At 34.7% G+C, this 1,153,433-nt stretch overlaps 3 long non-coding RNA genes across 3 annotated transcripts; 2 read left to right on the top strand and 1 right to left on the bottom strand.

The window, feature by feature from the left end:
• Positions 1-405,494: 405,494 nt before the first annotated feature.
• LOC309634738 lies at positions 405,495-973,468 on the top strand. Its single transcript, XR_014248390.1, has 2 exons — positions 405,495-405,532; positions 968,207-973,468. It is a non-coding gene; the product is annotated as an uncharacterized lncRNA (long non-coding RNA).
• On the bottom strand, positions 725,672-727,730 carry LOC309634744. Its single transcript, XR_014248397.1, has 2 exons — positions 727,415-727,730; positions 725,672-727,107 (listed from the first exon to the last, which is right to left on the bottom strand). It is a non-coding gene; the product is annotated as an uncharacterized lncRNA (long non-coding RNA).
• LOC309634849 lies at positions 932,051-943,324 on the top strand. The gene is made up of 2 exons (XR_014248473.1): positions 932,051-935,044; positions 935,369-943,324. It is a non-coding gene; the product is annotated as an uncharacterized lncRNA (long non-coding RNA).
• Positions 973,469-1,153,433: the final 179,965 nt, after the last annotated feature.

The following is a 1,153,433-nucleotide window of genomic DNA, read 5'->3' as shown; positions in this document are numbered from 1 at the left end:
AACAGGCATGACTCTTGAAAGAAAGGAATCCCTTGTTGCACTGACCATGAAAAAAACAACAACCGTATAGGTGTGTGTTATCATCTTCATCCAATTTGACCTTTCATAAAGCTAGGTCCAATAGTTGAAGGTAGAGGAGGGCTATGAGCTTCTTACCAAAAACCTTGTTGCCAGGACTCATGTTTTAATTAAAATAACTGAAATTTCTCTCAAATATTTATCCACAAACAGACAGAATAGTTATACAAACTCTTTTTGTGAATTCATTGCATGCAAAGTATACTTCAGTCAGATAGGATAAGTCTAATGTTAGAATCAGCTAAACATCTGGTCATGTCATATGATGGGATCCCTAAGTGAGAAACAGGACACAGAAATTGAGTCACAGCCTAGAAATCACTTGGAAGGGCACTAGCTCATGGGTTCATGTGATTATAATGTAACATTTAGGCCAAGTTGGAGGTGTCTACACAATCTAGCTAGATAACCTACACATATTGACACATATTTCATCAGTTTTTCTATCATTTTTATTTTAACTAACAGAGCTTATAGTGTACCTTTAGATAGTAATATTTGAAGGTTGTGGAATCCTCCTTTCCATGGTAGATTTTTGATTAAGTTCATTAAAATACTACATAATATTACTGGATTGTGGGCTTTTAATTGTGCTAATTTAAATGTTAACTGTCTGCTTCTAGGACATAAATTCCAGCTAATTTATACACATCTGTGCATCTCACTATGTTGTAAGAGTTTACAGTAAATTATAGAAAAATCAGTCCTTACTATTGATGGCAACTCTTGCAGAATCTTTCAGAGGCTTCTCTTTTAAATTGTGAAACTGTATTTTCACATTAGGTGGAAATTGGTAAGATCATGAGAATATGAGAAAAAGCCAGTGAGAAGCTGTAGATAGGATTCAAAACATTTTCTTTCTAGGACATTTTCTTATCCATAGAAATTCTGGAGATGATGATTTCTAATATGACCATCCTGATGCCTATCTCTCCTTAAATTCCTTTCAAAAATGGGATGTCAGGGCTAGAAGATGGTTTTATCGTTTATTCTACTACGTGTAGTGTTGGGAAGAAAAATGTTATCAAAATGATTATTGGTAGGGTGATCATATAATTCATTGTACAATTCCCACACTTGACAATGAAAGGAAAATGTTAGCAACCATAATGCCGGGGTAATAGGTATAAATGGGGCCTATCCCAAGCAAAATTTTGACGTCTGGGCATCTTAATTATAGGTGAAAATCAGATTAAATGAGGATAGATAAGAGCTCCTAATTATAATTTGTAATCTTATATAGGTCTTTTAATAAATATTCTAATTAACATTTTAAATATTAAAATGTAAAATAAATCTATATTTATCTGATTAAAATCTGTATTTCCAAATGGCAGGGAAATAAAAATAATAATCTAAGAAAATTCAATAAAGTGATTCATATAATTACAAATCCTATTATTTAAGTCAAATTAGTTATATATTAAATAGGGGTAAACAAAATAAGGTATACATGTAAGGCAATGGACACAATAATTAAGACCATGAGACAATAAGATTAACTTGAGGACAAAAGAGAATAATCAAACACTTTAAGAAATACAAATCAGTAAAGAACATGGACATTTAATTTTAATAGCAAATTGAAACAATAACACAAATGAAATGAAGATGATAGTTATATCTAATAAAACTGAGGGCCTTTTCAGTATTTATGTAATTCAACTTTTATTCCTTTGTATGCCACTCTTCATGCATGTTTATAGAGAAAAGTAAAGCTGATAGAAAAGCTTTAATAGAAACATTTACAAGGAAGTTGATGAGCTCTCACTGAAAAATATCTCTCTTTAAAGATATTAATTTATTTTAAAAGTGTTAAAATTGTGTCCACCATAAAATTTCTAGATGCAGGCAATGCATGAACAAAAATCATAGTATACATTTTAAGTTGATAACATCAAATTATGTAAACCAAAATAGCATAAAAGTAAAAAATACAAGGCAAATGAACTAAATAGTTCAAAGGAAGTTCGAAACAATTTAAAATGTATGGCTTCAATTTATGGGACTTTGTTATAGAGCGTGTTAATGGTTCACAAGCATTGCACTGCATAATTGCTTCAGTGGACTTGGTCTTTTAAACAAGAAGTTGTATATAAAGGATTTAAATTACAAATGGTACTTTTACTTCCAGCTGTACAAAGTGTTTTATTTATGTCACCTTTAATATACCCTATGTAAATTCTCTCCAACCTGAATAGACATGCCATCAGAAGATACCTATTATAAAGCTATGATCAATATTAAGTACATGCAATAATATTAAAGAAGGCAGAATTCTATGTGGAATAATATGCTACAGTGAATTCTATATATTATAGCAAGCCATTTTAATTTAAAATGTTAGAATTAATTTCATATTTGAAAATATTTACCGGTCTAGAATGCATAGTCTTGAAAAGGCAGTATATTGATCATGATAGACAATATTTGATGTAGGAAAACTCCCTAAATCTTGGTGGCTTAATATAAGGTAATTTTTTTTTTTTTTTGGCAGGGAGTGGGTATTTGTATATGACAATGCATTAATGATATTTGTTTTATCTATGTTGTTAATTGCCAAATAATAGTAATCTTAAATATCCCAGAAATGTCTTTTATGTTTTTTCATTGAGTTATAATTAACTCAATATTGTTTTAGTTTCAGATGTATAACATAGTGATTTAACATTTTTATACATTATGACATGATCACTGCAATAAGACCAGTTACCTTCCATCACCACACATAGTTGTTACAATATTACTGACTATAGTCCCTATGTGGACATTTTATCCCCGTGATTATTTTTTCCTCTTAATTCCCCTCACCTATTTCATCCATCTGCCCACACTCCTCCCTTCTGGCAGCCACCTGTTTGTTCTCTGTATCTGTGATTCTGCTTCTGTTTTGTTTTGCTTGTTCATTTGTTTTGTTTTTTAGATTCTACATATAAGTGAAATCTTACATTATTTGTTTTTCTCTGTCTGACTTATCTCACTTAGCATAATACACTCCAGGTCCATCCATATTGCTGCAAATGACAAGATTTCATTATTTTTAATGGGTGAGCAATATTCCATATATGTATGTGTGTGTGTATATATATATATATATATATATATATATATATATATATATATATATATATATGTCAGGGTTAGGGTTAGGCTTAGGGTTAAGGCTGTTATAGTAGTTCTATTTATGGTTCTTTGAAAAAACTTCATACTGTTTTCCATAATGGGTGCACCAATTTATATTTCCACCTATAGTACATGAGAGGTCCCTTTTCTTCACATCTTTGACAAACTTATTTCTTATCTTTTTGATAATAGCCATTCTAACAAGTGTGAGTTAGTATATCACTGTGATTTTGATTTGCATTTCCCTAATTATTAGTGATGTTGAGCACCTTTTTATGTGCCTATTGGCCATCTGTATGTCTCATTTGGGAAAAGAAAAGTCTATTCAGGGCCTTTGCCCACTTCTTAATTGAAATGTTTGGTTTTTTGATACTGAGTTGTACGAGTTCTTTATATATTTTGGATTTCACTCCCTTATCAGATGTATAATTTGTTAATATCTTTTCCTATTCAGTAGGTTGTCTTTTCATTTCATTGATAGTTTTCTTCCCTGTGCAAAAGTTTTTAGTTTGATGTACTCCCATTTGTTTATTTTTGCTTTTGTTGCTTCTGCCTGAGGAGACATATCCAAAAAAATATTGCTAAGACCTATGTCAAAGAGCATACTGCCTTGGTTTTCTTCTAGGAGTTTTATGGTTTCAGGTCTTACATGTAAGTTTTTAATACATTTTGAGTTCATTTTTGTATATGGTCAAAGAAGGTGGTCCAGTTTGATTCTTTTGCATATAACTATCCATTTTTCCCAACATGATTTTTTGAAGAAACTGTCTTTTCCCTGTTCTATATTCTTTCTCTTTGGTTTTAGATTAATTGACCACATGAGCATGGGTTTATTTCTGGACTTTTATTCTGTTCAATTAATCTGTTTGTCTGATTTTTCTCTGTACCATATTGGTTTTGATTACTTTGTATATGTAAATTATAGCTTTGTAGTATAATTCCAAGTCTGGGAGCATGTTGTCTCCTGCTGTATTCTTTTCCTCAACATTGCCTTGGCTATTTGGGGTCTTTTGTGTTTCCAAACAAATTTTAGGATTATTTGTACTAGTTCAAAGAAAAATTTGTATTTTGATAGAGATTGCATTGAATCTGTAGATTGCTACATGTAAGAAGAATATTTTAATGATATTGATTCTTCCAATCCGTGAGCACAGAATAACTTTCAATTTATTAGTGTCTTCTTCAATTTCTTTCATCAGTGTCTTACAGATTTCAGAGTACCAGTCTTTCATCTCCTTAGTTAAATTTATCCCTAGGTATTTTATTCTTTTTGATGCAATTGTTGATGAGATTGTCTTCTTTGTTTCTTTTTCTGATATTTCTGTATTAGTGTATAGAAATGCAACTTATTTCTGTATATTAAATTTTTATCCTGCAAAGTTATTGAATTAATTTACTAGTTCTAATAAGTTTTTGCTGGAGTCTTTATGTTTTCTATATATAAGGAGAGAAATATAGTTTTATGTCATCTGCAAATAGTGACAGTTTGATATCATCCTTTCCAATTTGGATGTATTTTATTTATTTTTCTTGTCTAATTGCTGTGGCTAGGACTTTTGAAAATATTTATAATAAAGTGGTGAGAGTAGGCATGCTTGCCTTGTTACTGATCTTAGAGGAAAATCTTTCAGCATTTCACCATTGAGTATGATGTTAACTGTGGGTTTGTCATACATGGCCTTTATTATTTTGCAGTATCTTCCCTCTGTACCCACTGTGGTGAGAGTTTTTATCATAAATGGATGTTGAATTTTGTCAAAAGCTTTCTCTGCCTCTATTGATATGATTATATGATATTCATCCTTCAATTTGTTAATGTAGTGTATCACATTGATTGATTTATGGGTGTTAATTCATCCTTGCAACTGTGGAATGAAACCCAGTTGATAATGGTGTATGATCCTTTTAATGTATTGTTGAATTCAGTTTGCTAATATTTTGTTAAGGATTTCTGCTGCTATGTTATCAAGGATATTGGCCTGTAATTTTCTTCTTTTTAAAATGTTTTTTTTGGTATTGAGGAAATGCTGGCCTTATAAAATGAATTTAGAAGTGTTTCCCTCTTTTCAATTTTTTGGAATAACTCTTTTTAAACGTTTGGTAGAATTTACCTGTGAAGCCATCTGAACATGGACTTTTGTTTTGGGGAGTTCTTAGAATTTTGTTACAAGTAATGGGTCTATTCAGATTTTCTATTTTTCCATACTCAGTCTTGGCAGATTGTATCTTTATAAGAATTTATTAATTTTCTAGGTGGTCTAATATGTTGGTGGTTTAATATTCTCTTATGACCATTTTTATTTCTGTGGTATTGGTTGTAATTCCTCCTCTTTCATCTCTAACTTTATTTATTTGGGCTCCCTCTTTTTACTGATGAGTCTGGGTACAAGTTTATCAATTTGCTTACCTTTTCAATGAACCAACTCTTAGTCTCACTGATCTTTTCTATTGCTTTTTTTTCTCTATTTCATTTATTTATGCTCTGATTTTTATTATTTCCTTCCTTCTACTAACTTTTGGCTTTGTTTGTTTTTCTTTTTGTAGTTTCTTTAAATGTACATTTAAATTGTTTATTTGAGAGTTTCCTTATTTCTTAAGGTAGGCCGGTATTGGCATGAACTTTCCACTTAGAACTGCTTTTGCTGTGTCTCATAGATTTTGAAGAGTTGTGTTTCATTTTTATTTATCTCAGGTAGTTTTCAATTTTCCTCTATGATTTCTTTGTTGACTTATTGGTTGTTTTGTAGTATGCTGTTCAGTCTCTACATGTTGGTGTTTTTCCAGTTTTCTTCTTGTAGTTGAATACTAGTTTCATACCATCGTGGTCATAAAAGATGCTTAATATTAGTTCAATCTTCTTACATTTATTTAGATATGTTCTGTGGCCTAACTTGTGATCTATCCTGGAGAATGTTCCCTGTGCACTTGAAAAGAATATATATTCTGCTGATTTTGGATGGAATATTCTGTATATATGTATTACAACTATCTGATATAATGTGTTGCTTAAGGCCTGTGTTTCCTTATGGATTTTCTGTCTGGATAAATCTATCTGGTATTGTAATTGGGCTATTAACGTCTTTTACTATTAATTGTATTGCTATTCCTCCTTTTATTTCTGTTAATATTTGCTTTATATATTTAGGTGCTCCTATGTTGTGTGCATAAATATTTACAAATATTACATTTTTTTGTTGGATTGACCCCTTTATCATTGCATAATGCCCTTCCTTGCCTTTTCTTATGGTCTTTGTTTTAAAGTCTATTTTGTCTGATATGAGTATTGCTACCACAGCTTTTCTTTCTTTTCCATTTGTGTGGAATATTTCTTTACCATCCCTTCACTTTCAGTATGCATGTCTTTAGATCTGAGGTAAGTCACTTATAGGCAGCATATAGATGGGGTCTCTCTTTTAATCCATTTATTTACCCTATGTCTTTTGATTAGAGCATTTAGTCCATTTACATTTAAAATAATTATTGGCAGGTATGTACTTATTGCCATTTTTTTGATTGTTTTCTGGTTGTTTTGTAGTTCTTTTCTGTTCTTGTCTTTTTCTCTTGGTTTCTTCCCTGTGGTTTGATGATGGTTTTTGGTTATCATGAGGTATATATATATATATATACATATGTGTGTTTGTGTGTATATATATATATATATATATATATATATATATATATATATATATATATATATTCTTTTGAAGCTGATAGTTGTATAAGTCCAAAGGCATTCTAAAAGCACTGCATTTTTAATCCTCCATGCTTTATGTTTTTGTTGTTGTATTTTACATTTTTTATTTTTTGTATCCCTTAAATACTTACTGTAGTTATAGTTTATTTTCTTACTTTTTTCTTTTAACTTTCATACTAACTTTTTAAGTGGCTGATCCACTGCCTTTACTATATATTTGCCTTTATCAGTGAGATTTTTCCTTTCATATATTTTCTTGTTTCCAGTTGTGGCATTTTCTTTTTGGCTTAAAGAAGAATCATTAACATTTCTTGTAAGGTCAGTCTAGTGGTGATGAATTCCTTTAGCTTTTGCTTTCATGGAAAACTCTTTACCTCTCCTGCAATTCTAAATGATAATCTTGCCTAATAAAATATTCTAGGTTGTTTTTTTTTTTTTTTTCTTTCAGCTCTTTAGATGTATCTTGCCACTACCTTTTGTCCTGTAAAGTTTCTGCTGAAAATCAGCTGATAGTCTTGTGAGGTTTCATTTTGTATGTGACTAGTTTTTTTCTCTTGTTGCCTTAAAAATTCTCTCTTTATATTTAACTTTTGCTATTTTAATTATTATATGTCTAAGTGTAGATATTTGGGGATTCATCTTGTTTGGGACTCTCTGTGTTTCCTGGACCTGTAGGCCTGGTTTCCTTTTCCAGGTTAGAGAAGTTTCTTGTCACTGTTTTTTCAGATAAGTTTCTGTTTCTTTTTCTCTTTCTCATCGTTCTGGGACCTCTATAGTGCAGATGTTAGTATGCTTGATCTGGCAGTCCCTTAAACTATCCTTATTTTAATTTTTTTTTTCTTTTTGCTGCTCTGAATTGATGATCTCCACTAGTCTATCTTCCAGATTGCTTATTCATTCTTCTGTATCATCTAATCTGCTGGTGATTCCTTCTATTGTACTTTTTATATCATATTTTGTATTTTTCTGACTGGTTATTTTTTATATTCTCTAAGTCTTTGCTGATTCTTGCTGAGTTTCTCCATTCATCTCCCAAGTTCGGTGAGCTTCCTTATGACTGTTTCTTTGAATTCTGTCAGGTAAATTACTTATCTTCATTTGATTAAGGCTTGTTTCCTGTGGTTTTATTTGCTTTTCATTTGGATCATATTCATCTGTCTCCTCATTTTGTTTAACTTTTTGTTATGAATTAGGTTAAACAGTTATTTCTCATGGTCTTGAAGGAGTGGCAGTGGGTAGAGTGCTTGCACCTGGAAACTTTGGCAGCCTGTCTGGGGCTATAGCAGACCCTGGCTGGGGTCAGTTCCTAGACCAAGGCCAACTTGGTGATCTGGCTGGGGCTGAGGCAGGCATGGGCCAGGAGGAGTCCAAGGGGAACTCAAACAATGGTGCTTGCTGGTGTCTCTGACCCTGGAGAGAACTCCAGCAGTTCTCTGCCTGTTTGGCAGAATCCCTAGAGTTAGTAAATGAATTTACTTCTCATTTAGTCTTGGTGCCCTTTAAACTACTGATTTTTCATTGTGACCTTGGGTGGGCAAGTCTGTGCTCATGACCCTCAGCAATATCCCTTCCTACTACAGATTGCCACATAGAGGACGGGGTTAACATGGATACTGTTTTTCCATCTTTTCTATGTGGTCCTTCTGTGTACACTACCTGTACAATCAGCCCTCAGGTCTTCAAGAGAAATCATTCTATATGTAGGTATAGATTCATTGTCTCTGTTGGAGGAGGTAAACCCAGGGACTTCCTACATCACCATCTTTGACCAATCCTCAAAGTACAGTTTATTTCAAATTCATACCATATTCCCCAACCAGTCAACTGGAGTTCTACTATATGGAGACATTTAGGGACCAAGGCTGTTGGAGGCTCCTAGTATACTATATGGCCTCCCTGGTCACAATAACAAGGAAAAAGACAGATGGAGTATTCTCTACTTCCCTTGGAGTGACACATGTCAGTATCAAGACAGACCAGTGGCCCAACCTAACAATGTCCTAGCCTACCTCTAAGTGTGATAGAACAGTGGTCCCCAACCTTTTTGGCACTAGGGACTGGTTTCATTGAAAAAAAATTTCCACTTACTGGGGGGATGGGGGGATGGTTTCAGGATGATTCAAGCACATTACATTTGTTGTGCACTTTATTTCTATTATTACTACATTGTAATATATAATGAAATAATTATACAACTCACCATAATGAAGAATCAGTGGGGGCCCTGAGCTTGTTTTCACTTGCCACTCACTGATAACGTTTTGATATGAGTCTGCGAGCAATTGATTTATTATGGTCTCTGTGCAGTCAAACCTCTCGGCTAATGACAATCTGTATTTGCAGCTGCTCCCCAGCGCTCGCATCACCACATCAGCTCCACCTCAGATCATCAGGCATTAGATTCTCATAAGGAGCATGCAACCTAGATCCCTTGCATGCGCAGTTCACAGTAGGGTTGGTGTTCCTATGAGAATCTAATGCCACCACTGATCTCACAGGAGGAGAAGCTCAGGTGGTAATGTGAGCAATGGGGAGCATCTGTAAATATGGAAGAAGCTTCGCTCACTCGCTCACTGCTCACGTCGTGCTGTGCGGCCCAGTTCTTAACAGGCCGTGGACCAGTACCGGTCCATGGCCTGGGGGTTGGGGACCCCTGTGCTAGAAAATAAAGGTAGCAGATGTAGCAACAAAGTGAAAAGAGCTGTGGATTATTTATGGCTCTTGTTACATAATTGGCTACTGGTATTATTCTGGACTGGTCACATAACTCCCTTAAACCTCAGGTTCTTCATCTATAAAATGGGAGAATAATAATGAATGATCTTTATGGCCCTCTCCAACTCTAAAATTCAGTGACATCAATATGTAAGCAAATAGACAACATGTAAATGCACATAAATACACATGATTCTGTTCCAATAAAACTTTGTTTACAAAACCAGGCAATAGGCCAGATTTGGCTCATACACCATAGTTTACCAACCCTTGATCTAGAGCAGTCCCTGTTGGAGAGGTTACACCTTTTTCTTCCTCCACTGTTTAATAGATACTCAGAAAGGATTTAGTACATTAAAATTAAAAATTTCAAATGTAATAGAAATGGGATGAGGGAAATTTCTCAAGTTTTAGAAGACTTGCACACTCTTCTGCTCTTCTTATATTTTCTGTCTAGAACCTCTGAAGATGTAATTTTCAGCCTAAGAGTGTACAGGCATGCCTCATTTTATTGCATTTCACTTTATCGCACTTTGCAGATATTGCACTTTTACAAATGAATGTTTGTGGCAACCCCGACACAAACACTACCCGTTTTATAGTGTTAGTGAAAACACATGTAGTATAATTTTATAAGTCTAGAGAGCTTAAGATTATAGCACAGAAGATGATTTTATATAAAACTTGTAAATGTAAGTTGGGGGTTCAGATATATTTTATATATATAGTAAAATCTATGATTCTAAGAAAAATAATTTATCAAAGCAGGGAACCCAGGTATCTAAGTTGATGGGTGGAAATGTCCATCCTAAGAGCTGGGTTAGAGCAGAGGGTCTATACTTCTTGTATCTCTGAAAATCAAGGCTATATCCAAATGAGTAGATCAATACATGAAGCAAGCCACACTAAAATGTAGCAATTAATGACCACCTTTACCACAGAAATCCATGTGTCATAGATTGTCTGTGATATATCTTTTCAAAGACTCATAAATCTCATCCAAAATTCCCTAAACCTTTTGAGTAAACAAGCTTTTTTCTTCATCAGAGATAAAGTCAAGAATCAGAAGTGAGTTGTATGTCCTCTTCCAAATACATACTTTTCCTACTCTATTCTCCAGATAAGAGGAATAAGGAGGCATATCAAAGTTTAAGTAATTCCTAAGCCAAAATCTTTGTTCTCAATTTGGTCTTATACATCCTTGGGACAAATGTCTTTCTTGCTCTATATATTGTTTTTGTTTGTCTAATTATTTTACAGTTTACTAACATGGATTACAATTTTCACAATACACCATGACATTTCAACACTTATCTAGTTTCATTTTCTACCCCACCCCTCTGGAAATTTAAATAAAAATACAAAACAATGGTAGGGTGAAGAAAGATTATTATTCTTATCACACGAACTTTCCTTCATCAAAAATGGTGTCAGCAGGGTCAGGGGTGTGGCCTAATTTCTATTCTTATCTGGCTTGGAACCTGAGTCAGTTTGGTTAAAAAAACCCAAAAACAAAAATAAAAACTTTATCTTTTTTGAAATGGGTCAACCTCTTCTTTCAAAAAGAATTGCATGATGTATAAGCCTGAGTCTAATCAGGAGACAACCTACAGAGTTATTTCAAAGGGATATAAAGAATGATTATGTTAAAGAGGAGATTAACTATTAAGATATCAAATTTATATCTAAAATCCACACTACATCTGAAGGAGCATACCCGAGGGAGAAAAATCTGAAAAAGGGAAGCCTTCTCTTCTCAAAGCTGGACTTAGAACCTCATTGGAGAAGGTGTGGAGAAGGTAGATATTTTCTGGGTTTCATGAGCTAGAGCTGGTCTACTATAGTCAGTCAAGTAGGAAATAACCGTCTAGGGTACAAACAAGCCAAGGCTGGTGTGCCATTGCCTAAGATGAACTGGGGCACTGTTTCATACGAGAGGACTGGAGAGGACTTGGGGAAGAGTTGGGAAGGTGGTCATTGAATCCAGATTTGGGTAGTCTATTGTTGCGGGACTGTGTGCTTTGGGCATGCAGCTGGGACAGGTCACCACTAGATGTCTCCACATAGCTGCACCTCTGACTGTGCAGCAGGAGTAGAGAATTAATTAATTAAAAAACCCCACAACACACCATAATGAGCAATAAAAACACCCTTCCTTCTACTATATCCTTCTAGTACACTCTGTAGATAAAGCTTAACACTGTGCTCACTGTAAAGAAGAAGTGCTTAAGGAGTCCAGTACAATTTTAGAGACCAGATGCTGAAAGGTGAATTTTGAGGGGCAATAAATTGATAATTGATATACATGGATAAGCCAACCATTGTCTTCCTCATTGTACATCTGAACTTTGAGCAATATGAAGCGTGGGGCACTGACCCTCTGCAGCTGAAAATCTGCATAACTTATAGTCAGCCCTCCAAATATGCAGTTCCTCTATATGGGAGGTTTCACATCCATGATTCAACCAACAGTGAATCATGTAGTGTTGTAGTATTTACTTTGGGGAAAAAAAATCTATCTTTAAGTGGACCCACACAATTCAAACCCGTGTTGTTCTAGATAAAATATAGTTAACAAATATTCCATCAGTATGAGGAAAATTGTAGATTAATACCTTAATTTTAAATAATTGTGTTTATATCTTCTTTGCTGTCTATAAAGACATTTTATATGAAGTTGGAGCATTTGTATCAGGGACTGTTGGCCGGATGTCATGCTAAACTTATCAACTGGTCCAGATTATTTTCAATGTAATCCCCCCAATTTTTAGTATCTTTCAACTAATTTTTCTCTTTCCACATAAATTATTTATCTCTAGTATACTCATTGTAACCCAGTAAAAGAAGAATGCCACATCCCAACATTCATATAGGAAGAATAAAACTGATCAGATAAATTATTGTAGGACTTTCTCTGTTCTATAACACATAGCTGTGATTGGAATGGTTAATAAACAGATTAAAATTTGAAACAATTATTTTTTGATTGGTTAATATAATAATGACCTATGTATTTATTGTATTTATATTATATTGTATGTAGTTTTTAAAACGAAGGATGGAGAGGCAAGTAACTTCAGCAAGTTGGTAGAATAGGGGTTTCTAGTGATCATCCCCTTGAGGAAACATCAATTTGAACAACTATCCATGTACAAAAATACCTTCACAGAAGCTATGAATTCCAGGTAAATGATTGCAGGGAGAAGCACAGAAATAAGAGAAGACACATTGAAGAGGGTAGGAAAGACAGTTTCATATTATGCACTTTCTTCCCACCCCCTGTGTGGAGAGACACTTTCCCTGTGGTGGGGAGAGTAAAGGGAGTAACCAACGTTATTGCAGACTCCAGCACAGAGCTGCACCAGTGTCAGGCCAGCCTCTGTGGCTCAGGCTCCAGGTGGGCTCCCATGGACTCAGTCTCCTGGCCCGTCCCTGTATCAGGTTAGACTCCAGACTCCAGGCTGGACCAACCCAGTGCCATGCTGGCCTCTAAAGACCCAGTAACCAGGTTTACCCCAGGAGTACCTGGTATCTGGTCAGCCCCCAGTGACACAGTATCTAGGCTTGTCCTTGCAGACTCTGGTTCCAGGCCCACCACCTTGGACTCAAGTACCAGGCCCACCCACAGATTCAAAACCCAGGCCTTCTCCAGTGGACTTAGGCTCCAGTCTTGTCTCCATGGATCAAGGGACCATAAAAAACAAGAAATAGAAATTCTAGAATTGAAGAACACAATTATTGAACTGAATAATTCAGTAGAGAACTTCAACAACAGACTCAAAGAAAAACAGAAACAGTGAGCTCATAAATAGGTCATTTAATATCCAGTCAGAAGATCAATAACAACAACAAAAAAGAAAAAAAGGAAAAAAAAATAACAATGAAGAAAGCCTATGTGAATTAAGAGAAATAATCTATGCATTATTGGAACCCCCAGAGGAAAAGAGAGGGAAAGAGGGGCAGAAAGCTTATATAAATAAATAATGGTTAAGAACTTCCCAAATATAAGAAAAGATCTAGAAATTTAAGTTCATGGAGCTCATATATCTCCCAAAATATTCGATCTAAAAAGATCCTCTTCATGATGCATTAAAACTGTCTAAAATCAAAGACAAAAATAAATATTTAAAAGCAGCAAGATAAAATAATTCCTCACATAAAAAGGAGCCCCATAAGTTTATCAACAGACTTCTCAGCAAAATCCTTACAGGCAAGGAAAGAGTAAGATAATATATTTGATATATCCAAAATGATGGAGAAAACAAAACAAAACAAAACAAACAAACAAACAAACATAACAAACAAAAAAACCCAATCCTGCCAACCAATAATAATTTTCCCCACAAGGATGTTCTTCAGAAATGAAGAAGAGATTAACACTTTTCTGAGGGAAAAAAAAAAAAAAAAATGGGTGTTTGTAACCACTAGGCATGCCTTACAAGAAATGCAAAAGAGAGTTCTTCAAGTTGAAATAATTTGAAAACTTATAAAAGTATAAAACTCACTGTAAAGGTGAGAATATTGTCAAATTCAGAATACTTTAATACTGTACTGGTGGTATGTAAATCACTTTTAACTCTGGTATAAAGGTTAAAAGACAGAAGTATTAAAATAACTATAGCTACAATGTGTGAATAGATACAACATATATAAAATATATAAATTGTGACATAACCCATATAACAAAAATGTGTGGAGAGGAGAAGTTAAAGTGTAGAGTGTTTGTATGCAATTCAAGTTAAGTCGTTAATAGCTTAAAATGGAATGTAATATTTATAAGATGTTTTATGGAGGCCTTATAGCAACCACAAATAAAACATCTGTGCTGAAAGAAAAAACAAACAAACAAACAATACTGCTAATGAAGAATACTATATCTAGCAAAAATGTCCTTCAAAATGAAGGAGAAAAAGACTTTCCTAGATGAACAAAACCTCATGGAGTTCATCACCATTAGACCTGCCTTAGAAGAAATGTGAAAGTGAGTCCTTCAAATTGAAATAAAAGGACACTAGATAGCAAAACAAAACCATATGAAAGTATAAAGCTGACTGACATATGTAAATGTATAGACAAATACAGAATAGTGTAACACTGTAATGGTGGTACATAAATCACTTTAACTCTAATATAGAATTTAAAAGACAGTGTTAAAAATAACTATAATTATAAAGTATATTATTATAATATAAACATTAAAGATATATAAATATAAATGGGTATATGAAATATAAATATAAAATGATGTATTTTTCACATCAATAATATAAAGTATGTGTGCAAGGAGTAGTAAAAGAGTAGATTTTTGTGTCCAAATGAAATAAAGTTATCAATTAAAAATAGGTTATAAATATAATACATTTTAAGTAACTCATGTGGTAACAATAAAGAAAATACCTATAGAAGACACACACAGAATAAAAGAGAAAGGAATTAAAGCATGTCATTAAAAAAATAAAACAAAACAAAACAAAAGCAACACAACAAAAAAAAAGACAGCCGGAAAGGAAAAGAAAGACAAAAAAGCTATAAGCTGGAAAAATAATGAAGAAAATGGCAATAGTATGTCTTTACCTATTGGTAATTACTTTGGAGGTAAATGATTTAAACTCTCTAATTGAAGGACATGAAATGACTGAATGGATCAATAAACAATATCCAACTATATATTGTCTAAAAGAGACCCACTCATAACAAAGTTCATATATAAAAAGCTCACAACTATCTGCATCCTCAATGGTGAAAAACTGAAAGTTCTTCCACTAACAAACACCTGGAACAAGGGATGGAAGTCTTTCTTGCCACTTCTATTCAACATGGTACTGAAAGTCTTAGCCTAGCAATCAGGCAAAAAAAAAAAAAAAAAGAGAAAAAGAAGGCACCCAAATTGGAAAGGAAGATGTGAAATTATCTCTGTTTGTGGAGGATGACATAATCTTATACATAGAAATATTATAAAAAATCCCAAAATATTATACACGCACACATGCACACACACAAACACATGTGCACATGACTTTTAGAACTAATAAACAAATTCAGCAAAGATGCAGGACACAAAATCAACATAAATATATCAGTTGCCTTTCTATACACTAACAACAAACAATCTGAAAAAGACATTAGGAAAACTATCCCAGTTACAATAGCATCAAAAAAACCCAAAATACTAGGGGATAAACTTAACCAAGATGTTGAAAGACTTATACACTGAAAACTACAAAACATTGCTGAAAGAAAAGAAAGAAGACAGAAATACATGACAAGATATCTCTCGTCCCTGAATTAGAAAACTTAATATTATTAAGACGTCAATATTACCCAAAGTAATCTTTAGATTCAATGCAATGCCTGTCAATTTTTGCAGAAACAGAAAAAAATCTAATATTTATATGGAATAAATAAAAGACCCCAAATAATCAAAACAATCTTGAGAAAGAAGAACAAAGCACAACCTCACACTTCTTGACTTGAAGACATATCACCATACTACAGTAATCAAAACAGTATGGTCCTGGAATAAAGGCAAGCACATAGTCCAATGGAACAATGATAAAGCCCAGAAATAAATCCTGCCATATATGGTCAAATGGTCTTTGACAAGGGTGTCAAGACCACACAAAGGTGAAAGGATTGTTCCTTCAACAAATGTGTTGGTAAAACTAGATATTCAAATGCAAAATAATTACATTGGATCCTTATCTTATACCACACATAAAATCAACACAAGTGGATTAAAAACTTAAACATAAGACCTGAAACTATAAAACTCTTAGAAGAAAACATAGAGGAATTTCTTCAGGACATTTGTTTTGACAATCATTTCTTGGATATGACATCAGATCAACTAAAGCAAAAATAGAAACATGGAACTGCATCAAATGAAAAAGCTTTATGTAGGAAAGGAAAAAATGAACAGAGTGAAAAGGCAACCTATGGAATGGTAGAGAATGTTTGCATATCATAATTCTTATAAGGGGCTAATATTCAAAATATATAAGAAATTATAACAACTCAATAACAAACAACAACAATGTCAACATATAACCTGGTTTAAAAATGAGCTAAGGACTTGAGTAGACCTCTCTCCAAAGAAGATATACAAATGGCAATTGGACAACAGGCTTATGAAAGGATGCTCAACATCACTAATCATCCCAAAATGCAAATGAAAACTACAATGAAATATAACTTCACACCTGTTATGATGGCTATCATCAAAAAGACAAGAGATAACAAGTGTTGGTGAAGATGTGGAGAAATTGGAACACTTGTGCACTGTTGGTGGGAATGTAAATTTGTGACGCTGCTGTGGAGATTAGAAAAACATTGAACAAAAGAGGTGGAAAGCCTCTACAATGGAAACTACAAAAGATAGCTAAGGGAAATTAAAATAAGACCTTAGGAAATGGAGAAAGATGCTATACTTATACGTTGGAAGTTTCAATAGTATTAAGATGTCAGCTTTCCCCAAGTTTATCTAGACAGTGGATACAATTCCAACTGAAATTTTATTGCTAATTTGAAAGATTTTCTATATATCCTGTTAAGTGTAAAATATAATGTGCATATACATTTTCCTGTGTCTATTTATATTAAAATATTAAACATATTTAAAGCAAGAATCATACAAATAAAACTCATACCTGTTGGGTTGTACTAGTTGTATAGGATATAGCAATGGGAGTGGAACATTGTACTATCATTTCTTTTCATAATTTCTAATTTTTGAGACATTTGAATATATTATTCAAAAATTATTTTAGAATACCAATTATATTCTATAATTCTAGAGATACTGGTTGTATCTCTACAAGAATACTAGTTGTAGACAAATGTGGACCTAAGTATTGCTCTACTGGGAATTAAGCAAAGAAAGTTATGAAAGGTGCTGGGGATTGAAATATGAAATTCAGGGGAAAAATTACTTAGGAGTTTGTTTCAGTAGTATAAGAACTTAAGTTACATAAAAAGTTAAGAAATGTGCACTCCTTCAAATCCAGTTGGAGAAAATAAAATTTAAGAACAGCAATATCTCAGTCAGTTAAGCAGGAAGGGTACACAGTTTCAGATTTGGTTAGAGAAAGGAACTGGATTAGAAAAACTTCTTGTGTCTTAGGAAACATGCTGGAGGAGGGAGAGTTCTCTTCCAGAATTAGTTGAGGAAAAATGCCAATCTAGGAAAAACAAAGAAGCCACAATTGCACTGTGCAGGCATGTCAGGACAACCAAATACTTCAGGTCAGAGAGAAGTATTCAGTCTCTGTTCTGGATGTTAATTTGCAGTGGAACCAGTCTTCTGTATTTTGTCTGTCTAGGCAGCAGTACATCAGGACAACTAGGCTTCTGTGTTGTTTTCAGTTACTTCCCTTGGAAGATAGTTTGTGGCTAAGTTATTTGCTGAAAAAAATTTTTTAACATCTTTATTGCAGTATGATTGCTTTAACATGGTGTGTTGGTTTCTGCTTTATAACAAAGTGAATCAGCTATACATATACATATATCCCCATATCTCCTCCCTCTTGCATCTCCCTCCCACCCTCCCTATCCCACCCCTCTAGGTGGTCACAAAGCACCATGCTGATGGGAAGCAGCCACATAGCACAGGGAGATCAGGTTGGTATATGTTGAAATTTTAAAGCTGCACAGTCCAATATACAGTTACTAGTTATGTGTGGCTGTTTAAATTAATTAAAATGAAGTAAAATTAAAAATTCATTTCTGCACTTGCACTAGCCACATTTCAAGTGCTCAAGAGTTTCGTGTGACTAGTGGCTATTGCACTGGACAGCACAAATGTGGAAGATTTTCATCAATGCAGAAATTTCTATTGGACTCTAGCTATTCTAAAGAACCAATCCTATACATGAGATTGCAAAAGTTAGTAGGATTCTCAAGTCATGCTGAAATGTTAAACAACTTCAGTGTGACCTCAAGCCCTCTTTCCCCCCAGCAGATACCCTTATTGAATAACCAGTGCCATTCCGCTTGAGGTTTTCTTTACTACAATAGTTCTCAACTTTGTGTGCTCATTAGAATGACATGGGAAGACCGAAAAGAATCCCAACTCTAGTTTATCTGTGGAGATGGGTCTGACATAGTGGCCATGCATTAGTATTCTTAAATATCTCCTCATATGACTCTAGTATGCAGCAGGATTGAAGGTCATTTTTAGAGATGCACATAGGCCCATCCCAGACCCCCTGAATCTGAAACTCTGGGGACAGGGCCCAGCAATCTGTACTTTCCTGTACAACCTCCAGGGGACTCTGATGCACAGTAAATCTTAAGAATCATTGCTTTCCTACTTCCCTTGCTATCAAAAAACTTCTGTGTTTTTACTTTCTCTTCAACATGTACACGTGACTTTGAGAAAACACTGTTCTTCATACATGTCCATGCAAATCTCATTTAGCTGCCTTTTTAATTACATCTTTTGCCCAATTCCACAATCCATTTTTTAAAAACGCTGATTAGGCCTATTGATTTTTATTTTGTTTTCTCTTCCTAATTATATTATTGGATATTAAAAGATGTAGATTTTTTTTTAAATATCCAATAATATATTTTATCATCTTTCTAAAGAAATTCTGTATTTATTTTAGTTTTTACAATTTGTCATTTATATATATATAAATATATGTATATTTAATGTATTCTCTTGACTTTCTGATACCTTGACTGAGCAGTTTTCATTTGTAAAGAGTCAGCTCTGCCAATCTTCTCCATAATAGTATCTTCAATTTCCCTTTACTAAAACTGATGCATCTGAACCTTAAGACTGTACATGTGGTCCCCAAAATTATATTATACATTTTAAATTTATTTTTTTATCAGATCTGTCAATCAGATTTAATACATATTGAGTTATCAACAGCAACAATTATATTTAAACATTTAATCTACTTGAAATTTATTTTTATATATAGTGAAGGTAGGGTTCTGGCCTCATTTTATTCCTCATTGGCTAGTTATTTGTGCTGGCATCATCTATTAAATTAACTACCCTTTTCCAAATTGAATAAAATGACTCTGTTGCAGTATACTACATTTACATATATACTAAAACATAGTTTGGAATTCAATATTCATTGGTATATTTTCTCTTTCTAGGGTTGTGTTTTAATCATTTAATTAAAGAGGCTTTATAATGTATTTTATTATCTGGCTGACAAATTCTCCTTCCCATTTTTTTTTTTTTTCTTTTGTAATGTTCCAAATTTTATTGGCTATTGTCAGTGATTTGTATATCCATATGAACTTTGCTATGATTTTATTCATCACCCTGGAAAGCCCATTAAAATCTAATCAATTTATATATTAATATTGAGAGTGTTACATTCCAGGAATAGGTCATGTTTTTTAATTTTTTCAGATCTAGTTTTATATCATTCAATAATATTTTATTGTAATAATTCAAGTGAGTGACAATGGGCTCAATTTTGGGTGCAGCACCTGTTTGCTCACCAGCCCCAGAGCCTTTCAGGACCTCTCTGGTCTCCACACAGACCACCAAAATGTTGACCTAAAACAAATACACTGTCAGATATTTCCCCAGCAAAGATGAGTTTATTCAGAAACTGAAATTTAGGGTTTACCATCATGGTGAGCCATGTGTAAGCTCTCACATGACAAAGGAAGAACACCTTTATAGAGGGGAAGAGGAAGTTGGGGGCAGGGGGGCCTTTAGTGAGGAAGGAGTCCATGGCTTTTCCTTGGCTGAGTCCTTACCGTGAAAGAATAGGAGTCTTTCTCCTTCCTGTTGGGCTCTTATATCATCACAGGGTGTGAGAGCGCCCCCTTCTGGTTTCCCAAGTCTAACTGAGGTTTCTGTTTATTACATTTTTTACACCCTCCTCTTTTTTGGGTTCTTGGCTGAGACACTCCTATAATAAAAAAGACAGATTAACAGGAGAAAAACAAATAAGTTTAATAACATGTATACCTCCTGTATACATGGGAGAGACCCAGGAAAACTGAGTATCTCCCCAAAATGGCCCAGACGGCCTCAGCCTGCAGCGGCTTGAAGCAGGATTTGGGTTCCCTGGCCAGAGACTGAAGTCAGGCCGCAGCAATGTGAGCGCTGAATCTTAGCCACTAGACCAGTGGTCAGTGACAAAGCCCTGGCCCATTAGCTTTGGAGAAATGAATTCCCGCAAAGAGAAGGAAAGTAGTGAAACAACTAAAGTGTTTGTTAGTAGGAAAAAAGAGTACGTGTGGATAGACACATAGGTGGACTCAGGGAGAGAGTCGTGCCCTTGTGGTAGTTTGAATCACTTTTATGGGGCATTTCTTCCAGGTTTCCTTTGGCCAGTCACCTTGCTTTGCCTGGTTCTGAGCCCATATTTGGTTTACTCAGGGTCCTCCCCTGTGTATGCATGCATCCCTTAGCCAAGATGGATCCTAGCAAAGACGCCTAAGGGTAGGTTGACCTCACCTACTATGGAGTGGTGCCCCCCTCCCTTTTGACCGCTGAGGAGCCTTTCTGCACATGTGTAGTCGGGGAGGTCTCCTTGACCTTGAGAATGAGGAATGTGTGGTCTCTTTATCTTTTGTCTGAGCAGGACTCAGCTCCTCTCTGCCATTACAGTTATCTTAAAGTGTCCACTGAAGGCAAAGTCCAGCTCTTTACCCTGCTCCTGTTGTTATTTTTATCTGGAAGTATACACAGGAGGCTGGCTGTTATTTTTATCTGGAAGTATACACAGGAGGCTGGCTGTTATTTTTATCTGGAAGTATACACAGGAGGCTGGCTGTTATTTTTATCTGGAAGTATACACAGGAGGCTGGCTGTATATCTCCTGCCTCACTACCACCTAAATAACATCTCCAGATAAAGACAAAAGCTGTTTGGCGATAGTTGGGGGGGGGGGGGGGGGGTTGGGAGGCAGTCACTGGAGGTTGCCAGGAAATGCACAAGGGTAGACAAGGGTGAGGTCGTTATGCAGATTTAAGTCACTGTCTTCTCCATCAATAAGAATTTCTAGAGCTTTAGAGTCATCCTTCTCTTCCTGGTACAGAGAGGGAGACATCCTTAAAAATGGAGATTTTTCTTGCAAAAGCAATTTTTTTTTAATAAAAAGGTAACTTCGACTTGGCTTTCAGACTTTCTCTCATGTCTGCTACTTTTAAAAATAATCAGCCTAAAATAATCCTTATGCTAACAGGCATAATTTATTTATTTTAGAATTTATTTATTTATTTATGGCTGCGTTGGGTCTTCGTTGCTGCGCGTGGGCTTTCTCTAGTTGCAGCGAGCAGGGGCTACTCTTCACTGCGTGCACGGGCTTCTCATTGCAGTGGCTTCTCTTGTTGCGGAGCACGGGCTCTAGGCGTGCAGGTTTCAGTAGGTGTGGCACACGGGCTCAGTAGTTGTGGCTCGTGGGTTCTAGAGCGCAGGCTCAGTTGTTGTGGCGCACGGGCTTAGTTGCTCCACGACGAAGGACCAATCTTAGTCTATTGTACTTCCTTAGCTTCAGCAGCTAAGTATAACCCACTTTGCATTATATAAATGGGAGAGGAATCTCCTTAAATTTCCTTCCAGGTGTCTAGGTGCTACTCACCAGTGAGAATTTTCAGAGGATCTTCAAGATAGAAATTGAATTATTTTCAGTCTTCAATTAGGAAATTTTGTTTGACTGGCTGACTAGTGTTCAGGGTATATTTGCTTCCTTCCAAATGCAGGAACTGAGCTATGGAGTTTTGCCTCTTTTCTATGTAGAGGCAGGAATTGGAGTGAAGAAGAAGACAGGGACCATAATTCTCTTCCCTCTCCAAAATCATGATAGCTCAGTCTCTTAGTCACAGTTTAGATAATCAGATTGAATATATATTGAGTTATATCAAGAGCAACAATCATATTTTAGTAAGTGATTGAACATAACATTTCATCTTGAAGATGAAAAATGTCTAACTTAGAAGATGAATCTGTCAGAGAGGCTGGACATCAGCAAACCAGAGATTGGATAGACACAAAAAGAGATGGTTTTCTAAATATGAGCCCCACAGTAGAAAATCCCTGCTCCTATATAGTTGCAGTAACAGCCAGGAGGAGAAAGTCTATGCCTACTCAAAATTGTGTCTTTGATCACTTGATACATAAAGAATCTAGACTGGATAGCAACTTAGTAACTAAGGAAAAGAGCAATTGTTCCAAAGCATTATTCAGAGACAAACATAATTTGAGCACCAGTTGACATATGTGTGTTTGACTATATATATATATACACACACATATAAATACATATGATACATATGTGCAATGTATGCATGTCATGATTGTGTGTGTGTGTGCAAACCAGTCATAGCAGATGGCCCATTTTCCTAAGATTTTGAGATTCTACAATATTTATCTGTACATAATTTATTGCATTTACTTGTCAAATTTTGGTAGTATGTAGATCTTTACCTATGCTTTGGTGCAGGGTTCTCAATATTGTGGACTACATAAATCTTTGTTGTGGGGATGTTTAGCCACATCCTGGACTCTACCCGTAGATACCAGTTGTAGCCAACCTCTTAGCTGTGAAAACTAAATACTTCCCCAGACATTGCCAAATGTTCCATGGGGGATAAAATGCCTCCAGCTAAGAACCACTGCTTAGAGGAAATAATCCAATAAAAGAAACTTTCGGAAACTCTGATTAGGCATACACAGATCTTTTGTAAACATGTAATATAATTTCAATTTTATATTTTGCTATATTGTTTAAATATATTTTTTCTTCTATGGCCAGAGTCCAACTTGAGAAGTATGATGATTTATTTAATAAAATCTGTATAGAAGGATAAGATCAAAGCAATTACCATATTCTTATACTTTGAAAATTCTACTTAAATTCATGAGAAGTCTGCAATAATTGTGTAGTGATTAATAATCTGCAAAGAAGGGTATAAACTATATAACAATAAAGTTCACACTCTGTATTAGAATTTTAAAGGCTAGAGACATCTGCACGTTGCATAGTGTTACTTCCATGCACAAAGGAAATGTTAACAAAGAACATTAACTTAAAAATGTTTTAGAATGAATGCTTGTCTAATTTTGAAAACCTTTTGGAATCTTGGAGTACTTTGATACTTTATGCTTTAATTCCTTCTAAAACATTGTACTGCTTTGTTACAAGTTTCAAGGATACACTGAAGGAGAATTAAATTATCAAGTCACATTACAGCTTGTTCTCATATTTACATTTATCTTGAAAGAAGTTAATTTATTTGGGGGGCAAAAAGAACAATATATCACATTAATGCACACTCAGTTTCAAATTTACCCTTCAGGCAGCTGGACATTGTCAAGCTCAGTTTGCAGTGGTTTTATCTGATGGAGAGGAAAGTTGAAATATGCATGCTTCATATTTGTCTCTGCTGAGAACATAGTTCCTGTTTTACATTTATGTGGGAGCGTCAAAACAAAAAATCATCTGCTAAAAAGAATAAATTCCATGATAATCATTTCCAAAATCTGCTGAACTGATCCTCATATGTCTACCCAGATGGCGAAGTGGTGAAATGGAACCAGGAACACCTGGAGGCTGTTGTTAGCTGTTAATCTCTGGAGGATTTCAACTTGGAAGTATACCTGCCCTAAGTATGCATCAACTATGCAAGTCAAAAGAGATTTTCAGTAAATTGTCTGCAAAGGAGGGTTGTACATTTTTGTGTATCTACTCTTCTGTTCAAACAAAACCATAGATTTTTACAGGGTACAGAAATACACATGTGCAACACGGCCTTGCTTCAGGACTAAATTAACAACAACATTTCCGGCAACTTTGCCTTGAGCTTCTTCTAACTTTTCAAATTCCTATAAATTCTGTTTTAATGAATTTAAATATAAAATCTGTGCTGGGAAGGAGGCATGCGGGAAAAGAATGGAACTTTATGAGATAAAAAGACTCTATTTCCATTTGTTAAGATGTAAATATTAATCAGAAGAAGCAAGACGCCAAGAACCTCTTGATGTTTAACAACCTTTTGTTGTGTCATTTTAATATAATTAATGACATTTAGAAGTTACTCCCTGGATAATTATCTTGTCAAGGCTACCATAGAGCTCCAAGCACAACCAACTAAAATATGGGAAAGGAAGCAAAAGGATATAATGTATCTCGTGAAAATAGTCACTGGGAATTTGTATTTTAAAATGGGACTTTTTTTTTTTTTTTTTGCTGCATTGGGTTTTGTTGCTGTGCGTGGGCTTTCTCTAGTTGTGGTGAGCTGGGGGCCGCTCTTCATTGCGGTGCTGCAGAACACAGGCTCTAGGTGTGCAGGCTTCAGTAGCTGTGACGCATGTGCTTAGTTGCTCCGCAACATGTGGGATCTTCCCAGACCAGGGATGGAACCTGTGTCCCCTGCATTGGCAGGCGGATTCTTAACCACTGCTCCACCAGCGGAGTCCCAAAATGTGACTTTTAAATTTTAATTAAAATAAAGTTTTATTTAAGAAACTTGCTTGTATTTGCTGTCACTGTTATAATGTGAAATCACTCATTTAAGTTAGAAGGAGAGTATCTTTACACACGCACACATATATATTCTTAATCAGAGAGTTCTAATCTACCATTCTTTTGACAAATTCCTAATGGTTACTACCTATTTATCTATCTATCTAGATATATCTTTTATTGCACAAATGTTATTAATCATTAACAATATTTCTGGCTTTCTAAAAAGAAAAATATGACGCTGTGGAGTCCTAAATCCCTCAGATACATGGATTTCTTAGAAATGAAAAAGAAAAAAAAAAAAAAAATGCTCCTGTTGGACTTCCCTGACAGTCCAGTGGTTAAGACTCCGTTCTTCCAATGCAGGGGATGCGGGTTCGATCTCTGGTCAGGGAATTAAGATCCCACATGCCACGCAGCGTGACCAAAAAAGAAAAAAAAAAAAAATGCTCCTGTTAATAAAAACACTAAGACACTAACACTAATGAAATAAAGTATTTCACATCATACTTCCTTGCTCTTTCAGTTAAGTGTGGCATATATGTGGCAGTATAGTATTTTTTGTAAATTTTCCATTGTCAAATTATATCACCATGCTTAGAAATTAAAACACCATTATCCAAAGTAACCAGTCTCAAACTGTAGTCAAGCACAATTTAGCACCCAAAACCCCAAAACTGACATTCAGTGTCACTCAATTTTTCACCACCTATTTTTAAAGGACAATGTGAAGGTAAACCTAAGCTACAGCAATTCTTTTAAACCCTTCAAATTTTATCCCTCTTCAAGTATCTTTAAACACTATAGCTCTTCTGCTGATTCTGTGCACATTTTATTGTGAACTTTGGAACAAACACCTCTGATGTCTTCTTTCCATTATTACTCTCTCATATTACTTCTCTATTATCTTTTTTTTTTTTTTTTTCCCAGAAGATCAAAGACTGGTTTGGCAGGGAAGAACCTTACAGAAGAGAAGAAATGAATGGGTCAACATGAAATCCTCCTTAGTGGATAATGGAAGAGAAAACAGTAGGGACAATGTTAATATAATTTTATCCAATTTTATATGATACTGTATTTGCTTTGAAATAATGTAGAATTAGTCTAAAAACAAAATACAAAGACTACTAAAATGATGATAGAAATTTTTAAGGGGTGTTCATTTACTCAGTAGACTATTACATGCAAATGAACAATTTAAAACACAGGAAATACGAATGACTGAATAAAGGTCTATGTTTACCTTCACTAGTAGTAAAAAAAGAAAAAAAAATTCTTCAAGGGTAAATATATTAAACACAAAAGTTATACAGAATTAGATGCTTTATTCAAAACGTGACTTCTCCACTTATTACATATAGGAGGATAGATGTGTGGATAAGCCCCAGTTTCTTCCTCTGTAAACTAGGGTTAATAATAACTTAGAATGTCATTGCTCAATACAATTTTCTGTGATGTTGGAAATATTCTGTATCAGTCCTGTCTGATACAGTAACCAGTATGCAGATGGGATTATTGAATACTTTAGGTGTGACTAGTGTTACTGAAGAACTGAATTCTTAACTTCATTTCATTTAAATTTATATGGTCTTAGGGCTAGTGGTTACCATATTGTTCAGCACAATCTTAGGGTATTTATTGATATTATTAGGAAATTATATTATTTTATTGAAATAATACCTCATTGTTCTCTCATAAAATTAGCAAAGATTAAAAAAAATATAATACTCAGTGTTGACCTTGGTTTGGTAAGAATATCTCGCTAATAAAATTATTATGCAAGAGTACATTGATACTGTATTAGAAAGAAAATGGGTAATATGAACGAAGTTTCTTAAGGTGTTAAAATTGTTTGACTTTTCCACTTCATTTCCAAATATAGCCTAAGAAAATAATTTTCAGACTAAGACTTTTGCACAATCTACTTTTATTTTAGAGGAAAGATTGATCAATTGCTGTAAGACCTCATTAATCCATTATATGTGCAAAGTATGTGATACTATGAACAACTATTAATAATTAAATTAAGCACTTATTAAGTTTACACAGATTGATGTGAGTTGCAATATAGTAAAAAACAACAACAAAAACAACAATACACTGGAAGCCTGAAGAAAAACATTCCAGTTCTGGTATCAGCTAATAGTGTGTCTTTGGGAAAATCAAATGACTGCCCTAGGTTTTGCTTGCTTATTTGCAAAAATGAACGGTAAATAATCTATAAAAGGCATTCCACTTCTATAATTCTGTCTCTTGATGTTTTTCATCCAAAGACCCAGAAACAAGTTTAAAAATAGTCTTATTGCCTGCCACAATTGTATTTAATGGGACTTGGATCTTTGGGGAAGAATTAATATCTATCCTAAAGCAAAAATGTTTTTAAGTAGATTTAATTTGTCACATACTCTCTGAGAGTACACAGTTGTACACGATCAAAGAGAGGGAGAGAGCACAGGGTTTGTTTGGTGTAAAATATAAGAGAGATTCCTCAGAGTGGAGCATATAAAATGCAAGCTCTAAGGCACATGCAACAGTCAAAGAAGTGAGCTGGGCAACAAGCCAGATGAAATATTAACTGTAGTGAGAACTTGACTATTTCTATAAAGTTTAGTAATCAAGACAAAGACTAAGAGCAAGACTGTCTGAATTACAATGATAAACTGGAAAGAAAAGCCCCAGATTACCTGTGTAGGATGCTGGTGAGATGAACTTGCATGTAGAAGCATTTCTGACACAATCAATTTGATATATATTTGAACCCCTAGGTGACAAATAGTGTGATACTATCAATGAACTGTGAACTATGAATGTGAGAAGGAAAAGAGAACATTTTGGAGAAAATGTTTTAGTTCCCGGTTTAGTAGAATCAGTAGTGTCATGAGATAACAAAGGGAAATGAAAATCTGAAGCTTTAGCAGGAAGTGAGACTGCAAGATTTTTTTGATATTCATCATGCATATTCTCTGGGATAAAAACTCTAGTCATCACTGGGGCTAACAACTTTCTTACAATCGAAGTTGTTAAGAAATCTTGTTCTGCAAACACATTTAAACCAGCAGGATCCATTCAAGCATAGGGCAGTTACATCCAATAAATCAAACCTAAGATACTTTCATTCCACCTACAGCAATCATCCCATATCCTCTATCCTATGTCATGTCTCACTGCCCTTCCATTTTAGTTCAGATCCTGAAGCTTGAATTTGTGGCACATTTGACCTCACCTCTATCCTTTGTTTTTGTACAAAGAATTTTGGATTTGGTTCTTTCTGTTCAGCTATATCATATCTGTTCTCTAAGTATTTCTGACTTAATCTCATTATTGGATTGTTCTATATTGGCCTCCTAAGGTGGGATATTCTATCTCAATTGTCCTTGAAGATCCAAAATTCTGTCCACAATATTAGCATTGGGTGTCACCACTCAAAATAATTCCTCCTTTGTTGGAAAAGGTTTCAATACACATACGTTTCTCCAGGGGCTATAGCTATGCTCTAAGACCTATTTCCTTGACCATGGTTTCCAACCAAGGGAATGTAACCCGATCCAGTTTAGGCAAATCAGATTTTCTTTTCCAGAATTTGAAACTTGACCAGCGATGGAAGGATTGGGACTCTTGGGATCTAAGACCTTAGAGATAAGTTGACACCTTAGAGATAATTCCTGTAAACTCTCACGGCTGAGGTCTCATTCCTGCTCTGGCTCTTGATCTGACCGAGAACTACATGTTTCACTTTGCTTCTTTCTCCGGGTTTCCCAAGGAAACTTTCAATAAGTTTATTTTGCTTATGCCTTCTAGAGTGAGTGTCAACCAGAAGAACCTTAGCAAACACAACCACACAACCTTGTGTGGCAAAAATACACATAAGTTGGATTCAGAAGAAATATCTCTACATCTATCGACCTATATCTATCTATCTATTATCTATCTATCTATCTATCTATCTATCATCTATCTATCTACCTATCTATCTATCTATTATCTATCTTCTATCAGCTATCTACCCACCTATCTGCTTTTGAGAACCTCACTGAAGCCATCTGACATTTAATTATCTCATTTGAAAACTGAGGTGATCTTGGTTATTTCTTACTTCTCTCACATTCTCTAAGAGTGCTTACTAAAAAGGCAGATTATTAAGAATCAACAATAATTGGAAATGCTGATTGCTTAAAGGGCTGGGTCAAAAATATGGCTTAGAAAACTGCATTTATTTATTTACATTCACTATTTAATGCATGTATGTATGTATATGTGTATGTTATATACATATAGTTGAAGTGGCAATGATCACAGGAGTGTGTCATGTTCTCCCATTTGAATTTACTATAATAAGATTTTGTAGAAAATAAATTAAAATTTAAAAATACAAAGGTTATAAAATTCAAGTAAAATATGACTAGGAAAAACCCTTTTTATTCCCTGTATCTCATGTTCTTTATTAAAAAAAAAAAAAATACTGGTTTACTGGATTACCTTTTACTTAAGAATATAAATGTAAGAGAACAGTTCTGAATTATCCATTTAATTTTAAATAATGAGAGATATCCTATTTATAAAGATATTTCAGATGTACAGAATGGGTTCACTCATTGACTTCCAAATAGAAGAAGCTAAACATCTTACTTCATCGTTATCTGTGTTTTATAGATTGTGGACAATGTAAACTCAACTAACATCCATTGGGCTTTCCTTGACTCTCATCATTTGAACTATATCTGAAGGAGATTCTAAAATACTTTCTCTTTTTGAAAGCACAAAACAATTTTAATCTTGCCAAATAACATTGAGACAATTCTTATATCAGGTATTAAAAAACATGGAAACGATTTCTCCACATCTGGAAGGAAGAGCCGCATGGAGGAAGGCTAGTCTCGCCTCATCAGTCTCCCCTGTGTAGCTCCTGCATCAACCGTCCTGTCAGGGACTGCCAGGGGGACTTACCAGTCAACAAGTGTTATCAAACCTTGAGAAGCCCCTTCCCTCATTTTCTTACCGGCTTCTGTGGGCACCCAGGTGGAAGCAGTTTAGTCACTACAGCTTTGCACTGGATTTTAACTACTGACACAGAAGTGAGAGGTACTCTCCTGAGTCATTTTGTCCCTCTGGATAATCTCCATTTTTAGTATCTGTTACCTAGGGCAAAATACCAGGTGTTGAATCAGTAATCTCATGGAGTTATACAAATTTCCTCACTGTTTTCATATTAATTAAGTTGGAAAGAACTTGAAGTTTCAACATGGTGATGAGTCAGACAGTGGTAAACATGAAGTTCAAAAAAGAAATATATTATCAGGGATTAAGATTAAAAACATAACAGTGAGTAATTCCATTGAACTACATGTGTACTTGCCTATGGAATAGAGGAACAGTCATAAGTGTGATGTTAGTACATTTTTGGTAAACTAATAATGTCAGCTTTCACATTTGGAAGTTTTATACGTGAAAAATGCAAAACAAACAACAGCAAACATTATTTTCCCTTTATTTTGATTTACAATGGTTTCCTTAGCTTCCAAGTTATACATTTGTAGTTGTATTTAATATTGCTCATACCTCCCTCTTCTGTCTTTTTTCTCTGTCTCTTTCTCCTTCTTTGTATGATAAACCTCATGGGAAATTACTTATCTTCTCAGAAATTTGTCTTTTATATTGTATTTTCTCACTCATTTCAAGTGCTAGTTTTAATATTTGCTGAGTGTTGGTAAGTGGCTAACTCCCTAATTTCTGAAGGGCTGTCACTGAGGCACATTCAGGGCTTGGGCAGGTGATCGTAGTAAAGTGTAAAGTCAGAAGGTGTGTGCCATAACCATCAAGAGAATATCTCCAATATAAAAGCTGGTCCCAAAAGGAAGTAAAACGATTAATTTCATTGATAGGTATTTATTTTAAGTTTTGCATAAATCTAGGGTTACAGGAGTTTGGCAAGGTATCTTATTTTAGAATTCAATTCTGTATTTTATGACAATTTGTGTACTAAAGTTATAGCAATCCCAATAGCAGCAGCATACTGACTCATGAGTTGAATTAGTAAAAGAAAACCTTAAAAATTGGAAAAAATATTAGATATTGACCCTACATGTTTAATTTCTATTTGTTGCAGTATATTGTAAATAGGAATCATGTCTGTCTGCTTCACTGCCCTATCTCCATTTCCTGGCTCATATTAGGTGCTAGATAAATATTTTTGATTGATTGATTAAATGAATGATATCTTACAATCATCTCCAGATGGCTTCCACTGTCCCTATTCCCCTGGGGTCTTACTGTATACTTTCATTTCCCAAGCCAAGTGACATTTAACCAAGCTTTACAGAAGGCATGGGGTTAACAGTAGGGAAAAATAATGCAGAAAGGGGGAAAGGCATAATATATATGACTACCCCAAAAGTACATAAAATAAGGTCCTTTGCAGTAACCCTTCCTAATTAAGCCTGGAGACTTGCTACCAAGGACAACTTGCTCACCTCCCTCTTACCTTCACCCAGGAAAAGGGCCTGGATAAGGTCTGGGATTCTCCAATTCTTTCTCCACCTTCACATATTGGAATCACGGTCTCAGAAATGTAAGTCCTTAGCAATATAAACACTCTTAAGATTGTAGGCAGAACTATTTTATTATTTAAAACAGAGAACTTTTCTTTATTTAATAGTTTGCATTCTGGTATAGGACATCTGCTTTACATTTATATAACCAGAAATCCAAGCAGAGGGAACCATTGCTCTTAAATATTAATTCACATCTTCACTTTAATGAAAAGAAAAAAAAAAAAACTCTTGGAAATTTGACCAAAGTTCTCCTACCCCCTCTACTCATGTGAGTTTCAAATGGAGCCAACTCATACCTAGTAATTTAGGGAGGATGAATATGATGGATGCCAATTTATTGAATTTCAATTAAATTCAGCAAAAATTGACTGAGCATCCGCCATATGCCAGATGGTTTTCTGTAATGAATAAAATGCTACAAAGTAAAACAGTTTATAAAAAGGGTAAATATGTCCAAATGTAGCTGAAATATAATGTAACTATTGCTATATTAACATGATGAGCAAAGTTCTAGAAGAGCACAGAGGGAGGAGTAATTGTTCTACTTTGGAATTTCAAGCGATCTGACACAGAAAATGTGTCATTTAAGCTGAGCCTTGAAAGGGAGGAATAGAAACTTATGAAAGGAACGTTAGTAAATGTGGCAAATTGAATACATGTGTAACCATTTTTAATCCCACTTATATACTTGGTAAAATTATAAGAAAAGAATGGATGAAATATATACCACCCCTAACAAAAATAAATAAGAAGAATTAGAGAAGGGACAATGGCAGATAGGGGATATAAACAGATTTTTATGCCATGGGAAGCACCTGAAGGAAATGGTAGACAAAGAAAGTTAAATGACAAGGACCTGCAGAGGAGGGTGTCAATGAGAAGTGTAGTTTTGTACCATGAGATGAGTATAAGGTTACAATTTTATGAGGCTACTACACTAAAAATTAGAAAGTATATTTTTATAAAGAGTTTTAAAAATCACTAACAAACTTTTGAATTATCAACAGTTTAAGAAAAATTAACTATAGTGAAGGCAAAGATAATTTTTAGGGATACCTCTTTTAAACTTTAATTAATGCACAATATTAAGATGTATAAACTCCCTTGGAACAGAGAAGAATATGGAAAGTCTGACAATTAATTGTAAACATAAATAATTATTTTTTAAAAAAGTAATAGACCCAGATTAAAAACCTATGGGGGTGAGGAGAGTCTAAATAAAACTCACTACTAACAAATTGAAGTCAACAATGTTGACGTATAAGAATATTTTATTATGCCAAATTATCATTTAACCTTGGAATGTGAAGGTGGTTTGATTTAGGAAATGATGACTATCATGCTGATCATTGTTCAGAAAAGATACAAGTTTATTTTCATCTTCATTGTTGGTAAGAGGCTTAAGATGAATGCCATACTGCTGTGATGACTAACCACTCCAAAATCTTAGGGGCTGACAACAAATATCTCTGTCCTTTTTATGTTTTATGTCAACAACTAGAGGTTGCTCAGATCTGCTCCTTGGGTCTCCCTTTCCCAGAACCCAGGCTGGAGAAGCAGCCCTATTTGGGACATTCTCTTGGCAGAGGGGGGGAAAAAAAAACAGAGAGAAAGAACTGATGGAAATTTGTGATATTTTTTAAAGCTTTGCCCATAAGTAGCATACACCATGTTTTCTCAGGTACCATTGACCTGGTACATCACAAATCCATGAGTATCATTAATGGGGCAGTGTATCCTTCCCACAAGAGCACTGAATATCATGTGGTGCGGAGATGGGACAAATCCTCCAACAGAAAGTAGAGAATAAACCTGGAAACCATAATACAGTCTACCACACTATTTCTAAAATAAAAGCAAACTAACAGGAACACCAGCAAATTTTTTTTTTAAAGAAAAAACCGCCTAAGTCCCTTAACATTAGTTAAAATGTTTTTTTCATGCAAAAAGTTATCAAACATAAAACAAGAAATTTTAGATGAACTCTTATTGAAATCAAAACAAAATGTGGGTGGCTACTACCACCATTATTTAAACTTTTTCTGACACTTTGCCAGAATAAAAAAACATGAAAGTGAGTGGCAAGATTCTCTATTCAGCAAGTTGTAATGGCTTTCAGTGCATTAAATCATTATTGTTTCTTTTCATGAAGGTCCTATATATTTATACTCTTGTGGCTAGATTATTTATGGGCTTCTATCTATTGTGAATTGAATCTTTTTGTCTAGTCTGTCTCTAATTGGTTATAGTAGGAATGCTACATTGAGCTTTATTAAGTTTATTTTCTTTTCCACTTGATTCATTTGAATTTTTTGCTTTCAGTAATGAATTACAAGTGATTTTACTTTGCTTTTCAACGTTATATTTAACAAGCATATACTGTATGCAAAAAGAAAAATGAAATCCCATTAGAAAATCTCTAGGGTATTTTTTAGTTCAAGCCTTATGTTAGTTATCAGATGGCAGCAGTTTGGGTAGCTCAGTGTTTAGGTTATGAAATACTGAAGACAAGACATTTGTATTTCAGATATTAGAACAATTTTCATCACAAAACTTAGCATAATCCTTGCCATTTAACATTGATTTAATTCCTTCTATTTGTTACAGTAACTGGAAACAGATTTGCCTCTTGATTATACTTCAAGAGCGGAATACAGCAGGAATTATAAATTATACTCAGGGACAAACAAATTAACCAAATTGTAGTGTGGAGAATGTTTTCAATTATAGCTTAAGTATGACTGTCAATTGAGAGTCAATCACCATTGACAAAATTATTCTTATGATGCATATGACATGGGAAGTTATTCTTATTATGTAGCAGGAAGTTTGGGGGTGTATTTAGGATGGGACAAATGGGAGGTACTTGTAGAATTCAATGTTATATAATAAGATGTTTCACTTCAAATTTTGAAATTCAGTCGGGAGCCAGAAATAGCAAATTAGATAAATCATTACAAAGTAGCTGAGCAGTACAAAACAGTGAATCACTGCTAACTTGGGACTATCCTTAAAGTGGATTACTGACTTCAAGTTTAGAATAGATGAATAGATAAACAACAACATGATTATCAATGAATTATTGCCCACATGCATACATTGGGATAAGGAAGTCATTGAGGAATAGGCCAAGTGTGCATTTCAAAGCGTGCTGCATTCCACAGAATTTGCAAAGGGATGAGGGAGGTAAGGGGTAATAACATTCATGCTTAAAACTTATTGAAATCTTAGTAAGTGCCAGGCAGAATGCTAAATTTCTTCATATGTCTCATTTAATCTAATCTTATCAACCTCTCTAATGAAGTAAGTACTATGATTTCTACCTACTTTAGGAGATATGATAATTGGCTGAGATAAATGAAATAATTTATCTAAAAGTATAATTTCAATAAATTTTGATGTAATTTCATTATAGAAAAATTGTTTTCACTATTGCAGTGACATGAACTCTGAAGATAATAAGTAAAATTACACAGTTTGTTAAATCCTGTAGGCTAGGCTTTTAATTTTTTCTTGAAAACTGTGGACAGAACACATATGTTTTTCTCAACATCCTTCACTGGGATGATAGTGTGGTGAATCACAAGAAAATGAGACGAGAGATAAATCTATGTTGGCAGTTTTCTAGTAGTGAGAAAGTAACGGAAAACAAATCTACAGATACACAGATACGTAGAGCAGAGAAATGTGTAGCTTGCATTGTGAAGAGGAGGGGCTGCAGTATAATTTGGAGCTGATCTTCCTGATGGAAATCAGGGAAGGGGACAGTTTAAGAGCTGGTGAGAAACATGAGAAAAGGAATAAAGTTACTGAAAGTTTATCTCCAGAGAAGTTTTCCCAGTTGTCTCTCATCCCTCCAAGAGAGCTAAGCAATCTGATACTTATAACCAAGAATAAAACAAAATCAAAATTACTTGGAGTTCTTTTATTAACCATGTTATTTAATGGGTCTGTGGCTCCCCTTATTCTGACATTTTGTTGACTTCAAGTCAGATGGGCCTTCTCCGAACAGTGACGATAAAGTGAAGTTTATAATGTGACAAATCTGAAACTTACCAATTCCACTCAGAATTCCAGTCACCATTTCTTTTCAGGTGGAAATCCAAGCGTAAAACAGAACAATAGCAGAGGACTCTTAATCAAGAAATGAGAAAAAGCCATGTAGTCCTTCTTTCTTAAGTATGAAAAGAGCCTCAAGATCTACAGATATATGAGGAAAACTAACATGAAAGAGAACAATCAAGTTAAACAAAGCAAACAAAATAACAAGAACAGTGGGTCAGTAGGAAGCCAAAAGATTTACTATAACTGTTCACAGAGAAATTCAAGAAGATATTTCAACCACAAGATAAGAATAAGTTACTATAAAAAGAAAATAATATAAAATATGCTATGAATTGAAAATATAATTGTCAGCATAGTAATTTAAAGCATAAGAGTTAAGATAAAGTGACAATATGTCTCATAATGTAGGGCAAGGGCTGGATGATATGAAAAAAATAGGAGAGAGAGAGAGGATTGATTTAGTGACATGTACATGTACTGCCTAGTAGTTCTAGGCAGGGATAATTGAGGAGACAAATATCATCATCATCGAGTCTTCTCAGTGAGTTAGAATGAAGTAGGCAAATGGTTATGCAGTAAACAATGCTCATACAGTCAAAAAAATGATAAATAAATAATGTTTGCATATTTCCATTTTTGAGACATAATTTGTATAGAATGTGTGTTCAGAGCTTAAATATAAATCAAATGAGTTTTGAAAAAAATGTATACAGGCAGGTGACCCACATCCCTGTAACATTGTAGAATATTCTCATTGCCCCAAATACTTCTCTAGTGCCCTTTCCCTGTCAACTCTTGAGCAGTACCTTAACCCCGGTCAACCACTTACTGTTTTGATTTCTGATATCATTTGTAACATTGCTTAAGGTGGACATTTACACAAAAACTGTCACACAATATGTACTCTTTTGTGACTTTACTCAACAAAATATTTTTGAGATTCTTACATGTTGTAGTATTATTAGTTATTTCCTTTCTTTTGTTGTATAGTATTCCAATGATTATCAAAATCTGTTTGATCATTTACCTATTGATGGAAATTTAGGTTGTTTTCAATTTCGAGCTACAATGCATAAAGCTTCTGTGATTATTCATGGTATATGTTTTGTTTGCTTGTTTGATTCTCTTTTTCATGGATACAGGTTTTTATGTTTATTTCTCTGGATAAATAAGTAGGATTATATTTTGAGGGGTCAATAGTATGTATGTGCTTAATTTAAAAGAAACCACTAAACAATTTTTTGAAGTCTACATCATTTCCTTGGCAACCTTTTGTGTTGTTAGGTTTTTTCAAGTCTTTCTGAGAGAAATAATGACATTTTGTGGGGTTTATTTTCATTTTTGTGATAACTAATATGAGTTAGTCATATGCCCTTATATATAATATGATTTGATGTCATTATATGACCTCACTAGAAGAATCATCCTAGCAAAAGGAAATACACTTATTTATCTTACTCCATTGGTTGAAACAAAATAATAGATTTTGGGTTTTTTCATCTTTTCATGTGCTTATTGGCCATTTGAATGTCATTCTTTGTGAAATGTCTGTGCAAGTCTTTTGCCCAGATTTTTGTATGCTTTCTTGTCTTTTAGTATTGAAATTGCTGAAGAGGATAAATACATGGATAGATACATAGATAGGTTTAAATATTCAGATTTTAAGGGGTAAAGTATCCTTGTCAGCTCTATTATTACAAATATATTCTCCTAGACTGTGGCTTCTCTATTCATTATCTTAATAATGATGGTCAGCATAAGTTGTTAATTTTGGTGAAGTTTATTGTACTTGGTCATGAAGCATTATTTCTTCAACATGTTGGGGAATTCAATTTGCTAATATTGCTTAAATATTTTGCAGTTATTTTTATAGGTATGTTAACTTTTTTTTGAGTGAGAGTGATGTGTTCTTCTGGTTTGGTATCAGGGTTCTGCTGACCTCATAAAATGAGTTAGAATTATTTACTATTCTTTGTTTTGAAAGAGGTTGAAAAATATTGACATTATTTCTTCAATAAATGATTGAAATAATTACCAGCAAGTTATCTGGGTCTGGAGTGAGTGAAAGTGTGTGTGTTTGTGTGTGTGAATGGGGGGCATGTGTTATGTGTGTGGGGGGTTAAGATTTTTAATGAATTTTATTATATTTAATAGATTTAGGGATTTTCAAGTTTTTAATTTTTTGTTGTTATTTTTTAAATCATGTGTCATAAATATTCTATTTCATCTAAGTTTCAAGTTGGCTACCATATTAATTATATGCTATTATTAATTTAGTATCTATAGGTTATGTAGCAAAATCTCCTTTGCTATTCTTAATACTGGTAATTTATGAGTCTCCCTTTTTTCTTGATTCATTTTCTTATGTGTTTATCAATTTCATTAATATTTTTGAAAGCTAATTTTTAATTTTGTTGATATTCTCTATTGTTTGCCCATTTACAATACTATTTCAAATAGTTTAGCTTTTATTTTTACATTTCCTGTCTTCTACTTCTGTTGGTTTAAATTTTCTTTTTGTTTTTCTAACATTTTCATGTAGGAAAATGTCATTGATTTTACACCTTTTACTTTTCCTAATATAACATAAAAAATGGGATAAATTTCCATTTTACAACTTCTTTAGCTGCAGCTTCTTGATAAAGTATTGCATAATTATGAAATGTCCTTTTTATTTTTGACATTACTCTTTTCTTGATGTCTAATTTGTCTGATATGAATATAAATGTAATGTTTTCTTATGCATATATTTTATGTAGTGCATGTTTTTCAACCCTTTTCTAAAAAAAAAATAGGTATATTTTTTTATAAGATGTTTTTCTTATAAACCAAAAATCTTTATCATCTTATCATTGAAACAACAGAAGCAGCTACACTAGGTCAGTGCAAGTAAGTGACCCTTGACTATTTCATAATGATTTTAAGATCTTTTCCCCTCTGTCCACTGCCCAAAGAAAACTGTTCTTTTGATTTTCCCTGATTATATGTCATAGGGAAGATAATTGGGATGCATTTTTGGGACAGTATGAACCAGCTCATGTCAATTTTTTTTTTTTTTTTGGCCCTGCCTCACAGCATGTGGGATCATAGTTCCCCTACCAGGGATTGAACCTGTGCCTTCTGCAGTGGAAGTGTGGAATCCTAACCACCAGACCACCAGGGAAGTCTCCAACATGCTGATGTCTTTTATCAGAAAGTTTTCAGTTATAGGGCATAAAGGTTATTAACTCCTAGAAGTTACACTATGAAGTATGTGAAATGAAAATGCTATGAAAATGCAAGTTTGTGGTGATGACAACTTGCAGAGAATACATGAAAATCTGAGGTGAAAAAGTTTACAATTATTACTCTTTTAGAACACGGTTAGATGTTTCTAAAATGCAGGTAAATGGTACATAGAAATCCAGTGAGATCATGAAAAGGACCAAGAGAGGCTTTAGCTTTAGTACTTAGTCTACACATTTTAATGGCTTCAGTGGCCTAATGACATGTTTAAGGAGGTAACATTGATTGCTGTGTTAACAGGTTATATATTTTGGCATTCTACCATGTATAAATGCAAAACCTTTTAAAATGTGATATTAACCTTGATACTTTAAATCGTTGAAAGTTAGGAGATGAAAATTTTAGGTTCTCATTGTTAATTCTGTCTCTTAGGATGCATTTTGCAACCCGTTTTGAATATAAGCAAACTCTAATTACTTTGATTATATTAAATAATTATCTACACACTGAACTTAACCTTAGAAATCTTGTAAGGGTTTATATAATGTTCATATGATGTTCTCTTAACCTGAAAATAGGATGTGAGGCTGAGCCACAGAAGCTTTGGGTCATTCTTCAGCAGCAGAAGATTCGAGGCTCTGTGCCCTCTCTGGCTGTCTTCCAGTATTTCTCTGAAAAGTGCCTGCTGTAGTCATAAGTGAAGATATGGGTGTACTTACTGTGAGTTAAGTCTCCTAACACATTATCTTTCACGGAACGCCATGCCATGCGGGAATGCAAGGCAGTGGTGTGTGTGCTGGCGGAGTGGGAGGAGGAGTCTAGGAGTGGTGATGGGAATAGGGAAGTGGGAATGGAAGAGAACAGTGGGAGAGGAGTAGATTGGATGAGAGATAGGGTACCAGTATTTGTTGCCATGGTATGCTTGATTTCTCAGGTCCAGAAAGGTTATCCTATTTACCTCATTTCTTGATGTGGTGTTTTTCAGAATCTAACCCAGTAGTAGATAGTGAAATCAATTTAGTTCATTTCACAAACATTTTAAAATCTCAAAATAGAATATGGAATAAATAATGTAAATTTCTGCCACATATCAGAAAGATAAATATTGTTTAATGAAAGTTTGTCTTGTTTTATCTATCTATCTTCTATCATCTACCTATCTATCATCTATCTATCTTCTATGCAGCAAATGAACTGGAATCAACATTCAGTTATTAATGGTACAAACTGTTGTCATACATATTCCCTGTGTATTATCAGGCAATATCGTTCCTATGAGATCATTTTAAAAATTTACTAGAGAGAAAATTTCAGATGACCAAAATGAGTAGAGAGACACCAACATAAGGACTGGTGTTGAGCATTAAATATATGGTAAAGACTCATGGAATATGTAAATAAAATAGTTTGTAAAAAGAGGAAATAATGTTATGAAATTGTGAGAAAAATATATGATCCAAAAATATAGATATAGTCTTTATTGTAACGTATATACAAACATACATAAAAATTAAGGTGTTAGAATAAATGCAGCCCATGCAAAACATTTAAAGATTTTTTGTAACTGGTGGTGGTGGTACTAGTATTGTATTTTTATCCCAAGATATGGTCTTGGAATAAAAAAAGATAAAAATTCTGATTAAACAAGTGAGTAGTCAGAGATATTCTCTTTTTCATTATTCCTTCTATCATTGGAAATTCTGCAGTACTTTCTGTGGAAATCTTTGTGGCAGAAAGGAGATAGAGGTACATTATAGAAGAGGCTAAGTAAAAACTACATGTTCCTGGATTTGAACATCAGCCTAAAACTCATTAGAAAAAATATATATATATATATACATGAGTTTTATATGTTATAATCTATATTTTTATATGTATATAATCTCCTCGGATTTGTCTACTGAAAAGTTCTAGAATTAATGAGTAACAGGACAATGAACATTCATAGAGCCCAAATTGTGGTCATGAAATATCATTTCCTATCAAAATATATTATTAGGTCTTTTCAGAGAAATTGTTGACTCAGGTCTGTTGCAGAAATGTACAAGATAAGCCAGAAGCTTCTTGACATACTAGATAGAAAAATAAAGCTATTACAGTCAACAGGGTCATGAGTAAAGGACACAGGAGCCAACTTGAAGGGGTTCCCGCTTGCCAATGATGTGGCATTTTAAGCTTCAAAATGGATAAAAATTTCGCTAGTATAGATTAAAGGCAACAAATATATTTAAATCTATGAGTTCATAATTATTAATTGGTTACTTTGAGAGATGAGAGGGAACTAATTCATCATATTGAAAGTCAAAGAATAGAATTAAGCATTTATCCTACCTTCCCTATGTGAACTAAATCTTATAGAAATATAGATGAAAAGGAACATGCCATACAATTATTCCAACCAATAAATGAAAGCAAAAAGATACAGTTAGAATATTACCATTTTGCCTCCCCTCTCCACAATGAATAGACAGACATTGAGCATCTCTTGTTCTCCAAAAAAGAATAAAACCAGATATTATAAATGTCTCCTGATAAATGAACATAAAACTACCCAAAGTCTTGCAAAAGAGGTTGAACCTAAGTTCCTTCAAGCCTCTGTATCAAGCTGTCATATACAAAGAACAGAGAAGCACGTGTAAATGCTGCATGAGTACACAATCAGAAGAACCCCAAAAATGTTACACACCAAGATCCCTAAATACTCATGAGTTGGATTCATGTTCCTCTTTTCAGTTCCATGACTGTTTGTTTTAGTTAATAATGTTTAACTGAATGTAGCCTAACTGCAGGGCTTAGTATCTTGTAGGTTAAGTTCCCCCTGGTATTTTTCTTCAGAATTATCTTGATTCTTCTTCATTCCTTTTTTTTTTTTCTTCTTCTTCATTCTTATATTTTCTTATGAATTGAGAATTAACTTACCAAATTATTTGAAGAGTTAGGTGGAATTTTGGTTGTAATTTCATGGAATTTTTGTATAAATCATGGGACATTTCCCCATAAATTATAATGTTTACTTTGTTTTTTATTGGTGTCCTCATTAATTTTGTTCAAAATATAATTTTTTTTTTTTCTTAACAGTCTTGCCTTTCTTATATTGGATTTAATTTTTGCTATGTTGATGGGATGGGAATAAAGTAATTTAAAATTTTTTTTCCAACCTATTGTTCCTGCTGTATAGGGATTCTATTGACTGTTGAATACTAATATATATCAACAATCTTGCTAAACTATTTTATTAATTCATTCTAAATGTTATCCTTTGAGTCTCTGTCATTTTTACTTTGTCTTTCCTTCCAATCTGCCTCACTTTTTTATCTTTTTCCCTCTCTTGCTTCTTCCTCCCTTTCTTCCTTTTTGCCTTTCTTTTTTTCAATTCTTTTTGCTTATTAAATGTTTAATGTAAAATTACACAAGTTGATTGTGTGTGTGTGTGTGTGCATTAGCAGTAGTAATAGTAAGAGTCTTCTTGAAGATTTTATGTGTCACATTTCAGTAAAAAAAACAGTGTATATCATAAAATTTAGCATTATATAATTCTTCATGGATTTCCACATCCATTGATTGACTCTCCTCTAAAAAAACAAAGCCTCTCCAGTCATTTTTTCCTGCATGTCTCATCTTTCTTCTATTTATGGATGCTCACTCTTTCTTCTTTATTCTTTTACTAGACTTGCAAATAGTAACAATTATTACAATTTTGGAAACCTGCCTATTTGATCAGGTTGTGGTAATTTAAAAAATAGGGCTGATTCAAGTTTACTTTTATTTGCTTTTGGCTTTTTGTCACAAAGAAAATGGCGTGTAATATTTTTCTCCACTTTCAATGGTTTGGTTTAGTATCAAGGTAAAATAGCCCTAATAGGTGAATTGGTTTAATGAGTCAATCAATAAGTAATAAATGATCTGCTCTTTCTTATTTTCTGGAAAAGTAATAAGACAGTGATTATGTTTTTCTTGAAATTTTGGTACAATTTGCTATTGACATCATCTGGGCCGTTGTCTGTCTGTTTTACTTCTTGTGTGTATGAAGAGATTGAGCTCCTCAGAAGCATCCACTTTCACCAGGTTCTTGTGCATTCCAGAGGTAAGTGTATGGATGGAGAGCAAGCCCATGGCCCATCTGTCCTCTACCTCTGTCTACATCCTTCCTACCCCTGCTTTGTGTTGATGTCACCTGTGACTGCAATGATGTGGTCTGTTCATCTCCCTTTACCCCAAACAGCTGTTCCTTGGCCACCTCTCAGAACCACAGCAGCATAACCCATACATGGGAGGCCCCTGAAATCCATTGGTTTTGCCTAGAGTCTTTATGGGGATTTGTTTTAGAAGGAGGCCATGGGCTCCGGGTGGTCATTCTTATTTCCTCATCCTCCCACTCCACCCTCGCCCTCCTGCCATCCCTTGCCTTGTGGTAAGGGGTGCAACTCTAGAAGTGTAAGGCCTAGGCTGTTGAATTCTGGACTCCACAACACACAACTATGTGCTGCTCTATTAGTAGAAGAAGGGGAGCCTCTAAGTTAGGCTGTGAGGAGACAATGAGAAATGTAAATTGAGGCAGTGTGTGCAAAAGCTAAAGTGTGTTTTGAGGTAGATAAGGTGGTAAACACATTACACGCTGCAAGGAGATCTAACACAATAGGAGAATAATACTATGCATTACCTTTAATAACACGAATAGCAAAAGCTGTTTCAGTGACATCATTAGAGCCAACTGTAATAGATTTTATTGCTTTTGTTATAATTACAGTATCTCTTAGCCACAGGGTATGTTCAAATCTTCTTCATGTTTAGTTGTATCTCAACTCAACCGTATAAATCAGTGGGTCCTCTCCGTGAGACTTGGAATAAAGAATTCTGTACTTGCTGAAGAGAATGTCAATATTTTCATTGGTGTTCAGATACTATGTCAGGCATCCTTGTATTGCTATTACCTACCTGCCTGGGCTTGGCCCTTTTTTATTCAGTAAATGTTTATTGAATTTGTACCATGGAATAAAGGAGTTTGTCTGTTGTCAAGTTCATTGTCTGCCGTTGCTGAAGCAGTCATTTTTTCCCACATTAACTTGAAAAAATATCTGGTTTGATGTATTATCTTTCAGGCTTAGGCATTGGTAAGCCAATTCATCTCAAATAGAAGCCTCCAGAAAGTCAAATTCTTAGCTGGCTGGCAAAACAAACTTATTGAGATAATTGAAAACAATTTCAAAAATTACTTGAGATAACTCTTACCCATTTCTATGGCTAAAAATTGAGAAAGAAATCTAAGTTTACTCTGGCATAAAATAAACAAATAGAATATGTGAATTCACATATATTTACATTAGAATTACATGTGATTATGGATAAATCATTTTCTTAATAATGAAATAACAAATTCATAAAATAATCATGAATCATTTTAAATAACTCAAATGAGTTAGGGAATGGTATGATCCTTCGATCACTTGCTGGCTGTAAATTCTGTTTTTGTGAAGGGACAGGGATGTCCTAGGTTGATGCCACTACACATTTCTGTAAGAACAAAACTTTTCACTTATTTGTGCAAATCCTGCTTGGTGTGGACCACCTCCAGCATGCTCTGCTGGGGCTGGCACTGAGCTCACTCACAGCACATACTAGAAACTGTACCTACTTCTCCTTTGACATGTTCTGCACCCAAAAAGTATTGCAACCCATGAGTTCAGATCTACTCACTTCTCCTTAGGCAGCTCTCCTCAATACCTCAAGGATGCCTACACTTCCCCTTCAGAAAGAAGGGACTTCAGACTCCAAAGTGGTTTGCCCTCTTCCAGATCACTAGAGAGATTTCCTCACGTACAGTGAAACAAAAATAAACAAAACCAAAATGACAACCACGTGTTTCAACTCTGGCAGACTCTAAGAAACTCATCTGATATAAAATGTCCTGGATTTTGGTCACCAGACTTGGAACTCAATGTAGCTTTTGATTGGAACAACTTTCTTAAATTCTCTGAGCCACAGTTTACTTCTCTATAAATAAACAGATTACTAGCTGCTCTACTTACCATGCAAGTAGCCCATGACACATTTCTATGAAAGTTCTTGGGAAAAAACATAGATTATCAAAAATATTAGATATTATTACTAATAAAGATATTAACACTAATATTAGATATTATAAACCAAGTAAGTACTCTATATTCTACCTCAGACAGCTCTATCAGCGTTTAGCATACTCCTCGTTTTCTTATTTACAAAAAAAAAAAAAAAAAAACGGCGTAGGAGAATGCTGTCTGCCTTTCAAGAAACTAAGAATCCTAAGGAAAGTGAGGCACTTGTAATTTATTCTACAGAACCTGAGTCTTTATAATAAAATCCTATTTTTAATTTTATGATGCTATGACAGTATCTGTCACTTCAGATGCTATTCATATTCATGAGTCAATTTCCATATCCATTTAATATTCTCCTGCTTTGCAACACTTGTTGTGATATGCTATCTAAATTACCAGCTCACTTTTCAGAGTAAGTGTGTAGTTAGAGGCAATGATATGCAGAAGCACTTACACAAAGAAATCAAAACATTTTCAGAGACACAGTTGAAGCCTCTCATGCTAAGGGGTTTGTAGTGTTTTCATATCTAAGTCAGCTTCCCTCCACAGTAGATGTCATGCAAAAATGGATTGCCTAATAATTTGGAAATAATTCTTAGTACTTGCTCTTTCACAGTATCTGACTCTTTCTATCAGTCCCCTTTAACTTTTGCACTCATTAGCATGGTCTAAACAGGTTTTTAAATCTTCTTTTCTCATTCCATTCTAAAACTGGCTTACAGAGTTATAGACGTTAGTAAAGAGAGAAAGTCTATTCTAAAAACACAGCACCTCCAAACCTTCGACAAGAGAGCATCTTTAAGTTTTTAATTTTCGGTCATATTATTTTTTATAGGACAACTCCTTTATCATTTGCCACTATCATGTAAAACTCAGGAAGTCAAAGATGAAATCAGGACTTGATCTCCACAATAATATGCTATTCCAGACTATGATTGACATAACCCAGGCACCCAACTCAAACTTGTGAAAGTTAGTCTAGATTCTTCCCTTTCCCTCATTGTCCCCAAACCCTGTGATCCAATCTAACCCTAAGTGACGTTGACTCTACATTTAAGTATCTTCCAAGTCATTCCTCTTTTTCCATTTTCATTACCTTTGTCCTAGTTTGCACTTTATTATTGATTTACATTAGTACTTCCAACTGCTATCGTGTCCTTCAATCTTGCCAACATTCTAGTTTTTTTCTACTAATAAACTTTGTTTTGGGGGGCTTAGATTCACAAAAAAAAAAAAAAAAAAAAAGATTGAGCAAAAAGTACAGAGTTCTCATATACTCCTCCCAGGCTTGTTTCCTCTGTTGGTTACATCTTGCATTGCTGTGTCATATTTGATACAACTGATGAACCAATACTGACATATTATTAACTAAACTCCATAGTTAATATTAGTGCTCACTCTTTGTGTTGAAAAGTTTTTTGGGTTTTGACAAATGCACAATGTCATGTATCCTCCATTACAGTATCCTAATGAGTATTTTCACTGCCCTAAAAATCCTCTGTGCTCTATTTATTCATCCCTCCCTCTCTCCTTTCCTGGCAACCACTGATGTTTTTACTATCTTTATAGTTTTGCTTTTTCTACAATGTTATATAGTTGAAATCATACAGTATGTAGCTTTTTCAGATTGGCTTCTTTGACTCATCAATTTGCATTTTAAGGTTCCTCCATGTAGTTTTGTGACTTGATAGCTTCTTTCTTTATAGCACTGAATAATATTCCATTGTACAGATGTACCATTATTTGTTTGTCCATCCACCAATGAAGGATATGTTGGTTGCTTCCAAGTTTTGGCAATTATGATTGAAGCTGCTATAAATGCTTGAGTGCAGGCTTTACTTGAATGTAAGCTTTCAGCTAGTTTGTGTAAATACCTAGAGTGTGATTGTTAGATCCTGTGGTAATAGTAAGTTGAGTTTGTTAAGAAACTGCCAAGCTGTCTTCCAAATTGGCTGTCCAATTTTGCATTCCCACCAGCAATGAATATACTACATCTTCATCAGCTTTTCATGTTGTCAGTGTTTTGGATATTAGCCATTACAGTGTATTAGTATCTCCTTATTGTTTTAATTTGCGATTCCCTAATGAGGTATGACATTGAGTATCATTTCATATGTTCACCGACTATCTGTATACCTTCTTTGGTGAGATTTGTTAAGACTTCTATCCACTTTTTGTTTGTTTCCTTATTTTGAGTTTTAAGTGTTCTTTATATATTTTGGATACAAGCCCTCTATCAGATATACCAAATATTCCAAATATTTATTCACAGTTTGTGACTGGTCTTTTCATTCTCTTAACAGTGTCTTTTATAGAGCAGACTTTTTCAGTTTAGCGAAGTTCCATTTATCAATTGTTTCTTATATGGATCTTGCTATTGGTGTATTTAAAAAAAAAAAAAAATTGCCAAACCCAATGTTGCCAAACCGTTATATTCTAGAAGTTTCAGTGTTTTGCATTTTACAGCAAATTTTATGATCCATTTGTAGTTAATTATCATGAAAGTCATATGGTCAGTGTCTAGATTTTTTTGCATGTGGATGCCCAATTGTTCCAGCAACATTTTTTGAAAAGTATCATTTTCCATTTTATTGCCTTTCCTTGTCAAAAATCAGTTGAAGATATTTGTGTGAGTCTATTTCTATGCTCTTTATTCTGTTCCATAGATCTATTCTTTCACCAGTAACCACACTGACTGTCTGAATTACTGTAGCTTTAGAGTAAGCCTTGGAATCAGGTAGAGTCAGTCCTCCGACTGTTCTTTAGTATCATGTTGGCTATTTTGGATCTTTTGCCTTTCCATATAAACTGTATCAACAGTAATTTGCTGAGATTTTGATTGAGGTTGCATTGAATCTACAGATCAAGTTGGGAAGAATGATGTCTTAATGATATTGTTAAGTCTTCCTATCCATGAACATGGAATAGCTTTCCATTTATTTAAAATATCTTTGATTTCTCTGTTTTCATTCTTCACACTAATATCTCAGTGTGCCTCTGAAAATTTATATATGATGATATAATTTTAAGTTCCTTCTTGAATATCCCCATTTGAGAAAAGTTCAAACACTGAAATTCATTGAGCTCTCCAACATCACCCTTTGATACTCTCCACTTCATAGTTTATTGCCCAGCAGTACTGATTTATTTAATTTTCCTTAATGCATTGTTGGGAGACTCTCTGAAATGATACGAACATCTTTCTCTTTCTCCCTGACTATCATTAGTTAGAGGCTGAAAAAAAGTTATTTTTATTTCTAAATTCCTTTGAACCTAAAAATAACAATATACTCCTGATACCTTTTGCACTCTTAATTGGAACTTTACTGAGGTTTATGTGAAAGATGTTTACTTCCTAGTAAGAGACAAAGGTTCATGGGAATAATTGGATATGGTGTCTGGGGCTACGGTAGCCGTCTTACAACCAAGAGAGGAACACAAAAATAACAATAAATATACTAATCCAACACCATAAATTTGTGGAGTTGCTGAACCAACTGTACAACTGCTTATACTTCTTTATGCAAACAATGAATGACCACATGATTTAAATTTCTGTTAGTCAGACTTTCTGTTATTTGTAGCTGAAAGGACTCCTAAATGATTCATGCACCATTGTGTCTGTGAATTTATGGGTGTAATGCTCTCTGCCTAGAATGCAATTCTATTTGTCTTTCCTAAGAAATTTCATCTATACTTTAAAATTCAACTCAGTTGTCAAGAGACTTGTGAAATTCTTTCTGATCTCCCCACAACACTGGGAAAATGAATCATTTCTTACCACCACTTGCCTCTTTTCTAATTCTTCATTTACATGGAAATATATTTTATTAGAGTTATTTGTAAGTAGGAATCAATTTTATTCATTTTTGAATAATTTCTTCTAGGAGAAAATGTAGGATAAAAATATTATTGCTGGACTTCCCTGGTGGTCCAGTGGTTAAGAATCCACCTGCCAATGCAGGGAAAACGGGTTGGATTCCTGGTCTGGGAAGATCCCACATGCCACCGGCAACTAAGCCCGTGCACCACAACAATTAGCACACACTCTAGAGCCTGCAAGCTGAAATTACTGAGCCCACTTTCTGAAACAACTGAAGCCTAGAGCCCGTGCTCCACAACAAGAGAAGCCACGACAATGAGAAGCCCATGCAGCACAACAAAACGTAGCCCCCGCTTGCCGCAAATAGAGAAAGCCCGCGGGCAGCAACAAAGACCCAGCACAGCCAAAAAAAAAATAATAAAATTTTAAAAAATTAAAAAAACAAAAACGTTACTGCTTATCACTGATTCAAAATATATTGTTTTTATTAAGGGACTTATTTAGACTTTCAACTTTAGAGCAAAATCAACTATATAATTATATTCAGTATTTTAAAATAATAACTTGAATCTTGATCCCTTTCTATTTCTTAGACCTTAATGAACACTGAAACTTGTACGTAGTTTAGACATTCATATATTTTTAAATTTTTCAGCATTTTAAGCAATAACTCAATTTTTAAAAAATAAAACATGTGAGTTGAAATAAAATAACAAAACTATACTCAGTAATTTTTAGTTTTAGTTCAAAATATTATGCATAGAGAGGAGCTTCAAGATGGCAGAAGAGTAAGACACGGAGATCACATTCCTCCCCACAAATACATCAGAAATACATCTACATGTGGAACAACTCCTACAGAACACCTACTGAACGCTGGCAGAAGACCTCAGACCTCCCAAAAGGCAAGAAACTCCCCACGTACCTGGGTAGGGCAAAAGAAAAAAGAAAAAACAGAGACAAAAGAATAGGGACAGGACCTGCACCAGGGGGAGGGAGCTATGAAGGAGGAAAGGTGTCCACACACTAGGAAGCCCCTTCGCAGGCGGAGACTGCGTGTGGCAGAGGGGGGAAGCTTCGGAGCCACGGAGGAGAGCGCAGCCACAGGGGTGCAGAGGGCAAAGTGGAGAGATTCCCGCACAGAGGAGCAGTGCCTACCAGCACTCACCAGCCCGAGAGGCTTGTCTGCTCACCTGCCGGGGTGGGCGGGGCTGGGAACTGAGGCTCGGGCTTCGGTCGGATCGCAGGGAGAGGACTGGGGTTGGCGGCGTGAACACAGCCTGAAGGGGGCTAGTGCGCCACAGCTAGCCGGGAGGGAGTCCGGGAAAAGGTCTGGAGCTGCTGAAGAGGAAAGAGACTTTTTCTTGCCTCTTTGTTTGCTGGTGCGCGAGGAGACGGGATTAACAGCGCCGCCTAAAGGAGCTCCAGAGACGGGAGCAGGAAATGGCTATCTGCGCGGACCCCAGAGATGGGCATGAGACGCTAAGACTGCTGCTGCCGCCACCAAGAAGCCTGTGTGCAAGCACAGGTCACTCTCCACACCTCCCCTCCCTGAGCCGGTGCAGCCCGCCACTGCCAGGCTCCCGTGATCCAGGGACAACTTCCCCGGGAGAACGCACAGTGCGCCTCAGGCTGCTGCAACGTCACGCTGGCCTCTGCCGCTGCAGGTTCGCCCCACATCCGTACCCCTCCCTCCCCCCGGCCTGAGTGAGCCAGAGCCCCCGAAGCAGCTCCTCCTTTAACCCCGTCCTGTCTGAGCGACGAACAGATGCCCTCAGGCGACCTACACGCAGAGGGGGGGCCACATCCAAAGCTGAACTCCGGGAGCTGTGCGAACAAAGAAGAGAAAGGGAAATCTTTCCCAGCAGCCTCAAGAGTAGCGGATTAAATCTCCACAATCAACTTGATGTACCCTGCATCTGTGGAATACCTGAATAGACAATGAATCCTCCCAATTTGAGGAGGTGGACTTTGGGAGCAATGATATATATATATATTTTTTTTTTTCCCTTTTTCTCTTTTTGTGAGTGTGTAAGTGTATGCTTCTGTGTGTGATTTTGTCTGTATAGCTTTGCTTTTACCATTTGTCCTAGGGTGCTCTCTGTCCTTTTTTTTTTTATTACTTAAAAATTTTTTTTCTTAATAATTACTTTTTATTTTTTATTTTAAAAACTTGATTTTATTTTATTTTATCTTCTTCTTTCTTTCTTTCCTTTTTTCCTCCCTTTATTCTGAGCCGTGTGGAGGACAGGCTCTTGGTGGTCCAGCCAGGCATCAGGGCTGTACCACTGAGGTGGGAGAGTCAAGTTAAGGACACTGGTCTACAAGAGACCTCCCAGCTCCACGTAATATCAAACGGTGAAAATGTCCCAGAGATCTCCATCTCAACGTCAAGACCCAGCTCCACTCAACGACCAGCAAGCTACTGTGTTGGAAACCCTATGCCAAACAACTAGCAAGACAGGAACACAACCCCATCCATTAGCACAGAGGCTGCCTAAAATCATAATAAGGCAACAGACACCACAAAACATACCAACAGACGTGGACCTGCCCACCAAAAAGACAAGATCCAGCCTCATCCACCAGAACACAGGCACTAATCCCCTCCACCAGGAAGCCTACACAACCCACTGAACCAACCTTAGCCACTGGGTACAGACACCAAAAACAACGGGAACTACAAACCTGCAGCCTGTGAAAAGGAGACCCCAAACACAATAAGTTAAGCAGAATAAGACAGAGAAACACACAGCAGATGAAGGAGCAAGGCAAAAACCCACCAGACCTTAAATGTAAATGGATTAAATGCTCCAAGCAAAAGACATAGACTGGCTGAATGGATACAAAAACAAGACCCATATATATGTTGTCTACAAGAGACCCACTTCAGACATAGGGACACATACAGACTGAAAGTGAGGGGATGGAAAAAGATATTCCATGCAAATGGAAATCAAAAGAAAGCTGGAGTAGCAATTCTCATATCAGAAAAAATAGACTTTAAAATAAAGACTATTATAAGTGACAAAGAAGGATACTACATAATGATCAAGGGATCAATCCAAGAAAAGATATAACAATTGTAAATATTTATGCACCCAACATAGGAGCACCTCAATACATAAGGCAAATACTAACAGCCATAAAAGGGGAAATTGTCTGTAACACAATCATAGTAGGGAACTTTAACACCCCACTTTCACCACTGGATAGATCATCCAAAATGAAAATAAATAAAGAAACACAAGCTTTAAATGATACATTAAACAATATGGACTTAATTGATATTTATAGGACATTCCATCCAAAAACAACAGAATACACATTCTTCTCAAGGGCTCATGGAACATTTTCCAAGATAGATAATATCTTGGGTCAGAAATCAAGCGTTGGCAAATTTAAGAAATTTGAAATTGTATCAAGTGTCTTTTCCGACCACAACACTATGAGACTAGATACCAATTACAGGAATAATTCTGTAAGAAATGCAAATAAATGGAGGCTAAACAATACACTACTTAATAACCAAGAGATCACTGAAGGAATCAAAGGGGAAATCAAAAAATACCTAGAAACAAATGACAATGAAAACATGACGACCCAAAACCTATGGGATGTAGCAAAAGTAGTTCTAAGAGGGAAGTTTATAGCAATAAATTCCTAACTTAAGGAACAAGAAACATATCAAATAAACAACTTAACCTTACATCTCAAGCAATTAGAGAAAGAAGAACAAAAAAACCCAAAAGTTAGCAGAAGGAAAGAAATCGTAAAGATCAGATCAGAAATAAATGAAAAAGAAATGAAGGAAACAATAGCAAATATCAATAAAACTAAAAGCTGGTTCTTTGAGAAGATAAACAAAATTGATAAACCATTAGCCAGACTCATCAAGAAAAAAAGGGAGAAGACTCAAATCAATAGAATTAGAAATGAAAAAGGAAAAGTAACAACTGACACTACAGGAATACAAACTATCATGAGAGATTACTACAAGTAACTCTATGCCAACAAAATCGACAACCTGGAAGAAACAGACAAATGCTTAGAAATGCACAAGCTTCTGAGACTGAACAAGGAAGAAATAGAAAATATGAACAGACCAATCACAAGCAGTGAAATTGAAACTGTGATTTAAAATCTTCCAACAAACAAAATGCCAGGACCAGGTGGCATCACAGGCGAATTCTCTCCAACATTTAGAGAAGAGCTAACACCTATCTTTCTCAAACTCTTCCAAAATATAGCACAGGGAGGGACACTCCCAAACTCATTCTACGAGCCACCATCACTCTGATACCAAAACCAGACAAAGAAGTCACAAAGAAAGAAAACTACAGGCCAATATCACTGATGAACTAGATGCAAAAATCCTCAACAAAATACTAGGAAACAGAACCCAACAGCACATTAAAAGGATCATACACTGATCAAGTGGGGTTTATCCCGGTAATGCAAGGCTTCTTCAATATACGCGAATCAATGAACGTGATACACCGTATTAACAAATTGAAGGAGAAAAACCATATGATCAACTCAATAGATGCAGAGAAAGCTTTCAACAAAATTCAACACCCATTTATGATAAAAACCCTCCAGAAGGTAGGCATAGAGGGAACTTTCCACAACATAATAAAGGCCATATATGACAAACCCACAACCAACACCATCCTCAATGGTGAAACATAGAAACCATTTCCACTAAGATCAGGAACAAGACAAGGTTGCCCACTCTCACCACTATTATTCAACATAGGTTTGGAAGTTTTAGCCACAGCAATAAGAGAAGAAAAAGAAATAAAAGGACTCCAAATTGGAAAAGAAGAAGTAAAGCTGTCACTGTTTTCAGATGACATGATACTATACATAGAGAATCCTAAAGATGCTATCAGAAAACTACTAGAGCTAATCAATGAACTTGGTAAAGTAGCAGGATGCAAAATTAATGCACAGAAATCTCTTGCATTCCTGTACACCAATGATGAAAAATCTGAAAGTGAAATTAATAAAACACTCCCGTTTACCATTGCAACAAAAAGAATAAAATATCTAGGAATAAACCTGCCTAAGGAGACAAAAGACCTGTATGCAGAAATTTACAAGACACTGATGAAAGAAATTAAAGATAATGCAAATAGATGGAGAGATATACCATGTTCTTGGATTGGAAGAATCAACATTGTGAAAATGACTCTATTACCCAAAGCAATCTACAGATTCAATGCAATCCCTATCAAACTACCCCTGGCATTTTTCACAGAACTAGAACCAAAAATTTCACAGTTTGTATGGAAACACAGAAGACTCCGAATAGCCAAAGCAATCTTGAGGAAGAAAAACAGAGCTGGAGGAATCAGGCTCCCTGACTTCAGACTATACTACAAAGCTACAGTAATCAAGACAGTATGGTACTGGCACAGAAATACAGATCAATGGAACAGGATAGAAACCTAGAGATAAACCCACACACATATGGTTACCTTGTCTTTGATAAAGGAGGCAAGAATATACAGTGGAGAAACGACAGCCTCTCCAATAAATGGTGCTGGGAAAACTGGACAGCTACATGTAAAAGAATGAAATTAGAACACTCCCTAACACCATACACACACACAAAAAAATCAAAATGGACTAAAGACCAAAATGTAAGGCCAGACACCATCAAACTCTTAGAGGAAAACATAGGCAGAACACTCTATGAGATAAATCACAGCGAGATCCTTTTTGACCCACCTCCTAGAGAAATGGAAATAAAAACAAGAATAAACAAATGGGATCTAATGAAACTTAAAAGCTTTTGCACAGCAAAGGAAACCATAAACAAGACGAAAAGACAATCCTCAGAATGGGAGAAAATACTTGCAAATGAAGCAACTGACAAAGGATTAATCTGCAAAATTTACAAGCAGCTCATGCAGCTCAATATTAAACAAACAAAAACCCAGTCCAAAAATGGGAAGAAGACCTAAATAGACATTTCTCCAAAGAAGATATACAGATTGCCAACAGACACATGAAAGAATGCTCAACATCATTAATCATCAAATCAAAAGTACAATGAGATATCATCTCACACCTGTCAGAATGGTCATCATTAAAATCTACAAACAATAAATGGTGGAGAGGGTGTGGAGAAAAGTGAACACTCTTGAACTGTCAGTGGGAATGTAGATTGATACAGCAACTGTGGAGAACAGTATGGAGGTTCCTTGAAAAACTAAAAATAGAACTACCATACGACCCAGCAATCCCACTACTGGGCATATACCCTGGGATAACCATAATTCAAAAAGAGTCATGTACCAAAATGTTCATTACAGCTCTATTTACAATAGCCAGGACATGGAAGCAACCTAAGTGCCCATCAACAGATGAATGGATAAAGAAGATGTAGCACATATATACAATGGAATATTACTCAGCCATAAAAAGGAAAGAAACTGAGTTATTTGTAGTGAGGTGAATGAAACTAGAGACTGTCATACAGAGTGAAGTAAGTCAGAAAGAGAAAAACATATACTATATACTAACACATATATATAGAATCTAAAAAAAAAAAAAAAAAAAAAGGGTCATGAAGAACCTAGGAGCAAGATGGGAATAAAGATGCAGACCTACTAGAGAATGCAGTTGAGGATGTGGGGAGGAGGAAGGGTAAGTGGGGAAAAGTGAAAGAGTGGCATGGACATATATACACTACCAAATATAAAATAGATAGCTAGTGGGAAGCAGCCGCATAGTACAGGGAGATCAGCTCGGTGGTTTGTGACCACCTAGAGGGGTGGGATAGGGAGGGTGGGAGGGATGGAGATGCAAGAGGGAAGAGGTGTGGGGACATATGTATATGTATAGCTGATTCACTTTGTTATAAAGCAGAAACTAACACACCATTGTAAAGCAATTATACTCCAACAACGATGTTAAAAAATATATTATCCATATAAACAAATGTAATCTGAATGGAACAAAATTGAAACCAAATGATTGTACTAAATTCATGAAAGGGATATCTCATCAGTTAAAATAATTACTTTCAGTTACAACTTTTTACTTATTATAAGGAAAAAATATTGTAGAAAACCTTGAAAATACAGACAAAAAGAGGAATTAAAAAAATCACTCACACTCCCATGCTATCAAGAGAACTATTGTGAACCTATTGTTCTGTTCATTTCTGGCTTTTTAAAACATAGATTTTTTTTTTAAAACAAATACAGCATAATCATATATATATATTCTATAACCTGCCCAATTGATTTAAAAATCTATATCATGAGCATATTTCCATATCATTATATATTTGTCTATTAGATTTTAAGAAATTTTTATTTTTAACTAATATTTGTCTTACTGAAAATTTGCAAAAGTAGTACAGAAAATTCCCATATATACTTCCTCAATGTTAACATCATGTATAGCTACAGTAAAATTATTGATACTAATGAATTAATCTTGACCAATACCATTAACTAAACAACAGGCTTTTTTTAGATTTTACCAGTTTTTCTCACTAACACTCTTTTTCCTTTCCGAAGTCAAATCTGAAGTTCCACCTTGCATTTAGTTGTCATGTACAAGCTTATTTTTAATGTCTTCATTATTTCCATGTCACGGCCCTCTGTGGTAAAGAATAATAATGAGAGACTGTCTTTACTGAATACTTTCTATTCTCCAAACACTTTTCAAATACTCACAACAACCCTATGATATAAAGCACACATTTCTCTTTTTATAATGAGGATTCTGAGGCACAGAAAGATCACACATATTGTCAAAAATCATTTAGCTAGCAACTGTCAGAGCCAATAGTTGAACCCAAGTGGACTAATCTTTAAACTTGTGTTCCTTATTACTTATTAATAATAGATATTTATATGTTTGCACATTTCCCCCAATGTAAAGAATAAAACCATTCACTGTCTTGCATCTATGTGTTTGTAAAAGAATGATTATTTGCCTATAATAAATTCTTAGAAGCAGAATTTTTAAGTTAATTTCATCAATGTGACAATGTTTCAGAAATTAACATTTTGTTCTGCGTTTTTGTAAATAAACAAGTGATAACAATATCTCCTAAAGTGCTTATCTACATTTCTCAAACTCAATAAGGTGATCATAAATTCAAAAGGAAGAATTACTCAATAGTCTGACCTAGTTTCTTTGAAGGTATACAGACCTACATATTTACATACTTTCCCTGAACAATACGCTGACCATCTTCAGCACAGCTTTCAGTGTATGCAGCTCATGTTCTCTATGTTCACCAATAAAGTGATTGCCAAAACTCATCTGCGCAAGATGCTGTACCAAGGTGATTTGGTAAGTTATTTCATAAGTAGCTATGCTATGAGCATGATAATGTACTAATGTCCATCGGTAGCTTAGTACCATCTTATCAAGCTGTTATAAGTATATTAGATAGCAAATTAAAATATCTATATAAAGTTACTCAGAATATTGTACCTGTTACCACTAGTTTTATTATTATTCTTATTACCCTTACCTGATCCATAATATAATGATGAAATTTAGATGCTATGGGTTGTTTGTATACTTTCTGTATTTCAGGGAAATTTCTGTACAATTGACACAACATCTTTACATCTATATCTTGTCTATATCTACCAGTCCATTTTATAAGTGAAAAAGATCACTGCTCAAAAAGATTAATTTTCCTAAGGTCTCTTGGTTGATTTAAACCTCCGGTTTTCATAGCTCACAGCCTGGTGCTTCTCACTAAGGCATATATGTGTCTCTGCTTTATGGAAAACATGATAAATGATTTAGGGGTAGGATAAATAAGTTTGTCTGAGAGTATTTATAGTATTTATATACTATATATAGAATCATACATATATGTATATAAAAACACGCTAGTATATAGATATAAATAATATAGAGTGTAGATATATAGATATATAATATAGAGATATTTTAGTATATTTTATGGAATTTTAAAAAGGTAAATATAGTCCTCAATGTTTCAAATACTATGAAATGGGTATTATTATCATTTTTTAAAAGACATTTCTTTGGTCCTTTCCTCTCACTCTGGCTACCAACCAGCCTACTGCATTCTCATTCTAATTTATTAGAATTATTATTTTCTAAATTGCTTTTCCACTACATTGTCAGCTTCAATCCCCTGCAGCACAGCTTTCACCTCTGGCCCTCCACTAGGAAGACTCACAGTGTATTGGTGCCCTCCTGTTGGACCAGTCCTGTAGTTTCCTTTTATTCTTCACTCTTGGCATGTCTTGTACACGTGAAAAGGCAGGTCTTCCTTCTTGGTGTGTAGGACTTCTTTCCATTCATGTTGTCTGCCCATCCCTGCTTGGCTATTCTTTCTCAGAAGCAAGCACGTCACATTTATTTACCTTATTATGAAAAATTTTCAAATGAATGTAAAATTAAGGAGAACAATATAACTCCTTATCCTCATCACCTATGTTCCAGGATATATCAATATTTTGCCACATTTGATTTATCTATCTCACCCTTTCATTACTAGCTTGTTTGTTTTTAACCTTGTTGAAGTACTTTGAAACAAATCCAAGACACAGAACTATACCCTATGCACTTCAGTATACATCTTTGAGACATATGGACATTTCAATGTCTTCAAAGCCCATGAACATTTTCTTATATAACCACAATGCTGGTAACCTACCTAACAGTGTCTAGATCTTATTCAAATTTTCTCTCTGCTGTGGTCTGAATGTTTGTGTCCTTCCAAAATTCATGTTAAAATGTTAACCTTCAAAGGTGATGGTAGTAGGTGGGGCCTTTGGGAAGTCACTAGATCATGAGGGTGGAGCCCTCCTGATGGGATTAGTGCTTTTCTAACAAGTGATCCCACAGAGCTCCCTACCCTCTTCCCTCAGGTGAGGCTACAATGAGATGTCTGTGACTGGGAAGACAGCCCTGACCTGACCACGCTGGCACCATGATCGTGGGCTTCAGCTTCAGACTGTGGGGATAAATTTCTGTTGTTCATAAGCCACTCACTCTGTGGTGTTTTGATATAACAGCCCAGCTAGACTAGAACAAGCAGTGATCACATCATCTCAATCTGCTGAAAACCCCCCAGTGACTCCTACTGTAGTTGGGATATGGTCCAAATTTCCTGCCACTGTCTAGAAAGCATTATTTGATCTGTATATTATCTCTCTCTCTAAATTCACCTTGATCCATTCTCTTCCTTAGGCACCTTCAGAGACAGTGGTCACCCTTCAGTCTCTAGAGCTGCATTGTCCAGTATGGTAGCTACCAGTCACACGTGACTACCAATCACTTAAAATATGATACCATATTTACCATATTCTAAGCTAAATGCATTTGTTCTGTAAGTGTAAAATACATACCATATTTCAACGGGAGTATAAAATTTAATGTAAAATATCTCATTAATTTTGTCATTGCTAATATTCATAATGCTATTATTTTGGATATATTAGGTAAACTAAAGCAAAATTAAATAATGTAATTAACCACTTTATTTTTACTTTTTAAATGTGGCTTCTAGAAAATTTAAAATTATGTGTCACATTATTTCTATTATTTTGCATATTCTATTATTTCTAGTGGACAGCATATTTCTAGAACAGACTAAACTTACTTCCATTTCAGAAACTTTTCCTTTTCTTTTTAGTTTTTGTCTCTTCGGAATATTCTCTCACCAAATTTTCTCCTGATTGTTTTATCACCTCTCATATCTCATATAAATTACAACTCCTCAAAGTGCCTTTGCTTGGTCAGCCTGGATGAAATCTACCAGCTGCCTGCTCCACCTTATTTACTCTTTATAATGTTTCTTATTTAATTTATTTCTTTGCCTTTATAACTCCTTGAAATTCTTATTATTTTGGTCACATACAAGTTCTTTGAAGAGAGGACCATTGTTTGTATTGTTAGAACTGTGAGAAATAAGTTTCTGTCGTTTATAAACTAGCCAGTCTGTGGTATTTTGTTATAGCATTTGGAACAGGCTAAGACATCCCTTATTTCAAAAATGTCTTTTTATTGTAGGTTGTTTGAATGAGAATCGAAATGATTCACTCACTGAATTTTGTTATCTCTAAAATTTGTTTTGATCTAGGGCAGTCTGTCACCACTTTTTTTCATGACATTGAAGAAGTCAGGCCAGCTGTCTTATAGAATGTCTCACCTTATTAAGCTGTTGGCTTCTTGCACTGTGGTCTTGTTTGTGTTGTTCTAATATGGAAATAAGCTCTAACACAGGAGTCCCCAACCCCCAGGACACAGGCTGGTACCTGTCCGTGTTAGGAACAGGGCCGCACAGCAGGAGGTAAGCAGCGGGCAAGCGAGAGAAGCTTCATCTGCTGCCCCCCATCGCTCCGCTCCCCATCGCTCACATTCCCCCCCACCATCTGGGGAAAAATTGTCTTCCACGAAACCGGTCCCTGGTGCCAAAAAGGTTGCAGACCGCGGCTCTACAGGCTTAAGTGTAATTTGTTTGGGAGGGGTGGATTGGGCAGGAATCCTTACTGATATTGCTGTGAAATGAATATTGTATCACACATATTTGGTATTTGACCATCTCACATTTAGTGACGGTAAATACGGTAAGTATATTCAGGCGGTCGTAGCCTGATCCCTCCATTGTAAATTTTCTTATTATCTTAGTTTGGGTTAGCTCCAGTTCAGAATCTGAGACAACGACTTGGGTTCTGGTAATTTATTTGGGAGGTAATCTAAGGGAACAGGAGTGAGGGAAAAGGGAAAGTGAGATAAGCAAGGAGGAAAAGCCAAAATAAGGGCCATTATCAGCGTTGCTGCTGTGGGCAAAGGAGCTGGATTCTGCAGGACACCTGAAAAGTACAGAAGGCACTCAATATGATATTGAAATATGGGGTCACTGAGGCATTTATCCATGGGTTCCTGATATGGGTTCCAGTTGAGGCTTGCTTCTGGTGATTTTAACACTCACTCACACGATTTCTTCCAGGCAGTGTGATGTGATGGTTTTGCAGTCATTCTGCTTAGGAGAAGACCTAAGGTGTGGACTTACACTTGAGGCAGGAGGCTGGCAGCTGGGGTGAAGCTTCTTGCCATATTTTCACCAATAAGACTACTCAGTAGAATTCACGATTTCCTTCTAATTAAATTTGTTTTTATAATATATTTCTGATGGATACTAGGGTTCTTTCCATTCTTTTGCTAACAAATAATGCCACAACTAACAATCTTGTGCATAAAAATTTTCATATTTTCCCCTGTGTTTTGGGGCTGGTTTTCTAGGAGTGTGATTGCTGGCTCAATGGATAAATTGATATACAGAGTGGTTACCTATTCTGCCATATCCCTTTGACTTTTTCATTTTGCTCATTCAAGGTAAAAAGTGACCTTTCCCTCCACAACCTCATCCATGAAGAATGCTGTCAAACTTTTGACAAATTTAATAAGTGAGAAATGATAGAACATTTTAAAAGTTATTATTAACTTCTCATATTCTTAAGAGCCTTTTTTTTTTTTTTTTCTTCTGTAATCTGTCTCACCATATTCTTGGCTATTTTTCCAATGTTGTATCTTTTTCTTTTCATTTCTTAAGGACCATTTTCTTTTATTAGTGATTATTTTCCTGATTGTCATGTGCCATTTGCTATGGAATTTCTTCTCTGCTTTACAACGGTTTAAACATGGAATTTTTATAGTTTTATTTAGTCTTTATTGTGTATTTCTTTTATGGTTTTGGATTTCTGAGTTATTCTTAGGAATTGTTTTAGATTTAATTGACTCCCCCAAATAAGATATGTTAGAGTCGGAAGCCACAGGACCCCAGAATGTGACCCTGTTTGGAGACAAGCTTTACGGAAGTAATCAAGTTGAAATGAGGTCATTAGGATGGGCCCTGCTCCAGTATGACTGGTGCCTTTATCAAAAGGGGAAATTTCAGCACAGACACACACCTAGAGAGAAGGTGATGTGAAGAGACAGAGGGAGAAGATAGCCATCAAAGGAGAGAAGCCTGGAGCCGGTGGTTCCTCACAGCCCTGAGAAGGACCCAGTCTTGCCAACACCTTGATTTTGGACTTCTAGCCTCCAGAAATGAAAGATAATACACTTCTATTCTTTAAGCTACCCAGTTTGTGATAAGGTTTTTCCAGCAATCCTACAAAACTAAAAACTATTAAAGGAATGTTCTCCCTACTCTCAGGTTTTAAACAAACGTTCCTCTATTTTTTATTAGCACTATAATGCTCTTATAGATGATTTATTTTCTTATTTTTCTTTACTATTTAGAGTACTAATATTTTTATATTGGGATATATAGAATATATTCCATAAGTACAAATCTAATTTTATCTTTTTTCTTCAAATATCTAATTTGTTAGCAAGTGTATCCTTTCTCTACAGATTTGAGTTGCCATTTGAATTTCATTATATACATGGATTTATTTCTGTAATTTCTATTCAGTTTTATTGGTCTGTGTACATATTCATGCATCAATACTATGTTCATTTAATTATGGAGACTTAATATGCTTAAATATCTGACACACTAGCTCCACTGTCACCTCCTTATCACCCACACATAAACACACACACATATTTTGCTTTTCTTAGATCAATGTTTATTGAGAAATTTTTTGTTTTTTTATTCTTTTATTCCATAGAAACTTTTAAATAACATTTTATACTTACTAAGTAAAGTACTTTACTTTTGTCTGTAGAGCAATTGCATTGAATTTCTAATTAACTTAGAAAGCATTGGCAGCTTTTGGATGTTTAATTATGTTTTATCCATGAGGTGGTGTGTCTTTCAATTTGTTCAAATCTATTTTTCGTTGTCATTTTTCAGTAGTTACATTTCTTTTTAGGTTTATGTGTTAGAATTTTAAAAATATTTTGTGTTATTTAAATGGTATCTTTATATCCACAATATGATCTAGCTGGTTGTTATTTGTTCTTATGACAACTATTAATAGTTTATATCCTATTATTTTTTAAATTATCTTATTGTTATTTTTAAAGTCTGTCTTACATTTTTTCCTAGAAATAATCTTACTTCTTTTCTAATTTTTATGATTCTATTTGCTTTATTTAATTACATTTGCAGATATGTCCAATACAATGCTAGCTATAGTGGTCAAGCTTGTCTTTTTCCTGGCATTGGTGGAAATGACCTTAAAAGTTCTCTTATGTAATATGCTGAATTTAGGCCTAAGTACACAAGCACATATACCTCTTTTGCATGTTATTTTAATAACAATAAATGTATATTTAATTTTTAAATCAAGGTTTTGATAAATTTTTTTCAAAAAGTTTTTGAGTAATTTTGGATATGATTGTGTAATTTTTTCCTTAGGTCTATTAATATGATACATTATAATAATTGATTTTTTACTATTCAACTGCATGTGTCTTCATAGAATAAATCTGGTTCATGATGTGTTATTTTCACATGTGAGATTTGTTTGTATTATTTTTGGAGTACAACTATTACAATGTTTGTCTTCGATGTTAATAGTACTTCATAAAATGATATTGAAAGTGTTGTTCCTTCTGAAATTTAACTTTAATAAAGAAGAGAGTTTATAGAAAGTTGATAGCAAATGTTGTTAATAAATGTTAACCTTTGTTAAATTACTCCATGATTTATCCACTCCAGATACATCAGATTTTAGCTGATAAATTTTCAGTTAATATCTGCTCAATATGTTAAGTATCTAAGAAGTGATAAATACATCCAACATTGTGCCCAAGATGCATGTGTCTGTCTTCTTCCAACCTATTCGGACAGCCTGAGGCTGCAGTCGAGAAAAGAGGTAGAAAGTCAGGTGAACCAGGTCATTGACTTCCAGATAAAAGAAAATGAAGTCTGGAATGTAAATTGAGAGTCATTAAGTCTCTGGTTTTGAGGTTTTAGTTCAAGGACAAAGTAATCTACAGGCCTGTCCTGGGCACTATTTATTGAGCATTCTGTTCAGAACTTTGGAGTCCAAGAGGCACAGACAAACCTGCACACTTAACTTCTCCTTTAACATGTACTGTATGTTTCCATTCAAACCAAATAGTGGGGTTCTTGATGCTCTCAGGAAGTTTACTCCTGGTGTTCCAAATATGCCACAGATTCAGATCTTCTAGGAGCCTAAGCATTTTGAAGTGTTGCCTCAGTTGAAGCTGTGAAACAACATAAACAAAAATAACCTCCATTCTATCCTTGTCTTAAGTTGAAAAAAAAATGATCTATCACTTGGAACTTCCATTACTCTTGGCTTATAACAGGTATGAAAATGATAACTATTCGTTCTTAAAAATATCTTCACAGTGGCAGAATGGACTGTCTTCGGTGAAACCCTCAATCACATTGCCCTGTAAGCAAGGGTAGTATATCATTCCTAGAAAAAAGGAGGAAATAAAGAATTAATACATACATACATTCATACATTCATAAATAAAATTTTAAAAATACTGAGGGGCTGATTCATTTGAAGTAGAGATGACCCCCTCCTGTAATGCACAGCGAAAGTTTCTCTCCAGAGCCCTCTCCATTCCCTACCGCATTAATTAACCAGTGAGAAAGAGTCTCAGATGAAACTTTTATATCAGCAAGGTATCAGATATTCATCACCGTATGCAGCTTGACTTCATGTTGACAGATGGAGAGCTTGTGATCCTTTGAACCATTAACTTGAAAACTTTAAAGTAGTATTATCCTGTGGTAGCACCAGCTGAGTAGTGAACTTACTATATTTTTGGTACATCAGAATCGGTGGCATTTGAAAAACTCAGTTTCAAAAGATTGTCTTCAATCCACTTCCCAGTTGTATAAAATGATGTATCATGGTCCCTGCTTTCTTGCCCACTATTGTATTCTTTGAGGAAAATATCACCTTCCTTAAAGCTTTTAGCTTTTGTTTTCTACTTTAGTTTTTCAATGATCGGGGGAAAAGGGCCTTTTATAAATTGGATTAATTTGGATGTGTACATGGTGAGATCTCAAGAAAGTTTAGTAGTTAATAGCTTTTATTACTTATTATTGGTTTTTCATGCAGTTAATGCTTGTATTCTGTTGTATAAGGGCTTGCATGTAAAGAAAATTTTAATAAATTTATAGTGTAAAATAAACCATTTACTTATGAATCCTTTTCTTTATTTTTTCTCAGGAGATATGAAATTGTGTTCATTTAGTTCATTTCCTCTGTTGATCCCAATGAAAAGACCCCGTGAGCTTTTTCCACTGTAGTCACACATTTTAAAACTCTGCACTTTCTCTGCTATTATGTTGGCTTAATTTGTGATTTAAATGATTAAGCCTTGCCACACTTTCTGCTTTTCTTCTCTCCAGTGTTTGTCTGCAGCTGCTCCTTGTTGAAGGTTTTGTTCTCTATCCAACAGGAAGGAATATCCACCCACACTAGCTTGATGTGCTTTATGTAAAATAGAAAGTTTCCATACCAGTTGCAGATGTAGAGTTCTCAATATCAAGAACTTTTTTTATTTTAATTTTTTGGTAAAAACAAAAGGAAGTGGATTGGGGGTGTTAAATAGTACACATTATGTAACTTCTTTGACTCTTTCACCTTTAGATAAATTATCTCATTTAATTCTCACAACAAACTTTCATATGGTGTGCGATATCGTTTACATGGGGGTCTATATGTGGCAAAAATAACAGCCCTAAGATGTTAGTATGCTGTGGACTACCTCACAGGTAGTAATTTCCCATTTGGAATGCAAACCCAGCCTGTCTATTTCAGAATACAAGCTCTTTTGTCCAACTCAGCATGACAGGTGTAGTGGATATTTACTGGTTTTGGTCACCCTGCATTTAAACATATGTTTCTGGAATACAATAACAGTATTGTTCTGCCTTGCACAGTGGATGCTGGAAAGTTCAGATACTTGTTCTTCATAACCCTTGACAACAAGATGAGGGTCCATGACCTAGATTTGGTCCATCAGCTTCTAATCTTCTCTGAATATCACAAGAAGCAAGGGGAGTTCAGAATTTACCTCTGTGTCAGTGGCAGGCACTGCCATCCAGAGTCTGAAGGTCTATGGTTGCCCCTGAGTAGCAGGGGCAGTGAGTGTCCAGGCTTCTGCTTCTCCACCTCCCTTTGTTGCTCTGATTTTTCAGTGTCTGGTTGTCTAAGCTGTTCTCTACTCACTTCCCCATCACTTTGATGGGTTACTCAGCATACATTCTTTGAATTTCTCTTCTGCTTATGTTAACCAGGGTTGGCTTTTATATTTTGCAACCAAATATGTGGATTAATATAAGAGATAATAAATCAAGTGTCTAGTGTTTATTGCCAATAATAAATAAAAGAATTATAATAAGAAACATAAATGACATTATTACCTCAATTCCTAATGGTCATAACATTTAATATAGTGATACAGTTAATAGGAAAAAAATGCACAGTGCTGTAACTTAGGTATTTATATTAAGGATCATTTTCCTGAATGTAGTTATACTTAGAAATTCAACATGTGTAGCTTAGCAGAAAGGATACTAGTGTACATTGACTCATGGTAATTCATACAGTTTTCTTCCTATGAACTTGTTATAGTTCTCATTTGGTAATTTAAAAATAAAGTCCTAATCTATTTTCTCTTTTTAGGGGTTGTTCTCCTGTATTTACTCAGGATTAGTAAGAAATATCTTTTCCTTGAATAATGGGTTTCATTCTCTTTCTGAAGTTCTTGCATATAAAAACCAGTCCTTATTTTCTGTGTCCTGATTCCTTGTTTTCTAATCTCATTTCAATGAACATTTTAAGAATCTTAAGGTGGTTAATTGGAATAGGATTCAACAAATCATATCTCCTCATATAACAGGCATGCAAACTGATGGAGAAATTATGTATCTGGCTATGAGAATCAGCATCTGAGCATAAGTTCAAGTCTATTTTGTTTATTTATTAAGTACTTAATACATGCTAAGAATTGTCCTTATGATGCAACTAGAAATTATAATACTAAGTGAAGTAAGTCAGACAGAGAAAGACAAATATTATGATATCAGTTATATGTGGAATCTAAAAAATAGTACAAAAGAACTTATTTACAAAACAGAAACAGACTCATAGACATAGAAAACAACTTATGGTTACCAAAGGAGAAGCGGGAGGGAGAGATAAATTGGGAGTGTAGGATTAACAGGTGCACACTACTATATATAAAATATATAAAGAACAAAGATTTGCTGTATATCACAGGGAACTATATTTAATATCTTATAATAAACTATAATGGAAAAGAAAAAAGAAGAATTACTCTTATGCTAGGAATTGCCCTTATGTGAGCATATATAAATGCTTTAATTATTAACTTATTTAATCCTTCTGACAACAAAATAGGTGCTATCAGTACATCCATTGTACTACAGATCAGGAAACTGAGGCACATAGTTTGGGTAACTTGTCCAAGGTCATAGAGTTACTACCTATCAGAGCCCACATTCAAGCACAGGTAGCCTGGCCTCACTCTGCTCTCCCAGCCACTGGACTCTGTTGCCTCTTAGGTCTTTACAAAAGATCACTTTTCAAAAGAATGATGCAAATTATTTGATCACATATTTATGAGACTTCCTTTTTTATTTCCCAAACCTACGTCTTTTTCCCTTTGGTTTTATTTTACATTCCAAAATATAATCTCTAAGAGTGATCTTTAAGGTGGCTTATTTTAAACAAATTAGAATTTATTTATTAGAAAAGGTATTAGTCAAAGTAGCTACTTAAACCACTGATACTACTTTTGTTTAAGATATATCTGAATTGCTTTTAGATAGAAACTCTTCATTCTTTGGGGCTGGATTTAATTTTTGCCACGAAGCAAACATTTTTCAAAAGTAATTCTTGTATTGAGGTGATGTCAAAATACGTAATAATATTATAAACAAATTATATTTAAAATGATAAGATTCTGTTTCTTGTGTTTTTAATGTGATGTGGAAGCCAATCTAAAGGTGAAGGTCTAGATATTTTGAGACATCACAGCATACTTGACATTAGTGGACATTGTCCCAGGTTTATGACACTGAGAAGGACAAACTTTTGTCCTTTGGATACCATCAGTTATATGTATAGTGATACTATATTATAGGTGTATTGAACATGAATCTTCTCTTGACCTTCAACCACAGTTAAAAAAATTTCGTCTATATGCCTGATGTTATTAGATGTGGAATATGTGACACAAAAAATCTTGGTCTATTTTCGGTAAGCTAGGACATTGGAAAGAGCAGATGGTGTGCCAGAAGATACAAACAAGAAAAGAAAAAAACGGGGGGGTTGCTTTATTTTTTACTTTTTTTTTTAGCTTAAAACAGGCTATAAAGTGGTTAAATATAAAATTATACCATTTTTACTAATGATTCTTATGGTCAAAGATTTTGATTGAATTTTCTTTTTGGAAACTCATGCTTTAAGACTTTGCAAGAATACATTTTTCTTTTTTTTTCCAAATCAGGAAATAAAACAAAAATGTAACTCAGTGAAAAATTAAAAAAAATTTTTTTTACAAAATGTCTATTCAAAAAGGTACAAAAAAAGGCTAAATACTAGTGATTATTTGTGAAATAATTAAACACTGGGACAAGGATATGTTTTCCATGTCTACTCAGCTAATTCTGGAATCCATTTTATACATCTTTACCATGTAATTAAGTTTAACACCAGTGGTCAAAGCAGAAAAAAATTATAATTTATGTTACAAGGAGAAAGGTGCTTATATGAAATATCCAAGTACATTTGAACATAGGTACGATAAACTTATTTTATATGCTTTAAAAATTATTACCAGAATAAAAGCTCTAGGTTCAACAAAAGTCTAAATTATTGAAATAATTGTCCTTAAATTATAAAAACAAAAGTGTAACAAAGCTCTACAGGGAATTTATTGGTTTGTTACATTATCAATTTTCTATTCCTCAGAAAATCTGGCACATCTCATTCAATGACATCGTCCTGAACTTGCTGACTTATGGTCAAATATTTCACTTGCTCCTTCCGAGGCAAGAGTGTAAAAAGGAGATAACTCATTCATTGCAGCATGAATTCATGTTTCCCAAGTCACATAATAGTTTGCTAACTTGGTTGGAATTTATAGACTGGTATGTTGTGGGTAGCATTATCCCTACTATAAGAATGCCTTTTATATAGCACCCTACAGAATATACTTAATAGCCCATGGTTTAGTGTTTTGAATAATTTCAATAAAGGAATAATTTTAGAGTGATGAACTTCTTGGACAGACACCACTTTGCTCCTTTATAGCTGTGTTCATATACTGATTTTGCATCTACCTGATTTAATTTCCCAACTTTTTTTTGGAATATGTTCAAATTGAGAGGACTGACAAGATGCCTTAGTGGAATCACCAGAAACTTGCTTATATACTGAAGACATTTTTAAAGCATTTATCATTTATAGACATTATTTTGTACAATTTAAGAGTTATTTCAGAATGTATCTTTCAAGATCTGCCCAATTATATATTTCTTTCTAATTATTTAATCATTCAAACGGGAGTTTTTATTACACACCTTAAAGTGAAGTAATTCACTTTTAAAGTTTGAAAGATGACTAAAGGCAAGAGCTAGAGAAACAATGAAAACACCTGCTCCCCTCACATAATGATAGGCTGTCAGAAGTCTCCAAAAGCTCTTAAAACAAAACAATTTATGTTTTTAAAATTCTTCTCCCCACAAATTTTCCATTGTTTCCTTTGGACCCTCATATCTATTACATTTTATTCTATCCATAATTATATTTATTAACTTAATATGAGCAACTTGAGATTTCCATGTCTACTCAAATAGTCTAAAAGACATTTATTGAGCTTTACCAAGTGGCTAATAGTCCAAGCCACTGTGCCAGGGCAATAGCTTGCTTTTTTTGTGGGGTAGGGGAGGGCTTCAGTGCCTTCATGCTTCACATTGCTACATATCAACCAAGTCAAAATTATCCTACTTCTCAATATTTATATTCTCAAATAACCTTCCTTTCAACTAGCTGGCAGAGATTCATTCATTCACTGAAACATTTGTTCAGTGAATGCATTGAGTTATTTATAGTCAAAGATTAAAAAGACACATCAAGGAATGTTCAGTTATTGGATGAGATAAGCAGGTAAACCAACAGGAATAGACATTAAACACATGAAAAACAAATCTCTTTCTCTCTCTCAGGCATTATGTGTATTTTAAAAGATAAACATGTTAAGCTACATTGATGTATTCCTGATGATGTAATACAGAGTAGGAAGGAGAAATGGGTCTTTATTTCGCCTAATATTCTCAAACTGTTTTCACAAACTTTTCTTCCCACCTCTTTATTTTACCACCAGGTAAAATGCTGGACCCACCTCTTAGCTTCCCAAATAATTTCCTATATAAAACTAACCCCCCCAAAAAGGTGGTCTTAAAATAAGACTTCTCAAGTGCCTACCCTGTGAACTTAAAAATCATCTTAGCATAATTTCTAGCCATAATGATTGAAAGATATCTAAATAAATTTAATAGCTCATGTAATATTTTGGGGCGGGTCATGACATGCATCATCAATTTTTAAAATAATTTGCATAATAAATTATTTAAATATGTGTGTTGAAATATTGACTGCTCTAAAAATCAAGCTAAATTGTTATGACACTTTCTGCCTAGGAGCTCAAAATCTCAGAGCTGAAACACTGATGTTGAATGAAATAAGGTCAAGGGACAATTGAATGAATGAAAACTTAATTTTGTGTCTAAATTGATATTATGCAGAAGAACAGAAAAAGTATGCCATAAGGGACAACTTGAGAGAAATGACAGAAGTTCATAGAGGACAGGAAAAAAAATGAATTCACTCTCAATTATTCAAGGATTGTTGGAAGAGGTACATGTTGGGGAATCAGGAGAAGATTTCATATATAAGATAGTTTATCTTTCATATATAAGAATTGAGGGGCTTCCCTGGTGGCGCAGTGGTTGAGAGTCTGCCTGCCGATGCAGGGGACGCGGGTTCATGCCCTGGTCTGGGAGGATCCCATATGCCACGGAGCAACTGGGCCCGTGAGCCACAACTACTGAGCCTGTGCGTCTGGAGCCTGTGCTCCGCAACAAGAGAGGCCGCGATAGTGAGAGGCTCGCGCAACGCGATGAAGAGTGGCCTCAGCTCGCCACAACTAGAAAAAGCCCTCGCACAGAAACGAAGACCCAACACAGCCAAAAATAAATAAATAAATAAAATGCTGGAAAAAAAAAGAATTGAGGATGGAAGGAAAGGATACTAAGTCAATGTTTTGAGGTATTGGGCACACTCTAGGCTACCTCAGTGGTATTGCATTAGGACTGGAAACTTCTCTCTCATCCTTAGGATCACCAGCTCCAGGGTACACTGGAACCCTGGTTATCAAATTCAAATGCCACATTGCCCTAATATACATTAGAACTTAAAGTAGTTCTAGAAATGCTAAAGGGCTATAGGAAGAAGAAATACAAATAGGATGATTGCACATCATGTAATTTTACACAAAGCTTTCATCAGAGACGTTACAGAACATTAGACTAGTTCAGTGTTTCTAGCGTGTTCTCGATGACACTATTCCTGCAAGATGCTCTGAGGAAAGAAAGAAAGGGAGAAAATTCCATTTTCAATTTAGTTTCAAGTGCTATGTACTTTATGCCCCCCTTGAAGAGCCATGATGTACCTTAGTATATTTAAGGATCTGAGAGGTACTACCTTAGAAAAGCCTCAACTTTGCTGAATTTTATTAATTTTGAAATTTTCAAAATTTATTTGACTACAGAAACCAGAAAAATCACTTAATGCTTATTAATATTTTGTTGAATTCTGAGAATATACTTTATGAGTGCTTGGTCTGATTGTTTCTGATCCTAGGATCCATGGATGTGTTTCAAAAGAAACATCAACTCCTCAAATTTTATAGAGAATTCGAATGAATTTCAATGTTTTCATATAAAGAGAGATTTTTTTATTTATTATCAAATGTCTATGACTCTAAATGTTGAAAACCCATTAACTAAAAAGCATTCTTAAGGGATTAAAAAAAGAAATATCTTAGAAAAATTTTATATACCTAATAATATTTTGAAAACTTTACTGTTATTACTACTATTAATTAAAATCTTTTTTCATTATTCTGGATTATTTTATAGTACTGTCTATGTACCTGCAAATAAATATCTTAATCTATAGACATGTCCTTGGATTAGACAATTCCAAGATTTTCTATAAAGCCAATTTGTGTTTAGCAAATATTATTTTCCCAAGAAACCCATTAGTTTTTAATTTAAGAAGAATAAAGTGAAGTTCTTGATTTCTGACTAATTATATAAGAATGCATATAATATTCTATAAATAATTTTGAAAGAAAAATTTTGCTTGTCATAGTACAATGTTATACAATGAACCAGAAATTAAAAAAAAAATAATAATAACAACTAAAATATGCTACAAGTCAATGGAACAGAATAGACAGTCCAGAAACCAACCCACATAAATATAGTCAACTGATCTTTGACAAGGAACAAAGGCAACACAATGAAGAAAGGAGGGTCTTTTCAACAAACAGTGCTGGAACAAGTGTATACTCACATGTAAAAATGAATCTAAACATAGACCTTACATCCTTCACAAAAGTCAACTCAAAATGTGTCATAGACCTAAGTGTTAAACACAAAACTATAAAACTCCTAGAAGATAACACAGGGGAAAATTTAGGTGACCTTGGGTTTGGCAATGTCTTCTTAGATACAACACCAAAAGTACAACCCATGAAGAAAAAAAAAAAAATGTAAGTTGCACTTAAATAAAATTAAAAACGTTTGCTCTGCAAAAACACTGTTAGAAGAATGCAAAGACTGTGAGACCACAGACTGTGAGACAATATTTACTAAATACATAGCTGATAAAGGACTGGGACCAAATATACAAAGAACTCCTAAAACTCAACAATGAGAAAGCAAACATCTGAATTTAAAAGTGGGCCAAAGACCTCAACAGACATCTCACCGAAGAACATATACACATGGTTGACACACATATGAAAAGATGGTCAACATCACATGTCATTAGGGAAATGCAAATTAAAACAGGGAGATACCATAACAATTATTACAATGGCTAAAATCCAAAACACAAACAATACCAAATGTTGGCAAGGATATGGAGCAATAGGAACTCTCATTCTTTGCTGGTGGGAATGCAAAATGGGATGGTCACTTTGTAAGGCACTTTGGCAGTTTCTTACAAAACTAAACATAGTCTTACATAGTCTTACAAAACTAAACCTATATGATCCAGCAGCTGTACTTCAGGTATTTAATGAATTGAAAACAACTGCCCACACAAAGACCTGCATGCAAGTGTTTATAGCAGTTTTATTTATAATTGACAAAATTTGGAAGCAACCAAGATGTCCTTTATTGGTGAGTGGACAAATTGAGGTACATCCATACAATGGAATATTATTCAGCTAAAAAGAAATGAGCCATGTATCAAACCACAAAAAGTCACAAAGGACACTTAAATGCATATTGCTAAATGAAAAAAAGCCAATCTGCAAAGGATACATGCTGTCTGATTCAACTGTATGGAATGTTGGAAAAGGCAAAACTAGAGAGACAATAAAAAGAGCAGCAGTTTCCAGGGGCTTGGGGAAAAGGAAGTGGGGATGAATTGGCAGAGCACAGGGTATTTTTAGGACAGTGAACCTATTCTGTATGATACTGTAATAATAGACACATATCATTGTACTTTGGTTATAACCAGTAGAATGTACAACACAAAGAGTGAATACTAATGTAAATTATGGACTTTAGTTAATAATACTGTATCAATATCAGCTCACCAATTATAACAGATATATTACACTAATACAAAATGTTAATAATAGGAGAAACTATGTGTGTGTGAGGGTCAGGGATTATATTGGAACTTTCTGTACTCTGCTCAGTTTTTCATAAATGTAAAACTGCTCTAAAAAATAAAGACTACTAACTAAAAAATCTAAAATATGGTACAGAACCAAATATTATAATAGCATCACACACCAGATACCCTATTACAATAAATTATGCCTAAAATAGAAAAATTAAACAAATTAACCTGATGTTTATGTTGCCTTTTTTATCTTCAAAAATAGTTTTTACTTATCATTTAATTAATTGTTTTACATATTTCCAAGCACTTTCATCTTAGAACATTTTTTTATGTTAGCTTTGGTTATGTGTAGGCAGCAGTGCCTAAAAACACGTTGAGATTTTTATTTGCATCTAGCCAGTGAGATTCATATATTATTAGATTAAACTTTTTCTTTCCCAAAACAAAACAATTTGTTGACTTAAATTGTGTTAGTATACTCAGGGTTTGATACAACTTCAGATGTTTGTAAGTGCTGTTTGAGAGCTTGGTATATTGTTATATATTACCTGCAACAAATCGAGGGGTAAAAGAGAAAACTTCTGCCTAGAGAAATTTTGATAAGTCAGGAACCCTTACATGGCAACCATGCCACCCTCTCTGATTATTCTGGTCAGGTGTGATCAGGTGAGGTGACATTCAGCTGCTGGCTGTAGATGAAATTCATATAAGCAGACATGTCCTAAGGTACATTTCAAAGGCCAAAGTTGATTTGAGCTCAGTCTATCAAAGATTCCCATTTTATGGGTCACTTTAGTCTCTTTCACTAGTCTCTTTAAGGTACTATAGTAAGTGTCAACACCAGAAGAGCAGTTATACTGAAAAATGTAAAGAACTCACTGCACAGAGGGTGGGAAGGGGTGGCCTGAGATATTTAAGAAAAAAACTCAGAATAATAAATATAAAGTGAAATGCATGAAAGATCTTGATTAGACAGACATTATTTTCTATAATATGAAATTGAATTAGCACATGAATGTAATAAGTTAGCACTGTGCCCAGGTACACGTGTACACGCATGTGCGCACACACATGCGTGCGCACACACACACACACACACACACACACACACACACACACACACACAGAGTTCCAGGCAGGGTAACACCACAGAGATCCAAACTAACAAACAGAGAAAGAGTTATCTGGAGACATTTTCTGTAGTTATTTTTTTCTTAATAAAGCTTCTAGGTTGAGACATCATTGCTTTCAGCACGTATTTGTGATAACCTCTTTATGCCATTCAGCTTAATATTCTGAACTTTCAATTTATTTCCTGTTTCTGTGACCCAGATAGTAACTCCAATGCAGAATTTTTCTGAAAGTTCTCTAAAAGTATGTGTGGTGTGAATTATCTCTTTTGTCTCAGATGACAGCAATATCCTTTGAGAATCTAAATGAGTAGTGAACAGCCAGCTTCTTTGTTTTCTCCTTAGTTCTTATAAAGCAATACCCTTGTCTTCTCCCCTCTCCAGTTTCTTTAACTTTGTGCTTCTTTAGTTCAATTTTTGCAAGTTGAGTTCATAAAAATGATTGCAAGATCTATTAGTTATCTCAAGTCTTATCTTGTTTAAACAAATTCTGGATATAGTTTTCTTGGTCATGAACTTCTTAATTTAAAAAACTTTGATATTTTCAATTACCATAGCTGAGTAAACCCATGGAAATTAATATTTAACTTCAAAAATACTTAAATAAGATTTTGGTTGTTTCAAAATATCTTCATCAGGAAAAACACCAGGCTTTTATACAGTTTGAAAATTCACCCTGGGTCTGACTTTATTTCTTGTTTAAAGTGACCCTTTCAGGTCTTGCTATGAGGAGAAATTCATGGAACTCTGAAGAGAATGGCAGGTAGAAAGATGACTTCAGCTCAAGACAAAAACTCAACTGGTATTGGGAATTGTTGCCTCCAGAAGGGTTTATTCCTCCATCTCACTTAACACAATTGTGATTTCCCTGATTTTAGAGAATCAATATGACTCAAAATTTCAAAAAATGAAAAGATTACTGTTTACATGTTTGAGTTTAAATATGCTTTACATTATATGTTTCATAAATCTATTGTCATATTTATTTCTTGTTTTTTCTAATCCCTTGTCATCCTCTTGTACATAATTAGCAATTTAATTATGGTCACTGAAAAACCATAACAGAGGATATTGATTTTTCAAATGTCTAATCTGTGACTAGTTGGAATGCTATTGATTGATTGCTTTGATATGTTTACAAATTATCTAGAAATTAGATGGCAAGGGGGAGGTCAATATTCTGCAACATTTAAAAATGTAAACTTTCTTTTAGTAACTATAAAGATCTAGTTTACTTCCCTACAGTCATTTCAGAAATGCTAAAATAGTACTCTTAAAAAACTTCCCATTTGATGCAACCTAATTAAACTTAAGAGCTTTTGCACAGCAAAGAACCATAAACAAAATGAAAAGACAACCTACAGAATGGGAGAAAATACTTGCAAACAATGTGAGCAATAAGAGATTAATCTCCAAAATATACAAACAGCACATACAGCTCAATATCAAAAAAAAACAAACAACCAAATCAAAAAAATGAGCAGAGGACTTAAATAGACATTTCTCCAAATAGGACATACAGATGGCCAACAGACACATAAAAAGATGCTCCACATTGCTAATTATTAGAGAAATGAAAATCAAAACTACAATGAGGTATCACCTCAACCAGTCAGAATGGCCATCATCAAAAAGTCTATAAATAATAAATGCTGGAGAAGATGTGGAGAAAAGGCAACCCTCCTACAGTGTTGGTGGGAATGTAAATTGGTACAGCCATGATGGAGAACACTAGGAGGTTCCTAGAAAAAGCTAAACATAGAATTACCATATGATCCAACAATCCCACTCCTGGGTATATATCTGGAAAAGACAAAAACTTTTATTTGAAAAGATACATACACCTCAATGGAATATTACTCACCCATAAAAAAGAATGAAATAATGCCATTTGCATCAACGTGGATGGTCCTAGAGATTATCATACTAAGTGAAGTAATTCAGATGGAGAAAGAAAATATCATATGATATCACATAAACATGAAATCTTAAAAAAATGGTACAAATGAATTTATTTACAAAACAGAAATAGACTTACAGACATAGAAAATAAACTTATGTTTACCAAAAAGGAAAGGTGGGAAGGGGATAAATTAGGAGTATGGGATTAACCTATACACACTACCATGTATAAAATAAACAGTAAGGACCTACTGTACAGCATAGGGAACTATATTCAATATCTTGTAATAACCTATAATGGAATAATATATATGAAACTGAATCACTTTGCTGTATACCTAAAACAAATACAACATTGTAAGTCAACAATACTTCAATTAAAAAATAAAATAATATAAAATAATTAAATAAATAAAATAAAAAAACCTTCCCATTTGAGTCTCAGTAGTCTATGTATTATATTATTTGAATCACGCAAGGCAATTTTTTTGAAGTTTCCCTATTGTATAAATTATTGTTCTTCACCTATAATTGTATAAGTTGTGTCCTGGAATTCATAATACCTTTCCCAACACCAGTGGACTTGTTTCTCTGAATGAGAATCTCTGGAACATGTTACTTTAGGATTATCAGAAATTCATTTAGTGTTTTCTTTAAGACAAAGACAGGATTACTCTGCCACTGCCTGTAGTATGTCTGAACCTCAGTATGCAGTGTAGTATCTTGTCCATAGGGGAGTCTTGGCTCTGGTGTGATGTCTGAGGTTATGTGCAAGGTCAAGTTCAAAGTACAGCAAGATGTAAGCAGGTATTGAAATACCTTTACATTAAACCAGGTATTCCTTAGAATTTCTAGGAAATATTTGCATAACTATTCAGACCTAACTGGATTCTTTATTTTATTTTATTTTATTTTGCTGAATTATTTGGATACATTTTTCTTATTTTTATTTTTCTTTACCAACATAAACCTAGCCAAGAGATTATTCTACTTACCACTCACTGGGAGTTTGTTTGTTTGTTTATTTATTCGCTTTTATAATGGTGTCAAACTAATCCAACCAATAACATAGGGTTGACTTAGTTAGGGATAATTATGTAAGTGTTCTTGGTTGAGTCTCTACTTTTAACTAATAATTTTTACAAAATTATTGCTGGATCTACTGAATGAGAGGCTTATTGAGTGCTTATAAATATGTCAGTGTAAAGTTTTCAGAATGTATGCGATTGCAACCCTATCACTTGATTCAGCCATAAAACACGGGTAGTTAAAAAGGTAGAAATTGACTTTTAAGAGTAAAAGTAAAAATTTTGTAATATATTTAAAGGCAAGTGAATTTAGTTTTTATTTCTGTCCTATGTGGAAAAATAAAGATCACTGCATATGCATGATGGAAACATTGATTATATGTTAGACTGATGGTTAGGGTGAACATTCACATAAATGTGAAATCTTGCAATTTGTGCCTTGTCACTCTTTGCAGAATTGTGTTTTTTAAAAATTAAAGATTTATGGCAGTTCTGCATTGAACAAGTCTATCAGGGTCATTTATCCAAAAGCATTTGCTCACTTCTTGTCTCCCTGTCACCTTTTGGTGATTCTCATAATATTACAAACTTTTCATTATTATTATATTTGTTATTGTGATCTGTGATTCAGTGATCTTGATGTGACTATTGTAATTGTTTGGGAATGCCACGAATCACACGTATATAAAATGGTGAACTTAAATTGATAAATGTTGTGTGTTCTGACTGCTCCACCAACTGGTGGTTCCCCGTCTCTCTCCCTATCTCAGGCCTTCCTATTCCCTGAGACACAGCACTATTGAAATCAGGCCAATTAATAACTCTGCAATGGCCTCTAAGTGTTCAAGTGAAGAGTCAATTGATGCGGGCAACTTCTTTGTTGTCTTATTTTAAGAAATTGCTGCAGCCACCACAACCTGAAGCAACCACCACCCTAATCAGTCAGCAGACCTCAGCATGGAGGCAAGACTCTCCACCAGCAAAATGATTACAACTTGTTGAATGCTCAGATGATAGTTAGGATTTCTTAGCAATAAAGGATTTGTTAAGGTATGTACATTGGATTTTTTTAGACACAATGTTATTGCACACTTAATACAGTATAGTATAAAGTAAACATAACTTTATATACACTGGGAAACAAAAAAAAATTGTTTTTAATCTGGATGTTAGTTACATTGGTGTGTTCAGTTTGTAAAAATCCATTCACCTTATTGATTCATGCACTTTTCTATATACATGTTAAATTTAATAAAATGTTCAAAAATTTAAATACTATTGTAAAGGAGAAAGTATTTTGATCTTTTTATGTCTCTACTACTAATAAAAACCACTTAACTTTTCAAATAATTAAAAATTTTCAACTTATTTTCTCTGTCATTGAAATTATCAATCAACACCCTTTAATCAAGATCCTAATTAAAAAATCTAAAACATTTAAGAATAAGCAAAGATAATTACATTTTTTAATCATTTAGGTATTTCAACATATAAAATTACATTTACTTTTTTAAGTAGGCTCCATGAAGATCACATGATGATGAGTATTCACACATTGTATCATAAATATTGCATTTTGCAGACTCCTTTTTTTTAAAAAAATGTCAATCATACAGATGTGCGTACATTTTTTTCTTTAATTATTATTTATTTATTTATTTATTTATTTTTAATTTTTTTTTTGGCTGTGTTGGGTCTTCGTTTCTGTGCGAGGGCTTCCTCTAGTTGCGGCAAGTGGGGGCCACTCTTCATTGTGGTGCATGGGCCTCTCACTATCGCCGCCTCTCTTATTGCGGAGCACAGGCTCCAGACGCGCAGGCTCAGTAGTTGTGTCTCACGGGCCTAGTTGCTCCGCGGCATGTGGGATCTTCCCAGACCAGGGCTCAAACCCAAGTCCCCTGCATTAGCAGGCAGATTCTCAAGCACTGCGCCACCAGGGAAGCCCCAGACTCCTTTTTTAAGTACCTGGTTTTTATTTAGTTTAATGCACTATTAATTGTAATAGAATTTGATTGAGAATCCTGACTACCTTTTGACAGATCAGTTTATGAGAACAGTGATAATTCCAGGATTAGCAAAACTTTTCTGTAGAAGGCCACATATATTTTAGTCTTGGCATGTCAGATAGATTCCATCTTAACTAATCAACTCTGCCACTGTAGGGCAACCATAGGCATTACCCAAATGAATGGGCATGGGTAAGTTCCAATAAAACTTGATTCACAAAAATTAATGTCTGATTGTATTTGATCTTTGGGCTGTGGTTTTTCTTCACTGAATATACTGTCATGGAAATGACTGGAAAATCCTAAAACTTTTGGAAAAGCCACTCCAGCAATCCTCAGTACAAAGGATATGGTGTTTGGGTGAATTGTGAAATGACGTGTTTTAGTCTACTGTGGTTATTCAGAATAATATATAACCTAGTCAAGATTTGCCATTTTTAAAGAAAATAAAAAGACACAGTTCCTAGACAACCTTGTTTCAAAAATAAGACTAAATATTCTGAAAGTGTAGATTAGAAAGTCATAATTAGATCCATAAATTCCACAAAGATAAGGAATTTAAATGAACAATAACCTATGAACTTTATATTTACTTCTGTTGCTTAACCATATGGCTTTTATCTTCAAATATAAAAATGATAGAGCAAAATACATGCATTTAAATAAAAAGAAAGATAGGTTCAGGGAGGTTAAGTGACTCCCATGATCACAGCTAGTCTCATTATTTAGTTGAATAAGCAACCTATCTGTTCACAGTTAAAGAACAATTCTACCCATATTTGATTGGTGGTGGCTGCTGAGCTTAGGCTTTCTGATGTCAGCTGGAGAGGGAAGCAGCATGGACAGTGGTCCCGGCATCAGGGCCTGCCGCTTCTCACCTCAGCATCCAAGCACTCCAGCAGCCACCACAGCCCCGAGGGAGGCCGTGAAGTGTGTGGAGGTCGGAGGCTGGAGCTGCAGGTAAGACTTGCCTACTGATCAGTTACACAACCAGTGCATTTCCTGGAGAATATATCCCCACTCTTCTTGACAATGATTCTGGAAAAGTTATAGCAGATGGAAAACTGGTGAATCTGGGTTTATGGATACAGCTGGACAAGAATATGATGACAGATTATGTCCCCTATCCTATCTGTAAACAAATGTATTCTTAGTTGCTTTTGTCTTATGAGTTTGGCGTCATTTACAGATATTTGTGCAAAGTGGTATCCTGAAGTGCAACCCCAGGATACCAACTCTCCCATCATCCAGGGCTTGATCTTAGGGATGATAAAGATGCAATGGAGAAACTAAGGAGAAGAAGCTGATTCTCATCACGACCCCCAGGGTTTAGCCATAGCCAGGTGATCATTGCTGTAAAAGACCTGGGGTGCTCTGTCCTCACACAATGAGTCCTCAAGAGAGTGTGAGATGAAGCTTTTTCAGCAGTCTGGTGCCCACCATCCATCAAGAAGAGAAAGAGAACATTCCTGCTGTTGTAAAACACCTTGAGACAAATGAAAATAGAAACAAAACATTCCAAAATCTATGGGATGTAGTAAAAGCAGTTCTAAGGGGAAAGTTTAGATTAATACAGCCCTACCTCAAGAAATAAGAAAAATCTCAAATAAGCAATCTAACATTACACCTAAAGGAACTAGAAAAAACAAACAAACAAAAAACAAAACCCAAAGTTAGTAGAAGGAAGGAAATAATAAAGATCAAAATAGAAATAAATGAGATAGGGACTGAAAAAAAACAATAGAAAAGATCAGTGAGTCTAAGAATTGGTTCATTGGAAAGACAACAAAAATTGGGAAAACCTTTAGTGAGACTCACCAAGGAAAAAAGAAAGGGCTCAAATAAAATCAAAATTGAAAGAAAAAAAAAATTACATCTAACATGACAGAAGAACAAAGGATCATAAGAGACTACTCTGAACAATCATACACCAACAAATAGGACAACTTAAAAGAAAGGGATAAATTCCTAGAGACATATGATCTTCCAAGACTGAATCATGATAGAGTAGAAAATCTAAATAGACCAATTACTGGTAAGGATATTGAACCAAAAACTTCCCAACAAATGAAAGTCCAGGAACAGCTGGCTTCCCTGGTGAAGTTTACTAATATTCAAAGAAGGTTTAACAGCTATATTTCTCAAACTCTACCAAAAAATTGAAGAGGAGGGAACACTTCCAAATTCATTTTATAAGGCCAGCATTAACCTGTTATCAAAACCAGACAAGAACACCACAAAAAAGGAAATTACAGGTCAATATACCTGATGAAAATAGATGCAGAAATCCTCAACAAAATATTAGCAGATTGAATCCAACAATATACTAAAAGGATAAAATACCATGATCAAGTGAGATATATAACCTAGGGATACAAGGATGGTTCAACATCAATAAATCAATTAATGCGATACACCACATTAACAAAATGAAAGATTAAAATCATATGATCATCTCCTTTATGATAAAAACTCTCAACAAAGTGAGCAGAGAAGGAACATACCTCAACGTAATAAAAGTCATATATGACAAAGCTACAGCTAACATCATATTTAACAATGAAAAGCTGATAGATTTTCCTCTAATATCAGGGAAAAAAAAAAAAAAAGACTGTCCACTGTCACCAATTTTAATCAACATAGTATTGGAAATCCTAACCACAAAAATTAGACAAGAAAGAAAGGAAGAAAGAAAGAAAGAAAGAAAGGAAGGAAGGGAGGAAGAGAGGAAGGGAGGAAGGAAGGGAGAAAGAAAGAAAGAAAAGAAGGAAGGAAGGAGGGAAGGAAGGAAGGAAAGAAGGAAGAAAGAAAGAAAGGCCATCCAAATTGGAAAGGAAAAAAGAAAACAGTCACTATTTGCAGATAACATCATACAATATGTAGAAAACCTTAAAGATGTCACCAAAAAACTGTTAAAACTAATAAATGAATTTAGTGAAGTTGCAGGATACAAAATAAACATACAGAAATCTGTTTATTTTCTATATACTAATAATGAAATATCAAAAGAGAAGTTAAGAAAAAAATCTCATTTACAATTTCATCAAAAAGAATAAAATATCTAGAAATAATTTTAACCAAGGAGGTAGAAGACCTGTATACTGAAAACTATAAAACACTGGTAAAGGAAATTGAATAAGACACAAATATATGAAAGGGTATTCTGTATTCATAGATTACAATTAATATTGTTAAAATGTTCATACTAGCCAAAGAAATCTACAGATTTCATGCAATCCATACCAAAATATCAATGGCATATTTCACAGAACTAGGACAAATAATTGTAAAATTTGTATGGAACCACAAAAGACCCTGAATAGCCAAAGCAATCTTGAGAAAGAAGGACAAAGCTGGAGGAAACATGCTCCCTGATTTCAAACTATACTACAAAACTACGGTAGTCAAAACAGTATGATACTGGCATACAAACAGACACATAGATCAACAAAACAGAATAGAGAGCCCAGAAATAAACCCACACATATATGGTCAATTAATTTATGACAAAGAACCAAGAATATACAATGGGGAAAGGATAGATAATAGATATTTTAATAAATGGTATTGGAAAAACTGTATAGTCATGTGCAAAAGAATGAAACTGGATCCCTATCTTACACCATATGCATAAATTAACTCAAAATGAATTAAAGACTTGGATGTAAGACCTGAAACCATAAAACTTTCAGAAGAAAAATAGGCAGTAAGTTCCTTGACATTGGTGTTGATGTGGAACTTTTGGATCTGACCCCCAAAGCAAACACAACTAAAGCAAAAATAAACCAGTTGGACTACATAAAAATAAAAAGCTTCTGCATAGCAAACCAAACCACCAACAAATGAAAAGCCATCCTGCTTAATGGGGGAAAATATTTGTGAATTATATATCTGATAAGGGGATGATATCCAAATTATGTAAAGATACAAATAAATCAATAGCAAAAAAAAAAAAAAACTTATTAAAAAATGGGCAGAAGTTTGAAATAGACATTTTTCAAAGAAGACATACAGATGGCCGACAGGCACATGAAAAGATGTCCAACATCACTAATCAGGGAAAAACAAATCAAAATCACAATGAAATATCACCTCACACTTGTTAGAATGGTTATTATCAAAGGACAAGAAATAACAAGTGTTGGCAAGGGTGTGGAGAATAGGAAACCCTCATATACTGTTGGTGGGAATGTAAATTCCTGCATCAACTATGGAAAACAGTATGGAGATTCCTTAAAAATTTGAAAGAGAACATACCATATTATCCAGCAATTCCAGTTGGTATTTTTCCAAAGAAAATAAAAATACTAACTTGAAAAGATATATGCACAGCTATGTTCATTGCAGCATTATTTACAATAGCCAAGATATGGAAACAACCTAAGTACCCGCTGATTGATGAATAGGTAAAGAAAATGTGACATATATATATGTATATCACAATGGAATACTACTCAGTCATAAAAAAGAAAGAAATATTGCCATTTGGGACAATATAGATGGAACTTGAGGGTATAATGCTAAGTGAAATAAGTCAGAGAAAGATAAATATCATGTGATTTCATTTAAAGGTGGAATTTAAAAAGCCAAACAAGTCAATAAACAAAACAAAACAAAACAAAACTCCTAGATACAGAGAACAAATTGGTTATCAGAGGTTAAGGGGCTTGGAGAGTGGGCAAAATGGGTGAAGGGGGTCAGTTGTTTGGTGACAGATGGAAGCTAGACTTATTGTGGTTATTATGTTGTACACCTGAAACTAATGTAGTGTTATATACCAACTTGACCTCAAAAAAAAAAAAAAAAATAGAAATTGCTGTGGCAAATGTTAATAATACAGTTTAAACTTAAAAAAAAAGAATAATCTTATTCTCACTCATTAACACTCCTGAATACATTCATACTTGTCTTTGGGTCCTTTGTTTCCAAACAAAGGTGTTACTCTAAATTCATCCTACTCTCCTTTGTAGTATTTAACACGCTGTTATACACATTTCAGATTCACACAAGTAAAATTTAAAGATGTAAAAGCAGTACCTTGGTAGTAAAAATAAGCAATTTACAGATCTGACTGCTGACATGCATCATTTGGGGAGCTTCTGAGAAATACTGGCCCTGGGGCTATCTCTGAAGTGCAGGATGTAGTAGGCTGGAAGTGGAGCCTGCAATCTGCACTTCCTAAAGCTCCTTGGACCATTGGGATGAGCCATTAGGATGAGGAACTTCAGCCACCAGGGCGGCTGATTGCTAACTCAGCCTGGTCCAACCACACCTTTCATTCCTCAAAACATACAAATACTGAAAGATATTGAGCTGGGCTTCCTCAATGCCTGTACTTTTAAAAAAACAAACTAACATAACATTGTAAAGCAATTATACTCCAATAATTTTTTTTTTAAATAATATGTTCCTCTTAAAAAATCTGTTCTTATTGTGAAATACTGAACAAATTCAAATGCATAACATGTTTTGTGGTAAAAATATAAAGTGAACTTCTTTGTACTTAACATCCAGCTTCAGATACAGAGTGTTCACAACACCTGTAGACCCTTCTCCAATATCATCCTTTCCCTCCTCCAACAAGTGTAAATATTATTCTGTATTTTGTGTTTACCCTTTCCTTAATTTTAAATAGAGTATTAGGACATAAAAGTGTATATAAATAAACACTTTAAAACTAGGTTCTTTTCTATTTTTGAGCTCTGTGTAAATGGTGTACATTGGATTTTTCACTTTGAACTTCATCCATAGTAAGGCATAAAGCCATAGTTCATATTCACTATGGTATAAAATCCCCTTGTATGAATATTGACATTAAGTGTTTTTTCATTCTACTATTTGTAGATTGCTTAATTATCTTTTTTTTTAATCTTGGGGTTCATTACAAACAACTTTTATTTTCAAAACCTGTGAATATATATCTTTTAAAGGACTTTTGGTACACTTGTACCATCGTATTGTTTGAATGTATACCTACTAGTGTTATATCTTGAGTATGTTCATTTTGAGCTTTACAGAATAACATAAAATTGTCCAAAGTAGTTGTATCAATTTAGTCTCCCTCTAGCAGTGTATGAGATTCCCCACTGCTATATTTACTCACCGATGTTAATATTTTCTGACTTTTAAAAAGCATTGCCAATCCAAGTGGCTTAAAATAATATTTCATTAAGATTAAAATAAATCATTGAATTAATACTTAACAATCCACCAACACCTACTAGTGTACATTTTCATTCATCTTTAAAGGAAATTAAGAATTTCACACTGAGTTTTTTTACTGTTCCTTTCTCTGTATCTTAGTCCATGAAGAAGAGTTCTCTACATTTTAACTTTTTCCTGTGTACTTCGTATGTGGTCTATTAGTCAGACATTTTTTTTTTCCTAATGGGATTGTACTTTACATTTTTTTATTTATAAAAAATGTTTCCTTTTTTCACATAAAGTTGATGATCATGTTCAAGCATTCATTTTATGCTTCAAGAAGGTTCTAATCATGTGCATCCCAGGAGATTGAATATACCTGGGATCTGAGGCAAGGAAGAAACATCCTTAATGTAATCTCATTCTTTCTTTTTCTGTGCCTTTTCTTTCTTTCCTCTGCTGTCTCTTTCCTAGAATGGAAGCCCTTCTCTTCTCTTATCCTTTCTTTTCTTTCTTAGAACTATTGAAAACCCCCAAGAATATAGCTTACTTTCTCCAGTGACATTCAAGAGGTTCTATCTCACAAAAAAAATGACAGTAAATATGCAATTAGAAATATTTTTTAATATAAATTCAAATCAAAATTAGCCAGAGGTCTCTTCCTTTTGCTATTTCCAACATCACAAACTTGAAATTCATAGGCCTGCAAAATTAAATGTGATAGTATTATAGATTTCCTCATGAAAACACAATATCAAAAATGATAGTAATATCAAAAATAAATATTTTATATTTATGGAACAAATCCATCTAGGTGTGGTCAAGGAAATATTGCACTATGAAATATTTTTTTCATATATGCCAATCAGTTATTGACTTGTAATATTTTTAAATTTATGTCAGGTGATCTCAATATTGTGTCTCAGAAAGGTGATATCTTTCTATATGTAATTATCTACATTGTTTTCACTTACAAGTGACAGAAAAGTAAATATTTTACAGTGAGTTTCTATAAAAGTTTGTATACAATTTGAGTGTGTTTGATAATACAAATTTATTCAGGTTTACACTTAAAATGTTTTAACTTTAATTAAAAATGATTAGTTCCTGATAGATGGATAAATAAATTATGCTTATATTTTAAATGATGCACTATTTTAATATATTTTACTGGAGAGAAAGGAGGTGTATAAAATTGCACATCAAGTCAAAGGGAGTCTACATTGTATCATATTTGGACTATACATTTTTTAATATTTAAAACTGAAAATATCTGTGATCTTATCAATGGTCAATAATACTGACTCACATGTGATTTAAAAATTTTGACTTTTTGGAGTTTTGTGCATTTGTGTATGGGAATGAGGAAACCCCTTATAATGTAGGGCCACTTCAGTCCACCTTTCACTCACCCAGCTTTTATCTGAATTATAGATTGGTCTTTTACCTAAGACAGTTTGTATTAAAGAAATTATTCTATGGGTCATTAATAAATATTTTACTATGATAACAATATGATTATAATTAATTAACATTTGTGGAATGAGTGAAATATTCAAAACCTCCACTTTAAGTGCAGGTTCCATCTCATTAAAAAAAAAAAAAAAAACTCATTATGTTTTTCTCTATGGTTGCCATTTTCTGGCTAGATAACTCTAACTTTCTTTTGTTTCTTAAAATTATTTTGAAATGTGCATTGAAAGGTTCATCTACTGAATTTATCATGCAGTATGAGATCATACTGTATAGTGATGCTACAAAAATTGTTTTACCAAGTTTTCTCAGCCATTGAACATTTCAATAATCCCACTGACTGAATTTTATAAAGACATTTTAAAAGCCAGTTAACAGAATTGGACAATTGTTTGCTTTAATAGAAGAGTGAAAATAAGGCAGTTAAACTGGTAGCATACACATACACAGTTAGAAAGTTAGTTTTAGTATGACTTAAATATTATTACTGTCAAATAGAGATGCAATAACTTTTATTTTTTTTATTTTATTTTTTTTTTAATAATAACTTTTATTTTATAGGGTTTTGGCATTTTGTAAATATTTAAATATGCTCTTATAAATATTCTTCCCTGAAATATAAGAGGATGGGACCTTTAAATAGATCCCTCTCCCGAGTAAGAAATAATAATCAACATAACTTTCTAATTAGTAAACAATGACCAGAGATGGACTTTTAGAATAACAAATCAAAATTAATTATACACACAGACACACATAGCTTCACAGGTTTAAGTCTTTCCTAACGTAAGGGCATGCACATGTGCTCAAAGGATTAAAAATGACACTTTTTAAATCTAATTAATGTTCACATAATTTGTATTTATGCTTTTGTGAGATTTCATATAACATGTTAGTTAATTGATACTTGTAGGTTTATATATATATATATATATATATATATATATATATAATAACTTCTACAACTTCTTAATAAATTTGTACCTAAACCACAGTACATAAAATTCAAGAGCCACCAAAACAGAATTTCCTGTCTTCACTCTTACGTTTTGGAACAAAGGGTTTGTTTTCCTCTTTGTTTTTCTCATTTTCTAATTGTCAGAAGTTCTTGCAGCAGCAGTGCCGACAACATTAGTCCTAGATTTCTGAAGGATTTATAAAGCCATGACAATGCTTTGGATTTTCAAAATTAATTTATGTTTTCTAAATATCGTTAAACAATCAAACTGCTGGAATATAAGAACTAAGAGACCAAAGACACAGAGACAGAGGCCATAGGAAATGCTAGTATTTAATTTTCCCTTTTCCTGGAAGCCCCAAATTTATTCACAGTATTGAAGGGGGTGGGGTGGTGGGGAAAGGCTAGAGAGAACCACAGCAAACCAAAGAGGAAATTATGAGGCTGACTTGTTGCCCCAGGAAGACTCTCCAAGTAATTTGAATCCATATAAGAAAGAACAGTCAGATGTCAAGTTCAAACTAAATTCCAGAAGCATTTTTAACTAATTGCAATGCAAGAAAAGTTGGTTCTTGTAATAGTAATAGTCATGGTACTCAGCAAAGATGATTACTACAGCCTTCTGTATCTGCTGGCAGCAACCCATATGGCTTTATCTAAGCAGATTAAAATTTCACGTGAGCCGAGGCCAAACATGTTAGGGGTGTTCTGAGGCATGTACACATTTCATAAAATCTTACAAACAGACATGAAGTTGTACATACCAAGAGTATTAGGTGGACCATGCTGAAATGTCTGTGAAAATAAATGCTCAATTAATATATAATTAATAATGTTTCTATTTTCAGGAACTCAGATGTTTTATATTGTAAAAAAAGAGGAAAACTTAATTTTGGTGTTTGAAATCTTAGAAGAATAAAACTATAGGAGTAGACTAAGAATCATGGAAAGATCAAAGCAATGCCTTTGAAAAGAAAAATTGTGTATTCGATACTAGTTATTAGGGAAATGTATATTAAAAAATTATTTTGGAGAACAAAACTCTATGAGTGAACCATCTATATAAAATAATTTGAGGAGGAAATTATTTTGTAATGTGCTATGTAGAAAATAAACCTTTTCGTTATGTAAATAAGAAACTAGGAATAACACGGATTTGTATTTCATTCTGATATTCTCCTATATGTATCATCAGTTGACTTTACTGAGATAAATATATAAGATATAATTATAAGACATATATATATACGGACTGCATTTTTTGGTATTTTCTATTATCTAGATCTAAAGTTTTGTAGGTACACAACACACAAAATGTGAAGAATGGTCTAAATATATTTTCTTCCTGTGTAAAATGGGAATTATAACAGAACTTAGCCCATAGGGTTACTGTTAGTCAGAAATGGAAAATCATCTGATATGGTGTCCTTAGCACAGTGCTTGGTACAGAGCAAGCATGTAATAAATGCCAGTATGAGCTTTCAAATTAATGTTTCTTCATTAAAACCTAGTTCGCTTTTGTTTCAACATGCTTTTTTTTTCTTTGTTTTAATTTGTAGCAAAAATTTCTAAGGCTGATTTTCAAAAGCCACTGAGAATATTGGAAAGTCACTAGATTTAGGGTTGTGTTTGGGATTGAGGAATACTTTTGAGCAGCTGCTATATATCAAGCATGGTGGTGCGCTCCTACTTTAGTTCCTAAAGTCACATCCTGTTGAGACAGAATTCCTGACCTGGAGAGGCTCATAGTCCTGACAGGTAAAGAGGTGAGCAGGTAGACCAGCAGAGTGTGATGCAAAGTAATCAACCCCCTTACCGAGTTGCCCAGGGGAGGGTCACCTGACTGGGCTATAGATGAGGCAGGGGCAAACTGGCAAAGAAGGTCTGGAGGAGGTGGTGTCTCATATGAAGCATTGTGGAGATTGGCAGGAGGACGGGGAGAAGATTTTCAGCAGAGAGAGCACGTGGTCAAGTGTGGAGACATATGAGTGAGTTGCATCTAATTCACATAGAAATTCCCATTTCTGGGCAGCTCACTCAACCCTGTGAACAAGTTTCCTCATTCTAAGTTGAGAACAATGAGACATATATGCTATTTCTTCCTGATGAATTTCTTGGAGGGAGGAATCAAGTAAAATGTTATGTGTATTTTTATACCTTAGAGTCCAGGGAGAATATTAGTTATAATATTAGTATGATTCATGTTTATTTTGGTAAGCCAGTTATTCATACAGTGAATTTTTCTTTTTTATAAATATATTTATTGTTGGCTGTGTTGGGTCTTCGTTGCTGTGTGCAGGTCCTCTTTAGTTGCAGCGAGCAGAGGCTACTCTTCATTGTAGTGCGGAGCTTCTCATTACGGTGCCTTCTCTTGTTGCAGAGCATGGGCTCTAGGCGTGCAGGCTTCAGTAGTTGTGCAGAGCAGGCTCAGTTGTTGTGGCTTGCGGGCTCTAGAGCGCAGGCTCAGTAGTTGCGGTGCATAGGCTTAGTTGCCCATGGCATGTGAGATCTTCTGGGACCAGGGCTTGAACCCGTGTCCCCTGCATTGGCAGGCGGATTCTTAACCATTGAGCCACCAGGGAAGTACCTCATACAGTGAATTTTTTATTGAATTACTGCTGGACTATTTAAGGTTGACTGAGTCCTTACATTATTTTGACTTCTCATTTCAGGACTAACTCATTTGATCTCCACAATCGCCTAAGATTACACAGCTGGTATTTGATAAAGCCACAATCTAAACCCACTCGTTTGGCTCCACAGCCCAAAACTCAACTCCTAAGTTTACCATCTTGCAATATTATGTGATTGTTAACTATTATTTGGATACAGTGTACCTAGTGCCAGGGATAGAGGCGTAACTAGTATGGTTCTTGCTTCAGTGAGTACCCTCACAGTCTCGGGCACCCGGAGAAGTACGGTGATGAGGATAAAGGTGTGAGTGGTATCATTAGGTATGAAGGAAGGAGAACTGGTCTGGACCAGGGATAAGACAAGGCCTACTTGGGGATTTCATTAGCGACTGAAACATGAAAGATGTTTTGAAAGAATCAGGCAAGGAAATTAGGAAGGGCATTTCAGGCAGAAAGCCTAAGGATAAAGTGACTGACCATTCATTCCTGTTTATCAGGGACGGGCTCATTTTACACCTATTAATAATATCCCCTTTAACTCTCAGAAGTGCTCTCGTTTGGACGATAAATTATATAGCCACCCTACCTAAGGGCAGGGACACAGAGATGTGACCATAGCATATCTGGGGAAATGTAAGCGATTTACCTCTGCTGAAATTCAGGATGTGAGAGGGGAATTGTGAAAGATTAGAGAGTCTGGGAAGAAAGCATGAAGAGCCTTGCTCCTGGGGGGAGAGGAGTTTAAGTTTCATTTTGAAGGAGATGAGAAGTCACTAAAAAGGCTTTAAGCAAAGTTTATAGGGTGGTTTGATTATATTTTGAAAGATCTCTCTGGCGCTATTGAAGAGAATGTATCTGTATGATGCAAGATTAGAGAGAGAAAGACAAAGACCTTTGTTCAACAATATATGAAGGTCATACTGTGTGCTGGCATCATCCTAGGTTCTTAGGACACACCAGATGCCTGTTCTCATGGTGCTATCATTCTGGTAGGGAAAGGCACACTAACAATAAACATAATAAATGAGTGAGTGTAGAGCAGGGTAAGAGAGCTTGGGGGTTATGTTGTAATCTAAACTGGTGTCCCCAGGGAAGGGTTCCAATGTCATACTGCAGCAAAGAACTTGAGTTATCAAGGATGTTAGCCATTTAGATGTTTGAGAAACATCTCAGCTGAGAGGCATAACTGGTGTAAAGACTCTGAGGTGAGAGCATGTCTGGTGTGGATGGAGGAGGGAGAGAAGAGAAGATGCCCGACAGGTACTGGAGTCAAGAGCACTTAGGACATTGTAAGCCATTGTAAGGAATTTGAGTTTTACTCCGAGTGACACGGGGAGCCATTGCAAACCTTTGAACGGAGAAATGACACACTGCGATTTACCTTTTACAAGGATGCTTCCGCTGCTGTGCTGGAAGCAAACTGTAGGAGCCGAGGGTGGCACATGAAAGACCAGTTAGGATACTGTTACAGGAATCCAGGCCAGAGATGTTGCTCTGTGGGTAAAGGCATCCAGGCACCTGGAGACAATAAAAATAGCACAGGGTGTGATCCTATTGTCATATAGGGCAAAGTTGAGGCCAAAATGAATGAAAGAGAAAGAAAGAAACTTTAGAATGTGGAAGGCCCCGTTTTACAGTGGATATAATGATTTTGAAGATCTGTGGGCCAAACGAAGAAGAATGCTCCTTATAAACAGATGATAAAGGAAGTACAGTGAGAAACTGACAGAATACATTAACAATAGATTTTAACTACTCAGCTCAAGATGGGTCAAGTGCACAAATACTATTCAATGTATTGGGAAAGCTTGGAAAACTTTGCCCCAAAGTCCAAATGCAATGAAAAACGAGGCTGACAAATTTACTTGTATTTTTTAGGTGTTTGCATTGTGTCAAAAAACACCATAAACAGTCAAAAGAAAGGTGACAAACTAGGAGAATATATTTGCTGTGTAGGTCATAGGCAAAGTGGCAATCTCTACAACATAAAAAAAAAAAAAAAAATCCTCATGATTTGCTGGCAAAAAGAACCCAAAGTCTATTTTAAAATACAGGCAAAAGCCACAAACAAAAAATTCACAGGAACAGATATAAAATTAGCCTTTATTCTAGATTATATTCATAAGAGAAATAAAATGTAAATGACACTGAGATATTACTTCTCATGTATTATATTGATAAAAATTAACTGATGTCGGATACCATAGTGTAAAATTGTGATTCTTCAGTCAATTTTCAGATCTACACCAGTTTTCAGATCCAGAAACTGGCTACCTCTAGTATGTACAGTAAACATTCCCCCATGAGTGAATTTGAGCAGTGTGAGGGGTGAATGGTACAATCTTCTCTCTACATCTCTGGGACGAATCTCCTTTGTGGACCTCTGATTTCAACAGTAGCCAGGGTGGACGGCTCTGTGCAAGTCAGATAAGGCAGGCTTTTCCAGAATTCACAGCATGACACCTCAGGCACTGGTCTTTCTGCCTCTGGCCCTTCTCCTACTTGGCCCAAATGCACTTGAGCCTGGGGATTCTGGAGTTACTGCCCTTGGGGGTGTCTTAGACCAGTAGGAGGTGGGAACTGATGGATTATGTAGTCTTTCAAGCAGACAGTTCTGCAAAGCACACTGTACTTTTCAGGACATTTTGACTGAGTCCTGCCCTGTTGCCCACAGCAGGGAAATTTAAAATGCACTCTTGTATTGCTTACTTGTCGTCCTCTGACTCACTTTTCCAGGTTTCTCACATTAGCTTTCTGGGATCATCTCCAAATAAACTATTAATCTCAATCTCATATCTTTCCCCCCACCCCCCCCCCCAGAACACTCTTTAATTTATTGACCTCTTAATCTACCTTTTTTTTTTTTTTTAACTTTGGAAAACTCTTTTTGTCTACAAGATGAAACAATTCCTTTAAATATTTTTATCTATTTTTCTCATAACCATGGCCATTTTAAATACAAAAACAAAGGATTTTGGTTCCACTTGGTGATGACAAATATATTCCTTGTTTTCAGAAAAAATAAGTGTATTGTTCTCAGCTATAATTTCATTTTCCGATTATCTAACTTGAAATGACTTTTAATGTTTACACATTCCAGCTTCAAATTCTCAAGCCATTATCTTATCAGTTTCAAAGCATCCATTACCTTCAAAACCAGTTGTCTTCCTTTTACCTGTGATTAATATTGGGCTAGCTATTACCTATCCCTACTTCATAATATTTTTATACTTCTAAGATCATCTCCGTACATCAGGAGTAAGAATCATGGAAACTGCATTTCTCATATTCTCTCAGCAGCAGATATCTGGCTTGGATTCTACTAATGAAAGGCTTTTTCTTAAAATGTGGAAGGTGGCAGCAGAAAGGAATTAAGCAAATACATGCATTTCAGCAGAAGGCAGACAAGAGGTTGTGCACTGGCCCAGGTATCCCCCTGTAAATCAGGCTACTTAGATGCTGCATGCAGCTGAGATTAGGAACCATTATCTTTTATGATTCTGTCGTTCCTGGATTATTGGAAAGTCAGGGGCCTTTTACTTTGGCTTTCACTTCCCAAACCCTTTCAAAATCTCTTTCTCCCTGTATTAAATCCCCTCCTGTTTGAAATACAGAGAATGTATTTTATTTTCCTGAAAAAATGTCTGATTGGTGGTAAAGTCATTTTAAAAAAATTGAAGAGTTGGGCTATTTTATCATGTTTTGTTATTATAACTGTTGTTGGAAACATCTTATTTATAATGTATTTGGATTCTTTACTCAATTTTAATATATATTTTTTCCATTTCTCAGATTCTTTCTAGCCCAGGGGTATGCAGATGACTGCCAGTAGTCTCACTATGGCCGTGCTCCTTCATGGGCACATTGTCTATGGTTACACTTGAATTGCAATGTCAGATGTGCGTAGTTGTGACACAGACTGCATGACCCCACCCCCCAAACTGAGTATATTCACTGTAAGGAAGAACCTTTAAAGAAAAAGTATGCTGACCACTATTCTAGACCAATTTTTTTTTTGTTAATATGTTGTACATCCCTGTCCAGTAAAAGAGATGAGTTTGATTATCTTCATTGTAACACTTTTGTGGCAAATTTGATAACAAAATCCTGCTGCCCTAAAAGTAACAGAAATTCGAAGTCATATGTATCAGGAATAGAAAATTATAGGCCAGAAAACAGGAGCCTTGCAAACGGATTTTGAGGAACAAGACCAAATATGTATAATCCTAGCTAAGATTTGCTCAGTGGTTCAGAAGTGGCCAGCATTGTGCTAGATCACTGTAAAGCATTAAGTCAGGTAATCCTTATATCACTTTGACATAGTTGCTATTTAACCAATGAAACAAGAAAAGAGAATAACTATGTTTCCTATGGTCACATAACTAGGTAGTAGCTGGCATTGAATTTAAGTCTGATACCAAACTCTGCAGTGTACCTATTGCTAATTGTTAAAATACTTGCTGTGATGAAGAACAAATGTATTTTTATGAGAGGGTTTTTTACACAATGCTATGATATGTCACATCAATTCATACTGAAATCAGGAAAGTGAAATTCAGTTACTCAGCACCACCAGTCATGCTACTGACATCATTTAAATTCTCTGTATTGTAATAGTGGCTCAAACCAGCACTATTGTAACATTTTTAAAAATGAAGACTTGTTGTGATTTCAGAAAGCAGCTGCAAGAGTGTATTCCCCATCCTGTCAAGTCCTTCCCTAGATATTTCCTCTGACTAGGCTCTACTAATTATATACATACATTACATAGTTTAATGGTGTTTGATGAGCACATGTATCTAATTAGAGAAGTGCCACCAATCTGGGGGAAATGAATCAGGGGCTCCATGTCAAATTCTGCCTAAATGTGGTGTGCACTCAGGGTGCAATTTTCTATGCTGATAAAAACACAATATTTTTTCCTTGAAACTGGAGAAGTAATTTCTATACATGACAGCTGAGATCATTTGAAATGAAATTCAGAAAACCAAGAACAATTTGGCTGCCTTCACTATTTGCTGGAAAGTAGCCCCTTCTCAGGATTCAGATTTTTCCCTGAGGGCATATTGTTAGACCTTGTAGAGGGCTGGATAACATCAAATTAGAGTGATAACACAGCTTTAGAATACTTACATGAACATGCAAGCTTTTCAATTTTAAAAGAATTTAAAAATTCTCAGTATAGTAAGGCATTAGTGATGTATCTTGAGAATGGGTAAAACAATTACCATCTTGGTAACCTTGAAATGGTTATCCTGTATTAAATACATGTCAACACAGACGCTTTGAAGTAATGTTGCTATGTATACCAACTGATTTTTTTGGAGAATTGAATGAATGAGTAAATGATACAGCTAAATTAAATATTTGGAAACTGTAGTTACGGGGAACCATTTTCAGAAAACGTATCAATCAATAAAATATTGATAATAAACTTATTCTAGTCAATGAAGTGACTTAGTCTCTGGAAGTACCTAGATCATTTTGACTGAAGGTACTACACATATGTATGATTTCCTCAACAAGTAGATAGCTGTAGCATATAATTTAAATTATAAAACTTTTTTTTTTTTTTTTTTTTTTTTTTGCTTCTCAACAACATTACTTTTCAGAGGAATTCAGTGTTGTGCTCATAAAAGTGACAGAAAATGTTTTCCATTTAGTAAAATTATCTAACTGCCAATATCTAGGGTCATAAACTTTAACTTTGTTTGCGTAACAGCTGCTACACAGGGGCTGTTAAGGATTTGAAACCCCTACATTATTTTAGCAACTAATTACTCTAAACTATCATATCTAAGATTCTTTCCCCTCCTGTTGAGAAGATGTACAATTGATTTGCTCTTATTTGAATCATGAACAGCATAAGAAAAATGTCAAAATTCCAAAAGATAAATTTTATTTGATTGGATAAAAAGTCATTAATTTTAATTATTTCTGACACCTTCTGCTTTATGCTCTGAATATCTCAAGATAAAAGAGAGAACTCATCTGCTTTAAGAGTAGTTTATTGAGAGTGACATGCTATTGTCATTATCTGAGAATCCTAAAAGCCTACTTGAAAAATCTAGGAAAATAATGAAAAACATAGTCTAAATGAAATTCATTTGTGCAAAGCGAGATACCATGTCAAATATTTTGGTAGTTACTAAAATATTTTTCTTAAGTGCACATAAAATACAAAATTTCATTCAACAACTAATTTTCCTAAATACAAGTGAAATACAAGTTGTGAATTGTCAAATTTAAAATATGAAGCAGTTCTCAAACAACTGTATTTAGATGTGAGGTCATTGTATATAAGCTATGGTTAATACATGACATCCATTTATCTTGGCATAGGAAAATGCTCAGTTGCCTCTTATGATGACATCAGCATTTATCAGTTTGAAATGACACAGCTGTTAGGATGGTATATGATTAAGCAGAGTTACAATCACAACTGTTTATTCAAGGATCTCTGTCAATGGGGACATAGAACAAAATATGATTTAGAGAAGGCAGTTGTGAAACACCAGTGGTTAGAATTTTCATTAGTACTGAAGATGAGTTAAGTTTACAAATCACCTGAAGATGTGTGAAGAAGGCTGAGGAAAAGGCAGTCTCCACAGTGAAAGTCACTTTTGAAAACTTGAACAGTGATCTGCATCAATGGGGGGAAATGAACAATAAATACAGGTTAGAGGTTGCACCCAACTTAGATGAAAAAAATATCAGAAACAGAATTTTGGAGGAAGGCTAGTTATATTTTATGCTATATATATATGATTATTAAATTGAGCAAAACATAAAAACACAAGTACAACAGAATGCAGAGCACAGAGTTCTGAGGTATAACTTTGAGTCACTACTAATTTCTGTACATGAAATCTAAGGGCCTTATATTGATTCCTCTTCTTCCTTCTACTTGACTGAGGAATAATTGTCTCAAATCTCCATTTCACTATGAGGACTGTAATATCTATTGATCACATGAATGCCAAACACCTTACTCACATTTTTTGTTTGCTCTTAGGACCCCTCATTCTTGCTTCCAAACCTTTCTTAAGTGTGACTGAACATTACCTAGCCGACTGTATCAGCTTCTGCTCTGACACGTACATGCCGATCAAGGTATATGTGCCTCTTTCCCATGCCTTCAATGGCTGAACTTGGATCCTTTCTCTCCCCCAAACCACAAAAGAATGCCATGGTCTTTCCTCACTCAGTCCTAGTACTCTCCACCCTTCAAGAATCTTGTTGGCTCTTGCTTCTTTAAGAAATAAAATGTCACTCAATCTGGTCTATGTGAGGACCATAGAACTGTAGAATTACTAAATTCTATAGAAATGAAAGGAAACTTCATGAACACCCAGCAACAATCCTGTCCTTAGGCATATACGTAAATAGAACTCATGTGTAAGATGAGTTGAATCATCTACTGTTGGAAGGATTGTCCTTTCCTTTTCTATAATTTCTGTGACGTTTATTGCTTAATTGGCAAGGGAGAACTGTGTAGTCTTCTAAAGAGAGCCCAGGCACTTGACACAAATGGGCTTAAAAAACTAATCCGCTAATTATCGGTTTTGTGATCTTACAAAGTTAGTCTTAACCTTGTTAATCTTTAAAATGGCAACGATTAAAAATACTCCAAAATGTTATTGCAAAGATTCAATGAGATAATGGAGGTGATTTCTCTATCACACTGCCTTGTACACAATAGGTGTTAGAAACTAAATGATGGCTTAATTTGTGCATGTTTTCTTTTCCTAACTTGTGTACACTCTTCTAAGCTCTTAGTAGTATTTTTACATTTTTCACTGTATTACTCTCATCAACTAACCCAATCATTACATATTAAGCACTTAATACATAATTCTTCAGTAGATTTGTCTCCATTTATGTTTCTTCTTGTTATCCTCTTATTCAAAGTCTGTTCACAAAGGACACAGAGAACCTGAGAGCTTACAAGAGCATTCACTTACCAGCTGAAAACTCATACCTTAACTAAACATAACTAAACGATAACTACAACATCAGGGATTTTGTGGCTTGGGTAAAATATGTATGACTACCAAGCATACATTTACCAATGTCAATAGGTGTTGTCATCTTCCATTTAAGTTAATGCAAGAGAAAATTAACTGTGTAATATTGAGGATAATTTTTCTTGAATCTGATATTGTTAAGCATTGGAGAGTTTTATGAAATTACATTTTATAAGAATTTGTATTAGATCTTTAAGAGGAGACAGATTCTTACTTGTTTCTAACTCTTTAGTGGCAGGACTCTTGTACAACTAGACTAACATTCTTAATGGATTAATGCTAGCATTGCTACATGGTGGTAATAAGGGTAGAGGTACTAGAAAAAGATGCTGTTAACATCAAGCAGAATTTCTGTAACTAACTGATTTTTGCACCAGTTGCTTCCTTCAGTATTGTTCCGTTACCTTGAATGTCATAAAGTGGATTTGAGCATGGAGCGAATTACATGAACGCTCAATACTCATGTGATCTCTGATTCTATAACCTAGGACAAAATTCATAAAATACCCTCATAGGAATACTTTGTAAAGAAAATATAGATATTAATTGGTCTGTTAGAAAAACTTGCAAATAGCTGTAATTATGTGTTCATAAATGGCAACAATGCATTATGAATATGCTGAGTATGGAATTAATGTAATTTCAAAAATCAATAAGTAAAATGTTTAATATTATTCTGTGCTTCTCTGTGCACAAACTGCTGCTCAGGTATTTTAATATGTGGCACTAAGATTGGGATTGCAAGTATATTGATATGTTTTCTTTAAGTAGACACTGAGTAAATGAAACTCCCATATTTAAAACCAAGGGTCAAGACAAGAAAAATACTAGGTTGAATATTTTTTTCATAATGTTATATAGGAAAAAAGACAATTTTTAGGTTTAAGGTGTCCTTCGTTGCCTTTTTCAAACATTTTGCCATTTGATCCCAACTGAATTTTCCCCTAAGGTTAAGAACACATGAGAGACATTTTAAAGTCATGAAGCTTATGGCCTTTATAGCAGAGTAATAACTTCAAGATGATTTGAAGCCCAAGATATTTAAATAAGAGCGGTCAAACATTATTTTTTTTTTTACTGAGAAAATATTTCTGCTCATACCAGTTGCCAAAACACATCTATTCAGTGAAATATTATGGATACCTAGGCTGTGAAAGTCCTTTTTAATGTGTTCTCAGAGGTTCCAAATATTTGCCATATCTCTCTTTGCCTTTCCTTACACATTGCAGGAGAGAATTGAGAATTGTCTGTTGAGATATATGCCCTTAATGAGGAAAAGATCAAAGTCTCACTAAGAAACTACAAAGAAGAGATCTAACCCTCACAATCCATTAAATCAAGGCATCCTTTCTCAGGTCAGACACCTTGCCATGAATTCTGTCCCCACTGTACTTCCTGGAAAGAACACTTATTTTCCATCACTATTGATGGCGCTTCTCTCTCTGCCCTGAGCGCCAACATTCTTGTCCTCAGGACTCACTAACCTGGTTTCTTTGGCCTTTTCTCCTCGGGCCCATATCTCCGGTTGTTAATCATTTTTACTACTCCTCTTTGGTCTCTTTCCAAATTCTCTTTATCATGATTCAGTTAGAAATGTCAAATGAAACCCACTATGCTAAGAAATATTTGACCAGCGCTGGAGTTAAGAAGAAAATGTCTTCTGTCATTTACACAGACACTACTTGCCTGAAGTCTCTTTAGTGAAGGATTAAGGAGAGTGGATCTTGGAATTCTTAAGGTTTGGCCTTAAAATGGCAGAATTAGGGTATTACAACTATAGTAAGAGCTGGAATGGTGAAACTGATTCAAACTGTGCAGGAAGCAAAGAATTGAGAATAAAATATAGAAAGCAAATACCAATGTGATGCCCTATGGGCAGAATCAGAAGTAAAATGAGAGACTAAGTTAAGTATCAAGAACCAGGAGGAAAGTGAAATGCAAAGGGAGAGGGCCTCATGAATGTCATGATGAAGTTAAAGTGTTTCTTGTTCATCATTATTTTATTTTAAATTTTATTGAAATACAGTTGATTTACAATGTTTTGTTAGTTTCAGGTATACAGTAAAGTGATTCCGTTATATAATAACTGTCATTTTTCAGTTATTATTTAAAGTTGATTTCCTTGCAATTATTCCACATTATTTGCATGTTAAAATGTTCATCTGTGTAAGAGAAATCCTCAATCTCAAAAATCTCTCCCAGGGCTTCCCTGGTGGCCCAGTGGTTGAGAATCTGCCTGCCAATGCAGGGGACACGGGTTCGAGCCCTGGTCTGGGAAGATCCCACATGCCGCGGAGCAACTGGGCCCGTGAGCCACAGCTACTGAGCCTGCGCGTCTGGAGCCTGTGCTCCGCAACGGGAGAGGCTGCGACAGTGAGAGGCCCACGCACCGCCATGAAGAGGGGCCTCCACTTGCCGCAACTGGAGAAAGCCCTCGCACAGAAACGAAGACCCAACACAGCCAAAAAAAAAAAAAAAAAAAAAATCTCTCTCAAAGAGCCTTTCGTTTTGAGATTTAAGCAAAGCAGAGATGTTATTTTCCCGATATGAGGCAATTAATATGGTACTTCTCTTCTTGCCTATGGCCTGTAAACATGAGGCTAGTAATCTTGTCTGTTTTATTCACTCTTGTATTGCCAGTACCTTGAACACTGTGGCAGCTCAATAAGTGAATGGACAATATTCTTCTCTGCTTTCCTGACTTGCTGACTTGGTGGTGCTCCATCCTCACCTGAACCAACTGAAACATGCAAGACTCAACCTTGACAGCCCTGCCTCCTTTGCCTCATTCTCTCAACCAGTCGTTCACCAAGTCCAGAAGTGTTAACGTTCCACTCTGACCCCTCCTCACCGCTTCTTTCATGTTTGACTTATTCTTGCTGTTTTAACTACTCACCTGATTCACTGAAATGGGCTTAGCCTTCACCCTTTCTCACTGCACATAATTTTCCAAAATGCTGTTTGAATAATCCGAGTAATCTTTCTAAAATACAAGTATGATTGTGATACATCCCAACTTTAACAGTGTCATCATATTTGATGTTTAGAAAAGCCACTGTGCTAGCACATGTGCTCCTGGCCACACCTTCAGTTCATTTTCCAGCTCTTCTTTCCTCTGGTCCTATTTTACCACCAAGTATGTTGTAACTTGTACATCATTAAGCTGTTGTACGTGTTATTTCATCCATCTAAAATTCCAATACGTCTTTCCCTCCTTTTCTCTAATTTCTATCCAATTAACATTTTTATCTTTTACTCAGTGACACTTAACCCTTTGGACCACACATCTCTGCTTACAAATATTTCTTCATTTGGATTTCCAAGAACTTATGCTCCCTGACATTTTCTCATATTCCAGTTACAGCTCTTCTGGGTGTCCTTTTATGGCTTCAACTATTCTAATACTTTATCTATGAAAATATGAAATACCGATGGGTCTCAGGGGCCGGATCTAAACCCTAATTTCATTTAATTCTACATTTCCTTTATGGTAAGTCTAATCCAAGGTATGGCTTCAACTTCCTTTTTATTTTTTTTCTGCTGAGACCTCACTAAATTATATTTGCTACTTGGACATCCTCCTGATGTGTTAAACTTGATACATCCACCTGGATTACTCTCAGGTACCTTAAACAATACATTTAAGCATGCACCCATTTAACGTGTTTTCTCTGCACGTTTTATCCTCTTGGTTGCTCAAGAAAAAACCGCGACCCTCCCTCTCCCTCACCTGGATGCTCTAACTTTTCTCTGTCCCCGCGGCCACCACCCCAGTTCAAAGCATCAGTATCTCACTCTCTCACCTAGAATTTCAGTACCACCCGCAACCCCCCAGAGCCGAAGTTATAACAAATGTGATGGTATTACTTCACTTCTTAAATCCTCTCTCTTAGATTAAAAGAAAAACATGAATGTGGCTTTAAGACCTCTGACATTTCACTACATAGAACCTACCTTTGTTGCTATTTCTCCCCTCTCCATTCAGTTCCTTCATGATAGTCATAATGCCATTGATTTTTTCATTCAGTTCCTTCATGATACTCATAATGCCATTGATCTGTCCTTTGTAGAGAAGTGTTGCAACAGCTATTCATGTATAAGGTTCTTTTCCAAGTTGTAAGCATCTTAAAGACAGGATATTTCCAACATAGTATCTGGCATTTATTAAATGTCTGGTAAGTATTTGTTGAATGAGTGCAGGAACCAAAGCAGAAGGCTATAAAAGGAGGTGCATTAGTATTATGACTAGAATTTTTATGCCATAAGGACACAATCTAAACATTCTTTGTGTGAAAAGAATATCTCTTTAAATAGAAAAATAAGGGATAGTTTCATTTTCTATCACATTTATTATTATCATTATTTTTATGATAATGTTTGTGTTTACCACTACATTAACCACTTTACAAATACTATTATCCATTATTATTCAGATAAACCCAGTGAGGTAGGTACTATTATCAATCCTATTTAATAAATGATGAAACTAATATTCAACGATGTTAACTTCCCATTAATATCAAATGTATATTACATATTGAAGCCAAGACATGAATATTCTGTCTGCTGTTCAATCTCTTTTACAAACACAGGATTTTCTTTGCCTACATTTACATTTATTCTCTCTTTTCCATTCCTCTCCTGCAGTAGTGAATAGCTCAAGATATATTGCCTTATTGCTCTACCTCTGTCTGAATTTAACTTTTATGTTAAAGCTTTTCTTTCCTATCTGTGGTTAGAAATAACTCTTCTTTTTTATTACTTCCCTCCCTCCCTTCTCCCTTCCCTTCCCTTCCTTTCCCTTCCCTTTCCTTCCTGCCTTCCTTTACCTCATTCACCACATATTCATTTAATACATACTGCAAGGTACTTCACTAAGTCTTGGGATCAAAATATAAAAAATACTTTCTAAAGTCTCTTCCACTTCTATCATCACTCCTCAAGTTTCACATTGACTACTCAAAATTCTTGTGAATTTTAATTAGAACCTCGTGTCTTTTTAATGAAGGTTGTGCTTAAAAACTGTCCATTACTTTCCATTGAATTTAGAATAAGTCTCCGTTGATTTTCGTTTCCTCCAAAACCCCCTCAGGAGCTTACCTTACCTACTCTCTGATCTTTTCTCACATCACTTCCACTCTCTCTCACTTGCTGCAGTCACACAGATTCTTCACTAGATCAAGCTCCTTCTCCAGGACATTGTGAAGACTAGCCCCTTTTATGGAGCATCTTCCCTGACATTTTGACAATTGTTTCCTCTTCTCATCCTAGGTATCAACTTCAATGTCTCTCTCTCAGACTTTCTTTCTGACCATCCAAGCTAAAGTAGGTCCCCAGCCCATCCATTCTCTCCTAGCCTTCTTCTCAGTTGTTTTCCTAAGTTGTCACTAGGTATTTTTGTATTCATTCATCTGCGTATTAGCTGTCTCCCAGCCTGGACTGAAAGCTACAGATCAGGAACCATGTCTGCTTTGTTTAGCATATTGTAGAATCATTTCACATTGGCTCTGGTCAATGCGGATTCATTGATTAAGTGAATAAATATAGTTTTGCAGTTCCAGATGTTGAAGTAAACTTGATACATGTTGGGTCTTCTTGCATCCCTGAAAGAAATATGATTCAAGGTGTGCAAAGAAAATGCTTTGGTCTTTTTCTCCTGCTCATAAGTTGGCATGCGAACACAGACCCTCAGGTCCTGGTACCAATTTAGAAGACCCAGGTTTTGCTCTTTATAAGATACTGAGAGCAAAGTGATGGGATGCAATAAGATATTCCATGCAAATGGAAATCAAAAGAAAGATAGAGTAGCAATTCTCATATCAGACAAAATAGATTTTAAAATAAAGATTATTACAAGAGACAAAGAAGGACACTACATAATGATCAAGGGATCAATCCAAGAAGAAGATATAACAATTGTAAATATTTATGCACCCAACATAGGAGCACCTCAATACATAAGTCAAATGCTAACAGCCATAAAAAGGGAAATCGACAGCAACAAAATTGTAGTAGGGAACTTTAACACCACACTTTCACTAATGGACAGATCATCCAAAATGAAAATAAATAAGGAACACAACTTTAAATGACACATTCAACAAGATGGACTTAACTGATATTTATAGAGCCTTCCATCCAGAAACAAAAGAATATGCTTTCTTCTCAAGTGCTCATGGAACATTCTCTAGGATAGACCATATCTTGGGTCACAAATAAAGCCTTGGTAAATTTTAAAATATTGAAATTGTATCAAGTATCTTTTCTACATACAATGCTATGAGACTAGATATCAATTACAGGAAAAAAAACTGTAGAAAATACAAACACATGGAGGCTAAATAACCTACTAAATAACCAAGAGATCACTGAAGAAATCAAACAGGAAATCAAAAATTACCTAGAAACAAATGGCAATGAAAACATGATGATCCAAAACCTATGGGATGCAGCAAAAGCAGTTCTAAGAGGGAAGTTAATAACAATACAATCCTACCTCAAGAAACAAGAAAAATCTCAGATAAACAACCTAACCTTACACCTAAAGCAATTAGAGAAAGAAGAACAAAAAAACCCAAAGTTAGCAGAAGGAAATAAATCATAAAGATCAGTTCAGAAATAAATGAAAAAGAAATGAAGGAAACAAAGGCAAAGACTGATAAAACTAAAAGCTGGTTCTTTGAGAAGATAAACAAAATTGATAAACCACCAGCCAGACTCATCAAGAAAAAAAGGGAGAAGACTCAAATCAACAGAATTAGAAATGAAAAAGGAGAAGTAAAAACTGACACTGCAGAAATACAAAGGATCATGAGAGATTACTACAAGCAACTATATGCCAATAAAATGGACAACCAGGAAGAAATAGACAAATTCTTAGAAATGCACAACTTTCCGAGACTGAATCAGGAAAAAATATAAAATATGAACAGACCAATCACAAGCACTGAAATTGAAAGTCTGATTAAAAATCTTCTAACACACAAAAGTCCAGGACCAAGTGGCTTCACAGGTGAATTCTATCAAACATTTAGAGAAGAGCTAACACCTATGTTTCTCAAATTCTTCCAAAATATAGCAGAGGGAGGAACACTCCAAAACTCATTCTATGAGGTCACCATCACTCTGATACCAAAAAGAGACAAAGATTTCACAAAAAAAGGAAAACTGGGGCTTCCCTCGTGGCACAGTGGTTGAGACTCTGCCTGCCAATGCAGGGGACATGGGTTCAAGCACTGGTCTGGGAGGATCCCACATGCCATGGAGTAAATGGGCCTGTGAGCCACAACTACTGAGCCTGCACATCTGGAGCCTGTGCTCCACAACAAGAGAGGCCGCGATAGTGAGAGGCCCTCGCACTGCGATGAAGAGTGGCCCACACTCGCCGCAACTAGAGAAGGCCCTAGCACAGAAACGAACACCCAACACAGCCAAAAATAAAAATAAATAAATTAAAAAAAAAAAAAAAGGAAAACTGCCAGCCAATATCACTGATGAACAGAGATGCAAAAAGCTTCAACAAAATACTAGCAAACAGAATCCAACAGCACATTAAAAGGATCATACACCATGATCAAGTGGGGTTTATCCCAGGAATGCAAGGATTCTTCTATATACATAAATCAATTAAGAAGATATGCCATATTAACAAACCGAAGGATAAAAACCATATGATCAGCTCAGTAGATGCAGAAAAAGCTTTTGACAAAATTCAACACCCATTTATGATAAAAAATCTCCAGAAAGTAGGAATAGAGGGAATCTACCTCAACATAACAAAGGCCATATATGACAAACCCACAGCTGACATCATTCTGAACGATGAAAAACTGAAACCATTTCCTCTAAGATCAGGAAGAAGACAAAGTTGCTGACTGTCACTGCTGTTATTCAACACAGCTTTGGAAGATTTAGCCACAGCAATCCGAGAAGAAAAAGAAATAAAAGTAATCCAAATTGGAAAAGAAGAAGTAAAACTGTCATTGTTTGAAGATGGCATGTTACTATACATAAAGAAACCTAAAGATGGTACCAGAAAACTTCTAGAGCGAATCAATGAATTTGGTAAAGTAGTAGGATACAAAATTAATGCACAGAAATCACTTGCATTCCTATACACTAAAGATGAAAAATCTGAAAGAGAAATTAAGGAAACACTCCCATTTACCATTGAAACAAAAAGAATAAAATACTTAGGAAGAAACCTACATAAGGAGACAAAAGACCTGTATGCAGAAAAGTATAAGAGTCTGATGAAAGAAATTAAAGACGATACAAACAGATGGAGAGATATACCATGTTATTGGATTGGAAGAATCAACATTGTGAAAATGACTATACTACCCAAAGCAATCTACGGATCCAATGAAATCCCCATCAAACTACCTATGGTATTTTTCACAGAACTAGAACACAAAATTTCACAATTTGTATGGAAACACAAAAGACCCCGAATAGCCAAAGCAATCTTGAGAAAGGAAAACAGAGCGGGAGGAATCAGGCTCCCTGACTTCAGACTATACTATGAAGCTACAGTAATCAAGACAGTATGGTCCTTCACAAAAACAGAAATATTGATCAATGAAACAGGTTAGAAAGCCCAGAGATAAACCCATGCACATATTGTCACTTTATCTTTGATAAAGGAAGCAAGAATATACAATGGAGAAAACACAGCCTCTTCAATAAGTGGTGCTGGGAAAACTGGACAGCTACATGTAAAACAATGAAATTAGAACACTTCCTAACACCATACACAAAAATAAACTCAAAATGGATTAAAGACCTAAATGCAAGGCCAGACACTATAAATCTCTTAGAGGTATACATAGTCAGAACACTCTATGACATAAAACACAGCAAGATCCCTTTTAACCCACCTCCTAGAGAAATGGAAATAAAAACAAAATAAACAAATGGGACCTAATGAAACTTAAAAACTTTTGCACAGCAAAGGAAACCATAAACAAGCGAAAAGCCAACCCTCATTATGGGATAAAATATTTGTAAACAAAGCAACTGACAAAGGATTAATCTCCAAAATATACAAACAGCTCATTCAGCTCAATATCAAAAAAACAAACAACCCAGTCCAAAATGGGAAGAAGACCTAAATAAACGTTTCTCCAGAGAAGATATACAGGTTGTCAACAAACACTTGAAAGGATGCTCAACATCACTAATCATTAGAGAAATGCAAATCAAAGCTACAATAAGGTATCACCTCTCACTGGTCAGAATGGCCATCATCAAAAAATCTAGAAACAATAAATGCTGGAGAGGGTGTGGAGAAAAGGGAACCCTCTTGCACTGTTGGTGGAAACGTAAATTGGTACAGCCACTCTGGAGAACAGTATGGAGGTTCCTTAAAAAACTAAAAATAGAACTACCATACGACCCAGCAATCCCACTACTGGGTACATACCCTGAGAAAACCATGATGCAAAAAGAGTCATGTACCACAGTGTTTATTGCAGCTCTATTTACAATAGCCAGGACATGGAAGCAACCTAAGTGTCCATCGACAGACGAATGAATAAAGAAGATGTGGCACATGTATACAATGGAATATTACTCAGCCATAAAAAGAAATGAAATTGAGTTATTTGCAGTGAGGTGGATGTGCCTAGAGTCTGTCATACAGAGTGAATAAGTCAGAAAGAGAAAAACAAATACAGTGCACTAACACATATATATGGAATCAAAAAAAAAAAAAAAAAAACTGTTCTGAAGAACCTAGGAGCAGGACTGGAATAAAGACACAGATGTAGAGAATGGACTTGAAGACATGGGGAGGGGGAAGGGTATTCTGGGAAGAAGTGAGAGAGTGGCATGGACATATATACACTACCAAATGTAAAATAGATAGCTAGTGGGAAGCAGTCACATAGCCCAGGGAATCAGCTCAGTGCTTTGTGACCACCTAGAAGGGTAGGATAGGGAAGGTGAGAGGGAGACGCAAGAGGGAGGAGATATGGGGCTATATGTATATGTATAGCTGATTCACTTTGTTATAAAGCAGAAACTAACACACCGTTGTAAAGCAATTATACTCCAATAAAGATGTTAAAAAATAAATAAATAAAAATAAAATAATATACAAACACACACACAAAATGGTATATTATCTGATTATTTACTTATTTATTAATTTTAAGTACGTTTCTGCTCTGGAGGTTTCTTAGTTCAATAGCATCATTGCATTTACTATTACATACAGTATACCTTACTAAAGTGTGTTTTCATATAATCATTACAAAGATCCTTTTATCTTCAATGTCAAATTTAACTATTTTACAATTGCATTATCACAATAATACCTGAAGATTTTATTAACTGCAGTGACTTTCAAAATTTAAAATCTAGCCAATACTAGAAATCACTAATTTTCTGCTTAACTGTGTGATAATATGGATATGTCTGTCATCACTTAACTGTTTGCAAAAGTATTCTGCTGCTCATGAAGCTAACAACTTAGTAGCCATCGCTTCTCATTTTGTCAATTCATTAAAAAAAACTCTTAATCAAAATATATAGAATTGATTTAGAAGAACAGTCATCGGATCTCAATGAAAAGTTATGCTTTCCCTATATACAACTTCTGTAGCTTCATGTGTTAAATCCTGAGTACAGTCGTCTTAAAATAATGTTTAATAGGAATTAGATGTTAATATTTTCACTTTAGGATTTTTATTCCTTGTGATCTTCTTGTGATCAGTGATGTCACTTTGGCTCCCATGGTGGACGATAAATTTCAGCATACATTTGGAGAGAGTTACTCATTTATCTTCAACATTTTTTTAGAAAAAATTTCCGTGTGTTATTTTTCATTAAACTTGCATATTCATGTTTTTAGTAATATTACTATCTAACAAGTTTATTGTAACATTAAAAAAATCTTTATAATGAGTAGAAATAAATGAGTAATCTCATATCATTCAGTAAAAGACAAAACCCCTGAGGCAACAGTATTCAGGTTTTAAGTATTTAGGTTCTTAGAGGTTCAAAGACAGGACTACTGAAGCCATATTTCCCAAATATATTCCATATACATCTGGTCTATAATTCCTCATGTTTCCCCTGACCCTCTCAACTGTGGACCTGGTGGCTTTGTGTATGTCAAATGCCAAGCCAGGCGCCATACACTTGCTGGTTGGTACAGCACATTTCCTGCAGTGGCCACAGCAGAGAATATGTCTACCACTAGCCCGGAGAATAGAAGCCCCTAGCTGTGTACTGAGTGGCTCACATCTGAGCTGAAATCATTTCATGAGTAAGAGTCTTTCTTGTCATTCTTGAAAGAGAGGTGTTTTAGTTATGTTATCTCTAGAAAGAGTTAGAAAAAGTGGAATCAATAATTTTTGTTTATCTTTCAGTTTTGACTGCTTGTAGAATTAAGAACTTTGTTCAGTGTACAAATGTCTCACATTATAAGTAAGACCATGGCAGAAGTTGGAAGCACAAAGTGGAAGTTTACAAAACTCAACTATTACTATAAAAGAAAGTATATTGTTAAACATGAAAAAAGAATCTATAAAAAATTCTACACTTGATGTGACAACAGGACAAGAATTGTAAAATGGGACTGTCCAGGTCAGTTACAACATATGTAGGTTCTTCTATCTGTGAGAAACTGTGAATCTATAACAGCAACAAGGTATTTGTCAGTCAATTCCTAGAAATATACTTTAAAAAATCTTCTAAAGTGGATTCAGATCCTGAAATGGAGAAGCATTTGTGGCAAGATTTTACATAATGTTCTGAAAGACCACAATAAAATAATTCCTTGATATTCATGACTACCTCTTATAATTTTTATGGTGTTTCTGAGTCCCTTTACTTTATTTGCCTCTAACATTAGTATTTCCATCATGCATCTCTACCTGATTTATTCACTGAATGCTGTGACATTCTCCTACATTGGAGGTATAGCATCCAGGCCAAGCAACCACATTGCAGAGAAGCTGAGGCCCTATTGGAGATGGAAATACTCATGGTACTCCCTTTATTTTGCCTGAAAGTTTAGGTCGCTAGGACTATAATATAAGGTTATTTGAGCCAGGCACATTCTCTAGTGTCTTATTTAAACCCCTAGGCAATGGTAAAGTCATAATTTGAAACGTGAAATTTATCAGAGTATTAGATTATAGGAGTTCTCACACAGCATGCAGTCCAACACACAGCAGTCATCATAACTTTACTTCTCTCTCTCCACTTCAAAACCTAACCCCATCAGGGTTTTCTCCTTTTGCTAACTTAGCCATACTATTGAAACTGAGGAAGACCCTGTGGGGCTTCTTGGTATGGAAGCTTTTCTTTGTCCCCCATTTCTTGTAGACAAGACTCCAGCCTCCATGACCTTCCCTGAGTTCCAAAAGGCAGATTGGAACAGTTGCTAATCAAGGAAGGAGCAGCCAAGAAACTACCTGAGGCAAGATTAAAGGGACCAGAGAAATTGGTCAAGATTAGGAGACCACCTGAGACCCTGCACGTACCCTAATCCTGTCAGCAACTCCACCCTTGAACTATTGGTATAAAACTCCTCATCAAATCCTCCTGGGTTGGGACATATAGTTTTTTGAGGCAGGAGCCCTCTGTGTCCCCCTTTGCCTGGCAAAGCAATAAAACTATCCTTTTCTTCTCCACCCAAAGCTCTGTCTCTGAGATTCGATTCAGCACCAGTGCACAGAGAAGCTGAGCCTTTGGCATCACTACTTCATTACTTCCTTAATAATGTGGAGGAAGTATGATGACTGTATTGAAACAAAGGATGTTGTGGCCATCACACCATCAGCCACTGTAGCATCCCAGATTGTGCACCCTCAGGGGATTCAGGATGGAAAAAAATAGGATATTGGCTCTAGATAATTAAGGTGCCTATCAAAGGAATGATTTCAATGAGCCCAGACTCTTACATTTTCCCATATACAGAGAAGCACTAAATTCCTTAACTTGAGATGTCTGCTTTTCTTTCATTAATGAAACTGAGCAGGACCCTGTGGGGTCCTCCTGGGCACAAGAGCTTTTCTGTGTCCCCCATTTTTGTGTCTGTAGGAAATAGGCTTCATTCAGCCTCCTTGATCTTCCCTGATTCCTAAAGGGCAGGTTCAAACAGCTGCTAATCAAGGAAGGGAGGGAATGAAGAAACGAGGGAGGAACAGTCAAGAAACAACAGTGCAGCCTTGGGACAGGGCCCTGGTTCCTCCTCAAGGGATACACATAACAATATCTTTGAGCTCTTCTTCAGGAATTAAGGCCCCCACCCAGGTGGAGGATGGTAACTTCAGGCTGAGCACAAGATTGCTGGAGCACTGCCCTATTATCTCACCACCAGCCAATCAGAAGAAAGTTACACACTCTGCAGCCCTCACCCCAAATTTTGCCTTTAAAAACTTCTCCCTGAAAACCACTGGGGAGTCTGGGATATTTGAGCATGAGTCACCTGTTCTCCTTGCTTGGCTCTGCAATAAAACCTTTTTCTACTCCAAACTCTGACATTTTGGTTTGTTTGGCCTCACTGCGTCAGGCACGAGAATAAGTTTGGTGGGGCTTCCCTGGTGGCGCAGTGGTTGAGAGTCTGCCTGTCAATGCAGGGGACACGGGTTCAAGCCCTGGTCTGGGAGGATCCCACATGCCGCGGAGCAACTAGGCCCGTGAGCCACAATTACTGAGCCTGCGCGTCTGGAGCCTGTGCTCCGCAACAAGAGAGGCTGCGATAATGAGAGGCCCGTGCACTGCGATGAGGAGTGGCCCCCGCTTGCCGCAACTGGAGAAAGCCTTCGCACAGAAACGAAGACCCAACACAGCCAAAATAAATAAATAAATAAATAAATACTTAAAAAAAATAAGTTTGGTAACATTAACAGTCATCTTTTGATGTTCCAACTACCTGGTCTTTGTTGAAAAAACTCCTGTATGTCCTGGCTCCCCCCTTACTTTTTTGGAGCAGTCCCTCAGAGCGATGTGAGAAGCCACCTTCTGGGCTTAAGTCCTCAGAAAGTCCATTGAATAGAACATAATTCTCAGCTTTTAGGTTGTGCATTTTTTTTCAGTCCACAATAGAATTAAATAAAATAATGATCTGTCCCTGTTCTAGACTTTCTATCTTCCTTATAGAAGACATTATGGTTTGATTATGAACCACTGATTTTAAAAACCTGGGTTTGTATCCTGATTATGGCTACTTGAGGTCATCACATAGTATAGTTGTGCTTCATATTTTTAATCTTAAACTGAAAATTATCCTTCCTTGTAGTTGTAGGGGAGCAAAATATGCCACCCCCAAATATATCTGGCATTTTAATTATTTTAAGCTGATTATTTTCTAAGAGCAGATATGGGAAAAATTCTGAATACCAAGCAGGAGTTACCCTTTTGTAAGAAAAATTTGCAATTGTAAGGGAAATGTCTATTTGTAAGGGTGTCTCCCTCTATACCAGGAAGAGGAGGATGACAAAATTCCTCTTAACAATGGAAAAAGCAATGACAAATCTGCATAACAACCTTATCCTTGTTTACTCTGATTTTCCTAGTCACCTCCCATACCTGACTCTCCTCACCCTCAACATCTTTTGTTTTTAACTAAAGATGGTATTTAATGTGAGAGCTTTGGCCATTTTGGTGAGTTCCTTGTGTTTTCTGGGTCTCTCCCATGTACACATGTTATTAAACTTTTATTTGATTTTCTCCTGTTAATCTATCTCAAGTCAATTTGTTTCAAGACCAGCCAGAAGGACCTAGAAAGGTGTAGGGAAATTTTTCCCTCCCTTATACAGTATATTTGGGAGACCTAAAGAGTAAAGGTATGTGACTGTACCTAAAAATTACCTGACTCATAAAAGGGTCTGAATAAAGAGAGTGAAATCTGAATTTAATTCTGAAGCAGTACTCAAATTTTAAAAATAAATATAAATAAGACATATATTCATTCAGTCATACATATTTATTGAGCATCTACTATATATCACTGCAAAGCACTGCAGATGAAACTGAACAGCACTGTGGGACTCCTGGGCATGGAAGCCTTTCTGTGTCTCCTGTTTCTTGTTTGTAAGAAGTAGGCTTCAGCCTCCATGATCTTCCCTGAGTTCCAAAGGGCAGGTTCAAACATTTGTTAATCCAGAGAAGGGAGGGGATACAGAGGCAAGGGAGGAGCAGTCAAGAAACAATAGTGCAGCCTTGGAGCAGGGTCCTGGTTCCACCTCAAGGGATACACTTAACAAAATCTTTAAGCTCTTCTGCAGAATTAAAACCCCCAACAAATGGAAAATGTTAACTACTTGATGAAGCATTATTCATTCCAGAGAGGAGGTCACAGTTTAATAACGTCTAGAACCACGTAAGCTCATCAGAAGACCACCTGAGGCCAGATTGAAGGAGTGCAGGCCCTGCATACGCCCTGATCCTTATCAGTAACCCCACCCTTGAACCATTGCTGGAAAACTCCTCACCAAATCCCCTAGGTAGGGACACACAGTTTTTGAGGGTGCAAGCCCACTGTGTCCCCCTTTGCCTGGCAAAAAAATAAAGCAATTCTTTTCTACTTCACCCAAAACTCTGTCTCCAAGATTCTATTCAGCATTGGTGCACAATGGCTGAGTTTTCAACATCAGGGATGCATGAGTAAACGATAATATTAAAAAAAAAAAAAAAAAAAAAAGAGAGATAGTATCTGTCCTCACAGACCTTAGAATATTAGTGAGATTCTATAGAAATAAAAACCAAAAACTTTGCTGAAGCCAATTTCTTTATGACATAAGACCTTTCACTAAAAGTTTTCTTATGGCAGATGTGCACAATCTTAGTTAAAAATATTGACAGGAATGTCTCTTTAAAAAACAGAGAAGGTAGCTTTTATCACTGTCATATAATAACAGGTCCACTGATTTTCTTTTCTTGTCGGCTCCCTGATTAGGAGAAATGGTAGCATCCAAAAGACATGCTAAAGGACAATAAAAACAAGGGGAAAAGAAGATCTCATTTATCTGGTAAATACAGGTTTCTGAACCTGCTTGAAAATAATTTTGGTTTGAACAAACACTTCAAATGTCAGGATAATTCAGAGTAGCAACTGGCAAATATCCAATTTTTCACATGGTCAACTAAGCCAAACTCAGCTTCTCCAGCTTTGTTAAGTCTGTCTATCACTAATTGCAAAGTAGGAGAAAGCTCAAATAATGGTTGCAACATTCTAGGCAAGAATTCCAGAGTAGACTGCATGACTTTTCATGGACAGCAGGTCTATTTTGGGCTCCGTAACTGAAATGTTTGTTACTATTTCTTGTTGATTAACAAGGCTCACGTGTGATATTTTCACTAGAACTCATCTCCATTATATCTACAATCTTATCAGGAGGAGTTCTACCTGAAATATAATTATAGAGCTATATATTTTTTTCACTAAAAATTAAAATAGGGGCTTCCTTGGTGATGCAGTGGTTAGGAGTCCACTTGCCTGTGCAGGGGACATGGGTTTGAGCCCTGGTTCGGGAAGATCCCACATTCCGCAGAGCAACTAAGCCCCTAGTAGTTACAACTACTGAGCCTGTGCTCTAGAGCCCATGAGCCACAACTGCTGAGCCCACATGCCACAACTGCTGAGCCCACATACCACAACTACTGAAGCCTGTGCAGCTAGAGCCCGTGCTCTGCAACAAGAGAAGCCACTGCAATGAGAAGCCAGTGTACCGCAACGAAGAGTAGCCCCTGCTCGCCGCAACTAGAGAAAGCCCACACACAGCAACAAAGACCCAACACAGTCAACAACAAAAAAATTAATTAAATAAATAAATTAAAAAATATTAAAATAATAAGCACATCACACTGAATCTCAGAGTTCAGTTGTTTAAAAATCTGATTACCGGTTCGGGGCAAGATGGCGAAAGAGTAAGATGTGGAGATCACCTTCCTCCACACAGATACCTCAGAAATACATCTACACGTGGAACTGCTCCTACAGAACACCCACTGAATGCTGGCAGAAGACGTCAGACCTCCCAAAAGGCAAGAAACTCCCCACGTACCTGGGTAGGGCAAAAGAAAAAAGAAATAACAGAGACAAAAGAATAGGGACGGGACCTGCACCAGTGGGAGGGAGCTGTGAAGGAGGAAAGGTTTCCACACACTAGGAAGCCCCTTCACGGGCAGAGTCTGTGGGTGGCAGGGGGGGAAGCTTCGGAGCCACGGAGGAGAGGGCAGCCACAGGGGTGCGGAGGGCAAAGCGGAGAGATTCCCGCACAGAGAATCGGTGCCGACCAGCACTCACCAGCCCGAGAGGCTTGTCTGCTCACCTGCCGGGGTGGACGGGGGCTGGGAGCTGAGGCTCGGGCTTCGGAGGTCGGATCCCAGGGAGGGGACTGGGGTTGGCGGCGTGAACACAGCCTGAAGGGGGCTAGGGTGCCACGGCTAGCCGGGAGGGAGTCCGGGAAAAGGTCTGGAGCTGCCAAACAGGCAAGAGACTTTTTCTTGCCTCTTTGTTCCCTGGTGCGCAAGGAGAGGGGATTCAGATCACCGCCTAAATGAGCTCCAGAGACGGGCGTGAGCCGTGGCTCTCAGCGCGAACCCCAGAGACGGGCATGAAACGCTAAAGCTGCTACTGCCACCAGCAAGAAGCCTGTGTGCGAGCACAGGTCACTCTCCACACCACCCCTCCTGGGAGCCTGTGCAGCCCGCCACTGCCAGGGTCCCGTGATCCAGGGACAATCTCCCCGGGAAAACGCACGGCGTGCCTCAGGCTGCTGCAACGTCACGGAGACCTCTGCCACCGCAGGCTCACCCCGCATCCGTATCCCTCCCTCCCGCTGGCCTGAGTGAGCCGGAGCCCCCCAATCAGCTGCTCCTTTAACCCCGTCCTGTGTGAGCGACGAACAGACGCCCGCAGGCGACCTACACACAGAGGTGGGGCCAAATCCAAAGCTGAACCCTGGGAGCTGTGCAAACAAAGAAGAGAAAGGGAAATCTCTTCCAGCAGCCTCAGAAGCAGCGGATTAAATCTTCACAAACAAGTTGATGTGCCTACATCTGTTGAATACCTGAATAGACAACAAATCATCAGAAATTGAGAAGGTGGACTTTGGGAGCAGGATATATTATTTTTTCCCCATTTCCTCTTTTTGTGAGTGTATATGTGTATGCTTCTGTGTGACAATTTGTCTGTATAGCTTTGCTTTCACCATTTGTCTTAGGGTTTGGTCCGTCCGTTTTTTTGTTTTTTTTTTTTGTTTTTTTGTTTTTCTTTACTTAAAATTTTTTTTTCGTAATAAATTTTTTCTTAATAATTTTTTCTTATTTTTTATTTTAAAAAATTAAAAAAATTATTCTTAATACATTTTTTCTTAATAATTTTTTTATTTTAAAAAATAAAAAAATTTTTCTTAATAAATTTGTTCTTAATAATTTTTTCTTATTCTTTATTTTAAAAAAATAAAAATTTTTTTCTTAATAAATTTTTTCTTAATAATTTTTTTCTTATTTTTTATTATAATAGTTTCATTTTATTTTGTTTAATTTTTTCCTCTTTCTTTCTTCCTTTCTATTTTTTCTCCCTTTTATTATGAGCCATATGGATGAAAGGCTTTTGGTGCTCCAGCCAGGCATCAGGGCTGTGCCTCTGAGGTGGGAGAGCCAACTTCAGGACACTGGTCCACAAGAAACCTCCCAGATCCACGTAATACCAAATGGCAAAAATCTCTCAGAGATCTCCATCTCAACATCAAGACCCAGCTTCACTCAACAACCAGCAAGCCACAGTGATGGACACCCTATGCCAAACAACTAGCAAGACAGGAACACAGCCCCATCCAATAGCAGAGAGGCTGCCTAAAATCATAATAAGGCCACAGACACCCCAAAACACACCACCAGATGTGGATGTGCCCACCAGAAAGACAAGATTCAGCCTCATCCACCAGAACACAGGCACTAGTCCCCTCCACCAGGAAGCCTACACAACCCACTGAACCAACCTTAGCCACTGGGGACAGATACCAAAAACAACAGGAACTATGAACCTGCAGCCTGTGAAAAGGAGACCCCAAACACAGTAAGATAAGCAAAATGAGATGACAGAAAAACACACAACAGATGAAGGAGCAAGGTAAAAACACACCAGACCTAACAAATGAAGAGGAAATAGGCAGTCAACCAGAAAAAAAATTCAGAAAAATGATAGTAAAGATGATCCAAAATCTTGGAAATAGAATAGACAAAATGTAAGAAACATTTAACAAGGACATAAAAGAACTATAGAGGAACCAAGAAACGATGACAAACACAATAAATGAAATTAAAAACACTCTAGAAGGGATCAATAGCAGAATAACTGAGGCAGAAGAACGGATAAGTGACCTGGAAGAAAAAATAGTGGAAATAACTACTGCAGAGCAGAATAAAGAAAAAAAAATGAAAATAACTAAGGACAGTCTCAGAGACCTCTGGGTCAACATTAAACACACCAACATTCGAATTATAGGGGTCCCAGAAGAAGAAGAGAAAAAGAAAGACTGAGAAAATATTTGTAGAGAGTATAGTTGAAAACTTCCCTAATATGGGACAGGAAATAGTTAATCAAGTCCTGGAAGCACAGAGAGTTCCATACAGTATAAATCCAAGGAGAAACACGCCAAGACACATATTAATCAAACTATCAAAAATTAAATATAAAGAAAACATATTAAAAGCAGCAAGGGAAAAGCAACAAATAACACACAAGGGAATCCCTATAAGGTTAACAGCTGATCTTTCAGCAGAAACTCTACAAGCCAGAAGGGAGTGGCAGGATATACTTAAAGTGATGAAGGAGAAAAACCTACAACCAAGATTACTCTACCCAGCAAGGATCTCATTCAGATGTGATGGAGAAATTAAAACCTTTACAGACAAGCAAAAGCTGAGAGAGTTCAGCACCACCAAACCAGCTTTACAACAAATGCTAAAGGAACTTCTCTAGGCAAGGAACAAAAGAGAGGGAAAACACCTACAATAACAAACCCAAAACATTTAAGAAAATGGGAATAGGAACATACATATCGATAAGTACCTTAAATGTAAATGGATTAAATACTCCCACCAAAAGACACAGACTGGCTGAATGGATACAAAAACAAGAACCATTTATGTGCTGTCTACAAGAGACCCACTTCAGACCTAGAGACACATACAGACTGAAAGTGAGGGGATGGAAAAAGATATTCCATGCAAATGGAAATAAAAAAAAAAAAAACTGGAGTAGCAATTCTCATATCAGACAAAATAGACTTTAAAATAAAGACTATTACAAGAGACAAAGAAGGAAACAATATAATGAACAAGGGATCGATCCAAGAAGAAGGTATAACAATTGTAAATATTTATGCACTCAACATAGAAGCACGTCAATACATAAGGCAAATACTAACAGCCATAAAAGGGGAAATCAACAGTAACACAATTATAGTAGGGGACTTTAACACCCCACTTTCACCAATGGACAGATCATCCAAAAAGAAAATAAAAAAGGAAACACAAGCTTTAAATGATACATTAAACAAGATGGACTTAATTGATATTTATAGGACATTCCACCCAAAAACAACAGAATACACATTTTTCTCAAGTGCTCATGGAACATTCTCCAGGATAGATCATATCATGGGTCACAAATCAAGCCTTGGTAAATTTAAGAAAATTGAAATCATATTAAGTATCTTTTCCGACCACAACGCTATGAGACTAGATATCAATTACAGGAAAAGATGTGAAAAAATTAAAACACATGGAGGCTACACAATACACTACTTAATAACGAAGTGATCACTGAAGAAATCAAAGGGGAAATCAAAAAATACCTAGAAACAAATGACAATGGAGACACGACGACACAAAACCTATGGGATGCAGCAAAAGCAGTTCTAAGAGGGAAGTTCAGAGCAATACAAGCCTACATCAAGAAACAGGAAACATCTCGAATAAACAACCTAACCTTGCACCTAAAGCAATTAGAGAAGGAAGAGCAAAAAAACCCCAAAGCTAGCAGAAGGAAAGAAATCATAAAGATCAGATCAGAAATAAATGAAAAAGAAATGAAGGAAACAATAGCAAAAATCAATGAAACTAAAAGCTGGTTCTTTGAGAAGATAAACAAAATTGATAAACCATTAGCCAGACTCATCAAGAAAAAAAGGGAGAAGACTCAGATAATAGAATTAGAAATGAAAAAGGAAAAGTAACAACTGACACTGCAGAAATACAGAGGATCATGAGAGATTACTACAAGCAACTCTATGCCAATAAAATGGACAACCTGGAAGAAATGGACAAATTCTTAGAAATGCACAAACTGCTGAGACTGAACCAGGAAGAAATAGAAAATATGAACAGACCAATCACAAGCACTGAAATTGAAGCTGTGATTAACAATCTTCCAACAAACAAAAGCCCAGGAACTGATGGCTTCACAGGCGAATTCTATCAAACATTTACAGAAGAGCTAACACCTATCCTTCTCAAACTCTTCCAAAATATTGCAGAGGGAGGAACACTCCCAAACTCATTCTACGAGGCCACCATGACCCTGGAATCAAAAACCAGAAAAAGATGTCACAAAGAAAGAAAACTACAGGGCAATATCACTGATGAACATAGATGTAAAAATCCTCAACAAAATACTAGCAAACAGAATCCAACAGCACATTAAAAGGCTCATACACCATGATCAAGTGGGGTTTATTCCAGGAATGCAAGGATTCTTCAATATACGCAAATCAATCAACGTGATACATCATATTAACAAATTGAAGGAGAAAAATCATATGATCATCTTAATAGATGCAGAGAAAGATTTTGACAAAATTCAACACCCATTTATGATAGAAGCCCTACAGAAAGTAGTCATAGAGGGAACTTTCCTCAACATAATAAAGGGCATATATGACAAACCCACAGCCAACATCGTCCTCAATGGTGAAAAACTGAAACCATTTCCACTAAGATCAGGAACAAGACAAGGTTGCCCACTCTCACCACTATTATTCAACATAGTTTTGGAAGTGTTAGCCACAGCAATCAGAGAAGAAAAAGAAATAAAAGGAATGCAAATTGGAAAAGAAGAAGTAAAGCTGTCACTGTTTGCAGATGACATGATACTATACATAGAGAATCCTAAAGATGCTACCAGAAAACTACTAGAGCTAATCAATGAATTTGGTAAAGTAGCAGGATACAAAATTAATGCACAGAAATCTCTTGCATTCCTATACACTAATGATGAAAAATCTGAAAGTGAAATTAAGAAAACACTCACTTTTACCATTGCAACAAAAAGAATAAAATATTTAGGAATAAACCTACCTAAGGAGACAAAAGTCCTGTATGCAGAAAATAATAAGACACTGATGAAAGAAATTAAAGATGATCCAAATAGATGGAGAGATAGACCATGTTCCTGGATTGGAAGAATCAACATTGTGAAAATGACTCTACTACCCAAAGCAATCTACAGATTCAATGCAATCCCTATCAAACTACCACTGGCATTTTTCACAGAACTACAACAAAAATTTTCACAATTTGTATGGAAACACAGAAGACCCCGAATAGCCAAAGCAATCTTGAGCATGAAAAATAGAGCTGGAGGAATCAGGCTCCCTGACTTCACACTATACTACAAAGCTACAGTAATCAAGACAGTTTGGTACTGGCACAAAAACAGAGACATAGATCAATGGAACAGGATAGAAAGCCCAGAGATAAACCCATGCACATATAGTCACCTTATCTTTGATAAAGGAGGCAAGCATATACAATGGAGAAAAGACAGCCTCTTCAATGAGTGGTGCTGGGAAAACTGGACAGGTACATGTAAAAGTATGAAATTAGAACACTCCCTGAAACCATACACAAAAATAAACTCAAAATGGAATAGAGACCTAAATGTAAGGCCAGGCACTATCAAACTCTTAGAGGAAAACATAGTCAGAACAGTCTATGACATAAATCACAGCAAGATCCTTTTTTGACCCAGCTCCTAGAGAAATGGAAATAAAAACACAAATAAACAAATGGGACCTAATGAAACTTAAAAGCTTTTGCACAGCAAAGGAAACCATAAACAAGACCAAAAGACAACCCTCAGAATGGGAGAAAATATTTGCAAATGAAGCAACTGACAAAGGATTAATCTCCAAGATTTACAAGCAGCTCATGCAGCTCAATAACAAAAACACAAACAACCCAATCCAAAAATGGGCAGAATACCTAAATAGACATTTCTCCAAAGAAGATATACAGATTGCCAACAAACACATGAAAGAATGCTCAACATCATTAATCATTAGAGAAATGCAAATCAAAACTACAATGAGATATCATCTCACACTCGTCAGAATGGCCATCATCAAAAAATCTAGAAACAATAAATGCTGGAGAGGGTGTGGAGGAAAGGGAACACTCTTGCACTGTTGGTGGGAATGTAAATTGATACAGCCACTATGGAGAACAGTATGGAGGTTCCTTAAAAAACTAAAAATAGAACTACCATACGACCCAGCAATCCCACTACTGGGCATATACCCTGAGAAAACCATAATTCCAAAATAGTCATGTACCAAAATGTTCATTGCAGCTCTATTTACAATAGCCAGGACATGGAAGCAACCTAAGTGTCCATCATCGGATGAATGGAAAAAAAAAGATGTGGCACATATATATAATGCAATATTACTCAGCCATAAAAAGAAACGCAATGGAGGTATTTGTAGTGAAGTGGATGGAGTTAGAGTCTGTCATACAGAGTGAAGTAAGTCAGAAAGAGAAAAACAAATACAGTATGCTAACACATATATATGGAATCTAAGGAAAAAAAAAAAAAAAGGTCATGAAGAGCCTAGTGGCAAGACGGGAATAAAGACCCAGACCTACTAGAGAATGGACTTGAGGATATGGGGAGGGGGAGAGGTGAGATGTGACAGGGTGAGAGAGTGTCATGGACATATATACACTACTAAATGTAAAATAGATAGCTAGTGGGAAGCAGTCGCATAGCAGAGGGAGAACAGCTCTGTGCTTTGTGACCACCTAGAGGGGTGGGATAGGGAGGGTGGGAGGGAGGGAGATGCAAGAGGGAAGAGATATGGGAACATATGTATATGTATAACTGATTCACATTGTTATAAAGCAGAAACTAACACACCATTGTAAAGCAATTATACTCCAATAAAGATGTTAAAAAAAAATGATGCATAAGTTAAGTAATCTATATCCATTAAATCAAAAAAAAAATAAAAAATGTGATTACCCAATCAAAATAGTAGGTACAAAATTGTCTATTTAAAAAAAAATGTTTCTAATATTTAGAAAGCCATAGAGGATACCACCCAAAGTACTTTTTATTAAATCCTAGTGCAATAAAATTAATTTGATTTATTGAAGGTGTGTATGAAAAATATTGTCTGCCATATTAGTAAACAAAGGATGTTGCAGCCATCAAGCCATCAAAGTACACCCTCCCCAGGTGAGCCCTGAGGGAACTCAAGATGGAAACATGATGCCCACCATCAAGCCCTCAGTCACTGCAGCCACCCCCAAAAAATGCACCCTGAGGAGACTCAGGATGAGAAAACACAGGATACTGGTCCCAGATGACTGAGGTACATGTCAAAGGAATGATTTCAATGAGCCCAGACTCTTGCATCTTCCCACACATAGAGAAACACTAATTTTGCAAGAGTCCCCCATTCCTCTTGCTTAGTCCTGCAATAAACTGCTCCGAACTCCAGTGTTTTGGTTTGTTTGGCCTCACTGTGGGTAGGGCATACTGGTTTAACCCTTTCCCTGTCTCAGTCTGCAATTTCCATGTACTGGAGTCTGCTGATTTAGCCCCTGTTGGGAATTGCTGACGGTGCTTACAAGGCCTCCTATTGGACAGTTTGCAGTTACGTCTAAACCCCTGCCCTTGGGTTTGTCCCCACATCCTTGGTTGGGAACTGCTGGTGGCAGCTGCCATTCTCCATTGGTTTGGAATCAGTCTGCAGTCCCCAGTCCTGTGTGCTTGCTTATTCAATCCTGTCCCCTGTCCCTGGTTCTTCGATTACTTCTAGTGTTCACAGTTCTGCCTCCTCAGTTACTGCTAGTTTCTGTTAATGTGCACATGAGGCAAAGGCGATTGCTAAAAGCATATCTTGGAAGCCAAAGAGCTTAAGTGTTACTTTGGATCTGAGAAAAAGCAAAGGCCTAGATAAAAGAAATAGAATCCTCTACATCCCAAGAGTTGAGTATGCCACCTTCCTGCGCGCCTGCTTATTCTATGTTTAACCATTATTGTCCCAGAAGATGCAGGTATCTTAGATGGCAAGATTTTACTAAAAACAACCTAAAATTACAATGGCCATTATAAGGAAATTCCCAATAGATAAGATCATTTTAAAAGTGCACTTAAAAGCAAAGACTCCAAAATCAAACAGAATGGAATATCTATTTTGTTTTTTAAACATCTTTATTGGAATATAATTGCTTTACATTGGTGTGTTAGTTTCTGCTTTATAACAAAGTGAATCAGTTATACATATACATATGTTCCCATATCTCTTCCCTCTTGTGTCTCCCTCCCTTCCACCCTCCCTATCCCACCCCTCTAGGTGGTCACAAAGCACCAAGCTGATCTCCCTCTGCTATGCGACTGCTTCCCACTAGCTATCTATTTTACATTTAGTAGTGTATATATGTCCATTCCACTCTCTCACCCTGTCACATCTTACCCCTCCCCCTCCCCATATCCTCAAGTCCATTCTTTAGTAGGTCTGGGTCTTTATTCCCGTCTTGCCACTAGGTTCTTCATGACCTTTTTTTTTTTTTTTTCCTTAGATTCCATATATATGTGTTAGCATACTGTATTTGTTTTTCTCTTTCTGACTTACTTCACTCTGTATGACAGACTCTAACTCCATCCACTTCACTACAAATACCTCCATTTCGTTTCCTTTTATGGCTGAGTAATATTCCATTGTATATATGTGCCACATCTTCTTTATCCATTCATCTGATGATGGACACTTAGGTTGCTTCCATGTCCTGGCTATTGTAAATAGAGCTGCAATGAACATTTTGGTACATGACTATTTTGGAATTATGGTTTTCTCAGGGTATATGCCCAGTAGTGGGATTGCTGGGTCGTATGGTAGTTCTATTTTTAGTTTTTTAAGCAACCTCCATACTGTTCTCCACAGTGGCTGTATCAATTTACATTCCCACCAACAGTGCAAGAGTGTTCCCTTTCCTCCACACCCTCTCCAGCATTTATTGTTTCTAGATTTTTTGATGATGGCCATTCTGACGAGTGTGAGATGATATCTCATTGTAGTTTTGATTTGCATTTCTCTAATGATTAATGATGTTGAGCATTCTTTCATGTGTTTGTTGGCAATCTGTATATCTTTTTTGGAGAAATGTCTATTTAGGTATTCTGCCCATTTTTGGATTGGGTTGTTTGTGTTTTTGTTATTGAGCTGCATGAGCTGCTTGTAAATCTTGGAGATTAATCCTTTGTCAGTTGCTTCATTTGCAAATATTTTCTCCCATTCTGAGGGTTGTCTTTTGGTCTTGTTTATGGTTTCCTTTGCTGTGCAAAAGCTTTTAAGTTTCATTAGGTCCCATTTGTTTATTTTTGTTATTTCCATTTCTCTAGGAGCTGGGTCAAAAAAGGATCTTGCTGTGATTTATGTCATAGACTGTTCTGACTATGTTTTCCTCTAAGAGTTTGATAGTGCCTGGCCTTACATTTAGGTCTCTAATCCATTTTGAGTTTATTTTTGTGTAAGGTGTTAGGGAGTGTTCTAATTTCATACTTTTACATGTACCTGTCCAGTTTTCCCAGCACCACTCATTGAAGAGGCTGTCTTTTCTCCATTGTATATGCTTGCCTCCTTTATCAAAGATAAGGTGACCATATGTGCGTGGGTTTATCTCTGGGCTTTCTATCCTGTTCCATTGATCTATGTCTCTGTTTTTGTGCCAGTACCAAACTGTCTTGATTACTGTAGCTTTGTAGTATAGTGTGAAGTCAGGGAGCCTGATTCCTCCAGCTCTATTTTTCATGCTCAAGATTGCTTTGGCTATTCGGGGTCTTCTGTGTTTCCATACAAATTGTGAAAATTTTTGTTGTAGTTCTGTGAAAAATGCCAGTGGTAGTTTGATAGGGATTGCATTGAATCTGTAGATTGCTTTGGGTAGTAGAGTCATTTTCACAATGTTGATTCTTCCAATCCAGGAACATGGTCTATCTCTCCATCTATTTGGATCATCTTTAATTTCTTTCATCAGTGTCTTATTATTTTCTGCATACAGGACTTTTGTCTCCTTAGGTAGGTTTATTCCTAAATATTTTATTCTTTTTGTTGCAATGGTAAAAGTGAGTGTTTTCTTAATTTCACTTTCAGATTTTTCATCATTAGTGTATAGGAATGCAAGAGATTTCTGTGCATTAATTTTGTATCCTGCTACTTTACCAAATTCATTGATTAGCTCTAGCAGTTTTCTGGTAGCATCTTTAGGATTCTCTATGTATAGTATCATGTCATCTGCAAACAGTGACAGCTTTACTTCTTTTCCGTTTTGCATTCCTTTTATTTCTTTTTCTTCTCTGATTGCTGTGGCTAAAACTTCCAAACCTATGTTGAATAATAGTGGTGAGAGTGGGCAACCTTGTCTTGTTCCTGATCTTAGTGGAAATGGTTTCAATTTTTCACCATTGAGGATGGTGTTGGCTGTGGGTTTTTCATATATGGCCTTTATTATGTTGAGGAAAGTTCCCTCTATGACTACTTTTCACAGGGCTTCTATCATAAATGGGTGTTGAATTTTGTCAAAAGATTTCTCTGCATCTACTGAGATGATCATATGGTTTTTCTCCTGCAGTTTGTTAATATGATGTATCACGTTGATTGATTTGCCTATATTGAAGAATCCTTGCATTCCTGGAATAAACCCCACTTGATCATGCTGTATGATCCTTTTAATGTAGGAATGTCTATTTTAATTGGTATGCAGAAGGCTCCACACGTTTTTGAAATTCCAAAATATCTTCATTGAAAGAATCATTGCAAATGGCTAATAAAAAATTAAAGATATAATAGGTACTTAAACAAAAGCTACAACCCAATTATTTGGGAACCTGGAAACAACTGTCTTTTTATTGTAAATCTATGCAGGGCCGAAGATATGGCTCTAGAAGTTCAGAGTTCCTTTGCTTTTTAACTTATTTTTTCCTGCCAATCCCCCAAACCTCCACTATTCCTCTCAAAATGCTTGAAAAGGTCAGGACATTGGAAACAGAATTGCCCTACAGTTAATCTCTGCCTTTGTGATGTACATTTCCTACTCCCATCTTCTCTAGGACCTAAGAGCCATTCTTTGGAAAGCAAATTTTAGGCAGAAGTTTCTCATCAGACAAGGAAAAGAAAAATAAAAACAAAAAGGAAAGGAGGTATTTGAAAATTGGGTTAATGAGAAATCTTACAAATCTTTTCCCAAAATATTAGTAAATATAAAGTCTCTATTTACATCAGTCTATATGTTGTGTGTGTGTGTGTGTGTGTGTGTGTGTATGTGTGTAAGTGATATTTTCCTACCTCTGAATGATATTGCTAAAATTAATTTTAAAAAGAGTCCTATTTAGCTGGTTTGAAGGCAAGTTCTTGTGAGGATGGGGCATTAACAGGAACTAATCAAAATGCTTTTAAAATTCATGTGATCTGAGACAATCTTCAGTAAATAAAAGTTAAAGTTTGCTGGTTTAATTCAAACAGACATGTCTTTAAAGTTATCAACACTGAATATAATGCAAATAAAAAACTTTTATTCTAACCAATAAGTTCATCTTATCTCTGTTAGGAAATTTGTAAGCAAAAATAACTAAGAATGATGGCTGATTTTGTCTAGTGTCTGAAGATTTTGTGGGTAATCTAGACATAGTTGTTGGGAGCAAATAATTTAGATAGATGTAAGAGTTTACAGATATAAACTTTTTATCAAAAGTTATATTTTATGGTATGTGCCCTTAAAAATAACTTCCAAAATCATTTTGGTAACTTGAAACTTTAGAGTCATGCTAAATTAAATTCAATGATAGAAGTTTATTAAATTTCTTGTAGACTGAAACAAAAAAAAGAAAACATGCCCAACATAAGAGCTGTGAGTTAAGTTTTATTTGAGGGATTACTGAGGACTGTAGCCCAGGAGACAGCCTCTCAGACAGCTCTGAGGACCTGCTCCAAAGAGGTAGAGGAGCAGGTCAGTATATACATGATCTTGGTGAAGGGAGTACCTGAAATCAAACACACATCTTGGTAGAAGGTTGCTGCTAGTCACAAGAAACAGATGTCTGTTTTTATGATTTTATTGCTGTTCTAGGTATGAGAAGATGCAAGAATTTGGGTTTATAAAATTTTCTTCTAAAACAAACTATCTGAAGGTCTGTTCTGCTGGTTTTTCCCAGAACACAGAATACCTCATTCCTAATTTCCACCCTGAACTCCTTTCCAGGGGTGTTGAAGGTCAGCAACTGCAGTGGCCAGTGATCTAATCCCTATAGAGCTGGTTGGTGAGTGACATTCTTTATTTGGCAGCTACGCCATTTCTAAATAGGATAAGGTAAAATAGTGAAATATTAATTACTGAACATAGGCTTTACTACTCTTGATTTCTTATTATAGAGGAAATAGATATTTGGGTCTATTTGGTGCCATGCTGAGAAATTTTCTATGAAAAAGTACATGTTTCTGGAAATTATAAAAAGTATTTACAAGTTTGCCAATCTGCAGAATGCTAATGTAAAGAATAGCTCATTATTTCTCATTCTTCACTAGAAATTAGGGTTTCTAAGGATTAAAAATTCTAATATGTATAATTGAAGAAAAATAGGATATGTTTCCGGCTGAGAATAATTATGAGGAATGAAGATACATTATTGTTAAAGGAAATGAGAGTGATTTTACCTAAACTAGAGCTTCTGGTTATTCAGAAAGGGAAGGAAGAAAATGAAGGTCAAACTAAATGTATGTGGAAAGAAAGAGACAGAGAGAAAAAAAAAAAAAAAAGAGAATTTTACCTTGTATAATTGAGCTGGCTAAAATGGAATTGTTATTATAAGAGCTTTAAAAATTTATCTTTAATATCAATAACGCACTTATGTAAAACTAGAACTTAATTACCTTTTATTTACTAAAAGGATAAATTTTTCTTAGTCTGCTCTAATTACATAAAGGTTTTTCTTTACCTTTTAAGTACCCTGCCTAGAAAGCAAAGATTCTGTTTTTATGAAAAATGTTTTTGTGTGTTTTATGTTGTCTTACTCAAGTCTTTGATTATGTAAGTAGAACAAATTCTCTTAATATTAAAAGAGTTAAGTTTTGCTAATAGATAATGAAGTATTACATTTCATAATGATCTGTGATCCTCTTGTGTTTTAAGAATTTTCAGTTTTAAGACTTAAAAAATATTTTTGACCAACTTCCTAAAATCAAATTCTAAATGAATTCTTTTGACTACAAGCTAAGTTTGAAATCTTCCAGAGGTCCCTTGGAACATTTCAAAATATTTGTTCTCTCTCCTTAAAAAATAAAAGAGAACTATTAAACTAATTAGGGCTTATTTGATATGTTAAATTATATGCGAAGCATTGTCAAATAAGTGATGCTAAACCTTTGATTATATTTGTGTAGATATATGTTATTAACACAAATATTCTAGAAATTGCGTGAAATTATTAGAAATCTGATATGTCCTGGTATAATGTTGTAAGTAGCTCTTTTGCCCCTTTCCTGTTTGTCTATTTTTGTCCCCCTACACCTTAATTATAAAAATTAAATCACTAGGTAACATTTAACCTAACTCTTGACTTATGCTCTACTAAATGCACACAATACCTTGTCTAACCTATTGATTCTTTCCCTAGATTAAAAGAAGTAGGGATGAAGAATTAAGTAGTTAAAGAATGAATAGCTCTTTACCCACAGAAGTCCCCTTGGCAATCCTGCAGGCAGACCACATGGGCAAGATAATGTCTGAAGAAAGATCTTGAGGAGTCAACCAGCCTGCACACAATGGAAAGTGAGGCAGAACCTAACCTCTGCCTCAATGATTACCTCAGATTACTTCCTCCTTTTCCCTTTAAACATTTTCGTGGCTGAGCAGAATCTTGAGTTAGTTTTTGGGGATATGAGTTCACCTTCTCCCCCAGCTGACAGCTTTCTGATGAAAACAACTTTCCTTTCTACCAACATTTGCCTCTTGAGTACTGGCTTTTGAGTGGTGAACAGCTAAATGAGTTTGATAACAATGTTATGACTCATGATTCTAGTTATTACCTTAAAATGTATGATGTCTTCTGGGACCACAATTTTAAAATAACAACAAGTAAATGATCTTCTTAATGCTATTCTTTTACCTTCTGAAATTTCTTTTGTCAAAATTGAGGCTCACAATAAAAGGACTGAACCTGAGCGTCAGGAAAATGCCCTGGCTGGCTTTCCTGCAAAAACAGCAGCAACTGAATCTATAAGGACTGTGACACATGTGTATAAAGTCAAGTCTGCTTCTGCAAAAAATGACACTTGTTGCTAGACTTTTGTCATCCTGATGTTTGTATAACATGGCAACAGTCGGCTCATGAATCAAAGAAATGTAGATGTGTAAACAATAACTGTAAATTAAGCAAATAGTCACAGCTATGGGAAACACAAGACAGCTGCTGGGTTACTGCTGGCTCCCTAGCAAACCCCATTTTTCAGTTTTTGAATAAATTCACCCACCATAGTACATTTAAGAAAAACTATTTTTGTTCCTAGAGGCCTCAGACCTCCTCCCTCTGAACCTTTGAACACCTCCATCTGGATTCACTGAACTACCACTTAGTTTGGGTTATCACTACGTTCTTGTTATTGTGTGTGTTTTCCAAATGATTTGAAAACTTCCCCTCTCACAATGCTGATGCACTCACAGTGGCAAAGAAACTGTTAGAAAATGTGTTTCCCACTTGGGGTATACCTTCCACAATCTCTGGTGATCAAGGCACCCACTTCACTGGACAAACCATATAAACCTCAACAAAAACCTTGCAAACTTCTTGGAATTTTCACTGTCTTTACCTCAATCATCAGGCAGGACCAAGAGAACTAATGAAAAAACTGGATTCAAGCAGAAAAAAAATTAATACATGGTACTGAATGAACTGATGAGGATGGTTTTTATGACTTTGTGTTTAAAATATTGCTGGTCCTTTAATCATTTTTTTCCATGTTTAAATAAATTTTTCTCTTAAGCCCTCAAATTTGGTAAGATATGCCATTGTGAACAACGTTAAAACATTTAATTCTTCTCTTACATGTTCCCTCCAGAATTCAGAAACTCCTAGCATTTTTATTTTCGTGTTTATAAAGGGACACATTTGGAAACATTGGCTATATTACCAAGGCTTTGGCTCAAATGGCATTGAAGAGAAAGTCTGAGACTCTTTAAGGAAAGTTTCAACAAAGCAATCTTAAAAATGAAATTATATGGTCAATTACTATTCTTGCTTCACTCATATATAAGTAATCAGGTCAAGTTTAACACAAACAAATTAGTTTTACTGTGATTTTCTTTGGTAAAAAATGGGGGTAACTGTAGAGAAAAAAATGATATTTGCATCTTTGTTAATATTAGTTTTTAGTCCTGTTAATTACCTTTGAGGTTTTCTTATGTACCTGTAAACTGGTCTGGATACTGAATTCTTTTAGTTTCCATCAATATTTGGCTACAACTCACCAACCAAACATTTTTGATTTTCTCCTGCCCTTCTTTTATTTTATTTATTTATTTATTTTGGCCGCACCTCGTGGCATGTGGAACTTCCTCAACCAGGGGGACCAGGGATCGAACCCATGCCCTCTGCATTGGAAGTATGGAGTCTTAACCACTGGACCACTAGGGAAGTCCTCTCCTGCCCTTCTGATTTTGAATTACCATGAACGAAGGCTGCCCTTGAGCCCCTTTGGAAGAGACCATACAAATTGTTCCTGAATGCTGACACTGATGAAAGCTGGAAGGTATTGAGCCTGGAGTACACATGTCACAGGTAAAGAAGTCTCCACCTGACAAATGCTCATTCTGTACAAATGCTGGAGCCCTCTGAATCCAATTAACAAGGAGAGGAAGTAGCTGACATCTAAGTAGACTGCTTCCGCCCAAGACAAAGGATCAAGACTTCACACTTTAACCAAATGTGAAACACTTTCTTCTTTTTCTTTCTTTTACTCTGGCATTGGCTTACAAAGGTATCTCCCAAACCATTGCTAAGGTGTTTGTGTGTGGCGGGTCATTTCGACAGCTTAAGATGACTCTTTACTTCAGGGTAGAAGATTCTCTTCCCACATGAACTGAAATCCTGACTGACTCCTGGCCTGAATGGGTAACTGTGCCCTGACAAGATTTATCTTTGTCTGTGGTGGTTATCATTCTCCTTGGGTCCACAAATGCCTAGATGGCTAGTGTATAATGGGGCAATGTCTCTTAGATTATCTAACTGTGACTCTAACAGTTGTAGAAAGGACCTGTTCAGAGGCTTATGATTTGGGGTTTGTTTCCTTTGGCAGGGCCCTACTTCCCTGGTTAAGAATAAATGTAAATGGGGCTATGATCAGAAATCTCTCCTTAACTCATGAAGATATTGCAGATTTCCTTGCTAAGACATTAGCTCCAAGGAAAAATCTTTGGACTCTGACCAAGGTTGTTCTTGATAATAGGGTAGCCTTTGATTATCTTTTAACTGATCAGCATGTATAGCCAGAACCACCTGTACCTGATTGATACTTCTGGGACTGAACTTGAGTAACGTTTAAAGATAATTCATATTTATGGAGATGGTCAGAACAAGTATCTTTGACCAACCAAGTGAGGGTGTCCCATCTAGTAATATCAATAGTGGCCCAAACAGAACTATAACTTTTTCTTCTAGAATAACTTTCCCAAGGGCCAGCCAGTCAGAGCCTTGGAGAGGAGAAATCCACCAAGGTAACCCAGAAGTACTGGACATAGGTAATTGGCCATAAATCTAACAATTGGATTAATTTTTGACCTCTGCATAGGATTTGCACCCATAATAGGAAAATCATTTGATTTATGTGAAAAAGCACAAGAAATCAAGTAAAAATTCTATAAATATTCACACAGTTCAGGTCCAGCATTTTGGTATAGCTGTCATCTGATGTCATCTTCATATCCTGGGGTGGGTATAGTTTCTCCTCTGATAAGTGTTCTTCCATCTAGGTTGGAGAATGTCCTTTAAATGATGTCTTTTCCAGTATGAATAACTCCTGGTTGCAGGTCCTGTGACATCTGATCTTCATCCAAAGATAGATTACTGTGATAAGCTTCAGAAGCAAATTTAGAATACCCTTTTAATAATTCAGTTAAACTTTTGTGATAATGTAACATAGCAACCAGAAGCCATCTAGGAAGTGAGTCTTAGGCAGTAAATATCAAACTTCAAAGATAATTAACAACACTAGAACTTAAGATCTATGTAAACATTTTTTCCCTTTAAAATTACCCTAATTTCTACCAAATATAGTCAAATTAAGACTAATTTGTTTGCAAAATAACTCTGGTTTCAATAAACTTGACCTGATTATTTACATAAGTGTAATTGTTCATTCAAGGTCTTTTAAGTTGGCTTTGCTGGAAATTTTCATAAGAAGTCTCAGATTGAACTTGAAAAGGTGTCTCAAGGCCAGGAAAGCAAGGCCAAAGACTTGCCCTCAGATTCTGCCTGCAGTATCTACAGATTTGGATGGGTTCCTCACTTCTTGAGGTACCCCAAATATCTTGAGATGTTCCTGCACCTTCCAGGAGTCATCCTTCCTTATTTACCTTGTAAGGTTACTGATAACCTAAGAGCTTCCAATTTCTGGAGAGATCAAGTAGAGTGAAAAATAATTGTTTCAATTCTGCTTACAAAGGTATAATTTACCAAATTGCTGTAAGTGATAATTAGCTTAAGGGGAAAGGTTTTCTTATATCTGAAAAACAAAGCTTAAATCCAGTAATATTTAAGACAAAAAGTTGTAAAATCTATAGACATATTCATCAGTTCACTCAGTTCTTTGTAACTAAATCTTGTTGATCTTGATCTTTTGTAAGCATTTTATGAAGCCATCAGCTTTTCCATTAGAATTCTTTAATTTCTTACTCAGTTTAGTGGCATGATTTGAAAGTTGTCAGAAATCTGTACTTGTCAAAAAGTCTTTTCTATGAATCTTCTTGAAGATGAAGCATTTTTTAAAAAGTATCAGAATAAGAAATATAACTGTCTATGAATGACTAAAGACTTAAAAAGGCACAGTAAAAGACATGATTACAATGTAATAGACAAAGAAACTTGGTTGTTTCTGTTACATGCAACATTAAAATTATAACCAAAATTATGACGGATGACATTATACCAGGAGAAATTTAAATTTTAGAAATTTCACGTAATTTCTAGAACATTTATATTAACGACATTTAATACAATATAACCTAAGAAAGTTTATCACCAGTCTTTTCACACTTCTCATGTAATTTAACCAAAAAAATTAAGTTATTTGAATATCTTTCTTTGATAATGGGAGAAAACAAATCTTTTGAGGTTTTCAGGATCCCCCTGGAAAACTTCAAAATCAGCTAGAGGTCAAAAAAGTTCATTTAGAATTTGATTTTTGAGAAGTTTGTCAAAAATATCCAAAGGATTTAAAACACTTGGTCAAATAGGATCCTAGGTCAGTCACTCACTGTGAAACAACACTTAGTTATCCACCCAAGCAAAAGTGACCAAAGATTTCAAAGGCAGATGCAGAAAGATATAACAGATTACTTAAAAGGTTAAAAAAATTACAATATGTTATCAAAAGCAGATCAATATTCCAAGAAAACTTTGTCCTCTTAACAGAGAGAAAACCAGATTAAGGTCTTGTGCCATCTTATATTTAATATTAGAATTCATTTACTCAATTAAATTTATTTTAATTTTAGCCAGTCTTGTTCATATACAGAACTTTTTTCTCAGGGTTTCTTTTTCACAAACCTCTATAACTTCCCTTTTTTACCTTCCTATTTTGTCCTATGCTTTCATTTTTTTTTTTCTATCTCTTCTTAACTTCTCTTTGGGATGAAAATATTTCCTTTTCCCTTAACAAAATGATCTCATTTCTTTATACTTTCTTTTTCTTTGCATACAAGGATGTATACCTGAATAATTTTAGTGGATTTAATTACATATTTTATTTAGAATTATCAACTCTTAAAAACCTTAATTTCTAGTGAAAACTAAGGTAAGCAATTATGAACTGTCTTTTACAGTAGCAGTCTGTAGATTGGCAAAATTATAAATACTACTTTAAAAAAGCCATTCCTTAGGAATGGCTTTGGTTGAAGAAACTGCCATACCCAAAGTCACAACTCCTACCAGTGGCAACCCATAACCAAAAACTACTGATCATGAAAAAATGTAAGTGCCCAGTCACTTCTCCCTAATTCAGGTCAGCTCTGATAGACCATCTCACCATCAAAACTTCCTGTGAGATGTCTGAGACCTTCCCTGGGACAGAAGTGTAGCTCAACTTTTCCTTCTGCCTACTCCTCCTTCTTTCCCTTTCCCACAGGTAGGTGTCCATCCCAAGAAAAATCCTTAAGGACCTACCTACTCACTAACTTTTATCTCAGAGTCTGCTTCTTGAGGAAGCCAACCTGTGAAACTAGTAATAAATAACAAATAAATTATCTTACCTGTTAATAAAAATCAGAGCTTTAATCTGTGAAATATTGTTGTTTATCAAAGCATCCCTCATACGGATCCAGTTTAATTTATTTTATTCTTTGCCTGTGTCAGTTTTGATTTGAAAATCCCCACGAAATTTGTTCTTTATTATGGAAATTTCCAAAGAGGACTGATGTATGAGAACCATCTTCCATCTATGCTACCAGAAGTTGGGAGAGTAATCTTCCATTCCTGGGGAAGAAGTGGATCTGGTTGGCATTTCAGAGTATTTATTATGGTTGGTGCTTTATTTGTCAAACTTCAGAAATCTCATTTCTGATTCTCTACTACATTTCTTCCACATCCTATTTGGTTGCCTTATTTTCTTTCATTGACTTCACTGATGTTATACTTTTCTCTTGTGTCTAAGCCCATTCAGTAGATTGCTAAAGGGTTATAAACAACAGACATTTATTTCTCACAGTTCTGAAGGCTGAAAGATCAAGATCAGGGTGCCAGCATGGTTAGGCTTTGGTGAGGGCCCTTTTCCAGTTTGCATTGTCCTCGCATGGTAAAAGGGGCAAGGGAGCTCTCTGGGGTCTCTTTCATAAGGGAACAAATCCCATTCATGAGGGCTCTGCCCTCATGACCTAATCACCTTCCAAAAGCCCCACCTGCTAATATTACCGTAGGAGGATATGTTTCAACATATGAATTTGGAGAGGGGTCACAAACTTTCAGTCTGTAGTACCTAGTTTTCTTTATACTTCTAAGTATCATATATTTCTTTGAAGGTGTTCTTTCCTCCTCCCATTATTTATTTGTTTGTTTGTTTTTGGCTGCTTTGGGTCTTTGTTGCTGCACCCGGGCTTTCTCTAGTTGCAGCTAGCAGGGGCTACTCTTCATTGTGGTGCATGTGTTCTCATTGCGGTGGTTTCTCTCGTTGCGGAGCACGGGCTCTAGGCTTGCAGGCTTCAGTAGTTGTGGCGCACAGGCTTAGTTGCTACGTGGCATGTGGGATCTTCCTGGACCAGAGCTCGAACCCATGTCCCCTGCATTGGCAGGTGGATTCTCAACCATTGCAGCACTAGGGAAGTCTCACCCATTTGTTTTTATTGCTGAATAGTATTCAATTGTTTATATGTACCATAGATTGTTTACCCATTCACCTACTGAATGACATATTGTTGCTTCCTTTTTTTGGTGATTATGAATAAAGTTTTTATAAACATTCACATGCAGTCTTCTGTGTGTACATAAGTTTTTAATCAGTTGGGTAAATATTTCAGAGCATGATTGCTGAATCATATCATCAGAATATGTTTAGTTTTGTTAAGAAATTGTCAAACTATCTTCCAAAATGACAACTAATTTTCATTCCCACCAACAATAAATCAGAGTTATAGTTGCTCTGTATTCTTGCCAACAATTGCTACTGTCAGGATTTTCTTCTCTCAATCTCTCTCTCTCCTTCTCTTTTTTCATCTTTTTCATTTTATCCATCTAATTGGTATGTGCTAATTGCTCAGTGTTATTTTAATTTGCAATTCTAATTGACAAATTGTGTTGAAGATCTTTTCACATGCTTATTTACATATCTTCTTTATGTAGTTTCTGTTTAGGTCTCTTGCCCATTTTATTTATTTTTATTTATTTATTTTTTCTTGCCCATTTTAAATTGGGTTGTTTATGTTCTTATTTGTGAGTTTTAAGAGTTCTTTGAGTATTTTGGATACATGCCATTTATTAGATAAGTATTTGCAAATATTTTCTCCCAGTTGGTGGCTTGTCATATTCTTTTAACAGTGTCTTTCTAGAAGCAGAACATTTTAGTCTTAATTAAATCTAATTTATCATTTGCTTTCTTTCATGGGTTGTGCTATTAATGTCATATTTTAAAAAATTATAATCAAACCCAAGGTCATGTAGATTTCCTCCTGTTTCATTCAAAAATTTTTAGAGTTTTAAATTTTATGTTTAGTTCCATAATCCATTTTGAGTTAAGTTTTTGTAAAATGTAAGGTTTGTGTCTAGGTCTTTATTTTTTCATTTTTGCACATAGAAATTCAATTGTTCCAGTACAATTTTTTGAAGATACTGTCTTTTCTCCATTGAATTACCTTTGCTCCTTTTTCAAAATCAGTTGACTATATTTGTGTGGGTCTATTTCTGCCTTTCTATTCTGTTCAATTGATCTATTTTTTCATTAATAGCACTCTGTCATAAAGATAAGTCTGGAAATCAGGTAGCATTAGTCCTTCAGCTTTGTTACTCTTGATTATTTTCTTGGCTTTTCTAGGGTTTTTGACTTTTCATACAAAATTTACAATCAGTTTGTCAATATTTACAAGATTGCTTGCTAGGATTTTGATTGTGATTGTATTGAGCCTGTAGATTATGCTGTGACACATTGACATCTTTATAATCTTGAGTCTTTTAATTCACGGACACAAAATATCTCAGATTCTTAGATTTTCCTTGATTTTTTAGAATCAGGGATTTTTAGATTTTTGCCTGTAAATTGAAACATACATTGTTTCCTAGATTTCTACCTAAGTGCTTCATTTTTGAAGTGTTATTGGAGATGGTATTGTTTTCTAAATTAAAACACTAGTTGTTCATTGCTGTTGTAGGAAAGTAATAAACTTTTGTGCATAACCCACAATCTTGTAATCTTGTTATACACACATATTTGTTACAAAATTTGTTGTTGTTGTTATTGAAGTTTTTGAAAGAGTTGTAACACAGACAATTATGTCATCTGTGAATAGAGGTAGTTTTATTTATTTATTTCTAATATGTATATCCTCCATTTTCTTTTCTTGTCTTATTTTATTTATTAGAACTTCCAGTATGGTGTTGAATAACAATGATGAGAGAAAACATCCTTGTCTTGTTCCTGATGTTAGGAGCAAAGTACCCATTTTTCACCATTCTATATGATATTTGCTGTAGGGTTTTTGTTTTTGTTTTTTTAAAAGTTGTTCTATATCAAGTTGAGGATAATCCTCTCCATACCTTCTTACTGAGGGTTGGAATTTCTTTCAATATAAACTCAGTTTTTCCACTTGCATATATTTTACCTGAGCCATGTCAAAAAAGCTCAGATTAAAATCATTGTGTTTCTCCCTAAACTTACTACTGCTCTGTTCTTAATAATTTCAGTGAGAGTCATTCTAAAACATTCACTTTCATAAGCCAGAAAGCTGAGAATCAGTCCTCTCTTGGCCACTTGACCATTAATCTGCACCAAATCCTGCCAGTCTACCTCTTTTTATTCTTCTACATCATTCATTTTTCTCTTTTCCAACAATGTGGGGTTAGTCAAACAGCATTAGCAGAGGAAAGATTCTAATTATATGGAACTGAGAGGAGGATTTTGATTTTTTACAGTTTATTTGTACATGGTGGGGTTGAGATAGGCACTTTATGCCTCACTGGAGTGACACAACACACAAGTGCTAAAATAACTGGTGAACCTGAAGATGTTTGGTTATGAAAAGGGATTGAAAGAATTTAAGTATTTCAAATTGGGAGGTTATGGCAGAGATCACACGTTTCATCAGCAGATGCAAGTGTGATGCCTTTAGAGAACAGATGGGATCTATTACATCTCAGCAGAAACAGGCATTGGAGTCGGTGGTCTGATTGAATTAAGAATATGTCAGTGGAGGCCAGCCACTGAGAACCCAAACACAACATGCATACCATAGGACTTCCCCTTAACATCATGACATTATATAATCTTCCCCCTACACCCAGGATCTAGCTCTGAGTGAAAGAGGAAGGGAGATATTACTTGTAAGTGAAAATAAAACTCTCTTCTTAGAGATTTAAATTGTGAATTGAGTTAATATTTGCCTCTTAAAGGAATGTTTAAATGAGAGGAGACTTATTTAATTAAAAATTTTATCATCCTTCCATCTTGTTTCATTATCCCCACTAACAAAAAGCAGGGAGACATCAGAGAAAGATGAAGCTACAGAAAGTTAAGAAAGTTTTATTTCTTGTACTTCTGAATAACATATGAATTATTCCCATTTAATTTGACTATGTTAGATATTTTTGTTTACTCTAGATTTTGCATAATGATAGGATTTGTCATTTTTCTGGCATATAGTGAAGTACATGTGCATTACTTTGGTGCACACTTTATATGAGTTATGTAATATAACTCAAAAATAGAAAAACAGAATGCAACTAAATTTTCAGAAATATTTTTACTTTGTTCCCTTTCTATATCTTTAATTGCTACTTATTTTATAAGAATTCGAGATTTATGTTCCCAAGGAAGCCTACCTAGATAAATTGCAATTATCATTTGGCATTGTATGTATTAATCTGGTTGTTGCCTATGCTATGCAAGCCCCCGGATGGCAAGGATCATAAATCTATAACCATTCATCATAGAATTTCTCAAAGTTTAACATAAGACAAGGTACACCATAACTGTATAATATCTGCATTGAATTAAAATGCCAATGATAATTTTTTTTTCTTTAGATATTCCTATATATTTCAAATTTTCTACAAACAGCATAGGAAAAAAAATCTATTTATAATCAGAACTTTATCCATTCTCATTTGCTATTTCCCCTAGTATCTCTTTTTAAAACACGTTTTATACTGTGTATCTCATTTTATCTTTTTTATCTTCTTAGAAACTAATTTTTTTTTTTTTTTTTTAGCATATAACATTTCCAGGAAAGAGGACAGGATGTTTTTTACAGTTTTGAATTGAAGTTATTGACATTGGAAAACTTCTCTCAGTGGTAGACTATGTACTAAACAATTAAATGCAGGGCACATCTGTATGCATCGCTTCAAGTGAGTATTTAAAAACTACTTAAAAGTCAGCCATCAGGCACTGAATGCTATCTCTTAAACCTTTAATGAACTACCCTAAATTTTATTCTTCCCACTCACCCACTAGGATGTTGTTTGTTTTGGTTATTTAAGGATATATGTATATACAAAGTAAAAGAAGCATTAAATTCAGTACTTAGTTTCTCAACAATTCTCTACCTACAAGAGATTGCTGAGTTACACTGAATTTGGTGAGATCCAGGAATGTTGCCTTGTTCTCTCCTTATCCTCAGTTTTATTTAACTGATTTAAACTTTTTTCTTTGACTGAGAGACAGAGGAAGAGAAGGTGGTTGTTTTTATAGCAATCTTTACCTGATGCTTAAGAAAATTACACCAGCCCAGTTAAAAAGGCAAGAAAGACTTTATTTAAAACTATTGAAATAGGGGAGAAGGAATGAACACAACTGCTCTGAAACAAAATGCTAGAGAGATTTTAAGTGCTCTGTGAGCTAGTGGAAAAACATTAGAAGATAATGGGGGAATGCTGGTCAATGCGATTAGGCTGCCTGTGTTTGTTCATTGATGCTTATCTAAGTTAGGATCCTAACATTTCACAGAGACTGGGAAACAGGGCACCATCTTTCTTGATGACGTTTCAAAGGGGTGGCTCCCAGGTCCTTAGAAAAGACATTCCTGGGTTGTAGAATATATACATCTCAAAGGGTCAGAGACTAAACTTTCAATTGCAAGCTTTCTAAAGTAAATCTTCTAAGAAAGGTCTGGGCCTATAGTCAGGAAGAAAACTGTCTAAAGTTTAACAAACCTGAGGGGAACATTAAGGCCCTCTTGGTACACCAGATAATGACATCACTTCTGAACCATTTCTTTACCTTTACTTATTTTTTTCTTTTATTTTTTCTTTGTTTATATCCCCAAGATTATATATCTTGTCTCAGTGTGTGCCCACTATGACACTTCACTTAGAAGTCTCATAAATATATGTTTATTCACACCCAAAGATGCCAGAATCATGTGAACTTAACCTGTACTGACCGAGGAGACCTCTGGATAAACATGAGGAAGACACAGGGACAAAACACAAGGGAACAAAGGGCTTGATAATATTTGGCCTGAAGTCCTAAAAGCAAACCCTATTTCTATTCAAGTACATGATTTTTCCTCAGGGTTTCTTTATAATTGTATAGAATACCACTGGCACTCTTAGTACATGCTCAATGATAATTTGGTGAATCTAACTTTTGCTGCCCATTATCATGGAAATATATCTCTGGTTTCTTCTTTCCACTCTTTGTTAGATTGTATTTCTAGCAACATGACAGTATTCCTTATTTATTTATAGGTAAAGAAAAATAAACAAAACAACTAGCAATTATTTTTCAGTAACCTTATAAGACTATATGTTTTATCAATAGCTGCATGTTTTTAGAATTATATTTCATTATTTAATTCCTATAGACTTCAATAAAAATATTTTTGAATATAAAACTATAGGAAATTAAATACATTTTTATGTTTTTACATTTCTTGAGCAGTTACTGTTTCCAAATATTTGTTCTATATTCTTTATTATTAATCATTTGATTTTAATTTTTTAAATTTAATTTTTATTTTATATTGAGGTATAGTTGATTTACAGTGTTGTGTTACTTTAAATGTACAGCAAAGTGGTTCAGTTATACATATACATATATCCATTCTTTTTCAGATTTTTTTCCCATTTAGGTTATTACAGAATATTGAATAAAGTTCCCTGTGCTATGCTGTAGGTCCTTGTTGATTATCTATTTTATATATAGTAATGTGTATATGTTAATCTCAACCTCCTAATTTATCCCTGCCCCCCACCTTTCCCCTTTGATAACCATAAGTTTGTTTTTGAAGGCTGTGAGTCTGTTTATGTTTTGTAAATAAGTCCATTTGTATCATTTTTTTAGATTCCACATATAAGTGATATCATATGATATTTATCTTTCTCTGTCTGACTTACTTCACTTAGTATGATAATCTCTAGATCCATCCATGTTTCTGCAAATGCCATTAGTTCATTCTTTTTTATGGCTGAGTAATATTCCATTGTGTATAATAGGTACCATATCTTCTTTATCCACTGCAATGAACAGTGAGGCTGTGTTCTGTACTGTTCTCTTAATAATATTATTATTAATAATATACTCTTAATAATATTATTTTTATTGTTCTCTTAATAATACTATTTTTAAAGGACAATATAGTTTAAAACTACTTCTCCATACATAATCTAATATTCACAAATAAAGGAAACACAGCCTTCTTTAATTTTACAAATGAGTAAGTAACACACAGAGGAGGTACTCAAACACAGTGCTTGTCTTTTCTCCCTTATATACCCCCATAATTTAAGAAGAGATGGCAAGGGTGGGTCTGCAGCCTGAAGGGAAATACAGTTGACTGGGAAAAATGGTGAATCTTCTTTCTAAAATGTGGGTATAAGGAAATGCTTTTAGAGTCACCAAAAAGTAAATTCTAAAATTATATTTAGAACAAAACTCTATTACATAGATGGAGCCTGTTAGTCTTGCAGCTTTCTGTAATGTTAAAAACATATTCATTCGGTCATTACTTGGGTGTATTCATTTTGTTACATTTTGGGCTACAGAAAAGTTAAAACTTCAATAAATTCATTTGTAACTAACAAGGTGTATTAAAATTGCAGACATATATACTGTTTTATTTTCACTTGACTCACTCATTAATTTAAATACTATTGTGCAATTTTATTCCCCCTAAAGTTTCTCTGTAGGCAGGCACATGTATTTGCATGGTATGACATTTAAATATCCTTATTATGATATTATTCAGGTTGTATCTACACATGCAAAGTGAAGTGTTGAACAATTTCCTAAGTAATTCAACTAATTTATGTATCCACGCTGGATAATTTGAAACAATAAAACCACTTTCATTTTTAACAAGTTTATTTTCATTCCCTGAATAATTGTCTTTACACTCTTTTCAAACTTGCCTACAGAGAAACCACATTCTGAATTATGAACCAAGATGTTAAGATGTTGAATCACCCTCAAAATGAATTAGAAGAAAGCAGCCTAAAATTACAAATTTATAAAATATTTTCAATTCTTTTCCAATGAATGTTTTATTTTTTATATATAATTTAAAAATGCATTTTTCGTATAAACTGAAAGCCTGCCTGTCAGTTTTCAGACCAGGGGGAATTTTACTGTAAAAATGTAATTTTTAAAAACAAAATTATGTGGACATGTATCTATAATCATACTTATATTTATTTACATATACATTGATTGATATAGCTATAATTCTAATTTAATCCACAAAAATCTCATATTGATATTTTTTAATCTTACAATTGAACTTTTACTTCACCTTTAAATATTTTTCACGCTACAGTTGTAGAATAATTTAAGACACAGAAACAATTTTTCTGCTAAGGAAACACAATCAGTCCTGCTATTATTATAGAGTTGTATCTGAGAAATTAAAAAATTTAGTGTTTGTTTGCTTTAAATTTTGTATTTTCAGACTGTTCATTATTGTAATGTAACCCAGTTCATTTCCTTCTACAATGGTAAAGACAAACTTGTAGTAAACATACAATACATTTTATACTTATCAATAGCGGTAGAGAAAGGTGATCTTCCTGGTAGTGACCCTGGTAGTGATCTCAAATGACCACTGAGTTTTTATATGCATGGCATCAAAATATCATACAGACATTTAATATACAACATCCAGATCTCATTTTCCCTGTGACAGTAATGACCTGTATTTATCCATTCTTAGGTTCTCTGTGGTCATAGGCTTTCTGCGGCAGATTGTTGAAATAAACGAACAAATCACATGAATGATATATACCTCATTCATTATTTAAATGGTTTATGAGGGAACAAAGTTATCGTCTTTACAAAACAGCAGATATATTGAGCCCAGATGTAGAATGAAACCACATCCTCTTAATACCACTACTAGAATATACTATTGTCATAGAAACAGCAATTTTCACTAAAATTCAGGTAACTGAAATGAAGTTGGCATTAATTTGTGAAAGTCAATTTTGACATATTTTAAGAGATACCTGAGTTCTTAACCAAATATGTGCTTATTTATTCAATATCTAGTATAGAGACATCTATTTATTTTTATTTTTTTCCCAACATGCCAGATGGGCTCATTGGCTCTTTAGCATTCATTCCAAAAAAAAATTCTATGTGGGCAAAATGTTAGTGTTTGGCAGGGTTTGGTAGGACATATAGTTGAAAATGGATTTCATGCAAGACAAACTCTGTCTCCTGTTTGCAGATGAAATAAGTTTAATGCAAATTTTGTTTTTTAGCAACATGAATGACACAGAAACTCTTTGGTTATAGTATTGAAATACTAAATTTTTTCTCAGATTAAATAGGGCTAATTTTGGAAAATATAAACTTTCTAGTAAGCTATGACTAACTCTGTTCACTAAGATAGCTAGAGATGACTCAAGTTAGATGTTAGGTAACATGTTACTATAATATGCATAATGGTTTTGCTCTTTGTAAACTTTTATCTTGGAGCTCATGATCTGAAGAATGAAGGAGAAACACTGCACTTAGGTCAGTGACTTTATCAGCAAAATGTACTGTCCATTCACATTATTTGGTGCTTCATTTATGTACAGATCTTCCACTTCCATCTCTTTAAGCTCAGGAATCAAATTTTTATCATTGGTTTTTCCTCCCCTCATTATGCATCCCATATTATTCCATAATCAGTGCCGTTATAAGTGCTATCTACTTTAATCATGTTCAGTAACTCAACAGGGTTAAACATGGCTGTCTCCGTAGACAAATACAGTTTCAGAAAACTTTATTAAACAAAAATAAAAATATTCTGTGTCATTATTAAACAATGTCTCTACATAAGTGGTATAAATGTGAGTCAACCATGAACATACACCTCTCAGATCTCCTTGTAGGGTTGCATAATGGAGCAGATTGGAGCTCCAATCTACAGACTGGAGCAGCTGGACGGCCCCAGCTGCTCCAATCTGAAATCCATCACCACACCACATTCCTGTTGACGCTATGCTTCTCAGTGGTTGCTTCCAGCCAGTGACAGAGTTAGAAAGCATACTAAGTGAGGTCAACTTCGGTAAGACTTGGGGCTCCTCTGATGGGCCACTTTGGCTTGAAGACTCAGCCTTGCCAAAACATTTTTAGAACTGTACTGCAGACTATGAGTCTTCTTTCTTCATTTCCTCTCCCCTTGACAGTGATCAGACTTGTATCAGAGTTTAATGGCTAGCTCAGCTCCTCTAGATTCCTCTCCATTTTCCATCACTAGAGGGAAATTTCCCCCAATAGAGACCCTGCACATCTAATCCTGTCTTGGCATCAGCTTTGGGGAGGACCCAGACTAACACAAGTGGCAAAATGGGACCAGCTCAACTATCACTCAACGAGCAAAGAGAACACCATCCTGCTTGGTAGGAGGGGCAGAAGAATCTCTTGTCTAAAGTAAGGTCCCAGTGGCTAAACATTTTATTAGTGGTACCTTAGAAAATGTTCTTGTGGGGAGAAATGCTTTTGTAGGTGTGATCATTTGGGCATTGGAAAGGTAATAGTGTCAACAAAGCCTACACAGATAGTGGAGTTAGCTGATTACTAAATTGTATTAACCACCTGATGGGGGATAATGAAAACTGAGGGTCATTAACTGGCAACTAATGGCACCTTGTAAGAGTAAGAAGTTGTCTTTTGGCAGCTTACAAAGCAAAACTTGTCTCTTGCAAGAGAAGAGCTAAGGCTGAGCAGCATGGTAAAAATATAATAGATTTGTGAAGCTAAAGAGATGTTTGAATGTTCAGGAAATGCAAAGGCCAATGGTGTAGAATGAACAACCTGGGGCCCGAAAACTTGGAACAAGTCATGTAGTTAGATGCCTCTGAGCATGTTGGTTTGCAGACCCTCACGAATCTTCTGGGCTTGCAGAGGTGAACCCATGTTTCCCTGGTAAGGGTTGGTATGTCTGCTGTATGAAAGATACTACAGAAGCTCAGCAAGAAACTGGTGTCTCCCCCATCACTTCAAGAGCTAGTCAAAACTCCTTTCTTGATCATCCAGCAGAAAACCAGGGTTAAATCTCTGTGCAACATGACTGGAAGTATTAAAAGATATTATACACTGGAAGGGTTGTAATAACTTGGTAGCATGTACAAGCAGTAGACAGAAGGCTATCACTGGGATTGAATTTTGAGATAGCTTGATCAAGGTGGCCTGAATATAAAGCTGGATGTCAGAATTTATTGATTTGGGAGTACTTTCTCAGCATTTGAGATTTGACATTCTGGAAAAGTCCCCAGAGGATGGGACAAATGTACTACTAGGGTGGTGACTCTTTGAAATCTGGAGGAAATGGTGACTCCAATGGTAAATTTTATGTGTCAAGTTGACTAGGACAAGGGATATCCAGATACCTGTTTAGACATTATTTCTGAGTGTGTTTGTAAGTGTCTGAAAGACATTAGCATTTGAATTGGTGAACTGGGTAAAGCAGATAGTCCTCCCAGATGTGAGTGGACATCACATGATCTGTTGAGGGCCTGAATAGAATAAAAAGACAGAAGAAGGTTGAATTAGTGCTCTACCTGACTGCCTGAGCTGGGACATCAATCCTCTTCCCTTGGAGGTCCTGGTTCTCAGGCCTCCAGACATGGATTGTCATCTACACCACTGGCTCCCTGGCTCTCTGACCTTTGAACTATGCCACCTGTTTTCCTGAGCCTCCAGCTTGCAAATGGCAGATTAAAGGATTTCTCAGTCTCCATAATCATGGTAACCAATTCCTTTTAATACGTCTCATACCCTATTGGTTCTTTTTCTCTGGAGAATTCTAACTAACACAGATTTACTTTAAGCTCCTATCACATAGACAGAAGCACAGAAACTGTGCTTTGGATTCCATGAGCCAGTCAATCCTTTGGATTCTGGAGCCAATATATTTCACACCTAGAAATATTGCTCCAGCCCATATAGTGGGTATCACGGAAGTTGGCCATCTTTTAGTGACATCTGAAGGAGAAAGGGCTTTGCAGCAGTTACAGGCAGAAGTACGAGAAGCTCTGTTGCTTGGACCATATGATCTGGCAAACCACAAGGCATGGGAAATGTCAGTGGAAGTAAAGATATATAGTATGAAGCTTATGGCAAGCTCCACAACTGATGCACCAACACCATTCCCTAAGCTCACACCTTGGCCATAGAGGAGATCCCACATGGAGAGCTGTAGGAAGAGAAAACGTCTGAGCTTGGATATGGTTCCAGTGCAAACCAAAGTGAATGTGATGGTTACATCACAGCAATGTTCAGGGGTGGCCTTGAAAAGAGAGTGGAGAGGAAGAATCTTCCCAAATAGACCTGCTTTCTGGGGCACAGGTCATCCATTCTGTGTGGAGGAAAAATCAATCTGAGGCAACAATATAGACATATATTCCTAGGTGTTGGCTAATGGGCTGGACATCTAGTTAGGGGTTTGTAAGAAAAAAAAAAAAGGCTGAAAGTTCAACAACAAAGAGGTCTGAGGGAGAGGCATAAACATGAATATATATAAAAAATGAAGATTTTTGTTCTGCATGTTAATGCCTCCCCAGAAGTATTCACCATGAAGGACACATTAAACAGCCAAATAGACAAAAAGGCTGGATCACTTGACATTAGTCAATCTTCACTATTAATCACCCCAAAACTGGTGCATGAGCAGAGTAGCCAAAGTGGCAGAGATTAAGCCTAGTATCAGTCCAACAGCATGAACTCTCACTTACCAAGTTTGACACAGCTTCACTGCAACAGAGATCAATACTAAGATCTGCTAAAAAAAAGACCAATCAGACATTTGGTGGTGAGTCAACTATACTGAACCCCTTCTATCCTGGAAAGGTCCTCAGTTTGTCCTCCTAAGGATAGATACCTATTCTAGGTATATAACTGCTTTTCCTACTGAGCTTCAGCCATAACTGATATCCAGAGGGTGTGGTCCACAGGCGTAGGCCCCACACATCATAACATTGGACCAGGGGGCTAACTTTGCAGTGAAGGAGTTTCAGGAGAGAAATGACAATCATGGGATCCACTGGTTATATTGTATACCCCATCATGCTGAAGCAGCCAGTCTTATGGAATTATAGAAAAGCCTTTTATAGGACAGCTGAAGTGCCAGTTGAGAAGCAACACTCTGAAAGGATGGGCACCACCCTTCAGGATGCCGTATACACATGAATTGAGAGACCTCTGGATGATCCAGTGTCCTCAGGAGGAAGGATATGTGGATCTGGTAATCAAGGGGGAAGTAGAGGTGATAACACTGTGGTCACTTTCAATGACTCACTGCAAGATTTGTTCTCCTGTCCCTGAAGTCCTGGTCCCACAGTTACACTCTTGCCAGAGGACACAGTAAAAGTCGCATTGTACCTTACATGACTGTGCTGCCAGGGCACTTTGGACCCTTTGTTTCTAGGTGCCAGGAGGCAAGAAGAGGAGTCATCCTATAACAGCCATGTCGATCATGACCTGTAGGAGAAGACAGGACTGAATTTCACAACAGGATGGCGATAAACATACTTGGAACCTAGGTGATCCCCTTGGGTATCTTCTGCTACTTGCTCTCCCTATTGCATCTGTGAACAGACACACACAGAAACCCTGACCTGAGAAGGTTATGATAACCAAGGGTTTTGACCTCTCAGAAATGAAAGTTTGCCATGAGGAACTTCTAGTCCTTGATACCTGAGTGTGAGGGTCATGTGGAAAGGATTGTGGAGGAAGGAGAGAAGGAGTTTGGCTTGAGATTGAATGCACGTGGGACTGTGGTTCATCCCACCAGCATCCCTCCTCTAGTCTCCTCTCGGGGAGGGAGGCCCTGGAGAATCATGGGATAGGTGATCCTGAACTCGTGTGTGGTAAGTTGTGCCTTCTGGTAGTGATGGAAACGCAGCATTCAGATCTCCTCCTGGGAGGAGCAAAATGACATTCTGAAGATGTCTCAGCCTTTTCTGTGTCCCTAATCATTTTCCTTCCCTAGCATTTCCCCCACTAAATCTCTTGCACTGTCTCAGTGTTTGATTCTCAGAGGACCCAGACTAACATTTGGTACAGACTTAAGTATTGGAGTTTCTATGCTTATTTTGTATTTTTTATGTATCTCTATTCTTCACTTAGTTTTACTGTATTATAATGATTTATTTCTGTCTATAGTCTCCTCAAATTATTTAAATTAATCATGTAAAAAATGTTTTATTTATTCCTTCAGTGCCCTAAACATAGTTCCTAGAACATTCTCAAAATATGCTTTTTTAATAAAATATTAAATAAATAAATGATTAAATTATGCATATTTAATTAAGAAAGTAACTATAGTAGTGTGAATGTACCCTCTTGGCTTCATATATTTTGTTTAGTGGTGAGAGTTTCAAAAAATAATATATTTACATGGATGCATTATTTCAACATTTTAGGCTCAACATTAATAAGGGAAATGAATATATAGTCTGGAAAACAGAGACATTTAGATAATTAAAGAGTAACATTATATTAGTTTACTTACTTTTAAATTGAATTAATTCTTAGGGAGGACACTCCATTATATACCATATTACCACAATAACTGCTATTTAGTTGATATTTTGCATATGCTAAAATCAATCTACAATACATATACAAATATTATCCATCAATACCACCGAGTCCTTCCTTGAATTATGACATAAATTCCACTTTTTTATACAAATGGAGTTATTTGAAAATAGAGAGAAAAAGAAAGAAAAATATTCATCAATGAAAGAAAATTAAGGTAATCCTTTTATAAATGGTATTGAGTCAATATATTTAACAATAGACAAAGGCTAATCATAAATCATATCATTTTAAACTTTCCATATGTTTTAACAGTGTTAGGTTATTTAATCTATGATGTCATTCTAATTCACATAATAGCCATTTGTATTAGAATAACATTGTTTTATACTATAAAGTTATCAAAGAATAAAAAGCAAAATTATTAACTTTTATAACTATAGCAATAAGTTATTTTAAAAGACATTAATTAAACATCAACTATTGGTAGGAATAAGTATCTAGGATGTTCATTAAATTCAAGTTGATTGTGGAGACATACAGTCAAAATAATGAGCCTAGAGGTACTAGAAGAAATAAATAGATCAAGAGCAGATATAGCATTTGATGAAACATGCTTTCACCTATTATATTTCTTCTAGCAGTATTCTGATCATCTATGATCACTTGATTAAGGGTCGTTTCAGAGTGACTACTTGTCAGAGACAAACACACATATATTGCAAATAAATTCTTAAGATAAACATGACATGGGTATTTTAACGGTCTGCTAATAAACACCTTTGCTGTGTGATGATGCATGAAGCTAGGGCTGATGCGTTTTAGTTGCCGGAGGTGTGTATTAATAGGACACTAAAACAAGATCAATAATAATGTTATATTCTTCTAGATAATGTTAAAATTAACTGTCAGCCCTATGTGATCTGTCCTGTTAAGACAACTGAAACAGTTAGACATTAACACATTATATTATGGTAGGTTTTGTATTTTCTTCCACTTTATGAACTTATGGCTAAGGTAAAGGATATGAAAATAAATTTCCTTCCTTACGATAGTCAATATTAGCTCTCATCAAGTCTTTCACTCCAGTTAGAGATTCTTATAGGTTTTTATTTCCGTGCTTCAGAAAACATCCTTAGAACTTTGAAGCCAATCCCAGCTTGACTATGCAATTGTATAATCGAACAGAGTGTTCTCAAGACAACCTAAACATTAACAGACTACATGTATTTAGGAACATTCTGCAGAAAATTGTTTTTCAGATTACAAATGATTTAATAGTGTACTATCTCCTCACCCCCGTAGCCTAGAGTACATAAACCATAAGACATTTTGACTTCATTAGCCAAAGAGGCATTGAGAATGGTACCTGTAGCAAATTCATTAGTCACCTCCTGTATTCCAATAGGAAGCTCCAGCATCTGTACAAAATTACTAGAGAAATTATTGGGTAAGTTAAATACAAAATCTCAGGATATTTTGTGGCTCTCTGAATGATCTGATTGGCTTCCAGTTTGATTTAACTAGTTTTTTAAATGAATGTTATCACGGCATATAGATCTCAGAAAGACTAATCGAATGATAACTTGTAAGCTGATAAAGGCCCTAAAGAATGAATATGAATTCCTGACTCTGCTATTCCCTTAATTGTTATTATGTTCACGAGACATACGTATGGAACAGCTTGAATCTCAGGTGCCTCACCTATTTTTACAGGAAACATTAGTAATGATTTGGGAAAGAGAAGAAAGAATTGATCAATGTTGGGATGTAAATTCAGTTCGTGTGGGCTGAGGAGCCTTTCCCTGCTTTCAGCAACTAGAATATTTGCTTGGACAGCATATTTTGCCCTCTTTCAAATGGTCCTTTATCTGTCTTCAACCTCTTGTTTTGCTGACTCAAGAGACAGCAAAGTCTGGTTTATTAATTCCGGAGGCAATAATTCTAATTATCCTCACAAGCTTAACTCTAACTTCTCTCTTAGTGGTCTTGGAAGCAATGGAAGCTGGTACAGCAGCTGGATTGAAACCTGGAAACACTTGGAGAGGCTGAGCAGGTGATTTGATTCCAAAAGACTTGATGACCTCTTCTTTCCAGACTGAACTGCTCTTCCCTTAAGACAATTTAAGCTTCTACTTTGGAATATGAAAATGGAGCACTTAAGTTGCTTCTGGCTTTAAAATGAAGCCAAAATGTGAAGTTACCTGGATAACCCCCTAAAATGTGGGTGGTCACAGGGCCTTGGGAGGAAAGAGGTGGCAATTTTCAAACCAGCCACGTGGTGCTTGTCTGTGCTGTGAAGGTGGTCTTGCTTGAACAATGATTCTCTCTATACCCAAATCACTGCCCTCTGGGGTACATCGCAGTGGACTTACTTTGTGATTTAATTTCCCTCTTTTTTCATATTGTTGAATTAGAAGCATTCAAATAGCTACTGATTGATCTTATAAGGAAATATGAATCTCACACAATCTCTATTCCTGCAATAAACTTTTTATCTCAACATATTGGCTGAGAAGATGAATGATTGACTTGGATGGTAAGGTAAAAATACCAACTTTTCCTTCCATTGTGAAGATAAAAAAAATAATAAAAACAAAAGCAATTTTGCAGTGCTATGCTCTTTCCAATCAAATTTAGCATGAGGTGAACTGAAAGTATATTTCTCCTTGTCCTTTTTCTTACTCCTTATTAATTAATGGTCTACATAATGTTTACAAGATTGCTGTAGCTTTATTGTTTTCCTTCCTTCCTTCTTTGTGACATTGAATTAGCATCTGAGAAATTAATTGTTTCCCACTCTGTGCTGGCTGTTCTGTGGTCTGATATCGGCCCCTCTGTCCAAGATTGTTTTACTTACATCACAGAGGAGAGAGCGGCATGCATCTTTTCAGAGTTTGCTTCCTGACAGCTCTTGTCTTCAATGATAGCAAGACAGAGCTTTCAGAGTCTCTATTAAGGAGACTTACTCAATTTGTTTCTGCTCTTGCATTACATGAGTAAACTCAAAAGAAAATATATGTGTTGAAAAGCATATCTGGTATAATTCCCAGGTATGTTCTTCCAAATGATTTACTTTAGGGTTGTGAGCACAATCTCTATGGGGTAAAGGGCATATCCTGAGGTCCAAATATGGATTGCTGATGTCAGGAATAAAACGATTGCTTTAATGAATCAATCAAAAAGATACTGTCTTACTTTGAACAGTAAGGATCTTTTATTATGGGAGTGGATGGAAATTGGAAAACGAGGGCAGGGGGTAGAAGTTTAAGCCACAGGAACAAAAACTAAATGTGACTAAAATTCAGCCATGAGCAATAGGATAGAATAACTCTCAAAGGCCTCCTGACTTTTTTCTTCTTGCTAGAAACCTTTCCTGAGGGGTAAAGTAAGAGGAAGAACAAATGAGGAAACAAGATTCTTTGACAGGTAAGGCCATTTGGCTGATAAATAATCAAATTTTTAACAAGAGACTAAAAATAACATTGGAGGGATGGGGGCACTGTTTGTTCTCCCTGGAATTTAAAATATAATAAAAAATCTAAATAAAGAATCCAACATTTGTTGCTACAAGTTCACAATAATTATATAATCTACCATTTTTTTGGTTATACTTAAGTTTTTTTTTAAAGAAAGAATCAAAAGTAAATTTTCACTTTATGTTTTGAAAAGTAAGTCTGTTTTCAAAGTGGCATTTGAACTGTGCTAGTTTGTGAAATACAGATTTGTCACTCAACTCACTGGGTTTCACTTATTTGTGGGGTTGTCTTATCTTCTTTACATGCACTTGGAGACAGCAGTGGCTAAGCCAAGTGTGTCTTACAAGGACCAGCTATTTTATATGCCACGGGGTGACTGAGGTGACAGCTGTGAACATTCAGGCAACATAAATAATATGTAAATAAGTGCATGCTTTCCAACAAGACACAACTGGAGAGGCTTTTCATAAACAATTAAACTAATATACTTTATTGCTTGATGCAAGATAGAAAGAGAATGACTTTTCTAATAGGCTTCTTGGAATTACTTTTTTTTCATGCACTGAAATGTTGTTAATGTTTCTAAAATTATCTCAGCTGAAAATTATCTTTAGCCTCAGAGGGTGAAAGAAAAATCATTCTCTGACATTGCTCCCCTTCTCTGTTTTCTCTCCTTTTACTGGCAAAACAGTGTACTTTTTAAAGAGGTTAAGACAACTGATGAGTGAGTTGGTGGAGACTACGGTGAAACTGGCTGGACTGTCCCCTGTATAATTTACCCTGGCTGCCTTAGGATCCTGCGATGATTATTCCTTGGGAGGGAAAAATCCATGTAAGTTAAGGAAGAAGCTCTATTTCTGAACTTAGATTTAGAAAAAGTGATTCATGTGCTGTCATTCTCATAAAGGAGATGGGTTGAGGATTGAATTCTTCGATACTTTGGAGAAGAGTAAGGATGTTTTATCTGAAGCAGGTTTTTCAAAGATTTATCAAATAGAAATCTATTCAGACCTGATGGGATGGTTATGAAGATCATTGAGATAGTATACTTCAGCACTTTTAGATTTCTAAGGAAGAAGCAGATAGAAGTGAGTGAAAACACTATTATGGTTAAGTCATAGAAACCCCAAAAGTTAAAATATCATGTCTCAAAAGCACTTCTTGAAAACTATGAAAACTATAAGCATAGCCATTCCTACACTATCTTTTTTAAATCCAAGGAAAGTACAGCCAACAAACTACGATTTAATAAAAGTAATAGAAGCTCTTCCTTTTGCAGAAAACATTTTGCATCTACCAAGAGCCAAGAAGGAATATGAATATTGATTTAGACTCAGATATGAATCCTGACCTCAAAAGTACTGAATGTGATTAGCCTGTATGTGCATTGGCCCCATGGATTATGAATTTTGACTTTTTTCTTGATGATGACATTTTAAAGCAAAGCAATTTGAGCTTCCTATAATAATATTGAAACCCTGTATGTTTTCAAATACTTTTGTACAGTCCAGAAAGGACAGAAAACTAGATTTTTTCCTCCACAGTAATTCTGCACAAGGTCATTCCATCTGCTATTAGGAAATGTTTCCCTAAAATAAGAAATCAAAATGGTAGAATTACGGTAAATACATATGTCTTAGCTGATCATATAGTTAACAGAGTGAGGGGAAAGTGAGCAGACCCATAGATAATGATGTACATTTGTTCCCTTTTAAAAGGAAGTGTTCTGGTCCTAACAGAATGCTGATTCCAGAACCTGTAGAAGCCAAGTGAAATCAGCATCAAGGGATTATATATTTCTAAATGTCTTTTATTGATCTAGGTGATTTAAAAAACACAGTACCCCTTTAAAAGAAGTGATTCGTTATGATTCCAAAACCACAAATTAGAACCACACATTTTCAGGATGAGCAACGTCAATGTAGACATAATGTTGCCTACTCGCCCAGAATTCCAATTCCAGATTCAGTAACATTGTGTGAACTAATTATTTTTGTCTCTGACTCTTCCCTAAATTTCTCCTTTATGATGTACCTACTTTGCCAGTCGATATAGTAGATTGAAAAATGACTCAGACACTCACATACATTCATCCATTGTTTAGCCTTAAATCTGTGATTCTTCCCCCCAACTCCTTCAGTTTATTTTTTTTCCCTTTCTCTTCAGTTTTCTGCATTATTCTCATTTCCACTTTCCATTATCTCAGTCCCTTTTCTGACTTATATCGATCGCTGAGGAATGTAAATGAGCCCCGTTACCAGGAAGCAGGTTACGGTTCTCTCAGGCATGGAGACATCTCAGCATATCGTTTACTGAGTCGAGTCCTACTGATGCTGTATTGACTAAAAAGTGCAAAAGCAGAGAGGATGTCTAATTAAAGAGACTCAAATAAACATGGACATTAAAAGACAAACAAATAAATCCTGTCACTTTTATCCCATCAAGTTTGATGACAAGAGAGGGTAGAATTTGAAATGTGGTTCTCAAATTTTTTTGACAAGGTCTTCAGTGATTTCTCTCTCTCTCTCCTTCCCTCTCTCTCTGTCTCTGTCTGTCTGTCTGTCTCTCTCTCTCACACACACACACTTGAAACGCTGACCTGATTATTATGACACAAGCAACTATAAGACAGAATGGATTTTTGCTTGTGAATATATTTTCCGTGGTAACCTTAATTATTTAAAGTCATGTTTCAGAAGTAAATCCACCTGTTGAGACTGACCAGATGCTTGTTTTCAAGAGATGTTCTGGCCCCAAAGGAGATTGCCTGCCTTTCTTAGGTCTTTCTTTGTGTAAAATTTGTGTATGTGTTTTAGGATTTGCACGCCTTTCAAAGTGCCAAGTGTTCTCTTCAGGGGTTCAGATTATTTAGGTGTTATAATGAGCTTTCGATGATAAACAGTGAAATTCCTTTTTCACACATTAAAAAGAAAAATTATTGAATATGCATTGCATACACATGGGTGCCCTAATTGCTTTCTTTTCTGGATCCTCCAGGAGGCTATGCCGATCATGTGACCCCACAAAGTACTCCAGATTGTTTAGAGTTAAGCATTAGTAAGAGGAGAATCACAAGAGGCAGCTGAACACTAGGAACGTCCAAAGCTGGACAGAGGTAAGATGGGAAAATTGTCTGTATGTGAGTTGATCCTCCCTGTGTGCACTGCAGGGTGCTCTGCTGCCCTCTTAATTTAACAGACATTCATTGAACAGCTGCTCTAAGGCAGGTCCACACAAGACAAAAGGAATTCAGGAATGACGTATGAGGAACACACAAGGTAGCTGAATGAGCACAGGGCTAAGAGATGCGATGGGTACAAGGACTACTGGAATGCAGAAGGGCCAGTGGGTATCCTCTGAGACGGTCAGTACACAAGACAGTGTTGCATTTCTGAGTGGATCAACATGTAGCTTTAGAAGACTCAGAAATGTTCTCTGTGACAGAATGACTTGCTAAAGCCTGGCATTCCGTAATCTGGCCAGATGTATTTCACAGATATTATTATTATCTATTCAATTCTGCCCTGCCTTTGATTTTAATCAAGTGGTGATAGAGAATTAAAATTTAGGCACTTGATGATTTAATGACATGAAGTCATTAAACAAATGTGGAAGGAACCTTAGCAATATCTAGTTCAATTAGGGCCATTAGGAAATATTGCATACATTTTAACATATTGTATAAAATTCCTTAAATATCAAACAATAACAAACTCAATAGTAAAATGATATTTTCAAGTATTGAATGAGTAAAGGTTTTTCAATGGACCATTTTATGAGAGAAAATGATGGGAGAGAGATTTTAAAATAGATTTGTCTAATAGGTAAAAGCAGGTATAATCCATAAAAAAGAGGAAACTCATTAAGTTCGTAAATTCAAGAAATAAATATCTTTATATCTTTCCCAGAAGGAACATGGAGGGACTCTAGTGGAAGGCTAGAATAGAATTCACAGTGATATTAACTAGAATGGCTAAAGAAAGTATAGAAAATGAGGTGCCTTGTTAACAATAATGAGTTTTAAAGTTATCCTCCATACGTACAAGTTTTCAATTTATTTTGTCTAATTTTCTTCTGCTTATTGTTATAACCGTGCTGTGGATAATCTTCACATTTCTTATTTGGAAGGCAGCTGTCACGTGAAACTGCAGCCGTTTTTCTCAGTTATTGAATCATAACGATCATGTCATTTTAGCAGAAGAGCAGCAAAAGACAGTTTGCATGAGAATCCATGTCAGGAAAGATAGACCTCAAATGAGTCGATTTGCAGTATTAAAAGCATTGTTTCATAAACATAATGAACTTGACACACCCAGTCCTTCAGTACATTTTCTTGGTATTACTTTTAAACCATATCCAGGATCTGACCTTGTCTTACCACAACTACCCCTGACACTCAGGACCAACAGTGGCTATGTCTTGCATTATTGCAATCTTGTCTAATGACCTGGTCTTTCCGCCTCCATTCTTATGCCCCTGAAATCTAATATATTCTCCCCTCAGGGATGAAACAAGAATGCAAGTCTAACACGTGGCCTCCCGTACCACACAGGTAGGAGCCAAATTCTTCAGAGTGATGGAGTCCCTTGTCGCATCTCTGGCCTCATTCCTTTCCACCACTTCTTTACCCCCTCCACTCCAGCCTGTTGGTTCACAAACCTTCTCCTAAGTCCCTGGGTGAAATCCAAAACAGTCCTCAGTATGCGGAGGACAAGGGGAGACCAAGAAAGAGGCAGACCACCCCAGGTTCGTAGGTGATAGGTTTAATAAGCAAGGGAGCTTACATACGAGGCTGCCAGAATCTTAGAAGTTTACATAGAGACCTCAACAGGGGTCAGTTCCTACATGGTCTAGATGGTCTCAGCTACATGTTATCCTCTTAAGGCTGCATCCTTGGGAGCTTCTGCGAGCAGGGAAGGCAAGTGGAATGCACATTCCAAGGACAGAGGAGTGGGTGGGGAGCCTCCAAATTGCCCGTGTCCAGCTCTAGGGTCAAACGGGTGGTCAAGTCTCCTTGATGATCTCCCTCCACACGGCCGTGCCGCCCTGCAATGGGAGCAGTAAGCGCCTTCCTCAGGACCTTTGAAACATGCTATTTCTTTTACCTGAGCTGCTCTGTTCCTAGACACTTGCTTGTATGCTTCTTTAACTTCCTTTGCAACTTTACTAAAATGTTAGCTACTGGCTGTTACTGCAGTGTAATATTTCTCTTTAATATTTTAATATACTAAACTGCAGTACCAGCCAATGTGAGAAATCTAACTCGATCTTCTGACTAGATCTGTACAAATCAATTGAATTCAGGTTTTAAAATGGCTAAAGTAGTAAAAGTATTATTAATAACCTTAAGTACCCGTTTTATGTTCTAACCAATGTGTGAATTAATTCCTGAGTTCCTACATATAGAATCTATAAATAAGTGCAATTTCGGAGGTGGTAATACAAATACATACTTTTTAAAAAATCTTATATTATTAAATCATGTTATTAACTAGTCATAATTATATAATTTTAAAACAAATAAGGATAATTATTTTAAAAATATATAATTACTTATGAAGTCAGTACAAAATGATTATGCATGTAAAAATTTAGCTGTTGAACACGTTTTTACCTTTGCATAAATTTATTTATTAATATATGGAATTTCCTAAGGCTTTAAGCTCATAGAAAATAGATTTAAGAGTCTCATGCTTTACGGACTGAGCTAGCCAGGCAGCTGGCTGAAAATAGATTTAAAAACCAAGCTTTACAGCTCAATACAGACATTAATGAGAACTGTAGGCAATTCAACTTTAATACAAACTCTTTTTGTCTTAAAGGCTTTTATAATGCATTTTTTGGGTAGCTTGTTTACATGTATAATTCCCTTAATTTGAGGGAAGGTGACAGTATATTACATAAAAACATGCAGTAATCATTAACATCACCGAATACTCATTTTCAGTTTTAACAAATTATTTGCCTTCTCAGTTCAGTTTTTTGTCCTAAAGATGTTCTTTCTTTAGATATTATATCTATATATAAGCAACATGGAAAGCATGTTTTAACAAATATTATAGTCAATGGCTCTCTTTAAAAATGGTCCTAGTAACATGGAGGCATAGTCATCTTATAATAAACTGTCATCAATAAAGAATCTTCACAATGACATTGTCTACATATATTTCTGAGTGGTCCTCCTTAGATTTCATTTTAACTTATATCTCTGTTTAATGAAAGGAGGGAAAAAAAGGCTCTCTCTGTGAATCCACAAATAATTCAAAACGCTTCCCTCTTCATTGTCCTGAAGTCAAACATGTTGGTGATTTTCTCTGAAGGCTGGATTCACATCACATGATATGCAACCGCATTCATATTTTTAGTCATATTTTTTGACACATTCAGTAGTTATAGTAAGTGTTTCTTTTGATTATTCCTTGAAAAAAAATCATATTTCAATCATTTTTAAACTTTTCCATTTTAATCTTCACACTTTTTACACTTACTGTTTTATTGTTTTAATGCACATTTGTTCTAAGTAACCTATTAAAATTGAATCAGGCCAAATTTTTCAAGAATGCTCTTACCACAGATTTTTTTTCTTTCTCTGCAATTTCAGCATTTTTGAATTTATGAGTGCAAATGATATTTGAATTTATTTTACTACAGACATCAACCCAATCTAATCTTTTGTAAGGATGGGTGACTCCAGCCATCTTTTTCATTTGTCAAATGACTTGCACTATTTTTCAAAGAGTTTTGGTTCACTATAATCACATTTATTGATACGTTTTTTCTGAACAAGTTGTACTTATGAAAATCCACATGAGAATGACTCTTCTTATTTTTTATTCATTATTAGTGGAAATGAAAGCATTTTCTTTATTAGAGTGAACCATAAAATTTTGGATAAAATTATGAGAATTACAGTGAAATAAGATGTAAATATCTGTGTATATAATTGAAACTTATGTGAAGTACATTTGGAAGTAAAGGATATTTTTTGTTCGTACCAAAAAAATAAAATAAAGCCAAAACAAAGCAAAATGAAATCAAAAACAAAAAAAATAGAGAGTATGAAACACTGAATCTGTATTCAACATATTACTCCATTACTCTGCTCTATTAAAGCTGATAAATATGTCCCAAGAATACTGAGCTCAATTAATGTAGGACTCAAATAGACAAATCAAAGTGTGCATATTCTTTAATACCCCATTTGTAAAATTAGTTTCAAATACTCAGAACTAAAATCATATACGGTATTTCTGGAAATGTTTGGATTGTTTTTAAAAACTATTTACTAGGCGAATGACTCGATATGTTAGAATTCAGAGAATAGTATCCAAAATAACAAAACAGCACAAGCAGAACTATTAGAATTCAAACACCCTAACATGAGATTAAAACTTTTCATTAGTATCTTTGCTTTTTCATCTACAACTAAACATCCTGTGAACTCAAAGTTGTGAAAATACATTCACTGCATCCAATGGACTTTGGACCATTCAGAAGGAACACCCATTATTTTGGAAATGATATATTCTGATGTGGGTGAGCATGGCTCTCAGTTGGTAAATGAGTAGTCTCAACATTTACTCATGGAATTAAGAAAATTACTTTCAAATTTGTTCCTGACTGTAAATACAACAATAAAATAAAATAATGGCTACTGTTGTACAGTTATGGATGTTTCTTTTCTTTTCTTCAAAATTTAATCTAATGTGGTTTCATCATCTTAATTGATAAGAATAAAGGATGATTGAGATGTTTGGTAAAGGTGGGAGGATGTTGTTGTTCATCTCAGTGATATAAGAAATTGCACATCGGGCTTCCTTGGTGGCGCAGTGGTTGAGAGTATGCCTGCCAATGCAGGGGACACGGGTTCGAGCCCTGGTTTGGGAAGATCCCACATGCCGCGGAGCAGCTGGGCCCGTGAGCCACAACTACTGAGCCTGCGCGTCTGGAGCCTGTGCTCCACAACAAGAGAGGCCGCGATACTGAGAGATCCATGCACCGCGATGAAGAGTGGCCCCCTCTCGCCGCAACTAGAGAAAGCCCGTGCACAGAAACGAAAACCCAACACAGCCATAAATAAATAAATTAATTAATTAAAAAAAAAAAAAGAACAAGAAATTGCACATCAGGGCTCCAAATCACAAAGCAGGAAGTGAGTACAGACTCCTTCTGTTCATTCATTTTCACCTCATGTCAACCTCCAAACCCTCGTTACTCCAATTCCTCTTCTAGTCTTCCTAAAGTAAAGGAACATGCACCCACAATTTGAACAGGGATAAGAATAGTAACAACAAAGACTTTCATACATTTATTTCACCCCAGGTCCGAGCTAAGAGCATTGCATGAATTAACTCCTTTAGTGTACACACTGATCCCAGGGACCGGTCCTATTTTCTCCATTTTTTTAGAAGAGGAAAACAAAGCACAGAAATGTTAAGTAACTGGCTAGGTCACCCATCAAGCAGGTGGAAAGGCTGCTTGAATCCAGCTAGTCTGGCTCCACAAAGCATGCTCTTATCGCTATCCCGGTGTTCCTGAAATACATCACCCCAGATGTTGTTGACAAGGAGATCCTAATTGACTAGGTCAGGGCTGGAGGCTGACACTGTGTATTTTTAATGAGCTCAGATATGATCCCACTGCTGCTTGCTGACTACGTATGGAGGTGCAAAGTGTTACACCGTGCTGCCTCTTGTGGGAAAGGCCAGAATAGAACAAACCTGCTGTAGAACGATCCCCTTTGTCATGCAGGTTTTCTATACCCCCAGGCTTCCCACATTTACACTGAGAAAAAGATCTGAGGTATCTGGACACCCTAAAGCTTTAGGCACAAAGCATGTCTGTCTGTCCTTACTGCACCTGCTGTGTCAGTCCCTTGTCTTAGAATTAGATCATATTAATTTCTGAGGTCATGGCCTTCTCCCACTATGAACTAAGATCACGATCCATGTTCATTTAAATTTATTGTAAGATTGAACTTTTGGAAGAAGTTGATGTTAATATCAAGAGAACCTTCAAAGCCAGCTGTGAGACTGTCACAGTTGTTCTGTGTCTTATCTCCTGGACCGTTTTCAACAATTTAAAATGTTCTCTGAAATAAACTTTTATACTCTTCCTATAAATATGATATTTCAATTAAGATTATTCTAGAGTAGTAGAAATCTCTCTTTTTTTTCCTGGCATGTATAATTTTTTTGAATAATTTTTGGGATGCATGTAAATGACTGAAACCAAATTGTTATTCAATGCCCTTTAACATGCACACAGCCATAAGAAAAAGGACCTGGCTGAAATATTTATATCTCTTCTTTTAAATATTACTACAGTTTAGAGGCAGTGATTGTCCTGTGCTGGGCTTTGGCTCTCTGACAGTCTTTTTACTCATTCCCTGGAATCTTTCAATATTCTTTACAATTGAACTGAAGCTTTTCTTACAGAGGTTTATTATTTGACAGGTAATAAGCAATTCTTGATTTTATCATGTTTTACATTTGATGACCTCGGTTAGCTCTGACATGCATTTTTCTCCTGATACATTAATATTTTTATCTTTGGGTTGTTTTGCATATGCATAATCATACCTCCAGCCCTTTCTAACTTCTAAGCAACAGGTAAAGAAATAAAATATACTATGAAATGATCTCTGGGAAAAGTAGTAAGTTATTTGAAGCAGGTAGAAGTAGTTTAATTTTAAAAGGCAAATTAATTGAGATTTTTAAATGTCTAAAGATTTTTCCAGCTTTTTTTGGGTATAAGTGATAAATAAATTGGTAGAATATTTAAAGTGTACGTCGTAACAAAACATTGTAAATTAACTACATTTCAAAACTTAAGAAAAGAACTTAAAATAGATTCTGCACAGATTCGGCTTTACATGAACTGGCATGGGGGTTGGATACCAGTAATTTTAAATGCTCCTCTGCTAGTTCCAATGTGAAGTCATGTCTGAAAACCAGTGCTTTGTAGGACTGGGTCCTGAACACCTGAGTGTCGTCCCACCATCCTCTTCACCTATGATGAAGGTCAGCAGACTTTTGGGGCCAATATTTGTGTGACGTTTTAATGTTCTGTCTCCTCCAAAATAATTGATTCTTGGGCATATACTTTTGAATTCTGCACATGGGAAACCCACTGTCACAAAGTGAGCAAATAACAAGGGTTAAGCGAGAAGAGGGCTTCACTTTGGCTTACCCGAGGATTCCTCCAGATTCGAGTTTTGTTACAATGTCCACTCCCAAGACTGACATCAAACTGCCACTTCCACAGGCCCATTAAAAAAAAGTGTGCATTGTGGTGATTCAATGTATGTATATATTATGAAAGGATTCTTCCCATCCAGTTAATTAACACATCACTCATCTCATATATTTATCTGTTTTTTTTTGTTGTTTGTTTGTTTGTTTTTGGTAAGAACATTTAAGTTCTGCTCTCTTAGCAAATTTCAATTATACAGTACAGTGTTATCAACTATAGCCACTATGTTTTACAGTGAGTATTTCCTTATTATGATCAACGTGTAACTGCTTAAGATTAATCAGGTTTGTCATAGTTCATCTATATTTATCTCTCCCATGAGAATAAGTAGTCTATGTCCTCAAGGATCCTTTGCCCATAATATACGATACAGCTGCACTAATTAACTCTTTTAATGCCAGTGTTTGTAGTTAAGTTTTTCTTTCAATTGATTTGAAATTATTTTTCAATTAACTATACAAAACATTCAACATAGATGAATTGACCCCATTCAGAGGATAGTGTTGTTTTTGAAAATTATTTAAGAAACAGACAGAAAGACACCAAATGATACTCTAAGTACATAAACAACTGCCACCTTACTGAACAGTTAGGTATGAGGGTTAAAAGTCTCCTAAGACAGATGCATCCGGAGACAAGCTCTCCTGGGAAAGTCAGCAACCTCCTGTTGGGGTAGCAGCTGACTCCAGGGTCCATAAGAGTGAAGCTGCACAGCACAGGAAGGGTGGACGGATGGTGATGAATTAGAACCCAACAGCCTGATAGAGAGAGAGAAGGCAGGTCTTTCCAAGGAGGGGGCAGGGCCATTTAGGATTATGAAAGGTAAAATTGGGATTTTTAAAATTTAAAATAGAATGTAAAATAAAAGAAAGGGGTAGCAATGTTGAGGTGAGAGTTGTGATAACATTTTAGGATCAAGAGATGAGCAGAGAGTCTATATCGCCTGAAAAGGGAAAGCACTGACATTGTTTAAGTGGGAGGAAATCAATTACCGGCTTAATGAAATGCCAACAAATTTACAAACACGTAATTTTAAAACACAGCTTATCCAACTATGGCTTATAAGGAAACAAGGACATGGCAGATTCTAAAGTAACTTTAAGAATCTCTCTGTTTTGGGATAGATAAGAATTATTTTGTCAGTAAAGGAATAAAAAAGAGTGTTTATCGTAGAAATAACTGTGACATTTATAAAAAATGTTTGTTTCACGAACAGGCAGAAGTATCAGAGCTTCCACTGTAAAGTTCGTGCATCTGAAGTTTATCACATTCAACAGAAAGTCTCTGCAAGTGTGCTTTTGCAAATAAATGCCCTGAAATACTCGTCTTGTTCTTCAATGATGTGTAAAAAACTCCAGTAAAACCCATTTACCAGTTTAATACTTTTTTTATGATAACATAAATATATGCAACTTTGATTTACAGAAGGGAAAAGTCAAGTTCTTAACTTCTGGAATGAGTTTTTTCACCAGGAAAAGTGCTTAAAATGAAAGCAATACATATACGTGTTAATATGCTATGAAAATTAGAATTTGAAATGCATATTATAGGCATAAAAGCTTCTAATTTTCTATTTTTTATGTCACATGGAACGATTATGTATTTTTCTGTGCAAAAAACTAGTCATTCTTCCTGTTCCCACATCACGTGGCTTTTTTTTTTTTTTCTTTTGTTTATAATTATACCTCTGGTCTTGCTAATGACATTCAAACACTAGTGGCACTCAAAGTGACACTGAATGCTATGGGATGTCCAAATAAAAAATATTTTAATTTTCTTCTTTATGGTCACAGTAACTTTCTGAGTCAGAAATTTGACACACTATTATTCCCACATGTGAGGTCTTGAGATACAGATACTTTTCAGTTATTTGCCCAAGGTCAGTGACAAGTGCAGACCCCTAATTTTCATTCCTGAATGTCTCATTTTCAGTAATGCTGAGTTCAATATATGAAAACAAAACAAGGGAAATATATTTCTATAGTCCACTTTTACCCTTGGTAGAATGGAATCTCCTTAGATACTGTGAGCCCATGACAATATTGTAATGGAAACTTTCCTGTGGCCTTTTAAAAGTGATGACAGAAAGGTGTTCCAGGGTCAAGAAGGGATTTGGTAAGAAGAGATTGCAGGACCCCTCGCCCTTGCGTATTCTGGACACATTCTTTACACCTTGCATACACCATAAGGGCATGTGTGGGCGTCCTTCAGTACTTATGCTCCATTTAAGTGTTAAACAAAAATTGGTTGTATCATATATACATGTTGCAAGCTGCTTCTATTGCAAGGAGAGAGAAATTGTGAATTAGATTTTTATTTTGTCCCAATTTAAAGTAGATCAGAAGGTATTAAAGTACTCAAACCTTCATTTCATTTTTAAACTCATTGTTAATATTCAAAGTAGCTAAAATTCCCAGTTAAAAAAATACTTCACACAGATGCAATTTCCAACTATTAGATAAAGAACACTTTGCCATTTTAACAGAATGTCATATACAAATCCACAGAACTTGTGGAATTATAGAAGAAAAATAAATTGAGAATATTTCTGTAAACTTCCTAGGAATTTATCTTTTCCAAGAGGGTACCATTCCTATATTTTCACATAACTCAGTTATAATTTGAAATTTCTTAATCATATTGTTATAGAATAGCTATGCTGTATTTAGTGCTTTTTCTATGCCAGGCTCTGTGCTGGCACCTTCCACAGTTTAACTTATAGAAAGCTTATAAAACCTTATATGGTAACCAAATTATTATCATGTATTGCAGAGGAAGAAATTGAGATGACATGTTAAAAAACCTGTTAAAAACTTGTTAAGATTACACAGTTTATAAGTGATAATGTTAGAAATAAGACCCAGGTTAGTCTGACCCAAATTTCAAGGTCTTAATGATTTTGCTCCTACAATGCAGCTCATAAGATATTACATAAGTACTTAATTTTATTCTTTCTGAGTGTCCTTTTGGCTTGGCATTCTTCTCACATTGTATAAATCAGCCCTGAATTAGAAATTTAAGGACAGTTATAATACATGTAGGAGAAAAAAAAACATTGATTAATTATCTATCCAATACACATTCACCTCTTCTTACTTACTAATATAACCTGATTGCATTAAGGATGGCAATGTGCCTAGCTAAAAGGGATACATTTCCCAGTTTTCCTTTGATTATCTACAGTTAAGTGAAACAATTCTGAATCATGAGATGTAAACAGAAGCAGTCAGATGGGATTCTGGGGTGGTTTTTTAAAAGCTAATGTTTCATCTTACACACATCTTTTAAACCTTTATTCTTTTTCATCTAGCTTGAAACAAAGATATGATGTCCAGATATCTGGCAGCCTTCTTGAGATAATGAGAATGAAGGTCAGACCACGAACAGGCAGAGCTTAAAGAGTCTGCTACTTTTAGGGTTTTTTTGTTTATGAGAAATAGCCCCTATTTTAATACAGTTAAACCACTGTTTCTGAGTATCTCTTGAACATCAACTGAATGAAATTCCTACCTGCTGTATTGTAAAAAAATTACCACATAGAAAAATTGTTTTGTTCTAGGAAAATTTGATTCATCTTGTTTATATTAATGCTTAGGCTATTAGAAGGAAATTGAATCTGTGGCAAAAATTATTGCTTATTTGTTGAAGAAAAATATATTTCCCTATGGCTAAAGACTCATTTGATTTCAAAATTAAAATAATGAAAAATTTGGCTTTAAAAAGAGACTATATTGAATAGTAAACTATTCCATTCTCATCAATATTTCAATTATATAGTTTGAATTGATTCCAATATATATATATTTTTAATTTTACATTTCATGGCTCTAAGATAAAGGGTACATTTTCAGATAAAATCTTAAGCCACTCCTAAATCACATCCAAACAATCAAACAAAAACCTGATAGAAATTAATATTATTTATGTAAATGTTGAAGAAAGTGAGGACAAAAAATAAAAACATAATAAAAAGGAAGGAAAACACCAGTTCACTGTACAAAAAGTAAAATTTATTTCTTTTGATGGAAAAGACCAGCACCATGAAATGCTCAATTTCAGTTCTATTAGCATATTTTATAATATTTGCAGAAATAAAAAAAGACTGAACTGTTTCAACTCTTACTATTTTGCCAAAATATATTCTATTTCTTGCACAAAACAGAGTCAAGGTTAGCTTTGAATTGAAATTAATTCTGAAAAAGAGATAGGCAGTTGTACAGTTTTTCTTTTTTCATGATTTTTATGAAAATCATAAAAAAGTCAAAGCTTTAAAAACAATAGGAAATGACTTTCACAAATAGAAAAAAATGCTAATTGAAATATTTATTCTAAAGAGCAAAATTTCTAAATTTATTTTCTTATGCAGTAATGATTCTGTAAAGTATATGTTGGCAAGGCTAAAGAGATATGGGGAGGGAGAAGAATATCTTTTTTTGAAAACAAGTTTTAGAGTTTGCTTATATTTTGAGTATCTTTCTTCTTTGGTTTTCTATTATGAAATATTTCAGGCATATATAAAAGTACAGAGAGCAACATAACAAATATGCATGTATCTCATCTGAGATTTAAGTAATTGTAACTATTTTTCATATTGCTTCAGATCATTTTTTGTAAAATAAAAACTAAAACTAGAATTGAGAAGTAAGTATCAACTGTTTTCTTACAGTACACATATGGGTAGTAGAGTTTTTCATCCTACTCAGGGATTCTCAGTTCTGGTTTTCCCTGTGGTCTGATTGTCTTTTCTTCTTATTACTATCAAGTATTTAAGCACTTATCAACACTGAAGTTTCCAAAGGTGGCCCCCTATGGGCACCCAATTACTTTCTTCCTCTGCAGTCAGCTCCTAGGAGATGAAAATTGATTGACAGGTGACACTGGGGTGTAATCCTCCAGGCCCAGTGGTGTGCCTCCCAATTGAATCTCAGTGTTGAGACTTTTCCAAGACTCTCTTCCAAGCACACCCTGGGGGACCCTAATTGAACTCCAGGGGACTGAGCTTAATTCGTTTTCAACTCTTGATAGCTCCCAGTTTGGAGAAAACCTCCATAGGCCCAGAAACAGCTTGAACTTGTAGAAAAAAAGGACAGGAGTTAATCCAGGAGATCTAAACTCTCACTGCATCAGAATATTTGTCCTTCTAGGTACATGAGTTGAGCTTAATGCTTTTGAGAGTGGAGAGTGAGACTCTCTGCATGAAGTGTTTTGACTTTCCTTATTCTCTGATTCTCTGTAAAATTCTGCATTCTCTTGAAGTCTTCTTCCCTAAGAAGCCTTTCCTAGGTCCCCACATTATCCTCTGAGTTCCATTCTGTTTTGTTGGGCTCTGTCTTTGGCACTTACATTAGTCTTTTATAATAGGTGTTTGAATATTTATTCTGACTACTTGATGAGAAGGAAAGTCTATTTTTTTCTCTTGGATCTCCTTTTTTTTTTTTTTTGTATTTAAGGATTGAGCAGTAACTATTTATTATATGAATGAAAGTATCTTGGCCCAAGTCAAAAAACTCCGCTCTGTCTAGTTCCTTCTATAGGAAATGTGAAGAATAAATTATGCCTTATGGAAAAATTTTACTGGGATAGTCAAGCACAGATGTACTTTGGAAAGCACATAGTTTGGCGCTCTATACAAATATCAATTCTTAATAAAAAAAATAATGTGTTTGGGGATCACGCATATTATATTCTCTAACACTTGTGTGGGCTTTTGTGAAATGAATAGCATGAAGGCAGAAAAGGAACACTAGAGATTAGCTACCTGTTTTCATAACCTTTACATTATAAAACAGGACTTACCATTTACTGGGATTTGCAGAAATTCCTCCCGGGTCTGATTCTTCTGTCTCCAGATGTCTAGAAATCTTGGATTATACCAGGCTTGTGGGAGCACAGCACAAATATTTCCCAGTCCAGCTACATTTTAGCTTCTGGAAATGGCTCTGAAAGTGAAATTAGCATACAGCCAATGTGCTGGATGCCCAGGGGTCCCAGGCTCATGCTGCTACATCTTTATCTACTCATTAGGATTATGGCCTGAAATTTGGGTTTCTCGAGTTTATGCCTATTACTTTTGAAGTTTTATAGATAAACAGTTTATTCACATTATGCTTCACTTTCTCCTTCTATGAAATGGACTAATTAACACTAAACTAAAAAATATGCTTGGTAAATATGTCAACCGACATCCAATTATATGTAATGTGTTCTCACTGGGCAGGAAGTGGGAAATGGTAGCTCATTACGTATGCCTATAAGACTTTCTAAAGATTTTTGTTATCATGAGGACAACATTTAAACCAGTATATACAGATGATTGATACACAGTGTACTTGCTTTATTGTATTGCTTTGCTTTATTGTACATTAATAAGGTCTCTTTCAGGACACACACACACACACACACACACACACACACACACACATATATATACCATTAACATTAAAACGAGCTTGTTGGACAAACTCCTTTTGATGTGATCTCCCGTTTCCCATTTAAAAGCCTGTTTAGTGGGAACCTCTTCCTTTGCCCTCAGAGAACTTGAGCAGGTCTCAGGGACTCACTACTCATCTTGCTTACTCTTAATAAACTACTAGGTTACAAGAACATTCCCAGTTCAGAGGTCAAGATGTCCAGCCCTGTGCAATAATCACTCTGAACCGATTTGCCCTCATTTACTCGTCACACATCAGTTCTGTGTGCACTTAATGGCTCCTCCAGCATTGGGGTCATTTGCTTCGGTAGATGATCCTGTGCTTTCTCTTTTTCATTAATCAAACAAGGATCGTTTGACCGGTCATGTATTGAGAACCTGAGAGAACAGGCTTAGAAACATCAGCAAGACTAACAACTACCTTCAGATCATTTAAAGATGATTACAAGGCTTAGGCCACTGTGGGTACCCACGATAAGTCTCCATGGAGGGAGGATTTAAAGGCCTAAGGAAAATAAATTTCAGTACAGGATGAAAAAGACAGTTTGAGATGCTGCTGAGGTAGAGAAATATTGAGAAATAGCAGGTAATTGGAAGTGGGGGAAATGTAGGGCTATGAAGTTTGCATGGAGAGTTTACTGTTATAAATGTGAGCAACTTGCAAAATTGGAAATAGTCCCAAGGCAAAGCTCATGTTTAGTTTAATCTGGGGTTGCAAACACAAGGACCGAGGTAGAGAATAAAAAAAGGAAATTTAAAAAATAAATATACATCTGATATATGTACATATTCTACTATATATATGCCTTAATGCCTCTACCATATATATATATATATATATATATATATATATATAACTGTGTGTGTGTGTGTGTGTACATATGTGTGCATGGAAACTAGGAAAGGGAAAAAATAATGAGATTAGACAGCAAGTATATTCCAAACTCTGTAACTGTGCAGTTTGTGCAGTTGTATTTCAGATTCCAATTTCATAGAAGGAAGGTGGTTTGAATAGATGGTAGATTTCTTTATCCTTGAGAACCTATTAGTGTATTAGCAGAAACTGAGTCTAAGATAAATATGAGTTTAAATATGCTGAACTATGGATACCACAGGGTAGCAAACATTAAGCAAGTAACCTTGTTATTTTGCTCTTATAACCCCATCATCATTCATAAATAATATTAGTTTTATTAATTATTTGTAGCTAGTTCCAGTGGAGGAGAAAAAGTTAAAACAGCTGGCCTATAATCCTTTGTTCCCTAATTGCCAGAGAAATTCCCTTCAGAGAAAGAACAAAAGGTGGTGACACAGTCTAAACTCTTTCTAAACATAGTTAACTGGATCTCTGGGTAAGTGGACTAATAATATTTGTGATGAGAATACTTCTTGCTTATGGAATACTCTTAATATCAAGTCTTTGGTTTAGGATTGCACATGGTAAACACAATTAGAATATATAGACTCAACAAAACATAGCTCTTTGGAGAATATTGCATAAACTATATATCACTGTGGCCTAAAGGGTGATATTTCATAAATTAAATAACCCCTTCTGTATGAGATGACTAATAAAGCACATTAGAAACCTCAGCTATTACTCTAGGCCAGACAACACATGTCCAAAGTAAAATAAAAGAACCTTGGATGCCACACATCAGGAGGAGTCTGAGACCTCTGCCTTCTTCATCTTTGTCTCTTGAGCAAAGCTTGATACTGCATAAAATCTGTGATTTGTGGTAATCTGATTGGACAATCTTATGTATTTGTGTCCACTCAGACTGGGTGCTCTGTTCAGGATTACCCTTCAGTCCAAAGAATCTAAATATTTTAGTAAGAAAAATGAAGGCATGGAAAAATATGGTGAGAATAAATCACTTGAGGGTTACTACTCATTCTTAGTATAGACTAGTGAAAGATTTAAGGCAAACTATTGGAGACAAGTCTTACCAAAGAAATTTGGAGCAAATAAGCATCTACTGGGGGGAACAGGCTAAGTGGATTGATAGCAAATACAAGGCAGGAGGAAATATAGTCCAAAATTATATTTATTTGCTGTTGGTAGCAGCTCTGGTAAAATCTAGACCAGCACTATCCAATAGAAATATTATGTGAGCCACAAATACAAGTCATATTTGTAATTTGAAATGTTCTAGTAGCCACATTTAAAAAAAATTTAAACAGTGAAATTAATTTTGATAATATGATTTATTCAACCCAGTATAGTCAAACTATTATTCTGCCATGTGATCAACATAAAAATTATTAATAACCTATCTTATATTAATCTTTTGTACCAACACTTTGCAATCAGGAGCGTACTTTACTCCTATAGTGTATCTCTGTTTGGAATAGTTCCATTTCTAGTGCTAAATTGCCACATGTGGTAAGTGTATTAGATAAGGCAGGGCTAAACCTTTGAAGAAAAAAAGGGAGAGATGAGAGTAAAAGAAAAATTAAAGACTAGTTATGTTTCTTGTGCTTATTTTGCTACCTGAAAGATTTATATTCACATGCCAAATTAAAGCAAATAAGGGCACTGATTACCCAAAAGACTGTCCATGTAGCTAAATTCAGAGACCGAATTCAGGCCACTGTTGAATGTTGAATTCATTCTGTTAAACAACAGAGTTACTTTTAGAGATAAATGCCAGCAGATGCCTGTTGAATCATTACTGGCATGGGTTCTTAGGTTTAATGATCGGGGGGCATGTTACTAATTTTAGATACTATGAATGAAAAGGATTACTTGGGTTGAGGACAGATTCCCAAGTAGCTGTAAACTTTTGTGAGCAGATGCTTCTGGTTGGTAAGTCAACTGATCTAGTGCAGTGGGTTAGATGGTATTGGACAGATATGTGTTAGGAGAGTAACAATACTACTCTCCATCCCACACCTTGGTGGAATATTTCTTCCTAAGATGCTGGAATGTTATATGTATAGATAACTACCATTTTGATGACTGGAGAGACACACCAGTTTAATGTCATCATTAGTTTAACACATTGACACATAGATAAAACTATATGGGGTGAAGTAGAGCTTCCTCGTCTTGTACACTGTATATAACTTTGGAAAGCCAGCGTCTACAAAAATTTGTAGTATGATATGTGATATATGTTATGTTCACAAACCAGTTGAAATCCTAAATTTCTTGAAGAATGAACTCTATTCACTTTCTGGCCACTGGGAATGTATGATGCATGAGAAAATGTCCTGACTATTGGGCAGGAATAGCATTGCAATTTTAACTAAACTGTGATTTGTCCAACATTAATCTCTCTGCCTCTGTTATATGGTGAATCAAGGGTTTTTAAGTACACTGACAGAATTAAATAAAAAGTGACTGTGTCAATGATTAACCATAGGATAAGAAAATATTTTGGGAAACTTAATAGCAGCTTATTTGAAGCTCCCATTTTATTAAGTATCTATGGAAATGGATGAACTGGGTAATGTGAACTTGGCCATAGAAAATTACAGATGAAAATAAGTGTCTCCATCAACACATATAAATAGGATCAAGTAACTGTGAATTGTGGTGGTAGAAAAAGAATAAATGAGCTGGTCAAAGAATATCAGATGATCTGTGGAGTGATATGATCATAAATGCCATGCTTAATAAAGAGAATGCCTATTCCCATTGCTTGGTTCGGATCCTGATGGCCATCTGGAAATTAGTAGACATATCCTTTCGGATAAATTATTGCCAAAAATGTTGTAGAATATCTTTTAAACCTGTGATAAGGGGCTATTGATTAAGGTCAGATGGTAGACCAGTCAGGAAAAAGTTATAACAGCTGGCCTGTGTTCTATTTCCTCCGTGATTGGTGGATGAGGGAACACTGGAGGGAAAAATAAGGCAGGTGAGTATGTAATCAACTATAAACATGATAATTGAATGGGTAAGTAGATTAGTGATACTGGTCATTATCTATGCAACGATCTTAATGTCCATGGATTAGGATTGTTTAAGTAAGCAAACAATTAATGCAGAATTTCACATAAGATGTACAACTCTCTGTGTTGTAGGACATAGACATTTCATAACTTAACTCTTTGTGCTGTTGGTGGTAAGCTGTCTGACGTGGAAAGCAAGGATCCAGGGAGCCACATGGGACAACCCAGATCTCTCCCTTCTTAGTCCTGATGCCTTGATTCTTAATATTATTAATATAGCTTGATACTTGGCAAATTCTCTTGTATGATTTTAAATTGGATTGTTTGTGTTCTAGATACATTGATTTGCTGCAAAATTCTATTTTAAGAAGAAATTGGAGCTTGGATTATAAGCAGCTGTTATCACATATAATTTTGAAATTTTGTTTCATTGTTCTAATTTTTTTTTTTTTTTCATGGAGAGCTGATGTTGTTATATTCTTAGGTCTCTTCTTGCCTCTAAGAGGATCACATGAGAAAATTGGAGCTGGGGTAACTCAGCGGTGGGGGAGGGAAAGGGGCTGTGCTCTGGAGAAGCTGATGGAGGCTGCTAATTGAGACATGCAGACTCCAAGTAGGCACGTCCTCTGGCTTACACTGAGCAGGATAAGAAGAAAATTGAGTGAGGAAGATGCTTTTACACATATTGTAGAACATAAATTTTGCTGTAGAATCAATAACTTCACTTGAAAATGTGAGAGGTTCCCAGTGTCAGAGTTTATGGGGTAGAGACAAATCTGAAGCACATCCTTCTGCTGTATGGCATATATTACCTCTATACACATGTATGTGTGTAACCCTTACAGAAGGAGATGGGATAGACACATACATTGGCATAAATCAAGATGGAAGATAGAAGATTAAAAATTCATTCTATAACTTGTGTGTTTTTGAAGTAAACTCAATTGTTGTCTCCTCCCATGTTCCATTTCAGAGGTCTCTGTAGCTAAAATGCATATGCCATATGTTTTAGGTCAATGAGAGCAGAGAAAAAACAACTCAGGAAGTTTTGGGTAAAACCCTTCTGACAGTCGACTCAGATGAGCTCCTTCCTTTACAGGTAAACCTGTGTCCTGGTTGAACACAGTTTGACTTTTAAGCCCAGTGGGTTAAAAATAAAGAACAAAAGGGGGGAAGATTTAGTTTCTAGGGAGAATGTAAGGTTTCTTCTACCTTTCGTCCTTTGTTGGAAATATGGGCCAGTTCCGGTGAATGGGAAACACTGGGCCACCCATTCTATAGAAATCTGTAATTTTCCCATCTCTTTTTGTCATATCTCTGTACCATCCCCTTGGACAGTATGGTAAGAAGGTCCCAGTCTGCTCTTTACTATTTGGGAAGAAACATCATCCTGGGGTAGTTTTGGGATATACATCTGACTGGTTCTGATGTGTACCTCAGTGCTTTCCTTCTCCTTGATATCTTTTTCTTGGAATTGTTTTTTCTGTCTTTCTTGTGTCAACCTAAAGAGTCCAGATTCAGGACACCCAGAGACCACTCAACCTATCTTTGCCAACTGCATGCAGTGGCTACTCAAGGTTTGCCATCAAGATTAGGGATCATGTTTAATTCTAAAAAACAGGGAGATTTTTATCTTGTACACTTTTTCTGCATATCACTTTTGTGAATCTGTGGCAGGAGTAGGTAAATGGTGAGGGATTGTGGTTCCCAGCCAACTATTATTTCATCTTAACATCCACGCTGTGCTTTATTGACACCTATGACTCCTTCCATTTGGGTTGGCTGGGCAGCATGGGGTGAATAAGTGAAGCAGGACTCCTATATTTTTACAAACATTATATCATTTCATGAATATTTGGAAAAGTCAGGGTGAGTACCCCTTGTGTAATATTTCCTTTCCTTGGTGGCCAAAAAAAGATTAATCAATGTAGATGCAACCTTTAGTTGGGAATGGAGCCAGTATCCTTGATTTAAGAGTTCAGCATGCGTAGACACTGCTAGGGGTCTCTCTTGCATCAATTATTACGGAAGTCATGCCTTAAAAAAAAAAAAAAAAAATCCTGTCTCTTAAATCAACTTCAGTTGGTGGCGATAACACAGTTGTAAAACTTATCCTTTGAGTGAATAGAGGGTAACAGATTGCGTATTCTGGATTTTACAAGAACATGTCATTTTGCTATAACTGTTTAAATCCCTAGATTCACCCGATGTGTAGAGTTAGCATTTGAAACTTAAACTTAACTGCAGTTACGTCAAAGGTAGTGTAGTATGTGGGAAAGGAAAAAATAAATTAATTATCTGATTTGTTTCAACAAGAGTTTAGAGTATGGTATGTTCTGTAACTCTGCTTTTCCTAATAAGAGAGTTATCTGGGATGGGAATAAGAGCAATTTAGAGCTGGGTAATTGTACAAATTACCAAAACAAATACTGTCAGTAAGAGAAGAGATACAAACACAAATAATTTCGATTTAATTTCCACTTATTAATACCAAAACGCTCTTTAAACCCTTTAAACAAAAATGCATTTGTGATGTGTAGTGTCTCTAGTACTCTTTGCATCATTTCTCTGACATTTTGCTATATTAGGAATGAACCAAGACATAATTTCCCTCCCTTTACTCAGTTTAATCTCTCTCATTAGATGAGCTATAAAAAGCTAGATTTTAACCACCTCAAATTTAATATTATGAGTACTAAGTTATCTGTATCTCACTTAATTCATAGAGAAGTTAAAATATAGGTAACTCCAAACTGATTTCATTTACATCCCTTTAAACCACGTATTTAGTTGTTTGAGGTGTAGCTTTTCATTAAAGTATAAATTTTGACCAGCTGAGTGTCAAATATTTCATAAATATTTCAGTTCTACTATGTATTAGTCACATTTTAGATACTGATGAATATAGCAATGAACAAGGTAGCTGTGAGAGATTGTTCTCATGAAAGTTGTATTTCTGATTTTGGTAGGAGGCAGAAAATAATGAAATAGATATTGGATGTATTTCCAGGTAGTATGTGATGAATATTATAAAGAAAAATAAATGAGGCAGAAGACAAGGGAACTTCACATGAGTGTTATTATAAATAGGATGATAAAATGAATCTTGAGGAGAGATCTGAATAAAACTGCAATCATCTGAGGAAAATGCATTTTAGACATTGATAACAGTGAGGGAAAAGCTTTGAGGCAGAAGCATTCTATGTGGTTGTAGTGGAACGAACTTGAAGAAAATCAAGGAGAAGATAAAGAGAGACCAGGAGCTTGATTATGTGGTTCTTTGTAAACCATGGGGGAGACTTTGGATTGTATTCTGCTGTCATGAGAAAACCTGGTAGGTGTGGAGGAGGAAAGCAGGATATGTTTTTAGCATTTCCATAATAGGATAATAACTATAACTCTTTTCACATACACACACACACACACACACACACACACACACACAACACACACACACACACACACACACACACAACATAGAATAGGGGAGAAAGTTCATTGGACAAATAATTTTGAGAAATTTTGGCTTAAAAAAGTTTAATATAGTAAGAATTCTGAGATCATTTAAAAATGTTATTCTGCAGGGCGAGATTTTATATGTCATTTAATAAAATTACTAACTATAGGACTCTTCTCTCACAGACAATTTTGTGATTTGGGGGATGCATAACCATTTACATTTATAATCTCTTCTCTAACAGGTGTTGAAAAAATATATGTGTATAATCAACCTCTCTTTGAAATACATACAAGGAATACAACACTATCTGAAGTCCTAAGAGTCTTCAATAAAAATTACATTTTACAAATGGTTACCATCAAATACATTTTGATAAATGGAAATCTCTTAGGAGATTATAACAGTTTAACACTGTAGTGTTCTAATAGCCATGTTTTACTAAGCACTTATTGTGTGCCATAAAACTTTTGCACGTCTGTTATTTAATATATAATATGCTTTGAGTAGGCATTGTTATCTTAACATTGCAGAAAGAGAACATGAGACTTAGATATAGTAAAAAAAAAAAACTGACCCCAACTCACTTAGATACTAAACAACCTGTCTAGATGTCAAATCCCGTTGGGATTGATTGAAACATATAATTTCAAGCACTACACTATGAGGTGTGCAATAGTAATAAATATTGCATATCATGAGCGGTATCTTAAAATCGTGATGCTATGATGTCATCACAAATTTGACAGTCTTACTATTGAGTATTAGTGTTTTGTACGGCACAGACATCTCCACAGGGAACAAGAGGATATCAGTGGACAATTGTCTTGAAACTTTAGCCTAATCTACATAACTGAGGACCATAAAAATTAGTGGGATTCAAAATCAATTAGATTAACTTTCTATACTCTGGATTCCATTACAAAATATTTACATTTCAACTTTTATTTTGTTTCGCCTAAAGACAATATCTCTCTATCCAATGCCTTACATGATATATCAGTAAATAAGAACCCATGCCACCAAAGACTGAAGTGGTTCACCGCAAAACACTGACACACTATAACCAGAAATTAGAATAATCAGAAACGTTAATTAACAATTTAAACCTTGACACAGTGCATTATTGGAGGAAACATTATACTTGTCCTTTCCTTCAATCGTACAAACACATATTTATAGCAAAAATGAAAACGATAAAGATGAGGCAACATGGTCTCAAAATAATAAATATAAACTATTTTATATTTATTAAGTAAAAATAGAATAGTGCAGTAAATCTCTGATCCTATATTCCTATGCAATTTTTGCCCCTCTTTTGTATATTTAAGACCCCAGTTATTTTATTCTCTAATATTCAAAGAAAATAATGTCTTTGTATTTAAATAAATTCTCTCACTTTATACCCGTAACCTAACCCATGCAAAGCACTTCAAGTTACTCTTGTTTTGAGGTGAAGACAGGAATAAGTTAAAATAGCATGTATTTTAAGCTCTAATGAAATAAGATGTACTTACCGTGAAATATAAAATTCTTCACCATCTGGTTCTAACTTTCATTTTCCAGCTCCATTCTACCATTTGTTGCTAAGGATTATATGGTCTTGTAACATGATTCTATTCTTTCCCTAATACCCAACACATGCTCATGTCTCAGGTTTCTATGAATTTGCCCATATTGTTTTTTTTCCTAGAAAGCCTTCTCTTCTTGGGAAAATCATACTCATTTTTACCTGATTTTTCATCAGATTTCCTTCAATCAGAATTTATCACTTATTCATTAATTCTTATGAGATTTAAATGTGAGATATATTTTCTGATTCATTTATCCAAAATTACTTATTAAATTCCTTATAAATGCCAGCCACAGTGTTGGAGATAAAATGGTTAACAAAATAGGTACAGTCCTGAGTTACAAGCTCTGTGTGTTCATATTACACACTTTGTGCACTGGGTTATGATATGTTGTTTACTTGAGCCCCTCCCTGGAGGTAGTGAGGGGATCTAGGGGTAAGGGGCTAGGGTCTCTTGCTCATCCTTATATCTCCAGTACTAAGCATGGTACCTATCAAGTAACAGCTACCTAATACATTAAATTTTTTTAATGAACACTTAGTGGTTTTCTAGTCACATATATCTCAAAAATAGTGGAGTGAGAAGCAAAACTTAGGTTTTGTAATTCCTGTATTCTTTCCACTGTACTATATGGGCTCCAGTAGGAAGTCATTAAAGGTAACAATCATTCCACTAATCTACCGCTGATATAATTTTTTGAGTGCACCAGATGAAACTCACTAAAGGTTTTCAAACAGCTAATTTAGTGCCATGTGTAAAATAGGCACAAAAGTAAGGAGTTGCCATCCCCTTAATTTGCTTAGAGCACATTGCTAATGAGCTTGTAAACTGGGGATAAGTTCTATAGGGGTCAACTGGTTTAATTTGTCCCAGAGGGAGGTCAGACACCTTTCTTTTGGCCATAGAGGAGACAAGATGTAACAGTGTGGGCCAATAAGTAGAATATTTTAATTTTTCCTAGAAAAAAAATTACCTCTCAAAACTCTTTGCATTTCAACAAGTGCAAAACACAGTCAATAGATATGTCTTCAAGTTTGAAAATAGCTCATGATGATAAAGATGAGGATAATGAAAATAGTTTTAAAGCCTTTTATGTAAATTAGGAAGCACTGTCTCTGCTATTATAAGCATGTGATTAGTGAAAAACAAAGAGACTGAACATTGTATCTGAGCTACATTTATGTACCTTATGTCATTGGCTTATGTTAGTTTGTGTTGTGTTAGGTAACAAAAAATTCAAACATATATCCAAGATGGCAGTAAGGTTTGTTTTTTCAGTCAACAGATTAAGACAAAAAGCTGTGAGAAATATTTTTCTGCCAATCAAATACTAACAATACATAAACTTTAGGGAAGATGGAAGATGGTAAATATCAGTGAAGAAAACAAACAAACAAGATTTTCAACACCTGAATATTTTAGAAATCATTAACTTTAAAAAAGGAAAAGTGGTTTCTTTTAAAAAATTAAGTTCATCTATTGTAATTATTAGAATTACTGAAAATATTTAGTTTACACAAAAATCACAATTCATGTTTCATGGGAAAATTTTTTTCAGGCCAGTCTGGCTTTTGCAAGGAGCATTCACCTACTTCATTTCAGATGCCAGACAGTTTGTAAGAGAGATTTCATGGCAACATTCTCTCTTTCCTGTATAAAATCTCCAATTCTTTAATTTCACCTCCCATGCTTTGCTAAACACTGGCCTTGTTACTCATTTTCATGCTCAGTCTTGGATGTAATGCATGATATTGGCTCCCAATTAAGTCAAATTCTCTCTAAGACTGCTGCATTACTCTCCAGATGATGCCTTAGGTAATTCAGTAATCCTTCCCCACACTTACCTCCTAGCTTTCTTTACCTCAAGAGTAACATTTATAACAGTCTTTTTCAAGCCTTTCTCAGAATACACAGATATCTCTACATGTCTTTGATTTAAATATGTAAATACGCATACCTGAAACACACACACACACATATATATATATACATTCTTTTTCCTATTGTTTTCCATTATGGTTTATCACTGCATATTGAATATATAGTTCCCTGTGCAACAGTAGGACCTTGTTGTTTATCCATTCTATGTATAATAGATGTCTTGATTCCCAATCCAGTGCTGCCTTTGCAAAACATGCCCTAAGAACAAATGACCCTGGGAAGCTTGCTTTCATAAAATATATGCTCGCATCATACAGTTTACCCTAACACTTCTAATTTATTGCCTTAGCTGATAATACCAAAAATTTAACACAGAAATCTTCTTAGACATAATTTGGAGCATGTGACTCACTTGCTTCAAAGGTCTCAAAGGACCTCATGTCATATTCCGAACACAATCCAGATTCCTTACCAACACCATGGAGCTTTGTTATAATCTTCCTGTGCATTTCTCTTCAGCCTCACCTTGCAGCAACGTTCCTTCTGACTAATAATCAGGCAGACCTCCTTTCACTGCACTTGCTTTACTGCACTTTCTAGATATGTGCCTTTTTACAGACTGAAGGTTTGTGGCAACCCTGAGTGGAGCAAGTCTATCAGCACCATTTTTCCAACAGCATTTGCTCACTTTGTGTCTCTGTCTCACATTTCGGTAATTCTCACAATTGTTCGAGCTTTTTCATTATTATATTTGTTATGGTAATCTATGGTCAGTGATCCTGGATGTTGCTATTGTAATTGTTTTGGAGCACCATGAAATGTGCCCGTATAAGACGTCAGAACTTAATAGATAAATGTTGTGATTGTACTGACTGCCCCACCCACTGGCCGTGCCCCCATCTCTCTCCCTCTCCTCAGGCCTCCCCATTCTGAGACACAACAACACTGAAATTAGGCCAATTAGTAACCCTACAATGGCCTCAAAGTGTTCAAGGGAAAGGAAGAATTTCATGTCTGTCATTTTAAATCAAAAGCTAGAAAAGGTTAAGCTTAGTGAGGAAGGCTTGTCAAAAGCTGTGAAAGGCCCAAAGCTACACCTCTTGTGTCAACAGTTAGCCAACTGGTGAATGAAAAGGAAAAATCCTTGAATTCTATTAAAAGTGCTACTCCTGGGAACAGACACATAATAAGAATGCAAAACAGCCTTACTGCTGATAGGCAGGAGGTTTTAGTGGTCTGGAGAGACGATCAAACCAGACAAAACTTTGCCTTAAGCCACAGCCTAATCCAGAGGAAGGCCCTAACTCTCTTCAATTCTATGAAGGCTGAGAGAGGTGAGTAACTTGCAGAAGAAAAGTTTGAGGCTAACAGAAGTTGGTTCTTGAGGTTTAAGGAAAGAAGCCATCTCTGCAACATCAAAGTGTAAGGTGAAGTAGCAAGTGCTGATGTAGAAGCTGCAGCAAGTTATCCAGAAGATCTAGCTAAGATAGTTCATGAAGGTGGCTACACTGAACAACAGATTTTCAATGTGATAAAAACAAGCTTATGCTGGAAGATGTTGCCATTTAGGACTTTCATAGTTAGAGAGGAGAAGTCAGTACTGGGCTTCAAATCTTCAAAGATGTGCTGGCTCTCTCGTTAGAGGCTAATGAAGCTGGTGACTTCAAGTTGAAGCCGGTGCTCATTCACCATTCTGAAAATCCTAGGGCCTTGAGAATTATGCTAAATTGACTCTGTCTGTGCTTTATAAATGGAATAACAAAGCCTGAATGACAGCATATCTTTTTACAACATGGTCTATTGTATAGTTTAAGCTCACTGTTGAGACCTACCTCCTCAGAAAAAAGTTTCCTTGCAAAATATTACTGCTCATTGACAATGCACCTGATCACCCAAGAGCTCTGATGGAGATGGACAACAAGATTCATGTTGTTTTTTTGCCTGCTAACACAATATCCATTCTGCAGCCTATGCATAGATCAAGGAATAATTTCAATTTTCAAGTCTTATTACTTAAGAAATACATTTTGTAAGGCTACAGAAAACCTCTGGAAAGGATTCACCATTCTAGATGCCATTTAGACCATTTGTGATTCATGAGAAGGGGTCCAAATATCAACATTAAGAGGAGTTTGCAAGAAGTTGATTTCAACCCCCATGAATGACTTTGAGGGATTCAAGACTTCAGTGGGGAAAGTAACTGCAGATGTGGTGGAAATAGCAAGAGAACTAGAATTAGAAGTGGAGCCTGCAGATGGGACTGAATTGCTGCAATCTCATGATAAACTTGAATGGATGAGGAGTTGCTTCCTATGGATGAGCAAAGAACCTGGTTTCTTGAGATGAAATCTACTAGTAGTAAAGATGCTGTGAAGGTTGTTGAAATGACAACAAAGGATTCAGAATATTACATAAACTTAATTGATAAAGCAGTGGCAGGTTTTCAGAAGACTGACTCCTATTCTGAAAGAAGTTTTACTGCTGATAAAATGTTATTAAACAGCATTACATGCTAGAGAGAAATCATTCGCTAAAGGAATAGTCAATACATGAAGCCAAATTCATCATTGTCCTTTTTTTTTTAAAATTAATTAATTTATTTATTTTTGGCTGTGTTGGGTCTTCATTTCCGTGCGAGGGCTTTCTCTAGTTGTGGCAAGCGGGGGCCACTCCTCATCGCGGTGCGCGGGCCTCTCACCATTGTGGCCTCTCTTGTTATGGAGCACAGGCTCCAGACGCGCAGGTTCAGCAGTTGTGGCTCACGAGCCCAGTTGCTCCGCGGCATGTGGGATCTTCCCATACCAGGGCTCGAACCCGTGTCCCCTGCATTAGCAGGCAGATTCTCAACCACTGCGCCACCAGGGAAGCCCCATCGTTGTCCTATTTTAAGGAATTGCTGCAGCCGCCCCAACCTTCAGCAAGGTTCACCACCCTGGTCAGTCAGCAGCCATCAACACTGAAACAACACATTCCACCAGCAAAACAATCACAACTTGCCAAAGGCTTAGATGATGGTTAGCAATTTTTAGCAATAACAATTCTTGAGCTAAGGTATCCATATTTTTGAGCCATAATGCTATTGTACACTTAATAGACTACAGAATAAGGTAAATATAACATTTCTATGCACTGGGAAACAAAAAAAATTGGATGACTCGCTTTATTGTGATATTTGCTTTATTTTAGTGGTCTAGAACCAAACCACCAATATATCAGAGTTTGCCTATATTGACTGGATGCTATAAAATTATCATTAGAAGGGGGAAAAAAAGAAATATAATCCTACAAATTTTCCTCACTAGTGTCTTGTGAATAAATATAAAGGGGATTATGAAAATGGTAGAGAGAAAGCATGAGGTAGATAGAGTAAAAGTAAAATCAGCACAGGTATACAGAGTAAGTATAGATGTGTATCATAGAATTCACACATACTACACATATGCACAAAGTTAAATTTTGTTTTATGCTAAACTTTTTTTTGAGGGGGGTTTGCACATTTTTTAACATCTTTATTGCAGTACAATTGCTTTATAATGTTGGGTTAGTTTCTGCTGTATAATAAAGTGAAACAGCTCGGCTCTATGTATACACATATCCCATATCCCCTCCTTCTGGAGTCTCCCTCCCACACTCCCTATACCGCCCCTCTAGGTGGTCACAAAGCACTGAGCTGATCTCCATGTGCTATGTGGTTGCTTCCCACTAGCTATCCATTTTACATTTTGTAGTGTGTATATGTCAATGCTACTCATCACTTCGTCCCAGCTTACCTTTCCACCTCCCCATGCCCTCAAGTCCATTTTCAACATCTGTGTCTTTATTCCTGTCCTGATCCTAGGTTTTTCAGAACCTTTTTTTTTTTAAGATCCCATATATATGTGTTAGCATATGGTATTTGTTTTTCTCTTTCTGACTTCCTTCACTCTGTATGACAGACTCTAGATCCATCCACCTCACTACAAACAACTCAATTTCGTTTCATTTAATGGTTGAGTAATATTCCATTGTATATATGTGCCACATCTTCTTTATCCATTCATCTGTCGATGGACACGTACGTTGTTTCCATGTCCTGGCTATTGTAAATAGTGCTACAATGAACATTGTGGTACATGACACCTTTTGAATTATGGTTTTCTCAGGGTATGTGCACAGTAGTGGTACTGCTGGGTCATATGGTAGTTCTATATTTAGTTTTTTAAGGAACCTCCATACTTTTCTCTGTAGTGGATGTATCAGTTTACATTCCCACCAACAGTGCAAGAGAGTTCCCTTTCCTCCACACCCTTTCCAACATTTATTTTTGTACATTTTTTGATGATGGCCATTACGACTGCTTTGAGGAGATACCTCATTGTAGTTTTGATTTGCATTTCTCTAATGATTAGTGATGTTGAGCATCCGTTCATGAGTTTGTTAGCAATCTGTATATCTTCTTTGGAGAAATGTCTATGTAGGTCCTCTTCCCATTTTTGGATTGAGTTGTTTGTTTTTTATGACATTGAGCTGCATGAGCTGCCTGTAAACTTTGGAGATTAATCCTTTGTCAGTTGCTTCGTTTGCAAATAGTTTCTCCCATTCTGGGGGTTGTCTTTTCGTCTTGTTTATGGTTTCCTTTGCTGTGCAAAAACTTTTAAGTTTCATTATGTCCCATTTGTTTATTTTTGTTTTTATTTCCATTTCTCTAGGAGGTGGGTCAAAAAGGATCTTGCTGTGATTTATGTCATAGAGTGTTCTGCCTCTGTTTTGCTCTAATAGTTTGATAGTGTCTGGCCTTACCTTTAGGTCTTTAATCCATTTTGAGTTTTTTTTGTGTATGGTGTTAGGAAGTGTTCTAATTTCATTCTTTTACATGTAGCTGCCCAATTTTCTAAGCACCATTTATTGAAGAGGCTCTCATTTCCCCATTGTATATTTTTGCCTCTTTAATCAAAGATAAGGTGACCATATGTGAATGGGTTTATCTCTGGACTTTCTATTCTGTTCCATTGATCCATATTTCTGTTCTTGTTCCAGTACCATACTGTCTTGATTACTGTAGCTTTGTAGTATAGTCTGAAGTCAGGGAGCCTGATTCCTCCAGTTCCATTTTTCTTTCTCAAGATTGCTTTGGCTATTCAGGATCTTTTGTGTTTCCATACAGATTGTGAAATTTTTTGTTCTAGTTCTGTGCAAAATGCCAGTGGTAGTTTGATAGAGATTGCACTGGATCTGTAGATTGCTATGTGTAGTATAGTCATTTTCACAATGTTGATTCTTCCAATCCAAGAACATGGTACATCTCTCCATCTATTTGTATCATCTTTAATTTCTTTCATCAGTGTCTTATAATTTTCTGTATACAGGTATTTTGTCTCCTTAGGTAGGTTTCTTCCTAGGTATTTTATTCTTTTTGCTGCAGTGGTAAATGGGAGGGTTTACTTAATTTCTTTTTCAGATTTTTCATCATCAGTGTATAGGAATGCAAGAGATTTTTGTGCATTATATCCTGCTACTTTACCAAATTCACTGATTAGCTCTACTAGATTTCTAGTAGCATCTTTAGGATTCTCTATGTATAAACTCATATCATCTGCAAACACTAACAGTTTTACTTCTTCTTTACAGATTTAGATTCCTTTTATTTCTTTTTCTTCTCTGATTGCTGTGGCTAAAAGTTCGAAAACTATGTCGAATAACAGTGGTTAGAGTGGACAACCTTGCCTTGTTCCTGAACTTAGAGGAAAATTTTTCAGTTTTTCACCACTGAGTACGATGCTTGCTGTGAGTTTGTCATATATGGCCTTTATTATATTGAGGTAGGTTGCCTCCATGCTTGCTTTCTGGAGAGTTTTTTCACAAATGGATGTTGAATTTTGTCGAAAGCTTTTTCTGCATCTATTGTGATGATCTCATGTTTTTTATCCTTCAGTTTGTTAATATGTTGTGTCACATTGATTGATTTGCATATGTTGAAGAATCCTTGCATTCCTGGGATAAACCCCACTTGATCATGGTGTATGATCCGTTTAATGTGCTGTTGGATTCTGTTTGCTAGTATTTTCTTGAGGATTTTTACATCTATGTTCATCAGTGATATTGGCTGGCAGTTTTCTTTTTTTGTGACAACTTTGTCTGGTTTTAGTATCAGGGTGATGGTGGCCTCATAGAATGAGTTTGGGAGTGTTCCTCCCTCTGCAATATTTTGGAAGAGTTTGAGAAGGATAGGTGTTAGCTGTTCTCTAAATGTTTGATAGAATTTGCCTGTGAAGCTATCTGGTCGTGGGTTTTTGTGTGTTGGAAAATTTTAAATCACAGTTTCAATTTCATTGCTTGTGATTGGTCTGTTTATATTTTCTATTTCTTTCTGGATCAGTCTCAGAAGGTTGTGCTTTTCTAAGAATTTGTCCATTTCTACCAGGTTGTCCATTTTATTGGCATATAGTAGCTTGTAGTAGTCTCTCATGATAGTTTGTATTCCGGCAGTGTCAGTTGTTACTTCTTTTACATTTCTAATTCTGTTGATTTGAGTCTTCTCCCTTTTTTCGTTGATGGCTAATGGTTTATTAATTTTGTTTATCTTCTCAATGAACCAATTTTTAGTTTTTTTAATGTTTGCTATTCTTTCTTTCATTTTTTTTTTTCATTTATTTCTGATCTAGTCTTTATGATTTCTTTCCTTATTGTAACTTTAGAGTTTTTTTGTTCTTTCTCTAATTGCTTTAGGTGTAAGATTAGGTTGTTTATTTGAGATGCTTCTTTTTTCTTGAGATAGGATTGTATTGCTATAAACTTTCCTCTTAGAACTGCTTTTGCTGCATCCCATAGGTTTTGGGTCATCGTGTCTTCATTGTGGTTTGTTTCTAGGTATTGTTTGATTTCCTCTTTGATTTCTCAGGTGATTTCTTGGTTATTTAGTAGCGTATTGTTTAACCTCCATGTATTTGTATTTTTTACGTCTTTTTCCTGTAATTGACATCTAGTCTCATAGCAATGTGGTTTCTAAAAGATACTTGTAACAATATCAATTTTCTTAAATTTACCAAGGCTTGATTTGTGACCCAAGATATGATCTATCCTGGAGAATGTTCCATGAGCACTTGAGAAGAAAGTCTATTCTTTTGTTTTGGGATGGAATGTCCTATAAATATCAATTAAGTGCATCTTGTTTAATGTGTCATTTAAAGCTTGTGTTTCAAGGAGATTCAAGATGGTCACAGAGTAAGATATGGAGATCACCTTCCTCCCCACAAATACATCAGAAATACATCTACATGTGGAACAACTCCTACAGGACACCTACTGAATGCTGGCAGAATACCTCAGACCTCCCAAAAGACAAGAAACTCCCCACATAACAGGGTAGGGCAAAAGAAAAAAGAAAAAAACAGAGACATAATAATAAGGATGGGATCTGCACCAGTGGGAGGGAGCTGTGAAGGAGGAAATGTTTCCACACACTAGGAAGCCCCTGCGTGGGCAGAGACTGTGGGTGGCAGAAGGGGGAAGCTTTGGAGCAATGGAAGAGACCACAGAAACAGGGGTGCAGAGAGCAAAGCGGAGAGATTCTCACACGGAGGATCGGTGCTGATCAGCACTCACCAGACTGAGAGGCTTGTCTGCTCTCCCTCCAGGACAGGTGGGGGCTGGGAGATGAGACTCAGGCTTTGGAGGTTGGATCCCAGGGAGAGGACTCTGGATGGCTGCGTGAACACAGCCTGAAGGGGGCTAGTGCAACACAGCTAGATGGGAGGGAGTCTGGGAAAAAGTCTGGAACTGCCGAAGAGGCAAGAGACTTTTTCTTACCTCTTTGTTTCGTGGTGCGTGAGGAGAGGATATTAAGAGCGCTGCTTAAAGGAGCTCCAGAGGCGGGCGCGAGCTGTGGCTATAAACGCAGATGCCAGAGACAGGCATGAGACGCTAAGGCGCTAAGGCTGCTGCTGCAGCCACAAATAAGCCTGTGTGCAAGCACAGGTCACTATCCACACCTCCTCTCCTGGAAGACTGTGCAGCCCACCACTGCCAGGGTCCCGTGATCCAGGGACAACATCCTTGGAGAACACACGGCACACCTCAAGCTGGTGCAGCGTCATGCTGGCCTCTGCCACCACCGGGCTTGACCTGCATTCCATACCCCTCCCTCCCCCTGGCCTCAGTGAGCAAGAGCTCCTGAAGCAGCTGCTCCTTTATTCCCGTCTTTTCTGAGCAAAGAACTGATGCCCTCAGGCGACCTACACACAGAGGCAGGGCCAAATCAAAAGCTGACTCCCAGGAGCTGTGTGAACATAGAAAAGAAAGGGAAATCTCTCCCAGAAGCCTCAGGAGCAGCAAATTAAATCTCTGCAGTCAACTTGATGTACCCTGCATCTCTGGAATACCTGAATAGACAATGAGTCATCCCAAATTGAGGAGGTGGACTTTGGGAGCAATGATATATATATATTTTCCCTTTTTCTCTTTTTGTGAGTGTGTATTCATATGCTTCTGTGTGTGATTTTGTCTGTATAGCTTTGCTTCACCATTTGGCTTAGGGTTCTGTCTGTCCATTTTTTGTGTGTGTGTTTGTTTGTTTTTAGTATAGTTTTCAGCACTTGTTATCATTGGTGGATTTGTTTATTGGTTTGGTTGTCTCTTCTTTCTTTCTTTCTTTTTTTTAATTACTTAAAATTTTTTTTTAATAATTATTTTTTGTTTTTTATTTTAATAAATTTCTTACTTTATTCTATTTTACTTTTTCTTTCTTTCTTTCCTTCTTTCTCCTTTTTATTCTGAGCTGTGTGGATGACAGGCTCTTGGTGCTCCAGCCAGGCATCAGGGCTGTGCCTCTGAGGAGAGAGAGCAAAGATCAGGACATTGGTCCACCAGAGATCTCCCAGCTCCATGTAAGATCAAACAGTGAAAAACTCCCAGAGATCTCCACCTCAACGCCAAGACCCTGTTCCACTCAATGACCAGCAAGCTACAGTGCTGGACACCCTATGCCAAACAACTAGCAAGACAGGAACACAAACCCACTCATTAACAGAGAGGCTTCCTAAAATCATAGTAAGGTCACAGACACCCCAAAACACACCACCAGACGTGGACCTGCCCACCAGAAACACAAGATCCAGCCTCATACACCAGAACACAGGCACTATCTCCTCTACCAGGAAGCCTACACAATGCACTGAACCAACCTTAATGACTGTGGGCAGACATCAAAAACAAGGAAAACTACGAACCTGCAGCCTGCAAAAAGGAGACCCCAAAAACAGTAAGTTAAGCAAAATGAAAAGAAAAAGAAACACACAGCAGATGAAGGAGTCAGGTAAAAACTCACCATACCTAAAAAATGAAGAGGAAATAGTCAGTCTACCTGAAAAAGAATTCAGAATAACCATAGTAAAGATGATCCAAAATCTTGGAAATAGAATGGAGAAAATACAAGAAACATTTACCAAGGACCTAGAAGAACTAAAGAGCAAACAAACAATCATGAACAACACAATAAATGAAATTAGAAATTCTATAGAAGGGATCAATAGCAGAATAACTGAGGCAGAAGAACGGATAAGTGACCTGGAAGATACGTTAGTGGAAATAACTACTGCAGAGCAGAATAAAGAAAAAAGAATGAACAGAATTGAGGATAGTCTCAGAGACTTCTGGGACAATATTTAATGCACCAACATTCGAATTATAGGGGTCCCAAAAGAAGAAGAGGAAAAGAAAGGGAGTGAGAAAATATTTGAAGATATTATAGTTGAAAACTTCCCTAATATGGGTAAGGAAATAGTTAATCAAGTCCAGGAAGCACAGAGAGTCCCATACAGGATAAATCCAAGGAGAAACACGCCAAGACACATATTAATCAGACTATCAAAAATTAAATATAAAGAAAACATATTAAAAGCAGCAAGGGAAAAACAACAAATAACACACAAGGGAATCCCCATAAGGTTAACAGCTGATCTTTCAGCAGAAACTCTGCAAACCAGAAGGGAGTGGCAGGACATATTTAACGGGATAAAAGGGAAAAACTTACAACCAAGATTACTCTATCCAGCAATAATCTCATTAAGATTTGACAGAGAAATTAAAACCTTTACAGACAAGCAAAAGCTAAGAGAATTCAGCACCACAAAACCAGCTTTACAACAAATGATACAGGAACTTCTCTTGGCAGGAAACACAAGAGAAGGAAAAGACTTACAATAACAAACCCAAAACAATTGAGAAAATGGTAATAGGAACATACATACTGATAATTACCTTAAATGTAAATGGATTAAATGCTCCAACCAAAAGACATAGACTGGCTGAATGGATACAAAAGCAAGCCCTGCATATATGCTGTATACAAGAGACCCACTTCACACCTAGGGACACATACAGACTGAAAATGAGGGGATGGAGAAAGATATTCCATGCAAATGGAAATCAAAAGAAAGCTGGAGTAGCAATACTCATATCACACAAAATAGACTTTAAAACAAAAGCTATTATAGGAGACAAAAAAAGACACTACATAATAATCAAGGGATCAATCCAAGAAGAAGATATAACAATTGTAAATATTTATGCACCCAATATAGGAGTACCTCAATACATAAGGTAAATACTAACAGCCAGAAAAGGGGAAATGAAGAGTAACACAGTCATAGTAGGAGACTTTAACAACCCACTTTCACCAATGGACAGATCATCCAAAATGACAATAAATAAAGAAACACAAGCTTTAAATGCTACATTAAACAAGATGTATTTAGTTGATATTTATAGGACATTCCATACAAAAACAAAAGAATACACTTTCTTCTCAACTGCTCATGGAACATTCTCCAGGATAGATCATATCTTGGGTTACAAATCAAGCACTGGTAAATTAAAGAAAATTGAAATTGTATCAAGTATCTTTTCTGACCACAACACTATGAGACTAGATACAAATTACAAGAAAAAAACTGTAAAAACTACAAATAAATGGAGGCTAAACAATACACTACTTAATAACCAAGAGATCACTGAAGGAATCAAAGAGGAAATCAAAAAATACCTAGAAAAAAATAACAATGAAAACACGACGACCCAAAACCTATGGGATGGAGCAAAAGCAGTTCTAAGAGGGAAGTTTATAGCAATACAATTCTACCTTAAGAAACAAGAAACATCTCAAATAAACAACCTAATCTTACACCTAAAGCAATTAGAGAAAGAAGAACAAAGAAACTCCACAGTTAGCAAAAGGAAATAAATCGTAAAGACTAGATCACAAATAAATGAAAAAGAAATGAAGGAAACAATAGCAAAGATCAATAAAAATAAAACCTGGTTCTTTGAGAGATAAACAAAATTGATAAACCATTAGCCAGACTTATCAAGAAAAAATGGGAGAAGACTCAAATCAATAGAATTAGAAATGAAAAAGGAGAAGTAACAACTGACACTGCAGAAATACAAAGGATCATGAGAGATTACTACAATCAACTATATGCCAATAAAATGGACAACCTGGAAGAAACAGACAAATTTTTAGAAATGCACAACCTTCCGAGACTGAACCAGGAAAAATATAAAATATGAACAGACCAATCAGAGGCACTGAAATTGAAACTGTGATTAAAAATCTTCCAACAAGCAAAAGCCCAGGACCAGATGGCTTCACAGGCGAATTCTATCAAATATTTAGAGAAGAACTAACAACTATCCTTCTCAAACTCTTCCAAAATATAGCAGAGGGAGGAACACTCCCAAACTCATTCTACAAGACCACCATCACCCTGATACCAAAACCAGACAAAGATATCACAAAAAAAGAAAACTACAGACCAATATCACTGATGAATATACATGCAAAAATCCTCAACAAAATACTAGCAAAAAGAATCCAACAGCACATTAAAAGCATCATAAACCATGATCAAGTGGGGTTTATTCCAGGAATGCAAGGATTCTTCAATATATGCAAATCAATCAGTGTGATACACCATATTAACAAATCGAAGGAGAAAAATCATATGATCATCTCAGTAGATGCAGAGAAAGCTTTTGACAAAATTCAACACCCATTTATGATAAAAACCCTCCAGAAAGTAGGCATAGAGGGAACTTACCTCAACATAATAAAGGCAATATATGACAAACCCACAGCCAACATCGTACTCAATGGTGAAACACTGAAACCATTTCCACCAAGATCAGGAACAAGACAAGGTTGCCCACTCTCACCACTATTATTCAACATAGTTTTGGAACTTTAGGCACAACAATCAGAGAAGAAAAAGAAATAAAATGAATCTAAATCAGAAGAGAAGAAGTAAAGCTCTCACTGTTTGCAGATGACATGATACTATACATAGAGAATCCTAAAGCTGTTACCAGAAAACTACTAGAGCTAATCAATGAATTTGGTAAAGTAGCAGGATACAAATTTAATGCACAGAAATCTCTTGCATTCTTATACACTAATGATGAAAAATCTGAAAGTGAACTTAAGAAAACACTCCTATTTATCATTGCAACAAAAATAATAATATACCTAGGAATAAACCCACCTAAGGAGACAAAAGACCTGTATGCAGAAAATTATAAGACACTGATGAAAGAAATTAAAGATGATACAAATAGATGGAGAGATATACCATGTTCTTGGATTGGAAAAATCAAAATTGTGAAAATAACTATACTACCCAAAGCAGTCTATAGATTCAGTGCAATCCATATCAAACTACCAATGGCATTTTTCACAGAACTAGAACAAAAAATTTCAGAATTTGTATGGAAACACAAAACAACCTGAAGAGCCAAAGCAATCTTGAGCAAGAAAAACAGAACTGGAGGAATCAGGCTCCCAGACTTCAGACTATACTACAAAGTAACAGTAATCAAGAGAGTATGGTACTGGCACAAAAACAGAAATATAGATCAATGGAACAGGATAGAAAGCCCAGAGTTAAACCCATTTACATATGGTTACCTTATCTTTGATCAAGGAGGCAAGAATATACAATGGAGAAAAGACAACCTCTTCAATAAGTGGTGCTGGGAAAACTGGACAGCTACATGTAAAAGAATGAAATTAGGACACTCCCTAACACCATACACAAAAATAAACTCAAAATGGGTTAAAGACCTAAATGTAAGTCCAGGCACTATAAAACTCTTAGAGGAAAACATAGGCAGAACGCTCTATGACATAAATCATAGCAAGATCCTTTTTGACACACCTCCTAAAGAAATAGAAATAATGAAAACAAAAATAAACAAATGGGACCTAATGAAACTTAAAAGATTTTGCACAGCAAAGGAAACCATAAACAAGACGAAAAGACAACCCCCAAAATGGGAGAAAATATTTTCAAATGAAGCAACTGACAAAGGATTCATCTCCAAAATTTATAAGCAGCTCATGCAGCTCAATATCAAAAAAACAAACAACCCAATCCAAAAATGGGCAGAGGCCCTAAGTACATATTTCTCTAAAGAAGATATACAGATTGCCAAAAGACACATGAAAGAATGCTCAACATCATTAATCATTAGAGAAATCAAATCAAAACCACAATGCGATATCATCTCACACCAGTCAGAATGGACATCATCAAAAAATCTAGAAACAATAAATTCTGGAGAGGGTGTGGAGAAAAGGGAACCCTCTTGCACTGTTGGTGGGAATGTACATTGATACAGCCCCTATTGAGAACAGTATGGAGGTTCCTTAAAAAACTAAAAATAGAACTACCATATGACCCAGCAATCCCACTACTGTGCATATACCCTGAGAAAACCATAATTCAAACAGAGTCATGTACCACAATATACATTGCAGGTCTATTTACAATAGCCAGGAAATGGAAGTAACCTAAGTGTCCATCGACTGATGAATGGATAAAGATGTGGCACTTATATACAATGGAATATTACTCAGACATTAAAATAAACGAAATTGAGTTATTTGTAGTGGGGTGGATGGACCTAGAGTTAGTCATACAGAGTGAAGTAAGTCAGAAAGAGAATAACAAATACCATATTCTAACACGTATATATGGAACCTAAAAAAAAAAAAAAATGGCCATGAACAACCTAGGGGCAAGACAGGAATAAAGACACAGACCTACTAGAGAATGGACTTGAGGACATGGGTATGGAGAAGGGTAAGCTGGGACAAAGTGAGATAGTGGTAGTGTATATATGGACATATATACACTACCAAGTGTAAAATAGATAGCTAGTGGGAAGCAGTCACATAGCACAGGGAGATCAGCTCAGTGCTTTGTGACCAACTAGAAGGGTAGGATAAGGAGGGTTGGAGGGAAGGAAACACAAGAGGGAAGAGATATGGGGATATATGTATATATATAACTGATTCACTTTGTTATAAAGCAGAAACTAACACACCATTGTAAAGCAATTATACTCCAATAAAAATGTTTAAAAAAAAAAAAGAAAGCTTGTGTTTCCTTATTTATTTTCATTTTGAATGATCTGTCCATTGGTAAAAGTGGGGTGTTAAAGTACTCTACAATGATTGTGTTACTGTTCATTTCCCCTTTTATGGCCGTTAGCATTTGCCTTATGTACCGAGGTGCTCCTATGTTGGGTGCATAGGTATTTACAATTGTTATATCTTCTTCTTAGATTGATCCCATGATCATTAAGTAGTGTCCTTGTCTCTTGTAATAGTCTTTATTTTAAAGTCCATTTTGTCTGATATGAGAATTGCTACTCAGCTTTCTTTTGATTTCCATTTGTATGGAATATCTTTTTCCATCCCCTCACTTTCATTCTGTATGTGTCCCTAGGTCTGAAGTGGGTCTCTTGTAGATAGCATATATACAGGTCTTGTTTTTATATCCATTCAGCCAGTCTATGTCTTTTGGTTGGAGCATTTAATCCATTTACATTTAATGTAATTATCAGTATGTATGTTTCTATTACCATTTTCTTAATTGTTTTTGTTTTTGTTTTTGTTGGTCTTTTCCTTCTTCTGTGTTTCCTGCCTAGAGAAGTTACTTTATCATTTGTTGTAAGGCTGATTTGGTGGTGCTGAATTCTCTTATGTTTTGTTTGTCTGTAAAAGTTTTAACTTCTCTGTCGAATGTGAATGGGATCCTTGCTGTAGAGTAATCTTGGTTGTAGGTTTTTCCCTTTCATCCCTTTAAATATGTCCTGCCACTCCTTTCTAACTTGCAGAATTTCTGCTGAAAGATCAGCTGCTAACATTATGGGCATTCCTTTTTATGTTATTTTTTGCTTTTCCCTTGCTGCTTTTAATATTTTTTCTTTGTATTTAATTTTAATAGTTTGATTAATATGTGTCTTTGCACGTTTCTCTTTGGATTTATCCTGTATGGGACTCTCTGCACTTTCTGGATTTGATTGACTATTTCCTTTCCCATGTTAAGGATGTTTTCAACTATAATCTCTTCAAATATTTTCTCAGACACTTTCTTTTTCTCTTCTATTTCTGGGACCCCTGCAATTCGAATGTTGGTGCATTTAATGTTGTCCCAGATGTCTCTGAGACTTTCCTCAATTCTTTACATTCTTTTTTCTTTATTCTGCTCTGTGGTAGTTATTTCCACTATTTTATCTTCCAGGTTACTTATCCACTCTTCTGCCTCATTTATTCTGCTATTGCTTCCTTCTAGAGAATTTTAAATTTCATTTATTGTGTTGTTCATCATTGTTTGTTTGCGCCTTAGTTTTTCTAGGGCCTTGTTAAACATTTCTTTTATTTTCTCCATCCTATTTCTAAGATTCTGGATAATCTTTACTATCATTACTGTGAATTCCTTTTCAGGTAGACTGCCTATTTCCTCTTCATTTTTTGGACTGGTGGGTTTTTACCTTGTTCCTTCTTCTGCTACATATTTCTCTGTCTTCTCATTTTGTTTAACTTACTGTGTTTGTAAGTCTGTTTAACTTACTCCACCAGGTGTGTTGACTTCCGAGTTGCCTTTTAAAGTTACAAGTAAGATCATACCTCTTCCATAATCTTAGTATATCACCCAGTCACCCCACCCCATGTTATTTCTTAAAGTGAAATTATAATTTTGTTCACATAAACATCTACATGTCATTTTTTATATTGGCTCTCTTAATAATCACTCCAAACCAAAAAGAACACAAATATCTCTCAACTGGTGAATTGGTAAAGAACTAAAACAGGGAATTTCCTGACAGTCCAGTGGTTAGGACTCTGCACTTTCATTGTGAAGGGCCTAGGTTCAATCTCTGGTTGGGGCACAGCCAAAAAAAAAAGAAAACAAAATGAATGTGTAACACCCAAACAGTATAATATTCTTCAGCAATAAAACCTAGTGAAACTGATACACAAGACAATAAATGCATTATGATAAATTAAAGAAGCTATACTCCAAAGTCAACATACAGGACAATCTCATTCATATGACATTGTGTTATAGGGAAAACTGTGGGGAAAAAAAACTCAATAGATGTTTCTAATGGTTGTGTGTTGGGGGGTGGTTTGAAACAAGAGTGCCTGAAGTAATTGTTGAGTGAGATGAATGTGTTCTACATCTTGATTGTGTTGCTGTTATATGAATGTATTCTTTGTCAAACATTCAGAAATATACACTAAAAGTAATTAATTTTACCACATGTAATTATACCCTAATATTATATATTTCTAAAAAAATGAAAAAGAAAAAACACTGTGTTTAATATTATGCAAGTTCGAGCTGGGAAATGTCTTTTCCTAATCCTGCTTAATTCTGGATCTCGTGCATGTAATCTCAAACACCAAGGCTTAAGTTGTGAAGAGTTTTTGAAATGTGCATTTCACTCATTTTGAAGTATAATACTGACTCAGAAAAATTTTTTTTCTTACATGCTGACTTTATAATATAATCTGTGAGTACTAGACAACTCTTCTGGAAACAAATCACTAAACATCATCTCTGTGATAGCTCTGAGATGATCACATGTGTAGGCACCTACTCTCACTTCTGGTGATCTTTAGGAACAGCAAGGACAAGTTGTCATGAATAAAGAAGAAGTAGACCATAAAAGTGGTTGGATGGAGAAGCGTTCCTGTTAAAGTAAAGGATATACAAATATGTACAGATTTTATAGTGTGTTTGGCTATGGCAAAATAGTTCAGAATTTCTGCAATACAGAATGCTTTGAAGGAGAAGGTAAGCATCATGCCTGGAGAAGTTTATTACTTTTGTCATGTCAAGAAGCCATTCATCAGCTACTTTCTCATTTTTTTTTCCCCCATGGGATTCTTTTCCTTCACTATCTCTTCACCACATTAATGGTAGAAACAATGAGGGAAATAATTCTGGTGTAAAGGACAAAAGGGCTGTTTTTGTTTTCTGTGTCCCCCCACTCCCCTCACTGGTGACTTAATTACCATGTGATCTTCTGCTCCAGTACCAACATTTGGGGAAAAACAAACAACAAAAAAAAAGTTTTATGTATAAGCTAGTTAACAAATTTAGTTTAAAAAGTTGGGTTAAAAAATTATTACTGCCAGTTAAATCTATACCATATCATTCCTAATATAAGTAATTACATTTATTTACCACTAAAATAGTTTAAATTATTTTTGTAGGCAAACTTGTGGACTTTGAAAGCAGGTCTGAAGTTAAAAATCATGATAACTATATTTTATTCTAATTTCAAATAGTATCCCTGTTGTATTTAAATATAATTGCAAAAGATATTAGCATTTTGTGAAAAAAATCACTTTGAATTTTCTATTATTTTTATAGCAATTAAATCTTTTTAAGGAACAAATTAAGGTTTTTAAAATGGTGTAAAACTTAGTTTAAAATCAGCATTGTTTCTTTAGTCTTTTTCACAATTTTCTTGTGCTTGTTTTTTAAAAAAATCTTCAGATGTTTATCAATTTACCTTTTAATTTTGTTGCTTCAAATCAATGTTCAATCACAATTTCAAGCTATACAAAAAAAATAAGATGTTGCCACTGATTGTGGAATAAATTGCAGCTGTTCTATTTATAAAATGTGTATAGAAATGAAATAAATACCTTTCAATACCAAGGTTATCCATTAAGTTTAATTATTTACTTTAAAGTCTCCTTTCAGTAACTAATTTTTTTTATTATTTGTATCAAGTTTAATAATAGGTATGGTATAGTAAAACAAATATCTAGTCTTTAAAGGTGTTTTGTATCTATTAATCTTGTTTTCAGATTTCCTCAGCTGAATAAACATATGGATAATGAGCAAAAATTTTAAGGTAAAACATTTTTAAGTATATGTATTAAGTGTTCCCTCTCTCCAGGTGCTGCTTGCATTTGCCAGTGGACTAGTCAGCAAATAAAATGTGAACTATGCTATAACAACTGAGATCTGGTTTTCATGATTAAATGTTTGTCAACAGATTTGTTGGGGCTGTTTCAAAAAAAACAATGAAGAGAATTAGGAAAGTTGAATTAAATTCCATCTAGTAAATGAAATATGCAGAATAGTAAACGGCTTACAAAAAGCTACTGGGGTTATGTGATCATTTTCAATAATTGTGCTTAGCAATTAGTTCCCAATGCCAGACTGTAAACTATATAAGCCCAGGATAAAGATTATGTGAAGGTTGCCACCTCTTTCTTCATCATTATTAGGAATTTAAATCTTCTGTGTTCACAGTAAAATGTCTTTACATTTCTGAAGTGATAGCTTAAATAGAAATTTCTTCTTTTTTTTCTTTTTCTTAATATTTCTACTTGGAAAATATAAAGAATGCTACTTAAAAGGTCACTAAATCCAAAAATGTTGTAACAAATAAGGGACAGTCAATATACTCCTTCTCTTTTGGAAGTTGATACATTTACAGAAAAATAATCTGAGGTGCTGTGGCTTTCTCTGAACTAATTATTAAACATTCTAATATAAAAATATTATGCATAAATGATAATCTTTAGTATTCTTCAAAATAACTTGTTTATATGAATTTTTAATTGAAGCATTTCTGATGGAATTCTAATTAAATAAGACTTAATGCATATGCATTTATCAGTTCTACCTTTTCCCTAAGATGCCACTTAGTGATATTATAGAAAAGGAAAGTATATGGGTTTTAATAGGGAAAATAATTAGAAAGGGAAAAAATTCAGAAGAAATTTTAACAGGTAGTAGGAACATTAAAATGAAGATAGAGGAGTGCTAACAGATGAAATAAGTTGGCAGAAGCTGCAGCTTAGAACATTACACAGCTTTCTTCAGAGAAGATCAGTGATCCTGCCCAAAGAAGCTAGGGGAATCTTTGGATTGGGAAACACTAGGAATATCAGAGGTAAGTCATGAGGTTGAAAACCAGGGACATTATTTGAAGTTACACAGGGCAGTTAAACTATCAATTTCCCTCCCTCACTTCATATTGAGAATGCCAAAGAGCTATGAATCAATATTTTCTTATAGAAACTGTACCTGGAGCAAAGACTTCCACTTAAAGTGCAGCAAGGCAACTAGCTCTGAGACCAGACTCAGAAAATGAAAAATGACTTTGGAAATATCCTTCCCACGTAAACAGAGTCCTTAGTCCCAAATGCTAAACATCATTCTTAAATATAATTGGAGTGTTTTGGATCAACAGATGTGAAATTAAATGAACAAGATGAAAAAAGATAAACAAATGATTAAACAATAAATCTGTGACTGAAGAAATTGAAATAATTCCAGGAGAAGAATAGAATTTTTAGAGATCTGCTATCACAGAGTCAACAAGGAGATATTAAAATTCTAAAGGAGAACAGAGTGTTACAAAAAGTCTTTGTAAGAGTGTATAAAAAATATTTTAAAATATATATATATATATATATATATATATATATATATATATATATAAAATTCAAATTAAGAGATAGACTTCCAGTTTCAGGTCTAATATGTTAAAAAAATTGGAAATTGTCCAAGCATAGCAATAAGAAAAAAGCTGAATGAACTAAAAATCAACACTTTTTATTAGAATATCAGAAAACCAAGGTCAAGGATAAAACCCTATCTAGATATCTGAGGAAACAGGTGAATCCAGAGACCAAAAGATGATTCTTAGAAAGGATCCATAAAATCAGTACATTGGTAAATTGATAAAATTGGTAAACCTCTGGCCAGGTTAACAAAGGAGAAAAAAGAGAAAAGACACAGTTTATCAATATCAGAAATAAAAGAGGGGACATCTTTACTGATCCTAGACATAAAAATAATAAAGGAATATGCAACTCAATATCCACAGATTTGATAACTTAGATGAAATAGACCAATTTCTTATATGGCACAAACTTCAAAATTCATACAGGAGAAATATAGAATCTTAATATCTATATCTATTAATGAAATTAAACCAATAATTAATAACCTTCCAACAAAGAAAGCACCAGGTACAGATGGTTTCACTGGTGAATCTTACCAAACATTTAAAAAATAAATCATACCAATTTTCCACAAACTCATCCATGAAATACAAGCAGCAGGAACACTTTCTCATTCATTCTCTGAGGCCAAAATTACCCTAATATCAAAACTAGCAAAGACTAGCAATGATCAATAATTTGAATTAAAAACATAATATCACTTACAATGGCATTAAAAAAATAAATACTTATGCATAAGATAACAAAATATGTACAGAAACTGTATATGGAAAACTATAAAACTTTTGAAGGTAATCAAAGAATATCTGAGAAAATGGAGACATCATGTGTGTTTGTAGACTGGAAGACTCAGTCTTTTTAGAATGTCACTTCTTCCCAATTTCATCTATAGATTCTACCTAATCCAAATCAAAATCACAGCAAGCAAATTTTAGATATTAACAAACATATAAAATTTACTTGCAAAGGCAAAAGCACAGAGTAGCCAGTACAATACTAAAGAAGTAAAACAAAGTTGGATGAGTGACACTACCCAACCTGAAAACTTGCTATAAAGTTACAGTAAATAAGAGATCACGGCACTGATTGACACATAAACAAATGGAACAGAATAGAGAGTTCAGAAATAGAACCATACAAATATAGTGAACTGATCTTTGCCAAAGCACAAGGGAAATTCAATTCAGAAATGATAACTTTTACTCAACGGCACTGAAAAAATTGGGCATACATATGCAAACAACAACAACAACCAACCAAACAAAAAAACTAGACACAGACTGCACCCTTCACAAAAGTTGAACATAGATGATAGACCTAAATGTAAAACTTCAAATTATAAAACTCTGAGGAAAAACAGAAGAGAAAATCTTGATGAGCTTGGGTTTGATGATGAGATGTTAGAAACAGAACAAAAAGCACTATCCAAGAAACAAAAAATTGGTAAGTAAGGATTCATTAAAATTTAATACTTCTGCTCTGTAAAAGACACCCTTAAGAGAATGAACTGATAAGCCACATGCTAAGAGAAATTATTTTTAAGATACATATATGATAGAGGACTTGTATCTAAAATTTTCAAAGAACTCTTAAATTGAAACAAGTCAAAAGAAAATCCCAATTAAAAAAAGGACAACCGATTTGAAAACATACCTCACCAGTGAAGACATAAAAATACAACAAAGAATATGGAAAGATGTTCGACATAATTTGTCATTAGTACATTGCAAATTAAAACAACAATAACAAATTCAATTGTATAAACACACATATTCCACAGTACACATATGAGATTGGCTAAAATTTAAAAAAATAATAATTGACAGTACTAAATGTCAGTGAAAATACAGACCAATAGGAACTCTCATTCATTGCTGGTGGTAATGCAAAATGGTTCAGCCACTTTTAAAGAAAGTAAGGAAGTTTCTAACAGCAACAAACATAATACCACATGATCTAACGATAATGCTCTGCCATTCTCATACAATTAAAATATATGTCCATGCGATAACCTACCAGTAAATATTTATAGCAGCATTATTCATAATTCCCTAAAACTGGAAGCAACCAAGAAGTCCTTCAATAGATGAAGAGGTAAACAAAGTCTGGTACATTTATACAATGGAATGCTATTCCACAGTAAAAGGAAATAATCTATCAAACCACAGAATGACATGGAGAAACCTTAACTGCATAGTGATAAGTGAAAGAAGCCAGTATAACAAGGCTAAATGCTATATGATTTCATTTATTTGACATGTTAGAAAAGGCAAAACTATAGGGACAATTAAAAAGGTTAATTGATTGCCAGAGTTTAAGAATGGGTGAAACACAGGGGAGGTTTAGGGCAGTAAAACCATTTAGTATGATACTATAATCGAGGACACTTGACATTTTGCATTTCTCAAGAACTATAGAACTGCAACACGAAAAGAGAACTTTAGTGAAAGCAAATTTTAAAAAAAAAATTTAGGGGGTCATGGGATCCCAGGAAAGAATGCAGACTGTGGCGAGAAAACGTAACTGAATTACAAGTATATGAAAGAACCTCACTGAACGTGGTAGGGAAAAGTGTTGATTTAAGTATTTTTGGAAAAGAATTACATCTGTAAAACTAAAGGCAAAGTTAACTGTTCATAAGGACTTTAGTCTATAAAGTTGTTTCCCATAGAAGTATGGGTTAATCTTTTTGATACTACTATGTATGTATACTGGAAATGAATGTTAAATAAAAGGATGGATGATATTGGGAGCTAGTTTCTCATCGTTGCAGTAGGAATTTACAGATAAATAAAAGTAGGGTAGAATTATCCGTTTGGTAATAGATTGGAGTTGGATACATCATTTGGGGACAAATTTAACTTAATATATATACAAAATGTTTTATGTAGAAGGGATTATAGAACATGTATATACACTGTTTTTGTTTGTTTGTTTGTTTTTGCTTTCTCACATTATAGGGTCTAAAATAAACACCCCAGCAGCAAGCAGCACACTTACTCCTGGATCTTGGTTTCAAATACCATTCTCCAGTAAATGCAACTGGGGCCCCTTGGAGAAATAGTGGACTCTAAGCCTGGGGCAGAAAATACACAAAAGGAGCCTGGAGTATCTGATGATGCCAGAAAGTAAGAAGTACTCAAAAAAGAAATTACTGATGGGGATATGTCAAATGGACACAGGAGCCAACTGAAAGAGTCCTCAGTGACTAAGGCAGGAAAAATTTCGACAGTAGAATAAAGTAGTACTGGATTACAACCCAAAACATAAAATATGTATGAGTGTGTGTGTATATATATATATATATATATATATATATATATATATATATATATATATATATATATATCTGATTAAATTAATACATTGTAGAAAGAAACAATCTCCCATGCAGAAGAATGTCAAATAATTTATCTAGACCCACTCTAGAAAAGGAAGAACATCACTCTCCTTAAGTATGGGCTTCAGATATTGACTTCCTTTCAAAGAGTATTAGAATTCAAAGAGAAAAAAAAATGTGTAATTTTACTGTGAAGAAAACTTACAAACACTACTTCAGCCAAATGATTAACGTCAATATCAACAGTCATAAATCATGGATAGTAATATGATATGATATGATGGAATAAATAGCATACTTAATCTATGTGGACTTTCACTCAAAACCCCATGGCCCCAGTATAATACTGAGGAAAACATCAGAAAAAAATCCAATAGAGGCAACTTACAAATTATTTGATCAGTATTCCTCAAAATTCTCAAGGTCATCAAAACCAAGATTAATCTGAGACACTCTGACAGCATGGCAAATAAATATAAAGTAGTACCCTGGATGGAATCCTGGGGAAAAAGAACATTAGGTGAAAACTAAGGAAATCTAAATATACTACGGTTTCTAGTTAATTAAAAATATTGAAAAAAAGAAAAAAACTTCCACGGTTCTAATAATATGACATTCTGAAAAAGGCAAAACCATGGATTCAGCAAAAAAATCATTGGTTTCCAGGAGCTTGGGGGGAGAGGGTGAGGATTAAGCTTGGTGAAGCACAGGGGATTTTTAGAGCAGCAAAATTATTCTGTATGATAATGTGATGTTGGATACATGATATTGTGTATTTGTCAAAACCCATAGAATTTTACAACACAAAGATTGAAACGTAATGTATGCAGATTGAAAAAAAAATTGTTTGAGAGGTTGAAGACTAAGACAAGAGATATTAACTATATAATAAATGTATGAAACAACCATATTGTAGGGGAAGTGGGGACAATGTGCTGATCTAAGTAGCTTTGGAAATGAGTGGAGTCCATAAGACAAAAGGAAAAACTAACTGCACACAAGCAAAGTACTCATTAGACAAATACAAGCTCTATTGATAGTATTCATCCTCAATATAATGTGATGAAGTTGATCAAGTTGTTTCCCATGTGGGTAAAGAGAAACAATTCTGATATTATTATACATATATACTGAATTGAACAATTTCATGAATGGATGGCAGATGGTGAGTTTCTCTGTTGAAGTGGATATCCACAGAAAAGCAATGGGAGCCTAGAGTGAACCATGTTGTAATGCGTTAGAGGTGAATATTCATTATAAACTCATGTTTAATGTAATATAATTACAGATGTTTACAAAACATTTAGATATATGTATCTAGATGGATTATTACACACACACATATTTCCTTTCTCTGTTAGCCAAGGGGGCTTAGAAGCACTGACAGTCCAGTAACAATGAGCATACCTAGTAGCTAGATCTTGGTTTCTAATGCCAACCTCTAAAAAAAATGAATTGAGGCTCCTTGGAGAAATGGCTGATTCTAAGACTTGGCTAGAAATATACAAGATGACCCTGGAGCATCTTATAATACCAGTAAATAAGGAAGTGCTAAAAAATATAATTCCAATAAATAAATAATAATAAATAAATATCCATAATTCCAGTATAATCATGGAAAAAAATTCAGATGATTTCCAACAAAGAGGCATCCTATAATATACCTGATCAATACTCCTTAAAACTAAGTTCATCAAAAACAAGGGCAAACTGAGAAATTGTTACAAACAAAAGGAGCCTAAGAAGATAAAACAACTAAGTGTAATGTGGTAGTCTAGATGAGATCCTAAAACATAAAAAGATATCATATAAAGATGAAGAATATCTAAATAAACTATGCATTTTAGCTAATAATAACATAACCATACTTGTACATTAATTCTAACAAAATGCACCATACTAGTATAAGATGTTAATAATAGGGAAACATGGTGTAAAATATACGAGGATTCTCTGTATTATCTTATAAAATTTTCTGTAAATATAAAACTTAAAATATTAAATCTAGTTTTAAAAAGTGAAGGAGAGATAAAGACTTTCTCAGGCAATAATAACTGAAGAATTTCACAGCCAGTAGACCTGCCCCACAAAATATGTTGAAGGAAGTTCTTGAAGTAGAAGAAAATTGATGCAGTTTAGAAACTCATATACATATAAAGAAGGACATCAGAAAAGGAATATTTGAGGTAAAATATAATTTTTAATTTTCTTATATTTAATTACACTAAAAATAACTTACTTAAAGCAATAATTGTGACAATGTGTTAGATGTTTATAGCATATGTAAAAATGAAATGAATAACATAAGGGACAATGTCACAAGAGGGAAGAATTGGGATTATTCTGTTAAAAGACACTTGCACTACATGTGAAGAAGTACAATATTATTAGAAAATGGGTATACATTATTGCAAAATACATTTTGTCTATCCTAGGGCAACCACCAACATATTTAAAAATATATATAAATGAAATGTTCAAAGAAGAGATTAAATGGAATCATAAGTGATGCTCAGTTAAAACCAGGAAAGGCAGAAAGAGAAATTAAAAAGAAACAAAAGCCAAAAGAAATGAATAACAACAATAAAATAACAAGATGGCAAATTCTAATCTAACTATATCAATAAACACTTTAAATGTAAGTGATATAAACATACCAGTTAAGTGACAGAGATTATCTAGAGAAGATGCAACTACATGCTGTCTACAAGAGACCCCCTTTACATATAATGACCTACTTTAAACATGAAGATATAGGGTAAAAGTAAAGAGATAAAAAGATGGAGAAAAATATACCGTGTTAAAACTAATCAAAGAGAGCAGAAGTAGTAGTAACTTCAGATAAAACTGACTACTAAAAAAGGATGATAATCAGGGATAAAGGGAAACATTACCTGATGATAAAGGGGACAATTTTCCAAGAAGATGTAATAATCTTTAATGTGTACGCATGTAACAACAGAATGTCAAAATGCATGGTGCAATAAACTTTTATAACTGAAAACAGATATAGACAAATTCACAATTATTTTTGGAAACTTCAATGTCCCTTGCTCATTAATTGATGTATTATACAGGCAGAAAATCAGTAATGATAAAGATGATTTAAACAGAATTCTTAATCAACTTAACCTAACATAGAATTTCTTCACAATTTTTTTTTGCCATGAACCAGTATGAAAGTCTGATGAAGTCTATGGATCTCTAAGAACAGTGTTTTTAAATGCATACAAGAAATACATAAAATCACAAAGAATATCAATTATATTGAAATGCAGCTGGCAAAATATTTTTTAAATATTTGATATATAGCAATATAAGTGTTTCTTACTAAAATATCAACAATATCTAGTAATTGATACAACAATTACTATAATTTTAAAGTAACAATATGGGTAAAACGTATTGTCAGGTGTCTATAACAACTGATGGAGGTGACCAAGCCTCACATCTCAGATACAGCCAACTCAACTCTGGTTTATTACCTACAACCAAAGTTGAGCATAGTGCATAATATTAATTTGAGGTTAGTGAAAATAGGAAAATACAAATTCTTTTCATATTTCTCATTTGAGTTACAGACCTCCTAAATTCTAGTCATGAACTCAGGGTTAGGGACTCCTGGTCTAAAAGCTTTGAACAAGCTAAACATCATCAGACTAAAATTGGACTAGGTTAAATCCTAAAGTGACTTTGACAGGTCAAGATGTAAAATTTCCTGTCTTTGACCTCTGGAGGCTAAAAGTAACTACTCTGATAGTTGGTGTCTCCAAGAAAGACTTCATGAGACAAAGGAGGTTATTTATATGTTTAATTGGTTTGCTGAGTATTTAATAACAAAATGGTTGTTTAATAGTATTATATTTAATTTTATGTTAATCTAAAATGATTATTTAGAAACAGGAGGAAACTTTCATTGATCATAAAAATGTATAAATGTAATAATCCTGCAAGTTTTATCAATATATTTAAAGATTTCTATTAGAATTTTCTTTGTTCTCTTTGCCATTTTAGGCTCTCAGAAATCTGAGAAGCAAAGTGTTATACTAGCCCATGTATCCATGCATGGAGTTATCTGTCAGGTCACCAATAAATTATAATGTATCACTAAATTGTTAATATAATCAAAGAATGATTTACCCTTTACTGGACACTTAAGATTTGTCCTATTTATTTATTTATCACAGCTAGTTTGTAGAGGAATAAGAACATCTGTTTGAGATGGATTTCTAAGACAAAAATGATAATGATTCATTAGTCTCTTGTAATAAGCAGTATTATATTAAAATTACCAAGTTTTGAGGTTTTTGAACCACAGAAAGAAAATATGCTTTTGTAGAGTTCTTGGTAAAATATTTAATCACTAGTACATTGGTTTCTTTAAAGATTTAATGCCAGTGGATATACTATATCACTATATTACACTTTGTGGCTTTTGAAATTTTAAAGATGAAAGGTGCTTTTCAAGCACAAAATGCTATTATATAATTACATGTCACTTTTTATTAAAACTAAATATAAGTGATCCTCCTGGGCTGTTATCATTCAGTTGTTGATGAAAACCAATTTCATTTTATGTAAATAGCATTTACTTTAATAAGAATAAATTTTAAAGATATTTTTAATGTGGTATTTGTTCAAATGAATAAATAAAAGTTTAATTTAAAAAAAACACAACATTTGAGCAACCTTCTTTCTAGGAAGGAAAATTGCATATATGAAACTCATTACTTTTATTTGTTTTTCTCACATTTTGAAATGTCACCATTCCTTTTATAAATGGAAGTTCACATGTTCACATAAAACCATGTATATAATTGTGGTAAACAGTCTTATCTGCAAGAAATTGCCAAATAGCCAAGTTTTCTCCTTGATGATTTCTATCAAGAATAAAAATTTCCCTGGAAAATAAAACATAATTAGGGATTCTATGTAGACAGTTCAAGCATAAAACAATATTAAATATAAAGAAATACATATTGCTATAAATATGGCTTCAGATATCAATATAGATATATTCATAGAAGCAAGTTCAGCTATCTCTTTGGAAATTTGAAAATATTTTATTAAAAAATTATACAAATTCAGTATTTTACATTTTCCCTACTATTTGCTTTTGCAATAATTACAAAATTTGGAAAAAATACAATATTTCAGTATGCCATAAGATGCTGTTATCTTCTGAGTGTGTCACCACTGAATAAACACAGATGGCCTTTGACGTTCTGAGCAGTTATACCCTGCACTCTGGTCCCAGAGTCAGCTGACTGCTTGCGTACATGGGAAGCCTGAGACCTGACTCTCAGGTCTTTCACTCCACAAACTTGTTCTGTTTGAAATTCTGCCTCTGAAGACACCGCTTCCCATGATAATAAGAAATTCTGTAAGATGGACACTTGCACAAAGTCTTTAAGTTAGTGGCTTGCAAACAACCCAAAATCATGGGACGAGAAGAAACAGAAACTAGGCAACTTTTAAAATACGTTAACGTGGCATGAATTAAAACTGCACCTGCCTAATAAAGAAGGTAGCTATAGGAGATCTGCCTGTAAAAGCACATAAACCAAGTATTTGTGTTTGAAAATTTCCATATGGATATAGAAAGACCAAGTTCTAGAACTTGAGCCTGCCTTTTACTGAAGGAGTTTAAAACTTTGTGCCAGGGCTGATGTTAAGCTGTTACTTATTATCTATAATATAATAATATAATAATTATTTTACATGATATATATTATCATAATATATAATCATTGTCTTAATTGCTTTCAGACATTGACATTTTACTTTCTCAACAATCCCATGTTATATTTAGTAAGTTCTCCATTGTGTGCTTGAGGAAATTAAAGCTTAGAAAAGATAATTAAGTCTTTCTTGAGGTCAAGTTTTTCTCATACCACACATCCAATAAATTAGCATAGATTGTCAGCTGGACCTTACAGATAGGTCTAGAACCTGGCCGCTTCTCACTACTTCTACCACTGTAAAAGTGGTCTGAACCACTATCTTTTATGACTAGAGTCTAGACAATTAGAATAGTTCCTAATTAGTTTCTTTGCCCTTGAAACTTGTCTCCTCCTACTCTCACATCATCTATTCTCCTTATAATACTGCTATGGACTGAAAGTTTGTGTCCCTCCAGAATCCATATGTTCAGGCCTTAATCCCCAATGTAATAGTATTTGGAGGTGGGGGTCTTTGGGAGATAATTAGGCTTAGATGAGATTGTGGGTGTGTCACCTTTATGATAGGATTAATGTCCTTTTAAAAAGAGGCAAAGACTCAAGACTGACTTACCTCTCCCTCTCTCTCTTCCCCTCTTCTCTCTCTCTCTATCGTGTGAGGTTACAATGAGAAGGTGGACATCTATAAACCAGGAAGAGAGCCCTCACCAAGAATCTGACCATGCCAGCACCCTCCTCTCAGACTTGCAGCCTCCAGAACCGTGGAAACGAAATGACTGCTGTTTAAGCCACCCAGCTATGGCATTTTGTTATAGCAGCAGTAACTAAGACAAGTAACCAGAGTGATCTTTTTGAAACTGTTAGATAAAAAATTGGAGCTAAATTCAATGCTAAATTCAAGGCCCCCTTTGTTCCCAAGAATCAACCCTTATCCTATATTAATGACTGTAAATAAAATTCATACTTAACTTCTATGAGTAGAAAATTCGACTTAAGTATTATAAAATTATTTATTTAAAAAATTTGGCTTGATAATTTGTGTTAGTCATCCCTATTACTGCAGTTGATTGGTTTCTAATTCTATTAAAAGAGATTTACTTCAAATAGCCAGTTAATAAAATCTCAGGTTAGTGAATTCTCATTATTCCAAAGAAATTTCCATGTAGGCCTTTGCACTTCCGTCTTCTCCCCCATGCCTGCTATGAATCAACTTGGATCACACTGAGGACTCATTTATGAAATCTTCTATGCTATCCTAAGATTAAAATTGGGGTTCATTAGTAATAAGTATTCATCCCTAAATATATCAATGACTTCAGTATGCTTTAAAACTAGACTTTAGATGTAGGTATTTATTAAACCTCTTCTTCATGAAAGAGGAATATATTTAAGAACACACTTGTTGTTAATTGAGTCCAAAAGGCCAAAAGAGCAATTGCCAGGTGGTTAATTATTTCAAACCATTATACTCTTGAATGCATATTCAGGCATTTGTGATGAAAGTGGGTAAATATTTTTGAAACTATTCTTCTGTTACATCCCCTCTGGTAAGAGAAGCAGTCAGAAGGCTGTCAATGTACTGCGACAGAAAGAACAAATCACAGTCACAGGACTTGACTCTATGGCATTAGTCTAGTCTGCAATTCTTTTAAATTCTGATGAAATTCAATTTTTCATGCACTGACACTGATGGACGGTTGTTATTTTCAGACCCAGTGATTTAACAACAAGTCACCAGTGTGAGAAGTGCCTGGCTAACATGGCGGCCATTGCAGCTTTGATTGAGATTCCTGCTGACACAGGTCAGGCAGAGCCACAGACCCGGTCAAGCAGTCCTGGCAGTTGGCCTCTTTCTTGCATTTGTGCTCTAAAGAAATATGAACCTAATTCAGACCATGAAACATTGTGGTGGTAATCATTTCTAATGGAGTGTGGTTACAAGATGCTGCAGAAATATATATATATATATATAATTCCACCCTGGTAATACATCTTCTTTCCATAGAGCAAACAGTGCCCTATTTAACAAGAATGGCCACATTCATCTTGATCTGCCTTGGGTGCTAAATTTTACATGGTTGCTGAACTGATTTCCTAAACAAAAAGCAGTAGAATGCTAAAATATGTTGGAATACAAAAAAAAAAAAAAATTCTAATTATATAAGGTTTGAATGCCAATATATCTTTTTAAAAAAATATTCAGATGAGCATCTGATTTTAAATATCAGATGAGTATCATTCAAAGAACAAACGCTTTTGTTATATTTTGTTTTACCTGTTTTTTAAAAGAAGGTAAATATTCATGACACCTACAGTTAGTGGTAAAAGGTGTAATAAAAGCTGCTAAAATGCTTTCTTCAAAATTTAACTTACAGGTATTACAACTGGTTCTTCCTATGCAGACTATAAAGAAGACAACAAGACAGATGGTAAATGCAGTCTATCCCCGTGGTAGAGAAAGACAGTTACCAATTCAACACACATTCTCTTCCTCTTCCTTAGTAACACAGAACCAATTTTACTTCGTGTATCTATGTGTCCATTAAAAAAATCTTTATATTTTGCAACCTTCTTTGACTTTAGTAGTGAATGAAACATAAGTCGAAGGCATTGGTTAAAGCTTATGAGACCACTTTCCGAAGGGGCCAAATTTAGCTAATAAGTCCCTTATTTTCCTTCCTACTCTTGCTTACTTGATACCAGAAATAAAGTTAGGGACTTCAGTAAGCATCTTGTGATGGTTTGGTGACCTCAGGTAGGGAAGTCATACACTAAGGATGTCTGTGAGCATAAAGACAGAGGAGATACCATAGACTGACTTTCTCTTGTTTTCTTTATGAGAGAAAAATAATGGTAACCTGTGTAAGCCTTGCTATTAACAGTCATCCTGCTAGCAGCAGAATTTCATTTCTACATTATATGACTCCAGATTCTGAGAAAGGGAAATTTCTCTTGTTACACTTACTCATGAGAAATCATAACATTGCCCTGCTGGCATTCGATACTCTCAGAGAATTGTCTAGACCCATCATGACTAGAGAGACCATGTTGCTGGGCAGAGGAGTGGCCTCCACAAGCCCTGCCTCTCAATCACTCTCTACCTTCTCCCTGAAGGTAATTGGGTATTAATGACCCATATGTTTGTGCATTAATTCCTTACCTGTGGTTGAATTTACATGACATAATTGAATTTCAGTAAGGCTAATGCTGTAAGATAATTCACAGTATTTTTTGCACATGCAAATTATGGATTATATGGAAATTTGGGCAGAGAAAGAAAATATCTGCTTTCTCTGAAGTGGGGAATGGGAACTGCGCCAAAGATCACATATCGGGAAGGACAGCTGGACAAAGTGAATTGGAAGTTTTGGTTCCAACTCAGTTATTTTGTTTCTTGCAGATTCTGTTTGTATTGTCTATCTTAATTAGTAAGCACTTGAGAGCAGGATTGTATACATTGTAATCCTTCTGTGATTAGATGTCCTTGGGATAATTATCACTTAATCTTTGAAATAATTTTTGCATATTTGGTGAAAGGAAATTTATGTTAGAAAATATGTAGCTTCAAAAACTTTCGAGCATGCCAGACAAAGTGACAGTGGCAGGAGTGTAGTTTATGAATATCCCTAAATCATCTCACAACATATAACATAACAAAAAAACCCAAAATAGAAAGAAAATTATTATAGCCAACTCAGGTAATAAAAACAAGTGACACAGTAACTACATGAGCTGCCAAATACATGCAGAGGACTCCAAATCACTGACAGCAACACTCCCAGGAAAGTCCTAGAAAAGGATATCTGATGGCCTAACTATAAACTTAAAAAGAAAAAAAGTTCAAAATCTTATGAGAAGTGTTGTAAAAACAACTCCTGAAAGACACAAAAGTATCAAAAAATATACTCTTGAATAAGAAAATTCAACACCGTAGCTATGTCATCCCTTCCCAAGATAACTTAATGCAAAACCAATAAAAATACAAGTTTTTTTTTATTATTATTTGTGTGCTTATTTTGTCTGAGTCAGAAATATTCATTATAATAATCAATTTGAAGAACAAACAAACAAGAATAGCCAGGAAAATCTTGAAAAGGAATAACAATGGGGGGTGCTATTTTTACCAAATACTCAAACACATTTGAAACCTCAACAATTAAAATGAATATGATGTTGGTGAATAAACAGAAGGAGGACCAATGAGAAAAAAAATAATATACACACCAAGTTTTATATAAATGTAATATACAATGAAGTTAGCTTATTTAATCTTCAGGAAAATCATCTTCTTAACAGTTTTATAGGGGTAACTGGTTTATTATAGGGAATACATAGTTGGATATATTTCTTCTAATCTATACAAAATTAATTCCAAATTGATCAGATGTTTAAATCTAAATATCTAAAATATTCAAGGAATAAGAGAAACAATGGCAGGACATGGAAGCAACCTAAGTGTCCATCAACAGATGAATGGATAAAGAAGATGTGGCACATATATACAATGGAATATTACTGAGCCATAGAAAGAAACGAAATTGAGTTATTTGTAGTGAGGTGGATGGACCTAGAGTCTGTCATACACAGTGAAGTAAGTCAGAAAGAGAAAAACAAATACCGTATGCTAACACATATATATGGAATCTGAAAAAAAAAAAAAAAAGTTCTGAAGAACCAAGGGGTAGGACACGAATTAAGATGCAGACATAGAAAATGGACTTGAGGACACAAGGAGGGGGAAGGGTAAGCTGGGATGAAGTGAGAGAGTGTCATGGACTTATATATACTACCAAATGTAAAATAGATAGCTAGTGGGAAGCAGTCACATAGCACAGGGAGATCAGCTCGGTGCTATGTGACCACCTAGAGGGGTGGGGTTGGGAGGGTGGGAGGGAGATGCAAGAGGGAGGAGATATGGGGATATATGTATATGTATAGCTGATTCACTTGGTTATAAAGTAGAAACTAACACACTGTTGTAAAGCTATTATACTCCAATAAAGATGTTAAAAAAAAAAAGAGAAAGCATGGATAATTTTCTCTGTAACTTGGGAGTGGGGTAAATTTTTCCTACTGATGATTCAAAATCTAGCTGCAACAAAAGACAGATTGATAAATTTGACTGTAATATAAGCAAACCTTTGGATAGCTAAAAACACCATAAGTAAGTTTTATTTGTTATTGATATTAGAGACCAATGGTAAATATTCTTACTATATATAGAGCTTCTAAAAATGGAGAGAAAAAGCCTGAAAACTTAATGGAAGCAGGTAAGAAATATGAAGAGTCTGCAGAAAAAGAAATGCAAATTGTCTTAACCTCATTCATTGTAATATAAATGCAAAATAAGCTACATTTAGGAGAACATTTTCCATTTTACAGATCGGTAAAATCCAGAAGTTTGACCACACACTTGCTATTGAGACTTTGGGTAAACAAGATGTTTTACACATTGCTGCAGAGAATGTAAAATAGTTCAACCAGGAGGGGGATTTTGCAGTATGTAGTAAAATCACACATGCATGTGTCTTTTGATTCTGCAATCTCTCTACTAATAATTTATCCAAAAGATACACTAGAAAAAAATCTAAAAGGAAAAATGCACAATTTATAAGAGGAAATGAATAGAAAGAAAAACCAATGGAGAATCAATTATACATACCAGGAACATCCACAAAATGTCTTTTTATGCAGCTCAAAAAAACAATGGAGAGTGTCTCTAAATACTTCCATGGAAGAATTTCAGGTAATATTTTTCTAATATAAAATTAGAAAGAGAAAAGTGATAGGTTTCCATTTATCTATGAAAAGAAGCAGTTAAAATTTAACTCATTATACAGTTAAGTTCAAGTTTAATTTTGTTTTTCGTAGGCAATAATTTCCTTTTCAAAAGGTTTCTCCTGCTTTAAATTATTTAAGTTATATATGCAAGTTTAAAGTCAAATCAACAAAACAAGAGCTATTTAGAGAAGTATACATTCTATGTTTGTCCTACACTAGCTAGCCTTTTTTCCTCTCTTTCCTTAATAATAATTTTACTGTACAAATTTTCTATGGTTTAGTTTTCTACAGGTTTAAATACAAGCAAATATATAAATGGATGGACATATATATAAATGGTGTGTATGTGTGTGTTTTATAAATGCACATGTATTGCATTGTTGTATAATTACAGAAAAAGCAATTATTAAAAGTTACTTTATATTTTCTTCCATTAAAAATGTGTTTATTTGCAAAGCCATTTGGTTGTTACAAATGCCTTGCATTTAAGAACAGTCCATCTTAGCCATCGTAATAATAGTAATAATGCTTATTACATACTTGGCAATTTTCTAAGCTCTTTGTACATATTAGCTGACATAATAATACACTAGCCCTATGTAATAAGTACTATTATCATTATGCTCATATTTTACAGAAAAGGAACTGAGATACAGAAAAGTTCAGCAATTGTCCTAATGTTACCACGCATAGTAAATTACAGAAAGTGAATTCACACAGGCACTCTGAGGCACATTCCAGGTCCCTAATCACCATGCATACTGCATGTTATGTAAGGAGTAAAATTGGCCATATCCACATCTGACACTTTTGGAGAGGAAGTTAGAAATTTTAAGAATTTACAAATGGGAAGGTAAAGGGCTCAAAACAATGACCTGGAACTAGAGACCCCTACTCCAGTTCCCCTAGCATTAAGGTTTTAACACAGTTTTGGAGACTTTGGCAGTCTGGAGTAATTCCAAGTTTTGGGCCCATGGAACAAAAAGAGGGGTGTTTGACAATGATGGCATGCTTAATATGCATGGAGATTTCTTGAATATTTAAAAGTTTCTTTAAAACACAGTACAGAAGATCCTTGAACAGTATGGGTTTAAACTGTGCAAGTTCACTTATATGTGGATTATTTCAAATCAACATAGAAAAATTTTGGGAGATTTGTGACAATTTGAAAAAAGTCACAGATGAACTGCATAGCCTAAACATATCCAAAAAAAAAAAAAAAAAAGAAACTAAGAAAAAGTTAGATATGTAATGAATGCATAAAATATATGTAGATACTACTCTATACTATAATTTACTACCATAAAATATACACAAATCAAGTATAACAACTTAATTTTTTCAAAACTTATATACAAACAGACTGTACATGGTGCCATTCACAGTCAAGAGAAATGTAATGCTGCAGGGCTAAGTCATAACTACATCAGATTAACTGTGGTACCTACTGTAACACTGTAATAATTTTGTGACTACCTCCTGTTGCTATTGCAGTGAGCTCAAGTTTTACAACTATCCACTTGAAACACCCTGTGATGGTAATCATCTCCGTTTGAGCAGTTTGTCTCTCCAGTCAATTGCATAGCACTTGCGGTGTTGCCGTATTTTTCATCATGTTTCATGTAATACCTTAAACGTTGATAACACTACAACACTCATACAAAGCGCCGTAGTGATGCTGGAAGTGCTCCCAAGAAGCAGAGAAGAGTCATGACATGACAAGAAAGAGCTGATTTGCTTGAGGACTGCAGCTGCAGTTGCCATATTACCCTGACAATAAAACAATAAAAACACATGGAAAAAAGAAATCTCAGAGATCAATCTTTTCATAAATATAGATTTCAAAATTCTTAACACAATATTAGTAAATCAAATACAGCAATATACAAAGTGACACTACATCATAACCAAATGCAAAGTTGGTTTATCACTCAAAAATCAATGCAATTCATGATGTTAACAGAATAATGAACCATCATGTTATTTCATTAAATGCAGGATAATCATTTAACAAAATTCTATATCCATTCATAATATAAACTCTTAGCAACCTAGAGATATAGAGAAATTTCCTCAACCGGATAAAGAGATCTCCAAAATCCCTACACTATTATTATACATAGTGCAAAAGACTGATTATTTTTCCTCTAAAATTGGGGAAAAGAAAAAACATATTTGTTCTCTTTCCATCTACTCAGCATTATACAAATAATTCTAAACAGTGAAATGAGTCAAGAAAAATGTACTTAAAATATTTTGGGAAATATGAGTTAAACTGACTATTCACAGACAATCTGGTCATTTACAGGGAAAAAATCTACAAAAATAGTGACTAGAATTAATAAATAAATTTATATGGGTCTCAGGATGCAAAGTAATGCAAAAATACATTTTAAAACAATATTTACAATACAGTCCCAAAACATGACATTTAGGAATATATTTGCCACAATATGTGCATGATATGTATGATAAATAATCTGGAATACTGCTTAAATAAATTAAAGGCTTATAATCTTATGATTAAATTTCAGTCTCTTACTGGTCCTGGTCCCTGGGCTTCACAAGTGTTTCTTATCTTTTCTTCCTCCCCTGTTTAGGTGAGACAGGAAGGCTAGAGGAATCTTGAGTTGGGTGGTTGCCTTTCTACCTCTGTGATATAAAGCTCCAGGAAAGTATTTTTCACTGGAGAGTAGGTTTCTGTTATGCAGAATAAACCCCTGTATTTTAAATGGTTCCCCTTCCACCTGCCAGACAACTGACAATTTTTCTTGAATGTGGTAGAGCACCTGGAGGTGAAAGCCACAGTAATGTGGGGTGCCCAGGACTGTGGCTTTCACCACTTTCTTACTCTCAAACCAGTCCAAACTCAACCTCCAGCAATTCATCCAAACCACCATTCAAGTGTTCCTACCAGTTTATGGTTCCTGCAGCTTCCGCACTACATAAGCTGATATCAGCTGCGTTTCTCTGCATTTCACCTGTCTCTCCATATTTCCAGGTGGTTTTCTCTGTGACTGCAATTCTCTGATAGGTCCAAGAAAATCATTGATTCTGAGTTTGTTTAACATTGTTGTTATTGTTGTAATGTCTGAAGTGATGAGTTCCGAACTCCTAATACAACAGAGCTGAAGTCTTCAGTGGCTCCTTCTTTTTTGAAGGTTATTTTTACTGAATATTGAATTCTATGTTGATAGTTGTTTTTTTTTTTTTTTTTTTTTTCAAGAGTAAAGATTTTACTGCATTGTCTTCTTCTATGCTTGGTTTCTAATGAGAGTCTGCTGTAATTCTCATCCTTGCTTCTTCGTAGGCAAGTGTTTGCCTCCTGTCTGCCGTCATGTTTCTCTTTTTCTTTGGTTTTTGGCAGTTTATGATATTCCTAATTTGTGTGCACGTGTGTGTGTGTGTGTGTATGTTTACACGTGTGTTTGGGGGTACTATTAACTCTACTTGTTGCTCTTTGAATTTCTTGGTTCTTAGAGGTTATATCTATGTGAGAAATACTTAGACATGGAATTTTTGAAAAATAAATATATTCATAATTTTATTATAAGATTGACTTCTAGAAATGCAACTACACAACTATAGTACCTTTGGATAGCTGTCCTCTAACATCTTTGCAAGCTTTTGGCTTTCTTCAACTTTCTACTGTTTGTCAATCCAGTGGGTTTAAAGTAACTCCTTGTTACTTTTTGGAACAAAAAATATTTCTTATTGTTGAATTATTTATCTGATTAATTGTGGCAGTGAATGTCTTTTCATATAAGTAGTAGCCATTTAGTGTTCTTAGACATAGTAGATTTTTAATTCTTGCTAACATCAGACTTGAAATAATCTTTCAGTCAATCAAACTTTTCTTAACTTTGTATGTTGGGTCTTTTGTTAATCACAAACTCAATTTGAATGTATTCAAAACCTTCAACTTTACATATTACAATCTCAAGCTCTTGTTTATTTTTAAATAAATCCTTCCAAATTAACACAAATGTATTCTTAAAATTTACACAATTAACACAAATGTATTCTTAAAATTTAATCTATTAGATGTTTAGTTTCCTATTTCATATATATCTTTAGTTCATTAAATTTCACCTTGGGTTATAATGTTAAATGGGGGCCCAAATTTATTTTCTCCGTATTCTAAACCAGCTTTAATAACATTTTCATGAGTCCTATTTTAAAGAGTAAGTTTACAAGTTAAAATCTATAATTTTAAAATTATGTAGTTATATGATTTCTGACATCTTGTGAATATTGATATTTTCAAATGAGTTAGATTAGTTTTCAAACATAATAAATGAAATTTAAACATCCTATTTATTTTATACTTAATATAAAACACTTAAAAATTAATGAAGTAGATCTACTTTAACAATCAGAAATTTTTGGTTTCTCCATGAATATGAATTTACATTCTACTTCCCTGTCAAATTTTATCCTATCTAAGGTATTTATTGTTATAAATTACTATAATTTTGTACATGAAAACTCTTTAATTGCCTTTTGTTAAAATTGTCATTTTATTTCCTGTGAATATAAACCTCAGTATTCTGAATCAAAAGATTATTTTAATTTGTATTAGTTTATGATTATTTAAAGTAATATATGCACATATGTATATATTTTTTATAAAAACTTAATAAATGTAAAAAGTAAAATTTTACTGAAAATGTGTTTATTTTTCTCTTAATGACAGAGATAGTATTTAATTCCAGTGTAGTTCACATTTGATGGCTGAATATTTCTTATTGCCAAATGAGACAGGGTTCATAATAAAGTCTAGCTGTACAGCACTGAGAGTGTGTGATGGTAATTTTCTGTGTCAGCTTGGTTAGGCCACAGCACCTAGGTTTGTGGTCAAATATTATTCTGGATATTTCTGTAAGAGTTTTTTTGGGTGAGATTAACATTTAAATTGCTGGACTTTGAATAAAGCTGATAGCCTCCATAATTTTGGTGAGCATCATCTAATTACTTGAAAGCCTGAATAAAACAGGACTGACCTCCTCTGAACAAGAGGGAATTCTTGAATTTGAGTTAGATGCAGATTTTGGACTTGTCAGCCGCCATAACTGTGTAAGTCAATTCCTTAAAATTTCTCTCCCTCTCTCTAGACACATACACACACACACATGCACGCTATACATACATCATATTGGTTCTGTTTCTGTTTCTTTAGATATCTCTGACTAATCTGTCTCTAGTGGTTCTTTTTCAAACCGCACTATCCTTTAAACTTCATTCAAATTATATGCAAAAATCACACATTAATTTGTTAAGAAAATTATTTTTATTCTCTCTTAGCTGATAACTTTATAGTTCCTCTCTCAAGTTGACACCAAGAATTAAACAACAGAATTTTTTAGAGATTTGTAACATTTTCATCACAGGTATTTACTCCCTAATATCTGTGAAATATACCATAAGTGTTGTAAAACTTAGAAAATGACTATTAAATAAAACTTTACACTTTCATTTAAAGACATATTATTTAAACTCGTGCTCAGAAAACAATGGCAAAATTGACATATTGTTGGTATTTATACCCTATTACAAATAAAGTTTTCAATAAAATGTGTTTTTTATTTCCCAGCTTTAAATATATTTTGTTAATCCTTGGAGCTCCAGATTCAGCTCTTTTCAATAGAAAACACCCACAGTATAGACCAATTGGCAAGCCCAGTCCCCATTTTCAAACCAGTCAAATTAAAATTACTTGCTTTGAGGTTCTGATTCCATTTTATATAACATGTTAATATACAGGTTCCCATGAAAAATCATCTGACTTCTGGCTCCTAAGACAAATATATTGAGTTGGCCAAAGAGTTTGTTCGGGTTTTCCATAAAATGTTACAGAAAAACCTGAATGCACTTTTTGGCCAACCCAATACAAATAGACATGACAGGAATTAGAGGAATCTTGCCATGAATTTGTAGCTTGGATAACATATATTAGCTCTTAAATGTATTTTACACTCTCTGCTTTGCTATCATGGGATCCTACCTGAAAGATGATACATCATTTGAAAATTTAAAAATAAGTCCTTTAATAGAATGTATTAAAATTTCTGCCAACCCCACCTCACCTTACTTTATAAATCATCCTATGAGTTCAAATATCTCACTTCTAATGCCAAAACTTTCCCTTAGTAGAACCATATACAAATAGAACAGGGAAGGGCATTGTGTCTTATTGAAAATTTCTGAAGCCTTAATAAAGAGTGGCCTGACACTAACTTTATTTGTTTTTAAGTCCCAACATTTGAGAATTCTTTGTCTATCTGTCAACTTTGAATGTTTATTTTTACACCTGGGAAATCAACCATAGAGGACTCAGGATGGCTTAGAGACATGCTTTTCTCTGTTAAAGTGGAAGAGTAGGTATCATGAAAGCTGAGGTGGAAAATAAAAACCAGCAGGATTCTTGGAACACAAACCATTTCTTCTAAGAACACTATTCGGATCTTGATTTTTTTGTTCTTGTTTATATATCAAATTAGCTCTCTCTTTCTCTCTCTCTCTAACTTTTTCTTCAAGGGATAGCTAATTTAACATATCTGAATTTACTTCAGTTACTATGATATTATAACTTATTTGTTACACCTAGTCTGTTGGTTGTTTTTCCTATAATTACTGTTTTTTCCTTTTTTTCTTTTTTTTCATAACCATCTATTGAGTAAGACAATTGTATTCCTGCTGGTTTGACAGTTACAATTTCCAGTTTTATGCTTCTGGTAATTACTCTCTATTAAAAGCCATGCATTTTTTAAAAAATTATCAATTTCTTAAAACTTATCAAAGTCTACCTCTTCTGCCTAAAACTAAATCAACACTTAAGCTTTCTTTTTCACTCTCTGTCACTTATCACTTCCTTTCATTGTCAAGCTTGTTGGTTTCAACTACAATAAGGTTTCTTAAAATGTAATGTGCTTATGACTTAATTGGGATCTTGCTAAAATGTACATTATGATTCAACAGGTCTGATAACAGCCCTGAAATTTTACAAGTTCCAGTTGTATCTTCCACACATGCTACTCTAAAAATTGGCTTCAGAACAGCAGCATCAGAATTACCTGGGGGTTTTGTTAGAAATTCAGACTCTTGGGCCCCACGTTGGACAAAATGAAACAGAATTGCATTTATCAAGATCCCCTATTGATTTATAAGCACATTGAAGCTTAAGAATGGGCTTAATAACAATCACCGGGTACTAAGTGTATAAAGCAGCACTTGGAAAATTGTGTGAAACAATGTGTAAAACATTGGAATCATCTGGTTTGTCTTAAATATGGGTGCTTAGTCTTCCCCCAGAGATTCTGATTTAATTAACATCTGGTGCATCCTCAGTCTGGGGATTTTTCAAAAGTCCCCAGGTGATAAAATACTGCTAAATGAAACTTTATATTTCATAACAATAAAAATAGTTTCTTTTGAAATTTTTTATCTTCTTAAATTAACAAAAATGCATTTTGTCACTCTTACATTCTTTTACATCATTCCACATTTATTTGTTTGTTTATTCTTGCTATAACACTTTCTCAAATACCTTTTTCCCAAAGTTTCAAATTCTCTGAATCTCCAGGGTCAAGTTTCAACTTTACTATTTATTAGCTGTGTAAGCATGGGAAAGTTTCTTAAGTTACATTTTTGCCCAATCTTCTCATGTGAAAAATAGAGATAATGATAACAAATAGAATTTATATTATGATTAAATAAATGAGCCCCAAAATACAAAGTTTAGAAAAGTAACTGGCACAGTATAAGAAGTTTTCAGTAAATTCTAGTAATTACTATTATATCATCTTCACCATTAAAATGACATATTGACTGATAAACCTTCTGACAACTGTTGTCTGTTATTTTTATTTGGTATCCAGCACCTTGGGAATATACTTCCTGCATTTGGCGAATTTCCTACTTTAAGAAGGTAGAAACCAGAAACTCACTTTCTCAGCTCCCCTTGGAGAGGGCTTCATCATGTGATCTAGGCGCCATCCAAAGCATACATCTAGAGGAGGCTTCCAGGAAGAAGCAAGGGTCCTGCAGAGTCTGTATTCTGGCCAGGGTGGTGTCTCTGAGGGCAGTATTCACAGAGGTTCGGTGTCCAGGGCACAGTATCAGTGTTTTCAGCTGCGCTATTCATACCCAGCAGTGGTGATGGTTGGTGCTTCCTTGGAGCAATCTGCAGGATGGCTGTGGGTTTGTTTCTGTGTATAAATGCATATGTAATATGATTATCATTATTTGCAGTTGTTACGATTTACATTCCTTGCCAAAACTGAACTGGAGGATATTGAACATTGCTCCTAGGGAAATGCAGTGTTTGTTTCCTGCAAGCCTGTGGTCACAACATTTCATCAACAAATCAATACATTACCTTCTTTATGTGTTTCTGTTCAGCTACACCTTATTTAATATATATTTTAATCCATAGCCAATAGCACAGTAACTAATGTTGGAACAAAGCTGATTTAACACACATTTCTCCATGAGACACATCACAGCTCTCTTATGTGTAGGAACACTGGACAGCACTGCAGCACTGTGCTTGGGGGCATTTTACACAGCAAAATTACCAAAAAAAAAAAAAATACACACCCACAAATATACAACAACAAAACCTTGCAAAAACATAGGCTAATTATATTGCCAAAAGGACACTTGTTTACAGTTGCCTTGTTGGACCTCAGCTGGTTACTTGTACTTAGGTGATTCAAATTTTTTGTTGTTCTATAAATGTCCAAAAATGATCACTAAAGTACCATAAGTATTGATTTTGAGGTTACAAATAAATGTTAGTGAGTGGGTGAATTTGCAAATATGGAATCTGTGAACAATGAGGATGTAATTTTTAAATCTGGCTTTCTAGCATCCTTGGAGAGTCTGTGCGTTACCTCATATCCACTAATTAATTATTCTGTTTCAACACTCGACTAGACTGTTCTATATTTGAAATACTATCTTAATATGGCATTGTACCAAAAGTGCTTTCTAATCCATTGGCATCTTGACAAAATTTTTTAAAATCCACTTAAGGGTTTATTTGTATTTTTCTCTGATGTTTGTGATTTATATTATTTTATATCTACCTAAATGGCTATTCTGTTCTATTTTTGCCATTCTTAAAAATAGTGGTAAGTAAATTAGGACTAACCTCAATGAAGCATCTACTATGCTAGGAAATAATTTAGATACTCTATGGTTTGCAAAACTCTATAAGAATGATTTATAATTTTCAAGATCTCCTAAGGCAGTTTTAAAATGATATCCTATGAATATTTTTTCCAAAACAATCTTTAAAGGAAACTATAAGTAAAAATAAAAATAAATATGCACATATATTTTATATTTACACACATAATCTACCATTTCTAAGATTATTAATTCCTTCGATAGATCCGCATCTTCATTATTTTGAGTATTGTTTTTCTCCTATCTGAAGAACATCTTTTAGAATTTCTTATACTGTGGATTTGTTAGTGATTAGTTTTCTAAGCTTCCTTTAGTGCTGTAAATCTTTATTTCATCTTAATTTTTAAAATATATTTCCACTGGCTATAAAATTCTAGATAGGCATTTTTAAGCATTTTGGTTTGTTCATCTTTTTACAAAGGTTTTTTTTTTTTTTTTTCTTTTGGTCTATTTCATTTTGGATAGTTTCTCTTGTTATTTTTCAAGTACATTGATATTTTTTCTTTGCTGACTAATCATCAGCGAATCCCATCCAGAGTATTTTTTATTACATATATATTTTTTATTTTTAGAAATTTCACCTGGGAATATTTCATAGCTTTCACTCCTCTCCTCATTACGTTCATGTTTTCCTTTACCTACATGAGCATGTGAAACCTATTGATAATAGCTGTTTTATCATACTTGTCAGCAAATTTAATACTCTGAGTAATATTTGGATCTGTTTTAATTGAACAATATTTTTCCTAATTAGGGATTAAATTTTCCAGCCTCTTTGTATGTCTGATTAGTTTGGATTGGATGTTAGACATTTTAACTTTTTGTTGTTGTATGCTGATTTGCATGTGTTACTTTAAATAGTGTTGGATTTGTCCTGGCACTCAAGTAGTTACTTGGGATAAGTTTACCTTCTTGTGGTTTCATGGGTTTTTTGCTTTTTGATAGTCCAGAGCAGCTTTAGTCAAAGGCCAACTTAGCACTATTAAGGTGATACTCTTCTTAGGACTCTACCCAATGTCTCATAGGCTCTGAGGTCTTAACACCCTTGCTTGTGTGAGCATGAATTCTTTTAAGCCATGTGTAGGATCTTGGAATTATTTATTCTACTGGTTTTCATTCCTCAGGCTAAGGGATTTTCTTCTCATGCATGCATATATATAAGGGGTTCCATCTGCAGATATATGAAGCTATCTCTTACTTTTCCTCATTCTTTCATTAACTCTTCCCTGAAAATTACACCTGACTTATCCTTTCTAGTTTCCCATCTCTGTCTCCTAAAGTTAGATTGCCAGATTCTGTTGGGATTCCACCTTCTAGCTAGCACTGTTCTAAAGACTGCATTCAAGAAGTAAGTTGGGGATAGGACTTCTTTTTCCTCTTCTCTCTTAGTCCTGTACCTTCTGTTGTCCAATGTTTAACTGCTATTGTTTTGTATGTTCTGTCCAGTTTTCTAATTATTTAAGATAGGAGGGTAGTGAAGATTACTCCATAGTCTTGAAAGCAGAAGTCTGGAACCCCTATTAATAAAGCAGATGAACCTGCATCTACTCTGCTTGAAATGAGAGTGAAAAGCTTGGTTGCTGCCAACTAAGCTTCTTCTCTGCCCCACAATATCTCCACTGTAAAGTACTGGACGCAAGAAATTTCAGGGAGGTGGGTCATGGTTTGAAAATAGTTCATCTAGAAATGCCATATCAACTTAGTAACAAATGAGTATTTAAAATACATTCTCATTAATTCAATATGTGTTTATTGAGTATACACTATGCTTTAGGTATTGCAGAATACAATAATGTGCCTTAGAATGCTCTCAGTCTAATAATGTAGAGACATATGTATGAAAATATTTACAAAGCAATAATTACAAATAAATGCTAGTAGAGCTGTGTAATGGAAAGATCTCCATGGGAAAATTGGAGATTTCACTGAGCATACACTTGTGCAGTTATGAATAAACAGTGGGTACATGCCAGCTATGTAATATAGGGTGAGGCAACCAAGGCAGAGAGGAACAAGTGGGCAAAGGGCAGTAGCTTGAAACAACTTGGTTTGCTCTAGAAATCACAAGGAGCCATAATAACTTGAAGGTGTTGGATGTGTAGATCATCCCAGAAAGTAAAGCAGGAGCTGGAGCAGACTGTCATTTTATTACAGAATTTAGATTTTATAATTAAGTTGACATGAATCAGATGACTATGCTTTAAAAGATTTATGGTTTACAAAGATAACATTACTTGAAATTTGGAAAGTGGCTTAACACTAGAGTTCTTAACATTGACTGAAAATTGCAATATTCTGGAAGCTTTAAAATATATAGCTGTCTAGGGCATACAAGACAGAGATTCTGATTCTGATTTGAATCCTTGCTCAAGTACAGTGTTTTTCCAAAGTTCCATATATTCATACAATTTGAGGCAAAACCTTAAAACCTTATGGTCATAAGAGAAAGATCAGTGAAACTGTAAGTTAATTATAAGTTATCCTTTTCTGATAGAATTGAGAGGCAACTATAACTAACTATAACTAATGCAAAAGCAAGGCACTAGGCAAGGAGCTGTAGAGCCACAGTTCTCAAAATCTGATATGCACCGGAATCACCTGGGATAATTGTCTAGAATGCAGATTTTTTTTTTTAATTTAATTTTATTTATTTATTTTTTATATAGCAGGTTCTTATTAGGTATCTATTTTATACATATTAATGTATATATGTCAATCCCAATCTCCCAATTCATCCCACCACCACCTCCCCACTGAATGTTGAATTTTTAGGTCTGGTTTTTTAAGCCCATCAAATTTGTGTATTTGGTATAGCACACACTTTCACAAGAGTCCTAGGTGATTTTGAATCAGAAAGTTTGAAGATTACACTTCAAAGGGAAAAAAATGTTTATGAGATGCTTAGAGCTTTGTGAATTGGATTTTGAAACTGTGAAACTCAAAGACAGGATAAACACTATAATTCCAACTATATGACATTCTGGAACAAGCAAAACAACGGAGATAGTAAATAGACCAGTGACTGCCAAAATGTTAGTGGGGAGGAGGGGATGAAAAGTTGAAGCGCAGAGAATTTCTAAGGCAGCACACTACCCTGAAATATACTATAATGGTGGATACATGCCAAATTATAAATTTGTCCAAATCCATAGAATTTATAAGTATGAACCCTCCTGTAAACTATGAATGATGACGTTTTGGTGATAATGATGTTTCAACGTAGGTACGTCAATAGAAACAAATGTACTACTCTGATGAGGGATGCTAATAATGTAGGAAGTTTTACATGCATGGGAGCAGGGTCTTATGGGAAATCTCTGTACCTCCTGTTCAATATTGCAGCAAACCCAAAACTACTCCAAAAATAAAGTCAATTTTAAAAATTCTAAGTTTAATTTTCTTACAAATACCTTTTATGTAATATAAATTCATGATTTAAAATTAAGATAACTGCAAAGTAAAAAATTCTCTTACACATGTTTTTCTGCTTAACACATACTTATTCATAAACTCATAAATATATAGAGAAAAATATTTCTCTACATAAGACTGCCCTCCTATTTAATAAACAAAGCATGTCCATAATTGACTAGGTTGATATCATCTCTGTTTTGTGAAAGCCACTGTATTAATTTTTTTTTGACAAATTTATTTTATTTACTTCATAAGATTTTCTTAATAGTAGGCTATTATTTACCCTACTCCGAATTTCAGAAAGATTGAATCTTTATATTCATAAATCTAGGCACATTAATATTTTCTTCCCAGAAATAGTCGAAATGTCAGGAAAGATGTCTTTTTTGGTAGCATCCGTTCTTCTCTGATACATAGTATTGCAAAAGAGAAATGCTATTGATTTTAAGTACTCTAAAGATTACATTGATGAAATCCCAAACTTTATCTTTCAAAATGTTATTTCAAAAGGAATCTATCGATTTCTAACCTGTGATGTAAATGGTTGTATTATTTTTAACTATTCATCTCTCGTGATTGTTTTAGCTGAACATTTAACTTTCTCTACATCTTCAGAGGCTACAGTTGTATTTTGCCCCAGTGCTGCTGTATGGGAAAGGGCATGTCAGGTAAACTATCCTTGAGAACAGATGTACTTGGAATAATTTCAATTAACTAGAAAATACTTTATTTCTTATAAAATGCTTAGTCTACCATGTGGGCAAATAAATCAAGTATGAAGTAGGGAGAAGCCAGAAAAAAAGACTAAAGAGGAAGTATGCTTTAGTAAGAGCAAAACACTACTATTTTGAGTCAACTTTCTGAGTAAAATCAATAATAGCACATTTAGTCTAACCATAGAGTTAAAATTAATGAAACTTTAATATAAAATTGCATGTGCAAAGTTATTGAAGACCGATTTTTTATTTAATACTTTTAACTGACACTTCCCTAAAACCTTTCTTAAATAGCATCTGCTTGTTTCCTGTTCAATTCAATTTAGACAACTAATGTTAGGTTATTTTATAATATTTATAATATTTAAACTTTGGCTAAAATGTATGTGACCACAAAGAAAATATGGGACTAGATGGAAAAAGGGGAGATATTTAAACCATTACTAAAAGAAAGATAACAGAGAATCAAAAAAGGGTAAACAATGCATAAAGAACAAGACAGAAAAAAATAAAAAATAAGAAAGCCCACTGAATAAAGCTCAAATTGTCCAAAGCCATGTTTTTGAACTCTGCATCTGGTATACAGCTCCATTGTCCCTCATTTCATCAAACAGAATCATGGTCTTCCATCAGCTTTCCTCCTCCAAATACAATAGGGCTTTCTTAGAATGAAGAAATCACCAACCTCCACTCTTTCCTGTAAATTAATGAGAAATTAAATTGAGAAGTGGGAAAAAGTGGCCTGATGAAATTACTCACTGAATTTTTTATTTTCTTTGATCTGTCCTTAAAGACACCTGGTTTTGAAAGAAATTGGAGGCAAGTCCAGGAAGGGAGAGAAGGTCAGTGACAGGGATTGTTCAAGGCTCTAGCACTTTCCTAGATAAATAACCTGGTGAATCATGCCCATCTGGGGGCGTGGTTCTTGGACTGGATTTGGAATCAATAGAACAAAAACACAGAGAATATTACACCATGTACAAAAGAAAAGGACCTTGAGCTGTGGTAAGTACATACTGTGCAGATGATAAAAGATACTTAGTGGTAGAGACATACCTAAGCAAGGTGTATGAGAGTTTAAGAAGCCCTACACTGACTGTTCCTTTATTTAAAGCTATATAGCGTAGTGATTCTTCTCGAATGGCTTTACTCTCGTTAAGGAGAGTACGGAGACTCATCATCAGGTGTCAGGACCACTAAGGTACTGCTGACTTCTTGCTCCAACATGCAAGCCTGGTGGGTAACAATGAGAACTAGCACACACAAACACACACACACACACACTCACACACAAATACCCAATGAACTGGCTACTTTCAATAACTTCAAAAAAAAAAAAAAAGCAATAAATAACTCCAATTATGCTACAATTACATTTTGACCTTCAATTTCACTTTCTATTTTGACATTCTAACAGCAAGGAACCTCAGGGGATCTGGCTCCAGGAGCGTTTCATTTAAAATTTTTTTTTTTTTTTTAACATACATGATGCATCAAGCTTGGTTCATATTCTTTACCTCCTTTTTTTTTTTTTTTTCATGTTTGCAAATATTTTATTTATTTATTTTTATTTTTTAAAAACTTATTTTACTTTTTTAAAATTGTGAAGACTTTTTTATTTATTTATTTATTTTTCTTAACATCGTTATTGGAGTATAATTGCTTTAAAATGTTGTGTTAGTTTCTGCTGTATAACAAAGTGAATCAGCTATATGTATACATATATCCCCACATCCCCTCCCTCTTGTGTCTCCCTCCTACCCTCCTATCCTACCTCTCTAGGTGGTCACAAAGCACCGAGCTGATATCCCTGTCTTATGCAGCTGGTTCTCACTAGCTATCTATTTTACATTTGGTAGTGTATATATGTCCATGCCACTCTCTCACTTCGTCCCAGCTTACCCTTCCCCCTCCCCATGCCCTCAAGTCCACTCTTTACATCTGCGCCTTTATACCTGTCCTGCCCATAGGTTCATCTGAACCATTTTTTTTTTTTTTTTAGATTCCATATATATGTGTTAGTATACGGTATTTGTTTTTCTCTTTCTGACTTGCTTCACTCTGTATGACAGACTCTAGGTCCATCCACCTCACTACAAATAACTCAGTTTCGTTTCTTTTTCTGGCTGTGTAATATTCCATTGTATATATGTGCCACATCTTCTTTATCCATTCATCAGTCAATGGACACTTAAGTTGCTTCCATGTCCTGGCTATTGTAAATAGTGCAGCAAAGAACATTGTGGTACATGACACTTTTTGAATTATAGTTTTCTTAGGGTATATGCCCAATAGTGGGATTGCTGGGTCATATGGTAGTTCTATTTTTAGTTTTTTAAGAAACTTCCATACTATTCTCCATAGTTGCTGTATCAATTTACATTCCTGCCAACAGTGCAAGAGGGTTCCCTTTTCTCCACACCCTCTCCAGCATTTATTGTTTGTAGATTTTTTGATGATGGCCATTCTGCCCTATGTGAGGTGATACCTTATTGTAGTTTTGATTTGCATTTCTCTAATGATTAGTGATGTTGAGCATCCTTTCATGAGTTTGTTGGCAATCTTTATATCTTCTTTGGAGAAATGTTTATTTAGGTCTTCTGCCCATTTTTGGATAGAGTTGTTTGTTATTTTGATATTGAGCTGAATGAGCTGCTTGTATATTTTGGAGATTAATCCTTTGTCAGTTGCTTCATTTGCAAATATTTTCTCCCACTCTGAGGGTTGTCTTTTCATCTTGTTTATGTTTTCCTTTGCTGTGCAAAAGCTTTTAAGTTTCATTATGTCCCATTTATTTATTTTTGTTTTTATTTCCATTTCTCTAGGAGGTGGGTCAAAAAGGATCTTGCTGTGATTTATGTCATAGAGTGTTCTGCCTATGTTTTCCTCTAGGAGTTTTATAGTGTCTGGCTTTACGTTTAAGTCTTTAATCCATTTTGAGCTTATTTTTGTATACAGTGTTAGAGAGTGTTTTAGTTTCATTCTTTTACATGTAGCTGCCCCGTTTTCCCAGCACCACTTATTAAAGAAGCTGTCTTTTCTCCATTGCATATCCTTGCCTCCTTTATCAAAGATAAGGTGACAATATGTGAGTTGGTATATCTCTGGGCTTTTATCCTGTTCCATTGCTCTATATTTCTATTTTTGTGCCAGTACCATACTCTCTTGATTACTGTAGCTTGGTAGTATAGTCTGAAGACAGGGAGCCTGATTCCTCCTGCTCTGTTTTTCTTTCTCAAGATTGCTTTTGCTACTCGGGTTCTTTTGTGTTTCCATACAAATTGTGAAATTTTTGTTGCAGTTCTGTGAAAAATGCCATTGGTAGTTTAATAGGGATTGCATTAAATCTGTAGATTGCTTTTGATAGTATAGTCATTTTCACAATTTTGATTCCTCCAATCCAAGAACATGGTATATCTCTCCATCTGTTTGTATCATCTTTAATTTCTTTCATCAGAGTCTTATACTTTTCTGCATACAGGTATTTTGTATCCTTAAGTAGGTTTATTCCTGGATATTTTATTCTTTTTGTTGCAATGGTAAATGGGAGTGTTTCCTCAATTTCACTTTCAGATTTTTCATCATTAGTGTATAGGAATACAAGAGATTTCTGTGCATTAACTTTGTATCCTGCTACTTTATCAAATTCATTGATTAGCTCTTGTAGTTTTCTGGTAGCATCTTTAGGACTTTCTATGTATAGTATCATGTCATCCACAAACAGTTTTACTTCTTTTCCAATTTGGATTCCTTTTATTTCTTTTTCTTCTTTGATTGTTGTGGTTAAAACTTCTAAAACTATGTTGAATAATAGTGGTGAGAGTGGGCAACCTTGCCTTGTTCCTGAACTTAGAGGAAATTTTTTATGTTTTTCATCATTGAGTATGATGCTTGCTGTGGGTTTGTCATATATGACCTTTATTATGTTGAGGTAGTTTCCCTCTATGCCTGCTTTCTGGAGACTATTTATCATAAATGGGTGTTGAATTTTGTCAAAAGATTTTTTAGCATCTATTGAGATGATCATATGGTTTTTCTCCTTCACTTTGTTAATATGGTGTATCACACTGATTGATTTGCGTATATTGAAGAATACTTGCATTCCTGGGATAAACCCCACTTGATCATGGTGTGTGATTCTTTTAATGTGCTGTTGGATTCTGTTTGCTAGTATTTTGTTGAGGATTTTTGCATCTATGTTCATCAATGATATTGGCCAGCAGTTTTCTTTTTTTCTGACATCTTTGTCTGGTTTTGGTATCAGGGTGATGGTGGCCTTGTAGAATGAGTTTGGCAGTGTTCCACATTCTGCTATATTTTGAAAGAGTTTGAGGACAGGTGTTAGCTCTTCTCTAAATGTCTGATAGAATTCCCATGTGAAGCCATCTGGGCTTGGGCTTTTGTTTGTTGGAAGATTTTAATCACAGTTTCAATTTCAGTGCTTGTGATTGGTCTGTTTACATTTTCTATTTCCTCCTGGTTCCGTCTTGAAAGGTTGTGCTTTTCTAAGAATTTGTCCATTTCCTCCAGATTGTCCATTTTATTGGCATATAGTTTCTTGTAGTAGTCTCTCATGATCCTTTGTATTTCTGCACTCTCAGTTGTTACTTCTCCTTTTTCATTTCTAATTCTATTGATTTGAGTCTTCTTTTTTTTCTTGATGAGTCTGGCTAGTGGTTTATCAATTTTGTTTATCTTCTCAAAGAACAAGCTTTTACTTTTATTGATCTTTGCTATTGTTTCCTTCATTTCTTTTTCATTTATTTCTGATCTGACCTTTATGATTTCTTTCTTCTGCTAACTTTAGGGGTTTTTTTATTCTTTCTCTAATTGCTTTAGGTGTAAAGTTAGGTTGTTTATTTGAGATTTTTCTTGTCTTGAGGTAGGATTGTATTGCTATAAACTTCCCTCTTAGAACTGCTTTTCTGCATCCCTTAGGTTTTGGGTCATCATGTTTTCATTGTCATTTGTTTCTAGGTATTTTTGGATTTCTTCTTGGATTTCTTCAGTGATCTCTTGGTTATTTAGTAGTGTATTGTTTAGCCTTCTTGTGTTTGTATTGTTTATAGTTTTTTTCCTGTAGTTGATATGTAGTCTCATAGCATTGTCATTGGAAAAGATATTTGATATGATTTCAATTTTCTTAAATTTACCAAGGTTTTATTTGTGACCCAGGATATGGTCTATCCTGGAGAATGTTCCATGAGCACTTGAGAAGAAAGTGTATTCTTTTGATTGTGGGGATTTAATCCGCTGCTCCTGATGCTTCATGGAGAGATTTCCCTTTCTCTTCTTTGTTTGCACAGCTCCTGGGGTTCAGCTTTGGTTTTGGCCCCACCTCTGCGTGTAGGTCGCCATTGTTTTTGGCGGAACAAGGAGAGGAGATTCAGGGCGCCACCTAAACCAGCTTCAGAGACAGGCACATGCCATTGCTATCAGCACAGACACCAGACAGGAGGGGGTTAAGGTAGAGACTGATTAAGGGGCTCTTGCTCCCTCATGCCGGGGGTGGGGGCGGGAGGGAGGATTACAGTATTTATAATTGGAATGAAGGTTAAGTCTGCGGCAGCAGAGGCCAGCTTGACATTGCATCAGCCTGAGATGCACCATGTTTTCTCCTGTGGAAGTGGTCCCCAGATCACGGGACCCTGGCAGTGGTGGGCTGCACAGGCTCCTGGGGGGGGGCAAGGTATGGATAAAGACCTGTGCTTGCACACAGGATTCTTGGTGGCTGCAGCAGCAGCGTTAGCATTTCTTGCCCATCTCTAGTGTCTGAGCTGATAGCCTTGGGTCGCGCCCCTCTCTGGAGCTCCTTTAGGCGGTGCTCTGCCTTCTGTGGGCAGATAGGGAAGGAATCTCCTCTCCTCACAAACACTGAAACAATGGTCTCTTGCCTCTTAGGCAATTCCAGACATTTTCCCGGACTTCCTCCCGGCTGGCTGTGGTGCACTAATCCCTTCAGGCTGTGTTCACGCCGCCAACCCCAGTCCTCTCCCTGCGTTCCGACCGAAGCCCGAGCCTCAGCTCCCAGCCCCCGCCCGCCCCGGCGGGTGAGCAGACAAGCCTCTTGGGCTGGTGAGTGCTGGTCGGTACCGAGCCTCTGTGCAGGAATCTCTCTGCTTTGCCCTCCGCACCCCTGTGGCTGAGCTCTCCTCCGTGGCTCTGAAGCTTCGCCCCTCCGCCACCCGCAGTCTCCGCCCGCAAAGGGGCTTCCTAGTGTGTGGAAACCTTTACTCCTTCACAGCTCCCTCCCACTGGTGCAGGCCCCATCCCTATTCTTTTGTCTCTGTTTTTTCTTTTTCCCTACCCAGGTACGTGGGGAGTTTCTTGCCTTTTGGGAGGTCTGAGGTCTTCTGCCAGCGTTCAGTAGGTGTTGTGTAGGAGTTGTTCCACATGTAGATGTATTTCTGATGTATTTGTGGGGAGGAAGGTGATCTCCATATCTTACTCATCCACTATCTTGAAGGTCCCCCTATTTACCTCCTTTTTAAAATTTAATCCTCCTAATAGTATCTGAGATAAGAAATTCTCTAAATCTAAATTTGACAGGTAGGAAAATGAGTTCTGGAGCCAAGAGATAATTTTTCCAAGGTCACAGTTATAGCAACGGGTGGGTCAGAGATTTGTATTCACATCTCTTTCATCCTTTTCACCAAGCCTTTCACAGTTACAGAATTTTACTGCAGAAAATGGGACCCAGGAATAAATAGGACTAAAGAGGACTTTGGAGAGGTCAAATTCAAACTTACTTTTTCTTTTAAATGAGAACTCTGAACTTGGTGAGATACTAAGTTACTTTTTCAAGGTCAATGAATGATGCAGAACTAGACCCCAAGTCTCCTGAATTCTGTTTGCCCACTGACTGTGTAGGCCACTTGTTTTTGCTTTCTTAAAAAAATTATTTTTTCCATCCATTAAACATTATTATTCTTATTTGGGTAACTTTCAGGATACTCATTACCTAGAGATGAAGTAATGTAATTTTATGAGGTGTTTATTTAATGACTACATATTTTAAAAAATAGTTCCATAAATTTTCAGTGAATCTGTCTTGCTGTTGTTGGCATAGTAGTAATCTCCATGTAGCTGGTTAAGGAGGTATTATTATAAACCATATTAAAAGCTATCCACTTGAAAGTAAATTGATTCCTATGTCCCTCAAACCACCAATCTTGAAACAAAATCAAAAACTTGGCAGAACGAGCTTAAATTCTTAAGTGAAAAGACTCAAACACTGCAATCTGAACTACAGACCTTTAAAGCTCTCTCAGGAGTTTTAATTAAGGATAATGCTGTTCTCTTCAGGAAAGAGAGATGCACTTTAAAACTTTATGGAAAAAAAAAATCTTAAATCCATGTGAGAACTCAGAGAGAAATACTACATCCTAATCCTACTGTTATAATTGAAGCTATTTTGAAGATTTAATTCTCACTCCTCCCTTTTTGCCAAAGGCTAATGTTTTTGCATGCCAGTGATAAGGTTCAATAACCACATGAGCTCAGAGATGTCTTCCTTGGGGCTTTAGGAAGCAAAGCTGTAGATAAAGATAGAATTGCCTCTATTATATGAGGAGGAATTATATATGCAATATAAAATGCTTTCTCCTTTTAATTATCCCCTTGCTTTTTATCCAAAGTTCTCTGAGCCTTCTCCCAAAGAGGCACATTTTACCTTAGACAACCATTTCCATTCTCATCCACTGTGATTCATTTGCCATACCACTGAATAAAAAGTAAAAATTAATATTGAAAGAAAAATTTTTCCAGAAAACAATACAGTAAATCTGACTTCACCCATAGCACAAAATTAGCCAGGAACTATGTTGTCTGTATCATGGAGTGTTAGGAAATATGATGTTGGTATTTTTAAATTAATTGTTAATATTTAAGGTGGAGGGTATCACATTTAAATAATTTGAATTTCCAGTTTCTCCTGAAAAATCTCAGAAGATCTGCTAATATTGAGTCTGTATTTCTGTGTAGAATCAATAACTCCTGCATGTGGGTGGTCTGTAGTATCTCCAGTTCAACACGTATCCCAATCCTTCATGTTAATTGAAACATCTTCCAGTGGTTTTATAGACTTTTGAACTTCCTATATCTGCAGTAAACTCTAGCATTTGTGCATGCAATATTCATGGTTTTTACTATCTGCAAGTAAAACTCAAGGTCCAGGATATTAACTAATGTGTCATTTTACTGCAGGACTGAGTTAACTTGATGTCTCCATTTCCATTCTCTTCATCTCATCTCAATTTTGTCTTTCTCAACTCCTCATTACATGTTCAATGACTTAATAAAACAAAAATAAACAAATATTAAAACAATTTTTTTTTACCTTGAAAATGACTCCCTAGGAGAAATTCCATTTCAATTCTCATCATAGAAAACAAGAGATAAGAAATATATCTAGAATGGTGTGTTTAATAGTGTGATGTTATGTTCATCGGTAGGCTTGATCCATGCCGTGATGGAGCCCATGTCCAGTATTTTTGCTGTAAACATCTTTGCCGTAAACGTTTTTACCACAGAACTAATTGGCCATAAGGCAATTGTGCTATGAAAGCTAAAATAACTGGTTGACAATTTGGTTTGATAGTTTGGTTTCAACTGGTTGAAATGTGTTAGCATTTCTTCCATTGAGTGATGTTATTGATGGGTTTATTGAGCTGACAGATGACAATGATTTGCCCCAAGAGTTGGTTATTTATTTTGAAACTCCCTACCTTGGAGGAGGAAGAGGCTGAGGGTCTCAAAAGCACAGGGTTGAACCTACATTTCCCATAGAACTTAGAAACATGTATCAAAAGACATGTGACCATATGTCAAGAACAAATGATACCGTAGAAGGCTTTCACAATGCAATACAAAGTTCTGTTACAAATGTGCATCTTAGTATTTGGAAACTGATGCCTCTTTAATGAAGGATGAAATTTTTGTGAAAAAGAAAAAGTGTGATGCTTAAGGAGGAAACAAATCAATAAGCAAAAAAATGTATAATCCTATGAATGAAAGACTTCGAAGACAGTGCTTAGGTACAACCCACAAAATAGAATCAGTTACTTGTGCAGCACTGCATGACTCTACACACTTTTAAATTTATTCAAATTATTTTATCTTGTTATTCTTTTTTCACATTTCATTATGTCCTTTTTAATATCCTTCCTTTATTTTTTGTTATCTTTTACTGAAAAATTGCCTTATGGACAATTAGTTATGTGGCAAAAATATTTGTGGCAAAAATGCCTGCTGTAAATATATCTACTGTAATGATGCTTATGGCAAAAGTACAGGTGCTCCCCACTTTTTGAAACTTCCCTTTACACCACTTCACTTTTACAAAAGACTTCATTAGTACTTGTTTTCGTTAACAGAAAGAAATCCAAAGAGGATTTTTGCTTTTACCAAAAAAGGCAAAAAGCAAAAACAGTGTTCAGTGTTTGTTTTGCAGCAAGCTGTTATAGAGGCAGTGTGTACTCCAAGCATTGAGAGTGACACAGCCAAGCTCCTTCCACAGGGACCACACTGAGCATCTCAGCATCAGGCTTTGACCTGTGTCTGTGGGTGTCTGTGCTTTATCTAATTTATTTTGTGCATCCATTAGCAATATGTGTCCTAAGGTAATTGCTTCTTTCCTTTATGCCTTTTCAGTTTAGGAAATGTTTCATAAGAACACTCTACTTTCATATATTGGGGAAACCTACACCTAGAAATGATGAAACCACCATGGACATTTTGTTGTAAAACTGAAAAAAGCTATATTTATAATATTTCCCATGAATGTTATAGCTAATGCAAAATGGTCCGTCAAGTGAAAAAGAAACCTTAAGTGGAAATTGAAATTGTATTTTACTTTGGCTGGTGAGTATAATGCACAGGGAATGTATGCCTCTCCCTAACAATGAGGTTTTAGAAAACTCCAAAGGACTACACAAATACTCCATAAATTACTGAAGTTAAATGTGACTAATGTGGTGTTATTTCAAGTAAAATTTAACTGAAACACTTTAAAAAGTATTTTCTTTGCATAATCCATTCACTTGTACCACACATATTTATTGAGCGACTCTTATATGTCAATCATTTTTCTTTGCTTTTAATGACTCGTACAGTCTAGTGGGAAAGATAGACATTAAACAATCACACAGATATAGAAATTTCACTAAAAGATTAGTGGTTACCAAGAGCTGAGGGAAGAGGGAAGGTGGGGAATAACTGTTTCTTTTTGAAATAATGAGAATATTTTAAAATTAGCTGTGATGATTACTCAACTCGGTGAAAAAAAACCTGAATAGTACACTTTAAAAGGATAAAATTTACGTCAATTATATCTCAAAGAAAAAGGTATTATTAGGGAAAAAAAAGGATCATGCCTCTTCATGGCTCAAAACTCACCCTGCAGTGATATTTGGCAAGCTTAGAAGAATATAAAGAAACATTTTAATAGCCTCTGAGGACCCAGATTTTAAAAGACTATCTCTCTGATCCCAATTACTACCATTCTATGTCTCACTAACTGCACTCACAAGCCCTCTTGTCCTCTAACTGCCAATCTTCCTTTTGCCTTGGTGGCTTCAACCTTTCTCTTCCTCTTCCTGGAAGACCACTGCCCTGGGCAATTTCAAAGTTTATTCTTTTTTTTCATAGAAAGCTTTATTTTATTGAGAAAAACTTAGCAGTAACTTTCCTAAAGCTAATTTCTTTAACCAACTTACGCATCCATTAATCTATATTATTTAGACTTCTTTATTTCTATAGTATTTAATACTTGTTAATATTTTATATATAACTGTGTTTGTTGTGTATGCTTCCAGTCTTCCCCTGTAGAATGGGATGGAACCTCTGTTTCTTGGGTTTTTTTGTTTGTTTGTTTACTTATATGGCCTCAGAATTTTTTAATGAATTAGTAAATGGAACATGAATGAATTAATTAGATATGTGAGTATTTTTAAACCTTAAATCTTAGTTTTCTCATCTGTAAAATATGAATAATAATATCCCATGTTTGAAGATATTTTATGGTTGAAAGAAGTAATGGGTGCAGAATACCTGCCACATCCTCAGCTTAACTATCTTAGAAGATAGGGGTCCAAAGACAACTTTTCTCTGTAGCAATTAGAGAGGTTCTGAATTTTGTTACACTTCCATGGACATGATCATATAAAAGCACTAATAATTTGCCTTATCTTGAAAATACCTATACATACTTAAATACCAAGAAATGCGGGACTTCCCTGGTGGTCCAGTGGTAAAGAATCCACCTTCCAATGCAAGGGACATGGGTTTGATCCCTGGTCAGGGGATCTAAGATCCCATATGCCGCAGGGCAACTAAGCCCGCGTGACACAACTACCGAGCTTGTGTGCCTCAACCAGAGAGCCCACGTGCTGCAAACTAGAGTCCACGAGCCCTGGAACCTGTACACCACAACTAGAGAGAGAAAACTTGCACACCACAACTAGACAGAAGCCGAAGCACCACAAAAAACGCCTCAATGACCCAACGCAGCCAAAAAATAAAAAAGAAAGAGAGAGAAAAAAAGATAAAGTAAGAAGCAAAGCATTCAAAGTTTAAATATAAGATACTCTGAGATCTTGAAGGTGGATATTGTTAGTGATTCCCTGAATTGTCTCAGTTAATGTCACCAGATCCCCTGCAGTAACTGGTTACTTGTCCCACAGTACTTACTAAAGGAAAGAATTATTCAGGCCTGTTGATTTACCCATAGAAATAATCCCCAGAAAGGAGACAAGTGCTGAACCAATTTTAAGCTGTCAACATCTAAAAGAGTGTTGCCCAAAGGAGAGCATAAAAGTTGAACATCTGAATATTCTCTAAGTTTTCTTGCTTTTTATTAAAATAATAGTAATAGAGGTGTGTACATTTTCTTCCCAATAATTTTTTTAATCTCAATTTTTTATAAAAGATTACCAAGTAGGCAAGAATGGGCACGTGTTCTTTAAAATAGTATCTAAACAGTCCAATCATTTATTCAGATGAGAACCATGTAAAGGGTACCTAATGTGTTCAGGGTTACACTTGCCTTGAGAACTAGACTGAAGAACAAAACAGACATATCACGCGTCATCATGGAGATTAGAATGTTATAAGAGATATGGGTATTAAACCAACTGGCAAAAAATATGAAGATGAATATATATTTAAAAGTGTTATAGGTTAGGAAGAAACAATGACAACATCCAGATTCCAAGGGGGGAAAAAAATGGCAGTACTGCAGGAGAATTGTAATGAGGTCAGCTTTGTTTGAGGGAGTAAAATTTGAGTCAGGCATACAAATATACTTGGAGGTAGCCAAGAAACATGAGGGAGTTGTGAGAATGAACCTATACCCAAAAGAAGCAGTGTGCACACGTTCCTAAGGGAAGAGCTAATTGGGCCTATTTGAACAAAGTAGCATGTCTGGGAAACCCATCTGAAGTGGGCTCGTTTTCTAAGATGGAGCTGGAGGGACAGACAAGGACCAAGATTGTGAAGTGTTTCTTTTTTTAATGCATTGGTGAATTTTTAAATCAATTATGGTGTCGTTGGTATGGTTGTTGTTTTTAATTGTCCCATGTAGAAGACTATCTCAATCAGTTTTGTATTTTAAAGATTGCTACTGTTTTTCTTTAGAAAGCTATTGCTTCATTTACAGTAAGAGGTGAGGTGGCTTGGACTAGGGCAGTAGCCCAGTGGGTAGAAGTGGAGACTGGAGATTTATTTTAGAGTTTGAAATAGCAGAATGCAAGGGGTGAGGAAAATGAATCAAAAAACATTTAAAATTATTTACTTAGAAATGTGTATGGTGGAGATTCTTGTGGGTGTCTATGAGACCAACCCTCCTCCATAAACACAATCCAAGGCTCTCATTTGGATCAAGAAGCACTATTCTTGCAGCTTTCTCACAGACCTAAAGAGTAATGATGATAATAATAATATATGATTTTTATTGATTGTTTACATGTTATACACTGGACTGTAGATGCTTCTTACCTGTCTCATTTGTCCTTTAAAATAATACTTTGAAACAAGTATCATTATTTCCACAAATTTATAGTGGAGAGCAGGGCTTAGAGAGGTCACTTAACTTGCAAATACATAGTAGAATCTCTACTCTAATCCATGCTTGTCTGATTCAAAAGCCATTATGGGCCTAGCTGTGAATCCTAAATCAACATATGTGTCATCTAAGGTGCTAGATAAAATACATATTCTGAGATCTCAAACCCAGTTTTCTGATTCCGTAGATATGAGTTTGGGCCTAAGATTTTTTTTGTTTTTAATATACACACCAAAAGGAATATGATGAGGACCATACTTTCGTAACAGATATTTGGGGAACAAATGGGCATATGAGGTAAAGCATTGCTATCCTACATTTCTGTAACACTCCAAATTTGACAATTTGACTTGGAAAGCTGCCTGCATTTTACCTTGTTGAGATATTTCAGGAAACTACTCCAGCCTATAAAGCTAGTATTCTCAACGCTATAATCTGCAGAAGTATATTAGTGTCCAGACATCTGGTATAGAGGTAAAAGTTTCAGTGTTCAGGTTACTCTCATTGATTTTCCTAGACGATACTTTGCCTCCTGAGATAGAGCTAGTTTAAAAGCAATGGGAAGAAGGCAAAGTGGATTCAGCACTGTGTTAGAAAGAATACATTTCAAATAATCAATAGTTACATGGAGTAGATATGGAATATAAATTCCATCTTGTGTTATTGTCAGCACATTCTTTTGCTCTAAGATGTACCCTCATTCTCACATCCAGAGGCTATCTCAGTTGTAAATTGGGATATAATCTAGAGCTACTGTGGTGTACATTCATGTCAACAACTTCTCAGTTAGATGAAACTTTCCACTTATTTGACACATAGGTAATAAAAATTGTTGCAAGTAATAATAAATGATGTATAAAGTGTTCTTGCTCTGGAAACCATAATGAATAATATTCTAGAATATTGCATTCTCAGTTGACAAGACCATTCTTAGCTTGTGCTTAAATCCAAGAAATCAATCATTATTTTAATCACTAACACTTATTCCAGAAACTGTAATAGAGGACAAGAAAAAAGGATACATTAGCTTTCAAAAGCATATTAATGTGTAAACAACTTTTTCAGCATCTGGGCTTGTTAAAACATATTCATATGATTTTTTTCTCCTTTACATCACTGGATAATTATTAAAGTAACACTACTACTACTACAAGTAATACTATCTCAAATAATAACAGTGTTATTAATGCATGTATTACTGAAGCCATCAATTATCTTCCTGAGAATGGAAATAGTACACAATGACTCATAAAAAGAAATACTGAATTAGATATAAATTTTAAAACACTCTTAGCCTCAGAAGATGGCTACAAAATGAAAATAAGATTCAATTGGGCCATGACTACCAGAAAGTAAGTCCTGTCCTCTTTGAAAGGCTAAAAGGATACTGATAAAGAACTGTATTGGGAAGAAGAGGATGACTATATAAAGACAGTCACTAAAGGGGTTAAGAGCACAGCCTACTGAGTAAAATAAACCCCGATTCAAATCTTCAATGTGCCATTCACCAGCGGGGTGTACCTGGCACAATTCATTTAAACTTTCTGAACTTCAGTTTTCTTGTCTCTAAAACTAGGAAAGTATTGTCCCAGTTGGCTTTATTACAAAAAGTCTTGTGAAGTAATGTAAATGAATCCCTTAGCATGATTTTTCACACATACACAGTGTTCATGAGTCATTAGACAGGAGGATGAGTTACAGGTTCTCAAAGGAGAATAAGTGAGATAAAAACCTTCTTCTGTACATATCCATCAAGACTATGTGAAGGTTACTGAAAACTCTGGGCCTCATTTTTTTCATCTGTAAAATGGGACTAATGATAGTATGATTTCATAGAGTGATCTTGAGATGCTTCTACATGGAACGGCCTGATTCAGTTGTAGGTCTCAATAAATGTACACTATTACTGGTGGTGTTATTGTCAAAGCATATTCTATTTTTTGAGACAGTAAATGAATGGTTACTGCCCACTTTTCCATATTTGTATTTATTCATTTACTTATTTTAAGGTCAGAGACCCTCGGTGGTGACTGGGGAGGCTGTCCTGAGCCTGCTCCGTGGAACTTCTCACCTATATGTGTATTTTCTGTTTGTTATGTTGTGTAAGCAAAGTATTAACCCCTGTTTAGTCACCACTGAGAAATAATTGTGACTTGGACATAACCATTTTGCCACGAGTGTCTGATTTAGAAAATCTGAAAAAAAAATAAAAATAAAAAAAGTAGGGGGGCTTCCCTGGTGGCGCAGTGGTTGAGAGTCTGCCTGCCAATGCAGGGGACACGGGTTCGGGCCCTGGTCTGGGAGGATCCCACATGCCGCGGAGCAACTGGGCCCGTGAGCCACAACTACTGAGCCTGAGCGTCTGGAGACTGTGCTCCACAACAAGAGAGGCCGCGATGGTGAGAGGCCCGTGCACCGCGATGAAGAGTGGCCCCCGCTTGCCACAACTAGAGAGAGCCCTCGCACAGAAACAAAGACCCAACACAGCCATAAATAAATAAAAATAAATAAATTAAAAAAAAAAAAGTAGGGAAATTAATTTTACTAAGAAAAAATTATATAATTCATTCCAATAGTCAATTTTAATGCTGTATAGAATGTCCTTGACATTGCATCTCCCTTTAGATTTGACTAAAAATTACTAATAACTGTAATTAAACAAACCCTAATATATTATGTAAATGTGTAATAAATTTATTCTATTTCTTTATATTCAGAAATATTTTGGAAGCCTGTTACCAGTTTGATGTGTAATTATCAGGGCAGACCCATCATACAGATCAATCAAGATGGCCAAGGACATTGTAAACCATAGGTCTATGACTGACAAGAAACTTTTTCAAGAAAACTTCCTTTTTATGAAACTGGAAACTGGAAGAAGTATTTCTTGAGAGGGATGCAAAGAACATTGGAGACTACCATCACTTTTGCTATCTAAAGTTCACATAATGCTGATAAAAATCCTGGTCTAGGAGATAAAAGCATTACAAAAGCAGTAGGAAAGTTGTTATCACACAGGAAGAACAAGGTAAAGAGATAAACGTACACATTTAGAAACAACTTTGTAGAACAGTCAACCCTGTCCCACCTCAGCATCACAAACTTGGAAAGCATCAACAGTCTTTGAGAGACTCACTGTGAACACTCCAGGAATAAGAAGCACACGTTTACGGAGGGTGCCCTTCAACAGACAGTGAATGACATTTGATTTAATGGAACTCACAAAACTAAAGGCAAGCATACCGTGAGCTTTTGTACAACTTGGCAGAACTTTTAGCTGGGCACGGCACTAGTTATTGGTGTGGCTCACTTTTCCATGGTTAGGAAAAGATGCAAAAAACTCTTAACCGGTTTTAGTTTTAAGAGGGCTAGTCTTGTTAAAAAACTGTTATTATGAGAGAAAAGGTCACTGGGTTTCTAAACACAGAGACTTAGCACCACCATAAAAGTGAATCTATTTTATTAAATGAATGATGAGCCAAGAAGGTCACAGTAGCTTGAAAAGAACAATAGCAGGTCATGAGCTTATAAATCTTGGAAGAACTTTCATTTGAGAGGCCCAGGATTGGGCCTCTCAAATGAAAAGCGTTTGGTAAAGGGCACGACGCAGTAGGAGGTCATTCAGGCTGATACAAGGTACCAATTAAAACTTCAAAAATATTGAGTGTGAAATTTTACCAAGTTTGGATCTGAAAAATGTGTAAAAAAAGGGCAATGTATATAATTTATGTCATTTTGCAAAACATACAGAATGATGGGATGGATGAATGAGTAACTCTTCAAGAATGCAGGTTATTTTCCCATTAACATAAAAACAATCAATTCAAGTGAACTTTTACACTGCGTATTTGACTACTCTGCATCTTTTAAATTTATTTTCTAATTAGCTTGAATAATTATAACTTAAACTACTCAAGTTTCAATAGAATAAGTTAAGATAATTATGAATATTTCTTTAGTGCTATTAATTTGTTTTCATGTAAATGTTAGATTGTACCACTGCAGGAGGGAATCTTTTCAGACTAACTCTGTGATATTTTATTTATTATCAAATTCTAAGGGGGCTGGGGAAAAAATATATATATATATATAAAACCAAACAAAATTTATTCATTGTAGTTATTTGTCAATAACATTTATTTCACCAAATATATAATAAAATTATACAGAGGAAATATTTTGCACTTTATACTATGTAGCACAACATTTTGAACGTACTGTATACTAAAAAGCATTTTAAATTAGTGAATAGGCATTTTTTTAAACATCTTTAATTGCATAAAATGCTTCTGAGTGGATTTGAGCATAGTGATTGTTTTTGTTTCTATCAAATGTATAAAATATTAACTTCCAGTTTCAGCTCTGACATTTAAAGAACTTGGAAGTCATCAGTCCTGATGTTAAAATAAACAAACAAAATACTGAACATACATAAAATCAATAACTTTCAGAGAATTGTGATTGCAAGACAAACTGTCGCCCTGTTGTGAAGAGATGGGTGAATTCATAAACTGAGTGGAGATCTGCTTCCTTGGAGCAAAGATGCTGGGTACATCTATTGGTAGGAAGACTTAACTGGAAATTTTGGCAAATTACTGGAAGGTGAGAGTAGCTTAGCATGAGAGCGAGAAACTGCAGGCGTTACAGTCTTGGGGGTGTTCAAAACTTTTGTAGGTTTAATGTCCAAAATCTTTACCAGGTTCTCAAGAGGAAGATTTTATAGATAACTTCCTATCTCTGGCAAGGAGAGAAAAAGAATAATCATTAGGAACATTTTCCATAAGAAAGACGTACAGGAACTTCCTTGGTGGTCCAGTGGTTAAGACTTTGTGCTTGCACTGCAGAAGGCACAGGTTCGATCTCTGGTTGGGGAACTAAGATCATGCATGCCTCGGGGATCTACAAAAAAAAAAAAGAAAGAAAGAAAGGCCTATTTTCCAGGGGAAAAGACCTTATCAGAGCCTTTATTAAAACTTCAGCCTCCTCTATCCTTCTGTTTTCACCTAACACGGGCATAAAGCTATACCATCAGAGAAACACATTTGAAGGCCCACAAACAGGGGCCCATTGAAGCCTAAGATTAATAATAAAATTGTAATTCCTCACTCACACTTTACCACCAAACAAAGAGGGTTCCACTATAATGAGAGTGGATTACAGCTGAAAGGGGCAGGCTTTCTGAGGAGGAGTACTTAAGAAACCCCAAATTCAAGAAGGGAGGCAAAATAAGGACATAAAAGGAAATTGGACACCTATGGAGAGGAGGAAAACCTTCCTCTACTCTAGTAGGTTGTGTGGCTGGACTAAGAGCTAAACTAACATAAAACAGATTAACAGTGGCATATTTTGGGGTGGCATGTTCTGAATCCCTTCACCTACAACTACAATAAACAATAAACACAGACCAACCCCTAACCATATTATCCTAAACCCTTGCACTAAAAGCCCTCTTACTTCAGTTCCTATCATTCAATACAAAAATTACAAGACATGCTACAAGGCAAGAAAAAGCACAGTCTGAGGAAGAAAAGCAAGTGTAGAACCAGACTCAGATACAACAGAGACATTGGAAATATAAGATAGAGAATTTGAAACAACTATGATGTATATGTTTAGGGCTATAACGGAAAAAGTAGACAACATGTAAGAACAGATGGATAATGTAAGCAGAGAGTTGGAATTTAGAAGAAAATTCTAGAAATCAAAAACACTAAGAGAAATGAGGAATCCTTATGATGGATTCAACAGTAGACTGTACACAGTTGTTGAGTTTAGTATGAGTGAGCTTGAATATAGATCAATAGAAACTTCTCAAGCCAAAATGCAAAGAGGCAAAAGAAAGTGGAAAAAGGACCAGAATACTCAAGAACTGCAGGGCAATCACAAAGCATGTAACATATGTGTAAGTGTACATAATTGGAACAGAGGAAGGAGAAGAGAGACAGCGAAGAAGAAATATTTGAAGTAATAATGGCTGAGAACATTCCAAAATTAATTATAGATGGCAAAATACTGATTTGGCAGATCAGAGAACATCACAGGGTACATATGTCAAAAAAAATGTGTATATATATATATATATATATATATATTTATATATTTATACTACAGCATACAGTTCAAACTGTCAAAACAGTTACAAAGACATAGAGGAAAATCTAAAATTAAGATGGAAATAAATAACTGCACCTACCTATAGAAGACAAATGAGATATATATATATATATATATATATATATATATATATATATATATCATATATATATGATATATATATATATCTTTATATATATATAAAGATATATATATCTTTCTCTCTCTCTCTCTCTCTCTCTCTCTCTCTCTCTCTATATATATATATATATATAGAGAGAGAGAGAGAGAGAGAGAGAGAGAGAGAGAGAGAGAGAGAGCTGCAGACAGAGAATGAATTGGGCTCCTGGAGGCTGGTTACTGCCGTCATTCTGTGTAACAGCTGAGCCCTGAGAGCCTGAGAAGCCAGTATACCGCCAGTGATACTTCAGCCAATAAACGAATAATTATTTCCTTTTAAAAAAAGAACTAATCGAAATATCTAGTAACCATATGGCAAAAGGCTAATTTTAAATTTAGAAGCTTTATACTTTGAATAATTTGACTCTTAGACAATAATATTTCTACAGGCTTTAATATTCTAGATGTAAAGTATATATGCCCTAAAAATATATAAACTCTTATGATAACCAAAAAGATAATTGTATTTAAAGGTCTGTTTTGTGAATGGAGCCAGAGGAGTCTTCACAAGCCCCCCACTTATTATAATATTTTTTTGTGTCAAGCCCATCCCTTCCCCTCCGTGTACTAGAAAGTTTTGATAGATGAGTCAGAGTAGGCTAGGAAACATAGGGAAAATACCGATATTTATCTAAAGGCATTTGAGTAATTTAAATTCAACTCAAGCTTTCCATGATAAAAAATGAATAACGACACCTTCTATGAAATTGTACCTTTAAAGCAGTTTTAGAGAAAACCTTGGAGACATGTTGTCTCTGCTGTCACTTTGTCATTTCATCCATAGACGAATTGGATGTGGGCTCTATGTCTGAAACACTCGGAATCCTAGTTACTCTAGAAAATGGCTAAATTTTTTTTAAATTTCAATATTTTTTATTCAAGTGAAGACAGTAAGAGGGATGATCTGGAACTGCCGTATTTGGAGCCTGAGCTAAAGATCAAAAAGAGAAAAGTACAGACGCGGACACTTTGTACCAGTGCTCTAATTTAGAGATATGTTTGACGTGGTAACATATAGAATGATGCACACTTTGGCGGAAGAGGGGAGAAGTGGACTAATGAGCTTTCCTTTAAATTCTGTCAGTTACCACTACCCAGACATTCTCCATGAATCAGGCACTTTATAAAGTGATTCTCAAATAGTTAAGCATTTAATTCTTAAGATAACCATGGGAGATATTTTTTTTTTCCATTATTATTCCTATTTTAATCATTAGGAAATTAAGATGCAAAGAATAGAGTTGATACAGTTATAGAAGGTAGAGATAGTAGGTAACTTGCCCAGGGTCTTATTTCTCGCCATCTGTGAAGTCAAGAGACTTCACACAACAGCCTGGTTCCAGAGTTTTAGCCTTAACCACTATCCTATGCTGTCTCTCACAGAGCCTATATTAAAACAAGACAAAAATAAAACTAGCAAATGAAGACGGAAGAATGGTAAATGTTGTTCCTACCACAGAAATGTCTAGCCACCCCCAGTGAATAAAATATAACTTTTAAGAAAAATACCTATATCTATTTTAATATGTATGAAATATTTCAAGAACACTTTAAATGAGAATCATCTGATGCATTCAAAAGGCCAAATCCAAGAAAGAAAAAGAAGTGTAACTTAAAATTCTTACAAATCTATTAAGCAAAGCTTTTTTGTATATTGATAAGATGTTCTTATTGTGTTGGAAAATACATTCTTCAAATTTACAAATATGAGCATTGAATATGACAGATTTTTAAGACTTCCCCAAAGATCTAATGAACAGTTGATAACCCTCTGAATAAAATACAAGCTATCCGGTCTACTTTAGTACTCCTGCTTCTAGAACATTGCTCTTCTTTTAAAATCAATGGAGATTTCATTCTTTATTGAGAAAAATAAAATCTTGAGGATGAATCCATCCCCTTTTAAATAGACCCTAGAAGCATTTTTTTTTTAAAGCAATAGCATTTTTATTTCACTGTTGGCCTTTAAACACGCATGATTCATCATCCGGCGAAGCAAGCCTGAAGGGCATTCTGGTAGTCAAGAATCACCCCCTTGGTATTTACTGTAATTGATTAAAATATTCACTTTTGTAATTGAAGGGGGACATTATTCTATATTTTAAAATTATTCTTCCTCTAATAAGAATGAATACCTTTAATGAATAGCAAAATATAAGCCCACACTCATGTTCCATTTAAAAGCCCAACATCCTATGGGGCCTGTGCTATAAACTGGTTCATTTACAGGAATAGTGAAGTTGGTCCACAGTAAGGTACTTTGCTCTCCTAATTATGAGGAACTGATGAAATATTTCAGGTTTTCTTACATCCTAGCCTTTCTTAGGGCCTAGAGTGTTCTTTCATGATATGTAATCTGTTTGTATCTTTCGTGTGTTTGTTGAGCTCTTACAACATAATTTCATAGAATAAGTTTACATTTTTTTAAATTGCATTTTGAGTTTAAATTCTTAGATTCCCCCTCCCAATATTCTTAAGGTTATATATTCTTCTTTTGAATAGTTCCAATACTGCTCATTACTGCTTTTGTTAGATGCCCTAAGCTTGAGAATGCCCTTCACCACACTACCAGTGTAAAAGATACAGTCTGACCTGTGTATATTGGAAATGTTGCATCATAGAATCTGAGCACAAGCTACTATTTACATAGCAAATTTATGGATCTGCTTTACAATTCCTTTGCTACAGACATACTTCTTGATTACCTACTCTAATACATTCCAAACACTTTTCTAATAGCATGGAGGATTCAGCAGCATTAACAGCAGAGAAACATCCCTCTTTTCATGAAGGCTTTATTTAGTATAAGATCTTATTATTTTGTACATGGAATACTACCAAATAATCTTCTTTATTTTGAAAATCACTTCTGTTAAAGTTCATGAACAATACTATTTATTTCTCTTTCAGAAAGAGTGAGATTCAACCCTTTAAACAAATCAGTTTAAAATATATATGCTTATGATATAAAAGAAGGAAAATGTAAATTATTTAAAAAAATAAATCTATGTCTTCCCCCTCAGATATTTTTACATCTTCTTTTTCTGTAGATCTTTTAAGTGGTGTTGCTTGTAAATAGAAAATTCAAACACTTATTTTTTCCAGTTTCCTTTTCTTTACATTTTACTCCATTCTTGTAAAGTTAAAGCATTTAGAAATCAGACAGCATTAGGTAATCTGTAGGATAAATAAAGAAATACAGTAAAGAGAAAATTAAAATTAAAAAAATAAAAGAATTAATTCCACAGCAGTCAGAGTTTGACAACTTTGTGTGTAGATGTACGGGCAAGAACTTCCCTTGTGGTGCAGTGGCTAAGACTCTGTGCTCCCAATGCAGGGGACCCAGGTTCGATCCCTCATCGGGGAACTACATCCCACATGCCACAACTAAGAGTTCACATGCTGCAACTAAATAAATAAATATTAAAAAAAAAGAAAAGAAAAGAAAACTAGATGTGCAGGCAAAATAAAAAAAGTTAGAACAGATGTTTAAAAAGTCATGGATTCATTAAATGAGGATTCAGCCACATTCATGTTTTAAATATCTACAGGTTACTACCAGACATTGTCATAATGAATTCAACCTGAAACACACCATCACCCTCAGGTTTATCGAAAAGTAACAGAAATAGACGAACATTAGTGAGGCAAATCATGTTATCAGGCTGGTGGCTTACAGACAGTATCATGATGATGGCATACAGACCACCTCTTTCAGAAGACAAACTGCAGAATAATTAGATTCTGTGTCTCACTGGAGAATCTAGAAAGTGTCCACAGGAGACTCATTTTTTTCATCTACTCTTCTCTCAGAGAATAAAAAGTGACTTTTATAAAAGGAGGCTATATTTTTATAGACATATAAAATTTTTATATGTTTAAAATTTTATATGTTTAAAATTTTTATAGACATAAAATTATTTTTAAGTTTTGATTTTTAAAATAAATATTCACATCTAATAATTACATGGCCTATGCTAATTAAATGCAAAACAGCCATTTGTTGTGCAGACCCCAAACTTGAAAACATGAATTCTAAGGAGAATGAACCCACAAAGACTAATCTTAGTTCATCATCCCTCTAAATCTGTGTGACAATGACCTTAGTTAGCTAAAATATTTGATTCATACATACACTGCTCCTGTAATTGTTTTAATATAGTCTTTTTGAAAAACATAGGAATATTGTGCCTGATTTTAGAAAGTAAACATAAAACTCGTATATGAATAGAGACCACTTTTATTTATGTGGAAAACGAAATCAGTTAGATATTCCCAAAGTGCATGAAAACTTAAAGATTGGCAACTGAATTTTGGTCTCTATGTCTTTGAATTGAATGGGCACTCTGAGTATTTAATCTTCCCATTTGCATTTTTATATAATTATACTCCTTTCTAACTACAATCTGCAGGATAACTGGACATGGCACAGTTATAACTGTTCTTGTAATAACAGGTTTTCTGAATTAAGCTTTGCCATCTATATCTTTAAAAATGCATCAGATGACACAGGAGAATTACTTTAAACTTTTTGATTCAAAACCTTGTATCTTTTTCACATTAGAAATGAACACCTCAAGGAATATCACAAATTCATATAAAAAAGAATCTTGCAGCTATAATATAAAGAGTATACATTTATTCATGCAGGCATCTATAATGAACGTTCTGGTCATAGTTATTTTATTAGGTTGAATATATAGCCTGCTTTTCTTGGAAACCTTGACATTGCTGTCAATATTAAATGAACTACCTAACCTTATAGTAGGTAGTTTCTTTTATCTGCACAGTCCTATTCCTTATTACAGAGTGGTGTGGAAGCTGAGTTCAATTTTACAAAAAGAGAGGGGAATTTTTAAATCAATCTACCTGTGTCAATTGTTTTTTCAAGTGATTATTTTGCTATAATTTTATTATGAAGGCTAAGGTTAAACAAATTATACAATTTTTCATTAAATATAAAACTTTTTATAAAGAAGTGTGTCCAATAGATAAATTTGAAATAATTTACTAGATTTTGTATAAAAATTAATGCTCAAATAGATCAAATTAGCATATAATTTAAAATGGCTAAATTTATGTTCTAAGGAAAAAGGTGTGTGTGTGTGTGTGTGTGTGTGTGTGTGTGTGTATGTGTTTGTTACTTTATATAACCCAGTTAATAGACAGTATACACTTACTGGTTATGGGTAATAATTATATAATAATACAAAAGATAATGACATCAGATATTTATTGGGATAACATCACATGATAAGAGATTGCTATGTGCTAATTCTAATCCTCATAATAATCATGCAAGTTAGGTATTTTTACCTCCATTTTGCAGTTTAGAAAAATATCACCTGAGGATTTTAACTCACTAACACAAGAAGACATTGATATGAAAAATTGTATCCAGGAACAAAAAGTAGGGTAACTCTCCTCCAAAAGCCATTCATTTTCCATTATACCATCCGAGACCCAGTGAGGATTTTACTGTGAAATCATATATATATATATATATTTGAACAGGGGTTAAAATTCTGACTTTGACATTACAGATTTTATGACTTTAGGCAAATTATATATCTTACTTGAGGTCCTCTATGCTCATTCGTATAAAAGGGATAACAATTTTATTTGATTAAATTGTTGTTTAAATATTAAATGAGTTACCATATAATTTCTAGCACATCTTAGGGAATATACATAATATGAAGAGAGAAAGAATATCTATGCCTTGTTCTGTGCGTATGTATGTGTATGTATGTGTTTGTGTGTATATAAATGTGTGTGTGTGTGTGAATGTGTGTGTATACAGAGAAAGAGAAAAAAAGATTGAAAGAGAAGAAATTTAGGTTGATTCTAATAAGAATTTACAAGTTTCTTTAAAAATTACAGTTTCTTCAAATGCAGAATAAGCTGAGATCTCAAATAAAATCTGAGATCTCAAATAAAAGACAATTTCATTTTTCCAGATATTCTATATATTTTTTTAAAAATTTTAATTGGAGACTTTTGAAAACTTTAGCCTTCCTAAAATTGCAATATGGTGAAATTGTCTATCTAGTATGTTTCTATTTTATGCCTATTCAAGAGGCATCATGAAAAGAACTACAGACATGTCCACTTCATTAAGGAAGTTTTGTTTTTAAATTGGGACACAAGATTGTAGAAAAATGACACTGCAAGGAATCAGAGAGTTAATTTCTTTCCTTTTAGCTACTGTAATAACTGAAGTTCAATATTCCAGTTTGATTATGTTTTGTTAAATGATTATTCTTTCTAAGTCCTTAGAAAAGTCTTAATTATAATTAAACACTTTTTTTCTTCTAACTACATTCTATGATTTTCTTTTCCTCATGTATATGTATGGTTTCCTAATGTTTCTCTTACTTGAATTTTAAATGATGGGTGATTAGTATAATACAAGTTTGTGTTTTAATGTTGGAGAAAATACACACATCTGAGTAAATAAGTGTTCATTTGTCTGTTTGTTTATATCTTGGTTTGCTCCATACATTATTTTAAGCATCCTATAATATGAATTTATGGCAACAGTGCCTAGGTTTATTCAGATAATATAATGTATATGTAGTGGATTAAATAAATGTGTTTCATTGGTGGTTGCATGTAAATGTGAGTTTATAAACTATCTTGCTCTGATTATGTACAATGTGTTAGCTTTGATCCATAATATTTTTGTTTTTTAGCAAATGCTTGATGATTGTCAGGGTAGTTGCCTTAATTTAACTTTCAAAGTTTATATTTGCTCTATTGTAAGGCAAAAACTTTAATTGCAAAATTTTACCACATTATTATATAAGTTAATATTATATTTATTATTTAAAGCAACCCATCAGAATGCACACAAATCAAATATAGAGTTGATAATGCAGTTGTGTGACTATAGCTATAATTGGCTGCATGGTCTCTGCCAACAGTTAGGACTCAGCAGACACATCTCATAAGAATATCTCTTAATCATTGGATTTTTTTTTCTATGCTATCCTTTATTACATTCATTAATCAAATGTTTTATTTAAAGCTAAGGTAAATTACTTGGATTTTCTAGATCACTCTGGAGGCAATATTTATTTTTTAATCCATTCATTTAGTATTTTGTTTTTTTGGGAATAATAACATTCATACAAGCCAATTACAAACACAAAGAATATGTAGATGCCCTTTCAAGTAATATTATTAGTATTCCTCTTTTGTACAATATTGTATGGTTATATAACTTTCTAATTGTAGTATAAGTTAAGCCTATCAAAGGATCAAAGGATATCTTACTGAATTTTAACTATGATTTGATGTGAATATGTTTGTGAAAAATAAAATCAATTGCTATTTTATTTAAATAATGAGAAAAAATATATTTCCCTGATGTAATCTCCTCTGTTTATAATGAATCTGAGACAGTAAGATGATAATTTTTAGATGAAAACAAGCCCTCTTGATATGTTTGTGTTCCCTTCCCAGATATCTATGGAATATTAGTATATATTGGTGAAAATAATTAATTTCCTATTACTTTCAGTTTCATAAATTATAATTTTCTTATTTTGATCTATGAAAGCTCTGAACCTCCATAATAATATGCTATGCTTGGGATCAGAATCAACATGGCAAAATAGAACGGGAGCTTGCCTCCCTTACAAATACAAAAAACTATACATCTACATGTGGAAAAATTCTCACTGAAAATTAACTGGAAACTTGTAGAAAGACTCCTGTACAACCAAGGCTGTAAAAAGATCCACATGGAATTGGGCTGGAAGGGAAGAAAAATGATCAGGTTGGAACCTGTGACCCTGGGAGGGAACTCAGTGGGAAAGGAAGATTACAGGGCAGAGACCCTCCCTGGGGAGTGAGTGGTTTGAGCCACATATTGGGTGCCCCAACCATAGGGTCTGACACAGGTTAAGATGGATAGAGGGATAGTGGAACTAACAGGAGTGCAGTGGGAAGTCTGGACCCTGCTCGTGAGGACTGCATATATGCTTGCTTGCTCCCAAAGCATGGAGGAGGGGGTGGGTTGAAAACTGCTGCAGTGGCTGCCCAGTTTCCCATGACCATTCCAGGGCAAGACACAGACAGAGCTGAGCAAATGCTCCACCTCCACTTGCTTCATGATGCAGCTCCAAGCAGGGCAGGGGCAGCCATCATGGGCATGTACACAGGCAACTCATCAAAAGCATTCTGGGTATTGTACCCCAGCTGGACCACCAGAACCTGTGCCCTAATCCATGTGCCCACACCAGCACTTCTTGCTCCAGCACTGTTCCACTCTGGGGTGAGGGTGATGGTGCTGGGAGTGGAGGAGAACACAAATTTAGAGGGAATGGAGACAGCATGAACCTGACCCTCAGGATTTCTACTCCAGCAATTTGGGATCAAAACCCAACCCCAATAGGTCAGTGATGGTCATTGAGCAGAGGGGAAGCCCCAGCTCCCACTTGACTCTGGCCTTAGGTCTTCCCTCTCCAGCCCCACCTCCTACTAAGGTGATAGCTGCCAGCATACCCTGAGGAAGGAAGTGATGTGTTCATGTCAAATCCAGCTCTCCCACCAAAGCCACTGGGCACAGGCATATTGTATAGGGACACGTCCACACAAGGATATCTTATTAAGAGTGCAATAGGTAACCGTTATATCTCAGCATAATAAAGGCCATTAATGACAAACTCACAGCTAGCATCATATTCAATGATGAAAACTGACTTTCCTCTAAAATCAGGAACAAGATAACGATGTGTACTCTTACCACTTTTATTCAACATAATATTGGAAGTCCTAGCCACAGCTATTAGAGAAGAAAAGGAAATAAATGACACTCAAATTGGAAGAGAAGAAACAAAACTGTCAGTATTTGCAGATGACGTGATACTATATATAGAAAACCCTAAGGTCTCCACCAGAAAACTATTACAACTAAAAAATGAATTCAATGAAGTTGCAGGATATGAGATTAATATACAGAAATCTGTTGCTTTTCTATGCACTAATAACAAACTATCAGAAAGAGAAAGCAAGAACACAATCCCGTTTAAACTTGCATTAAAAAGAATGAAATAACTAGGAATAAACTTAATCAAGGAGGTGAAAGACCTATTCACTGAAAACTATAAAATATTGATGAAGGAATCTGAAAATGACACAAAGAATGGGAAGATATCCCATGTACTTGGATTGGAATAATTGATATTGTTAAAATGTCCATACTGTCCAAAGCAATTTATAGATTTAATGCAATCCTTATCAAAATATTTATGATTATCTTATCTTACTTATTCTTACTTATATTATTTATTCTTACTTACTTACTATATCTTACTTAATCACAGAATTAGAACAAATAGCCCTAAGATTTATATGAAATCACAAAAGAACTTGAATAGCCAAAGCAATCTTGAGAAAAAAGAGTAAAGCTGGAGATATCACATTCCCCGACTTCAGACTATATTACAAAGCTATAGTAATTAAAACAGCATGGCACTGGCCCCAAAACAGACACATAGATCATTGGAACAGAATGAAGAGCTCAGAAATAAATTCATGCACCTATGGCCAGGAAACCATAGACAAAATGAAAAGACAATCTACTGAATGGGAGAAAATATTTGCACATGTTATGTCTGATAAAGTGTTAATATCCAAAATGTGTAAAGAGCTCATACAACTTAATACCAGAAAAAAACAAACAAACAAAAAGAAACAAAAAAACAAATTTTAAAAATGGGTAGAAGACCTGAAGAGATGTTTTTTCCCCAAAGAAGACATGCAGACGGCCAGCAGGCAAGTGAAAAGATGCTCAACATCATTAATCGTCAGGGAAATGGAAATCAAAACCACAATGAGATGTCACCTCACACCTGTCAGAATGGCCATTATCAAAAAGCTCACAAATAACAAATATTGGCAAAGATGTGGAGAAAAAGGGAACCCTTGTACACAGTTGGATTGTAAATTTGTGCAGCCACCATGGAAAACATTATGAAGGTTCCTCAAAAAACTAAAAATAGAACTACAATATGATCCAGCAATTCCACTCCTGGATATATATTTGGAAAAAGCAAAAACACTAATTTGAAAAGATACGTGCAGAAGATGTTATATATACGTGTATATGTATGTGTGTGTATTATATATATATATATGTGTGTGTGTGTGTATATATATATATATATATATATATATATACATATATACATATATATATATAATACACACACAATGTAATATTACTCAGCCATAAAAAAGAATGAAGATCTTCCATTTTTAACAATGTGGATGGACCTAGCGAGTATTACACTTAGTGAAATAAGTCAGACTGAGAAAGACAGATACTGTATATTATCACTGATATGTGGAATATAAAATAAAAGAAGTGAATATATATATCACAAAATAGGAACAGACTCACTGGTTGTCACCAGTGGGGAGAGGAAAGGGGAGAGGGGGAAAATAGGGGTTGGGGATTAAGAGACACAAACTACTATGCATAAAATAGATAAACAACAAGGATATATTTTAGAGAAGAAGGGATTATAACCATTATCTTGTAATAAATTTTAATGAAGTATAATCTCTGAAATACTGAATCATTGTGTTATACACCTGAAAATAATAATATTGTAAATCAACTATACCTCAGTAAAAAAAAAAAAAATGCTATATTTAGACTTACCCATGCTAAGCCAAATTATATTTATATTTGTATATACATATATAATTGTTCTTAGCCATTTTTGAGAGGAAGGGGTAGAGTCCTTACTAATAAAATATGAGATTCTTATGTTAAATGCAGAAATGTACCAAGAAGAATTATATATATATAAATATATAATATATAACAATACTTTATATACATATGTGAGAGAGAGAGATTCTTCTTTTGTATGTATTAATATTCATACTATATTTTATATTTAGAATATTTCTTAATCTGAAGTGGGCATCAATGTCAAGGCAATATTATTAGGCTCAGTTTAAGAAAAAAAATATGGAAGTATAAGGCAGAAAGAATAAGAGAATAAACCAATTCAGGACGAAGTCTGACTCAGCCTGTCCACATCTCATCAACTTTTGTGAGTCTTCACGTACACCATACATGGAGATTTACTGTTTGAAAAAGAAAAAAAAATATATATATATATACATATAAGAATATAAAATATATATATATGAGTCTTAGATGGCTGCTTTAAGCATTCCCAAAAACATTTGCCTTTGTCCTCAAACCTCTATGATCACTTAACTAAGATGTTTTTCTTCTCTGAATCTAATTGCACTTACTGTCTGTACCTTTCATTTCACAACTCAGATCCCCTGGAAGACTGGAGTGTAGGAAAAGCAGCAACAATTTGGGAACCCTGACAGTGTGACTGATATGATGTCTGAGCTTGGACATGTTACTAGACTTCCTGAGCCAAGTCCTCAGGGTATTGATAGAGATAGAGACTGGCCTGGTAAGAAGCAGCCCCGCCCAGTGAGAGGGAGCAGAGGGTCCTATCAATGAGCATGGCCTCTGAAGTCAGGCAGGGGAATTTGAATCCTGGCTGTACAGCTTACCACTTTTTCCAGTTCTTCCTTCCGTAAAACATGATTAGTAAGTAGTAAATTCCCACAGGTTTGTTGTGAGGATTGTATAAAAGTGCTGTATCAGTTTTCAATTATTGCTATTATTATTGTAAAGCTTGACTAAATTATGCTCATTTATGTTTCTTTTATATCATGCTATGAACTCTTATTTACATCCTATATACTTATCTAATTTGATTGAATTATAAATTTTACTGTATCCCTAAACTCTGGATCATGTGGCCTCCATCACATATTTCTAGGTAGGAGATTAGATCTGTTCAAAAGCAGAAAACCCTTGGTGATACAAATTATTCCAGTTATAATTCAGTATGTAGTGAGAAAATAGTTGAAGAAAAGGAGCAAATAACTAAGTTGTCTGATTTTTAACAAAGACAGTCCAAAATATAGTGGCTCAAGGAAAATGAAACTTATTTCTCTTTCAGCTGGTGGTTCTGAGATGGGAGCTCAGCATGGGTCATCTATGAGGTCATCTAGGCACTCTGGGTCCTTCTGTCCTGTCACTCTAAGGTCCTCCACATGCTGTCCTCACTCACATGCTCGAAGCTGACTTGTGATACCACGCTTCCACACTATGGGAAGTGAGCTACGCCTGTTAAAGCATGTGACCCAGAATTTGCACCCATTCCTTTAGATCACATCCTCCAGGTTGGAACTTAGAACTCAGTCCGTCTTTGCTGGAAGGAGCATATGTTTTCTAACTAGATGTCTATGAGCCAGCTCCAAGGAGGGAGTGAGAATAGATACTGGGATACAATTTGCCATGTTACAATCCAGCTATCGCTCCTAGAAACATCAAAATGGTGGTTCCAAATTCAAATTAATGTCAGAGGCTGAATTCAGATAGCACAAACTGAGTGATATGAAAATATAATAGAGATGGGAAGGCAGTAAAGCAGCCTTACAGTTTCCATTAGCTTTCCTAAACTATATTCATAAAATCTCTATCCACACGTGAACTGATATTTTCTGAACAAACACTCAATTTCTTCACTGCTGTAGCAGTGAAACTGAAGTTGTTTCTAGGGTTCCACAGTATATAGAGAGAAGTAGTTCAGGAGAACTTTGGTGAGCATCTTACTTATTTTCATAACTCTTCCAGCTTCAAAAAATAAAACGTACTCTACCTACCTCAATGGATGGAGTGCCATTAAGGATGTCAAAAACTCACCGGCATCAAGACCACGTGGTCCCATGGGAATACCCAGGTTGGATATGAGAAGATATCCAGGGAATCTTTCTTCCTTTCTTTGTTCTCCTACCTTTCCTTTTAGTCAAATAACTTCTTAACTGTGCTCCATCTTTTCTCTGCAGGCTTGACTCTACTCTTTTTGCACAGTCATAACTCTTAGTTTTCAGCTCAACTTTCTTTATCAAAATCCCACATTCTCCATATCTTTTTATTAACAATTTTAAAAGAGACTCTAATTAGTTTTAGGTCCTTAGGTATTGTAGGACTATTTCTTACAAGCACTATAATCAGGGGTAAGAAGATTCAAAAGGCCTCTGGGCACATAAGTGTAGTTTAGTGGACTTTCATCATTCTGTCATAAATATACTTTATCTTTCAGGAAAAAAAAAATTTAGAGTGAAGAGTTAAAATGTTTACATCCAGTGATGGAAGTGTCATAATACTTACATGTTATTGGATGCAGTTTTTAGCAGGAAGAGAATTTCAGGCTGACAGAACACTAAGTGAGAGAAAATAAAAAGTAAATAAAGCAAAATTATAGTGGCACAAGAGTTCTGTTTTTAATGCTTATGACCATATATGCAAGAACCCAGCCCCATTTTGAATGTCTAGTTTGGCTTGTACTGAGTCTTTCTTGTCAGGAAAACAGCCCTAGGCTTTAGTCTTATGCTCTATTGAAAAAACATCATGCCAAATGGTAAAGAACAGAGAATATATTACCTATTGCCCTCCTAAAACTTCTTATTCTTTGGCATTATAAATCTTTATTTCTATTTTTGTTACCAAGATTGTTGGCCCAGAATTATACCCCTGCCCCTCCCTCAAATAGAAACCAAGTACTGTTATCTAAGTTTCAGGAGGAAGCTGCAAAGAGGAAAAACAAGAACTGATTAGTATGAACTAGGCCCAAGATGGCTAAGAATTTGACTTCCAGTGGATCCTGCGCCTCATTATACACTCATTGTAATACTGATACATTAGCTAAATGACACACCCACCAGCACCATGACACTTGACAGTTGCCATGACCACAAAGGAAAAGCCCAAACAAGGAATGAAAAGGAGAGTTGGATCAGTTCTGGGTCCAAACCAGAACCCTGTCTTCAGATAACTCATGACAATTCCTCCCAGTTTTTTCAACTCCCTCCCTTTTACCTCGACCCTCCTATACATAGGGTGTCTCCACCTGAATTGGATTAAGACGTTTATTTGCAAACTAAGTTTCAGCTGCTCCATTCTTTGACCATTGAATAAAGCTTGTGCTGTTTCCGTCTTAGCATCTGTTTTGTTATTGGCTGTTTGAGGAAAAGAACCTCCCTGGCCAAGACAGTAGGTCTCAGCCCAGGCTAGGATCCCAGAGTGGGTCCATTCAACTAATAAGGTAACATTTTCACCTGTGAAGTAAACTGATGTGATTGGCAAAAGACAATCGCAGACTCCAAGGCAATAGCATACTTCATAAGTCCTTCTTTGTTTTCTAGCTACTGGATAAGATTTTGTACCACAAATTTTAATTGATCAATAAATAATAACCAGAGAGCATGATGATTTTGAGTGACTGACTTCAAAGAGAAAACAAACAAATAAATAACAGCAATGAAACCCCAAAACAGTAGATTTGACCTACCAAAGAAATCTTCGGAGTTTCTTCAGGAAATTTCTGAATTCCTCTCCATGGTTGTACTCTAACACTTAGATGCCAGACACATCAGCCACCTTAAGCTAGGACTCACTTCTGAAAAAATGGATAATCTATCTCCCATTATTTAAGGAATAGTTTAACCTATAGTAGAAAAATAAACCTGAACTCACATGATCTGAAGAGTATTAATCAAATAGTAAGATTGGGACCTAACCTATTAGTAGCCCAGCCATAAAGAATAAAAGAAATACAGAAGAAACTGGTTTAAAAGCCACAAAATATGGGACTTCCCTGGTGGTTCAGTGGTTAAGACTCTGTGCTTCCACTGCAGGAGGCACGGGTTCAATTCCTGGTTGATCCCTGGTCTGGGAACTAAGATCCCATATGTAGTGTGGCATGGCCAAAAAAAAAAAGCACAAAATATGGACAATAGTGAAAGATAATCAGGAATGTTTGGTATGGTACATATATACAATGAAATATTACTCAGCCATAAAAAGGAATGAAGTTGGGTCATTTGTAGAGACGTGGATGGACCTAGAGACTGTCATACAGAGTGAAGTAAGTCAGAAAGAGAAAAACAAATATTGTATATTAATGCTTATATGTGGAATCTGAAAAAATTGTTATAGACAATCTTATTTACAAAGCAGAAATAGAGACACAGACGTAGAGAACACACATATGGATACCAAGGGGGGAAGGGGAGTGCGGGGTGAATTGGGAGGTTGGGATTGACATATATACACCATTGATAATATGTATAAAATAGATAACTAATGAAAACCTACTGTATAGCACAGGGAACTCTACTCAATGCTCTGTGGTGACCTAAATGGAAAGGAAATCCAAAAAAGAGGAGATATATGTATACATATAGTTAATTCACTTTGCTGTACAGTAGAAAGTAACACAATATTGTAAAGCAGCTATACTCCAATAACAATTTTAAAAAATAATTAAATGAATATAAAACAAGTGCACTAAATTGAACTCAAAAAAATAAATAAAAGCCACAAAATATGGATAATAGTGAAAGATAATCAGGAATATTGGATATGGGCCCAAACTTAAATCAAAGACTTACAAATAAATGATAGGAAGTAATAGAAATAAGTTGATATAAGGTAGAGGATTATGATATCCTGAACTATGCTAAATTATTTTATTAGCATATAAAAGATGTTTTCTTAAAATTTTGCTAATTAAAAAAAGTTGGTACCACTGACACTTGACTGTAAACTTCCAAGTTGATTTCACCCTGAATTTCATTCTTAGTTTCAACATTTTATTACTGCCTTCTATATTTTACAGGGAAGAAGCTCTAAACATTAGCATGAACAGACAAGCAATAAACGTTTTAAGACTTTGTACAATGCATGTCATACCAGCCCTTCAAGTTACCAGAGTATCAGGCAGGTGCCTTTACAAAATGTTTCCGGTGTTAAAACTATTTGGTAATAACCTCAGATGTTTTAGCTGAATGTAAATGCTGCTTTTGGAGGCTGCATACCTCCTGGTGTTAAAAGAAATTGAGATTGGAATGCATTTTCTGTTGAGAATCTAAATAAATATACCTGTGAGTTTTCTTTTGTAGCATCATCTTCAAGAAAGAGGGGAAAAAGCAAAATAACATTCAATTGATAATGTATTATACTAAGTACTAGCAATAGGAAACAAGTGTTAATTTGTGTTATTTTAAGTTTTTCTTATCTTTTAGGATCTAAATCACCATATTCCATAAGTTGGAAGTGAAAAATTAGCTTACTTCACAGGAAAGAGTAAAGAAAATATTTGCATTTATATGCAAGTCTAAAGGATCAAGAGAAGAGAAGACAGTAAATGCCTTGGAAACGTTTGTGGGTGTTTCTCGCCTCCTGGAAAACAGAGAGGCTGTGGATTGGTTCTCAGTGAAAGGCATTTCCTCCAGTGAGCCTGAAGTCATCTCACTTTGGTCCTTAAATAATTCAGCTGAAACTTCTATCCAATTTCTTACCAGAATTTATCACAAGTGTCCACAACTTGTTTAAGAAAAATCTTAGATTTTTTTTTCTGGGTTAATGTGAGGTAAGATTTCAGATGAATTATGCTGTGGGCTAATGCCTTATAAACATTAAAAAGTAAATTAGTAAATTAATTAAGATAAATGTCTTTGTCATTCTTACCCTCTTTTTTTTTGTTTTTTTGTTTTTGTTTCTCCTCTTCTGCTTACTGCTTCTGCTTTCTTTGTTCTGTTTCTCTCTCTCTCCTGTTCTCCCTCCCTCTCTTCCTTCTCCACTTTTCTTCTACTTTATTATGAGGGTACACTGTTGCTCAAGACCACACAGTATAGAACTGAATAAAATTTTTGGCAGGCTTTTGAAGGGCACTTAAAGTCCAGGCTTATTCTGAATATGTACCACATCTTCCGGGAGCCATAGCTTATTCAAGTATCTGCTCCATTTCTTCAATGATTAGGTCTTTAATGCATCATAGGGATAAATGTGGCTGATACACCAAGGTACCAATCATCTCTATTTCTGCCCATGTGTCCCCTTTCTGGCCTCTATCCAGCCAGCCTTCTGGGCTCTAAGTGCTTTAAGGCATCCAGTGATATAATGAGTTACTTTTTTCATGTGCATCTAAAATGGTATTAATTGCATACTATCTTTGGGATAATTTTAAAATATGCACACAAATAATTCTGTGTGTTCTATGGTCCAGATGAGAAAATTTAGTTGACAAATGTCATCCCTTAAACCACCTGGCACCTGACTGCAGACCCATGAGTGATCTCAGCTGAGACTATACAAACTGTCCCACAAGACTATGGTCAGCTCACCAACCCTCAGAATCATAGGCTAAATACTTTGTCATAAGCTAAATACTTTGTTTTAAGTTCTGAGGTGCTTTATTATGCAGTAGTAGATAATCAATACAAACAAGAATTTTATAAGTTCAGTTACTGATGACAGTGAATCCAACTGCTTGTGCCATAGATATAACCACGTTTTTAAAATCAGTTCATCTTTATTTTCATGACTTAATGTTCAGTGATATTACATAGCATACATTGGGCAATTGATCTAATAGGATTTTCCAGGTCATCATATTTCCACATAACCATTCCCTTTGCAAGTCTTTCTCATTCAACTTTTTATCTTTGTTTCATTTCATTTACCATTATATCAAATTCATGTGGAAAGATCTTAATTAAACAAAAAAAATAGCCAAATTAAATATAATCAGAATATGATGTGTGCATAAATAGAAACTTTAATGTTCATAAACAATAATATTCAAAATATAAATGTTACATAGAGTAGTTCTACAGATTCTAGAGTAGAAGTACATATAAAACGTGTTGCTGAAAAAAATTATGAATAAAACATCAAGTTAAAATTACTTGGTCTTTTAAAAATTTGGTCTTTATCAAGTTCAACATCTAATTTTTTCCATAATGCTTGATACTGTATTTTTCTTAATATATTTTATAATTATATAACACAAAGACAATATAATTTTTGAATAAAAATTGTATAGAGCTGAGTCACCCAACATGATGTTTTGATATCCACATACATATTGAGTAGAATGATTACTACAGCCAAGGTAATTAACACATCCATCTCCAGACTCAGTTCCCTTTTGTGTGTGTATTGTGAGAGCACCTGGAATCTACTCAGTGTGATGACCTCAGTTAATAGTACTGTATTGTATACTGGAAATTTGAGAAAATGACTTGGTCTTAAGAGCAATAGTAAGAAGAAATACCATTTTCATTGAATTTAACTTTATGCATGCATTACAGGTTTCCTGTGAATAAATTATTCACAAGAGCTGGAAGCAATTCAGTACTCTGTCATGAAGGTTAAAGGTTAAGAATATAATGATATAGAATTTGTCTGGGTTTATTTGGGCCAGAAAAATATATATCCTTGGAGGGCAAGAATCTGAACTAATTTGTTTACTACCTATTTAGCATTTTCTTTATGAGGTAACTATTCAAAAGTTACAGTTAAATGTAGGCTACCACATTCATCAATTTAATATATAGAAACAACTTAAATAGCAGTGAGGAATAAAAACACGGCTAGAAGGACAGATAGGAAAAGCTGTTGGGATTTTTAAGATGACAACTAAGAACAAGCTAATTAAGACAGTAAGATTATTCTCTGGGAGGCAGAATGATGATGGATTCAACTGAGGAAAAAATAGAAGTGGGAAAACTGGATCATGATGAGTTTGCCATCTGTCTTGTTCTAAATCATTTTGGTTAAACAATTTCTTCTTCCCTTTTTTCACTTTTTAAAATTCTTTTACAGTTTCCTCCTTTTGACCCTTCAACATATTGTATTGTTCTTTTATTAATTTTTTAAATAACTTGATAGTACAAAAATAACCCTAAAAATAATCAAATAAAAATTGAAGAAGGAAACTTAGTTACAACAACCTGATCCATTTATTAAGCTTCTGCTCTGTGTGCCAAGAAATATACTGGGTATTACAGGGGTACAAGGCCTGGTTCCTATCCTTGAGAAAAACCTAGGCAATGTTGGTAAGCCTTGGAATTGTAAGGCTATATTTTATGTTGCTCACTTACTTCCCATCACCTACCAACATTTTATTAGCTAAAGCATCAAAAAATCAAAGAACTGTTTCATGTTTTATTATATGTATTTCAAGGAAACAAATGCAAAGTTTAAAGTAAAAGGGAATAAAAGAATGTGTTTGGAGTTATATCTGATGGTCTAGAAATAAAGATCAGTGAATAAAAGAGGAATAAAGCTTTATTAAGAACATAGCTGGGCCTTAAATAGGCAATATGATGAAGGCAAAATAGAAAGGAAAACAGATAATTAAAATTTTATTTTATCTTTTTAAAATTTTTATTGAAGAATAGTTGATATACAATGTTTTGTTAGTTTCAGGTGTAGAGCAAAATGAATCAGTTATACATATACATATATTCACTCTTTTTTTTTTCTAAGATTAATTTCCCATATATGCCTTACAGAGTACTGAGTAGAGTTCCCTGTGCTATACAGCAGTTTCTTATTAGCTATCTATTTTGTATATAGTAGCGTGTATATGTCAATCCAATCTCCCATTTTATCCCTCCCCTCCCATCCCCTGGTAACCATCAGTTTGTTTTCTACATTGTGATTCTACTTCTATTTTGTAAATAAGTTCATGTGTCTCCCCCACTTTTTCTTAGATTCCATATATAAGCAATATAATATGATATTTTTCTTTCTGTGTCTGACTTACTACACTCAGTATAACTATCTCTAGGTTGTGGCAAAGAAACTATCTCCATGTTGTTGCAAATGGCATTATTTTGTTCCTTTTTATGGCTGAGTAATATTCTATTGTTCCATTGTATATATGTACCACATCTTCTTTATCTATTCATCTGTCAATGGACATTTAGGTTGCTTCCATGTCCTGGCTATTGTAAATAGAGCTGCGATGAACATTGTGGTACATGACTGTTTTTGAATTATGGTTTTCTCAGGGTATATGCCCAGTAGTGGGATTGCTGGGTCATATGGTAATTCTATTTTTAGTTTTTTAAGGCACCTCTGTACTGTTCTCCATAGTGGCTCTATCAATTTACATTCCCACCAACAGTGCAAGAGGGTTCCCTTTTCTCCACACCCTCTCCAGCATTTATTGTTTGTAGATTTTCTGATGATATCCATTCTGACTGCTGTGAGGTGATACCTCATTGTAGTTTTGATTTGCATTTCTCTAATAATTAGTGATGTTGAGCATCTTTTCATGTCCTTTCTGGCCATTTGTCTGTCTTCTTTGGAGATATGTCTATTTAGATCTTCTGCCTATTTTTTTGATTGGGTTATTATTATTATTATTATTTTTTTTTTGATATTAACTGCATGAGCTGTTTGTATATTTGGGAGATTAATCCCTTGTCACTTGCTTCATTTGCAAATATTTTCTCCCGTTCTGAGGGTTGTCGTTTTGTTTTGTTTATGGTTTCCTTTGCTGTGCAAAAGCTTTTAAAATTCATGCACTGTTGGGTAGCTTTCAGACATTCCGTGGGTGATCCAGTATGGCAAATTATTGTAAGTCTCAACATATGGCTTAGAAAAGTGCATAAAAAGAAGCACATGCCTGAGGCTTTCTGGAAGAAATTAATGGAAATATTCGAGAATTTAGTAAGAGAGATCTCTAAGTGACAATTTTCTCTAAGAACCAAGGGCTGCAAATATATTAACATTTTCCCATAAAAGGACTTTGTGCTGAGTGAAAGAGAAAAGAATGTTGCAAACATATTTAGAGAAGAGGGAGAGAGGCAGCACCATAGTGTTCTCTTCCATTCTCTAGTCTCAATAACTCAGTGATCAATATGCTTTGGTCTGACCAATGTGAGGCCTGAAAATTAGTAGCTAAAATTATATATGTTAATTAAGGTCTATTATATGCACACATTTTATATTCTAGATAATTTAGACAGTTGTTCATGAGTTGGCTAAATAGTTTATGATACTCTTCACTAATCCACACATGTATGCTGGTTTATCTATTTACCACCAGATAAGAAGGAGGGAGTGAGTGAGTGAAGGAGAAACAGAGAAGAGGCATTTATTTTAATTCAAAAGGCAGAGAATGAAGTGGTGGCAACATCATGCCCTTAAGGCACTTGAACCCTTGTTTCCAGGGCAGGTCTTTCTCAAGGACCATATAATCTCCCTTCGTCTGGGACAGGTTGTCAGTGGATGCCATGTGAGCAACTCCTCTTGGACCACGACATAATATACTACAACCCCACCTTCAGTTCCTTACTTGTAAGAACAGGTAAATTAGATGAGCCATGTCTTTCTCCCATATCTAGGGATTAGTAGATCAGTGGTTTACCTGCCCCTGTACTTCCTTCTCATCAACAGGAAGGGCCTGCTTATCCAATGTGGTTCATCCCTTCCAGACTGCTTATACAACTGGAAGCCAGGTAATTATTAACTCCATCACTGTATCTCACCAGGCAGTTGAGTAACACTAAGACTTAAACCATTCTGTGGTTAGGTTAGAGATAGGCAGTACAGGATTATTGCTTTTATTTTCTTATTTGATCATAATCAAACTTGGACAAGTAGCTTGACCTCTCCTGGCCTTGCTTTCTTCATCTTTAAAATGAGGTTAACATTAGTAGTAACTTTATAAGGTTGTTGTAAGTTTTAAATGACTCAATGCAAGTAAAATATTTAGAATATTGTCTTGGCAAACTCTAAGTATTGGTTGTTATTATGAGCACGAGTATTATTATCATTACCACCCTTATTTATTATGCTTTTACCATTCCTAATCACAAAGTTACTAAGGTTGGGACCTCAACTTCAGGAACTCCAGATCTCTTCAGACTTTGTTCAGGACCTATGCTTCTTGCAGAGATCAGGTAGAGAACCAGAGACTCCAAGAACACAGGTGTTGGGCCTCAGGTGTTGTAACCATGCTGGCTTGCAAGGTATCAGTTTACCACAGTGACAGCTGTGACAGCCAAGTATCCAACACAGTTGGATCTGAGAGGATTGGAGGAGGATGGGTCAATACAGTTTTAATCCTTTTATTTTTATTTTTTAAATTTTCATTGGAGTATAGTTGATTTACAATGTTGTGTTAGTTTCAGGTGTACAGCAAAGTGAATCAGTTATACATATACATATATCCACTCTGTTTTAGATTCTTTTCCCATATAGGCCATTACAGAGTGTTGAGCAGAGTTCCCTGTGCTATACAGTAGGTTCTTATTAGTTATCTATTTTATATATAGTAGTGTGTATATGTCAATCCCAATCTCCCAGTTTATCCCTCACCTCCTTTCTTCCTTGGTAAGCACAAGTTTGTTTTCTACATCTGTGACTCTATTTCTGTTTTGTCAATAAGTCCATTTGTACCATTTTTTTTAGATTCTACATATAAGCGATATCATATGATATTTGTCTTTCTCTGTCTCCTTTTACTTTTTTTTTTATTTTCATGTTTTATCAGTTCCCATACTATTATTTTAAAGCCCATTCATTTGTTTATGATTTATCCCCTTCTTTGAAATCTTCTCATAATTCTTTAAACATTTTTACTTTTTCTATAATTTCAGTATCTTCTATTGTTTTTCTTTATTATTATTGTTTATTTTTATATGCTATCTTATAATTTGATTTCTATTTCATTACTTGGTAAAGACCATGGTTACAGAGATAGTGGTAATAAATAAGCCCATGCCAGAAAGAGAAGGATTTGTAAGTCATCTGTCATGACGTATCCTGAGAAAGACCATTCCAGTTTCTCTATTTGCTCTTCCTGGACTTTTCTTTAGTTCTCTGAAGTGGAGCCCATGATTCTGCAATATTGGCAAGCACCCCAGGTGATCCTGATGCAGGATATATGCAGACCTTGTCTTCAGAAAAGCATTCTAGAGTCAGTTAAAGATCCATTCATTCATTTGCTCATTCATTTACTCAGTTATTAATTTATTCCTTCTTGGCCATATACTTTACTGCTGCAATTTAATACTTTATACACAGTCTCTTTCTATTTTCAAAAAATGTACTTATCATTTATTGCCCACTACTTTTTCTGGTACACCATAGCGTCATTTTTAGATGAGAATATAGAAATAATGATGTATTAGTTTGTATCATATTTCTGTAATATTCAGGACAGATTCAATATTCATTTTTCCTGTATTATGTGATACCTTTGTATGCTTTTTGACTTTTCCTTTTACAACTCTCAGTAATCTTTTGAAGGTTTCTAAATATAGTTCATTCACATTTTTGTTCAAAGTTATTCCTATGTAATTTTTGTTGAAATGATTTTTGAGATAACAAAAAAAAAAGCAAATGTAGATATAAAACTAAAGTGTATAAAGTGTTACTTTACTTCCTGCTTCTTGTAAAAACAGTTAACTTTCTTGTATGCGTTTTAGGGTACTGAAAATGAGCAAGTTTCATGAATATATAAGAAAATTAGATTATTAACATAAGAAGAAACAAGCTAATTCTGTTGCCCAATGACTTTTACGCTGCCATACACTCCTTTTTTTTTCTGAAGCTTTTACTTTCTTACCGATAGGTGAGAGCTTTTGAGCACTTGTGGTTTCTTTAGGGACAGAACAAACTGTCTTTAATGTCCTGCCTCTAAAACTTGAGGTGGAGGTCTCAATTCTATTCCACCACAGAAATGTCTCCACCATAACCACATACTTATATTCTGACTGTATGAAGAATGTTGTTATAAAATGTAGTGTAATGACTTAAAGGGTATTCAGGCACGAGAATAGATCTACACTAACAGATCCTGTTTGTTGTGGGAAGAGATGCAGAAGAAAAGAAATAACATATCCACCAGTGGCGAAAACAATAATATTTAAGAACTAGTGCAGGACTTCGATCTTCATTTTTCTTTTTAGGAATCACACCAACATGCTATAAATCCACTTGTGTTTGCAAATATGTACTGTTCCTAAAATCGTTTTGTAGAAAAAGCTAGAGGCCTTGACAGCATGACACTTCCTGTGGTTCTAAGGGTTGTAAAACATCTGTACCCAATCTAATCTGTTTTTTACGGGAAACAAAAGGACAAAGAGACCCTCCTGAATTGGGAATTAATCATCTTTACTTGCTAGTTCTGTGGCTTTCTAGAACATCCATTCATTCATTTATCAATAAACATTTTTTTGCTTATCTCGCTGATGCCAATCACTGTGATAAATTCATTTGTGTGACAGACTAAAGGACACTAGAGGGAAAAGATCCATTAATTTATTTGAAAATTCACAGTAATAGGGACTCCTTAGTAATGTATATATTTTTATATGAAATTATTAATTCAAAATTGAAACATTTTCTGAAGCTTAAGGAAAATTGGACAAAGGAAAATAAATTTTGGGTTATCCAAGACCCAAAGGAAGCCTATGGTATAAAAGCAAAATATGATGAATGTTACAATTTGATTTAAATTTTAGTGTTTAAGTTTCTTATATTTCTTCTATTCTCAAGTACAAATGTCTATGACTTTCTTTAGAAACCTTCAAAATTGGGTCATATTTTTATCTATGTGACTTTATTTTTTATTGACTACCACACAGTGTTTTCCATCACATCTTACTTTTCCTTTTTCTGATAGGCCCACTCTTTTCTAAATATTACTTATCTTTAAAATTTTAACACAACTTCTAATTATAGCACAAGACATTTTGATGTCATTCTGTTTTGAAGTCATTCTGCTTTGAAGCATTTCAGCAATTAATTTTGTACTCAATGATTTAATAAAATTATTTACTGTTTTGTTTTGTCCAGTACTGTTTCTTGGTTTGTTTGAAAGTATTATACTTAGGAAAGGAGTCTGGCAAAATCTGTTTTACTTCCTTTGCTATATCTCAGGAGCTGCTTGACCTTGGATGATTTTAAAGCTATAAAAACAACAATCAGGTATCTCAGCTACTCATTTTACAATAGATGAAACTAAAATTGAGAGTGATTACTGACTGGTTTCCTTGCAATAAAACTGGTTCTAAAATCTGGATCTTCTAATTCTGATAACTTTTCTTTATTTAATCACAATCTTTTTTTTTTTAAAGTTCTTTTAACCTTTAAAATGTAATAAGTTTCTATTATATGTGTTTTTAGTGTTGTCTGTAATATCTGAATATTTTATAATTATTTTTATTGAAATATAGTTGATTTACTATATTATATTATTTTCAGGTGTACAGCATAGTGATTCAGTATTTTAATAGATCACTCCATTAAAAGTTATTATAAGATCATGGTTATAATTCCCCATGTTATACAATATAAACTTGTTGATTATCTATTTTATACATACTAGTTTGTATCTCTTAATCCCATACACATAATTTGTCCCTTCCCCTTCTCTCTCCCCTTCAGTAACCACAAGTTTATTTTCTCTGTCTGTAAGTCTTTTTCTGTTTATTCGTTTATATTATTTTTTAGATTTCACATATAAGTGATATTATACAGTATTTGTCTTTGTCTGACTTATTTCACAAAGCATAGTATTCTCTAGGGCCATCCACTTTGCTGCAAATGGCAGAATTTCATTCTTATTTTATGTCTGAGTAACAATCTACTGTATGTATATATATATATATATATATATATATATATATATATATATATATATATATATATAATGTCTTCTAATGGGCAGAAGACCAGAATAGACATTTTTCCAAAGAAGATATACAGATGGCTGACAGGCACATGAAAAGATGTTAAACATCACTAATTATTAGAGAAATGCAAATGAAAACTACAATGAGATATCACCTCACACTTGTCAGCATGGCTAACATCAAAAAGATATGCATTCTGCAAAAAGATATGCATCCAGCAATTCCATTCCTGGATAAACATCTGGAAAAAGTGAAAAAAATTAATTCAAAACGATGAATGCATCCCAAAGTTCATATGCCGCACTATTTACAATAACCAAGATATAGAAGCAATGTCAAGTGCGCATCAACTTATTAATAAACATTTTATAATTATTGAATTTTGCATCTAATTCCCAGTGAATAGAAGTGCAGTTCGAATATTACTGAGAAAATTAATGTTACAGTTGATTGGTTAATCTGACCTCTAAATATTTTGCCTTTTAAAGCCATAATATCTTTTATGTAGCTTTATTATTTTTAACCGAGAATTGAGCAAGTCAGAGACATGAAGTCATGCAATCTCCCTGCACTCTCTTCCCCATGGTACCTATTCATTCAACACATCTCAACAAATATTGATTGACCATCTGCACTGCATGAGGCACTTTGGAAACAAATGGTAAAAAGCAAAAAACAAAACAAAACAAAAAACACTGCTTTCACCCTAATGGAATTTACTGTTTCAGAATAGACAGACCTTAGTTAAATAAACACACTCAATCCCTCCCCAGCTACACTCACACACATACACACACACAAACACTAACACAGACAATATTTAACCAGGTCAAGTGTTGAAAAGAAGACACATACAGTGAATCAGTGAATTTACATACCTAGGAGTTGACAGCATGAGGAAAAAGACAAAGATAGCTTTTTGAATAGATGCTATTGATCATTTCTAAAGGATGTACAGAAGTTATTTAGGTGCTATTCACTGAAATAGAGAAATCTGGAAGGGAATCAGATTAGGGAGGGGTGGCTCAGATTCTATTTTTTATTTTGCCGTAAGATATAATGCCACAAATGCATTACTAATATATCTTGCATTCTGCAAAATCATATCATGCAAATAATAGCACTTATAGAAAAAAATGAAGTTAAGGGAGACTACTCATTATCTATGAAATATGTATGCAAGGCACACAAAACAAAACCCATCACAATTCTAATACCATTATCAGCACTGACATTTGTCCTCAGCATCTCTGACTAGGAGGCCCCCTGTAGTTTTAAATATGGGAACTTGTGTTTCTTACTTCAAGGGATTATTGAAGACAATTTTTTTTTAAATTGAAAATCTGATGCAGGGTGTAGACTTCAGCATTTTTTTTTTTTTTTTTTTTAATACAGGGGGAAATGCCTTTGAATCTTCTTAACCTGAACTCCCAGCTCCACTGTCAGCTCAATGCTTTGGAAAGTTTAGTGATTCTTAAAATTGTCAAGCCAGCCATTAATTGCACTTTGGCAGAATTTTCAGCTTGCCCTTAAGATTTTTATGTGTTCTTAAGGCTTCCTTTTTAATTGTGAAGTAGCTTGTTAGTGATACTTCGATGCATACTATGCTGGGAAAACTTACATATGAACCAACATGACTTTCACTTTAAATTTACATCAACCTCACCATGTGACAATTTTATATGAGTCACTTCTCACTAAAGAGCCACATGTTGTAGCAGAATATATTAAACTGAGTTCGAAATTCTTTTGAGCCAAGTGGTTAGACATATGGGTCTGGAGTTCAGAGGAAACATCTATGCTAAAGAGATAAGTGGTAGTTTTCTGAGTGTGGTTGGTTATTGAAGGCCTGCTTGTGAATGAGATTATATAAGGAGAGAATATAAACTGAAAGAGAGGGGCTAAGACTGAGCTGGAAAAACTCCACCCACTTATAAACATGATATTGAACAGAAAATAAGAAGTGGGTGGGCTGGGAGTTCTAGGGAAAGCAGGACAATGAATTCCAGCAGCCAGGTCAAGAGGAAAACTCACAATTCAAATATTCTCACTTCATCACCTTCCCTTCTTATACCACTTCAAGAATACTAATTCTAAATTACGTAAAATTAAAACAACCTTGAAAAATAGCACTTATGTACTAGTGTGCTCATAAAATCCATTCATACTGATCAATTTAAGAATTTCAATGTACATGCATATTCCTCTTGTGTGTGTACATGTGTTTTTATATAGTATTTATAAGCATATTGTTGTGGTTTTTTTTCTTTTAATTTCGCCTGACAAGATAAAACACTAATGACTTGTGTGAGGGCTATTAGAGACACCATGTAGATGTGTTAAATTTGTACCTTTGAAAAAGAGCAGAGGAGAACTTTTACAAAAGTTTATATAGACATAAAAATCCAACAGACATGCCAAAGAAAAATGACACCTATAAACTTGGTTGACAATGATACATGGGATTTGAAAAGAGCATAGAAGAGCCATCAGTAACTACTCAAAAGTTTGTGCAACGATTCTAAGTCATGGAATTCTGCTAGAAGCCTAGAGCCACTACTGAGGAAAATGGAGCCTGGGATTAGGAGATACAGGGATGATAAATGGTGAGGTGAACTCAAACAGGGTACACTGGGGAATTTTTACTTTCTGTTAAAACAGGAACATACAGCGAAAAGCAATAAATAGAAAGAAATATTTTTAAAAGTTCCTGTTAAAGTACTTTTTGAATAGTAGAAATAGCTAAAAGTACAGTGAAAGATGATTCTAAACCTAAAAGAAGATACATGAATCAGATCTTTGAAAATCTACTGTACAATTCCCAGCTACTGCAACCTTAGGCCAGTTTTACTGGCCTCTGTTTTTAGAACTAAGACCAGCATAAATCCTATGTGATTATGAGCTGAAGAGATTTTCACTCTCTTTTTTTCATGTAGCTCTCTAGTCCCACCCTTAAAAGTAATGTGAAACTTCTTAATACCAGTCTGCTCAGGGCTTTGTATAAATAGATGGAGGAGTGAAAGGCAGTGAGGATGAGCAAATATCCCTACTCCTACTTCAGAAGCCCTCCCAGCCCATTTTAAAAATTGACTCCACAATATTCACAAATTTATATTCTCATGCCATCTCTCCATGACACCCACCAGCTGTACAATTTACGCTTGTGCCCACATCTGGATATGCACGCTTCTAACCTGATTTGTTTAAATTCTTCTCCAAGAAATCATATGGCTTGAGCATATAGTTTGGGTTACAGCATGGTCTATCATGGGTGAGGCCCCACTGGTGTCAGGCTACTTATTATGTAAAGTAGCTCCCTCAGAACTTTTCTACTTGTCCTTTATTCATGATGAAACTAGGAAATGGATTGGATTCAACAGGCTGCAGTGCAGAAAAAGGCTGTGTTTTTCTTTTTCAAATTTGATATTTTATATTAGCGTACAGTTGATTTACAACGTTGTGTTAGTTTCAGGTGCACAGCAAAGTGATTCATTTATACATATACACATATTCATTCTTTTTCAGATTCTTTTCCTATGTAGGTTGTAATAACCTGTAATAGAATATTAAGTAGAGTTCCCTGTGCTCTACAGTAGGTCCTTGTTGATTATCCATTTTATATATAGTAGTGTGTATATGTTAATCTCAAACTCTTAATTTATCCCCCTGCCCCATGGTTCCCCTTTGGTAACCATAAGTTTGTTTTTGAAGTCTGTGAGTCTATTTCTGTTTTGAAAATAAGTTCATTTGTATCTTTTTTTTTTCTTTTTCTTTTTTAGATTCCATGTATAAGTGATATGGTATTTGTCTTTCCTTATCTGACTTACCTCACTTAATATGATAATATCTAGTCCATCCATGTTGCTGTAGATGGCATTATTTCATTCTGAAAAAGGTTTTATGTCTTTTTATCAGTGGCTTTCAAAGGTGTTTAATATCTATCCTACATTTGGGCATTACTTCATGCAAATCTCAGAGCTTTTTTCCTTCACTTTTAGGTATTAAGAAACAATTAAATTTCATATAATTTCAACTACTATACGTCTCATTCAAGTTAATACATTTTCCACGCCACAAAATCTCAGGTCTGTCTCACACTTGGCAGATGACAATGTGGGGAGTAGGATGGGGATTAAAGAAAAATGGCAAAGTTTTGTACAGCTGATGATATCTTACTCTAGCTTCTGGAAATTTTCTGGCAGAGTTTCATATGCTGCCTCAGAACACACAAGGTACTTTGGTTGGTGCTTTATAGATGAGTGACTTCCAATACTGCACAGTTCTCGAAATGGGCGATGGCTCATGGTAGGACATCCAGCAAAGACTCTTGTTACTTGAGTCTCCTCATTCAGAATTGTGGTGCTCTGGGGCAAGTTCCCATATAGGTGGGTTTCCAACCCCGCTCCTTAGCATGTACACATACAATCCGGCCACTCTAGGAGTGTGAGTTGATCATGGTTCCAACATCAGAGACAGATGCAACTATCTTCTCACCTTTAGATTTTCACTGAAGAGAGCCAGACACCAGTCCCCATGCTGCTGAAAGACCAAGGGACTCAGATAAGGACCAAGTAGGTCTCTTGACATCAGTTGACTTGAACTGGCTGTGGGCAAGAGGAGTGGAGGAAGCACAGCACATAGACAACTCCCTTAAAATAATTCTCTAATATTTCCCTCCTCAAATTGGTCTCCTGCTTTTCCCTATATATCACCCGGTGTGGAAATAAACTAAATTTCCATTCCTGCAGCAAGACTTGTGTTTGACATTTGGGGAATATTTGTAACTTCTTCCTAAGTTTGGATTCTCATCCAAATTGAGACAATAGGAAGTTTATTTAACATCCCATTATATTTCTAAGGATCATTTCTTAGGCATTTAAATCAGGAAGTGGTGAGGATGATAAGGTATGAGTTATTTAAAAAGCAGAATGTACGGATATGTGTGGTTTAAGAGCGGCATAAAAGTGAATCAGATGGAAGGATTATTGTTTTCAGATAAAATTAACTGATTTAATTATTGACAGACAACCTGAGTATTCAGAGGCATATTTAATTTTAATTGATTTATTGGAAGAAAAATGCTTTATGAACTACAATTTTAAAAAGACAGGAGAGAGACTTTTAAATTTCAACAGATCATTCACTTTGAATATTTGTGCTTAATATTTAATATTAACATAGCTCCTTACCAAATAGTGTTATTAAAATAAGTGGCTATACACCTTGTTCAAATATTTGATATTAATAACATTGCCCTTCTTAGTGGTGTTTAAGAAATATAATATCCTTAATACTCTATGAAACAATGGCTCTAATTAAAATGTCCTTTGTATGCAAGAAAATAATGTGCTCTTTCAAAGGCAGAACATTGGCATTTAACAACCAGTGAAACTGTATAAGATACTGTATGTCTGATACCCAATAACATGCACAGCTTGATATTTTAGAAGTGGCACAGCATCAGTTCATCATCCAGCAAAAACTATTCAGGAAAGATCTAAGTACTTCATGTTTTATGCTTTGGAAAACTGTATCTTTGGTAGCTAATGGCATTGTGTAATGAGAGCTCCATTTCACCTTCAAATCTAGATTATCTCATTTAGAGTAGAAAATAGAAATTTTACTCTACAAATATGTCCAAATCAGAAGTGAAGTAAGAAGAAATATGGGGACAAGTGACCTAGTGCAGATTAAATGCAGTCTAATAATAACACAGCAGAATTAAAAGGAAAGATAAATATAATTATGGAGAAAACCCAAAACCCCATTTAAATTTTCTCTTTAAAAGTATTATACACATGTGTTCCTTAAAACTTTATCACATGCAAAGTGAAAGAGCAAATGAGGTTACCTGGGTAATATATAGGAAATATAAGTATTCTCAAAAAGAAGCATTCTCAATATTACCTATAATAGGCAACACCAAAACCATTCGTGACTAGTTTTTATTTTATTTTATTTTTCACAGCTATAGATGAACTTACTAATTTTTGATGGAATCATTCATCATTTACAAAGTAGACAAAAAATTCCTAGACTGCCAGACAGTTTTTAGATTGAATTGCCTTTAGGCTTAATTTTCAAGTTTGGGAGAGGGAAAGGAGGAAAAATGTTTAAATGTATTTTTAGGGACTTGGAAATTTCTGAAGGGTTAATCTCAATTGATCATTGATTTTTATATATTTTTTATATTCATAAGACTATGCCAGATCTTATGGATTAGGAGGACGATATTTGACTGGATGACCTCAGAATATTTCCAGTCTTTGCATTGTTAGTTGTATCAATATCTGGTCTCACCCATGATCACTAAATCATCTTCAATTGTAAATCCCTGATATTTGATAGGCAGGTGTATTCTCATCACTTTATCTCATGGAGGGATGTGCTTATTGCAGAGAATATTCTAGTCTGATATATACTTAATTGAAAATTAAGCTCTGGAACTCAAATTTCCTTTATATATCCTTCAGTACTGCACTAAACTGGGCAAAAACATGTGTTTCTAGCAATGTTTATCAACACTTATACCAAGAGCTCAATAAAACAGGCCTAAGAAGTTTTCTCCCTTTATGAGAAGGACCCTGTCCTTTTCTTGATCCTGTTTGACTTTCCCAAGTTTTAGGGAAGAAATTGCCTCCCAAATGAGAGTCTCCGTTCCAAGAAGGATACAATAGAAATAATACAAATAAGAGAAATAGAGGTTGTCCTGTTCAGTTGTTTTGCAGATTAAAATTCCAGTACCTAGGACAGTGGACTGACTAACTACATGTCACAGAAGACATCATTTTGTTGCTGATTCATAACAGAAGGCTTCCCTTAGCATTGGGATAGGACAGGGGGTCTGTGAGCTTTCTCTAGGGCACTGATTCTTATACTTCTTTTGGATAACATTCTGTTCTAATGAAAACCACAAACTCACTCTGATGTAAAAGCCAAGAACACAATCTCTGTAAAAAGTCACAAATACATATATCCATACAACAGAATTCTACTTAATAATAAACAGGAAATAATTATTGATATGATATAACTGAATCTCAGAAACATTATGCTGAGTAAAAGAAACTAGATATAAAAGAATACATAGTGTATGATTGTATTTCCATGCAAAAGGCAAAACTAAGCTATAATGACAGATTGCGATGACTACAAGGAAGTGAAGGAAACTTTCTGGAGTGATGAAAATGTTCTATATATTGTTCATGGTGGTAATTACACAGGTGTACTTCTTGTTTTGTCAAACCTCACATTAATATATATGAATTAAAACTCAATAAATTTATTATAAAAATAGTCACATACCCCAAAATGGTGCACTCAGATATAGGGACTTCACAGACCCTATGGACTCCTTCAACAAATCTCCTAAATATCTTTGAATTCAAGTCTGGTTAATGAAATATAGTAAAAAGAAAAGTAATAAACAAATGGAACTAGATTTTATAGGGCAACAGTAAGTTAATGTTTGTTCTGAAAGAGAGTGAAGGGGCATAAACACTTCACACCCAATCAAAAATTTTGTGTTTATTGCGTGTGTTGACTTGGGTCCAAATAAAAATAATTCTGGAGTTCTAAAAATTATAAGCTTAAAATGAGCAACAGATCTTTTGCATATATTCTTTAGTATTCTTGTAAATCCTGAAAACTATATATTACGTACACACATGCACATACAAACACATATAAATAAATGAAAGCTGAGAGCAAACAAGTAGATTTAGATGTGTTGTTAAGAAGTGTTGGAGTTGAGGGGAATTAGCCAGATCCTCTGCTTTGCTCTGGAAACTAAGCGATGGTGAACTCTATTGTTCAGGGGAGCAAACAGGGCAGAGTATAGAGAATGAGCTGAGGAGATTGATAGAGGTTCACAGTAGGTGCTCCGGGAATTGGAGGAGAATGTCGGAAACAAATAAACAAACAAGTGAAGGAATGGTGTGCAGAGTGACAAAGACAATCCATCATTGGCTGGAAATCATGGATTTGTGTTAGTATTAATCAAAGATGTTACATGGTTTTTTCTCTCCCAGTGGGCTCGGGAATCTAGATGGCGAGAAGACCTACAGCTGGATTGAGACAGAGAAGGTCAGTGTGTTAGAAGGATGAGAAGCTAGCACTGCTTTGGGAGTGGAATCAAAGCCTTGGACCTTGGGATCCATACTGAACAGGAAAGGGGAGAACTCAGAAGAAGGGCGTTGATAAACCATGGGCAAAAGAGATTGGTCAAGGTGCAGGTGTCCTGAGGAGGCAAAAGCAGGTATGTAAGAGCTCTGGGGAGGAAAGGATGCTGCAGGCAAAGGGTGGTACAATTGGTCTTTAAAATTTCAGAGGTACAGCAGTATGCTCTTAGAGAGCTGGGCTTTGTCTTCTTCCGATGCAGAGAGTGAGCCTTGGGGCTTTCAACTGAATCAGAAATGGAATTGGAGGAAGTGACCTACTTACTAACTCACCAGACAGAGATATGGAACTTGATAGAAAAAAAATACTCACCTAGAAAATTACTTTATCAAGATTAACTAAGAATAGAGCTTAAGAGATAGAAAAGGCAGGGAAAGTAGGAGAGAAAGAGCCAGAGTGAGTAAAGATTCATTGTACTTTGCTTTGGGGGGCATCTAATTTACAATCTCTTTGTCATTTCTATTCAAAATTCTAACTACTTCCGTCTCTCTCACACAGTGCAAGGAAAGTGGGCCTGCTCCCAATTAGCTGATTAATTCACTGCCCTAAGTAAAAAGTTACTTTGCTGCCCAAATCCACATACGGGTTGTGATATAGGGATTTTCTCAGTGAAAATTCTGAGCAGATTTCCCACCACTTTGTGATTCAGGAGTGAACACGTGTGATTTTTTTAATAACTGAAGAGAATCTGCTCATCATAATACTGATTCACCTGGTTAGGTTTCTCTCATGAACACCAGTATTGGCCAAAGAAAAGGAGAAAACAGGCTAGAGGTACTTCTTCACAGCCAGTTTCCTGGAGGTTCAAGGATTTTATTTTTGTGTTACACAACTTACAATCTCCAAATAAAATGTTTTTATGGATGTAAGTATCTAGTTCAAAGAGTTTTCATTTGAGTTATTAAAAAAAAATAAATCATTAATGAAATGCACTCAGCCTGCAAAGTGCATTTTCATATATATCAATCAAACTCTGCTCACAATTCCAGGGAAAGTTCAGTGAGGGACGTACAATACACAAACTATCATAATACAAGTTTTCACAGTAGTTTACCCAGAAAGTGCTTTCTAGCTCCTGAGTTGATCCTAGCTAAATCTTCTGAGGTAAGTATAATAGTATCATTTTCATTTTATCAGTAAAATAGGGAAAACTCAGTTTGTGTTATATGACATGTTAAAAGTCACAAAGGCACTAAATTTTGGAGAATGGATTATCCACTAAAGTATGGTATCTTTCGGGAAAATTTCTGAACCCAAGTTGACAAAAACCAAGTTGTGAAGATCAAGGACTTAGATATGGAAAAAGATGTTGTCCCTTCAACATTTTGCTATTGAGCATCTGTGGGGTGCAGGGGCTGCTTGAAGAACTGGGATTGCAAAGTCAATAAGACAGCTTTTGACTTCATAAAGCTCTCATTGCAGTAATATTTACATATTAAAGCAGTCTGAGTTATATAAATACATTTTAAAGGGAAATTAGAAAAGATAAGCAGAGTAAGTTGTGAAGTAAATGTTTTGGACTTCAGAAGAGGTGTGTCCATTTTAGACAGGAATGGTCATATAGGATATATGGCAAAGGTGATTCTGAGCAGTCATCCCAGTGAACAGGAGAGGCAGAGCCAAGTGAACCCTAGATTTTGATGGTGATTTTCCCTGGCTACTTCCTAAAAGTCAGGAGAATTTAAAGACAGAGTATGACAAAGAAACAGACAAAGCTGAGGCATGAGGTTAGGTCTCTGAGGGGCAATACAGTCTAATGGAGGATCTAAAACTGTAGGACCTCACAGCATCCAGGTAGATCCAACTGTATCTGAAGGCTGGTCAATGGGACCCATGGCACACTGGAAAGCATGTAAGCTACCTAGATAAATGCTCACTACTAAGCCTGATTCTTAATATCTGAGAGGGTGAGTATTCTCACATATTTAATTATTCAAGAGTGCATTTGAGGAGACCATAGAGAGGACATGACCAACCACTGATCTGGGCAATAGAAGGCTTCTCACCCCCTTCCTTGTCTTTGGAATGGAGGTTCTGCCCACAGTTTCCACAGCCAAGCCATTATCAACTTTGAGAGAGCCCATCTAAACTGGGCTAGCAGGGAGACCTACTCATCTGTGGCCACCCAAGATAAGATAAGCCTCTTGTTTATTAAACCTGCCACCTACCAGTCTGGAATGATCTGCCTCTTTCTTCCATCTCTCCTTTCCCTCTGTGTTCAGGGGCCAATTTCAGATTTTGCCAGTGGAACTCCCAAATCTTTAAAGGAACAGAGAGGCATGTAATTAAGATTTTATGTGAAATCTGTGAATTGGTAAATGTGTCACATAATTTAAAAGTGTGTACTAAAACTGTGTGAGCCAGAGAAATGCCTGCAGGCCAGATAACAGCCTAAAGGTGTCTGGTTTGTGTTCTCTGGTCTGAAGGAAAGCACATTCACTGGATTAGGTATTTGAAGGCTCAGGACCTCCCCTGGATGCCTCTGTCCTGCTATGTAATGTAAAGCAATAACTTCAAGGCTCTTTGCTTCTGTGGTCAAACCCAAATTGGTGTGCCTGATGCACAGTGAGGCCAAACAAACTGAAATGTTGGAGTTTGGAGAGGAGAAAAGTTTATTGCAGGGCCAAGCAAGGAAAAGGGGTGGCTTACACTCAAAAGAGCCAAACTACTGGATGGGTTTCAAGGAAGAATTTTTAAAGACAAATTTGGTGGCAAGGCTGCCAGGTATGTGACTTTCTTCTGATTGGTTGGTGGTGAGGTAATGAAGTCTAATCCAGCTTCTGTACCCTGACACCAAATTAAATCTCGGAGACAGAGTTTTGGGTGAAGTAGGAAAGAATAGCTTTATTGCTTTGCTAGGCAAAGGGGGCCACAGCAGGCTAGTGTCCTCAAAACTGTGTGTCCCAACCTGGAGGGGGTAGTGAGGAGTCTTATAGTAATGGTTCAAAGAGGGTGTGATCAGCTCATGGACCTTCTTCTGATTGGTTGGTGGGGAGGTAAGAGAGAGTTGGCATCATCAATCTTCTGGTTCCAACCACTCTGGGGTCTACATGCTTGTGGGCACCATACTGTTAATTTCTCCCACTTGATGGGGGTTTCAGTATCTGCAAAACAGCTTAAAGACATTGTTATGTGTATCCCTTGAGAAGGAACCAGGACCCTGCTCCAAGGCTGCACTATTGTTTCTTGACTGTCCCTCCTTTGTCTCTGTATCCTCTCCCTTCCCTAATTAACAACTGTTTGAACCTGCTCGTTGGAACTCAGGTCATGGAAGTTGAATGAAGCATATTTCCTGTAATCAAGAAATGGAGGACACAAAAAGGCTTTTGTGCCCAGGAGTCCCACAGGGTCCTGTTTGGTTTCAGTAACAAGGTGGTGTTCCCAAACTCTCAATCTTCAGCCTTCTGATTCCAACCAGTCTGGGGTCCACCTGCTTATGCTCAGCCTGAAGTTACCATCCTCCACATGGGTAGGGACCTTAGTTTCTGCAGAAGAACTCTGAGGTATTGTTATGTATATTCCTTCAGGAGGAACTAGGACCCTGCTTCATGGCTGCACTGTTGTTTCCTGACTGTTCCTCCCTTGTTTCTTCATTCCCTTCTTTCCCTGATTAGCAACTGTTTGAATCAGGCCTTTGGAACTCAGGGAGATCTAGGAGGCTTAATTAAGCCTTTTTCTTACAAACAGAAGAGACAGAAAGGCTTTGGTACCCGGGAGGGCCCCACAGGCTCCTGCTTGGTTTCACTTACATTTACTCAACAAAACAATGGGATGATATTTGACATCTTCTATCTTAGGTCTGCTATGATGGCCAAGTGAAATAATGTAGAATGGGATCTGAAAGTTTCAAAATGTCATTGAGAAATACTTTTATTATTGACAAGGATGATTTATAAATCATTACAAAGATCTATTACTAGTCAACAAATAATCTATTGTTCCTGTGTTGTCAATTCTCTGTTCAGCCTGGAAAATTGTTTGTTTACTGTCTTCAGAAGAAACTATTATCACTTTAAAATGTGTAAAACATCACCGAGAAGCACAATTTATCACTTGGTCAGACTCAGTAGGAAGTAGGTTAATGCATTCCTTTAACAAGTGCTATTTAGGCTCTAAAATTTGAAGGGATGTGGGTCCTCTGAGATTGGGGGTAATTTTGATATGACTGATACCTTACTGGCCCTCTTCATTATGACTTGTAACTAAACTGAATTTTTTGAAAATATCTTAATCACATCACACCACAGTGCTATTAAATAAATGGACTTAGAAATGTGAGATGTTTAGACAATTTAAATACCACCTAAAATCTTAATTTCATACCTTTCTTGAAGAATTAAAATATCTGGGTATACTTACCTTTTTATAGCAAGAATTAGTTGAACTGAGTAATGATTTTTCACTTAGGTAGATTATGTGCCTTCCAATTTGCGATGGGCCCATTAACCAGCCCTTCCCCCTTCCCTCAGTGGAATTTAAATTATCTAAAAATTTAAATGTGGAGGGGGGATGAAATTGGGACCAATGAATATGAATGTTGCCAAAACTGACTAGACTGTACCTGGTTCCCATGGGCAGCTGGAAATTTCAAACTCTGTGTCCAAAAAGATGTAGTAAACTTGGGCTTGGTTTGGGAAGTTGCGAGTATCAAACGGTAAACTTTCATAAGTAGCATCTGGGGGCAGAGATTGTAGACTCTAAAAGCAATGCCTATAAGTGACTAGAACTGAATCAGTTGAGTGATTTCATTGTGATGCCGAAAATTCAGCCTCTGTACACCAGTGCTGAATCGAATCTCGGACACAGAGTTTTGGGTGAAATGGAAAAGAATAGCTTTATTGCTTTGCCAGGCAAAGGGGGACACAGAGAGCTCCTGTCCTCAAAAACTGTGTGTCTCAACTCAGGAGGATGTGATGAGGGGTTTTATAGCAATAGTTCAAGAGTGGGGTTGCTGACAAGATTAGGGTGTGTGCAGGGTCTCAGGTGGTCTCTTAATTTTGATGAGCTTCTCTGGTCCCTTTAGTCTTGCCTCAGGTGGTTTCTTGGCTGCTCCTTCCCTGATTAGCAAAGGTTTGAATCTGCCCTTTGGAACTCAGGGAATGTCATGGAGGCTGGAGTCTTGCCTACAAGAAACAGGGCACAAAAATGCTTCCATGCCCGGGAGACCCACAGGGTCCTTCTTGGTTTCACATTCACATTGTTCAACATATCAGGAGTGCATTCCTTTCCATGGAAATGGTCTTCTCTCTCTTTCTTGATTGTTCAAAATTTTCATCAAAAAAATGTGAACTATGGCTTTATTGATTTTTTTTTCTATTGTTAGTATTCTATTGTATTGATTTCCTCTATATTATTTCCTTTCTTCTATTTATTTTGGATTGTGTTAGACAAAAAACAGAGCTGGACAGTAGTTAAAGTGGTAGAAATAGATCTTATACGGGAATTATTACAATAGAGGAAAATGACCTCAGTGTAGAATTGGGTTCAATCTCAATCTCCAAGACAGCAAGGGCACGTGGAGATTTATAGTCAAGGATCAGGGCAGGGTCAGTGGATGGAGAAGTACAAAGAGGTAACATCTGGGATAAGGGGGGATTCTGGCTAAATTGACTTGTCAGGATTCTTGCTGAAGGCAGGCCAGAGTGATCCAACCTCACCTGGGGGAATGTGGGGGAAGAGGAATTTCATAACAAGGTGAGATCGTGCGGGTGGAGGATTTTCCATAAAATGACTTAGCAAAATTCTTAATAAACTGGGCAACAAAGATGAACAGGAAAGCCCAAGTTTGAAGCCTAGTTGAGAAGCAGCCTTAGAGCAGCCAGACTAAAGTTCAGTCAAGAAAACAGTCTTTGTCAGTTGAACTCACTATAATATTGGTTTCTTAAGATGTAAGTCCAAGTAATTTATTTTGCAGTTTCTTCTTTCTTAGTGTAACCATTTCAAGACATAAATTTCCTTACTTTGGCAGGATTCCACAAATTTTAATATGCTGTGTTTTCATTATCATTCAGTTTGAAATATTTTCTAATCTTCCTGGTGATGCCTTTTTTCTTCATGGGTTGTTTAGAAGTGTATTGCTTAATTTTCAAATGTTTGGGGGAGCTTCTCAGGTATTTTAAAAATTGATTTTCAGTTTGATACTATTGGGGTCTGATAAAATGCTTTGCATGATTTTAGTATTTTGGAGTGTATTGAGACATATTTGTGATGTAGTATATAGTCTGTCATGGTTAATGTTCATGTGCACTGGGAATGAATATGTATTTTGCAGTTATTGGCTATAGTGTTCCATAAAAATTAGATCAAGTTGGTTGATACTATTGTTCATTTATGTTATAGCCTTACTAATATTTGACTGGTGTTTCAATCATAAAGACGGGTGTGCTAAAATTTCCGAATATGATTGTGGATTTACCTATTTCTCTTGTTCTGTCAATTTTTGCTTCCTGTATTTTGGATCACTCTTATGAAATGCACACACAGTAATTCACGCAAGATCAATTAACACTTTTTTCATTAAGAAGAGCTCCTCTTTATTCTGGTAATACATTTTGTTAAGTCTACTATGACATTAACATGGTCATACCAGCTTTCTTATGTTTAGGCTTTGCCTGGTGTATTGTTTGTTCTGTCTGTTTACTTTAACTTGTCTATGTCTTTGTATTTAAAATCTATCTCTTATAAAATACATCAAATTGGATCTTGCTGTTGCATTCATCTGACAACCTTTGACTTTTAATTAAAGTGCGTAGTCAATTTTAATTTCACGTAAGGATTGACATGCTTTTTGTCCCCTGTGTTTCTTCATTTCCTGTCTTGTTATAAATTATTTTTTACTATTCCATTTTTGTTTTCTATTGGTTTACATGTTGGGGATGGGGTATGTGTGTGTGTGTGTACCTCCTATTCAAATGCATCCTGAGCCTGCTTGACCATTTTTCTTCCTCCCAGCTCCAAGCAACCATTCTCTCTGTTCTCCCACAGAATAATTGTAGCTGTAGTAAATATCACTCTTATTTTGGGGAAAATAGTACATTTTGAGAGATCTTTGTTTTAGTTCAATTTTTAAACTTTTTTTATAGTCAATTGTTTAATGAAGTTAAATTATTCCCTAATTCTGTGGATATATGTACTACAGCTGCTTATTAATGCCCGCAGGTCTATTTATTTTTCTATACTGCAGCTTTGAGAAAGATTTAGGCTTTTGGAAGGCAAACTGTTTTTCATTTCTTAAAAGTCTTTTACTACATAGTTTCTTTGTGTCCCATTATAAAGTAAAGCACAGGTGGTTTAAAATATTTTTTGCTGCACCTTTGTGCTGTGTTATTTGCCAAATTCTAAGAGGATTCCAATATTTTTTTCTTCCTTCTTCCTGGTGTAGAACTAAGAATGAATTATAATCTAGAGCAAATAAAACCCTTCCCTAGGAAGAGGGTTATTATCAAAGTTAAAAATATATTGTATGGACCATTCTTTCTACATGTACCCATTTTAAAGTGTAATTATCTCCATTCTCATACATATAAGTTATCTGCTTCTGAGTCAGAGGGCCACAAGCTCCATCAGTCTCTAGCTCCTCAGATTCCCCTTTCCACCCACTACTCTTCATAACAACACTCCTTTGATGGATTGTGTGCCTAACCGACCTTTTTCTCCCTTTTTTTTTCTTCCTGTCTTTCTTCCTTCATTTCTTTCTGCCTTCATTTCTTTTTCTTTCTTTCTTTCTTTCTTTCTTTCTTTCTTTCTTTCTTTCTTTCTTTCTTTCTTTCTTTCTTTCTTTCTTTCTTTCTTCTGTTTTCAGTAGCAAATCTGTACTGAAGATTAATGGGACAGGGGAGTGACATAAATAAATGTGCTCAGCCCCACAAGATGAGTCATGATTGCTCTAACCCAACTGGGGAAATCCCATTCCTTTATGCCAGTTTATGAGAGGCTATGATCCAAATCCAACCAATTAAATGTAAAAGGAAGTTTGCTGGGGCAGGCAGAGATGGAGAAGTTCTCCATCTCTAATAAAAACAAGGGCAAAAAGCAAATGTTCTTTTTGCATCCATCATCTTTCTTGCTCCTTGGGAAACTATTCTATGAGGATGTGATGCTTCACATTGTGGGTACCTCTATGATAAATAAGCCCCAAACTTTGAAGAAAGAGGGAAGACCTTTGGTCTTTGATGATATAATTAAACCAATGATCCAACTATGGAATCAAATTTTTCAAGACTTTTTGTAATGTAAGAAATAATATGACTTTCTAGATTATGACACTGTTTGTAAGGTTTCATAGAGAAGAAGTCATTCTAATTGAAAGAGTCCATAAGAAAGGCTAGGGTCAGCTCAATTATAAGAATTTTATAGAACACTATCTTTCTGTCTCTATTTCCTTGGGGCTAGTGACCTTGACTTTTCATATCACTGAGGTAGTAAGCTTTCAGATTTGGGAGTGGGTTTAAGAAAAATAGCAGATATTGGCTTGGTTCAATTTGGGGAGTTAGACTGTCCCTAACCTAGTTAAATACACATGCCTTGTGGTCCATAGAGTCCAGATAAGTAGAGTATGATAGTGAGGTTCTGAAATTTGGGTTCAGAGAGAAGTTTTGATAGTAGACAATTACTCCTTTAAAATTGATTTTTATGTAAGTATGTATGTATTATATGTATGTATGTAGTATCTGCCTATATCTATCTATCTATCTATCTATCTATCTATCTATCTATCTATCATCTACTTCTCTATCTAATCTATCTATCCATCCCTTGGAGATATAACTGAGATTGAGTTAGAGTTGGTTGTGCTATTCCAGACATAGAGTATTTCTAGGTCTCCTGAATAAATATCATCCTAACTCCTATACCTGTTTACAAACATTGGCATATACCAGTAATATAAATATAAGATATTCAGCTTTATAACTCAAATTAAAAATACTCCAGAGCATTACAGCCCAAATTGCAAACCTGTTTCAATTTTATTTTATTTTTTAAAGTGATTCAGTTATACATATACATATATCCATTCTTTTTCAGATTCTTTTCTCGTATATGTAACCACAGAATATTGAGTAGAGTTCCCTTTGCTATACAGTAAGTCATTGTTGATTATTTATTTTATATATACTAGTGTGTATATGTTAACCCAAAACTCCTAATTTATCCCTCCCCCTCACTTTTCCCCTTTGGTAACAATAAGTTTCTTTTTGAAGTCTGTGAGTCTGTTTCTGTTTTGTACATAAGTTCATTTGTATCATTTTTTTTCAGATTCCACATATAAGTGATATCATATTTGTCTTTGTCTGACTTACTTCACTTAGTATGATAATCTCTAGGTCCATCCATGTTGCTGCAAATGGCTTTATGCCATTCTTTTTTATGGCTGAGTAATATGCTATTGTATATATGTACCACATCTTCTTTATCTATACCTCTGTCAATGGACATTTAGGTTGATTCCATGTCTTGGCCATTGTAAATAGTGCTGCTTGAACATTGGGATGCATATATTTTTTCGAATTACGATTTCCTCCAGATATATGTTCAGGAGTGGGATTGTTGTATCATATGGTAGTTCTATTTTTAATTTTTTAAGGAAGCTCCATACTGTTCTCCATAATGGTTGTACCAATTTATATTCCCACCAATAGTGTAGGAGGGTTCCCTTTTCTCCACAACGTCTCCAACATTTATTGTTTGTAGACTTTTTGATGATGGCCATTCTGACCAGTCTGAGGTGATACCTCATTGTAATTTTGATTTTCATTTCTCTAATACCTCATTGTAATTTTGATTTGCATTTCTCTAATTAACAATGTCGAGCATATTTTCATGTGCTTTTTGGCCTCCTGTATGTTTTCTGGGAGAAATGTTTATTTAGGTTTCTGCCCATTTACTGACTGGGTTGTTTGTTTTTTATATATTGAGCTTCATGAGCTGTTTATATATTTTGGAGATTAATCCATTGTCAGTTGCTTCACTTGGAAATATTTTCTCCCATCCTAAGGGTTGTCTTTTCATTTTGTTTATGGTTTCTTTTGCTGTGCAAAAGCTTTTAAGTTTAATTAGTTCTCATTTGTTTATTGTTGTTTTTATTTTCGTTACTCTAAGAGGTGGATCCAAAAAGATATTGCTGTGATTTATGTCAGAGTGTTCTGCCTTTTTATTTTTTTTTCTCTAAGAGTTTTATAGTGTTGAGTCTTACATTTAGACCTTTAAACCATTTAGAGTTTATTTTTGTGTATGGTGTTAGAGAATGTTCTAATTTTATTCTTTTACATGTGTCTCTCCAGTTTTTCCAGCAACACTTATTGAAGAAACTGTCTTTTCTCTATTGTATATTCTTGTCCCCTTTGTCATGGATTAGATGACCATAGATGTGTGGGTTTATTTCTGGGCTTTCTATCTGGTTCCATTGATCTATATTTCTCTTTTTGTTCCAGTACGATACTCTTTTGATGACTGTAGCTTTGTAGTATAGTCTGAAGTCAGGGACTCTGATTCCTCCAGCTCCGTTTTTCCTTTTTTCAAGATTGCTTTGGTTATTTGGGGTCTTTTGTGTTTCCATACACATTTCAAAATTTTTTGTTCTAATCCTGTGAAAAATGCCATTGGTAATTTGATAAGGATTGCATTGAATCTGTAGATTGCCTTGTGTAGTATAGACATTTTGACAATTCTGATTCTTCCAGTCCAAGAACATGATGTATCTTTCCATCTGTTTGTGTCATCTTTGATTTCTTTCATCAATGTCTTATAGTTTTCTGCATCCTGGTCTTTTGTCTCCTTAGGTAGGGTTATTCCTAGGTATTTTATTCTTTTTGATGCAATGGTTAACTAGATTGTTTCCTTAATTTCTCTTTCTGATCTTTTGTTTTTAGTGTATAGAAATGCAACAGATTTCTGTGTATTAATTTTGTATCATTTAACTTTACCGAATTCATTGATGGGCTCTAGTAGTTTTCTGGTGGCATCTTTAGGATTTTATATGTATAGTATCATGTCATCTGCAAATAGTGACAGTTTTACTTCTTCTTTTCCAATTTGGATTCCTTTCATTTCTTTTTCTTCTCTGATTGCTGTGGCTAGGTCTTCCAAATCTATGTTGAATAAAATTGGCAAGAGTGGACATCCTTGTCCTTTTTCTGATCTTAGAGGAAATGTTCTCAGCTTTTCACCATTGAGTATGATGTTAGCCATGGGTTTGTCATCTATGGTCTTTATTATGTTGAGGTAGGTTCCCTCTATGCCCACTTTCTGGAGAGTTTTTATTATAAATGGGTGTTGTATTTTGTCAAAAGCTTTTTCTGCATCTATTGAGGTGATCATATGGTTTTTATACCTCAATTTATTGACGTGGTATATCACATTGATTGACTTGTGGATGTTGAAGAATCCTTGTATCCCTGGGATAAATCCCACTTGATCATGGTATATGATCCTTTTAATGTATTGTTGTATTCAGGTTGCTAGTATTTTGTTGAGGATTTTTATGTCTATGCTCATCTGTGATATTGGTCTTTAATTTTCTTTTTTGATGGTATCATTGTCTTGTTTTGATATCAGGGTGATAGTGAGTGCATAGAATGAGTTTGGGAGTGTTCCTTCCTCTGCAATTTTTTGGAATATTTTCAGAAGTGTAGGTGTTAACTCTTCTCTAAATGTTTGATAGAATTTGCCTGTGAGGCCATCTGGTCCTGCACTTTTGTTTGTTGGAGGTTTTTAAATCACAGTTTCAATTTCAGTATTTGTGATTGGTCTGTTCATATTTTCTGTTTCTTCCTGGTTAAGTCTGAGAAGATTATACCTTTGTAATAATTTGAATTTTAAAGTTATTATGATTCTGCCAAGGAAGAACTCAATCCCTCTCTACAGAGGAACTCTCTATTCCTGTTCCCTTTCTTAAACTACCTGAAAGGTTTAAGATTATTGCAGAGTGGTTCTGGGAACTTTATAGTGATAATGAAGATTGATAGTGATATTAAATTTGGAGTCTCTGAACAGAGATGAAAAGCATTTGAGCAGAATAATAGTGATGAAACCTGGAATTGAATAAGATGGAAGGTGGTCCTTTTAAGAGCTCCTTTGTCTACCATGGAATCTGCTAAAGTCAAAATGACTTGGGCAGAGAGAAGTGAAGTGGCAATATCAGAGAGATGAAACTTGTTACTACAAGGTTCTAGAATTTCTAGATTTTAATATAAAACTTTTATGCACATTAAGTGACAACATTTATTTTTAAACATATTTCTAATAAAGATAGAACTTTGGTGACATATTTCCATGCAACTTGTTACTAAGGTGTTTTAACATGACACTATTCCAGAAAAGCTGTTGATTACTTAAAAGTGTAAATTACTTATTGACCATTAATCCAAATAATTTAATGTTATCATCAGTACCATACCATATTCTATCAGTGTTTAAAATCTAAATTAAAAGGTACTATAGAAGGCAATACATGAATTTTATTTCTTACTACCCAAAGTGATTTCTTTTCAAACTCTGACTTTTCATTAGAGTAGGGCCTTACTTTTCAACCTTTTTTTTAAAGTGAATTTCCCTTTGGTCTTTATGTTTTAGGAAAAGCAGAAGCACAATTAATGCCTGTGAATGTCTCAGGACACACACCATGTCCTATTTTTTGGCTAGATTTATGCCCTATTTAGGAAACAAATTGTTTTACTTGAACTAGTAGCCTTTGGCATCTTAGGTTAATTGGAGCTTTCTGTCATGTCCTAAACCCCCATCTGGGAAAATCCTGAGCTACCCTGGATAGAACTCTCTCTAAAACTGTACCCTGGAATCACAAGAAGAGGTCAATCTTTTCTTGCTTCTGGAACTAGGGAAAAGGCATGTGAGAGACAGCAGTCTTCCTTGAATCCCCCTGCTCTTTGCCAAGTGATGTTTGGACACTGATCTGGTCAGTCTTACATGAACAAAAATTCTGCTTCTAGTCCTTTATGAAATATACATGCTAATACATTACATATGTTTAAGATAATATATTATTTTTCTTATGCATAAATTAAAAATGATTGGCCTTCATTGGAAAAGTCAAATAGATTCTAAAATATTGTAGGACTATTTTCTTTATAGAATAAAAGCTTTCAAGTTGAAATAATTTAGTTATAAAAGATTTCCTTATTAAGACATAGGGAAAAGTAGAGATATAATTATTGTTCTAATCATTTAAAAATTTACATTCTACAATTAAGCAAATAAATTAATGCCCTCTATTTCCAGTATGCACCAAAAGATGAGTTTTAATATATAGAGGGCTGTCTTTATTTTTGCTTTTTTTTATGCCAATGCAAATATCATTATTAACAAATAATGCATTTTAAAAGCTGTAGCTAAAACTACTGCTTACTGGATATAAATTGGTTTGCCTTTTAGATGGCTGAAGATTTGTAAATGGAGATAGGATTTAAATACCATCTTCTTCTAACTTCATTTGACTGAGAGAGGAATTAAATTGGCCCTGAGTAATGCTGATCATCTGGTATCTTTGACCTTTCCACATATCCTGCTTAGAGGAAGGGGAGAAGAAAAAAATAGAACAGGTAATGGGAACTGACATACTATGACATTTGGTGTCTAAGTGAAGCACTATATTTAAAAAGTTTGATTTTAATTAAAAACAAAATAACTTACTATGATACCTTTTGTTACCAGATAAATAAAAATGCTATGTGTCTAACATACCTTTCAATTATATTTGGTGACTAGTCTTGCTTTATAAGATGTAATACACTGTAGAGATAGTAAATTATTATAGAAATCCTGTGACTACCACCCTCACCCTCTGTCTAGCACTCACAAGCCAAAATCTAATTCTGTGCCAATGAGTGGCATCAGCAGCTTCTGGCTCTGTGCACCACAGATGTGGCCAGAGGACACCCATCAGATGAGAAAATAGATGATAGAGCAGAGGGCTAAACTTGAGGTAAAATGAACCCTAAAACACAAAAGCCTGTGTTGATGAAAAAGCTGCCTCACGTACAACCTGGAGGAGAACCTGCCTTTGCAAACCTAGTTTTATGGAATCCATTGATTTTTGTTTAGCCAGGGAGTATCTTTGTCCCTTAATCTCATAATAGAACTACTTTTTCCAAATGAGAACTCATTTGCTCAATAAGAGGAGGCTTGAAATTGTGTCATTATAAACATGGGTCCTTGTCAGATTTGTGAATAAACAGGCCAAGACCTGGCTAATCAGGTCACTTTATGTTCCTGGCTGAAGTAATTGGTCCAGAGATGGGCACATGACTCAAACCAAGCCATGAGTGTCTTCCATATAACCTTAGGGTTGGGCTTCTCAGAAAGACGGTGTCTTCATACAGAAGTTGTGAAACACAATGTGAGTTTGGGTTTGGCTGAGACCATTTTTCCAGTGATAGGGAGAGCATGCCTGCCATCTAGACCTGGTATTGAAGTCATCTGGGTTACTCAGAACTTCAGGTAGTGTTTGTGCTGAAGAACTTGTACTTTGTCAATGACTTTTGTGAATTATGCTTAATATCATTGATTATTTAAGTAAGTGTAAAATTATATTCTCTCCACTCAGTTTAGTTCATGTTTACTACACTCTTAAACACATTGAACAAACTTACTTCATACCACACTAAGAGGAGCTTCAATCAATCTGTTCAAAGTTATGGAAACAAGGAGCACAAGTAGATTACAGGGCAGGTTTCTGACAATCCCACATCTATATTTGAAAGTTTAATGTCTGGATTAATGAAATGTAGTTAATTTACAACACAGCTTTTATGTAATATTGAAAAATATATTACTCTTATTTTCAGCTTCTTCATTGTACATTACAGATAATAATAGTTTTGACCTTAATGGCAAGTATTAAGTACAATGACATATGTAAAGCACTTAGCATCCTGCCTAAGCGATAGGAAGCACTCAATAAACATTACATTTTATAATCTTCTATTCTTTCTCCTTCTTCCCTTTCTAAGCCATCACAATTATCATTGGCAATAATGTTACACTGAAAATCGTAATACAAAGAATATCATGTCTGTCACTTGCATTTCATTGAGCATGATTGTCCTTATTCACCTTTCCAGCATTCTATTTTCTATGACACATTTACTGCTTTCAGTTTGGGAGGGATGCATATGGAAATATAAGGAAGAAAGAAGGGACAGTGCGGCCGATGTCTTTCATTCATCACAGCTCAAAAGAAAACTTTCTTATGAGCAGTGATGCACATGGCAGAGGACACACCAGCTCAGCTGACTGTATACTTTGATCTTAAAAAGTTGAGGGCTTTCTAAGATAAATTTAAAAGTGTTAGAGTTTATATAAAAGAAGTAGTGTGTGTGTGTGTGTGTGTGTGTGTGTGTGTCTGTCTGTCTGTCTGTCTGTCTGCTGGAATGGGAAAGTAATCCAGGCAGTATTATTTTAAATATTGCAGGCTTCTATAGCTGTGACTTCTTTACCATTGGATAAAATTGTATGGCACCTTTGCAATGCTTGCTTACTATTTCCAGTCTATTCTGAAGTCAGATATTGTGAGAATGAACACTGATTGATTATAGAGAGTTGGGAAAAAAATTCTGAGCCATTGAATCAGTAGCACAAATCCAGAGGTAAGGGATGAGGAAATTTAGAAACTGAGGGCAGGAAAATGTGAAGTATGTTGCCTTCTTCATCTTTTATTGTCCCTTTTACTACTTTATTATTTTATTTATTTCACCTTTTTAATTTTCTTATCTTCTTCTCCTTAGTTTCTCATGATATTCTTTTCTTTTACAGCATTTATCTCCTCAACATTCGTCATTCTTTTTCTTCTAATTCACTATCATTTCTGTCCTCTAATTTAATTTTTTGAGGAAAAATCAGAAAATTAAGTAAATTGTGTAATCTAAAGTTAAAATGCATAGTATAGGCAGAGACCTCATGTTTTATTTTATTTTACTTTAGTTTTTTTATATTACTTTAGTTTTAACATGTTATTTACCTGTAGGTTGTGTAAGATAGATCACTAGTTAACAAATTATACTTGTGCTTAATGTCACTTACTTCCAATCTATTTGTAAGAAAACAAAAACCTATTTCATTTCATAGGTATCTGGAGCGAACAAATAGGATATGTGTATGTGTGTTCGTATGCAGAGAGAGAGAGATATTTATTTTACAAAGTTGACTCACATGATTCTGTGATTATGGGGGCTGGCAAGTGTGAAATCTGAGGGAAGTCAGGTAGACTAGAGACCCAGGGAAGAGTTGAAATTGTAGTCCAAAAGACATATGGGGACAGAATTCCTTTTTTCTAGGGGAATCTATCTTTTTCTCTTAAGGCATTCAGTTGATTGGATGGAGCCCACCTTCATCATGGAGAGTAATCTGCTATACTCAAAGTCTACTGATTTAAATGCTAATTACATCTAACAAAATACTTTCACAGCAACATTCTGACTGGTGTTTGATAAAACATTTGGGCACCATAGCCTAGCCAAGCTGACACTTAAAATTAACCTCTACAAATCTACCCCTTGTCAAGTTGGCACCCATACACGTCTTCTTAAACCAGACTTCAAATAAAGACAATAGTAAGGCAATCATTCTGCCCAACATGGTAAAACTATCTTGCATTCACTGAAAATACATTAATCCTTTTCCTAGAGGAAGATGCAAAGTGCTTGGATGATGTTCACTCTTCTACTTGATACGTTGTAACTGAACTACTACCATGTAAAATTAATAATATTTAAATACTATGAGGTGAAGTCATTTCATTTTATGTTTTATGATAAGGGGATAAGATAGAGAGAAAAGACTTTTGATACACACACATATTCATAACAAAATTAAAAATAAATACTCATAACAGTAACCATACTCCTTTCTGTACTTTACAACATGGTCATAGCTGTTATATTTAACTACCTTCTCCCACTACCCATTCCATATTTCCTTTGCTCTCTGCAAACACCTCAGCTGGTCGTGGTGTTTCACCCTTTGGGATGACCCAACCTTCATTCCTGAAGTGTCCGAATTTTTGTAGTCCTTCCTGAATTGAATTGTTATAGTTTTCCACTGATTTTCTTCACAGGACATAGTAATATTAAGAGGGATCCGCTGTATTCTAAATATACTCTTCTTTACATTCATTGTAAAGAATTGGTCCAACACTCTCTATAATCAGTGTTCATTCTCACAATACCTGACTTCTTGATCACGGTAATCAAGATCAATCACGCTAGCCCCACAGTAACTCCCTTCTTTTTTCATTCAGGGGAATAAATAGTCCAAAGTGACAGGGTAGCAGTTTTACCTTCTAATTCAATGGAGTCATTGTTATGTGTCTTGGTGGAAATATTCCTTATGTTGGAATTAAGACAAATATTAGATCAGCAGGGCATAAGTTTGAAGGAACCAGATAATTTTTTTTTTTTTCTAGTGTAGCACTAGCAGTAACAGTGAGGTGTGAGTGGTGCTTCTCCCTTTTCCAACCTTTGATTCCTGGACCTGTGAATCTGCCAGTAGAAGAAACAGCACCGCACATTTTATGATAATTCACTGCATATACAGCCTCCTGGAGAAACTTGACCCATAAGTATTTGATTATGAGTATCTATTAGTTGTAATTTGCATATCTTTATTGTTACATAACGTCATGAACTATCAGTGTTTTCTTTACCACTAGAAATAGTCATTAGTGCCTTTAAATCTAATCAGAGTAGAGAACCAATTTCAGAAACCCTAGAACTAATTCAGAAAACTCATCCTTATGATTCTGTTCCTCTAGAACAGAATGGTACTTTGGTACCACTCTTGGTACCAAAGTCTGTATTCGTTAGGGCTCTCCAGAGAAACAGAACCAATAAGATAAATAAAAATAGAAAGAAAGAAAGAAAGAAAAGAAAAGAAAGAAAGCTGATCCTTGAAAAATACAAGGGTTAAGGGTGTAAACACTCCACAGGGTCAAAAATTCACATATAACTTTTGATTTCCCCCAAAACTTGATAATTCATAGCCTGGTGCACAGAACAGAAGCCTTACTGATAACATAAACAGTCAATTAATAACTGTTTTGTATGTTACATGTACTATATACTGTATTCTTACAATAAAGTAAGCTAGAGAGAAGAAAATGGTATTAAGAAAATCATAAGGAAGAGAAAATACATTTACAGTGCTGTACTGTATTTATCAATACTGTAAATTTATGTTCTCTGTTTATAAGATGAATTGTCTCAGTACATACAACAGTATTGTCTCGTATCAAACAAAACACTGTAGATGTTACATATATTACTAACACCTAGACACCAAAAATGAGATGATGTGAAAAAGAAATTGTATTTATTTACAGTACACTAATTCATACATTTATAACAAAGAGGCAACAATATGATTGCTTTATGGTAGCCTATGGTAATTGATACTATTGTCTTATGGTAGCCTAGCCTATACAGCAATGAATAAATTGCTATAAAATTTTTATAGCATACTGTATTATGGTCATATTAATAATACAGTATTGGAAAAATTGTTACAACTTACCTGTGATATTAGGCTGTTACTCAGTTTCTCCAGTTACAAGAGAAAGGGGCATACCCTACAATAAAGTAATTATTTGAAAGCAAAGTTAGAAAACTAACACACTATTAATTTTATATTAAATATCACTCACTTTATGCCTATGTAAGGGTAGGCTATCCATTTTGATACAAGTCTTGCACATGGTGTTCTACATGATGAATATTTAGGCCATGATGATAACACAAAAATGTCTATACAGTTCTGCCATAGAGTTGCTAGATGTTCACACAGAGGCTTTCACACACATACAACAGATAAGCTTATCAACTGTACAGTAGGATGATTATGTACTATTCATTAAGTTCTTCATCCTCCTTGTCTTCATGTTGAGTGGGCTGAGTAGGGGGAGGGGGAGGAGGAGCTGGTCCTGCTGTCTCAAGGGTGGCAGAGTGGGAGGAGCTGGGGAGGTGGAAGGGAAGGCAGGAGAGGCAGGCACACTCAGTGTAACTTTACTGAAATACATCATAATTTCTATCTGACTTTTTTGCTTTTTACTTTCTCTAAAATTTTTTCTATATGGTATCAATCCTTCTTTCACCATTTGCTTTGGTTTCAGTGCCCATATCAGTGAAGGGTCCACATTATAAAAGAAGTCAAAAGCAGTCTTGAATAAACAGAACCCTTCTGCCAGATTGTCTGATGTCACTTTGTTTTCTGACACTGCTTCTTCTATGTCTTCCTCCTCATCATCTGGCATTGGTTTGGAAGCACTTTCCTCTGTCAGGTCATCTTCTGTTAATTCCTCTGATGTGGTGTCTATTAGCTCTTGAACTCCTCCAGGGTCCAGGAACTCTTCGCCCTCCACCTTTTTTTTTTTTTTTTTACCATAACCACAGTTTCTTACATAATTTCCTTGATTGGCTCTGTTCTAAATCCTGTGAAGTCACGTACAATATCTGGACACAGTTTTCTCCAGCAGGAATTTATTTTGGTGGGTTTGATGGCTTTCCCAGCTTCTCCTATAACAATAATGACATCTTCAATGGTACAGCCCTCCCAGACTTTCATGATGTTCTCTCTATCCGGGTTCTCTTTCATAACATTGGCAATACTTTCTATAGAGCACCATGTGCAAGGACCCTTAAAGGTCTTTATGACCCCCTGATCCACAGGCTGAATTAGAGACATTGCATTTGGGGATAAGTAGACCTACAGCATTAAACTCATGGAGTTCTGGGTGGCCAGGGGCTTTGCCCAATATCAAAAGAACTTTAAAATGCGGTCCCTTACTGGCAAAGTACTTTCTGACTTCAAGAACAAAGCATCAATGGAACTAATCTAGACAAAATGTTCTCCTTTTTCAAGGCTTCTTGTTGTAAAACCAGAAGACTGGCAGCTGGTGTTTATATTTTCCCCTCAAGGCTCAGGGCTTAGCAGCTTTATAGATAAGGGCAGTCCTGACCATAAACCAGGCTGCATTTGCACAAAACAGTAGAATTAGCCTATACCCTTCTGCCTTAAATCCTGGTGCTTGCTTCTCTTCCTTTCCTTGTCATAAAGGAAAAATGTCTCTTATGACACTTTTTCCCAGAATGGGGCACTTTCGTCTGTATTAAAAACTTGTTCAAGCATATGTCCTTTCTCCTCAATAATTTTTTCATGCTGTCTGGGAACTCATCTGCTGTCTGTTGGTCTGCAGAAGCTGCTTCTCCTATTCTCTTGACATTTTTTTGGCCAAACCTCTTCCTAAAATTATCAAACCATCCTTTGCTGGCATTAAATTGCCTAGCTTTATATCCTTCACCTCCCTTTGGCTTTAAGTTGTTATATAATGACTTAACTTTTTCTTGGATCATATTAGACTCTGTAGGAATGTTATTGTTATAGCAATCCTCTACCCACATAAAAGGTGCATTTTCAATATGAGATAAAAAGGTATTTCCCAAAAAAGTGCAAGGTTTTCTCACCTGCTGGTATAGCTGCTGTGAGAGCTTCACGGACTGCCTTTTCTTTTTTACACTGGTACTTATGCTTGGATTCATTTATCTTGAAAGGTGGGCAACTGCAGCTACAGACCTTAATCTATGGTAGATATCAAGCAATTAAACTTTTTCTTGTAATGTCATGACTTTGCTTCTTGAGAGCTCTTCCAGTATCACAGTGCCACTTCATATGGGTCCCATGGTGTTATTCAAGGTTTACAGTATTGCACTAAATATGATGAAAATTTGGGAGAGCTGTAGGAGATCACTTTTTGCTGTGATACCCAATTTACTGGAGAAGTATACTGCTTACACAGAGATAATTAGTGTCACAGGTCATTTTAGTGTGTATTTGCAACACGAGCTCACCACGATAGCAACAGGAGGTGGCTGTACAATTATTATAGTAGTATAGTGTGTACTACAGTTAATTTTATGCACTTATGATTTAATACTCCATCATTACATTTGTTTATGTTTCTCTCAACTGTGAGTGGCACCATGCACAGTCTGTGTTTGTGTGTGCGAGTTTTGATAAATGTTAACTTTTTGTTATAGATTTGTGTACATTGTATGGTCTTAAATGATAAAATAGACTAGTGTCCACATATAAATTATGGATTCATTACATACCTAAATTTTTCTTAAGTTTTTCAACACTTAAAGTTTGCATGGGTCATCTGTGAGTTTTTTTCAAATTGTTGTAAATCTCCAAAAATTTTTTTCAGTATATTTATTAAAAACAATCTACGTATAAGTGGACCTGTGAAGTTTAAACCTGTGTTGTACAAGGGTCAATTGTGTCTGTGTGTGTGTCTCTGTGTGTGTGTGTATATATATATATATATATATATATATATATATATATATATATATATATATATATTAGAGGGAGAGAGAGAGATTTTAAGGAATTGGCTCACACCATGACCTAAAAATGGATGATCTAGTGACTTAGCATATTGGAAAATACATCATTAAAAAACTGCTTTGAACCTTGATAAAATGTTACTTGAAAGGTATTGTTAACTACCACTCAAACACTTAAATTAGCAATTAATACTTGGTTCCATATTTCACAATTAAAGTGAAATCACCTAACCAATAAGAATTGGAAAGAAGTGGAAAGCTCTAGGTCTTTAACTTGGGCTCCAAGGAGATCCTCCAGTTGGTTCATGGAGTTTTACTGCTTACCTGGAGCCTTAAAACAAGCAGACAACCATATGAAGTAGGCAGCTTCTACTTCTACTTTGGAACATGATTATTTTAGATGTTACAAACTAATTTACATAACTCTTGTTTGTTGTAATTTTGCTGAGCTTTTTATTCTTACTGGATTTCTTTTTATATTTACTGGTTCTATTTTTACTTTTTATATTTATGGCTTACATATATTTGACTTAGTTTATCATGTTTATTTACCAATAATAAAGTGTTAGTCAATTCAAGACTTCCTAGAGGCAATCATTTTTCTACCTATTTAATTGAGTTCTCCCAGGTATTAGTGGTGCAATTAATTTGAAAGTCTGTTGTGTATATCATATCTTGTCATACCCTAGTAAGTGCAAATAATAGCTGTACCTGAAATTAATGCTACTGAAGTGAATTTTGATTTTTGATATTCTAATGAATAAGTAAATAGCCTATGTGATATCAGAATGGTATTCATAATGAACATTTTTTAAAACAGTATTGTATATTCTTAGTGGACTTTATTTATTTATTTGGCTGCGTCAGGTCTTAGTTGTGCTGCGTGGGCTTCTCTCTAGTTGTGCCTTTGGGGTCCAGAGTGTATGGGCTAAGTAGTTGCAGCATGGGGGCTCTCTAGTTGTGGCATGAGGGCTCCAGGGCACGCGGGATCTAGAGCGCGTGGGCTTAATTGCCCCGCTACATGTGGGATCTTATTTCCCCCATCAGGGATCACATCCACGTCCCCTGCATTGGAAGGCAGATTCTTAACAACTGGACCACCAGGGAAGTCCCATAATGAACGTTTAGGGCAAGGATGATACAACTATACTTACGTAACAATTGATGACCATCATCATATGCATTGGTTCATTTTGCAACCATACTTCCTATGCATCATTTGTACATGCAGCTTCTTTTAGTAGTGATTCAAATCAAATACCCAAAATTTTTAAAACACTAAACATTTAAAATGAGTTATTTCTGTAATTGATATATATCTATATATATCTATATATATCTATATATATCTATATATATTTATATATCTATATCTATATATCTATATATATATAGATATATATATTAGGGATTTACTAATGTCTATTTTTTATTACAACCCCCAGAGACAATATATAGCTCCACTAAGTTTGCTTGATCACATCTTCTATGGTTTTGTTTTGCTTTCTATGCAGGAAATCAGATTCTTCTACTCAGGCCTAATTGTTCTGTGGAGATATTAGACCATTCCAAGTATATAAAATACACACAATAGATAACTTTTCCTTTCAAACTTCCCAAGTGTATACATACTAACTGACAGAGCTGGTTTCTAGGGATATTGATAACATCAATATGAGTTGGAGAAGTTTGGTTGACATCAAAAATCTGACATAATACATTGTATAGGCTGAGCCCTGGGAACACAACAAATTCCTTAGCACAAGTAGTTATAGATAATAGATCAGCCTTAAGTTTTATTTTGGCAAACTGGGGAGGTGAGGATTTGCCTCATTGTTAACACTTCATGCTGTGCCTGATTCAACACTAGAGTTATGATGTAATAATCTATTTTGAAGCTCAAAACTGAGTGATGTATCTATTTAGATGGACTTGGGGAGACTTTGGGACCTCTTTACTTATTCAAGCCTGGGAAATACTGGCCATGTTTCCAGACTATTGTTCAGTCCCTTCTTATTATACTTCTAGGAATGCTTGTTGGTCTCATAGTTGTTCAGTGTCTGTGAATCAGAATTTTAAAGGCTTCTGTATAGCACATCTTGATAGTAAAAAAAAAAAAAGAAAAAGAAAAAAATTAAAAGACAAAAATAAAATGGAATAATTACGATGGACACTGAAACAAAAAATTGAATCATTACAAATAAAACACGTTAAAGGAGAATCAACAAATATGATGAAGATATGGACAATCCTTAATAATATTTCTTGCAGTGTTTGTTGAGGGGAAAAAAAGGAAGCAATAATAATAAAATAATAAAAGTAATAAATCTCATACTCTTAAAGAAGAAATAGATTATTTTGTAGCCATGGTAACAACTCTCACCAGACTTCTTTTAAATTCACAGAATGAATCAAGAAAAACTTGTCTCAGGAAAAATATTCCTCTAGTGAAACAATCAATATCAGCTCTTCCTTTCTGAGCCTCAGACAATCAGGAACATGCTCATTCCAGTACACATACTTCTGAGTGTTAATCAATCAGCAACAGTCTTACACAAGTAAGCACACATTTACAAATGATGTCAAACCACTTACATCTTTGAAAGTCGGCCAAACCTATACTCTCCAAAATCCCCATATTATATCAGCAGTCTACTCTTATTGTAGACACTGTACACAATCATCCTCGCTCTCCCTAAAAAATAATTTCACTTTGCTATTTATTTTAATTTTTTCTTCAGATATTGAGGGTGACTTCACCATCTCCTGAAATGAGGGGAAAAAATGAGGGGTGTGTGTGTGTGTACTCAAATATACAAACTGGATCTTTGATAACTTAAATAACTTAAGTTTGAAAACTTAACTTCTTTAAAAGTTATTTCCTTCATTAGTAAAATAAAGATGTTGAATTATATTATTTTTGTTTTATTAGAGCTCAAGATTCTATACTCTTGTGCATGCATATGCCATTGAATTTCAGGGTAATGAATAATTTAGAAATCAATGTCTTACAATTTGCATATTAAATAAATTTAAATGAGTCATGTTTGTAGTTCAATTTACAGATTGGTATTAAAGAAAGGTGCAAACTTGAAGGAAAGGATATTGACTGACAGCATTTATGAAAATTATTATTCTGGTAAGTATTTAATTTCCAAATTACTTAATAGTTTACTTTCCGGAAACTCTATTTGATGGTATTAAAAAAATCACAAGCAGTATGAAAGAAATCTGAAGACTTTATTTGCATGTTTCAATCTCTATCATTACACCAGATAGCAGTCAAGAGAGCTGGAGTAGTATAAGATTCAGATACATCTCTTTGAATATTAGTTTTCACATTAATAAAAAATGAAATGAAAATACTTCAAGTTATTTGGAGATTAAATGGGAATACATATCTGTCTACAGATAGTACTTGAAAATATCTACTGCTGTCATTTTTTCTATAATCTCAAGGTATGGATTTACACATTTGATATTCTCATTTTAGTTTATGTGTTTTCATCCATTCTTCAAATAGACCTTTCATCCAAATACCATGTTTATTTTTCCAATTCATTACAGGCTTAAACCAAGGAAGAACATGTTTGTTAAAGCCACTTTATTGAAATGAATCCATCCTGGGGGCAGTGAGGGCAGGAGGTTAGGAGCTGCCTCACCCTCTTTGACTGACTGCCCCCACAGCAAGGACCTCTTTCACCTCCCCAGTGGTCCCACTTCCTGTGATCCTGACCTTCACATCCTTGTGGGATCCTGTTACCTGGGGCTTGCAATACCTGCTTCAAAGAGAAGGTTCAAGATGGTAGCATAGGAAAATCCTGAACTTACATCTTCCCATGGACACAATAAATCTATAACAGTATACAGAATAATTCTCTCTGAAAGAGACCACAAAACTGGATGAACAGAGTCTCCACCAAAAAAAAAAAGGGTGAAAGGACAGCATTAACACAAATAGAAGAAACAGAGATATGGCTATGCCAAGGATAAAACTCCTTCTATTCTAAAAGTTAATCTTGCTGGGTAGACTATCCTAGGTTGCAGGTTTTTCTCTTTCAGGACTTTGAATATATCATGCCACTCCCTACTGGCCCATAAATTTTTTGCAGAGAAATCAGCTGATAGCCTTATGGAGGTTTCCCTTATGACTGACACTTTGTTTTTCTCTTGCTGCTTTTAGAATCTTCTATTTTTAACTTTTGCCATTTTAATTATGATATGTCTTGGTGTGGGTCTGCTTGGCTTGATCTTGTTTGGGACTGTCTGTGCTTCCTGTACCTAGATATCTGTTTCCTTCTTTAGGTTTGGGACATCCCTTAGGTTTGGGAGGTTTTCAGCCATAATTTCTTCAAATACATTTTTGATCTCTTTGTCTCTCTCTTCTCTTTTTGGAACACCTGTTGCGCATAGGTTGGCACACCTATTTGTAGAAATACAAATTTCTATTTGTATATCTGTCTGCTGTTCTGATTGAGTGATTTCCATTCTTCTATCTTCCAGATCACTTGTTTATTCTTCTGTGTCATTCAGTCTGCTAGTCATTGTTTCTAGATTGATTTTTATCTCAGCAATCGAATTCTCTATTTTTGATTGGTTCATCTTTATAGTTTCTAATTCCCTGTTACAGTGATCTGCATTTCTATTGACAATCTTTCTTAAATTTGTTAGCATTTTTATTATCTCCTTTTTGAACTCAAGGTCTAGTAGACCAGCGAGGTCTCTTTCATTATTTGTTCTTTCAGGGGATTTATCTTGTTCATTTATTTGGGAGTTGTTCCTCTGCCTTTGCATTTTACTTAACTTTCCTTGTTTCTGAATTTAGGAGAAACAGTTGTCTACTTTGGTCTTAAAGGGGTGTTTTTATGTGGGAGTGCCCCTGTGTAGACTATGTGCCCAATATTTTTGGTGTGAAGGCTGATTTTGGTATGGAAGCCAGCCACATCTTTCCTCAGGATGTGCTGGCCATTGTCCCCTTGATAGGGGTTGTGGTTGTTGTTATAGTATCTAGAACCTGTGCTGGATGCAAGGTGGGGACTCCTCTTAGTGTCTGTCACCACCCTGTGGGGACAGGGTCTGCTCCCCAGCTGTTGGAGTAGAAGCCCTGAGGTTCAGATTTGGTCAGGCTCCATTGCCCTTGAGAGTGTACCCTGCCCCAGTGGAGGTGAGGATGGAAGCAAGTGAGGCCTGTGGTCACAGAACTTATGCACCACCTGTGTAGGTGTCTGCGGTTCCACTCAGAAGCAGCCCAGGTTCTCAGCCCTTTCTCTCTTATGTTCATCCCAGTTCTAGTGCAAGGCTGTGGTGTGGGCTAGGCTGGAGCTGGGGGTCAGGTCATTGTGGCTGCTGGAATTGAAGTAGCTGTGCTGCCATCTGAGATTTAGGCTGCCTTGTGGTTGACTTCTCCCAGGACCTGTCAGCCCCATATTCAGTTCTAAGCTGCGGTTGGAGTGGGTAGAGCTGGGGCGCTCTTCCTGGGAAATGAACCCCTGCATAATCTTGCCCTGGGCCTGTCTGTCCCAGATTCAAAATGGCCTCTGCCGTTCCACCTGGATCACACACCAGGCACTTCTGTCTGTATCTGTGTATCCAGGCCAAATTTTTGCCAAGATCTTGAGCCAGGATGTGTAGTAGATTGAGTGGGGTCAGGATGTTCATCCATTCAGATTTGGAAGTGAAGCAAGGCAGCAACCACCAGTGCAAGGTTCTCTCTGCCCTGACTGTTTGCACACCAGTACACACACACACTCCTCGTGAGTGGAGTCTAGGCTTCTCCAGCCCTTCTCTCTGTCTCAGTGGATTTCCCAGAAGTCACGGGGGCTCATCTCCTCTGCACAGGACCCCAGGACCGGGATGCCCAGACTGGCAAGACCCACTCACTCCCCTTCTCTTCTTTACAGATCCCTCCCAGGGACCAGGTCCTGACCTGATGTCTTTTTTATCAATCCTGCCTGCTTATGTGGAGATCTTTCTTGCAGCTTTGGTTGTATAAGAGGTCTAGTTAGGTTAGGTTAAGTTAGGTTGTATAGGTTCTAGTTAGTTTTCTGTGAGAATTGTTCTGTGAAAATATGTTGTTGTTGTTGTGTTTGTGCTGGTAGGTGAGCTCCATGTCCTCTTATTCTGCCATCTTGATCACCCTCTTCAAAAGTAATGTATTTTTAACAAATGGTACTGCAAATTGAATAATCATTTGGAAAAGTAAGGAACTGTAACACACCAAACCATAGAGTGATATTAACTTGAGAGAGATGACAGACCTAAGTGTAAAAACTAAAAATATGTAACTTCTAGAATAAAACATAAGAAAATATCTTTGTAATATTTGTTGGGAAAATATTTCCTAGATCAAATGCAAAATCAGTAACAATAAAAGAAAATAAGTTAATAATATGAACTTTATCAAAATTAAAAGCCCATCTCAAATCACCTAAAAAAAGGAAACTTTAGAAATGGCAAGAAAGCCACAGAATGAGAGAAATTATTTGCAAAAACAAATACTTAACAAGGAACTTATTTCCTGAATATTTTCAAAACATTAATGACACTTTAATAAAAAAAAAATGTAACCCAGTTTTAAAAAGAAATTTCACTCACTTCTGACTTTGCCTCTGACATGTAAAGGATTGGAAATCATCATTCCTATTCTTACAATAAAGTAAAAGCTAAAAGAACTGAAAAATCAATAAATTTTTCTGGGACTTTTCAGAAAATTAAAGTCACAGGGCAAGCTGCCACCACCAACTCTGGAGAGATAGGTGTATATAGAGAAGCACAGCTGAAATGTGCTTCCCTGTAGGAGAAGCCACTGCAGCCATAAGCTGGTGGCATAAATGATGGAGGATGCCATTAGCCAATGCTGGAGCTGAAATGTAAATTAGTGTGATTGTGAAACTCTTGGTGGTCACAGTTTTGGGGAGTTCCCACACTACTCTGTGTTTTGACTCCAGGAACCCCAGAAGTTTCTCACTGAGAAGAGTCAGAAAAACCCTATATATTCCTATCAGGGGGTGGGGATAGATGATCATTTTGAAATATGTCCAGAGAGTTCTCCCTTACAAGGGCCTCCTAAGCAAGGGAAAGAACTTTCTGGATCCTTATCCTACAGGAGGAAGGGGAAATAACTTAATTCCATACACTCCTAGCTTTCCTGTTTCACCCAAGGGGGAAAAAAAGGCTGAGAAACCCTCGTGAAGCTCACAGCTAAAGGACACATCTCCAATAAAGGACTGAGATACAATCATAGGATTATATATTGCTTCACACATCAGCAGAGCACCAATAGAATAGCAGTGTATTATAGCTGAAAAACTTTAAGGCTCAGACTCTATTTAAGGAGATGTTTTCAGAGAAATTCAGACAAGGAAAAGGGAAAAAAATAGAGGAAATTGAAGCCTCTGACATCTACAACTACACAAACACTAAACGCAGACCAATTCCTATCCAGATTAAAATAAAAGCTCACACTAAAGGCCTATTTATGTGAGTTCCTATTATTTGACACGTCATATCCAGCTTTCAAAAAAAATTACAAGGCATACTGGAAGGCAAGTAAAAATAAAACCTGAAGAGATAAAGCAATCACAAAACCAGATTCATAGATAGCAGAGATTTTGAAATTACCAGACCAGGATAAAACAACAACAACAACAACAACAAAAAAAAAAAAAAAAAAAAAAAAAACTACAAATAATATGTTAAAAACTTTATTGGGAAAATTAGACAACATGTGCTAATAGATGGCTAATGTAAGTGAAGAGAAACTCTAAGGAAGAGTTAAAATAAAATTTTATAAATTAAATACTCTGTAATAGAAATAAAGAATGCCTTTGATTTATTCATCAGTATACTGGACATGCCAAAGGAGAGTGTCAGTGAGCTTGAAAATTTATCAATAAAGATTTCACAAACTGAAACACAAAAAGAAAAAAGAATTTAACAACAGAACAGAATATGCAAAAATTGTGTGACAATTCCAAAAGATATAATACATGCATTGTTGGAATATCAGAAGAGACAGGGAGCATAAGAAATGTCTGAAATAACAACAACCAAGAAATTTTCAAAATTAATGACAGACACTAAGCCTCAGGTCCAGTAAGCTCAAAGAACACCAAGCAGGTTAAATACCAAAAACAAAACAAAACAACAAAAGAAAAACAACAAAAAAATCCAACAAAAAACTGCATGTAATCGTATCATATTCAAATGGTGGAATTCTAAGGATGAAGGGAAAATCTTGAAATCAGCTACAGAGAACGAAGAATGCTTTACTCATAGAGAAATAAAGATAAGAACTACATTGGTTCTACTCACCAGAAACCATGCAAGCAAAAGAGTGAGTGAAATACTTAAAGTGTTAAAAGAAAAAAAAAAAATCATATTAGCTAGCAACACTGGAAAAACATCCATTTGCTTATTAATTCAAATGCTGTATAATAATTAATTTGAAAAATTCCTGTTCATTAAAAAAAAAAAAAAAAATGGAGGGCTCTTGCATTATCAGCCAGTCACAAAGTAATGCATACTGTATGTTTTCTTTCATATAAAGTTAAAAACCGCTATGTTGTTAAAAATCAAGGTAGTGATTATAATTGGGCAGAAAGAGTGATTACTAAAAGGGGGGGGGGGCGCTTCTGGGATGTTGGCAGTATTCTATTTCTTGACTTTGGTGGTTTTCATTGGTGTATTCACTTTTTGGTAACTATTAGAGTTGTATATTTACTATTTGTAGATTTTTCTGAAAGCATGTCATACAACAATTTAAAAACTTAAAGTTCTGAGTCATTTAAACAACCTAGCCATATATTCAGGCAAGATAAAATAAGTTCTGCCCTCACCCCCAACTGTGGCTTAGGACTTGTGGTCGAGCCAAAGTCATGTAAGTGAACTTGACCAGCCCGTATAACAGACGGTCTCCGAGTGCTGCTTCTCTGAAGATCTTGCAGGATTAGTTGGTGTTCATGCTGCTAAAGAATTATCCTCAAATCTCTGAATCAACATACAGAATATTATAAAAATTATAAGAAGCTCTAGATCCTAATAACCTACAATTTTATACCATGTTAATATTCCATTAGATATAACAGTATGGAGTCTTTCTTTGTAATATAAGAACACTTTTTGATTTACATAAATATACAATAATTAGAACTTTCAGAGTTTAATTAAATATTACAATTTTCTTCCATCTTCCATCTCCACTGTCAGTAGTGAACCAAGTTTGTAATTTTTGGATATTCATTAATGCTTAAACGTTGTTTCTTTAATAAGATTTTGACCTGAATGATCCATTCAACTCTGTAAACTATAATCAGTCATGTAACAAAACAATTTTAATTATGACTCATCTAGCTCTATAAAAGGCCTTAACATTTGCAAATTCAAAGTGAATAGTCCATTTAAACCCATTTTATCTCAGAGCCATTCTAATTTTCAACTCTGGAGTTTGATCTCTAGGTATGTCTATAGCTTCAAATGATACTTAGCTTAAAAATCATGAGACACTAGCATTTATTGAATTCAAAAGATTAATCTTTCTGTTTCTTTGATCCCTTTCCTCTTATGTTCAAGAAGATATTAACATATAAATTCTGGTTTGTTTATCTATAGTAGCCTATGTGGTAAATGAGAGAAAAATCTATAAGTTCAGTGTGTTTATTTGTTTAAAATGTGTCAATAGGTATAATATTCCTTCCTCAATTTTTAATGTTTTTACAAAGCTGAGAAAGAATACTGCCAATCAAATTTCTTGAGTTTTACATTCTTTGGACTAAGTTTGTGTTTCTGCTTTAGAGTACTCCTAACTGTATATTAAAAGCGAGCTTATTTTTTTTTTTTTTAATCTTAAAATGAATTATTCTGCTTGAACAGGCCAAGCTGTTCTTAGTAGTCTACTGCTGACAGCGCTTAACTAAAATCAAGAAAGGGAAGATAAGGCTTCCTGGTATTGTTTGTTGAAATATTAATACCAATTTCAGCTGTAAAAATGATAAGTACTTTAATAAAGATAGCTTGTTCCTCACCAAACTTTGCAGTACTCTTTATTCTATCCATGCAGGAATATTCCCAGCAGACAGATTTAATCTCACAAAAGATATGGGTTACTAAAATGTGGCTATCTTACAAATGTCTCCAAAGATTTTACAGCCAAAGTTTGTAAGCTACATTTCACATCCTTTAAAATCCCACATATCTTTTCCTAATAAATAATAATTTTTAAAAGAAGTATATTGGTTTTGTTTAAGTTATACTTCACATGTGTACCTTTTAGATCCTTACTTGTACATCAATTGTGTAGAATTTTTTTGTTTGTTTTGTTTGTTTCTGTTGTGTGTGTGCTTTTTTTTAATGCATTCAAAAGAACTGCACAGAGTCAAGCAGCATAAATTATGGAGGATTACAGAGTTAAACTGTTGAACTGAACTTGGATGGGAGAAATAGCCTGTGTTAATTTGTTGACAGAGAGGCTCTGTGTCATGTGCTGTGTGTATGCTGATAATAAAGCATTATATGGGGCCAATGCCACTTCAGTTTCATGAGCTTTTTATGTGATATGGCACATCAAATCTGGAAGCACAAGCACAGGACCATCTGGAAAGTGTACCAGTCAGGAATTTGATTTTATTTGAAATAAAACAATGTAGGTCAATATTAGTTGTAATTAAAGGTCAAACAAAGATCCACAATGGAAACATATACAAATGCAATGTTTCCATGTATAGATCTTTATTGAATAGATCTATGTATTACTATTAATAATAAAAATAACATGAATGGATTATACGGAAGCAAAACCAAATTGCACTTGGAAAATCATTGAAGACAATTTTTAAACCTCTAGTGATTCTGGGTCACCAATTAGTGGAAGGAAAAATTACTCAATAAATGATATTAAAGGAATTTTGAAAAAAGAAAGTAGAATTTTAGTTCATTTCAAACCAAAATAAACTGCAGATGTACTTAAAACTTAGAAAAATAAATCTTATAAGGTCTACATCATTTTATAGTAGGTAAATGTGCACGGTATTTTCACTGCCCTAAAAAATGCTATGTGCTCTGCCTATTTATCTTCTCCCCCAAACCCCTGGAAACCACTGATGTTTTTATGTCTCCATAGTTTTGCATTTTCCAGAATGTCGTATAGTTCAAATCATACAGTATGTCGTGTTTCAGATTGGCTTCTTTCACTTAGTGATAAGTATTTAAGTCTCCTCCAGGTCATGGCTTGTTAGCTCATTTCTTTTTAAAACTGCAGAATATTCTTTTGTCTGGATGTAGCACAGTTCATCCATTCACCCATCAAAGGACATCTTAGTTACTTCTAAGATTTGGCAATTATAAGTAAAGCTGTTATAAACATTGTGTGCAGGTTTTTGTGTGAATGTAAGCTTTTAACTCCTTTGGGTAAGTATCAAAAAGTGTCATGGCTGGATCTAAGGTAAGAGTATGCTTATATGGTAAGAAACCACCAAACGATCTTTTAGAGTGGCCATAACATTTGTCTTGCTTCCTTGCTCTTGGTTTTAGTGTCTTGGCAAACTTGCTATACAGTACGTTTGTGTTTTCTGAAGAAAACCCCTGTATTTGTCCACTGACCATCTCCCTTAAGATAGTTGAAAGAATTTCTTTATGTCACTTTAAAATATTATTGATTACTTAGGAAATGCTTTAGAATATACATTCTTTGTTTTTTTTTTTTCCTTTTTTGCAGAATGATTAAACAGTATTTATATTCAATGTAAATATTTTGTAAAGTACAACTGATTCATTTTGCAGAACTTTTATGGCATAATTTTCTATGCTGTAGAGTGATGCTGGATTAAAATTATATAAAGAAGTATTGTGATTTTGGCTATTTGTACAGTAAACTGTTACTTTTTAAAGCATCACTGCTTTATCCGTCTTCAATCTTTGGCACCATAAAAGGAAATTATAGAATTTACCTGACTTGAAGGGTTGATAAACACTAGCATAGCCTTACTGAAAGAAGAGAGTGAAAATGACCAACATTTCCCAAACTTTAAGGATCCTAAGTATGTATTGCATTATTAACTAGAATTTCTTGGAATCTTCTTACTGTAACCATAATTTGTTATCTCATTCCTTTTGGCCTAAGTTAGAAATAAAAAACCATGTGAACTAATGTGGTCTAGAGAGGTTACATGACTGACACAGAGTCCTGGAGCCAGTAAGTGATAGAATATAGAGACCTGGTTTCCTGTGTAACTGCATGGGTTTATGGAAAGTAGAACTTCTAAGCTTTCACCGTGTCTTCCTTCAACTCAAAGCATAGTGGGGACATGGTGACAAATGGAAGTCAACACCTGGTTTATCTATGCAGCTAAGGATATATTCCCAGCTATTTCCAAATAACTCATTCTGCAGTTAGAGTTCTTTTTTTTTTTTTTTTTAAACTTTGGGTTTATTTATTTATTTATTTATTTTATTTATGGCTGTGTTGGGTCTTCGTTTCTGTGCGAGGGCTTTCTCTAGTTGCGGCAAGTGGGGGCCACTCTTCATCGCGGTGCGCGGGCCTCTCACTATCGCGGCCTCTCTTGTTGCGGAGCACAAGCTCCAGACACGCAGGCTCAGTAGTTGTGGCTCACGGGCCTAGTTGCTCCGCGGCATGTGGGATCTTCCCAGACCAGGGCTCGAACCCGTGTCCCCTGCATTGGTAGGCAGATTCTCAACCACTGTGCCACCAGGGAAGCCCTGCAGTTAGAGTTCTTTGAGCCTTGCCTGAGGTTGCATCTTCTAACAGTAGATCTTATCTTTCTTTCTTTTGATTTTCTCACTACTCAGGTTTATGTTAATAAAATCTTTTCATCTTACATTAGCTCTGCACTAAGTGTAAATCTCTTGCATCAATATAATAGAATAGAATTCATTAATTTTAAAATGGATTAAAGTCATTTTAGGCACTCTGGCCTGGAAATCATTCATACTTGTCAGACAATTGAGATAAAACTGATGATTCTTATCAAGAAAATGCTCTATGAGTAGTAGTACTTAAGGTTCAAATTATCTCAATCATGCCATTTAATATATTGGTATTAATTCTTTCATTAATACATGAAACATTAAATTGATATAATCACCCAAAACTTCACGGGATATTCATCAATATAGGTAGTTGTAATTTAAAATATGTCTGCTTTGGAGAAAAAGGTTGCTGTATTTCTTACAAAGTAGAATTTGTCATATTGGTGTGTGACATTATTTCAGCAAGCCTATTTCCATTTTGTTCTTAGCTCTGTAACTTTGGAAGATTTATTTTTTTTGGTGATGATTAGGTAGAAATGGTAATATTTCCACAGAAAATGTAAAAGAGTATATTAGCTTATGTAAAGTAAGAGTTTGACAGAAAATTAGAGTTGCTTAAGAGAATGCCACTTCAGTTTTCCAGATTATTAAGGAAAGAAAAGTAAAGCAGTATGATTATTAGGTGATACAATCCTTTAGTACATGCATAATTTGGGGGGATATCTCTACCTTATTCTTTACATTTCATGTAAATGCTTCATAGCACATTAATTTTAGATGTATAAAAACAGCATGTTCGATTATAATATTTCAAAAGTGTGGGCAGAACAGCAGTGTGACTCTCCAATGTGAAATTATGTTTGATGATAGAATGTAAATATGTTTGGAATATTGAAGTTTGTGTTGATAAAATGTATAACAGTATAGTGAAATCAAAATACCTTTCCTCCAGTGAGAAGTAAGTTCTTGTGTAAATGTCTTTTCTATGGAAAAGAATGCAATAAAATGATGTTCAGAATATATTAAATGCATACAAATTTATAATATGCCATAAATAATTTGCCTTATACCTCTGAATAAGACATATCAGTCCTAAAGAAAATTAAAAGAAAGCCTCATGTAGTTTTTAATTTAGCAAGTCATCATGATATTTGGTTTTCTAAATTCTCATCAGATTTTAGGCTACCATTTTGCTACTTAGAATGAAGCACATATATCTCAAATTTGAGAGTCCTTCAAAAATAATCAACAAATAGAATAAAGAATCAATAATGATGGGGAAATTAACATACTGAAACATACAATTTGGACCTTAATGTACATACGTTTCTTACACAGAGATGTACTGTGTAGTTAAATTTTGGTTATTTAGCTTTGTGTTAAAAATCTATAAAATGTTGATTTTCTTGTTGCTCTATTCAAAAGGTAGGGTATGGAAAGTAGGGTGTGTGTGTGTGTGTGAGCACGTCTGTGTGTGTGCATGTGTGTATAAATAAATAAATAAAAGTATGTATCTGTATAATTTTGCTAACATTATATTATAAAAAGTCCATGATGGTCTTTAAATCAATACCATACTGAAAATGTGAGAAGAAGAAAATACCTTTGTGAACAAAGACTTATTTGTATGTGTGATGGTTAATTCTGTTCAGGGTGTGTTTCTCAGGGTGTTTTTGGATGAAATTAATATTTGAGTCATTAGAGTAAGTAAAGCAGATTGTTCTCTAGGGAGAATGTTTTGTCCCCCATATGATCAACCGGAAGTCTGAATAAAATGAAAATGACAACCCTCTCCTATGACTAAGGGAATTTCTTCTGCCTGATTATTTGAGCTAGGAAGTCAGCTTCTTCCTGTCTTTGGATTTGAATTAAATCATTTGTTCTTCTTGGTGTCAAACCTGCTGGCTTTCAGGCTGGAACTACACCATTATCTCTCCTGGTCTCCAACCTCTCAACTGCTGATCTTGGGAATTCTCAACCTACATAAACTTAGGAACCAATTCCTTATAATAAATCTCTCAATAGATAGATAGATTGATAGATAGATAGATAGACAGATATTGTTTGTTCTGTTTCTCTGAGAACCCTGAATAATACAAGATAAAATGGCAATATTTGTATAGGTCCCCTTTTGCCAAGATGAGGTGTTGGAGAACGTTTACCTTTCTTAAAAAATTTCAAGAGTAAAAAGCAATCTACAGGCCTCATCTATCATACATATCATATATGGCCCATATTACTTCTCTCACAAAAGAATTTCAAACTGAAAGAGGATGGAAAAGTAGGGAAGTGACTTATGAAGAAAATAGTAAGGGCATTCTGGGGAACTGATATACAAAATTCTGCACCCTGGCCCTAGGTTTATTTGGCTGCTTAAATGAGTCTGAAAACCGTAGTCAAGGAGTTAGGGTAAAACCATGAGAGTGTGACAGCACCAGCCCAACAAGGAAGGTTTCAAACATTAGTGCAACCAACTGTATGTGCTGAGTCTATGTGTACCCTACTGTTTTATAGGCATCCATTCATACAACAAGATATTGACTGAACATGTATTGTGTGTTAGGCAGGCACTGCTGTAAGTTTTGTGGATAAAATTCCAAGAAGAAAAGACACAAAGTCCTGCTCTTATGCAGCTTATGTTTCAAGAAGGAACACTGTCAATGAATTAAAAAACAACAACAACAACAACAAACACTTTTACAAAAAACACCTCAAAATAAAAGGTAACAACTGGAACTGTTACTTAAACACACACTGTGATGTCATGGAACGTGGTGAGTGAAAGAACAGCTGGTACAGATGTCATTAGGCCGAACGATGATCCACGTGTATCCAGGCAAAAGAAGGCACATGATTAAGCACAAGAGAGTGAGTGTCTTAGTTTGGGTTCCTGGATGCAGTTTTTTTGTATGATTTTTTGGGGAAGTTAAAAATAACCTGTAAAGGGGAGGGTGAAGTACAATAGGGAAGGGGAAACTCTGAGCAAGGATGTGGGCTCTGGAGCATGAACAGCAGCTACAGGTTCACATCCCCTTGAAGCAACAGGGCTGGTCATTTATGTCCAGTTTCAGTTAGTCACTGACTGGGGGAACCATCCATCAGGAGGGCCTAACTTTCCTTCCCAGATGGTTCCTGTCACCTGAGGGCAATTATATGAAGGAAGGTGGATCTGCAAATCCATAGCAGTCAACACTAACATGAGTTGGGGGACAAGTGCACCAGCTGGGGAAAAGGGATCTGGGTGGGACACACAGCTTTGATTTTGGTGGGAGGAGTTCAGGAGGAAAGTGGAAAGGCCAAAGACATGTACAGCTTTAACTCAGAGTAAATAATTTAGGTCTTATTCCAAGAGCAATAGAAACTCTTGGAGAGTATTAAATAAAAAAAGGGCATGATCTGGTTTACATTTTTAAAAGTTCACAATGAATGGTGAGTGGAAAATGGGATTGGTAAGAATAAATGCATAGATATAAATTATGAAGTAACTGCAGGATTCTTGTCAAGTGATGGTGTTGGCTTGAGTGATTGGTATTAGTGGAAATGGGAAAAAATGTGCATACGTTTCCTGTGATGAAGAACAGAGAAATGAGTCAATAAATGGACGTGTGAAATCAAAGGATTTTTTAAAAATTAATTGAATTATTAGAACATATTTATTTATGGTAATAGTCCAGATGTGAAGGATTTCTTTCTAGAGAAAGAAGGAATTATTTCAGAAGTCACTTCTTTGATAAGGCAAGAAAAAATGAAATGCAAAATACAAGTGGAAGTGCTGAAATTTCAAATAGATCAGAGTTCTGTGTAGGTGAGTGATATAATAGACTTCTGAGTATGATTTCAAGGTCCAAAAAATATTGTTGTTTTTTCATTCACACCTAAAGTGCCATTTAAGTTCAGTTAATGGGTGAATGGATGGATGGATGTCACACATTTATATATTATTTAAAAATGTGAAATGTAATTTATTTGAAACTAAGTTATCAATTATTTTACTTTGCTTGAAAGACGAACATCCCAAGTGCAAGTTTTAACCACAAAAAGATAAGATAACCATTTATTGATCACACCATTAGAAGCCAGGAGTTGGAACTATAGAAACCAAAAGGACAACATTGCTTTTAAGAGCTCTCAGTGTGGAGGAAGAGAGAGACCAGCATGCTGGGGATTGCAATGGAGTAAGTACCATATTGCTGATACTATAGAACTCATTTGAAAGTTCTGTAATATGACCTAAGCATTAATGGTAAAGTCCAAGAAATCACATGATGGTATATGCTTAGAACTATAATTAGTTTGGTTTTGCCAGAACATGTAGTAGGCAATGAGGTGACAAAAGGTGGAGATAGAGAGGTAGGCAGGGACCAGGTCACAGTGAGCCCCATAAGCCATGCTTCGAGGTCTGACTTTAAAGTGCCCAAGGAGAGGTTCTAAGTGGAGAAAGCCATGGAAAAATGCCAGGAAATACCAAGAGATGGATTAAAGTGTGAAAATATGGCACATTACCTTTACCTAGGAGCGTCATAGTTTTGTTTATCCTACCAAAGGTGTTATCTTGCAAGGAGTGATGAATGGCTCTATTATTCCATGGGGAACACAGAAGAGTAGATGAAGGAAAGGAGGACAGCCAATCCAGAGCTGTAAGTATTTAACAATGAATCCAGAGAGAAGATACTGAAAAATACACATAAGGGCTATTGTGAAACCAGGGTCTCTTGTTTGCTAGTTCTTTTTATTACCTCTACTGCCTTCAGAACTATAATTCTCACTGTAAGGCATTCCTTACAGCTATACAAAACCACTCTCCTCAATAAACTAATGAGTCAGAAAGATACAGAAACTTAACGAGATTCTTTATACCTTTGGTGATTGAGAGAAAATTATATAACAGATGTTTTGCATTAAGGTGCATCATAAAAGGTGATCTAACATAACCTTTAGGATTTTACTATGAAAACAACAGCAATTTATTTACCAACCAAGCAAACTATAGGCAGCAGACCAACACCTGGCAAAGAGGCTATAGTGAAGGAACGATTCTATACTCTAAACAAAACTAACCCAACTCATCCTAAATATATTTATTTAGACAAGGTAGCTTTCATTCTCTACGTGAAAGAAGATTAGCATTTGGAACCCTAAGAGGAGCAAATGCTCTGCTAATGTGTACATCCAACATAATTGCTGGGCAAAGGCAAGTTAGATTAGAATTCAGAAGTTTCACATGGTGGGAGAAGTGGTTTTGCAGTCCTCAGTGATCTATAAAATCAAAGGCAGCAATAGATCAAGCAGAATCAAAGTTGCCTGAGAAATCTCAGCACAAGTACAAGTCTTTACAAACCCTATTGAAAATCCCATTGGCGCAATGACTAGGCCTAAGCCCAGATTGAAAATTTAAAAATAATTGGCTCTGAGGGAGATGGGTGATCAGCTGTGCACAACTTTTATATAAAACTCTTGCTGAGGCAACTGTATTTTACATGGGAACACTGGAGTGGAATTGTTTTCTAAAAGGGAGAGAATGTACTTTTCTGTTACCATGAGACAAGAATTATATAATTTATATTTCAAATATGACTAGAAAATGTGGAGTGTCAAACATAGTAGGCCTTTGGAATTTCACATTCCACAAAAAGTTTTTCAATAATAAATGGAAATGAAATAGAAAAATCCCAATACCCCTTATATGTATATACACACTACACACATTTTAGTTTATCCAAAATACTTTTGCACCATGTATGTAGACCTTGAGTTTACATAAATTGCATGCATTCTAAGATAATCACCTAGTCATTCATGCATCTTCTTTCCTAGTTTAGCCAAAATAATTTCTTATCTATCGATCTATTATCTGTCCTCTTTAAAATGTAAGCTTCTTTAGGCAAAAATTGTTTCATTTTTTTTGGTTTTTTTGTTTTTTGAAAGCCTTCAGTCATTTTACATTTTGACAACAATGAAAATGTTTGTGGGCTTAATATTTGCTAGGTCAAAGCAAAAATGTAAGATCAAGATTACAGATATATGATGACAGAACAGAATTTGATTGAATGTATTACACACCTAAAGAAAAACATGAAACGTGCCAGTGACAAGAGGGGTTAAGCAGTTTTAGGACAACATAAAATTGAGAGTATGAAAGGCAAAACTTTGAGAGATCCACCAAAATTATTTAAATTAGGTTAAACTTAAATTACTTAAATTATTTAAATGTGATTACAGAAGATCACGCAACCTAAAGTGATTGTATTTTGAATCACAAAACTAGCACCTAGCACAGTTCCTGGCATATAATTAATTAAATGAATTCAATGAATTTTCTGTTCTGCTTTGATGCTTATTTGATGAGTGTACCCTTAAGGGAGGGAATAAAGTGTGTATTCCAACATGTTATGTTCCAATTACACTCTAGTTATATTTCTTTTTGAAGATTGAGAGGAGTTGGGTTTTTGGTTTTCTTCACTCAGACCCATGTTTCTGAGTGTTGTGATCTTAAAAGTTGCTACACACAAACACCAAATGCAACCTCATTAATGGTTCACAGTATATTTGCTAATATTATAGTATTTAAGAGAGTAGTTTCCAAAATTTTGAGGAACATTCTACATGAGAAAAACGATGTTGGAAAATTGTCATTTAAACAAAGCACCCCATAGGATTCTCAGAGTCTTTAATGCAGGTGTCGATATTTTGAATCTACAAGAGAAGGATGCAGTATATATACTGGAAAATGATGACTTGTAAAATGTAGTGGTAAAAAACAAGGGAAAGTCCTTAAGCCTGTAAACGTGTAATTTAAATGAAAAATAAGCACTCCTATAAGTAGAAATTGATAAATCAATCAAATCAGTGTCATTAAATCTGTGCAGTATGACCAAGGGTCTTCTTACTGTTCCCTCTACTAAGAATTTACACTTTTATTTAAGTTGAAGAACTTTAGTTTCAGAAAGAAGTGATGATTTTTTTTCCTTTTCTAATAAAATACGTTACTTATAAATAATTTACATTCTTTCCAACCACACAATATATGTTACTTAATTTGGTATAAAAGAATTAGGAAAAAAATCCAAAAAGGTTATATTGAATATGAGACATTCACATAATGAAAGATTTGCCAGCATAAAATAATGTAATAGACATTTCAGTCGTATTTTACATATAAAAAACACTCATGGAAAATGTTAATGACAAAATATTTTTAAGTGTTTGTTTTTTAATTGGGGGAAATTTATATTAATACAAATTTCTAAACTATAGTAATGAATCATAAACTCTTCATATGCAGGAATTATCTACTAAACCTAAACCATATATCACATAGCTAGAAATAAACATGGTGTTTTAAGTACTACATATGCACACAACTATATATAAACCAGATAACCAGCAAGGACCTACCATATAGCACAGGGAACTGTACTCAATACTATACTCAATGTTTTGTAATAACCTATAAGAGAAAAGAATCTATTAACTCATATATGTAGAATCTAGAAAAATGGTACAGATGAACCTATTTTCAGGGCAGGAATAGAGATGCAGACGTAGAGAATGGATGTGTGGACATGGGGGGGAGGGGCAGGGGGGTGGGATAAATTGGGAGATTGGGATTGACATATATACACTATCATGTGTAAAACAGTTAGCTAGTGGGAACATGTTGTATAGCACAGGGAGCTCAGCTCGGTGCTCTGTGATGACCTGGTTGGGTGGGATTGGGGGGGAGGGATGTCCAAGAGGGAGGGGATACACATACACATTTAGCTGATTTACTTTGTTCCATTTGTCATACAGCAGAAACTAACACAACATTGTAAAGCAACTATACCCCAATTAAAAAAAAATAAAAGAATCTTAATATATATATAACTGAATCACTGTGCTGTACACCTGAAACTAACATGGAATTGTAAATCAACTATACGTCAATAAACATATATATATATATTTATATATATATAAATGCCAATTAGATTCTCATATCTGTTCTGCTGTAAAAAAGTAAATAAGTAAATAAGTAAACACTACTGGTATATATGTGGAAAGTGTATAAAACAATATCTTTTTAAAGATACAAGGAAATAATATTTTGGTAAATAATTTAGAAAGTATTAAAATTATAAGATTAAATTAAGCAGATTTAATTCCATTATAACCGATTCTATTGTGCTGTAGGTGTCTATTGCACATTAATTCTATTGCACTCTCCTCTTCCTACATAGTATACAGCACAGCGTTCAAATAAACTTGACATAATTTTTATACAGGTAGATAAGGTAGGTTAAGGTAACTATTTCACCAAAATTGATGCAAAATTACACATTTGAAAGTATTCCACAGGCATTTTTCTGCATTCAGCCAGAGCACTTTTCACTGCATGTTTAGACTAAGAAACAAGAAAGGTTTATTTAAAACTGCTCTTTCAGGAGTTGCCATTGCCACATAACTAGCAGTAAAATAATTTAAGATAATTATAATGCCTTATTCTCTTGTCTTAAAACCTACAAAATATTACCATTTTCAATGGTGGGATGACCATTATCACTAAAGCCTACAAAACAACATCACTGATGGAATCGTGATGCGGCCTCTCACCACTATTATTCGCTTATTGACAACTGCGTTTGGTGTGTCAGAATCTGTGCCATCACTAGTTTCCAAACAATAAATGATCCTCAATCACATAAAAGGCTTTAGAGACCTGGAGAAATACATGATACATGTCATGCGGAGGACAATGCTATGGACTACCAGCACTTCGGAGGAAGCAGTGACTCGGGCTCTGCAGTTGGGTGGAGGTGGAGGTGAAGCCTGTGTCCACATTTCTGTATGTGCTTCGTTTGTCACAGGAGCTACTCTACCACCCATCTCCCTGCATACCTGCCAGACAGGAGGACTGGGAGTGTGAGGCCCAAGGCTCATGTGCCCAAACCCAAGGGTGTGTTGATAAGCTGACTGGTGAGTAGGTCAATGTTGGGAGAGTACAGACATCTATCTGCAATATGGACACATTGAACACAACTTTAATCAGAAAATGTTGTCGCGTGTTAACAATTGTTCATTTTCAATCACGAAACCAAAAAAGTTTCCTTTGACCTTGTATATAAATGTTATGTCAATATATGTGTTATTGTTTTACCTCCAGTCTATTCTCTTCTATTAATGTACATTATATTACATGAGTCCATGGTGAGTTCCAAATGACAAGATGATATTTTGTGCAATATATTTCCTTGGACACAGCTGTATTTCATGCAGCTTCAGGACAGTTTAAACGACTCGACTCTACTAAAGTCTATCAGTTTCTAGGAGAGATATTCTTTAATCTTCTTTCTTCCCCAGCTAATATTTTGCTGATTTATCCTTTTCAATTTTTAAACTCTAGCTTCAAATCTGTCATCATCTTTGCTGGTACAACTTTCTATTTTTGAAACCAAATAAGCTTGGTTCAATAGTAACTCATTGAGAGCTCTCTTCAAGTGTGCACGTTGCTAACTGTTGGGGGCACAAATGTAATAACGGAAGTAGTTTGTGGAGTAAAGTGCCAATAGTGCAGAAGATTAGCCTTCTTCAAGACAAAGGATAGCTTTTCCCTGAAGTCAGAGATAAGGAAATACAATAGGAAGTAGAAGGATAGAACAACAGAGAATTCATGCTTAAGGTTCTCTCCTTTCTCTATAAAGTCATGGAAACATCAGGTGCTGAAAATAAAAGGGTAGGGACTTTGAAGGAAATTTGAATAGAGTGAAAAAGTCATAGTTTGATTTGTTCATAGTCTTAGTCCTATTTTTACATCTAAAAGAAATTATTTTTGCTCCAATGTATAATTTTAATTTTTTAAATCAAAGTTCTCCCATGAATATCTTATGTAGATCAGTATACATTTTAAATATAAATAGATTTTTTTAAAACCATCTATTTCAACTTCTCCTTTGAAAGCTTTCTCCTTGACTTCCTTTTTTTTGTATTTGTCCAATTCCTGGGTGGCAATAGAATAAGAATAAGAAATAGATTTTCTGCTCTTTAATCATCTCCTATTATCTTATTTTTATATTTCTTACTACTCAACAGGAATTTGCTAATCCTCCAAATGCTTCTGAAAATTTTCCCAGTTTTTGATACATTCATTTCTGCTATTATCATAACAAGAAAAGAAAGAATCCAATCTTCATCTTAGATATGAACATTCAAATTTACGTTTGCTTTAGCCGAGTTGACAAGATATACCTAAAGAAAGTCATTTTGCATTAAAACCCTGGCTTGGAGATTTTATTATTATACATCATGCAAATTCGAATTTCAGACCTGCAGTGGGGCAGTGCAGTAGTGCGAATACCCAGAAGAGCCTGGCAGAGATGAACATCATTTCTTACATGGCCCTGTATTGGTGGGCAGATTTTTTTCTAGGCCTATTTTTCACCCAAAGTGTACCTTTTCTGGTCGAAGCCTTATGTGATGACTCATATTCCAATATCATTCCTCTGGTCCGCATGTGGCAATTAATATGCAATACTCTACTTCTGGTTAGTGGGTGAGAGAAGTCAGTTCACAATCACATTTACTTTCATCCTTTCAACGTGGGTGGTATCTTTTATTTTGGGGGTGCTCAGATTTGTTCTAGGCTAATTACCTATTGTCAGGAATTTCCAGGGGTTTTGTAGCAAGAAGATATCAAATAATTTGATCCAAGTCATAATCATTTCATAACTAAAGAAGAATCTCCACTCTCTTGAATCATTGTTTTTTGAGATATTTCCCATCTACATTAAAAAACAGAAAACATTATTATTGTTCTCATCCATGTACATTCACCGCCTCCCCATACTCCACTTTAATTCCAACATACACAAAATAACATCATTTATGGTTTATAGACCTTTGCATTTGTTTCTTTTTTTAAAAAGCAGGATTATACAAAAATGTTTATTCTCTACTTTGCTTTTCTTTCCTAAAAGATGTATACTAGACAACTATTCAGCTCCATAGATATATATTAAACTCAACATTTTCCATGCCTGAAAAATATCACATAGCATACACATGGCCAAATTATTTAGCTATTTCCCTATTCCTGAACATTTAGATTGTTTCTGGGTTTTGCCACTATAGGCATGTGAGAATTAATATCTTGTTCACTCATTATTTTATAATTGTGCTTTTATGTGAATATATGAATTGAATAGCTAATAGAGTATTTTTGAAAGTAATGTTTATTCTATGACAAAAGAATGCCAGATTGCTTCCAAAAAAGGTGTGTGCAGCGTCTCACATTCCCACTAGTAATGTGCGAGAATTTCTATTTTCTTACATTTTTATAAAGTTTGGATGGTGTTTAAATGTTTGCCAATCAGGTGGATATAAACTAAATGTCATTTTTTGCTTCAGCTCACAGATACCTGACAACTACCAAAACTGAACACCTGTCGTATGTTAATGCGGAACATTTCCTTTTTCGTGGCTTGCCTATTTTTAGTATGTATTTTGTGTTTGTGTTTATTATTAATAAGCTATATATTTTCTATATAAGGAATATTCACATTTGTCTGAAGTAATTATTCCTCTTTTTAAAAACTATGTCTTTTTCCTTATTTTAAATTTCTTGTCTTGCTTATTAGTTTGGTGTTTAGATTATATAACCTTTACGTTCCAAAATTCTGTGGTTTAAATTTTAAATTTCTGAATCAATAACAAAGAACACTTTGGCCTGGTAACAACAGCTATACTGATTGGGAGTGCACTGAGTGATTGGCAGGAATTCTCACAGAGCTGAGTAACAAGAAGTCCCGAAGACCTCATCCTGAAAATTCCATCTCATTTTAAAGTTTGGTAACAGCAATTCATTTCCTAGATGTTTTCAGGAATTATGATGAATTATCCTTTGCATATGTTCCTTGATGATCATATTGTGAATTACAGTAGTAACTATAAAATTGAATTAGAAATACCATATTGATATTATTTAACTTATATCATCTAAAGCAACTGATTTGTTTTACATTTTAATTTCTCACACAATTTTTACCCACACATACTCACACATATTTCATAAGCACCTGTACTCTGTCCATATAAAAAAAGCAATTGAAGTGCAGTTATGTAAAATTGTCAAAATCTCACGTAATTTTCCCTAAGTTGCATGGGTTACTATTCCATGATTTTGTTAATCAATTATCAATCTAATTAATAATAGTTACGGATAAATATTTTTAAACTTGGTCGAAATTTTCTGATGTTAATAAATGAGTCATACTCTAACAGTGAAATTGTTTCATTAGAGTTGTTTTAGATATTATAGAACAGTTTACCTAGAGGTTTTCTATAGGAAATGCTTGCATATAAGTTATATGAATGTAAATGTTACCACCTTTATTATTTGCCATATCAAACACAATTTTTCAATCAGATAAAAATAGAATAAAGAATATAGCAATTTTTTTTTTCTATTCCATTTTCATATATGGATTTAAAATCTGCTTCAGGTTCTTAAAGTAAGGAAAAATTGAACACTGTTACAAAAATTTGGTAATATTTTAATGTTTGTATTTTATTTTGGCATTATAGTGTATCTAGACATATATCAGTTTTCATGCTTTCTTATTATTTTCTCTGCCCAGATGAAGGTAAGCATAAAGAAATGTACTCTAGGATTTCCCTGGTGGTGCAGTGGTTAAGAATGCACCTGCCATTGCAGGGGACATGAGTTTGAGCCCTGGTCTGGGAAGATCACACATGCCGCGGAACAAATAAGCCCGTGCACCACAGCTACTGAGCCTGCACTCTAGAGCCCGTGAGCCACAACTACTGAAGCCAGCGCACCACAACTACTGAAACCCATGCGCCTAGAGCCCATGCTCTACAACAAGAGAAGCCACCATAATGAAAAGCCCATGCACCGCAACGAAGAGTAGCCCCCGCTCGCCGCAACTAGAGAAAGCCCGCACGCAGCAATGAAAACCCAACGCAGCCAAAAATAAATAAATAAAATAAATAAATAAATAAATAAAACTACATTGTTAAAAAAAAGAAATGTACTCTAGCTTATAGTTCAGTGATATAAATTATTCTCCAAAAGATAGTTTTATATGCCTTTTTACTTTTCTGCTCTTTTTCTACAGAATAAGTTTGTTGAAAAATAATTGCTGAATCCAAGGTGAGAGGTTTATTTTTCAAGGCTTTTGATAACATATTTCTAAATTGTCATTCAAAATATCTACATCACTTTACAATTCCATCAGCAAATATATGACTCTGTCTTTTCTGACTCGCAGCACTGACTATTATCATTGCCAAAATGAACCAAAAAACACCTTATTGTCTATCAACATGTTACTTACTTTAGAAGCAATGAAAACACCCCGTGCGAAAGTAACACCCCGTGCGAAAACACCCTGTGCGAAAGTAATTCTTTGCAAACAGAATTGACAAATTTAACAAACAAAATATATAAATTTCCATTTACTGTCAATATGTTTAAAAAAATGTTGACTTACATAAGGTTTCAAAACCATACATATATGTGATTTCACTTCTGTCTAGCATATATATATTTCTCATTTATATATGAGGCTCCAGTTTTATACAGCATAGTCTAAGTGGAGGCTAATGACGGGTGATAAGAGGTGAGATTATAGGTAGTTTGCACTTAAAAGCTACATATTACTAATCTGTTCACTAATTTTTCCAACATGTTTACATATGATTTTGTAAGGACAGTAATAAAGGTGAAAAGAAAAAGAAACCCTTATTTGTAATGACACAATTGAAAAGCAGCACAAACACATAAGCTGTTCATCATCTTGCACTTGCATTCTAATAAGATTTGGAATAAGGGTCAATTCAATCTCTTAGTGCTTTAGTGGCAAGGTCATTGTGATGCACAGGGCAACCTCTAAGGCCTGGGAGAAACCAGGCTGGTCTTGGCTGCTAGGGAGGATTTTGGAAATTTCATAGAAGGCACTGCTGGCCACTGGGACCAAAGCAGGCCAAGATCTGGTTCTCAGTACAGAACTTCTCTTTGCTGATACTGCCAGCTCCAGTTGGTCTAAGCCACCAGAGGAGGCTGAGAAAATTTTGAGCAAGACACTCTAAAACACTGGAAGATTACCTAGAGGAGCCCTGAGAAGGACCTTGCTCATTCAGGTCTAAGGGGATTATGACATCATGTTCAGATATGCCTTCCCCGTTTTGTACACATTGGATGGTTCTCAGAATAAGAGAGCTATGAAAAACTAATTGGTAAATTAAGAGGTTTTATTATACCATTATTGTTAGTCAAGATAGCATTTCTTTTCCAATTGTTATTATGTGAACTGTAACAGATTTCATTGAGCAGGATGTGTAGTAAATGGCATAGGAAAATCTGGTGTTTGTTAAGAATCTATTATGTGACAGATACTGTGGTGAATATGTTTTCCAGTTAAATCTCTCTCTCTCTCTCTCTCTCGCATCTGTAAAATTTACTTCATTATGCAGACAAGGATGCTCTAGGTTTATAGAAGTCACATAACTCCCATAGCCTCAGAGTTTAATGGTCTCTATCTTAGTCTGTTTGGGCTGCTATTACAAAATCCAATAGACTGTGTGGCTTATAAACAACAGAAATTTATTTCTCACAGTTCTGGAGGCTGGGAAGTCCAAGATCAATGTGCCAGCAGATTCGATGTCTGGTGAGAGGCTACTTCCTCATTTATAGCTGTCTTCTCACCATGACCTTACATGGCAGAAGGCACAAGGGAGCTTTTCAGGCCCCTTTTATAAGGGACTAATCTCATTCATCTCCATCTTGATCCCCTAAGCCCTCCCAAAGTCTCCACCCCCTAATACTGTCACCTGGGAGGCTAGGATTTCAACATGTGAATTGGGGGGAACATAAACATTCAGACCATAGCAGTCTCATAGGTAGAAGTGAAAAAGATATGATTATAATTCAGTTCTGTCTTTCCCTATACCAGTGGTTCTCCAAATTATGTGCACATCAAAATTACCTGGAGGACCTGTTAAAGTAGAGAAAGGTGGATCCAGAACCCGGAGATTCTGCCAGTAAGTCTAGGGTGAGGCCCAAAATTTACATTTCTAACAAGCTTCCAAATGATGCTTATACTGCTGGTATAAGAACAGGATTTTGAGAACCATGGCTTTATAGCTATAACCTTTTCCACATCTAACCTCACTCCAATCAACTTTTCTTCTAGTTGGGAGTAAATGTTTTTGGCGATCAGAAAGCTTAAGTCAAGAACCATGTAATATGTCCTTTTTACCTCATATTGCATGATTGTCTTTATTAGATTAGATGCAGTGTGTTTGTTGTACATGTGGAATATCATGAGAGGCATTAGAAGTTGCAGTGGCAATGCCTTATTACAGATAGAAAGAAGTGATAGTTATGCTATTAGAATATAGGATGAAAAAAAGGTTGATGTTAATAAGCAGGATTTCACCAGGGATTGGTAGTGTAAAATAAATGTCACTGATTTATTTAAGATAGCAGTGTGTTCTATTAATAAAAGTGGATATAGAGTAATGGAACCCAAAGAGGAATGCTAGAAAAATAAAGAAGACATTAGCAAAAGAGAGAAATGGTATCTATTGCTGAAGTACCTGACTTTTGTCATTAATATAGTTGGGATGTAAAATTTTCCAAACAAGAACTCAGGTTTAACTTTTAATGCTGCTTCAAACATAGAATCAAAACCGGGAAAATTAACACATTTCAGAATACAGCAAAACAAATACAGAGACTTGAAGCTGCAGGTAAAAATGAACTAGTTGGCTTTTTTTTTTTTTTTTTTAAACATCTTTATTGAAGTATAATTGCCTTACAATGGTGTGTTAGCTTCTGCTTTATAACAAAGTGAATCAGTTATACATATACAATATGTTCCCATTTCTCTTCCCTCTTGCATCTCCCTCCCTCCCACCCTCCCCATCCCACCCCTCTCGGTGGTCACAAAGCACGGAGCTGATCTCCCTGTGCTATGCGGCTGCTTCCCACTAGCTATCTATTTTACATTTGGTAGTGTATATATGTCCATGACATTCTCTTACCCTGTCACATCTCACCCCACCCCCTCCCCATATCCTCAAGTCCATTCTCTAGTAGGTCTGTGTCTTTATTCCTGTCTTGCCACTAGGTTCTTCATGGCCTTTTTTTTTTTCCTTAGATTCCATATATATGTGTTAGCATACTGTATTTGTTTTTCTCTTTCTGACTTACTTCACTCTGTATGACAGACTCTAACTCCATCCACATCATTACAAATACCTCCATTTCATTGCCTTTTATGGCTGAGTAATATTCCATTGTATATATGTGCCACATCTTCTTTATCCATTCATCTGTCGATGGACATTTAGGTTGCTTCCATGTCCTGGCTATTGTAAATAGAGCTGCAATGAACATTTTGGTACATGACTCTTTTTGAACTATGGTTTTCTCAGGGTATATGCCCAGTAGTGGGATTGCTGGGTCGTATGGTAGTTCTATTTGTAGTTTTTTAAGGAACCTCCATACTGTTCTCCGTAGTGGCTGTATCAATTTACATTCCCACCAACAGTGCAAGAGGGTTCCCTTTCCTCCACACCCTCTCCAGCATTTATTGTTTCTAGATTTTTTGATGATGGCCATTCTGATCGGTGTGAGATGATATCTCATTGTAGTTTTGATTTGCATTTCTCTAATGATTAATGATGTTGAGCATTCTTTCATGTGTCTGTAGGCCATCTGTATATCTTCTTTGGAGAAATGTCTATTTAGGTCTTCTGCCCATTTTTGGATTGGGTTGTTCGTTTTTTTGTTATTGAGCTGCATGAGATGCTTGTAAATCTTGGAGATTAATCCTTTGTCAGTTGCTTCATTTGCAAATATTTTCTCCCATTCTGAGGGTTGTCTTTTGGTCTTGTTTATGGTTTCCTTTGCTGTGCAAAAGCTTTTAAGTTTCATTAGGTCCCATTTGTTTATTTGTGTTCTTATTTCCATTTCTCTGGGAGCTGGGTCAAAAAGAATCTTGCTGTGATGTATGTCATAGAGTGTTCTGCCTATGTTTTCTTCTAAGAGCTTGATAGTGGCTGCCCTTACACTTAGGTCTTTAACCCATTTTGAGTTTATTTTTGTGCATGGTGTCAGGGAGTGTTCTAATTTCATATTTTACATGTACCTGTCCAATTTTCCCAGCACCACTTATTGAAGAGGCTGTCTTTTCTCCACTGTATATGCTTGCCTCCTTTATCAAAGATAAGGTGACCATATGTGTGTGGGTTTATCTCTGGGCTTTCTATCCTGTTCCATTGATCTATATTTCTGTTTTTGTGCCAGTACCAAACTGTCTTGATTACTGTAGCTTTGTAATATACTCTGAAGTCAGGGAGCCTGATTCCCCCAGCTCCATTTTTCGTTCTCAAGATTGCTTTGGCTATTCAGGGTCTTTTGTGTTTCCATACAAATTGTGAAATTTTTTGTTCTAGTTCTGTGAAAAATGCCAGTGGTAGTTTGATAGGGATTGCATTGAATCTGTAGATTGCTTTGGGTAGTAGAGTCATTTTCACAATGTTGATTTTTCCAATCCAGGAACATGGTATATCTCTCCATCTATTTGTATCATCTTTAATTTCTTTCATCAGTGTCTTATAATTTTCTGCATACAGGTCTTTTGTCTCCTTAGGTGGGTTTATTCCTAGATATTTTATTCTTTTTGTTGCAGTGGTAAACGGGAGTGTTTTCTTAATTTCACTTTCAGATTTTTCGTCATTAGTGTATAGAAATGCAAGAGATTTCTGTGCATTAATTTTGTATCCTGCTACTTTACCAAATTCATTGATTAGCTCTAGGAGTTCTCTGGTAGCATCTTTAGGATTCTCTATGTATAGTATCATGTCATCTGCAAATAGTGACAGCTTTACTTCTTCTTTTCCGATTTGCATTCCTTTTATTTCTTTGTCTTCTCTGATTGCTGTGGCTAACACTTCCAAAACTATGTTGAATAATAGTGGTGAGAGTGGGTAACCTTGTCTTGTTCCTGATCTTAGTGGAAATGGTTTCAGTGTTTCACCATTGAGGACAATGTTGGCTGTGGGTTTGTCATATATGGCCTTTATTATGTTGAGGAAAGTTCCCTCTATGCCTACTTTCTGCAGGGCTTTTATCATAAATGGGTGTTGAATTTTGTCGAAAGCTTTCTCTGCATCATTGAGATGATCATATGGTTTTTCTCCTTCAATTTGTTAATATGGTGTATCACATTGATTGATTTGCGTATGTTGAAGAATCCTTGCATTCCTGGGATAAACCCCACTTGATCATGGTGTATGATCCTTTTAATGTGCTGTTGGATTCTGTTTGCTAGTATTTTGTTGAGGATTTTTGCATCTATGTTCATCAGTGATATTGGCCTGTAGCTTTCTTTCTTTGTGACATCTTTGTCTGGTTTTGGTATCAGGGTGATGGTGGCCTCGTAGAATGAGCTGGAGAGTGTTCCTCCCTCTGCAATATTTTGGAAGAGTTTGAGAAGGATAGGTGTTAGCTCTTCTCTAAATGTTTGATGGAATTCGCCTGTGAAGCCATCTGGTCCTGGGCTTTTGTTTGTTGGAAGGTTTTTAATCACAGTTTCAATTTCAGTGCTTGTGATTGGTCTGTTCATATTTTCTATTTCTTCCTGGTTCAGTCTCGGCAGTTTGTGCATTTCTAAGAATCTGCCCATTTCTTCCAGGTTGTCCATTTTATTGGCATAGAGTTGCTTGTAGTAATCTCTCATGATCCTTTGTATTTCTACAGTGTCATTTGTTACTCCCCCTTTTTCATTTCTAATTCTATTGATTTGAGTCTTCTCCCTTTTTCTCTTGATGAGTCTGGCTAATGGTTTATCAATTTTATTTATCTTCTCAAAGAACCAGGTTTTAGTTTCATTGATTTTTGCTATTGTTTCCTTCATTCCTTTTTCATTTATTTCTGACCTAATCTTTATGATTTCTTTCCTTCTGCTGGCTTTGGGGTTTTTTTGTTCTTCTTTCTCTAATTGCTTTAGGTGCAAGGTTAGGTTGTTTATTCGAGATGTTTCCTGTTTCTTGAGGTAGGCTTGTATTGCTATAAACTTCCCTCTTAGAACTGCTTTTGCTGCGTCCCATAGGTTTTGGGTCGTCGTATCTCCATTGTCATTTGTTTCTAGGTATTTTTTGATTTCCCCTTTGATTTCTTCAGTGATCACTTCATTATTAAGTAGTGTATTGTGTAGCCTCCATGTGTTTGTATTTCTTACAGATCATTTCCTGTAATTGATATCTAGTCTCATAGCGTTGTGGTCGGAAAAGATACTTGATACGATTTCAATTTTCTTAAATTTACCAAGGCTTGATTTGTGCCCCAAGATATGATCTATCCTGGAGAATGTTCCATGAGCACTTGAGAAAAATGTGTATTCTGTTGTTTTTGGGTGGAATGTCCTATAAATATCAATTAAGTCCATCTTGTTTAATGTATCATTTAAAGCTTGTGTTTCCTTATTTATTTTCATTTTGGATGATCTGTCCATTGGTGAAAGTGGGGTGTTAAAGTCCCCTACTATGATTGTGTTGCTGTCGATTTCCCCTTTTATGGCTGTTAGTATTTGCCTTATGTATTGAGGTGCTCCTATGTTGGGTGCATAAATATTTACAATTGTTATACCTTCCTCTTGGATCGATCCCTTGATCATTATATAGTGTCCTTCTTTGTCTCTTCTAATAGTCTTTATTTTAAAGTCTATTTTGTCTGATATGAGAATTGCTACTCCAGCTTTCTTTTGATTTCCATTTGCATGGAATATCTTTTTCCATCCCCTCACTTTCAGTCTGTAGGTGTCTCTAGGTCTGAAGTGGGTCTCTTGTAGACAGCATATATATGGGTCTTGTTTTTGTATCCATTTAGCCAGCCTGTGTCTTTTGGTGGGAGCATTTAATCCATTTACATTCAAGGTAATTATCGATATGTATGTTCCTATTCCCATTTTCTGAAATGTTTTGGGTTTGTTATTGTAGGTGTTTTCCTTCTCTTGTGTTTCTTGCCTAGGGAAGTTCCTTTAGCATTTGTTGTAAAGCTGGTTTGGTGGTGCTGAACTCTCTCAGCTTTTGCTTGTCTGTAAAGGTTTTAATTTCTCCATCACATATGAATGAGATCCTTGCTGGGTAGAGTAATCTTGGTTGTAGGTTTTTCTCCTTCATCACTTTAAGTATATCCTGCCACTCCCTTCTGGCTTGCAGAGTTTCTGCTGAAAGATCAGATGTTAACCTTATGGGGATTCCCTTGTGTGTTATTTGTTGTTTTTCCCCTGCTGCTTTTAATATGTTTTCCTTATATTTAATTTTTGACAGTTTGATTACTATGTGTCTTGGCGTGTTTCTCCTTGGGTTTATCCTGTATGGGACTCTCTGTGCTTCCAGGACTTGATTAACTATTTCCTTTCCCATATTAGGGAAGTTTTCAACTATAATCTCTTCAAATATTTTCTCAGTCCCTTTCTTTTTCTCTTCTTCTTCTGGGACCCCTATAATTCGAATGTTGGTGCGTTTAATGTTGTCCCAGAGGTCTCTGAGACTGTCCTCAGTTCTTTTCATTCTTTTTTCTTTATCCTGCTCTGCAGGAGTTATTTCCGCCATTTTATCTTCCAGGTCACTTATCCTTTCTTCTGCCTCTGTTATTCTGCTATTGATCCCATCTAGAGTATTTTTAATTTCATTTATTGTGTTTTTCTTCGTTGCTTGGTTCCTCTTTATTTCTTCTATGTCCTTGTTAAATGTTTCTTGCATTTTGTCTATTCTATTTCCAAGATTTTGGATCATCCTTACTATCATTATTCTGAATTCTTTTTCAGGTAGACTACCTATTTCCTCTTCATTTGTTAAGTCTGGTGTGTTTTGACCCTGCTCCTTCATCTGCTGTGTGTTTTTCTGTCATCTCATTTTGCTTATCTTACTGTGTTTGGGGTCTCCTTTTCACAGGCTGCAGGTTCGTAGTTCCCGTTGTTTTTGGTATCTGTCCCCAGTGGCTAAGGTTGGTTCAGTGGGTTATGTAGGCTTCCTGGTGGAGGGAACTAGTGCCTGAGTTCTGGTGGATGAGGCTGGATCTTGTCTTTCTGGTGGGCACGTCCACGTCTGGTGGTGTATTTTTGGGTGTCTGTGGCCTTATTATGATTTTAGGCAGCCTCTCTGCTAATGGATGGGGCTGTGTTCCTGTCTTGCTAGTTGTTTGGCATAGGGTGTTCAGCACTGTAGCTTGCTGGTCATTGAGTGATGCTGGGTCTTGATGTTGAGATGGAGATCTCTGAGAGATTTTTGCCGTTTGGTATTACGTGGAGCTGGGAGGTCTCTTGTGGACCAGTGTCCTGAAGTTGGCTCTCCCACCTCACAGGTACGGCCCTGATGCCTGGCTGGAGCACCAAGAGCCTTTCGTCCACACGGCTCAGAGTAAAAGGGAGAAAAAATAGAAAGAAAGAAAGAAAGAAAGAAAGAGGCTATAATATAGTGAAGTAAAATAAAGCTATTATAAAGCAAAACTATACAGACAAAATCTCACCCAGAAGCATATACATATACACTCACAAAAAAAGGAAAAGGGGAAAAATTAATATATCCTGCTCCCAAAGTCCACCTCCTGAATTTGGGATGATTCGTTGTCTATTCAGGTATTCAACAGATGCATCACATCAAGTTGTTTGTGGAGTTTTAATCCGCTGCTTCTGAGGCTGCTGAGAGAGATTTCCCCTTCTCTTCTCTATTCACACAGCTCCCGGGGTTCAGCTTTGGATTTGGACCCGCCTCTGCATGTAGGTCGCCTGAGGGAGTCTATTCCCCGCCCAGACAGAACGGGGTTAAAGGAGCAGCTGATTCAGGGGCTCTGGCTCACTCAGGCCACGGGGAGGGAGGGGTACAGAGGAGGTGGGGCGAGCCTGCGGCGTCAGAGGTCGGCGTGACGTTGCAGCAGCCCGAGGCACGCTGTGCGTTCTCCCGGGGAAGTTGTCCCTGGATCACGGGACCCTGGCAGTGGCGGGCTGCACAGGCTCCTGGGAGGGGCGGTGTGGAGAGTGACCTCCGCTCGCACACAGGATTTTTGGAGGCGGCAGCAGCCGCCCCAGCATCTCACGCCCGTCTCTGGGGTCCGTGCTGATAGCCGCGGCTCGCACCTGTCTCTGGAGTTCGTTTAGGCGGCGCTCTGAATCCCCTCTCTTTGCGCGCCACGAAACAAAGAGGCAAGAAAAAGTCTCTTGCCTCTTCGGCAGCTGCAGACATTTTCCCGGTCTCCCTCCCAGTGAGCTGTGGTGCGCTAACCCCTTCAGGCTGTGTTCACGCCGCCAACCCCAGTCCTCTCCCTGCGATCCGACCGAAGCCTGAGCCTCAGCTCCCAGCCCCGCCCACCCCGGCGGTTGAGCAGACAAGCCTCTCGGGCTGGTGAGTTCTGGTCGGCACTGATCCTCCGTGCGGGAATCTCTCCGCTTTGCCCTCCGCACCCCTGTGGCTGCACTCTCCTCCGTGGCTCCGAAGCTTCCCCCCTCTGCCACCTGCAGTCTCTACCCACGAAAGGGCTTCCTAGTGCGTGGAAATCTTTCCTCCTTCACAGCTCCCTCCCACTGGTGCAGGTGCCGTCCCTATTCTTTTGTTTCTGTTATTTCTTTTTTCTTTTGCCCTACCCAAGTACGGGGGGAGTTTCTTGCCTTTTGGGAGGTCTGACGTTTTCTGCCAGCGTTCAGTGGGTGTTCTGTAGGAGCAGTTCCACGTGTAGTTGTATTTCTACTGTATCTGTGGGAAGGAAGGTGATCTCCGCGTCTTACTCTTCCGCCATCTTCTCTCCTCCCTCCTAACTAGTTGGCTTTTGATCTTCATTCTCAGAGACCTATTTGTTAGTTGACTTTTGTGATTTTCCTCCATCACAAACTATTGTGTCCAAATCAAATCCCTATCAACAGTGAAAACATTTGAATCCATTTATATGAAGTCAAAATTTTAAAAGTTTTCTCCAACTGGAAGAAAACTTATAGCCATAATATGTATTATAGAATTGATTAGAAATAAACCTACTTTGAACTGACGTATGACATACAGTACAAAGTCTCCAATTTTAATGACTCCACTTTGACTTTATAAGCAAAAAAAAAAAAAAACAGTTTAAGAAGCAATAAATGATACTTGCTTCAGAAATGTTTTAAAATGCTATTCAGTATTAGCCCCTCGAGATATATCATCAAATTTATCAAAGAAAGGTAAAAAATATATATAAGTTAATAAAAATCAGGGACCGCAAAAAAGGAAAGGCAAATTTTCATAATTGAAATATTTTGGGGAGGATTTGGGCTAGTAATATGGAGAGGGAGTCTAATTAAGGAAGTGAGTTACTAGCTTGCCAATGTCAGTGCAGAAAACCGACAAGCCTAGAATAGCACTGTATGACAGCTAGGATGGATGGTGAAAGTTGCAACCACAATTGGTACCAACTTCCACTTTGTTTAGTTGGTTATTAAATAAATGGATTTTGATTTCAAAACTAACATGATGAGAGTGATGCATTCTGCAGAGCTTTGGTGAACACGCTTACTGTGCTCAGTATTATCCCAGGCATTGTTTTCATCTTGGAGCAAAACCACGGGGTTAACTTCCTGCCAGCACCAACATGGGTAGTGTGGACTCTTATTAGCTGGCCCATGCGTGGGAAAGAGGCAAAGGTGTTGCTGTGAAGCTGTCATCGCTCAAACATCAAAAATGGAGTTGGACTATTTATTATAATTCACCCCCAATGTTTGAACTGATAAGTGAAATGGCCAGATCTCATTTAATTGAATTTAAAATTCTTTATTTTTTTATTTATTTTTTAATACATATTTATTGGAGTATAATTGCTTCACAATACTGTGTTAGTTTCTGTTGTACAACGAAGGGAATCAGCCATATGCATACATATATCCCCATATCCCCTCCCTGTTGAGCCTCCCTCCCGCCCTCCCTACCCCACCCCTCCAGGTCTTTGCAAAGCACCGAGCTGATCTCCCTGTGCTATGCTGCTGCTTCCCACTAGGGATCTATTTTACATTTGGTAGTGTATATATGTTGATGCTACTCTCACTTCTCCCCAGCTTCCGCCACCCCTGCACCATGCCCTCCAGTCCATTCTCTATGTCTACGTCTTTATTCCTGCCCTGCTACTAGGTTCATGATTACCATTTTTTTTTTTTTTTTTTTTAGATTCCATATACATGTGTTAGCATACGGTATTTGTTTTCTCTTACTGACTTACTTCACTCTGTATGACAGACTCTAGGTCCATCCACTTCACTGCAAATAACTCAATTTCATTTCTTTTTTTGGCTGAGTAATATTCCATTGTGTATATGTGCCAAATCTTCTTTATCCACTCATCTGTTGATGGACATTTAGGTTGCTTCCATGTCCTGGCTATTGTAAATAGTGCTGCAATGAACACTGTGGTACATGTCTCTTTTTGAATTATGGCTTTCTCAGGCTATATACCCAGTAGTGGGATTGCTGGGTCATATGGTAGTTCTATTTTTAGATTTTAAGGAACATCCATACTGTTTTCTATAGTGGTTGTATCAATTTACATTCCCACCAACAGTACCAGAGGGTTCCTTTTCACCACACCCTTTCCAACATTAATTGTTTGCAGATTTTTTGATGATGGTCATTCTGACCAGTGTGAGGTGATACCTCTTTGTAGTTTTGATTTGCGTTTCTCTAATAATTAGTGATGTTAAGCAGCTTTTCATGTGCTTCTTGGCCATCTGTATGTCTTCTTTGGTGAAATGTCTATTTAGGTCTTCCGCCCATTTTTTACTTGGGTTTATTTTTTTGATATTGAGCTCCATGAGCTGTTTGTATATTTTGGAGATTAATCCTTTGTCCATTGTTTCATTTGCAAATATTTTCTCCCATTCTGAGGGTTGTCTTTTTGTCTTGTTTATTGTTTCCTTTGCTGTGCAAAAGCTTTTAAGTTTCATTGTGTCATTTGTTTATTTTTTGTTTTTATTTTCATTACTCTAGGAGGTGGGTCAAAAAAGATCTTTCTGTGGTTTATCTCAAAGAGTGTTCTTCCTATGTTTTCCTCTAAGAGCTTTATAGTGTCCAGTCTTACATTTAGGTCTCTGATCCATTTTGAGTTTATTTTTGTGTATGGTGTTAGGGAGTGTTCTAATTTCATTCTTTTACAGGTAGCTGTCCAGTTTTCCCAGCACCACTTATTGAAAGGCTCTCTTTTCTCCATTGTATGTTCTTACCTCCTTTGTTGTAAATTAGGTGACTATATGTGTGTGAGTTTATCTCTGGGCTTCCTATCCTTTAACTTTGATCTATATTTCTGTTTTTGTTCCAGTACCAAACTGTCTTGATAAATGTAGCTTTGTAGTATAGTTTGAAGTCAGGGAGCCTGTTTCCTCCAGCTCTGTTTTTCTTTCTCAAGATTGCTTTGATTATTTGCAGTCTTTTGTGTTTCCATATGAATAGTAAAATTTTTTGTTCTAGTTCTGTGAAAAATGCTATTGGTAGTTTGATAGAGATTGCACTGAATCTGTAGATTGCTTTGCATAGTATAGTCATTTTCACAATATTTATTCTTCCAGTCCAAGAACATGGTACATTTCTCCATCTGTATATGTCATCTTTGATTTCTTTCATCAGTGTTTTATAGTTTTCTCAGTACAAGTCTTTTGCCTCCTTAGGTAGGTTTATGCCTAGGTATTTTATTATTTTTGTTGCAATGGTAAATGGAATTGTTTCCTTAATTTCTCTTTCTGATTTTTCACTCTTAGTGTACAGGAATGCCTGAGATTTCTGTGTGTTAATTTTGTATCCTGCAAACTTACCAAATTCATTGATTAGTTTTACTAGTTTTCTGGTGGCCTCTTTAGGATTTTCTATGTATAGTATCATGTCATCTGAAAACAGTGACAGTTTTGCTTCTTCTTTTCTAATTTGTATTCCTTTTATTTCTTTTTCTTCTCTGATTGCAGTGGCTAGAACTTCCAAAACTATGTTGAATAAGAGTGGTGAGAGTGGACTTCCTTGTCTTGTTCCTGATCTTAGTGGAAATGCTTTCAGTTTTTCACCACTGAAAATGATGTTTGCTGTGGGTGTGTCACATATGGTCTTTATTATGTTGAGGCAGGTTCCCTCTATGCCCATTTTCTGGAGAGTTTTTTATCATAAATCACGGTTGAATTTTGTCAAAACTTTTTCTTCATCTATTGAGATGATCATATGGTTTTTATTCCTTAGTTTGTTAATATGGTGTATCACATTGATTGATTTGCATATACTGAAGAATTTTTGCATCCCTGGGATAAATCCCACTTGATCATGGTGTATGATCCTTTTAGTATGTTGTTGGAGTCTGATTACTAGTATTTTGTTGAGGATTTTTGCATCTATGTTCATCAGTGATATTGATCTATTATTTTCTTTTTCTGAGTTATCTTTTTCTGCTTTTGGTATCAGGGTGATGGTGGCTTCATAAAATGAATTTGGGAGTGTTCCTCCCTCTGCAATTTTTTGGAAGAGTTTGAGAAGGATTGGTGTTAACTCTTCTCTAAATGTTTGATAGAATTCACCTGTGAAACCATCTGGTCCTGGACTTTTGTCTGTTGGAAGATTTTTTTTTTTTTTTTAAGCATTTAGACTTTATTTATTTATTTATTTTGGCTGTGTTGGGACTTCATTTCTGTGCGAGGGCCTTCTCTAGTTGCGGCGAGTGGGGGCCACTCTTCATCGTGGTGTGCGGGCCTCTCACTGTCGCAGCCTCTCTTGTTGCGGATCACAGGCTCCAGATGCGCAGGCTCAGTAGTTGTGGCTCACGGGCCTAGTTGCTCCACGGCATGTGGGATCCTCTCAGACCATGGCTCGAACCCGTGTCCCCTGCATTGGCAGGCAGACTCTCAACCACTGTGCCAACAGGGAAGCCCGGAAGATTTTTAATTACAATTTCAATTTCATTACTTGTGATAGGTCTGTTTATATTTTCTAATTCTTCCTGGTTCAGTCTTGGAAAATTGTACCTTTTCAAGAATCTCTCCATTTCTTCATGGTTGTCCATTTTATTGACATATAGTTGTTTGTAGTAGTCTCTTATAATGCTTTGTATTTCTGCAGTATCAGTTGTGATTTCTCCTTTTGCATTTCTAATTTTATTGATTTGTGTCCTCTCCCTTTTTTTCTTGATGAGTCTGGCTAAAGGTTTATCAATTTTGTTTATCTTCTCAAAAAAACAGCTTTTATTTTTATTGATCTTTGCTATTGTTTTCCTCATTTCTATTTCATTTATTTCTGCTCTGATTTTATGATTTCTTTCCTTCTACTGACTTTGGGTCTTCTTTGTTCTTCTTTCTCTAGTTGCTTTTGTTGTAGCGTTAGACTGTTTATTTGAGATTTTTCTTGTTTCTTGAGGTGAGATTGAATTGCTATAAACTTCCCTCTTAGAACTGCTTTTGCTGCATCCCATAGGTTTTGGGTGGTCATGTTTTTGTTGTCATTTGTTTCTATGTATTTTTTAAATTTCTTCTTTGATTTATTCAGTGATCTCTTGATTATTTAGTAGCACAGTTTAGCCTCCATGTATTTTTGTGTTTTACAGTCTTTTTCTTGTAATTGATTTCCAATCTCATAGTGTTGTGGTCAGCAAAGATGCTTGATATGATTTCAATTTTCTTAAATCTTCTGAGGTTTGATTTGTAGCCCAAGATGTGATCTGTCCTGGAGAATGTTCCGTGTGCACTTGAGAAGTCTATTCTGCCACTTTCGGGTGGAATGTTCTATAAATATCAATTAAATCCATCTTGTTTAATGTATCATTTAAAGCTTGTGTTCCCTTATTTATTTTCTGTTTGGATGACCTGTCCATTGGTGTAAGTGGGGTGTTAACGTCCCCTACTATTATTGTGTTACTGTCGATTTCCCCTTTCATGGTTGTTAGCATTTGCCTTATGTATTGAGGTGCTCCTATGTTGGGTGCATAAACATTTATAAGTTTTATATCTTCTTCTTGGATTGATCCCTTGATTATTATGTAGTGTCCTTCCTTATCTCTTGTAACATTCTTTATTTTAAAGTCCATTTTATCTGATATGAGTATTGCTACTCCAGCTTTTTTTTTGATTTCCAAATAAGTCACTATGGTGTTCTATGAGGCTGGCAGCCTGAAACCATTAAGGGAGGTAAATATTCTACTTAATGCCCTGTTCAAGAGTCCAGCCTTGTGTATTTTGAGAAAAGAAAGGGGTTCTTTAGTTGTTATCAATAATATCTGATATTCAAAAGGAGGACAAGATGTATATGGATTAGTATCTCATATTATGGCTTTAACTTGTACAGAAAGATGTGTGACCTAGATTTATAAGTTGGGAATCTGAGGCAAGGAATTCCCAGAGTTTATTATCCCCTAAGAGGCAACCTTGGATAAAACACTGTTTCTGCCATTGGCTGCATTAGACAGCCAGAGTACTGACAGTGGCCCAAGAATGTGTAAAGTGTGCAGAAGGGGCAGCTTGCTGGCAGGTCATCCAGTGCTAAGATGGTTGCCAAAGGTTGCCCAGTTGTGCTGACCCTTGTTTTCTTTTCTTTATCAGGGACTTCCTGCAACTTTCCACTGAGTTCTACCATTCATGACAGTGGAGATGCCATCCATAGAGTGTACAAACGCCCTTTCTTGTTGACTCAGTTATTCCCAAGCCACCTCCACCCCCATCTCTTCCCTGCCCTGCAGGAGCTAATGTATTTGAATGCTGTTAAGATCTTGTCTGCGTAGACAGTACCCAATGACAAGGCTGTGGAGGCAACCCTATAGGTTGTCAGATGAAGTTATGTTGTGTGCACATGAATGTGAAGGCCAACTGGCTGTTTATACAGACAGTAAACAGAAAATATTAGCTAAATATGTGACTGAAAAGTACTAAACAGTTGTTGATTGGATGAAGTCAGTAACATAAATAACATTGGGTTTGAGGGACCTTGATGGATAGGATACACCTGTGAACAGATACAGGCTATTGATCATATTATAGTTCTTGAACTGAGAATTGTATTCATGAATTTATTTATATTTAAGCTTCATAACTAATATAAATATTGCATATAGAATTTTAATATATCAAATATGTTGAAAATAGACTATATTAACACAATAATATCTCTCAAAACCTAGTAAATGGTTATCTTCTCCTTGTAGTTCAATTGATTTCCTCTTATATGTTTTGAAATGATGTTATACATAAATGTACAATTGTAACTTTCTTGTAAATTAAAGCTCTTTTCTTCAAGTATCACATAATGATTCTTTTCCTAAAAAAAATTTTAGTAGTATAGCTGCATCAGCTTCTTGGTGGTATATCTAAGTCCTAAGAAAAGTAATATCCAATATTCCAGAGATGTATTTAAATGGCAAACTCATAAAAGAAATAGGATGAAAACGTAGATTAACAGGTAACTGACCTGCATGGATGGTAACGTCCAATATACATGAATGGTCCTAAAATTATGTACACTTGTCTGTACAATTCATTTCTACTATTTTATTCTAAGAAAATAATCATCATGAATAAAATTACAGTTATTACATTTGTCAGCAGGTGGAGAAAAGAGGGACCCATGGTGGGTCTGAAACAGGATTTAGGGTTGTGGTGAAGTTCAAGGTGGGTGAGGATTGGTGAAATGTGTTCCTATTACATGTTTATCCTAGAAGACTATAAGGCAATTGTCAGTATTTAACATCACAGAATAAGACTCTATGGCAACATGTTCTGTTAAAATAGCCAGTGTTCTCAAAATGATTGGATCAAAACATCGTGTTCTTAGTTCAGTGTTCTTGTTTGGTAGATTTCCTTCTCAGTGGGATTTGACTCAGAGACTGATGCCAACAGTTCTGCATTTGGGGGACTCTGTGGATCTGATGGGAGAACTTGAGGGGAGACAAAGCAACGGGTAATGACTTAGTTGTTTTGCAGTCCGCTTTTGGAAACCCGTGAAAGAAAGCACATTTATCGCTAGCAAATTTCATCTTAATTGCTACTGCCTATTGCTTTTCATTGTTTTATATCTCCAACAAGAAAAGATGAAGTCCTTATTCTTTATCCTCGAATCATACTAAAATGCCTAAGGTAGTATTCAGAAATAATTTGCACAGTATGGGTGACACTTAGTCCAACACAAATGTAAACAAGTTTGTTTTTCTAAGAAAATAAAATATCTGTGTTTTCAACTAAAGCAGACTGAATAAGCAAAATTATTTAAAAAGACCAATTTTTCATAACCTGTACAGTATCAAACTGTGGATAGATAAGAATTATATGTCATATACCCGTTTTCCACTGGGCTATCATTTTTTAGGAAGTTACAAACACAATTTGAAGATGTTGAGACTTTGAGGTATTATTAAAAGGATTTAAGATAAAAAAATTAATGTAAACAGCTAATGATCTGAGGACAAAAAGTTCAAAATCATCATAGATAAAGAGAGGAGCTTGTCACGAATTGTAATGTATTATATTAAGTAGGCTTATGGAATATGTCACAATGAATCTTTTAGTTCTTTCTGCTTTTGTAGATGTGGTATCTAAATTCACAATTCAACTAAAAATATTTTATAAATTCATCTTAACTCAGTCATGTCCTAATCTTCCAACCACTTATTTCCTGCTACAATGTTCTTTCTTAGTTTAAACACAAGAGACACATATCACTTAATCATCTTTAACTCTTGTGGCAGAGGTTTTTTTTTCTAGAAAATACATTATTTGTAATCCTTTTATAAAATGTTCTTTTGGGTTTGTTTGAACCAGTGGATTAAATGGAAAGTTGATCAATATTCTGGCTCTTCAGTTCAAAATTCAAAACAGAAATAGATATTTATTGTGCATCTGTTACATGCCAGGGTCTGTGCTAGTTCTAAAGGTTCAAAGAAAGAAGGCTTTATTCGATTTGTTTGCTCAGAGCTTATTATAAGAAACAGACAACCAAACAAAGAAATAAAATGAAGCATGATGTGAAGTGGCAGTGAGTTTGGTAGATGCTCTGTGTTTTCTGGTGAGGAAGAATATCAGTGGATCTTAAAAGAGGTTTTGATGGCTGAACTAAATTTTGAAGGATGATTAGGAATTTGTCTGTCAGCCCAGTAGGGAAGGAGATTACAAGCAAATAACATATTGTGTATCAAATATAGCAGGAATAAAATAGCATAGTTTGTTCAGAATACCAAATAATTTAGCATTGCTTTTTATTATCAGACACCGCTGGTTGCTTTTTGCAATGCAATTCCTCCTTGCAATGCAATAGCTGGCAGAAGTGTATTTACTTATGCTTTTTTTTCTGGTGTTCTTTTTATAAGTAGCTCTTTTCTCAGAAAGGGGAGTCATATCCATCTCCACTGGTCCATAGACAAAACACTATGTGCTCGTTAAATAGTTTCCCTTTCTTTTTGACTACTAAGACAATCATATTTCCCAGAGCTTTTGCAATTAGGTGGTGATGTAATAAGGAAGAACAAATATGACTTCATATTAGCTTATTTTACTGTAACCTTTGTTTTCTATTGCTTTTGCTACACGCTAAGAATATTGCCTATAGGCTGACACATACATGACAACGCATTCTCAAGGCTCTGACCTTTAAAGGTATAGCACTTTTTCATCCATATAGAGATAAAAAGTTGCAGAGAGTAACACTTGTCTTGGAGGTTTACAGGAACATCATGACCTAACTGACCCGGACAGCTGCAAGAGCAAAGGATTCTGACACCAGGAAGTTTGCAACAATCAACCACACCCACTCCACTTTTTGTATAAAAGAAGCCTGAATTCTAACCTGGGTACAATGGTTCTTTGGAAAAATAGTCCACCATCCTCTTAGTCTGCTGGCTTTCCAAATAAAGTTGCTATTCCTTTCCCCAACAACTTGTGTCTCGATTTATTGGCCTGGCATGCAATAAGTAGTATAAGCTTGGGCACAGCAATGGTGCCACCTAGTTACCATGAAAGACTCTTTGGTTCCGGGAAGGGCAGTTTCTGGCAGACACAATGTATGTATTCCCTACATAGATGTATTGTCCTAATGGACTCACAGGAAGGCATGTGCCAGCTCGCTGGTTCTGGGTGGATTATGTGATCAGCACCTCCAAGCCTGAATTTTAAAACTCCCAGGTCATCCTCCTTCTGTTGCTGATACACAAAGACAGGGGCCCAGATCTCTGAGTAACAACTTTGTGCAAAGCTGCCCAAACAAAACTGTCAAAACTCACTCATATATAACAAAGAAACAAATGTATACTTTGTCAAGTCACTGAGATTTCCCAGTTTATTTTTACTTTCAAGAGCTAGTGCAACTTACCTGATTTTTATGGAAGTCTCCATTTTGTATTACCTGTGGTCACCCGAGAGGAACAGCTTATAGGATGCAGATTTCAATCTCGTTCCCAGAGTAAAGTCACATTTATAGGCAGGGCAATCCTTCAGTCAAATTGTAAATTAGATGAGGTCTGAGATTTATTTTTAGCAGTTACGTAGACTACTTTTTTTAAATCTCCTTCAACTTGATGTCCATCTTTAATCATCTAGAGAGTTCAGATGATACCCTGGCTATCCTCTTTTCACAGGAACCCATCCTACTGATGTTTCTTTACTGCTTAAGGAAATTCTCATGGATTTCTACTTGTTGTGGGTGGAGTCTCACTCTAGACAATAAGTACCCATGAAATGGGAAGAACGTTTCCTGTTCTGAGATGTCGACAACCACTCTGGGAAGTCAGAAAGAACCTGAGGTTATCACCACTACCAAAATCAATAACCATAAATGCAAAACTAAAGGGAAGGGCTAGAAAGAGGAAGCCCTGTTGGTCTTTACTCTGTGCTTGGTACAGCACCAGGTACTTATAATACATCTAATCTATGTTTTTGAAAATCCAGAGATAATGGAAAGACTAGTACTGATTATTTGAACGCACATTAATTTTTACAAAAACTTCAGAGGTAGAAAATATTATTGTTAAATTTTTACAGAAAAAGGACATGGAGTTCATTCAGTACTATTAAATAACTTTACCAAGTCATGATTGTGAAGAAATTTCTAAAATAATTTAATATAATACCATATTGCTAAAGAGAAAACATTGGAAGTATTCACTGGAGAGGGAACATCTGGGTTTCATATGTTCTTCCTTTAGAAAAGATAATACTCTGTGCATTCTGTACTGCTTTCCCATTTACACACGGCCTTCATATACATGATCTCATGTAATAATTGCAAACATCTTGAAGTCGATGATATCTTCATGGTATTGATGAGAAAGCCATGGCTTATAAATTTCACATCATACAGGTAGTGAGTCACACAGAAAGAGAAGCTAGGACATTCTCATTATACATCTCATGCACATTCTCTTAGCCCACTCCGTGCTTAGTATGAATTGGTGAATTTTTTGTATTAAGTACCAACACATTTGGGTTTTAGTCTTGTCTCTCCCTCAATATTGTATAATTGAAAAAAAAAAAAAAAGACTCAACTTTTCTGTACTGCAGTTTTGTCATCTCTAACAATCCCTTCCACCCCACACATCTTTGTTTCTAATTCAAGCTTAGATACTAGGGACTGATAATGTGTCAAATAATTAGCTCTCTCTTCTATCACCTGCACTTAAACTTCATTTCCCTAATCCAAGTTGAATATTCACGTGGCAGTTTTAGACTGGGTCAACGAGGGAGCTATTTTGATACTAGATTTTGTTTGGGAGTCACTCAAATCATATTCCCTCCCGCAGTAAAACCAGCTCTGCTTGTGGAAAATAACACATAAAAGAAAGACAGTGTGTGTTGATTCCTATTTTATAAGATTTGAAAACTGTGGTGTTCTTTTTAAATGTGCCTATGATGCAGCAACTCAGTGAGAAGAAGTAGCTGTCACCACTATGATCATTTATTAACCTCCTTTCTTGGATAAGAAGGATGATGAGCTAATATGGGAACAGGAGGAAATCTGCCAAGTCATTGCCCTGCACCTGGGGCTCAGCCTGTCCCTAGTCTCCATAGAGTTTGCTCCGTAATAAACCTATACTGATTAATTACTTAGGGTGCCCATTGCTCCTCTCCTCCATGAGCAAAAGGATAAAATAAAATGTTCTGAAATTCATGGTTCCCCAGACAGCAAACTAACATCCATTTGCACTTAGATTTGTCTCTCAACTTTCATTCAAACTTCATTTCATTTACTGGATGCATTCTATGTCACAGGCAAAATGTTCTTTGGTAGGAATACACAGGTAAATAATACCTGACCTCTGAATGCCTTCATCTTAGTGAAAAGAAAAACGAAGAAACACATAGTTGTAACACATTGAGGAAAGGATTAATGGAGTGTGAAGTGGTACGGGGTGTTTTCTTGTGGAAGTACAGAGGAAAAACTAGCTGTAACTTCGTCTAATTTGAGGACACAAATGAAAATGGGATGCATAAAAATGGGACAGTAAGGATTGTAAATATGAGTTAGAGCTTATTGATTCAGCACCTGTCACATGAGAACGTCCTTCTCTGAATGCCACTGGGATAGAACATTAGCTGCGCTTGTAGACTGCACATCTCACATCTTTCAGGTAAGTCTTTGAGATGCAGGGCAGCTGACCAGCAACACTGGAGGCCTTAAGAAGCTTTCGTTCATGTATTCGTTCATTTATTCACAGGCCTCTAGAATAAAATGGACCATATCACAAGTGCTAAAAAATATCCATAGTCATAATAAATCATATATGTAATTTTTTTGTTGTTTTACTTATTTCCGATAAGAACCATAAGAAGCAGGATTGATGGAGAGAAAAGATAGACTCGACATCAGTGTGAGAGAAAGGAAACACTAATCCTTTCACTCCCATTGCAAATTGAAGTGATGCTTCTTCCAGACTGTATTAGCCTGCTGAGGAAGGAGCTGGCTAAACGGTTCCATCTTTGATCAGCACACCCACTTTGTACATTAAGCTGGTGCTTTAGCAAAGCTGTTGCCTCTGCTAGAAGAATTCAGCCCAGGTTGTGGCTGGTTCACCCTGCAGAGAGCCCACTTCTCCTGCTCAAATTGAACTCCGCTGTACTATTGCGGATCACAGCATCTTAACGGTTCTCTCAGCTCATGCTATTCCCGAGCTCTGCCTTAACAGAGCTTTCACTCAAAGTCTTTTATCTGACAGCCTTGTAGACTACAAAAAATAAAAAAAAAAGAGAAGTTTTCAGTATACTTTAATGGTGTCATATCTCCCACCCTTCTGAGCTCTCCGTCCTGGAATACATCCTCACCAGTCGGAGGGCTTTGGCTGTGGGCACACACTGCAAAAGGGTTCAGCAATCCCTTTTAAATGGAAGTGGAGGCGGGGGCTGCCTAGTGAGCCCTTCATTCCTACCAACATTTGGATGATCTTCTGTAATACAATGCGTCCTAGCAAAGCCCTGCTGAGGGATCTTCATCATCTGCCGAGGGTCTCTGTGCCGGGTTCACGGCGGCAAGTCAGACGTGCCTAGAGCGGGTTGACACTTGACGTTGGCCTCACTCAAAGCAGAGCTCGGCGTCACTTGTAAAACAATCCAACGCCAGCTGCGCTCCCTCCTGAGCGCGTGCCTCCAGGGCTGCAGTGTCAGCGTGTAATAACTCCCGGATGACTGTTTCAAAGCCTGTCCCCGAGCTTCACTTTCCGGATGAGCACACGTTCATCTTCCTAGAAGGGCTCAGATTCCTTTGGGCTTCAGCTCTGTAGGCTTGTTTGATGGGAGAACTGTGATGGGAGAAGAAATGAAGAGAACTCTCAGCGCCTTTAATCTGAACAGACGCCCAAACCCCTACAAACATGGCAGAGCTGGAATGTGCTCGTTTCCAACGGGAGAAGGCATCACACTGCCGACTCTGCTCTCGCTTTCGCTGTGAGCATCCTTTATGTTTGAGGATCTGCTGGCACTACTGCTGATACGTTACTTAATGTCAGTACTTCACATGTGAAAGAGAGCAGGCTCTGCCTCTCAAACTGCAGGGGGTTCTTTTGGTTTTTTTTTGTTTTTTTTTTTTTGTTTTTTTGTAGTTGCTGCCATTTTTAACGGTTGCTGCTACTATCTACAAGCACACCTGTACGCTTTTTACCCAGTCTGGCTTTTTAATCTCTTCCTTTAATGATTAGAGGCTTTCCAGAAAAGTTAGCTATAAGGGACATCTTATGTTCTCACTGGCTTCTGTTATATAACCAGGGTTGTATTTGTACAAAATACAAAGAAATAACATCTTTCAGAAAGAAGGAGTTAAGACCATGCCTGCCCTCTTGACCTTCTTGGCATTACAGCCTGCGGGCAGCAATATATGGGAAGGAAATTGGAGTCTAAAATACATATTTTGTCTTTTTTTTCCCCACTTTTATTCATTTTGTTAGAACTTTCCTAACTCTGAATCTTTAATCTGAAATTGGCTCTCCTCAACAGGGATTTCTATACCTGTGAAGTATAAGGTGTTTTTTTTAACTTTAATACTGCTCACTTTAAACACAAGCTTAAATTTTCTTCTCACAATTTTTGGAATGCAGTTTTGTTGTATTTGAGTTACTATATCTTTTACAATATCCAGAGTTTACTGAACTCAAGATTTCTTGTTTTTTATGCTTCATCAACTAAAAAGTAAATTTTGATGACATAGCTGGGTATATAGTGAGTCATCATGGCTTATAGTTACCAGCTATTTCTCATGAGGCTCAAGTGTGATAAGATGTATAGTTCACACACCTACATTAAGATGTAGTCCAAATAAACATGGTCTTGTTTGGCTTAAACTGGGAAGTCCCAAGCTGCTTGAGCCATAGGACGTTTCTGATAAATTGAGAAAGCGATACTTTTAATGACCAATGATGCCGAAGACACTATTTTAGTGAGCATCTCAACTTCATTTTCTTAAATCCCAAAGCATATATACCTCTTTTCACACTTATCTTACAAGCACTCAAAGAAGCCATTTGTGACGAAAGGCTCCACCATGGGACTTTATCAGTAATTGATGAAATATACAGATCTGTGCAGAAATTTCTAGGAAAGTGGGTATCTAGAGCTTTAGAAATAAAGGGTGAACTCTCTGAAGTAAAGTAACAAATATGTGTGTTAGGAAATAAAAGTTTCTCTCGGTAGTAAAACAGTCCTAACCAAAAGACATTATCATTCCGCCATAGACAGTTTGTGGGTATGGAGCATAGCAGCACGGAAGCAAGACTTGGAGAAGAGGGTACAACAAGAATGATGGAATTGGATATTCTAGAAAAGTCCAAATCAAAGATTACTTTGAATCACTGAATTTACTAATGAACAGTGATTGTATCAGCATAAAAACTGCATCGACTTGGATGTTTACGAATGTTCATATTCCATTAAAAACTTGAGAAATGTATTACTATGCAATACATTGTATAAGACTCTGTGATCATTCAAAAGTGCCTAATTACAATTTTTTTCATAAATGATTGAATTGAATTGTCCAAAACTCAGCAGATAAAAATTGTTATGACTTTATTTTGTAACTATGTTTAAACAAGACTTTATTTGGTTCTATATTTTATATTACAAAAGCATCTGGTTCCTGTAATTTAATAAGCAATTTAAGAAATTTACTTAAAAGGGCCACCTGTATGACTCTTAATATAAATATTAGGTTTTATTTCAAATGTATGTCAGCTAAAATATATGACCTTTTCTACTTACATGTTCTGATAATTGATACTTGAACGTAAGACTACTTTCCAGCATATGAAAAGGTAATTGTTGTAGCATACATGGCAATATAATAGATTTCAATTTTTATATTTCAGAATGATTGAGCATAATTAGTTATTAACTTATTTTTAAGTTTTATTTACTCCTTTTGTTAAATGAAGTTTAAAATAATAAAATTTGAACTCCCTAAATTCAGACTTGAGAATAAAATATTTTATAAATAGCCTGCACAGTCAAGTATTAAAAAGAAAACTGATACTCAGCTTTTAGAAGTGGAAAGTTTATTGAGTAAAAAGAATCTTTTTGTCCTACCAAAGTGTATGAATTAGTCCAGAGTAAGGACACACCAAACTCCTCGATTTGCAGTGATAAACCTGCCAAATGCTGCCATTTGTCTTGAGTAATCTATATTAAAGTTAATGGGAGCACAGCATATGAAAACCAACATTTGTCATTTTATACAAATGTCTAGCAAATTTTCATTATACTGAATCATCATGCTGTTAGCTTATAGGATTTTCTTTTTCTTTCCAGTTTACTAGTCAGATAAATGAGGGAGGATTACCTCTACTGGAAATTTAACTGAGAATGATTTGGCTCCCTGATATTACTGAATAACAGCCTGCAAAAAGTTAATACTCTTCTGAAACCCATAGTGGTGAGAAATTATACCTATAAATTCAGTATAAAAATTGTACAAAAGGAATGAGTCTCTGATTATGAAGCTAGGTGTAAATGTGCAATATAATTCAAACAGAGAAAAAAAAGAAGCACATCCATTTAATAATAGTCTCTGCTCTATCTTCAGGTGACTAACTATTCATATATATGGCATATGAACCTTAATTTTGAAAATTAAATAGAAATCTGAAATACATTTTTTCAATATGAATTTCCCCAGCATGATTATCACTATGGGGCATGAATCTATATCAGCTTTTACCAGAATGAGCAACTTAGTTTTAGTTGAGGGCATTCTGTCAGGGGATCATCATCACCAAAACCATCATACCTTGAGAAGGAAATTTAAAATGGTAGACTGGTCATTACTTAATTTCTTTTTCTAAAATACATTGTCACACCACTTAACTACATGAAGTGTCAGGGTTAATTTCTGTGGCACAATTATATAATGTTTTTTCTCAACAACAGCTAAAAAACTATGTCTCTAGATTCCACTTCAGACATATTGTATTAGGGAATCAGGATGTGGATCCCAAGGATTTATATTTTTAAAAGCACTATTAGACTATGGAAGATTAGGTTGCCTTCCACAAATCTACATCCTTTTTTCTAGAGTTGTTGCTGTTTTTCATGTGAGATTTACTTGTAGCTTCTCAGCTACTGTGGTCTCCATGTCCTGCATGATCATAAGCCAAATGCTAGCTGAGGGGCTCCCTGCCACCTGAGATCTTGGTGAAACTGCATATAAATACACATCCAAGAGTCTGCAGAATTTTGAAGCCTTCAGAGGTGTTTACTAATCATCAGAGGTCTTATAGTCTCTGAGGCTTCCATTATCCTGGACCCATGTTTCTCAATGGTTGTCCCTGTGTCCTTAATGTAACAACTCTTCCTCATCTTCCACATCACCAGGCCACCTCAACCCCATCCAGCAGGGCACTCACACAGAGTGTATATGAATTCAGCTTTGTAAGCCAAGAGGGTTGAGGACCCTGGGAATTGGTCACATTCAATGCAAGTCTACATCCACCTTGTGTCTGCTTCTTTTCTCTCATCTCTCCTGTAACTGCTACCCAAATTTTTATGATAGTTTTCTGTAGCTTTGGTACATTATAATCTCACATCTTGAAAAGGAAAGAGATAGTAAATTGTACCTTCTGAAACAACTACTTTTCAAAATGTTGTTTCATGAGATATAATTCTTCCTGAGGAAACATGGTGCTAATTATGAAGGTGATTTCATTTTCTTGTTGCTGTTTGCAAGTTAAACCACCATTACTAGGCTTTTTTTGCTAGAGTAAGCACACAATACTCATGAAAAATCAAGGATTGCTTAACAATTATGGGAAAAATGTAAAAGCTAAATCTTAATTGCCTGTATTCTTTCAGTATATATTATTACTATCATGAATGAAAACAATTTTAGTCTTTCTAGATAGAAACCCACTGTTTTCAAATGACTCCAGCCTCTGTTAATTCACTGAACAAGGGTTTCAGAGTACCTAGTATGTGGCTGGTATTATTTCAGACCTTGGAGATCTGGCAACAAAAATAAAGAGACACAAAGGTGGAGATGAAAGACAAAAAGTGAAATAACAAATTATATGTTATGTTTCATGATAAAACAGGGGGTAAACAACAAGCTTAGAAGGTCATAGGATGGGATAAAATTAGAGGAGGGATGCAATTTTAAATAGGGTGGTCAGGAAGAGCCTCAATCAATGTGGATGAGGAGAGAGAAAAAATCCCTACTCTTACCGCAGGGTTAGAAGCAACACAAGTCTGCTTCTGGGGGAAGAGAAGATTGTGTAGACCCACCCCCTCCATCATGCAGGCAAACAGGAATCACTGAAAGCTGAGGATGAAAGACAAAGGACAAACCCCTTTGATGTCTCAATACTGTCCTAATCAGAAGACAGCAGTATCCCACTACTAGAAGAATTTGAAGACTATGGTGTCCTGAAGGTAAAAACGTCAGCAAGAAAACCCAAACCCATCTCAACTATTTACTAGATTGACACAAGGCTGAATGACAAAAGAAACCTGTATCTTTCCAGACTTAAATACTCTTGACTTCAGTGTCTACTTTTCATCCTACAATGCTGAATTTAATTTTTTTAAATGCCCATGCAAAACATAAGACTACCTGAACAGTCAGTTGAATCAGACTCAGAGATATCTAGATTTTGGAACTATCAAACAGAAAATGTAAAACAACACGGGGAATATAGCCAATATTTTGTAATAACTGTAAATGAAAAGTAACCTTTGAAAATTACATAAAAAATATTTTTAAAACTATGATTATATGTTTAGAAATTTAATGGTAGAGGTAGACAACGTGCATGAAGATTTGGGGGGTTTCATTAGAAATGATGAAGCTATAAGAAACCCAAATGAAAATTCTAGAAACAAACAAACAAAAAAAACTATATAAAGTAATGAAAAGTTCCTTCAATGAGTTCAACAGCAGAAGAACAAATTTGTAGACATGGAGATAGGTCAGTAGAAATTGTTGAAAACTGAAACATACATAGAAGAGAAAAAACAAGGAAACTAATATCACCACCACAATAAAATACCAGCACATCCAAAAAAACCTATTACCTAACAGAAGGGAAAATATAAAACAGTTTAACAAGTGGATTATTCAAGCCCAAAAAAGAGAGTGAGAGAAAAAGGTAGACATAATATTGGATCAGAGAATGGTGAGAATTTTGCAAAAAATAATGAAAGGCACCAAAGTACAGATTCAAGAAACTACAGATTCATCTTGCCTGTGTTATTCTAATAACAACCAGATGAATATCCCTCCCAAATTATAATTTGATGTATTACATTCAAGCTGCTGAAAATCAGAGATGAAAAATGTCTTTAAAGGCAAGACAAAAATATAGAGAAAAGGCATTTTACATACAAAAGAATAAAGATAAGAATTACATCAGTTTTCTTGTCAGTAAGTACACAAGACTTAATAGTGTGATATCTTTAATGTATCAAAAGCAGGGAAAATCTGTCAACCCAGCAAATATATATATTTAAAATATGAAGGCCAAATAAGGACATTTTCAAACAACAAATCTGAGAGAATTCATAGGCAGAATTCTTGTACCCCAAGAATTGTTAAACCAACTTCTTCAGAGAGAAGGACTGCGATAACAGACAAAAATTTGAATCTACACAAAGAAATGGAGAGCTCTGGAAATGAAAAAAATGTAGAAATTATTTTTTTATTTTTATTCACTCTTTTTTTTTCTGGTAGGTATAAGACAGATTTTTTATTCCTTTTCTTTTCACTTTCTTTTTGCTATCAAATGATCTACAATGAATCAGGTTACTTTCATAATAATTAATATATCTTAAAATTATTTTTATTCACTCTTAATGATAATTGGCTATTTAAAACAAAAAAGGTGGCAATATGTCATGTGGGGCTTATAACATATAAAAATAAAATGGATGACAACAACAGCACAAGTGTATGGAGGGAGGAATTAAAAAATGTGATTCTAAGATGAAGTGTGCTTCATTATATTTTCCCTCTACTACTTTTGAAATACACTTAACTTTGTAGGAAAAAAGTGACTCTACTAGTTAAAATAATGGGCTGTAGTGAAGGAACTGAGAAACCCTTAAACCTTAGTGACTTTGTAACTTAGAGTTGAGTCTTGCCCGATGAGAATTGGGCAGCTCTTCAGGTTTGCTTGCTTTCATGCTATGACTCAGTGCCCCATGGGTTTCCTCTCATCTCACTCTGTGTCCAGAAGAGCAATTTTCCTTTTCCCTCTCTTCAAAAGTGTTTAATAACAATTTAAGAATAAATGAAATAACACATAACATTAAAGAAAAACATTTAGATGTTTTCCATCCACTGCCTTCTGAAGGCGATGTGTTTTTCATATTTATCCATAATACTCTTATACTTTTTGTTCTTAAAATACAGATATTCTTCACTTATATTTTTTTCTATCCTAGACATCACAGATGATTGTAGATGTGTTTGTGCATGTGGGTATCTTATAATTTTTATTTCCAAGGCCATGCCCATGAGAACGAGATATGGTCAACTGGTACCATGTATGTTTGCATTTATTTATTATTAATCAAAAGCTGAGCAGGCTTTACTGATATATACAGTATACATAGTGGAGCAATGTTGCAGAAATTTCTAAGAAGTTAACTAACTGGGTTCACTACATTGGAAACTGTTTAACATATCCTAACCAATAAGTTATTATGGAAGGTTTGCTTTTAAGCTTTGCAGATGCTTTTGGAGAAATATGCTAAATTTCAAATTTTTAAAAATGGTAAAGCCTTCCCTTTGGTTATATAGTATTTAGAAAAAAGGGAGGAAAACTTGTATTGTCATAGTTAGATAACTTTGAGGAAAGAATGTTCAACAGATGATTGTTGGAAGAATTAATAAAAATATGGTGACTTTAATTAAGAATCATGGAAAAAATTTAGTTTATATTTCTCTCATTGATAGTTTTTAACCAATTCAAATGTTCCTAAAGATTTGCAATTCTCTTTATCACAGTACAAAGAAATTCCCAGACGTTTAGATGAAACTTGGAACATACTGACTGTCTTCATTTAAAGATCACTACCCATGGGATTCTCATTTGCCACTGTATGGATGTCTGGCAAAACAAATAATTTTCATGAATTTATAATAACAGGGTAAAAGTCAGAAATCATTTCAATGGCAAAAAAACATGTTTCACACTTAGAAATCATCCTTTATCAAGCATACTATAATTTACAGTAATTTAACAATTAGTATTACCTTTTGCTGGTACAGATTTCTTCACTAATTGTGTGATCATGTTTTTTAAGTGTCAGAGAAATCTAACACCACAATTTTCAGGAAAACATTAAGATATTCTCTCATGTTCCATGAATGAATTTGCAAAAAAAAAAAGCATTTATGTCAGGCTTCTTAAGGAATGTAATAATGGCAATTATTATAAGGTATTTATTCATGGTCACCATGAGTAAAGCAGTATGAGAGCAGTCATTGCTTTAACTCTTATCATTTAAAGCTTATTAACCACTGCTAAGTTCATTGATAAGTAAGCATCATGTGGCAAGAGATCACTGTCTACGACATGATGTTTTCCGTGATGGAAAATGACATCAGATAGAGTGAGAGTTAGTTTGTATATGAAATAAACTGAAAATATAAGAACTGTTGTGTTCCTAGCTCTTGAGTTTTAAATATTGTTTTAAAATATGCCTGTATTTTATTCCCTTCAACTGCCAGGATTGGGGGAGCATCTTGTGATTCCATTTTTACCAATGAGACAAAGGCTGAAACAGGTAAAATGATCAAAGAGTGCATGATTAGTAAATTACAGTGTCCATAATAAATCAAAAGCATTCTCTTCTACATTTAGATTCAGAGCCACTTTCTCTCTTTATTATCCCACACACCCCCAATTTATGTTAGATAAATATATACCAGGTAAAATATATGACATCCGGTTAAATTTGAAGTTCAGATTAACACATTTTTTTATAGTGTAAGTATGTTCTGAACACTGCATGGGATATATATATATATATATATATATATATATATATATATATGTCCTTTGTTTATCTGAAATGAAAATTTAAATTTAATTGAGCATTCTGTTTTGCTGTTTCTTTTTTTTTTCTTTGTTTGGTTGGTTTGGCTACATCTGGCAACCCTAACTGGATAGAAATACATAAAAGACTTAATGCTATTAAGTTGAGCAAGGGGTATTGACTTTACAGGTTAACTGCTGGATGCAAAATGAAAACATTTCTAGGAGTGGTAGAGATCTACTATAGATCTCTGATATACCCAAAGCACTCTAAACTCGATTAAGAACCAATGAAATGAATAACAAAGCAAATGAAGCTACCTCCATCAAACACTAACCCACAAAATCAAAGGTCCATTTTTACTTTATTGATTTCCACTTTTCTCCAAGTAATATTAGTTCATTAGTTCATTTGTGATTTTTGTTCTTTTGCTCTGCAGTAACTCAGTCCTGTGCTCAGCACTAGACACATTATACTCAGCATGTGACCCTATGGTCCTCTGGACACTGGAGACTCAGAGACACAGAGGCAGCTGGTTTAAGTGTCAGCAGTGGAGAGCAAGGTGCAGATTTAGATTTATGGGCACAAGTTTAAGAGGCCAGACTCTGAAACCAGATGTGATAAGTTCAAATCTTGACTCTGCCACTTATAGCTGTGTGCCCTTAGGCAAGATATTAGCCTCCTTTTTAGGATTCTTTATTTACCAACTGTGGCTAATATTATACTAATCTTATGGAGTTTTTGTAAAGAGCAGTGACCTAATGTAGGTAAAGTGCTTACAACAGTGAGCATTATATATGCATTCATTGTTATTTTATTATTATTGATATTATTACTTATTTGGTATTTTAAGCTATGTTCTCTATGGAGACAAAACTGGCAATTAGTAAAATAATTTTATGATAAAACTAATATAACCATAGATCTAGCCATAATATATACTCCTGAAGATATGTACTCTTAATCAACAAAAATAAGTAGAAGGTTTATATATGAATTGATTTCAGTCATTCAATAATTTTTATAATTTTCTAAAAAAGAGTCCCAAATAACTGCTTCAGAATAGAGACAGAGAGGAAAGATATAAGTAATATATGAATTGAACCAGACGACCCCACACTAGAATGCTGTTTGAAGCTTTTTCTGATTCTTAGCATTTCACACAAAGGCTTCTACATGAGAGGTACTAGCTAGTCTTTTCTGATACATCACCCTCTGATTCAGCTTATTCCTTCTTCAAGAATATTTTGATCACATAGAAGAAGAGAATTAATATATTATGCAGGTGATACAAGTATTGCTGCTGTGACGCAACACAAATTGTCCTGGCTTTGCCTAATTCGGATATGCATGGATTTCAGTTTTTAGTTCAATAACTGTTCTCTAACAACTCAGTTCAAATTTTAGTGATTCTTACATATTAACTGTGAGGAATTGCATAAAGTACAAACTTTCCTGCTTCAGTCTACTAAATATTACATAAATAACAGATGCATCTCATGATCAGTGGTCATTTCTTTCCAAATATGTCAGTGATTGGCCACTGAGCATCAGTTATTCAGTTCACAGATAGACAAACTCACATGATATTTTACAAAAATGGATCACTGGAAGATGGACCTGCCCAACAACGCTGAAAGTGCAACAGAGAAACAAAAAGTAATAACACTGGAAGTGAAATTCATATCAAACATAAATGCAGTTACAAGAGAAAGAGTTGGTGGTAGAAATGTTGACATTGTCTCCATTTGGACAGACCCTAGGTGTGCAATGGATAAACCTGGAGAAGGTGAATTTACAGACAAATGAAGAAAGCAGTCATGACAGAAAGGATGAAAATGCCCAGAAGAAGTGGCACTAGGAAAAATACCACATTGAGGGACAACTTGGAGTAATTTCACATCGTTGAAATCTCAATAGATAAATTGCTGGAAACTAATCCAAACAAGAAAAGGAGTATGACAATTTCACAAGCCATAGAAATGATGCTTTCTCCATATGTTATAGTACAAGAAGAAGGCAAGCATTGTTCAAACTTATTTTTAATAAAGAAATAAGCACTTTAACTCTCCCTGAACCAGTATACAATGGCATTCATCTGACTTTCATTAAAAGTATACTAAATAATAAAGACCAGTTAATAATAAAGACCAGTTTTACTATTTTTTCACTTCCTTACACACTTAATTAACAGTAAATGTTTTAAATATACTGACAAAACTTTTTTAAAGGTCATGGAGCAACTATAACTTTTTCCATTGATTATTAAGTTTGTTTTGCAAGATTTCAGCATGCATGGTCTTTTTTTTTTTTTTAAATATGGCAATTTCTTTTCTTTCTTTCTTTTTGGCTTCATTAGGTCTTCGTTGCTGTGCGCGGGCTTTCTCTAGTTGCGGTGAGCGAGGGCTACTCTTCGATGCGGTGCTCAGGCTTCTCATTGCGGTGGCTTCTCTTGTTACAGAGCACAGGCTCTAGGCATGCGGGCTTCAGTAGTTGTGGCACGCGGGCTCTAGAGTGCAGGCTCAGTAGTGTGGTGAACGGGCTTAGGTGCCCCACGGCATGTGGGATCTTCCCAGACCAGGGCTCGAACCCGTGTCCCCTGCATTGGCAGGCAGATTCTTATCCACTATGCCACCAGGAAAGTCCTGCATGGTCATTTTTATAGTCCTACACTATACCTGTATAGGGATCCTGTAACCCTCTGCTTTGTTAAATTATGATGCAAATCATAATTTAAATTTAAATATGCTATGTTAAATTATGTCTTCTGGGGAAGACAACTCAACATTTATGAAACTTTCAAACCAGAACTCAAACAAACAAACAAACAAAAAAACCCAGCAGTGCTTATAAAAGCAGTATCATATTTTATATGATATTTGAAAGAGATAATCAAGACATATTATAAGAAGTCTATGGAAAAACTGAAGAATAATCAAATATTAACTGTCTGGGAAAAGGTTGTTTATGAACAAAAGCAATTACACCACACATTTCTTTTTCACAGAAGAAACATATTTGTGTATATGTTTAATACAAGGCTGTTAAGCAAAGTTTTCACTGATCATAATATGCCCCTAGTTTTTATTTTTAAAAAATAAAATTTTTTGACATGATGCTTTCTACTAATAGAGTTTTTATGTGGTATTTATTGGCTGGTCTTTAGACTTTGTAAGATTTTGTTTTTATCACATCTGCTATTTATAGAAAACATGTAAGAAAGAAGGAAAGCAATTTAAGAATAAACGTAAGGAGACTGTAAAATAAATAATTTGGTTATGAAATTCTTGAAACTTCTACACCTTCAGAGTCTGACTCCTGATGGTCTTTTTGGCATAGAGTAGTTGAAGTTCATGTTTTCTGAAAAATATGGTTTTTTGATTCATTAAAAGCATTGGTGGTGCCATACTTCTTGAAAAAAATCTCTAAAAAAACTAAAAATCAGACTGAAACTCAGTAGATCTAGCCCATCTTTGAGTCCTGCTGGGGAAACGTCAGGAGCACATCTAATTGACTGCCTTCTTGGAATTAAAAGGTTAATGTTCTCTTTGAGGTTTTCTTCCAAATCATTACCACTTTTGTTTTTACTTTTTAAAGAATAAACATGTTCTTATCTGTTATTCTCTCACATTTAATATAAATATATTTTCTTTCTGGAGAGCTTGAATAACTCATTTGAATAATGTTACTATGAATTCAGGCTTTGGGTCGTTTAGCCAACTTGATCTTCTGTGACAGGTCCAACATGGTTTTCAATCTTAACTTTTAAAGAAAATGTACACTTTCTGTTATTATGAACATTTCGTTAACATGTCTTTGGTTTTATTCTTTTTGAAGCAAAATACCTGGTGAATTATTAAGCTTTAAAGTTTAGAGTTTTAAAGTTATTAACTAAGTTCTACACAAAATAAAATGCCGTGGAAAAATACATTTAATGCAAATTGTGTTGCATTTTGGGGGGTAGATTTCTTTAAAGCATGTTTATAATCTGATAAAAAATCCAGGCTCTCGATGGGAACTTACTATTATTTAGGTAGAAAACATATTCAGAGAATTATGGTTTAAGCTCCTGTTTGTCAGGTGGAATTTCACAATAACCCTTACTTAACACCACTGGACACCACTATTAAATCTCTTCTGAAACTCCAGTAGTCAAAGCCAATGAAACTGGCGCATGTCCCTCTGTAAAGGGACCTGGGAGTTCTAATCCTATGAACCTCTCTCTAGCAATCTTTCTGAAAGTGAGAAAACACTGCAAATAATGCTCAAGATGTAATACAATGAATGCAAGTCTTTTAGAAGTAATGTAGCTATTTTGGAGCAGAGAAAATGATTACTCTGATAATTTTCTGACTGCTGAATACAAAGGGATTCGTTTGTGCTTAAAAGTATTTTATCTACTTCTGCAAATTACGAAAAGAGTTATAGCAGTACTAACGACAAAAATAAATCAACAAGTGTATCTATGGGAAAAAAAATTGAAATCTGGAAAAATTTGTGGGGCAGCACTGTCACAAAAAAGTAACTAACAAAGGAAGGTGAAAATAATTTTACTAATATATTTTATTTTATGTAATACATTCAAAATACTATCATTTCTACACATAATCCATATTTATAAAATATTAATGAAGTATTTATATACTTTTCTACTAAATCTTTGTAATCTGGTTTGTAAAATATATCTCAGTTTAGGTTAGCTAACTTTAAAGTGCTCAAGAGCCATGTGTGGCTAGGGATGGCTGTATTCGACAGCACAGATTTAGGGATTTAGTCTCTTCTCAGTGTAGGTAAATATATGTGGAGATAATCTCCTTTTTGGTGTATATGGGAAAATAGGCATACTATTTTCTCATTTCCCCAATTCCTTCACACATGTCCCTAACCAACAGGACACACAAGGCTTCCTTCAGCATCTGACCATGAATCTGTCTTCAATCTGTACCACACAGAAATATTTCTTTCCTTCTATATTGGAACAATGGTAAAGCAATCCTTTGTGTAAAATATTTCTGACCATGCATTTTGAGAAGTTTCTTTTAGAGTGCTGATTCATGCAAAGGATTTGTTTTCAAGAAATTTCCAATAATTAAATAATTTAAATACAAATTATCACACTTAAATTCCGTCTTACTTTATTAAAAGGCAGTGATAGATTGGAAATGCTTCAGCTTTAGGCACAGACAAATAGACATGTGTTTGAATCCCAGTAAGAAAAATTATGTGACTGTGACTGTGTCACTAATATTTTTTCCCTAGATCTCAGTTTCCTAATTTATAAAATTTGATATATAATTATATTGAATAATTTGTCCAAAGTCACATATTGGTAGTAATTGGTTAAGTTGATTTTTGAATCCGTAAAAAGAAGTCGTATATATGAATAGTTTAAGAATTAATCAATCAGTAATATAAGTAAACATTTTATCAGATATCATCTGTCAGGTTATAGTTTAGTGACAAATGAGCAGCATAATGCTATATTTTCAGACAAGGATAATGACAAGGTGAATAGGAATATTCAGAAAGACATCATAGTAAAGGTCATATATTTGCTTGGGAGAAAAGCAGTGAAGATAGTGTGCTATCCAAGTCATGAAATAATTTGAATAAATGCATTCAGTCAGGAAATCATATGATGACTTTAGGAAAAACAAAAACAAAAACTGAACTTTTGGGCAGCAGGATTAATACTGTCTGGAAAGGAAATGAAGCCATACTGTGGACACAAATAACAGATTACTTATTTTAGATTAGTAGCAAGTCACTAATAATGAAAGAGTTTTTTAGGGAAGTGATTCTAGAAGTGATGTCAGTATTAGTTCTAAAATACTTGCTTTTGTATGTGTCTTGCTTTCCCATGTTGAATGTGATTGCGACTTAGCGAATCATAAGACAGAGCATTGATTTTCTATCCCTGCTAGAATCAGAGTCTAAAAATCAGCTCTAGAATCACTAAAACCAAAGGAGTATATATGTAGTAGGTCTAATTCTAACAATAATACTGTAAGATAGATATTGTTATACCATTTAATATAGTAGGAAAACAAGGCATGGACAGGTTTACAAATTCTCTCAAATTCACTCACTTCCTGTCTGATGAAGCTAGAAGACAAACAAGTCAACTTGATGGCAGAGTTACTGTCTCCCATCCTATCTTGCCAGATGTGTCTGTATGTTTTGGGCACATATCATGTTTCTTTACCTTTCTTGGTAAAACTCATATATTTCTATTCTTAATAACTGCTAATATACCAATTAAAAAGGAAACAGCATGATTCAGTGAATTATCCCATTTTACTCACTATTCAGTTAAAAAAGAAAGAGAAAGGTGATTTTTCTCACCTCTCCAGGAAAGTAACTCTTCCAAAAAGAACCCCCCATCCGCATACCCACTTCTTGCAAAATGTTCATGTTTTAATTATTTACTTCATACTAGCTTATTACCTTTAAAGAACAGTCATTTTTAAATAGAGGCTTTCAATTATCTGATCTTAATTATTTCTTCCAGCTGTTAATTCTTGTATTCGGATTTTTTTTTTTTTTTAAACAGCATAATCTTCTATTTGCATTTTAAAATAAGATGATAACAAGATGGCAAAATTGCACATATTGTGTGAAAGACGATTACATGTTGGCTCTTTTTATCAGGGTCTGTTTGTGCAGACTGGTTGGGAAAAGATGAGTGGGATATGAGTAAAAAGTGAAAGATTTAGTATTCTCAGTGATTGCAATTTTCTACCCAGCCTCCAAAGGAAAAGAGAAAGAACGTTCTGGGTGTTTATTTTGGCTAAATTTTTCACTGCATTTGCTGTTTTATAAGATGAAATAAAATGGTCTTCATCATAAATGAACATTTTAGATATAGTCATATAGTCATGTGTATGTGCATAAATTGACTGGTTCTGAAAAGAAAATACAAATCATTACCTTATTCAGCATAATGGAAAGTGTGAGTCATTCTTTTCTTCCAGACTTTGTTCTCCTCCTTTGTTCTGTACTTTAGTTAACTGCAACCTCCTTGTCCTAGCCTTTCAGCTTAGAAAACATAGAATTATTATACCACTATATTCTATATCCTTCAGTCTATATCTTACATGGTTTCCTGAACCCTTGGTGGACTTTCATATTTTTGCACCCTTTTTTGTGTGTGTGCTATTTCCTCAGCCCAGAATGTTTTTACTTTCCTTAATTCAATATATCTGTGTTTTCTGTCCTCTGCAGGGAATCATCAGAAGAGTGTTCCTCATATATCTTCCTTGACAGTTTACAAAGCAATAATCTCTTTCTCTTTTGCAGTTTGCTGATCTAGATCAGTTTCTTTAAAGACCTGTAACATTTTCCAGTTTGTTTTATGTAATAACTTAGTGTGTCTATCTCCCCTTCTGTAGTTTCAGATGCCTGAGAAAGTTGAACGGGCAGCTTAAAAACTCAATAACTGCTCATTGACTGAGTATTTGAGTGTGTTCTTCCAAAGTAGAAAAAAAGTGGGAGTAAATTATACAGCTTTTGGAGGTTGCATAGCTTTTTTTTTTTTAACTCTGTTTTTTGAAATAAAACTTACTATAACATCTCTAAATAGCTTCTGTATCACAAAGGATAATAAAAGTTCAGTGAGATTTGGTTCTAAATAAAGGCATATTTATCAGTATACTTCTGTCATATTTAATATTACATATCAAGACAGTCAGTAGTTAATAAGATTGTATTTTAAATGATTCTTGTAGAGTTTACCCAAAGTCATATTTTGTAGTGTGTCTTTAATCTTTCATTTTTACCCTAAAGTTAAAAACTCCAATTAGAGAATAACCAAGTGATGACTTGGTTAGTCTTATGCTCAAAAAACTTTCAAGAGAAGCAAATTTCAGGCTGAAATGGCAATGACTTATAAAATGGAAAAGAACTGACAATTTTGGAAAACAAAATATCAACCTGAAAAGTAAAATATATTTCTAAAAAAAAAGAAATGTTCAATGAAGAATATAGAAAATACTGCCTTTTAAATACAAGTAGCAGAGGAAGAAAAGTCTTCTATCCTGTTTAAAAAAAAACTGAGATATAAATTTCACAATATCTAATATAAATTTGAGCTTCCAATTGCTAAAAATACAAAAAACAGAAGAATACAACAGCTCTACTATTTTTTTTTTTTTACATATAGCTTCAGCTACCCAGCAGATGTGGTGTCCTGAGCAAGAAGTGTCCTTAGGAAAGGACACTTCTCCTTGTGCAGCCTTTGTACTGTCACTTGAGGCCACACCCCAAAGGCTGTGACCTCAGAGTCCAGGTAGGTAGCATCTGCTGATGTTTTTCTTGAATGTTCTAAGGTGGCAATAAAACACAATAGAGTAGTTTTCTGTTTTGATTTTTGATTTACAAATATAACATCTATTGAAAATGTTATACATATAGCACAGCAAATGAGTGGAGTACATTCCCTAAGAGGAAATAAAAAACAGCACCATAACTTTCAGCTATAAGATAAATAAGACCTGAGGACCTAATGCATAACATGGTGACTATCGTCAATAACACTATTGTATAATTGAAATATGATAAGATAGTAGAACTTCAATATTCTCACAAAAATGATAAATACTTGAGGTGATTGATAGGTGTGTTAACAAGATAAGAATCCTTTTATAATTTATACATATATCAAATCATCACCATGTACATTTTAGATATCTTTCAATTTTATTTTGCAGTTATACCTCGATGAAGCTGAAATAAGCACTGTATTTCAGAAATATTAATTTTTGTATCATTTTTCTTTTTCATTTTAATTACTGAATGTACACAATTCCTTAAGTCCTATGAGTGTTTTCATATGGAATATTTCAATAACACATGCCTGGCATTGGGAAAAATAAAAATAGCCTTGCAAAGCACCAACTCTTCCTCGTAAAGTGAAAAGTATGGAAATAAACTAAATTCTCATAATTTGAAATAATTTTTGCTGCAGTAGAGTGCCTAATTTCCTCCAATCGGGCAAACATAACATCAGTCCATGGTGCAGTGTCTCCACTTTTGCGACTAAAAATGTGGTCTGTGGACCAAGTCCATTGATATCACCGGGGAACCTGTGAGAAATTCAGAATCTCAGATCTCATTCCAGAATGCGTGAATAAGTGTCTGCTGTTTGCAGGATCCCCCTGGTTCATATGTATGCTCATTAAAATCTGAGGAAAGTGAAAGTGGATAGGAAGGGCGGAACATCACAAAGATCCCTTGCTGACCAACTGAAAGGAGTTAAAGTGTCCTAGGTCCCGTGTCAAACATTAAGTAGAAACGAACTAGGGATAAGAATTTGCTGAACATGAAAGAAGAACAGAGACATCCAAAGATTATCTCATGAAACACATCAGAGGAACTAGCTAATATCCCTTGCCACCAAAATTTCTATAGTTTTCCAGATGCAGGAGTTGACCAGCTATTGAATTTTAATTTTTCCAACATTTTAATCAAGAAGATAAATTTTCTGAAATTTATCCTTTCTGATAAAGGATATCCTTATTATCTGGGAGACATCTCATCAGACCCCAAATTATATTTACATTATGATTTCCTTGGGTCAGTGATCGGCAAAACGTAATAACTAAGCTTTTGGGATCAGTTTAGAGGAGAGAACGTGGCATCTTATTTGTGTATTTTACTTCAGAAAATATACAAACACTAGGAATTTTGCTGTAATAATGCTCCACTCTTAGAATAAGAAGTAGGAAAGCAAATAAAACATGGTGTCATCCTATTTGACCTTTCCATACTAAAGAGACTGCCACAGTGTTGTGTTTAATGCAAATTTGGCATTAGCCTGAGTTAACACTGAACGAAAGCATAAATGAATGAATAGGGGAAAACAGCCAAAAAAACAACAAATTAGGGAAGTTTCAATTAAAAGTTCTGGTAGGGGCAATTATTAAATTCTGTAAGGAATGAGATAGAATCCATTGTAAGATTTCTTGAAAAGCTAAAACTGGGGAAATTGTGAGTCTAGGAAAAGCCTGGTGATGACAAAAGGAAGCCAAAGTCCCAGGCACATCAATTCTAGTGCATATGTCCTGACAGCTCTTTCACCAAATCTACACTTATTTGAAATGTGTGTCCTACCAATTAGGGCCTGGTCTACCTATATGTGCACTAGTGGGAACCGTATGGTAGTTGAATTCAGAAAACTTGGAATCAATATTCAACTCTCAATGGACTATCTGACTTAAGCAGACAATTGGGAACACTTCAGATTCTTTTAAAAATGCCAACATATTTCTAGTTTAAAAATATTTTATTTAGTAAATCTTATAAAATATTCCTTTAATGATGGCATATATAAAATTCCTTCATTAGGAAAACTTTGACAATAAATATTAATAAATCCCTATTATAAACAAGGTTACTACATATATGTCCTTTATTTATAATCCATATTACATTGCACTCTTATTATACATGGAAAACTGAGATGTTATTTTTATTCTTTGATATTAAAGTGATAGTTACATTTTATCATACCTATCATGGGACAAGGATATCCATAATTATAATAACTTATCAGTTCCCTTAACTGTGTTCTTTTAATGTTTCATCCTGAAACTTTTAACATCAATCTGTATGTTCAGCCCCAAAGCCCCAACAAACACTTAAACAACATATAGACCAGAGCCTCCCATCAAGCCTCTTAGATAGCCTCAACCACCAGAGGGCAGACAGCAGAAACAAGAAAAACTACAATCCTGCAGCCTGTGGAACAAAAACCACAGTTACAGAAAGATAGACAAGATGAAAAGGCAGAGGGCTATATACCAGTTGAAGGAACAAGAAAAAAACCCAGAAAAACAACTAAATAAAGTGGAGATAGGCAACCTTCCAAAAAAAGAATTCAGAATAATGATAGTGAACATGATCCAGGACCTCGGAAAAAGAATGGAGACAAAGATTGAGAAGATGCAAGAAATGATTAACAAAGACCTAGAAGAATTAAAGAACAAACAAACGGAGATGACCAATACAATAACTGAAATGAAAACTACACTAGAAGGAATCAATAGCAGAATAACTGAGGCAGAAGAATGGATAAGTGACCTGGAAGGCAGAATGGTGGAATTCACTGCTGCAGAACAGAATAAAGAAAAAAGAATGAAAAGAAATGAAGACAGCCTAAGAGAACTCTGGGACAATATTAAATGCAACAACATTTGCATTATAGGGGTCCCAGAAGGAGAAGAGAGAGAGAAAGGACCAGAGAAAATATTTGAAGAGATTATAGTCGAACACTTCCTTAACATGGGAAAGGAATTAACCACCCAAGTCCAGGAAGCGCAGAGAGTCCCATACAGGATAAACCCAAGGAGAAACACGCCGATGCACATAGTAATCAAAGTGGCAAAAATTAAAGACAAAGAAAACTTATTGAAAGCAGCAAGGGAAAAATGACAAATAACATACAAGGGAACTCCCATAAGGTTAACAGCTGATTTCTCAGCAGAAACTCTACAAGCCAGAAGGGAGTGGCATGATATACTTAAAGTGATGAAAGGGAAGAACCTACAACCAAGATTACTCTACCTGGCAAGGATCTCATTTAGATTTGATGGAGAAATCAAAAGCTTTACAGACAAGCAAAAGCTAAGAGAATTCAGCACCACCAAACCAGCTCTACAACAAATGCTAAAGGAACTTCTCTAAGTGGGAAACACAAGAGAAGAAAAGGACCTACAAAAACAACCCCAAAACAATTAAGAAACTGGTGATAGGAACATACATATCGATAATTACCTTAAACGTGAATGGATTAAATGCTCCAACCAAAAGACACAGGCTTGCTGAACAGATACAAAAACAAGACCCATATATATGCTGTCTACAAGAGACCCACTTCAGACCTAGGGACATATACAGACTGAAAATGAGGGGATGGAAAAAGATATTCCATGCAAATGGAAATCAAAAGAAAGCTGGAGTAGCTATATTCATATCAGATAAAATAGACTTTAAAATAAAGAATGTTACAAGAGACAAGGAAGGACACTACATAATGACCAAGGGATCAATCCAAGAAGAAGATATAACAATTATAAATATATATGCACCCAACATAGGAGCACCTCAATACATAAGGCAACTGCTAACAGCTATAAAAGAGGAAATCAACAGTAACACAATAATAGTAGGGGACTTTAACACCTCACTTACACCAATGGACAGATCATCCAAAATGAAAATAAATAAGGAAACAGAAGCTTTGAGTGACACAATAGACCAGATAGATTTAATTGATATTTATAGGACATTCCATCCAAAAATAGCAGATTACACGTTCTTCTCAAGTGTGCACGGAACATTCTCCAGGATAGATCACATCTTGGGTCACAAATCAAGCCTCAGTAAATTTAAGAAAATTGAAATCATATCAAGCATCTTTTCTGACCACAACACTATGAGATTAGAAATGAATTACAGGGAAAAAAATGTAAAAAAACACAAACACATGGAGGCTAAACAATACGTTACTAAATAACCAAGAGATCACTGAAGAAATCAAAGAGGAAATCAAAAAATACCTAGAAACAAATGACAATGAAAACACGATGACCCAAAACCTATGGGATGCAGCAATAGCAGTTCTAAGAGGGAATTTTATAGCTATACAAGCCTACCTAAAGAAACAAGAAAAATCTCAAGTAAACAATCTAACCTTACACCTAAAGAAACTAGAGAAAGAAGAACAAACAAACCCCAAAGTTAGCAGAAGGAAAGAAATCATAAAGATCAGAGTGGAAATAAATGAAATAGAATCAAAGAAAACAATAGCAAAGATCAATAAAACTAAAAGCTCGTTCTTTGAGAAGATAAAAAAAAACTGATAAGCCATTAACCAGACTCATCAAGAAAAAGAGGGAAAGGACTCAAATCAATAAAATCAGAAATTAAAAAAGAGAAGTTACAACAGACACTGCAGAAATACAAAGCATCCTAAGAGACTACTACAAGCAACTCTGTGCCAATAAAATGGACAACCTGGAAGAAATGGACAAATTCTTAGGAAGGTATAACCTTCCAAGACTGAACCAGGAAGAAACAGAAAATACGAACAGACCAATCACAAGTAATGAAATTGAAATTGTGATTAAAAATCTTCCAACGAACAAAAGTCAAGGACCAGATGGCTTCACAGGTGAATTCTATCAAACATTTAGAGACGAGCTAACACCTATCCTTCTCAAACTCTTCCAAAAATTTGCAGAGGAAGGAACACTCCCAAACTCATTCTATGAGGCCACCATCACCCTGATACCAAAACCAGACAAAGACACTACAAAAAAATAAAATTACAGACCAATATCACTGAAGAATATAGATGCAAAAATCCTCAACAAAATACTAGGTAACAGAATCCAGCAACACATTAAAAGGATCATACACCACGATCAAGTGGGATTTATCCCACGGATGCAAGGATTCCTCAATATACGCAAATCAATCAATGTGATACACCATATTAACAAATTGAAGAATAAAAACCATATGATCATCTCAATAGATGCAGAAAAAGCTTTTGACAAAATTCAACACCCATTTATGATAAAAACTCTCCAGAAAGTGGGCATAGAGGGAACCTACCTCAACATAATAAAGGCCATATATGACAAACCCACCGCAAACATCATTCTCAACAGTGAAAAATTGAAAGCATTTCCTCTAAGATCAGGAATGAGACAAGGATGTCCACTCTCACCACTACTATTCAACATAGTTCTGGAAGTCCTAGCCATGGCAATCACAGAAGAAAAAAAAAATAAAAGGAATACAAATTGGAAAAGAAGAAGTAAAACTGTCACTGTTTGCAGATGACATGATACTATACATAGAGAATCCTAAAGATGCCACCAGAAAACTATTAGAGCTAATCAATGAATTTGGTAAAGTTGCAGGATACAAAATTAATGCAAAGAAATCTCTTGCATTCCTATACTCTGATGATGAAAAATCTGAAAGAGAAATTAAGGAAACACTCCCATTTACCATTGCAACAAAAAGAATAAAATGCCTAGGAATAAACCTACCTAGGGAGACAAAAGACCTGTATGCAGAAAACTATAAGACACTGATGAAAGAAATTAAAGATGATACCAACAGATGGAGAGATATACCATGTTCTTGGATTGGAAGAATCAATATTGTGAAAATGACTATACTACCCAAAGCAATCTACAGATTCAATGCAATCCCTATCAAATTACCAATGGCATTTTTTATGGAACTAGAACAAATCATCTTAAAATTTGTATGGAGACACAAAAGACCCCGAATAGCCAAAGCAGTCTTGAGGGAAAAATAACGAAGCTGGAGGAATCAGACTCCCTGACTTCAGACTATACTACAAAGCTACAGTAATCAAGACAATATGGTAGTGGCACAAAAACAGAAACATAGATCAATGGAACAAGATAGAAAGCCCGGAGATAAACCCACACACCTATGGTCAACTAATCTATGAGAAAGGAGGCAAAGATATACAATTGAGAAAAGTCACTCTCTTCAAGAAGTGGTGCTGGGAAAACTGGACAGCTACATGTAAAAGAATGAAATTAGAGTACTCCCTAACACTATACACAAAAATAAACTCAAAATGAATTAGAGACCTAAATGTAAGACTGGACACTATAAAACTCTTAGAGGAAAACGTAGGAAGAACACTCTTTGACATAAATCACAGCAAGATCTTTTTTGATCCACCTCCTAGAGTAATGGAAATAAAAACAAAAATAAACAAATGGGACCTAATGAAACTTCAAAGCTTTTGCACAGCAAAGGAAACCATAAACAAGACGAAAAGACAACCCTCAGAATGGGAGAAAAGATTTGCCAACGAATCAATGGACAAAGGATTAATCTTCAAAATATATAAACAGCTCATTCAGCTCAATATTAAAGAAACAAACAACCCAATCCAAAAATGGGCAGAAGACCTAAATAGGCATTTCTCCAAAGAAGACATAGAGACGGCCACGAAGCACATGAAAAGATGATCAACATCACTAATTATTAGAGAAATGCAAATCAAAACTACAATGAGGTATCACCTCACACCAGTTAGAATGGGCATCATCAGAAAATCTACAAATAACAAATGCTGGAGAGGGTGTGGAGAAAAGGGAACCCTCTTGCACTGTTGGTGGGAATGTAAATTGATACAGCCACTATGGAGAACAATATGGAGGTTCCTTAAAAAAGTAAAAATAGAATTACCATATGACCCAGCAATCCCACTACTGGGCATATACCCAGAGAAAACCGTAATTCAAAAAGACACATGCACCCCAATGTTCATTGCAGCACTATTTACAATAGCCAGGTCATGGAAGCAACCTAAATGCCCATTGACAGACGAATGGATAAAGAAGATGTGGTACATATATACAATGGAATATTACTCAGCCATAAAAAGGAACGAAATTGAGTCATTTGTTGAGACGTGGATGGATCTAGAGACGGTCATACAGAGTGAAGTAAGTCAGAAAGAGAAAAACAAATATCGTATATTAACGCATGTATGTGGAACCTAGAAAAATGGTACAGATGAACCGGGTTGCAGGGCAGAATTTGAGACACAGATGTAGAGAACAAATGTATGGACACTGAGGGGGGAAAACTGCTGTGGGGTGGGGATGGTGGTGTGCTGAATTGGGCGATTGGGATTGACATGTATACAGTGATGTGTATAAAATTGATGACTGATTAAAAAAAAAACATATATATATATATATTCAATATATTTCTGTATCAGTGGTTTGGTATGGTGAACCTTGATGTTCTGGTTTTAGTATCATCATAATTGTAGTATTTGATTCCTTCTTCCTAAACTATCAATCTGCCATTTAATGCTGTTCTTCCCTGTCCTGTACCCTAGGTGGTAGGTTTCTCCTTCCATGTACTTTGAGTCCTCTCTGTAACTGGGCCTCCTGTAAAACTTTGTTAATGACTAAGTCATACATACCTCCACTAGATCTCCTTGATACAAAGGAGAAATAATGAAAATTATTATAATATATAAATATATTATAATTAAAAATTTTATATATGTATATATACATTTATATAAGTGTATACACCACACACCCACGTGCGTTTTATAGTATGGATTTTGTATAATTACATAGCAACACCATGTTGTAGGTATTGCTATTTCCATTTTATACATTTTGTAATTGAAGAATCTGTGTCTTAAATTTGGTGAAAGAAGCTTCTCAGCCACTTTTTTTTTTTTGGCCGTGCTGTACTGCATGCAGGAATCTTACTTCCTCGACTAGGGATCGAACACGTGCCCCCTGCAGTGAAAGGGCAGAGTCTTAACCACTGGACTGCCAGGGAAGTCCCCTCTCAGCCCCTTTCTAAGCATAGCTTTGTCCAGTGTCAAGACCTGTGCCATCAGCATCATTTACACTAATTGACAATTTACCTGCCCACCTGTTTCACTTGTCTCCACCACTAGATTGGTGATGGCAAAGATGTTTCACCTTTGACACCAAATGTAGTCAATTGGTAGAAACTACCTAGCATTTGTGGTCACAAAGATTTTAATTTTTTTCATATTTGTACTTCTTATTTTGAGAAAATTATAGATTCTCAAGTAGCTGTAAGAAAAAATACAGAGAAATCTAATGTACTCTTTACCCAGTTTTCCAGTGGTAATGTCTTATGCTACTGAATAGTAAAATATCATTATTGTACTAGAACAGGAAACTGAAATTGATATAATCCACCATCTTCTTCCGATTTCATCAGCTTTACATGAACTTGGGTGTGTGTGTATTTATTTCTATGTTATTTTGTTACATGTATAAACTTACACCACCATCATCACAGTCCGGATATGGAGAAGTCTGATCACAAGGACCTTGCCTGCTGCCCTGTTACAGCCACAGCTGTCTCATTCTGTTCCCACCTCCCTAACACCTGGCAACCCTTAATCTCTCCTCCATTTCTACAGTTTTGTAATTTCAAAAATATGATTTAAACATAACCTTCTGAAATTGGCTTTTTAAAGTCATCATAATTCCCTTGAGACCCATCCAAATTGTTATGTGCGCCAATAGCTCATTCTTTTTATTGTTCAGTAATACTGTCAGGCATGGATGTATCATCATTTGCTTTCTCCCACTGAAGTACATATTGGGTTATTTCCAGTTGTTTTTTTTTTTTCCTTTAATATTTTTATTTTTTTTTCTTATCCATCAGATACAAATACATGAGAAATTATAATTAGAATCAAAAGCATTTCGGTTAAAGTTAAATGTGTAGAAAGTAGACATTAAAATATTATTAGGAGTGATTTTTCTCTTCAGTATAGAATACATAGCAATTTCGTTTTAAGTTATTTTTTAAATTAATATTTGGATTTTTATAGAAAATTTAAAATTATTTTTTTTTAATTTTATTTATTTATTTATGGCTGTGTTGGGTCTTCGTTTCTGTGCGAGGGCTTTCTCTAGTTGCGGCAAGTGGGGGCCACTCTTCATCGCGATGCGGGGGCCTCTCACTATCGCGGCCTCTCTTGTTGAGGAGCACAGGCTCCAGACGCGCAGGCTCAGTAGTTGTGGCTCACGGGCCCAGTTGCTCTGCGGCATGTGGGATCCTCCCAGACCAGGGCTCGAACCCGTGTCCCCTGCATTGGCAGGCGGATTCTCAACCACTGCACCACCAGGGAAGCCCTAAAATTAATTTTTAATTAGGTATTGAGGTAAAAGTTGAAAAAGATGCTTATATATTACATATATTTAGCAGGCTATGAAAAGGACAATTTAGCATGGAAATTTTCCCAAGAAGTCTTAATCCATAGGTAATTCTTATAGTACATTTGTTTTTAAGGGTAGATTCATGTTAGAGGATTTAGTCATCTCCAAGATCATTTAAATTACAGAACAAGAATATTACTCCTAAGAGATGTTTTATTCATTTTAAATTGAAAGAGAGGAGATTAATGAAATTGTGCTTTTTAACCTAGTTTACTAGCAGATTGCATGCAAAATTCTTCACTATATAATGTTCAAAATAATAATTAGCAACATAACACATGCAAAATATTTTACAAATGTCTGTTTGATATAACTGCAGACACATTGCATAAAGAGCATTTTAAATCACCTCTATATGACAACAGGTTAGATTTCCATCATCCTAAACCCTTTGGAAGACAGTGAAACACATGAAAGTGTATAAGGCATCTGAACAATGCAGAAAGAACTACAGAACCCCTGAAATTAAGGCGGGCCACTCAGGTCTATTGGCCTTTAAATCTTTAAAAGCTGAGCTATATATTTTCCTAGCTTATTTCAGATTAGAAGTTACAGTTAGATTAGAAGCAACAAATTAGATGTGGGAGGCTGTAGTGGGGCGTGTTGGTTAAAGGCATCTGACAGCAGTGAGAAGTTTCAGCTGACAGCCTAGCCTGACACTGAGGAAAGCAGACTCTCCCAGGCATATGCAGAAATGTGCTGTGTGTTTAGCATAGAACAAGAATGGAGGTACATAATGATGGTGATGAGTCATTAAGGAAAGGACTACATTACGTTCTGTATCCTCTGCTGAGACAGGAAGTGAAATGTACTCTCTGCCTTTTGGAAGAATTTCTACCAAAAAAAATAAAATAAATCATTGGCAACTGATGGGACAAACTTTGTTCACTTACATAAAATATGGTTTCATGATAAAAATTCCACCCAGCCTTCCTGCTTCTCCTAGGATTTAAGTTGGGATTATAAAAATACACAGGTCCTGATGTACTAAAATTTGCATATGAATACAAGTTTAATCCCTTAAAGTGTGTGACTTTGGGCAATGGAGTCTCTTTGAGGTTATAGTCACATCTGTAAACTCTAGTTTTGCTTACATCACTAGGTTTCAGTACAGATCAAACAAGAGTAAGTGACAGTGAAGTTAGATTGACTGGTTCTGTGATGCAGGACTTGTTACTGATATTAATCCCAGGCCTCCTCCTTTGGTAACTGAGAGAATTTGAAATACCGAGGTAATATTTTTAAAAGATCAATGTTTCAGAAGCTTGCTGACTTTGAAGAGAATTTTAGGCTCTTATTTGGATATCATGTATGGAAAGCATGGATTGGACTGCAGGTCAGATGTCTATCATCTCAAACCTTCTGGAAGATGGTAGGATATATGAAAGAGTATAAAGCATTCGAATAATTTAGAACCACAGATGTGATTAAGAGGTTCTCACTCTTAGCTCCATTTGCACTGTAAATCGTAAAAAGTAAGGGTGTCTATTTTTCCAGTTTATTGCAGATTAGAAGCAAAAAACTCAATGTGGGAGGAATTAGGGGAGGTGGTGGTTAAATGCATTCTGACAGCATTAAGAAGTTAAAGCTGACAGCTTGACATTGAGCAGTACAGAAACTGCTCCAAACTCGCTCCTTACCAGTTGGTGGAGATGAAAAAGGATTAGGACACAAGATAATTTCCAAAGATATTCCCATTCATCTTGTTCTTTACTGTGACTTCCTAGGGACATTTTCTAGTGTTTGACCTTGAGGCAATTTAATGGGGATAAGGCAGTGGGTGAGAAATGGCTCTTCCCTCTCTCTGCTTCATACAGAAGCAAGATGATGACAAATAGGAACAGAAGATATGTTTACAGATCATGGGAAGAAGAATTCTGTGGCCAATGCACAAAGGTGGGTCATGCCAGCTTTGGGTGAGAAAGTTGGGAGACTAGCAGGACATTCTGAAATTTCTCTGGAAGAGCACACACATATAACCATAGACTTCATAAGTAGTCGGAAGGAGGCACTTCAATAAGTGAATCTCACAGCACCTGGAAGCCTGTTGTAGTTATCTTTGCCATTTGTTTTGTTTTTTCCCATTTTGGGAGAAAGGATATATATATATATATATTTTTTTTCTTTTTTAATTTACTAAAAAGGATGGTAAATTAAGTCTGAGAATATCAGTGTACTGAGATTCCGAATAGAGGGGTGTACCCTCCACATTCTCATTTAACTGATATCTGCTCTGTTCAACAGAAGAGTGGGCAATGAAGGGGTGCCTTGTAATCTGTGCTGCCCATCTGGTAGCCATTAGCCTCAAGTAGTTACTAAACATTTCAGAAGTGGCTACTGTGATCAAGGACCAATTTTTAAATTGTATTTCATTTTGTTGGACTTTAAGTGGCCAAATGTAGCTTGTGTTTATGGCATTGGACAATACAGACCATTGTATGATTTTTTTTTAAAGATTTATTTATTGATTGATTGATTGGTATGTTGGGTCTTCGTTTCTGTGCTAGGGCTTTCTCTAGTTGCAGCGAGAGGGGGCCACTCTTCATCGCGGTGCGCGGGCCTCTCACTATCGCGGCCTCTCTTGTTGCGGAGCACAGGCTCCAGACGTGCAGGCTCAGTAGTTGTGGCTCACGGGCCTAGTTGCTCCGCAGCATGTGGGATCTTCCCAGACCAGGGCTCGAACCCGTGTCCCCTGCATTAGCAGGCAGCTTCTCAACCACTGCGCCACCAGGGAAGCCCTATGATTTTTTAAGTATCAAAATAGTTGAAATTAATGGAAAGGTTTTATAGTCCAAAAGGTGTAAGAAAGTCTTTTTCATGTAATCTTTCTTAAAGAACTCAGGAAAATCTGAGTCTCTTTATTGCAGCTAAATATAAGAAAAATGGCAAAGTTGTTCTTTTATTCTGATGCCTGCCTTGAAACTGAGTAATATTATCAGGGCAACAGAAGAATCACCGAGGCATCAGTTGTTAACATTTACTCAGGAAGAAGATTCATTAAGGGATTTAGAATGAAACTTTTTTTTTTTTTCCTCAAGATTAAGGCAGTGCAGAAAAACTTTTAGTAAATAAGTGATCTCAGGGAATATTTATTTTATTAATAATCTCTGTTATACATTCAGTATAGCTGATATTGGAACAAGATAGAAAAGAATTCATTTTAGATACAAAATTAGGGGCTCATAACCCCATTAGTCCCCATGGAATAGAATTTAGCAGAAAAATTGATGTTTAATTATTTTAAAATAATGACATTTTAATGAATAAAACTATAAGAAAATATTAGAACTAATACATTATTTACACATTTTCTTATAAATATATACCTCTATATATTTATTAAATGTATATATAATTATAATTATTTATAATTTTATTATAATTTGCTTTGTTCACTGATATTCAAATAAGATAATCATGTTAATTTGAAGATAGCTTCAAAGTGAATGCTGTTAAGACAGACAAAAACACATTGAATAATACATGCAATGCATTGAAAGTAAACCAGGAGAGGTGTGGCTGATTCTAAAGCGACATGGTTTTCTAGATATAAAAAATATTTTCTTACTAAGAATTTCTTCTCACCCCTGTCTGTCTCCTAATTTTCAAAACTAGTTTATCATATAATTAATGACTAGCAAAGTCTGCACCTACTTTCAGAGAACATACGCGTGGGACTAATGATTCAGCTTAGTTACCATATGTTTAATCACGGTAAATTTTTTCTTCAATGACAAAGCCGTTGAATCAGGTAATAGGGTCAGCATCATTTCACTGATCAATTTAGTTTATTTTGATTCTTTGTTTCTTGGTTCTAATTAATATCAAAATATATCTTGTGTGTCTCTTAAGAGTACATAAAGAAACGAAGCCTCTAATTATGAAAATAATTACTAAAAGTAGAATGAGAAGACGTCAGTTATATTTACTATATGATATTGGATTATCTTATATAATGGATATGGCAAAAATGGAAACAGTTAGAAGAAAATAATGTTTTATTTTTTAATCTTCATCTCTGAAATGAGAATATGTTTTACAGAATGTAAAACATTTATGAAACTGGGGTTTCGGGCGATAATATAGCCAGTTACGTATTTCCTTGTGGTGGGTGGCGTTCGGTGGTGGTATGCACTGCTCCTGCATGCCATAAAACACTGTTCTTTCCTCCACAGGCACAGAAAAGTTTAACTCCCTCAAGTAGCCTTACCACTTTTAAGTACTAAGTTCTTTAAAGGACATTTTACTATACTTTCAGAGTGTGTGCTCTCTACTCATCACCTCACCCACCATTTTTTTTTAGTTTGTTTAGGCAAAATCATTGCTAAAGGGGAAATAATATTTTTTATTCTAAATATTGTCAACCTAAGAAATTGAAGTACCTTAACAGAGACAAGATATCTATCATTTATTGAAGCATGAAATCATATATAAAAAGAATGGTTATCATTTTCCTAGCTTTCCCCACTAAGAAAATTTTTTAGAATTCCCTGAGCTTTTAATATCAAACACTGAACGATACTGCAACATGGAATGTAAAAGGATTCTTAATAGGACTGAATGGAAATGTAAAAACATCTATTGTCTTTAAATGAGCAATGATTGGTTGCCTACACTGCCCGCTGCATCCTGATAGGGGCTCCAGATGTGTCAAATGAAGAAAACACAGTGGCACTCCACCAAGATTTGGGAATGTTGCAGATGCCACAGGCATCTAAGCAATCAAACATTACCTGAGCTGGTATGAAATTCATGCCTAGTAAAACTTAGGTCAGAATAATGTGTGAGCATGTTAATACAGAGTGAGTAATGTGATTAATTTGATTTGTCATAAATAGTGCTTAATTTCATTTGGAGTAAATAATGTTTAATCCCAAAAGGAAACAGAACTTCTAACCTGGATAGTAAAGACTTGTATAATTCTGAGGAAAAGTAAAGGATGAAGAGCATCTCCCGCTGAGGAAAATAATCAACCTTGGATTCCTACACAGTCATGAATTTTAGTAGAAAATGGAAAACTAAACTTGGTGTGGGCTGCATGTGAATATAACGTAGAAAATGAGTTTGGAAGGTAGATCGGAAGGCTCAACTGAAATGTGTTTACATAATTTGTAGGTAATACAGTATAATAAAGATATTTTTCTCCACCAGAAAAGAAGCAGCGATTTACACTGTGCTTTAAAAGTTAATTACTGATTTTGATGGAAGAGATGGTTGGAAAAACGAGAACTGTGCACACAGAGAGGTCTGTTAACTTCTTCCAATGGTCAGGCAAGACAAAATGGCAGCCTGAACCCGGTCAGCATCAGTAGGGTTGCAAAGGAAATGTGTTCAAATGACACTGCACATTTAGAAATTTGAGAAAACAAACAAAACATGCCAAGTGACTGGGGTTACATTATGCCCTCAATACCATCAACGACAAAAATAAACAATAACTGAGCAGAAAGTCTACGAAAAATGCAGCAAATTCTACATCCTTTACATCTTTTGAACTGTAATATATATGGTGTGAGGTAAAATCTAGGTAACATTTGCTTCAAATATATTTTTCTTGTTTTCTTTAACCTTGATTGAAGTATAATTTATGTACAGAAAGCTGCATATATTTAATGTATAAATATATTAACTTCTATTTCTGATAAAAATGTTAGAAGAGACAAGGAGAGCTAAGAGAAGTTTTAGGAAAACACTGGCTGGCTCTACTTGCTTTAGGTGTTAACCCATTTCCAGATAGTGATAATCTAATTAAAGTTCTGGTTTTGATCATTTTAACATTTTACCATATTATATTCAAAAACTAAATATAAAGTATTCACTTTTTTAGTTAGATGATTTGAAGATGAAATCTATAAACAATTACAATTGTTTTTGTGTTACAATTGTGTCTAAATAAAATTAAAGTATAATATCAATTTTTAAAAATCCCACAGTCCCCATGTGTATGGAAAATGTCTTGCAATACTTACATTCTAGAAGTTCCATTGTTTCTTTGAATAAGAAAAAAAGTCTATTAAGTTGGAAAGCCTCAACCAAGAAAATTATAAAGTAAATGAACCTGTTTATGTGATTTAGCAATTTTACATTGTTTTTCACTCCCAAGTTAGATAATCTATTTCTTCTTTGTCCCCATTGTTCTTTGATTCAAATTCTGCTTTGCTTCCTTTTCTATCTGCATAACATTTTATTAAATTATCTCCTGGAATATTCATGTTATATGTTAAATGGTTTTAAAATATCATTGTTCCTTTTTTCAGAGGCAAAAAATCTAGAATTGCATACATTACAGAATTTCTCTCCCATGGTGAGTTTTATGCCTTTCATGACCCTTATGGGAAAAATTTTCCATTGGTCAATGGCAAATTAGATGAACAATTTCCATTATTTTTAATAGACACAGTGGTGTGATTGCATTCATATCGAATAAAAATTTACCCTTTTTTATGAGGAAATGCTTCAGGGTAAGAAGATGGAATTGATATATTTAATTTTCCTCTTGCATTGAATAACCATAATAAAAATTTTAAAGCTTGATTAATCAAATGATAAATGGAATTTATAAACTTAAACTTTCCACTTCTCAATTATATGAACTGTTCACTCCCCATTTTACAGTACTTATTTCACATTAATACAATGAATAAACAGGAAAAACAAAAGCAGTCTATTTAGAAACAAGAGACTGACATAGGTCAGATTAAACTACAATGCTCTATATTTTATAATCCTGACAATGCACTTGTTTTCTTGGTGTCTTATATCATTCTCAGAGCAAATATCTTGTTTTACTTTTTGAAGAAAAAAACATGTCAACTAAAAATAATTATTACTTAGAGAATAATACAAAATTCAGTACAGCAATCAAAGTGAAATACAATTTAATATTTCAGTTGAGTACTTTTCCCTACTATTTGTATGAATTATTTAGTCATTAATAATATTGTTTATAATATGCTTACCTTACTTTGCTTAGCGTACTTAATTTGATAACAGTAATCTCAATAAGTAAAAGATTAGCTTATTTAGACTTGCAAACTTTGTCTAGATACTATGCTCTATCTCTGTTTAGTCCCTGCCCCCAAACTGTAGCCCTGCAGCCTTCCCCTCAGGGAGTGTAATAAGTTTACTAGAAATCCTCCTTCTTCACAGACCTTAAACAACAGTATTTCCCCCCAGTTATTTAAGACTGATGAAAGGTCTACTGAGCTCAACAGCCACTGTTTTCTTGTCTTCTTTGCCTCTTTCACATAATAGCTTAACAAAACCTCCAAATGTCTCATGTGGAAAAGCGGAGGCAGATTGTCATGCTCTCCTCAGTACTCTTACTTTCGTTCCAAAATTATGACCCCTAAACTTAAGTGAACTTCAAATTTCGTCTGGTCATATTTATGACATAATTAAAATTTCTTCTGGCTACTCTGATTCTCAGGGGTACCCTTTGACTGGCTTCACAGCAGAGAACTCAGGACTTGGAAAAGAATCTTGCATCAGGTGTATCTAACCTCAATGAACTGTAGATATATTTTTTCCAGAATATCCCAGAAAATTAAACGTATCAATTGGCACATAAAGTCATTGCTCTCTCAGATACTATTTATTATAACAAACTCTTTATTGTTTTTTATTGTCGTTCTTGTTACAAGATTGATATGGTAAAATCTTCTGCATCATAGCATTGCTATACAGTTAAATATTTGGAAGTGCCAGACTAAATGCAAAGTGACCAGTAAATAAAGAATAGCATACCACTAGTAATCTCTGGGGTTATTATTTGAGCAACTGGTTAGATAGTTGGTTCCATTTACCAAGTTGTGATATGCTTACATGGAAGCCCTTATGAGGTCAGAAATAAATAACTCTGTCTTGGGAATGTAAATTTTGAAATGTCTTTTATACATCCAGGTGGAGAGGATCTGTGAGCAATTTGACCTATCAATCTGGTTCATTTTAAAATTTAACAATTAAGTGTCCACCATATGCCAGATATTATTCTCATGGCAATATATAGTCGTACAGACACGTTTGATTTAAAGATATTAAAATATAGTAAAAGACATTAAAATAATTCCATGTCTTCCAAATAATAATACTTTCAAAAAGTTTATACAACTTATAATACAAATCTACTATATGGAATTTTTGTTATATTCTGATTGAATATTAGTATTGAAATTTCTTTATTAATTGTTGGTTCATGGCTTCATAGAACTTTTTTGTTTCTATGAATTATATGCAGTAATAATACATAGTTAGGTTCAATAATGGTTTCCAATAAGTGTTTAAAGCCATTGTGAGAAATTTCCATGAAAAAATACTGAAATAACAAGACCAGGATGTACTGGTTGTTCAATTATACCTCTCCAGCATAACTTGTTCTACTCATCACAAAGTATGGTCTGCAGTGAAATTTAGTTACCTTAAGCATGTATTTATTTTCTGACTTGACATTAGTTCTGAAGGTTTACATTCCCTACCTGTTACAAAGTGAATCAATTAAACTAATTCACATGTTTTCATTTTTTATCATGTAATTACATATACAATATATTACTTTTTAGATGGAGAGGGTCAGGGAGATAAGGAGACAAAAGATAAAAAAGAGGTGAATTCTAAGTATTGAGTGCTTATTTGCCTGCACTACCTCTTATAAAAATCCCAAGTTTGTAAGGGAATTACTACTTTCATATGTGTATATTTGTTAAAAATTAAAGGAAGCAAGTTAAAATGTTAGCAAGTTGTCAACTTTTATAAATTTAGTAAGTGGTAGATTAAAGTTTTATAAAAGAAACAAAAGAAGACCACACACAGATAGTTAGGACAGGATATGGCAAGTAGGGAGAAGAATCAGGGTCTGACTGCCACTTATATAAAGATTATAAGTAATTGAAAATGACACATATAATTTATATATAATTTTTCTTAAGTCACATTAGGCTTTTGTTATCCTATTTTCCATGAACTACTCTTAAAGCTTAGAAAATAGATACTTTTAAGAAAAATCTATAACTTTTAAATAACTCAAAAATTTGTTATTTCATTTCCATTCAAATGTCCAAACTTCACCCTGCCAGTAGTATAATAGCTGCCCTATTAGTCTCTCTTCCAGTTGTTTCTTTTTTAACTCATCACTCATGCTACATGAGATATTGTGATTAAATTATGTGTGGTCATATAAATTAGCTACTTATATATATATGTGTGTGTGTGTGTGTGTGTGTGTGTAAAATACATATATAATATATATAATAAAATACACTTGCAGAAAATCCCTGAGTGCCGGCCAGGCCAATTGAAAACACCTAAGAGGTATAAGGCGGTGGTTGTCAAAAGTTAAACTACGTGAGAATCTTCTGGAGGATTTCTTAAATTACAGCTTGATGGACCCTACCTTTAGCTTTTGATTCAGTGCACCTGAAGTGTTGCCCAAGAAGTTGTAGTTCTAAAGATTTCTCAGGTGATTCTGGTGCTTTTGATCTATGGACTACACTCAGAAAACCAGTGCTCTTGAATACAAGTGTCAAAATGTATTTATTTCTAAAAATCACAATTTTAACCCTGTCAAGCATTCAATTTTCCTTTGGCTAACTTTTTATTTCAAAGAAGTTAGCCAGAATCTGTTCTGAATGTTGTGTTATAATTTACAAGGCTTTACTTGTTCACTTTAAAGCAGAAATGACAGAATGATGAGACATGTTAAAAGCTGGAAGCACTCAGTTTCGTATTTAATCCTCTTACACACGATGAAATGTGCTATTAATAGAGGTTTTTTTTCCCTTCTAACTTACTAGGAGAAGTAAAGACTGAAGTAACAATAATGCATGCTGAATTTGGTGCACAATCGACATTTCCTTTTTAAAAGGATTTATTTATGCAGCAATTTGAATTTTGGATGAAGCATTTTTTCTTTCCCTTTGAGAAGTCAAGATATTATAATCCTCTGAGGTTCTGGGGAATTTGTTGAATGAAAGACAAATGTGTTTATATTCTTTTAGGCTTATCACTAAATATATGATCAATTCACCCAATAAGATTGTCTCTGTATTTATTAGACATTATGTATAGAAAAAAATACTCAAATTAAAATGTATTTTATTTTATATGGGTTTCCCTGGTGGCGCAGTGGTTGAGAATCTGCCTGCCAATGCAGGGGACACGGGTTCGAGCCCTGGTCTGGGAAGATCCCACGTGCCACGGAGCAGCTGGGCCCGTGAGCCACAACTACTGAGCCTGCGCGACTGGAGCCTGTGCTCCCAACAGGGGAGGCCGCGATGGTGAGAGGCCCGCGCACCGCGATGAAGAGTGGCCCCCACTTGCCACAATTAGAGAAAGCCCTCGCACAGAAACAAAGACCCAACACAGGCAAAAATAAATAAATAAATTAAAAAAAAAAAAAAACCTAATAACGTAAAAAAAAAAAAAATGTATTTTATTTTATATAAATGTGATTCCATACCTATTTCAAAGAGAAAGGGCTACTGATTTAAAAAATATTATAAAGTGTTTAAAAAAAGTTATATCTATTTGCCACTCTTCTGAAAAAGCTTTGATACCACTAAGATGATATATTGTAGCTACAAAAAGATAAAACAATAAAGAAAAGATTATAAGGAAAAAAATGAGTAAAATTTATAGACAGGGTAGACAAAAGAAGAAACATACATAAATGGTCAATAGACATATGAAAATACCTATTCCCACACACATTATTTGAGAAAGAGAAAAGAAACACTTGACTTTGAATGTGGGTAAAGTACAATGGGAGAATATTTCCCCGCCTTTCAAGTGGTCACCAATTAGAAACAAACCAAAAAAATCTTAAATACTTCCAGCTCCAATTATCATAGGGAAGAATAACATATTTTAAAAGGATAATCTGGCAAGATTGATTCAAATTACATTTTAAATGCCTCTGTGTCATTTTATTCCTAGTTTAAACTTTTGTAAATCTAGTTATCTAACAGCAATGCAGACACCAGCAGAATCAATATGTGTGCAAGGACATTCATGACAGATTAATCTGTAAAGGGAAAAGCAAAATTAAAAGAACTAAAAATAAACTGAATGCCCATCAAATTGGAAAGATTGAATGCATTAAGCTCTAACCGTTAGATACTATGCAGCCATGGAAAATAACTATGTATCTGATATACCTATCATATATATTTATATATATATGATGCATACATATATACACATGCATATATGCACATACATACATAAATCATGCTAGAGGGTAATAGAGAGAGAGAATGAAAGACTGTTAGTTCTAGTCTTCCAACTTCCAATATTCTAATGTTGATTAGAATATTGTTGTGTCTCCTGTGTATATTGTCCAAGACTCTACGAACTGAGAGCTTTTCTGGAGCTTGTATTCAAAACACCATTTTTGTTTTGTAAGACTTATGTTCTTTCTCATGTTTATCCTATTCTGTCAGCTCATTTAAGGATTATTGATCTTTATAAGCATTTTATTAATTTGCATGCTCTCTTTTATGGAAAGAATTTCTAATTCCTTCTTTTTTATAGCAAATGGATCTTTCATTACGGATATCAAATCCAGCTGTTCTATTGCATTATCTGGATCCTCCGTTACATTTTTGGATTTCTTAAAATGTCTAGTATCTCTTGGTTGTTCCTTCATAATACAAATAAAAACATATCCCAATGGACTTAAATAGCAGCAGGAGATTTTCTCCTTTATAGCATCTGCCATGAGTGGGCTGTGCCTTCAGTGAGATGTGCATAAAGAGGACCAGGCTTGCTGATGAATGGCTTCAACAGAGAGTAGATCGGGACTCTGAAAACCCCGTATTGTTAGTAGAACTTTTCTCTAGGAATTGTGAAGTACAGTGTATTTGCTGTTGAACAGAGTTACATTACTTTGTCTTATTTTCTTTTACTCCATGTTTTTTTGTGGAGAACCATGTTGTTATCAAACAGAAATTCAGTTCCTAGATGAATTATTCTGATGATTCCTTAATGTACAATCTTGTCTTTCTTTATAGTGAATGATCTCTCATTTAGTACACCTTTAGCGCTCCCTTATGAAAAAAATATTACTTATCTCTGGAGAATTTTCCCCTGCCTTTATTTCTTTATCTATGTGATCCCACAAGATGTTGAAATATGAATTTTCTTAAAAGGTCTCATTCTCTTATGGCTTTCCTTCCAGTTTTTAGCATTTTGACTGGATATTCCGTGTGTTTGTCTGAGGCAACCAACGACACCCCAGGCCCACTCACCAGGCACAGCAGCTTTATCTACAAGTTATGACCTTCACTCTGAAGTGCTCTTCCTTACCTGTTTATCTTACAATTCTCAGGCTAATTCTCACTTTTCTAGCTCTTGACTTTGATTGCTCCTCTGTTTATAGTCTTGTCTCTATATTCCAGGTCATGATCTTACATTTTTATCTGGTCAACCCTGATTCAATTTCTTTCTACAGTTTCCCTATATAAAATGCTACTGATTGCCTTTGGTCACAGAATCTTAGTGCCAACCCTTTATGGCTGATGTTTTGTTCAAGTTAATCCCTATCCTGCAAGCTGGAACTGTTCCGTGGTGCTGATTGCACCCCTCTGGGGGAGGCCTGTCTTGTGTCTTTGTTCAGAAGTGCCCTGAGGTATGATAATTGCCAAAATAGTATTTATCCAGGGGCACTTAATTTTAGTGACAATGTTGAGAGATATATTTTTCACGTTATTTTTGTAAGTGCTCACTTCACTTAGAAAATCATTAAGGTATGATTTGACTTTTATTGGATTTGAGTTGCTGGTACAAAATTATAAACTTTGTTGTCAATGTTGAAAGACATTCCTAATCCTACCTGGAAGTCAGAAGTCACAGAGCACTTCAATTTTACTGGAGAAGTAAAAGGCTTAGAAGAGCTTGCTTGTGGGGTGATAGTATCACAGAAAACTCACAAAGATGGTATAGCTATTGACAGCTTCTGAAGCTTCTAAGAGAGAGTAGTATCTTAAAATGGGAAAGTTTGCTAAGGGAACTGATGAAATAGATGTTTGATTTGTGAAATGAAGGAAAATATCCCTATTGAAAGAAAATGTAATATAAATGGGAAAAAAGAACTGAACAGACTCAAGAGCTGCAACTACTCAATATATTATGAATATAATTGAACTTACTATATTCGTGTACATTCAGAGGCAGAATTAACCTTATCTTTCTATGATTTCTATTTTGCAGTTTGAAATTTGTGCCAATTTTGAAACATTTTTTTAAAAATATAATCAAATTAAATAGTGACTGTCTGTGACTGCAGTCAGCTGGACTTCAGTCTGTACTGCACTTACTTAAGGATGATCAACCTACATCCCATAATTTCATTTCTTAACCTTTACCAATTAATTCCCACACACTGACTAGAAATCAAGCATTTCTGATTTTAAATCTTCTTGCCTTGATTTTTCCACTCCTTTGTGTGGTGTGCTCTCAGCCACAAGGAGAGAGGGGGGCAGTCTCTGTAAGAATTTGCAAATTTCCCAGAAGTGGCCTTAAATCATCATGATCTGCCCATCCAGGGAGTGGTAGAATGATCTTTTTGGTGGTGATAAAAGTGCGGTGGCATATTCAACTGTATGCATAAGAGTTTAATCATTTCATAATGTGCCAGAATTATCTTCCAAGATGATTTTTTTTTTCCTTCTGCAGAAAAAAGCTTTAGTTTGGCAAAAAGTCACTTTGAAGAACTTTGGACTTTTTCCCAGATCTGCTCTTCCTCCTTTTTTGCAATATAGTGACATCAGCATTTCATATTTCAATATTTATTCTAAGGGAAAAAAGTAATTTTCAAAGGTAAACACTCAATGATATCATTAAATTGGCAACATCGGGGAAACAACAAAAACTTCTGTATATACTTTATGTTCTTTTAAAATAGTAGGCTGTAGAGAGAAAAAAAGATGGCTTTAATATCAAAACTAGGTTATAAAGCTGATAACACATAAAAGGCTTTTCTTAAGCTAGAAAATATGCATGTTCTTGCCTCTCATCTTTCAAATGTGACTTGTTGAATATCGCAAAATAAATCTACATCATATTTAAGGAAAAATGCTTTACACTTAATATTTGAGGAAATATCCTTTGTTGAGAGTTTATATAACAAATGCTGCTGAAGGGAGCAGGAAGTGGCACACTGTTTAGTTCAAATATGTTGACATAGAAAACTACTAAGCTTATTTCTTATGGGATGTTAGATTCATTACAAGTGATTGGACTTTTAAGTTAGTTTTTGGTATGACTTAGCTGGGTAAATAAAGTCTGAAAATGTGAAAGCATTTTTAAACTTTATATATTTTAAGTCCATTTCTTGTATCTGTGGTAAATGGAGCAAGTGCAAAAATAAATATTTATTGTATACAAATGTCCCTGTGGGCTCTAACAAGACACATAGAATTGAATCCTTATTAAGGAGTTAGTGATATTGATAGAAAAGGAAAAATTGTAAAATTAAATGACAGCTTATATGAATAATTCATGGGGATTTTTGTTACATGAGACATACGAATGGAGGTCCTCTAGAAGAAAGGATGCATTTTAAAGACTCTGGTCAGAACCTGCGTTCTATCAATCACTCTGAATCAAAGTCAGCCCCTTCTAATTAATAAAGTTTCAGCTTGAATCACATCCCCTCCAATAGGTCTTCCCTGACCACAAATGATTGACAATGGCAATCTTTTTCACTTCTGAATTCCTAAATCACTTAGTCATCAAATTATATATGTATATTTATACATATATATGTATACACACATATGCATATGCAATTTAAATGTAATATTTTATGCCACTATCCATGATTTTATAGATATATTCAGTCTGCCCAATTTCACTGTATTTTTCTCACACTAGAGACATTTTATATTATACCCCTTGTGTACCCATCACACAGCAGAGAGTATTATATGTAAAAGGCACTCAGTAAATGCTTTCTGATAAAACAAAACAAGCTTGTACTGTAATAGATGTCGTTTTTGGCATGGGCCCTGCCCAAAGAAGCTTTAAGAGGCAGTCCTACATAAAGCAGGAACTCTCCAGACACAGATGATTAGACCTAAGTTTCTGGCAAATGATCTTTAGGTATCCAAATAATCGGTGACATGTAAGAAGGCAACCATCAGATTCTGTCTATTGATAATTTAAAATAAGCAACACAGAGAGGATTGCCGTCAGTGGTGAGCTGTGGATGGACTAAATAAATCGTAACGAAGAAGCAGGATGGGCTATATTGCACCAAAACAGAGGGAGCTGTCTGAGAGAAAAAGGAAGAAGAGACATGTGAAAGAGCAAGAAGACCCAGAGAAATGCCCTTAGGGCCCTGAAGGCTTTCTAGAGAACAGTTTTAGTTTGCAAAGATTCACCTGTGTTTCATTTTCTGCCTAAGGGAGTGGAAGATAGATCAGAATATTCTATGCATAATCTGAACGAAAAAAAATCCCTCAAGTTATTTTGATCAGTTCATTTTGGATAAGTCCCTCCCATTATCTGAGAATCACTCCTAAAACAGACAAGAATTAATGTGATTTCCTAGATCTCATTTCTTAATTCACCAGAGCAGATAAATAAGGTAAAATAACTTCTTTCCTTACTGCAAATATAGTACAGAAATTAAAAATAGACATATCCAAACACTTCCTTTGCTTATCTATTTTAGTTTGATAAATGTTAATTTAAACCTAAATCAAATTCTAAAAAGTAATTTCAATAAATAAGAATAAAATAAATTTAAATGTACAGTCACATATTGTGGTTTCATTGCCATTGGCTATCCTCTACTAATATCTGAATAACCAAATCATCACATAGGCTTCACATAGCTCTTGAAGTGCCATTTGAACTCTGAATACTCAAAATTAAAAGCATAAGATCCATTAACATTCTAAGTGTTTGGTGTTTTTTTGTTTTTTTTTTGTTTTTTCTTTTGTTTTATTTTTTAAGAATGGATTTATTTTATTTGGCTTGACAGCATTCTAACAACTGCTCAATTACACTGTGATTGAGTTTGATGCTAAACCAGGGTATTCCAGATTCAATAGCACTTAGAAAATAAATGTTAAAAGTTATAAAATGGATTGCTTATAAATAGTTAAAATTCTAAGAAAGTATCTAAATATGTTGAATTTAGTTTGTATAAAATGACATTTCCAACATTTATGTTGAAGGTAATGTTCAGTTTATTGAACTTACTGCTGGCCAGAATGTGTCAAGAAGAGTCACTTAAAGAGATAAAATTTTCAATTTAATTCTGCAAATATTTATTGGGCAATTACAACGTGCAAGCCATGGCACTAGATTCAGTTAAGAAGACTATATGAGAAAGACAAGGTTTCTGCCCTACATTCTGTCAAGAAACTGTAAGCAACTGTATGAGCATGTAGTCGTTATCTTCAGAATTAGCTATATACATCTTCCCTGAATTGCTATTACAGTTTTCAAGGTATAAGCCACATTTTCCCAAGCTGTGATTGTCTATTGCTTCCCCCAAAAAGTAAACTATAGGAACTGATTCAGTAAGCTCATTTGATTTTTTTGTTAAAGGAAACAAATCCATGAAAGAGTTGTAATAAAAAAGCCAACCCTTGAAGCCAGGGATTCTCAGTAAAGTTTTTATATCCCCTCCATCATATTTTCCTTTTCTCTGAATTACTAGTTTGAGAAATGAAAAGTCCCTGTCTTAGCAGAATGGAGAAGATGTTAAGAAGAACAGCTACCTGAGAAGAGGATTCAATACGGTTGTGTAAGAAGATCTTAGTCTCATGCCATACAGAATACTTTACATGCATTGTTGCATTTAATCATCAGAAATCCTTTGTATTAAATATTATTACCCTCGTTTCAAAGATGAGAGAACTGAAGCTTGACAAGTATAAGTGATTTGCCCCAAATCTCACAGCTATTAACTGACTAAGTCAGAACGCAAACCAAAGCAATCTGACCCCACTGATTGGCAAACCATTGTTGAACTGGACACAACACACCACCAGTGACTTTGAAATTGCTATTAATCTCAACACTAATTTTAGATTCTCCGCTGATTTTAATAGTTTAGACATGGGATATGAGGAAATTTAGCGGAGACGAAGTGAAAGATATGCAACATTTGAAATAATTCTAGGCCTGCTGAGAAGACTGAAGCAATTCAGAATACACAACCATAAAAGATGATCATAGGAGAGTATAGAAGAAGCTTTTATTGATCTCTCTTTGTTTTATTGAGGTAATTGGCATATAACGTCGTGTAAGTTTAAGGTGTATGACGTGTTGTCTTGATACATTTATATATTACATTATGATTATCACCCCAGTTCACTTAACACCTCCATCCCTTCACATAATTATCATGTCTCTCTTGTGGTGGGAACAATTAAAATCTAGTTTGCTTTGTTTTGTTTTGTTTTGGGGTATGCTGTGTGGCATGTGGAATCTTTGAACCCATGCACCCTGCAGTGAAAGTGTGGAATCCTAACCACTGGACAACCAGGGAATTCCAAGATCTGGTTTCTTAGCAGCTTTGAAGTTTATAGTGTAGTATTGCTGACTATAATCTCTATGCTGTGCATTTGATCTCCACTACTTATGTATCTACTAGTTGCAAATTTGTAGCCTTCAACAACATCTCCCTGACTCTCCCCTCCCCCCCCTTCACAGATCCTGGTAATGCCATTCTACTCTCTGTTTTCCTAAGTATGACTTTTTTAGATTCCACATATAAGTGAGATCATACAGTATTTGTTTTTCTCTGATTTATCTCACTTAGAACAATGTCCTCAAGTTCCATCCATGTTGGAAAAAATGGCTGGATTTCCTTCTTTCTCATGACTGAATAATATTCCATTGTGTATTATGTATCTATGTATATCCATCTGTCTATCTATCTATCCATTTATCTATCTACATAAGAAACATATATTCACACCTTTATCCATTCATCCCTTAAAGGACTGTTTGTTTTTAAAAGGATGGATAGTAGGATATGGTTTTAGGCTTTTAGGCATAAACATGACAAAACCAGTGTCCATTTTTAAATCCTTATTTTATGTGGAGGAATTGGATTTTCAAGTATCCACATTAAATCATCGAATTCTTCTGTAAAAGTATTTATCTCACCGATTCCTTCTGGCAGTATTTACAGAAAGAAAATGCTGATTAGCCAATCACCCAGGGGGGGAAAAATTATTCTTGATTTTCAAGAGCGAACAAGAGACCTTTTTTAGAGAGGAGACAATTAGACTACTCTAGTAATAGCATTATTTGTGGATTACATAAATATACTGAAAACATTGGAAATATCTGCTGTTCTAATTTCCTGCCTCATAGAAGCATGAGGGTCAAAAGTTGAGCCTGGTGTGTATGTAAATAAATGTTGGTAAGTGCTAGAGAACAGTGTCTACTCTCCAGACTCCTGAGGGGATTCAGCATGTCCCTTTTTTGGTGCTAAAAAATGGGGAAGTGGAGATGTTTCAAGTTTAAGTAGTTCCCCAGTCTGGAGCAGTTCAAGTGTATTTTGAAGCGTGAATTCTATGCAACAGATAATTGTTTTGCTCTTGACTCAGTGCATATGTCACTATTGCCACAAAACAACTATGAAAAATAATCCCACAAACTATTTCAGTAAGAAGTTAATTCCATGAAGAGCAAAATAAATCACTTTCAGTGACTCCCATTTTATTTAAAAACATAGCAGCAACAATAGCAAAATTATTAATATCCTTCTCCACACTGCCTGGTGGTAACTTTTGTCATTATTGGCAACAAAGGGGCAATAGTGTTTTATTTCTTAATTAATGACAATCAAATATTTTATGCAGCACTTAGTGTACTTGCGATATTCAGTAATAGCATTAGTATTATAAATGTAATCCTTCTCAGAACAAATTCAAAGCCTATCAGAAAGAAGTCAAGGAATTTGAAATCATGTGCAATTGGAGTAAAAGTATTTAGAGTTATGTAGCTTGGAACAAGGTGCTTGGCAACGGATGTTTAAATCAAATGGATTGCACAAATGTAAAGTCTACCCAGTAGAGAATTGTAATAATAAAGTTACATATAGTCCTTAAGTTAAGAGTAGAGAGCTAATCTTCTTATTATGTTTTTTCTATTGCTGTTTTGGTTGATTAGTTTGGTTTGGTGTAAAATGTTCCACCTAGATGATAAAAAAAGCTGTTATTCTTTAACCTATTATTATTATGTGGCAACCAAAAATAGAGCTATCTTAATGTAATAATTTTGGTTATATAAAATTTAAAGAGAAGGAATAATGTTCCTGTAGACCAAGAATTTATTTTAAATAAGGAAATGAAATTTAAAATTTTAATCTCAATGACAAGTCAAACTTTCAGAATGTTTAAATCTAATTTTGGCGGTTTTACTACATTTCTAATTATCACTGGAACTCAAAAAGGGAAGACTAAAGTTTCCATAACACTCATCTTTCTTTTCTTATCTTTCTCTCTCTTTTTTTTCCATTGGAGGAGTTATTGTGTTTCATTACATTTAATTAGATACTTCACTCTATTTTAACTTTTTTAAAGATTTTTTTGATGTGGACCATTTTTAAAGTCTTTATTGAATTTGTTACAGTATTGCTTCTGTTTTATGTTTTTGTTTTTTGTCCCCAAATCATGTGGGATCTTAGCTCCCCGACGAGGGATCGAACTCACACCCTCTGCATTGGAAGGTGAAGTCTCAACTACTGGACAATGAGGGAGGTCCCTAGATCTTTCACTTTAATCACTTACTTGGTGTCTTTCTTCTACTCTTGAATATAAGATGTATCTGGAGGAAAGGACTTAGTTCTTAGTTCACTAGCATTTCCTGTATCTGAAACAATACAGGCTTGTTAAATAGAGAATGAATAAACAAAACAATGGATAATATCAGGTAAGGATAATCAAAGATTATCTTAAGAAAATTTCTGAGGGGACTTGTACCAAGGATATAGGAGGAGAAACAAACAAGAAAAATATACAACACATATTAATGTAATACAATCACATAAGTACTATTTTGACTTTAGGTTTGTGAAACTCACAATATTTGAAGAGTTAAGTATTTTTTAAAAAATAAAATCAGTATTGAATATCAAAATCCTTCATGAAGGAATATGTCAAGAAGTTGTATGGCTGAATCTTATTAGGTTTATGAAGAAAGAGACTTTTCAGTTAAGGCACTGAAAATTTTCATAAATCATCCAAAGATCCACTTAAGCACACTGCTATGTTAAGTGAGAGAAGAACAAGGAAAACATCTTGTCACACTGTACATCTCCTGAAATAATTTTATAAAATATGTACCAATTATTTAAAGAAGGATATTAGCATCATAATTATTAATTAATAAGCTAGAGAGGTCTAGCAAGAGTTCAGTTCTGACTCAATACAAATGGAGATCCAGCTAAGATGGCCTGAAGTTTGTTTTTATTTTAATAATGTCTCATGTTTGAATTTCATTAGTAAACTCAAAAAAAAAAAATCCAGGTCACTGAGCTGTCAAGTTATGAACCTGGCTTAAATGACTTATTGAAATTAAGAATGTGAATTTAACTTGCATATAATCTTCTGGGATAAAGTGGGAAGGTGCTTTCTGCTCTGGGTATTAGTCCTACAATGATGATGAACAGAGATCTTTACTCTCATGGAAGTCATATTCTCATCAGGAACATACATAAGTTCCCAAATTAATGCTACATAATATAAGGAAAGCACACAGTGCTCTCAGAGTGACTAAACTAAGTGTTTTAACTCTGAGACAGAGCAGTTTTAATGAATTTGTAAGAAAATCTCCTGTAGAAGTATTCCAAGTAGAGAGTACATCATGTAACAAGAATCCCAAGCAAATATGATGATGACACACTAGTAAAATAAGAGGAGATCAATATGCTTAAAGATGAATTGTCACAAATATACAGAAATCTGCACATTAATTGCCTCAAAAGCCCTGTAAAGGAGATTTTGTTTTATCTCAAGAGAAAAATCAGGAAGCCATTAAATAACTTATCTTTAAGCAGGAGGGTAAAGTGATTTGAATGCTAATACATTTTTTATACTATCTACAGAATAGTTTGAAGGAGACAAGATGATGGGGTGGAGATAAGATTTTCATATATCCTATGGAGGATGGTGGCTTGAGCAAGAGTACTACCAGATAGAATTAACAGACTCAAAGGGTAGTTTAAACATAAAAATTTGTAGGAGGAAGGGAAAATAGTGCTTAAATGGAAATGTATACTATTAAAAGCATGCATAGTAGAGAGACACATAGTAATCATATTCATAAAAATTAAACACAAAGAAAAATTATTGAAAGCAACAAGAGAAAAATGACAAAAAACATACAAGGGAACTGCCATAAGGTTAACAGCTGATTTCTCAGCAGAAATTCTACAAGCCAGAAGGGAGTGGCATGATATATTTAAAGTGATGAAAGGGAAGAATCTACAACCAAGATTACTCTACCCAGCAAGGATCTCATTCAGATTTAACAAAGAAATCAAAAGCTTGACAGAAAAGCAAAATATAAGAGAATTCAGCACCACCAAACCAGTTCTACAACAAATGCTAAAGGAATTTCTGTAAATGGGAAACACAAGAGAAGAAAAGGACCTAAAAAAAAAACCCATAACGATTAAGAAAATGGTAATAGGTACACACATATCAATAATTACCTTGAACATGGATGGATTAAATGCTCCAACCAAAAGACACAGGCTAACTGAACGAATACAAAAAGAAGACCCATATATATATATGTTTTCTACAAGATACCCACTTCAGACCTAGGGACACATACAGACTGAAAGTGAGGGGATGGAAAAAAATATTCCATGCAAAAGGAAATAAAAAGAAAGCTGGAGTAGCAATACTCATATCAGATAAAATAGACTTTAAAATAAAGGATGTTACAAGAGACAAGGAAGGACACTACATAATGATCAACGGATCAATCCGAGAAGAAGATATAACAATTATAAATATATATGCACCCAACATAGGAGTAAGTCAATACATAAGGCAACTGCTAAAAGCTATAAAAGAAGAAATTGGGCTTCCCTGGTGGCACAGTGGTTGAGAGTCTGCCTGCCAATGCAGGGGACACGGGTTCGAGCCCTGGTCTGGGAAGATCCCACATGCCGTGGACAAACTAGACCCATGAGCCAGAACTACTGAGCCTGCGTGTCTGGAGCCTCAACTCAGCAACAAGAGAGGCCGCAATAGTGAGATGCCCATGCACCGTGATGAAGAGTGGCCCCAGCTTGCCGCAACTAGAGAAAGTGCTCGTACAGAAACGAAGACCCAACACAGCCAAAAATAAATAAATAAATAAGGCCAGAAAACCTCCAAAAAAAAAAAAAAAAGGAGGAAATTAACAGTAACACAATAATAGAGAGGACTTTACACTCCACTTACACCAATGGATAGATCATCCAGACAGAAAATTAATAAGAAAACACAAGCTTTAAATGACACAATAGACCACATATATTTAATTGATATTTAAAAGACATTCCATCCAAAAACAGCAGATTACACTTTCTTCTCAAGTGCACACGGAACATTCTCCAGGATAGATCACATCTTGGATCACAAATCAAGCCTCAGTAAATTTAAGAAAATTGAAATCATATCAAGTATCTTTTCCCACCACAACACTATGAGATTAGAAATAAATTACAGGGGAAAAAACACAAACACATGGTTGCTGAACCATATGTTACTAAATAACCAAGAGATCACTGAAGAAATCAAAGAGGGAATCAAAAAATACCTAGAGGCTAATTACAACGAAAAAAAATGATCCAAAACCTATGGGATGCAGCAAAAGCAGTTCTAAGAGGGAAGTTTATAGCAATACAAGCCTACCTCAAGAAACAAGAAAAATCTCAAATAAACAATCTAACATTACACCTAAAGGAACTAGAGAAAGAAAAACAAACAAAACCCAAAGTTAGTTGAAGGAAAGATAGCATAAAGATCAGAGCAGAAATAAATGAAATAGAAACAAAGAAAACAATAGCAAAGATCAATAAAACTAAAAGCTGGTTCTTTGAGAAGAGAAGAAAAATTGATAAACCTTTAGCCTGACCCATCAAGAAAAAGAGGGAGAGGACTCAAATCAATAAAATTAGAAATGAAAAAGGAGAAGTTACAACAGACAAGGCAGAAATACAAAGCATCATAAGAGACTACTATAAGCAACTCTATGCCCATAAAATGGACAAGTTGGAAGAAATGAACAAATTCTTAGAAAGGAATAACCTCCCAAGATTGAACCAGAAAGAAATAGAAAATATGAACAGACCAATCACAAGTAATGAAATTGAAACTGTAATTAAAAATCTCTCAACAAACAAAAGTCCAGGACCAGATGGCTTCACAGGTGAATTCTATCAAACATTTAGAGAAGAGTTAACACCCATCCTTCTAAAACTCTTCCAAAAATTTTCAGTAGAAGGAACACTCCCAAACTCATTCTATGAGGCCAACATCACCCTGATACCAAAACCAGACAAAGATACTACAAAAAAAGAAAATTACAGACCAATATCACTGATGAATATACATGCAAAAATCCTCAACAAAATACTAGCAAACAGAATCCAGCAGCACATTAAAAGGATCATACATCATGATCAAGTGTGGTTTATCCCAGGAATGCAAGGATTCTTCAATATACACAAATCAATCAATGTGATACACCATATTAACAAATTGAAGAATAAAAACCATATGATCATCTCAATAGATGCAGAAAAATTTTTTGACAAAATTCAACACCCATTTATGATAAAAACTCTCCAGAAAGTAGGCATAGAGGGAACCTACTTCAACATAATAAAAGCCATATATGACAAACCCACAGCAAACATCATCCTCAGTGGTGAAACCGGAAAGCATTTCCTCAAAGATCAGGAACAAGACAAGGATGTCCACTCTTGCCACTATTATTCAACAAAGTTTTGGATGTCCTAGCCACGACAATCAGAGAAGAAAAAGAAATTAAAGGAATACAAATTGGAAAAGAAGAAGTAAAACTGTCACTGTTTGCAGATGACATGATATTATACATAAAAAATCCTAAAGAAGCCACCAGAAAACTCCTAGAGCTAATCAATGAATTTGGTAAAGTTGCAGGATACAAAATTAATGCACAGAAATCTCTTGCATTCCTATACATTAACAATGAAAGATCAGAAAGAGAAATTAAGGAAACAATCCCATTCACCATTTCAGCGAGAAGAATAAAATACCTAGGAATAAACCTACCTAAGGAGGTAAAAGACCTGTAGTCAGAAAACTCTAAGACACTGATGAAAGAAATCAAAGATGACACAAACAGATGGAGAGATATACCATGTTCTTGGATTGGAAGAATCAATATTGTGAAAATGACTATACTACCCAAAGCAATCTACAGATTCAATGCAATCCCTTTCAAATTACCAGTGACATTATTTGTAGAACTAAAACAAAAATTCTTAAAATTTGTATGGAGGCACAAAAGACCCCGAATAGCCAAAGCAGTCTTGAGGGAAAAATGTGGAACTGGAGGAATCAGACTCCCTAATGTCAGACTATACTACAAAGCTACAGTAATCAAAACAATATGGTAGTGGCACAAAAACAGAAATATAGATCAATGGAACAAGAGAGAAAGCTCAGAGATAAACCCACAACATATGGTCAACTAAAATAGAGCTACATGTAAAATAATGTAAAAGCTACATGTAAAATAAAGAAATTAGAACACTCCCTAACACCATACACAAAAATAAACTCAAAACGGATTAGAGACCTAAATGTAAGACCAGACACTATAAAATTCTTAGAGGAAAACATAGGAAGAACACTCTTTGATATACATCACAGCAAGGTCTTCTTTGACCCACCTCCTAGAGTAATGGAAATAAAAACAAAAATAAACAAATGGGACCTAATGAAACTTAAAAGCTTTTGCAAAGCAAACTGCAAACAAGACAAAAAGACAACCCTCAGAATAGGAGAAAATATTTGCAAAGGAATCAATGGACAAAGGATTAATCTCTAAAATATATAAACAGCTCATGCAGCTCAATATTAAAAAACAAGCAACCCAATCCAAAAATGGGCAGAAGACCTAAATAGACATTTCTCCAAAGAAGACATGCAAATGGCCAAGAAGCACATGAAAAGCTGCTCAACATCACTAATTATTAGAGGAATGCAAATCAAAACTACAATAAGTTATCACCTTACACCAGTTAGAATGGGCATCATCAGAAGATCTACAAACAACAAATGATGGAGAGGGTGTAGAGAAAAGGGAACCCTCTTGCACTGTTTGTGGGAATGTAAATTGATACAGCCACTATGGAGAACAGTATGGACGTTCCTTAAAAAGCTAAAAATAGAATTACCATATGACCCAGCAATCCCACTACTGGGCATATACACAGAGAAAACCATAATTCAAAAAGACATGTTCACCCCAATGTTCACTGCAGCACTATTTACAATAGCCTGGTCATGGAAGCAACCTAAATGCCCATCAACAGACAAACAGATAAAGAAGATGTGGTACATATATACAATGGAATATTACTCAGCCATAAAAAGGAATGGAATTGGGTCATTTGTAGAGACCTGAATGGATCTGGAGACTGTCACAGAGTGAAGTAAGTCAGAAAGAGAAAAACTAATATCATACATTAAAGCATATATGTGGAACCTAGAAATATTGTACAGATGAACCTGTTTGGAGGACAGAAATAGAGACACAGATGTAGAGAACAAATGTATGGAAACCAAGGGGGGAAAGTGGTGGGGTGCTTGTGGTGGTGGATGAATTGGGAGATTGGGATTGACATGTATACAGTAATATGTATAAAATAGATAACTAATAAGAAAAAAAAAAAAAAAAAAAAGAGCTCATGCGGCCCTTCCCTGGTGGTCTGGTGGTTAAGACTCTGGGCTTCCACTGCAGGGGGCATGGGTTCCATCCCTGGTCAGGGAACTAAAATTCTGCATACTGTGTGGCATGGTCAAAAATAAATAAATACTAAAAATAAAATAAAGAGCTCAGGCTACTCGGATTAAAAAAAAAAAAAAAAAAAGTGGTTCCCATAAAAATTCAAAAGAAAATAAAGAAATTCTATAAACAATTCTATGCTTTAAAATTCAATAACTTAGTTAAAAAATAGACCAATTGCTTGAAAGACACAAGCTACCACAACTCACACAATGAAAAATAACTAATTTGAATAAGTCATAGGCAATCAGTAAGTAAAGCCATTGAATCAATAATCAAGAGCCTTCCAAAAAAAGGAATAACATGTAACTGATGGTTTCATTGATGAATTTTGCCAAACATTTAAGGAAGAAATGATACCAATTCTTTATAATCTCTTGGAAAATAGAAAAAAGGGACCTTATTCTGTTTTATTCAATGTGGCCATAATAGCTATAAAACCAAAACTAGAAAAAGACATTACGAGATAGAAAAACTGTAGACCCAAATCTCTCATGTATATAGATGCCAAAGCCTTAACAAAATATTAGCAAATCAATTCCATTATGTATACAAAGAAATATATACCATGATCAAGGAGGATTTATTTCAGATATGCAAGGCAGTTTCAACAATTGAAATCAGTCAATCTAATCCATTATATCAACAAACTACAGAAAAAATTCATACACTTCTGTCAGTTGTTACAGAAAAAGCATTTGACAAAATCTAACACAAGGAAAACAGGAAATAGAAGGGAATTTCCTCAAACTGATAAAGAACATCCACATAATATCACACTTAATGATGAGAAACTGGGTATTTTTCCTCCCAAACGGGAAAAAGGCAAGGATGTCCCTTCTCAACATCGTTATTCAACATCATACCAAAAGGTCCACTTAGTACATGAAGGAAATAAAGGTATAGAGACTGAATAAGGAAAATTAAAACTCTTATTCTTCACAGATGACATTATTATCTATGTAGAAAATCCTAAAAGTTGAAAAATAAATAAACTTCTGAAATTAAAGAGCAATTACTACAGGGTGCAAAATTAATTTCTTTCCAAAATACGAGCAATGAATAATTAGAATTAAAATTTTAAAATAGTACAATTTATTTTAGGAAGAAAAAATGAGAGAAATGCTTGTATATAAATCTAACAACATATGAACAAGAACTGAATGAGAAAAACTATAAAACTCTAATGAAAAAAATCAATGAAGATGTAAATAAATGCAGACATATTCTGTTTATGGATAGGAAGACTCAATATTGATAAGATATCAGTTCTTACCAACCTGATCTAAGCAATCTCAATTAAAATCCCAATGAGTTATTGTGGATATTAACAAACTGAATCTAAAATTTAGGTAGAAATGCAAAAGACCAAGAATAGGCAAAACAATATCAAAGAAGACCAAAGTCAGAGAACTCATACTACTCGACTTCAAGATTGTATTAAAGCAGAAACTAACACACCATTATAAAGCAATTATACTTCAATAAAGATGTTTAAAAAAAAAAAAAGATTGTAAAGCTACCATTGTTGAAAGAATGGCTGGGCTGATCAATAGAACAGAATAGAGAGTCAAAGAACAGACCCACATACATAAAGCCAACTGACTTTTGAAATGAAGTAGAATCACTTCAAAGGAGAAAGGATAGTTTTTTTCAACAAATGATTTTATAACAGCCTGATGTTGATATGCAAAAAAATGAGCCTAAACACAAACTTTACACCTTTCACAAAAAATAACTCAAAATGGAACATAGACCTACCTGTAAAACACAAAAAGATATAAGTTCTACAAGAAAATAAAAGAGATTCTCGTTGACCTTGCATTCAGTGATGTCTTTAGATACAATACCATAAGTACAATCTATGAAAAAAAAAGTTAGACTTTACTTTTTTTTATTTTTATTTTTTTAACATCTTTATTGGAGTATAATTGCTTTACAATGGTGAGTTAGTTTCTGCTTTATAACAAAGTGAATCAGTTATACATATACATATGTTCCCATATCTCTTCCCTCTTGTGTCTCCCTCCCTCCCACTCTCCCTATCCCACCCCTCTAGGTGGTCACAAGGCACGGAGCTGATCTCCCTGTGCTATGCGGCTGCTTCCCTCTAGCTATCTATTTTACGTTTGGTAGTGTATATATGTCCATGCCACTCTCTCACTTTGTCACAGCTTACCCTTCCCCCTCCCCATATCCTCAAGTCCATTCTCTAGTAAGGTCCGTGCCTTTATTCCCATCTTGCCCCTAGGTTCTTCATGATTTTTTTTTTCCTTAGATTCCATATATATGTGTTAGCATACGGTATTTGTTTTTCTCTTTCTGACTTACTTCACTCTGTATGACAGACTCTATGTCCATCCACCTCACTACAAATAACTCAAGTGTCCATCAACAGATGAATGGATAAAGAAGATGTGGCACATATATAAAATGGAATATTACTCAGCCATAAAAAGAAATGAAATTGAGTTATTTGAAGTTAGACTTTATTAAAAATTTAAATATTCTGCTCTGCTCTGTGAAAAATATTTAACATTAAAAGGTAAGCCAGAGTCTTGGAGAAATAAAGTGCAAAACAAATACCAGCTAAAAGACTTGTATCCATAATCTGTAAAGAATTCTTAAAATTCAACAATATAAAAACAAACAGCTAAATTTTAAAAATGGCAAAATATAATTGACAAAAAATATATACAGATGACAAGTAAGCATAAGGAAAGATGCTCAACCTCATTTGTCATTAGTACTTATAAGTAAAAATAATAGTGAAGTACCACTACACACCTATTAGAATGGCTATAATCCAAAAATTGATATTTCCAAATGTTGACATAGGTTTAGAAAAACAGAAAATGTCATTCATATATAGAGGGAATAAAAAATGATAGAGATTTTTGGAAGATAAATTTGCAAACTCTTACAAAGCTACACATAGATTTATCATATGATCCAACAATCACACTTCTAAATCTTTACCCAATTGATTTGAAAAATGATTTCATACAGAACCCTGCATGTGAATGTTTATTGAAGCTTTATTTATAATCATGAAAAGTTGGAAGTAACCAAGGTGTCCTTCAATAGGTGATTTGATGAAAAAATTGGGGTAAATCCATAAAAGGAACTTAATTCAGCAATTAAAAACATGAGAACTCAAACCACAAAAAAGACATGGATGAACCTAACATGCATACTGCTGAGTGATGGAAGCCAGTGAAAAGGCTACATACAATGATTCCAATTATATGATACTGTGGAGAAAGCAAAACCACAGAGATAATAAAACCCATAAATATAATACTGAAGTGAATGATTCTTGAAGATTCATGGAAATGGGGAGCATGTAGAATAGATAAAATACAGGGCTCTGAGATAATTCCACATGATACTGTAATAGTGGATACATAGCATTATGCATTCATCAAAACCCATAGAACTTTACAGCACAAAGAGTGAACCGTAATATATACAAATTAATATAAAATAATTTAGGAGTTTGGGGGATGCCAAGCTAGAATGAAGACTATGACAAAAACACCTAACTGTATTTCAAATTTATGAAATAAACTTTGAAGGGAGTTGTGAAGAACAGTTCTAACTAAGTAACTTTGAAAATGAGTGGAACCTTTCAGATCATAGGCAAAAGGAACTGCATGTAAACACTATTCTATTTGATAATGTTTTCCACGGTGCTTGGGTTAAAATTTTCAATATTGCTATTTGTGAATAATAAAATTGAATAATTAAGTAAATGGAAGGCAGGTGTTGGGAGCCTGATTTCTCACTTTTGGAGTGTGAATTTACAGATAAGCAAGGAGAAAATCTAGAATGATCCATCTGGTAATGGATTAGAGTTGAAGAGGCCAGTATGAATTCATGATTACCAAAAAATAGATACATATAGAAATATTTGTGTATATTCACAAGTAAATATAGACTTACATGTCTCCCTGCTCTGTGAGAAGGGGTCTAGAATACATGATACCTCAATTGAAACAAGCATGCCTGGTTCCCAGATCTTGGTTTTGGATCCCATTCTCTAATAAAAGGAACCAACAGTCTTTAGAAAAATGGTTTATTTTAGGTCTGTGGCAGAAAATACAAAACATAAGTGTGGAGCATGTTGTGTTACAGAAAGTAAGGAAGAGAAAGTAAGGAAAAGGGGAGGGATGGAGAGAGAGAGAAAGTGAGAGAGAGAGAGGAAGGAAAAGAGAAAGCACATATTGATGCAGGTATATCAAAAAAAAAGGAACAGGGAGAGGAGCCAACTGAAAGATTTTCAATGGCTAAAGTTGAAACAATTCATGCAACAAAATAAAAAAAAAAAAAAAGGAAGCATTGAACTATAACTCAAAGTAGAAAATTAATATCCATGAATCTATATGATTTAAATGAATGAATGAATGAATGTAATAAATAAGGGAAGAGAGAGAAGCAGATAAATTCCAAATATTTTTTGTAGATACTCTGCCCTCAAGGTAAGGGAGGATAGCTCCCCACTCCTTAAGTATATGTTGCACATATTTATTTCTTTCCAAAGAGTACAGTATGGAAAGGCGGCAAAGAGTAACTTGATAGTGGATAAACCTGATAAACACTTCTTCAGGGAGGTGATCAAGGTCAACATAAATAATGTTGACAATATGTACCCTTGATACAATGTGAAGAAAATGGCACTTTACATCTGTGGTCTTCCTTCCAATAATGCATAGCCTTAGTTTAGTCATGAGAAAAACATCATACAAATTCCCATTGAAGGGCATTCTCCAAGCTACCTAACTGGTACTTCTTAAAACTCTCAAAGTTAACAAAAAATAAATAAAAAGTCTGAGAAACTGTCACAGATAAGCACAGCCTATCAAAAAACTAAATATAATGTGGTATTCTGGATGGGATCTTGGAATGTGAAAAGACATTGGGTTAAAAACTGTGAAAATCAAAATAAATTCTGGATTTCTGTTTAAAATAATGTATTAATTTGGTTTATGAAATGATTATGACCAACATACCATATTTATGGAAGACGTTTACAGTAGAAGAAACTGGATGTACAGTAAATGAGAACTCTCCATACTCTTTTCTCAATTTTTTGTAAAATTAAAGTCTTAAAAAAAAAAAAATAAATAAAATAAAGTCTTAAGAAAAAAGAAAGAGAAGGAGAGAGAGAAAGCATGCCCTGTGTATATGTAGAATCAGAGTCACATGGGCTACTACCAGTTGTTCTGCTTGCAATGGCCAGACTGTGAACCTCTAAAAGCCATTTATTAAACTTCATTTTTACAAAAGTAAAATTCTGACAATTAAGCTTACCTCTGTTGATAAGGAAAACAAATAGGAATTTTTATATTGATTCTGGGATGAAAATTTAACAATATCTATTAAAATTTTACATGTATATATTCAAAAACCTTTAAACATATATCTGAGAGAAACACTTGAACTATTGCACCATAAGACATGCATCTGGGTGTTTACTGAAAAATTGTATATTATAGTGTAAAACTGGAATCAATGTAACTGCTTATCCAAAAATGTAATGAAAGATACATATTATGCATATTAAGAAATATCAAGTAGTTAAAACAAAATTGAGTTATATGTTTGGATAAAAACAATTAAAAACACTGGATAAAAAAACAAATCACATAAAATAGCTAAAGTGTTATTTTGAAAAAGAACAAAGAATAAAAAATAATTTTTGTATACATCCATGTATATTTTTTTAAAAAAATTATTGAGTATAGTTGATTTAAAATGTTGTTAGTCTCTGCTGTACAGCAAAGTGAATCAGTTATAAGAGGACCTTCAAGATGGTGGAGTAGTAAGACGTGGAGATCACGTTCCTCCCCACAAATACATCAGAAATACATCTACATGTAGAACAACTCCCACAGAACACCTACTGAAGGCTGGTAAAATACCTCAGACTTCCCAAAAGGCAAGAAACTCCCCATGCACCTGGGTAGGGCAAAGGAAAAAAGAAAAAAAAAACATAGACAAATGAATAGGGATGGGACCTGTACCTCAGGGAGGGAGCTGTGAAGGAGGAAAAGTTTCCACACACTAGGAAGCCCCTTCACTGGCGGAGATAGGGGGTGGGTGGGTGGGAAGCTTCAGAGCCATGGAAGAGAGTGCAGCAACAAGGGGCAGAGGGCAAAGCGGAGAGATTCCCACACAGAGGATTGGTGCCGACCAGCACTCACCAGCCCGAGAGGCTTGTCTGCTCACCTGCTGGGGTGGGCGGGGGCGGGGAGCTGAGGCTTGGGCTTCGGAGGTCAGATCTCAGGAAGAGGACTGGGGTTGGCTGCATGAACAAAGCCTGAAGGGGGCTAGTGTGACACGGCTAACTGGGATGGAGTCCAGGAAAAAGTCTGGAACTGCCTAATAATCAAGAGACCATTGTTTCTGGGTGTGCGAGGAGAGGGGATTCAGAGCATCACCTAAATGAGCTTCAGAGATGGGTGTGAGCCACGGCTATCAGCGCGGACACCAGAGACAGGCATGAAATGCTAAGGCTGCTGCTGCAGCCACCAAGACGCCTGTGTGCAAGCACAGGTAACTATCCACACCACCCCTCCTGGGATCCTGTGCAGCCCGCCACTGCCAGGGTCCCGTGATCCAGGGACAACTTCCCCAGGAGAACACACGGCATGCTTCAGGCTGTTGCAATGTCACACCAGCCTCTAACACTGCAGGCTTGCCCCGCATTCTGTACCCCTCCTTCTCCCCAGCCTGAGTGAGGCAGAGCCCCCTAATCAGCCGCTCCTTTAACCCCGTCCTTTCGGAGCAAAGAACAGACAGCAGAGGGCAACCTACATGCAGAGGCAGGGCCAAATCCAAAGCTGAACCCCAGGAGCTGCGTGAACAAAGAAGAGAAAGGGAAATTTCTCCGTGCAGCATCAGGAGTAGTGGATTAAATCTCCACAATCAACTTAATGTACCCTGCATCTGTGGAAGATCTGAATAGACAATGTATCATCCCAAAATTGAGGAGGTGGACTTTGGCAGCAAGTGTAGACTTGGAGTTTGCTGCATGCAACTGACTAGTTATGGATTTTTATGTTTATCTTAGTAGAGTTTGTAGCGCTTGTTATCATTGGTGGATTTGTTTCTTGGTTTGGTTGCTCTCTTCTGTTTTTATTACTTTAATTTTTTTTTATTTTAATAATATAATTTTACTTTTCATTTTTTATTTTAATAACTTTTTATTTTATTTTATTTTTTTTTTCTTTAATTTCTTCTTCCCTTTTCTTCTGAGGCTTGTGGCTGGCAGGGTCTTGGTGCTCCAGCTGAGTGTCAGGCCTGAGCCTCAGAGGTTGGAGAGCTGAGTTCAGTACATAGGACAACCAGAGACATCCCGGACCTACATAATATGAATCAGAAGAAGCTCTCCCAGAGAACTCCGTTTCAGTGCTAAGACCTAGCTCCACTCAACAGCCAACAAGCTCCACTACTGGACACCCCATGCCAAACGACTAGTAAGACAGGAGCCCATCACACCCATTAGCAGAAAAGCTGCCTAAAATCATAATAAGTTCACAGAAACCCCAAAACACACCGCCAGACGCTGTTCTGCCCACCAGAAAGACAAGATCCAGCCTCAACCACCAGAACACAGGCACTAGTCCCCTCCACCAGGAAGCCTACACAACCCACTGAACCAACCTTACCCAAAGGGGCAGACACACAAAACAATGGGAACTACGAACCTGAAGCCAGCAAAAAGGAAACCCCAAACACAGTAATTTAAGCAAAGTGAGAACACAGAGAAATACAGAGAGATGAAGGAGCAAAGTAAAATCCTACCAGACCAAACAAATGAAGAGGAAATAGGCAGTCTACCTGAAAAAGAATTCAGAGTAATGATAGTAAATATGATCCAAAAGCTTGGAAACAGAATAAACAAAATGCAAGAAATATTTAACAAGGAAGTAGAAGAAATAAAGAGGAACCAAGCAACGATGAACAACACAATAAATGAAATTAAAAATACTCTAGAAGGGATCAATAGCAGAATAACTGAGGCAGAAGAACGGATAAGTGACCTGGAAGATAAAATAGTGGAAATAATTACTGCAGAGCAGAATAAAGAAAAAAGAATGAAAAGAACAGAGGACAGTCTCAGAGACCTCTGGGACAACACTAAATGCAGCAACATTCGAATTATAGGGGTCCCAGAAGAAGAAGAGAAAAAGAAAGGGACTGAGAAAATATTTGAAGAGATTATAGTTGAAAAATTCCCTAATATGGGAAAGGAAATAATTAATCAAGTCCTGGAAGCACAGAGAGTCCCATACAGGAAAAATCCAAGAAGAAACACGCCAAGACACATATTAATCAAACTATCAAAAATTAAATACAAAGAAAATATATTAAAAGCAGCAAGGGAAAAGCAACAAAAACATAAAAGGGAATCACCATAAGGTTAACAGCTGATCTTTCAGCAGAAACCCTTCAAGCCAGAGGGAAGTGGCAGGACATTTTAAAGTGATGAAAGAGAAAAATCTACAACCAAGATTACACTACCCAGCAAGGATCTCATTCACATTTGATGGAGAAATTAAAACCTTTACAGGCAAGCAAAAGCTAAGAGAGTTCAGCCACACCAAACCAGCTTTACACAAATGCTAAGGAACTTTTTTAGGCAGGAAACACAAGAGAAGGAAAAGACCTACAAATACAAACCCAAAACATTTAAGAAAATGGTAATAGGAGCATACATATCGATAATTACCTTAAATGTAACTGGATTAAATGGTCCAACCAAAAGACATACACTGGCTGAATGGATACAAAAACAAGACCTATATATATGCTGTCTACAAGAGACCCACTTCAGACGTAGGGACACATACTGACGGAAAGTGAGAGGATGGAAAATGATATTCCATGCAAATGGAAATCAAAAGAAAGCTAGAGTAGCATTTCTCATATGAGACAAAATAGACCTTCAAATAAAGACTATTACAAGAGACAAACAAGGACCTACCTAATGATCAAGAGATCAATAACAAGAAGAAGATATAACAATTGCAAATATTTATGCACCCGACATAAGAGCACCTCAGTACATAAGGCAAATGCTAACAGCCATAAAAGGGGAAATCGACAGTGACACAATAAGAGTAGGGGACTTGAACACCCCACTTTCACCAATGGACAGATCATCCAAAATGAAAATAAATAAGGAAACACAAGCTTTAAATGGCACATTAAACAAGAGGGACTTAATTGATATTTATAGGACATACCATTCAAAAACAACAGAATCCACTTTCTTCTCAAATGCTCCTGGAAATTCTCCAGGATAGATCATATCTTGGGTCAAAAATCAAGCCTTGGTAAATTTAAGAAAACTGAAATCGCATGAAGTATCTTTTCCAACCACAGCACTATGAGACTAGATATCAATTACAGGAAAAAATCTGTAAAAACTACAAATAAATGGAGGTTAAACAATACACTACTAAATAAGCAAGAGATCACTGAAAAAATCAAAGAGGAAAGCAAATAGTATCTAGAAACAAATGACAATGAAAACACGACAACCCAAAACCTATGGGATGCAGCAAAAGCAGTTCCAAGGTGGAAGTTTAAAGCTATACAATCCTACCTCAAGAAACAAGAAACATCTTAAATAAACAACCTAACCTTACAACTAAAGCAATTAGAGAAAGAAGAAGAACAACAACAAAAAACAAAGTTAGCAGAAGAAATAATTCATAAATATCAGATCAGAAATAAATGAAAAGGAAATGAAGGAAACAATAGCAAAGATCAATAAAACTAAAAGCTCGTTCTTTGAGAAGGTAAACAAAATTGATAAACCATTAGCCAGACTCATCCCCAAAAAAAAGGGAAAAGACTCAAACAACAGAATTAGAAATGAAAAAGGAGAAGTAACAACTGACACTGCAGAAATACAAAGGATTAGGAAAGATTACTACCAGCAACTATATGCCGATAAAATCGACCACCTGGAAGAAATGGGCAATTCTTAGAAAGGCCTCCTTCTGAGACTGAACCAGGAAGAAGTAGAAAATAAAAACAGACCAATCACAAGCACTGAAATTGAAACTGTGTTTAAAAATCTTTCCACACACAAAAGCCCAGGACCACATGGCTTCACTGGAAAATTCTATTAAACATTTAGAGAAGAGCTAACACCTATCCTTCTCAAACTCTTCCAAAATATAGCAAAGGGAGGAATTCCCCCAAACTCATTCTACGAGGCCACCATCACCCTGATACCAAAAGCAGACAAAGACGTCACAAAAGAAGATAACTACAGGCCAATATCACTGATGAACATAGATGCAAAATTCCTCATCTAAATACTAGCAACCAGAATCCAACAGCACATTAAAGATCATACACCATGATCAAGTGGGTTTTATACCAGGAATGTAAGGATTCTTCAATATACACAAATCAATCAATGTGATACACCATATTAAAACATTGAAGGATAAAAACCATATGATAATCTCAATAGATGTGGAAAAAGCTTTTGACAAAACTCAACGCCCATTTATGATAAAAACCCTCCAGAAAGTAGGCATAGAGTGAACTTACCTCAACATAATAAAGGCCATATAGGACAAAACCTCAGCCAACATCATTCTCAATGGTGAAAAACTGAAACCATTGTCACTAAGATCAGGAACAAGACAAGGTGGCCCACTCTCACCACTATTTTTCAACGTAATTTTGGAAGTTTTAGCCACAGCAAACAGAGAAGAAAAAGAAATAAAAGGAATCCAAATTGCAAAAGAAGTAAAACTGTCACTGTTTGCAGATGACATGATACTATACATAGAGAATCCTTAAGATGCTACCAGAAAACTACTAGAGCTAATCAATGAATTTGGTAAAGTAATAGGATACAAAATGAAATCACAGAAATCTCTTGCATTCCTATACACTAATGATGAAAAATCTGAAAGAGAAATTAAGGAAACACTCTCATTTACAATTACAACAAAAAGAATAAAATACCTAAGAATAAACCTACCTAAGGAGACAAAAGACCTGTATGCAGAAAAATATAAGACCAATGAAAGAAATTAGAGCTGATACAAGCAGATGGAGAGATATACCATGTTATTGGACTGGAAGAATTAACATTGTGAAAATAACTCTACTACCCAAAGTAATCTACAGATTGAATGCAACCCCTATCAAACTACCAATGACATTTTTCACAGAACTGGAAAAAAAAATTTCACAATTTGTATGGAAACACAAAAGACCCCGAATAGCCAAAGCAACCTTGAGAAAGAAAAATGGAGCTGTAGGAATCAGGCTCCCTGACTTCAGACTATACCACAAAGCTAAAGTAATCAAGACAGTATGGTACCTGCAGAAAAACAGAAATATAGATCAATGGAACAGGATAGAAAGCCCAGAGTTAAACCCACAGATGTATGGTCACCTTATCTTTGATAAAGGAGGCAAGAATATACAATGGAGAAAAGACAGCCTCTTCAATAATGGTGCTGGGAAAACTGGGCAGCTACATGTAAAAGAATGAAATTAGAACACCCTCTAACACCATACACAAAAATAAAGTCAAAATGGATTAAAGACCTAAATGTAGGGCCAGATACTGTAAAACTCTTAGAGGAAAATATAGGAAGAACACTCTGCGACTTAAATCGCAGCAATGTCTTTTTTGATCAACCTCCTAGAGTAATGAAAATTTAAAAAAATAAACAAATGGGACCTAATTAAACTTAAAGTCTTCAAAGCAAAGGAAACCATAAACAAAATGAAAAGACAACCCATAGAATGTCCATGTATATTTTATATTTTCTCTGTAAATGACCAGAAATTATTATTTGTGTTTATCTCTGGAGAGGAAATGAACTTGGAGTGATGATGACAGTGGAATTAAGATTTATTTGTAAAATATATGTTTTCAATTATTCACGTAATAAGTTTTAAAAACTAACTATCATCCCCTTTGGGCTCTGTTTCTCATATACTGTCTTATAATTATTTAGGCATTATGTCAAGATGTTCTAAAATATAATAAAATTTTGGATGGAGTTAATTTAAATATATAATTAATATGTTTGCAATAATAAATTATCATATTCAAGTGTTTATCTGTCCACTTTAAAGTTTTATTTCAATTTTCCTAATATTGCAACTTTCTTTCAATATATCTTATTCATTCTTTTTAAACTCAGTTCTTATATAAATTTGTTACAATAAATAAAATATAAAGTTTCCTAAATTTCCTTTTTGACCATGCGCTTACTCTAAAGCTCCTTACACTATTTTTAGTAATTTACCATTGGCTCCTTTTAGTTATCCAAAATAGAAAGACATACTATACTTAAAAATAATAGTTTTGTATTTCATTAACTCATTTTTTTTTTAATTTTTAAAAACTTTAATCATTTTTTAAATTGAAGTACAGTTAATTTACAATGCTGAGTTAGTTTCAGGTGTGCAGCAAAGTGATTCAGTTATATATATATATATATTCAGATTCTTTTCCATTATAGGTTATTACAAGATATTGAATATAGTTCCCTGTGTTATATAGTAGGTCCTTGTTTTTCATCTATTTTATATGTAGTAGTGTGTATATGTTAATCCCAAACTTCTAATTTATCTCTCCTCTCCATCCACCTTGTTAACCATAAGTTTGTTTTCTATGTCTGTGAGTCTATTTCTCTTTTGTAAATAAGTTCATTTATGTCATTTTTTTTAGATTCCACGTATAAGTGATATCATATGATATTTGTCTTTCTCTGTCTGACTAACTTCACTTAGCATGATAATCTCTAGGTCCATCCACGTTGCTGCAAATGGCATTATTTCATTCTTTTTCGTGGCTGAGTAATATTCCCTTGTATATTTACCACCTCTTCTTTTTCCATTCACCTGTTGATGGACACTTAGGTTGCTTCCATGTCTTAGTTGTTATGAATAGTGTTGCAATGAACATTGGGGTGCATGTGTCTTTTTGAATTAGAGTTTTCTCTGTATATATGCCTAGGAGTGGGATTGCTGGATCACATGGTAACTCTATTTTTAGTGTTTTAAAAAAACACCATACTGTTCTCCATTGATGCAAATTACATTCGCACCAACAGAGTAGGAGGGTTCCTTTTTCTCCACATGTTCTCCAGGATTTATTGTTTGTAGACTTTTGAATTATGGCCATTCTGTCTTGTATGAGATGGCACTTCATTGTAATTTTTACTTGCATAACTGTTTGATATTATTTTGTGAATTGTGTTTTTACGATCTGTTATTTCTTTATGGATAGAAAACCTACCATTTTGAATAGGATGGAAACAAAAAAGAAAATTGTAATTCATCAGCTGCTTGTTATGGTTTATTAACTAAGATGTGAAGGAGATTTAGATTTTAATCCCTGCCCATCACTTACTAGTTGCTTGAATGTACATCATGTCTTTACATTATTAGGGTTAATTTCTTTATATGTAGAATGAAAATAATTTTACCTTTATCACAGGGATTTTATACTAATTTTAAAAAGGAAATTATAGGTAAAAAGGTACACATTTAGTTTTATTACAATCAAGATGATTGTACGAACTCTAATATTCATGAAGGCAAACAAATATTTGAAATTTTACATATGTAATTTAAACCAAATCATAAATGAACTTGAATCCAAATGAAAGGAATTGTGGGAGAGAATTAAAAAAAGAATATATATAAAACCTCAACATTAAGTTTATAACACAAATAGGTAAAAATTCAATCTTTGGTATTCAATAAACATTGAAAGAAAATGTTATTTTTAAAAGTAATCATATATATTTACAATAATTATACTTGAGTGGGTAGTAGCTTTGAAAATTAAATAAATATTTTCCTTTTGTATTTACAGAAGAGGATAAGGACAGATGCTCAGAACCTACTTACAATTCCCAAGAGCAGAAGAAGAACTGAAGGTTCAGAAAAGACAGCTGGTCAAGTAATTAAAATATTTGAATCTCAAAAATCTCTAGGGTCCAATAAAATCCCTGTAAGAATTCAGAAATCAAAGCACATTGCTTTGGAGTAATATTTTCTTTGAGACTGAGAAATATCTTTAAAGCTGATAGATATAAAGAATTAAAATGTTCTTTTAGAAAAACCAAAGCAAATGAGAAATATGGTAGATATGTAAAGTTCTAGCATTATATTTATAAGACAACAGATATATCAGCTAAGAATATAAAATATAAACTTAAAATTATTATGACATTCTCTTGGTTTGCATTTTGTGCTCTAAACAGCAATTGCTTCAAAGTGCCAGAGTATATTGGTGCTCTTTGCACTGCCATGCATTCACTGAACAATTTACACATTAAAGCAGATAAACCTGATTTATTGTGTATCACCTGTGTTAACTTTTTCAACTTACAAAGTGAGTAAATCAAGGCTCAAGTGACTTAGAAAATGAACTTGAATCAAAGAGAACAAGAGAGCAATGTTGATTAATAGTTACAAGAAGGGAAAACACATTTATAATTTACAAAGCTCAACTCAAAAGCTTTAACAGAAGATTAAACATTATGCATTCTAGGACTAGAGAAGCAAAGAGAATTGACCTCTATGTTGTTCAAAATTATTTGGTAATGGAATGGACAAAAACACCATACTGTTTCTAATATAGCAAATAATGTCTTGTAGTATCTTCACTGTGTGAATTAAATATACAAATTGGAAATAGAAAATACAATTTGAAATAAATACAAAATATAAAACGTGAATTTGTTAAATATTATTCAGTATAATTTAATTCCTATAAAATATTGCCAATAAATATTTTACATTTTTAAGATTTATATGTGTTCCTGAAGAGTTGTCATTATTCATATACAGTTGACATTTGACTAACCCAAGGCAAAGGCGAGACCACCCCACCTCACAGTAGAAAATCCATGTACAACTTTACAGTCAGCCCTTTGCAACCATGGTTCTGCATCCATGAATTCAACTACCGCCAGATCAGGTAGTACTGCAGTACTTCTTCGTTGAAATTTTTTTTTTTCTAAATTTAAAACATCATTTTGACCTAGAGCATTTAGCCTGTCTTGTATCTCCAAAGAGCCAGAAGGAGGCACCACCTATTTCATATGTGAAAACTGGACCAAATCAACAAGCTTTTATTTCTTCACAAATGGAATCACCATCCTGTTTCCCTGAGAGATCATTCCACTTCCTATAGCTTCTACTCTGCTCTGGACTAAATTGTGTCCCTCCAAAGTTCATGTGTTGAAGCCATAACATCCCAGTGGGACTGTTTTTGGAGACAGAAGTCACCAGGATGTAACTAGGGTTAAGTGAGGTCTAAGGTGGAGCCTTGACCCAAAGGATCAGTGTAGTTATAAGAGGAGCCAGCGGACACCTTGCTCTCCCTTTCTACAGTCGCATGAAGTCATGTGACAGAAAGATGGTGGCCATCTGTAAGGCAGGAAGAGCGCTTGCGCCAGAAACCGAATTGGCTGGCATCTTCATCCTGGACTTCCCAGCCTCCAGAAATGTGAGAAAATAAATGTATGTTGTTTCAGCCAAAAAATAGTGATAATAAATTTTTGTTTAGTAGAATATCTTATGGCTTAAAGAGAAATCTACAGTATAGTCTTTTGAACTATCAAAATGTATCTGGTTAATAATAGATAAATACGTTTATTTCAGGTCAACTGTTAAACTCTATCTGATGAATACAAAACTGAATTGGAGTGTAGGGTAAAAAATAGACCTGGGTGTAATAAACAAGTTTGTGTACTTAATATCCAGAGACTTCTGAACTTTAGTATTTTAACTATAAAATAAGATGTAGAGTAGGCAAAAAGATTATAGAATCAATATACAATGGGAGATGATCTCCAAGTATCAAGGAATAGGTGCATTGGATGCATTGTAACAAGACAACTAGCTTGTTCAGCTTTCTAGTTTTTGTTTGTTTTTCAGTAGGCTATATAACAGGTTTTAAGAGGTTTGCCCACTTTCTTTCCTAGATAGTGAGAATTCAATCTCTGGGCAAGACTGTCATTTCTAGTACTGTATCTCAGCATAAGTGGTGGCAGAACAACATTTGGCTAAAATAGAAAGTCAACGATAACTAGATTCTGAATCCTGGACTATGGCTTTCTAGGAACGTAAGGAAGTTAGATATAATGAACCTAAAGGAGCAGACTCATATCAAGTTCCAGATCCAAACAGACCTAGAAGCAGTGAGCAAGCAAAAATCTTTAGCAAGTGGCTAGAGCTTGGAAGAAACTTTCATGAAATAACAAAACCCTGGTAAAGATGTTAATTCTGTGGAATGCCAACTTCCAAAGTTTCTGGGGTTATTTTTATGGGAATTATTCAACAAGAGTGTACTTGGCAAGTATTAATTGAACATTAGCTATGTGCTGGGTACCAGGCCACATGTGTGATGTTCTCTATAGGAAGTTAGATATGGTCTCTGTTCTTGTAAATCATACAGTCTCCTAGAGGTGTCAGCTGACTAAATGGTAATATTATTATAATCTAACAAGCCCCTGATGGGATTACAGGGTGCTATGAGATACATAGCTGGAACATTTAACCTAGTATAAAATGATAGGACATCTCAGATGATGGAACAATGAGGATGTGTAGGAGTCATTCAGGGAAAGAAGAGGGACTCCAGGTTTTTAGTCAGAAGAAAAATAAGAGGCGTGAACATGCATTCAATATGCCTGAAAATAAAGTATAAGAATGAGAGCTAAAATGAAGACTGAAAAGTTAAAAAAACAGGGGCCACATCATAATGCACTTTACAAGCTCTGTGTGTTAGTTGTAGCTTGACTTTTAGCAAGAGTTACTGGACATTTCTGTGATGAAGGGAAATTTTGCTTCTTAGAAAGAACATTGTGGCTGCAGCTTTATTAACGACTGAGCAAAGGAGTTGGTTTCAGTTATCTAAGGGAGAGAGGACTGACCTAGAGTAGGAAAATGGTATATGAAGTAGAAAGCAATAGACTTAATGTGTGTGTGTGTTTGTTTTTTCCAAGATAGAGAAATTGGTGAGGAGTGAAGGAAAAGAAATAAAGATAACTGAAATATTTTTAACTAATATTTATTAAGAGCTAACATATTTCCAGGGATTATGCTAAGTGTTTTAAAACATCTCTCTACAATCTCTGTCACTTTTTAATAACAAACTTACAAATGTTAAAACAGGCTAAAAGAATTAATAATCTTGCCCGCTGTTTCATTGTCAATAAGTCACAGAACAAGAGTAAAAATACTAATTTCCCTCATTCAGACACATGTATTATTTTCTACTATATTGTATCTTAAAGAGGAAGCAGACATTTTAATACATGTCATATTCAGTTACCAATTATAGGCATATATCATTTAATAAATAATCTGAGAGTGACATAAATTGAAATAAAGTCAGATATTTTAAATCTTTAAGAATTTTTAGATGCCAGGGACCCAGAGTTGAATGAATTTGAGAATGAAAGTACAGAAAGGCAAGTTGGTCTTCACAGCTTATAGTCTGTGTCCTACATCTTAAGTTCCCTGTGTCTTTTTTAAAAAGTTTAAATTTTTTTTATAACTGTCGGTTTACCAGTTATTTTCTTTCATATTTCAGCATTATGTTAATAAGAAAGAGATATTTTCTTATACCAAGATTGAGAAGATATTCTTTAACACTTTCTATCAGATTTTTTTTTAAGTTTAGCTTTTAAAATTTAGTCTATGAAAAATTTCAGTTAATTTTTGTGCCTGTTTTATTTCTCTTAGTAATATATTTAGCTCATTGATATGAAGTGTTTGCAAATATTTGGTACATGTGACCCTATTTATCTCATGTTTTATGCTGTTATGGATTGTATGTTATGTTTAATTTAACTTTTTAATTGTTTTTATTTCTAAATATACAGAAAAACAATTGATGCAGGAATACTGAGCTTTTATTCTCTGATCTTGATAAATCAGGTCTTAGTTCTAGCAGCTTTTTTTAGTAAATTACTTCATATTATCTATCTATAGAATCATTACCCTATGAGCTACGATTTTTCACTACTTTTTTCTTTCTGTATGCCTTTTATAATTTTTCTTGCCTTGCTGCACTGAAAATGATCTCAATTACAATGTTCAAGTGTTCAAAGCAATAAGTAATGATGTTTTCTCTTTCTACTTCTATTCAGTACAGTATTGTTCCACATTCATTTGAATAAATTGTGTTTAATTTTCATTAGGTTCAAAATATTTTCTAATGTTCCCTTTTCTTATCTGTTGAGGTATATGCTGCTTAGAGTTGGGTTGCTTACTTTCCAAATAACTGTATTTTCTTAAATAGTTTTCTGTTAATAATTTTAATTTAAATTCAATATGGTCAGAAATCATACTCTGTATAATATAATCATTTAAAATTTATTGAGGTTTCTATTATAACACACTGTATGCTCTATTTTGTTGAATATACTATGTTCATTGGAAAAAGAATATACAGTTTACTGTGGTTATGTGGAGTGTCTATAAATGACACTAGGTCCAATTGGGTCCTTGTGTTGTTCAGGATTTCTATATCCTTATTGGTTTTCTGTCTACTTGTTAGATTAATTGTATCAATTACAGGAAAAGGAGTATTTCACTATACAACTACTATAATGTGCATTTGTATATTTTCTTTTAAGTTTTATCAATTTTTATTCCATATATTTTGAACACCTTTATTTGGCATACACTTTTAAGATTGCTCTGACTTCTTATTGGCCTGATCCCTCTATCATTGTGAAATTCTCCTCTTTATTATTAACTAATGGGACTATATTGTCTGATATTAATATAACCACTCTGGCTTTCTTGTGCCTATCTTTGCATATTTTTTTTTCCATTTTACTTTGTCCTGTCTGTTTTTGTATTACAAGTGGGTTTGTATACACAGCAAGTAGTTGATCCTTCTTTTTATACCTAGTCTAACTGTCTCTGCCTTTTAATTAGAATCACTAGTCCATTTATATTCATTTAATTATGAATTTAAATATACTATCTAGCTGTCATTTTCTGTTTTTTCCATCTTGTCCTAATTTCTCTAATTTCCTGTTTTTCTTTTCATTAATTTAACACCACAAGAAATTTTGCAGAATGTTATTCAGGATAAAGGAAAATAATAGCCAGTGGAAATGTGGGGTTTTTTTTTTGGAAAAAATGAAAAGTACACAAATAATTTGAGTAAGTGTAATTTTTCTCATTTAAAAACTTTCTTATAACATTATTGATCATTTAGAGCAAAAAAAAAATAGTAATACATTGTGCAGTTTATAGTTTACAAAGTGTATTATTATGACAGGAGTCAGTGGGAGAAAATATATCCTCTTAAATGTCATACTTCTCCAAGTAGGTCTAAAATTCCTAATAGAATATAAAGAATTCTGTATTCTAACACCAAGTGAGCTCAAGCTGTCATCTTTGCTACCTTTTCTCTTATCATCCATTTGACAGGAGTTCAAAGATTTGTCAGGGACACATGATTTGGCCATGACCTGTGGAAAGAACAATAGGTTTAAAAACTCTTAAATTCACAAAGTAACTTTTTATTTTGCATACTTTCTTTTAAAGTTTGCATTGGTTAATTGCTTTTGTTTTTTGTTCATTATTTTGCTTTGTGTTTCACCTCTGCTATGTCCCAGGCACTGATCTAAGTATGGCAATCCTCCGCTCTAGGTCATCTGTTTACTGCAGCACTTCACATTATCCATTAACATCCAGAGATATTGTCTCCCTTAGTGTATAAGGCACGGTGCTTAGAAGACCAAGCAGAAGATAGAGTAAAAAAAAAACAGTCAGGAAAATACTTATGTATGCTCTAGACTAGAATGGCAAAGGGCATAGCTCTCATGCCTGTTTAAGGACCAGATAATGATAACATAAGGGGTGCAAGAAAATACAAGAGAAATGAAGAATTTCTGACTTTTCATTCTACAAATATTTACTGAGCAATTTCTCTGTAGTAGATATTATTTTAGAAACAAGGGAGAGTAGTAGTTAAAGCAAAGCTTCCTATCATAATAAAAACAAATAATTGGAAATAGATTTGCAATATAAAAGCAGATAGTGACAAGAAGTAATAAAATAGGTTAAGGACCTAGAGCAGAACTACCCAGTAGAGCTCTCTGTAATGATAAAAATATTCTATATCTGTCCTATCCAATATATTATCCACTAACTCTGGTACTGAGTACTTGAAACATTGCTAGTGAGACAGAGAAACTAAGTTTGTGATTTTTAGTTTAACATTAAATAGGTACATAATGATAGTGGTTACCATATTGTACAAAACAGATAGACCAGGAAGAGATTTTCTCTGGAATTTATATTTGAGCAGAACCTGAATGAACTGAAGGAATGATTCTTCATTTACCTAAAAGAATACTGCATTTGGAGGAAAGGGCCAAGACACGGAGCCAGGACTTAAACATAAGTCCCTTTACTCTTTTTTTTTTTTTAATTTTTTTAATTTATTTATGGCTGTGTTGGGTCTTCGTTTCTGCGCGAGGGCCCCCTCCAGTTGCGGCAAGCGGGGGCCACTCCTCATCGCGGTGCGCCACCGCGGGCCTCTCACTATCGCGGCCTCTCCCGCCGCTGAGCACAGGCTCCAGACGCGCAGGCTCAGTAATTGTGGCTCACGGGCCCATTTGCTCCGCGGCATGTGGGATCCTCCCAGACCAGGGCTCGAACCCGTGTCCCCTGCATCGGCAGGCAGACTCCCAACCACTGCGCCACCAGGGAAACCCCAGTCCCTTTACTCTTAAAGGGAACTTTTCTGAGTGGCTTTAACTTCAGTTCCCATAAAGATATTTCTGAATGTTACTTAAAATATTTTAGATGAGTAAAAGAAAAAAAGGTGATACCTGCATACTATTGGTACTGAAAATATTAAAGATTGTCTGAAAATAAACTGATAATTGATATAGATTAAAAACTAGAAAGTACAGCAAATGGAATTTAGCAGCCTATCAGAGGAATCATGTCCAAAGACCAAGTAAGTCACAGACAGGAATGCAAGGAACATTCATCATTAGGAAAGTTATTATGTTAATTAATTTTATCCAAAAAAAAATAGAGAGAAACATGATCATATCAATAAATGCAGAAAATTATTCTGATAAAAATTCAATACTCATTTACTAAAAAATTAAGTAAAACAATAAAAGTAATTTCTAAATATGATCAAGATTTTCTAAAGTAACAAAATCAAACTAAACTTAAAATTTGAAATTTGAAAATTGAAAATTGCTTTGATATTATTTGAAAACTTAAAATATATTTTTTTAATTAAAGAGAAATAATGAATACACAGTTTTTGGGGAAAAAAAACGCTAATTGATGTCAATGTTTACGTTAAAAACCTCAGAGTCACTAGAAAATTTTTTCTGAGTTCTTTCATGTTTGAAAATATCTGCTTCTTTCTGAAGTATTAAAACATTTGCATTTTAAAACAATAGCATTTTCAACATTATATTGAAAGTTGTATATACATTAAAAATATCCATCAAGTAGAAATATCACATATCACTTAAGCCTATTTTTTTTTTTTTGATATTTATATCATTTCCAAATTTTCTCTGATATAAAAAGGAACATCTTTGGGCATTTCAAAACTCATTTTAAGGTGTAGTACCCTGTGATAAGTCTCACAAACTGGGCTAAATTTGGTTATAATAGATAAGTAGTGGTAGTATATTGACACTATAGACCTTCTAAATAGAATTTGTAATCTCTGCAATTTACTGCAAAATGTTTCAGCACACAGAGTGTGATATTAGGCTAAGCTTTAATCAAAAATTAACATTGTAGGTGTAAGTTTGTCCTGTTAACACTCTGATCAGAAATGCATTGTTGGGGGACTTCCCTGGCAGTCCAGTGGTTAAGACTTCGTCTTCCAATGCAGGGGGTGTGGTTCGATCACTGGTCGGGGACCTAAAATCCCACATGCCTTGTGGCCAAAAAAGAAAAGCATAAAACAGAAGCAATATTGTAACAAATTCAAAAAAATCTTTAAAAAATTGTCCACATCAAAAAAAAAAAAAAAAAAATCTTAAAAAAAAAAACCGAAATGCATTTTTGGGAAGTGGTCAGCTAATGTTAAATCTAAGTTTACAAAAAAGAAAAACAACCCCCCCCCCAAAAAAAATCACCGACATTCAGTAAGGTAATTATCTTACTGAATATCTAAAATGGGTTTTAGTCAGGTCAATGAGTTATTAACTAGAATAAAGAATATTGGAATGGGCTCTCAACCCATTCTAGTGAAAACAAAATGTTGGAAACTGGTTTGATTAAGAAGACCTGTAATTCACTTTACCTGCACCTGTAACAATATTTCAAATGATCACTTCATTGGTTGTTCTGGATGTTTTAATCCCCAGAGGTAATTCCATATACTAAAGGCAGGTTCAGTGAGAGTTACATCGTTCTATTACCAAGTAGGAAAGGGTGGTTGTGAAATGTTAGAAGAGATCCTTCTCTATCTCAGGTATGTCTTAAGGCAGACCTGTTTTTAAGAGTACATGTGGAAGCCAAAGATCTGGAAATTATCCCTTAAGGCTATCTTGGAACAAGTACCCTTATAAGCCTGCACGTACAGAGGTTGCAATATCCCAGTTCTAAGACCACCCTCAAAAATGTTTATTCCCTAACAGGGTAAAAGGCAAATGGTCCAAGAATCATCAAAATGACTGTTTTGTCTGGTCCATCAAGAAACATAGCCTTTCTTCTTTGGGAAGTTTGAAGTGGCAGGAAGGTGAGTGTGGATTCAATTAGGAATTTTTGGTTTAAATTCTGCCCCAAGTTTTGGAGGACACAAAGGTTGTCTCTAAAATTAGACTCTCCTGAGTTTAAAATCAAATGTACCACACAGCTACTTTAAAAAATGGATACAGAGTTGCCTTGGGTACTATGAACTGTTTCAGTCAAATCAGTACCAGCTAATGGGCAAGTTATTGAAGAAATACTGAAGAATTTTAAGACATTATTGGATTTAAATATATATAAATATACTCAAATATATAAATATAAAAGATATATATTTTAAAATACACAACTGTGTATTAAAATATAAATATATATTTAAATATATAATTAAATATTTTCCCAGTAAGAGGGTATATACACTAACTATGTAAACAAAATTTCACTTTCTTCTTTTAATAAAAAGGAACCAAAATATAACCTTTAAATTATATTTAAAAATATGTTCTTTATATAAGTGAATGGCTTAATGACATTTTTTCATAAAGTTTTCAGCACAAAATCTAACTTATAAGCTTACTCATAAATATATTTAAATTTAATATTATTTAAGAAATACAAAGGTATTCCCTGATGCTCATACTCAATTTTATAGGTTGCCTTATTTCTGTGAGGAATTTTCCATGGATATAAAATGTTGTCTTTGCTTATATGCTTTATTCTTTTTTTAAAATGAAATCTTAAGCAATATTTTTTAGCATGCTAAGAAAAAGCCTCTTAGAATTTGCAATTAACTAAGAAAAGGAATTCTATTCTTTCAGTTAAGATTTACGTTAACAAGTAAAGCTGAAGGTAATAATAACCAAATATATCTGCATATTCTACAAGAACTATTTCAACTTGTACTTGCCATCATATAATTTATTCATGCTCTATCAGCCATATGATTACAAAGAAGGTACTGTAAGCATCAAATCTCATTAAATTAAACAGTCAAATGAAGTAACCTGAAAATAAAAACACACTGAAGTTGAATTTTTAAATTATTTAATAGAGCATTTAGATTATATTTCATAAGCTTACTGGACCATGTGGGATTTGATGCAAAAAGAAAAAAAAATATTGCATGTGGATATGTAAACCTCCATGTTTATAATTCTTTATGGTATGAACTTATGAAAAATTCCTGATTGCAGCTATTGACTAAGATATAATGTAAGAAGATGCACTAACCAGAGCATTGGTATTTATGATATTAGGATGATTAAAATATTTAAGCCTCTTTTAAATGAAAAGATGCAAAGAAAAGCAGAATATATATATATATATAATAATTTAGGCAGTGAATTGCAGACTTCAGATTCATTTTTACAGTGTATAATTTCAGAAGATCAATACTATTATGTGATATCACAAGAGTGTTTGAAAACTAAGTTCCTTAAAATGTTAAAAACAGTATCAATGTTTAGTTATTTATATTACTAGGTGATATTTGTCCAAGATGGGAAAAGCCCAGTGTAGCCTATCTCTACTGTTGACTATAACTTAAAACCCTGGACAAAATACAGAAAAACCTACTCGAGGACTCAGAAAATGAAATCAAAGGCAAGCAGATTACAAAAGGGAGTCAAAAGTTAGGGAAATGACCAGTAAGGCTGAAACTTAAGTATCAGCTTCCTCTCTGTCTCTGTCTTTGTCTCTCTTGCCCTTAGCTTGTAACAGTGCTCAAAGGGCAGCCCTCTGTTGGGAGCTGGGAAGTCAGTATTCTTTTTTTATTTAACCAAACACCCAGCTTCTGTAGCCAAAAGTTTGAACATATACATGTGAACTACTTCAAAGCTGGGTCCCATCAAGTGATGTGATTAAAGGCAAAATGTAAGAAAGGAAAAGGAAATAAAGGAGAAAGAAGAAAGGAAGTGTGAGGATGAAGTGGGAGGAAGAATGGACCTAAAGGGAAGAAATTGGAAAGATATAAAAAAGAATTAGGAGAGAGGAAAGGCAAGTAAAATGTGGCCATGGATAAAATACCTCTTCCTACTTGGCACCCTTGCCCAAAATTTGGTCCTGGTCATGTCAGAGACTCCTATTCAGTATTACTTTTGGAAATATATTAACTCTTTCAGATATTTTAAAAGGTAGTTTTTTAATTTTAGAGATTTATCAATGTTGTTGCATGTATCCACAGTTGGTTTCTTTTACATACTGAGTATGTATATATTATACTGTCTTAATCCATTCACGAGGTGATGCACATTTGCTTTGCCTTATTTTTTAAATTATGAAAAACGTTGCTATGAACATTCATATATATGTCTTTTGAGAACTTATGCTTTTATTTGTCCTGGATAAATATCTGAATTTTCTGGTTTTATGATAAATGTTTACTTATCTTAAGTGGCCCTACCAATTTGCATTCCTACCAGCAATAGATTTTCCCTCGAGTAAGTATTCCAGAAGCCAGCGTTCAGGAAACGTAAGTGGAAGTTTAAATATTACTATAATTTAACCCTGGCAGTCCTAGAAAGTCACCTCTGATACAAACTATTGCTTGACCAAGTCATTAAGGTGGGATAAATCAAAATGAAACTCTATAAAATAAAATAAAACACAAGAAGACAATAAAAATGAAGCATACATTAAAATTTTAGAGAACAAATGGAAAAAATTGAAATGAGTATCTTAAACACGAACCTATCAATTAATATAATAAATGTAAATGGTCTAAAATTGGCAGAATAAGTTAAAAAACATAACCCAATTATATGCTGTTACTAACAAACTTACTTTAAATATAATGATTTAGGAAAAATAAAAGTAAAAAGAAATATGGGAAAAGATATATCATCCAAACTTTAATCAAAGGAAAGCAGAAATAACTATGTTATATCAGATAAAACAGACTCAGAGTTGTTCAGTATGTTGTCTGTAGTGGTGAGCTCACAAATCTCCACATGTGATAAGCTACATGGAACTAAATATACCCACAAACATGCACACATATGTGAGTGTATTTAGAACTGTTGAAATATAAATAAATCCAGTGGATTGTATCAATGTCAATTTCCCATTTATGATTCTGTACAATAGCTATTTAAACAGGTAATATCAGGAGAAACTAGGTCAAGAGTACATGAGATCTCCTGATAATTTTTTACAACTTCATGTGAATCTGCAAGAATCTCAAAATACAAAGTAAAAGAATAAATAAATAAATCTGTCTCCTCAAAAAAATAGAATGAGACTGTTTTCTATATTCTGATGTAGAAAGCCCTCCAAGTTATAGTGTTAGATAAAAAAGTAAAATTTCAGAACAATGTACATAATGTCCTATTATTTGTGTAAAATTTGGGGAAAAGGGAATCATTCACTTTTTAAAAAAGATGTATTTTTATAGAAGTTTTAAGTTTACAACAAAGTTGAGAGGCAGGGACAGAGAGTTCCCATGCATCCTCTGCCCCCACACATGTATAGCCTTCCCCTTTATCAACATCATTAACCTTTTTTTTTATCAAGAATGAACCTACGTTGACACATCATAATCACCCAAAACCATAGCTCACCTTAGAGTTCACTGTTGGTGTTGTCTGTTTTATGGGTTTGGCCAAATGTATAATGACACATATCCGTCATTATAATATCATACAAATAATTTCACAGCCGTGAAAATCCTCTGGCCTCTGCCTATTCATCTCTTCCCTCACTCAGCCTCTGACAACTAAATGCTGATCTTTTTACTGTCTCAATAGGTTTGCCTTTTCCAGAATGTCATATATTTGGACTCATATGGTATGTAGCCTTTTCAGTTTGACTTCTTTCACTTACTAATATGCATTTACGTTCCCCCATGTTTTTTCATGGCTTGCTAGCTCATTTTTTTATAGTGCTGAATAATATTCTGTTGTCTGGATGTATCATAGTTTACTTATTCATTCGTCTGCTAAAGGACATCTTTTGCTTCCAAATTCTGGAAATTATGAAGAAAGCTGGTTTAAATATCCATGTGTAGGTTTTTGTGCAGACAGTTTTCAACTGTCATTATTTTTTGACTGTATAAATATTAAAAAGAAACTTAGGGTACACAAGAAACTCACAACAGTGTTATCTGTTGATAAGTGGGACAAGTTGTACATTTTATAATTCATAAATCACATGATTGTTTTACCTATTGTGAAGCCAAGTATATTAATGGAAAAATTAAACAAATTAAATTCACTAACCCTTCAGAAAAACTCAATCATCTTTCTCAAAATAAATTCTTAAAAATTTAATAAAAATTTCAAAAATCAATGTTAGATGTAGAAAATATTAACACCTTAAGACCAATGAAAATTTGGTGCAGAGTAGAAAATATATTTACAGATTAAAAGAGATAAATAGTATTTATCTCTAAAAGAAGAAAAACATTTTATATAATTGAATAAACCTCTATTATAAAAATAATTTCAAAATATGAATAGAAGGTTACGTCTCTAACTGATATATCTATCAAACATTAACATAATTAATGGTAACTAGATACAGTACCATTAAACTGAGCTATAAGACAAGGGTGAAAAATATAATTTGTACTCAACATTTTTATTAAATGTCTTTCAACCAGTCTTATATCTAGAGTTATATGAACCAGGGAAAAATAAGTGAGGAAATCTAAGCTAACCTTATTGGCAAATTATATAACTGTCACCTTAGCAAATTCAAGGGAATCTATAGATGAGCTAAAATAACTAAAAGATAACTTTAGCATAGCAAGATAAAAGATTAACATTCAAAAAGCAATAGTGTTTCTATAATAAAACATTAAATATATTAAAAAGACAAATTGATTTACAACAGCAACAAAATTGTATAGTATATAGAGTTATAGACTAATTGTAGTAAGATCTTAGAGATTCTTAACTGCTGACAAAGGAGCTTATAGTAATAAGGAGTGATGCAAAATTACATAACAGGTAAGCAACATGATTAGAATTCTGCTACAAAAATTTAATCCAGAGACTATATAAAAACAGATTGCAAAGTGAAGATATAGTAGGTGGGTTGCTTATTTTGCTACTCCCATACTCTAGGTTAGAAAATAATATGGTCCTGTAGGGAAATAAATAATGTCAATTAAAAAAGAAGAGAAGAATATAAATAAATACGAGAAATAACATGGAGGTAGAATTTTAACTTAACAACTTATTGGTTATGTGATGCAGAACTCAGATGCTCCCCCTGAGTTATTCAGAATTCAATTAACCAAATCAAAGAATGATAGAAATGCAGGCTTTAATGAATGTCTAGAGGGTACAGGTCCTCAGAGAAGAGGAGAAAGGAGTGAGAAACTATCACGGTGGATTTGAAGTGATTAAATAAAATCTGTGTATTTTTATGTTTGGGTGAGTTAGTGTATTTAACCAGTAAATAAAAACCATTAATAAAAACCATTAAATCCAATTAGAAGAGTTTTAGTCTTTATGCAATTTGGCTTTTTTAAACATTTGACAATTTAACCATTGTAATGGTTAATTTTTTTTTTTTTTTTTTGGCCATGCCATGCAGCATGTGGGATCTTAGTTCCCTGACCAGGAATCGAACCCGTGCCCCCTGCATTGGGTAATGGTTAATTTTATATGCCAACTTTCCTGGGCTTTGAAACCCAGGTATGTGACCAAATATTCTTCTGCATGTTTCTGTGAGGGTGTATTTGAATGAGATTAACGTGTAAACCAGTGGACTTTGAGTAAAACACACTGCCTCCAAAATGTGTATGAGCCTCATCCAATCAGTTGAAAACCTGAATGGAACAAAAGCATGAAGGAATTCTCCAGCAGACAGCCTTTGGACTTGAACTGTAGGTTGGAGACACCAGCCTCCGTAATTGCTTAAGTCAATTCCTCAAATCTCTCTCTATCTCTCTCAGTAGGAGATTATATATATATATATATATATATATATATACATATATATATATATATATATATAATCTCCTACTGAGAGAGATAGAGAGATATATCTCCTACTATTCCTGTTTCTCTGAATATCCCTGACGAACACAAGAATCTCTTGATTTTTTTCCCATAAAATCAGGATTCATGAAATCCCTTTTTCCTACAATTATCATTTGTCTTCTCTAGTTTCTACTTCCTTACTTCCCTTATAAAATATACATTCCCCTAAACCATAATCTATGTTTGATTTCTTATTCCCTAAATTCAATCCAAACATGCTTACTGCAATGGTTTAATTTATTGTATTATGCCAGAAATTGCAAAGTGTCAATTTCCAACACTTAAATTATACCAAGGTCTTGTCATTTGTTAAGTCCAGTGAAAATGCTTCATTTTCTAAATCTTTTACCTACTGTTTCAAAAGGTTAAAAGATGAAAAAGTGAAAGTGAATCTTATTTTGTGACCAAAACGTTTTAAAAGTCTGCACTTTGAAACACATTTGGCTAGAATTATTTCACATAATGGATTTTCAATTTGTACTTGGGTGTATTAAAGGCACCTGAGATTTAACTTATTTTTCCCATTGATTATGTGAATTGCTAGCCCCTGCCCTGAGTTCTCAATTAAGGTTAATGATACTATCCATGTATTGCAATAGAAACCTTACAAATGTCCATGATTTGCCATTCTCCCTTACCTCTCTCATCTGTATGTTCTCTCCAAATAACAAAGACAAAGAAGAAACTATTGTTAAATGCAAAACCAGAATGAATGTCACCAATAATATTTAAGCAAAAGGGGCCAGATACAAAATATTGCATAATGTATTTATTGCATAATATGTGTATTGCACAGTGAATTACAAAAATATGCAGAAACAAATCTATGGTATCTATGGTAATATAAGCCATTAGTCATGGCTTTTGAAAGGATATTGACTAGAAGAAATTATGAGAAATATTTACAAGATGCTGGTAACATTCTATATTTTGATTGGGATGATGGTTACATAGGTGTATTCATATTGCATAGTTGTCTACCTTTTGGATTAGATCTCAAAGTATTAACCAAAGTTATCTTAAATTTTGTCTATGATAGTTTTAACTTCTGGGGCATCTGCAGGTATTATTCTGTGGACTACTTTCTCTTCTTGTCACCTGGGTCTCTTGGATTGTCTCATGATTTTTGACCAAATGCTGGATATTTGGTATAGAAGATTCAAAATTAAGATAAATATTATTTTAATAGGCACACATTTTCTGTTGGCAGGTTATTATTAGTAAGGGATGTTGATCAATCTAGTCAGTAGTTAAACAAGGTTTGGGTTTTTTGTTGATAGAATTAACTTCATAGTATGATCTGGCTTCTGTTATTTTTAGTGAGTGACTGTTGCTACTCTATAGATCTTGTAGCCATTGGGTGTGGATACGTTTTTCTCAGTGTTCTTGTTTGACCTGCAATTTTTGTCAACCGATGTATGTTTGCGCCAGAGGTGACATTCTCACTTTAGGTTCTGCCTGTATCCCAGCAGATTGCTGTTGCTTGCTATTCAGTTTTGGACTTATGGTGAGGTCAAGGAGGTACTTGGTTCTCCTGGTCCAGCCTCTGTCTTAGACAGACCCTAAACCTTAAGGGTAGAACTTTCTCAGCACACCTTTCTCCCCCTACTTGGGACAGTAAAATGCTATCTGGTATCTTTAGGGGGATTGGCCATAAGAGAGTTTCTTGCACCTTTCCCAGTGGTATCAAGTCTTCCCTTTGAAGGACTGCAGAGCATTGGGTCTGTAAGTGTTTCCTCTTCCTTGCCAAGTGGCACATAGCTTTGCTTCTGCTAAAACAAGGGAACGTATGTTCCTGGTTTACTACCTCTACCCCAACACCTTAAGGTTTTTGCTCTGTATGAAGATAGTGTCCAAGGAGAGAGCTTGGTTTCATGCCTATGAAACACCATGAGAATGGGCATGGGGGCTCTTTCTGGTTCCTTGTCCTGCTCCCAATATTTCTCACAGTGCAGCCGGGCTGAGTGGTTTCAATAACTGGTTAAAAATTTAGCTAGTATTTTTACCCACTTTAATGGTAGCCAACTCCTCATTCTGGGCTCTGTCAAAAGTATTAAAAAGCTCACGTGTCCCTAATATACTCAAAAGGGGCTTGTCACTCACTGGAATTTATTTCCCCTGGTTGATTTATGAACTCAGCTTTCTGATAGGCTCATGACATTCTGGAATTTCAAGGATTATCCGTTTTCTATCATTGCTAAGATAGGAGTGATGTTTTCTTGCAGTCTTAAATAATTTTAGAGAAAGCAAAAGACTCCAGTTTTATTCAAACTGTAAAAACTTATTGATCTGTACAATTATGATTTAGTAACTTTTCTCTATATGTTATATTTCAATTAAACTGTTTACCAAGAAAAGTTACAATGCTTAACATATAACCCCTATTCTAAACATCACAGTCCTTATATTTTGCTAATAAAATAATTTGAAATGCATTCCCTCAATGTATCTCCTTTTTCACCTCAACATATCAAGGTATATTTGCCCTCTCTCTCTTTTGTCTCATTTCAAAACATAAATACTCATCCTAGTGGCCAAAAGTTTATATATATAATTCATACTTGCAGATATTACTTCAATAACATTTCCTTTCCTTTTATTCATTCATTCAGTTATTCAGTCATCAAACAAATATTAGTAACCACATACATAATATAACTTCAGACACCAGGGATTAAAAAAAGTCTCCTCCAGCAGAGAGCTCAAAATTTACTTGCTGGAAGGGAGGAAAGAGAAAGAGAGGGCATTTGAATAACTGCATTGTGACAAGATAACTTACACGATGTAGAGAAAGCCAAGATACCATAGTAGCAACACAGTAGCTGACTGGTTTTGGAAAGGCGAATTGGAAGACTTAATAGAAGAGGCCATCAGGTTGGTACTGATGGTTGTGATCACACACCAGGCAGAGGAGACCCTTGTCTTTCTGTGTTACTATATCAATATTCTCATGGTATGAATGAGTACCTGAATTCTGGGAATGAGAAGTAGTCCCAAGCAGTTAGGGCAGACTGTTTATTGAGCACTGGCTAGAGATAAGTTTAGAAAGACTTCCTTAGATATTATGAAGTACTTTATATGCCCTGCTATAGAAATTTAATTTCATCTTCCAAGCGCTGTGGATACACCAACTACGTTATTACATGTATATATATTTTTTTCATTTTTGCAATGAAGAAAAAACAGAAAATCACTCACCATAAAACTTCAAATACTATATTTAAGTAGCACCTACAGATGCATTATGTAATATCTTCTCATTTTTCACCATTATAATTACTGACACAATAATGTATTAATAATATTGACAATATCTGTTGGAAAAATTAAAATGAAATGGATTTGTTCAGTCATAAGTTAAGTACGTCTTCAAGATTTTTAAATTTTCTGTCAAGTTACCTTCCAGAAATGCTTCATCATTTGTATTACCACTAGTAAGGCATGAAAATGCCAGTATCCTCCAGCACAGTTTGTTACAATAATTTTTAACTTTTTAAGACTAAAATAGTCTATGATTGTTTTCTTTTCCATTTTTGATTTCCAGAATGATTGAATAATTTTGCACACACATTTCTTTTGTTAGCCGTTGCAATATCATATATATCTCTCCTATGTGTGTGTATAAGATGTATATTATTTTTCTACCTTTTCATAAACATTTTAAGACAACTTTGTATATCAAAGTTAGAAATTTTTAAGCTCCATATATGTAGCTAACATTTGCAATTTGTAATCTGCTCTTTAAATTCAATTTATTTTTGGAGTTTTTGAAATACAAAATTTTTTAAATATAATATATTCAAATTCTTAGAGTTTTAAAATTTGTTTTCTTAGAAATAACTTGCATATCAAATATTTACACATGTACTCATGTCATCTCTGTTTTTATGCAAGTTTTCACATTTAATTTTCTATCTTATAACATCTTTTTATCCATTTATTAGAAATATTGAAAGCTTAAGTTCTATCTTTGATTGTCCTTTGGTGCAACAGTAAGCATTGATATGTAGTTTTTTCCCGAACATTTGTAATCATTTTTGGCAAATAAAAGTGGAATTTCTAGGTCACAGGTGCTATATTGTGTTTTAGTAGACAGTGACAAATCATTTTCCAAACAACTGTACAAATTTACACTCTCTGGGTAATTATATTTATGGTTGTTTTTCAAGTTTTAAAAACTTATTTAAATATAATGGCAAATAATAGTAATCATCTTGGAATATGTATAACAACATTTTAGTTGACATTATGACTTTCCTTAGCAGTACCCCATACTCTTGAAATTACACTTAGACTTCATTATTGCAGTTTTTGAGAATCCAATGAGCCAGTTCAACTTTTTTATGAAAATTGTAAGAGAAACATTCAATACACTGATCTCTCTAGGATTATGTGTGTCATCTTGTTCCTAGAGTCGGTCTATCCATATATTGTTTCTTCTGCCATCCTCTGCCACTTCTCTACGTGCAAGTTCATCTTATCTCCAATACTCTTGTTTACTGCCATTTCCTAATTGTTGCTCTCCAGCAATTCCTATTTTTTTTTTCTACTTGCTCCTTTGAAATTCTTTGAATTCTTTCTCCACTGTGAAATGCCTATATAAGCATTACTTTCACAAAGTACTCTGTACCACCTTGTTCTTCTGTCTTATGTTAAACTTGGTTCTCTTTATGAATACCTTCTCCCTTGTTAAACTTTCAAATAAATACTGTTCATTCTTGTAAACAGAGTGATCCTAGAGTCTAGTTAAATATTTGCTGCTTTTCTATTCAGTCTTTCAAATGACTACTGTTCTATTCTTATTCAAAAGTCATACTATCTCATTCTTCCTCTTTCTGAACTCATAATTTCTGTCATCTCAGAATCCCACCATCTTTTCTGGTCTCCTTTATTTCACATTATTTCCTGTTCAACCAGAGAATTACCTATATTTCCTCTGTTTTGCTGTCACTTTTACGAACAACAGTGCCATCATTATTTTTTCCTTCTGATACACAGATACAATAAATCTTGAGTTTGGATTAACTGAAATACCTGGTTTCTTCACTGCTATACTCTAACTTCTGAGAAGCTCCATGAAAAATTACATAAATCAAAAGTTTCAGACTATTAAAATTTCTGATCTGAAAACTCAGTATAGGGTGATGTTCTTTTTACGTATTCAGGACAAATTCACTTCTTTACACTATACGGCATCTTCAGTGTCTTCTCACTTTTTTTTAACCAACAAGCCAACGAGTGCCCTATGCACACAATTAAAGGAGAAAATTGAGACTATTAAGCATTAATTCACCTATCTTTCTGTTTCATAACTGCCAACTGATTTACAATCACTGATTGCTCCATTATCTGGCTCTTGGCAGATAATTTCACATAAATTTCATGTGGGCTCTTGATTCATTAGCTTGCATTCTCCCACTTTTTTTCTGCTTGTAGTATATTACAGGAAAAGACCTCTAAAATTAGCAAACTCTGATCTTATATAGGGCTACTGATGACCTGCTCAAACAACCTCCCCTCAAGAGAAATATGTAGAGAGAGGAGAGGGAGAAAAAAAGGACATTATCTTTACTCTGAAATGTACGCAAATGCTTCCAGGGAGAGGAGCAGGTATCTCTAGATTTATTATCCTAGAAAAATGCAAATCTACTTCAGGGACAGGAAGGAAATGTCTTTATCCTTACTACCCAGGACCAGGGAGGGACATAGGTCTTAAACATTACTACCCTGGAATTTTCCCTACACAAGCATTCTTAACTGTAGGTGCCTTGCTCGGAAGACCTGGACCAAGCAGAATGTGAGATAAGCACGGAAAATCATGTCTCAACAAGAGTCATACTTTTCAATCCTTAGGCAAATATTCTTTAATTGTCACTCTTCTTCATAACATTTTCCTATATAAACAATTTAAAATTTATGGAGTAATTTCAATTAAAAATTTCCTTAGAGTTTCCTTAGATGTCATACTTAAAGCAGTCTTACCCACTGCTATGTAATAAGCTCTCTCATTTTCATTTGATAATATGGTTTCACTTGTTTATTTACTTATTCATTTATGTATTTTAACTTTATAATGCTTATTTTATCTGAAATTAATTTTGGTGTTAAGCTGATATTACAAATGGCTAATTGATTGTGTCTCTACAGTTATTTGAATATTCTATCATTTTCTCACTAGTTGAAATTCTACAAGTCTCATAAAATAATGGAGCACACAAAAATAGACACACACGTACATATTTCTGGCAGATTGTAAAGTTTATTTTCTGCTTCACTAATCCATCTGACTATCCTTTGGAATGGCTTTACCTTTTACTATATTTTAATATTTGGTAGTGTTTAAATTGATTTTGTTTAAATATTGAAAAGATAGATGCTATTTATACGAAGTGTTTATATTTATGCATGTCATACCAAAAAGAGAGATTTCATAAATAGAATATGATCCTTGAAAAGTCAGTAAGATTTGGATCCAGAACACAGGTGGAAGAATTAGTTTTATTAGACATAATACGCCTTTTTCCATTAATAAGTAAAAAAGAATAAAAGTAGACAAAAGTGCTAAATTTTCAGTTTGTTGTTTGGATTTTGAAGAATGTTTTTGCTGATGGATTCTGCATTACGTAATGTTGCTATTTTTATAAGTACTGATCAACTCGATTTTCCCCACTCTTCTGAATTCTGGATGATTTCTAAAGCCTTCCAGTAAATTATTTTTATGCAATGTCACTTTTGATCTTTATTTTTATTGCTGATTTAGTTCTATAATGACATTTAAATTTTCATTAACTCTTTTAAAGTTTTAAATTGTTGTGTAAAATAATTATATTACTTACTTTTGCCTACTTGGGATCCCATTTCAATTTTCCTCTAGGAAACTACCCTTATTTCATTGCTTATAGTTTTAACTTGAGGATCAAATAATGCTCCCCACTTTTTTCAGTCTAAAGCAATCAATGTCTCTTATAAGAATTTGACTTTGGTTAGAAGAACACAATGAAGAAATAGTCCATTAATTACAACATCCCAGGAACTACACTAGTTTTTATTATTTCTGAGACAGAATTCTTTAGTTTTTTTCTTTCATTGTGTGAGCTGCCCTATAGATTTATTGAATTTCTTTTATTGTATACATGTTACCCAATGACAATTGGTATTGTCTGCAATCACTATATAGAGAACAATATAGAATGGATAAACCCAAATGATGGGAAAAAGTTTTAATTTGTTCTTGAGCTGAGATGGGACAATATACAGTGGCAATCTCATTGATTTTCTGGAATGTGAAAGTAACAATCCATGGTAGCTAATTAAATCATCCCCTATAGAACTCTGCCTACTATAGGGAAAAGCTTTGTGTGATTGAATAGCCAGACTTAGACTGATTTGAAGAGAATGAAGAATTATGTAATCATGGGGGAAAATTGTATGCTGATTAAATAAGAGAACAGAATAATCAGATCTGTAAATTCTCACTCTAATCACAGAAACTTTATCATTGTGATAAAAGAATATTACACTTTTTGTAGTTACAGGATTGAAGTCACTGAAAGGAAAAGTGATTGCTAGATTTTTGATTTGATGAATTAGATCATCAATTGAATTAATATTCCTTATAGCATTTGGACATGAAAGTTAAAGAAATCCAAATAATTTTAATGAAAATATATGTGCAGATTCAGGAAGTACAGTAATGAATTAATATAAAAGATTTGATTGAGTAGCCTGAACTCATGAGTTCATTTCCAAGTAATTCCTATCCAACTTACTTTTTTTTATGCTAGAGTAGAAAAGAAATATATATTTTTAAATGTTTGAAACACATCAAAGTCTTACTGTTATCATGGTGTGGTGGCTGTAATTACATGTCGTCAGGACAGCAGACAGGTGTTTCCCATGAGTCACTTGCCATGTTACCCCATCACACACGTAAGCATTTTTTAACTTGGTTGTGTTCTCCATTTGACTGTAAGCTCCTTGGGTGGGGGAGGGAGAATTGTACCCACCTCCTACCAAGAGTACCTAGTTTACAGCACATAGGGGCACTCAGTAAATATTTATTGAATGAATGAAGTGTTGCATAGCTGAAAACCTCAAGAAAGAGGCACGTGCCAGGGCACACAGAGACAGGGCACAAAGATGTCACAGGGAATTTAAGATGATACAGAAGCTTCTCCCCAGGGCAAGTCTTTCACAGGTTGTCTGTTGGGATTGTTCACCTGCTAGAAGCCATGGGGTCGGTAGGTCATTTGTCATCAAAACTGTAGGATAAATAATAGTATCCTCCTGTGCTTCCAACTTTGCTTTTATGAGCATCCTTGCAATGTGCCTTGGGCTGGGCAGGAGTATGGCTGAGACAAATATAAAATTGCCATTCAGTGGCATCTCAACATCTACTACTGCATAATAGTATTTCTTTTATTTTTAAGAACTAAATTCAGCGAACTACTAGTGGAAGGAAGAGAGTGTTGATTTAACTCCTTCTTCTGATTTTCCTCTTTTGGGTTTGTGTTCTGTCCTGTTGATTTACTCTAGTAATAGTTTGTAGAACAATGGACAATAGCTGTCTGCATCTTCTTCCCACCTGTTGGTGGTAGTTACACCTCTGCATAATACTGATGACCTGTCAGTTTCATCTGTGCTACTGACATACAAACGCCGGCAATATAGTGGGGGGTGCATTTGCTGGGTTTTGTGGGAACTCTTCAAACACTCCTTGCCCATGCAGACACCTGGTGTGAGGGGTGAAGGCAAGCTTCTTCTTGCCTTCTTCAACCCCAGACTCTGATCCACCTCATGCAACAGGCTCTTAGCTACAGTGCTTTTCCCCTCGTGTGGATGATCCCTTTGAAAAATTGAAAAGGCATTTTAAGATCTGGATGCCTCCCACAGATTCTTCTCAATCCATTTGAACTCATGAAATTTTTCTACGTCAAATGGCAAAAATATTCCTTGTTGCCATACATAAATTTTTCTACTTTATTCTCTATAAGTTCTGCTGTTTATATGGCCTAGAGATATTCAGATAAGCGACAAATTATAAACTGTAAATTAGGGGGAGGGCAGAAGAGGGAAGGAAAAGATTCTGATTCCCTGGCAAGATATTTCGCTCTTTATATAAACAAGGGAGTGAGTGAAGATGGTGGGAAGGCATTCAGTTTCTTCTGGAATGCCACTGATTGCAAATCCTCCACTGGGTTTGCTTACAGTCTTTCAAATTAGAAAGTGAGGCATATCCTGCTTTTCACGTTTTAGCTGTGAGCTAACTACATACTTGTTCTGTATTACCCTTTAACAAGAAAATTTGGGAGGGTTACAAAGTAAGAAAAGCAACTCTATGTCTCAAGTTTTTTAACACAAGTAAACACTTCCACCACCAAATTGCAAAAGTAAACAAAATCTGAATCACCATAGTCTAAAGTAAAATGTAGAGTTAAAATGAAGAATGAGTTTTCACTCACAAAAAGTAGCAGAAAGTTATTAATGTATTTTAACATCTTGAGGACACTTTTTCATAATGATTTTGAGGATATTGACTAAAGCAACCAAACATTTTAGATTAGACTGAATTTACCTGTATAGGTACATTTACTAGAAATCCTGTGGTTCTTTATTTATTTTAATTAAAGTAGATTTACAATATTATGTTAGTTTCAGGTGTACAAAATAGTGATTCAATATTTTTATAACTTTACTATATTTAAAGTTATTATAAAATATTGGCTTTTCCCCCATGCTGTAAAATATATCCTAGTAGCTTATTTATTTTATGCATATTATTTTGTACCTCTTAATCCTTTACCTTATCTTCCCCTTACCCCCCTCTCTCTCATTACTGGTAACCATTAGTTTGTTCTCCACATCTGTGAGTCTGTTTCTGTTTTATTACATATATATTCATTTGTTTTATTTTTTAGATTCCACTTATATGTGATAACATAGAGTATTTGTCTTTCTCTATTTGACATTTCACAAAGCATAATACTCTCTAAGTCCATCCATGTTGTTGCAAATGGCAGAATTTCATTCATTTATTGGCTGAGTAATATTCCATTGTATGTGTTTGTGTGTGTGTGTGTACACATATATGTGCTATATATAATCAAATTTTCTTTATCCATTCGTCTGTTGATGGACATTTAGGTTGCGTCTGTATCTTGGCTGTTATAAATAATGCTTCAGTGAACATAGTGGTGCATGTATATTTCTGAATTAGTGTTTTCATTCTCTTCAGATATGTACCCAGAGTGGAATTACTGGATTATATGGTAGTTCTATTTTTAGTTTTTTGGGGAATTCCATACTGTTTTTGATAATGGCTGCACCAATCTACATTCCCATCAACAGTGCACAAGTGTTCCCTTTTTTCCACATCCTCACCAACATTTGTTATTTGTGGTCTTTTTGATGGTAGCCATTCTAACTGGTGTGAGGTGATATCTCATTGTAGTTTTGATTTTCATTTCCCTGATGATACATGATGTTGAGCAGGTTTTCATGTGTCTGTTGCTCATCTGTATGTCTTCTTTGGAAGAATGTCTATTCAGGTCTTCTGTCCACTTTTAATAGAGTTGTTTGTTTATTGATATTGGGTTGTATGAGCTGTTTATAAATTTTGAATATTAACCCCTTATCAGTCATATCATTTGCAAATATTTTCTCCCATTCAGTAGGTTGTCTTTTCATTTCCCCAGTGATTTCCTTTGCTGTGAAAAAGCTTTTAAGATTAATTAGGTCTCATTTGTTTATTTTTGCTTTTGTTTCATCTGCCTGAGGAGACAGTGCCAAAAAAATATTGCTATAGCTTATGTAAAAGAGTGTTCTGTCTATATTTTCTTCTAGGAGTTTTAGGGTTTCCAGTCTTACATTTGGGTCTTAAATCCATTTTTGAGTTTTTGTATTTAGTGTGAGAAAATGTTCCAATTTCATTCTTTTACAGGTAGCTCTCCAGTTTTCCCAGCACCATTTATTGAGACAGTCATTTCCCCATTATATATTTTGGTTTCTTTGTCAATTAGGTTAATTGACCATATATGACTGGGTTTATTTCTGGGTGCTCTATTTTGTTCCACTGATCTATGTGTCTGTTTTTGTGCCAGTACCATACTGCTTTGATTACCATAGCTTAAGGCATGTGATACCTCAAGCTCTGTTCAGTTTTCTCAAGACTGCTTTGACTACTTGGGGTATTTTGTGTTTCCATATACATATTAGAACTATTTGTTCTAGCTATGTGAAAAACATCATGGGTATTTTGACAGGGATTGCATCAAATCTGTAGGCTGTTTTGGGTAGTATGGACATTTTAACAATATTAATTCTTCCAATCCATGAACATGGAATTTCTCTCCATTTCTTTGTCTCATCTTCAATTTTCTTCATCGATGTTTTATAGTTTTCACAGTATAGGTCTTTTACCTCCTTGGTTAAGTTTATTCCTAGGTATTTTATTCTTTTTGATGGTATTTTAAACAAGATTGTTTTCTTGCTTTCTCTTTCTGACAATTCACTATTAGTGTATAGAGAAACAACAGATTTCTGTATATTAATCTTGTGTCCTCCAACTTTACTGAATTCATTTATTTGTTATAACAGTATTTCGATGGAGACTTTAGGATTTTCCGTACATAGTGTCATGTGATCTGCAAATAGTAACAGCTTTACTTCTTTCCTTTCAATCTGGATGTTTCTATTTGTATGTGTGTGTGTGTGCTTGATTTCTCGCTAGGTCTTCTCTTACTATGTTAAATAGAAATGGTGAGAATGGTCATCTTTTTCTTTTTCCTGATTTTAGATGAAAAGCTTTTTGCTTTTCAACATAGAGTATGATGTTAGCTGTGGGTTTGTAATAAATGGCCTTTATTATATTGAGATATGTTCCCTATATATCCACTATGATGAGAGTTTTTATCATGAATTGGTGTTGAGTTTTGTGAAATGCTTTCTGTGAGTCTATTGAGATGATCATGTGGTTTTTGTCTTTCCATTTGTTAATGTGGTGTATCACATTGATTGATTTGCAATTATTGAACCATCTTTATGTCCCTGGAATAAATCACAATTGATCATGGGTATGATCCTTTTTATATAATGTTGAATTGGATTTGCTAATATTTTGTTGAGGAGTTATGCATCTATATTTGTCAGAGATCTTGGCCTGTAATTTTCTTTCATTGTAGTGTCTTTGCCTGGTTTTGGTATCAGGGTAATGGTGGTCTTGTAGAATGTATTTGGGAGTATTCCCTTCTTTTCAATTATTTGGAATAGTTTGAGAAAGATGGATATTTATATGTCTGGTAGAATTCTCCTGTGAAGCTGTCTGGTCCTGGACTTTTGTTTTCTGGGAGTTTTTCAATTACTGATTCAACTTCACTACTAGTGATTGGTCTGCTCAGATTAACTTTTTCTTCTTGATTCAGCCTTGGAAGATTGTATGTTTTTAAGAATTTATACATTTCTTCTAGGTTTTCCAATGTGCTGGCTTATAACTCTTCATAGTATTATCTTATGAGTTTTTGTATCTTTGTGTTATTGGTTGTAAATTTTTTCTCTTTCATTTCTTATTTTGTTTATTTCTGCCCTCTCTCTTTTTTTCTTGATAGCCTGGCTTATCAATTTTATTTATCTTGCCAAAAAATCAGCCCTTGATTTCACTGATCTTTTCTATTGATATTTTTGTCTCTTTTATTTCCCCTATGATCTTTATTATTTTCTTACCCCTGCTGACTTTGGGCTTTGTTTGTTCTTCTTTTTCTAATTCTTTTAGATGGTGTGTTACGTTGTCTATTTGAGATTTTTCAATTTTCTTGAGGTAGGTCTTTATTGCTATAAACTTCCCTCCTAGAACTTCTTTTACTGCGTCCCTTAGAGATTTTGTTTTTATTCATTTGTCTCAAGTTATTTTCTAATTTCCTGTTTGATATCTTCATTTACCAATTGAGTATTTAGTAGCATGTTTTTTAGTCTCCACATGTCTGTGCTTTTCCTATTTTTCTTCCTGTAATTGATTTCTAGTTTCATATCATTATGGTTGGAAAAAATGCTTGATATAATTTCTATCCTTTTAAATTTATTGAGACTTGTTTTATGGCTTAGCATGTGACCTATCCTGGAGAAAGTTCCATGTGCACTTGAAAATAATATGTATTCTGCTGTTTTTAGATAGAATGTCCTGTAGATATTTATGAAGTCCAGGTGGTGTAGTGTGTCACTTAAGGTCAGTGTTGCCTTATTGGTTTTCTGTCTGGATGATGTGTCCATTGAAATGGGGTATTAAAGTTCCCTACTATTATTGTATTATTGTCAATCTCCCTTTATGATTGTTAATATTTGCTTTATGTATTTACATGTTCCTATATTATATGCAAATGGGTTAACCTATAGAGGTTGTAGCATCTTCCTGTACTGATCCCTTTATCATTATTTAATGCCCTTCTTTGTTTTTTGTTATAGGTTTTGTTTTAAAGTCTACTTTGTATGATACAAGTATTGCTACACTAACTTTCTTTTTGTTTCCATTTGCATGAAATATATTTCCATTCCCTTATATTCAGTTTGTGTGTGTCTTTAGCTCTGATGTGAGTCTCTTGTAGGCAACATATAATTTTTGTTTTTATCCAATCAGCTACCTTATGTCTTTTCATTGGATTATTTAATTTAAACTGATTACTGATAGGTATGCCCTCATTGCAATTTTGTTACTTGTTTTCTGGTTGTTTTTGTAATTCTTCTTTATCCTTTTCTTCTTTTTTTAGTCTCTTCCCTGCGGTTTGATTATTTTCTTATTTTTAATTCCTTGTTAAAATTCTCACTGTGTTCATTTATTCTTTTCCCAAGTTCAGGTAATGTTCTTATTACTAATGCTTTGAACTCTGCATCTGGTAAATTCTTTATCTCTGTTTCTTTCAGGGATATTTTTGGAGTTTTTGTTGCTCTTTCATCTGAAACAAATTCCTGTTTCCTTTCATTTTGTTTAACTTTCTCTGTTTCTATGAAATTAGGTGAAACAGTTAACTACCCCAGCCTTGAAGGTGTGTCCTTGCATGGGAGCATCCCTATGCAGTCTTCATGTGCCCATTGGCTTTGGTGGGAGAGCTAGATCTGTAGTAGTGAGCATGGGTCACATCTTTCCCTGGGATGTGCTGGCAGCTATCACCTTGGTGGGAGGTGGGGCTGAAGTTGGGGAGGCTAGAGCCAGAATCAGGTGTGAACAGGGGCTTCTCTTCTGCTCAATCACTGTCAGTGCCCTATCAGGGGTGGGATTGGGGCTCAAGGTGCTGGAGCAGAAATCCTGAGGGTTAGGCCAGAGCTTGTTACACTCCCTCTAAGTGCATGCTCTCCCTCTGGCAATGGCACCTGCACCCTAGTGGACAGCCACACTGGGGCAAGAGGGGCTAGAGCAGGCACCTGGTATGGACTGGGGCGTGCACTGGGACAGTCTGAGCAAGCCAGTCAGAGCCCCAGGCTGCTCCCTATCAGCTGCCTTCACATGAGCACTGCCAACGGCTGCCTTCACCCTGTTCAGAGGCAGGTCAAGTCCGAGGCTCTGTTCTTTCTAAGTGTGCACTCTCCCCTTGGCAACAGCAGCCTTTGCTCTAGTGGAGGGTTGTGCCAGAGCAAGAGAGGCTGGGGTGTATGCTGAAGCAGGTGTGGTAAACCAGAAAGAGCCCCAGGCTTTTTCAATCTGCTTCCTTTGCCTTCTTCCCGGGGGTAAGCCAAGTTTGTGTGTCCTCTCTTCATGAGCAGAGTCCCACTTGCTTACAGCCCTTCTGTCAGTCCCACTGTTTTTCAAAACCACCTAATGGAGCTCTTTTTCCTGGTGTTGGACTGCAGAGCCGAGATGCCCAATATGTGGCTTGAACCCCTCACTTCCCAGAGAAGATCCCCACTCCTGTAATATCCCCTCCCTCTTCTGTGTCTCTGCAAGGAGTGTGAGTCCTGACCCAATCGTTTCTCCCTACTTCCTACCAGACTCTGTGTGGATCTTTCTTTACAGGCTTGGTTGTAAAACAGCCTTTCTGCCCGTCTCCAGATTGTTTTTAGTGAGAGTTGCTCCACATCTACATGTGTTTTTGAGATGTTTGTGTGGGAAAGGGTGCTCAGGGTCCTCTTACTCCACCATCTTGAGCACCCTCCCTTTTGTGGTTCTTTAGATGACTCAGTTTTCTAGTGTAAACCTGTATACAAATTCATTGACTAAATAACATTGAACAGACAGAAATCACATGGTAATTGAATATATTGGGATTCAAATTCCAGATTCAGAGAGACTGTGAAATGCTGGATATATTTTAGCACATTAATTGAAAATATTGCCTGATAATATTCTCTGAGAGGTATTAGAATGAATTTTTTTCACCAAGACCTTTAGGACAAGATCTGCAAGAGAAGCACAGGTTTCAAAAAATGCACCCATGAACGATATAGCAAGGAGTTTCAGTTGAAATGGGCTCTCTGATTTTAGTGTGGCTGGATGGATTACGAACATCAGAGTTCAGGGATAAGAAACATAGACATGTTTAAAAAGAAGCACAGCTGATGTGACTAATATGTGGCAGCAAGAATAGCACAGTCATCCAATCTCCAAGAACAGCCTAAGCTTGGAAATCTCTGAGAGAATTCAATTAATCATGGATCCATAGGAAAGAAGTTATTAGGCCACCCTGTAAGGAACTATTTGGTTTATAAATCAAAGTAACTTTTATTATTAGGAGTATTTTTATATTTTATTATATAATATAGTTAACCAAAGCCTGACTTGATACATTACATTACAGAGTCACAATACTTCCCTAAATTCATGTATCTGAGTCATAGCTTATTTCCAAATCCTGAAATGAAGAGCAATCCCTGCTCAAAAGCCACATGTTCATATTGTGATCTTTTCTTCAAAACTTGTCCAAAAGGACCAATGATCTTGTATTTATTACCTGCCTAATTAAGCTTTGGGGAAAGGAAAAATATACAGAATTGTTGAGAATTATTGGACACTGGGTCTAATCTAGCATTAATCTTTGGGTATCTAGAACTACACTGTGGCCTGCTGGTTTGAGTGGAGCTTATGAGTCCCAAGAGATAAGTGGAATTTACAGGGATGTTGTATTGTAGGACCAGGTGAACCCAAATCTCCATGGTAGCCACTTTTCCTTATCCTAAATTCATAGATAAAATGAATATACTCTAAATTGGCAAAAACTTTAACAAGTTTTCTGATCTATGGATAAGATTTATATTTATGACATGCGTTAAATGGTAGTGATGGTACCCTTCTTTTAAAAAAATAGTTAACTAATAGCCATATCTCATTCTTAAAAGAATTGCTCAGATATTCAACCATCAGAGCAACCTGAAAGATTGATTGCTATCATGCCTCTTTTCAGTCCTGTAGTATTCAATATATAGATCCAACAGAAAAGTCTGATAGTTTGGGGAAAATGACATGTGTTTACCATAAGCTTAATTAAGTTTTGACCTTAATTGAAGTGTGTGTTAGAGAAAATAATATATTTCATCAAATTATTTTGCTTTCCCCTTGAACATATAGGAAGATTGCTTTGCCTTATCTCCTTTGTATCCAGGATGGACTGTGTGGCCACCTGTGGGAAGATATGAAGCATAATATATTTAGGCCTGAATGTAAAATAGTCATTACAATCTCTTATATCCTTCTCTCTGCTTGCAGGGCTAGAGTAAAGTACTCCAGAATGGTGAGGTCACATGATGGAAGAACTTCAGATTCCTGAGTACATCAACTGGAATATAGCCACACAGAAATCCACTAAACCAGGATCATCTGCATCAAATTATGTGTGAGCAAGAAATAAATCTTCACCATGTAAAGTCACTGGGATTTGAGGATGTTTGTTAAATTAGATTATGTTGACACACGTAGAGCCACTTCTCAGTTCCTTATTATGGTTACTTAGGTCATCACCTAATGACATTTTTTCTGCTATTAATTTTTCACTCTACTCATACTGAAAACAGCAAATATTAAATGTTTATAGATTCTCAGGAGGGATATTTCCATCTTGCCTCAGAGGGTCATCAGCTCTCTGGTTTGTTATGTATAATGTAAGCATCAAAGAAGTTGGCCATCTTACAATTTTAATAGGACATCACAGTAGCCCATGTGATTGATGAAATCATGCTGATGGTTCCTAGAGATTGGGAAATAATTGCTACCTTATATGGCTTGGTAAGACACAGAGCTTTCAGGAGATGGGGAATAAACTACACACACACACACACACACACACACACACACACACACACACACACACTCTAAAACTTGCTACCTAAGTGGGGTTTCTCATACTTCAGTGATGTGGAATTTCAATAAAGTGCCACTGAATTGAAGGGAAAAATTAAAAATTTCTACAGTCTTGGACCAAAATTATTATTTTTAGCACACTTAATGGAGTCCTTAGATATTGTAGAAAGCATATACATATTTTTGCTCTCTTGTTTTACCTTACTTACAGTCAAATAAAAATATACTAACTTTAAGTGCAGCCCAACTTGAGGGAAGACTCACTGGCTGCTTTTGACTGCAGGTCTTGTGGATTTGCCTCTTGACCTTTTAGGGCCAGGAATCATGGTTAGGAGAACCCAAATCAGAGGACATTCTCATCATCTGTGTGCTTTCTTTAACTAAAGCTTCCCTTCTTTTTCTCCATGCCATCAATTCTGCTTCAGTTGGCCTGCTATGGTGAAAGCATCTCAGTTTATTGTACCAGTGTTTTCACAGTCCAAGCTTCACCAGCAGAATTTATATTTCTCAGTGTGAGTCTATGTTACAGCTATAGAGAAAATATAGGGAAAACTAGCACATGTAACATTGCCCCACAATCTCTCTTTTTCTTATTTCCAGTCTCACAATGGTGTCACTGCTTTTCAGGGAATGGGAATCCATATAAAATAGTGCATTTGTGATGCATAGACTATTCCAAAGACCACAGTATGCCCATTAGATTTGAAAATACTAACAAAAATTGTCAAAATTTCCTTGTTTTATTTTTATAGCATGCATATCAGTGTCTATAAAATATCTAGGTTTGAATTTGTTCTATTATTCAGTATCTGCCTTCCCCAAATGGAAAATAAACATACCTTGAACAGGGTCTTGTTTTATCTTTCTCACCATTCTCCTCATTGTTCCTAGAAAAGTGCCTGAGATATGCTAGGAGCCGATTAATATTTCTTGAATGAAGGTTAGTTGGTCTTCTATGTTTCTGGCAGATATTCTTCAAATTTGGTTGCATGTGAAGAAGTATTCTGTAATTTAAATGCTATTCAGTAATTTTCCTTAATTTTTTATCTTTCTTATTTTTCTTTCTTCCTTCCCTCCTCTTTACTCTTTCCTTCAGCTCTCTCCTGTATATCAGGGGTCCCCAACCCACAGGCTATGGACCGGTACTGGTCCTCGGCCTGTTAGGAACTGGGCCACACAGCAGGAGATGAGCGGCAGGTGAGCAAGCAAAGCTTCATCTACCGCTCCCCATTGCTCCCTATCTCTCTCGCATTACCATCTGAATTGTCCCCCACATAGCTCACATTACTGCCCGAACCATTCCCCTACCCCATCCGTGGAAAAATTGTCTTCACTAAACCGGTCCCTGGTGCCAAAAATGTTGGGGACCGTTGCTGTATATCCATTACTGATGTGAAACTGTTGCTCACCTATAGAGTATTCTAAACAGCATCCATTCTAATCGATCATTACCCAAGATGTACCAGTTGTTAAATAATTCTTACATTCTTCCCATGCATATCCAAACACTTTAACCACATATTCACAACATGGAGATTTGCACAAGCAGCTCAAAATTAGCTTACTCTAAAGAACTTATCATATTTGTCCCAGTGATCTTATTTGGCTTATATTCTCAAATAATAGCACCACAGAAATCCCCTCTTTCCAACTCCTTCACACCAAAACAAGTGTGAAATCTATTCTCTTAAAACACTTCTGTGATTGCCCCCTACCCATTTATTTCCAATTAGTTTAGGCACTGATTCCTCCCTACCTGAAATATTGCAATACAATTCTGACTAGTTTCCCTGCTCACTGTCATGCAGACCTCTAAACAATCATTTCTCAGTTGAATTTTTCAGAACTATCGTCCTAGGAAATGGCCTAAAAACTACACCTCTGAGTATTAAAGACTCTGAGATGAAATGCAGTGAAGAATACCTATAGAATAGTACTAAAGAATAAACAATATATAGCACAGTATATGTGCTCAATATATTTGTGGAATTGAAAATTGAATCCAATTATTAGATACATATTATGAAAATATTAAAGTTCTTAAATATTGTTTTCTAATCTTTCAAATCAGCTTGTAATGTGTAGAACTGAATTTGCGGAAACTTAACAAAGAATAAAGTAACGGAAGAGCTGGATTACTTCTTTCATGTAAAATGCCATTCTAGAAGTAGATACTTTGAAGTTTGATGCAGCTGGGTCATTATAAGCACAAGCTTCTTCTAGTTCCTGCTCTTCTATCTAAAAATGTGTGACATCTCATTTTTGATGAGATCTTGTTGCATCTCATCCATTTCCCAGGCAGAAAATTTCAGAGAAAATAAAGTGTAAAAAGATATTCATTTACATCAGGAAAACAATAGCCTTCTTGGATGCCTCAAACTCTGCTTGCTTCTCACTGGCCAGATCTAGGACACATAGCTACACCCAGTGTCAAAGAATCAAGGAAAATAGTATTTTATTAAAGGTACATGTGAATATTTTGCACTAAATTTATGGTTCTGTTAGTAAGTTAGAAGAGAATAGACATATGTGAGTACATCAGCTTTTATTAATAAATAAACCCAGATATTGCAGTTTAAATAATAATCATTTATTTATTGCTCACATGTCTATGTATTAACTAAGTAATTCTGCCTATCTGAACTAGGCCTTGCTGAACTCAGACTGGGTCATGTCTTCTGGGGTCTGGATGGCCTGGCAGTTGGCTCACTGTCGGCTCTGGTGGCAAAGGGTGAGGGTGGTGACTGGACCACATATATCTTCTTATCCAGCAGGCTAGTCTGGGCTTGTTCACAAGGCAGCAGACAGCGTGGTTCTAAGAGCAGCGAGAGGGCAAGACCCAACGTGCAAATCATTTTCACATTTTAACTTGTGTAACTTTGTTACTGTACCTTTAGCCAAATTAAGTCATACAGTCAAGCTCAGAGTTAAGTGGAAAGATATTGCCAAGCAGCACAGCTCCAAGGAGGCAGGAACATACTTGGACCGTTTCAGTAACTAATTCAACATGGGGGACTGTGTCTGTCTTGAGAGAACCCATATGTTCGTTGGGAGAAATAAGTAAGATAACTCAATAAAGTGTTTTGAACATAGTCAACATTCTATAAGATTTAGTTCTTATAATTAAACATTTCAAATAAGTTTTTTCTTACTTGATAGTAGAAACTATTGTTATATGGAAAGATATATCTGACAAAATGCCACTCAGAGTTCCTCTGAACACTTCAGCCGAAGTAGCCTCTCCAAATGGAAGTCTCACCCTGCCTTTCTCTTCACTAAACCCTTCAGTGACTTCCATTGCTTCCTAAAGCGCAAACCACTGGCTTAGCAGGGAGGGCTGTCTTCTCGGCCATAAATATCTGTCAACTGAAAAAACAAATGCACAACCTAAAAGTTGAGAGTTATGTTTTATTTGGTGGACAAAACTGAGGATGTAAGCCCAGGACACAGCATCTCCGATAACTCTGAGGGACTGCTCTGAAGAGGCACGGCAGGGGAGCCAGGGTTATACAGGAGTTTTTGCAACAAAGACCAGGTAGTCGGACTATCAAGAGATTACTATTAATTAAAGAAAACCAGACATCTCAAGTTAAGGAATTTAGTGCTTTTCTGTGTACGGGAAGATGCAAACTCTGGGCTCGTTGAAATAATTTCTTCGATATGCACCTCAACTATCTGGGGCCAACATCCTGTGCTTCTCATTCTGAGTTTCCTCAGGGTGCACCATCACGGGTGGCTGCAGCTGCTGACTGAGAAGGGGGGCATCTTGCCTCCCTCCTGAGTTCCCTCAGGGCTCACCATTAGGGCTGCTGTAATGTGATGGCTTGATGGTTGCAACATCTTTTGTTTACTGATATGACAGGCAGTATTTTTCATTCACATACTCTTCAACATATTAACAACTTTTGGTATGAACACTTCTGCAATCAGTATTTTTTTAATATAAAATTTTGAAATTTCTTAAAGATACTAACAATCATTAGAATAATATCAGCTTCTCCCTTGCTATTCTTCCAGAAACTAGATAACGTTCTTTCTGGATAAATATTCCTGATATCTTAATATCACTAATATGACACATATTATTGACACAAGATTTACATTGATACATGTACTTTTTATTTTTAATTGAAGTATATATTCATGCCTTTGAATTGATGACATATGTGTCGTTTCTAAACTACATCAGGGCATTAGTCAACCTAATTAAGTGCAAAACAAAACTTGTGAAAAACAAGTACCATGAACTAATCTCACCAGGGCCAAGATGGTCAAAACCTAGATTTTGAGCACTCCCAATGAATGAATTGCTTACATAGCAAGCACTATTAATATACAAAACTGTCATTTCTATCTTGGTGGTTAATCCACAGGGTTATGTTGCCTTTGTGACAAACTGTAAAGTGCCCTATATGAAGTAAAAATACTTTTGCTGTAAGTTTCTTTAGGATGACAGTGTCTTGAATAAAGGCATCTCAAGCAAAAAGGACAGTGATATGGTTTCTAGAAATCTAGAATAATCTTTACACCATGCATATAGTAAAAACACTGTGGTTTTCTTTTGTGCATTGAAAATAATACTATGTATATATGTAGTCCTCCTGTTTAATTAAATCTTTTAAAGTGTACATTATTTGATTATATTTATATTGGTGACTGGGAACTAGTCTCATCCAATTAATAATTTTTTCTTTCATATTTTTTCATAATTAAGTAGATATATGTTACTTGAAGTGCAAACACAGCATTCATGCAATGGCTTTTTGGACAAATGTTTAATGCATTCCACACTCAACAGTCTCTCGCATACAATTTAAAAGTAAAAATTATGCCAGGAAAATGCACATGTATATATGTTAGAAGAGATAAACATAAAAACTGGGATTATAGCACAACTAAAATAAATAAATAAAATTTAACATTTTAACAAAGAATTTTTTGTGTAATATATTTGATACAAACTGTAAAAATTAACATAGTTATATGAAACACTTCTGTTTCAAAATTAAACATGTTTACTGTATAATTGTCAATTTATATTTATATAGTCCTATAGTATAACTGATGCAAGCATACATTTCAGGAAAAAAAAAAGTACAATTAGGTTTTGTTGCTATTTGATGGTATTTTTGGCCAGATGCAGAAATCTGGGGTCCCTCTGATTATTCCTCTGCCTCATCTCTGAAGCAAAACTATTTTAAATATTTAGTTTCACCACGAAATTTTCTTTTCACCACCCTAGTAGCACAAATGATTGCCATTTGTCCAACTTTCAACCCCATATTTTACTGGACAAAGCTCAATTACATCGTCACACCTAACTGCAAGGGAGGCTGGGATGTGTAGTCTAGATGAGTTCTCAGAGGATCACGTCATGGTTGGGTGAACATGGTTTCTGCCATACGCAGAGACTTGCATTATCCAGTGTCTGTCTATTTCTCCTGCATCAACTCACATGTTTTCCCTCTGTTGCTCCTACTTGCAGGCATTCTAGTCTGTATTCCTCATACTAGACCCACTTCCACCTCAGATTTTGATACATGCTCTTCCTTGGGACTTACACATTATCTCTACCTTCCGTCCTTCATCTGTTACCTATTATCTCAAATAGTGTTTACTGAGATAATTCTATCCTGTCCCCCAATAGACCAGTTCTCCCTAAAACATGCTTGCATAGCACTTTGTATTTTTACTTGAGGCCTCTCTTCTTGGCTTGCAGATGACCACTTACTCTCCATCACATGGTGTTTCCTCTGTGCATGCACACACCTGTTTCTTTCTGTATGCCCACACTTCTTCTGGTATGGACACAGGTCATATTGGATTAGGGTCTATTCTAACAGCCTCATTTTAAGTTAATTACCTCTTTAATGGACCTATCTTCAAATACAGTCATATTCTGAAACACTGGGGCTTTGGGACCTCAACATATGAACTTGTGGGGGGACACAATTCTGTCCATGATAAACTCCATGATGGTTGAACCAGTGATTGGCTTCCAACTGGGTCTCTAGCACTAGTAGATCACTCAGCATATTGTAGGTATTCAATATACATGTGCCTAATTAATGAATGATGTGGTGCATAAATACTTGTGGTATTCACCATTTTTAATATTGCACTTTCTTTTCTTTTACCTTATGTATCCACCAAAGTCAATACTAGGAATCCCTATTACAAGATAAACAGAAAAAAAATGTTATAAAGTTTGTTAAGGTCAGAGAATATTTTATAATTGAGTCACTAAATTGATGTGGCAAAGCAAAATACATATGGATAAAATTCTTTATTGGGAATCATAGATTATTTTCATTACAAGTGATATTATAGAAGTTCCTGGTATGGTGGCAATTCCAAGGGAAAACAATAAATTAATGTGATGGAAAGAATCTCTGTGGCACAACTATAGCCCAACCGGGGCAACAAACTTACTCTGGTTGTAATTGAAGCTCTTCACCAAAAATCAGAATTTAGACAGTTGAGTAAAGAGAGCATTTCTGAAAATGAAGATGTATTATATAGAAATATAAACTAAGTATGTTGAACAGAAGTATTGATAGTGAATATCTTTGTCTCATTCCTGACCATGAGGAGGGAGCTTTCAATATTTATCATTTAACATTATAGATTTTGAAGTTTTTTTTGTTTTTCCTTGGAGACACTTTGTATTTACAATATATACTTTATCATATTAATGATAAATTCTTGAAGTTCATTTTCTTTTTTAAACCATAAACACGTGTTGACTTTTAATCAATGATTTTTCTGTATATGATGATCATATGCTTTTTTATGTTTGTTTTTATTCTGTTAAGACACTGTATAACATTGTTTTATATTTCTAATATTAGGTGAAACTTGAACTTCTGGAATAATGCTGACTTGGTCTTGACATATCATGTTGGGAGATATCTGAGTTTTTCTTGGGTTGAAGTTCTTCTTAGTAAAAACTCCCTTAATATTTATGAGAACATTCAAATTTTATTTCATTTTATTTTGATTTTTGTAAGTTTGATTAGTCAAGAGATTTGTCCATTTCATCTGGCATCATTTTGTTTATAATACCTTAAATATTGTATATTTAATATCTGTAGAATATTCCTTTATTATTTTTTAAATTGGTAATTGATTATTAGTATACTTATTGTTTTTTCCTTCAGTAGTCATTATTGGAGTGCATACAAACATAAACACATACATATATTTATATATTCAAAGAATCAACCTTTAGTTTCCTTAAATATCTTAATATTATTGGAGTTTTCTATTTTGTTATTTAGTATATTTTAAAAATTATTTCCTAGCTTCTTCAAATGGTACTTATATTAATGTATTTCACATTTTCCTTTTAGTAGTATTCAATATATACATTAGAGAATATAAATTTCATTCTAATAGTAGGCTTCACTGCATTCCACTAGTTTTGATATGCTATGTTTTATTATCACTCCATTCAAAAGATTTTTAAATTTTATTTTGATTTTTTTCATTGACTCATAGGTTCCTTACAAATGTGTGGATTAATATCAAAACATTTGGGGATTTTTGAACTTGAAAAATTTATAATTGTTTTTAATGTATCACCACATACATACCAGTGTGTAAGATTTCATCACTTGAAATTAATTGAGACATAATGTTTGTACTCAACATGTTGTTAATTTTGGCACACATGTACTTTTGAAAACATAAGCAGCTGCAGCTGTTACGTTCCATGTTCTGTATATGTCAGTTAAGTTATGTTTATTCATTGGTTTTCCAAATCTTCAATATTTCTATGGACTATTCTTTGTTGTATCTATAATTAAATAACTCTTTTAAAAATAACTCTCTACAACTATTGAGTTTAACAGTATGCAGTTTCTGCTGCATGTATTTTGAGGTTTTGTTATTATGTACAAAAAATTGACTGTTACATCATTCATTAGAAAGACTACCTTTCTGTTATGAAATATTCCTTTATAACTCTTATCTTTCCTGTATTAAAGTTCACTTGGTTCAATGATTTTAGGGGTTGATATTTGTTTGATATGTATCTTTCCATGTTTGTTTTTTGATCTTTCTGCATTCTTATATTCAAGGATTTTCTCTTATAGGGACTATGTACAATTTTCTATGGATGCCTAACAAATCTTTGTAGCATAAAACAACATATATTTATTATCTCACTTTTTCTGTAGGTCATAAGTCTGGACATGCTCATCTGATTTTTCTACTTAGGACTCACTAGACTACTGTCAAGATTTTTGGCTGAGATGTTTTGTAAATTGAAGATTCAACTGAGAAAGAATCCATTTCCAAGTTCATTCAGGTTTTTGATAGACTTCATTTACTTGCAGCTGTAGGTCACAGGGCCCCAGATACTACCTGGCTGTTGATTGGAGACCACCATCAGCTCCTTGATGCTACGTGCAGTTTGTAGAGGCTGGCCACAATTCCTTGCTAAACTGAATTTCTCAACATGGTTGCTTACATCATCAAGCCAGCAAGAAGAGTGTCTAGAGTGAGTCAGCTAGGATGATGGAGATTTATATAATGAATGTAATGAAGTCAGGGAATGATATCAATCACCTTTGTAATAATATAATGGTTAGAAATAAGACATAGGTCCTTACCACCCTTGTGGGTGGGTAGAATAATGCAAAAGAATAGAGACTAGAGGATCACGAGGCATGGAACATGGGAGAATAAGTTAGTCTGTCATACAACCCATAGTTCATTTTCTTTTAAAATTAGTTTGTTGATCACTGTCTTGTAATTGCATTATTTAGTTCATTTACATTTAATGCAGTAATTGGTATATCTACAAAGTAATGTTCCATGTTTCTAGGTTTTTTGGCCAATTTTTTTTTTATTATTTCCTGTTTTTTTCAGTTCTGCTCAAGTTATTGTAGTGTTTCTATCTTAATCTTGTTAAGTGAACATTCTTTTATTAGCCCCTTAATAGATATTCTATGGATTACATCAGGTATATTTGACTTATTAGATTCTACTAAGTATTAGTAATTTTCTATTTCTTGGACAAATTAATGACTTTACAACAATAAATTTATTTACCATACTCCATCTTTTGTGGATTTTTGTCATATTTTATGTCTATATGTATTTTATATATCACATAACAATATTCTTAGTATTATATACATATATATATATATATATATACTATAGATTACCCAGATGTTTACCTTTTCATTCCTGTTTTAAGGTGATTTTATTTGGGATTACTTTCTGCATGAAAATAATTATCCTTTGGCATATGTTTTTGTGCAAGTTTACTAGAGATAAATTCTTTAGTTTGTCTTTGTGTGAAAGTATATGCTTTTAAATGTGAATTTTATATACAAATAAAAGGTCACACAAATCTGAATTTTATTTATAACAAATTTTACTGTGTAAAGTTTACAACATACATACAAGGAGGTTCATTGTTTCTTAAAATTATCATGGAAATAATTTTGCTTCTAGTATCTCCTAATGGAACAAAAAACACTTCTAAATTTTATTTCACTTGGCTTATCTCTTGAGGTCTATTTTCATTATAATAAACACCATAAAATTATAGTCATGAACAGTCACCAAAAATATACACCAAGTGACGAACATTAAGGGAAAGGAGTTAAGATGAGCCCTGGAGGCTATGATTTTTAGTTAAAATAAATTTGGAAAGTAGTTGAACTATTCATGGAGCTCATCACAGAAAGCATGACAGAATGCAAAATAGAAACAATCATTTTAGTGAAAGCCATACTCTTTCTATTAGAAAACATTGACAAACTTGGGATAAATAAAATAGAACAAGACTATCCTTCAAAAAAAGAGCATATTATACTTGTAATTAAAATTACATGCCACACTTTAATTTCATATTCATGCTTCTTCTCTTCTGTTGAAATTAGAGTCTGTATTGGTATCGGTTTATAAAATATAAGTGGTTTTAACACTAGATTTATGTCTATGACTCCAACCTGATATTCATAAAAATTCTTATGCAACTTTACTGGAAACAAATGGATTGATTTAGCAGGTTATTTTAAAATCACATAGTGGAAATTACCAGAATAAACACCTTACTACTACTAAAAAAAAAAGTAATTTTTAGTAAAATAATTAATGTTAATTGATAGTCTACTATTTGTAAAACATTATGTTGGAGCTTTACATTAATTACATTTTTGAATCTTCAATACATTTCTATCTAGTGAATACTATTAATTGAGTCCATTTAAAAGATGACAAATAAAGGAGTGAAGTCAGCACCATGGTGGCCTAAGACATTTCTCCTTTTAGTTCCATGAACCAAAGTGCCTTTGTGGGAGCTGTGGGATCCAGCACCATATGCCAAGGGACCAGAGAGGAGTCTTGCCCACCTGTGCATCTGATATTGGGCAGACGACCTCTGTTCAGGCTGTGGAATCATTGGAGAAGCAAACCTGCCCCAACCCCTTTCTCCATGGTTGGAAAAAGTCTGGAGAGTTCTAACCTTGGAATATGCGAAAAGGACTAGAGGGAAATTGCAGAAGTGCCAACTTCTGGAGGGAATTGGAATAAAAGAAAAAAAAAAAAAAAACATACAAGTCACAGCAGAGTGGAAACAGTAAGAAGACCTTTACCAGTGCTGGCCCTTCCCCAGGGTAACACTGCATGTGGCTGAACTATCAGGCAGTATGGTGCTTTGTGACCACCTAGAAGGGTGGGATAAGGAGGATGGGAGGGAGACATAAGAGGGAGGGGTTTGGGGATGTATCTATATGTATAGCTGATTCACTTTGTTATACAGCAGAAACTAACACAACAATGTAAAGCAATTATACTCCAATACAGATATTAAAAAATAAATAAATAAATAAATAAATAAAATAAATAAATAAAATAAAAATTAAAATAAATAAATAAAAATAAAAAATAAATAAAATAAAAATTAAAAAAAAGTAAAAATCATTAAGTGGGACTACATCTAACTAAAATGCTTCTGTACAGCAAAAGAAACAATAAAAATAAATAAAAAGGCAACATATGAAATGGGAGAAAATATTTTAAAAATATATATCAGATAAGGGGGTAATATCCAAAATATATAAAGAACTCATAAACTCAATAACAACAACAACAGAAAACACCAACGACCTAGTTAAAAAGGGGGGCAGATGAACTAAATAGGCTTTTTCCAGAGAAGATACCCAAGTAGTTAATAGGTCCGTGAAAAGATGCTCAACATTAATATTCCTCAGGAAAATGTTAATTAAAACCACTATGAGATATTACCTCACACCTGTTAAAATGGCTATGATCAAAAAGTCAAGAGATATCAAGTGTTGGTGAGGGTGTCGAGAAAAGGGAACACTTGTATGCTGTTGGTGGGAATGTAAATTTATTTACCCACTATGAAAAAAAGTATTTAGCTTCCTCAAAAAATTAAAAACAGAACGACCAGATGATCCACCAATCTCACATGTGGGTATATATCCAAAGGAAGCGAAAACATCTTATTGAATAGATACATGCACTCCCATGTTTACTGCAGTGTTATTCACAGTAGCCAAATATTGAAACAGCCTAAGTATTCATCAATGGACAAAGAAGATGTATATGTATATATATATATATATATATATATATATATATATGTATTATTCTGCCATGAGAAAGAAGAAAATTCTTTTTTCAACAAAGTGGCTGGCCTTGAGGGCATCATGCTAAGTGCAATAAGTCAGACAGAGAAAGATAAATACTGTATGATACCATACCATATATGTGGAATCTAAAAAAGTGAACTCACAAGAACAGAGAATAGAAAGGTGGTTACCAATTTCTGGGGGTGCAGGTATTAGAGAGACGTTGTGTAAGGTTACAAGCTGGCAAACAGTAGATAATTCCTGGAGATATAATGCACAGTATAGTGATTATAGACAACAATACTGCATTATAAACTTAAAAATTGTTAAGAGACTAGATCTTAATCACTCTCACTACAAAAAATGATGACGATATGATAGAGGTATTGCTACATGGTAATCATAATACAATATTTAAATGTATCAAATCAACAAGTTGCACATCTTAAACTTACATGATGTTATATGTGAATTATATCTCAATAAAAATAGATGTGAAACAAAAGATGAGAAAAAGGTGCAGAGACACATAATTAACTTTCTGGGAATTGCATAGCCAGCAAAGCTGGAGTTGGGATTTAAATTCAGGTAATTTGATTTTAGAGCCACTCTATTCTAAATTACTGTGCCAATGTGTGAAAGTAGTAATACAAACAATCTCTTGGGCATATACCCAGAGAAAACCATAATTCAAAAAGTCACATGCACCCCATTGTTCATTGCAGCACTATTTCCCATAGCCAGGTCATGGAAGCAACCTAAATTCCCATCAACAGACGAATGGATAAAGAAGATGTGTTACATATATACAATGGAATATTAGTCATAAAAAGGAACGAAATTGGGTCATTTGTAGAGACGTGGATGGACATAGAGACTGTCATACAGAGTGAAGTAAGTCAGAAAGAGATAAACAAATATCGTATATTAACGCATATATGTGGAAACTAAAAAAATGGTACAGATGAACCAGCTTGCAAGACAGAAATTGGGAGACTGGGATTGACATATAGACACCAATATGTATAAAATAGATAACTAATAAGAACCTGCTGTATAAAAAGAAATTAAATTAAATTAAAAACAAAAGAGGGAGAGAAAGAATTAAAGTATTTGTGACAGCATACAACAGTGTATTTACATAAAGGTGTATGGGTATTAATTGCACTATTCTTTCAACTTTTGTGTATGTTTGGAAATTTTTAAAATATGTTTGGAAAAAAGTGAAAAAATAAACAAAAAATCTAAAAAATCTGTTTGATTTTTTTTTGAGAATACAATTGAAATGGATACAGTATATTTAATATTTAACAATGTTTTGGTCTGTGTGCTATATTTTAAAGCCATGCAGATTCGTAAAGCCAGAATCTCTGCCCTTCTGGAGTTCACTGTCTATTAGAGGAAATAGATATGTAATTATAATATAATGTGGTGTGGATTTAAATGTAGGCAACTATAAAGTGGAGGAGTAAGTGATTTTCCTGGGAATTAGATAAATTCTGTGAAAATGTACAGTTAATCTTCCTTTTGGGGAGATTACTAGAAATTTTGCAGGTGAGCAAAAGGTAGATGACTATCTCAGAAGTGGGAACAATAATGGTATGATGGCTTGAATGCCCAAACTATGGTTGAGAATTAGCAGAACATATTACATAACTAACACATAAAGAGAAAAGCCAAGTGATAGGAGGAAATGAGAATAAAATTTGCTAGGTTTTAAATGACTTTGTGAAACATGCTATGATTAGAGTACAATTTCTTGGAATTACTGAATAATTTAATCAAAATATTCTTGTGAATTTTGCTATAAGTGAATGCCATTTCTCCATACTCACAGTGGAGTGAGAGTAACATGACTGACACAGGATCGTTGATTAAGATTGCACATTTACTATGGTGATTGAAGGATACATTAATTCCCTGGATACCTGAATTTAGATATCTTTACATTAGGAATCAAAAAGATCACCTGTAAGATTGTGAGAGCTCACCCTTAGCCTAAGGAAGATCGTTGGACCTAAACACTGAGTCAACAAAGTGTGGAAACCATAATTGATTGTATGATGGGTGGACAAATATGTGCATATAGGGTCAGCAGAAGGCATACTCTAAAATTAATTTAAAAATACATAATACATATTAAATAAAGTATTCTCAGGAGCAACAGAATTTGATTGCTATTCCTAACATTTATTTTGCAGTTTCATATTGCTGCAATTTAGAATTACACATGGGACACCATTATTTTCATAGCTCAGAACCTCTGAACATCTCAATACAGCTCCAAGTGAAGAGGCCTGAAGTGGAGGTTAGTCATAAAACCCTTTCTGGATCTTCAGAGGCATGCTTCCCTTGAGCTTCTGAAGAGAAAATTTAACCAGCTTCTTTCTATAATTATAACTTGAAAGGTCATTGCAGCAACTTATTTGCTCATAGAGAGCTCAGTAGGGCACCACCAGAGGCCAGCCCCTAAAGGGTGCCAAGAAATAAACAAGATAGTGATGGTATTCCAGTGACATTGCAAACTATGGAGAAAATCCCAGGAGCAGATACACTGGCATATAAAGAATCCTATTGTTGCAGGGTGGGGTTCTAAAACACCAGACTATATTGGTCTGGGCACTTGCTAGAAAGATCCAGAAATGAATAGAGCAGAAAACCAAAATCTGATTCTGGTAAGGACTGAGTGTAGGGAAGCAAATCCAGAAATGCAGACATCTCAAGCCACAGTGCAAGTCTGTAGCCAGACCAAGAAATTAAGCAAGAGTCAGACACTGGGTGCTGATGCTCTAATAAGATGCTCTAATCAGATGTGCTAGTAAAATGTGGTTCATTCTGTCCCTGTGGTATTGTAGGCACATTTTATTATGACCAAATATCTTATTCCAGTGTGCTGTCTAAAAAAAAAAAAAAATCGATGGAAATCACATTTTTTAGGAAACACAGGTTTTGTTTTATAGTCTTTAGATCTGATTAATTTTAGTGAACAGGGTGGGAGAAATATCAAATATTAACTGAAAGATTATCATAGACTTACACTTGAAAAATGGAATTGTGTAATCATATTATATTGAATATAAGATGAAAATGTTATTAATAAACAAAATTACTTCTTACTTTAATATATAAACTTAATTTATCATTCGATGTAACTTTCTATTTCAGGTTAATATTTTACTGAACATGTTTATATGAATATCCTGCTGAGAAAATATAATGCTATTTTTATCATTTGGATTACTCATTTATCATGTTCATTTCCTTAGTAGTTTGATTTCCAATTCTTCAAATTGTTATAATTTTAGGAAAAAGAACAATTTTTCATCACATGCATTGATTACTTGAAGTTAGCCGCAGCTTCTGAAAGAGGAAAATTACATTTTCCATATGAATCAAACTTTTGTGGAGAAATTACCTGCTCACCTTTGTCCTTCGTTTGGTTTGCTGCATAGAAAACTCATTAATAGTCATCTATGAAGTTTATTATGACAAGACAAAACAGGCCAACTTAGGTGAAACATGAAGACTATGAATGCGGTTCACTTTCAAGTTTCTCTCTTCTATCTGTGCACCAGGAGATCACTTTACATTCATTTAGTTATAGAAAACAAAAATAGAATGTTCATGCAAACAGGTCTGGAAGAGGCATTTCGCTCACAGTGGTTGAGATTCTATTCACCCCCTTTGTCTTTAGAGACCTCCCTGTTTACAAGTTTTCTAACTCACAATCAAGGAAGAAAGACCAGAAGGAGTTTGAATGTCATGGCTGGAGCTTAGGTGAAAGAGTTTCAGCATGTATTCGAACTCCTAATATGTGTGAAGTGTTTTAACAGATAGAACAGCAAATGCATTGTCACCGATGTTACCCAAGAGGGATGCCGAGTTCTTGCCCCCAGTAGAGTTAAACCCTGACTAAGATAAGAAAGTAGGGGCTAATTAGTCTCATCAATTCATCAATATATTCAATAAATAATCACTGAGCACCAATTCAGAGCACTCTCAGTTGCATCCTCAAGGAATTTTTTTCTATTCCTGATTGATAATACCCTATCCAATAACATTGAGATGATCCGGATGTCTTTCCTAACCCCTCTGCATATCAAGGCCAAGGAGTAATTATGGTCTCTTGCACACATACAGACACATAAACACACTGATAATAATAGTAAAGATCATAGCAGATGCCAGCACAGCTTCACCCACATCCCTTCAGATCCCTTTACTATTTTTGTACACACTAGCCCCAGTGTGATTTCACCCCAAATAGCCAACAACCATGTCTCTTTGTTGAAGGTCGTAGTCAGGGATTGTTCATTTATCAAGATCAATTTTTTTTTTTTAAATTTTAACATCTTTATTGAAGTATAATTGCTTTACAATGGTGTGTTAGTTTCTGCTGTATAACAAAGTGAATCAGCTACATATATACATATATCCCCATATCCCCTCCCTCTTGCATATCCCTCCCACCCTGCCTATCCCACCCTCCCACCCCTCTAGGTGGTCGCAAAGCACCGAGCTGATCTCCCTGTGCTATGCGGCTGCTTCCCACTAGCTATTTATTTTATATTTGGTAGTGTATATATGCCAATGCTACTCTGTCACTTCAACCCAGCTTACCCTTCCCACTCCCCGTATCCTCAAGCCCATTCTCTATGTCTACGTCTTTATTCCTGTCCTGCCCCTAAGTTCTTCAGAACGACTTTTTTTTTTTTTTTTAGATTCCATATATATGTGTTAGCATATGGCATTTGTTTTTCTCTTTCTGACTTACTTCACTCTGTATGACAGTCTGTAGGTCCATCCACCTCACTACAAATAACTCAATTTTGCTTAAATAGTCTTGTTTTCAGATACACCACTAGTGGACCTTACCCTATAACCCTCGTTCCTTGTCAGTGATTTTGCTAAAAGTCACTGAAAGTCACATACAAATTTAAGTGTTCAGATTTCTCCTTTATATTAAAACCTATCGTGAGTATACATTTTGAGTTCCACATTATAACATACGATAAGTTAAAAATATAGGGGAAAGTGTATATCAAGGTTCATCCAGCTCTGAATGGGGGACTCCTCACTGCCCTACCTACTCCACTAACTATAACAACGTTTCAGGGTCTGTACATCTATATCAGTTAAAATGGAGGGTTAATTAAGACACTAATTATCTCGTAAAATAAGATGTCCAAGTTAATTCCCTTGTGACCTAAGATTCCTCTTTCCAACTGATCAGCTAGATATAAGGTCCTGTGCGGCTGACTGATAGATCTTTCACAATTTAAGAAGAATGTTAAGAAAGTTTAGAGAAGAACAACTAAATTGAAAAATACTTGGTAAAGAGTGATTTTGTGATAACTGAGTTTCAGTTAAAAACACTTGTAAAAGAGGTTCTTAAAATGTTTATTTTAAGGCAGTGAATCGTATTACTTCTCAATGTGTTTAACAAAATCTCTTTCCCGAACACTTTCAAAATATAAAGGCTGAAAATACAGAGTGTTTTTTAAAGACTTTAGCAAAAAGTTATGGCTTATAAAGACACAATAGATTTTTGTGGAAAACAGGAGTTGAGTTTGTATTTTTAAAAATGCTTGAAAACTTAATTTCATGACAAAGGATATTATGCCACAGTCTACCCTATGGGATCCATCTGTGCTAGAGGCAGCCCATCAAGCTGGATAAACTAGAGGTTCAGACTGGTGAGAAAATTCTTAAGTTCCTACTCCTGATGTTTCCAATACTGCCATAGAGATTTTACTTTTACTGCTTCTACTAACCTCTCTGTTATTCTTTGATATATCTTGTTGATTTTCTGCTAAGAGAATACCAAATTATCATGTGCCAGGAAGAGTCTAAACTTTTAAAGTGTTAATTAAACACATTTTTCCACTAGTAATTCATACTTGGTTCTTCTTTAGTCAAAGGAAAACAATAAGGTGGAATATTGTAATACATGAGGAGCTTCTAACTTATCCCAAAAGAGATGGGGAGTTTGCCTAAGTCTAGGAAACTTACTTATCTGTTCATATGCAAAGAAAGAGGGGGAAGAAGCATGGCTAAATACTCATGACTTTAGGTTCAAAGATATTGCTTGTTTCATCCTCCTCTGTAGATGTGATAATAAAGAAAATACAATTGGAAGATTGCAAAGTGGTGTTTTCAAGACTTTTTAGCACTATGTTTATACTAAAGGAAATCAGTTTTCTTAAAATCTGAACATGGATAGAATAATGGAATAATGAATGAGTGTGTGTGTGCATGTGTGTGTATGTTAGAGTGATAATAAAGTTTATTTTTTGTCAGTGTGAACTACATGATGTAAAATATAGCAATGTTTTCAATGTTTATCATTTTTATTAAATTATTGCTTAAAGGTGTTTTGTCATATCTCTAATTTCCCATCTTTTTCCCATTAAAAGTACACAAACTATGGACTATTTAGTTCTTAGCTGTAATAATAATGTAAAAGAAAATATACTGGATTTTCTTAAAAATAATTACAATTTTCAGCATGATTTTTTTCTATAGCATTTATCTTCAGATTAGCATGGTTCTATTACATCATCAACTAACTTATTTTAAAAGGAACAGATAAATAAAAATAGTTAAATAAGATCAAGAACATAGAATTTGACACCTTTTAAAAGAAACATTAATCTAAACTCAAAAAACTTTAACATGGTAGATTTTTTCTCATATAAACAATTATTAATGTAAGTATTTTTGATACATAATGCTATGAATATAATGGTTTTTAAAAACTGATCAAAGACTTCTGCTCTGGCGTAGAATATGTCAGGTTACAGTAGGCTAACATTCTTTCAGCAAAAACTAGAAAGGAAGGAAAAAAATCACAAAAATCATATTTTTAAAGACAGCAGGAAACAAAGTTTTGAGAAGATATCTATGGATATCTTATCCTACTAATGAATTTACATTTAACAGGTATATAGTAAATGTCTGAAAATGCAATAAACAACAGGGAAAATTGGCTTCATGCCAACCAAGTTTTGATTTAAAAAGAGTAAGAAACACTTTCATGCCTTTGGGTTTCTCTGGTGGCACAAGGGTTAAAAATCCGCCTGCCAATTCAGGGGACACGGGTTTGAGCCCTGGCCCAGGAAGATCCCATATGCCGCGGAGCAACTGGGCCCGTGAGCCACAACTACTGAGCCTGTGAGCCACAACTACTGAGCTCATGTGCCACAACTACTGAAGCCTGCACACCGCAACAAGAGAAGCCACCGCAATGAGAAGCCCGCGCACCTCATTGGAGACCCAGTGCAGCCAAAAATAAATGAAATTTAAAAAAGAAAAACAAAAAAAAAAACTTCTACCTATTTTCACTTCAGTAAACCCCAAGTTCTAGGCCATGGTCTGGGCAGGGAGGACCCTTTTCTCCCCATCCTACCTCCCCTCCCTCCCTGTCCCGCTAAAACAAACAAACAAACAAACAAAAAAAAACCCACTTTCATGCCTCCTTTTACATCATTAAAACAACCCATGAAAATCATTTAATAATCCATCCCTTATTGAAACCAAGCAATATGTTAACTCAGAAAAGGAATATTTTTTCTATTATTTCATGACATCAGCTATGATCCCAGCTGTGAAATGATTGTAATAACAATAATATGCTCATTTTCTCTCCAAAATTTATATTTAGTAACACATTCTGTATTCTCCCTTAGCTATAGATCAAAGGACAGGTAGACGAAAAGGACTAGTAAATGTGCCAGATCCCGCGTGAATTATTTTATATGCATTTGTCTCATTTGATCCTCGGAGACATCTGACTGTTAACTGTGAGTATTGCTCTTTAGCTATTAATGATTTTCAAAACCATCAGCAAGGCCGTTTTATAGTCTTGATAAAAGTCATAATTGCTATCATTTATTGAGCCCTCATTATGTGCCAGGCAGTCTGCTTAGCATTTTACTTACTTTATGTTATTTAAGTCTCAAAACAACTCAATAGTCTCATAAAAAGTAGAAAAATATACTCAGAGAGGATAACCCCAACTAAGAGAAACTGGGGTTCGTAGTTAGGCTCATTTGACTTGAAAGATTGCTATTAGGCACTGCCTCTCCCCAGTCTCACTAAAGTCAGCTGTAGCCATGATTAACCATGGAGACATGGGGAATTGATGATGGTCTGTCGTCAAAACGTGCTAGAGCCATGCTTATTTATCTTTTAACCTGAGTATATTAGGTCACTCGTGCACACACGTGTTTTTGTGTGTAAAGAAGAATTAAATTTTGCAACATGAGAAACTTTTGTTGAGATGATAAAGGTTGGATGTGGAAGATTGAGAATGGAAAAATCTCAACCACTATAAATTACCCCAGGAAATGTGTTCTCATTCTTTAGAGATTTTATCAAAGATAAAGCATACTGAGTTATTTTCTGTCTCTATATATTTAAATATAGAATCCAATATATATTTGATATATATTTTGCCATTATTAGATTTTATGAGATACTTAGCTGAAGCAGAAGAAATATATATATGTGTGTATATATATATATCCATATGTATGTATATATACATGCACATCATTTATTGAGTCCTCATTTTGTGCCATACATGCATGCACATACACACACACAGAGGCACACACAGGCACAAACATCAAAAGTTTTAATAAATGGGAACCAAGTTTATAACTTCTGTACTCTCATCCTGGTAAAAGAACAATAACATGAGAAAAATGAAAATGTGAAGATGTAAAATATTGTCACTTTCAGGGACACTCTCTAATTTTATAGTCATTGAGTCAGAGACAATGGAGAGAACTAAAATATATTAAACAACCTTTGCAGTCTTATATTGGAGGAATTGTCCACATTATCTTTTTTGTCTCATGGATAATGAACTTCAAATGTGGGTTCTGGCGCTTACAGCTCATAGCATTGGGCAGGTTATTGTTATTTTACCTCTCTGTGGCTGTTTTCCTCCTTATCTATAAAAGCCACTCTATGATATTTCCCTCTATCTATAATAATTTTACCAGTGCCATAGTATTGTTGTGAAGATTCAGTGAAACAAGCATTGTAGAATGTGCTTAGGACTCTGCCTGACCATATTAAGTGCAGAATTACATAGTGGCAGCTGGATTATTTATGTTCACAGATAGAGCATAGCATCTGTTATAGAGCAGACCTGCAATAAATATTTCTTATGTCAGTGATTATAGAATCTATGGGCATATTACTCCTTTTATTACTTTCTCTTCTTATCAAGGTTGTTTCTTTTGGCCCAGGATTGGAGACAGAGGAAGTTATATCCCTACAATCTCTTTTTTCACAATGTAAGTTCAAAGAAGTACTCCACATGTGTAAATATAAGCTAGTTAATAAAATTTCAAGTGCTTTAGAAATACAAACATTATTTGTAATTTTCTAAAATAATTAAGTGTTCCATTATGAAACTTCCAGTTACATATATTCCAGAAATGTTCTTTTCTGTAGATGACATGCGTGATTTATTAGTTTATTTAAAGACATTCTATTGGTTTAAATGCATTGCATTGGCTCACAAAAGAAACTAAATGAAAGTAATCAGCATAAATAGTTCCATTCTCTGCCACTGCCCTATTGGAAATGAGTGCAGAGAGGGGCAAAGTATGTTTGATCATCCCTCATGACTGGCCTATTGCACCGTGATGGAGCACATGCAACAGAATCAGGAAGGGAGAGATACTCCTGCTTCTTCCATTAACTCTTCAGGGGATACCAATTTTCATATGAAAGGAGCAGTTATTTCAACCCTTAAAATGTTGTCTTTATAAACCGTGTACTCTTTACCCACTTAACAGAAGTAAAAAGACATCCATATAAAAGACCCTTATGTCAAACCTAATCTTCCAATTCGTCCCACCCTCCCCTTCCCCCACTGTGTCCACATGTCCGTTCTCTACGTCTATGACTCTATTCCTGCCCTACAAATAGGTTCATCTGTACCATTTTTTCTAGATTCTACATATATGTGTTAATATACGATATTTGTTTTTCTCTTTCTGACCTACTTCACTCTGTATGACAGACTCTAGGTCCATCCACATCTCTACAAATGACCCAATTCACTTCATTGTACAGCAGAAACTAACACAACATTGTAAAGCAATTTTACTCCAAAAAAAAAAAAAAAAAATTACCCTATGTAGGGGGCATGAGCTCAGTAATTTGGTGTGAACATTTTTCAGGGTGTTTTCTATGACTTCCAGTGGCCAGGAGTAAATTTCACCCTTGGTATAATCTTGACTGATAGGAAAAGATAAATCAAGTAAATGCCAAGTGTAACTCTGGTTCCTTCCCTAATGGTGTGTATTTCTTAGGGAAAAGAGTAAAATTAAACAAGAAATTTTACAAATTTTTCACTTGGACTTTCTTTAATAAAGATGTACCTGACTTATCATTGACCCTAGTATTTGCATATTTCAAAGGAAGGAAAATATTATAGTGGATAGATTCATTACAGTTTAATATCAGGGTTATTTTCATCTCATCAGGCCAATATAATTATTATAAAATAAATAAACTATGTACCTTGACCATAATATCATGCACACAAATCTATTTACTTCTTTCCAAATAACCCATCGTACAAAATTAGGTTTTTCTTGTATTAACTGATATGTCACAAACATTAAACATGACTATACAGCTCAGTGTTTTTTATTCTACAAACAATATATTTTAGGTACAAATTAATATGTTACGTGTTGAAATTAGTGTATCATATGCTAAATATATAAGTTAAATTTTATTTAACCTATCCCCTGGAATTTTAGGTACCACAATCATCAATGATAAGCTTAAAAATGCTTACATCTTGGTCATTAACCAAACACATATTGGAAAATATGCTTAACTGTAGTTTTAAAAATATAGAAATGGCAACTTTCCTTTTTTTTTTTTTGCTTTTAAATTCAATATTAAGAAGTATTTAAAAGTGACGTAGATCTTTTGCTATCAGGAATTTTCAATATGTTTGGGAAATGATCTGTGGAGAGGACATTTTAAAAATTCATTCACTGTAAATATATTCTAACAAAGACAGATTTAGTTTTAATAATAATTCACAATAAAGATTATGAATTTTCTAAATGTTGATTAATTTGGATGAAAAAAGGTTAATGGTCTATCAAATTTATTCAAAGAACCAAAAGCTATAATGTTCCACAAATATGAAAACTGAAAATGTGGAGAGGTTTTCCAGGCTCATGTTCATTTCTGGTTTTGGTTGTTTAAATTATATCAATCTAAAATTTAGGCTATAAAAGAAGAGAATCAGTCACTAAGCCTTGCTATCTATAAAATACAGTAAATAGTTTTATCAACATTTTGGAAGAACTTACCACTTGGACTGATATGATTATAGGAGAAGCTGGTTATTTTTAAGAGCAGCTGATGACACAGTGCGGTGGACCAACTGTCATGACCACACCTTGAATCTCACTATGGCTCTCATTATTCCATCTCACCTGTCTAACGGCCCATCTCACTCATGCCTTGGAGCATTTCTTAGTAGGAGGTGCAGTCATAGTGGTCTTCCTATAACATCTTTCATCACCTTTCAGTTAACATGCCAATTCATTTTACCAAGTTGATTTACTCAAATCTAACAAATACACCTCAAAAAACAGAACATTAAGAACAATCTCATTTGTGAATTATAGAAACAAAAATCCCAGAAAAAAATATGATCAAATTGAACTCATTACCTGGTAAAAGAGATTAAATAATTACCAAGTTAGGGAAGTTGTAAGGCTATCTAATTAATGCATCAAGAGATCAAAATGAAAAAAAATAAACATAAAATACAGCATAATCTCCTGATTGTTTAAAAAAAAACTTATTAAACAGATGTAAGGATTATTTTGCTTTACTTGATAAAAGCAATTATTAATCTACCCCAACAATCATCATACTTGTAAGTATAGTACTAGAACTCCAAAATATAGTATTCTAAAATAAGGAAGAAACATAAACATATAATGAAAATGATATATAATATAATAAAATAATAAAATAAATCCAAGTATTTCATGTTTGAAAAAATAGGAGAAAATTATAATTGCTTAATTCATTTATTCACAAATTTCTTAAGCTACTGTTCTCCTCAGCATTTTGCTAAGAGTAATGGAAAAATCCCTAAAACAGCTAAAATTATCTACCTCAAACACCCAAGAATAACAGCTAAAAAATCTTTTTCAACCAACAAAAGAATTCAATAAATTGTCTTTTCAGAACAATTAAACACAAATGAATAGATCCCCTTTATATTAAGGGAATATTAAGTGGAAACAATAAACTACTGAGAGAGAAACTCCACAAGTTAGGTGCAAATTCACATTATGAAAACTCATTGTAGTCGGGACTTAGAAAAAAAGCAATAACAAAATGGTTAAATAACGCATGTCTCTCATGAAAAGTCAAAAAATATTTCTCAAAAATAATCAATTATACTTAAATTAATGTACAATGGAAAAGAAATTCTTATAACTAATACTTTTTTTTGTACTGAACTCTTTTTTTTTTAACTTTTTATTTTATATTGGAGTATAGCTGATTAACAATGTTGTGATAGTTTCAAGACATGGAAGTAACCTAAATGCCCATCACTTCCAATTTTTTTTTTTTTTTTTTTTACAGGGGTCATTGGGCAAAACTCTTCCAAAACTCACCTGCAAGAATAAGTGTCCCAAATTTATCACTGAAATGTAGATTTGCATTATCAAAAAATGGATTCTGCTATAAATAAATAATAACAATGATAATGAGAAACTTGTACCAAAATCAATTGAAGAGACTCAAGTCTAGAAAAAAGACCTGAGAGATTTCCAATTTATTATATGGCAAACATGGCGTCTCCAAAAAATTTTTTTAGTGCTGCATTATAGTTTTAAATATTTATGTAAAAATTAGAAAAGGACACAATGTGTAAAAATACAATTTCTCAGGTAGGAGAAAGATACATAAAAATATACATAAAGATATACACTTTCTCTCCACGAAAGTACTGCTGAGAATTAAAGAAAAGTTTTGGTTTCTTGAGGAAATGGACTCTGTGAAGAATCTGCGTTCAGGAAGTTTACTGGTGAGGGCTCTCAGGATCAACACCAGTGGGGTGGTGATGAGGGTGGGATTGTGCACAGGGAGAGCCCTGCGGGTACAGGTGATCTCACAGGGAGCTCTGGGCTGTGATGGCACCTTGAGGGCAGATCACCCAGCCTTTATTCCCCTGCACTGACCAGCCACTGGATGTGGGTTGAACCTTGGGGACCTTAGACAAGGAGATCTCCTCCACTAAAGCCAAATCTTGGAAAGAGCTTATAATCAGACAGAGACATTAAAAGGAGATTCTGCTCTCTATTTCTTAAAACATATGTAAAATATGATATCTCTCTGTCTACCCATCCATCTTACAAACCAGAAGTAAAACACAGACAAGATATGAGAAAATCTTAAATTATATTTGACAACTAAAAGTTTAATATATAAACTATGCTCTCAAATCAGTAAAAAGTAGAGAAATAGCACAGGAGAAACATGGGCCAATGGCATATATGCTTAATTTGCAAAAAGCATTCATTTGGCCAATAAAGATATGAAGAGATACCCAAGGTCAAAATTAATCAAATAAGAAGGTGGTAACGATGGTATTAGTGGTTGAGAGATGTTCATAAAATAATTAGGAAACAAAATTGTAAAAAATCACAAAATGTATGATCCAATATATACTTAAATACATAACTATGAAAATTTGAAAGGATAACATTGGTGAATTTTTTGTTTTACAGTGCATATTTTAACATTTATTTAATGATATTTTGATTTAAAAATATTTCCACATTCAGTGACTTCTGATTGCCCTGGGATAAAGTCAGCCAAACTCCTGGGCCTGGCACACTGAATACCAAGGATTCTGAAATCAGGGTTTAGGATTTTATTCTTTCTGTCCTCATGTCTCACCACTCCCAAGCCACTCTACACTATAAAAAATGTTCAGCTGCTTGCAGCTCCCAGAATTGCTATGTTTTATCCCTGCATGCCAATTTCCCCTGCCTGGAAACTGCTCCACAATCTATGGCTAAATCATAACTTTTGCTCCTTCATTTTCCAGCTACTAGTTCCCTTCCCTGGGAGATTCCCCTGATTCCTCAAGGCTGAGGGAAGTACCCCTCAGGCTTCACAGCATGGTCATCCACTGACCACACAGTGCAGCAGCTTTCTCTTTACTCCTTGTCTCCCCAACCAGAAGAAGGTAAACTTCCCAGCAGTGTGTTGACTTCACTTCTCAAAAGCATTTGATAAGTTTTACCCCTCTCCTGGGGAACGCTTTCTTTATTGCCAAGTAAACACAGTTTAGACCTGCCTTCCTTCCCTCACAGGTAATTTTTTCGTAGTCTCTTTGCTAGATCATTTCTTTGTGTCTCTATGTTGGAGTATCTCGGGGCTCAATTTTCCTCTTTATCAGCCATACCAGTGAGTTTCTCCCTAAACCTGTGGCTGTACCAGAATTTACTGAAGTGGTTTAAAAATTATAGAAGCCCAGGCTCTATCTACAGGTCAATTAAATTAGAAGCTCAAGGGTAAGACCTGGCATTGGTATATTTATATTATCCTAGGGTGACAACAGAGTGCAGACAGGATTAGGGATCATTGGATCTTAGTCAATCTCAGATTGATATCACCCAGTTCCATAGCTTCAAATATCACACATATGCTGATAATTTCAAATTCAAATATCCATCTTCCCTGATCCATATCTAACTATCATCAGAAATCTCCCTTAAATGTCTAATAAGCATTCTTTTTCAAAACAGAACTCTGATTTCACCCTGCATAGTCACAGTTTAAAGTACTCTCAAGGTCAACAATGGAGACCTCCTATTAGAAGTTGTTCAGGCTCAAGCCCTGGAGTCATCTTTAACTTCTCTCTCTCTCATTCTTGTTCTGTGTGAATCCATCAGTAACTTTTTTTTTTTTTCTTTTTATTTCATGACTTATGTTTCCTTTACTTACATTGTGGTAAATTTTTAATTTTATTTTTTATTGAAATATAATTAATTTACAATGTTGTGTTAGTTTCAAGTGTACAGCAAAGTGATTCAGTTATACATGTGTATATATATATATATATATATATATATATATATATATATATATATATTCTTTTTCAGATTCTTTTCCATTATAGGTTATTTAAGATATTGAGAATATTTCCCTGTGTTATACAGTAGGTCCTTGTTGTTTACCTATTTTATAAACATTGGTGTGTATATGTTAATCCCAAACTCCTAATTTATCAGTAACTTCTGCTGGCTTCTTTAAAACATATCCTAAATTTATTACATCTTAGCACCTTCATTCTCATCTAAGCAAGAACTTTCCAAATCTGGTGCCAGGGCACCTGGGCTGGGGATGGTTGCAGATGTGCTGAGATATTGATCCTTTTAACCTCTTTGGGCAGCTGGTAGGACAGGTTAAGCTGTAACACCTGAGCTTCTCATATCAGGTTTGGAGAAGCTCTGTCAGAAGCTACCATCGCAGGTACCTGATTACTCTAGTACTTTCTAATGAAGTCCCCTTGTTTTGATTTTCAGTCCTCTACTGTTATTTTCAAAATGGCAAATAAAATGATATTTGCAAATGGTAACTAATTATAATATGCCCCTGCTCAAACTATTTAGTGCCCTCCCATCACCAAGGCCCCTGACCATTTGTCTAACTTCATCTCTACGACTCTTCCCCTGTGACACTCAGTTTCTTGCTTATCTTTGAAAAGGCCAAGCAAGTTTCTTCTTCAGTCTTAACATTTGTTGGTCCTCTAGACCTGTGCATGGCCCATTTCCCCATTTTTCTTAGATGTCTGCCTTATGATACCACTCAGAGAGGCCTCCCTTACCCACATCTGTCACCTTATCATTTATTATATGTCCTCATTGTATAATAGATGTTATATATACATTTATCTGCTTATGAAGTTTATGTGTCTCTCCCAACAGAAGAGGAGCTCAGTAAATGCAAAGACGGTCACTGCTCTATCTCAGCATCTGGAAGAAGTGACAGCAATAGCTACATTTTGAATAAATGAGTGAATGGATCTGATTATCAACCATACTTCTCCCTTCCTTTCTAAAATTGTCTAAATATCATCTTTCACTGCCTCAGAATTAGGAACTAGAAACCAATGCTGAATTGACTTTTGTTCTTATTAGCTTCAGAACTATTAGATCAAAATAAATAAAACATGCTATCAACTTAGAAGGAAAGTTAAAAAAAAAAAAGGATCTCTTTTAATTAAAATTGGAGATGAAAAGACTACTTAATGTCCTAATACCATCTTGTCAGCTGATTTTCCATAGGGTCAATTCCAAATCAAATTAAATATATTCTTTACAGAGGGATCACAATAATCAACTTCTCCAGAATGCTTACATTATATTCTGAAAAGAAAAGAAACCGTGAATAATTTCTGGTATTCAATAGGTTTCTTTGTGTGCCTGCCACCCAAAATCTTTTGTGATTAACAATTTGATCTGGTGGTACCATATTGATAAAATTTATATATACTAAATTATAAGGAAATTTCTTTATTCTACTATTCACTTACAAACATAGCAAAGATACAATTTGAAATACATAAATATCACATATTATATTTAAAACAATATGTGGACAAATAGACACATAAAAACTTCATGAAAGGTGTTGAAAATAGTTAACAAATGGATTAATCCCATTTTAAATACAATTGATATTTAATATAGGTACTGAGTTAATGCTGCAATAATTATCTTTTAAAAATTAAAAACCAAGTAAGCTTAGTAGATAATTAAACATTATTATTCTGGATTCATTTTAATTAATAGAAGAATAGTCAAATGATACCCCTGGAGTCCTGATATGTCTTGAGATTATGTTGCAACTGAACTTTAATTATTTCGATAATCATTTACTCCCTTATTTGGCTATCTACTCACAAACAACCCGAATTGGTGACTAGTAGTGCTAATTGAATATATTAAATTGCTTGCCCAAGTTTTTAATACTAGATTATATCAGTATTTTATGGAAACATAGCCTACACAATTAAATATCATTTGTTCAATCATTTCTTCACCAAACACAGAATTGTTTCCAGAACAAAACTTTAATAGCAACGTTTCATTTTGATAGTTTTGTTCATAGAGAATTTTATTCTGAATTAGGTTATTCTTTTGTTCTTTACGAATATTATTGTTCTGGTCACAGATCGTAAGTTAAAACTAGAGTGAAAGCTACATCAATTTCAGTTTTGTACACATTCTACCATCCCTTTCCCTAGTATCTAATAAGTTTAAAATGCTTGGTTTTTATATTAACTTTTATTTTTCATGCTATAGCAATTTGCTCCTTTTATTCCTCTCTGCTGATCTCTCAGACGGTAGATTTGAGAAGAGCTATGCTATAAAATATTGGGAGAATCTATATAGAATTTCAGCAAAGGAAAATGGGAAGGAAATAATTTCTGTGTTCACTTAGTAAAAGAGGCATAAGAAAAAATATATATGTATATGTAAGTGCATGTACACATGTGCATATGTACATACACACATCACACACTAGCACATTCAGAGAAAACAAGTGTGAATTTTATACATTTATGATGAAATAACTTAGCCTTAGGAAATTGTTTCACAATAAATCTTGACAAGATTATCACAAAATGGACCAGATAGCACTGGTTCTAGACAGTGTTGATGTGAAGAAAAGGGCAAATGGGTTACTGACAAAATTAATAAACTATAATATCTAGCCAAGAAAAATCATTGGACATTTATGAAGATAAAGATTGTCAACTCTGTTGATGATCATATACCTGTGAAGGTCAGGTGAAGGAAAGATCACAAAAGGACAACTGATACTATTTAGTTGAGGAACATATGTGACTAGACAGTTAATATTTTTGCACATTAGGCTCTTATTTTGAAATTAATAAGTTCATTTATGTTGAAGTTAATATCCATGCTGATATATTTCTGTTAGAGGGACGTCAAAACTGTTAAACATCGTGGTCCAACATAGAAGACTGAATTCTTATTAAACAGATTTAGTAAAGAACTATGAATTATTTTATCAATAATTAACATTAAGTATAGTGACCCTTAAATGATGATTTTAACTAATGAGGGTAGTTGAGTGGAAGCACATGATACATAGACCACTATGTTTTATTGAGCAGAAATGTAATATCATCTACCTCCCAGTGAAAGTAAATAAATTGTAGAAAACTTCTAGTATGCTTTTATAATGAGACAATTCATAAAAATTTAATCCAATCAGGAAGTGAGGTTTTGTGCACTCTTGTTTCAACATTGAAATTACTTAGTCAAAATTTTGTATTGTTACTTCAGATGGTTCTCCTTTTATTAGAAATGTAAAATTTACCTATTATAATAAATACAACAAAAGTATTTTATAATAGCAAAATCTTTTCCATAAAATTAATATAAATTAAATTATAAATAAAACTCATATCAAGTCAATCTTTACTGAAACCTTTGAAATATAAAATACTGGAACAATTAATCTGCCATTTCATTGAATTCACAGTATTAAATTCTAGCCTTGCATTGCAGTTACAATTGACTTGGGAACATTTAGCATACATACTTATTAGGACCACTAGATGGCCTCCCCCAAACGGCCATCTTTTACACATTCTATTGATATTCTGACTTATATACAGGCAGAAGAAAGAAAAAAAGGTCAAATGGGGCATATTCCAGGTCAAAATAAAATTAAGCTCTGTTGCAATAGAGAAGCCAGAATTATCTCATATTATTTTCACTACTTTTGTTAATATTTTGTAATAAACTAGGTATTTGGAGGAAAAACAATTAGGAAATATTCCCAAGTGAATCTTTACCCTTCAAGAACATGTTGACTTAGACTGAGGTTGAACTGACTTAGAGGTTCTGCACACCAAGGTTTGGATCTTAACTCTGCTGCCTCAGCAATGTGATCTTAACCTTGTCATTAATACTTTCCATCAATAAGATGGTGATAACAATGATGATTCCTAAAAGGTAAAATGAATGATGTCACGTGTCTAATGAATGCTTCACTGGTTTCCCATGCTCTTAAAACAAAATTCAAATTCTTATCATGGCCTCTGAGGTTAAAATTGTGCTCTAACAAGCTCCCTCCTCATCTGTGTGCCCACTCACCATGTGACAGTCAAATTGGCATCTTTGGTTCCTTGAACAGTTACAGCTCTTTCTCATCTGTGTCCTTGAACATGATTTCTCCTCTACCTAGAAATCTTTTCCCTGTACTCTTGATAATTGTTATCTTCTCATCATTTGCTTTTCAGATCAAATCTTCCCAGGCAGGCTTTCCTGACCCACCTTTTTAAAGAGGCTTTTCTATGCCCATGATTCTTTACCTCAGACATTTTTGTTTCCTTAATAGATTCTAATAGAGCTAACACTTTTAAATTTATTTTTCTACTTATAATTTTATATTCTATCAATTCCTCTAGACTGTAAATTCCATCAGGGTAGAGACCATGTCTGTCTTGCACTGGACTTTACACTCAGCAGCTAGTATAGGGTTTATTCCTATTTCTGGGTGTTATTGAACACTCTTTGATGTGTTTACCGAACTCATAATTTCCTCAGAGACTGTTCTGAAGAATAAATAAGTAAATACATTTAGATAATTTTGCACACAACAAATGCTCAAAAACCACTATGGAGAAGCACCATCAGAGTGATAGGAGGAATAGTAAAAAGAGAGGCATGATTGTAATGGTTAGGAATGAGGGTTCAGGAGAAGAGGTTTTAGAGTCAGACTTCACCAAATATTGCCTTTTACTACTTATTTGACCTTGGATGGTCACTCAATTTTTCTACGAATCTCATTCTTCCTCGGGAATTGTGGTTTATAATAATAGTAATACCTTGCTCAAAGGATTGTTGACAGCGGTAAATGAGAAAGAAAACGCATGCAAATTCCCTACTAGAGGTACAGATATAAAATAAATGCTCAAGAAATCTTTATTTTCTTGTGATTTTATTATAATAACGATAATATAATTGGAGCACATTACCTTTTATGTCAAGACATTTCTATAGTTGATAATGTAATATTTTCAGAACATATGAATTTTTTTATGAAAACAAAATAAAATACAAAGGGGAGGAATTAAATGAAATATCCTAATGATCTGAATGTTTATACTAAAAGGAAACATGAACTGAGGCTAAATCAAAACAAAATTAAATAAACAAAAAATTGTCTAGAACTTGTTTTTTGAGAGACCAAATTTTTTTAAAGTTTTTAAATGCAAAATTACACTCCACATAATTTTACAAAAAATGTTTCCAATTACTTTTAACTATTATTTTCCAGAAATGCAAAATTAATTTAATTTAATATAAAATTTTCACTGAAGAATGGATGTATATTGTGTGGCATGTTCATAAAATGAAACACCATAAATTTTTTTTCCCTCAACCATTTTATTAACAAAACTTAACATATAATAATAATTGAGTTTTTTGTTATACAGGTTTACTAATGAGAATAAGGAGAGTCTTCTATTGGAGATAATAATTTTGTTTAACTGGAATTCTTTTTTTTTTTTCCCCCTATTTTTAGTGGGGACCTGCTGTATAGCACAGGGAGCTCAGCTCAGTGCTCTGTGATGACCTAGATGGGTGGGATGGGGGGCAGTGAGGTCCAATACGGAGGTGATATATGTATGCATATAGCTGATTCACTTTGTTGTACAGCAAAAGCTAGCACAACATTGTAAGGCAACTATACTCCAAAAAAATACATAAAAATTTAAATTAAGATATAACCTCATCCATCAATGGTGATGTCAGTAATAATATGTGAAATTATTGTTTGTGAGTTTTTTGTTGCATTTAAAACATATTTGAGTTCACAAATTTTTTTTTGATTTTTTTTCTCTTTCCTGCTCAGGTATAATTTACATGGAGTAACATTTGCTATTTTTAGTATGTGATTTTGTGTGTTTTGATACAGTGTTAAGTTGTAACTAGCACCACAGTCTTGTTATAGAAAGCTTATCCCCTCAAATCTCCTGTGCTCCTGGAGGTTAGCTCTCCACACAGCAAGCCCTGTGACCACTGTGTTTCTTGTTTGTATTGACTTTCCTTTCTCAGAATATTACACACAAGCAGAATCATGGAGTCTGGTCTCCTCCACTAGTATAACTTATATGAGATTCATCCATGTTGTGTGATGAATTATAGTTTTTATATTGAACTTATATCTTCCTAACTAGCTAAACTTATTTATTAATTCTAGTGGTGTTTTAGGATTCTTTGTAATTTTATATAGACAATCATTTCTGAATATAGATATATTTTACATCTCTTTTTACAAACCATACACCTTTTATATCGTTTTAATTTCTTTCTTACACTGACCAGTATGATGTTGAATAGAAGTGATAATTTTAGGGAAAAATATTCAGTCTTTCAACATTATGCATGTTGAATGTTTTATAGATATCTTTTATCAGGTAGAGGTTAGACGTCTGTCTAGGACTAACTAAGGGTGTGGGCTTAATTAAGGGTGTGGGCTATTTTACTAGAAATTTTGTCTAAATACATGCTTCACTTTCAGTATTAGATTTTTCATTTTGTGTTGTATCTGAGAGTTCTCTCCATACTCTTGCCCTTTTTTTCTGTCCTAACGACCTATTGGAATCACTTTTGAGTTGATGCTTATTAGCCAGGTAGAAAGGGGTAGAAGAGGATTCTTTGCTATCCTGATTAAGACGCAGTCATACATAGATCTTCCATCTTTGGGTCTTGAGATTGGTGCCTTGACAGTGATCCTGCCACCATATCTTCTCTTTTGTAACATTCCTCTGTTCCAGACATACACTATGAGAGATGTCTTTTCACAGCACGTAGTGACATTTGTGGAAATGGACTAAGCATGGGTGTCAATTCTTCTTGTGCCTGTGACCTCCACAACTTCATTAGTCCATTAGCAATTTGTTAAAAATTTTAAATGAATTCTTACCAGTGTCCAGCAGTTTACAACCCAAATAAGAAAGTTTTTCTTGGAGGTGGTGTCCTTAAATTTTAGTTTAGCTTGTTATCATGGGAGCACAGATGACAGATTTCAGAAAAGTTGTGACTTTCAGATTGTCAGTGGTTGTTGTGCTGTTGTTGTTGTTGTTATAAGGATAAGAACAACTTTTTTTCTAGATGTGTAAAGCCTAAGGTGAAACTATTGTTTTCTTCTTAAACTGTATTTATAGCCTTTACATTTAGGTTTATGATGCATTTTGAATAAAATTTTATATAAGATGTGAGTTATGAATTATTATTATATTCAATTGTAGAAGAGTGTATTGTTGAAAGAATTGTCCTCTCTCTGTTGAATTAGGTAGCACTTTTGTCAAAATCCTCTGACCATACATGTGAGGGTCTAATTATAACTCTCTGTTATGATCTATTGACTTAGATTTGTTTTGCTTTTGTCAGTAAAACACTATAATGATTAATATCAATTTTGTGTAGTTGTGATATCAGGTAGTGTAGATCTTTTAATTATTGTCTTTTGAAAACTTGTTAGCTAGTCTACGCCATTTAAATTTTCATGTAAATGGCAGAATCAGCTAAAAAATGTATACAAAATTTTGTTTTGAAAACTTTTATTGGGATTACACTGAATCTACAGACCATTTGGCTGATAGTGAATATCCTAAAAATAATAAATCTCTGATCAATCCTAAAAATAATAAATCCCAATCAATCTCTGTATATCTCTTCTTATTCAGTCTTCTCTAATTTCTTTCAGTGATGCCGTGCAGTTTTCAATGTACAATTTGTGTATTATTTTTTAAATTTATCCCTAAAAATTCTAATTTTTTGATATTATTGCATACAATTTTTAAACAATCAATTCCACATCTTTGGCCAGTATAAAGAAACACAATTGGTTTTTGTATATTGACTATGTATCCTGCAATCTTTCTAAACTCATTCAATATTTCTATCAGCTTTTTAATGGATTCATTAGGCTTTTACACTTGGATGATCATATCTTGTCTTTTCCGAAGAAAAACAGTTAAGCCCCTTAATTTCCAGCCTATTTTTTTTTTCTGCTTTATTTAACTGGTATAAAAAAATTGCATTAGATATTGAATAGAAAGGGGAGGTCTTTCCTTATACCCAATTGTAGGGAGAAAGTATCATATATGTAAGATCTTCAAAGACTCTTAGATAAATGTGGTTTTTATCTAGAATTTTTTTGTTTTGTTGTTAACATCAGAGTTAGGATCTTCTATAAACTTGTTTCCTAAATTTTTCTATTTTTTTCTATTTTTACTTCTCTCTTCCATAAAATATATTTTTTTTCTTTCCCTTTTTTTCATTTTACATGCTAACAAGAATTACAGGTGCTGATATTTTACATTTTAATGTATTTTTCCCTGTCTTATTGCCTTTCTTATCAGTTTCCATTCCTCTCCTGAAATGCATAATGTCTTCACCTATTATAGCCAAATTTTCCAATAAATTTTTGTTTTGTTTTGTTTTTTTAATTTTATTTATTTATTTATTTATTTTTGGCTGTGTTGGGTCTCCGTTTCTGTGCAAGGGCTTTCTCTAGTTACAGCAAGCGGGGGCCCCTCTTCATTGCGGTGTGCAGGCCTCTCACTATTGCGGCCTCTCTTGTTGCAGAGCACAGGCTCCAGACGCGCAGGCTCAGCAATTGTGGCTCATGGGCCTAGTTGCTCTGCAGCATGTGGGATCTTCCCAGACCAGGGCTCGAACCCGTATCCTCTGCATTGGCAGGCAGATTCTCAACCACTGCACCCCCAGGGAATCCCCTCCAGTAATTTTTTAACTTTTTAATGGAATTGATTTACATTACTTGTCTGCAACTATAACAAGTTCAACTAAAATTGTAATTCTATTTTCTCTCCTTTTTTGATTACACTCTTTCTTCTTTGCATGTCATATAATCTTTTTATTATTCCAGGTAATTTTTTAAAGGAAGAATGTAATCAAAGTATAATACCTATGTTTTTTTCTTTCTTCCTTTCCTTTTTTAATTTTATTTTTAGAAATTTTTGTTTATTTAATTTTTTTAACAACTTTATTGGAGTATAATTGATTTAAAATGGTGAATTAGTTTTGCTTTATAACGAAGTGAATCAGCTATAAATATACATATATCCCCATGTCTCCTCCCTCTTGCGTCTACCTCCCACACTCCCTATCCCACCCCTCTAGGTGGTCACAAAGCACCGGGCTGATCTCCATATGCTATGCGGCTCTTTCCCACTAGTGATCTGTTTTACATTTGGTAGTATATATAAGTCCATGACACTCTCTCACTTTGTCCCAGCTTACACTTCCCCTTCCCATGTCCTCAATTCCATTCTCTACGTCTGTGTCTTTATTCCTGTCTTGCCCCGAGGTTCTTCAGAATCTTTTTTTTTTTTTTTTTATGATTCCATATACATGTGTTAGCATAAGGTATTTGTTTTTGTCTTTCTGGTTTGCTTCACTCTGTATGACAGATTCTAGGTCCATCCACCTCACTACAAATAACTCAATTTTGTTTATTTTTATGGTTGAGTAATATTCCATTATATATATGTGCCATATCTTCTTTATCCATTCATCTGTTGATGGAAACTTAGGTTGCTTCCATGTCCTGGCTATTGTAAATAGAGCTGCAATGAACATTGTGGTACATGACTCTGTTTGAATTATGGTTTTCTCAGGGTATATGCCCAGTAGTGGAATTGCTGGGTCATATGGTCATTCTATTTTTAGTTTTTTAAGGAATCTCCATACCATTCTCCATAGTGGTTGTATCAATTTATATTCCCTCCAACAGTGCAAGAGGGTTTGCTTTGCTCCACACCCTCTCCAGCATTTATTGTTTGTAGATTTTTTGATGAGAGCCATTCTTACTGGTATGAGGTGATACCTCATTGTAGTTTTGATTTACATTTCTCTAATGATTAGTGATGTTGAGCATCATTTCATGTGTTTTTTGGCAATCTATATATCTTCTTTGGAGAAATGTCTATTTAGGTCTTCTGCCCATTTTTGGATTGAGTTGTTTGTATTCTTGATATTGAGCTACATGAGCTGCTTGTAAATTTTGAAGATTAATCCTTTGTCAGTTGCTTCATTTGCAAATACTTTCTCCCATTCGGGAGGTTGTCTTTTCATCTTGTTTATGTTTTCCTTTGCTGTGCAAAAGCTTTTTAGTTTCATTAGGTTCTATTTGTTTATTTTTGTTTTTATTTCCATTTCTCTAGGAGGTGGGTTAAAAAGGATCTTGCTGTGATTAATGTCATAGAGTGTTCTGCCTATGTTTTCCTCTAAGAGTTTTATAGTGTCTAGACTTACATTTAGGTATTTAATCCATTTTGAGTTTATTTCTGTGTATGGTGTTAGGGAGGGTACTAATTTCATCCTTTTACAGGTAGCTGTCCAGTTTTCCCAGCGCCACTTATTGAAGAGGCTGTCTTTTCTCCATTGTATATACTTGCCTCCTTTATCAAAAATAAGGTGACCATATGTGTGTGGGTTTATCTCTGGGCTTTCTACCCTGTTCCATTGATCTATATTTCTGTTTTTGTGCCAGGACCATACTGTCTTGATTACTGTAGCTTTGTGGTATAGTCTGAAGTCTGGGAGCCTGGTTCCTCAAGCTCCATTTTTCTTTCTAAAGATTGCTTTGGCTATTCGGGGTCTTTTGTGTTTCCATATAAATTGTAAAATATTTTGTTCTAGTTCTGTGAACAATACCATTGATAGTTTGATAAGGATTTCATTGAAGCTGTAGATTGCTTTGTGTAGTATAGTCATTTTCAAGATATTGATTCTTCCAATCCAAGTACATGGTATATCTCTCCATCTGTTTGTATCGCCTTTAATTTCTTTCATCAGTGTCTTAGAGTTTTCTGCATACAGGTCTTTTGTCTCCTTAGGTAGGTTTATTTCTAGGTATTTTATTCTTTCTGTTGCAATGGTAAATGGGAGTGTTTCCTTAATTTCTCTTCCAGATTTTTCATCAGTAGTGTTTAGGAATGCAAGAGATTTCTGTGCATTAGTTTTGCATCCTGATACCTTACCAAATTCATTGATTAGCTCTTGTAGTTTTCTGGTAGCATCTTTAGGATTCTCTAAGTACAGTATCATGTCATCTGCAAACAGTGACAGTTTTACTTCTTTTCCTATTTGCATTCCTTTTATTTCTTTTTCTTATCTGCTTGCTGTGGCTAAAACTTCCAAAACTATGTTGAATAATAGTGGTGAGAGTGGACAACCTCGGCTTGTTCTTGATCTTAGTGGAAATTGTTCCAGGTTTTCACCATTGAGAACGATGTTGGCTGTTGGTTTGTCACATATGGCCTTTATTATGTTGAGGTAAGTTCCCTCTATGCCTACTTTCTGGGTTTTTATCATAAATGGGCGTTGAATTTTTCTGAAAGCTTTTTCTGCATCTATTGAGATGATCATATCACTTTTCTCCTTCAACTTGTTAATATGGTGTATCACATAGATTGATTTGCCTATATTGAAGGATCCTTGCATTCCCAGGATAAACCCCACTTGATCATGGTGTATGATCCTTTTAATGTGCTGTTGGATTCTGTTTGTTAGTATTTTGTTGAGGATTTTTGGATCTTTGTTCATCAGTGATATTGGCCTGTAGTTTTCTTTTTTGGAACATCTTTGTTTTTTTTTGTTTTTTTTTTTCATCAGAGTGATGGTGGCCTCATAGAATGAGTTTAGGAGTGTTCCTCCCTCTGCTATATTTTGGAAGAGTTACAGAATAGGTGTTAGCTCTTCTCTGAAAGGTTGATAGAATTTACCTGTGAAGCCATCTGGTCCTGGGCTTTTGTTTGTTGGAAGATTTTTTATCATGGTCTCAACTTCAGTACTTGTGATTGGTCTGTTTATATTTTCTCTTTCTTCCTGGTTCAGTCTCGGAAGGTTGTGTTTTTCTAAGAATTTGTCCATTTCTTCCAGGTTGTCCATTTTATTGGAATAGTGTTGCTTGTAGTATTCTCTCATGATCTTTTGTATTTCTGCAGTATCAGTTGTTACTTCTCCTTTTTCATTTCTCACACTATTGATTTGAGTGTTCTCCCTTTTTTTCTTGATGAGTGTGGCCAATGGTTTATCAATTTTACTTATCTTCTCAAAGAATTAGCCTTTCCTTTTATTGATCTTTGCTATTGTTTCCTTCATGTCTTTTTCATTTATTTCTGATCTGATATTTATGATTTCTTTCCTTCTGCTAACTTTGGTTTTGTTTTTTGTTCTTCTTTCTCTAATTGCTTTAGGTGTAAGGTTAGGTTGTTTGAGATGTTTCTTATTTCTTGAGGGGATATTATATTGCTATAAACATCTCTCTTAGAACTGTTTTTGCTGCAATCCATAGGTTTTGGGTTGTCATGTTTTCCCTGTCATTTGTTTCTAGGTATTTTTTGATTTCTTCCTTATTTCCTCAGTGATATCCTGTTTTTTTAGTAGTGTTTTGTTTAGCCTCCATGTGTTGTATTTTTTACAGATATTTTCCGGTAATTGATGTCTAGTCTTACAGCATTGTGGTCAGAAAAGATACTTGATATGATTTCAATTTTCTTAAATTTACTAAGTCTTGATTTGTGACCCAAGATGTGATCTATCCTGGAGAATATTCCATGAGCACTTGAGAAGAAAGTGTATTCTTTGTTTTTGGATGGAATGTCCTATAAATATCAATTAAGTCTGTCTTGTTTAATGTGTCATTTGAGGCTTGTGTTTTCTTATTTATTTTCATTTTGGATGATCTGTCCATTGGTGAAAGTGGGATGTTCAAGTCCCTTACTATGATTGTGTTACTGTCGATTTCCCCTTTTATGGCTGTTAGCATTTGCCTTTAGTACTGAGGTGCTCCTATGTTGGGTGCATAAATATTTATAATTGTTATATCTTCTTCTTGGATTGACCCCTTGATCATTATGTAGTGTCTTTCTTTGTCTCTTGTAATAGTCTTTATTTTAAAGTCTACTTTGTCTGATATGAGAATTGCTACTCCAGCTTCCTTTTTATTTCCATTTGCATGGAATATGTTTTTGCATCCCATCACTTTCCGTCTGTATGTGTCCCTAGGTCTGAAGTGGGTCTCTTATAGATAGCATATATACACGTTTTGTTTTTGTATCCATTCAGCCAGTCTATGTCTTTTGGTTGGAGCACTTAATCCATTTACATTTAAGGTAGTTATCAATATGTATGTTCCTATTACCATTTTTAAAAATTGTTTTGGGTTTGCTATTGTAGGTCTTTTGCTTCTCTTGTGTTTCCTGCCTAGAGAACTTCCCTTAGCATTTGTTGTAAAGCTTGTTTGGTGGTGCTGAATTCTCTTAGCTTTTGATTATCTGTTAAGGTTTTAATTTCTCCATCGAATCTGAATGAGATTCTTGCTGGTTAGAGTAATTTTGGTTGTAGGTTTTTCCCTTTCATTACTTTAAAAATTGTCTTGCCACTCCCTTTTTGCTTGCAGAGTTTCTGCTGAAAGATCAACTGTTAACCTTATGCAGATTCCCTTGTATGTTATTTGTTGTTTTTCCCTTGCTGCTTTTAATATTTTTTCTTTGTATATATTTTTTGATAGTTTGATTAATATGTGTCTTGGCGTGTTTCTTCTTGGATTTATCCTGTATGGGAGTCTCTGTTCTTCCTGGACTTGATTGTCTATTTCCTTTCCCATATTAGGGAAGTTTTCAACTATAATCTCTTCAAGTATTTTCTCAGCTCCTTTCTTTTTCTCTTCTTCTTCTGGGACCCCTATAATTCGAATGTTAGTGTGTTTAATGTTTTCCCAGAGGTCTCTAAAACTGTCCTCAATTCTTTTCATTCTTTTTTCTTTTTTTCCTCTGTGGTAGTTATTTCCACTCTTTTATCTTCCAGGTCCCTTATCCATTCTTCTGCCTCAGTTATTCTCCTACTGATTCCTTCTAGAGAATTTTTAATTTCATTTACTGTGTTTTTCATCATTGTTTGTTTGTGCTTTAGTTCTTCTGGGTCCTTGTTAATCGTTTCTTGTATTTTCTCCATTCTATTTCCAAGATTTTGGATCATCTTTGTTATCATTACTCTGAATTATTTTTCAGGTAAACTGCCTATTTCCTCTTCATTTGTTTGGTCTGGTGGGTTTTTACCTTGCTCCTTCATTGTTGTGTGTTTCTGTGTCTTCTCATTTGGCTTAACTTACTGTGTTTGGAGTCTCCTTTTCACAGGCTGCAGGTTCTTAGTTTGGTTTTTTTTGGTGTCCGCCCCCAGTCGGTAAGGTTGGTTCAGTGGGTTGTGTAGGCTTCCTGGTGGAGTGGACTAGTGCCTGTGTTCTTGTGGATGAGGCTGGATCTTTTCTTTCTGGTGGGCAGGACTGCATCCAGTAGTGTGTTTTGGAGTGTCTGTGACCTTATTATGATTTTATGCAGCCTCTCTGTTAATGGGCGGACTTGTGTTCCTGTCTTGCTAGTTGTTTGGCATCGGGTGTCCAACACTGTTGTTTGCTGTTCGTTTAGTGCAGCTGAGTCTTAGCATTGAGATGGTAATCTCTGGGAGAGCTTTTGCTGTTTGATATGTGGCACAGGGAGGTCTCTGGTGGACCAATGTTCTGAACTTGGCTCTCCCACCTCAGAGGCACAGGTTTGACACCCAGCCAGAGCACCAAGACCCTGTCAGCCACATGGCTTTTGGGAACTCTAATGTCTTCTGCCAGCATTCAGTAGGTGTTCTATAGGAGTTTCACATGTAGATGTACTTCTGATATATTTGTGAGGAGGAAGGTGATCACCACGTCTTACGCCTCCACCATCTTGAAGGCCTCCTCTTCCTTTTCTTTTAAAAAAAATTCTTTCATTATTTTTCAATGAGTGCAAGCCCTTTCTTCTCTTTGGTTGATAGGGCAAGTTGCTAATCCTACAGGTTACTCCTAGATTGATTTGAGCTCTGTCTGGGCCACAACTTTAGGTTGAATTCAGAAAGAATTACTCAAACTTCCAAATTCATATTTTAGTGCTCTTGCCTCTTCATTGGTCTTGTGCTATTTGAACAGAAAGGGAGTCCACATATGATTTTTCTCTGCTCTTTCAGCCCCTCCTTCACTGATGCTTTTCTGTTAAAACTTGGGTTTGAGGACAAAGACTGAATAATTTGGAGGTCAAGCAACTTTTTTTTTGCATACAAAGTTTTCCAGATTCCAACTGGTCCCAGCAACCCATCCTGCCATCTATAGTTTGGATGTTTTTTTCTCAAGCTTTCCAAATAATTTCACCTATAGCAGCCTATTCCTCCATCCTTTCCTATTCAGATGAGCTAATTACCCCCAGAAATGGAAGCGGCCATGGCTTTCTGCTGCCTACAAAGGGTTAGTTTATTCTCTGGACTTCAGTTTGTCTGGGCTTTCTCATCCCCTCAGTTTTTATGAGCTCTGAGAAAACTATACATTATATTACGTGTTGCCTGGATTTTTCTTTTTGATATCATAGGTATCACAATAGTGAAAACATATGTATCTTGTTCACTGTTAGTCCCCTAACACCAGCAGAGTAGTTATAAAGAATATATGTTCACAAATACCATTATAAAAATGTATGCCTACAAAGGGGATATGCATTTAGTTATATCAAGCAATAAAGGAGATTTCCACCCAAGACTAGTGCAATAAATATTGTATGGATAGCAGTCAAACAATTAGCCACAAAGAAGAGAATTGTGCACTTTTTAATTAAATAGCAATATTAATATAATTGCTTTTAAATAGCATACAGTTGGGCTGTGGACATTTAGAAGGAATCCTTGGCACTTTTGTGTTGCACAGAAAGCAGCTCTGAAAAGGACATAAAATAACATATTCAAAAAATTTAACATTTTAGGAGCTATTTACAAAAGGAAAAGATTATCTGAAAATAATGACATTCTATACATATGACATAGGTTTAAAAATACCAACAAGTGCAGCAAAACCAAAGTATATATTCAGCAAGTTCACTTGAGAAGAAATATCAGGGATCAAATAATAGACATGAATATCATTACAGTGAGGCAGAGATTCTTCTCATTGTGGAGGACAGTCTTTTAAAACTCATGAAGGACAAGATAAGGTTTGCATGGCTATAAATAAGGTGATTATATACTTTTGTAACCCAAAGCCATGTACATTTGAGAGTGAAAATGGTGCTATTAATAATATCTTGAGAAATCAGTTGTACCCTCCTGGAATTCTCCTGGACAAATTGCAAAATATTTTCAACTATAACTGTCTAACTCCTCTTTTGTTACTAAAGAGACCCTTTCTGAAGGATGCTCTACCCAGTAATTGCCATGGCTTATGTCACTGAATGAGGAAGTCAGTGGTTATTGCTAGAAGCATCTTTATAACCCAGAGTGGCTTCCAGTTTGTACCCAATTATGATTCATCCGTCTTACTACACATTCCAGGCCTTGCTAACTAGGAGTGCTGGCATACCTCATTTTATTGAAATTGACAGATATTGAGTTTTTCAGATTGGAGGTTTGTGGCAACCCTGCAATGATCAAAGCTATCAGTGCCATTTTCCAATAGCATTTGTGCATTTTGAGTCTCTGTGTCACATTTTGGTAATTCTCACAATACTTCAAACTTTATTGTTATTATTATGTTTTGTTATGGTGATCTGTGATTAGTGATCTTTGAAGTTAATATTGTAATTGTTTTGGGACACCATGAATCATGCTCATATAAGATGGTGAACCTAATAAATAAATTTGGTGTGTGATCTGACTGCCCCACTGACCAGCCATTCCCTGTCATCTCTCTCCCTCTCATCAAGCCTCCTTTAGTCCCTGACACAACAATAGTGAAATTCAGCCAATTAACAACCCTACAATGTCCTCTAAATGTTTAAGTAAAAGGAAGAGTCACAGGTCTTTCACTTTAAATCAAAAGTTAGCAATGATTAAGCTTAGTGAGGAAGGTATGTCGAAAGTCAGGATTGGCCAAAAGCTAGGCCTCTTGTGCCAAATAGGTAGCCAAGCTATAAACGTACGTTACAGCCAAGCTGTAAACGTAAAGACAAAGTTCTTAGAGGAAATTAAACGTGCTGCTCCAGAGAACACATGAAATGTACGAAAGAAGAACAGCCTTATTGCTGATATGGAGATGGTTTTCGTCATCTGGAGAGAAGATCAAACCAGCCACAACATTCCCTTAAGCCAAAGCCTAACCCAGAGCAAGACCTGAGTCTCTCCAATTCTAGGAAGGCTGAGAGAAGTGAGAAAGCTACAGAAGAAAAGTTTGAAGTAGGAGAGGTTTGTTCATGAGGTTTAAGAAAAATGCAAGATGAAGCAGCAATTGGTGATGTAGAAGCTGCAGCAAGTTATCCATAAGACTAGGTAAGAGAATTAATGAACTTAATGAGTCTTAATGAAGGTGGCTGCACTAAACAACACATTTTCAATGTAGACAAAACAGACTTCTATTGGAAGAAGATGTCATCTAGGACTTTCCTAGCTAGAGAGAAGTCAATGCCCGGCTTCAAAGGACAGGCTGACTCCCTTGTTAGGGGCTATTGCAGCTGGTGACTTTAAGTTAAAGCCAACACTCTCACCATTCTGAAAATCCTAAGGCCCTTGAGAATTATGCTAAATCTACTCTGCCTGTGCTCTATTAATGTAACGACAAATCCTGTATGACAGCACATCTGTTGACAACGTGGTTTACAGAATACTTCAAGTCCACTGTTGAGAAATACTGATCAGAAAAAAAGATTCAAAATGTTACTGCTCATTGACAATGCACCTGGTCACCCAAGAGCTCTGATGGAGATGTACAGTGGGATGAATATTGTTTACATGCCTGGTAACACAACATCAATTCTGCAGTCCATGGATGGATCAAGGAGTATTTTTGACTTTAAAGTCTTACGATTTAAGAAATACATTTTGTAAGGCTATAGCTGCCAGAGATAGTGATTCCTCTGACGAATCTGGGCAAAGTCAATTGAAAACCTACTGGAAAGAATTCACTATTCTAGATGCCATTAAGAATATTCGGAAGGATAAGCTGTGAAAAAGTGAGAGAGTGGCATGGACATATATACACTACCAAACGTAAAATAGATAGCTAGTGGGAAGCAGCCGCATAGCACAGGAAGATCAGCTTGGTGGTTTGTGACCACCTAGAGGGGTGGGATAGGGAGGGTGGGAGAGAAGGAGATGAAAGAGGGAAGAGATATGGGAACATATGTATACGTATAACTGATTCACTTTGTTATAAAGCAGAAACTAACACACCATTGTAAAGCAATTATACTCCAATAAAGATGTTAAAAAAAAAAGAATATTCATGATTCATGGGAAGAGGTCCAAATACAGCATTAACAGGAGTTTGGAAGAAGTTGATTCTAAACCTCCTGGATGACTTGAAGGCGTTCAAGACTTCCGTGGAGGAAGTCACTGCAGATGTGGTGGAAATAGCAAGAGAAATAGAATTAGAAGCGGAGCCTGAGGTGTGACTGAATTGCTGCAATCTCATGACAAAACTTGAATGGATGAGGAGTTGCTTCTGATGGATGAGCAGAGAAAGTGGTTTCTTGAGATGGAATCTACTGTTGGTGAAGATGCTGTGAAGACTGTTGAAATGACAATAAAGGATTTAGGATATGACATAAATTTATTTGATAAAACAGTGGTAGGTTTTGAGAGGATTGACTCCAATTTTCAAATAAGTTCTACTGTGAGTAAAATATTATCAAATAACATTGCATGCAACAGAGAAATCTTTCGTGAAAGGGAGAGTCAGTTGATGCAGCAAACGTCACTGCTGTCTCATTTTAAGAAATTGCCACAGCCAGCCCAGCTTTCAGCAGCCAGCACCCTGACCAGTCAGCAGCCACCAGCATAGAGGAAAACACTCCACCAGCACAAAGGTTAAGACTCATTGAAGGGTCAGATGGTGGTTAGCATTTCTTAGCAATAAAGTGTTTTGTAATTAAGGTATGCACATTGATTTTTAGATGTAATGCTATTACACACTTAATAGACTAAAGTATAGTGGAAACATAACTTATATATGCACTTGGAAACCAAAAAAATTGTGTGACTTGCTGTATTGTGATATTCACTTCATTGTGGTCATGTGGAACTAAACCCACAATATCTCAGAGGTGTTCCTGTAAAACAAAAGTCAATTTCTGAACCTGCTTGATGCAATCACTGAATCGCTGGTCACGTCACCACTTCCTTCTTTCTGCCTGTCCATTCTAGGTAATCTCTGCACTTCACTTGCCAGTCATTGACGCCCTCTAACTAAGTGACTACTAAATAAAAGTTTGTTGCTCCTTATTTCTAGACTGCTACTTAATGGTTGTTATGTCACTTGAAAGGAGGATCGTAAAGAAATAAGTGTTCATTTGTAAATGTTCTTAATATATTAAATAAAGTGAAATAAGCAATCAATTAATAAAGGAGAGAAAGAAAAGGAGGAAAAGTAATGTACCCTGTGCAATTTGACATAGATGTTCAGAAGTAGGTAAAGGGAAAATAAAATATATCTCATTGAAAGTGGTTCACACTAAATTATCATTCAAACCTGTAATTCATAGCCATCATGCTACATTTATAATCTGTTATGATACTAATAAGTAATGAACATAAATTCTTGTAAAGACTCAGAAGAAGAATATAGTTTCTCAAATTATACAATAAAGTCAGAACATACTACTAACTTCCTAGAATATGAACAGTAAGATGTTTTGATGCCAAATTTTGCAAGTGGCTATGAGGTCTCGCCTATTAATAATTTATATCTTTAGTTTTCCTATAAAGTTATGTTTGCTTTCTTAATTTCAATCAAAACTATTAATTTGATCTATTTTTGAAAACTAGAGTACATTATAAAATACTGAAAATGTTTAATTAATTATTTTAAAAGATAGTGTATATTTCCATTATAGGTAAACATTCACAATTATAAACATAATCATATCATCTTCCTCTTTTTAAGAGGTGGACTTTATCTGAATAGATCTATGAAAAACTTTCAAATGTGTGTTTTCATACATAAGTATAAATATTCATACACTGTGAAAAATATTCTGGATAATCGTTTATCTCTTTAGCCTTTAAAGTGAACACAGTGTTATTCTTAGTGTATCCATCTTACCCCATCTCTCACTTCTTTTCTTGTTTTTATTCATTGATGCTACTAAGACTATGAGTATTTTTCCCCTTATTTTAGAACTATATGTTGTGTCTACATTTGTTTCTCTTTGAGAATCTGCAAACCAAGAAATTTCAAAGAAATATCTGAGTATCTGAGATCAGATGAGTAAGAATGTAAAAAAAGGAACACCAAAGGAAAAAAGCCATATACTTCATACTTCATATTCCATTGATGTCACTAGCTTGTTTTGCTAGTTTCAGCAAAAACATTCAGGAGCTCTGGACCTATTTCTTCATATGAAAATGTGGGATTTCATGTAATCTGTGATATAAATTCTAACCATCTGCAGACATTTTTGTAAGTTTTACCATGTATAAGGCATGCCTTTGATCAGAAGTATAAAAGCATACTAATTTTTGCAATTTTGTATTGATTTTCAGGTTTGAATGACACTACTTTTAAAAATAAGGAGAAATAAAAAGTCAAGCTTTTATTAAAATGAACACTATCAATAGTCATTAATCAAAATATTATTTCTAACTCTACTATATTTCTTTCTCTTGATATCACTTTTCTGAAACATGTAAAACTTGTTAATGAAAGTAGTCATTTAAAATGATACAATTTCATTTATAGTTTTGTAAATTGGTAACCATAAAGGGCATTAAAAATCCCATTACATTATTGTGGTGATATGGTATGACCATATACTACAATATTGGGCATTAATTTACTTGTTTATAAAAAATATGACAATTTGATAATATGTTAGAATATGTTATTATTTAATGAATACTCTTTCATAATGAAAGAATACATATTTCAAGTTGATGCAATTGTTAAACATTAAAAATATAAGTTCAGCTATTAAGAGTTACATAACCCTAAAAATGTTTGTCACTTATTGGATGCAAAAATAAATGTAGAACTCTATATATTCAGTATTATATCTAACTTAATGCCATTAATAATTCTATAATTATTATTATAATAATTCTATGAGGTTAGTATTATAATCCTCCTTTTATAGAAGAAAGTGATATGTAATTAACTGAAATAAATTTTCAAAGTTACATTACTAGAAATTTCATAGCTGAAATATGAACCTAAGTCTGCATGATTTCATAGTATGAACTCTTAACCTTCATCTATAGTTCCTCCAAGCATCACAAGAATGTAGGAAAGTTAAGACTGTACAAATTCTCCATTTTAGGGTTGAGAAGTCTGGCTGTGGCCTAGAGAAATCAGACGGTTAGCTCAAGGCCACGCTGTGAGTAACTGCAATATTTAAAGAAAGAAAGTTACTCATTTTATGCAACCCATGTGCTATTTCATCTACATAATGCTTCTTTTATTGTATTTATTCATAGTAATTATATCATTAATCAGATTTATAAGAGAAAGCAGTAGCAATAATTCAAGCCAAAGTTCCATGGAGGCATTTTTGAAATCATAAAGAAATTATAAATCATAAAGAAAAGTTATGTTCAAAGAAATCAATGCAGCCAGCCAGATATGTCATGTGGTTATAACTTTGGTTGTTCCAATCTTATAAAACAGTGAAGTTCGAATGTTGCTAAGCAAAGATACTACTTCAGCAGTCTGTGCTATTCCTAAATATTGTAACAAATCTAATAAGCTGTCATCAGTTTAGGATTTGGTTTGGGATATAACCACAATAAATTGTGCCCCACTGTCCCTGTTCTCTCCCTATATCTTTTCTTTTTTTAAAAAAAGTGGACCCCGCTGTCTCTTATTTACAGCCAAATATCAGTTCTATTTTATTTTCTTCTCAAATCTTTATTTCTCACCATTACTCTATTTCCAAATAGAAAGCTCAGGTCTCTTTTCCTTTTTTTTTCAATCTTCATATATTACAATTGAAAATTTATCTTTATTCTCTTTTAAACTGTCAGTCCTTTAGAATTTCCCTTCTTCTCTACTGGCATCAAAACCTTCTTAATCATTGTATCGGTTAAGTTTCTGTTAGGAGCAATAACCAGTTTGAGTAGAAAAGAACTTCTTACCTGACGTTAGTTTGCTTACCACATAACGGGAAGGGAGGAAATAATTACAGACAAAACTTCTAAAACATCTTCCCCCAAATTACACTGCCACTGCTAAGATTACAAAAGCTTCTCATCATTGCGTGAAAATGTGAGTCAGAAACTTGGCCATGTTGGCTTAGCAAAGAAATGTGAATGTTACCACTGCTGATGCAGGAAACAGCAACAGCATGAAGCCGGGAACCACAGAAACACCTTTCCTCTGCAAATATCTACACCAGCAAAATACTTGATATACTTAATCCAGTTCTGAATGTCAGTAGTGCATGGTAAAACTCAGTAGTAGTACCTAAATCATATTCAGAATTTTAACTGCAAGGAGCTGAGATATGCAATTTATAGTTTTCTGGGAGCTTTTGTGGAGAAAAGCACACTGGTAAGAATTCGGAAGGAAACCTAAGTCAATTCATAACACCCATCAAAGTTCTCCTTATTTCAATGTTAGAATCATTCCTGACCACTTCCTCCTCTTGCTATCCCTCTTTGTCCTACAAGGAACTAAGTCTTACACATTCTTCCCTTATCACATCTCACACATCTGCCAGTTTCTTCCATTTCTACTACATCTCTGTAAGTCCTTTTGAACTGATCCCTATACTATTGCAAAAGCATCCTTGCAGGGCTTTCACAATCTAAGATTTTCTCCATATAGTAATTTCACTAAAATATCCCTAAAGAATCTTTAATGATTGGCCATTTTCAAAGAAATCCAACTCTGAGAACAGCAGTTTGACCCCACCCCTCCCATCATCAGTCTCTGGTATTATTCCTGGGCTACAATGCACACATACCCAACTGCCTGAGTCTCCCAAATACATAGCACCCTTCTTCCTTAAGTCTGAGGAGTTACAGAGTTACAAACTGTTCACTTTGGCTTAATTAACTACACCTATGAGAAACCTAAAAGATTGAATCATGATGAAAGAGTAAGATGTGGTATACATACACAATGGAATGTTACTCAAACATAAAAAAAGAATAAAATAATGCCATTTGAAGCAACATGGATGGACCTAGAGGTGATCACACTAAGTGAAGTAAGTCAGAAAGAAAAAGACAAATATCATATGATAGCCCTTATATGTGGGATCTAAAATATGACACAAATGAACTTATTTATGAAACAGAAACAAACCCATAGACATAGAAAACAAACTTATGGTTACCAAAGGGGAAAGGGGGTGGGGGAGGGATGAATTAGGAGTTTGGGATTAACGTATACACACTACTGTATGTAAAGTAGATAAACAACAAGGTCCTACTGTATAGCCCAGGGAACGATATTCAATATTCTATAATAAACCATAATGGAAAAGAATATGAAAAACAATACATAATATGTATAACTGAATCACTTTGCTGTACACCAGAAACTAACACATCATAGTAAATCAATTATACTTCAATAATTAAAAAAATAAAAAGTTTGGACCATGAGGCTTTGAACTTAACACATTCATTTCTTTATGCATGGCGTACTCAAAAGTATACACAAAGTGTCTATGGAGAAGTGTCTATAAATACACAGCACTGATAATCTTGCAATATTTTCCTAAAATGTGACAGCAAATCTTAAAACATAGTATTTGTAAAGAACATTATGCACATTAAATTTAGGGATTTCTGCATAAAGAACTTTATGTCATTATGCATTTGCCCTTTATATATTTTATTAAAAGATGATTTTTTCAAGACATAAATACAGAAATCATCTTATGTCACCAAATAAATGTTTCTGATTTTACATTTTAAGTACTCTATAGTAACTGCACATTGCTATCCTATGTAAGCTTTTGCCTTATTCTCATTTAGCTCGGAAATTTTTGTGATACATCTTCCTAGATAGTTTTCTATTACATATATTTTAGTCTCATAATTTTAGTGGTTTTAAATGGGCTTTATTAGAGTGTACCTTTGTAATCAGTGGATTGTGCTTTGTGTCTCAAATAAGGTAGTCACTTATTTGACTAGTGGTATTGTACACCACTGAGTCAAAGGTCTTGATTTTCACAATAAGGCCATGTGGAATAAATCCCTCATATATTAGTCAGCTATAGCAAAATATCCTAGACTGCGTGGTTTGTCAGACATTTCTTTCTCACAGTTCTGGAGACTGGAAATTGCAAGATCCAGGTACTGGCCAGTTCAGTTGCTGATGAGGGTCCTCTTTCTGGCTGGCAGCTGCCTCCTCACTGTGGCCTCACATGACTGTGTCCTCATATCTGAGAGCCCTGGTCTCTCCTCTTCTTCTTTTTTTTTTTTTAAATTCTCCACTTCTTTTTTTTTGTTTGTTTGTTTGTTTATTTATTTATGGCTGTGTTGGGTCTTCGTTTCTGTGCGAAGGCTTTCTCTAGTTGTGGCAAAGGGGGTCCACTCTTCATCGCGGTGCGCGGGCCTCCCACCATCGCGTCTCCTCTTGTTGTGGAGCACAGGCTCCAGACGCGCAGGCTCAGTAATTGTGGCTCACGGTCCCAGCCGCTCCGCGGCACGTGGGATCCTCCCAGACCAGGGCTTGAACCCGTGCCCCCTGCAATGGCAGGCAGATTCTCAACCACTGCGCCACCAGGGAAGCCCTCTCCTCTTCTTATACAGATTCCAGTCCCATTACGGGGGCCTCACACTCATGACCTAATTACTTCCCAAAGCCCCACCTCAAAATGCTATCACTCTGGCGGTTAGGGCATCAAGACCTTAATTTTGGAGGGACATAAACATTCAATCTATAACACCTCCCCAGTGTTGACTTTTCCTGGACGTGGGACTTTCACTCCTGCTTATGTGAGAAAGTATTGGAATAAAGGAGAGGATGGTTTGTAAAGATTCTCACATCTCTCTAATATTAATAAAAGTGCACCTTTGGTGCACTCCTCTGTCCTCAGAATGGCTGTTTTTGGTCCCCCTGCTTCACTGCTTCACTTCACTGTTCTGTTCCCTGTGGAGTCCACTCTTCCCACTCAAGTCACCCATGCCCTCGCCCCTGCCGAATTTCACCCACCCTGCCTCTCCTCTTTCCATGTTTCTTCTTTTTGATCTATATTGCATTTTGTCACATCTTATAGTTATATTTTTTATCAACTGGACTTTTGCCTTATTTTGGCTTTGAAAACCTAGCTTGAAAATAGTTCTGTCTTAAATTCATTTTAGAGAATCCATGGATATATATTTATTACAATAATTTGACTATCGTGCCAGACACTAGGAACTTATAGGAAAAACACAGTCTCCTCCTTCAAGAAGTTTACAAGCTATTGTCAAAGTCTAACCTCAAATGAGAAACTCCATTCGTTAATTGTGGACTCTGGAAGCACATGCCCACCTGTATCCCACCTGGGTGGTGCAGAAGAGGAGATTTTCTGGAGAAAATCTAACTGGAGAAAAGCTAAAACTTTGCTTTAGAGAAGATAGAGAAGCTGAAACTAAAATGAAGAAAACATGAAACTTGAAGGAAGAGTCAGGGCTACATAGGTGAGGAACAAAGGTGCCAGTAGGGGAAAGAGAAAAAATGAGAAAAGAGTGAGTGTGGTACATTCAGAATATATAGTTGCATGTGTATGAGTGTCAGGGTATGAGACTAAAAATTTAGGCGCAAATTGACATTGAATTTATTGACATATTATTCTAAAGTGTTTGTATTTATCCTGGAAATTTAAGTACAGCATTTTGAAGATCTTTATCTTGGGGAGGGGGGAATGACACAATCATATTTGTGGAGTTGTCAGGCAGATTAAGTTTAAAATGAATGCCTTGCAATATCTAAAGGGACATGTCCAATGATTACTTCGATATATGGCTCTGGGGCTGAGGTCTGGGCTAATGGCATATGTTTACTATTCATTAACATACATGCTCTGTTGAAGCCAGAGATATCTATAAACTTGTACTGGAAAACATCTTAGGATAAAAAAAGGACAGACAGCATAAACTCTGGGAAAATTAATGTCGTGTCCCATTGTCCCATAGCACAAAATGCAAAATTTATCCAAGAATTTACTCACAATTTTATGTAAATGTTAATTTTCTTTTTGATGCCACAAATAGAATGTAACTTCTCCTTCAAGATATTCCTTTTAAATTATTTTTCTAAAAATAACTTTTTAAGAAAAATGTCAAAATTATGTCTTTCTTTATAAAATCTTACATTTTCTCTTGCTGTAAATTTTCTTCATTATGTCACTGTATTTGGCTTCTGATTAGTACACAATTTCTAACTTTGTCAGACCTTACTGTTCTGATACAGGAAATTTTATTTCCTGTTCTAATCGTTAATTGAATTCCAATTCTCCAGTCTGTAGACAGTATAGTATACTGTCTACATTACCAAGACAGTAGTCAAAATCATAAAATAAAAAAAAAGAAAAAAAAAGAAGGACCCAGAAGTGACACAGAAGTCAGGGCTGCTTGAACTAAAGGGACTGGCGAACAAAGTTGGTCCTTCAGAAAGGTTAACCAAGGGAAATAATGATTAAGGCTCCATGGATAAGGATACTGGGAGGTCACTAATGAAAGTGCCTTCAGTGGAGTCTTAATGGACAAGGGCAGACTGTGGTGGATTGAGAAGTGTACTTCATAAGGCAGTGAAGATACTTAATACAGACCAATGTCATAACAATCTTACTTGTGTGTGAAAAGGTGAAGAGAGATGGCAGAGTGGGGAGGATTTTAAGGAGTAATTGTTCAAAATTTTGTTTGCTGTTTTTGAATTTAGTGGATTTTGTTTCTTTGCTCATTTACTTGTTCCAACACTTTTTAATATGGGAAGATACTTGAATATGTTAGCGGTGTCCAGTTGCTGTGGGTGGCTCAGAGAGAGTTTATTTGTATTTCAAGATGTTTGAGTTTCTTTTTGGTAATTTCCAGTTCCATAAACTGTTTTTAGATGTCCAAGATTTATAGAATAAATGCATCTTTAGATAATAGTTTATTTTTTGTTCTGTCCATTTTGCACTTTTGCTAGGCTGCTGTTGCCCTTTAATCTATCCACAATCCTGAAGTTTTCAAACATACATCATTAATATTAATTGAAATTCCACCAAAGTAATTACAGTTCCATGAAAAAGAATTGTTGAAATTCCTTTGGGGAGGGGTTGCCCAGACATATAATACAATAATATATACCAGTTTTGAAATGCATGCATAATACATGGGTATGAACAAAGTTTGCTTAAATGCTAATATACATCTGCATGTACAATATACTTCTGAATCAACATATAAAACATCCAATTTAGCAGGTTTGCAAAACATTTACAAACTGAGAAAAAAAGATGACTAGTACATTTGAATGTTCTTTTTAATATTATTAGAGTATGATGGTTTTAGAAATATGACTTCTGACAAAAAATTGTAACAATTGAACATTATGCATAGTAATTTGTTTCATTATAAGACATTGTCTTGTTTTATTGCACATGTTAAAATCTAGCAAATTAAAATGATCTTGCTTCTTTGCAAAAGATCTACTGATTAGTACTCATGTTCAGATTCCAAGTGCTCATCATTATTGCATTACTTGATGAACACAGATTTGAAATGCAAAGTGATAGTTTGTTTGAAATGATGAAATGAGGAAGGTACTTGTATTCATATTTACTAATATGGTTTTGCATATTATGCAATAAACTACATAGCAAATTTTGTTATTTTGCATTTTGTCAAGAGTATTTTTGAAGTTTTTATGTGGCTACTAATAATATTCTAGAAAAGAGTACAATTAATTTTGGGAATTTTGGTAAATCTGCTTATGTTTATAGTGAGAATCAACTATAATTAAACTTGAAAATTACCATGCCCCTTCCAGTTATGGTTGCGAACAATGTAGTATTCATGCATAGTCAATAAACATTGACAGAGACTTGGGAATAATCAGAAGAAATAGCATTTGCTCCCTACTTTAGGAGAATTTGTTATATTAGAAGAGAAAGATCTGGAAACAAGTTATTACTGCTGTACTGTGCCATGAACAAAGTGCTGTGAAAGCCCAAAGAAGGGAAATATTCTGCTTGAGTCAGAAGGTGGGAGGAGTTAGTGAGACAGGATTTATAAGGAGAAATATTTTAATTGGGTTATAAAGACGAATAGGAATTTGCCTGAAGTGAAGAAAGGGGAGAACATTACATATATAGAGGTGAACACTGATTCTTATCCAAATCAAAAGAATAGAAATCAACTTTTGGGAAGACCCAATAGGCATTTTATTTTACCCCATTTTTCAAAGTGATATAAACAAATCTGGATGGAGATGTTTCATCTACACAATTACTTTCACTTTCTAAAAGAAAGAAAACGGAAGAAAAGACAGAAGGGGGTTAGGGAGGGAAGGAGGAAGAAAGGAAGAAAGGGAAGAAAGAAATCATGTGCTTGGTTGTTTCTATGAATTGAGAATTATTGTTGGGGCTTTATAAACACTGTCTGAATTGACTTTCCCACACTGGTAGATATTATCAGCACCTCGGTGGTGGAAGTCAATGCAAGATGGTAAAATCAACCTCTCTGATTTTGAAGCCGATGCTCTCAATTACTCTGTGTGTGTGTGTGTGTGTGTGTTTGTTGCTGTATATGCTGGTATATATGCTATCGATTAGTCACCAAATTCTAATTAATAAGAATGGCTTAATAAAGATTAATAAAATTGGAGACATAGGTGGAATGATGAAATATGAAATGACCTAGTTACTATGATTTGAAGGACATAGAAAACATCTCCACAGCCATAAGATATCTTATGACATCAACAGTCTGCCATGGTAACCAAAATTTCAAAATTTATATCCCTTATAAAATATCATTTTTTGTAAACATGTTAAAAATTATGTTCCAGATTTTGAGACATGTAATATATCATTTTCTTTAACTACTTAGTAAGAGTGGTTTTTATCAACTTAATAAGAAAAGTGAAACAGTTAGATACCAGGTGTGATTTATCAAAGATTCCACCCTGTTAGGGAAAAGATTATAAAGAACAAAGGTGGTTACTTTTTTCTGCAGATATTCATCAACTAGGATAGAAACAAATTATTGTTTACAAATCTAGGAACCATAAATTCAAATTTAACTAAAATATTTATAAGAAATGCATCACGGGAGTAATTGTTTTATTTTCAAAGCTAAAAGTCTGAAAAGTTGTGACATTGCCACCAAAAGCTAGCTTAAATGAATGTTCAGTATTGTAATATAAAATTATATCTTCAACAGATCTGTCATCTGAAACTTAAAATTATGGATCAAAGCAACACAGTTCCAAATTATTTTTAAAATAAATTATATAACTTACCTTAAAACATGGCTCTGTAGTATTAAAATCAATCTGTGTTTTTTAAGTGAATCAGTGCTTATAAAATGAGCACTGCCTGCATAGCATCTATAATAATTCTATATTCATTTACCAACTATCTTGTTTTAAATCAATAGTAAAATAATCAAATTTTAATTTTCCTCCAAAATGAAAGCTTCTTCCATAAACATCAGAAGTATTTTCTTTTGCAACATATATAGAAGAATGTAAGAAATACCATACACAATTAGACTAATTTTCCAGCTAGTCTGGGATTCTGAATATGACCTCCATGATATCCATATCATATCCTTTTTTATTACAATCTCAATTATTAGTGGTATTTGATCAAGTACATTATTATCTTAGCATCATGTTCCCATTATCTTATATAATCACATATAGTTATAGTTATCAATATAAACATATATACATAGATATAAAATATGTGAATACAGATATATAGCATTGGGAACTATCTAATTTATCATTCAATGTTAGTTGCATAATAAATTATATATCAAATGTGAAAACACATTTGATAATGAAGAGTCCCTATTAATAGTTATGCCAGTTAAATTTATGAAGTTTGAAAAGGATGGTCTTATAACTCCCAGTGGTTCTTAAATGGGAAACACGATATGATGTATTATTAGGCTACAACTTTTTTATATTAGTGATAAATCTTAAGTAGATTCACTGGCTTAGTCTGTAGAAATAGCAAGATTTGAAGTACATATTATGAAATTTAATAGTGTGAAATGTATCATCACTCGTTTAAAGACACGGAAAAAAGATGGTATATGTTGCAAACTTAAAAAGTGGTAGAATAGTATCAAATTGTTCATAGATATATTTTTAAATAGGTCACTTTACAATATCTGTTATGTGTACTTTCAGATACTATGAATCCAAGAATCGTGTGTGCGTGTTTGCGCATGTAAGCATGCACTTGGGCTAGAGTTTATGGTAAAGAGAGTTTTAGGTAAATTTTACCTAAAATTGGAGTAACTCCAGCTTATACACTCTTGTGGTTTTCTACGAGCAGGGAGCTGCATGCCATACAACCAGCAAAAGACAGAGCAACAAGTAAGGCTTTATGAAAGTTGAGGGGATTCCAGGGAAACAGACAGAAAGGTAACTCTAACGTCCACTAATCTTGTCATATAAAATTAGTTTAGACACTCATTGGAAGGCAAAATCGTTGACTCTATTTCCCTTTTAATTAAGGTTAATAATTCTAATCATAATAGATGTATTATCTTAATAGAAGAAATGTTTAAAAATATGGATTATGCCACTGTGATCAAAACATTATCCAGAAGCCCTTGGAATGCATTAAGAAGTCTTTCAGAAGTAAGAAGAAACTTTCACACTTCATAATTTTTACTAATAGTCATTATTTTTTATTCCTTGAACTCTCCAAATTGGTTTTCCCTTGGATCTTGAAAAATCAATTACAAATGAGACCAGAGTTTCAAATGATGTTGTTTAATGTGGAAGGGCATGGGGAAATTTACATGGCATGCAGTTATTTATAAAATTAAAAACAAAAATAAATTATAAGTTACATAATCTTACTTGCCTTCTATTACAATGGAAATGTGGCCCTGCTTCTAAAAAAGACAAACCTTCATACTTCTGTCCTGGAATCCACTTGATGTTGCATCCAAAGACATGATTTCCTACAGTTACCCCCTCCTTCAACTGCAATGTTAATTCCTTTCCTCAGGCTCATTTCCATCAGCATTCAAATGTACTTTACAAGAACAATCTTGACAAGATTGCATCCATTACATGTACTCTTGAATCTATCCAGCCCATCTTCTGATTCTACTACTCTGCTAAAAGTACTTCTGTTAGGTTACCAGCTGCAATCTTGCACAACATTGTGCTTGGCTATGTACTTTTCTTAACTGCCTTTCTGTCATTCGCATTTTCTATTTTCTCCTCTTCTAACAAACCTCAGTAATGTTGGAGTGCCTGGGAGCAGATCTAAATTTTCTAACATATCTCTTCCCTGTTCTTAGGTGATTTCATCCACTCCAACAGCTTTAAATAATATCTATTTGCAAATGAATGTTAATTTTCAATTCCAGTCTTGATCTCTCTTCTTATCTTGAGTTTCTTATATCCAACATCCAACATTAAAAAAATCACTCTGGCTCTTTGAGAAGTTGGCGGAAGAATAAGACATAGAGATCACCTTCCTTCCCAAAGATACATCAGAAATACATCTACACGTGGAACTGCTCCTACAGAACACTCACTGAATGCTGGCAGAAGACGTCAGACCTCCCAAAAGGCAAGAAACTCCCCACGTACCTGGGTAGGGCGAAAGAAAAAAGAAATAACAGAGACAAAAGAATAGGGACGGGACCTGCACCAGTGGGAGGGGGCTGTGAAGGAGTAAAGGTTTCCACACACTAGGAAGCCCCTTCACGGGCGGAGACTGTGGGTGGCGGAGGGGGGAGCTTCGGAGCCACGGAGGAGAGTGCAGCAACAGGGGTGCGGAGGGCAAAGCGGAGAGATTCCGCACAGAGGATCGGTGCCGAGCAGCACTCACCAGCGCAAGAGGCTTGTCTGCTCACCCGCTGGGGCGGGCAAGGGCTGGGAGCTGAGGCTCGGGCTTCGGAGGTCGGATCCCAGGGAGAGGACTGGGGTTGGTGGCATGAACACAGCCTGAAGGGGTTAGCGTACCACAGCTAGCCGGGAGGGAGTCCGGGAAAAGGTCTGCAGCTGCCGAAGACACAAGAGACTTTTTCTGGCCTCTTTGTTTCCTGGTGCGCGAGGAGAGGGGATTCAGAGCGCCGCCTAAACGAGCTCCAGAGATGGGCGCGAGCCGTGGCTATTAGCGCGGACCCCAGAGACGGGCATGAGACGCTAAGGCTGCTGCCGCCACCAAGAAGCCTGTGTGCAAGCACAGGTCACTCTCCACACCGCCCCTCCCGGGGGCTGGTGCAGCCCACCACTGCCAGTGTCCCGCTATCCAGGGACAACTTCCCCGGGAGAACACACGGCGCGCCTCAGGCTGGTGCAACGTCACGCCGGCCGCTGCCACCGCAGGCTCGCCCCGCATACGTACCCCTCCCTCCCCCCCGTCCTGAGTGAGACAGAGCCCCTGAGGCAGCTGCTCCTTTAACCCCGTCCTGTGTGAGCGAAGAACAGACGCCCTCAGGCGACCTACACGCAGAGGCGGGTCCAAATCCAAAGCTGAACCCCAGGAGCTGTGCGAACAAAGAAGAGAAAAGGAAAATTCTCCCAGCAGCCTCAGAAGCAGTGAATTAAAGCTCCACAAACAACTTGATGTACCGGCATCTGTGGAATACCTGAATAGACAACGAATCATCCCAAATTGAGGAGGTGGACTTTGGGAGCAAGATATATATATTTTTTCCCCTTTTCCTCTTTTTGAGTGTGTATGTGTATGCTTCTGTGAGAGATTTTGTCTGTATAGCTTTGCTTTCACCATTTGTCCTAGGGTTCTGTTGGTCCGTTTGTTTTTTTTTTTTTTTTTTACTTAAAATTTTTTTCTCTTTTTTTCTTAATAATTATTTTTTATTTTAATAACTTTATTTTATTTTATTTTATGCTCTTTCTTTTTTTCTTTCTATTTTTTCTCCCTTTTATTCTGAGCCATATGGATGAAATCCTCTTGGTGCTCAAGGCAGGCATTAGGGCTGTGCCTCTGAGGTGGGAGAGCCAACTTCAGGACACTGGTCCACAAGAGAACTCCTAGCTCCACATAATACCAAATGACAAAAATCACCCAGAGATGTCCATCTCAACACCAAGACCCAGCTTCACTCAACGACCAGCAAGCTATAGTGCTGGACACCCTATGCCAAACAACTAGCAAGACAGGAACACAGCCCCATCTATTAACAGAGAGGCTGCCTAAAATCATAATAAGGCCACAGACACCCCAAAACACACCACCAGACGTGGACCTGCCCACCAGAAAGACAAGATTCAACCTCATCCACCAGAACACAGGCAATAGTCACCTCCACCAGGAAGCCTACACAACCCACTGAGCCAACCTAAGCCACTGGGGACAGATACCAAAAACAACGGGAACTACGAACCTGCAGACTGCAAAAAGGAGACCCCAAACACAGTAAGATAAGCACAATGAGAAGACAGAAAAACACACAGCAGATGAAGGAGCAAGGTAAAAACACACCAGACCTAATAAATGAAGAGGAAATAGGCAGTCTACCTGAAAAAGAATTCAGAATAATGATAGTAAAGATGATCCAAAATCTTGGAAATAGGATAGACAAAATATAAGAAACATTTAACAAGGACCTAGAAGAACTAAAGAGGAACCAAGCAACGATGAAGAACACAGTAAATGAAATTAAAAGTACTCTAGAAGGGATCAATAGCAGAATGACTGAGGCAGAAAAACGGATAAGTGACCTGGAAGATAAAATAGTGGAAATAACCATTGCAGAGCAGAATAAAGAAAAAAGAATGAAAAGAACTGAGGACAGTCTCAGAGACCTCTGGGACAACATTAAACACACTATCATTCGAATTATAGGGGTCCCAGAAGAAGAAGAGAAAAAGGAAGGGACTGAGAAAATATTTGAAGAGATTACAGTTGAAAACTTCCCTAATATGGGAAAAGAAATAGTTAATCAACTCCTGGAAGCACAGAGAGTCCCATACAGGATAAACCCAAGGAGAAACACGCCAAGACAAATATTAATCAAACTGTCAAAAATTAAATATAAAGAAAACATATTAAAAGCAGCAAGGGAAAAACAACAAATAACACATAAGGGAATCCCCATAAGGTTGACAGTTGATCTTTCAGCAGAAACTCTGCAAGCCAGATGAGAGTGGCAGGACATGTTTAAAGTGATGAAGGAGAAAAACTTACAACCAAGATTACTCTACACAGCAATGATCTCATTCAGATATGATGGAGAAATTAAAACCTTTACAGACTAGCAAAAGCTGAGAGAGTTCAGCACCACCAAACCAGCTTTACAACAAATGCTAAAGGAACTTCTCTAGGCAAGAAACACAAGAGAAGGAAAACACCTACAATAACAAACCCAAAACATTTAAGAAAATGAGAATAAGAACATACATATCCATAATTACTTTAATGTAAAAGGATTAAACGCTCCCACCAAAAGACACAGACTGGCTGAATGGATACAACAACAAGGCCTGTATATATGCTGCCTACAAGAGACCCACTTCAGACCTAGGGACACATACAGACTGAAAGTGAGGCGATGGAAAAAGATATTCCATGCAAATGGAAATCAAAAGAAAGCTGGAGTAGCAATTTTCATATCAGACAAAATAGACTTTAAAATAAAGACTATTACAAGAGACAAAGAAGGAAACTATATAATGATCAAGGGATCGATTCAAGAAGATGATATAACAATTGTAAATATTTATGCACCCAACATAGGAGCACCTCAATATATAAGGCAAATACTAACAGCCATAAAAGGGGAAATCGACAGTAACACAATCATAGTAGGGGACTTTAACACCCACTTTCACCAATGGACAGATCATCCAAAATGAAAATAAATAAGGAAACACAAACTTTAAATGATACATTAAACAAGATGGACTTAATTGATATTTATAGGACATTCCACCCAAAAACAACAGAATACACATTTTTCTCAGGTGCTCATGGAACATTCTCCAGGATAGATCATGTCTTGGGTCACAAATCAAGCCTTGGTAAATTTAAGAAAATTGAAATCGTATCAAGTATGTTTTCCGACCACAGTGCTATGAGACTAGATATCAATTACAGGAAAAGATCTGTAAAAAATACAAACACATGGAGGCTACACAATACACTACTTAATAATGAAGTGATCACTGAAGAAATCGAAGGGGAAATTAAAAAATTACCTAGAAACAAATGACAATGGAGACATGACAACTCCAAACCTATGGGATGCAGCAAAAGCAGTTCTAAAAGGGAAGTTTATAGCAATACAAGCCTACATCAAGAAACAGGAAACATCTTGAATAAACAACCTAAACTTGCAGCTAAAACAATTAGAGAAAGAAGAACAAAAAAACCCCAAAGCTAGGAGAAGGAAACAAATCATAAAGATCAGATCAGAAATAAATGAAAAAGAAATGAAGGAAACAATAGCAAAGATCAATAAAACTAAAAGCTGGTTCTTTGAGAAGATAAACAAAATTGATAAACCATTAGCCAGACTCATCAAGAGAAAAAGGGAGAAGACTCAAATCAATAGAATTAGAAATGAAAAAGGAAAAGTAACCACTGACACTGCAGAAATACAAACGATCATGAGAGATTACTACCAGCAAATCTACGCCAATAACATGGACAAACTGGAAGAAATGGACAAATTCTTAGAAATGTACAACCTGCTGATACTGAACCAGGAAGAAATAGAAAATATGAACAGACCAATCACAAGCACTGAAATTGAAACTGTGATTAAAAATCTTCCAACAAACAAAAGCCCAGGACCAGATGGCTTCACAGGCCAATTCTATCAAACATTTAGAGAAGAGCTAACACCTATCCTTCTCAAACTCTTCCAAAATATTGCAGAGGGAGGAACACTCCCCAACTCATTCTACGAGGCCAGAATCACCCTGATACCAAAACCAGACAGAGATGTCACAAAGAAAGAAAAACTACAGGCCAATATCACTGATGAACATAGATGCAAAAATCCTCGACAAAATACTAGCAAACAGAATCCAACAGTACATTAAAAGGATCATTTATCATGATCAAATGGTTTTTATTCCAGGAATGCAAGGATTCTTCAATATACGCAAATCAATCAACGTGATACACCATATTAACAAATAGAAGGAGAAAAAATATATGATCATCTCAATAGATGCAGAGAAAGCTTTTGACAAAATTCAACACCCATTTATGATAAAAGCCCTGCAGAAAGTAGGCATAGAGGGAACTTTCCTCAACATAATAAAGGCCATATATGACAAACCCACAGCCAACATCGTCCTCAATGGTGAAAAACTGAAACCATTTCCACTAAGATCAGGAACAAGACAAGGTTGCTCAATCTTACCAGTATTATTCAACATCGTTTTGGAAGTTTTAGCCACAGCAATCAGTGAAGAAAAAGAAATAAAAGGAATCCAAATTGGAAAAGAAGAAGTAAAGCTGTCACTGTTTGCAGATGACATGATACTATACATAGAGAATCCTAATGATGCTACCAGAAAATTACTAGAGCTAATCAATGAATTTGGTAAAGTAGCAGGATACAAAATTAATGCACAGAAATATCTTGCATTCCTATACACTAATGATGAAAAATCTAAAGGTGAAATTAAGAAAACACTCCCATTTACCACTGCAAAAAAAAGAATAAAATATCTAAGAATAAACCTACCTAAGGAGACAAAAGACCTGTATGCAGAAAATTATAAGACACTGATGAAAGAAATTAAAGATGATACAAATAGATGGAGAGATATACCATGTTCTTGGATTGGAAGAATCAACATTGTGAAAATGACTCCACTACCCAAAGCAATCTACAGATTCAATGCAATCCCTATCAAACTACCACTGGCATTTTTCACAGAAGTAGAACAAAAAATTTCACAATTTGTATGGAAACACAAAAGACCCCGAAGAGCCAAAGCAATCTTGAGAACGAAAAATGGAGCTGGAGGAATCAGGCTCCCAGACTTCAGACCATACTAAAAAAGCACAGTAATCAAGACAGAATGATACTGGCACAAAAACAGGAATATAGATCAATGGAACAGGATAGAAAGCCCAGAGATAAACCCATGCACATATGGTCACCTTATCTTTGATAAAGGAGGCAAGCATATATAGTTGAGAAAAGACAGCCTCTTCAATAAGTGGTGCTGGGAAAACTGGACAGGTACATGTAAAAGTATGAAATTAGAACACTCCCTAACACTATACACAAAAATAAACTCAAAATGGATTAAAGACCTAAATGTAAAGCCAGACACTATGAAACACTTTGAGGAAAACATAGGCAGAACACTATGACATAAATCACAGGAAGATCCTCTTTGACCCAGCTCCTAGAGAAATGGAAATAAAAACACAAACAAATGGGACCTAATGAAATTTAAAATCTTTTGCACAGCAAAGGAAACCATAAACAAGACCAAAAGAAAACCCTCAGAATGGGAGAAAATATTTGCCGATGAAGCAACTGACAAAGGATTAATCTCCAAGATTTACAAGCAGCTCATGCAGCTCAATAACAAAAAAACAAACAACTCAATCCAAAGATGGGCAGAAGACCTAAATAGACATTCCTCCAAAGAAGATATATAGATTGCCAGAAAACACATGAAAGACTGCTCAACATCATTAATCATTAGAGAAATGCAAATCAAGACTACAATGAGATATCATCTCACACTGGTCAGAATGGCCATCATCAAAAAATCTAGAAACAATAAATGCTGGAGAGGGTGTGGAGAAAAGGGAACCCTCTTGCAGTTTTGGTGGGAATATAAATTGATACAGCCACTATGGAGAACAGTATGGAGGTTCCTTAAAAAACTAAGAATAGAACTACCATACGACCCAGCAATCCCACTACTGGGCATATACCCTGAGAAAACCATAATTCTAAAAGAGTCATGTACCAAAATGTTCACTGCAGCTCTATTTACAATAGCCAGGACATGGAAGCAACCTAAATGTCCATCATCGGATGAATGGATAAAGAAGATGTGGCACATATATACAATGGAATATTACTCAGCCATAAAAGGAAACGAAATGGAGTTATTTGTAGTGAGGTAGATGGAGTTAGAGTCTGTCATACAGAGTGAAGTCAGAAAGAGAAAAACAAATACAGTATGCTAACATATATATATGGAATCTAAGGGGGAAAAAAAAAAAAAGATCATGAAGAACCTAGTGGCAAGATGGGAATAAAGACACAGACCTACTAGAGAATGGACTTGAGGATATGGGGAGGAGGAAGGATAAGATGTGACAAAGTGAGAGAGTGGCATGGCCATATATACACTACCAAACGTAAAATAGTTAGCTAGTGGGAAGCAATGGCATAGCCCAGGGAGATCAGCTCTGTGCTTTGTGACCACCTTGAGGGGTAGGATAGGGAGGGTGGGAGGGAGGGAGATGCAAGAGGGGAGAGATATGGGAACATATGTATATGTATAACTGATTCACTTTGTTATAAAGCAGAAACTAGCACACCATTGTAAAGCAATTATACTCCAATAAAGATGTTTAAAAAAAATCACTCTGAATATCAAAAAGAATATTAAGCATAATAGATTCAAATTAGAACTCTTTCCTCCTCCCCAAACCTGCTCTTCTCTTTTTCTTCCTCTCGAGAGGTCTATGCCAGACTGAAGCCGAAGACTATGAATCATTCTCGATTCAACCTTTTCCCTCGTTAACATCTTCCTGAAATTCACATCCAACCCAACAATGAGGACAGTTGCATGTTCTAAATTTTACCACTTTTTGTCTTTGAATTTTTCTAGCAACCTCGACTCTCACTTGTTCTGCTATAACAATACCCTAACTCTTATTCCTGATCTAAGTTTTCCTCCCTATCAACCTAGCAGCCAAAATGTGCTTTTACAATTATAAATCAGATCACGTGAGCCCTCTGTTTAAAAAGAAATAAACAGAAATACAAAACAGAAATAGGCTCACAGACATAGAAAAGAGATTTATGGTTACCAAAAGGGCGGGAGTGATAAATTAGGTGTTTGAGATTAAAATATATACACAACTATATATAAAATAGATAAATAACAAGGACCTCCTGTATGGCACAGGGAACCATACTCACTATCTTGTAATAACCCCTAATGGAAAAGGACCTGAAAATAATATATACATTATATATGTCTAATATATATAACTGAATCACTTTTATAAAATATCACTTATATAAAATATGTATAATTGAACTCTATGTGTAACTGTATGATATATATACATATAAACTGAATCACTTATATAAAAAATATCTATTTATAGTATATATATAATATATATGTATAACTGAATCACTTCTGTAAAATATCACTTACATAAAATATGTATAACTGAACTCTATATATAAGTATATAAACTGAATCACTTATATAAAAATATATATATTTATATAGTATATATATATATATATAATATATATGTATAACTGAATCACTTTGCTGTGTGCCTGAAACTAACACAATGTAAATCAACTATATTTCAATAAAAATTAAAACAACAAATAAACACATCGAGTCAAAATGATTTCCCACAACCTTCATGACTATAAATGTCTGTGTGCAACCTACCTCTCCAGACTCTCCTCTCTGTCCTTCCTTGGTCAATGCTCTATGATTCCATAAGACTGCTCCTTCCTGTATTTGCTGTGGCCATTTAAGAAATCTTTTCCCCAGGCTCATCCCATGATTAGTTCTTTCTTCTCACCTATGTCTCATCTCATAGGAGATCTGCAGGGTCTTCTTATCCACATTCTCTAAGAGCCTTTTCATATCTTCCTACTTTGATCACTCTCTGGCACACACTTGTGACTTATTTCCTCCTTCCCACCCACACTAACATTGCTTACTTACTTGGCCTTCTATATATTAATAAACTATCTGTATTCTCCCTCCTCTCACCAAAGTTTGTCTAATGAGAGTAAGAACTTGGTAGTCTTGCTCTTGTACTGTCCTTTGTTCTAGAACAGCATGTCACACGCAGCAAATGCTCTGAAGGTGTTATCAAGGAAATAGATAAATTATAAATTCAACTTACTTAAATTCATAAAAGCCTAGTAAACACTGAAACAATATATAAATACTTTTCATAATTGTTATTTTATTAGGGATATCTTATGAGTTTCTGACGTTTTGTTTTTTACAACTCTTGAAATTTTACACAATAAAATTATGTTCATACAATTTAATAAAAATAAATATTAAAAGTTAATGCTAGAGCATATTTTTAATAAAAGAGTTAAATGATAAAGACCTTTTCCAGGTCTGATATATGGTATAACATGAATAAACCATTCTGGAGGACAGTCTGGCAGTTTTTAAAAAGCCAGCCATACACATACCATACTAATCAGCCATCCCACTCCTACGTATTTACCCAAGAGAAATAAAATTGTGTGCCCACACAAAAAGTGTACATGAATGATCACAGAAATTTTATTTGTAGTAATTAAAAACTGAAACAGACTAAATTTCCATAATCAATTGAATGGATGAACAAAATTTTGTATATCCATAAGTGGAATCTTACTCAACAATAAAAGCAATGAATCACAATACCAATGAGTATTAAAATCTAGCCAAATATATATATTATATAGTATATATATATAATATTTAGTTCCACTTATATAAATGTCTAAAAAATACAAACTAATCAGCAATGACAGAAAGCCAATCAGTGCTTGCATAGGGACAGAATGAGAAACGATGAGGAAGGCTTTGAGTGTTATAAAAATGTATCCTGATTGTGATTTTTGTTCCATGAGTATATACACATGTCAAAACTCATCTAATTGTATAATTTAAATCTGTACAGCTTATTTTACACAACATAGTCTATAAAAATGCAAAAATAGATGAAATCCTACTGTGAAAATTATTTATCTCCTTGATCTTTCATTATGAAGCTCTTGAATTGAAAGTAAACTTCAACAGAAACCTCTTCATTATTAGTGCTAATGCATGTACCAAAATGCATGGTGATAAGTACTTATGATCCAATACATTTTTTGTGTGTGTTAGGTATATATTCCCATGTTCATATGATGATTGTTCTATTCCAATAATCTTTTTCTCTGTCAAATGGATCAGACCTTCATGCAGTAATAGTAACTTATTTGTCAGTCAGTAGAAAAGTATATTTTCTATTTAAAGTGTAGTTTTCCTGCCCTCTGAGCAATTTGCATTAATTTCTTTTTGATAGCTTGATTCCAGCTGCCATCATCAATTCCAAAGAGAAATTATTTAGATATGAAAGCTCCAGCTATATAATTATTTAAAAAAATTATAACAATTTTAAAAATCTGATATATCCGGATAAACAAAAGATATATTCAGTATTTTCTCAACACATCACAGTTTTTTATTAAAGTATTTGCTTAGTACATGTTGCTCTAATATAATTCTTCATATATACTTCTTTTTTTGATTAAATTTGTTTTAATATTTTTCAATACCACATGATAGACAAAAATATTGAAGTAGAATCCTTACTGTAAAAGAATAGCCAAAATAGAAGAAATAATATAACAAAAAATTTAAAAAGATAACACTCATTTGTAAGCTGCTTTACGAGGTCATATTTATCTATTCATCAAATAGTTTTCAAGATTTCTCTTTGCTGAACACTATGCAAGGCAATAGGAATACAAAAATGAAATCACAGAACCTCTGTCTTTTTTTGCTGGCAAAAGAGCTCATATAAAGTTACTTATAATAATAAATGTGAACAAAATCTATGGGAAAGTAGCTGAGCATAATGGTTAAAAATGCAAGGTTTTTTTGAGTAAGAAAAATCTGAATTTCTATCCCTGCCTTAATACTTTGGGTAAGTTACTTAAAATGTCAAGAATCAGTTCCCTACCTTAAAAATGTGACTAATAATACCTTCCTCACAGCTAAGGACTAGTGAGGAAATGTTTTCTAGCTGCTATCAAGTTCTTGGCATGCTGGAAAAGATCAATATATTTCATCCCTTTTTTCCTCTAAGCTCTCAGAGAGGAGAAATATTTTTTATATCTTGTCCACAGTATTTAAAACAGCCCTGCCAAGTGTGCTCCATGAGTACCTGTGTCATAAATTATAGAACTTGTTTGTCTGTTCGTTTGTATGTTTGCTTGTTTTTAATTGTAGCTGTTGCTGTTTCCTTGTTTTTGTCTTTGCTATTTGTCTTGGGTTTTGTTTGTCTGTCTTCATTTGTTTTCTTCCTGCTCTCTTTTTTCTTTTTCTTTTCTTTCTTTCCCCTATTTTGTTGAGCTGTGTGGCTTGTGGGGTCTTCGTTCCCAGGCCAGGGGTCCAGCCTGAGCTTCTGGGGTGAGAGTGCCGAGTCCAGGACACTGGAATGCCAGAGATTTCCCAGCACCAGGGAATATTAATTGGCAAGAGCTCTCCCAGAGGTCTCCATCTCAACTCCAAGACCTGGTTCCACACAACTGCCTGCAGGCTCAAGTGCTGAATGTCCCATGTCAAATAACAAGCAAAACAGGAACACAACCCCACCCATCAGCAGACAGGCTGCCTAAAGTTGTACTAAGCCTACAGACACCCCAAAACACACCCCCTGATGGGGCCCGCCTATCAGAGGGAAAAGATCCATCTTCAACTACCAGAATGCAGGCACTAGTCTCTCCCACCAGGAAGCCTACACAAGCCAGTGGACCAAATTCACTTACTGTGGGCAGGCACCAGAAGCAAGAGGAAATACGACTCTGCAGCCTGCTGAAAACAGACCTCAAACACAGTGAATTAGACAAAATGAGAAATCAGATGAATATGTTGCAGATGAAGGACCAAGGTAAAAACCTACAAGACCAAATATAAAGATAGGCAATCCACCTGAAAAATAATTCAGAATAATGATATTAAAGATGATTCAAAATTTTGGGAATAGAATGGAGATAATACAAGAAACATGTTACAAGGGCCTAGAAGAACTTAAGAACATATAAACAGTGATGAACAACACAATAACTGAAATTAAAAATACACTAGAAGGAATCAATAGCAGAATAACTGAGGCAGAAGAATGGATAACTGAACTGGAAGATAGAATGGTGGAAGTAACTGCTGCAGAGCAGAATAAAGAAAAAATCTGAAAAGAATTGAAAACAGTCTCAGAGACCTTAACAGCAAACACACCAACATTTGAATTATAGGGGTCCCAGAATAAGAAGAGAAAAAGAAAGGGTCTGAGAAAATATTTGAAGAGATTACAATTGAAAACTTCCCTAACGTAGGAGAGGAAATAGTCAATCAAGTCAAGGAAGCACAAAGAGTCCCATACAGGATAAACCCAAAGAGAAACATGCCAAGGCACAATTTAATCACACTATCAAAAATTAAATACAAAGAAAAGCTATTTTTTTAAAAAAAGGGAAAAGCAACAAATAACATACAAGGGAATCCCCATAAGGTTATCAGCTGAACTTTCAGCAGAAACTCTGCAAGCCAGAAGGGAGCGGCAGGATACATTTAAAGTAATGAAAGGGAAGAATGTACAGCCAAGATTATTCTACCCAGCAAGACTCTCACTCAGATTTGATGGAGAAATCAAAAGCTTTAGAGACAAGCAAAAGCTGAGAGAATTCAGCACCACCAAACCAGCTTTACAACAAATTCTAAAGGAATTTCTCTAAGAAGGAAACACAAGATAAGGAAAATACCTACAAAAACAAACCCAAAACAATTTTAAAAATGGTAATAGGAACATATATACCAATAATTAACTTAAATGTAAATGGATTAAATACTCCAACCAAAATACACAGAATGGCTCAATGGATACAAAAACAAGACCCGTATCTATGTTATCTACAAGAGATCCACTTCAGACCCAGAGACAAATACAGACTGAAAATGAGAGGATGGAAAAAGATAGTCCATGCAAATGGAAAACAAAAGAGAACTGGAGTAGCAATACTCACATCAGACAAAATAGACTTTAAAATAAAGACCATTACAAAAGAAAAAGAAGGACAGTAGATAATGATCAAGGGATCAATACAAGAAGAAGATATAACAATTGTAAATGTTTATACACCCAACATAGGTGCACCTCAATACATAAGGCTAATGCTAACAGCCATAAAATGGGAAATTGACTGTAACACAATAATAGTGGGTGACCTTAACACGCCACTTACACAAATGGATAGATCATCCAGACAGAAAATTAATAAGGAAACACAAGCTTTAAATGACACATTAGACCAGATAGACTTAATTGATATTCATAAGACATTTCATCTGAAAGCAGCAGAACACAGTTTCTTCTCAAATGCACATGGAACTTTCTAAAGGATAGATCACATCTTGGGTCACAAATCAAGCCTTGGTAAATTTAAGAAAATTAAAATCATACCAAGCATCTTATCCAACCACAAGCCTGTGAGATTAGAAATCAATTATAGGAAAAGAGAACTGTAAAACACAAACACATGGAGGTTAAAAATATGCCACTAAATATCAAGAGATCACTGAAGAAACCAAAGAGGAAATCAAAAATACCTAGAAACAAATGACAAATGATAGCAATACGATCCTATTTCAAGAAACAAGAAAAATCTCAAATAAACAACCTAACCTTACACCTAAAGCAACTAGAGAAAGAAGAACAAAGAAAACCTAAAGTTAGTAGAAGGAAAGAAATCATAAAATCAGAGCAGAAATAAAAGAAATAGAAATGAATAAAACAATAGCAAAGATCAATAAAACTAAAAGCTGGTCCATTGAGAAGATAAACAAACTTGAAAAACCTTTAGCCAGACTCATCAAGAAAAAAAGGGAGAGGACTCAAATCAATAAAATTAGATATGATAAAGGAGAAGTTACAACTGCCAACACAGAAATACAAAGGATCATAGAGACTACTATAAGCAAATATGTGCCAATAAAATGGATGACCTGGAAGAAATGGAAAAATTCTTAGAAATGTACAACCTTCCAATACTGACCCAGAAGAAATAGAAGATATGAACAGACCAATCACAAGCACTGAAATTGAAACTGTGATTAAAAATCTTCCAACAAACAAAAGTCCAGGACCAGAAGCCTTCACAGGTGAATTCTATCAAATATTTAGAGAAGAGCCAACACCTGTCCTTCTGAAACTCTTCCAAAATATAGCAGAGGGAGGAACACTCCAAACCCATTCTACAAAACCACCAGCATTCTGATACCAAAACCAGACAAAGATATCACAAAAAAAGAAAATTACAGGCCAATATCACTGATGAACATAGATGTAAAAATCCTTAACAAAATACTAGCAAACAGTATACAACAGCACAGTAAGAAGATTATACAACATGATCAAGTAGGGTTTATCCCAAGAATGCAAGGATTCTTCAATATACACAATTCAACCAATGTGATACACCATATTAACAAACTGAAGGATAAGAAACATATGATCATATCAGTAGATGCAGAAAAAGCGTTCGGCAAAATCCAACATCGATTTATGATAAAAACTCTCAAGAAAGTGGGTATAGAGGAAACATACCTCACTATAATAAAGGCCATATAAAACAAACCCACAGCAAACATTATTCCCAATGGTGAAAAATTGAAAGAATTTCTTCTAAAATCGGGAACACATGTGCCCACTCTCACCATCATTATTCAACACAGATTTGGAAGTCCCAGCCATGGAAATCAGAGAAGAAAAAGAAACAAAACAATATAAATTGGAAAAAAAGAAGTAAAACTGTCACTATTTGCAGATGACATAATACTATACATAGAAAATACTAAAGATGCCACAAGAAAACTACTAGAGCTAATCAATGAATTTAGTAAAGTCACATGATACAAAATTAATGCACAGAAATCTCTTGCATTCCTATACACTAACAACAAAAGATCAGAAAGAGAAATTAAGGGAAAAATCCCATTTACCATTGCAACAAAAAGAATAAAATACCTAGGAATAAACCTACCTAAGGAGGCAAAAGACCTGTGTGCAGAAAAGTATAAGATACTGATGAAAGAAATCCAAGACAACACAAACACATGGAGAGATATACCATTTTCTTGGATAAGAAGAATCAATATTGTGAAAATGATTATACTACACAAAGCAATCTATAGATTCAATGCAATGCCTATCAAATTACCATGACACTTTTCACAGAACTAGAACAAAAAATGTTTACAATTTGTAGGGAAACACAAAAGACCTCTAATAGCAAAAGCAATCTTGAGAAAAAAGAAAAATACAGACCTGGAGGAATCAGGCTCCCTGACTTCAGACTATACTACAGGGCTACAATAATCAAAACAGTGTAGTACTGGCACAAAAACAGAAATGTAGATCAATGGAACAGGATAGAAAGCCCGGAGACAACCCAGGCACCTATGGTCATCTAAGACAAAGGAGGCCAGAATATACAATGGAGCAAAGACAGCCTCTTCAATAAGTGGTGTTGGGAAAATTGGACAGCTACATGTAAAAGAATGAAATTAGAACACTCCCTAACACCATACACAAAAATAAACTCAAAATGGATTAAAGACCTAAATGTAAGACTGGACACTATAAAACTCTTAGAGGAAACCATAGGAAGAGCACTCTTTGACATAAATCACAGCAAGATCTTTTTTGATCCACTTCCTGGAATAATGGAAATAAAAACAAAAATAACAATGGGACCTAATGAAACTTAAAAGCTTTTGCACAGCAAAAGAAACCATAAACAAGACGAAAAGGCAACCCTCAGAATGGGAGAAAATATTTGCAAATGAATCAATGACAAGGGATTAATCTCCAAAATATATAAATATCTCATGTAGCTCAATATCAAAAAAAAAAAAAAAAAACAACAAACAACCCAATCAAAAATGGGCAGAAGACTTAAATAGACATTTCTCCAAAGAAGACATACAGATGGCCAAGAGGCACATGAAAAGCTGCTCAACATCACTAATTATTAGATAAATGCAAATCAAAACTACAATAAGATATCCCCTCACACCAGCCAGAATGGTCACCATTACAAATTCTACAAACATTAAATGCTGGAGAGGTTGTGGAGGAAAGGGAACCCTCTTGCACTGTTGGTGGGAATGTAAATTGATACAGCCACTATGTAGAACAGTATGGAGGTTCCTTAAAAAAACTAAAAATAGGGCTACCACTACTGGGCATATACCCAGAGAAATCCATAACACACGCATCCCAATGTTCATTGCAGCACTATTTACAATAGCCAGAATGTGGGAACAACCTAAATATCCATTAATAGAGGAATGCATAAAGAAGATGTGGCACATATATACAATGGAATATTACTCAACCATATAAAGGAACAAAATTGGGTCATTTTTAGAAATGTGGATGGGCTTAGAGACTGTCACACAGAGTGAAGTAAGAGAGAAAGAGAAAAACAAGTGTATATTAAAGCGTATATGTGGAAACTGAAAAAAAATTCATATAGACGATCTTATTTACAAAGCAGAAATAGACACAGGCATAGAGAACAAATGTATGGATACCAAGGGGGAAAGGAGGGATGAGGTGGGATGAATTGGGAGATTGGGATTGACCTATATACACTATTGATAGTATGTATAAAATACATAACTAATGAGAACCTGTATAGCATAGGGAACTATACTCAGTGCTCTGTGGTAACCTAGATGGGAAGGAAATCCAAAAATAGGGGATATATGTATATGTATAGCTGATTCACTTTGCTGTACAGCAGAAACTAACACAGCATTGCAGAGCAACTATACTGTAATAAAAATTTAAAAGTAAATAAATAAAATGAACCCAGCATTTGCCTAAGTTCAAAATTTCCCACAGAAGGCTAGTGGGAGAGCAAATATGATTTTAAAATCATAGATACTTAGAGCTGAGAAATCAGGACCCAGAGTCAAGGTGTGGCTGGAGTCCAGTGATTGGGTCCTGGCCACCACCACCACTATCAGCATCTTTAACCAGGGCAGCTTTGCTTCATTCTTTTTTTTTTTTCTTTATTATTCATAAGATTTTCTGCTTTATTCTTTTTAAGAAGACTCCATTTGAATAAAGAATTCCCTGGCTGAAAAGAAAAGAAAAATGAAATTAAGAAAGGTAATATAAAGAGAAAATTTAAAAAGCTATATAAAAAATCACAAAGTCAAAGCCAGTGAGCAAGGCAAAATTGTGAGGGAATTCCAAATAAAGCTAAGAAATATGATTTGTCCAAAATTCCCTAAACTGAAAACCAACAGGTTAAAAAGAAGAAAAAAAAAAAACTAGATATTTTATGTGACAATGACACACAATTCTCCAATCATCACACAAAGCAACCTTAAATTCTGCTTCTATATTCTGCCATCATTCTTCCTAAAGGCATCACTCCTCTTTACCCAAAGAAGAAACAAAACCAGTTGCATCTTAAACAAATTATTTTAAACAATTTTTTATGCAATATTTCCTATAACACAAATTAATTTTTTTTGGTTTAAGTTTAAAGTAATTTTTAGTTGGATAATTTAACTGGTTAAGTAAATGTACCAAACCAATCTAAATAAAACAAAAAATCAAACCTAAAAAAAAGTAAAAGAGGTTTATGCAGAGATATCTAGCTGACATCAAATATTTTTGGTCCATATCACACTGTAGAGTTGATTCTAGGGAGAAGCAACCCAGAAAGAGAATAAGTAATCCTGACCAAGAGCATGTAAGCAGAAATGGTATGTGACATCTCTGTGACGGGAAGATTAAATGCCTTGTATACATTCCCCACCTATCTTTCTCTTGTTTAGTTAGCATGGAAGCCATACGTAGAGCATGATAGTCATACAGCATGATAAGTTGAAAAGAGTCTACATCGCTGAGTCATAGCTTGGAGGAAAGCTGCCCAGAAGAGCCACTCAACCAGCAACATCTACAATGGATTTTTCCATGGGTGAAAAAAAAAACTTGTATTTAGCAACTAAGATTTTGAAATTGCATTTAAGCATCAAGTGTTATGATTTTTACTTCTTTCATTCATTAAGAAAGAGTTCATGGGAGGAACCAAGATGGTGGAGTAGAAGGATGTGTTCTCACTCCCTCTTGCGAGAACACCAGAATCACAACTAGCTACTGGACAATCATCGACAGGAAGACACTGGAACTCACCAAAAAAGATACCCCACATCCAAAGACAAAGGAGAAGCCACAATGAGATGGTAGGAGGGGCACAATCACAGTAAAATCAAATCCCATAACTGGTGGGTGGGTGACTCACAGACTGGCGAACACTTATACCAAAGAAGTCCACCCACTGGAGTGCAGGTTCTGAGCCCCACCTCAGGCTTCCCAACCTGGGGGTCCGGCAATGGGAGGAGGAATTCCTAGGGAATCAGACTTTGAAGCCTAGTGGGAATCGATTGCAGGACTCTGACAGGACTGGGGGAAACAGAGACCCCACTCTTGGAGGGTACACACAAAGTAGTGTGAGCATCGGGACCCAGGGGAAGGAGCAGTGACCCCAGGGGACACTGAACCAGACCTACCTGCTAGTGCTGCAGGGTATCCTGCAGAGGTTATGGGTGGCTCTGTTTCACTGTGGGGACAAGGAAACTGGCAGCAGAAGTTCTGGGAAGTACACCTTGGCTTGAGCCTTCGCAGAGTCTGCCATTAGCCCCACCAAACCCCACATTAGCCCAGGTAGGCTCCAGTGTTGGGTTGCCCAAGGCAAAACAAACAATAGGGAGGGAACCCAGCCTCACCCATCAACAGTCAAGTGGATTAAAGTTTTACTGAGCTCTGACCACCACAGCAACAGTCAGCTCTACCCACGACCAGAGCCTCCCATCAAGCCTCTTAGATAGCCTCAACCACCAGAGGGCAGACAGCAGAGGCAAGAAAAACTACAATCCTGCAGCCTGTGAAATAAAAATCACATTCACAGAAAGATACACAGGATGAAAAGGCAGAGGGCTAGGGCTATATACCAGATGAAGGAACAAGAAAAAACCCAGAAAAACAACTAAATGAAGTGGAGATAGGCGACCTTCCAGAAAAAGTATTCAGAATAATGATAGTGAAGATGATCCAGGACCTCGGAATAAGAATGGAGGCAAAGATCGAGAAGATGCAAGAAATGTTTAACAAAGACTAGAAGAATTAAAGAACGAAAAAACAGAGATGAACAATAAAATAACTGAAATGATAACTACACTAGAAGGAATCAATAGCAGAATAACTGAGGCAGAAGAACGGATAAGTGACCTGGAAGACAGAATGGTGGAATTCACTGCTGCAGAACAGACTAAAGAAAAAAGAATGAAAAGAAATGAAGACAGCCTAAGAGACCTCTGGGACAACATTAAACGCAACAACATTTACATTATAGGGGTCCCAGAAGGAGAAGAGAGAGAGAAAGGACCAGAGAAAATATTTGAAGAGATTATAGTGGAAAACTTCCCTAACATGGGAACGGAAATAGCCACCGAAGTCCAGGAAGCACAGAGAGTCCCATACAGGATAAACCCAAGGAGAAACACGCCGAGACACATAGTAATCAAATTGGCAAAAATTAAAGACAATGAAAAATTATTGAAAGCAGCAAGGGAAAAATGATAAATAACATACAAGGGAACCCCCATAAGGTTAACAGTTGCTTTCTCAGCAGAAACTCTACAAGCCAGAAGGGAGTGGCATGATATACTTAAAGTGATGAAAGGGAAAAACCTACAACCAAGATTACTCTACCTAGCAAGAATCTCATTAAGATTCAATGGAGAAATCAAAAGCTTTACAGACAAGCAAAAGCTAAGAGAATTCAGCACCACCAAACCAGCTCTACAACAAATGCTAAAGGAACTTCTCTAAGTGGGAAACACAAGAGAAGAAAAGGACTTAAAAAAACAAACCCAAAACAATTAAGAAAATGGTCATAGGAACATACATATCGATAATTACCTTAAACGTGAATGGATTAAATGCTCCAACCAAAAGACACAGGCTTGCTGAATGGATAGAAAAAGAAGACCCATATATATGCTCTCTATAAGAGACCCATTTCAGACCTAGGGACACATACAGACTGAAAGTGAGGGGATGGAAAAAGATATTCCATGCAAATGGAAATCAAAAGAAAGCTGGCGCAGCTATACTCATATCAGATAAAATAGACGTTAAAATAAAGAATGTTACAAGAGACAAGGAAGGACACTACATAATGATCAAGGGATCAATCCAAGAAGAAGATATAACAATTATAAATATATATGCACCCAACATAGGAGCACCTCAATACATAAGGAAACTGCTAACAGCTATAAAAGAGGAAATCAACAGTAACACAATAATAGTGGGGGACTTTAACACCTCACTTACACCAATGGACAGATCATCCAAAATGAAAATAAATAAAGAAACAGAAGTTTTAAATGACACAGTAGACCAGATAGATTTAATTGATATTTATAGGACATTCCATCCAAAAACAACAGATTACACTTTCTTCTCAAGTGCACACGGAACATACTCCAGGATAAATCACATCTTGGGTCACAAATCAAGCCTCAGTAAATTTAAGAAAATTGAAAGCATATCAAGCATCTTTTCTGACCACAAGGCTATGAGATTAGAAATGGATTACAGGGAAAAAAAAGTAAAAAACACAAACACATGGAGGCTAAACAATATATTACTAAATAACCAAGAGATCACTGAAGAAATCAAAGAGGAAATCAAAAAATCCCTAGAGACAAATGACAATGAAAACACGATGATCCAAAACCTATGGGATACAGCAAAAGCAGCTCTAAGAGGGAAGTTTATAGCTATACAAGGCTACCTAAAGAAACAAGAAAAATCTCAAGCAAACAATCTAAACTTACACCTAAAGGAACTAGAGAAAGAAGAAAAAACAAAACCCAAAGTTAGCAGAAGTAATCATAAAGATCAGAGTGAAATAAATGAAATAGAAACAAATAAAAAATAGCAAAGATCAATAAAACTAAAAGCTGGTTCTTTGAGAAGATAAACAAACTTGATTAACCATTAGCCAGACTCATCAAGAAAACGAGGGAGAGGACTCAAATCAATAAAATTAGAAATGGAAAAGGAGAAGTTACAACAGACACCACAGAAATACAAAGCATCCTAAGAGACTACTACAAGAAACTCTATGCCAGTAAGATGGACAACCTGGAAGAAATGGACAAATTCTTAGAAAGGTATAACCTTCCAAGGCTGAATGAGGAAGAAACAGAAAATATGAACAGACCAATCACAAGTAATGAAATTGAAACTGTGATTAAAAATCTTCCAACAAACAAAAGTCCAGGACCAGATGGCTTCACAGGTGAATTCTATCAAACATTTAGAGAAGAGCTAACACCCATCCTTCTCAAACTCTTCCAAAAAATTGCAGAGGAATTCCCAAACTCATTCTATGAGGCCACCATCACCCTGATACCAAAACCAGACAAAGATACTACAAAAAAAGAAAATTACAGACCAATATCACTGATGAATATAGATGTACAAATCCTCAACAAATTACTAGCAAACAGAATCCAACAACAAATTAAAAGGATCATACACCACGATCAATTGGGATTTATCCCAGGGATGCAAGGATTCTTCAATATATGCAAATCAATCAATGTGATACACCATATTAACAAAATGAAGAATAAACACCATATGATCATCTCAATAGACAGAGAAAAAGCTTTTGACAAAATTCAACACCCATTTATGATCAAAACTCTCCAGAAAGCGTGCGTAGAGGGAACCTACCTCAACATAATAAAGGCCATATACAACAAACCCACAGCAAACATCATTCTCAACGGTGAAAAACTGAAAGCATTTCTTCTAAGATCAGGAACGAGACAAGGATGTCTACCCTCACCGCTATTATTCAACATAGTTTTGGAAGTCCTAGCCATGGCAATCAGAGAAGAAAAAGAAATAAAAGGAATACAAATTGGAAAAGAAGAAGTAAAACTGTCACTGTTTGCAGATGACATGACACTATACATAGAGAATCCTAAAAATGCCACCAGAAAACTACTAGAGCTAATCAATGAATTTGGTAAAGTAGCAGGATACAAAATTAATGCACAGAAATCTCTTGCATTCCTATACACCAATGATGAATAATCTGAAAGAGAAATTAAGGAAACACTCCCATTTACCACTGCAACAAAAATAATAAAATACCTAGGAATAAACCTACCTAGGGAGACAAAAAACCTGTATGCAGAAAACTATAAGACACTGATGAAAGAAATTAAAGATTATACCAACAGATGGAGATATATACCATGTTCTTGGATTGGAAGAATCAATATTGTGAAAATGACTATACTACCCAAAGCAATCTACAGATTCAATGCAATCCCTATCAAATTACTAATGGCATTTTTTACAGAACTAGAACAAATCATCTTAAAATTTGTATGGAGACACAAAAGACCCCGAATAGCTAAAGCAGTCTTGAGGGAAAAAACGGAGCTGGAGGAATAAGACTCCCTGACTTCAGACTGTACTACAAAGCTGCAGTAATCAAGACAATATGGTACTGGTGCATAAATATAAACATTGATCAATGGAACAAGATAGAAAGCTCAGAGATAAACCCATGCACCTATGGTAAACTAATCTATGACAAGGGAGGTAAAGATATACAATGGAGAAAAGTCAGTCTTTTCAATAAGTGATGCTGGGAAAACTGGACAGCTACATGTAAAAGAATGAAATTAGAATACTCCCTAACACCATACACAAAAATAAACTCAAAATGGATTTGAGACCTAAATGTAAGACCGGACACTATAAAACCCTTAGAGGAAAACATAGGAAGAACACTCTTTGACATAAATCACAGCAAGATCTTTTTTGACCCACCTCCTAGAGTCATGGAAATAAAAACAAAAATAAACAAATGGGACCTAATGAAACTTCAAAGCTTTTGCACAGCAAAGGAAACCATAAACAAGTCAAAAAGACAACACTCAGAATGGGAGAAAATATTTGCAAATGAATCAACGGACAAAGGATTAATCTCCAAAACATATAAACAGCTCATGCAGCTCAGTATTAAAGAAACAAACAACCCAATCCAAAAATGGGCAGAAGACCTAAATAGACATTTCTCCAAAGAAGACATACAGATGGCCAAGAGGCACATGAAAAGATGCTCAACATCACTAATTATTAAAGAAATGCAAATCAAAACTATAATGAGGTATCACCTCATACCAGTTAGAATGGGCATCATCAGAAAATCTACAAACAACAAATGCTGGAGAGGGTGTGGAGAAAAGGGAACCCTCTTGCACTGTTGGTGGGAATGTAAATTGATACAGCCACTATGGAGAACAGTATGGAGGTTCCTTAAAAAACTAAAAATAGAATTACCATATGATCCAGCAATCCCACTACTGGGCATATACCCAGAGAAAACCGTAATTCAAAAAGACAATGCACCCCAACGTTCGTTTCAGCACTATTTACAATAGCCAGGTCATGGAAGCAACCTAAATGCCCATCAACAGACGAATGGATAAAGAAGTTGTGGTACATATATACAATGGAATATTACTCAGCCATAAAAAGGAATGAAATTGAGTCATTTATTGAGACGTGGACAGATCTAGAGACTGTCATATAGAGTGAAATAAGTCAGAAAGAGGAAAACAAATATCGTATATTAACGCATGTATGTGGAACCTAGAAAAATGGTACAGATGAGCCAGTTTGCAGGGCAGAAGTTGAGACACAGATGTAGAGAACAGACGTATGGACACCAAGGGGGGAAAACGGCAGTGGGGTGGGAATGTTGGTGTGCTGAATTGGGCGATTGGGATTGACATGTATACACTGATGTGTATAAAATTGATGACTGATAAGAACCTGCAGTACAAACAAACAAACAACCAAAAAAAAAAAAACAACTAATACTAAACTTTCTTTGGGTTATTTGTATGGAAATATGTTAATATAAATATTTCAGACATTAAAAAAAAAAAAGAAGAGCCAGTATTTGCAAGAAAATAGAAAAGACAGATATAAAATGGGCTGAGACTTAATTCCTATACACAGAGAAGATGAAATTCTGTGTTTTCTTTTTTACCCAAACCCTGGGAACTTTGAGGACATTTCTGCTATATTATTTGTTCATGTGTTTGTACATAATAGGTAGATGTAATCTGAGACTTTAAATGAGAAATTGGGATAAAATTGATAATTTCTTTGTAATTTTGTATGTCTTCAATTAAAAAATGGGCATTCTGTTAAATTGAGTAAACTGTATAGTTTGAAGCTCTCTATATATTTTATAAAGTTTTAAATCACACAAAAAAGTTATAAAGATACACAGTCCATAGTAAATATTCACAAATGATTGTTGCTGCTGTGTTTACTATTCTATTAAAGGTGTAAAATCCATAAAACAGTTTAAGTTCAAAGTTAAACATGAATTTTTACCTTTCTATTTATGTCTCTGCTATTCACACTTGTGGTTAATGAATCAGAGACTGTGGCATCACTAGTTAAAAATGTGCTTGTTAAAAAAATAGAACTCAGGCCCACCAGACCTATTGAATCACAATCTGCACTTTTACAATCTCCCCAGTGTACTCGTGTACCCATGAATAATTGAAAGGTACATTTCTACCTCGACATGTCTTTTCTGTCTGAGAAATACACACATTTTATCCAGTTTGATATAAATAAAACACTCAAAAATGCAAAAAAAGAAAAAAAAAGAAAATATCCTGTTTGAGCAATAAATAGAAAAAGAAAATTAGAAAAAAATCAACAGAGCCTCAGTGACATTTGGGACACCATGAAGCCTATAAATATACTCATAATGGCAGTCTCAGGAGGAGAGGAGAGAAAGAAAAGGGCAGAAAGAATAAACAAATGATGGCTGAAAACTTCCCAACTTTGATTAAAAAATTAAATAAATAAAATAAAAAATATTAATCTCTATATCCAAGAAACTCAACGAATTCCAAGTAAGTTCCACACCTACACATATCATAATCAAACTTTCAAAAGACAAAGACAACGAGAGAATCTTGAAAGTAGCAAGAAAATAACTCCTCATGTACAAGAGAGTCTCATGGATTAACAGCTGACTTCTCATCAGAAAACATGGAGGCCAAAAGGCAGTGAGATAACATAGTCAAGGTGAAGAAAGAAAAAGACTGTCATTCAAGAATTCTATATCCATCAAAACTATGCTGCAAAAGACAAAGGAGAAACAGGTGATGAAGGAAAAAAAGAAGAAATTAAGATAGTCCCAAATACAAAAACTGAGAAAATTCATTCCTAGAAGATCTGCTCTACAAAAAATATACTAAAGGGAGAACGTCAGTTAAAAGCAAAGAACCATATATATGACAGTAACCCATATCTACACAAAAAATAAAGAGCACTGGTAAAGGTAACAACATGGGTAAATAGAAAAGACAGCATAAATGTATTTTTGTTCTTAACTCTTTTTTCTTCTATGTGATTTAAAAGACAACTGCATAAAGCAATAATTATAAAACTGTATTCATGAGCTTATAATTTACAAAGAAGTATGCACTTAGCCACTATGCAATAACATACATGCTAACCTTCTGTCAAAATCCCTATCATGTTGCAGCTAAGTCATTCAGGAAATGATAAAAAAAAATTATTCAATCCAGAAACTTTGTATACTTCCTAAAGTTTTATTAGGCAAACCCTCATTAAAAATATAGAGACTGTGAATGAGTTTAAGAGTTGTTTTTCCAGCTTCTGCACAGCAAAAGAAGCAATCAACAAAATGAAAAGGCAACCTACAGAGTAGAAGATATTTGCAAACCATTTATCTGATAAGTGGTTAATATCCAAGATATATCAGGAATGCATACAACTCAATAGCAAAAATCATCATCAACATCATCATCCAATTAAAAAATGGGCAGAGGGACTGAACAGATATTTTTGCAAAGAAGAAGATATACAGATAGCCAGCAGGTCCATGAAAAGGTGCTCTACATGACTAATCATCAAGGAAATGCAAATCAAAACCACAGTAAGATATCACCTCACACCTGTTAAAATGGTTATTATCATAAAGACAAGACATAACAAATGCTAGTGAGGATGTTGAGAAAACGGAACCCATGTATTCCTCAGAAGATATGTCTCTGTTTCAAAAAGAACATCTAGAATTGGGTTTTCATTTACTAATAATCAAGACCTTAAATTTCAGCTATTAACCCAATTAACTCATGGAAGTTGAATTAATGCTATACTAAATTATGGTACTCTAAAATATCAAAATTGCACACCAGTGATATTCATATTGGTTGAAATAATAATGTTAATGACTTTCAGGGAGTTAAAAATCACATATCAAATGCTTATTCTGGTAGGGCATTATAAATCCCAATTCATAGTTAATGGGAAACTGCCAAAATGAAAATTTTAAATAATAAATTTATATTCTAAAGCAAAAAAAAAAAAAAAAAAGAAAGAGTTCAACAAATTTCAGAAAGACAATCGAAGAGAGATGTTAGTTTCTATATATTGTTTGTGAGCATTGGTGAGAAGTGCTTCAAAGAACTTGAGGAAGATGCATGTTATTAAAAATGTATGATACCCAAAATTAATAATTCACTGGGAGCTCATGATAAATGAGGCAGATTTTAAATTTACAGGTTTTCAATGAGGACTCAACAAGGGCGTGTGTGTGTGTGTGTGTGTGTGTGTGTGTGTGTGTGTGTGTGTGTGTAAAAGACAGAGAGACAGAGAGACAGACTTCAGGATGAATGAATAAATTAATGCATAGTGAAAAGGCGGATTTGGAGACACTTATGAAACAAAACTCTGAGAGAAAGTTAAGTAAAAAGATACCAGAGGGATACAGAGACAGGAAGAAAAATTGAGAAAGTCATAAAAGACAAAGCAGGAAATAATGGAATTGAAAATAAAACTGGATAGTTAGGATTTTAGGCTTAAGGATATGCCCATTTCTTTTTAATATTTTGAGAATTGGGAATGTTGTGTTCCTTAGGGAAATGTATTCAAATTCAATGTCTTTTTCTCTTAAATGAAAAATGAAAGTGTGTGTCTTCACCTTGCTAATATTCTATAGCTTATGACTTGTGAAACTTCTAAATACACACACATAATTTTAACCAAGGAATGGCATTTGCCATGATAAAACAGTTCTTGAAGTCCTGTATTATTTTTCTCACTAACTTAAATAAGTTTAACACATTATAATGTACAAAGCTCCAGTCAGAAAATAAGTATTACCTCTCGACATTTTTCTTAGGCTTTCTGGAGTTATTGCATTTCAGCACCTCTTATGACAGCAAGCAGAAAAAACAAGCTTAAGATTTCATTTTGGAAATTCAAAAATAAAGATTTTTATCATTCACCATTTATTTCTATAGTAAGAATAAAATATCATCACACTTCCTAGATGAAAATTCAAAGAGTGGCACTAAGGAAGACCTATGATCAAATGACTGACAGTGTAACTATCCTGACTGAGCAAGATTTAGACGTGTGCCATTGTAAGTCATATTCAGAAATGGCAGAGTTGATAGAGTTTCTATCCTTAAGTGAAAAGGTACTGTTGTGAGCAGAGACACTTCCACTCCTAAGCTATTGAATTATTTCCTAAATTTTCTAAATCATTTCTGCCCTGAATCCCTTCAAGTTCTAAGCTTCCAATTCCCCAAACTATATTACTATCATCTTAGCTTGGGTTCCCCAGAAGCAGGCCCTGAGACAAAGCTTCTACTAGAAGTAGTTTATGTGGAAGCTGAAGAATAAACCAATAAGGGCACAGGAAATGAGACAAGGAAAGAACTAACATAGATTCATTATCAAGCCAGTCATATTGGGAAAAAATCAGACACAGAGTCATGCCACTGAGGGGCAAACAGAGCGATGCTTAAACGCCAGCTCCTGTGAATTATCATTTGAAGGTTGAACTTGAGCATTTCAATCTGTTTCGTGTGTGAGAAAGTGACTTCCAGCAAGAAAGCTCTCAAAGAGATAATGGGACTAGAAGTTGGGGGTGAGGCCACTGTCCCCTGAATTTTTAGGCTAAGGGGACATCATGGGCACCTTAATAAATTCTTCCAAACCTAAGATGTCTTTTCAAAAGTTACTTTCATAATAGCACTGTTTTAAGACGGAATGCTTTCAATTTCCTTGCAACTATTTTAGGAGATACTACAGAGTGGTATGGAGGATAATGGCTGACATTTCTCAATTTTGGTGGTTCCATAAAGTTACTTCAAAGGATAGCCTATAGCTATGAAAGAAAATGTGCAGGATTTGAATCATCCATCTTCTCAAGCGGGTTACAGAACAGATCTAACAGGTAAAGCTGTTTATTCATAGAATATAACATCAAGTGCTTTAGAAGTTTTTATTGAAGAGATGGGTGAGTTGATGCATGAGAAAATGGTGGCACTTTAATCAGAGCTATGAAAATCCTGATGATGTTGGAAGTGAGGTGGAGGGGAATGATGTGTACCATTTATTAACTCCATGCCTTTGTGGTATGATTCACTTATCTTTAAGAAAACTTTCACAGGATTCTAATTAGGATTAAACATTAAAATATTAAATATATGGGAAATTACCATACTGCATAATTATTTTATAACCATTCTTTCATCATAAGTCATTTATTTCCAAATATAAATATAAATGGAATTTTGCCATTCCACGATTGAGCCCAGATAACAAGTTTTATTTGTTTATAAGTATTTTAGTTAGAGGGAAAAAATGTGCCTTTACTTTTAAAATATGAAACAAACATGTTTAGGTACAAATGAGTCTAAGGTAGAAGATGATAAATCTTGATTTCTCCATGATTCTGCAGAGATTTCAATGGATGTACCTCATATGCCCATCAATGACCCTGAACCCTCTTCCCTGGGAACCCCATTAACAACTCCAGGTGAGGCTTAGGAACCTGGCTTGTCTTTGCTCCGTGCTGTTCTGTCAGCAGTGTCAGAATAATTGCTGTTAGAGAACTAGGAGTATTTTCACCATTTGGCAAGAAGCTCAGCTGCATTGGTTAAGAAGAAGATAAACAGGTGTTTTCATGCTAAACTGCACTTTTACTGCCATATAGTTATTCATGCTGCAGGGTACCACTGAGAAAGGCAGGGAAGTAATCTATGCAGATGCGCTGCAGGGTTTCAGTTCTGAAGTAACAGGTGCTTCAGAATCTAGACATAAGTATCTCAGAAGAAGCCAAGAGACACTGAACTGTCTAAGGACTGGTACAAATGGGTAAGTTCCTGCAAGTTGAAATAATACAAAGAGAAATTAGAGCATGTAGGATCATTAGCAGAATATTTAATTAGACACCACCTTAATCAGATATTTCTATAAGCATATGGAAGACTGAGATGAAGAGATGGAAGATTAAAGTTTCAAATTGGCAAAAAGCATAAAAAAACTAAAGTAACTTTTTTAACTGGCCGTGGTACTCTTGCCCCAGGATATTTCTCATAGGGTAGACAGTGGTCGGACTTGGTACAGTCATCAAATTGAGAACTTTTCCAGTAAAGACCTCAACAAGAGAGGTCAGTGAGGTCTAGAGATAATTGATACCATCTAGGATCTAGATATAAGTATGTTTTATCGGCAGTGGGAGAGAAGACTTTCACTTGTTTCCAGAAATTATTAGAGAAGTTTTCTTAATTGAATGCAGGTGTTTTCTCTGTTGAATATATTTTTTATTCATTTACTCAACAATTAATTATTGAGTACCAACGATATACCCATCTCTAGGAATAAAAGAAACACACCATCCATCCATGCTTTTTGTGGGCTGATGTCAGGACATTATGAGGAAAGAAAGCCATTAAAGTAGTTACTTGTTAGTTTAATAAGTCCAGTTGTGATTAAAATGCCAAAACACTGGCACAGAGTACATGAAAACTCTCAGCAAAAGGCCTATGCTAATTTCTGTGTTTCTAGAAGTCTTCCACGAAAATATATTTCAACTAACATTTAAATCATCTGAGGGATGCTGGTTGGTTGGTGAGGTGAAGGGGAATGTATAGAAACTACATCATGTTCAAAGTGCCTGAGAAAGGAAAGTTGGGTACATTTTGAAAACCTAAAGAAGGTAAGTTTGACTACATTACAGTCAACCCAAGATTCCAAATATGGTGAAGGAGGTGGAAGAGATAGGAAGACAGCTTGTAATCCAGCCTTGTAAAGTATGTTAAGATTTTGTGTGTTTTCCTAAGGGTAATGAGGAAAACACTGGATAATTTTGACCTGAAACAGTAATTCTTGAGGGATTTCGATTTTGTCCTCAGTAGGTATTTAACAATGACTAGAGATGTATTTGTCTGATATGGGGAAAGGTGGCTACTAGCATCTGGTAGCTAGAGGAGAGGGCTGTTGCTAAATATCCTGCAATGCACATGACACAGTCCTCACAAAATATTATCTGGCCCCAAATTTTAATAGTGCCAATGTTGAGAAACAGTGACTTCCTAGAGAAATGCACAATTGGATTTAAAATCACACTGTTTGGAAAAGGGTGAATTTAAGGGGAGTGACAGAAGATGTGGATAAACAAGAGGCTGTTGCAGTGATGCAGGCAAGAGGTACTTGTAACTTGGATTGAATTGGTAAAACGATTGCAGAATTTAAAAAGTGATTAAAAGGGGAGAGCAGACACTCTTGCTGCTTATATACATTATCATGGATTTGTTGGCTCACCATTTTGCTATAAGGCAGCAACCTGGGCCACAGCTCCTCCAGATGCTGCTGGAAATCTCCTTTAACTTCTTCAGTTATTGGGCCAGATTCATATTTAGCTCCATGATGTTTACCTAATTTTCCTACTGGTCATTCTCTAATATTATCAAGGTTGGAGATGTGCCAGTGATGAGAGAACAATGTGAGTTCTCGTTTATCCTTGTGAACTCACAAGCTCTTGTTCAGTTATTAGACAATATTTACTTTCTATTCATCTTTGATTCCTGACAGCCAACTTTGCTCTGAAGACCTGAAATCAGATGCAAATGAATAGCTTTGTATAAACTATTTAACTACCTCCCCACCTTCCCAAATTGTGTAATGTCAAATTCCTCACACAGTTGTTCTACACTGTTCTTGGTAGTTGTATATTTCTAATCAAATCCTGGCTGATACATTTGGAAGCTTTAAATTTAAATCTTTTAAAGGCTGGAGAAAATTTGGAGTTCAACCAAGGATTGAAGGTCTGACTTGTAGTTAGGATACAAGAAGGGTAAACCATTGTGGTAGTGGTAATTGGAAATAGAGATGTCTTCACAAGGACTGAAGCATAGTCTTGAATAAATCAATCTTAGATTTTATCAAAGTCGTCTGTTCCCACACTAGCTGGTTTCTGGCAAGGAAAAGAAATATCTTGGAAGAAGAAAATATCATACAGAATCTCAAATAATCTTACAATTTTAAAATTTGTGTTTGTTCATAGCAACATGTCTTGGACCACTTTTGTTCTATTTTAAATTTTGTATTTTATTTTTCTTCAAAAATGTCTTGGTTATTTTTGAGAGTTTCTCTTTCAGTAGGAAATGTAGGATGAACTTTCTGATGGGCTAGTTTATTACGATTATTAATGGAATTCCATTAAATTTGTATAGATCAAGTATACATAACTAAATGTATAAGATTATATCTTTATAATGTTATGTCTGTCTATATACTTGGAGCTTTAATATGCACTTCAAAATATATATTTACTTTTACTATATATGTGTAGCACATATTTTTATAGAATATCTCTAGTTATATAGATTTTGCCCTTGTGAAGAGGATTTTATTACATTTTGTTACTAGTTATTTTCTAGATTTTAGAATTGCTATTATCTGAATCTGAGGGCAAACGTTTACAGGGTCTTGTTTCTAGGATAATGACAGAGATGAAAATTATTTTAAAATGGTGAACAAAATATAGATCCCTTCTTAAGGCCCAGGGCTGTGTAGATTTCCGCTCACACGGTAAATATGACGAGAAAATAAAAAGTGACTCTCAAACATGGGAATGGGATATTTCTCCTGGGAGCTTCAGACTTATGGAGACAGCAAACACAAATTATTAGAAGATTTATTTATTAAAATATAGTACCCAGATGTGGATAGTATTATCTTACTTTACTCTTCACCTTATAGAACTCATGTAATCTAAAATATTCTTATCTGAGCAACATGATTTAAGTGAATATTAATTAAAAGATTGTTGCAAGAAACAAACAGAATTCTAAGGAATCAGAAACCATGCCGTTATTGTTCATTTAATTTATAGCTAGAGTTTGCCATGACCAAGGCTATCATTTTATTTATGGGAAGAATTAAAGCAAAGAGCTTTAAGACGTCTATAGTTAAAAAGATAATTTTTTTTTTTAAATAAACTTTTTAGCTTGAAGACATGAAGGCTAAAGAATATATAGCACTCTCCAAATATTTGAGGGAAAGTTACTTAGCAAAAAGAATAAACTTATGGAATCAGTAAGATTATTTGGAAGTTATAATGAGGAGTGTTTTTGCCTGTGTATATGAAGAATTGTACTTTTTTCTAAAAGCTAGAGTTGTTCATCACATGATTTAGTTTGTAAGATGCCTAGTATAGAAAGTAAGTACCTTTCACAGATTAAATAGTAAAGGAATTTGTATAGAGGATGATGAGACTAAATTAGTGCTTGCCACCCACTGGCATTAGAGAGATCCTTTAGATTTGAATTGTGGTTTGGGAATCTATTTTTACAATATTTTTAACTGAATATAATGGAGGATCAAGTTTGGATATCATTATTTTAAATGGCCTCTATATTCCAAATAAAAGATTCTATGTTTCAACTATTAAAGAAAATATAGAAAAGAGCTATTTGTTTTGCTATCATTGCATTAAAAACAAAATCCAAAACAGTGTCTTAAGAAAAATAAGTATTAATTTAGCTCATGTTTCTTGTTTGAGCCAGATTTTCCTGATCCTTGCTGGGTTCATTCATGACCTGAAATCAGCTGGTTGGTTAGCTTGGGGCAGATTGGTCTACAGTGACCCTACTTACCTATGTAGGACTGGCCTGGCTAGTGAGACAGTGACCACTGGGCCACAAATCTCTCATCTTCCACCAAGCAAGTACCTGGACTTATTCACATGGTAGTTCCAAAAGAGAGAAGGGAATCACTGTAGACCTCTTAAGGCTTAGTTTCAGAATTGGGGTACTGTCACTTCTGCTGTATTTGATTGTTAAAAGCCAACCACAAGACCAGTCTATACTTAGGGAAGTTAAGTAAACTCCATTTCTTCATGGAAAATTGTATAGCAAAGGGTATGATAGCAAAACGTGTAAAGATTTGTGGATATTTGTAACCAATCTATCAAAAAAAAATGAGAATAACCAAAGATACATATAAACTTAGAATACTTATTATAGTGTATCTGTTGTCTCTGCTTTAAAGGAATTGGCTTTGATGCTATTTCATAATTCTATAATTTATGCTGACTCCTGTACTCCCTGGCATGCTTACTTTACCTCTATGTCATAAAAAAATGGATTAGCTGAAATATGACAATATGAATGTAGCTCTGATGCTTGTTGAATTCAGTGCTTAGAAATAAATAGGTAAAGGGTTGTAAGACTTCTTCATCTGAAACTTAAATAAGAAAAATTTTATATAAGCCTGAAAAGAAATTGTCTACATGGTTCTATCTATAGTGTGACAAAATTTGAAAGATTTTTACTTTTATTCTTTTAAGAGAAAAATTGAAAAGTCACTAAATGACAACCATTGCTATTCTATTTCCATGAGTTTATAGATACTGACGTGAGGCTAAAGTAGATTATCACTAACATGAAAAGCATAGTCATGTAAGTTCTGATCCTCATCATTAAAATCGCTGAGGACAGACAATTCTTTTAAGTCACGGATCTGAATGTATATGGTGGTTAGTTATTTTCTCCATCATGATAAATATTTATAAAGTACATATTTGGAAGAAATATGCCTGACTTTATATGTTGTTATCATCTTCTACATGCTTCCAGGGAGTACATAGCTAAGAATTATGCTCAATTTTTAAATTTTTTTTAAAAAATCACATATTTTCTGATATATTCAATCTTCTCAGCCTAAACGCTTCATCTTACTTGAGCTAACTTATTTTTTCTTTAGCTTACTGAAACTACTTTTTTGTTGCTGTTGTTTTGCTTTAGATTTAGCTTATTCAAATCATATCTGGAAATACTTGTGTGAACTAAAATATCAAAGGAAAATAATTACAAATTTCTCTGTCACAGTATTTATCTTCACCTATGTGGGAAAAATTATTATAGAAATTTTTGCTAGAGATAATGAAGCAAATAATATTTTTGATGAGAAATAGTCCCAGATTTAGATTGTAAAAATAAATTCCCTCAGGCAAGGTCTTAACGCCAATTACTTCAATTAGGTGTCTCATGGAATTCATTATAGTCAATTAATATTTGTTGAATTTATTCTGTATTCATAACACTTTGATGAATACTATAAAAACTTGTACAGTGAACTCAAAGCCTCTATTCTTGAAAGTTTGCTTTGAAACATAGCTATTCATATGTCTGTAGTGACTAATCAATATTTTATAGGTTCAAATTTTTAACCTATACATTTATAATTTCTTTCAGATCTTTGGTTTTACTGTGTTGCTATTTCAATTGTACTGGAATCTACCTTTTATAAACTAATAGTTATTCATAAGTGGATCCTAACCACTTCTCCCAAAATTCATATCATCTGGTCTCAAGATTTGGTGCTACTCAAAATTCTTTCCATTCTCTTTTCATATGACTTCTGGCCATGTCAAAGCATGTGGATTAACCTGTCATAGTTCCTCACAGTACCTGTGAAACAGAAATTTGAAGTCTTCATTCTGAAAAAAAAAAATTCTCAAAAACCAGTTTTTAATGTTGTAAACAATTACATGCAGTCATTTTCCTTTAGTTTTACTAATTGGAATTTACAAGTAAAATATATTGTTTGCACTATTAGCTGACAACTAGTGGTGACACCATAGGAAGAAGCAGTGGAGGTTATTTTTATGGAGGAGAAATTTATTCCATAATTTTACATAGAGAAGAAATTGAAAGTCAAAAAGTTAGAATAACTATTCTAAATGAAAGAACTAGTATGTGGAAAAGTCACCAGTTTTGGACTCTCTCATCCCAACACTACATAATATATTTCTTCACATAATTCTGCGAGGAGTTACCAAGGAAGTGTTGCTCCTCCAAAAGGCATTGATTTAAATGTATTAACTTGCCTCTCTGATATATAACTCACTGATCTATAAAGCAAGTCAGCTGTCATTAGGGACAATAGAAATCCCTAGCTCTCAGAATCGTGGTTTAATCTACTTAAATCTGTCAGAATCCTGGTGAGCATCATATGGTAAGTGGTAGAATTTTAATACCTAGTTGTTAAGACTCCCTAGCTGCCCATCGATTTCTCTGATGCAGTCAAGAAAAGGGGATGACTGTGTAGTTTATTGACATGGCTCCATATCTTCCATATTTTGATTTTTCACTTGTAAAAACATACGATTATAACTTTATTTTTCATAGTTGCCTATGCATTGATAATAATTTTTTGTTTAAAATATCATGTCATTCAGTACATTCCAGTATATTCAGTATATTGATGACTTTTCAAATAAATGTCAATTATTCTATAATCTTAAAATTTAAACTGAAGCCATAATTGTTTTCTATGAATTGATGCAATAACCATGTCAACTTACATTTGCCTATGTATTTGCTGACATAGGAGATGATCAGGACACTTTCTCTGTCCATATCTCTGTCTCTGTCTCTCCCTGACTCTCTGGCTCTCTCTGTCTGTCTATATATCAATCTCATTTTTATGAGTAAAATAAGTAAAATATGTATAAGTATGAGTTTTAGTCTAAAATTTAAAAATATATATATTATGAGTAGTAGCCTAAAATTTAAATACATACATTTTATGAGATTAGATATTCCAATTTCCTTTAAAAAGCTGCTATAAATCTGTTACATCATAGCTCCCCCAAAAGTAGAAAATTAAAAAATATTCAAACAACATGTTTTCTTGTTATTTTTGTGTGAAATTCATATAATGGAATTATATGAATGGAATTAAAAAATTTATAGTAATCAGAGTGCCACATCCAACAGAATCTAGGAAGCAGCTCCCACTGTATTTGGGACTATTCGTCAGAAATCTAAACTGTCCTTTTGGATTCCTTCCTACTGCCCAGAGACCAGGGATCTCAGTGTGTGGTCTCTAGACCATTTCAGGGAGTACAAAAGGTAAAGGTATTTTCATAATGATACTGTGACATTGTTTTCCCTTTTGTCTCTGTTGATATTTTTCTGCTGATTCCAAAACAATGATAGATACAATCACTGGGACCTTATCCTGAATAAAGCAGGGCAACAAATTTTATTCATAGTCCTGTGTTCTTCATACACTCATGCACACACACACACACACACACAAATCTTACTGAAAGATGTCCTTGATGCAACAGTGAAAATATTACAGTTATTTAATCTTAGCTCTTTGGTACAAGGAACTACTCTATGTGGCAATACGGGAAGGACACGTAGAACATTCTGCTGCCTTTCAAATTATAAGGATTGTCTAGAGAAAGGAAGCAGTGTGATTGCTCAAGCTGTGAGCTGAAATAGCCAATATTTGTCGTAGAACACCGTTTATACTTGAAAGAATGTCTGAGTAGTAATTTATAATTATTCAGACTTGAATAATTGTTAGACATTTTTCTCAAAAAGGATCAAAGGGAGACTGTTACTTCAAGGAAAGAACTGACAGTATTTTTGACTGGAAATGAGATCTGAGTGTTCAAATAAAAATTAGATTTCTTAAAAACTTGTGTCTGTCACTGTGAATTTTACAGTTACCCAGTACTTTAAGACCTTTATGATGAAATAGGTAGTGATATTAGTGAAAGTGATTTTTTGATAAAATACAATGTAATGTGTCAAAAATTGGAATATCTGCATAACTCAGTGAAACATTTCCAAATGATCAAGGCTTGATATTAAAAGATTATTTATGGATAAAGGTTCATTCAAGTTCAGGACAATAGATTTTTATATAACAAAGTACAAAAACTTTGTCGATATGGCTTGAAATTGCAAATTGCAACTAATGTTCAAGATAACACCACTTGTTGAATTTGAACAGAGAATCGAAGAAGAATATCCACAAGTACCTGAAAATGCTATTAAAATACCCTTTCTTTTTCTGATTACATAAGGCTATGAGGCCAAATTTTCTTCATGTACGTTGACCAAAACAAGATAGTACAGTAGATTAAATATAGAAGAAGGTGAAAATCAAGCTGTCTTCTTTTAAACCAGAGATTAAATAGCTTTGCCAAAACATAAAATGATTTCCTTCAGCACATTAATTTTTAAATGGATAATGTACTTATTTTCCATAAAAATTATTTGTGCTAATATGGTTTTATTATTAATTTAAATTGAATTAATAAAAAAAAAATTGAATTAATAACTAAGGCTATTTTTCAGTCTTAATTCATATGTCAAATATTGAAAGATAAAAATAATATAAACCAAAGTTCTCTCGAGTATAATAATTTTTGTTTAAACTTTTCAATTTTTTAAGTTCACAAAATATTTGTATTGTAATTTTTAATGTTTTAATTTTTAATTCTTACACATTTAAAACCATTTAATATTTAATTTTAATTTCTATTATTTTAAATTTTAATTTATTTTTAAAACTTTATATATTTTAATATTTTAAGTAAAATTTTAAAAACGTTTTAAAGATTTTATCTTTTTAAGTTTTTGAACTTTTTAACTTTGTAATTTATTAACTTTAAACTTTTTCAGTGTACATAAAAGTTGCAAAGAGAGAACATAGTGTTCTCATATATCACTCTCATAATTTTCTGTAATATAATGTTGTTCATAATTATGGTACAAAGAAATTGATATTTGCTCAGTAGTATAGACTGAACTGCAGGTATTTATTTTTATTTCTCCAGTTTTGCACTAATGTCTTTTTTTTTTTTTTTTTTTTTTTTTGCTGAAGGAGAGGAAAATATATTTTAACAGAAAATATGTCAGTGGTGTACAGAGATGGGCTTTGTTATTTCTTTATTAGTTATTGACTAACCAATCATGACGGATGGAACATTCTTTCCTTTACAGAATATTACATGGTTAGAGGAACCCATAATTCACAGTTACTTCTGAGGTTTTTTTCTTAAGTAAGTATTCCAAATTTTATCACTCTGTGAAATTTCTTCGATATCACTTTCAAGTCAATTAATCACTAGGAAAACGAAGACAGTTTTATTATTTTTTCTGGTTTAAAGGCAGTGTTTTTAACAGGCAACTCACAATGATACAAAAACATTTTGTTGACTCTAATCTGAAACTTTGGATTTGTTTGTGAAATGTTTTTTATCTTAGTCAGAAAAATAGATTTCTGAATCATTTGAGATGAAACTGCTTATGGCATATGTTAAATACAAGCAGGATAAATGTTATGTCATAAAGTAGACCACTTTCCTTTTTTCCCTCATCTTACCTTAGTTTCCTAGTTGTATCTATGAATACACAGTTAGACACCTATTTATTTCTTTGCTTTTGTCCGTTTTCTGCCAGGCAGACAGAACTGACAAGACTTTGATAAAAGAGATTGAAGAAGACACAAACAAATGGAAAGATATCCTGTGTTCATGGATTATAGGAATTAATATTATTAAAATATTCAGAGTACCAAGAGCCAACTAATGTCCGTTTAAAATTTCTGGGTCAGAATCCAATCCAGGACACCAAGTTACATTTTAATGCTGTATCTAATTAGTCTCCTCCAATCTACAAGCTTATCTTAGAATTTTCTTCTCTTTCACAAACTTGCCAGTTTTGGAGAGTATTTTGCAGAATGTTCCTCAATTTGAGTTTGTCTGAAGTTTTCTCAGGATTACGCTGAGGCTATGGATTTTGTGAAGAATAACGCAGAGGCGTGTGTGCCTTCTCAGTACACATATCAAGGGCACATGTCACCAACATGATGATCTTGATCACTGTAGTTACAATCTTCCCCTTTTAATACACCTTTCTTAAAAGAGAATCACTAAGTTAAGCCTGGCCTCCAGTGGAGGGAATATGATATCCATCTCTTAGAAATGAGTGAGTCAAATGTCCTGTTTCACATACAATTTCATCACTAATTTTAACATACTTCAGTGAATCTTACCTGCAGCAACTATGATCATGGTTCTATTGGTGATTTTCTATGTTCTTGATTCTTTAGCATTTGGAATTTTTCTGCAAGGAATATTTGTTCCTTTTTAAAATTTTTATTTATTTATTTATTTAGTAATTTATGTAAAAATCCATTGATTTATGTCTTTTATTTTATCATTGGGTTTATAATCCAATTCTACTGTTATTCATTATATTCTGTCTTTCGCCATTACGAGTTCTTTCAGGTTGGCTCTTGTGTACCTTTATCATGACCCCATTCTTTTATTATGTGAGCACTTCCTTCATTTCTCTTACTACAAGATGCTTTAGCTTACGTTGTATTTTCCCTGCCCTGGCCCTCGAATCAAACATTTCTCCAAAGAGTTCTAGTCCCTTAGGTTGGAGAATGCCATTGGAAACCAAGACCTGAGTAGTAGTTGTGCTCAGTGCTACCCAGGTGTTAGTACGACTCAGAGATCATTGATTGTTCTTCTGTCAATTCAGATCTGCTATTGAGCCCCTCTAGTAAAATTTCTTTTAAGTTGTTGGATTTTTCAATTCTAGAATTTCTATTGGTTCTTTTATATAATTTATATCTCTTTATTGTGATATGTAGTGAGATATAGTTGTCACACTTTCCTTTGTTCTTCAAAGGTGTTTTTATTTAGTTCCTTGAGCATATTTATAACGACCAATTTAAATTATTTGTCTTCTAAATCCAATATCCAAGTCCCTTCACAGACAGCTTCTTTCGAATGCTTATTTTCCTTTGTAGGGACAACATTTTTCTGTTTATTTGCAAGTCTCCTAAATTTTTATTTAAACCTAGACATTTTAGATAACATGGGATAGCAGTTCCGGAATCAGATTCCTCAGTGGTTGCTGTTGCTGTTTCTGTTGTTGCTAATGTTGCTGTATGTTTATTTACTTTTCAAGAGTAATTCTCTATAACTTTTATTCCCTGCAGTGTGCAGCCACTAAAGCCTCTGTTTTTGTTTGTTTGTTTTGTTTCATTAATTATTATCCTTGCTTTAGTCCATTTGGGCTGTTAGAACAGCATAAACTGGGTGACATGAACTACAGAAATTTACTTCTCACAGTTATAAAGGTCAGGAAACCCAAGATCGAGGTGCCAGTAGATCTCTGTCTGGTGGAAGCCTGTTTCCTGGTTCACAGGTGTCCTTTCTGTTGGGCCCTCACATGGCAGACGGCAAAGGGAGCTGCCTGGGCTCTCATTTATAAGAGCTCTAATCCCAATCACCAGGGTTCCACACTCATGACCTAATCACCTCCCAAAGGTCCCACCTCCGTTGGGGGGACTACACTGGAGATTAGGTGTCAATATATGAATTTCAAGGTACACAAACTTTCATTCTACACCCTTCATGTTTATTTTAAATCTTGACTTCCTACTAGTTGGACCTGGGTCAGCAGTCAGCATAGCTTAGTGGTCAGCCAATGATTTCCTTAAGTTCCTTTAGACAGTAAGTCTTCTACCCTTAGAAGAGAATCTATGTGCACGTGTTAGAAGGGATTACCTTCAACATACAGGTAGTGTTAATGCTGCCTTTTGCTTCCTTTGCTTCTCTTGCTGCTTGTACATTGTTTCTGGAACAGCCAAGGTGAATAACTGCAGCCCTTTCCAGTCTCTCCTGGGCTTGCTTGCAACTTTCTCTATCACCAGGAATGTGACAGAGCTTTTCCAACCCCTCTGTATACTTCCCGTTCCCTAGACATTACTTTTAAATTTCCGGCTGTGATCTTGTTTGCCCAAATTAGTATTTTATTGATAGCTTTAGGCAGCTTCTATTACATGTTAAATAATTGCAGCTGATTGTTTTCAGTGCCTGAGGATAAAGGTTTTTTGTTTTTCATTTTTTTTCTTTTTCTCCTGAGCTGAGCTCTGAGTCAGGTCAAACAGTCATCAAACCATGGGGATAAGACTTTTCCTCGGTGCTCCATGTTGGGTCAAATAGTGGCAATATGCTGGTGATGGGACTTTCAGTGGGTTCCATAGGTATGCTCCTTCTGATGGCTGAGAGGCTGGTGGGTTTTTGGCCAGAATTTTGTCCTAAAACTCTTCAAATTGAGACCTAGTATTTTTTTCTTGAATAAACATTTTTGTTTGTTAACATTTTGATAATTTCCAGAGTTAAATGTTTGTGAAATACATCTTGAATAAATGCTGTTCTCTGGAATGGAAATTATTGGGTTTTAGTTTCAAATATATTTCTAGTCAAAATCCTAGCCGTTTACTTTTTTTTTTTCTTTTTAATTACAGGATGATTCTAGAATTCATCTGCAAGTAAACTCAAGTGCAACTTGGCACATTTAGATAAAAATATAGACATAAATAATTTTTATAACACTATCACTAAATGGTGCAAAAATTAAAACCTTATGATACTGGCAGCAGACTATGTTTTAGTGAATATAACAAATTTGATTGGAATCCAGTTCTTATTAAAATAATCAATCTAAATTACCCATATTCCTAACAGATAATTTTTTTCTAATGTTTTATAAAAAATTCTTGAGATAAATAATAAATTAGAAATTGGACTATTTTACTATTTTACCTTATGCAACTTTTCTATATACTTTATTACCTCTTAGTTATGCCTTGATGCAAATATATGTTTTACATTTTAATGTAATACACACACAATATTATGGAACTAAATCTGATATCTTCTCCATTTATTACTGCCTTCAGTGATTGAATGTTGTTATATTCCAAGTAGTATACTGAATAATGGAGACATAGGATTAAATAAGATGAACAGGATCCCTACCTGTATAGAATTTTCTTATTGGAACAAGACATAGATAAAACAAACTAAATATATGTAGCACAGGGGAAATCAGAATTGCCAACATCAACCAAACACTGAAAATATAAACTTGTTTGCTCTTAGGACACAGGCGACAAATGTTTAAAGCATCGTGATGTTGTCACTTTATCCAGCTAGAGCAAAACAGAACTTAATATGTCATAAGAGATAACATTGAGCAGGGGCAGAATTTGTCACTTCTAGTTCCCCATCTTTCATTAGTCATTTAAAGGCTTAACTTCAGAAGACTTCTGATGCGAGGAATAATTTTGATGAAAACCCAAATAGACACTCTGTTGGGTACTCTAATTAAAATAGTATTATAAATATCAATATGGACAAAGATATTGTCTTAAAAAAAGTTGTAAATAGCCTTGAATTTTCCTGCAAAAGATGGAGATGAAGAGGGTTAAGATAATCATACAAGTAGCTCATCTGGACTCTGGAATTAATAAACTGTAACAGGTTAAGAAGTAAAGAGTTATATACACTCTATTTCCATATCTGTGAAATAAATAGCTTCCAGAACTTTGGTCATGTCACTGAACGTCTCTGAGAAGACCTCAGAGAAAAAAGGTAAAACATATTTTAATTGAATTGCAGCACACTGTGAGGCTGTCAGGAAAATATATATATGTGTGTATATATTTACATACCTGTATATGTGCCTAATGTTTATATGTATGTATGTGTGTGTGTGTATACACCTATTGAACATGTACAAAAACAGACACACATACACACATTTTAGGGAGCTTTTCCCCACTATTACCTTCTTAATAGTTTATTGAGGATATTATCATTGCTTATTAAAATATTATTGATTCTTCTAGGAGTTGGAAAACGATCATTTGAATAAGCTTTGTGCCATGAAATATGCACTCTGCATATCACACACATATGATTTTTTTTTATTGGGGGTATATTGTTTTACAATGTTGTGTTAGTTTCTACTGTACAGTGAAGTGGAGTTCCCTGTGCTATACAGCATGTTCTTATTTGTTATCTATTTTATACATATCAGTGTATATTTGTCAATCCCAATATCCCAATTCATCCCAGACCCCCTTTCCTCCCTTGGTGTCCATACATTTGTTCTCTACATCTGTGTCTTTATTTCTGCCTTGCAAACTGGTTCATCTGTACCATTTTTCTAGATTCCACATATATACGTTAATATACGATATTTGTTTTTCTCTTTCTGACTGACTTCACTCTGTATGATGGTCTCTAGTTCCATCCACGTCTCTACAAATGATCTAATTTCATTCCTTTTTATGGCTGAGTAATATTCCATTGTATATATGTGCCACATCATCTTTATCCATTCATCTGTCAATGGACATTTAAGTTGTTTCCATGACCTGGCAATTGTATTAGTGCTGCAGTGAACATCGGGGTGCATGTGTGTTTTTGAATTACGGTTTTCTCTGGGTATATGCCCTGTAGTGGGATTGCTGGGCCAAATGGTAATTCTATTTTTAGTTTTTTAAGGAACCTCCATACTGTTCTCCATAGTGGCTATATTGATTTACATTCCCACCAACTGTGCAAGAGGGTTCCCTTTTCTCCACACCCTCTCCAGCATTTAATGTTTGTAGATTTTCTGATGATGCCCATTCTAACAAGTGTGAGGTGATAACTCATTGTAGTTTTGATTTGCATTTCTCTAATAAGTAGTGATGTTGAGCATCTTTTCATGTGCTTCTTGGCCATCTGTATATCTTCTTTCGAGAAATCTCTATTTAGGTCTTCTGCCGATTATTGGATTGGGTTGTTTGTTTTTTAGATATTGAGCTACATGAGCTATTTATATATTTTGGAGATTAATCCTTTGTCCTTTGATTTGTTTTGCAAATATTTTCTCCTATTCTGAGGGTTGCCTTTTCATCTTGTTTAGAGTTTCCTTTGCTGTGCCAAAGCTTTTAAGTTTCATTAGGTTCTATTTGTTTATTTTTGTTTTTATTTTTATTATTCTAGGAGGTGGGTCAAAAAAGACCTTGCTATGATTTATGTCAGAGTGTTCCTCCTATGTTTTCCTCTAAGAGTTTGATAGTGTCCAGTCTTACATTTAGGTCTTTAATCCATTTTGAGTTTATTTTTGTGTATGGTGTTAGGGAGTGTTCTAATTTCACTCTTTTACATGTAGCTGTCCAGTTTTCCCAGCACCACTTATTGAAGAGACTGTCTTTTCTCCATTGTACACCCTTGCCTCCTTTGTCATAGATTAGTTGACCATATGTGTGTGAGGTTTTTCTCTGGGTTTTCTATCCTGTTCCATTGATCTGTATTTTTGTATTTGTGCCGGTATCATATTGTCTGGATTACTGTAGCTTTGTAGTATAGTCTGAAGCCAGGGAGCCTGATTCCTCCAGCTCCATTTTTTTTTTTTTTTCTCAAGATTCATTTGGCTATTTGGGGTCTTTTGTGCCTCCATACAAATTTTAAGATTTTTTGTTCTAGTCCTGTAAAAAATGTCATTGGTAATTTGATAGGGATTGCATTGAACCTGTAGATTGCTTTGAGTAGTATAGTCATTTTCACAATATTGATTCTTCCAAACCAAGAACATGGTATATCTCTCCATCTGTTTGTGTCATCTTTGATTTCTTTCATCAGTATCCTATAGTTTTCCGAGTACACATATTTTGCCTCCTTAGGTAGGTTTATTCCTAGGTATTTTATTCTTTTTGATGCAATGGTAAATGGGATTTTTCCTTAATTTCTCTTTCTGATCTTTCATTGTTAGTGTATACGAATGCAAGAGATTTCTGTGCATTGATTTTGTATCCTGCAACATTATCAAATTCATTGATTATCTCTAGTAGTTTTCTAGTGGCATCTTTAGGATTTTCTATGTAAAGTATCAGGCCATCTGCAAAGACAGTTTTACTTCTTCTTTTCCAATTTGTATTCGTTTTATTCCTTTTTCTTCTTTGATTTCCATGCCTAGGACTTTGAAAACTATGTGAATAATAATGGCGAGAGTGGGCATCCTTGTCTTGTTCCTGAGCTTAGAGGAAATGCTTTAAGTTTTTCACCATTGAGAGTGATGTTTACTATGGGTTTGTTGTATATGGTCTTTATTATATTGAGGTAGGTTCCTTCTATATCCACTTTCTGGAGAGTTTCTATCATAAATGGCTGTTGAATTTTGTCAAAAGCTTTTTTCTGCATCTATTGAGTTGATCATATGGTTTTTATTCTTCAATTTGTTAATATGGTTTATCATATTGATTGATTTGCGTATATTGAAGAATCCTTGCATTATTGGGATAAATCCCACTTGATCATGGTGTATGATCCTTTTAATGTGTTGCTGGATTCTCTTTTCTACTATTTTTGGGGGATTTTTGCATCTATATTCATCAGTGATATTGGTCTGTAATTTTCTTTTTTTGTAGTATCTTTGGTGTTGCTATCAGGTTGATGGTGGCCTTGTAGAATGAGCTTGGGAGTATTCCTTCCTGTGCAACTTTTTGGAAGAGTATGAGAAGGATTTGGTGTTAGGTCTTCTCTAAATGTTTGATAGAATTCACCTGTGAAGCCATCTGGTCCTGGAGTTTTGTTTGCTGGAAGACTTTTAATCACAGTTTCAATTTCATTACTTGTGATTGGTCAGTTCATATTTTCTGTTTCTTCCTCATTCAGCCTTGGAAGGTTATACCTTTCTAAGAATTTGTCCATTTCTTCCTAGTTCAGTCTTGGAAGGTTATATCACATATGACTTTTTGAATTTTGCTATTAGAACAAAATGGGATTTGGAACTAGATGCATGTTGCATAAAGATTGTGTAAATGACCTTTTAAATAGATGAGTCTGTGTGTCTCTATGGCTCAAGACATGGAGAGAGTTTTCACAGTTAAAGTGTGAATACAGTGACTGGATCTTCCTTCTTATTTTATACCTTAAGATCAAGAGCACTTTCTTTCTCATCTAATATATTCACTGGAATAACTTAATATGACTTTTCTTTCAGGTAGTGAACTGTTATTGGTTGTTTTCTTACATGATACTTCACTTGTCTTCTCAGACTATTTGGGGGGATAAAAATGCAGATAACGTTTTTGAATAAAAATGAGTCAAATATTTATATTTATTCAATATGATGAATTGAATACATTAAAATCTAGCGGTGGGATATTCAGCTTTTAATCCATTGTATTTCGTGGCTGCTCTAGGATACTGGCTAACATCCAGTTTCTGAACCAAACTTGCTTAGCCATGTGTTAGCTGTCTAATGCTAAACACATTTGGTAAAATTGGAATAAAGAAGTGCCTACTTTGTAAAGTAGTTAATAAAAATTAAATGAATTAATACATATAAAGCATTTACAGTGCCAGGCACCTGGTCAGTACTCTATATGTGCTGGCTGATACTGTTCCCAAGTAGTAAAAAGAAGAGGTCTGTTTTCTGGTGAAAAGTTCTGGGGTGATATTTCTAATTTGCAAGGAGTACTTTTTTAAAATGTATTTTCCATGCATAGATAAATGACAGGGTGAAAAGGAGACACAACTAATCATATTCTCAAATTGCTTTTTTGAATAACCTTCTGGCATAGACCCAAACTCAAATGCATTTCCATTTTCTCTGAGGATAAACATCTCATCTCCAAGTCACTACTTTTAATGCAGCTTCAGGCTCTTTCTAGCTTTAAGGCACTTTGTAGCTTCAATCAAAGACGACTCAAAGAGTTGACTCTTAAGACTTGAAAGCTCTAGTTCTTTACACATTTCTCTGATAAAGGCAATTCCTTCATCCCTTCCCGTTTCCTTCTAGGCAACAGGCCTTGGTGTTGCCTTAACCCTTAGTTAACACTCTGATTTAAACCTGACATCTGTTTCTTAGAATTTCCTGGGAAAATTATATGCCATGTACAAGAGACCCTATAGTTCTTTCATTCCTCTCTCCAAAGCCATATTTATAAAGTTTGGGAAAATGTAGGGAATTCCCTGGCGATCCAGTGGTTAGGACTTAGCACTTTCACTGCCAGGGCCCAGGCTTCAATCCCTGGTCTGGGAACTAGGATCCTGCAAGCCTCGCAGCACGCCCCCCCCCCAAAAAAAAAATGTTTGGGCAAATGTAATAGACAATCCCATAAATTCACATTTATACAATTGTGTTACTTTTCATTGCAACCAGGATACACTGTTACATTGTCAATATGTTTTTCATAATGTCTGCGTTTCATGATGTACCTACACTTTAGAGTTGCCCTGCCAGATTTAATGGAGCCATAACTTAGGTAAATTTGCTGATAAGACCAATTACATTATACTATTATTTAAAAAGCAGAAAACATTATTATTTCAGAATTATATACATATTGCAGCATATTTTAAAAGCAATAAGTAGTCACAAGGTGACTACTGTAACATTTAAAATATATTCTCTTGTGTCACAGATATTTTTTTATTAAGAAAAAGAACCCATATTATTTGAAGTAAAAACAAAATATAGAAATATAATGTAGACGGAAAAGAATGTAAATTCCCAGTGTACAGAGATAACTACTGTTAACTCTAATAACATCGTTAACATATAAAGTATTTATGACATATTTTAAACATCATTCATTGTATGTCATACAATAAATATGGCAACATGTTAATATTGTATATATTATTTTCTAAAAAAACTTGTATTCTATGACGTGTACTCTGTTATGACCTTCTTTATACAATGAACAGTATATATTTACCCTTTCCCATATTGCAGAATACTCTTTGAGAAAATTATTTAATTATACTTAATGTTCCATATGTTTCTTAACCATTTCTCTATCATGAAATATTTAAGTTGCTTTCAATATTACACTACTACTATAAGTGATGTTGCAATGAACATTTACACTCATAACTTTTATATGCCTCCTTTTATTTTGCAATAAGAAATTTCCTAAAAGTAGACATTTAAGTCAAAAAGCCTAGACTTTTTAACAATTTGATTAAATGGTAACAGATTATGATTTTGAAGTGAGATTTATTTATTTGGATGTGTGAAAAAAATAGTGATTGTAGAGCATTTGGAAATTATTGAAATGTATAAGGAAAAATTAAATCACTTATAATCTGGTCACCTAATATTTATTCAAAAATTTTAATATATGTAGTAATTGTTACATGTTTGTATATATCTGTGTTTCTGTGTTTGTATGTGTATATATATGTGTATATATGTATTTAGAGAGAGAGAGAGAGAGAGAGAGAGAGAGAAAGAGATATGAAATGCAGATACAACCTTTCCATATTATATATATATTTCATTCTTATTATTCATTGTAGCTATGTTCTATACAATTACAATGAACACTGAATTAATGAATACTGAACCATTGCTCCTGGACATAATTAGGTCTCTGTGAGCCTCTGCTCATAACATCTTCATTAACTGATCAATACATAATATTGTTTTACCTGTGCATCTTTTAAAAGATATTTTGTTTAATATATATTGTTGATTCATGAACATTGAACTCAACAGCACTATTGCTCATGCTTGAATGAAGCTTGTCTAACACACATATTTTCTCAGTGAAATAGATCATAGCCCTCTTGCACTTAGGAACAATTCACAGCACTTCAGCACTATACTTGAGAGCTATTTTAAACAGCAAAATCACCAGCAAAAAGAGTGAAAAGGTGACACTACACAGGAAAAAAAGAATACTTTTTTACAGTATGAGAGCTGAAACAAGAAGGCAGAATGTGGTCTTGTCTGCCTCAGCTGGGAACCTGAGTTTCGGGCAACTTAAATTTTTTGCTACACAGCACATGTCTGAGTTACTGTGAAAGTATCTGAATATTGATTTGAGATTTAAAATAAATTTTAAAGAGTAAGCAGATGGCAAATATGGAATCCATAAATAATGTGAATTGACCGTAGATATTTATATCAATATAGAGAGAGATAAGTGACTTTATATCTAAATGTGGCATAGCTTCTCCATAACCAGAAATAATATAACCTTATTTGTAGCAGAAAAATAGTCACACTTTGTTCCAGGGGCTAAAGATAAAATATGTGCTGATTTTGACCATTAGATTGCCTCTCTGATTATATCAGAGAGATGGAAGCACCAAAGTTCTTTCCTTCTGATCTTCACTCCTGCATTTCAACGCTTACCCAATCTCACACACATCTTGCACTAGGGTATTCTGGCTCTTGCCTCTTAAGGTCAAATTGATTTACCATATGGCCAAGCTTAGTAAAACTCTGCCTAGATCTTCAGTGTTCAGGTTTGACCATGAGTCTAGCCAATACCAACCACTTCTCTCTGCATAACTATAACATCCTATTTGACAAATTACCCACTAGTGACGAGCACTGATGATCCAGAAGCAGCATAAGTAAACAAAAGGACAACAAACTCCATTTTGATCTACATGATTAATTCTCACATTCTGATTAATTTTACTGAGATCTCCTGGATGTAAATTTCTGGGGAGGGAGTCATTACAGGATATGAACATGTTTAAAGCACTAAGTATGCATTGACTTGACAAATTAACTTCCAGAAAGTTGGCAGAAGTGTACATTTCCATTAGTGGTCTATGAGAATACATTTTTTTTTTCCATTGCGTTCTTACTAAAACTTTTAACTTTGCAATTTTGTAATAAAACACATTAAAATTCAAGTTTTCTTATAAATAGTGAGTTTGAATTTACTTTTAATTAATTATTAGATTTTACATATTTTTTTCTATGAATTATTATTTTTTGGTCTCCCTATTTTATTGGGATATGTGTTTTATTTATAGATTTCCATTAGCACATTGATGATTGAGACTATTAAATTCGGTCTGCTTCTTTATGCTACAACCCTGAATTTTACTTCCTCTAAATATTTTCTGAATTGATCTATGAAATTAGAAACAAATGTGCACTTAATATACATTATCATCTCTAACTAAGAAACAATTTTGAGTATGATTTTATACGTCAATTCTTCTACCTACCTCACCCCAATTCTCTCCTACGAAAAAACTTTTGAATCAAACATTTACTATAGTAACAATCAGAGCACCATTCTGACATTTATGTAAAGTATAAAACATATAAAACATAAAACATATATGAAAATTAGGAAAGGTAAGGAAAATAAATCAAAGGTGATTTATTTCTTCAACTATTTTTACCATCTTTTGATTTTATGGGGACATAACTCTTTGTTCTCAGACTAATTCCTGCCAGTTCCTTTCCTGCCACATTGCTAGCAAGAAGTTCTATACCATTTAAAGTTTTATCTCTACCCAGTCTCTAAAGCAATATTAAACCTGTATGGTTGTATACTTAACAGTACCTTCGCTAGATATAGAGTGCAAAAATGAATTGCTCTTCAATCACTGTTAGTGTGCTTACTGACCCATGCCCTGGTATTTCCCCAGCAGACCAGAACTCTTCCCCAGAAGCTTGTACTTTCTTGTATAGGATCCTATTTGTATTAAAGCTAACCTCATTTCATAATCCTTGCCTTACCCATGAAGGTCATCTTGAGTCATGATCTTCAGAACATTATGTTCTAATAACTCCAGCCTAAACTGAGATGTTTCATTGAAGTGATTTCATACATTCTCTTAGCTTAATAATACAAGTATTTTAAACATTTAAAATATTGTCACCATAATACTGTACAATTTGCTACTTTATTTTATTAGTTATACAATGACTGTATGCATTACTATTTCATTTACTATTTGATTCCTCTATTATTATGTTGGGAATAAACCTATTCAGCATTTATTCATGTATTAGTATGTATCAAATACAATTATAGATATAGGTGCCCAGAAAAAAATCTTGCTCACAGTTCGGCACGTTTATGTACAAACACATTAGCAAAAATTTTGCTCTGGACTATCTTTTAAAAAACATTTCATCCATGCAGCATATAGTGTCTCTCTCTGGAGCAGATGTATATAATGTCCAGGGAAATAAGATATCTCCCTCCATGGCAATTTGGTCATGTTTGCTATCAGCCCCATATATAAGACCAGGGTTTCCTAATCTCAGGGTGTCTTCTCTATGACACATTCTCCTGAATGTGTAGGTCACTTGGCACTCATCACATTAACACTGAAGATTGGGGTTTAAGGATCCATCACAGTAATGTTGCTCTGATTATTACCACTGCTGTTAGTAATAAATTGTCTTTTGTCTCCAACCCAAGAATCTCATATCTTCTCCCAATATCTATGAAACTGGAAAGATAACTTGTCATCTTGCAAGTATGCTAAAATTTCAGGCCCTTCACAGTTCCCCACAATAGGTTGTATACAAGATTGCCAGGCTCTTCAAAATAATGATACCCTAAATTTGTAGATTGTTTTCGTATAGATAATCTCATTTAATATTTACAACACCTCTGAAATGTAAAACTAATGTTGTTAGTTTTTAATCATGATACAGAGGGACTTAATTAACCTCAATAAAATTTAATTTTTTATTTGTAAAAATGATATAATTACTACCTCATGAGATCTTTATGCAAAGTAAAATAGTTGATGAACATAAATTGCTTAGTATTGTACCTGACACAGAGTTAGTCCTTGGTATCTGTAAAATTGCATCCCTCCTTCCATTATTCTGAGACATTCTAATCATCCAATTTCTTATTCAAAGTGGTTCTCCTTGATAACACTTTCTATTGTGCTCTCTCATTTCTTTATGCCATCAATGTATTACTTATAAATTACTAACATGCTTTTGTACATGTCACTTTCTTAAATCTTCATGTAGATTATGAGCATTTTCAGAGCTGAGTTTAAATCACATGCATCCTCTTTTTCTACCAGAATATCTAATAAAATCAAGTCCACATTGGAGATTAACATCTGATAAGTATACCCTAAAAGCTCAATGTATTAAACCAGGACATATTGGGTCAGTGAATAAATAATTTTGGACATACTTATTTTAAATTGTTTCATAGATCAATTTTTGTAATTGTTTGTGTTTTCTTCTTTTATCATTTTAGAAAAAAATATGGATATTTATTTCTAGAAATGTACAAAGAATGTTACCTTACATTAGGAAAACTTCCACAAAGTAATTGTTCTTGTGATACATATAATATGAAAGATGTCCACAAATCTGGGCACCTTGCCAATGGTGTATAGTTGACTTTCCCAAATGTAGTATCATAGAACAGTAAGTTAGTAATTATGAGCAGAAGAGAGTTCTTTATGTTATAATGTAAGCACCATCAATGTAATTACAACTAGGAAACAGTATCCTTGGAAATGGCACAAATCTTTATCTAATTTGACTTATGCTTCTATTCATCTGTCTGAGTCCTAAAATTTTATTTGAGATATTTGTGTTTATAGCAGACAAAGTATTCAGAGTAATTTTAAAACTCAAGAACATATATTATTAGATATGTAAATACAGATAGTTTAGATCTAGATATTCTGTATTTTGGAAATTTCCAGAACTATGCCAAATAATATTAAAATATTAAAATAGAGAACTACTAATTGTGCTGTCATTGTTCCAAGTAAGTAGAAAATAGGTACACTAGGATAAAAAACAGAATGGAAATACAGTTCAGTCAACCTTTAAACAGAAACATCTGAAATTAGTCCACCAAAAATAAGTAGGTTAGTAAGAAGTGTCATAGAGCATAACTATTTAAGACACTTTTTGTAAATTAACCTTGAAATTAAGTTGACATTAAAATTAACCTTTTGTTACAGAAGACACATCAAACAGTTTTGAAGAAAATGTGTCCTCCTTTATTTTGACATGGTGGAAATTATCAAAATCAGAATAGTGTTTACAATACAATTCCAATATAACTGGAATAAAGAATTATTAAGTAAGTAATGAATTTGCATGTCATATAGCAATTTTATAGAAGTTTTTCTAACTTTTTTCAAAAATTACAAAATAATTTAGATATTCAATTTAATATCATGTACTATATAACCAAACTAAAATATTGAATTTGAATGATACGTTAACACTGTATGATGATAAAATGAGCACTATGTCAAAGAACAAACTATTAGTATCTATAAAAATTATAGCATAAAATTTGATTTTTATTTGTTTGACTCCATTTTTTGTGAATTGCACAAGAGTAATACTTGGAAAGAAAATGAAGAGACCATTTTAAACCATATAAAAACTTAAATTAATTGGCATGGAATTACTATTTTTGAATAAATATCTATAATTAGTTTTGGGGATAATTATCGTGCAAGAAGGTGACACTATTTAATTGATAGTTTTGGTGTGTCACTACTAGACAATGAATGTTCCATGATACCTTGTTTCTTGTATAACCAAGAAAATGTGCATTTTTAGAGAAAACAAATCACAATTAGTTGTAAAATGTGCAACAGATGGTGGAACTTATAATCACTCTATCAGACTAATAGTTTACTGTCTGCATTTTGGAATTTGCTTTTCCCAAAAGAAGATGTTGGGTTGAAGCCATATTGACAGCTGGTACATTCCTAATGTAGTTAGTTTTATATACTTCATCTATTAAATCCTGTACATTCTCCAAAATAACAGATGACAATTGCATTGACCACCTGGGAAAAGGCAATTCCAATAGAAAGAGAAAATTGATCCTCTCTTTTGATGATTGTAGAGTTGCTTACTGCTTTTTCTATTTCTGGTGACACCATTAACCACCAGCACATTAGTTGCTTTAAAACAGTACACATTTTTGACCACAGATAATGATTAAGAATAATCTATGGACAGCTAACAGATACTTTACCTATCATAATTCTTAAACATGTAAAAATGCTTTGTAGAATATCAATTCAAATGAATATTTACAATATATGTTCTATAGATGCTACAATGAAATATCAATTAGATAATGAATTTCTCTAATATAAACAGAAACATATCTCACAGGCAGTTGAATGGTGTATTATCGTTTGTATGAATCTGATTAATTTTTGCAGAAAGTGAAGTTATTCTTTGTAATAAAACATAATGTCTGATACTATCAGGTTGAATAAAATATATTATGAAGTTTCTTTGGTTTCAGTAAAGCAAGAGATAATAGATAATTAAGACAAGAAGATAATAAACTATAATGGCATGAAAAGCATGTGCTACAAAACTATGATTTTGACTTGTTTGTATCACTGAGAATTGCATATCTTTCTAATAAAATCTGCCTATGTCAGTGTATAGCTATTCATAAGAATCATATGTATTTAGGGATTTATAAAAACTCAAGGTCTAGTACAATATTATTAGCTAATAAAATAGTTCTATTTCTTACACAGAAATATTATTTCTTTTCAAATTTTTCAAAAATAGGTAAAATGTATTTTAATCTTAAATGACTCACAAGACAACAGTATAGACACTTTCAAATAATATGAGACTTTAATTAATACTGCAATATTTTCATTTATATCAGGTATATGCCCAAAATAATTGATTTTAAAATATGTGAAATGAAAGGTTTTGAGAGGAATAAGATTGTTTAACTGATTAATAGTACTATTATGGGAATATTTATATATGAAGCTAAAATATTACATTCATTTTTGCAACTTAATATAACTAAATTATAGCATTTGAGCTTTATGTTAGTTATCAATTATCAGAATATTAGTGCTTAAATCATATGAAATACCAAATAAAATGGCAATAAAAACTCCTTTAAATAAGCCATAAAATATGGATAATAGTGAAATATAATCAGGAATATAGGATATGGTACATATATACAATGGAATATTACTCAGTCATAAAAAGGAATGAAATTGGGTCATTTGTAGAGACGTGGATGGACCTAGAGACTGTCATATAGACTGAAGTAAGTCAGAAAGAGAAAAACAAATATTGTATATTAACACATATATGTGGAATCTAGAAAAATGGGACAGATGAACTGGTTTGCAAGGCAGAAATAGAGACACAGATGTAGAGAACTAATGTATGGACACCAAGGGGGGAAAGCAGGGTCAAGTGGTGGTGGTGGTGGGATGAATTGGGAGACTGGGATTGACATATAGACACCAATATGTATAAAATGGATAACTAATAAGAACCTCCTGTATATAAAAAAAAAAAAAAAAAAACACTGATGGATGCTAATGGTCAATAAAAAAAATTAATTCATGCAAGAATATACCTACTTCTCCAGGTTTTTCAATTAAGTAGCTGTAATCAAAATGTGACTAAAACACCAGATATATTACACAGTCTTTAATCATTCCAATTCAGCAACTTCTTCAATGTTTAAAATTCTATTTAAATATAATACCAAGTTTACTTTATGATAGCATATTAAATCTAATATTAATTTTAAAAGCATTAATAATATTTAAGCATGTGTGCAATTACTTTTTCTCACCTCTACAACAAAATTACTTGGAACTAAAATGATACCTTATAATTAATGTACAATTATCATTGTTTATCATATTTTAATATATGATTGGGTATGTAACTAAAATAACTTATATCAAAATCAGAATTATGCACTGTACATTATACTTCAATGTACAAACTAATGTGTAAGAACCTGTGAAATTCAAAAATGATAAATTAAAATAATTACAATATGCATACAATGAATTGTAAAAAGAGGCAGATGTAGGATGCTACATCTCGGAATACTTGCAGTTATCTAAGTGAATTATCATAAAATTCTCATAAACTTATTATTCTACATAACCTATATAGGAATGAGAAGGCAGGACTTTGAAATGAAATAATATGATTCTAAGTAGTGGGTCAGATAATCACTGTTGTTGCCAAATGCTGTCTCTACATTTAGAGTTTAAATAATTTGTCAGTTTAATAGTCTGTAGGAAAAATTCTTCTGTCATTGAGAGGAAAACCTACTAAAGTCTATATTTCTCACTAACTTTAACTAAAAATTCCACACAACATCTAAAAAGGAACTACTAAAGATAAAGCTGAATAGTAGAATGGAATCAAAACTTAGAGAATGACCTACAAAGTATGTGTTTCTCACTTTTCCCCTCTTATCTTTGCAGAGTTTGCCCTGAGGGCAGTACTAGTCTCAGAGCTGTGGGGAAGGCAGATGGCTAAGAGGGAGAGAGGTCCAGTTTACTGGCCAGAGGAACCAGAGGTAAAGGCAGCAATAAGCCAGGTAGTGGGGGGAGGGGAAAACTCAGAGAGTAAAGTGTGCACAAAGCAGCACAGCAAACACACTGAAAACTGAACTTGTATTTAATCTGGCCCAAGTATCAGATTAAACCCTGAGTGACAAGCATATGGAACTGATCCAAAGAAGATTTAGAAATAGAATCTATATTTAAACCATAGTCCATTTTCAGATTAAATGAGTGAAATGTGTAGAAATCAAACAAAAACAGTGTAGTAAATCCTTTGGAAAAGGAGCTGAAATTGGAACTCACTGAGGAGATGTAGACAATGATGGGAAAAAAAAAAAAAGAAAGAAAAAACAGCTGAGTTGATTGACACTATAACATTAAAATGCAGGGAAAAAAAGAGTTGTAATAAGACTGGAGTCTCTACAACATAACATTCAAGGTATCCTGGATGTAATACAATATTACTTAACATACAAAGAATTTAGCAAATATCATCAACTCCCAAAGAAAGGATAATCAATAGATGCTAGCCCTAAGATGACCCAGATGTTGGAATTATCAGAAAAATAATTTAAACTAGCTATTGTAACTAAATTCTATTACATAAATGTAAACATGCTTGAAATAAATGTAAAGATAAATACTATGAGGAGAAAAGTCTGTAAAATGTTTAGTAATTATGGAATTGAAAAATACCAATATTGGAAATAAAATATCCTTCAGATGTTTATAGTAAAATGAAGATGGCAGCAGAAGGAATCAGAGAATTTTAAAATAGATGAATAAGAATTTTCCAAGTTGAAGTACAGAAAGAGAGAGGGAATGAAAGAGGAAAATTAAATGAACAAAACTTCAGAAAAATGTAAAATTAAAGAAGAGAAAAATTAAGGTATTAAAATATATTTGAAGAAGTAAGAGCCAAAAAAATTCTAATTTGATGAAAGATAAATTTACAGATTCAGGAAGCTCACCAAATTCAAATAAAGGTAAACTCAAAGAAAGCCAGACCTATATATGTCATGAACAAATGACTGAAAACCAATGATAAATTTAAAAATCTTAAAAGCCACTGGAGGAAAATAAAAAGACAGGAAAGCTGATAGACAAATTTAAATGAAATGATAACAACATCAAATAATTCAGAAGCAATTAAGAATGAAGTAACAGAGAAAACAAGAATAGGTAAGATGAAAATACAAATAATCAAGTAATAAACCTAAGCTTACATTTGACAATTTAGGGAGGAGAAATAGTCTTTCTAACAAATGGTGTTAAGCCAATTGAATATTAACACGAAAAACAATAAACTTGAACCCTTACTGCACTCAAAGACCTATATTTAAGAGATGGAACTATACAATTTTAGAAGAAAGCTAAGAGTAAATCTTTGTGCCATTTTTTAGGTGTGCTTCAAAATGAAAAACAGCCCAAAAAAGTATGTGTGTGTTATGTGTGCATGTGCATGTGTGTGTGTATTGAATAATGAGTATTTGGACTGTGTATAGAACTCTTATGGCTCATCAGTAAGATGACAAGTAATCCAATTTAAAATGGACAAAAGACTTGAATACACATTTCCCCAAAGAGGATATGTAAATAATCAATAAGCACATGCATAGTTGCTTAACATAATTAGTCACTAGGGAAACACAAACCAAAATCATGTGATAACACTTCACATGTACTAGGATGGCTATCAGCAAAAATATAGACAATAACACATTTTCACAAGGCTATGGATAAATTGGAAGCCTCATATACTGCTGGTAGGAATGTAAAAGTGTGCTGCCTCTTTGAAAAGCAGTCTGGCAGTTCCTCAAAAAGTTAAACATAAAATTACCATATGATCCAGTAGTTCCCCTTCTAGGTATATAACCAAGAAAATAGTATGTGTCTACACAAAAACTTGTACATGAATGTTCACAAAAGCGTTATGCATACTAACCACAAAGTAGAAGCACCCCAATGTCCATCAACAGATGCATGGATAAACGGAAAGTGGAATATCCATACAATGAGATATTTTCCAGTCCAAAAAAGGAATGGAGTACTGATACATTCTACAACATGGATAAACTTGGAAAACACAGTAAATAAATAAAGCAGGCACAAAAGCTCATGGATTTTATGGTTCCGTTTATACAAAATGTCCAAATAGGAAAATTCATAGAGACAAGAAGTATAAAAGTATTTCCCAGGGGCTGGGGAAAAGGGAAGTAGGAGTGACTGCCCATAGATATCTGGTTTCTTTTCAAGGTGATGAAAATATTCTGGAATAAAAAAGTGGTAATCGTTCCTCAACTTTGTGAATAAACTAAAAATCTGAATTGTACACTTTTAAAAATTGTTATATGTGACATACCTCAATAAAAATGAAAATGAAATAAGCACAACAATTAAAGATGAAGATTGTATTAAATAAACAAGTCCAAACTATATACTGTCTATAAGAAACCTTAAATAAAGAAGATTAAATTAAATAAAGAAGATTCTTAAATTAAATATAAAAGAGTGGAAAAAACTAAACTGGACAAAAAATAATCAAAATAAAGCAGGAGGAGTGGCCAAATTAATACCAAAGCAAGTAGACTTCAGAAAAATGAATATTCTTCGGAATTAAGAAGAACATGACATAGCGACAAAAGATAAATTTCATGAAGAAACATAAAAATCTTAAATGTATATGTACATAACAATATACACTGTTCCTTACCTTTATTTCCAGATTTAGATAACAAATCTGTGCCAGACTGTTTGGCATGAGAAAGCCAGAAAGAATTTAGAAGTTGGTTGTGGGAGTTTGTGTTTAGTCCTGTGGGAGATATCTGGTTTATTGACTGGAGGAATCATTGACTATCCATGAGATAGACATCGAGAAACTTCCATATTCTGATGTTTATTCTTGATAACTGAGCATGGGAAGAAGAAAATGGAAGTGACACTCAAGAATTCATGTTGAGTACTATGAGCTGTTTCAAATATTTTCTGTCAATTCCCAAATAAAGTGAACCACGGAATTATCCTACCTAGCTGGCTGATATCCGGAAAAAATATGCAACTACATTAAAAATACAATAAAGGAAATCAAAACAGTTTTCTTTACATGAGGCTTCAAAGAATAGTGCATTATGCCATCTGCAGGATGAAAGAAAGGATGGCAGGGTTATAAATTTTCAAGATATTTGTATGACATCAGATTTTCTCCAGGCCTAATTTCTACCAGTTTTCTTTTCTTTTTTTTTTATTTAAATGTAATTGATTTACAATATTACACTACTTTCAGGCGTAGAAAATAGTCTTCTGATATATTTATACATTACAAAATAATCACCACAATAAGTTTAATTACCATCACTCTAAAAAGTTATTATAATATATTGACCATATTCCCTATGTTTCACATTAGATTCCCATGACATATTTATTTTGAAAACGGAAGTTTGTACCTTTTAATCTCCCTCAGCTATTTCACTCATTCTCCTATCCCCACCCCTCTGGCAAACACTACTTATTTCTCTGTACCTATAAGTCTGTTTCTTTTTTGTTATGGTTGTCCTTTAGTTCTGCTTTTTTTATATTCCACATGTAAGTGAAATCATATGATATTTGTCTTTCTCTGTCTGACTTATTTCACATAGCATACTACTCTCTAGGTCTGTTCATGTTGCCACAGATGGCATGGTTCCATTCTTTTTTATGGCTGAGTAATATTCCATTATAGATAGATAGATAGATGATAGATAGATATCACGTCTTCTTTATCATTCATCTGTTGATGGACACTTAGGTTGCTTCCATATCTTTGCTATTGTAAATAATTCTCAATTGAACATAGGGGTGTATATATATATTCACATTAGTGTTTTTGTTTTCTTCATAAAAATACCCAGAAGTGGACTTGCTGGATTGTATGACAGTTCTGTTTTTAATTTTTTGAGGAAACTTCATACTGTTTTCTATAGTGGTTGAACCAATTAACATTCCAAACAAGATTGCAGAAAGATTCCCTTTTTTCCACATTCTTATCAACACATTGTCTTCTTTTTGATGATAGCCATTCTAAAAGGTGTAAGGTGGTATCTCACTGATGATTTGACTTGTATTTTCCTGATGATTAGTGATTTTAAGAATCTTTTCATGTGTCAGTTGGTGGTATGTGACTCTTCTTTGGAAAAATGTCTATTCAGATCCTCTGCCCTTTTAAAAATCTGCTTGTTTGTTATTTGGTGTTGAGTTCTATGAGTTCTTTGTATATTTTGGACAGTAACCACTTATCATTATGTCATTTGCAAATATATTCTCCCACTCAGTAAGCTGTCTTTTCATTTTAATAGGCCCCTTCACTGTCCAAACACTTTTTAGTTTGATGTAGTCCCATTTGTTTATTTTTGCTTTTGTTTCCCTTGCCCTTGTAGGAAATGTATTGCCTAGATTTTCTTCTAGGAGTTTTATGGTTTCATGTCTTACATTTAAGTCTTTAATCCATTTTGAATTTATTTTTGTATATGGTATGAAAAAGTAGAGCAGTTTGATTATTTTGAATTTAGCTGTCCATTTATCTCAACATCAGTTATTAAAGAGGTTGTATTTTCTTCATTGTATATTCTTTCCTCCTTTGTCATATATTAATTGTCCAGTAAGTGTGAATTCATTTCTGAGCTCTCTATTCTGTGCCATTGATCTATGTGTCTGTTTTTGTGACAGTACCATACACTTTTGATTACTGTAGCTTTGTAATATAATTTGATTCAGGGAGTGTGAAATCTCCAGATTTGATCTTTCTCAAGATTGTTGGGTATTTGAGGTCTTGTGTTTCCAAACAAATTTTAGCCTTCTTTGTTCTAGTTCTGTGAAAAATGGTATTGGTATTTTGATAAGGATTGCATTATATCTGTAGATTGCCTTGAGTAGTATGGTCATTTTAACAATATTAATTCTTCCAATCTATGATGTCACAGTATATCTTTCCATTTGTTTATGTCATCTTCAATTTCTTTCATTAATGCCTTATAGTTTTCCAAGTACAGAACATTTTTCCTCCACAGTTACATTTATTCCTAGATATTTTATTCTTTTTGATACACTTGTAATTGGGATTGTTTTCTTAATTTCCCTTTCTGATAATTTGTTACTAGTGTATAGAAACACAACAGATTTCTTTATAGTAATTTTGTATATTGCAACTTTACTGAATTCATCTATTAGTTTAAAACACTTTTATGGCATCTTTAGGATTTTCTACATATAGTACTGTGTCATCTTCAAACAGTGACAGTTTTACTTCTTCCTATCCAATTTGTATGAATTTTAATCATTTTTCTGGTCTGATTATTGTGGCTATGACTTCCAATACTATATTAAATAAAAATCGTGAGAGTGGCTTCCTTGTATTTAGAAGAAAAGCTTATACCTTTTCAACACTGAGTATGATATTGGCTGTAAGTGTGCCATCTAAAGTCTTTATTATGTTGACAGAGGTTCCTTCTATAACCACGTTGTTGAGAATTTTTATCATCAATGGATGCTAAAGATTTTCAAAAGGTTTTTCTGCATCATTTAGATGATCATGTGATTTTTATTCTTCGCTTTGTTAATGTGGTGCATCACATTGAATCATCCTGAATTCCCTGCGATAAATCCCATTTGACCATGGCATATGAGTCTTTTAATATTTTTTGAATTTTGTTTGCTAATATTTTGTTGAGGAGTTTTGCACCTATGTTCATCAGTGTTATTGGCTGTAATTTTCTTTTTTTTGTGTGTTGTCTTTTTCTGGTTTTGATATCAGGGTTATGCTGATGTCACAAAATGAGTTTAGCATGGTTTCTTCCTCTTCAATTTTTTGGAATAGTTTGAGAGGAATAAATGTTAACTTTTCTTTAATGTTTGGTAGAATTCACCTGTGAAGACATCTGGTCCTGGATTTTTGTTTGTTGGGAGATTTTTAAATTGCTGATTCAATTTCATTATTGGTATTCAGTCTGTTCACATTTTCTATTACTTCCTGATTCAATAATGGGAGATTGTACATATACATTTGTACATTTCTTCTAAGTTGTCCATTTTATTGGCATATAATTGTTCATAGTAATTTAATGATTTTTTGTATTTCTGTGATGACAATTGCAACTTTTCATCTTTAATTTCTGATTTTATATATTTGGTCTCCCTCCCTTTTTCTCTTCTTGAGACTGGCTAATGGTGTATCTATATTCTTTATCTTTTCAAAGAACCAATTCTTAGTTTCATTGATCTTTTCTATTGCTTCCTTAATATATATTTCATTTATTTCTGCTCTGATTTTTATTATTTATTTTCTTCTACTCACGCTGTGTAGTGTCCTTTTTACTGCCTAGTTCTTTACATGAAAATTTAGATTGTTTATTTTTTCTTGTTTCCTGAGTTAGACTTGTATTGCTAAGAACTTCCCTCTTGAACTGAACTTACTGTGTCCCACAGATTTTGGATAATTGTGTTTCCATTTGTCTCCAGGTATTTTTTAAATTTGTTTTTTGGTTTCTTTAGTGACCCATTGTTGTGTAGTATATTTTTTAGCCTCCACATGTTTATGTTTTTTTCAGTTATTTTTTCTTACAGTTGACTTCTAGTCTTATATTGTTGTAGTCAGAAAAGATGCTTGATATGATTTCAATCTTCTTAAATTTACTGAGTCTTGTTTTGTGGACTAGTATGTAATTTTTCCTAGAGAATATTTCACGTGCACTTGAAAAGTTCATAATGTGTAAGTGGGATGTTGAAGTCTCCTACTATTATTTTGTTAGTGTCAATGTATCCTTTTGTTTTGGTTGATATGTGCTATGAATAGTTATGTGCCCCTATGTTGGGGGCATATATATTTACAACAGTTATATCTTGTATAGTTCTCTTAAATATTGTGTAATGTCCTTTGTCTCTTGTTACTGTCTTTGCTTTAAATTCTATTTTGTCTGATATAAGTATTGCTACCCCAGCTTTCCTTTCCTTTATTTGTATGGAATATATTTCCCCATCCCCTCACTTTCAGTCTGTGTGTCTTTAGATCTCAAATGAGTCTCTTGTAGGAAACATTTATATGAATACTTTAATTTTTTATCCATTCAGACACTCTATACCTTTTCATTGGAACATTTAGTCCATTTATTTTTAAAATGATTATTGATAGGTATTGCCAATTTTTAAATTATTTTCTGGTTGGTTTTGTAGTTCATTTTTTGTCACTTTCTTCTTTTGCTCTCTTCCCTGTGATTTGATGATTCTTTAATACTATGTGTGAACTCCTTTTTCTCTTTTTTTTTTTTTGTGTATAGATTATTGGTTTGTGGTTGTCATGACATTCATATATAACTATGTTCAGATATATGCATAAATATTTTTAGGTTGATTATCTTAAGTTCAATTACACTCTAACAACCCTGTATTTTTACTACCACCTACTGTGGTTAAAGTTTTTGACATCATATTTTACATCTTTTTTTGTAGGTATCCCTTAAGTATGTATTGAGGATATGGATGAATTTACTATTTTTATCTTTTAACCTTTCTACTAGTTTTAAAAGTGGTTGATCTACTACCATTACTATATGTTTACCTTTACCAATGAGATTTTTCCTATCATAATCTTCATATTTTTAGTTGTGATTTTTCTGCTTGAAGAAGTCCTTTTAGCTTTCTTATAAAACTGGTTTAGGGTGCTTAACTCATAGCTTTTGCTTGTTTGTAAGACACTTTTTTCTCTTCTTCAAGTCTGAATGATAACCTTGCTAGGTAGAGTAGCCTTGTTTATAGTTTTTTTTTTTTTTTTTTCCTTTCATCACTTTAAATAGATTGTGACAATACCTCTGGCCTGCAAAGTTTCTACTTAAAAGTCAGCTGATGGCCTTATGGGAATTCCCTTGTATGTAACTAGTTGCTTTTTTCTTGCTGTTTTTAAGATTGTATTTTGATCTTTAACTTTTTCCATTTTAATTACGATTCTTCATGTGGACTTCCTTGCCTTGATCTTGTTTGGGACTCTCTATCCTTCCTAAACCTTGGTGTCTGTTTCCTCTCTCAGGTTAGGAAACTTCTAGCTATTATTTCTTCAAATAAGTCTCTGCCCCTTTCTCTCTCTCTTCTTTTTCTGAGACCCATATGATGTCCATTTTCGTAGCCTTGTTGTTGTTCCAGAGGTATCTTAAACTAAACTCAGTTTTTTGGGTTTTTTTTATAAGATTTGGTGAGGGAGTAAGCAGATATTTCAGTGGAGCAAAGTTAAGATTCTTTTTTTTTTTTTAATTTATTTCTTTTATTTTTGGGTGTGTTGGGTCTTCGTTTCTGTGCAAGGGCTTTCTCCAGTTGTGGCAAGTGGGGGCCACTCTTCATCGCGGTGCGCGGGCCTCTCACTATCGTGGCCTCTCTTGTTGCGGAGCACAGGCTCCAGACGCGCAGGCTCAGCAATTGTGGCTCACGGGCCCAGTTGCTCCACGGCATGTGGGATCCTCCCACACCAGGGCTCGAACCCGTGTCCCCTGCATTGGCAGGCGGACTCTCAACCACTGCGCCACAAGGGAAGCCCTAAACTCAGTTTTAAAAATTCTTATTTCTGTTCAGCTTGGATGATTTCCACTGCTTTGTCTTCCAGTTTGCTGATGCATTCCTCTGTTTTATATAATATATTGTTGATTCTTTCTTGTGCATTTTTTACTTTAGGTTATTGAATTCTTTGCCCCCTTTTGGTTTTTCTTCTTTATTTTCTGAATCTTTGTTAAAATTCTCACTGCATTCACTCAATCTTCTCATGAGTTCTTTAAGCATCTTTGTAATCATTAACTTGAACTCTATTGGGTTTATTGCTTATCTCCACTTTGCTTAGTTCTTCTGGGAATTTGTTTTATTTTTTGTTTGGAATGTATTCCTCTGTCCCCTTATTTTGCCTAATTCTATTTGTTTATTTCTATGTATTAGGAAGGTCAGTTACATTTCTTGATATTGGACAAGTGACTTTATGTACAAGACGTCCTACAGGGCCCAGCAGTATATGCCCTTCTAGTCACCAGAAGTATATACTTTAGTGGTACCTTCTATGTGAGCTCTGTGGGCCCTTCTATTGAGATGTTGCCAACTACTATGGGCACATTGGTAGGTAAGGCTGGCCCTCAGCCCTGTTGGTTGCTGGCCCACTGCTGGGCAGTGCTGAGTCCTGGCACAGCATGCTGCATAGCCCAGGGGGTCCTGGGTCTTGTACTGGCCCACTACTGAGTTGGGCTGTAGGGCTTTGGGGGTCCTCATGTTAAGGCTGTCTTGCTGGTGGGTGGTTAAGACCCTAGGACTTATAGGCTAGAGGGGGGAACTCCAAAATAGCACTTTCCAGCACCATGTCCTCATGGTGGAATGAGCTCCCCAAAAGGCTGCCACCGGTGTCTATTTCCCTAGGGGGAGTTCCAGTTGCCTCCTACTTCTCTGGGAGACTCTCCAAGACCAGGAAGTGGGAGTGACCCAGGCTGCTTTCAAATTATTGCCCATGAACTTGGACTTGAAGTTTGTGAGATTTTGCATTTGCCCTTTAAGAGAGGATTCTCTGTTTTCTACAGCCCTCTGGCTCTCCTGTATGCAAGCCCTCTGGCTTTCAAAGTCAGATGTTTGGGTGCTTGTCCTCCCAGTGCAGAACCTCAGGCTGGAGAGCCTGATGCAAGGTTTGGATCCCTTGCTTCTTAGGGAGAACCTCTGCAATTGTGATTATCATCCTGTTTATGGATTGCCTACCTGGGGGTTTTGGTCTTGACTATACCATGTCTGTGCCCCTCCAACCTCTCTTGCTGTGGTTCCTTCCTTATATCTTTATTTGTAGAAAATCTTTTTTCTGCTAGTTATCAGGTTTTTCTCATAGATAGTTGCTCTGTGATGGTTGTTATTTTGATACACCCATGAAAGAAGGGGAAATCACACTCTTTCTACTCTGTCATGTTGGCCACACTCCTGCCCTAATTTCCACCATTTTTATCGTTACGTACTACACCTTTTCAAATGTTAAAATTAGTTTCTGGAAAGGAGACATAGTTTTTGGCATTGAAGTGCTTGCTAAAGTAGAACCTTACTTGCAGGATATATTCAGAACATAGAGAACAGCAGATGATCTATTCTGAGAAGAAAAAAGAGGACAGTCCCAAGCAAGGAGGAGAGAAGAAATACAGAAAATACTGAAGCACAACATCTTACAGTGAATCCAATTTAGATTGATATAAATCAGCTATGAAAAAAAGACAAATCCTGCCTGCATCTTTTAGGAATATGGAAGTTCATTTTTCTCCAAGTGGACTATTTGACAAAAACAGCTACAAATAGCAACCGATAATAGATTCAGCAACTATAGACACAAATGAAAAGATTACCTTTCCTTATGTTAAGTTTACTCATCAGACCTCTGTCTGTGTGTGTGAGTGTGTGTGTGTGTACATTCTTTGACAGGTATGGACGTCAGGAGTGGTTGGTGGTATACTGGGAAGTGACAGAATTCAGATGGAAAGCTAGTTCAGCAGGTCTTGAAGTGTCTTTACCTACACTACTTGCATATAATAAATACAGACATCACTGAGCCCTTTCAGCAAAAAGACAATGCTAGAATGTGGCATTATTATTGAGGCAAATTGCATGGGCTCAAGTCTTCATTATTCAATCCTACTATCTTGTAAGGCACACCATTGGAAGTTTGATCCTGAAAGTTTGAATTTGAAATACAGAATTTTTGTATAAATATGAAAATCCATCTCTCCGAGATATTTCTGAACTTTCAGTTTAAAATGACATTTGCCTGGGGAATTCCCTTGCAGTCCAATGGTTAGGACTCTGCGCTTCTACTGCAGGGGGCACGGGTTCGATCTCTGGTGGGGGAACTAAGATCCTGTAAGCTGTGTGGCACAAACAAAATTTTTTTTTAAATAAATTAATACATAAATCAAATGGCATTTGCCTGAGTGCACCCTCCCTTAATACACTACCTGTGTGAGTTGATAGTAATTCTTAAAAGGAATTAATTCTAAGAACGAAGACATTACACTTAAATATAATTACTTAAATTAGATTTGTTTGAAAGCAATTAGTTTGACACCTGCTAATTCCAGAAAGGGCTTAGTTTCCTTATGACCACTGCCGCCACCATCTCTGGCTGACCAGAGGGTTAATTCTTTTTGAAAACTTGAGGTGTGCTGCTCAGATCATTTTTCATGTCTCTGTGTTTCTGAGCTCTTTTTCTGCCTAGTTCCTCTTCTCTGTTAACGTGCCTCCAGAATTTCAGCTGCCCTAACCTCCTTTACTCTGCTTCCTCAACTTAGCAGGATGGGTGCCACTGAATCAGGAAGCCATGTTGGTGGCAGGGCTCTTCTTATGAGTTCTCTTCTCTGAGAAATAACAGTCCTGCACTTCTTGACATACAGTGTCCAAAAGTATCTGCTTCATGTATTTTGTTTATTTTTGTATTTGTTTATTGTTGTTATAATTAGTGCTGTACTGTATGGTTTGTCACGGCCAGAGGTAGACAGCTCTGGCTGTTATTTTCCAGAAAAAAAAAATTACCTACCAGGTAATTCCAAAATACATCTTGACCTAGATGAATTTTTATCTCACAGAAATCCTTGCCTGATGGCTGTGCAGTCTCTCCTTAGTAATTTTATGACTCTCACAATAATGTAATATCATTATTTTACATGATTTTATTTTTTGGACTCATCACATTTTTTCCAGGGCTTCACTGCATTTTGCACCAAATATGTGCCAAAAATTTCATTTATTCTATCATGTTTAATATTCAATATTATGGTATGAATTTAATAGTATTGTATCTTCTTGATTATATAGTGCCCATATTTCACATATTAGTAATGCTGAAATCATGTATTACCTCAAAAATCTATTGCAGTTTATAACACCTGTTGGCCAGGTGGTGGTCTTGTCAAAGCTGTCATTGCCTGGCATGTAAGAACTTAGTTGTTACTCTATGGTTGGACAACTATAACCCCTCAGTACTTCAGTTCTGAAGTCTTTAAGGGGCCATTTGAGTGATTACTATAGCTACTACTTGTTATCTGAAAATTTATTAGCAGTTTCTGGTAGGTTTATGAAAGCCTTACATACAACTTGCAGAACTGATGTCATCACTTCAGAGGAAATTCTTGGAGAAGACAGCAGAACACTGCTTTAAGTAATGCTGCATCATCTACATTCTTAATGACCCTGGGGAAAGCAGTATGTGTGTGAAAAAATATAGACATCTATTTCTCTGAGATGGAAATGATCCAGACGAGTCAGACTCTGAAAAAAAATGTTTGAACAACTTTACCCAATATGTCATTTATATTTTCCTTTTTTACATATGCACAAGGGCACTACCTATTTTTAAATCTAGTGTTAAATAAGCCTAAAATAACTTCCAATGAGTATGAAATAACAGTGATAATATATTTTAATTCATTATTTTATGTCAGGGCTATTTTCTTCTTTTTTTTAAGTGGTACCAAAATTATATTCAGTTGCATTTTAAAGATTTTAAATATGCTATATCTGTGTGTTTACACATGAGGAAACTTAGGATCAACGTGGGTCCTTATTTAGCATAGCTGTTCTCTCCACTCTCTGCCAATGGTGTTCTCAAGGCCTTCCCCAGCAGACAAGGATAAGAAAAGCCTGTAAATATATTTTCAAGTGGTCGAAAATTTTTGAAAATTAAACATGGCTACAAAAGATTTCCATAATAAAGTGAAAATCTGAGAAGGTAAATATTTCAGAATGAAACAATGAAATTAGAGCCACCATTCATGCCTATGTGAAATCAGATATTAAATTTATTAATATAAAGATATTAATTCCCACTGCACAGTCATTTAAATTCTTCACTTTTTAAAATACTATCTCAAAACTTATTTGTTCTTTCAGCACATTTACACATAAATCAACATCGTTGTCATCTTTTCTGTACATTTGACTGATTTCACACACCATATTGAAGGTTTCCTTAAAATGATATCTTTGAACTTGTTTAACAGCTGCCTTCAAGTCTTTATTTTTTTCATAGTACCTGCTTGTCCTTTGAATAAATAAGAGCTGGGAGAATAAAACATGAATATACTCCCCTGTAGGCATAATTTTTAAAATACAGTATGTGGAGTTTGTGCCTATGAATCCAAGGACTTCTTATTAACAGAGTAAATGGGGGTTATACCTTGAACTGAATTAAAACACTTGTGTACACATGCAAGCGTTCACATACAAACAGACTTTAGAATAATTGATGTATGGGAAGTACTATCCTTAATGTGCAAATAGATATCATATATACAACTAGAAATTTCAGTGAAACCTGTTGTATGCTTTCAGGAAAACATTTAGAGGAGATAAATTGTTCTCAGACAGATTTTCTGTCTTTTATGATGATGCATTTAATCAAAGAATGATTCACTCCTCTTTCTAATTCTCTGCTCACTTTTTTTGTTTTGCATTGTCACAGTTGGATATCAGATATGCTATTATAAATGTAAAAATGCCTAACACCATACATATTAATATTCAAGTCTTTGAGTCTTTCACACACTTTCCAAAGGTAATATATTTTTATGAACCTAGATATAGATATATACATATATAGAGAAATAAATATAGTTTTTTTTTTTTCAGTATTGATCTATGTAAATGCAGGATCTTCCAGAATCTCACTTTCCTTTCTATAAGTGCATTCCACAAATGCTGTCCAAGTGTATTCCACTAAAAAGTCTGCTACAGTCACCATAGGGATAGAATTATAGAACACACGGATTTTTTGTGAAAAATGATAATTTACTATTTGGGCATTTATCTGATAGAAACCCCCCCTGTGTCATAAGGACTTTAAATTTGTTTCCTGTTTTCCTCTATCACATGTTTTTGGACTCCTGTATCTGCGGTAAGTCTACCTATCAACTTCTTTGGTGGGGTTTCACCTAAATGTTTAATTATCACTTATAGTGGAATTAAAAACATATACATAGTTAATGAATAAATTCATATCCAATAGTGGGATCCAACAAATTAATTTATATTTGTTTTACAATGAATTTTAATATGTTTTATTTTGATCTTTCTGAATTTTGGATGTTCAGAATTCTTTAAGATAAAGCCATGAGAAATAATTCAGTCTCGTGGAGAGATTAAAAGCCCTCCAATTTCTTGATCATCTGCCTACATTATTTTTATTTTATTTAATATTATTAACAGTATTCTCATAATTCAGTAAAATTTCTTATCCTTATGATGAAAATCATTATCTAAAACAACCACACTTTAGGACACTGCTTGCTAATTCTCACCCTATGTTGATTATAAGAAATATCAAATAAATTATTTGTGTTGTGGTATTAAAATGCTTAGTATAAATCTTTCTGAACTTGCATAAACCAAATTTTATTTATGTCAATAGGACTATGTTGTAGCCTATGTGAAGCTGGCGTTCATATGAATTAGAAAATAAGGCTTAAATTAAACAAGTTAAGATTAAAATATTTAAATGTGACTCACTAGAGTTAATTAATGGTATTCAAAATAAAAAGTTGAACTATGCCCATTTGGTATGACTTTCCATACAAGAATAGCTTTTCTAAGTATTCTCCCCACTCCCAAAAATCCCTATGTAGTCATTTGTCATTTTAGACATGAGATGCATTCATATACTCTACATTCAAGCTATAAATAGTTATCTATCTAAGATTTTGTTATTTGTGTTAGCATTGGTTTAGTAGTTCTAATTTTATCATTGTATTTTATTGTTATAATTTCCCACTTAGCTATGGTTTTATTACCTTTTCACAGTTTACCAAAATTATTAACCAAAAACTTATCATTTGAAAAATATGAAAGGATGGCATAGATATAGCATAGATAATATTATAATGCTTTCCACAATATGACTAATTTCTTTATTTAAGTTTTGAATTAATTTTTCAGAGTTACTAAATACACAAATAAGCTTTCAGAGCTTATTAAAGCATTTGCTAATAACAGTTTGTGCCTGTTGCCAAATTTAAAAAGCCAGTAAAGTACAGTGAGGCAGCCAGGAAAATAATAATAAACAGAAAACTAAAGTCCACAGTTATTATCTGTCATGCAAAAGTATTTTATTTAATACACTTTAAAGTATTTTATTTAAAATTATAATAAATGGAAAACTAAAGTCCACAGTTATTATCTGTCATGCAAAAGTATTTTATTTAATACACTTTAAAGGTTTCAGTCAAACCATTTTTTTATGAAAAATGAATCATTGGAACATTAATTACATTAATGAGCTTAATGTGCATCTAGCACTTAGACCCTTTGCCCTCTAAAGGACTTACAATGTTGCACTCATTAGTATATTAAAGATTTTTTTTTGCTTCTCTACTGGCATGCTTAAATATAGAGAATAGTACTTTCCATAATTTACTAATGGGCAAATTGAGGAAATCCAAGTTTCACTGCCCTATCTGGGACCAGTGTGAGGCCTATTGGCATAACTGTTCAGAAGAATGATTCTATATCACATGCCTGTGTGATGGCTCTTAGTGATGCAGATTTTTGACTTAGTTTTGCATATCATATACATTATTTCTGTGAAAATTAAAACTAAAAGAACTTTTTAAAAGTGGAATTTTCTAGCATAAAATTGCAAATTTTGTATTTTACTTTCCACGTTGGCTGGGTGACTATAGGAATATTTTGGTTATCTGATATATATTTTTAAAAATATTTTTCTTATTTATTTATTTTTGTCTGTGTTGGGTCTTCGTTGCTGCACGTGGGCTTTCTGTAGTTGCGGCGAGTGGGGGCTACTCTTCGTTTAGGTTTGCTGGCTTCTCATTGTGGTGGCTTTCTTTTCTTGTTGCAGAACACGGGCTCTAGGCACTCAGGCTTCATTAGTTGTGGCACGTGGGCTCAGCAGTTGTGGCTCGCAGTCTCTAGAGCGCAGGCTCAGTAGTTGTGGCAAACGGACTTAGTTGCTCCACGGCATGTGAGATCTTCCCAGACCAGGGCTCAAACCCGTGTCCCCTGCATTGGCAGGTGGATTCTTAACCATTGCGCCACCAGGGAAGTCCTATCTGATATACTTTTAACCACAAGTAACAAAATATCTGTACTTTAAAGTCCTAGCAATTCAGCCATGCATTGCATTTTGGTCAGACATATTTTTTATCTGGGTTAAACACGTAGCTATAGATACAGATACAGATATGGATATAAAAATTTAGCTATAGATCCTCAGTCAATACACTTACTATACTTTTAGTATAGTCTACCTCTGAGTAGTTTAGCAGTCTGTGTTTTATTTCTAAAAGAGCTTATGTTCAAAATTATCTTCCCTATTTGACTGGCCTTCTGTTATTCAACTCATCTGTCTCAACAGGCTTTGTTTTGAACAAGGAAATTAAGTCTTTTTATTTGTTCACTTGAGTAATTGAAAAGAAGGTATGTTCCTAAGGAAAATGACTCTTACACAAGATGTAGCTTAAGATAATTTAGTATTGGGTCAAAAGAAGAAAAAAAAAAAGAAAAGACTATCAATTTTATAAAATGAATAGCATATTATTTAAATAAGGATTTTTAAAAAGTGGACATAGCCTAGTGAAGTTTCAGCAAAAACAAGCATTTGGTGTACTAGATATTTAAAAGCATAAGAGCTAATCATTAGAGAAATGCAAATCAAAACTACAATAAGGTATCACCTCACACCGGTCAGAATGGCCTTCATCACAAAATCTACAAACAGTAAATGCTGGAGAGGGTGTGGAGAAAAGGGAACCCTCTTACACTGTTGGTGGGAATGTAAATTAATACAGCCAGTATGGAGAACAGTATGGAGGTTCCTTAAAAAACTAAAAATAGAACTACCATATGACCCAGCAATCCCACTACTGGGCATATACCCTAAGAAAACGTTAATTCAAAAAGAGACATGTACCACAATGTTCATTGCAGTTCTATTTACAATAGCCAGGATGTGGAAACAACCTAAGTGTCCATCAACAGATGAATGGATAAAGAAGATGTGGCACATATATACAATGGAATATTACCCAGCCATAAAAAGGAATGAAATTGAGGTATTTGTAGTGAGGTGGAGGGACCTAGGGTCTGTCATACAGAGTGAAGTAAGTCAGAAAGAGAAAAGCAAATACCGTATGTTAACACATATATATGGAATCTAAAAAAAAAAAAATGGTCCTGATGAACCTAGTGGAAGGACAGGAATAAAGAAACAGATGTAGAGAATGGACTTGAGGACATGGGGAGGGGGAAGAGTAAACTGGGATGAAGTGAGAGAGTGGCATGGACACATATACACTACCAAATGTAAAATAGATATCCAGTGGGAAGCAGCTGCATAGCACAGGGAGATCAGCTTGGTGCTTTGTGACCCCCAGGGGTGGGATAGGGAGGGTGGGAGGGAAACACAAGAGGGAGGGGATATAAGGATAGAGGTATACGTATAGCTGACTCACTTTGTTATACAGCAGAAACTAACACAACACGGTAAAGCAATTATACTCCAAAAAAGATGTAAAAAAAAAAAAAAAGGATAATAGCTTCATTTAGTTGAGGTTATTTGGATGGACACAAAAATGAAAGAAACGGAGGAGTGATTCATGTTTCTAAAGTGTTCTAGAGAAACCAGAGTAGGAGTCTCAATACCTGCCTGCTCTTTCTGAGGATGAACGTGGTTGGGGATTTACAGAGGCAATGTTAATGAATCCTCTCCATGCATACCTTGGATGTATTGCCCCTATTTATTGATGCTTGATATGTTCTTTTAAAAATTCATGAAGATTTACTCTGAGTCTATGGTTATCGTCTGAATAAAGAATAAATTTACCTCAGGAGTATCACCCTCTTATGGGGGCTCAATTCTCTTCTTCATCCCCTGACACTCCAACTCCTATTGATCAGAAGCCTCTGAGATCTCACCTTCTACTTCTCCTCTAAGACTATTATATTCAAAGTCTTTAAATGCAATGTAATATCCTGGTTTGGATCTTTGAACAGAAAGAGGATATCTGTGAATGTTTTGTGAAACATGGAAAAAGTCTGGAGTTCAATTAATACTCTTGTAATTATATAAAGTCTCTTAGTCTTAACAAATGTACCATTGTTATATGTTAACATTAGGGTACACTGAGTGAAAGATATACAAAAACTCTCTATAGTATTTTGCAACTTTTCTGTAACTCTAATATTATTCCAAAGTGAAAGAATTATAAAGAATCATTGAAGTTCTTAACATTCTGTTGGTTTATTCAAAGCCAAGACTGAGACAAAGGAGCAGGACTTAACTGTTCTGTCTCAAGGAATCAAATAAAAGGAAAGAAGTAATCAAAATATTTGGGGGTCAGATAATGAAGATTGGTTGGCCTTGTTCATATTATTTTTAAAAACAATTAATTATGCTAACCTTAAATTTGTCTATATAGCTTTTTTTTTTTTTTTTAAGAGAGTTATCCTTACACTTGGAAAATAGCAGAGAATGACTTAAAATATGCAAAGCAACAAACGCTGTTGGACCATTCATTCTTTAGCCCAGTGTACCAGAGACTACCTGTTTAGCCTTTCCTGGTGATTATTTCTGTTTTCAATATTGTATGTTTGTAGCATTAGCCCTTATGTAATTATTTATATAAGTAATTTTACCTGACTTGAAAATCACAGCCAATCCCCTTCTTTCCTTTCCCAAATAAAGTTATACAATGTCCTCACATTCTCCACTAGACACTTCAATAATTTCTTGCTCCACCCTGATAGACTACCCATCTGATCACCACTATGAAACATGATACGTCAGCATGGCTTTCAATATTTCTCCCACTCCTCATTTTTCCTGAACCAAAATTTATTTTTACATTTTTCCTGTTAATGTGCATATTCTGTTTGTAACCATGATAACATTACCAACGTTCTGTCTATAGGTTCATTATAAAATAAGAAATCCATGTCCTGGCTATTGTAAATAGAGCTGCAATGAACATTGCGGTGCATGACTCTTTTTGATTATGGTTTTCTCAGGGTATATGCCCAGTAGTGGTATTGCTGGGTCATACAGTAGTTCTATTTTTAGTTTATTAAGGAACTTCCATACTGTTCTCCATAGTGTCTGTATCAATTTACATTCCCACCAACAGCGCAAAAGGGTTCCTTTTTCTCCACACCATCTCCAGCATTTATTGTTTGTAGATTTTGTGATGATGGCCATTCTGACCGGTGTGAGGTGAAACCTCATTGTAGTTTTCATTTGCATTTCTCTGATGATTAGTGATGTTGAGCATCCTTTCATGTGGTTGTTGGCAATTTGTATTTCTTCTTTGGAGAAATGTCTATTTAGATCTTTTGCTCATTTTTGGATTAGGTTGTTTGTTTATTCATATTGAGCTGCATGAGCTGCTTGTAAATTTTGGAGATTAATCCTTTGTCAGTTGCTTCATTTGTAAATATTTTCTCCCATTCTGAGGGTTATCTTGTTTATGGTTGTTTATGGTTTCCTTTGCTGTGCAAAAGCTTTTAAGTTTCCTTAGGTCCATTTGTTTATTTTTGTTTTTATTTCCATTTCTCTAGGAAGTGGGTCAAAAAGGATCTTGCTGTGATTTATGTCATAGAGTGTTCTGCCTATGTTTTCCTCTAAGAGTTTTATAGTGTCTAGACTTACATTTAGGTCTTTAATCCATTTTGAGTTTAATTTTGTGTATGGTGTTAGGGAGTGTTCTAATTTACATGTAGCTGTCCAGTTTTCCCAGCACCACTTATTGAAGAGGCTGTCTTTTCTCCATTGTATATTATTGCCTCCTTTATCAAAGATAAGGTGACCATATGTGCATGGGTTTATCTCTGGGCTTTCTATCCTATTCCATTGATATATATTTCTGTGTTTGTGTCAGGACCATACTGTCTTGATTACTGTAGCTTTGTAATATAGTCTGAAATCAGGGATCCTGATTCCTCCAGCTCCATTTTTCTTTCTCAAGATTGCTTTGGCTCTTCGGGGTCTTTTGTATTTCCATACAAATTGTGAAACTTTTTGTTCTACCTCTGTGAAAAATGCCATTGGTAGTTTGATAGGGATTGCATTGAATCTGTAGATTGCTTTGGTTAGTATAGTCATTTTCACAATGTTGATTCTTCCAATCCAAGAACATGGTCTATCTCTCCATCTATTTGTATCATCTTTAATTTCTTTCATCAGTGTCTTATTATTTTATACATAGAGGTCTTTTGTCTCCTTAAGTAGGTTTATTTCTAGGTATTTTATTCTTTTCAGTGCAATGGTTAATGGGAGTGTTTCCTTAATTTCTCTTTCAGATTTTTCATAATTAGTGTATAGGAATTCAAAAGATTTTGGTGTATTATGTCCATATCCTGCTACTTTACCAAGTTCATTAACTAGCTCTAGTAGTTTTCTGGTAACATGTTTAGGATTCTCTATGTATAGTATCATGTCATTTGCAAATAGTGAGTTTTACTTCTTCTTTTCCAATTTGGATTCCTTTTATTTCTTTTTCTTCTCTGCTTGCTTGGCTGAAACTTCCAAAACTATGTTGAGTAATAGTGGTGAGAGTCGGCAACTTTCTCTTGCTCCTGATCTTAGTGGAAATGGTTTCAGATTCTCACCATTGAGAACGATGTTGGCTGTGGGGTTGTCATATATGGCCTTTATTATGTTGAAGTAAGTTCCCTCTATACCTACTTTCTGGAGGGTTTTTATCATAAATGGGTGTTGATATTGTCAAAAGATTTTTCTGCATCTATTGAAATAATCATATGGTTTTTCTCCTTCAATTTATTGTATCACATTCAATATAGTGTATCACATTGTTTGATTTGCGTATATCGAATAATCCTTGCATTCCTGGGATAAACCTCACTTGATCATGGTGTATGATACTTTTAATGTGCTGTTGGATTCTGTTTGCTAGTATTTTGCTGAGGATTTTTGCATCTATGTTCATCAGTGATATTGGCCTGTAGTTTTCTTTCTTTGTGATATCTTTGTCTGGTTTTGGTATCAGGGTGATGATGGCCTTGTAGAATGAGTTTGGGAGTGTTCCTCCCTCTGCTATATTTTGGAAGAGTTTGAGAAGGATAGGGTTTGAGAAGCAATCGGGTCCTGGCTTTGGTTTGTTGGAAAAATTTTATTCACAGTTTCAATTTCAGTGTATGTGATTGGTCTTTTTATATTTTCTCTTTCTACCTGGTTCAGTCTTGGAAGGTTGTGCATTTATAAGAATTTGTCCATTTCTTCCAGGTTGTCCATTTTATTGGCATATAATTGCTTGTAGCAATCTCTCATGTTCCTTTGTATTTCTGCAGTGCCAGTTATTACTTCTCCTTTTTCATTTCTAATTCTATTGATTTGAGTCTTCTCCCTTTTTTTCTTGATGAGTCTGGCTAATGGTTTATCAATGTTGTTTATCTTCTCAAACAACCAGCTTTTAGTTTCATTGACTTTTGCTATCATTTCATTCATTTATTTTTCATTTATTCCTGATCTGATCTTGATGATTTCTTTCCCTCTGCTAACATAGGGTTTTTTGTTGTTCTTCTTCTTCTTTCTCTAATTGCTTTAGGAATAAGATTAGGTTGTTTATTTGAGATATTTCTTGTTTCTTGAAGTAGGATTGTATTGCTATAAACTTCCCTCTTAGAACTACTTTTGCTGCATCCCATAGGTTTTTGTTCATCGTGGTTTCATTGTCATTTGTTTCTAAGTATTTTTTTATTTCCTCTTTGATTTTCAGTGGTCTCTTGATTATTTAGTAGCATATTATTTAGCCTCCATATGTCTGTATTTTCTATAGTTTTTTCCTGTAATTGATATCTAGTCTCATAGCATTGGGGTCACAAAAGATACTTGATACAATTTCAGTTTTGTTAAATTTACCAAGGCTTGATTTGTGACCAAAGATAGATCTATCCAGGAGAATGTTCCATGAGCACCTGAGAAGAGAGTGTATTCTGTTTTTCTTGGATCGAATGTCCTATAAATATCAAGTAAGTCCACTTGGTTTAATGTATCATTTAAAGCTTGTGTTTCCTTATTTATTTTCATTTTCGATGACCTGTCCATTGGTGAAAGTGGGGTGTTAAAATCTCCTACTATGATTGTGTTACTGTCAATTTCCCCTTTAATGGCTGTTAGCATTTGCTGTATGTATTGAGGTGCTCCTATATTGGGTGCATAAATATTTACAATTGTTATACCTTCTTCTTGGATCGATCCCTTCATCATTATGTGCTGTCCTTCTTTGTCTCTTGCAATAGTCTTTACTTTAAAGTCTATTTTGTCTGATATGAGAATTGCTACTCCAGCTTTCTTTTGATTTCCATTTGCGTGGAATATCTTTTTCCATCCCCCACTTTCAGTCTGTATGTGTCCCTAGGTCTGATGTGGGTCAGTTGTAGACAGCATATATACCAGTCTTGTTTTTGTATCCATTCAGCCAGTCTATGTCTTTGGTTCGAACATTTAATCCATTTACATTTAAGGTAATTATGGATCTGTATGTTCCTATTACCATTTTCTTATTTTTTTTGTGTTTGTTATTATAGGTCTTTTCCTTCTCTGTGTTTCCTGCCTAGAGAAATTCCTTTAGCATTGGTTTTAAAGGTGGTTTGTGGTGCTGAAATCTCTTAGCTTATGCTTGTCTGTAAAGGTTTTAATTTCTTTGTCAAAACTGAATGAGATCCTTGTTTGGTAGAGTAATCTTGGTTGTAGGTTTTTCCCTTTCATCACTTTAAGTATGTCAGGCCACTCCCTTTTGGCTTGCAGAGTTTCTGCTGAAAGATCAGCTGTTAACTTTATAGGGATTCCCTTTTATTTTATTTGTTTCTTTTCCCTTGATGCTTTTAATATTTTTTCTTTGTATTTAATTTTTGATAGTTTGATTAATATGTGTCTTGGAGTGTTTCTCCTTGGATTTAACCTGTATGGGACTCTCTGCACTTCCTGGACTTGATTGACTATTTCCTTTCCCATGTTAGGGAAGTTTTCAACTATAATTTCTTCAAATATTTTCTCAGTGCCTTTCTTTTCCTATTCTTCTTCTGTGACCCCTATAATTCAAATGTTGGTATGTTTAATATTGTCCCAGAAGTCTCTGAGATTGTCCTCAATTCTTTTCATTATTTGTTTCCTTATTCTGCCCTGTGGCAGTTATTTCCACTATTTTATCTTCCAGGTCACTTATCTATTCTTCTGTCTCAGTTATTCTGCTATTGATTCCCTCTAGAGAATTTTTAATTTCATTCGTTGTGTTGTTCATCATTGTTTGTTTGCTCTTCAGTTCTTCTAAGTCATTGTTAAATGCTTCTTGTATTTTCTTCATACTATTTCCAAGATTTTAGATCATGTTTACTATCATTACTCTGAATTCTTTTTCAGGTAGACTGCCTATTTCTTCTTCATTTGTTTGGTCTGGTGGTTTTTTATCTTGCTCCTTCATCTGCTGTGTGTTTCTCTGTCTTCTCATTTTGCTTAACTTACCAAGTTTGGGGTCTCCTTTTCACAGGCTGCAGGTTTGTAGTCCCTGTTGCTGTTGGTGTCTACCTCCAGTGGATAAGGTTGGTTCAGTGTGTTGTGTAGGCTTCCTGGTGGAAGGGACTGGTGCCTGTGTTCTGGTGGATGAAGCTGGATCTTGTCTTTCTGGTGGGCATGACCACATCTTTTGGTGTGTTTTGGGGTGTCTATGAACTTATTATGATTTTAGGCATCCTCTCTGCTAATAGGTAGAGTTGCATTCTTGTCTTGCTAGTTGTTTGGCATAGGGTGTCCAGCTTGCTGGTCGTTCAGTGGAGCTGGGTCTTAGCATTGAGATGGAGATCTCTGTGAGAGTTTTGGCTGTTTGATATTACATAGGACTGGGAGATCTCTGGTGGACTAATATCCTGAACTCAGCTCTCCCACTTCAGAGGCTTGGACCTGACACCTGGCTGGAGCACCAAAACCCTGTCAGCCACATGGCTCAGAAGAAAAGGGAGAAAAAGGAAGAAAGAAAGAAAGAAAGAAAGAAAGAAAGAAAGAAAGAAAGAAAGAAAGAAAGAAAGATTAATAAATATAAAATAAATTTATTAAAATAAAAATTCTTAAAAATAAAAAAGTAATTAAAAAATGAAAGAAAGAAGAGCACAAGCAAACCAAAAACAAATCCACCAATGATAATGAGTGCTATAAACTACTAAAAAAAAAAAAAAAAAGCTGACAGTTCCCTAGGACAAATGGTAAAAGCAAAGGTATACAGAGAACATCAGAGAAAGAAGAGTACACATAAACACTCACAAAAAGAGAAAAAAGAAAAATATATATATTAAAAAAAAAGGAAGAGAGCAACCAAATCAATAAACAAATCTACCAATGATAATAAGCTCTTAATTCTAAACTAAGATAAACATACAACCAGAAACAAATTAGATGCAGTGAGTAAACCCCAAGTCTACATTTGCTCTCCAAGTCCACTGCTTCAATTTTGGAATGATTCATTGTCTGTTCAGGTATTCCAGAGATGCAGGGTACATCAAGTTGATTTTGGAGATTTAATCTGCTCCTCCTGAGGCTGCTGGGAGAGATTTCCCTTTCTCTTCTTTGTTCGCACAGCTCCTGGGGTTCAGCTTTGGATTTGGCCCCGCCTCTCCATGTAGGTCACCTGAGGGTGTCTGTTCCCCACCAAGACAGGACAGGGTTAAAGTAGCAGCTGTTTAGGGACCTCTGGCTCACTCAGGCCAGGGGGAGGGAAGGGTACAGAATGTGGGGTGAGCCTGCAGCAGCAGAGGCTGGTGTGACATTGCACCAGCCTGAAGCATGTCGTGTGTTCTCCCGGGGAAGTTGTCCCTGGATCACAGGACCCTGGCAGTGGTGGGCTGCACAGTCTCCCAGGAGGGGAGGTGTGGCAAGTGACCTGTGCTTGCACACAGGTTTCTTGGTGGCTGCAACAGCAGCCTTAGCGTCTCATGTCCGTCTCTCGTGTCTGTGCTGATAGCCGTGGCTCATGCCCATCTCTGGAGCTCGTTTAGGCGGTGCTCTGAACCCCCTCTCCTTGCACACTCCAAGACAATGGTCTCTTGTCTCTTTGGCAGTTCCAGACTTTTTCCTGGACTCTCTCCCAGCTAGCTGTGGCACACTAGCCCCCTTCAGGCTGTGTTCACGAAGCCGAACCCAGTCCTTTCCTTGGGATCTGACCTCTGAAGCTGGAGCCTCAGCTCCCAGGTCCCAGCCGCCCTGGTGGGTGAGCAGACAAGCCTCTCAGGCTGGTGAGTGCTGGTTGGCACCGATCCTCTGTGCAGGAATCTCTCTACTTTACTCTCTGCACCCCTGTTGCTGTGCTCTCCTCTGTGACTCTGAAGCTTCCCTCCCACCCGCACCCCGTCTCCGCCAGTGAAGGGGCTTCCTAGTGTGTGGAAACTTTTCCTCCTTCACAGCTTCCTCTCAGAGGTTCAGGTCCCATCCCTATTCTTTTGTTTCTATTTTTTCTTTTTTCTTTTGCCCTACCCAGGTGCGTGTGGAGTTTCTTGCCTTTTGGGAGGTCTGAGATCTTTTGCCAGCGTTCAGTAGGTGTTCTGTAGTAGTTGTTCCACATGTAGATGTATTTTTGATGTATTTGTGGGGAGGAAGGTGATCTCCACGTCTTACTCTTCCACCATCTTGAAGGTCCCTACCACATATTTATTTTTATCATATGGTTAGTTCTTTTATCAAGATCCTTTAGGGTCTACCTCATAAGGGTAAGTAATTATTGCTAAGCACGTGGTAGGCACATAGATATTTCTTTAATGGATATTTTTATAGCAATCAATATTTTAGTGTAACAATTTAATATATGCATTATAGATTTCAGAAAAATACTTAATCTACTAGAGTTCAAAATATAAAATCTTTCTCAAGATATCATATTTTATACATTCTGAGTATCTCTACATTTTATTTTTCTTTGAGCGCCTATCCATATATGTGTCATTACTTATACAAAAGCATCATCTATTTTCATTACTTTTAAAATCAGATTCCTTAGTTAACATCTCCTTTAGGATTTTAAGTATTCATAATCTGTCAGGGAATTTTTTTATATGTAAATGTTTAAATCTTATATTTATTTCTGCTTTTAACTATTAATAGAATATACAGCCCTCCTTGGTCCTTCCCATTCTGAGAATATTTGCATACTTTTAACTCTGTTTCTCTTTTATATTCCATTTTAAATGAATAACTCACCTATTCTTCCAACAAACAATCACTGAATATCTACCATGTGACAGATACCAGCTATGCATTGGGCATAGAATGATGTGTTAGATAAAAATATCTTACCTCAACAACTCAGTCTAGTTGGAAAACAATATTTCTTATTGCGGAGGCTTCTCTTGTTAAGGAGCATGGGGTCTAAGCATATAGGCTGCAGTACTGTGGCACGTGGGCTCAGCAGTTATGGCTTGCGTGCTCTAGAGCACAGGCTCAGTAGTGTGGCACATGGGTTTAGTTGCTCCGTGGCATGTGGGATCTTCCCAGACCAGGGCTCGAACCCATGTTCTCTGCATTGACAGGCGGATTCTTATCCACAGCACAACCAGGGAAGTCCTGAAACATTAAAAGTTATTCCTTGCACCAAATTCTGACGAGGATATGGAACCACAGAAAGTTTTTCATTGTCGGTGGGAATACAAAATGTTGCAGCCTCTTTGGAAAACAGTTGGGTGGTTTCTTACAAAAGTAAACATACTCTTTCCACATGATCCCACAATCACACCCTTTGGTATTTATCCAAATGAGTTGAACATTTACATATATACAAAAACCTGTACCTATAGTTTTACAGCAACTTTATCCATAATTGCCAAAGTGTGAAAGCAACCAAGTTGTCCTCCAGTAAGTAAATGGATAAACAAACTGTGGTAATCTATACAATGGAATATAATTGAGCATAAAAAGTGATGAACTATCAAGCCCTGAAAAGTCATGGAAGAACCTTTACTGTGTATTACCAAGTGAACGAAGCTGCTAATATTAGAAGGCTACATGTGTATGATTCTAACTACATGATTTTCTGGAAAAGGCAGAACTATGGAGATGCTGAAAAGATCAGTGTTTGACAGGGGTTCAGGGGGAGGAAGGAGGGATGAATAAGAAGAAAACATGAAATTTTTAGGACAGTGAAACTATTATTTGGTATGCTATGTAATGGTGGATAAATGTCATTTTATTCTTGTTAAAACCAATGGAATGAACAACATAGAGAGTTAACCCCAATGTAAACTACACACTTTAGTTAATACTAATGAATTGATGTTAGTTCATCAATTATAACAAATTACTTCACTAATTAATGCAAGATGTTAAAAATAGGGGAAATTGGGGAGTACAGTGCAGGATATGTGATAATTCTGTACTTTTTGCTCAATTTCTTCTTTAAATCTAAAACCACTCAAAAGAATAAAGTTTATTAATTAAAAAAGTAATTCCCTGAATGATTTTTTTTCAGGTTAAGTTAATGACATTTTAAAAAAATTCTGACTCCACATTTTAACCATCAATCTCAGTGTCAAGAAAACATAGGAGGGCTTCCTTGGTGGCGCAGTGGTTGAGAATCTGCCTGCCAATTCAGGGGACACGGGTTCGAGCCCTGGTCTGGGAAGATCCCACGTGCCGCGGAGCAACTGGGCCCGTGAGCCACAATTACTGAGCCTGCGCTTCTGGAGCCTGTGCTCCACAACAAGAGAGGCCGCAATAGTGTGAGGCCCGCGCACCGCGATGAAGAGTGGCCCCCACTTGCCGCAACAAGAGAAAGCCCTCGCACAGAAACGAAGACCCAATGCAGCCATATATACATAAATAAATAAAAATAAAAAAAAAGAAAGAAAACATAGGACTCACTATTTTCTCTAACAGTCTTAGTGAATCAGTTTAATACTACACAGACTAGGGTTTAGCAGTTTTCTAAAGTGATCCTTTACAAGTTGCTATAGAATTATGTTTCATTTTTTTGCCACAGATATGTGGTTTACGTTTCAATCAGCCAGATAGATTTTCATTCCAGGCTGCATAAAATGGTAGAAAATGTTAAAACATTCGTTTCTATACCCTTATTGATGACTCAGTTGATTAAAACTAATTAAGAATTTTTAAATGTAAAGGACTCAAAAGACAGCACTAAATGTTCCTGAACAGTCACAGTCATATCTAGAATTCTTTATTAATTTGTGTGAGCTGCAAGCACTAGGATTCATACAAGTAATCCATTTGTTTAAGGATTATAGATAATTTTTTACTAAATCTAATAATTGCCAGGACCTTTTGTATGTTGTAACTTTAAATCAATGGTTAATTGGAACTCAGTATAATAGGATTTGCATATACTTTATGTATGAGATTAACAAGTTTTAACTGCTTTCCTCTATTTTAGATAATGCATTACTAAGTTTTATAGGCCAATATTTGTTAGATCATCAGGTAGAGAGAATTACATTTTGGATTAAAGGCTTCCATGGAAAGTATATACGTATAAGGCATGGTCACAATTTGGCCATATAATCAATTCATTACACATAATCATGTCATCTTCTACAAATAGGCCACTAAAGATTCCTCACATTAGAGGAAATAAGAAGCATGTGTAGATAAGCTATATTTTGAAATGATTTCCATGTGAATATGCAAATTGTTTGGATGGCCAATATAAGATTACGATTCTATACCTATTGCTGATCTGGACAGAATTAAGAAAAACTGAGAGTGTTTGATGTATCCCAGCATGATAGTGTGGTTTCAAAATATTTGTTCTAGCAATAAATTTTCCTGCTAGCCAGGTAGATTTTGTTGCGTACAAAACAGACACAAATATACACATCAATTACTGTAGGTTGATAAAGAACAACACACTTTGTGCCAAGTGCATTAAGGGAAAAGTGCCTCACTTCAGTGGTTTTTACTGACAGGTGTTTAATGAAAGGAACAAGTAGATGGAGGGGTCAGCTCCTATTCCCACTTCAACCAAGAAAGCTCCAGCTCTGTCAGGTCTGGATTTCACACTCTTAGAGACAGTTGCTCTTTGTAGCCAAATAAAGTTTTGAGATTTACTACACTAAACAAAACCAGCAGGAAAATCCTCTACAGAGAAATGTAGTCCAAGCAAATGAATCGTTTAATAGATTGGTATCATTTCTCAGAAATCTCCTCTCCTCTGTATACTAGTCATTTATATTAGTCATTAAAAGCATAGAGACAAACAAAAAAACAGTCTTTGCTCTTGATCTTATTTCACTCTAGAGGAAACTGTAGGAAATTAAGATATGTGAATGCAAATGGGCACACTATATAAAGGAAATTAAAACCATGTTTAAGCACTTGCTATGTTCTTTGTGTATATTACCTTGTTTCAAATTTACAAGGGTTTTTATACGATAACTGACAGAAATTCAAGATCAAACAACATTAACAGGCAGGGATCTATTTTACTTCTATACATGACAAGTTCAAAATTGTGATGGGTAGAGATACAGGTAGGTACAAGAGTACATTGATGGTCTCAGAAATATGTGTTGTTTTAAACATTTCTCTGGTGTGTTTTACTCTTTTGTTGAGTCAGGTTTTAATCAAGTGGTGAGAACAATGGTCATTGGTAACTCTAGTATTTTATTGTCTTTTAGTCTAACCATATCCTTAAAAAGAGAGTGCTGCTTTCTCAAGAGTGTCCAAAGAGGATCCTGAACGGACTGATATTTTTTCCTATTTCCAGCTGAACTATTTAGAGGTTGAGAAAAGGCCAACAGAAAATACAACATCTCAGAATAAGAGAGGTATGGATATACACAGAGGTGCTAGACAGAATAATACCATACTCTCTACATCAGTGTCATTATTCCTAATACAGTGGTTCCCCCTTATCCTTGGGGGATACAGTCCAAGACCCCCAGTGGATGCCTGAAATCTCAGATAGTACCCAACCCTTTATACAGGATGTTTCTTCCTATATATGCATACTTATGATAAGCTTTAATTTATAAATTAGTCACAGTAAGAGAATAACAACAACTAATAATAAAATAGAACAACTATAACAATAAACTGTAATAGAAGTTATGTGAAAGTAGTCTCTATCTTTCTCTCAAATTATCTTGTACAAATTTAATGCCTTTTCCATCTTAACTAAGCACATATCACACACTGTGGCTGTAACTTTTGCAGTTTGAGGTGCCAAAGCAAAACTAGCACAGATTTCTTTTTCCTTCTTCACAATTTCAAGCACAGAAGACTCATTCTTACTGTAGATCTTAGTAACTTCAAAATATATATTTTTTTCATTATTAAGTCATGAACTTTCAGCTTTTCTCTTAAAGGAAGCACTGTACAGCTTCTCTTTGGCATATCAGAAAAAACTTGCTAGCATCACTACTCTTGTGTTTTTGGGGTCATTGATAAGTAAAATAATGGTTACTTGAGCACAAGCCCTGCGATACCACCACCACTGATCTGAGCACCAATCTGGCTACTAAGCACCTAGCTAGCAGGATATGCTAGACAAAGGGAGGGTTCCTGTCCAGGACTGGACAGAGCAGGAGGGTGCAAGACTTTATCATGCTACTCAGAAAGGCAGGCAATCTAAAATTTATGAATTGTTTATTTCTGGAAGTTTTCATTTAATATTTTCAGACCGTGATTGATTGAGGGTAACTGAAACCATGGAAAGGAAAACCTCAGATAAGGGGGACTACCATACCGTATGTCAGTGTAGTGGGTTGAATGGAGGCTCCCAAAAGATATCTCCACATTCTAACCCTCCAGAATATGTGAGTGTTAACTAATTTGGGCAAAGGATCTTTACAGATGTAATTCAGTTAAAGATCTCAAGATGAGATTATTTTGATTATCTGATAAAATCCAATAATACTAACTCTAGTGATCTAACACTAATATTAATAATTATTGAATTCAATAATGTGTCCTTATAAATGACAGGAGAGGAAAAGACACAGAGGAAGAGGAAAAAGCCTGTGTAGATGGAGGCAGAAATTAGATTTATTCAGCCATAAGCCAAAGAATGCCTGGAGCCACAGGAAGCTGGTAAGAGCAGGGAAGGATTCTCCCTTTGAGCCTTCAAAGGGATTGATGCCCTGCCAACATCTTGATTTAGGATTTGTGGTCTCCAGAACTGTGAGAGAATGAATTTCTGTTGTTTAACCTCACGAGTTTGTGGTAATTTGTTACAGCAGGCACAGAAAGCTAATACAGTCATTGAGAAAACTGAGTTCAAAGCCCAAAGCAATTTGGTATTGTGTATACAACTAGTAAGCAGCAGAGTGGAATTGGAGTAGCAGAATAAGGGTTGGAAAGAAAACCAACCCCTTTCTAATTCCAAATCCCCTGCCCTTTCTGCTGTTTGCACCCCACTGATATTTTACAGATTAATTGAACCACAATTACAATTTAAATGCTTTTCTCTCCCACTAAATTATAAATTCACTCAAGGAAAGCTACTTTCTCATTCATGTTCATAGAAATCATGCATTTTTAAATATATTATCTTAATAACAATAATCTCTCTGCCACTAAACTCCTCTTCAACAAGTCACTTGGGTTTTCTTAACACTTTTATTTTTCTAAATATTAACTTGGATAAAGACTCTTCTTGCCTGTATGCACTCAATTTATTGTTTTGAGTTTCTAATTCCTTCTTTTTCTTGGTACTTAAATATCTCCAGGTCCAAGGGTTATTGAATGATGAGACTGGCCTCTGCATTTATCTATAAGACAGAGGTCATTACTAATAATGTTCTGCATCAATATTTTTAAATTGTTAAATTGAAAAACTGTTTTCTTAGTATGACTTTTATTATGAATATTTAGATTTAGGAACTTACTGGTAAATATAGTCAGGTCTCCCACTCTAAGTGTTTTCCATGCAGGAAATATACTTCTCTGTTGCTCTTGGGAGAAAAATTCTCTATTTTGCTTCCTAAATTGACAATATCTATAATTCATAGCAGAGCATGATTATCCCAATTCAAATTCATGGCAGTATTGAATCTTCCATTCTCTTTGTGCCTCAAAGAAAAGGAATATCTTTACCCCTCACTTAGTCCCTAATATACCTGTGACTGTCTGAATATTTCAGTTTCATTATTCTCTAGCATACAAAGGAACAGCGAAAAAGATAGATCAGGGCTGGGACTAGGATTACTTGCAGAAATTTTTTATTACAATGCAACAAAAACCCTACGTGTATTTACTATAAAAATTCAAGGATGCAAGTATATGCCACTCATTGAAATATCCTCAATATATTTTTTAAAATATTTATTTATTTTATTTACTTATTTTCCTTATTCTTTTTGGCTGCATCAGGTCTTAGTTGTGGCACGCAGGATCTTCGTTGAGGCACACGGGATCCTTTGTTGTGGAGCGTGGGCTTCTCTCTAGCTGTGGCATGCGGGGTTTCTCTTCTCTAGTTGTGGCCTGCAAGCTCCAAGGCACTCTGTAGTTTGTGGCACGTGGGCTCTCTCGTTGAGGCACGTGAGCTCAGTAGTTGTGGCACGCGGGCTTGGTTGCCCCACGGCATTTGGGATCTTAATTTCCTGACCAGGGATCGAACCCACGTCCCCTGCATTGGAAGGCAGATTCTGTCACTGGACCACCAAGGAAGTCCCTATCCTCAATATTTTAGCACAGAGCAATGAGGTCTAGTATCAATTGCATTAAAAAAAAAGAAAAGAAAAAAGAACTTATTGTGCCAGAGGCAGTTAATGTGTGTGTGTTTGTGTATACACACACAAATATATGCACATGTATCATAGTATTAATTCTAATTTACCTAAATGTTATACACAATGATTAGAAGTGTTTATGGAGATTCTTACATAAATAATATTTTATTATTTGGAGTTTTAAGAAACAGAAAAATTCACTTGGGCTTCTTTGCAACAGAAGAAGAATGGTATAATACTGCTCAGACAAAAACACCCTAATAGAAAATGGAACAAAAAATAGAAAAGGAAAAATATAAACCTTCATGTACAAAGGAGAATTTATTTTTGGTACTTTTCATTTTCAGTTATATATACAAAGACAAAAATACATATAAGCAAAAATAGATTTTAGTAACTTAGATGTCACCAGTTCTTACAAAATGATTCAATATTTCAAAAAGTTATGACATTCTTAAACAACTCTTTAAATATAGCCAGACATCTGTTGCCTAGATGAGATGTTAACAGTTTTTTTTTGGATAATGATATTTCCTAGCAAGCTATTCTGCTTTGAATTATTGGATTTTGAGTGAGTTGAAGTGGATAACACACCAAGCACTGTTTTCTCAACAAACTTCTGCTTTACATTACTGCTTGAGGAGAAAGACAATTTAATGTTTGTCTACCATTTTAATTTTCTTCAAATAGAAGACTTTTCTTTTTAGGCAAGCATAGCTGAGAAGAGTCATCTGCTTTTTGTAGCACTCTGAATCAAGACACTGCAAATTCTAGAGTTATCTTTAAGAAAGATTAGCTTTCTATTTTACTCAGAAAATAAGTTTGAGTACAGTTTGTGTCAAGTACATATTTTACCCCATCATCTAGCAAAGACAATCTTCTTACCTCCTAAACACTGACTGTAATTTATTTCCCAAAAGAAATATAAATTATTTTACTAACAGTTTAAAAAAATATAAGTACGCATGGACATCTACTGCAAAACAGCATGCTTTTTTTTTTTTTTTTTTTTTTTGCCTAAATCCAACCAAAAAGCCATAAGAACTGCTCTTCTCAGGGGTCTAAGCTAAGCTTTCTCTCCGTAATGATAATATAGGGTAAATTATAATTATTTAATTGTGCTATAAAATCAGTATTTTTAAGAAAGTACATCTGATAATTTACAAATTAATTATCCCAAATCTCTTTATTTTCATGGTTTATAGACACTCAAGAAATAGTCTCCATACAAATATATCATATAAACATATTTCTTAGACTATCCGGGGAGCTTTGGCAAAATACCACAGACTGGGTCATTTATAAACAACAGACATTTTTTCCTCATGCTTCCAGAGATTGAAAATTCCCAGATCAAGGCACCTGCATGGTCATATTCTGGGAAGGGCCTTCTTCCTGGTTCACAGTCTGTCCCTTCTCTCTGGTTCCTCTCTTGGTAGAGGAAGTGAGGATTCTCTGTGGGGCCTCTTTTATAAGGACACTAATTCCATTCATGAGGGCTCCAACCTCATGACCTAAGCACTTCCCATAGACCTCACCTTCTAATACCATCACATCAGTCATTAAAAATTCAACATATGGATTTTGGGAAGAAAAAAGCTTTTGGATTATAGCAATATGTAATTTATATGAACACTTCATATACAACTTCCATTAAACCAAGGGAAAACTACTATAATAGCAAAACTCTTATTATGAATATACCAATGAATGGTATTGGTTCCAAAAATTTATTTCACTTACAACTATTTTTAGAATTCTATGTAATTCAAAGCATAGATGATATGGCTTCAAAATGCAAGGTACATGCATTACACTGAGACATATTCTCTGATTTATGTTATTTGTTTATGGCAGCTCCATATCCAGTTTAAGGGGAAAAAATTATTGTGTTAGGTATATTGCTATTAGTAACCTGATATAAAGAAATTTTATGTAAGAACATATTTCATGAAAATAGGTTTCAACGATGTGAGGAATTTTAGGAGGGCAATCAGTACAATTTAAAAGTACTCATTTTCTCTATGTAAATGGTGAAAGATTTTGTACTTGAGAGAAAATCTATCTTGGAAAAATATGGAAATTTATGAGGCACAAAAACAACATATTTTTAAAAGATATCAATGCATAAATGTATCTTATCAGTATGACTTTTAATTTATTAGTGACAACTAGGTATTTTAAGCTTTAATATTCAATGAACATAGATGTTTACATATTCATCAGTTTCCCTTTGAAAGTATCTTTTTGGTAAAAGCAAACTTATGTAAGTTTGAATTAATAAAAAGAAATCATTAGACAATCATGGGTCATATTCACCATGAATACAATTTAAATTTTAGTGTTTTTAAAAAAATTCTACTGTATTGGTTTGCAGAAAAATATCAGGAAATTGATACTTCTTTAGCAAACATTATATAATTCTGGAAAATACCTATGAGTTAATTCATTCTATAATGACTACATTGAAATATTGCTTACCTTTTCTTAGCCATTTGATTGACTACTTTGTCTATGATTATAAATTATTGGCTTTCTATTGTGTATCTTTTACTGAGAATAGATATCTAAACTATATTAGAGTATCTTTATTTCAATTAAGATCAAGTGGAACTAATATCAATGACCAATGATAAATAAGCTATATTAGAATATTTACCAAAAAAATAAAAAAAAGAGTGATGGTATGTACAAGCATCTGACTCCATGAATAGCCCAAAATGAAAGCTTGGTTTGTGTTACATGACAACTTCATCACTAACACTTTTTGAGTGTTATTATACACCAAGTTCTGCTTTAAGTGTTGTACATACATCAGAACATTATATATTCAAAACGACACCTATGAGGTAGATACTATTATAATCTCATATTTATAGACCAGGAAATTGAAGCAGGTAGTAACTAAGTAATCTGTCAAAGATAACAAGCCGTTAAGTGTTGGAACTAGGATTCAAGCTGAATAGTCTGGATGCTGAGTCTGGGTTCTTCACCCTTGGCTGTGTTGGGTCTTCGTTGCTGCATGTGGGCTTTCTCTAGTTGCAGAAAGAGTGGGCTACTCTTCATTTCGGTGCACAGACTTATTGTGGTGGCTTCTCTTGTTGTGGAGCACAGGCTCTAGGTGCGCGGGCTTCAGTAGTTGTGGCACACGGGCTCAGTAATTTTGGCTCGCGGGCTTAGTTGCTCCCCGGCATGTGGGATCTTCCCAGACCAGGGCTCGAACCCGTGTCCCCTGCATTGGCAGGTGGATTCTTAACACTGTGCCACCAAGGAAGTCTCTGGACATACATTTAAATCTATCAAGGGGGCACATTTTGTGAGTGTATTTAATTATTCAAACTAATCTTCAAGTATCAGTTTTAAGTGTAGAGATGCTGACTTATCATTCAATATTACTTCCAATGCTGAAATACATCTGCTTTCCATGTAAACCCACAGTATGTTCAGTTACATTTAATAAATTAAGAGATGATAAATTTAGAGGTAAATCAGAGATGGGCAATATTCCACACATTAAACTTCCATGTAGCCCAGCAACTGAACTCAGGGCAGCTGTAGCCACTATTTAAAGTTGAAGACAGGAATAGACCTCTTCAGCTGAGATTGCTCACCTACAGAACAACAAGTAGTGATGCAGCCCAAAGTGGCTTAATTTCAAGGACAGAGGAGACTGCAGTTGACCTTTGTGTTCTATTTATCTTTTCTGCACATACTGTGCCAAAAGACTGTATTAATAATATTGAAACCAATTAAGCTTGGGAATGTTTCTTCTTCAGCATTGATAGAGTCTTCTATTAAAGAAAATTAAAAGATGAAAGATACTAATGATTCAGTTTTTTTTTCTGCTTCTCATATCTTCATTTCAAAACTTTTTGCCCTTGCTCACATGATGTACTTAATAATCAAGGGAAATCGAAATAATTTTCCAGTTCTACCCACACTCCTAGTTATACGCACTTCTTTTCTGGATATATTTGCCTCAGTGATAGGCAGCTTTTCCAGTCATTATATAAGAAACAAATATACAAAGCAATCTTCCTTTTAAAATTTTGTTCTTTTTATAATAAAGTTTGTTACCAACACAGTTATCGAAAGTTGGAAAATTGAGAATTACCTTTCCTTGTTATCCCAATTCACTATCCACATTCACTAAAGTTTTAAACTATCTTAATGTATTTTGAATAGACAATTCTTTTTTTTTTTAGCATCTTTATTGGAGTATAATTGCTTTACAATGGTATGTTAGTTTCTGCTTTATAACAAAGTGAATCAGTTATACATATACATATGTTCCCATATCTCATCCCTCTTGCATCTCCCTCCCTCCCGCCCTCCCTACCCCACACCTCTAGGTGGTCACAAAGCACAGAGCTGATCTCCCTGTGCTATGCAGTTGCTTCCCACTAGCTATCTATTTTACGTTTGTTAGTGTATATATGTCCATACCACTCTCTCACTTTGTCCCAGCTTCCCCTTCCCCTTCCCCATATCCTCAAGTCCATTCTCTAGTAGGTCTGTGTCTTTATTCCTGTCTTGCCACTAGGTTCGTCATGACCTTTTTTTTTTTTTTTTCTTAGATTTCATATATATGTGTTAGCATACTGTATTTGTGTTTCTCTTTCTGACTTACTTCTCTCTGTATGACAGATTTTAACTCCATCCACCTCACTACAAATAACTCCATTTCATTTCTTTTTATGGCTGAGTAATATTCCATTGGATATATGTGCCAAATCTTCTTTATCCGTTCATCTGATGATGGGCACTTAGGTTGTATCCATGTACTGGCTATTGTAAATAGACCTACAATGAACATTTTGGTACATGACTCTTTTTGAATTATGGTTTTCTCAGGGTATATGTCCAGTAGTGGGATTGCTGGGTTGTATGGTAGTTCTATTTTTAGTTTTTTAAGGAACCTCCACATTGTTCTCCATAGTGGCTGTATCAATTTATATTCCCACCAACAGTGCAAGAGTGTTCCCTTTTCTCCACACCCTCTCCAGCATTTATTGTTTCTAGATATTTTGATGATGTCCATTCTGACCGGCATGAGATGATATCTCATTGTAGTTTTGATTTGCATTTCTCTAATGATTAATGACGTTGAGCATTCTTTCATGTGTTTGTTGGCAATCTGTATATCTTCTTTGGAGAAATGTCTATTTAGGTCTTCTGCCCATCTTTGGATTGGGTTGTTTGTTTTTTCGTTATTGAGCTGCATGAGCTGCTTGTAGATCTTGGAGATTAATCCTTTGTCAGTTGCTTCGTTGGCAAATATTTTCTCCCATTCTGAGGGTTGTCTTTTGATCTACTTTATGGTTTCCTTTGCTATGCAAAAGCTTTTAAGTTTCATCAGGTCCCATTTGTTTATTTTTGTTTTTATTTCCATTTCTCTAGGAGCTGGGTCAAAAAGGATCTTGCTGTGATTTATGTCATACAGTGTTCTGCCTATGTTTTCCTCTAAGAGTTTGACAGTGTCTAGCCTTACATTTAGGTCTTTAATCCATTTTGAGCTTATTTTTGTGTATGGTGTTAGGGAGTGTTCTAATTTCCTTCTTTTACATGTACCTGTCCAGTTTTCCGAGCACCACTTACTGGAGAGGCTGTCTTTTCTCCACTGTATATTCTTGCCTCCTTTATCAAAGATAAGGTGACCATATGTCCATGGGTTTATCTCTGGGCTTTGTATCCTGTTCCATTGATCTATGTTTCTGTTTTTGTGCCAGTACCAAACTGTCATGATTACTGTAGCTTTGTAGTATAGTCTGAAGGCAGGGAGACTGATTCTTCCAGCTCCATTTTTCGTTCTCAAGATCGCTTTGGCTATTCGGGGTCTTTTGTGTTTCCATACAAATTGTGAAATTCTTTATTCTGTTCTGTGAAAAATGCCAGTGGTAGTTTGATAGGGATTGCATTGAATCTGTAGATTGCTTTGGGTAGTAGTCATTTTCATAATGTTGATTCTTCCAATCCAAGAACATGGTATATCTCTCCATCTATTTGTATCATCTTTAATTTCTTTCACCAGTGTCTTATAATTTTCTGCATACAGGTCTTTTGTCTCCTTAGGTAGGTTTATTCCTAGATATTTTATTATTTTAGTTGCAGTGGTAAACGGGAGTGTTTTCTTAATTTCACTTTCAGATTTTTTATCATTAGTGTGTAGGAATGCAAGAGATTTCTGGGCATTAATTTTGTACCCTGCTACTTTACCAAATTCATTGATTAGCTCTAGTAGTTTTCTGGTAGCATCTTTAGGTTTCTCTATGTATAGTATCATGTCATCTGCAAACAGTGACAGCTTTACTTCTTATTTTCCAATTTGGATTCCTTTCATTTCTTTTTCTTCTTTGGTTGCTGTGGCTAACACTTCCAAAATTATGTTGAATAATACTGGTGAGAGTGGGCAACCTTGTCTTCTTCCTGCTCTTAGTGGAAATGGTTTCAGTTTTTCACCATTGAGGACAATGTTGGCTGTGGCTTTGTCATATATGGCCTTCATTATGTGGAGGAAAGTTCCCTCTATGCCTACTTTCTGCAGGGCTTTTATCATAAATAGGTGTTGAATTTTGTCAAAAGCTTTCTCTGCATCTATTGAGATGATCATATGGTTTTTCTCCTTCAATTTGTTAATATGGTGTATCACGTTGATTGATTTGCATATATTGAAGAATCCTTGCATTCCTGGAATAAACCCCACTTGATCATGATGAATGATCCTTTTAATGTGTTGTTGGATTCTGTTTGCTAGTATTTTGTGGAGGATTTTTGCATCTATGTTCATCAGTGATATTGACCTGTAGTTTTCTTTCCTTGTGACATCTTGTGTCCGGTTTTGGTATCGGGGTGATGCTGGCCTCGTAGAATGAGTTAAGGAGTGTTCCTCCCTCTGCAATATTTTGGAAGAGTTTGAGAAGCATAAGTGTTAGCTCTTCTCTAAATATTTGATAGAATTCGCCTGTGAAGCCATCTGGTCCTGGGCTTTTGTTTGTTGGAAGATTTTTAATCACAGTTTCAATTTCAGTGCTTGTGATTGGTCTGTTCATACTTTCTATTTCTTCCTGGTTCAGTCTCGGAAGTTTGTGCATTTCTAAGAATTTGTCCATTTCTTCCAGTTTGTCCATTTTATTGGCCTAGAGTTGCTTGTAGTAATCTCTCATGATCCTTTGTATTTCTACAGTGTCATTTGTTACTCCCCCTTTTTCATTTCTAATTTTACTGATTTGAGTCTTCTCCCTTTTTCTCTTGATGAGTCTGGCTAATGGTTTATCAATTTTGTTTGTCTTCTCAAAGAACCAGCTTTTAGTTTTATTGATCTTTGCTATTGTTTCCTTCATTTCTTTTTCATTTATTTCTGATCTGATCTTTATGCTTTCTTTCCTTCTGGTATCTTTGGGGTTTTCTTGTTCTTCTTTCTCTAATTGCTTTAGGTACAAGGTTAGGTTGTTTATTCGAGATGTTTCCTTTTTCTTGATGTAGGCTTGTATTGCTATAAACTTCCCTCTTAGAACTGCTTTTGCTGCATCCTATAGGTTTTGTGTTGTCGTGTCTCCATTGTCATTTGTTTCTAGGTATTTTTTGATTTCCCCTTTGATTTCTTCAGTGATCACTTCGTTATTAAGTAGTGTATTGTGTAACCTCCATGTTGTCGTATTTTTTACAGATCTTTTCCTATAATTGATATCTAGTCTCATAGCGTTGTGGTTGGAAAAGATACTTGATACGATTTCAATTTTCTTAAATTTACCAAGGCTTGATTTGTGCCCCAAGATATGATCTACCCTGGGGAATGTTCCATGAGCACTTGAGAAAAATGTGTATTCTGTTGTTTTTGAGTGGAATGTCCTATAAATATCAATTAAGTCCATCTTGTTTAATGTGTCATTTAAAGCTTGTGTTTCCTTATTTGTTTTCATTTTGGATGATCTGTCCATTGGTGAAAGTGGGGTGTTAAAGTCCCCTACTATGATTGTGTTACTGTCGATTCCCCTTTTATGGTTGTTAGTATTTGCCTTATGTATTGAGGTGCTCCTATGTTGGGTGCATAAATATTTACAATTGTTATACCTTCTTCTTGGATCGATCCCTTGATCATTACATAGTGTCCTTCTTTGTCATTTGTAACAGTCTTTATTTTAAACTGTATTTTGTCTGATATGAGAATTGCTACTCCAGCTTTCTTTTGATTTCCATTTGCATGGAATATCTTTTTCCATCCCCTCACTTTCAGTCTGTATGTGTCCCTAGATCTGAAGTGGGTCTCTTGTAGACAGCATATATACCGGTCTTGTTTTTGTATCCATTCAGCCAGTCTGTGTCTTTTGGTGGGAGCATTTAATCCATTTACATTTAAGGTAATTATCGATATGTATGTTCCTATTCCCATTTTCTTAAATATTTTGGGTTTTTTATTGTAGGTGTTTTCCTTCCCTTGTGTTTCTTGCCTAGAGAAGTTCCTTTAGCATTTGTTGTAAAGCTGGTTTGGTGGTTCTGAAGTCTCTCAGCTTTTGCTTATCTGTAAAGGTTTTAATTTCTTCATCAAATCTGAATGAGATCCTTGCTGGGTAGAGTAATCTTGGTTGTAGGTTTTTCTCCTTCATCACTTTAAGTATATCTTGCCACTCCCTTCTGGCTTGCAGAGTTTCTGCTGAAAGATCAGCTGTTAACCTTATGGGGCTTCCCTTGTGTGTTATTTGTTGTTTTTCCCTTGCTGCTTTTAATATGTTTTCTTTATATTTAATTTTTGATAGTTTGATTAATATGTGTCTTGGCGTGTTTCTCCTTGGATTTACCCTGTATGGGACTCTCTGTGCTTCCAGGACTTGATTAACTATTTCCTTTTCCATATTAGGGAAGTTTTCAACTATAATCTCTTCAAATATTTTCTCAGTCCCTTTCTTTTTCTCTTCTTCTTCTGTGACCCTTATAATTTGAATGTTGGTGCATTTAATGTTGTCCCAGAGGTCTCTGAGACTGTCCTCATTTCTTTTCATTCTTCTTTCTTTATTCTGCTCTGCAGTAGTTATTTCCACTATTTTATCTTCCAGGTCACTTACCTGTTCTTCTGCCTCAGTTATTCTCCTATTGATCCCTTCTAGGATCAAAAATACGGACGGACCGAACCCTAGGACCAATACTGAAAGCAAAGCTATACAGACAAAATCTCACCCAGAAGCCTACACACACGCACTCACAAAAAGTGGAAAAGGAAAAAAATTTATATCCTGCTCCCAATGTCCACCACCTCAATTTGGGGTGATTCATTGTCTATTCAGGTATTCAACAGATGCAGGTACATCAAGCTGTTTGTGGAGCTTTAATCTGCTGCTCCTGAGGTTGCTGGGAGAAATTTCCCTTTCTCTTCTTTGTTCGTACAGCTCCCAGTGTTCAGCTTTGGATTTGGACCCGCCTCTGCGTGTTGTTCGCCTGAGGGCGTCTGTTCTTCGCTCACACAGGATGGGGTTAATGGAGCAGCTGCCTTGGGGGCTCTGGCTCACTCAGCCTGTGGGGAAGGAGGGGTACGGATGCAGGGCGAGCCTGCACAGATGAGGCTGGTGTGACGTTGCAGCAGCCTGAGGTGCGCCTGCGTTCTCCCGGGGAAGTTGTCCTTGGATCACAGGACCCTGGCAGTGGCGGGCTGCACTGGCTTCCAGGAGGGGAGGTGTGGAGAGTGACCTGTGCTCGCACACAGGTTTCTTGTTGGTGGCAGCAGCAGCCTTAGCATCTCATGACCGTCTCTGTGGTCTGCGCTGATAGCCGTGGCTCGTGCCCGTCTCTGGAGCTCCTTTAGGCGGTGCTCTGAATCCTCTCTCCTCGCGCACCAGGAAACAAAGAGGCAAGAAAAAGTCTCTTCCCTGTACGACAGCTCCAGACCTTTGTCCGGACTCCCTGGCGGCTAGCTGTGGTGCGCTAACCCCTTCAAGCTGTGTTCACATCGCCAACCCCAGTCCTCTCCCTGTGATCTGACTGAACCCCGAACCTCAGCTCCCAGCCCCTGCCCACCCCGGCGGGTGAGCCGATAAGCCTCTCGGGCTGGTGAGTGCTGCTTGGCACCGATCCTCTGTGCGGGAATCTCTCTGCTTTGCCCTCCGCACCCCTGTGGCTGTGCTCTCCTCCGTGGCTCCGAAGCTTCCCCCCCTCCACCACCTGCAGTCTCCGCCCACGAAGGGGCTTCGTAGTGTGTGGAAACCTTTCCTCCTTCACAGCTCCCTCCCACTGGTGCAGGTCCCATCCTTATTCTTTTGTCTCTGTTATTTCTTTTTTCTTTTGCCCTACCCAGGTACGTGGGGAGTTTCTTGCCTTTTGGGAGGTCTGACGTCTTCTGCCAGCGTTCAGTTGGTGTTCTATAGGAGCAGTTCCACGTGTAGATATATGTCTGATGTATCTGTGGGGAGGAAGGTGATCTCCGCGTCTTACTCTTCCGCTATCTTGCCCAGAATGAGACAATTCTTATCATCTGTACTGTAATCTTTATGTGTTGTCTTTGCAAGCCATTCCATCTCAAAGATGAAAAGTTATCACTGTCAATTAAAATATTACCATATTTCTGTCCTTTGAAAGTAATTCTGACAATATAGATGGAGAAGTTTATACACAGAAATATTTATAGCTATGTGTACATATATGGGGTGGTACACACACACACGCCCACACACAGGCACACACACACACATTTTTACTCTGTAAGCGGAGATGACCTAGAAAGAACTACACCTCAGTAGCAAGAAACACACGTACCACCCATCCCCCAGATCTTCATTTCTAATCCTGTTCTTCAATAAAATGATTCAGAAATCCTTGGAGAAATAGATGATTGTTGGACTGTGGCAAGGAATATACAAGATGAACCTGGAGTATTTTTGTAACATCAAAAGTTAAAAAAAAGTTCTCAAACACAAACAAAAAGCCACAATGATAGGGATATGTCAGAAGGACAAAAAAGCCAAATGAAAGCTCCCAATAGCCAAAGCTGGCACAATTTGAAAAACAAAGTAAATGAAAGTACAAAATAAATATATTTAATCTATAATTATCTAATTAAATAATTGAATAAATAAACCAATGAGGGAAATAGACAAAAGTCCCACACAGAAGAATTCCAAATTATTTATGTAGACATTCTGCCCTCAAAGTGGTGGGGCATAATTCTCCACTTCCTCACTGTGGGTATTACATAGTGACTTCCTTCTGAGAAGATAGTGTATAAAGAGGGAAAAATAATAACTTTACAGTAGAGAAACCTGCAAATCACTCCATCTATCAGGTAATAATCGTGAACATCAACAGGGATAAGTCATGATGATATCTTGTACCCTTGATACAATGAGAAAGACTCTTTACTTTTGGGGTCGTCCTCCCCAAAACTCATAACTCCAAACTAGTCATGAGGACAAAATTCAGACAAAATCCCAATTGAGGGATATTTTATAAATCACTTGACCAGCACTGTTCAAAACCCTCAAGGTTACAGAAACAAGGAATGTCTAAGAAACTGTTCTGGCCAAGAAAAAACCCAAGAAGACATAAAACTAGATGTAATGTAATATCCTAGGTGAGATCCTGAGACAGAAAAAGGGCATTAGGTAAAAACTAAGGAAATCTGGATAAAGTATATGCTTCAGTTAGTGATAATGTGTCAATATTGATTCATTATATGTGACAAACATACTATACTAATGTAAGTTGGTGATAATGGCTTATACAGAAACTCTGTGTATTATTTAAAATTTTTTTTTCTGTAAGTATAATAGTACTCTAAAATAAAAAGCTTATTGAAAAACAATTCTCAAGTACTTCTGTTTGTAGAAGATGATGTCTTGTTTGAAAAAAACAAAAACAAGACATGAAAAATACAATCAGGAACTTTAACAAAAAGTCTTTAAAAAATACCCGGAAAATATTGTTACATGTAGATTTAAATAAGGAAAGTGGCTATTAAAACCTCCTATGAGTTTCCCAAAATCCTAAGAAGAGGTTTTATCCTTAAGGTATGATTAAATAAAAGATTAATCAAATGATCATTTATAGCAAGAGCAAGAGGGTGAAACAGAGTAGCAAGAGAAGTGAAGCATAATTTAAAATCTTCCAAAAAGCAAAATCTCAGACCCAGATGTCTTAACTGGAGAATCTTACCAAACATTTAAAGAATAAATAATAACACATTTCCATTTTTTTTCAAAACTTTAACCAGTGGGATTTATCTCACAAATGCAAGAGTGAGTAAACTTTTGAATATCAATTAACATAATATACCAGAAAAAGAACAAAAACACATTACCATCTCAATAGATACATGAAAAACATTTGGCAAAATGTAGCACTCATTTGGAATAAAAACAAACAAAAAAGGAATAAGAGGAAAATTACTTAAAATGATAAAGGACACCTATATAAAACCTATACTAATATTTTACTTAATGATAAAATACTGAATACTTTTTCCCTAAGGTCAGAAACAATTGATAAAACTCTATCCAAAGTAACAAAACAAAAAGAAAAACAAGTGTGAAGACAGCTTACCAATATCTGGAATGAAGATGGGTTATTACACAGATTCCACAGACATTAAAATGATAATAAGTTACAACTATGAAATGTTTTCTACAAATACATTCGATAATTTAGATGAAATTGACCTATTTCTGAAAGAGAAACCTACCGAAATTACTCAAAAGGAAATAGGTAACACAAATAATCTAATAAAGAAATTTAACTTGTATTAAAAACTTTCCAAAAAAGAAAACTCCATCCCCTGATGATATCACTGGCAAATTCTACCAGATCTTTAAGAAAGAAATAATTGCAATTCTACACAATTCCCAAAATAGAAAGCAACGGTTATGTTTAGAGTTTTTCTAGTTCTAACATGATGCAAAATTGGTTATACATTTAGTTATCACATGATATTCCTGAATACATTCCAGAGACATTTGGCGAGATGATTTTATGGTCCCTAAAATTATTGTTAGCTCCAGAATTTAATAATTCCTGAGATATTTGGATATTTTGCTTTTCCTAGTTTACAGTCACCTCAGATACTGACCACAGAGTGTATTGGAAATTATAAAAAAATTTCAACAGTAACTATGTGTAGTATTATAGCAGACCTTCCTTCAAAGGTACAGAATTCATTCAAGGGGGTCTGTGTCTGTGACATGGACCTGGGTGAGATGCCACAACTATTTATGGTGGTAGTTAAATTATATTTCTTTTCCAAAGGGATGGATGACTTTTCCTTTTCTCAGTGTATACACATTTTGTGATAGTTGTGTGAAATTGTTGCCTGTTGATCTCTTTCCTAGCAGCTCCATGATTAATTAACCATGTCCAGAGATAACAGTATGTATACCACTTGCTGACTCCTGATTGTCAGCTGACTCTAATTTCCACCCTATTAACTTTGTACACATTTGCCTGGAACCGTCAAATGCACCGCGTGAACTCTGATGTCTCAGGCTCTTTCCATTTCTGGGATATCAGAGACTCTTTATGAAAACGATCCTTCTCTCCCGTATTCCTAACTTAAGTAGAAAAAGCTACAAAGATGATTTTATCATTTTTAAAATGATGGCATTTCTCTACTAATTTATTCTTCATGGCATGGGAAAAAGGGATATTTGGGGGTCCAAGGGAGTGTTGTTTAGGACAGACATAACTCAAAATTCCACTTGCTTAAAGTTTAAGCACCAAATACTTTATTAATAGCCTAATGTAGCAGATATATAAATCCCAGAGTTTTAATTTGAGCAAGTACAAGGTCTCTGATAATCAGAGGATGTGGCTTACTTTTGTTTTGTTTTCCCTCTCTGAAAACCATGTACTTCTAATTTTTTTTTTGCTCCAGACTGTGAATGGGTATTTCAAGGTTTTTTATAACATTTTAACACAATAACCAATGCCAAGTATTTTACACTTTTCTATTTTCTGCTGACAGCCTTTCAGGATTAATTTCAATTAGTGTCTTTTTTTCACTAGCAAGCAATAGAAACAAGTTGTAGATAACAAAGTAATAATAATAATGTTATATTAAAATGTTACTAAGAAATTCAGAAAACAGGATGAAGCCTTGAACATTATTATTTTAAGCAAAAGTGTAATTAGAGTAGCTTCTGGACTTTCATAATTAGGAAATGACTGTTTAGAGTATCATCTGGTCCACTTGATGTCTTCGGGGTTTTCTCAATTTCCACCGAGACACCCATATCACTTATTTATTCCCACTTCCAATTATGTAGCAATGTATCAATCGTGTAGGATCATATATAATAATGTAGGATCAGCTGAAGGCAGAATGGTTGCATTTGGTCAGCTGGATATTCTAGACAAGTCAAGGTCCATTGAGGACCACTTACCACCCTGGTGTTGGCATTTCTGTGTTTCAAAGGCAGACATGTAGAAATGTCTGGATCTGCCACAGGTCCTATGCCCGCCTGTAGCCCACTTCAGTTCTTTTATCTAGATACAGCCCTCTATCAATGCTGTGCCATCCTCCTCACACAGTAAACTAGCCAGGGAAGTGGAGTGTCACGCATAGCTAGTTTTCTGGTATGCTCTTACAAACAAGCTCAGGTTTTTGATGCTTCTTTTTTTTTTTTTTTCATGGTGATGCTACATCCATGATGTACAATGATTATACCTAAGTCCAATCATCTTAAAAATCTCCTTTGTCAGCTCTTCCAAGTCTTTTAGGGCATTTACTCCTTCCCCCGTCACACACTTTAACTTATATTTCCCCTTCTATTTCCCCTTTTCTAAGCATGCCCTGATTATAGTAAAACTTTCTACCTGATTACTGTATAAGGGTAAAAGATAATTCTCATTAAAGTTAATGAAGTGATCTTATTAGCTTATTTAGCTAATTCAATTAAATAAAATAAAGAAATACTATTTTGTGATGTGCTACAGTCATTATGAGCATCTTTGGCTATTACTTCATACTCTTGCAGCTGTTAAGTTCACAATCACACTAGCATACTCACATTGCGATTATGCTACATCCAGAACTCCAGATGTGAAGTAGGGCACAGGCATATTCCTCACCTGTTGGAAAACTTATGTACTTCATACTCACATCATAGTTCCTGGGGCTCAGTTTTAAAAGAGCAAAGTGTAGACCCTTGTGAGTGGCACTCTATTTCCATACCATCTAATATACCCTATGATAGAGGGAATTTTGATCAGGAAGAAGATAAACTTTTGTAAAAGTTTTCTTAAAGATATCACTAAATATACCAGAATCTTGGCTTTTGCAGAACAAATAGTAGTAACATGACAATGTTATTCACTACTATTTTAACAGCCACAACCTTATCCTGAAACAGTGCATATCATGGGGTAGTATTAATCCGGGAATGAAAAACTCTTCAACATACACAACATTTGGCATTATATATATATATATATATATATATATATATATATATGTCTGTGTGTATATATATACACACATACACACACACACACACACACACATGATATAATTTGCATAGATCTAATTTCAGGTTATTTTAGTATTTTGGCAAAGACTTTAGTTTAATCCTTCTGGGTATTGTAGCCAGAAACCTGAACTGTGTAGATGTATTCAAGGCAGGTTTCTAATGCCAAATAGTCACAATAGACAAATTTTACCTTTAGAAAATGTTATTTTAAAGAAATTAATTATATTTTGGTGCATCTCATGTTATAGCTTGAAATATTTTATTCATATTTCCATCATAACATTAAAGACTCAAAAATATCCTCTTTCCTCCCCTCCCAATTTCTAATTGAAGAAATAAAATATTTGGCTCTAAAAATGTAGAAACAAAATGTAAGCTTTATTATTATTGATGTAAAGTATATTGGAGAATTTGGCTTGTGTATGAGAGCCCAGTGAGATTTCTAATATCTACTCTCCTGTCTAGACCTTAGGATAGCCTTCCAATGGATAGATTGAGACAATAAAGAAAGTATTGCCTCCAATGGGTCAACATTTTCCCATGTTTCAAACTTATACAGGTTATTTTCCCTAAATCAAGAAACATAAATAAATGCCACCCCCATAATCAGGTAACTTGATTCACCTCTATGGGAAGAATAGAGGGATTTGGTCAGTAGCCAAGGACAGAATTCCTCCTCTTTGAGAGGGGAAAGAACAGTGTGGTGGATTTGTAATGTGGAAACTTGCTAGGCCAAACTGTACTTCCCAGAATTACCTACTATGCTTCTATTAAGAGTGGGACAGAAGAGAGATTCTCAGGAGATTTGGAGTGTGAAGGGAAGTAGCACCATTGTGTAGCTCACTGAACACTGTGAACATAGAATGTCACCTGCCCTATCAGTAAACAAAGGATGTTGTGGCCATGGGGACAGCAGCCACTGCAGCCACCTTCAAATGTGCATCCTGAGGGGATTCAGGATGGAGAGGAGCAGGATACTGGCCCTAGATAGTTAAGGCACATATCAAAGGAATGATTTCAATGAGCCCAGACTCTTGCATTTTCTCATACATAGAAAAGCACTAAATTCCCTAACTTGAGATGTCTGGTTTTCTTTTTTTTTTTTAATTAATTAATTAATTTATTTATTTATTTATGGCTGTGTTGGGTCTTCGTTTCTGTGCGAGGGCTTTCTCCAGTTGCGGCCAGCTGGGGTCACTCTTCATCGCGGTGCGCAGGCCTCTCACTATCGCGGCTTCTCTTGTCGCGGAGCACAGGCTCCAGACGCGCAGGCTCAGTAGCTGTGGCTCACGGGCCCAGCCGCCCCGCGGCATGTGGGATCCTCCCAGACCAGGGCTCGAACCCGTGTCCCCTACACTGGCAGGCAGACTCTCAACCACTGCGTCACCAGGGAAGCCCTGGTTTTCTTTAATTAACAGTTATCTTTTGATGTTCCAACTACCTGGTTTTGTTGCAAAACTCCTATATATCCTGGCTCCTCCCTTACATCTTCTGAGGGGTCCCTCCAAGCTATTGGAGAAGCTGCTTCCCAGGCTTGAGTCTTTATAAAGTCCACTGGATAAAACATAGTTCTCAAATTTTAGGTTGTGCATTTTTTTCAGTCAACAACATATTGTTGCTAACCTGCTTGAATCAGTGGCTGAGCTTGTAGCTGCTCTACCTTCCCCCAGATTCCCCTTCAGCTTTTCCCACTACTGAATCAAAAGAGAGTACTTAGTTCTGTGATAAAGGACCCTGACTTCTGTAGGATACAGTAGTCACCAAGGTCAGAAACAATAAACATTGACACAGGTTTCACTCCTTCTTTGTGGAGTTCCAGCCCTTTCATGTGGCATTCGTCCTGGCCTTGATCTACTCCACTTTATATTCATCTTCCCTTCCTGACTGCCTGCACTGTGGATTGGAAGATCCAGCAACAGATGCAGAGTCAAGAACCTTTCAGAGATGGTTTAATAAGCTCCCATAATTTCTTAAGACCAACTCTCTGTAAGGAATTGTCTTAAGGATTTTTTTTTTCTCATATTCCCAAGTCTTTGTTCTTTCAAGTTTTGTATTACATCTTGAACTGATGTCCAGCCAGGAATATGGCTGTCATCCTTGGTTAGGGGAATGGCAGTCTATGAGTGCCCCACCTTCATAATGTGTTCACACTTTACACACTGTCCTCTCTATGTGAATATTCACAGCACTGTTTTAGGCAGTGAGATTTTTGTCCTCATGGATCAAACAATGAAAAAGGTGTATCTACTGTAAGGGAATGTTCACCTTGAACTTGAAATTTCACTCCCTATTTTATTTTACTTCCCAAAAGATATCTAACTTCAGTGTCCAACACAGTCAAATACATGTTCTATCCATAATGAAATCAAATGCAATCATAAATATATTCCAATAACCAAATGTTAAGGTCAAGTCAAAATTGAAAATGCCAGAAGCATAGAATGGGCATACATTTTCTTAAAACATTCTGTTATCAAATGTCCAGTGTCCCCAAATTAAATTCTCTCACAAGTCAAACTCCAAAGATGAAGAAATTAAAAGACAAAATCAAAATATTTTCATCTTGTGAGTTAAAATTCCAAAGGAATTAAAATCAGCCCCTCCCCCCCCCCCCCCCCCCAGTTCTGCTCAGTCTTCTCTTTCTGACCTTTCTCTTTCAGAGTGGATTGAAATTCCCCCGGCATTGCCCAACAGGTGCATGAAGGTGTATCCTTCAGGACCTCTGAAGGTAAATCAGTTCAATGCCATGTCTCTGAGGTGTCTCATTTTAAATAAGCATGAAAGTGTGCTAGGAAACACAATAGTATCCCACCCCTCTCTGTTCACCTATTGCTCTTAGAGAGAAAGTTAATGCCTGGCCTTTTAAAACTTATTCCGCTTTATTTCCTATCATATAGTATTAAGTATTGCCTACGATGAATGCACATATTTAGTGGTATCTAAAGAAAGAAGCTCAGGGGAGAACTCAGTTTTACACTTGACAGATGACAAACATTTTAGTCATTGCCCACACTCCATGTCCTGAGAAAATACTTTCAATTGGGGGAAATATTCCAGCAGAAATTAATTTTGGCTCTATGTACTGATATTAACTAGAAGAAATCCTTCTATGTAGAGTGTCTTCCTTCTCAGAGAATAGAATCTGGAATATTGTCACATTTTTAAAAATTCTTTAAAGGTATTTGCAACTGTGACATCGCCAGTCATCAGGTCTTATTGAGGTTTCTTTCTTTCCTATCCTTTCCTAACCTCTTGATCCCCATTTCTATTGTGTACTTTCCATATAGAGAGAAGAAAAGAGAAAAGCTAGAGAATGGCTTCTCTCTTCCACTGGTCAAATATTTGTCCATGGGTTACCTCCCCAATTCTCAAGCATGTACATTCCAGCCATTGAGAAGGTCTTACAGCATCTTCCTACCTTGATCAAAGGCCGGTTGGAGGAAAGGCAAGCACAGGCATGGAATGAGCTTCTATACTTAGTATCCAGCGAGGACATTTGAATCCCATGCAGAGTTTTTTGCTACCTGCCACTGTAGCACACATTAGGGAGAATATACACACATACACACATATCCAGAAAGTAGCTCCTCTTCCTTCTGAATGCAACAAGGCAACAGTAGCTCTTTCCAAGATACAACAATAGAATACCAAAAATAGCAAAAGGTACTTCTTGGAAAAGATAGTCCTTTTTCTTTATATTTGAAAAAGATAAGATTAAAATTCTTGATTTCACTTTTCATCAGATAAACAAATTTAAAATCCAATGCTTAACTGAAGAACTGACACATGATGTTACATTTTTTCCTCCATTTTCATAACAATCCAATGAAATAACTATTTTTATTTACCTAACCTTACACAGGAAGAAGTAGAGCCTTGATGAGGTTAAGTAAGTTATCCAAGGTCACACAGCCAGGAAGTGCTAGAAGCTGAAATTAATTGTGGGTAATCTGCCTTCAGAGTATGTGTGAACCTTAAACCAATATGCTACACAGCCTCATGAATGAAACTGTTTCCTTGAGAAAAGTAATTTTTGTCTCCATGGATCCTTGAGAAAAGATAACATAAATTGGGACATTTTGACTTTAATATGGACACATGTGTCTATGAAAACTCTAAGCTGTGACATATCTTCTGACAGACCCTAGCATCAGTTCTGAGAAATTACTTGTATCATACTGTGCATCTGAATTGATTAAGGAAAATGTGTATTTTATTGACATTTTCAAAGTGGTACTGCTTTAAAAACTCTATTGCAAATTGTGAAGCCAGAAATCAAAGATGTATTGTTTGTTAATGCAAACAATGTTACAAGCTCTTAGAAAGGACCGACAGTATTGTTAGTAGAAAAATTATGCAAGCTTGTTCATGGACATCTGTTGATTTGCCAGATAGCTAATTAAAATGCATTAAAACCATTATGCTGTTTAAAGGCAAATTTTGTGACTTCATAAAGTGTCATTTATCTAGTTTAAACCATACCACAAAAATCTCTAAAGGCCCAGATTTTGCATATAAATGCAGCTTTATAAAAGGGGTTTGTGTTTCTTTTGACTTTAGTTTAAATGCAACATAATTTATTTTGACTGACATTATAGAGGACCAGAAATGGCCTGCTTGATACATTAATTTTGATTCTTTACTAGGACTTATATATTTTATGTTTATACATAAAACTATGTTCAATCTGAGAAAATTTCTCATAATAATATTATGACAACATGTAGTGAGTTTTAATATGTACCAGGCAATTCTAATTTCTTAATATTACATATGTAAAATCATTTAATACTGAAAACAACCTTTTGGAGTATGTGTAACACTATCCTTATTTTGCAAATGGAGCAAAACTGCTGGTAGGTGCAATATTCAAGATAACTAGCATAGGCATCCTGACTCCAGAGCTCTCACCCATTTTCTTTTACTGTCTCTCAGTTTTTTCAATAGGAATTATCTTTATTTTCTCAAGAAGCAACAACAAAAAATTAAATAGATTTTGTATCCCCACAGTAAAATCACTAACATTATTTAAGTTTTTAAAGATATTTGAAAAGACTGCTTATTCTAATCTTATTCTATTAATGATAGTTCTACTAAAGCCAGATTAAAAAAAAAAAAAAAAAAAGATTTATGCAGCTCACTTCTAATCTGAGGACCAGCTATGCTGTGAATCAGGACAGGAATATTTAGTTTAACTCATAGCCACGGTCATGCAATGGATCAAGGTTTTTGTCACATAAACATATTACAGAAGGCAAAGAATAGTTGGACTTTAACAGTATTAAAGAGGCTTAAAATTAAAGCCAAATTAATTCAAGCTTTGAAATATCCTTTTTTCTCCCTCCTTTACCAACTTTTCAGAAAACACTTTTTTTTTGGTTAAAATACAAGAATTATTTTGCTCAGGAAATATTATCTATATGTAACAGAGAAGAACAAACATGACTCCATGTTGGATTTATTCCTTTAGCTCTAACCCTTGTACTCTGTTGCCTGTGCTTAGTCATGCTGGCTCTGCACCTTTGTAAAATTACGTTGCCTATAGCCTAAAACATATGAGATAGTCCTTTCTCAAGGGTCTTACCTTTAAAGGCTTTTCATTCATATAGAGATAAAAAGTTGCAGAACAGAAAATAACAATTTTCTTGTTGGAAGTTCATAGGAGCATTGTGACCAGACTTAAGTGGACAGCTATAAGAACAAAGGATTCCTGTACCAAGAATTCTGCAACAATCAGCCACACCTCCTCCCCTTTTAGTATAAAATAATTCTGAATTGTAACTAGGGTAAGATGGTTCTTTGGGACGCTAGTCCATCATCTTCTCGATCTGCTGACTTTTTGAATGAAGTTGCTATTCCTTGCCCCAACACCTCATCTCTCCATTTATTGGCTTGTTGTGCTGCAAGCAGTATGAGCTTGGACTTGGTAACATATATACAGCAAGGTTTCCAAATTAATTAACTCAATCTTCGTCACTTGGAAAGAAATGACTTATCAAGATATTATTTTCAATAGGAATTTTACATTGCACAACCTACTCTCAACTGTGAAGTAAAATTGAAACTACTAAATTGGACTTCTTTAATTCTGCAGATTTTACCCTGACAAACATAAAATTAAATAGAAGGTAGAAATTTCTTTTTTTTTTTTCTTTTTATAATGAGGTAAAGTAAGGGAGTAAGGTGTATATTTTCAACCTCAGCCAGATGTTACCTTTCCCCCTAATCTTCTGGAAGGGGAATTTGTATCTCTGCCACATATTTGTAATCACATGTTGAGTTTTGGGCACTGTTTTTGTGCTTTGAAAACCTAGCAAATCTGTCTTAGTGTAGACCAAAGTGCTCAAATCTAAAACCTTAGATGAAAAAAATCACATTTGTTTTTGTATGCACACATGGGCATGCCCTTGTGTGCCTGTACACACACACACACACACATTTTTCCTATGGAGAATTGACAAGACAAGAAGAAAAACATGGCTTGATTTATAATTGGTTCTTTCCAATATTTGACACCTAGTAGAAACTGACTGTGGAAGACTCACATCCACAGCATGTGTGGCCCTAAAGAACAGCGAGGAAATGAAATACTCTAATAAGCAGATATTTTATCAGTGAATATGCCTGTCAAATCTGCACAGAAAGAGATATAGCTAGAAGGATTTATTCATAAGCAGTTGCTAGTGGCTTGACATAGTAATGAAGCACTAGGAAGGAACAGATGGAAAGATTATTAACGGGACATGTGGAGGAGAATCATGTGAATAAACTCCTATGAATGGGCCAAGGGAATGCAAACATTTGTGTTTTATGAGAATGCTCACCAAAGTAACAGAAGAGATTTTCAATAATCAGATGGACAAGAAAACTCGTTATGTTGATAATGTCTGTTAGATTCTTTCCCCAGCCACCCCAAAGATTACTCAGTGGCCTCAAGAAAGATGAAGGTTATGCATGAGCTTGAACATGTCGTCTTCTCCTCACCAAAATGGATCCTACTATTGCTGATGACCATTCTACCTCTAACAGCAGAAATCAAAGTGAAGGACTCAATGTGAAACCTTTCCCACAGGAACGGGCCTGCCTTCTAGAAGCAGGTTGATTACATTAGCGATGCAATTCTGTTGAATTTATTTATTAGTTCTAGAAGATTTCTTGTCCATTATTTGTGAAAATCTACAAATAGTACCATGTCATTTGCAAATAGAGATAGTTTTACTTCTTCATTTCCAATTTGGATATCTTTTATTTCTTTTTCTTGCCTAATAGGTCTGGCTAGAACTTCCAGTACAATGTTGAACAGCAGTGGTAAAAGTGGACACGTTTTTCTTGTTCCTTCCTTAGTAGGAGAATTGTAATCTTCCCCTTGAGTATGATGTTAGCTGAGAATTTTTCATAAATGTCATTTATTATATCAATTAATTTTCTTTCTTTTGCTAGTTTTCTGAGTGTTATTATCATGAAAAAATGTTTGCATTTGTCATATACCCTTCTTTGCATCAATTGAGATGATCATGTGATTTTTCTTCCTTCTACTAATATGATGACGTTGACTAATTTGCTTATGTTGAACCACCATTGCATTCCTGGGATAAACCCCAGTTGTTAATGGTGTATAATGCTTTGAATGCTTTGGATTTAGTTTTCTAGTATTTTTTGAGAATTTCTACATCTATATCGTAAGACATATTGGTCTGTGATTTCATTTTCTTATGATGTCTTTATCTAGCTTTGCTCTCAGGTTAATGGTAGACTCAAAGAACAAGCTAGGAGATGTTTCCTCTTCTTTTTTTTTTGAAGAGTTTGCAAAGAATTGTGTAAACTCTTCTTTAAATATGGGATTAAATATACAATAGGGTCTACGAAGAAAGCTATTTCATCTTGAACTTTTCTTGGTTGGGGTGGCATGTTTTTAATTACCTAATTCCCATACTTACACCTTAAAATATTTGCGGTGTTTTATTTTATTTTGTTTTCTTTTCTTTTTCTGACTGATGCATGAAGATGTGGCTCCTACTGATACCGACCAGGGTTCTTGGCCTTCCCCAATCAATAGGAATTGACTAGATGCCAGACAAGAAATTCAGGCAAGGCTTTATTGGGGCCCCTACTGCAGCAGGGGATAGTGAGAACAAGTAACAGATTCCCCTGCTGGCTCGCTCCCTGAGGGGGGTAAGTTTGTTCCTTATATGGGGTGAAGGTAGGCATGTGTCCAGGGGTTGGACAGAGAAGTGGCTTAGGTGTTTTGCCCACCCCTTAGGTGATGTTTTGTGCAGGGAGCATGCACAGTACCTTGCTTTTGCCCTGGACTCTTCAAAAGTGCCAGCTGGGTTTTTTTGGTCTCTTTGTATCTTTTGTCTAGAATTTGCCCCAACTGCACATGCACACAGTTATATAGTTTATATAGTTATAAACTATATAGTTATAAGTTATATATATATATATAGTTATAAGTTATATAGTTATATAGTTATATAGTTATATATATATAACCATAGTTATATAGTTATATAGCCCCATATAGTTTCTGTGTATTTTGTTGCTTGAGGAGAGTTGTGTCCAGGTGCAAGCTTTGCAGTACTGCAGCAAAAGGCCCCAGGTCCCAGCCTGTCTCACTATTTGACTAACTGCAATTTGCTGCATGGCACCTGTAGGAATTATTAAAAGAAAGGAAATAATAATAACACCATATTAAAATGAACTCAAACCTTTCCTCTAAGAAGCCATTTGACTTTTAAATTTATACAGGTAAAATTACAAGTAGAGTATTAAACATATTAGAAAGAGAAGTCAATTACATATTTATCAGAAAGTTTTTGAAGAACACTGCTGTGTATAGGCTCCCATGTACTCTTTGAACATAAAAGTGAAGTGTTATGTTATACTTAGTTGTTTAGTCATGTTTATTTCTCCATCACCAAATATTTTGGTGAAAAACTTCCACTAATGAATTTTGAATGAATGACAATAATGCAATCAGTTGTCACATTATTTATTTATTAGTGAAATAGTGAGGAAATAAACAAAATTAGAAAATTATTTATAAATTAACAGGACTCCAACTGTTTCCATAATAATTTTTAAAATGTCATCCATAATTATTTTTAAGTTTCAAAATATACTAATGAATTCAGTACATATTCTTTAAAGATGTACTACTGATTTATATGTAAAAAATATATTTCTGCTATATGTGAAAGTCTTTAATTTGTTTTAAAAGTAAATTTAAGACATTGATTTTATTGAGAAAACATTTAATCTCAAGCTGAAGCCACTTTTCAGCATTTCTGATTTATATATTATCTAGTGGTAGACTGGTTTGAGCACAGTTGAATGCAGAGTTTCAAATAATAGCATGGTATTTGTTTTTTGCTCTCTCAATGTTTGATTCTATATTCTTCTGTGTATATTCCTTGTTTAGTTAGTGATTTCCATATGGTAGGCCTGGGTAACTCAAATGTGCATTCTTTTTATGCCTCCAGGTCTTCCACTTTTAAGAGATAGGAAAAGTGCAGATGTTGAGGCATTATGGCCATGTGAAAAAGAAGATCCAAAAATATAAGGTTTATCTGTCCACAAGGGAAGAGGCTCTGGAAGAAAAGCCTGAAGTGAGCAGCAATTCATTTAAATGCTTCATCCCTGTGGTATAGTCCGAGATATCAGGAAGGCTCTTTTTCTGAGGCTGGAGCAAGTGTGTCCAGGGCCCCTAACTTCACAATACTTGTTGTCTCAGGTCTCTGTGAATCTGAATGTTCTTCTGTTTGTGCCAAAGGCATCCCCAACCCCAACTTTCCATAAGAGCAAGCTGGGATAAGAAGAGTGCCATGGTCAGTATAGGTTCTTTATTCCCAGGATGGAAAAATTCAGGTTGAACAAAGAAGACACCACAAATATATACCAGAAGAGAGTCAGGTGCCTCAAGTAAAGTCTGTGGGAAACTTTACTGATAAAAACTTGGAGGAAAGAAAAAAAATAGACTTGAAAGTGTAGTTGTATATGTGAATAGCAGAAGTAGAATAATATAAAAATAGTGTTTCTTTTAGATGCACAATACTATTATGGAGAGATCTACATTTTAGTTAGCCCATGTTTTTATGACATATATTCAGGCACACCTTTGCCTTAAGATTGATTAGAAATGAAGGTCTAGAGAGATGGGATCTGGTTAAACTGATGTACACAAGGAAGATGAATAAATTTTAAATCTAGAAAAAAAAATCAGTGAAATTGTGCAGATTCACCATCTGTCACCATAGAAAAAATTGGCATGAAAACAAAAATGAGCGAGAGGGAATTTATTTTTGTGTCAATAGCACATATGTGAACACACTATTCTTTTTATCCCACAAAATATCCAGTAAAATTAATGTGGTTTCCTAAACTCTGTAGAGTGAACTTAATTTTGAAGAGGTTTCAGTAAATTTATTTCTTCTTTTCTAACCTATTTATGAGACATTAAGAGGTTACTCATAAGAACACCATCATATCTGCATTTATTTTAGCTATCCTGAAGAAAGAAGATGGACTCCACCTCCAATTTGGTTTGGATGTTAAGACTGACTATATCAAACACACACACACACCAAGACTGTATGAAGAAGTTTCTTACTTACATAATGAGATTTCCTGGGAGATCAGGGCATACCTTCCAGGCTGATCTGATAATCCTGAGAAACAGCCATAAGTGACCACAGGATCGAAGTTTTTATGGAGATTAGGTAGTGGGAAAGGAGTTAGGGGTCTCATGAAGAGGAAGGGCCTTGCATGGTTTGCATCTCCTGGGGACCCCAAAAGAGGGAGTTTCAGGTTTTCCTTATCATCGGCTCAGATTTGGGGCAGTAAGGGTAGAGGAGGAAATGAGGCTTAAAAGTTGTATGCAGTCAGATATGAAAAAATTGGAGTCATAGTCTTTAGCACACTGTTATTCTACAAGTAGAAGATACCACGACTAATAAAAATATTCTTGTTTTATACACACAAGACATTAAACTTCTGAGGAAGGTCTATGAGTATGTCTGTACTAACTTTTGAAAAAATAATTGAAATGGAATTTTTTCTATGAAATACAAAATATCCAAATAAACTCAAGAGCAGAAAATATGTATAATCAACAATAGCTAAAATGAAAAAAATAATCTACCCCAAAATAACACTCCAATATCAGTTTAAGACAATGTTCTGGGAACTTTCTGCTGGATCTTAAAAAAAGAGATCATTACTATGCTATAACTTTTTCCATTTCATACACTAAAAACTTCCCAATTTTTTAGAAATATGTTGCACATAAACAGAATAGCCGATATCAAATTAGAATTAGTTTGATGAAATAATTATGATTAAATAATTGGGGATGTTTAGATTTCTTGAAGAAGAAGAAGAAAGGAAAGAGGTCAAGGAAGAGAAGGGTGATCTTTATTGGAAGTACTAGGTATGGTATAAAGTACTTTTAGGCATTTTCTCATTAGATTCTCACAACATCAGTATGAGGAAATGCTATTATTCCCATTTCATAGGTGTATTAACATACTCTATGTTGCATAGTTGGTAAAGGAGAGAGCCAAGATAAGAACACATTTCTATATGATCCCCCAAATTGCATGTGTATCATCTATCTATCACTGAATGAAAAGAAGGCCTTAAATAATTTCATAAAATATAATGGTTTATGAAGGCATCTTCCTATGTATGTATTTATATATTATATATAATTATTTATATAAACATACTTACATTTTGAAATGTAAAACATGAAGATTATAGACCAAAATATTAATGGTGTTTATGTTTGGATATCAGAATTATTAAATTATTTAACTTTATTTTAAAACTACAATTTTTATAATAAACTATAATTTTTTAATTATATGTTTCAGCTGCACTTCATAATTTGACTTCATAATTTGATCGCTATACATAGCAATCACCCCCAAAAGTCAATAAAATGTAATTTTTTCCCCCAAATTTGAAAAGTGAGAAATGCGTTTCATTTGAATTTGTCTTCTTGATTACTGTAGATATTGGATTCTTTAAAGTGGTAATTTGCTGTTTGTATTTTCACTGAAATTATCTGTTTGTTATTTATATTTAGATATGTTTTTCTTACCGAATTTTGTAATCCTTTAATATATAAAGAACAAGTGCATTTTAATTTATTTTTCATAATTATTTTTTTATTTTAAATTTTTAATTTTTTTAAAATTGAAGTATAGTTGATTTACAATGTTGTACTAATTTCTGCTGTACAGCTAAGTGACTCAGCTATACACATACATACTTTTTTTAATATTCTTTTCCGTTATGGTTTATTCTAGGAAAATAGATACAGTTCCCTGTGCTACATAGTAAGGCCTTGTTGTATACCCATTCTAAATGTCATAGTTTGCATCTACTAAACCAAAACTCCCAGTCCATCCCTCTCCCTCCCCCTCATCACCCTGGGCAAACACAAGTCTGTTCTCTATGTCTGTGAGTCTATTTCTGTTTTGTAGATGTTCATTGTGTCATATTTTAGATTCCACATATAAGTGATATCATATGATATTTTTCTTTCTCTTTCTGACTTACTTCATTTAGTATGATAATCTCTAGTTGCATCCATGTTGCTGCAAGTGGCAATATTTCATTCTTTTTTATGGCTGAGTAGTATTCCATTGTATATATGTACCACATCTTTATCCATTTATCTGTTGATGAACATTTAGGTTGTTTCCACATCTTGGCTATTGTGAGTAGTGCTGCTATGAATGTTGGGGTGCATGTATCTTTTTGAATTACAGTTTTGTCCAGGTATATGACCAGGAGTGGGATTGCTGGATTGTATGGCAACTCTATTTTTAGTTTTTTGAGGAACCTCCATACTGTTTTCCATAGTGGCTGCACCAATTTACATTCCCACCAACAGTGCAAGAGGGTTCCATTTTCTCTACACCTTCTCCAGCATTTATTGTTTGTAGACTTTTTGAAGATGGCCATTCTGTCTGGTGTGAGGTGATACTTCATTGTATTGTGTGTGTGTGTGTGTGTGTGTGTTTGGTTTTTTTTTCATTTTCACCAAGAACTTTATTGAACAACATATTCACCCTCCTCATTGTAGTTTTGATTTGCATTTTTCTAACAATTAGTGATGTAAAACTACAATATTTATTTTCACTTATCTACATTTACTAATATTTTGTAATGAACACAAATTAATGTTTTGTAAAACACAAAATTAATACAAAACTAAAGGGGACATGAGATAAGAGAAAAGACACATAGCACTTGAGAAGTTATTAAACTGGACTTTGAACTGTTGAATTATTGAGGAATAAATGCATAAAAATATGGAAGCTAGCTGACATATATCCATAATTTTCTAAGCCAAATGGGCATGTGTAGCTTTATATTTAACATTTTCCTCACTTTTCTGTGACAGAAAACCCTATATTGTATGAAGACCCTAAATTTTATGAAGAGTTATGAGAATGAAAGTAATTACTTGTAACTCCTGAACACCTCATTAAATTAAGTATAGGAATATTTTTAATCCAATGATCTGAGTTATATACCTATTGAACAATTAAAGTACCAGTTACCTGTAGATATTTTACTACAAATATCTCCTTTTACTGGTAAAACTGTTCTATATTATCTTTCCTTCATCCTTGCTAACAATTTCTATATCTGTTAAGCCTTTGACTTAATTAACTGAATCTTCATTTTAAGGACCTCAGCAGGTTCTGTGTAACAAAAATGATAGAATATATTTGATGTGTTACTCTTACACTTTTTCTAATTAAAATTCACTTACTGCTTTTAAAAGAAAGTGCTTTTTTATCCCTTCTATACCCTCTAGTAGACCTATATTCTTTTGCTACACAGGCATAGGTTTTAATCAGTAATTACAATTTGAAAGGGCTATTCATCTACAATTTTAGTTTAATCAAATATGTCATGAGCTTTAGATTAACCACTGACCATTAGAAATGCCAGTACAAAATAATTGTATCAAATTGGTTTAGACTTCTCCTGAAATTTTAAATGCCAATGTAACTTAAATTTTGTGATATTTTGCCCAGTCTTTTACAATAATCCATGATCATTAATGACACAGGACCTAAATAAATGCTTTAAGTTTGTCAAATATTTTAGGAAAAAAATAGTATAGAAATCTGAAATACATATTATATTATAATTCAGTTTTTTAAAATTTAAATCTCTATCCCATCCATGCGTATTTCTCAGAAACGTAAAATTTGTACTCTGTGCTTGTTCTTAGGTGAAAAGAAGGAATAATTGAATAGATATGCTTTTTTAATATCATTATTTATAAGAAAAGGAAATTTTCAAGGATAATGTAAGTTCTGAGCAGAACATTATACCAAAATCTATGCTATTGTATTTTTCTAATTTATCCTTCTAAATAAGTTGTAAAACTTTCTCAAGTTAGGTATTTTGTTGCCACTTGTGCTCACTTCTAGTGATGAACTGGGAGTCATGCATATAGTAGGAAATACAGGTTGAAATCAAAAAGCTATTCATTTTTATTAGATAACAGAGTAGTAAATGGCAGTAATATTTCTCACTGAATCGGGAAATGATAAATTAAAAGATGATATCTCTGAGAAGTTTAATTAAATTTTATTTTGAATCTGGTATCAAATTCACTGTGAATCATTGCCTTGGAGATACAGGCCTTCTTTTTTTTTTTTTTTTTTTTCTATTTAATATAAGACATGATGTCTTTTATATTTCAATGCAATATTTGGCCAATAAATATTTATAACTGTGCGTTTTAATTGTTAATTCTCTTTTCTTGGTTCACAAATTATCTGCTACTGGTTTACCAGGAGGGCCATTTTTGCTTCATTTTCTCAAGGATACAAGGGTTTGTATTTTTCCAGCCAGTTCATCTTTCTGAGTAATCATGTGTGCCCTAGACCTATCTACAAACTAGGTTTAAGATCTTTCAGTGCTTCCATCTGCTGGTCTTCCTACCATCAGAACAGAGGTGAACTTCTCATCAGTCCAATTCCTCAAACTTTCAATAGCATAAGTAGGGACTTACATGTAATTGGCTTAATATTAAAACAGTCAGTTAGACTAGGACTTTGAGTATCATTGGTTTAATTGATTAAAGTGGCTAAGAGTCAAAGTTTAGTAATAGCAGAGACACAAACTGTTTGATGGCCAAGTTTCTGGTTTCTACACAGTTGTCTCTTATTCACTATATATTTCAATATAAACTATTCTCAGTCTAATCTTAAATATATTCAATATCACATGCATTTTACCTTTTACCTAAAAAAGAACATGGTATGTATATTACATGGGAAATTCCCCAGATTAATCACGTCTCTAGAACTCTCTTCCTTATGTTCAAAGTTTAAGAAAAGAATTACAGGAGAGCAATTAAATCATTATGTACTCATTTATTTTAATGTTTCTCAATTGATTTTTGACAGCTATTAGTATTGTCTTTCTGTATTTTATCCTTTGTAACTTCCATATAAATGGCAATTGCCACTTTTAACACTAAATAGCAGATTTTTTCCTAGTTAATTTCCATAAAAAATGTGCACTATTTACTTGAGATGGATAATATTTGGGACGATTTTCCAGTAAAATTTGTTTTTTAAATATGTTTAGTAGTTGGGTATATAGTATCTAGATATTTAATGCAATAACCTGCATTATTTTTATTTTTTATTTATTTTGCTTTTGCTATGCTTAAAAATACTTGCTGCATCATATATATACATGATATATATATATATATATATATATATATATATATATATATATATATATATATAGCTTTGGTTTATTTATAGTATAACAAGTTGTTCTGGAATTTACTATATTACATGCTGTGAGGTATGACCCTGACTAAATTTTTTCCCCAAGTAGTTAATAAATTATTTCTGCATAATTTATCATAGCATGTATTGTGTTGCTGTTGACTTGAAATGACCCTATATTATATACTGAATGTATATTTATGCTTAGCTCCGTTTCTAGGCCTTCTATTTTGTTCCATTGATTTTTGCCTTTTCTGGTGATAGTACTACTCTACTTCAGTTGCTGTGACCTAGTAGTAATATGGCATATCTGGCAATAAAGACTTCCCTTGCTCTTATGTTTTATAAATTTATTTTACTTTTATATTTTTAAGTGTACATAGTAAGTTTATTAATATTTTATTAATAACTTCTCTATTTTTCTATAATATCTGTTTCTATCTATCTATCTATCTATCTATCTATCTATCTATCTATCTATCTGTATGGCCAGGACTAATCAGATCACAACACTTGAATTTGTCTACTATGAGGCTCTAATAAAAAGAAGCAATAAATAAAATAAAGTTCAGAGGTAAAGTAGAAGAAGAAATAAAAAGATAAAGTAGAAGATTATTTGTTGTGAACATCTCAACATGTAAATATATAGAATTGTGAACAACATATTTCCTGGTTTATTGAGATTTTTATTGACTATAAATAAAAGAAAAGGTTTTCAAGAGGGACTAATGACATTATAATTAATGAATTATAAATACAAAGTTTAATATATTGTGTTTTTGCTTTACAGGTACAGAAAATGCTATGTTGTTCTATGCTATCATATTATTTTATGATATTTTATCATGCACTGTAATTTGTAAGCATTAGCATGTACCCATAGAGACACATAACACAATATCATGCTTTCCTTTTTTGTCTGATGTTGGCCTCTTCTTTTTTAATGTGTAAGACTGTAATATTTTATTAGAAGGTAGAACCTCCTAACAAACGTCATTAAATTGTTCAAAGGAATCTCCATAAAAAGTTGGTATATTGGGACTTCCCTGGTGGTCCACTAGTTAAGACTTAGCCTTTGAATGCAGGGGGTGGGGGTTTGATCCCTCGTCGGGGAGCTAAGATCCCACATGCCTCGGGGCCAGAACCCAAAACATAAAACAGAAGCAATATTGTAACAAATTCAATAAAGACTTTAAAAATGGTCCATATATGAAAAAATAAAAAATGTTGGTATATTAAACTCTGAAATATTATAGATACACACTTATTTAGAACGTTAAATAAACTTTCATTTTTTTTTAAACTATATTAAATGTAATACCATCTTTAGCAATAAAAGTTGACATAATTTCTAACATTTAAATCTTTATGAATTGAATGTTAAATATTTAGGTTTGGGGGAACAAGAGTATATCTATTAGGAAAATGCACCCAACATCAAATCCCAAACCTTAAAAGTAAGTAACACATTCTAGACATTTTACAGTAGAAAAATATGTGAAAGAAATGTCAGATACTAAAGAAGAGAAATTTTTATGTTTTTTTTGAAATTATCAAACAACATGGGATATAGGTATTATGAAAGATTTTTTGTTTTTTCCCCCAATGTTCTTAAAACTGAAGGAATCTATGAATATGCTCATAAAGTCATTTAAAGTTATTCTCCAAAATTGTGGAAGTGTCACCTCAACCCTCATTACATGCTTTATGTGTCAAATACATTTATACTTACATATATATATATACTAAACTCTGAAATAGTATAAATACACTTTTATTTAAAATGCTAAATAAACTTTCATTTTGTTCTTTTTAAAAAATCATATATATATATATATATATATATACACATAAATAAAATATTCTTATATTGACTTGCAGCTTGGAGTTTATGTTCCAACTCACATATTGACTCTTTGTGCTTTTCCACAGGGCAATATACAGTAAGACCCCTATGTATGAATGAGTTCCATTCTGAGAGCACGTTCATAAGTCCAATTTGTTGGTAAGTCCAAAAAAGTTAGCCTAGGTACCCAACCTACATAATCATCTATATAGTACTGTACTGTAATAGGTTTATAACACTTTTCACACAAGTATATTATGTCCACTGAAATAAATATAGGTACTAGGGGTCCAAAGAAATCATAAAGACCACACATAATATTGAACTCAATTTTAACAAATGTGGTCACAGTGAAGTAATTGGATTAAAAAAATGACATCTAATTTTTATCTATCAATCCTATATCTATAATTATGTAATGTACATTCCTATTCAAAGCTCTTCAGAGTGAAATTATTTTGTGGGCTTGAAATATTATTTTTGAAAAAATATTTTATTCTAAGGTTGCATATTCTAAGAAGTTCTGCACTAGTACCAAAGAAATGAATGCTTCTATTTTTTACTAGTACTTTTACTATTAGTACTAGCACTATTAGTATAGTACTATATAGTACTAGTAATAGTACTAATACTATAGTACTATACTAATACTAATGCTAATAGTACTAATACTAATAGTACTAATAGTACTATTAGTATACTGCTATATAGTACTAGTAATAGTACTAATACTATAGTACTATACTAATACTAATAGTACTAATACCATAGTACTAATAGTACTAGTACTATTTTTACTAGTATTTACTAGTATTTACTAGTACTATATAGTACTAGTAATAGTACTATATAGTACTAGTACTATTTTTTACTAGTATTTTCTACTAGTACTACTGCACTCCACTGCACTACTGCACTCTATTCAGTACTGTAAGGTGCACAAAAGCACAACCACTTGTAGAGGATTCATGCACGTTACAGTGTACGCCAGACATGTGAACTAACTTACGTGATTGGACGTGTGAACTCACTTTCACATCTTTTAAAGTTTGCAACTTGAAGTTTCATATATAGGGGACTTACTGTAATCAGCACAGTTTTGATGCCCAGCACATGATCTACACTCTACTATTTACATATTAACGGGTCAACATCTAACTATTTTCATACCACATGACACTCTTATCATTTGAGTTTTCCTTGTGGGGAATATATATACAATACAATCTGAGAAATAGAAAACCAGAGTAAAAATCGTTTAGATTTTCCTCCACAGATTTCCCCTGATCTTACCTTTTTATTATCAGTGGCTCTTTTATGCAGCCAATAAAATAACTTTAGTGTATCCAGCTTTGATTCTAGAATACATTGCATTTCAAGTCATTAACTTTTTGTTATTTTGCAATAAATTTCTCAAAAAGTGTAAAATTCACAGGTCACGGAACAAAAGTAGTTTTGCACTCAGTATCTGTGGTTCTTTCTGTATAATGGTACACGTGTTGATTCATTCTGAAAATGAGAGCAGATTCTAACATAGGCACCCCATTGACATCTAATCAGGCAGCTCATCCTCTTTCATACCCAGTGGTGAATAAGGTATGAAGTGAAATATTCAACATCCTCAGATTCTTTAACACATCAAGACATGATTTTCCTCTGAGGTTAATTTTCTGATCAATAAGAAAATATGAATTAACTGAAAAGATAAATGAAATATTAACTTTTCAGTTATTGTAATGCCTACATTTCTTGAATATAAATTTTGCCCATAGGTATTTTTGATATTATTTTTGAATGAATGAACAAATTAATGACTAACAGACCACTGAACATAGGTGGTCAAAATAATTCTCATGCCCATAAAAATTTAATTTTTAAACTTATTTTTATTTATATAAAATTGATTATGATACAAATTATTATTTATTATAATTATTAATCAATTATTATATATACAATTACTATGATATGTAATGCAAAGTTGAAGCTTTATATATTCCCAAGAGAGAGACTTCAAACAGGTTTTGTTTGAGTGTGACATCCCTATTTCATCTACTTTTTCTAGCTACATGGGGAATAATTATTATGGAGTGTATGTTAAGATGGTTATTTTTGAGTTATTTGGAAATACCAATTCACCCTATATCTGTTTAAAATATATGAACATTCAAAAAACTTGGAATAAGAAATAAAATTTTAACACATTTTCAATAATTACTTAGTGTATACTTTCACCTGATTCAAAGTAAAATAATTAAAATCATGAATTGAGTCTAATAATCTTTATGACATTTTGATTTTTAAAAGATTGCTTCAATTAATTTAAAGTAAGAACAAAACAGAAATTATCAATTAGAAAAGATATTTCATATATTCTTCAGAACTAATGACTACAACGTTGTGAAAGACTAGAAAAACTATAACATGACTATATTTCTACATATAAGTTGTTACAAATTGATTTTTCTAACTATGCCAAGCAGTGTGCTTTGAAAGGGAGTAATATTATTTCTAAAGTAAGACGGTCTGTCCAATATTTTTTCACTGATAATAATTAACCACAGGAGTTACAAACATAAAATACAAAAGACCAAAATAAAGTGTTATTTTTTAAATAAGAAGAAAAACTCATTATTGAAAATTTAATAAGTGGATAGGCAAATATGATAAATTAATTAATTTAAAGTTTAGATAAAAGTGGCATAAAAAAGAAATATTTTATTCTTGATAACTTTTTTTTTTACTCTTTCTTTTATACATAAAAGATATCTGGATTGCAAAACAATAATTAAAATGATCTAAATTTTTTTCCATGTGCTATGTCTAGTACTCATTTCTTCCATATTTTCTACACTTAAGGGTCATAATTTTAAGAATCTTTCCCTACAATATTATATGTCAATTAGATATATACTTAATTAAATAGATGATGTGGAGAAATTTCAAATAAGTAATATGAGTAGATTGTGTCAATAGCAATATCCTGCTTTTGATATTATGCTATGGCTTTGTAAATTATTACCATTGGGGAGAACTTGTTAAAGTATGTATGTGATCTCTGGTATATTTTATTACTTCATATTAACCTACAATTATCTCAATAAGAATTTCAACCTAAAAATCCATGTTTAGTATAATTTCATAGAATAATGCTTTAAACTTTCATTCTTTGATGCATCTAACTAGGGTGATGTAAGAAAATGCAACTATTACAACATGATTTCCATTGTATCATCCATGTTGTCTTACTCAGAAAGAAAGATAATTATACTAAGTTTACAGGAATGTTTTGAATAAAGATCAATGTAGGAGAAAATAATAGATTCCTAGAAATTTTCAGTGGAAAATATTCATCATTTAGAACAACTTCTTTTTGGCTATCTGATAATAGCCTTTTGCCTATAAACTATTTCACAATTCTGTAAATTGTAGATAATTTAGAACAATGCAAAATAATAATTGCATTATAGACATGTAAATGATCCCTGGTCAGTAGAAGGACAACCTTTCCCATTGTGAAAAAGTTTCATGTCCATTAGCAAGTCCATTTTAATATCCCTGAGGTCTAAGTGTCTCATTTGTGTACAGATCTTCCTCGACTTATGATGCAGCTATGCCCCAATAAACCCATCATAAGCTGAAAACACTGTAAGTCGAAAATGTGTTTTATACACTTAACCAACCAAACATCATAGCTTCGCCCAGACTAACTTAAACATGCTCAGAACACTTACATTAGTCTAAAGTTGGGCAAAATCATCTAACACAAAGCCTATTTTATAGTGAAGCATTGAATAGCTCATGTAATTTACTGAATATTGTAAAGAAAATGAAAAATACAATGGTTTTATGGGTATAGAATGGTTATAAGTGCATTGGTTGTTTACCTTGGTGTTCACGTGGCTGACCAGAAGCTGAAGTTGGCAGCCTCTGTCCACATCACTAGAGAGTATCATACTACATATCACTAATCAGGGAAAGATCAAAATTCAAAGTTCGAAGTATGGTTTGTACTGAATGCATATTGCTTTTGTACCATCATAAAGTAAAAAAATCATAAGTCAAACCATTGTAAGTCAGTAATCATCTGTATTCTCCTTTGAACTGGTTATGGCATTATTAATAATAAGTTAAATAAAATTGTAACACATGTTTATTGTATCTGTATCACAGTAATAATTTAATATTTTTAATTTAAAAAATTATATAATAATCATCCAACAAGAAGCAATAAAAGGGTATAAGAGAAATAAACAAGAATTCAATAAAGACTTTCATTTATCAAATATTTTAAATATTTCAACTATAGAATTTTACTTGAAATGATTGGGCTTAAAACCAGATATTGGATCAAGCACCCAGGCCAGTGTTACAGGATCATAAAGCTTTCTATAGTATAATTGTATTAACCATAGAAAGATGTCACTGGATGATTTGGGAAGCTATAACCCCAGATTCAGGCAATCTTACGATTTATAGCATCCAATCAGATGTCACTTGAATAAAATGTTGCAATCCTACCAGATAATAAGAAAATGGCTGGGAGGTTCCAGTTGAAAGGATTATAAAATATACACAAGTGTACAGAGGACTGAGTGGAATGATTTGAATGTATCATTACAAAATATGAAAAAATTAAATATCTTCAAAAGGTAAAAAACTGCAAAACCAAAAAGAGCAAAACCAAAATTAAATTATTTATTAGTGAAGAAAACAATGACTTTAAAGAATATAGAAAACACCTTCTTCATGTTTGACAGTTTTTGACATAGTGGTCCTAAAAATGGGATCTGAGATTTAAGACCCAGAAAAATATTATCCTAGGTGTTATCCTAAAGGTCTACATCTTTCTATCCCATATCACAGCATATAGAGCAGATAGTAATATACTCAGTAAATGAGAAGATAATTATTTTCCTGGGAGGTATTTTTTTTTAAGTTAAGGAGTTTTTGAATTTATTATATAGATATTAATGTTAAAGAAACCTGTAGTTTAGTATTTTGAGAAGAAAAATAATTTGTGCATATTTAGTTTGTACTAAAATTTTAAAATATTGCCTTATTAGAGTAATAAACTATCCTGTCATACAAATTTAAAATAAATTCTTATGTAATAGATTTAAAATTTTAAGTTGTTTCCTTACTATGATCATACACACTATTGGAATATATAGTAAATCTTGAGTCATCAAATTCATTTTATTTATGTTAAATTTATTAGATTTACAAAATTTTTCAGTATTTTGGAAGATTTTATCTCCAAGACAAATATCTGAGTTCTTAAAAAGGAAGTCAAATACTTTAATTTATAAGTGTAAGTCAAAGTTTAGGGAAAATTAGTTAAATTATAAACACCCAAATTAAAGATGATTATTAAAATGTTTCTATGTTTTTACATAGCTAACTAGATTTTTAAACTAAAAAGAAAATCTTAAGAAAGAAATATGCTTTGGGATTTGTAATTTTAATGCACTAAATTTTGAAATATTGTTTTTAAAACCATCATAAAATTAACGATTTTTTTCTGTGAACAAAAGGCACCATGGAGAACACTAAGAAGTACACCACTGACAATGAATAGTGTTACAAATGATATTCTAAAGACAAACTAAAGAATCCTAAGTAAAGGTTAACAACTTATTTGATTTTTTTTTCCATTTTAGCAAAGTTTGGGAAATTTATAATTGTATGTATTATAAACTTTTAATTCTATGTAGCAAAATTACATAATTTGATTAGTTGACATTAGAATATATCTAGATGCTTTAGTTTATTATGTAAACTTTAACTGGAGTCACAACCCTTCATCTTGTTTTCCTTGTTGTAAGTCTTACATGTTTCCAGTTTCTACCTGTAGGACTATGACACTCAATATGACATTCTATATAACATTCCAGAGTTAAAATTCTCCTCCCAGAAATTTATCTTTATGAACTTTTATGATGTGAGATTTTTTATGCTACTGAACCTTCATGTAGTGGCTTATAATAATGCCGTTATACCTTTCTATGTGTAGTCTAGCATATTTTGAATAATTTTAAAAAAATAAGATATAGCTATAAGTATGATCTGACATCATACCACAGTTTGTTGTCAAAATATTTTTTTCCAGTTTGGACCATTTGAAATATTTTAAATATCTGAGTATATTTACATACTGGCAGATTTTGAGAATCACAAAATGAAAGGAAAAACTTCTGTGGTAGTTATTTGTTCGAACAAAGTAGGTTTCAATAATTTTTTTATTAACCTCCAAAGTGTAGTGTCTGCACCCAAGCTTTGTAAGATGATATGACCTAGAAAAAAATGTTAGAAGTTATATTGGTAAGTAACTTTAACTGAGTATTAAAAAGTAAATTGTTACTAAAATTAAACATGGAACAGAAAGAATACACACACACACACACACACACACACACACACACACACACACACATATAGGAAATGCAAATAAAATAATTGGGAAAGAGATAAAGTAATATCAGCAAAAAGGTGGAGTCAGTAGTTCCCAATGCTCATCCCTCCACAGAAACATTGACATACAAGCAGAAACTGTCAAAACCAACTTTGCCCCAACTCTGAAAAGAGGCAAAATTTTGCAAAAACCAAGCAAAAAAAGCTGAACAGAGAAAAAGACAACTTAAAAATTGTGGGGAAGCATTGTGGCATTTTAACTTACTCTTCTCCAGCACCCCCCCACCCCAGCTCAGCAGCATTCTTGATGATGGCAGACACTTTCTCAGTGTGGGACCATGGTCCTTGGTTCTGAAGGTAGCCGAGACTACCTTATTCACAAAGAATTGTGTTTGATCTTTCTAACTTGGTTAATTTCTTTATTCTGTTTTATTTTATTTTTACTAAATGCCCATGAAAAGCTATGTCTCCCATAGTCATCTGAAGTAATCCATGGACAATGTCAAGAACTACAGGACAATTCTTAGAGCACCTTGGATATGAGGAAAGAAAGGTTCATTTCTGATATTCAAGTTCTACGATAGAACACCAAACTGTAACAAAAGTGAATTTACTATTGCTGATACAAATACAAAAAATAATTTCTCATCTTACTTTATTCCCATCAGTGAAATAAAGTAGTGAATCAAAGGAAACTAAGCTTCTGCTTCCACTGTAACAAACTTGGGCAAAAAATAGGTCCCTCCAGTGAGGTAAGCACTCTAGGAATTGGGGTTGAGCTATATTTGCCTCAAGAATATTGAGCTCAAGCTATACATTTATTAATTTATTCTCTCCCCATCAGCATAAAGTTAGCAATGGCATCGTTGATTATACTTCTCAGGTAAGTCACAATGCAATATAATGCGTTTTACTTTAGTTCAACAAATAGATCCTGTAATACTTGTAAAGTTTCTACTAATCAAGTTTCTCCAAAATTGCTCCAATTTGCTGCTTAATGCTATAAAAGAACATGGTGGACCTTCCTATTAAATCTGCCTCGCATAAAATAAGACCATTAGGATTTAGTGTAATAACTGTCAAATAATTTTTCCCTATGACAGTTTATAGGAAATGTTAAAACTCCTCTCCCTTCTTGAAAGCCAAATCAAATATTAAGAATTCCATACACAAAATAAACCATAATATATGTAAAATAAGAAATATGTCTCACAAGCAATGTGCTGATATAATTAGTGTGTTAGATTGTTTTGAATCCATAAATAAAAAAGAAGCAGAATAACACGGGTATCTATATCACCAAAAAATGAAATTTCTATCTTATTACCTAATTTTAAAATGTAAAATATCCTGACCCAAGAGGAGCGTGCTTCTCTTGAGATTTTGTAATCCTCGAATGCAACTTTTTGAGAGGTTATCCTGTTTCTTTCACGACCCACTGAATCCCAACATGCTACTTTGATTTTATCCTTGTAAACAAGTGAATGTATAAGAAACCAACTGTTCATCAAACCATTTAAAAGGAATCCTAAACATAACATCTGTTACTGCCCACATTGTTCCTGAAGGATATTCTCAGGACCATAGCCATACATTGTTTTGGGACAAGTAGTTGAGGGTTAAAGAGAAATGTGATGTCTATCTCTATTTCTTCTTTTGTCCAACATACTTAACATGTGGCTTGCATTTTTCTTTATAGACTGAATTAATAGCCTTTAATCGATTGCTCTATCTGAGTGGGCTATGGAGAACTGAGTTAAGATAATTTTCCTCCTCCTTACTCTTCTACCTAACTCCCATGCTGGTAGTGGTAGGGGGTTTTTTGGAACATGTATTCAAATAAGTATTTGGAATCAAACACAAGCCTTGTCGTGACAAGATACATTCTTACTTCATTTCAAACTGCCTAGGCTATCAAAACAAAAACTTTTTCTTTCATGACGGAGAATTTTTTTATGTCACAATTAAGAACAGTAGGAAGTATCTATCTAAGGATAAATGGGGAGAAGTAGTCTTTTATTATAGTCTCATTTTTCTCTCAAACGTACGTTTTTAATTTTCTCTAAATTGTAACAAAAAAAAAAAACAAAAACAAAAACAAAAAAAACCCAAAATGAAACATATAGATTCCTTTCTAAATAATACTGTAATCATATATTCATTGGCTTTGGCATGAGCCAAAATTAGTTAAATAGCATAATTCAAGTATCATTCAGAAAAACATAATCTGGAAAGAAAAACAAAAGGGAAATTATCTAGAAAAAAAGAGATGACAAACGACAGCAGGATAACCAAATTCTTCTAGTCTTGAATTTTCCTTAAATAGACAGCTCTGTAAAAGCATTTCCTTATCTGGAAATTGAACTGGTTTACTTTGATTATTGTTAGTAGGGATTGCTATTGAAAAATTTTTTCAAGGAATTATTTATTATGCAAAATATTGGAAAGGCAAATTAATACATTCTTTCTTATAATACTCTAGTATTATAATGTTATAGTTCAAAGTACTTATTTACCAATATGGGTATAGCTATGAAAAGGTACCTGAATGATAGTCTTTGACATTTATACTCAGAAGGAACATGCAGAATAGCTGTAGATTTTTATTTTATATAAATATATCTCCTCTACACGTGTGGCCATTGTGGTGGAGTAGGAAGACCCTGAGCTCACCTCCTCCCAAGGACACCACAATTACAACTATTAACAGAGCAACTATTTGTGAAACAATCTGAAAACTAGCAGAAAAGATTTTCCATGACTAAAGATATATAAAAGTAACCACAATGAGGTGGGTAGGAGGGGCAGAGATGAAGTACAGTCAACATCTACACTCCTGAGTAGATGACACAAAATGGGAGGGAGGAGTCAGAGCCTCCCATTAGGCTCCTCAGGCCAGGGGTCCTGCAGTGGGAAGCCAAGTCCCCAGAATTCTAGCATTAAAGGCCAGTGAGGTTTGCATATGGGAGAACCAGAGGGCTGTAGGAAACAGAGACTTTGTTCTTTTTTTTAACATCTTGGTGTGTTAGTTTCTGTTGTATAACAAAGTGAATCAGCTACACATATACATATATCCCCTCCCTCTTGAGTCTTCCTCCCACCCTCCCTATCCCACCCCTCTAGGTGGTCACAAAGCACCTAGTTGATCTCCCTGTGCTATGCGGCTGCTTCCCACTAGCTATCTATTTTACATGTGGTAGTGTATATATGTCAATGCTACTCTGTCACTTCGTCCCAGCTTACCCTTCCCCCTCCCTGTGTCCTCAAGTCCGTTCCTCTATGTCTGCGTCTTTATTCCTGTCCTTCCCTTAGGTTCATCAGAACCTTTTTTTTTTTTTTTTTTTAGATTCCATATATATGTGTTAACATACAGTATTTGTTGTTCTCTTTCTGACTTACTTCATCCTGTATGACAGACTCTAGGTCCATCTAAATCACTACAAATAACTCAATTTCATTTCTTTTTATGGCTGAGTAATATTCCATTGTATATATGTGCCACATCTTCTTTATCCATTCATCTGTCGATGGACACTTAGGCTGTTTCCATGTCCTGGCTATGGAAAATACTACTGCAGTGAACATTGTGGTATGTGTCTCTTTTTGAATTATGGTTTTCTCAGAGTATATGTCCAGTAGTGGGATTGCTGGGTCATATGGTAGTTCTATTTTTAGTTTTTTAAGGAACCTCCATACTGTTGTCCATATTGGCTGTATTAATTTACATTCCCCCCAACAGTGCAAGAGGGTTCCCTTTTCTCCACACCCTCTCCAGCATTTATTCTTTGTAGATTTTTTGTTGATGGCCATTGTGACCAGTGTGAGGTGATACCTCCTTGTGGTTTTGATTTGCATTTCTCTAATGATTAGTGACGTTGAGCATAATTTCATGCGTTTGTTGGCAATCTGTATGTCTTCTTTGGAGAAATGTCTATTTAGGTCTTCCAGAAAACTCCAGGCCAATATCACTGACAAACATAGATGCAAAAATTCTCAACAAAATACTAGCAAACAGAATCCAACAGCACATTATAAGGATCAAACACCATGATCAAGTGGGGTTTATCCCAGGAATGCAAGGATTCTTCAATATACCAAATCAATGTGGTACACCTCATTAACAAACTGAACGATAAAAACCATATGATCATCTCAATAGATGCAGAAAAAGCTTTCAACAAAATTCAACACCCATTTATGATTAAAAACCCTCCAGAACGTAGGCATAGAGGGAACCTACCTCAACATAATAAAGGCCATATATGACACTTTGCCCTTAAAATGCAAAATCTCACACTCTCTGAGTCCCAGTGCAGAGTCAGTAGACTGAAAGGGACCTTGGGAGACACACATGCTGATTTTGGTGAGCCTCCCCGAGAGGCAAGAGGCAACTCTGACCCTACTGGGGATATACAGGTTGGAGGCAACCATCTTAGGGAGTTGTTACCATGAGGACGATGGAGAGGCAAGTGATAGCTTGAGTCCTGCCCTCTAGCATATTACCTTAGGGGTTTGCTAACTCAGCAGGAGGCTGGCATCTGCCCTAATTCCTTCCAGGCCATACAGTCAGTAGTACTGGGACCCAACCCTGCTACCCATGGGCCAGCACCAGCTCTGGAATGTTCCAGGTCACATAGTGGTTATGCCAAGACATGGACCCACCCACCAGCAGGCCAGAATTCAAAGCACGACTCACAGCCTGGAGCCAACCAGACCAAGGGCTATCCTCACCCATCACCACATGCACAAGAGTCAGCTTCTCCACAGCAGAAAGGCTCATGCAGGCAATTTGGGGGGCACACTTAAAGCACAAAGCTCTAGAGCCCAGAGGGGAGTGTGTTGCTTGGCCCATAATATCTCTTATATAAGGATACTTCTCCAATATTGGGAAACATAACTGACCTGCCTAATATATAAAACAAATACACATGATTCAGCAAAATGAGGAGACAGAGGAATGGGTTCCAAATGAAGGGGGAAGGAACAGCTTATGTAACTTCTGAAAAAGAAATAAACAAACTGGAGATAAGCAATCTACCTGATAAAGGGTTCAAGATAATGATCATAAAGATGTCAATGACCTCAGGAGAAGAATGGATGAACACAGGGAAAAGTTTAACAAAGAAATAGAATATATGAAGAGAAACAAACAGAGCTTAAGAACACAATAACTAAAACTTTTAAAATATACAGTAGATGGAATCAAAACAGATTAGCTGATATATAGAGGAATACATTAGAAAATTGGAAAACAGAGTAGTGAAAATCTCCCAAGCTGAAAAGAGAAAAAAACAATAAGAAGAGTTTAACAGACTTAAGGGACAATATTATGCACATTCTAACATTCACATTATAGGGATCTGAAGAAGGAAAAGAGAGAGAGAAAGGGACAGAGAATTTATTTGAAAAACTAATAACTCAAAACTTTCCTAAACTGGTAAAGGAAACAGACTTACCTAACCTGGTAGAGGAAGCAGAGAGTCCCTGTTAAAATGTATACAAACAGGTCCACAACAAGATACACTGTGATTAAAATGGTGAAAGTTGAAGATCATGTGAGAATCTGAAAGCAGCAAGGGAAAAGCAATTTGTTCTGTATAGGGAAATCCCATATGGCTGTCAGCTGAACTTTAAGCAGAAACTCTGCAGGCCAGAAGCAAGTGGCAAGATATATTTCAAGTGATGAAAAGAAAAAAAACCTATAACCAAGAATACTCTACCTGGAAAGTCTATCATCAGATTTGAAGGACAGGTAAAAAGTTTCATAAGCAGGCAAGAACTATGAAAGTTCAGCACCACTAAACTGATTATACAAGAACTGTTAAAAGGTCTTCGCTAAGCAGAAAAGAAAAGAGCAAAATTAGAAATATAAAAACTACAAGAGGAATAATCTAGCTGGTAAAGGCAAACACATAGTAAACATAGATCAATCACATATAAAGCTAGTAGGAAAGATAAAAGACAAAAGTGGTAAAAGTAATTAAATCCACAGTAAGTAGTCAAGGGACACACAAAATAAAAGGATGTAACATATGTCAAAAATATTAAACATAAAGGGAGGAAGTAAAAATGCAGGGTTCCTGGAAGGCATTCAAATTTCAGAGATCAACAACTTAAAATAATTATGTACATAAAATATAAATATATATATATATATATATATATATACGTGTGTGTATATATATATATATATATATATATATATATATATATATATATATATACACATTCTACCAAAAGGCTGTCAGCTGAATTTTAATCAGAAACTTTCCATAATATATACAAAAAGCAGAGTTATTATAAGTATTATATACATAATGTAATACATATCATATAATTATATATAATATATAATTATATAAAACGTAAATATGTGGATAATATGTACATTATGTATATAATATATATTATAAAATATATTATATGTAATATATTATGTACAATATATAATATGTTATATGTAATATATTACATATAACATATTATATATTCTTTATTAAATAGAAATTATATATGTATATTGCATGTATAAAATACATATATTATATATTATATACATATATATTATAAATATATCATATAATACACACAAAATATAATATGTATATTTTTATAAACATAGTATATATAATACATATAAATTAATACATATATATAAAATACAAATATATACTAAATTAATACAAATATAAAATATAATGTAATTATATTATATAATTTAATAATGTAACTATATGAATGTATAAATATATATTATATATTTATACATAAATATATAAATATAGCATATAAATATTTAAATAATATATAAGGCTGTCAGATGACTTTTAAGCAGAAATTCTGCTTAATATGTATAATAATGTGTATAATATACACATTATAATGCACAATACAATATATACAACATACATTAATGTATATATTGTATATAATATATAATAATATATATTAATGTACAATACAAGGTAAGATAATATAATATATTATACATACACAATATATGATTAATATATATTAATTTGTATTAATATTAATACATATAAATGATGTAATACATATAATAAAATTCATATTTTATTATATAACATAATGTGATATATTATCATATATTATGATTAATATTAATATATTATATACTATATACTATACTATATTATATTGTATTATGTATACTATGTTTATAAAAATATACATATTATATTTTGTGTGTATTATATGATATATTTATAATATATATGTATATAATATATAATATATGTAATATTGTATACATGCAGTATTATATATATAATTATATATTAATATATAATATATTAATTATAATACTACAATTAATATATATATTATATTATATATATATATTATAATATACATATTAACTAAACATATAATTAATATAGTATATTATATCTGATAAATATTTTCATAATATATTTAAAATAATATATTATAAAAAATATAATATATATGATATAATACAGATATATAACGAAATATAGTAAAATTTTATTTAATACATAATATATAATACTACAATATTGTAATACTACAATAGATTAATAGTACTCATTATAATATTACAATATAAATACAATAATTACAATATTATAGTTATTATAAAAAGGTATAAGTACAATATTAATAATATAAATACTTATATACTTATAATATAATATATTATATTAAATTGAATTATATTATATATTTATAGAATATTTATATTTTCTTACATGTTATATTATAAATTTCATATTTGTAGTTTATATAATAATATAACATATACCATATATAATAATATATACTAAATTAATACAAATATATATTATTATTATATAATAATATTAATAGTGATCCTAATATAAAATTGTTATAATAATATATTTTATTTTTAACATAAATAAATATAGTATTAGAGTATAATATATAGAATATTGTTTATATTACTTTCATTCCTATCTATTTCTGATACTTATATATTTATATTATATTTATACTATATACATATACATTAATACATATTGTACATTATCTATTAATATATATTACATATAATCTCTAATATACTTATAAATAAATATAAATAAAAACATAATTATAATATATAATTTATAATATAATATATTGTATACCTTAATATATTAAAATATAAAATATATAATATATAATATATATTGTACAATTATACATATATACATTATAAAATTATACAATTATACAATTATATCTACATTATAATATGTAATATATAATATATCATATTATGTTTATATTATATGTTATATACATAATATTATTATATGTGATATATATTATTATATTTTTATATATTATCTATTATATATATCATAATGTGATATAATATTATATATTATAATATACAAATAATATAATTTATGTATATATAATAGATTATATAATATAATGTATGTTGTATTGCATTATAATATATTATGCATTTTATATATTATATATAATATATATGTAGTTTATATTATTATATTATAATTTTATTTTATTATTGTCTATTATATATAATGTAGGCTAATACAATAATAATACATAATAATACTATGTATTATATTATAATGTATATAATATAATGTATATTTTATTTATTTATATTTATGTATTTGTATATTTATGTTTATACTTGTATATATATTTTCTTATATAATATATAACAGTATACATTATCCATATTTTAATATTTATTAAAAGTTATTATGAATTATATATTATTCGTTACATATATTAGTCATATATTATACATAATACATTATATATAATATATATAATAATATATGTATGATTTATATTTTACATTAGTTATATATGATACATAATATAAAATAGGTATTTATATAAAATATATGTTTCATTTATATATATTTATGTATATATATATAATATATTATACATGCTAATTATAATATATATATATATATTTCTTTTTGAACCTCATGATAACCACAAACCAAAAACCTATTAGATTTACACTCAAACAGAGGAATTAATCCAAATATGACAATATAGATGGCCATCACCCACAAGGGAAGAATGTAAAGGAACAGCAAAGGAGACAAAAGAGCTACAAAAGCAAAAGGAAAACAAAAATGTCAATAAGTACCCACAATCGATAATTATTTTTTAATGTAAATACACAGAGTAGCTGAATGTATTAAGAAAAATATAAGACCCATATATATGCAAGATACTCACTTCATGTCTCAATATACAGAGAGACTTTAAGTGAGGGGATAGAAAAATAGGTTTCCTTGCAAATGGAAACAAGAAGGCTGAGGTAGCAATAATTATAACAGGCAAAACATACTTTAAGACAAAGACCATAATAAGTTAAGAAGAACGCCATTACTAAATAATCAGGTAATCAAACCAGCAAGAAGATGTAACAATTGTAAACATATTTTCACCAAAAGAAGGAGTACCTAAAAGCATAAGGGAATATGAACAGGTATAAAGGGAGAAATTGATAGTAATACAATAAGAGTAGGGGATTTTAACACCCCACTTGCATTCATAGATAATTCAGACAGAAAGTCAATAAGGAAACACTGGTCTTAAACAACACATTAGTTGAGATGAACTTAAAAGATATATAGAGAACATTCTATCCAAAAGGAGCAGAATACACATTCTTTACAAGTACACCTGAAATATTCTCCAGGATATATCATATACTAGGGCAAAATTGATATCTCAACAATTTAGGAGGATTGAAATCATGTCAAACATTTGTTCTGGCCACAATGCTATGAGACTAGGAATAAACTACAAGAAAAAAACACAAACATGTGGAGGTTACACAATGTGCTACTAAACAACTTCACTGAAGAAATTAAAGAGGAATTCAAAAATACCTAGAGACAAATGAAAATGGAAACACAAAGAGCCAAATTCAGCAAACACAATTGCAGCACACACAGTTCTAAGAGGGAAGGTTATAGTGATACACACCTACCTCAGGAAAAAATAAATTCAAATAAGCAACTAAATACTACACCTAAAGAAATTAGAAAAAGAATAAACAAAGAACAAAGTTAGTAGAAGAAAAGAAAACATAAAGATCAGAGCAGAAATAAAATAGACTAAAAAATGATACAAAAGACCAATAAACTAAAAGCTGGTTCTTTGAAAAGATAAACAAAATTGATAAACCTTTAACCAGACTTATCAAGAACAAAAGATAGTGAACTCAAATTACCAATACCAAAATAAGAAATGAAAAAGGAGATTTTACAACTGATACAATTCAAATACAAATTATCAGAAGATTACTATGAAAAATCATACGTCAATAAAAATGGGCAATCTACAAGAAATTGATAAGTTTCTAGAAAGGTACAATCTCTGGAGACTGAATCAAGGAGAAACAGAAAATATGAACAGACCGATTAACAGTGATATAATTAAATCAGTTCAAAACAAAAACAAAAAAAACCCAAAACTCTCCCACCCAACAAAATGGAGGACCAGAGAGCTTCACAGGTGAATTCTACAAAACATTTAATGAAGAGTTAATGCCTATCCTTTTATAAATATACCAAAAAGTTGAAGAGGAAGGAATGCTTCCAAACTCATTCTACACAACCAGTATCACCCTGATTCCCAAACCAGACCAAGATACCACAAAAAATATATATATAGAGAGAACAATATCATTGATGAGCATAGATGCAAAATTTTTCATCAATATGTTAGCAAACTGAATTCAGCAATTAAAATCAAACAACGTGATACACCGTATCACAATGTGATACGTAGCAAACCGAAGGACAAAAATCATGATATCATCTAACTAGATGTAAAAAAGCTTTGACAAAATTCAACATATATTTATAAAAAAAAAACTTTCAATTAAGTGGGTATAAGGGGAACATACCTCAGCATAATAAAGATCACATGAAAAACCTGCAGTCGACAATACTTAGCAATGAAAAGCTGAAAACATTTCTTCTAAAATCAGGAGCACAACAAGGATACCCATTCTTGCTACTTTTATTCAACATATTATTGGAAGTTCTAGTGACATTAATAAGAAAAAAAAAAGAAATAAAATGAATCTGAATTGGAAAGGAAGAAGAGAAACTATCACTGATTGCAAATGACATGATGCTACATACAGAAAATCCTAAAGAGTCCACCAAAAATATATTAAAACTAATAAATGAATTCAGTAAATTTTCAGAATACAAATTATACACAGAAATCTGTTGTGTTTTTGTATATTAATTAACTATCAGAAAGAGAAATTAAGAAAATATTGCATCAAATATTTTAAAAAATATCTAGGAATAAGTTTAACTAAAGAGTTGAAAGACCTGTACTCTGAAAACTGTAAGACATTGACAAAAAAACCTGAAGATGACACAAACAAATGGAAAGATATATTGTGCTCAGGGATTAGAAGAATTAATATTGTCAAAAATGACCATGCTACTCAAGGTAATCTGCAGATTTAATCAGTTCATATCAAAATACTAATGGCATTTTCACAGAACTAAAACAAATAATTCTAAAATTTGTATTCAATCACAAATGACCTTGAATAGCTAAAACAATCTTGAGAAAAAAGAACAAAGCTGGTGGTATCACACTCCCTAATTTCAAACTATACTACAGAGTTACAGTAATCAATCAAAACAGTATGGTACTGCCACATAAACAGGCATATATATCAGTAAAACCGAACAGAGAGCCTAGAAATGAACCCACATTATATAGTCAATTAATCTATGACAAAGGAGACTAGAATATACACTGGGGGATAAAAACAGCCTCTTTAATAAATGGTGCTGGGAAAACTGGACTGCTACATGCAAAAAATCAAGCTGAGCTACTTTCTCATACCATATAGAAAAATAAATTTAAAATGGATTAAAGACTTAAATGTAAGATCTGAAAACATAAAATTCCTAGAAGAAATTATAGGCAGTACACTCTTTGACATATTTAGCAATATTAGCACTCTTAGCAATATTTTTTGTATCTGTCTCCTCAAGCAAAGGAAACAAATCAAAACTAAATAAGTGGGACAACCTCAAAGTAGAAGGCTTCACAGCAAAGGAATCTATCAACAAAACAAAAAGGCAGCTTACTAAAAAGGGGAAATATATTTGCAAATAACATGCGTGGTAGGGATGAATATAAAAAATATACAAAGAATTCATACAACTCAATTTAACAAAAACAGTTTAAAAAATGGGCAGAGGAGATGAAATTGTTCCAAAGAAGACATACAGATAGCCAACAAGCACATAGAAAAATGCTTAACATAATTAATTCTCAGGGAAATGAAAATCAAAACCAAAATAAGATACCAGCTCACACCTGTTAGAATGGCTATTTTTAAAATAAATAAATAAATAAATAAATAAATAAATAAATAAATAAATAAATAAATAACATGTCAAAAATGTGGAGAAAAGCGAACCTTCTTGAACTTTTACTGAGATTATAAATTGGTGCAGCCACTATGGTAAATATTATGGGGTGCCTTAAACAATTAAAATAGAACTGCCATATGGTACACCAATTTCACTTCTGAGTATTCACCCCAAAAAACCAAAAACACTAATTCAAAAAGACATATGCAACTCAGTGCTCAATAAAGCACTATGTACAATAGCTAAACATGGAAACAAACTAAGTGTCCATCAACAGATGAATGGATAAAGATATTGTGTATATATACAATGGAATACTACTCAGCCATAAAGAAATAATGAAACCTGGCTATTTGTGACAGCATAGATGGACCTGGAGATTATCATACTAACCAAAGTAAGCCAGAAAGAGAAAGACAAATACTGCATGATCTCACTTATACATGGAATATAAAAAACACATTAAATAAGAAAAACAAAATTAAAACAGACTCATAGATAAAGAGAACAAACTGGTGGTTGCTAGAAGGTAGGGTGCCAGGGAGATGGGCAAAACAAGTGAAAGGAATTAAGACATATAAACCTTCAGTAATATAATAAATAAGTCACAGAGATACAGCATACTGCATAGAGAATGTGGTCAATAATATGGTAATAGCTTTGTAATGGGACAGATGGTTACTAGACTTATCGTGGTGATCATTCTGTAATGTACATAAATATCGAATCACTATGTAGTAAACTGAAACTAGCATAATATTGCATGGCAATTTTATTTCAATCAAAAATAAATAATAAATTTGAAATAGAAAAATAAATGTATCTTCTCTATAGTGTCTGTGGCAGTTTCTCAACCAGACTCTCCCTGTACATTCTCCTAGTAAATGCTTATTTCATCTCGTACAGTTCTGTTACTGTAACATTTTTAAGGCTGAAGTAATGACTCTTCAAATGGAGGTTTATTTGCTCTACTTTTACTCTTCTATGTAATTAAATATAAATGTTTGGTGAACTTTCTGATATTTAAAGAAAGCTGTCCCAAATTTTCATATATTTTCATCTTTAGGTCAAACTACACAACTTCAGCTTCTTTAGCCATTTCATATGATTAAGTTTCTAAATGCTGCATGATCTTTCTCCAGATGCATGTCCTCTTCCCTCAATGAAATCTGGAAATGTATATCCAGTTACATTGATATGCCTAAATTGAAAGCAATAATCCAGATGTGTCCTGACAGTATAGCACTCTTGTTAATAATCAATTGGCCATAGGTTTAAGGGCTTATTTCTCCACTCTCAATTTTATTACACTGATCCATAAATCCAGTCTGATGGCATTCATCACCCCACTAGTTTCATTACTATAGCTTTGTAGTAGTTTCAAAACAGGAAGTGTGAGTCCTCCAACTTTATTTTTATTTTTCAAGATTATTTTGGTTATTCTGGATTCCCTGAATTTCCATATCAATTTTGGCAGTTTGATAATTTCTGAAAAAAACAAACAAACATAAAAACATCTGGGATTTTGAAGGGGGTTACTTTGAATCTCTAGAATATATTGGAGAATAGCTACATTTTATCAGTATTAAAGCAATCTCCTGATCCATAATATGGGATGACATTCAATTTACTTATCTTTTTTAATCTCTTTCAACAATGATTGTGATATTCAGTGTACAAATCTTTACTGTCTCATTAAATTTATTCTTATTTGAAGTTTGTTGAACTTCATGTATAGTAACATTAATGCTTTTATAATCAAATTTGTGAAAATTTAAGCCCTTACAGCTTCAACTTCTGATACTCCCATTAGGCATATGCTGGTGCATATACTGATGTTCAACACTTCTATGAGGCTCTGTTTATTTCCTTCATTCTTTTCTCTTTCTGTTCTTCAGAATGGAAAATCTCTAATGATCTGTCAATATTTTATTCTTCAGCTTAAATCTACTATTGAGCCTTTCTAGTGAATTTTTCGTCTTTATTACTAGACTTTTCAGCTCCAGCATTTCCATTTGGTTCTTTTTTTTTTTTTTTAATTTGTATTTCTTTACTGATATTCTTTATGAGACATTGTTAAAATATATTCTTTACTGCTTTAAACATGGATTCCTTTTGCTGTTTGAAGATATTTATAATAGCTGCTTATTCTGGGTTCTCTCAAAGGCAGTTTCTATAGACTACTTATATATTTTTTTCCTTGCATGGGTGACCTTTGTCTGCTTGTTTACATGTCTCATTTAGTTGTTGTTAAAAACTGAGCATGTCAGAGAATATCTCTAAATAACTCTGCATGTGAAACCTCACTCCCCTCTGGAGCTTCTTGTTGCTATTTATGTTGCTTGCTCAATTAATTGTTTAGTGACTTGAATGGACTATTTCAGTGAGGTCTATTTCCTCTGAAGTGTCACAGTGTACAGGGTGGAGTCGAATGTATTGTCACAATCAACATGGGAGGGCAGTGATTTTTTCAGGGTTCTCATTGGCTGTCTCTCCCTGATCTCCCTTTTAAGTTTTAGCTGATCCACTGCCATTGGTATTACACTCAGCTCTAACCCTCAATAATTGTCAGATGACTGCTGTTTTTGATTACTGTTTTCGACAATGTTTTAAGACATATGTTGTTCTATAGTCTGACCCAGTTCAATCTAGGCCCCTTTATGACCAGTCTTTGAGCTTTGTTCTGAGCTCAGGAAGACTCTTCTTGGTTGGTTATTTCCCTGATTCTCTTTGTTAACATTCTAGTTCTTTTATACTTTAACATTGTGCTATCATGGAACTACTTGACTCCTCTTAATTTCTTTTATCCAAAATCTCCATTGCTTTCACCAGTGCCCTCAGACTTTAACTTCCTGGAGCTCTGTTCCAAATAAAGTCAGTCCATTTAGGGAAAGCTACTGATCTCTGTCTTAAGATCTACATTTCCTTCTCAGCAAAACATCTGTACCATTGCTTTGGAGCTGGGGAGAGGTTAATGCCCATTCCTCCCCAGTGACACCATACACTACAAGCAGGGTACTAGGCAGAGATGGTAGCCCCTGCTTCTCTTGGCTTGCCTCTCCTGATGGGGTCCTCTGCCCTACAAGCAAACTAAGGTGATGGCAATTCAGGATTAGATGCTCAGATTTCTGTACTTGGGGTAGAGCTTCTACCCCATGGATTGCAGATGGGAGGGGAAGGGAGCCACAGATCCCACAGTTGCTCTTTGGAATAAAGCTTCTATGACACTGAGCTGGGAAGGATGATAAATCTTGGCAGCCTGTCTCTCTTGAGGAGGTACCATAGGCCCTGACTGGTAGCCGGGGAAGGAGGATCCTCATATTCTTGCTTGCAGCTGCCAAGAATAGAACTTCCGTCTTGCTGAGCTGGGTCGGGGAGAGAGCTGTTTGCATCTCAGATGTCAGACTCTTGCTGTTCTTACCTTATTTAGTAGACTTTTTTGAATAAATATTTATCCATTTGCCGTTTGTCCTTTGGACAATTTCTAGCATTTTTAAAAAGTCTTAAATAAATATTTTAAATAATTTTCACCAGTCAAGGTTGTTTTGCTGGAGAGAGATTCCTTAGAGATCCTCATGCTGCTATTCTGGAAATGTGCATCCCGTGGTAAACATTCTATTGTACGAATATAACCCCTATTATTTATTCATCTTCTTATTGATGGATATTTATGAGTTTGAGAAATGTTCTCTTTTAATGGCATATGTCACCCTGTGCATATGTGCAAAATCACTCCTAAGGTATAAGCCTGGAGATAGATTGGCTCTGGTGTATTGTCCATTTTTATTGGTTTTTATTAAACTCAAATTTTGATTAGCAATTTTCTAATTATCTCAAATGAGTTATAATTTATATTACCACTAATAAAATTTTAGAATACTTTTCAAAAGAGGAAGGCATGGGGTGGGCTTCACATTTGCCTCTTTGCCCATGAATCATTTGCTGACTTGCTGAGGGGACTAAGAGGGTGAAAGAAGCAGCTTTAGGCTTACATTAGCCTCAATTATCTTAGGTGATAGAAGTTGGAATTCAAGGCTCCCAGGGCACCTGGGTATTGAGGATTCAAGCTATAGAGGAAGGAATCATAGATTCTAAAATTGTCATGTTCTCTTCTCCTTCAGAAACTTGCTGAATCCTAAGTTATATGGCATGAGAAAAGTGTTTGAGAAATAAGACAAAATTAGATGCTTGAAGGTTAAATCAGTAATCAAAGACGTCAGCATTTTTCAGACCTCATTTTAACTTCAAAGGAGACAGGTGTTGAATTTCAGGGCAAGACAAGATGAAGGAACACTGGTAAATACTCATGCTATTACTGAGCACTATGGCAGTAAGGGCAAACTAGAAATGACTGATCTCTACAAAATCTGAATCCTAGCCTGGACTGGATAAAGGTGATGTGCCTTTGCTCAAAGAGCCTAAACATCACCTAGTACCTCTTATATTTTAATACTCATTGTCTAGTATTTTCTCAAAAGTTACCAGGCATTCAAGTAAGCAGGGCCAAATGACAAACAAGAGAAAAAAAGACAATAGAGAGAGAGTCAAAATTCATCCAGAAAGCAACTTTAAAATAATTATGATTAAATTGTTCCAGAACACAGAAAGATGAAAAGAGAATGAAAGAGAATTTCACCAGAGAATTTAAGTGTATATACACTAATATGTATAAAATAGATAATTAATAAGAGCCCATTGTATAAAAATAAATAAATAACATAGAAAGATGAAAAGAGAATGAAAGAGAATTTCACCAGAGAATTTAAGTGTATATACACTAATATGTATAAAATAGATAACTAATAAGAACACATTGTATAAAAATAAATAAAATAAAATTCAAATAAAAAATAATAAAAAAATTTAAAAACCAACAAATTAAAATGTTACAAATAAAAAATCCAATCATGGAAATAAAAATGTAATAGTTGTGTTTCATAGTATGTTAAAGCTGAGGAAAAGAAAAGTAAGCTGGAGGATATGTTAGGAGAATGTATATGGATTGAAACACAGAAAGAAAAAAAGGAGAAATACAGTAAAACTTGTAAAAGAAATCTGGGGCATGTTGCAAAAACTTAATATACATAAATTTGAGTACCAGAAAGAGACAAAAGAATGTCAGCATGCTGTGGTAAAAATCCAGAAAATGAAATGGAGTGAAAATATATTAAAAGCAGTTAGCGTTGGTGGGTCCACAGTTTAACTTCAAAGGAGCAAGTATAAAACTGACAATGAACTGCTCACAATAAAGGATGAAAGCAGAACATCATAGGAAAATGCTTTAAAAGATGGAGGGATAACAACTATCAATCTCAAATTTTAAATTCAGAAAGCAATGCCTATATAAACATATTTTCAACGAGAAAAATTTTTTAATATTTTTCCAGTAAAACTACACTAAAAATGAAAATAAGTTTACATGAACAGAGAGAAAGAAAAGAAAAAAAAAAAGCTGAACAAAGTTATTCAGGAAATACGGAAATGATATAAAAATGGAAACATGAAAATATAAAAGGGAATGAGAAGAATGCAAACATAGAAAAGTGACAAATGGGACAGAACAGAAAACTGAGAAATAAATCCACATATTTATGATCATATAATTAATAAAAACAATATGCCCTAAAGTATAGGCACTGATAATCTTTTCATTAAGCTGTCCTGAGTCTATTGGTTATTTGCATTTATAAAAAAAATAATAAATCTTTTTCTGTACCATATAAAATATTCAAAGGAATATAGATATAAATGTGAAAGGCAAAACAATAAAGCTTCAAAACAACATGAGACTATCTTCATGAACTCAGTGTTGGCTAAATTTCTAAAACATTTTTCCAGCCTTAAAAGAAAAAAAAAAACCTAAAGGAGACTTTATTAAATTTAGTCAAAAGGTAGTATTAAGAAGGAGAAACAAACACATCATAGAATTGTTGCAATTCGTTTTAATTTCAATTCTTTTAAAATGAAGATTAAAAATTATCTTCATCTTAAATAGGATTTCCAAACTTTATTTATTGTATCAGCCGAAATGCAAATTTTTATTTTGTTCTAAGCTTGCTCCAATATACTTTACATTTCTACCAAGTGAAGAAATGGGCAATGTGAGCATTTCTTTCCCAGAATTTACTAGGGAAGGATACGGTAAATTATGCTTTATCCAGTGGTGTTCTGTTGACTTTGTGATTGTATCTTCAGCCCTAAATAGTAGGCATGTGTGCACTGAACCAAAAAATAACTCATTTTAAACTCATAACTCATTTACTTTTACCATGTCTCTCTTCTCTGTAAGACACAGAATGCCAGCAATGGTTCACAAAATTGACAGTTACAAGAAGAGAAAGCTTGGTGAAATGTAAAACAAAAAACAGTGACAGTGTTTTAGAAAAAGAGAGGAAATTCCTATAGACAACAGAGCCATTCTTATAATATTGTCTTGAGATCAAAAAAGATACTAAATCCAAATCTCACACAGATTAAACAACTGGAAAAATAAAGTAAATTTTGATTAAAAACTACATTATAACAGTGACATTTGTAATTATTGGACTATGCATTCATATAAAGGAAAGTGTACAGAGTACTCTGGAAATGTTAGCTAAAAGGAGATACATAGTAATGCTATAAACAATTGTATGCCAAAAGTTTAGATGGCTTCAAAATTGACACTAAATATTATATCTCAGTTGGGCTAAGCGTTTCTAAATTCAGAGGATTATTTTCAGAAAGCAAATTAACCTTTTAGGGTTTTAATTCAGCTCAGGGCAAGGTCAGTGAACCCAGAGATTCTATGATACAGTTAAAAACATTTTCTTCTCTTTTAGCCCCTAGGTAATGTAGTTAAAAATTAAACCCAAAAATTGATACTGTGGCTACAGAATTACAATATAATTTGAATTCACATTCTCACCAAGTCTTTAACTGAAAGTTATGACATAAATCTGAAGGAATGGGTCCCAGAGTGTTTGAATGGAGATATTTTGTGGAAACAAATTTGAGACTTCCTTTACTAGCCCTTCCTCTCATGACTGACAGTAGTAAAGTTAATAGAAAACTACAGCAACTCAATACAACTCTATTCTTCAAGAATAAAGGATTGATTTACTCCACAGATTAGGTAGTTTTCTGCTCAGGGTCTAATTAGGCTAAAATTAAGGTCTTGGATGGGTCTGTGACCTAACTTGAAACTCAGGATCCTCTTCTAAATTCCCTGGTTGTTGTCAGAATTTAGTTTCTTGCAGCCATATGACCACGGCTCTAGCCTGAGAAGGACACCTGTCATTCCTTGACATGTGATCCTCACTACAACAGGGAAGTTCGATCCTTCAAGGCCAACCAAGGAGTCTCTGCTGCTGTGAATTTTCATGAATTTTTCTGTTTCTGACTCTAGAACTTATTTACAAAGAGCTCAAGTCATTAGTTTAGACTCACCCAAGATAAATTCCCTTTTTATATCTTAACTGATTAGGAAACTCAATTACATCTGCAAAATCCCTTAATTTTCCCATATAACATAGCCTAATCATAGATATATTCCATGGTATTTACATGCCTCATTGACACTCAAGGGGAAAGAATTATACAGGTCTGTATACTGAGGAGTGGAAGTCTTTTGGACTATCTTAGAATTATGGGTGTCAAAGTGAAGCATTTTGTCTCTTTCAGAGATCCTTCTCTGTTATTATTCCCATGTCTTTAGAGCATTTCCCTTGTCATTATGTCATCCAAGTGGGATTGATGCACAAGTTAAGAGAATTAATAATGTTTCAATTTTGGAAATCTTTCTTTCTGAAGAACTGAAAGCACTGCCAAATTATGTTATGTCAAAATAAGTGATGTATTTATAAAATCATGTTCTCAATGTGATAGTGAGGAAAAGTTTTAAGCATTTGAGAAGTTGAATGATAAAATATGAAATTAAAACATTGACCTGTTGATGAACATTTTCATTTCTGCTATATATTTCCAACTCATACTCACAGCAGTTGTTCCAAAGCAGAAGGGGTGGAAGGTTGAATCAAATATCTATGATATTATGTTTAAATTGCAGGTATTTATAAAGGTTGTTAATTACACAGTTTAAATTCTCTAGTTATATTCAAAGTTCCCTGCTTATTACTATGTGTGCTTAAGCAATAGTGGTCTGTCTACAAAATTATGGTGAGCAAGAGGGTCCCAGCACCAACCTTGTATGCACAGCATGGAGGGTAGGGTTTACTCCCTAAGCCTTGTATGTAGAACCTCCTTTGCAGGAAACAGGGCAGGAAGGAGCATGCAAATACTTAAATATTTCATGGGCCATGCACCATCCCCAGGTGACACCAGGAGGCAGTGGAGGCATCAAGAGCACACAGTCTACAGTCATGGACAGTGCAGGGAGCTGGAGAAATACTTTGAGAAGAGCAAGTACCAAATGCGGTGTTGTCCAAGAACCAATGGACTATACAACGGAATATTACTCAGCCATAAAAAGGAACAAAATTGGGTCATTTATAGAGAATGGACCTAGAGACTGTCATACAGTCAGAAAGAGAAAAACAAATACCATAAATTAACTCATATTATGGCATCTGAAGAAATGGTATAGACGATCTTATTTACAAAGCAGAAACAGAGACACAGATGTAGAGAACACATTTATGGATACCAAGGGGGAAAGGGACGGTGAGATGAATTGGGAAATTGAGATTGACTTATATACACTATTGATACTACGTATAAAATCGATACCTAGTGAGAATGTATTGTATAGTCCAGGGAACTCTACTCAGTGCTCTGTGGTGACCTAAATGGAAGGAAATCCAAAAAAGAGGGGATATATGTATATGTAGAGCTGATTCACTTTGCTGTACAGTAGAAACTGACACAACATTGTAAAGCAACTATACTCCAGTCAAAATTAAAAAATTGAAGAAGAACTGATTGGCTAAACACTCGAGGAAGTAACCAGCTACAGCAATAACACCAGTGATTGCATGGCTGGACCAGGTCATGGAGTTCATGCTGTGCCCTGAAGTCGTGTGTTCCTGGGGTGGGACTAGGCTTCTGTAGCCTGCCTCTGCCCAGCCCCTTGGGAGTCTTGCAGCGCATCCACCATCTCCTGCCACGACCAAGCCTGGGGAGTCCCTGTGCAGGGTGCACAGCAGGGAGTGGAAGCTGTCCCCACCCCTGCCTGGGACCCCTTGCAGACACTGAGCAATTCTAACTTCACAGGGTGACTCTTACCCCAAGACCCCTTGGGAGGCCCTCTGTGTCCTTCATAATATCTGGGTACCAAGTGGTGGATGGCTTTGTGGACAAGAACTACTCCAGCCCTGAACCTTACTGAATTTGTAGAGGAGTTTGTCCCTTTAGCACCCTGTAGATCCCCTGGGGAACCAGAGAGGATGGGGTGCTGTCCTGAGCACCGAGTCCACCCAGGTGGCTGAAATGGTGCCTTGATGGTCTTCACTGCTGGTCACTCTGCCACTGCCTGGATGCACCACCGTTTCTTTATCCAAAGGGGTGAAGGTGGACCTTTGCATGTTTTCACTGTGCAACCACACAAACTGTGCTAAGAACTTCCCCTTCCTCTGATTTGGGTGGCACGTGAGGATTTTGTTGATTTCTAAGACTAGGAGTTCTCCGCTTTAGTGTATTCTGCCCATGAGCTTTCTAGAGTGTTGAGCAGTCTTGTTCCAAGTGCTCCTGTTGGTCAACGTCCTTGCCCATGTTTAGGATTATGAGACTTTTAAATGTGTGTCCATATGCTGTCTTTGTTGTGATTTTAATATTAATTCCCATGACGATCGTGAGGTAGAGCAATGCTCATGTGTTACATGGCATTGGGAATCCTCATAAATTGTCTATTTGCACTTTTTATTGGCCTATTTTTCTAGTTGATTTGATTTTTTGCAAACATTTATGATTTCTTAACATAAAACCACTTGGCAACGAATATGTTGCAGACATTTCTCATTTTACTGCTCATTTTACTGCTGAAGTATATTTTAATGAATAGATACATGTATTCTAATTTTAGTATAATCCATTTCACTACTTCTCTCACCACACATCATTAAAAAATACAGTCACTGTCAACAGATACTTTAACATTAATGCAGAAAAAAGAATATAAAAATAAAATTAAAAAGTAAAGATATACCAAATGCAAAAACTATTTTAAAAATGAGATTCAGTAGTCATAATATTACACTGTCAAATCATTTCAAAGTTCTCTAAATGTTGCCTGCTGGTGAGAGAGTCTTCAACTGAGACAATTACAATGAGCAGAGTTTGTGCAATGGTCAAATTTCCTTTCTCATTTACCCCTTAGTGTTGTTGTTTTTTCCCATCTTGTTTAAGAAGTAACCATAAATATTCTGTATGAATTACCTAGTAATGCATGACAACACCCACAAATTTACTAGCTTAAAACACCATCATTTATTTCACTCATGAGTTTTAAGCTTGGCATGTACTTTGAACTCCATGCAAAATATTTGCAAAACCAGATGATTCAGATTAAGTCCTAGGGAAAAAGTTATACAATTTGAAGCCCAAAAGCATATACAAAGCAATTGCATAAAAAATATATATAAACTTATCAAAGAATTGACTCACAAGAAAACCCCAAGTTCAGATTGTTTTAGGGCAATTTTATAAAACCTTCAAATGACAGAAGATCATGATATTTCATAATAGGTCCAGAGAAGATAAAAAGTTTGAAAATTTCCATATTTCTGAAGAAATTATGACATTCAAAATTTTTTAAATTAATTAATTAATTTATTGCTGCATTGGGTCTCATTGCTGCACGTGGGCTTTTTCTAGTTGTGGCAAGAGGGGGCTACTCTTTGCTGCGGTGCGCGTGCTTCTCATTGCAGTGTCTTCTCTTGTTGTGGAGCATGGGCTTTAGGAGTGCGGTCTTCAGTAGTCATGGCACGCAGGCTCAGTAGTTATGGCTCGTGGGCTGTAGAGCGCAGGCTAAGTTGTTGTGGCGCACGGGCTTAATTGCTCCGCTACATGTGGGACCCTCCCAGACCAGGGCTCGAACCCGTGTCCCCTGCATTGGCAGGCAGATTCTTAACCACTGCGCCACCAGGGAAGTCCCTTACATTCAAATTTTAAACTAATAAATATAGCCCCAGATAGATAAACAAGCAGATACTATCTCATTTAAAATATCCATGCAATGAAACCTAAATAAAACACTGGTGAACAGAATTTTTAACATCACATTAAATTATAAATCCTGTGTCATCTTATATGTAATATATACAACAGAGTGGAATGCAGGGATTATTAGATATTAGGAAACCACTTTATATAATTAACTACATTAATGGATCTAAGAAAAATATCATACAGTCATTAATATAGACTCTGAAAAGATGTTTGATAGTATTATACACAAACACAATACTATCAAAACATTTTTAATTATACATATTTACACTTAGAAATCTAAGTGTTGAGAAGCACAGAGTACCATACTACCATATAACTTGGGGAGTTGAAATACCGTCACAGGCTTTCCTGGGAATGTATATTTAAATAAATATCTGCATGAAAAGTAGAGATTAGCAATGGAGTGATTTGAGGAACCAGCACTCCAAGTAGCAAGAGTGGCATGTGTGAATGGCTTACAAAGGAAATGGGTGCCTAGTATGTCAATTGGACTAAAAGAAAGCCAGTGTTGTGAGGTGGCATAGTCTAAGATCAGATGAGACAAGACTTGTAGTTGTGAAAAGAGTACACTGACATTTCTGAAGACAATTTAGTAGTGTGTCCTGAAAGCCTTAAATATGCAGATGTTAAACAATAACTCTTTCTATGAGTTATCCTAAGAGATAACTAAAGATAAGCACAGACTTAAGTCTTAAGTAAAGGATATACAACATGGTCTTTACAAAAGTAGAATAGGTAGTCAATAAAGTTGTTGCTCCCATAAGTGAAATAGCTATAGTAATAAACTGTTCTGGAATAAACACTGAAACATATTTGTTATATGTAGTTTGAGTTGGAGAATGGACCCTTCCAAATTCCCAAAAGTTTCTGATAGGATTATATATTTAATTTTCACTGATATTCAAAATGAGATTTTTGTACTTTATATCCAGGCACAATTTGCTAATGGAACCACGTATAAAAAGGACACAATTTTACATTCATTGGTTATGATGAATAATTTCAGTAAATGAAAATGTTCTGTTTTTGTAGTTTGCATATTTATTAAGTTAGAATGACTTTTTTGCTGATAACACTAGAGCATATAAACTCTTTTAATATGATCAATATTATTATTTTCAGAGTCCCATATATCATGTTTTATAGTTTTCATAGAACGTTTAAAGTTTAGGGAAATTGACACAAATTCCTCATTAGAATGCTAATCAGCAGTTCATGACTACTTCCTTAAAAAATAGAATTTAACTTTTCCAAAAAAATGTATTTATTTATTTTTGGCTGTGTTGGGTCTTCATTGCTGCTTGCGGGCTTTCTCTAGCTGCAGGTAGCAGGGGCTACTCTTCATTGCAGTGCGAGGGCTTCTCATTGCAGTGGCTTCTCTTGCTGGGGAGCATGGTCTCTAGGTGTGCAGGCTTCAGTAGTTGTGGCACACAGGCTCAGTAGTTGTGGCTCTAGAGTGCAGGCTCAATAGTTGTGGCACACGAGATTAGTTGCTCCGCGGCATGTGGGATCATCCTGGAGCAGGGCTCAAACCCATGTCCCCTGCATTGGCAGGCGGATTCCTAACCACTGCTACACCAGGAAGCCCCTAGAATTTAACTTTTAACAGTAATCAAGTAAATTGAAGTTATGTCACACAATTTTAAATGTCATTGTGCTCTTGCTTTTAACTTCAGTTTAAGAGTTACTCAAATTTACAATGGTTTTCGATTGAGTCAGTAATATGCATAAATATTTTAGGCAAAGTTTTATTAACTTTTATACTTCTCAATCTTTGGTGATGAATAATAAATTATCAAATAAAATAAAAAATCTCATCAATCATAAAGTAATTACAGACAAACTATAAATTACTTCATTTCAAACTAGAATAATGAATACATACAATTATTCTTTGCATTATTCAGAGTAGGAGACTTTTAAACAACTTTCTAGAAAATAAATAACAAATTGAATGAGTTCTAAAAATAATCGTTTTCCTCTCCTTTTTCTTCTATTATTACAATTATCTCTTAGAAGTGACATCTCAATATTAAATACATTTTGTACTTCTGACTTACAAGAAGTGAGATCTATATAAATATAGATATATAAATCTATATAGATCTATATAAATATAAATATAAAAATCTAAATAAATTTTTACCTCTGACATTAATAATGATGTTTCAGAAATACTTCATCCATTTTCTTTTTTTCTGACTAAAAGCTTCTCTACCTGTTAAATCTAATTAGATTGGATTATAGAGCAATTCAGCAGTAAGCAATAAGTTTTAAACAGGCGTTTGAACTTTAAAATTCTCATGGATTCATTTAGATTTCACATAACAAATTGTTAACAAGTCACTTTTATTGTTAATAATTAAAATTTAAGAAAAGTAATTATAGAACTTTATATTATTTATAGGAAAATCTCCAATTCTTAAGAAAACTTGAAACCATAAACCGCTTCATGAAGAACTTAATAAATCAAACTTTTGTGTTGTATCAATGAACAAACATCTGTCTCCCTTCTTCAGTTTTGGAAAACAGTGTAGCACCGCAATTAAGGATTTGGATAAATAAAACTTCAAATTTTTACTTGCTGCCTTACCAAGGAAAATAGTAAAATATTCTTAGCTCTCATTTCCTCAAATAATAAAAAAGGAACAATTATATGTGTTGAGGTTTAAATTGTTTAATATATGTACATCCTTTTCAGTTACTGAAAGTTAGTGGGTACCCAATAAAAAATAAGTATTTATTTTATTATTATAACAGATATTGAAATAATTTCTGAAATGTATGAAAATCCCTATATCTTAGAAACATATGTGAAATTTTTATGTGTGATGTCTTTAGTGAGCATCACAGTTAATTAAGGTAAATTCTTTTACAAAATCAGACCTAACATAACTGCAAAATAAAAGTGATAACTTAGAGGTCAGGTACTGTATATACCCTTCTCATCTTACAGATAAGCAAGCTGTTCTCAGGGAATATTAAATGATTTGCTAAATGTTGATAATTGACCAAAACTAAAGTACAGGTATACTTATTAATAATCTGGATTTTTTCTTTATAATCAGCTTTTTAGATAATAAGAATATTTACTGTATTAGTTAGATGACCCATGGCAATATGCAAATATATTTTACTGATAGATAATTTTATTTAAGTTTATATTTATTTAATTTTTTGTTGAGGTATAGTTGATGTATAATATCATATAAGTTTTACATGTACAACATAATGATTCACAATTTTTAAAGGTTATACTCCATTTATAGTTATTATAAAATATTGATTGTATTCCCTGTATTGTACTATATATATTCTTGTAGTTTATTTATTCTATACATAATAGTTTGTACTTATTACAATCTTAATCCCCTACAACTTTCTTGTCCCTGACCACTTCCCTCTCCCCACTGGTAACCACTAGTTTCTTCTCTATATCTGTGAGTCTCTTTCTGTTTTGTTATATTTATTCATTTGTTATTTCTTTTAGATTCCACATATAAGTGATAACATACAGTATTTGTCTTTCTCTATCTGACTTATTGCACTTAACAAATACCCTCCAAGTTCATCCATGTATCCATGTTGCTGCAAATGGCAAAATTTTATTATTTTTTATGGATGAGTAGTATATATATTTTATTTATATTTATATTTATATTTATTTATATTTATTTTATTAATATATATTATATATATATACAACTCAGCCATAAAATAATAAAATTATTATTAATAATAAAATAATTATTAAATAATAATTAATTATTATTAATTATTAATAAAATTATTATTTTATATATATAATATATATACCACATCTTCTTTATCCATTCATCTGTTGATGGACACTTAAGTTGCTTCCATGTCTTGGCTATTGTAAATAATGCTGCTGTGAACATTGGGATACTTTTATCTTTTCAAATTAGTGTTTTCATGTATTTCAGATAAATACCCAGAGTGGATATGATGGATCATATGGTAGTTCTATTTTTAGTTTTTTGGGAAACCTCCATACTGTTTTCCAAAGGGGTTGCACTAATTTACATTCCCACCAACAGTGTGCAAGGGTTCCCTTTTCTCCACATCCTTGCCAACATTTGTTATTTGTGTTCTGCTTCATGATAGCCATTCTGACAGGTGTGAGGCAATAGCTCATTGTGGTTTTTATTTGCATTTCTCTGATTTTTAATGATTTTGAGCATCTTTTTGTGTGTCTCTTATTTTCCTATTTTATAGATAGAAATGAAAGATAATCTGTGGTTTTCAGGTAGAATCTCCAGGTTTATTTATGAGAACTATTTATTGGGGTCTCTGAGTATGAAATATGATACTATGAAGATATTATATAGACTATTTCAATTATTAGCCTCGGTGTAAAGTAGTATACAATGAATATTTTGACCAACATATAGTTTAATTAGTATGAATATAATTAACCTATCTTATAATAATGATATTTTGAGAAGAAAACTATCATTTAATGAGTCTGTATGAAAGTAATATGGAAATATCCTCCAAGATCACATAAAGAAGGTAAAAGTGCTGGCAAACCTCTTTTACTATCCCCTATTAAGTTTCTTGTAAACAAAATGATCTTATTTGCTGATATCATTAACTTTTGTCAAGTTTATTAATTGGGGTGACATTAGCACTAACACAACAGTGTAGCAATTTGCTAAGAATTTCCATAAATCAGACTGCATTATGCTCCATGACATTATAAAACTGAAATTTGACCTTTTTCATCAGCATTGTACAATGATGCTATTTTCTTAATTTTTAACTAAAAATGCAAATTTATCCTAAATGAAAGTAAAAGAATGTCCTTTATAACTTTAACAGTATAACCTTTTATGTAGATATTGATATTTGCAAGTTGTTTGTACACTGAAATTAGCTTGTAGAGAATGTTTTCCTTTCCATGTTTTACTAATAAATTTATAATGAAAGATGAGAAAAACAAATTTGATAAATAGGAAAAAAATAGTGTTGTCCTTTTACTGTACGTTTCTTATCAACTTTTGTCCAGCTCATGCCTCATATCTTTTGGCTATGACCATTAGTGGACAGCAATATGTAAAGCTGGATGAGGATTCATGAGCTACTTAGGAAAATTGCAAAGAGTTAATTTGCAAAAGTTGGTATTTTGCTGGATTATTGTGGATTGGGATATATGATTAACAATTTGAAATTTCTGGTAAACACCTTGGAATCTCTAGTTTAGCTGCTTCCAAAGGGGGGTTATTAAGCCTTAATTTGTAAGCTTAGGATGCTTGAAAATTCAACATTAGTCAAGAAAACGTTAACAGATCTTTTTCCTGAGGACACTGGGAGGAAAACTTTTGGCCTTCCAATAAAAATTATGAAATAAAATGTTATAAAGAATTGTTTCCTTAATGAATCTCTGATCTAAATGAAATATATCTTGAAAAGAATGTATAATGTTCTACCTGCCATAAAAAAGAGTAGGCATTTCTATTTTAAAATGATATCTAGCCCCTGATGCAACTTTCAGGTTTTCTCAAATTCACTAAAATATCTATGGGAACACACACACACTCAGAAACAAAAACACCAGAAACAAAGAAATGAGAACTGAAAATGAACTTATTGCTAAAATTAGTGGTTGACTTTCCAGTAACTTTAAAGCTGATAGAAAGAAATCAAAAGTGCCTTGTTACTAAAAACAAATTAAGTCTGCTGTCCTAAAAAATAAAAATATAAACAGGAAACCCTTACTTTCTTCTCTAATATCTACTTACTATCTCATAATTTCATTGTTTACTCTTCTATTTAGTGTTTGCTACTACAGAAAGCATTTTTTAAATTAAATTATATTTTATTTTACTGTGGTAAGAACACTTTGTGTGAGTTCTATCCTATTAAACTTTAAATTGTACTAGACATCATTGTTGATTATAAGTACATATAGACTAGACTAGAGCATTATTCATTTTGTAACTGAAACCACATGCCCATTTATTAGTAATCTGTCAAGTTAGAGGTAGGTGCCAGGGTTTATGTATAGCTTATTCTATGCTATATTGAATAGGAGAAAGAAGATAGGGGTGCACTGCAAAATTTATACACATTGACAATTGTAGGATTTTTTTATGCTTTTACTCCTTTGATTCATAATATCAAAAATTCAAGCAGTAGATTAATGGTTTTTCTCAAATTAAATGAACATCTAATAGACCAGGACAGTTGACTTGTCAAGACCTTTCATTCTCTTTATTCTGTCTACTTTTCTCCATCTGTATTGTGACTATTGTAACAGAACATAGGTCTCTTGTTTTATCACTACAGTTGTCTCCTAATTGCTCCTTTGCCTGTAATCTTTCTCTTGCCGGGTCATTTTCCACACTGGAAAATGTGCTCTTGCTAAACCTCGTATACGAATATGTCATTCCCTTCATTAAAAATTTTGAATTGTGACTCATTTCTTTGGATAGTCCAAATTTCCTGAATAGTATTTATAAGGCTCCTTTATTATATGGATCATTTTTATTACTTCAACCCCACTTCCTGCTACAGCCAGGAAACACTTGTTGGTGTGGTAGACAGAATAATGGTCCACCAAAGATATTCACATTCTGATTCTCAACACCTGTGGATCAGTTACTTCAGATGGAAAAAGGCACCATGCATATATGATTACATTGAAGGCCTTGAGATGAAATTGCCCTGAATTATCTGAACAGACCCAACATAATCACAAGGGCCTTTGTAAGAGGCAGGCAGGAGGTTCAGAGTCAGAGAAGGAGATAAAATAACAAACAAAGGTGATGGGAAGAGAGATTAATTTTGGACTACTGACTTACTGAACCATAAGGTAAGACTTTGTGCTCTTTTAAGTCACCATGATTGTGGTTTGTAACAGCATCAACAGGAAACTAATATAGATGGAAAATGCAAAGAAACCAAAAGAAGGAAGAAAATAAAATCCATGAAGCAAAAGAAAGAATGAAGCAGGAGATTAGACAGGAGGAACCATGAGACAGAAGAGTCATGGACACTAGGAAAAAAAAAAAAGAAAACCTAAATAAATGAATAAATACCTCATTCATGTGAATTGGAAGAGACCATATTGTTAAGATTTAAATTCTTTCCAAATTAACATATGTTTAATGTCATTACAATCAAAATGTCAAACACTATTTATTTTAATTGACAAAACGGTCTTAAAATGTATATGGAAATGTAACAGGTCTATATTAACTTGAAATAAGAGTATTTATACTGCCACATTCTAAGACTTACTATGAAATTACAAGAATCATTGAAATAGTAGTGTCAGAATAGAATAGTGAGTATGGAAACAGACACACACATATGAGCTCACTCAATTGTCAACAAAGACACCAATGCAATTCAATGGACAAAATAATGTCCAGACTGTGCTGGAATAACTGGATATTCTTACTGAAAGCAACATAAATATTGACTCTACCTCATAGTATATTCAAAAATTAATTTTAAAATGTGAAAGTTGAAACTGTAATCAATCTAGAAGAAAAATAAAGAGAAAATTTCAGTTTATAATTTTGTTTCCTGTATGATTAATACATTGGTGTTATGTCCATGAAAATTTTGCCTTCCTCAAAGTTACAAAGGCATTTATATTTTCTTCAGAAACCCTGTGATTCATAGTTTTAGGTTTATGTCCATGACCCACTTCAATTTTTGTATGTGTTTCAATTGAGATAGTGGTTGAATTTTTATGGTTTTTGCATTGAGTACCCAGTGATTTTGACTTTACATGTATATCCTTATTTCTCTACAAGCTGTTCCATTCCGTGTGGACACTCTTCTCTCCCTGCTTAAGCTCTTTCACTCCAGAGTGGGAAATCTTCCTTATACCAGTCAGACTCTAATATTCCACGATAGACCACAATTTCCTCTCCCTGGAGAGGTTGCCTGATTCAGCCTCAGCTCTGACAACACTCCTGAAGTCATCATGGCTCCCTTCCACCACCAATACAATGGACGCCCACATGTTCTGCTCAACATAATGAATTTACCATTTGAGAAGAAGAAAAGTAAGGGCAATTTTACAGTTTGATGCTATTTTGATGCATTTTTTTTGGTAATTTTATTTGCCAATTGCTTATATCTATGATGTAAAAATAGAGTTGATTTTTTAAAAATTAGCTTCTTGTCTTGAAAAATTTACTTTTTAAATCTAGTATTTTTGTATATTCTATAGGTTTTTCTGCATAACCTATCCAGTCATCTATAAACTACATATATGTAATTTTATTTTTCATTTACAATGTCAATATTAGATGTTAAAATAATTTAACTACTGCACCAATCACTCTTAAAATTATATCACATGAAAGTTATATCTCAATAAAGCAGTGCAATCATGAAAATACATTTGATAATATAAAATCCGAATTATAAAATTGAAATGTATCTAAATTTAAAATAGTATTAGGTTTACAGTTTATGTTTAAGTTTAACTTTGTAACAATTATGTTTTCTAATTGGCAAAAAACACTTTAACAGAGGTACAATATTTATTGCTTCATTCTATAAACATTTTTTCAAGTATCATATGTCTTGCCATAAATGATTAACCTCAAATTTAAAAGAGAATATGGTACCTAATTGATACTGTACTGAATGTTCTCTTCCTGTTGTTAATGTTTTTAAAGTGATGTATGTGCATTCATGCATATGGCTAACTATATCAATAGATATTAGTATAATAAGTTTTTATGTGAATGTATACTTATATATAGAAAGACATGTATTTATTTTGATGGGGTACAAAGTATATATATAAAGTATATATACATATATAGAGAGAGAGCGAGAAAGACAGAGAGATACACATTAATAATTATATAGACTCTTACAAATATTTTCAATCTTAATAAATACTATCTTTAAAGGAATTGAAGCACCTGCTTACTAAAAATATGCAAGAAAAGGACAACAAATTACAAAACAAATACTGCATGATCTTACTTATATGTGGAATCTAAAATAGTCAAACCCATGGAAACAGACAGTACAGTGGTGCTTACCAAGAACTGGGGGGGAGGGATAGATAAGAAAACTTTGTTCAAAGAGAACGTGTTTACTTATGAAAGATGACTAATTTTTGGAGATCAAATGTACAAAAATGTGACCATAGTTAACACTGTTGTATATTTAAATTTGCTAGAGAGTAGATCTTAGATCTTAAGTGTTCTGAAAGAAAGAAAGAAAGGAAGAAAGAAAGGAAGGAAGGAAGGAAGGAAGAAAGAAGGAAAGAAAGAAAGAAAGAAAGAAAGAAAGAAAGAAAGAAAGAAAGAAAGAAAGAAAAAGAAAATGGTAATTATGTGAGGCAACACATATGTTTACTAACTTGGTCATGATGGCTATTTCACAACACAAATGCATATCAAATCATTCAGTAGCACACTTTAAATATATACAATTTTTGTCAATTTTTCTTCAATAAAACTAGGGGGAAGATAAATAACACAATTTAAAATAGCTGAAACACAATGAGAATTTTTTTCTTAAATTCCATTTAGGGGAGGACGAGTAACTAAATTAAAAAGTTCCTTATTCTCTCTCACTTGCCTTTATTGCCAGAGTAAATTTTTTTCAAGTAGAAAATAAAAATAAGCTGAGTGATAATCACATAAAGAGAAACACTAGAAGAACCTGCAGAAGGAAATAAAAATCTTTTGTACTTATTCCAAAATTTTCTAGTTATCACTTAAAGTTATCAATTAAAAACATAAAACAATAACTAAATATTACTGATCACAAAAATAAAATTATTAATAAATTTCCAGAAAAGTATCCCCATATAACTCCATTCAGCAGTAACGTTTTATGTTTACAAATACACTGGTGGGGAAAAATGCACTTGATATACTATATTTTCATTGGAAGTTTGAGTTTATACCAGCATTAATAAATGTGTCAACATAAGAAAATCAGACTATATGATTTTACACTAATAAATTAAAGGAGAAAGCTATATTATTTATTTTCTAAAGTTTCAGAAAAAAATTAAAATTTAGATTAATTCAAAATTTTCTAAAGAGGAAGAAAGTTTTGTAAGTTAGGAATAATTAAAAAAAAAAACAACTTATCTTGATAAATTACATTTACAAAAAGACAGAAAATAAATCCCTAAGACAAATATCAGAAAAAATGGTCAAATTTTGAAAGCATTTCTTAATATCAAGAACAACCTAGGATGCTCAATATGACCACTTTTCTCAAGGGGATAAATTAATTGGCTATCATATTATATGTTTAGAAATGTGAAAAAAAGCCACAGATAAATTATTAGAGTTAGAGAAGTTTAGAAATTTTGATGAATACAAAATATTTTGTAAACTCTACTGTGTTTTATTCACAAGAAACACTTATTCAGTTAAAGTGATTTTTAAAATTATCATTTATACTTACTAAAAAAGACAACACAAAAATAAATCCATAAATGATTTTTTAATAAATTATAAGCATTTATTTGAAAGGTTATATTATCATATATAACAGGTTATTAGTATTTCATAAAATAATATTGATGATAATATGATATTAATATTATAAATCTTTTATCAATTAGTTTTATATTATAAAACCATATTGTAAAATAAAATACAAAACAAATGATTTTCTTATTAGTAGGTTAAATTAATTAATAAATGCATACATGTGTATATATATATATACATATACATATATATACATATACACACACATATACAAACACACATCTATTCGCACATTGGAAACTGAGTAAAATTTCCTCTAAATTGTCTATAGAGGTCATTCAATCTTAATTAATATTGCAACAATTTTTGTTGCAACAGCTGATAGTCAAGGATAAACCACACTGGAGAAAAAAAAAAAAAAAAGAAGGCAAGAGGACATTTTCTATTAGATGCCAAGAAATACTGTAAAAAAGAAGTGGCTAAGCTGGCAGAGTAAGAAGACTCTGAACTCACTTTCTCCCATGAGCACACAAAAATTAAAAGTATTTACAGAGCAACCATCAATGAGAAATACTTGAAAACTAGCAGAAATATTTTCCACAACTAAAAATATAAAGAAGGAAACACAATGAGATGGATAGGAGGGGTAGAGGCCAAGGATAGTCAAAAATCCACATCCGTGTTTAGGTAAACCACATATCTGAGGGTAATTACAATTACAGAAGAGTATTCCCAAGAAACAAGAGGTCCAAGGCTCACACTGGGTTCCCCAGCTCAAGAGTTCTGCACTGGGAAGATGAATTCTTAGAATGTCTGACATTGAAGGCCATAGGGATTGTATACAAAAGAGATAGAGGGCTGAAAGAAACACACTCTTGTCTTAAAGGGCACATGCAAAATCTCAGTTTCCAAGACCCAGTACACAGTCAGCAATAAATGTTCCTGGACCAGACCCACTTGTTGATCCCAGAGAGACAAAGGGCAACTTAGACACTCACTAAGGACTTCTCTAAGCAGAAAAGAAAAAGCATAACTTGAAATATAAATGTTATGAAAGGAAAAATCTCATTGGTAAAGAAAAATATAAAGATAGTAGACAAAACACTTATAATGCTACTGTGAAAGTTAAAAGACAAAAGTAATAAAATCATCTACATCCACAATAAGTAGTAAAGGATATACAAAAGAAAAAGATGTGAAATATGATGTCAAAAACAGTAATGTGGGAGGGGGAATAAAAATTCAGGTTTGTTAAAATGTATTTGAACTTAAGAGATCATTAAAATATTTATATTTATATTTGTATCTGTATTTATGTATGAACCTAATGTTAACCACAAACCATAAACCTATAACAGATACACACACACAAAAAGAAGGAATACAAATATAACACTAAAGAGAGTCATTAAATCAAATGGGAAGAGCACAAAAGAAGAAAAGAGAAACAACCAAAAAAACTAAAAAACAACAAGAAAGCAATAAACAAATGGTCATAAATATATTTATCAATAACTACCTTTAATGTAAATCACCTAAATGTGCTAATAAAAAGACACAGAAGGGCTATGTCTTTTTATTTGAATGGACTTTTTTATGAATGGGTTAAAAAATAAAAAGGCTCATTTATATGCGGCCTACAAGAGACTCACTCAGACTGAAAGGGAGGGGTTAGAAAAAGGTATTCCATGAAAAAAAAAAAAAAAAGCTGGAATAGCAATACTTATGTCAACAAAAAAAAGCGTTTAAAAAAAGACAATGACAGGAGACAATAAAGGACATGGCATAATGATAAAATAATCAATCCAATAAGAAGATAATAACAATTGTAAATATATATGCATCCAAAATTGGAGCACCTAATACATAAACCCAATATTAACAGATATAAAGGGAGAAATTGACAGTAACACAATAATAGTAGGAGTATTTAACATCCCATTTACATCAATGGACAGATCATCCAGACAGAAAAACAATAAGGGAACACTGAACTTAAGAGACACATTAGGCAAGATGGTCTTTATAGATATGGAGAGAACATTCCACCCCGATGCAGCAGAATATACATTCTTTACAAGTACACATGACACATTCTCTAGGAGACATGACATGCTAGGTGACAAAACAAATCTTAACAAATTTAACAGGATAGAAATTATATCAACCATCTTTTGTAATGAGAATGGTATGAAATCAGAAATCAATTACAGGAAGAAAAATAGGAAAAACAAGAACACATGGAGACTAAACAATATATTATTTAAAAAAATGGGTCAATGAAGAATCAAAGAGGAAATTACAAAATGCCTTGAGACAAATGAAATTAAAACACAACTTTCCAAAATCTATGGAACACAGCAAAAGGGAGGGAATTTTACAGTGTTACAGGCCTACCTCAAGAAATAAGAAAAATCTCAAACAACCTAACCTACTATATAAAAAAATTAGAAAAAGAACAAACAAAGCCCAAACAGCAGAAGGAAGAAAACAGTAAAGATCAAAATGGAAATAAGTAAAATAGAGATAGAAAAAAAAGAAAGAAAAAAGGAATACAAATAAGAGTTGCTTTTATGAAAAGATAAAGAACATTGATAAGCCTTTAGCCAGGCTCATTAAGAAAAAAAGGGAAGACCAAAATAAAATAAGAAATGAAAGAGGAGAAATTACAATCAACATTATAGAGGTACAAAAAATCATAAGAGAAGAATAGGAATGGATATATGCCAACAACTTGGACAATCTAGAAGAAATGGGTAAATTCCTAAAAACATACACCTTGCCAAGACTGAATCAGGAAGAACTAGATAATCTGAACAGACTGATTACTAGTAGTAAAATTTAATCAGTAACCAAAAATCTCCCAGCTAACCAATATTTATCATTCTCAAACTATCCAAAAATATTGAAGAGGAAGGAACATTCCCAATTTTATTCTATGTAGCCACCATTACCCAGATACCAAAACCAGACAAAGACAACACACAAAAAAAGAAAAGGCCAATATCTCTAAGAAACAAAGATTTTAAAAATATTCAACAGAATATTAGCAAACCAAATTCAACAATATATCAACAATATCTTACACCATGGTCCAGTGGGATTTATTCCAGAGATGCAAGGATGGTTCAATATCCACAAATCAATCAATGTGATACATCATAGTAACAATAGGAAAGAAAAAAATAACATGATCATCTCAATAGATGCAGAAACAGCATCTGACAAAGTTCAACATCCATTATTAATAAAAACTCTCATCAAAGTTGGTGTAGAGGGAACATATCTCATCATAATAAAGACCAATTATAACACACTCACAGTTATCATCAAACTCAATTATGTAAAGCTGAAAGCTTTTCCTCTAAAATCAGGCATAAGACAAGGATGCCCACTCACACCATTTCTATTTAACATAGTATGGAAGTCCAAGGCAGAGAAATCAGAGAAGAAAAAGAAATAAAAGTCATCCAGATTGGAAGGAAAGAGGTAAAACTGTTGGTATTTGCAGATGACAAAATACTGTATATAAAAACCCTAAAGACTCCACCAAAAAATTATTAGGACTAATAAATGAATTCTGTAAATTTACACAATATAAGATTAATAAACAGAAATCTGTTGCTTTTTACACTAATAATGAATAATCAGAAAGAAAAAGCAAGAAAACAATCCAATTTAAAATTGCATCAAAAATAATAAAATACCTAGAAATAAACTTAACCAAGATGAAAGACCTATACTATGAAAATTATGAAACATTGATAAAGGAAATTGAAGATGATACAAAGAAATGGAAAGATACCCCATGTTCATAGATTAGAAGTATTAATATTATTAAAATGCCCATTCTACCCTAAGCAATCTAGAAATTTAATAAAATCCCTAACAAAATACCCATAGCATTTTTCACAGAACTAGAGCAAATAGTCCTAAAATGTATATGGAACCACAGAAGACCCCAAATAACCAAAATGATATTGAGAAAGGAAAACAGAAGTGGAAGAATCATGCTCCCTGACTTCAGACTATACTACAAAGCTACAACAATCAAAATAGTTATTACTGGCACAAAAGCAGACACACAGATCAATGGAACAGTATAGAAAACCCATAAATAAACCCACATATATATGGTCAATTAATCTATGACAAAGGAGGCAACGATATACAATGGAAAAAAGATAGTCTCTTCAATAAGTGGTGCTGTGAAAACTGGACAGCTACATGTAAAAAAGTGAAATTAGAACATTTTCTCACATCATATGAACAAATGAATTCAAAATGAATTAATGCCCTAAGTGGAAGACCAGAGGCACAAAACTCGTAAAAGAAAACATAGGCAGAAAACTCTTTGACATAAGTCACAGCAATATTTTATTTAATTTTTTTTGATCTATCTCTGCAGGCAAAGGAAACAAGAACAAAAATAAGCAAATGGAATCTAATTAAACTTGAAATCTTTTGCACAACAATGGAACTCATCTACAAAATGAAAACACAACCTACTGAATGGGAGAAAATATTTGCAAATGATATGTCCAATAAAGACTTAATATCCAAAATATATAAAGAGCTCATATAGCTCAATATCAGAAAACAATAACACAATTTAAAAAATGGGCAGAAGCCCTGAACAGACTTTTTTCCAAAGACATACATATGGCTAACAGACACGTGAAATGATGCTCAACATTATTAATTATCAGGGAAATGCAAAATAAAACCACATAGAGATATCACCTCACAGCTGTTAGAAATGGCTATCATCAAAAAGTCTACAAATAACAAATGTTGGCGAGGATGTGGAGAAAAGGGAACCCTCCTATGCTGTTGGTGGGAATGTAAATCGGTGCAGCCACTATGGAGAACAGTATGGAGTTTCCTTAAAAAATTAAAAATAGAACTACCATATGATCCAGTAATTCCACTTCTGGGTTTAGATTTGAATTTAAAAAACTTACTAAATTAAAAAGATACATGCACCCCAATGTTCATACCATCATTATTTACAACAACCAAGATGTGGAAGCAACCTAAGTGGCTATCCAGATATGAATGGTTAAAGATGTGGTATATATATTTCTTAGGGATAAAAATAGAATAAAATCTTTCAATTTGCAACAACATAGAAAGAGCTGGAGGGTATTATGCTTAGTAAAATAAGTCATACAGAGAGAGACAAGTACTGTAAATTATCCTGTATATGTGGAATCTAAAACGAGTATAACAAAACAGAAACAGACTCTTGGATATACGGAATTGGTTACTAGTAAAGAAAGGGATGGGGAAAGGAGCAAAATAGGGTTGGGGATTAAGAGGTATGAAATATGATGTATAAAGTAAGATACAAGGATACATTGTACAGCACACGGAATATAGCCAATATTTTATAATAACTTTAAATGGGTTATAGTCTATAAAATATTGAATCATTGTGTTGTATACCTGAAAATAATATAATATTGTAAATCAACCATACTTTAATAAAGATAATAATAATAATTTTTTTAAAGAGATAAATCCTAAGTGTTCTCATCACAAGCAATATTTCTTTTTTCTTTTATTTTGTATCTATATGAGACAATGGATGTTCACTAAACTTATTGGGGTAATAATTTCATGCTGTATGTAAGTCAAATAATAATGCTTACACCTTAAACTTATACAGTGCTGTGTGTCTATTGTATCTCAATAAAACGGAAGAGTAAAAATAAACATAGTACAAGCTCTAGGTGAGAAAAATGTAGACTTGGAACAAAAGTGAAAACCGATAGAAAGTTGAAGTCAGGTGTGCTACATTTTTATAATATAATAACTCTCCAATAAAACAAGTTAAGATCAAGTAACAGAAAAATACGTACACTATGTTTGTATTTATGTAAAAAATACAGAGCTTAGTAACATATTTTCTAGAAACAGAGTAGAATAAAGACTTCAAGGGGAAAACTACTACAAAATTCAGTATAAAGTTTCTCCTGATGGTGAAGAAGAGGAATATAATGGTTGTAGGGGTGCCTGCAGGGTCTGTAATCAGTGTTAAAACTTTTTATTTCTGAAGTTGTGTGATGACTGGTAATGGGTAGTGGTTAAGCTTGAAAGCAAGATGCTTCTAGGGTCAAAGTAAATGATGTTAAAATAAGAAAGTTGTATGGGTTGTATAGTTAACAACTAAAAAAATCACGGACTGGTGAAAAGAATATTCAGGTGAGCAACAGAAAATCCTTGCAGTTGATCACTTTCTGTGGAGTAAGAATATTAATGTGCAGGCAAACCCATGGAATCTCCTAACAACTGGTCTCTTTCTTCAGTTCATAGTACTAGATCAGAAGCAATGCCGTTTACCAATATCAAAACTTAAAGGATGCATAAAGAAGGTCTCTGTCAACAACCAATTTCATTTCCAGAAATGGACCTTCCAAAAACTATAAAGATCAAAGGGGATGATTGTGGACTACTATAATCAACTGTTAATCCCAATTGCAGCCTCTGTTTCAGATGTGCTGTCTTTACTAGATGAGATCAGGACCTATAGGAGGGGAAAAAGCATGCAGAATTTTGTCTCTGCCTTGAATGCCCTCCAGATAGCAATTACCCAATAGGAGGTGCTTAATTAATCTTCAGGTGCACAAAGTGACTTTTCCAGTGCGAGCCAGTCTTCAATCACTTCAGTGTCTGCACAATGGGTCCATGAATAAAGTGGTCATGATGGCGACTATGGAGATGGAGACTATGCATGGGCTCAACAGCATGGGCTCTCACTTTTCAGAGATAATACAGCTACTATTGGTGCTCAGTATCTAACTCACCTGCAGCAGAGACCAATGCTGAGCTCTAAAAAGCATACAATCCCTTGAGGAAATCAACCAGGCACTTTGTGGAAAGTGATTTTTTATATGTAGGACCACTTCCAACTTGAGATGTTAATGATTTGTCTCGACTGGGATCAGTATATGTTATAGTTATGCATTTCTCTTTCCTTGGGAACATTTGCTCTACCACTACTACTTTTAGAAAGATCAGAGAATGTTTGATTAACTAAAATGTTATCCTGTGGAACAACATCTCAGACCAAGAGGCTGACATTGTCATGGAGGAGGAAGAAGAATGTACACTGCAATAAAGGATTCACCTGCCCTATTATATACTACTCAGAAGCTACATTCATGATAAACCATTAGAATGGCCTTTTAAAGGATCAGTTAAAATTCCAATTTGAGGATGATATCTAGGAACATTATGACAGTTGTGCCCAAATTCAATGTCTACATTAAACTAATAGTCTTAGTTAGTGTTTATTTGATTTTCTGCCTTTTTTCAGAAACCAAATAGTGAAAATAAAATTCGTCACTCTCACCAAAACCGTACTGACTTATTTGGAAATGTATGTTTCCCTTGCAAATCAGTCTTTGTAGTTTTAGGAGTCTAGATAACTAGAGGTGGAATATTTACTCCAGAGGACACAAGGAGTGTTCTACAGAACCTAGATCTAGATTTAGGACTGATAACTGATCATTTGGGTCTCCTAATGCTGAAGTCAGCAGGAAAATGGAGGAGTTATAGAGCTGGTAGGAGTCGTCAATCCTGGATATCATGAAGAGTCAGTACTGCTGTTACATAGTGGAAGCAGTGTAAAGTAAGTCTGTGGCTCCAAGGCTTCACTGGAATACTTCTTGGTAGATGCCTGGGGCAACACCACAGCATGACAAGGGCATCATATCCAGCAGTCTCAGACACTCCATAGTTAGAAGTATGATTGATCCCAACAAATAAGCAACTTAGATAAGCAGGCATGCAGGAAAATGATAAGGATGACCTAGAATGTATATGAGAAAGAGAAGTGATGGTTATCAAATCTGGGCTGAGCACTAACTGTGAGCAGAAATGTCATTTTCCCTGCTAACCTTGCTATAATTATTTTTATTAGAAATCATGGTCAGGCATCAACTTGTAGAATCAGTGAAAGGATGTTATTAATTTAACGTGGGATGCAAGTGGAGCTGAGTGGCTCAAGAGGTGACATCTTTTGCAGATGCCATTGATGTCTCACCATTTTCCTTCGACCCATCTTATTGTCTCTCTGCCTAGGGACTTCCTCTGGCTTCAGGAGCTTTTATGGTCCATCCAGTGGTAAAAGTGCAAAGATTTAACATTCCAGGAGCAACCTTCAGCCAGTTAGGTTCTAGAGCTGGTGAATCTCAGTCCCAACTTCTTTAACCCTCAGTGGAACAATTCTGAGTACACTCTGCATGGCCTTCAACAGAGTACCCAGTGAGATGGAGCCCCAGTTGGCTACAGGAATAATCAATTTCTTAACAGTTTCTGATGGATAGTTGTCTTTTTCTCACTTCCCTGTTCTGTTACTATGCTTTCTATGATCACCTCCCAAATAGAAACCACACACTCAGATGCTTCTATCAGGGGCTGCTTTTACAAAAGCCCAATTATAATATTCCCCTTCAATTAAAAATAAAATTATAGTTCATACACAACATAAATTACACTTCATACTTTAATATATATTTTAGTCAATTATCCCATGTGTGCATTTGTAAAGAATATATCAGAGAATTCCTGTGCAGTTACAAAAGTATCTGCACGTGTGTGTGTGTGTTTGTGTGTGGACACACACACAGAGAACAATACTTGGATTTTTTTAACAGTACACTATTTTAGTTATACATTCCATAATCATACAAAAATCATGGAAACACCATTATAATATGACTGAACTAGTGATGACTGCAAACTCAGTAAATATACATAGTATTTGTGATTACACATGAAATGGGATACAAAAATATATTGAAATCAGATTTTCAGTGTCTTATGTCATTTTATACTTACTGTACTATAAGTGGCTATATGTTTTCCTAGCCCAGATTTACCTACAACTGCAAATTAACGCAAATCTCTTAACATGCCTTAAGGGATGCATTCAGTTACATCAATTAAAATTTTAACTAAGCACAAGCCACTTATGTAAGGTTTCTAGCAATGTTTGTAACAAAGTCATTGTATTATTACATAGTATATGATTAATCAGGTACCCCTTTGCATATAATGTAAAAGTTGCTACAGAATATTAAAAATTACATTATTTTTCTTATTCAACTTGCTATTTGAAATAGAAAAGAGCACATGCCCATGTATTGTAGGATTCCATCTTCACACATATAATGAGTTCACAGGGAAAACCAAAATGATTTAGAAGTGAATTTAAAGAAGGGTCAGAGAGGAGTTAGACCTTTATTTATCATTATAAAATCATCTAAGAAAGTGAAATTTCATGTAATTATAGAAGCATGTATCTTTGGTATATAGCAACAGTTTCCAAATGTGTATATATATTAAAACAAACAAACAAACAAAAACCAGAAGCTTAGGACATGAAATTCTCCAGACTGCCCTAGGGATAATGATTCAAAATATGCAGATGTCTAGAAGACTCTAAGTATGACTTCCCCTGTAATATTTCTTCTTCACACAAACTCCTGAAAGAAGGTAAATGATGGTCTCCTTTTTCATATATAAGGAAATTTAGACTCGTGAAGGATGAGGTAGATCATTTCTTAAAGTTATGTTTATGAATATCTGATCTTAGAAGTTGGGAAAAACATTTAGGAAATAAATATAATTTTAGTCACACGTAGGTAATTTTGTATATAATTTTAAAGACTTTTTGATAGTAATATTTGCCATGAAACAAATGATGCAAATCCAAGCAGATACATCCAGCCTGGGAGGAATCATTAAGAAACACCTGTTTTAAGAACTATTCATCCCAAAGGGGTGTTGATCTATACTCCTATTCCAGAGGAATCTTCTAACCTGGGATTAGGGTAGTGGAATAAGAAAAAAGGGTCTGGAGAATCTGGTCATTTCTTTCTTTTTTTTTTTTTTTTTTTTCTTTTGAGTCTATTATCCTGATTAATAGGCTTCTTTCCCTTCGTAAGTGCCTGATGTTTAAAACTGCTTACTTTGGTTAAACTACTTTGAAGAATTGAGGGAGAATTGAAATAAGTTGTAAATTATTAAAATTATTCCACAGATATCAACCTTCAACAGAGGATATTTAATAATCCTAAAGTAAAAAGATAGTAAGTGGCAGAGCTAAAGTTCAAAGTTTTGTCTGAATGCAAATTTCTCGGTTTTTTTCCCCACTACATAGAGTACAGCTGGAGTTTAATTTAGCTTTCTAAACTAGTGTTTATTCATAAAAAATAATAATTTTAAAGAAAATTTAATCATTGAACAGTGTTAATCTTATCCCTCAGGGAAAGTAAGTAAACTATTTTAAAACCTCGTATTTTTCATCAGCATTCCAAAACCATGCCATATTCTTTAAAAAATTAAGCATAAGGGACAATTCAGGCAATATCACCTGTTTTAGGGCTTTTCCTCAAAACTCAGCATATTAGTGATACTGACCAGGGTTCTTGGCCTTCCCCAATCAATAGGAATTGACTAGAGGCCAGACAAGAAATTCAGGCAAGGCTTTATTGGGGTCCCTGCTGCAGCAGGGGGGAGTGGGAGAGACCAAACAACAGGTTCCCTGGCTTGCTCGCTTGCGGAGGGGGGCAAGCTTGTTCCTTATATGGGATGAGTGTAGGGGTGTGTCCAGGGGTCGGGCTGGAGGGTTGGCTTAGGAGTTTTGCCCATCCCTAAGCTAGTGTTGTGTGCAGGGGGCATGCTCAGTTCCCTGCTTTTGCTCCCAAAACCCTGTTTTTGCTCCCGGCTCTTCAGAAATGGCAGGGTTTTTTGTTTTGTTTTGTTCTGTTTTTTTGTATCTTATGGGTCCAGAATTTGCCCCTACTGTGCATGCACACAGTTTTTTTTTTTTTTTTAGTCCCATATAGTTTCTTTGTATTTTGTAGCTCAAGGAGAGCTGTGTCCAGGTACATGCTTTGCAGAACTGCACCAAAGGGTCCCAGATCCCAGGCCAATCTCATTCCCCCTGAGAGACTCTACACCGTTATTCTTAAGGGGTAAGGGGCCGAAGTTCTCTTCTTCTGAAAATCCTTCCTGCTGGACAGGTGCCGCAGATCCTAGCCTGCCCTAGAGGTGTAGACATCACTTGCTGACTGTTCCAAGGACCTGTAGGGATCTGGGCCACTTTCCACTGGAATGGGCTGAATTTCTTAATCCATCATGAACCTTATTTCAAATTGTTGGAGGCTAGAAGACACAAACTCAATCAAAAGGTTAAACAAACGAGGGTTAAAAAGGAGAACAACAATAGCCATTAAAGGACCTAGAAAGGGAAGGGACCAGGTTAATTTTGGGCTTCCTTAACTGTTGACCAGACAAGGGAGGTGACGTTGCCCCTGCCAAAAAGCCATTCTCCTTGGGTATATATTTTTGTTAATCTCAGGGTTAAAGTTTAACATGTTTCTCTATTTTTAGAATGGAAGGTCTGAATCTGTTTGTCCCAGTTCTCCTTCTTGGACCAAAAAGTCTGAGTCATAGGTTTACAATAGTAAGGAAGACAATGGAGCACTAGACAAAATATGGCATAAATCAGTATGACTGAAAAGAAAAGGGTTACAAGAAAATGAAAATCTCCCTCCAGAAAGATTTTTATACCACATGAAATCCGAGAGGACAAACTAGAGAACCAGTTTTCACTTTCCGTGCCCATATTGAATAGCAAGGATTGCTGGTTAATTGTTTGCTGAAGCCAGGTGGTTGGTAGTCGAATTTTCTCGGTGTTGGTTTGTACCTGGTATGGGCATTACAGCTGCCTTCTTTGCTTCCAAATCTGCCCTGTTGTTCCCTTGGATAATTTGAGAATTTTCCTTTTGGTGCCTGTGACAGTGAATGACTACTACTAGTTTTGGGTTTTGAGCCACTTCTATGAGATGTAAAACCTCAGCCCCATATTTTACAGGAGAAGTTTTTGTATTCAAACTCCTCTTTCTTTCCAGATAGCTGCATGGGCATATAAAACAAGGAAGGTATATTTCGAGTCTGTATACATATTTATAATTTTTCCTTCCCCCAAGATTAAGGTCCAAGTTAGGGCTATTAGCTCAATCTTCTGGGCTGAATTGTTAGGTGGCAAATGTTTTGCTTCTATAATGCTATAAGTGCTCACAATAACATACCCTGCTCTCATGACTCCATCTTTAAGAAAACTACTGCCATCAGTAAACCATTCTTCCTCAGGGTTTTCTATGGCCTGGTCTGTTAGATCAGGCCTACAGGCATAAACCTGGTCAAGGGTTTCAAGGCAGGAATGTGTTTGTTCTGGGCTTTCCACAGGCATTAGTATAGCTGGGTTAAAGGTGTGGAAAGTTTTGAGGGTTACCTCTGGGGAGTCAGGGAGTAAAGTTTGTTACTTAGTTAGGTGGCCTCCAGTTAGCCAACAGTGGCCTTCAATCTCCAGAACCCCTTGTACTTGATGAGGGGTCTGGGCTTCTAGTGACTGTCCAAAGGTAAGCTTCTTAGCTTCTTCCACTAATAAAGTAGTGGCAGCTACTGCCCAGAGGCAACCAGGCCAACCTCCAGCCAAGGAATCTAGTTGTTTGGAAAAATAGCCTAAAGGCTGAGGAACTTCTCCTAGCTTTTGCACAAAGACCCCCAGAGCTGTCCCCTATTTTTCAGCCACGTACAAGATAATTTTTTCTTTTAATTGCGGAGACCCAAAGCAGGCGCTCTGGTGAGCGCCTGCTTGATATTATTAAAAGCCCTTTCTTATTCCCCATTCCAAAGTAATGGCTCTGTATCTAGACCTTTAGTGGCTTCATATAAAGGCTTTGTCATTAGTCTGAATCCTGGAATCCAAATTCTGCAAAATCTTGCCATGCATAAGAAAGTACAAAGATTTATTTTTTTGTCTTTGGGGTGTTTAGACCTAATATAGCTTGTTTTCTATCTGGAGAAAACTGTCTGCTTCCAGGGTTTATAATTTATCCCAGATATTTAACTTGTTGCTTTGAGATTTGTGCTTTTTTTTTTTTTTTTTTTTCTTTCTGGGAGATCCTGTAGCCTTAGGCACCAAGGAAATTAAAGTCTTCAATGGTATTCTGATCTGAGGCCTCCATGGTGGGACTACATATTAATATGTCATAATACATACTACATCCTTCTTTTAAGTGTATTTCCCTTAGTTTTATTTTCCTAGGGCCTGGGCGAACAATTGTGGACTGTCCCAAAACACCTGAGGCAATACTCTCCAGGTATATTCTTGCATCTGGCCCGAGTAGAGGTTAGTCCACTCAAAGGCAAATAGATGCTGAAATGAGGGATGAACTGGGATACAAAAGAAGTCATCCTTGAGGTCAAGCACAGTAAACCATTTGGCATCTCCAGGAATCTGGACTAACATAAGGATTGGCCACAAGGGGATGTACAGGGACCGCTGCCTCTACTCTACTACTAGAGTAGTAGTTTACTACTCTAAGGTCTTGTACCATTCAATATTCCCCGTTTAGCTTAACAACGGGCAGAATAGGGGTATTGCATGGAGACTGTCAGGTCATTAAGAGGCCATGTTTTAAGAATTTATCTATGAGGGGTTGCCAACCTTTTTTTGCTTCCAACTTTATGGGGTATTTTCTCTTCTTAGGATAAGTGACTTCTGGCTTAAGGCTAATTTTCACATGTTGGGCATGTAAAAGCTTTCCCAGGGATTCCTTTGTCCCAAACTGCAGGGTTTACTGCATGTAGAATATGGCTAGGAATAGGCCCTTTTTCTTCCAGCTGCTTTGTCTTAGCCAGAGTCCAGAGTCAAGAAAAGGGGCTGCTTGGGGCCTCCTAACCATGATATGGCTCCAAGGGAGCCCAGAAGGTCTCTTCCCAGAAATGGGGTAAGATACTTAGGCACAACTAAAAAGGCATGTGAGATCAAACGCTGTTCAAATTGACAAGTGAGACGCCCAGTGAAGTAACAGGTGTGAGGCTTTCCATCAACATCAGTCACAGTACAGCTTTTGAAGGAAAGAGACCCAGTGTGAGAAATCAGGACAGAGTAACTGGCTCCCATATCAATTAAAAAAATGGTTTTCTTACCTGCCACATCAAGGACCACCTGGGGCTCCTCAATGGAGATAGACATCTCATTGTGGGGAGCTGCCAGAATCCCTGGGCCACCTCAGTCATCCAGCATGGCCATCTTGGGAGCAGGAGCCCCCCTTCCCCTTTGGGACTGAAGCCAGTCCCTCTTCCAATGACCTGTTCGTTTGCAGACTGGGCATGGACCAGGGGGTTCTTCTGACACTTTGGGGTCCAGTGGCCAGTTGACTTACATTTGAAGCAACCCCCTTGCTGGTTTTACCTCCAGATGGATGGTTAAACTTCCTTGGCACCCTCGCATTGTCCTGAGGTTGCAAGACATGGCTGACAGCTATGGCCATCAGTTTAGCTTGAGCCCTGGCCTGGCTGTTTTCACATTGGGTTTTCTCTTCCTCCTCAGTTTGATCTCGATTATTAAATACCCCAAAGGCCACCTCTATGAGTTGGGGATTCAGAGTTTGTGGGCCGAATTGTACCTTTTGGATTTTCCACCTAATATCAGGAGTGAATTGGCTGATAAAATGTTGTCCCAGCAGGGACTGATCTTTGGAAGTGGATGGATCAATGTTATTAAATTTTCTAAAAGCCTCCACAAACCATCCCTGAAAGAGAGCTGGGCTTTATTTTTCTTCTTGGGTCACTCCTTTAACCTTTTCATAGTTAACTGGCTTTTTGATACACTTTCTCATCCTTTCTAATACACATTGGATTATGTGCTTCCTGGCTTCTGTTCCCTCCCAGGAATTATAATTCCAACTTGCCTCCTGAGTTGGATGTGCATCTCTACCCATAGCATAATGTTGCAGTTGGTCTGGTCACCATGCCCCTGGGTTGCTGCCCAAATTCTGTTTTTCCCTAGGGGTACAACAAGTAGATAGGACTATTTGGACATCTTTCCAAGTTAAATCACAGGCCAGAGTTAGGGCCTGAAACTCTTCAACAAACTTACTAGAGTCTTCAGAAAATCAGCCCAGTCTCTGTTTGCATTGTGCTAAATCAGTTAAAGAGAAGAGCCCATGTATTCTGATTGTCCCTTCAACATTTGCCACTTCCCTAAGAGGGCACACTTTTCCTGATCCTGGGTGATAGACAGTTCCATTATGAGTTACTCAGGAGAGGCTAATCTCTCCTTTCTGGGGTATAAAGGAACATAGGGAGGCAGAATATGGGATTAGTCAGAAGGATCTGAAGAAGTAGGTGTCTCCTGAGAAGGAGGTGGCTCTGGAGAAGCAGGGAAAACTTGGTTTTTTCCCCTGAGAATTGGGGAAGGTTAAAAGGGGATCATCTAAAATGTCAGGAGTTTCTGATTGCCCTGGCTTTTGATTACAGGAACCCCACAGAGCAGGGTTTTGGTAAAGGACCTTGAAGGCTTGGACATATGGAACCTCAGTCCATTTTTCCATCTTGTGACAGTAAAGATCCAATTACAAGATGGTATCGTAATTTAGAGACCCATTTTTCAGGCCATTTTTCTCCATCTTCCCAACTTATATAAAGGCCAGGCAATGTTACAGTAAAGTTTAAGTTTTTCCTTTTTCCTCCCATTTATTTTAAAAATTTCCAGTTTTTAAGGATACATTCTAGAGGTGTTTCTTCTGGCTTAGAAGAGGATCCTCCCATTCTGAGTAACCTGCAACTGACAAAGAGCACTCCTAGAAATGAAGACCAGCATCCTAGAGACATTTTACCAGGAGGCTGTTGTCAGAAGGGGGTTGGAGTGTCCTCTGAATTTCCTTCTCACCTAATGGGATTTTGATCGTCTTCTACTCTCCCATCGCTTAACCAGACATCTCTGGTCATCCCCCTCCCTTGTGCAAGAGGTCGCCATTAGTGAACGTTTGAACCAGTGCCAGTGTGTTGCCAAGACTCTCAGTGAGGTGGATCTGTATCTATAATGTTTATGTCCTATAAAAATTTTCCTGATGTTGGGTTGTATTTCTCGAGATTGAGCATCTATAAAGCCTAGGATGTGGGCTGCTTGGAAGTGACCAGCCCAATAGGTAGTCTGTAGAAATGGTATGGGCTGCCAAGGCCTGGAGTGAAGAGGGTCTTGGAGGTGCAAAAAGGGACTCTTGGAGGAATTGGAGTTGAGCACTATGGAAAATGCCATGGGTGTCAGAACCTGAGGCCCTAGAGAGGGGAGTATTCCCACAGGGGATTTTTGGAACATAGAGTAAGGTGAAAGACTAGACAGCAGAAGAACCCAAAATCCTTTCCCTTATCTGTTTGGCGGCTGTGATAAATTTGGGGAAAGCCTGATGATTCCATCTGACACAGGCAACAACGAGTTTGGATAGTGTTTCCCATATCATTTAACATACGAACCCAATTAGTTTAGGATCTCTCTTTGGAATTTTCCAAGGGCCCTTTGAAGCACCCCAAAATTAGCTGGAGGTCAAAAGAACTTTAATTAGAATTTGATATTTGGGAAGTCTGTCAAAAATTTCAAGAAGTTTTAAAACACCCAGTCAGATAGAATCATAGGTCACTGTGAAACAATTATTTCTTGAGCTAAGGTGAAAAAGAGATTTCAAAAATAAATACAGATCACTTAAAAGCATGGAAACTCACACAATCTGTTATCAAAAGCAGCATTCCAGGCAAATTTTGTTTTCTTATGAGACAAAGGGACATAACACAGAACAAAGAACAAAGATTGTGCCTGATCTAATCAAACTACATACCACTGTTATGACTGCCAAATTAACATTTGGTTGTTGTTGTTGTTTTAGTTTAATTTTTTTTATTGAGGTATAGTTGATGTACAATATTATATAAGTTTTAGATGTCCAACATAGTGATTCACAATTTTTAAAGGTTATACTCCATTTATAGTTACTGTAAAATATTAGCTATATTCTCTGGGTTGTACAATATATCCTTGTAGCTTATTTATTTTATACATAGTAGTTTGTACCTCTTAATTCCCTACTCCTCTTTTGCCCCTCTCCTCCACACCTCTCCCCATGGTAACCACTAGTATTTTCTCTATATCTGTTTCTTTTTTATAATATTCACTAGTTTTTGTTAAGTGGAACACAGGGTGCTGAATGGTGAGCAATTATTCAACTGAAGACCACAGGAGAAATTGAAATAGGGAAGTTTATTGCTCACAGGTCCTGAATAAAGTACAGGGCCCCAAGAGGCCTCAAAGAGCCACATACCTCAAGGGTCTACACAGGGAGGTCAAGGCAGAGTGTAGACAGAGAGAGGGGTAGGACCTGGGCACATGCTTTTACTAAACATCTTCTGCTGGTGGTGATTGACTTGGCTCTCTCTTTATCATATAGGCCTAGATCATAGATGCATTGGTGTGACACCATCCTGAATTGAACAAGACCACGTGCTTGGCCTTCCTGGTGGGCCTTGCAGCTGGACAGTGGTGACTCTTCCTTCTTTGGTCAAGATGATAAATACCCCCTAATACTGACTTAAATAGGGCACTGAAGGTCTACACCTGTCATTAAAGATATGCTTGGGACAAGAGTGATTAAACCCACAATGTCCCCTTTCAAAAGCCCCATTTGCCCAGAACTTAAGCCAGCCACCAACTAGAGACATTTCCTCACTGACTATAGAAACCTCAGTGCACAGGTCCTGCTCCAATATCTAAAATTATAGAATAGATTGAGGACACAAAACTGGCCCAAGGAGCCTTCACAGTCACTGACCTAGCTAGTATGTTCTATGTTGTTCCCATCGTGGAGAAATCTCAGGTCTGATTTGCTTTCACTTTTGAAGGGGTTCGGTATACATTTAAATGGCTCCCAATGGGATACTTAAACAGCACTGTAATCACGCATAATATCTGTTGCCTTGATATAAATACTTTATAATCAGAAAAATGCCATTTTTGGAAATATATTGATGGCATTATGCAGAGGGATTTCTGAGGAAGCAGTACAGGCAGATTTGCACACCTTCACACACCATGTTCACCAATGTGGTTAACAAATCCCCCTTGGCAAGACCCAAGGCCCAGCTTCATCTGCCACCTTTCTGAGCATCATCTGACCCTCCAAGGACCAAGAGATCCCCCCAGCCACCAACATTAACTTTTCACTATCAAACCACCCACTACACTACACTACCCTCAGTGGGCACCACACATACTAGGCCTTTTCATATTATGAAGGCAACACACCCTTCATGTCTCACTAATTCCTTGCCCATGAAACCACATGCATGTATGCAACCTCCCATTGGGGCAAGACCCAACAGTGCTCTTTAGAAGCTGCAAATAGGCAGTCCAACAAGACTTACCTTTAGTCTCACCTGGCTCCACATTGAGAATTGAGTCCTGGCCACACCTGGCTGTGCCTCCCTGGACTCTCTGGACCAAACATGAATCTACCTGGCTTCCTGTGTGGTTTTGGACTAAGTGCCTACACCCTGTGGCAACGCAATATATTCCCTTGAGCACCAACTTTTGGCATCTTATGAGAGTCTTCTGCAAACCAAGGCCCTAACCAGACCACACACAATACTACCCCATACCTAAGTTCCTACAATGTTCTATGTTAGAGGTGCCTCGCCACAGAAGATCAGCACAGCCATTGGTGCGTCTTTGGCAAAATGGAAGAAGGCTAAATCTATCATCGAAGGCCTCTCCCAATTACAGAGACTGCTTCTCCCATGTTCCCCCTTGTAGAATTGGTATCAGCACGCGTGCTTTCTTCTCCTCTGGATATTTGAGGAGTGCCTTGAGGCCAACTGTCTGAGCTGGTCAGGGAGTAAATGTTCCTTTCTCTGACAACTCCTTGGAGGGCCACAACATTCCATCTGAGCTCAGGTGGAATGTTTAGTTGAAGAGGACACTCTTGACTCTGCCTGATTGGTGGAACTTGTAGCTGTTTACTAGTCCTCAAGAAGGCCATTAAAGGGGCCTTTCATGAATTCACATTTTCACAAACTCCTGGGCTATTGCTAAGGGCCTTGCAGTTTATCTAACCAATGACTGAAGGACAATTTTCTCATACAAGGCAAGCTCATTTGAGTTGCCTATATAAGGAAGGAACTAGCAGAGTCCCCGATTCCTATTTTGTTACCCAAACTTCTGCTCTTACTAACCTCATTTTCAACAACATTGCAAACTCCCTCACTAAGCTCTCCACACTCTGCCTGGTACAAGCTCCTAAAGGTCCTGACCCTTCCTATCAGGTCGTTAAATTGGCCCACACAACCTCTGGGTCACAGGAGAATACATGCCTTAACAATTTGGGCTCCTGTGAAGGCATCCCACTCTCCTCTGTAACAGCCAAATTTGTGATAGAGGATTGCACTTTCTGCTCCCAAACCAAACAATGGAGGGTACCCAGATGGGGACACATTCCCTGGGTAGACTGACCATACTCCCACCAGAAGATTGACTTCATTGACCCACTCTCCCCCTGCTGGATTCCAGGTACACTGCTGACCAGCGTAATAATCAATACCTACACAGAACTCTTTTTTTGAAACTCGTACTTGGAATCCTCTTCAAAATAGTAAATCTCTGTTTTTATTAGATTTATTCTCTTTCTTTTGATCTCCAGATATTATTGATTTTGACCAAGGTACGCACTTCATCTCAGGAGACTGAACAGTGGACTCTCTTTGGAACTTCAGTTTCAGCTACAGGCCCCAGATGGCTGGCCTCATTGAGCATCATAATGGCCTTCTTAAAGACACACTCCTTGGGCTTCCCTGGTGGCGCAGTGGTTGGGAGTCTGCCTGCCGGTGCGGGGGACGCGGGTTCGAGGCCTGGTCTGGGGGGATCCCACGTGCCGCGGAGCGGCTGGGCTCGTGAGCCGCGGCTGCTGGGCCTGCGCATCTGGAGCCTGTGCTCCGCAGCAAGAGAGGCCGCACCGCGATGAGGAGTGGCCCCCGCTCGCCGCGACTGGAGAGAGCCCTCGTGCAGAAACGAAGACCCAACACAGCCATAAAATAAAATAAAAAAAATAGATAGATAGATAGATGATATAGATGGAAAGAAAGAAAGAAATTAGGACAAAAAAAGCAAATTATATCCAAAGAAAGTAGCAGGGGATAATAGAGGTAAAAGCAGAATAAATGAAAAACATGTGTAGAGAAAAAAAAAAAAAAAAAAGACACACTCCTTAAATTACTTTCCACCAAGGGGACCTCAAAATGGACCAAACTTTGCCCCAGGCTCTCATCTTGCTTAATTCTTGTTCCCCAGGGCCTTCATACCCCACATACCAACTATTACACATCCCCTAAAATTCTACTTTTTGTCATCTCTGGCAAACCTTAAGCTTTTACTATCCAAGGCAATGTTGTTTTTATTTTATTCTCTGATTTGACTTACCCTTCTTATGATTTTTGGATCATTTTACCAACTACTTCACACTGGTCACCTGATCAGACCAAATAGTCCAATACTATCTTCTCATCATTGAATGTCCCTCAGTCCCAAAGCCCACAAGTTAGTCCAAAAACATGTCTTTGGAAACCCTGGCAATTTTAAGGACTCTCCAAAAGGAGCCACCTCTATGGTAACTGCTTGTCTTCAGTGTAGTGGTTACAAGGACTGGCTAATGAAACTAAATCCCCCTACTAATTTATGGGAAGTGGAAACCATTCCCTCAAGACCAACCAGTTGCACAGTTTGGGTGTCTAAAAGAGGGAACAAAACTATTGGTAGACATGAGCCATATTGAAGATAAGAGTATGCCAAGAAAAGTACAAGTCTTATCCTTACCCCATGTTGGATGAGGTAACCCATGACTTTCTTGCCAGGAACAATCACACTCAGCCACTAGTCAACATACACATAACTCATCTAGAAAGAGCCTGGCTTAAGCTCATCTAATGGCAGTGCTCTGTACAGCTATGGCTATTCTTACTGATGTGTGCTGCCTGGGTGATTGGGTTACTGGTAGATCCCTTGGGACTAACCATCACCCAGGATCAACGTTGGAACAATGCCACTTCAGAATACAATTGCGCTACAGGGTAGAAAAGCAGGAAATGTTGGCAAGCCCTGTTGGAAGGGCTCAGGAAGGTGTGCCACTAAGTCTGAGTGGCAAAAGGATTAAATCACTTCACACACAGGGCTTCTTCTGGACGTGCTGTTTAAATGATACTTGGCACCCCCCCAATTTCTTTACAACAAATATTGCTACAAGCTAACTGGCCCTCTGATTGCCCATACATAAAACTCAACTAGTTACAGGTACTTTGCTCCCATGATTTATCCATCATCCTCACAGTTTGGTCCAAGAGATGTCTAAATAACATCCATGAGGTCTCCCTTAGCCTTGGATACATGTACCCAGAATCTGAATATATGCTTCTGATGAGCTCATTGGAGGGTGAAAGGGCAGTCACCCATTCCTTTGATAAATTTGCTGCTGATGACCACAGGAAGCTCTAAAAAATTTCTGTCCTCAGAGATGACTTCAAGTTACATAAGACAAGCTTACCCTCAGCCCATGACCACTACTCCAACTGGATAGCTACATGAGAGGACCCCACCCCCTAGGGGGCCACTGCTCTAGAGATCCTCACCCCTGAGTGAGATGGACTCATCACTGGAGAGAATGTTCTTCCAGACAACATCACCCCAGCCCAAGAGTTCATCAATGAAGATGACTTATGTCCCTACACCAGAGATGACTCCCCAGAGACATATCACCAGTCAGAGACCTAGCCATTCACGCAGATGGCCTTACTAGCGAGTTCACAGCAAACTCAGTGAGACATCACAATGGGGACTGAGACTGTCCAGGAACAATGGATTAAATGTACTGCCCTAATGGAATAAGAGATTCCACTGGAATCCTTTGTTCTTCTGCTGATATTTCCTATACCAAGATGTCTGTCAAACTGTATGTCCTCTGCTGACTGCAGCATTGCATCGTGTTTCCCCATTACAGCAGGCAAAATGTGCAGTCAGAACCAGACAGCAACCCTGCCTAGAAATACTCCCCAATTACACTGCTTGCCCTTGCCTATTCCCTATGACTTTCTGCTTTTGTGTACTTACATGATAATACCCACCCGTGACTTCTGCTGGACATCTGCTTTTCTGGTTACACCAGTGGTTTCACTTAACATTTTTGGTCACACATCCACTGTACTCACCTGCAGTTCTTCCACTACAACACCACAATCCCATGTATAATGACTATTTCCAACACTATCATGTCCGCTTCCACCACCGTATCCCTAGACTTCCCACGACTCCAACAAGACACTTCAAAAACACCACCAACGCCTATATTCATTGGGTCAAGAGGGCTACAAAAGATTGGAAATTAAAGATTGCTGAGTGATTATTTTAAAATCTTCATCAGAGAGTTCATAGATCTCAATTTCTTTTTTGAAGTAGCTTCTTTCCTTTTTTAATTGACATGTAAGTGACCAACGATATCATATTCATTCCAGGTGTATAGCATAGGGATTCAATATATTTCTATATTACAAAATAATCACCAAATAAGTCTACATACAATTTGTTACCATACAAAATTATTATAATATTATTGACTATATTCACTGTGTTGTATATTACGTCACTATGAATTATTTATTTTATAACTAGAAGTTTATACCTTTTAATCTCCGTCACCTAATTTATTCATATCCCCACCTGCTTCCTCTCTGAAATCCACCAGTTTGTCCTCTGTATCTATGAATCTGTTTCTGTTTTGTTATATTTGTACATTTGTCTTGTATTTAGATTCTACATATATGTGAAATCATATGGTATTCTTCATTCTCTGTCTGGCTTATTTCACTTAGCATAGTATCCTCTAGGGCCATCCATGACATTTTCATTCTTTTTTTTTTTTTTTTTTAAGAAATTTATTTATTTATTTATTTATTTATTTATTTATTTATATTTCGCTGTGTTGGTCTTCGTTTCTGTGCGAGGGCTTTCTCCAGTTGCAGCGAGCGGGGGCCATTCTTCATCGCAGTGCGCAGGCCTCTCACTGTCGTGGCTTCTCTTGTTGCGGAGCACAAGCTCCAGACGCGCAGGCTCAGTAGTTGTGGCTCACGGGCCCAGCCGCTCCGCGGCATGTGGGATCTTCCCAGACCAGGGCTCGAACCCGTGTCCCCTGCATTGGCAGGCAGATTCTCAACCACTGCGCCACCAGGGAAGCCCCATTTTCATTCTTTTTACAGCTGAGTAATATTATATTTTATTTATATACCTCATCATATTTATCTACTCAATATCAGTGGAAACTTTGGCTTCTTCCATATCTTGAATATTGTAAATAATGCTACAATGAACATAGGGATATAGATATGTTTTCAATCTAGTATTTTTGTCTTCTTCAGAAAAATACTCAGAAGTGGAACATATAGTAGTTCTATTTTTAAATTTTTGAGGAACCTCTGTTCTGTTTTCCACAGTGGTTGCACCAATTTACATTCCTACAAACAGTGCACAGGGTAACCTTTTCTTCACATCCCTGCCAGCACTTGTAATTTCTTGTATATTTGATAATAGACATTCTGACAGGTGTAAGGTGGTATCTCATTGTAGTTTTGGTTTTAAAATCCCTGATGATTCATGATGTTTACCATCTTTTCATATGTCTGTTGACAACCTGTATGTCTTCTTTGAAAAAATGTATATTCAAGTTGTCCATGTTTTAATCAGGTTGTTTGTTTTGATGTTGAATTTTATGAGTTCTTTGTATATTTTGAATATTTCCTTATCAGACATATCATTTGTAAATGTATTTTGCCATTCAGTAGGTCACCTTTTTGTTTCATTGATAGTTTCCTTTGCTGCATAAATCTTTGCTATAGTCCCATTTGTTTACTTTTGACTTTGTTTCGCTTACCTGAAGAGACATAGCCAAAAAATTATTGCTAAAACCAATGTCAAAGAGCATGCTATTTATGATTCTTCTGGGAGTTTTATGGCTTCAGGTCTTACATTTAAGTCTTTAAGCCATTTTGAGTTATTTTTGTACACAGTGTGAGAAAGTAGACCAGTTTGATTCTTTCACATGTAGCTCTCAAGTTTTCCCAACACTATTTGTTGAAGAGGCTGTTTCCTCCCTATTGTACAGTCTTGCCGATTTTATTGGGAGATTAATTGACCATGTAAGTGTGGGTAGGCTTTCCATTCTGTTCTATTGATCTATGTGTCTTTTTTTTGTGCCATTACCAAGTTGTTTGGATTACTGTAACTGTAGTATAGTTTCAAAGCAGGGAGCATGATTTCTCCAGCTTTATTCTTTCTCAAGACTGTTTTGACTATTTAGGGTATTTGTGGTTCCATACAAATTTTAGAATTTTTGTACTAGCTTTGTGAAAAACACCATTGGTATTTTGATAGGCATTGCATAGAATCTCTAGATTACCTTAGGTAATATGCTCATTTTAACAATGTTAATCCTTTTTATACATGAGGCACAGTATACCTCTTCATTTTTGTTTCATCTTCCATTTCCTTCATCACAGTCTTATAATTTTCCAAGTACAGCTGTTTTACCTTCTTGGTTAGATTTATTCCTAGGTATTTTATTCTTTTTGATGCATTTGTAACTGGGACCATTTTCTAAATTTCGCTTTCTCTGTAACTCTACTGAATTCATTTATTAGTTCTAACAGACTTTTGATGGTGTCTTTAAGATTTTCTCTATATAGTATTATGTCATCTACAAACAGTGACAGTTTTAAATCTTCCTTTCCAATTTGGATTACTTTTATTCCTTTTTCTTTTCTGATTTCTCTGGCTAGGACTTCTAATATGATGTTGAATAAAAGTAGCAAGAGTGGACAAACTTGTCTTATGCTTGATGTTAGAGGAAGTGCTTTCAGCTTTTCACTGTTGAGTATGATGTTGGCTATAGGTTTCTCATATATGTCCTTTATTGTGTTGTGGTATGTTCTCTTTATCTCTATTTTGTTAAGAGATTTTATAATAAATGGATATCGAACTTGTCAAAAGCTTTTTCTGCATCCATCAAAAGATCATATCATTTTTGGTCTTCATTTTGTTCATGTGGTATATCAGATTGATTTGTGTGTAATGAACCATCCTTGCATCCCTGGGAAAAATTCTATTTGATTATGATGGATCATCCTTTAGTAATCGTTGAATTTAATTTGTTAATATTTTGTTGAGGATTTTTGTACTTATTGGTATCTGTGATATTGGTCTATATTTTTTTCATTTTATGTGGTGTAATTTTCTGGTTTTGGTATTCAAGATGATGCGGGCCTTGCAGAATAAGTCTGGAAGTGTTCCATCCTCTTCATTTTTTCTTTTCTTTTTTTTTTTTTTTTGGAGGGGGGATGGTTTGAGAAGGATAGTTGTTAACTCTTCTTTAAATGTTTGGTGGAATTCACCTGTGAAGCCATCTGGTCTAGGACTTTTGTTTGTTGGGGGTTTGTTTAGTACTGATTTAATTTCATTAGTCATAAATGGTCTCTTCATATTTTCTCCTGATGCAGTCATGTGAAATTGGACATTCCTAGGAATTTATCCATATCCTAGGTTGTCCATTTTATTGACATATATTATTTTTAGTGATCTCTTACGGTCCTTTGTATTTCTGTGGTGTCAGTTGTAACTTCTCTTACATTTCTGATTCTATATAATTATGTCCTCTCTTTTACTGATGTATTTGGCTCAGGTTTTATCAATTTTGTTTATCTTTTCAAAGAACAATTTTTAGTTTTATTGATACTTTCTATTGTTTTTTTGTCTCTGTTTCATTTATTTCTGCTCTGTTTTTTATTATGTCTTTCCTTCTACTAAATTTGTGTCTAATTTGGACTTCTTTCTCTAGTTCCTTTAAGTGTAAGTTTAAGTTATTTATTTGAGATTTTTCTTGTTTCCTGAGGTAGGCTTGCAATTCTATAACCTTGCCTCTTAGAACTGATTTTGCTGTGTTCCATAGATTTTGGATCATTGTGTTTCTGTTTTCATTTGCCTCCAGTTATTTATTTTTATTTCTTCTTGGATTTCCTGAGTGACCCATTGGTTGTTCAACAGCATATTGTTTAGCCTCCACCTGTTTTGTTATTTGCAGTTTTTTTCTTGTAGTTTATTTCTAGCATTATATAGCACTGTGGTCAGAAAAGATGCTTGACATGAATTCAACCTTAAATTTATTGAACTTTGTTCTGTGCCCTAGCTTGTGATCTATCCTGGAGAATATTCCATGTATCCTTGAAAAGGTGTATTTTGCTGCTTTTGGATTGAATTCTCTCTATTACCTGCTAATTCCATCTGATCTACTGTGTCATTTAAGGCTTACATATACTTTTTGATTTTCTGTCTGGATTATCTGTCTATGGATATCAGTGGTGTGTTAAAGTCCCCCTCTATTATTGTGTTACTTTCAATTTCTCCCTTTATATCTATACATGTTTGCTTTATGTATCTAGTTGCTCTTATTTTGGGTGCATATATATTTACAAATGTTATATTTTCTTCTTGGATTGATCCCTTTATCATTGCATAATGTTGTTCTTTATCCCTTGTTATACTCTCCATTTTAAAGTCTGTTTTGCCTGTATAATTATTGCTACTTCAGCTTTCTTTTAGTTTCCAGTTGCAAGGAATCTTTTTTCCTATCCCCTCATTTTCAGTCTTTGTGAGTCTCTTACAGACAACATATGCAGATCTTATTTTCTTTACCTATTCAGCCACTCCATTGTTTTTATTGGAACATTTAGTTCATTTACATTAAAAGTAATTATTGATAGGTATCTTTTTATTGACACTTTGTGAATTAGTTTTGTAGTTCTTTTTCTTTTTTTTTTTTTTTTTTCCATTTTTCTTCCTTCTTGTCTTCCCTTGTGGTTTGATGTCATGTTTGGATTCCTTCCTCTTTTATGGTGTGTGTATCCATTATAAGGTTTTGGTTTGTGAGGTTCATATATAACTCCCTCTCTCTTTATCTGTGGAGTGCGTGTACATGTGTGTGTTTGTGTAAAATTATTACTTTAAGCTGATGATCTCTTAAGTTCAAATGCATTCTAACAACCCTGCATTTTTACTCCCCTTGTTATTTAATGTTTTGGGCATGATATTTTACATGTTTGTCCCTTAACTACTTATTATATATATAGATGGTTTTACTACTTTTGTCTTTTAACTTTCCTACTACATTTATAAGTGGTTGATCCACAATCTTTACGGTGTGTTTGCCTTCACTGATTATATTTTTCCTTTTTAATTTTTATATTTCTAGTTTTGGTCTCTTCTTTTCCCCTTAAAGAAGTCCCTTTAACATCTACTGTAAAGCTGATTTTGTGATGCTGTACACTTCTGTTTTTTTCTAGTCTGTAAAATTGTTTATCTTTATTTCTTCTTCAGATCTGAATCATAGCCTGGTTGTGTGGGGTATTCTTGGTTGTAGGTTTTTTCCTTTCATCACTTTGAATATACTGAGCCACTCCCTTCTGACCTGCAAAGTTTCTGCTGAAAAAGTCAGCTGATAATCTTATGGAAGTTCCCTTGTACATAACTAGAGGCTTTTTCCTTGCTGCTTTTAAGATTCTCTGTTGATCTTTATATTTTGCCATTTCAATTATAGTATGTCTTTATGTGGACCTCTTTGATTGATCTTGTTTGGCAGTTTCTATGCTTCCTGGACCTAGACGTCTGTTTTCTTTCCAGTGTTAGGAAAGTTTTCAGCTATTATTTCTTCAGTTAAGTTCTCCTCCTCTTTCTATGTCTTGTTTCCTTCTGGAACCCTTAAAATGCAAATGTTAGTACACATGATGTTGCCCCTGTAGTCTCCTAAACTCTCTTAATTTTTTAAATTCATTTTTTCTTTTTCTGTTCAGTTTAGGGAATCTCTACTATTCTGTCTTCCAGTTTGCTGAACTGGGGCTATGGATGCTGGCCTGTGACTGGAGTTCACCAGACCAGACCAGATGCTGTGGTTCACAGTGAAGTCAGGTACTCACTTCAGTCTTTTACCCCAAATGCCAAGAATATCTTAGTGCTACCCTCCCCAGGATTGGAAGATAGTGAAACTATCCTTTCCACCCTCTTCAGTGCATCTTTTCTTATTTCTGTTCTCTACCTAGTTGCTGTAATCACTCACCTGGATTCCGTAGCTTTTATAATGATATTCTCACTTGTGGATAGTTGTTCTAATTGATGTTTCTTCACGAGGACAAGTGCTGAACTCTCCTAGTCTGCCATCTTACTGACTTTATTCCTCACCACATTTGTTTTAAATGCCTTGTTAAAAAGTTCCAAGTTCTGTGTCCTATCTTTTTTTAATTAATTAATTAATTAATTAATTAATTTTTGGCTGTGTTGGGTCTTCGTTTCTGTGTGAGGGTTTTTCTCTAGTTGCGGCAAGTGGGGGCCACTCTTCATCGTGGTGCACGGTCCTCTCACTGTCACGGCCTCTCTTGTTGTGGAGCACAAGCTCCAGATGCGCATCTGTGTCCTATCTTAATTTGTACTGATCTATAATAATGATTACTTTTTTTCTTGAAGTTGTGGTCATTTTTCTTTTCTTTTCATATACTTCTTAATATTTTCTGTAGAACAGTAATACAGAGTTTTTGCCTGAAAATAAGCACATTTTCTTTTGGTTAAAATTTTAGTCTTGGAGGTTATGATTTGTTGTTGCTATGGTTACCCACAGTGCACCAAAGTTTTCAAATTCCTGTAGAATTACTTTGTTTCTACAATGGAGTGAGGCTTATTGGATCAATTTCTGTTGCATTCTTAGCTTTAGGATTTTCCTTTCTTCTGTGCCTCAGAATCAGTTTCCCTGCATATTATTGTCCCTCTCCCATCCCTCCCTCATCAGTATTCTGTTATTACTTGTTATGGGAGGCTTCATAGTATGTGCAATCAGTTATTCTGGCTTAGTCTTAGACCTGTACCATGTATCTGGGACTTGGAGGTATGCCTTCCTCAGTTTGTCTGCCCCTACCTGGTTACAGTTATGGGCTCATCATGTAACACTGTTCCTCTGTCAAGAATGGATTTGTAGAACCTTTCTTTTTCCTTCCACTTGTTGTAACAAATGTTTAACAATGTTTAAGAGCGTTAGTGCCATTGCATGTCCTATGACAGGTTAAAACTTTTATTCCACAGTGGAGATTGCAGATAAGAATTTAAGCAGTGTTTCTCACCCATCCCACATGGGTGCTGCTCCCCTCTCCAGGTTTGCACCATAATAGACACTTCTTAGGGCTCTATTAGATTATTTCTCTGAATGCCTTGTAGGGTTTCTGGAGAAAGAGACTGCAAGATGGTGCAGATTTCTCCAACTTTCACACTATCTCACCAGTCCACACTCAGCCTTCACCAGTTTGCTGACTATTATACCTAAACTGTTCATATTGGTGTTTCATTTAATTTAATTTATTAATTAATTTATTTATATTTCTACATATTCTTTTTTTTAATATCTTTACTAGGGTATAATTGCTTTACAATGTTGTGTTAGCTTCTGCTGTACAACAAAGTGAGTCAGCTATATGTATACATATTTTATATTCAAAGAAAAGTGAAAGATCTTGGCTCCTCTCTCCCTGAAAACACTGTCTCTCCTTAGATTTGGGGGCCATTACTTTTGCTCTGTGACCACAGTGTTCTAATGCATTTGCAAAAAGGTATGAATTTGAAGTTAGCCAAGCTTCTTTTACTGGTAATGATAGAGTGATGCTACTTATAGTTCTCTACAGCATGAGGTGGAAACCATGGGCTTAATTAGTCTTTTGCTTTCATATTAAATAATGCACAAATATTAGCCTCTGAATAGATAATGGAATTAACAGGCCAAAATAATGCTTATTAGTATTTAATCAAGGCCAAAACAACATGAAAGACTTTGTGTTGTAAGTAAAATAATATTTTTGTCATTAAAAAACTATGATTTATATTCTACCAATTTTCAATTTGAGAATCTTTCAATATTAAAAAAAAAATTACAGAGACCCAAATCTAAAGAACAAAGAGAAGAATTAGGTGTATAGCACATCTGGCTGAGTTTGTTATTGCATTTCAGCATTTAATTGAATTTTGAAATTTCTGGAAGGCAAAGCAGAAATCTAGGCTTTTTATCAGTCAAGTAAGGTTCTGTTTGAATACCACTTCTGTGCTACAATGACACTTTCCCTTCTCTAGGGTTTCAGGTATACATTAGCAGTGTATTAATTTTGGGAATGAATCCCTCTTATACACTGATAAAAGCATACACCTAGAGGGAAATCCTAGCTATTTGCACAGAAACGATTCCCTAACCTTACCTAAGGGAAGACCAACCTAATAAAGGTGGCAATGTATATAACTTAGATAAAATACTCCCTCAGGAAAATATCTTACTCATGAAAGTAAGATCTTTGAAACATTCCTCAGAATCTTTATTAAACAAGTACCCCAAATTCCTGACAGATGTTACTGTCTGGAGTTAAAAAGAGATTTCAAGGTGAAAAATTACTTTGATTGTTAAAAATACATTACAAAATATACATTTACTTTATGTTTTATATACACATATATATTTTATATATGATGTATACATATTTAAGTGGTACAAACTAGATAATTTTTCAGTCTAATAGTAAAATCATTTTGTACCTCGACTTTCTTACCTACGTTTCTGTGTGCATGTGTTCGTGTGGGCATACACGTGTGTGGGTGCAGGTGTGTGTTTATCATCCCCAACTAAAATCAAAGTAATTTAAATACAAATTTTACTGATACCATACGGTCCCACAGATAATTGTTTTCACTTTAAAAGCTTCTTGACTCAAAGTACAGAACACTGAAACCTGGGAAGTTGGAGGTGGGATTCTAGGTAAAATTTGGCTCCCCAAACAGTACATGATTATGAATAGGAAGGATAATAAAGTAAGGAAGAAAGTTCACCAAAAAAATAAGAAAGGAGTCTAATTTCATCACTGGACTGTGAGTAAAGAAAATCAGAAATTTTGATAAAAATACAAATAGGTAAAAAATCAGCCTGATCTGGAGCTATCTCAGGACTGAGAACAAAACTTAATATTCTAAAAAATGATGTCCTATGTCTCTTATATAGAAAATGACAGGAGAGGAGAAGATGGCAGAAGAGTAAGATGTGGAGATCACCTTCCTCCCCACAGATACATCAGAAATACATCTACATGTGGAACTGCTCCTATAGAACACCCACTGAATGCTGGCAGAAGACGTCAGACCTCCCAAAAGTCAAGAAATTCCCCACATACTGGGGTAGGGAAAAAGAAAAAAACAAACAACAGAGACAAAAGAATAGGGACGGGACCTGCACCAGTAGGAGGGAGCTGTGAAGGAGGAAAGGTTTCCACACACTAGGAAGCCCCTTTGTGGGTGGAGACTGCGGGTGGTGGAGGGGGGAAGCTTCGGAGCCATGGAGGAGAGCACAGCTACAGGGCTGCGGAGGGCAAAGCGGAGAGATTCCCGCACGGAGGATCAGTGTCGAGCAGCACTCACCAGCCCAAGAGGCTTGTCTGCTCACCCGCCGGGGTGGGTGGGGGCTGGGAGCTGAGGCTCGGGCTTCAGTTGGATCGCAGGGAGAAGACTGGGGTTGGCGGCATGAACACAGCCTGAAGGGGGCTAGTGAGCCACAGCTAGCCGGGAGGGAGTCCAGGAAAAAGTCTGGAGCTGCTGAACAGGCAAGAGACTTTTTCTTGCCTCTTTGTTTCCTGGTGCGCGAGGAGAGGGGATTCAGAGCGCCGCCTAAAGGAGCTCCAGAGACGGACGCGAGTCGCGGCTATCAGCACAGACACCAGAGACGGGCATGAGACACTAAGGCTGCTGTTGCTGCCACCAAGAAGCCTCTGTGCGAGCAGAGGTCACTCTCCACACCGCCCCTCCTGGGAGCCTGTGCAGCCCGCCATTGCCAGGGTCCTGTGATCCGGGGACAACTTCCCTGGGAGAATGCAGGGCGCGTCTCAGGCTGGTGCAACATCACGCTGGCCTCTGCTGCCGCAGGCTCGACCCGCATCCGTACCCCTCCTTCCCCACGGCCTGAGTGAGCCAGAGCCCCCAAAGCAGCTGCTCCTTTAACCCCGTCCTGTGTGAGTGAAGAACAGACGCCCTCAGGTGACCTACACGCAGAGGCGGGGCCAAATCCAAAGCTGAAACCTGGGAGCTCTGCGAACAAAGAAGAGAAAGGGAAATTTCTCCCAGCAGCCTCAGAAGCAGCGGATCAAACTCCACAAACAACTTGATGTACCTGAATCTGTGGACTACCTAAATAGACAACGAATCATCCCAAATTGAGGAGGTGGACTTTGGGAGCAAGATATATTAGTTTTTCCCCTTTTACTCTTTTTGTGAGTGTGTATGTGTATGCTTCTGTGTGAGATTTTGTCTGTATAGCTTTGCTTTCACCAGTTGTCCTATGGTTCTGTCTGTCCGTTTTTTTTTTTTTTTTAGAAATTGTTTTTTTCTTTTTTCTTAATAATTAGTTTTTATTTTAATAACTTTATTTTATCTTACTTTATTTTATTTTATCTTCTTTCTTTCTTTCTTTCTTTCTTTCTTTCTTTCTTTCTATTTTTTCTCCCTTTTATTCAGAGCCGTACAGATGAAAGGCTCTTGGTGCTCCAGCCAGGCATCAGGGCTGTGCCTCTGAGGTGGGAGAGCCAACTTCAGGACACTGGTCCACAAGAGACCTCCCAGCTCCACGTAATACCAAACGATGAAAATCTCCCAGAGATCTCCATCTCAACACTAAGACCCAGCTTCACTCAACAACAAGCAAGCTATAGTGCTGGACACCCTATGCCAAACAACTAGCAAGACAGGAACACAGCCCCATCTATTAGAAGAGAGGCTGCCTAAAATCATAATAAGGCCACAGACACCCCAAAACACACCACCAGACGTGGACCTGCCCACCAGAAAGACAAGATCCAGCCTCATCCACCAGAACACAGGCACTAGTTCCCTCCACCAGGAAACCTACACAACCCACTGAACCAACTTTAGCCACTGGGGACAGACACCAAAAACAACAGGAACTACGAACCTGCAGCCTGTGAAAAGGAGACCCCAAACACAGTAAGATAAGCAAAATGAGAAGACAGAAAAACACACAGCAGATGAAGGAGCAAGGTAAAAACACACCAGACCTAACAAATGAACAAGAAATAAGCAGTCTACCTGAAAAAGAATTCAGAATAATGATAGTAAAGATGATCCAAAATCTTGGAAATAGAATAGACAAAATGCAAGAAACATTTAACAAGGACGTAGAAGAACTAAAGAGGCAGCAAGCAATGATGAAAAACACATTAAGTGAAATTTAAAATGCTCTAGACAGGATCAATAGCAGAATAACTGAGGCAGAAGAACGGATAAGTGACCTGGAAGATAAAATAGTGGAAATAACTACTGCAGAGCAGAATAAAGAAAAAAGAACGAAAAAACTGAGGACAGTCTCAGAGACCTCTGGGACAACATTAAAAGCATGAACATTCGAAATATAGGGGTCCCAGAAGAAGAAGAGAAAAAGAAAGGGACTGAGAAAATATTTGAAGTGATTATAGTTGAAAACTTCCCTAATATGGGAAAGGAAATAGTTAATCAAGTCCTGGAAACACAGAGAATCCCATACAGGATAAACCCAAGGAGAAACACGCCAAGACACATATTAATCAAACTATCAAAAATTAAATATAAAGAAAACACATTAAAAGCAGCAAGGGAAAAACAACAAATAACACACAAGGGAATCCCCATAAGGTTAACATCTGATCTTTCAGCAGAATCTCTGCAAGCCAGAAGGGAGTGGCAGGACATATTTAAGTGATGAAGGAGAAAAACGTACAACCATGATTACTCTACCCAGCAAGAATCTCATACAGATTTGATGGAGAAATTAAAACCCTGACAGACTAGCAAAAGCTGAGAGAGTTCAGCACCACCAAACCAGCTTTACAACAAATGCTAAAGGAACTTCTCTAGGCAAGAAAAACAAGAGAAGGAAAACACCTACAATAACAAACCCAAAACATTTAAGAAAATGGGAATAGGAACATACATATCGATAATTACCTTAAATGTAAAGGGATTAAATGCTCCCACCAAAAGACACAGACTGGCTGAATGGATACAAAAACAAGACCCATATATATGCTGTCTACAAGAGACCCACTTCAGACCTAGGGAAACATAGTGACTGAAAGTGAGGGTATGGAAAAAGATATTCCATGCAAATGGAAATCAAAAGAAAGCTGGAGTAGCAATTCTCATGTCAGACAAAATAGACTTTAACATAAAGACTATTACAAGAGACAAAGAAGGACATTATAATGATCAAGGAATCGATTCAAGAAGATATAACAATTGTAAATATTTATGCACCCAACATAGGAGCACCTCAATACATAAGGCAAATGTTAACAGCAATAAAAGGGGAAATCGACAGCAACACAATCATAGTAGGGGACTTTAACACCCCACTTTCACCAATGGACAGATCATCCAAAATGAAAATAAATAAGGAAACACAAGCTTTAAATGATACATTAAACAAGATGGACTTAATTGATATTTATAGGACTTTCCAACCAAAAACAACAGAATACACGTTTTTCTCAAGTGCTCATGGAACATCCTCCAGGTTAGATCATATCTTGGGTCACAAATCAAGCCTTGGTAAATTTAAGAAAATTGAAATCGTATCAAGTATCTTTTCCGACCACAGTGCTATGAGACTAGATATCAATTACAGGAAAAGATCTGTAAAAAATACAAACATATGGAGGCTACACAATGCACTACTTAATAACGAAGTGATCACTGAAGAAATCAAAGGGGAAATCAAAAAATACCTAGAAACAAATGATAATGGAGACACGACAACCCAAAACCTATGGTATGCAGCAAAAGCAGTTCTAAGAGGTAAGTTTATAGCAATACAAGCCTACCTCAAGAAACAGGAAACATCTCAAATAAACAACCTAACCTTGCACCTAAAGCAATTAGAGAAAGAAGAACAAGAAAACCCCAAAGATAACAGAAAGAAAGAAATCATAAAGATCAGGTCAGAAATAAATGAAAAAGAAATGAAGGAAACAATAGCAAAGATCAATAAAACTAAAAGATGCTTCTTTGAGAACATAAACAAAATTGATAAACCACTAGCAGACTCATCAAGAAAAAAAGGGAGAAGACTCAAATCAATAGAATTAGAAATGAAAAAGGCGAAGTAACAACTGACACTGCAGAAATACAAACAATCATGAGAGACTACTACAAGTAACTCTATGCCAATAAAATGGACAACCTGGAAGAAATGGAAAGATTCTTAGAAATGCACAACATGCCGAGACTGAACCAGGAAGAAATAGAAAATATGAACAGACCAATCACAAGCACTGAAATTGAAACTGTGATTAAAAATCTTCCAACAAACAAAAGCCCAGGACCAGATGGTTTCACAGGCGAATTCTATCAAACATTTAGAGCAGAGGTAACACCTATCCTTCTCAAACTCTTCCAAAATATTGCAGAGGAAGGAACACTCCCCAACACATTATACGAGGCCACCATCACCCTGATACCAAAACCAGACAAAGATGTTACAAAGAAAGAAAACTACAGACCGATAACACTGATGAACATAGATGCAAAAATCCTCAACAAAATACTAACAAACAGAATCCAACAGCACATTAAAAGGATCATACACCATGATCAAGTGGGGTTTATTCCAGGAATGCAAGGATTCTTCAATATACGCAAATCTATCAACATGATACACCATATTAACAAATTGAAAGAGAAAAACCGTATGATCATCTCAATAGATGCAGAGAAAGCTTTCGACAAAATTCAACACCCATTTATGATAAAAGCCCTGCAGAAAGGAGGCATAGAGGGAACTTTCCTCAACATAATAAAGGCCATATATGACAAACCTACAGCAAACATTGTTCTCAATGGTGAAAAACTGAAACCATTTCCACTAAGATCAGGAACAAGAAAAGGTTGCCCACACTCACCACTATTATTCAACATTGTTTTGGAAGTTTTAGCCACAGCAATCAGAGAAGAAAAAGAAATAAAAGGAATCCAAATCGGAAAAGAAGTAAAGCTGTCACTATTTGCAGATGACATGACACTATACATAGAGAATCCTAAAGTTGCTACCAGATAACTACTAGAGCTAATCAATGAATTTGGTAAAGTAGCAGGGTACAAAATTAATGCACAGAAATCTCTTGCATCCCTATACAATAATGATGAAAAATCTGAAAGTGAAATTAAGAAAACAATCTCATTTACCATTGCAACAGAAAGAATAAAATATCTAGGAATAAACCTACCTAAGGAAACAAAAGACCTGTATGAAGAAAATTATAAGACACTGATGAAAGAAATTAAAGATGATACAAATAGATGGAGAGATATACCATGTTCTTGGATTGGAAGAATCAACATTGTGAAAATGACTCTACTACCCAAAGCAATCTACAGATTAAATGCAATCCCTATCAAGCTACCACTGGCATTTTTCACAGAACTAGAACAAAAAATTTTACAATTTGTATGGAAACACAAAAGACCCCGAATAGCCAAAGCAATTTTGAGAACGAAAAATGGAGATGGAGGAATCAGGCTCCCTGTCTTCTGACTCTAGTACATAGCTACAGTAATCAAGACAGTATGGTACTGGCACAGAAACAGAAACATAGATCAATGGAACAGTATAGAAAGCCCAGAGATAATCCCACGCACATATGGTCACCTTATCTTTGATAAAGGAGGCAAGCATATACAGTGGAGAAAAGACAGTCTCTTCAATAAGTGCTGCTGGGAAAACTGGACAGGTACATGTAAAAGTATGAAATTAGAACACTCCCTAACACCATACACAAAAATAAACTCAAAATGGATTAAAGACCTAAATGTAAGGCCAGACACTATCAAACTCTTAGAGGAAAACATAGGCAGAACACTGTATGACATAAATCACAGCAAGATCCTTTTTGACCCACCACCTAGAGAAATAGAAATAAAAACACAAATAAACAAATGGGACCTAATGAAACTTAAAATCTTTTGCACAGCAAACGAAACCATAAACAAGACCAAAAGACAACCCTCAGAATGGAAGAAAATATTTGCAAATGAAGCAACTGACAAAAGATTATTCTCCAGGATTTACAAGCATCTCATGCAGCTCAATAACAAAAAAACGAACAACCCAATCCAAAAATGGGCAGAAGACCTAAATAGACATTTCTCCAAAGAAGATATACAGATGGCCTACAGACACATGAAAGAATGCACAACATCATTAATCATTAGAGAAATGCAAATCAAAACTACAATGAGATATCATCTCACACCGGTCAGAATAGCCATCATCAAAAAATCTAGAAACTATAAATGCTGGAGAGGGTGTGGAGAAAAGGGAACCCTCTTGCACTGTTGGTGGGAATGTAAATTGATACAGTCACTATGGAGAACAGTATGGAGTTTCCTTAAAAAACTAAAAATAGAACTACCATACGACCCAGCAATCCCACTACTGGGCATATACCCTGAGAAAACCATAATTCAAAAAGAGTCATGTACCAAAATGTTCATTGCAGCTCTATTTACAATAGCCAGGACATGGAAGCAACCTAAATGTCCATCATCAGATGAATGGATGAAACGATGTGGCATGTATATACAATGGAATATTACTCAGCCATAAAAAGAAACGAAATGGAGTTATTTGTAATGAGGTGGATGGAGTTAGAGTCTGTCATACAGAGTGAAGTAAGTCAGAAAGAGAAAAACAAATACAGTATGCTAACACATATATATGGAATCTAAGGGAAAAAAAAAAAAGTCATGAAGAACCTAGGGGCAAGACAGGAATAAAGACACAGACCTACTAGAGAATGGACTTGAGGATATGGGGAGGGGGAAGGGTAAGATGTGAAAAAATGAGAGAGTGGCTTGGGCATATATACACTACCAAACGTAAAATAGATAGCTAGTGGGAAGCAACTGCATAGCACAGGGAGATCAGCTCGGTGCTTTGTGACCACATAGAGGGGTGGGATAGGGAGGGTGGGAGGGAGGGAGACGCAAGAGAGAAGAGATATGGGAACATATGTGTATGTATAACTGATTCACTTTGTTATAAAGCAGAAACTAACACACCATGGTAAAGCAATTATACTCCAATAAAGATGTTAACAAAAAGAAAAAAAGAAAATGACAAAAGGTTTTGGAGCTGTGTGTCATAAACTGTGGGCAAAGATCGAATATATACATATTTATATATAGTTATTGCAAATCACCAATCATAAGATTCAAAGAGAAATAATGTTAGCTTATTTATTGCATTATAAAATATTAGATGGACAACTTTTCTTTAAATCATTTGCAATATTAAAATTTGCCAAGTTTTAAAATTTAGATTTATCACATAATAACTTTCCACAGGAAGTTAATAATATAATTTATTTCTAGATATCAAAATTAGAGTAAGAAATTAAAATAAACATTTCCTGTTATTAAAGTAAATAATTTTTTTTCTTCAGCTCTAAGTTTGTAACTTTATTAGTCAGAATGAGACTAATAAAGGGAATGGAAACAACAGTTTCCAGTTGTTTCAGCCCGAGGTATCTGGGATCATCTGTGATTTACTTGTTTACATTCTTATCCAGTCAATCAGAATCTATTCAGCTCTACCAACATAAACCATATAGAATCTGGCTGTTTCCCATCCCTTTCACCTTTGCTATTCATGTCCAGCCACCTGGACTCTGGCAAACACCTCCTGATTGGTCTCTCTGATTCCTCTCTTGGAGATGTACATTTCCCACAAAACAGTAAAGATTTTTCAGAATCATAAGGCAGAGCATGTCAAAGTCTTGTTCAAAAACCTCAATGACAAACTTCCCACTGTGCTGAGATTCAAACCCAAATGCTTACATGATCTATGATAGGGTTCGGAACACACTTCCCTAAAATATGGCATGTTGGCACCTTGAATATCTTGAGCTGAAGGAATTTGAGAAAATGCCAGAAGCAGGAATGTCGCTGACTTCCCTCCCCTCACACTTCTGAGAAACAGGTCATAGAACCTTCCCTATACTGAGGAGGAATATATTCTGCCACCAGGGAAAGGGAATTTGGGGATGAGAAATCTATACAAACAAATCTTGTTAAATAACCCTTATCCACCCAGTTACTTCTTCACCATTTACTACCCCTTTCCCTTTCAGTTCTGCACAAACTAATGTTTTTTTTTTGTTGTTTATTTGTCTAAAAGGAATAAACGCTTCTTGTTCTGGTCACTTCCCCAAGTACTTATTCTCCTGTGAAGTTTCGCATGTACCTGTAAAATTTCAGTTAAATTTGTATGCTTTTCTCTTGTTCTGTCTTTGTCAGTTTAATCTTCAGACCCAGACAAGGACCCTAAAAGGGTTGAAGAAAATGTTTTCCTCCCCCATCCCTGTAAGAGGTCAACTACTGTAGAGCCTGCTATCTCTAATCAAATGTCTTCCTACTTTTTCTGAGGTCACCATTCCTTGCTGTGCCAGAAGCCTTACTCTTTTTTAAATATGTGAGGCATTCTCTCACCTCAGGTTTTTGGTATTTTCTGTTTCCTCTTCTTAGAATGCTCTCTCCTGAGATGTTTGCACAACTTGCTCTTTGATTTATATTTCTTCTTAGATGTCAGTGATAGAGAGAATATCCTGACTACTCAATCTAAAATAAAATCAAGTTTTTTTTTGGAGTTTCTAACACTTTCTGGAATACTATCCATTTAGTGCTTTACATTGTTATTGTCTTTCTTGCCTATTCAAACATAAAAATTGTGATCACAGGACAACTGTTGTTCTCTACATTGTCCCCTACCATTTTGGAAAGAGGCTGGCATAGTAAGGTGTCTAATAAATATTTGTCAACTACATGAATGGATAATGTACCCTCACTTTTTAGAGATTTCTAACTCAGAAAATTCATATCCACATACCTATTGTTCTGCATTTCTATGAAACTTCATTTTTAATGACCTGATAAAAATCATGGGTGTTCCAAACTTTAACCTTCATTAAATTACTTCCTCCACTGAAACTAATATACACCTCTGGGTAAACATTATATGAAAATTTGGCATGTTTCACTGATTCAATATAAAATTATTAAGTTCAAACATATAAGTAGTTGGAGATTCAGATATGTAAGACATTATCCACTTCCCAGGAGCTGTCACTCAAAAGAAGGGGACAGACGAGTGAACTGCTAGTGTATAAAATACTGAGGTACTTCGGTTTACCACCAAGCCTCTCTCTTTCTGTGCCGATAGCGCTCTCGCAAACATGGTGAATGTTCCTAAAGCCTGCTGGACTTTCTGTAAGGAGCTTAAGGAACTTAAAACTCCCTGTGCTCTGACAGAAATGAGTCTGTTACAGCCCACTTCTGTGCTGTTCCTTCTTCACTCTGACTTGTAAACAAGACCTAGTAGGGCAAGCACCAACCCCACAAAGTGACACAATACAAGAAGGGCAAGGAGTCTCTGTATGCCCAGGGAAAGCGGCCTTATGACAGGAAGCAGAGTGGCTATGGTGGGCAGACTAAGCCGATTTTCCAGAAAAAGGCTAAAACTACAAAGAAGATTGTGCTGAGGTTTGAATGTATTGAGCCCAACTGCAGATCTAAGAGAATGCTGACTATTAAGAGATGCAAGCATTTTGAGCTGGGAGGAGATAAGAAGAGAAAGCACCAAGTGATCCAGTTCTGAGCTTCATATTTTGTTTTATTATGAAGACAATAAAAATGTGAGATTGTTTCCTTCAAATAAAATAAAATAAAATATTGAGATAGAGGGTAACACATGGTTCCTGATGAACACATCAGGAGAGGCCCCTCATCTAGAATTTAGGTCAAAATAGATTCTCAGGGGAGATTGTGGGTGCATTGATTATGAAAGGGATTTCTCAAAATTGTTTTCATTCCAACACTATTTTATAATTTCTCAAATTTTAGCCAACTAAGTTGCAGTTCTACTTTATAAGTTATTGCTAAAAATGTTAGATTGTATCAGGCAAAGTTTGGCAGAAGAACTGGAAAATTTCCCCTGAACCAATACTAATTACAGATTGCTAATCACTGAATTTAAGTTCCTGACCAGTAGAATACCTACACAACCATATTATGTAAAACATATTCAGTGCTGATAATTTTTTAAAAAGTGACATTTGGAAGAGACGGAACTGCTTTATTGGAGACAAGATGTATCATATTCGCTCTTTCTTGCTATCAACAAAGCCTATCATGTTGTCATAGAAAGAAATTTGTTTGACAATCATGTTTTACTTGTGAATTTAAAAAAAAAAACAAAAGCATTTCCTAAGATGCATTAAATGAGGTTTTATAAGAATTCTTATCTTAAAAATCTGAGGAATTTTAAAATACATGAAATATAAAAAAAATATGTTCCAAAACCACGTGTTTTCAGCTTCAGTCACTATTTTCAGCTGAGTAAAAATGACAGGATAATAGTATAAATGAAAGAAAACAAATTCAGAATAAAGATCCAAGGATATACTTCAATGTAGAAAACTTTAAGCTTCAGTTCTGGCGTGAATAGTAATCACTTTCATTGAAGATAATAAAAAGGAAGAGTGTTGAATACTAAAATCTATAAATTCTTCACATGAGTAATGTACTAGTGAAATAGAATGGGAAGGGGTATGGAGAAAAGACAGAAGCCTTTCTTATTCATGTAAAACTTAAATAGAATTTCTCCATTCAGGGTAATATTGAAATAAGCCAGTATAAAAGTAAGGGTTTTGAAATTTTTCTAATTAATAAACAACTTAAAATAGTTAAGACACACTTCAGGGTTTTTTTAGCCTCAAATATATGCTCTTATAGACTAAACTAATATTGGGAAGTTCCAGAACAAGTTATTTTTAATTTTACCTTGTGTTGAGACTGAGAGAGAAAAGGGAAGTTCCGGAACAAGTTCTTTTTTTTACCTTGTGTTGAGACTGAAAGAGAAAGACCTATCTATTTTCTTTTAATCTAATAATAATTCCCCAAGATTGAAGGACACAGTCCTAACTAACCCACACAGTCTGTTTTGACTGGCAAGGGCTTAACTTTAAGAGATAATTTTTTTTTCCTTGAGATTCCAAGAGATAATCAATTTTAACAGTTATAGTGCAAATCTGTGGTGGTGGGGATGGATTTTATGTCAGAATATGGTTTTCCTTACCTTGACCTTGTAGCAGAGGAAAATAATTTTCCCTCCACCCTCTGTATTACCGGCTGACACCCTCTGTGATAAAAGTCAAATTAACAAGAGAAAAACAAACAGATTTATTATCCATGTTTACCTCATGTATATACGGGAGATACTCAAGAAAAATGGGTAAACTGTATGAGATGGCCCAAACCTCTACCTTGAATACTAGCTTCATATAACTGGCTAAAGAGAGGTGTGTGTGTGTGGTGTGTGGTGTGTGTGTGTGGTGTGTGTGCGGTGTGTGTGTGGTGTGTGTGTGTGTGGTGTGTGTGTGGTGTGTGAGTGTGTGTGTGTGTGGGCAGTGTGTGTGTTTGGGGGCGGGGGGACAATTCACAGGAAGATGAGAAGATGAAAAGTTTGGTAAACAAACGTTGTCCTGCCATGCAGGTAAGTCAAGGAAAATAAAAAATACCTCTGGTGATAGCTCTTTTCCTGGAACAGGCCCCCTTTCTAACGTAAATTTCCTTTGTAAGAGTAGATTTCTCTCAAAAAAGGTAAATTTTACTCTGTTTTTAGAGCTTCTCCTGAGTCTGTAGTTTCTCAAAATAATCTTTATGGCAAAGAGGTATATTTCGGGGTGGCATATTCTGCTTCCCTTTAACCTTTACTTCTAATTCATTCCCCTCTTTCTTCTTTTGAAAATTTTGCTCTTGAGCCTCCATTACTTCTAATGTACCATAACATAGTCGATTACAACCTGAGGTCTGAACCTCCATAACAGTCCCTTTACAAGTGGGGACAAAGTGTATGTCTGGTAACAAGGGTTTATTGGCCAGCACAAAGTTTATATTCTTTGAAAACAAGACTTTTCACCTAAAATGCAGACTTCCATTTTCTCTTGAATAATTAAATAATTTGGAAATCATTGTCTGAGTTGTACATTTGTTATACATTTTAACTGTTGTAAAAAAAAAAAAAAAAAAGAGACTGTTTTGTAAGCAGATAGGGTAGGGGGTCCAGGGAGAAAGAGAACCACGCGTGGCTTTCTTCACATAAGAGAAGCCATTTTGGGGCTTCCTTGGTGGCGCAGTGGTTAAGAATCCACCTGCCAATGCAGGGAACACAGATTCAAGCGCTGGTCTGGGAAGATCTCACATGCCACAGAGCAACTAAGCCTGTGCACCACAACTACTGAGCCTGCGCTCTAGAGCCCATGAGGCACAAGTACTGAGCCTGGGAGCCACAACTACTGAAGCCCGTGCTCCACAACAAGAGAAGCCACCGCAATGAGAAGTCTGCACACTGCAACAAAGAGTAGCCTCTGCTCGCTGCAACTAGAGAAAGCCCATGGGCAGCAGCGAAGACCCACCAGAGCTAAAAATAAAAAAACAAAACAAAACAAATAAATAAGTAAATTTATTAAAAAAAAAAAAGAGAGAGAGAAGCCATTTTTGGCTTAAGCCATTTTGTGATCTAAGCCTGGCCACAATGTCTGCTCTTGAACAGGTCTCAGTATTTAATGATCTTAAGGAAACAAAAGAATACAGAAACAAACTGTTATCAGACAAGAGAAGTAACAATAGCAAAGATAATAAATCAGCTGTACAGACTCCCAGTTCTGTTTCAGTGGTGAAGATTAGCCTGAAGCTCAACCACCAGATCACCTGGAAGCTAATGGATGATGCTGTTGACCTTTGTTAACCCTTCTGACTTCAATCAGCTAAAGCCTGGACTCTGTCCTCTGCCCAACCCCTAACCCCCCTCATGAATATGCAGACACTCTTAGCTTAAAAATTCCCCAATTTTGCTCTTAAGGGAGACATTGCTTTGGGAAAGATCCCACGTGTTCTCCTTACTTGCTGCAAGTAATCAATACTTTCTTCTGCTCTTTGGCTTCGCTGTGTCTTTTGGCTCAACACCCACCAAGAGACAAACCCAGTTTTCTGGTAACATACCTGAAAATAAAATAAATTAATATATTTGATTATTGCTTTCTCAAGTAACCATATATGAAAAAAAGTGAAAAATATGGCAAAAAAAATAGGAAGAAGTTAGACATTTTTTCAATTTGATATTGGAAAAGTGAGATTAAAAATTCTGGTGATAAAACATTTTTCTTCAAATCATATAGTATTTAAAATGTACAATGGCCGCAACTAGAAAAAAACCCACACACAGCAGCGAAGACCCAACGCAGCCAAAAATAAATAAAATAAAATAAATAAATTTATTAAAAATTAAAATAAATAAATAAATTTAAAAATGCACAATAACACAAAATTCTTAAAAATTAATCTCCTAATTTAAGTATAGCATTATTTATTTTATTTGTTGCCTATTGATGGACACTTTGATTGCTCTTACATTTGCGAAGATCAAAATTGATGTAAGAACATGTTTGAACCTTAGAAAAATCTGAGTACTTTCATTGTTTCTAATAGATTTTGTCCACAAAAAATTAAACAGTTGATCTAAGAAAGAACTGGAAAATTTTATTTGGGCCAAATTTGAGGACTATAACCTGGGAAGAACATCTCTGAGAGCTCTGAGAAGTGTTCCACTCATTAGAAGTCAAGACACAGTTTATATAAGTTTTTTGAGACAGAGGGCTGTACATCAAATGACGTTTGGTAGTTTACATAATCCAGATCTAAACACCATGCAACCCTTGTGAGATCAAGAAGGAAAGTTATCTTTTCAGGAGTTGTCCCGTTGATGCTAGGAGAATGTTGCTCCTCATGGTTAAGCAGATATCTCTGCTGATGGGAGAGGTTTGGTTGATGCATAATGCAGATACCTAACGTACAGTGTGGGCAGAGAGGAGGCCAAAGGCCAGAAGAAATTTTCTATGTTTAAATGATTCTTATCTTGCCATAAAATATGAATTTTATTTCACAGTTTTCAGGCAGTTATCTTCAATTCAGACATACAAATATATCATCTGCAAATAATGATAATTTAATTTTAAATTATAATGTTTATATTAATAATTTATCTTCTATTGGCTTATTCCTTCATAAGTATATTAAAAATTGTGGACATTCATAGTTTGTTCAGGTCTTTAAAGTACATACATTTCTTACCATTTTGTGTTAACCAATCTTGTTAAGGGAATGCAATTTACTCTATATACGTGTAGTAAAAAATTGTATGTTATATATCTGATATATTATATAGATAGATTACATTGACAATATATATATAGATGTTGAATTTTGTTAAATATTTATTTGGTAACTCAAGATTATTTCTTAATATTTATTTCTAAATTTACTTGGTTCTTTATTAAAAATGAGCAAAATTGCATTCTTGTTAGCAGCTGCAAATGGTTGTGGAGTTATAGTCTGCTACAACACTAAATTCTATTTGTTAGTATTTTACTTAAAATGTCTGCTCATTTTCATAAGTGAGATGACCAATATTTGAAAAGCATTTAGAGCAATTAATGGCGTATAGTAATTGTTTTATAAGTGCTTTAACTATTTTTTTAAGTGTGTGAGTTCTACTTGATTTTTTGATTTAAAACCTCTGTGTCTTATGTCTTAACTTTACATACAATAAAAAAAGAAAAAAACTAGCCAATTCCTCCCATATCCAATCTCATACCCCATCTTATCTTCTTGAACTTTTCATGAAGTGTTGGTAATAATATTGTCTCCTACATAGCTTTATAAGAAGAATATGTGCATACTTCCATGTCCTGTTTCATCTAATTTACACATAATATATTGAAATAATATTAAGAATAAACATGATTAAATTAGCACATATGCAATTCTTCATATTTTCTATCACACACAAACAGTATTACAAGTATTTTACAATGCCAGCATTTATAATTATTTAACTAGATTATTTATCTAGTTAAAAAATCCATTTTAACTAGATTATTGATAACTTAGCTCATTATATTTAGATGGATTCAATATGCATCATGTTTCTTCTCATCAAAGAACATATTTTATTTTTTGGTTGGCTGGAATCTATAAGAAACATGGCAAATAAATAATTTATATTAATCTTTAAGTAAACGTGACTACAACATGATTCCCTTGAGGCAACAAAAATGTTAACAATTTTAAATTAGGATTTTAGACTTTGCCAGGCAACTGCTTGGTAACATAATAATGACTGATGATGATGATGATAAAAATAATAATAATGTGTGAAAGAGATTCTTTACTGTCAAATGATGTCAGGTTAAGATAATTGGCCTAAAGTTGTGCTCAACACTACTCATTAACAGGAATCTATGACTTATAAAAACTCTTAGCAAAAATTTCAAAAACTTCTTGCAATAATTTTCAAATATAAGTTTTTTAAAATATTTCACTCTATTATGAGACTACTTGTATTCTTGTGTGTGATTTATTATGTGTTGAGATTGTAAGGACAAATAAAAATGTAAAATAAGAACAATTCTCCTGGTGAAAATAAGGAAATTGACATCACCCCTTTCCCTTTTTCTTTAGAAAAATTGTAATGTAAATATTTTTGCAAACTGGATAAGCCTTTGGCAGCTTTATGACACAGGAATGCCTTTCTCAAGGGTTAAGTTGCTATCTCTGAAATGTAAACTCAAGGAAGAGGGAACTTCTATCTTCTAGTTCCCATGGGAGGAGTCTAAAAATTCTGGTGGGCTTCTTGCTCTAAGTTGCAAAACCACTTTCTATAAACAAGAAATGAAAGCTAGTTTCTCCTCTGGATAAAGCCGATTTAGCTAACACAGATAGTCACCTGAATTACCAGATGACTCTCAGATGGGATGAGCTATACATGACAAACGGTGCTATCCTGTCATTTTACTTAAACACTAGTTATTCATTTTGAAAACATACATGGAATAGTCCTACGTGCTTGGCTACGTAAAGGGTCAGAATCCTTTCTGTCTTTACATCTTTCAGTGGATTGTCTGTAATGAGCATTGCATTCCGGTTTAATGCTTATTTGATAATAAAGTGTTTTCTTTCTCTACTACCTTTGTGGACAGGTTTTCTGAGTTGGGAGAAGATTTTGTTTTTAATTACATTTCCCCAACAGACATTGTTTTATATATTTTATGTAGATCAATCAAACACTAATTACAAATTATGAAGTGTAAATATCTTCTTTTCAACACCTGAGAGAAATATAAAAGCATCACACACTAAAATTTTTATTGTAATATTTATTAGTGGAATTGTCTAATTTTATTTACTCGTGAAAAAATAATTTGACCACATATTCATGGATTAATTAAAAAACTAAAAACATGAAGCAATTGCCTATTATATGCAAATTTCTCTATTTGGCTCTGGATGTACATGTGAGGGGGTAAGATAAATAAAGCACAAATCTTGCTGTAAAATAACTCAATTTCCTGAAAGATTTATACTCTCCTGAGGCAGGGAAAGTCATCAACTATAGTATAAGACAGAATGAAGTAAGCACCATTACTCTACCTACTTCATAACATGTCCAAAAGCAGTAACTCTTTTTAAAAATAATGCTAAAGGTAAATATGCATAGATGATAATTTCACATTTTAAAAAAGTGACTGCCTTTCCGAGAATTCCAGTAGAGTCAGTGAAAGCTCCAGCTTAGATCCTGAGTTGTAGAATCACTAAGAATCATGTCCATAGGGTATTGAATACCACACTGACAGCAAAATGATACACTGTTGGTTTAAATGGGAGTGAACATCCTGTCAGACTTTATGATAAAACTCTTCTGAAAACTGTGTTAACATTTAAAGTTTAAAAATGTTTTATTACAAAAAAGAGAAAATACCAATAAGATAAATGAATGTGTGGATCCTTATCTATTAGAATCATGAAGAAATAAAGTAATTGTATTACAGAAGATCATATATTCAAATGTTTATTAGCATTTATGGTGACATAAATATTCAATTAGAAATACCAAAAAGAAAACTAGGAAAGTTCTCATTGCAATAATTTAATTAACATGACATAATAGAAATTGAAATAATCTTTATTTAGAAACCTTTAAAAAATAAAATAAATGTAATGTTTATCTAATATACTTTCTAAAAAAACATAAAGTAGGAATAAGAAGAAGTATGATTTCCTTTCATCACTGCAAAGAATTTGGAGAATTATACTGTCAAATTAAACTATCATAAAATGCACGAGACTGAAATGTCAGTTTCAAAAAAAAATGCTAATTTTCTTTTAGCTCAAGCAGTATTCAAATTATAGAAATATAAAATTATTTTAAGAATGTGTATCTGCTATTTTTAAAATATATATTTGCTGATTACTACTTTACATCTTGTTGGTTGTTTTTCACTTGCAAAAAAGATTCTAAAATCATAATCTTGTCACTTCACTGTGTGGTAAACAAATGTATGGAATAGTAACAATATTTGAGATATAAAATTTTCTTACACTTTTACTGATTTGTGTTATATTTATATTTGTTTAGGCTGCAATTACAAAGTTCTGAAAATAGTAACCAGTTTAAAGTTTATATTATATTAATCTGATTGCAGAAATTTACATAAAAGTTAGATATAGTCATGCACACACTACTTCTTTTGAAGTAGAGTTTTTTATATTAAATTATCTGTGTGGCAGTATGTGTATTTTTGTGTGAGTTCCGCCGCTACCTCAACCAAAATAGAGACTAAGGATTTATTTAAATGTAGTTTATTTTGAAAGTAATACCCAAAGCAAGGAAAGAGAAACCAAGGCTCAAATAGATTTTTTATTTAATGATAATCAGTTTACACTGCATCATATCAAAATGGTCACAAAAGAGTTCAAGTACGATTCAATGGGCCTTCAGCTGTAATGTCTCCAAAATATATTTATGATTATATCCCTTTTTTGAAATTTCTTTAAAAGAAAGTTAAAAAACAAGCTTAAATTAGATAATACATTGAATCAATTTACTCTAGAGGATAAAGGAATATTACCAGAACTTTTCCTAGGGTCCAATTTTAAAGAAGAGGGAATAGATACAAAAAAAGAAAAAAAAAAAAAAAAAAAGGAAAGAAAAGGAAATTATTATACTGCAAAAGGAGGAAAAATAAAAGTTCTACTTAAAAATAAAGGTATGTGTGAGGGTGTGTGGGGGGGTGGTTAGATAACCTGCTTTATAAATGTACCTGCGGATGGTTCCAAACAGCACATCAGTTTTTGTTCCACTATTAAACGCACAATACAAGAACCTGGTTTGCTTATTATGTTTTGCGTCACCTTTTCTCAGTCTCGCCTTTGATTTTAGCCATGTGTTTGGTTTACACTTGTCTCCCCGGGATCTTGAGTCCGTCTCTCACTCTCTGCCCTCATGTGCCTCTCCGTGCATGTCTTTAGAAGCTCACTCTTCACGCAGGGAAGCGGAACCTTGAAATGTCTGGGATCTTTGGCCTAGAGCGACAACTCTAAACCAATGGGAAATGGGAACTGACTGGTATACATCCTTCTTCCTGTTAATCCTTGAGTCTCAGATGGATAGCTATGAAGACCTTTCCATATGTTCTTTGAAGTTTTCAAGTGGCCTGAGTCTAGTTTCCCTCAGAATCGACTAAGACACTATAATAATTTTTTTTTAATTTTACTATTTTTTTAACTTTTTATTTTATATTGGAGTACAGTTGATTAACAATGTTGTGTTAGTTTCAGGTTACAGCAAAGTGATTCGGTTATACATATACATGTATCTATTCTTTTTCAAATTCCTTTCCCATTTAGGCTGTTACATAATATTGAACAAACAAGGAGGTACTGTATAACACAGGGAATTCTGCTCAATATTATGTAACAACCTAAAAAAACACTATAGCTCTTGCTTTCATCTTTGCTCGTGCTCCCCAGGACTACTTCCAAAAAATCTACATGCACAAAATTCTGCCTCAGGCTCTGCTTTAATGATGGTAGTTAGGAAAGACAAGCTGAGGTTTAAGAATTACCACCCACCAAAATTTAGTATAATGTTTGTATAGAAATACTATTTATTCTACACTTCTTAATTCAAGTGTTGCCTCAAATGACGTTTCAATGTTTTGTAATCTTCTTAGATATTTATTTTTTTTTCATTTTAAATGTAAATTTGAAAATCTTCTATATTGTGTTTGTATAAGTTTTACAAAGCAATATTTTAGTATTTTATTTTGTTGCTTATTTTATTGTATTCCTTATTTAATAATAATAATAATTTTAAGAGTTATTTTACTATGGATTTCTTGGTTCTCTAAGTTACAATAGATATAATTATCAAATAGAAATATGATCACATTAGAAACTCTTATGATGCTTGGCAATGGCATAGCAAGGAGTACACAACAAAATCTTGTCCTTATTAACCCTTCTTATTGTTTAATGTTCCTTAATAATGGGTTAAAAAACATGAAATAGTAATATGTTAGGTAAGAATCAATTACTTTCAACTAGTCTCCTATTTTAAAATATTTGGCTTCTGGATTTGGTTCTAATGGTCATAAATCATGTTGATAAGCTAATAGCTACTGGATAGTTTATTCACATTGTCTCATTTAGAGTTATTTATTCACTATTCTATCTGAATAGCATCTCCTGTCTCTATCCTGTTACCTTGATAATTCTCGTCCATGGCACTTATCAATAACTTGCATCCTATAATACACTTGTAGGTTTATTTGTTTATTTGCCATTTCCCCCACTGGAATATAAACATGATGAAGACAAGGCTTCTGTGTTCTGTATCTGTGTGCATAGAAAACAGTAGATATTGAATCAATATTTGTTGTTTAAAAGAATGAAAGAAGTTACACAAAACCTTTGAAAAGAGGTTTTGTCCTGCTTCCAAGATGTAGCAAAGTATCAATAAGTGATCTTATTCTATAGAGAGTTTTTAATGTGCCTGAATGAATATGGGCACCTGAAGGATGTCCCAATTGCTGCCCAGATCTCTGGCACATTTAGACCTATCTCATAATCAATTGGAGAGTCTCAAAGTGAAACAGAAACTTTATAAAACTCAATGCACTTTATGTTAAGATTACCTACTGTGATCTTTTCTAAAATGTGAAACTGAATGAATATTTCATTAGACATTTTATAAAGAAGTTTCAGAGTAGCAGGGATATGGCATATGCTATGTCAAAGAAATAGTAATATAGATGACATTGAAACGCTGACATTGTAAAATATTCATGACCGTATAAGTATCTATTAAGAAGCTGGAATCATAAAAACTTCTTGCATTGGAAATGCATCCTGTTTCATCACTTAAGAAGACTAAGCAACGGGTGCCTACAGTATACTTATTCTCTCACAGTCTCTTTTTGATGCTCTCAGAATATGTAGGGGGAAAAAAGCTAGATATATGTAAATGCAAATCCTTAGGACTCTAAACAGATGTTTCTCTCTGTGAATAATCCTCTTAAGGAAACACTACTGAGGGTGAAACTTCCCGCTGGCAGCCTCTTAGATGTTTGTCCTCTCTGTCTATCCCTGTCACTGCCTCTCTGTCTCTGTCACACACATACACACACACACCCACAACTCCTTTTACTCATGCCTTTTAACTGAATAATTATAACAGTCTTAAAATTATATAATCTGTTATCCCTTACAAAGAACTTTCTCATAATTATTTCATCCAACAGAAGCTCACCAGGCAGCAGCATGATGAGACATCTTTAGATGAGAAAATGGAAATTTTGGAAAGTTTGGAATCTTCTCAAAGATTTCGTGTCCAGATGTCAGACACAGAACTGAAGGCAGCCTTTCTGATTCTAATTCTGATAGTGGAGGAAAATCCTATGAGCTCCAGCTTTAGTTTCTCCTCCCCCTCCTAATTCTCCTTCTTCTTCTCCCCACACCCTTCTCTCTCTCTCCTCTCTCCCTTCCTCTCTTTTTCTATCACCCACACACCTACTTATATCACAAAATCAACATTTATTTCCTCAAAATCAGTTATAGTTTGATTTGGGAGTCGCCTTTCTTCCCTAAACAGAAAACAAATGTATATTTCCCATGCTGAGGTACTGAGACTATACAATTTTATTACTAAATATCTGATGATTAGTTTTTATTTTTGAGTAATATTATTAAAAGGCTGATATTTTAAAATATTTAAAATTGTATACTTATTTTTTATTGAAGTTTAGTTGATTTACAATGTTGTGTTAGTTTCAGGTGTACAGCAAAGTGATTCATATATATACATGTATATTATTTTTTTCACATTCTTTTCCATTATAGTTTATTACAAGATACTGAATATAGTTCCCTGTGCTATATAGTAGTTCCTTGTTGGTTATCTATTTTATATACAGTAGTTTGTATCTGCTAATCTCAAACTCCAAATTCATTCCTCCCTACCCCCTTCCCCTTTGGTAACCTGAAGTTTGTTTTCTTTGTCCTTAAGTCTGTTTCTGTTTTGTAAATAAGTTCATTTGTATCATTTTTTAGATTCCACATATAAGTGATATCATATGGTATTTGTCTTTTTCTTTCTGACCTACTTCACTCAGTATGATGATCTCTAGGTCCATCCATGTTGCTGCAAATGGCATTATTTCATTCTTTTTGTGTCTGAGTAATAGTCCATTGTGTATATGTACCACATCTTCTTTATCCATTCCTGTCAGTGGACGTTTAGGTCGCTTCCATGGTAAAAAGCGAACATTTTGAATGCTTATTGCCAGATATTTTATTAGTATAGGATATTTACCTCATTAACATATTAAGTGAATAATATTATCATCTTAATTTTAGAAATGGAAAAATTGAGGATGAGAGTTTTTAACTTTGAACAAGATGATACAGCTTAATGACTTACTAATATTTCATACAGGTTTTCCACTCTCTTTGTCTTGAACTTATTATGACTCCACATTTGTTACCTGTTGCTTTCAAGATTCCATTTCTTTCACAGTGAAGTGTTTCTAGATATATTCATTATATTTAATTTTATAGTTATTCATGAGAAATATAGCAGTTGTTTTCAAATATCTTTGTTTTTAATGTGCCTTTTATTGGGGTCAAGTTAAATAATTAATACTCACACAACCACATGCACTCATTTTTTTTCAAATGTCAGTAGTACTACAACAGCCGCCCTTTTCATCATAGAACCAGATGCACTAACCATTAAAATAAAATAAAGTAACATATAGGGCTAAGAGGCAACTGTAAGAAATTGAGTTTAAAATGGAGGATTTTAGCTTAACCATTCTGTTACTCCTTATAAATTATTTTGGGGCTCCATAAGCTCTAAAATCTAAGAAACGTCCTCAAATTTGTCATGCTTTTCTCTAGCAGATACCCAGACACATTATGATTAAACACCAATGCAAAGAGCATATTTCTGGCTATTTCTATTCCAATCTTGAATTAGTATTCCTTGAGACAGAGAGAAAGAGAGAGAGGAAAAGAGAGAGGAATTATGGCCAAATGTACTTTTTTCATATTTATGACAATCTATTAAACTCATTAGGGAAAATATTATTTTTAATTTTACTATATTTTCATAATTAGATAATAATCAAAAGTTCAGTGAATATTTGGAACCCATATGGTCTGTTGTCTTTATGTAGTCCTTTTTCAACCACAACTAAACTTTTATTTCTATTTTCTTTTCAATCAGTAGGAAAGCTTACAAATAAATTCTGAATTTCCACATAGTCTGGCTTTTAGCAACACTGGCCTGACATTCTAAAAGCGACTCTAAGCTAAATGGGAGAATTTGTTGCCTCTTACAAACTGGTCAAATGCTCTCCCGTGGCCCCATCACTCATTGCTAATTTACATACCTAAACTCTCTCAAACACGTCTTCACTTTTCCTGCAGCCTCGAAATCTGCTCTGTCCTATCTAGCATTTGTTGTAATCTGGGGCAGCAGAGAAAAAAGGAGACTACAAAATGGAGCAGTTATCTGGTACTGTTAAGTGTGACTGACAGCTTGGTCAGTGGAAACATGCCCCCAAGAAGCTGTGTAAACTCTGCCTCAGGCTCACATCCTCCATTAGAAACAGTTCATCCCACACGGTACTAATTCCACCACATGTCTGGGTCTCATAGGGGTGGACATAGGACCCAAGCAGTATCAGTGCAGAAGCCCTGAGGCTGTAGGCAAGTACTGTCAGATCCTTCTTAGAGTTCAGTCAGAGCCAGAGCCCACTTGGAGCTGGAAAAGCAAACAAGGGAGGGAAGAAAATTTAAAGATGTGCACAGGGGTGTCTGATGCGACGCTGCACACCAACCGGAGCTAAAGAATGAGAGCTGACAAGGTATGCAAATGCACAGTGCATTTGCATACTCCATCAGCTCTCATTCAGAGCAAATACTGAAAAGTAGGACATAAATAACTGCAGTCAGGAAGGGCTTTCTGATTCTTTTTTCTTTTTTTTTTTGTCTTTTGATATAATTTAAAACTTACAGATAAGTTGCATGAACACTACAAGGATTGCTTTTGGGCTCTTTAATGAGACTGACAAACTTACACATTCTATCAGATTTGCCAACATTTTCCATAGAAGGTATCATTTTACAATCCCACAAGCACTGTATGAGAGCTACAGTTATTCCATAGACTCCAAACGGTTTATTAGATATATGTATTTTATGCTTATATATGCATGCTTATACATATATTATATACATTTATAAATTCATATTTATACATTCACACAAATATATGTATAAATACATATGTATTATACACATGCCCAGTTTTCCTTTTCCTTCCTGTATGGATTCTACCTATAATTTAAAGATTTCAGAAAATTGAAGAAGCAGCAACTCCCTGTATTTTTTCTCTCAATTTCCAGACAATTGCCAAGACTTCTGAATTTTAATCATGAACTATTTTCTAAATCCATCCACTCTTTCTCACTTTATCTTGTTCATGCCATCGTTAAACTATCTCTTACTGAAGGGTAAGTGATTGTCTCAGTGGTGATAGATACTATATTTTATAAGTGTACCCAGGAATGTTTGGAGAGGTTTAAGTGCAGATTGGAGTAAGCTCCAACCTGTGGAAAGTTCACAGTCCTGGGTGGAGAGAAATCCTCCATCCCACAGTGAGGAGACAGAAAGGATGGACCAAGCCTATAAGTCCACATCCTCAGCTCTTTCCCCCAGATGTTTTATGGGAAATTCACTAAATAAAAGAAAAGAGCTCTGCTTTCCTGATATCCAGAGTGGAATTTTCAATGAAGACATAGACTCATAGCCAAAGGAGTCTTTTTTTTTTTTTCCCTAAAACTAGTATTCTCTTTGTATTCAGGCTGAAACTGTAAGGATGGGACAGAACCTTTGTAGCAGTGTTCCAGGGTGGTCTAGAAGTGTTTTTTGTTTTGTTTTGTTTTGTTTTGTTTTGAGTCACAGGCATGGGAGATATACTGAAGAGTTGTTAATAAACAGCAAAACATAAAATCAGTGTCATTGGCTTCATTACTCCTAGGAAAAAATATTTGACAATATATGGATGCGCTTGAACTTTCATTTTCTGCATGTGAATATTAAGTGAATTTGTGCTCTGAATCTTAAGTTCACAGAACATTGGTACATTTACCAGTTAGTCAGTGATTCATGGTACTAGTTTTGAAGAATTTTATTATTAAATAGATGTTATTTTTAAGCATAAAGGAAAACAGGTATTCCTTATATTTCTTGTGGTGGTTTTTACATCAATTTAAAAGAACATCTCAAACTTCTGAGACTTTTTTGTATTTACCACTTACTGCATAAGAAAACTGTTACATTAATTACCTTGAGTGTGTTAACTCATTTACATCATTTCTTTTTCAGAATTCTGAAATACTTTAAGCACTCACTGTTTCAGTAGACGTTGTTTTGTGAGGCGCAAGGTTGAACTTGTTCTTTGCTAATTATAATTTTGCAAGTACTTGACTAAAGATCTGGATGGTCAATGGTGATATGAAAGAGAATATTTCAGAATTAGTATTGAAATGAAAGTGAGTTGCTATAAAATCCACTCCATTAAACTTTGAAATATTTGAATATATTTGATAATACAGAAGTTATTGTATTTTACAGCAAAGTTGTGAAAATTTGTAGGAGAAATTGCCACATGTGTGGTTTCTCAAAGATGTCTGTTTTTAGAAATGTTTGCTGTTTTCTGAAAGTGCCTTCATGACTCTTTGTACCAGTGGACTCATTCCTGTGTGCTGAGCTGCTCACATTGGGCTGCTGTGTTACACACTAGCTAAGTGGGCAGTAACTGAGACTATCGTACAGTGATAAAACCACAATTTAAAAGGCAAAATATCAATCTAATATAATTCATAATAAGTTTGCAAAATCATATTTTTAAAGGAAAATTATTATTTTTTCACAACCAGAAGAATAACTTAATAATAATCAATCTAGCAGCACTGTGTGGGAAGTGGTGAAAGTCAGCTTGTCCATAACAGAAACTCTTATTTTTCCTTCACAAATGTACTTCTTTATATTTCCTTTCTGAGGCATCAATACCCACCTAGTCGCTAGCCTGGTTGGCCCTTGATTCTTCATTGCCTTTTCATCAACCTCATTTAACTATGTTTAAATACTAAAAACTCTACTTATTCCAAATATCTCCTCCTCTCTCTCTCTTTGTTTCTTCCAGGATCTTGCAACCTTTCTTTTCCACTATTTTAATAATCTCCTAATGTGTCCCTCTGCCCTGGTGTCTCAGCTGCAACAAGTCCATCTTTCACAGTGCCTCATAAGGTCATTTACAAAGTACAAATCCAGACATGTCTGGACAGACCATTGTCTTAAAAGAATCAATGGTTGGGCTTCCCTCGTGGTGCAGTGGTTGAGAATCTGCCTGCCAATGCAGGGGACACGGGTTCGAGCCCTGGTCTGGGAAGATCCCACATGCCGTGGAGCAACTGGGCCCGTGAGCCACAACTATTGAGCCTGCGCGTCTGGATCCTGTGCTCCACAATAAGAGAGGCCGTGATAGTGAGAGGCCCGCGCACCGCGATGAAGAGTGGCCCCCGCTTGCCGCAACTAGAGAAAGCGCTCGCACAGAAACGAAGACCCAACACAGCCATAAATAAAATTAAGAAAAAAAAAACAAACAAAGAATCAATGGTTATATATACACTCTGAAGTGAAATCCAAAATCCTCAGTACACCATATAAGAATTTTTATAATACTACCTTTAATTATTATGTAGCCTCTTCTCCTCTTCCACATTTACTGTATCATTGTTCTATATATTTTTTAAGTTAACCAAGATCTATACTGTCCAGTTGAAGTATATCCAGCTGAAATATCATTAATATCATTAATCTGGTAAAATTATGAAATGATTTTGATTATCATATTAATGATTGAAATATCATTAATCTGATAAAGAGAAATGTATTGTAACTGTAAGACATAGACTAACTTTTTTTTTTTTTTTTTTTATGTTGGCTATTTCTTTTTTTTTTTTTTTTTTTTTTTTCACACACACACACTGTATTTTATTTTTACAAGAGATAAATAGACTGACACCAAGCATTGTACATGGATGACCACAACAAAAGCAACACTGATTGCAATTACCAAACATGAAACACACTCATACTATGTCATAATATTGACATTCAGTCCAGTAATCCTCCACTGTAACAGCTCCTTTACTTTGCAGTGAAAATTGATTTGTATATTCTTTGCCTCTCAGTCCTTGTGGGATTTTTTTTTTTTTTTTTAATTCAGACAGAAAGTCACACAAATTATACTCATCCTCATCAGTTCACTCAGTCCCATGTAATTAATTTTTTTTTTCATCTTCATCTTTTGTTAGTACTTTTATGAGTTCATCAGTTTTTCATTAGAGTTCTGAAAATGCTTATTCATTCAGTTCAGCAGTACAGTCAGTTACCAGAAACCTGTACTTGTCAGAGTCTTTTCCATGAATTTCTTGAAGATGAAACCCTTTTATAGGAACATATTTGCAAAATCATCAGAGTACACCCAGAACTGTCTGTAAATGACAAAAGACTTAAAAATGACCACGGTTAAAGATTTGATGAAAGTTCATAATAATGCAGTTGACAAGAAAATTAGTTATTTCTGAGATATACATTTTAAAGTAATAACTAGGATTATTACTTATAACATTATACCAGAACATATAAGATTTTTAGAAATTTCATGCAATGTCTGAAACATTTATATTAACATATTTCCATACATATTTCCATACAAATACAAATATGATTTTTAGAAATTTCATGTAATGTCTGAAACATTTATATTAACATATTTCCATACAAATACAAATATAAGATTTTTAGAAATTTCATGTAATGTCTGAAACATTTATATTAACGTATTTCCATACAAATAACCCAATGAAAGTTTAGTATTAGTTGTTTTGTTTGTTTTTTTTATACTGCAGGTTCTTATTAGGCATCAATTTTATACACATCAGTGTATACATGTCAATCCCAATCGCCCAATTCAGCACACCACCATCCCCACCTCACCGCAGTTTTCCCCCCTTGGTGTCCATATGTCCATTCTCTACATCTGTGTCTCAACTTCTGCCCTGCAAACTGGCTCATCTGTACCATTTTTCTAGGTTCCACATACATGCATTAATATACGATATTTGTTTTTCTCTTTCTGACTTACTTCACTCTGTATGACAGTCTCTAGATCCATCCACGTCTCAACAAATGACTCAATTTCGTTCCTTTTTATGGCTGAGTAATATTCCATTGTATATATGTACCACAACTTCTTTATCCATTCGTCTGTTGATGGGCATTTAGGTTGTTTCCATGACCTGGCTATTGTAAATAGTGCTGCAATGAACATTCGGGTGCATGTGTCTTTTTGAATTACGGTTTTCTCTGGGTATATGCCCAGTAGTGGGATTGCTGGGTCATATGGTAATTCTATTTTTACTTTTTTAAGGAACCTCCATATTGTTCTCCATAGTGGCTGTATCAATTTACATTCCCACCAACAGTGCAAGAGGGTTCCCTTTTCTCCACACCCTCTCCAGCATTTGTTGTTTGTAGATTTTCTGATGATGCCCATTCTAACAGGAGTGAGGTGATACCTCATTGTAGTTTTGATTTGCATTTCCCTAATAATTAGTGATGTTGAGCATCTTTTCATGTGCTTCGTGGCCGTCTGTATGTCTTCTTTGGAGAAATGTCTATTTAGGTCTTCTGCCCATTTTTGGATTGGGGTGTTTGTTTCTTTGATATTGAGCTGAATGAGCTGTTTATATATTTTGGAGATTAATCCTTTGTCCGTTGATTCATTTGCAAATATTTTCTCCCATTCTGAGGGTTGTCTTTTCGTCTTGTTTATTGTTTCCTTTGCTGTGCAAAAGCTTTGAAGTTTCATTAGGTCCCACTTGTTTATTTTTGTTTTTATTTCCATTACTCTAGGAGGTGGATCAAAAAAGATCTTGCTGTGATTTATGTCAAAGAGTGTTCTTCCTATGTTTTCCTCTAAGAGTTTTATAGTGTCCAGTCTTATATTTAGGTCTCTAATCCATTTTGAGTTTATTTTTGTGTATGGTGTTAGGGAGTATTCTAATTTCATTCTTTTACACGTAGCTGTCCAGTTTTCCCAGCACCACTTATTGAAGAGACTGTCTTTTCTCCATTGTATATCTTTGCCTCCTTTGTCATAGATTAGTTGACCATAGATGTGTGGGTTAATCTCTGGGCTTTCTATCTTGTTCCATTGATCTATGTTTCTGTTTTTGTGCCAGTACCATATTGTCTTGATTACTGTAGCTTTGTAGTATAGTCTGAAGTCAGGGAGTCTGATTCCTCCAGCTCCATTTTTTTGCCTCAAGACAGCTTTGGCTATTCGGGGTCTTTTGTGTCTCCATACAAATTTTAAGATGATTTGTTCTAGCTCCGTAAAAAATGCCATTGGTAATTTGATAGGGATTGCATTGAATCTGTAGATTGCTTTGGGTAGTATACTCATTTTCACAATGTTGATTCTTCCAATCCAAGAACATGGTATATCTCTCCATCTGTTGGTATCATCTTTAATTTCTTTCATCAGTGTCTTATAGTTTTCTGCATACAGGTCTTTTGTCTCCCTAGGTAGGTTTATTCCTAGGTATTTTATTCTTTTTGTTGCAATGGTAAATGGGAGTGTTTCCTTAATTTCTCTTTCAGATTTTTCATCATTAGTGTATAGGAATGCAAGAGATTTCTGTGCATTAATTTTGTATCCTGCAACTTTACCATATTCATTAATTAGCTCTAGCAGTTTTCTGGTGGCAGTTTTAGGATTCTCTATGTATAGTATCATGTCATCCGCAAACAGTGACAGTTTTACTTCTTCCTTTCCAATTTGTATTCCTTTTATTTCTTTTTCTTCTCTGATTGCCGTGGCTAGGACTTCCAGAACTATGTTGAATAATAGTGGTGAGAGTGGACATCCTTGTCTCATTCCTGATCTTAGAGGAAATGCTTTCAGTTTTTCACCATTGAGAATGATGTTTGCTGTGGGTTTGTCATATATGGCCTTTATTATGTTGAGGTAGGTTCCCTCTATGCCCACTTTCTGGAGAGTTTTTATCAGAAATGGGTGTTGAATTTTGTCAAAAGCTTTTTCTGCATCTATTGAGATGATCATATGGTTTTTATTCTTCAATTTGTTAATATGGTGTATCACATTGATTGATTTGCGTATATTGAAGAATCCTTGCATCCCTGGGATAAATCCCACTTGATCGTGGTGTATGATCCTTTTAATGTGTTGTTGGATTCTGTTTGCTAGTATTTTGTTGAGGATTTTTGCATCTATATTCATCAGTGATATTGGTCTGTAATTTTCTTTTTTTGTAGTGTCTTTGTCTGGTTTTGGTATCAGGGTGATGGTGGCCTCATAGAATGAGTTTGGGAGTGTTCCTTCCTCTGCAATTTTTTGGAAGAGTTTGAGAAGGGTGGGTGTTAGCTCTTCTCTAAATGTTTGATAGAATTCACCTGTGAAGCCATCTGGTCCTGGACTTTTGTTTGTTGGAAGATTTTTAATCACAGTTTCAATTTCATTACTTGTGATTGGTCTGTTCATATTTTCTGTTTCTTCCTGGTTCAGTCTTGGAAGGTTATACCTTTCTAAGAATTTGTCCATTTCTTCCAGGTTGTCCATTTTATTGGCATAAAGTTGCTTGTAGTAGTCTCTTAGGATGCTTTGTATTTCTGCGGTGTCTGTTGTAACTTCTCCTTTTTCATTTCTAATTTTATTGATTTGAGTCCTCTCCCTCTTTTTCTTGATGAGTCTGGCTAATGGCTTATCAATTTTGTTTATCTTCTCAAAGAACCAACTTTTAGTTTTATTGATCTTTGCTATTGTTTTCTTTGTTTCTATTTCATTTATTTCTGCTCTGATCTTTATGATTTCTTTCCTTCTGCGAAGTTTGGGTTTTGTTTGTTCTTCTTTCTCTAGTTTCTTTAGGTGTAGGGTTAGATTGTTTACTTGAGATTTTTCTTGTTTCTTTAGGTAGGCTTGTATAGCTATAAACTTCCCTCTTAGAACCGCTTTTGCTGCATCCCATAGGTTTTGGGTCGTTGTGTTTTCATTGTCATTTGTCTCTAGGTATTTTTTTATTTCCTCTTTGATTTCTTCAGTGATCTCTTGGTTATTTAGTAACGTATTGTTTAGCCTCCATGTGTTTGTCTTTTTTACGTTTTTTTCCCTGTAATTCATTTCTAATCTCATAGCATTGTGGTCAGAAAAGATGCTTGATATGATTTCAATTTTCTTAAATTTACTGAGGCTTGATTTGTGACCCAAGATGTGATCTATCCTGGAGAATGTTCCGTGCGCACTTGAGAAGAACGTGTAATCTGCTGTTTTTGGATGGAATGTCCTATATATATCAATTAAATCTATCTGGTCTATTGTGTCATTTAAAGCTTCTGTTTCCTTATTTATTTTCATTTTGGATGATCTGTCCATTGGTGTAAGTGGAGTGTTAAAGTCCCCCACTATTATTGTGTTACTGTCGATTTCCTCTTTTAGAGCTGTTAGCAGTTGCCTTATGTATTGAGGTGCTCCTATGTTGGGTGCATATATATTTATAATTGTTATATCTTCTTCATGGATTGATCCCTGGATCATTATGTAGTGTCCTTCCTTGTCTCTTTTAACATTCTTTATTTTAAAGTCTATTTTATCTGATATGAGTATAGCTACTCCAGCTTTCTTTTGATTTCCATTTGCATGGAATATCTTTTTCCATCCCCTCACTTTCAGTCTGTATGTGTCCCTAGGTCTAAAGTGGGTCTCTTGTAGACAGCATATATATGGGTCTTGTTTTTGTATCCATTCAGCCAGTCTATGTCTTTTGGTTGGGGCATTTAATCCATTCACGTTTAAGGTAATTATCGATATGTATGTTCCTATGACCATTTTCTTAATTGTTTTGGGTTTGTTTTTGTAGGTCCTTTTCTTCTCTTGTGTTTCCCACTTAGAGAAGTTCCTTTAGCATTTGTTGTAGAGCTGGTTTGGTGGTGCTGAATTCTCTTAGTTTTTGCTTGTCTGTAAAGCTTTTGGTTTCTCCATCAAATCTAAATGAGATCCTTGCCGGGTAGAGTAATCTTGGTTGTAGGTTCTTCCCTTTCATCACTTTAAGTATATCATGCCACTCCCTTCTGGCTTGCGGAGTTTCTGCTGAGAAATCAGCTGTTAACCTTATGGGAGTTCCCTTGTATGTTATTTGTCGTTTTTCCCTTGCTGCTTTCAATAATTTTTCTTTGTCTTTAATTTTTGCCACTTTGATTACTATGTGTCTCGGCGTGTTTCTCCTTGGGTTTATTCTGTATGGGACTCTCTGCGCTTCCTGGACTTGGGTGGCTATTTCCTTTCCCATGTTAGGGAAGTTTTCGACTATAATCTCTTCAAATATTTTCTCTGGTCCTTTCTCTCTCTCTTCTCCTTCTGGGACCCCTATAATGCGAATGTTGTTGCGTTTAATGTTGTCCCAGAGGTCTCTTAGGCTGTCTTCATTTCTTTTCATTCTTTTTTCTTTAGTCTGTTCCGCAGCAGTGAATTCCACCATTCTGTCTTCCAGGTCACTTATCCGTTCTTCTGCCTCAGTTATTCTGCTATTGATTCCTTCTAGTGTAGTTTTCATTTCAGTTATTGTATTGGTCATCTCTGTTTGTTTGTTCTTTAATTCTTCTAGGTCTTTGTTAATCGTTTCTTGCATCTTCTCAATCTTTGCCTCCATTCTTATTCCGAGGTCCTGGATCATCTTCACTATCATTATTCTGAATTCTTTTTCTGGAAGGTTGCCTATCTCCACTTCATTTAGTTGTTTTTCTGGGGTTTTTTCTTGTTCCTTCATCTGGTACATAGCCCTCTGCCTTTTCATCTTCTCTATCTTTCTGTAACTGTGGTTTTTGGTCCACAGGCTGCAGGATTGTAGTTTTTCTTGCTTCTGCTGTCTGCCCTCTGGTGGTTGAGGCTATCTAAGAGGCTTGATGGGAGGCTCTGGTGGTGGGTAGAGCTGACTGTTGCTGTGGCGGTCAGAGCTCAGTAAAACCTTAATCCACTTGACTGTTGATGGGTGGGGCTGGGTTCCCTCCCCGTTGCTATGGCGGTCAGAGCTAAGTAAAACCTTAATCCACTTGACTGTTGATGGGTGGGGCTGGGTTCCCTCCCTGTTGGTTGTTTTGCCTGAGGCAATCCAACACTGGAGCCTACCCGTGCTCTTTGGTGGGGTTAATGGCAGTCTCTGGGAGGGCTCACGCCAAAGAGAACTTCCCAGAACCTCTGCTGCCAGTGTCCTTATCCCCACAGTGAAACAGAGCCACCACTCGCTTCTGCAGGAGACCCCCCAACACCAGCAGGTAGGTCTGGTTCAGTCTCCCCCAGGGTCACTGCTCCTTCCCCTGGGTCCCGATGCACACATTACTTTGTGTGTGCCCTCCAAGAGTGGGGTCTCTGTTTCCCCCAGTCCTGTCAAAGTCCTGCAATCAATTCCCACTAGGCTTCAAAGTCTGATTCTCTAGGAATTCCTCCTCCCGTAGCCGGACCCCCAGGTTGGGAAGCCTGACGTGGGGCTCAGAACCTTCACTCCAGTGGGTGGACTTCTGTGGTATAAGTGTTCGCCAGTCTGTGAGCCACCCACCCAGCAGTTATGGGATTTGATTTTACTCTGATTGCGCCCCTCCTACCGTCTCACTGTGGCTTCTCCTCTGTCCTTGGACGTGGGGTATCCTCCTTGGTGAAGTCCAGGGGCTTCCTGTCACTGATTGTCCAGCAGCCAGTTGTGATTCTGGTGCTCTCGCAAGAGGGAGTGAGAGCACGTCCTTCTACTCCGCCATCTTGGTTAATCTCCGACATAGACTAACTTTTGACAGCTTAAGAAAAAAGAATGTAAAATAACTCATTCATAATTTTTACATTGATTACATGTTTAAATTATAATATTCAGAAACATTGGCTTAAAATATATATTGTGAAAATATATTTCATCTGCTTATTTCACTTTAATTTTTATCTGAGTATTAGAAAATTTAAAGTTGATTTTGTGTCATATGTTATGTTTCTATTGGTCCATAAGACTCTAAATGCTTAAAGTTTTTAAACAGGTTCCACTATTCTATATGTACACGTATTGAAAAAACTGTTCCCATTCCTAGGAATGCTTTTACACTTAAATTTGCCTAGAACTCAAACATCTATTCTCAAGTAAAACTTTTCAAAATCCTATGCAACCAGACTTGGTTACTTCCCCTGTCACGCTGGTGGACGTTCTTCCAGATATTGTGGCAATCCCATCAGTATTTATTACCATCTATACTATGCTCTGCTGCTTAATGCCCATTCTCATCTCATATTTTCTGCTCTTGATTTTCATACCTGACATCTTTATTCTTCTATTCTAGACTAAAAATTAAATCATCCTTAGGAAAAAATTATTCATTTCTGAATTGAAGAAAACTCAAAAAATGATAAATGGGTTTGCTTAATAGACTACAGCTCAAAAATAAAATACATACAATATCCTGCAGAGTATGTATTTGTGTGTGTGTGTGTGTGTGTTTAGGTATACTTGTTGGGGGGTAGAAGTGTTTATGCTTTCACGTGAAGATGTGTAAGAACATTGCAGGAGGCGGAAGTAAGGCTATCAGAGGGATATTTTTTCAGAAGCGTCATGAGAATTTTCACAGCACCTAGGATGAATGTGATTGGAAATAATTGTAAAGAGGATTAGTTCCCTTATCATTATCCCAAACACAATTTAGAAAGAAACCACAGAACACAATTCATTTTCAAACATTTAAGAAATTCTCAAAAAGGAAGTTCATAAAGGGGTCAATATTTCCTGGAGTCTAAAGAGTCACACTAAGTAATACACTATTCAATAGTTTCTTCATATCTTGGCAATGTTTGATGGGTAAAATCCATTTAAAGGTGTATTTCTTGTATTTACAACAGTCAAGATGATATTTCGACTAGTCAATCATTAAGGAAATTTAGGACACACTTGTATCATTTATCTTACATTTTTTGAATGGTATTTTATTGAAACTACTCATTTGAAATCATTGTTTTCAGATCATAAATAAAACATTGCTAGCATAACCTGTCTCATAAATACCAATGTTCACTATTACTGCTTATTTTAAGGTACAATGCATTTAAATTAGTAACATGAAGGTGGAAACATATAATGGAAGATTAGAAATTTTGATTTAGTTTGACTTCAGTTCTTTGTATTTAAAAAAATTTTCACACCTTCTAAACGTTGCCATATAGTGCCATAAATTTATAAAAAAATGCATTTATCCCATTATGTGTCTAAATTTTCTGAATAAAATTCCTAAAAATGAGCCTAAACAAAAATGCGCTTTGTTTTTACTCAGGTTTATGTTTTCACAATGAATTTCTTTTACATATATTCATAAACAAAAAGCAGTTTGAGAATATTAAAATATTACACAATATAGTAGGTATTCAGTAAACTCTAAAGGAGATTTCAGTTTTTGAGTGACCATGAAAGTGACTGAACATGTTCTTCTCAAAACACTTTCTTCTAATTTTATTTTACTACCATTTATTTATTCATACATACAATTTTAAAAACATCGAGTTAACTTATTATAAAGTTAATGTTACTGAGCTTAATTATTACTGTCATATTTCCTAGAATTTTTTTTTTCTTCTTCCTATTCCTAATTAGGTCTTTACTTATTTTCAATTACATTTTAGAAAATGAACAAACTTGAGAAATATGTGAATATATATTTCTTGACATCTCATATAACCCAGTTCACTTTAAACATCATTGTGGACATTATGGAGCTATTTAGAGAGTGTGTTTAGTGTAGGATATATAAAAAGGATGACACAATTTCTTCCCTCACTGTGCTCATCCTGAGGCTAAATAAAACTTGTAAATAGGTGTATGAAAGCAATGCTATTACACATCCATTTAATTTACTCATTGAATATTGTTTGAGTAACTGCAATGTATGGAGCTTATTGAGGGAGGTAAAAAGGACACAGATGTAAATAAAAACAGATGCAGTATGTACCTATAATGGGGTCAAAGCTGAAGGTTACACATATAAATAAATAATGCACAGTGAGAGAGAGAGAGAGGAATGGCATGTGAGTGGTGTACCATTGTAGCATGGCAGTAAGAAGAACTTATCCTAACTTCAGTAGATAGAGAATGCTGTGTAGAGGAGGGGCATTTGAGACTCATATTAAAGGATAAGGAACCACTTTTCATTTGGAGAAATGGGATTAGGGAATTCTGAGGAAGAGAATATTTTGTCAAATTTCTTGGAAGCCTGAGGAGCATAAAGTATCATAGTATCATTGAGGAGGATGAAAGAGATCAGGCTTAATCTGGAGAGGGATCTATTAAGGCCATAAATGAAGGGCTCTGAGGGCAAGACTGCAAAGAAGAGTAAGCCAGCAGAGGAGCTGCTACACAACAGGATAAATGCCATAACGTACATTGATGTTTGCAACAGCTTTGTGAATGGGCTTCAAAGACTAATGATTGCAAAAAAAATAAAACCACCTTGTGCTATATATATATTAGCAGTTTCTCTTGCATAGTTTGATCGTGAGTTTAATGTGCCATCCTTTTTTTTTTTTTTGACATTCCAAAATAGACTTCCTGCTCATAGCCCATGTATATCAGCAAATATAGTTCAGAGACACTTCATCTACAACCAGTAGACTTTCAAAAATTTCACGGTTAAAACTCACCCCAATTCCATTTCCAAAGAAAGCATTTGCTATTGATGAAGAAAAAAGTTTGAGGTCTAAAAAGAAGCTTAATGAAAATTGCGTTGTTTTGGGTGACATTTATAAATAATAGTTTCAAAGCAGTGTTATTAAAGGAGATATAAAGTTGTGATTTAAGATAAAAGAAGAAAATATGTTATAGAAATTTAAAAACATGTGTTTTCCTTTTTAAAAGTCTGACAAGTAAAGGTTGGCTTCTATTTTTATTTTTCATTGAGATAGGCGTCAGCTTGTCATAAAGATACACACAGATTCACTGCTAATGAAGCTCAAGCTTCAGGTTTCCTCCCTTCCATGTGTTTCTTTCAAGGTGTTTTGCCTAATTTTATATTATTTTTCTTTAGGCAAAGCCCAATATAGTACACATTCAGAGCCTCCCCACCAACCCAAACCATGGTTTATCTTTTACCCAGAGTTAGGTTCTGTTAAAGGGCTCATGGAAAAATGCATATGTTTGGATTAGGAAACACAGCAGGAAAAAAGAAAGGGAACTGAGTAGAAAGAAGTAAGGCATAGACTTACATTTTCAGTTTGCTAATGAACAGAATTGTTTTCTTTTTTTAAATATAACATTTTTTCACCAGTGAGCAGAAATGAGGAAGATAGATTCAATTTGCAATTCACATGGCATCACAGCCTTATAAAGGCTGCTCTCTGTACACTACCTGAGGTAGATTATCCTCTCCTGGACCATTCAGTCTTATCACTGTCAAGAAATAGGAATGCTATGAGATGTTTTCCTACTTTTAAGCTAAAAAGTAAGTTTGTCACAATTTTCTGGCTGTTAGCAGAAGATAGGAGCCACCTGGGTCAGAGACAAAGGACTTTATTACTGCACATCCAAGCAGCCTGACCTTCATGTTTGCACTTGTTCCTTTTGTCCCTCATGTCCCATGGGAGCAATGTGCACTGGCCCAGTCAGATTCTGTACCAGCAGTAGGCTTGTATCAAAGCCAGAGAAACACAATCTTAGGAAACACCAAGTATTTTTTAAAGGGACTACAGTCAAGTTTGCCCAAACTTTGGTCTAGAGGGATCATTATCTTTATTATTTTGGACAACAAACAAATCTGCTCTCTGCTCTGAAGAGAGACACTTTCTTTGCTTCCCATGTTTGCTTGTTATACATCTTGAAAAGATAGCCTGAAACAAAAGTGTCCAATGTCTGTGTACAGCAGATGTGCAGAATGTAGGAACCAATTGAGAATTGTCTCCCAGCAATCATTACCACTCTCTGTTATTTCCTTTGTCTGAGAATTTAAAAGTTTCCACAAATTTAAGATAAGACTTATTGTCTGTATCCTTGGTGACAAGTAGCCATCAGAATCTGTTTAATCATTCAGTGACAACTAACTCATTTCAGTGATCATTCTTTGACAAGCTAACCAATCATTGACAGCCCCTTGCTCCTGAAAGTCAGGCAATCAGGAATGGATTATATCTAATAACCTAACCTCTGAATGGCAACCAATCAACAACCATCTCATCTGAGTAATGAAATCATATACAAGCCCCTATGTCCCTGTCCTTTGAAGTTAAAGGCTTTTGCTTTATTCTCCCAGGCCTCCCCTGAGTCTCTAAAGACTGGCTCAAGAGTTAATGATTAGGAAATGTGAAGATGTGGAAACAAAGAATAGCTGTTGGGCTGGGAAACTGGTAACAATTTAGACTATAAATCAGCCACGTAGCAAAACCACCAAACTCCCAGTTCCCTGAAAGATACAGGTAAACGCCTGACACATATTCCTAAAGTGTTTTTACAGGAAGCCGACCCCCATCAGACAAAAACTGTGGACCACAAGCACATAGACCCCAGACTGGTTGAAACCAGAAGGTGGAAAGTTCACCTTGATGCCAACCAATCCAAAAATTTTATACAAGCTGATCACACACCCTGCAGACCCCTCCCTCACATGTCCTTTCAAACATATTCCCTGAAAGAAATCAAGGAGTTTGGGTCTTTTGAACATTAGCTGCCTGTTCTCCCTGTTTGGTGCCCTGCAATATTGCCATGCTTTCCTTCACTGCAACCTGGTGTCAGTAGATGGGCTTTACTGTGCGTGAACCCACGTTTGTTTCTGTAATGGTAACAATGCTTCTACAGGTGGTGTTGACTCTGTCAGCTATAAAAGTTCTCTCATACTGAACATTTCCTTTTAACACTGTAATTAGAACATCAGTTCATCATTAAATTGAAGGATACTGGTTGATTAGCATAGCTCTCTTCAAAAGTAATAAATTCAACTGTATATATATTTCAGGCATTACATAGTTTTGTTATCATCTTCTGACATATTTCACTTATTCATTTATGTACTTGTATATTTATTATATCCACTCATTAGATTATAAGCTCTATGAGAATGGGAATCTCTGTCTTGCCATTGTATCCTTGACTAGTTCAATGTCCAGAATAGGCTATTGATAAATATTGATTGAAGAGTTAAAATGATTACACAATTAACTTGGTGTTGAAGTTTGGTAAGATATGAGACAATAAAAAAAACTACACCAATGAAGGTGTGGTTACTGATCACAGACTCAAGTTCAATTTGGGAAGAATAAGAAATCAGGTGAAGCCTAAAAGTTTAAAAGTATTAAGGAAAAAAAAAAGGATTAAGGAGATTTCAGGGTCTGAACTTGTGATAAAATAAAAGATATAATACAGTATTAAGGCTATTGGAAATCGGAAAGGATGAAAATATGTGGTCATAAAATAAAACATTTAAGATTAGGATTTCAGGATGCAAAATAGTTGACAGAATCTAGAGAATGTAGTGGTACCCAGGAGAACTTTATGCAATGATGGAAAGAGCCATATGTAGCTGTTGAGAGCTTGAAATGTATCTAGAGTGACTGCCGGAGAGGGGTTGGTTTTTTAATTTTATTTAATTTTAATTAAAATTTAAGTACCTTCATGTGGTTAGTAGCTACAGTGCTGAACGGTGCAGATCTAGGGAGTTTTTGTAATTTTTATTTTGGGTCTCTTTGAAAGTCTGACATAAGTTCTGGATCCCATCTAAACAATCCCAGGATCTAGACTGAAGACTTGGAAATAGATCACTGAACTGCAGTGAGAAAAGGTTACTGATGCAAAGAAGGTCATGAAATCATGTGTAAGCATGGACAGTTACATTGCCATGGACTCACATGAAATGATAGAAGTTACACGTCCCTTGTTTCTCAATCTTGCTTTCTGAAGTTGGTTTTCTTAAGGAAATAAAGGCATCTTAGCTCTGCCTTGGCTTTGTTAGTTTCAGAATCAGGCTGGGAAAAGTTGTGTGAGGAGAAGTCCTATAAGGCAAATCCTCAGTATGGGATTTGGGAACTGCATTACTCTCCATTTTGTATCTTATAAAGAACTCCAGGAAAGAAAACTGGGAATGTTGATCTATAGGACTTCCAAACACTCCAGTGTTGGTAGAAAGATACTGAATTGATCAATTATGTTAAAATTAAATTAGAAATGTCAAGTCAATTTGGGCTTAATTTAAAATCTTTGACCATTTAATCTTTTTTTTTTTTTTCCAGTTTACCTTTGTGTGAAGTTAAAAATGTAGCTTGGTATATAATTACCTTAATCAACAAGCTTTTAGAAGCTACTAAATAGTTACATGCCATTTCAAATCTCTGGCACAGAATTTCCCTTTCATTCTGTATTCATGTCATTATACATGTCATCAAGATGTATTACAATCCTCTGTATAGAGCAAAACTCACTGATGGTGCAAAGTATAATAGATGAGCATAACCACTTTGGTGCAGAGATTAGCTGCCTGTAGGTTATCTGGGTTTTGCTCTTATGGAAGACAGAGATATGACAGCAAAAGTGGTGGTGTATAATATAATTAGTATAGGTGTTGAGTAACACAAAAGATATTTACTATCTGCTGATTGCTGGGTAAGTCCTTAAATCTTCTTAGGCTCTGTTCCTTAATCTGTGAACTAAGATAAATGAAATAAAAATGATTATACAAAACTATGTTTAAAATAGATAAACAGCAAGGACCTACTGTATAACACAGGGAACTATATTCAATATCTTGTAATAACCTCTAATGGAAAATAATCTGAAAAAGAAAAAATATATATATATATACATCCATATAATGTGTATATATATGTATATATATTGAATCACTTTGCTGTATACCAGAAACTAACACAACATTGTAAATTAACTATACTTCAGTTAAAGAAACATGGGTATAAATGAAACAATAGCATGCTCAAACTAGTAAGCACGTGATCATATATAGTTAATCAAAAAAATGAATAAATGAATTGATGAGTTAATAAATACAATTCAGCAGTGGTTCAGGTAATGGGAGAAGTTGGTGTGGGGAACCTCTATTGCTCTTTAACATGGCTTTATAATTAACTGGTCTCGTATTCTTTCAGGACAAAACAGTTGACACATAAAAAAATTTGCTAAATAGATTTGTTACTACCCTCCACCTAAATGATAATAATAATAGTTTTTTTTTAAGATAAATTTTCTTTTCAGGGACTTATGGCATGTTTTGGAGCTTCAAAGCAATGCTACCTTTCCTCAGTCTAAGCCTTTTTCTTTCACAATGCAGGGGTTCTGAAATTGAAATGCATACTATGCTTCATGTTACATGTAATGCAGTAGTGAGTAAATGGATGGATTATTTCACAACCTATAGTACCTTAGAATTAAGGAGAACTGATCTATTGTAATGAGAATAGATATTCACAGTCACAAAAATTGTTTGTGCAAAGAAATATAACTAATTATTTTTCAATATTCAATTTGTTTTCTAACTCTAAGCCTTCTTCCCGTTTGATGCATAAAGGCAGCATAGTCATTTTGTTGTCAAGTAAATCACATTCCATGATTCCTCAGCCATTGGGGTGTTTTAATTAAATAATTGATTTATCCCCACTGGTGTTTTTTTTTTCCTAATCTGTGGTAAGAAGAGACTTATGCAAATGCTACCTTGATGGAGGAAACAAAGAGTACCCTCTTTTTGGTCCTGATTGATCTCTTTCCAAATATGGGTTGTCTTTACAAAAATAAAATGATCATAGTTTAAAATGTTTATAATTCCCTACCCACTATCTTTTGAAGACTCTCAGTCCAGGAAGCCCACCTCTGGACCCTCTCATGGATAACAATGATGGATTCACTCTTCCTAGATTGACCCAGGCTGGTCTAACTTCTGGAACCTAGTTATTTAAAAGAAAGGCCTCAGCTCACTGTGATTAAAAAGTCGCTGAGCCACAGGCCCAGATGAGATCACTTAAAAGTAATGGTTATGGATTTCTGTACAGGATGTATTGATAGAGTTCTTGTCTATTGCAACCATAGAACTGCTACATTTATTCACTACCATTTCTTCCCTTGACAAGTTATTAGAGGATTATTTAGGATTATTTTTCCAGTAGTATTTGTTTACTGATACTAGTGTATTGATTAATAATAAGAATTTTTTTCTCATATTCTAAGGTAAGGAAGATATGGGTATTGAAGTGAAAAATGTATACTCCAGTCAATCACTACAGACTGAAGCTGATTAAATACTCATTGGGGGAAAAAAAATTGCAAATTGTTGTTTGGATTTTCACTAACAAGTAAGATACGTTAAAATTACAATTACTTTAGTATATAAATTGGCCAGGTTTCTGGAAATTGCAAGAGAATTTTTAAAATAATAAATAAATAAATAACTATTAAAAGTTCATTAAAGAATATCAGTAAACTCCAGTATATTAAGAAAGCATAGAAATTAATTAAGAGAAACAAAGAAAAAGAGTGAAAATGAAAATCTATGAAACTTGGGACAATAGAAGAAATCAGTCTAATATATAATATGTGTACCTGTATATCAGTCCTAAAAGAGGAAGTGACTTTGGTAAAGATCTAGTTTGAACTTTACCTCAAATTAGAGAATCAAAGCAAAACTGTTAAAGGTCATTAGTAAACATCTGACACTGATGTAAATGCAATTGTAAAATAGTTAAAATGTTCAATATTGAAGGTAACATTATTTGATTTTTGTTGATAACATAATAAATACAAATTTTGGAAGAACACAGCCTCTTGGTTAAAACAACTTGTTTTCAAAAGAAACTTATGTATGAGAAAGAAATGTACTTATGGCACACATGTAGTTGAAACTGTATCTAAAACAAGTGTGACAAAAAAAAAAGTGTTGTGACTGTCAAATTTATAAACCCACATGTATTGAGTCACCAAACTACAAAATTCTGTGGCCAAGCTGATGCTGAATAGAAATCGAACTTTACCACATTGGCACATGCTTTCTCTTCTGGCTGCCCAGTAATAAGTGAATTTCAGAAACGTTTGAGCCTTTGAAAACTGCTTTGTAAAATTAACTATGTGATCTACAATGGTAATGACATTTTTAATTAAATAATATTCTAAATTTTTGTTCAAAAATTATTGGAAATCTTTCATCAAATATTCATATACTTCACCACCACAAGATAAATATTTTTCTCTGCAAGCTTTTAGTGAAGTACATTTAATGAAATAAAAGCTTGCACAAAGGAAGATATTAAAATTTATCCATAAAACCAAAGCCAGAATAGAGCAAATTAAATATAAGAGCCTAAGATTTAATTTTAAATTTTTATAATTTTGCCTTGGAGTTTCTCAAATTGTGGGAAGAAAATTTTGATAGAGTTCCTATTTTGAATTGAATTTATAATTTATTATAAATAAATTATAATAATTTATTATTATTTGAAATTGAATTTATAATTTAACCATAGTGAAATAAAATTGAAGTAAGCATATATTAATGTATATTAATGTAGCATCATAAATAGCAAATCATTCAAAATAATACTAAACAGAGACAATTTACTTATGTGACATATAAGTATTTTATATATATATATATATGATCTTAGCATACTGCTTGATGAATTTTGACAAATATATGCACCATGTAATTGCTACCAAGGTTAGGATAGAAAATATTTCTACCATCACAGAAACTTTATTAGGCTTCTTTCCACTCAAAACACTCTTTGTTCAAAGGCAACTAATTGTCTAATTTCTCTCGCTGTAGACAGCTTGGTCTGTTCTTGACTTTTATATAAGGGATCATATATTGTACATCTGTGGTGTCTGGTTTCTTTCCTCCAACATGGTAGATCTGAGATCCATTCATGTTGACATAGATAATAGATTGATGACAGAGAGCTGAGTAGTAGTCCATGAACACTACTGTGGTACGAATACACTACAGTTTTTTAACCCATGCTCCCGTTGATATACATTTGTTTACAGTTTAGAAGCATTATGAAAGAAGCTGCCACAAATATTCTTTTTTCTTAACATATGCATCTATTTATCTTGGCTTAGAAGTGGAACTGCTGAATCATAGGTAGTTGTAAGTGCATATACCTACTTTAAAATTTATCAATACGGAAAAGTTTATCCAAAGTGGCTTACGATTTTACATTTGAGGCAGACCCTCTCCAGGGAGGTATAAGACTCCCAGTTGCTATACATTTTTGCTAACATTTGGAAATGTCAGGATTCGGTTTGTTTTTTATTTCATAATTTTAGGCATTGTAGTTGCATATTGTTGTTTCATTTTGATATTACTTAATGAATGATAATACTGATGAAATTTTAATGTTTTAATTATTTAATAATATATCACCATTTGTGAAGCCTGTGTAAGTCTGATTTATTCTATTTGTTAAATAATATTAGTTTATTGTCTAGATATGAATTCTTCTTTGATATGTAAATTGTGAATATTTTCTTCCAGGTGAATGTTATTTTGATTTTTATGAAGATGTTTATTTTGTTAAATATTTTGAATAAAACTATTTTATAAAGAAACCAACCAATCAATTTTATGGCCAATAATTTAAAAATTATATAACTTAAATTGTGTAGCACACTCTGTCTCAAAAGAGCACAAGTTTGATTATTAATGATATTGTTCCTGTGGCATCAATATATTAATTCTTTAACAAAATGCAATGTAGGTACATTTCATGTATTTTTTAGTGATAGTTTTACCATGACTTGACTCAATCAAACAAGTTATTATTCGCTAAAATAAGTTAGTTCAATTATATGTTAAATAAATCATACATTATTTTTAAAACTTAGAAATAAACCTCTGAGCCAGAGAAATGTTTCAGTTAAGAAATTCCAACCATCTGTGAGTCACCAGTAAGAAGTAGTTTCTAGTAAATTTTCCATCCACTAAATTTTTCACTTCTTTCTTATTGAGTGGGCTCTTTATTCTGCTGGCAATCTAAGATATTAAAATACATATCATAGGTTAAAAAGGAAGAGGGTAAAGATGAGGAATCTGCAAGGGGACATCACATGATTGAAGATATGGAAAGAATAATATTGGAAACAGACAGAGTGGGAAATACCACTAAAAATCCATCTTGTTTAACCCATGGGAAAAATAGTGAGTGTGGAGGAAAGAAATCTTCAGTTTCTTCTCAGTACCACAAGAGAACCTTTAAATTCCAACTAGAACTGAAGGAATTCATGAAGAGGAACTGCAAATGGTCATTATGAAGTTTGAAATAATTTTTACTAGTTTCAAAGGAATGCATCGATCAAAGGATGCGATTTACTTGTTACGAAGAGTATGAAGCAAAATATGATCATTTTTGTCAAGTTTCTGTCCCTGCAGATTTATTTTGTAATTGTACCAAAATAAAATAATTCATCTCTGCAAAATCACTGGGGAGCCTACTCTCTCAAAAACTCAACATGTAAAAAAGAGAAAAAAACATTAGGGTGAACTAGCAAGATGCACATTTTATAATTTAAGAAAATATGAGGTGACATCAGGAAAGTAGAAGCTTCTATAAATATCTTTTCACAGTGGGGAGAAGAAAACTTGGCATGATCATAGCCACAAGTTATCAAAAAACTAGGCTAGCCCAGCCTAGAGGGAACCATGTGATTTTCAGAGTATATGTTCGATAATGTAATTTTTTAAATGTAATTTTAATGTCATAAATGGGAGATGACTATCAATTTCCAAACTACCACTTATTTTCATACTTATTCAAATTTTGAGTTCCAATTTGTTGTCCTGAGCCATACAAAGTATAATTTAGTTTGGAAAACCCTTAATAACCTTACTCACTTGTTGACTCAATTTAGCATATACTTCTATGTCTAGACGTCAAAATCAAAATGATACATGTATTTAAGAACAAGATACAGCAAAATAATGACTTCCTCCATCATCATCATCACATGTTGCTTTGATTTGTTTTCTCTTAGGTAATTGATTCCATTATATCTGAGATGTCTAACTTGTCTTATTTGCCTTACTAAATTTCAATTTCTTTGCTCATGGATTTTTATCATTGAATCCTTCACATTCAAAACAATATCTTCCTTATTATCTTATTATCTTAATATCTTATTATTATCTTCCTTATATTAACCATTCGGTTAATAAATGCCTGCTGAATTAAATTAAATATGTTCAATTTACACTTGTTAGTTATTTTCTTTTTTAGGACCCAATATATTTCAAACATTTTGAAAGACACTCTGGGATAGGGAGCAACCCATAATTGCATAGCTGGCAGGGGGGTAACACCAAAATTTCTGATCAAATCTGCTCTTTCCAAAGCTGGTACTCGTTTCTCCCCTATATGCAGTGTTGTTTCATTAGAGGCACATTTGTACAATTTAAAAGAAACTTGGCAGCCTATAAACTTTATGGGAAGTTTGCAACTCAGAGCTGGAAATCACAATCATTTGAATTATCTCAACGTGCACACAAGTCAAAGTCGATGGAATGAATTCAAGGCCTTTTAGTGTCTGGATGGAGTTCAGATGTGTGGTACAAGGGTAAATGGAATAGAGTCCATCTTTTTTGAAGCAATCAAATTATACCAGTTTTAATAATCTTTATATATGTAAAGTCCAACCAAGATCAAAAGTTCATCAATGTAATGCATCAGAAATTCAGCTGTGAGAAAAATTGAAAGATTGGCTTTGAATTTTTAAAGTTATAATCTATAGTAAAAATAACATAAAAAACAATAGTTGACCCTAATTCACCTTCTTATTTTTTGCCATTTAAATATGTTAAGAATAACAATGCCATTTTTTGATCTTCCAGAAATATTAAACCTACAAATGCAAGAATAGTCTTTTTTTCTTACCTTTATGACCTTTATGTAATGTAAAATAAAAACTTTTCTTCTTTTAATTATATATAATATATACACATATATATATACATATATACGTGTATATATATATTATATATATATACACACACATACATACACAGAGTGTTTGTTTTTCCATCTCTAGAATTTATGAAATATTCACAATTAAGTTTTAATGTACTAAGAGCCTTCCAAAAGGCATCTCTATAATTGAAGGAGAGTATAGATCTAGATTTTTAAAATCGACACATTTTCCCAGCAACTAGAAATAACCATTTTTCTACTCTTTAGGAATTTTTTTGGCCTGCATCACCATACATTAAGAAAAACGATAATGTGGTTTAATGGTATATTTTTCTCTTCATTGTATTCAACAACTTACAAAGAATAAATGAACCCATAATTGAGACCCCACAAAATGAAGAGATATATACATACAGTACATTAGAAGATAAAAATAAAGTACATGAATAGTATTTTTAAGCAACTAAGATATATTTTAAAAGTATTTAACCTATGCCATTTAACCTGACTTACTAGTCTCAAGGAGTAACTGCTCAAAAATAGATTTTGCTTTACAGAAAATTGATTTTCCATTTTATTAGCTCTTCTGAATTGACAAGATTTGTTCATTGGATCCAATCTTTCTCCTTGTGTATGTTCATGTGTGTTTCTTTTTTATTGTGATTTCACCTTGGAAATCTCCTTGGAAAAGGTTACTATAGAAACTTCTGTTACTATTGGTTTCTTGGAACAGTAAGTTTCACTGACTATTAGGAAATATTTTCAGAGGCATCTTTTTTACTTTATTACACATTAATGTTTAACAGTCACAGATAGCCTACATTGTTCCTTCATATAATGTGAAAAAACACATGATAAAATAGTAAAATACATTGTAAATTCAGTCAGCAGTTTAAAAGAAAAATCGAAGCCTTATTTCCTTTCAGCTGTTCAGGTTTCATTTTTCATTCATTCAGAGGGATGCTGACTTCCTGGCTTTCCATCTCAGTCCTGTGAATATGTTCTGGGTGTTCTTGCCCTGCCCAGCGCTGTCCTCAGAGGTATCCTGTAACACAGTGTGAACATGCTACAATACCACCACCCCCTTTAAGTGACTTAAGTTCTCACAAAGGCACCCAATTCTACCCCCTTCAAGCAATTCCGTAGGCACCCGTTTATTAGATGCAGGAAGTTTAAACTCCTTGAAATTGTACACAGGTGTCTTTAATGTTGGGCGTAACTACAGACTCATGTGCTCTGCTTCCACTTCTATCACATTCCAGCTCTCTTTTTCTTCTGCTTTGTGTACCTCGAGCTGCCACACTCTCATATGCATTTTGAAATGGATCGCACATTTTCCATGTCTCTATGCCTTTCTATAAGCTCAGTTTTCTCTCTAACTCATCCTCCAAACACCCTTACCTAACCAACCTCTAACTCATCTTGCAAGCCTCAGTTTAGAGTATACTTTCACTGTGAAAATTTCAGTCCCAGATAGAGTTAATCACTACTATGTAAGAGATTCCTAAGAATCTTATAAACCGTATCACTATGCATGTTTCATACACTATATTTCAAGTATTTGTATATGACTTTACATGAATTACAAATAAGAAGAGAATTTAAAGTTTACATAGATAAAAAATTATTTGAGCACATAAATATAAGCAGTGTATGGAATCTTTGCTCCTACTGCCCTTACGGAGTTTTTTTCAGGTACAGGGAAATATATACACACACCGAGCAAAGAGCTAATTACATTAAAAAGTGAGCCTTTCTTTCTTATCTCTAGAAGGCTGTCAAAGAAAGTTATTAATATTAAATTTGAAGCTATATAATACCCAGACAGTTGGGAAATCTTTTCTTAACATCTGTTTTAGCAAGTAGGGATTATCAAATCCATTTCAGTCAATTTTTCATTTCAAAACAGGTAGCAATGAAGTTAATAATTTCAAACATTGCCTCAAAATGTGAATAAATTGATATTGATGGAGGGCACGGCTTTTCATTAGTCAATCATTCTTAAAAACTGAAAGAGATGTTTTCAAAATAAAGAATCACCAAACTGGGCTTCCCTGGTGGTGCAGTGGTTGAGAATCTGCCTGCCAATGCAGGGGACACGGGTTCGAGCCCTGGTCTGGGAAGATCCCACATGCCACGGAGCAACTAGGCCCGTGAGCCACAACTACTGAGCCTGCGCGTCTGGAGCCTGTGCTCTGCAACAAGAGAGGCCAGGATAGTGAGAGGCCTGCGCAACGCGATGAAGAGTGGCCCCCACTTGCCGCAACTAGAGAAAGCCCTCGCACAGAAACGAAGACCCAACACAGCCATAAATAAATAAATAAATAAATAAATAAATAAATAAATAAATAAATAAATAAAAATTAAAAAAAAAAAAAAAAGAATCACCAAACTCAGGAACTTGGTCAAGGATGGTAGCAAACAGTGGAAGACATTCAACAATTTTTTTTCACTTGTCCATTTCTCTTCCTTATTACATTTATATCTTACAGTGATTTTATATATATATATATATTATATATATATATACACACACATACACACATATGTATGTATACGTACATACATATGTATGCATGTATATTTATTCTAAATTTCTATCTATTTATTGACACACAAGCACTAGGTATCAGTGAAAATCCACCCTGTTCTCTGGTGACCAAAACCATAAGCATATTCCTTCAAATATTAATTTGACTTTAAATATATTCAATTGGGCTCTGTGGTTCAATATATAACAGAAAAGGATAATGACAACTTACTTCTTAAAGTAAGATATTCTTGAGTATCTTTTGCCTATGGCAACACTGCCATACTATAAGCATGACCTTGGGTGTTTTTTAGACCTTTTCTCAATTCCGATTTTTTCCCTTAGAACTTTCTAATATCAAAAACAGACCACACTCGACTAAAGCATACACAATGCACTATAGTCATTTTCAGAAGGGCAACATTTTATTGCCCTTTTGAAGTAGGGTGAAAAGGGTATGTTGTCTATATGGTGCCACCGGTGAAAATGCCATTTAAAAAATACACGCAAATACCACACCCCAGAGAATCTGTCTAAGTACATGGAAGGTAGAATCTTAACACAGAAAATGCTTTCAAAGTCACATTTCTGGTTTCAGAATCTTGAATTGCTGTTGACTTTCCTTAACATTTGCTGATAGTTAATTCCAATGGGACTTATAGAGCTGCTATAACATGTTTCTTAGGTTAGTTCTAAAGAGTTCTTTCTACTTCTAGGTGAGCAAAAATAATTTCTGAAAGCTGTCTTTGAAGAATGTCGTTCTCAAATTCTACCCCATCTAAACTTTTTCCTCTGATGCATATCACTTTCTAGTTTTTTCATATTTAACCATTATAGAACCAGATCTTCAGATGAAGTAGAAACAACATGATGGAGAAGGGATAAATGTGTTTTTCTATTATTGCTTGACAGTGTAGAGTAACCTCAAAAGGCAGAGCGTATTACTTCTACTGTATTTTAAGCCAAAACAATAGCTTTACAAGTAATGCAAAGAAGGTATTAATTTCAATTATGACTCCAAACTAATACCTGGAAATCGTAGAGTATAAAAGTCAAAAGCTAAAAGTCTCTATATAGGTCTCTATACAGGTAATACTTTTATTGATGCAGGTATGCTAAATGTAAAGTCAACACTGAAATTTGATTCCTTAATTCAAATGACTGCACTCACACATATGAACCAAAAGAGCATCAAAGAAAGGAAAGTGTTGGACAAAGTTTACGAATTTCACGTTATAAGATTATGTTCTAGGGATCTAATATACAGCATAGTGATTATAATACTACAATAGAATACTATATTATATACTTAAAAGTTGCTGAGCGAGTAGATGTTAAATGTTTTCACCTCAAGTGATAATTATGTGACTGGATGAAGATGTTAGCAAACACTATGGTAGTAATCATTTTGCAGTATGCAAGTGTATCAAATCAACAGCTGTACACCTTAAATGTACACAATATTATATGTAAATTATATCTCAATAAAGCTGGAAAAAAAAGAAGCAAAGACAAAACAACAACATAATATCTGTTGCTTGGCTAATGTTGTTTGGTAAGCAACTCATTTATTTAGTATTTATCAAACAACTTCTATTTGTCAGTTATAGAAGAACATGTAATAAAAATAACTTTCATGCCAATAGAATACTCAGAAAATAACTATGTGATAGATAACAATATATGAATTGAATTATATGGGAAAATTAAGTTGCATAGACACTAAAATTTAGGGAAACAACAATATATGGGGCAAGCCGAAACACTCCTATTCAATTTAATTTCTCATTCCCATGACTGTCACATCCTGCAATAAACCAACTTAGTATATTTCCACTAGTGTCATTGTCATTTCTTTTCAAGTACCTCAAATTGTAAAAGTTCCAGTGACTAAGCTACCCTACTAACCACAAGCCATGGAAGTAAGATACATGGGATACACAGGTAAAGAAAATAAGTAAACAATGTATGTCCAGACATATATAAATGTCACAATTTGGACAAGAGAAAAAAAATCAGCAAATGTAATCAAGATTAAAATGAGTCTATGTATTTTAAAGACACTGAAATCAATTTAGATATTTATGAAACACAAATGTTTTAATATGATCACAGTAAAAGACAGTTTTGCTTCTCTGCATCAAGAAAGTCTGTAATTAAGTATGGTGCTGTCAAAAATCACTATGGTATAGATACTAATTTTGTTTCATTTTAGATATATTTCTTATAATTTATATCTACTTAATTTTAACTTAAAATGTAAATAAATTGCATTATTATTTAAAGATGTGTTGTATCATAAGGTATTATTTTATTTACAAGTTGAATTAATCCCACCTTAATTTTTCTTAAATGTATTCACTGTATTTTCTTATAATTAGCATGAAAGTGTCATTTAAAAAAAGACTGTTTCTTAGATTTATATGATAAAGAAAACATTGCAAATGTAGCCCATTTATATTTGGCTATTAAAGTCTGTGAGTTGTAAAAGAGTTACTGGGTAATTTATTGTGGAGTGACAGAGATAGGAAAAGGCAATAAGTGAGTCAATGATTTATCTGTAAGTTTACCTTCAAACCACTACTTGCAGAGGCTACTCCAAGCTGATACAGATTTAATGCATTATCAGTACTAAATGCTGAGCTATGAAGATCACCACTGAAATCAAACCTGAAAATGCAGTGATCAATGAGAAGCCTCCTGATCAATGCAAGCAGTTTTCTTTATGTTCAGTTTCAGATGAGTCAGAATTCTTTCTTACATTCTTCTACTTCTTCAGTGAGGATTATATACAGGTACAGGTGTGTGAACAAATACATATATAACTGTATATGCTAAAAATAATTATTTACTCTTATTAGCCAAACTTTGTTGTACATTTCTTTTTCAATGTGATTCAAATAAAGATATTAAAAAGGAACTAACACAAAATACCTATATTTTAACTTAAAAAAAAATAAATGTTGGCTATTCTTCAGCTTTGTCCTATGTAGTATATTGTTTTAAGAATGTAAATTCACTACTACGTGTAAAATCCACTAATTTTCATGAGGCAATGTCTTACTTATCTGCTCATCAGATTTCACACAACATATATTACTAGGAAAAAAGAAAAAAAAAAAGAACAGTAACCAATAATTATAAGAGAAAAATCTCTAAGGAGGGAACAGACAGCCATCACAAACCCTACACAGCAGAGCCATAAAACTATTACCCAGTTAACTGCAGGTTAGAGTTTATTACTTAAAATTATTGTAAGATTAAGCTGCTGAATTGACGTGTTTAGTTATCAGATTTGTCCAGAAAACTTTCAGTCCTTTCAGTTTAAAAGTCACAGAGAGATAGTGAAAGAAATTGGCTTTGAGAAGATAGACATTAAAGGGAAAAACAATTTTTACATCCACCTGGGGGCATTTAGGGTCAGGCAAAAAGGCCCCCCACACAGCAATATTTCCTGAAGGCATTATGGCAATTGAAGTTCGTTAAGATTATGTGAAGTCTCAATTAAAGAAAAGTTAATGGTGGATTAACCTATTTAAAGAAGGCAAGACAACTTTCCCTCTCTTCTAAAAATAAGTGCATAATATCGTTTAATTAAAACAGTGCTCCTAGAAATAAGCTGTGCATATCAGACACATGCAAACAGAGATAGTGTCAGAAAAGTAAACTATCATTGAAGCTAGTATAAGATAAAGTATAATACATTACTTTTTGTGTCTTATAATCAGTAATTTGAAAAGAAGCATATTGAGGTAAAAAATTACCAAGTTCTTTGAGTCTTTGTATAGAAATAACACACTCTGGAATCAGTTGCATACTTAAATATGACTCTGCTATATCGCAGGTTCTAATTTCAACTCAGGTATTTTCATTTACTATTTGAATAAATAAAATAAAGACAGGTTTCAGGTAATATACACCCATAACTGAGTATTCACAAATCTTAATATTATTACTAAAATAAGGTAGGACTCTGACAAAGAATATTAGTATCTTTATGTTTTGACTTTGAGTTGCCAAATGAGGTAGAGTGATGGAAATTCCTATTTATTATTCTTTTATTTCCTGTCCATTGGTAACTGAGATTTTGTCAAAATTGCACATGTCATAAAGGTTACATATTAAAAGTAGTTTGAGTCATACTATTTTTACTCTCTTTTGCTTTTGCTGTTCTTATGGTGGACTCTTTGGACAGTGTTTAATTTTTCTACCAGAATTATATATTGAATTTCAGCACAAATATCATTAAAAAATCTCATACTGGCAAGTGATCAGTAAGTTTCATTAAATAAAGAGATATTGACAAGTTGTTATATAATATCAATCACCTGTATTTTTTTAAAAAGAGCTTGGGGAAAAATATATTTGCAGATAATTTTCTTTTAGTGTACCATATTAGCATTCTTTTTAATTTTACTTTTTCTTTTTAGTTGAAGTTAGTATAATGGCCTCCAGGGACCTCCTGAATCTCAGGTCTCAGTGGGGTTTTCAAGGTATAAGGATTAGATTGACATATTAATTTCATCTGCAGTGAGGTACTACTTCACATCCGCTAGGATGGCTATAGAACAACCTTATGATTCAGCAATTCCAATCCCATGTACATAACCAATAATTGAAAACAGGTACTCAAATAAATACATATATACATATGTTCATAGCAACACTATTTACAACAGTCAAAGGTTATTCCTCATATATCCATCAGTGGATGAATGGATAAACCAATTATGGTGTGTACATAAAATGGGATACATATTCAATCAAAAAAGAAGTGAAGTACTGATACATACTACAACGTGGAAGAACCGCAAAAGCATTATGTTGAATGAAAGAAGTTAGACATAAGATGTCACATATTGTATAACTCTATATACATGAAATAACCAAAATTAGTAACTCCATAGACAAAGAATACAGACTGGTTTATGTTGGGGACTGGGGACAGATAGAAATGAAGCACAACTGCTTAACAATATGTGAATTTACTTTTGGGGTGATGAAAATATTTTGGAATTAGAGGTGGTGGTTGTACAACACTGTCAGTGTGCTAAATATGACTGAACGGTTCACTTAACAATGATTAATTTTTTAATGTCAATTTCACCTCAATTAAAAAATGTTTTTGAAAAAAGGAAAAACAAAACTAGCTATTTCTGCTACAAAACTGTTCAGGGTAAGTTTTTTCCAAGCTACCATTCCCTCAGCAGTTTTATCTCCTGGGAGGTTGTTAGAAATGCAAAAATCTCAGGTCCCTCCACAGACTAATCAAATCGGTCTGATTTTGAGAAGATCCCCAGTGAACCACGTGCAAGTTAACATTTGAGAAACTCTGCCCAATGGCATTGTTGCAGAAATTGGCACGTGAGCCACATCACATTGCAATATCATTTCATTCAGATATTTCAATATGTGACATTATTTTCATATTGAAGATAATGCAAGTAGATTATTACAGTGCTTCCCAACTTGCCAAACCATAAGGATCTGGGAAAATTAGTTTGACATATTGATAAATACGACAATTACCTGGAAATTTTTTAAGTCTGGGAATTATTCAAATTTAGGAAAATATGTCAAAGGCATAGAAAATCAAATTTATCTAAATTGTTTACTTTCAATAACAAGCCACTAAAATTGTTACAATTTAGAAAGAGATTGCAGTCTTTCCCCCAAATTCTTGGGGTTGAAATAAACCACATTCATTCTGTTCTATGTTTAGGAATGTTTATGTTTAGGAATGTTTATGTTGAGGAATTTGTAAAGTAACATTCTAGATAATCACCTACCCTACTCCACCTCCTAAAAATAATATAGCACACTATTTATCTTAAAATCTGCATCTATGTTTGGTTTCTAATGTTTTTAACTGATGTGTCCAATCTCTAACCAGGTTGACACTTTTGAGGTAAATCTGAGGTGCCGTTATCTAGTTATATTTCCTAATAATTATTTGGAAAGTAGGTTTACCTATTATTACTTTAAATATGTTTTTGAGCTTGTAGCTAAGGCTATACCCTGCCAACTCGATGTCAGAGGCAGACACTGACATTCAGTGATTTGTGTATATTTGGGGAGACAAATCTTGACTTTCCCACAAGTCAGAAGAAGAAAGTAGCAAAGTCTTGCTTTGGATAAATGGTTTGGCTGACTCAAATACAATTCTGAATTTGAACTTGCTTCCATGCCGAGTAATGAAAAATCAATTGATTTCACAGCTACTATAAGAAAACTGGAATTGTCCAAAGCACAAATTTAACAAGTCTATTCCCAAAATAATTCTAAAAATAAAAATTTCTTTAAAGGATGAATTAATTATTTTCCAAGTTGAGAACATTGGTCTTTTTCTGTTTGTTTGTTTATGTGTTTCTACCACAAAGGGCTTCTCTATAAACGTACTGATTTTAGCATCCTATTAATTAGCCAATATTGAATTACATTACCAACCATTATTTTGGGATACTCAGAACAATGAAAATAACATTGAAGAAGAAAGATGAATATGTCAAACAATTCAGTAATTTGATTACTTTTGATCTTTATGACCATAATAATGTAAGCTCCACAAAGTCGAATATTTTAAAAATATTTTTATTTTTCACAGATACATCTCCAAGGCTTAGAACAGTGCCTGGGCAATGTTCAAAGCATTCATTGGTTGAATAAATGAATGTTGGGTGCAAAACAAAACTAATTTCATACAGGAACTATTTCCTTATCATTATTTTCAAACTTTCTCAAACATGTCTCCAGCTTGTATTCCTAAAACATTTCAGAGAGACAACTAATAGATATAGATATGCATATGTTCTGATTTTGCTGTCAGACATTTTCACTGAATTAGAATATATACATAGGTCTCTGAGAAAAGGATGAAATCTGCATTTCTGGGATTTGACACGGATCACCAAGAAATTTCATCAAGATCAATTTTGAATATTAAGGAATGAGGCAGAGCCATTTGATAAGATGTGAACACAAACTTTTAAGGCAACAAGTGAAATTTATCAGCAACAATTTACTTTAATATTCTCATATATTTTCTTCCACCATCATCTTCTGTGGGGGCTTTGCTTATATATGTGGAGGGGAACAATATCTGTGGAACATGATTAGGTAAATCTGGCCTATGGAGGCTTGAAAAAGTTCCTCTCTCAAGAATGTCTTAAGCCTGAACATATATATTGCAATAGATAAAATATCCACAAGTTTAAGGTATTTATTACCAGTGATTCAGATAAAAATTTAAATATTAACATTGTAGAATCAAATAGGTCTTGACAATTATCTGATGCACAATGCATATAATTCTATAGATAAATGTGAGTGTAAACAGAACATAAAAATGACAAGCACATCTCAACATGGGCCATGATATTTGAACATGAAATTTTAAAATCCTAATTTATTAACCTTTGAAATTATTTATGTTTTAGTTATCTTCCTCTAATAATATTTAAAGAATATGCTTTTTTTTTTTGTACGTGGGTTGTGTTTCAGAGAGACAAAGAATCTCTGTCAAAGGTATACCTCTAAGTCTTAATACCTTCTTCAAGATGAATTTTTTAAAAACTACTTACTATGATAAGTAGTAACAATGAACTGTATATGTAATAAGTTCTTCTTTGAAGTATCATTGTCTTACTATATTAGTTTCAGGTGTACTACATAGTGATTTGACTTTGCATACATTATGAAATGATCACCATGATGTCTAGTATCCATTTGTCACCATACAAAGTTATTACAATATTATTGACCATGTTCTTTATGCCATATATTACACCTCCATGACTTATTTTACAGCTGAAGGTTTGTACTTCTTTTTTTTTTATAGCTATTTTATTTATCGATCTACTTATTTTTAATTTTGGCTGTGTTGGGTCTTCGTTTTGTGCGAGGGCTTTCTCTATTTGCAGCAAGCGGGGGTCACTCTTCATCACAGTGCGGGGGCCACTCTTCATCGCGGTGCGCGGGCCTTTCACTATCGCGGCCCCTCTCGTTGTGGGGCACAGGTTCCAGACGCACAGGCTCAGAAGTTGTGGCTCACGGGCCCAGTTGCTCCGCAGTATGTGGGATCTTCCCAGACCAGGGCTCAAACCCGTGTCCCCTGCATTAGCAGGCAGATTCCCAACCACTGTGCCACCAGGGAAGCCCCAAAGGTTTGTACTTCTTAATCCCATTCACCTATTTTTTCTCCTCCACCCCTCTCCCCTCTGGGAGCCACCTATTTGTTCTCTGTATTTGTGAGTCTGTGTTCTTCTTGTTTTGTTTGTTTGTTTTGATTTTTAAATTCCACATATAAGTGAAAAAATACAGTATTTGTCTTTCTCTGCCTGACTTATTTCACTTATCGTAATAGCCTCTAGATCCATCCATGTTGTCAAATATGGCAAGATTTCTTTTTTTATTTTTTAATGGCTGAGTAATATACAATTGCATATGTATATCACAACTTCTTTATCCATTTATCTATTTGACGAACACTTAGGTTGCTTCTGTATCTTGGCTATTGTAAATAGTTCTGCAGTGAACATAGCAGTGCATATACCTTTTCAAGCTGGTGTTTTTTCCTTTCTTCAGGTAAGTACCCAGAAGTGGAATTGCTGGATTATAGGGTAGTTCTGTTTTTTTTTTTTTTTTTTAATTTTTTGAAAAAAAAAAACACACTGTTTTCTACAGTGGTTACATCAATTTACATTCCCACCAAAACTGCACCAGAGATCCCTTTTCTCCACATCCTCACACTTGTTATTTCTTGCCTTTTTTGAGGATAGTCATTCTGACACCAGAGAGGTAATATCTCATTATGGGTTTGATTTGCAGTTCCCTGATGATTAACGATGTTGAGCATCTTTTCATGTGTCTGTTGGCCCTCCGTATGCCTTCTTTGGAAAAATGTCTATTCATGTTATTTGATTATCTGTTTTATTTTGTTTGTTTGCTTTTGTTTTATATTGAGTTGTATGTGTTCTTTATATGTATTGGACATTAACCCTTTATTGGACATATGAATTGCAGATATCTTCTCCCATTCAATAGGTTTCCTTTTCACTTTGTTGATGGTTTCCTCTGTTGTGCAAAAACTTTTTTTAGATTGATCTAGTCCCATTTGTTCATTTATACTTTTGTTTCCCTTAATTGAGGAGACAGATCCAAAAGTATATGGCTAAGACTAATGTCAAAGTGTGTACCCCCTATGTTTTCTTTCAGGAGTTTTACAGTTTCAGGTCTTACATTTAAATCTTTAACCTATTTTGAGTTTATGCTTTTATATGGTGTGAGAAAGTAGTCTAGTTTGATTCTTTTGCACGTAGCTGCCCATTTTCCCCAATACCATATATCTAAGAGGCTGTCTCTCCATCATATATTCTTGCCTCTTTTGTCATAGATTAATAACCATATAAGCAGTGGGTTTATTTCTGGGCTCTCTATTCTTTTCCATTAATCTATGTGTCTGTTTTTGTACCAATTCCATAATGTTTTGATTACTAAAGCTTTGTAGTATAGTTTGAAATCAGGAAGTGTGATTCCTCCAGCTTTGTTCTTCTTTCTCAAGTTTGTTTTGGCTATCCAGGATCTTTTGTGGTTAAATAAAACTTTAGGATTATTTTTTCTAGTTCTATGAAAAATGCCATTGGTATTTGATAGTGGTTGCAAATTCATCTGTAGGTTGCCTTGACATCTGAATCCTGGGATGATTCTTGCCCTTTTTTCTTACCTGCTGTGTGAGCTTGGGCTACATATTTAAATTTGTACCTCAGATTTCTTGAAAAAATAATTGTATCTTATTTAATAGAGGAAGAGTTTCCCCAAAAGAGAAAATGTAGCATGGTGACTTACTTAGAACAAATAGGTCCACAAGCGCTTATGCAAAATAAGAACTGGAAACTGCATATTTTTTTCATAACTTGGTGCCAAAACTCATTGGCAGTAAATATGACTTGAAGTGATTTATAGTTTTTATTTATCCCATTTATGGTGAGTATTCATGAATTTTATTTCAGAATATTAATGTGTTTGATAAAGGGAGCTCCTAGGCTCTCTATGGTTTTGCATATTATGTCATAATCACTTTATTGTGGATTATAATTGTGGCATGATAGTGGTAATATTTCTTCACACTTTTCTGAGAAAATACAAATTAGATTAAACAAAGGGAGCCATTTTTTCTGCTTATACATTGCTTATAAAAGTTGAACTGGTAATATATGAGTTATGTGATCTGATTCTTGGATTACTGAATATCCTATATCATCTAATTATAGTTTGTGGGGTTTTATTTAATACTTTATTTTCCAAAAACTGTATCCCTCCTGGTAGACAAAACCTCCCTGATGAAAGGATATCTTTTTTTTACATTTTATTCCCATAGCACCAGCCATCTGCTTTGTCAATAAATTCACTAAATGTATTCTAAATTGAATTATTTTTTCTACCACAATTTCTGCTTCTGTCCTTGCTGTTCTTACAAACTTTGGGATTTGAGTTACATTTCAGAAAATTCCTCTTATTTTAAGAACCTCAGGTTTGCTACTATCCACTTCCCAGAAAGTAGTGCTTTAGCCTGTGGTTCCCCCTTGGTCTTTGATCTTTTTTCTCATCTTCCATTGCAATTATCTGGAATAGAATCGTCCCTCAGCCTCTCATAGACTGGCCCATTTCACTATTCACGCTGATTTCTCTTTTGCCCTCTCCAACCAAATACATTTATTGAGTTTTATGGAACTTTATAAATACTGAGATTTTAATAACCTTACTAAAAATAGACACAGACAGCTAGTGTTTCTATACTACTTCCCATTTAGAAAATCAGTGGTTCATTATTTAAGTTCAGATAAGCAGTTGCCTTTGCTATTTTTTCTTTAGTTATCCATTGATCAATGTCAATAATCACTGTTTACTCCATTAGTGTCAATATAAAGAGACTAGTTGTAGAAAACAACTTTAAAACATGATAACTGAGAAGTGAAAGCAATGGATTATTTATTTTTAAAGAACAGAGTTGTCTGATGAGATGTATATTGCAGAATCATTATTTGTTAACTATCCTTGGCATTATTAAACAATGGTCTTATATATATTGTTGATAATAGTAGAGATATTACACCATTAAATTAGATTTCAGAGGACTGTGGAAAATACTTAGTGAGGTAGACCTCATTAGTTTTCTCTCACGTACCAAAACTACACTTATTTTCAATCCCATAACACATCACCAGGGAATTAGGAATGTTTACCAGATATCTCTGCAAATCTATTTAATAGATTCAAAATCTATTTAAATAGATTTAAAATCTTCGTTTTGCCTCAAGTAGACTACTTCAGCTAGGGTTGTCCAATTAAAAAAAATAAAATAAAATACATATTTGAAATTTAGATAAATATTTTTTTTAGAATCAATATTTCACATGTGATGTATTGGGTGTACCTGTAGTAAAAATTATTAATTGCTTAAATTTCAAACTCAATGGGATGGCTTGTAGTTACTTGACAATCTTCTGTTTTTTTGCATTTGCATTTGAAGAAATGCCAAAACTAAAGATACTGTAATAGTGTTGACAGAAAAAAATTAAGTATGAAACTAGACAAAATTATGTTTTCTAGGACTCCGTCGATCTCACACAACTGGTTCTTCTATTACGTAGAGTAAAAACAATGCTATTAATTGTAGTGATGTTTAGAAATGTGGTTTTTTTTTCAAGTAAAATGCACACACACAGGAAAATTTATAAATCATAAGCGAGCAACTCAATAAATTATACAAAGTAACCATACTCATGTGAATAACGACCTAGGTCAAGATAACTAACAATATAACAATATCCCATGTGTTTCCTCCTACACACTGTATTTTTCATCCCTTTTGAAAGGTTGCCACTAACTAATTTTTAATACCATAGATTAATTAGGCTGTTTTACACTTTATAAAAATAGATTCATATTGTATGTTTACTTTAGTGTCTAACTCCCTGCATGCAATATTATGTTTGCAATATTTATCTAATACAATATCATGGTATCATATTCATGTTGCAATAATTTCTTCAGTTTCATTGTCATATTTTATTCAGTGTATTAGTAGAATACAATTTATCTGTTTGACTCTTTAAGGCTATTTGGGCTATTTTAAAGAATAGATAAAATGAGTAATGAATAATGGTGCTGCAAGCATACTTATAGGTGTCTTTTACTGACTATGACACATGCATTTCTGACTGATACATGCACACACATTTTGGTGTATATATTTATTTTCCATGCTGTAGTAAATACAAGTATACTCATCTTTAGCAGCTCCTATTAAACAGTAGGCTAAAGTGAATTGTATATGCAAATATGCACTTCCAATTCAAATCTGTGAGAGTTCACACTGCCAAATCCTCCCTAATACTTGATATTGTCAGACTGTCTATGTCTAGTTTAACCACTACAGAATGGGACTACTGGTAAAACATTTTTGTTTTAATTTGATTTTTTTTTTTTTAATCACTAATGAGGTGGACCAAATTTTCATCAGCATATTGGCCATTTGAATGTTCTCTTTTGTTCAAGACTCTAACCTCTTATACTAGTAGTCTGTCACACAATGATTAGATATACACACATCAGATATATATTATTTTTCTCTGTGAAGAATTCTATGTTGACCAGGTGATTTATTTTAGGACTCTGAGATACATTTATATTTTTTCTGACTTTAATTATTTAATTTTAGAAATAACCTGCTATTCTTATGGTTTTCTTTTGATGATAATCTGCAATCTGTAATTTTTTTCAGCTGTGTTAAAATATTGTCTTTTTACCAGATATAGTTATATCTATAAAGCTATAGATATAGCTCTGTCTATCATCTATCTGTCTATCTACCTATCTATCTGTCTATCTATCTATCTATCTATCTAGATATCAGTTTGATTTTCTTAGGATTTGTCCTGAGAGGGTTCATGGTGTTTTGATTCTGTGGTTTAATATCTTGCACCAACATTGAAATATTATTAGCCAGTACATATTGCTTCTATCCAATGCTGTTCTGAAGGCAGCTCATAATACACTCCAAGTGTCCTTTATAATATGGGAATTTTGTGAACTGTTAGTGAAAGACTTGGTGGTTTGTAATTAACCATGGTGGGAATATTTGGAGTATGAGCTTAGCAAGTACTAGAAAATCAGGACATTTTAATATTTTTCCCTGAGTTTTACCAGCAAACCACTGCTTCTATCTCAATAGCTCTCTTCTTACTCCAGTTCTAATTACATGTTAATGCTTTTTGCAATGTAGTTATATTCCTTACTTTTAATACAGATACTTTGTTCTCGCTCGTCTTCTAGTTCTCTAATGCTATCTTCAACTGTACCTAATCTGTGGTTAGATTAATTCTGGGGCTCTTGATTTCAGTGTTATACATTTTTTTAATTTTTAAATTTTTTTTTTCGTTCCTTTCGTATTCCCATTTCTCTGTCTAAATTCTCAATGTTGAAAATTTCCTTACAATATTAGGCATAATTATTTTAAATTTCCATGTCTGAAAACTTCTTTGGGTCTTTGGTAAGATTATTTTTGTCAATGTTATTTTTACTTTTGAATTATTATTTTTTCTTTATCATTTTCATTTTAATCCAATCATACAGTTACCTGGCACAAAGAAAAATTTCTTCTTTTAAAGAAGGATACAGCTCTATCTCATTCATGGGAAAAGAAATTTCTTGATGAAGGAATCAAGGAAGTTCAATATCAGGTCTAAATGTTTTTTTCCCCTTTTTATGCTACTCCCCATAAGATGGATTCTGAAGGAATAAGATTGCTTGGTGAGCCACCACACTGAAAAACTAGGGCTGGTATTGCAGGCTTGGAGTGAAATTTTCTCCGTTGAATTATTGTTTTATGTCTTTTGTTGGCTTTAGTTTAATAAAGGAGGTTTTATAAGAAATATGTAGAAAATATCTGATGCTTTGATGGTGATAGCATCATCATATGTTCTTGGAGAGAAGATTTAATTTTGTTTTGTACCTTGATTATGGTCACTAGCAATGGAAAATTTTAATGCAAACAATGATTAAAAATTTTAAAGCTGATTTTATGAGAGCTTTTCTCTTGCTGCTTTATTGTAATAAATGTATAGAGATATAGATGATATTCTGAATCAGGCTCTGAATTCTAATTTTGCATAGTATGGGCCCTATAACTAAGGAGAAATATATATTCAGCTTTTTAGATCCTCACACTTAATGAAATGAGAGATAATGTAGGTCTAAGAATAGAATCAAATCATAACACATTATGTTGACTTTCCCAATTCTCATATATATTGTTTACATGTTTGTCATGACTTGTTAATTATTCAAATTTTTCTGAATTTACTTTTTTGCCAATTATTTCTTTACTTTTTTTCAAAATCAGAGTTAGTATGAATACTCTGGTACTTAATTGCTATAAGTCAATTTTTAAAATTGAATTATAGCTGATTTATGATATTATAATATAATATTAGTTTCAGTTGCACAATGCAGTAATTCAATATTTTACAGATTATGATCCCCACAAAGCTATTACAAAATATTGACTATTTTTCCTGTGCTGTATATTACATCATTAACTTATTTACTTTATACCTAGTAGTTGAATTAGAACTTTATATATTTTGGGTATTAATCCCTTATTGAACATATTGTTTGTAAATATCTCTTCCTATTCAGTAGGTTGTCATTTCTGTTGTTGAAAGTTTCCCCCTCTGTGCAAAAGCTTTTAAGTTTTATAAGGTCACATTAGTTTATTTTTGCTTTTGTTTCCCTCGCCTGAAGAGACAGATCAAAAAAAACAAAATTGCTAAAATTGATGTCAAAGGGTGTACTCACTATGCTTTCTTCTAGGAGTTTTATGATATTAGATTTTACATTTAGATCTTTAATTCATACTGAGTTTATTTCTGTATATGTTGTAAGAAAATATAGCTTTATTCTTTTACAAGTAGCTGTCCATTTTTCCAAACACTACTTATTAAAGAGACTTTTTCTTATTGGAAATTCTTGCCTCCTTTGTCATAGGTTAATTGACCATATGGGCATGGGTTTATTTCTGGGTTCTCTATTCTGTTCCATTGATCTATGTGTCTGTTATTGTGCCAGCACCATATTGTTTTGCTTACTGTAGCTTTGCATTATAGTTTGAAATCAGGGGAAATGAGTACCTCCAGCTTTGTTCTTTTTTCTCAAGATTGTTTTGGCTATTTGGGGTCTTTTGTGGTTCCATACAAATTTTATGATTATTTGTCCTAGTTCTGTAAAAAATTTACTCGGTATTTATATAGGGATTGCATAAATTTGTGGATTACTGTGGGCAGTATGGACATTTTAACAATATAAATTCTTCTAATCCATGAACATGAGCTATCTTTCCATTTATTTGTATTCTCTTCAGTTTTCTTCTTCAACAACTTTAGTTTTCAGAGTATAGGTCTTTCACTTCCTTGGATAAATTTATTCCTAGGTATTTTGTTCTGTTTGATTTGATTTTAAATCGGGATATTATCTTGATTTCTCTTTCAGTTAATTAATTATAAGTGTATAGAAAAGCAGCAGATTTCTGTATATTAATCTAGTATACTGCAAATTTATTGAATTCATTAGCTGCATTTTTTTTTCCTTGGTAGAGTCTTTAGGGTTTTCTATATATAATATTATGTCATTTGCAAATAGTGACAGTTTTATTTCCTTCTTTCCAATTTGGATACCTTCTATTTCTTTTCCATGTTCGATTGCTGTGACTAGGAATTTCAATACTATGCTAAAGATAAGTGGTGAGAGTGTGCACCTTTTTTGTTCCTGCCTTGGGGGAAAAGCGTTCAGGTTTTCACCATTGAGTATGATGTTACATGTGCGTTTGTCATAAATGACTTTTGTTATGTTGAGATCCATTCCCTCTATACTGAATTTGTTGAGAGTTTTTATCATGATTGGATGTTGAATTTTGTCAAATACTTTCTCCACATCTATTGAGATGAAAATGTGATTTTTATCTTTCATTTTTTGAACATATAACATTTGATTGATTTATGGGTATTGATCCATCCTTTCATCCCTGGAATAAATCCCACTTGATCATGATGTATGGTCCATTTTATGTATTGCTGAATTCAGTTTCCTAACTTTTTAAAGGATTTTTACATCTATGTTCATCAGAGATATTGATCTGTAACTTTTTTTAGTGTTTTTATCTAGTATTTTTTTCCTTTCTGTTTGTATTTTGTATCTATTGTAGGTTTTTGATTTATGGTTGGCATTAGGTTCACATATATCAACTTATAACTATATCTACTTGTTTTAGAGTGATAATCATTTAAGTTCAAACCCATTCAATAAGCTCTACCTTTTCTATACCCCACCCCAATGTTTTATATTTTGTCGTCATGTTTTACATCTTTATGTGTATACCTTAACTCTTTATTTTAGTTATAGCTAATTTTATAAGTTTTGACTTTTAATCTTTGGACTAGATTATTTAAGCTGTTGATCGACTGCTTTTACTTCATATTTACCTTTACCAGTGAGAGTTTTTTTCTTCAAACATTTTCCTATTTCTTTTTATAGCCTTTTCTTTTTCACTTAAAGAAAACCCTTTGAAATTTCTTGTTAGGACAGTTTAGGGCTGATAAACTGTTTTAATTTTTGTTTCTCTGGGAAACTCTATCTCTTTTTCAAAATTGAATGATAACCTTGCTGGGTAGATTATCCTTGGTTGTAGGTTTTTTTTTTTTTTTTTTTTTTTTTCTTTCAGCACTTTAGTTATATTATGCCACTCCCTTCTGGCTTGCAATAGTTATGCTAAATAATTATCTGATAGCCTTAGTGGGGTTCACTTGTATGTGATTCTTTGTTTTTCTCTTTTTTCCTTTAAAGTTTTCTTTATATTCAACTTTTGCCATTTTAATACAACATGTCTTGGTGTGGGTTTTTTGGGGGTTCATCTTGTTTTGACTCTTTGTGCTTCCTGGACCAGTATATTTGTTTCCTTCTTCAGGTTAAGGAAGTTTTCAGCCATTATTTCATCAAATACATTTTCTCTGCCTGTTCTTCTTCTGGGACCCCTATACTGCAAATGTTAGTGTGCTTGATGTTGCTTCAGTGGTTCCTTAAACTTTCCTCATTTTTTTTTTTCTTTTTGTTCTTTTAATTCATGATTTCCACTTTTCTGCCTTCTAGGTCACTTAGGCTTTCCTCTGTATCCCCCAGTCTGCTAATAATTTCTTCTAGTTTTTTTTTTTTCATTTCAGTTATTGTATTCTTCAATTCTGATTGCTTCTTTTTTATACTTCCTAGTTGTGTGTTGAAGTTTTCACCATGATCCTCTACTCTATTCCCAAGTTTAGTGAGAACATTTTATTACTAATTTGCTTTGAACTCTTTATCAGGTAAATTAGTTGTCTCTGTTTCATTTTGTTTTTTGTTTTTTTGGAGTTTTATTTAGTTCTCTTATTTGGAACATATCCCTCTGTCTTCTCATTTTGTTTACTTTTTCTATTTGTCTCTTTGAAATTAGATTAAATGGTTACTTATCACATTCTTGAAGCTGTGTCCTTGTGTGGGAACATCTCTATGCAGCCTGCATGTAGCCAGTGGTATTAGTGAGAAAACTGAATCTGCAATGATCCTGCTGCCTCCTCTACTGGTGTGCTCTGGCGGCCACTGCCTTTCTGAGGTGTATGGTTAAAGTCAAAGAGGTTAGATCTGGAGCCCAGTGTGAGCTGGGAATTTTCCCAGGCTCAATGGCAGTGGCTGTCCTGACAGATGGCAGGCCTGGGGATCAATGACCTGGAGCAGGAAGCCTGAAGGATCTGACTTTTTCCCAAGTGCAATGGCAGTCTCCACCTTGCTTCAGGTTGAGGCTGGGTTCTGAGAGGCTGAAGCCTCATTTCTGAGCTACTTCCATTTCTCTATGATGTGATGGTAGTCTCTGCCTTTTCTGGAAAGTGTCAGTGTAGGAGGGGCTGGAAAAGGAGCCAAATTTTTAAGTGTGGTAAAAAGATCAAGGTTTTCTTTAATTATATTTTATAAAGTAATTTAAAAAGCTAATGATGATATGTAAAATATTTCTGTTGAGGTGTCAGCTTCTAGAATGGCAGAATAAGTATCTACAAAATTTCACTCTTTTATGAGAATTATCAGAACACTAATAAAAATTGTGAAAACAACATTTAAAAAAAAAAAAACTCTGGGATTTAACAATGTCTTGCAAAAATCCAGTGTGCACTTATTCAAGAAAAATAATGGGCTATTGGTAAAAACTGATACTTCGGGCATTTTAACTTGTTCTGTTACTGTCACCCTTTCCCCATCTCTACAGTAAACTTGAAAACCAATACTATTACAGATGTGGAATATGTGATACTGGCATCTAGCAGCCACTGCAGGGAATATAACATGTTTGTAGCTACCCAAAAAGCTCCATGCTTAGCAAATTATCACTACTTTACTTGATAGACAGCAACCTGGAATTCTCAGGGACTTTTTATTTGGCCTAACTCATAGCTCACTCACTATGACTGCCCTATCTCCAGGGTGTTTGTTGAAAACAATCAGTGGCAATTGTTCAACATCACAGTTACTGAAACAGTGATAGCATTTGGGACAAAAAACAGATGGTAAGAAACTTAAAAGGAAAATATAAGGAATGAGATACCTACAAGGAACTTTAAAAAGCTTTAAGATATCCCTGGTTATCTCAAAAGCCATTTACATTCAGGGCTGTGTGCATCACCAAGAAAGATGTGAAAAAGACCTATCCTCTCAACCCCATGTAACCTTGAGTCCCTGATAAGGCAGGAAGTGAAATTTAAGTCAGAGTCCCACTATGAAGTAATTGTAGCTCAACATATATGAAACATATATGCATAACCCCTTGACAAAGGCTAAGAGACTTATTGATCCAAAACACTGAAATAAATCTCTTTCCAATTTTTTGATGCCCACCAAGCTAACTGAGTAGACCTCAGTGTCTATGTGTATCAAAAAACCTAGACTATACAGAATTAGTGCAGGAGAATTACTAAACAAACACTAACAAAACCAAAAACAACAACTATAAACTCTAACAAAAAATTCTGGAGAGAAAAGGAAAATCTGATTTTCAAAGTTGTCACATTAATGTAAAAATAACAGTTTTTAATTAAAAATCATGATGCATACCAAAGAACATGAAAATATTGTTCATATATAGGAAAAGAAATACTCAATAAAAACTGTCACTGAGGTAGTGGAGATGTTGGATTTATTAAACAGAGACTTTTAAACCAGCTATTACAAATAGGTGTAAAGTTTTTTTTCAATTTAAATTATGTATAATGGATGAATGGAAAGTATTATTATAAAGTCTCACTAAATGTGGAACATCAATAAAGCTATAGATATTATAAAAAGAACAAACTGGAAATGAGAGAATTCTATATTCAGTAAAGCATAATTTTCAAAAAAATTACTGGGAAATTAATACATCCCTAAATAAACAAAAATGTGAGAATATGTTGCTAGTAGATCTGCCCTCCAAGAAATACTAATGTGATTCTTCAGGCTAAAGGCAGTCTTGAATTCACAGAAAAAACAAAAAGCACCAATACAGAGAATTAAATAAGTGAATTTAAAAGACAGTATAAACTTAATTTGTTCATAGCTTCTTTTTTAAGCATACCTTTCTAAAACTAACACTTTGTGAAACATAAATCTTAAAACTGTGCCAATAGACACTTAGTGTACAAATATTTTATTTTTATGATAATAGTAGCACAAAGGAGAGAAGAAGAAAGAGCAAAATATATTAGAGCAACATTTTTGTGGATTATTTAATTTAATATGAATCCAATTAGATTATTTATAAATCTGTTCATTGTAATGCACACAGAAACCAATTAAAAAATAATTCAAAATTATTTTTTAAAAATCAAGGGATTTACAACAGTGCACTAGAAAATTTCTAGTTAACAAAAAAGAGAACAGTGATGAAAAAATAGAAAAACAAAAATTAAGACACAAGGAAAACATATAGCAAAACAAGAGATGTAAGCTTTACCTTGTGTAATTACATTACATCTAATTTGAATAAGCATTCCAATTAAACACAGATTGGTAGATAAATTTTAAAAATAGTCAAATTATATACTGTCTGCAAGAGACAAAATTTAGACTCAAATACATAAATAGTTCCAATGTACATGTTGGGAAAAATATGCAATATAAATAGTACTCAAAATAAAACAGAATGACTATTCCAGTATCAGATAAATTAGATTTTAAAACAAGAATTGTTAGTAGAAACAATGATATTTAATGTTTATAATAATAAAAACATCAATTCAATGTGAAGGTAAAATAATTATAAACATATATGCACCTAACAACAGAGCCCCAAAATATATGAAGGAAAAAATTGACAAAATTGAAAGAGAAATACCCAAGTCAACAAAAATTGTTAGAAACATCAATACCTGACCTACAATAATGAATAAAACTTGTAAATAGAAGATTTTTTTTAAATAGAGGACTTGAACAAATATTAGAACTAATAGACACCTTATCAAACACTCCACCCCAACAGAATACAAATTCTTCTCAAGAACATATGAAACACCCTCCAAGATAGATCGTATTCCAAGCTAAACAATAATTCATAAATTTAAAAGGATTAAAAGCATATAATGTAGGTTCTTTAACTACAATGGAATGAAATTAATATTCTATACAAAAAAATGTGGGATATTCACAAATATGCAGAAATTATGCAAAACACTCCTAAATAAGATATGTGTCAAAGAAAATAATAAATGGAAATAGAAAATGCTTTGAGTTGAATAAAAATCAAGTCACAAATACCAAAACTTGTGGGATGGAGGTAAAGTAATACTTGGAGGAAAATATATAGAGATACAAATACCTAAATGAAAACAGAAGAAAGATCTCAAGTCAATAACGTAATATTTCTACTTGGGAAACTAGAACAAGGAGATTTAATTAAACATAACTCAAAAAGAAGAAAATAATAATGAAAAATAGCAGAATAAATGAAATAAAGTATAGGGAAACAATAGAGAAAATCTAAGTAAAAATAGGTGGTTCTTTGAAAAGATCAAGAAAATTGACAATCCACTCCTAAATAAAAAGTATGTCAAATAAAATATCACAATGAATACTGGAAAGTAATTTGAGATGAATGAATAGAAAACAATAGAGAGAACCAAGAAAACTAAAATTTGGTTATTTGAAAATAAAATTGACAAAACTTTGCTAGAATGACTAAAAAAAATGATAGAGAACTCAATTTACTAAAATCAGGAGTAAGAGATTTTTGATGAGACATGAAAAGCATTGTACGGGAAAGCTTAGATTAGATACAGATTAGGCAATCTAAATGAAGTGGAAAATTCTCAGAAAGACACAAGTTACCAGAATTCACTTAAGAAGAATTACAAAATTTGAAAATGTTTACAAAAAAGTTAAAAGATTGACTTTAATTGTAATTACAAACTTCACACACACACAAAAAAGCCCAGGAATACTTGACTTTACTGGTGAAATCCTCCAAATGTATGAAGAAAACTGTACCCCAATTCTTCACAAACTCTTCCAAAATTCTAAGAGAAAAGAATACTTCCCAACATATTTTATTATTCAGCATCACCTTGATATCAAACCAGACAAGCACATCACTAGGAAAGAAGTACAGACCAATGCACCTTAAGTAAAAATCCTCAACAAAATACAAACAAAACAAATTCAAACTTCTTTATATAAAATAGATAAGCAACAAGGATATATTGTACAGCAAACAGATATATAGCTATTAGTTTGTAATAACTTTAAACAGAGAATAATCTATAAAACTATTGAATCACTTTGTTGTACACCTGAAACATATAATAATGCAAATCAAATATATTTCAATAAAAAAATTAATAGTCACATATAAAAAAGGGTTATGCACCATGACTGACATGTTTTATCCTAGGAATGTAAGAAAGCTTCAGTATATAAAAAGCAATCCATGTAATACACCAAAATAACAGAAGTCAATGACATGATGATCTCAATAGACAAGGAAAAAGTATTTGAAAAAAACTCGAACTCTTTCATGATAAAAAAAATCAACAAAATTCGGAGTCAAACAGGATTTCTTCAGCTTGATAAAGGACATCTACCAAAAAAAAAAAAAAAAAAAAAAAAGAAAAGAAAATGAAGAAAAACACAGCTATCAACAAGCTTGTTGATTAAAGACTGAACATTTTCCCCAAAAGATTAAGAATGGAAGGAGTATGTCCATTCTCAACATTTTCTCCCAACATTGTTCTAGAGGTTTCAACAAGGCATTAGGTTAAGAGAAAGAAAGAAAGAAAGAAAGAAAGAAAGAAAGAAAGAAAGAAAGAAAGAAAGAAAGAAAGATGACATTGATTGGAAACGATGTGGGAACGTGCAACTCTCTCTATTCAGAAATGTTGTATTCTGGTATTTAGAAAATCTTAAGAAATGCACACCTCCAAAAACGTTTAGAATTGATAAACTAGTTTAGCAAGTTTTCAGGGATTTAATGTCAATATACAAATGAAATTGTATATCAATAACCTTACAATGAACATGCCAAAAATGAAATTTAGAAAAAACTCAACTTATGAGTATCAAAATAATAAATACTAAGGACAAAATTTAGCAAAGTGTAAAATGTTCACTCAAAACTACAACATATTACTGAAAGAAAAATTAACATTCTAATAAATGGAATATTGCATGCAGTATTAAGTTGGTCAGAAAGAAAAGCAAAGTAGCAATGGAAGAAAAAGAATTTAGGATATGAATAAATTGGTATTTTTTTGAGAATTAAATTCCTTCAGGTTCATTAGGTCACAATTAAGGATCAAAAATTGAGGAATGGAGGTGAGAACATATAGAATGGTAAAACTAAGTAGCTTTTGAGATATTCCACAATGTATATTATAGTCTTTTATGTACACTGAGACCCTAAAAGATTAAAAAATACGTATTGAAATGTAACCATAAAAATTCAAGCCAGAGATGCAAACATTGGTGACTTTAGAGATAACTAATATTTAGAGAATATCAACACCATTGTTGTTCTATAGAAAGATAGATGATTATATGTGTGTTCTTATTAGGGAAGAAGGAATTGTGACAAGAGGAATTATTTACATCATATACATTCAAGTCTTGATGGCTGTACAGCTGTTCTTTGCAAGCAGCAGTTTTCACAACTACTCTAAATATTTCGATAACAAATGTGCATATTTTCCTTCTGTCGAAACAAAGTTTATGTAAAGAATACAACAGTAATATTGAGGTCAGCATTACTTCAATATTTGTAACACTTCAAAGCAGAGACTTAGGATCTTCAATGAATTTTAAAAAATTCTATCCAAAGGCAAAATCATATGAGGGGTAGTTGAGCTCTTTTAATCTCCTATTCCCTGACAGGAAGAAACTGCCAACCTTTCATGCACATGTTGAGCAGAGAACCTCCTGATATCTGGAGCTTGAAATCTTCTGATTATGAATTCTAAGGAATCCCAAAGCACTTGGAATTGCTATTAATGTTTCTGTTAAAAGGCACAGTTGGAATAAAATGATCTGCTGATAGTTGAGATAAAAATTCCAATGACAAATACAGAAATAAGAAATTCAAGCAAGAGGCAACATAGGAATGCTGACAGTTCAAAGTCTTAGAGAAATAGTAGAAGAAGCAAAGTCAAAGCTGAATGAGACAAAAAGACTATACTTCTATTCCTAAAATGTTTGTTATTTTATAATACTAAAATATTGCAATTATTTTAAAAAAAGATGTACAGTTCTTCAAAATACTCTAAGGCTAGAAAATCCAAAAACCTGCAATTAAGCAACTGAGAAGAGGAAGTGAAATGAAGGAGGAATATATCTTTATTTTAACATCTAGGTTTACTTTGAAATGCCATTCACACAATAAGACTATACATAACTGCACACTGAATAAGCTCATGGTAAAGTCTTGTAACACTGAAATATAAAATATATAAAATATCAGCACAAAATACTCCAAGATGATTTTGCATCAACTGGCAAACTTTGTACAACTCATGATGAGAAAAATCACTCTAAGGAAGAAAGAAACAACAAAACAAGTGACACGTGGTGGGTCATTCTATATTAACCTGAAGAAACTCTTTTACAGATCCATTAGATGTACTTTCTATTTGCTTAAATGCTCTGGATTTAGCTCTGCTAGTATAACCATTTAGATCTGCTTGCTACTAAAACACACTAAATATCTAGGAAAAGGACTTATGACACCATAAAATCATAAACACGAAGATAAGAGAGGAAATTAAAAATTGCATTATTTGGATTCCGAAAGTGGGAGGATGTGTGCTGGCTAGCCTAGCATGCCCTAGAAAGCTGAATTCAAAGCATGAAATGTGGAAGGTAAAAATAGTATGCCAAATTTCAATATGGATAATCTAAACTGGGGGTGGGGTTAAAAAATATTTAAAGAAATAATTCAATTAATTGAACTTGACAGAAAATCAGCAAGGATACAAAACACACCATAAACCAATAGTATCTACCCAATATCTATAGAATACTCCACCCAACAACAATAATATATACATCCTTTTCTAGTGCCCATGGAACATATATCAGGTAAACTATGTCCCAAGCTATAAAGCAATCCTAAACAAATTGAAAATAATTGAAACAATGAGAAATATTTTCTATGTTCACAATAAAATCAAATTAGAAATCTATAAAAGGGAAATCTTCAAACACTTGGAAACAGAACAAAACAGTTCGAAATAATCCATGGATCAATGGAAGAGTCCCAAGGGAAGTAAAACAGTGATTTGTAGTAGGTGTGGCCAAGATGGCAGAGAAGGAAGATCCTGGACTCACCTCCTCCCATGGGCACACCAAAATTACAACTATTTATAAGCACAACTATCTATGAGACCAACCTGCAGAGTAGCAAAAAAAGATTTTCCATATCTAATGATATAAAGAAAAAAAACACAGTGAGATAGGTAGGAGGGGCAGTATGGTCAAGACCCACACCCCTGGGTAAATGACCCACACATAGGACAATAATAACAATTGCAAAGATTATCCCTAAAGAGGAAGGGATCTGAGCCCCATATCATGCTCCCCAGCATAGGGGTCCTTCACTGGGAAACAGAGTCCCCAGAAAGTATGTCTTTGAAGGCCAGTGGGGCTTGTATAAAGGAGAACCAGAGTATTGCAGGAAAGGCTCTGCTCTTAAAGGGCATGTGCAAAATCATCATGCCTAAAGACCCAGCCCAGAGGCTATAATATGGAAGGATCCTAGGTCATACCCATTTTCTGATCTTGGAAAGTCTCCTGGAGAACTAAGAAGGCAACTGGGACTCCACCTGTGTATGTAGACACTTTTCCCCCTCCAGAAAGCCAGACTCCACATGAGACAGGGCCTGGAAGCCAACCAGGCCAAGGGCCAGTCCCATTTACCAGCACACACAGTAGTCAGCCTTGCTACAGCAGAAGGGTTAACCCAGCTCACATAAGGGGCACTTCTACATCATCTAGTTCTGGTAACCAGAGAGGACTGTGCTGCAGGGCTCCATAGGATGTCTCCTCCCTAAGGCCATTGTCCAAGACCAGAAAACATAACCAACCTCACTAATATATAAGAATAAACACAGATAATTTGGCAAAATAAGAAGACAGAGGAATATATCCCAAATGAAGGAACAAGACAAAACCTCAGAAGAATTGAGTGAAATAGAGATAAGCAATCTAGCCAATAAAGAGTTCAAGGTAATGATCATAAAGGTGTTGAATGAACTTAGGATAAGAATGAACAAACACGATGAGGAGAAAGAGTTGGAAAATATAAAAAAAAAAAAAACAAACAGAGTGGAAGAGTACAATAACTGAAATTTAAAAATACACTAGAAAAGAATCAACAGTAGACTGGGTGATATAGAAGAACAAATCAGTGAAAGACAAAGTTGTAGAAATCACCAATGCTGGACAGCAAAAAGAAGAAAAAGAACTTTAATAAATGAGGATGGGGGAGAAGTCAAGATGGTGGAATAAGAGGACACGTTAATTTGCCTCTCCCAACAAATACATCAAAAATACGTCTACAGATGGAACAATTCTCACAGAAGCACCTGCTGAACACTATCAGAGGACCTCAGAAACCTAAAAGGACAAGAAAAATCCCTGCACACCTGGATAGGACAAAATAAAGAAAAAGAGAAAAGAGGAAACTGTACAGGACCTGCACCCCTGGGGGGGGGAAGCTGAAGGAGAGAAGAGGTTCCCACACCTGAGGAAGCCGGGTGGCAGGGAGATCAGCTGAGACAGAAGGGAAGTTTTGGGGTTCAGAGGAGAGCACAGCAACAGGCAGGCAGGAGAGAGTAAGACCTACACGGATGGTCTGTGCCACAGCCTATGTGCCCCTGCCTGAGACATGTGTCTGCTGGTGCAGACGGCGGCTGGTGCTGGAACATGGGGTTTGAAGAGCAGACTCATGGGGGAGACAGCTGTTGGCTGTGAAGACACGGCCTGAAAGGATGGGAGTAAGGAGCTGCACAACCGGGAATGTTTGTGGAAGAAGAGCAAGCCACCACAGAAGCAGGGCACCATTGTTGAGTGGGGTGCAAAGGGTGGGGCCACCATTGCAGTACCCTTCCCCATGCACCAGACCCTGCCTCTGCAGGCACTAGGAGGGGCACCCGCCTGAGCAGGCTCACATGCCCCACCCACCATCACCTCCTCCAGCCCTGCTGTCCCCAGGGGGCTTGCACACCCTGCCCATCGCCACCTCCACCCCCACCTTCCTGGATGGGTGTGTGTGTCCTGGGCAGCCTCGGGAGCACACTCTGGTGGGAAGCCCACATGGAGAGGTGGGTCTGAAACCACAACAGATCCCCCGGAGCCATGCAACTAAGGAAGAAGAGCAGAAATCTCTCCTTGCAGCTGCAGGAACTGTGAATTTACACCCCCGCTCCTTGTTTTGTAAACTCAGTGCCTACAGAACATCTGAATGGCAAGTACTCCTGCAGCTGATACAGGTCTAGCTTTAGCAGCTGTGGGCCTTGTGGACACGTACACTCAGGGATTGGACAAGGCCAGAATCTGAGCTACCTCCATAGCTCCCACAGCGGGCCCAAGTGCATGATTACTGCCATCCTGGGACCTGACTTTGATGTATCTGTGCTGGTGGCCTGGTGAAAACAACACCTCAGAGACACCAGGGCCAATTGCCAATTGCTTCAGTTGGGGTAGGGCTGAAAACAGTTCTGACAACAGTGAGACAACACAACAGGTGAAAAGTGACACAACAGAGTACACTCACAGGTAAACATCTCCAGATTAGGAAAACTCAGTGGTCTCTCTCCCAGTGGGAGTGCTCCAATCCTGCCTACCTTGCACTGCGGATCAGAAACAGAGTTAAGAAACAGGTCTGGAGGCCTGTTTATATTTATAGAACATTCCATCCAAAAGCAGCCAAATACACATTCTTTTCAAGTGCATATGGACCATTCTACAGGATAGATAACATATTGGGCCACATATCAAGCCTCAGTAAATTTAAGAAAATTGAGATCACATCCAGCATCTTTTCTGACCACAATGCTATGAGATTAGAAACCAATTACAGGGGAAAAAACAAAAACAAAAACTGTAAAAGACACAAACACATGGAACCTAAAAATATGTTACTAAATGACTACTAGATCACTGAAGAAATCAAAAAGGAAATAAGAAAAAATACCTAGAGACAAATGACAATGAAAACACAATCTGGAACATATGGGACACAGCAAAAGTAGTTCTAAGAGGGAAGACAAGAGCAATACAATCTTACCTCAGGAAACAAGAAAAATCTCAAATAAACAACCTAACTTACACCTAACACAACTAGAGAAAGAAGAACAAACACAACCCAAAGTGAGAAGAAGGAAGGAAATCATAAATATCACAGCAGAAATAAATGAGATAGAGATGAAGAAAACAATAGCAAAGATCAATGGAACTAAAAGCTTGTTCTTTGAAAAGATAAACAAAATTAATAAACCGTTAGTGAGACGCATTAAGAAAAAAAGGGAGAGGGATCAGATCAATAAAATTAGAAATGAAAAAGTAGAAGCTAAAACAGACCCGACAGAAATACAAAGGATCATGAGACTACTACAAGCAACTATACATCAATAAACTGGACAACCTAGAAGACATGGACAAATTGTTAGAAAAGTACAACCTTCCAAGACTGAACCAAGAAGAAATAGAAAATATGAACAGAGAAATCACAAGCACTGCAATTGAAACTGTGATTAAAAACCTTCCAGCAAACAAAAGCCCAGGACCAGATGGCTTCACAGGCAAATTCTATCAAACATTTAGAGAAGAGTTAACACCTATCATTCTCAAACTCTTCCAAAATATAGCAGAGGGAGGAACACTCCCAAACTCATTCTACAAGGCCACCATCACCCTGATACCAAAACCAGACAAAGATTTCACAGAAAAAGAAAACTACAGGCCAATATCACTGATGAATATAGATGCAAAAATCCTCAACAAAATACTAGCAAACAGAATCCAACAGCACATTAAAAGGCTCAGACACCATGATCAAGTGGAGTTTATCCCAGGAATGCAAGGATTCTTCAATATACGCAAATCAATCAATGTGATATACCATATTAACAAACTGAAGGATAAAGTCCATATGGTCATCTAAATAGATGCAGAAAAAGCTTTTGAGAAAATTCAACACTCATTTATGATAAAAACTCTCTTGAAAGTGAGCATAGAGGAAACCTACCTCAATATAATAAAGGCTATATATGACAAACCCACAGCAAACATCATTCTCAAATGTGAAAAACTGAAAGCATTTCCTCTAAGATCAAGAACAAGACAAGGATGTGCACTCTTGCCACTATTATTCAGCATAGTTTTGGAAGTCCTAGCCACGGCAATCAGAGAAGAAAAAGAAATAAAATTATCCAATTTGGAAAAGAAGTAAAACTGTCATTGTTTGCAGATGACTTGATTCTATACATAGAAAATCTTAAAAATGCTACCAGATGACTACTAGAGCTCATCAATGAATTTGGTAAAGTGGCAGGATACAAAATTAATACACAGAAATCACTTGCATTCCTATACACTAACAATGAAATATCAGGAAGAGAAATTAATGAAACGATCCTATTTACCATCTCATCAAAATGAATAAATATCTAGGAATAAACCTACCTAAGGAGGCAAAAGACCTGTACTCAGAAAACTATAAGGTACTACAAAGGAAATCCAAGACGACACAAACAGATGGAGTGATATACTGTGTGCTTGGATTGGAAGAATCAGTATTGTGAAATGACTATAGTACCTGAAGCAATCTATATGTTCAATGCAAACCCTATCTTACTACCTATGGCATTTTTCACAGAATAAGAACCAAAACTTTTACAATTTATATGGAAGCACAAAAGACCATGAATAGTCAAAGCAACCTTGAGAAAGAAAAACAGAGCTGGAGGAATCAGGCTCCCAGACTTCAGACAATACTACAATGCTATAGTAATCAAGACAGTATGGTACTGGCACAAAAACAGAAATATAGATCAATGGAACAGGATAGAAAGCCTAGTGATATACCCATGCACCTATGGTCACCTAATCTTTGACAAAGGAGGCAAGAATATACAATGGAGAAAAGACAGCCTTTTCAATATGTGGTGCTGGGAAAACTGGACAGATACATGTAAACGAATGAAATTAGAACACTCCTTAACACCTTACACAAAAATAAACTCAAAATCGATTAAAGACCTAAAGGTAAGGCCAGATACTATAAAACTCTCAGAGGAAAACATAGTCAGAAAAGACTTAGATAAAAATTGAAGCAAGATCTTTTTTGATCTACCTCTTAGAGTAATGAAAATAAAAGCAAAAATAAACAAAGGGACCTAATTAAAGTTAAAAGATTTTGCACAACAAAGGAAACCATTAAAAAAACCCAAAAGACAACACTCAGAGTGGGAGAAAATATTTTCAAACTAATCAATCGACAAGGGATTAATCTCCAAATCATCACTAATTATTAGAGAAATGCAAATCAAAACTACAATGAGTTATCACCTCACACCTGTCAGAATGACTGACCATCATCAAAAAATCTACAAACAATAAATGCTGGAGAGGGTGTGGAGAAAAGAGAACCCTCCTACACTTGTGGTGTATTTACATAACAGAAATAGAGACAGATGTAGAAAACAAGCTTATGTTTACCGAGGGGGAAAGGCAGGGGAGAAGGGATAAATTGATTGATTGGGTTTGACATATATACACTACTATATATAAAATAGATAACTAATAAGAACCTTCTATATATTACAGTGAACTCTACACCATAATCTGCAATGACCTATATGGGAAAAGTATCTAAAAGAATGGGTATACATATATGTATAACTGATTCACTTTGCTGTACAACAGAAACTAACACAACATTGTAAATCAACTATACTCCAATAAAAATTAATTTAAAAAAAGTAACTTCAAAATTAATATGAAAGAAATTCTTAAGTAGTCTTAGAAGAAGTTCGTTAATATTTGAGACAATAAAAGCCATTAATGAATCACTAAGATATCAAATGCTTTGTAAATTTTTGTTGTATATAAAATCCCTTATATAAGAATAACACTGAATGATTAGAATAATAGAAAAATATTATTCAAATTCACTTATACCATAAACTTTAAAAAAAATAATGGTTGTAACACAGTGTGTTCTTACAATCCAGTAAAGAGAAGGGTTTTTGCATGTAAATTTCATTGGTTCTATGAAGTTTACATTGTGTGTGATGACATACCAAGGTCATTTAACTTCTACATCCATTTGAATTGTGACAAAAAATGTATAACAACAAATCTCAAAATACATAACAGAGAAATCATTACTTGTTGTCTGCATATAACTCCTGAAATTTGTCAACAGCCTATCACACATCTAAATGTAACTTAAAACCAACACATCAACAAATTTGCATACAGGATAATTTCTATGTTCTGAACTCTCAGTTGCTAAAGTGAAAGCAAACATTGGAATTCACCCACTTTGTTTCAAAAATATGTTTTATGATAGTGTGAATTCTCACTTGACTGCAAATCCTAGAAATTATATTTGTGTATGTTAATTTTCTTTTCTCTTCAAGATTATATAAAACATTGTTGTGTAAAATTATAGCAATGTTTTAACATATTTGAACTTACAACCAAAGATTAAAGTCCTTGTAAGAAACTAAAATTTTATTTCTGTAACCCATCAAGATATAAATTGTCTTATTGTGATTTACCCTCAAGGTACATTTTTATTATCATAAAGGAACATCATATCATCTCATAACTAACATTTATATTTATACCATTAAATATAATTATAAAAAATGAATAGTATTTTTATTATTATGCCTTTTTTAAAACCACATTGATTCACTATGAATTATAAATATCTGAGAAAGCAAACCATAATACTAGAATAAATTTATTTATATAATAGATAACATTTTGAATATTTCTTGTGTATATTATATTAACTGAGACTATTTTAAAATATTTTATTCTCCTTTGGAACGATTATCAATTAAGTGAGATAAATGAAATAAATTTATATAAAAAGTTCAGAATGTGTAATAGGGGCTCCATATGTGTTGGTTCTTTTCCTTTCTTCTTTAGTGAAATTGTCCTATGATTATTCTTAGATTCCCCAAAAAAATAATTTCATAAACTTACTATAAATTTTCATTTCATATAATGTCTTCACAGGAAAACTCTATATTGTATATAAAATTAAAGAGACGTTGACAAAATTACCTTATCTAATATATTGTTTAAAATGTTAAACTTTGTCATACCTAGTTATAAAGTAGAGATTTTATAGGATAAAACTATTATTAACACTCTCTTTTATTTCCCATTTTTTTCAAGTCCAGATCTACATAAACAATTGTTAATTTTTTTCAGTAATTGAAGGAATATATTTTTGTCTAACCTGGTGAAAGAAATCTTTCACCAAAATCATTATTAATCAGCAAAATCATTTAGATCCAGGTCCTAAATTATATTGGCAATTTTACACATGTGAAAATATCAATGAACAAAAGAATTGTGATGCACTGTTTTTTAATTAGTACATATTTATAGAAATGAGAAGAAGTTTGAAGAAATGAATGGTTTTATTCACATTTATTTTGTTCATGAATATAAAATACCCGTTTGTCAACCTCCATTAAGAAATGGGGATAAACTTTTATGGTATTATCCTAGCTTCTTTGACAAGAAAGAATACACATGCATTTGGGTTGTGAGGTGAGTTAGTGGCTCATTCTGGACCTGGTGAAGCTGGGGAAAACAATGAGGGGACTTTCCACGAAACATAGTCTGAAAATGCAAGTTGGTTACAAAATGAGATCTGTTTAAAGAAGTAATTTTCCACATCTTATTTGACTAGTGCTTAACACAACACTATGAAACAGAAAGAGAAAAAAGCTGAAGTTATTGAAATATATATACTCTAAACAGATTGTGTATAGGATATAGATTACATTGTTGAAATAAATGTGGGTTTTTCCCTCCATAGAGAGATGATTTTTCCATTTATTTATATTTCCTAAAAAAAATATTTTATGAAAGTTTGCCTAAAATTATTTCAAACCATTCTGATCTCAAGTTTAAATCATAGTCCTTTCTCTTGGAAAGAAACTGTTTTTCTTGTGACCCTTCACGAGATTTTCCTTCAAACTGGGAACAAAGAGTGTATTACTATGAAGCAGTGCAGTGAGTTTACAAAGGAGGAGAGTGATATGGACCAGCACTGATGGCCTCGAACTAAGTACTAGTGCTCCTGGATGAGTCTTTGTAGCCCTGAAAATATGGGTCATGTCAGAACTTTATTAAAAGTTCTGCTCCAGGAATATGAGATAATTCAGAGAAGTTTTGTCTGCACTCTATTCAAAAAAAAAAAAAAAATGCACAAAAAATTCCCTTAAAACCCACTAGTTGCAGAGCAATACATGCCAAATCAGGGAAATGAGCAGAGGAAAACATTTTTTATTTTCCACTGGAGAAAAAAAAAAAAAAAAAATCTTGCAAAATTGTATTTAAAAAGATGACTTAAGTTCAATAATATTAACTTTCTATTAAAATCCATTATTATATGATGGGAGTATGCATCATTGCAAGACTTTTAAAAGATTAATTAAAATAAAATAATTTAAACTTATATAATACATAATTTAAGGAAAAACATAAGACAATGCATGTTCTATTAATGCATGCTTTTTAGTTCTATGCACTTATCTGCAATAACTCATTTCCAAAATCTCTATTTCCTTCTAACACTATTCCAGGGTGGTGAAATAAAAAGAGCATAGTCATTAAAAATAGACAGCCAAGGATCTGAATACAGGTGTTATCTGTTACTTATCTGGTATCTCAGTTATGATTATTTACATTTTCTGAAATTCATACAGTTTTCTCATCAATGAAATAATGTTGTTAAACATTTTCATTAGAGTTATTGCTAGAATAAAAGTGATATGACATATTCAAATGATACAGCAGCATCCCTGTAGAAAGAATTATTAATTAAAAGTTTCCTGGGACTACCCTGGCAGTCCAGTGGTTAAGACTTCACCTTCCAGTGTAGGGGGTGTGCGTTCAATCCCTGGTCGGGGAGCTATGATCCCACGTACCTTGGGGCCAAAAAACTATAACATAAAAACAGAAGCAGGCTTCCCTGGTGGCGCAGTGGTTGAGAATCTGCCTGCTAATTCAGGGGACACGGGTTCGAGCCCTGATCTGGGAAGATCCCATATGCCGTGGAGCAACTGGGCCCGTGAGCCACAATTACTGAGCCTGCGCGTCTGGAGCCTGTGCTCCGCAACAAGAGAGGCCGCGATAGTCAGAAGGCCACGATAGTGAGAGGCCCGCGCACCGCGATGAAGAGTGGCCCCCACTTGCCACAACTAGAGAAAGCCCTCGCACAGAAATGAAGACCCAACACAGTCATTAAAAAAACAAAACAAAAAAAACCAATATTGTAACAAATTCAATAAAGACTTCTAAAATTGTCCACATCAAAAAATCTTAAAAGAAAACACTTTCCTTTACAAACATCTGTTATTGATGATAACAAGGAAGAGAATGCAATAACAATAATGTTAATATTAATAATAAATATCATCTCTAATATTTATGAGGTATTGTCATATGCCTGGCATTATTTTAAGTACTTTAAAATTGTACATCACCGAATTACTTCCTAAGAAAACCTATATATTATTGTATCTTTATTTTTTATCAGAAATTAAGGTGCACAAAGGTTAAAAATCTTACCCAAATTTTGCAATTAGAGTCAGGGTTGAAAAAGCTGTTTGACAATAGAATTTGACTCAAACTACCATCTCTAAAAAGACAGTGTACAAGTAGAAGCACTGATTTAATGTCCAATTAATGTATCTATTTATCCTTTTATTTAGCTAGCATATTTTTGGTGGGTGGGAGGTGACAAGGACTCCTTGCAACCCAATTTCCCTTCTAATTCTGTTGCTTTGATTATATGTTTACAGAGAAAATGTCTTTTATACAATGTCTTTGTCTTCGAACGTCTTCATCTTCATTATCATCAACTAAAAAATGATAATTTTCATATACTTTGGTCCTCCTACGTATAGCACATTCAAATAGAGTTAGCACAACAATATATATGTTTAATTTACATGAGCAATGTCAAGGAAGTTAAGTACCTCCTCATAGGTGAAATCATTAGTAAGTAGCAGTAGTAGTAGTAGTCTTTGAACTCATGAATCATACTTCAAATATTGTATACTTTCCAATATTCAAAAATGGTTGACTTAAGTTAACTAAAATTAACCTTCAATTTATAAAGTTAGTAATTCTCAACAGATTCTGAACATATATCTTACTTACATATTTGAAATTGTGGGAGTTAAATGATTAGAAATGGTGATTTACATAAAGTATTATTTTTAATGAACCATTTAATTACATTTTAAAGGCTGTATATATTGCTGAACGTTTCTATTTGACACTAATTTGAATAATAAAAAATTAGTTGTATAATTTCAAGCTATGAGGAACAATCTGATTGTGTTCCATGAGTTTAAAATGTTAACTTGGTTAATAACTTGTGTTATTACTATATTAAGAAAAAATATTTTAATATTCATTGACATGCAATGGTACTTTGTTACATGAGAATTTTTTTATTTAATATTAAATTATATTTGCAATACATTATTACTATATTAAGAAAAAATATTTTAATATTCATTGGCATGCAGTGGTACTTTGTTACACGAGAATTTTTATATGTAATATTAAATTATATTTGCAATACATTAGAGTAGTGTTTAAAATAATAGTTTATATTTTAATGTGAAGACAAATAATGTAAGTTACATTTACAAAGAGAGACCTGTATCATTGTACTTCATGCTTCATTGGATATACAAATTATACATTGGGGAGAATAAATCTAGTATATTAAAATATTTCATATAGTAAACTAATTTTCTTACGCATTTTTCTAGAGAAATAGTTGTGAATTTTTCTTGGCAGATTATCTTATTTCAGGAATAAACATATGTCTTGAATTTTAATTTTCTAAAAGGTAGGAAACATGTTGAAGGCATTACGCAGCATGTGGTAGTTTATACAGAAAAACAGGTATACTTAATAAATGCTTTTGAATATGTCAATAGGAGGCAGTATTAACTACAGAAGGAATATATATATATGTTTTACAAGGGAATTTTTACTGAGATATTTCTATATTTTTCAGACTATATTAGTGCCCTAGCAATCATAATTATTTTGAAATAAATATTCCTTTATGTAAAATCATGAATTAGCTTCTTTTATCTGTCAGACAAATCTAGGGTCTAGGGACACGCCAGCCTTTGAGTAGTTCTCAGTGTAGTAAAGGAAACAGACCTGTAAATGAATAATTAGAGAATACTGTGATTACTGTTAGCTCAGTGAAATTTATACAGTGTGATCCCTGAGAAGGGACAAAAGCTGATATTTAAATTAAACCTTAAGTGTCTATATAGGAGTTTAACAGTGGAGAAAATGATAAGAAGAAATTTCTCAGCCAAGAAAAAGAGTTTGTACAAAGGTATAGCAAAGGAAGAAAGCCTATTAATAAAAAGTTAAAAGCTCAGTTTGCTGTTTTTAATTAGTAAGAATTTAAGAGAAGTGGAGAGTCTAGAACTATTGCATCCTGTACACACCAGAGAGATACAGAGATTTTAAGATTGTTATGTACTTGACTCATATATGTTTTGAAGAGAAACTGGTGTCAGTGGAAAGGAAGAACACAAAAATTGAAAATAGAAAGAAAACAGGAGATCAGTTGGAATGAAAACACAGAATTTCATGGAGACAGACAAAAAAAGACCTACAACAAAGGAAGCGAAGGTGTGCAGTAGAGAATCAAGAATTATTAAATAAACGTATTTGACAACACTTGGTGACTAATGGGCATGATTGGTGACAAAAATACTATCCATTGATATTTATGAAGTTATTAGCTTGAGAGATCATGGGTGAACAACATCAGTCAACCACAGGGGAACTGGAAAGAAAAGAAAGTTATCAGGGGAGATAATGAATTCATCCTGGAAGTGTTAGTTTGAAAGTTCCTGTGCAGCATAGTTGAGAATATTTCCAAGTGGAAGAGGAAATTCTGAGTCGAATTCAGAAGGGCATTCTGAGCAAGAACTGGACATTTGTAAGTAATAAGTAACAGGTAACAGTTAAAATCAAAGGGGAAAAGGGTCGCTCAGACTGCAAAAGAATGCTCAAAAACAAAACCATGGTGAACCCTCATGGTTTACTGGGTGTACAGAGGAGAAATTAATGAAATAAAATAGTGAGATTCAATGGGAAGGGTTTCAAAAGCAGATTTAAAAATGTCAAATGCAAGAGAAACCTAAGGAAAAGAAACATTTCCAATTGTTCTCTCTTAAGTAAATGAGGAGCTTTGTTCCAGGCCAAATCCTATGTGTGTTTTTTCAGGCTTGTGCCTTCGCTGCTCAGACTTGGTTGGCAGCTGGTGCATCGTGGACTCTGAAGGGAGTTGTGGTCAAGGCCTTAGGCACCCTGGCTTATCATGTCCTGGAGCATAGCTGCCTTGCTACCCCAGGTGCCTCCATTGGAGGCTACCTTGTGAGGTCCTTAGGTTGAGGCCCTCCCATTTGTCTCTGCTGAGACTTCATTATGGAAAAGCAAGGGTGGCTTGAGGACACTTTTCTACAGTGTTAATAATCGGTACTTTTCCACCCTAGCCCTTCCTCTTCATCCTTCTCCCAGCTCCTAAGGGGTTCATAGAATGGCAGGAGCCTTTTATTCAGGACTCCTTTGGCAATGAGATGATTGCCCCCACCTCACATGATGTGGTTCCAATGGGGAAAAATGGAACATTGGCAGTGTGAATACTTTCTTCCTGGTTTCCTGCTTACACTGTTGCAGTTAGTAAATAAAGCCATAACAGTTGTTTTAATTTTGGCTAGCTGTGTTAATCAACCAGCTCTCTCCAGCTACTCTCTTGACAATAAGTGGGTATAAGAGCACAGGCCCAGGATTGACATAGATTATCTGAAGGGAGTTTCAATCCATCAAAGCCAACAGGCTGACACAGTGTAAACCTTCATTAGAGGTAATTATTTACTGCTCTATCAGGAGAGGCTAATTAAAAACATAAACACTGTACATTAGCATTCCTTTAGGCTTTCATAACCCTATAACCTTCCATAACCACTGGCCTCAGGATCAATTACTTTGTAGACAGTCTCCATCTAATGAAGGAGGAGTGGTGTGCCGATTTTTTTTAATGACATAGATTTCTTGTAAAATGTGTTTTTATGTGGACAATAGGGGAACGCTCTTTAATATTAATTTCGTTTTCTAATATATGTCATCTTTACTAATTAGTCATTAGTGCCATATTTCATTTTCTGAAAAAAAGATAAATTCAAGGTCAAAGAGAATTTCTTATTAATCTTTGTATTCGCTGGTGGCCAATTCATTGTCTGACACATTGTAGGTGATAAATATGTTATAACTGAATGGAATTATTCTGTCCTGTCCTACAAAAACAGCAACAACAGCAACAAATACTTTCATAGGCAACAGAATCATGCACTGGTGATATTATTGGTATTAGTGATCATGTTCATAATAAGGACAGTTAACATCTATCAAAAGTTTCAAACCCTATGGACACCACTTCTGGAAACAATAAACAGAGCCTGCTTTAAGTCCTTTGTATTCAGCTCTCTGAGCAAACAACTCCTTGGTCTTATATGTGCTAGATCAGAAGTCCTCAACCTTTTTGACACCAGGGGCCGGGTCATGGAAGACAGTTTTTCCACAGACAGCGTTGGGGGGATGGTTCAGACGGTAATCGGAGTGATGGTTCAAGCGGTAATGCAAGCGATGGGGGAGATGGTTCGGGCAGTAATGTGAGTGATGGGGAGTGGCAGATGAAGATTCATGTGCTCCCCCACAGCTCACCTCTTGTTGTGCGGCCCAGCTCCTAACAGGAAACTGTTGGAGACCCCTGTATTAGATTATTTCTTCTCTCTCTCTCTCTCTTATAAACTTTGAATTGTACATATGTCTATAAACTAATTTTATTTGGGACCAAATAGCTACTGATTACTGCAAAATGAGACAGAGTAATTTGCTCATTTTATAAATAATATGTTGGGTGTATAGAGGTTGTTACTTTAACAGGGCCTTAGCAATAATGAAGAATAGTGATAATAAAACATATGTAACTTCCTGACATTCAACATAACTTTTTAAATACCTTTTTCAAGATCAGTGCTTGTGTAATTTACATTAAAATATATATTCTATCAGAAGAGCCTTATAGACTTTTAATTTTTTTCTATTTGTGCACTGTTTAATTTATAAACAGAAAATAAATTCAAGTCCTGAAGAACTGAAATTTTCGTAAAAGTATTTGTGTTCAAAATAGAGAACAATTGTGCTTGTTGAGATGGCAACCTGAATACAGGTCTCTACCTACTTGCGCTCCAACCCTTCCCATCCTTGCCTGTGCTTGAAGTGACAAATGAAGCACAAAAATAGAGAGAAACCTAAATCAATATGAAATTAAGGAATGATTCCTCACCACATTAGAAGCACCAAGTAATTGTTTGCTATGTAGAGTGTAAATAATAAAACAATAACAAATCTATAACTCACTCCCTATCAGGAAAGTGTGCCAGATTAAATCCTGGCAGAGTGCTATGCCATTCGTATTCAATACAATGAACCATGGGGCAACTGGGAGTGAATTTTCAACCTTGGCAATGTCATTGGGAAGCATTCTTGTTTTTTTAAGTCATAAAAAGAAGAGTGCTTTTGGCAAGGCTTCTTCTTGGCTTAGACTTGGAGACCTCCTGGAACGGAAGGCTCTGACAGGTAAAAGAAAGTCAGATATTCCAGGCAAACACCAGGGACCCTGCTGAGGCTGGCTCCTGGCTGCCACACCAAGTGCTGAAAAGAGACACTTAGGCAGAAGGTAAATCTCCCTGCTGTGACTAACTCTACTGTGCCCAGCTCCCTCCCTTCCAGCTCTCCCTAGTTCATGCCTTCTATTTGAAATGTGGTAAAATTCTCTGAAATGCAGTATACATAAAATTTTATTTTCTCACCTTGTATGTCCTTAGAGATTTGGATTAGGACCCAAATTAGGATCTGACAAAACCTACCTCAACTCAAATTTGCTATCAACCCTTACTAGCAAAATATAGTCTTCATTCTTTAGGTGTGAGCTAAAAAATAAATAAATAAAATAGTATAATAACTATGAATAAATAGTGTTGTACCAAGAAATAGGAGTAAATTATAGACAAATTTGAATCCATATTCTCAAGAGATGAAACGGTTACTTACAAAGCCCTAGACCGCATTGAGATGAAAGATCCACATGGTAAATTGGAAACTGCAATATGCAGTGGACAACTTTTTCTATGCTTCAGAAAATTAAAGTGGTAAAGTAGAAAATAAATTTAGGATATTCTCCTGGCCCTGGAATTCAAGGAAAGTTAGTGATTACATAAAAATGGTATTAAAAAAAAAAAAAAAAAGATGTAGTAGACAGTTTAAAGAGACCATTCTTTTCTCACATGTTAGTACTCTCAAAACTAAGATAGGAAAGGGGGAAGAGAAAATATTCAAATAAAATAAAATGATTTGATTCATTATGGAAAATAAATATAAATCAAAAAACAGTTCATTACACTTGAAAATATACATATCTTTAACTATCTCTCCTTATCTATCTATAAAAATCACCACACTAAACATATTCAAAATAGAAAATGGAAAACACTTAAGTAAGGACAAAGTATTAGGTATATAGCAAATGTCTCCCTCCACAGTAAATGCCAATACTGACACTGCAGTGTAACTTTATTAAAAAGAAAAAAACAAAAACAAAAAACTCAGAATATGACAGCTAACCATGTGGTCATTCAAGTTAGTAAGGACCAAAATGCTATCTGAGGGTAAGGGATGCTTACAGGTACACTAGAACTGATATGGATAAAAATAAGATAAAAAAAAATAATAAAGCATATGAAGGCTGTTATAATGGATTTGATTAAAAATTAAAATGTAAATATTAGTTATTAGTTAGAATATATGTTTTAGGAACAAAAATACCATTATAAGTAAACACTGAATATATGCCTCCCAAAACATGAAATAATGAAAAAGGCAAAGAAATGACCATATTCTGTTCAGTACTGCTGTATAACAAACTTAATATGTAAATTAGCAAAGCGTTATTGTATCTCATGTTATGTAGGCCAGAAGGATTGTTCCATGATGTCTGTGACCACAGCTAGGTGGACTCAAGTGACTGGGAGCTGAAACAGCTGGGGATCCATCTCTCTTTCTCTCTCTGTCTCTTTCTCTTGAAGCCTAACTTAGACTTCCCCATGGTATGGCGGTCTCAGGATACTGAGATATCTGATGTCAGGCTGATAACGTCTGACATCAGGATGCTGAGATGTCAGAGCTCAGGGCTCTGAGAGAAGCACAGTGGAAACTGTCACCCCCGCTAAAGGTTAGGTCAAGATCTACAAAAGAAGGGGCTTAGGAGAGGGATGGAGAGGGAGGGTGGTGTTAGCAGATGTAAGCTTTTATATATAGAATGGATAAAAAACAAAGTCCTACTATATAGAACAGATAATTATATTCAATATCCTATGCTAAATCATAATGGAAAACAATATTTAAAAAAGAATGTATATATGTATAACTGAATCACTTTGCTGTACAGCAGTAATTAACATGACATTGTAAATCAACTATATTTCAATTAAAAAAGAAAAAAAATAAAGAACTACTAAAGGGTAGCATCACTTTACCGCACTCTATTGGGCACAACAGTCACAAAGACCTTGTCTGTCTCTGAATAAACCTGTCATCTTTGCTCTTTAATCTGACATAAGGCCCAAAAGAGTCAAAACTTGATCCAAGAGAGGAGATTAAGTATCTTAGTTAAGATTAAGATACTTAATATCTCAATGTCTCAGTTGACTCATCTGTAAAACAGAGTTATTAATAGTACTTTTGTCAGAGAGTTGCTGTGAAGATTAAAAGTTTATGGAAATATGACAGACTTTCAAGATGGCAGAGGAGTAAGATGTGGAGATTAACTTCATCCTCAAAAATACATCTACATGTGGAACAACTCTTACAGAACACCTACTGAATGCTGGCAGAAGACCTCAGACTTCCCAAAAGGCAAGAAACTCCCCATGTACCTGGGTCGGGCAAAAGAAAAAAGAAAAAAACAGAGACAACAGAATAGGGACAGGATTTGCACCTCTGGGAGGGAGCCGTGAAGGAGGAAAAGTTTCCACACACTAGGAAGCCCCCTCACTGGTGAAAACAGGGAGTGGGCGGGGGCGAAGCATCAGAGCCTCAGAGGAGAGGGCAGCAACAGGGGTGCAGAAGGCAAAGCAGAGAGATTCCCGCACAAAAGATCAGTTCCGACCAGCACTCACCAGCCTGAGAGACTTGTCTGCTCACCCACCAGGGTGGGCGGGGGCTGGGAGCTGAGGCTCAGGCTTTGGAGGTCAGATCCCAGGGAGAGGACTGGGGTTGGGTGCATGAAAACAGCCTGAAGAGGGCTAGTGCACCACAGCTAGCCAGTTGGGGCGCCGGGAAAAAGTCTGGACCTGCTGGAGAGGCAAGAGACCTTTGTTTTGGGGTGCATGAGGAGAGGGGATTCCTTCCCAGAGTGCCCACAGAAGGTGGAGCACCACCTAAGCAAGCTCCAGAGATGGGCGTGAGCCACGCCTATCAGCTTGGAACCCAAACATGGACATGAACAGCTAACGTGTGACATCTGCCACCAAGAATCCTGTGTGCAAATGCAGGTCACTATCCACACTCCGTTGGAAGCCTGTGTAGCACACAACTGCCAGGGTCCCGTGATCCAGGGACAACTTCCCTGGGAAAGCACATGGTGTGGTGCAGGCTGTTGCAATGTCATGCAGGCTTCTGCCACCTCAGGCTAGCCCTGCATTCCAATTATGACTACCGTACTGCTCCCTCTCCCTAACCTGAGAGAGCAAGAGATCCCTAATCAGCTTCTGCTTTCACCCTCTCCTGTCTGGGCAGGGAACAGACTTCTGAGGGTGGCCTACATGCAGAGATGGGGCCAAAACCAAAGCTGAAACACAGAAGTTGTGTGAACAAAGAAGAGAAAGAGAAATTTCTCTGTGCAGCCTCAGAAGCAGCAAATTCAATCCTCACAATCAACTTGATAAACCCTGCATCTGAAGAATAGCTTAATGCAAAACGAATGCTCCCAAAATCGAGGCAGTAGACTTTGGGAGCAACTGTAGACTTGGGGCTTGCTTTCTGTGTCTAATTTATTTCTGGTTTTATGTTTATCTTAGTTCAGTATTTAGAGCTAAATATCATTGGTGGGTTTGTTTATTGGTTTGGTGGCTCTCTTCTTTATATGTATATATATAAATATATTTTTCTCTTTTTGTGAGTGTGTACATGTATGCTTCTTTCTGTGATTTTGTCTGTATAGATTTGCTTTTACCATTTGTCCTAGGGTTCTGTCTGTCTGGATTTTTTGTTTGTTTATTTGTTTTTAAGTTTTCTTCCTTTTCTTCAGAGCTGTGTGGCTGGAAGGGTCTTGGTGTTCTGGCCACGTGTCAGACTTGAGACTCCAAGGTGGGAGGGCCAAGACTAGGACACTGGACCACCAGAAAACTCCCAGCCCCATGTAATATCAATTGGCAAGAGCTCTCCCAGAGATCTTCGTCTCAATACTAAGACACAGCTCCACCCAACGGCCAGCCAGCTCCATTGCTGGAACCTCCATGCCAAACAACTAGCAAGACAGGAACACAACCCTATTCATTAGCAGAGAGGATGCTTAAAGTCATACTAAGTTAACAGACACTCCAAACACACCACCAGATTCAGGCCAGCCCACCAGAAGGACAAGAACAGCCACACCACCAGAGAACAGGCACCAGTCCCCTCCACCAGGAAGCTTACACAAGCCAATGAACCAACCTCACCCACAGGGACAGACAACAAAAATAATGGGAATTATGAACATGCAACCTGCAAAGAGGAGACCCCAAACATAAGAAGTTAAACAAAATGAGAAAACAGAGAAATATTCAGCAGAAGAAAGAGCAAGGTAAAAACCCACCAGACCAAACAAATGAAGAGGAAATAGGCAGTCTACCTGAAAAAGAATTCAGAGCAATGATAGTAAAGATGATCCAAAATCTCAGAAAAAAAATGGAGACAATACAAGAAACATTTAACAAGGACCTAGAAGAAATAGAGAGCAAACAAACAATGACGAATAACACAATAAAAGAAATTAAAAAATACTCTAGAAAGAATCAATAGCAGAATAACTGAGGTAGAAGAATGGATAAGTGATTTGGAATATAAAATAGTGGAAATAACTGCCACAGAGCAGAATAAGAAAAAAGATTGAAAATAATTTAGAACAGTCTCAGAGACCTCTGGGACAACATTAAATGTACCAACATTCCAATGATAGGGGTCACAGAAGAAGAAGAGAAAAAGAAAGGGACTGAGAAAATATTTGAAGAGATTATAGTTGAAAACTTCCCTAATATGGGAAAGGAAATAGTCAGTCAAGTTCAGGAATCGCAGAGTCCCATACAGGATAAATACAAGAAGAAACACGCTAAGACACATATTAATCAAACTATTAAAAATTAAATACAAAGAAAAAATATTAAAAGCAGCAAGGGAAAAGCAACAAATAACATACAAGGGAATCCCAATAAGGTTAACAGCTGATCTTTCAGCAGAAATTCGGCAATCCAGAAGGGAGTGGCAGGACATATTTAAAGTGATGAAAGGGAAAAACCTACAACCAAGATTACTCTACCCAACAAGGATCTCATTCACATTCAATGGAGAAATTAAAACCTTTACAGACAAGCAAAAGCTAAGAGAATTCAGCACTACCAAACAAGCTCTACAAAAAATGTTAAAGGAACTTCTCTAAGAAGGGAACACAAGATAAGGAAAAGACCTACAAAAACAAACCCAAAATAATTAAGAAAATGGTAATAGGAACATACATATCGATAATTGCCTTAAATGTAAATGGATTAAATGCTCCAACCAAAAGACATAGACTGGCTGAATGGATACAAAAACAAGACCCGTATATATGCTGTCTACAAGAGACCCACTTCTGACCTAGGGACACATACAGACTGAAAGTGAGGGGATGGAGAAAGATATTCCATGCAAATGGAAATCAAAAGAAAGCTGGAGTAGCAATACTCATATCAGAGAAAAGAGACTTTAAAATAAAGAGTAATACAAGGGACAAAGAAAGGCACTATATAATGATCAAGGACTCAATCCAAGAAGATATAACAATTGTAAGTATTTATGCACCCAACATAGGAGCACCTCAATACATAAGGCAAGTACTAACAGCCATAAAGTGGAAATTGACAGTAACAAAATAATAGTAGGGGTCTTCAACACCCCACTTTCACAAATGGACAGATTATCCAAAATGAAAATAAATAAGGAAACACAAGCTTTAAAAGACACATTAGACAAGATAGACTTAATTGATATTTATAGGACATTCCATCCAAAAACAACAGAATACACATTCTTCTCACATGCTCATGGATCATTCTCCAGGATAGATCATATCTTAGGTAACAAATCAAAACTTGGTAAATTTAAGAAAATTGAAATTGTATCAAGTATCTTTTCCAACCTCAACGCTATGAGACTAGATATCAATTAGAGGAAAAAAAACTGTAAAAAATACAAACACATAAAGGCTAAACAATATGCTACTAAATAACTAAGAAATCATTGAAGAAATCAAATATGAAATCAAAAAATACCTAGAAACAGATGACAATGAAAATATGATGACCCAAAACCTATGGGATGCACCAAAAGCAGGTCTAAGAGGGAAGTTTATAGCAATACAATACTGCCTCAAGAAATAAGAAAAATCTCAAATAAAAAACCTAAACTTACACCTAAGGCAATTAGAGAAAGAAGAACAAAACCCCTCAAAGTTAGAGAAGGAAAGAAATCAAAAATATCCGATAAAAAATAAATGAAAAAGAAATGACGGAAACAACAGCAAAGATCAATAAAACTGAAAGCTGGTTCTTTGAGAAGATAAAAAAAAAATTAATAAACCATTAGCCAGACTCATCAAGAAAAAAGGGAAAAGACTGAAATCAACAGATTAGAAATGAAAAAGGAGAAGTAACAACTGACACTGCAGAAATACAAAGGATCATGAGAGACTGATACAAGCAACTATATGCCAATAAAATGGACAACCTGGAAGTAAAGGACAATTTCTTAGAAGAGTACAACTTTCCAAGACTGAACCAGGAAGAAATAGAAAATGTGAACAGATCAATCACAAGCACTGAAATTGAAACTGTGATTAAAAATCTTCAACAAACAAAAGCCCAGGACCAGAGGGCTTCACAGGTGAATTCTAACCAACATTTAGAGAAGAGCTGACACTGATAATTCTCAAACTCTTCCAAAATATAGCAGAGGGAGAAACATCTCCAAATTCATTCTATGAGGCCACAATCACCCTGATAACAAAACCAGACAAAGATGTCACAAAAAGAGAAAACTACAGACCAATATCACTGATGAACATAGGTGCAAAAATCCTCAAATACTAGCAAACAGAATCCAACAGCACATTAAAAGAATCATACACCATGATCAAGTGAGGTTTATCTCAGGAATTCATGGATTCTTCAATATATGCAAATCATACAATGTGATACACCATATTAACAAATTGAAGGATAAAAACCATATGACCATCTCAATAGATGCAGAAAAAGCTTTTGACAAAATTCAACACCGACTTATGATAAAAACTCTCCAGAAAGTGGGCATAGAGGGAAACTACTTCAACATAATAAAGGCCATATAAGACAAACCCACAGCCAACATCATTCTCAATGGTGAAGAACTGAAACCATTTCCTCTAAGATCAGGAACAAGACAAGGTTGCCCACTCTCACTGCTGTTAATCAACTTAGTTTTGAAAGTTTTAGCCACAGCAATCAGAGAAGAAAAAGAAAAGGAATCCAAATTGGAAAAGAAAAGTAAAACTGTCACTGTTTGCAGATGACGTGATATTATACATAGAGAATCCTAAAGATGCTACCAGAAAACTCCTAGAGCTAATCAATGAATTTGGTAAAGCAGCAGGATGCAAACTTACTTCACAGAAATCTCTTGCACTCCTATACACTAATGATGAAAAATCTGAAAGAGAAATTAAAGAAACACTCCCTTTTACCATTGCAACAAAAAGAATAAAATACCTAGGAACAAACCTTCCTAAGGACCCAAATGTCCTGTATGCAGAAAACTAGAGGATACTGATGAAAGAAATTAAAGATGATACAAACAGATGGAGAGATATACCAAGTTTTTTGATTGAAAGAATCAATATTTTGAACATGACTATACTACCCAAAGCAATCTACAGATTCAGTGCAATCACTATCAAGTTGCCAATGGCATTTTTCACAGAACTAGAACAAAAAATTTTATAATTTGTATGGAAACACAAAAGACCCAGAATAGCTAAACAATCTTGAGAGAGAAAAATGGAGCTGGAGGAAGCAGGCTACCTGATTTCAGACTATACTATAAATCTACAGTAATCAAGACAGTATGGTCCTAACACAAAAACAGAAATATAGATCAATGGAACAGTATAGAAAGCCCAGAGATAAACCCACACACATATGTCATCTTATCTTCGAAAAAGGAGGCAAAACCTTACAATGGAGAAAAGACAGCCTCTTCAATAAGTGGTGCTGGGAAAACTGGACTGCTACATTTAAAAGAATGAAATTAGAACACTTCCTCACACCATACACAAAAATAAACACAAAATGGACTAAAGACCTAAATGTAAGGCCAGACAATATAAAACTCTTAGAGGAAAGCATAAGCAGAACACTATCCCATAAATCACAGCAAGATCCTTTTTGAACCACCTCCTAGAGAATGCAAATAAAAAACAAAAATAAACAAATGGGACCTAATAAACCTTAAAAGCTTTTGCACAACAAAGGAACCCATAAACAAAACAAAAAGACAACCCTCAGAATGGGAGAAAATATTTTCAAATGAAGCAACCCACAAAGGATTAATCTCCAAAATATACAAGCAGCTCTTGCAGCTCAATATCAAAAAAACAAACAACCCAATCCAAAAATGGGCAGAAGACCTAAATAGACATTTCTCCAAATAGATATACAGATGGCCAACAAACACATGAAAGGATGCTCGACATCACGAATCATTAGACAAATGCAAATCAAAACCACAATGAGGCATCATCTCACACTTGTCAGAATGACAATTATCAAAGACTACAAACAATAAATGCTGGAGAGGGTGTGGAGAAAAGGGAACACTTTTGCACTGTTGGTGGGAATATAAATTGATGCAGCCACTATGGAGAACAGTATGGAGGTTCCTTAAAAGCTTAAAATAGAACTACCATATGACCCAGCAATCCCACTTCTGGGCATATACCCTGTGAAAACCATAATTCAAAAAGAGACATGTACCACAATGTTCATTGCAGCACTATTTTCAACAGCCAGGACATGGAAGCAACCTAAGGGTCCATCAACAGATGAATGGATAAAGAAGTTGTGGCCTTGTATACAATGGAATATTACTCAGCCATAAAAAGAAACGAAATTGAGTTATTTGTAGTGAGGTAGATGGATCTAGAGACTGTCATACAGAGTGAAGTAAATCAGAAAGAGAAAAACAAATACTGTATGCTAACACATATATATGGAGTCTAAGAAAAAATTAAAAACTGGTTCTGATGAACGTAGGAGCAGAACAGGAATAAAGATGCAGATGTAGAGAATGGACTTGAGGACACGGGTAGGGGGAAGGGTAAGCTGGGATGAAGTGAGAGAGTAGCATTGACATATATACACTACCAAATGTAAAATGGATAGCTAGTCTCCCACATAGCACAGGGCAATCAGCTCGGTGCTTTGTGTCCACCTAGAGGGGTGTGGTAGGGACGGTGGGAGGGAGACGCAACAGGGAGGGGATATGGGGATATATGTATCCGTATAGCTGATTCACTTTGTTATACAGCAGTAACTAACACAACATTGTAAAGCAATTATACTCCAATAAAGGTGTTTAAAAATAAATAAATAAAGCAATGCTAGGCCATGTTAAAAAAAATGTTTATGGAAATAGTGAAATTAAAAATATTTAATGTATAATTTAAAAAGTATTAGCATTTTAAAATTATATTTTACTGAATATTCAACTGAGCTGTAGTATTTTTATCTATAATAGAATAAAACTATTTATAATAATGATTTAATAGATAATAGAATATACTATAATAAATTAAAAAATAATAGAATGAAACATTTTAAAGAAAACTTAATATAGATTTAAGTTAAAAAATTTTTACATTAATAACAAATTGTTGAATGGCTTAGCTGGACATTGAAAATTACCAAAACAATTGAAGGAATATTAAATTTTAAATCACTCAAGTAAAAGAAGGAATCAAAATGTTTAGAAAATGAATTTAATAACATTTAGTAACCTATATGTCGAAAATTATTGGTTAAAGTACAAGTTCTATTGGAAGTAAAAGTTAAAAACAAAATTCTTTTGTCATCAAGAAAGAGAAAAATAAGACTTCATTTCAACTTATTAAGACATAAAACAACAAATTATACTTGAAGAATATTGAAATAAACAGTTAACAAAAATTTAAAAAACCTGTTTTACAAAATGGAAATAGATGATAAATAAACAGTTTATTTTAATGGATATGCTGTTTCAAAGCTCTTCAAATATTTAAGAAAGGAAAAAATATAAAAAGCATTACAAATGTGACACAAAATATAAACAGAAATATGCAGAATGTAAAATATTATAATTTCTATGCTATCGTATACCATCAAATTTGTGAACACAATGAAGTCAATATTCTAAAAAAAAGAAAAGTGAAATTCCAAGATTATTTTGTAAAAATTCTGAGAAGAAAACAATAAAAAAGCTATCTAAAGAAAAGAAAAATTAAAGACAAACATTTCAAAAATAATTTAAATTCCTTATAGTTTTACATGTGATTTTAAGAACAGATTGTTCTATATTATGTAAACTATATTAGAAAACAAAATATGCTGGAAGACTGTTCTGATTGTTTTATGAAAGTATAAAAAGATGACAATTAAAGCCCTAAAAATTTTCCTGACCAGTCTTATGATATAGTACAAACATGAAAAACTATTATAAATTAACATCAGCACTGTATTATACTAATATTAAATGACACTGCAAAACAGCATAAAAGGAAATGTAAAAATACCAAAAGTATCTTAATAATCTGTGACTAATATCCATAACTTCTCCAAATAAGGAGGATATAGACATCATTGTTTTAAAAAATTGGTCCATGAAGGAGAGTGTGTAAAATCAGTGGCTCTGCTTCCTGTATATTTGTCCTTTTAATCATTAACACAGATTTTCTAGAGATGTCCAAAACTACTTTTTATTGTGGCTCTAATAAGAGAATTGTATCAGGCGCTGTGATTACAAACTGAATCTCCCAGCTAGCTTATAAGTGAAAGGCTCTGTCTGAAATTGAGTTCCTCATTGAAAACATGTTCATCGTCGATAGCACAGTGCTTTGAGATCTCAGCAGTTGGCAGCAAAAAAAAAAAAAAAAAAAAAAAGGAAAAAAATATGGTGCCTGAGCAACCATATTTCTGTGACTTTCATATTTCTATGACTTTCATTTTTAAGCATTTTGTCACTTGCATTAAAATAATACATTTGTAAAATACAAGGTAATTCTAATAATTGACACAGTTCCACATGAAACAATCTTAGAAAACAGATCAAGGTGAAATATAAAATGATCTAAAAATATCGACTGCTGCAGGATAAAGTCAATTAATTCCTATGGGGAAAGCATGCAGGTGACCATGGTGATAAACCTGTTGGCAATTTCAAAATGGATTTGATGCTTTCAGAAAAAGTTAAAAGTTTTACTTTTTTAGCAAGGCTAGCATTAGTTCCCAAGCTTAATAATTTTATTCTTATGTCTTGACTAGTTCTGCCTTTATCACTATAATTTTTTTGTTGTTGACTATGAAAGAGGTTGATGAAAGCCTTAATGATTATTATTTTCAGAACTGTGCATTTATTATTTATGGGTTCACTTGCCTTTATATTAAAATTATAGTACATGTCAGTATACAATGAGAAGGTGAAATATAGAAATGCACAGGCTTTGGAATGTTTATTCTTGACCTTTCTCTGGGCAATGTCTAAGTTCATCAGTGCTAAAATGTTGCCTGAGAAGAAAATTATAGTGATGTTTGCTGAAATATTTCCATAATATTACATACATACATACACCAGTAAACAAAATATCTTAAAAGATTCTAAAGTATTTTTGTCTCTGATCTTGAGTACATCATACATAAGACTCTCTTTGTAATGCTATTCAAATAATCCACCTAGGACTCCACAGTTGATGAATAACAGTAAAAAATAACAATTGAATAATGTTTATTGAGTATATTAAGATGATGACTTTCATCATCGGGGCCTTCAATACAGGTACACGAAGAAAGCTACGGTGATGCTGGAGAACAAAGTGTGGAATACCTGTTTAAATTTAATAAATGTAATAAACTCTTCCAGTTATATTGTGATACATTTCAATAAAAGGAGGAAGTATATATGAAGAAAATTGAATTTAGCACAAATAAATGGAAGGGCCCATTTATAACGCATATTTTCAATCTCCTCAGTAGGACTGGGTCTTCATTTTCTGTCAGTTATCAGCTGGGGACATGCTCAGCTACTAAAGACTGCCACAGTTCCTGCCACGTGGCCTCACAGACAGGTCACAAAGTGGCCCTGCTGGCCTAAAAGAAAGCAAGCCTCTGTGAGCCCACATGTCAAGGAGCTACAGCAGTGGCAGTAGGTGGGAGTGTTCCCATCTGATAAATAACCAAATGAAGACCTTAGTCCTCTCGCTCGAGGAAATACGTTTGCCAACAATTGCACCTCAGACTCCACAAACTCATACTCCACAGCCTGGGCGACATTTTTAAAAATCATATTCAGAATGGATGTTTCTTTTTTTATTGAGTTAAAATTGACATATGACATTATAATAAATTCAATATTTATAGACATTGTGAAATGTTCACCGCAAGAGTCTAGTTACTTTTTGATGTTTGGCCATCATCTTGATTGCAGGATTCTGAGACCTTGAACTGAGAACTTAACAAACCTGTGGTCAGAATTCTCATCCACGGAAATGATGAGAGAGGAAATTTACTTTCTTCAAGATGCTAAGCTGTGGAATAGAAAATGAATATAAAATCCTTGGCAATGATTGAAAACCGTAAATAACTAATTGTCAGATGACTTGCACAAAATAATTGCTATGGACTTGTAGGAGAGGAAGAAGTCTCTTCAATTTGCAATAATAAGCAAAGATAGGAGATGATTTGAGACCAGAGACTGAAGATCACATTTCATGGGAAATTCCTTATAATTATCAATTCACTGACTGAAAAGGGGTACAGAACACTGAATTTAGGCCAATGCAGGTTTTCCCCATTATCTGAAAGTAGAGCATTCCTATGAAACATTTCATAAGACTAAATGGCATAAAGCAAAGAAGCAATTACCTCAGTACAATATCTTGCTAATGGACATAAAAAATAAATCAAGGTAAAGCACAGATGCTCACAGACCCAGATCAAAACTATGGTGGTGTGATGCTGACATGCTGAGTGTGATTCCCAGGGAAGGAGATGGGTGGCACCACTTTCTCTGCTCTGAGTGTTTGCTGCCTCTGTAATAGTTCACTGTAAAACAGACTCTGAATGCCATTTTAGCTTTTCACCACTTTTTGTAAAATCAAAAATCCTCTATGAGTTTCTTTCGGTTAGGGAAAACAGGTACTAATGTAGGTCTTTCATAAAAACAAAGTGGTGTAAATCAAACTTTCAGAAAGCAGGGATACCTGTATTCAAAGTGTTCTCAAAGATGCAATCCAAAAAAAAGTAAGAAAATTGAGGAGAAGGTGGGAAGATTTCTGAAGCCTGGGCGATAGTTACTTAGACTAAGAGGTGTCTGGAAAACATTCCGGGTGGTTGAAGTGAAAGCACAGAGACTGGAAACATCTCTGTTGGGCTATACTCATTGGACATAAAGCAGAAGGAGACTATAAAGGGGAAGAAGAATGTGAATGAGAAGGGAAAGTAGCAGAAGAAAAAAGACAAGAAAAATAACCTCTTATCTATTCTCAAATATTTAAATATTATATCTAACTTAATATTGAATTTCTGTAGCAAGCAACATTTTAAATTAACCTTAGACAGTCATGAATGTTATATGAAAGTTTAACTTGCCGTTAAAAAAATCATGCATATTTATTGAAACTTTCTATATCTTCATAATTTACTCTGGGTAGGTGGTATGTTTCTTAGAATTTATCTTTTTCTTCTATATGATCAATTTTGTTGGCATATATTTGTCCACAGAGTACTCTTATGAAACTTTTTATTTGTGTTGCATCATTTGTACGTCTATTCTTTCATAACTGATTTTGTTTGAGTCTTACCTTAAACTTAAACTGTTCTTGTACCAGTTTGTTCAGCCTCTCTTTGAGCTAAGAGTATCCAAGTTCTGGATTGAAGGATGTGAGTAGAAGTTTTATGTCCAACTTTCTGGTGATCTTTAAAAGGAAGCTAATTTCCCTTCTCCCTTCTCTCCCACCCTTTCCTGCAGTCTGGAACACAGTGGTGGTGGCCGTGAACCTGTTTAGGATTTGGGATGAGTACAGGGCTTAAGGGAAGGGCAGAGTGATTAAAAAGGATGAATCTGTGTTCCTGACCTTGTAGAGGAAACCCACCCTGCTTCCCTACGTTGCTTCTCGGTTTAGACTTTGCCATTTGGAGACAAATAAGGAGTTCTATCTTGTTTTTTGTTTTTTGTTTTTTAACATCTTCATTGGAGTATAATTGCTTTACTAAACTAATTGTGTGTTAGTTTCTGCTTTACAAAAAGTGAATCAGTTATACATATACATATGTTCCCATATCTCTTCCCTCTTGCATCTCCCTCCCTCCCACCCTCCCTATCCCACCCCTCGAGGTGGTCACAAAGCACCGAGCTGATCTCCCTGTGCTATGCGGCTGCTTCCCACTAGCTATCTATTTTGCATTTGGTAGTGTATATATGTCCATGCCACTCTCTCACCGTGTCACATCTTACCCCTCCCCTTCCCCATATCCTCAAGTCCATTCTCTAGTAGGTCTGTGTCTTTTTTTTTTTTTAATATCTTTATTGAAGTATAATTGCTTTACAATTGTGTGTTAGTTTCTGCTTTATAACAAAGTGAATCAGTTATACATATACATATGTTCCCATATCTCTTCCCTCTTGCATCTCCCTCCCTCCCACCCTCCCAGCCACATAGCACGGGGAGATCAGCTTGGTGCTTTGTGACCACCTATCTTGTTTTTATTTAGTCTTTGTTAAGGCAATTAAAATCTTTTCCATCTGCTTAATGAGCACATTCTTGTGCTTGTTTAGTATTTGTCTTCTGCTAACATTTTTTCACACTATTTTTCCAAAACTTGTGTATTTCACTTTACTTCTCATGAGATATTGGCAGTGGGTGAAAATTCTGGTTTAATGGTTATTTTCCTTAATCACTTTAAATATGTTACCACTTTGTATTCTAGCTTCCTTTATTTCTTCTATTGTTCCACTGATAAAAATTTTTGTATCAATCTAATTACCGGGGTCAGTTATTTTTGTGATTCAGATCCAAAATCACCTTCCACAATTTGCTTTGAGATGGTTGATATTTGTCCCTGCAAATCACATTCCTGCTTTGCTAGCTAGCTCCCCCTTAACCTGTGCCACATGGGGGTGGAAGTGAAAAAGGAAGACTGGAGGCCAGAGAGGGGGCTTGCTTCTTTCTGTTTGCTTCCAAAGGTCTTCCTGTCTGCTTGAGGTGGTTCTTAAAGATTTGAAAAATGTCCTTTCCTTATTTATCTTTTTATACATATATAAGATTTTTAAGTGTCCATAAAGATTATACTAACCATATTTCTAACTTTTATATTCTCCTTTAATAATATAGCAATTTTATCTATAACTTTATTCGGTCTCCAAACCATTTTAATTACTGCTTGTTTTTACATTATACAAATAAAACACAGTTTTTAAACCAATTCCTAATACTAAACTTTTGGATTTCTCTCAGTATTTTATTATCTTTTATAATTGCTGCATCATTTTAATGTAGCATTTGTCTACCATATAATACTTCTCTGTCAAACACTAAGCTAAGCATTTTATAGGTACCATCTCTATTGTGGCACAAAAACTGAGGAGAAATCATTACTTTTCTTGTTGATAAAGAACGTGAGATTCTTAGAGTTTAGAAGTTTTGCTTAAGCCACACACACTTTTTTTTTATGTTAAACCAAGCTAGATCAATATTATTTATATCATAGGAATCTTATACATAGCCATCGTCAGCTTTTTGCTTGCTTGCTAGCTTTATTATTTGGGTCTCCACTATCCAGGTGTCAAATTTGTGGTAAAGATCTGGAGTTTTCATCTGGGGATTAAAATCTCAGTCATTCTAATGGCATATGTGGTTTGGGTGGAAATTCATCTCTACACGTGTGAAAACATGTGATTGTGGATTTTAAGCCAGTTGTGGATTTATGTCTTTGGTCACAGTAACTCAGAGTTGGGAATAGGATTGAGGTCATATCAGCCAGGCTTGTTTAAAGCCATATTTGGATGTTTTAAGGGCATTTTTGGATTTGAACCTGAGAACATGTGAGGCTGAGAGTGCTAGAGTGATCCTGTGACCCAGTGCAGATGGAGAGTAAAACAAACATGGGAAGAGTGGAGCTGAGACAGAGACAAAGCAAGCCTCGCTCTGATGATGCAGCCTGAGCATAGAGTTCAGAACTTCCCAAAGACAATTATGTCCACTTAAAGCTCCTTTTAAAAATAACTTATTAATAGCCAGTTTTTTTAACTGAGCTCTTTTTCCGAGCTTTTTCTCTCTGAGCTTTTCCTCCTGATGTCATAATTTTTTAATAGTCAAACTAACCTTCTGGGATAGATGTTAATGCTATCTCCATTTAAGATAAAAGGAAAATAAGGTCCAAATATTTTTTAATAACTTGTAAATTATCAGAGTACAGATAAATGGTGGAGTCACGATTAGAATTCAGTCAGAGCGTAGTCCAACATTAATCTCCACTGATTTTTTTGCAAGTGTGATTTGCATACCTGCCTTTATGACCAAAAAAATGTCCTTGTGAATATAGAAAGAAATTATCTTTTTTATAATCCATTTTATTGTTTTTTGATACTCTATATTAATTTATACTCTTTTCTAAAGCTCAATAAAGTAAAAAGAGCACCTTGTTTAGTAGTTTACATATAGGTCATCTTTGTACTTTTCGTTTGTGTCCCTTCTCATGGTACAGAATACACTGATGATTGGAACCAAATGGAAGTTAATATGGAAATGAGTTATATTTCTCATTGTAAGTTTTGTGGAATAGCATTCCTTGGATATAATAACATCTGTTATAAATAATGACTCTGTTCTAAAAGGGACTCTGTTCTTCACCAAATGAACATATAAACTAGCCCATAATTATGAAGCTAGCTATGCTAAGGGTAGGTTTGGACATAAAATATGAGTTGAACATTGTCGACAATTTTTTATACTATTAATAGTTTTTGTACTATCTATAGATTTTTTGTAATATTTAAAAACACTGATTTCTTTCATCTTTTTTCTGTCTCCACACAATTTTATAAAATTTTAGTTGAGAATATTAGGATTTACAATGTAAATATTTTAAATTCAGAAAAATGTTATTTTGGGTAGAAAGAATCTAATGTGTTAAAAATTCTTGCAAAAGAGACTTTTTATTACACGTTACCGGTATGTTCACAGCAAATTTTAACATAAACCTTTGGAATATGAAGAAATAAAAGATACAATCTGAATGGAATGCAAGAAAACATTTTCTTGTGTGATAATAGCATAATATAACTGCAGTTCACTTTGAAGGAAAGGATAGCATTGTCCTGCCACAGAAATGATTCCATGTTTTTTGTTAGGAACTATAAAAACTTACAATACTCTCTTCTAAATTGAACCATTTAGAAAACCTACTACCGCAGAATCACACAACTTTTTTTGTAATAATTTAAGTCTTATATATCCCAGGATATTATTATTGGGAACAATAAAATATACAATTGTAAGATTAACGAGGGTTGAAATGACTATATCCTCATAAGCTAAAAAAGACAATCAGTATGATAATTAGAGCATGTTAATTACTCTCCAACAGCAACAAAAAATGCAAATGATATACAGCAGGAAATTAACAGCAGTTACTGCTCAATATTGCATGACTTTTCCATTAAGAATAAAATGAAAAGTTGTTAAATTATAGAAAATGAGAATAATGATACCAGAATATTAAAGAGCTTTGGGTTTCCAGTCTGGCTGTGGAGGAAATCATTAAGTATGATTCTGAGCAAGTGCTACATTCTGTTTGAGTTCAGCAAGCTTGTTGAGTACAACAGGGAAATCTTCATGTCTGCTTTTGTTTTTACGAGATGAAACAAGACTGGGTATTCTGGCTCAGTTAGAAGCAGCTCAGTAATCTTTCCTGAACAATACATTTGCCAAAGTCTGCTAACAACATTTCAGCCTTTTCTTTAAAAATCTAAAAATTTTCTTTAAAAATCTTTTTAAAAAAATCACAGATGGAAGAATAAATATAGTTTGCCAAAATCCCGGAACAATATGAAGAGTTGGTAGAGTCTTTGTAATTACAAATCATTTTTAAAGAAAGGAAAATGATTATATCACTAAGATTTAGATGAAACATAAATATGGTAAGAAACTAAGAAACCTTAATTTCTTCCTATGTGCTACAAAGAAAGATATTAACTTTCTTTGGAAAAGTTTTAATATGAAAAAAACAAATGCTTTACAATAGACCAATCTAATGTACCTTCTTTCCTCTGTAACTGTCTGTCAAATGTTGTACAATTATAGCAGGGGTGAAATTTAGAAATGTTGATATTAAATATATTTGAAAGAATGTGTAATTATAAAATATTCTGGGGAGAATGATCTGCTCCCAAAGATGAAATCATATTAATTTATTCAGTCAGAGGACATAATTTAGTACACTAGTAAATTATATGAAAATTAAAATGCTTCTTCCAGGGAAAAGGAAGAGGGTGAGGACAAACAGAATATTTGTATCATTTTTAGTTTTATTTATTTTGGAATTTTAAATGACTAATTGGGTACATTAATATAAGTTAATCTTGACTTGTGTACAGAGCATATAACTTGATCTGAGTGAATATTTTACTCATTGTATTCTTTTTTTTTTTTTTTTTTAAAGAATTTATTTATTTTATTTATTCACTTCCTTATGGCTGTGTTGGGTCTTCGTTTCTGCGCGAGGGCTCCCTCCAGTTGAGGCAAGCGGGGGCCACCCTTCATCGCGGTGCGCGGGCCTCTCACTATCGCGGCCTCTCCCGTTGCGGAGCACAGGCTCCAGATGCGCAGGCTCAGCAATTGCGGCTCACGGGCCCGGCCGCTATGCGGCATGTGGGATCCTCCCAGACCAGGGCTCGAACCCGCGTCCCCTGCATTGGCAGGCAGATTCTCAACCACTGTGCCACCAGGGAAGCCCACTCATTGTATTCTTAATCTAAGATCTTGTCTTTAAAGATTTTTCTAAAATTCCAGAGTGAAAGTAATAGCCAGTCATAGTGCTCTATATTCACTTTATCTGAGATCACTATATGCCTTAGATAAGAGATGTATTTTCATCTGTAGAGCAGAGTTTGAGGTTTAAATTTTTACACTGTCCAGGAACCTCCTATTCCTCTATGAAAATATTTCTCCTTTGTTCAAACACAATTTTTCCTAATGTAGTGCTGAGTTACTATCACAATCTCCTCCTTTGCCTTATTTTCCTGTTAATATCTATGTGTTAACAGACTACCCGTGTGGCTTCATATATGGAAAGACATTTTTTGCCTCTTTATTTGATTTGATTTTATTCTAATTGATGTATTGAAGTATAGTTGATTTACAATATTGTGTTAGTTTCAGGTGTATAACAAAGTGATTCAGATATATATATATATATATATACATTATTTTTCAGATTATTTTTCCTTAATATTACACGATATCATGTATAGTTCCCTGTGCTTTGCAGTAGGTCCTTGTATTTTTTCTATTTTATATATAGTAGTGTGTATATGTTAATCCCAAACTAATTTATCTCTCCCTCCCCTTTCCTGTTTGGTAACCATAAGTTTGTTTTCTATGTCTGTAAATAAATTCATTTGTATAATTTTTTAATATTCCACATATAAGTGATATCACATGATATTTGTCTTTGTCTGACTTACTTCATTTAATATGATGATCTCTATGTCCATCCATGTTGTTGCTAATGGCATTATCTCATTCTTTTTTATGGCTGAGTAGTATTCCATTGTATAAATGTACCACATCTTCTTTATCCACTCATATATTGACAGACACTTAGATTGCTTCCATTTCTTGGCTATTGTAAATAGTGCTGCTAGGAACATTGGGGTCCATGTATCTTTTTGAATTAGAGTTTTCTCTGTATATATGCCCAGGAGTAGGACTGCTGGTCATATGGTAACTCTATTTTTAGTTTTTTAAGGAACTTCTATATTGTTCTCCATAGTGGTTGTACCAATTTACACTCCCACCAATGGCGTAAGAGGGTTCCCTTTTCTCCACACCCTCTCCAGCATATATTATTTGTAAACTTTTTATGATGGCCATTCTGACTGGCGATGAGTGATACCTCATTGTAGTTTTGATTTGCATTTCTCTAATAATTAGCGATATTGAACATCTTTTCCTGTGCCTGTTGGTCATCTGTATATCTTCTTTGGAGAAACGTGTATTTAGGTCTTTTGCCCATTTTTTGATTGGGTTGTTTGGTTTTTTGATATTAAACTGCATGAGATGTTTGCATATGTTGGAAATTAATCCCTTGTCAGTAACATTGCAAATATTTTCTTCCATTCTGTAGGTTGTCTTTTTGTTTTGTTTATGGTTTTGTGGAAAGACATTTTAAAACTATCCTGTGAAGTACCCCATCACTCAAACTATTCCACAACAAAATTGTCTGCATAAATAGGCATATGCTAGCTAAATATAAGTTGCTGCTAACTACACATAAACTTAGCCATCTCTCATGTAAGATCATTGCACTCCAGGTAGGCAATTCAGTGCTTTGGAAATGTATTGGAAAGAAGGCCTCAAAATGGTTATTGCCCAGTAAACATACATTTTACTCCTTAGTGCTTATTGTCTTTGTTGCATCATGGCAGATTTAAAACGATTTCCTCTGAAATTAATATCATACTGTTTCAAAACTGTAGAGTTCATACCAATTTTTCATCAAAATACAAGCAAATAAGGTCATGAGGAAGAGTAAAAATCTGCCTAATCTTTTACACTTTCTACTCAGTTTCATTAGGCTCTCCTGATCTCCTTCCACTGAGCACACAGGAAGTAATAAGACAATTTTCCTTGTGAAGGAACTGGATGGATGCAGTCGTGTGAGCTCTCTTCCTCACTGATGTTAATTTTCCCAGTTTAATCCACCACAAGATGACCTGCGCATGACATGACAATGTCCAAAATGAAGGAGGTATACAGGAGTTTTTTTTTTAATGATTATATTGAACATCGAATTATAGCAATAGATAGGGGGCCCAGGATCTGTAAAAAAATACGTGTGATTCAAAAGCAATTCAAACCCACAGTTTTTCATAAACTATCATTTCTGGCCCAAGATTACAGGTAGAAAAAGTATTGAATACTGAAGTTTGAAAAGAATTTAAATTTTGAAGTGCATTCAAATGATGCTATTTTGCAGAGAATATAAAAAATATAAAAAGTGAGTGACAAAGTAAGTGACTCAAGAATAGGGATTTCATTCTGTTTTTGTTTTTGCCCCAAACCTAGTGCTTTTATCACAACTCCTTGCTGTCACTCAAACCATTAACATAAACAAAATTACTTATTTTGTACAACATGTAGTTCATGTAGTTTGCAAAACTCTTTCACATAACAGCATAATAGTTGTAATGCTACAAAGACTGCATTCCTTTCCCTAATTATAATTTGGAAAATTGATTGATAGAATTTAAGAGATTGGGCCAATAGTGGCCTCATTCTAAAATTATTATAATTCTACCCTATATCCTTTCTACAATGACAGAATTTACAGATGGGAAATATATGGCCTTTCATTTATTTAGCAAGTAAGTACTCATCACTTCAAGTGCTAGGCACTTTTCTAATCTTACTCAATAAATACACTAAGGAAAAAAAACACAAAAAAATCTTATTTTCATGCAGTTTATACTACACATATTTTTTTTCTTTTATTTTTGCTAGGAAAAAACAAGTAGTGATAGGGAGAAAAAACCCAAGAGTAACATAAGTGTAAAGCAGTATGCCTATGCCTACCTTTTATATGGATGCTATTTATGGAGGACCCTGACTTATCATTACACCCGACTGAAACACAACCCTAAATTCATAGGCAATTTTTTTGCTGTTTCTAAGATAGAACACTTTCTTGTCTCTCTTTTTCTTTGTGAGAATATCTGAACATACTTATCTGTCTTCCTTTACTCAACTGATTTCTATTTGTCCTTAAAGACACAACTTAGTGATAATATTCTCTAAGAAGTTATTGCTTATCTTTCTAATCTGAATGTCCATTCCTTCATTTTTCCTTAGTTCCAATGTTTATGGTTATTAAATAAAATGCTATACCTTACTTTTACTCATCTGCTTACCTGTACTCATTCTACTTTTATCATATGACATCATGGAATGAAGGTTTATATTTATTCCCAGTAGTTAGTGGAGTGACTGGTACTTGATAGGGACCCAATGAGTTCTGGAAACCCAGTTGAATGCCATTAGAGTTCTAGGGTGTTAGTTATTCTAGTGATCGCCCCAGTCACAGTTATACAATTACCTGTTTTTCTTTTTTCTTTGTAATAGAAATTTTTACACCAAAGAGACAGACTTTATGAAATAAACTAAATAACTCCAAAGGATTTTGGTAATCAGCCACATTGAGGGATCACTGATCTAATGCACATATTGATTACATTTACACCCATCACTTGTTAGCTTGAAAACATTGAGGTATTTTATCTTATTAAGTATGAAGTTAAAAGGATAATAATACATTATATAAAAACTCAACAATAAGAAAATAAACAACCTGATTAAAAATGTAAAAAAGATCTGAGCAGACACCTACCAAGGAAGATACACACATGGCAAGTAAGCAGATGAAAGATGCTCTACACAATACATTGCTAGGGAACTGTAAGTTAAAACAACATGAGATACAACTACACAGCTATTAGAACTGCCAGAATCTGGGACACTGACAACAACAAATGCTGGGCAGGCTTGGAGCAACAAAAACTTCCATTCATTGATAGTGGGAATGCAAAATGGTACAGCCACTTTGGAAAAGAGTTGGTGGTTTCTTACAGAACTAAAAATACCTCTTGACATATGATCCAGAAATTTCATGTCTTGGCATTTACCCAAAGGAGTTGAAATTTATGTCCACCTGAAAGCGTATACATAATGTTTATAGCAGTTTTATTCATAATTGGCAAGACCTGGAAATGACCAAGATATCTTTAAGTAGATGAATGCATAAATAAACTATGGTACATTCAGATTATTATTCAGTGCTAAAAAGTGAAGAGCTATCAAACCACAAAAAGACATGGAGAAAATGTACATGCATATTATTAATTGAAAGAAGCCAATCTGAAAGGGATATATATACCATATGGTTCCAATCATAGGACATTGTGGAAAAGCCAAAACGATAATGATTGGGGGGAAAAGAGTGAAGTCAGAAACATACTGGAGAGAAAATTTACCTTTTTCTCTGACCTTCAATCTACAACCAGTAAAACATCCACAACTCAACAAAGATGCTCTGCCCAGCACATCAGGAAGTAGGAAAATTCCACACATCTGTACATCTAAAGATGTGTGGGTTGGAACACATGGAAAAGGTGGAACCAAGGGAACAGTAGAGATAGTGACCGAAGTCCTGTACCTCAGGCCACAGCAGCAGAGCTCTCAGTTTCAGAGAATCCAGTAACAGCAGGGAAGACAGCATGCACAGCTCTGACCACCTGACTGCACCAGTGCCTATGGCCACAGGTAACTGGGTAACAGCAGCAGTGGGGCCTGGGACAAAATACCTCTAGCGGCTAATGTTTCGAAAACACTGGCCCCACTCTCCATCTTCCACAGTGATGAAGTTTGTGTCTCAGGGGATCCAGGACACAAGGAAAGAGCCCACCATTTCTGTGACAAGAGTGGCTCTGGTAGAAGCAGAGAAGGCAGCAGAGACCTGGTTGCACAAGAGGCAATAACAAAGGCACAGAGCCACACCTCTTACAGAGACATTGGAGGCTGGGAAGTGAAACTCACAAATATAACCAGAGGCAGCTTAGGTAAGAGAAACAAAAACTTGTGTGATAATGCCACCTATCAGAAAACAAAAGAAAAGATTCCAGTTCCTAACCTGTCATTTGATATCAAATGTGCTGACAGAGGAACAATTCACCAAACAACATGAAGAACCACAATAACACTATATCATAAAAAGAAAATAAAAATTCTCCAGGAAACTAACTTAGTCATGGAATATTGTGATCTAACTGATAGAGTATTCAAAATAGCTGTCATGAAGAAACTCAACAAGATGCAAGAAAACTCAGTAAAGCAGCTTAATGAACTCAGAAATAAAATTAATGAACAGAAGGAATACTTTATCAAAGATATGGAAATATTAAAAATGAGTCAAACAAATTCTGGAGCTGAATAACTCAATAAACAAGATGACGAATACATTAGAAAACATTGGAAGTAGACCAGACCTTATGGAAGAGAGAATTAGTGAGATTAAAGATAGAAATCTAGACATGATACAAGTAGAAGAGGAAAGAGAAATAAGATATTAAAAATGAGGAAATCCTACAAAAGCTATCAAACTCTTAGGAAAAGCAAAGTTAGGATAATGGATACACCAGGAGGAGAAGAGAGAGAGAAAAAAACAAAGAGATTATTTGAAGAATTAATAACTGAGAACACCCCAAACTTTGGGAAGGAAATTGCTATACCAGTTCATGAAACTAAGAGAACACCTAATTACCTCAATACCTTCCCTAAGATAGATATTATTAGGTCAAAGAAGAAATCAAAGGTGAAATAAAAAATTACTTGAAGAGAGGACCTTCAAGATGGTGGAGGAGTAAGACGTGGAGACCACCTTCCTCCCCACAAATACATCAAAAATACATCTACATGTGTAACAACTCCTACAGAACACCTACTGAATGCTGGCAGAAGATTTCAGACTTCCCAAAAAGCAAGAAATTCCCCACGTACCTGGGTAGGGCAAAAGAAATAACAGAGACAAAAGAATAGGGACGGGACCTGCACCTCTGGGAGGGAGCTGGGAAGGAGGAAAAGTTTCCACACACTAGGAAGCCCCTTCACGGGTGGAGACTGCGGGTGGCGGGGGGGAAGCTTTGGAGTCATGGAGGAGAGCGCAGCAACAGGGGTGCAGAGGGCAAAGTGGAGAGATTCCCGCACAGAGGATCGGTGCCGACCAGCACTCACCAGCCTGAGAGGCTTGTCTGCTCACCCTCTGGGGTGGGTGGGGGCTGGGAGCTGAGGCTCGGGGTTTGGACTTCAGATCCCAGGGAGAGGACTGGAGTTGACTGCATGAAGACAGCTGAAGTGGGTTAATTCACCATAGCCAGCCGGGAGGGAGTCCAGGAAAAAGTTTGGAACTGCCTAAGAGACAAGAGACAATTGTTTCGGGGTGCACGAGGAGAGGAGATCCAGAGCACGGCCTAAATGAGCTTCAGAGACTGGTGTGAGCCGTGGCTATCAGCACGGACACCAGAGATGGGCATGAAATGCTAATGATGCTGCTGCAGCCACCAAGAAGCCTGTGTGCAAGCACAGGTCACTATCCACACCTCCCTTCCCAGGAGCCTGTGCAGCCTGCCACTGCCAGGGCCCGGTGATCCAGGGTCAACTTCCAGGGAGAACACATGGTATGCCTCAGGCTGTTGCAATGACACAGCAGCCTCTGCCGCTGTGGGCTTGCCCCTTATTCCGTACCCCTCCCTCCCCACCAGCCTGAGTGAGCCAGAGCGCCCTAATCAGCCGCTCCTTTAACCCCCTCCTTTCTGAGTGAAGAAAAGCCGTCCTCAGGCGACCTACAAGCAGAGGCAGGGCCAAATCCAAAGCTGAACAACAAGACCTGTGCGAACAAAGAAGAGAAAGGGAAATTTCTCCCAGCAGCCTCAGGAGCAGCAGATTAAATCTCCACAATCAACTTCATGCACCCTGCATCTGTGAATACCTGAATAGACAATGAATCATCCCAAAATTGAGGTGGTGGACTTTGAGAACAACTGTAGCCTTGGGGATTGCTGTATGTGACTGACTAGTTTCTGATTTTTATGTTTATCTTAGTATAATCTTTAGCGGTTATCATTGGTGGATTTGTTTATTGGTTTGGTTGCTATATTATTTTTTTATTCGCTTTTTTATTTTAATAATTTTTTTATTTTAATAACTGTATTATATTTCATTTTTTCTTCCTTTTCTTCCTCCCTTTTCTTCTGAGCTGTGCAGCTGACAGGGTCTTGGTGCTCTGGCCAGGTGGCAGGCCTGAGCCTCTGTTGTGGGAGGGATGAGTCCAGGACATTGGACCAACAAAGACCTCCTAGACTCACATAATATCAATCAGCGAGAGCTCTCCCAGAGATCTCCGTCTCAACGCTAAGACCCAGCACCACTCAACAACCAGCAAGCTCCAGTGCTGGACACCCCATGCCAAAGAACTAGCAAGACAGGAACACAACCCCATCCATTAGCAGAGAGGCTGCCTAAAATCATAATAAGTTCATAGACATCCCAAAAAACACCACAGGACATGGCCCTGCCCACCAGAAAAACACGATCCAGACTCATCCAGCAGAACACAGGAACCAGTCCCCTCCAACAGGAAACCTACACAACCCACTGAACCAACTTAACTCAGTGGAGGCAGACACCAAAAACAAGTGGAATTATGAACCTGCAGCTGCAAGAAGGAGACCCCAAACACAGTGAGTTAAGCAAAATGAGAAGACAGAGAAATACACAGCAGATGAAAGAGCAAGGTAAAAACTTACCAGACCAAACAAATGAAGAGGAAATAAGCAGTCTACCTGAAAAAGAATTCAGACTAATGATAGTAAAGGTCACACAAAATCTTGGAAATAGAATGGAGAAAATACAAGAAACTTTTAACAAGGACCTAAAAGAACTAAAGAGCAAACAAACAAAGATGAACAACACAATAAATGCAATTAAAAATTCTCTAGAAGGAATCAATAGCAGAATAACTGAAGCAGAAGAACGGATAAGTGACCTGAAATATAAAATAGTGGAAATAACTACCATAGAGCAGAATAAAGAAAAAAGAATGAAATGAATTGAGGACAGTCTCAGAGACCTCTGGGACAACATCAAATGCACCAACATGAGAATTACAGGGATCCCAGAAGAAGAAGAGAAAAAGAAAGGGCCTGAGAAAATATTTGAAGAGACTATAGTTAAAAACTTCCCTAATATGTAAAAGGAAGTAGTCAATCAAGTCCAGGGAGTGCAGAAAGTCCCACACAGGATAAATACAAGGACAAACATGCCAAGACACATATTAAACAAACTATCAAAAATTAAATACGAGGAAAAAATATTAAAAGCAGCAAGGGAAAAGCAACAAATAACATACAAGGGAATCCCCATAAGGTTAACAGCTGATCATTCAGCAGAAACTCTGCAAGCCAGAAGGGAATGGCAGGACATATTTAAAATGAAGAAAGGGAAAACCTACAACCAATATTACTCTAGCCAGCAAGGATCTCATTCACATTTGACAGAGAAATTAAAACCTTTACAGACAAACAAAAGCTAAGAGAATTCAGCACCACCAAACCAGCTTTACAACAAATGCTAAAGGAACGTCTCTAGATAGGAAACACAAGAGAAGTTAAAAACCTACAGTTACAAACTGAAAACAATTGAAAAAATGGTAATAGGAACATAGATATAGACAATTACCTTAAATGTAAATGGATTAAATGTTCCAACCAAATCACACAGACTTGCTGAATGGATACAAAAACTAGACCCATGTATATGATGTCTATGAGACACCAACTTCAGACCTAGGGACACATACAGACTGAAAGCGAGGGGCTAAAAAAAGTTATTCCATGCAAATGGAAATCAGAAGAAAGCTGGAGTAGCAATTCTCATATCAGACAAAACAGACTTTAAAATAAAGCCTATTACAAAAGACAAAGGAGGACACTACATAATGATCAAGGGATCAATCCAAGAAGAAGATATAACAATTGTAAATATTTATGTACTGAGGTGCATAGGAGCACCTCTGTACATAAGGCAAATGTTAACAGCCATAAAAGGGGAAATCAACAGTAACACAGTAATAGCAGGGGACTTTAGCACCCCACTTTCACCAAAGGGCTGACCATCCAAAATGAAAATAAATAAGGAAACACAAGCTTCAAATGACACATTAAATAAGATGGACTTAATTGATATTTATAGGATATTGCATCCAAAAACAACAGAATACACTTTCCTCTCAAATGCCAATGGACATTCTCCAGAATAGATCATATCTTGGGTCACAAATCAAGCCTTGGTAAATTTAAGAAAATTGAAATTGTATCAAGTATCTTTTCTGACCACAACTCTATGAGACTAGATATCAATTACAGGAAAAAAATCGGTAAAAATATACAAACATATGGAGGCTAAACAATACACTACTAAATCACCAAGAGATCACTGAAGAAATCAGAGAGGAAATCAAACAATACATAGAAACAAATGACAATGAAAACACGATGACCCAAAGCATATGGGATGCAGCAAAAGCAGTTCTAAGAGGGAAGTTTATAGCAACACATCCTACCTCAAGAAACAAGAAAAATCTGAAATAAACAACCTAAACTTACACCTAGGGCAATTAGAGAAAGAAGAAGAAAAAAAAAAACAAAAAAAACCGAAGTTAGCAGAAGGAAAGAAATCATAAATATCAGATCAGAAATAAATGAAGGGCTTCCCTGGTGGCACAGTGGTTGAGAATCTGCCTGCCAATGCAGGGGACACGGGTTCAAGCCCTGGTCTGGGAAGATCCCACATGCCGTGGAGCAACTAAGCCCGTGAGCCACAACTACTGAGCCTGCGCGTCTGGAGCCTGTGCTTCGCAGCAAGAGAGGCCGCAATAGTGAGAGGCCCACGCACCGCGATGAAGAGTGGCCCCCGCTTGCCACAGCTGGAGAAAGCCCTCGCACAGAAACGAAGACCCGACACAGCCAAAAAAAAAAAAAAAAAGATTGTTAAAAAAAAAGAAATAAATGAAAAAGAAATGAAGGAAACAATAGCAAAGATCAATAAACCTAAAAGCTGGTGCTTTGAGAAGATAAACAAAATTGATAAACCATTAGCCAGATACATCAAGAAAAAAAGGGAAAAGACTCAAATCAACAGAATTAGAAATTAAAAAGTAGTAACAACTGACACTGCAGAAATACAAACGATCATGAGAGATTACTACATGCAACTATATGCCAATAAAATGGACAACCTGGAAGAAATGAACAAATTCTTAGAAAAGCACCTTTTGAGCCTGAAGCAGGAAGAAATAGAAAATATGAACAGACCAATCACAAGCATTGAAATTGAAACTGTGATTAAAACAAAATCTTCCAACAAAAAAAAAGCCCAGGGCCAGATGGATTCAGAGACGAATTCTATCAAACATTTAGAGAAGAGCTAGTACCTATTGTTCTCAAACTCTTCCAAAATATAGCAGAGGGAGGAATTCTCCCAAACTCATTCTACGAGGCCACCATCACCCTGATACCAAAACCAGACAAAGATGTCATAAAAAAAGAAAACTCCAGGCCAATATCAATGATGAACATAGATGCAAAGATCCACAAAAAATACGAGCAAACAGAATCCAGCAACACATTAAAAGGATCATAAACCATGATCAAGTGGGGTTTATCCCAGGAATGCAAGGATTCTTCAATATACGCAAATCTATCAATGTGATACACCATATTAACAAATTGAATGATAAAAAATATGATAATCTCAATAGATGCAGAAAAAGCCTTCAACAAAATTCAACACTCATTTGTGATAAAAAACCCTCCAGAAAGTAGGCATAGAGGGAACTTACATCAACATAATAAAGGCCATATATGACAAACCCACAGCCATTATCATTCTCAATGGTGAAAAACTGAAATCATTTCCACTAAGATCAGGAACAAGAAAAGGTTGCCCACTCTCACCACTATTATTCAACTTAGTTTTGGAAGTTTTAGCCACAGCAATCAGAGAAGAAAAAGAAATAAAAGGAATTCAAATTAGAAAAGAAGAAGTAAAGCTGTCACTGTTTGCAGATGACATGATACTATACATAGAGAATCCTAAAGATGCTACCAGAAAACTACTAGAGCTAATCAATGAATTTGGTAAAGTAGCAGGACACAAAATTAATGCACAGAAATCTCTTGCATTCCTATACACTAATGATGAAAACTCTGAAATAAAAATGAAGTAAACACTCCCATTTACCATTGCAACAAAAAGAATAAAATACCTAGAGAGAAACCTACCTAAGGAGACAAAAACCTGTATGCAGAAAAGTATAAGACACTGATGAAAGAAATTAAAGTTGATACAAACAGATGGAGAGGTATACCATGTTCTTGGATTGGAAGAATCAACATTGTGAAAATGACTGTGGTACCCAAAGCAATCTACAGATTCAATACAATCCCTATTAAACTACCAATGGCATTTTTCACAGAGGTAGAACAAAAAATTTCACAATTTGTATGGAAACACAAAAAACCCCGAATAGCCAAGGAAATCTGGAGAAAGAAAAATGGAGCTGGAGGAATCAGGTGCTCTGATTTCACACTATACTACAAAGCTACAGTAATCAAGACAGTATGGTACTGGCACAAAAATATAAATATAGATAAATGGAACAGAATAGAAGACCCAGAGGTCAACCCACACACATATGGTCATCTTACCTCTGATAAAGGAGGCGAGAATATATAATGGAGAAAAGAAAGCCTCTTCAATAAGTGGTGCTGGGAAAACTGTACAGCTACATGTCAAAGAATGAAATTAGAACACTCCCTAACACCATACACAAAAATAAACTCAAAATGGATTAAAGACTTAAATGTAAGGCCAGACACTATAAACTCTTAGAGGAAAACATAGCAGAACACTCTGTGACATAAATCATAGCAAGATTCTTTTTGCCCCACCTCCTAGAGAAATGGAAAAAAAAAAACCCAAAAATAAACAAAAGGGACCTAATGAAACTCTAGGTAGATGGACCTAGAGTCTGTCATACAGAGTGAAGTAAATCAGAAAGAGAAGAACAAATACTCTATGCTAACACATATATATGGTATCTAAAAAAAAAAAAAAAAAAAAAAAGGTTCTGAAGAACGTAGGGGTAGGACAGGAATAAAGATTCAGGCATAGAGAATGGACTTGAGGACATAGTGAGGGGGAAGGGTAAGCTGGGACGAAGTGAGAGAGTGGCATTGACATATATACAGTACCAAATATAAAGTAGATAGATAGTGGGAAGCAGCTGCAAAGCACAGGGAAATCAGCTCTGTGCTTCTGACCACCTAGAGGGGTGTGATAGGGAGAGTGGGAGGGAGACGCAACAGGGAGGGAATATAGGGATATATGTATACGTATAGCTGATTCACTTTGTTATACAGCAGAAACTAACACAACACTGTAAAGCAATTATTCTCCAATAAAGGTGTTAAAAAAATTACTTGAAGATAAATAAAATGGAAATTTGTGGAATGCAGAAGGGCAGTACTAAGAGAGAAGTTTAGAGCAATAAATACAGCAATAGAACAAGACACAAGCAAAATCTCAAATAAACAAATAGCAAGTGTTAGTGAGGATATGGAGAAAAGGGAACCCTCATATACTATTGGTGGGAATGTAAATTGGTGCAGCCACTATGGAGGACAGTATGGAGATTTTTCAAAAAGTTAATAATAGAACTACCATATGATCCAGCTATCCCTCTTCTGGATATTTATCCAAAGGGTACAAAACACTAATTTGAAAAGATTTCTGCACCCGATGTTCATCATGGCATTCTTTACAATAGTCAAAGATACACAAGCAACATTATATATATATATATATATATATATATATATATATATATGTGTATATATATATACAATGTAATATTATCCATAAAAAAGATAAAATCTTGCCATTTTTTGACAACCTGAATAGATTTTGAGGGTAGTATGAACAAATCATACCAAACAACAACAAACATATAGATACAGAGAACAGAGGGGAAGGGGTGAGGTGAGGGGGAAATGGTTAATGGGGCTCAGCTGTACAGTGACAGATGGAAAATACATTTTTGGTGACAAATGTTGTAGAGTGTAAAGAAGTAGAAATATAATGCTGCACACATGGAACTTATATATTGTCATATCAATGTTACCTCAATTAAAAAGAAAATACAAATAAATGAAAAGTAAAAAAAGAAAAAAAAAAAAAAATCAGTGGTTCCCAGACCTCCTTTAGGGGAGTTAGGGATGTAGAAGTGAACTTTTAGGGCAGTGAAACTATTTTGTGTGATACTATAATGTTGGATGTGCATCATTCATCACGTTTGTTAGAACCCATAAAATGCACAACAGCGAGAGTGAACCCTATTGTAAACAACGTTGACTAATGATCATGCATCAGGGTAGGCTGAAATACTGTAACAACTGATTGTTACACTTGACTGTGGAGGGTGCTAATGGTAGGAAACAGTGCCTGTGTGAGGTGGAGGATATATGGGAAGTATCTATTTCCTGCTTAATTTTGCTGTAAGCCTAAAATTGCTGTAAGAAATGAAGTCTATTAAAAATGTCTAAGTAACGCTAAGAGTGCACAACAAAAAAAAAGCTGACACAGCATAACAAAATTCAAATATCATTTCTTCTACACCAGGACCTCACAGTCAAATGAGTATTGTGAAAATCAGAGTTGAGTCTTCTAACCAGAGACATGGAAACATCACCAAAAAACTTTTTAAAGCTTGTATTTTTAATAAAGATTTGCTTTACACCCCACACAAGAATGAGATTATTATTTTCACTTTTGATTTTTAGTGTTTTCAATTGTGATTATCCACTGTTTTTTATATGGATAACCCATAAACTTTTTGGCTGTTTCAAAAAAGCCAAAGTATTCAAACTGCTGTATCATTGTAATCAGAATATGTAAAATTATAATTAAAGAAAGGAAAAACTAAGCATTAAAAGTAGGCTGATTTTTGAACAGACATTTCACAAAAGAAGACATAAAAATGGCTAATAAGTACATGGAAAAATGATCAAGATTCTTAGATGTGTGAGAAATGCTAATTGAAACCAAAATGATAAACTACTTAATACTCACAAGGATTGATAAAATAAAAAAGGCTAATAATAGTAGTTTTGGTGAGGATGGGATGGCTGGAGCTCATCAACTGCTGGTGGGAGTGTGTTATGTACAGTGTGCAATGTACTTAGGAAAACAGTTTGGTTACTTTTTATAAATTCCATATACAACTATGAAGTGTTAGGCACATTGTGATCATGTGAGATATACTGAGGGGAAAATAAAAAATATTACTGCCTTTATACATTTTATATTTTAGTGGAGTAAAATGAGACAATAAACACAATTAATAAGTAAATTTTGTAGTATATAAAAGGCATTAATGGCTCTGACATTTCATTCCTGTATATTTACTCAAAGAGATACAAATATATACCTGCAAAAAATTTTTTTTAAACCTCTACAAGAATGTTATTGTCAGTATTATTAATAACAGCTTCAAACTGGAAAAAACCCAGATGTCTATCAATATGTTAGTGGCTTAACAAACTGTAGTGCTTTAATACAATGGAAGATACTTTATTATATTATATATATGCTTATTATTTCTTTATTATATATTACTTAATTTTGTATGTATATAGACATACATGCACATATACAAATACACACATAAACATATATATATGTATAAATATATATATATAATGAATAAATATATAAAACAGTTCATGGTTGATACCACTTTATGAAGTCCTAAATAAAGTAAAGACTAAGCTACAGTAACAGAAACGGTAACACTGTAGTGGGTGCAGTTTGACTGTAAAGCTAAGCTGGAGGAAATCCAAGGATAATGGAAGTTTTTTGTTTTGATTATGTTGGAGTTTGTATAAAGCTCATCAAATATATACTATAATCTATGTATTTTGTTATATTTAAATTATACACCAATAAACATTTTTAAAATCATAGTATAAACTATGAAAGTAGTTTAAGAAGGGAAGCTAAAAGAATATGACAAGCAGCAGAATTTTAGGATAATTAGATATTTTCTGATAGCATCTGCTTTGTAAAGGTCAGTAATCATTTTGATAAATCAGTTGCATTCACTGTTTTAAAATAAATCATTTTTATAAAAATTCTTATTTGTTAATTCAAAAAATGTAATACATTTGTAATGAAGTATATATTGAGTGTATATCTTGACAAAATTTTACAAATTAAATGTAAATTATCCATGTAACTGTTACTCAGATAAAGAAACATAATTAGCAAAATCTTCTTCTCTTCTTCCCAGTCACTATAATTCTAAGGGTAAACTAGATTGTTATTTCTAAAAGCATGGATTAGAGCTTCAAAGAATCTAGGTGTGTTGATTATCTTTAATTTCTTCCTTTCCATTGTCTCCCACTTTTCACTGACATTTTTTAAGTGTATTTCAGTTTTACCAAATATTACCCTAATTTTAATTACTAAACTTTAACTTTTATAAAGCTTTAAAAAAAAAAAAAAAGTTTCCTAGTTTCATAATTTGAAGCCTCTGACTCATCCAATCTGTCCTGTCATCTTAAACTCAGATTCTATTATTCCACTCCTTTGAGTACATGTGTGAAAAATGTACATTTGAGTTTGGTACTGAGTATTAATTTATAAAAGTGACTGAAATGACACCATGGAGACGTCAGCACCATTGAGAGACAAGTTTAATGTATTCACAGATCCTCTAGAAATGAAAGACACAGCTGACCATGCAGGGCCCTGGGAGGGACCCCAGGTTTTGGTCTGGAAGTAGGAGCAGGAGGGAGGGGAGAACCTAGGCCAGAAGTCCTTTTTGGTTTTTTTTGTTTTTTTCAGGCAACCTCAGGCAAGGTAGGGTAAACAATTGAGGACTGGCTAATCTGAATAATTTCAGTAGGCTTTGGGCTACAGGGCTGGTCTCTAGCTGCCTGGTATCTGCCCTGGGATTATTAAGACAGAGGAATATTTCCTCCTGTGGTGCACAGGTCGGATAGGGAAGGTATAGTTCTAGATTAGTTAGTTTGAATATTAAAGGCCTGCTCCTGGCTGAGTTTTTGCTGTCTCTAAGAATTGGCCAGTTCCAAGCAGTTCCTCCCAGCCAGAAATTTTGTTGTTTGTTTTTTTTTTAGTATGAAAACGTCATAATATGCAGAAAATTCTAAAAAAGATTACTACAATATGGATTGCACATGTATATACATGTATGTATATATGCACCGTTGTATGTGTGTATATGTGTGTGTGTGTATATATATACATACATATATAGTATCTGTATATGTGTACCTGCCTGTGTGCGTAGATATATATTCAGACCATCATGTTCATATTATACCCTTTTCTTTCCACATTCTCTATTGTCTCATCTTTTCTTCTCCTGCACAGATTAATTCATCAACTTAAACTAAATCTCATATATTCTTCAAGTTTTACTTCTAATTAGATGTGGTCTTTTCCAATGTCACCAAGATTGATTTTTTTTTTTTTTCTCCTCTGTGAATCCATAGAACTTTAAAAATCATCTAAAAAAGAGTGGATATGTGTATAAGTATAATGACTCACATTTCTGTACAGCAGAAACTAACACAGAATTGTAAAACAACTACACTCCTATAAAAATAAAAAGAGAAAAAAAAAACCCTCCATGTTACGACAATCCTATTTGAACAGGTGTGATCCTGCCTCTACTTGAAGGTAGATTTTGACATCCATGAAGATCGTGGCTCTTGTAGGAGTTCATTACTTTTTTTATTTATAGCTAAATCAAGTATTCTCTGTTCCATGCCATGTGCATTGGAATTATCTGTTGATTTTGTTTAAACTGTAGAAGGCTTGATGTCACCAGGAGAGTACTCAGCCTCTCTAAGGATAGGTGTGGAAATATGGATTTTAATCAACATTTCTGATGATAGTTTGACACATTATATTTTTAGGACCACTGATTAAGGATTCATTATAAATTGAATAGTATAAAACAGAGTTATACTGTCCTTTTAGTGGTCTATGTAACACATTTAATAAATTAGAAAATGTAGTTCAAATTTTATTTCTAACTAATAGTAGCCAGCACATGTAGCACTTACTATGTACCAACTGAGTTTCTAATTTCTCTGCATGTAATAATTGATTGAAACCTCACCATAATCCACTGAGATGGTTACTATTATTAACCATCTTACAGATGAAGGTAATGAAATAAAAAAATATGAAGTAAATTGCCAAAGATTTTGTAGCTTTTAAATCTGGCTGCTGTGTTCTTATATTCAGTTTACTCTTGAAGAAAAAGGGTTTGAACTGCATGTGTCCATTTATATGTGGAATTTTTTTAATACTAAATACTACAGTACTACACAATCCAGGGTTAGTTTAATCCTCGAATGTGGAACCACAGATATGAAGGGCCAACTGTAAAGTTATATTCAGATTTTCTACTGCACAAAGGATCTACACCCCTAACCCAAATGTTGTTCAAAGGTCAACTGTACTAAATATCTTTTAGTGTAAAAAGAAATTAGATAGATGTTTCATAGATAGATAAATTATATTAACTGAAATGTGAAAATGTGATCAAAGTTATAACACAGCAAATAGAGGACATGAAGTGTCTGTCACTTGATAAGCAAACACTTTCTCTTCAGTCTTTTAGCTAATCCATATAGAAACCACTACTTCTTAGTGATAAAAAAAATATTCATCTATAATATAACTCAAACTGCTCTGACAGAACAAGTAAATATTTCTGAGAAGTAGACCTAAAATATTTCTCACTCTTAATAGTTTCTATAGTCATTAAACCAGGGAAAATTCTAAAGCCAAATCTGGCCATAAATCTTACTCCTTGGCAGTTAATTTGGAAATTTCAATTTTGAGATCCTATTCAAGACTTGCTTTCATGTGTGATTCTGGATATGTACTCAGTCACCAATGAATGTACAAGAAAATGACCAAGCTATTCCATAGCTTCTGTGAAAAATAATTTAACCCAAATGCTGTGTCATGCAATTTTTTATTACTGTACAGTAATACCTTATTGGTAAAAATTATAGTTAACTCTGGCTTGAATTTATTTTTATCACCTTCTACAGGCAAAGGACTTCATATAAATTATCACATATAAACTTCATAACAAACAAAAAGTAGATAGCATTTAGAGATGAATGTACCAAGACTCAGAAAGTGACTTGCCAACCTCGACATGCAGCAAGCAATTTTTAGATCTTGGAGAAAAGAAGATATTTCTTGAAACAAAACATGCCTTATAGAATAGATTAACTAAAAGATAGATGATAGTTATATATATATATATATGTATATAGATACATAGATAGATCAAGAGATAGATGATAGAGAAGAGATAGCTAAAATGTGTGCATTTATATACATGTGTGTCTGTATATATGTTATAAATTGCATGCGTACATATGATACATGTGTCACATAAATAGCCTTTGCATCTAAAATTAATGAACTACTTATAGGATAGTAACTTTATTTTATATATAAAGACAATGACCCTCACTCATTGGTTCTTTTAAGAAGATTTTATTGGGTGTTTCCTTGGTGCAGGCATGACTCTTGATGTTCAAGAAATAATTTTGAAGAGCATTGAGAGGGTCTCTGCTCTTAGAGGGTGGCATTCTTGGGAAGAAACAAAGAAATAAAGTAATGTAATTAAAATTAAACTTTCCTGTGTGGTGGAGAAAAAACAAAGGATTCTTTACCATATATTTGGCAAATAGGCAGGCAAGGATGCTCCACAGAGGTGACATTGAGCTTCGTGTCCCAAAACAGGAAGTTAGATTTTCATCCCTGAATTCCTAAAGAAAAAGCTAGTGCACAGTTTCTGAAACAGAAATAAGCCTGGTTTGTTACCATGACTGAAAAAAAGCCATTGTTTTAACTTAGTGTTCAAGGAAGTATAGCTCTCTACCTCTGTGAAATATTTTATGGACTTGTTTTCCTTAAGGCTAGGCAAGAACTAAGAAAAACAGTGTGAACTTGCATTTTCTGTATGTGATATTGCATGTCTTTCGAGACGGAGAATAAAAAAATGGAGATAGATATTAACTTACGCTTTTCAAGATCTAATTTAACATAAGTAATTAAACTCAGCAAAAATTTGAGTGCCTATTAGATGACATTATGGGGAATAATACTATAGCAAATATAAAAAACCTTTGAAAAGAGATAGCTATGCAAATGGTAAGCCTATTACAAGAATGACCAAGGAATATATGTTTCTGAAGGAGAAAGAGTGGAAAAGAAGTGATTGCCTTTGGCTTAAATTTGGACAGAAAAAATATTTTTTTTTGAACTTCTGAATTTTATTTTATTTATTTTTTATACAGCAGTTTCTAATTAGCTATCTATTTTATACTTATTAGTGTATATATGTCAATCCTAATCTCCCAATTCATTACACTACCACCACCCGCCCTGCCACTTTCCCCCCTGGTGTCCATACGTTTGCTCTCTACATCTGTGTCTCTATTTCTGCCCTGCAAACTGGATCATCTGTACCATTTTTCTAGGTTCCACATATATGTGTTAATATACGATATTTGTTTTTCTCTTTCTGACTTACTTCCCTCTGTATGACAGTCTCTAGATCCATCCACGTCTCTACAAATGACCCAATTTCATTCCTTTTTACGGCTGAGTAATATTCCATTGTATATATATGTACCACATCTTCTTTATCCATTTGCCTGTCAGTGTGCATTTAGTTTGCTTCCATGACCTAGTTATTGTAAATAGTGCTGCAACATCGGGGTGCATGTGTCTTTTTGGAATATGGTTTTCCCTGGATATATGCCCAGTAGTGGTATTGCTGGGTCATAAGGTAATTCTATGTTTAGTTTTGAAGGAACCTCCATACAGTTCTCCTTAGTGGCTGTATCATTTTACCTTCCCACCAACAGTGCAAGAGAGCTCCCTTTTCTCTACACCACTCCAGCATTTGTTGTTTGTAGATTTTCTGATGATGCCCATTCTAACGGGTGTGAGGTGATACCTCATTGTAGATTTGATTTGCATTTCTCTAATAATTAGTGACGTTGAGCAGCTAGCTTTTCATGTGCTTCTTGTCCATTTGTATGTATTCTTTGGAGAAATGTCTATTTATGTCTTCTACCCATTTTTTGATTGGGTTGTTTGCTTTTTTAATATTGAGTTGCATGAGCTGTTTATATATTTTGAAGATTAATCCTTTGTCCGTTGATTCTTTTGCAAATATTTTCTCCCATTCTGAGGGTTGTCTTTTTGTCTTGTTTGTAGTTTCCTTTGCTTTGCAAGAGCTTTTAAGTTTCATTAGTTCTCATTTGTTTATTTTTGTTTTTATTTCCATTACTCTAGGAGGTGGATCAAAAAAGATCTTGCTGTGATTTATGTCATAGAGTGTTCTGCCTATGATTTCCTCTAAGAGTTTTATAATGTCCAGCCTTATATTTATGTCTCTAATCAATTTTGAGTTTATTTTTGTTATGGTGTTAGGGAATGTTCTATTTTCATTTTTTTACACGTAGCTGTCCAGTTTTCCCAGCACTACTTACGAAGAAACCGTGTTTTCTCCATTGTATATCCTTGCCTCCTTTATCAAGGATCAGTTGACCATAGGTGCACGGGTTTATCTCTGGGTTTTCTATCCTCTTCCATTGATCTATATTTCTGTTTCTGTGCCAGTACCATATTGTCTTGATTACTGTAGCTTTGTAGTATAGTCTGAAGTCAGGGAGTCTGATTCCTCCAGCTCCGTTTTTTCCCCTCAAAACTGCTTTGGCTATTCGGGGTCTTTTGTGTCTCCATACAAATTTTAAGAGTTCTTGTTCTAGTTCTGTAAAACATACCACTGGTAATTTGATAGGGATTGCATTGAATATGTAGATTGCTTTGGTAGTATAGTCATTTTCACAAGATTGATTCTTCCAATCCAAGAACATGATATATCTCTCCATCTGTTTGTGTAATCTTTGATTTCTTTCATCAGTGTCTTAGAGTTTTCTGAGTACAGGTCTTTTACCTCTTTAGGTAGATTTATTCCTAGGCATTTTATTCTTCTCGCTGCAATGGTGAATGGAATTGTTTCCTTAATTTCTCTTTCTGATCTTTCAATGTTAATGTATAGGAATGCAAGAAATTTCTCTGCATTAATTTTGTATCCTGCAACTTTACCAAATTCATTGATTAGCTCTAGCAGTTTTCTGGTGGCACATTTAGGATTCTCTATGTATAGTATCATGTCATCTGCAAACAGTGACAGTTTAACTTCTTCTTTTCCAATTTGTATTCCTTTTATTTCTTTTTCTTCTCTGACTGCCATGGCTAGGACTTCCAAGAGTATGTTGAATAATAGTGGTGAGAGTGGACATCTTGTCTTGTTCTTGATCTTAGAGGAAATGCTTTCAGTTTTTCACCATTGAGAATGATGTTTGCTGTGTTTTTTTTTGTATATGGCCTTAATTATGCTGAGGTAAGTTCTCTCTACGTCCAGTTTCTGGAGAGTTTTTTATCATAAATTGGTGTTGAATTTTGTCAAAAGCTTTTTCTGCATCTATTGAGATGATCATAAGGTTTTCATTCTTCAATTTATTAATATGGTGTATCACATTGATTGACTCTCGAATATTGAAGAATCCTTACATCCCTGGGATCAATTCCACTTGATCATGGTGTATGATCCTTTTAATGTGTTGTTGGATTCTCTTTGCTAGTATTTTGTTGAGGATTTTGCATCTATATTCATCAGTGATATTGGTCTGTAATTTTCTTTTTTTGGAGTATCTCTCTCTGGTTTTGGTATGAGGGTGATGGTGGCCTCATAGAATGATTTTAGGGGTGTTACTTCTTCTGCAATTTTTTGGAAGAGTTTGAGAAGGATCAGTGTTAGCTGTTCTCTAAATATTTGATAGAATTCACCTGTGAAGCAATCTGGTCCTGGACTTTTGTTTGTTGGAAATGAAACTTTCAATTTCATTACTTGAGATTGGTTTGTTTATATTTTCTATTTCTTCCTGGTTCAGTCTTGGAAGGTTATACCTTTCTAAGAATTTGTCCATTTCTTCCAGGTTTCCCATTTTATTGGCATAGAGTTTCTTGTAGTAGTCTGTTATGATGCTTTGTATTTTGCGGTGTCCGTTTTAACTTCTCCTTTTTCATTTGTAATTTTATTGATTTGAGTCCCCTCTCTTTTACTTGATGAGTCTGGATAAAGGTTTATCAATTTTGTTTATCTTCTCAAAGAACCAGCTTTTAGTTTTATTGATCTTTGCTATTGTTTTCTTTGTTTCTATTTCATTTATTTCTGCTCTGATCTCTATGATTTCCTTCCTTCCACTAACTTTGGGTTCTGTTTGTTCTTCTTTCTCTAGTTCCTTTAGGTGTAAGGTTTAATTTTTTATTTGAGATTTTTCTTGTTTCTTGAGGTAGGCTTTTATTGCTATAAACTTCCCTCTTAGAACTGCTTTTGCTGCATCCCATAGGTTTTGGATCATCGTGTTTTTGTTGTAATTTGTCTCTAGGTATTTTCTGAGTTCCTCTTTGATTTCTTCAGTGATCTCTTGGTTATTTAGTAATGTTTTGTTTAGTGTCCATGTGGTTGTGTTTTTTACGTTTTTTTCCCTGGAATTGATTTCTAATCTCACAGCGTTGTGGTAGGAAAAGATGGTTGATATGACTTCTATTTTCTTAAATTTACCAAGGCTTGATTTGTGACCCAAGGTGTGATCTTATCTGGAGAATGCCCCGTGTGCACTTGAGAAGAAAGTGTAATCTGCTGTTTTTGGATAGAATGTCTTATAAATATCAATTAAATCTCTCTGGTCTATTGTGTCATTTAAAGCTTGTGTTTCCTTATTAATTTTCTGCCTGGATGATCTATCCATTGGTGTAAGTGATGTGTTAAAGTCCCCCACTATTATTGTGTTACTGTCAATTTCCTCTTTTATAGCTGTTAGCAGTTGCCTTATGTATTGAAGTGCTCCTTTGTTGGGTGCATATATATTTATAATTGTTATATCTTCTTCTTGGATTGATCCCTTGGTCATTATGTAGTGTCCTTCTTTGTCTCTTGTAACATTCTTTATTTTAAAGTCTATTTTATCTGATATGAGTATTGTTACTCCAGCTTTCTTTTGATTTTCATTTGCATGGAATATCTTTTTGCATCCCCTCACTTTCAGTCTGTATGTGTCCCTAGGTCTGAAGTGGGTCTCTTGTAGACAGCATATATATGGGTCTTGGTTTTGTATCCATTCAGCCAGCTTGTGTCTTTTGGTTGGAGCATTTAATCCATTCATGTTTAAAGTAATTATTGATATGTGTGTTTCTATTACTGTTTTCTTAATTGTTATGGGCTTGTTTTTATAAGTACTTTTCTTCTCTTGTTTTTCCCACTTAGAGAAATTCCTTTAGCATTTGTTGTAGAGCTGGTTTTGTGGTGTTGAATTCTCTTAGCTTTTGTTTGTCTGTAAAGCTTTTGATTTCTCCATCAAATCTGAATGAGATCTTTGCTGGGTAGAGTAATCTTGGTTGTAGGTTCTTCCCTTTTATCACTTTCAATATATCATGACACTCCCTTCTGGCTTGTAAATTTTCTGCTGAGAAATCAGCTGTTAACCTTATGAGAATTCCTATGTATATTATTTGTCATTTTTCCCTTGTTGCTTTCAATAATTTTTCTTTGTCTTTAATTTTTGTCAGTTTGATTACTATATGTCTTGGTGTGTTTCTCCATGAGTTTATTCTGCCTAGGACTCTCTGCACTTCCTGGAATTGGGTAGCTATTTCCTTTCCCATGTTAGGGTAGTTTTTGAGTATAATCTCTTCAAATATTTTCTTGGGTCCTTTCTCTCTGTCTTCTCCTTCTGGGACCCTTATAATGTGAATATTGTTGCATTTAATGTTGTCCCAGAGGTCTCTTATGAGGTCTTCATTTCTTTTCATTCTTTTTTCTTTATTCTGTTCCATGGCAGTGAATTCCACCATTCTGTCTTCCAAATCACTTATCTGTTCTTCTGCCTCAGTTATTCTGCTATTGATTCCTTCTAGTGTATTTTTCATTTCAGTTATTGTATTGTTCATCTCTGTTTGTTTGTTGTTTAATGTTTGTTCTTTAATTCTATGTGTTTGTTCTTTAATTCTTCTAGGTCTTTGTTAAACATTTCTTGCATCTTCTTGATCTTTGTTTCCATTCTTTTTCCAAGGTCCTGGATCATCTTCACTATCATTATTCCAAATTCTTTTTCTAGAAGGTTGCCTATCTCCACTTCATTTAGTTGTTTTTCTGAGGTTTTATCTTGTTCCTTCATCTGATACATAGTCCTCTGCCTTTTCATTTTGTGTATCTTTCTGGGAATGTGGTTTTCCTTCCACAGGCTGCAGAATTGTAGTTCTTCTTGCTTCTGCTGTCTGCCCTCTGGTGAATGAGGCTATCTTAGAGGTTTGTCTGGTCACAAACAATATGGAAACTATCAAAAAATAATTCATTATTTCTCATCTTTTTGAGTTTTCTACAGCCTTTTCTTTTGTTTTTGTTTTGCTATATAAATAACAATCATTGAACCAGAGAAGCTACAGTCTAGATATGAACTCTAAGAATATAAAATAAAAACTATTTTGCTGTTATTCCCCTAAAACAAGACTAGATGGACACTTAAAAGCAGAAATAGAATGAAGATGGACAGTTGTTTGTTTGTTTTTTATTTTCTGAGAAACAGCAAAAATACTTAGAGTTTCTAAGATGGAGAAAATCATATATATATATATATGATATATATATAAACACACACATATATACACATACACACACACACACACACACACACACACATACACGTATATAATACCATGGCTTGGGGAATAAAAAAGGAAAGAGTAGCTCTGAATTCACCCAATTTCAAAATGTTATCCTCAACACAGAAAGAAGATATCCATAGAAAAGTTGGCACAGAATATATCTAGGAAGACCACAAACTATTATTAGAGCAAGAGATATGAATTTTAACTCTTCTGCTGACTTCAGGCATTGAATCCTGTTTGGATAGTACATTCAATATTGATGTATATATGCTCCTTTCATGGGCTATCCTGTCTACAATGTACTTTTAGATATTGAGCTAACAAGTATCATGAAAACTGAACTTGGAACCTAGGGCATGTTGTACAAATCAATCATACACAGAGACACAGAAAAGTTCCTTGCTTACAAGGAAAAAAAAATACATTATTTCATTTCATAACACAAAAGTGATCTCTAAATGACTTCTACAAATAGGACAAGCAGATGAGCATAAATATATATATATATATATATATATATATATATATATATATATATATATACATTCTTTAGGTATCAGGGTAATTGCTAAACAGCCTGAAGAAATAGGCTAAGCTCGTGTTTTATCTACCTACCACAACTGGCATTCTCATGCATTCAGATATAAATAAGAAGGACATTAGAGAGAAATAGATGAAAGTAAGTGAAATAAGAACTGTCAGCAGGAACATCTGAGACTGCCTGACAAACTCAACTGTTAAGTTACTTGCATCTGAAAACAGGCAACTTCTGCAGGACTTTTGCTCTAAATAGTTATAGGAATGCAGGTTCCTTTGATGAAAAAAAATGCAGATCTTGTGGAGAGTTGGAGAGAAAAAATAATCCTTCATTTTTATTAATCTATTCTAATGCTAATGCCGAAAATGAAAAATAGAAGAACAAGATTTTTAGCAGAGTTTTCATAGAGGATATGATGATAGAGGGGATGACAAGGGCAGAAAACTGAGCCAGGGAAATGAAATAGCTGTAAAACTGCTACCCAGCTGACCAGCACCATTAAATGCTTTCAATTTAATGTTGAGGAATGCTCATAGAACAAAAGATGATGTACATTACAAGAGACAAAAGGAATGATGTAAAACTATGTAATTTTACAAAGCATTTTATAATATCTATGAGATTTTTGATAAACAATGGATTAAAAGTGTGGTACTAAAATATTCTTATTAATGCTATGCCCAATGATAGCTGTTGGTATGTAGATTATAGCCTAGACTATTTATGTATGTATTTATGTATGTATTTATTTGACTAAATTATTAAAACTAGTCATTCAGCATCTCCTGGATTAATATGTAGATTATGCATTTAGATACCCTTCAGTCTGAAAAATGTTGTTTAATCATCCCAATCAACATTACAGCAAAATTTCAATAAAAACCATCGAACAAAAGCATTGTATTAAAGCAACACATTTATTATAAAATATAGTGCTTAATGAAAGAACCCAAAGAAATATAGAACTAATTTAGTATGCAAACAATCAAAAAGTTCATGCCTGAATTCTTTCAATGTACAGTGTAATTATAATTTAATTTTACAATAATGACAAAATCTTTTACTGCTTTCTTCAGCAAGTACAGATGGACTTGTAAAGAGCTCACAATTCAGCACTGTATTTACTAACAGCATGAAACTTGACAATACAAAAATGATATGTAAGAATATTCTGGAGATATTGAGTTAACAATTAAACAAAATATTCCATTTCTTATGATTTCAGGGCATTCTTTTATGTATTTAATCTAATAACTGAAAGAGTTAAAATTGTAGAAAACATATATGTTAGTTAATATGTATGTTTCTACTTCAAACATAGTGAAGGAGGAAGCCAAGTGAAATGTAAAATTCATAACTTGTAAATTTTTAATTTCCAATTTATACTTTTTGGTTAAATATATGTTGACAATTTATAGATTTAGCCAAAAAACAAACAAAAATTTAAAAAAAACTAAGTCCTCCCAGAACTACTGCTTACATCCTAAAAATATCATTTATTCATTATTTTGAAAATAACTATTGTTCCTAAAATATCAAAGCACATTATTCATTATTATAAATCTTGTTGAAAGAATAAAATATGCATGTTTATTGTATTGTACAAGTCTTTATTGTACAAGTCTTTTAAAACCTGATTCTAAAATATCTCTAACTTTACTTCTTTTCATTATCTAAAAAATAGCAAACTTATTTGACACAATAATTTTTAAAAGAATAATATATTGATAGATCACCAATAAGAGCTTAAGAATGATAATTATTGAATGGATTAAATAAAACAGATAAAAGTATATTAACAAATTAATATCTGCAAATTAATGTTGTAAGAAATCAAATTTGATTTATGTACATTGTTTTTTTAGTCACCTTTAATTTTTTTCTTTATTTTTTGCGAGCAGTTTTAGGTTCACAAAAAAATTGAAAAGAAAGTACAGAGATTACCCATATATAACACCCCCCGTCCCCACATATGTATAGCCTCCCCTGTTATCAGGATCACTCACCAGAATAATACATTTTTAAAAAGAATGAACCTATATTGGTATACAATTATTATCCAAAGTTCAAAGTTTATAATAGGGTTCATTACTGGTGTTGTACATTCTATGGGTTTGACCAAATGTGAAATGACATATATCCATCATTATAATCTCATACAGAGATCCGATCTACCTATTCATCATTCCTTCCTTCCTCCTGTCTCTGGAAATCACTGATCTTTTTACTGTCTCCATAGTTTTATCTTTTCCAAAATGTCATACAGCTTGAATTATACTTATATATTTACATATACTTATAGCTTTCTTATATTGACTTATTTTGTGTAGTAATAGGCATTTAAGATTCCTCCATGAATTTTTGTGTCTTGAAAGCTTATATATATATATATATATATATATATATATATATATATATAAACTGTTTTTTAGCCCTGAATAATATTTCATTGTCCAGATGTACCACAATTTATCCATTTACTTACTGAAGGACATCTTGGTTGCTTCCGAATTTGAGCAATTTTAAATAAGTCGCTATAAACATCCATGTGCAGGGTTTTGTGTGGAAATAAGTTTTCAAACCTTTTGAGTAAACACCAAGGAGCATAATACCTGGCTCATATAGTAAAAGTATGTTTAGTTTTGTAGGAAACTGCCAAACTGTCTTCCAAAATATCTGTACCAGTCCGCATTTCCACCAGCAATGAATGTGAGTTCCTGTTGCTCTGCATCTCTGTGAGCACTAGGTGTTCTAAGTGTTCCAGATTTTGGCTCTTCTAATAGGTATCTAGTGCCATCATACTGCTATTTTAATTTCTATTTATCTGATTTCAGATGATATGGAGCATCTTTTCATATAATGATCTGCCCTCTCGATGTCTTCTTTGGTGAAGTATCTATTAAGGTTTCGGGCTTATCTTTTAATAGGGTTATTTGTTTTTTTATTGTTGATAGTTAAGAGTTTTTTGTATATTTTGGATAACAGTCATTTATCAAAAATATATTTTGCAAATATTTTCCTTCTGATTTTTCTATTATGTGTATTTTACACGTTTTGTAGTTGTCCCACAGTCCTTAAATATTCTATTCCCTTTTTTTTCAGCCTTAGTTCTCTTTGTTTTCCAGTTTTCAAGGATTTTACAATACTTATGTATCCTCTAGCTCATAGATTCTTTCTTCAGTTAAGTCCAGTCTGCTAATAAACTCATCAATGCATGCTTCATTTTTACAGTAATTTTAATTTCTAGCATTTCTTTTTGGTTATTTATTAAAATTTCCATCCCTCTGCTTACATTTCCCATCTGCTCTTGCATACTATCTACATTTTCTATCAGAGCTCTTAGCATATTAACCATAGTTGTTTTGAATTCCCAGTCTGATAATTTCAACATCCCTGCCATGTCTGATTCTGACATCTTCAAATTGTGCTTTCTGCCTTTTGATGTGTCCTGTAGCTTTTTCTGGTAGCCAGATAGCATGACCAGGTACAAGAAATTGCTGTGAATAGGTCTGTAATAATGGAGTGATGAGATGTGGAGGGAAGGAAAGTATTCTATAGTCCTATAGTTGGTTACGTCTTTTAGTGAGCATGTGCCTCTGAACTGTGAACTTAATAACAATTTCTTAGTTTTTTCTCCCTCTTAGGTAGGACATAATGGATAGAATGGGCTGAAGTTAGGTACTTCCCAACCGCTTTGGTTATTTACACTTTGATAATACAGCGAATAACCAGGGGTCTGGTCTATCTAGGTTCCCTGAGGTCAGTTCTTGTTAAAAAGAATGGAGAACTCTGTCATATGTCATAATGGTTCCTCTTCCCCTCCTCCTGCATAAGCAGATTTTTCTCCTGTATTTACTGTGGGAACCTGGTTGAGCTTCTGGAAGTAAACCTCACAATATTCACTCCCTTGTCTTTTTTTTTTTTTTTTCTGACTTTAATCCTTAGCTTCTAAAGATTTACAGACACATTTACTTGTTGTAGGATTGAGATAAACACATATTATCAAATTAAGGAAGTTAAAGGCATGTATCCATTAAAATTCTTAATATAAAATTTAAATTTGTTAGAATAAAGCTTTTGGTAAATTCAAATGTATCTGTTATAAATTCTGGGTTTTTATGGCTGCAGTTGTTGTTTATGGATGTGTTTTCTTCCTTTCATTATAATAAACCTACATTTATTCATTTTATTATTTTCTTCAGTGAATTAACATCTGACTTTCTTGATCTCTATATTTTACATTTCCTTTCTATTACTTTATTTTCTGCTCTTATGTGTATTATTTCCTCATTATTTAAGCTAATTCTAAAGTTAGTTGCTATATCATTAATTTTTCATATGTCATATTAATAATATAAAGCATTAGGCTGCATCCCATGAGTGGGCTAAATTAATACAACCACTTTTTTCCCATAAATTTTAATTAGCTTATAACTATGAACCAGTAGTTTTACTCTTAAGCATATATTCTAGAGAAATACTTGCACACAAATACCAAGAATTATATAAAATATAATCCATAGAATAATTAGTTGTTACTACAAAAAAACCATACGTGTGTATATATTTCTTTATATATAGTTAGATATAATGAAGTTATATATTATAAAGATATATATATATATGTGTATATATAGAGATATATGAGAGAGTGATTTATTTAAAGGAATTGGCTCACACAATTATAGAATCTACAAAGTCCTAAATCTTCAGTGTTGGGTTGGCAGGCCAGATGCTCAGGGAAGAACCAATATTGCGGTTCAAGTCCAAAGACCGTCTGCTGGTTTAATAATCTCTTGTTAGGGTGAGGTCAGTCATTTATTCTTTTCAGGCCTTCAACTGACTGAATGAGAGTCACACACGTTGTGGAGGACAACCTGCTAAACATACGTTGCACCAATTTAGGTGTTAATCTTATATAAAATCACCCTCACAGAAACATCCAGTGTAATATTTGATCACATGTCTGGGCACCCTGGCGCAGTCAAACTGACACATAAAATTAACCACCATACAAGGGATAGAAGCAGGAATGGATCAATTTATTATAGCTTCCAATGACCCACTAGGAGACATTACACTGCCTGTTCATACAACTCTGGGATCTACAGGCTTATATATTCTGATTCAGAAAAATTGGTACAATTTAGCTAAGTGTCATAGCAAGAATCTCAGTGAATTATAGCTATGGCTTCTTCCTGGTACTTTTGGCTACTAGTACCAAAGGAATAGGAAGAAATGAGTCATCATCACATCATGAATAATTGCCTCCAGTCATCAGAAGTAGAGATACTATTAAACAGTAAGAGAAAGGAAGAATATGTGTGGGATCCAGAAAAAAATAAAAAAGGCATTTATTTAGGTGCCTCTTGATAATCCCTTGACATATTTTGATTCACAAGCTTATCAAATGCAGCTTCAGAAGAGCAAGCTGGCAGAGATTCGGATCATTGGTGATGAGGTTTGGGTTACACCACCAGGTAAACCCTCTGAGACAAGCAAACATGGCATCTGAGAGCAAGGGGACTTAAGAATAAATACTGGGAAAGAGAGATGATGAGTATCAATTGCAGCATTGAGTTGAGGTCAACTTTATGGGTGCAGACTCTAGTTTGTCCAGTTCACATCTTGCTTCTAAGAAATCCGTATAATGAAAGACCCACCAAAAACTAAGAGGAGCTGTCTTTATATATATATATATATATATATATACATATATATATATGGAGATTCTTTCCATACAACAGTAGTGCAACAGACATGAGGATGTGCCTCTCACTTTCTCCGCTAAGGAAGGAAGTTCTGCCATTTGCAGGTAGTGTGGTCAACAGACAGCATAGAGCTGTCAGCTCCTTCAGGGTCTGCCTCAACTTCAGAGAGTCAGTTCATCCAAGGTCATGTCTTTTCAAGGCAGCCCATATTCTGAGACTGAGCAAGGTGGAGGTTTAATGGACTGAATATTTCAGGCTGAGGGAGGATGACCCTGAAGAACAATTCTTATCCCAGAGCTCTCTACCAGGTTGGCTGTGGTTTCAGTCAGCCTGCACAGCAATTTCATTTCTTTCTTTGCTCAAGCTACTTTTCCCCAACTTCCATAGCATCTTCTTGCAGAAGACTGAATGGTGGACATACACTATAAAAGAGAATATGGAAGATAGCATAGGAAACTTTATACACAATAGATGTAGATGCATTTATTCAAACTTGAAATAAAACATATTCCATTCAAGTATTTTGAAGACTATACTGTTAATATGGCTTGAAAGCATCTCATTTGATAATATTATTTTAGAAACTGGATTAAATGTTTAATGGGCATCAAAATTTGGAAAAAATCTGGGACTTAAAAATCAGCTCTAATATTAGTTTGATTTTGAGGGGAAAAAAGTATAAAATTTTTTTTTCAAGATTAGACTGATGCACATCAGTAGTATTCTATGGCAAGTATTACATGGGCAGTACATGACAAAACATGATACAACTCCTTTATTCTTACATAGAATGTGCTTAATGAAACTAAAATTCTGGATGACAAGGATTTCTTGGAGAACACACATAAGCTAGCACCCGCACATGCGCAGACACACACACACACACACACACACATCTTTTAGTATTTAAACTACCATGTAAGACTTGACATCTAAAAATTTAAGCTAAGACATCAAGAATATGTGTCAGACTAAATGGTAGTGACATCTGGGTAACTAAATAACTCCAACTTGGAGTGGGAAGAGAGCTGATAATTACAGATGTCCATTTGGATCTATCCATCCTGTGCTATGATCCATTGTCATATAATTGTGTGACATCAGTTATAGAAACATACCAGAAAAGTTTGCATAGGTATGAATTATCTTCTTTCCTTCCTGAAATGCATATTTGTTGAGTTTCTGCCACTAAACAAATGGTCTGTCCTCGACCTAAATCCAAAAATTTTATTTTCAAAGTCAGGTTTTCCTTCTTTGTGGTTATAATTTCCAAATGACTCCTGAGAACAAACTCTTTTCAGCTCCATAGTGATGCCCCATGAGAGACTTGTAACTTCTTAACTCTCCACATGTCAACCTAGGGTTACAATTGTATTTCTCTTGTATACCTTAAAAATCTTTAAATATAAAACCTTGTGCTCACAATTTATCTTGAGAACATGATATAGTTGTGTAAACGATATAATCAGAACAGGGATGTATATAAATACAAATATTGTATAGATATAAAACATAGCTTACAATCATGACTATTTAGAATTTTGTTTAGCTCTTTGTCCAGTCATGAACATATTTTAGTTGTTCCAAAGTTCTAAACTCAAACATTATGAAGCTATGTTTTGAACATCTACCATATCCTGAGCATTATATAAAACCATATATGACCTGTGGCCAAAGGTAACAGACATACTAATTCTATAGGACACTTCAAAGTGGGTTAAAGTAAGTGTTCTATGCACTGACTAGTTCAGAGGAAAGCAAAATCACTTAAAGTTAGGAAATTACTTTTCTAGGGCCTGGGGAGGTGGATACAACTTAACTTTACAATTAAAATGTACATTAAATTGACAAATCATGAGCTATATTTCACTTGGTTTCAGAGTTTTTAGATGGTCTGAAATGTGGTTTTCTTTTAGAGTCACACATTAGTTTGTCCACCCCTAATGGACTATAGAAAAAAGACCTACTTATATTTGTTCTTTTTTACTTCAACAGATTACTGCCCAGTCTCTTCATTTTCCAAAGATTATCCCATTTATATTGCAGTGACTTGTTCAAAATAAATCATTCATAAGAACCACTTTATTTCTCTTTAGGTAATAAGGTAGGAGTTTGACCAGAGAAGGCAAAATCAATTTTTTTTTTCTGATTTCTTAAATTAAAATGATAGGCCCTGTGGGTGTCTCTTCATAGAATTTTCAGCTTGAAAAGGAAATTTTCTTCAGTGTGGTGCTAAGTACAGAAATAAAGTCATCTTACAGGGTTGTCATGGTAACATGCATGCATCATTTTTCCTGCTCACGTGTAAAATTTGTTCCCTAATATCTTCCATATGTGTATTTGCTTTTTAAACTTTGTATAACCTGTGCTACATTTTGGCAAGATTCATCAAGTATAAATTACAACTAAATTCAATAATTAAATTAACTGATTTGCAAAAATGTATGTGTAAGAATCTACTGAGTTCATAGAAATATATGTGAAAAAAAACATAACAATTAGTAGCACTGTGCAGTTTAGCATCAGGCAAAATTATAAAAAAAATATATGGTTCATCAGTTTAATTCACTTCTGTCGTGGTATACTCATTCACATACAGTTAAGTAGAAACAGGTCTGTTGGAAGAGATTGCTTACAAGTGAATCAGGGCAATCTTGTTGCTACTGCTATAGCTGTTCCTACTTTAACCACCATTACTACTACTATAAACATATAGTTTATTTAGCAGTGTGTGTGTGATGTATGTGATAAGCACCTTACATTTCCTGTTTTATCATTAAAACTACTCTGTGTCATAAGCATTTGCATTATTTACAAAAAAAAAAAACTAACCATAACAAAACAAACAACAACAACAAAAAATGCTTAAAAGTTTAAGCTCCTACTCAATTTAGAATACAAAACAAGCCTAATTCCAAAATGTATGTTTTTGACATTATGTTACACTTCCGTTTCAGGAAGATTATTATGGAAATTCATTAGAAAAGAAAAAGCAAGAATTGAGTTAGAAACCAAGAAATGCAGTCTTCTCTCAAAAATGCTGTTACAAAAAGTGCAAAAAGAAAGTGCCATGACCAGTTGAAGAAGCTGTGCCCTGGATATTTCATTAGGTCACATTTTGAGTCATGAGCACCATAATAAAAATTATAAAGTATATATAGTATATAAGTAATTTCAACTTGTGTACTGAAAAATTCCCTGTGGTGCATAACATAATGTTAGTTTCTCCTTGAACAAAAAATTATGTCTATCATTCAAAAAGTGCATGTGTCACAAAACCATTTTGCAACTGAACCTCATTCTGTCACAACCTGACCCTTCTGGTCACAAGAGAGTTCTTGCCCTCCTTTATTTCTCTCTGAAAGATTTATCACCTTCTAACATACCTATTTTCTGCAGAGAATACTACAATATTCTGCCTAATATGTTCTTCAGGTGCAATCAGATAATCATCGAATAGCTGCTACGGATTTCAGCTGCAGATTGATTATAGTTTCAACTGTCAATGAGAAATGCCTTGGTCAAATTTTAACCTGAAAATACACCCCCACCCAGCTATCAACCAGTGTCCAGTGATAAAGGAATTCAAAGGCAGGCAGCCTTGCCTCAATTTGGAACAACTTTGAATGTCTTTCCAAGCTCCAAAGCTTCCTGTATGATTGGCTGAGCCTCATGTGTTACCACATTAGTAATCAACTCCCTGTCCTTCTCAATTCTGCTGTCCACAGTACTCAAAGTTATATATTCTCCTAGAGGACTGTCCAACAAACTTCTCTATGAAATATTTTATCTGAGAGTAGGAGATTTTTATATAAATATAGCTATGGAGCAGATAAACATTTGTTTTCCCTTGAAATTGTAAAGAAATCTACTGTTCTTCTCAATTTATGTGCCACCCTAGGCCACCTACAAATCTGATGCAATCCCTATCAAAATACCCATGATATTTTTCTCAGAACTAGAACAAATGTCCTGATACAGTAAGTCCCCTACATACTAACCTTCAAGTTGAAAACTTTCAAAGAGGCAAACGTGCATTCCCATGTCCACTCATGTAAGTTAGTTCATGTCTCTGATGTACATTTGTCACATGTGTGCATCTTCTACAAGTGGTTGTACTTTTGTGTACTTTTCTGTACAGTACTACACAGAGTACAGTAGTACATTATCTTTATTTCAAGCTAGATCTGCAAGAGGATGACTTCATTGAACTCCTTGCTGTGCAACACGAGGAGCTTGCTAATGAAGACCTGATGGAATTGGAGGCTCAGATAAAGGACAAATAGAGACAAGAGGAAGAACTGAAGAGATTCATGATGCAGGAAATGGCAAGGGGATTTTCTTTATTTGAGGAGGCACTGTTAGTTTTTGAGGCACAGGGCCCGAATGTAGACTGGTACGTGAAGGTTGCAGCAGCCATTGAGAATGCAATCCAGTGCTACCATGTCATCTATGATGAGAAAAATAGAGCTACTACCCAGACATCACTGGATCATTTTTTCAAGAGGGTAGATAGAATTGAATCCAGAAGGAACCAGAACCTGTGCCATCAATGTCAAGCATGAGTGAAATTGCAGCTTGCCCTCTGTCTCCTATTGCTGATGATCCTTCAGCTCTACCATCTCCCACCTCCTCTCCCTCCTCCAGTCAGTAACTCTTTTTGCCTGTTCACTCGATGCCAGCCCATGTGTGCCAGCTGTTGTACTGTACTACTGTACTTTTCAAGGTACTGTACTGTAAGATTAAAAATGTTTTCTTTATTTTTTGTATTTGTTTTTTATGTATGAATTGTGTGAAAAGTATTATAAACCTATTACAGTACAGTACTCCATAGCCGATGGTGTTAGTTGGGTACCTAGGCTAACTTTGTTGGACTCACGAACAAACTGGACTTACAAATGCGCTCTCAGAAGAGAACTCACTCATATGTAGGGGACTTAGTGTATTTGTATGTGAACACAAAGGACCCTGAATAGACAAAGCAATCGAGAAAAAAGAACAAAGCTATGGAGGTATCACACTTCCTGACTTCAGACTATACTACAAAGCTACAGTAAGCAAAACAGGATGGTACTGGCACAAAAATAAATACATAGATCAATGTAACAGAATAGAAAGCTCAGAAATAAACCTAGGCAAATATGGTCAATTAATCTACAAAAAAGGAGGCAACAATATTCAATGGGGGAAATTCAGTCTCTTAGATAAGTGGTGCTGGGAAAACTGGACAGTTACATATAAAAAATTGAAACTAGAATATTTTCTCATTCCATATAAATAAAAATGAACTCAATGTGGATTAAAGACTTAAATGTAAGACCTGAAACCAAAAACTCGTACAAGAAAACATAAGCAGTACATTCTTTGACATTGATCCTTATAATATGTTTTTGGATCTGTTTCTTCAGGCAAGGGAAACAAAATCAAAAATAAACAAATGGAACTACCTCAAACTAAAGTGCTTTCATACAGTGAAGGAAACCATCAACAAAACATAAAGACCACCTAGTGAATAAGATAAGATATTTGCAAATGATATACTTGATATGGGGTTAATATTCAAAATACCAAAAAACTCATACAACCAAGCATTGTAAAATCGAACAACACAGTTGAAAAATGGGCAGAGGACCTGAATGGACATTTTTCCAAATAAGACATACAGATGGCCAACAGGCACATGAAAAGATGCACAACATCACTAATCATCAGGGAAATGGAAATCAAAACCACAATGAGATATCACCTTACATCTGTCAGAATGCTTATTATCAAAAAGAGACAACAAATAACAACATTTGGTGAGGATTTGGAGAAAAGTGAACCCTCGTGTAGTCTTGGTGGGAATGTAATTTGGTGCAGCCACTATGGAAACTGTGCGTAGGCTCCTCAAAAAATTAAAACAAGAACTACCATATGATCCAGCACTTCCATTACTGGTTATTTACCCTAAGAAAATTAAACCACTAAGTTCAAAAGATATATGCACCCCTATATTCAGTGCGGCATTATTTACAATAGTCAGTATAAGGAAGTATTCTAAGTGCCCGTCCATAGATGACTAGATAAAGAAAATGTGGTGTATATATAAAATGAAATATTACTCAGCCATAAAAAATGAAATTTTGCCATTTGAAATAACATGGATGGAACTAGAGGGAATTACACTAAGTGAGACAAGTCAGACAGAGGAAGAAAAACACTGTATGATTTCACTTATATGAGGAATGTAAAGAGCAAAACAAATGAACAAACAAAACAAAACAGTCATAGATACAGAGAACAAGCATGTAGTTGCCAGAGGGGAGAGGGTTAGGGTGGTGAATGAAATAGGTGAGGGAGATTAAGAGGTAATACTTCCAGTTACAGATTAAATGAGTCATGGTATGAAATGTACAGTGTGGGGAATAGAGTCAATAATTATGTAATATCTTTGTATGGTGACAGATGGTAACTAGAATTCTGATAATATTTAATGTGCAAAATTATCAAATCACTATGTTGTACACCTAAAGCTAATGTAATATTGTAAGTCAATTATACTTCAAGCAAAAATAGACAAAATTTTTAAAAATAAAGAAAATAAAATTATCTCAAGTTCTGTATTTTCTTGGGCCCTAGTGCTCTAATTTATCTTTTATACCAGGCAGCTATAGTGTTAAGGTCTCACTATTTATAGTTATTTAGATGAAAAGTAGATATTAAATATCCTAAAACTGTATCTTTCTTGCTATCAACAACCAATAAACAATGCCAGCAAATATAACTAAATTTTATGCTCAAGTAAAAGAATTTATCAGGTCCTATATCATATTTCATACTATATTTAAATTACCATACAGAATTGGTTCCACAGGATCTAGTTTTCACAAAACATTAGAATTATATTTAGATCACTGTTATTTTCTATATTTTATAAATACTTTCCAAATATTTTGATCTTAAATCCAGACGACTTTATGCATACATAACATTAACACAAATAATAGAGCAATGTATAATTCTAAAATGTTTGGCAATATCCAAATTATTACCTCAGCTAAATCATGCCTTACTGAGTTCTTTTTATGTGTTCATTACAATGATAAACACAGAGAAGAAACAGAAAGATGTACTTATGCATAATTTTAGAGATAGGATCCAAATTGCTTTACAGGTATGAGGTAGGGTTTGGGCAAAATAACCGGCAGTTTTTAATGGGGTTTTTGCTTGGATCTGGTGTAAACATGGTGAAAGTTTTATTCCGCATAAACTCTTCTTCAGCCCCAAATAATCAAGATGAATCTAGCTGTTGTATACTTGTTTTGTGACCAGGGTAATTTTAGACTTGCAATTAAAATCTCCCTTCAAGCAGGGAAGACAGCAACAGTAAGAGAATGCATTTCTCAGTTCCTGGCTCATCCACTTTCCACATCTTAATCCCAGCTATAGCTCCTTTCTGTCTTGTGAACTGATCAAGTAGATGTTTAGGACCTCTGCTAATAAAATCTTTGCATCCCAGTTGTATTGCCCTCATCTTTAGTACCGACCATTTCAGAGGCTGTTTCCCTCATTAGTCTAATTCCCAATCTGGTATTTGTGTTTCAGTTTCTGCTGAAATGTTTCAGGTTATTCTGTCATGTATTAGAAGTATGTCCAGTGGGACTGGTGGAGGAGTTAAGTTTATCAAAGAAATATGGAGAAGATAAAGAAGAAAGAGAGAGCCTCAGCATGGATGGTCAGCTGACATATGGGGAAAGTAATGGATGTTTTCATATTATCCTCTGGACTGCATTTATATGCTTGTTCATCTAAGAACAAGCTTTGTTTCATGATAATGCCATGAAGACTTTGCAAATATTACCAGAATATTGAAAGTCTTACATATTTATTGACGCCTTGATTCCCTGGAAGATGCCTGTTCCAACCCTGTGCACATTTTTCTACTTAAATATTAATTTATTTCCCATTTAACTAACCAAATATGTAAATATTAATTATATATATGTGTGTGTGTGTGTGTATATATATATGTATATATATATATATATATATATATATATATATATATATGCAATTTGTCTACCACATTTAAATGTTGCTTATAGTAATATTTTTGCTTGCAATACAATTTAGACTTTGAATCAATATTTTTATGAGTATCTTAGAAATACTTTTCTATATCAAATGCTCACTTTATTCACTTTTATAACATTTATTGTTTTCATTGTCTTATTTTAGAAAGTATTAACCCTTCTAATATTTTTCCAAAAGTTCTTTAGGTTTAATCTTCATTATTTTCCAAGGAACACTCTGTAAAGGAGAGGTTTGACTTTTATTAAAATTAAACTTACTGAAAATTTGTTTTCATAAAACATTGAGAAAAGTTTCATATTTGTACTTGAACATCCTCATAAACAATTTTTATACAACTAATTTTATTCAAATCTTTTAAAATCTCCTTCAGATATCCATTATTTACTATCAGCTATCCAATACTCCTGTGGTCTCTGAATATAGCTTCAATATACAAAGAGTGAGGTACCTTCAATAAATATTTGTTGAATGAATGGCTTTATCAGCAAATGAATATAAAAATGGAAAAATATTGTGGACTGATCCAGATACCTTTACTTTGGTGTATTCTGTATAGAACAGGGAGAAAAGGAAGAAATATTGAAGAGACAATAATATTTCTTGATCACCTAACAGAGTGCTCAAAGCTATACTATACCCATCATTTATTTCCTAAAACTATATAGTCAGGGTTATTATTTATCTTTGTTTCATAAACAAAGATAATTTAAAATCAATTAAAAATGATCAGAGAAATGAGTTCAACTCATCTCTGAATTCAAAGTCAAGGCTCTTCCATATACAGCAATAAAGATCAGTTTTTTAGACTCTGGGTTACTCATAACATTCCTATCCTTGTTGGGACCACAAATGCAATTTCAGATGGGAAGTAAACTAAATTCTATTTTAATTTTAAGATTAGCAACAATTCTGTCACTGACATTCGTATCGTCCTTAACATAATTAACCAAATTTTGAGATTAGATTTCTCTTACAAGTCTTCTTACTATTTTTATTTTTGAATGAAAAGATTCAGGCCTCAGATATTTTTTTCCTGAATTAGTCCACTTTCAAAACATGTTCCTTTCTGTCCCACCAGATCATACTGCCTCCTAACAGAACTTTGTTGTTGCAATAATTCAATATACATTAAAATGGCTGATGAAGAAACAAGAGTAAAGATGTTGAAGAAAGTTTTGAATTATTAATTATTTATGTTAAATATGTGGCTCTACAGCATATTTGAGAAAGGAAGCTCTAGAGTCCGAGTACCTGGGTTCAGATTTCAATTCTTCAAGGTACTAGTTGCAGATTTTGGGAATGTGTTGTTTAGCTTTTCTAAATATTAAATTACTTTTTGTAAATTAAAATAATTAACATTAGTTACCTTGAGTGGTGCAAAGATTAAATGAGATAATGTATATGGGGCGCCTGTCACATGATTGGCAAAGAGCAAATTTTAAACATGATGAGTAGCAAATGAAACACAGTGGTCTTAAAGGGAGAAACCTGAAGAGGACCATGGGCTGTCTACTATTTCCCAATGCAGGGCAAAAACAGTGTTCAAGTAAAGTTGCTGGTTGAATAGAGCTGCCAAATTTGAGCAGAAAACAACACACATATCATAGGAGCAATAAAGCGTGAAAATAAGCAGATGCTGGGAAAATTTATTCCAAATCTATACCAAAAAAAAAGTCTCCACACATATCAACATATTTTTCACTGTGAAATTAAGACATTTGAAGGAACAATTTAGAAGCAAAAAGAGAGAAGATTGAGGTCATTTGATGCTTATACTTAACTATGTCACATCTGAACTTTGCATTTCTGCATTTAGTGAATATTGTAAGCTATGATTTCTAATACATTTGGAAATGTATTTCATCATTTGTTATATGAGAAATTTTAAAGCTATACAGTCTTTAGATTTATTTGAATCCTTCCAGAGATTTTTCCTTGGGCTTTGTTCTGATAGTCCACAGAATGTTAGCATTTTATTACCTTTATCGTAACCCGAGAAATCAATACACTAAAGATAGGTACAACTTACTGTTAAACTTGTTGTTTCCAGGAATATGGCAGGTAGACGCTTAGGAAAAGCAAGTTAATAAGATTTATTCAAATTATCTAAATTCTGTATGGAATAAATCTTACTCCAATGAATCTTACTGACTACATTGTAACTAAGTTACCACTAGATATTAAGCATTTCTTTTTCCTTCTTATATATTTTAAAAGTTAGAATGCCCTACCAATCCAAAGTTCTATCAAGTCTACTATAAGAGCAAACAAACTATGGTTTGGACTAATAACTGAAGAGATGTTTATTCTTTAATTTTACTTATTTTCATCTTCCTATTTGAAAGCTAAATAGAATTATAATAACAAAAATAGAATTATGCAAACATGAGGAAGTAAACACACCCAAGGAAATCCTTCTGGGATACCGAAAACTAATCTCTAGGGCTAAAAAAATCTGGAAAACTGTCTTATATTGACTCTTATTATTTTCAAAGGAATGTATTTCTCTGTATTCCTTCTGGTCTCCACCCAAATTGGGAGGTAGCATAGAAGCATTATGTTGTGGAAAATCATGAGGATAAGGATGCTCTGTGTGACAGTGTTCAATTACAGGAAGAAGCCAGGAGCTTTGCAGAGAATGCATAGGTGAATGAGAGAGATTCCAAATGGCTGAGCATGAAGGTTGATGAAAAGGGCATGAGCAGGAGTAAAACTGTCATTGCTCCAAGAAGGGCTTACCTAATGCCTAGTCAATAAAGGACATGCATTAGTTTAGACAGAAATTACACAGATGGGAGGCAATGAGAGCAAAATTTCTCTTGTGTTAAAATGTGTGTATAATATATGACTTACATATGCATACGTAAGTTTTATTATATATATAAATCCCTCCCATGTTAAAATACATGTATGTTTAAATGTTATAGAGATATGAAATATATAACATTTTGTATATATTGTTATATGTAATATATATGTTATTGTTAAAAATTAGAAAACAAATGGTAGAAAATATTTTTATTCATATGCTCTTGAGAATGTATACATGCTTTCCCCCTGCACTTTGGCCAAAATGTACTTTGGCCATTTTATTATTATGTTCTAACTCTAATCATTATCAGAACATTATATTTTATGGTTTTCTTCCCAGTTTCTTCCTTTCTTTAAAGACAAGTTCATTAAAAATACATTGAGAGTGATTCTTACATAGCTGGAGAGTATATCATGAATTGTTTCTACATTGAAAGCCTTGCCAAATGAAGCCTATGACACACAGCATTTTCATCAAAAAACTGTCATAAATCCTCTTATATTAAATCAGAAATTCTCTCATTAAAATGTCTCAAAGCTTCATTAACCCAGTAGTATGATTAGTTAATCAGATCAACTAGGAGTTACCTTTGTGTTGTGGAATTAAAGTGATTCTACTCACAACTCGCACGCTTATGTTTGAGCACCTGGTGTAACCGAGAATCACAAAATGCATCATATGAATTCGAGCTGGGAGGGTAAAAATCAACAAAAGCCTCTACTCCGGAGACTTTTATCCTTTGCCACCATGCCGCCTAAATCAGGTTGGTGCCTAGAGGGAGTAAAGAGTTTATGGAGAATGATGTGGTACAGACAAAATATTAAAATAAGATAAAGGTAAAATTTTCCTCTCCAGCCTTTACAGATGGTATCACGGGCTAACATTTTCAGTGGGACTATTCCTTATTTTTACAGTCTGCTAAAACTCTAAGGAAAAACACCCTACAACACTCTAAAGATATGTTATTTTTAACATTTTTTTCCAAAATGAGCTTTAGCTTATGATCATGTACCAGTTATAACGTGGGCAGGGCCATGCAGTCTGAAAGAGAAAATAGCATAAACCCATTTGATAGTAATTATGATAATAAATGTTGGTATTTATTGACACTACTTCCATTATACACACCCAATATATACAAAATTACAAAAATAAATATGTAAAATAAATAGCAAAATGTGCTCAAGCAATTTAAATTTATTTTATTGAACTCTTTCATGGTGCTATGATGACACAAATATGACAAGATGCACCTTTCCTACTTATTCTCAAAGAATGTAAAATCTACCTTGGAATAGTTTGTTTTAATATGCAAATAACAACAATTTCTATTAAAGCATAATAAATACTCTAGGACAGAAAAAGACACAGTGCTCTATCAGTTCAAAGAAAAAACAGTTATAATTTAATCTTATGAGAGCTATTATTTTTACTATATTTCTACTAATAATTTTATTGCCACTCATTTTTACTATAATCATAATTTTATTTTTACATTTATTATTTGGGGATTTTTGCAAAGAGAATGTATTACTGATTTGTGTTTTCTAACTAATTAAGGTAAAAAATAGGTAGGATTTAAACAATAGAAGAAAAGATTGTTTTTACTGGGGATAAAAGCATAGTGGGAGGAAGTAACAGAATGGGTTGGAAGTATTAAAAGTCAAGTCTAACTGCAGCAAAGGAAAAAGCAGAGGTTAATCCAAGTAAGTTGCAATTATTTTTAAGAAAGACCTTGAAAAGAGATTTAGATGGCAATAATTATGAAAAGAAGTTTAACTTAATAAGTGGGGAAACAAATGCAGCCTGAAAGATAAACTTTTTATCAAAAGAGATTTATATTAAAAAAGCTAAAGCAAAACACATGCGTGGCACAAATCCATATGCATTTTCTGTAGATTTTCAGCAACTCAAAATCGATTGCCCAACTTTTAATATTAAATATATTTTTTCATGCTGTTTTCATTATTTTATTAGAAATCACCTTTTATTTGAAAAATAACAGTCACACTATCATTTTCTTTGTCTGGTTAGTAAAAGCTTGCATCAAAGGTTTACAATTGAAATTATTTTAAAAATTAAAATTGCAAAGCAAAATACAGAAGATATTTTATTCATATGTGTGTATAAATATAAATATTTTTTCTTTGCACTTTGACCAGAAATACATTTTGATCATGTTTATTATTATGTTATCGTTCCAATTAACATAAAATTTCTCTGTATGATTTTTCACCTGGTTTCTTACTTTCTTCCAAAATAATTTTACTCAGATTCTTTGGGAATATTTTTCACCTGACATGAAGATAATTTATGAAGAAAATTTATGAAGATGAACTCAGTCAGGCTAGTTTAATAATAAAAGTTTGGTGTAAATACCCAAATAGCAAAAAAGACATAATCACAAATAACAAAACTCTTGCATGGCAGATACTGTAGAAAAACTGAGACCTCTGGAAATGGTGGCAACCTCAGAAATGTCAGTTTTTGGTTAATCTCATTTAGTCTCTTCTATCCAACTCTCTTAATATCTACCTACACTGCACTCCCCTCTGGCTTCTGTTTACCTAGCATCCTCTTGTTCCTAGTCATGGATCTTCATGAACTTCCACCTTCAATGTCACTTTCTGTTTCTAACTAATCTTACTATCTTGATTTTCCCACAATCCAATTTAAATTTATTATTATACTAATCTAAACATTGTTGCTCATTTCACAGGAAATTGTTTCCTTAACAACGAGTTTATTCATAACTTAAAATTTTGCTGGTTGCAGGAATACCAGTTTATGGCTAACAATGGAGCCCTCTGCAGGCTGCAGGTAACACAGGCTTCTGATGATCAAGGGTCTGTGGCCCACATGCCTACTGAACATACAAACAGCAAAATGATGCCGATGTGGAAGGTTGCAGCTAGCTCCGTCTCAAAGGTCTTTCCATTTGGAGAAATTAGAGATGAACCTACAAGAAATCATGTTCAATAAAATATTTTTATTCAAAAGCCATTACAACATACACACCATTAACGTCACTAGGATTTTAGTGCTATTTTCTGTAGTGATTTGGTACCCGTTCTGTGGCAATTGCAACTTTTTGGAGTTTTCTTCTTGTATGATGCCTGTATATATGTATATATTTCTTTACTCTTGATTTTGAAATTTTCATTATCTAACTTATTTTCTTTTACATTATTTTCCTTAAGCCCTTATGGCAAATGTTAACTTTAAATACCCCTCCTCATTCTAATCTTAAATTTATTTAGAAAGTTTTAAATTTTTTGGTTTATCTATGTTCATAGACAATTATTTACAAGCTGTGTGTTGGTTGTTTTACATCATGGTGCTAACATTTATCTTATTTAAAAGATTTTTTATATCTCTTATCTACATTGTCTAAAAGTAAGTCATAAAAAACAAAAACATAAAACATAGAGAAAATTGTTGATGAATTTGAGTTCCTCAAGCTTAAAAATAAATCTAAGGCAATTTGTATTCTAAATGAAGTTAAAAAACAAGTTACAGACTATGAAAAGGTGCTCACATAAACTGACAAAGGATAGCATATTAATACAGATAAAAATTATTTAACTACATGCAAAATAAAACAACTAGGAAGAAACATCAGCAAAATATATCAACAGACAATTATAGAGAGGAAATACAAAAGGCAAAAGGAATCTGAAATGTTATTTGACTAAGAGAAATTCAAATGATTATCACAATGAGATAACATTCATATCCAATAGATTCTCAAAATTAAAACTGTCCATTATGAAATGTTGTGAAATATATGAGAAATTGAGTCTTCATACACTGACAGAGGAGTATATGTTATTACACTTATTTTGGAGAACCAGTTGAAAATATCTAGTCAGTCTTGTGATACACACATTTTCACTTCTGGTCTTAAAGGTGATTTTAAAATCACAAAATTACTGTATTTTATACTATACATGTTTAAATGCATTGTATATATTTACATATGTAATTCAAAAGAGAAAATGGAAATAGGATAGATACCAACTTACGTATAGAATTACTTCTGGGAGAGATAGGAATAGGTTTGGTGAGGCTTCCAATGCATCTTTAAGGTATAGTATCTTCTTTATAATAGTTACCAGAATTAAGTATGGCAAACTGAGTAATCTGGGTGAAATGTTTAGGGACATGGCTTACATTGTTTTCTATACTTGTCTGCATGTTGGAAAATTTATCAATTAAAAAAATATATTTTTATATATAAAAACATCTTTGAAAGAGTGGCTCAACATGAAAAACATGGGCTTTGTTGCTTTTTTTTTTTTCCTTCACAGTTGTCCTTAGAGTTGTTCTCAGTCCTCTCTCAAACAATGAATAATTTAAAATAACAACACCAACAAAAAATGGATGCAATTTTTGGAATATATACATTTTGATTAACATATTTAAAGAAATTTGTATGCATTATCTTACTTTCTCTTCTTTATAGGTCCATGAGGAAACTATTATGTTTAACAGTTGAGGCAATAGTGAATTAAATAATTTCTCTGAGTTAAATAAGTTTGCTTCAACCACACAGATAATTCATGGCCAGGATGTGCCTTGACCCTCCCCAAAGACCACGTTCTGATCCATCATGAAGATGGTTTCCTCTATTATCTTATAAAGTTTGACTCTTCACAATGGTCAAGTAAAACCTCAACTTTAGTTTATACTTGACTTCAAATGACTAGCATGATTTACAAGTACCTTTATCAAGAGCCAAATACTAATAACGCTAAATTGCATTAAATCAGTTTTAAATGAGATGATACATGTAAGGCCTTAGAACAGTGCCTGGAACTGTGTAATCACTATGCACGTGTTCGCTGATATTGTCATTGTCATGGTTTTCTTAGCTATTGTGTGGTACTAAGTGTTGTGAGCAATACAAAGATGAAGACAACATCCATGACTGTTCTTTTTTTTTTTTATCCCCAACTTTTTAAATGGAGAATTTAATTTATTTCAAGTTCAAAAGCAAATGGAGAAGAAATTTCTTTATAAAACTAGGTATACACCAAGGCAAAATGAAATAGATACCATAATAAAAGTGAAAAATATGACATTTTAGATTAAAGAGAGGTCAATTTTCCCTTTGAGATTTTGGGAAAAAATATGGTAATTAGTTGAAAAGTTATCATTCTGACTAACTTTGTACCAGGAGAGCAATTATGAGCAAGGCAGAAAAGGAGACTATTTCAGGTTGAAAAAGTAGTATGCGTAATGGGAGAAACAAAATACTGAATTGTGTGGCTTTAGGTTTTGGGAGACTTGTGCAAGAAGAGATGTTAGAATAGCACAGGGAGATCAGCTCGGTGCTTTGTGACCATGTAGAGGGGTGGGATGGGGAGGGTGGGAGGGAGGGAGATGCAAGAGGGAAGAGGTATGGGAACATATGTGTATGTATAACTGATTCGCTTTGTTATAAAGCAGAAGCTAACACACCATTGTGAAGCAATTATACTCCAATAAAGAAGTTAAAAAAAAAAAAAAAGAAAAGTACCTAAGAGGTAGTCCTGCAGAGTCAAGCCAGGAATGTCAGCTACAGAGTTCATTCCAGAGTCAATGAGAAAAGTATTTAAATGGTTTCTTCTGTTATTAAAAGCCTTATTTAGTCAATTTGGTTAAATATACTTCCTCTAGACATGATATAGACTGAAAAGTTCTTAACGAAAAGCTCAGGTTTTCACACTTTCCTTTTCCCATGTATTTAAACATATACTTTCAAGTCTCTCTGCATTTGCCATACATATTGAAAGGTCAAGACAACTGTGAGTACCAGGCTTATTTTCCTTCGCAAACTAAATAAGATTAGATATTTCACATCGGTGCCAATTTATCTTATTATTATTCTATTACTTTTATGTGCCTTTCTTTTTTTCTTGCATCTCACTGCAGTAAAAGCATATCTGAACCAATATCTCTCAGAGGATAAGAAATGTTCTTAATGACCATATTTTTCTTGTCTTGAGAATTTAGAGAGTTAGATTAAGTCATCTCTCTTTGCCTGAGAATATAGGAAGACCTCCAAAAGACTGCATAGTTAGAGTTTTGGGGAAATCAAAAATTCATTAGTAATTGGTAGTAATCCAAGTGTGATTTAATGATGTAAGATTTCAGAGACATACCTTGCTCTAATCAAATTGGATTAAAATATTGCAAAACTTAGCAGAATTCTGCAAGTTCTGAACTAAAATAACCTTGAAAATGTTGGTTTCCTGGTATGCATTCAATGTAAATTATTCAAGAAAAATATCAAATAATAATATTTAGAATGAATTACATTATAAGGAAAATATGTTTGCATAAAGGGGTAATAACTAATTCAAAAAAATTAAATTTATATTTATCATATGACAACGTAGGAAATGTAATTGATCTCCCAAATCAAAATTTTTGAAGGATAAATGTAATCAGTCATAACAGTAAACCATATTGATTTAGATTTTATTCATATTGGCAGGGCATAATACTTAATAAATTTACTTATAGTAACTAAAATTATTTCTATATCAATAATTCTTTATTTTCAACACTTTCTATCCAACCCCTCCTCTCTCTGCCGGGTTACAGATTTGTAGACTCTTCTATAATTACACGTGTTTAAATGCATTTTAATCATGCAGAAGACAAGATGAAAGAAATTCTAGGGAGTCCTTTTGGCATTCTGAAAAGATCTCATAAGAATCTAAGCAAACAGACTGGTATCATTCGGACACTATTATATCTGTCAGGGACTTTTATTCCAACACTTTTCTAAATTCATCCCCATTTAGTTACTTATCCTGAGGCAGTGTTACTCTTTACTTCTAATGCTTTCTCTTCCTGTTCCTCATTTTCAATTTTATATTCTTATCTGTTTAATAATGTTTTACTTATGGTGCCATGAGGTTTTAGAAAGAAATTTAGTTCTAAGAAAGTTAATAAGTAAATGTAAGAATAAATATATAAACACAATATGTTATACAAATCCGTAGGTTACATGATTTTATATTTAGACATATAAAAACTGAGTATAATATTGAATTTTATTCTGAAGGCAGTAACAAGTAGTAGGAAAATTTTTCCATTCTCGTTTATATTTCAATCTTGTCACTAGAATAGATTAATGCTGTGTTAATTTCTGCCCCTTATTAAATTTTGTCATAAGAAATGAAGCACTGGAATTTTTATACCCCAAAGTGTTTAACAGTTAATGAGCCTGATTCTCCCAATGCAAAATTTACTGCCTAGAACAAATGTCAGATATACACAGCTGAAATAACCGAAATGCAGTAGAGTTTATCAGATGTGTTTCATTTTCCTAGTATAGGTGATCACAGTCTATCTGACTGATACACTGTTTCTGTTATCTTGTCCATGGTCTAGGTAGATCTTGTTTACTTTGGTTGTTTTAAAGCTGTTTGTGGATTTCCACAACAATCTGTTTAATTGTTCTTTTTCTGTTTTTTTTCAGTCAAATAGAACACCATATAGCTATATACTCAGTACTATGTTTTAAGATAATTCCTAAATCATTAGATTTGCCAATTACTAAATGATTTCCCCTGCACAACACAGTCAGATCAATCAGGCTATTTTGTGGATTATTTTACAAAGTAATTAAATAGTTATTTCTACTTTGCTCTGTTTACCTATGAGGAAGAGAGGAAAATTTCTTGAGAAAAAGCTAAATTTAAACCAAAAACTTGTGCAGATATAGCTATAGATAATTTTAGAACATGTAACTCAACATTCTTTCCAATCCTACCTTATTCTGTTTTTTTCTTTTTAAATTGCATGCCCTTTTAAATCACTAGGCAACCTTCAGACAAATATCTCTCACCAAAATAATACTATTCCAAAAAGATAGAATATAACACAGTCATACACACAACTTAAAAACTTTACTATAGAATTCAAGTGGCTTAAAGTCAAGTGTCTACCTTAGTGTTTCTTTCTTCTCTGAAGTGCAGATTTGAATTATTCAGGATAAATAGTCTAAATTATTTCTTAGTAATGTATTTACAAACATATCCATATGCTATGCATAGATTAATGTTAATTATATATTGATTATAATTGCTCATGTCACACATCTTGTCTGTGTCAAGAAGCTAAAATAAAATAAGCATTTTTGAAATCTCTTTACACATCAGTTTATTGACATAGTCAACCAAGGTTCTAAATCATTTTATTTGCATAATTTCTCCAGATTGTAATGTGAACATATTGAAGTTTACCAGATAATTTATCCTTCGCCATGTTTAACTCTAACTTCTCTCAATGGAAGAGTAGAAATCCCAAGCCTTGAATTTTCAGTATGTTGTTTAAGATCTCAAATCATTTCTCTTGTCTAACTGATCTTTTCTAATTAGAGTTTAATTGTGCATATACCTTTTATACTTTTATTTAAAGAAATTACCATCTTTTGCTTTTTATTAATTCTTTTTTTTAAATCAACTTATTTAGAAAGTGTGACTAGTTTACCATATTTATTATAATTAACTGGAAGAAAAGTCTAGCAACTTCTCTTCCAAGAATTTAAGGAACTTAAAAAGTGTAAGTATCACTATGTGATATAATTCATAAATATTTCATACCAGTAATACTCATCAAAAAATATTTTTTAGAGGTCAGGACATTGATATTTAAAAAAGTCAGGTATGTTTAGTTTTCAATATTACTTTATGCTAAGATTTGTAAACTTATAGAGTTTGTCGTGAGATTTAAGTATTAAAATAAAATTGGTTTTCCTTCTTATAGTACAGGAGTCAAGATTCAATTTCATCCAATAATGAAAGTCACTAAGTAGAATTTGGTTATACCAAATGAAGGAAAGATATTTTATCCTTTTGGCTAATTCTGGAAAATGATTTCTAATGTATTTCAAAAGCAAATAATATTCTAATAATTTTCAAAGAAAAAAGCCTTTCTGTTAAGACTTGAGGATTTAATATAAATACAATAGTGAAATCTATATTGTATAAACCAGTGCTAATACTTGTGTCCTGCAATGGTCATCAGACACAATAATATTTATACTGGTTTTAATATATTTCTTCCAAATCAATCTTTTCTATTGACTTATTTTCCTTAGAGCCACTATACCTTTGTTATTTGGATTTTTTGTTATATTGGAAACTGTGTTTTGTTCTGCAATACTGCATTCTTAAACTGTATCAGAGGCAGTGACCAAGTTGAATTTGGAAAGGACACAGAGAGTATAAAGCCGCATTGGATATCCTTGGTGATGGCAATCACTCAAAAATTCACACCTCATTTCACTCCCCATGCTATCCACTGTCTGACTTCCTGTATTTTCATTACCTCAGTAGGGCCTCTGACCCATTCTCCACTCTTCCCTCACAAACGTGTTATTGCATATAAGTGACAGAAAGTTCAGTTCTGCAAATCTTATAGCATGTTTCATTGACTCTTCCCCTTACTTGTTATTGTCTAATCCTTACCTCCACGAACCCATGAATTTTTTATTGGAGTGTCATGTACAAGTTTTCTCTGCTGTGTATGGCACCTTCCATGCAATGCCTTTTGTACTGTTTCTCCTCCAGCATAATGGCCATCACCAAGGGCCTATGGTATGCAAGAGGTTAGACACCAAGAAAATGGTCTCCAACACAAACGTATAATTATGTGTGTTGATACATAGTGTGAATGGGAAAAATAAGACCTAATAAAATAGTAAATATATAAGGCATAGTTTAGATTGACAGGTCACAGAAACCATGAGATGTTTAAGCATTAGGAGAAATTATAAATAAAAGTAACTTTTTATTTTTCGAGTTTAAAAAAGCGTGATATCAAATAGCTAGGAAAACAATATATAAGCGGAGCTATGAAGGAGAACCAGTCCTAACAGGTATTAAAGAATACTACACATCCATCACAATTAAAACAGAAGCATGAATAGCAGAAAGGTCAATGGAGTAGAAAATAAAGTCCAGAAATAGAGCAAACAACAATTTTTTAAAGATGTATTATAAGGTAACTAATTATATATCAAATCACTAGAACAAAGATAGTTTTTTTGAAAAGTGATGTTGGAAACAATGAATATTTCTGGAAAAAGTTAAAACTATTTTCATCATACACAAGAAAAAACTCCACATGGATCAGTTATGTGAAATTTATTTTTTATTTTTTTTACTATAAGCTGGGTAAAGGGAAAGGCTTTCTAACTATTACTAAAATGCAATGAAAAGAAAAGATTGATTGACTTAACTAACTAAAAAGAAAGAAAACTTTTCTGTGGCAAAAAGTACCAGAAGCAAAATCAAAAGACAATGAACAAACCAAAAGGAAAGTATGTGCAGCATATATCACAGTTACATGATTACTATCACTAATATATAATGAGCATTTTAAAAATTGAGATTAAAATATTCAAAAATCTAGAAAATAAGGAAAAGACAATGACAATCCACAATATATACATATATATTATATATATATATATATATATATATATATATACACACACACAGCCCTTAAAGATATGAAATGAAATTCAACTTCACTCAAAATGAGAGAAATGCCATAAAAAGTACACTGAAATTCCATTTCTCACCCACCGGATTAGCAAAACAGCAGAAGCTGGAGAATCGGCAAGGCTGTGAGAAATCAGGCACTCATGTACTTTGTGTGACAAGGATGAAAACTGATACAATTCCTTTGGAGAGGAATCTGGCAATATCTAACCAAGCTAAGATTTTTGAATATGCCATTGTCTTTCTACTCATCTATCCCACTTAGAGGAATGTGTCTTGATTATACAACTCTAACAATACAAAAATCACATACATCAGCAGAACATTATTTGTAATTGCAAAATATTGGAAAGCTATCATAAGAGATTGAATAGATATACTATGGTACATATACATAATTTTGAATGTAAAATTATAATTAGCAGCTGTACAAAAGGAATGTCTGTGAACTGATACAGACTTAGTTATAGGAGATATTCTCAAGTAAAAATATATACTCTTTTATAAATAAATATATATATATATATATATACCTTCGTATAAATATCCTTTGTATAAAAGGCAAAGAAAAGTAAGATAGCACAGTGTTCTTCTCTTTACAAAAGAAGTACAGGTAAGCATAAAATTGTTTACCTACAAGGGGTTGGGAGAAACAAGGTAGAAGAGATACTGATCTTTATTTTGTTTTGACTTTTGTAAGTGTGCCAGTGTTCTAAATTGTCAATAAAAATTCAATTCAATCAATAATAATGCAAAGGACATACGTGTAGAAATGAAAACAAACTTAAATGTATTCAGATGTATTTCAAATGAATACCATAACCATACTGAAGGGAAAAGAAAGAGACAGAGAAATAAAGAGAAGGGAGGGGGAGAAAGAGGGAAAGACAGAGGGAGTGAGGGAAAGAGAAGGAAGAAGGTAAAGATGAAGGTAGAAAGAAAAGAACCAAATAATTTAAGGACCTATTATTTGACAATATATCTTAAGTCTCTGGTGGGAGTGGAAGCTGCAAACAAATCTTGAAATGTTTTTAGTAGGTTTATTTTTTTGTAGTGCTATGGACAAAGAAATCTGAAACGATTTTAGACATATTATAGGATTGAGCGAAAGATGAAATGTGTTGATACTTTGGGAAGGCAAGTTTCACTCTGAGGAAAGCAGAGATGACAAATATGCAATGTAGGAAATAAGAAAGAACCATGGGATGATGCACTGTAATTGAAGGTATCAATGAAACTCATGATTTCTAAATACGTCTATGCATAATTTTGTGTACGTATATGTACACATATTTATATACATATCTTTGTGTATAAGCATGGCTATATATACATTTGTATGAGTGATGCAAATGTGTATTTATATATACATATGCATCCATATCTTTTCAAGCTCTGTCCCCTGAAAGGACCACGTAACAATGATACATACTCGAATAGCAATTAGCCCATCTTGTACCTGATCTTAGTCACTAGTACTATTTTCAACGAAAAAGAACTAGAGATTCTAAGAGAAATTTATCTTACAGGATTATATCAGGGTTTGTATAAGATGTGCTTAGAATATTATACTAGAAAATAATTAAGTAATAATAATAGTATTAATAATAATAATAAAGTGAGGCATGTTATTGGTCAAATCTGGGACAACTTGGGGAGCAAAATAATTCAATATGTTAATTACATGTACATATTTAAAAATAACACAGATGTGTGAGTTCATAAAGATAATCAATCAACCAATCTATAGGAATATAAATATACAACTGGGGAAGAGGCAGGGACAGCTAATGTTGAAAAACCAACACTATGTAACCACCATATTGAGTGGCTCAAGCAATCACCAGTGGAGCTAAGAATCATCAATGGATGTTATGTCTAGGGGGGAATTATGATGAGGAATAGGCTATTTTCATCTTCTTAAAGTGTTTCCCTAAAAACTGTTAATTCGTTGCAAGTGAAAAATAAACTATAAATACGGTGAAAAAAAATCAGATGATTCCTTGATAAACTCATCAGAATTAACGTCACCGGTGGGGAGAGATGGACATCATGTGGCTTCAGATGTAATGCGCTGAAAAGAACAAAAAACAACTCATCAGATTCCAGCCATGATACTTAACCTGATCGTAATCATGAGGAAATATTGGACAAACCCCACATGGAAAATGTTCTATTTTTTAAAATGAGGAGGAAACAGCACTATTCAAAAACATCAATTTCATGAAAGACAGAGAAAAGCTGTGGAAATGTTACACATTACAAGAAGTCAAAGTGACATGACAACTAAATGCAACACATCCCCCAGACTGAATCCTGTACAGAAGGGGAAAATATATAATAAACAGCATTATAGCCTCAACTGACAAAAATGGAATCTGGATAACACACTAGAATCAATATTGGATATTGAATGGATAACTATACTGTGGTTTTATAAAAAATATATTGCTATTCCTAGAAATTACAAACTGATGTATTTAGGGGAAAGGACCATGAGGTATGCAGCTTAACTTCAGATATAAGGAAACACAGAGCCACCGAAAGAGGCAAAGCAAACAATAAAGCAAATGTGGTGAAAGGTTACCATTTGGTGAATTTGAGTAAAGAGTATACAGAAGTTCTTAGTACAATTTTAGTCTTGCAATTTTTTTTACGTTTGAAATTATGTCAAATAAGTTCAAACAGCAAAAAACTCTGATGTATTTGTTACCATATTTTAGCAACATTAGGGAAAGAAGGGATTATTGAATTAGTTAAGGGTGATTTGATGACTATTAGAAAAAGGCATTACATATTTATTCATAGAATATGCTTTGTTTTGCTGTACAACTAGAGGAAGGCTTCATTCAAAAACTTCAAAGCTGGGGAATTCCCGGGCTGTCCAGTGGTTAGAACTTGGTACTTTCACTGCTGGGGCCCAGGTTCAATACCTGGGTGGGAAACTAAGATCCTTCAAGCTGCTTGGTGTGGCTAAAAAAAAAAAAAAAAACCTGGTATTTCCATCAGTATCAAATGTTAGTAAACTCCTTGTCTAGCCAGACCATTATTAGCTAAGCAATCAGATCTCCAAGTAATCATAACAAAGAAGAAAAGCTGTAACAAAGATAATAAAAACTAAATTTCTATAAAAATTTATTTAGTCTTCAAGCAAGTTGTTTTCCTTTCACATCTCTGAAGAGCAAGAGACTAGTTAGGCTCAGAATGTCACATGAAAATCATCCTAACAAATGAAAATTGTCTCCAATGTTACATGAGAGGGTAGTAAAAAGACTAGTAAAATATTAATAGGAAGAGTATATCTCAGGTGTAAAATAATACTTACAAACTGCTTAAAGAAGACTGACTCTTTAGTTTGCGGATCTTATAAATTTAGATGATCTAGTCACCATCTAAGTGACCAAGTATCTTATTTCTACAGCCTAAAAAAATCCAATCACTTTAACCTCTTGGAATGATAGTTGCTTCATTTTCATAATAAAGTTTAATACAGATACAATATAAATTTCATACTTTAGGTCTCAAAGAATAGGCCAAATTATGTTTCTGAAGTGTAGAATGCTTGATTTGTCATTTTTTCAAACCAAACCTACTGGGTACTAAACAAACATTTATTTTTATTTATTCATCAAACAGGTGTTGGATATTTACTCTGGAGTCACTGTGCTAAGTTCTTGACGTGTAAGAGTGAACAAAATATAGTGCCTATTATAGGCAAGCTCAGTTTAGTGGGGAAGACAATCAAACAGGTAATTCCTATTCATTTTATGAGTACTATTTGCAGTAAGTATAGGGTTCTTGCAACAGGAACATAAAGAAGGGGTAATTAACTAAAGTTTGGAGAGTCAGGAAATAACTATGATTGTGAAAAAATAAATATACTTTTAAAAGAGGAGGATGAATAAGAGTTCATTCATAGTATTATAGAAAGGATTGCCTTGGTTGTGTGTGTGTATGTGTAGGGTGAGGAGTGTTCCAGGGTAGGCAAAGAACACGTGCACAGGCACAGGAGACAGAGCTGATGTGAACCGCAAGTATTTCATTACGGTTGGAACAGACAAAAACAAATGTGGGCGATTAGGCTCCAGGGGAATCCAATGGCCACATCAGAAAATGCCTCAGGGCTATCTAGAGCTGGGATCTTACCCTGAGAATTTTGGGCAGGTACACACTCATTCACAAATATTTATTAATCAACTACTGTTTGGTTATACAGTTCTAAATGTAGTAGTCTTTGCCCTCATAGAGTTTATATTCTGGACTCTAGACTCTAGAGAATATAGCAGAGAAAATCAGATAAATAAACAATTATACCATGAGAAAATAGTAAAGGGATCCAGAATATTTTTACAATGGTTGAATAATTGATGTACTCCATTTGTTAATTCTCTGTTTATAGTATATATTCTGCCTTACATGTCCTTGGGAAAGAATAGTGAACAGGAGACATGTAACTTTTACTGTCTAGTGTTGATGGTTTAGTGGGAAGAGGGAAAACTAATTAAAATTGACATTTAGTATTTACTCTGTGCCAGGCACTGCGCTAAATACTTTACATATGTTAAGTCTTTTAATCCTTATAACATCTTTTAAAGTACTATTATCTTTTCTATTTTCTAAATGAGTAAACATACAGAGGTTAGAATCACACGCCCAGAATGTGATGGAGCCAGGCTTTGAACCAAGAAGTGTGATTCCATTCACCCAACCACTGCACTATGGTATTTCTGAGATAAGTACGACGACATGGAAGTGAGAAAAAACACCGAATGCCACAGGAACATGTTACCTAAAAAGGGGACAGGACAGCCTTCTCTGAGAAATTGATATTTAGGTTAAGACTGAAAAAAAAACAAAAAACGGAATTTGCTTCTTTAGAAGTAGTTGCAGGAACACTGTTCCACACTGAGAAAATAACATATGAAATAGTCACTAGAAAAGTAGAAACTTATAAGCAATGGTCGAAACTTTGAGTTTTTTCCTTGAGCCTAGGAATAGGGAAAGTACAATCCATGTGCCATCTGCTTCTGTAAATTAATTTTCGTGGAATTCAGCCACTGCTGCTGGTTGATGTGTCACTTATGATTTACTTTGTGCTACAACATCAGGATTGAGCAGTTATGACAAAGGCCACATAACTTGAAAAGCCTAAAAATTTACCATCTGGTCATTTACAGAAAATGTTTGCTGATCCTTGTTAAAGGCAATAGAATAAAAATCAAAAGTGTCAAGTTGGAAAGGGACAGGATTAATTTGTATTTAAATATTTCACTCCACGTACAGTAAAAAAATGGTTGAGGAAGAGCAGGATTAAAGGACATAGAGGCCATTTCAGTTTACTTTCACAGATAAGAAGTGATGTTGGCTTAGAATAGGGTAGACAGAGGGGATAGGAAAAAAAAGGTGTAAAGTTGAGAGAATGGAAAGGCTCTGATGATTAATGGATATGGAAAGTAATAAATAGGAGTTAGGACGATATCGGTGTCCAGGTTTAAACAACTGAGTAGATGGCAGGTGGAGTAAGGGAGAGACATAACATGGGTTAGGGCACTTTAAGTAAGATTTTAATAAGAGTTCTGGGTGTAGCTGTCTAAATGAGAATTGAAGCAAATTGTATCAGTTCACCAAAGATAGTGGCAGAATCTGATGCTGATTTTGAGTCTAGTTTCTAAATTATCAGTAAATACAGAGGCGTAATCCAGCAACTCTAAAAGATTTAACATCTATTTTAATGTAGATATACAATTGATGATCCAGAGGAGATATTAAGGAGTGAAGAAAAGTCTCATCCCAAATCCCAAGCCCAAATTCAAACTTTTTGAATGTGGTGGAAGGAGATTCAACCACCATTAACAGAGAACTGAGGGACCAGATGTTCCTATTATGTCAGTGGACCAGAAGGAATATTCACTAAACAGCATGAGAATATATAAAGAGTTACTTTCCATTGAGTTATTTTCCTTGAAGAAGCTCCAGAATAAAAGTTGTATCAGAAAAAAAAAAAAAAAAATGAAAAGAGAGAGAGAAAATGAAGGAGTGGAAAAAAATAGATGAATATATGTGGTTATATTTAAGGAATTATTAAGGATTAAAGGGATGGGAGGCAGGGTGACACTAATTGGTCTCAGGCTTTTCAGAAAATATCACTTTATCTGATGTGACCGATATGGAGTGTGATGGTGGAGGATTCCACAGGATGAATGAAAAATAGGAAGAATTAGCTACAGTACCTCTTTATTCTATTTCTTTCTGGGCGACCCCTCCTGCCTCATGTAGCCCAGTGTCCACTACTTCTAGAATTTCCACTGAGATTGTTCTATCCCTTATACTTTATGTCTACTTCAAAAGACCCAATATCACTGCAAGGGTAGTGTTCCTTCTGCCATCTTGCCCTGATATGCAGGCCTTGGGCAGTACTCAGATACATTCAGTCAATACTTTTCTTCTTTGGGAGAAATGCATTTTGATATGTATGTGATGTATAACTGGATAGAAAACATTTCCACTTGAATGTTCTATTACTGCTCAGATCCAACGCATTCAATCTGAATATCCATTTCCAAATATGACTCTCTACTTTACTACATTATTTCCTTCAAGTGGCACCACTGTTCTTCAGATCTCCCAGGTTAAGTAGTTTCAAAATTATCTTCAAATTGTCTCTTGACTTTGTTTGCTATGGTTAATTGGTATCCAAGTCCTATAACTGTTAAATTAAGTCAAAAACTTAGCCCTTTTACCATATGTATCACTTTGTGCAAATTATTTTACACCCTGGGCCTCCAATTTTTCATTTAATAAATCTAAATGAGCACCTTTCTCTTGGAGAGGATAATCTAGTGAAGCTAGAATAGAGGCACCATACTGTAGCAATTCAGGGCATGGACTTTGGTGTCAAATTGCCTGGGTTCTCTCAGGCAATCCTAGCTCTACCCAGTACTTGCTATCAGAACTCTATAGCACGTTCCTAGCTGGGTGATCTCCATGACTCAATGTCCCCACCTATAAAAGGCAGACAATTAGAGCTTCCACCTCATAGAGTTGTAATGAGGATCAAATGACCAAATATTTACAAAGCTTTTAGAATTGTTCCTGACAACAGCACGTGCTAGATACGTATTTGTTAAATAAAGACTGTATCTACATATACATTGGAGCATAGCTCCTGGCACATTTTAAGCAATAAAACATGTTAGTTATACATCAAAGGTTAGCTGTATGTAGTATGATTTATTCATCTTCTCAACTTCCAGCATCTCTACTCTAACCCATGTTTTCATAAGCTTGCTCTTGAATTACAGCCAAGAAGAATGTTGCCTCTAACCTTTGTACCCTTCTCACCAACTGCACTGGATTGTCTGTGATTAGTTCAGCATCATATCTGTGCCCTTCTCTACCCTTATAGTTCTCAAGCTATATTTCCCAGAATCTCCTTCTACTAAAGTTCAGCTAATGAGAAGCACTCATGCAAGAGCCAGTGATGGCATGGAGTATTACCAACAGCTTCAAATCATCCTGCTTTGACAATCACCTATTTAAGTGCTTTTAGCAACTGAGGTCATGGTCAATGGCTTTCTTCCCATGTCTTCACTTCTGAAGTTCCTTGAAGTTAGAAATGTTCTTCCTAACTTTTGTTCTTTTAGCCATTTCAAAGTTGCATACATTTCCAAGTCTCTGTATTGAATTATTTCCTGATCCGAATACCTAGTTGTTTTCTCTTTTTCCTCCACAATTAATAATATAATTATTAGTATGATTTCTATATTATCAAACTACGTTCCTATGAAACCTGAATGGTTTTCTATCAGAAACACTTTTCCTGTTATTCTTAGACTCTTTACTTTAAATAGATACTCCAACTGATCTCGTCCTAAGATAGTATAATTAAGGATAGGCTCCAGTATTTCTAAAAACATAAACATTTCCTCAATGAAGAATTCCCTGTGTTCAGTACATTTTCATCTGATTTTTTATTTCAAGTTTCATCTTATTTTGACTCAGATATTTGAATACTTATTGTCCTTTATTTATTTTTATTTTACCTTTCCTCTCCTGTCCTTACAGGGTTCCCTTTTATGCCTTATATATATCTGCATTTTAGTTGCCTATTGCTGTATATAGATTTTTCAGAGTAGAAGATTTTTACACTTCTCATTCCCAACAAGGACTTCACATCCATGGGAAGAATTTCATATGAGAAAAACTTGGTGTCTCATTTGCCCTACTCCATTAACAGCCTTCTCTAAGTATTAACATACGTGTACTTTGTTCTTGTTTATCTTTGTCTATAAGAACCAAGGAAACCTATATTCCAAACAAGAAGCACATCTAGAAATATATTCTATCTTCCCTAATATTGAGCTCAAAATAACTACTGTTGAAGGAGAAAAGAAAAAAACTGATGGAGAGAACTTCTATGGGCAAAACTCCCTTTTACCTCAAAGCTTTCCACCCAACACACCTATCCCTAGTGATGTCTAACATGGTTCCTCCACAAGGGGGCGTGAGTGAAGCAGAAGGACATTATGTGACATCACCTACCTGTTCTGGTCTACAGTTTTCTTAATTTCTAACTCATGCTTGCTGATCTGTTTTCCCTTAATTTAAGTCATTCTTTTTTCCTTGCATTCCAGTAAAAACATGTTTGCATAGTCCCAATTTTCCTTGCTTATATCCATTACCTAAGGGGAACTACTGCATGGAAAGGGGTGAGCATGGCCCAGTGATTAAACATGGCTGTGTGTGCTGTATCCAAGATCTAATACTCACTGGAGGTTTCCTTGGTCAAGTCATTTAACCTCCTGTGACTCAGAAGCACCAGTTTTTAAATTTATAATTCTAGGATAATAATGGACTTTTCTTCATAATTTTTTTTAAATTTATTTATTTAATTAATTAATTTATTTATTTTTGGCTGTGTTGGGTCTTCGTTTCTGTGCGAGGGCTTTCTCTAGTTGTGGCAAGTGGGGGCCACTTTTCATCGCGGTGCGCGGGCCTCTCACTATCGTGGCCTCTCTTGTTGCGGAGCACAGGCTCCAGACGCGCAGGTTCAGTAGTTGTGGCTCAAGGGCCTAGTTGCTCCGCGGCATGTGGGATCTTCCCAGACCAGGGCTCGAACCCGTGTCCCCTGCATTAGCAGGCAGATTCTCAACCACTGCACCACCAGGGAAGCCCTCTTCATAATTTTGCACAATTAAAGAAATTTGTATGTGTAAAACACATAGGAGAGTGTCATGCAAATAAGTTTCAAAATGTTAGCTTATTATAACAGACATGGTTATAAATATTATTGTCAAATTAATTATTTTTGAAGTATAGCTTTTGAACCTATATTTCAAGCCCACGATTTCTGTGTTTTCCAAGTACCTCCATAATCTGGTGTATCCAATATATTAACACAGTTTTCTATTTCTTGTCAGAGTAATCCTTTTAGTCTCGTCAGGTTGAGCTCCCTGTTTCTGTATATATATATTTCTTAACAACAGTAAAAAATAACTAACATATATTTGGGAATTTATACTTTACAAATCCTTTGCTCATATACTACAGTCTTCAATCCTGCACTATCCCTTCAAGATAAGCAGTTTTATACTTGTTTTTCAAAGGGAAAACAGAGGTTTAGAGAGGTCAGATGACTTGTTCCACAGCACATTTCAAGTAAAGCATTCAAAAACAAATTTCAATTTTTTTTCCTGCTTGTCCTCACTTCATGTCTTGTTTTAGTCTGTCCCAATTACCTGAAATCCACCAACCAATATTATTTACATATCTATCTTACCCAATGTGAGAGTTTCAACTCAAAGTGACATCCTTAAACAATTCTCTGATATCATAACCTATAGATTTGTTTATATTTTTCATTTTTCTATTTAATTATAATTACTACCATATATTTTAACACTTTAATTTAAAAAATGGAGGCACAGCAGATTAAATAGTTGCATACTATTTATGCAAAAAGTTGACTTTAAGTTGAATATTACTATCACTTGATTTATGTATATTTTTCTTTTATAGTAAGTGTTCAATACACAAAATATCCATATTTAAGAATCAACTATGAGAGATGTGAGTAATGTTCCCCTATACCATTCTCCAGATACAAGTTCTGCTACTGATTTAAAATCTGTCTACACTCTTCTTTGAGGTGTATTAACTATATTATAGTATAGTGTTATAGTATACATGCATATCTATCTATAACTATGCATACATAAATATTATACATATATATTTAATATATATATTACACACATTCTCCCATTATTCTGTCCCACTATAGTACCTGGCAGAGTGCTATATGGCTTTACAAATATGAGCCTTCTAAATTACCAATATCACTCATTTTTTAAAAAGCTACATCGTATCCAATATTATAAAGTAATCATAGATAATTTAGATCCTTTAACAATGGATAGTTTCCAATTAGGTGCTATTATAAATATTCAAATATCAAATATGATATAAGATTTGAAATCGGACTTGTTCTCCTCTAGTGACCAAAGCTTGTATAAAACATGATTTTATAGAATATGTGACAGAGAGTTAAGGGTTAGTAGAGAGGTTGTCTTTCTAGATATGATAAGAACTTGAGTTGAGTGATTTTCTGAAGGTTTTATTATGTTTCTATTAATAATTTGAAAGCATTTTACTTATAAGTGGAGATAGTAGCAAAAAATGGAAACTAAAAGAGTAAACAGCTGGTTTAAAACTGGTCTTCAGAATGCTGGATACAAGAATGACATGCCCCTAATGCAGGATTTGCCATTCTTTGTTGGGAAGGGGTCTTACACTTAGAGCAACAGATTTTGCTTAACATTTGCTAAGTATTCTATACCTTTCTTATGTGGAGGTTTTTCTAACAGTTTTTTTCATTTTAAATATTTACTAACTTTTCTCCGATAAAACACTCACTCAAAATTATTTTAATAGAATGATTAACAATACAATAAGTTGTACAGCTGAATATGAAAGGAACATTTAATAATATTTGTCTGATAAATTATTGCAAGGTAAATGGAGAATCTCTAATTAGAGATATATTCATAATATCTTAAATACCAGTGTTCATCTGGCCTAAAGTTAGAGTTATTTAAATAATTTTAAAATGTAATTTCCTTTTCCTCATTTTCAGACTACTTAACTGTAGAATAAGAAAGTAAGGTATTTCTGTTTTAAATCCTTCAATTCCTTCTGTATCAAACATTATCATATTTTGCAAGTTAGTACAGAGCTCCTAATAGTAAATACTGCCTTTGGAAAGACAGATGAAATATGTTCTTTTCATAATTTAACATAATTTATTTAGCATCTTTAAATAGTAACTGGCAAATGAATAGTCACTGGCTATGAAAAATAACTCAGAATTAGTGATTCTTAATGATATGAAAACATAATTTGATTCCAGAAGTGGAAATTGGAACTACTAAGGCACCTTTCATTAGTAAGTAGGACTAGTAATATATAAAACCATTTGTAGAAATAAGATGTGTACACCATATGGTTGATTCAAGAGGGAGAATGCATGCCCTTGAAATATATTTTTCTTAATGCATTAAGTGATTCACAATCAATTTAATCAATAGATTAAAAACAAGCATTGGAAGAAATCACCTGGTACCTAAAATATTTTGATCTTTTGGTTCTTGAGATAGTCAGTATTCTTGATCTTCCTTCGCTCTTCTTGGCTCATTTTACCTATATATAACTTTAAATAGCTCCCTGGCTGGCAGACAGGCTATCTCATCATATGGTAAATGGTAATACACTCCATTACACAGCAACTTAAAAATCATAGACCCACTGAGGAGCTGCTCCAAGAGTTTAACTACTCTCCTGGCAGATATCAGCCAATATCTAGATATATTGTCAAGGGAGACTCCACTGACCACAAAAGGAGCTGGGAGGGAGTCGGGAACTTATTTCAGTTCTATATAAAAGCCTCTGGAAGTTCACTTGCTTAATCTATTTTTTATTGAATGCATACTGAAAAAAAAAATTAAATCTCCATATCAGATAAGACTCTGCCACCAACTCTGTCCTTGAGCAGTTCTCTAAGGACTCCTGACCACTTATATATTGAAGAATTTAAAAACTATTAAAATTCATATTTTTTTTGAAATTGTACTGGTTTTATATCACAATGGCTGTATATTATATAATATGAAATTGGCAGAAGGAAGAGTGGCAATCACCAAACTGATTACCTATGTTCAAATACCTAAATACTATTTTTAATCTTGCAGAGATTCCTAGTGACGTGCTATTCTTTATTTAATGGTCACTTTACATTTAGTGTGCCACTTCCAAATATTTAATTGTGTAGCAATGCAAAAATCACCAAAAACAGATTAGAGGACAAGTACACTGTAATTATTCTTCTCTTATTCCTACTACAGAAAGGCAATACAGTGGCTGTAGCCACCAGCATGTTAAAACAATACATTTCACTTAGCTGATATGTAAATACTTCCTATTGTTTTTATTTTCACTTCTAAGCATGATCTATTTTTAAAGTCTCACTTTGATAATCAGTGAGAGAGTTAAGTGTGGGACTTTGAATTCCTTGGAAGAAAGCTATTATACATGCACACATAGATGAGTGGATTTAAAAGAAAATTACTCTGGTCTGAAACATATGCAGTATTGAGCATCCTAATAATGATATAATTATTATCCCTATCAGTGTTAATAGTATGGAGGAGGAGGGTAGAACTTTCTCATAGTGTATATCAAGGATGTTCAAGATCTGGCCATAATAAAGTTTCCTGTATTAAAAATATTAGAGATAAGGGTTAGTCTTGAAATTTTCCAGATTTTTGATTTTTAAAAAAACTGTGAAGTTGCCTTTCCTTCAAGACGTGTGATTGCCTAACATTGCATCATATTATTCTTTAGAATAAAGAGACCTTCATTGATTGTATGTTCTAAGGAGATAGTAAGTCACCGTAAAGGATAATGAGAGGAACCAGTGGGAAGGGAAAGTGAAGATTGCAACCGTGTTTCCTCCTAGAACAGTGGTCAGTCCCCTTCACCTGCACAGAAAGGGTTCAGCCAAAACGGAAAAAGCTAAAACTTGAAGAACTAATACGAATATTTATATATCCCTTATTCACAATTCCAAAGTGATCATATACCTCAATTGTTTATGATACAGAGAATTTGCACATTAAAGTTCATGATTTCAATACATGAACACATCAACTCTCATCTAAAAGAGAAAAATTCTGTTTCAACACACAGAATATTTTACAACCTTGCAAATGTGTAAAAGACTGGATAACACAAAATGAATGCCTTTTTATAACCCACTACTACTACTGGACAGAAAAGAGAAAATTATATACTAATATTGAATTTCTTCCAGTGAACCCAGGTATTATATACACCATTTATATGTCTAGTTTAATTATTAAGATCCTATTGGGTCAATTGTGCAGCATATGTGCGTGTGTGTGTGTGTGTGTGCGCACATGTGTATATACATATAATTTGGATTTTCAAAATATCTGAAGTAAGGTTCAATGTGCAGTCAAAAAGATAGATTCTCAAATTTAAAATAAATTTAATTATGGTGAGTGAACACTTCATGTTAAATAAACCAAAACCCAAGAGAATGCCATTCTCTAATTCAAAACTCCACCTTTTACTGAACATAGAATTGACTTAGCTTTAAAAATTATAAGCCCAATTATGTATATGGCAGTTTGTGTAATATATTACTCTGTATTTTTCTGGGAAAGTATGTGGAGAACACCAAAAAACTTAATACAGTTTTATTTCTCTTTACCTTATTCTTTTGCATTGGTAGAGTGCTTTACAGATTATAAACTACTTTCCTATGTACTATTTTTCCTTACCCTTACAAAAACAATCTTATGAGGTCAATAGGGGAATATCATTTCCCAGTTCTATAATTATTATAATATTTTTCAAGCTCTGAGCAATTAAGAAAACTCTCTGAACCCAAACCTCTACAAAATAATAGAGCTAAGATTTGTAATAAAACCATGCTTATTGGAGGGAGATCACACTCAACTGCACTTCAAAATAATTATTAGTTACATTGTTTTCCTAACTAGGGTAAAATGATTGGCTTCACCAGTATTTGATTTTGTACTTGTTCCTTCTGCAGGAGTATGGCCTTCGGAGACTCAGAATCTCAAACCTTGTCAAATCTTGGTTATTCACTGTATTTGAATATTTTCTCCTCTAGGCTGCATGTTCATAATTGAAACTGATTCCTCCTGAATGAAATGCTTAAAATTGTAGGTACAGTGACCAATAAATCAAATTTGAAAATAAAGACAAAAAATTTTAAAAAGTAAACAGGAACAAAGTTTTAAAATATTACAAAAGGAAAGTAGAGTGAAAGTTAAGAATAGAGAAAAAAAATTGGGGGCATAGAAAAGGGGGAAAGGGAATATAAGAGAAAAGAAAAAGAAAAGTCATGACTGTCACACTTTTAGCATCATTTAATTGCAAATTTCATAGAATATTTTCAAGTAACAATTAAAAATGAGTTTCTGTATATCTGTCCTCCAAGTGTCTGCATGTTTATGGTGTGCAATTATCTTCTACCTAGCAGAAAGACTAGGGGTACTGCCATGCCATGTACTTTATTTACTTTTAGCCTGTTTGAATCAGCCAACAATCTGAGTTACTGCTTCTAATACCATTGTAACTGCCACCACTGTTCTACAAATAATAGCGATAATAATATGCTGTATTTATTAAACAATTTTTATTAAGACATTAGCTCCAGAACAGGAAGGAATCACTCTGTGTTTTTATAGTTATCTTTGAAAACCAAAAATCAACATCACTGGGGATCAAGAAATCTAGGAGAGAGTTCCTTCTCACTCAGTTTTTCATTTACCTTATCTCTAAATGGTGTTGGTCCATTTTGATTGTCCCTTTCCCTGTTAATAACCTCTGTAGACTATGTAAATCAAGTATTAATCTATAAACCTATTGTCCCGAGGCATGAATATGTGACTTGACATGAATGAGATAAATTCTTTACATATTTCAATTTAATTGACATTTTGAATGACAGCTTTGTGCTTATTAAATTATATTCCATCCTCTCTCCTAAGTTTAAAAGAGCGATACTTGGAATTACAATGACTCACAGAATCACTCTTCCTCTCCCTTTCTGCTGTGCAAAACCCTCTGAAGATTTGTTAGAGAACCTAGTCCTTCCACCTTCTTTATTCTTTTTTAATTGGAAATTCTCACCTTCCAGTAGACGATCTAGGTTTAAAGATACACTTTAAACATTTTAGCAGCCTCTGAAGAATAAGAAGTCATGTATAACTACTGGATAGAATGGCTTATTTGACTATTTTTTTCATATATTTATGTTTACCCACTATGTAACCAAAAGAAGTTACTTTGCACTAATATATTTATCCCAGTATTCTACGTAAAATGTTTCCCAGGATTGTTCTTGCTATATTTTATGAGTTAGTATTTTGGATTTGTATGTGTGTGTGTTTTTTTGTTTGTTTGTTTTATTTTGCTTTTCTAACTCCATTCTTTAGAATCACTCTGGTGAGTGTAAAATATTTCAATGAGGTTTGAGTGGTATTTCTTTGACCCTATCTACCTACCTATCTATCTATCTATCATCTAGCTATCTATTATCTATCTATCTATCAATCATCTATAGTGAGATCTATTATTATAAAGAGCTGGCCCACATGTTAAAGGGGCTGAGAATCCCCAGATCTGCCATCTGCAAGCTGAGATCCAAGAAGGCCAGTAGCATAATACAGTCTGAGTCTGAAGTTCTGAGAACCAGGGGAGCTGATGGTGTAAATTCCAGTCTGAGGATCCAAGAAGTTGAGATGAAATGTCCCAGCTCAAACAGTAAGTCAGGAAAAGGTGAAAATTCCTCCTTCCTCTGTCTTTGTTTCATTCAGGATCTTAGTGGACTGAATGATGCCCCACCACAGTGGGAAGGGCCATGTACTTTACTGAGTCCACCAATCCAAGTGCTAATCTCATCCAGAAATACCCTCACAGACACACTCAGAAATAATGTTTAATTTGGGCACCGAACAGACAGTCAAATTGACACGTAAAATTACCCATCAAAATTACTATCATTTTTCTTTAAATATTTGATAACTAACTGGTGAAATCATTTGTGTCTAGTTTTCTTCGTGGGGAATAAATTCTTTATTGTATAGGTTGTGCTTTTAAAAAATGTGTCAATTTTATTTTACTTGCAGAATTATTGACATAAATGTGTTCTTAATACACTCATCCCTCTAACGACTGAAAGATTTGTAGGGATGTCCACAATTTTAAAATTTCTGATTTAAAAAATAATATTTATTGGGCTTCCCTGGTGGTGCAGTGGTTGAGAATCTGCCTGCCAATGCAGGGTACACGGGTTCGAGCCCTGGTCTGGGAAGATCCCACATGCCACGGAGCAAATGGGCCCATGAGCCACAGCTACTGAGCCTGCACATCTGGAGCCTGTGCTCCGCAACAAGAGGCCGCGACAGTGAGAGGCCCGCGCACCGCTATGAAGAGTGGTCCCTGCTTGCCGCAACTAGAGAAAGCCTTCGCACAGAAACTAAGACCCAACACAGCCAAAAATAAATAAATAAATAAAAATAATAATATTTATTTATTCTTCCCCTTGATTAGCCTTGCTAGGCCCTATCAATTTTATTAATCTTCTCAAAGAAGATGTTTTGACTGTTGATTTTTCTCTTCTAATTATTTATTTCTATATTATTAATTTCAGGTTTTATATTTACTAATTTTTTTTCTATTTACTTACACTTAATTTGATTATAATTTTCTCTTTCTTTAGGTTGAAGCTTAAAACATTGATTTTTCATGTTTCTTGTTTTCTAATGTAGGTGTTTCATCTTAAAAATATCCCATAAATAACAGTATGAAAGCAAACAACAAACTTTTATGTTTTGTTTTTATTTCCATTCAATTTAAAATATTTTTAAATTTATCTTTTAATTTTTGTATGATCTATTGATAATTAAGAGAAGAGATGAATTGCATAGCTTACAAATATTCTTTTTAAATTTATTACTTTCATAGATTACTACATTAAATTATTATGGTAAGAAAACATACTATAGGATTTGGGCTTTAGAAATTCATTGATACTAGTTTTAAGACCCAATCTTTGAATTTTATTTGTGCATCTGTGTGCAATTGAAAAGAATATGTATTCCATCATTATTATTGTAGTGTTTTGCTTAATATACTGTCTGAATATTCTATATCCTTAAAGATTTGTTTTACTTATTTTATCAACTTCTAAGATAGTAGTATTAAAAGAGCCAGATAGTTTGTATATCTGTCAATTTCACATTTTAGTTCTATTTTTGTGCTATGTATGTTAAAGATTTGTTATTATGTACATCTGCATCTAGAATTGTATTATCTCCTTGATGACTTACCCTTTGACTCATGTGAAATGCCTTTCTTTATCTCTGGTAATACTCTTTGTCTTAAACTCTATTTTTTTGTTATTAATAGAGCCATAAACTCGTTCTTATATTTAGTGTTTTCATGATATATTCATTCCCAAACTTTTATATTCAAGTATTTTTCTTTTTACTTAAAATGTATTTTTTTCTTTTTATTGTGGTCCAATCTATCTCTCTCTGTATATATAAGACAAAATTTTCCATTTTAACAATTTTTAAATGTACAGTGACATAAATTACATTCACAATGTTGTAGAAATCATTTCTATCTTGTTCTAAAATATTTCTGTCACTCCAAAGTAAAACTTCCTACTCATTAAAAGCTATTTCTCCCCATTCATTCCCTTCCCCTAGATCCTAGCGATGAACAATCTGTGTTCTGTCTATACTGTATACTTCATACAAATGGAATAGTACAGTGTGTGACACTTTGTGTCTTAGTTCTTTCAAAGAGAGAAACTATATAATGATAAATTTATTTACTTTACTTTTTCCCACATATTTATTCTTTCTGGTGTTCTTCATTTCTCCCTGTAGATACGGAATTCCATCTGGTATGATTTTGCTTCCACTTAAATCTTTTCTTTTAGCATTTCTTGTAGGACAGGTGGTCTAAAGGTAAACTCTCTCACCTTTGTCCATTTGAAAAGATCTTTATTTTGCATATATTTTGAACTTAATTTTTCCTCCCTATTTAATTCTAGGTTGTTATTTTTTTTCTTTAATAATATGCCACTATCTTTTGGGAGTCATTGTTCCTCTGTATTTAACGTGTTGTTTTCTTTTTTTTTCATTTTCTTTGATTTCAACAATTTTACTCTGATATGCCTAGGGGTGGTTTTCTTTGTATTTATTTTATTTAGATTTCTCTGAGCTTTTCTAACTTGTCAGTTTCTGTCTTTCATCCATTTTAGACAACTCTTGGCATTATCTTTTCATAAGTTTTTTCTCTCCTGTCACTCACTTCTTTAATTCTAGGATTATAATTAAACATATGTTATATTCACAGTTCTTAGAAGTCTTTTTTTCTTTTTCTTTTTCTTTTTCTTTTTTTTTTTTTTTGGTACTTATTTCTGTTTAGGTTTTAGTTTGAATAGTTTCCATTGCAATCTCTTCAAAGTCAATGTTTACATAGTTTTCATGTCTCCACTAAAATTTCACATCTAATTATGCATACTTACATTTTATGAACTAAATCATTTAAAATATTTTGATAAATATTTTATAGTCCTTGTCTGATCATTTCAATTTCAACATCTGGACTATCTCTGAGTTTGTTTCTATTGATCCATTACTCTATTTAATATGGGTCAAATTCTAGCTTCTCTCCAAGTCTCACAATTATTTACTGCATTCCAGATATCCCCTTTTCTTTTCTTTTTTTTGGCTGTGTTGGGTTTTCATTGTTGCCCCGTGGGCTTTCTCTAGTTGTGGCGAGCGGGGGCTACTCTTCATTGTGGTGCGGGGTCTTCTAATTACGGTGGCATCTCTTGTTGTGGAGCATGGGCTCTAGGCACGCAGGCTTCAGTAGTTGTGGCTCATGAGCTCTAGAGCTCAGGCTCAGCAGTTGTAGTGCATGAGCTAAGTTGCTCTGCCACATGTGGGATCTTCCCAGACCAGGGCTTGAACCTGTGTCTCCTGCAGTGGCAGGCGGATTCTTAACCACTGTGCCACCAGGGAAGTTCCCAGATATTCTAAGTAGGGAATAAAATGAACAATTCTTATACCAGAGAAGACAGAAACATTTTTGATTGTGATTAAATAAATTTGTGTACCTGTGCCTACTCTATTTCTCCCTTTGGAGATTAGTACAGCATGTGGTCATATTGAAGGTTTTAAACAATTTCACGACACAGAAATATATTTAACTACCTTTAAACAAAGAGTGTTCTAGGCTTATTGTACCACAGAACTTGGGGAAGAACATGTTACATCATGTACAATTTTTGTTTGGTAAATGTTAAATTAGGTTATTGAGAGAGAAAAAAAAAACATAGCTAAGAAAGTTTTTTGTAGTCTCTAGTACTTAACTGTTTTTAAAAAGATTTTGTCATTATAGATTACTTAATTAAAACAAATCTGAATAGGTAAGAAGAGCAGCATATTTGAAATTAATAGGATGTTCCTAAATTACATATTTATTATTTTGGTAAGTTAGTCATTTTGCAGGGTTCTACATGGCCACATAGATAACATTTTTTTTATTTTTATTTTGCCACCAAGTGACTTAGATTAAATTGGGTTAATTTGTAAAAAATATATAAATAAAAAGAAATATTTCTCCATACAACCATTATATTTTGATAAGAAAAATCATATGCCACGTCAACCTATTTCTTCAACCTTCAAGAATATTAATTCACATGTATGAGATTTATGTAGAATCAAATGAAAGTAAGAATTAATATTTGATTACTACACTCTCCTAAGGAACACTCAATTAAACTTAAAAGTGGTGGTGACTAAAAATAATATCTTGAAGCAAGAGTCAAATGATCTGAGTCTTGTTTTAAATTATGCAACAATATTACTCAAATTATAGAAAGAGTTTTGGTAGTGTGTGTGTGTGGTTTTAATAGATTTGGTTTCCAGCTCAATGCCAAATATCTCATAAAGGCAGACTAAGAACTTCAAACCAAATATTTCCTTGAAAGAAAAAAGAAAAAATATGTATGAACATATGTTAAAATATATCTTTTGAAAAGCAACAAGAAGCTAAAAAGATAGTGAAATCTAAGAACACCAAAATCTAAGAAAATACGAGAATGAAGCAAGATGACACCTCTGAAAGCAGATGAATAGAAGCTGGGTCCCAGGCCTTTGTTCAAGTACTGCCATTTGGGGTTCGAAATTTGACACAGTAAGAATGAACTGGAAGTAAACAGTCCTCACCAACAATGCAGCAAACCTGGATTCTAGGTTGTCCATAAAATTTCAGATCCTAAGATGTGTGATCACATAAATTATTTCTGAACAGTGACAGCTTTAACAGTGTAAGGGGACACCCAAAAAGTTGAATTCATATAAAGCTTTTAAAATATGGTATCGACCAATAAACTTGTTTTCCATTATTCATAACATACTTATAACATACTTCCCTCATAAACTAAAAACATAAAATGATTATTTAAAAAATTCCATATTCATGTACATTAAAGCAAAATGGAACAAATTATTAGGTAAACACTTAAAATAGCATAAACAAATTATTCTTGATATATTGATATATTCGTATACTTTAAAATTTAGTAAAACAAACTTTAATATACATTCAGTAGTATTTTCTGAGGATGTTTTCCCAATACAGTCTTAATAGCAATGGTTTTAATTTTAAAAAATGAACAACAATTTTCTTTTCAGTTGCATATTATAGTTAAAATGAAGTTAAAACTTGTTCTAAATAATTCTTTTCTTCATATAAAATTTTGCTGAAGTCCATAAGGTTTTGAACTGAGAAACCACTCTTTCTAGAGCTGTCAATGCCTAGTAAGCTCAGAAGAAATTCTGCTAAATGGAAATTATTCTTAAATCTAGTTATTTTTCATATTGAAACATGTTAATAACAAATAAACATGTAATAAAACATGTAAATAAACATGTAATAAATCATGTAAATAAGCATATAAATAAAAATGTAAATCTACTTATTTTTATATCAAAACATGTAAGTTGTTCAGCCAAAATATTTTCACACGTAAGTTTTCATCTTTTTGCCTGCATTCAGAGTACCCTTTTTCAAAAAATTCTTTTACAAGTCAAAATTATAAGTTAGCTCTTCAAGGTTACTGAATGTTTTGCCAATTTGATTGACAAAGTTATAGACCTTTTCAATTTTTGATTCATCAGTGTTGAATATATATTTATCCAATTAAACAGAACATTCATAAAAAATCATATATGTTGAAATACTTGAAATATTGAATTTCAAAATTAAACTTTGTATACCATTAGAACTCCCAACTTCTAGTTTTAATTTATTCTTGCTTTCCTATGGATAAACTGTAATGCTTAAAATTTTAAAAATTCCAGTTTGCAAATTTTAAGTACACTTCTTTAATTTAGTAAGAACATTATTTTTTTTCAAGACTTTCCATCATAATTTTTTTTCTGCATTATCTCTGAGTTTTAAACTGGACTTATGTAGCATTCACAATAATGTTGGATGTTTTACCTTCAACAAATGTACTTCCAAAAGATCTACTTTTATTCTATCTGTTGGGTAAAAATATCAAACTATTATTGGAATTACTGACTTTCTATTTGAAACCTCTGAGGACATTGGAATCAAAGGATAAATGTAGAAAAAGGATTCATTGATTCTTTAAAGTAAAACACACTCTTAATTTAGAGATTCGAACATATGGTAGGTTTAATGTTACCCTATAAATATTTTTAGTTTAAAATACGTTTGATATTTAAATATGATTTGTGTTTCTTACCTGTGACTATTAAAATTATGCTGGTACAATCAACTGAATAATAAAAAGTTCAGTTAATGAGCCTGTTTTCCATATGCATGTTTATTTTTTAAATTGAAAGTGGACTATTTTAGTATCAAATATATATGAAAGTTCTAAACACTAGTCAATATTAGTTTATGGTAAAATAGGTACAAATTGGGGTGGGGCAGAGAAAGAGAAGATCAAAATAAAATAGAGTATATTTTTAATGAAAAACAATTATTTTTAAAAAGGAAGTAAGGTGTCGGTTCCTTATTTTTTCCCTGTGACTATACCTGTTCATGAAAGCCAAAAATCTGAAGCTGCTGTAAGGCACCCAGTAATGGTAAACTGAAAAACATCCCCAGAGTAAAATTCATCAGGCGCCAGCTCATTAAGCAGCAAGGCCTTTGAGTTGCTGGTTCTGGGAGATGTTTGATGGCTGAACATAGGAGAGTTAAATGGGCCCAAACAGGAAGAGAAATATTTTCAGGAAAATATTCTTACACAAATTGGTGTCAAATTGCTCATCCTATGTCTCGGGGGCACGGAGAATGCTGAGGCAGCAGCAATACTGCAGACAACAAGGTAAAGACAGATTGATTAAGATGAAGAGACAGTTCTGTAATTCTATTAAAGTTGGTATTCAGAATTTCAAAGAAAATATTGAAAGGAAGCCAAGTCTTCAACAGAAACCATCTGATAGAGACTCAGTCCGTAAAGACTCCTTTTAAGGGAATTGCAGCAAATTGTGTAGGCAAAGAACTCTGCCTTTAGTAAAGAAGCCAGACAACAAGAACCTTGCATCCCAGCACAAAACGCCATGGCAGGTACAGAGCTGGAGTGCAAATCTTGCAGGAGAATGACTTAAACTATACTAGAAGCATCCTCTTAGACCAGAGTTACTCATGATTTTCCGTATATCAATATCACCTGAGAAATTGTTGAACCATGACAAACGAGCCTCACCCAACACCAAATTACAATCCCCAGGTAATTCTAATGGACTACTAATTGTTGCCATTGAAGTGGCTGGAATTTCTCATTACATTATTACTTTACAGTAAATCTGGATCATTATATCAGACAACACTTCATATTCATTACTGCTTAATGCATATAATTGGAAAATCCCCTGGAACAAAATCCCCAAGAACACACCTATAACGTAATAAAATGGGATTTAGCAATTGCTTCATCCGAAACACCACACCCTATTTGGAACTTTGCTGTGTGGTGTCTGAGATTGTCCTGGGTGATTCGAGAGAGGGCTTTTGGGAAGATGGGGTGTGTTCTGGATTGGGTGCTCTCGGGACCCAGGGACAACTTGATGATCAGCCTTTATCATTTTTATCTCGAAAGTGAAAGAAATAAAAGCACTAAATGTGTCATTTGTAAATGTGAGAAGCCACTCAGTGAGCCAAGAGAGGAGCTTATTGGATTATTTTCCTGGTGGCACCCTGTCCTTTACTTTGGCTTATGCTTAGAAATAGGTCAGATTGATCTTGTTTTTGAATGTGTCCACATATTTTTGACATTCTGTGAAATTTTTGTTAAGTTCAGTAGAGAACACTATGGAACTTTGAGTTGTCAGCTTCTAGAGCCTTTTGACCTTATGGGCTTATGTAATAAAATAAAATCCATTATTTTATTTTAGGATGTGTTCAGTCATCTTCAAGAAATCTTGTATGTGTCTAAAAAGTTTAAGATTTTAAAAATATACTTTCTAGGGTCTATACTTATAGACTGGAGTGGAAAGACCCTGTTTGAATTTCTAATATGGAACATTGATAAATTAAGAAAACAGATACAGCATATGACATTACTTTCTCCTTTCATTTAAAAAAAAAGATGTGTGCCACATCTTCTTTATCCACTCATCTGTCAATGGACATTTAGGTTGCTTCCATGTCCTGGCTATTGTAAATAGTGCTGCAATGAACATTGTGGTACATGTCTCTTTTTCTCAGGGTATATGCCCAGTAGTGGGATTGCTGGGTCATATGGTAGTTCTATTTTTAGTTTTTTAAGGAACCTCCATACTGTTCTCCATAGTAGTTGTATCAATTTACATTCCCACCAACAGTGCAGGAGGGTTCCCTTTTCACCACACCCTTTCCAGCATTTATTGTTTCTAGATTTTTTGATAATGGTCACTCTGACCAGTGTGAGGTGATACCACTTTGTTGTGTGACAGATGCTAGTACAGTATTGTGAATCAGTTATACTCCAATAAAGATATATTTAAAAAAATTAAAAATTAAAAAAAAATTTCTATTTGCTGTGTGTGTGTATGTGTGTGTGTGTTAGGGTATTTATGTATATGTATTTTCATATCAAAGAGGAAAATATTTGATCCTTATCATTATAGATAATATAATGATATTGTAATAATCTTCTGGTTTCAGATGTTAGAATTTCTAATACAAGTCTGAGGAGGAAAAGGGAAACACTAATTTAAAATTGAATCCAGGATTGACATCATGTAAAGAAACTGGTAAAGAGACAAGAGAAAGAACATGTCTACTTCTTGAGATCAACCAATCTAGATACAGATGAGACTAGTGTCTAAAAATTTATTCTGTATGTGGTTTAGGGATTCCTCTACTGGGAAGTTAAGATACTTTTTAAATATCATGAGGAAACACTCAACCCCAAACAGCAAAAGAAATAAGCACAAATAAAATAATATGAGAAAAGTAGTTTCCTGTGAGTTAGGAAAAGTACAGTTTAAATGACAAAGTACAGAAAGAAGAAAGCAGGATACAGTCATTTTTCAAGCAGAAAGTTTAGCATAAAAGGGCAGGGCAATGTGAAAAATAATTCTGCATAAAGAATACTGCAAGAAGTTTGGACAAAGAACATCACAAAGTTAAATCTCTAAAAGTAGACAGTCAGAAATGTTCCTAATGTCAAAAATGTTTAGTAATAAAAGAAAAAAAGAATCAGTAGCAGCATTCTCAGATTAACATCAAAGAATGTCAAGGTTAGATTAGCACCTGCGGTGTTCCTGCGCTAGCAGTTGTAGTGTGAATTCCAGAGTAGTAATAGTAGACTGGAAGGTAACTCTTCCAAAGGAGAGGTCGCAGCAACAATCCAGAGGAAGAATGATGGGGGTTAAATTCAGTGGGAAAGAGGAGGATGAGACAGAAGAGAGAAATGTAAATGAAGTGAAATCAAAATGCTTTGTGTGCTGTCAGAGAGAAGGCAAGAGGGAGATGACTCTTTTGCCTCTGACTTCCTTGTCAGGGGAGGAAGTTGTACTTAACAAAGATTGGAGATGTGGAAGATGGAGCAAGATGATGAAGTGAATAGATGATCGAAACTTTTTCAAGAGACAGCTCAGTGGAGATGTAATTTGGGAATTACCCAGGGTTTGAAATGGTAGCTATAGAGAACAATAAAACCCTTGAGGGAGGAAAGCAGAGAGTTAGTAACTGATGAAAGTTACCAAGGTTAAAGAAGCAGGCACAAGAAGGGGAGAAAACATAAGTGATGGAGCAGAGGTGGCCTCTCAGACATTTGGTGCTGTCTGAGGAACGACGGAGAGAGATCCCAGGAGCAGAGGGGGATCCACAGGTGAAACGGGGCAGACAGCACTTGTGATGAGACTGCTTAGAGCTCCCTGGATGTAGACGCTGAAAAATCATTTCACATCTTTACCAGAATATTTTAGTGGAATATAGAAGTGAAAACCAGATTGCAGTGGGTGGAAACAGCAAGGAAATATGCTCTCTTATATTGAAAAAAAATTACATAAACATACAGAACAGACCTTGTTCTTTGGGAAAGAAAACTAAGGGGACACAGTGAGGGAAACTGATGTTTCAGAAAGAACGTCTTTTGATTGTTTTAATACTTAAAGACTTTGCTGGTTTGTTCATCAATGATTAGGTAAATATTATTGCATAGCTAATATGTTCCAGGTACTTTATAAATTGACATCATATTATATATGACACTGTTATGTAACATCCCCTTAAAATTCAGTACTATCTTCCTGCATGATTAAATAAGATTTGGAAATAGATAGATAGATATAGGTATATAATTGTTACATATAGTTTCATAATACACTTGTGTAGATATTTTATATGCTATGTAGCTTCATATTTGAATATTATTAATAAAATTTAATTAATATATTTGCACATGTACTTGAGTACCCAGCTAAAACTAGTTATTGTTGAAAAGTGCATGAGGTTTCTTCCTCAAAATGCTAGGGAGCCTTTATCATCATTTTATGTTGGAACATTCCACAGTGTCTATAAGGCACACCTATCTGCAATGGTTCCCTGAGTCTTAATGCCATGTTGCCAAGTCCCACAATTTTTTGCCCTGTAGTCTAGAGAACATTTTATACCTTTTGGTCCCTATTAAAAATACCAGCTGGTAAAAATACCAACTATCCACTAAGTATTTTGTTTTTCCTTACTTTATGGAGGAGTAATCTTAACAGAGCACTGGACCCTCAGAAATGTCATTGAAGAAACAAGCCTTTGCATTTTTGTAGGGTTTTGTCCCTTGCTTCAGTAAACACGTGTCTTGCCCAGGCACCTAGCATATCTGTTAGTCCCTGCACCTTAGGACCTGTCAGCATAAGATTGTCACTCCAATGGGCCAACAGCATATCCATTGCAGGGTCAGATGATTAAGGACCCCAGGTCAAAATCATAAGAGACAAGAATTGATGCATATTGAGTATAATTTAATTCTATTTTCTTTCCACAATTAAACTATTCCACTGTCCTTTGGCCTTCAAAAAGCTGATGTGTACTCTAATTGTAATTCCTTTGTATGTAGTATCTCCCTACCTTATAGCATCTTTTTTTTCCCCTTTACCTTTGCAACATCACAATGATATGTCTAAATTTAGTGCTTCTTCAATCTTAGGATTCAAATTATCCATTCTGAAGAATTGTCAGCTGTAATCATTTTAAACATTGTCTGGCCCCCATTTTTTCTATTATGTCTTAATGGAGCTCATTATAGATTAATGCAGGACCTTCTCGTTCTATCCTGCACTACCTATTCTTTTATCTTTTGAAACACATTTTGATAATAACACATAACGGCTCTCATTATTGTACACTGAACATGTGCCAAGAACTGTGTAAGCACTTTACATTAAAAATCATATTGGAATCTAAAAAATATAGATTCAATAACTTGCTAATGGTCACATGTGAGCTCTTGTGCCACATTTGGGTGATTTCTCCCTTTCAGCTCTGTGTACAATTTACCCAATCAATTCTTAATATTTATTTCATTTGTTAGAGAGTTCTTAAATAAGAATTTGCTTTGTTCCTTTCAAATTCATATGCTTGTTCAAATGCCCTATTCTTACTTTATCAACTCTATTTTTAATTTATCTTTTTGAATATGTTAATATACATCTTTTAAAGTATCTCCCATGTTATTATAGTGTCTGTTTCTTGTGTGTCAAATCTTGTGTTTGTTTTATCTACTGGTTGAAACAAGCTTGTTGAAACATGGAGTCTATTTCCTTCTGTGCTTCTAACTTAGATGGTGTTTCTAAGGCTTTCTAACTCATGAGATTCTCTTTGTCCTCTGAGTTACCTACTTGTGTAGCTTCACACACTATAAAATTAGAGGAAGTTTTGTGTTTCCCTTGCCTAAAATACAATTCTACTGTGATGTTGTATACTTTTACTAATTATGAGTTTCTCATGTCTTGCCAGTAACATTTTTTACCACACACATAACCCAGCATGAATAGCCTACTTCTTCGACATGTCACTAGGCCAAGGGCTGAAATTATTTTATTTATTTATTTTAAAATTTGTTTTAACATATTATTTTTTTTTTGTAATTATTATTTTTAATTTTTTTTTTTTTGGCTGAGTTGGGTCTTTGTTGCTGTGTGCAGGCTTTCTCTAGTTGCAGTGAGCAGGGGCCGGTCTTCGTTGCAGTGCACGGGCTTCTCATTGCAGTGGCTTCTCTTGTTGCAGAGCATAGGCTCCAGATGCCCGGGCTTAACCACTGCACCACCAGGGAAGTCCCTGAAATTACTTTAGACTCTCTGCCCTTCCCTGGAGTTTCAGCTCCAAACAGGAGAGGAAATTTTTGGATCAGCATTCTAAACTTTCATTAGATTAAACAAAGTCTGGCCCAAGGGAAGTAGCCCATTTTAATATTCCTCAAAGCTTTGTGGCTTCAGTTTTGTCTCTATAACGCCATCTTCTTCTTTATTTCTATAAATAAAAGGAATTCCCTTTGTTGCTGTAGAGTTTACATGTACTTTTAAAATATCCCATTGTATTTCCTCTGGGCATTCAACGTGTTTGGAGTGAGGGTGAGATGTCCTGAGTTCTCTCTTTCACAGAAGATGGACTTCTGGGTTGGGACACTAGAAAGACAGTTTAATATTGTGTCTTCTTGGTTCATGTCTCAGGGAAATCTACCTATACACATGCAGACCTACACTGTAGAAATATAATAGGACTCACTGGCAAGCCCTTTCACTGGAAGATTCTGCAATTTCTCCCCTGCCTCTTGCTCTACAGTTCTGACTGCATGGATTGGAAGAGAATTTCAGTCAACCACAATTTTGGTACCTCTGTCAGGCAGAGAATGGGATGAATAGCTCCATTTCAAGAATGACTAGGTCCTCAAAGAGACTATTGTCTTGACTGCCATGTTCTTCCTTCCATCCTCTATATAAACTTGTTAGTGAATATTATGGAGAGCTTGATTTTGGTGAAGTGGGACAATTTAGCTTACATAACAGAAGAATAAAATCAGAAATGAAAGAAGAGGCATTACAACTGACGCCAGAGATATACAACAGTCATAAGAGACTACTATAAACAATGACATGCCAAAAGTTGGATGAGTTCCTCAAAACATATACCCTACCAAGACTAAGTCATGAGTTCATGAATATGATACTAAAAGCACAGGTAATAAAAGCAAAAACAGACAAGTGGGATTATATTAAAGTAAAATGCATCTGCAAAGCAAAAAAAAAAAAAACAAAAAAACAAAAAGCAAAATGAAAACAACCAGCAGAGTGTAATAGCTACCTATGAAATAGAAAATATTTGCAAACCATATAGCTAAGAGGTTAATTTCCAAAATATATAAGGAATCCCTACAGTTCAATGGTCAAAAAATTAATAATCAAATTAAAATATGTGCTAAAGCTTCAATAGACATTTCTTAAAAAAGAACATACAAATTCGAACAATAAATGAAAAGACGCTCAATGTCACTAATCATCAGGAAAGCACAAATCACAACCACAATGAGTTATCACCTCACACCTGTCAGGATGGATCTTATCAAAAAACAGAAGATAAGCGTTGGCAAGGATGTGGAGAAATTGCAACCCCTGTGCACTGTTGGAGAGAATGAAAAATGGTTTAGCCTTAATGGAAAACAGAATGGAGGATCCTTAGAAAGTTAAAAATAGGACTACCATATAAACTAGCAATTTCACTCTATTTATTTTAAAAAATTGAAATCAAGATGTTGAAGAGATATTTGTACTCCCATGTTCATTGCAGTACTGTTCACAATAGCCAAGATTTGGAAACAACTTAAATGTTCACTGACAGATGAATAATAAAGAAAATGTATTATATACATACAATGGAATACTATTCAACCTTTAAAGAATGGATACCCTGTCACATGTGACAAAATGGGTAAACCTGGAGGACATTATGCTAAGTAAAATAAGCCAGTCACAGAAAGCAAAACACTGTCTGAGTCTACATACCTGAGGAATCTAAAACAGTCAAACTCATAGAATCCGAGTACAATGATGGTTGCCAGGAGCTCATGGGAGGAAGAAATGGAAAGTTACCAATCCATAGTCATATAAAGTTTTAATCACGCAAGATGAATAAGTTCTAGACATCTGCTGGAGAACAATGTGCCTATTGTTTAAATACTGTATTGTATACTTTAAAAAATTTGAGAACGTAGATCTCATGTTTAGTGATCTTACCCAAATAAAATAAAATAAACCAAAATAAAAAACAAAGAAACAAAATCTCTGTTTTATTTGCAAGTCTGAATTAGAGAAAATAAATTCCACTAGAACTGTTTCAACAGTTTTCTGAGGATTCCTAAGGTAAATCAGAATGTTTACCTTAAGACAGGCTTGCCTACTGCCTCCCACCAAGGTGCTAACTGTAGCATCATTTATTACTGTTAATATAATTACACATCTCAGAGCATTCCCCAAAAGATTATAACTTCCAAGAATACATTGGCTGGCACAGAGTAGTTCCTTAATAAATAATATTTTAAATAATTTAAATAATAATAACTCATGTTAGAAAGAGTAACATTGTTCAATGAAAAATACTTCAGATCATAAGTTGATCTTCAAAAACACTGCTAATAATTTAGAGATGACATAAAAAGTCAGTCTAACTTAAAAGTAATTATAAATTTTGGAAAACTGTATTTGATCATGTTTTTGGGATGTGACATATTTCTGCTTCTAGAATCCTCAGTGACTACTCTAGGTTTCAGCATGCATTAGAGATTGACAGCTCATTAACAGCTCATTAAGAATGCTGTTAAGGGTGCAAAAGAAATAGATTCTGCACAGTAGATTCTTGTAAAAAGTATTGAAATTTGGGCCAGTTTCAGCGTTTCAGGAAGAACAAACATCTCGGCCTTGCTATAATGAAAAAGCACACACGGGACTTTCCTGGTGATGCAGGAATTAAGAATCCACCTGCCAATGCAGGGGACACGGGTTCTAGCCCTGGTCTGGGAAGATCCCACATGCCGCAGAGCAACTAAGCCCGTGTGCCACAGCTACCGAGCCTGCGCTCTAGAGCCCGTGAGCCACAACTACTGAGCCCGCATGCCACAAATACTGAAGCCCGCATGCCTAGAGCCTGTGCTCTGCAAAAAGAGAAGCCACTGCACTGCAACGAAGAGTAGCACCCGCTCGCCGCAACTAGAGGAAGGCTGCGTGCAGCAACGAAGACCCAACACATCAATAAATAAATTAATTAATTAATTAATTTAAAAAAAAAGAAAAAGCACACACATGCATGGTTAAAATAACAACAACAAAATGCCATAAATTTCATTATATTTCAAAATATACCCCAATGTGACATATTTTCTTTCTGTAAGTTTTTCTCTGATAATTTATAGGAGTTGTCTGTCTATCTTCAATTCACTTCAAAACATATGCACTCTTCACTCATTCCAGTCTCCTAATTATTATATAAAATCATTTCATCTAAATTTGGAGATTATTTGGAATTATTTGTCAATAGATAAAGCCAAATCACTTTTTTACAAAACACACATGAAAGGAAGATATGCTAAAATATTTTTAAATAAAGAAAAACATGACTACAGAGTTTTAAAAAAATCCATATCTATGCTTTGAGCCTGATTTTAACTTAATAGAATTAAACAGTAGTCCAGGCTAAGGGTAGGGAAGCTATCTCCCACAGGCCAAATCCAGCCCACTGCCTGTGTCTGTGGATAGAGTTTTATTGGAGCACAGCCATACTCACTCATTTTGAAATTACCTATGGATGTTTTCATGCTGAAATAATAGAATGTAGTAGTTACAAAAGATACTATATGGCCCATAAAGCCTAAAACATTTACTGTTTGGGCTTGACTATTTTGTTGACCCCTGATTAGACTGAGATAATCTTTTATTTATCTTGAATTTATGCCATTTGACTTATAACATAGTATATAAGTGTAGGGAATATTTGTTTGGCTGGAAAGTCCACAGAATCGGACACCTTTAACTTTGGACTTTGGACACCTTTATATCTTTAGCTATAAATAAGTTATAAATAAACCATAGAGTAAGATTTAAGTCTAGATTATTATTCTTTTTACTTATAACAGGGTTGAGATCTCATCCCACAAGTTTAGTATATCATTAGTGTGCTTTTAAATGTTTTTAATATAATTTATATTTTGAACCCCTAGTCCTCCAGGGTAGTAAAAATTTAAACTTGTGTATCAACTTGTAGGCTTTCCTCATGTAAATTTCTGTGTTGTTTGATCTACAGAAATATTGTGTGGAATAGTTATGGACGTTGAATGCTCTGTCCTAATTTGGTAATTATTATTTTCCTGGCTTTAATTATTAATCCACACATGATTCCAGAGCTATCCAATATCTTGTATGACATTTGTTCCTCATAATCTAGGCAGTTTTTCATGAGATATTAATATATCTTATAGGCCTTTCCACATCTTTTGGATGTTACTTCTATTTCAGGCCATTCATAGGAACTTGCTACCCATGCTTTTCTTCCTTTAATACTCTGTCTAGAGAAATCTCTATAGGCCCTACTAATTCTTACTCTATAACTTTTTCATTTTGGTTTCCTGCAGCCTCCTTGTGGCTCTGCCTGAGAATTAGGAACAGAGGCACTTTTCTAGAACATGCCATAACACTTACTATTTCTGCTCCATCTCCCTCCGTTCAGTTTCAGTGAACTCAAGAAAACCCTGCATTCCTCAAATCCTGTTTTTCCAATACATTTATTTATGCTCACCATTCCTTTCTTTTGAGAGATAATGGCTTATGGGAAAAAGAAAAAAGAAAACTCAAAGGGAGAACACGTATTACTGTATCTCGCCACATCTCACTTCAAAAGCAGGGGACCCAAATATTATGTATGGTTAAATGAAGGTGAGAGAAAAAAGGGAAAACAAAGTGGGAAATAAAAATAAAAGTCTGTTAATATTTCTGAAGTACTATTTCATTACACTGATTGCTTGTTATTGACATCTCAATCTTAAATGTTAATTTCATATATTGATATCTCTTACTGCAGGTATGCGGTCAGGATAGGTTAGTTTAAGGTAAAGCTACCATTACCTCTCAAATCTTAGTAGTGCAATGCGATGAATGTTGATGCCATTTCAGCTGCGAGTTGGTGTAGTTTTCAGGGTCACACTGTCACTCAGGGCTTCACTATGATCGAAGCTTCACTATTTTGAGATCTACACTTTGAATCATGAGTCCTTTTTCACCACCAAGAAGAGGAAAAAAGGAAACTGGAACCACGTGGAGACTTTTCTTGGGCTCAAAGAGGTTGGAATGTATACCACTTAAGCTCACTTAATATTGACCTGGGTTAGCCACACAATTCCACAGAAGTACAAATAGGCTGAAAGTGAGTTTTTTTTATGCCCAGACAGGAGACATATTTGAAATGAGATATAGTATTATTATTATTATTAATTTTTTTTTTTTTTTTGGCTGCGCTGTGGGGCATGAGGGATCTTAGATCCCCCTGCAGTGGAAGCACAGAGTCTTAACCATTGGACAACCAGGGAAGTCCCGAGATATAGTAGTATTTCTAACACAGGAGACACTATGGTATTTTAAGTTTCTAATTTTTAAAAACTCTTGTATAGGAAATCTCAGGGATTGTATTTTCAAACCATCTGATAAAACGGATCACAATGCAAGGGAACAATTCTATTTTGGAAAAAAAGGGAATACTAAGATGACCAGTTTTTCTAGCCAAGTGAGGCTATTTCCTCATTCTGATGGAAACCAGTGAAGGGGTACCCAGACTTTCTCCTCCAGTGTGTTCCACAAATCATAACCTCAAAAGGCATGTGAAATTTAATTTATTCCTTCACTTGTAACCATAATGTAATGATAAGAGTTCATAGCAAAACCAATCCATTTTCAAGTTTTATCCTCGCCATGTTAATAAAATATATTCTTCAAAGAAAACAGTTATAGACAAATATGAATTTTTAATAAATAATACCTTCATTATTGTGGCTTTTTTCTCCATATATCCTTTACATAGCATATAAAATGCAAGTATGTGTTTAATTTGGGATAAAATAAGGCAAACTAATGGGATAAGGAGAGTGAGAGGGAGACAAGAGGGAGAAGATATGAGGATATACATATGCATATAGCTGATTCACTTTGTTATACAGCAGAAACTGATACAACACTGTAAAGCAATTATACTCCAATAAAGATGTTAAACAAACAAACAAACAAAAGGCAAACTAAAATAAAAGGTTAAAGAGGAAGTGGTAAATTTAAATTTTATTTTAACACAATATTTTTCCAGTATGTGTATTCAGGATAATCATGAAATACAAATTTTTAGAATATTAATTGATTTGAACCAAAAGACATGATAATGATTTTTCCAGAACAAATGATTTTGTAAGTACTAGAAAAATAGAAGTAATTGTTTTAAGTAATAATGTATCTGGAGTTATATATTATGGATCTTTCAATCATAAGTCTATCACAGTGTGGGAGAAACAAAAAACATTTGGTTGGAGAGAACAAGTAAAACAGAATAGATTTGAGTCAGCAAATGGTCACATGACTGTGAAGTCCTGATTCACTTCCTTTCATTAATTCCCCTTTCAAGTAAACTGAAGTTTAAATTATCATTGTCAAAGTTTATTTTCTTAGTCAAGCAGTTAACCATATTTATAGAAGTTTGACCATTCTAGGAAGGAAAAGTGCTGATAGTAGCACCAATATGAAGAGAGAGGGATTTTTAAAAATATATAAATCTCTATTTTAAATGCCAATAAAATTTTTTCTAAAAATCCATATGATTATAAATTACCTAATTCTTTAACTTTTGAGGTGCTAACATATCAATTTATTTGATTTGTAGATTTAAGCTTAATGATGGGAAAAAGAGGGAATATTCTCAACCTGTAGGAAGATGTCATTCTTATTTCAACACACACTGAAAAGCAACTCATAATTTGAAGATTATTTACAAGTCTTGTAATTCAAACCCTCATCCAATATAAGAATCTCCATCTAAAATACATCTCTTGAAGTTAGCTAAGTTTGTGCTCACTTGCTTCAAGTAAAAGAAAATACGTTACATCATGACATACTTATCTAATGACTTTAATTTCATAGACACGTTTCTAACATTGGGCTGCCTACCGCAGCAATGCTGGAGTTTTATTCTATGTAGGATGGGAATGTCCTTGGAATCAATATCTTTGGGGGAGTGAAGGAAGAAAGATTATGCAGAGGAAGGAATGAAACTGGAATGCAATTGTACAAAGGACTCAGCCAGTGTGATTGAGAGCCCTAGAGCTAAGCTTGCCCTTCAGAGTTATCCTGCATTCAGACAGGGGTCGCATTGCTTATACCACTGTAAAAGCCAGTCATTGGAATTAGGGTGTCCCCTGGGAGGGCCTATGAACTTGATGGAGGTAGCATTTCTTGGAAAGTAATTTAGCTGTGAGCTCTCAGCCTTCAACACACCCAGCAGCTGGGGGAATGGATGCTTCAATCCTTAAAGAATGGATCAGTGTGAATGTTTTCATCAGCCTAACCCTTGCTCCACTCAGATCAATTTTTATTTAATAATAAAATATTCAGACAACTCCACAAGATTCTAGTTGGTCTCCTTTTCTTTTTTTGTCCTTTTTTTTTTTTTTTACTTTTTTTTTTTTTTAATTTTTCTCTTTATTTATTTATTTATTTTTGGCCATGCCCTGAAGCATGCAGGATCTTAGTTCCCCTGCCCCCTTAGTTCCCATGCCCCCTGCAGTGGAAGTGTGGAGTCTTAACCACTGGAATGCCAGGGAAGTCCCTAGTTGGTCTTCTTTCCTGAGAAATCTTTTAGGAAAGTTAATGGGATGAACTACAAACCCCTATCTCCCCACCCCACCATTGTCACTGGACCAGAGGCCTTAACTGATATCTATCTACAATATCAATTGCCCCTTATTTGAGATTTTTCTTAAGCTAGGCTAGTGCCTATGTGGAGGGATGATCAAGAACCTTTTTTCTCATGGTCTAAGTTTCTGGGTACCATACCTTTTTCAGGGCATGGCAAATACAATAGTCCATTTACTGTCAAATTTCCGCCAAAAAATACCAAGATATGCCCCAAAAGGTCACCTGAAGAGCCAAGTATCTCCCTCCATATGCCCAAATTTTAACAGTAGGACAATCTCCTGTTGATAATTGTGGTCAGTTTCCCCAGACGGGAGACTAATTCTTTCTCTTGCCTCATGGTTTCTTGGCACAAGGAGTCTGAACTAACCAAGCCGCATTCATAACCTAAAGTTATTAAAACAACTACTGTGTCCTGGGGTGAAATCATTTCTCTTTAACAATGAGCACCTCTAAACTCACAATGTTGGCATGGAAAGTACGGGTTCCCTAAGCAGGTATCTAAGTGTGAAGGTAAGCAAGGCCACTCCTAATTTTACCACCAGCTTCCCAGACCCAAGTGTTCTACCTATTGGTTCTTATAATAACTGTTGACTTAGGATGTACAATGCATCCTGGACGATGGCACCCCATTCTCACAGTACAAACTCCAAGTCAGCACTTCAGTTCCATCTTCAGAGACCATGCTCCACACTACTGAACCAGCAGCTTCTGGGTGATACAACGTTTGATGTGAACAGTGGATCTCTCCACTCTGGGTCCATTTCCTTTGCTATAAATTGGATTTCTTTGTCTGATGAGAAGTATCAAACACTTTGTAAGCACGGATGGTGCTTGCTCAGGTCCTGAGAGCAGGGAAAGGCTAACCTGTACCAGGAACGTGTGTGTGAATCCAGGTACAACATTAGGGTTCACAGGGCCCAACTGGCTGATTAGTTTCCTTGAGGGAAGTGCCCAGCATTGGTCTCTGTTGTGGGCAGGTCAGATACTCAGCAACAGCAATAACTAGATAGGGAGGACCCAAATTGTAGGGTCTACGTGTAGCCCACATCCCTGCTACCAGGATCACTCTAATCCAATGGCCATCATGCCAGTACTGGAGAATGGTAAGAAAGGTTGGGTGGTAGAGTCACTCTGTTTTATTGGTTACTTAGTGCCTCTTCCATGGTGGTTCTTTATTAACATATAACATATTTATTAATACATAATACAAAGATATTTTGTAAAGTCCATTTATGTGTACTCCATACTGGCCTTTTCTCTAGTAAAGTTTTTCCCTAAAGTTACAATCTTTCTACTTGTCTCCAATCAACCAGCCCAGCCATTCATGAACCTGCAACATATCCTTAGCTCTGGGAACTTCTCTTTTAACAGAAAGCAGGTAACAAGGAAGATTACCCAACAATCTGGCCACTGGGTGCATTGTCCCTAGTCATTGTGCTTCCTGGCCACTCACAGATAGACTCTAGTGCACCAGACTCCCAGTTTCAGTTTGCAATCACTGAGTCAAACCATATCTTAACCAAAGGTGGCTTATTTCCTCCTCAATCCATTGGTCATAAGTGACACCCACCCCCTTATCTGCCCACACGTGTGAGCTGAGGGAAATCCACTGGTGCAATAATGCTTAATGACACTGTGTTCTAGGTTACCTACTTGTGCAGCTTTTTTATGAACTTAGAACATTCTCATTTTTAATCCTTGGCATACCACTTCTACCTTAAGATGGATTTACATTGGGCAGCAGACTTAGTGGAATGGACAGAACCCAGGCCATAACAGACTGTTCTGACTTACTTCATATTCACCTGATGCCCCATAGTCTGGTAATTTTTTCTCTTCCAGGACTCAGTAACAGACCAATAACTGTTTTTAATAGGTATAATTCGAAGGACTTAGATCTGCTACAGGGTCCTTTCTTGCTCTTAGGCTCACTAAAAGCTGGCAGCCTTCCACCTCACTCAGAAGAATGTGTTGAATCTATATTCCCAAATGTGAAGTTGCTATTGTAATCTTACCGATCTAATTTTCCCACTATTACAGTAGCTAAGCGTCAACTCCTTTGTTTCTTTTAGTTAAGCAGTAACATACAGCCTCTAAAATTTTGGGATCATCCCCTTTGCTACTTGGGACAGCAGTTCTGTAACAGCACCATATCCTCTTAGCCCTGACTTGCCGAGAACACCCACACTGAGTTTCTGTGTGACGTCATTGCATCTTTCTCCAGCATGGTGCCTACTGCTGTGATAGTGTCCACAGACCACTCCCAGCATCCAGGGAACAGACCTTACTTAGGATATCCACCCCCTTTGCTTAACCTTTTGATCTTTTCTTTTACTGTTTACCAAAGCTTTTCTCTCTCTCTTTTTTTTTTTTATCTTAGTCATCAGTTTTCCCCAAACGTCCCAGGTCATCCTAGTACTGTGTAGGCACGGCTTCTTGAGGTCCTTACCAGAGTGTTAACCCCTATTTCAGGGAGGTAATCCTGTATCAACAAACTCTTCCTCATATAACTTGCATTCTGCCCCCCATGGTTCCGCACCTCAGAATCCAGACCCACGCATATCCTCCCGACTCCTTCCGTACATATTCGCTAGTTCCTAAGGTTCTTTTGAAGTATAGTCCCTTTTCTCTCGTAACAGGCCCAACACTTCCTTAGCCAGATTATGAGGTCAGTTAATCCAGCTATTATGTTAATGGCCTGAAGTGGAAGTAGGGTAGATCGTGAGTGAAGTACTTGTTTTCCTGCAAGGCATTGGTCATGTTAACATCTAGCAGCAAGAGGGAAATGTTAGGCTTTAAAAGGAGGTAATGAGCACTCCTGCCAACCCAGTAGATCCACATATGGGAATTTAATGTTACCTAGTGTCCCCATGCCATTCCTTGGGGGTCTTATTTCTTCTTAATCAGGGCCCCAATCTTAGTGTAGCCAACTGCTGAAGTTGAGAATTCCACATCCTCTGGAGCTATTACCCTTATAATTAAATTATTAACCTTATATTCATTTTTTTCTGCCCTCTGGCAACACATAGGAGATGAGACTACTTATGTATTGCCAAGGAGGCCCTCTTACTTTCAGACTTAGCTTTTCTCTCTCTCTTTTTTTTTTTTAAGTTGAGATTTAAATTGGCATATAACATTGTGGAAGTTTAAGGTATACAATGTGTTGATTTGATACTTTTATACATTGAAGAAGTATTAACACCATAGCATTAGTTAACATCTCTCTCACATATACCACATTTCCTTTTTGTGGTGGGAACAATTAAGATCTAGTCTCTTAGTAATTTTGAAGTTTATAATACAGTATTTTTGTCTACAACCACTATGCTGTGCCATTAGATCTCCACAACTTATATATCTATATTATTTGCAAAGACTTAGCTTTTTTTTATACCCTCAGGCTTTATTCTCTTTCTCCAATACATTAACTGACCCCAGCAATAGCTAATCAGTTCCATAATCCCACAGTAAGGACTTCCTCTGAACTTTTCAAATGACTGGTATTGCCCCCACCAATGCTTTCTCTTTTACTAGTTTCCCATCAAGATCACCCCAGAGATGGTGTCTACTTTCCAGCTGTGATGACTTTTTTATCACCAGGTAGAGGTTAGGTGATTAACCTCAAAAATATCACTTTACAGTCTGCTTCCTAGACTGCTCCTGACTGATTTTATGCTTAAAACCACAGTCTTTCCTCATGTGAATTTCTAAGTAAATGGACCAACCTGATGAAAGACAATTTAGAATATCATCGCCCATTATGGGGAACTTTTCAAATCCCCAAACTTAGTTTCCTTAAAATTGAATTGGACTACAGTAACCCAAAACCTTCCAGACATGAGTGGAATGCTTATTTCAATTGATATTCTGAGGCTTCCCAACATTATCAGAGTCTAAAATTGCCTCTCTGCAAAATAAGATTTTACAATTAACTGAGACAAAAAATTAAATAAAGGCAAAATGGTTCCTGAAGCCTCAGGCTCCCCTTCCTTTGATTCTTTGTTCAGGCCCCTCCTGGCATGCCATCTTGTCTCTCTCCTTTGTCTCCTCTTGGCCAGATTCTGCCTCTGATGTCATCTTCCTTCTTCCCTTCTACATCTCCATATACCCTCAATCCCCCCATACTAATCCTCTAACCAAACTTCCCCTTTTCTCTGAAACCGTCCCTACTCTCTTTTCCTCTGAAACCTGTTCCTTTCAAATGATGCCTCTGAAGATCCAGAGGCTAAACCCTTAATTTCTTATGTTTCCTGGACTAAAGTTGAACTGTGAGCTGAAGTCAAAGATTTTCCCAAAGTAACAGACTCTCACAGATTTGCTGAGGAATGCAATATGGTCATTCAAATATATCAACATGGATTCTTTGACTTATATCAGCTAATTCATATGCTTCTCAGTGAAAGTCAGACCCAGCATTGGATGAATATTGCTAATTGGGAAAATCCTGAAATGTCTCTAGAATTACAATAGGGAGACAGTCCAATAACTTTTTATATGAGCAGGCTCAGGGAATCACTAGGGGACTTAACTGAGCAATTTCTATGGTTTTGCCAAAGACTTTTGATTGGAACAAAATTCAGGCTTTCACATAAAAATCTGACGAAGTTATTCATGAATATTACAATCGACTTCAGATTATTTTTAAAGAAAATTCTGGTCTTCCTTCAGATGTTCTTCCACACAAGTAACTTTTACGTGTATATTTATTAATGAGCCGAACTGAGACCTTTCCCTTCTAGTAAAAAGGACCATGATGGAATGGGAAATTTTGTGTGCTCTGGATATAGTTATTCTGGCAAACCAGGTCTCTCCTACTCTAGATGTCACATCAAAGGCAGGTTACCAAAATACATGATTTTTAACTGTAGAAAATGAAGGCCTCTGAATGAAACAAAAATTTTTCTTAGTTTCTGCCATTATTGCAAAGAGCCAAGACATTGAAAAGGAGATTATTACAAATTTAAGCAGTTTAGGAACCTTCAGCCCTCTAACTAGCTTTTCCATTGTTCTCCCAGTTCTCAATGACAAGGCTCCAAGGAACTACACAGGATCTTCCCAATCTTCCTAATCAGCTTGGAGAAACATTTCTCCAGATTGGGGATGAATATCTCCAGGTCCTAATTAACACCAGAGCCACACTCTTAGTACTCAAACCCAGGACTATAAAACAGCCCCTGCCTTGGAGTAGTAAACAGTTCAAATAGAGGGGATTCCTAATAAAATTCAAAAGGTTCCTGTCTCAGAAACTAATCCTTTTTGTTTAAGTCTTTTGAGAGATACACACCTTTTTCTTCTTAGTTCCTTTGCCCCTACCCATTTATTAGGCTAAGACTTTCTAGGGAAGAATCATGCCAGAATTTTGTTCTCTCAAAAGGGGAATATAATTCTAGAAGTTAACATTAGTTATCAAATTATCCACCGGGTGAATTAAATGACCCTTTGACATCTTATTTTTTATTTCTCTAAAGATACTAGAGCAGATTTTGGAAACACTGATCGTTTGTCCCTATTGAGTCAGCTACCATTTTCCTTATGTGGAAAATCTCCAACTGATGTTGGCAAAATTCATAACACATCTCACAGCAAAATTCAAACAGAATATTAACCTCTTCTAATCTCAGCTCCACCCCCTTTGGAACTCATAAACTCTTATCCTTTGAAATAGTCATATGACACCCAATGCACTTGGCTTCTTGCTTATTTTGACCCACAACTAATCACAGGAGAAATATTCTAAAATTGGAAAGCATAATTGTTTTTATTAAAAATATCAATGTTTGGTAGAGCAATCTTTTCACAGTGTGCTCTTGGGAAATGAAAACCTTAAGAATCACACCTTGCAATGTGGATATTTTGTCTATTGGAAAAGACACCTCCAGAAGAACTCTTTTCTGTCTCACTAGAAAGGCCCCTATCAAGTACTGCTAACCAACCCTTGTGTCACCAGACTCCAAGGAATAGACTCTTGGATTCTTATGACACACCTAAAGAAAGTACCAAAACCTGACTGAACCTGCACATCAGGTGACCTGAAAGTAAAATTTACTGGAATTGAAGCAGGTGATACCTGATGACAGCTTTCTCAAGATATCTGTACCTGGCTTGTTTGAAGTTTTCTGTCAAACCTTTGATGATGACGTAAGCCTTCATATGCTCTCCAATGTCTATGATTTTGATCACATATGGACATTAGATAAAAAGTGCCTCCCTCCTGTCCCACCTTGTTACTTGAATATGATCTTGATAAGTTTCCAGTCTGTGACTGCACTGTCTCCCTCCAGTGTGAGACACAACACCCAGGAAAGTGCCTTCCTGACATTGATGGACAAAAAGTCACTGAAAATAGAGAACCTGAATCTTGATCAATGATGTTTTCAGAGAAAGGTCTTGATCAAAAGGGGAAAATGCAGAAAATTTAATGAACAGAAATACCAATTAAATAGCACTGGGAGGCCAGAAGAGGGGGAATCTCATATCCTGTAATGACAGCAGAGCCCAACAGAAAGAAGAAAGACTTCTTTTCTTTCTTGAGAAGAACTCTGCCAATGAAAAACTATGGACTCTTTGTTTACTATAGCCCTCCCACCTTTCTTTTCCTTTCCTGTCATGCATGGGATTGCATATGGCTTGCCATGTTTGCAGACCCCAAATTGCAATTCTATGCTGATCCTGAATAACCCCATCTTTGCTGGAGAAAAATCTGGTAATCTGTTTCAGGTAAACAGCTTCCATTCCAGTTTTCCAGCATTCTTATTTACATTATCCATCATATTGTGTAATATTTTGTCTCTTATACAGAGACACACACACAGCCTTGACTATAACTTAAGTACACCATATAACTGACTAAGAATATTTCAGATCATCTATTTTGGCATTTTTACCCTTTCAATTTCAGAGTTTATTTTACTCTCTTAGGTCCTGATACTTCCTTGTAACACATCTGGCACAATTATAAAGGCATATAGATATAAAGCTCTATATCATCTTAGATTTTAAGACTTAGAAGATATTTGAGTAAACCCATGAATTATATTATAATTTTACAATTACATTTTTATAAGCACTGCTTTATTCTCTCAAGATTTCTCATTACAAAATTAGAAAAATGAAGTGCTTGTATAGAACTTGGGAAAATATCAACATTGAAATTTTAAAAACATATAGTATATAAAAGATTTTCTTGGACTCAGAATTTTAGAACCTTGGTGTATATATGCCTTCAAAGAGTTACAGCTATTTCTTCTTTTTTTTTTATTAAAAACATTTGCATGAACAGAAGACATTGTTTTTAACAGTTCACAAGCTTCTGCTGTTTTTATGCTCTCTGAAGGCTGTATCATCTTTTAATGTCAATGCAGTTGGTTGCCATAGAAATTATAATGATGTCACTCACTATTTAAGTCTAGAAATAAACAGAAGGAACAGATGGGCATTTGAGAATGAAAGGCATAATTTTAATGCAAATGTTCTTGAAAATAAAGAATGACAGGTTAAAAATCACATGCAAAAAAATAAAACTACCATGTGCAGCATTTAAAATTAGGATGTGTCTCTATTCTTTAGCTAGCTAAGACGCTGAGTTGGAGTCAGGGGCAAAAGAGCAGAAGAAGCAGGAAAAGCATTCTCACAGAGCAAAGATTGAAACAGAATCTTGTCTTATGGAGCTGAAACCAGATCATGGTTACATTATACGGATGTGAAAGTCCAGTAATCCCAAGGAGGGATGGGACTGAGACAGACTGAACAGAAATAGGAACTTAATCTCAAAGAAACTGAGGTGGGTGACAGTTAAAAAAGCAAAGCCAGTAGCGTATCTGAGGACAGATAGAAACATGTTTTACATTTATGGCCAGAGAATCAAAGAAGACACATGGATATAGGTCTAAAATGGCAACAAGATTTGTTTTAAAATTTCATGGTTCCATAATGCTGCAACATTTACTTATAGGAGAAGATGTACAACTGCATCTATTATATTCTTTGTAAAAAAAAATTCTCACTCTGAAATATAATATTCACAAATTACTTAAAGTATAGCAATGTACTCTGGGCACCACTACAATAGGTGTCACACTAAAAACCAAACCAGCAAAAGAATGAAAAATACTACCAATTTAAAATTAAGACAATTTAAATGGGACTCTGACACACAGACTTTTTAGACACTGTTTTTAAATTATTGATTGGGGTTGTAAAAAGACTACGGATGTTTTTATCTGCAAGCCTTTTTTGTTTTGTTCTGTTTATCTGTGTAAAAAAATTAATAAATAGAAATCTCTTAAATAAAATTTGGAGACCAGAAATGGGCGCTCTCACACCCTGTGAGGATAGCAGAGCCAAACAGGAAGGAGAAAGACTCTTCTTTCCTGCCAAGGACATGGAAAACCATGGGCATTTTGTTTACTTTAGCCCTCCCAGCTTCCTTTCCCCCTCTACAGAAGTGTTCTTCTTTGCTTGCTACGCAGGGACTTACACGTGGCTCACCAGGGTTGCAGATCCTGAATTGCAATTCTCGACTAATTCTGAGAAACCCCATTTCTGCTGAAGAAAAATCTGGCAGTCTACTTGTTCCAGGTCAACATCTGGATAGAAAAATTTACTCAATGGTCACATATATAACTAGAAAATAAGAATTGGTGATGAGGGGGGAAAGCTATCTTTTAAAGAAACACATTGAATCAATTCAAAGTGGAAATCCCCTATGAAAATGGAACACAACAATTATTTGAAAGACAAAGAGAACTATTTTACCCTGTACTGATTTTCACTATCTGAAGTTTTAAATTTGGTACTGATGCATTTTAAACATAAGCTATATTGAGTCTTGAGCTGATGGAAACAGGCATCCTGGATTAGTAACTATGCAGTGGCACTGAGTAGTGTCCTCAGAAGAAAATGGGCCCCCATTGTAGCTTTGTTCCCGGTGGCTTGTGCAAATAAGCCCTTCCAGTTATTCTTACATATGTTACCAAGCCAGGTTTGTTTTGTCTGACAGGTAGCAATACAAAATGCTGAGACCCTGAGGTTTGCAGTAAAGGGAGGGCTTATTCACAAGGCAGCCAAGCAAAGAGATGGGAGAATAAATCTCAGATTCACCGCCCCAAAGGTAAGGGGCTTGAGATATTTATGGGATAAAGAATAAAGAAGCAGGATGGTCTGAAGTGCGGGGAGCCTGAGGAGGGAGGGGAAATGTGATTAGAGAAAGGTGTGGTAATTGTCATTCTGTGCAGGCATGTCCAAAAATGGAAACACTTAGCACAAGATGAGGGTGGAGTTTTTGGCCCTCTGACTTCAAATGCCACTGACTCGATGCTCTCATATGCCCAGCTGGAGGGTCAGTGGTGGTCCTATCCAGTCTTAACCAGCTCAGCTCAAACTAACCCAACTGACTCCAAGTTCCTGAAAAACAACTTGGGAAAACATCTCATTGTTTAGGCTATGTGCTGCTTAGAGGATATGCAAGTCTTTTGTAGCAACGATTAAAATGATCTTGATTAGTGAAGGCAATTTACAGGTGAAATGGATTTTACTAATGATTACCCATGGTTTCACATGTTTATTGTGTTTCTGTAAGAAGTGACACACTCAAACAGCCAGAGGCAACAATGAGAGACCAGTTTGTAAGAAGTGCTGTTTTCTTCAGTAATATTAACTCATAAAATTGAGTTGGGTATTTTGAGTTCACCTCTCTTTAATGATTTTAAAATTTTGTATTACAAAATTAAAAAGAAAATTAATGGTTTTGTTATAGACTGAATATTTGTGTCCCCCAAGATTTACATGTTGAAACCCTAACCTGCAATATAATGGTATCAAGAACTAAGACCTTTGGGAGGTCATTAGAATCAGCCCTCATGGATGGGATTAGCACCCTTATAACAGCCTAGAGAGAGGTTGCTTCTTTCTGCTCTCTACCATGTAAGGATACAGCAAGAGCACAGCCATCCACAAACCTGGAAGCAGACTCTCACAAACCTGCTGGTGCCTTGATCTTGGACTTCCCAGCCTCTAGAGTGTTAGAAACTTGAGAACACAGGGTGGGAGGGGGAAGCTGCGGCAAAGTGAGAGTAGCATGGACATATATACACTACCAAATGTAAAATAGTTAGCTAGTAGGAAGCAGCAGCATAGCACAGGGAGATCAGCTCGGTGCTTTGTGACCACCTAGAGGGGTGGGATAGGGAGGGGATATGGGGACATCAGCATATGGCTGATTTACTTTGGTGTACAACAGAAACTAACACAATATTGTGAAGCATTTATACTCCAATAAAGATCTATTTTAAAAAAATATGTTTGTTGTTGAAGCCACCCCATCCATGACAGTTTTGTTAATGCAGCCTGTATGGACTAAGAGAGGTTTAAATTAGATGATGAACTTACATGATTTCATAAAATTAAAAAATACATCTTTGAAAAATACAGAAAAACAAACTTTTATCAATTTAATCTTGGGGATGGTTATTGCCTGAATCAGGTCTGGAGATGTTTTTGTCATTTACCTATTCAGGGTCATCTACAATTCACTTCATATTTATGTTCATGTGCTGTTTGGGACAACCCCAGTGCATCTGACCAAGTACTGTCAAGCACAAAAACTGTAAATAACTGCAAAGAACACTTAAAGCTTGTATTTAATTGCTAAAAATTTACTCTTCTTTGAACAATAACAAAAACATTCTTACAATTATATTTTCACTACTTTTAAAATTTAACCAAAGTGCTTCAGAAGTTGCTAGGTTCTTTCAGTGGTGTTTTGTACTCCACATGGACAGGATAGCAAAGGCTTCCCTTCTATAAGTAACTAGTATAAAGAACTGTTTAAATCCTCTTGGCTATTGGAAGGAAAAGACAAAACAAGTATAATCTGGGGCTTCCCTGGTGGTGCAGTGATTGAGAATCTGCCTGCCAATGCAGGGGACACGGGTTCGAGCCCTGGTCTGGGAAGATCCCACATGCCACGGAGCAGCTGAGCCCTTGAGTCACAACTACTGAGCCTGCGCGTCTGGAGCCTGTGCTCCGCAACAAGAGAAGCCGCGATAGTGAGAGGCCCGTGCACCGCGATGAAGAGTGGCCCCCGCTTGCTGCAACTAGAGAAAGCCCTCGCACAGAAATGAAGACCCAACACAGCCAAAAATAAATAAATCAAATTAAAAAAAAGTATAATCTGATACTTAGAGTTGATTGTTTTATGTATAGAATAATTTGCATATTGCTAAAACTTTTAAAAACAAAAATATAATTTAATAATAATTTATAAGTGTGTATAGTTTAGAGTAATTTTCTAACATATATGTCCTTCTAAGAAACGGAGAATTAAAATTAAAAAAAACAGTATTTACATCCCTATACAGAAAATGTCTTCTAAAGTCTCCTAAGTGAAAATAAGAGACTATTATTAGATTAGTATTTTTTGTCTGTTTATTCCTTGCTCATGAGCTGATGAAGTAAAATCAAGGGTAATTTTCACATTGTCAGAAAATGTGAAGTAATTTATAAGTGGTTAGTGGCCCTACAAAAAGCTTTATTAATTCTGTTTTACATTTGGTGCACAACTTTGCTGATAAAACACTCAGAATGAATGCAGGTAAATTGTTGGACAATGATATTAAAAATACTGGAATAAGATTTAGAAGATTATAGCCTATACATTTTTATGCCATTGAAGTATAGTTGACTTACAATATTATATTAGTTTCAGGTATACAACATAGATTCCACGTTTTTATAAATTATATTCCATATAGTTATTATAAAGTAATGGATATAGTCCCTGTGCTATATGTTACATCTTTATAATTTATTTAGTTTATACCTAGAAGTTTGTACCTCTAAATCCCCTTCACCTATTTGGCCCACCCCAGACCCCTCTTCCATCTGGTAACCACTAGCATGAGCTGCTTGTAAATTTTGGAGATTAATCCTTTGTCAGTTGCTTCATTTGCAAATATTTTCTCCCATTCTGAGGGTTGTCTTTTTGTCTTGTTTGTGGTTTCCTTTTCTGTGTAAAAGCTTTTAAGTTTCTGTTTCTGTTTTCTTATATTCATTTGTTTGTTTTATTTTTTAGGTTCCACATATAATTGACTACATATAGGTTTTGTATTTCTCTGTCTGAGTTATTTCACTAGCATAATATCCTCCAGGTCCATCCATGTTGTCACAAATGGCAAGGTATCATTCTTTTTCATGGCTGAGTAATATTCCATTGTATATATACCACATCTTCTTCATCCAGTCATCTGTTGATGGACACATAGGTTGTTTCCATATCTTGGCTAATGTAAATTATGCAGTTATGAATACCGGGGTACATATATCTTTTCAAATTAGTGTTTTCAGGTAAATATCCACAATTGAAATTCTGGATCATATAGCAGTTCTATTTTTAAACATTTGAGGAAACTCCATTTTGTTTTCCATCATAGTTGTACCAATTTACATTCACACCAAAACTGCACAACTACCCTTTTCTCCAGGTCCTCATGAACACTTGTTATTTCTTGTCTTTTTGATGATAGTCATCCTGATACATGTGAGGTGATACTTTATTGCAGTTTTGATGTGCACTTCCCTAATGATTAGCGATGTTGAGCATCTTTTCATGTGTCTGTTGGCAATCTTTATGTCTTCTTTGGAAAAATGCCTATTCAGGTCCTCAGCCCATTTTTTTACCTAGTTGTTTGGATTTTTGATATTGAGTTGTATGACTTGTTTTGTTGTGTTTTGGATATTAACCTACAAGACATATCATTTGCAAATATCTTCCTTCATTCAGTGGGATATTTTTCATTTTTTTGTTGTTGTTGTTGGTTTCCATCACAGTGCAAAAGCTTTTACGTTTGATTAGGTCCCATTTGTTTATTTTTGCTTTTGTTTTCTTACCTGAGGAGGCAAGACCAAAAAAAATATTGGTAAGACATGTCAAAAGCATATTGCCTGTGTTTTCTTCTAGGGGTTTTATAGTTTCAGGTCTCACAGTTAGGTTTTTAAACCATTTTGAGTTTATTTCTGTATGTGGTGTAAGAAAGTAGTCCAGTTTGGTTCTTTTGTGCATAGCTGTCCAGTTTTCCCAACATCACTTACTGAAGAGACTGTCTTTTCTCCTTTGTCATAGGTTAATTGACCATAGTGTGTAGGTTTATTTCTGGTCTCTTTTAATCTGTTCCACTGGTCTATGTGTCTGTTTTCGTCAGTACCATGCTGTTTTGATTACTGTAGTTTTGTAGTACAGTCTGAAGTGAGGGAATATGATATCTCCAGTTTTGTTCTTTTCTTCAAGGTTTCTTTGGTTATTAGGTGGTCTTTACTGTTGCCATACAAATTTAGGATAACTTGTTCTCACTCTCTGAAAAATGCCATGGGCATTTTGATAGGCATCTCACTAAATCTCAGGATTGCTTTGGGGAGGGTAGGCATTTTAAAAGTATTAATTCTTCCAATCCATGAACAGAACAGAATAGAATAGGATATCATTCTATTTATTTGCATCATCTTCAATTTCTGTTTTCAATGTCTTATAGTTTTCAGATTATAGGTCTTTCACCTCTTTGAGTAAATTTATTTCTAGACATTTTATATTTTTCTATTGTAAATAAGATTGTACTCTTGAATTTCTCTTTCTGCTAGTTTATTATTGATGTAGAAATTCAACAGATTTCTGTATATTAATGTAGTATCTTGTAATGTTACTGAATTCATTGATAAGTTCTAATAGTCTTTGAATGGATTCTTCAGGGTTTTCTTCATATAATTTCATGTCATCAGCAAATAGTGATCATTTTCATGTTGCTTTCAATTTGGATGTCTTTTATTTTATTTTTCTTGTCAGATTGCTGTGTCTAAGACTTTCAATATTACGTTAAATAGAAAAGGGGAGAATGCACATACTGGTCATAGTCCTGATTTTACAAGAAAAGCTTTTTTCCATACACCATTAAATATGAAGTTAGATGAGGATTTGTCAGAGTATGTTCCTTGCCTTTATTATGCTGAAGTATGTTTCTTGTATACCAACTTTCTTGAAAGCCAACATCATGAATGGATCTTAAATTTTATCAAAAGCTTTTTCTGCATCTATTGAGATGATCTGACTTTTATTCTTCAGTTTGTTAACGTGGTGTATCACATTGATTGATCTGAGGATATTGAACCATCCTTACATCCATGGAACATATCCCACTTGATCATGGTGTATGATCCTTTTAATGTATTTTTCAAATTGGTTTGCTAATATTTTGTTGAGGATTTTACATCTTTCTTTATCAGGGATATTGGCCTGTAATTTTGTGTGTGTGTGAGGTGTCTTTGTCTGGTTTTGATATCAGGGTGATGCTGGCCTCATAGAATGAGTTTGACAGGGTTCCCTCCTCTTCAATATTTTGGAATAATTTGAGAAGAATAGGTATAATCTCTTCTTTAAATGTTTGGTAGAATTTTTTTATGAAGTTGTGTCCTGGACTTTTGTCTGTTGGAATTTTTTGATTACTCATTCAATTTCAATATTAGTAATGTCTGTTCAGATTTTTAAATTATTTTTTATTGGAGTATAGTTGATTTACAATGTTGTGTTAGTTTCTGCTGTACAGCAAAGTGAGTCACTTATACATATACATATATCCACTCTTTTTTAGATTCTATTCCCATATAGGTCATTACAGAGTATTGAATAGTGTTCCCTATGCTATACAGTAGGTCCTTATTAGTTATCTATTTTATGTAAAGTAGTGTGTATTTGTCAATCCCAATCTCCAAATTTATCCCCCCTCTTTCCCCCTTGGTAACCATAAGTTTGTTTTCTGCATCTGTGACTCAATTTCCATTTTGTAAATAAGTTCATTTGAAGCATATTTTTAGATTCCACATATAAGCAATATAATATGATATTTGTCTTTCTCTGATTTGTCTTGGAAGATTTATGTTTCTAGCAATTAATCCCTTTCTTCTAGGTTGTCTAATTTTTGGTTTATAACTGTTCATAGTATTCTCTTATAATTGTTTATATTTCTGTGATATTGTTTGTAACTTCTCTTTCATTTCTAATTTTGTTTATTTTAGTCCTCTCATTTTTTTCTTAATTAGTCTGGATAAAGGTTTATCAATTTTATTGATCTTTGAAAAAAAATCTTTTAGATTCATTAATCTTTTCTCTTTTGTCTCTATTTTACCTATTTCCACTCTGATCTTTATTGTTTCCTTCCTTCTGCTGACCTTGGGCTTTGTTTGTTCTTATTTTTCTAATTGCTTTAGATGAAAGTTAGGTTGTTTATTTGAGATTTTTCTTGTTTACTGAAGTAGGCCCGTATTTCTATAAACTTCCCTTTTACAACTACTTTTGCTCTGTCCCTAGATTTTTGAATCTAGGGAATTCAAATTTGAATCATGTTTTTATTTTCATTTGTCTTGAGGTATGTTTTTAAAATTTTGTCTTTAATTTCTCATTTACCATTGGCTTTTTAGTAGCAACTTATTTAGTCTCCACATGCTTGTGAGTTTTTTTTTTTTTTTCTGTTTTCTTCTTGTAATTGATTTCTATTTAGTTTCATACCATAATGGTTGGAAAATGTGCTTGACATAATTTTCATCTTCTTAAATTTACTGAGACTTTTTTGCGGCCTTACCTGTGGTCTATCCTAGAGAATGTTCCATGTGCACTTGAGAAAAATGTATATTCTGCCGTTTGGGACTAGAATGTTCTGTAAATATCTGTTAAGTTTATCTGGTCTAATCTGTCATTTAAGGCCACTGTTTCCTTATTGATTTTCTGTCTTGATGATCTATTGATTGATGTAAGTGTGGTCCCCTACTCTTATTGTATTATTGTCAATTTCTCCCTTTGTGTCTGTTAATATTTGCTTTATACATTTAGGTGCTCTTGTATTAGATGCATATAAATTTATAATGCATATCCTCTTCTTTGATTAACCCCTTCATCATGAAATGTCCTTCTTTGTCTTTTATTGTAAACTTTGTTTTAAAGTTTACTTTGTCTGGTATTAGTATTGTTACTCCAGCTTACTTTTTGTTTCCATTTTCGTGGAATATTATTTTCATTCCCCTCACTTTCATGTGTATGTCTTTAGCTCTGAATTGAATCTCTTGCAGGCCTAATATAGATGGGTCTTGCTATTTTTATTCAATTAGTCACCCTATATCTTTTGATTGGAGCATTTAGTCCATTCACATTTAAAGTGATTCTTGATAGGTCTGTGTTTATTACCATTTTCTTACTTCTTTTCTGTTTGTTTTATAGTTCTATTCTTCTTTTAGTCTCTTCTTTTGTGATATGAAGGCTTTCTTTAGAGTTATGTGTGGGTTCCTTTCTCTTTGTTTTCTGTGTACTTATATTAGGTTTTGATTTGTTGTTATCATGTTGCTCATATGTATCAACTTATAACTATATCTACTTGTTTAATACTGATAGTCATTTAAGTTCAAACACATTCTAAAAGATCTACTTTTTTTACTCTATACACCATTTTATATTTATGATGTTATATTTTACATCTTCATATACAACCCTTAACTGTTTATTGTAGCTATAGCTGATTTTACTATTTTGTTTTTTAACCTTTATATTCACTTATTTAAGTGGTTGATCCACTGCCTTTCTTATATGTTTTCCTTTACCAGTGAAAAATTTCCTCTCATATATTTTCTTATTTCTTGTTATAGCTTTTTATTTTTCACATAAAGAAGACCCTTTAATCCTTTTAAGGACATGTAAGTGGTGATAAACTCATTCAGTTTTTGCTTGTTTGGGAAACTCTTTATTTCTCCCTCAATTCTAAATGATAACCTTGCTGTGTAGCATATCCTTGGTTGTAGGTCTTTCCCTTTCATTACTTTAAATATACAATGTCATTCCCTTCTGTACTGTAAATTTTCTGCTAAAAAAAAATCATCCAGTAGCTTTATAGAGGTTCCCTTGTATGAGACTCTTTGTTTTCCTTTAGCTACCTTTAAACTTCTCTCTTTATCTTAATTTTTGACATTTTAATTATGATATGCCTTGGTGTGGGTCTCTTTGGGTTCAACTTGTTTGAGACCCTCTGTTTGAGAACCTAAGTATTTGTTTCCTTTTTCAGAAAACTTCAGGGAAGTTTTTAGCCATAAGTTGATCAAAGGCATTACAGTCTCTTTCTCTCTTTCTTCTTCTGGGGTCCCTAGAATGTTAGTGCAGTTGATGTTCTTCTAGAAATGTCTGAAACTATCCCCATTACTTTTTTTTTTTTTTCTTTTTGCTATTCTGATTTGGTGATTTCCATTATTCTGTTTTTCAGGTGGTTTGCACATTATTCTGTATCACTTAATCTTCTGTTAATTCCTTCTAGTGTATGTTTCATTTCAATTATTTTATTTTTCAGCTCCGATTTGTTCTTTTTTATGTTTTCTAGTTTTATTTGAAGTTCTCGTTGTGTTCCTCTATTCTTCTCCATGTTCAATAGTCATTTTTATTACTATTGCTTTGAACTCTTTTTTTCAGGTAAATTATCTCCGTTTCATTAGGATTTTTTTCCTGGGTTTTTGTCTTATTCTTTCATTTGAAACCCATTCCTCTGTCTTCTTGTTTTATTTTATTTGACTTTCTCTGTTTGTCTCTATGAAATTAGGTGAAAGAGTTACCTATCCTAGTCTTGAAAGGGTATCCTTGTGTGCAAGTGTCCATATGCAGCCTGCACGTGCCCAGTGGCTTTAGTAGGAGAACTGCATCTGAAGTGAGCATGAACTGTGTCTTCTGCAGGGGTGTACTGTCAACCATCTTCTTGGTTGTAAGTACCACTGCAATGGGAGTATCTAGAGCTAGAGTCAGGTGTGAGCTAGGGATTCTCCCAGGCTCAATGGCTGTCGTTCCCTATCCGGGTGATGGGGCTTGAGCAGGAGACCTGAGGGAGTTGTGCTTCTCCCCTGCATGACAGTAGTCTCTGCTTTGGTTTGGGGTGGGTTCAGGGTCTAAGGGCTTGAACTTGTGCTTCTGAGCTTGCTCTGCATTTTCCCCAGTGTGCACATGTGTTCACACAATGACAATGGCAGTCTCCACCTTGGTTAGAGTTGAAGTTGGGGCCTGAGAGGTTGGAGCCACACTTCTGATACCACTCTGCTTTTTCCCTGGTGTGCATGTGCACACATGAAAGAGTGATGGCAATCTCCTTTAGTGGGGAGCAGTGCTGGAACAGGAGGGGCTGGATCAGGAGCCCAGTGCAGGATGAAGGGCTTGGGGGATGCTGAGGCTGTCCTGGCAAGCTGGCCAGAGCCCCAGGCAGTTTTCAATCTGCTGAGTCTACACTGGGACTGGGAACAAGCAAGTCTGTGTGCACAGTCTTTCAGAGTGGAATTTCGGTTTCTTTCAGCTCTCTGGTAAGCCCCACTGGCTTTCAAACTAACTAAGAGTGCTCATCATACTAGTGCCAGAACCCAGGGCTGGGGTGTGTAATATGGGGTTCAAACTCCTCACTGCTTGGGGAGGATCCCCAACCCTGTGATAAGCCCCTCCTCTTCTGGGTCAGCTGATGGAGGTTTGGGTCCCAACTAGATCACTTCTCCTGCCAGACTCTGTGTAGTTCTTTCCTTACACCCTTGGTTGTAAAAGAGCCCTTCTGCTAGTCTTCATGTTGCTCTCAGCAAGACTTGCTCTATATGTAATTGCAATTTTGATGTGTTTGTGGGTGGAGGTGAGCTCAGGGTGTTCCTACTCTGCCATCTTAATTCCTTCCTTATATACCTTTTTTGAACATTTCCCCCCAAAAAAAGATATTCATGTCTGGAAAGTTGTGAATAATGTCCATCCTCAAACTTTCAAAAAAAATAAATAAGAGGTGAGGTCTTATCTCTTATGGATTTCCACTGCCCTCCATAAACTGGTCTCAACCTACCAACATATGCCATTTTAATTTTAATACTCATCAACATGTTTGTTGATTTTTTTTAATTCTTTTTTTAAAAATCAGCTTATGTTATGTTGCAAAGTTTTTATACTTATTTGACATTTCACTAGACATTGGATGATAATTTTACTTCTGTTTTTTTCACTATTCAAGTAAGACTTGTATCCATCATTTAAAACCATTTTTCGGGCTTCGCTGATGGCACGGTAGTTGGGAGTCTGCCTACCAATGCAGGGGACGTGGGTTCGAGCCCTGGTCTGGGAAGATCCCACATGCCACGGAGCAACTGGGCCCGTGAGCCACAACTACTGAGCCTGCGCATCTGGAGCCTGTGCTCCGCAACAAGAGAGGCAGCGATAGTGAGAGGCCTGTGCACCACGATGAAGAGTGGCCCCCGCTTGCCGCAACTAGAGAAAGCCCTCGCACAGAAACAAAGACCCAACACAGCCAAAAATAAATAAATAAATAATAAAAATAAAGGGGAAAAAAAAAAACCTTTTTTCTTTCCAGTCTTTCCTTAACTTTCAATCTACTCTTAGTGGAAATGGCAGATTATACTTCTACTTTTCACTCTAACTTCTCATTTACTCTTCCTTTGTCTGTGCTTTTGATAGTGATTTGCCAAATACACTATAATCCCCTAGATCACCAATAATTATTTTGAGAATAAATTTGTGAGACACATCTTAGAACTTAACTTACTCAATTTTTCTTTCTGTGACATTATCCTGCACCTCCTGCATTTTGAAACTCACTTTCCTTTGATTCTAAGATAAAAAGTTTTGTTTTTCTCCAACTCTTATTCCCTCTTCAGTTTTTTTAGCTTTTGAACTTAAAGAAGTACTTTTGAAAACTCCCATCTTAAGAATTTTGAAAATTTTGCTACCAAAAGTCTTCACCACTGTGTTGTTAAGTGAATGTTAATTTCTGAATTTTGGGATTCTGTGGATATTTTTCCTTTCCTTTCTTCCTTTCTTTCTGTTCTTTGCCATAAATGCTGTAATCCACATTGTGTATCAGAAGGACATTTGTTTTTATGCTTTCTTGGTTATAACTTATCAGAGTGCCAAGGCACCACTGTCATCCACTGTTTGCTCTCCTGCTAATCAACTACTTCTAATTTCCAGTTAAGCAAATTGTTTTCAGTTTTGTCTGTTGTCTTTCTACCCATTGCAGTCCTTGGAATAAAAATTCAATTTGAAAAAAATTTAAAAAAATAAAAGTTTCTCTTCTCTTTCTCCTTTTTTTTTTTGACATGGACCATTTGTAAAGTCTTTATTGAATTTGTTATAATGTTGCTTCTGTTTTATGTTTTGGTTTTGTGGCCGTGGGGCATGTGGGATCTTAGCTTCCCAAACAGGGATTGAACCTGCACCCACTGCATTGGAAGGCGAAGTCTTAACCACTGGACTGCCAGGGAAGTCCCTCTCTCTCCTTTTTTAAGGCTCTTTTTTTCCTGGTGTGCCCACAGAAAGTTTGTTTTCTCAAGTTTCATCCTTAGAGTTGGCTTTACCAAACCACACATTTCTTACTCCTCTAAATCTTGTTTGGCTGTGTCATTAATATCAATATTTTAAATTATCATAGAAACGATGATGCCATCAAGTCACTTTCTTGAGTACTTAAGTTAAGGATTTTAACTTTGGTGTCTCATACCTATCTGCAAGTATACACATTAACGTTCAACTTCCATCTCTCCTTTGGCTCCATTCTGTGTCATCTTCTGTTCTCCTAAGTTTCTAAAACAGTCTAGCCATTCATACATGAAATCTAGGTACCACAGTAAAGATTTCCTTCCTTGAGGGAATGAGATACTCCCTTTGCCTCATTGTTCCTCATCCCACTGGTCAAAAAACACTGCTACTGTATTTTTAAAATTTTTCTTCATGTTACTTCTTCCTCTTCATTCTATTATTGCCTATTTCTCCTTTTCCATGTCTATATTGCTTATTTTTCTTAAAAGCAAACTAACTACAATTTATTCTAAGTAATAAAGAATTAAAATACCACAAAAGACCCTTTTCTGTTTTACTTCATGCTACTTAAGTTTGCTTTATCTTACCATGTTCATTCGGATATTCTTTTGTCTGCATCTATTGTTTTCTCAGGATATTTCAATTACTCACACATCTCTGATTTCTGCTAGCATGTAACATTAGGAAATCGTGGTCAGTCCACTAGATTCACCTAACTAACATTTCTTGCAGGAAATTTTCCCAATATGCCCACCACCCAATGTGGCTAGATTATATGTTCCTCTCTTTACCCATTTAGATTATTTCTGTAAAAGATTTATCATATTTAGATCAAATTATTTGTTTTTCTGTGAGCTTTATGAAAACAGTCACTGTGTACCCTCGATCTGTGTCACAAGTTGAATGATTTCCAAACATGGTGAATAAATGAATGAATGAATGAAAGCTTGAAATTATGGACAACAAAATCATATAAGCATTTAATCGTATGATTTGGGTCTTTTATCCTATTCCTAGTTCTTTTTAATGGGCTAGACACACATGTATAAATGTGTTTAGAAGGTATATATACTTGAAACCTCAGTACTGAATTTGATCTACTGTCAGTATATATAAACCTCTTCCTTGCTTCCTACACCAACCTCCTGTGCTCACATGCTTTTATTTATCTTTCAAACTGGATGTGTCTATTTCCTAGGTCCTCCTATTCATTGCATATCCTCTGGGTTCTCCACCTCTACAAAATTTTAATAGTGAAAATTAATTTGGGGATTTGAATCCTTCAAATGACACCACTAACAATATTACAAAATAAGCCACAAAAATGTGAGTTTATATTAACAACCATTACAGACATCAAAGGACTTATAGCCAAAAAAAATATGAAAGACTCTGTGAAACTTAGGAGTTTACAGAAGAAAAACAGCCAAGGATTGAGACAGTTTGCTAAAATACTTATTCAAATTGAAAATATGTATGTGAAAATATGCTTAAATTCATAAGTAACAAAAAATTCTGATTAGAAACCATGTCTTCCCCAATGCTTAAAATTACTTCTAACTCCATCAGTTGTCAGCAAAGTGTGGAGCAAGGCAAATGCTTGTGATATTACAAATTGATAAAAATATTTTCAGAAATAAATCATTCTTTTGTAAAATAAAAACTGTACTTACTTATGATATAGATATTTTGGTGTACACTACAGTGATTTATGTGCACTTATACACTAGAAAATATATTCAAGGATATTCAAAGCAGCACTGTTTCTAATAGCTCATAACTGGAAACAACCCAAATGTTCTCAAATAATAGTATGTATAAATAACTTACTGTATGGTCAAACAATGGAATATTACACAATGGTGAAAAAGAATGTTCAATTACTGTATCAAAAAGATGAATCTCCAAAACATAAGTATTATAAGATAGCCAAAGACTTATATTTAAAGGTTTAATGACATAATTCTAAACACAAAAAATACAAAACAATTATGTATTGAATAAAAATGATAGAAAATAATAAAAGTGTAAGGAGAAAAACAGATATAATGTAATGAAATATAAAATAAGAAATTATTGTTAGAAAAATATCAATAATAAAACAGTAAAATGAATATTTTACAAAGAACCTCAATAAATTATTAAAAGTATAATAACATAGATATGCCATTAGATAACCTAATCAATAAAAATTATCATAAATTCACCAGGTTGAAAAATTACAAATGAGAAAGAAAATGTAAGCATAAACACAAGAGAAATGTAGAGAATTAAGAGATGACAATTTGCTTATCCCTGGAAATAGATTTAAAAGCAAATTGATGTGTATGAAAGCCAGTAAATTTTCAATGCATGATCTCTACTTTCTCCATCTCACTCTTTTTCACTCATACACACACACATAAATACAAGGCACAGGTATTTCAAAATTGAATTTAAATAAAATTTCTCAAAATAGAAAATTCTAGTTCTTTATTTAAAATGTGCTGTGAAGTCATCTATTAAAAGCGTACTTTGGGGGCTTCCCTGGTGGCACAGCGATTGAGAATCTGCCTGCCAATGCAGGGGACATGGGTTCGAGCCCTGGTCTGGGAAGATCCCACATGCCGCGGAGCAACTAGGCCCGTGAGCCACAACTACTGAGCCTGCGCGTCTGGAGCCTGTGCTCCGCAACAAGAGAGGCCACAATAGTGAGAGGCCCGCATACCGCGATGAAGAGTGGCCCCCCGCTTGCCGCAACTAGAGAAAGCCCTCGCACAGAACTGAAGACCCAACACAGCCAAAAAAAAAAAAAAAAAAATGTACTTTTCAATCAGCAACATCAGCATCACCAGGACGCTTGTTAGGAAGGCACAATCTCAGGCCCCAAGTAGACCTATGGAAACAGAACTTGCAGTTTTAACAAAATTCCCTGGAAATTCATATTCACATGAAATTATGAGAAATCCTATGTGAGAGCAGTGGTTCTCACAACGTTTACACATTAGAATCACCCAGAAAGCTGTAAAACAAACAAAAAAGAGGGGAAAAAAAACAATATGGACCTCAAACCCATGATTGTAATTAAATCAGTATGGAGTAGCACACAGGTAATATTAAAAACAAAAACAAAAAAACCTGTAGTTCTGGATTGTAGAACCATACGGTGGCCTATGAATCAGGTATGAACTGTGTATAAACATAAAATATTTTTCTTTTTGTTAATAGGTGATATCAACATCACATAGTAGGACTGTATGGCTTGATAGCTGTGGGAACATTTTTAAGTTGCCAATTAACATACCTCATCTTTTGTGGTGAATTTCATATTAAATGGTAATTTTGTAATATAATTCAAACATGAAAATTTTAGTAACTATGCAATTTCTGATCTCAGTATTACATTTCTTCTTGTTCTTGGTCCCACTTTTTCTAAGAAGGAGGTTAACCTGAGTCTAATACTGTGGGAGGAGAGAAGGAACAGGAGAGAAAATTGAGAAAACATATGGAAGTTATTAAATCAAACAGTTGCTGACGAGTTTGCATCTCCTGCTCATCTAAGACAGTAAGCTCCTCTGAGCTCTTGCATTCATAGCTCCCTGACACTCTGGTGCAGCTGTTTTCTCCACTCACCCCATAGCAGGGGATCCACCCCTTTGTGGGAAGCTGCTAAGGATGGAAGCAGACAGGCTGAACACATGCCCACCTTCCACTGCATTTTCCACAGCTCAGGGATGTGCAAGGACCCTTTCTTGCAGGCAGAGAGAGTGCAAGCTGTGCCTTGGCATCTTTTTTCTTTGCCCTCCTTTGCTTCAAATTATGGAATTTGGACAGTTCTCTGGACCAGCGGCATGCAGACTGACAACTAAAACAGTCTCTGTTTTAAAGGGTGTGTGAGGGAACATGAAGTCCTATGACAGAAACAGTTATAGAGTCCAAGCTTGTACTGCTCAAGGCATGACAGATAGGCCAATAAATTGAGAGACAAAGCACTGGGGCAAGGAATAGTGACTTTATTCAGAAAGCCAGCAGACAAAGAAGATGGTGGACTAGTGTCCTAAAGAACCATCTTACTCCAGTTAAAATTCAGGCTTCTTTAATACTAAAAAGGAAGGGGGTGTCTTGGTGCAGGAGTCCTTTGTTCTTGTGGTTTTCCATGTAGCTCTGGTCACAATGTTCCTATAAACCTCCAACAAGAAAATTGTTACTTTCTGTTCTGGAACTTTTTATCTCTATATGAGTGGAAAACTGTTAGATCTTTAAACTTGAAAACGGGCTACCATGTATATTTCAGGCTAGAAGCAACAGGTATTTTACAGAGGTGCAGAGACAGCATGGCTAAGCACAAGCAACAGAGCACAAGGGTTAGAGCTAAAGGGCTAGATCCTATATGGAATCAGGTTTGTTCTTCTCTGTTACAAAACCATGCCACAAGGATGAATGTGGAAGGACATTATTAAAATCTGGAACTTTTATCTCCCAGGAAGAAGTTTCTTCATCTAATATCCTTTTCATAGGCAGAGGGTCAGTGGGCAGAGGTGTTGCCACACAGATTGTGCTTTGCAAGCCCAGTAGTGTATTTAGTACTAATGAAGTGTGATTTGTTGAAGATTGGAAGGTACATTTTATAAGTTAGTTCCAGGGCATAGTGTCAGTCAAAAAGTGGTCAGTCATAAAACGACTAAAAGAAATTAAGTTTTGCTTTTTTGTGCAGGACCCAAGGGGACCTTCAAGATGGTGGAGGAGTAAGAAGTGGAGATCAACTTCCTCCCCACAAATACATCAAAAATACATCTACACGTGGAACTGCTCCTATAGAATACCCACTGAATGCTGGCAGAAGACCTCAGACTTCCCAGAAGGCAAGAAACTCCCTACGTACCTGGGTCGGGCAAAAGAAAAATCAGAGACAACAGAATAGGGATGGGACCTGCACCTCTGGGAGGGAGTCGTGAAGGAGGAAAAGTTTCCACACACTAGGAAACCCCTTCACTGGCAGAGAAGGAGGGTGGCGGAGGGGGGAAGCTTTGGAGCCAGGGAGGAGAGCGCAGCCACAGGGGTGCGGAGGGCAAAGCGGAGAGATTCCCGCACAAAGGATCAGTGCCGAGCAGCACTCACCAGCACGAGAGGCTTGTCTGCTCACCCGCCGGGGCGGGCGGGGGCTGGGAGCTGAGGCTTGGGCTTCGGCCGCATCGCAGGGAGAGGACTGGGGTTGGCGGTGTGAACACAGCCTGAAGGGGGTTAGTGCGCCACAGCTAGCTGGGAGGGAGACCGGGAAAAAGTCTGGAGCTGCAGAAGAGACAAGAGACTTTTTCTTGCCTCTTTGTTTCCTAGTGCACGAGGAGAGGGGATTCAGAGCGCCGCTTAAACGAGCTCCAGAGACGCGCGCGAGCCGCGGCCATCAGCGCGGACCCCAGAGACAGGCATGAGACGCTAAGGCTGCTGCTGCAGCCACCAAGAAGCCTGTGTGCGAGCACAGGTCACTATCCACACCGCCCCTCCCGGGAGCCTGTGCAGCCTGCCACTTCCAGGGTCCCATGATCCAGGGACAACTTCCCTGGGAGAGCACACGGTGCACCTCAGGCTGGTGCAACGTCACATTAGCCTCTGCCACCGCAGGCTCACACTGCATTCCAATTATAACGACTGTACGCCTCCAGCCACCCCGATATGAGTGAGCCAAAGCCCCCTAATCAGCCGCTGCTTTGACCCGTTCCTGTCTGGGCAAGAACAGAAGCCTGACGGCAACCTACACTCAGAGGTGGGGCCAAAACCAAAGCTGAACCCCAGGAGCTGTGTGAACAAAGAAGAGAAAGGGAAATCTCTCCCAGCAGCCTCAGGAGCAATGGATTAAATCTCCACAGTCAACTTGAGGTACCCTGGACCTGTGGAATACCTGAATAGACAATGAATCAACCCAAAATTGAGTCTGTGGACTTTTGGAGCAATGGTAGACTTGGCATTTGCTCTCTGTGACTGACTTGTTCTTAATATTTATGTTTATCTTAGTACAGTTTTTAGCACTTGTTATCATTGATTAATTTGTTTATTGGTTTTGTTGCTCTCTTCTTTTTTTATTCCTTTTTTATTTTAATAATTTTACTTAATTTAATTTATTTTTATTATTTTTATTCTTTCTTTTTTTCTCCCTTTTCTTCTGAGCCATGTGGCTGACAGAGTCTTGGTCCTCTGGCCTGGTGTCAGGCCTGAGCTGCTGAGGTGGGAGAGCCGAGTTCAGGACATTGGTCCACCAGAGACATCCGGCCCCATGTAATATCAATCGGTGAGAGGTCTCTCAGAGATCTCCATCTCAACGCTAAGACCCAGCTCCACTCAAGGTCCAGCAAGCTCCAGTGCTGCACACCCCATGCCAAACAACTAGCAAGACAGGAACACAAACACACCCATCAGCAGAGAGGCTGCCTAAAATCATACTAAGTTCACAGACACCACAAAACACACCACCGGACACAGCCCAACAGAAAGAGAAGATACAGCCCCACCTACCAGAACACAGGGACGAGTCCCGTCCAAAAGGAAGCCTACACAACCAACTGAACAAAACTTACCCACTGAGGGCAGACATCAAAAACAACGGGAACTACGAACCTGCAGCGTGCAAAAAGTCGACCCCAAACACAGTAAGTTAAGGAAAGTGAGAAAACAAAGAAATACACAGTAGATGAAGGAGAAAGGATAAAACCCACCAGACCAAACAAATGAAGAGGAAATAGGCAATCTACCTGAAAAATAATCCAGAGTAATGATAATAAAGATATCCAAAATGTTGGAAATAGAATGGAGAAAATACAAGAAACTTTTAACAAGGACCTAGAAGAAATAAAGAGCAAACAAACAATGATGAGCAACAAAAAAAAAAAAGAAATTAAAAATTCTCTAGAAGGAATCAATAGCAGAATAACTGAGGCAGAAGAATGGATAAGTGGCCTGGAATATAAAATAGTGGAAATAACTACTGCAGAGAAGAATAAAGAAAAAAGAATGAAAAGAGTTGAGAACCATCTCAAAGACTTCTGGGAAAACATTAAACGTACCAACATACAAATTAAAGGGGTCCCAGAAAAAGAAGAGAAAAAGAAAGGGACTGAGAAAATATTTGAAGAGATTATAGTTGAAAAGTTCCGTAATATGGGAAAGGAAATAGGCAATCAAGTCCAGGATGCACAGAGAGTCACATAGAGGATAAATTCACGGAGAAACATGCCAAGACACATATTAATTAAACTATCAAAAATTAAATACAAAGAAAAAATATTAAAAGCAGCAAGGGAAAAGCAACAAACAACATACAAGGGAATCCCCATAAGGTAAAAAGCTGATCTTTCAGCAGAAACTCTGCAAGCCAGAAGGGAGTGGCAGGACATATTTAAAGTGATGAAAGGGAAAAACCTACAACCAAGATTGCTCTACCCAGCAATGATCTCATTCAGATTCCACGGAGATATTAAAATCTTTCCAGACAAGCCAAAGTTAAGAGAATTCAGCACCACCAAACCAGCTTTACAACAAATGCTAAGACTTCTCTAGGTGGAAAACACAAGAGAAGGAAAAGACCTACAAATACAATCCAAAATAATTAAGAAAATGGTAATAAGAACATACATATCAATAGTTACCTTAAATTTAAATGGGACAAAAGAGACTTTAAAATAAAGACTATTACAAGAGACTAAGAAGGACATTACATACTGATCAAGGGATCAATCCAAGAAGAAGATATAACAATTGTAAATATTTATGCACCCAAGATAGGAGCACCTCAGTAAATAAGGCAAATGCTAATAGCCATAAAAGGGGAAATTACAGTAACACAATAATACTAGGGGACTTTAACACCCCACTTTCACCAATGGACAGATCATCCAAATGAAAATACATAAGGAAACACAAGCTTTAAATGACACATTAAACAAGATGGACTTAATTGATATTTAGAAGACATTCCATCCAAAAACAACAGAATACAATTTCCTCTGAAGTGCTCATGGAACGGTCTCCAGAATAGATCATATCTTGGGTCACAAATCAAGCCTTGGTAAATTTATGAAATTAAAATCATATCAAGTATCTTTTCCGACCAAAACGCTATGAAACTACATATCAATTACAGGAAAAAAACTGTAAAAAATACAAACACATGGAGGCTAAACAATATACTACTAAATAACCAAAAGACTACTGAAGAAATCAAAGAGGAAATCAAAAAATACCTAGAAACAAATGACAATGAAAACATGACGACCAAAAACCTATGGGATGCAGCAAAAGCAGTTTTAAGAGGGAATTTTATAGCAATACAATCCTACCTTAAGGAACAAGAAACATCTCAAATAAACAACCTAACCTTACACCTAAAGCAATTAGAGAAAGAAGAAGAAAAAAAAAAAAAAAAAAAAAAGCCCCAAAGTTAACAGAAGGAAAGAAATCATAAAGATCAGATCAGAAATAAATGAAAAAGAAATGAAGGAAATGATAGCAAAGATCAATAAAACTAAAAGCTGGTTCTTTGAGAAGATAAACAAAATTGATAAACCTTTAACCAGACTCATCAAGAAAAAAAGGGGGAAGACTCAAATCAACAGAATTGGAAATGAAAAAGGAGAAGTAACAACTGACACTGCAGAAATACAAAGGATCATGAGAGATTAGTACAAGCAACTATATGCCAATAAAATGGACATCCTGGAAGAAATGGACAAATTCTTAGAAATGCACAACGTTCCAAGACTGAACCAGGAAGAAATAGAAAATATAAACAGACCAATCACAAGCACTGAAATTGAAACTGTGATTAAAATTTTTCCAACAAACAAAAGCCCAGGACCAGATGGCTTCACAGATGAATTCTATTAAACATTTATAGAAGAGCAAACACCAATCCTTCTCAAAATCTTCCAAAATATAGCAGAGGGAGGAATATTCCCAAACTCATTCTACAAGGCCACCATCACCGTGATACCAAACCAGCCAAAGATGTCACAAAAAAAGAAAACTACAGAGCAGTATCACTGATGAACATAGGTGCAAAAATCCTCAGCAAAATACTAGGAAACGGAATCCAACAGCACATTAAAAGGATCATAGACCATGATCAAGTGAGGTTTATCCCAGGAATGCAAGGATTCTTCAATATATGCAAATCAATCAACGTGATACACCATACTAAGAAACTGAAGGATAAAAGCCATATGATAATTTCAGTAGATGCAGAAAAAGCTTTTGACAATATTCAACACCCATGTATGATACGAACTCTCCAGAAAGTACGCATAGAAGGAACCTACGTCAACATAATAAAGGCCATATACGACAATCCCACAGCCAACATCGTTCTCAGTGGTGAAAAATTGAAAGCATTTCCTCTAAGATTAGGAACAAGACAAGGTTCCCCAATGTCACCACTATTATTCAACTTAGTTTTGGAAGTTTTAGCCACAGCAATCAGAGGAGGAAAATAAATAAAAGGAATCCAAATTGAAAAAGAAGAAGTAAAACTCTCACTGTTTGAAGATGGCATGATAATATACATAATCCTAAAGATGCTACCAGAAAACTAATCAATGAATTTGAGGTAGCAGGATACAAAATTAATGCACAGAAAGCGCTTGCATTCCTATGATGAAAATCTGATGAAAATCTGAAAGAGAAATTAAAGAAACACTCTTATTTAACACTGCAACAAAAAGAATAAAATACCTAGAAATAAACCTACCTAAGGAGACAAAAGACCTGTAAGCAGAAAAGTATAAAACACTGATGAAAGAAATTAAAGATGATACAAAGAGATGAAGAGATATACCATGCCCTTGGATTGGAAGAATCAACGTTGTGAAAATGACTATACTGCCCAAAGCAATCTACAGATTCAATGCAGTCCCTATCAAACTACCAATGGTATTTTTCACAGAACTAAAACAAAAATTTTCACAATTTGTATGGAAACACAAAAGACCCCGAACAGGCAAAGCAATCTTGAGAAAGGAAAAGAGAGCTGGAGTAATCAGGCTCCTGGACTATACTACAAAGCTACAGTAATCAGACTATACCATAAAGCTATACTACAGACTATACTACAAAGCTACAGTAATCAAGACAAAATGCTACTGGCACAAATATAGAAATATAGATCAATGCAACAGGATAGAAAGCCCAGAGGTAAACCTATGGACATATGGTCACCTTATCTTTGATAAAGGAGGCAAGAATATACAATTGAGAAAAGACAGCCTCTTCAATAAATGGTGCCGGGAAAACTAGACAGCTAAAAATGAAAATGACAGATGAATATATTTATTGTAACATTTTAATGATTAGCTAGAGAAATTTTTTTCTGTAAACAAATTATGTCATCAAATTGGAGAATGCACATTTGTAATGACTGGAAAAGAAATAAGTCCTGCGATACACATAATTTTTAAAAAATAAAGAAAATATTAACAGATAAATAGGGAAAGACATGAACAGATGGAGCACAGAAATATGAAAGAAAATTTTAAAAATATGTGATCTCTATCATAATAAAATACCTGTATGTAACAATTAATAATATATCATTTTCAGAACTCAGATTGACAAAGATTTGGAATTAATTAGTTAATATAAATCTTTGATAATTTACATTACACTCGATATTGTAACACATTATTAGTAGGAATACAAATTGACACAAACTATCAGGAAATTTTGTGGCATTTATCCAATATGGAAATTCATATCCTTTATTCTATCAATTCCATTTTGAGTAATATATGCTATATATATACAGTATACTCATATACATGCAGAATTATTGATATATAAGGTATTCTTTGTAGCACTGTTAAGAGAAAAAAACGTATTTAGAGCAACAAAACATCTATATATATATATACATTTGAAAAACCTATGTCTGGTAAAGAGAAGTTGGTGTGAAATTTTTTTTATTGAAGTATAATTGCTTTACAATGTTGTGTTAGTGTCTGCTGTACTGTGAAGTGAATCATCTATATGTATACATACATCTCTCCCTCTTGGACCTCCCTCTCTCATCATCCCACGCATCTAGGTCATCACAGAACACTGAGTTGAGCTCCCTGTGCTACACAGCAGGTTCCCACCAGCTATCTATTTTACACATAGTAGTGTATTTATGTCAAACCTAATCTCCCAATTCATCCCACCCACCCCTTCCCCCTGCATCCACACATCCATTCTCTACATCTGCCTTTCTATCCCTGCCCTGCAAGTAGGTTCCTCTGTACCATTTTTTCTAAGATTCTGCATATATGTGTTAATATACAATATTTGTTTTGCTTTTTCTGACTTACTTCACTCTGTATGACAGACACATCTGTCATACATCTGTCATCCTTCCACATCTCTACAAATGACCCAATTTCATTTCTTTTTGTGGCTCAGTAATATTCCTTTATATATATATACCACACTTTCTTTATCCATTCATCTGTCGATGGACATTTAGGTTGTTTCCATGTCCTGGCTTTTGTAAATAGTTTTGCAATGAACTCTGGGGTACATGTATGGCACTGGCACAAAAACAGAAATATAGACCAGTGGTACAGGATAGAAAGCCCAGAGATAAACCCACACATCTATGGTCACCTAATCTATGACAAAGGAGGCAAGAATATACAATGGAGACAAGACAGCCTCTTCAATTAATGGTGCTGGGAAAACTGGACAACTACCTGTAAAATAATGAAATTAGACCACTACCTAACACCATACACAAAAATAAACTCAAAATGGATTAAAGACCTAAATGTAAGACTGGACACTATGAAACTCTTAGAGGAAAACATAGGCAGAATACTCTTTGACATAAATCACAACAAGATATTTTATGACCCACCTCCTAGGGTAATGAAAATAAAAACAAAAATAAGCAAATGGAACCTAATTAAACTTAAAAGCTTTTACAAAGCAAAGGAAGCCATAAACAAGATGAAAAGAAAACCCACAGGATGGGAGAAAATATTTGCAAATGAAGAAAAGGACAGAGTATTAATATCCAAAATATACAAACAGCTCATGCAGCTCAGTATAAAAAACAAACAACCCAATCCAAATACGGGCAGAAGACCTAAATAGACATTTCAGCAAAGACATACTGATGGCCAACAGACACATGAAAATATGCTCAACAGCACTAATTATTAGAGAAATGCAAATCAAAACTACAATGAGGTATCACCTCACACCAGTCAGAATGGCCACCATCAAAAAATCTACAAAGAATAAATGCTGGAGAGGATGTAGAGAAAAGAGAACCCTCTTGCACTGTTGGTGGGAATGTAAATTGATACAGCCACTGTAGAGAACAGTATGGAGGTACCTAAAAAACTAAAATTAGAACTACTGTATGACCCAGAAATCCCACTACTGGGCATATACCCTGAGAAATCCATAATTCAGAAAGTTGGTGTGAAATTAATAAGAGTTTTGTTTTGCTTTGTTTTGTTTTTTATGTTAGGATTACATTGATCTGATGCCTTTATAACAGAAAGGTTCTTGTGTCTCCGTTTGCTTTATTTAATCCCATTTCACTGCTAGTTTTGAGTATGTATTTTTGTTGGTCCTGTTAGAATATTTTTACTGCCAAAAAATCATCCAGGATAGTCATAGCAATTATGCACAAAGAATGTCCTGGTTTTCATTCTTTGCTTTATTTACCCCAGCTCCTAGATAACCCTTGGGGGAAATAATTCTTAAGACATGATTGGGTAGACACTATGCAGAAGATCTGATTAGTCTCATTATTCCAAGACTAGTTAGGGAATAGATGTGAAGCCTATTCATTTGTTTCTTGATAATACCACACATTATGAAGGATTCTAGTACACAAATATAGGCTCTTGCTAAATAAGAAGATTTCATTTAATGTATTTCTCATTAACAGATATAAACAGTGGTATAAAATTATTTCCTACAACAGAGATATAAACACACTGGATGTCAAAAATGAGATGAGTTAAATATGCTGCATTTCCTCCAATGATGCAAATTTCACAGATTATCACAGTTCGTATAAAATGAACACTTGAAAAATTTAGAAAATTACTGATGGCTTCTGGAAGACATTGTGGCGTTCTGAAGGCTGCTGCTTATCTGCCATCTGGGCTCACAAGGCCACTTTTTGTGTGCAGAGAAAGCATCCCAGGCCCTCATGTCTGTTCTGCCAGCTATGAGAGTTAACATACTTCCAACAAATGCTGGACTCTGCCAGCGTAGGACAAAGCCAGAGTCATAATGAAAGTGTTTAATAAATGTAAAGTGCACATCAATTGTCTGCTCTGCATATGGAGAGAAATTGCTAATCAAGTGATGTCTTGAACACTCACTAAGGAATATTAGTGTTTATGTGTGGGAGGTGAGACTGTGACTCACCCACTGAGACCTGTGTCTCTGAAATGCCTCATGACCTTCTCAATATTTAGCATTATTGGATATAAAATGATATAAAATTATTCTCAATTTTTAACGGTGTAATAACTTTGGCCCACAGAGATGCAGTTGGATGTATATTGTGGCTGACAACATTTAAACTTTCTGCAACATTAATCCATTATAATTCATAATGATTTCAAAATCCATGTAGGTAATGCATCTAATACTCCAATTTAACAATTCCTTGGACTTCCCTGGTGGCGCAGTGGTTGAGAATCTCCCTGCCAATGCAGGGGACACGGGTTCGAGCCCTGGTTTGGGAGGATCCCACGTGCCGCGGAGCAACTAGGCCCGTGAGCCACAATTACTGAGCCTGCACGTCTGGAGCCTGTTCTCCGCAGCAAGAGAGGCCACGATAATGAGAGGCCCGCACACCGCGATGAAGAGTGACCCCCACTTGCTGCAACTAGAGAAAGCCCTCGCACAGAAACAAAGACCCACCACAGCCATAAAAAAAAAAAAAAAAGTATATCACTCAAAAAATTTAAAAAAAAACAAAACAAAAACCCAATTCCTTCTCCTCCTCTCCTCCACTGATCATTGCCTAATCCGTTGGTCATTACCTATCCTTGTCAATACCAATAGCTGTACCACTATAATTTCAACTTTATTCTCTAAACACACCTCCATCTTTCCAGGTCACACTTTTTGGTATCCCATCGCCAATAACTCTTGGACACCACTGGAATGATTTATCCATTGGTTCAACTACATTTGTAATGTCCAGAGCACTTAATGTCTTTGCTCCTCTTTACACAGATTAGATTCTGTGACCCATATTTAACTTCTTTTTTGTATACACGCTCAATTTTCCTGCAAACTCTCTTTTTTTATTATATTCATCAAATGAAACTCCAACCTTCAGTTTAATCCAAACCCTACCTATACCCCACCTGTAAAGCCATCCCTGAACATGGCTGCCTGAAAGTTTTAATTTAAATTTATGACCATCACCTGCAAGGAGGACATTCAAATCAGCAAATATTTCATGTATTCTCTCTCCTTAGATGGCCAAGACCCCGTTTCCAATTGCCAATGTTAACTCATAATACTGTCTTTTTTTCCCCACTGTGGAAGTTGAAGACATGAGAAGAGAAATTCTTCATCTTCCTAAGTGTATGAATCTACTTGCTTTGGAACACATACTCTGCCTTTTGGATGAACAGTTCTTGTTGTTATCTAAGGTCAACTCTTCACCTCTGTATTAAATTATTTCCCCTCTTGTCTAGATAAGGAAATCCACCGGGTCACTGGTATCAATCTCATGCTCATTATAACCAGTTAAAAACAAACAAACAAAAAAAAAACTGGTTATAAACATAAAAAGATGTTATATAACTCCAATCTTGAAAAAATAATCACTTTTAATGCCACCTTCCCTTTTCTGCCTCATTTTTCATCACCATTCATCACAAAGCTCCTTAAAACGGTTGTCACTGGCTCTAGGTTTATGTCTTGATCTAGCTTCCTAATTTGCCTAGCCTTGTGATTGATGTTTGGAACTTGAAATATTGCCATTATCAGCATTATTTAGTATCTTTGATCACTCTCTCCTTGACCAAAATAATACTTTTTATCCAATAAGACAGTTTTAATGTCTTCTTATTTCGTGAGGTCTTCCTTGATTTCCAAGAAGAGGAGTCCCTGCCACTACATGCCTCCATAGAACATTCTTCCAAATTCATTATGCATTATCTTCTGCATAATGCATGGATTTCCTACCCAGAATGTAACCTTCTTAAGGACAAAATCCTATCTCTTTATAGTACCATAATTGCAGTGATTAACACACTGCTGGCAGTTGCTCAGTAAATATGTTGAAGTGAATAAATGAATTCACATTTAAGTGAATAAATGAATGCATGGATCTCTAGTACATCTAACACCTATCAGTTTTATTCTGATAAAAGAGAATGGAGCACTCCAGAAATACTTCATCCATTTTAGCTCATCTTCCTGTCTAACTGTGAAATCGAATAATACAGGGATCCAAAATAATAGTTAATTACTTTACTTTTGGAATAGGGATAAGAAGAGTGATGTTAAAATAACATTCCAGGATAGTATATGACCTTGCATAAGTTAAGGGTTATAAATTATTTGGAGCAAACAATTTGAAATCTTATTCAGTATTACTGTTTATGAAATAAACATACATTGATTAGTTGTAGCCCTTACAAATTTGGTGATATTTCCATCAAGAGGAAACTGATTGCAAGACACAATAATAACTTGTGATCCCAGAATTCCTCACTTCTCCTTGAATATCTAGGTCGAATTAAGTCTCAGAACCTTTACATGTTCCTGTATCTTTCTGTCTCTACACAGATATTTTTCTGATTTATGTCTTCATCTCCTTTAGGTCTTTGCACAAATTAAAATTGCACACCCTTGCAAGCTTTATTTACTTCATAGCACTTATCACCTAGCATAGTGAGTATTTTACTCATTTATATATTTTTTCTTTTTGTATCTTTTCTCTTCACCAGAGTGTAATCATCATATGGGCAAGGATTCTCGCCTTCTTTTTTCACTGTGATACACGTAGTAAATTTAAAAAAATATCTGGCATAGAAAAGCACTCAATAAATACATATTGAAATTAATGATCTTCACTTCTTAGTGTTGTTCCTCAGAAAGGAACACCTGCAGAGGCCACTTTTCCCCTTAAAACCAGCCTATGCCTGTGGCAGTCAAAGTAATGCTATTAAATTCAATTAAAATGAATTAAGTCTTGTCTGTTTGGGGAAAGTTGCATCTTCCTCTCAATGATATCTGTGAATTTAGAAGTGGTAACATGTTTGCACGATTATCTTTCAGGAAGCTTCTTCCTCTCTTAAGTTTGTCCAGTTTAGAAGGTCTGAATCCATCCCACCATCCTTTTCCTTTTGATCTTTACCTGAACCTGACCATCAACACAGCGTTGTTCTCGAAATTTACCAAGCAAAATCATAATATTTGTGACAGCTTTTTGTGTGACTAACAGGCTTCACTAAACTTTTAATGAGCTGGAATACATCACAGAAATAATAATAACCTATTGACTACTTATCATTCTTGTTATTAAAAGTACTTTCAACTCATTTCCCAACACAATTTCTAAATCTCTGCCGTAATGTTGTCTCAAACTTTTCTGGCCCCTCTGAACCGTCTTCTGTCACTTCTTCTCAATCCCAAACACATATTTTTACTTATATATTAAGCAAAGTAGTTTACTTATTGGGTTTTTTTTTTTTTAATTGTTGTCTTTACTCAATGCAAACCCTAAAGTTATTTCTCAATCAAGTGGTTTATCAAGATAAACTAATAATAATGTCACTTCTTACTCCAGGTGAAACTCTGGTATGTATGTGTATATATACATATATATATATATATATATATATATATATATATATATATATGTATATATATATATATTTACTCTGGTGTAAATTAAAAAAAATATATTTAGCATGCAGTCATATAATACAAACTCAATCAATGTGGGCTGATTTGTTCTTTTCAGTTGTACTTCCCTTTAAAATATATACCCTCACTTGCTTTGCTGAAACCACCAAGAAGCAGCTGTGTGGACAGATGGCCTGGGTTGACTACAGTGTAAGAAAATATATTAAAAGCAATTAACACATTTTCTTACTTCTAACAGGAAGTAGTTGAGTGTCATCTATTTCAAACCAAACTACCTTTTGGGTGAACACATGCATTCATAAATCTCAAATGCCATGTATTTTTTAAGTGAGCACTTCAGTCAGCATATATAAAAATGTCTAAACATTTTTATTATAATTAATTACCAAGAGAAAAAAAAAAAAAACAAAAACTGTCCACTATTTGTTAGGGATACAGGTTGAATAGTAGTTTTACTTTTATAATTCATGGTTATTATTTTTATTGTTAAATAGTCTTTAAGAAAAATAATGGTTACTAGAGGAACAACCAAATTTAATTTATATCACACAATTACAACAAAGAAAAAAATAATTTTATTTTTCTATTTAGAAAAATTTCTATATATAAGGTAGATAAAATTTACAAAAATATAAAATAAAAGGTTTATGTAAGTCTTAGTGTGATAATACACTATTTTAAATGTTTTAAAATGATGAGTTTACTCATTAAATATTACTTTGTAAAAATGTGCTCTGAGAGATTAATTACTTTAAGTTATGAATAACAAGTTAATTTTTCCACATGATATACATTTTTTTATTAGAAACAGTTCAGCTGAATATTGGCTTATTTCTTTTTTTGGGTGTGCATTCTTCTGGTGCACAATGATAATGCTGATGGTAATAAATCATCTGGTATATTAAATAACAGTTTTTGTGTATTTTTCTGCTAATTTTCTGACAATTACTGCTGAAGCCTTTTTGACAATGTCCCACTTAAGCCTTTCCAATGCTTAGATCCACTACTTGACACTATGCTCTACCCACTATTTATAAGAATAACTGCTACTTAATTTTAAGGTCTTATTTTTTTTTTAAAGGAATTCCTTTATTTTTATTATTTATTTATTTATTTTTGGCTGTGTTGGGTCTCCGTTTCTGCGTGAGGGCTTTCTCTAGTTGCGGCAAGTGGAGGCCACTCTTCATCGCGGTGCGCGGGCCTCTCACTAGCGCGGCCTCTCTCGTTGCGGAGCACAGGCTCCAGACGCACAGGCTCAGTAATTGTGGCTCACGGGCCCAGTTGCTCCGCGGCATGTGGGATCTTCCCAGACCAGGGCTCGAACCCGTGTCCCCTGCATTGGCAGGCAGACTCTCAACCACTGTGCCACCAGGGAAGCCCCTAAGGTCTTATTTTTAAACATCACTTATTCAGAGAGTTATTTCCTAAATAGTTACTGTAATAAGAACTTCCTGTTACATTTTCTCCTTACATAGTTATGAGAAATATAACATCACTTAGCAAGATTGTGTTGTATTAATGGTATTTACCTGTTTGCTGTCCACTCACCTCTGCTCAGCACAATATGCCCCATGTGCTGCCCAATGACTGTCACAAAGTAAGTGCTCACTTCGTATTTGATAAGTGAACAGGATGATTTTAGTTATACTGTTTTTAACTGGACCACATTCAGGCAAAACCTGTCCCCTTGATCAATCACTACATTTAAAATAATATTTTGTTACTGATGTTATTGTAGGTATGGATTTAAATGTTTTCTGTGGCCTCCTAAATGTACACAAAATTATCTTTCTGCCTTCTAAACATTCTGGGAAAATACCTGGAATCCACCACTATTAGAAAAGAAGCATCTGTCCCCTCAATTGTGCTCCTAAATTACATCTTTCAAACTGCAGCTGGGATAATAGAAAGTTGTAAAGGACTGTTTGCCCCCAGAAATAAAAATCGGGTCTGCATCAGCTTTGTGGTTTTGTTCTTTGAGCTTTTATGATTCACTGGCTCAGGCTCACTGAAGCTTTGGCTTTCTCCTCAATACTGAAATGCAAACTGCATTTTAAAAAATGGAATTCGAGGAGGGAGATAAACAACTAAATATAATGGTCCTCAAAACAACTAATTATTGGAGGAAATGAAAGTAGGAACCTGATACAGGGGGAAAAACTCACAAATCCAATCCACCTCATGTGAGGATATTCTTTGAATGTTGATGACAAGAAACCCTACCATGAGAAATTAATCCGTCTTTCCTACTCACTGTATAGCATCACCGAAATAGGATATAAAATATCTTATCTTTTTAATCTCAAATTAGAAGGGAAAACTCTTAATTTGTCAAAAGACCAGAAACTATTCATAAACTATTATGAAATATAAACATTTGTTATCTTGAGTAAGAAAATGTGTTTTATCACAAAAGTTGCATGATTGTTTCCCACCATATTTGTGAATTTCAGACATATCTTAAACCAGTGTTTTCCCAAATGTAACATATATGTGAATTGTTCAAGAATGTTGTTAAAAGACAGATTCTGAGTTAGATTTGCTGAGGTAGAGCCTGAGATATCTTATTTCTAACAACTTTTCAGGTGACATTAATGCATTAATGACATTAGTTTACGGGTCCACATTTTCAATAACAAAGATGTTAGACTATAATGACTATTTATTAATAGGTTTATTTATTGGCACTGATAACATGATTTCATTAAAAAATGTATTAGAGATTATAAAGATTTTAAGACCCTTCTCTAGTTTAATCCTCCCAGAAATGTTGCAAATATTTAAAATATGTTATTATAATTCTTATTACACAGTCTAAGGAAATGAGGCTCAGGAATGTTAGAAGGTTTAATCGAAATCACAAGCTAAGAGGTATACATTGTTATTCATTTTATAATTGTACTCTATTTCATTCTAGGGGGTAAAAAGTGCAAATAAATTGAAACTGTGCCATATATTCAGAATTGATTTATCTATGTGAGTATTATTCTTGATGAAGTTAATATCAGGGCTTTTTTCCCTCTGCAGAATAGATCTGGACAAGTTTCTCTTATGTTTAAAGAATAAAAAAAGCATTTTACACCTTAGAATATGTGTGTGTATATAGTTTTAAATTCTGATGCTTATTTTAAAATCTTGAATATCTATTGATTCTTCTCACTTACAAATGTACTAATTCAGCCAATATTTATTGAATGTCTATTCTTTACCTGATATTATACTTAGTAACAGGATATATAATATTTAAAAATGTATAGTAATACTAATATGCATTCTGGTAAACAAAAAAAACAAAATTCTGTTGTAGAAATGCTCACAATGTATCAAAAAGAGAGAACATTTTTTTTAAGAGAGAAGGTGGTGTTTTAAAATATCAGTGCTGGGTCAGAAATGTCTACTGAGAGTTATCTGAACATAGAGGATGTAGACCCAAACCTTATTATTGAATATTTCCATACATTGGGATTCAGGGCAGTTTCTGATAAATTCTTATTCTACTTTTTCAAGAAAATGGTTTCTGAATAACCTAAGTTGTTATAAAATTGTAGGTGAGTATGCAAGAGAAGAATGATGAAGACTTCAGGGACCAAATAAAAAAGATACAAAAGAAGAATAAAATTGGACAGGGAGTGGCTGAGATGGTAGAGTAGGAAGACTCGGATCTCACCTCCTCCCATGGGCATACCAAAATTACAACTATTTACACAGCAACTGTTAATGAAAATTACCTAAAGTCTAGCAGAAAAGATACAACTAAAGATATAAAGAAGGAACCACAATGAGAAGGGTAGGGGGGTGGAGGTGCAGTGTAGTCAAGACCCATAACCCCATGTGGGTGACCCACAATGGGAGGATAATCACAACTGAAGAGGTTCTCCCCAAGAACCAAGGAGAATGAGTCCTGCATCAAACTTGCAGCCCAGGGGTCTTGCACCAGGAAGATGAGCCTCCAGAATGCTTGACTTTGAAGATCAGCAGGGCTCATTTTTGGGAGACCCAGAGGGTTGTAGGAAACAGAGACTCTGTTCTTAAAGAGCATACACCAAATTTCACATGCTCTGAATCCCAGCCCAGAGACAGTAATCTGAAAGGAGTCAGACCCAGTCACTGATCTTGGAAAGCCTCCAGGGGAGGCAGAAGGCAAGTGGGACTCACCCTGCAGGCAGAGACATTGGTGGCAGCCATTTTGGGGAGCTCATTCTACCACAGAGACATTGGTGTGGGCAAGTGTCATTTGGGAGTCCTCCCTCTAGATAATTAACACCTGGACCTAGCCTCACCCAATAGCTGGTCAGCCAGTCCTGGGACCACCCAGGCCAAGCATCTAGCAGTGTGCAGACACAGTCCCATTCATCAGCAGGCCAACAGCTATAGGACTTCCTGAACCCCAAAGCACTCTGTGACACATTCTCACCCACCAGAGGGCACAACACCTGGCCCCAGCCACCAGTAGGCTGGCACAAGCCCTGGGCCCATTGGGAGCACCTCAGCAAGCCACATTGGGATATGGCCCTGCCCATCAGTGGGCCAACAATAGCTCCAAGACCCCCAGGACCATGTAGCCAGAGACCCCAAGACCAGGCCCTGCTTACCAATGGGCTGACACCAGCTCAGGACCTGTCCTCATCCATCAATGGGACAACACCAGTTTTGGGATCCTCAACCCTGTAGCCAGAGACCCAGGACCAGCTACACCCACCAGTGGTTCAGTATTAGCCCCGAGTCCTTGCCTCACCTACCAGTGGATAAACACTAGAATGGGAACCCCTGGATGCTAGCCCCACACACCAGCCAGTGGCACCAGATAGTGGGCACCTTGGCTCCATTAGGCAGCCACTCTGGGATGTGGCCCAACACACCAGCAGGCCAACACCAGCTCTGGGAACTCTGGCCACCATAGCCAGCCATACCAGAACCTGGCCCCATATACCAGTGGCTGGCAGTCCCCACAATAGGCAGGACCCAGCAACCAACTGGGCCAGAGACCAGACATAGCTACCAGCATGCCCACAGTGGTCAGACCAATGAAAACAGAAGGGCTGATAAGCTCACATAGAGGATGCCCCAAGAGCATATAGCCCTGGTAACCAGAGGCAAGTATGCAGCTGGGTCACATAGAATGACTTCTACAAAACGACACTTCCCCAAGATTAAAAAAACAAAAGAAAACACATAAACCAAAAATACCTAATATGTGAATATAAAAATGGAGAATTAGGTAAAATGTGGTGGTATGGGAATGTGTTGGAAACATAAAACCCCAGAAGAACTAAGTGAAGTGGAGATAAGCAATCTACCTGATAAAGAATTCAGGATAATGATCATAAAGCTGCTCAAAGTACTGGACAGAAGAATGAACCCAGTGAGAAGCTTTTAACAAATGTAAAGAATAACTAACTAGAGCTGAAGGATACAATAACTGAAATGAAAAATACAGGAGAAAGAAGCAACAGTAGATTAGATGATACAGAAGAACAAATCAATGAACTGGAAGACAGAATAGTGAAAATCACTCAAGCTGAACAGAAAAAAATAATTTTAAAAATGAGAAATTTTAAGAGACATCTGAGACAACATCAAGCATACTAATAATCACATTATAGGTGTTCTAGAAAGAGAGAGAGAAAGGGGCAGGGAAATATTTGAAGACATAATAGCTGAAAACATCCCATATCTGGGAAAGGGAACAGACATCCAGTTCCAGGAAGCACAAGGGTTCCCAAAAGGATCAACCCAAGGTGGACCACACCAAAATACATTGTAATTAAATGACAGAAAATAAAGAACAAGAGAGACTATTAAAAGGGGCAAAGGAAAATCAATTAGTTACATACAAGGGAAATCCCATAAGTATCAATTGACTTTTTACAAAAACTGCAGACCAAAAAGGAGTGGCATAATATGTATAAAGTGATGAAAGAAAAGACAAAAAACAAAATAACTTTTACCAAGACTACTGTACCAAGCAAGGCTATCATTCAGATTTGAAGGAAAGAGCAATAGTTTTACAGACAAGCAAAAGCTAAAAGAGTTTAGCACCACGAACCTGACTTTACAAGAAATGTTAAAGAGACTTCTCTATGCAGAAAAGAAAAGGTCACAACCTGAAATATGAAAGTTATGAAAGGAAAAATCTCATTGGTAAAGGCAAATACACAGTAAATGTAGGAGATCAACAACTTATGAAGCTACTAAGAATGTTGAAATACAAAAGTGGTAAAATCATATATCCACAAGTAATTAAGGGATAAAAAAACAAAATTATTAAAAATATAATGTCAAAAATATTAAATGTGGTGGGAGGGAGTAAAAATTGCAGTGTTTATAAAAGGTGTTTGAATGTAAGAGATCTGCATCTTAAAAGAAACACCTAGAGAGAGAGAGAGTTTCCTATTTATATACCTTGTGGTAACCACAAACCAAAATTCTATAATAGTTACACAAAAAAGAGAAAGAAATCCAAAGATAAAATTAAAGACAGCCATCACACCACAAATGCAGAGAGCTAAAGAAGAAGACAGAAACAAAAATGAACTACAAAACCATTGGAAAACAATAACAAAATGGAAATAAGTACATAACTATCAAAAATTACTTGATTGTAAATTAATTATGCTTATATATCAATAATTATTAATTTTGAAAATAGACTAAAATGCCCTAATTTAAAGACATAAACTGGCAAGAAGATAAAAAAGCCAAAGCCCATATATATGCTGTCTATAAGAGACCCATTTCAAGCCTAAAGTAACACGTAGAAAGTGAAGAGGTGGAAAAAGGTATTCCATGTAAACAGACACAAAAAGAAAGCAAGGATAATAATACTTACATCACACAAAATAGAGTCTAAGACAAAGAGACACATTATTATAAAACAAACAAACCAAAAGTTCCCATAATGATATAGGCATCTATCTAAAAAATATATAACAATTGTAAATATATATACACTCAAATAGGAGCACCTAAATACATAAGGTTTATATTAGTAAACATAAAAGGAGGAACTGACAGTAACACAATAATAGTAGGGGTGTGCAGCACCCAGTTACACATGGAAATTTCTACAGGATAGATCACATGCTAGGACACAAAACAAGTCTCAGTAAATTTAAGAAGATTGGAATCATATAAAGCATCTTTTCTGACCACAGTGATATGAGACTAGAAATCAACTACAAGAAAAAAAATCTGCACAAAACACAAATACATGAAGGCTAAACAATATTGGCTAAAGAACCAATTGGTCACTAAAGAAATCAAAGAGGAAATTAAAACAATATCTGGAGAAAAATGAAAACAGAAACTCAAGTATCAAAAACCGATGGGGTGCAGCAAATGCTGTTCTAAGAGAGAATTTTATAATGATACAAACCCACATCAGAAAACAAGAAAAGTCTCAAATAAACAACAAGACCTTACAACAATGGAACTAGAAAAACAACCCACAAAACCCCAAGTTGATAGAAGGAAAAAAATAATAAAGATCAGAGTAGAAATAAATGAATAGAAACTAAAAAAATAAATAAAATATAAAAGAACAATGAAATTAAGAACTGGTTCTTTGAAAAGATAAACAATATTGATCAACCTTTAGCCAGATTAATACAAAAAAAGAGGAGGCCAAATAAATAAAATCAGAAAGGAAAAAGAAAAAGTTACAACTGACAGCACAAAAATTCAAAGGATCATAAGAGATTACTATGAACAATTATATGCCAATATAATGGAAAACCTACAAGAAATGGATAAATTCTTGGGCATGTACATTTTCCCAAGACTGAATCAGTACGAAATACAAAATATAAGCAGAACAGTAACCAGTAATGAAATTGAATCAGTAATTTAAAAACTCCCAACAAACAGAAGTCCAGGTGAATTCTATCAAACATTTAAAGAATTAACACCTGTAATTCTCAAACTATTCCAAAAAATTGTAGAGGAAGGAACTTTCTGAACCTATTCTATTAGTCCAGCATCACATTGATAGCAAAACCAAACAAAATACAAAAAGAAAAGAAAAGAAAAATACAGACCAATATCCCTGATGAATATAGATGTAAAAATCTTCAATAAAATTTTAGCAAACATTAGAATGATCATACCCCATAATCAAGTGGAGTTTATCCCAGAGATGAAAAGATGGTGCAATATCTGCAAATCAATCAGTGTGATGCACCACATTGATAAATTGAAGAATAAAAATCACATGATAATCTCAATAAATGCAAAAAAAGCTTTTGACAACATACACCATCCATTCATGATAAAAAAATTCTCAAAAAAGTGGAAATAGAGGCAATATATATCAACATAATAAAGGCCATATGTGACAAGCCCACAGAACATCCTACTCTATGGTCAGAAGCGGAAAGTATTTTCTCTAAGATCAGGAAAAAAACAAGGATTCCCACTTTCACCACTTTTATTCAACATAGTATTGGAAGTCCTAGCCACAGCAATCAGACAAAGAAAAAGAAATAGAAGACATCCAAATTGGAATGGAAAGAGTAAAATTGTCACTGTTTGCAGATGACATGGTACTATACATAGAAAATACTAGGGATGCCACCAAATAACTTCTAGAACTTACCAAGGAATTCAGTAAATTTTCAGAATACAATATGAATATACAGAACTCTCACATTTTTAATGCTAAAACAAACTATCAGAAAGAGAAATTAAGAAAAAAAATGTCATCAAAAAGAGTAAAATACTTGGGAATAAATCTAAGGAAGCAAAAGTCGTTTACTCAAAAAAAAAAAAAAAAAGGAAGACACAAACAAAAGAAATTGAAGATGACAGAAACAAATATACTGTGATATACTGTGTGGTTTGCAAAAATTAATGTTGTTAAAATTACCATATGACCCAAGGCAATCTACAGATTCAATGCAATCCCTATCAAAATACCAATGACGATATTCACAAATCTAGAACTAGTAACTCTAATATTTGTATGGAAACACAAAAGACCCTGAATAGCCAAAACAATCTTGAGAAAGAAGAACAAATCTAGGGGTTTCATGCTCTCTGATTTCAAACTATAGTACAAAGCTTCAGTAATCTATACAGTATGGTACTTGTAAAAAGAAAGACACATAGATCAATGGAACAGAATAGAGAATCCAGAAGTGAACCCATGCTTATATGGCCAATTAATAATTGACAAAGGAGTCAGGGATATGCAGTGCGAAGAAGACAGACTCTTCAATAAATGGTGTTGGGAAAACCGGACAGCTACATGTAAAGAAATCAAACCGAACTACTTTCCCACACCACATGCAAAGAACTCATATAACTCAACATGAAAAAAAACAGTGAACAGCATAATTAGAGAATGGCAGAAAACCTGAATAGACATTTTTCCGAAGGAGACATGTAGATGACCAACTGGCATATGGAAAGGTGCTCAACATCACTAATCATCAGAGAAATGCAAATCAAAACCACAATGAGATATCACCTCATACCTATCAGAATGACTATTGTCAAAAATACGGCAAATAACAAATGTTGGTGAGGATGTGTACAAAAGGAAACTTTTTGCACTATTGGTGAGAAAGTAAATTGATGCAGCTACTATATAAACAGTATGGAATTTCCTCAGAAAATTAAGAATAGAACTATCATACGATTCAGCAATTCCACTCCTGGGTATTTATCTCCAGAAAAAAAAGAAACACTAATTCAAAAAGATATATGCACCCCAATGTTCATTGCCGCATTATTTACAATAGCCAAGATGTGAAAGCATTCTTAGTGACCATCAAGAGATAAATGAATAAAGAAGATGTATATATACCTATACAAACACACATGTGCACACACACATGCACACAAAGGGATACTAGTCATGTAAAAGAATGAAATCTTGCTATTTGTGACAACATGGATGGGCCTAGAGTTTATTATGGTTAGTGAAATAAATCATATGGAGAAAGAAAAATGTTGTATAATTTTGCTAATAAATGAATTATTAAAACAAAACAAATGAACAAACACAACAAAGTAAAAACAGATCATATATTCAGAGAGCAAACAAGTGATCGCCAGAGGGGAAGGAAGTGGGGGAGGAAAGAATTAGGTGAGGAAGATAAAAAGGCACAAATTTCCAGTTACAAAATAAATGAGTCATGGGTCTGAAATGTACAGTGTGAGGACTATAGTCCATAATTATGTAATATTTTGTATGGTGACAGGTGGTAACTAGACTTATCAGGGTAGAGTATGTCCCCTACATATGAACAACTTCCATTCCGAGACTGTGTTTAAGTCCAATTTGTCTGCCTAAGTCCAGCAAAGTTAGACTAGACACCCAGCTAACACAATCAGCTATATAGTACTGTACTGTAATAAGTTTATAGTACTTTTCACACAAATAATACATAAAAAAACAAACACAAAAAATAAAGAACACATTTTTAATCTTACAGTTTAGTACCTTGAAAAGCACAGTAGTACAGCACAACAGCTGGCATACAGGGGCTGGCATCCAGTGAACAGGCAAGAAGAGTTACTGACTGGAGGAGGGAGAGGAGGCGGGAGATGGTAGAGCTGAAGGATCGTCAGCAATAGGAGACAGAGGGCAAGTGCAATTTCACTCATGCCTGACGTTGATAGCACAGGTTCTGGTTCCTTGCTGGATTCAATTCTATCTACCCTCTTGAAAAAAATGATCCAGTGATGTCTGGGTAGTAGCTCTTTATCTCTCTAGATGACACGGTAGCACTGGATTGCATTCTGAATGGCTGCTGCAACCTTCGTGTACCGTTCTAATTTCGGGTCCTGTGCCTCAAAAATTAACAGTGCCTCCTCAAATAGAACTAACTTATGTGACTGGACGCGGGAATGCACGTTCACAGCTTTGAAAGTTCGCAACTTGAAGGTTCGCTTGTAGTGGACTTACTGTAATCATTTTGAAATGTATATAGAATCAACATAATGTGTACAAGGAATTAACATGTTGGTGGTCAATTATATTCCAAAAACAAACAAACCATTTCATACAGAAAGAGATCAGATTTGTGGTTATCAGAGGTGGGGTTTTGGGGGAAGGGAAATTGGAGGAAGGTAGTCAAAAGGTACAAAATTTTTAAGAGTAAATCCCCAGCTCTTATCACCAAGAAAATTTTTTTTTTCTATTTCTTTAATGTTGTGTATATATGACATTATGGATGCTCACTAAATTTATTGTGGTTGTAATTTCATAATGTATGTAAGTCAGTCATTATGCTCTTCACTTTAAACTTACACAGGGCAGTATGTCAATTATATCTCAATAAAACTGGAAGAGAATTTAAAAATTAAAGTAATAAAAGTAAATTAAAAAAAAGAAGGTAATAGAGTTAAATTAGGACATTCAGAAATGTCTTATTGGTACTATTTTTCCTATCTGGCAAAAGAAAAAGTAGAAAGTAAATTAATTAGTACAGATCACCAGAATTAAGACTCTTATCCAAAGTATTTGCCATGTTTTGGTAGGCAGTACTCCACATTATGTCATTATTAGGCAAACTGAATACAAAAATTGTAAGTTATATAAAAAATTGGGGACCTGACTTTCCTGTCATTTTACCTGCATCATTGCATATCTATTCTGTGCAGGAAGAAATTGCCAAATCATCAGGAACTATGAGTTTATGGAGAAAGATATGTGGAAACAAGAAGGGAAGGACAAGTGGGCTGTGTAATCAGGCTTGAAACTTCTGAACATTTCTATAGTTGCTGTAGCCATCCTGCAAAAGAATTTTAAAAATATAGGATCAAAGTCGTCAGCAAATCTATTTTTTTGTGGTAAAAACTTTTATCTTTTTTTCTTAATAAAAACTGTAATGGAAATAAAAATTGTTTTGGGGTGAAGCTGGACTTTCAAAATATGACAGTTATATTATTTGATTTAGAAAGTTGTACTCCTGGAAAAAATTAAAACCTCTTGGATTAAAATTTTTCATTTTGAAAAATTTCATTTTATATAAAGTTATTTCTTAAATGCACTTTTTATCTTTCAGACCCATGCAGTATTGGAGCTTTATAGCTAACTTTTAGGTGCAGGCTAAGTTTAATTTTAACAACCTTAAATAGAGTATATTTATTTAAAGGTAAACATTAAATAGACTCAAGAAGATAGACAATTACTTTAATACATACTATTTAAGATATAAGCAGATAAAGGAAACTTTCTTAATGTCTTGTCTTAAATTATTAACAAACACTACACAGAATAGAGTGGACCTATTTGTTTATATACCATTTTGGTATAAATTAATTTCACTAATTTGAGGAATGTAAGTTCAAACAACCAAATGCTTTAATTTATTTTATATTAAAATACAATCTTCAATATGAAAATGTTAAAATACGAATGTGATATCAGAATACAAGGACTGATAAAAGATTGTAACAAGGAAAGGATGTTTTTCTAATCAGTTCTTGAGTTCTGAAGAAGTTTTCCTCTGATAAACAGGATATCGACCTATAAATTAGAATCAAAGTTAGAAAGAATATAATCTATTTCTTGATATACTGTATAAAATGCATACTAATGCTCTCAAGTATTGCTATAGATCTAGATTTTTATGACTTCATTTTCAGTTTAGCTTTCTTCTAAGGACATTGATGATACAATTGTGCTATAACATTTCAGAATAATTTATTTTCTGAGGAAAGGGCATTAACCACTCTCTTAATACGTTAGTACTATTCTAGTTCTTTGCAAAGTTATTCCTCAGAAGTTCTCTCAAGTATTTAATGTATTACATATTTAATTATGTCAGTCCTCATCTTTTAAGTATATACATTAAAATATATCATTAAATTCTATACATTTGGTTGTTCCGATGAACTTCAAGAAACTTTTTGTAAGTAATATTTTCTTCTTAACCTTCACTAGTTCCATCAATATTCTTCTTACATTTCTGTTTTACATTAAAAATTTTAACCTATAGGTGGTTTCCTCCTTTCAGATAAGACTATGCACTCTTTATACATAAATGCACTTCAAATGACCAGTTAAATTAAGAACTCATTCTGGGAAATTGGGTGGAACTATTTTATTGCACAGGAGGTTAATATCATGTCCTTATTGAGAAAATGTCAGAGTTGAGCACATTCTTTTACAATCCTTATTTTGGTCAGAAGCTCAGCATGCAAACCTAGGTTTTGCTAATGAACATCTGCAGGTGGTGGGCAGGAAACATTGGCACTGGGTTAGAAAAGAGTTAACCTTAATCTTCACTGCCATTACCAAGAAAATAATATGTATTACCTTACAGGAATGGAAGTGATAAATACATCGATTCATTTACACATTCAAAAATATTTATTTAATACTTAGAGGCACCAGTTAGCCTGATAGTTCAACATTTTACACAGTTTCTATAACTAAAATAAATGATAAAATAGAATATGATATAAATATAATGCTCATATAATTTCAAGCTCTACAGGACTTTAAAGATCATTCTAGTTTAAAACTTGTTTATGCAATTGAATAACAAATATTCAAACATAATATCTGTTACTTGTTTCAAAGGCAGAAAAAAGGTAAAACTAGTTTTGTCATTTAGTTATAGCCAATCATGCTTAATACTCTCAAGCTTTCTGTCTCTTTTTGTTTCCATCATTTTCTACTAAGACTTTTTAACACTTTTTTTTCCCTCTGATTTTACTTGCTTAACTACTCACTTTGACTCCATTTCAGTTTATATTATAAAATTTTTGTCTTCTTTTTGCATTTGTTAGGAAAACAGAACTTTTTTAAAGGGCCTAGACATTTTGCACAGTTTTTAATTTAAAAAATTTTATTTATTAGTGTATATTATTTCTTCTATTATTGAAAAATTATGACATCATATTGTAAAAAAAAAGGTTTTGTAAAATCACTATTGATAATTCCATGGAGATTTCACTGAGAACTTACATCAGTTTGAATAAAGTGATCTAACCTGGCCAGAGAAGACTACAGTCATCTGCCCTAACATTAGATTTTATCACACAGGTATTGAATGACCAGTGCCCATTCTTAGCAAGCATATATTTCAATCACTCATATATATTTCTACTAATAATGAATGCTTGAGTGAATTTCTTATTAAAAGTAATAAGAAAAAAAAAGATGCAATTTTCAATGAAATGATAGTAAAGAAACATGGCACTCCCATTATGTCTATCAGGCAAAGTTAAGTAATACTGTCAACATATAAAAGTATGGCCATAGCAGTTTGTGAAAATGGACTGTTGGTGTAAGCTTAATCAAATCATTGAACTAGAAAACTAAGTGCAGTTAGTTTGACTGTGTTGATCATTCGAACAATGTAAATGTTTCTTTGTTAAGGGACTGCACCACCCAGAGTTAATCTGATCCAGCTTATTTTGCATTTCCAACTGATCAATTAGCATTAATATAACAGGACTTTTACCCTTACTCTTGGGTAAAAATACTGGCTCTTCTGAATCCTTAATCAGGTGTCAAATTAATTCTGAGAAACTTCTATAAGTGATAGAAGTAACCTCATTTATTTTGTTTATTGGTCCATTTGGTCCTTGGTAAAAATATTATCTTCTATTAATCATTAGGAAAATTTTAACTTTCCTTGGCAAAATTGGCTTTGGAGTATATAAACTATAAATATACAAGGTCATTTTATGGAGAAATGTGAAGATGAAGAAGGATTGGAATCATAAAAGAAACAAGAGAATACCCAGAAAAATGAGAAACAAGAGCATTGGGAACCAGGAATCATGGCAGGTGTGAAGCAACACTGGAGTGAGAGGAGCTTGCAAAGGGGACCCTTAGTTCCAGGGCACCCCAGTGAGTCTGATCAAAATACAAGAGATGGAGCCCCAGCATAGAATACCTCACAGGGTTATTTTGTCTAATTTTCATTTCAAGAAGTTTGTCTATACAGAAAAATTACTGATAAAATTTGGAGGCTAATATTTTTAATATAAGTTGAATAAATTGATAAAAAACTTTATATATGGAGATTTTACATGAAGTGCATATATAATTCATGAAATATCCATTTAAATTTAATGAAATTCTAAAAATATTTTAAATAATTTTTAATACTATCTTTTAATTGATTTCCTCAAGAATATGCACTAAATGTATTACACTTAATATATACAAAATATCTACTATCTAATATATTTTCACTCTATGTAGACTAAGAACAATAACAATAAAATGATAATACCAGTATTTATTGATTATTCTAACATGCCAGATACTCTTTCTAAGAGCTCAAATGTCATAACACATTTAATCTTGAAGATGACATTATGAGTGTGAGCGCTATCATGTTACTTATTTTACAGGTAAGGAATGTGATGTACACAAAGGTTAAGTAATATTATATAACTAGCATATGATAGTTGGGATATAGTCCCAGGCAAACTAAAACTAAATCATGCAATAAACTACAATGTTTTCTCTCTACCACTTTCTCTCTATTTCACAGACACACACAGATACACAGACACACACACACACACACACACACACACAACCTTATAAATTGTCTCTTTAAAACAAAGGGCAATTCAAGATACAACTTACTGTTAGAATTTTCAGATTTTTTTAAATGTAAAAATGAATTTAAAAGAAAAAGAAATAACATTTCTCATGGACAAAATTAAGGGAAATGTTTAAAGCTATCAATTTAATCAAGAATTACAATTCCGGAGCTTCCCTGGTGGCGCAGTGGTTGAGAATCTGCCTGCCAATGCAGGGGACATGGGTTCGAGCCCTGGTCTGGGAAGATCCCACATGCCGCGGAGCAACTAGGCCCGTGAGCCACAACTACTGAGCCTGCGCATCTGTAGCCTGTGTCCCGCAACGAGAGGCCGCGACAGTGAAAGGCCCGTGCACCGCGATGAAGAGTGGCCCCTGCTTGCCGCAACTAGAGAAAGCCCTCACACAGAAACGAAGACCCAACACAGCCCAAAATAAATAAATAAATTTATAAAATAAAAAAAAAAAAGAATTACAACTCCATTGGTTTATTTCCACTCTTTAGGGAGTGAGAGGGGAAAGAGAGAGAGGGAGGGAGAGAAAAATCAGAGAAAGAATGATTACTTCAGATTTCCTACAGTCTAGAAATGTTACTCTTTCATATAATTAGCATACTACCATTTAATGTTATAGGTGCATTGATACAATACAGTCTAAAAATCTGAAATATACCAAGTAATTTTTTTAAGTATCCTCAATAAAAGCTGCAAAAAGACAGATTTCATGGGGCTCATTTTATTTAAAACTTTAGGGTATAAACCATTTTCATCCAGGCCCTAAAACGATGACCCACTGAGAAAAAGTGTTTTCCAACATAATTTTTGTTATTGGTACATTCTGCATGTAAAATTTTTCAAAATATATTTTTGTAAAAAAGTAGACACTTTCTTCAATGTTTGTACTTTTTCCTATGATGCACTTCAATGATTTATTGCTCCTTATGATCATTCATAGTTAATCATTCCCTTCTTGAAATATATTGTATCTTGAATTACATTATGTCACACTCCATTCTTTTCCTCTCCCACACTGGGCAAGCCTCCTCAGCATCCTTTGCTGGAATTTCTTCCTCTAAAAGACATTCTAGGTCTCAGTCTCTTCTCTTTTCCATTTTTCTATCTTTCCCCAACATTCAATCTGCAGTTTTTCTCCAGTGAACCCACTCAGGTCCTTGATGACAATTCCATCAACATACTGCCAAATCATTTCATACCCTCCTTCCTTAACTGGGCTAGAGCTCTAGATTCATACAGACATACTAAATAGTATAACAACTTTAATTTTCACTTAGATTTCCATAAAACATCTCAAACTAAACATCTCCCACCTCTTTACTATAAGCTTCTCCAGCCTTCTCAGTAACAGGAAATGGTCAAACCCAAAACTTAGCAGCCACCCTTAACTATTTCATTTCCCTGATCTCTCCTGATCCAAGTTAATTGCAATGTTATTGATCTTATCTCCAAAGTATAATCCTTCACCCCATTACTTCTGCCACCACCCTAGTCCAAGATACTCTTTCTTCTTCTCTAAACATCTATAATTGCCACCTAACTGGTTCCCCTGTTTCAACTCTTGCCCACAGAGGAACAGCCAAGTGTATTTCAAAGGGTCTCAGTGAGTATCCACCTTCCTGTCCAGAGTCTTGACATCACACTGAGAATAAATGACTAACCCCTTCAAACTCACACCTCTTTCTACATCCCTAGACTCACCTGCTTTCATACTTCAGGATTCTTTCCTTTTCTCTTTCATGGTTTTCCAGAATTCTCTTTACCTTAATTCTTTGAGCTTGTTTTTTCCTCTGCTAAATTTAGTTTGTACAAGGAAGGTTATATATCTATCTGTTTTTCCCCATTTTGATCTAATTAAACATCTCCTTTTCCAGACTCTTTTAATACTATTCTATTTAAGAAAACTCTCCATCCCCCAAGTCACTCTCCTATGCCCCCCATTTTATGTCATTCAAAATATTGTTATAACTCTTTAAAACCATGTGTTTCTATTTATTGGTGAGAATTTCTTGACAATCTCACCCCACTATCATCAGATCTGAGTTGTTTCCAGGGCTTAGAACAGTAACTGGTGAATTTCTAGTGCTCTATAACTATGTATTCCATAAATGGACAAAATAATACACTAATCCCTGAATAAAAGAAATAAAAATGTTCATTGTACATCAGATTACTTTATACAGTTTTGAATTGTTTAGCTATATTGAAGGGGTAAAATATTTACTCACAGAAAGTTGACCACAGAATATGAAGAAAGAGCCACAGACAGCTTTGCAGGTCAAGGAACATCACCAGGTAATTATGTTGTCTTTCCACGGTCTGAAAATAAATATAGAAAAATCCAGGAAAGGTTACTTTTGTTTTTCAGACATTTGTATGTCATCCAAAAAGATGTTTGTGGTAGGTAATAGAAATACTATAAGGGGCAAGAATTGGAAACATGAATAGAATCCTAATCACCACTAAGTGGCTCCATATTCACCATGGACTTCCCTTCCCTCTTATTCCAGGTGTGTGTTCCTTCCACCTAGACTGAATGCTCTCCAAAGATTAAAAGTACAGTCACTCAAGAAGTCCTTTGTTTCGCTCTGTTTTCTGTGTTTCCCTGGAGGACTCTGCCTTGAGTTTGCAGGCTTCAACAGGAGGCAGCAAAAGTCTCCACTATGTGGGAGTCTGAATCACATGAGAATCACGTCCCTTCACCTCTGCAATATGCAAACTAGCATCTCTTTCCCAAATAGCAAAAACTTTTCTCCAAATATGACTTCTTTGTATACTCTTAACTAGATCTATCATATATATACTAGAAGTGTGGTAGCTCATTTCATCCCTAACATGTTGGAAAAATAAACATGCTTAACTCTTTTGTTGGGAGTTTTCAATCTTGGTCTTTTATTAAGGGAGGAGATACATCGATATTCTAAAGTGAGCATGGAGAGGTTATACATAACATAAATAGTAGTCAAGTCTTTATCTCTCTCCATTTGAAATCTCATTTAATTTTGTCACTTACAAGCTAAACAATTTTCTTATTTCAACTATTGGAATATTTACTTAGTTACCAAAAGATGATTCTTCTGTAACACAGATATAAGAGAAAACTTTTACTTTACTTCAAAAACCTTAATAGACAAATGCTGGGTCAAGTTTTCAACCGTGTGACTTACATCTTTTCCAATGTTAAGTCCCATAGCTGGGCATGAGATATAGCTTTCCCGTGTAGTTTAAGAAATATGAGTTGTTCAGATTGTAGCCTTAAGCTATGAGGACTTTTTCCTGGGAGTTGTTCTAGATATTAAATCACAGTGTTACAGTGTCAAGAGGTTGTCCTACAGGGGATCACTTTGAGAAAAGGAGAAAAAAAGGGAAAAAAGAATCCAAGAGACTAAAGTCATGAAACCAAAAGATAAACATATAGCATATAACAGGTACAGCAAAAAGTAATAATAATGATGATACATTGTTATTTCACATTTTCTTATCTGTACAATAAACATCTTCTTGTGCTTTACTATAAATCAAACCAATATAAGACAACTGAAACCCTAAACACACTGAACTGAGAGCTCTCTGAATAGTAACTGTACCTTATTACATTTGGAACCAGAATTTTGAGCACTTTCTTTGTATGGACAGTATATTAGCAAATTTACAAGTGTTCTTTCATCTGCAAAACACTCCCCCAAAGAAGTTACTACTGTTAACAATTCACAGATGATTGTCCTTAATTTTAAGTAACTAAGGGCCATAAATAGTAGGTAGTAGGATCAAAATATATACCAACTTTAATTTTAGAATCTATGTTTATTGCATAACACTTAAGCACTTTATTCATCTTTTTATCCTTATCTGGAGAACAGCTTATCATAAAGTAGCTACTCAAATGTGTGTTCTTCTATAGCACATATATTTTGTATTAGTTTAATTACAAGATAAGAACCCACATCTCAGTAGGGTAGCACAGTTCATATCAGGAAGGTTTTCCTTTCCAAGTGCTCATTCAGGAATAAGACTTCTTCCATTTGTGGCATTGCTAATTTCAATATGTTGCTTCCAAGATTTTTCTGAATTTTCTTTTTTTTTTTTTTTTCATCAAATCATGGAAGGGGCCTGGAAGTGGTACTTATACCTTCTCACATTCCATTGGCTACAATTCAACCACATGGTGACAAGTAACTAAAAGGGAGAGTTGGAAATGAGGCTTAGCTCCATGCCCAGGAAAAGGATGAAACGATTGGTGAAGAGACAGTGAATCTCCTTCTGATCATCAAAAATCTGTTTTATTCTTCCTCTCATAAGTAGAAAATCCTCATCCTCTCCTACAAAGAGGGCAAACCCAAGTCACAGCTAATCAATTAATCCACCAAAATCGCCACATCCTTGCTGTCTAACACAATACTGTCCTATTTTAGGAGCCATACAACCGTCCACTATAAAAAAAAAAATTAATCATTGTAGGAAAATTGATTTTTTCTCCTAATGCTCAAATTGATATGAAAGTATTCTTGATATCTGTTGGGTTTTAATGAAAAAAAAATTAATAGAATTCACATGAAGTTAATGTCTAGTCTATGTTCATTCTGTTGGTATCAAGATGAATAATTTGATTTTTTAATATAAAAGCCAGGATTTGTTACAATAAATATGCAATCTAATTTGCTGAAATAATTATTCTAATAGCCATTATAACTTGTTCTTTATCTTTACAAAATAAAGAGGTGATAAACATGGAAAGGAGAGACTGCACAATTTTTTTTACTTTGCTCTGGAGAAAATTTAAGTCATATTGAAAATTCATTACTTAGGCAGAAAAAACTTATGTTGCTTTTACATTGAACACTTCCAAAGCACATAATTTCCTTTTCTTTGTTCCCCAGAAACATTATGACAGGAAAAATGTTACTGCAAAACAGACAATAAGAAATTGAGGAAAGTTTCAACCAAATATTATTGCACCAATATATATTTTTAATGCAATTCTCTGGAGAGAAAGAAAAACAGAAATTCTTAAACATATTAGGATTACTTGTTTTCTGCTGGTCTCAGTTTGTGTACCTTTTGGAACAGTACATTTTTTCAAACATTTTTCAATGTTTTCAAAACATTGTTTTTTGTTTTGAAACAAACAAAACAACATTTTGTTTTTCAATTTTTCAAAAACAAAGTATTTTTCTACTATTTCCCTGAAATGCCCAGAGATTTTTTTTTTCTAAAGAAAATTTGTCCATTATATTTTTGCTTATTTCTTAGTAGTGCTTACAGGAATTTGAATCTAGGCATTATTATAATTTTCTCCCTCTAAAACCCATTTCCAACAAATTCAATACTCACTGAAATGTGATGCAAATCTGCCAAATGGTACTTCTGCCGCTCCCTTTTCTAATTTACACAAAATATTCTTTTTTTCAGAATATGCCAACATTTTCAGGAAGAAGAAACAGTAAGGAATGAAGTTAAGCTCATATTAAACATTCAATTGTGAAATCATTTCCAGTTTTTTAAAATTACAATTACACATTTTTTCCTACTGAATTCCAAAAAAAATTTTTTCCTGCCCTATTTAGGGTTTCCAGGTATCATAATTTTGAAGAACTAGTTTATTTTTCTTTAAATGTGAAAGTAAGATTATTCAATTTTCATCAAAGTTAAATTAAGCAGCAGCAGATGATTTGAGTGGCAGAAAACATAACTCAAATTGTATTTCAGAGACATTCTATCTTTTGTGAAAAATAGCTGACAAAAGATTCAACTGACCAAAATAAGAGAGATGAAAGTGAAATAAGTTAGTTTTTTTTCCTGAGGTTTAAATGTGTTTGAGATTTATGGATAATTCAAAATTTGGTGTGTTGCTGTAAAAAAAATAATAGGGTGCTTACTTTACTCCCTACTTTTAAAAAATACCTACGATGAGGTACACACTCTGTTTCGAGCTGAAATACAAAGGATGTTTCATCTAAAAATCATTCCATAAGGAACCATTGAGGATCTGACAGTAGGAGAAGGGAGGCATATTAATAAATCAGACAAGTTGCTTTGAGACCTATGACAAACAGGCAAAGCAGCCATACAAAACAGGAAAGTAAATGTAAATGTGGCCCTTAAGCTGCATCTTGAAAGATGAATAGTTGATGTCTTCACTTGAGTAAGAGGTGAAAAGGCAGGTCAAGCAGAGTGGAGTAGTGTTGATCAAAGCCAGAGGAGTTAAGGAGAAAAACAGATTGTGTTTTAAGAATATGAGATAGAGTTCGCATGGATGCAAAATGTGAGAATGTGTGTGAGAGAGATTTGTGGATGGTTAGATCCTAGCGCAGTGGCTTTCTCCCCTCTGGTTGCCCCCGATATGCATGCTCATTCAAGCTGAATCCTCTCACTCAGACTAATCCAAAAGATGGGTACCACTCTCTCTTCCTCACAGGTACATCCAAGCTTCTCCATGTTAGAGCTTATACTGTGTATCTTCTCTCATTGTTCTGAGCCATTGTTGATTCTAGTTTAACACTAAATGCACTTTAATATTTTAATGTACGCATATTCTTTTCCCTCCAACTCTTTCAACATATTTTAACTGACCATACTTAAATTTTTATTGCTGCTGCAAAATGTTAAATGCATAGCAGTGGTTTAATAAAGTTTGATTTACTTTCATAATTCAGAACTTCTTCTTAGCTTTTCTGATGGTAGAATAGAAATAATAGAACAAGTTATTTGATCGCCTTCTTAGGAACTATATTAACTTTATTACTGTTGTAACAAATCACCACAAATATCAGCTTAAAACAATACAACTTTATTATTTTACTGTTCTGGAGGTTAGAAGTCTGACAATCTCACCCAGCTAAAACCAAAGTGTTGGCAGGGATGCATTCCTTTACAGTGGTGTGGAGGATAATCATTTCCTTCCCTTTCCAGATTCTAGCGGGTGCTTGCCTTCTTTGGCTCATGTCCCACTTCCTCTATCATCAAAGCCAGAAAGAGTGGGTCAAATTCCTTTCAAATGGCATCACTGTGACCTTTATTCCACTGTGACATCTCCTCTGGCTTTTCTGTCTTGCTCTTCCACTTTTAGTGACACGTGATTTTATTGAGCCCACTGAAATAACCTTTGCCAACTCCCTACCTTAAATTCAGCTGACTTACAAGCTGAATTCCATCTGCAAACTTAGTTCCACTTTGTTCTGTAACCTAAATACAGTCACAGATTTGGGGATTAGGAAGTGAACATCTTTGAGGGGCCATTGTTCTGCCTATTATGAGGACTTTTGGTGAGGTTTTTTTTTTTTTTTTTTTTTTAATTTCAGGATCAATTCCAATTGATATTTAACTATTTTCTTTTCCAGAGGATTTTCTAGTATAGACAATGTGGTCAAATACTAAGTAAATAAATACAATAATAAATAAGAAAAAAAACCCTCATTCATCTCATTATTGCTTTCTAATCATTTATCCTTTTGTTGGGAATGTACAATTAAATAATTTTTAAATACTTACATAATTTATCTGTAATGCAGACTTTAATATTCATTTTTCATACATTTCTTTTTTTTTTTTTTAAACATCTTTATTGAAGTATAATTGCCTCACAATGGTGTGTTAGCTTCTGCTTTATAACAAAGTTAATCAGTTATACATATACAATATGTTCCCATATCTCTTCCCTCTTGCATCTCCCTCCCTCCCACCCTCCCCATCCCACCCCTCTAGGTGGTCACAAAGCACCGAGCTGATCTCCCTGTGCTATGCGGCTGCTTCCCACTAGCTATCTATTTTACATTTGGTAGTGTATATATGTCCATGACACTCTCTCACCCTGTCACATCTCACCCCACCCCCTCCCCATATCCTCAAGTCCATTCTCTAGTAGATCTGTGTCTTTATTCCCGTCTTGCCACTAGGTTCTTCATGGCCTTTTTTTTTTTTTTTTTTCCTTAGATTCCGTATATATGTGTTAGCATACTGTATTTGTTTTTCTCTTTCTGACTTACTTCACTCTGTATGACAGACTCTAACTCCATCCACCTCATTACAAATACCTCCATTTCATTTCTTTTTATGGCTGAGTAATATTCCATTGTATATATGTGCCACATCTTCTTTATCCATTCATCTGTCGTTGGACATTTAGGTTGCTTCCATGTCCTGGCTATTGTAAATAGAGCTGCAATGAACATTTTGGTACATGACTCTTTTTGACCTATGGTTTTCTCAGGGTATATGCCCAGTAGTGGGATTGCTGGATCGTATGGTAGTTCTATTTGTAGTTTTTTAAGGAACCTCCATACAGTTCTCCATAGTGGCTGTATCAATTTACATTCCCACCAACAGTGCAAGAGAGTTCCCTTTCCTCCACACCCTCTCCAGCATTTATTGTTTCTAGATTTTTTGATGATGGCCATTCTGACCGGTGTGAGATGATATCTCATTGTAGTTTTGATTTGCATTTCTCTAATGATTAATGATGTTGAGCATTCTTTCATGTGTCTGTAGGCCATCTGTATATCTTCTTTGGAGAAATGTCTATTTAGGTCTTCTGCCCATTTTTGGATTGGGTTGTTCGTTTTTTTGTTATTGAGCTGCATGAGCTGCTTGTAAATCTTGGAGATTAATCCTTTGTCAGTTGCTTCATTTGCAAATATTTTCTCCCATTCTGATGGTTGTCTTTTGGTCTTGTTTATGGTTTCATTTGCTGTGCAAAAGCTTTTAAGTTTCATTAGGTCCCATTTGTTTATTTGTGTTCTTATTTCCATTTCTCTGGGAGCTGGGTCAAAAAGAATCTTGCTGTGATGTATGTCATAGAGTGTTCTGCCTATGTTTTCCTCTAAGAGTTTGATAGTGTCTGCCCTTACACTTAGGTCTTTAATCCATTTTGAGTTTATTTTTGTGCATGGTGTCAGGGAGTGTTCTAATTTCATACTTTTACATGTATCTGTCCAATTTTCCCAGCACCACTTATTGAAGAGGCTGTCTTTTCTCCACTGTATATGCTTGCCTCCTTTATCAAAGATAAGGTGACCATATGTGCGTGGGTTTATCTCTGGGCTTTCTATCCTGTTCCATTGATCTATATTTCTGTTTTTGTGCCAGTACCAAACTGTCTTGATTACTGTAGCTTTGTAATATAGTCTGAAATCAGGGATCCTGATTCCCCCAGCTCCATTTTTCGTTCTCAAGATTGCTTTGGCTATTCGGGGTCTTTTGTGTTTCCATACAAATTGTGAAATTTTTTGTTCTAGTTCTGTGAAAAATGCCAGTGGTAGTTTGATAGGGATTGCATTGAATCTGTAGATTGCTTTGGGTAGTAGAGTCATTTTCACAATGTTGATTCTTCCAATCCAGGAACATGGTATATCTTTCCATCTATTTGTATCATCTTTAATTTCTTTCATCAGTGTCTTATAATTTTCTGCATACAGGTCTTTTGTCTCCTTAGGTAGGTTTATTCCTAGATATTTTATTCTTTTTGTTGCAATGGTAAACAGGAGTGTTTTCTTAATTTCACTTTCAGATTTTTCGTCATTAGTGTATAGAAATGCAAGAGACTTCTGTGCATTAATTTTGTATCCTGCTACTTTACCAAATTCATTGATTAGCTCTAGTAGTTTCATGGTAGCATCTTTAGGATTCTCTATGTATAGTATCATGTCATCTGCAAACAGTGACAGCTTTACTTCTTCTTTTCCGATTTGGATTCCTTTTATTTCTTTGTCTTCTCTGATTGCTGTGGCTAACACTTCCAAAACTATGTTGAATAATAGTGGTGAGAGTGGGCAACCTTGTCTTGTTCCTGATCTTAGTGGAAATGGTTTCAGTTTTTCACCATTGAGGACAATGTTGGCTGTGGGTTTGTCATATATGGCCTTTATTATGTTGAGGAAAGTTCCCTCTATGCCTACTTTCTGCAGGACTTTTATCATAAATGGGTGTTGAATTTTGTCGAAAGCTTTCTCTGCATCTATTGAGATGATCATATGGTTTTTCTCCTTCAATTTGTTAATATGGTGTATCACATTGATTGATTTGCGTATGTTGAAGAATCCTTGCATTCCTGGGGTAAACCCCACTTGATTATGGTGTATGATCCTTTTAATGTGCTGTTGGATTCTGTTTGCGAGTATTTTGTTGAGGATTTTTGCATCTATGTTCATCAGTGATATTGGCCTGTAGTTTTCTTTCTTTGTGACATCTTTGTCTGGTTTTGGTATCAGGGTGATGGTGGCCTCGTAGAATGAGTTTGGGAGTGTTCCTCCCTCTGCAATATTTTGGAAGAGTTTGAGAAGGATAGTTGTTAGCTCTTCTCTAAATGTTTGATAGAATTCACCTGTGAAGCCATCTTGTCCTGGGCTTTTGTTTGTTGGAAGGTTTTTAATCACATTTTCAATTTCAGTGCTTGTGATTGGTCTGTTCATATTTTCTATTTCTTCCTGGTTTAGTCTCGGCAGTTTGTGCATTTCTAAGAATCTGTCCATTTCTTCCAGGTTGTCCATTTTATTGGCATAGAGTTGCTTGTAGTAATCTCTCATGATCTTTTGTATTTCTGCAGTGTCAGTGGTTACTTCTCCTTTTTCATTTCTAATTCTATTGATTTGAGTCTTCTCCCTTTTTCTCTTGATGAGTCTGGCTAATGGTTTATCAATTTTGTTTATCTTCTCAAAGAACCAGCTTTTAGTTTTATTGATTTTTGCTATTGTTTCCTTCATTTCTTTTTCATTTATTTCTGACCTGATCTTTATGATTTCTTTCCTTCTGCTAGCTTTGGGGTTTTTTTGTTCTTCTTTCTCTAATTGCTTCAGGTGCAAGGTTAGGTTGTTTATTCGAGATGTTTCCTGTTTCTTGAGGTAGGCTTGTATTGCTATAAACTTCCCTCTTAGCACTGCTTTTGCTGCGTCCCATAGGTTTTGGGTCGTCGTATCTCCATTGTCATTTGTTTCTAGGTATTTTTTGATTTCCCCTTTGATTTCTTCAGTGATCACTTCGTTATTAAGTAGTGTATTGTGTAGCCTCCATGTGTTTGTATTTTTTACAGATCTTTTCCTGTAATTGATATCTAGTCTCATAGCGTTGTGGTCAGAAAAGATACTTGATACGATTTCAATTTTCTTAAATTTACCAAGGCTTGATTTGTGACCCAAGATATGATCTATCCTGGAGAATATTCCATGAGCACTTGAGAAAAATGTGTATTCTGTTGTTTTTGGGTGGAATGTCCTATAAATATCAATTAAGTCCATCTTGTTTAATGTATCATTTAAAGCTTGTGTTTCCTTATTTATTTTCATTTTGGATGATCTGTCCATTGGTGAAAGTGGGGTGTTAAAGTCCCCTACTATGATTGTGTTGCTGTCGATTTCCCCTTTTATGGCTGTTAGTATTTGCCTTATGTATTGAGGTGCTCCTATGTTGGGTGCATAAATATTTACAATTGTTATACCTTCCTCTTGGATCGATCCCTTGATCATTATATAGTGTCCTTCTTTGTCTCTTATAATATTCTTTATTTTAAAGTCTATTTTGTCTGATATGAGAATTGCTACTCCAGCTTTCTTTTGATTTCCATTTGCATGGAATATCTTTTTCCATCCCCTCACTTTCAGTCTGTATGTGTCTCTAGGTCTGAAGTGGGTCTCTTGTAGACAGCATAGATATGGGTCTTGTTTTTGTATCCATTCAGCCAGTCTGTGTCTTTTGGTGGGAGCATTTAATCCATTTACATTCAAGGTAATTATCGATATGTATGTTCCTATTCCCATTTTCTTAAATGTTTTGGGTTTGTTATTGTAGGTGTTTTCCTTCTCTTGTGTTTCTTGCCTAGAGAAGTTCCTTTAGCATTTGTTGTAAAGCTGGTTTAGTGGTGCTGAACTCTCTCAGCTTTTGCTTGTCTGTAATGGTTTTAATTTCTCCATCACATCTGAATGAGATCCTTGCTGGGTAGAGTAATCTTGGTTGTAGGTTTTTCTCCTTCATCACTTTAAGTATATCCTGCCACTCCCTTCTGGCTTGCAGAGTTTCTGCTGAAAGATCAGCTGTTAACCTTATGGGGATTCCCTTGTGTGTTATTTGTTGTTTTTCCCTTGCTGCTTTTAATATGTTTTCTTTATATTTAATTTTTGACAGTTTGATTAATATGTGTCTTGGCATGTTTCTCCTTGGGTTTATCCTGTATGGGACTCTCTGTGCTTCCTGGACTTGATTAACTATTTCCTTTCCCATATTAGGGAAGTTTTCAACTATAATCTCTTCAAATATTTTCTCAGTCCCTTTCTTTTTCTCTTCTTCTTCTGGGACCCCTATAATTCGAATGTTGGTGCGTTTAATGCTGTCCCAGAGGTCTCTGAGACTGTCCTCAGTTCTTTTCATTCTTTTTTCTTTATCCTGCTCTGCAGTAGTTATTTCCACCATTTTATCTTCCAGGTCACTTATCCTTTCTTCTGCCTCAGTTATTCTGCTATTGATCCCATCTAGAGTATTTTTAATTTCATTTATTGTGTTTTATTCGTTGCTTGGTTCCTCTTTAGTTCTTCTACGTCCTTGTTAAATGTTTCTTGCATTTTGTCTATTCTATTTCCAAGATTTTGGATCATCCTTACTATCATTATTCTGAATTCTTTTTCAGGTAGACTACCTATTTCCTCTTCATTTGTTAGGTCTGGTGTGTTTTGACCCTGCTCCTTCATCTGCTGTGTGTTTTTCTGTTGTCTCATTTTGCTTATCTTACTGTGTTTGGGGTCTCCTTTTCACAGGCTGCAGGTTCGTAGTTCCCGTTGTTTTTGGTATCTGTCCCCAGTGGGTAAGGTTGGTTCAGTGGGTTGTGTAGGCTTCCTGGTGGAGAGGACTATTGCCTGTGTTCTGGTGGTTGAGGTTGAATCTTGTCTTTCTGGTGGGCACGTCCACGTCTGGTGGTGTGTTTTGGGGTGTCTGTGGCCTTATGATTTTAGGCAGCCTCCCTGCTAATGGATGGGGCTGTGTTCCTGTCTTGCTAGTTGTTTGGCATAGGGTGTCCAGCACTGTAGCTTGCTGGTCGTTGAGTGAAGCTGGGTCTTGATGTTGAGATGGAGATCTCTGAGAGATTTTTGCCGTTTGGTATTACGTGGAGCTGGTAGGTCTCTTGTGGACCAGTGTCCTGAAGTTGGCTCTCCCGCCTCAGAGGCACAGCCCTGATGCCTGGCTGGAGCACCAAGAGCCTTTCATCCACACAGCTCAGAATATAAGGGAGAAAAAATAGAAAGAAAAAAAGAGGATAAAATAAAATAAAATGAAGCTATTATAATAAAAAATAAGAAAAAAATTATTAAGAGTAAATGTATTCAGAAAAAAAGTTTTTTTAATTTTTTAAAAATAGATTTATTAATTTTTTATAGTAAAAAATAAGAAAAAAATTTTAAGAAAAAAATTTATTAAAAAAAAATTTAATTTTTTAAAATAAAAAATATGAAAAAACTTATTAAAATTTTTTTTTAATTTCTAAAAATAGGAAATACGGAAAAAATTATTAAGAAAACATATATTAGGAAAAAAAAAATTTTTTAAGTAAAAAAAAAAAAAAAAATGGACGGACCTAACCCTAGGACTGATGGTGAAAGCAAAGCTATACAGACAAAATCTCACCCAGAATCATACACATATACACTCAAAAAAAGGAAAAGGGGAAATTAATATATCCTGCTCCTAAAGTCCACCTTTTGAATTTGGGATGATTCGTTGTCTATTCAGGTATTCAACAGATGCAGGCACATCAAGTTGTTTGTGGAGCTTTAATCTGCTGCTTCTGAGGCTGCTGGGAGAGATTTCCCTTTCTCTTCTTTGTTCATACAGCTCCCAGCGTTCAGCTTTGGATTTGGACCCGCCTCTGCATGTACGTCGCCTGAGGGCATCCGTTCCCCGCCCAGACAGAACGGGGTTAAAGAAGCAGCTGCTTCGGGGGCTCTGGCTCACTCAGGCCGGGGGAGGGAGCGGTACGGAGGAGGCGGGGCGAGCCTGCGGCGTCAGATGCGTCGTGACGTTGCAGCAGCCCGAGGCACGCTGTGTTTTCTCCCGGGGAAGTTGTCCCCGGATCACGGGAGCCTGGCAGTGGCGAGCTGCACTGGCTCCTGGGAGGGGCAGTGTGGAGAGTGACCTGTGCTCGCACACAGGCTTCTTGGTGGTGGCAGCAGCAGCCTTAGCGTTTCCTACCAGTCTCTGGGGTCCGCGCTGTTGGCCGCAGCTCGTGCCCATCTCTGGGGTCAGCGCTGTTAGCCGCAGCTCACGCCCGCCTCTGGAATTCGTCTAGGCGGCGCTCTGAATCCCCTCTCCTTCCGCGCTGCGAAACAAAGAGGCAAGAAAAAGTCTCTTGCCTCCTCGTCGGCTGCAGACCTCCTCTCCGGCTCCCTCCAGGCTTGCCGCGGCATGCCAACCCCTTCAGGCTGTGTTCACGCCGCCAACCCCAGTCCTCTCCCTGCGATCCGACCGAAGCCCGCGCCTCAGCTCCCAGCCCCGCCTGCCCCAGTGGGTGAGCAGACAAGCCTCTCGGGCTGGTGAGTGCTGCTCGGCGCTGAGCCTCTGTGCGGGAATCTCTCCGTTTTTCCCTCTGCGCCCCTGTTGCTGTGGGATCCGTGCTGATAGCCGCGGCTCGCACCCGTCTCTGGATTTCGTTTAGGCAGCGCTCTGAATCCCCTCTCCTTGCGCACCGCAAAACAAAGAGGCAAGAAAAAGTCTCTTGCCTCTTCGGCAGCTGCAGACTTTTTCCCGGACTCCCTCCCGGCTAGCACCAAAGCCCGAGCCTCAGCTCCCAGCCCCCGCCCGCCCCGGCGGGTGAGCAGACAAGCCTCTCGGGCTGGTGAGTGCTGGTTGACGCTGAGCCTCTGTGCGGGAGTCTCTCCGCTTTGCCCTCCGCACCCCTGTGGCTGCACTCTCCTCCGTGGCTCCGAAGCTTCCCCCCTCTGCCACCCGCAGTCTCTGCCCGCAAAGGGGCTTCCTAGTGCCTGGAAACCTTTCCTCCTTCACGGCTCCCTCCCACTGGCGCAGGTCCCGTCCCTATTCTTTTCTCTCTGTTATTTCTTTTTTCTTTTACCCTACCCAAGTACGTGGGGAATTTCTTGCCTTTTGGGAGGTCTGACGTCTTCTGCCAGCGTTCAGTGGGAGTTCTGTAGGAGCAGTTCCACGTGTAGATGTATTTCTACTGTATCTGTGGGAAGGAAGGTGATCTCCGCGTCTTACTCTTCTGCCATCTTGCCCCTACTCTTTCATACATTTCTGGTAGTTCATCTCTGATACTAAAACCTTGCAAATTTGAGAAACACGTAAGCAGACTTTCTCTGCTCCATCAGACTAATTCCAGATATTTGAGTTGATTATTCCCCTGTCTTCTATAAGGCAATTCACCTGTGAGCTGTCCTTGTTCTTCATCTTCTTTGGGTACATCAATAACAGGTTAAAACTACTGAAAAAAACATTCTATGTCCTTATATTCAAGATGTATCTGAACTAAGCAACATATAACTTCATTTTATGAGTTTTTCTTAATATTCTGACAATCTTTGTCTTTTGTTTAGAGAGTTTAACCCTCTTGCATTAACTGTGATTACTGATTTATCTGGATTAATTTTAGCTATCTTATGTAAGCAGCCTCTTATTATGTTTATTTCTCATTTTTTTATATTCTTTAAAATATTTTCAAATTTTTTGTTCTCTATCTTACTTTTATTTTTTTCTGTTGTTGAGATGTGTAATGCTAATCAACAACCTATTCATAGATTTTTGTTCTGCTTTTGTTTTTTTTTTTTAATTTTTTTTTAAGTGAAACTCTCTGATTTTTAAGATCTTATGTTTGTATTTGGTGTTCTGTACTCTCAGTAAGATAAGTCTGGTTACGTTTTTAAAAACTTACTTTCTTTAATTGCAGTCACTGAGTATGAGTATCTTTCACTGACTTTGGCAAATTTTAAACTATGAGCACTCATTTCTTTTCATATTTGCAATTTGATGTATGTGAGAACTGTCACTCTGTTTCCTATGTCTTCTACTTGCTTTTGAATGACCACACCCAGCACTGCCTGCCTCTTCAATACACTCTAGATAATCATTACATATGTCACAATTCCTTAAATTTTTTTTCCACTGTTTAAATATTATCTTGAATATTTTTTGATTAAGATGTTTTTTATTTCTGAATGATCTCTTCAATACCTTTTTGGACCAGATTGCTTATTTTTACACCTCTTGTTCCTTACACATATTTTAACATCTATCTGTTGCTTTTAAAAACATATTTACTTTACAGTCAGTGATTTATGCTTCCTGTATGTAAATCTTTGCCAATCTCATTTTATTCTTTGTTCTACTTTCTGTTACTCACGGTGCTATATTTTATCTGCATTTGGTCATTGTTGACTGTGAGCTCATATTCTTTTATCTTTGGGAATAGACCTGGTTTTGAAGGTGGTTTTTATTTGTAATAGTGCAAGCCATGATTTTATCAGCTCCTCCAACACAGGATAACATTTATTATACTCTTGCAAAGTTTTCTCAAACAAATTGTGTGAATTTGAGCTGCAAAACTGCATGAGATCTAGTCTGTGCTTGTAATTTCTCAAGGGAGAATGCTTTTCATCCCCACAGAGCCAAATTCAAGTCAACTAATTTCTTAATTTCACCTTCTCAGGAGTAGGTTTATCCTTAGTCCTCTCATTCATTAAGAATAGAAACACTTCTATGTAGACTCCTATTGGACTCCTACTTAGGGTGAAATCCCTAGGTTTTTCTCCTGTCCTTTGTATGCCAGGTGGCAGTGGAAACAGAAACTGATGTCACCAGTTTTTAAAACCAGCCTTGAAGCAAAAAATTAACTGCTTTCTTAGGTCTCAAGACCAGCAATTTAAATTTGCATTTATTTTCTGAGAGTCCCTTAGTTTTTGCTCACTCAGCTCTACATATAAAATTTTATCCTGCATACTTAGTTTTCTGAATGCAAGATTACCGTGCAGGATATCTAGATTCACATAATGTCAGAAATAGAAACATCCTTATAGCTTATATTGGTTATATCAAACTATATACCATTATAAGCTCTTCATAGTAGTATCCTTTTTTTTCCCCTTCATTAGCATGCATAGTCACTTTTAATAATCCATTCCAAAAGAAGAGTACAGATATTACAAGTATGTGTAGAATGTCAGTACTTATAACATGAACACAGGGGCCAGTGCGTGTACCAATAACAAGTATTCTTTTCCAGCTGCGATCTTTTATTTTCATTTAATTTGCTTTAATTCACCAAAACATCATTAACTTATCTCCCTTTGGCTACTGTAAGAATCTATAAATGAGACAAAATGACATCCATAATAATAGGTTGCTAAAAATAACCAGGTAGTTGCTTTGTGTATCTTATCGACAAAACTACACTACACATTACTTTGACACATTACAGTTTATTTAGTGATTGACATAAAAATATCAGTGCTGATGGATTTTCATATTCTGTGATATACAGATTGGAACATAATGGAAGTGTAGATCTGTAATCTTATGTTTCCTGACCAAACACAACAAATAGCAAAAAATGTTAAAGGAGTCAAACCAGCAGTCAATTATTTAGCATAAGTTTGAGTTGTCTGTCTAATCCTAAAATGGATTAGCTTTTTACAACAACAAAGCTTAACATTTTTCACATTAACTTTTAAAATATTCAACTCTGCTTAAACAGTCAATCTTAAACAGACTTAATCTTTTTAATCCTTAATATAGAGGGGTCTCTTTAGATGTTTACATTGAGCCCCTAAGGATTGAGAACTGTCATTCTCTCCTGTGAAGGATATGTGCTGGGAATCTTCATCTTGCTCCTTTGGTTTCACCCTTCATTCCCATTCTGCTCTTTGCCCAAGGAGATTCTCCTGTATGAAAGAGATCAATGAGCCTTCCTGCCTCTTGGATTCCAGGTGGATTCCATTAATGAGAGCCCTAGGAGAAAACTGTGGGGAGAAAGGAGGTGGTGATTAGCGTGTTTATTTCCCTAGTTCACTCCTTGTAGGGTAGCCCTAGGCTTGAAGCATCCTGCCACCAAAAGTTACTGCTCCATGCACAGTGGCCTTCTCCACATGCTCCTGCTTTCTGGTTCCATTAACTGTTCTCTTCTCCAACCGTTTTAAGAAAGAATAGTAGTAGTCTATGCATTATTGCATGTGGTTTCTCTTTACTTTGTGCACACTTTAAATTAGTTCCTTCATTAAACTATCTTTAAATTATTGTAATTAGAATGTAGCCTTTGCTTCTTTTTGAGAACTATGCATAAGGGATGTATGGCTAGAACTAGTAGTGTCCATGGGGATAAAAATAGTATTGTTCAAAGATGGTGAAGTAGGAAAACCCTGAGCTCACCTCCTTCCACGGGCACACCAAGTTTACAATTATATACAGAGCAACTATCAATGAGAATGACCTGAAGATCAGCAAAAAAGATTTACAACTAAAGATGTAAAGAAGAAATCACAACAAGATGGATAGGAGAGTTGGAGATACAATAGAGTCAAGACCCACACACCCTGGTGGGTGACCCAAAAAAGTGTAGAATAAATAAAATTACAGAGGTTGTTTCCAAGAAGTGAGAGGTCTAAGCCCCATATTGAGCTCCTCAGCTCAGGTGTCCTGCACCAGGAAAACAAAGTCCAGAACATTTGGTTTGAAGGCCAATGGAGATCACTGTTGGGAGAGTCAAAGGGCTATAGGAAATAGAGACTCTACTCTTAAAAGGAATACACAAAATTTCACGTGTTCTAGGATCCAGGATAGAATCAGTAATTTAAAAGGAGCTTGGGTCAAATCCACTTGCTAACTTGGAGAGCCTCCCAGAAAGACAGAATACTAGGACTCACTTGGGGGACATAGACATTGGTGGCAGACACTTTTGGGATCTCATGCTACCACAAGGACACTGATGTTGACAAGCGCCATTTTGGAATCCTCTCTCTAGCTATTAGTATCAGGACCTGCCTGTACACACCAACTATTCAATACCAGTCCTGGGACCCCCTCCTGCAAAACCAAACAGCTATCCAGGTTGGACATAGCCCCATGCATGAGCAGATCAGCTGCTGTAGGATCTCCTAAGCATCCAGAAGCCATGGGACCTGACTTCACCCACAAGGGGCCCAGGACTCAGCTCCACCCACCAGTGGGCTGACACAAACACTGTGACTCCCAGAATCCTGACACTAGAGACCTCAGGACGTGGCACTGCAAATCAGTGGGTCAGCACCAGCTCTTCAGGATCCCCAGGGTCCCAACTTGGCCCACCAGTAATCCAAACCCAACTTTGAGGCCCCTTAGGCCCTACAGCCAAAGACCCCAGAAAGCATATCCACTAGTGGGTGGGCACTAGTCTTGTGACCTACTAGGCCCCAGCCCCACCTACATATGGGGCAGCACCAGCTACTAGACCCCACCAGATCCCACAACCAGCCATGTCGGAAAATATCCCCACACACCAGCAGGCTAACACTAGTTCCAGGACCCCTGGCTCCATAGCCAGCCACCTTGGGACCTGGCACCACCCACCAGTGGGCTGACACCAGCCCAGGACTCCCTGGGCCATGGAGCCAAATGTGCTAGGAACCAGCCCCCCACCCCCTCCAACTAGGAGATGGCAGTTATGCAATAGGCAGATCCTGGTAACCGGATGGATTTTGGACCAGCTATGCTTACTACTGCACACATAATACTCAGCCCATCACAGTAGAAGGGCCTACACAGCCCACATAGAGGGCACCCTTCCAGCATATAGCTCTGGTGACCAGAAGGGAGTATGCTGCTGGGATGTATATGATGTCTATACAGATATCTGTGTTGGTTCTATACACTAACAGTGAAGTATCAGAAAGAGAAATTAAGAAAATAATCCCATTTAATATCACATCAAAAAGAATAAAATACTTAGGAATAAATCTAACTAAGGATGTAAAAGTCCTGTACTCAGAAAACTCTGAGACACAGAGGAAAGAAATTGAAGACAAAACAAATGGATTGGAGGATATGCTGTGCTCATGGATTGGAAGAATTAATATTGTTAAAATGACCATACTACCCAAGGCAATCTACAGATTTCATACAATCCTACCCAAACACAATGGTGTTTTTCACAAAACTATAATAAATATTTCTAAAGTTTGTACAGTATCACAATAGACCCTGAAATCTAAAACAATCTTGAGAAAGAATAACAATGCTGGAAGTATCACACTCCCAGATTTCAAACTATACTACAAAGCTACAGTAATCAAAACAGTATGGTACTGACACGAACACAGACACATAGATCAATGGAACAGAATAGAGAGTGCAGATATGCACCCACATATATATGGGCAATTAATCTATGACAAAGGGGGCAAGAATATACAATGGGGAAAAGACAGCCTCTTCAATAGATGATGTTGAGAAAACTGGACAGCAATATGCAAAAGAATCAAACTGAACTATTTTCTCACACCATATTAAAAAAAAAAGAAAAAAAAAAAACCTCAAATTGGATCAGAGACTTAAATGAAAGACCTGAAACCATAAAATCTCTATAAGAAAACATAAGCAGTTCACTCTTTGATGTCTGTCTCAACAATACTTTTATGCATCTCTCTCCTTAGCAAAGGAAACAAAAGCAGAAATAGACAAATGGGACTACATCAAACTGAAAAGCTTTTGCACATTGAAGGGAACTATCAACAAAATGGAAAGTCCACTTACTGAATAGGAGACGATGTTTGCTAATGATGCATCCAATAAAGGGTTAATATCCAAGATATACAAATAAGTCATGCAACTCAACATAAACACAATGTTAAAAATGGGCAGAGGACCCAAATAGACATTTTCTAAAGAAGACATACAGATGGCCAACAGACACAGGAAAAGATGCTCCACATCACTAATCATTAGGGAATGAAAATCAAAACCACAATGAACTATCTCCTAGCACCTGTCAGAATGGCTATCAACTAAAAGACAACAAATAATCAGTGTTGGTGAGGATGTGGAAAAAAGGAACCCTTGGGCACTCTTTGTGGCAGTGCAAATTGGTTCAGACACTATTGAAAACGATATGGAGATTCCCCACAACATTTAAAAAAACAGAATGACTATATGATCCAGCACATCCACTCCTGGATATTTATCAAAGAAAACAAAAATGCTAATTCAAAAAGATATATACACCCCTATGTTCATTGCAGCAATATTTACAATAGCCAATATTTGAAAGCAACCTAAGTGCCCATCAATAGATGAATGGGTAAAGAAGATGTATATATACAATGAAATACTACTCAGCCATTAATAAGAATGAAATTTTGTCATTTGAAACAACTTGGATGGACCTAGACGGTATCATGCTTAGTGAAATAAGACAAACAGAAAAACAAATACTGTTTGCTATCACTTATATGTGGAACCTAAAATCAAAACAAATGAACAAACTTAAAAGAAGAGAAACAGAGTTAAAGATGCAGAGAATAAACAGGTGTTGCCAGATGGGAAGGGGGCAGGGGAGGAAAGAAATAGGTGAGGGAGATTGAGAGGCACAAAGTTCCGGTTACAAAATACGAGTCACAAGTATAAAATGTACAGTGTGGAGAATTTTGTCAATAACTATGTAATATCTTTGGTGACAGATGATTACTAGACTTATCTTAGTGATCATTTTGAAATGTATAGAAATATCAAATCACTATGTTATACTAAGAACTAGTGCTATAGGTCAATTATACTTCAAAAACAAACAAGCAAACTCATAGTAAAAGGGTCCAAATTTGTGGTTATCAGAGGCTTGTTGTGGGGGGAGGGGGAACTGGATGAAGGTGGTCAAAAGGTACTAATTTCTAGTACACGATAAATATTGACAAGTACTAGGGATGCAATGCACAACATGATAGATATAATAACACAGCTTTATGTTACACATGAAAGTTAAGAGAGTAAATCTTAAGATTTCTCATCACAATGGAAAAATAATTTTTTCTACTTCTTTAATTTTGTATGTACTGAAATGATGGATGTTCACTAACCTTACAGTGGTGCCCATTTCATGATATGTGTAAGTCAAATCACTATGCTATATACCTTAAACATACACAGTGCTATATGTTAGTTATATCCTAATAAAACTGGAAGAAAAAATAATATAATGTCACTATATAAACCTTTTTCTGGATCCATAATACTATATCTTAGACAGTGGATTTCAGAGTTTTGGTTTTAATATCATTAGTACACTTTCTTCAAACAAAAGCCTTACTCAGAAGCCCAATATATAAAATCAGTGGAAGCAAATCTACTCTGGTTGGAGCAGCCCTCCAAACCTGGCTGGCCCATCACAGCTGACTTCCATCATCAGCTAAAGCACTGAGGACCATGGTCTAAAATAACGGCGCTACCACTGTTTACTTCCTAGGTGTGTGTGTTTTATTGAAGGTATTAATTTTTGTCTATTACACTATGAAATATTTATCAAATAAATGTTTGCCTCCCATTAAAAAAAGTGAAAGTGTAAAAGTTTTTCTTTTCTTTTTTTATGTTAAATACACGTGCACTTGATATCTTGTTTACTGTGGGAAGTCAAAGAAAAAGGAATGAGAGAAGAATTTAAGATTTAAAGGCTCAGAGAAGTCTTATTTGAGTTTGCATAAAATAAATATTATTTTCTCATATAATGTGAGAAAAACATATACTTTGTACACAGAAACACACACACACACACACACACGCACACATTCCAAACAGAAAGTACCGACTATTTGAAGATACCTAGGAAAAAGAAAACATAAATCATACAATTATGATTTTCCAGTATGGCTAATTTTTTCATGAGGCAGAACAGAGGCAGGAGGAAAGAGATCAATGGCAGATTCTAGAGGCGGAGAAGCTGGGTTCCAATGCAGGCTCTGCCACTTAGTAACTGTGTGATTGTGGCCAAGTTACTTTCTTGCTCTGTGCTTCCTCTGCTGTCTACATGGAAATAATAGCAGTGCCTACAAAGGGTCGGTCTTTGGAAAGCATTTAGAACAGTACCTGATACATAATAAGCATTACAAAAAGTGTATACTATATAAATATATGGTAAGGAATGAAGCAGGAGAGGCCACTGGGACAAAATCAGGATGACATTAATATAAAGATAAATTTTATTCAGAAGAAAACGGAACAGCCCTTCAAGATGTTTACTGATGTAAGTAGTATTATTGATCTGAAAATGTTTGAAGAATCACTTGTGACTCACGGGGTCAATGAATCTGAAGCAGGAGAAATTTTAAAACGTTCCCCATTTGGGAGATTATTACAGAAAGAGGGTGGACATGAGGGATGGATTTTAAATACGTTTAGAGAGCAGAGTATGTGATCTAGTAATCGAGTAGCCATAGGAGGTGGAGGAGAAAGGAATGTGGGTCGTCTAAGATGTTCATAGGGATGCTGGTGTGAGTGCCTCAGTAGATGGTGGCAGGACACATTGACATAGAGACTGCGAGCAAGTCAGAGCAAGCACAGCCTACCTAGGGAGTATGCCAGTGTATTGGGCCGCCAAATAAAAAGGCAAATCTTCACCTGTATTAATTTATTCAAATTTATGGAATTAAAGCTTTATTATAAGTAAATTGTTTATTTTCAAGAGGTGGGCATTTTCATGGAAAATACTGCATATGAAATAGTTTAAGATAAACAAATTATAAATAGAGTGCATTAAGTTCAGATATTTAAGCATTAAAATAATGAGTAAAAAGAGATTGTTTTAATTGGTCATTGTTTTAAGCTATAGCAGATATTTTAAAGTAATTTTCTTTCGCTGTACTCTCAAATTTTCGTGGTCTTTGTTCATAGAAATGGCAACTAGAAAAGTCATAGTTTTGAGATCACAATTTTTGACAAGCCAGGTAAAAATTTAAAAGAAAAATTAATGTTAATAAGGCTTGTGAATATAGCATTACTTAAAAAAAAAAAAAACTAAACCGAGCTCCAGATGTAGAGGTAAGAAACAGAATTAATATTTAACTTTGATTAATATTCCAACCTCTAGGTAGCAGCATTACAAAAGAATTTCTTGTAGACCCTATTCAGATATTCTCTTTGCATTGAAGCACTCCACCTTTTTTTTTTTTTTTTTTTTTTCTGTTAAGGTTTCTTATTCACTTTGGCAGTTCTCAAAAAAAGTGTGTGCAATCAGACTGTTATATCAAACACTCCTTGACAAAGATCCTGGTTACATGACATGATTATCTCTGTAAACTTTTAATTAATTAATTAATTTATTTGGCTGCATGTGTGGCACGTGGGATCTTGGTTCCCTGACCAGGGATCGAACCCACATCCCCTGCACTGGAAGCATGGAGTCTTAACCACTGGACCTCCAGGGAAGTCCCTTCTGTAAACCTATTTAAAAGCAGTATAGAATATGCAGAATTCTTGTAAGAAGAAATCTGTAATAAATATATATATATATATGTTATGTATATATATAGTATATATAAACTAAGGTATAATAAATACACACTAACATTAACATCTAATTTATCTAAAATATAAAAGTGTAAGGATTGGGATCATGTGGCCACTGTTTTATGGTAACTGTGAATGGGGAGTAATCTTGGGGAATTGTATAAAAATTAAAAATAAAAGAGTGGTGGTGGATGTAGCCACGTGAAACATATCCAAGAATGTGTATGGCAGTTTAAAAGATTTATTTTTCCTTTAAACAATAGTGTATTTTCAAGCAGCAACAAATACACTTCACTATTAAGTACACTTAATGTCATTGAATGTCATTAGAATAGCTTCTGTTAGAAACCATATAGCTGGTGAGTCTATAGGTCCAAGGACACATTATATGGGATATAGCCAGTTCTCAAAATATTGCGTATGACCCAAACTACTGGGGACATTCTGTGCATATGGTGAAAGCAGATATATTAGAAAAGATATTTCTTAAATGGAGTCAGATTTCACAAATCAAGTGACTTAATATTAGAATAAATTTGCAATTCTAGTATTCTTTAAGAAAGTGTATCTGACATCATTACACGTTTTGATAGTCACTGAATACCCTTTACATTATTCTATGATAAGCATGGCACTGAAATAAAGATATAAAGAAAGCATTAGAGAGGTTAAACTCCTCCTTCATATAATATGTATACTCTGCACCCTCAATTCAAAAGAGAAAATTATGGTCTTAAAAAAGGACATATATATGTATATATGTGTATATATATATATATATATGTATATATGTATATATGTGTATATATATATATATATATATATATATATATATATATATATATATCTGTAATTCTGGTCAAGATAATAGTGAATAATTTATGCAGAAATCCACACATAACAGCAGCTATAAAATAAAAAGAAAACTCTCTCTGTGGACCTTAAATGAAACAAACAGATAAAGCAGATTGTGGAGGTAGAAGCCAGAATAGGAAGTAGACAATGGTGTCTGGAAGTTTAACTCCTGTGAAGGGAAGAGAATTTAATACTTGTGTGTGTGGCTGAGGAGTGGACCCAGTTTATCACCTGGGCCAAAGATTTACAAAATGTGCCCACTACTTGAGACTGTTCCTTTCTACTTGTGACCAGATAGATTGTGCACAGCCCCACACAATGGGATAACAGAGCACTGGCTTGTGGAATAAATATGCAATAGCCCTACATGATATTACAATTAACTTACCAGTATATGAATATTTTTCTCCTTAAGACTTGATAGGAAGGGCAGAGAGAAAGGAAGACTAAGAATGAAGTTGTTATAGAATCAGGTGCCACTGCTCGCTGCATACAAAATCAATACTCACAAATGTTGATAGAAAGGAAAGATGCCTTTAATCAGAGTGCTGGCAATCTGGGGAGACGGTGGATTCAGAGTCCCCCCAAAACCACCTCCGAAAATTCTGCTCAGCCATGAACGCTTTTAAAGGGAAACAGGGAAGTAATTTCAGTTATCATTGAGATAGAGTGTCAGAGTTGTCACCGTCCCCTACCATGTGCAGTCACGTGTGCCGGCTTGTCAACTCCTCATGATCTTTCTTTAGATGCTATCTTGTTCACACAGTTTGTTCATGAGATGACTGAAGGGGAAGCTAGGGAAGAGATCTGGTCTTCTGTTAATTGATTATTCTTTATTTCTACTTCTTTGATCTATGGAAAAAAACAAGAAGTTAGGCAAAGTATTGTGTGATCAAAAGAACTGAAAGGTGTGCCAGGGTCATAGATGAGTAGAGCATGGGGGTGCCTGGTTTAAGTTTAGTGACAAGACAAAAGGCCTCTGGCAGAGAGTTCTTGACCAAAAAAGCTTTTTCCTGCCAAAAGCTGCTTACAAAGTCACCAAAAACAGAGGAGTAGGTAGAGGAAGAGTGGGGAAAAAAAAGAAACTACCAGAAAAGATAAATTTGCAAGCTAAAATTTTAAGAAGAAAAAAAAAACAAAACCTGTTATTAATTCCAACAAAGTCAATAAAGAATTCATTCCTGAGACAATTACAATTATAATACAATTTTATAAGGGCAGTTTATAAGTGTGTTTAAGTCATTCAAAACTAAAGAAAATAATTACATCCATGACCAAAGACAGGAGCTTATGAACAAAACAAACAGTATAAATAGGAAACATATGAATATGAAAAATATATAAATAAAAATGAAAATCATAAAATACATCAACAAGTGAGCTATACCGTAGAGTGCATTCAGTAAATTAAGCTTCAAGTACACATTTCATACCAATTCTAGAAGTAAAACATATAGGAAATGATGAAAAGGTAATATTCAAACAGGTATTATCTGGAATTTCTCTTAAATTAAGAAAGATATGTACTTAAAAAAATACATAAAGGAAAATAAGTATGAAAAAATTTAAACAAACATTACAAAGAACTGAAAGGCAAAGCAAATGAGAAAATACTACAGGCAAATAAAAAGAAAATTTAGAACTGTTTATGAACAATGACAATAGATTTTTAAAAACTTCTACATTCAAAAATAGTTTCCACAAGTCATTAAAATACCAGCTTCAATTCTTAGGGAAAATAAGATATATATCTTTCAAGACCTAAAGAAGTATATGAAAATATTTTTTGGCATACTCATACAAATATGCATCTCCTCTGAAACTGTTGCTGAAACAAAAGTGATCAAAGAAAGCATGGGTAGCAAATACTTAATAAAATATGATAACAAATCTATTAATTTTAAATGGTAATGATAAATTTACAGTTGGATTAAGAATGGCAAATCTAAAATACTATTCAACAATATACTCAACAATAACAAATAAGATCCAGGAAAGCATCAACCTAAATGTCCATTGACATATAAGTGGATAAAGAAGATGTGGCATGTATATATATGTACACACACACAATGGAATATTACTCAGCCATAAAAGAATTAAATACTGCCATTCACAGCAACATGGATCGACATAGAGATCATCATACTAAGTGAAGTAAGTCAGAAAGAGAAAGACAAATACCATATGATGTCACTTATATGTGAAATCTAAAATATGATACAAATGAACTTATTTACAAAACAGAAACAGACCCACAGACATAGAAAAGAAACTTATGGTTACTAAAGTGTAACTGAATCACTTTGTTGTACATCAGAAACTAACACAACAGTGTAAATCAACTATACTTCAATTTTTAAAAAACTCCAGGAAAGGATAGATACGTTAAACATCTTTTGGGGTAAAAAATAGTTCAGGTAAATTATTAAAGAAGAAAAATCATCATAGGAAAAAGCATATGTTAACATATAATAATCACAGAGAAAGCACTGTAAACAAATACAAAATAATACTTAGAAATGGTTCAAATATATTGTCATAGTAATTTTTAATAAATTAGTAACACATTAAAAGCAGAGACACCAAGATTTTAAAAGAACTTATAACTGACTTACTTCACTCTTAGAAGAGAAAAATAAGAAACAGTAAAATTTGAGCAATAACTCATAAAGAAATGTACAGGCTTACAAAGCCTAAGATTGTAATATATTTTAGTGTCTTGTTATTTTATTTATTGCAGAAATTTACTGTATGTGTGTGCTTGTACATCGTGCTACAAACCTAACTGCTTAATTTCTCTAACTCCACCTCAGCTTATCTTGAATAGGGAGTGTTATTAACTAAATTAATAATTTAAGAATCATAGAAAACATAATTAGAAATTTCCAATGTCAATTTTAATTTATTGCTGTCTCTTTGAAGTTAACCAGTTATTTAGGTCATATTGTTCCCTTGACTCATCTTATCTTTAACATAATGTTTAGGGGAAAATTAGAAAAGCTAAGTAATACCATTTTTTTTAAAGAAAAGAAATACAAGTGTAAACATCCAGTCTGGATGGAAATTAAAAGAAAAAGTAAAATTTGAACAATAGCTTATAAAGAAATGTACAGTTTTATAAAGCCTAAGTTTGTAACATATTTTAGTGTCTTGATACTTTATTCATTGCAAAAATTTACTGTATGTGTCAGCTACAACTTCATTTAAAACTATGGTCACAACATTAATATCTCCACAGGAAGAATACTAGTCATAATATTGATTTTTATCTTGCAGCATAGCTTACCATGGTATGTTTCATTTATTTTCTAACTTATATTAATTGCCCTATTTATCGTGTGAAAATGTCGCTTTTATGAGGTATTCTGGTGGCCTAAGGGTCCATATTGTTTTTCTGATAATGCTATTAAGCTGCAAATGGCAATGTAGTATGTTACAATTTTTCAGTATGTCAAACTTATGCAGAATTATATGTTACCTTAAACAATTGGATTCTATTTGCAGGTGTCTGTATGTCTTCAAATAATGAAAGTTTTGTAAAATGACATAAAATATGCACATAAATTGGGAGTCATACTCAAATTATTGATTTATAGTATATCCCATGCTTGTTCTCCTGAAAGTACAAATATGTCTGTGCTCAATTTAAACAATTTATATCATATAATATATATTAACAAATAGTAGAAGTGCCATGTAATGTACAAATGCATAAAGCTATATGAATCAAGGCCAACTAATTGGATCTAAATTGTTAGTATCTTTTTCAAAATTAGTATGCTAGCAATATTTATACTATGGCTTATAGAACTAATCCACAGAAGGTAATCTCCAGACCAGAAGCATCAGCACCACTTGGGACATTATTATAAATGCAAATTCTCAGGCTCCACCCCAGACTTAGTGATTCAGAAACTCTGAAAGTAAGACCTAACAATCTGTATTTTTACAAGTTTTCCAGGTAATTCTGGTATGTGCTAAAATCTGAGAAGCAATCCTTTATCCATTTGCTGGGCTTACATTGGTATAAATATAACCCTAGGTGCAGCCAGAGAGATCTTAGAAATGAAAGATACTAGAAAGCCTCGTATCTGACTACATCAAATGAAACAAAACTACAGTATACGACACTTCAAGGTTGTACAGCCAAAGGACTGTTTCTCACAAGACAATCTTTTTACTGGGAAATGTTTTCCAATTAAGATCATTACAGCTAAATAAGTGAATAGAAGTCCTGTGTCTATTTTCTCAAATATCGTTGGCAGATAGTTCACTTGAAATCAAGATTCACTTTAAACTTGAGTTCTGAAAATACAGCCTACAAAATGAGCCAGGGTAGAAGCAGGGACACAGTATATTGATAGATCCTCATGGATCTAGATGCTCTTTTTGGTGACAGAGATCTTTATTAACCCTTTGATTCCATGTTTTCTCACTTCCTCTTACCTTTAAATATATCTTTTCTTTACCTATTTACACTTTTCTGTGCTATCCTCTTGCTTGTGTATACCTAAACTATAGTACAAAAGCCTTTTCATGTACTCTAGCTACTCACAGAGGAGTCTTGGAATAACCACTACAAGCCAGATAAACACACATACAGTATGAAGTTTAAAGCTCCCCAAATGAATAGGCAATATTTTCTTGTCAATTATTTGGCTTCAAGTTTTCCTATTTAAACTTGAAATTATGAAGACTTGGTTACTGCATTTTATGCCATTAAATTAGTCATTAGCATTTATGATACCTTATCAAATTATTTCCCTTTACTTAAATTAAATTTCCTAATTGATTAATAATCATTTTCTACCCAAATCTTGGCCTATGGATTTTAGAAATGGACATAGTAAATCCATAAATTCTGATTCTTGCTTAGTCTTATTTGACTTGCTGACTTAGTCTCCACTTATTTATTGAGCTTTGTTAAAATCCATTTATAGCTTCCAAAGAGTATCTCCATCTCTCCTTTCCTGCATCCACAATATGACAGTGAATAAGATGAATATGATAACAGCACATAGCATATCTACATGACCAGAAGAAAGTAAAAGATTCTTCTGGAAATGTATTATCTATGATACAAAGTTCATTATGCTTACTTTACAGGTGATTGTATTAGACTCTAAGTGTCTCTGTTTCATGACCCCTGGGATTGCAAACAAGGTAATGCAATAGACTGGAAAGTTTCCTTTTTAATCTGAAAGTTATCTTGCAGTAATAGGGTTTTCTTTTAGGATATTAAAATGTGTTAAAAAGCATGCCTGCAGAGACCACGCTGTGCACAGAATGAGTCACATCATCCTATTCTATTCAATTAGATATGGTAAGAAACATAAACATAACAAATGAGACTGTGGAATATGCAAACAGCTTCAAGGAGAAAAATAGGAATGAGAAAACTGCTAATGGCAAACAAGCACTGGAACTTTTGCAGAAGATCTAATCAAGTGGTAATAATGTTATTATTTAAAAAGTAGTATCAAATAGAGTCAAACCTTCAACTTTCTCAAAATGTAATGAATATCTTTTTTTCTTGTTAGGTGTTTAAAGAATCATTTTCATAGCCTTAAGTGTCACTTCACTTAATGACATGTTTTGTGTATCTTCTCTTGACCCACTCATGTTTAGGTTATCTTAACTTTAGTAGAGATGAAGCAGTATATATTGTTAGTATAAAAGAAGTAGAAAAGCAGTGTGCTCTGCAGAATTTCACTGAAAGATTGCTGTAAAAAATGTGGTGATTAGAACAAGACAAGAAGGCCTACTCTCATAACTTCTATTCAACATAGTACTGGAAGTCCTAGCTACATCAGTTAGGCTAGAAAGAAAAGTAAAAGGCATCCAAATCAGAAAGGAAGAGGTAAAATTGTCACTGTTTGCAGATGACATTATCTCATATGGAAAAACCCCTAAAGACTCCACTAAAACTGTTAGAACTGATAAATGGATTAGGTAAACTTGCAGGATGCAAAATCAACACAAAAAAATCATTTGGGTTTCTATACAATAACAATGAACTATTTGACAGAGAAACCACAAAAGCAATCCTATTTTGCATAGCATCTAAAACAATAAAATACCTAAGAATAAATTTACCCAAGGAGACAAAAGTCTTGGACACTGAAAACTATGAGGTGTTGATCAAAGAAATTGAAGATGACACAAAAAAATGAAAAGAATTCCTGAGTTCTTGGATTGGAAAAATTAATATTGTGAACATTTCCATACTACCCAAAGTGATCTACAGATTAAATGTGATCTCTATCAAAATTCCAGTTTTTTTTTTTTTTTAACATGTTTATTGGAGTATAATTTACAATGGTGTGTTAGTTTCTGCTTTATAACAAAGTGAATCAGCTATACATATACATATATCCCCATATATCCTCCCTCTTGAGTCTCCTTCCCAACGTCCCTATCCCACCCCTCTAGGTGCTCACATAGCACTAAGCTGATCTCCCTGTGCTATGTGGCTACTTCCCACTAGCTATCTATTTTACATTCGGTAGTATATATAAGTCCATGCCACTCTCTCACTTCATCCCAGTGGTACGTTTTTACAGAAATAGAGAAAAAAGTTGTTAAATTTTTTATGTAATCATGAAAGACTCTGAAAAGTCAAAGCAATCTTGAGAAAGAAGAACAAAACAGAAGGCATCACACTTCCTGATTTCAAACTATATTATAAAATTATAGTAATCAAAACAGTATTATATTGGAATAAAAACAGACACACAGATCAATAAAACAGAATCAAAAGCTCAGAAACGAACCAATGCATATATTACCAATTAATTTACAACAAAGGAGCCAAAATTATACAAAGAAAAGAGGATGGTTTCTTGAATAAATGGTGTTGGGAAAACTGGAGAGCCAACTGGAAAATAATAAAACCAGACCCTTATCATACACCATATACAAAAATTAACTCGAAATGGATTTAAAGACTTACATATAAGATCAGAAACCATAAAATCCCTAGAAGAAAACATAGGCAGTATGCTCTTTGCATTGGTTTGCTTTCTTGGAGTTACATTTCAGATTATCCATTTCTTCTTTTAAATATTATATGAAAATTTACTAAAATGCATAATTTAGATGGAGGATGGAAAGTAGCAATAATATCTGTTGGTTGTTCTTGTTCAGTTTACACACATTTCGTCCAACACAAAATATTATCTCATGTGAAGAGAAGTCCTGATTTTGGACATAGATTCAGAGATCTGTGTCATTAAGTTTGAAGTATCCCTGTATATTTTATCTATGGCTTCGATAATCCAGAGTCAGCAAACTTTGATACAACTAAGGAAACAATGTAAATACTTCTCAGTTAAATTCAGAAAATATGTTTTATGTTAGTCATCTGGATCTCAGTAAATTATGATCACTTTTTCTACAGTAAAATCTCTGATAGGTCTGATGAATCTTCTACAGAGAAATGGGAAATCATATAATTCCGGCACAATAAAGGCATATATATGTGGCAATAGGTAAATCTGTGAGGGCTGCTTCTCATGTCCCCCATTTGAACTGAGCACAAGAGTCCTAGCCCATGGCTCTGTCCTTTTCTAACTTGGATGGTTTCTTATCTCAAACGGTCATGAGCTGGTCCATCCTCAGAAGCACAGGCACCTTTTCAAGACAGGATTACAGTGCTTATCTAAACTGCTATGACTCTAGCAACAGCCAGAAGTTTTTACTTCAAATGTATGGCTTTTATGTCTACAGATAAAATTTTCAACACTGGTCTTGATTTGGTTCTAAATCAATGAAATGAGAATGGAAGCATGATAGAGTGTATTTGGATGAGGTTTTAGAAAGAAATCATTTTCTTCCAACTGTACATCTAATAAAACCATGTAATAAATTCTTTCTTTGCCTTGCTGACAGGGTCATCTTCCAGAAAATTGGGAACATAACCAAGGAACTTCAATTTTTACTTAATTTTAACAAAAAGAAATACTGCTTACTGAAGAATAGGGATGAGAAATTTGGGGAAAAAGTATTAACTTTCTTTGTATAGTCATAAGAACTATTGTACTACTATAGTAATAGCAGTATTCTACTATTCTTTTCTGCAGAAAAGGAGATTTTTTAAAGTTTTAAGAAGATAATGAAATAGTTCTGTGGTAATAGAATAAAATAATACATAGGATTATCAGAGGTTAGAGGCAACATGGAAAAGTGATTAAGAGCACCTTATCATAGCCATACCACTTACTAATGATATAACTTTCTGCATTACTTTTAAACTATGAGTAATAATATTACATATCCCAAGGAATTGCTGGGAGGCTTAAATAGATTGAAATATGTAAAGTGCTTAGAACAGTACCTGGCAAAGTATCTTATCGAGAGATTTTGATAATGAAATTCTATTATTTCAATAAATCAATAAATAAGTAGAAGATAAAGGAGGAGTACAATAACAAACAGTATAGCAGCTCAGATATGTCCCTAATAAGGATATTTCTATTTTGTTTTAATGTGTGAAAAAAGGATACCTAACTATGGGTAAATACATCAATATAATAAAAGTGTAATAGTCCCAGTGTGTCTATTATGAAAAATAAGCTGGTACCTGTAAAATATAGCAAAAAGAACAAGGACACATATGAATATGGATACACTCACTATTTTAAACAAATCTTAAAAAGAAATAAAAAAGACTACTAAATGTAATATGTTTTTTTTTTTTTTTTTCTTCTTTCAAAGAGAACAATTTATAAACTGGAAAGTGTTAGTGATTTATAGTTTGAGGTACCTTTTCTTGTGACAAATTCATTTAAATGAGTTAAAATTTCTAGACACTGGGGATTTTAAATACGACTTGATAAATAATTTAAAGTGTGGTTGTGCAGTCATTGCTGGCTATCTATGAAGTATTACAAATAATAGGATTAGGTCCAAAATTTAAAACCAGAAAAATACTACTTCACTTTTCATAAATGAGAAAATGATGTATTCTGGAACCTACAGGCAAAGTGCACTAAAAGTTTTCCCTGGCAAAATTTGAGTATTAATTATAAAACAGAGTGTTTGTAAGCAAATTTATAGTTGACAAAGAGCCATAATGTCAAGATTATAAACCTTATCTTTCAATTTCCTTATTCTGTAACCCTAATCAAGATACTTCATTTTCTTGATTTATGTTTCATCACATAAAAAGTGAAAAACTATGTTAGACACTACCTGAGTTCTCTTTTAACAAGAACATTTTATAAAACTATGACTATGTGATTCTGTCATTAGCAAGGGTGAAACATTTCAAAAAAAAAAAAAACACACTTCATGTGTATGCAAATAGAACGTGAATAAAATTAAAAGAACCTATGCACATCAGTATTGTCAAACAAAAACAAATCTAGACTTAGGAAAAAAGAGACTTTCATTGAATTGATTATTGCAATAAGAGGAAGAGAATTTTACAATAGGGAGAGGGGGACCATTACAATGGGCAGAATATTCCTGACTATGAGGTCTGGAAAACCTCACTGCAAACAGAAAAGGACATTTCTTTTATAGGGAAAAGTAAGCAAAGTGACAAGGAAAGGATATGAGGAAATGAGAAGAGTGAGTGCAGGTGATATGGTAGGACAATTGATCAGAGAATGTTTTATCCTGAGGTCAGCCAATTCTCTCTCTGGTAGGTGTTGTTAAGGAGAATTTGTATGCTGGTTCAAGCTGAGGGTGAGTCAAAAATCTGGAGCCCATGGGTAAAGAGAGAAATTTAAAATTTGAACAAGTCAGATTTACAGGCATTTTTTTCTTTTTTTCTTTCTGCAATTGATGACCGGGGACAAATAGTTTAGCAATCATTTATGAAACACAGAAAGGCATTTTGGAGAGTTCCTGTCCTTGTCATAGTTAAATAGGAGGGAATCTGTGAGCCATAGAGGAAAGAGAGGTTAGTAAGCTTTTTTCTGGAACTTGAAAGGGATTTTTTTTAACTTACTTGTTTTCCACAGGCCTTGGTAAAGCTCAACATTGTCAATGTACATGTTTCAGTGTTTTTTTGTTTGTTTGTTTGTTTTTTCTCTGATAAATGACTAGGAATGGAATCTCTGTGTGAAATAATGTCAAAGAAAAATTGCACCAGACAAAGTTAAATGAGCAAAAGTAGATTTTATTTGAGACTACTGCAATAGGGAGAGAGATTAAACTCAACTCTATTGAAATAAAAGGCAGGAGGGGTTTTAATCACTGGAGTGAGCTAATGGAAAACTACTGGGGGAGGTTAGCGGGGAAGTTGGTCAATGCGAATAGGCCATCTGTGTTTGCTAATAGGCTTTTATTAAAGTTAGATGACTACTCTTCCACAGAGACTGAGCTTTATCTTTCTTGATGATTACATTTAAAAGGGATGACCCCGTATCTTAGAGAAAAACTTTCTCTGCTTTCTAAAACTGGCAAGAGGCTAAGCAAAGATCTACTTCTTAAAGGGCAGAGGAAGAATTTTCAATTGAAGTTTTCCTAAAACAAATGTTCTAAGAGTTAGGGGCCTATATCAAGAAGAATCCTGTCTAAAGTTTAGTCAAGCTGAGGGGAATATTAAAGCCATCTTAGTCAATAAAAGTTGATGTTAACTTATAAGAAACTCTCAAATTGTTTTCTAACATAGTTGCACCATTTTGCATTTCTACTTTATTTTGACAAAAACTAGAAACAACCCAAATTTTCATCATCAGGTGAGAGGATAAACAAATTGTGGTCTATCTAAATGATGGGATAATGCTCAGCATTAGAAAGATATGATTGGTGGTATATGCAGAAACACAATTGAATCTCACACACATGATATGGATTGATAAATGTCATACAGCAAAGAGTGGTTACTGTATGATTCCACTTATATAAAAGTCTGAAAGGACAAATCAAACCTCCAGTGACAGAAAGTAGATCAGTGGTTTCCTGCTGCTAGGAGTAGGGTTGAGTTATAAGTCACAATTGTATTACTAAACTGTTAGGTAGGAAGAAAAATCACGTATTAATTACTTTCCACTTTCAATGTACAAGGTAGTAATTAGACTCTGGTTAGGATAAAGGAAAAGAGAGTGTAGGTAAGAGTATCTATGACCTCAGGCAATTATAGAACAAAGGGAACAGAAGGATGGGAGAAAGACTTTATTGAAATTTAAATTTATTTACCTTCTCTTGTTATGATTATTTGAAAGGAGCACAAATTTTCCTAGGATATTCGTAAGTAATAACAAAATTTTCCCTGAGCTATTTAGTACATGGTTCTTTTTAAAATCTCCCTATAAACAACCTGTATGTAAAACATTGCTGTGTTCAAATAAACTAGAGAATGTTTATTTTAGGGAAAGGGATTTTTTCTTCTACTTAAGTAGTAAATGAACTTGAATAGCCTTGCATTTACCTATACTCTCATTACATAAATTGTCTACTTTCTTTTGTTATTCTGATAAAAATCTCAGAAACCATATACCTACTCTTTCTCCCAGTATACTTGCAAGATAAACATAACTATTTAAGATTTGAACAGGAAGACAAGTGAAAACTGATTTCTTCCCTAAGGGTTACTGGTCTACTTGTTGAATAAATAGCTACAGATTACATGTCTTAGTTTCTGTTGCAAAATTTCAATTTATATCATGAGTTCTTGTGGGCAAGATGAAGAAATGTCCTATGAAACAAGGGTTGGGATTAACTGGTTAATCACTTTGATGCAAGGTTCATAATAGTGATAAAAATATCAGCATACCATGGGGCCTGGTCTTTAACTCTGTAGTTAACAATTATTGTCACTGACTTCACTAAATATCTTGGTGGTGTGTCTGTCATTAACGGGTTTGTCTAAGACCCTTCATTTTCCCTTCCTCCAGTTCTCTCCTGCTTCTCAGAAGGCTGGCTTGTCCAACTACATTTGCCAGACTCCTGACCATGAGATGATACCGGCAGAAGAGTGCAAAAAAGGAGAAAGGAAAAAAGAAAGAAGCCAGGATATGTGTTCTATTCTTCTATGTTGTAGGCAGCGTTTTCTTTTTACTTTTTTTTTTCTTTTTGAATCTTTGAATTTTATTTTATTTATTTTTATACAACAGGTTCTTATTAGTTATCTATTTTATACATATTAGTGTATATATGTAGGCAGCATTTTCCTGATATTTCAGTTTCTTCTTAACAGCACCTCTTTCTGTGTTGGCAGCTCCTGTTGGAAAGGCCCCTCCTTGTCTCTAGCTCCCTCCGTTCAGCTCCCACTAGAGCTCAAGGATTCCACCTGTCTCTCAGGTGCTTCCTAAGGTTGCTCATCTCTGAGTTTCCTCACTGCTGCTTGCTTGGCTTTTATCTCTTTCTTGCTTTGTAATTATTCCCTGTTATTAATTTCACTCCGATGAACTGCTTGCCATGGGCTGTTCTCTGACTTCCCCTTGATGCTCACTGGTACATTTTCCATGCTCATTATAATTCTAGGTGGCAGGAAAGTAGGAGAGTCAAAGAGGGTAGGATTAAAAAGCATCTTGGCAAATGTTTTTTTACATTTTATCCAGTTATAATTCTATTTTCCATGGTCTACTAAGATTTAATTCTTATATTTGTGCCTAAGAATTTTTGTATTTGTAGAATAAGGGCTATAACTATATACCACATAAGATGCCTTAATAGTGGTTTGTGAATTCAAGCTCAGGATAAGATGGCTTATGTTACAGGTTAAATATTCTGGAAGAAGACCCAAAGATGAAGTTTGGGGTGCACAGGAATCAACACTTGTGAGGGAAAGAGGGAAGAGCAGGTTTGGGCAGAGAAAGAATTCAAATTCAATGTAGTGTCCACAAAGCATCAACAATTTGGAAGGGAACTCTGAAGCGATATTGTCCTTCAGAATGTTCTACATGTGGCCTAAGTGGCCTGATATTTATACCCAGATCTTACTCAACAGATGCAGGCTTCCCTAGGAATGGTGAAAGGGTTTCCTTTAGCTGAGGCAGACCCAAAGAAATTGGAAACTGAAGGCTACCTGTTTACTGACTGCATTGTCCTCACCTCCCTCTGTTCTCCCATACCTCATGACCCATCTCCAACACACCTGAGTAGCAAGTCTTTTGTGAAGGGAAACTGGGCTGTGCATCTCCAAGTAGTCCACAACCTAGCTCTGAGCCTTAGATACTGCTTTTATCTATTTTATGATCTTGGACAAAGTTTCAATTTATTTTTTGCCTCAGTTTAATCCTCTCTAAAATGAAATAATGGTAGTACCTACCAGTAATGGTTAACTTAATGTGTCCACTTGGCTAGGCTATGTTGCCCAATTATATGGGCAAACATCAGTCAAGATGTTAATGTGATTGTTTTCCTTCTGCTAACTTTGGGTTTTGTTTGTTCTTCTTTCTCTAGTTGCTTTAGGTATAAGGTTAGGTTGTTTATACCCAGAGAAAACCATAATTCAAAAGGAGTCATGTACCACAATGTTCATTGCAGCTCTACTTACAATAGCCAGGACATGGAAGTAACCTAAGTGTCCATCAACAGAGGAATGGATAAAGAAGATGTGGTACATGTATACAATGGAATATTACTCAGCCATAAAAAGGAATGAAATTGGGTCATTTGTAGCGATATGGATGACCTAGAGACTGTCATACAGAGTGAAGTAAGTCAGAAAGAGAAAAACAAATATCGTGTATTAACGCATATGTGTGGAATCTGAAAAAAATTGGTATAGACCATCTTATTTACAAAGCAGAAATAGAGACACAGACGTAGAGAACAGGTGTATGGACACCAAAGTGGGGGGATGGGATGAATTGGGAGATTGGGATTGACATATATACACTACTGATACTATGTATAAAATCGATAACTAATGAGAACCTACTGTATAGCACAGGGAACTCTACTCCATGCTCTGTGGTGACCTAAATGAGAAAGAAATCCAAAAAGGAGCGGATATATGTATACATAGAGCTGATTCACTTTGCCATACAGTAGAAACTAACACACCATTGTAAAGCAACTCTACTCCAATTAAAAAGAAAAAAAATGTTAATGTGAAGCTGTTTTTGGATGTGATTAACATTGAAATCAGTAGACTTTGAGTAAAACAAATTACCTTCGATAAGGTGAGTGGGTCTCATACAATCAATTGAAGACCTTCAGAGAAAAATACCTAAAGAGGAAGGAATTCTGTCTTCAGACTGCCTTCAGACTCAAGACTGTAGCATCAGCTCGTGCTGGAATCTCCATTCTGCAGCCCTGCCCTGTCCATATCAGACTTGCTAGTCCCCACAACCACATGAGCCAATTCCTTAAAATAAATCATTCTCAGTATATTGTCTATACTTCCTATTGATTCTGTTTCTCTGCAGAATGCTGACTAATACACTATCTATCTCACAGGACCCTTATATGGCTTAAATATATTGGTCTGTAGCACAGGGCTTGACAAATAGTAAGGACACTGTAAGTTAATTGTCTCCTACTGATTACTAAAAGGTTTCTCTTCATTACCAGCTTAAAATTTATGAATTCATTATCTTAACTATAAAAATAATTATATGTATTATTATATACATATATGAATCAAAGCAGATTTAGATATTAATCATTCTTGAATATTTTAGAGTTCTGCTAAAAATTAAACATACTCTCTTATACCTGAAAGAATATGTTCAATTTTACTATTTTTTTATTATGGTCCCCAGATACTTTGTTTTTCCCAGCAAGTTTCTGAAAATTTATCATGCAGATTACAATCTACTATTAACCATCTCTGAGTACTGGAAGGCTGTAAAATGCACTCCATGGTGTTTCAATGCATGAAGGCACTTTCAGAGTGTTTTATGGAGCATAATCCATTTGCTAAAACTTCAGTGCCCCTTGTTTTGTGAGGTTCTGCAAAGATGACAGAAGTTTCTTAATGTTTCATCCTGGGAATTGTCTCTCAAATAAAGTTGTCTACGTAGGAAACTATGAATATAGAGTCACTTGTTTAGAGGATGGATATACTCCAATTATAACACTATTTATTATGAGTTTCACAAAAATATTTGCACTATAACAAAATGTACTAGAGTAAGATGAGTAACTCAAACTGTCTCTTAATCGTCATGCAAAAAAGTTATGACAAATTTGTTTTTCATTGCATGCGTATAAATGTCTGGCCGCCTGTGTAGGGATGATATGGAGGGATTGTTCTGATACAGATTTCTCTATTTTATCCATACTTACTGGATCAGAATCCATGGGAAGAAAGACCCCCACATCTCCATTTTAACAATGGATTGTATTTCTCATCCATTCTAGTTTAAGATCCATTAGACCATATTGTTACACAATGAGTTTAAAAATTAGGAAATTTTCAGAATCAACTTAGAAATATAATTGAGTAAAATAGCTATTTGACTTTAAACACCAAATTCTCTGTTTTGTTTTTGTTAAAAAACATAGTAGTTGTGTGTGTTGCTCATATTTTCACATAGACATAGTGTCAAAAAGAAAATAATTTATTTTACAGCAAGAAGTTTATGTCACCTTACTATATTTATATCAGTAGATTTTGAACTAAGGCAAACCTGATCAACAAGAGAGAGGTGCTTTCTTTTGGAAATTATTGAAAAATATCATATTTCAGACTCAATAAACAAGTAATTAATTTTGAAATTTGATTATTATGACGTAATCATGTAGAGTCCCCAAAGCATTTTCATTTCCTTGTATAATATTCATTAATCTAAACAATTAGCTATTGTATACCTGCAGAATTGCAAATCAACAGAAAAATATGATTCAATGTTACATTAGGGTAATGGATGAGGAAATAACTGTTGTTTTCTTTTTCAAAATCCTTTCTTTTTTAGTGCATGCAATAAGACAGAAGCTGAAATCCATTTTAGTTTATAAAATATTTATTCAATACCTACCATGGACTAGCTACGATTTTTCAGTTTCAGCCACATAGATTAATAAACTCAACCTTCTCTTGAAGGGATTCAAAATATTAAATTAAAATAATTTATTCTTACTTTCTTCACAATCCCATTGTGTGCTGTATTATTTCACCTACAATTATGAATTATTATGTTCACCTACAAATAACAAGGATCCTGTATTAGTTTCCTATTGCTGCTGTAACAAATTACTGCAAACTTGTGAGCTAAAAAAACACAAATTAATTTTCTTATAGTTCTGGAAGACAGAAGTCTGAAATCAGTTTCCCTTGGCTCAAGTCAAGATGTTGGCAGAGCTGTGCTCCTTTTGGTGACTCTAGGGGAGAACTTGTTTCCTTGCCTTACCCTGGCCTCTAGAACTGCATTCGTTGGCTCATGGCCCCTTCCTTCATCTTCAAACCAGCGGCTCCTTTGTAGCATCCATCTGAGCAATCAAGTCTCCTTTTACCTCTCTTTTTAAAGGATCCTTTCAATTTAACTAAACCCATCCAGACCATCCAGACTAACCTCCCCTTCTCAAATCATTCATTTAATCACATTTACAAAGTTACTTTTGCCATATGTAAGGTAATATTCACAGGTTCTAGAGATTAGGACCTGGTTACTTACAGGGACCAATATTCAGGCTACCACATACCCAAAACAGTGGCTTAAACAAAAAAGAAGTCCATTTTAACATCCTAAAATTAAAAGTCCAGAGTGGAATATAAAGGCTAGAATGACAGCCTTATAGCATTGCTGGGAATCACCTCTCTTCTACACCACCCAGAGTGCATGACACTTGTCCAAATGCCTGTAAGATTGTAAGATGACTTCTGGAGTTCTACACATTGCATTCATATTCCATGCATCAGAAAGAAGTAAGGGTGGAAGAGCAAAGAAATATAAATTAGCTGTCTCTTCCTTTTTTGGAGGGCCTTCTCAGAAATCCCAGCCAAGAACTTCAGGTCCTTACCATTGGCTAGATCTCAGTCACATGGTCCTGTCTAGCTGTATTGGAGGCTAGGAATAAAATTGTTTAGCTAAGTACATTGCTGCCCATATAAAATTGGATTTTGGAAATGAAAAATGGGAATTCAATATTAGGATCAGCTGTTATACATCAACATTTATTATAAATCTATATTTTGGTACATCTATATGAAAATTCATGCAATATTAAGTCGGTAACTGTATCATCTCTTAGACCATCGCTTACACAGCAAAATACAAACTCTTGCTTTTGAAATATATTATCTTTAAAAATAGAAGTCTTGCTGTTGGGGGTGTCTGGCAAAAAAATGAGATCGAATAGGTGTCAGTCATGCTGTATAAGAAATACATAGCGGGGCTTCCCTGGTGGCGCAGTGGTTGGGGGTCTGCCTGCCAGTGCAGGGGACACGGGTTCGAGCCCTGGTCTGGGAGGATCCCGCATGCCGCGGAGCGGCTGGGCCCGTGAGCCACAATTACTGAGCCTGCGCGTCTGGAGCCTGTGCTCCGCAACAAGAGAGGCCGCGATGGTGAGAGGCCTGCGCACCGCGATGAAGAGTGGTCCCCGCTTGCCGCAGCTAGGGAGGGCCCTCGCACGGGGACGAGGACTCAACACAGTCATAAATAAATAAATAAAAGAACGTGAATTTCTAAAAAAAAAGAAATACATAGCAGTTATTGTGTCATGTAATGTAGTCTACAAACACTAAAATTAGAATGAAAGTGCTGGAAATGAAAATGTTGGAGAAACTGTACATGAATATGACTCATTTTACTTGTTCTTCTAAAAGAAGAGAAAATTATTCTGCCAGGATTTCTGGCAGAAATTTGAAAATAGTCTATCTTACTTAGTTCTGTCTCTTAATAATGTGGCTAAGACCTGAGTAACAAACTCTAGCATAGAGACATTTCCAATATATTTATTGTTTCTAATGAAAACACAGTATTAACATGGAAATATATTAAGAAATTATGTTTAGGAAATAAACAAAAACTTCAAGTAAATTCTAAAAAATATTAACTTTTGGTATTTAGGGGTTTTTCTTAAGACAGTCCAAAACTACTTTGCTTTCCTTCTCACATCATCAGTGCTACTTATCTTGAGTCAGACCTAAGTATACTCTTGTTTTTATATTTTTAATTTTCTAGAGCTGTTTACACTAAAAATTGCAACCAAACAGAGTTGCTTCCTGGTGGCACAAACCACATTGTTTTACTTTGAGGTTTCAAACATCAGAGGTAACTAAATTGTTTCACTAAGTGCCTTGCACTCAATAATGTGACACGATTCTCTCCTAGCTCTTATGTACATCACTTGCTGCTCTTTTTCAGGTGCCTTTGTGACATCCTTTCTTCTGATTCTTCTTAAATGATGACTTTTATTACAGTCAGTTATTTTCTGCTGCCTCTACATGTTCTCCCTGGGAGACTGCATTGTCCTTGTCTTGTTTATGACTTCCACATCTGTATCCCCACTCCAAATCTCTCCTGTAAGCTCCAGCCCTGTAGGTTTAAATGTCTACTAAAGTTTTCCACTTAAATGCCTCACAGGTACCTACAACAAAGCCCGTTCAAAGCTAAACACCCCCTCACTCACTACAAATCTACCCTTTTTCTATTGTTCCTTTTATTACTGAAAGGCAACATTACCCACTTGATGGCTGAGGTAGGAAACCATGATCTACTCTATGGCTTCTCATTTGTGTCCTTATTACTCATCACAGGGTATCAAATCACCATGCTCTGCAAACCTTCATTCCAAAATATCTCTGGAATCTCTCCACTCTACATATCCAAAAGCACTATGATGACTGCTATTTTGCATTAAGCAACAGCTTTGTAACTGGACTCAAGACCAATTGGATGGATACACCTCTTCCTAGTCCCCTCCCTGCATGGCAAACACACACTCCTCTGAAAGTTTATATCTGACCATATATATGCTCTCTTAAAAACCCTTGGGATAATGTCTGGAAGCCTATAGAAGTTCTTTCTAATTCAGGTTCTGTTTTTTTCCTCTCTAGGCACATCTCTTTCTTCTCACTCTAAGCTCCAGTTTTACAAACATTAAAAAGAACAAAAACAAAAAACTAAATATTCCATGTGCTTTTAAAATTATATGTATTTAATATAAACATAAGATCTGTTCTTTCACTTGAACATTCCTTTAATTAAAATGCTTACCAGTGCTTTGGTCTCATTTTAATTGTTTCATCCCTTCCTAATTTCTACAACCTGGTATAAATTAATACACACACACACATAGACACACACACACACACACACACACACACACACACTACTCCAGTCATGCTCCTTTAGCTTTTCTGTTCTGCTCTCAGACATAACACTTTCAGACACAGCTTCTTCATGCTAGTATAAATGAATACAGTAAACTTAGGCTTATCTCTCATACTTTTAAGAGATGGTTAGTTTCTGATCAAGTTTGAATAAAGTTGATTAAAAAAATTAACCTCCAGTGCCTGAGATTTGAGGTGCATATTGGGGAAGAGTGATCATAAATGGAGGCAATATAAAAATTCGTCAGCGTCTTCCTTCACCTTCTTTCTTAAAAGTGGCCTGAGAAGGCAAAAATGATGGGGAAGGTGAAGCTCCTCAGACTTACGGTTTCTTTGATTCAGGAAACACACAGAATGACCTTGAATATGCTCCTTCACTTTCTAACTAATCCGTATGGGGTAGAGATCTCCCCCATATTGATTAGTTTATCTATCTTAGATATATTTGGAATCTTAATTTGTTTTTTCCATTATCCCCAGGGATTTTTGAATGCTGTTTGAACCTCTTTTACACACTTTTCTGATTCAGTCCTCATAACATACATTCTCTTTGTCTTTTGTCTTATATTTGGAATACCTTTCTTTTTTTTTTGTCACTTATAACTTCTTAAATGTAAGAAAGCATTTTCACATATTAACCACTATTAGATCAAAAAGTGACTATTGTGAAAGAAATTTAATAGATTAAAAGGGACAAGATTCCAGAGATTGGACTGGAATGAATGCACCTCAGGAAGCCTAGATTAAGGAAATCATGGAGAGCTGTTTTCTTAAGGCTGAAATAATAACAATAATAACAACAACAATGATAATGATAAGAGAGGTAAATTTCTCTATCTTTTATCTTGCTGTTTACAATTCTTTCAGAAGGCCCAGAGCATGCTAAAATATGGAAATATTCAGTGAGATTTGTCTCTCAACACACACCAGAAATGTGGACAGATTGCATAAAGGAAGACCACATGGATCACAGTGAGATACTCAATATATCACAGATGAGTTTCAAGTGGCACAATTATTATAGGTGAAAATGCAGTTCCAGTAGTAAGCTGAGCACACATGCCCTAGAAACTCATATTCTAGACTTATAAATAAAGCAACAGAAAAGAGTGAATATACTAAAAGTGAGCCAAACAGGACAATAATAATTTAAATCCAAGTCTGGGAGAATAAGGAAAAATACCTTCTAGGTAGGAGTATTCAACTAAAAGAGTTAAACATGGACTTATTTTTACATACTGTTTTCTGAACTCAATGATTTAATATCTCTTGCTAAAGGGTATCATAAAGAGCAAAACCATTACATTAATAATTAATTCAGCCAAGAAAAACAAATCAAAGGATGTTAAAACTAATGGATAAAAGTTTGATGAGTAATGAAATATTTATATAGTTTTCCCCCAAAATACTTACTGATTATAAAAGGAAAATGTAGATGACTACAGTGGAGTCATCAGATACATCCTTAGTCAAGTGATCAATGTTAATGTCACCAATAATGGGGGAAATTAAATCGTGTGTCATGGATACAATGAGAAGAATGCATCATTACTTCTTACTTCTATGATATTTTTCCAAAAAAAAATCATTATCAGAATTGAATCATGAGGAAACACCAAACAAAGCCAAATAGAGACGCATTCTTCAAAATAATGGCTGGTAATCATCAAAATTTCAAGGTCATCAGTGTCAATGCTAGACTGTGGAGCTGTTCTACATTGAAGGAAGCTGGAAGAATGAGTAACAGAATGGGATACTTTACCCTGGATTAAATCATTTTGTTATAAATGACATTTTTTGGAAAAATGGGTAAATCATAAATGGTGAGTATAAATTATGTTATAATATCACACAAATAATGTTAACCAAGAATTCCAAGAATGGAGACCTGGTTGAGGCAAAAAGAAATTTTATGTGACACAGTAGGCCAGATCCAGAGAGACCCTCAGTGGTAACTTGGGGCTTCTTCAAATACATGAATGGTACATGCATGCACCCACTGTGTCCAGCCTTCTCTTCATTTGTGTCTGGGCTACAGGGTAAGACCCTGCTTGGATTCAAACCTCCCTTTGAGGTTCAAATCTTTATTTGGATATTTCTAGATGTCTACATTTGTCGTTTCTTCATCTAGGGAAGAGGATTCTGTCTCTAACATTTGGTAGGAGATCTAGCTGTGTTTGAGGATTTCCATCTCTACCACTTAATAGGAGATTTGAGTTTCAAGTTTTTGTCCTGGTTGAGTCCTCAAACAATGGGAAGTTCTTACAGTAAAAATATAGTAAAATTTCCACAGGACATGAAACCCCCTCATAAAGAGCCACCTTTATGTTTAACACCTATGGGACTCATTCTATAAATATGTATCTAAATAGGTCCAACTAACCAGGGGTGATTTAAGATTACGTTGGCCAAAAATGGGAAACTTTCAAAATCTCCAAATTAATTCACCTCTGTGCTCAAAAGAAATGTATAAAACTAGGCAAGGGAGTGGGCAAGATGGTGGAAGAGTAAGACGCAGAGATCACCTTCCTCCCCACAGATACATTAAAAATACATCTACACGTGGAACTGCTCCTACAGAACACCCACTGAACACTGGCAGAAGACGTCAGACCTCCTAAAAGGCAAGAAAATCCCCACGTACTTGGGTAGGGCAAAAGAAAAAAGAAAAAACAGAGACAAAAGAATAGGGACGGGACCTGCACCAGTGGGAGGGAGCCATGAAGGAGGAAAGGTTTCCACCCACTAGGAGCTCCTTTTGGGGCAGAGACTGCGGGTGGCGGAGGGGGGGAGCTTCAGAGCCAGGGAGGAGAGTGCAGCCACATGGATGCGGAGGGCAAAGCGGAGAGATTTCCGCAGGGAGGATCGGTGCCGACCAGCACTCACAAACCCGAGAGGCTTGTCTGCTCACCCGCCGGGGCGGGCGGGGGCTGGGAGCTGAGGCTCAGGCTTCGGTCGGATTGCAGGGAGAGGACTGGGGTTGGCAGCGTGAACACAGCCTGAAGGGGTTAGCGCACCACAGCTAGCCGGGAGGGAGTCCGGGAAACAGTCTGCAGCTGCCGAAGAGGCAAGAGACTTTTTCTTGCCTCTTTGTTTCCTGGTGCGCGAGGAGAGGGGATTCAGAGTGCCGCCTAAACGAGCTCCAGAGACGGGCACGAGCCGCGGCTACCAGCGCAGACCCCAGAGACAGGCATGAGATGCTAAGGCTGCTGCTGCCGCCACCAAGAAACCTGTGTGCAAGCCCAGGTCACTCTCCACACCGCCCCTCCCAGGAGCCTGTGCAGCCCGCCACTGCCAGGGTACCGTGATCCAGGGACAACTTCCCTGGGAGAACGCACGGCACGCTTCAGGCTGCTGCAATGTCACACTGCCCTCTGCCGCCGCAGGCTCACCCAGCAACTGTACCCCTCCCTGCCCCCTGTCCGAGTGAGCCAGAGCCCCCGAAGCAGCTGCTCTTTTAACCCCATCCTGTGTGAGCGAAGAACAGACGCCCTCAGGCGACCTACAAGCAGAGGCGAGTCCAAATCCAAAGCTGAACCCTGGGAACTGTACGAACAAAGAAGAGAAAGGGAAATTTCTCCCAGTAGCCTCAGAAGCAGAGGATTAAAGCTCCACAAACAACTTGATGTGCCTGCATCTGTTGAATACCTGAATAGACAACGAATCACTCCAAATTGAGGAGGTGGACTTTGGGAGCAGGATATATTATTTTTTCCCCTTTTCCTTTTTTTGTGAGTGTATATGTATATGCTTCTGGGTGAGATTTTGTCTGTATAGCTTTGCTTTCACCATTTGTCCTAGGGTTCGGTCTGTCCGTTTTTGTTTTTTTCTTTTTGCTTAAAAAATTTTTTTCTTAATAATTTTTGCCTTATTATTTATTTTAAAAAATTAAAAAATTTTTTACTTAATAATTTTTTTCTTATTTATTTTAAAAAATTAATTTTTTTCTTAATAAATTTTTTCTTAATTTTTTTCTTATTTTTTATTATAAAAAATTAATACATAAATTTTTAAAAATTAAAAAAATTTGTTTCTTAATAAATTTTTTCTTAATAATTTTTTCTTATTGTTTATTATAATAGCTTTATTTTATTTTATTTTATTTTATCCTCTTTCTTTCTTTCTTTCTATTTTTTCTCCCTTTTACTCTGAGCCATGTGGACGAAAGGCTCTTGGTGCTCCAGCCAGGCATCAGGGTGTGCCTCTGAGGTGGGAGAGCCAAGTTCAGGACACTGGTGCACAAGAGACATCCCGGCTCCATGTAATACCAAATGGTGAAAATCTCTCAGAGATTTCCATCTCAACATCAAGACCCAGCTTCACTCAACAACCAGCAAGGTACAGTACTGGACACCTTATGACAAACAACTAGCAAGACAGGAACACAGCCCCATCCATTAGCAGAGAGGCTGCCTAAAATCATAAGGCCACAGACACCCCAAAACACACCACCAGACGTGGACCTGCCCACCAGAAAGACAAGATCCAGCCTCATCCACCAGAACACAGGCACTAGTCCCCTCCACCAGGAAGCCTACACAACCCACTGAACCAACTTAGCCACTGGGGACAGATACCAAAAACAACAGGAACTACGAACCTGCAGCCTGTGAAAAGGAGACCCCAAACCCAGCAAGATAAGCAAAGTGAGAAGACAGAAAAACACACAGCAGATGAAGGAGCAGGGTCAAAACACACCAGACTTAACAAATGAAGAGGAAATAGGCAGTCTACCTGAAAAAGAATTCAGAATAATGATAGTAAAGATGATTCAAAATCTTGGAAATAGAAGAGACAAAATGCAAGAAACATTTAACAAGGATGTAGAAGAACTAAAGAGGAACCAAGCAACGATGAAAAACACAATAAATGAAATTAAAAATACTCTAGAAGGGATCAATAGCAGAATAACTGAGGCAGAAGAACGGATAAGTGACCTGGAAGATAAAATAGTGGAAATAACTACTGCAGAGCAGAATAAAGAAAAAAGAATGGAAAGAACTGAGGACAGTCTCAGAGACCTCTGGGACAACATTAAAAGCACCAACATTCAAAATATAGGGGTCCCAGAAGAAGAAGAGAAAAAGAAAGGGACTGAGAAAATATTTGAAGAGATTATAGTTGAAAACTTCCCTAATATGGGAAAGGAAATAGTCAATCAAGTTCAGGAAGTGCAGAGAGTGCCATACAGGATAAATCCAAGGAGAAACACGCCAAGACACATATTAATCAAACTATCAAAAATTAAATATAAAGAAAACATATTAAAAGCAGCAAGGGAAAAACAACAAATAACACACAAGGGAATCCCCATAAGGTTAACAGCTGATCTTTCAAAAGAAACTCTGCAAGCCAGAAGGGAGTGGCAGGATATATTTAAAGTGATGAAGGAGAAAAACACTACAACCAAGATTACTCTACCCAGCAAGGATCTCATTCAGATTTGATGGAGAAATTAAAACCTTTACAGACAAGCAAGAGCTGAGAGAGTTGAGCACCACCAAACCAGCTTTACAACAAATGCTAAAGGAACTTCTCTAGGCAAGAAACACAAGAGAAGGAAAACACCTACAATAACACACCCAAAACATTTCAGAAAATGGGAATAGAAACATACATATCGATAATTACCTTAAATGTAAAGGGATTAAGTGCTCCCACCAAAAGACACAGACTGGCTGAATTGATACAAAAACAAGACCCATATATATACTGTCTACAAGAGACCCACTTCAGACCTAGGGACACATACAGACTGAAAGTGAGGGGATGGAAAAAGATATTCCATGCAAATGGAAATCAAAAGAAAGCTGGAGTAGCAATTCTCATATCAGACAAAATAGACTTTAAAATAAAGACTATTACAAGAGACAAAGAAGGACACTATATAATGATCAAGGGGTCGATCCAAGAAGAAGGTATAACAATTGTAAATATTTATGCACCCAACATAGGAGCACCTCAATACATAAGGCAAATACTAACAGCCATAAAAGGGGAAATGGACAGTAACACAATCATAGTAGGGGACTTTAACACCCACTTTCACCAATGGACAGATCATCCAAAATGAAAATAAATAAAGCTTTAATGCTACAAGCTTTAAATGCTACATTAAACAAGATGGACTTAACTGATATTTATACGACATTCCATCCAAAACAACAGAATAAAGGTTTTTCTCAAGTGCTCATGGAACATTCTCCAGGATAGATCATATCTTTCATCACAAATCAAGCCTTGGTAAATTTAATAAAACTGACGTCGTATCAAGTATCTTTTCAGACCACAACGCTATGAGACTAGATATCAATTACAGGAAAAGATCTGTAAAAAATACAAACTCGTGGAGGCTACACAATACACTACTTAATAACGAAGTGATCACTGAAGAAATCAAAGGGAAAATCAAAAAATACCCAGAAACAAATGACAATGGAGACACGACAACCCAAAACCTATGGGATGCAGCAAAGGCAGTTCTAAGAGGGAAGTTTATAGCAATACAAGCCTACATCAAGAAACAGGAAACATCTCGAATAAACAACCTAATCTTGCACCTAAAGCAATTAGAGAAAGAAGAACAAAAAAACCCCAAAGATAGCAGAAGGAAACAAATCATAAAGATCAGATCAGAAATAAATGAAAAACAAATGAAGGAGACAATAGCAAAGGTCAATAAAATAAAAGCTGATTCTTTGAAAAGTTAAAAAAAATTGATAAACCATTAGCCAGATTCATCAAGAGAAAAAGAGAGAAGACTCAGACCAATAGAATTAGAAATAAAAAAGGAGAAGTAACCACTGGCACTGCAGAAATACAAACCTTCATGAGAGATTACTACAAGCAACTCTATGCCAATAAAATGGACAACCTGGAAGAAATGGACAGATTATTAGAAATGCACAACCTGCCAAGACTGAATCAGGAAGAAATAGAAAATATGAACAGACCAATCACAAGTACTGAAATTGAAACTGTGATTAAAAATCTTCCAGGGGCTTCCATGGTGGCGCAGTGGTTGAGGGTCTGCCTGCCAATGCAGGGGACACGGGTTCGAGCCCTGGTCTGGGAGGATCCCACGTGCCGCGGAGCGACTAGGCCCGTGAGCCACAATTGCTGAGCCTGCGCATCTGGAGCCTGTGATCCGCAGCGAGAGAGGCCGCAACGGTGAGGGGCCCGCGCACCGCGATGAAGAGTGGCCCCCACTTGCCGCAGCTGGAGGAAGCCCTCGCACAGAGACGAGGACCCAGCACAGCCATAAGTAAATAAAAAAAAAAAAAAAAAAAAATCTTCCAACAAACAAAAGCCCAGGACCAGATGGCTTCACAGGCGAATTCTATCAAACATTTAGAGAAGAGCTAACATCTATCCTTTTCAAACTCTTCTAAAATATTGCAGAGGGAGGAACACTCCCCAACTCATTCTATGAGGCCACCGTCACCCTGATACCAAAACCAAACAGAGATGTCACAAAGAAAGAAAACTACAGGCCAATATCACTGATGAACATAGATGCAAAAATCCTCAACAAAATACTAACAAACAGAATCCAACAGCACATTAAAAGGATCATACACCATGATCAAGTGGGGTTTATTCCAGGAATGCAAGGATTCTTCAATATACGCAAATCAATCAACGTGATACATCATATTAACAAATTGAAGGAGAAAAACCATATGATCATCTCAATAGATGCAGAGAAATCTTTCGACAAAATTCAACACCCATTTATGATAAAAGCCCTGCAGAAAGTAGGCATAGAGGGAAATTTCCTCAACATAATAAAGGCCATATATGACAAACCCACAGCCAACATTGTCCTCAATGGTGAAAAACTGAAACCATTTCCACTAAGATCAGGAACAAGACAAGGTTGCCCACTCTCACCACTATTATTCAACATAGTTTTGGAAGTGTTAGCCACAGCAATCAGAGAAGAAAAAGAAATAAAAGGAATCCAAATCGGAAAAGAAGAAGTAAAGCTGTCACTGTTTGCAGATGACATGATACTATACATAGAGAATCCTAAAGATGCTACCATGAAACTACTAGAGCTAATCAATGAATTTGGTAAAGTAGCAGGATACAAAATTAATGTACAGAAATCTCTTGCATTCTTATATGCTAATGATGAAAAATCTGAAACTGAAATTAAGAAAACACTCCCATTTACCATTGCAACAAAAATAATAAAATATCTAGGAATAAACCTACCTAAGGAGAAAAAATACCTGTATGTAGAAAATTATAAGACACTGATGAAAGAAATTAAAGATGATACAAATAGATGGAGAGATATACTATGTTCTTGGATTGGAAGAATCAACATTGTGAAAATGACTCTACTACCCAAAGCAATCTACAGATTCAATGCAATCCCTATCAAACTACCATTGGCATTTTTCACAGAACTAGAACAAAAAATTTTGCAATTTGTATGGAAACACAAAAGACACCGAATAGCCAAAACAATCTTGAGAACAAAAAATGGAGCTGGAGCAATCAGGCTCCCTGACTTCAGACTATATTACATTGCTACAGTAATCAAGACAGTTTGGTACTGGCACAAAAACAGAAAAATAGATCAATGGAACAGGATAGAAAGCCCAGAGATAAACCCACACACACATATGGTCATCTTATCTTTGATAAAGGAGCAAGCATATACAGTAGAGAAAAGACAGCCTCTTCAGTAAGTGATGCTGGGAAAACTGGACAGGTACATGTAAAAGTATGAAATTAGAACACTCCCTAACACCATGCACAAAATTAAACTCAAAATGGATTAAAGACCTAAATGTAAGGCCAGACACTATCAAACTCTTAGAGGAAAACAGAGGCAGAACACTCTATGACATACATCACAGCAAGATCCTTTTTGACCCAACTCCTAGAGAAATGGAAATAAAAACACAAATAAACAAATGGGACCTAATGAAACTTAAAAGCTTTTGCACAGCAAAGGAAACCATAAATAAGACCAAAAGACAACCCTCAGAATGGAAGAAAATATTTACAAATGAAGCAGCTGACAAAGGATTAATCTCTAAGATTTACAAGCAGCTCATGCAGCTCAATATCAAAAAAAGAAACAACCCAATCCAAAAATGGGCAGAAGACCTAAATAGACATTTCTCCAAAGAAGATGTACAGATTGCCAACAGACACATGAAAGAACGCTCAACATCATTAATCATTAGAGAAATGCAAATCAAAACTATAATGAGATATCATCTCACACCGGTCAGAATGGCCATCATCAAAAAATCTAGAAACAATAAATGCTGGAGAGGGTTTGGAGAAAAGGGAACCCTCCTGCACTTTTGGTGGGAATGTAAATTGATACAGCCACTATGGAGAACAGTATGTAGGTTCCCTAAAAAACTAAAAATAGAACTATCATACGACCCAGCAATCCCACTACTGGGCATATACCCTGAGAAAACCATAATTCAAAAAGAGTCATGTACCAAAATGTTCATAGCAGCTCTATTTACAATAGCCAGGATATGGAAGCAACCTAAGTGTCCATCATGGGATGAATGGATAAAGAAGATGTGGTACATATATACAGTGGAATATTACTCAGCCATAAAAAGAAACGAAATGGAGGTATTTGTAGTGAGGTGGATGGAGTTAGAGTCTGTCATACAGAGTGAAGTAAGTCAGAAAGAGAAAAACAAATACAGTATGCTAACACATATATATGGAATCTAAGGAAAAAAAAAAAAAAAAGTCATGAAGAACCTAGTGGCAAGATGAGAATAAAGACACAGACCTACTAGAGAATGGACTTGAAGATATGGGGAGGGGGAGGGGTAAGATGTGACAGGGTGAGAGAGTGGCATGGACAAATATACACTATCAAATGTAAAATAGATAGCTAGTGGGAAGCAGCCGCCTATCACAGGGAGATCAGCTCGGTGCTTTGTGACCATCTAGAGGGGTGGGATAGGGAGGGTTGGAGGGAGGGAGACACAAGAGGGAAGAGATATGGGAATATATGCATATGTATAACTGATTCACTTTGTTATAAAGCAGAAACTAACACACAATTGTAAAGCAATTATACTCCAATAAAGATGTTAAAAATAATAATAAAAAACTAGGCAAAATGAATGGAAGGCTTATTTTAATAGATATTGAGAAGCACCTAAACATAACACTGAAGAAGTCATCTCCCTCCAGACTGTAAATGAAGAAATGAGTCAAACTGTTTCCAAACTCGAAAAGTTCAGAGAAACTTTCTCGCTCCCCTCATGTTCCTTCCCAGGAAGTGCCTCATCCTTGCCTTTCTTCTCTCTGAGGTTCTGTCCTTCCTTCATCTTTTTACCCTCCTCTTTCTGAACTCCCCCTTTCCCCACTGTTGGTTCTTCCTCATCCTTCACCATTAATTGATTCCTCTGGACCTGAAGCCCCTATCAAAGTCCTTGTCCTAAAAGCCCCTTTAAAAACCAAATCCACTGGACGAGGAGAACCCTGTATTGTCTATGTCCCACGGACTAAAACCGAGCTAAGAACCACAGCTAAACACTATCCTGACCCTTTTCTAGACCCTATCTCTTTTGGTAAAAAAAAAAAAAAATTAGATATAGTTATCCAGACTTACAGATCCAGCCATTCTGACTTCATACCTCATACACATGTCAGTGACAGAAGGCAGAGCAAAGGAATTGCTTAATAAGGCAGGTTGGGAAAACCCTACAGAAGATTTCCAAAAGAATACTCCAAAAGAGTTAGCTAAAACCCTTCCCTGGGTCATTCCAGAAGTCTGCCCTAAAATCGTTGGTTGGAAAAAAATTAATTATGCACCGAAAAGCTTGATAAACCTATTCTCCAATTTTCTGAGATGTTTAAGAAAACTTTCAAATAATATTCAGGGATCGAAGATATTAATTATCATAAACCCTCTTTAACTTTTTCTTTCCAAATGGCCTTGATGAAGAACTTGCCCCTTTAGTTAAAAGGCACCAATTAAATTTGCCAACCATGGATGCCAATGACTTAGTTAATCTGGAAGACCAACTTTCTAAAGCTATACAAAAAATTGTCAAAAAGGATCTACTCAAATAATGAATTTACAACTTCAATAATTAACCAGTCAAGCTAAATCAACTCAATCCCCAATATATAATAAACGAACCTCTAACCCACAAGACTCCCAGAGAAACATTTGCTTTTATTGCAAAAATCTTGGGCATTTCAGAAGAGATTTCCCTAGATTAAAAGGAACAAAACCTTTCGCATTTTCCCTCAAATTATGAACTTAAACCACACTAAAACTCTGTCCAACTTCATTTCCTTCTCCTTTAGTGTTGCTCTGAGGAAATATCTAGGATCTTTTCTTTTCTCCTCACTAATGTCTTGGGAGAAATTGAATTTATTTTTGTGAAACAGACTAAAGCTTTAATTGATATGTGTTGACATCAAGACTTAATTGATAACTCTTTCTGTTTTCAACTCACTGTTTTAAAGCATCCCCTTCCTCAGAGTACTAAAACAATTTCAATGGTAGGGTTTTCTAATTGCCTTATGACAGTTTCTAAATCTCAACCCATGCTGCTTCCACTTGGCCTGCCATATAGAAATACATTCTTTTCTTCTTGTTCCTTCCTCTGCTATACACCTTGTTGGAAGAGATGTTTTAGAAGTCCATGATACACATATTTCCTTATCTTAAAAAGGGAAAATGTGTTTAAATCTAAAGGATAATCCAAATAAACAAAATTATGAATCTAATAATTTAAAGTTTAATCCTTTGCTTGGAGATACCATTCTTTTCCTTATACCCATTGCAACCCAAACAAAAGATGGACTTTTACAAACTTTGCCACACCACCTATGGTCTCAGTCTTCTATGGATATAGGGAAAATTCATTTACCAACCCCAATTAAAATAGAAATAGACTAATTTAAACCCCTTCCAAATATTAAACAATATCCCCTCAGAAAGGAAGCTATAGGGATCCAGCCTACAGTAGAAGAGTATATTAAACAAGGTCTGGTAGTTTCTTGTACCAGTCCATGTAATACTCCCATCCTCCCAGTTTAAAAACCCAATGGAAGAGGATGGGTTTATCTAGGACCTAAGAGGCATTAACAATGTCATCATACCTTTCCATCTAATCCTCATAACCTCTTATCTACAGTCCCTGCAAGAAGTAAAATTTTCAAAATGACTGATTTATGTAGTGTTTTCTTTAATATCCCCGTGGATTCAGACAGTCAATACTTGTTTTGTTTTCACTTGAAATGACCAACAATATACCTGGATGGTAATGCCCCAGGGATATACTGAAAGCCCTACTTATTATTCCCAAGTCCTAAAATCAGATCTTGCAGATATTGTTTATCCAAAAGACTATACTTTACTATAATAGGTAGAATACTATAATAGGTAGAATATCTACTTCTTTGTTCCCCAAATATTCAGACTTTTCAAGGGACGGACTCAATCTTCTGAAACATTTAGTTATAAAGGGGTCATAAATTATCCAAAGATAAGTGATAATTTTGTCAGCCTCAAGTTAAATACCTAGGACATCTGATATCAGCTGAGTAATGATTAATTCACCTAAATAGAATTAAAGGAATCTTAGCCTTTACAGTTCCTAAGACTTAAAAACAACGCAGGGGATTTTTAGGATTAATTTGTTACTATAAAAACTGGATTCCAAACTTTTGTCTTATGGCTCAGCCATTATAATCATTACTAAAATTGGATAAATGAGATCCCCTTCAATGGACTGAAGATGCCATTTAGCCTTTAGACAATTAAAAGAACAGCTTATTGAAGTCCCAGCCTTAAAGCATCCTAACTCAAAGATGCCTTTTTTTAACTAAATGTGCACAAGCAATAGGGATTAGGTATAATAGTACTAATTCAAAAACATGGTGATCAAAATAGATCAGTAAGCTATTATAGTCAGAAATTAGATTTTGTCTCCAAAGGCTTGCCCATGCTGCATGAGAGCAGTTTCCAGTACAGCAGCCTTACTCAAAATGTCAATTTTATTAGCCTTAATAACAAAATTGTCATGGGGTCTCCCCTAACCATTTACATACACCACTCTGTTGAAGCTCTTTTAAATTCTCATCATATTCAATACCTTTGCTCTAGTAGATTTACTTCCTATAAAATTCTTCTTTTGTCTCCTTCAAATGTCACTATATCTCTTAACCCTGTTACCCTTCTTCCTTTACCTTTGGACTAAATACCTCATGACTGCCTTTATTTGCTAACTTCTAGACTGGATTTACCGGAAACTCATTTGCATAATCCTGATTTGATGCTGTTTACTTATGGTTCTTATTTGAAGGCTGATCAAGGACAATACTGGGATAGATATGCTACTGTGTCTCTCCATGAAATCATTGAGGGAGGCCCTCTTCCTTTGGTCATGGCAGCCCAACAAGCTGAACTAATGACTTTAACACAGGCTTGCATTATAGCAAAAGATCAAACTGGTAATATTTAAACTGATAGCTGATATGTTTTCAGTGTTGCTCGTGATTATTACATGCTATGGAAACAAAGAGGGATTTTGACCTCCACAGAGCAACCAATTAAAAATAACCAATATGTCTTAGACCTGCTGGAAGACATTAAAAAACCAAAACTTTGGGCCATTATAAAAATCTCAGGCCATTCAAAATTAAACTCAGAGGAAATTAAAGAAAATAATCTGGCTGATACAGCGGCAAGAGCTGCTGTTCTTTGCATTTGTTCTACTTTAAGGAAAACCTCAGTTTTGATCACTAAACCTTCTATTAGCATGCAAGACTTATTGGCAGAAACCCCAAAAATGTATTCCAGGAGGAACAAAACAAACTGCTATATAACAGTTGTAAATTCTGGGAAATCATAACTTATGGTATGGATCCAACAATAACCCTGCCTCAATGCCTGAAAGAATATTTTCTATCAAATGTCCATTGACTCACTCATTGTGGTCCAGACAAAATTATATTATGGGGAAGCAATACTATTGGAAATTAACCCACAAAATAGCAAGTGAGATGTATCTAAAATGTCACCTTTGCCCAATACATAATCCTGGTAAACCTATTCATTCTTCCAAAGGCCATTTCCCTTTAACTTTGGGACCCTTTGAAGTAAGGCAAATGGGTTTTAACCAACTGTCACCATCTTGAGGATATATATATGTACTTGTATTGATATGCATGTTTTCTCATGAGGTTGAGGCATTTCCATGTTGCAGGGCTATCACATTTACAGTGGGTACAATTAGAAAAATTCATCCCTACATGGGGTATTCTCTTTGAGATTAACAGCAATTGAGGGACCCATTTTACTGGACAAATTATTCAGTCTGTAATTTGACCTATTTTTCAACATTTTCACTGCTGGATTAGTGTAACATACCAATTGAACAATTAAGACTCAATTGGCTAAGTTGGTTGAATCTTTCAATCCCCCTTGGCCAAAAACCCTGACCTTGGTATTGCTTTATCTAAAGTCTACTCCTTTTGGAAAACACTTACTTTCTCTTTTTGAAATAATTACTGGAAGACCAGTGAAAATATACAGTAGGTTACATGAGCCCAATTTGATTAAAGGGGAAATGTTAATGTACTGACATGAAAGGCTCAAACTGATAAGGATTAATAATTCATTTGTAGCAGCTCTACCCACCACCAGAGCCTCCCATCAAGCCTCTTAGATAGACTCAACCACCAGAGGGCAGACAGCAGAAGCAAGAAAAACTACAATCCTGCAGCCTGTGGACCAAAAAACACAGTTACAGAAAGATAGACAAGATGAAAAGGCAGAGGGCTATGTACCAGATGAAGGAACAAGAAAAAGCCCCAGAAAAACAACTAAATGAAGTGGAGATAGGCAACCTTCCAGAAAATGAATTCAGAATAATGATAGTGAAGATGATCCAGGACCTCGGAATAAGAATGGAGGCAAAGATTGAGAAGATGCAAGAAATGATTAACAAAGACCTAGAAGAATTAAAGAACAAACAAACAGAGATGACCAATACAATAACTGAAATGAAAACTACACTAGAAGGAATCAATAGCAGAATAACTGAGGCAGAAGAACGGATAAGTGACCTGGAAGACAGAATGGTGGAATTCACTGCTATGGAACAGACTAAAGAAAAAAGAATGAAAAGAAATGAAGACAGCCTAAGAGACCTCTGGGACAACATTAAACGCAACAACATTCGCATTATAGGGGTCCCAGAAGGAGAAGAGAGAGAGAAAGGACCAGATAAAATATTTGAAGAGATTATAGTCGAAAACTTCCCTAACATGGGAAAGGAAATAGCCACCCAAGTCCAGGAAGCGCAGAGAGTCCCATACAGAATAAACCCAAGGAGAAACACGCCGAGACACATAGTAATCAAAGTGGCAAAAATTAAAGACAAAGAAAAATTATTGAAAGCAGCAAGGGAAAAACGACAAATAACATACAAGGGAACTCCCATAAGGTTAACAGCTGATTTCTCAGCAGAAACTCTGCAAGCCAGAAGGGAGTGGCATGATATACTTAAAGTGATGAAAGGGAAGAACCTACAACCAAGATTACTCTACCCGGCAAGGATCTCATTTAGGTTTGATGGAGAAATCAAAAGCTTTACAGACAAGCAAAAGCTAAGAGAATTCAGCACCACCAAACCAGCTCTACAACAAATGCTAAAGGAACTTCTCTAAGTGGGAAACACAAGAGAAGAAAAGGACCTACAAAAACAAACCCAAAACAATTAAGAAAATGGTCATAGGAACATACATATCGATAATTACCTTAAACGTGAATGGATTAAATGCCCCAACCAAAAGACATAGACTGGCTGAATGGATACAAAAACAAGACCCATATATATGCTGTCTACAAGATACCCACTTTAGACCTAGGGACACATACAGACTGAAAGTGAGGGGATGGAAAAAGATATTCCATGCAAATGGAAATCAAAAGAAAGCTGGAGTAGCTATACTCATATCAGATAAAATAGACTTTAAAATAAAGAATGTTACAAGAGACAAGGAAGGACACTACATAATGATCAAGGGATCAATCCAAGAAGAAGATATAACAATTATAAATATATATGCACCCAACATAGGAGCACCTCAATACATAAGGCAACTGCTAACAGCTATAAAAGAGGAAATCGACAGTAACACAATAATAGTGGGGGACTTTAACACCTCACTTACACCAATGGATAGATCATCCAAAATGAAAATACATAAGGAAACAGAAGCTTTAAATGACACAATAGACCAGATAGATTTAATTGATATATATAGGACATTCCATCCAAAAACGGCAGATTACACGTTCTTCTCAAGTGCACACGGAACATTCTCCAGGATACATCACATCTTGGGTAACAAATCAAGCCTCAGTAAATTTAAGAAAATTGAAATCATATCAAGCATCTTTTCTGACCACAACGCTATGAGATTAGAAATGAATTACAGGGAAAAAAACGTAAAAAAGACAAACACATGGAGGCTAAACAATACGTTACTAAATAACCAAGAGATCACTGAAGAAATCAAAGAGGAAATAAAAAAATACCTAGAGACAAATGACAATGAAAACACGACGACCCAAAACGTATGGGATGCAGCAAAAGCAGTTCTAAGAGGGAAGTTTATAGCTATACAAGCCTACCTAAAGAAACAAGAAAAATCTCAAGTAAACAATCTAACCTTACACCTAAAGAAACTAGAGAAAGAAGAACAAACAAAACCCAAAGTTAGCAGAAGGAAAGAAATCATAAAGATCAGAGCAGAAATAAATGAAATAGAAACAAAGAAAACAATAGCAAAGATCAATAAAACTAAAAGTTGGTTCTTTGAGAAGATAAACAAAATTGATAAGCCATTAGCCAGACTCATCAAGAAAAATAGGGAGAGGACTCAAATCAATAAAATCAGAAATGAAAAAAGAGAAGTTACAACAGACACCACAGAAATACAAAGCATCCTAAGAGACTACTACAAGCAACTTTATGCCAATAAAATGGACAACGTGGAAGAAATGGACAAATTCTTAGAAAGGTATAACCTTCCAAGACTGAACCAGGAAGAAACAGAAAATATGAACAGACCAATAAAAAAAAAAAATTCATTTGTAGAGGAATCTTTTAATAACAAGCTCCTGGGAGATGAAGACCTCAAAGAACATGATCTATAACAAAATGACTCTGTTTACCAGAAAAGACACCTTCACAAAGATGCCTGGCGACCTCAGTGGAAAGGACCATATCAGGAATTATTAACTGAACCGTGTGCAGTGAAACTTGCTCCCATTGACTCATGGATCCATATACCTCATTTTAAAAGTTTTCACAGTCCTGACTGGATCTCTCACCCTATTGGTGACTTCCAACTGAAGCTAACTGTAAACAAACAAACAAACAAAAGCTTTCCTGGGTCAGAAGCAGACAACACCTGAAGTAAACAACTCTCCCAAGAATACAGACCAGGCCAGAGTACTTCATGCCTGACATCTATGACATTGGGGAATTCTGTCTAATTTATGTGAGGATATGCTCCTAGCCCTATTACATACTGTGGGATTGCTACAGTGGTGGTTTTGGTGAAACTTTTGCAGGTGTTATAATTTTAGCAATTACCCAAGTGGCTGTTACTTTATTTTCCTTAATTTTCCTCATGTATAATCTACTATTAGTTGCAGTGATCCTACAAATTCTCAATATAATTAAATATTATCATTTTAAAAAAGTATATTCCTGCCACGAGAAGAACTCACAGAAGACATCTGGCATTTTCCTGATCCTTTTATAGCCCTAGCCCACTGGTCCCCAATATAATCTAATCACCATCATGTGACCTTTAAAATCCTTCCTGACTGTTCTACTGTTTCCTGTCTCTACCATTCATTCATGTACCTGGAAAGACAATGTTATTTTCCAAATATCTGTTTCTTGCTACTTAAGGAAATTTACCTGAGTGTTGGATACGTCATCATTTACCTACTGGGTCCTTTGCAAAAAATAATGACCCCATCACTGTGACCAATTACACCAATGTACCTAACTTTACCATGGGTCATAAAAGAGAACTCTCAGAGATTGCTTATTGAGTTCAGGTCTGTACCCAGTCCTAGCCCGTCCCTTGTTTCTTCCCAACCCCATGGGAAACAATTCCAAGGGACAGTGGGGAACCTAGATGTAACCAGTCTAATGCTTATGACTATGATAAGTGTCAAAACATTTTTGCAAAAGAAAATATTACCATTTGAAAGGTAAATACCATTTACTTCTCTTCCCTGCCCTCTATACCATACTTACTGACCACCTGCTATAATAAGGCCAATATACTATTATATATAAAATATATAATTCTCCTTTCTATATGGGAATTAGAATCCAACCTACTTGGGTTAATGGAGGACTCACTCCTCTTTCTACCTGCATGCTCAGTTTGACTGATTGGAAACTTCCATGTACTGGTGCATGATTAGAAAATGTGGTCACCCACCTTCTAAAAAAACCCTCAAAACCTGGAGTACTATGTGCCCCCCAAAGCGTTTATACTTGTTCATGGCTACAACAACCAACCTTGAGCACATGAATATTTAGATAGTTGGAGAATAAGAGGAACTTGCGTGCTGGGACATTTGACCATTCTAATCAGTATTTTAAAACTACTCATTAGCTTAAATTCTAACAAACACTAATAATTACAACCCAGAGAAAAGGTCCCTCTCAATAACTGATGACTACCTTGAAGATGATCCCTCTGAATATGAAGATAATAGCTGTGCTCTTTCTCCAGGATGTGACCTCCCTGCAGGATATTCAGGGGATCAATTAAGTTGTCTCCTCAGGATTTGGGGTTCCTGCTTTGGAACAGGTACCACTGATCTAGAGGTAATGATGAGGAATCTTACTCATACTGTCAATAGAATTGCTAGAGCTCTGCAAGAGCTATTAGGGCTCAACAGAGATCCTTTTCTTGCTCCCATAGCACTTGATAACCGTATTGCATTAGATTATCTCCTTGCTGCCCAATGAAACATCTGCGTTACTGTTAATACTTCTTGTTGCTGTTGGATCAATACCTCATCTCAGGTATTGAAACTTGAAACAAGAAAACTCTCTAAACATGCCAAAACTCTTAAAGGATATTCTAACTTTGTACCCAGATGGTCTTATCTTAAATTTTCTGACAGTTTTAGCTGACATCCTTCAAGTATTGGAGCTCTCCTGCAATCTGGACTATAGATCATCCTTCTATTGATTTTCATTATCGGTTCTGTCTTAATGATATTCAAACTGTTTATGTTCTATGTAAGCTGCTGGCTTGAGACTAAAACTTCCATGAAAATTTAACCTGTTGGCTTGAGACTAAAACTTCCACCAAAATTATGACTGCACAGTGATTTGAATCTTCAACACATCTTTCTTCCTGGGGAACAGTCAACTCATGCTGAAACACTGATTGAGATATGACCTGCCTGAGACCATAACCCTGAATCCTCTCTGTTGCTCAAATGTGACCCAATTATGTAATCTACTTCTATTGTTCTTGCCTCCAACACTTATCTCCTGGGGCAAATCCATCTCAGATCCGAGAGAGACCATGAATTCAGAGCAGGTTATTAGTCACTCAGGCAACAAACGGGACATAATAAGACCAAAATTGATCATCAATGTTTTCCAAAGGGAAGATTTTGATCAAAAGTGGGAAGTTATGACATACTTAAGATGATTTAAAAATAAAAATGGAGTAACTATGTTTCAGGCATCCAAAATGGAATCTGTTGGCCATTGTGGTTGTGGTTTCAGGTATGTTCCTTCATCACTGAGAAACTGAAATTTCTTTGAACTCTATCAAACTCAAGGACATCACCAGCTATTTTCAAAACAAATCTGCTAGTGGCTGCCAGCTGCAACTTCATAGTTTCAAAGCTCCCTGCTTCACAACTGTGTAATCATTTTGAACCCTGACCAAACCTTGCTTAACAAACACCCTTATTTCTTGCCAGTTCCAATCCTAATTTTTGACCAAAGACTCATGTTTACCTTTTACCTTTTTGTCTTTATAAGCCTCCCCCATTTTTTAGTCCAGCAGAACACAATTCAAGCATTTTCCTGGATTTGTCCTTTCCATGATGCAGTCTTGACAAACCCCAAATAAAAGTACTTTTTGCCTCAACCAAGTCTCCAGTCTTAGAATTTTGGGTTAACAGTATAACTTATAACATTATAATATATAATTTTTGATTTCCTGATTTTGTGTTTTTATTTTTAGTAAGAAATCTTCACTGAAGATTTCAGGATGATGGACACCTTGTCAGCAACTTGCTATCAAATGTCTTAGAAAAAAATTATCTTATTATACTTGCTGCTTTATTGTAAATTTGAAATTACCTCAAAATAAATATGAAAAATAAACTATTTATATTTTTAGAAGTGTCATATGTTCCTATTTTAATAGATATGAACTATCTATTAATAATGTTTATTAGTTATTATTTTTAATAATTAACTTGGTATCTATTTTAATTTTTATGATATGCACAAATAGTCATCTGTAATATTTAAAATACTTTTCCACAGTGTCTCAATTTACTTGTGGCTGTTAATCATAAAAACAGAGTCCCCCCAAATTAAAGTATTAAATGCTCTTTGGTTCCAGTTATTTTTTATAAAAATTAGAAGAGTGCATGTCCACAGTGCACCCAAGGATACAATATAATTGGTCTGAGTGATACACGAGCATTGTCATTTTCTCTAGTAGTCAAGGAGAGAAACATGGACACCACCAGAGGTGAGAAACACCAGGCCAGAGCTGTTTGTAATGATGGTCAGTCAATTTCTTGCTTTCTGTTCTAGGATCAATTGTGAGACTAACTGAGCAAGGAATATTTAGGGATCAATACTGTGTCTCCTGTTCTTGGTGAATAAATAGCACCTTATTTTTATACAAGGGAATTAATAGTAATACAAATGTAATAACTATTTTGTTTAAAACATTGTTGACTTTTGTATTTTTAGGCAAGCAAGCTTACCTACTAAGTTTTGTATAAAATTTGTGAAACATGGACATGTTCTGTGAAATGCCTTGTAATACTTCATGTTCAACAGAACCTATCACAAACCAAAATGATATATAATATTCCAAATAATTTAGAGCTTATTACCAAAATAATTTCTCAATGATTACTTCTGATTTATTAAAATCCAGATGATCACTTTGCTTTATATTTCAATCTTTGTTGACAAAAATATTATTAATCATATTCTTACAACTATTATCAGATCACTTCAGGTGATTTGATCAGAGGCCTTAAGGCCAGAGTTTAGGTTCTATTCATGCCCATATCCCCAGGTCCAAAGAGAGTGCATGATCAAGCCAAATGAATGAATGAATGAATGAGATGCTCAAATGAGAGTAGACATTCTTGGTTCTCATAGATTGTTTCTCCAAATTATTGTGCGACTTTTTCTCCCACATATAAAGTTATTCCAGCTGCTATATGTTGTATTTTACATTTTTCTACAAAATTTGTTAAAATAAATTCCCAAATTTTCAGATGAAAAGATAGCAAAGCAAAAGTTCTTGAGGATGTTGCTAATACATTGCAGTTGGATGCTTCTATAATGAAAAATTTCAAAAGGTGGCCTGTCTTAATAGAGAGGGTTTACGTATGAAATGAAGCTTAAGTAAATTACTCTATATCAAGGTGCACTTAACATGTTGGTGGAAGAAGATCATTCTATTTAATTGGTTCCATTTTTATCTGTGTAAATAAAAATGAGTAAGCACAAGTTATGAATGAAAGACCTTTGCCCTATAGCATTAGCTTTCTTCTGATGTTGGTGTCTTACTCACCTTCCTCCTTTATAAAGGAGACTAAGTTGGTCAATTACAGTGCATTGCAGTCTTTGGTTTTATATCTCTCCTTATCCTTGACATTGTCTTTGCCACTTTATGGTAATGAGGCTAATCTTCTCTTCAATGGGCTCCTGTGGGGATGTAGCATCAAGGCTTTCAATAAAAAGCTGAGCAGTTTAATAATTTTAATTGAGTCTTGATTGAACAGTCCTTAGGGAGCTAAACACAGAAAAGAAGAGGTGGGGAAAGTAGTTGAGAATTGTAATAGGTTCAGTCTAAGTATCTAAAGCACCCGTCCAACAGACCTGGCTATGCCTACAATTTAACAGCTTGGCATCACTGCACATCTCCCAGTGCCAAACAAAGAGAGCTGAAATAAAAGTGGCATTGAAGTTACATTTCTCTTTTCTTTTCATTGTGAAACACCTGAAATTACAGCAGAATTGTGAATGGTTAAAAGTCAACATTTGTTTGTTTCTTTTCAGTGAAATATTAATTTTCAATAAATAAGAAACCATGTTACATAATAGAGATTGGAAAATCTTCTGGTATTGCTGAAGTTTTTTCAACACCTCTTGGCTTTTCTCAGGCCCTTCCAGTCCTGCTCTCATACAACTCATACTTCCTCTGTCCAGGTGAATGAGAAAAAAATAACATGGAAATGAAATAGAGTGTTTCCACCCACAGAAGAGGAAAGAAAGCTATAAAGGTGGACATAATTCTCCAAAAAATGTTTCTAGTAGTTACTAGACAGCAGAATCTGGAAACTAGCAATATTCATTATTCCTTGAGGAGTCAAAAGAAAACATGTTGAGGGCTCTTGTTTGTTTGCTGTTGTTCCCCAAGATATATAATATATGTTGTATAAAGCTGTTAAGTAAAATAGTTCTCTATGGTCGAATAACTTGGTGGAACACCGAGTGGAAAAAAATAATACTGAGTGTTATTAAAAGTTACACGGTGTTGTAAATTTTTAGTCAAGGAAAAATATAAAACATTTCCCAAATTTTGTATTTGCTCCTCAAACATTTTAAAGGTAGAGCATTGGAAACGGTAGAGAATGGAAAGTTAGATTTATCTCAAATAACTCATTAAAGAGAACAATATGTTCCTATTATATTATTAACATATATATATATTATTAACTTAATTTTAATATATATATTATTAACATAATTTTAATAATGGCCTTGTGAATGAAATCAGACAATTACTATGTCCCCCATGATATAGTATTTATTTCTAAAAGATGAGGAAACTGAAGCTAAGAAAGTGACCAAATGAATGGTATCATTGTATCAAAGACAAAAGTATAAACATATTTAGATTTCTTCCTTTGACTTCAAGTTTCAAGGAGAAACAACTCTTAGAGTTCCATTGGAGGATAAGTCCCCTCAGGATTTATTCTTTTGACAATTCATCTTGACGCTGTCTTTCCTCAATACAGATATAAGGTATCACTCAACTCTGCTGCCTAGGGAGTGACACCAACGTCTCCACACCTGGGGATCTACACCTTATTAAATCAGAAATACTGAGTCTGAAAGTTAACCTTACACACATATACACACACATACACTCACACACATTTTATATATATATGCTGGCAGGAACCTGGGTCACCTTGTTCAGATATCAGAATTAAAACAGCACACAGAATAAGTTGGCAGGGCAGGTCCCCCATGACAACACCCTGCAGGTGGTGTGATAAGAGCTGGATATCATTAACTAAAGGTACCGTAGGGAAGGATCACACTCTAGGAGAGTGACATAGAAATATGAACGTCTTCACATACATGGGAGTGGAAATGTCACCCTCCTAAGAGAAGGAGAAGAGCCCTGGGGCTTTAGGGTGTAAATGCATTTCTGCCAGGGGAAGATGAGACTGCCTCTGAGTTTGCAATTCAAGATGCTCTCCCTTTTGAAATTGTTATGTTCTATATTCTTGAAGGTCTGTGAGCTATTCAGCCATCATTTTTCTTAACTCAATATTTTAAAAATATATAGGCATGTGAAAAAAAAAGAACCCCACATTAAATTAGGTCTTTTTCTCTAGTCATATAGTGAGTCCATACTCACTCTTTCTTCTCTGAGGGAAATTGCAAGGGGATAAATATAAATTGTCTAGTTAATAATAGATTGCAAAGTACAAGATAATTCCTGTGGGTGCCATACAGAAAATGCCATGGCATTAACAATCTAATTGAAATAATTATTGATGAATCAGACACAAGATGGCCATGTTGTTTTCAATCAGTTTTGTATCCAACAGAGAGTAAGTACAATTTATGTCAATGGCATACCCAGGGGACTCAAAAAGATATTCAGTACTTTCTCCTGGGACACAGGAAGAAGAAGCTGCCAATTGATTTAAAGCAAAAAAGCAGAACAATTATCCTGCTGTGACTCCCTGGGTTTTGGTGTGTCACTAGGAACAATACAGGCTAATTTAGGTTGACCTGCTGAAGCCTCTCACACAAATTATGGGGTAAGAGAGTTTGCATCTGGTCCTATGTGCAAGAAAGACACAAAACCATTCTGGATGAGCATGAAGGATGTAAAAAAATGCCTTTCACAGAATATACATTGATGTGTAAAATAGATCAATAAACTCTAAGATCAGAAAGTTAGTAGGATATTTTTCTTTTATTTAAAGAAAGCAATATTTTTTTCTATTTTTATAAATTTATTTATTATTTATTTATTTATTTTTGGCTGCATTGGGTCTTCGTTGCTGTGTGCGGGCTCTCTCTAGTTGCGGCGAGTGGGGGATACTCTTCATTGCTGTCCATAGGTTTCTCATTGCTTTGGCTTGTCTTGTTGCGGAGCATGGACTCTAGGCACGTGAGCTTCGGTAGTTGTGGCATGCGGGCTCAGTAGTTGTGGCACATGGGTTTAGTTGCTCCACAGCATGTGGGATCTTCCCAGACCAGGGCTCGAATCCGTGTCCCTTGCATTGGCAGGTGGATTCTTAACCACTGTGCCACCAGGGAAATCACAGTAGGATATTTTTCAGTTAAGAAAGGGTAAGTTCATGAATAAAGGAGATAAAAGGTTAGTTCTTTTGTTTATTTGATGTGTACCATTTTAATTTGATTTTTAAAATTTTCAATTGAAAAGTAACTCCATTGCGTCTTCTGCTTTATTCCTTCCTGTGCAAAGTGAGAGCAAGAGATGTTATTAAAATTATAGAAATTGAAAATAAATAAGAGAATAATGAGAAAGGAACATTCAGTCATTTTCTTTCACTATTTCAAATTTTCTCACCTTTAGAAATGGAAAAAATAAATGAATTATTCTTGTCTAAGCTCCTAAAGAGTACTTAGATCTTTTGTCAGATCTTTACGAAATTACATTAGGGGACTACAAATCCAGGAAAGTCAGCCAGCCGAGCAGGGGATTAAACACTTGAAAGATTCCTGTATATAGTTTTATTAGAATAATATATTGGGTTCAACATTATCCAGACATCCAAGTGTATCAAATGTCCGTTCATCTTTATTTCTTGCTAATGCCAAAATGACACAGAGTCTTATATTTTTCTGTCTTTTTTCTCTTGTTGATAATATTTTTCTTGTCTTTTCAGAGAGAGCAATCCAAATTATAAATCTGAAGTCTAGTTTACAACACATGAGATGAAATAGAATAAGTTAAATTATATTTCTGCTTAAATTAGAACAAGGTTATTCTAAAGAATTCATCTTAATCCAAGTAGTTATCTATGAGAAATATATTGATTTATATTGACTTTTCAATCTTTTAAATTAAATTCACAGTTTTGAATTTATGGAGATTCATGTGAGATCAAAATCTAATTCATTTTATGGATGGAAAGCCAAGCAAACTGGAACTAATGAAAACTTGTTACAGGAAGTTCAAACTTGGTAGACTTTTTTCCATTTCATCCTATTTTACAGATGTTTAACTTTCATCCTCTCATCTCCTTACAAATCATAATCATGACTATTAAGATACAGGCTAATGTTTCCACATAAATAATTCTCAAAGTTTCATACCAAAGATGTGAAAGTTTCAATAGGTGTTCCATTTCTGAATTTAATTTTAATGTTCAAGAAAATTAAAATTATGGTAAAAGTTAGGAAAAAACTTGATATATTTTAAGTGGTTGTGTCTCCTTTACCTGGATATATTTGGGTGTTGGACATTGGGTCTGACTGGGGAATTATTCCTGTGAAACAGAAGGCATGTAAACCTGACCTTCAAGCACGAGTATTTGGACATGCTAAATGGAGACTGGTAAGTTTGTCTTCGATCACACAGTGTGGAATAGAAAGTGATGTGGACAAATTCTCTGTTTCATAGCCTTATGTGGACAGAGACTGGTGCCTATGAAAAAACCCAAGGACACCTCCAAAGACAGCAACTGGGATTTGGACTAGAAATTTGCCATTTGAGGGGCAATTTCTAGCTTGATATCAGACATTAATTAAAACTGCCCTTATGACTGAAAGTCATAAGACAATTTTGAAAACTAAACCCTCCTGATATCTTGGAAGATAAACATTCAGAAAAACATTCTAATGAGGAAGGCAATGCCCAGAAGAGTTCCCCAATAAAGCAGAAGTAGTTTATGTAAGATCATGCTACTGCAGGAATGCAAGGAAAAGACACTTATGAGTATGGAGCCTCTTTTCCCCTAGGACTGACTATGGAACTGCATGAGGAGTTGCCAGATTCTAGCATCACTTGGAAAGGGCCCTATAAACATCTTTCAATTGACCAAGAAAGAGCTATTTGGTTTGTGGACAGCAGCTCTGAGGTAAATGGACAACAAAATTTTTGGAAGGCCGCTACTATGATTAAACAACGTGAAAATAAATCAGCTCAGTGGGCTGAACTGAATGCTTCTTGACATGATGTTTTGGTTTTTACCAGCTCATGGTAAGTGACCAAGGACCTGGACATATGGTCAGGCAGAAGGGCAATGGAAACCTTGCTAATAAACTGATGTCCATGTAGAACACAACTGTATGGAAATCACTATGGAGATTTGAAGGGGGGATTAAAGTAGGACATGTCAACATCCATCAAGAACCCCTTCCAGCATTGGAAGGTGATTGGAATGATACAAATTATAGTTAGTATATAAACAGTTCCCAAATTTATGTACCAAAGATATGAAAGTTTTGATAGTAATATTCCATTTCTGAATTTAGTTTCAATATTCAAAAAAAATTAAATTATCATGTTTAAGTATTAATTTTGTTCTAAATTTATACCTCTACATCGATTGATTGAGTTGAAAGCAATTGGCTATAGAGATATAAATATGGAGACAAGAGACCCATCAGAGGGCTAATAAAGTACTTCGGTTATGAGTCTCAAGGTAGCCTCAGGAGGAAAGCAAGGTTTAGGAAAACTAAGCAATTTCATATTATGTACCAGGCACCATTCTTGGCACTAGTGACTCATCATTAAATAAAACAAAGAATATTATTTTCCTAGAGCTTACACTGTAGTGAGAAAGATTTAAAAAATTAAGAAATAAGGAAATTAAAACATATTTTGAATTAAGGAAGTGACAAAGAGCTGTATACAGCAAGGGAGTTTTTTTCAGAGATTGGAGAGGGGTTGTAATTTGAATGGCATGGCTAAGAAAGTTCTCATTCATAATATTTGAGTAAGGACACAAAGAGCCGAGGGGATAAATCCTGCAGATATCTAAAGGGAGAGCATTCCAAACTGAGGAACCAATGCAAAGGCCCAGAGGCAGAAGTATACCTTAGGTTTGATAAACAGTGGCCAATGTGTGAGCCTGGAGAAGAGTAAAGCAAGAGTAACAGAAGAAGTCAGAAAGGTCACAAAGAGAGAGATTGGCTGTGGTACGTTTTAGATTTTATAATTAGTGATACATTGTGCAACTGGGGAGACTTCAGTAGAGGGGTTAGTTATGTCTGTTGTAATAGGACCATGATAGCTACTGGTTTATGAAAAGCATATACGAGGAAAGTAACGGAAGCAAGAGGCTATTCCAATAGTCTTGCCACAGGACAATTGGATCACAGTGGTATCCATGGATAGAACAAGTGCTTTGAGGGAATTCCCTTGTGGTCCAGTGGTTAGGACTCCACTCTTTACTGCTGAGGGCGCGAGTTCCATCCCTGGTCAGGGAACTAACATCCCGCAAGCTGTGTGGCATGGCCGAAAAAAAAAAAAAAAAGAACAGGTGCTTTAATCCTGGAATTTAAAAGCTAAATAAATAAAGCTGACCCTATTTCCTGACTAATTCGCTGTAAGATTGAAGATAAATTTTCATTTTAATTCAACATTTTTTGAGTACCTACATTAAGCATCTTTCTATATCTTACAGATACATTGGTGAATAAAAGAGACCAAATTTCTGCCCTATTGGAGCTTATATTCTAGAAAAAGAGGATCAATTTTAACTTACGAGATACTTGTCCTGAGTAACAGGATATCGGGAAGCTCTGCTAAGTGAAACTAGGAAGATTGTAGGTAGAGATCATTTGGAGAAGACGCTTGGGATATTGTTTTCAGATTTAATAATTCTGAGATGCTGTAAGATGAGGAAGAGACAGCTGAGTATAAACGCTAGAAGCTTGAGTTCAGGAAAGAAGACTAAGTAAAAGATTTAAAGTCATGGATCATTACCTGTCATCTATGCAAATAAGACCGTCGGCTACAAATACCAAGGAAGTGCATATAGAAAGAGAAAAGAGGTTAATTCACTGAGCCATGAGAAACTGCAACATCAGAGGTCTGGAAATGAGGATTCACCAGTAAAAACGGAAAGAAAGAAAGACCAGTGGTAGCAGAAAGAATAGGAGAGTGCTAGTTCCTAGTAGCCAAAGGAAGAACATTTTTCAGGATAATGAGTGATGAAATGTATGAAATGTATCTGTGAAGTTAAGTAAAATGAAGACTGACTATGGAGTGAATGGGTTTCAGAGAAAATGGGAAGAGAGGAATTACAGATAATGAGAATAGACAATTCCTTCAAACAGTTTTGTGGTAAAATATATGAGGTGGATAGAAGGGGAAGCAGGAGACAGTCCTTGACTTATCTTTATTTTGCATCATGTTTTAAAGATGAAATGTCAAGATATTGTAATGGAAATAATCCAGTAAAAAGGGAAAACATGATGATACACAGGAAAGATGGGAGGATTGCTGTCAATCACGTATTATTGTTGTCCGTTCTACTAGACTGTTTCTCAGAGCAGTCGTCTCTCTCCCTAAGGATGCTGTTTTAATTGAGATCCTTGCATTTCTCACAAGGATTGCTAAGAAGGGCTCTTAAATTGTTTAAATGATTCCAAGCTTTGCCCTCCAACTCACTGTCTAAACCTCTGCCCTGTTCTCCTGGTCACATGTACACCTCTCCAGGATTCTTCCTCATTTATAATACTCTTCATAACCTCCCTAAATAATTCATTGCCTTCTGGAGCTTATCACAATACATCCACTGCACATTTCTCTGGTTTCATGTCTTGCTATCCAATCCCACCACACCCCACGCCACCCTCACCATCAGCATTTCATGTACTACATTCAACAAAATTATTAGCAAGTGCCTGTCTTTTTCATTCCTCAATGTACTTGCTCATACTGTTTTTTTCAACAAAAATATTATTTCTCTCCCTTTTTGGATTAGACTAACTCAGCTTCAGTTTTTCAGAATAGTTGAAGAACAAGTAATGTTCTCATCCCCTTAATATTAGATTTCCTCTTATGTGAGGTTATAACACCCCATGCATATTTCAAAATAATGAAACTTTCCCTCCGGGTTTAACATCTCTTAGTAAATCATGGATTCACTGATGAAAATGGCAATAATTGTTTGATGAATGGATGAATGAAGAGAGCTAAAAACTACTGAAGAAATCATTCCAGAAAGAATCTGGGCCTCTGGCTACCCTACAACCTCAATGATATGCCCCAGAGCAGGAGAGATGGACTTTGACAGAATTCAAGGTCAGGGAGAATAAGTTATTGCTCATCAAAGTCTGTGCCTAACATCATATCAAAATATGGTGGGTGGAACTTGTAGATTAAAGGGTACAATCTTATCAAGACACATTTGTTTTGAAGTTCACTTTAATATTTATAATATAAAACAACACATATATGTATATACAGACATACCTATATAATTTTCAGCATTCTATGCATATTTTCCTAAAGAGTTATGATCAATAGAAGAAAAAGAAAATAGATCAGAACTGTAATGTGTACCTTAAAATGTACATAGTAGGAAGGATGGAACAGAACTTAGATTACAAATGTAGTAGTTCAGTGGGAAAAAGTATGATTTTATTTAAACTGAGATAAAATTTTCCAGACAGATTAATAATCTGGTGACATTCAGAACCAATATTTTTTCAGCAAAATTTTGATTTTTGTTTACATAGCTTACTTTTGCTCCTTTTGAAGTTTCCCCAAACGTCAATGTGTTAAATTGCACGATAAAATATTTAAATTTTTTAAAAGAAAATAAATCACTCATTTACAGTAAGCATCATTAAACGATGAAATATTCTTTACCAGAATTATGGTGAACTGGGAGCTATAAGCTCTCAAGCTTCTTGGGACTTCTTATAATTACACCAAGCTTTAGCATAGGTGATGAGAGATTATTGGGGGGTTTTGTGACTGTTATTATTGTTTTTAATTTTAGAAAACATTGCTTCTTTCAGTAGCATAAAGCCCACATAGAAATTTCTAGTCATGTGAGGATCTGTATGGTGTAACCTGAGAGTACCTTAAACTTGCTTCTTGTTCTTATCATTGTTGTTGAGGGCTGTCTCCTATCTCAACACCTCAGGCAACTACCTGTCTTGCCCAGAATGAAATGTTTTAAAAAGGAATCATAATCAAATGTTAGACAAAAAAATAAGTGGAAAGTACAATGCCTGCAGAGCAAAGAGGGCTGAAACGTTGATGAGAGAAAGAAAAGAAAGTTAGAGGAAATCAAAGCCTAAGGGGAAAAGGTATACATTTGAAAGAGAGAGAAGGAGTGAGAGTAGATTTCTTTCAAAATATCCTAGGCCAGGCCTTCTGGGATTCCATCCCTTTTGTAATAGATTATGTTTCAAGTGTGAAGATCCCTGGAAGGACTTGAAACAACTTGGGTGAGGTTAAAAGGACTATCGACCTTTTAAGAGGGAACTTTTAATAGAAAAAGATTGATTTATAAAGCATTATTCAAGAAATAAATTTTATTGTAAAATACACAATATTTTAGCGAGGCATAAAAAACAAAATTTACACATTAGCATTTTGATATATAATGTTTAACTACTGTGTTAACTCAGATGAGAAAAAGAAATATGAATGCAAATATATTCAGCTTGATTTTTAAAATATTAAAATAATTAAAAGACTATACACCATATAACCTTGTATTGGATAAAAGTTATTTTTTTCAACTTGATTAATTCTATCTCTTCAGAATAATATATGAGAAAAAAAATTCTATCTTCCAATTTGGTGTATGGAATTGGCTTAGAGCAACTGCTCATTTAGTGTTGTAACCCCATCTTTCATCTGAAACAACTGAGAGCAATTAACATGTAGAAATCCATAAGCATGTGTGAGATTATGCAATAGCTGTGTTAACACTGGTCTGCTTCTCTTTTCTGGTTAAAGAATATGTCAAGTCTCAGTGCGTAGCTCATGATGCACAGAAATAGAGAAAGGAATGTGTACAGGACCCTTGAACACCCCCTTGTTATCCCCTGGGTGATGAATGCAGCACTGGTTTGAATATCCCATGTCCTCAATAGCATCTGTAAGCATCATTATCAGTTAATTTTGCACATCTGTGCAAGCAACGCAGAAGTAATATGCCACAAATTTATCTTTCTTCTTCAGAAGGATTAATCTCCTTGAAATAAAACCCACAGTGACCCATGGCAAAATAGGCTTTCTGTAGTAAAATAAGCCAAAGCCATGGCTCTTTTATGCAGTTGTATTCATTCAGAAAAGGCCAGTGGCCTCTGCTCATCCATCAGAGGGAAAATAAAGATGTTAAAATTACTTGTATCAACAATGAGTGCATTTGATTTACTGCCTGTGATATGTGTGGCTGAGAGGCTGGGCCCTCACTGGTGCTGGACTCGATATGTTTCCTCAAGTGTGAGGTTCTAAACAGACAGGCAGGAAGTATTCTGAGGACAGGAGGGAACAATCAGTGCCTTTTTTGTGTACATTTATTGTGCCTGTTAGTGAGAGATGAAGAGAGTAATCAGAGAGCAAATTAGTTTGTAACTCTCCCTGCCATTTGTCCATTGGTTCTATCTTCTATGTATATCTATCAATTAGCATCTATCACCAGTCTATCTATCTGTCTATCATCTATTCTCTATCTATACTATCTAATTACCTATAATCATCTATTTATCTATCATCTATTATCTACCATCTATATCTATCATCTATCTATCATCTATCATCTAGCTCTCAACTGTTATCATATGTATCCTGCTGTCTCTTTTTTCCCATCCCAATTTTCTCCCTTTTCATTTTTCCCTTTGTATGTATTTTAATATGACATCATATTAAATGTGCTAAGAGCACAGACTGGCTAGGTGGTCTAGGAGTCACTCTAAGTCCTATTTTAATAGATATGTTTCATTGTGTAAGTTACCTAACTTCATTCCCCCTGGCTTTCTTTCCTTTAAATTGGTACTACACTGCTATACTTAAACTAGAAAACCAACAAAGACCTACTGTATAGCATAGGGGACGCTGCTTAATACTCTGTAATAAGCTAAATGGGAAAAGAATTTTAAAAAGAATAGATAGGGCTCACAAGTAAAAAAGTTGTGTAAAGTATGCAGCAGCTCTTTTCATGAAGAAACCATGAGAGATTGGAAGCTCATAATTTGAGTTCATTGGTGCACAACTGCAGAAACACAGCTAATCATTTATTAAGACCACATTGACCTTTCCCTCAGCTACGTGAAAAATACTGGATACCCAAAGTCCCACCTGATGCCCTTGACACACATCTCACTGGACAGAGGACCTAGTAACCAAACCTCTGAAATATAATCATCAAAGAAGGTAGCACCCATATTTCCCAGTTTCTGTGAGAGCCCAACCATGACCAAGTTGAAAAATTACCACCTGTCATAGAGCCATGAGGATGACAGGCTTTGTTGCTCCAGCCAGGTGTCAGACCTGTGCCTCTGAGGTGGGAGAGCCAAGTTCAGGACATTGGTCCACCAGAGACCTCCCAGCTCCACGTAATATCAAATGGTGAAAATCACCCAGAGATCTCCATCTCAATGCCAAGACCCAGCTCCACTCAATGACCAGCAAGATACAGTGCTGGACACCATACACCAAACAACTAGCAAGACAGGAACACAAACCAATCCATTAGCAGAGAGGTTGCCTAAAATCATAATAAGGTCACAGACACCCCAAACCACACCACCAGATGTGGACGTGCCCATCAGAAAACCAAGATCCAGCCTCATCCACCAGAACACAGGCACTAGTCCCCTCTACCAGGAAGCCTACACAACACACTGAACCAACCTTAGCCACTGGGGGCAGACACCAAAAACAACGGGAACTACGAACCTGCATCCTGCAGAAAGAAGACCCCAAACACAGTAAGTTAAGCAAAATGAGAAGACAAAGAAACACAGAGCAGATGAAGGAGCAAGATAAAAACCCACCAGACCTAACAAGTGAAGAGCAAAAAGGCAGTCTACCTGAAAAAGAATTCAGAATAATGAGAGTAAAGATGATCCAAAATTTTGGAAAGAGAATGGAGAAAGTACAAGAAACGTTTAACAAGGACCTAGAAGAACTAAAGAGCAAAGAAACAATCATGAACAACACAATAAATGAAAATAAAAATTCTCTAGAAGGGATCAATAGCAGAATAACTGAGGCAGAAGAACGGATAACTGACCTGGAAGATAAAATAGTGAAAATAACTACTACAGAGCAGAATAAAGAAAAAAGAATGAAAAGAATTGAGGACAGTCTCAGAGACCTCTGGGACAATATTAAACACACCAACATTCAAATTTTAGGGGTCCCTGAAAAAGAAGAGAAAAAGAAAGGGACTGAGAAAATATCTGAACAGATTATATTTGAAAACTTCCCTAATATGGGTAAGGAAATAGTTAATCATGTCCAGGAAGCACAGAGAGTCCCATACAGGATAAATCCAAGGAGAAACATGTCAAGACACATATTAATCAAACTATCAAAACTTAAATACAAAAAAAATATTAAAAGAAGCATGGGAAAAACAACAAATAATGTACAATGGAGTGCCCATAAGGCTAACAGATGATCTTTCAGCAGAAACTCTGCAAGCCAGAAGAGAGTTGCAGGACATATTTAAAGTGATGAAAGGGAAAAACCTACAACAAAGATTACTCTATCCAGCAAGGATCTCATTCAGATTTGACAGAGAAATTAAAACCTTTACAGACAAGCAAAAGCTAAGAGAATTCAGCACAAACAAACCAGCTTTACAACAAATGCTAAGGGAAGTTCTCTAGGCAGGAAACACAAGAGAAGGAAAAGACCTACAATAACAAACCAAAAACAATTAAGAAAATGGTAATAGGAACATACATATCGATAATTACCTTAAATGTAAATGGTTTCAATGTTCCAACCAAAAGACATAGACTGGCTGAATGGTTACAAAAACAAGACCCATATATATGCTGTCTACAAGAGACCCACTTCAGACCTAGGGACACATACAGACTGAAAGTGAGGGGATGGAAAAAGATATTCCATGCAAATGAAATTCAAAAAAAAGCTGGAGTATCAATTCTCATATCAGACAAAATAGACTTTAAAACAAAGACTATTACAAGAGACAAAGAAGGACACTACATAATGATCAAGGGATCAATCCAAGAAGAAGATATAACATTCTACATATTTATGCACCCAACATAGGAGCACCTCAATACATAAGGCAAATACTAACAGCCATAAAAGAGGTAATTGACAGTACACAATCATAGTAGGGGACATTAACACCTCACTTTCACCAATGGACAGATCATCCAAAATGAAAATAAATAAGGAAACACAAGCTTTAAATGATACATTAAACAAGATGGACTTAATTGATATTTATACGACATTCCATCCAAAACAACAGAATAAAGGTTTTTCTCAAGTGCTCATGGAACATTCTCCAGGATAGATCATATCATGGGTCACAAGTCAAGCCTTGGTAAATTTAAGAAAATTGAAATCATATCAAGTATCTTTTCTGACCACAACACTATGAAACTAGATATCAATTACAGGAAAAAATCTGTAAAAAATACAAACATATGGAGGCTAAACAATACACTACTTAATAACCAAAAGATCACTGAGGAAGTCAAAGAGGAAACCAAAAAATACCTAGAAACAAATGACAATGAAGACACCATGACCCAAAACCTATGGGATGCAGCAAAAGCAGTTCTAAGTGGGAAGTTTATAGCAATACAGTGCTACCTTAAGGAACAAGAAACATCTCAAATAAACAACCTAACCTTACACCTAAAGCAATTAGAGAAAGAAGAAAAAAAAAAAGAAGCCCCAAAGTTAACAGAAGGAAAGAAATCATAAAGATCAGATGAGAAATAAAGTAAAAAGAAATGAAGGAAATGATAGCAAAGTTCAATAAAACTAAAAGCTGGTTCTTTGAGAAGATAAAAAAACTTGATAAACCTTTAGCCAGATTCATTAAGAAAAAAAGGGAGAAGACTCAAATCAATAGAATTAGAAATGAAAAAGGAGAAGTAACAACTGACACTGAAGAAATACAAAGGATCATGAAAGATTACTACAAGCAAATATATGCCAATAAAATGGACAACCTGGAAGAAATGGACAAATTCTTAGAAATGCACAACCTTCAGAGACTGAACCAGGAAGAAATAGACAATATGAACAGACCAATCACAAGCGCTGAAATTGAAACTGTGATTAAAATCTTCTACAAACAAAGGCCCAGGACCAGATGGCTTCACAGGCGAGTTCTATCAAACATTTAGAGAAGAGTTAACACCTACCTTTCTCAAATTCTTCCAAAATATAGCAGAGGGAGGAACACTCCCAAACTCATTCTACTAGGCCACCATCACCATGATACCCAAACCAGACAAAGATGTCACAAAAAAGAAAACCAGAGACCAATATCACTGATGCATATAGATGAAAAATCCTCAACAACTACTAGCAAACAGAATCCAACAACACATTAAAAGGATCATACACCATGATTAAGTGCGGTTTATCGCAGGAATGAAAGGATTCTTCAATATATGCAAATCCATCAATGTGATATACCATACTAACAAATTGAAGGAGAAAAACCATATGATCATCTTTATAGATGCAGAGAAAATTTTGACAAATTTCAACACCCATTTAGAATAAAACACCCCCAGAAAGTAGGCATAGAGGGAACTTGCCTCAACATAATAAAGGCCATATATGAAAAACCCACAGCCAACACCATCCTCAATGGTGAAAAACTGAAACCATTTCCACTATTATCAGGAACAAGACAAGGTTGCCCACTCTCACCACTAGTATTGAACATAGTTTTGGAAGTTTTAGCCACAGCAATCAGAGAAGAAAAAGAAATAAAAATAATCCAAATCAGAAAAGAAGAAGTAATGCTGTCACTGTTTGCAGATGACATGATAGTATACACAGAGAATCCGAAAGATGCTACCAGAAAACTACTAGAGCTAATCAATGAATTTGGTAAAGTAGCAGGATACAAAATTAATGCACAGAAACCTCTTGCATTCTTATACACTAATGATGAAAAATCTGAAACTGAAATTAAGAAAACACTCCCATTTACCATTGCAATAAAAAGAATAAAATACCTAGGAAAAAACATACCTGAGGAGATAAAAGACCTGTATGCAGAAAATTATAAGACACTGATGAAAGAAATTAAAGATGCTACAAATAGATGGAGAGGTATACCATGTTCTTGGATTAGAAGAATCAATATTGTGAAAATGACTATACCATCCAAAGCAATCTACAGATTCAATGCAATCCCTATCAAACTACCACTGGCATTTTTCACAGAACTAGAACAAAAAATTTTGCTATTTGTATGAAAACACAAATGACCCCGAATAGCTAAAGTAATCTTGAGAAAGAAAAACGGATCTGCAGGAATCAGATTCTCTGACTTCAGACTATACTACAAAGCTACAGTAATCAAGACAGCACAAAAACAGACATATAGATCAATGGAACAGGATAGAAAGCCCAGAGATAAACCCACGCACATATGGTCATCTTATCTTTGATAAAGGAGGCAAGCATATACAGTGGAGAAAAGACAGCCTCTTCAATAAGTGGTGCTGGGAAAACTGGACAGGTACATGTAAAAGTATGAAATTAGAACACTCCCTAACACCATACACAAAAATAAACTCAAGATGGATTAAAGACCTAAATGTAAGGCCAGACACTATCAAACTCTTAGAGGGAATCATAGGCAGAACACTCTATGACACAAATCACAGCAAGATCCTTTTTGACCCAGCTCCTAGAGAAATGGAAATAAAAACAAAAATAAACAAATGGGACCTAATGAAACTTAAAAGCTTTTGCACAGCAAAGGAAACCATAAACAAGACCAAAAGACAACCCTCAGAATGGGAGAAAATATTTGCAAATGAAGCAACTGACAAAGGATTAATCTCCAAAATTTACAAGCAGCTCATGCAGCTCAATATCAAAACAACAAACAACCCAATCCAAAAATGAGCAGAAGACCTAAATAGACATTTCTACAAAGAAGATATACAGAATGCCAACAAACACAAGAAAGAATGCTCAACATCACTAATCATTAGAGAAATGTAAATCAAAACTACAATGTGATATTATCTCACTGCAGTCAGAATAGCCATCATCAAAAAATCTACAAATAATAAATGCTGGAGAGGTTGTGGAGAAAAGGGAACCCTCATACACTGTTGGTAGGTATGTAAATTTATACAGCCACTATGGAGAACAGTATGGAGGTTCCTTAAAAAACTAAAAATAGAACTACCATACAACCCAGCAATCCCACTACTGGGCATATACCCTGAGAAAACAGTAATTCAAAAAGAGTCATGTACCGCAATGTTCATTAAAGCTCTATTTACAATAGCCAGGATATGGAAGCAACCTAAGTTTCCATTGACAGATGAATGGATAAAGAAGATGTGGCACATATATACAGTGGAATATTACTCAGCCATAAAAATAAACGAAATTGAGTCATTTGTAGCGAGGTGGATGGACCTAGAGTCTGTCATACAGAGTGAAGTAAGTCAGAAAGAGAAAAACAAATACTGTATGCTAACACATATATATGAAATCTAAAAAAAAAAAAAAAAAAAAAGTTAATTAAGAACCCAGGGGCAAGATGGGAGTAAAGGCGCAGACCCATTAGAGAATGGACTTGAGGACACGAGGAGGGGGAAGGGTAAGCTGGGACAAAGTGAGAGAGTGGTAGTGTATATATGGACATATAAACACTGCCAAATGTAAAATAGATAGCTAGTGGGAAGCAGTCGCATAGCACAGGGAGATCAGCTCAGTGCTTTTTGACCAGCTAGAAGGGTGGCATAGAGAGAGTGGGAGGGAGGGAGATGCAAGAGGGAAGAGATATGGGGATACATGTATATGTGTAACTGATTCACTTTGTTATAAAGCAGAAACTAACACATCATAGTAAAGCAATTATACTCCAATAAAAACGTTAAAAAAAATAAAAATATATACATGTATATGTATAATTGAATCACTTTACTGTACACCTGAAACTAACACCACATTGTTAATCAACTGTACTCCAGTGTAAAATAAAAATTAAAAAAAAATAAATTGGTACTAATTAAGAGATTTAAGTAAACACATTAGGTGCTTAGAGTTTTGTTAAGAGCTATAGAAGCATTTGCTAAAATAAAGAGCTATAGAAGTGCAAACTAAACTCCAGTACTCATTGATACACCATAAATTATTAGTTCTCTTGTCATTTTGCCATAGTATTATTACAATAAAATTCAACCTTTATATATGGAACAAATAATATCAAAATTATTATTAAATTTTGAGGACTACATTTTGCAACTAAAATGATGTATCACTAATGACTTATTTAATTATATGCGAGTTATTATTAGATGTGGATAATTTTGTTTCCATAAATGACTGTAACCTTTTTTACAAAATTTTAAAAAGAACTTTTTAAGTACCTGAAATAGAATTTAGGAACATTGTAGGATCCACAGTCCTTTTCTTTCTACCCAACTCAATCCGTGGATCCCCAAACCTTGATTTTGCCCCTAGGTAGTCATCTTTATTGATCTAGTACAAAATTAGGAAGGCTATGAGGAAGGCATATTGAAAAGAAAGGGCAGATATGAAAATAGGTAGAACATCAGGTTATGCTCTAAATTGCAATTATCAGTGATTCCATGTAATTAACTCTATCTTTCTCAATCTGTAGTTTATCACCATATATAACACATTCTCTTTTTTTTTCTTTTTACTCACAGCTTTTTTTCCCTTAAGCAGTTTTATTTTCCTTATATATTTGGCCTTTCTTTAAATATTATGGTATCCCAGATGCATTGAAAAAATATAAATAGATGATAACAATAAAGATTATCATAAAATACACCTTTTAAATAATAAATACATAAAAGGTATATTTTATTATGTTACTATCTCAATATTTACCTTTAAAATTCCATTGGTAAGTGTGAGACAGAAACTATTAGAGAAATTTTGATCATTCTTATCTAGGATTTTATGGTTATTATTCCTTTTGTTAAAAACAAGTTACCAAATGGTTTTAGATGTCTTTTACTGTATGAAATAAATAGCTATTTTAATTTATTCTGAAATGTATGACTTCTTGAAAGCAGCAATCATATATTAATCACACTTTATGTTTTACATCTGTTACAGTTAATTCATCTACTCTATACATACACTAGAGACTGATATGGGAATTCCAGTGTTTACTTAACAGTAATACGTGGTTTGGGATATGTCAAATAAAATTCTGGGGACAAGACATGGAAGCAAGCCATGACCTAACACTTTCAAGTTTTGTGCCCTGTTTTGTATTTTCTTTTCTTCCTTCTGCATTACACAGAGATGTAACAAATTCTTCAGCTGTAAACATTAAAGAATCTTGGAAATTAAAAAAAAGTCAACAAAAATGAAGAAAAGCATGATCAAACAATGTAATTTTCTTCAACATTCATTGCACAATCCAAAGACTATGTATGGACTCGTTTTTGTGTTTATTTCAGTGTCAGAATATATTTGACCAGAGCTGAAAAAGTGAGAACCGGTTATTGAAACATTAACTAAAAGTGTTTTTCTTCTTGTTCTTTTATTTGATGATTTGTACTTTAAAAACAGTGATTTTACCATCAAAGTGAATAAGAAATTTTAGATAAATTATTCTTATTCCTACTCAGAATACTAAAAAAAGATAGTTTTTGGTTTTTGTTTTTGGTGTTTTTTGCAACAGTTTTATTACATATAACTTTAGAATATTTATGCTTTCTCAGTGGAAAAATTGACTATTGCCATCTGAAAGTGACATCACTGCTTTCATATATAACATACAAGTATGACATTTTAGATATGCCCTTATTAGATATTCTTTGCTACACAATGAGAATTTGAAACTGAAAATGATTTTTTGTTGAAAGGAAAGTAAAAATAGTAACTATAGTAACCACCAATGAGATGGCTTTATTCTTTCAGTAAAAAGCCCATTGTGAAATTAGTAGAGGTAGCTTTTGCTACTTAAATAGCTCAGACTTTGCTCTTTAAAAACACCTTTTGGCAGAGAATTCTGTAATATTAAGATAAACTCTAGGTGCTCGTCAACTTTTCTTTTTTTTAACTTACTATTCATCTCCTAAAACTATAACTCTGTTATAAGCACATTTTTAATATATATTGTAAAACAACATTGAGTGAAAACTACTGACATATCAGTTTAGCATATCTGATTTATTAGAGTCTGTATATTAGCACTTAATTAGCATATGTGATTTTATTAAGACTATTTCTGACAATTAAATCATCACAACATGATTTTTGAATAAATTTTACTTTATTTTAAAATTTACAACACAATGGCTATGCTTTGTAGGCTAACAAATATTGTTTCTGAATGATAATTTAATAAACTATGTGATCCCTGCATATATTTTAAAAAATCATTAACATTAATCTGTAGCCCCATTAATTAGAAAGATAAGAAATGTAAAGAACTAAAAGTTTTTTCATGAAATTTTAGTTTATGTGTTATTATGCACATGGATGGAAATAAATAACAATACCAAAGTCTTTAGTCAAATCTTTATTAAATCATTGCAACCTGACAACAACTCTGAAATCACTATTTTGTAGGGAGCAAAGAATGTAAAAGTTTTGTTGCACAGATAGGGCAAACTCAATCAGAATACACCTTGTTCTGAAAATTGTTTGTTGTTGAATTTCTCAGAAGATAGAGGGAAGATGAGGTTGTATCTGGTGTGAGACGGAATATAGAGACATCAAGACGAGGGTCTCAGTTTAGTAGACATTGCTCAGACAGTATGAGGTTAACACAGTGTTATGGATGAATAGCTGGGAGCCGCTAAATACTGAATATTTGTACCTCTCTCCAAATTCATACGTTGAAAGCTAATCAGTAAGATGGTATTCGGAGGTGGACCTTTGGGAGGTGATTAGGTCATGAGGTGAGCCTTCCTAATGGGATTAGTGCTCTTATCCTCAAGACCCCAGGGAGCTGGATTTCTCCCTCTGCCCTCTTCCCTGTGAGGAAACAAGGAGGCCATATGTGGATCAGGACATTAGCTCTTATCAGACACCACATCTGACAGCACCTGGATCTTGGACTTTCCAGTCTCCAGAACTGTGAAAAATAAATCCCTGTTATTTAAGCCACCAAGTCAATGCTACTTTCGTGATAACCGACCAAACTGACTAAGACAGAGCTAAGATTTTCCAAGGCTCAGTGGGGAATTGTTTTTCCTTCAACGTCTTTCCCAGTCCTTCTTTTCAACCTGCAGTGGCTTCAGGGACAACAAGCTTAAGCAAAGGTCGGAGTCCAGACTTACACTGCTGTGTGATAGTTCTCAGTCTGAAAAAATAATGGGGTCCATAACTTAGGAGACAGTTGAGTTGCGAGTGGGACCATTATTTTCTTGTGTGATTTTGTGTGTATGTGTGTGTGTGTGTGTTGACTTCAATCATTTATTGAGTTAGTGGGTTTATAGAAGCTTCTAACAGAATACAATATAGGACTAAGATGCCAAAGATAGCAGAAAGGTGATTTGCTAAAATGCTCTAAAATGCTTCTCTCAGTCACCCACCTACATAATGTGTTCCTAACAAAGAAAACCAAGTCCATCTTTCATATGAATTTCCTAAGCCCAATGACCTAGAGATTGACACAGTGGCCAGTTTTTCCAAGCTTAATTATATTTTTCATCTCAGTCTTCATCCTGTCAGATGTTGACAAAACATCAAGGATTAAACCTTGAAAACCAGATTACCAGAATTAAAGGTTAAGAAAAAAAAAAAAAAAAAAACTGAAAGTTTCTATCTTATCCTTGAAAATTAATAGTCTATAAATCTAAACTAGAGAAAAATTTAAAGATACCTATAGAAGGGAGGAGATAGAGACAAAGAAATCATGTGACATATACTGGCTCTTAATATTGAAACATCTCTGTCTGGGAATCCTAGATGGAAGCTGGCTGCATATGGGAAACTGCTTCTTAATTTGAAGTTCTTGGGAATGTGCCTTCTTCCTGATGCCATCTGTTCTTGAGAGATCTTCAGTAGTAAATTTGTAAGAAGTGAAGACATTACATCATTGGATCATGTGTGGATGCAGGGATCTATGTTTTTTATAATTCAAACACTTAATACTTGAGAGTTCCTGATATGGTTTATTCCAATACAGTTCAACAGCAGTCTCTCATTAGAGTCATCTCACAAGTCAGTGCTATGAGCTGATAACATGCAGGAGTTTCTGTACATAAATATGGAACAAGGTGCCCACATCTGCAAAAGAAAAATCGTGTATGTTGCCTTAATACTTTGTAATAACTCTTTAAATAAACTTGCAATTTGATTTTATGGACTCATTTGTTCTTTCAATTTTTATTAATGACCTAGAGTGATAAAAGTAATTCATTTTTGCATGGTGAGTGGTATCTTACAAAGCTTATCGATCATAGTTTCTATCAATAGGCAACTCTCTTACATGATAAGTTAGTTGGTACTGTAGACCTAAATAAAGAAGTAAACTGAAGCAAGCTCTAAGAGATCAGTTTATTTGAGAATTGCAGAGGAATTGAAAGCTGGGACATGCAAACTGTAGCCGACTGCAAACAAGTCCACTAAGGTTTTGAGGTAGGCTGTATATATGGGCAGAGGATGTAAAGAAGGGAAATTTCAGTTAGAGTCTGTTAAAACAAAACAGGGACCTGCTTTGAAAATTCCTCGAGCAGAGAAAACTAGGCAGTCATACAAACAAATCTGAATTCAGATCACTTTGCAAGATCAATCTGACCTAGATAAATTCTTACTCACACCTCTAGAAACCATAACCAAAATTTCCAAGTTGATATGAGGCAACCTCTGGCCAACTCTGCATCATTTAAGAAGGTCCAACGTTATCAGTTTTCTGTAAATCAGACATTTATGGGAAATCAGTCTCTCGATCCTTAAGTTTTATTTTCCTGAGGGCACATGCATGAGATTTTCCATTTTGTACCTTCCTGCTTGATTTTAGATTGAAATTATTTCATGGTATAATAAAAATTGGAGACACAAAGTCTAGAATATTTTTTTTTTAAATTTTGTTTACCATGTTTAGTTGTTTCTTTTTCTACTGATTATACAGTTGCTATTTGCCAGGGAAAATCTTCTAGCCATCCAGAATATAGACAGACAATGGCAAGAACATTCATATCCATTCGAAGAGGTAACTGTAAAACAATCCACCTGCAAATGTTTACATAGATTTTAAGGCTTTAGTTCTTACCCATGTCCCACTTTTACAGTTTGGTCAGGGTTATGAGTTTGGCACATAAGACCTGAGCTAGAAATATCCTTAGCAAATTTGGGTAAAGTAGGTTTAAATTTGATGTCAATTAATCTCTTCTATGGAGATAAAAATTAACAGTCCTGGACAATAAATTATTTAATCCAAAATTATTAGTATGCAAGTGAGTGGAATACCTTCATGAAGCTTAACACAGTCAATGTGTAAGGATTGAGTTAATGATACCTAGAGAGGATATTAGTGTTTTTCAGTTATATCTGATTTATATTGTAAAGCATACCACAATTTTCTCTTATTAATTGACAAGTGTATTAAAACACAGAAACAAAGACAATATGTAAACAGTTATTGTACTTGCAGACAATTATTTGTTACCTTAATATAAGTACATATTTTTAATTTAGAAATAGGGAATTGTATCTATATGCATATATGTATTATATATGTATACTGAAACTACAAAGACTGAACTTCCAATATGTCATTTTTATAATTTTTATTTTATTTTGATAAACAAAGAATATTCACAATAGTTATGAATTAATTATAATTTGGTGAATACCACAAAGCATAATTATTTTATTGTCCTTCTAAATAATGAAGCAGCAATTATTGTGTTGATTGGTAGCCATTCCATGAAGCACAAAGGCAGTCTTAGCAAAAAAGACATCTTAATTTTATGATTAGAACTGGAAACATTAATTTTAGCTTTTTAGTTGGAGCTAATTTTAGACTTACAGTAGAGTAAAAAAAATAGAGCACAGTGTTCCTGTATAATATTCACCCAGGTTCCCCTTTAGCATTTTACATAACAATAGACTAATCGCTAAAATCAGGAAATTAACCATAGTGCAACATGTAAAAGTAAACAAAAAATTTATTCAGATTTTACTGGTTTTTCCACAAATTTCCTATTTTTATTCCAAGATTGGGGTCTGAATTTCAGTAAAGCAAAATCAAGAGGAATTCATAGACAAGATAAATATAAATAAAAGTAATTATTTTTCAAAGTAAAAAAAAAAAACAGTTAATAGAAAACTACAGAAATCAAGAACAACTATTAGTAGAAATATAACTTTAAAAAAAAATGAAACATTTTTATCTGGGCAGGAAATAATTTGCTTATTCCATGGAAATAATTCAGTTTCCAATTTTTAAAAATATTTTTATATTTAAATTTTCTTTCTATTTTTTTTTTTTAATTTATTTTTATTTATTTATTTATGGCTGTGTTGGGTCTTCGTTTTTGTGTGAGGGCTTTCTCTAGTTGTAGCAAGCGGGGGCCACTCTTCATCACGGTGCGCGGGCCTCTCACTATTGCGGCCTCTCTTGTTGCGGAGCACAGGCTCCAAACGCGCAGGCTCAGTAATTGTGACGCACGGACCCAGTTGCTCCACGGCATGTGGAATCTTCCCAGACCAGGGCTCGGACCCGTGTCCCCCGCATTGGCAGGCAGATTCTCAACCACTGCGCCACCAGAGAAGCCCTCTTTGTATTTTTGATGTAATATTTTGTAAATAAATTATAAAGTTTGATCTTTATGAATAAATCAATTGACAGTCTATTTTTTTAAAGTGTAACATTTTGTTATCTCTTTGATATGTACTTTATTATTCATAAGCTTCATATTCTTAGAAAAATTTATGAGTATGTTGTTAAGGATACATAAATATATACTTATAAAAATAGATGGAAATGAAACTTTTTATTTTACCTTTAAATAGAATTAACTTTATAAGTATATTTAACAAAACTGTAAATTATATGTAGAAATTCCTATCTTAATAAACTGATTACTGATTTCCTTAAGAAACTAATCATATCCATCATTTCATGTATATTCATATATCTCATATATTATACCTTGAGTAATTTCAATCACTTTTACAAATTTTAAGGTAGCAGAAAAAAAAAAAATACTATAAAATTACCCAAAGGTTTTGCACATGCTATTAATCTTAACACAATTGATAATGATAAAAATACTGTAAATTAAAACTAAATGTAATGACCAAAGTTTGTATATTTTTTATACTTTAAAATTGTCCAGGTATCAAAAGTTTTTTTTTTTAACATAATTTAACATTATTTTAAGATCTTAAATAATATATTGAAATTGTAGTCGATAGATTAAGCCCTCATTATTGTAGCATTATAAGTATTCATAGCCCTTTAAAAGACATCATGCCATCACAAATTAATTTAATTAAACATAATTTTATTTATTTGAAATATTAAACAATTTAGAAAACAATGATGGCTTATTTGACTTGTAAAATCAATGTAGAAAATTGCCCACTAGCAGCAAATTTGTACAAAGGTTTTCTATATGCTAATAGAAAATAACTGAGGTCTTTGTCATTGGTCTAGATCTCCTACAAAAAATCCAACTGTGCTTTATTTTTTGAGGGACAATTGAAATACTATCAAGCTTATTCTAAAATGTGTGTGGAATAATAAGCAAACAGAAATAGCCAAGAAAATGCTGGAAAGGGAAAGCAAAAGGAGATGGAAGAATCTAAATCTACCAGATAATAAAATACATTACAAAATTTTATTAATTAAAACATGCGGTACTGGAAATTGAATAGACAATTGATACGTAAGAATACACCCAGAAATTGATCCCAATAAATATGACTGTATGCACTATAATAAGAATAGCATAACAAATTGCCAGGAAAAAATGAAATCTTCAAACTGGATGTCTCTGTAGCCATTTAGATATATATCTCACACTTAATATCAAGAACAATTCCAAATGGATTGCATATTAATTGTAAAGAAAATTAAACCATAACATACTAGAAGAAAGAAGAAATAACGACCTTTTCTAACTATGATGTAAAACCCAGAAGCCATAAAAGTAAAATTAGTAAATTCCCTTGTTTATATAAAATATAAAATGTAAAAATCTATTAAATATGTATGAATAAATTTATAAATATATGGAATCATAAATAAACTTATTTATAAAAATTAAGCCAGCCTTAAGAAAATAAGAGAAAATCTGAAGACCAATAACAAACTGGGAAAAAAAATCATTAACTCATATCTCCAAATGCTAACCTCCTTAATATATAAAGAACTCACAGAAAAAAATTATTTTAGTCATCTCTTCATCAATTAAAGATTAAAAGTCGTTAACACTCTAGAATTCTATAGGACACTACCGGCTCCTAACATATTGGAATATTACGAGGTGTTAGAGTTCACGGATTCAGTCTCAAAAACTTCATACTTCAGAGGAGAATTTGAGAATGTAAAGTACCTCCCCAATGTTAATCAAGGCAGTGAAGAGACTTGTGACTTGAACGCATGATTTTTATTCACAGCCTAGTGCTCTTTATACTTCTCAGTGTTATTTTAAGGAGATCAACACTATCTTTTGGAGTTCCTCCTTCAAAATGTAAACTGAACTTTGGATTTTACAATGACTGTAGCCTAAGAGACTGTGCACCAGTCAACTATGTTCCTCCAAGTCTCACAACAGTGCCTGTCGCATAATAGGTACTCAGCCCACTTCCCCAGTGCCATTCTTTGAGCATTACTGAAGACCAGAGTGCTTTGCATAATCACTGTTCCTATAAGCAGAGAATGTATCATGATATTACATGTCCATTATACTTTGCTAAAATCTCAGAACACTGTAATAATAAAACATTGTACAATGTAATATAGTTTGTTGTTAATTACAACAATGTTCTCTAATATTATCTATATTTTAGTTACTGAGAAAAGAAAAAATAAAAAGGAGATTTAGAAAGCAATGTGATAAAAGTATTGATAGGGGCTTCCCTGGTGGTGCAGTGGTTGAGAATCTGCCTTCCAATGCAGGGGACACGGGTTCAAACCCTGGTCTGGGAAGATCCCACATGCCGCGGAGCAACTAGGCCCATGAGCCACAACTACTGAGCCTGTGCGTCTGGAGCCTGTGCTCCACAACAAGAGAGGCCATGATAGTGAGAGACCCATGCACCACGATGAAGAGTGACCCCCGCTCGCCGCAACTAGAGAAAGCCCTCGCACAGAAACGAAGACCCAACACAACCAAAAATAAATAAATAAATTTATTTTTTTAAAAAGTATTGATACATGTAAAATATGTAAAATTGAAATGTATAATTTTTATAGTGTAATAAATTTTCCTTCCAGTTTTTTTGAGATATAGTTGGCATAAAGCACTGTATAAATTTGAGGTGTACAGCATAATTATTTGACTTGCATAAAACAAGAAATCATTAACACAATAATTTTAATGAACATCCATCATCTTATGTGAATACAAAATTAAAGAAATAGAAATTTTTTCCTTTGATGAAAACTCTTAGGATTTATTATCTTAAATTTCACATATAAAATACAACAGTGTTAATTATACTTATCATGTTATACATTACCTCCCTGGTAGTTTTTTATCTTATAACTGGAAGTTTGTACATTTGACAACCTTCATTCACCTCTCCACAAACCCTGACCCTGGTAACCACAAATCTGATCTTTTTCTATGAGATATTTGTTTCTTTGTTTGTCTCTGAAATATAATTGACGTACAACACTATGCCATTTCTTGGTATACATCATATAGATTCAATATTTCATACATTTCAAAATGATAAACATGATAAACTCTAGTTTCCACTTGTCACCATACAAAGACATTACATAATTATTGACTACATTTCCCACAGCTTTTCACCATTGAATATGATGTTAGGTGTGGGCTTGTCACATATGACCTTCAGTATGTTGAGGTAAGTTTTGTCTATACTCACTTTTATGAGACTTTTATTATGACTCAATGTTGAATTTTGTCAAAAGCTTTTTCTGCACCTATTGAGATTATCATATGATTTTTATTCTTCAATTTGTTAATGCGGTGTAGCAAATTGATTAATTCACAAATATTGAACCATCCTGGCATCCTTGGGATAAATCCTACTTGATTATGGTGTATGATCTTTGTAATGTATTATTAGAATTGGTCTGTTAATATTTGGTTGAGCATTTTTACATCTAAGGTCATCAGGGATATTGGCCTGTAATTTTCTCTTTTTGTGGTATCTTTGTCTGGGTTTGGTATCAGGGTGATCCTGGACTCATGGAATGAGTTTGAAAGCATTCTTCTGTAACCTTTTGAATTAGTTTGAGAAGAATAGGTGTTAACTCTTCTTAAATGTTTGTTATAAATCACCTGTGAGGCCATCTGGCCCTGAACTTTTGGTTTGGGGGTGTTATTTTTCAATTAATTATTTAATTTTATTACTGTTAATTGGTCTTTTCTATTTTTTTCCTGATTTTATCTTGGGAGATCTTACATTTCTAGGATTTGTCCATTTCTAATAGGTTGTCCATTTTATTGGCATGTAATTGCTTGTAATAATCTCTTATTATCCTTTATATTTCTGTGGCATTGGTTGTAACTTCTCTTCCGTTCCTGATTTTATTTAATGAGCCTCTCCCTTCCTTTCCTGATGTCTTGCTAAAAGTTTATTGATTTTGTTTACCTTTTTAAAGAACCAGCTCTTAGATACATTGTTTTTTTTCTATCGTTTTTTAAGACCCTTTATCAATTATTTCTACTCTTTTATTATTCCTTTCCTTTGACTAACTTTAGGTTTTGTTTGTTCTTCTTTTTCTAATAGTTCCTTTAGGTGTAGTACTAGGTTATTTACTTGAGATTTGTCTTGTTTTCTTAGGTAGGCTTTTTATAATTATAAACTTTCATTTGAGAACTAATTTTGTGTCCCATTGATTTTTGATCAATTTAAGTTTTTCATTTTTCTCCAGTTATTTTTTCATTTTTATCTTTCTCAAGGTATATTTTGATTTCCTCTTTGATTTTTTGAGTGACATATTGATTGTTTAGTAGTATATTGTTTAACCTCCATGTGTTTGTATTTTTTGAGGGTCTTCTTTTTGTAGTTGATTTCTAGTCTCATAATATTGTGCTTGGAAATACGTCCTTCCTTTGTTGGAAACAATTTCCTTTTTTTTTTTTTTCTTCTGGGTGTTTTGTTAACATTTTCCAGCCCAGGACACAGGTAAATTCAGTTAGGTGGCTTATTTTTTACTATTCCATAAAATCTTTTATGTTTTATTAAATTTGAAATATAAATAATGGCATCATCAATAAAAAGATATTGAGTTCCATTGAACAGTTTTGTTCTCCCTTTAAAAATTTTTATTTTACAAAACATTTGCATACGTGACAACTCAATTACAAGTATTGTGTGAGCACTCTTCATTTATGATCATATATTTAGTAAATGTTACAAAATGGGGTTTACCCAAGAATTATTGATTAAAAGATGGCTAAGAAATAATCTTTGTCTTAATGTTGCTAACAGAAAAAACATATAAAGATTTATAAACAGCATTAAGAATGACAATATTGATAAGAATATGTCCTATGAGAGATGTGAGTGAAGTGATAAAGTATGATTCATGCAGTCTTCATGCTGCAATAGAAAAGTGGCCCAGTCCTATGAAAGAAAATGTCCCCTCAAAAAATTTAAGTTTATTTCCCCATAGACCAGAGGAATGGGAGCTCAGGAAAATAATTAAATTTAATTGATATAAAGGCAAAAAAAAAAAAAAGATATTTCTTGCATACCTGAACTTTCTTGCTAAAATACATATCCACTTCTTAATCAATATTAGAGATCAAGATTTTTCAGAGCATGTCTTTTCTTTCTTTTACCTTTTGGTTCTCTGAATTACTTTTCATATATTTCACTACATATCTGAAGAAGTATTCTATTAATCTGGTTGTATTTTTTGTTCTTCAGACACTGAATCAAAAGTAATCACTGAAATATTTCCCTAAAATCTTACAATATGTTTCATTAATGTTCAGGTCCAGAGCAAAAATGACATGGAAACTTTTTTTTTAACTTTATTTGAAAAACACTATTGACTTTAATGGCCCTGATAATATCTGAAATCTCCCCATGTAAATCACCCTAATCACTAACATTGCACCCTCCTTATGACCTATAGAGGAAAGGAAAATAAAAATTATAAGCACAGGCACCCATAGCTCATTCCAACCCTTCACAGCTTTGTATTATGCTCTGGGGGCATAAAAGAAGTACACTTATTCCTTATCCTTGAACAGACACACCAGGAATCCTCAGTTGTTACTGACGTAAACCGTGAACTTCTCAAGTTCCACAATGTGTAAGAGTCCAATAGCAGTAGAACAAACGGGAAAATCTGATTTATACTACAATGTCTAAAATTTTGCAATTCAAACGTAGCTACTTCAGCTGTAAGTCTTCTAGATGGTGTTTAGCAAAATGTGACAAAAATGTTGAAGTAAAATACTCTTTAATCAAATATGTTTTGAAAATATGAAGTTAGGGTAGGAATCAAGATGGTGGAATAGGAGGATGCAGAATTCATCTCTCCTTACAAGTATATCAAGAATACATCTACAAATTGAACAATTCTCACAGAGCAGCTGCTGAACATTTTTGGAAGACTTTGGACAGCTAAAAGGACAAGAAAAATCCTCTACCAACAGGGTAGGATGAAAGAAAGAAAAAAGGAATAAAAAAAGGGACCAGAAACCCTGGGGAGAAGCTGAAGGTGAGAAGAAGTTCCTGCCCTCAGAAAAACCCCCTCACGGTGGGGAAATCAGCTGGGACAGAAAGGAACCTTCAGGAAATTGAAGGAGAACACAGGGGATGGTCTGTGAAAGGCAGGACAAAGTAAGAACTGTGTGTGTGGTCTGTGCCACATACCTGTGCACCCCAGCTTGAACTGTGTGTTTCCTGTTGCAGAGTGGATGGGTGCTGGAAAGTTGAGTTTTGAGCATGGACCCAGGGAGGGAATAGCTGTTGGTTGTGAAAAGACAGCCTGAAGGGACAGGAGTAAGGAGCTCCACAACTGGGAAAGTTTGCAGAAAAAGCCCAGGACATGATAGAAACAATGTGTCATTGCTGAGAGGTGCACAAGGGGTGGGGCTGCCATTGCAACCCCCTTCCCCACTTGCCAGCTTCAGCCTCTGTGGTCAGTGGGAGGGGCACCCATCTGAGCAGGCTTGACCACCACTCAAGTCAAGGCCTCCTCCACCCACATAGGCTCCAGAGTCCTGAGTGCTGCCCATCCCAAAGCCTCCTCGGGAATCAGTCCTGGGCACCCCTGCCTGAGATGGGAATCCACCAGTGCTGGCAGGGGCTGAGTGCCAAAGCATGAGGTTAAGAGAGTGGATCCAGGGAGAAGACTGTTGTTGGCTGTGGAATACAACAGAGGGGATAGGAGTGAGGGGTTCTGTGGCCAGGAATACCCCTAGAGAAAGTGTGGTCTGCCTAGGAAATGAGGCACTCTTGTTAAGTGGCATGCAAGGGGCACTGCCCCCACATGCCAGCCCCTGCCTTTGTGGGCACTGGGAGAGACTCCCACCTGAGTGAGTGTACCTCCATCTCTTGCAACTACTGGCCGGTCCCTACTGCAGCAGGCACGTTACACACACCCCAGTTGTGACCACCGTACCACTCTCTGGCATGAGTAAGTGATCCCCAATCAGCCACTGCTTTTTCTCCCACTTGCCTGGGCGGGGAACAGACACCTGAGGGTGACAGACAGACAGAGGTGGGGCCAAAACCAAAGCTGATACCAGGGGCTGTGGGATTAAAGAAGAGGAATAGAAATCGCTCTGCACAGCTGGCATGAGCCACAGATTGAATCTCTGCAGCCGGCTTGGTAAATCCTTCGCCTATGGAAGATTTGAATAGACAATAAGTGTTCCCACAACAGAGACTGGTCTAGCTTTAGCAGCAGTGGGCTTTGGGCAAGTGCTCGCAGAAATTAAGACAGGTCAGGGTCTGAGCTGGCCTCAGAGTGCCCACAGCAGGTCCAAAGACCTAACTAGAGGTATTGGAGGGTCTACTGGAGAGGCTGGGGTTGGCTCTGGCTCACTGTGGGAACAAAGACACTGACAGAGGAAAAACCAGGACAATATCCTTATTACTATTATTCTTTTTTGTTCTTTCATTTTTTGTTGGTATTGTTGTTTTTATTATTTTTGTAATTTTTAATATATTTTTAATTTTCCTATTTTTACTTTACTTTTTTGTTTTGTGTTTTTTTCTTGTTTTTGTTCTTTTTTGTCATATTAATATGTTTGTTTTATGTTTGCTTTTCTTTTCTGTTTTTGTTTTGTTTTTCATTTTTTTGTTTTTGTTAGTTTAGTCTTTAATGATTGTTTTCATTTTTGAGTTCCTTGGTTTGTTTGTTCTCTTGTTTTTTGTTTTTGTTTTTTTTTTCCTTTTCTGTCTGTTTCTTTGTTTCTGTTTGTTTGGTTTTGTTTTCATCATTTGTTTTGGGTTTTGGATAGCCTGTTTGTTTTCTTTCTTCCTTTTTTTGTGTGTGCTGTTGTTGATGTTTGATTGTTTTTCTTTTTGCTGTTTGTCTTGGCTTTTGTTTGTTTGTTTGATTTCTTTGCCTTTTTTTTTCTTTCCTTTTTCTCTGGCCGTGTTGCATGGCTTGCGGGTTCTTGGTTCCCCAGCCAGGGGTTGGGCCTGGGCCTACAGGGTGAGAGCTCCGAGTCCAGGACAGTGGACCACCAGAGAATTCCTGGCCCCAGGGGATATTAATTGGCATGCATTCTCCTGAAGGAATCCATATCAATAAAAAGACTCAGCACCACCCAACTGCCTGCAGGTTCCAGTGGTGGACACCTCACGACAGACAACCAGCAAGAAAGGAACAGGCCCACTCATCAGCAGACAGGTTGCCTAAAGTTTTACTAAGCAACTTTAGTCACAGACACCCCCAAATACACCCCCTGAAGTGGCCCTGCCCATCAGAAGGAAAAGGCTTTACCCACCTGAGTGCAGGCACCAGCCCCTCCCACCAGGAAGCCTACACAAGCCCCTGAACCAACCTCACCCACCAGGGGACAGACAACAGAAACAAGAAGAACTATGACCCTGCAGCCTGCAGAAAGGAACCATAAACACAGTAAGTTAGACAAAGTAAGACAACAGAGAAATATGTTGCAGATGAAGGAGCAAGGTAAAAACCCACAAGACTAAATAAATGAAGAGGAACTAGGCAAATTACCTGAAAAAGAATTCAGAGTAATGATTGTAAAGATGATCCAAGATCTCAGAAACAGGATGGAAGCATGAATTGAGAAGATATAAGAAATGTTTAACAAGGACCTAGAAGAAGTAAAGAACAAACAGTGATGAACAACACAAAAAACTGAAGTGAAAAATACACAAGAATGAATCAAGAGCAGAATAAAGACAGAAGGACATATAAGTGAGCTGGAAGATAGAAAGTTGTAAATAACTGCCATGGAGCAGAATGAAAAAAAAAAAATAAATGAAAAGAAATGAGTACAGTCTCAGAGACCTCTGGGACAACATTAAACACACCAGCATTTGAATTATAGGGGTTCTAGAAGAAGAAGAGGGGTTCCAGAAGAAGAAGAGAAAGAGAAAGGGTCTGAGAAAATATTTGAAGAGATTATAGTCAAAAATGTCCCTAACATGGTAAAGGAATAGTCGATCAAGTCCAGTAAGTGCAGCGAGTCCAAAACAGGATAAATCAAGGAGAAATACGCTGAGACATATATTAATCAAACTAAAAAAATTAAACACAAAGAAAAAATATTAAAAGCAGCAAGGGAAAAGCAACAAATAACAGACAAGGGAATCCTCATAAAGTTATCAGCTGATTTTTCAGCGGAAACTCTTCAGGCTGGAAGGGAGAGAAAGGATATATTACAAGTGATGAAAGGGAAAAAGCTACAACCAAGATTACTCTACCCAGCAGGGAGCTTATTCAGATTTGACAGAGAAATCAAGAGCTTTACAGACAAGCAAAAACTGAGAGAATTCAGCACCAACAAATGAGCTTTACAACAAATGCTAAAGAAACTTCTCTAGGCTGGAAACACAAGGAAGAAAAAGGCCTATAAAAACAAACCTAACCAATTAAGAAAATGGTAATAGGAACATACATATTGATTATTACCTTAAATGTAAATGGATTAGAAGCTCCAACCAAAAGACATGGACTGGCTGAATGGATACAAAAACAAGACCCATATATATGCTACCTACAAGAGGGAAGTTTATAGCTGTACAATTCTACCTCAAGAAACAAGAAAAAAAAATATCAAATAGAAAACGTCACCTTACATCTAAAGCAACTAGAGAAAGAAGAAGAACAACAACAACAACAAAAATGTACAAAGTTAGTAGAAGGAAAAAATCCTAAAGATCAGAGCAGAAGTAAATGAAATAGAAATGATGAAAACAATAGTGAATATCAATGAAATTAAAAGCTGGTTCTTTGAGAAGATAAACAAACTTGATAAACCTTTAGCCAGACTCATCAAGGAAAAAAAGAGAGAGGACTCAAATCAATAAAATTAGAAATGAAAAAGAAGCTACAGTTGACACTGCATAAATATAAAGGATCATAAGAGACTATTACAAGCCAAAAAATTATGTGTCAATAAAATGGACAACCTGGAAGCAATGGACAAATTCTTAGAAAAGTACAACCTTCCAAGACTAAACCTGGAAGAAATAGAAAATATGAACAGACCAATCACAAGTACTGGAATTGAAACTGCTATTACAAAACTTCCAGCAAACAAAAGTTCAGGACAGATAGCTTCACAGGCAAATTCTAACATTTAGAGAAGAGCTAACACCTATCCTTCTCAAACTCTCCCGAAACATTGCATAGAGAGAAACACTACCAAGCTCATTCTACGAGGCCACCATCACCCTGATACCAAAACCAGGCAAAGATATCACAGAAATAGAAAATTACAGACCAGTATCACTGATGAGCATAGATGTAAAAGTTCTCATCAAAATCTTAGCAGACTGAATCCAACAACACATTAAAAGGATCATACAACATAATCAAGTAGGATTGATCTCAGGGATGCAAGGAGTCTTCAATATATGTAAATCAATCAATGTGATACACCATATTAACAAACAGAAGAATAAAAAATATATGATAATCTCAATATATGCAGAAAAAGGTTTTGACAAAGTCCAACACTCATTTATGATAAAAAAAAGTCTTCAGAAAGTGGGCATAGAGGGAACCTACTTTAACATAATAAAGGCCATATATGACAAACCCACAGCAAACATCATTCTCAATGGTGAAAAACTGAAAGTATTTCCTCTCAGACCAGGAACAAGACAAGGATGTCCACTCTTGCCACTATTATTCAACATAGTTTTGGCAGTTCTAGCCATGGCAATCAGAGAATAAAAAGAAATAAAAGGAACCCAAATTGGAAAAAAGTAAAACTCTCACTGTTTGAGATGACATGGTACTATACATAGAGAATCCTAAAGATGCTACCAGAAAACTACTAGAGCTAAACAATGAATTTGGTAAAGTAGCAGGGTACAAAATTAATGCACAGAAATCTCTTGCATTCCTATACACTAATGATGAAAACTCTGAAAGAGAGATTAAGGAAACACTCCCACTTACCATTGAAACAAAAAGAATAAAATACCTAGGAATAAACCTACCTATGGAGGCAAAAGAACTGTATGCAGAAAACTATAAGATACTGATGAAAGAAATCAAAGATGAAACAAACAGATGGTGAGATATACTATGTTCCTGGATTGGAAGAATCAATATTGTCAAAATAACTATACTACCCAAAGCAATCTACAGATTCAATGTGATCCCTATCAAATTACCAATGGCAATTTTCATGGAATTAGAACAAAAAATTGTACAATTTGTATGGAAACACAAAAGACCCTGAATAGTGAAAGCAATCTTGAGAAAGAAAAACGGAACTAGAGGAATCAGGCTCCCTGACTTCCAACTGTACTACAAAGCTACAGTCATTGAAACAGTATGGCACTGGCACAGAACAAGAAATATATACCAATGGAACAGAATAAAATGTCCAGAGAAAAACCCATGCACCTATGGTCACCTAATCTATGACAAAGGAGACAAGAATATACAATGGAGAAAAGACAGTCTCTTCAATACATGGCACTGGGAAAACTGGACAGCTAGATGTAAAAGAATGAAATTAGAACACTCCCTAACATTATACAAAAAAATAAACTCAAAATGGATTAAAGACCTAAATGTAAGGTCAGACACTATAAAACTTTTAGAGGAAAAAATAGGCAGAACACTCTTTGACATAAATCACAGCAAGATCTTTTTTGACCCACCTCCTAGAGTAATGAAAATAAAAACAAAAATAAACAAATGAGACCTAATTAAACTTAAAACTTTTCCACAGCAAAGGAAACCATAAACAACCAGAAAAGGCAACTCTCAGAATGGGAGAAAATATTTGCAAACAAAGCAACGGACAAAGGATTAATCTCCAAATTATACAAACAGCTCATGCTGCTCAATATGAAAAAAACAAACAACCCAATCCAAAAATGGTCAGAAGACCTAAATAGACATTTCTCCAAACAAGAAATAAAGATGCCCAAGAGGCACATGAAAAGTTGCTCAACATCTTAGTTATTAGAGATATGCAAATCAAAACTTCCATGAGGTATCACCTCACACCATTCAGAATGGCTATCATCAAAAAATCCACAAATAATAAATGCTGGAGAGGGTGTGGAGAAAAGCCAACTCTCTTATACTGTTTGTGAGAATGTAAATTTATACAGCCACTATGGAGAACATATGGAGGTTCCTTAAAAACCTAAAAATATAAGTACCATATGACCCAGCAACCAGACTCCTTGGAATATACCCAGACAAAACCATAATTCAAAAAGATATATGCACCCCAATGTTCATTGGAGCACTATTTACAATAGCCAGGTCATGGAAGCAACCTAACCATCCATTTACAGTGGAATGGATAAAGAAGTTGTGGTACATTACAATGGAATATAAGTCAGCCATAAAAAGGAACAAACATTGTATATTAAGGCATACATGTGGAATCTAGAAAGAAATGTATAGACGATCTTATTTGGAAGCAGAAATAGAGACACAGATATAGAGAACATATGTATGGATATCAAGGGGGAAGGAGAGGTTTGATGAATTGGGAGACTGGTATTGACATATATACACTACTATGTATAAATTAGCTAACTAATGAGAGCTTACTGTATAGCACAGGGAACTCTACTTGGTACTCTGTGTTGACCTAAACAGGAAGGAAAACCAAAAAAGAGGGAATATATGTATATGTATGGCTGATTCACTTTGCTGTACAACAGAAACTGACACAGTAGTGTAAAGCACCTATAATGCAATAAAAAAAGAATAGTAACAGAAAACAAAAAAAAAGAAAAAGAAGAAAATATCAGGTTAGACAAAACTAAACAAATGTTTTTTTTTTTTTTTAATTAATTTAATTACTTCCTTACAAAGAAATACACTTATTTGATGCTAAAGGGACAATGCCAGTGTTGCTTCATCCACATTGCTTGTTTGTTTGTATTTTGTTAACTTTTTATCTTGAGATAATTGTAAATTTACATTCACTGTAAGAAATAATACATATAACATCTATTTAACCTTTATAAGTCTCCCGCAATGGTAACATACTACATAAGTTTAACCTAATATGCAACAAAGAAATTGATGTAATAGGTTTATTTTCAAAGATGGCTAGGGACTTTGACATTCCAACTATTCTTGTAATGCTCTGGGAAAAGGACAGTGGTGTACAAATGTCCCATCTTGCTTGCCTATATAATCTTTCATAATTATGTCATTTTTTTCCTTCAGTTAGCCATGTCATGGTATCTGTACTCTATGGAACATGCTCTATAAATAGTCTCCCTAGGAATATAGTAATGAGGTTCTATGTCTACACTCATGCCCCACAACCGACCAAATATGAGTCACAGTTTAAGCTTTCTGAATTAAAATGCAAGAGATTGTCTAGAAAAAAAGAGAGGTTGTTCAGACACAAAAGAAATAAAATACATATTTAAAATAAAAAGAAATAAACAAGAAGAGGTATATTAGTTTATAAGGAAACACCTGATTATGGTGAGTAAATACATATTTAATTATATGTGTGTATATATACATATTTTTATGTGTATATGTATATTCAAAAATGTGAGGAATGTGCTGCTTCTAAGAATGATCGTGTTCTTTAAGAGGAAAATAATTTTTGAACCTATTACAACTTCATTAAAATATCCTTTGATAAATAGAATTCAAAATTATCTGTTTCCTTGTATTCATGTATATATTTGACAAACAATTTTTAAGTACCTGAAATGGTGTGAAATTCCCCCCTCTTTGCTAGGGGCCAATGATACAACAATGAAAAATTCTTAATCTTTGTCTTGAAAACACTCACAGGCTAAATCAATAGTCAATCAAAAGGATTGCTTTAACAGTTGCAGAGATATTGTGGAATTATTTTTTTCTATAAAAAATTCTATCTTTTAAAAAAAACTTCAGTGTGTAGTGATTATTTGACAATTTGCCAGAATAGATTATGTTTAGTAATCTCAATGACATCAGGGACTATTGTATAAAAAAGAATTAAAGAGAGCTTGAGTAATGAAGTGAAGAATTAGTGAAGCATAGGTCATGTCTACAGTAGAAATCCAGTGACAAATTTATTGATATGCTGGTGGATATATACATAGTTAAATGACCTTAGTGATGTATTTTCATAGTACAGAGGAGATAGTTTGAAGATGACTTCTATCAGAAACAAATCTATGCTAACAAAAACTTTGCTAATTTGTGAACAATCCTATTCAGGTCCTGCCTTATAAGCATTTTTTTCATAACTTTATTGATATATAATTCACATTCTAGAAATTTCACCCTTTTAAAGTGTATAGTTCAGTGTTTTTTTGCAACTGTCACCACTATCTGATTTAGAAAATTCTGTCACCCCCAAAAGAAACCCTGTATCCATTAGCAGTGATGGCTCATATTGTAAGATTTTGTGACTGGCTTCTTATACTTAACACATTGTTTTCAAGTTTTATCCAGGTAGTAACATGTAACAGTATGTCATTCCTTTTATGTTGAATAATATTCCATTGTATAGATATACCATATTGTATTTACCTATTCATCAATTGATGGACTTTTGAGTTGTTTGCACTTGTTGGCACACAAGTGCCACAATCTTTTTAATGCATCTTCACCGAGGGGTTTTTCCCTAATGCTTCAAATTTGAAACGCTAGATTTCTCTCTCTCTCTCTCTCTCTCTCTCTCTCTCACACACACACACACACATGCAAAATTCCTATAAAACCGTCTGTGAGAGGAGGTGCTGGTGTGATATGGTGCTTGTCTGATGGAGTGGGTTCTGTTGTTCCAATATCTATGATTTAAAATTTATGTGGTCCTTCCAAGCCTGATTTCCTTTTTAATTGTCATACCACTGTGCATTTTAGACAAGCATGTTTATTTAATTGTGTGCACATCTCTACAACCGGTAAATTATCAAGAAATATGCAGTCTAATCTACACTGAAGAAAAAAATGCTATTTGAAAAATGGAGGTGACTTCCTCTTTCTTATATGCTGTAAATGCCAAATTTGTGAAGTATGTTTTGATGGCTTTTTGGTATAAATTTGGGACCTCAGGATCAATACAAAAACACGATTACCTTTTAGTGGCTCTTCCGTTTGTTAGCTCAGGTTAGTCCAAGGAAGCCCATGCAAAAATGGCAGAAGGAAAGAGTTCGATATGGTCCCAAATTCTTCCAGTTACATTTTAATAGTGTGCAAGTCTAATTGCTCAATGAATTTTTGAGTTAAAATGATTATAGAGTTTGTTTTATTATCTTTATCCAATAATTAAACTTGCACTATTGTATCTCTAACGATATATTTGTTTACTCATTTAATTTTTTGTTTTTTGCTATGTAAATATACACTCACCCACCTGATGTAGGTAATAAGACCACAACACAAATATGGTTCTTGCCTTCACAAAATATGCATTTCTATGGGGAAAAATTAATTAAGTTAATAAATAAATTGCTGGTTTTGATAAATGTTTTTAAGGAATGGAGAATGACAGCATGACCAGGAAATGCACAAGGAGGGAATTTTTAAGCTGATATCGAACGATGAGTAGGAATATCCAGGGGAAACGAACACCTGACAGCAGGTCATCTCAGTGGCCTACACCAGGAGGAAATGGGCACATCGATGGTACAGAGAAGTTCAGGGTGGCAGGTAGAAAAGGAGAGTGTGGCCCAGGATGAAGATGTGGAAATGGGAGACCATCACACAGGGTCTGGTAGGGAGTCCGGGTTTCCTTCTAAGTGCACTTGAAAGCACTGAATTACTTTTAAAGAGGTATAAAAATGACCCAACAACTTTGTAAAAGGCCATTCTTGCTGCTATGCAATGCACTGTTTAGATGATGGGATGTGTTTTGTGGCTTTTAGAGTCTTCCAAGAAGAAGGTAATAATGGTTAGGGGTAGGGGAGATGGAAAGTAATAACTGCCAGCCCTACTTGAATACTCCTGGAAACAGTGCCTCCAAAGTTTTCCTTTCCATTTTGAGGTGGTTGTGTTCTTAAAAGGCTTTTCCAGAGAATGTCAGTTTTTTGCCTTGTAATGAACACTTTCAAAATCTCAGTGGCAAATCTTTCTTTCTTTCTTACTGGTAAGTAGGTCAGCTGTGACTTTGCTGCATTTGGATGGATTTGGCTCAAGATTTTGGGCTGGGACCAGATTTGCTCACTATGTATCCCAGTCTCTTTGGAACAGTGGCCACTCAAGGAATGTTCTACTTATGGCAGTTGAGGAAAGTGTTATAGGCAAAGGCAAATGATGCAAATGTGTTTGAATGTCTCCTTGGAACTGGTACCCTGTCCCTTCAAACCACATATTTTCGAAAGCAAGTCAAAAGGACACACGCGCATCAGTGTATCAGGGAATATACCATCTATTTTAGGTGGAAGGGCCGCATGGACACACAACTAGGGGTATGGATGTATAATTCTAATACAGAGAGAAAGTAAAGATTTGGGAACAATATCCATACCTACCATATCTAAGTGCTCTAACTTTTACCTACTAGTTCCTAAATTTTCCTCTACAGCGACACAAAAAAGACCTATTTCTTTAAGGCAATATTTAAACATTTACAGTCAGCTATCCATACACAACCCCCTACATATTTGAATCATTCCTACTCTGGTGTAAGAATAATATTAAAATAGTTGATGTCCTGGCCTCAATTATCCTTTCAAGTCTTATCTCCTGCAACACCCAAGCTTTTCCCCAGTTCTTCAATCAGACAACAGGTTTGTGACTTCTTAAATACATCATGAACTTTCAACTTTCCATGCATTTATTCTAGCTATTTCTTTTTTCTTTTTTAAAAACATCTTTATTGGAGTATAATTGCTTTACAATGGTGTGTTACTTTCACCGAGCTGATCTCCCTGTGCTATGAGGCTGCTTCCCACTAGCTATCTATTTTACATTTGGTAGTGGATACATGTCCATGCCACTCTCTCACTTCATCCCAGCTTACCCTTCCTACTCCCCCTGTCCTCAAGTCCATTCTCTATGTCTGGGTCTTTACTCCAGTCCTGCTCCTAGGTTCTTCACAACTTTTTTTTTTTTTTTTATACGGTATTTGTTTTTCTCTTTCTGACTTACTTCACTCTGCATGACAGTCTCTAGGTCCATCCACCTGATTACAAATAACTGAATTTCCTTTCTTTTTATGGCTGGGGAATATTCCATTGTATATGTGTGCCATCATATCTTCTTTATCCATTCATTTGTCGATTGATACATAGGTTGCTTCCATGTCCTGGCTATTGTAAATAGAGCTGCAATGAACATGTGGTACATGACTCTTTTTGAATTATGGTTTTCTCAGCGTATATGCTCAGTAGTGGGATTGCTGGGTCAAATGGTATTTCTATTTTTCATTTCTGAAAGAAGTTCCATACAGTTCTCCATAGTGGCTGTATCAATTTACATTCCAACCAACAGTGCAAGAGGGTTCCATTTTCTCCAAACCCTCTCCATCATTTATTGTTTGTAGATTTTTTGATGATGGCCATTCTGACCAGTGTGAGGTGATAACTCATTGTAGTTTTGATTTGCATTTCTCTAATGATTAATGATGTTGAGAATCCTTCCATGTGTTTGTCGGCAATCTCTACATCTTCTTTGGAGAAATGTCTATTTAGATCTTCTGCACATTTGTGGATTGGGTTTTTGTTTTTTGATATTGAGCTGCATGAGCTATCTGTATATTATTGGGATTAATCTTTAGTCAGTTGCTTCATTTGAAAATATTTTCTCCTATTCTAAGGGTTGTTTTTTTCATCTTGTTTATGGTTTCCTTTGCTGTGCAAAAGCTTTTAAGTTTCATTAGGTCCCATTTGTTTATTTGTGTTTTTATTTCCATTTTTCTAGGAGGTGGGTCAAAAAGGATCTTGCTGTGATGTATGTCATAGAGTGTTCTGCCTATGTTTTCCTCTAAGAGTTTGATAGTGTCTGGCCTTACATTTAGGTCTTTAATCCATTTTGAGTTTATTTTTGTATATGGTGTTAGGGAGTGTTCTAATTTCATATTTTTACATGGACCTGTCCAGTTTTCCCAGCACCACTTATTGAAGAGGCTGTCTTTTCTCCATTGAATATTTTTGCCCCCTTTATCAAAGATAAGGTGACCATATATGTGTAGGTTTATCTCTGGGCTTTCTATCCTGTTCAATTAATCTATATTTCTATTTCTGTGCTAGTACAATACTGTCTTGATTACTGTAGGTTTGTAGTATAGTTTGAAGTCCAGGAGCCTGATTCCTCCAGCTCCGTTTTCCTTTCTCAAGATTGCTTTGGCTATTTGGGGTCATTTGTGTTTCCATAGAAACTGAAATTTTTTGTTCTAGTTCTGTGAAAAATGCCAGTGGTAGTTTGATAGGGATTGCATTGAATCTGTAGATTGCTTTGGCAGTATAGTCATTTTCACAATGTTTATTCTTCCAATACAAGTACACGGTATATCTCTCCATCTGTTTGTATCATTTTTAATTTCTTTCATCAGTGTCTTATAGTTTTCGGCCTACAGGTCTTTTACATTTTTAGGTAGGTTTATTCCTAGGTATTTTATTATTTTTGTTGCAATGGCAAATGAGGATGTTTCCTTAATTTCTCCTTCAGATTTTTCATCATTAGTGTATAGGAATGCAAGAGATTTCTGTCCATTAATATTGTATCCTGCTACTTTATCAAATTCATTGATTAGCTCTAGTAGTTTTCTGGTAGAGTCTTTCAGATTCTCTATGTATAGTATCATCATGTCATCTGCAAACAGTGACAGCTTTACTTCTTTTTTGATTTAGATTCCTTTTATTTCTTTTTCTTCTCTGATTGCTGTGGCTAAAACTTCCAAAATTATGTTGAATAATAGTGGTGAGTGTGGGCAACCTTTTCTTGTTCCTGATCTTAGTGGAAATGGTTTCAGTTTTTCACCATTGAGAATGATGTTGGCTGTGGGTTTGTCATATATGACCTTTATTATGTTGAGGTAAGTTCCCTCTATGCCTGCTTTCTGGAGAGTTTTTATCATAAATGGGTGTTGAATTTTGTCAGAAGTTTTTTCTGCATCTATTGAGATGATCATATGGTTTTTATCCTTCAATTTGTCAATATGGTGTATCACATTGATTGATTTGCGTATATTGAAGAATCCTTGCATTTCTGGGAAAAACCCCGCTTGATCATGGTGTATGATCCTTTTAATGTGCTGATGGATTCTCTTTGCTAGTATTTTGTTGAGGATTTTTACATCTATGTTCATCAGGGATATTGGCCTGTAGTTTTCTATCTTTGTGACATCTTTGTCTGGTTTTGGTATCAGGGTGATGTTGGCCTTGTAGAATGAGTTTGGGAGGATTCCTCCCTCTTCTATGTTTTGGAAGAGTTTGAGAAATATAGGTGTTAGCTCGTCTCTAAATGTTTGATAGAATATGCCTGTGAATTGACCTAGTCCGGGGCTTTTGTTTGTTGGAAGATTTTTAATCACGGTTTGAATTTCAATGCTTATGATTGATCTGTTTATATTTTCTATTTCTTCCTGGTTCTGTCTCGGGAGGTTGTGCTTTTCTAAGAATTTGTCCATTTCTTCCAGGTTGTCCATTTTATTGCCATATAATTGCTTGTAGTAATCTCTCATGTTCCTTTGTATTTCTGCAGTGTCAGTTGTTACTTCTCCTTTTTCATTTCTAATTGTATTGATTTGAATCATCTCCCTTTCTTTCTTGATGAGTCTGGCTAGTGGTTTATCAATGTTGTTTATCTTCTGAAACAAACAGATTTTAGTTTTATTGATCTTAGCTATTGTTTCCTTCATTTCTTTTTCATTTATTTCTGATCTGATCTTTATGATTTCTTTCCTTCTGGTAACTTTGGGGTTTTTTGTTCTTCTTTCTCTAATTGCTTTAGGTGTAAGTTTAGGTTGTTTATTTGAGATGTTCCTTGTTTCTTGAGGTAGGATTGTATTGCTATAACTTCCCTCTTAGAACTGCTTTTGCTGCATCCCATATGTTTTAGGTCACCATATTTTCATTGTCATTTGTTTCTAAGTATTCTTTGATTTTCTCTTTGATTTCTTCAGTGATCTCTTGATTATTTAGTAGTGTATTGTTTAGCCTCTATCTGTTTGTATTTTTTACAGTTTGTTTCCTGTAATTGATATCTAGTCTCATAGCGTTGTGGTCAGAAAAGATACTTGATATGATTTCAGTTTTCTTAAATTTACCAAGGCTTGATTTCTGACCCAAGATATGATCTATCCTGGAGAACGTTCCATGAACACTTGAGAAGTGTATTCTGTTGTTTTTGGATGAAATGTCCTCTAAATATCATTTAGGTCCATCTTGCTTAATGTATCATTTAAAACTTGTACTTCCTTATTTATTTTCATTTTGGATGATCTGTTCATTGGTGAAAGAGGGGTGTTAAAGTCTCCTACTATGACTGTGTTACTGTTGATTTCCTCTTTTAAGGTTTTAGCTTTTGCCTTATTTACTGAGGTGCTCCTATGTTGGGTGCATAAATATTTACAATTGTTATATCTTCTTCTTGATTGATCCCTTGATCATTATGTAGGGTTCTTTTTTGTCTCTTGTAATAGTGTTTATTTTAAAGTCTATTTTGTCTGATATGAGAATTGCTACTCCAGCTTTCTTTTGATTTCCATTTGCATGGAATATCTTTTTCCATCCCCTCACTTTCAGTCTGTATGTGTCCCTAGGTCTGAAATGGTCTCTTGTAGACAGCACATATTCAGGTCTTGTTTTTGTATCCATTCAACCAGTCTATGTCTTTTGGTTGGAGCATTTAATCCATTTACATTTAAGGTAGTTATCTATATGTGTGTTCCTATTACCATTTTCTTAATTGTTTTGGGTTTGTTATTGTAGGTGTTTTCCTTCTCTTGTGTTTCCTGCCTAGAGAAGTTCCTTTAGTATTTGTTGTATATCTTGTTTGGTGGTGCTGAATTCTCTTAGCTTTTGCTTTTCTGTAAAGTTTTTAATTTCTCCATCAAATCTGAATGAGATCCTTGCTAAGTATAGTGATCTTGATTGTAGGTTTTTCTCTTTCTTTTCATCACTTTAAATATGTCCTGCCACTCCCTTCTGGATTGCAGAGTTTCTGCCAAAAGATCAGCTATTAAACTTTTGGGGATTCCCTTGTATGTTATTGTTGTTTTTCTGTTGCTCTTTTTAATATTTTTTCTTTATATTTAGTTTTTGATAGTTTGATTAATATGTGTTTTGGTGTGTTTCTCTTTAGATTTTTCCTGTGTGGGACTCTCTGTTCTTCTTTAACTTGATTGACTATTTCCTTTCCCATATTAGGGATGTTTTCAACTATAATCACTTCAAATATTTTCTCAATCCCTTTCTTTTTCTCTTCTTCTTCTGGGACCCCTATAATTCGAATGTTGAGGTGTTTAATGTTGCCCCAGAGCTCTCTAAGACTGTTCTCAATTCTTTTCATTCTTTTTTTTTTTTTTTTTTTTTTTTATTCTGCTCAGTGGTAGTTATTTCCACTATTTTATCTTCCAGGTCACTTATCCATTCTTCTTCCTCGGTTATTCTGCTACTGATTCCTTCTAGAGAATTTTTACTTTCATTTATTGTGTTGTTCATCATTGTTTGTTTGCTCTTTAGTTCTTCTAGGTCCGTGTTATACATTTCTTGTATTTTCTACATTCTATTTCCAAGATTTTGGATTATTTTTCCTATCATTACTCTGAACAGTTTTTCAGGTAGACTGCCTATTTCCGCTACATTTGTTTGGTCTGGTGATTTTTACCTTGCTCCTTCATCTGCTGTGTATTTCTCTGTCTTCTCATTTTGCTTAACTTACTGTGTTTGGGGTCTCCTTTTCACAGGCTGCAGGTTCATAGTTCCCGTTGTTTTTGGTGTCTGCTCCCAGGGCGGAAAGTTGGTTCAGTGGGTTTTGTAGGCTTCCTGGTGGAGGGGACTCATACTTGTGTTCTGGTGGATGAGGCTGGATCTTGTCTTTCTGTTGGGCAGGACCAAGCCCGGTGGTGTATTTAGGGGTGTCTGTGAACTTAGTATGATTTTAGGCAGTCTCTGCTAATGGGTGGGGTTGTGTTACTGTCTTGCTTGTTGTTTGACATAGGGTGTCCAGCGCTGTATCTTGCTGGTCGTTGAGTGGAGCTGTTTCTTAACATTGAAATGGATACCTCTGAGAGAGGTTTCTGAGAGAGCTTTTGCCATTTGATATTACATGGGGTTGGGATGTCTCTGGTGGACAAATGTCCTGATCTCCACATCTTACTCGTCTGCCATCTTGAACCTATTCCTTAGCTATTTCTTTTAGCTAAAATATTCCACTTCCACCATGTCATCCTGATAAAATCCTTTTTCTTTTTTTAATAGCACATTCCAATGTCAGATCTACTGTAGTAGCCCCTCACCCTGGAGCCATGATTAATAGCATCTTCCTCTGGGTGTCATTGTATTTTTTAAATGCCATTTGTAATATAATACTTAGAGGTAGAATGTCTTTTTTTCTCTAAACCTCTAAACTGTTCAAAATTTAGAAATTTCTTCCCATGGCATCAGGGAGTATCCATCTCTCAAATCGCTATCATTTCACATTCACTGAAGAAAACAGAAACTACTAATATTTCAGATAGAAAATAGCTGTATGGAGAGTATTAGATGCTTAAAAAGTTTTAGGCATGCTGGTGGAGGGTGATTGATAAGGTCTCAACGTAGGATCCCCAGAACACTGTGGAACTAACCACACAGGGGCTGTATGCTCTCTGCCCTCTCAGAAGGGAGGGAAATCAGGAAGTTGCCACAGGATCCCTTAGCTTGAGAATGCCCTGCTGCAGCCGGGGTTCAATGATCAGGAGTGTTGTCAGGAGGTTGTCAGCTGTTCCTTCAGCACACACACACTGGAACTTGAATACAGCAATGCTCCCACAATAACTTTCACATTGCCACTACCTGGCTTGGTAACAGAGAACTACAAAAAGCAGCAGGAATATTTTTTTCACCTAAGTTCCCACTTTCAAATGCATCAGTGCATTTGGTTGTGAACAATCACTTTATATTCATATACCTAATCACAAAGGAGTCAGAAAAATCTTTCTAACTATGGGGATTGATGCTGGGTGCCAAATGCAGCATATACATGATAGTTTATTCCACTCTTTTGTCTCTCTTCACTTTAAGAGGAACAGGCAGTAATCTGATGGATGAGCTAGGTCAAACCTGACAGACATTTGTCCACATTTATCTGTCTGTGTACACTTAAGGTATTAAAACAGTGAGGAAATGAAACACCCCTATTTTGTGCTCATGAGTCTTCTTCACTTAACAGGGCACGAGGCAGCAACTGTCCAGCTAACATTTTCCCTCTATATATGCCTCTTTCTTTCATCTTTCTCCAAATTCAGGTTCAAAAGAGAGTATTCCAGAAACCAATCTTATTTTGTATCAAATTTATATAATTTTGTTTCAATCCTGGCTTTTGGGGAGAAAAAGACAAAGAGAAAAAAGAAAACAAACAAAACAAATTCAAAGGGTGGAAAAGGATTATATTATCATTCCTTAGTTCCAGGATTTATATGTTTGGAAGTCAGTCTGCACGGTAAGATCCTGAGCTCTTAAAAAGTATTTGCAGGGTGTAGAACCTGATAAGCTTTCAAATATTTCATTAAAAGTAAACAAATATGAAGCATCTTTAACATTCTTTACTTTTATCTAGTAAAGGGACACCTTAATAATGTCAATAACATAGTTGTTGACAATCAGACAGATATAAGTTCAAACTGGCTTTAGCTCTTACCAAATCTGTGACCATGGTTGGTAATCTCAGCTTTGTATATCTCTGCTTTTTTTTTAACCTATAAATAAGATACAGTATTACCTATCATGTAGGGTATAAGCAAAATTTAAATGGAATTACGTTGATGAGAAAATATGGTAATGAGTATATAACCAATGTATGTTAGTTTTTTGGGTTTTTCCCTTTCCTTTCCTTGTCTCTATCCTCCTTATGATTCTTGTCACCAATCTTCACAAGATCACTGCATCATACCTCCTCTCAATGTGTCCTGCCCAGAACTGAACACAAGGCTCCAGGTGTGGTTCGTCTAATGTGTCTATAGAAGAGAGGCCTCCACAATAATTCTAATTACAAATACCTGACACATCATTAGATTATTTGAAAAATAATTTATGCCATTGAGTTACATTGCATTTAATCAATACCTTAGGTTTTGCTCATACAAGCTATTTTAGAAGAATGTCTACATTCCTACCGTACTCAAAGCAAAGAATATATGTTAATCTCTGTTATGTTTTATGTTTTAAATTTGACCTAGTGCCAGATTTTCATTTATGTTGATTCTCTACTTGTATATATATATGTGATATTTCAAAACCTTGTCATTTATAATCCATTCACACACTACAACTATCCTCATCAAGGTATATAAATATTTTTGGTTAGAAAAAACCTGAGGCAGCACTTGGATTGTCCACTAGGGACCACTTCCCAGGTTGACGTTGACTATAACGTTATTTGATTACCTAGTTCATCAAATTATCAATTCCTTTAATTATGCACATTCACTTCACATCCTTCAACCTATCTCACAAGGATGTCATGATATACTTTGTTTTATAATTTGAAAAAATAAAGATGTAGTTGACATAAAATACAGCTATCATCCTGTTTGGAGGAAAGAAAAAAAAAAAAAAAAACAAACTATAACATCTCAATCAACAGAATACTGATTTGAATTTTTTATTCACATAGCTTGCATTTTTTGAAGTAGTGGAGCTTGCGTCTTCATGAACCAACTATAATGATGTAGTAATCAGAGTTTTCCCCTTGATACATATTGTGCTTCCAGAATTGAATTATTCAGCTGCTTTCTTTGCTATCTTTTGACTTTTTGAACTTTTTGATGTAACTCAAGCTATTAATTATGTAGAGCCACTTTTGTCATTAGTTATCATTATTTGAAAATTACTCAGCTATATTAAACTTTGAAGGGCTTGGATTTTTAAAGTTAAACAGAGCAAAATATTTATCAAAAGTAGTTTGCTACCAATACTTAATCCTGTATAACAGTATGGAGAAAATCAATAATGATTTAAAGTAAAATGTAAATTTCCTAATCATTTTTAAATTAACCTAATTTTATACTATAAGTCCAAGTTTAGTCTACTGATCAAATTCAAACATCATAATGTATATATGATGAACTTAGGGTACAGGTAAATCATGAAATATCTATTTCAGTAAATTAATTGTAAGAGTTTAAAGGTCTGTGCCCTGGGAGAAGTAAAGAGAAAGGCAGAGATTGTTTATCACATTTGTCACATCCCAAACCCAGCCCTAAGACTCATAACAGCCTCAGGAGAATGAGCTATCCACTTGAAATAGCTTTTGTCACATTACACCCTTTTGGTTGCTCTGCTACTTTCCCATGTGAGTATGTGAGGATGGTCCATCTACTTTTGAACAGACCCAGCAGAGATTGAACATACTGAGTACTCCAAAAAAATGCTGTGACAATCTGGTACTTTCAGAGGTACCAGTGTTATGTGCATGGAGACACACCACATTTGTGTACCCATCCCTGTTTATAAAATTGACAAAAGTTGCCGTTAAAGAGGTGAAGACATTCCAGGCAATGAACTTAAAAGAAGGACTGGAGCAAGAGATTAAGACTATGTTATACACTGTGCCATAATCAGAATCGTTCTGTGTGCACAAGAGAAAACATTGGAGAATGTTCAGAAATAAGTAGGTAAGATTTTGAGGGCATCTGGAGATAATATTTAAGTAGCTGCAGCCAGAAACCAGTGACTTTTTTTTTTAATTAATTAATTTATTTATTTATTTTTGGCTGTGTTGGGTCTTCTTTTCTGTGCGAGGGCTTTCTCTAGTTGCGGCGAGCGGGGGCCACTCTTCATCGCGGTGCACGGGCCTCTCACTGTCACGGCCTCTCTTGTTGTGGAGCACAGGCTCCGGACACGCAGGCTCAGTAGTTGTGGCTCACGGGCCTAGTTGCTCCGCGGCATGTGGGATCTTCCCAGACCAGGGCTCGAACCCGTGTCCCCTGCATTGGCAGGCAGACTCTCAACCACTGCGCCACCAGGGAAACCCCAAAGTGACATTTTGAATATGTCTGTTAACATGATCTATTATTTATCCACAGCAAGAGCAGGGGAAACCAGATTTCAGTTGTAAATTATTATTTACCCTAAAATAAAATTACTATACTGTTTGTTTTTCCTTTTATGTTATATCTTCTGGTTCAGCCTCCACTGCCAGTAAAATACTTAACACATTTTGAATAAATGTAATGCAGGCTGACATTCATTTTTGATCTTCTTCAGGGCAGGGACCATATTTTGTTCACATTTGTTTCAGCCCTTATCATATTGTGAAGTATAGTATATGCTCAGTAACAGTGTTTCAATTGTAAATATTGAATTTATGACATAAACTGTTTGAATTCTTAAACTATTGTGCTTTGGTTGAATTTCAGTAAATAACTCCATCCAGAATAAGCTAGTGCCTCTTTTCTCTGAGCCTATTTTGTGAGAGACTACATTTGAAATATTAGACAGAGAATTTAACCCATAGGCAACAAAAGAGTAGAAATCCAAGCTTTTTCACATCACATAATTATCATACTTTAGAGATTATAAATGTTTTTAGTCAAAACTCATTTAGAAACAAGTCTATGGAAACTGACTTGCCAATAACACACAGCTTAAGTTTGAAGGTTTACATTTCATAAAATAATTTTGTATGCTATAAAAATAAATGTGAGTCTATTATGCTGAAATAAAAATACTGGAGATAAATAAAAGCAAATAAGGCCTTAGCATTTAATAACAGGTTTTTAGTCTGATGGATATATCAGTAGTGAAAACCAGAATGGCTCCTATTTGGGAATGTTCTGGTATGCTGGGTCAATTCCTATGATCCTTTGCCTAGATGTCTAGAAACAGATAATTCCTCATGTTCGTACATTCCTACATTTCTCCACTGATGTCTTTATTGGTTTCCTCTTTTTCTTACCAAATCAAAACACACAAACAAAACATGCTTCTTCTAATTCTTTGTTTGTTTCTTCTGTTAGTTATGAAATCACATATGCTGTCATTTTGCTGAGCAACATTTTCCCAACTGGGAAAAACATGGTAACTCTAGACTAAATGACAAAAAATCATCAATCCTTTATTTCCTTTTCCTGCAGTTTTGCAAGCAAGGTGACTAACCGAAAACAAAAACTAAAAACTTAATATCCCAGATAGATGATGCTCTCTCAATGTAACTTCTGCTTAGAATAACCCTTTTAAAAATTAAACATCTTCTTACATAATTTCAAACCATTTAAAATATATCTCAGTCATAACAATATATTTTAAATGATACTTCAGCTATTTCAATTAAATTTCTTGATAGAAAAAAATACAGAAAAATGGTTTCTGAAAGCTACTCTTTCAAGCCAGAGAGGGCTCTGAAGAAATTAGAGTTCTGACAGTGAGTCTAGTTAATGAAATATACTATCAGTGAGGCAACAATGAGCAAAAGGAGTTGAAAGAGAGAAAAGATTTGGAAATCAAGACAGCAGTTGAGAGTTTGTCTTTGGTTCACCTCATAGGTCTGTAAACACTTTATATGTGTGAGGATGATGTGTTCAAACAATCAATACACCTTTTTATATGTAATTTCACCGTTTAGTGAGGAATATGAAACTTTAAATTAGTCCTAACTTATCTAATTTAATTTTAATATTGCTATAGAAATTCTCTAGGAGATACAGTTTTTAAGAGTAAAAGACAATACCTTCTAAAGTATGATAAATTATGCAATTGCTATAATCAATATTGTGATGTCAATAGAAAAATATGATGCAAGGAGATGCCCTTATAGATGGAGTTTGCAATCATGAAGAAACATATTAATGGTTTAATTTGTTGTTTAAGCAGTTCACACTGCCCAGAAGCTAATTAATAGAGAAAACAAAAAAAGTAAACAAAATGAATATTTTTCCTGTCATTTAAAAAATTATACATTGAATTTTGTCTATCTATCCAAGCCAAAGGAATATTTTTGTAAAACATACATGCCAGCAAGTAATATTTTTGAATGTTCCACGTGCTTAATTTTTATTTAAACAGGATCCAAATTATTCAAATTGATCCAATATACTTGTTTGGTATAAATATTACAAGACCACCACTTTTTAATGTCTTGAAGCTGTATTTAAGATATATGGAAAATGATTAAAACATGAAAAAGTTGCTGTTTATATGGCACCTAAGGCTGATGCCAGAAATTGTGAAGTCCAACTTCTAAAAAAGTATTAAGAGCTGCAAGGGAAAAAATTACATAAATTTTTGAGTCAGGTATAAGCCTTAAGACAAATGGTTCTTGATGTTTTAATGCCAATACACTTTATCAATGTTGTCTCACAAATGTGCTGTGCTTCAAAGGTGACACAGAGAGATTTGTAAATGAATTTAAAGAAAGCCAAAAATGACTTTGCTGCTTGGAAATCTAATAAGGTAAATGTGTTCCTAACTTTTCATAATTGCCAGTGATTCATGACTTACAGAGTATACTCAATGAAAAACTAACAATAATGAAAGTTTTAAGAAATAATAATTAAGAAACTAACAGAAAAGATGTGCAAAAGCAGAAATTTTTATCTAGTTTCAAAGTACGTGTTTCAGAAACTAGTCTTTCTGGACAAGGGATCTTGACTCATGGCCTCCCCAGATTCACGGGGCCATAGTTTTCTGCTCAATGCTACTGGTGACCCTTGTCAAGCATAAACAAAGCTGGACACTAGTTAGAGTGATCAGGACAGATTTTAGTCTGCAATATATTATTGTGTTACGGAATGCAAGTTTCTGTGCCCTATGCACAGTGATGCCAAATACCAAAACGTCGGAGTTTGGAGCAGAGAAAGGTTTATCACAGGGCTATGCAGGGAGACAGGTGGCTCATGTCCCCAAAACCCCAAACTCCTCAAAGGGTATCAAAAAAGCACTTTTAAAGGTAAGGTGGGCGAGGGGCACTGTTAGTTGTTGCAAGCTTCTGAGTGTCGAATCCTTTTTTCTTGCAGCTGTTCACATAGGTCAGGTCAGGATATTCCTGCAAACCTCCAACAAGATAAATGTTATTTTCTGTTCTGCAACTTTCTGTCTCTATATGGATGGACTCTTAAAGGTCAGAGCCCTGAGGATACGCTATCTTGCACATTTCAGTCTACAGGCAACATTCTTTTACAAAAGGTGCAGAGCCAGCATGACTAAGCAAAGGCAACGGAGCCCAAGGGTGAAAATAAAGAGAACAGATCTAATATGGAGTCAGATTTGTTCTTCTCTATTACAGTTTTAATAGGGAACAAAGTTCAGCATGAACTGAATTCAACTTTGATTTGTACAGAAGTGACTGGGCATTATAAAGAAAGGATGAAGGACTAGGGAAGCGGGAGAGTGGGGTCTCTGTGGAGTCAGGGAAGTGAAAATTTTAAAAAAGCAGGAAGTGAGGGTTGGTCATGGGAAACCCATCCGGGTTTGTCAAGTGGCACTTATGGAAGTTAGGCTCCTCCCTTCCCAGAGAAGCTGGAGCCAGGCCCCATCTCCTGGCATGGTCTGGAATAAACAGTAAATTCTTCTGGCAGCCCTGAGTTTTCTCTGGCAGGCACTTTAAGGGGGTGTAGGGTTATCCTCGGGATGTAGCTGTAAGTAAACTTTTAAGTCTTTATAGCCCAAGTTTAAGGCCTAGGGGAGTAATTTCTAATTAGTAGTACTACTACTACTTGGCTAAGGTAACAAGCCAATTATTTGTTTGTGGGTTAATTGGGACCACTCAGTATCTTTAAACCTCAGCTCCTTTCAGAGATGTTCCTTTTGGACAAACTATACTTGATATTTCTAACCATTTAAATAAAGTTAACAAAAAATAAATATTAATTCTATTCCATAATTTTAAGTTATTTTCAATAGAGTATATAACATTTTGATTAATATTTTAAAAATATTAAGTAATTTAACAATTTAGATGTGTGTAAAATATTGTTAATGGGCCAAAATCTATTTATGTTAACTTCAAAAGGGTAGGTTATTTATCTTATGAAAAGGTGTAAAAATATATCTTTCTGGAAAAAAGATAATGGAGGAGTGCCCGTTTGGACCAACATCTGTAAGAAAGTAAAACAAGGTTTCAAAATTTCTACTAAATTACTTAAATATATACATATATACTATGGTTAGTCTTGATTCTCTTGATGCTCAAGGCTCTGTCAATATGAAAGACATATTTTACAAATGAATTCCTTTTGGCCAAAAGCAAGTGAATGTGTAAAATCAATGGGTAAATAATAAGGTTATGTGATGAACTGGCTGCATAATTTCTCCATCCTTGCTGGTTAAGGAACCTCTAGCTAGAGCACCATGTTTTCAGAATTGTACCTCTACTCTCATCCTCTTGCTCAAGATCATTCTTGCTATACCAGTTTCAATTTCTAAATGTATAATTTGTGATTCTATAATCAGTCTGGGATGGGAATTTAAAAAAGACCGTCTTTAAAAATTATCTGCACGTTATCTCTTGTATTCAAAATATTTCCTATATAAAACGTTGCTAATATCCTTCTTTTCTAGCTCATTTGAAAGACACACTTCTTAATTTTTTTCTACCCAGCATTTTGGTGCCAAGAAATATTGGCATGTCATTTAGTGATTTAAAATTAGTGGATTGTATTTGTTTTGTTGGGACCTGGAAGAAAATCAGGAAAAATGAGCTCTAATATCAGTCACCACTAAATAGGTTGCACCTTGGGCTAGTGCCTTAACTTCTGTGGGCTTTGGTTTTCTATTAATTTAAACCATGGAGATCTTATTATTGTGATACTATATTGTAATCGGACGATCAAAATTCCTGATAAACTGAGCAAATCTTTTCCTTCATAAAAGATATATTATCAAGTGAACAGAATATTTTAAAGAAAAATAAACTAACAAAACTCAAATTTTATCTGGGTCACCCAAATTTAATACTCAAATTACCTGGCAAGAGTCTTCTGCTCAATACATAGTTTTTAGGTGAAATGTATACTTCCCCAGGTAGTATGTATAATAAATCTTACAGCGAATTGGAGATTTATATAAATATCGAAGGGCTAGAAGTGACAGGATTACAGATGTTGCTTTTAATGGATTTAGTACTTACAGGACTAAGAAGGGTGATTCTCAGCAGATTTAAAAGCCATAAGCAAAACTCCAGGTCTTCATGTATACACTTCCAGTTGATAGCAGATAGCCAGAACCCTGATTCCAACTGGATTCTGGGAAATCAAAATTCTAGATTTTGGCACCTGAGGTCCAGGGAAGAATAAGGAGAAAAAAAAATCCAGTAGATTCCATAACTTTGGATATTCATTGTTCATGTGTTCTTTTCTCTGCCTATTTACCTTCCAAGCAACCACAAAAATAGTGTTATCTTGCCTCTCTAGCTAACATTATGCATCCATCCTTCTTCCAAATACTTTCTCCTCCAAAATGGAAGACTCAAAGTTCTTTATTTAAATTATTTTAAAAAAAAATTTTTATTGGAGTATAGTTGATTTACCATATTGAGTTAGTTTCAGTTGTACAGCAAAATGAATCAGTTATACATATACATATATTCACTCTTTTTAAAATTATTTTCCCATATAGGCCATTACATAGTATTGAGTAGAGTTCCCTGTGCTATACAGCAGGTCCTTATTAGTTATCTATTGTACATATAGTAGTGTGTATATGTCAATCCCAATCTCCCAATTTATCGCTCCCCCCCTTACTCCCTGGTAACTATAATTTTGTTTTCTACATCTGTAACTCAATTTCTGTTTTGTAGATAAGTTCATTTGTACCCTTTTTTTAGAATCCACATATAAGTGATATCATATAATATTTGTCTTTCTCTGTCTGACTTACTTCACTCAGTATGACAATCTCTAGGTCCATCCATGTTGTTGCAAATGGTATTATTTCATTCCATTTTATGGCTGAGTAATATTCCATTGTGTATTTATACTACATCTTCTTTATCCATTCCTCTGTTGATGGACATTTTGGTTACTTCCATGTTTTGGCTATTTTAAATAGTGTTGCAATGAACATTGGAGTGCATGTATCTTTTTGAATTATGGTTATATGCCCAGGAGTGGGATTACTGGATCATATGATAACTCTATTTTTAGTTTTTAAAGGAACATCTATACTGTTCTCCATAGTGGCTACACCAGTTTACATTCCAACTAACAGTGTAGGAGGGTTCCCTTTTCTCCACACCCTCTATAGCAGTTATTGTTTGCAGATTTTTTGATGATAGCCATTCTGACCAGTGTGAAGTGATACCTCATTGGAGTTTTGATTTGCATTTGTCTAATAATTAGTGATGTTGAGCACATTTTCATGTGCTTTGTAACTGTCTTTATGTCTTCTTTGGAGAAATGTCTATTTAGACTTCTGCACATTTTTGTATTGGGTTGTTTGCTTTTTGGACATTGAGCCACATGAGCTGTTTGTATATTTTGGAGGTTAATCCCTTGTTGGTTGCTTCATTTGCAAACATTTTCTCCCATTCTGAGTGTTGTCTTTTTGTTTGGTTTATGGCTTCCTTCGTTGTGCAAAAGCTCACATTAAAAGGATCATACACCATCATCAAGTGGGATTGATCCCAGGTATGCAAAGATCCTTCAATATATGCAAATCAATCAATGTGATACACCATATTGAAGAATAAAAACCATATGATCATCTCAATAGATGCAGAAAAAGCTTTTGACAAAATTCAACACCAATTATAGGGAACCTACCTCAACATAATAAAGGCCATATATGACAAACCCACAGCAGACATCATTTTCAATGGTGAAAAACTGAAAGCATTTCCTCTAAGATCAAGAACAAGACAAGGTTGTCCACTCTTGCCACTTTTATTCAACATAGATTTGGAAGTCATAACCATGGCAATCAGTGAAGAAAAAAATAAATAAATAAAGGAATCCAAATTGGAAAAGAAGTAAAACTATCACTGTTTGCAGATGACATGATGCTATACATAGAAAATCCTACAGAGGCTACCAGAAAACTAGAGCTCATCAGTGAATCTAGTAAAGTTGCAGGCTATAAAATTAATATACAGAAATTTCTTGCTTTCTTATCCACTAACAATGAAAGATTAGAAAGGGAGATACCATCACATCAAAAAGAATAAAATACCTAGGAATAAACCTACCTAAGGAGGCAAAAGAACTGTACTCAGAAAACTATAAGATATTTATCAAAGAAATCAAAGATGACACAAACAGATGGAGAGATATACCATGTTCTTAGATTGGAAGAATCAATATTGTCAAAATGACTATATTACCCAAAGCAATCTACAGATTCAGTGCAATCCCTATCAAATAACCAATGGCATTTTTCACAGAATTAGAACAAAAAAAATTATAATTTGTATGGAAACACAGAAGACACTGACTATCCAAAGCAATCTTGAGAATCAAAAACAGAGCTAGAGGAATCAGGATCCCTGACTTCAGATTATACTACAAAGCTACAGTCATCAAAACAGTATGGTACTGGCACAAAAACAGAAATATAGATCAATGGAACAGGATAGAAAGTTCAGAAATAAACTCATGCACCTATGGTCACCTAATCTATGACACAGGAGGCAAGAATACACAATAGAGGAAAGCCATCTCTTCAATAAGTGGTGCTGGGAAAACTGGACAGCTACAAGCAAACAAATGAAATTAGAATACTTCCTAACACCATACACAAAAATAAACTCAAAATGGATTAAAGATCTAAATGTAAAGCCAGGTACTATAAAACTCTTAGAGGAAAACTTAGGCAGAACACTCTGACATAAATTGCAGCAAAGTCTTTTTTGGATCCATCTCCTAGAGTAATGAAAATTAAAACAACAATTAAAAAATAGGAGTTAAAGTTCTATATCTATATATATTTATCTCTGAGTGATAGTTGTTGCTCTTCTAATTTGCACTTTTCCTTTGATATCTTATAATTTAAGGATTAAGTCAGTATCACCACCATCAGTGTACTTTATATAATATTCTGGGAAAGAGTAGAGAGAAAAGGAGTTAACATACCAAAATAAATTCACAAAAGTATTCATAGCCATTACACTCTTATTTCTGCAACTGGACAAGAATCTGTAATAATTGTTAAGTGAAATGTTCTTCCAGTACCTAGTCCATATTTCCTTTGGTTTCAGTCAACATCACAGCTAGACATGGTTTTTGTGCCCAATTAATGACACATTTTCATTCCTGTAAGATCTGATCCATAAGTTATCTTTCTCACTCATGTTGCCATGATCTTTTTTAGGATTTACCTGCAAACATAGAAGTACTGATAGGCAACCCAGAAAATCCTCAGAGTTCCAGACATACTCCATCTTATTATTATGTTGTAACACTGTAGACAGGAAATATATATCCAGATTCTTAGAAAATGTCCGTTCTACAATGGAAGATTCTGATGTAATCAACCTACCAACAGTGATGCCTGGTTTGCCAGAGAATGGTGTCAGAGCAGAGGCACAGTATCCGTCTCTTAAGTTCACAGGTTAGGAACACGGCCCTGGAGGTAGACTGGTCAGACATGTTCAAGAGAAACCTTTGTTTGTTGAGCTCTTCCATAACATTCATCTCATAATTCCATTATTATTTAGTCCATGAGTCCCTTTTCAAGCATTGGGGTGGCCCAGAGAAAAGACTGTCTGGCAGTCACACAATGAATCACCTTATCCATCTTATAATTATAAGCTTCCTTTGCTGTGGATGTCCTTTATTGAACATTCATGTGAGTCATAGATATTCTTATATGTCGTGCCATTCTTTTCTCCAGAACTCCTTGTGATTAATCCTCTAAATCCTGCTTTTCTTGTTCTACACTCTTTGCCTTTGTATTCATCATTCTCACCCAGAGATTCTAGTGCAAGAACAACTTGCTATCACATAGTGTTGCTTTCTATAGTAATTTTATACCAGATAATTACAGGAGATAATTTACTTAACTATTTTTCCATTTGCATACACAAGACGTCCAGGGTTCCATTTCCATAATCAGTATGATCATTACATTCTTTAAATCTGGCCATCTTAGAACAAATTCCGTTAACTAATATGGCACTGGCTGGTCAGGAAAACAGAAGACACTTAAGCTATTAAAATAGGAAGAGGTTTAACTCGGGGAAATATAGGCTCACACAGAAGTCAAAAGGCTGAGATGTAAATATCATGGGATTCTCCTTTAAGGGAGTACTGGGTACTGAAGGAGACCATCTCCTAAGTTCTCACATGCCCAGAAGTAACAAAGTGATACTTTAGTGGTGCTCAAAAATGGATTGAAATCACTTCCAGAGAATAATGCATCTCTTTTTCCTCTACCTTCCATATGTAATATGTATGATATATATATGAGTATACCTGAGTGACTTTTATTGGAGGATATCAAGTTAATCCTGCTGGCAATGAGTATATAAGAATTGTAGTTTCCAGAATGCACTTCCCTGGGTTACAGGGGAAAACACAGAATGGCAGAGATGAATCCAAACATTTACAAACTGTATCGGACAACCAGGATAAATCTAGCCCAACTACCTCACCGTCCTCAACATGTATTTACCAGGATCCTAGGCAAATATCTATTTGAAAATTATTTTTCATATTAAAACCCTACTTTATTGGTCTTTAAACTAAATATTAAAAAATATATCTCAAAATTAAGCCATGATGAAAATATACTAAAATTGTGTCCATGAAAATTTCTATTTTCATTTCTTTATTAAATTCTAAACATTCTCAGAAAAAATCTTATTTTCCTTTATACATTATATACCCAGAATACATTGCCAACTAAAGAAAAGAATTAATTTTCTTTTTCTTTAAATTATTTTTAATATTTAATGTACAATATAATAAAGTATTTAAATATACCACATTCCTTGCTTTAAAAAAAAGTTGAAAATTAGGATAGTTTGTGAATAGAGTAACATTACTCTTCTTGTGATATAATATAATTTTAAGATGATTAAGATAATATTTACAGCAGTATTTCACTATTAGATGCTAGGTTTTATGATGTGCTTTAGGAGATGTCTGCCTGATTTCTCAATTTCAATAATTTATTTCCGTTTGTAATTAATGAGAAAATTTGTTGTATGCTTTGAGACTATGTGACTATCATTTTCCCAAACAACTCTTTTCCGGTGATTTTAGCATCAGATGATGTTTCTTGACTGGAGAGTCAATTGACGATTCTTGGTGGATTCAAACTGGCATTTCTTTGTTTCCTGAAACAATAAGATGTGGCAGGCTCATCTTGAACTTTCCCTGCTCCAAAAGTGGGGTCATTTAATAGGGAGTATTTTTTAAAAACCAAATTTTGGCCATTGATGCACCTGAGGCAGTTTGAATTTCATGGCTTTTAATTCCTTTCAGTAGATAGAGTTGAATTATATGTATATTTGTCATGAAATAAATCTGATAATTCTGCTAAAACCCATTATTACATGGATCTTCCTCACCATTCTTTATTTCATATTGATGTCTCTTCAACATATCTTGCTCTTTGAAGTAATGCAATGGGAATAGCAATATATATTTTAGTATCTTTACCTATAACTTGAATCTAGTCCTTAGGATATAATACAGACATGTGGCCTGAACTCTATGATATCAATAGCAAGAACCCCCGAAAAGAAAACAAAAAACAGTGAGTTTGTTCTATATTAAAGGAATCTAAAGAGCTCTGATATCAAATGCAGTAAAGAATCCTTGAGAGAAACATGGATTACAAAAGATAAAAAATTAAAGAAACAGATTTGACTGACAGAAAACAAAATTCAAATATGAGTCTATACCAGAAAATATTAGTTTATCTTTGTAGTAATAATGGTATAAGATTATATAGAAAAATTCCCTTTTTCCTGATACTTCATAATACACATGCTTAAGTAATTGGGAGTAAAGTGTCATGATGTCTACAACTTTCATTCAAATTGTTCAGCAAACACTCACATACACACATATTTTATAAGAAGAAATAAAACAAATGTAACAAATGTCAACAATTGTTAAATATAGGTTATAGTTATGCTGCTGATCTTTGTTCTAAGCTTTCAAGTTTTCTGTAGGTGTTATTTTATTCAAAATAAAAAGTTGGAGAAAAAATGACTTATTGCTTTATGTACTAAGTAAAAAGATACACAATATATATAATTTAGTGAAAGATGCATGCTTTAGAAGAAAGTTTACAGTATGCCACTATTAGTTTAGCAACTTGAAATATGTTAATGACTATATGTTTTCCATATGAATTAGGTATAATCCCTGCCTTCAAGGAACATATACATAAACTGAGGGAAAAATAAATATATCAAAATCACAAGGCGGCACATTTATTTAGAATTGAATTAGTAATATAGTTGGTAAATTTAAGAAAAAAATGTCATTCCGCTGTTAGGTTGAAAGAGGTAAGCAAGGCTTTAATGCTAGAAATTAGTGTTTGGGGGAAATAAAACAGAGTTATTATATTCTAAATCTAGAATAATAATAATAAAAGCAAAATCATAGGAGTTAAGTATTATATGCTCACTCATTTCAGATGAGGAAACTGAGCACATGGAGTTAAATAACTTGTTCAAAATCACACAGCAGCATGATGATTCTGGTTCAAGAGTTTGCCTATGAAGTAAGTTCTAAACCAGTAACCTTAAGTGGCTACATTAACTATTTGCTTTGCAACCAACTCACAAATTATATATGATTCAATAGATTCCATTTAAACTATTTTTTTAAAGAGAAATCTAAGATTGTTATAACTCCAGTGAATGAAAGCATTTGCTACGATTGGCACACGAAAGTGAAATAAGACATGTGAAGATCTTAGGTGTTTATTGGAAATTATAAATATAATTTATAAATATATATATATATAATTTATAAATATATAAATATATATCAATATATATAAATATAATGTAGAATGAACTAGATAATATGCTTTATGTGTCATTCATCCTTCAACAATGTCAGTTTTTATTATGTAAATGGCATGTACACAGTGAGTTCAGTATCTCTCCCTGATGCTTCTATTGTTGAAATTGCATGAGTGTGAAAGAAGACATTTATCACATAAAACCTGCTTCTTTTACAATGCTATCTTTAAATCATCATGTTAAACAACTTTCTTAATCACTTTGACCACTAATTAATTAATGGCCAAAGTTTAGAAGAAAGCTCAAAGTCTGAGCAGCATTATGTATAGCTACTAAGAAAGGAAGTCTTCAAAATAGATCCACCCAATATAAACAAACTCTAGGGTGTGAAGTTTGAATGTTTATGACATTGAAATTATGACAGTTGTTAATTGTTTACTCAAAAACCAACCTCCCTTTCTTCCTGCATGCAAGGTAGAGACCAGATCTATGAGTTTCTCTTGAATTTTGATGTGTTCATAATAATACATTTTGTCAATGTTCAGGGGATCAGGAACACTCAACTAGCACTTAGTTGGAGTCAGGGCAAAAGTTCCCTTGGTGTGAAGCTTGAGTCTGTGCTTTAAACAGTCTGCAGTCATCCTTACATAAACCTTGAAACCAGATGCTGAGATGAGACATGTTTTTTAGTGGTGCGTTGTATGGAATGATGGTAAATTCAACCTCACATATATTCCATAGGTTTGCTGAGAGAAAGTTCTATGGATTATGAATAAATATTAGGAAGATCATGAGATACTCCAGAGCTGTGAACATCAAGTTAAAAGATCCAGCAAAGAAATCCTAATAGAGGGAATGTAGAATATAAAGCAATTGATTTAATATCACCCAAAGAGATAAAGAGAAAAATATATTTAAGAGGTCATGAAATAAATATGTGAAAATGAGAAAAAGAATAAATCTGAAATTTTAAGAATAAAAATATGGACATGACATTTTTCAGTAAATTGAATGGTTTATCGAAAACTATAGACTGGATGAAGCTGAAGAGAGAATATCTAACTATAAGACAAGATTATGGAAAATTTCTCAAACTTGGTAGAGAAAAAAGAGATAAAAGATTTGACGGATAATAAAATAAATCATTGATAAAGGATCTCCAATATATGTATAATTGGTCTCCATAAGGATAGCAGATAGAAAATCTTGCTATAAAAACTCTGATATGAATAGAATTAATGAATGTCCTTAATTTTCCAAAGTTTCAGTTTTATTAACTTTACAATGTATCTTGAATGACAGATACCTCACTAGATACTAAAGGTTTTATACAATGACTGACAATCTTACCAACTCTTCCATTTCTGACATCAGAGAAGCTTTTCAGAAGTAACAAAGTCCTCTTTATCCACACTTAACCTATGTAAAATGGAAATTTAAATTTAAAATTTTTGGTGTAGTTAGAAACATGTATGTTTATCTTCAGGTTGTTGCAATTCTAAATCAAGACATTTGACTAATAGTTTATAATTCTTATGTTGTTGTTTTCCAAACATTAAAATATAGTACTCCTTTTTCTCCCCCTGCCCCTAACTCTTACACTCAGGAATGTAGGCATGTATTAGGGTACACTCAAATCCTGCAAATTTTACCACTTATGGTCCTAACTACTGGGAGGACACTGCCAATTTGGGTTTACATTGTGGGTGTTTCAGAGATATGGACTAAGCAGAGTCTCTTCAAATTATTTCAGAAAACTCAAAACCACAAGCATCCTTAGAATGTGTCCTAAGTGGATTGTGTCTGGCTCTTGTGAATGAGATGGGTGGTTTACAAACTATTGTTCGTGTTTAAGAATTGAAAAGTAACTGCACTTTAGCTACAAAATTTAGCTGAGAGTATAGTTTTTTAAAAAGTAAAAACATTATGCTCTTGTTATATCGTTTAGTACAAAATAATTAACATGTAAACTACAATGTAATCTTTATTCTCAAGATTTTAAGATATCTCTCTTGAATTCTTGAATATGCATTAATCAATTGCCTAATACATTTTGAGATATTGGAAAAAATACTTAAATTTCATGATAGGTCAGCCTCCCTTACAGATGTGCCAGAGTAAATCATAAAATGATATTCTTTCTGGAAAACTCACAGGGAGCCCCTTAGTCTCCCCATTTCTCTCCATCTGCCTTTCTAGCCATATTACTCTTGCTGCTCTCTGTTCACCAGCATTTATGGAATTTCTGTCCACCTGCTGCTAAGTCCACCCTGACTGCTTCCTCTACTTGGCCCATGGGGGTCTATGCAATGTGCTCCACAAGCATGCAGGACACATTCCACAGTGCCTAGAGTGTCTGCTTTTGCTCTTTTGTGTGTGTTTATTTGTTTGTCTTTGTTTCGGAGTGACTGTGATATTCTTCAGGTAAAGTCTTCACCACATAGACAATTCTCTGTGACTTCTTGGAAAATATTTAAGTTTTTAATGAGGAGCATGTGGCTGGGCCTGACTTGGTTTTACTGGTTTTTCTTTCTGTGCTTTGTTTGTTTGATATCATGTTTCTTTGATCTGACATTCTTGTTCAACTTCTGTTCTCAATTAAATAGAAAGATTGAATAGATAAGACTCTAGGTCACATATTTGGCTCATTTAGCACCAGTGTATAATAAATGATACTCCCATGAATGACAGTAAAAATAGAACTGAGTTTTCACTTTATTACAATTAATAAGACTAATTAAGTCATTCATAAATCTCCTTCCAAATTGAACTCTATGTCTGTTGTCTGTGAATATGAAATATCATGTGGTCTGCCTTTGGTCCTTCCAAATTGAACTCTATGTCTGTTGTCTGGGAATATGAAATATCATGTGGTCTGCCTTTGGGGAAAAAATAGAAATGTGTCAAGAATAAGAATATTTTGGAAGAAAGAATAGTCTTAAAAAAATCATGTGTCAAAGTTGTTGACATTCTCATAAAGGAAAGAGTGGCATGAAACAGATCACTGAGGTCAACAAGAGAGATTCTTGACAGATTAAAGAGTTCTGATTAATTAAACTCCAGACTTTCTAATACAAGTATATTTTATAATCCTTACTGTGTATGCCAGAAGATTTATGATTTAAATATTCTTCTGCTTATCTGACTTTGGATTTTCAGAGTCATTTCTTTGTCAAAAGAAGTAGAATGTACTTACTTACCTATCTTTAATAATTTCTATGCTAGAACCTGAATTTTTTTCTGCTGGAGCCACATCAAAATTTACCATCCTCTAACATCAATTTTCTTTCTCTCTTTTTCTTTTATAATACATAAATTGAGATACTAATGGAATCTTTGTTCCAAAAATAGACTCATGCAATTATATAAAATGAAACAATTTTCCCTTCCTATCCCCAATACTGCTACCAAGTGTTTCCAGTTTAAAGAAGTGTGAGTTTCCTTGACTATTAGGTGTCAGGTAGATCTTTACATTTGGCAGGTGTATCTGGTGCAAAACTTGGCTGTACATTCAAAAATGTTAATCAAGTATTTTTCATGTTTTATTGGCTAATTATGCAATCATAAAATTCACAACTCATTTTTAGTCTTACATTTAAAAAATGAAGTAAACGGAAAGATAGAAAAGGTAGGGTGGTAAACAAGACCAGTGCTCTCAACATTGTTGGATCTTTGCACACAGAGTGTTTTTAGTGGGTAAACTTTCATTAATGAGGAAAATTTGCCCCAAGAATTTATTCATTTTTTTAAATTAATTAATTTATTTATTTATTTTGGCTGTGTTGGGTCTTCGTTGCTGTGTGCAGGTTATCTCTAGCTGTGGCGAGTGGGGGCCACCCTTCATTGTGGTGCACGGGTTTCTCATTGCAGTGGCTTCTCTTGTTGCAGAGCACGGTCTCTAGGCATGCGGGCTTCAGAAGTTGTGGCATGCAGGCTCAGTATTTGTGGCTCACGGGCTCTAGAGCACAGGCTCAGTAGTCGTGACATACAGGCTTATTTGCTCCGTGGCATGTGGGATCCTCCCGGACCAGGGCTCGAACCCGTGTCCCCTGCATTGGCAGGGGGACTCTTAACCACTGCACTCCGAGGGAAGTCCCTATTCATTTTTTAAAGCATACACATTTTCTGAGAAAAAAGGTTTGTCGTACTTCACTAAAAATATGCACTCTTAATGTATCCTGCAATGAGCAACAATGCTATTGAACTTGGCAGAGTTCACAATTAATTAACAAAATTTTCCATTCCCCTCCTTGGAGATTGTGTTGGTATTAAACAGTTTTCACTGACATTGGAGGAATTTTTCAATACCTAATATTTTTGAAAAGCAAGTGAAATTCAATCTTAGAAAAAAATAGCAAGCTAAAAATCAGCATATATTTCTTATTAACTTTTGCTCTGGAAGGAAAGCAGATGGTTGGAAAATTAAGGACTTATTCATATCTGTTCACTGGAAGAGCTCAAAGCAAATTCTGAGTAAATGTACCAGCATCCCCATCCTTCAGTGTAATAACAGCTTTAGGAGAATGATTCAGAGACCTGAGGGAGGTGAACCAAAGATCCTTTTGACTTTTATTTTTTGCACAACAGAGAATGACCACAGATGGAAAAGAGAAACATGTCTTTCCTGCAGGGTAAAGAATGAAAAATCCAGAGAATTTATTAGTATTCCAGAAGACCAAGAGCTAGCAATTAAATTTGGCCAAAGTGAAAATGAAAATCTTAATATAAGAAATAAATAGTTCACTTAACAAAAGTATACATATGCACACACATGTATGCAGACAAATACACACACACACACAAAACTGAGTAAGGCTAAAATCTTCCCATTTATTCAGAAAGCTCCATGTTTTGCTGAAGTAAGGTTTTTTTTGAGTTAACAAACTTTGAGTACATAACTGCATTTATAAATTGAAAGTAAGATGCTTATGGTACAAAAGGTCCAGCTTTCTTTTTAGAGACACCATGTGTAAGCATTTTGTACCTCAGTTTCCAAACGCAAACATGTTCAACAATTTTTAATACATTTAAAAAAAATCTACTCATGGCTTACCCTGTGTTCCCAATGCACATGTTTATAAAGGTTTTAAAATCAGATATTTTTAGACATTGGCATCCCAGGGGTCTGGCATGGTTTGGGTCTTAATGAAGCTGTGAAGCAGCTGGTAAACCCATTGTTCTATTTCATTGCTCCACCCTCTTCTTATCTGAAATGACTATTCTTCTGCATCATGTGTCCCTTCAGACAGAGGCTCTGTGCTTATTTGGAGTCGTCATAGGGACATAAGACTCAATTGTGAGTCTGAGACATTCAGTGCCTAGAATACATTTTTCTTGGGTGTTAAATTTAGCCAGTACCCTCTTAGAACTTGGCATCTCCCAAGACACTGTCTAGATGTGCTGCCTGGTCTTCTGGAGCTTATGGGACTCACTGTCTTCTGTCTTCCAGTTTGGGAGTCCTCTAAACAACATCAACACCTCAGAACATCTTCTAAATCAAGATGCCTAGCCTTTTGTGTGCCATAGACCTGTGTGACATTCTGATGATGCCCATGGATCCATTCGCTTAATATTGTTAAAAATTTATTTAAAGAAAAACAAAAAGGCCAATTATATTAAAATACATTATCAAATATAATAAACAAATTTGTGGTATAACATCTACGTACCTTCATTAACAAATGTGATAGATATAGTGGTGGATCTTTCAACTACAGTGATCTTGAAGTAGTGATAATCATCAAGATTATTTTGAGGTATCTACAACAGCTGTAATATGACATAAATATCTGTAATTTTTTATTGACATATAGTTGATATACGATATTATGTAAGTTACAGGTGTACAACATAGTGATTCACAATATTTAAAGGTTATACTCCATTTATAATTATTATAAAATATTGTCTGTATCCCTGTGTTGTACAATATATCCATGTAGTTTATTTTATACATAAGCGGAGGTTTTTTAGAAGTAAAAATCTGTAATTTCTACTGGTAAAAAACTCCCATGTACTGTTACTCTTGTTGAGATTTGTTTTTACATTCATATTGAAAAACTGCTAAAGTGTAGTTAGGGCTTATTGCGAAAAAATGATGTAATGTTTTGCGTTTATGCTCACAGAGCTCCTAAATTCTCACCTGTGGGCTCCAAGTTAAGAATTTCCTATTAATATGATTTAGGCTTTTACAAAATGCAAGAAGTATGAGAAAGCTCCTCTTACTTCATTTTGTCACCCTGAAAATACTACCTGAGAGAAGATATCACAAAGCCTGATTTTCTGATTAATCTGTAAAAAGAGAGAATTTCAATGAAGACAAAAGCCATTTAATAGTTCACTATATATATTTTCATTGGAATAATATCCAATCCACCGTTACCTCCACAAAAAATAATCCTTCTGCTGTGTAGCACTAAATTCTGAAAAACGCCAGACACATAGAGAAAAAATATGTCTTTAGAAATGGTTGAGGAAACAAACAATATTAAACAATCTTCAATCAGCACAGCACTGTTGGCATAAATCCTCAAAAGTCTCGTGGGTCTCCAATTTATTTAAGTTCTTATTTTTCACATGGCTTCACACATAGCTTTTGTAAGCTATGCTTTGTCTCTGCTGTCAGAATCCTTGTCACCTGCTCCATCATATTCTCTCTGTACCTGTATGCTTCTCTGACCATAGACAGGTACCAACGGAGGAAGACTACAACTCCCACTAGGGGTTTGGCATTAGCAAGACCCAGATATACAATCAGGGAGTCCCTTGCATTTTAGTCTTCTCCTTCTGGTTACACCTCAACTGCCTGCAAATTCAGACTAGTTTCTAAAATGCATTGCAAGGTCCTACAATAAAAACGGCCTTTGGAGTTCAATTTGTGGCTTGCATTATACGCATGGTAATAGCTTTGAATGTTCAGAAGCCTGAACCATACCATAAGCCTGAGCCATACCAAGAATTTCCATCTTGGTATTCTACATTCCCTATAATAATCAATGTGGCTCTTCTTCCCCACTTAGCAACATGGAAGGACCATCGTCACCATCTGGCTTTAAATTTGTAGAGTTCTCACTGAGAGTTCTACACATCCACCTTCTAACCTAGATGAAATGTTATTCTAATTTTCTGTTTAAATTAGCATTCCATGAGAGCCTGTATGATTTTCTCTGAAATGTAGATGGGAGTTGGGCTTGCTGTGCAGTGGAGTGAAGTGTGAGCTATGGATTGGGGTTAGATAGAGAGAATAAAGATGTCAGAAATAAGAATTCTCAAGCCAAGATCGCTTCTCTCCACTGAATATTAATGTGAAGAAATAGAGAATTGATGTTGGGGATATTTTTTAGTGATTAGATATTGACTCAATTCTTGTCATATTAATTGGTTTGAAAACATCACCGAATCAACAGTGGAGGGATTTTTAAAGAACATTTTAAGTGTTTTGCCCAATAGACAATGGAAAGTTTTTCAAAGTAGAACCAAAGAATGTTCATGTCACTGTCACTGAACTAAGTGTCACTGAATGAGGAAAATGAATTTGATTATAGAAGTACTATAAGAAAAAATAAAACAAATGGAGATCATTTTACACAGTACTAACTGTTTTACACAAAGTAAGCCAAGTCCAATATCTTAGCCTTTAGTCACTTTCTTTTTATTTTCTATAGTATAATTCTCTTTTTCACCCTCAGACTTTTACCAGTTTTTAACCCAAGTATAAAGGAACTTCCTTTTACATACAAACTTCATTACCTCTAGTCCAAACTGCAAAGAGGTGATGCTGAGCCTATCACAGATGTATTTGATGGTTGATTAAATAGTGTCTCCATGATATATGTGAAATGCTACAAGCTAATCTGCCAATGGGGCATAAAACAGTCTGCACTTTTGCTTCATAAAAGCAGACATGATGGATGTGGACAATTTCATTTTCAAATTGTGGCTTTGAATTTCTTAATACCAAAAAAATGGAAATAGGATGAAGGGAAATGCAACAGAGCACTATTTTCAGGCAAATGTGAGATGTTCTGAGTTGATTATGATTCAGCAGTCATAAAGGAAGGTGTCCAAGAAACTACAACAACTAATAACAGAATCATATGGAAATAGGTCTCTAGAGTTCAAAGTCACATCCTCTGCCCCCAAGTAGTTTCTCCACTCAGCTGGCAATTGTTCCCTCAATCAGTATGTGACTAAACAAAGCTAAAGAATGAAAGTTTTAAAAGGCTCAATTTATAGCTATTTAAATTGTTAGAAGTAATAACATTCAAAAATTATGGCGATGATACTGCAATATTTTTAAAAATTTGTTATTTCTTCTTAGATAAAACAACCAGAGCTAACACAAGGATATTAAGAACAATTTCATCATCAGTCAATGCATTTTGAAAGATAAGAAAATTAAAGAAAGTTATCACTGTGAGTGAAAAATGAAATACTTCATAAGTCCTACATAGATTCTTTTGAATTAAATTGAAAGGTAAAATAGAGTGGATTAAAATTTCTATCAGTAATTTTTTAATAAGTTCTGGACATCACACCTAACATTAATTAATAAATGGCTATAGTACATCTGAAATGGACATGTGTAGTAGCAGATAAAGCATAAAAAGATTTCACTGATATTAAAATAATTTTCATCAGTTATATTCACAAGTAACATTGTCAAGTGTGATAATTTTCAAAATATAGTCATGATATTTTGCAAATAAATCTGTGAGAGGTGCAATGTAAGAACTATGTACATATTAAAGATGTGATAGTATAGAATCCAACATACATTCTGTTTCTTTTCATTCCTTCTTCCTTCTTTCCTTCCTTCCTCTCTCATTTTCTTTTCTTCCATTCTCCCCATTGCTTCTCTCTCTCTCTTTTTCTATTTAATCCAGAGCTGCTCGATCAGTTTTATTAGTCTTGGCTCAGTTTTCTGGACTAGTGGTTCAGTGTAATATAAGATAGAGTCTCTACCTGTGAAGAACTCAATATTGTGGTGGAGAAAGACTTACAGAGGAATATTTCTAAAATTCTGTGTGCTATATCATGGCAATCTACAGGAAGCTCTTAGACACAGAAGATGGAAGACTGATAAGGTCTGAAGGGCTCAGCAAATGATTATTTTAGGTAATGATTAAAACACTGGTTTGAGATGTCTCTAGGTAGGCAGAGGTTTGATGTAAGACTACTTTATTCAGAGAATTACCAGGAGTTCAGCATTTCCAAAATATCGTGTAAATAAGGACTGATGTTCAACAAAGATGAAAAAGGAGAGAGGCTGCAGAGTATCTGGAAGACAATAGAATAACTCTGACGTGTTTTAGAAAGAGAAATGCATCCATTGACTGAATTAAGTAAAGGATTCCAGTGGAAACTCAATTTATTCAAGATGATTATGAGACCTTGTTACATCCTTTCCTGTTCTTTTCTTTTATAAAATGTGGTTATTTGTTCAATACCCATCTGCTTGTTAAATGATAGACTGTAAACTCAAAAAAAATGGAAATAACGTATCTATATTATGATCATTGTATCACCAATGACAATCACAGTGCCTATCACAGGGTAGGTGCTCCATAATTATTTACTAAATGAATAAACAGATTACTTTAGTCTGAGCATATGAGGAATCTATAGTTAAATACTACATAGTTATTTTCATAAGACCTATTGCATCTAAAGTGTTGGCTATCTGGTTGACAATAATTATGCTGAAGGCAGACTCATAGAGATATCCTCCCAATAGTCTCTTCTCCTGGTTATTCAGTCAAACACAAATCTAGAAAATTCTGTAAAAAGACTTTGCAGATATAATTAGGTAACTAATTAGCTGACCTTAAGATAGGGAGATTATTCGATGTTATACAATGGAGCTAAATGTAACACGTGGAACCTTAAAAACACAAGAGGAAAGCAGCAGGGTTGATCAGAGACATGCAGCAGAAGGAGAAATCTGGGAGATTCAAAGCTTGAAGGGGACTTGACCCACAGGACGCTTTTGAAAGTGAGAGAAGAGAAAATATTGGAGTGAGAGTTATACATTGTCAGAACAGCGGGGTACTACCATCCCCCTTAAGCATCCTGAGTTCCACATTGTATCACAGGTTAACAAGCAAGATGACTATTGAAAAAGAAAGTGTGGGGAGGGTATCTCTCCATTTTGGAGAAGCGTGTGAAGGAGGGGATTTCTGTCTGTAGGTCTCAGTGGTAACTGTGAAGTGTAAGATTTTCTGCTGAGCATGAAGCAGTCAGGAATGAAGTGTGGAATTTGAGCTGAATCTGTGGAAATAATTGAACCATGACAAGAAATAAAGGTTGCTGAGAGTTCCAGAGAACAAGATTGTGACAAAGATTTACCTGTTATACATGCTGGACCTCTATCCACCCAGAAAATTCAGGTAGGGTCATTTAAAGAATCTTCTGCAAAACATAAGTATTTTTTTTTTAATTTGTTTTTATTTTGTTTTGCTTAGGCAAGGGAGAAAGAAAATTACTTAGATCTTTTTTTGGTAATTTAAATTATTTAGATCAATAAATAGCCTGAATAGTCCTGAAACTAGGATTCAATTCCTAATGCTTAACATATTAAAAATTATGGAACCAGATCAAATTTATAAAAATCTATAAGAATTATATAAAACAAATAAAATGTACACTAATGGCAACACTTTAATGTGACTGATCATGTTGTTTGCTGAATGAAGTAATGTACTGAAAAACGACCCCAGCACCTTTGCTCTCTGACTGGAGTTTTGGTGTTGTTCTGCCTGTGTGTCGGGCACCTGCATGTGTGAACCCTTCCACAACTCTTTCCAAACCTGTGCACAAGCTCTGTGGTCCTACACTTGACCAACATATACCTTTTACAAGTTATGTTATCCTCTTATTCTTCTTTTTTAATTTTTACTTATATTTATTTACTTATTTTTAGTTTTTATTACAATATAGTTGATTTACAGTGTTGTGTTAGCTTCAGGTATACAGCAAAGTGAATCTGTTATACATATACCTATATCCATTCTTTTTAGACTCTTTTCCCATATAGGTCATTACAGAGCATTGAGTAGTGTTCCCTGTGCTATACAGTAGGTCCTTATTGGTTATCTATTTTATATATAGTAGTGTGTATATGTCAACCCCAATCTTCCAATTTATCCTTTCCCCTCCCTTACTTCCTGGTAAGATACATGCACCCCAATGTTCATTGCAGCACTAGTCACAATAGCTAGGACATGGAAGCAACCAAAATGTCCATCAACGGAGGAATGGATAAAGAAGATGTGATACATGTATACAGTGGAATATTACTCAGCCCAAAAAAAGAATGAAATAATACCATTTTCAGCAACATAGATGAACCTAGAGATTGTCATACTGAGTGAGATAAGTCAGACAGAGAAAGACAAATATCATATGATATCACCAATATGTGGAATCTTAAACAAAAATGGGTACAAATCAACTTATCTACAAAACAGAAATAGCATTACAGATGTAGAAAATAAACGTCTTATTCTTCTCTTACTATCCTATCATAATTAAATTCAGACTACGTTATACCAACATGTTTGTTAAGGTACAGGCATTGTATCATCCACATATTCTAAATATGCTTATATTAATTTTTAATCAAATACTGTATACTTTTATTTTTAAAAAATGAGTACATGATTAAACAAGCATGAAAAACAAACGAACATTGCAAAGACTATAGCATTCCTCCTGAGGGTGATCCCTTTGTCCCTCATCCCCTGCACAGCCAACCATGGTTACCATTTCTTGTGACCATTCTAGAAACCATTTGCTTATGTATGTGTAGGTGAGCACATGCATGTATAATTACACTTACACATGCTTTTAGTATTCCTGTGAAAGCTGCTCTGTGCCTTGCTGGCTCCACATAATGTCTTGATTTTTTTTTTCTTATTCCTTTATTGTTTTAGTGACTACACAGTATTCCATTTTTAAGGATATGTCATAATTTCTTTAATCCCCTATTGATAATCATTAGTTGTTTATCACTACAAACAGTGCTGCATTGGATATTTAAATACATATATTTAATATTTCACATTTTCCTTTACCCAATAATACTTTTTAAAATAGACTTTGTTTTTTTGAATAATTTTAACTTCAGGCAAAATTTAGTGCAAAGTATAGAGATTTCCCATATGCCCCTTGCCTGACTCACGCACAGTCTCCCCCATTATCAGCATTTTCCACCAAAGTGGTACATTTGTTACAATTGATGAACCTACTTTCATGCATTATTATCACCCAAAGTCCATGGTTTACATTACAGTTCACTTTTAATGTACATTCTATGGGTTTGGACAAATGTATAATGATGTATCTCCTGTTATAGTATCATACAGAGTATTTTTACTGCCCTAAAAGTACTTGGTGCTCCATGTATTCATTCTATATTAATTTTTAGTTCATCCATAGAATGCAAAAAAGTATAGAACATTAAGGTAGTGTCCTGGGAAAGAGTTTGTGAAATACCTTTGTACAGGTTCTTCAAAGAGTGAGGTGAAATCTCAGTTTTGATTTAGCAGATTCAGGTTGCTACCAAACAAAGTAACATTCCTGACAATCAGTTTGATAGCTTACTCAGCTGAGAGAGAGCTGAGAGAAATGGAAATGTAAAATTGGCACTAGGACCCTGGGCTTCCCCACAGACTGATGGACCCTGGTTAGATGCCAGAGTCCACAATAGTCAAGAAGAAGAAAAGGAAGTATGTAAAACTTCTCCTTCCTGGAAAACACCACTGAAGACAGAAAACTATTTATTTAGAGGCTTTTATTTAATGTAAAAGATGAAAAAAAGAGATGGAAGAAGACTGTAATGAATAGAGGATAAAGAGCGGTGATTTTTTTTTTTTAAGGCTAATGGTAGGAGAAAGGTGGAAATTAAAAAAGAAATAAGAGGAGGACCACAAAAACTGGATAAGAACATTAAATTCAAAGTAGTCTTCGAATCAGATGGTCATGAAAAAAGAAGCAATAGGAAAACATTGGCCAGAGTTTAATATTCAGACAGTATCAAGACAGTTTCAACTTACACTTTTCATAAAAGTTATAGTTTGAATTCAATATCTTCTATAATTTGTCTGCAACAGTTCTGAGTTCTTAAATTTCCATTTAATTTACAGGTTTTTAAAGTTGGCTGCTAAAATCTGTTCCCAAACAAAACTCAGACCTACCAAAAGAATTAAACAAATGTTATGTACTGTCAAGACAGTTTTTATCTCTCCTCAAAAAAAGTAAATAAAAAAAAAGTACAGTATTACCAACCTCCTACATGCTTAAGATGGGAAAACATTTTGAATTCAAGTGTCATGTATGCCATTTGCCCTTCAGTAAAATAAAGTAAGCCTTTAACCAGATTGGAATACTGATGTTTCTAAAGAGCTTCATATATGCTGATATTTTAGGTGTTTTTTATGATGTATTCATAAATACTGGTTCTATAACATGCAAATATACTGTTGAAGATTATTTCTAACATGCTTGGAAAGAGATGCTGTGCTTCTAAAACATGTGCTGTGAATTGTATTAACAATATCTAACATATGGCTAACCATTTATTTTCTTTGTAGAGGGCACTTCCTAGAGATATTTTATTCTTAATTTATACTCACATAAAAATTAACAGTTTGTGCACATGAAAGAGTGTAGCACGGCATCCTATATTATTAATGCTGAATTAAAATTAAAATTCATGATATTTAAGAAAAAATAAAGATAATTATAGATAGATAGCAGGTAGACAAAAGACATAGATTTATGTAAGTATTGATCAATATATACAGTATATGGTTCAAATTAAACAAAATATATTGCAGTTGATCTTGTTTAGCAATGAACATTCAAATAAATACTGTGATTCACCAGTGTTTTATTAAAACAATTATGATTAACTTGTAATTACCTTTACAGTAGGGATTTTACAAGTCTGTATCTTTGCAAAGCTTCTGAAGTATAGTAGGAATTCAATAAATAAATTTCTAAAAATTGAAATTTATAGTTTAAAAATATAGCTTAAAAATAAACTGTATTCTAATAGTTAACTCTCTCATTATACCATCCTTGCTAATGCATAAACCACTTATGCAATAGAGCCTAACCGCCTGGCAAATGAATTTTTCACTGTTGGAGAAATAGATAATTATAAAATAACACATATCATTAAGTCAAGATGTCCTTAATACATAGATTCAATATAATTAATATTCTTTACTATTTTCATTATGTAGAATATCTGTTAAATTATGACATGTAAATTAATTAAATAAATAAATTTCATATTTTAATTAATGTTTTGTATTTTACTTCATCAACTGGGACAATATTTTATAGGTACATTTAGCTCACTGATTTTAGCTAACCATAGTAACTATATGACTTGGTTTATATGTGATTAAATGTACAGATTCAAAAAATGCAGTAAAATAACAGAAAATTAGGAATCCTTTTCAGCTACTTTTCATTGATTTTAAAGTATGTTTGTCTCCTCTCCCTTTGGTTTATTTAAGCAAGGGAGTATTTACTCCAAAAAATGAGGAGTTTGAGTTACCTCAGCTAGGTTAACTCTTCCACTCCTGCTGGCTTACATGAGCTAATTCAGTATTTACCAAGTACAGTTTTGTATCCTCTTTGGTAAACAAACAAAAAAATTTATGAGGATAAATATTCTTTGTTATGAATAACTATGTATACATTTATAGATTTAAAACCTATATTGACCAAATTGACCAAATTTTGAAAAGTTCTGCTTTAATAATTCAAAGCAAAATAATGTCCTATGTGATCTTTAAACAGAGGTATATTCCTTTATTTTTAAATATCTATTCATAATCAAGTCCAATTCAAATATAACCAGTTGTATATTTCAAAGATTATTTTTATTTATTTTTATTACAAAAATATGCATAAGTAGCATACAAACTATGTAAAATCCAAAAATAAAAATAAAAATTTAGAAAGAAAAAAAGAAAGTCACAGCCTACCAAAACCCAAATACTATTAACGTTTTGGTCATATGTACTTCCTGTTTATGTGTTTCTGCATGGTTTTTCATAAGGTTGAAGTGACTGTTTTTGACAATGTATAATTCTTTTGATTTCACATAATGAAAGCAGAGGAACTTTTTCAATGACACAAAATTAACAAAATATTTTTATTTTAGAATATTAGTAGAGATACCTAAAATTAGAATATCTCAAACAATGATTATATACTAAAGTTTCATATGTGACGTCTCCAGAATTAAGTAAACTTGCATATTTTACAGTTTTCTGATTTGATTAATTAGGGAAAACTGTACCTTACTGCAATTTCAAAACAGTTTTTTAATTTGAATGACATGAATAATTGCCTATGGTCTTTAACCAGAGGTATTTATCCTATGTGACTTGCTCACATGGTTTTTGCCAAATTATTTTTGGAAAAAAAAAATGGACAAAGGAATACACATGAAAAAGTGCTCAATATCACTAATAATCAGGGAAATGTGAATCAAAATCAAAATAAGTGGTCACCTCATACGTGTTAGGTGGCTATGATTTGAATAAAACTGAAAGAGCAAGCATTGGTGAGGATGTGGAAAACTGAACCTTTGTGCCCTGTTTGTGGGAATGTAAATTGGTGTGGTCACTTTGGAAAACAGTATGGCAGACCCTCAAAAAAAAAAAAAAAAAATAGAACTATTACATGATCTAGCAATCCCACTTCTGGGGGTATATACTTTTTAGATTGTATTTATTTATTTATAATATTTTTTAATTTTCCAGGGAACACATATTAATTGAAGAAAAATACTATCTCATATGATTAATAATTTAAAAATAGCTTATCCATAATATAATTCTAAAGACAAAATTATTATTTTTTACTGAGGCCTTAGACTAATTCCAATTTTTGGCAGGATATACCTATATCATTATGATCATTTTTAAAAATTGAGTTAGAGATACTTGTTACATAATAAGTAACTAGGTGATAATAAATTCATAGTTATTTTTGGTTATATTAATTTTTATAATTATTTGGAGTTCATAACATAATCAACACTTTATTAAATTAAAGTTGTTTCATTGAAAAAAATGTTATTTGATGTTTTCTCATCAATCTTGATTAAAAGTTAGTTTTCTAAAGTATCTCAGCAATATTGTTTTCTTAATTTTATATATATAATAATTTTGCTGTTTTGTGATCCTTTTTATTTTTATAAGTTCTGTTTGATTATTATCACCATACAGAAATATAATTGATTTTGTGTACTTATTTCTTAACCAGCCACTTATTGAACTTACTTATTAGCTTCAATATATTTTGTTTTTCTACTAGAAAATCACGTCATTACTAAAAATGATAAAATTAGCTCTTATTTTACATTATTTTATAATTCACAAGTATATATCTTAACTTACTGAATTATCTAGAACTCTATCAAATTGTGAAATAGTAACGTTGATAAGAAATTTTCATATTCTCATTTTATCTAATGCTGACTACATCTAGGTGTTCAACATTAAATATGACCCTAGAGTGTGATTTTTAAATAATATATATCATGTTGAAGAAATATATATTTCAATTACTAATTTTCTAAAAAAAATCCTTTTTCAAATCAGAAGAGAATAAAACTTTTTTATTAAATACATTTTGTCATCTATTACAAACGGTCAATTTGTTTTATTCATTTAACCAGTACATGTAAGGTATTATGTTATTAGATTCCCCAGTGCTTATTTTAGGGGTGAAATGTCATATCTGTGGTATTACTCCTGGTGTCTTACACTTGCTGTTATTGCTGGTACAGTATGGTATTGTTATTTTCACATGTGATTTTTATAATATTTTATTTGTTTTACTCGTCTATATTAATAAAGATTTCCTCATAAATGTATTTCTTCACATTCTTCATATGCCATGATATATGTGTCATGAATTTTTAATATATAATATTCAAATTACTTATTTCATTATGATCTCTAAGTATTTTAGCATATATTTTATTTAGTTCTTCATCATTTTCTGTTCACATTTGTATAATACCTATGTGGTTCTTAATTTAGATCTTTATGTTTTCTCTGTTTTCTCAATTTTTTCACTTTCTATGAATCTGGTGTATGTTTATTAGTATTATCTAAGAACAATCACAATCTATGATTCATATTCACATGATCTCTTTTTTTTTTTTTTTTTAAGTGGGAAAGGAATTGTCTCGAATATAATTTTAAATTTACTTGTTATTACATAAGCATAGTTAAGCAGACATCGTGCAGTTCTCCTAATAACACGTGTAGCTCTCATTAAGATACAGGACAGAGATGACCTTTCTAAGACGTGTGCTGAAATCAGAATATGAACTTAGATCCCCTGGGTCCACTGGGTCACATACTTCTGAATCCATGTTCTGCAACAATCCTTCCATCGTTTTAAATGAGCCACTAAAACTGAATTTCATAGTTTCTTCTATTATGTCTTCAAAATTGCCCTCATATTTATTTAAAATTCCTGTTTATAATAAATTTAATATTTTGGACCAATTTCCTTCTTTCCTCAGATTTTGATACCTAGATAAGTGGAGGGAAATAAGAGAAAACCTTTGTGGTAACAGAAAGTATTTCTTGAACCTCTGTGAGGTGGGAGGAGCACTATTCTCAGATGGTGGTTGAATCCATTTCTGTGAAGGATTTGCTTTTCTTGGAGTCTAGAGACAGAAAGGCCCACACACCTAAGCCAGTGCCAGGGAAACCCGGCCAGTGATCCTGGTGCCCTGGAAGATGACTTTATGTGGCATAAATAGGACCAAGAAAAAGCTGAGTAGTCTGGTGACATCCAGATCCCTGATTGTCTTTGCAGAGACAGCTTCCAGATCCTTAAGCTGTCTTTCAGGCATTTTCAGTTCTTTCTCCTGTAAGTTTTTCCACAGAAATAATACGTGACTAAGTTTAGTAAACAATTAGGGAGCCCAAATACTTGGTGTCATTGTACATTTGACCAAGTCTAAACCCAAGTTTTCATATTTTCCTTTTCTCCGTGGGCTGGGCAAAGATATATTGCTGAAATTCAGCCAAAAAAAAAAAAAAAAAAAAAAAAAAACAGAAAGCTCCAATTTCCTATTTCAAACATCTTATTAGATACCTCCACCTGGAACATAACAGAGACTCCAGAAATAGACCAACATGTATATGGTCAAGTGATTTTCAACAAGGGTAGTAAGATAATTCAGTGGGGGAAAGGAAAATCTTTTCAACAAATTCTGCTGAAACAACTACAAACCCACTGGGGAAAAAATGACCCTTACTTCACATAATACACAAGAATTAACTCAAAATGAATGATAAACCTAAATGTGAAACATAAAACTAGAAAAGGCCTAGAGTTAATCAGATGAAAAAAATCTATTCAATATTGAAGGAGGCAAAAGTGTCTTACAAGGGACACAAAAACAAAATTTCATGCAAAAGAAGATTGATAAACTGAACTTTATCAAAACTTAAAATTTGCACTTAGAAAGATATTGTTAAGGAAATGAAAAGATAATGCACAGAATGGAAAATATTTACAATACATAAATGTGATAAAGGGCTGGTATCCAGAATATACATATTCACATGATCTCTTGCATCTTACTTTTAAGTAAATGTTCATATTTTTCTGAAGTTTTATAATATTTGCTATAAATATCACTTCAGTAAATTTATTTCTTCTTAAATTTATCTTTATTATAGCATACCTATGCATACATAAAGTGTTTTATGTTTGATTTTTGTAGGATTTACATTTTATTAAGATAAAAAATATAGAGTGAACAGTAGTCTATATAAGTCTACTGTGAATTTATTGTTTTTCTTTTAGATAAATTAATCGAAGTATACATATGACCTAATTATAATAGTGAACAGTATTAAAGGTCTTGATACAGATTCCAAACTGACGTCTACAAATGTTAAATAAATTTTATCTTACACAAGCAAAGCATAAGAGTTTCCCTCAAATCATTTTGTCACATTTTATTACTATTTATAACAATTTTTGCAAGTTGAAGAGGTCAAGGAGATAAGTTTTGTTCTAGTTAGTATTACTTGAATTATAAGTGAAATCAAAAATAGTTTATTAAAATTTTCTATTTATTCTTTTTTGAATTTTCATTTTGCACCTTAGTTGTCTTTTTGTTAGTGTACCTTCTTTAGGAACTAACCCATTCTCTTTTGGGTAGCATTTACAGAAACTTCAAGGTGGACAGATCCATGCCCCAGTTCTGCTAACATATGCACTACCTTGTGTGGTAGAAAGAGTAGGGACGTGTTATGAAACAAAGCTAATCAAAACTGATCCTGATATTAACATAATGATGATAAAAACAGGATTTCCCAGAGGTTACTAAGCCCAAAGAATGTACAATTTTGTTCTTTTGATGGCCATATTTCAAAGTCAAATGGAGAAAGCTAAATGTACTATGAATAAGTCAGGGCTACAGAGAGAAGGGAGCCGAGCTGAGAGGGGGAAGGGGAGAGGCTGGAAGAGAAGGGAGGGTGGAAGAGAGAAGAGGAAGAGATGAAAGCATGATTCCATTATTCATGCTTTGTAGAATTCTGTTTATGATGCTACATCCACTGCTGCCATTGCAGTTGAAAGAACCAGTAAAGAGAGAAGTTCCTCCTGTCTTGAATGAGTTCGACCTGAGTGCCTTATATGTGTAGCAACCAGTGTCCAGAAACTTACAGAAATTGATAACAGAGCAGAATATTGTAAGAGCAAACTGTAAATGTAGAAAACAGATTTAAGCTCTGGAAAGTAGGAAAAAAAAAAAGGTTTTTCCTATCTGGCTGAAATACTTTTTTTGCAGCAGCAAACAAGCTGGATAAATCTTTACCTTTTACATCTTTAAATTTAGATGATACTAGAGGTTTGGGGTGGTGAGAATGAGAGAATAAAAGGCTTAGAATTTGGGGATGTACTGTTTTTTGTTTTTTATTATGATTTCAAACTAAATTGGCCAGTATGAAAGCAGAGAAAAAAACATGCATGTATGTTAAAAGAAGTCCCTTCTCCCTTCACCCAACAATAAAAAGTGGCTGGAAGTCAAATAATCATGAATTTTGCAGAAATGAAAAAATCTGACTTCTTTATGCAAAACAGCATCTATTACAAAGGCAGTTTATAGAGAAGCTGAGCATAAGAGAAGAATAATCATTAGGACCAGAGAAGTGGAAGATGCCTGACCTCTGAGAGGTCCCATGAACCACAGCTACAGAACATTTTTGGCTATAGCTTGGAGGAACATAGTTCATATTACCCTCAGGCATTTACAAAGACGGAAGCCATAATTTTGAGGGCTAGAGATCTGAGTGTTACCCTGCTGTTGTATTATGAATTTTTCAGGACAATGTCAACATTCAAATATCATACGAAGATAAGATTACTTGCTTAGTTTATGAATCCATAGAGTTGCTAGTAACCTCATAATCTGTCAATCAACATAATCACATAACCCAGCTAAGCTACAACTCTCAGTAGCAGCCATGTAAGACAATGAATGGGTATGGTTGATATGGTCAGTGGGCACAGTTTAGGGCAAATAGACTAACGAAAGACTCACTTGACTTCTTGGGAAATTCTTGCTATTCCTGTTAAAGAAAAATGTCAACCAAGTGTATTTGCCTTTTTTTTCTCTTTCCAAGTGAGAATTGTTATTTTGGTGATTCTGTTTTCATTCAACTATTTTACACTGGATGGATTAATTTTTGTTAAGAAGAGCAATAACTGGATACTTAAAGAGGAATTAGAATTTGATTTATAGACATAACTTTGAGGTGTATATTTTTGGAGAGTGGTAAATTTTAATCTTTTTCTTTTTTAAGAGAGAAGGGAATGGCTTTGTGATAGACATTTCTAAAATCTATTTAAGGGAAAAAAAGAGTCCATTGCCAAAGGAAAGAATTTTTTGAGACCAGACTCTCCGCAACTCTATGTGACCCTGCCAGAATTTTCACCATATAAAAACCTTGCTCTGTACTCAAAATTGGGGATGTACTTATAACTGACATTTTCCCCACTATAGTACCCCATACCCCTGGCAAGAGTGAATTTTTTTTAACATCTTTATTGGAGTATAATTGCTTTACAATAGTGTGTTAGTTTCTGCTTTAAAACAAAGTGAATCAGTTATACATATACATATATTCCCATATCTCTTCCGTCTTGCGTCTCCCTCCCTCCCACCCTCCCTATCCCACCCCTCTAGGTGGTCACAAAGTACCGAGCTGTTCTCCCTTTGCTAATCGGCTGCTTCCCACTAGCTATCTATTTTACATTTGGTAGTGTATATATTTCTATGCCACTCTCTCACTTTGTCCCAGTTTACCCTTCCTCCTCCCCATATCCTCAAGTCCATTCTCTAGTAGGTCTGCGTCTTTATTCCCATCTTGCCCCTAGGTTCTTCATGACCTTTTTTTTTTCTTAGATTCCACATATGTGTGTTAGCATACGGTATTTGTTTTTCTCTTTCTGACTTACTTCACTCTGTATGACAGACTCTAGGTCCATCCACTTCACTACAAATAACTCAATTTCGTTTTTTTTTATTATTATTATTTTAAATTTATTTATTTATTTATTTATTTATTTATTTTTGGCTGTGTTGGGTCTTCGTTTCTGCGTGAGGGCTTTCTCTAGTTGCGGCAAGCGGGGGTCACTCTTCATCACGGTGCGTGGGCCTTTCACTGTTGCAGCCTCTCTTGTTGCGGGTCACAGGCTCCAGACGCGCAGGCTCAGTAGTTGTGGCTCACGGGCCTAGTTGCTCCGTGGCATGTGGGATCTTCCCAGACCAGGGCTTGAACCCGTGTTCCCTGCATTGGCAGGCAGATTCTCAACCACTGAGCCACCAGGGAAGTCCCTCGTTTCTTTTAATGGCTGAGTAATATTCCATTGTATATATGTGCCACATCTTCTTTATCCATTCATCTGTCGATGGATACTTAGGTTGATTCCATGTCCTGGCTATTGTAAATAGAGCTGCAATGAACATTGTGGTACATGACTCTTTTTGAATTATGGTTTTCTCAGGGTATATGTCCAGTAGTGGGATTGCTGGGTTGTATGGTAGTTCTATTTTTAGTGTTTTAAGGAACCTCCATACTGTTCTCCATAGTGGCTGTATCAATTTACGTTCCCACCAACAGTGCAAGAGTGTTTCCTTTTCTCCACACCCTCTCCAGCATTTTTTGTTTGTAGATTTTTTGATGATGGTCATTCTAACTGGTGTGAGATGATTGTTTTTAACATTGATCACAGGACATGGCAGAATCTTTCACCAAAATATACAAAAATTAGAATTCAAAGGGATTGCTTTGCTGGTGATCTAAAACTGGCTCTTATACCTAATGCATTATCCTCATGTTTTACTGGTGCATTCATCTCGTTATTATGATTTCATGTGAACTTTATATTCTCTAACAGAAAACTTTATTTCTTTGTATTTTTCTTTGTTCCATCTCTCAAGAGTTATTTTGGAAAACTTTATAAAATATCAAAATTTTTCAAATTTTATTTTATTTTTTCCAAAATTTTAAATTAACATATTCATATATAATTTCATGTTCAATTACAATCATATATTCATATACTTTATGATCAACTTATATATAAATTTCTCATCTTGAAAGGTGAACTTTCCTTTAAAACACAGTAAAATTTATGTGCTCCTTATGTAAATATGAAGTTCCATCCATTAGAAACAAAACCTTTATATTAGCAAGTAATATATTTTCAGATTAAATCAAAATTGTCTCATTCCCTTATCTCACTGCTATCATACTACTCCAAGTCCTTATAATCTCTTGTCTGGACCACCACCATGATCTTCTTTCTTTGATTCTTGCCCTCCTACATTATTTTCCTATTTTTCCCAGGGTTATTTATTTTTTTTTACTTATAGTCTTCCACTGATTTTATACTTAGAAAATAATTATATGGCCTCATTTTCCTCTATGACCTCATATTTAACATTCACCTCACCCACTACTCTAGAACCACTGCTTGCCCTGTTCCCCAGCACCTTTGCATGTCATTTTCTTTGCCTGAAATACTGCATCTCTACTACCACACATATCCCTGCACTTCTACTAAGCAGCTATCCTGTCATCAATCAGGTCAAATATTATTTCCAGAAAGAAGCCTCCTCTGACCTACTAGTCCACTGATTCCCCCCTGTCTCATAACATATAATTAATTAAATCGGAAATTTCAGGGTCCCTGTTATAGCAAACATTTTCTCACCCAGAACTGCTAAAAAAGTATCACCTCTTGCTACCCATTTCACTAAAATTCACACTCGTTAAACTTCTCAATAATTCCCATCCAATCCATGTAGACTTCCAGATTTTTTCACATAAATACACACACACAAACCCACACACACATACATTGTTACCTTCAGACTAGGTTACTTGCTCTCTGACTGTGATCGTTATATACCATATGTGTAATCAACGTATGTTTTGTTTCAATTCATCAGTATATGTGTTTACATGCTTATGCTCATTCTACCCATTCTTTGATTTTTACCAATTCACAATGTTTGAACAAGTTGGTTGGTTGGATGGATGAATGTTTAGTTCTATTTAACAAGGTGTTAGTAAACAGTCTTGGAATGAAATGTAATACAAAAATTTTAAAATAACAATAAAGTAGATAATTATTAGTATTAACAAATTAGTTGGCAATGTCTTATGGGTCATTACAACATACTGATGAGTTATAAATCCTACACTTGAGAATTTCTAGCATATATGTTGAATTTAAAAATAATACTTAATGATATATTTATTAAAGAACTAGAGACTTTGGATGTTTTAAGTATAATATATATGTGTGTGTGTGTGTATATATATATAATTTTTTTTTAAAATATTTACTTAACACAGTATGTCTATTATTTGCTTGCATAGAATTATAGAGCTGGAAGAGACCACTGATATTATCTACCTAAACTGTATCAGTTTAGAAATGTGGAAACCAAAGCTCAGAGATGCTCATCTAAAATTCACAGCTTTGTCTTATGCAATTGTTTTTCAACAATTTGGATCAAAATAAAGAAGATATATTTATCAATTTTGTAGATGACAGAAGGCAGAAAAAGAAATAATATGATGGATGACAAAATTAAGATTCAAGAAGTTCTTGACAGAATAGACTGATGTACAGAATTCAAGAGGATTGTGTTTAACAAGAATAGATATAAACGAACATATTTAGGTTAAAAAATTCGGCATGTACAAGAATTGGTAAGAACTGGGTCCACGGTATTACCTGTTAAAGGCTTTTCTTTGATAAATTTTTATTTTTATTTTTTACAAACTAATTAATTAAATAATTTATTTATTTAATTTTGGCTGCATTGGGTCTTCGTTGCTGTGCATGGGCTTTCTCTAGTTGCAGTGAGTCGGGGCTACTCTTCTTTGCAGTGTGCAGGCTTCTCATCACGGTAGCTTCTCTTGTTGCAGAGCATGGTCTCTAGGTACATGGACTTCAGTAGTTGCAGCATTCAGGCTCAATAGTTGTGGCTCGTGGACCCTAGAACACAGGCTCAGTAGTTGTAGCACACGGGCTTAGTTGCTCTGTGGCGTGTGAGGTCTTCCCGGACCAGGGCTCGAACATGTGTCCCCTGCATTGGCAGACAGATTCTTAACCACTGCACCACCAGGGAAGTACCTGTTGAAGGCTTTTTATTATCCTTTGCTGAATACTAACTAGTAAAGTTATGTGACTTTTAAATAGTGAATGTACTAATTGAAATTCGGTGTCCAATACAAGATAGATAACCACTGGAAATTGTCCTGTATAGACTATATTAGGTAGCGCGCATTTCTTGATCAGTATGACCATTATGATCACTATGACCAGGATGACAGAAACTTCTACATACTGGTTATCTTTCTGAGAGGAGTATCAAGAGGAGTATCATGAAAAATCTGGTAACTTAAGGATACTCAGATAATTAAAGGAAAAATGCACACTAGGTCTTGAAAACCAGCATTGTAGAGCTACCATGAGAAATGCTGTCAAATAAAGGGGATTCACATGCAAAGAAACTTTAATGTAATCTCTTTTATCAAAAAAAAAAAAAAAAAAAAAAAAACAAAGTTTGAAAAGGCTAATGGGGAATTTGGCTGTAAGGTAGGGGATAAAATGAGTCCTGATTAGAAATCAGAAGGACTGGGGTTGTATTTGAGCTCTCAGTTATTGGATATAACATCTTTAAAAGTTATAATATCTATCAACTATGATTCTAGCTACAAACTGGAGATACCAATATCCACCTTGTCTATTTCATAGGTCATGATGAAAGTCAAATAAAATCACAGGTAGAAGTGTGTTGTAAGTATAATGCAGGTACAACCAATAAGTCTGTAGTAACTTTGATGTAACAAAAGGGAAATGAGAATTGCTGTCTTTAATACAACACCATGGTGGGGCAGAAGCCAAAAATCACATGCCTAGGATGTTCTAAAAGGGGAATCTTTTTCAGATAAATAAATATACAATATTAAGGGGTAACTGAGATCATTGCCAAGTCTAAGATTCTAATTCCTGAAGGGCAGAATTACACATTCCAAAAATATCAAAAGATATTTGATTGTAGATGAATTATTCTTTCAATAAGTGGCCTTAGGCAATTACCTAGACTTCTTATGTCAAATGCATTTGATTGTTCTCCACATTTTGTGACAGCGTAATAGTACTTATGATATCATAATTCTGTGTTTATTTGTGAAGACTGGTATTAATATATATCCAGTTGCTAATTTTAGTAATAAAATGAATATGGATAGAAAAGTTATTTCTTTGAAATGAGTGACCCTTAGCTACCAAAATCATTTGGATTGAGAGGTTATCAAATGTGGAGTTGGTAATTACTTATAATGTAAATAGATCAATCATATTTTCTATTCAGAAACAATCAGACATAGCAGTTTCTCAAAATTTTTTTCTGTGCATCCTCAAACATTTCAGAGTCTGTGTTGTTATTTATTAAATGTAACTTTTTTAAAGTCTGGGACATATTTCCTAAGAAATGTCAAAGTATATCTTATTTTAGAACTATAAGCAGAAATTTCATCCAATATGTCTCTACATATTTCCACAGTGGGTTTTTTGTTGTTGTTCACTTACATTAAGTGTGAATCTATAACTGATATTTTAAAATTTGTTCACCATTCCTTGAAATACATGATATGTATCTCAGCTGAAATTTTGAGCATTTATACTTTCTAAGTTACTGGTCATAATTTACTATATTTTAACAGAAGTGAAATATTCAACTATGCAAAAAAGTAAAACAGAAAGTTAAAAAACTGTGAAGCAGACTTAGTATAAATTCAATGAGCCATAAAAATGAATTCTACTGATTCTTCTACTGAAATGTGTTGACCTTCTGCAAGGGACAAAGTAGGGGATTGTAGTAAAAAAAATAGTATGGGAGACCCCTGTAAGTTAATGATCATTCAAGAAAGCACGTTTGGGCTTCCCTGGTGGCACAGTGGTTGAGAATCTGCCTGCCAATGCAGGGGACACGGGTTCGAGCCCTGGTCTGGAAAGATCCCACATGCCGCGGAGCAACTGGGCCCGTGAGCCACAACTACTGAGCCTGCGCGTCTGGAGCCTGTGCTCCGCAACAAGAGAGGCCACGATAGTGAGAGGCCTGCACACTGCGATGAAGAGTGGCCCCCACTTGCCGCAACTAGAGAAAGCCCTCGCATAGAAACAAAGACCCAACACAGCCAAATAAATAAATAAATAAATAAATAAATAAGTCAGGAGCTCTTTAAAAAAAAAAGAAAGAAAGCACGTTTGCTTAACCACAAAATCAAGCAGGCTTGATTAGCAACAAAACCATGCAACAGAAGCATGAGGTATATCCTAAAACAATGGTGGCATGAGACCCACCTCCTGCCCAGTGAGCTCAGTAAGTTAATGATTCCTAGGTTGTGCTACTCTGCACACACTAAAAACAAAAGTAGAAGACAAAGGTGACATTATACAGAAACCTGAGATGATTTACCATTTTTACTATATGATACCACCTTTTTGCTCATTTCCATTGTATCATGACAGTCCTGGCTTGACCATGTAGGGACAAACTCCCCCACCTGACGTGGAGGAGGAGCTGATGATGGAAGCTTGACATCTACTCAAGAACGAAGAAGAAGGCCGTCTTCTCCCCCTCCTCACTTTTTCTTTAATTATAAACTGTAGCCCACTAAGTCCTTGGGGCAGCACACTCTCTCCCACCCACTTGTAAGCCTCACAAGTGTTCTATTCTAACAAATCAATTCTTATCTATCACTTTCCCTCTCACTGAGTTCTTTCTGCTCTAAGATATAAAGAACTGGGGCTATTTGGAGCCCCCAAAAATGCCACCTATCAGTTTCGCTTCTGCAATTATTGAGAGCAACAATGTACTCTATGTGAATTTCAAAAAAAAAAAAATAATAATAATAATAAAAATAATTTCATGATCAATAAGAATCAATGTAAAGTCATTGGGCCTCTTATAACCAAATTATTAGTGCAAGTTAAAATGTGGCTTCCTGTAAGTCTCATTAGAGACATTTCCACATTTTTGGACTTTTTAACGGTGAAGGTTTCATCTTCGTAAGAAAAGTATACTATTATACGAAAATGATTTATTCTGCTTCTATTTTCCCTGCCACCGTATGCTATACACTTTTTCTTTCTTTTCTTTTCTTTCCTTCCTTCCTTCCTCCCTCCTCCCCTCTCCTGAAGCCACCAAATTACAATAATATAATTTTGTCACCTGTACCTGAGGCAGCTCAGACTAGATTATTGAAACTTTAAGAAGACAGTTTCTTTTCCTTCTTTTTTCCTCCTTATGAAATAATTCAGATTTGATCTTATATATATATTCAAGTTATTCTAAATTCACCTCTCAGAAATAGGTTTTTGTTGGGACGACATAATTTTGATATAAAAAGATAAAATAATATTTACAAAGCAACTTACTACAAGTAAATTGGTTATGTAACAATTATTACTTTGCTTGTAAATATTGAGCTATCTATTTATTTACTTATTTATTTTGGCTGCTTTCGGTCTCTGTTGCTGCATGCAGGCTTTCTCTAGTTGCAGCGAGTCGGGGCTACTCTTCGTTGCGGTGTGCGGGCTTCTCATTGTGGTGGCTTCTCTTGTTGTAGAGCATGGGCTCTAGGTGCACGGGCTTCAGTAGCTGTGGCTCATGGGCTCTAGAGCACAGGCTCAGTAGTTGTGGCACACAGGCTTAGTTGCTCCATGGCATGTGAGATCTTCCCAGACCTGGGCTCAAACCCATGTCCAATGCATTTGCAGGCACATTCTTAACCACTGTGCCACCAGGGAAATCCCATATTGAGCAATTTTTAGGATGGTTTTCATGTAGTAGTTTCACTTAGTGATTTGGCTTTTTCTAGATGCGAAGAGTGACACTTGTTCCATATGTGATTTCATAAACTATGGTCATTGTATGTTATATTTCCAACTAAAATATGAAAAAAAAAAATACCACAGACAATATTTTAGCAGGATCTGCAAAAAATATGACTTTCAGAAAATTTAATATTTTGGAAAAACTTAAAAATAAAACAAGTTATGTTTTCCTTTTATATCTAGAAAAGTGTTATCAACTACTTCACATTTTGAAACACACATGCAAACTCATGAAGAAAATAACTAAAATGTCCTTAATTATTTGAGTAAAATGTATATATATTTAAAATAGTATGCCATTTATTCTTTCTTTACAGACTCATCTGTATTATTTGCCCTTTGTTGTTGTTATATATATATGCAATGTTTGTCTTCAAAAAGTGTAAATATTGCTGCAAAAAAGGAACATTTATTAATGATATAATACATATGTCAATATTGACAAACAAACAAAACATTGTCAAATTTTAGGTAAAATGTGGTGAGCTAATTTTGTTCTTCCTCCAATACATAATTGAAAAGATAGACAGAAGACTATACATATATTTTTTGAGTTGAATGAAACCAAAATGAAAAACAGGTTCCATTCAAGATCAAAGATTAAGGGTTCTAAACCATTTAGAGAAAGTGGCAACAGGTGAATAATATGGGTTCTGGGGAAATAAACATATGGGTCACAGGGAAAAGAAGAGAATAGGGAAAAAGATATAGAAAACATTAAGAAGAGGGACTTCCCTGGTGGCACAGTGTTTAAGAATCTGCCTGCCAATTCAGGGGGCACGGGTTCGAGCTCTGGTCCAGGAAGATCCTACATGCCACTGAGCAACTAAGCCTGTGTGCCGCACCTACTGAGCCTGCGCTCTAGAGCCTGCGAGCCACAGCTACTGAGTCTGTGTGGCACAACTACTGAAGCCCGTGTGCCTAGAGCCCGTGCTCAGCATCAAGCCACTGCAATGAGAAGCCCATGCACCACAACAAAGAGTAGCCCCTGCTCGCTGCAACTAGAGAAAGCCCATGTGCAGTAATGAAGACCCAATGCAGCCAAACAAAATAAATAAATAAATAAAAGAAAATATTAAAAAAAAGAAAACATTAAGAAGAAATAGTGCCTTTTCATACTTTAAAGGTGTTTATTTATATGAGCACATTTCATCCTTTAGTCAAATCACCAGTACATTACATTCCCTTCTGACAACAGCACTCAACCAAAATAAAACCATTCATTTCTTATCAGCTTATATTGCTCGATGTAATTCCCATGTATATAGAAATGGTGTATTTAAGAAAAGGTAAAAATGAAATAAAAACTTTGAAATTTCTCTTTCTCTCTATCTATCATGTATCTAATCTTCCTATGACAATGGCTAATACTTGATATTTAGCACTACACTAAGCCTCAATCTAATTTTACAGAAATCTATTTGGTAAATTTTGCTATTATCTTCACTCTGTGGTTGGAAAAATTGACCTTTAATAGACAGTTACCAAAATTTACAGAACTGGTTAGATTCATGGATTTGGAACACGAAGCCAGGATTTTTGGTTTGCAGACCTGTGTACTGTTCTTTACAGTCTATAAATAGCCCAAAGCCATTTCAGCTCAGGAAAGATGTTGCAGGAGAACTGATGAAATCTATAGTTTAACAATAGTATATAAATTGTTCCATCAGTTTCTGGCTATTACAACAGGCCAGTGGAGATGTGTTAGAAGGTGGGGCTTGAGCATGTAGCTTCCAATTTGACTATTTTGCTTCAAAACCTGGCTCCCCAACCTACTAGCAAATTGATTTATTTTTCTTTGTCTCATCTCCTCATGTAGAAAATGAGGTAAAATAGTGTCTGTGGCTGAAAATAACTGAGTGAATGTAAAGAATTAATATATGTAAAGCAACTTCTAGCCTGGAATTCCATAATATTTTCAATATTATGCACATGCTAAATAACCAACAGGTCTTAATCTTAAAAATTGGGCCCTGGGCAACTATTGGTATAGATAAATCTGAGAAAAAAAATATCAAAAAAGACAATGCAATTACTCAAATATGTGTAAGCATTACAGTTTGACCCCACCCCATTCCAAGTAACTAGTCTGTTTGAGTTGTCTAAATGATAATGGTGCTAAGAAATAACTAGTCGGGCTTCCCTGGTGGCGCAGTGGTTGAGAGTCTGCCTGCCAATGCAGGGGACACGGGTTTGAGCCCTGGTCTGGGAGGATCCCGCATGCCACGGAGCAACTAGGCCCGTGAGCCAGATTACTGAGCCTACGTGTCTGGAGCCTGTGCTCCGCAACAAGAGAGGCCGCGATGGTGAGAGGCCCGCGCACCGCGATGAAGAGTGGCCCCCACTTGCCGCAGCTAGAGAAAGCCCTCGCACAGAAACGAAGACCCAACACAGCCATAAATAAATAAATAAAATAAAATTAAAAAAAAAAAAAAAGAAGACAGGTTTGGTCTTTAAAAAAAAAAAAAAAAAAGAAATAACTAGTCAGTTCAACACTTGCATGTTACTTCAATTTAGTAGTGCAATTTCATTCCTGGCTTTCATCTGGCTTCATTCCCTACAATCAATAATATCCCTGGGGATATAGAACACATTAAAATTTTAAACACTTGTACTCAATTGTGCTTAGTTTTGTAAGTTGGTAGATAATGATACAATTTATCTTTACTAAAAGTCTTGTTTGATCATAGTGTGTCAGTGTAATGACCACTTAATGTATAAAATAATGGTTAAAGTATATAAAACCTTGATGTTCAAGATTAGAATAGAATCTATTTCCTAGGTTTATACACTGAAGCCTACAAGGTTTAATGGTCCAATCTCTGGATGTCAGTCTTGTTCCATTGCATAATTATTAAACATATCTTTGTTGCATAGTCACAAAATATGCTCTTAAGAAAGGTCAATGGAAGTTAAGATTTAACATGTCCAAAATTTCCTTTTGAGTCTCATAAAAATATTTACCACTATTAAAAGATAGTATTTAATTGACTTTATGAGATATTTATAAGGCATAAACATGATAATGATAAATCAAATAAACTATTTTTAAGCATTTTTAAAGTTTGAACCTAATGAAATATTAAAAAAATGAGGAGAAGGCACTAAAACATAAAGGAGATATATAAGATAAAAGTCCTTCCTATGGCAGTGGAAGTATTTCAGCCTCCAAAATGCAAAATAAAATGTATAGTCAAAAAGATTTTGTTTTCATTTTGAACCCACTCTAACCTCAAGTTCTGGACATTTATGCTGATTATAAATTGCTTAAAATGTGAATTATTAATTTCTGATATTTAATATCTTATGATACTTGGCAAATAATTTGTGCATAAACATTGCTTAGCAATCATTAATTAAATTGAATTCAAAGATTTTCGACTAGTAATGATAATAATATCTGCTCATTTATCAAATTTACTTTTTGAAAATCATAACTCTATAACTTCTTGTAATCTCTGTGCTTTCATGTGAATAGAAGCATGAGTTAGCATACCTGCTGCTGGATATCAGAAGTTTTCTGTGAATACATGAGGGGTTCAGTAGCCTGCTTAACCTGTCAGAAAAAAACATTAATGAGAAACCCTTCATTTTCTGTTTCTAATCACAATCTTTTCCAACTCTTGTGATGGAGATTCCTGAAAATATACATGAAAGCATTGTAAAATTAAAGTCTAAATTGTTTTTTATTTTCAAAATTATGTTTCTCAGTTATTCAGTCTAATTACTGTGTGTCTGGATTGTATTAATTGTTCAACCACTACTAATAGTATAAAGTATTTATGATATAAATGTTGTGAATATAGTGTCATTATTGTTGCTGGTGCTATTATTATTATTACTACTATTGACAAAGGAAAAAATGATTATGGCATTTTTCCTAGAAAAATTATATATATCCTTTGTTTATGAGAGATTATTTCCAGAAATGAGGAAATGAAGTGGTGTATTTATTGTAAGTTGTCTTATACCCATCTCTACAAAATAATATATCAACACAAACTAACAACAAAGTAAAACAACATTAACTAATTTTTAAAATTTTGTTATAGAGAAATAATACTTGGATTTACTTTTCTTCTAAGATTTGGGTCTGTTAGAATAAAATTGTCTAAACCTCCTCATGGTCATTGTCAAACATAATATTTATGTTTTCTTACTGGGTTTGTACAATTTAAAGACTAGCATGATTAAGGGAATCACTAACTTTCTACCTTTAGCAAATAACATTTTGGTGTTATATTAATGCAAACTAGATATACACTTTTTTAAGCCAATGAAATGATTAAACAGGAGCACTGCATACTAATTTACTAGGAGTCCTCTTTTTGGAATATTCATTTACTAAATAATAGAATAACAAGAACAATGGGTCCATTCTTAATTAAGACACAGATTTTACATAATACCTGCTTGAAAAATATTTAAAATTCACAAAATATTTCTACATGTAATACTTTGTTCTGTCCTTAAAACAAATCTATGAGGTATGCTTTATTACATCTTTGCAATGTGAACTCTTACAGAGACTGCAAGTTTTTCAATGAGGAAATAACAAACTTCTTCTGGGTTCATCTATCCTACCATGAAAGTTCTATTTCATAACTTGAAGGACTCATAATACAAAAAGAATACCTCAGGAAAAAAATAAGTGATGAGAAAACAAAAAGTATCTTAAATGTTGGATGGAAAGTTAGTATCAGCAAAATTGTTATAGGTGTATTAAAGGATGATTGCTACTTTTATCAAGTCTTTATACAGCTGTTGTAGCAAAGAAGAAAAAATAACCTTAAATTTTAATAATAAATATAATTCCCATAATGAAAAATAATGAAGATGTAACCTTATGAATTATATAATATTCAAAATTTGAAGGTGGTAATCAATTGTCATACTAATATTAGAAAATAGTAGACATGTTAAAGAGAGTTTGAGAGCCCCACTGACTTTGTTCATATATATATAATTTCCACAGTCTAATTATAATTAATAGAAAACTGTGATAACTACACTTACAGCTCTATATCTTTAGTTTTTCCATTTTCGGGAGAAAAGAGTACTATGTTTGTCCCTCCAAAGAAAATTAAAATTTCACTTCTAGTAAAGGCTGTTCACATTATGTTTTTCGTTAAGTTAATGTCCAAGAATCAAAAAAAGTTGATTAATGAGCAAGACAAACTAGCCAGGAAAATGAATTTGAATTAACATCAAGGCATAAGACCAAAAATGCGATTCACCATTTTTTCTTCACTTATTAAATGTCATTGCTTCCGAGGGCATTTTAAAGTGCTCTACACTAAAACTAAAACAAACAAAATTCAGCCAAATATAGCTAATACTTTCTGAGTGTTTCTTATTTAAAATAAGAAGTGAAAGTACCACATTTTCTGAATATGTATACTATTATAACTAATTACATATTATAGGTACACATAGTACTTTATTCTCTAATCTTTGTTTCTGAAATTGGACTACCCTCATTCCAGTGAGTTCCGTGTTGAGCTTATGTTTTCTTATTTCTCCCAATGTCACGTTCCCCATAAGCATCACCATCTTGGTACTGGAAATACTCACAGAGGTAGTAGGAAAATGGATTACATTCTCACACTGGAAAAACTAGATTTTAGAAAATGACAGAGCTTTATTTAGACTCAGAATCTCTGGACATTAATTCTCAAATCTTTCAGTGCCCATTTAGTGATCCAGCAGTTCCTTAAACTCATGCCATTTGTATTTAACTTTATCCTTTCTATCATCATTTTATCCAAGTATATCTTTTCATTGTATATAATATTTTTTAAAATACACTTTTCTGAAAAGAGTCAGTAGGAATATGTGACAGGTAAATCATTCCTGTAAATAATCATAACCAACAGTAGTTGCAATTGCAATAATTTTCATTTTACAAATGAAATTCATAGATGATAGAAATAAATTTAATTTGCTATACACTTTTTTTATATTTAAAGCTTTGAAGTCTCAATTACTTCCAAAAAATTTAGATCATTTTGAAGGTTTAAAATATACTTGAAATATTAAAACTATTATATAAAATATCTACATTTAATCCTGTAAATCAGGGACAGCAGAATATTAATTTTTTTTGGTAAGGAGCCAATAGAAAATAGTTTAGGCTTTGCTGGCTGTAAGGTTTCTGTCACAAATACTCAACTTTGCTGTTGTAAGGCAAAGCAGGCATAGACTACAAATAAATGAATGGGAGGGGCAGCTTTGGTCCACAGGCTATGGCTTGCCAACCTCTGCTTTAAATTATACATGCAGTTGAGACATATATAAGATTTTAAACCAACATTCCCAACAAACTACTTTCTTTGCATAAAAATATACTCTCACAAAATCTTAGGCAAGTATTATTAATCATAGCTGTTTCAAGTACTCTTTTGTGAGTACTTCAGTGTATTTTATACTCTGAATTGTGTATAAAATAGCATTGCATTTATTTTTTTAAGAACTTTGTTTAAATGTAAGTGGTTTATTGTCCCATACTAGAAATTTATTTCTTTTTTCTTTTCTATAATAGTGAGAAATTGTGCAGTTAAAATATTTATATTTAGAGTTAACAGTTGCACACTCACAAAACAAGCACCGTCAATAATTTTCACTTTGATGCTTTTTATGATAATGCACAGTAATTGGATTCAGCAGTAAATCCAAACACAGCTCTGATGCATTGATTTTCCAAAGAGCTCTGTCAAAATGATGCAGGAAGAAATGAAGCAGTGGCTTGTTGAGGCATATCATGGAATGATCTTAAAACACACGAGCAAAATACACTAGGATGTAGACAGTTTGTTTCTTTCAACAATCTTGGCAGTGATACCAGGTTTTTAACAAGAATAGTTGTCATTTCTTTATTGATCATGATCCGGATTTACCAGGTCAAAATTTAAACAAAAAAATGATCAAACTATATTACCTGAAAATTACAACTTACCCTGAGTTTTGTTTAACATGTTATCTTTTTACTTTACATCCACAGCATACACTATTTCATGCACAGTGTAAAACTAACATAGTTAATCTCTTGAATTAAAAAAAAAATTGCCAAGATTGTGGGTGCTCAAGGGTCCTGTGAGCAAGGGCAGGTCACTGCCTACACCTTCCCTGGAGCCTGTGCAGCCTACTAATACTGAGGGTCCCACAATCCGGGGGTCAACACCCCTGGGAGAGCACATGCCATGCCTCAAGCTGTATCAACTTCCTACCAACCTCTGCTGCCAAAGGCACTCCCCACACATCCCAACTGTGACTGCCATATCCCTCCCCCTCCCCAGCCTAAGTGAGCAAGTGAACCCTAATCAGCTGCTGCTTTTGACCCCTCTTGAATGGGTGAGGAACAGACACCAGAGGGTGGCCCACACGCAGAGTTGTGGCCAAAGCCAAAGCTGAGCCCCACAGTCAGTGCAACCAAAGAAGAGAAAGGGAAATCTTTCCATTAAGCCACAGGAGCAGCAGATTAAATCCCCGCAATCAGCTTGGTAAATCCTGCATATGTGAAATATCTAATAGATGAGTGTTCACACAATCGAGGCTGTGGACTTTGGGGGCAACTGTGGACTTTGGAGGCAAGTACACATGGGAGAAAGGCCTGGTCAGAGTCTGAGCTGGCCACACAGAGCCCACAGCAGGTCCAGAGACCTACCAAGAAGTAATGGAGGACTTCCTGAGCAGGCAGGGATTGACTGTGGCTCACTGTAGGGGAAGGACACTGACACCTGAGGCCACAGGAAAAAAATTATTCTTATTTCTACTAGATTTTTTTCTTTTCTTTTTTTTTCTTCTTTTTTTGGTGTTTTTTTTTTATTGGTGTTTTTTGTATTATTCTTTTAATTTGTATTTTATCTACTTTTTTGTTTCTTTTTTATGCTTTCATTTTTAATATATTTTTAATTATTTCCTATTTCTACTGTACTTTTTGATTATTTTGTGTATTTTCCTTGTTTTTGATTTTTTCCTTTGTTTTTATCTTATTTTTAACTTTATTTTATATCTTTCTATTTTTACTTTGCTTCTTTGTTTAGTATTTTTTCCTTTGTTTTCATCTTTCTTTTGTTTTTACATTAATTTTTTGATTTTTGTGTGTTTGTTTTATGCTTTCATTTCCCTTTTTTAGTTTGCTATCTGTGTTTGATTTGTCTTTGGTTTTTTGATTTAATTAGTTTAGTTTTTACTGTTTGCTTTCTTATTTGGGTTTGTTTATTGTTTTTGTTCTCTCTTCTTTTTTTGTTTCCCTCTTTTTTTATATTTTCTTTTTGTGAGTGTGTGTGAGATTCCTGTGTGTTTTTGTCTGTTTAGTTTTGCTTTTACCACTTCCCTTGGGGTGTTGTTTGTCAGTTCATTTTCTTCTTTCTTTTTATTGTTTCCCTTTTCTTCTGTGCCATAAAGCTAGCAGGGTCTTGGTGCTCCAGCCAGGGGTCAGGCCTAAGTATCTGAGGTGGGAGAGCTGAATCCAGGACAATGGACCACCAGAGAACTACTGACTCCATGGAATATTAATTGGTGAGAGCTCTCCATCTAAACACTAAGACCTGGCTTCACCCAAAGGCCAGCAAGCTCCAGTGATGGACACTTCACACCAAGCAACTAGCAAGACAGGAACACAAACCCATCCATTAACAGACAGGCTGCCTAAAGTTATACTAAGCTCGCAGACACCCAAAAACACACCACCAGATGTGGCCCTGTCCATCAGAGGGACAAGATCCAGCTCCACACACTAGAACGCAGGCACCAGTCCTGCCCACCAAGAAGTCTACACAAGCTCTGGGCCAAGCCCTCCCACTTCAGACAGACACCAAAAGTAAGAGGAACTGTGACCCTGCAGCCTGCAGAAAGGAGACACCAAACATAGTAAGTTAAGCAAAATGAGAATACATAGAAATGTGCAGCAGATGAAGGAAAAAGGTAAAAACCCACAAGACCAGACAGATGAAGAGAAAATAGGCAGTCTATCTGAAAGAGGATTGATAAGAAAGATAGTAAGGATGATCCAAAATCTCAGAAATAGAATGGAGAAAATAAAAGAAACATTTAACAAAGACATAGAAGAAATAAAGAGCAAACACTGATGAACAACACAATAACGGAAATTAAAAATATTCTAGAAGGAATCAATAGCATAATAACTGATGCAGAAGAATGGATAAGTGAGCTGGAAGACAGAATGGTGGAAATAACTACTGCAGAGTAGAATAAAGAAAAAAGAGTGAAAAGAAAGGAAGACAGTCTCCGAGACGTCTGGGACAAAATTAAATGCACCAACATTCGAATTATAGGGGTCCCAGAAGAAGAAGAGAAAGAGAAAGGGTCTGAGAAAATATTTTAAGAGATTATAGTTGAAAACTCCCTAACATGGGAAAGGAAATAGTCAATAAAGTCCAGGAAGCACAGAGAGTCCCATACAGCATAAACCAAAGGAACAAGATGCAGAGACACATATTAATCAAAATAACAAAAATTAAATACAAAGAAAAAATACTAAAAGCAGCAAGGGAAAGCAACAAATAATATACAAGGGAATCCCCCTTAGGTTACCAGCTGATTTTTCAGCATAATCTCTTCAATACAGAAGGGAGTGGCAGGATATAGCTAAAGTTAAGGAAGGGAAAAAATTACAACCAAGACTGCACTACCCAGCAGGGATCTCATGCAGATTTAATGAAGAAATCAAAAGATTTACAGACAAGCCAAAGCTAAAAGAATTCAGCACAACCAAAGCAGCTCTACAACAATACTAAAGGAATTTCTCTAAGTGGGAAATACAAGAGGATAAAAGGACCTACAACAAAAAACCCAAAACAATTACAAAAATAGTAATAAGAACATGCATATCGATAATTACCTTAAATGTGAATGGATTAAATGCTCCAACCAAAAGACATACCCTGGCTGAATGGATACAAAAACAAGACCCATATATATGCTGTCTACAAGAGACTCACTACAGACCTAGGGACACATACAGACTGAAAGTGAGGGGATGGAAAAATATATTCCATGCAAATGGAAATCAAAAGAAAACTGGAGTAGCAATACTCATATCAGACAAAATAGACTTTAAAAGACAGACTATTACAAGAGATAAAGAAGGACACTACAAAATGTTTAAGGGATCAATCCAAGAAGAAAACATAACAATTGAAAATATTTATGCACCCGACATAGGAGCACCTCAATACATGAGGCAAATGTCAACAAGCATAAAAGGGGAAATCAAGAGTAACACAAAAATAGTAGGAGACTTTAACACCCCACTTTCACCAATGGACAGATCATCCAAAATGAAAATAAACAAGGAAACACAAGGTTTAAAAGACATATTAGACAAGATTCACTTAATTGATTTTTATAGGACATTCCATTGAAAAAAACAGAATACGCTTTCTTCTCACATGTCCATGGAATATTCTCCAGATATATATAGATATATATAGATTATATAGATTATATCTTGGGTCACAAATCAAACCTCGGTAAATTTAAGAAAATTGAAATTGTATCAGGTATCTTTTCCAACCACAACGCTATGAGACTAGTTATCAATTACATGAAAAAAAAAAAACAAAAAACTGGAAAAAATACAAACATATGGAGGCTAAACAATATGCTACTAAATAACCAAGATATCATTGAAGAAATCAAAAGAGGAAATCAAAAAATATCTAGAGACAAATGACAATGAAAATAAGACCACCCAAAACCTATGGGATGCAGCAAAAGCAGTTCTAAGAAGGAAGTTTATAACAATACCTCTAGAAACATGAAAAATCTCAAATAAAAAACCTAACCTTACACCTAAAGCAACTAGAGAAAGAAGAACAAACAAAACCCAAAGTTAGTAGAAGGAAAGAAATCATAAAGGTCAAAGCAGAAATAAATGAAATGGAAACAAAGAAAACAATAGTAAAGGTCAATAAAACTAAAAGCTGGTTCTTTGAGAAGATAAACAACATTGATAAACATTTAGCCAGACTCATCAAGAAAAAGAGGGCAAGGACTCAAGTCAATAAAATTAGAAATGAAAAAAGAGAAGTTACAAAAGACAACGCAGAAATACAAAGCATCATAAGAGGCTACTACAAGAAACTACATGCTAATAAAATAGACAACCTGGAAGAAATGGAAAAATTCTTAGAAAGGTATAACCTTCCAAGACTGAACCAGGAAGAACTAGAAAATATGAACAGACCAATCACAAATAATGAAATTGAAACTGTGATTTAAAATCTTCCAACAAACAAAAGTCCAGAACCAGATGGCTTCACAGGTGACTTCTATCAAACATTTAGAAAAGAGCTAACACCCATCCGTCTCAAACTCTTCTGAAAAATTGCAGAGGAAGAAATACTCCCCAACACATTCTACAAGGCCACCATCATCCTGATACCAAAATCAGACAAAGATATTACAAAAAAAGAAAATTACAGACCAATATCACTGATAAATATAGGTGCAAAATTCCTCAACAAAATACTAGCAAACAGAATCCAACAACACATTAAAAAGACCATACACCATAACAAAGTAGGATTGATCCCAGGGATATACAGATTCTTCAATATACACAAATTAATCAATGTGATACACCATATTAAAAAATTGAAGAATAAAAATCATGTGATCAACTCAATAGATGCAGAAAACGTTTTGACATAATTCAACATACATTTATGGTAAAAACTCTTCAGAAATTGTGCATAGAGGGAACCTACCTCAACATAATAAAGGCCATATATGACAAACCCACAAGAAACATCATTCTCAATGGTGAAAAGCTGAAAGCATTTCCTCTAAGATTAGTGATGAGACAAAGATGTCTACTCTTGCCACTATTACTCAACATAGTTTTAGAAGTCCTAGCCACAGCAGTCAGAGAAGAAAAAGAAATGAAAAGAATACAAATTACAAAAGAAGTAAAATTGTCACTGTTTTCAGATGGCATGATACTATACATAGAAAATCCTAAAGATGCCACCTGAAAGCTACTAGATTTCATCAGTGCATTTGGTAAAGTTGCAGGATAAAATGTGAATGCACAGAAATCTCTTGCATTCCTATACACTAACAACAATAGATCAGAAAGATAAATTAAGGAAACAACCCCATTCACCACAGCAACAAAAAAGAATAAAGTACCCTGAAATAAACCTACCTAAGGAGGTAAAAACCTGTACTCAGGAAACTATAAGACACTGATTAAGGAAATCAAAGATGACACAAACAGATGGAGAGATATGCTAAGTTCTTGGATTGGAAGAATCAATATTGTGAAAATGACTATACTACCCAAAACAAGCTACGAAATGAAATCCTTATCAAATTGCCACTGTCATTTTTCACAGAAGTAGAACAGAAAATAATCTTAAAATTTGTATGGAGACACAAAAACCCTGAATAGACAAAACAAACTTGAGAAAGAAAAACAGAGCTGAAGGAATCAGGCTCCCTGACTTCAGACTTTACTACAAATCTACAGTAATCAAGACAGTATGGTACTGGCACAAAAACAGAAACATGGATCAATGGAACAGGATAGAAAGCCCAGAGATAAACCCACACACCTGTGGTCAACTAATCTGTGACAAAGGAGGCAAGAATATACAATGGAGTAAAGCCATCTCTTCAATAAGTGGTGGGAAAACTGGACAGCTACATGTAAAAAATGAAATTAAAACACTACCTAACACCATACACAAAAATAAGCTCAAAATGGATTAAAGACCTAAATGTAAGGCCAGACACTATAAAACTCTTAGAGGAAAACATAGGCAGAACACTATAGGACATAAATTGCAGCAAGATCTTTTTTGACCCACCTCTCAAAGTCATAAAAATAAAATCAAAAGTAAATAAATGGACCTAATGAAACTTAAATGCTTTTGCACAGCAAAGGAAACCATAAAAAAGACAAAAAGACAACCCTCAGAATGGGAGAAAATGTTTGCAAACAAAGCAACTGGCAAGGGATTAATCTCCAAAATATATAAGGAGCTCATGCAGCTCAATATCAAAAAAAAAAAACAACCCTATCAAAAAATAGGTGGAAGACCTAAATAAACATTTCTCCAAAGAAGACATACAGATGACCAATAAACAGAGGAAAAGATGTTCAACATCACTAATTATTAGAGAAATGCAGATCAAAACTACCGTGAGATATCACCTCACACTGATGGGCATCATCAAAAAATCTACAAACAATAAATGCTGGAAAGGGTGTGGAGAGAAGGAAACCCTCTTGCACTGTTGGTGGGAATGTAAATTGATACAGCCACTGTGGAGAACTGTATGGAGGTTCCTTAAAAAACTAAAAATAGAACTACCATATGACCCCACAATCCCACTAATGGGTATATATCCAGAGGAAACCATAATTCAAAAAGACACATGCACCCCAATGTTCACTGCAGCACTATTTATAATAGCCAGGTCATGGAAGTGACCTAAATGTCTATTGACAGATGTATGGAAAAGACGATGTCATACATATGTACAATTGAATATTACTCAGCCATAAAAAGGAACGAAATGGGGTCATTTGTAGAGATGTGGATGGGCCCAGAGACTGTCATACAGAGTGAATTAAATCAGAAAGAGGAAAACAAACATCATATATTAATGCATATATGTGGAATCTAGAAAAATGGTTCAGATGAACTGCTTTGCAAGGTAGAAATAGAGACACAGATGTAGAGAGCAAATGTATGGAAACTAAGGGGGAAAGGGGCAGTGGGATGAATTTGGATATTGAGATTGACATATATACACTAATGTATGTAAAATAGATAACTAATGAGAACTGCTGTATAGCACAGGGAACTCAACCTCACTTTTCTGTCCAGTTTAAACTAACACAACATTGTAAAACAGCAATAACCCAATAAAAAAAGAAGAAAAGAAAAGAAAAAAAGATTGTGTTTGCTTCGTCAATTGGCTCACTCTTTTGCTATCTTTGATACAGGAACTTGACTACTTAACATCTCAATTATCCTTAATAGATGTTTGGAAACCACCTGTTGAATTCAATTAAATAACTAATATCTGTCAGGTACTACTTAAATTGTTGTTAAAACAAGCAGATTTTTTTAAAGATGACCTATATTGTCTGAATTTAATTTCATGGACTCTCTTATGCTCTAAAAAATAAAAATAAAACAGGTAAACATCAAAATTTTATTTGATCATCCTAAGCAAACAATTACATTATTTAAGAATATAAGTTAGGGCTTCCCTGGTGGCGCAGTGGTTGGGAGTCTGCCTGCCAATGCAGGGGACACGGGTTCGAGCCCTGGTCTGGGAGGATCCCACATGCCGCGGAGCAAGTAGGCCCGTGAGCCACAATTACTGAGCCTGCGCGTCTGGAGCCTTTGCTCCGCAACAAGAGAGGCCGAGACAGTGGGAGGCCCACGGACCGCGATGAGGAGCGGCCCCCACTTGCTGCAACCGGAGAAAGCCCTCACACAGAAACGAAGACCCAACACAGCCATAAATATAAAAATAAATAAATAAAAATTAAAAAAAAAAAAGAATATAAGTTAAAAATTATATTTCCATGACATTTAGCCTCAAGGAGTTTCATTATAATCTTACTTATAACATTGAAAAGTTGAAAAGAATCACATTATCAGAAATAAACAATTGATTAAATAACATGACTTCCTTGTATTCCATTCTTTACTAATACTAAAGATGAAAATTCAATGGCATGAAAAATGTTAAGGATGTAATATAAAGCAAAAAATTACAAAATAGCATGATGGGATAGGGGGCAATATTTTACATAATGCATTGTTAGAAGAAAAAAATTCTGAGTTATTTAAGTATATGTAGTTGGCACCTCATAAGTGCTAAACCCAATGTCCAGCATTTGTGGTCTTAAAAGGTAGGAAAAGGGAGTTATTAAAAGTCTCCAATCTTCTATAACAAACTCTGAAGCTAGGATATCATAATGAAAAGTAACAAATATTTGTGTAGTTGTTATTAATAATCATGTAATCATTTATTTAACCATTTGAAAATTACTGTTTTTTATATTGAATAAAAGAGGGAACTAAATCTGAGAGATGTTACCAAACATGACAAAAATCTCCTGACAGTAAAATTGGAGCCTAGAGTTAAATTTGCAGAAGGCAGCAATTGAAAAACAAAGAGCCGCATACAAGAGTATCCCCATAAAGATATCAGCTGATTTTTCTGTGGAAAATTTGCAGGCTAGAAGGGAGTGGCACGATATATTCAACATACTGAAATGGAGAAGTCTGCAACCTAGGATACTCTACCCAGCAAGCTTATCATTCAGAATTGAAGGAGAGATCAAAACTTCTCAGACAAGAAAAAACTTAAATAGTTTGTCAATAGTAAACTGATCCTAAGAGAAGTGTTAAAGGGTCTTTTCTATGTGGAAAAGAAAAAGCTACAACAAAAAGTAAGAATTTATAGAAAGTGAAATATCCCACTGGTAAAGGCAAATAGATAATAAAGGCTCAGGATTAACCATTTAAATTAGCTAGTAAAAGATTAAAGACAAAAATTATAAAAATTGACTATAACTATAATAAATAGTCAAGGAATGAAAAGGAAGTTGCAAAATATGACAACAAAGACACAAAATGTAAGGTAGGGGAGTAAAAAATGTAGATATTTTAGGATGTGTTTAAACTTTGATGAATATCAGCTTAAAACATGTTGTGGGTTAGTTATATAGTTATAGGTTAACATATGTAAACCCATATTAACAACAAATCAAAAAAACTCAATAGATAAACAAAAACTAGAGAGAAAGGAACACAAGCATACTGTTAAAGAAAGTAATCAAACCACAAGGGAATAAACTAAAATAATAAAAGAACCAGGAAGAACTACCAAAACAATCAGGAAACAAATAATAAAATGGCTATACATACCTATCAATAATCACTTTAAATATCAATGGACTAAATTCTCCAATCAAAATCTATAACATGGCTAATTGAATGACTTTAAAACAAAGTCTATAACAAAAGACAAAGAGGGGCATTATATAATGACGAAGAGATCAACACAAGAAGAGGATATAACAATTGTTAACATATATGCACTCAGTACAGGAGCACCTAAATTTATAAAGCAAATATGCATAGACATAATGGAAGAAATTGGCAATAATACATTACCAGTAGGTGACTTTAACACCCCACTTCCATCAAGGGACAAATCAAACAGCACAGAAAGTTAATAAGGAGCAGTGGGACTTCCCTGGTGGCACAGTGGTTAAGAATCTGCCTGTCAATGCAGGGGACATGGGTTGGATCCCTGTTCCAGGAAGATCCCACATGCCATGCAGCAACTAAGCCTGTGTGCCACAACTACTGAACCTGCGCTCTAGAGCCTGCAAGCCATAAATACTGAACTCGCGTGCCACAACTACTGAAACATGCTCACCAAGAGCCCGTGTTCCACAACAAGACAAGCCATTGCAATGAGAAGCCTGTGCACTGCAATGAAGAGTAGCCCCTGCTCGCCGCGACTAGAGAAAGCCTGCATGCAGCCACGAAGACCCAATGCAGCGAAAATTAAACATATAAAAATGAATAAATTTATACAAAAAAAAAATAAGGGGCAATGGTCTTAAATGACACATTAGGCCAATTGGACTTGATAGATATCTACAAGACATTCCATCCAAAAACAGCAGAATACACATTCTTTTCAAGTGCACAAGAAATCTTCATGAGGATAAATCACATGCTAGGTCACAAAACAAGTTTCAGCAAATGTAAGAGGATAGAAATTATATGAAGCATTTTTTCCAAACACAATGGTATGAAACCAGAAATCAATTAGAGAAAGAAAAATGGGAAAACAACAAACACATGGAGACTAAACAACATGTTACTAAAAAACCAATGGGTCAATGAATAAATCAAACATAAAATCAGAAAATTCCTTGAGACAAATGAAGATAAAAACAAAATTTTCCATAATCTATGGGATGCAGCAAAAGCAGTTTTAAGAGGAAAGTTTATAGTGATACAGGCCTACCTCAAAAAACAAGAAAAATCTTAAATAAACAACCTCACTTACCATCTAAAGGAATTAGCAAAAGAATAACAAACAAAGGCCAAAGTCAGTAGAAGGAAGGAAACAATAAAAATTAGAAAGGTTATATCTAGAGACCCAAAAAAAACAATTGAAAGAATCAGTGAAACCAAGAGCTGATTTTTTTTTCACAAGATAAACAAAACTGATAAGTCTTTAGCCAGGCTCATCAATAAATAAAGATAGGGTCCAACTAAACAAAACAAAAAATGAAAGAGGAGAAATAACAAATGATATCACAGAGATACAAAAAAATATGAAAATATTACCAAAAATATCTATATGCCAAAGTAATTAGACAACATAGAAGAAATGAACAAATTTCTAGAAACATACAATTTTCCAGGACAGAATCAGGAAGAAATAGACAATCAAACAGATTGAACACTAGTAGTGAAATTGAATTACTAATCAAAAAACTCTCAGCAAACAGAAATCAAGGACTGGATGGCTTCACAGAGGAATTCCACCAAAGTATGAGAAGAGCTAAAACCTATCCTTCTCAAACTATTCCAAAAAATGAAGAAGAAGGAACACACCTAGATTTATTCTGTGAGGCCACCATTATCCTATTACTAAAAGCAGACAAAGACCTAACAAAAACAAATAAATAAAAATAAAAACCATGTTAATATTTCTGACAAATTTAAATGCAAAATCCTCAACAAAATATTAGTGGTCATCATCTGAAGATAGAAAATTTTTGATAAATGAAAAAAGCCTGTTTATCCCAGTACTATGTATGTATACTCCTGGTATTCAAAAGACATGTTGATATTACTTCCTGGATGTTTCCTGAACTTTTGATCCCATGCTGCTTCAACAGTAATAGCCAGGGGCAGGGGCAAGCTCTCTAACTATTTCTCTCTATTTTTATGTCCCCATCCATCTGAGGGTCCCATTCAATTCATGGTATCTATCCCTCCATATCCTTTGCAATATATAACTATGTCTTTATCCCTCTGGTTTGGTTCCCACCATCCTTCCACAGCATGTCTGTGTCCTATTTAACCTACCATTCTTTATGCCTCACTTCCTCCATCCTTAAGGTCTCACTGCCAGGTCCTTCTTCCTGACATTTAACTTATCCTGATCTCATTGCTCCTTTATTATTACTTCAGCCCCTACCTCTACTGTCTTTCCTAAAGATCCTGAGCTCAAAAGAGCCCTGTGCTTAGGGTTTAATGCTCTGTGGTTGCTGTTGTGAAATTCTTAATAATTTAAGTTTTGCATTGGTATTTTCTAAGTGGAGTCTGAAGACACCATAGAGTATGCACCAGGGGCTGGGAGCCTCCATTCTTGGGCAGGTGGAAAGTCTCCTGCCACCATCATGAGACCTATTCTGGGCTACGTACATCCCCACACCTTGGTAGCTCAGACCCAACAAGGCCTTTTTCTCCCTCCTCTGAGCCAGGGGTCAGGGCCACACTCCCCTGCCTAAGCATGTGTGTGGTCAGGGTTAGGGTAATATTAGTGCACCACTTCTAGTCTTTTTTGGAGGAGGTCATTCAGAGGACGTGACTGCTGTTTGACCAGCAAACTGGAACCAGGCAATTGGAGACACCCCCACCCCTCTTCCGTGCTTGGAATGTATGTTCTGTATGATGCCATAAGAGGCCTTAAATAAAATGGCACAAATAATGGCTCTATTTTCTGCTTTTGTAGCATTCTTTCAGTCACCAGACATCCAAAATGCCTAGGTAGAGGCCATTTTGCCTTTTGAACCAAGTTGGTGGTCCTGATGATCTCTGAGTTGACTACACAATAGCTTTTCCCTTTTGAAGAATATCTTTTTCAGGTATTCAGTCCTGTCAAATCCAAGAAGTCCTACAGTCTTCCTTCATTTTGCCCCATTTCCCCCTTCAGTTAAAGGTGGCAGTGTTTCCATTCATATAATCCCACAAACTCTTTATTAAGTGGTTTTGAGCCACATTTTTATTCTGCTTTTCAAATTAAGCTGTCTTACTTTTTGCAACATAGATAGACTAAGAATTTTCCAAGTCTTCAAGTTCTGGTTCTGTTTTTCCTTAACAATTCCGTCTTCAATTAATTCTCTTTTTTCAGATTTTACTTTAAGAAGTCAAGACGAACCAAGCCACTCTGTCAACACTTTGCTTAGAAATATTTTTAACTAAATAATCTCATTTCATCACCCATAAGTTCTACCTTCCACAACACACAAGAACACAGATCAGCCAAATTCTTTGCCACTTTATGACAAGAATTTTCTTTTCTCCAGTTTCCAGTGATATCTTCCTCATTTCCACTGCAGACTTCACCAGAATCACCCTTAAAGTCCATATTTTTAGTATGCACTCAAACCCATTTCCCAGTTCCAAAGTAACTTCCACATGTTAGATATTTGATAAAGCATCACCCCACTTTTTAATACCACAACTTGTGATGGCATAACAAAACACCATAGAATGGGTAGCTTAAGCAATAAAAATTTATTTTCTCACGATTCTGGAGTGTGGAAATCCTAAGTCAGTATGCCAGCATGGTTGGGTTCTGGTCAGAGTTCTTTTCCTGGCTTGCAGAGGCCATCTTCTCACTGTGTCCTCACATGACAGAGAGAGAGAGAGACAGAGACAGAGACAGAGCTTAGTTAGTTAGTTGGTGTTTCTTCTTATAAGACCACTAAGTCAATCAGAAGGACCCCACCATCATGACCTTATCTGAACCTAATTATCTTCCCAAAGACCTAGATAGATACCTTATTGAAGTATAGTTGATTTACAATATTATATTCATTTTGGGTGTACAAAATTTTTTCTAGATTATACTATAATTAATGTTATTACAAAATAATGGCTATATTTCCTGATACTGTACAATACATCCTTGTTGATTATTTATTTTATACATGGTAGTTTTTGTCTTTTAATCTCATACCATTGTCTTGCTCCCCTCTTTCCTCTCCCCACTAATAACTGCTAGTTTGTCTCTCTTTTCTTACGTATATTTATTTGTTTTTTCTTTTTTAAGATTTCCAACAGAAGGGATAATATATAGTAGTTGTCTTTTTCTGTCTGACATATTTCACTAGGCATAATAACCTCCAGGCCCATCCATGTTGTAGCAAATGGCAAAATTTTATTCTACATTATGGCTGATTAGTATTCCATTGTATATATATGCCACATATTCTTTATCAGTTCATCTGTTGATGGGCACCTAGGTGGCTTCCATATATTGGCTATTGTAAATAATGCGGTTGAACATTAGGGTGCACATTTCTTTTTGAACTAGCATTTTCATGTTTTCTGGATATACACCCAGCAGTGGAATTGCTGAATCATAGAGCAGATCTATTTTTATTTTTTTGAGGAATATTCATACTGTTTACCACAGTGGCTGAACCAATGTACATTTCCACCAATAGTGTACTAGTTTTTTTAAATTTTTTTCTTCATATTCTCGCCAACATTTGTTATTTATAGACTTTTTGTCTATAGCCATTCTGACAGATGTGAGGTGATACCTCATTGGAGTTTTGATTTGCATTTCTCCAACAATTAGCAATGCTGAACATCTTTTCATGTGTCTGTTGGCTATCTGCATGTCTTCTTTGGGAAAATGTTTATTCAAGTCTTCTGCCCATTCCATCCAACAGCAGAATGCATATTCTTTTCAAGTGCACACTGAATATTCTCCAGAGCAGATTGCATGCTAGGCCACAAAAAGGTCTCAGCAAATTTAAGAGGATAGAAATTATATCAAGCATTTTTTGAGACCACAACAGTATGAAACTAGAAATCAGTTACAGGAAGAAAAGTGCACTGAATTTTTCTTGTGTCTATAAATACAAAATAAGATTTCAAATAAATGTACTTTATATTCTGCATAGCACAGTAACCCCAGAGAATTGTTTATATTCTCACCCACCATCTAAACCAAACAAAAACTGGAAAATCGAAAGCAAATATGATCTTAGCACAAATAACTGACAAAATATTCCACTTTTTACCCTATTGTTAATTACAGTGTTCATGAACACTGAGCATATATGCACATCTGCTGACTCCCTTTGCATGGACAGTTCATTACTCTTCCTAGTGAAGCAGGGGGTAGTTGTTAGATTGTTTGCACATATGAACTCCTTAGAAATCCAGTCCCACTCCTTTATATATAGGATAATACATTTATTTGATCCTCCTATTATTCACTCAATTAGATTGGTTTTGATTATTCATTTAACTAGCAATAGCTAATGTACTATAAGTTTATGCTTGGGTTTGGAGAAATTCTTTTCTGTGAAGACACAGATAGTGAATGTGAGTCTCTGATTGTTCAAGTTTCCACATGCATTCTTTGTTCATATGGAGGAAGATTGCCATATATATATATATATATAGATATATATATATATATAGATATAGATATAGATATATATATATAGATAGATAGATATATAGCAACCTCCAAACTTTTAAACATCTTTATAAATCCTTAATTTTTTCCCTTCCACTTTTTACTTGAGTGAAACATTAGTTCAATTTTTAAAAATTCACAATTTTTATAATGGTTTCATTCTGAAACACAAGCTATATAAGAAAGTGTTTAATAAAGTCAACTGTTTAAATTTTAATTCTGCCTCCTTGATATACATCTTGAGGATTTGTGATTGCCATGTCCAAGCTCACACTGCTCCCTGCACAACAGGCCAATAAATCAAGAAATGAGGTGTTGGGGCAAGAAATAGCAACTTTATTTGGAAAGCCAGTAGACTGAGAAGGTGGTGCACTAGTGTCCCAAAGAACCAACTTACCCAATTTAGAATATAGGTTTCTTTTATAGTAAAAGGGAAGGGGTGTGGTTGGTTGATGTAAATTTCTTGGTACTGGCCAGACCCCAGAGAGGATGTGATAATACTTTTTTCTTGCAGCTATCCATGTAAGTCGTTCACAATGTTTATTCTATGTTGTGTGACTTTTTATCTCTCTATGAATAAAAAGGATTATACCTTTAAAGGTCAAACCTGGGCATGTATATCTCAGGCTATAGACAACATTTCTTTACAAAAGTGCAGAGCCAGCATGACTAAGCACAGGCAGCAGGTTAGGAAAAAATGGTTAGAACTAAAGAAACAGATCCAATAAGGAGTCAGGTTTTTTCTTCTCTGACACAGTTCCGCTCTGTCAATGTCCATTTCACAATCTTGTGGGAAAGGAGCAATGACTGCTCTGGCTACTTCCTGCTGAAGGGAGATGATGAGGGGTTGGAATGGAATTGATCAACTTGGGACTGGAAGTATTCCAAGTCCAAGACTGGGAATAAAAATGTTTGTTTATGGCTGTATTTCAACACTTAGATACCACTTGAACATACACAGAAACTTCAGCTCTTGGTATGAGGATCCCCTGGATGTTCTGCCCTATATTTATATCCAAACTTGGAGATAACTTGATTAAAGTACTCCTTCCAAACAAGTGTCTGTCACCAGTGTAGTGAAACAAAAGAGAAGTGCATAAGTCTTCGTTACTTATGTGGTAAGAGGCTTGGCTCAAAACAGCAACTTAAGACCTTCTAACGAGGCACAAGACTAAATCTGCTTTTTTTCATTCTGTCTGGTTTCTGGTGGAGTGAGTTTTTTTTTGGGTGTGGTGAATCCATGGTTTTATCCAGGCTAGCTATTTTAACAGAGGAGTGAGTGTTCAACAGCACCTCCTATGGTCCTGTCCATGCACTGGCAAGTTGATGTTCAGGTCTTTGTTCTCTCCAGTTTTGATGAGGACTCAATCACCAGGCTGGAAGGGGTGCAGGACCACATCAGCTGGTTAAGCAGACCTATTAAGTACAAACTACTGAACAGAAGTTAGTATAGTGCTGACAACTGCCAAGTCCTTTAAGACATCTACAGATTCTTCTGCCCAGCAGACACTTAAAAGCCATCTCTTAGTTTTACTGACCTTTTCTTTTTCTTTCTTTTTCTTGGACTTTATTACATTTATTTCTGCTCTTATATTATTTCCTTTCTTCTATTAACTTTGGGCTTTGTTTCTCATTTTCTTATCCTTTTAGGTGGAAAGTTAGGTTGTTTATTTGAGATTTTTCTTGTTTCTTGTGGTAAGCATGAATCACTATAAATCCCTCTTAGAACTGATTTTGCTACATCCTATAGAGTTTGAAAAGTTGTGTTACTATATTCATTTGTCTCAAGGTATTTTTTTATTTCCTCTGATTTATTCCTTGATCCATTTTTTTTAGTAACGTGTTGTTTAGTCTTTACGTGTTTGTGTTTTTTCCAGTTTTCTTCATGTAATTGATTTCTAATTTTACACTGTTTTCGTTTAAAAAGATGCTTGATATTATTTCAATCATCTTAAATTTACTGAGATTTGTTTTGTGTTCTACATATGATCTCTCCTGGGGAATGTTCCATGTGTACTTGAAAACAATGTGTATTCTGACAGTTTTTGGGTTTTTTTTTATGGAATATCCTGTAGAAATCTATTAAATCTATCTGGTCTATTGTGTCATTTAAGGTCAATGTTTCCTTATTGATTTGCTGTCTTGAAGATCTATCCATTGAGGTAAGTAAGAGTATTAAAGTTTCTTACTATAATTGCATTATTGTTGATTTCTCGCTTTATGTGTGTTAATATTTTCTTTATGTATTTAGGTGGTCCTATGTTGAGTACATATATGTTTACAATTGTTATGCCTTCTTGTTGGATTGATTTCTTTATCATTATGTAATGTCCATTTTGTCTTTTGTTATAGTTTTTGTTTAATGTCTATTTTGTCTGACATGAGTCTTCTTCTAAGACACCCTATAATGAGAATGTTGGTATACCCTTGATGTTGTTTCAGAGGCCCCTTAATCCTCATTTTTAAAAATTCTTTTGTTTTTTTGGTTTTTTTTGCTGTTCTGATTGGGTAATTTCCACTATTCTGTCTTCTAGGTCACTTATGTGTTCTTCTGTATGACCTAGTCTGCTGTGGATTCCCTTTAGTGTATTTTTCATTTCAGTCATTTTATTCTTAAATTCTGATTGGTTCTTTTTTCACATTTTCTAACTCTTTGCTGAAGTTCTCACTGTGTTCCTCTATTTTTCTCCCTTGTTTAACAAACATTTTTATGACTTTAAATGATCAAATATTGCTTCAAACTCTTTATCAGGTATATTATTTTTCTCTATTTCTTTAGTATGTTATTTTTCCCCTGGGGTTTTATCTTGTTCTTTCATACTGAACATATTCCTCTGTCTTCTAATTTTGTTTGATTTTCTGTGTTTTCCCCTTGAATTAGGTGAATGAATAACCTTATTTTTTTTCAAAGGAGTGTTTTTGGGTAGGAGTATCCCTATACAGACTGCATGTGCCTGGTGGCTTTGGTGGGAGGATTGGAGCTGATGTGAGGATGGGCTGGGGATTCTCCCTGTGTGCATTGAAAGCTGATGCCTCTGTGGGGGAATGCTGGAGCTGGAGGGGATGAGTGGAGCCTGGCATTGACAGTGGCTTTTCCCAGGGTGAGCTTCAGGCCACCACCTTAGTGGGAATGTTGGAGCTGAAGCCAGCTGAGGGCTGGGGGCATGGTGGAATTGTCCTGGGAGGCTGGTTAGAATGCCAGAAGCTTTTCAATCTGTGACATTTGTGCTGGAACTTGTAGTGAGTAAGTTTGTGCATGTGCCCTTTGAGTGGAGTCTTGATTTTTTACAGACATCCAGATCTCCGAGTCACAAGTCCGGCTCTTTTCCAAAATTGATTAAGGGGGCTCATCTTCCTGGTGCTGTCTCCAGGACTCGGGTGCCCAATGTGGAGATTGAACCCCTTGCTTTTTAAGGAAGACCTCGGAGTTTTTGATAGTTTCTTCCTCTTTTGGGTTTCCTGCAAGGGGTTGGGTCCATATTAGGTTACTTCTCTTTCCCTCCAACCCATCTTGGCGTGTTTTTTTTTTTTTTTTTTTCTCTTCTTCTTTATATCCTTAATTGTAGAAGAGCTATATTCTTAGTTGTAGAACAGACCTGCTAGTCTTCAGGTTTTTCTCAGAGATTTATTCCATTTGTAGTTGTAGTTTTGGTGTCATTGTGGTTGGAGTTGAGCACAGGGTCTTCCTACTCTGCCATCTTGATAATATATCAATATTATCAATAATACCTTATTTTATTGTTAAAATTCATAACCAAAATTAGGTTCCAACTAGTTCACAGAAGGAACCAAATTTCTCCATGGGTTATCACAAGAAAAAAATATCGTAAGTTGTCACACGTTTTAAAGCAGTCTTTCTTTCAGTATTATATGCATTTTAACTGCCAATCAAAAAACAGAATCAATTCCAGTATATGAACTTCTCATGGAGAAAACTTGACATCAAATTTTGACTAGTTGGGTGGATGTTGAGAAAGCTTGTTAAAAATGCAGTCTCAGGCTCCATCAAGATCCTCAAGTACTTTATAGACATGCTAATGTTTGAGAGGCGCTGTTTTAAATCACCTTGAGGAAAAAATTATCTACCTCATCTCTAACTAAGATGAGGACTAATGAATCTTTTTACTTAGTCAACATACATGGAAATAAGCATGTAAAAAAAAAGTTGATTTGATTTGTAAAGGTGATCTTTCAATAAACTTTTTTTTTTTGATAATGTATATTCAAATTATTAACAAATGAAGAGTTGAAAACACATTCTTATATTTTATGTATACTTGTGTTTAAGATGATATAATACTTGGAGTTCACACTGATTTAATAAAGCTTTAAAAGAGATTATACTATTCAAATGACTTATAATTTAGTTTAAAAATATCATCTAAAAAATTGTGTTCATACAATAAGATTGATTATCTCAATGGTGAATCTCAAAAAACTGGTTAGCTATAATTAGGAAGAAAATTTTAAATATTCCATCTTGACCATCACACTATCTTTTCCAGCTTTTCATTATTCAGACCAAGTATCATCATGAAAATGAATTCATCAATGTAACAGAGATAAATGAGCCGACACAGAACAGACAGAACTATCTTCCGGTCTTAGGAGGGAAATTGTCTCATTGCCCTATTATATCAGTGACAAAGATGTCTGGACTCTATGAGCATAGCTTTCCATTTAGTCTTCTTAAAATATTAATGACAAAATGATTTAACCTCAAAAGTAGGTTCAAGGAAGTGCTTAGAAAGTACTTCCAAGGTTGAAGACTGAAGATAAAACTAATCAAATGATCTAAAAGATTTGGATAGTTGATGCATGTTAAAGGATATTATTAATGTTAATTTGAAAAAATGTAATTTAAATAAAGCATTTAATAAGTCACAGTATTCATATTTTACATATAAAATACATACTTGGGAAACATTGAGTAGCATAATCAAACATGTACTATCTGATACACATAATGCATTATAGAGAGTATCCTAGCTTGAGGCCAAACTGTATAAATCTTTCAGATTCAGGCATGTATGGGCATAACTGAGAAATGGTACATTGAGACCTTACAGAGTATACTTTCATAAAGGATTGATATTCTTTCTGGGAGAAAACTTACTTTAAAGGAAGTTGAACACACATTCAAAGAGTCTGTTTCATTATCCTCACCTTGGTTGTCAGAAGGGAGGGTGATTCTTGGTATAGCAAGGCACCTGCCATTAGTATATGTCACCTGTCTAGCTTATGGAATTATGTTTAGATCATATAGAATGGTCTTTTTAGAAAGCTGTTTAAGTAGAAAATTAATAAAACACTAAAAGAAAAGCAGCAATGAATTGCAACCCATATAACTGAGTGTATTTCAAAAGTAAGGGAACCACAGAACACCTTGGTAGTTGGGTGGTCAGAAGTTTCCAGAACATTTCCAGGGAAGAATGGTGAGAGACTGTGGTGAAAAGCTAAAAAAGTCACTGTTTCTCGTGAGAAAGAGATCGTTATAATTGCAGTGTCTGAGAGAAAGCTCTGTGGTAGCTGTCTCTACTTGCATATCAGAGCCAGTAAGAAGGGTGGTTGATTGTGTTTGGTTTGAGGAAGTGTAAGAAAGTGAATAAAATATAATAATTATTAATAATATGATTAAAATGTGCCCACAGATTGATTAGACCATTAGAAATATTTTTTAATCATACTATTAAGAACTAAATGGATTCCTAGTTCATGAATGAAAAAGAGTATTAGATTGTTTCTGAGTGGATCACTATTGTTACTCTGGTGATAGCTGACTAAAAGGAAACAGAGAGATAAATTGTCACTTGTACATGCTTTTTATTTATGATCACGTCTCTAACACACAGCCCTGAACACCCATACACACAGAGAGAGACATAAATACAGAGTGAACAAATCAACAGACAGTACAATTCTCAAGGTAAATGTGAGCTATATCTATACTCCGTGCCTTACTGAAATACATTGAATAAAGTGACAGGGTTCAGATTTTTTTAAATAACAAATGGCACATTTTTGAAAACCCATGCAAAATATGAGACATCCAGTAGTTTGGGCATGACCACAGAGAAGGTACAAAAACCGGCTCAGTGAATTTCACATTCAGAATGTCAGAGGAGAAGTGATTAAGAGAGCATCTTTTTTGCTTTTTCCTCTTAGCCTACCTTCCTAAACTAAAGAGTTTTCTGCTATTGGCCTGTTGTAACTGAGTAAAGACATGAACATTTTTTAAAAGTCATATACTTATACTTAACCTCACAATGAGTTATGAAAACTGCTTGCTCAACCCTAAAAGGTAAAAGCTGAAAACTGAGGGACACCATGTATCCACCAAGATTAGCAAATAAAGCTAATGTGTGATAGAAAATGGTTTTCAAAATTGTATTAAAGCTTCTGGCTTCTTTACCTCATTTCTCTTATTTTTCACACCATGTTTTTCAGCACATTGAAGGCCAGGATTGAACCATTCCCATCACAAAAACAAACTCTCAGTGCCAGATACTTTACACATACAGAGTATCCCCAAAATAAACATACAAAAATGTAAGAAGTGTATTATACTTCAGAATAAGAAATTCCCTGTACTCAGTAAATTAAATGAAAAAACAGACCCTGAAAAAATAATTCCAAATTGAGATACAAGAGAGCTAAAAATAGATGAAATTTAACTCCAATTAGCTAAAGGATTAGCTAAAGCAAATCATATTTTTCATTTTCTTTTATTCTTCAGAAAATAAATGGAAGATAAGACAGGACAGAATCGAAAGCCACGTAGAAGTAACAAAATTGAATATTGTGTACTGAGAACACACTCTTTCATTGAGAAAAATCAGACAATATTTTCTAGATTATAAAAAAGAGCATAGAGATTAGGAGGAAGAGCACGTCATCACATACACTTTATTTCTTCAGGTGGGAAAGGCAACCTAAGAAGGAAGGGTCCTAGGAAGTTGACTTGTCATCAAGTACTTTTTTAAGTCCTCAAGGAATACTCTAATACTGGAGATGCAGTGTTGGTGTCCTTTCAGAAGCCATCCAGAGGTAGTAGTAAAAAGACCCTATTGGTAAGTGAGTCCATGCTATTGGACTCATACATAGCGTCCATCTGCCGCCATGACTCCTCTGTCCATTATATCAATTCAGAGGTGGATGATTAAGAGACGAAGTCATTTAGTCTATTTGATCATTCAGTGTTCCTTTCATGATGGGAGCTTTCTGGTCAGAAATAACAAGTGATTAAAAAAAAAAGTCTCCACTCTTCATGTACATTTCTTTATGTCCATTGACACACTTCTACTCAGACCTTTGTGTCTTCAACCTTCCAGATCATTTCTTTCTAGAACACTGATCAGATGATTAGACCATTGGCATTGCCTTGGAACCAGTATGAATTTTTTCTGCAGGCCATTTTTTTTTTTTTTTTTTTCTGAACAAAGTGGATGGCAAACTGTCCTATTTGTAGGCAGGAAGATTTTTCTCTCTTCACTGTCTTAAAGTCACCCTTGAATGTGGCTACGATGCAGGCACTGTCCATTTTAACTTTGTAATTATATCCATGCACCCATCTCCAGTATTTTCCTCCTTATTCAGCTTGTTATACAGGACCTTCTGTAGGGCATTATGTATGAGCTGGGTTAAGGGTGTGTATTAGTTTCCTGTGGCAGATGTAACAAATTACCACAGACTTGGTTCGTTAAAACAACAGAAGTGTATTCTCTCACCGTTTTGGAGACCAGAAGCCCAAAATCAATTTCACTAGGATGAAAACAAGTTATAAGCAGGGTTATTCTTCCAGTGGAAGCTCTAGAGGAGACTCTATTCTCCACTCCTTCCAGCTTCTAGTGGCCACTGTTGTTCCTTGACTCATGGCCACATCACTCCAATATCTGCCTCGATGGTCAAACTGCCTTCTCCTATTCTTTGTCGAATCTTTCTCTGCCTCTCTCTTCTAAGGACATGCTATACACAATATAACAATGTATTTTCATCTCTTCATTTGCTAATAATTGGAATGTATATTACAAAAATACAGTTTATCGAGAGAAAGTTTACCATTATAAAAACAAATAATTTGGACTTCCCTGATGGTGCAGTGGTGGAGAATCCGCCTGCCAATGCAGGGGACACGGGTTCGAGCCCTGGTCCAGGAAGATCCCACATGCCACAGAGCAACTAAGCCCATGTGACACAACTACAGAGCCTGTGCTCTAGAGCCCACGAGCCACAACTACTGAAGCCTGTGAGCCTAGAGCCCATGCTCTGCAACAAGAGAAGTCACCACAATGAGAAGCCCGCGCACCACAACAAAGAGTAGCCCCCGCTCATCTCAACTAGAGAAAAGTCCACGTGCAGCAACGAAGACCCAATGCAGCCAAAAGTAAATACAAATAAATAAATAAATAATTTTTATTACATGCTCCTTTACACATATGCTCACCAGTTTGATAAATTTGTCAGCCCTCTTCTTAGAAGTGAGGTAGACAATTGTATATAAAAGCATAGAAAGTACAAGATGAAAAACAATTACAAAAATTAGACTAGTTTTCTAGGAGCAGAATTATGTGTGCTTTATTCAATAATTGCTTATTGAGAGTCTGCTACTAAAAAAAGGTACAGTTGTAAGTACAAGAACACACAAAGGTGAATAACATACATATATCACTTGCCTTTAAATGATTTATTGGAATTGATTATATATCAGGGAGTAATGAGTAGTAAAAAATGGTTCCTATGTTTTGAATGATCCTGAGCACTATAATTTTTAAGCAGACAACAAAACCACCACTATAGAATAGAAATTAAGCAGTGAATTTCTTTCTAAGCACATACTATATACTTAGTTTTATATCAGCCATGTTAAAATCTTAATCATACATATATCCTAACTTTGACATTATTAGGACCTCTGCTTACCCCACAGGACACTCCCTCTCAACAGTAGTTCTGAGCTTAGTGACCAAAATAGTGTGTGTGTGTGTGTGCATGTGTGTGCATGTGTATGTGTGTGTAAAGAGAGAAAAAGAAGAAAAGACAATGTCAGGGAGTCTTAGAAAACTTAAAACAATTTTTAAATCTACTATTTATTTTAAAAAGCAAACCAACTGGTAAACTGTTAGTCCTCTGAATTAAGATGTGATCTTTTAATTCCTGTTTATTTGGTCATTATTTAAAGTATTTTAAATATGAAAATAACTTCAATAATGTGTAAGAAATAGTATTATAAAAAATGTTATCCAAATAGTTATTAATCCAATTATTATAAATGCAAATAGTTATTAATAACTTGTTATGGTATGCAACTTGGCAATAACTCAGAAAAATACTTTATATTTTTGTTTCAAAAACACAATCATAGTTTTGCTTTTTTTTTGACTGGGGTGTATTTAAAACCAAACATATGAAATCATTCATAACCCCAATAAGTATAGTGCTGTAAGTTTAATGCATTCTTTATATTGCTAGTCACTTCCCACCAAGGAGAATGAAAAAGAAAGACAATGAATTATTTTAATTTTTAGTTGACAGTGATGTATACTGCACAAGTTAAGCATTTAATATTGCTTCAGAGATATTTGACATATATTTCAGGTAGAGTTACCAAGATCTGTTTATTGCTGTTTGAATTCATTTGTTCACTTATCATTTATTGAACAATTTCTGACACCACAGCACTTGGAGAAGCCAGTCAAGTATTGAATTAAAGAAAATGTTACATTCTGTACCTCTTAATAACGGGTAATAAGAAACAAGGAAATTCTCTAAGTTTTATTCTATATATCTGGCAAGAACATAACAGAAATTATTTTCATAATATTCACCAAGGATGGGGTTGCTCTAAGGGTTTTGATCACGTGATTTCCATTTGTGTACTTTGAAGCCATATGTGTAAGGGACATTTCCTACAGCATAAAAAGCACACAATTAATATATTTATAATTATAATTAATTATAATTAATCTTAATTGAAAGGGTATTATGTACCTGATAGATGCTTAATATTTCACATGTGTTATCACTAACATTTGCAGCAACTTTACACAACAGATATTATCATGCATATTTGATAATTTTATTTAAAAAAGGTCCAAAATAAACAAATTTCCAAAACATGTATATATTTCACTGCTGGAGATAGGATTTAAACATAGGCCTAGGGACAAAGCTTATATTATTGCTATTATCCATACAGCTTCCAGCATGATGAAGATTGCATGTATAATTGTGTTTGTATGTGTATGTACATATAAACAAATAATGTTTTAAATTAATTCCTTCCAGATTGAATATCTGAAAGAATAGCTCAAAGAAAGCAAACATTGATCTGTGAAATATGTTGTTTATTTCAAATGTGCATTAGAAATCCAAAGTTTAGTCCTGTTACAGATTAATTAAAATAGCAAGAAAAATTACTGAAATTCTTTTGTACTTACTTGTTGACTTTTTGTATTTTTTATGAAATAAACTTTTCCTAGTGAATTAACCAGATTTGTTTATGAATGAGGATAATTGATTTTATAATATGCACAATTCTACATATACATTAAGCATTTATGCTAAAATCTATCAATGACATGCCATTGAGTCTGTATTCATATATTTGCTCTCATTAAGTTATATACGTATGCTTTCTTTTCATTTTATCTTTTTAAAATTAGTTTTTAAATCATATTTTCTCAGATTAGATTTATTTATTAAAATTTTACTAAACTTAAAAAAAATTATCTCTGAAACAAAATAAGAAACTCAAAAATAAAGCTTTAATATTTCAGGATCAATGGGTAGCAATTTGATATGATAGCTGCTCCTCCCAATGAATATATATATATATATATATATATATATAGTAAACTATGTAAATATAAAAAACAAAAATCAACACAAACTCAGTGTGTTAGCAACCACCTTGTTCATAGACATTAAGGCAGGATCATGGTGACTAATCCAAATCACGAACATCTTTCTTCTCCATTTTTCTGAAAGTCTGATACTGGCTTCTTTGTGTTTCTTGCAATCTCCAAGTATTCTCCAGTCTCAGGACTTAGGGATTTGCTACCTTCTTTGACTGATACATTCTTATCTTGGATTTCCATGTAACTTGTTTCCTCATTTACTTCAGCTTCCTGCTTGTGCTACCTTTTAAGAGAGTATAACAACCCCCTTCCCAACTGTCTCCAGGATCCTCTATTACTCTCAGTCTTTTTTATCATAGCACATGTAACTACATGACATATTGCATATTTATATTTTCATTGTTTTACTGTGTGGTTCCCTATACATGAAAGTGAGCTTAAAGCAGGTATTCTACTGTGTAGTCACTGGTACATAGCCACTGTCTTTCATAGTGTCTAGTTTATAGTACAAAACCATTATATATTTTTAATCAACTAGTTAATTGCTTACATATATTTTATTTTTTTAATTTTACCACTTGTACTTATTAATTTCTGAAGATTTCAATTCTCCCAAAACTAGGTATTTTTGTAAATAATACCTAATTGTGATGCACGCAGAATTTATCAAAATTTAATATACACACATACACACAATGTGTTAATTTCTAAGCCTTTGTGGCTTTCAAAGTAACCTTGTCTTTTTCATTTTTGAAAACTTGATGTAAAACTAGAGAATTAGATGCAGTATTTTCCATAGCATAAAAACAAGTTTATCCTGAGTACATTTTTCTTTCAGATCACCTTCAAACAAATTGATTTTTTTATTCTCTTTTAAAATATGAAGAATATCTTCCTAATTGCATCATTATTTTATTTTGGCACACTAATGAAATATTTATTTTAGTGGCTCTTAAGTAACGCTAACTTCATAATGATTTATGCTAAATTAACTTTCTTAAAAAAACAATTAATTTTTATAGTTTAGTCATAAATTACCAATGACTATATAAATGCTTTACACGAGTGACACTTCATTGATTTAGAAGAGAAAATTATGGATCGTTATAAGTTTAAAGATACAAATTTTCAGTTTCCCCATAATTCTTGCATAATTACTTTTTATATTTGAGAGAAAAAAATTTCTACTTTGAATTGTTAATAATTTATCCTGTTGCTCTAACTTTAAGTTTTTATATTTGAGTTGACAATGTATCTCATTTTATCTGATGTATTTTCCTATTCTCTTATATCAGAATGTTTGGAAAACAACAGGAGTTACAGGGAAGCACAGTTCAGATGACAGAGTCCATGATATGAAAGAAGCATAATGTCCAACCCAGTTCTTAGGTTACTGACCATGGCAAAAGCTTTCAAACCTCATAGCCAGGCTTTTTCTCCTCTGCTGAATCTTGACAGTAGAGACATTAGGTTCTGACTTGATGATACTATAGTCGGAAGACAAATTGGATCATTTGGAATGTATCCTGTAGAATATCAGGTTGTAATTTATAATGAATAAGGTTAGTAAGTTTTCAGTTAAATTTCCATTCTAAATTGTATTACCAAATATCAGAACAGATTGCATGGCCCAGATTTCGAAGGAATTATGTTTTACTGATTACATACTTACTGGCACAGATTTTTATATGTAAACCTTGCTCAAGTAAATGATATTTAAAAACATTTTAAGGCATTTTGGTATCTCTTTGTAATAGTGAAGTTTGTTAAGTATATATATATAGAGAGAGAGAGAGAAAGAGAGAGAGAAAGAGAGAGAGAGAGGGAAACAGAGAGAGAGAGAGATGGAGACAGAGAGACAGAAAGACAGGCAGATAGGCAGAAACCAAATTGATGAAGACAGAGGGGAATTTAGCACACATAGAATATCCTGGCTAGAAAGTCAGATATTTAGTGGAAGATATTTTGAAAATTTTGTGACAAACACAACGAAGAATATGGAGTTGTAAAGAGAAAAGTCAAGAATAAATGACAGAAAGATTTTTTGGATACAGTACCCTTTTTTTCCTTGCTATAACAATATGGGAGGTGATGGCATTGTTAGCTAAGATAAACAAAGTTACCTCATTTTACTTTATTTTATAGCTCTAAGTGTAAAGCTTGAACAATTTCATGTATCTTAAAGACTAGCTAACGTGAACAGAATCATCAAAATCATTGTGCAATTTAGCTGTGTGTAGAACCTTTTGTCACTTGTTGTTTTGAGAGATGCAATGGCACTTTAGAAATCTATTTATGGATTCTGATTATCAAGGGCTATGACATGAATTTGAGTTTAAAGACAGCTTTCTTAATATAAATATTGGTCATGCCCTCCATCATCATGGGGCCCAAGTCATGAGAATAAGGAATTGCATCAAGAAAAGTTTTATGTTATCCCAAAGAACAAATGCATTTTCTGTGTTCTGAATGGAGAGTGTGACTTCAGAATTGGGAAAAAGGCATTTTTAAAAATTACTTTTGCAAATTAATACAATACAAATACCTACAGAAATTTAAATACACAAACCAGGTGTATTCTACTTAGTGCAAATTAATTAATTTAAGTCATTAACAAGCATACACTGTTAAATGATTATGCCTTTCCAGTGTATAGCATAGGTCCAAGATTTCCCAGAAGAAACTTGTTGTTTTCTACTGCAGCCTGTGTTTCAACACCTCTCCACAGAAGTGCTTTCCAGCTCAGGTTATATTGTGTGTTGATGTATTATTTATTGAGGTTCACAGGAATGAGAGAAATGAAGAAAGGGTGGAGGGACTGTTATCACCAAATAACTGGTTGGATGTGGGTCCTGTTCCAGATCATAAATTATTTGCCTGACAAATCTTAGGAATTTAGTTTTGGAAAATTGATCTTAGATTCCAGAAGACAATATTCTTGGAGATATGGACATTGTATACCCAAACTGCACTTAAAGACCTGCCTAATTCACAGCCTATTCTTCCCTGGAAAACCATGTAAACTGAAAATCTTACTTCGTTATTGTAAGGCGATCTTAATCCATCTATTTTTGTGTGGATTTTTTGATGTGTATACTATCTTAGTAAAAATATGCATTATTTTATAAATGAAGATAGTGCATGCTCGAAATGTTTATACTGAGTATATGGGGTACATTGGGTACAATACAGATAGTATCTAATCAGGAAACAGAAACACACTTAATACTTAAAGGGACTTTTTTTTTTTGTTTGTTTGTTTTTGAGCAAAGAAAGGTTTAGTGCAGGGCAAGTAAGAAGAATGGTGGCTTGTGCTCAAAAGTCCTAAACTCCCCGAAGGTTTTTGTGGAGAAGTTTTTAAAGGCAAAATTTGGAGTGAGGGCTGCAGGGTGTGTGACTATCTTCTGACTGGCTGGTGGTAAGGCAACAGGGCAATGCTCCAGGAATCTTGTGTTGAAGTTACCATCCTCCACCTGGGTGGGGCCCTCAGCTCCTTCTGATGGAGCCGGGCCTTGATCCTTTCCAAGTGCTTCCAGGGTCCTCGTTCCCCCCAGACCCCCACCCACATGGCTCCTGTTGGTGCCAGTCTACATGGGACTTTGGGAATCTCCTCTGCCTGGGGAGAACTTCCAATAGCAGGTGCAGGTGATGCATCCTCTTAGCAGGTGGCAGTCCTCTGACTCCTACAAGCATTTTGCTTTTACAAGTAATGGAAAAAATTATGATCTAGACAAGAAACAGTAAGGCAACTCAGAAATAAGCAACATGTAATCACCTACCACCACTAGGAGAGAACGTCAAAGGAAAGAGCTGTTATAGTGGGATCCCAAAGGCTGCATTTCCTAAGATGAACCTGTAAGACTAGGGAGTCTGAGGAAAGCAGGTGACATGTGGAAGCTTCAGCCACTGCCAGAGATGCTGCCCCACATATAGAGGGGCACATATTGCCTTGCAATCTTCCATTGTTTCTTCCTATAGTAAAATCTAGCTGGAAGCCAACTGACAAGGGTACCTGGGAAATATTCCTACTGCAGTCAGCCCCTCTGCAATAAAGAGCAGAGGAATGGCAGGAAACCATCATAGGGCACATAAGTCCAGAAATGGCACAGACCATCTCCATTTCTACTCTGTGTACATTTTCCTTTCTTTTTTGTGTTCATAGTTGTCACAGTACTAACATTTGAAACTGAATACAGAGTTGCACTTGATGTTTATCATTTCCTTTTTTCACCCCCCCTAACATTATTTTAACTCTGTTTTTCATTAATATCTCAGTTCACTGTCTTGTTCCATTTTTTAATCTGGTAGTAAAATGTTATTCTTAAGGTATCTGAGTTATTAGTGATTCTGCATTTATTATACTGTTCTAGTGTTCCAGCCACCTTTATTGCAGAAAATGAACTTACAGAGTAGTATTCCCAGATTGTCTGAATTCCAGACATTAATTTCCTTGCAAGCATTTTGGAGCAGCAACTAAATTTTTTCTTGGTAAATAGTATATATTTCCTGACCAGTAGAGTATAGTGACTTGAGAAGCCTAAAGTACGCTAGAAACAGTATCAACTCTCAATTTAATAAGAAAAAAAAAATCACTATTAATCCCCTGAGGGAAACATTCTTGTTTGGAAACTAAGAAGTATGGAACATCAGAACAAGGTTGCAGCGACAAGAAGCCAAAACTCTCTAAGTGGTTTATTAGGTGTAGTAGTAAGGGATAATATTCACATACATCTTTGATTTTCTGATATGTATATCCTGGCTTATGATAGAAACAGTACCTTAGACTTGTAACTGATTCAAAAAAGTAGAAGGACAACTCACCAACCTAATTGGATATTGTTTACCATTTGACACTGTAACTGATTCAGTTAGCCAATCAAATCCTGTTAAGCCAGCTTCTTCTGTATCATGATGTATCAATATGTTGTAGGATGATCTGATTATCCACCTGCTCAATACCCAGCCTGCCAAGGGCAGAAGCCAACAGTAACCTAAACACTCAACATGGCACCATTGTTCAGAAAAAAAAAAAAAAAAAAAAAAAACAGAAAAAACAAACCCAGCCAGCTCCCTGGTGGCAGGTTAATTATAGTACATCCTTCCATCACTGAACGTTAGTGATCTGCCATCACTGGAAGAGATGTCACTTGAGGTAGAAAGGTAGGAAAAGAGATACATTGGCTTTTATAATCCAGCTTTCCAATGACTTGCTAAAACCTCGCCTTGGTAAAACTCAGTTGGAAACAATGTGTCACATACAGAGGCACCCTTAATTAGATATGAAAGAAAATTCACAGATATTATTCAATTCTTGTCGTGGTCCAGAGAAATGTCCTTCTTTCTTTTATTTTCACTTAAAAAATAACAGGTTTATTGAGATGCAATTCACACATCATAAAATTCACCTTTTTAAAGTCTAAAATTCAGTGTTTTTCAGTGTGCTTTTCAAATTGGGTGATTATCACTGCTATGTAATTTTAGAACATTTCATCATCCCCTAAAGAAGCTTTGCAACCATTAGAAGTCATCCCCCCATTTTCCTTCTCCTAACCCCATGTAACTACTGACCCTATGAGTTTTTCTATTCTGGACGTTTCATAAAATGAATTCATAGAACATGTATGTAGATTTTTGTGAAATATTTCTTTCGTTTAGCATAATGTGTTCATGTTTCACTCATACTGTAGGCACTTGGGTTGTTCTATGTTGTTGTTATCATTAATAATGCTATGATATGAAGTTTTTGTGAGGAAATACATTTTAATTTCTCTTAGGTTTATATACATAAAAGTAGAATTGATGGGTCATATGGTATCTTAGTCCTTTTGGGCTGCTATAACAAAATATCAAAGTCTGGGTAGCTTAAAAACAACAGACATTTATGTCTCATGGTTCTAGAGGCTGAGAAGTCAAAGATCATGGTGCCAGCATGACCAAGTTCTGTTGAGGGCCGTCTTCTGGGTTGCAGGTTGCTTACTCATCTTGGGTCTCACATAACGGAAAGGGTTTAGGGACCTCTCTAGAGCATTTTTTTTAAAAGGTATTGATACACTGAGGAAGACTCTGCCCTCATGATCTAATCATTTCTCAAAGGCCTCAACTCCTTGGTCATTAGGTTTTTAACTTACGAATCTGGTGGGAACACAAATATTCAGACTATAGCATATGGTAACTCATTTAATATTTTGAGGAACTGCTAAATTGTTTTCCAAAGCATTTGCACCAGTTTACAATCCCACCAGTAATAAATGAAGATGCCAATTTCTCCACATCCTCTCTAACAGTATCTGCTTTTTTGTTTGCTTGTTTGGTTGTTTCTGTGTTTTTTGTTGTTTTTGTTTGTTTCTGGTTTTGCTTTTATATATATTTATGTTTATTTTTATTTTTGCCAATCTAGTGAGTGTAAAGTAGTTCTCGATGTGCTTTTGATTTCCATTTCCCAAATGACTAATGAAGCTGAGTATCTTTTTATGTCCTTCTTGGACGTTTGTATACCTTATTCAGAAAAATGTCTATTCAAATTCAATTTATTAAAATTTAAAAATTGAATTGTCACTTTTTGTTAGGTTGCAAGAGGTCTTTACATATGTTGGATGCAGTTCACTTCTAAGATATATGGTTTACAAACATTTCCTTTCATACTGTAGGTTATTTCACTTCCTCATGATGTACAATGAAGCACAGAAGTTTGTAATTTTTATGAAGTCCAATTTATCTGTTTTTCTTTTATTACTTGCTCTTTTGCTGCCCTATATAAGAAGCCACTCACTAACACAAGATCATGAAGATCTACTTCTTAGTTTTCTTCTAAGTGTTTTATACTTTTTGCTCTTACAGTAGGTTTATGACTCATTTTTGAGCTGGTTTTTCTAAATAGACTGCTTTTTTGTTTGATGTTTTTGTTTTCTTTTTTTGTTTCTTTGCATTTGGATACCTTGTCACACCATTTGCTGAAAAGGCTATCCTTTCCTCATTAAATTTTCTTTGCCTTTTATCAAAAATTAATTAATAATAAAATGAAGTTTTAGTTCTAAACTATCGATTATATTCTATTGATTTCCATGTCTATCCTTGTGTCATGACCACAATATCTTGATTATTGTAGCTTTGTGGTTTGTTTTAAAATCAGCAAATGTGAGTTCTCCAAATTTATTCTCCTCTTTAATAGTTTTGGGTGTGCTGGATTCCTTGCATTTATATGTCTTTTAGGATCAGTTTGTCAAATTCAGCAAGTTGGGATTTTGATAGGTATTGCATTGAATCTGTAGATCATTTTGAGAAGTGTTGCCAATGTCATCTTAACAAAGTTAAGTCTTCCTAGAAATATTTTCCCATTTATTTGGGGCTTCTACAATGTTTTGTAGCTTTCAGTACACAAACTATTTTATTTTTTAATGCTGTTTTAATGGATTTGTTAATTTTATTTTCAGATTTTTAATTGCTAGCATATAGAAATGCAGTTGATTTGTGTATATTGAATATTGGATCCTACCACCTGGCTTAGTCTCTTTATTAGTTTTGTGAGTTGTATATGTGCTCCATACTAATATAAATTTATATTTATAATATAAATTTCCCTCTGATCACTCCTTTTGCCGCATCTCATAAATTGGTTTGTTGTGTGTATATTTTCATTCATCTCAAAGTATTCTCTATTTTCTACTGTAGTTTTTCTTTGACCTGTTGGTTACTGAAGAGTGTTTTGCTTCATTTTCATAAATATCCTTCCCTTCTATATTTTTAATTTCATTCCATTGTGGTCAGAGAAACAATTTGTTTGATTTCAATACTTTAAATGTACTGTGACTTTTCTTTTTTATGAATTAACATATAGTCTCCTTTGGAAAATGCTCCCTGTACATCAGAGAAAAAAATATATTCTGCAGTTACTGGATAGCAGTGAAGCATTTCACAGATGTCTGTTAAGTCTTGTTGGTTTATACTGTTGTTCCTGCCTTATCTTTCCATGCTGGTCTTCTCTTTATTTGTTCTGTACATTTTGACAGTGGAGTATTTAAGTCTGCAACTATTATTGTCAACTTGTCCATTTCTCCCTTCAACTGTGTCAATTTTGCTTCAAGTATTCAAGATTTCTGTATTTAGGTGTATATAATTGAATGCCTTCCTGATGGATTCACACTTTTATCATTACAAAATGTCTATCTTGTCTCTAATAACAATTTTGTCTTAAAGTTTATCTTATCTGGTACTATTATAATGACTCAAGCTCTCTTTTGTTTACTGTTTCCCTACTATATTATTTTATATCCTTTAACTTTGACTTAATGTATGTCTTTCAAGGGATAACTTTGAATTTATCCTACTTCATTGAATAACAAAGTTCTTTGAGATCCTCAGATTTGTAGATTAATGTTTTTCATAAGATTTGGAAAGTTTTCAGCTATTGTGTCTCAAGTATTTTTTTTATCTGTTTATTTTTCTCTGGAAAAAGAGCTGGGGAAATGGAGATGGGCATAAGTCTAAGTAAAACCACAAAGATCTCTGTTCTTACAGAGATTCAGCCATCTTGGTTTATTCCTTCTATCTGCTGAAGTAACTTCAATTCATTTTAAGCTGTTTTTCCATGCTGTCCAATATTTGTGTAATAAAAAATAAGGAAACAGGGACTTTCCTGGTGGTCCAGTGGTTAAGACTCCATGCTTCCAATGCAGGGAGCCCAAGTTTGATCCCTGGTCGGGGAACTAGATCCCACATGCCCGCATGCTACCACTTAAGACACAGAGCAGTCAAATAAATAAATAAATAAACACTTAAAAAAAATAGTTTTAAAGAAAGGGAAACATTTTTTTTCCAAAAGAGGATAAGTTAGAAAAAAAGTAACATCCAAAGATATATAGTGTTATACAGAAATAATGTTTTTCATCCATTTACATAAAATGTGATTTTTAAAAATCAGAGATTATATTAATTTATAAAAAATAAATTTAAGTTGTTTCTTTATATAAAAATTACAAGTATGGAAAAATTATACTTCCTATTTTTTCAGATTTTTTTTTAAACATCTTTATGGGAGTATAATTGCTTTACATTGTTTTGTTAGTTGCTGCTGTATAACAAAGTGAATCAGCTATGCATATACATGTATCCTCATATCCCCTCCCTCCTGCCTTTCCCTCCCACCCTCCCTATCCCACCCCATAGGTGGTCACAAAGCACTGAGCTTATCTCCCTGTGCTATGTGGCTGCTTCCCACTAGCTTTCTATTTTACATTTGGTAATGTGTATATGTTAATGCCTCTCTCTCACTTCGTTCCAGTTTACCCTTCCCCCTCCCTGTGTCCTCAAGTCCATCCTCTACGTCTGCATCTCAAAGCTTTTTTATTTTAAGTTAGCTTTTGATAGCAAACAATATTAAACAACAACAAACAGCAACATTTGTTACTATACTAAATCTCTTTCACACAGAGAGATCTTCATGTTTATTGTCTAGTTTTTATATATTGAAAAATTTTCTTTGCCTACTTTCTAATCAAGCTGTATGAATCATTAATTAGGTTTTAAAAACATGAAACACACACATACAATTCTCAATTGGCATACATTTACTATTATTTTGCTTATGTCACATAAGTCCTTATTGCTTCATACTGTTATTCTTCTAATTTGTGTAAGCCAGGAATTGAATGAAAATTAATTTGAAATTTCAAAACAGTCCATCACCCTAACCAAATGCCTAAGAAATAGAGAAGAATATTTAAAACAAAGTGCTATTTTACAACCCTACAAAGCACTATAAATAAAATGACAGTAATATGGTGATATTAATATTTGGACCAGATGCTGACTTTAATCAAATAGACAGTTAAATTAATTTTGAAATATTATTCTGCAAAAGATTTTCAGGCTAAATTCTCTGCCTTTTTATTATTGTTAATCAAAATGCTTTTTTTCCCCAATATTTTGTATTATTTTCAGTGAAATAAATTATTCTCTGTCACATTTGCTACACTTTCTATAGAATTATGTTTATATAGAGTATTCACAACATTAAAAAACATCAGCAACTATTACACATAGCCGTCAACTTGTATTTTGACTTCTTATGTTATAACTAAAATTAATTTATAAATCTAGTTTCGTGTCTTAAGAAAGAACTAATGTCTTTCAAATAGTTATGCTTAAATATAAACTTGCAAACAAGATGTTGGAGTCAGGGTTCTCCAGAGAACCAGAACTAACAGAGTAAGTGTCCCTCTCTGCCCTCCTTCTGTCTCGTCTGTATCTCTTATCTATCTATCACCCACCTATCTATCTGTCCATCTAACTATCTATCCACCCATCATCTATCCATCTATCATCTATCTGTCTACCTATCTATACATCTATCCACCTTTCTATCATCTATCTATCCATCTATCATTTATCTATTATCATCTATCTAGTTAGCTAGCTATCAATCCATCTATCATCTATCTATCCATCTATCTCTCTATCTGTCATCTATCATCTACCTATCATTTATCTATCTATCTATCCATACATCAACTATTATCTATCTATCCATCTATCTAACTATCATCTATCTATCATCTATCTATCTATCATCTATCTATCTATCATCTATCTATCTATCTATCTATCTATCTATCTATCTATCTATCTCTCATCTATCTATCTAGAGAAATTTATTACAAGAGATTGGCTCATGTAATTGTGGAGACTGGCAAATCCAAAATCTGCAAGGTAAGTCAACAGACTGGAGACTCAGGAAAGAGCTGATGGTACAGCTTAAGTTTGAAGGCAGTCTGCTGGCAGAATTCCCTCTTTTTTGGAAGAGTTTATTCTTTTTCTTTAGGCTTTTAACTGAATAGATGAGACATGCCCACATTAAGGTCGATGATCTGCATTACTCAAAATCTATTGATTCAAATGTTAATATCATCAAATAAAATAGCTTCACAACAATGTCCAGAAACGTTTGTCCAAATATCTGGGTTCTATTGCCTGGCCAAGTTGACAAATAAAATTAACCTTCATATAGGGCCAAAAAAAAATTGTTTTAGACTCTATAAGTACTTTTATTTCTCTGGATTATTTTACAAACTCTTCCTTCTAAATGGTTTGATCCCTCTTTATTATTGTCTTTCTCATTTCTAGTCTCCTCTGAAAAAGCACTTAGGGGTCCTTTGAAATCTAGTCTCCCACTGAAACTCAATGTTGTTTCATTATCTATGAAGAGAGTTAAAAAAAAAAAAAAAGAAAAGAAAGAAAAGGAAAGAAAGAAAAAAAAAAGTGATCTCTACAAGAAAACTTTTCCAGATCACAAATCATTCTTCATCATGTACTTATTGCCTTCTGTTAAAAATCGTATAAACTGATGTATATTATTGCTGGTATTTTTCTTATATCTTCCTCATTCATTCATTAAGTAATTTTACTGACCATGTAACAAGTGTCAAGTTTTGGGAAAGAAGAGATGAATAAGACAAGTTTTATTCCTTCAAGGAGCTGACAATCAAGTGAGGGATAGAGGAAAATGCAAACACTATAATACAACATGCTACTGCAGTGTAAGAATATTTGAAGAACATAGAAAAGGAGCATATAAGGCAGTGTTAAGGTGTCCATAAAAGTATTACTTCCATAAGAAGAGGCTAAAGGAATGGTTAGAGATATTCAAAGAGTAAGGCATCACACAGTCCTAGAGACTGGATTTTCAAGAGGAAATATAGATTTACCGGGATTAATACAGGAAAGTGATCCATTTAAATGAGGGCGTAGAAACTGGCTTTTAAGCTTGGTACATAGTAGAGACATTTTATTGGATAACTGAAAGAGGCTGGTGTCATAATGAATTTTACAGAGAAATACCTGAAATATATAGTGTATACCAGTCATGAAAAATATTCCTTTGAACACAAGGGATGAAACAGTGATCATAGAAATCATATATTGGATTAGGTTAGTTTTTCATTTGGAAAATGGCTTGTGGACCTTTGATGACTTAGAGTATTCAATCAAGACAAATAAAGGAGCTTTTTCAGGTTCAGAAGAAAAACAATGATTAAAAATTTTACTGCTCTGTGATTCCAGAATTTGTAACATTATTTTTATAACTTTGCAGATATCTCACTGTGATCTTAATATTTAAGTCTCATTGGCTGCTCATATGACACAAGGATTTCACACACTGCTATCCTAGTCTAAATTTAGTTAATGTTTAGTTAAGTGGGTGCAGTTCATTTTGACAAAAGTATTTTCACAAATTTTACATTAACAAGTTAACAACAATCAAAAACTTTACAGTTTTTGATGTCATTATTTTACTGTTATATTCTTAATAGACACAATTTATCTGGAATAAAGGAGATTCATTGAAAACAAAGTATCAAAACTATACATATTGCAAGGGACATATAATATCCATTTATTTTAAAATAATGATTAAGCTACTATCTGCTTATTTTTCTAGTAATAGTAAAGAGGAATCTAATAAGATGACAAAAGGAGATTTTAGTTGTACTAAAAAAATCTGCTATGGTGAAGATTCATACAAGCAACCGAAATTAAAGAGTATTTTAAAAGTCTGGGCTTTATTAATTTTGTTAGATTGGTGATTATTTTGCATCTAATTCTCACTGCATTGTATATTTTTTAATTGGGGTCAAATATACATAGAGTGAAATGAACACGTCTTAGGTGTACTATTTGTTTAGTTTTGATGTTTGTATGCACCTATGTAACCAGTACCCCAATAGACATATCAAACATGTTCATCATCCCAGAGAATTTCCTTCTGACCCTTCCTGTCATTCTTTGTCTCTAGTAAGAAACCAGTGCTCTGACTTATACCACCATAAGTTTGTTTCATTTGGTTTGATCTTCATAAAAACAGAATAATTCATATAAATGAAATAACCATATTGTTCCTGGCTTTTTTGCAAACTCAATATAATATTTTTGAGATTCATCTCCATTGTTGTGAAGGTCGGTAGTGAATTTTTTGTATTTCGTTGAGTAGTATTCCATTGATTGTACAGACCAAATTTGTTGTCAGTTATGCTGTTGAGGGACAAAATTGTTTGTCAGTTATCCAGTTGGGGTGTTTGGATTTTGGTCTGTTATAAAATTGATATAAATATTCTTGTTATATATTTTTTGAAAATAATTTTCATATCTTCTGTGTAAGTATTTAGGAATGGAACTGGGTAAAAAAATACATGCGTATTTAATTTTATAAAGCTGTCTAATAGTTTTCCAAGGTTTTGTATAATTTCACAGCCCTCTGGCAAACAATAAAAGTTCCAGTAGTTCTGCTTTCTCACCAACATTTGATTTGCCAATGATTTTACTATTAGCCATTTAGGTTATTGCCAAATTTAATTTGACAACTAATTTCCCAGACAACAAATGTTATTGAACAATATTCATTTTTCAAATGATGCCTACAAAGTTGCATAAAATTTTAATTTTGATGAAGCCTAAATAACATTTTTTTCTCTTATGGATAGTGCTTTTTTCTTCTTGTCTAGAAAACTTTGCTTACTCCAATGCTGTGAATATATTACCTTATGTTTCTTTAATATGTTGGGTTAATTTTTGTGTTTGATATAAATGTTGAAGTTCCCTTTTTCCGTATTTATCCAATAATTTCCACACTTTCTGCTGAAAATACTTTCCATTCCCTATTAAATTGTCTTGGTGCCTCTGTGGAAAATTAATACATGCTATATGTGTGAGTCTACTTCTGGACTCTATATTATGTTTTATTCCTTATTTTTGTTTGTTTTTCTAGCAGTCTGCAGTGTTCTGAATTACTGTAGCTTTATAGTAGGCTTCAAAACCAGGTAATAGTAGTGTACTTCCTCCAACTTTCTTCTTTTTTAAGAGATATGAATGCATATATGTTTTAATTTTGACTGTTCTATTACTTTGCATTTATATATTAGTTTTACAATAAACTGAATAAATTACCCACAAATTTCCACCCCCAAAAGTCTGTTATAGATTTTTATTTTGATTACAGTTAAGTCTATAGATTAGGTAAGAATTTATGTCTTCCCGAAGACTGTAATATTAACTCTTCCAATCCATCCTTATGGAATATATATACATATACATACATTTACTTAAGAACTTCTTTAATTTCTTTTGACATTTTTACAGTTTTCAGTTTAGCAATCTTGCACATTTTCTATTATTCATCAGTTTTTAATGTTCTAAAATATATGTATGCTATTTTATCTATTATGACAATCAAAGGTAAATTTTTTGAGTACAAAACTGATAGTTTTACCTCCAGAAGAGGAAAAACAATGAAAACTATAGAAACTTTTTAAAATATGGTAGTCTTAGTAGCAAAACAAGATATAAGTTTCATTAATTTTGAGATGTTAAATGTTAAAATCTATATAAAGAAAAATTTGCCAGAGACAAAATTTCTTCCTCAGACTATATTAATTAATGTCACATGATACCAAAGACATATACTGTGGAAAAGTAAGCATTAGATGTTATACAAGCAAGGATGTAAGCAATGATCTGCTGTAATAAATGTAGCTGTGGACATATTATTGTGTGTGTGTGTCTGTGTCTGTGTCTGTGTGTGTGCGTGCACTTGAGCACATATGTGTAAATTACGCTATGAGTGGTTATCACACTTAGAGCAGACGAGACTAGAAAAGATGGGTCGGGGCTGATATTCAAGGATATCCATCTGAGTACTTTCAAGGAAGGTCATTTATATTCAAATAGAGATTGAACATACAAGGCAACCCACACTCTGCTTTATTAGAGTGAATTGTTATAGTGAAAATGTGACTATTAATTATATGCTGACTGAGTTTGATTTAGTGTTGAGTTAAGATTTCAAAATTGTGACTTTGGTTAAATCTCCATCTGTGGGTACACAACTTAGTGCTGTGTGATATTTAATAAAAAAACATTCATTTTAATATTACTTTTCCACACCTAAGTAGTTGTTCAAAGGAAGCTACTTTCATGACTTTTGGCTGTTGCTATTGTTTTTATTTTATTATTTTATTATTGTTTTATTTTATTATTTTCTATATATTGTACACATACTATATATATTGTTCTATATATTTTGTTCTATATATTTGTTCTGTATATCATTCTATATATTTACATATGATTAGATTTAATGACACCAATAA

Source organism: Balaenoptera borealis, assembly GCF_965194805.1.
Source record: "Balaenoptera borealis genome assembly, chromosome: 9".
In the NCBI taxonomy this organism is placed as follows: domain Eukaryota; kingdom Metazoa; phylum Chordata; class Mammalia; order Artiodactyla; family Balaenopteridae; genus Balaenoptera; species Balaenoptera borealis.
The sequence above is the reverse complement of the archived record's forward strand: the minus strand, read 5'-3'. Positions and strand labels throughout refer to the sequence as shown.